General features: G+C 40.1%; 6 protein-coding genes and 4 pseudogenes across 25 annotated transcripts; 7 read left to right on the forward strand and 3 right to left on the reverse strand.

The window, feature by feature from the left end:
* Window positions 1-37102: 37102 nt before the first annotated feature.
* Window positions 37103-45352, forward strand: LOC105466007 (plasminogen activator, urokinase). 3 transcript variants are annotated; one of them, XM_011714741.2, is made up of 11 exons: window positions 37103-37121; window positions 39349-39436; window positions 39891-39915; window positions 40061-40168; window positions 40773-40947; window positions 41139-41230; window positions 41388-41607; window positions 41831-41979; window positions 42630-42770; window positions 43105-43253; window positions 44243-45352. In XM_011714741.2, exons 2-11 carry the CDS (start codon window positions 39380-39382, stop codon window positions 44417-44419), a joined length of 1293 nt encoding a protein of 430 aa, XP_011713043.2. In that variant the 5' UTR covers window positions 37103-37121; window positions 39349-39379; the 3' UTR covers window positions 44420-45352. The 3 variants fall into 3 exon arrangements, with proteins under 3 accessions (XP_011713043.2, XP_011713042.2, XP_011713044.2); XM_011714740.2 differs by lacking the exon at window positions 37103-37121 and adding an exon at window positions 38948-39044; XM_011714742.3 differs by lacking the exon at window positions 37103-37121 and adding an exon at window positions 38948-39044 and having other exon boundaries at window positions 40064-40168.
* Window positions 45353-124523: 79171 nt separating this feature from the next.
* Window positions 124524-250452, forward strand: LOC105466004 (vinculin). Of its 2 annotated transcripts, XM_011714733.2 has the most exons (22): window positions 124524-124800; window positions 172561-172631; window positions 201009-201159; window positions 201314-201422; window positions 203091-203213; window positions 205107-205267; window positions 212811-212901; window positions 213737-213884; window positions 219316-219469; window positions 220179-220354; window positions 224348-224538; window positions 225754-225953; window positions 227276-227404; window positions 231005-231154; window positions 233653-233761; window positions 234896-235198; window positions 237321-237445; window positions 239067-239252; window positions 242013-242216; window positions 244432-244635; window positions 245099-245203; window positions 248318-250452. In XM_011714733.2, the coding sequence occupies exons 1-22, from the start codon at window positions 124633-124635 to the stop codon at window positions 248462-248464; spliced, it is 3405 nt and encodes a 1134-aa protein (XP_011713035.1). In that variant the 5' UTR covers window positions 124524-124632; the 3' UTR covers window positions 248465-250452. The 2 variants fall into 2 exon arrangements, with proteins under 2 accessions (XP_011713035.1, XP_011713037.1); XM_011714735.3 differs by lacking the exon at window positions 242013-242216 and having other exon boundaries at window positions 124525-124800.
* Window positions 206470-282547, reverse strand: LOC105466005 (adaptor related protein complex 3 subunit mu 1). Of its 9 annotated transcripts, XR_977910.2 has the most exons (12): window positions 282267-282461; window positions 268712-268987; window positions 267244-267415; window positions 264638-264775; window positions 260863-260948; window positions 260059-260192; window positions 257103-257310; window positions 255032-255176; window positions 254160-254248; window positions 251974-252067; window positions 208021-208078; window positions 206470-207487 (listed from the first exon to the last, which is right to left on the reverse strand). XR_977910.2 is itself a non-coding variant. In XM_011714737.2 (10 exons), the coding sequence occupies exons 1-10, from the start codon at window positions 282411-282413 to the stop codon at window positions 252056-252058; spliced, it is 1407 nt and encodes a 468-aa protein (XP_011713039.1). In that variant the 5' UTR covers window positions 282414-282461; the 3' UTR covers window positions 250549-252055. The 9 variants fall into 9 exon arrangements, 4 of the variants coding, with proteins under 4 accessions (XP_011713039.1, XP_011713040.1, XP_011713038.1 ...); XR_977912.2 differs by lacking the exons at window positions 206470-207487; window positions 208021-208078 and adding an exon at window positions 217003-217179; XR_977911.3 differs by lacking the exons at window positions 206470-207487; window positions 208021-208078 and adding an exon at window positions 245198-245348.
* A 164-nt stretch (window positions 282548-282711) lies between these two features.
* LOC105466223 (adenosine kinase) lies at window positions 282712-850464 on the forward strand. 9 transcript variants are annotated; one of them, XM_071069752.1, is made up of 11 exons: window positions 282713-282862; window positions 331296-331370; window positions 345722-345775; window positions 439496-439574; window positions 525667-525839; window positions 530019-530127; window positions 666177-666347; window positions 720494-720529; window positions 731580-731694; window positions 808717-808803; window positions 844252-850464. In XM_071069752.1, exons 1-11 carry the CDS (start codon window positions 282798-282800, stop codon window positions 844374-844376), a joined length of 1089 nt encoding a protein of 362 aa, XP_070925853.1. In that variant the 5' UTR covers window positions 282713-282797; the 3' UTR covers window positions 844377-850464. The 9 variants fall into 9 exon arrangements, with proteins under 9 accessions (XP_070925856.1, XP_070925853.1, XP_070925854.1 ...); XM_071069753.1 differs by lacking the exon at window positions 844252-850464 and adding an exon at window positions 808920-809044; XM_071069754.1 differs by lacking the exon at window positions 282713-282862 and adding an exon at window positions 307520-308097.
* LOC105465999 (small ribosomal subunit protein uS2-like) lies at window positions 455085-511904 on the forward strand. The gene is made up of 3 exons (XM_011714730.2): window positions 455085-467693; window positions 469057-469159; window positions 502358-511904. Exon 3 carries the CDS (start codon window positions 502412-502414, stop codon window positions 503318-503320), a length of 909 nt encoding a protein of 302 aa, XP_011713032.2. The 5' UTR covers window positions 455085-467693; window positions 469057-469159; window positions 502358-502411; the 3' UTR covers window positions 503321-511904.
* LOC112423884 (mitochondrial import inner membrane translocase subunit Tim9 pseudogene) lies at window positions 473024-473284 on the reverse strand (annotated as a pseudogene).
* LOC139356250 (ras-related protein Rab-5C pseudogene) lies at window positions 557271-619257 on the reverse strand (annotated as a pseudogene).
* On the forward strand, window positions 666357-683792 carry LOC139356276 (large ribosomal subunit protein bL35m pseudogene; annotated as a pseudogene).
* On the forward strand, window positions 741741-808708 carry LOC139356256 (DNA-directed RNA polymerase III subunit RPC4-like; annotated as a pseudogene).
* Window positions 850465-868943: 18479 nt separating the features above from the next.
* On the forward strand, window positions 868944-874329 carry LOC139355991 (uncharacterized). Its single transcript, XM_071068715.1, has 5 exons — window positions 868944-869132; window positions 869385-869632; window positions 869748-869928; window positions 870326-871393; window positions 872201-874329. The coding sequence occupies exons 1-5, from the start codon at window positions 868944-868946 to the stop codon at window positions 872258-872260; spliced, it is 1746 nt and encodes a 581-aa protein (XP_070924816.1). The 3' UTR covers window positions 872261-874329.
* Window positions 874330-964181: the final 89852 nt, after the last annotated feature.

Here is a 964181-nt window from a genome sequence, read left to right on the forward strand (position 1 = left end):
GCTCGGGAATGTGCATGCGAGGGTGCGTGTGTTAGGAGTGTAGGGGTCTGGACCACTGAGCTCTCTGGACGGGACCCACACGCGGGTCCTGAGCCCCCAACCGGGCTCCTAGCATGTGGGGAGAGAGCCAAGGTCAAGGAGCCTGTGACAGGTTGCATGCCCGGGAGGCGCCCCCAACCTGCGCAGAGCCAGCTGCCAGCCGCCTTCCCTCCGGGAGCTGACAGTCTAGACTTGCGCAACCACCAGAGCCATTATTAGAAAGAAACCCTTCAGGCGCGGGTTGATCAGGGAGACCAGGCCAGGTACAAGGATACAGGTAGGACTCTGCGTCCCTGCATCATAACTGCAGAGATGAAAGAGTATTCTCTATCCGGCCAGCAGTGAAAGGGGTGAAGTGGGAAGACTCAGAAAGTTTTGCTTTGTGCAGTGGGGGCTAGAAGAGAAAGTGGAAGAAAGGGGAAATCCCCATTGTCTTGCAAGGCACCCTCGTACTTTTATTTTCTGGCACCTACCACATTTTGTAATGAGGCATTGACTGGTATGAGGGGCAGTAGAGCTATCTCATAGCTGTCTAAGAGTGAACTTGCATTAAACTGCCTGGCTTGGATTTCTGGGCAACTCACTGATGAGCTCCGTGACCTTGGGTAAGTCACTTAATCTTTTTTTTTTTTTTTTTTTTTTTAGACGGAGTCTTGCACTGTCGCCCGGGCTGGAGTGCAGTGGCGCAATCTTGGCTCACTGCAGCCTCCACTTCCTGGGTTCAAGTGATTCTCCTGCCTCAGCCTCCCGAGTAGCTGGGATTACGGGCGCCCGCCACCACGCTCGGCTAATTTTTTTGTATTTTTAGTAGAGATGGAGCTTCACTATGTTGACCAGGCTGGTCTTGAACGCCTGACCTCGTGATCCACCCGCCTCAGCCTCCCAAAGTGCTGGGATTACAGGCGTGAGCCACTTTGCCCGGCTGGGAATAATAATATTACCTACCTCATAGGCCTGTGAGCACTAAATGGGCTAAGGCACTTAGAATAGTACTTGGTACCTAATTAGAACTATGTTTGCTGGGCCGGGTGCGGTGGCTCATGCCTGTAATCCCAGCACTTTGGGAGGCTGAGGCGGGTGGATCACGAGGTCAGGAGTTTGAGACCAGCCTGGTCAACATAGTGAAGCCCCGTCTCTACTGAAAATATGAAAATTAGCTGGGCGTGGAGGCGCGCGCCCATAATCCCAACTACTCGGGAGGCTGAGGCAGGAGAATCGCTTGAACCCAGGAGGCGGAGGTTGCAGTGAGCCGAGATTGCACCATTGCACTCTAGCCTACACTCGGCAGGATGAGACTTCATCTCAAAAAAAGAAAAGAAAAGAAAAGAAAGAACTATGTTTGCTGTTATTATTTCTTTAATATTTGCCTTCCCACTGAATTGTAGGCTCCAATAAGGTGGGGCCTCTGCACCTTTTGTTCACCATTGTACACTCAGCCCCAGACCCTCAGTAAATATTTGTGGGATGGCAGAGGGAGATACCACCCCTTCTCCTGTCCCCACTATCACAAGTTGGTGGGACAGAGGCACATAACCATCTCGATGGGGGACAAACTGGCTGGGCAGGTTCCTGACCAGCCTGGGCAGCTGTCCCCTGAGGCTGAGGCCAGCCCTAACTGGGCAGGGTGGAGCTCAGCCAGAGGCTGCCGCACAGTCTTGATTACAGCAGGACACCCACTGGGAGTTGGGCCTCCGTCTGGAGCAGGCTCGCTCTGCCAGAGTAGGGGGCTGAGAGGTGTCCCAGCCTCCCAAGCTGCCTCCCTGAGGGGTGAGTGGGGCAGAGCTCTCCAGGAGTGCTCCCCTCCTGTCCTGACCCAACAGCCCTGAGAGCTGCTTTGGGAACCAGACTACCCAGTAGGGGTGATTAGGGAATGGGAGGGCGTGAAGCCCTAAAGCAAAAGCATTAGCAGTTCTCTAGGGAGAAGGGTAGAGAGGGCCAAGGGAAAGGGTAGCAGTGCCAGAACACCATGCCCCACCCCTCCCCAGGGCAACAGGAAGTAAAGTGGAGAGTAAGGCCACTTCCTATCTCAAAGCACCTGGGTGAGAGCCAGGTCCCAAGTCTCAGTGTGGGGTAGGGCAATGAGATTGCGTACATGGAGATGCCAGTAAGTGTTGAGTTTCTGTCATCCATCTTCAAAGCAGAAGCAACCATGAATATCAGTTGATCATCAATGTGCCCTTCCCAAGTGCTCAAGGCAACTTGCTTCCTGACCTCCAGGCTGATACTTGAAACTTTCTATTCATGAATGAAAGGTGGAATGAGGAGAGGAAGAGAGGTCAGAACAAGCACAGAAGAGGGCTGCCATGGGGTCCCCTAGGAGTATCCCCGGGCAAATGTAAAACAGGACTACAACCCTGACCAGTCTCACATGCCTGCTGGGAGAGGAACATCATCCCGACTAAGGGGAGGGTTCAACACTAGGTGTTTCGGGGTAACCATATAAAGCATTTTGCACTGTATTTCTAAAAGGTAAAGTGATGAGAAAAATATTGGGGTGAAGCCTCAGGGGTGACTCACAGTACTATATAAGTGGAGCTAGCTGCTTTTCAACAAATATCACTCCCTACCACAGGTTTGTCACTGCCTTTTACTTTTTGAAACATCCAAATAAAGTAGAAAATTAGAATTCACACAATTAGAAGAAAATTTAATCCATTGTCTTTTTTTTAATTTTCCCCCTGAGACAGGGTCTCGCTCTGTCGCCCAGGCTGGAGTACAGTGGTGCCGTCACGGCTCACTGCAGCTTCAGCCTCCCAAGTAGTTAGGACTACAGGCATGTGCCACCACACTCAGCTAGTTTTAAATTTTTTTGTGGAGATGAGGTCTCACAATTTTGACCAGGCTGGTCTCAAACTCCTAGACTCAAGCAATCATCCTGTCTTGGCCTCCCAAAGTGCTGGGATTACAGGCATGAGCCACCTTGTCCAGCCTCCTTTTTCCTTTGTATCTCTACCTCACTTCTCCCTTCCTCCCTCACTACTTCTCTCAACAGTGCAGCCTCTGACACATCCATAGTGGTGGCTTGGAGCCTATAGATACTTCTGTGTGCACACACAAACACACACCCTCGCACATACACCCTCCTCTATCCCCACTGATGTAGTGCCCACACAGCATCCAGCTACCCCACAGCAATTAGAGGGAAGATACACACAAATAATAACAAGCTCACCAGCTCCCTTCACCTCAGTATCTATGGCAACCTCCTGGGGTCTTGGGGCTGGGTTGCTCCGGTTGCAGTCGGTACCCTGGGCAGCACCAGCACTCAGGCTGTGCTCAGAGCTCGGAGAACAGGGAATGACAAAGTTGTCAATACCCTGATAATCACCAGAGGCACCCACTGGGTGGGACCCTCCATCATTCAGATCTTTCTCTTTGAAGCCTGCAAAGTCTCATGTCCATGAGGGGTTTTTAATCCATATTCTAAGCAGAATCCATTGGGTTACATGGCCAGGCTCCAACAGCTAGTCAACATATATATTGATGTTCCACATAAGATTTGGTTGCAGTTAAGACTCCCTAACTAAAAAGAAGTTTGGAACCCATTGGACTTCTGGGTCCTTTCCAACTCTGAGATTCTATGATTAGTTTTGGAGAATTAGGAGTGATGAGATCATGACCTCTCTCCAAGGAACTCTGAGAGAATTATTAATGGTGAGGCATTTAAAACTGGAGAGAAGATGTGATCATGGAGATAGGAAAGAGTGAGAAAGCAAATATATTTGTTTTGAGACAGTGTCTCACTCTGTCACCCAGGCTGGGGTGCAGTGGTGTAATCCTAATTCACTGCAGCCTTGAACTCCTGCGCTCAAGCCGCTCTCCTGCCTCAGCCTCCGGAATGGCTGGGACTACAGGTCCGTGCCACTATACCCAGCTTAATTTTTTTTTGGTAGAAATGAGGGTCTTGCTATGTTACCCAAGCTGGTCTTGAACTCCTGATTTCAGGCTGTCCTCCTGCTTTGGCCTCTCAAAGTGCTGTGATTACAGGCATGAGTCACTGCAAACACAATATTTAAATAAGCAATCCTCACACTGGGAGGGAGTGAAGGATGCCCCCCTCTGCCCTGGAAGACACATCAGAAAAAGCCTACCAGTGGGCTTCTCCAAATCACTACTTTTTCCCATGCCTCCTGAATCTAAAAGCTGAAAAAAAAAAAAAAAAAAAAAAAAGGGACTGAGAACCACAGATTATGTCAATGACTGCAGCATTTGGTTTTTCTTCTTCTTCTTCTTCTTTTTTTTTTTTTTTTTTAAGATAGCGTCTCACCATGTCGCCTAGGCTGAAGTGCAGTGAAGTGATCCCAGCTCACTGCAGCTTCTATCTCCTGGGCTCAGGCCATCCTCCCACTTCAGTCTCCTGAGTAGCTGGGACTACAAGCACGAGCCACCATGTCCAGCTAATTTTTTTAATGTTTAGTAGAGACAAGGTCTTGCTATGTTGCCTGAGCTGGTCTTGAACTCCTGAACCCAAGCAGCCCTCCTGCCTCAGCCTCCCTAAGTGCTGGGGTTACAGGCATGAGCCACCACACCTGGCCTGACTGCAGTATTTCTTAGAGGAGGGGCTGAGATATTTGAGGTGAATGGCTGAGCTCCTAAAGTTTGGGACATAGGAGATTTTGGAATGAGAGGCTGAGGTGTTTGAGGCAAGGGCTGCAGCATCTGGTGTAAGGAACTGAGGTGTCTGGAATAGGGTTTGAGGCACTAGGGATGAAGAGCTGAGCTGAGAAATTCAGGTAAGTGTAGAAATATGTAACGTGAGGAGCTGAGGGCCTGATGGCGGGGAGCTTCCGCACGTTTTCCAGCCAGCGGGTTAGTTCCAAAGAGCAATGTGATCCTGGCCTTCTCATCCATCCAGTCCAGGGCGTGGCCCCCTCTGCCTCTTGACCCCTCTGCCATCCTCCTATAGACTGTGAGCTTCTTGAAGGGAGGGCATGGCTGATCTTTCTCCTTGTATCCCCAACACCTACCATTGAAGCCTGGCACATAGTAGGTGCTCAGTCATTAGGAATGAATGAAGTATTGGGTGCAAGGGACTGAGATACTTGGAATGAAGAGGCAGAACCAGTAGACAAATCTGTCATCAGAGACAGTGACAGAGCTGTCATCAGAGGCACAAGCGAGGTACTGATGCCATGACAGGCGGGCGGCATTCATCAGTGTGGACGACCTGGGCAGGAAGAGCGGCATGTGGGGCCCCCTGGTGGGCAAACGTGAGGCGCACAGGGAGGGATGGGAAGGGGAGCGTCAAAAAAAAAAAAAAAAAAAAAAAAATGACAAAGCGAGGTGTGGTGAGGATGACAAAACTCACCAGGGAAGCTAACGTCTAGAGAAGGCTTGCTACTTGCAAGGCTCATGCACTAAGCACTGTAAATAATCTACTCCATTTAACTCTCACCATCACCCTGCAAGTATGAAAGTTTAGAGGAGGAAACTGAAGTTTAGAAAGGTAAAGTAGCATGCCCCAGGGCAAATAGCTAACACAGTTTATGGTGGAGCTGGGAGAATATGATTGAAGGGCAGTGAATAGAAAGAGATGGGGGGGCCTGTAAATTGAATGGGGGGCAATTCAGACAGGCTCACACCACTACTACCATCTAGGTTGGAATCTTAAACTCAGTGTGGATTTATCTCAATCTAGTCCCAGCCCCCTGAATCCAGGCATGTACCCACAGGGGACATTTGTTCGTTCGTTCATTTGTTCGTTCATTCGTTCATTCATTCATTCATTCATTCATTCATTCATTTTATTGAGTAGCTCCTCTGTTCCAGTCATTTAGGAAACAGAAGAGAAGAATCCAGCAAAACTCTGCCTCTTGGTGCTTACATCCCTGTAGGCAGGCAGTGTACCTGGAAAGAGGTCATGTTGGACTGAAGTTAGGTCCTACTACAGAGAAAGTAAAATCAAGTAATGAGGATAGAGAGTGATGGAGTAAGGAACATAGAGGGCGCCTTTAACCGAGGTACTCAGACCTGGGTGCTGTTTGAACGCAACTTTTAAGGGAGACATTTAGGAATAACATTTAGAAATGATGATAAGGAGGTAGTTGTTTGAAGATCCAAACGAGCATTCCTGGTGGAAGGGGCAGTGACAAAGTCCTGAGATAAAAAGCGGTCATGGTCCCAGCTACTCGGAAGACTGAGGCCTGAGGATCACTTAAGCCTGGGAGGCAGAGGATGCAGTGAGCCGTGATCATGCCACTGCACTCCAGCCTGGACAACAAAGCGAGACCCTGTCTCAAATAAAATAAAATTTAATAAAAAGGTCATGGAGTATTTGAGGGGTGGAAAGAAGACTGGTGTGGCCAGAGTGGGCCAGGGGGCAGCAGTGGGAGAATAGGGCCCAGAGGCCCTAATAAACCCCACCATCCTGGTACAACCACCCTGACGTTCCTTCTGTGGTCCCAAACTCTATGACTCGCAGGGAGCCCACAGGGGCAGGCTACCTCCATGCTCACAAACAAAGGAGACCTGAAATCCCAGTTCAGTGCAAGAAGACACCTTCATCAAGGACAGACATAAATCTGGGTCTGGAGCTAGAAGTGACGCTGTTTCTTGTCCCTTGGCCACCACAAAGAAGGGGGGTAGAGATGGCCACAGAATGACCTGTCTGCACTCCAGGGGTTCTGGGGGTGGTGCACTGGGGGTCTCTGCAGAAACAGACAGTGTCCACTTAGTCCATTCAAACAACTGTCTCCCTGCCCTGGGCAAGCTTTAGTCTTAACCCCTGCAGAGGACAGCAAGAGGCCAGAAATAGGCCCTGCCTTAAAGAGCTTTACTGACCGGGGACAAGAAGATAAACATGATAATAAAACAAGGATACAAACCCCAAGATTAGCACCACAGGCAGCCTCTGGGTCTTTGCACAAGTGGCTGCCTGACTCACTCTTCCCTCCCCTCTTTGCCTGTCTGTCCTCCCGTTCTCTGCCCAAGCAGCATTTTCTCAGGGTAACTTTCCCTGGCCTCTTGACCAGATCAAATTCGTGTCTTGACAGCCCCAAAAGTACCATCTGCCACTTCTTCAAAGCACTCGTCCCAAGTGTATACAGGTGTTTCTATGACTACAGGCCTCAAGAGGGTAGGATCTATGCCTGTTTATGTTCATCCTGGCATCCCCAGGATCTAAAGTGACTCGGCTGTAGTAGGTACTCAACAAATGCTTAGAAAGTAAAAGCAAAGCATGGTGTAAATGGGAGTAATGAAATCAGTTGGAACCATCAGAAGTGACTTAACAGAAAGGAAAGAGAGGAAGGATGTTGGTGGATAGAAGTGGAATTGAGGTGGCAATGCCAGTGGAAAACACAGTGTTGAGGTGCTGAGGGCTTGACAGGTGTTTGGGACACAGGGTGGTCAGGAGAAAAGGAGGGGAGGGTGTGAAGAGGGGAGAAACAGGCCATAAAGCTGGGACCAGCCACGTGGAAATCATGCCTGGCTGTGGGTGGGCTAACAGGCCAGGCAGGGATGTGCCTCAGGAAGGACCCATGTCAGGCTGGGCACGGTGGCTCACGCCTGTAATCCCAACACTTTGGGAGGCCAAGGCAGGAGGATCACCTGAGAGGTCAGGAGTTTGAGACCAATATGGCGAAACCCTGTCTGTACCAAAAATACAAAAATTAGCCAGGCGTGCAAGTGCACGCCTGTAATCCCAGCTACTTGGGAGGCTGAGACAGGAGAATCACTTGAACCTGGAAGGCGGAGGTTGCAGTGGGCCAAGATCGTGCCAGTGCCCTTTAGCCTGGGTGACAGAGTGAGACTCCATGTCAAAAAAAAAAAAAAAAAAAAGGAAGGACCCATGTCCAACTCTCTGGACTCCAGGCAGGGTCCAGAGGCTGCTAGGTCCTAGACCTGAGCTACAGATGATCCCCTTCCAGACATTCCCACTTGAATGTCATACTATCCACTCAAATTCGACATGATCCTTCTCCAAATTAACCACACTGAGAGGCTGGATAACATGATGGTTGAGAACACACTAGCTGTGGGAGCCTGTGAGCATTTCTTTTGTTTTTTGTTTTCGAGACATTATCTCGTTCTGTTGCCCAGGCTGGAGTGTGGTGGTGCAATCACAGCTCACTGCAGCCTAGACTTCCCAAGCTCAATCTATCCACCTATCTCGGCCTCCTGAGTAACTGGTTCTACAGGTGTGCACCACCATGCCCAGCTATTTTCTTTTTGTATTTTTTGTAGAGATGGAGTTTCACCATGTTGCCCAGGCTGGTCTCAAACTCCTGACCTCAGTGATCTGTCCGCCTTGGCCTCCCAAAGTGCTGGGATTACAGGCGTGAACTACCGCGCGTGGCCTGTGTTTTATGACTTGTCTGTGCCTCAGTTTTCTTACTGGCAAAATAAGAATAATAATAGTACTCACTTCATAGACTTTTTTTTTTTAATTAGCATCTTATTTATTTTCACTGGCCAAAAAAATGTATATATTTATCATATACAACATGTTGTTTTGAAATATGTATACATTATGGAATGGCTAAATCCAGCTGATTAACATATGCATTATCTCACATACTGTTTTTTTGTGTTGAGAACACTTTAAAATCAACTTTCTTAGTTATTTTCAAGAATACAGTACATTGTTATTAACTATAGTCACCATGCTAACTCTTTTTTTTGAGACAAGGACCCACTCTGTCGCCCAGGATGGGGTGCAGTGGCATGATCTCAGCTCACTGCAACCTCGGCCTCCCATGTTCAAGTTGGTATTACAGGTACGTGCCACCAGACCTAGCTAATTTTTATTTATTTATTTATTTATTTTTGTAATTTTAGTGGAGACAGGGTTTTGCCATGTTGGCCAGGCTGGTCTCAAACTCCTGATCTCAAGTGATCCACCCACCCCAGCCTCCCAAAATGCTGGGATTACAGGCCACTGCACCCGGCCAATCACAGTGCTATATCTCCTGATAGATCTCTTGAACTTATTCCTCCTAGCTATTGATAGGATTTTATGAGGAATAAATTATCAGTATAAGTGAAGGGCAAAACAGTGCCTGGAATAGTCAGGGCTCAATAAATATTAGCCATTAGAACTATATACCTCTTTCCACCCTTGACCAGTTTTCTTCTCAGGATCCCTTGGCTCTGACAGTGACATGACTAGTCTGCCAATGACTTAGGTTCAGAATCTTGGAGTCAATCTTGATTCATCCCTTATCTCACTTAGGGGACAGAGCTGGGTTTGAATTCTGGGATTGCTGCTTACTATTAATACTTGTGCAACCTTGGGCAAGGTACTTAAGCTCCCTGAGCTTCGTGTTCCTCATTGGTAAAATAAAGATGTTGTAACTTTCACTGTAGGGTTGTTATAATAATTTAATGATAGTATTTGTAGGTGAATGGCTCGATGCCTGATGCTAAATAAATGGTACTTGTTATTATTATCATCCTGTATATCACTAGGAACTGACACCCATATATTTTCCCTTTACATGTCCTTGTATCCATCTCTTCTTTTTTATTTCCCTCCCATCATCCTGGACTAGGCCTTCCTCAGCCTCCTGAGTTTCTGCAGTAGCCCTCCTTCTAACTTTGCTGACCCATTTTATTTATTTTCCTCTTTCTTTCTTTTTCTCTTTCTTTCTCTACCTTTTTTTCTTTCCTTCCTCCTTCCCTCCCTCCCTCCTTCCCTCCTTTCCTTCCTTCCCTTCCTCTTCCTTCCTTCCTTCCTTCTTTCCTTCCTTCCTTCCTTCCTTCCTTCCTTCCTTCCTTCCTTCCTTCCTTCTTTCTCTATCTCTTTTTCTTTCTTTCTAAGAAATATTGGCCAAGCGCAGTGGCTCATGCCTGTAATCCCAGCACTTTGGGAGGCCGAGGTGGGTGGATCACCTGAGGTCGGGAGTTCAAGACCAGCCTGACCAACATGGAGAAACCCTCTACTAATGTGTCTTTATATTTATATTTATATTTATATGTGTCTATATATTTATATTTAGTCTCTACTAAAAATACAAAATTAGCCGGGCATGGTAGTGCATGCCTGTAATCTCAGTTACTCAGAAGGCTGAGGCAGGAGAATCGCTTGAACCCGGGAGGTGGAGGTTGCAGTGAGCTGAGATTGCGCCATTGCACTCCAGCTTGGGCAAGAAGAGCAAAACCCTGTCTCAAAAAAAAAAAAAAAAAGAAATATTAATGGGACATTGTCTCAGTGTTGGGTATATAGTAGTGAACAAGGCCGGTCGCGGTGGCTCACCCCTGTAATTCCAGCACTTTAGGAGGCCGAGTCAGGTGGATCACCTGGGGTCAGGAGTTTAAGACCACCCTGACCAATATAGTGAAACCCCATCTCTACTAAAAATACAAAAATTAGCCGGGTATGGTGGCACGCGCCTGTAGTCCCAGCTACTCGGGAGGCTGAGACAGGAGAATTGCTTGAACCCAGGAGGTGGAGGTTGCAGTGAGCAGAGATCACACCAGTGCACTCCAGCCTGGGTGATAGAGCAAGACTCTGTCTCAAAAAAAAAAAAAAAAAAAAAAAGAGTGAAAAAAAGAGATGATGTCTCTGCCCTCAGGAAGCCTACCTTCTGGTGAGAGGAACAAACAATAAACAAATGAACAAATAAATATTTAATACATCAGGTGGTGATAAGTCTTACCAAAAAATTAAAGCAGGGAAAGGGATAGAGTGGCAGAGGGGTGCTATTTGATATAACGTGGTCAGGGAAAGCCTCTCTGCTGAAATGAACACATAGGCAGAGATCTGCAGAAAATAAGATCACTTTCAATAGGCTACTTCTTTGCTGAAATGCTGTTTCCTTCAGCATTAAGTACGAATGCCCATGTAGAACTCTCCGGAACCTGCATAGTTCTGGTCAGTCTTGTGGTTTTGCTCCACTCCCACACTGCCCTGCTTTTGTGGACAGGCTCCACATGCTGAAGGATGTGCATCATTAGGTTAATAGTTCCTATCTCTGATAGTGGTATCAATGTGAACTTTTTTTCTTCCTTAAATGTGCTTTCTAAATTTCTTATGTTGAGTCCGGGTGCGGTGACTCATGCCTGTAATCCCAGCACTTTGGGAGGCACTTGAGGTCCCAGCACTTGAGGTCAGGAGTTTGAGACCAGCCTTGCCAACATGGTGAAACCCCATCTCTACTAAAGATACGAAAATTAGCAGCCGGGCGTGGTGGCTCACACCTGTAATCAGCACTTTGGGAGGCCAAGGTGGGCGGATCACGAGGCCAAGAGATCGACACCATCCTGGCCAACATGGTGAAACCTCGTCTCTACTAAAAACACAAAAATTAGCCAGGCATGGTAGCTTATGCCTGTAATCCCGGTTACTTGGGAGGCTGAGGCAGGAGAATAGCTTGAACCCGGGAGGCGGAGGTTACAGTGAGCCGAGATTGCAACACTGCACTCCAGCCTGGTGACACAGCCAGACTCCGTCTCAAAAAAAAAAAAAAAAGAAAAGAAAAAGGAAAAGAAGTTTGCTGGGCATGGTGGCACGTACCTGTAATCCCAGCTACTTGGGAGGCTGAGGCAGGAGAATTGCTTGAACCCTGGAGGCAGAAGCTGCAGTGAGCTGAGATTGCGCCACTGCACTCCAGCCTGGGTGACAGAGCTAGACTCCATCTCAAAAAACAACAACAACAAACAAGACGGAGTCTCGCTCTGTGGCCCAGGCTGGAGTGCAGTGGCGTGATCTCGGCTCACTGCAAACTCCGCCTTCCAGGTTCACGCCATTCTCCTGCCTCATCCTCCTGAGTAGCTGGGACTACAGGCGCCCGCCACCACATTCAGCTAATTTTTTATATTTTTTTAGTAGAGACAGGGTTTTACCATGGTCTCAATCTCCTGACCTCGTGATCCGCCCACCTCGGCCTCCCAAAGTGTTGGGATTACAGGCGTGAGCCACCGTGCCTGGCGTTTCCTAACTTTTTAATGATCGCCATTCTAACTGGTGTGAGATGGTATACCACTGTGGAAGACAGTGTGGCGATTCCTCAAGGATCTAGAACTAGAAATACCATTCGACCCAGCCATCCCATTACTGGGTATAAACCCAAAGCATTATAAATCATGCTGCTATAAAGACATATGCACACATATGTTTATTGCAGCACTATTCACAACAGCAAAGACTTGGAACCAACCCAAATGTCCATCAATGAGAGACTGGATTAAGAAAATGTGGCACATATACACCGTAGAATACTATGCAACCGTAAAAAAGGATGATGAGTTCCTGTCCTTTGTAGGGACATGGATGCAGCTGGAAACCATCATTCTCAGCAAACTATCACAAGAACAGAAAACCAAACACCACATGTTCTCACTCATAGGTGGGAATTGAACAATGAGATCACCTGGACACAGGAAGGGGAACATCACACACCGGGGCCTGTTGTGGGGTGGGGGGCTGGGGGAGGGATAGCATTAGGAGATGTACCTAATGTAAATGATGAGTTAATGGGTGCAGCACACCAACATGGCACATGTAACAAACCTGCACGTTGTGCACATGTACCCTAGAACATAAAGCATAATTTAAAAAAAAAAAAAAAAGGAGGAAATGTTATTTAAAAAAAAAAAAGAAAAAGAAGTGAGGAGGCTGGGCCTCCACTCCAAACGGGCAGTGATTCTGCTTGTCCACTAGAGGCCGCCTTAGACCCAGTTTTAGAGAGCCAGCGAGCCGCCAGATTACTCAGCCCACTCCACCCCAGGAATCATTTCCAGCACCAAGTCTGTCTTAGCACCCAAGGCCCCACAGTCTATTGGTGCCTCCAGCTTTGGTTTCTTCCAGTAGATCACTACATCTCAGACACGGAATGAGCTCCAGAATAAAAGTTGCTGATGCCAGCTAGATAACAGGAGTGTTCTGGCAGGTTCCAGGTGCCCCTTGATGAGCCAAATCAACAAATATATATGGGGCACCCAACTGAGCACCTTCTGTGTACTAGGCAGGATACTATACTCTGGGACTAGCTTGGTGAACAAGAGCTCCCTTCCTACCCTCCCAGCTCTTATGATCTAATGACGTACACAGACAAACCTAAAATCAATGCATTGCGTGATAAACTGCTGACATGATTTCTCCTCCAGGGTTAGTTCTCTCTATGTCTCATTTCACTGAATTATCCCATGGGACACCTATTTGCTTTAGGGCAAGGAAGTAAGGCCAGAAGCAGAGAAAATCATCCACATTTGGAGAATCACTGCAGAACCCCTCCTTTCTGGAGGTAGAAGGATCTCCAATGTCTTCTGGTAGATCTGAGGGCATCTGGGGCTGGAGTGGGTACTAGGGACGAGGAAGCACCAGGCCACCTCAACACAGCCTTCCTGCTCTCCCTTCTCCAGGTGGCCTGGGAGCTTTGCTTGGAAAGGGAAGCAGATTCCCCAGACTTTGGGTTGCGATCTGCCTGCTTGCTTTCTCACTGATTTCTCTTTGTCTCTTTTTGTTTATTTATTTCTTCCTTTTTCTCAGATTATCTGTCAGTCAATATGTTTGTCAAATGACTGATATTCAGGGCACTCTTTTTCGCTCAGAAGCATGAGGTCAAGGAAGTCACAACAGAGCTGGGGAGATAAGATATATATATAGAGAGACAGACTCCCATGCAGTGCAGCATTTTTGTAAGTGCAAGTTGTGGCTGCCCGTGGCCATTTCTAGGGATAGATCCCTGGGGTCTGAGGGGGTCTGGGAAGGCTTCCTTCCTGGAGGAGCTCTCAGCCTGCCCAGTGGTGGATTTCTGTGTGTGGGTGTTTTCAGAAAAGACAGAGAAGAGTGAAACATCCCCTCCACCCAGTTGTTCATTCCACTGTGCCTGGACAAGGGTCTCAGAGGCCCCAGTGCTCCACATTCCTGAGAAGCAGCTTCTGAGTCAGAGCCCCAGAAACAGCTGAGGTGGCTTCAGGCTGGAGTCTTGGCTCTGTTTTCCTCCATTCTGTCCAAAAGCAACTCCCTCCGTAGCTATTTGGATGTGACCAGAAACCCAAGCAGGGCCCTGGGGTGGGAGCCTGGCTCAGCCAAAGACTACAAAATGGATTTGTTCCCTGCATTCCCTCCAGGGCTGCAGCCGTCAGGTAAAGGTGGGTGCCCAGTGACACCTGTGCCAGAAAGCCCAAGGGGCAGGGGAGACTCACCTTGTGCCTACAAGTTGCAGCCCCCAATGCAGCTATTATCGGGTTGCCTCTGGGAAGGGGGTCGTAATTAGGATTTGGCTTAAGTTAAGACAGCAGCATTCCCTGGGCAATCTGCCAGTGCCTCCTCACTGCCTGGGCGTGGGGCCCAGGACATGCCAGGGCAATGCCAGAGAGCTGACTCAGGGGGCGGCATAAGGGGAACAGAAAAACCCTTCCCACCCGCCAGCCAAGAGAGGAGATGAAGCTGCCCAGGGGCCCGCTGTGATGGCCCTGCATGCCCAGACCACCAGCAGGCTCTGTGTATGGGGTCACTTCTCAGGCCACAGAGCCATGAAGCCCCATATTTCCCAGGGCCATCAGCAGAAGGCCAGGGCTCCCCATTCATTCTCTGAGTTCCTTTCTTCCTGCAAAGACCTCTAGCTATGCAGGTCTAGGTTCCCCAAACCCCCTTCTACGTTGACGCAGGCCCTGCCATTGCCACTTTCTTAAGACTGACCTTGGACAAGTCACTTACTTGGGTGAGATTTAGATTCCTTATATTTAAAGTGCGGTGAAGAATATCTGCCTGCCTCATAGGGCTGCAGTAAGGATCAAATGAGATAATGTCTATGAAGGTATCTTGCATATTATAAAGCGCATTTATAATAAGGGTATTATTGTTGTCATCATTATTCCTGAGACAGAAATTATAGCCTCTGGCTCCTGAAGCTCAAAGTCCTCCTCTTTTCCTCGTTTATTCTGACAAGTTGCTCTGAAACCCAGTGCCGTAATCTTAACCCAGCTGTGAGCCTCGGAAGCATTGACACCCGCTCTTCTGCCTGGTGCTATGGTGCCAGCTCCGGCAAGCAACCCCCATCACCCTAGCTCTGTTAAACCGGTTCTTTCTCTTCTAATCAGCCTCCTCCAGCCCAGTTTGCCTGCAGCGATGACAAAGAAACCTAAAATAGCACAGGCTGTGAAAACACCGCTAGAAACTGGGCTTGGGGCATAAGGTGCTGTCTGTCACCCATGGGCCTGTCTGGGCATCCCATCCAGGTGCAGCCCTCTGCCCTCCAGGGTCTGGACTGTCTTCCTTTATGCAGCCCCAGGATGACAGTTCCTCCTGTCAGCACTTTGGGTGGCTGAATTGGATGACTACCTAGAAAGCTGGCTTGGCTAGAGGTGCCAGAGGAGGGGGCTTACTGCTCCCTCAACCAGGTCCTCACCCCTGCGCTCTTGGGAACTTCCCTCGTGCCAAGAGGCCAGGTGAGCTGAGCTAATATCACAGGGAACAGCAGCTGCAACTGTGGCCCCAGGGAAAATTGTGGACTGGGTACTGGAAAAGTCTGATTCTGAGGACCCTGTGGCCAGCAGGCCCTGGCTTGTCACTGTAGCTATAGAACCAGTTTGGTGTGCAGCTGCTGGAGTGCCTGCCTGTGGGCCACTGGGCCTGGCTAGGCTCTGGGATTTCCCATGGGGCCTTCATATGACTTACCCTGGTGGGAGTGGTGGCTGCCAAGGCCTGATTCAAATGAGGAAGCTTGCAGCGGGGAGCCATGGGCAAGAAATGCTGTTCTAGCAGGAACACTCATCATTGCTGAGCCCTTCTCTAACTGACCCGATGTTAAGCCGCCATTTGCATGTGGCACGAGTCTCTATCTTTAGAACTTTCTCGGCCGGGCGCGGTGGCTCAAGCCTGTAATCCCAGCACTTTGGGAGGCTGAGACGGGCGGATCACGAGGTCAGGAGATCGAGACCATCCTGGCTAACACAGTGAAACCCCGTCTCTACTAAAAAATACAAAAAAAAAACTAGCCGGGTGAGGTGGCGGGCGCCTGTAGTCCCAGCTACTCGGGAGGCTGAGGCAGGAGAATGATGTGAACCTGGGAGGCGGAGCTTGCACTGAGCTGAGATCCGGCCACTGCACTCCAGCCTGGGCAACAGAGCGAGACTCCGTCTCAAAAAAAAAAAAAAAAGAACTTTCTCATCCAACTCTTTTCCTTTCCTTTTCTTTTCTTTTTTCTTTTCTTTTCTTTCCTTCTTTCTTTCTCTCTCTTTTTCTTTTCCTTTCTTTTCTTCTCCTTTCCTCCCCTCCCCTCCCCTTCCTTTTTCTTTGTCTCATCATCTCACTGTGTCGCCCAGACTGGAATGCAGTGGTACGATCTTGGCTAACTGCAACCTCTGCTTCCCAGGCTCATGCGATTCTTGTGATTTTCCTCAGCCTTCCAAGGAGCTGGGATTACAGGCATGCGCCACCATGCCTGGCTGATTTTTTGTATTTTTAGTAGAGACAGGGTTTCACCATGTTGGCCAGGCTGGTCTTGAACTCCTGACCTCAAATGATCCTCCTGCTTTGTCCTCCCAAAGTGCTGGGATTACAGGTGTGAGCCACCACACCCGGCCTCATCCAGCTCGCTTGCACGCTCTTTCTCTTTCTTTCTTTCTTTCTTTCTCTCTTCTTTCTTTCTTTTTCTTTCTCTTTCTCTCTTTCCCTCCTTCCCTTCCTCCCTCCCTCCCTCCCTCCCTCCATTCTTTCCTTCCTTCCTTCCTTCCTCCTTCTTTTCTTTTCCCTCCCTTCCTTCCTTCCTTCCTTCCTTCCTTCCTTCCTTCCTTCCTTCCTTCCTTCCTTCCTTCCTTCCTTCCTTCCTTCCTTCTTTCTTTTTTGAGACAGTCTCACTCTGTTGCCTAGGCTGGAGTGCAATGGTGTGATCTTGGCTCACTGCAACCTCCTCTTCCCAGGCTCAAGCGATTCTCATGCCTCAGCCTCTTGAGTAGCTAGGACTACAGGCGCCCACCACCACACCCAGCTAATATTTGTATTTTTTAGTAGAAGTAGGGTTTCACCATGTTGGCCAGGCTGGTCTCGAACTCCTGACCTCAGATGATCCATCCACCTCGGGCCCCCAAATTGTTGGGATTACTGGCGTGAGCCACAGCACCCGGCCTCCTCCAGCTCTTTCTAAAACACTTTCTTTAGTATGTGTGTTCCTTTGTTGGGTGGTTACTATAAGAAAGATAGATGAAGTCTTAGTTTATGTCAGAATCCCAAACTGATGGTCTGTTGGTCAAATGTAGTCCCCAGACCTGATTTTGTTAACATGTACTATTTTAATTGGGAAAATTTAACATTAAAAACTCCAGGCTTCAGCTGGGCATGGCAGCTCCTGCCTGCACTTCCAGCACGTTGGGAGGCCGAGGCAGAAATATTGCTTGAGGTGAGGAGTTCAAGACCAGCCTGGGCAACATAGCAAGACCCCACCTCTACCAAAAAAACAAAATTAGTCAAGTACAGTAATGTGTGCCTATAATTCTAGCTACTCGGGAGAAGCATCCCTTGATCCAGGAGGTTAAGGCTACAGTAAGCTGTGATCGTGCCACTACACTCCAGCCTTCGTGACAGAGTGAGGCCCTGTCTCTAACAAAACCAAAACCAAAACAAAACAAACTCAGATTTCAAATATCTTAACATTTGGTGTCCTTAGGTTGGTTTTTCTCAGAAGCAGACCCTGCTATAAGGCTTCAGTACCAAGTAGTTTATTTGGGAGTTAATTCCAGGAAACTGCAGTAAGGAAGTGGGGAAGTGAGACAGAGAAAGGAAGCAGGAGCTGGGCGCAGAGGTTCATGCGTATAATCTCAGCACTTTGAGAGGCCAAGGCAGGAGGATCGCTTGAGCCCAGGAGTTTGAGACCAGCTGGGCAACATAGTGAGACCCTGTCTCTACAAAAATATTTAAAAATTAGCTGGGCGTGGTAGCACATGCTTGTAGTTCCAGCTACTTAGGAGGCTGAGGTAGGAGGATTGCTTGAGCCTGGGAGCTGTGATTGCGCCACTGCACTCCAGCTTGGGCAACAGAGTGAGAACGTGCCTCAAAGAAAAAAAAAAGGCCAAGTGCAGTGGCTCACTCCTGTAATACCAGCACTTTGGGAGACCAAGGTGGGCAGATCATTTGAGGTCAGGAGTTTGAGAGCAGCCCGGCCAACATGGCAAAACACTGTCTCTACAAAAAATACAAGAGTTAGCCAGGCCTGGTGGTGGGCACCTGTAATCCCAGTTACTTCGGAGGCTGAGTCAGGTTAATTGCTCGAATCAGGGAGATGGAGGTGGCAGCAAGCTGAGATCACACCACTGCACTCCAGTCTGGATGACAGAGCAAGACTCCATCTCAAGAAAAAAAAAAAAAAAAAACAGAAAAGAATTGAGACAGTCAATAAGGGTGAGGTTTCAAGGAAGTACTATATATATGGGCAACTGGAGCTTAATTCTCCTGGAGAACTCTGGGAAAAGTGTCCAACATGTATCTCAAAGTTTTCTCACCTGAGAGGCAAGGGCATTAGGGTATTTATCCACCAAACTCATCAGTCACTGGTTGGGCGCTGATGTGGTGTAGGGGAGGAAGGGTAATGGCAGTGGTAGCTCCTGGGGGACTTCCAGGCTACTGTGTAGGAGGGAAGAGTGGGCTCCAGAGGTCGGAGGAAGCTGGCACTGACAGGATCCGCTACAATACAGAAGATCTAGCAAAACTGGTCTTCAGTTCCCACGTGGCAATAATCAGTGGGAGCTGAGCAGCAGTTGCTCCTTTAGGAAAGGCAAGAACTGCACTCAGCCTGCTTTCCTCTTTATGTTACCTATATAGCTTCGTGGGTGCTCATGTTCACCACGCTCATGTTTATGTCTGTGTGTAGTCTACCCCATTACAGCTCTGAATCCCACTGTCTCTGTTTCCAATAGTTTGTTTCCTATTCTTCTATGCATTACATGATATAGCTAGCCCAGTGATTCCAAAAGATGTTGACTTGCTGGGCACGGTGGCTCATGCCTGTAATCCCAGTACTTTGGGAGGCTAATTCGGAGGATTGCTTGAGTCCAGGAGTTCAAGACCAGCCTGGGCAATGTGGTGAAACCATCTCTACAAAAAGAAGAAGAAGAAAAAAAATACAAAACTAGCCAGACATAGTGGTGCGTTCCTGTAGTCCCAGCTACACGGGAGGCTGAGGTGGGAGGATCACCTGCCTGGGAGGTCGAGGCTGCAGTACGTGTGTTCCTTTGCTGGGTGGTTACTATGAGAAAGACAGATGAAATCTTAGTTTATGTCAGAATCCCAAACTGATGGTCTGTTGGTCAACAGGCTAGATTGCACTCTAGCCTGGATGACACAGTGAGACCCTGTCTCCAAAAAAAAAAAAAAAAAAAGAAAAAAATGAAAAAATATTGACTGATTATTTCTGTTTCTCTAGCCCTGCAACTGAATTATTTAACTCCCTGAATATCAGACTGCCTTCCCTCTATGCAGTTAAGCGCACTGTGTCAGAGCATGTGAAATAGATCCTCACTTTGAGTGACTGATGAGGGGAGACCCTTCATTATCTCTTTGTCTTGTACCTGACTGGCTTTCAGTTCCTATGATGCTCTATGTTCCTTTCTGCCTCATGTCAACTCCTTTGCCTGGGAAGTTCTTTTTTTTTTTTGAGACAGACTCTCACTCTGTCGCCCAGGCTGGGGTGCAGTGGCCGGATCTCAGCTCACTGCAAGCTCCGCCTCCCGGGTTTACACCATTCTCCTGCCTCAGCCTCCCGAGTAGCTGGGACTACAGGCGCCCGCCACCTCGCCCGGCTAGTTTTTTGTATTTTTTAGTAGAGACGGGGTTTCACTGTGTTAGCCAGGATGGTCTCGATCTCCTGACCTCGTGATCCGCCTGTCTTGGCCTCCCAAAGTGCTGGGATTACAGGCTTGAGCCACCGCGCCCGGCCGGGAAGTTCTTTTTCCCTTTACGACAGGCTCCCTCATGGCCATTCTTCAGGATTCAGTGTCAATGTTATCTCCTCAGTGGGGTCTTCCACTTCATCCACTCCTCCGCCCCTCACCAGGTTATGTCCCTGTGCTGTACATTCACACAGGCCATTGTATTCCTTCTTAACGTATTCACAATCATTACTTACATATTGGTTTAATTTGTATTTACACTGTGGTTCCATCATGAATGCAGTTCACTTACTCAAACCCTACCACACACTCAGCTGAAAAAGCCCGAAACAAAGAAATTCCTTTATTTAAAGTCACATGCCACCATGAAAGCCAGATCTTGACAGCTACTGCCCCAGCATCACAACCAAAGTACAAAGAAAAATAGATGTTATTTCTCGGCTTTTGTGCTTCTGAATGCCTAGGTCCTGGTAATGTAAGGGATTTTCAAGAATAAGTTGGCAATCTTTATCTCCCAGACAGATTTTGGAATCTGCCACTATTCCCATAAATGCAGAAGGTGGAAATCCATTGTATTATCTGTCTCCCCTCTGGATTGAAGCTCCACGAGGACAGGTTATGGGCTTGCCTCTATCATTGCTGGATCCCCAGGGTCTAGCACAGTGCTGAACACATAGCAAGTACTCAGTACATCGTGGGTTGATGGATCAATGATGCTAGGTGGATGATGGATGATGGATGGAAGAGGGATGGTCAGAGCCATGAGGACCAGCACAGTGCAGGATGTCCCTGGAGACAGGCTAATACTTAATCCAACTTAACTACTGGGGGTGGGGAAGGAGGATGAAGGAGATGAGATGGTTGCACTACTCCAATGGAACTGACTTGCCAAAGGCCTGTACTTTTGCAGATCTCCAAGAATTTTTTAAATCCCACGCTCTACTTTCCCCCAAACTAAGATCATTGGATTAGAGCCTTAACCAAGGCAGTGGAGCCGCCTCTGAGTCACTGCACAGCACTCCTGTACCCCCTCAGGGCTCAGACAGTGTGCACCTCCCAGCTTAGATTCCTATCCTGACCCAAAAACCCCACCCAACCCCCTGCTGTGACCTTGCTCCTTATACTTTCCCTGTCCTCACCCAAAGCTTTGTTTGACCCCAGTGCCAACCCCGATCTTGATCACAATTGCTTTTACAGCCCTGGTGCCAATCCCAGCAATCCCAACCTTGATTCTTATACATACATATTTTCAAAAAATGTTTAGAAACTGGATCTTGCTGTGTTGCTCAGGCCAGTCTCAAACTCCTGTCCTCAAGTGATCCTCCTGCCTCAGCCTTCTGAGTAGCTGGGACTACAGATGTGCCACCATGCCTGGCTTTGATTCCCATCTTGACCCTAACCTTGGCCCAGGTATGTCTTTTCTTCTGATCCTGAGTACCTTGTACATCTGTGCATCTATGCCTTTTTTTATTACTATTTTGGCTATTTATAAAGCTTTAGCACACATTATTTCATTTGACTTTACATAATCATCCCATTTTATACATGAGAAAACTGAGACTCGTGAAAAATGCCCAAGGCCACACAGCTAGTAAATGGGGGAACCTAGATCAGATTCAGGTCTTCTAGCTTTAAATCCAGCACTAGAGGAGACTGGGTGGCTGAAGCTCCCCATATAGGTCTCCATTGCCCTTGTGAAGCCATGAGTTCAAAACCAGCATGGGTAACAGAGTGAGCAAAACCAAGGATCTCAGGATCCTAATAGTAGTGGTGATAACAATAACCTTAGCTTACTGGGGAATTCCTTTGTGACAAGCAGAGTGCCAAGAAGCTCTTCATGCACTAGCTATCTAATCCCCCACAGCAATGCTATGGAGCTCGGAAGCACCATCTCACAGAGGAAACCATGGCTTATGGAGGTTAAATCACTTGCTTAAGGTAGCACAGCTAACAAGAGTTTGAGCCAGAGCTTCAACCCAGGTTTCTCTGACTTTAATTGCAGTTCACTCCAATCTTTATAAAGAAATGGGATGGGGCAACAGGAAGCAGCTGGAGCCCGGTCTTCTAACCATGGGCCCGCCATACCTTTTGAGCTGTAGTGCCAAATTCCAGGGTATTGTGTTTGATCACCAAAACTGGGTTAAAAATGAGTCAAGCCTTGGCAGAACTGACTCACTGTGGTGTCTGTCAGCTCTAAAAGGAGACAGGAAGCCTCAGAGGGCAACTGCGGGCTGACCAGTAGCCAGTGGATGAAGGTCTCAGAAGCATCCTACCGCAAGCCCTGTGGGCGATAAACACAGAAATCCACGTGCCTGCCAAAGAAAAAAGACTCAGACTCAAAGTTCATTTTTAAAATTAGACCTGCCAGTCGCCATTTCTTTCTCCATACTCAGTGTTAAATTGTATTAGATGTAATAGTTTTGTGTTATTTACGTGAAATTTTTTGTTCTTAACAGATATAAACTGAAGTGTTTGGGGTGAAGTGTCTCAATGTCTTGCTTTCAAATTGTTAAGGAAAAAATAATTTAAACTAGGTGCATACACATGGCCACCCTGTGTGGAGAGGGCAGGAGAGAGAGAATGCAATTATGAAAAAAGGTTAAAATTGTCAGCACTATCCCCAGCAGAACTCCATTGGAGTCAACTTCTCATCTTTCTTTTTTTTTTTTTTGAGACGAAGTCTTGTTTTGTCCTCCAGGCTGGAATGCAGTGGTGCAATCTCAGCTCACTGCAAGCTCCGCCTCCGGGGTTCACGCCATTCTCCTGGTTCAACCTCTGAGTAGCTGGGACTTGTACAGGCGCCTGCCACCATGCCTGGCTAATTTTTTGTATTTTAAGTAGAGACAGGGTTTCACTGTGTTAGCCAGGATGGTCTCGATCTCCTGACCTCGTGATCCGCCCATCTCGGCCTCCCAAAGTGCTGGGATTACAGGTGGGAGCCATCATGCCCAGCTGGGTCAACTTCTCTTTCATCTCTGACACTCACACTTGATCCTTGTTCCTTGCCAGCAGGTTCTTTATCTTTATCCCAGTCCCCACCCCCATCTCAGTTCACATCACTGAATGTCATTGCTGCTGTCTTCTCATGTCTCTGAGTCTCAGTCTCAGAGTCTGCTAGATCCTTCTGTTGTGGGATCCTTTTGTTTTGGGCAACTTTTTTTTTGTAGCAAAATATATGCAACATAAAATTTACCATTTTGTTTTATTTTATTTTTATTTTTTGAGATGAAGTCTCACGCACTGTCACCCAGGCTGGAGCACAGTGACACCATCTTGACTCACTGCAACCTCCGCCTCCCAGGCTCAAGCGATTCTCCTGCCTCAGCCTCCCAAGTAGCTGGAATTACAGGCATCCACCACCATGCTTGGCTAATTTTTGTGTTTTTAGTAGAGACAAGGTTTCACCATGTTGGCCAGGCTAGTCTTGAACTCCTGACCTTAGGTGATCCACCCACCTCGGCCTCCCAAAGTGCTGGGATTACAGGTGTGAGCCATTGTGCCCAGCCAAAATTTACCATTTTAAAAATTATTATTTATTTTATTGTGGTAAATTATACACAACATAAAATTTACTTTTTTTCAGACAGGTTCTCACTCTGTCATCCAGGCTGGAGTGCGATGCCACGATCATGGCTCACTGAAGCCTCAACCTCCAGAGGTCAAGTGATCCTCCCACTTCAGTCTCCTGGGTAGCTGGGACCACAGGCATGTGCACCATGCCTGGTTAATTTTTTGTAGAAATGGGGTTTCACTATGTTGCCCAGGCTGGTCTCGAACTCCTGGGCTCAAGCAACCCACCTACCTCAGCCTCCCAAAGTGCTGAGATTATAGGGATGAGCCACTGTGCCTGCCACCCACCCTGCCCTGCTTTTTATTTATTAATTATTATTATTATTTTTTAGACAGGATCTCACTCTGTTGCCTAGGCTGGAGTGCAGTGGTGCAATCAAGCCTCAAACTCCTGGGCTTGGCTGTCACAGTGGCTCACACCTGTAATCCCAGCACTTTGGGAGGCCAAGGTGGGTGGATCGCCTGAGCACAGGAGTTCGAGATCACCCTGGGCAACAGGGTGAAACATGTATTTCTCTACTAAAATACAAAAAATTAGCTGGGCGTGGTGGCATGTGCCTGTAGTCCCAGCTACTCGGGAGGCTGAGGCACGAGAATTGCTTGAGCCCAGGAGGTGGAGGTTGTAGTGAGACGAGATCGTGCCACTGCACTCCAGCTTGGGCTACAGAATGAGACTCTGTCTCAAAAACAAAACAAAACAAAACAAACACCAACCAACCAAACAAACAAACAAAAACTCCTGGGATCAAACAATCCTCCACATCTGGCTAATTTTTAAAATTTTTTGTAAAGACAGGGTTTTGCTCACTATGTTGCCCAGGCTGCTTTCGAACTCATGGCCTCAAGCAATCCTCCCATCTCAGCCTCCCAAAGTGCTGGGATTACGTATGTAAGCCACCACACCTAGCCAAAATTTACCTTTTAAACTATTGCCTTTTTAACTATTTTTGAATGTATAGTTCAGTGACATTAAATACATTCACATTGTTGTGTAACAATCACTGGTATACATTTCCAGAATTTTTTCATTATCCCAAACAGAACCTCTACCTGTAAATAATAACTTCCATTCCCTTCATCCTCATCCCCTCTAACTACCATTTTATTTTCTGTCTCTATAAATTTACCTATGTTAATTATCTCATGTAAGTGGAATTATACAATACGTGGCCTTCTATGTCTGGCTTATTGCACTTAGCATAATGTTTTCAAGGGTAATCCACGTTGTAGCAGGTATCAGCAGGTATCAGAATTTCCTGTTTTTTCTGTTGTTGTTGTTGTTTGTTTTTTGAGACAGAGTCTTGCTCTGTCATCCAGACTGAAGTGCAGTAGCGTGATCTTGGGTCACTGCAACCTCTGCCTCCCAGGTTCAAGTGATTCTCCTGCCTCTGCCTCCCGAATAGCTGGGATTACAGGTGTGCACCACCACGCCCGGCTAATTTTTGTATTTTCAGTAAAGACGGGGTTTTACCATGTTGGCCAGGCTGGTCTTGAACTCCTGACCTCAAGTGATCCGCCTGCCTTGGCTTCCCAAAGTATTGGGATTACAGGCATGAGCCACTGTGCCCAGCCCAGAATTTCCTTCCTTTTTAAGACTAAATAATATTCCTTGTATGTATGTGTCACATTTTACTTATCCATTCATCCATCAATGGACACTTGGGTTGCTTCCACCTTTTGGCTGTTGTGAATAATGCTGCTATGAACATGGGTATACAAGTATCTCTTTCGGTTCCTGCTTTCAGTTCTTTTGGGTAGATAACTAGAAGCAGAATTGCTTGATCATATGGTAATTCTATGTTTAACTTTTTTAGAAACAACCAAAATGCATTATTTTACATTCCAACCAGCAATGCACAAGAGTTCCAATTTCTCCACATCCTCACCAGCGCTCTTTTTTTTTTTTGAGATGGGGGTCTCACTCTGTCACCCAAGTTGGAGTGCAGTGGCACGTTCATAGTTCACTGCAGCTTCAAACTCCTAGGCTCAAGCGATCCTCCCACCTTGGCCTCCTTAAGTACTGGGATTGGGGCCAGGTGCAGTGGCGCACACCTGTAATCCCAGCACTTTGGGAGGTCAAGGTGGGCAGATCACCTGAGGTCAGGAGCTCAAGACCAGCCTGGCCAACATGGTGAAACCCCGTCTCTACTAAAAATCAAAAAATTAGCTGGGTGTGGTGGTGCGCATCTGTAATCCCAGCTACTTCGGAGGCTGAGGCATGAGAATCACTTGATCCTGGGAGGCGGAGGTTCTGATTAGCTGAGATTGTGCCACTGCACTCCAGCCTGGGTGACAGAGCGAGACTCTGTCTCAGAAATAAAATAAAGTACTGGGATTACAGGTGTGAGCCACTAAGCCTGACCACCAACACTTTTTCTTTTCTTTTTTCTTTTGATAATCGCCATCCTAATGGGTGTGAGATCACATGTGAGATAGTTTTTGAACACAATACTCCAGATGTCTGAGTGTTTCAGGCTCCAGGGTCTGCTCCTCCCCCTGAGACCCCACCTCTCCTAGCTCTGAGACGTGGCATTTCCCTGTGGTGGGAGAACCACCCTTGCAGCTGAACTGCCAACATGCTTCTTTCTCTTGCACCCTCTGGTTCCTTCCAAGCTCTGAAGAACTGGCCATCTCTCTGCCTTTCATTTATGTAGAGTTGGACTGAGAAATAATACAGGCTTTAGGGAGAATACTCACTCTATTTCTGAGCCCACAGTCTTCTGAGCTTCTTTTTCCACATAGTCTTCCAGACCAGAGGCAACTAACTGTGCTGACTCCATGGGGGCCGGCTATGGCTTTGACCTGCCACTGACCTCAGAACTAGAACAACATCCAAAGTGTTGGGCAAAACTGTTTCTTGGTCCCATCAGGACCCAGGGGAACATCTTATATTGCTCTGGCTACAATCCCCATGCTATTTGAATCAGCCCCATCCTTTGCTGAAGCTCATATCTGGGTTTAGGTCTCCAAGACAGACACTGGGTGTGGTGATTCACCCTGTCTGATCCTCATGACTCCTCAAGGGGAACTTGGAGACCTGGAATTTTGGTCAGGAGTCCCTGTTCATATTCCCAGAACTCAGGCTCTCTGGGGTAACATTTGTTTATGTTGTTTAATAGTTACATCCTCTCCATGGCCTTCTGATGTCAAGAGCAGGCCACGTCAAACCTGGCCCCCATGTCCACGTCAAACATGGCCCCCATGGGCTACAGACGTCCCAGGTTTTTCTTCAGCCCAGGCCTCACCCCTTTGCTTACAGGTACCTGAGGAAAATTTCTTTTTCTTTTAGCTGATTCTGTCTTCTGTGAAAGCAGGTGGAAAAGACGTTCTGCTGCATTCCACAGAAGGGAAAACAGGCATATGGAGGGAAGTGACTCAGCCAGGTTCATGGATGGAGTCAGCTACCAAGCCAGGAATGGGGCTCTGTCCTCTGACTCTGAAACCACAGCCTTCACCACGGCAGTCACTCCTTTCCTCAAGAGGAAGCTTCAGCTCATGCTCAAAGATACGGCCTTTGGACTCAACAGGTGCTGCTGGCATTGGACGGGGTTTTCTACCCCCGGCTCTTCCCACTCCAATCCAGGAGACTACTCTGGCCTTCAAATATGGATTTCATGGTACAGCCCATTAAAGGAACTTTCTAAGACTCTTTTTTTTTTTTTTTTGAGACAGAGTCTTGCTCTGTTTCCCAGGCTGGAGTGCAGTGGTACCATCTCAGCTCACTGCAACCTCTGCCTCCCCGTTTCAAGTGATTCTCATGCCTCAGCCTCCTGAGTAGCTGGGACTACAGGAACCCGCCACCACAGCCAGCTAATTTTTTGTATTTTTAGTAGAGACAGGGTTTCACCGTGTTGGTCAGGCTGGTCTCGAGCTCCTGACCTCAGGTGATCTGCCCGCCTTGGCCTCCCACAGTGCTGGGATTATAGGTGTGAGCCACAGCGCCTGGCCTCAAAGACTCTTTCTAAAGCAGAGCACATGACTTTCCAAGTTTGGAAAATCAAAGCCCCTAAAGATAGGAAAGATGACAGCTGTACAAGTCCTCATGCCTTGACTTGCACTCTCACTTCCTCTCATTTCAATTCCCAATTCCATTACTGCACCAAGCTTCTTTTTTTTTTTTTGAGACGGAGTCTTGCTCTGTCGCCCAGGCTGGAGTGCAGTGGCCAGATCTCACCTCACTGCAAGCTCCGCCTCCCGGGTTCACGCCATTCTCCTGCCTCAGCCTCCCAAGTAGCTGGGACTACAGGCGCCCGCCACCTCACCCGGCTAGTTTTTTATATTTTTTAGTAGAGACGGGGTTTCACCGTGTTAGCCAGGATGGTCTCGATCTCCTGACCTCGTGATCTGCCTGTCTCAGCCTCCCAAAGTGCTGGGATTACAGGCTTGAGCCACTGCGCCCAGCCTACTGCACCAAGCTTCTGGAGTTTATTCCCCTGACAGCCCAAGCACAGACAAATTTCAAATCACTGTTTTTCGCTTCCTATATTTCAACTGAGATTGATGGGGATTTTCAGCTTTACTAAACTTATGCATACCCTTGCTCAAGAACCTGCAGTACCTTTCTGGAGTCTATGGAATCAAGTGCACACTTCTAGCTGCAATAAGACCTTTTATAATCTGACCTCGCTCTAACTATTTGTACTTAGCTCTCATGCAATGTAAACCTTCCCTAATCAACCCAGACTTCTCACTGCTTGTGCATACATCTACGCACACACACACACGCACGCACGCACGCACTTAAATACATTCAGGTTTATTCTCCACAACATGTAAAAATATTTATTCCTGGCTCCTGTCTCTTTCCAGGAGTCTTACCTGCAATTCTTGTTTCCTGCCCTCTGCCAATCCCAACCTCACCCATCTTTTAAGATTTGTTCATGGGTGAGTGCGATAGCTCACGCCTGTAATCCCAGCACTTTGGGAGGCTGAAGTGGGTGGATTACTTGAGGTCAGGAGTTTGAGACCAGCCTGGCCAACATGGTGAAACCCCTGTCTCTACTAAAAATACAAAAATTGGCTGGATGTGGTGATATGAGTCTGTAATTCCAGCTAGTTGGGAGGCTGAGGCAGGATAAATGCTTGAACCTGGGAGGCAGAGGTTGCAGTGAGCTGAGATCAAGCACTGCAGCCTGGGTGACAGAGCAAGACTCTGTCTCAAAAAAAAAAAAAAAAGATTTGTTCAGGAGGCCAGGCACGGTGGCTCATGCCTGTAATCCCAGCACTTTGAGAGGCCAAGGTGGGCAGATTGCTTGAGCTCAGGAGTTCAAGCCCAGCCTGGGCAACATGGTGAAACCCCTTGGTCTCTACCAAAAATACAAAAACTAGCCAGGTGTGGTGGTGGGTGCCTGTAGTCCCAGCTACTCAAGAGGCTGAGCAGGAGAATTGCTTGATCCTGGGAGGCAGAGGTTGCAGTGAGCCAAGATCGCGCCATTGCACACCAACCTGGGTGACAGTGTGAGACCCTGTCCTCCTCCCCAACAAAAAAGATTAGTCCAGGAAATTTCTAACTTTAGTGTCTCCAGTCTCTAATCTTCTGCTGTGTTTATGACTGATAGTCAGGCTGCTTAATGATTAACAACTTTTACAAAAATCTTGGTAAAAATTACATAACATAATATTTACCATCTTTACAATTTTTTATTATAATTTTTTATGTGTGCAGTTCAGTAGTGTTTAGTACATTTCGCTTGTTGTGCAACCAATCTCCAGAACTTTTTTTTAAGACGGGGTCTCACTCGGCCTCCCAAAGTGCTAGGATTACAGGCGTGAGCCACCGCGTCTGGTCCAGAACTTTTACGTTTTGCAAAACTGAACAACAACTCATCATTTCCCCCTTCCTCAGCCTCTGGCAACCACCATTCTACTTTCTGTTTCTATGAATTTGACTATTATATAAAATATAAGTAGATTTAAGTGGAATCATACATTATTTGCCTTTTCGTGACCGGCTTATTTCACTTACTCTGCTGTCTTCAGGGTTTACTGAAGTTTTAGCATGTGATAGGATTTCCTTCCTTTTGAAGGCTGACTAATATTCCATTGTGTATATATGCTGCATTTTGTTTATCCATTTATCTGCATGGACATTTGGGTTGCTTCCCCCTCTTGGCTATTGTGAACAGTGCTGCTACGAACAAGGGTATGCAAATATTTCATCAAGACCCTGCTTTTACTTCTATATCGAGAAGTGGAGTTGCTGGATCATTTGGTAGTTCTGATTTTTTGAGGAACTGCCATATAGCAGCTGCACAATTTTACAATCCCACCAACAGTACACAAGGATTCCACTCTCTCCACATCATCACCAACACTTGTTATTTTCTATTATTTTTTTTCTTTAGAGTTACCATCCTATTTAAAGGCTTTTTCATTGTTTCATGTAAATTCATTTTGTCTTCCTATCAGATTTCAGGTGTCTTCAGGGCAGGAATCTCGCCCTGTTCTCCTGTGTACACTCAGTGCCTAGCACAGTGTGAGGCATGTCCTTAGGTGTCTGAAAGTCCTTTCTGGTTGATTGGATGAAATGAACAGTTTGAGTTGAGCTTAATCCTTTTGAGAACTTAGGGTAGAATTCCCTTTACAAACAGAACAAGCTGACTGCTATGATACAGACTGAACGAGTCTTCAGGACACTGCTGCACTGTGGAGCGAAGTCTGCTTGGGGACAGTGTCACTGTCACTTCCTCTTTGACTGAAGATGCAATATCGTGGTCATCACACAAGCTACTGGGTCTACTCTCCCTGCAAAGCATAATGCTCTGGAAACCCAATTCTATGCAGGTAGAACCGAAGACCTTAGAAATAAAAACAAAACCAAAAACTGACCTTGAGAAGCTGAGAAGAGGGCCAGTACAGGAACTGAGAGGAAGCATCACAGAGAGACAGGTACTAGTAGGTACAGCTATTCTCAACTCTGCTTTGTTCTAACCGCTACTTAATTTCCCTTCATTTTCCCATGGTCTTGGGGAGCCAATTTTTTATTCACTGACATGACTTTGAGGGCTCCTCTGAGTTTCCAATTCCTCTTTTTTTTTTTTTTTTTTGGAGACACAGTCTGTGTCACCCAGGCTAGAGTGCAGTGGCGTGCTCTTGGCTCACTGCAACCTCTGCCTCCCGGGTTCAAGCAATTCTTGTGCCTCAGCCTCCTGAGTAGCTAGGACCACAGACACATACCACCATGCCCAGCTGATTTTTTTTTTTTTTAAGTTAGTGGAGACAGGGTTTCACCATGTTGCCCAGGCAGTCTTGAACTCCTGAGCTCAGGCGATCCCTCTGCCTTGGCCTCCCAAAGTGCTAGGATTACAGTTGAGCCACTGCACCTGGCCTCCAAGCTCTTTTAGTCTATATGGAAAAGTCCCTCCATTTAACCATTTGTTTGGCATTTAAAAAATAAAACTATCACTAGGAACCTAAAAAAAGAACAAGTACAAAAGTGCTGAAGCAATTCACTTTCTGAGAACAGATTCTCTAGAAAAGTCGCCTCAGGGTGGCTTGGTTGGCACAAGGCTCTCAGGTGTACATCCCTTTCCTTGATTCATCCCTGCCTGGGAAATGCTGCCCAAAGACCTGCCTTGTAGTCCCAGGCCTTCCCCACCTGTGTTCTCCTCCAGCCCCCATCTCAAAGGATGGGTTGAAGTAGAAGCCCCAGTAGATAGAAAGTTTGTAGTTTAGTTGGGTGAAAAAAATAAAACAACACTCTCTAGATGTATGATGCATTGGCTGACATTTTCCCCAAACTTGTTTGGTGATGAGAATCCTCTGGGTCCCTATTAAGATTCCTTCAGATTCCCTCCTATCAGATTCCTTCACTTGAGGCCAGGAGTTCAAGACTAGCCTGGACAACATAGAGAAACCCCCATCTCTACAAAAATTAAATTAACAGGGCATAATGGTGCATACCTGTGGTCCCAGCTACTAGGGAGGCTGAGGTAGGAGGACTGCTTGAGCCTAGGGGTTTAAGGCTACAGTAAGGCATGATTGCATCACTGTGCTCTAGTCTGGGTAACAGACTGACACCCTGTCTCTCTTTAAAAAAAATCAGATTTCTGGCCGGGCGCGGTGGCTCAAGCCTGTAATCCCAGCACTTTGGGAGGCCGAGACGGGCGGATCACGAGGTCAGGAGTTCGAGACCATCCTGTCTAACACGGTGAAACCCCGTCTCTACTAAAAAATACAAAAAACTAGCCGGGCGAGGTGGCGGGCGCCTGTAGTCCCGGCTACTCGGGAGGCTGAGGCAGGAGAATGGCGTAAAAACCCGGGAGGCAGAGCTTGCAGTGAGCTGAGATCCGGCCACTGCACTCCAGCCTGGGCGACACAGCGAGACTCCATCTCAAAAAAAAAAAAAAAAAAAAATCAGATTTCTAGGCCCCATCTAAAGAATCAGAATTTACAAAGGGGTAACCTGAAAATCTGTACTTCTTCAACCTTCAAGCTAGGTGACTCTTATCATCAGACAAGTTTGGCAAAGATAACATTAGTGAATATTTATTATTTCAGATACCTGGGCATCTACCCAACAGGGCCTTCCCCCCCTCCCCTTTAGGGAAGGGTAAAGAGACAATGCCATCTTAGTGATGATTATCAACACAGGCTTTGGAGCAGGAAACCTGGGTTTGACCTGCCAGGCTGTGTGATCTTGGACAAGTTATTTAACCTCTCAGTACTTCAGTTTCTTTATCCATAAAGTGGGGATGATATTGCATCTCCTTCAGTGAGGATCAAATGAGATAATGCATGCAGAACTGTTAGCCCAGTGCCTGCTAAATAAAAGGCATGGCCAATAAATAGATGCTATTGTTATTTCCCCATAGAAGAACCCTAGAGTATCTCCATCATATAAATATGGGTGAATAATTGTGGAAAAGAAAGACTGGCTATGGGTGGTTCCAGGGGTCCACACAGATATATAAGCACAGCCAGAAGGCCCAGTGATCACTTCTCTGACTAGACCCAGCAGACACAACTGTGGCTGGCTACATTAGACAAAAGGAAGAACACTTTAATCAAAGTCTGGTTCAAGGTGGGCAGGCAGGAACCAAGGCAGACATGACTTGGACGGACAGCTAGAGCTATCCTGGGATGTCACCATGGGTTAGATGTAGGAAGATTCCCAGTTATAGGGATAAGCACCTCCACTTGCCTGATTGAGTTTGATACTGCCTCAGAGATAGTTCTCCAACTATCTCTGGAGTTAACCAGGTCTGCATGTGAGTCTCAGTGCTTCCATTTCCCTGGAGTTTAACCTTGTGGAAATTGCTTAAGCCCAGTGAGCCTTCATTTTCTCATCCATAAAATGGTGACATTAATAGTACCTTCCTTAAAGTGTTAAGATGTAAAAAGAAAATGAATGTAATGCAAATAAAAGTTGGTTATTATTATTATTATTATCTATCTTTAACAAGGGATAGATTGTAAGATTGTATTGTTCCCTTGGAGACAACAGATGTCTTTTTTATTTTTATTTTTTGAGACAGGGTCTCATTGCCCAGGCTGGAGTGCAGTGGTGTGATCAAGGTTCATCGCCACCTCAATCTCCCAAGCTCAAGCAGTCCTCCCACCTCAGCCTCCTGAGTAGCTGGGACCACAGGTGTGTGCCACCATGTCTGGCTAATTTTTAAAAAATATTTTATAGAGATAAGGTCTCACTATGTTGTCCAAAGTGGTCTGATACTCCTGGGCTCAAGCCATTCTCCCGCCTTGGCCTCCCAAAATGTTGGGATTACAGGTGCGAGCCGCTGCATCTGGTACTCTTCCTTTCCTTTAGTCCCTACCACATTCCCCACCATCACTGTCTCCAGAGTAAACAAGGAACGCCCATGCAGGAGATTATCCACATACTGTTCCTCCCACTCACTCTGCACACATACCTGCCTCCCGGGATCCCTGCTCCCTCTTCCCATAGATATTCACACATTTAGTCCTCTAGCAGCCTTCTCAAAGGAGACTGTCCCCTCTGCAGGACTTGGTTGCCTCCAAACCCTCCTCAGAGGCTCAGCAAACCAGAGAAAAGAGGCACCTCTGCAGAAGGGTAGGCAAGACAGATTTGAGTATGGGGATGGATGGTGATCGGGGAAAGGGAGGAGCTGAGGATTCGGAATAAGAAAGGAGAGGGTGGAAATGTGTCATGAAGTTCCTCAAAATCTGTGAATCCTGAATCTCATCATTTTTAGTGAATGAACTCAGATGATTCACTTCCCTTCATTAGCCTCTATTTTCCTCTCTGTGTAATGGAAGGGGAAGTGCTTGCTTTGAAGACAAAGATGCATATAGAATCCGGCATATAGAATCCAGCTTGGGAGAGCTATGAGCATGTGGAATTAGACATCATATGGGTTATGAATATTATGTTAGTTTTCTTCTGAATAGGATTTTTTCAGTATTTCAGCTTCTGGCTGAACATATATCCCTAAACATGATTGATGTTTTGGCAGTCTTCAGCAAGCCCACCAATTGCTGGTTAGTCATCCCAGTCCTTTGTTCCTGGGCATGCCCCTTTGCTTCTAGCGAAGCATCTGTTGCCACCCAACATGGTAACCGGAACTCTGAGCAGAAGTTTTAGGACCAGGGCCTAACTTTGGTTCCTGGTGAGGGGCTCAGAATCCAGAAGGTCTGGTAAGCCATGACCAACACTCCTTTTTTTTTTTTTTTAATGGAGTCTCGCTTAGTCACCCAGGCTGGAGAGCAGTGGCCTGATCTCGGCTCACTGCACCCTCTGCCTCCCGGGTTCAAGCGATTCTTCCACCTCAGTCTCCTGAGGAGCTGGGATTACAGGCGCGCAACACCACGCTGGCTAAGTTTTGTATTTTTAGTAGAGATGGGGTTTCACCACGTTAGCCAGGCCAGTCTTGAACTCCTGACCTCAAGTGATCCACCCGCCTCAGCCTCCCAAAGTGCTGGGATTACAGGCGTGAGCCACCGCGCCCGGCAAACTCCTTTAGAGCAGTTAAGTTCCTGACTTAGGTAATAATTGGGTTTGGGTCAGGGAGGACAAAGAAAAATTTGGCCAAGACTCATGACATACATGCAGAAGTCTGAGCTGACTGGCCTAAGTAGGCCTAGGAAGCAGGCCAGAGCTGGTAAGGCAGAAAAAGAGTGAGGAAGGTTAGGGGGGTCATAGCCTGATGCTGGAGGGACCAGCTTTAGTTCCCCTTTCATGGTGCTACTGAGGACAGTGTAACCTCAGTGTTCAACCCCTGGGATCTTTGCTTTCCATGAGTAAGGAAGCAAGAATGCTGCCTCCCTCCACCCCTTCCACAGCCTGCTGGGGGCCTGCAGCTCCAGCAATCCCCCTATCATGTTACAGGCCCAGAAGCGGCTTTCAGTGCCTGAGGTTGCCGGCCGGCTTCACCCCTCACACTAGACACTCAGGAAGAAGGGGTCCTTAGACCCAAGGAAGCTATGTGACCAGCATTCCATGTCTCCTTCCCAGAACTGTTGAAGAGTCCGTCTGCCCCATGTGTAGGAGGGAAAGAGGCGCTTTGAGCCACACAGGAACACAGACAAGAGGGAGAGGGAGTGAGCATAGGGAATGTGGGAGTGAACAGCACATGCAGCTGTGGGCCCAGCTGCCTGGTTGCTGGGAACTGCTGGCCAAGGATACAGCATCCCCATTGGCCTGGAATCCTGGAATGGACTCCAGCCTGACTTGGTCTTCTGAGTCAATCCAACTGCAGTCAAAAAGGGGAGGCAGGCACTCGGTGTAGGAATTATAGTTTACACAGTTCTTCTTCCTATCTCTAGCATCCAGAACTGTGCCCAGCACATAGTAGGTCCATGATGAATATGGAATGAATGAATACTTTCACATGCAAGCATGATCTCAGCCAATCTGCAGAGCGAGGCACAGGCTGGACAGGTGTTGCTTCATTTTGCAGATGGGAGAACTAGATAAAAGAGTTAAGCATAATCCCAGCACTTTGGGAGGCTGAGGTGGGCAGATCACTTGAGGTCAGGAGTTCGAGACCAGCCTGGCCAACATGGTGAAACACCATCTCTACTAAAAATACAAAATTAGCCAAGCATAGTGGCAGACACCTGTAATCCCAGCTACTTGGGAGACTAAGGCAGGAGAATTGCTTGAACCCAGAAGGCGGAGGGTGCAGTGAGCTGAGATGGTACCATTGCACTCCAGCCTGGGTGACAAGAGCTAGACTCCTTGTCAAAAAAAAAAAAGTTAAGCAACTTGCCTAAGATCATTCAACTCTGACGTAGCAGACTCAAGGCTAGACACTGTGGTCTTTCTATAGTGCCATGCTGAGCATTCTTTCTATACAACACAGAACTGCATCCTATGACTCCATGGGAACTTCCTTTTGGGTCAGAAAGTCCTTAGGGGCTGAGTTTCCTGGACTTAGTCTCAGGGCCAGGTTTGGATACCCTGCCCCTCCCTGCGCATCTGGCATCTGCCTTCCCTTTTATGAGAATCTCCTGGAAAGGGCTTCTCCATCAGTCTCTGTTGCCACATCTGACTCAGGAGCTCGGTACCCTTGAGACACAGAAGCAGGGGTTGGTGGCTTCACTCTAGGAGTCAGGAAAAGAATGAACTCATACACATTCAGTTCCTTATTCTCTTGCCCTCAGTAGAAATTTCAGACAGCCTAGACCACAGAGGCAGTTCTTGGAATTCAGGCAAGCAACTAACTTGTATTACAGCGGGTGCAACTTAAGAGCTCAGAGTCCATAGTCTGAGCAGTCTTTCTGGAAGGAGGTCTCCAAAGTCAGGAGGAGGGCTCCCCCGAGCTGGATCATCTTAGCTCACTGGCCCCTCCCTTCACAGCGTTCTGTCTTTCATGAAGACAGTGAGGTATAGCACATAGGAACAAGGATCAGAAGATGCTGGGTTTTAGTGCTGGCTTTGCTGCTCATCAACTGTGTATCTTCTCTCCATTTCATTTTCCATATCTGCAAAATGGGAACAACAGTACCAGTCTATATCACAAGCAGTTATGCGTTTAAAGAGAAATGGTTTACATTAATGTGCCTTTAAGCACAAGACAGAAATACAATATAAAATATATGGCTGGGTGTGGTGGCTCATGCCTGTAATCTCAGCGCTTTGGAAGGATGAGGTAGGAGGACCCCTTGAACCCAGAAGCCCAGCAAAACCTTGTCTTTAAAGAAAAAAAAAAAAGAACTGAAAGTCTAGCACATGCTATGCACAAATATTTCAGAGAGTGCTAAAGATTAGCGCATTGGCCGGGCGCGGTGGCTCACGCCGGTAATCCCAGCACTTTGGGAGGCCGAGGCGGGCGGATCACAATGTCAGAAGATGGAGAACATCCTGGCTAACACGGTGAAACCCCGTCTCTACTAAAAATACAAAAAAATTAGCTGGGCGTGGTGGCGGGCGCCTGTAGGCCCAGCTACTCGGGAGGCTGAGGCAGGAGAATGGCGTGAACCCGGGAGGCGGAGCTTGCAGAGAGCCCAGATCGCACCCCTGCACTCCAGCCTGGCGAGACTCCGTCTCAAAAAAAAAAAAAAAAAAAAAAAAAAAAAGAAGAGCACATGGATAAAGAGTTGGAGGCGTAGGGGGGAGGAGGGGGCGGGTGGTGAGGGGGAAGGGTGTCAGGCTTCATAACGGTCTCCAAACCTCTTTGTGCAGGAGGAAATGAAGTCATCCGCTCTCAACAATCAGCATGACAGCCTCCAGCCAAGTAATCCGGAGTCATGAGAGCTGCTAGGGGAGCAGCATGAATCATGACGGCCTCTGGGAATTTCCTGATAACTAACCTAGGAGTTTCGGGGTAAGTCCTCAGGCTGCAACATCTCTGTTTACATTCTGGTCACGTTTATTTACAATTAATGGGTTCTCAAATCCAAACAAAACTGACCACAGTCTTCTAGAGGAAGTAGCAAGGTTGGCTCTGAGACCTATAGCATCTCTGACTCAATGTGTCCCCTGGAAGGCTGGCAGTTTAGCAAGCACAGAAGTCTCTCCAGAAGACAGTGGGTCACCTGCCTCCCAAAAGCTGAAAGGCTAACTTGTACTTTCCCCAGCTACCACCTGGCATCCTGAGCCCTCTGCTGCAGCGGAGCAAAGGAGCCTTCCTCCTTCCTACCCTCCTGGCACTCTCCCTGCCTGCCTTCTGTCATTCTCAAGTGGACCCAGACCCAAGGTCCAGATTTGCAAGGCAGGAAAATGCTGCAGGCCTAGGCTGGGAAAGGGACCAAAGCTTGAGCCCCTAGTGGATTGCTGGGACTCAGCCTCCTCCCTCCCACTAAGAGAGCAAGTCCTACTGGGTTCAAAATGACCCCAAGCCCTGGTTCCTGACACTAGGGGAAAGAGATGGGGGTGACAGAATCACAGAATCCCTACTATACTCCTCCAAGTGTGCCCAAAGATGCGTGTGTGTGTATACACAAATGTCTGCTTATCCTTAGGCAGGAGGGGTGTATGCAGTCGTTTACACATGGTCTGTTTTTCTGGAGGACAATTTTATTTGATAAACAATTGTTTCTATCCAAATAGAATAAACAAGGCTCTATGATGAAGTAAAACACTAAATACACATGCATTTAAAAATGTGTAATTATCTTTGGAATGGGCTATACAGGGATGTGTTTTTTAAAATGTAAAGAGTGTAAAAGGACATACAGTGAAAAATAAATCTTCCTCTTATTTTGTCCTCCAGTCTTCCAATTCCTCTACTCAGAGGTGAGAACAGAACTTCCACACCCTCCAGAACCTCCACAGTTAACTGTCAACATGTTTCCATTGTCTTTACTTTTATTCTTGCCCGCACAAATAAATGAACTGTTCATTATGAAAACTTCCCAAAAGACCCATTAACACTTCAATAGGAAGCACCAACAGTTTATGCCGTAGGACTTTGTTCCCACAATCCTGTAACATCATATCAGGACACCTAATCCAATCCTTATCAAGCCCTGTCAAAAACGGACTTTAAATCAAACTGCAAATTTTCAGTAATCTGGTCTTGCCTTTCCTCCTCTCTGATAGCACCATCAAACTCCCTTACTGCCGAAAGCAGTAAGTCCGGCTTTGTTCCATCCACTGGTTGTGTTGGTGATATCTAATCTAGGGACTGACACTCAACAGAGAGGCACAGAGGGAGCCCCGGCAGGCAGGGGTTTTTGTGTCTGTGTTTCTGGGAGAGTGTGCCTCCTACATTTGTCGCGTTGATGAAGACTTCACAGCTCCATCAGCTGCGGGCAAGGGGGTCTGAGGCCCTCTTAGGCAAGTTGGGGCCCAGCAGGGAGAGGCTGGAGAAGAACTGATTAGGGGACCCCAGGAGGCTTCAGAGCTGGGCGAGGTAGAGAGTCTCCCGTGCGCCTTCTCTCCTCTCTGCAATTCGGGGACTCCGTGCACTGGGGCGGGCCCCGGGCCAGGTTCATGGGAGGAAGCACGGAGAATTTACAAGCCTCTCAATGCCTCAGTACAGACGCTGTTGGGTCCCCTCCGCTGGAGATCGCGCTGCCCCCAAATCTTTGTGAGCGTTGCGGAAGCACGCGGGGTCCGGGTCGCTGAGCGCTGCAGGGCAGGGGAGGGAGCTGGGCGGGAGAGGGCGGGGCGGCGCCGGGGCGGGCCCTGATATAGAGCAGGCGCCGCGGGTCGCAGGACACCGCGGAGACTGCAGCCCCGGACCCCAGCTCAGGGTCCACCTGTCCCCGCAGCGCCGGCTCGCGCCTTCCTGCCGCAGCCAGCGGTGAGTGTCGCGGTATCGAGATCCCCGGGCCGGATGCGTGGCGGCCCCAGTTCCCGAGCATCTGCCTCCCCAGCTCCGGGCTGCCCCGGCTCCCTGGCGGCTACACGGAGTCACCGCGGCCGCTCCCGGGCGTCCCCCGCGGGTGCCGGTCCAGGCTGCCCGGGAGTCCGGAGCCCAGAGAGGAGAGAGACAGCCGGGGCTGGGGAGCCTGGTCACCGCGGGCACCTCCCTTGCGCTGCAGTAGCCAGCCTGGCCCGCCTTCCCGCTCCTCCGCCTCTTGCCCTGACTTCTCTTTCCTTTGCAGAACCGCCGTCTAGCGCCCCGACCTCACCACCATGAGAGCCCTGCTGGCACACCTGCTTCTCTGCGTCCTGGTCGTGAGCGACTCCAAAGTGAGTGCTCCCTTGCTTTGACCGATGCCGCCCGAGGACCTCTGATCAGCACCAGGGGAGAGGAGGGGGCTGCTCAGGGAGCGGGGGTCCTCCGGCTTCCATCCATAGCAGGGCCCCTCCGGCTTCCATCCATAGCAGGGCCAGGCTCTCCCCAGGAAATGGGACAGGGTGGCAGCGGAGGCTTGAGAACCACGGGGGTTGGCACTGACCGGCAAGGGAGGAAGAAGCCGCCGGGACTGCCCCAGCCTGCGGGCATCTGGTAGATGAAGCTTGCTTGGGTCAATCCATTTCTCCTTGCTGGAAACCCATGGTCTTCCATGTGAGAACTAGATACGAACAGGGTGAGGCGAGAGGGAAGGAAGAGTGGGTTTTGGGACTGGGTCCAGTTTACCCTCACCCTGGAGTCCCTGGAGCATGGGACCTTTGATGAAGCCTCCTCCCGAATCTCTTCCAGGGCAGCCGTGAACTTCAAGTTCCATGTGAGTATCCACCCCTACAACAATTGGCTGTACAGACATCTTGGGAAAGCTTCTGGGGACATCCCCTCCCTACCCCTGCTGCAGGGCTGCCCCAGCCCTTACGGCTTCCACTCCCCCTCGCTTACCCCACCTTTGTTCTCTCCAGCAGACTGTGGCTGTCTAAATGGAGGAACATGTATGTCCAACAAGTACTTCTCCAGCATTCACTGGTGCAACTGCCCAAAGAAGTTCGGAGGGCAGCACTGTGAGATAGGTATGGGGATCTCAACTGCAACTGGGAGTTAGGGGGCACCAAAAATTTGGGGACAGGGAGGGATGGGTGGGAGGCAAGAGCAGGCAGGAGTTAGGAGCTGGAGGTGGGGTGGGTGACATCTTCATCCCTATGTGACAAGCATAAACACACTCCTGTGAAGCAATGGCCACACAAATGTGAGGTGCGGTTGGAAGGAGACCCTGTCCAGTCTTCTGGCAGGTCTGAAACCACATCATCTTTAAAATATCCGTTGGCAGCTGGGCGTGGTGGCTCACGCTTGTAATCCCAGCATTTTGGGAGGCCAAGGTGAGTGGATCATTTGAGGTCACGAGTTCAAGACCAGCCTGGCCAACATGGTGTAACCCTGCCTCTACTAAAAATACAAAAATCAGCCCGGCATGGTGGTGGATGTCTGTAGTCCCAGCTGCTTGGGAGGCTGAGGCAGGAGAATCGCTTGAACCTGGGAGGCAGAGGTTTCAGTGAGCTGAGATCACACCACTGCACTCCAGCTGGGTGACAGAGCAAGACTTCGTCTCAAAAAAAAAAAGCTCGTTGGAATGTCCTTCTCTTTCTCACATTCTCTCATCCTCCTGTCCCCTCGTAGATAAGTCAAAAACCTGCTATGAGGGGAATGGTCACTTTTACCGAGGAAAGGCCAGCACTGACACCATGGGCCGGTCCTGCCTGGCCTGGAACTCTGCCACCGTCCTTCAGCAAACATACCATGCCCACAGATCTGATGCTCTTCAGCTGGGCCTGGGGAAGCACAATTACTGCAGGTGAGGTGGGGACAACAAGGACCAAGAGTCCTCCCCACAGCTTCCCAGAAACCTTGTTACCATCCCCTTCTCCCGGAGGGCCGGCCATAGCATGAGAGAAGCGCAGTCTCTGGTTGAGTCTTCCCTGAGGGGAGGAGGCAGGGAAGGCCCTCTGGGTTGGAATGACATCCCCTATCTTTCTGTGTTGTCAGGAACCCAGACAACCGGAGGCGACCCTGGTGCTATGTGCAGGTCGGCCTAAAGCAGCTTGTCCAAGAGTGCATGGTGCAAAACTGTGCAGATGGTGAGCATCACTGACCTGCTGATGACAGTGGGGTGGAAGGGGACAAACTCGCATGTCCCCTTATTCCATCACAGGAGGGCTGAGGAGGTGAGGGGCGCCCGAGAGGGATGCTTTCTCCTAACCGCCTCCCCAAGACATGCCTCTGTTTGTCCTCCAGGAAAAAAGCCCTCCTCTCCTCCAGAAGAATTACAGTTTCAGTGTGGCCAAAGGACTCTGAGGCCCCGCTTTAAGATTGTTGGGGGAGAATTCACCACCATCGAGAACCAGCCCTGGTTTGCAGCCATCTACAGGAGGCACCGGGGCGGCTCTGTCACCTACGTGTGTGGAGGCAGCCTCATCAGCCCTTGCTGGGTGGTCAGCGCCACACACTGCTTCATGTACGACCCTGGGGTTTCTCCTCTTTGACTCTTCTGCCCCACCCCAAACACATCCCCTTCTCCTTCCCAGCAAAGGGTTCCGCCTCATTTCTCCCTCGTCTGCCCCTCTCCTTGCAGCCCATGGCCTTGGGGACAAGTCATGCTTTGAGGCCTCTAGGGAGGGAAGGAAGAAGTGGCAGGATTTCATGGGACTAGGCTGTCTGATGGATTTCTTCTCCCACAGTAATTACCCAAAGAAGGAGGACTACATCGTCTACCTGGGTCGCTCAAGGCTTAACTCCAACACGCAAGGGGAGATGAAGTTTGAGGTGGAAAACCTCATCCTACATGAGGACTACAGCGCTGACACGCTTGCTCACCACAACGACATTGGTGAGGGGGAACCCCGCGACTGCTGTGGCCATGATGGCTTGGGGAGAGTGGGACCCAGGGAGAGACTGGAGCTGAGGTTGAAGCTGGCTGGTGGGGCAGGGGTGGGGTGGGGGACCTTGAAGCCTCAATATACATGACAAAGGGAGTGGTGGCGGGGAAGAGTTCCATAAAGTCTGAGGGGTCCGGTGCTCCTGTGGAGAGACCCTGAATTTCCCCAACAAGTAGCCTCTTTCGAGTGGAAATGGCCCTGTGGGTATATGGCTTGGGCTGGGAATGCCCTGTTTATACGAATTAGAAAAAGACGCCCCTTCCTTTGTGGGATGTAGCCTCTGTCTGTGTTGGGATGTAGAACTTGGAGAATGGAGCTTTGGGCTGGATTCCAGCCTAACTACCTCACCTGGGACTTTTTGCAGAAACTACCTATAAAGGTGTATGCAGTGGCTCTGGCCATCCAAGACTTTTTCAACACCTGTAACAAAGCCCTTGGGGCATGGGGCAGGGGAGGTTTCCAGGTGATAAGCGACCAGCAGACCTCCCTGGATGACTGACCTAGGGATAGACATAGCTACTTCCTTGGTACTTGAAGGGGACAGATGGGGACCACCTAACCAGTAGTGATCTTTCTCCTCTCACCCTCTGTCCTCCCCCAGCCTTGCTGAAGATCCGTTCTAAGGAGGGCAGGTGTGCGCAGCCATCCCGGACTATACAGACCATCTGCCTGCCCTCGACGTATAACGATCCCCCTTTTGGCACAAGCTGTGAGATCACTGGCTTTGGAAAAGAGAATTCTAGTAAGTGAAAACTGGGACTGACTTAGGAGGTCCTGGGGAGTGTTTTGACCTGAAAGCAAGCCCAGCATGATCAAGGGAAGACTGCAGAGTTAGAGATGGGAGCACTGAGGAGGTGGCAGATGGGTCCAGGGATGGATGAGGACTGTTGTTTAGGGAGTGATGGGCTGCAAAGGTAAATAGATGGTAGGGGCTATAGGTGGAGTAAAGGCTCAGATTTGCATGGAAAAGAATAAGGGCCTTCCCTGGTAGAGACACTTTACGGTTCCCCTCCCTGGCAGACTCCCAGTGGACAGATAAATCTTGACACAAACGCCTCCCTGTTTTCTTCGCTTAGCCGACTATCTCTATCCGGAGCAGCTGAAAATGACTGTTGTGAAGCTGGTTTCCCACCAGAAGTGTCAGCAGCCCCACTACTACGGTTCTGAGGTCACCACCAAAATGCTGTGTGCTGCTGACCCACAGTGGGAAACAGATTCCTGCCAGGTGAGAGTTCTAAGCATCTCTCTCCCATCTCTTCCATATCTCCCCAGAACTCCTGGGCTTGTCCCAGCCAGCTTTGGGATGTCTCTCTCTAGCCAAAGCCCTAAGTAGCCAGAATCAGGAGCTCAGGTCTTTGAGGGTTTAAAGCAATGCTTGTGTGTTTACCAAACATTACCAAAAAAATCCCAGCTCTGTGCTAGTCGCTTAAGACTGGGGGCACGAGATCCTAGAAAGAGGAAACAGTAAAAGACAATGTAACTCAGTGCCCAGGGTGCGTTGTGAACTATAAATGATCAGGTGTTCAGGAGAGGGAGGTGAGTGTCAACTTGAGGGTCAGGGAGGGGAGGCTTTAAAGGAAACGTGACTTGATAGGCATTTGAAGAGGCAGAAGGAAGAAAGGAGGGTGTTTCAGTTGAAAGATACAAAACTGAGTAGGAGGCTGGCATATTCCGGGTGGGGAGGAAAAGTAGGGTCTGGGAGTATGGATGGAATAGCAGCAGACGACAGGGGTTTTAAAACCAAGCAGGGGATTTTAAACTTGATGTGGTAGAAAATGGGGCTGTGCCGGGCACAGTGGCTCATGCATGTAATCCCAGCACTTTGGGAGGCTGAGGTGGGTGGATCACTTGAGGCCAGGAGTTTGAGACCAGCCTGGCCAACATGGTGAAACCCTGTCTCTATTAAAAATACAAAAAAAAAACTAGCCAGGTGTGGTGGTACATGCCTGTAATCCCAGCTAATCAGGAGGCTGAGACATGGGAATTGCATGAGCACAGGAGGCAAGTTAGCAGTGAGCCGAGATCGTGTCATTGCACTCCAACCTGGGCGACAGAGGGAGATTGTTCCCCCTGCCCCCCCAAAAAAGAAAGAAAATGGGAAGTCACTAAGGACTTTGGGAAACTCTTCCCTCTCTCAGGTATGGTTGGGTGGTGGGATCAGAAACCCCCTCCTCACTTCTCTAGGGCTCATCTTTTGTGTCTTTGGCTTCACAGGGAGACTCAGGGGGACCCCTTGTCTGTTCCATCCAAGGCCACATGACTTTGACTGGAATTGTGAGCTGGGGCCGTGGATGTGCCCTAAAGGACAAGCCAGGCGTCTACACGAGAGTCTCACGCTTCTTGCCCTGGATTCACAGTCACACCAGGGAAGAGAATGGCCTAGCCCTCTGAGGGTCCCCAGGGAGGAAACGGGCACGACCCGCTTTCTTGCTGGCTGTCATTTTTGCAGTAGAGTCATCTCCATCAGCTGTAAGAAGAGACTGGGAAGACAGGCTCTGCACAGATGGATTTTCCTGTGCCACCCACCAGGGCGAACAATAGATTTACCCTCAGGCATAGGCCTGGGTGCTGGCCGCCCAGACCCCTCTGGCCAGGATGGAGGGGTGGTCCTGACTCAAGATGTTACTGACCAGCAACTTGTCTTTTTCTGGACTGAAGCCTGCAGGAGTTAAAAAAGGCAGGGCATCTCCTGTGCATGGGTGAAGGGAGAGCCAGCTCCCCTGATGGTGGGCATTCATAAGGGCATTCATGATTGAGAAATGAATAATTTCCCAATTAGGAAGTGTAACAGCTGAGGCCTCTTGAGGGCGCTTAGCCAATATGGGAGCAGCAGTTTGGGGAGTAGAGACACTAATGATTTCAGGGCAGGGCTCTGACATTCCATGAATGTATCAGGAAATATATATGTGTGTGTATGTTTGCACACTTGTGTGTGCGCTGTGAGTGTAAGTGTGAGTAAGAGCTGGTATCTGATTGCAAGTCTAGATATTTCCTTAAATTGTGTGGACTGTGATGCCACATAGAGTGGTCTGTCTGGAGACGTTATAGGTCACTCCTGGGGCCTCTTGTGTCCCCCACATGATAGTGCCTGGGAATGTATTATTCTGCAGTATGACCTGTGACCAGCACTGTCTCAGTTTCACTTTCACATAGATGTCCCTTTCTTGGCCAGTTATCCCTTCCTTTTAGCCTCGTTCATCCAATCCTCACTGGGTGGGGTGAGGACCACTCCTGTACACTGAATATTTATATTTCACTATTTTTATTTATATTTTTGTAATTTTAAATAAAAGTGATCAATAAAATGTGATTTTTCTGATGACAAATCTCCCTGGTGCTTGCATGGGAAGGTGCTGGAGTACATAAAAAGGAGAAAATAACAAAAGTGGACTGCACCCCAGAGTTTCTTATGGGACTTCATCTCTGGACTTAATGGAGCTTTGGGAGGTACAAGTTAGGAGAGCTGTAGGGCAGGGCCACCGCAGCACTTAAGGTATACGAAGTTTCCCCAAACCACAATCCCATGGCTGTGTAAGTAGTGTGCAGGCTTAGTGTCAGCTCCCAATTGCCTCCTTAGCCTGATACCTTTGTGCAGTGCACATCTTGTACAGCTGTACATTGTGGTCTTCTTTAGGGTTAACTCCACAACATTCTCTTCACTCTGCCCCCAACAATCCTTGAGCTGACCTCAGCCAAGGAGAACACCTGTGGCCAGGTGCAGTGGCTAATGCCTGTAATCCCAACATTTGAGAGGCTGAGGTGGGAGAATTGCTTGAGCCCAGGAGTTTGAGACCAGCCTGGGAAACTTAGTGAGACCCTGTCTCTGCAAAAAATAAAAAAAATTAGCCAGGTGTGGTATCACACATCTGTAGTCCTAGCTACTTGGGAGGCTGAGGCAGGAGGATCATAAGCCAAGGAGTTCAAGTTTACAGTCAGCTATGATTGTGCCACTGCACTCCAGCCTAGGCGACAGAGCAAGACCCTGTTTCAAAAAAAAAAAAAAAAGAAGAAGAAGAAGATGACCTGTAAGTGAAAATTGCTGGCTGGGCTCGGTGGCTCACGCCTGTAATCCAGCACTTTGGGAAGCCGAGGTGTGTGGATCACCTGAGGTCAGGAGTTTGAGACCAGCCTGACCAATATGGTGAAACCCCATCTCTGCTAAAAATACAAAAAAATTAGCCGGGTGTGGTGGTGGGCGCCTGTAATCCCAGCTACAGGCTGAGCTGAGGCTGAGGCAGGAGAATCATTTGAACCCCCGGAGGCAGAGGTTGCAGTGAGCCGAGATCGCGCCACTGTACTCCAGCCTGGGCGACAGAGGGAAGACTTTGCCTCAAAAAAAAGAAAAGAGAAAGAAGGGAGGGAGGGAGGGAGGGAGGAAGGAAGGAAGGAAGGAAGGAAGGAAGGAAGGAAGGAAGGAAGGAAGGAAGGAAGGAAGGAAAGGGAAAGGGGGAAATTGCTTATTCAGAAGGAAGGCAGGCAGGCAGGCAGGCAGGCAGGAAGGAAGGAAGGAAGGCAGGCAGGCAGGCAGGCAGGCAGGCAGGAAGGAAGGAAGGAAGGAAGAAAGAAAATTGCTTATCCAGAATACCAGCTTGAGTCTGTGGCATTCAGGAAATAGAAAACATAATTCCCCATCATCTGTGTGTGGGGCTGATGCTGGAATTTTCCCAGTGTGTTGACAGAGCTTGTGACCAGCCATTGCTATGCTATGATTAGGGGGCCCAGAATCTCAAAGCAGGATGATGTCCTAATGGGAGTGACCATATATTTTGAACAAAACATGAAGTTCTGAAAAACTGGGGTATAGAAGGCAGGTTGAGAGATAATTGGGTATCAAAAATTAGAATTTCCAAGCTGTGTTAATGGGTTTGGGCAGCGTTTCTTAATCGAGTCAGCTGAGGACCTTTTAAAATATGCACACCTACACTCCACCTGTAGAGATTGTGATTCAGGTCAGGGCTGGTGCCAGGTCTCGTGGTCTTAGAAAAGCTCCCTGGGTGTTACTGACATGCACCACTGATTGACAGCCTTGGGGGACAATTGGTCAGAATATATGAAGGGCCCAGAAAAATTCCAGATATGGTCAGCATGAGTTTTCTGCATGAACAGCCCGTTTTCTGAGCGGGGTTTGGTGGCACAAGGTCTCCTGGATTCCCTGGTTAGAGGCTTTCTGGACCGTGCTTCCTTAGAGGGTAAGAACTCCAAATATTGGCTTTTTCTTTTTTTTGAGGCAGGGTCTCTCTCTGTCACCAGGCTGGAGTACAATGGCGCAATATCAGCTCACTGCAGCTTCTGCCTCCCAGATTCAAGCGATTCTCCTGCGTCAGCCTCCCAAGTAGCTGGGATTATAAGCATGCACCACCACTACCTGTCTCATTTTTGTGTTTTTTGTAGAGACAGGGTTTCACCATATTGGCCAGGCTGGTCTCGAACTCCTGACCTCAGGTGATCTGCCTGCCTCGGCCTCCCAAAGTGTTGGGATTAGTATTCGACTTTTGATCTCCATCATCTAGTGTGCTGTTTTACACAGGTTGATGCAGTGGTTCAGAGGATGGATTTTGGAGTCCGGTGGCCTGAACTAGAATCTAACACCAGCTGTGTGACTTGAGAAAAATTATTAGCCTCTCTGCACCTCAATTTCCTCATCTGTACAAAAGAGATGATACAATCTACCTCCCTGGGTTTTTATAAGGATTCATGAAGGCTGGATGCAGTGGCTCAGGCCTGTAATCCCAGTGCTTCGGGAGGCCGAGGCAGGTGGATCACCTGAGGTCAGGATTTTGAGACCAGCCTGACCAACAAGGTGAAACCCTGTCTCTACTGGGGAAAAAAAAAAAAATTAGCTGGGCGTGGCGGCACATGCCTGTAATCCGAGCTACTCGAGAGTTTGAGGCACGAGAATTACTTGAACCTGGGAGGTGGAATTTGCAGTGAGCAGAGATCACACCACTGCCATCTAGCCTGGGCAACAGAGCAAGACTCCGTCTCAACAACAACAACAACAAAAAGAATTCATGAGTTCATAAGTCCCTTAGCATAATACTGGCACCTAAAAAAAGCATAAAAACGGTGGTTATTATTACAAAGCTAAGTAAATTCTTATAGTATCAGATCAGATGGGAACCCTCTCCCTTCTCCCACCTCAGAACTGCACTATTTTGTGGGAGTGGAAACTTGCTAGGAAGCTGCCCAGGCTGAGTGGCCGCTCAGCTTCTGCCTTCCCCTAAGGGGCCAAGAAAGATCTTGTTCAAACTTGAGCAGCTCCAGCATCAGGGCTCAGAGACACTGAAAACAGGAAGTATGAGCCCTACTGGCAGGGTTAAGCAACGAGGCTAACAATCTTCAGGCCATTTCCCAGCCAACACCCCGACCCCCAGTCAGCTGCTGTCTCTTTGCCTAATACTAGATCTCACCCCAGGCGAGCAGGCATCAGCCGCTTCTCCAGCAACCAGTTTCACAGCTCCAGATTCTCACTCCAGAGACTGCCTCTTATTAGTGCCTCCATGATCAAGCACTGTGCTTTTTCTTTTCTTTTCTTTTTTTTGAGATGGAGTCTCGCTGTCGCCCAGGCTGGAGTGCAGTGGCTCAATCTCAGCTCACTGCAACCTCTGCCTCCCAGGTTCAAGCGATTCTCCTGCCTCAGCCTCCTCAGTAGCTGGGATTACAGGCGTGCACCACCACACCTGGATAATTTTTGTATTTTTAGTAGAGATGGGGGCGGTCTCACCATGTTGGCCAGGCTGGTCTCGAACTCCTGACCTCGTGGTTCGCCCACCTTGGCCTCTCAAAGTGCTGGGATTACAGGCGTGAGCCACCGCACCCAGCCTCGTCTATCAGAATTTTAACCCTCTCCTAGATAACAATTCTTTCCTCCTAGAAGATTCCCAGACCAGGTGAGGAGACCACACTCAGCCACTGGTTTCAAAGTAAAACTTCACTGTTCTCACCGTAACCTCAGCATTTCTGCTGCAACCTGGTTTCATTGAAGTGGTTTCCGTTTTCACCAGAACCCCTCTTTCTGAAGTATTCTCAGCCCATTATATTAACAGGACTCAGCCTGCATTCCACGTATGCCCTATCTTTCCCAAGTCGGCAGCAGCTGCACCCCGGCATATACCCCTCCATACTCACTCCCATTGGGTCCACCATCCTTCCCAGCAGGAAACACTAAGCCCTCCCTTTGAATTAGATGAAGTAAGAGGAGTTGCTGAGGTGTTTTTAAAAATCATTTCTGGGCCAGGTACAGTGACTCACACCTGTAATCCTAATACTGTGGGAGGCCTAGACGGGAGGATTGCTTGAGCCCAGGAGCTCGAGGCTACAGTGAGCTATGATTGCACTACTGCACTCCAGCCTGGGCGACAGAGCAAGACCCTGTCTCTAAAGAAAAAAAAAATCAGTTCTATTGAGATATAATTCATATATCATACAACTTACCCATTTATTATTTCTCTTTTCTAGAGACAGGGTCTTGCTCTCTCCCCCAGGCTGATTGTAAACTCCTAGGCCAGAGTGATCCTCCCACCTCAGCCTCCTGAGTAGCTGGGATTACAGGCTCATACCACCATGTCTGGCACCATTTAAAGTGTACAATGCAATGGTTTTTAGTAGATTCACAGAATTGTGAGACATCACAACCAATTTTAGAACACTTCATCACCTCACAAAGAAATCCTGTACCCACTAACAATCACTCCCTTTTTCTCCCTAACCCCCTCAGCCCTAGGCAATCACTAATTTACTTTCTGTCCTCTCTGTGGGTTTGCCAATTCTGGGGATTTCATATCAATAGAATCCTATAATATGTGGTTCTTTGTGACTGGCCTCTTTCACTTAACATGATGTTTTCAAGTTTTATCCATGTCATAGCATGTGTCAATGAGGTTGCTGAGTTTTAAATAACAAATTGAGGGAAAAGATGGTCTAGGTGAGGTGTAGTGGCTCACATCTGTAAATTCCAGCACTTTGGGAGGCCAAAGCAGGAGGATCCCTTAAGTTCAGAAGATCCAGACCAGCTTGGGCAACAGAGAGGCCCCATCTCAAAAAAAACAAAAACAAAAAAGTTCTAGGTCTCTTTTTTGAGGTTGCAGTCACATTGAGATTCATTCAACAATCTTTGTCCTTCCTTCCTTCCTTCCTTCCTTCCTTCCTTCCTTCCTTCCTTCCTTCCTTCCTTCCTTCCTTCCTTCCTTCCTTCCTTCCTTCCTTCCCTCCTTCCTTCCTTCCTTTCCTTCCTTCTTCCTTTTTTTTTTTTTTTTTTTTTGAGATGGAGTCTCACTCTGTCGCCCAGGTTGAAGTGCAGGGGCGCGATCTCGGCTCATCGCAATCTTCACCTCCCAGGTTCAAGCAATTCTCCACCTCAGCCTCCCAAGTAGCTGGGATTGGTGGCACTTGCCACCATGCCCTGCTGATTTTTTTCTATTTTCAATAAGATGGGGTTTCACCGTCTTGGCCAGGCTGATCTTAAATTCCTGACCTCGTGATCCACCTGCTTCAGCCTCCCAAAGTGCTGGGATTACAGGCATGAGCCACCGCCCCTGGTCCTTTGTCATTTTTTAAAAGTACCCATACACAGGACATTATTTTAGATACAAATGAGGCAGTCCTAGTCCTCAAGGAGCTTACCACTTTGCGAAGTGCTATACTAAGTCTGCATAAAATGCATGGAACAATAATGAAGAAGCAATTGATTCTGCCTGGGGAAGTCAATGACGACTTTACAGAAGAGGTGATATTTTACCTGGACTTTCAAATATTCACAGAAATTTGCCAAACTAGAAGAAAGGCATTGTAGGCATAGGGAAGTTCATGGAGGCATGAAAAGGTGAGGTGTCCTCAGGAAATGAGGAATAGTCCATTGTGGTGGAGAACTCTGGGGGACAATGAGCAGGGGGAGATGGTGGGGAAGAATCTGGTGGGATCCACCTGGTGAGGACCCTGCAGCAGGACTGATTCTCAGCAGCAGGCACCGGTTCTCCTCAATGACTAAACAGATGCTGTCCTGAGATCCTCTCTGCGTGGCCCGTGCCATCAGCCTCTCTCCACTTCTTCATGATCCAGCAACCACAGGGTTAATGCCTGTGGCATAGCAAAGGCCTCTGAGATCTATCACCTCTTGCCCTCAGGCACTATTTTTCAAAATCCAGAAAGTGAATTAAGTTATAGAAGCCATGAAAAGTTTGGTTTTTAAACTAAACATTTTTATTCAATTGTAAAAGTAGCTACAAATGTAAAATACTTTCATAGCATTCCACAGCCATTGTTAACATCTCTGGCTTCTTGGGTTTCCTTTGTAATCTCGACCTCTTTTACTCGGTCTTAAATGTTAAGTTTCCCAAAGCCTGATCTTAAACCTCCTATTACAACCCTAAGCTTTCTCCCTTTGGATCTCGTTAGCATCCAGGCTTAAATGACCACCAATAAACAGATGACTTACAAAGCTGATCTCTAGCCAGACCTCTCTTCTGCACTCCAGACTCATTTTCTGTTGTCTACTTGACACCACTTTCGGTTGTCACTTACAGGGGACCTCAAAGTCAACGTGCCCCAAACTGGCCCAGTCTTCATGCCCCAGTGTGGAGACATCTCCCATCACTTTCTGTCTCAGATGATGGCACCACATCCATTCAGTTATGAAAGCCAGAAACCTGGGGGTTTCTGATGCTTCTCTCCTGGTTTCTTTCATCCTGATGCTTCTCTCCTGGTTTCTTTCATCCTGATGCTTCTCTCCTGGTTTCTTTCATCCTGATGCTTCTCTCCTGGTTTCTTTCATCCTGATGCTTCTCTCCTGGTTTTCTCTCCTGGTGTCTTTCATCCTGATGCTTCTCTCCTGGTTTCTTTCATCCTGATGCTTCTCTCCTGGTTTCTTTCATCCCCTGCATCATCAAATCCTGGGGATTTGACTGATATCTCTTGAAGTCATCCATTTCTCTCCCTCCCCACCATCACCATTAGTTGAACCCAGTCTACCCTACAATAGCTTCCCAGTTTGATGCCACTGCACTACAGCCTGGGCGACAAGAGCAAAACTCAGTCTCAAAAAAAAAAAAAAAAAAAAAAAGGACCAAAGGACCACTAAAAGAAGAGCACTTTTTTGAGACACAGTCTTGCTCTGTTGCCCAGGCTGGAGTGCAGTGGCATGATCCTAGTTCACTGCAGCCTTGACCTCCTGGGTTTAAATGATCCTCCTGCCTCAGCCTCCCAAGTAACTGGAACTACAGGTATGCGCCACCACACCTGGCTAATTTTTTTTTTTTAAATTCTTTTGTAGAGACAGGGTCTTACCATGTTGTCCAGGCTGGCTGGTCTCAAACTCCAGGGCTCAAGTGATCCTCCTGCCTTGGCTTTCCAATGTGCTGAGATTATAAGCATGGGCCACCATGGCTGGCCTAAGAAGGGCACTCTTAGCACAGGTTGGTGAGGATTCGGGGCTAGAAGAGAGCCCAAAATGTTCATTTATTCACTGATTCATCCTTCACTCATTAATATAACAAACACTTATTGGGAGTCGGCCATGGGCCTGGAATTGTGCTGTGTATTAGGTATAAAGATGAGAGCCCCAGTCTCAACTTCAGTGAGATAAGGGTCAAGTTGGGGAAGAGACACATTGCAAATGAATAGAGTACAGGTGAGGAAGATTTACAAGATGGGCAGGGAGGGCTAAGACAGCAAGGTGGAGGAGGTGACCTTGGGGAGAATCTTGAAGGGCAAATACAGGAGGAAGAAATGCTTCTCTAAACAGAGGAAACAGCACATGCAAACATGAAGAGGAGGGAGGAAGCCCAGGGCACTGGAGGGACGGCAGGTGGTTCGAGCCGCTGGGGTAGGGACTGGCAATGAAGTGATTTGAACGGAAGGATTGGCAAGAGCTGGAACCTATGGGCCTAGAGGACTCTGCCTGCCACATGAAGGACTTTGAACTTTCTTGTGATGTGGAATGGTTAAAGATTTTGGAGCAGTGTGAAAAATTGATCGAAAGAAGATTCTTGGGCCTGGGTGAGACTACAAGCAGGAAAAACCAGTTTGGAGACTATTGCAATTAGTGAGGTAGGAGCTGAAGAGTGTCTGAGCCAGGGCTATGGCAGCGGGATATGAGCAGAGGATATAGATGTGGAAGATTGGTGGGGATAGAATAGACTTGGTGTCTGGCTGGGGGTGGGAAGAAAAGGAGGTATCACTTGATTTAGTCTCCTGCCTTCCGGTAGATAAGGCAACAGCATAATTTTACAGGTGAGAAACTGAGGCTCCACTATAAGAGATTTAGAGTAGGTAGCTGACCAAGCTAGAGTTACCACTTGTAGAACTTTGAGGATCAGTAGCTCAGGGCAGCTAGTCCTGCTAATGACCTCCCTGACTCTGTCTACCCAACTGGAGAACTTCCCTATCACCATAATCACCATGCAGTGCTGATATCCAAGCCTGCACAGGCTGATGCTTGTTTCCTAAATACCCTGGGCAGGTTCAGTCCCGTGACTATGGTTCTAACACCTGGAATTTCTCCCGAACCTCTTGGTCATGTGATACACTGGCAGTGAGTGAGTGGATAGGTTCATGGCATGTGTAAGGAAATCAGCAGATGCTGGATCTAGCTGTCTGCCTTCTGACTTCCTAAAAATGTGACTTCTGGTGTTTCAACAGATCACATGCCCTTAGCACATCACCAAGTTCTGGCACGAGGGTGTGGTGATGGAGCAGATTTTGTAAGGACTCCAGCTGGTGGGATTCCGAGCCCAGTCTCTGCTTCCCTCTTTTTGGTGGTTCTTCAGTTGCCCTTAATTTCTCAATCCCTTTTCATATAAAGGAAAGAAAATTACTTTCTCCCTCACCTGGCTCTTCCCATTCTCACCCTACTGTCTTTTTAGCTCTCTCTCCAGGGCACTGTATAAGCTGGGGTTAATGCCATTGGAGGGAGGACTCTGTAGCTCCAGCTTGGCTTTTCCATTTAATTGTCTTGGTGAAGCCAGCCATGGTGGTGCTCGCCTGTAATCCCACCTACTTGGGAGGCTCAGGGATGAGGATTGCTTGAGGCCAGAAGTTCAAAACCAGCCTGGGTAACGCAGTGAGACCTTATTTCTAAATGAATGAATGAATGAATGAATGTAACAAGTGTCAGCCCCAGCCTCAAATTTTCTTTTCCTTTCCTTTTCTTTTTTTTCTTTTTTGAGACGGAGTCTCTCTGTGTCACCCAGGCTGGAGTGCAGTGGCATGATCTTGGCTCACTGCAACCTCTGCCTCCCGAGTTCAGCGATTCTTCTGCCTCAGCCTCCCGAGTAGCTGGGACTACAGGCGCGTGCCACCACACCAAGCTAATTTTTGTATTTTTAGTAGAGACGGGGTTTCACCATATTGGCCAGGCTGGTCTCGAACTCCTGACCTTGTGATCCGCCTGCCTCGGCCTCCCAAAGTGCTAGGATTACAGGCATAAGCCACCATGCCTGGCCCCCCAGACTCAAACTTTCTCTGATTTCTCACTATACCTACATACTCCTTACCACCACAGGCTGAGAGATTCTGCCAGGGAAGCTCTAAGCTCTTGAGTCCCATTGGAACTGGACATATCTGTGAAGTTAATAGCTATTTCCCACTGGAATTTGGCCACCATCTTTGGCTATAGAGAGTTATTAGAATTTTGCCAGTTTCCCTAGTGGCGAGCTCACCAGAAGTCCTCTGAAAGTCCCTTCAAGTCAAGACCTCTTTGAGTACTTCCCTCTGCCCTTTCTGTCTCCTCAACTGAATTCTGTGCTGGCTGAGGGAATGAAGAGAAATGATGAACTGGAAACAGTGGGATAAACACTCTGCTTAGAACATCAATCTTTGTTTTTTTGAGACAGAGTCTTGCTCTGTCACCCAGCCTGGAGTGTAGTGGCGTGATCTTTGTTCACTGCAACTTCTGTCTCCCGGTTCAAGTGGTTCTCCTGCCTTAGCTTCCCAGGTAGCTGGGATTACAGGTGTGCATCACCATGCCCAGCTAAATTTTTGTATTTTTAGTACAGACGGGGTTTCACCATGTTGGCCAGGCTGGTCTCGAACTCCTGACCTCAAGTGATCCGCCCACCTTGGCCTCCCAAAGTGCTGGGATTACAGGTGTGAGTCACCGCACCCAGCCTAGTACATCAATCTAAAGCAATTAGGGTCCCCAAAGCAGCAATTCTGTATTACCTGGCATATTGTTAGAAGTGCAAATTCTCAGGCCCCACCCCAGATAGATTGAATCAGAAATTCTAGAGGTGGGGCCTAGCAATCTGTGTTTTTACAAGCTCTCCAGGGGATTACGTGGCCTGCTCAGGTTTGAGGACCACTGTTCTAGGCGTTGATTCTCAAACTTCAGGATGCATCCTAACGCCTGGGGCAGCTGGTTATATAGGATCTGGTTAAACAAATTGGACTGGTGTCTGGGCAACTGTATTTTTAGTAAGCTCCCTAGACGATTCTGATATTCATCGAAGATTGAGGATCATTGATTTAAGGAACTCTAATTAGCTGAGTCTCCTGGAGAGGGAGCAGACAGAAGGGCAATGGAAGTGTCTCTTAACATTCCAAATGTTACCTGCATCTGAACCTCTGGAGAGCTTGTTGAAAAAGCAGGATCTTGAGCCCCCATCAGAAGTATTGACCCAGACTCTCCGGGCGTGGGGTCCTGGCATCTACATTCAGAGTTTTCCAGGTGATTCTTGTGCATACTAAAGTGCACATACCACAGAGCAACACGTTGGCAGGTGTTCTCAATGCTGGATGCACATTAGAATCACCTGAGGAGATTTATAAAATTATGTGATGACCTGAGCTCCATCTCCATAGAGTCTGACTGAATTGGTCTGGGCTGGGACTTTTTTAAAAATGTTTTTTAAATGTCTCACACCGGATTATTTTAATAGGTAGAGTTAAAAACTATCAGGTTTGGTTGGATGTGGGGGTCATGCCTTAATCCCATGGCTTTGGGAAGCTGAGGTGGGAGGATCTCTCGAGTCCAGGAGGTTGAGACCAGCTTTGGCAACAGAATGAGACCCCCATTTCTACAAAACAAAATTGTTTTAAAAATTAGCTGAGTACGGTGGTACATGCCAGTAGTCCCAGCTACTTGGGAGGCTGAGGTAGGAGGATTGCTTGAGGCCAGGAGGTCAAGGTTGCAGTGAGCTATGACCACTCCAGCCAGAGCTCTTAAAAAACAAAATGAAACAAAAAACCTATCAGGTTAGGCTGGGCATGGTGGTTCATGCGTGTAATCCTGGCACTTTGGGAGGCCAGGGCAGACGGATCACTTGAGGCCAGGAGTTTGAAACCAGTCTGGCCAACATGGTGAAACCCTGTTTCTACTAAAAATACAAAAATTAACTGGGTGTGGTGGTGCATACCTGTAGTCTCAGTTACGCGGGAGATTGAGGCACAAGCTTCACTTGAACATGGGAAGTGCAGGTTGTAGTGTGCTGAAATCGCGCCACTGCACTCCAGCCTGGGCAACAGAGCAAGACTCTGTCTGTCTCAAAACAAGATACAAAAAACAAAAAAACCTATTAGGTTAAAGGGAGATGCAGATCCGGGAAGGGTCAGGAAACAGGAGAAGGCAAGGAATGCCAAGGAAACAATTTGGTGGAAGCCTGAGGGCAAGGCTAATTATGGTTTCCATGTGGGAAATCCAGGGGAGATTGATTGGGAAGGTGGAAGGGGCCTCAGCTGGGAGAGTGGGCAGGGTGGCTTGGAAGGTGTAAAGCTTACTGTATAAACAGGTTAATGTATTAATTTCCTGCTGCTACTGTAGCAAACTTAATGGCTTAAAATAACATATGTATTATTTTACAATTCTCCAGGTCAGAAATGCAAAATGGGTCAGCAGGACTGGGTTCCTTCCGAAGGCTCCAGGGAAGAATCCATTTCCCTGCCTTTTCTAGCCTAGAGGCTGCCTGCATTTCTTGGCTCATGACCCCACATCACTCTGACCTCTGCTTCCATCATGACATCCTCTTCACCCACTCTGGTCCTTCTGTTTCCCTCTTAGAAGGAACCTGAGGATTGCATTGGGTCCATCAGGATAATCTTCCCATCTCAAGATCCTTAACTTAGGCCAGGTATGATGGCTTAAACCTGTAATCCCAGCGCTTTGGGAGGCCAGCGAGGGCCTGAGGTCAGGAGTTTGAAATCAGCCTGGACAACAAGGTAAAACCTTGTCTCTACTAAAAATACAAAAAAAAAAAAAAAAAAAAAAATTAGCTGGGTGTGGTGGCGCACGCCTGTAGTCCCAACTACTCGAGAGGCTGAGGCAGGAGAATTGCTTGAACCTGGGAGGTGGAGATTACAGTCAGCTGAGATCATGCCACTGCACTCCAGCCTGGATGACAGAGACTCTGTCTCTAAAACAAACAAACAAACAAAAAATCCTTAATCACATCTGCAGTCATCTTTGCCATGTAAGGGAACAGAATCATTGGCCCCAGGGATTAGGATGTGGACATCTTTGGGAGGATATTATTTAGCCTTCCACAGTTCGCATGGTTTAACTAACGAGAATGGAAAGTGGAGGGACCATGAAAGTCAAGCAGTAGGGGTGGAAGGGTAAAAGGGAGGCAGTCAATAGGTCAAAGTTACAGTTAGATAGGAAGAAAAGCTCTTGTGTTCTACTGCACAGCACAGTGACTAGAGCTTGTAAGAAGGTATTGTATATTTCAAAATAGCTAAAACAGGATTTTAAACGTTATCGCCGTAAAGAAATAATATTTGAGGTGAGGTGATAGTATGCTAATTAGGCTGACATAATCATTCTACAACATATGCATTATTGAAATATGACATTGTACCCCATAAATATATATATTTATTTTTTGTCAATTAAAAATAAAGCTACAAGGCCAGGTGGCTCATGCCTGTATGTAGGGTTCAGCCCTATGGGGCTTAGCGGGTGTTCTCCCCATGTGCGGAGACAAGAGATTGTAATAAATAAAGACGCAAGAAAAAGAGATAAAGAGAAAGCAGCTGGGCCCAGAGGACCACTACCATCAAGACGTGGAGACCGGCAGTGGCCCCGAATGGCTGGGCTCGCTGATATTTATTGCATACAAGATAAGGGGACAGGGTGAGGAGGGTGAATCTTCTAAGTGATTGACAAGGTGAAGCAAGTCACATGATCACAGGATATGGGGCCCTTCCCTTTTAGGTAGCTGAAGCAGAGAGAGAAGGCAGCCTACGTCAGCGTTTTCTTCTCTGCACTCGTAAGAAAAATCAAGACTTTAAGATTTTCACTATTTCTTCTACCGCTATCTACTATGAACTTCAAAGAGGAACCAGGAGTACGGGAGGAGCATGAAAGTGGACAAGGAGTGTGACCATTGAAGCACAGCACCATAGGGAGCGGTTTAGGCCTCCAGATGACTGGAGGCAGGCCTAGATAATATCCAGCCTCCCACATGAAGCTGGTGGAGCAGAGTGTTCCCTGACTCCTCTAAGGAAAGGAGACTCCCTTTCGCCGTCTGCTAAGTAACGGGTGCCTTCTCAGACACTGGTGTTAGCACTTGAACAAGGAGCCCTCAAGCAGCCCTTATGCGGGCGTGGCAGAAGGCTCACCTCTTGCTTTCTAGGTCACTTCTCACAATGTCCCTTCAGCACCTGACCCTATACCCGCTGGTTATTCCTAGGTTATATAAGTAATGCAACAAAGAGTAACATTAAAAGCTAATTATTAATAATGTTTATAATAATGATTGATAATTGTCCATGATCATCTCTATATCTAATTTATATTATGACTATTCTTATTCTAACTATTTTCTTTATTATACTGAAACAGTTTGTGCCTTCAATCTCCTGCCTTGGCACCTAGGTAATCTTTCGCCCACACCTGTAATCCCAGCACTTTGGGCAGAAAAGGTGGGCAGATCACCTGAGGTCAGGAGTTTGAGATCAACATGATGAAACCCCACCTCTACTAAAAATACAAAAATTTGTTTGGCGTGGTGGTGGGCACCTGTAGTCCCAGCTACTTGGGAGGTGGAGGCAGGAGAATCGCTTGAACCGGGAGGTGGAGGTTGCAGTGAGCCGAGATTGTGCCGTTGCACCACTCCAGCCTGGGTGACAGAGTGAGACTCTGTCTCTAAAAAAAAGAAAGTCGGGTGGAGATACCCTGTCTAGAGTTCGGCTTCCTGGGGCTGGGCTGGTCAGCCCCAGGAAGCCCCTGATGTGGCTACAAGGTTTGGGCAGCCCCTGAAGCTGCCTTGGGATCAGACTCTCATTGGTGTTCCTCAGGTCTGGGATTTTCTTCGCAACTCAGAGAGAAGAAGGGAAGTGACATTGTTTATTGTGTCTGGAGCTGTGGGGCCTTTACCCAAGACCTGTCAGGAGGGTTGTGGTTTCACCAGCTGAGATGCTGGGAGATGCACCCCAGGATGGCTGGGTGCCTGTGGCTTGGAGGGGAGAAAGCAGAGCGAAAGGAAGAGGTGTTAGACAAGCAAAGGAGCCCTGGGCTCTTGATTTTCATGCCTAAGGCCTTGGTTTTGGCCTGGGACTATAAAACCCCTCACAGAGTAGCAGGGGTTCTTAGCCTCAGGGTCAGACATGGAGTGGTCCCTGGAACCCTCAATGCCTTACCCCCAGTGGCTAACCTCCTTCCTGAGCAGGCAGATGTGTCATGCTGGGCAGCACCTCTCCCTCCCGGACACCTGCATGGTGACTCAAACTCCCAGGTAAAGCCCAACCCGATGGGAAATGACTCAGCATTGAAGTTCTCTTCCCCTCATTGGGGAGGGAGCAGGAAGTCCAAAGCTGGGCCTGACGCTCCTCTTTGATTTCTCAAGGTAATGAGGGGGGAAGGGGAGATTTGAAGGGGAGTTTTGCCTGACCAACATGGTGAAACCCCGTGTCTACTAAAAATACAAAAACTTGCTGGGTGTGGTGGTGGGCACCTGCAGTCCCAGCTACTTGGGAGGCTGAGGCAGGAGAATTGCCTGAACCAGGAGGTGGAGGTTGCAGTCAGCCAAGACCATGCCATTGCGACACTCCAGTCTGGGCTACAGAGCAAGACTCCGTCTCAAAAAAAAGAAAGTCGGGGTGGGGTCTCCCGCTAGAGCATCTTCTTCCTACAGCTTCTGCTTTTACACTGTGTGTGTGTGTGTGTGTGTGTGTGTGTGTGTGTGTGTGTGTGTGTAGACAGTCTAGGACACTTGAGGGTGGGCATGCTGGAATCTACAAGACTTCCCCCGGCCTTCACCCCTGTTGCCTGCCACTTGCTACCGTGCTGCCCTTTAGGGAGAGTTGAGAGTTTATTTCTTGCCCCAGTGAATTCTTTTTTTTTTTTTTTTTCTTTTTGACTAGGGAAGGTGGGATTTGGGCAATAGGGAGGACTTTTGCTGATTGCCCAGACTGGAGACCTGACAGTGGTGTAGTGCTTAGGAGAGTCCAGTCGCTAGATCACAAAAGCTCCATTTAAAATGCACAGTTGGGCCGGGTGCGGTGGCTCCAGCCTGTAATCCCAGCACTTTGGGAGGCCGAGACAGGCGGATCACGAGGTCAGGAGATCGAGACCATCCTGGCTAACATGGTGAAACCCCGTCTCTACTAAAAAATACAAAAAACTAGCCAGGCATGGTGGTGGCGCCTGTAGTCCCAGCTACTCGGGAGGCCGAGGCAGGAGAATGCCGTAAACCCAGGAGGCGGAGCTTGCAATGAGCTGAGATCCAGCCACTGCACTCCAGCCTGGGCGGCAGAGCGTCTCCGTCTCAAAAAAAATAAATAAAAAATAAAATAAAATGCACAGTTGGGGCTAGGCGTGGTGGCTCACACCTGTAATCCCAGCATTCTGGGAGGCCTAGGTGATGGATCCCTTGAGACCAGGAGTTAGAGACCAGCCTGGCCAACATGGCAAAACCCGTCTCTACTAAAAACACAAAAATTAGTTGGGCGTGGTGGTGTGCACCTGTAATCCCAGCTACTCAGGAAATTGAGACACGAGAATCACTTGAACTTAAGAGGCAGAGTTTGCAGCGAGCTGAGATCACGCCACTGCACTCCAGCCTGGGTGACAGAGTGAGACTCTATCTCAAATAAATAAATAAAAATAAAAATAAAATGCACAGTTGGACTGTCTCTGTAAGGTTGCGGAAGAACCAGAAATGTAATGACCTCCAGGAAGGAAAATTGCTACTACTGTTTTCCACATATCCTTTGATCACTTTTAAATTGTGTTCCATTTGCAAGTACTATCTACTCAAATGGAAAGAATAAAACATGGTTACCTAGGAAGGAAGATAAAAAGAGAGTCCTTTTCCATATTAGTGCTAAGCACTTCATACAGTTAGTCATTAACTGGACAAGAATTGCGGAATCTCTTGATGTCAGGATGATGTCAGGAGCTGTGCTGAATTCTGGAGACTCGGCATCCACAAAATAGTATCCCTTGCCTCACAGCGATCCCAGTTGGGAGAGCAATTCAGACAGACAGGCAGGCAATGACCACGCAGTGTCAGAAGCGTGATGATGAGAAGTGCAGATGCCAGGGAATTGCAAAGGAGGCTCCTCTGCCTAGACCTGGGGAGACAAAACCTTTCTGGACCCAGTGATATCTAAGCTGAGACCAGGAGTTAGTCGGAGGGGAAGAGAGCTCCAGGCACAGAGAACAGCACAACATACGCAAAGACTGCAGGAGTCATATAAACTTGACTGCCTCCTTGGAACTGCAAGCAGTCAACATGTCTGGAGTGATGAGTTTGGAGAGGGTGTGTGGAAGAATGAAGCCACAGAGGTAAGGTCAGACCATGGAGTATTTTATAAGCTACTGTAAGGTCAGTTAGTGGTCACCTTGAACAGGTGTGGAGCCCTGGGGGACAGGGGTTAATAATCCACCCGTATTGGAGTGCTCTGTTGTGCCAAGCACTGTAACCTTTTGATGCATTAGCTCACTTAATACTTCCAAAAAGTGCCTGAGATTTTTACTACCATGTTTTTCTTTCTTTTTTTTTGTTTAGATGAAGTCTCACTCTGTCGCCCAGGCTGGAATGCAGTGGCGTTAACTCAGCTCACCACAGCCTCCGCCTCTTGGGTTCAAGCGATTCTCCTGCCTCAGCCTCCCAAGTAGCTGGGATTACAGGTGCGTGCCACTGCACCTGGCTAATGTTTTGTTTATTTAGTAGAGACAGAGTTTCACCATGTTGGCCAGGCTAGTCTTGAACTCCTGACCTCAGGTAATCCTCCCGCCTCAGCCTCCCAAAGTGTTGGGATTACAGGCGTGAGCCACCGCACCTGGCCTACTATCATTTTTTTCTATTTAATGTTTTGTAAGTGAGGAAACTGAGGCTCAAAGGGGTTAAATTTAGCAGAAAATCTTACAGGGTCACAAATGGAATAATATAAATGTCTAGGGGCACAGCTAGCCCAGGGAGAGTGGAGATCTCAGCCAGATATGCACTGTCTGCCATGTGACCTCCCCATTCAGATAAGGCAGTGGTTGTTGTCAATGAGGGTGGTGATTTTGCCCTCAGGAGACATTTGAAAGTGTCTGGAAACATTTTTGGTTGTCACAACTGGGAAGCTGCTACTGGCATCTCATAGGTAGCTAATATCCTACAATGTAGGATGCTCAAAATATCAACAGTGTCACAGCTGAGAAATTCTAGAGAATAAGTGTAGAGGGCAGGCACAGAGAGGTAGCCAAGTGGTGAGCGTAAGAATTTTGGAAGGGAGTTTTTTCTTTTTTGAGATGGGGTCTTGACTGTTTGTTGCCCAGGCTGGAGTGCAGTGCTGCAGTCATAGCTCACTGCAGCCTCGATCTCCTGGACTGGAGCAATTCTCCCATGTCAGCCTCTTAAGTAGCTAGGACCACAGGTGTGTACCACCATGCCTGGCTAATTTTTATATTTTTAATAGAGACAGGGTCTCACTATGTTGCCCAGGCTGATCTCAAACTCCTAGGCTCAAGTGGTCTACCCACCTTAGCCTCCCAAAATGCTGGGATTACGGGTGTGAGCTGCCATGCCCAGGCAGGAAGAGACATTTTTTTAAAGGCCTTTTAAATACTGTACTTATAGCAGCAAGAGACAGGAATTAGTTCCAGCAAAGTGTGGGATGGACACAGCACGTCCTTTCCTGATGTGCTGCTTCCAAGCATCAGCCTTAAGAGCTCGGAGGAAACTGCTAATGAATTACCCTAGAGTTACCCAGAACTAACGCTGAAGGGTTTCCTGCCACCTCTCAGGCCAGGACTGTTAAGGGGTACCAGCCAAGATGTCCAACTCCTCACCAGCATATTCTGTCAGGCCAGGGCACCCAGCTCTGATCATGCTGAGTCATGGGACCCAAGCCCAACAGGTTTGGTCAATGCCTGATTTCAAAGAATTGTAACATCAGCAGCTGAGAAACCGGAGACCCAAAGAATGGATTCAAATGCTTGTTGCCTGAATCTGCTCTTCTCACAAGTCCCTCAATATCGTGCCTGAATATAATTCCTTCGCCTGCGTCAAGAGAGGACATTAGGTGGGTCCCAGCTGCCTCTTCAGGGATTTAACACACTAACCAGGAGCTCTTGCTTTCTTTCTACCTGTAAACTACAGAATGGGTGCAGATGTTTCCAGGAAGCTTATAAAAGCTCACAGGATGGGGCAAAAGTCGGCTTAGTCTCAGAGATTCATTGTTGTTGAGAATGTAGAGCCCTGAGTGCTTTAAGTCCTGAAAATGTTCTAGTTTCTGATCTTTAGCTCAACTTTTAACTGTTTCCCTCCTGATTTTTGTTTGACTTTCTGCTTTGATTCTCTGGTTTGACATATGTGTCTGTCTTAATTAGGTTTTCCAGCAGGTCATGGCCCTGTCCCAGGCCCATGTAAACCATCAAAGTCTTGCCTCAGTCATCCCTATACCAGCTTCTCACCTTGCACAATCTTAGGGCCTGGGATCTAAGAGCCCTCTGGAAGATCTACCCTTTTTCTACATCTGAAAACTCACTATTAGAGAGTTAAAGTCTTCGAAACATTCCATGTTTCCCAAGGGTCCACATGGCAATTTTGTGATATGTTAATAGTAGATAGCAAGTGGAACAAAGCGGTTTGTAGCCAAATAAATTTGGAGAATATTATGTGAGGTTAGTTTCTTGTCTACAAGGCTTAATATGCTTTGAACAGGTTAAACGTCCACACAATGAACTTATTCAGCTCACAATCCAGTACCCAAACCCCTTGGAACCAGATGTATTTGGATTTCAGAATATTTCAGGTTTAATGGTGAATATGCTATTTATTTCACTATTATTCCATTGCACCCAGAAGAGCCAGCAGGCCCTGTAATCAAGCCACACTTCTGCAGCAAAACGTATTGATCTTCATACTAAGTAGGCTAAATAAAAAATCTGAAAAGCCACATCAATTTAGGTCAGGTTTTACCCCTAAATTTTGTTTTGTTTTTTGAGACGGAGTCTTGCTTTGTCGCCCAGGCTGGAGTGCAGTGGCATGATCTCGGCTTACTGCAAACTTCGCCTCCTGGGTTCAAGCGATTCTCCCGTCTCAGCCTCCCGAGTAACTGGGATTATAGGCGCATCCCACCACAACCAGCTAATTTTTGTATTTTTAGTAGACATGGGGTTTCACCACGTTGGCCAGGCTGGTCTCAAACTTCTGACCTCAAGTGATCCATCCACCTCGGCCTCCCAAAGTACTGGGATTACAGGCATAAGCCACTGTACCCAGACTGTTATTTTTTAAAACTTAGTTTTTAGCACTTATTGGACTTCAACCTGGTGGATACGGGATGGGGCCGTGTAGATGGTGTTCCCAACATAGATGATCTCAGAACTCCCTCTTCTAGGAGCATCTAGCAGGACAGGTATTTCACGGACTCCAAGGACACCCTGAACTGTTAGTCTATAACACAGAAGAGTGAACACAGTCGGTCATTCTCGCTTTAGCCTTATCCTCTCCCACACTGACTAGCTTCTGACAGCCAAACAAGGAGGAGAAGCTGGAAAGCCTGTGCATGTCTGCAGATGTGGTTGGGAGTCCTGGTTCAACCATCAGCTTCTGGTGGAAAAGGGACACCAAAAAGAGCGGCATGGTGGACATCCAGGTTATGGTGGTTTTCTTCTGTGTACACTGCTGTGTTTTTCACATTTCCTCTAGAAATGATTAGCGTGTTCTCCCTTATTGCTGTTTTCTACTGCAGGGAGTTGCTGCTTAGTGTTGCTGTGTGGGGAGGCAGGACGGGGGCTGACGCAGAGCCTGAGGGCAAGGCAGGTTCCTGGGAAGATGGATTCTTGTGATTCTGGCCTTGTGCCTCAGCCAGAGCTGAGGTGGGGTGGGGTGTACGCCTAAGGCCAGGGTCCCCTGGGGAAGGAGGAGGATGTTGGATTTCTGGTGGATTTCCAGGAAGACTTCCTGCCCTGACAAAAACAACACAAACACAGGAAAAGGCTCTGGGGCCTAAGGAGAGGGGATAATGGACCAAGGTGGAGACTTTTGGGGTGGAGGCTGATACAGAGAGCAGCCCAGGAATAGAGAAGCTGCCTCCTCACTGTCCAGCTGTGTTCCCCAAGCCAGCTGAGAGTCTTTCTCCACTGCGGTGGCAGGTTGGGAACCGGAGGAAGAGGCCCAGTAACTTTGGACTCCCCGGCTTCTTCTCCACTCTTCATTGAGTATAATATTGCTTGGTGGCCTGGACCATGAGAATGGGGGTGGAGAGTAGGCAGTGGCCTGGAGGGGGGCGCATTTGGCTAAGGCCTCAGATTATGTAGGGCCTCAGATACAGACCTTAAATGTGTGGGGTCACATACCTGTCAGAGCAACACTCAGCCTCGCTCTGTGGGATCAGCAGAAGATACGCATCCTAAACTTGCTCCCATTACCAGCCCTATGGTGTGCTGTAAACTCATTATCTTCATATGGCTTGTGAATTGTTCTGTTACGTTGCATTATATATGCATATATACACATGTGTGTATGGGACTCTGTGTGTGTGTTTGCTGTAAATCAAAAATAAAAATCTAAGGCACTCCCCACCACCTGAATAGACTCCATCCTCTTGGCCAGGGCACTCCAAAGTTAACCTGAACAACTGTTTCAGGCCATGAGGGGAAGTGGGTGTTGGACCTGCCTTATAATGCCCTCCTGCCTTTTGGAATTCAGGAAAAGCTGACCAGTATTAGCATCAATATAGACCTTAAGTCTGATTAAAAAAAAAACCTTTACAATCTATTCTCTCCTGAAGCCTGCTAACTGGAGACTTCATTTGCATGATAAAACTTTGGTCTCATAACCTCTTATCATAACCTAGATATTTCATTCTATTGATAACTCTATTAACCATGACCAGTGAGAATTTTTTTTGTTTGAGACGGGGTCCTGAGTGCAGGTTTGAGTGCAGTGGTGCAATCTTGGCTCACTGCAACCTCCGCCTCCCAGCTTCAAATGATTCTCCTGCCTCAGCCTCCCGAGTAGCTAGGATTACAGGTGCCTGCCACTATGCCTGGCTAATTTTTTAATTTTTTAGTAGAGACAGGGTTTTGCCATGTTGGCCAGGCTGGTCTCAAACTCCTGATCTCAGGTGATCTGCCCACCTCAGCCTCCCAAAGTGCTGGGATTACAGGCATGAGCCACTGCACCTGGCCCAGAAAAATTTTTAATCTACCTATAACCTTGAAGCCCTCTGTACCCCCATTCCCCATTTTGAGTTGTCCCCCCTTTCTGGATCTAACCAATGTACATCTTAAATGTGTTGATTAATGTCTCATGTCTCCCTAAAATGTGTAAAACTAAGCTGTGCCCCAATCACCTTGGGCACATGTTCTCAGGGTCTCCTGAGGGCTGTGTCACAAGCTATGGTCACCCACATTTGGCTCACAATAAATCTCTTCAAATATTTTACACAATGTGACTCTTTTCGTCCGCTGTCTCTCTCTCTCTGGGGGGGTGTGTGTGTGTGTGTGTGTGTCAGCAGGAGTCACAGATTTGGGTTTTTTTTTTTTTTTTGAGATAGGGCCTGGCTTTGTCACCCAGGCTGGAGTGCAGTGGGGCATCACCACTCACTGCAGCCTGGACCTACTGGGCTGAAGTGATCCTCCCACCTCAGCCTCCCAAGTAGCTGAGACTACAGGCATGTGCCACCATGCCCAGCTAATTTTTGTATTTTTTGTGGAGATGGTGTCTCATTTTGTTGCCCAGGTTGGTCTCGAACTCCTGAGCTCAAGTGATCCTCCTGCCTCAGCCTCTCCAAGTGCTGGGATTATAGGCATGAGCCACCATGCCTGGCTTTCTTTTACTCATTTATTTATTTATTTGGGTGTGGGGGTCACAACTTTGACTTGCTAAGTTTAAACATTTGAGATATACCACACTTTCAGTAACTTTGTTTTGGCATTAAAAATCTGTATCTATCTATATCTGGAGCTTTTAAAGGGAAGTAATAAACTTTTTTTTTTTTTTTGAGAGACGGAGTCTCGCTCTGTCGCCCAGGCTGGAGTGCAGTAGCCAGATCTCAGCTCACTGCAAGCTCCGCCTCCCGGGTTTACGCCATTCTCCTGCCTCAGCCTCTCGAGTAGCTGGGACTACAGGCGCCCGCCACCTCGCCCGGCTAGTTTTTTGTATTTTTAGTAGAGACGGGGTTTCACTATGTTAGCCAGGATGGTCTCGATCTCCTCACCTTGTGATCCACCCGTCTCGGCCTCCCAAAGTGCTGGGATTAGAGACGGCGTTTCACCGTGTTAGCCAGGATGGTCTTGAACAGACTTCGTGATCCGCCTACCTCAGCCTCCCAGAGTGTTGGGATCACAGGTGTGAGCCACCGCGCCCGGCCAACATTTTTTTAAAATAATAAAACGGGGCCAGGGGCGGTGGCTTACGCCTGAAATCCCAACAATTTGGGAGGCCGACGCGGGAAGATCGCTTGAGCCCAGGAGTTCGAGACCAGCCTGGGCAAAAAAGTGAGACTTTGTCTCTGCAAAAAATACAAAATAAAAATAAAATTTTAAATAAAACGGAAGGAGTCTGGCTCAGCCTTCACCTCTGAGAAGGGTAAGGACAGCTCCAAACCAGAGCCTGAGAGCGCCTGTCCTCGCTGGGCACTTGGACCGATCGTCAAGAACCGGGCGCGGCCCATGGGAGCCTTGCTTCCGCGGCCCTGGCGCGGCTCTGGCTTCATCTGCATCGCTCTGGCGGCCCCTGCTGGGCTGGCGGTGAAAGACGACCTGGGATGGGGCGGTGCCCCGAGCTCGAGCTGGGGAAGGAGAGACTGCGTAGGGTTGAGGGGACTCAAAGAAGACAAGTTCTGTTTACCGCACGGTTGTGTATGCCACGCTGTGGGCTCAGGGATTGTTCTGAAAGTGCGGCTGAGGAAGGGGGCAAGTCCAGGTCTGAGAGCAAGACTGCTGAGCCCAGGGAGGGAAGTGTCCGATTGCTGGGTGGGAAGTCATCGCCCCATTTCTTCTCTTCTCCTTGCCGGCTCCACGTGGTGACCGTAAAGGGCCTGGCCTCTCTGACCAGGGCAGCCATTCTCCTCTGTGCAGCTGGTTGGGGTCATGAACTCTCAGATTCAGAAATAGGGAGCAGGATTTCTTGCTAAGACCTCCTGGCCAAAGTCAAGTTCTCTCACCTGCTTTTACTGAAAAAAATTGTTCTGAGGGCATGCAGGAGCCTCAACCAACCATTTAATAAAAAAGCTTCCTCACCGTCCTCATGGTCTTTATCCCTGTAGGGTAGAAGGTAGGATTCAGGGCCCCAAACCTTTCCCTGAGCATACTGGTGACCCAGTGGATCCTAGTGAGTATTTGAGACAAAAATAGCTTGTGGGAGCTCCTGGCTTAGTGCAGCTGCCATGGCTAGTGCCTTGACCAAAGCTGGTATCAGGTTATTGGGAAACCCCTTTTGGGTCTGGCAGAGGCTCACTTCAAATAGACAGAGGTTTTAGTTACTGTGAGTCAAGCAATTTATGCCACCACAGCTTGCTGGCGCCCCTTCACCCATTCTCATCCAATATTGCAAATGAAAACTTTAAACTGTGGAAAAAGCAGCTTCTTTATATGACACCGCCTTTTTTTTTTTTTTTTTTATAATTCTTTTTTGAGACAGGGTCTTCCTCTGTCACCCAGGCTGCAGTGCCCTGGCACCATCTCGGCTCACTTCAACCTCCGCCTCCTGGGCACAGGTGATCCTCCCACCTCAGCCTCCCAAGTAGCTGGAATTACAGATGTGCGCCACCATGCCTGGCTAATATTTACTATTTTTAGCAGAGGTGGGGTTTTGCCATGTTGCCCAGGCTGATCTTGAACTTCTGTGCTCAAGTGATCTGCCCACCTCAGCCTCCCAAAGTGCTGGGATTATAGGCTTGAGCTACCACACCTAGCATGGCCACTTCTTTATATATGGTTCTTCATATTTTTGTGTGAAGATTTGAGTCCTTAGGTCACTAGTGGTAGCAGCCTTCTCAGATTCTGTCATTTTTCTCTTGTTTTGTACAAGACCCAGAGCCTATTAATAGGGAAACTTGGTCAAGCTAAGCCCTTAGGCTCATGAAACAGGTTCAGAGGTTCCTGAGTCCTACCCTTCTCCACTTTCAGGCCCAGCATTGGCCTGACAGGTTGACTGCACAGACCCTTGCCATGGCTGTGGATTCAGCCACCAGAGGGTGGTTAGTTTTATCGGTGGACAATAAAGAGGAATATCCGATTTGTAATAATTGAAAAAGTCAATTTTCAGAGCAGTCTATGTCTGGGAATCAGGTTTGCTTTGACTCAGGGAGAAACTAGATTGTTTTGAAAAATGGATTTTAGGACTGGGCGCGGTGGCTCACGCCTGTAATCCCAGCACTTTGGGAGACTAAGGCGGGTGGATCACGAGGTCAGGAGTTCAAGACCAGCCTGACCAACATGGTGAAACCCCATCTCTACTAAAAATACAAAAATTTAGGCGGGCGTGGTGGTGCGCACCTGTAATCCCAGGTACTCGGGAGGCTGAGGCAGGAGAATCACTTGAACCCGGGAGTCGGAGGTTGCAGTGAGCCGAGATAACACCACTGCACTCCAGCCTGGGTGACAGAGCGAGACTCTGTCTCAAAAGAAAAATGAATTTTAGTCTTGCAAACTAAAGAGCAGTGGAAAATGAAAGGTAACTGAAGGACATATATTTTAATCTTTTATTGTAAAACATGGCATAGAAAAGAAAACCACACAAATCAAATGTATAACTTAATTTATTATTATAAGGTAAAACCACCCAGATTAAGAAATAAGGCCAGGCGAGGTGGCTCATGGCTCTAATCCCAGCACTTTGGAAGGCCGAGGCGGGTGGATCACTTGAGTCCAGGAGTTTGAGACCAGCCTGGGAAATATGGCAAAACCCCCTCTCTACTAAAAATATAAAAAACTAGCCAGGCGTGATGGTGTGCACCTGTAGTCCCAGCTACTCAGGAGGCTGAGGTAGGAGAATCATCTGAGCTCAGGAGCTTGAGGCTGTGGTGAGCCGGGATTATGCCATTGCACTCTAGCCTGGGCAACTGGAGTGAGAGACCCTGTCTCAAAGAAGAAAAAAATTAAAAAATTTTTCCAGCCTCCCCAGAAAACCTTCTGTGTGCACTGTTCAAATCACAGCCCTCCCTCCTCCCACAAACCATCACTATCCTGAGTAATACAGCAATCAAGATGGATATTTTGGAGGACAGCTTAGACATATAAACCCAAACTAACTACTGTTATTTCATTTTGTTTTTTAGACTGAGTCTCATTCTGTCGCCCAGACTAGAATGCAGTGGCACAATCTCGGCTCACTGCAACCTCTGCCTCCCAGGTTCAAGCAATTCTCCTGCCTCAGTCTGCCAAAGTAGCTGGGATTGCAGGTGTGTGTCCCCACGCCTGGCTAAATTTTGTACTTTTAGTAGAGATGGGGTTTCACCATGTTGTCCAGGCTGGTATCGAATTCCTAACCTCAGGAGATCCCCCTGCCTCAGCCTCCCAAAGTGCTGGGATTACAGGTGTGAGCCACCGCACCTGGCAACAAACACTACTTTCAATAAATGGGTTAGAAAAGTGGGGAATAGTTTAATTGTTCTTGGATTAGGGAGGGTGACTGGGACTCAAGAGATTTAGCAAGAGAAGCTGGATCTCAGCAAATGAATTATTTTAATTCCCGGATAGTGAGCTCAAACCCCCTCCAAGCAGACTTCCTCCACATAGAAGAAGAGGTTTGCAATGTCTAAAACTACACAAGATTAATATCTGGAATGCTCAAGAAACTCCTGTGGATCAACAAGAAAAAAAGGCCAGAAATCCAATGGAAAAGTGAGCAAATAATAAAGTCAGAAATCACAGAAGGGAAATTAGAATGGCTGGCAAGTGTGTGAAGAGATGCCCAACCTTGGCTGGGCACAGTGGCTCGCATCTGTAATCCCAGCATTTTGGGAGGCTGAGGCAGGATTGCTTGAGCCCAGGAGATCCAGACCAGCCTCAACAACATAACGAGACCCCATGTCTACAACAACAACAACAACAAAAGGCCAGGCATGGTGATGTGCACCTGCAGTCTCAGCTACTCAGAAGGCTGAGGTGGGAGGCTTGCTTGAGCCTGGGAGGTGAAGGATGCACTCCAGCCTGGATGACAGAGTGAGACCCTGTCTCAAAAAAAGAAAGCTCAATCTTAGAAGTACTGTGAGCAATGCAAATTAAAACATGATATCACTTGGTGTCACCTCAATCAACAAAAGTTAGGCAAGTCCGATAATGCCTTCCAAGTGTTGGAAAGGATGTGGGGAAAAAGGGACAATTGTTGGTAGGAGTATAAACTCGTAGAGCCGTTCTGGAAGCCATCTGACTCTATTTCATGAATTCAAATATGCATATAGCCAATGAGCCAGCAATCTCATGTCTCCAGAGGAACATAAACAAGCACATTCATCAGAGGATTATACATGGAGGCAACCTAGGGGGGCCATCGCTAGAGAAATGGGGAAGTAAAATGTATAAATGCATACTTTACTGTACTGTGCAGCAGTCAGCCACAGTGAACTAAAGGTACTTAGACCCCCACAACAATCTTAAAAATGGGTGTCACATAAAGAAGAAATACAATAAGATCTAGGGTATAACACCATTTATGTAGGCTAAAGTCACACCTACCCATAAAAGAGCACTGTATATCTTTTAGGAATGTCTATATACCCAAGGACATGCATTAAACACATTATAGTGAGTCTCTTATGGGATAGGGAGAAGGATGAATAAATAGGGTTTGAATGGGGGAAAAAATAAAAGAGGATACCTCCTTACCAGAGATGAAAAATGGTCTACCTGAGCTGAAGAGATTTCTCCAACTCTCTCTACTGGAGGGAAGGAAAATTGCTCTTGAAAAGTTTCACACAGATGGTCAACATAAGGACATCAGGAGAGTCTCCTTAACGACTGGAATAGTTGGTGGCTATATAAAACTTGGGTAGCTATTTCAAAGGAAGGACCACAAAGATGCTTCAGGCAACTTAGGGGAATTCCAGGGTGGCACAGGAAATCATGTGGATGAGATAACAGGTAAAGGCTTGGACTCACAGAGGACAGGTCGGGGCGTTGCGGGGCTGGAATTACAGTGGCAACTACAGGGCAGACCCACGCTGAAAGGAAGCAGAATGCAGTGGATCCTGTCCAGTCCTGGGGAAAGTGTCCCATGATGGCCAGACCTCCTGACTAGAATGACCCTACTCGGAGAGGGGACCAGGAGCAGGATTTGTTTGATCAAAGGAGTCTTTGGGGAGACTTCACACTGGTGAGTCCCAAAAGCAGTATATGGAGAAACATGCAGGGAGAGCAAACATTTGGCCAGACGGCAAGGAGATGGAAAAATGTAGGAAGGCACTCTGATGCATATGGTGGGGAAAGAAAAGAAACAAAGAAATAGTTGAAATTTGTAGAAACCTATGTGTCTAGGCTGGGCGCGGTGGCTCATGGCTGTAATCCCAGCACTTTGGGAGGCTGAGTTGGGTGGATCGTCTGAGGTCAAGAGTTCAAGACCAGCCTGGCCAATATGGTGAAATCCTGTCTCTACTGAAAATCTCAAAAATTAGCTGAGTGTGGTGGTGCATGCCTGTAGTCCCAGCTAGTCAGGAGGCTGAGGCATGAGAACTGCTTGAACCAGGGAGGTGGAGGTTGCAGTGAGCCAAGATCATGCCACTACACTCCAGCCTGGGTGACAGAGTAAGACTCTGTCTCAAAAAACAAAAACAAAAAAAGTATGTGTCTAAACACAATGTGTAGTATCCTGGAACAGGAACAGGACATAGGCCGGGTGCAGTGGCTTACACCTATAATCCCAGCAGTTTGGGAGGCTAAGGCAGGTGGATTACCTGAGGTCAGAAGTTCGAGACCAGCCTGGACAACATTGTGAAAACCCATCTCTACTAAAAATACAAAAAGTTAGCCAGGCATGGTGGTGGGCGCCTGTAATCCCAGCTACCCGGGAGGCTGAGGCAGGAGAATTGCTTGAACCTGGGAGGCGGAGGTTGCAGTGACGCCAGATCACGCCACTGCACTCCAGCCTGGGTGACAGAGTGAGACTCCATCTCAAAGAAAAAAAAAAAAAAGAAAGAAAGAAAAAGAAAAAGAAACAGGACATACATGGAAAACTGGTAGAATCTGAATAATATCTATAGTTTAGTTAATCATACTGTAACACTGTTAATTTCTTAGTTTTGACAAATGTGCTACAGTATGTCATGTGTTAATAATAAGGCAAGCTGAGTGAAAGGTATACAAGAACTCTCTCTACTATCCCTGCAACTTTTCTGTAAACTTAAACTTATTCCAAAAGAAAAAGGAAAAAAAAAAAAGGCCAGGCATGGTGGCTCATGCCTGTAATCCCAGCACTTTGGGAGGGCAAGGAGGGCGAATCACGAGCTTAGGAGATCAAGACCATACTGGCCAACATGGTGAAACCCTGTCTCTACTAAAATATAACAAATTAGCCGGCCTGTAGTCCCGGCTACTCAGGAGGCTGAGGCAGGGGAATCGCTTGAACTTGGAAGGCGGAGATTGCAGTGAGCTGAGATCACGCCACTGCACTCAAGCCTGAAGACAGAGCAAGACTCTGTCTGAAAAAATAAAAATAAAAAAACAAAGAAAAAATTTTTAAAAAAAGGAAAAGCTGAAGCTGAAAAGTGTATAAAGTAAAATAGGCAAATATATCAGTCAGGCATCTTATATATTAACATAAGATGTGTGTGTACATATGTATTTATATGTGTGTGAATTTTAAAGTTTGAAAGAATTTATACCAAAGTACTATTATCTCTAAATCATATTATTACTAGGATGTAGAACTATAAGTTACTAATTCTCTACTTTGTGCTTTTCTGTATTGTTTGAATATTCACTATAAAAATGTGTAACTTTTGGCAAGGAGCGGTGGCTCACGCCTGTAATCCCAGCGTGATTTGGGAGGCCGAGATGGGCGGATCACGAGGTCAGGAGATCGAGACCATCCTGGCTAACACGGTGAAACCCCGTCTCTACTAAAATACAAAAAAAATTAGCTGGGCGTGGCGGTGGGCGCCTGTAGTCCCAGCTACTTGGGAGGCTGAGGCAGGAGAATGGCATGAACCCGGGAGGCAGAGCTTGCAGTGAGCCGAGATTGCGCCACTGCACTCCAGCCTGGGCGACAGAGCGAGACTCCGTCTCAAAAACAAAAACAAAAACGTGTAAATTTTTTTAATTGGAAGAAAAAAACTGTCCCGGCACAGTGGCTCACACCTGTAATCTCAGCATTTTGGGAGGCCGAGGCAGGCGGATCACTTGAGATCAGGAGTTCAAGACCAGCCTGGCCAACATGGTGGAACCCTGTCTCTACTAAAAATACAAAAATTAGCTGGGTGTGGTGTCAGACGCCTGTAATCCCAGCTACTCGGGAGACTGAGGCAGGAGAACAGCCTGAACTCAGGAGGCGGAGGTTGCAGTGAGCCAAGATCCCACCACTGCACTCCAGCCTGGGCCACAGAGCGAGACTTACCCAAAAGAAAGAAAGAAAGAAAGAAAGAATTCATTTGGGCCTGCCTGAAAGAACAGCGTCATGCTCAGAAGAGACTTCTCTGGATTTCTTGAAAAGATTCTGACACCCTCTGGGTCCTAGGCTCACCCTCTCCCAAGGTCAGGTTTGAGTAAATCTCTTGGAGACAAGCAACTTTCTTCTCCTTCGGCAGGATCCACAAGTCAAAGAAAAAGTGTCGGCTTCTGGGGGTGTTCAGGGGAAAGAGTGTATACTCTTATTGTTGGTCAGAGAGCTATGAACATGTCTACCTGTTACTGTGCATGTATTCAGATGTACAGTATGAAATTTATGTGTGGTCCAACACTATTTGTATTTATTCTTATTTATTCTTCCTTTCTTTTCGGTCTTTAGTATTTCTCTCTCTGTTTTTTTTTTTTTTTTTTTTTTTTGAGACAGACTTGCTCTGTCGCCCAGGCTGCTGGAGTGCAGTGGCACGATCTCAGCTCACTGCAACCTCTGCCTCCTGGGTTCAAGCGATTCTCACGCCTCAGCCTCTCGAATAGCTGGGATTATAGGTGTGAGGCGCTGCACCTTTTATTTATTTATTTTAAGACAGGGTCTCATTCTGTCACCCAGGCTGAAGTACAATGGCATAATCACGGCTCACCACAGCCTCAAACTCCCAGGCTCAGGTGATCCTTCCATTTTAGCCTTCTGGGCAGCTGAGACTACAGGTGCGCACCACCATGCCTGGCTAATATTTTGTATTTTTTGTGGAGACAAGGTTTCACCATGTTGCCCAGGCTGGTCTCGAATTCCTGGGCTCATGTGATCCACCTGTCTCAGTCTCCTAAAGTGCTGAGTTTACCAGTATAAGCCACCGCACCCAGCCTAGTATTTCTTTTTTTTTTTGCTTTTTGAGACGGAGTCTCACTCTGTCCCCCAGGCTGGAGTCCAGTGGTGCCATCTGGGCTGACTGCAATCTCTGCTTCCAGAGTTCAAGAGGTTCTTCTGCCTCAGTCTCTGGAGTAGCTGGGACTACAGGCACATACCACCAAACCCAGCGAATTTTTGTATTTTTAGTAGAGACAGGGTTTTGCCATGTTGGCCAGGCTGGTCTTGAACTCCTGACCTCAGGTAATCCACCCACCTGGGCCTCCCAAAATGTTGGGATTACAGGCGTGAGCCACTGCGCCCAGCCCCATCCTAGTATTTCTTAATTACAAAAGTAATGTGCCCAGCGCGGCGGCTCACGTCTGTAATCTCAACACTTTTGTAGGCAAGTGGATCATTTGAGGCCAGGAGTTTGAGACCAGCCTGACCAACATGGTGAAACCCCGTCTCTACTAAAAAAAAAAAAAAAATTAGCCATGCGTGGTCTAGACAAGGAAGACTGGGGCCCTGGGGGGAAGACTGAAGGGGAAAGAGCCTTACAGACAAAGGGTAGGTCTGTGTGGAGGCCCTGAGGTGGGACAGAGTGTGCTGAGGCGGAGGAATATCGGGCCCAGTGTGCAGGGAGAGAATGTGGGAAGCCAGACTGAAGAGGAAGACTGGGCCAGGCCAAGCTCCGTAGGCTGCGGATTTAGTTTCCCCAACAGTGCGCGAAGGAACCTGCACCTTTGGAACCAGCAATACTTAGAAGTGCTTTCTTTGTTCCATTTTATCACTGTGTGAACACTCCTTGATTTTCGATGAAAGCCTTTTTGAGAAGAGTGTAACAGCTCACATTAAGATGATCAGATTCAAAATGCACATCAAATTTACTTTACGATGTTAACCAAATTCCCCAGATCCCTGTGCATCCCAGCATATTTCTTCTATTTTAGGACCTAAAGTATGAGAGAAATTTCCTGTTTCTGCAAAACTAGTTTGTTCTTGTAAAGCAAATTGTGCTTGCTCTATTCAGCTTGCGTTCCTGGATGCTCCCTCTGGGGGTCCTGGATCCTGCCTTGTCCTGGCCAATAAAATGCAAGTCCTGGTGGGAGGCAGAGCACTGGGCTGGGCACATGGTCTTTCCAGCCATGCTTCCCAGTTCTCTCTGCAGTGCTGCGGATGCTGCCAAACACAGGTCCCCCAGTCTGTGTCTCATCTGGGCTCCCATAGCATCCTGGGGTAAACCTGTTATTGCCAGCCCCATACTGTCATTTGATTTCTCCTACTGGTGCTCAATAAGTACTTATTTAATGGATATATTGTATTAGCACAGGGTTAGACGACATCTAAATTATAGTACATCATTCAATGAAATACTAGGCAACCATAAAAAAGAACAATGTATATTGTTCTTTTCATATATATTCGATATATAATTATAATTGACGTATATTTGCAGATATAGAAAGATGCCCATGAGGGCCGGGCATGGTGGCTCATGCCTGTACTCTCAGCACTTCGGGAGGCTGAAACAGGATTGCTTGAGCCCAGGAGTTTGAGACCAGTCTGAGCAATATAGTGAGACTCTGTCTCTACAAAAAATAAAAAATAAAAAAATTAGCCAGGCATGATGGTGCATGCCTGTTGTCCTAGATACTCAGAAGGCTGAGGAGGGAGGATTGTTTGAACCCAAGAGTTCGAGGATGCAATGAGCTATGATGATGCCACTGCACTCCAGCCTGGGTGACAGAGTGAGACTCCAACTCTAAAAAAGAAAGATGTCCATGAGCTGTTAAGTAAAAAGAGAAAGTTATGGAACATATATAGTACAGTATTATTTTTCTTTTTAAAAAGTATATATATGGCCGGGCGCAGTGGCTCACGCCTGTAATCCCAACACTTTGGGAGGCAGAGGCGGGCGGATTACAAGGTCGGGGGTTCGAGACCAGCCTGGCCAACATGGTGAAACCCCGTCTCTACTAAAGATACAAAAAAATTAGCCAGGCATGGTGGTGGGCGCCTGTAATCCCAGCTACTCGGGAGGCTTAGGCAGGAGAATCACTTGGACCTGAGAGGCAGAGGTTGCAGTGAGCCAAGATCGCACCATTGAACTCCAGCCTGGGGAACAGGGCGAGACTCCATCTCAAAAAAAAAAAGTATGTGTGTATATATATATGTATATAAAATATACGCACACACACACACACATCTATGAGAGACATCTATTTCTTTATTTACACATTTCTATGGTATTTGAATTTGTCACAGTACACAGGCATAACCTCTGTAATTAAAATGAATAAACGAGTCATTGAATTAATAAATAAATAAGGGATTTTTTTTTTTTTTAGGGTTCTCGGAGTGAGAAGAATTCTTCTCAGAATTGAGAAGAAAATTCAGTCCTTAAGTTTTTCTCTCCAACGTATTTATCAAGTTTTGGACCTGTACTTTCAACTTTTTATTTTACTTTTATTTTTCAGACAGGGTCTCACTCTGTTGCCCAGGCTGGAGTGCAGTGGCACCATCTCGGCTCACTGCAGCCTCTACCTCCCAGGTTCAAGCAATCTTCCTGCCTCAGTCCCCCAAGTAGCTGAGACTACAGGCACATGCCACTACGCACTGCTAATTTTTGTATTTTTAATAAAGATGGGGTTTTGCTATGTTGCCCAGGCTGGTCATATTTTATTTTATTTTATGACAGGATCTTGCTCTGTCAGCGAGGCTGGAGTGCAGTGATGCAATCAGAGCTCGCTACAGCCTTGAATTCTTGGGCTCAAGCAATCCTCCTTTCTCAGCCTCCCAAGTAGTTAGAATTACAGGCATGCACCACCATGCCCAGCTAATTTTTTAAATTTTTGTAGAGATGGGGTCTTGCTATGTTGCTAGTCTGGAATACCTGACCTCAAGCAATCTTCCTGCCTTGGCCTCCCAAAGTACTGGGAGTATAGGAATAATTGACCATGCCAGGCCTCAATTTATTTTTGAAAAGATGTTTATGATATGATAAAAAAATAGATTCAGAACAGTATAATCCCAGTTATGGGAAAAAAATTTATATATATTTATATTTTGGTGAAAAATACATATATATGTGTGTGTGTGTGTGTGTGTGTGTGTGTATGTATGTATATATATATATATGTGTGTGTGTGTGTATGTGTGTGTGTATATATATATATATATATGGGTACTCTTTTTTTGAGAAGGAGTTTCACTCTATTGCCCAGGCTGGAGTGCAGTGGCAGGATCTTGGCTTGGCTAACTGCAACCTCCACCTCCCGTAATCAAACAATTCACCTGCCTCAGCCTCCCAAGTAGCTGGTACTACAGACACGCCACATCATGCCTGGCTAATTTTTGTGTTTTTGGCAGAAATAGTGTTTCACCGTATTGGCCAGGCTGGTCTTGAACTCCTGGCCTCAAGTGATCCACCCACCTTGGCCTCCCAAAATGCTGGGATTGCAAGTGTGAGCTATCATGCCTGGCCCTACAATATGTATATATTTCTTTAACTATCAGAGACAATAATGATGGCTTAATTTTCCTTTTTGACTATTTCCATATTTCTTTTTATTTAAGATTCACTCATGTATTCAATAAATGTTTATTGAGCATCTGCTATGTGCCTGACATGGTGCTTTTTCTTAAGCTCATAGTCTGGTGGGAAGACTCACAAGAAAATAATGTAGTTTGTGAGGATGTATAATACCAAATACTATGGGGTCATCCATCTGCCAGGAGGGTCCAGGGATGACCAGGGAAGGCTTCACAGAGGAGGTGCTGCTTAAGCTGAGTCTTGAGGAATGAGGAGGAGTTTGCCAGTTGGACTGGGTGAGAAAGGGCATTGCAGAAAAAAGAGACCGTCTTGCATAAAGTACCTTTTATAACAATACAGAGGAGTGAAAGAGGACATCCTTTTCATGAACATTCAGTTGGTCAATGAGGCAGAAGCACAGTGGACATGAGGGGAAGAAGAGCTGAGAAACAGACACCCTGGAAACAGCAAGGAACCTTTGAGAGACCTTGTATGGAATGGAGTGCAGGCATTGTTGCCCCATTTAAGAGTTGAGAAAACTGAGTCACAGGTTAAATGACTTGCCTAAGGTCATGTTAGGAGATGAGACCAAGCTGGAATGTAACTTGAGGGTTTTTATGCTTCCAACCACAGTGCTGGGCCAGGCCCCATCCTTGAGATCCCTCTGATGTTCTGGCTTGAACCACTTCAAAGCTGTTAGGAAAGAAGAAGAGGGCTTACCCCACTAGGCTCTGACCACACTGGCCACACACTTGGCGCACCCTTGTACCTACAGCCACAAGAGAGCGTTTTCTGACAGTCTTTCCCAGAAAATGGCATGTACACATCCAACCTTGAAATTGGTGGGTAACTTTCAGAAATGATGAAGGAGGTGGATTTCCTGGCATCCTGCCTTGCTGGGGAGCTGCTTCCCATCCTTGCTGCCAGGATTAAGTGGCACTTAGGCCTCTTATTCCCCAGAACAGGGAGTCATGGATGTGGTAGGAGCTCAGATTGAGTGATTTATTTATTTTTTATTTTATTTTATTTTATTTTATTTTTATTTATTTATTTATTGAAACAGAGTCTTGCTCTGTAGCCCAGGCTGCAGTGCCATGGCTCGATCTCGGCTCACTGCAACCTCCGCCTCCTGGGTTCAAGCAATTCTCCTATCTCAGTCTCCTGAGTAGGTGGGATTACAGGCACCTGACACCATGCCCGATTAATATTTATATTTTTAGTAGAGACGAGGTTTCACCATGTTGACCAGGCTGGTCACTCCTGACTTCAGGTGATCCACGCACTTCAGCCTCCCAAAGTGTTGGGATTACAGGCATGAGCCACTATGCCCAGCCTTATTTATTTGAGACAGAGTCTCACTCTGTCACCCAGGCTGGAGTGCAGTGGTACAATATCGGCTTACTGCAACCTCACCTCCCAGGTTCAAGTGATTCTTCTGCCTCAGTAGGGATTACAGGTGTGCGCCACCATGCCTGGCTAATTTTTTTTTTTTTTTTTTTTTTGGTATTTTTAGTAGAGACAGGGCTTTACCATGTTGGCCAGGCTGGTCTCGAACTCCTAACCTCAGGTAATCCACCCCCTTTAGCCTTGCAAAGTGCTGGGGTTATGGGCATGAGCCACCATGCCCAGCTAGATTGAGTGTTTTATGATGCTGCATAGACTTTGGAATAGGAAAGACCTGATTTCTCACCCTCACTCTAATGGCTAATGAAAAGACTGACAATTCCGTGGGTTGACAAGGATGTAGAACAACTGAAACTCTCGTACAGGGCTGCTGGGAATATAAAATGGCCCAATCTCTTTGGAAAATTGTTTGGTGTACTTAATAAAGTTAAACATATTTCTCCCTAATAAGAATGTTCATGGAAGTGTTATTCGAAATAACCTAAAACTGGGGGAAAAAAAAATCCACGTATTCATCAACAGGAGGATGGATAAATAAATTGGGTGGTAGATTCATAAAACGGAATACAATTCAGCATAAAAAAGGAACATACTGCTGGTACAACAATGTGGGAAAATTCACAGACATACTATACAGAACAGAAAAAACCACATGCAAGAATATGATTCTGTTTTTTCTTTTTCTTTTTTTGGGGGAGACAGTCTAGCTCTGTTGCCCAGGCTGGAGTGCAGTGGTATAATCTCAGCTCACTGCAACCTCTGTCTCCCAGGTTCAAGTGATTCTCATGCCTTAGCCTCCTGAGTAGCTGGGACTACAGGTGTGCACCACCATGCCCAGCTAATTTTTTGTATTTTTGGTAGACATGGGGTTTCACCATGTTGGCCAGGCTGGTCTCGAACTCCTGACCTCAGGCAATCTGCCTGCCTCAGCCTCCCAACGTGTTAGGATTATAGGCGTGAGCCACCACGCCTGGACAATATGATTCTATTTATACGAAGTTCGAGAATAGGTAAAATTAATCTATGAGAATAGAGGTCAGAATATTGGTTACACTGGAGGTTAGGGGGAGTGAGTATTTGCTGGAAAGGGGGATGAAGGAACTTTGGAGTGTGATGAAAATAGTCTCATTTTGATCTGGGTGGTGGCTACATGCATGTATATGGTATAAGTGTGTACCACATATTATGTGGACAATTATGTGGATATGGCCTAGTATGTTACATAGTAGGCATATGTAAGTTATAGCTCAATAACTTAGTACTCTCATAGTACTCTATGTGAGAGAGAAAGGAGGAGGAGGAAGAGGAGAAAGACAGGAAGAAAGAGAGGGAAAGAAAGTAAAAGAAATCCTGATTTTGATTTTGGTTTCCAGTTCTGCCCCTGTGACCCCTGGACAATTGACAACATTTCTGAGCCCCTTTCCTCACCCATAAAATGAGGATCACAGGCTGGGCTAGGGGGCTCACACCTATAATCTCAATAATTTGGGAGGCCAAAGCGGGAGGATTGCTCGAAGTCAGGAGTTTGAGACCAGCCTGGGCAACAAAGTGAGGCCTGTCTCTACAAAATAAAAAATTTTTAAAATTAGCCAGGTGTGGTGGCATTAGCCTATAGTCCTAGCTACTCAGGAAGCTGGGGTGGGAGGATCCCTTGAGCCCAGGAGGTCAAGGCTGCAGTGAGCCCTGATTGCCTCAATGGACTCCAGTGTGGGCAACAGAGCAAGTCCCTGTCTCTAAAATAAAATAAAATAAAACAAATAAAAAGGGATCCTAATAGTACCTCTCTCATAGGGTTGTTTGAGAGTCAAATGAGATAATGCACAAAAATCTCTTAGCCCAAGAGCCTGAAACACCGTAAAAGTTCAGGAAAATGTATTCCTTCTGTTGGCCCCTTACCTACTGTCTCCTCCACCAGGAGCTGGCCCCTGAAACCTCACCCCAAAAGAACGGTTTCTGCCCCCGGGTTATGTCAGATCCTTAGGTGGAACTCTGAGCCCCACATCACTAAATGCTGTCATGCCCACAGAATCCAGGAGGCTCCAGTGACTAGAAAGAAGTTTCATCAAATTTGAACAGGAAGCAGCAGTGGCAGCTGATAATCTGTGACCTGAATATAGCTATCCACTATCTCACTGTGGTTTCTGGTTTCCCTGGCAGAGGAAACGCCCACAACTTTCTTGAAGTTATTCTAAACACTCAGTTCCTTGTTTGGTTTTGGCAGGATAATGTTACCCCTGGGTGCCCCTGTGCTTTGGGCTGTGGCCTCCCTGCCAACCTGAGGCTCCAGTTCTTCAGCCAACCTGTGGGGCAACCATCCCTTCCACTCAGTGGGCAGTGACAGGAGCAGACCAGGAAAGAGGCCACTCGTATCTGCAGCCATTGGAAAGAGGGGGGGAAAAAGCAAGAAACTTTAAATACAGCATCCACTTCTTGTTCCTCTTCAAGAAACCAGGCAGGCAGGACTGACATGCCATGAGTGAGCCACCAGCTGCTTCTCACCATCACTAGTTTCTAAATTACGCTCCATTCCCAATTGCTTCTCTCTGGTTCTGTTCTCAGGAAAACAAATCTGTCCTCCTGGTTCCTCCACCTCCAAATGAAGAGCTGAGCCCAGGCCCAGGACACAGGTTTGGCAGAAAAGCCCTGTGAATTCTTGTTATTGTAAAACCCAGAGTCCAAGAGGCTCCCAGCCAATGGGCAAAGTAGGCAAAGTTTGTTTTTGCCTTCTGTTCCCTGGCCACCCCCTGCTCACTGTTGTCTACCAAAGCTTTGATGACAGCGTATCACTTATCACTGCATCTTCTGGATTATTCATTCTGAAGAATTCAGGATTTCTTCTGTTCCCCCTCTCAGGAGTACTTATACTTTAAGAGAAACTTTGAGATAGTAATGCTTACTTAGAGGACTGTCTCTAACTGTGTTTGGTAGGGAGAAGAGGGCTTTGGGCTCTCTCTGGCCCCCTGGTGGCCACCACTGCTCCAGATGTAGATATGTGGATGACATGGCATGACTTTTCTTTTTCTTTCTTTCTTTTTTTTTTTTTTTTGAGATGGAGTCTCGCTCTGTCGCTCAGGTTAGAGTGCAGTGGTGTGATCTTGGCTCACTGCAACCTCCACCTACCAGGTTCAAGTGATTCTCCCACCACAGCCTCCCCAGTAGCTGGGACTACAGGTGCACCACCACGCCTGGCTAATTTTTGTATTTTTAGTAGAGACGAGGTTTCTCCATGTTGGCCAGGCTGGTCCTGAACTCCCGACCTTGTGATCTGCCCACCTCGGCCTCCCAAAGTGCTGGGATTACAGGCATGAGCCATCATGCCTGGCCATAGTTTTTTTCTTTCTTTTTTTTTTTTTCTTTTTTTTTTTTTTGAGACAAGATCTCACTCTTACTCTGTTGCCCAGGCTTGAGTGCAGTAGCACCATCATGGCTCACTGCGGCCTCAACCTCCAGGGCTCAGGTGATCCTCCTGCCTCAGCCTCCCAAGTAGCTGGGACTACAGGCACACACACCACACCCGGCTGATTTTTTTTTTTTTTGGTATGTTTTGTAGAGACGGGGTCTCAGTATGTTGCCCAGGCTGGTCTTGAACTCCTGGACTCAAGCAATTTGCCTGTCTCAGCCTCCCAAAATGCTAGGATTACAGGTGTGAGCCACTGTGCCCACCTAAAAGATCTTGTAAAGATCTTTTTTTTTTTTTTTTTTTTTTTTTTTTTTTTTAAACAAGGCCAGGCACGGTGGCTCACACCTGTAATCCCAGCACTTTGGGAGGCCAAGGTGGGTGGATCAACTGAGGTCAGGAGTTCGAGACCAGCCTGGCCAATATGGTGAAAACCCGTCTCTACTAAAAATACAAAAAATTAGCTGAGTGTGGCAGTGGGTGCCTGTAATCCCAGCTACTCAGGAGGCTGAGGCAGGAGAATTGCTTGAACCCAGGGGGGGCACGGAGGTTGCAGTGAGCCATCGTGCCATGGCGCTTTCAGCCTGGGAGACAGAGTGAGACTCTGTTTCAAAAAAATAAAAATAAAAAAAGATAGTGTTTTGTTTGTTTCCTGAAGCGGAACAGGAAGGTGAAACTCCTGCAGTTTGGTTAGAACAAAATGGGGAAGCTGTCAAAGCAGGTGGCTGCAGAGCTTGGGAAGATATGGATGATGGCTGCTTTCACATGCCCCAGAGCTTGTACTCAGAGCAAGAAGGCCTCCCAGGAAGGTCAGAGGAGTAAAGGGTCACTTAGGGATTCTGAGGCACAGTGGAAGTGACGCTAGTTGAGCAAGGATGAAACCAGACTTCTGAAGGCACAGCTCTGCTGCCAGCTAGTTGAAAGCTGAGCAGTCATCTAATCTGTCTCAGGCTCATTCTATTCACTTAAAATACTTCAGGCAGGAAGAATACACACTAAGATGTCGATAGTGGTCCTCTCTGGGTATAGAATTATGGGTGAGTTTGGTTTACTTTTTTTTGGAATGGGGGACAGGGTCTTGCTCTGTTGTCCAGGCTGGCGTGCAGCGGCGTGATCACAGCTCACTGCAGCCCTGACCTTCTGGGCTCAAGTGATCCTTCCACCTCAGCCTTCCAAGTAGCTGAGACTATAGGCATATGCTGCTATGCCTGGCTAATTTTTTAACTTTTTGTAGAGATAGGGTCTTGCTATATTGCCCAGGCTGGTCTTGAACTCATAGGCTCAGGTGATCCTCCCTCCTCGGCCTCCCAGAGTGCTGGGATTACAGATGTGAGCCACTGTGCCTGGCCTGGTTTCCTTTTTTTTTGAGACGGAGTCTGGCTCTTTCACCCCAGACGGGAGTGCAGTGGTGTGATCTCAGCTCACTGCAGCCTCTGTCTCCCGGGTTAAAGTGATTCTCCTGCCTCAGCCTCTTGAGTAGCTGGGACTACAGGCATGCACCACCACACCTGGCTAATTTTTGTATGTTTAGTGGAGGTGGGGTTTCACCATGTTGGTCAGGCTGGTCTCAAAACTCCTGACCTCAGGTGATCCACGTGCCTTGGTCTCCCAAAGTGCTGGGATTCCAGCTGTGAGTCACTGTGCCTGGCCATGGTTTACTTCTTAATGCCTATTATTGGTCAAGGCTTAATTAGAGAAGCAGAACTACCAGGCATGGCATGGATTAAGATGTTTCTTGTGGGGTTTTGATGTTATGCAATGTGGGAACTTGTTAAGCAGTTTGTATACAACTGTTGCTTCTGTTTCTGGTGCTGGGACTGAAGTCAGAAACAGCAGGTAGACATGAAGTATGGGAGAGTAAGGACCAGTGGAAGTCCAAAAGAACCAGGGGGCACCCACAGGATGAATTGGAACCTGTATCAATGTCTTACTGCCTCTAAAACACCCTACTTCAACTATGTGGGCGACCCACAGGAATTGCTGAACTCTTTGTCATAAAGCTGAACACAGACCTGACTCAGGGACTGAAAATGCTGAAGGAAGAGCTGTCATGGGGGCCGAAGGAGATGTAGGCTCAAGTCTATCCCATGGCCACAGGGTGAGCTGGCAGATCTGAAACACCATAAGTTAGAGCAGCGCCTGCTTCTACACTGACCTTCTAAGCATAAGCATGTTTGCTTCACCTCTGCCCTCCAATCTTGTGCAGATTTTCTGTGGCCAACCCTAGCCCAGAGCCATACAGAGAAAGAAATTCTGAAAAACATGGTTTCAGTTTAGCTAAACTGACATAGTACAAAACCACTATGTATTTGCCAAACCTTCTTCAACTAGCATGGTTTTGTTTGTTTGTTTTTGTTTTTGTTTTTGAGACAGAATCTCACTCTATCACCCAGACTGGAGTGCAGCGGCACTATCTGGGCTCCCTGCAACCTCCACCTCCCAGGTTCAAGTGATTCTCCTGCCTCAGCCTCCCAGGTAGTGGGATTACAGGTGCATGCCACCACACCCAGCTAATTATTGTATTTTTTAGTAGAGATGGGGTTTCACCATGTGGGCCAGGCTTGTCTCAAACTCCTGACCTCAAGTGATTCGCCTGCCTCAGCATGTATTATTTTCATAACCAGGAGAAAGAACACCATTTAAAACGTCTCAAAATATCCAAATGGCTAATAAACATACAAAAAGACACCAATTCATTAATTTGCAAGAAAATGCAAATTAAAATACAGTAAGATATCCTTGCACATTCACCAGAATGGCTAAAATGAAAAAGACAACACTGAGTATTGGTGAGGATATAGAGCAACTGGAACTTTTGCATGTGGCTAGTGAGAATGTAAATTGCCAGTTTAGAAAACCTTTTGGCAACAACTGTCAAAGTGGAACATATGCAAAAAGTGTGATAAGCAATTACATTTCTAAAAAGATGCATGTTCATATACATAAAAACAGCTATAAGAATGTGCAGCTGGGCGCAGTGGCTCACGCCTGTAATCCCAGCACTTTGGGAGGCCGAGGCAGGCGGATCACGAGTTCAGGAGATCAAGACCATCCTGGCTAACACGGTGAAACCCCGTCTCTACTAAAAAATACAAAAAATTAGCTGGGTGTGGTGGCGAGCGCCTGTGGTCCCAGCTACTCAGGAGGCTGAGGCAGGAGAATGGCGTGGACCTGGGAGGCGGAACTTGCAGTGAGTGGAGATTGCAGCCACTGCACTCCAGCCTAGGCGACAGAGCGAGACTCCGTCTCAAAATAATAATAATAATAAAAAAACAACGTTCATAGTGGCACTGTTTGTAAAAGCTAAGAATAGAAACAATTCAAACGTCCACCAACAATAGAATGGATAAATAAATCATGGTGAATTCACACAATGGAGTGCTACACAGCAATGGGAATAATTAATGTATCACTAAGCACAACCACATGGATGACTATCACAACCATAATATTACGTGGAAGATACCAGACACAGAAGAGCATATACTGATGATTCCATTTATGACAAGTTCAAAAATAGGTAAAATTAATCTATGCTGTTCACCTATGGATAAGAATTACCCTTGGGAGATTAGTGACTAGAAGGGGTCAACAGGGGGCTTTTGGGGTACTCGTGATGTTCTGTTACTTCCTTTAGGTGTTAGTCACTTGGGAGTGTTTTGCCTTTTGCAAATTTATAGATATTTATATAATTTTTATATGGTTTGTGCACTTTTCTGTATATATATTATACCAACAAAAAGTTAATGAAAAGAAAAAATTAGTAGTCCCTGGTTCTGGTAACTAACAATAACTACTCATTATACCACAAGTTGAGGGGGTCAAATACAAAAATGTGTATTACAGTGTTTGGCAAAACAACTGGGGAATACATAGATGTAGGGATAAGGAAAGAGAATAGAATGGTGAACGTGGTTTGTATTGAACCTGGTTTTTTGGTTTTGTTTTGTTTTTTTTGAGACAGAGTCTCGCTCTGTTGCCCAGGCTGGAGTGCCATGGCATGATCTCAGCTCACTGCAACTTCCACCACCTGGGTTCAAGCGATTCTCCTGCCTCAGTCTCCTGGGTAGCTGGGACTACAGGCATGCACCACCATGCCTGGCTAATTTTCTTGTATTTTTAGTACAGACGAGATTTCACCACATTGGCCAGGCTGGTCTCGAACTCCTGACCTCGTAATCTGCCCACCTTGGCCTCCCAAAATGCTGTGATTACAGGCCTGAGCTACTGCAGCCTACCTTGAACCTGGTTTTTAAAAATTGTAGTAAAATATACATAACAAAATTTACCATTTTGTGATATCTTTTTTTTTTTTTTTTTTCCAGAGGAAGTATGTGGTTGTGTGTGTGTGGCAGGGAAGTGTTAGTTAGTGGGAAGTGGGAAGGAAAGATGGGTTTCCCTGAGTCCCTAACTAGCTTCTGTCACGGCCTGCCATGATGTGACAAGCATTCACTCTGCTTGCTCAGTTAAGGTTTCATGACCAGGCAGGGAAATGCCACTGCCCTTAAAGTCAGCCCCTCCATTAGCTACAGATGGTTCTCCATCCCCCTGAAGCTAGGCTGGCCCAGATGACAGGTGCTCCTGTGAGGTCCAGAAGTGCCACTGATTCCAGGTTTTGCTACAGTAACTCCGTTCCCCCAACTCCCAGAACACACACATACAACCTGGCCTGTGTCCGTCTTTGTCCCCAAAGCTTCCCTCCTCATCAGCAGCCATGAGAAAGCCAGGATTCTAAATGCACCAAGGGCTTTAAATGGGACCACAGTAGTAGGATCAGTTTTGCTCTCGGAGTGATGACATGCCTGTGTCTTCTAGGCTCACTGGGGCAAGTGATTCTTTACTTGGCTCCAGCACTAGCACCATCTGGAGGGGCAAAAGAACCCACAACTCTTTTTTTTTTTTTTTTTTTTTTTTTGAGACAGAGTCTCACTTTGTTGCCCAGGCTAGAGTGCAGTGGCACCATCTGGGCTCACTGCAACCTCCGCCTCCCGGGTTCAAGCGATTCTCCTGCCTCAGTCTCCCAAGTAGCTGGGATTACAGGCATGCACCACCACACCCTGCTAATTTTGTATTTTTAGTAGAGACAGGGTTTCCCCATGTTGGTCAGGCTGGTCTGGAACTCCCAACCTCAGGCAATCCACCTGCCTCGGCTTCCCAAAGTGATGGGATTACAGATGTGAGCCATCGCACCCAGCCAATTTTTGTATTTTTAGTAGAGATAGGGTTTCACAATGTTGTCCAGGCTGGTCTTGAATTCCTGACCTCAGGTGATCTGCCCACCTCGGCCTCCCAGAGTGCTGAGAATACAAGTGTGAGCCATCGTGTCCAGCCTTACAACTCTTAAGTATGCTTGTGGGAGCAGAGGCTTTGCTCCCTGACAGAAGAACCTGTCCCTGACAACACAACTGGAGAGAATTTATTGAGTGCTTACTGTGTGCTTGGGATGATGCACCCAGCAAGACACCTGAGCCTCCTGGAGACCAGGAGAGTGGACTCAGTCCCAGGTGCAGGTTCATTGAGCTAGAGTTTTTAAAGGAGAAGAGAAATCTGGATAAATTGCACTGGGCAATTCTTTCACTCTCTTTCCGGAAGTTCAACCAACCCTAGATTTTATTCTACTGAAATCAGGATAAAACCAGTCATATGTGTATAAAGAGAGGTCTGGAAGCATGATAACAATGATTATCTTTAAGTGATGGGTTGCAGTTGATATTTCTTTATTGCTTGTACCTCTCAAGGCAGCACATGTAGCTGACACACACAATCTTTGGAGAGCAACCACCTGGGTTTATTTTACTTATTTATTTATTTTTATTTTATATTGAGATGCAATCTTGCTCTGTCACCCAGGCTGGAGTACAGTGGCATGATTTCAGCTCACTGCAACCTCCGCCTCCTGGTTCAAGCAATTTTCCCACCTCAGTCTTCTGAGTAGTGGGGATTACAGGCGCCCCCACCACCATGCCTGGTTAATGTTTTTGTATTTTTAGTAGAGATGGGATTTCACCATGTTGGCCAGATTGGTCTTGAACTCCTGACCTCGAGTGATCCACCCGCCTTGGCCTCCCAAAGTGCTGGGATTACAGGCATGAGCCACCACACCTGGCCTATTACCTGAGTTTAAATCTCAGCTTTGCATGTACTAGCTGTGTGGCCTTGGGCAACTTACTTCACCTGTATGAATTTTAATGTTCTTACCTGTAAATAGGGATGATAATATACTTACTTCATAGGGATATTGAGAAGTTTGAATTAAATTATGCATTTTTTTTTAAGAGTCAGGGTCTGGCTCTGTCACCCAGGCTTGAGTGGTGTGCCCCGTCATAACTCACTGCAGTCTTGAATTCCTGGGTTCAAGCCATCTTCCTGCTTCGTCCTCTTGAGTAGCTGGGATTATAGACATGTGCCACCAAGCCTGGCTAATTTTTTCTGCTTTTTGTAGAGATGGGGTCTCACTATGTTGCCCAGGATGGTCTGAACCTCCTAGCCTCAAGCCATCCTCTTGCCTTGGCCTCCCAAAGCTTTGGTATTATAGGCATAAGCCATGGCACCTGGCCAAAATGATGCACATTAAGTGCTTTAGTATGGTGTCTGATACAAAGAAAATGCTCTAAATAGGAATGATTATTATTATATTTTTTTATCATTGGGTTGTTTTTCTTTTATTTTCTTTTTGAGATGGAGTTTTGTTCTTGTTGCCCAGGCTGGAGTGCAATGGAGCAATCTCAGCTCAACACAACCCCCACCTCCTGGGTTCAAGCGATTCTCCTGCCTCAGCCTCCCAGGTAGCTGGGATTACAGCCATGCGCCATCATGCCCAGCTAATTTTGTATTTTTAGTAGGGATGGGGTTTCTCCTTGTTGGTCAGGCTGATCTTGAACTCCCAAACTCAGGTCATCCGCCTGCCTTGGCCTCCCAAAGTGCTGGGATTACAGGCATGAGCCACTGAGCCTGGCTTTTTTTTTTTTTTTGAGACAGAGTTTCGCTCTGTTGCCCAGGCTGGAGTGCAGTGGAACAATCTTGATTCACTGCAACCTCCGCCTCCTGGGTTCAAGCAATTCTCCTGCCCCAGTCTCCCAAGTAGCTGGGATTATAGGCAACCGCACCACCATGCCTGGCTAATTTTTTTATTTTTAGTAGAGACGAGGTTTTACCATGTTGGCCAGGCTGCTCTCGAACTCCTGACCTCAGGTGATCCACCTGCCTCAGCCTCCCAAAGTGCTGGAATTACAGACGTGAGCCACTGTACCCAGCCCCAATAAAGGTTTTTTTAAGGAGAAGAAGCGCAAGGACCACACGGAAGGGAAGAGAGTTTGTGGGGGTGGAGGGGCTCAGCCATAGCAGGAGCAGGAGGTGGAATGTGAGCCGCTACTACCTCCTTCTGCTCTGGGATACTGCCCCCTCCCTCCTGGCTCAGACACAAGAAAAATGACCCCAATCGCTGTGCCCTGGGACAGCTCCATTTCTTAGGGAATCCTGGGGCACCCTGGCTACCCAGAGGTTTCTCACCATCATCTGGCTCAGGGTGACCCAGCTAGCCCAGCACAAGGCTTGTATCATCTCATCCAGTTCGGACATGCTGTGCCTGTGAGTACTGCTCTAAATGCCTTTAAAGGTCAGCCCCTCTTTGGCCCCTGATGTTGGGGATACGTTTTACTTTTAATAAGACATTCACCACCATGACATAATCAAGCTAACTCTAGAAAAGGGCCTTGGGATGTTGGCCTCCCTTCCCTTCCTTGCAGTTGTTCCTTCTCCTTTAAGTGGCTGCTGGCTCTGGCCTGCCCCCCACACACCACAGGTTTTGCCTTTTGTCACACTGAGCATGCCTCCTGCACCCTTGCTGGGGCACAGATTCTCCCATATTTGGGAGTAAGCCGGAGACTCGGCGGCATGTGGGTTTCTGTTTAAAATTCCAAAGCCAGCAGGGCGTATATTATCCATTTCCTCAAATCCAACATGCTGTAAAGCATGAGTCAGAGTCGGATAAGCTTCTTCCCAGGGGAGGTTGTGTCAGTTGGTTAGCGAATGTAATTAAACACAGATAATGTTCACTGGCATTAGCTGCAGATTAATGCAGAGGAAAACAAAATATCCATCTTGACTTTGCAATATTCCTGCCAAGATAACACGACTTTTCCAAGTCTGTCTGATCAGAGAAAGCAGCCTAACCTTCACGCAATTTGAGGGGCACAGGAAGCCATTCAATCAACACTCTCCTTCCCACAGAAATGAAGAATGCAGGCCGGGCACAGTAGCTCACGCCTCTAATCCTAGCATTTTGGGAGGCCGAAGTGGGTGGATCACCTGAGGTCGGGAGTTCAAGACCAGCCTGACCAATATAGTGAAATCCCATCTCTACTAAAAATACAAAAATTATCTGGGCTGTGGTAGTGCATGCCTGTAATCTCAGGTACTCAGGAGGCTGAGGCGGGAGAATCATTTGAACCCAGGAGGTGTATGTTGCAGTGAGCTGAGATGGCACCACTACACTTCAGCCTGGGCGACAGAGGGAGACCCCATCTCAAGAAAAAAGAAATGAAGAATGCAGAGTTTAGGACCTTTCATGGGGAAGCACATATATTCAAATTATTCTTAAGGTATTTTTGTGGGGAAGGGGGTTACATGTTAGCTAATACCAATAAGAGTTATTTTATCTGATTCAATTCATCATCATCACCCGGGGCCAGGTGGTGACAGCAGACTTCAGGTATGGAGGGTATTAGGCTTCTTATGCTTTGCATACCAATGGGGCTTTTAAGGGTTTGCTCCAGGACACAGGAAGGGCTGAGCTCTGGAAGTGCTGAGGGAGCAAAAGGACCAAGAGGGAAGTCAGGGTGGGTCTAGAGGGCACTGGAAACCCGTGTGTTCTATTGCACACCCAAGCCTAGACAAACCCTTTCCACAATCATGGAAATCACAAAATAGAATGCCCATACTGGGAAGAGGCCAGGCGTGGTGACTCATACCTGTAATACCAGCATGTTGGGAGACCGAGGCAGGCGGGTTGCCTGAGATCAGGGTTCGAGACCAGCCTGGGTAACATGGTGAAACCCCATCTCTGTTAAAAAAAAAAAATACAAAAATTAGCCAGGTATGGTGGTACATGCCTGAATTCCAGCTACTCGGGAGGCTGAGACAGAAGAATCACTTGAACCCAGGAGGCAGAGGTTGGAGTAAGCTGAGATTGCACCACTGCACTCTAGCCTGGGTGAGACCCCGTTTCAAAAATAAAAAGAATGCCCTGATATAGGGAAGGCCCTTGGTGATCATTTTTTTTTTTTTTTTTTTTTTTGAGACGGAGTCTCGCTCTGTCGCCCAGGCTGGAGTGCAGTGGCCGGATCTCAGCTCACTGCAAGCTCCGCCTCCCGGGTTTACGCCATTCTCCTGCCTCAGCCTCCCGAGTAGCTGGGACTACAGGCGCCCGCCACCTCGCCCAGCTAGTTTTTTTTTTTTGTATTTTTTATTAGAGACGGGGTTTCACCGTGTTAGCCAGGATGGTCTCGATCTCCTGACCTCGTGATCCACCCGTCTTGGCCTCCCAAAGTGCTGGCATTACAGGCTTGAGCCACCGCGCCCGGCCCCTTGGTGATCATTTAGTCAACTCCTCTTCAGACACCAGCACACTGAGGCCCAGAGAGGTTAAGTCATTTGCCCAAGTTCACCCTGCAAGGGGAGAGTTGAGACTTAAGTTTTCTCTTTTCATCTTTCTAACAAGCTGCTCCTGGGCACAGTTTCCAAAAATGACAGGAGTGGACACTCAGGTCGACTCCACTGGCCCACCCTGCGAATACCTACTTGGTCTTGTATTTTCAAATGTAACCTCTGCTCAGGGTATTAAAAGCAACGCTAAATCATACTTGAGGAAGTATACTGTCGTGCCACTCAGGCCTCTCCCAACTTCAACAATATGAACAATCTAAAAATGTGTATTTTCTTAACTCTAGTAAAAAGTGTGCTAAATTCCATATAACTGAGATTCAAAGCTAATTGCTAACTAGAATAGCTTCTGGGGTTTAAGAAAAAGGAATTCGTGAATGTTCTTTTATCTTTCTGAGCATTCCCCTGCCCCCACCACCTTCCACCTGAAGGGAAGTAGCTAGGAATACACTGGATCTTTTTGGTGTTTGGCTGTGTTTTTGTGTTTTTGAGTGCCCCTTCTAATGTAGGTCAAGGCATTTTGTTTATCTTAAATATGAGATTGTGTTCTTTCTGCCCAAATAGGATGGAAAAGACTTTTCCAAATAAGGAAGTTTTGCCGGAGTGTGTGTGGCCCAGTTAGCAACTGTTGCCGCCTTCCTCACTTAGGGGAGTACAGTAGCTCCACTAAGCTGGGAAGCATTTAGGGACTCATTAGCACTTCTGCACAGCAAAACCGTTGAGGGGCGGGGGTGCTGCCAACAAGTGGTTGTGACAACCAGGGACATGAAAAAAAAAATGTGTAGAGAAGATAAAGTTTGGCTTTTGCATAAACCCCTACCCTCTCCACCTCCTTCCCAGCACGAGTCGGCTCCCAATTCAGGATAGAAGGAAGATGTTCTGATTCTCTAGAATCAAGTAAATTTAGGGTAAAATCCCAACACTACACATACAATCTGCTAAATGGCCTTCAGTAAGTTACTTTCTGAGCCTTTTCCTTTCTTTCTTTTTTTTTTTTTTTTTTTTTTTGAGACGGAGTCTCGCTCTGTCGCCCAGGCTGGAGTGCAGTGGCCGGATCTCAGCTCACTGCAAGCTCCGCCTCCCGGGTTTAGGCCATTCTCCTGCCTCAGCCTCCGGAGTAGCTGGGACTACAGGCGCCCGCCACCTCGCCCGGCTAGTTCTTTGTATTTTTAGTAGAGACGGGGTTTCACGGTGTTAGCCAGGATGGTCTCGATCTCCTGACCTCGTGATCCGCCCGTCTCGGCCTCCCAAAGTGCTGGGATTACAGGCTTGAGCCACCGCGCCCGGCCTTTTCCTTTCTTTCTGAGTAAAAATAATAGTGTTTAACTCATGTAGTTGTTGTGAGTAAATAACCTAATCAAAGTAATGCGTGTAGCACGTTCTAGATTGACCCTAAAATTACTCCTTTCCTATCCTTTTTTAGTACCTTCTTTACAATCAGAACACCTTAGTTTGAGCTGATTGTACTTAAACAGAGATTAAGAGGAAAAGGAAAGCTTGTATTAATTTATGCTCAGAGGCCAGGTGCAGTGGCTCACGCCTGTAATCCCAGCACTTTGGGAGGCTGAGGTGGGTGGATCACCTGAGGTCAAGAGTTCAATACCAGCCTGGCCAACATGGTGAAACCCTGTCTTTACTAAAAATACAAAAAATTATCTGGTCATGGTGGTGGGCGCCTGTAATCCTAGCTACGTGGGAGGCTGAGGCAGGAGAATCACTTGAACCTGGGAGGCGGAGGTTGCAGTGAGCCAAGATCGTGCCATTGCACTCCAGCCTGGGCAACAGAGTGAAACTCCATCTCAAAAAATGAAAAACAAGAAAAAAAAAAAAAACTAATTTATGCTTAGGTGTGAGTGACTAAAATAAGCCATTTATTAGCCCATGTGCACTTCTAACTGCTGTGAACAAGGATGCTATTGTAAGTGAAATGGAAAACTTTGTTGCAACATGGAGGGGTTATGGACTAAATGTTTATATTTCCTCAAAATTCATATGTCAAAGCCCTAACCCCCAATGTGATGTTATTTGGTTGGAGGTGAGGCTTTTTGATGGTAATTAGGTTTAGATGAGGTCATGAAGATAGGGCTCCCATGATGAGATTAGTGTCCTTTATAAGAAGAGGAAGAGAGAACAGAACTTGCTCCCTGGCAACTGCTCCCCTCCAGCCCACAACATGTGAGGATACATTGAGAAGGTGGACATCTGTAAGAGGTGAGGAAGAGAGCCCTCACTAGGGAACTAAATTAGCCAACACCTTGATGGTGGACTTCCCCACCTCTAGAAGTGTGATAAATAAGTCCCTATTGCTTAAGTCACCCAGTCTTTGGTATTGTGTTATGGCAGGCAGCCAGGGACTGCATAGGTCTATGACGGGGGGACATATTGCAATCCCCTTTCATTTATACCACTGTGCCTAACTCCATCTACCCCTGAGGCCTACGCAGTCTCTTAGGGTGAGAAGAGACAAATGTTCTATAAAAGGCTAAGGAAATCTGGAAACTTGATAAGCAGAATTACTCTTCTTCTTTCTAGACAGAATAATAATAGTCTTATTTTTTAAAACTGTGGAAAAACACATACTCTTTTAGACTGCTAAATTTGGATCGTGATATAGAGAGAAACTTTGACTTTGACAGAAGTTTCTTACCTGAACAGCAAAAGCCTGTTCCCAAGTCCATAGCCAAATGTAACATCAATTAACCCCAGACCAAGTAAATCTTATAAGTAGCCTTGATGTAAAATGGTGCAGCTATTTTTGAAAACAGTCTGACAGTTCTTCAAAACGTTAAATGTAGAGTTACCATGTAACTCAACAATTCTACTCCTACATATATACCCAAAAGAAATGAAAACATGTCCACACAAAAACTTTCACACAAATGTTCATGCCAGCATTATTCACAATAGCCAAAAAATGGAAACATCCAAATGCCCATCAACTGATGAATGAATAAACAAAATGTGATCCATCCATACAATGGAATGTTATTCAGTCTTTTTTTTTTTTTGAGACGGAGTCTCGTTCTGTTGCCCAGATGCAATGGTGCAATCTTGGCTCACTGCAACCTCCGCCTCCCAGGTTCAAGTGATTCTCCTGCCTGAGACTCCTGAGTAGCTGGGATTACAGGCATGTGCCACCATGCCCGGCTAATTTTTGTATTTTTAGTAGAGATGGGGTTTCACTATGTTGGTTAGGCTGATCTCAAACTCCTGATCTCGTGATCTGCCCACCTTGGCCTCCCCAAAGTGCTGGGATTACAGGCGTGAGCCACCACGCCCGGGCTTTATTCAGTCTTAAGAGGGATGAAGTACTGATTGCATGCTACAACATGGACAATCCTTGAAAACTTCATGCTAAGTGAAAGAAGTCTGGCACAAAAAGCCACTTAGCATATAATGCCATTTATATGAAATGTCCAGAATAAGTAAATTCATAGACACAGAAAATAGATTAGTGGCTGTAGGGGCTGGGAAGAAAAGGGGAATTATTGCTAATGGGTATGAAATTTCTGTTGCTGGTAGTGAAAATATTTTAAAATTGTGGTGTTCGTTGCACAACTCTGTGAATATACTAAAAATCATTATATTGTATACTTTAAATGAGTGAATTGTAGGGCATATAAACTATATGTCAATAAAGCTGTCACACACACATATAACACACAAAGATAATCTGGAACACAGTACTTATTACCTTGTAGGTACTTACAAGTTGATTGGTTACAAGGCTGCAGGTCTCCCATCCCTAGGAATGGAAAATGGCCCTGGTACCCCGTTTGGAGCTCCTGGTGAATGGCATGGAGCTCACTGTTGGGGCCAAGCATGGGTGAGAGGAGCCAGGGCAAGGGCCTCACATGCTCATCATTTGTACTCCTGTTCTTTTGGCCAGAAATATAAATAAAGCATGAGAAAACAGGCCAGAAAATAGATTTGAGTATATTTTAATAGTTATTTCTAGTGTTTCTGCTGTTTCTTCCTAACAATCTAATTTCTCTTTAAGCCCTATAAATAGAACAAGCCTTATTAGAAGGATCTCATTATTTAAGACTGGAGTCACTAGAGAAATCATATAATTACTAATTCCACAGGCAGTTAATTAAAATGGAATACTCAAATCAGTTATAGAGAAATGAGACAGAATCTTTGGCAAGATGCTAGATGATTAACAGATTTCTTTTGCACGAAAACAAAAAGGTTTAAGGGTCAGAAAGGAGTTCGGTTAGAATTGCTTCACTTCAAAGGTCCAAATTATTAATGGAAAAATAAAATTAACTCTTTGTAGACTACACAATTAATATCCATCTCAGGATCAATTTTGGTGAAAAATGGCACCACTACTTCACGAGCTATTTTTTGCCCAGGAAATTCTCCCTCCTGATTTGTAAAATGGAAAAGAATAACAAAAGCATGATACAGGCTTTAAGTAAGCAGTCTCCATTTCCTCAGTTAATCTAAAACACAGACAGCAAGGAAATAGGGTCAAAGCACTATTTTCCAGTTTAAAGCATGATTTGATAATGTAAGACTGCATTTACTGCATTTACATTAGTAAACACACAGAATTAAGGTTGATTTCATGCATCTTAAAATTATTTTTTAAATTACAAAAGCAATGCATGCTCATTATAAAAATGCAGCAGTGTGTAAATTATTAATAATACTTACTTTTTTTTTTTTTTTCCAGAGACAGGGTCTTGCTCTGTTGCCCAGGCTGACGTGCATTGGTACAATCATGGCTCACAGCAGCCTTGAACTCTTGGACTCAAGCAGTTCTCCCACCTCAGCCTCTCAGTGTTGGGATTACAGGCATGAGCCACTGTGGCTAGCCAATAATTACTATTAAATGGACATTACAATGTGCTGGACACTGGGTTTGGTGCTATCTGATTCAATCCTTACAACAATCTTATGAGGTAGTTATATTTTTCTCCATTTTATAGACAAGGAAAACTGAAGCTCAGAGAGTTAAATAAATTGCCTAAGGCAAATATTTTGTAAGAGGTAGAATCAGGATTTGTTTTGTTTTGTTTTGTTTGAGACAGAGTCTCGCTCTGTCACCCAGGCTGTAGTGCAGTGGCGCGATCTCAGCTCACTGCAACCTCTGCCTCCCGGGTTCAAGCGATTCTCCCGTCTCTGCCTCCCAAGTAGCCGGGACTACAGGTACGTGCCACCACACCAGCAAATTTTTGTATTTTTAGTAGAGAGGGGGTTTCACCATATTGGTCAGGCTGGTCTTGAACTCCTGACCTCGTGATCCACCTGCCTCAGCCTCTCAAAGTAGAATCAGGATTTTAAACCATGCAGTTTCACTTCACCATCTAAGCTCTTAAATTCCTTTATATCTTGAGTGAAAGCTCCTATTAACTTCTTCTCCACTTTCCTCCCCCCACATTATTACTTACAGTTCTCCGTATATCAGAAAGATAAAAGTTTAATGATTGGAAAATAATCATTGACTTTCTCATAAAAATATCAATTCAGCTGGGCACAGTGGCTCACGCCTGTAATCCCAGCACTTTGGGAGGCCTAGGCAGGCAGATCACCTGAGGTCAGGAGGTGGAGACCAGCCTGTCCAATATGGAGGAAACCTGTCTCTACTAAGAATATAAAGTTAGCAGGGCATGGTGGCACATGCTTGTAATCCCAGCTACTTGGGAGGCTGAGGCAGGAGAATCACTTGAACCTGGGAGTTGGAGGTTGTGGTGAACTGAGATCGCGCCATCGCACTCCAGCCTGGGCAACAAGAAGGAAACTCCGTCTAAAAAAAAAAAAAAAAAAAAAAAAAAAAAAAGGCCGGGCGCGGTGGCTCACGTCTGTAATCCCAGCACTTTGGGAGGCCGAGGCGGGTGGATCATGAGGTCAGGAGTTCGAGACCATCCTGGCTAACATGGTGAAACCCCGTCTCTACTAAAATTACAAAAAATTAGCCAGGCGTGGTGGCGTGCGCCTGTAGTCCCAGCTACTTGGGAAGCTGAGGCAAGAGAATGGCGTGAACTCGGGAGGCGGAGCGGAGCTTGCAGTGAGCTGAGATTGTGCCACTGCACTCCAGCCTGGGCGACAGAGCGAGACTCCGTCTCAAACAAACAAACAAACAAACAAAAAACAAACAAAAAATCAATTCATGGACCTATGTACATAACTAAGAGGAATGAAAACACATGTCCATACAAAAACGTGTACATGAATGGCTGGGCGCGGTGGCTCACGCCTGTAATCCCAGCACTTTGGGAGGGCGAGTCGGGCAGATCACGAGGTTGGGAGATGGAGACCATCCTGGCCAACGTGATGAAACCCCATCTCCACTAAAAATACAAAAATTAGCTGGGTGTGGTGGTGCATGCCTGTAATCCCAGTTAGTCAGGAGGCTGAGGCACAAGAATCGCTTGAACCCTGGAGGCGGAGGATACAGTGAGCCGAGATCGAGCCATGAACTCCAGTCTGAGCCACAGAGTGAGAGTCTGTCTCAAAAAACAAACAAACAAACAAACAAACAAACAAAAAACATGAATTTTCATAGTAACATTTTTCGTAAGAGCCAAAAAGTAGAAACCATCCAAATGCCCTATTAACTGGTGATGAATCAGCAAAATGCAATATAGTCAGGTATGGAATATTATTTGGCCATAAAAAAGAATGAAGTACTGATACATGCTACAACATTAATAACCTTGAAAACATTTTCTAAGTGAAAGAAGCTGGTTACAAAGGACCACATAGTGTATGATTCCGTTTATATGAAATGTCCAGAGTATGCAAATCTATTGTCACAGAAAGTAGATTAGTGGTACCTACGACAAGGGGTAGGGATGGTGCAAATGAGTAGGAGGATTGCAAATGAATAGGAGGTTTCTTTTGGGGTGATAAAAATATTCCAAAATTGGCTGGGCATGGTGACTCATGCCTGTAATCCCAGCACTTTGGGAGGCTGAGGTGGGCAGATTGCTTGAGCCCAGGAGTTCAAGGCCAGCCTGGACAACATGGTTGAAACCCCGACACTAGAAAAAATACGAAAAATTACTGTGGCAAGGTGACACAATCCTGTAGTCCCAGCTACTTAGGAGGCTTAGGTAGGAGGATTGCTTGAGCCCAGGAGGCAGAAGCTACAGTTAGCCATGATTGCATCACTGCACTCCAGCCTGTGCAACAGAGTGAGACCTTGTCTCAAAAAAAAAAAAAAAAAAAAAAAAAAAAATTCCCAAATTGATTGTGGTGACGGTTGCAAATCTCTGTAAACATACTAAAAATCACTGAACCTTATACTTTAAATGTATACATTTTATAGTATATAAATTATATCTCAATAAAGTTAACATTTCAATTCATGATAGTGAAAGAACATGATTAAAATACATCTGATTATTTTAACCAGTCTTTGAAATCTGAAGAAATAATACACATATAAACAAGAAAACTTCATAAATCAAGGTAGGTAGTTTGCTGCTCAGAAATGACAGGTTATAATGAGAAGAGAAAGCAGATTTTCAAAAACCACAAGAAACAACCACAAAAGTACATGCTGGTCAGATAGAGGGTAGAAGAGAGAATGTGAGCAAGAATCTATAGCATGCCTCTAAAAAAAATCTTTATTTTGCTTTGATCCATATTTGGCTTTTAAATATTACTTATTTAACATGATTTTGGAATATAACATTTCTGGCAAGGAGACAAGCAAATTAGCTATGACAGTATGGTAGCTAATCTTTGAAAATGGCCCTGGTACCTGATATACTTCCTGTTGTTCATGTCTTTAGGTAACCCTCTCCCATATAGACTTTGGATTGATCCTGTAACTCATTTTTTAAAATTACTAAGAGTCGTAATGAGATTTAAGATATCACACAAAATTTGGAGCTAGATACATATAAAAGGCTTATGCACTTTTTGTATGTTTGAACATTTCTGTATGCTTTTGTTTTGTTTTAGCCAATAGAATACAGTGAAAATGACACAGTACCAGTTCTGGACCAAAGCTTTAAGACTGCCTGATAATTTTCACTTTTGTACTTTTGAAAACAGTCCTGAACTGCCATGTAAGAAGTCTGACTGTCAGGCACGGTGGCTCATGCCTGTAATCCCAGCACTTTGGGAGGCTGAGGCAGGAGGATCAGGAGGTCAAGAGTTCAAGACCAGCCTGGCCAACATGGTGAAACCCCGTCTCTACTAAGAATGCAAAATAAAAATTAGCCAGACGTGGTGGCAGACACCTGTAATTCCAGCTATTCAGTAGGCTGAGGCAGAAGAATCGCTTGAACCTGGAAGGCTGAGGTTGCAGTGAGCCGAGATCGCGCCATTGCATTCCAGCCTAGACAACAAAAGTGAGATTCCATCTAAAAAAAAAAAAAGTCTGGCTATCCTACTGGAGAGATCATGTGGAGAAGTGACTTGGAGAAGCCATGCAAAATGGAAGAGGCCCTGAGACTGCATGGAGAAAGGCCCAACCTTCCAGTCATCCTCACCAAGACACCAGATGTGGGAGTGTGCCTTTGTGCATGTTCTCCCAAATGACTGCGGCCTCATCTGGCATCACATGGAACAGAACTGCCCAGCTGAGCCCAGTCAATCCAGAGAATCATGAGAGACAATACAATGGTGTTGTTTGAAGCCACTGAATTTTGGAGTGGTTTATTATGCAGCTATAAATAACTGAAATGTATATTTTTGTTTTGTTTTCTCTAAATCTCCTAATCCACAGGTGTTTGTGGGCTTTGCTGTTCTTAGGGCTCTTCAATGAAGAAACTGTCACAAATTTTTATCCTTAAAACTTTTTATTTGGAAATAATTTCAAACTTACAAAAAAAGTTGCAAAATAGAACACAGACCTTCTATACATCCTTCACCTAGATCCTCCACTTATTATTTTTTCTGAATCATTGGAAAATAAATTGTAGACATGATGCCCCATTACCTTTTAATATTTCAATTTGCATTTCTTGAGTGCAAGGCTATAGTACAACAATTAAGATTGATAAATTAACATTGATCTAATAATGCCATCTAATCTGCAGACCCAATTTAAATCTCACCCATTGTACCAAAAGAGTCCCTTACAGGTCCCCGATCCAGTCTAGGATCACACGTTGCATTTAGTTGTCACATCTCTTTAGTCTTCCTCAGTCTGGAACTGTTTCTCATTTTCTTTCTTTTTTTTTTTTTTTTGAGACGGAGTCTTGCTCTGTCACCCAGGCTGGAGTGCAGAGGCTGGATCTCAGCTCACTGCAAGCTCCACCTCCCGAGTTCACGCCACTCTCTTGCCTCAGCCTCCCGAGTAGCTGGGACTACAGGCGCCCCCCACAATGCCCGCCTGATTTTTTGTATTTTTAGTAGAGAGGGGGTTTCACCGTGTTAGCCAGGATGGTCTCGATCTCCTGACCTCGTGATCTGCCCGCCTCGGCCTCCCAAAGTGCTGGGATTACAGGCGTGAGCCACCATGCTCGGCCCTTTTTTTTTTTTTTGGAGATGGCGTTTCACTCTTGTGAACTGCAACCTCCACCTCCCAAGTTCAAGCGATTCTCCTACCTTAGCCTCCCAAGTAGCTGGGATTACAGGCATGCACCACCATGCCCAACTAATTTTGTATTTTTAGTAGAGACGGGGTTTCACCATGTCGGTCAGGCTGGTCTCAAACCCCTGACCTCAGGTGATCCACCCACCTCAGCCTCCCAAAGTGCTGTGATTACAGGTGTGAGCCACTGTGCCCAGCCGTTTCTCATTTCTGAGTTCTCTTTCGTGACCTTGATGTTTTGAAGAGCCCAGGCCAGTTACTTTTGAGAATTTCCTTCAATTTGGGGGATGGGGATTGTTTAATGTTTATAATTTATGCATTTGGCAGGAATATCACAGGAATAATACTGTGCTAGTCTCAGTGCAGCATACCAGAAGGCACATGTTGACTTGTTCTGCTAATGGTGATGCTAACTTTTATCATTTAGATAAGATGGTGTTTGCCAGGTTCTCCATTTTTAAGTAATTAGTAATTATTTTGTGGCAAGAATCTGTGAGTGCAATCATGTAAATCTTGTTTCTCATCAAACGTTCACCAGTTTTAGCATTGATTAATGATTCTAACCTGAATATTATTACTCTGATGATTACCAAATGGGAATTTTCTATCTTATTCCTTCTAGATTTATTAGGTGGGATAGAGTTTCCTTTCTCTCCTATTAATTATTGATATCAGTATGGACTCAAGAATCCTTTTTTATTCACAGAGTTACAATCTGTTATTATCATTATTTATCTTGATATTGAAATTGTCCCCAGGCTTGGCCAGTGGGAGTCCTTTTAAGCTGGTTACTGTCTTATAGATGTGTGCCCTTCATTCCTTGAGCATTTCTTTACTTTCTGGTGTCGTAAAATGTTCCAAGCCCATCCTTGTATTCTCCTTACTTCAGCCCTGGAGTCAGCCATTTCTTTAAGGAGCCCTGGTTCCTTGTAGCAGATAATGGTGGTATTTAGAAACCAAGATCTTAATATGTTTGTTGTTATCAGAATGTCATTGCTTCTAGGCCATCTCAGTGGACAGAGCTAGCATGTGCACACACAGACACACACACACACACCTGTATTTGTTGTCTATCTAATCAGACTCTGATACTGATACCTCTAATCCCTATGCAACACTAGAGGATATATTCTAGGCTTCCCAGTTTCCATATTTGTACCTCCTTTCTTTGACAGTGAGAAATGTGTATTCATTTATTTGCTTCATCCTGGACATGCTGACCGCCATCCCTCACTGGGCACCAAGTGAAAGCTCGGCACCAATGATGGGGAAGAGGGAAAAAAGGGGCTTTTCCCCACTTCAATGTGTCAGAAACTTAAGCAATATATGTATATATGTTGGCAAACATTTATGTTTATTCAACTATTTTGACCAAGTTGTTCGCAGACCATTCATTCTTTTTTTTTTTTTTTTTGAGATGGAGTCTCGCTCTGTCACCCAGGCTGCAGTGCAGCGGCATGATCTTGGTTCACTGCAACCTCTGCCTCTGGTTCAAGCAATTTTCCTGCCTCAGCCTCCCGAGTAGCTGGGATTACAAGTATCTGCCACCATACCTGGCTAATTTTTGTATTTTTAGTAGAGACGGGGTTTCCCCATGTTGGCCAGGCTGGTCTTGAACTCCTGACCTCATGATCCACCTGCCTTGGCCTCTGAAAGTGCTGGGATTACAGGCATGAGCCACCACACCTGGCCCATTCATTCTTAAGTAATAGAAAGTAGGCCGGGCGCGGTGGCTCACGTCTGTAATCCCAGCACTTTGGGAGGCCAAGGCAGGTGGATCATGAGGTCAGGAGTTCAAGACCAGCCTGGCCAACATGGGGAAACCCTGTTTCTACTAAAAATACAAAAAAATTAACTGGGCATGGTGGTGGGCACCTGTAGTCCCAGCTACTTGGGAGGCTGAGGCAGGAGAATGGCGTGAACCGGGGAAGGCAGAACTTGCAGTGAGCCACGATCATGCCACTGCACTCCAGCCTGGGCGACAGAGCGAGACTTCGTCTAAAAAAAAAAAAAAAAAAGGAAAAAAGAAAGTAGAAGCAAGTTTGTTTAAATGCTCTGTGTATTATCGTTTACTAAAAGCTCAGTAAACTAGATTTCTAGCAGCATCTCTGAAAGCAGTGGAAAGATGTGATTGCGAGTTGGAATGAGCTGGTTTTAATTTCTGTGTCTAACACTTAGGGTAGCAACCTTGGGCAAATTGCCTCATTTCCCTGAAATATAGTTTCCTTTTGGAAAATGGAGATTAATGAAAGACATAATTGTTTTTAGGATTAAATGAGACCATGTATGTGCAATGGATTGTTTTTGATAGACAGTGGACTTGAGATTTTAAAAGCAGAATAAAAAGTGTTATTTAGAAGTTACAAGCAGTTCCTCCCTACTAAGAAGTGAAGATTTGGATACACATCAAAAGTCCACTGTTCTCTGTTCTGGGAGAACCACCACTTTGTGTTTAAATTATGCAAATATACATGAAGTGTCTACCCATTGTTCCTGAGAGAAAATTGAATACAATAAGATAACTCAAATACAGTTGTTTTAGGTCAAGAAATTACATGTTTGATCATATAAATTGGGTGTATCTTTTCACAACTTTGAAGAGGAATCTGTTCTTTCCTTGATGAATTTAGGCTGTGTTATGCCCCTACATTGTTGCTTCTTCTTGGAGAGTTTTTTTCCCCTATTATTTATGAAGGAACCCTGAGGACTGTAAGAGGGGCCACAGGCATGAATTTCACTTCGTGGTGGAGGGAGGCTGTACACAGTGACTGCTCTGGGCTATTCCCTTCGTGTGGTATTTTTTTTTTTTAAAGACTAAATAATCCAGAATGTATTGATGCTGTATGTGTTAGTCTGAGTCCTCTTAAAAGACAGAATCAAGATGGTATTAAAAGTGCAAGGAATGTATTAAGGAATATGCCTGTGAGAGAAAATGGGGAGGGAACCAAGACACACCAAGCTAGTCATTTTTCATGCTATGGATGAAAAAATAAAGACAGTTAGACTCTATAGAGACAGGGAATGAAGCAGGTGCCCATGAGAGCAAGAGGCCCCAGCAGAAGATGCCGAAATAGAAGGTATCTGCCTTAGCACTTGACCACTTCCTAATTCTTTTTGTTCTGACTCTTACGAGGCTGGGCTGCAACTCTTTGAATGGTGTGAGATACTCTTCTTTCTGTGCAATACATGGCTTTTTGTTTAAAGTCATCTTATTTCTGACTAAGACTGCCACATGTGGGATAGAGTAGCTACGGGGAGAGCAACACACCATTTTCTGACACCAGAGTGTGGGTAACCATGGAGAGAACCAGTGGGAAACAGTGGGGTCTCCTGCAGTGGTCATCTCATGAGGATCCCTGAGAGAGTCCACAAGGAGAGGAGGCCAGAGCGGCAGAGTCTTACAAATTTATTCCTGACCCCTCAATAGACAGCCTCTCCCAGCAGGTCACACTGAGTGGTGACTTTTGGCAATTAGACGAATGAGTATTGAGTTATTGTTTTAGTATTAATGAAAATATGACTGAAATTCGCAGTATTAGGCTGAAGCCAGGCATTTTGGTTGCCCAGGTAAAATACTTGCTTCACAGCGAGACTACAGGGAACACTAATTATTTCTCGCCCACTTTTCAAGATTCTCTGTCATTCCATAAAATACCATGCTCCAGGGTGACTTTATTTATAAATCCACTCTAATTTTTGGAGCAATCATTCCTGAGCACACATAGTGTAATGCAAAGGTCCCCCTTACTTAGAAGAATAAATCACATTTTAGGAATATTGCTAGGTGGTTTATGGTCTGTCATTAACTCCCATGAAAAATTATTAGATCATGGGGTTCTAAAGCACTCTAATTAGAAATGTATTTAGAAGATGTAATAAAATAAAAATAAAAGCTTTTTTAAAAAAGCAAGTTCCATATAGATCACATACTGGAAGGAAAACAAAAACTCCTTTGAGCTGGTTTTAATTTCTGTGTCTAACACTTAGGGCAGCAACCTTGGGCAAATTCCCTAATTTCTCTGAAATACAGTTTCCTTTTGGAAAATGGAGATTAATGAAAGACATAATTGTTTTTAGGATAAAATGAGACCGTGTATGTGCAATGGATTGTTTCTGATAGACACTGGACCTTGAGATTTTAAAAGCAGAATAAGAAGTGTTATTTAGAAGTTACAAGCAGTTCCTCCCTACTAAGAAGTGAAGATTTGGATACACATCAAAAGTACACTGTTATTTAGAAAATTAGAAAATTGTGTAATGTATTTATCATAGTATCCCAAATTACAGTGCTGTGCTATCCTCAAAATGAGTTCCCGAATACAAATACTAGATGTGTACCTGATGCTAGAGGGGGTGTGTTGGTGTGATGGGTAAAAGGAAGCAATATCCCTCTTTCTTGGGTGATTTTAATGCCTTTTTCTTCTTCCTAAGCTGGTACAAACCATCTAGTATACTGTGGGTTTTCTTTTTCTTCTTCTTTTTAAAAATTAAATTAAATTTAAATTTTTTTCAGCCGGGCGCGGTGGCTCAAGCCTGTAATCCCAGCACTTTGGGAGGCCGAGACGGGCGGATCACGAGGTCAGGAGATCGAGACCATCCTGGCTAACACGGTGAAACCCCGTCTCTACTAAAAATACAAAAAACTAGCCGGGCGAGGTGGCGGGCGCCTGTAGTCCCAGCTACTCAGGAGGCTGAGGCAGGAGAATGGCGCAAACCCGGGAGGCGGAGCTTGCAGTGAGCTGAGATCCGGCCACTGCACTCCAGCCCGGGCTACAGAGCAAGACTCCGTCTCAAAAAAAAAAAAAAAAAAAAAAAAAAAAAAAAATTTAAATTTTTTTCCTTTTCCTCCTCCTCCTAATTTTTATTTATTATTTATTTATCTACTTTTAGGGATAGGGTCTCACTATATTGCCCAGGATGGTTTCAAACTCCTAGGCTCAAGCAATCCTCCCACCTCAGCTTCCCAAGTAGCTGGGACAACAGGTACCTGCCACCATGCCCAGTTCTAGATACTCAGGAGAGGAACATAGCCAAGACTGGGAAACAGCAACATGCATTAACCAGAGCTCTTTAGACTGCAGATAGGGGAATCCTAACTTAACCTAATTAAAGCCAAAGGGAATTTATTGGTTTCTATATTTGGGTGGTTCAGGGCAGTCTCTGACTTTGAGCATAATTGGACTCAGGAACTCAAACAATGGTTCAAATCTATCCCTCTCTCCCAATCTCTGTGCCCTGCTTCTCACAGTCATTTGGTATCATTTTTTTCTTACTCCAGACTTCTGGGGAAAATGGCTCCAACAGTTCCAATTTCACATCTTTCAAGGTTAGTAACTCCAATAGAGGTTAGTAACTCCAATAGAGAATTATTCTTTCTTAATACCCATATATTAATTTCAGGGAAGGATTCTGATGGGCTCTTCTAGAGTTACATGTCTATTCTTGAATGGTTGACTGTTACCAAGGAGGTAAGATACTATGATTGGCTAATCCTGGGTCATATTCATTCCACTTTGATAATGTTGCAGGGGAGGTGGTTACAGAAAAGAGATACCTGTAAGTAGGAGCCCTACAAAGTCATATGAAGTACAAGAGGATGTCTGTCCTACTGCCTTAGCCTCCTTAGTAGCTAGGACTACAGGCATGCACCACCACACCTGGCTAATTTTTAAATTGTTTTGTACTGATGGGGTCTCACTATGTTATCCAGGCTGTTCTCGAACTCCTGGCCTCAAATGATCCTCCTGCTTTGGCTTTGCAAGGCATCAATCTAGAATTGTTTACCTTTGGCCTTTTCTATGCCTCAGTTTGTTGGGCTAATAACTATAATTTGTTTAAGTTTTTGAGTATTTTTTCTTTAGCTACAAATTTCATGATAATATCCTCTTGCTTTTTCTTTCCACAGCATTTGAACTTGCTTTCTAGACCCCTTTGCTCAGTAATATTTATGCAAATATTATGCAAATATACCTCACTGGCCCGTAAATAGAACAATTTTAAGATAAGGCCTCTTTGAAGCAACACACATGCCATTGAAAAGCCCAATTGGGCAGAATGAAGATTAAAAAGAGCTAGAATCCTTGAAGACCAATCAGTTGAATTAAAGTCACCCATTGTCAATCTCCAACCTTTCTCCTATGTGAGGACAATAAATCCTTATTTGTTTATACTTTCATGCATATTTCCCATTTACAGTACAGTTCATTCCTTTGTGTAGATATCATTTTCCTTCTGTCTGAAAGATTTCCTTTAACATTACTTATAATACATGCACACTAGATACAAAGTTTTTCAGCTTTCTACATCTGAAAAAGTTTTCTTTGCCTTCATTTTTTTCCCCTTCTTTTTCACAGATGTTGATATCTTCATTTTTGAAAGGTAAAATGTGCATGGAATTCTAGGTTAGCAACTTTGTTTTGTTTTGTTTTTGTTTTTTCTTTGAGTACAGTCATGCACTGCAAGACAACATTTCAGTCAATGACGAACCGCATATACAACGGTGGTCGCATAAGATTACAATACAGGGCCGGGCGCAGTGGCTCAAGCCTGTAATCCCAGCACTTTGGGAGGCCGAGACGGGCGGATCATGAGGTCAGGAGATCGAGACCATCCTGGCTGACACGGTGAAACCCTGTCTCTACTAAAAAATACAAAAAAAAAACTAGCCGGGCGAGGTGGCGGGCGCCTGTAGTCCCAGTTACTCGGGAGGCTGAGGCAGGAGAATGGCATGAACCCAGGATGTGGAGCTTGCAGTGAGCCGAGATCTGGCCACTGCACTCCAGCCTGGGCAGCAGAGCGAGACTCCATCTCAAAAAAAAAAAAAAAAAAAAAAGATTACAATACAGTATTTTCACTGTACCTTTTCTATGTTTAGATATGCTTAGATACACAAATGTTTATCATTGTCTTATATTTGCCTATAGTATTTAGTACAGTAACATGCTATACAGGTTTGTAGCCTAGGAGCAATGGCCATACCATAAGGCCTAGATGTGTAGTAGGCTATACCATCCAGATTTGTGTAAGTACGTTTTATAATGTTTGCACAATGAAGAAATTGCCTTACAAAGTATTTATCAAAACATGTCCCCATTGTTAAGTGATGCATGCCTGTCCTTTAAAGACGTCACTCCACTGACTTCTTGGTTTCATTGTTTCCCATGAGAAGTCTGCTGTTACTCTTACCTTCTTGGCTTTTATAATTATGTAAGCCAATTCTTATAATAAACCTCTCTCTATATATGTGTACAGATACATACCTATATAATAATTATCTATCTATCTATCTATCTATCTATCTATCTATCTATCTCCTATTTGTTCTGCTTCTCTAGAGAACTATCACTGGTACAAATATGCTGCTTGATCCCCCATGTATTAAAAGTTTTTTCCATTCTAGCTCTAGAGAACATGAAATATTTCCACTGCCATCTGATCTCTGAGTTATTCCACCTGCCCCTTTCAGATGGTTCTTTTCCTAGTCTTGGGTAGTTTTCTCACATGCATATTCTAAAGAGTGGTCAGTTGAAAACCCAGTGTGATCCTCTGAAAATCTTCAGAGCGCTCTTCATGTGCAGCGCTCCCTCCTTCTGGTACTCTTTACTGTGAATTATGCTCTTGTTGAATGCTTAGTACTTTTAGCAACAGCTCGTCAGCTCAGGAAGACTGTGGACTCTGGGTTCCTCTTCTCTGAGCTGACAGTAAGTCAGGGCAAATTGAATGCTTGCTTCACTAGTTTTCCTCTCCTCAGGGATCAACATCATGCACTGCCTGTTGACCAATGTTTGTCGGTATATTTGCCTTTTTAAAAGTTTTTAGACAAGAGGGTAAATCTAGTTTCTGTTACTCTGTCTTGGTCAAGATTGGAAGTCAAATTCCTATTTGATTATGCCAGTTTTAATTAGATTATCTGCTATTTGCAGCTAAAAACATTCTTTTTTTTGAGACAGAGTCTTGCTCTGTCACCCAGGCTAGAGTGCAATGACGCAATCTCAGCTCACTGTAACCTCCACCTCCTGGATTCCAGCGATTTTCCTGCCTCAGCCTCCAAGGAGCTGAAACTACAGGTGCGCACCATCACATCCAGCTAATTTTTTTTCTTTTTTCCTTTTTTTGTTTTTTTTGAGACAGAGTCTCACTCTGTCATCCAGGCTGGCATGCAGTGGCACAATCTTGGCTCACTGCAACCTCCACCTCCCGGGTTCAAGCAATTCCCTGCCTCAGCCTTCCGAGTAGCTGGGATTATAGGCATCCACCACCATGCCTGGCTAATGTTTGTATTTTTAGTAGAGATGGAGTTTCACCGTCTTGGCCAGGCTGGTCTTGAACTCTTGACCTCATGATCCACTCGCCTCGGCCCCCCAAAGTGCTGGGATTACAGGCATGAGCCACCACGCCCGGCCAAATTGAGGTTATCCAATGATTTCTTTTATTATTTTCTCTCTTTCTTTGAGACAGAGTTTTGCTCCGTCGCCCAGGCTGGAGTGCAATGGCGCAACTTTGGCTCACTACAACTTCTGCCTCCGGGGCTCAAGCGATTCTCCTATCTTAGCCTCCTCAGTACCTGGGGTTGCAGGTGCCCACCACCACACCCGGCTAATCTTTGTATTTTTAGTAGAGACGGGGTTTCATCATATTAGTCAGGCTGGTCTTGAACTCCTGACCTCAGGTGATCTGCCCACCTCGGCCTCCCAAAGTGCTGAAATTACAGGCGTGAGCCACTGTGCCTGGCCAATTGAGCCACCGTGCCCAGCCGATAATTTTTATATTTTTAGTAGAGACGGGTTTTGCCATGTTGGCCAGGCTGATCTTGAACTCCTGACCTCAAGCAATCTGCCTGCCTTGGCCTCTCAAAGTGCTGGGATTACAGGCATGAGCCACCACACCTGGCTTGCAGCTAAAAACATTCTTAATGGATATATCCCATCTTTGCAATCATTGAGGTAGCTCATATGTATTTTGACTAAAATGTAATCTTTATGAAGAATAAAATTATTTTAAATGGTGACATACTAAAATCATCTGCAGGGCTGGGCCTGGTGTCTCACGCCTGAAATCCCAGCACTTTGGGAGGCCGAGGCGGGCGGATCACGAGGTCAGGAGATCGAGACCACAGTGAAACCCCGTCTCTACTAAAAATACAAAAAATTAGCCGGACATGGTGGCGGGTGCCTGTAGTCCCAGCTACTCGGGAGGCTGAGGCAGGAGAATGGCGTGAACCTGGGAGGTGGAGCTTGCAGTGAGCCGAGATCGCGCCACTGTACTCCAGCCTGGGCGACAGAGCGAGACTCCGTCTCAAAAAAAAAAAAAAATAAATAAATAAAATCATCTGTAAAAAAGGAGATGACTATAATCATCACTGTATTTGATATTAAAGGTTGTGGTTAATGCAATAAGAAAACAAAACATATGAAAAAATATTGGAAATCAAGTGGCAAAGTAAATATGATTTTTCAGATTATATAATTGTATAACAAGAAAACTTAAGGTACTCTACCAAAAATAAAACCTTATTTATAATTAATAAGATAATTTATCTTATGGCAAATTATGACGCCCAGGCTGGAGTACAGTGGTGCTATCTCGACTCACTGCAAGCTCTGCCTCCCGGGTTCACACCATTCTCCTGCCTCAGCCTCCCGAGAAGCTGGGACTACAGGCGCCTGCCACCACGCCCTGCTAATTTTTAGTAGAGATGGGGTTTCGCCGTGTTAGCTAGGATGGTCTTGATCTCCTGACCTTGTGATCCACCTGCCTCGGCCTCCCAAAGTGCTGGGATTACAGGCGTGAGCCACTGCGCCTGGCCTAAATTTTTGTATTTTTAGTAGAGACAGGGTTTCACCAAGTTGGCCAGGCTGGCCTCAAACTCCTGACGTCAGGTAGTCCTCCTGCCTTGGCTTCCCAAAGTGTTGAGATTACAGGCGTTAGCCACCGCGCCCAGCCCTTTTTTTTTTTTTTTTTTTGGAGACAGAGTCCCGTTCTGTTACCTAGGCTGGAGTGTAGTGGTGCATTCTTGGCTCACTGCAACCTCCGCCTTTCGGTCTCAAGCAATTATCTTGCCTCAGTCTCCCAAGTAGCTGGGATTACAGGGGTGTGCCACCATGCCCAGCTAATTTTTGTATTTTTTTGTTAGTAGAGATGGGGTTCCACTTTGTTAGCCAGGCTGGTCTCGAACTCCTGATTTCAGGTGATCCGCTCACCTCAGCCTCCCAAAGTGCTGGGATTACAGGCGTGAACCACTGTGCCCAGCCGATATGTACCTATCTTATTAAATTTATTTGGGCCAGGCATGGTGGCTCATGCCTACAATCCCAGCACTTTGAGAGGCTGAGGTGGAAGGATCGCTTGAGCCCAGGAGTTTGAGACTAACCTCAGTAGCATAGGAAGACTCTGTCTCTATAAAAAAAATAAAAAATTAGCCAGGTATGGTGGTGCACACCTGTGGTCCTAGATACTTGGGAGACTGAGGCAGGAGGATCGTCTGAGCCTAGGAGGGCGAGGCTGCAGTGAGCCGTTACTGTGCCTCTGCACTCCAGCCTGAGTGACAGAGTGAGACCCTGTCTCAAAAAATAACAATAAAATAAATTTATTTGTTGGTATTCATAGTTTATTGATAACTGAAATGGATTTTTTCCATTCCCCTTTCCAGGAAGTTATTTCTGATTTAAAGAAAAGCTATTGTAAAATTTGCCATAGGATAAATTATCTTATTAACTATAAATAAGGTTTTATTTTTGGTAGAGTATCTTAAGTTTTCTTGTTATACAATTATATAATCTGAAAAATCACATTTACTTTGCCACTTGATTTCCAATATTTTTTCCATAGGTTTTTCTTTGGTGATCAAGATAGTGATATTCAACTTGATGCCCTCATTAGTAGTTGTTAGCACCTTTGAATGATGTCTGTTGTGGCTGGTGAAATGCTGAGTTGCTAGATGCTCTGTAGAGTCAAGAGTCAGACTATGAGATATATACAGTTAACGGTTTGGTTGGCAAAGCTGTGGACAAGATAGAAAGTTGAAGATGATAGTGAGAAACTCCTAAATATTATAGGATGAAAGCTGATGGGAGATAAATGGGTACTATCCCTTGTGGGAACATTTTACCAAATTTACAAACTTCAGGATTTCTCTCAAGTAAATTTCGGAAAACCTTGGAATTCCTGTGCCAGCCGAGGATTGTTTTTTTGTTTTTTGGGTTTTTTTTCTAGACAGAGTCTGGCTGTGTTGCCCAGGCTGTAGTGTAGTGGTAAGATCTCAGCTCATTGAAACCTCCGCCTCCCAGGGTCAAGCAATTCCCGTGCCTCAGCCTGCGGAGTACCTGGAATTACAAGAGTATTTTAAAAATAGAGGCATAGAAATCCACACAGCATCAAGAATTGTTCTTGCGGCCAGGCACGGTGGCTCACGCCTGTAATCCCAGCACTTTGGGAGGCTGAGGCAGGTGGATGACGAGGTCAGGAGATTGAGACCATCCTGGCCAACATGGTGAAAGCCCATCTCTACTAAAAATACACAAAAATACAAAAAAGTAGCTGGGCATGGTGGGGGGCGCCTGTAGTCCCAGTTACTTGGGAGGCTGAGGCAGGAGAATGGTGTAAACTCGGGAGGCGGAGCTTGCAATGAGCCAACATTGCTCCATTGCACTCCAGTCTGGGCAACAGAGCGAGACTCTGTCTCAAAAAAAAAAAAAAAAAAAAAAAAAGAATAAAAAGAATTGTTCTTGGAGATGGAGTTAGTAACTTCCTAAGTTAGTGTTTATCAAATGCCAGATCTTGGATTGATTTCATCAGGTTCATGAAGGAACTTTATTAATAATACAGATTCTTTGTCTTCACCAAGGTCACTTTAAATAAAACTATTCCGGGAAAGGCCTAAAATTTGTTGTTGTTTTTGTTTTTTTTTTTTGAGACACAGTCTCCACCTGTCACCCAGACTGGAGTGCAGTGGCACAATCTCGGCTCACTGCAACCTCCGCCTACTGGGTTCAAGTGATTCTCCTGCCTCAGCCTCCAGAGTAGCTGGGACTACAGGTGTTTGCCACCATGCCCGGCTAAGTTTTATATTTTTTAGTAGAGACAGGGTTTCACCATGTTGGCCAGGGTGGTCTTGAACTCCTGACCTGAGGTGATCCACCCGCTTCGGCCTCCCAAAGTGGAGGGATTATAGGTGTGAGCCCCTGTGCCCGGCCACATGTTACTCTTAATGTTTTGAAGGTTACAAATGGCGTGCAAATGTTAGTGATGTGTATTAATCAGAGCTCATTCAGTTGCTAGTGACAGAAACCCAACTTGAGCAAACTGGCTCACACAACTGAGAAGAAGAAGGAGAGACTTTTCAGTCATGGCATGCTCTAGTGATTCAAATTATGTCTCTAAGGATTGGATCTTCCCGTTTCTTAGAAGGTTCTCTCTCTACTTACTGGGCAAGAAAGCCACTGTTGGCCCAAGATTCACAACCCTGCTAGGTGGTGGTGGGAGGCAGAGAGCAAGAGCAAGAGCACGTGCTCCTGAGTGAGAATTTGCTAATAGCCTGGCATAAGAATTCCAGAAAAAACTGGCCAATCATGGGTCACATGCTTACTACTGAGTTGGAAAAGGGTTGTAGTCAGCCTCATCTGAACCATCTGAAATAGATTCTTTTTAAGAAAGAAGACTTTTGTCACTACACAAAGATGGGTGTGATTCTGGGAAGTCAAAAAATAAGAGATGATTGCTAAAAATGATAAGTATGATAAGGGCAAGGAACTCATCAGCATCTAACTGTGGCTTTCAAAGTGGGGTCTAGGCCACACTCAGGATCTCTGAGACAGTTTTACAGGGTTCACATTATCTTCTTTTTTCTTTCTTTCTTTCTTTTTCTTTTTCTTTTTTTTTTGAGACGGAGTTTTGTTCTTGTTGCCCAGGCTGGAGTGCAGTGGTTCGATCTTGGCTCACCGCAACTTCCGCCTCCTGGGTTCTAGGGATTGTCCTGCCTCAGCCTCCCAAGTAGCTGGGATTACAGGCATGCGCCACTATGCCTGGCTAATTTTGTATTTTCAGTAGAGACGGAGTTTCTCCATGTTGGTCAGGCTGGTCTCAAACTCCTGACCTCAGGTGATCTGCCGGCCTCAGCCTCCCAAAGTGCTGGGATTACAGGCGTGAGCTACCGCGCCCAGCCGGGTTCACATTATTTTTATAAAAATATGTTATGTTATCACGCCTGTAATCCCAGCACTTTGGGAGGCTGATGCGGGAGTATCACGAGGCCACGAGATTGAGACCATCCTGGCTAATGCAGTGAAACCCCTTCTCTACTAAAAATACAAAAAATTAGCTGGGCCTGGTGGTGGGCGCCTGTGGTCCTATCTACTCAGGATGCTGAGGCAGGAGAATGGTGGGAACTCAGGAGGTGGAGCTTGCAGTGAGCTGAGATCGTGCCTGGGCGGCAGTGCGAAACTCCGTCTCAAAAAACAAACAAACAAACAAACAAAAACTGGGCATGGTGGCTCAGGCCTGTAATCCCAGCGCTCTGGGAGGCCGAGGCGGGAGAATCGCTTGAACCCAGGAGGCGGAGGTTCGGGTGAGCCAAGATTGCGCCATTGCACTCCAGCCTGGGCAACGAGCGAAACTCTATCTCAAAAGAAAATGTTATGTTAAAATGTGATGAGTTTATTATTTTCAAATAATGTAATCAATATGTTTTAAAGTTATCATTTTTTTCTAAAACAGGAAATATTGATTTCTATTTTGTCATACATAATCAACATATAATTGTATTATCATAAATATCATACACAATTTTATCAACATAATTATGCCTCTTTGGCCAGCAAGTGAAGGAAAACCCAAGCTAAACTGGACTAAAAAATAGGGGGATTTATTTGCTCAGCGTGCTGGTTAATTTTGTGTTAACTGGGCTATGGGGTGCCCACATATTTGGTCAAACATTATTCTGGGTGTTTCTGTGAGGGTGTTCTTGAACAAGACTAATGATTAGGTTGATAGACTGAGTAAATAAGATGGTCCTCGCTCCTTAGTGTGGTTGGGCCTCACTGAATAATTTAAAAAGCCTGAATATAAGGAAAAGAGTGAACTTCCTCCAAGTAAGATAATTCTTTCCTGCCTGATTGTGTATGTTTGAATTGGGATTTTTCTCTGCCTTCAGACTTGAACTGAAACACTAGCTTTCCTTTATTCTTGACACTGCTGGCCTTCAGACTGGAGCCAAATCTCTGTTCTACTGGGTCTCCACCTTGCCAACTCACCTTGCAGGTCTAGGGCTTGCCTTCCTCCATAATTGTGTGCACCAATTCCTTATTTTACATACACACACACACACACACACACACACAGACACACAGACACACAGACACACAGACACACACACACAATTCAATAGGATAGATGTAACCTCCAGTTGGTTCTATTTCTCTGGAGAACCGTGACTACCATGCAATCCTCCTGCCTCAACCTCTCAAGTAGCTGCAATTACAGGATATACTCTTCATATATTTAGGTAAAAATAGCAAGAATAAAAATTGAGCACTGTACTTCTAAGGGGTGAATTTTTTGATGTGTGAATGATCTCAATAAAAAGCACATGAGAAAAAAGTTGAACACACACACAAAATACAGATGAATAGGAAAAAGGCTGAAAGAGAATACATTAAAATGCTAATAGTAGCCATCTCTAGGAGCTGGAATTTTACATAATGTTAATAGTCTTGTTTGTAACTTTCTCACACAACACAGATTAAAGTACAATAAAAAAGTGTATAATTAAAAAAAATTGGAAAATGTATGAAGTTGAACATTACTTAATCCACGCTGAATTTTTAAAAATTAGTCAAGAAAAGAGAAGAACCACAATTCAAAGTGATGGGGGAAATGGTTGTGGTTTTGGGTGGAGGTGGAGGGTGGGGCGTGGTGTACACGTCAGCATTTGGAGAAAGGAAGGAAGAGCTACTAATGAAGCCACTGTGTGGTTCACATGGGGAAGAGGCTGCCGTAGTGGTCTAGATAGAGAAGGTTCATCTATAATGAGCTGGAGAATGCAGTGTATGTATGTGTGTGTATGTTACAGGTTCACTCGTGTGGGCACAAAGTGTATTGGAGTGTATGGAAAGATGTAAGTAAATCTTAGCCATATAACCGATGCTCAGCAGTCCAAAAACGAGGCAGGAGGAGAGCCCCAAAACCTGGAGGGACACTGAGCATCGTAACTAAATATAGAAGTCTCAGGTTTTATAATCAGCTCTATCCTGGATTAAAATTTTCATAAATTGCACTGGGCCCAGTGGCGTACGCCTGTAATCCCAGCACTTTGGGAGGCTGAGGTGGGCGGATCACCTGAGGTCAGAAGTTCAAGACCAGCCTGGCCAACATGGTGAAACCCTGTCTCTACAAAAATACAAAAATTAGCCAACATGATGGTGGGTGCCTGTAATCCCAGCTACTCGAGAGGTGAGTCACGAGAATCTCTTGAACCTGGGAGACAGAGGTTGCAGTGAGCCGAGATCATGTCATTGTATTCCAGCCTGGGTGACAGAGCAAGACTCTGTTTCAAAGAAAAAAAAAATTCACAAATTGTACTTACAACTGACAGTGGCTACTGTGTCTCAATTTCCCAATCTGTATATGAAAGAGCTGTACTTCTTGTTTTCTCCCTACCTTAGAGAATTGCTACAGACTAAAACAATAGAAAGTTACCCACGTCATGAAGCCATGTGTAATAGAGTTGCTGCCATCAAAAATTCTTCCCCAATGATTTCTTTTTTTTTTTTTTTTTTTTGAGACGGAGTCTCGCTCTGTCACCCAGGCTGGAGTGCAGTGGCACCGTCTCGGCTCACTGCAAACTCTGCCTCCCGGGTTCACACCATTCTCCTGCCTCAGCCTCCCGAGTAGCTGGGACTACAGGCACCCACCACCACGCCCGGCTAATTTTTTGTATTTTTTAGCAGAGACAGGGTTTCACCGTGTTAGCCAGGATGGTCTCAATCTCCTGACCTCCTGATCTGCCCGCCTCGGCCTCCCAAAGTGCTGGGATTACAGGTGTGAGCCACCGCGCCTGGCCTTCCCCAATGATTTCTAATTTAGAAATGCTAAATTTGGAGGCTCACATCTATAATCCCAACACTTTAGGAGGCTGAGATGGAAGCATTGCTTGAGCCCAGGAGTTTGAGACCAGCCTGGGCAACATAGGGGACCCTTGTGTCTATTAAAAAAAAAAAAAAATTAGCTGAGTGTGATGGCAGCCCACACCTGTAGTCCCAGCTACTCGGGAGGCTGAGGTGGGAGGATTGCTTAAGCCCAGGAGGTCAAGGCTGCAATGAGCTGTGGTCACACCATTGTTTACTCCAGCCTGGGTGACAGAGCTAGACCTTGTCTCAAAAAAAGGAAAAAAAGAAACATGAATTTTTTTTTTTTAACATATCTTACAATGTTCCCTATCATTAGTGGTCTCCAAACTAATTACACGGTAAAGAGTAATGTCGAGCTAGCCACAATCAAGAGCAAATGTCAGACAGTCCTTTACCTCTGTAGCTTATAATCCTGTAGCAATTTCCCTTTTCTTCCTTATCTTTGAGTTGCATGAACATTCACTTCAGTCTGACTAATCACTGATCTGGAACATTCGCCCACCTCCTGCCTTGTTCATTCTGAAATGTCTGCCCTCTTGCCTGCCTAACCAAACATTATTCTTCCTTTGCGGGCAGATTTAGTTCCACTGTCCCATAGACTCTTTTTTACCCTTAGGCCCATAGGGATCTCCTCCTGCTTGGAATCTGAGCATCACACACTCTTTGCCACATATTTGCAACTTAGTTTCATGATGATTCCTTAGTCTAGCCCATGCAATGTACTGACCTCTCTCTTTCTATGGTAACATTTCAGTCCTTAATAATCTGTGCTATGTTTAGTGAGACTGAAAACTTTATTATCCCTACTTTAGACATTAGAAACCAGATTTGTAATTTTTCAAGTGTCAAATGAGAATCATATGGCTAAGTGCTCACATACATCTGGGGTTCTATTACTGTGGAGGAAGAGCAGAACAGATATATTGGAAGACATCTAGCAGCCTGTGTCATAGGAGAGAAATGTAAACTGATCATGTCAGAAAAGGACAATTAAAAGGGTTACTACAAAACAGCTCATGCCAGGGCCTTGGTGTGAGAAATCATAAAAAAGAACTGAAAGTGGACCTTCAAGGTAGGTATATTAGTGATCTATTGTTATGAACAAATCGCCACAAACCTAGAGGCTTAAAACAACACTCATTTATTTTATTATTATTATTTTTTGAGACAGAGTCTCGCTCTGTTGCCAGGTTGGAGTGCAGTGGCATGATCTCGGCTCACTGCAATCTCTGCCTCCTGGGTTCAAGCGATTCTTCTGCCTCAGCCTCCCGAGTAGCTAGGACTACAGGCACGCACCAACATGCCCAGCTAATTTTTGTATTTTTAGTAGAGATGGGGTTTCATCATGTTGGCCAGATGGTTTCGACCTTTTGACCTCGTGATCTGCCTGCCTTAGCCTCCCAAAGTGCTGGAATTACAGGCGTGAGCCACTGTGCCTAGCCACAACTCATTTATTATCTCACAACTGTGTAGGTCGGAAGTCCTACATGGTGTGACTGGGTTCTCTGCTCAGTGTCGCAAAGCTGAAATAAAGGTGTCTACTGGACTGAAATCGAGGTTGGAGCTCTCAGCTGGAGGAAAAATCTGTTTCCAAGATCATTCTTCTTGTTGGTAGAGTTCAGTTCCTTGTAACTGTGGGACCAAGTTCCCTGTTTCCTTGCTGGCTGTCACTCTCAGCTGCTAGAGGCTGCCCACATTCCTTGACCCATGGCCTCCCACGTTTTTAATCTAGCAACAGCTCATCAAATCCTCTTGTGCTTTTGAGTTCATTTGTTGTAACTGGCTGGAGAAAACTCTCTGCTTTAAAAGAACTCATGTGATTAGGTCAAGCCCACTTTGATAATCTCCCTATTTTAAGACCAACTGAGCTATATAATGTAATCTGATTATGAAAGTAAAATTCGTTATAGTCACAGCCTGGGGATTACAGAGAGTGTGTATACGTGGAGTGAGAAATCCCGGAGGACATCTTAAAATTCTGTCTACTGCGCTAGGTTAGAGTTAGACAAGCAGAGATAGCTTTCTAGGTGGGAAAAAAATGTGGAGAAAAGCTCAAAAGTGAAACTCTACCAGGAATTTCTGGAGACTGTGAATATGTCAGTTTGTGACTGCGCTAATAATGATAATGGTTTCTTTTACTGAAGGTCTCCTGGATGCTTTACAAATTCATTCACCAATCCTTACATCAGCTCTATGAGGGTGCTATTATCCCACTTTTATAAAGAAAGAAGTTCCAGCAGAGAGAAGAAAAGCCATTTGCCAGAGTTATATCCCCATCAAGTTGTAAAGCTGGGGTTCTGGCTTGAGCTCTGGATGGTTCTGAATTTATGCTGTTTGCACTGTTTAACCTGCTTGTCTGTGGGTCTAGGCGGGGAAGCTGAAGGCAATAAGGTTGGTCTGGATTCAGATTGTGGAGGGCATTGGTGTTAACACGTGCTAATGGGCACCAAGAAAGATTTTAGAGGGAGTCAGTGAATGTGGAAATGAGGGGGATGGAAGTGAGTATGATTTTGGATGTGGGGGAGCAATGGGCTGGATGTGCAAAGTGATATTCTTTTTGGGAGGTTAATATGGCCAGTCAGGCATTAAAGACGATTACATCATCAATCCTCTGAGTCTTCCTGCCAATCTGTAGGAAATACATGGGACAGAAGAACAGGTTAAACTGCACATAAATATACAATCAGCAAAGTGGGGACAGGGTGAGGATTTAAAAAAATCATATACTTTTTGGGAGGCCAGATATACTTTGGGAGGCCAAGGCAAGTGGATTTCTTGAGTCCAGCAGTTTGAGATCAGCCTGGACAACATGGCAAAACCTTGTCTGTACCAAAAATACAAAAATTAGCCAGGCGTAGTGGCATGCACCTGTGGGCCCGGCTACTTGGATGCTGAGGTGGGAGAATAACCTGAGCCTGGGGAGGCCAAGGCTGCAGTGAGCCGAAATCACACCACTGCACTCCAGCCTGAGCAATCGGTGTGACACCCTGTCTCAAAAAATAAATAATAAATAAAAATAAAATAAAATAATTTTTAAAACAAAAAAAATCATATAGTTCCATCACTCAATTTTTCTTTTTTTTTTTTTTGGAGAGGGAGTCTCACTCTGTTGCTCAGGCTAGAGTGCAGTGGCGTGGTATCAGCTCACTGCAACCTCCACCTCCTGGGTTCAAGCAAGTCTCCTGACTCAGCCTCCCGATTAGCTGGGATTACAGGTGCCCGCCACCACACCTGGCTAGTTTTTGTATTTTTAGTAGAGACGGGGGTTTCCCCAGGTTGGCCAGGCTGGTCTTGAACTCCTGACATCAGGTGATCTGTCCGCCTCGGCCTCCCAAAGTGCTGGGATTACAGGCGTGAGCCACTGTGCCTGGCCCCATCACACAAATATTTATACTATTAACACAGAGCAATGGGCAGAGAAAACAGCTCTGGTGGTTGTGGTAGGACTAGACAAAACTTTTCATTTGACATGAGGATCTTTTGGTTGGAGGCATTACTGAAAGTGTTTTGCCTCAGAATGGGAAAGCTTGGGCAAAAGTGAATTTGGAAGATATACAAACCGTGAGGGAACTGGTTAATTTGGTTTTACCGGCCGGGCGCGGTGGCTCAAGCCTGTAATCCCAGCACTTTGGGAGGCCGAGGCGGGCGGATCACAAGGTCAGGAGATCGAGACCACAGTGAAACCCCGTCTCTACTAAAAATACAAAAAATTAGCCGGGCGCGGTGGCGGGCGCCTGTAGTCCCAGCTACTCAGGAGGCTGAGGCAGGAGAATGGCGGGAACCCGGGAGGCGGAGCTTGCAGTGAGCCGAGATCGCGCCACTGCACTCCAGCCTGGGCAACAGCGTGAGACTCCGTCTCAAAAAAAAAAAAAAAAAAAAAAAAAAAAAAAAAATTTGGTCTTACCTATCAAAATATAAAATGCACACACTTGCATTTTTCACTTCCCTGGTAGGCATTTGTCCTAGATTAAATACACAGATGCACAGCACAGGGGCAAGTACAATTAATGCAGAATTTTTTTTAGACAGAGTCTGGCTCCGCCGCCCAGGCTGGAGTGCAGTGGCGCGATCTCGCTCACTGCAAGCCCCGCCTCCCGGGTTCACGCGGTTCTCCTGCCTCAGCCTCCGGAGTAGCTGGGACTACAGGCGCCCGCCACCATGCCCGGCTAATTTTTTGTATTTTTTTTTTTTTTTTCTTTTTTAGTAGAGACGGGGTTTCACCATGTTGGCCAGGATCAGCATTGTTTTTTAATAGTGAAAACCAGAACCCAACCCAAGTCCATGACTAGGAATATTGGTTCTGTAAATAGTTTTATTTCATGCAATGGAATACCATGCAGTCATTAAGAAGAATGAGGTAGCCCTTTACCAACAGTGAAAGATAAGGGCATTTTCATCAAGGGCAATCATACCTAGTTCCAGGAAAATGTTTATTAATCTCATTTACTTAGAAAATATATATGTAGAGGTGAATCTATAGACAAGTCTAGAAGGCTATACACTCAGCTATTAAACAGAATATCTCTGAGGCGGGCAGGGGGCGGAGCCTGCGTTTACATGAATGGGACGCTGCTGTTTCTCAGTGCACCTCTGCTGTTTGAATCTTTCACTAAAAACGTTCCCATGCATTACTGGGAGGGAATGGAAGGAGTATTTTGAGAGTTTCGTGTGAAGGGAAAAGTTGAGGAGGGGACGTGGGCGACCCCTTGGTCTCCTGAGACTCAAGCACCGCCTGAGGTGAGGAGACCCCGCCCAGCTGAGGTGATTCTGCAGAGGGGCGGAGCTCCCCAGATCCGAGGCGGGAGGCGGCCCGGGGGCGGGGCCAGCCGGCTCCAGCCGTCCGCTCCGCTCCCACCATGCCCTTATAAGGAGCGCCCGGCGTTAGGGCTCGGGAATCCGGTAGCAATCCCGGCGGCTCAGCCCCAATCCCAGGCCCCTCCCTTGGGAATGGGGGAGGGGCGGGGTTTGGCGGCGCGGTGGCTGGGGTGGAGCATCTCGAAAAGGGACCAGTAGGAGTGGCGGCCCAGGTCTGAGCGGTGCTGCCATTGGGCGCGGCGACGAGAGGGGGCGGAGAGTCCGTGAGGCTGGTTACGCCGAGGGAAGCCCCGACTCTGTAGTCGCTGCTCAGAGTCTGTCTCTTCGCCGGTTCCCGGCCCCGTGGATCCTACTTCTCTGTCGCCCGCGGTTCGCCGCCCCGCTCGCCGCCGCGATGCCGGTGTTTCATACGCGCACGATCGAGAGCATCCTGGAGCCGGTGGCACAGCAGATCTCCCACCTGGTGATAATGCACGAGGAGGGCGAGGTGGACGGCAAAGCCATTCCTGACCTCACCGCGCCCGTGGCCGCCGTGCAGGCGGCCGTCAGCAACCTCGTCCGGGTGAGCGCGCAGGGCCTGGCGCGGGAGCGGGCGCGGGAGGTGTCCCCCGGGCCCCGGCCCGCGTCGCGGCTGCCTGCGGCCGGCTAGCTGGCCGTGACTTTCCGCGTGGGTTCCGGAGCCAGGCGCCGAGAGTTCGAATGGCCTCTTCTCCGCCCTGTGACCTTGAGCGAGTCCTGAGCCTCTCTCGGCCTCAGTGTCCTCATCTATAAAATGGGAGCAGTCATGGAAAAGGCTGCCTGGCGGGCTTGTCGTGAAGATCCGGCGAGGTATTATTTGTGGAGTGCCTCGCGCGGCGTGTGGGCCACAGCAGGCACCCAATAAATGAGAGTTGCTGGGATGTCCGAGGGTCCCTGCCCCGCGCAGGCTTCGCCCCCACGTTGACTTCCTCGCTCTCAGCGCCTTTTTAGGCCTCCTCGATCTGGCTGTGGGGGAGGGAGAGCGGGCCCTCCCACGGATCCCTTGCCTTCTCTTCCAGGGATCCTTATTTGAGCCACGTTGTCCTCCTTTCTAATACTTCTGCCCCTCACCCTGAGATCCGCCTCGCCCACCCCCGCTCCCCAGAGCTCCCTATATTCCGCCCTTTTATTCACTTGCCTCACTCTCCGTCGCCTCCTCCTCCCTCCTGGGCGTTTTACTTACGCTTACTCCTCTGTCACCCTTACACCTTTATGCAGTTATTCGTGACCACAAGCCCTGTTTTTCCTTCCGCTCAGCCCTGCTGTCCTTCCTTTCATTCCCTCCTGTGGACATTTCCACCTGGCTTTACCTGCTGTCAAACGGCCTCCTCCCACTGGGGCCTTTCTAGACTCGGGGGCCCTCCTTGGCCCCTCCTCCTGGCAGGAAGCAAGATGGAGCTGTTGGGAGAGGCCTGTGGAATCTGGGATCTGCCGCCCCTGCCGGAGAGAAGGCTGGGGCATCCCCTCCCCATCCACAACTTTCCTGGTGGCTCCGCAGACCCCTGTAACCCACAGCTGTGACTCATAACCGAGGTGATTCCTGGAGGAGGAGGAGCCCATGTCTGAAATGGGAAAAAAGAGGTGCTGAGACCAGTCTCCCAACACTCCCCTGGCTAATGTCACACTTTTCTTTCTCACCCTGGGTGGGTGACTCAGACTGGTCCTGCATGTGAGGAACAACTTTGGAAAAAGTTCATACTGCTCCCCCACTGAGCTGTGTAAATAGTGTGTTCAGGGCAGTTGGGAGGCAACTGTGGGTCTGTCTGGGTGGGGCTTGGGTTACTTATCTGATTTGAGCTCCTCAGTGCACTTAGAGGCTCTTTAGCAGCTGAAAGTCTTCCTCGGTCTTCAGGGGTCCCTGGACTGTCTCAAGCAATTTAGGAGACTGATAGCTAGGAAGACAGGGTGACACCACCGTCCAAATTCCTGATCTTTCTTCTGTATAGCTTTAGTAAGAATCTATTCATTCAGTAAGAATGCTGTATTCATTCACAATGTCTACTTGTACATTGTTCTTCTTTTTATAACTAATTTGAACAGAATACTCCAGAGTACATTCTTATGTAGTGTTGTCTAACGTGGCTGCATTCCAGGCCTCCATTTTTCAACAAATAGGAAACAATGTAAAGAGACAAGGTAATAGTGTCTCTCCATGTAGTACTTCAGGAAATGAAATCTTAAAACCACATGTTGCACTTGGAACAGAGCTAGTGTAGTCTAGGGGTTGATATCTGGTTAGGCTATTTAGAGAAAAGTTATTTATGGACTTCCATGCCATGAATTAATAAGCATTGAATGTCTGCTATATGGAAAACATTGCAATAAATCAGTGGTTCTCAGCTTAGAGTGTGCATGAAAATCATCAGTGGGGCTTTTTAGAAATAAAGATGTCCAGCTTCCAAGGGTCAAGGCCTTTGTATTTTGCTCTTTTTTTTTTTTTTTTTTTTTTTTTGAGACTGGGTCTCACTGTCATGCAGGCACTGGAGTGCAATGGCGTGATCATAGCTCACTGCAGCCTTCATCTCCTGGGCTGAGAAAATTCCTCCCACCTCAGCCTCCCAAGTAGTTAAAGGCCTTTGTTTGTTTGTTTTTGAGATGGAGCCTTCCTCTGTCATGAGGCTAGAGTGCAGTGACATGATCTGCAACGTCCTGCAACGTCCTCCTCCCAGGTTGAAGCGATTCTCCTGCCTCAGCCTCTGGAGTAGCTGGGACTACAGGTGTGCACCACCGTGCCCAGCTAATTTTTGTATTTTTAGTAGAGACGGGGTTTCATCATGTTGGCCAGGATGGTCTCCATCTCTTGACCTTGTGATTTGCCTGCCTCGGCCTCCCAAAGTGCTGAGATTACAGGCGTGAGTCACTGTGCCCGGCCAGGCCTTTGTATTTTTTAAGAAGCTCCATAGGTGATTGTGATATACGCCCTTAGTTAGGAAACACTGTAATACACACTGTGAGACAAATACAAAAGAAATAAGGTTATAAGATGAAAACAATGATATGTAGTTAAGTTATATACTTTCCAACACATACAAAAGAGGGCACTTGAGATTGGTAGTAGCTATGGGTTAGCAGAGACAAAGTAGGGCGGATTGTGCTGATAAATAGTTAATCATGAACAAAGGTACTTGTGAGTAAGTAACTTCCAGGTTATAGCAAGTACATCGTCTTCATTGCAGCTCAGGAGACAAGTTGGAGAGAAATTGGAGATGAAGTTGGTGTGTGACATATGGGCAGTGTAACACAGGCCATATCCAATAGGATGAACAAAGAGAGCAGGAGAGGGAGGAGGATGAGAATAGTGTGTGAGAAAGACTGCGTGAGAATGGCGTGTGAGAATAGTATAGTGTGTTTTGGGGAGGCCAGAGGACCTACCCATTGCTTCACATCCTTGGTGCCAATTGTGATCGTTAAATATGTGGATTCTGTACATGCTTCAAGATTGTTCCTGGAGGTCAGGCCTTGTCTGATATTTATCTCTTTTTTAAAAATTTTATTTTGGTTTTAAATAGAGACAGGGTCTTGCTATGTTGCCCAGGCTGGTCTCAAATCCCTGGGCTCAAGCAGTTCTCCCGCCTTGGCCTCTCAAAGTGCTGGATTACAGTTGTGAGCTAGTGTGCCTGGCCTGATATTTCTTTATATGGTCCTCAGTTCCTGCCCTCAAAATTGGCACATGGGATCACTCAGTAAATATTGTTGAAGGAACTATGGGAAGGGAGACAAATTGAGAAGCTTTTAAAATTGGTTGGTTATGAAGAAAATGAAGGTCTGGACTTGGGAGTGGCAGGGAAAATAGAGAAGGAATTAATCAGAAATATATTAGAAGAAGAAATAATAGAACTGGATAATTGAACTCTGAATTTGCTAGGAAAGAAACATTGTATTACTGTAAAATAATGAAACTGATTTTAGAACAAATCTTCTGGAATTTATATAATCTGGGTATTTATTTGGAGTTATTTTGGGAGGTGATATCCTTATTCCAGTGCTTTTCTTTGGGAATTTCTTTCAGATTATTTACATACGTATGCCAAATTAGTCTTATTTTGGTCATAAAATGTACATTTTGACTGAAGTAAGCATTCTTGAGCTCAACTACTTCATTTACTGTTCTTGAGTCTAAATGACTTTTGGATATTTCCATAATTAAAATTTACTAGATGAAGATGAAATTCTCAATTGTTGTACATAGTCATTCACTTATCAAGCAGGTTTTTATTGAGACCCCTTCAAATGTCAAAGCAATAAGTGTGATGCCTGACACAATCAGTATGATACTGAATTGGAAATCTTAAGTGGCACTGAGGAAACAGAGTATGATGGAAAGTCAGAGGAAGACGAGATTACTTTTGATTGGAGAATCAGGGGAGGCTTCATGGAGGATATAACATTGAGTTGGGTCTTAAAGACAGATGAGATTTGAATGTTTAGAGATGTGGTAAGAAAGGCATTACTTGGCCAGGCTTGGTGGCTCATGCTTGTAATCCCAGCACTTTGGGAGGCTGAGGTGGGCTGATCACGAGGTCAAGAGATTGAGACCATCGTGGCCAACATGGTGAAACCCCGTCTCTACTAAAAATACGAAAATTAGCTGGGCATGGTGGCCTGCGCCTGTAGTCCGAGCTACTCGGGAGGCTGAGGCAGGAGAATGGCTTGAACCCGGGAGGCAGAGGTTGCACTGAGCCGAGATCGTGCCACTGCATTCTAGCCTGGGCCACAGAGCAAGACTCTGTCTCAAAAAAAAAAAAAAGAAAAAGATATTACTTAATTTTATGGGGGCAGGACTCATTAGGATTTGTAATTTCATGTGTATTTATTAAGCAAAGTAGTCTGGTCACTGATATATATATATATATTGCAACTGGGTCATCACTTTTACTCCACACTTAGGGAGGGGGTAGGGTGGGAGTGTTTATTTATTTATTTATCTTGAGATGGAGTCTCTGTAGCCCAAGCTGGAGTGCAGTGGCGTGACCTCAGCTCACTGCAACTTCTGCCTCCTGGGTTCAAGTGATTCTCCTGCCTCAGCCTCTCAAGTAGCAGGGATTACAGGCATGTACCACTTAAAACTCTATTTAAGGCAGTTTTAAACACAGAGAGTGAGTCCGATTCAATAATGAAACAAGGAAGAGGAGGTAGTCAAGGGAAGGGTGGGAAAGGAAAAATAGGGAGGGGCACAAGAAATTCTAAGAAGGCTTAGATTCAGCAGGCAGTGTGAAAAAGTCACAAGTCTTAGACTGAGTACTTTGTAATATGGTACATACATTTTTCTTTTTTTCATTAAAGTGGCCCATTGAAATATGTCAGTCTGTGATGTGACATTAAAATCATGCAAGTTTTATTAATGGGGCTTCAGATACTTTGCTTTCTCCAATGCATCCGAGAGCATGTGTTGTAAGTACTCCTTGGGCTCATGAAATATTTATTTTGGGAGTTTTTGTGGCCTTGACTTTTATGGGCCTCATCCGTATATTATATGCTCTTGGGACCAGGTCTGGGACAAATAGCAGTATTATCTTCACTTTACACTGATAAATGGGAAAGACTGCTTTGCTCTTCTTTTGTTGTTTTTTTAGAGATGGAGTCTTGCTCTGTTGTCCAGGCTGGAGTGCAGTGGTGTGATCATAGCTCACTGCAGCCTCAAACTCCTGGGTTCAACAGATCCTCCCACCTTAGCCTCCTTAGTACCTGGGACTACAGGGGTGCACCTCCACACCTGGCTAATTAAAAAATTTTTTTTGTAGAGATGGAGTTTCACTATATTTCCAAGGCTGGTCTTGAACTCCTGACCTCAAACAATACTCCTGCCTTAGCCTCCCAAAGTGCTGGGATTATAGGCATGAGCCACTGTGTCCAGCCTACTCTAATCTTTAAAGGAGGTCAGCAGTTAATTTTATCATTTGTAATTATTAGTATTAACATCTGAAAATATTTTTGCTTTAAAATTCAGTTGATATTAGACTTTATTTCAGTTAAATAAATAACAATGTTTGGGTGAGTGATTTTTTTTCTTAATATTTTTCTGTGTTTTCCAATTTTTGAAAATTAACATATAATTCCTATGCTAAGAAAAAAATACAGTAAATAAAAAGAATATTTATATGATCATTTATAGCTCATAAAATACTTTCATATTTATAATCTCATAGCAATCTGTGGGTAGGTATAGTGGTGGTCTCTGTTTTACAGATGAGGGAGGATACTGTAGTTCAGAGAAATTAAGTAACCTGCCCACAGTGGCACAGCTAGTTAGCCTGGACTTGACCTGTGGTCAGTTGTTCCAGGTCCTCTGCTTTTTTTTTTTTTTTTTTTTTTTTTTTGAGAAGGCGTCTCGCTCTGTCACCCAGGCTGGAGTGCAGTGGCACGATCTCGGCTCACCACAACCTCTGCCTCCTGGGTTCAAGCAATTCTCCTGCCTCAGCCTCCCAAGTAGCTGGGATTACAGGTGCCCGCCACCAGGCCCAGCTAATTTTTCTATTTTTAGTAGAGATGGGGTTTCACTATGTTGGTTAGACTGGTCTCCAACTCCTGACCTCGTGATCTGCCCGCCTTGGCCTCCCAAAGTGCTGGAATTACAGGCGTGAGCCACCATGCCCAGCCCCTCTGCTTTTTTTTTTTTGAGACGGTGTCTCGCTCTGTCGCCCAGGCTGGGGTGCAGTGGCCAGATCTCAGCTCACTGCAAGCTCCGCCTCTCGGGTTTACGCCAGGCGCCTCTGCTTTTTTTCACACCACCATTCCACATCTACTTAGAGCAAAGTTGTTAAATATCAGTGGAAGTTTCCCACCTAGAATCAGAAGCAACAGGAATGCTGTTAGTCATAGAGGTTCCATTTGTCCTAGGCCTGGCAACAGTATCTATTTAGACCCTGGCTTTAGCATGGCCTACATGAATGGCCTATATGAGAAGAATGATGTGAAGGTAAGCTTGTTTCACAGCCACACCCAATTTCACAGCATGTCTTTTCTTTTCTTTTTTTTTTTTGAGATGGAGTCTCACTCTTGCCCAGACTGGAGTGCAGTGGTGTGATCTTGGCTCACTGCAACCTCCACCTCCTGGGTTCAAGTGATTCTCCTGCCTCAGCCTCCTGAGTAGCTGGGATTACAGGTGTGCGCCACCATGCCTGGCTAATTTTTGTATTTTTAGTGGACACCAGGTTTCACCACATTGGCCAAGGTGGTCTTGAATTCCTGACCTCAGGTGATCCACCCTCCTTGGCCTCCCAAAGTGCTGCGATTACAGACGTGAGCCACTGTGCCTGACCCATAGCATTTCTTTTTTGAGAAATTAGAGTAGACACAGATCAGCACAAAAATATGCCTGCAAAACAGATAAAGAGTTTTTGTGGTATATGTGACTGCTTAGCTTGAAGCCTATTAGAATGAAATCATATTTAAAATAACTTTGTAGATTCCTTGGGGAATCATGAAGTTTCATTTATAAAACTGTCCCTACATCAAAAGACATGTAAGAATGAGACAGATATCTGTATCTATATATAGATGTATTTTTTTTCTTTTTTGAGACACAGTCTCACTCTGTTGCCCAGGCTGGAGTGCAGTGGTGCGATCTTGGCTCACTGCAAACTCCGCCTCCTGGGTTCAAGTGATTTTCCTGTCTCAGCCTCCTGAGTAGCTGGGATTACAATCGTCTGCCACCACAGTTGGCTTATTTCTTGTATTTTTAGTAGAGACGGGGTTTCACCGTGTTGGCCAGGCTGGTCTCAAACTCCTGACCTCATGTGATCCACCCGCCTTGGCCTCCCAAAGTGCTGGGATTACAGGTGTGAGCCACTGCACCCTGCCAGAGACAGAAATATATTTTGTTCCAATTTTTTTTTTTTTTTTTTTTTTTCTGGAGACTGAGTCTTGCTCTGTTGCCCAGGCTGGAGTGCAGTGGCATGATTGCGGCTCACTGCAAACTCCGCCTCCCTGGTTCACGCCATTCTCCTGCCTCAGCCTCCCGAGTAGCTGGGACTACAGGCACTTGCCACCACGCCCGGCTAATTTTTTTTTTTTTTGTATTTTTAGTAGAGACGGGGTTTCACCGTGTTAGCCAGGATGGTCTCGATCTCCAGACCTTGTGATCCGCCTGCCTCAGCCTCCCAAAGTGCTGGGATTACAGGCGTGAGCCACCATGCCCAGCCTGTTCCAATCATTTTTAACATTTACTCATGTGACTGAGAGAACAGAAGATTTTTGGAGATGGGCAGTTATCCATCAGTATCCATGGGGGATTGGTTGCAGGACCCCCCTTGGATACCAAAATCTGCAGATGCTCAAGTTACTTATATAAAGTGGTGTGGTAATTGCATATAACCTATGCACATCTTCCTGTATACTTTTTCATCTCTAGATTACTTATACTGTAATACCTAATACAATGTAAATGTTATAAATAGTTATACTGTATTGTTTTAAATTTTTATTTTTATTGTTGTATTGTTTTTTATTTTTATTTATTTTTTTGAGAAGGAGTCTCGCTCTGTCACCCAGGCTGGAGTGCAATTGCACGATCTCAGCTCATTGCAACCTCTGCCTCCCAGGTTCAAGAGATTCTCCCACCTCAGCCTCCTGAGTAGCTGGGATTACAGGCACCCACCATAATGCCCGGCTAATTTTTGTATTTTTAGTAGAGATGGGGTTTCACCTTGTTACTCAGGCTGCTCCTGACCTCAGGTGATCCACTGGCCTTGGCCTCCCAAAGTGCCGGGATTACAGGTGTGAGCCACCATGCCCAGCCTATTTTTATTTTTATTTGAGTATTTTTGATCTCCAGTTGGTTGAATCCATATATGTGGAACTCAAGGGTATGCAGGGCTGACTGTATATGTTTCTACAACTATGTTTAAATTTTAATGGAACTACAACTTAAATGTTTGTTTACATCCACACAGTGGAAAATTTGGCTTTTCTAAAGCTTTTCTATAAATAGAGCTCGTGTAACTCTAAATGGACAAAGTAAGAGGGCAAAAGTCTTCTGGTATCAGCAACAGTAGCTTAGATTGGGTCCTCCTGTTACAGTCCTGGAGTAAGGACAACAGTAGGACAAACTACTTTTATAGGACTCATTTGAATTTTACTATTTCTTGGATATTTGTTTAAAAACAGACTAGCCTGGTTATTTCATACACAGGTTGAGTATCTCTAATCTGAAAATCTGAAATCTGAAATGCTCCAAAATCTAACTTTTTGAATATTGACATGACACCACTCGTGGAAAATTCCACATCTGACCTCATGTGATGGGTAGAAGTCAAAACTTTGTTTCATGCACAAATTATTACAACTATTATATAAAATTACCTTCACGCTATGTGTATAAAGTGTATATGAAACATAAATGAATTTTGTGTTTAACCTTCAGTCCTATCTCCAATATAGCTCATGATATATATGCAAAAATTCCCAAATCCAAAAAATCTGAAATACGAGACACTTCTGATCTGAAGCATTTCGGATAAGGGATATTCAACCTGTACTTATTTAAGTACTCATCATTTGTATAGTTATGAAGTGTTTATGTTTTATATATAGTCATTTTATTTTTATTTATATTTATTTATTTTGAGATAGGGTCTCGCTCTGCTGCCCACGCTGGAGTGCAGTGGCACAATCTGGGCTCACTGTAGTGTCAACCCACTGGGCATTGATCCTACCACCGCAGCCTCCCGAGTAGTTGGGACTACAGGCTTACACCTTCATGCCTGACTATTTCTGTATTTTTAGTAGTATTTAAACAAATATCCAACTGGGGTTTTGCCATGTTGCCCAGGCTGATCTTGAACTCCTGGGCTCAAGTGATCCACCTGCCTTGGCCTGCCAAAGTGCTGTGATTATAGATGTGAGCCAGTGTGCCTGGCCAGGATTGTCATTTTAAGAGCCTTCTGACAACTTCCCAGTCTTTCACTGCACCCTTAGGAAATGGGTAGGATAGGAATATCCTCATTATCCACAGCCTATAGTTCAGCATAGCATGGAGATGCTCTGTTATTACACTCATACTGGTTCAGTGTTTGTCATCTCACTAAGTCGTAGGTTCCTCAGTGGCAGGGACGATATGCCTGTCTGGGTTATAGGTATGCAATATACTTTTTTTTCTCTTTTTTTGAGATGGAGTCTCGTTCTGTTGCTCAGTCTGGAGTGCAGTGGGGCGATCTTGGCTTACTGCAACCTCCGCCTCCCGGGTTCAAGCGATTCTCCTGCCTCAGCCTCCTGAGTACCTGGGATTACAGGCACGCTCCACCACACCCAGCTAATTTTTGTATTTTTAATAAAGACAGGGTTTTACCATATTGGTCAGGTAGGTCTCGAACTCCTGACCTCAAGTGATCCACCTGCCTTGGCCTCCCAAAGTGCTGGGATTACAGGCATGAGCCACTGCACTCAGCCTACATTTTTTTTTTTTTTGAGATGGAGTTTCACTCTTATTGCCGAGGCTGGAGTGCAGTGGCATAATCTCCGCTCACTACAACCTCTGCCTCCTGGGTTCAAGTGATTCTCCTGCCTCAGTCTCCCAAGTAGCTGGGATTACAGGCACCCACCACCATGGCCGGCTACTTTTTTGTATTTTTAGTAGAGATGGGGTTTCACCATGTTGGCCAGTCTGGTCTCGAACTCCTGACCTCAGGTGATCTACCCACCTTGGCTTCCCAAAGTGCTGGGATTACAGGCATGAGGCACCGCTCCCGGCCTAAAATTTTAAATTAAATGAACATATGCATATCATTTATTTTTATTTATAACATATAGTATTAGGAATTATTGTACAATGAATATTTCCCATCCCCAGCTTTCAAATATCTGGTATAGCCAAATTTGAACCATCTCATGGAATTTATAATGGGCTTTGACTGAAACAAGTGAAATATATACTAAGAGAAAGGAATGAATGGCTAACTGCCCATTGTTTGAGATAACAAAAGTGTTCAGGCTATTTTGGGTTGTGGTTTTTCTGTTTCAGAGTCATTTCAGCTATGCAGATCACTTACTAAATTCATAACGTGAGAGTATGTTGCCTTCTATCTGAAAGTGGCATTGGGATTTTGCATTCTTTTCTTGGGAGTGCCTTTTTAAAATTTAATGATTTAGATCAGATGTTGATATATTATTTGGAGCCCTGCTGGTTACAATGCAGTCTCATACTATGAGTCAGAATTCCTCATTAAAGGATCTTTATTTCCCTGCACCATATGGCAAGAGACAAAGATATCATAAAGTTGATCTGCTGCTTTTTTGCTTCCTGGCTGATTTGGGCCCAGCCTTTTCATTAAACCTTTAGGTCATGGTTCTGACAGCGGGGTGTATTTTTACATAATAAACCAGCATTAGGGCAGTATCAAAAGAAGTAGCGGTCCTTAATGAGCAAATATCAGAGATTAGCTGCTTTCTTTGTAGAGGTTTCTTTCTAGAATATGCTGTTTGGTCAGAATTCTTGATGAGGAAGGTCCATTCAGTCAGTTCTTGTTGCTCTCAGGCAGGTCAGCCCTTAAACCTTTCCAAATAGATAGGACTAGAATAAAAAACAAACTTCTGCCTTGGCATTTTTAAGCTTCAACAACTTTCAGTGCTATATAATGTAAATCCTTCAGAGTTAACTTTTGGGGGGGAAATTCAAGTCTGTAATAAGACTGAAACATGGAGAAGAAATTTGATATATTGGAGGAAGGACCTCCCATTTAAAGTTTTCATCTGTCATTCTTTTCCTCGTACCTTGGATCTGTAGAAGTCTTGCAGTATATGTCTGAATATATTGAACCACATAAGTTCAGGTAACATAATTTTCAAATTCTCTAGGTGGCTGCTGCTGTTTTTTTTTTTTTCCCTAGCCATTTTAGTATTTAAGTCTGTTTCTATTGGGAATTGTTATGGAAAGGAAAGCTGTCTTACCTTATTTATTATTATTATTATTACTATTTTGAGACGGAATTTCACTTTGTTGCCCACGCTGTAGTGCAATGGTACGATCTTGACTCACTGCAACCTCCGCCTCACAGGTTCAAGCAGTTCTCCTGTTTCAGCCTCCCAAGTAGCTGGGACTACAGGCATGCATCACACCTGGCTAAATTTTGTATTTTTAGAAGAGACGGGGTTTCACCTATTGGCCAGGCTGGCTTTGAACTCCTGACCTCAGATGAACCACCCCCCTTGGCCTCCCAAAGTGTTGGAATTATAGGCATGAACCACCGCGCCCAGCCACCTTTTTCTTTTTCTTTACTTTTTTGAGATGGAGTCTTGCTCTGTTGCCCAGACTGGAGTGCAGTGGTGAGATCTCAACTCACTGCAACCTCCGCCTCCCGGGTTCAAGTGATCCTCCCTCTTCAGCCTCCCAAGTAGCCGAGATTATAAGCATATGCCACACACCTGGCTAATTTTTTTGTATTTTTTGTAGAGACAGAGTTTCACCATGTTGGCCAGGCTGGTCTCAAACCCCTGACTTCAAGTGATCCATCCGTCTCGGATTCCCAAAGTGTTGGGATTACAGGCCGTGAGCCACTGCACCAGCCTACCTTTTTCTTCTTAACAAGTTACAAAAAGATTTATTAGGGAAGGAAGTTGAGAATATGTAAGCAGGGAATTTTGTTATTTTGTATTTTTATCATAATTGAAGTATTTTAGTTTTCATATCGCACTAAAAATAATACTTTTTTTTTTTTTTTTTTCCCACACGGAGTCTTGCTCTGTGGCCCAGGCTGCAGTGCAGTGCAGTGGCCGGATCTCACCTCACTGCAAGCTCTGCCTCTCGGGTTTACGCCATTCTCCTGCCTCAGCCTCCCGAGTAGCTGGGACTACAGGCGCCCGCCACCTCGCCCGGCTAGTTTTTTGTATTTTTTAGTAGAGATGGGGTTTCACCGTGTTAGCCAGGATGGTCTGGATCTCCTGACCTCGTGATCCGCCCGTCTCGGCCTCCCAAAGTGCTGGGATTACAGGCTTGAGCCACCGCGCCCGGCCTAAAATAATACTATTGAACAGTATACTATTAGTAATCACTTTTTATCATGCTGTGTCTTCATATAGTCTAAAAGAATAATTTTTCTTTTTACAAAATAATACATTTTTATTATTGAAAATTTAGAAAATCTATCTTTATTCGCAATCTTCTCTCAGTGTTTCTCAGCCTTTTTCATTTCTGTCTACTTGAACTTGATTTACATCATTTTTTCTTGTTACTCCAAACCAATTTATGTTTCTCTGGGTATAAATACAAATTTAACTATATATAGATGCACCAGCTTTTATCCTTTTCACTGTTTCAAACAAACAAACAAACAAACAAAAACAAAACCCATCTCTAGTTCACTTTCCTGCTGGTGAATTTCAGAGCAAGGTGAGGAAACCCACTGTCTTAAAATACCCCAAGATTTTCTCTGCCATTTGGGGAGCTGTGCTCTAGATAGGAAACTGCTGTTTCAGAAAGTATGAAATGAAATAACTTCAAGATAATGAACCTCATCCTGAAAGAACTTCTGGTCTCAACATACTTATTAAGATATGGGGGCTGGGCACGGTGGCTCACGCCTGTAATCCCAGCACTTTGGGAGGCCGAGGCAGGCGGATCACGAGGTCTGGAGACCGAGACCATCCTGGCTAACACGGTGAAACCCCGTCTCTACTAAAAATACAAAAAATTAGCTGGGCATGGTGGCCAGTGCCTGTAATCCTAGCTACTTACTTGGGAGGCTGAGGCAGGAGAATCGTTTGAACCCAGGAGGCAGAGGTTGCAGTTAGCCGTGCCATTTTACTCCAGCGTGGGTGATAAGTGTGAAACTCGTGTCTCCAAAAAAAAAAAAAAACCTGGGGTCAAATAACCATTGATTAAATTAAGTATGTACATTGCATGTATGCAAAGAGGTATAGTGGGATAGAGTGTTAGGTGAAAGGGAACTTGTATAATTAGACATAGGAAATGGGGAACTCACTGCCTTCTTTCAAGTCCCTTGGTAAATCTGTAGATTTTGTATCATCTACTGGATCATCAGTCCTTGGATGACGGATTTCATATCAAATTTTCTTCCCCTCCCCTCCCTACTCTCCTAGAGTGTCTCCCTTTAGACTGTTGGTTTCTGGAGGGCAAGGACTGGGTTATATTCTTCATATTATTGGTTCTGTGTTTACCATAGTCCCTTGTTCATGATAGTTCTTCAATTAAGTGTGGTATGTTCTGATATTTAATATACCAGCTAGTCATTTTAGGTTATTTCGTGACAATAAGGATAGCTGATTATCTCTTGCCTCTACTGGAAGGCATGGTGTTTCTCTTTTCCTGGCCTCAAGTGTTGCTATGTACCAAATATTTACACAATCTCAAAGGGAAACAGATTCATAAGTGATATTATATTGTGTTGGGTACATATTTTCAACTTTTAGATTCCAAAAAATTCCATGTCGCTTCTATCAGAAGTTAGCACACTGGATTGGCATGAGTGTGGGGTGTATATAGAGGAGAGAGGTGGTGAATCTTAGAACTCAAAATGTTTTACAAATGTTGTTAAGCTGCAGAAAATAGAGTCTTTGGCCCTTAGAGAATTTCCCACTGATAAAATTTCCGGTTGAATGACTTTTAAGGGGAAAGTGGCTGAATTTCACTGCACTTCTTACCACAGCTGGCCACAATCCAAGTCAGTCATTCCTCTTTTGAAATAAGCTTAAGTTATTCCCATGAGTAAGCTTTCTGTGAAGAAAGAAATGGCACAGTTGTTAAAGTTGAGAGTTGAGGGACCTCTGTTCCTTGTGTTTCCAGCCTTCTCTTTGTCCTCTCTCTATCACTGGAGAACTGGCTCATCTTTTATCTACCAGGCGGACAACATGTTTTTATTCTTGCAATTAAAATAGGTAAGGATATATGAATAGGCTAGTAAATCTTGTATAAGAAAAAATGTAGATCAGCAACACTTAAATTTCTCATTCTACAATTCTCCCCAAATAGTAAAGTTACTTGTCAAACTCCAGCTATGCACAATGCTAGGTGTTGGGATATGTAAGATATGGTCTCTGGCCTCAAGTTGCCTAAAACACAGATGAAATCAATACTCATAAAAACGATTTATTCACATTCTCTCCACCAACATAATTGTTGCAGAATTTATATTCTTCTTTAAGAGTTGTGTGTTAACTACTACAAATACAGTGGTTTTTATTCTTTGGAGTCACAGAGAAAATGTGAAGCAGTAGTGACATTGGGGAAGAGTGACACACACACAGTGGGCCAGCAGCGGATCAAGACTGGTACGGTATGAGAGGAGTGAGGAGGTGGTAGGCCACCTAGTTAGGAAGAGACCTTTGAGCATTGACCTCAGCTGATTTCTGCTTGTGGCTACCCAAACTCATTGGGATTTTGTTTCCTCCAAAGCACGGTGCTTCTTGTTGGCCTTCCTTCTGCCTGATGTACTTTTCTGTACTTCTTTACTTGGATAATTTCTACTAATCCTCGTTTTCATATTAAATGTCCAGTTTTCAGGGACACTTTACCTGACTACCTCTAAGCTAGGTTAGGTCCTTCTATCATGTACTTTCTATATTTTTTCCTTATTATGCTTATCACAGTTGTAATTGATTATTTGTGTGATTATTCACTGTTTAACATCTCTCCCCACCAGAGCTTCAGGGGCAAATATTGGCTCTGCTGTGTTTGTCCCTGAAGTTTTAGTATCCATCATGGTGCTTGGCGTATAGTAGGATCTTGCCTTGTGGAGTAAAATATTTGTTGAATAAACAAATAGGAAGGCCATTTTCTGCTCCGACCAAAAACTGTTTTAAGCTTCTTTGGAGAAATATGTATCAGGCTGTGGTTGAATCGGTGAAATTTAACTGCCAATTAGGAAAGTAGCTGTAAATCATTGCTTAACACAGGGCATTGCATGCAAAAGGACCATCTAATTCATGTTCTCTTGAGTGAAAAAAATCTAGGCACAGAGTCCTGGGGTGCAGATGGGGATAATCCTGCACAGCCCAACACAAGATTATACAGAATATGTAAAATGTAAGTAAAAAAAAAACATGGATTTAGAATTCTCTATTAGTTTTGATCCTTTGCAAATGAGCAGAATAGCCATCTTTGGCAAAGTGCAGGTAGTATGAGTTAGCAAATACCAAAGTCACACTTTAGATATAGATACTAGATAAATCAGCATGTGATAATCAGCACATGATAAAAATTTTGGGAAGCAGTAGAGTAGTATAATGGTTAAGCATTAAACTCCTTAGTTTTAAATCCCACTGTTGACACCTTTGAGATAGGTAACATTGGGGAAGCTATTTAATCTCCATTTCTCATGATCCTCCTGTGTAAAACAAAGCTAAAGATAGTACCTAGCTCATAATGTTGTTGTTGTGTGGGTTAAATTAGTTCATTAAAATGATTAGAACTATTCCTGACACAGAGCTAAGAGCTCAATGAGTGTTAGATTTTATCATTACTATATTTTCCCATGATTTTAAGTCATATTTTAAACGTTAGTCTAATGAAAAGGCAGTGTTGATTTAAAAAAAAATGTCTAAGATAGCTTCTAACTTTTATTCAACAAGGCAAAATGCCAATGAAAGCTTTCAGTAGAATTCCATATGTTGTGGAATATACAGTTTTACCAACTGTGGGGAAAATATCACTCACAGTTTTAGGTGCTTGAACCTTTGATTGCCAGTTTCCCATGATTAAAGATAGACATGCAAATTTTTAATTTATATTTCTTTTGTTAGAAGCAGTAGTGAGGGAAAAAGTATATATATTTTCCAATTTGAAGCAAGAATTAGGGTTTAGGATTTAGGATTTTAACTCAAACATTCATTATCTTATTTTCTTTTATTTCTTTTTTTCTTTTCCTTTCCTTGTTTTTTTGGAGACAGGGTCTCACTCTGTCACCCAGGCTGGAGTGCAGTGGCTTGATCTCGGCTCACTGCAGCCTCAGTCTCCTGAGTTCAGGTGATTCTCCCACATCAGCCTCCCCAGTAGCTAGGACTGCAGGCATGCGCAACCGTGCCTGGCTAATTTTGTATTTTTAGCAGAGACGGGGTTTCGCCATGTTGCCTAGGCTGGTCTTGAACTCCTGGACTCAAGCAATTCACCCGCCTCAGCCTCCCGAAGTGCTGGGATTACAGGCATGAGCCACCATACCCGGCCAGTGTCCTATTTTCTTTTTTTTTTTTTTTTAAAAAAAGCAAAACAAAAATCCCAAAGAGGTACCCAGGCCATTCACTGAAATAATAAGATAGAACCAGCTTTCCAGGTAGAGTTGAGAAATATTATGCATTTGTGAAATACAATTCATTATATTCTGGAACAGCCAATTTAGTTTTGAGACAGGGTCTCACTCTGTTGTTCAGGCTGAAGTGCAGTGGTGTGATCTCAGCCCACCGCAATCTCCACCTCCCAGGCTCAAGCCTGCATTAGTCTCCTGAGTAGCTGGGACTACAGGCATGCACTACCATACCTGGCTAATTTTTGTATTTTTTGTAGAGATGGGGTTTCTCCCATGTTGCCCAGGCTGGTCTTGAACTCCTAGGCTTAAGCGATCCTCCCACCTTAGCCTCCCAGAGTGCTGGGATTACAGGCATGTCACCGTGCCCAGCAGTTTATCAAATATTTAATGAGTACATTCTATGCCAGATACTCGACTAGCTTAATATCTCTTGCCTGAAAAAAGGGATAGAATAGCTTCCAGATTCCTGTCAAATATAGGAGTAATAGAGTTGAAAAGTGAGATTAGGAGACCTTAACTACTAGTTTAGAGGTTATACTCAGTATTTCTAGTCTTTCAAGAAGACTATTTTTTTTTTTGCCATGCGTATTTAATTTCAAAGTCTTAAATCAATTAGCATCTTTACTATTCTCCTGAGTAATAAAAGGATATTAAAACAATTTTTGGCCAGGCCCTGTGGCTCATGCCTGTAATCCCAGCACTTTGGGGGCTGAGGCAGGTGGATCACTTGAGGTCAGGAGTTTGAGACTAGCCTGGCCAACATGGTGAAACCCCATCTCTACTAAAAATACAAAAAATTAGCTGGGCATGGTGGTGTGTGCCTGTAATCCCAGCTACTTGGGAGGCTGAGGTGGGAGAATTGCTGGAACATGGGAGGTGGAGGTTCTGTGAGCCAAGATTGTGCCACTGCACTCCAGCCTGGGAGACAGAGCGAGACTCCATCTCAAAATAGAAAACAAGAAAAAAACCACGAAAAACAAACAAACAAACAAAAAACACTTTTAATCCCATTGCCCTCTTATATACTGTTGCCTCAAATTTCATTTGTCTTGACTTTTTTCAACCCACAAATTAGACATGATTGTTGCCTTATACAGTTTTGCCCCCCATTTACCCACATTTACAACTTTCTTTGAGATGTAAGGGAAATGATAAATAACCTTTTTTCTGGTACATTTCCCTTCTTGGGGTCCATCCTTCACTAATATCTTTAGTGGGATCTTAGGGCAGAACACACTCTTTATTTCTCAGAAAAATCCTTATTTTGCCCTCGCTTATTTTGCTTTCTTTTTTGAAAGATAATTTAATTGCCTATAATACAAATCTAGGCTGATAGTAATTTTTTTTCCCAGCATTTTCGGACACTGGAAGATATTATTCCAATGTCTTCTGCCTTCAAATCAGTCATCAGTCTAATTGTAATTTCTCTGTTGGTTATGTCATTTTTCTCTGGGGTTTATTTATTTATTTAGAGATGGAGTTTCTCTCTTTTTGCCCAGGCTGTAGTGCAATGGTGTGATCTCGGCTCATTGCAACCTCCATCTCCAGGGCTTAAGAGATTCTCATGCCTCAGCCTCCTGAGTAGCTGGGACTACCGGCACTTGGCACCATGCCCAGCTAATTTTTTGTATTTTTAGTAGTGATGGGGTTTCACCATGTTGGCCAACTGGTCTCACTCCTGACCTCAGGTGATCCACTCACCTCGGCTTCCAAAAGTGCTGGGATTACAGGCGTGATCCACCATGTCCTGCCTTCCCCAGGGTTTTTAATATCTTACTTATCTTTCTTGGGATTTTGGGCTCCTGATTTTTTTTTTCTTTATCTTTTTTTTTTTTTTTTTTTGAGACATTGTCTCACTGTGTCACCCAGGCTGGAGTACAGTGGTGTGATCTTGGCTCACTGCACCTCGCCTCCTGGGTTCAAGTGATTCTCCTATCTCAGCCTCCCAAGAGTAATTGGGACTACAGGTGCTCACCACCACACCCAGCTAATTTTTTTTTTTTTTTCTTTTTAGATGGAGTTTTGCTCTTGTCACCCAGGCTGGGAGTGCAGTGGTGCAATCTCGGCTCACTGCAACCTCTGCCTTCAGGGTTCAAGTGATTCTCATGTCTCAGCCTCCAGAGTAGCTGGGACTACAGATGCGTGCCACCATGCCCAGCTCATTTTTGTATTTTTAGTAGAGATGGGGTTTCACCATGTTGGCCAAGATGTTCTCAATCTCTTGACCTTGTGATCTGCCCGCCTCAGCCTCCCAGAGTGCTGGGATTACAGGCGTGAGCCACTGCGCCGGGTCAATTTTTGTATTTTTAGTAGAGATGGGGTTTCACCATGTTGGCTAGGCTGTTCTCGAACTCCTGACCTCAAGTGATCCACCCACCTTGGCCTCCCAAAATGCTGGGATTACAGGGGTGAGCCACTGCACCTGGACTGCTGGGTTTCCCTGATTTTGAGGACTGATTTGTCACTCCTGGAAAATTCTTAGCCATTGTCTCTTGGAATTTTTGCCTCTTTCTTCATTTTATTCTGTCCCTTTGGAACTCTAATTAGAGATATGTTGACCTTTCTCACTGTGTCCTCCATGTCTCTTAAAAGTTTATATTTACTGGCTGGGTGCGGTGGCTCATGCCTGTAATCCTAGCACTTTGGGAGGTTGTTTGAGTCCGGTTCAAGACTAACCTGGCCAACATGACAAAAACCCATTTCTAGTAAAAATACCAAAAAAAAAAAAAAAAAAAAAATTAGCTGGGTGTGGTGGTGCATGCCTGTAATCCCAGCTACTCCAGAGGCTGAGGCAGGAGACTTGCTTGAGCCCAGGAGGCGGAGATTGCAGCAAGCCGAGATCGCACCATTGCACTCCAGCCTGGGTGACAGAGGGAAACTATCTCCAAAAAAAAAAAGTTTGTTTCCCACTTGGTAATTTCTTCAGTTCTTCCAGTTTGCTAATTCTTGTGTAGTAGTTTCTAATATGCCATTTAATCCACTCACTGAATTTTTAATTTAAATGGCAGTCTTTTCCTTTTTTTCTTTCTTTCTGTTTCTTTTTTCTTTTGAGAGGGAGTCTCACTCTTCTCACTCTGTTGCCCAGGCTGGAGTGCAGTGGTGCGATCTTGGCTCACTGCAATCACTGCCTTCCAGGTTCAAGCAATTCTCCTGCCTCAGCCTCCCAAGTATCTGGGATTACAGTCATCCACCACCACATCAGGCTAATTTTTGTAGTTTTAGTAGAGACAGGGTTTCACCATGTTGGTCAGGCTGATCATGAACTCCTGACCTCAAGTGATCTGCCCATCTCAGCCTCCCAATGTGTTGGAATTACAGGCATCAGCCACTATGCTCGGCCTTTTTTCTTTTTATTTATTTGCTTTTGTAAATAATGGGGTATCCCTGTGTTTCCCAGGCTGGTCTTGAACTCCTGAGCTCAAGGGATCCTCCTGCCTGGGCCTCCCAAAGTCTTAGGATTACAGGCATGAGCCACCACATCCAGCCTAAACGACAGTCTTTTCCCTTCTATAATTCCCTTTGGATCTTTTTCAAAATCTGCTTCAGTTTTGATAGTCTCTTGTTCTTTTATTGTACTTAAAATTGTCATTTCTTGTTGTTCTTGTTGTTTTTCTTGGAGTATAGAAACTATAAGAGCTTAATACCAGAGCGAGAATAGCAAGGCCTCTTTAAAATCTGGTGAAGGCTGGGTAAGGTGGCTCATGCCTATAATCCCAGCATTTTGGGAGGCTGAGGCAGGCAGATTGCTTGAGTGTAGAAGTCTGAGACCAGCCTGGGCAACATGACGAAACTCCTTCCCTACAAAAAGTACAAAAATTAACTAGGCGTGGTGGTGTACACCTGTAGTCCCAGCTACTTGGGAGGCTGAGGTGGAGAGGATTGCTTGAGCTGGAGATCGTGCCACTGCCCTCCAGCCTGGGCAACAGAGCGAGACTCTGTCTCAAAAAGAGAAAAAAATCTGGTAAAATGTCAGGATAATCCTATTGTTTTGAGACTACAGGAGTCTCTCTTAATTTTTAAATTTTGGTAAAATGTACGTAATATTACCTTTGCAATTTTAACTATTTTTAAGTGTATATAGATCTGTGGCATTAAGTACATTTACATTGTTGCGCAACCATTACCATCACATATCTCCAGAACCTTTTTATTTTCCCCAACTAAACTCCCCATTTCTCATTCCTCCTAGCCCAGCAACCACCATTCTTTCTGTCTCTGAATTTGACTACTCTATGTAAGTGGAATTATACAGTGTTTGTATATACTGTATAACATACAGTATATGATATGCTCTATATACGTGAAATCATATAGTATTTGTCCTTTTGTGATTGATTTATTTTGCTTAGAATAATGTCATCAAGGTTCATCCAAGTTGTAGCATGTGTCAGAATTTCCTTCCTTTTTAAGGCTAAATTATATGCCATTGTATGTGCATACTACATTTGTTTACCCATTCATCCATTGATGGACATTTGGATTGCTTCCACCTTTTGGCTATTGTGAATAATGCTGCTATAATGCTGCTATTTCATCATACATTTAATACCTTAAGAGGCCTGAACTCTGTCTCTAACAGGTGTAAGCTGCTGCTGCTGCTTTTTCTTTTTTTTTTTTTGAGATAGGGTCTGGTTTTTTTTGCCCAGGCTGGAGTGCAGTGGCGTGATCTCAGCTCACTACAACCTCAGCCTCCCAGGCTGAAGCCATCATCCCACCTCAGCCTCCCAAGTAGCTGGGACTACTACAGGTGCACGCCACCATGTCTGGCTAATTTATAGAATGGGCTTTTACCATGTTGCTCAGGCTGGTCTTAAACTCCTGGGCTCATGTGATCTACCCACCTTGGCCTTCCAAAGTGCTGGGATTACAGGTGTAAGCCACCGTGCCCAGCTGGAATGTAAACTTCTGATGGACTTGTGCTGGGACTGTGAACTTAGCCTCTGATGCCAAGGAGCAAACATGGAATGAAAGCAGGCCAAAGGCTCTTTTGCATAATGTGGCAGGAAGGCAGGAAGGGAAGTTCATTCCACTTTAGAGAGGCAGTGTTTGAAGCATGAGGAAGTTTGCCAGCCAGAGAAAATGGGAATACCTTCTGTGCAGAGTGAATACAAAGATACAAGGGTGTGAGTGTGCAGTTAGGGAATGGGGAAGCTTTAGTAACAAGACTGTTAAGGTGGATTGTGTCCCTTGTGAAGGGACTCAGATGACATAAATCATTAAAAAAACCACAAAACTAACCAGTTTTTGAATAGGTATAGGATTCACCTGGTTCAAAATTTAAAAGGTAAAGGTATACAGTGAAAAGTCTCCCTTTCCCCATTGAACTCCAGCCACCCAGTTTCTCTCCTCATAGGAAACCGATGCACTTAGGAAACCCAATGTCTTGGATATGCTTCTAGAGATAGTTTGTGCATAATCTGGCAGTAACTAGTCCCCTTTCATACAAATGAAGACCTGTTATACTGGCTTGTTCTGTTTCTTGTTGTTGTTGTTGTTGTTGTTGTTTTTCATCCTTTGCATGTTTTGGGGAACATTTCTTGTTTGTACCTACAGAACTTTCTCTTCTTTTGACAGTTAAATAACAGTCCCTTGACGGTTGTAGATAATTTATTTAACTAGACCCTTATGGAAGGATCTTCGGTTATTTGTGATCTGTTGCTGTTTCAGACAATATGGCAAAGAATGACACAAATATGTCATTTTATGCGTGTGCAAGTACATTTACAGGATAATTTCTACAAGAGGAACATACTAAGCATTGGATGTTAGAAAACAGAAATCTTTTGTTATTATTATTTTTACTTTATTTTACTTTAAGTTCTGGGATGCACGTGCAGAACGTGCAGATTTGTTACATAGGTATACATGTGCCATGGTAGTTTGCTGCACCTGTCAACCCATTATCTAGGTTTTAAGCCCTGCATGCATTAGGTATTTGTCCTAATGCTCTCCCTCCCCTTGTCCCCCATCCCCTGACAGGCCGCGGTGTATGATGTTCCCCTCCCGAAACAGAGGTGTTTAAGCTGATGTATAAAATTTTGGTAAAATAATCCTGGTAGCAGCGAGAAAGATAGATTGGAGCACTAGTGAGACACTGGGGTTGGAGAGCCATCCATTCAAGCAAGAGGTAGTAAGAGCTGCCTTCAAGCAGTGGTAGGAGTGCAGATAGAGAAAAGACACATCTGCAGCATGTGTAGAATACAAGAGGGAGAGGGAGAAAAAAAAAGATCAATTCTAGAGATAGACTCGTTATTACTTAATTTATATTTGGATTCATAGTGTTCTCAATTTTGAGAATGAATCAGTAAAGTAAATGTTTTAAAAATAACTAATTGGCCCGGCATGGTGGCTCACGCCTGTAATCCCCGCACTTTAGGAGGTTGAGATGGTCAGATCACCTGAGGTCAGGAGTTCGAGACCAGCCTGGCCAAAATGGTGAAACCCCGTCTCTACTAAAAATACAAAATTAGCCGGGCATGGTGGTGGGCGCCTGTAATCCCAGCTACTCGAGAGGCTGAGGCTGGAGAATCGCTTGAACCCAGGAGGTGGAGATTGCAGTGAGCTGAGATCGCAACATTGCACTCCAACCTGGGCAACAAGAGTGACATTCTGTCTCAAAAAAAAAAAAAAAAGAAAAAAATTACTAATTTATTTTCAGGGGAGCACTATGTGGTTATTATCTCTGTTTTACAGGTAAGGAAACTAAGGCTCAAAGAATTTGAGTAACTTGTCCAGAGCCAGTAATTGGTGATGTCAGAGTGCAAATATTTTAATTATGCAAATGAGCTTACTTTGAGATGCAGGGCAGAAAACCTAGAATTCTTATTAAATCTAAAAGACTTCATCAATGATTTTATTGAAGTTGAATATGAAAGAAGTCATGCCTTAACCTTTTTGATCTCACTTGGAAAAAGAAAAACTAAATACAATAGTTGGTAGCATGGATCCACCTAGAGAGATGCTGCAAGAAAACACAAACAATCTAGTTGAAGTGAGAGCTCAAAGGATGGCGCTTAAGGAAAGGGCTTGAATTCAGGAATGCCAGTGTTTTTTAATGACTCTGATATATATTCCAAGCTGGGAGGGACAGATATCTATGCTGGTAAGACGTTAAGAAAAAACAGGGTCAGGCCGGGCGCGGTGGCTCAAGCCTGTAATCCCAGCACTTTGGGAGGCCGAGACGGGCGGATCACGAGGTCAGGAGATCAAGATCATCCTGGCTAACCCGGTGAAACCCCGTCTCTACCAAAAAATACAAAAAGCTAGCCGGGCGAGGTGGCGGGCGCCTTTAGTCCCAGCTACTCAGGAGGCTGAGGCAGGAGAATGGTGTAAACCCGGGAGGCGCAGCTTGCAGTGAGCTGAGATCCGGCCACTGCACTCCAGCCTGGGCGACAGAGCGAGACTCCGTCTCAAAAAAAAAAAAAAAAAAAAAAAAAAGAAAAAAAAAGAAAAAACAGGGTCAATCACTTGGTGGCTCATGCCTGTAATCCCAACACCTTGGGAGACTGAGGTGGGTGGATCACTTGAGCTCAGGAGTTTGAGAGCAGCTTGGGCAACATGGCGAAACCCTGTCTCTACAAAAAATATAAAAATTAGCTGGGCATGGTGGTGCACACCTGTAGTCCCAGCTGCTCAGGAGGCTGAGGCAGAAGGGTCACTTGAGCCCTGGAGGTTGAGGCTGCAGTGAACCATGATTGCCCCACTGCATTCTGGCCTGGGCAACAGAGCAAGACCTTGTCTCAAAGGGAAAAAAAAAGAGAGAGAGAGAGAAAACAGTAGGGTAATCTATTTATGATATAAGTGTGGAAGAGTGCATACTAAAATGGTGGCGGGATTGAATGGTAGGATTTCAGGTTAAAAAATTGGTTTTATTTTTATTTTTATTTTTTTTTGAGACGGAGTTTCACTCTTGTTGCCCAGGCTGAAGTGCAATGGCGTGATCTTGGCTCACCACAAACTCTGTCTCCCGGGTTCAAGCGATTCTCCTGCCTCAGCCTCCCGAGTAGCTGGGATTACAGGCGTGCACCACCATCCCAGCTAATTTTGTATTTTTAGTAGAGACGGGGTTTCTCCATGTTGGTCAGGCTGGTCTTGAATTCCCAACCTCAGGTGATCCGCCCCCCTTGGCCTCCCAAAGTGCTGGGATTACAGGCGTGAGCCACCGTGCCCGGCTAAAAAAATTGTTTTAATGAAAAACTTTTTTTTTTTTTTAACCATAGTTTATGCTTTTACCCTTACAATGAACATGTGCCACTTTGGAAACAAGAGAAATAAGTTCTGTATTTCCCCCCCATCTTTTTGTTGTTATTGTTTGTACTCTTCCCACTGCCTGGAGTTGCCCTTCCTTTCTCATTAGAATGGGCCCAGTACAGATGTCATTCTCTTCATGAAGCTCTTCCCTGTGTTCCTAAAATATTTGACTATGGTTGTTATCATGAATTAGAACTAATAGTGTTCGTGTCTGTTTCCACCCCTCCTTTCTCTTGACCCCCTCTACCCAGCTTCCAAATTTGAGTCCATAGAATGAGAGTAGTTACATACTTTAATTTTGAATTGGTTGCATTTTCAGCACTGCAGTTTTTTTCCCCTGTCAGAACAAGAAAAGATAGATAAAAATTCTGAGTCATAGAAGAATGACTTAAAAATTCCGAAGGCAAATGATATATCTATGTAAGCCAGATGAATACTCTTTCCTAATTTGGAAAGTTTCTGGAGTAAAAAGGGCCATAAAGAGATAAACCATCCTTGAAACTGCCATACCTATTGCATCTGTGAAACCAAAACATGATTGCTACGTTTCAACTGACATATACCAGAAGACTCTGTCTCTGAACTGGAAGTTCCAACTTGGGCTATTCTAAATCTTCCGTAAAAAGGCAAATTCCTCAATTAGTCTGCTGAAGTTACATACTATAATGATGGCACTAGAGAATGAGAAGGCAAAAATCTCCTTTTTTCTCCTTCTTGTCTAGAAATGGAACCTTTTACTTATTCTTGCCAGATAAATAAACCATTCCTCTTCTTCTTTTTTTTTTTTCTCCAACAAATGTTCCGTTGATCTTTCTTTTCATATCTTTTTTCTTCTTTTCTTTCTCAAAGCAACCAGTCTGGATTAGGCTGATTGTTATCTTCTAATCTCTCCTTCCTTTCCATTACTGCCAAGTAAATCTTTCTTAAGTATAGCTCTGATCGCAAGTTTCTTGCTCAGAAACCTATGCCTCGTCCCCATTGTCTTCCAGATTAATTTAAATTCCTTATTCTAGCTCTTCAGGGCTATCACATCCCTAACCCTTTTCTGATTTTATTATTTCTTGATGGAGAGCAGAAGTCAGCAAACTATAGCCTGTGTTTTTACTGTCCAGGAGCTAAGAATAGTATTTGCATTTTAAAATATTTGGGGAAAAAAACAGATCAATATTTTGAGACATAAGAAGTTATTCAAAATTAAAACTTCAGGCCGGGCACTGTGGCTCACGCCTGTAATCCCAGCACTTTGGGAGGCTGAAGTGGGTGGATCACCTAGGGTCAGGAGTTCAAGACCAGCCTGGTCAATATGGTGAAACCCCATCTCTACTAAAAATACAAAAATTAGTTGGGCATGGTGGCACACGCCTATAGTTCCAGCTACTCCAGAGGCTAAGGCAGGAGGATTGCTTGAACCCAGGAGGCGGCAGTTGCAGTGAGCCAAGATTGCACCATTGCATTCCAGCTTGGGTGACAGAGCGAGACTCCGTCTCAAGAAAAAATTAAATACAATAAAAATAAATTTATAAATAAATAAAACTTCAGTGTCCATAACGTCTTTTTTTTTTTTTTTTTTTTTTGAGACGGAGTTCGTTCTTGTTGCCCAGGCTAGAGTGCAATGACACAATTTTAGCTCACTGCAACCTCCGCCTCCCAGGTTCAAGCGATTCTCCTGCCTCAGCCTCCCGAGTAGCTGGGATTACAGGTGCGTGCCACCACACCCAGCTAATTCTTTTTGTATTTTTAGTAGAGACGGGGTTTCGCCATGTTGGCCAGGCTGGTCTTAAACTCCTGAACCCAGGTGATCCACCTGCCTCGGCCTCCCAAAGTGCTGGGATTACAGATGTGAGCCACTGTGTCTGGCCTACATTGTCTCTAGATATCCAGGCACTCTCTGCTGTTATATATCTTCCACCTAAACTCTTAGTTTCAGAGGGTTTTCATTTATGAACCAAATATAGACTTGTGTTGTTCTTTAATGAATCGTTAGAAGTGAACTTGATATTTATTGAGGAATGAAGATAAAAGGATTGTAGCTTAGTGTGTAGGTGCTTTGCCAGCACTGTCTTTAATGCAGTCATGCATAATGAAATTTCAGCAAAAGGCTGCATATGTGATGATGGTACCATAAAAAAAATACGATATTTTCACTGTACCTTTTCTATGTTTAGATACACCAATACTTACAACTATGTTACAGTTGCCTACAGTATTCAAAACAGTAACATGCTATATAGGTTTGTAGCCTAGGAGCAGTGGCTATGCCATAAAGCCTCGGCATGTAGTAGGCTATACCGTCTAGGTTTGTGTAAGTACACTCTGTGACGTTCACACAATGACAAAATTGTCTAAAAGCACATTTCTCAGAGCATATCCCTGTCATTAAGCAATGCATGACTGTACTTAAAACAAGTAACAAATTGGATAAACCAGTGAACTCTCTAGTATACTGTAATTCTCTCCATTCTGACTAATTCTGATTATTCCTTTTGCCTAACTGGGAATAAGTTATCTGAGATGGTATAGCCTAATTTACTAATGAGTTCGGTTGTTTGTGGCAGCTGTTCCATATCTAGGCTGTGGTATTGATGTTTTATATTGGTAAGCAAGTGAAACAAAAGGAAATGAAGTTAACATTTCTATAAAAGTCTTTTTCTTGTTTTAGACCAAAGGCTGTGTCTAATCTATTAATGTTCTATGAAGAGCAGTGATGAAATACAATCTGCAAAAGGCACAAACACAAATAGTATTGCTGGAGCTGGTTTACAGCTTATTTTCTATCAATACATCTCAGCCAGCATGCTCTGGAAGTGCTGCAGCTGTTCTCTTCTTTCACTTTTCTGCAACTTTAGAACTGAGTCTGTGCCCAGCTCATATGTAGTCACACTAAATTGTGTTTGCAGCAGTTGAAAAGGAAAGATAAAAACCTTAAGAAAAAAAAAGCCTAAAGGTATAACTTTGGAAGTACAGATATCTTAAAAGATTCTTTTCTATGAGCATTTTAATTGGAGGTCTTGCCATTTGACACATGAATATTATAAAACTTAATATTCTGCCTGTGGCTGCCTGTGAGAAATGTGTTTGTAGCTTGAGCAAAGGAGTAATGTTGCTTGTAGCCCTAATTTAATGGGTCAGAATGTTTATTATGGCCTGGAGCCAAATTCAATTACTATGTTGTAAAAGTGACTGAATAATCTCCAATTAGCAAGCAGGATGGTCAGCGTTAGTAAATGCATTTAAAGACTTTTGCCGGCTGGGTGCAGTGGCTCACGCCTGTAATCCCAGCATTTTGGGAGGCCGAGGTGGGCAGATCACCTGAGGTCAGGAGTTCGAGACCAGCCTGGCCAACGTGGTGAAACCCTGTCTCTACTAAAAATACAAAAATTAGCTGGGCATGGTGGCAGGCGCCCGGTACTCGGTAATATGAGGTACTTGGGAGGCTGAGGCAGGAGAACCGCTTGAACTCGGGAGGCACAGGTTACAGTGAGTTGAGATTCAGCCATTGCACTCTAGCCTGGGCGACAAGAGCAACATGACACTCCGTCTCAAAAAAAAAAAAAAACTTTTGCCATTGTGCTACCATTTCAAGTTTTCATTGCACCTGTAATTAAAAAAAAAGGGGGGGGTCTACATTCTTGGTCAGTACTGGTTCAATTTTAAGAGTTACTTAAGGCCAGGCTGACTCAGTTGATCATGCCTAAGCAAATAACAGTTAAGGAGCTGAAGCCCTAGTTAAGCCTAACTGATCTTGGCTGTAGAAACCTTCCAGCTTCTGGGAAGAACCAGGACAATGGGACATCAGTTGGTTAGATTGCATCTTGATGGTTTATATGTCCCCATTGTGTACTTGAAGTTTTTCTTGTCCTTCTTGCCATCTGAAAGTGCTGTAGAGTTATAGAATCACACAATATAACAGCCGAAAATACTAGACATCATTGAATCCCACTCTCTTATTTTATTTTATTTTTTGAGACAAAGTCTTGCTCTGTCACCCAGGCATGGCACAAGCTCAGCTCACTGCAATCTTTTGCCTCCTGGGTTCAAGCCATTCTCCTGTCTCAGCCTCCCGAGTGGCTGGGATTACAGGTGTGCACTACCATGCCTGGCTAATTTTTTGTATTTTTAGTAGAGATGGGGTTTCACTATGTTGGCCTGGCTGGTTCAAACTCCTGACCACAGGTGATCCACCCACCTCAGCATCCCAAAATGCTGGGAATACAGGTGTGAGCTATGGTGCCCGTAGCTCTTATTTTAAAAAGACACAGTATGGCTGGGTGTGGTGGCTCATGCCTGTAATCTTAGCACTTTGGGAGGTGGAGGTGGGAGGATTGTTTGAGGCCAGGAGTTTGAGACCAGCCTAGGCAACATGATGAAACCCCACCTCTACTGAAAATACAAAAATTAACCGAATGTGGTGGTGTGCGTCTACAGTTCCAGCTACTTGGGAGGCTAAGGTCGGAGGATTGATTGAGCTCGGAAGGTCAAGGTTGCAGTGAGCTGAGATCGCCCCACTGCAGTTCAGCCTGGGTGACAGAGCAAAACCCTTTCAAAAAAAAAAAAAAAAAAAAGGGAGGGGGAAAGAAAGAAAGAAGGGAGGGAGGGAGGGAGGAAGGGTGCAGTCCAGTGGTTTAGGATTAGATTATAGGTGTGCTGAGGTCATCATCACTATTGGAGTGATAATTGAAGCAGTGTCACTTATCTCGGGTAATACCCGAGGTTCACTGCTGGAAATCAAGGATGTGAACACACCAAAGTGAGGTTAAGAGTAGAAGTTTAATAGGCAAAAGAAAGAGAAGAGCTCTCAGCCCAGAGAGGGATCCTGGAGAAAAATGGGTTGCCAGTTCCATGATGAAATGCACGGAGTTTTATAAATGAGCTTGAGGAGGCAGTGTCTGATTTACATAGGGCCCAAAAGATTGGTTGGACCAGGTGTGCCATTTACATAGCATGCAAAGAAGCTGGCCACCCCAGCCTAATCTTTTATTATGCAGATATTCTCTACCTGGCCTGCATCATGTTGCCTGTTCCTTTACTGTACACATGATTGACAAAGAAAAGGGAAGATGGAGCCTCCATGTTGAACATGCCTGGCCCCCATGTAGCCTTTTCCTATTGGCATAGCTGCTGGCATTCACCCATGCAAGCTTCTAGCATGCTTTTCTATGTCTGCAGCTTGATTTTTCAGGGTGGTCTTTGTTAGAAAAGAAATGATTTGGGGGCTGCTTTTTATTAAAAGGGAAACCTTGCCGAGAACTCTCTTACCCTCACTAACTGCCTAAATAATTTCTTTCTAGCTTCTGCATCACTATTAAGCAAATTGACAAACTTCTCTGTGACTCTGTTCCTCATCTGTGGCATGGGACAGTAAATGGAACCTACCGCATGGGGGAGTTATAGAGATTTAATGAGATCATAAAGAGCTCCTGACTTACAGCATGTGCTCAATGAAAAATAATTTTGTTTTTGAAGGAGAAAACTGAAATCACAAATGAATATTGCAATGGCAGAGAAAAGGAAAAAGGGACTAATGTTTATTTAGCCCTTGTTATCTACCAGGCCCTATTCTAGGTGATTTACATATGTATTACATCATTTAGCTCTGAGAGAGATGTTACTTTTTCCTTTTTACTGATAAGGAGACTGAGGTTCAAAGAGATTAAGTTACTTGCCAAAGGACACAGATCTGATAATAGCAGAGTGAGGTAAGATTCACATTGCTGCATTCCAAAGCCCCAGTTCTTTTTCCACTATTCCGTTACCTTCCAAGATGAGAAGTAGGACGTCGTTTTCCTAACATGAAAATGGGTTGCATTTCAAAAATTCATTTACAAGTTGGTTGTTTGGAGTTACTTTTCTGTGGAGACAATGTTACATGGTTACATGCCCAGGCTTATCTGCAAAAGCTATAATGTAACTGAAATTCTGCACATTTGTGAACTGAAACTATTAAGGAAAAAAAATGCATTGCAGTTCTAGCTATAAGCAGAAAAAGAAAAAATAAGAATGCATTTTAAATTCTGTGGAATGAGAAGAGTACGTTCGGTTAGAGGGCAGTGAGGGAGGAGATGGGGACTGTTTTGATTCTGGTAGGGCTCTGGGATACTTTCATGGACGGGATATTCACACATATTTCCTTTTAAAAAATAATTACGTATGAGAGAGATAGGACAGGTGGTAGTGTTGACCTAATTTCTGTTGGAAATATTTAGCTTTCCTTTTTAAATATACTCATTTTTTTTTTTTTAGTAATGACGTGAGAGCCCAGCTAGTCACCCTCATACAGTCATAGAGTATTACAGTTTATAGATGTAATACCTGTAATCCCAGCACTTTGGGAGGCCGAGGTAGGTGAATCATTTGAGGTCAGGAGTTCAAGACCAGCCTGGCCAACATGGTGAAACCCCACCTCTACTAAAAATACAAAAATTAGCCAGGCATGGTGGCAGGTGCCTGTAGTCCCAGCTACTCAGGAGGCTGAGGCAGGAGAATCACTTGAACCCAGGGGGCGGAGGTTGCAGCCACTGTACTCCAGCCTGGGCGACAGGGTGAGACTGTCTCAAAAAAATAAAAATAAAAAATAAATAAAGTTTATGGATGTGTTGAAGAAAGAATGAAGATAAAATAATGCTTTCCTGAGCAAATCATGTAGGCATTTGAAGGAATTGAGGCGCTAAAGAGCATGTGTGCACAGATATGAAAATGATAAAATTAAATTTTCATTTCATCTTAAATCTTCATCATTTTACTTCAGTTGGCACTTAATTTCTGAGCATATGCTATGTGCCAGTCACCATGTGTCGTGGCTATGAGGGAAAAAAACAGTCACAGACCCTAAGTCATAAATTTGCAAAAGAATTTGCTTTGTACTTGAAGCATCTACTAGAGATTATATATTCAGATCATCCAATGATGTTTTCCTCCTCATCAGTATTTATGAATATGTAAAGGTTACTTAATTATAACTAGTGGGAATAAGACTGAGGTTTTTTTTGTTTGTTTTTGTTTTTTAAGGCAGGATCTCCCCCTGTTGCCCAAGCCAGAGTGCAGTGGTGCAATCATAGCTTACTACAGCCTTGATCTCCTGGGCTCAAGTGATTCTCCTGCGTCGGCCTCCCAAGTAGCTAGGGCTACAGGCAAGAGCCACCATACCCAGTTAATTTTTAATTTTTAAAATTTTTTGTAGAGATAGGGTCTTGCTATGTTGCCCAGGCTGGTCTCAAACTCATGGCTTCAAGTGATCTTCCACTTTGGCTTCCCAAAATGCTGGAATTAAAGGTGTGAGCCACTGCTCCCAGCCTTAAGTAATCTTTTTTTTTCTTTTTTTTGAGACAGAGTTTCGCTCTTGTCACCCAGATTGGAGTGCAATGGCGTGATCTTGTCTCACTGCAACCTCTGCCTCCTGGGTTCAAGCAGTTCTCCTGCCTCAGCCTCCCAAGTAGCTGGGATTACAAGCATCTGCCACCATGCCCAACTAATTTTTGTATTTTTAGTAGAGACGGGGTTTTACCACGTTGGCCAGGCTGGTCTCGAACTCCTGACTTCAGATGATCCACTCACCTTGGCCTCCCAAAGTGCTGGGATTACAGGCGTGAGCTACCACGCCTGCCAAGTAATCTTTTTAATAACTAAGAACACTGGAAAAACTAGAGGCGATTATTAGTAAAAAGTATTCATTTTATTTTCCCATGATTATTGCTTGATTTCCTGTCACTAGTCAGGACTAAAAGATGGGAGATGTGGGACCTTTGAGTTTTGTTACGTAGCATTTGCTTATGTATGTTTGCAACGAAAATGGAAACTTTAGGCCAGGCACAGTGGCTCATGCCTGTAATCCCAGCACTTTGGGAGGCCTCTGGAGTAGTTGGGACTACAGCTAGGTGCCACCACGCCCAGCTGATTTTTGTATTTTGAGTAGAAATGGGGTTTTACCATGTTGGCTAGGCTGGTCTCAAACTCCTGGTCTCAAGTGATCCACCCATCTTGGCCTCCCAAAGTGCTGGGATTACAGGCGTGCCTCCATACAGAAGAATCTCTTTTTTTTTTTTTTTTTGAAACGGAGTCTCACTCTATCACCCAGGCTGGAGTGCAGTGGTGCGATCTTGACTCACTGCAAGCTCCGCCTCCCGGGTGCATGCCATTGTCCTGCCTCAGCCTCCTAAGTAGCTGGGACTATAGGTGCCCGCCACCACGCTAATTTTTTGTATTTTTAGTAGAGACGGGATTTCACTCTGTTAGCCAGGATGGTTTCGATCTCTTGACCTCATGATCCACCCGCCTCAGCCTCCCAAAGTGCTGGGATTACAGCTGTGAGCCACTGTGCCCGGCCAGAAGAATTTGAGTTGAGGGGGAGGATGAAGTGTTTGCACATTGGAAGCTTAGTCATGGTATCTTCATAAATGGGGGTCTGGTGAGCAAGACTGATCTGCTAACATTTATGTAGCCTTAACTGACAGACTGAGTCTCATGTTGGGTTAGAATAAACAGCTGCTGCCAAGGAAGCTTAACATTGGTTCTAAGGAAACTGTGTAGAACCAGATAAGCTTGCTTGACATCAGAACTTGACACTGACATGGTTCATCTGCTGCCTAGCCTATGTGATTGTGTTCTCATTGATGCACATTTAAATTAATATTTTGGGCAATTGGTTAAAATTTTAACCTTTAGGCCCTAGAGGTTTCTCATTACTTTATAGATTATTTATGAAGAATATTGTTGATGCATTTTAGAATTTAATCTGTGTTTTTTTCTGATTATGAAGGCAATACATAGTTGATTAAAAAAAAAAAAACAAACTCTGGAAAAAGTATAGAAAAGGATTAAGGAGAAAATTAAAATCACCTGAAATTCTACTTCCCATGGTGCGTTTGCTTCGTTATTTTCTCAATGTGGATATAGGTTCGGGAGAGAGTGGGATGTTTCCTCATTAGTGAAATAGCTGAGGCTTTAGTAAAATTTCACTTAACACTCAAGGTATTGAGATGTTTGCCTAATGCACTGTGCCTATTAAGGTTGTTTGTTTAATCAGGTGGTACAAACTCTGATGACTTAGGAGCCAAATAAATAGGCAATGAGCGAATCAGGCCAGTTATAAGCATTGGGGAGTGATGGCAACTGTGGTTAATTGGAAAATGCCCTAACTAAAGAAGTTACTACCACCTTCAACTTACTGTTCTCACGTGGAAACAAGGGCTAATGTTACCAAATCTTCCTAATTGTCAAGAAAGTCCCAGAAGTCTGTTTCTTTTTAATGTGAAATTTCCCATGTTAAAAAATACTATGCAGGTGAAACAAAATAGTCTGTGTGTTGCACTTGGCCTATACACTGGTATTTTTTGTCACTCCTGACATAAATGCTTCTCAATCTTTCTCATAGCTCTCACAAGAAGAGCACATTAATTAAAGAAAATGTTGGATAAGGAGTTTCTGAGAATGACTTCAGGAACTTTTCCCTCTGAGAGGGTTGCTTAGTATAGAAATGATAAACTCAGTTACAGGAATCAGGTGGTGACATAAATGAGTAAAATGAATTGGGATTAAGATTATGAGTGTGGACATGGCGCAAATGCCCTGTTTGGGACATTTGGGTTCCAGCAATGTTTTTCCCTGATGGAATGCAGATCCAAATTGCTGCCAGACCTTCTAATATTTAAGAGATGTCAGAAATTTGGATCTTTGTGAAATTTCTTGATTTTTAACCCATTTATGCATTGTTCCATTATTGGAACACTAGGCTTGTGGGAGTTATTTATATACTACTGCTCAAGGTCATTGCCAAGGTCTGATTTTTCACACAAAAAATTTGCAACTTCTGGCATAAATGGGTTAAAAATACTGTGTGGATCAAACAAAAACCATCCTTGTCCCAAATTCTACACAAAGTCCACTAATTTGCAGCTCCTGGCCTAGATCACTGTTTCCTACATATGTCCTAGAAATCCTAATTCCATCATATATTAATAGGTGTAAGAAATAAGGAATTCTTGGTCAAATGAATTTGGAAAATAGAGGATTAAACAAAACTGAACACACTTCCTGACTGAAGGTTATCATAGATCCTCAATTATGCTAATGTGCCTTGTAAATTCCTAAGAAGATATAGCCCATTACCCTATAGTTACAGTTAGGTCTCCATCTCCACTTCCTTCCCCCACCAACCCCCTTGTCTAGGGTAAGGGTGGCCTTTCTCCTGGTAAAGGTTAGTCTCTGTATCTCTCTCCAGATTCTTGCCCTGTCTCTTCAGGGATCTGACTTCAGAAGAAATCTGTTTCCTGCCTCTTTTCCTGTAGCCATCGGTGTGCTTGGTTTTCTCCAGTTTTAAAAAAATGATAAACTTTTCTTTTACCATACACAAAAATTGACTCCAAATGGATCACAGACCTAACTGTAAGAACTAAAACTGTACAATTCTTAGAATAAAACATGGGAGTAAATCTTCATGACCTCAGGTTAGATGAAGCCTTCTTAGGTGTTACACCAAACGCACAAGTAGCAAAAGATAACACAAAACAACAGGAAAAAAGCACAAGCAACCAAAATCACGAGCAACAAAAGAAGACAAGCTAGGCTGTAATCCCAGCATTTTGGGAGGCCCCACGGGTAGATTACTTGAGCCCAGAAGTTTGAGACCAGCCTGGCCACCATGGTGGACCCCATCTCTACAAAAAATACTAAAAATTAGCTGGGTGTGGCCGGGTGCGGTGGCTCACGCCTGTAATTCCAGCACTTTGGAAGGCTGAGGCCAGCGGATCACCTGTTGTCAAGAGTTCCAGACTAGCCTGACCAACATGGAGAAACCCTGTCTCTGCTAAAAATACAAAATTAGCTGGGCGTGGTGGCACATCCCTGTAATCCCAGCTACTCGGGATGCTGAGGCAGGAGAATCACTTGAACCTGGGAGGCAGAGGTTGCAGTGAGCCGAGATCACGCCATTGCGCTCCAACCTGGGCAACAAGAGTGAAACTCCGTCTCAAAAAAGAAAAAAGCCTGGTGTGGTTGTATACACCTGTACATCTAGCTACTCAGGGGGCTGAGGTGGGAGGACCACCTGGGCCCAAAGAGGTAGAGGCTGTCATGAGCTGTGATCATGCCAGTGCAGTCTAGTCTGGGCAACAGAGACTCTGTCTCAGAATAAAAAAAAGAAAAGAAAAAGGCAAGCTATATTTTAGTCTTAAATTGGCCTTTATCAAAATTAAAAGCTTGTGCTGCAAAGGACACTATCAAGAAAGGGAAAGACAACCCACAGACTGAGAAAAATATTTGCAAAAGATAAATAACTCAAAATATTGGCAAGGAGCCAGGCACAGTGGCTCATGCCTATAATCCCAGCACTTTGGGAGGCCGAAGCAGGCAGATCACCTGAGGTCAGGAGTTCGAAACCTGCCTGGCCAACATGATGAAACTTGGTCTCTACCCAAAAAATACAAAAATTAGCCAGGCGTGGTGACTCATGCCTGTAGTCCCAGCTACTTGGGAGGCTGAAGCAGGAGAATCGCTTGAACCCGGGAGGCGGAGGTTGCAGTGAGCCCAGATTGCACCACTGCACCTCCGGCCTGGGTGACAGAGTAAGGCTTGGTCTCAAAAATAAATAAATAAATAAATAAAATAAAAAATAAAAATTGGCAAGGGATTTGAATAGACATTTCTTAAAAGTAGATATATAACTGGTCAATAAACACATAAAAAGATGCTCAGCATCATTAGCCATCAGGTCAAAACCATAATGAGATACCACTTCACTAGGAGGGCTGTAATTAAAAAGATAATAACAAGTGTTGCCAGGGATGTTGAGAAGTTGGAACCCTCTCATGTAGCTGCTGCGAATGTTAAATGGTTTAGCCTCTTTGGAAAATAGGCTGGCATTTCCTCAAATGGTCAAACATAGAGATACCATGTGACCCAGCAATTCAATACCTAGGTTTATAACCAAGAGAAATGAAATCATGTTCATATAAAACCTTGTACACTAATGTTTATAGCAGCATTATTCATAATAGCCAAAAAATGAAAACAACTCAGGTGTCCATCAACTGATGAATGGACAGACAAAATGTGGTGTAACCATACAATGAAATATGATTTGGCAATAAAAAGAAATGAAGTACTGATTCATGGCACAGCATGAAAGAAGCTAGTCACTAAAGAGCACATCTTATGTGATTTTATTTATATCAGATATTTAGAATAAGTAAGTCTGTAGAGAAAAAGTAGATTAGTGATTACCTAAGACTAGGTGGTGGTGAGGAAGGGTTAGGGCTAAATGGGGGTGGTGTTGACTGCTAGTGGTACTAGGTCTCTTTTTGGAGTGATGAAAATGTTCACAAATCAATTGTGATGGTCACACAACTCTGTGAATATCTTAATGACACCATTAACCTCTCTATGGCAGTTGACACTATTGACTGTTCCTAAAACTCTTTTGGCTTTTATGACACAGTTCTACTGATCCCCCCTGCCCCTATCTCTGATATTTTCTTCCTAGCTCTTTTCACCAGCTTGTTCTTCCACCAGTGGTGGTGTTGGGTCGTGATTTCATTCATTATCCATGGCTTTTAGAACATCTGATTTGCCCGTTACTTGTGAATCAATTTTTCTAGTCCAGGTAAGTGAACTGAGGAACCATCTTTTCTGTTGCTTATCGGACAACTCCCTCTGAATATCCCAGTGCTAATTAGTTTCCCTCTCAGATCTGGTTTTCTTCCTATGTTACCAATTGACCCAGTCACTTGAGCCAGGGGCTGGGAGCCATCCTAGATTTCTCTCTCACCCTCTGCATGGAGTGTCATGTAGCTGCCTTTTTTACACCTGCCCTCTCATCTCCATTCACACTGCTGCTGCTTCTGCTACAGTTAATCTGTAGTTTATCTTTCACTAAGACTGTAAGTAAGCTCCGTGAGATCTGGGGCCATGTGTGTTTTCTTCATCACTGTCTGTAATGCTTGGTACATTGCATGTTATATAAGTAGTATTTGTTGATTGAATAAATGAATTCACAAATGAACTTGTCTTCCTAGTTTTCTTTGTTCTGATCTATTCTTGCTGCTGAATTTTTCTGTTTGAAATGCAGACCTAACAGTGTCTTTTACTTAGAATAATTAAATAATTTCCCATTGCTTAGAGGATAAGTCTATTGCTTTGCATACAAGGCCCTTCATGATGTGGCCCCTTTCTGCTTTTCCAATTTCCTGTCCTTTTCATACCTCCTCTCTACACAGTACCCCGTTTTCCAGCTGTGTTTCCTGAACTGGCCATTCTTTCCCATATCTTGCCCTATTAACTGGAAAGCCCTCCTTTTTACCTTGAATCCTATCACTTCTGGATAACTCTTATTCTGCCTTCCTAGAATTTATCTTCCTCTGTGAAACTTCCTGTACCTCACCTATGCAGAGCGGAAACTTGGATGTAACTCTACTAGAGCATGCATTACATTGCATTACATTATTTGTTTAAGCATTTGTCTATGAACAAGGACTGAGTCTCACTTTTGTATCCCCATCACACGGTGACAGATATAGTGCCTCCCACATGGGAAGTACTCATTAAGTGCTTGATTAAATGAATAAGTTGGAAATCAGAGTAGATTAGAGAGTTTCAGTTTTTCTGGATGTGGCCTCTTCAACACTGAACTCTGGCTGGCCATCTGTGAATGATGTACAAAGGATATCAGTGAGGGGTGGATGGATCACAAGTCCATCACCACCCCAGAAAAACAATCAAAAACATTGCTGATGATGGGTCACATACATTATTATTATCCTTGTATGACTGAGGGCTGGTACTGGACACAGCTGCAATCAGAATGGTTGTTCAGTATAATGGATTGATTAGGCTAACTCTTATGCCATAAGACATTGATTTGAGCCACAGTAAGTACAGGCAAATGGGTACACATTCTTAATACTGGTCACAATCAGTTGGTCACAACCTATTGTCTAAATAATTAAATAATTAAGAACATCTTCCTACCACCTTTTTAATGTAATGCTCTTTAGTTATGACTTACACTGTACAAATCAGTAACAAAAGTCTTCCCAGCTTTGTTTCGTCTTTCTGTTTTCTTGTACTTAGTCTAGCTAGAGGAGACATCTACATTAACATATTTTTCAGTCTAGGTAGTGACTTGAACCAGCCAACTTTTTTTTTTCTCTCTTTCTTTTTTTTTGCTGGAAAGAAACCAAATCTCTCTACATTACTAAACCAAATCGAGTACATTGTGATGAAAGGAGTAATAATAACAACAGCAGAAGACAAAAGGCCTCTCACATAGAATTTTGAACTAAAGTCACATATTGAACAAAAGATATTTAAATTAACTACTGAACAAAGTAAGAACTCTTCAAAAGAAACAGGGCTTCCTGCCAAGCCCCCTAGAAATGCCCCCAGGCCTCTTATTCATTCACTACCATTATTTCAGTTTATGTCTAAAGATGTTTTATTTCTTATCTCATTCTCTTCCTACCACCTAGTGGACACATAGTTGGCACTTACTGCTTGTTTATTGAATTGAATGGAATCAAGCCCCAAGAGTTAAAGGCTATTCTCTGAAGAAGAAAATAAAAGAGAAATAATTTTGTCAGTGAATAGAACTAACAAGTCTGAGTTTCTCTCAGCAGTGGAATAAAGTTAGGAAGGGATAACACGTACAATTAGCTCTCTGTATCTGTGGGTTCCACACTTGTGCATTTAACCAACTGTGGACTGAAAATATTCAGAAAACAAGGATGGTTGCATCTGTGTTGAACATGTACAGATTTTTTTTCCTTGTCTTTATTCCCTAAACAATACAGTATAACAACTATTTACATAGCATTTATATTATATTAGGTATTACAAATAATCCAGAGATAATTTAAAGTATGTGGGAGGATGTGTGTAAGCTACATGCAAATGCTATGCTGTTTTATATAAGAGACGAGCATCTGTGGGTTTTGGTATTTGAAGTGGGTCATGGAACCAATTCTCCATAGATACCAAGAGACATGACTATATTTCTTATAAGGTTAGATTACTCCAAAAGGGTTGTTTTAAAATACTGATCCAGAGAAACCTATTCAGACTACAACTAAGATCTGTTTGTTCTTTTCTCTGTTTTTGTTTTTTTTAGATGGAGTTTTGCTCTTGTCACCCAGGCTGGAGTGCCATGGCACAATCTCGGCTCACTGCAACCTCTGTCTCCCGGGTTCAAGTGATACTCCTGCCTCAGGCTCCCGAGTAGTTGGGATTCCAGGCACCTGCCATCACGCCCAACCAATTTTTGTATATTTAGTAGAGACAGGGTTTCACCATGTTGGCCAGGCTGGTCTCAAACTTCTGATCTCAGGTGATCTGCCCACCTTGGCCTCCCAAAGTGCTGGATTACAGGCGTGAGTCACTGTGCCCAGCTGCTCTGTTTTTTGTTTTTTGTTTGTTTTTTTTGTTTTTGTTTTTTTAGCCCTTTAATCCACAGGGCTTTTTTCAGAAGGAATCAGGTTTATTTTAAGGCATTAAAAAATCAGGCATCAGACAGGTGTGGTGGCACGCACCCGTACTCCCAGCTACTTGGGAGGCTGAGGTGGAAGGATTCCTTGACCCCAGCAGTTCAAGGAACTGGGCAATATAGCAAGACCCCATCTTAAAAAATTAAAAAAGAAGCATTTGTTGATTCTTATGACCTGTTTGCAAAGTTGTAGTCTATATTGGGAATCATGTTTCCCCATACTAAGCTGACCTCCAAGAATAACATTTTCCCACCAGCCATGAAAATTCCTGTTAGTTAACAAAAGACATTTTGTGAATTAATCCCTTTCTTGTTTGTTCTACTCTATTTTTTTTTTTTTTTTTTTTGAGACAGAGTCTCACTCTGTTGCCCAGGCTGGAGTGCAGTGGTGTGATCTTGGCTCACTGCAAGCTCCGCCTCCCGGGTTCACACCATTCTCCTGCCTCAGCCCCTCAAGTAGCTGGGACTACAGGCACCCGCCACCACACACGGCAAATTTTTTGTATTTTTAGTGGAGACGGGTTTTCACTGTGTTAGCCAGGATGGTCTCGATTTCCTGACCTCGTGATCCGCCCGCCTCGGCCTCCTAAAGTGCTGGGATTACAGGCGTGTGTGAGCCACTGCGCCTGGCCAGTCTACTCTATTTTTATTTGGAAAAGTTGGGTGCTATGGAAATTTTCTGTTTTGATGGTGACAGGAGAGGACAGGAAAATGCATTTTCTGTCATCAATGGATTAATGGCTTAAAAGTAAAAGATTTGTCTTTGGTTCTCCTAGACAGGTTTTGCCAGTTGTTCCCAAACAGGACATACCTTTCTGCTTCTGTAGATCTTTAGAAACTGGTTCTTTGGAAGTTCTCGACTTGTTACTTCGGTGTTAGAACACTGAATTGTAAAGATCTGGAAAAGAGGATGACAATCTTTGAATAAATGGGCAGGTCAAGGTAACAATCCTCTCTGCCTTCACTTAGCGTACAAAGTCCTTCCTGAACTAACTGAGCTTTCCTTTCTAGCCTCATTTCCTCTGTTGAAGCCACACCAGCCTGTCTTTCTAGTCCTGGCCTCCTTGTACTCGCATATCTGACTGACCTTCTTTGCCTGTGATCCTCTTTTTGGTTGGGCTGCCTGATTATTCTCTACTGGGCAGCTTCTCCTTTCCAGGCCTGGCTCCTTTCTTCTAAAAGACCACATAGCAAAGGCATAAATGAAGGTTAATTTAGTAGCTGTGTGAAGAATGAATTGGAAGGAAGAGTCTGGAGCAACAAGACCAATTTTAGGAGACAGTGAAGGTCTCATGGATCTGTGCTGCCTGATATGGTAGCCACTAGCCGCATGTGGCAATTAAAATGAAATAAAGGTAAAAATTCAGTTCTTCAGTTATACTGGCCACATTTCTTTCTTTCTTTTCTTTCTTTCTTTTTTTTTGAGATGGAGTTTTGCTCTGTCACCTAGGCTGGAGTGCAGTGGTGCAATCTCAGCTTACTGCAGCCTCCGCCTCCCAGGTTGAAGCAATTCTCCTGCCTCAGCCTCTCGAGTAGCTGGGATTACAGGCGCCTGCCACACGCCCGGCTACTTTTTGTATTTTTAGTAGAGACGGGGTTTCGCCATGTTGACCAGGGTGGTCTTGAATTCCTGACGTCAGGTGTTCCACCCGCCTTGGCCTCCCAAAGTGCTGGGATTACAGGCATGAGCCACTGCACCCCACCTATGCTGGGAACATTTCAAGTGGTCAGTACTCACATGTGGCTAATGGGTACTGTATTGGGCGGCACAGATTAAATAAAATATTTCCATCATAACAGAAAATTCTTTGGACAGCACTGCCAAAAATCAATTCCCCAAGAAAAAATGGCATTCATTCTACATAGTGATGTTTTACGTGTTGTACCTTAAAAACAGTGCCATTCATTGTCCCTAATCTAATTCTAGGCAGAGTGTATTGAGCAGTTATGAATACTATTGCTTCAAGTATGAATGCAGCTTAGAATAACAAAATCAAATTTAGTGTTTATCACTTAAGTATTCAAAAATAGCATTTAAATAAATGCCCTTGAATATATTTTTCATTATTTATCTTTGCTTACCTACTCCTACTCTTACAAAGAGGCGTCAATTAATTACATGCCATTCAGTTTTTAGTAATTACCTCTACTGGGGTCAGATTATTTGCTATTTGCAAAACTGTTTTAATGTTTTCATCTAGTATAGCCATGATTACTTTATCTTTGGATAGTAACTGTTTGTCATATATCAGCCTTCTAGCATTGCTGCCTTTGAAGGCTTTTTATTTCATTGAATTAGGAGTGATTTTTTTTCTTTTTTCCTTTTTTTGAGGCGGCGTTTTGCTCTTGTTGCCCAGGCTGGAGTACGGTGGTGCGATCTTGGCTCACTGCAACCTCCGCCTCCCAGGTTAAAGCGATTCTCTTGCATCAGCCTCCAGAGTAGCTGGGATTATAGGCATCTGCCACCATGCCCAGCTAATTCTTGTATTTTTAGTAGAGACAGGGTTTCACCATGTTAGCCAGGTTTGGTGGTGAACTCCTGACCTCAGGTGACCCGCCCGCCTCAGACTCCCAAAGTGCTGGCATTTATAGGCATAAGCCACCATGCCCGGCCACATGGTTTTATTTCTTTACCTCAGTGTAGTCTTAATCCCCCACCCCACCCAGTCCAAGAGCAAGTCCTAATAATAGTTCTTCCTTCAAAAGGTAACACAATTCTGTTCTTTTCTCCATTTCTATTTTCACTACTTAAGTGATCCTCCCATCTCAGCCTCCCAAGCAGCTGGGACCACAGGTGTGAGCCACCACACCCGACTAATTTTTTGTAGAGACAGGATCTCACTGTGTTGCCCAGGCTGGTCCCAAACTCCTGGTTTCAAGTAATTCTCTCACCTCGGTCTTCCAAAGTGCTGGGAATAAGTGTGCACCACTGTGCCGGCCAGGATTTTTCTTACTCCATTTTTTTACTCTTTAAACTCAATCAAAAGTTACATGGTTAGCCGGGCACGGTGGCTCACACCTGTAATCCCAGCACTTTGGGAGGCCGAAGCGGGCGGATCACGAGGTCAGGAGATCGAGACCATCCTGGCCAACACGGTGAAACCCCGTCTCTACTAAAAATACAAAAATTAGCTAGGCGTGGTGGCAGGTGCCTGTAATCCCAGCTACTCGGGAGGCTGAGGCAGGAGAATGGCATGAACCTTGGAGGCGGAGCTTGCAGTGAGCTGAGATCCCGCCGCTGCACTCCAGCCTGGGCGACAGAGCGAGACTCCGTCTCCAAAAAAAAAAAAAAAAAAAAGTTACGTGGTTAAATAGTAGGACTGACATAATTCACTTAGTAGTGAAAATAGAAATGGAGTAAGTAATTTAAGGTTACTTAAGTCACTACTATCACTCTCCCGGCTGACTGCAGTAGCCTCCCTGCAATCATCTAGGAGAGTGATACTGGTTACCCTGCTTTCCCCTCACCCCCTAAAAATAGGCAAAATGACCTTTTAAAAAGAAAATCAGGCCAGGCATGGTGGCTCATGACTGTAATCCCAGCAGTTTGGGAGGCCAAGGCAGGAGGATCACTGGAGCATGGGAGTTTGAGACCAGCCTGGGAAACACAGTGTGAGACCCCATCTCTACAAAAGAAAAAAAACAAAAAATTAGCTAGGTATGGTGGCTCATGCCTGGAGTCCTAGCTGCTCCGGACAGAGGATCTCCTGAGCCCGGAATCGCTTGAGCTATGATTGCGCCACTGCACTCAAGTCTGGGCTATGGAGCCAGATCATGTCTCTTAAAAAAAAGAAAAAAAAAAAAAAAGAAAAAGTCAGATTAATCTCTTGTTTAGAACTCCTGCCTCCTATTATACTGATAAACGATTCCAAATATTTCAAGCTGGGCTAAACGGCTCTTTATGATCTGGCCCTTGCCTTCTTACCCAGCCTCATCACCACACCACACTTCCCTCCCTCCCTGAGCTTCAGCCACTCTGGCCTCTTTCCAGTTCCTAAAATACACGCAGTCTTTTCTTACCTTAGGGCCTTTTTCTGGCTACTCCTCCTGGATTGTTCTTGCCTAGCTCTTTCATGAGTGGCTCCTTCTTAGTTTCAAAGTCTCAGCTCCAATGTTGCTTCTTTATCTACTCTTTCCAAAGTAGGCTCCTCTGTTTCCAGCCTGTACTCTTTATAGCATCATTTTTACCATTATCTGGCATCATATTTGTTTATTTACTTGACTCTCTGTCTCTCCCTACTAGACTATAAGTTCCATGAAGGCAGGAAACTTATTTTTATTCTCTATCTCTACTACCTAAACAGTACCTGGCACATATTGTTGTGCTAAAAACAATGTTTAATAACACTGAATAACTTACTATTTTCTAAAGGAGATATAAGAGGAACTCACCTAGTTCTCCCTCTCACCCTTGCTCTCTGTGTCTGTGTCCCTCCTTCTCCCCACATATATAAAAGGAATCTCTCTGTGTCATAAATGTGAATATCTTTCTAGGCCCTTTATACTGAATGTGAACCAGTGACTTTGTGGCTGAACTTCATCTTTTACTTCATGAAATCATGGCCACAGCTTTTTAAATGGTTGGTTTCAGTTGGAAAACATAGTGAACAATACATCTGGAAATATTCTGTCATGTTTTGAGCTGAGAAACTCTAGAGAACCAGCTGCTGATTTAAAAGCCTTTTATTATGATACAGACAGTCTATTGTCTACAGAAGCATTGGCTGTTACACAGTGGTAGATATGTGTTGCTTTTTCTAGCTATTAACTTGAGAGAAAAAACTTGTATTAATAATTTATGCATGACTTATATTCTCTGAGAATAGTTTATTGTGTTATTTTCTTTAGCTGATTTACTGTGCATTTAGAGAATTTTTGATACAGGGTCTTGCCCTGTTCAGGCTGGAGTGCAGTGGTGTGAAACACTGCTCACCACAGCCTCAACCCCCTGGGCTTAAGTGATCCTCCCATCTCAGTCTCCCAAGCAGCTGGGACTACAGGTGTGAGCCACCACACCCGACTAATTTTTTGTAGAGACAGGGTCTCACTGTGTTGCCCAGGCTGGTCCCCAACTCCTGGTTTCAAGTAATCCTCTCACCTTGGTCTTCCAAAGTGCTGGGAATAAGTGTGCACCACTGTGCCGGCCAGGATTTTTCTTACTCCATTTTTTTTTTTCTTTAAACTCAATCAAAAGTTACATGGTTAAATAGTAGGACTGACATATTTTGCATTCTGGGGTTTTTTAATTTCACAGATTTCTACATTAAAATATGGTTTATAATTATGATTTAGTACTCCTAGGTGACTTTATATTGTTAAAATGGATGAATTTTGCCATTTTTTACTATATTAAAGTTTACTCTTATATTTTATAATACATGAATACAGTGGAAGAAAAATTGACATTCAAGACCTGCACAGAGATAATTTTGAAGAAAGTGAATATGTGTATGATTAGTGGTATAATACATATGTAATTTGTTGTGTGACATTTAATATTTTGATAATTTAAGAAAATTTCTGACCATTACTATTTGGAAGATTTATATAAAATGACAGATAATTATGTACTAAGATTATTAGGTAGAAAATAATTACAACTAAATAACTTAGGCTGGGAGTGGTGGCTCATGCCTGTAATCCCAGCACTTTGGGAGGCCAAGGTGAGTGGATCACTTGAGGTCAGGAGTTTGAGACCAGCCTGGCCAACATGGTGAAACCCCATCTCTACTAAAAATCCAAAAAAAAAAAAAAAAAAAAAAAATTAGCTGGGTGTGGTGGCACATGCCTGTAGTCCCAACTACTTGGGATGCTGAGGCACCAGAATCACTTGAACCTGGGAGGCCAAGGTTTCAGTGAGCCGAGACTGTACCACTGGGCTTCAGCCTGGGTAATAAAGTGAGACTCTATTTCAAAAACACAAACAAACAAAAAATAACAAAACAGCTTACAGAAACATTTTTGTGTTTTTAAATTACAAAAATTACTTTAAAATTTACATTTCAGGGGCCGGGCGCGGTGGCTCACGCCTGTAATCCCAGCACTTTGGGAGGCCGATGTGGGCGGATCACAAGGTCAGGAGATCAAGACCACGGTGAAACTGCGTCTCTACTAAAAATACAAAAAATTAGCCGGGTGCGGTGGCGGGCGCCTGTGGTCCCGGCTACTCGGGAGGCTGAGGCAGGAGAATGGCGTGAACCTGGGAGGCGGAGCTTGCAGTGAGCCGAGATCCCGCCACTGCACTCCAGCCTGGGCGACAGAGAGAGACTCCGTCTCAAAAAAAAAAAAAAAATTTACATTTCAGGAAATTAGAAAATAGGAAATACAAATACAAAATCGCTCAATTTCCTAAGCATTAGTACAACCACTGGAATATTTTAAAAATATTCTTTCAGTGTTGTTGCTTTATTTATACATGCGGGTTTTTTTTTTGGTGTTGTACTCATAATGTACTTGTTATTTATATTTCTTCTTTTAAGTGAAATATAATGTCATAAACATTTTCCCATAATGCTAAGTTTTTATAACCATTGTTTTAATGGCCCCATAGTACTCAACCTAGCAATATACCTTAATTTACTTAACTATTCCTCTTTGTTGGAGGAGTTATTTATGAAGTGTTTTAGCTTTTATAACTATCATCATAGTGAATACTTTTGTGAATATTGTTTTTATTACCACGTTTGGTATTATAGCTTATAAGGTATATTCTCAAAAGTGGAATTTCTAGGTATGACTTTTTTTATGTCTCCTAACACATTCTAACAAATGATTTTCCAAAGAGAATATGTCAGTTTATATCACCACCTGCAGGGTGTAAAACTATCTATTCCATTGTTGCATTCAGCATTATGTATTCTTTCTTTTTAACTTGTGCTATAATTAGGGAAAAATACCATGTTGTTTTAATTTCAGTTTTTTTGATTACTAGTAAATGTTGCATATTTTCATGTTTGGTTTCTAGTGTCAGAATCATAATAGTTTCAAATATTTTCCCCAGTTCCAATAACTATTTATTTTCTATATAGATGTTTTTTGTCTGTCTAACTTGATTCATATACTTCAGGTAACATTTTAGAGATGTGGCAGAGTTTTTTGGCTAAACACACACACAGGTATTCTCAATGATGAATTTCTCCTATTATGCTCAATAATGCTTTCAAATTAGTTACTCTGGAGAAGGAGTAATACAACATTATGTTTGTATTCCATATTATTCTGGTATATTGTGAAAGCATATTATGTGAGTAATCCTAAAAAATTTTTTAAATCCAGAAATCTCCCTTAAATCTAGAAATTTTAATGATAGATTATGTTTAAGTATATGTTTCAAATATGCTTAAGTAATAGTTTTTTAAGGTCTGAGAATTTGAATTATGAATTTTTTTTCCTCTTGTAGGTTGGAAAAGAGACTGTTCAAACCACTGAGGATCAGATTTTGAAGAGAGATATGCCACCAGCATTTATTAAGTGAGTAATTAAAATATTCTTCTGTTGCTAAGCAAAATAGTGCTCTTGTTAGGAAGAAAAAGTAGCTGATTTCAGTAACAACTTTTTTTTTTTGGTATAAAACTTTTGTTTACAATTGAAATTTCAACTTTTTTGTCTTCTTTTTTAAAAAAACTTCATTTTAGTCTTTGATATTAGGCATTTTTGACATAATAATTTTTTTTTTCCTTTTTTTTGAGACGGAGTTTCACCCTCGTCACCCAGGTTGGAGTGCAATGGCGCGATGTCAGCTCACTGCAACTCTGCCTCTTGGGTTGAAATGATTTGCCTGTCTCAGCCTCCGGAATAGCTTGGATTATAGGCATGTGCCACCATGTCTGGCTAACCGTACCTGGCCGATTTTTGACATAAGACATAAGATCATGACTTTTGAGTTTTTCTTTCTAGGATGAAAAGTATTCAGAGACCCATTGTGACTATAGCATGCATGAATCTGCATTGTATACTGGGCACCTTTGCTTGGAGATAAGGGAATAATGGTAGATAGAAACTTTAAAAAATTATTGTTTCGGCCAGGCAGGGTGTCTCATGCCTGTAATCCTAACACTTTGGGAGGCCGAGGCAGGTGGGTCACCTAAGGTCAGGAGATCGAGACCTTCCTGGCTAACATGGTGAAACCCCATCTCTACTAAAAATACAGAAAAAAAATTAGTCAAATGTGGTGGCGGGCACCTGTGTAGTCCCAGCTACTTGGGAGGCTGAGGCAGGAGAATGGTGTGAACTCGGAAGGCAGAGCTTGCAGTGAGTGGAGATCACGCCACTGCACTCCAGCTTGGGTGACAGAGGGAGACTCTGTCTCAAAAAAAAAAAAATTATTGTTTCATATTTTCAGTTACATTTTAAATTTAAGTTATATTTATATATCTCCTACTACTCCTAAAAATAATTTCCAGGCTTTTTGGGCTATTCTATATAAAACAAGCAGACATACTAATTTTTGAATACTTAAAACTTTTTAGGCTCTTATATTGTCTTTGATTAGTGGTTTTGTTCTATATGGCAGTCAAGTTGTAAGCAAAAGTAAAAGCTGATGGATAGGACAGAAAAAGTAGAACTCATAGAAGTTAGTAAGAATAGCATAAGACTTTTCAAAAAGAAGGTGTGTGAAGGACTTGAATAGCACCTCAAAAGAGGAAATGTAAGTGGCCAATATTTTATCTCAGTCATCAGAGAAGTGCAAATTATTCTATTATACACCCTAAATTAAGAAGCCTGATAATATCAGTTGTTGATAAGATATGGAGCAACTGGAATGTTCTTACACTGCTGTTGGGAATGTAAATTGGTGCAGCCACTTTGGAAAACAATTTGACATTAGTAAAGTAGAGGATAAGCAGTTCCACTCCCAGTGGAACTGGGAGTATCTTTATGTTACCTAAAGATACTTGTCCACATGCACACCAGCATCCATATAAAAAACCTTTCTATCAGCATTGTTCATGATGACTCCACTGGTCTATCTAGAGTAGAATGGGTAAAAATAATCATGGTATAGTCAGAAATTGTAATATTAATCAGTAATGAAAAGGACTGAGGAATTTTCACTTAAAAATGGTTAATTTTATGCTATATGAGTTTCATTTCAATTGAAAAAACAATGAGGCCGGGTGCAGTGGCTCACACCTGTAATCCCAGCACTTTGGGAGGCCGAGGAGGGAAGATCACTTGAGCCTAGGAGTTTGAGACCAGCGTGGGCAATGTGGTGAAAACTCATCTCTACAAAACATTAACTGCATGTGGGAGTGTGAGCCTGTAGTCCCAGCCACCCAGGAGGCTGAAGTGGGAGGATCACCTGAGCTGGGGAAGTTGAGGCTGTAGTGAGCTGTGACTGCACCACTGCACTGCAGCTTGGGTGACAGAGTGAAACCCTGTATCTAAAAATAAATAAATAAATAAAAAGACAAAAAAAGAGGAATGAATGAATCTCAAAAATAATTGAGGGAAATGAAAGTCAGATAGATAGATAGATAGATAGATAGATAGATAGATATGTAGGTTCCACTTATTTAAAGTTCAAAAATGGCCAGGTGTGGTGACTCACACCTGTAATCCCAGTATTTTGGGAGACCAAGGCAGGTGGATCACTTGAGGTCAGGAGTTCAAGACCAGCCTGGCCAACATGGTGAAACCCCATCTATACTAAAAATATGAAAATTAGCTGGGTGTGGTGGCTCACACTTGTAATCTCAGCTACTTGGGAGGCTGAGATGGGAGAATTGCTTGAACCCAGGAGGTGGAGGTTGCAGTGAGCCGAGATCAAGCGACTGTACTCCAGTCTGGGTGACAGAGTGAGACTCTGTCTGGAAAAAAAAGAAAAAAAAAGCTCAAAAACATGCAGAAATAAACTATGTTGTTTAGACATGCCTATTTATATAGTAAAAAGATGAAGATGAGTAAGGAACAATGGTCACTACAGCCAGGGTAGATAGTGTCTCTGGGAGGGAGGAAGAGGTTTATACTAGGGAGAGGTACACAGGGGCATCTAAAAGTGGTAATAATGTTCTATTTTTGATTTAAGTGATGAGTTACGTGGGTGGTTGTTTTATATGTATTCATTATATTATACATATGTTTATTTTCTCTATGTATGTTATATATCACAACTTTAAATAAAGCTAAAAGTGTTCCTTTATTTTTATCCTCCTTATGTTCTATTATTTTCATTCAACAGATGTAAAATTTTCACCCATATTGAAGTCTTCTTATTTCTAACTAACTTGAGTGGGTGCTTTATGCAACTGTGTTTCTGTTAATTCCACAAAATGTCTTCATGTGTCAGGAAGTAAGGTGCTAAAAGCATCTGTGTTTTTTGTAGAGCCTATTTTGTGGGAGTATCTTTTTTGTCCTACCTTCATTGGACTTGGTGATCTCAAGGTTTCTTCTAGCTCTGACCAACAGGAGCCTATTTTGTTCACATGCCATCCAATCAGCCTGGTTTTATATATATATATATATTTGAGACAGGCTGTTACTCTGTCACGCAGGTTGAAGTGCAATGGTGCAATCATGCCTCACTGCAGCCTCGATCGCCCAGGCTTAAGTGATTCTCCTGCCCCAGCCTCCCGAGTAGCTGGTGTGTGCCACCATGCCCAGACAATTGTTAAATCATTTGTAGAGGCAAGGTCTCCCTGTTGCCCAGGCTGGTCTTGAACTCCTGGGCTCAAGCGATCTTCCTGCATTGGCCTCCCAAAGTGTTGGGAGTACCGGCATGAGCCACTGTGCCCCGGTCTTAGGCTGTTAATATTAAGAGGAATCTTATGCTGTCAACTAAACGTATTATAATTAAACTTGCATTTACCTTGCATTGAAAACATAGCTCTAGCTTGTAGCAGGTTGCCCCTCACACCTTGGAAGGTACAGAGCACGGGGAATGAGTGATTAGGGATTTCACTATCAGGTAGGTAGTTCGACTAGAAGACCCTGCAAACAGTTGCTTCCAACCATGACATTCTAGTCTATGAATATGATTTGATTGGTAAATGGATTTTGTCAGGAAACTTATTTTTGCTAATCCCCAGAGATATATGCTGAAATATGCTATGTGCTCTCACAGGCTTCCTTGGGGACTTAGAAAAATTAAAAATGAGCACACCCTAGTTGTGATAAAAATTTCAAAAAATTTGGTCACTTTAAAATAAAATAAAACTTCATTTATCACCCTGTGTGGTAACTAGGGCATCAACCCCTTACTCTAATAATTGGTAATTTAAAGGAAATTAAGCATTTATCTTGCCTTTCCTGTACAAAATTTTTACAGTAGCCCAATAGCCCTAGTTGTAAGGTGAATTATAACCAATAAATGTGGAAGACATGACATAATTAAAAATCATTGATCACTGGGCACGGTGGCTCACACCTGTAATGTCAGCACTTCGGGAGGCCGAGGCAGGCGGATCACCTGAGGTCGGGAGTTCAAGACCAGCCTGACCAACATGGAGAAACCCCATCTCTATAAAAATACAAAATTAGCCAGGCATGGTGGCGCATGCCTGTAATCCCAGCTACTCAGGAGGCTGAGGCAGGAGAATCGCTTGAACCTGGAAAGTGGAGGTTGCGGTGAGCCGAGATCACACACCATTGCACCCCAGCCTGGGCAACAAGAGCGAAACTCTATCAATGATCATGTAATTGTTGATTTAGGTAAGAATAGTCAATGGATGAAACCATTCAGAGGTTTGAACTTTTATTTTGCCATGAGGAAAAACTCTGGTCTCCATGGTTAATCAGGGAAAAGTCATGTGTTATGACCAACTGAAAACTTTACTGAGCAGTTTTTTAAAAGTATATAATTTAGTCGGCCGGGCGCGGTGGCTCAAGCCTGTAATCCCAGCACTTTGGGAGGCCGAGACGGGCGGATCACGAGGTCAGGAGATGGAGACCATCCTGGCTGACACGGTGAAACCCCGTCTCTACTAAAAAATACAAAAAACTAGCCGGGCGAGGTGGCGGGCGCCTGTAGTCCCAGCTACTTGGGAGGCTGAGGCAGGAGAATGGCGTGAACCCGGGAGGTGGAGCTTGCAGTGAGCTGAGATCCGGCCACTGCACTCCAGCCTGGGTGGCAGAGCGAGACTCCGTCTAAAAAAAAAAAAAAAAAAAGTATATAATTTAATATGCCACACTCTGAAACGTTACTTGAAAATAGCCTTGAGTACAAACAACAATATGGCTGTGGTTGTCCAACAAATTTGGGGGCAAATAAATATTCTATAATTGAAAACATGGTGGAGGACTAGGCATGATGGCTCACACTTGTAATTCCTGCACTTTGGGAGGCCAAGGTGGGAACATTGCTTAAGCCCAGCAGGTCAAGGCTGCAGTGAACTGTCGTCATGCCACTGCACTCCAGCCTGGAGTGAGACCCTGTCTAAAACAAAACAAAATAAACCGTGATGGATTTTTATGCTTTTCTTTTCTTGTTTTTCTATAGAATGCAAAATGAAGCAGAAAATAGTAGGTCTTGACTTGGAAAAGACAGGGATAGAGAGGGGGGAAACAGATGGAAGCAATTAATGACATCCTCTGAACTATTGAGTAGGACATTCTTTTGAGCTGCTTGGTTGATGTTTAGAAATTTCTAGGGCATGACCGACTGAAACTTCCTCTGTAGTCTACTTTTGCAAGGATTTCTCAAGTGACTGCTTAAGCAACACTAAAGGCTAAAATATTTAAAAATTTATTGTTAGATCAGTCTGTACTCCTAGAATGTTAAGATGTCAAGGCTAGAGAAAACAAGATACTTGGCCTATAGATAGATTTATACCTAAGCTATCTGATATATATTTAAAGGTTTTTCAGGGAAAGATATGATACTTTTAGGATTTGGGGATCTCAAGATCCTATCATAGTCTATTTGTGTGATTGACAATTAAAGGCATATTGAAAAATGGGTTTAATACATTTAAAATGATGTAATTGTCGATGAGGAACTTCCAGTGCTCATGCAATTCCTTATTGTAAACGTGAGAACCATTTTATATAGAACAAGATTTGCATGGTCACAGCCTTTCTCTTGGGTGGAGCAAAAGTTATTTGATCCCTGGCTGCACTGGCAGACAGAGCTCACAATTTACTAATTTTACCCAAGATTGCAGTAATAGCCACGGTGTTGCATAAGAGGTGTAGGGTTGCATGGCGATTGCCATAGAAACTGCCCAGACTGTCATAAACTTCAGGAGTGCAGCAGCTATGCTGTATTGTTGAAATATTGGTTAGACTAACCTTATAACCCTGTAAGAAATCATTTGTTCCTGGCTGAGTCCGGTGGCTGACGCCTGTAATCCCAGCACTTTGGGAGGCTGAGGCAAGTGGATCACTTGAGGTCAAGAGTTCAAAACCAGCCTGGCCAACATGGTGAAACCCGTCTCTACTAAAAATTCAAAATTAGCAGGGTGTGATGGCACATGCCTGTAATCCCAGCTACTTGGGAGGCTGAGGTAGGAGAATCACTTGAACCCGGGTGGTAGAGGTTGCAGTGAGCCGAGATCATGCCATGCATTCCAGCCTGGGCGACGAGAGCGAAACTCTGTCTCAAAAAAAAAAAAAAAAGAGAAATCATTTGTTCCTTTTGAGACTGTCAGCAAGGGAGTCAGCTACTGTACTCCATGTTTACATTTTGTATCACTGTCAGTTGTCATTTTCTTCTTTGTCATCATCATCATCAGACTGCTGTGGCAGTAATGTTTTATGTATAATTGATTAATGGGCTAGATATGTTCCTTGGTTAATTATTTACTGATTGCCTTCTATGTGCCTAGTGTGCTAAGTGCTGTTTATAGAATAGTAGTTCTTACCAGTGTGTAATGAATGGTCACTTGTGAGATATATTGCAAATAATATGTTAACAGTAATAAAGTGCTAGAGGGTACTAATGCTTTGCTTTAAAAAAAACTGAATTGAGAGGCCGGGCGCACTGGCTCACGCCTGTAATCCCAGCACTTTGGGAGGCCGAGGCTGGGGGATCACGAGGTCAGGAGAGCGAGACCACGGTGAAATCCTGGCTCTACTAAAAATACAAAAAATTTGCCGGGCGCGGTGATGGGCTCCTGTAGTCCCAGCTACTCGGGAGGCTAAGGCAGGAGAATGGCGTGAACCCGGAAGGTGGAGTTTGCAGTGAGCCAAGATTGTACCACTGCACTCCAGCCTGGGTGACAGAGTGAGACTACATCTCAAAAAAAAAAAAACCGAATTGAACATATTTAAGTTCACATGTATAATAATATCCCTCTCATTTCTGCTCATTATGAGTTTATTTTTTTAAAACTTTAAGTATAATATGCTTGTTATTATGTTTTCTTTAGTGGGAGAGAAATTAGTGGAACTACAGCTATTGTGACTGGAAAGTGTGCATAATCCCAAGTAGACCCATGGGGCTATGCCATAAACATGAGTTTTATTTTTCTATATATGATAGTGGAGCAAAGGTGGAAACACTACTGCAGAGAAATTTTGTAAAAAAGAAATATTTTAAGAAGTTTCCAATTAAAGAGCTATAATACAGACTGACTTTATGATAGGAATTCAGAGAGAGAGCTCTCTCATTGTAAGCAGGAATAGTAGAAAGAGCGTTTATGTAGGAAGTGGGGCTTGGGAGGATGGTTAGATGTAGGGAGGAAGGAAAATACTTTAGGTGCAATGAATGGCATGACAAGTCATGAGGGCCTGTGGGGAGGGGGCACATGGTGGGGGTGGTAGGAACTAAGCTTAGGTAGGTAGGTTGGGCAATAGTGAAGGTCCTTGAAAGCCAGGCAAAGGAATTTAGAATTGGGCAGCAGGGAAGCTTTGTAGCTGCAGAGCAGTAAGATGACAATATGAAAGCATCTTCAGGAAGATTCATAACCAAATACAGAAGGAATAGTAGGTGCTAGTGTTGTAACAGAATAAGCTGGATGTCAAACCGACCAGATTTATTTTCTGTTAATGTAGATTTGCTTCAGATTGATTCCTTCTTATAGGTGAGAAATGTTTATAGCAAACTATTTTATTTGCCTTGGAAAAATTGTCATTGCTGTATACAATGGAATTTCATTCTTATTTCTGCAATGGAGCAGAAATGAATAAGGAAGGCAATTCTTGGACCCGATCCAAGGATGTTCAGTACTGAATGGATCAAAAAACCTCACTTCTGAGGTGGTCTTGTGATATGAACTTGAAAAAGGGCATGGTGTGCATTATCTCTTGGTAGGCAAATGACAGCTTCATTTCGAACTGGACATTGTTGTCACTTTCTGCCTCAGTGCTGCTCTGACAGTCTGCTTGAGTCAAAACTTGGATTGGTTCACCAGCTCGGACTATTTTTGAAGCATATTGTAATGTCTAGGCTGACTGAATAAAAGAATGTTCCCAAAATACCATGTGAAAGGCCGGGCGCGGTGGCTCAAGCCTGTAATCCCAGCACTTTGGGAGGCCGAGACGGGCGGATCACGAGGTCAGGAGATCGAGACCATCCTGGCTAATATGGTGAAACCCCGTCTCTACTAAAAATACAAAAAACTAGCCGGGCGAGGTGGTGGGCGCCTGTAGTCCCAGCTACTCAGGAGGCTGAGGCAGGAGAATGGCGTAAACCCGGGAGGCGGAGCTTGCAGTGAGCTGAGATCCGGCCACTGCACTCCAGCCTGGGCGACAGAGCGAGACTCCGTCTCAAAAAAAAAAAAAAAAAAAAAAAAAAAAACCATGTGAAAGGATGCACTACTGCTACATGATTGCCATTAATCACATTTCTTGGGAATTTTTTGTTTTAACCCTTAAACTTTATTAGTTAAGAACAGTTATGTTATTTACTTGTACAAATTTACCATAATTTATATTCATGCACAAACAAGAAATTTGAGAAGGATTAAAATATGCTTTATACTTAATTTAGATCTTTTTTGACCTAAAGTAATGATACCACATTTTTAGGTCATCAGGCCTTGTAGCTTTTTCTTTGCTTGTGATCTTGAACACTCAAAATAATTTGTGATGAAGTTTGTATTTTTAAACACACTTGTGGGTGAAAGTGCCCAGAATATCTTTTTTTAACAATTAATTATTTAATCATGTCACTTAATGCCCTTTGTTTGCCTGGGGCTAATGTGTGATTTGTGTGTGTGTGTGTGTCCTGAGTTTTGTGGTCCTTTCTGTTGCTACAGTATTAGAAGATTTTTGTCTCTTAATGTGGATGTCCAAGTTTCTGTGATGTAATCATTGACCTCTGCCAGCTGCCTTGCTGCATTTTTGACCTAGAGCAAGCACTCAAACTTTAAATAGTTCATCTTTGGACTTGCTACGTAAAACATAATTTAGCACTACTGTTTTTTATTTATTTATTTATTTATTTAGAGACAGAATTTCGCTCTGCTGCCTTGGCTGGAGTGCAATGGCACCATCTCAGCTCACTGCAACCTCCACCTCCCAGGTTCAAGAGATTCTCCTGACTCAGCCTCCCGAGCAGCTGGGACTATAGGCATATGCCACCATGACTAGTCAATTTTTGCATTTTTAGTGGAGATGAGTTTCACCATGTTGGCCAGGCTGGTCTCGAACTCCTGGCCTCAAGTGATCCATCTGCCTTGGCCTCCCAAAGTGCTGGGATTACAGGCATGAGCTACTGCGCCTGACCTAGCACTACTGTTTTTTTTTTTTTTTTTTTTTTGAGACAGAGTCTCGCTCTGTCGTCCAGGCTGGAGTGCAGTGGCGTGATCTTGGCTCACTGCAACTTCTGCCTCCCGGGTTCGAGCAATTCTCCTGCCTCAGCCTCCTGATTAGCTGGGACTACAGGCACGTGCCACCACGCCTGGCTAATTTTTGTATTTTTAGTAGAGACGGGGTTTCACCATGTTGGCCAGCCTGGTCTTGAACTCTGCTCGATTTCTTCAATACCTTCTATGAGCTGGGTATTTTAAGTTGTGTTATTTAATCTACTTCATTTTTCAGATGAAGAGAAGCTCAGTAAGGTGTTGAAAGTTTCTCAGTTCATACATGGCAGAGGTAGGATTCTAACCCTGAACTGTTTTGATTCCAAGTATGCTCATTCCAGTATGCTAAGGTACTTTCTCATTCTTCTTTACAAGTCTCTTCTTCTAACATAATAGTTATTGTGAGATTTAAATGAGTGAAATGAAATATGTGAAAATACCTAAAACAAACAAAAAGAAACATTTGGTGATTATGATGCAGGACAGGCAAACCCCAAAATTGAGGCTTAGCCCAAGAGGATTCTTGACTTTTCCTAGGAAAGAATTCAAGAGCTAGCTGGTGGTGGTAGCAACTTTTACTGAAGCAGTGGCGTATAGCAGCAGCAGCAGAGGCACTGCTCCTGGTGGAGCAGGGCTACGTTAGAGGCAGGGTGCCCAGAGTAGCAGCTCAGAGGCAGTTCTGCACACTCATATTTATACCCACTTTTAATTATATTCCAATTAAGGGGTGATTTATGCAGAAATTTCTAGAATGCAAGTGGTAGCTTCTAGGTTGTTGGGTTGTTGCCATGGAAAGGGGCAGTAACATCTGGGTGTTGCCATGACAGTGGTAAACTGACCTGACACCCTGGTGGGCATGTCTTATGGGGAGGTGCTTCTACCCTGGACCTGCTTTAGCTAGTCCTCTATGTGGTCCAGTGTCCAAGCCCTGCCTTTGGAATTGAGTACTGACTCCTGCTTCAATTACATATTAGCTTCCTTCTATAGCTTCTTTTTTTCTTCTATAGCTTCTTAATTTTTGTTTCTTAATAGTTTTCTCCAAATAAATGATTCAATTCTTCAGTTCCTTTTTATTTTGAGATGGCGTCTGTCTCTGTACCGCAAGCTAGAGTGCAGTAGCATGATCTCGGCTCACTGCAACCTCCCCATCAAGGGCTCAAGCGATTCTCATGCCTCAGGCCCCCAAGTAGCTGGGACTACAGGTGTGCGCCACTACTCCCAGCTGATTTTTTGTATTTTAGTAGAGACGGGGTTTCACCATTTTGCCCAGGGTGGTCTCAAACTCCTGAGTTCAGGTGATCTGCTCACCTTGGCCTACCAAAGTGCTGAAATTCCAGGCATAAGCCATTGTGCCTGGCCCTTCAGTTACTTTTTAAGCTTTTCTCAGAGATTTTTAAAATCTAATTTGTAGTCTTCTGTAGTAAGACTTTTTTTTTTTTTTTTTTAAATTGGACCATGATTGCTTGTTTTTATTTAATGCCCTTTCTTTCTGTATCTGTTGAGTGGATTACACATTTTTTTATCCTTTACTCTGTTGAGATAGTCTGTGGTTTACTACATGAATATAGATTTGTTGATAATGAACCATTCTTGTATTTCTAGGATAAACCCTACCTGGCTGTGATGAAAAACATATATATATAGTGCTGAATTTAATTTGCTAATATTTTAAAAGGATTTTGCATTTTTGCTCATGAGGGACCTTTATCTGTAATTTTCTTTTCTTCTTATATTCTTATCTAGTTTGGGTATCAAGGTTATTTTAGCTTCATAAAATAAGGTCTTTTCTAGTTTTTGAAACAGGTTATGTAAGATAAAGATTATCTGCTCTTGAAAGTTTGGCAAAACTTGCATCTAAAACTCTGTATCTGGTGGTGTCTTTGGGAGGAAGAGATATGACTAAAAAGAAACTCAGTTTTGTTTTATTATCTAAATCAGGTTCTAAATTCATTGTGAGTCAACTTTGGTAATCTGATACTTTTCTAAGAAATTGCCAATTTTGTCCAAACTTCCAAATTTATTAGCATAAAATTCATAATAATCTATTCTTTTAAAAATCTCTGTTGTATCTAGTTATATGACATTTCCTATTCAGTATTGCTTATTTCTGCCTTTTGTCTTTTTTCTTTTATTATTATTATTATTATTATTATTATTATTATTATACTTTGAGTTCTAGGGTACATGTGCATAACGTGCAGGTTTGTTACATATGTATACCTGTGCCATGTTGGTGTGCTGCACCCATCAACTCGTCAGCACCCATCAACTCGTCATTTACATCAGGTATAACTCCCAATGCAATCCCTCCCCCCTCGTCTTTTTTTCTTATCGCTCTTGTTAGAGATTTATCTGTCTTACTAGCTTTTCCCACGAAGATCTATTTCATTAAATTCTTTTCTCATATTTATTATTTACTTTTCTCAAGTTTATTATTTGAATACCTTATTTTTATTTTTATTTATTTTTTTATTTTTTTTGAGACAGAGTCTGGCTCTGTCGCCCAGGCTGGAGTGCAGTGGCCAGATCTCCGCTCACTGCAAGCTCCGCCTCCTGGGTTCGCGCAATTCTCCTGCCTCAGCCTCCCGAGCAGCTGGGACTACAGGCGCCCACCACCTCGCCCGGCTTATTTTTTTTTGTATTTTTAGTAGAGACGGGGTTTCACCGTGTTAGCCAGGATGGTCTCGATCTCCTGACCTCGTGATCCGCCCGTCTTGGCCTCCCAAAGTGCTGGGATTACAGGCTTGAGCCACCGCGCCCGGCCAAGAATACCTTATTTTTAATATTTCAGTCTTTATGTTCAATCTTTCTTTTCTTTTCTTTTTGTTTTTTTTAAAGATAGTCTTGCTCTGTCACCTAGGCTGGAGTGCAATGGCATGATCTCAGCTCACTGCACCCTCTGCCTCCTGGGTTCAAGTGATTCTCCTGCCTCAGCCTCCCGAGTAGCTGGGATTATAGGTCCCCGCCACCATGCCTGGCTAATTTTTGTATTTTTAGTAGAGACGGGGTTTCACTATGTTGGTCAGGCTGGTCTCGAACTCCTGACCTCCTAATTCTCTTTTAAATTAGAGAATTTAAAAATTCTTTAAAATAATTTTTTAAAGTTTTCAAAGTTCTTTTTATTATCTTTTGTTATATTTCTAATATAATTGTATTGTACCCAAAGACATGGTTGGTATAATATCAATTCTTGGAAATTCTTTTGTTACATAGAGCTCAGTTCTAGTGAGTTTTTATGTGTGCTTGAAAAGAAAGTACATTCTCTTTTGCTTGGGTATAGAGTTCTATTTATATTAATTAGGTCACTATATAAATATTAGTGGTCCAATTTTTTATAGCCTAATTTGTCTGTTTCAACTATCAGCTTATGATTGATATATGTTAAAAATCTCCTATACTAATTGTAGACCTGTCTATTTTTCTTATAATTGTCAGTGTTAGCTCTATATATTTCAAAGCAATATTGTTAGGTGGTTACAAGTTTGTGATTCTCCTAGGTTCTGAATTCTGTTAATTATTTGTTGCTAATTATCTTTTTTTAGAATGACTGTTGATAGACCTTAGCCTGCTGTTGGCTTGTTTCTCCAGATTTTGTTCTTCTTCTTTTAATCTACATCCTAGTTGGTCGGGCATGGTGGTTCACACCTGTAATCCCAGCACTTTGGGAGGCCGAGGTGGGCGGATCACGAGGTCAGGAGATGGAGACCATCCTGGCTAACATGGTGAAACCCCGTCTCTACTAAAAAAAAAAAAAAAATTAGCTGGGCGTGGTGGCGGGCACCTGTAGTCCCAGCTACTCAGGAGGCTGAGGCTGGAGAATGGCGTGAACCCAGGAGGCGGAGCTTGCAGTGAGCAGAGACTGTGCGCCACTGCACTCCAGCCTGGGCAACAGAGTGAGACTCCGTCTCCAAAAAAAAAAAAAAAAAAAATCTACATCTTAGTTTTTGCCAGTGTTCTTCATAAGTGAAAATATCCTCTTATTGTATCTATTCTACTTCATTTTGTGTTTAGGTAGCCATGCCTGTAACTCTTTTATTACATTCTACTATAGAACAGTGATTGCCTACTTTTTTCAGCATAAGGACCTTTAAATAATAATAGTGAGATTTTAGGCTGGGCGCAGTGGCTCACGCCTGTAATCCCAGCACTTCGGGAGGCCAAGGCAGGTGGATTACTTGAGGCCAGGAGTTCAAGACCAGTGTGGCCAACATGGTGAAACCCCGTCTCTACTAAAAATACAAAAATTAGCTGGGCATGATGGTGCACGTCTGTAGGTCCAACTACTCGGGTGACTGAGGCAGAATAATTGCTTGAGCCTGGGAGGGGAGATTGCAGTGAGCTGAGATCGTGCCATTGCACTCCAGCCTGGGTGACAGAGCGAGACTATGTCTCAAAAAAAAAAAAAAAGGCCGGGCGCGGTGGCTCAAGCCTGTAATCCCAGCACTTTGGGAGGCCGAGGCGGGCGGATCACAAGGTCAGGAGATCGAGACCACAGTGAAACCCCGTCTCTACTAAAAATACAAAAAATTAGCCGGGCGCGGTGGCGGGCGCCTGTAGTCCCAGCTACTCAGGAGGCTGAGGCAGGAGAATGGCGGGAACCCGGGAGGCGGAGCTTGCAGTGAGCCGAGATCGCGCCACTGCACTCCAGCCTGGGCAACAGCGTGAGACTCCGTCTCAAAAAAAAAAAACAAAAAAACAAAAAACAAAGAAACAAAACAAAACAAAAAAACCAACAACAAAATAATAATGGTGAGATTTTAAATTATTTGTTGATTAAGAAATGCATAAAAACGAAAAGATACAGGCTCACACCTGTAATCCCAGCACTTTGGGAGGCTAAGGTGGGTGGATCACTTGAGGTCAGGAGTTTGAGACCAGTCTGGCTAACATGGTGGAATCCCCTCTCTACTAAAAATACAGAAATTAGCTGGGCATGGTGATAAGTGCCTGTAGTCCCAGCTACTTGGGAGTCTGAGGTGGGAGAATGGCTTGAACCTAGGAGGCGGAGACTGCAGTGAGGGGAGATCACATCACTGCACCCTAGTCTGAGTGACAAAGTGAGACTGTATATCAAACAAACAAACAAATGATACAGTGAATTTCATAAGTTTTATTTTATTTTATATAATTTTTTGAGACAGGATCTTACTATGTCACCTAGGCTGGAATGTAGGTAGTGGTGTGATCACAACTCATTGTAGCCACAGCCTCCTGGGCTCAGGTGATCCTCTCATTTCAGCCTCCCAAGTACCTGGGACTATAGGCATGCATGCTACCATACCTGGCTAATTAAAAGAATTTTTTTTTTAAGAGATAGGATCTTACTATGTTGTCCAGGTGGGTCTAGAACTCCTGGGTTCAGTCAATCCTCCCAGAATACTGGGATTATAGGGGTTAGCCACCATGCCTGGCCAATTTAGTAATATTTTAAGATAATTTAAAAATTTTATTCATCATAACAGAATCAACATACATTTGAAAACTACTGGTATCTGTAAGACACTCTTGCTTGTATACTCAATTTCTGCTGTAACCCTAGTATGAGATGGAGGAAGGACTGTGGAGCTGATGGACCAGGAGGTAGCAGAGTTATTGACTGAACTCTGCACACTCAGAATCTGCACTGACGCTAGATTTGACAAGAGACTAAGGGAAGAGGGGAGAAAGAGCAGGACTAGTTATTCAGGTTTTAAAGGATTTAAAGATTGTGACTCATCCACTATCTTTCAAATAAACTACTTACCAAGACATGAGGAACATATAGCTTGGGCAGCTGTAACGTTTGTTCCTCTCCCATTCATTCTCAACATTCTGCTTCCCCTTCAATTATCTCTTGACTTGGACAGAGTCCTGTTTTATTTGAAGTGAAGTCAAAACTGGCTGCATACCCTTATAATCTCAATAATCTGAAACAAGAGAATTTAGTGAGCCTGTGGGTTTTTTGTGTGCGTGTGCTCGTGTTGGGGGTGTGTGTGTGTGTGTGAGTGTGTGTATGTTTAGGCTTTGTTATCTAGTATACATCCTCTAGCAAAGGGTTTGGTGTTTCCCTTGAAATGTTTTGAATGTTTTCAATATGACTCATTGTGGGTTATTTTTTAAAATTCATTTTCCCCTTAGCTTTATTGAGATATAATTTACAAATGGAAATTGTTTTTGTTTTTTTTTTTGAGACAGAGTCTCACGCTGTTGCCCAGGCTGGAGTGCAGTGGCGCGATCTCGGCTCACTGCAAGCTCCGCCTCCCGGGTTCCCGCCATTCTCCTGCCTCAGCCTCCTGAGTAGCTGGGACTACAGGCGCCCGCCACCGCGCCCGGCTAATTTTTTTTTTTTTTTTTTTTGTATTTTTAGTAGAGACGGGGTTTCACTGTGGTCTCGATCTCCTGACCTTGTGATCCGCCCGCCTCGGCCTCCCAAAGTGCTGGGATTACAGGCTTGAGCCACCGCGCCCGGCCTACAAATGGAAATTGTATATATTTAAGCTGCATCCTTGTGGTTTTATTTTTAGTTTTGGGTGTACTCATGCAGTGTCCTGTACTATCACTGTTTGGCCTTGATAAGAACAAGAAGGCCACTTTGCATTATGTTGTACTTTAAGAGAGCTGGGACAGGGAAATGAATACTTTGTGGATGAGGTCTGTAGGATCTTTAAATGTAGGAGTACAGGGTTGGAGCAGCATGTTTTAGTATTATCACACAGTGTACACCTGGGTGAGTTGGTGCTGCATACTTGCTACTTGAATTAGATTAAAGCTTGTCATTGTACTCTGTGTTCCTGTGTTCCTGACCCCCTCCTAAAAACTGTAACTATGCTTGTGGTCTTCAGTCAGGTCTCTAGGTGACTAATAGCTGAGGATCCTTGACCTTTCTCAAAATGGCAACTCCAGGAGCAAAGCATATTGGCTATTACTGGTATGCCACAGAATGCGTTCATCTCTACTGTTTTAAAGTAAAATCTGTGACAAATGCTTTGTATTAATATAGAAAAGAAAACTTTCTTCACCTATCTCCTGAGTCTTTTGAAATCTTCACATCTATTATTTTCTAAATTATTATTATTTAACATTTTCTTAAAGATGGAGTCTTGCTCTGTCTCCCAGGCTGGATGGAGTACAGTGGCATGATCATAGCTCATGGTAACCTCAAACTTCTGGGCTGAAACAATTCTCCCCTCAGCCTCCTGAATAGCTAGAACTACAGTAACATGCCATCATGCATGGCTGATTTTTAAAAATTTTTCGTAGAGATGGGGTCTTGCTATGTAGTCTAGGGTGTTCTCAAATTCCTGGGCTCAAGCAATCCTCCCACCTCAGCCTCCCAAAGTGCTGGGGTTATAGGTGTGAGCCACCATCCCTGGCTCTATTATTATTATTTTAAAAAAATCATACGTATATACACATTTCAAGGAGGGAATGAATTGATAGAGGCAGTACTTCCTATTTGAAGGATACTAGAATGGCTGAACTCTCAGTTGCTGATGCCTGAAATTTTATACTGGAGTTCATTCCTTAGGTTAACAATTTAAATCTTAAATATCTAATGAAGGGATGATTTAGGGGGCCTTAGCAGTCATTTTCACTTAGGGCTTTGGCTGAAGGTAGGCTCTTAATATGCAGGAAGGCAGAGAGAGCTTGAGGGCCTGCCTGTACCCCAAACCCCTGTCTTCTCACTCAGGCCTTATATTGTGAAGGGTCTGGACTTTAATATTATCTTCAAACAAGGCCCTGTATGTAGTCACAGGAAAAAGAGAAGTCTTAAAAGATGTTCATGGCCAGGTGTGGTGGCTCACGTTGTAATCCCAGCACTCTGGGAGGCTGAAATGGCCGGATTGCTTGAGCCCAGGAGTTCAAGACCAGCCTGGGCAACATGGCAAAACCCCACCTCTACTAAAAATACAAAAAATTAGCTGGGCATGGTGGTATGCACCTGTAGTCCCAGTTGGGAGGCTAAGGTAGGAGGATCACTTGAGCCCAGGAGGTCAAGACTGTGGTGAGCCGTGATTGTGCCACTGCACTCCAGCCCAGACAAAAGTTGATCATGCAATTAAAATATTAAATGTAAGCACTTAAATAGACCACCATTTTTATGAACCTGTTTTGGCATTTCTTCATGTTTGAATATGATGGGCTTCTCAGACTGGGAAGTGATCTAGGCCTTTCTTGATGTCTGAAAGACCCTGACAGGATGGGAAGGGAAGGGAAGATCTCAACAAGGGCTAAGAAAAGAGGAAGAAAAGCCCTGACAATTGATTTTGCCTGCCACATAATTATACCAGGGCCGAACTGGTTGGAGATGACAGCGAGGGAGGTGCTGGGTGCAGTGGCCAGATGGAGAAAACCTCACTGACCAGCTTCTCATGTTCTGACTTCCTTCCCTCCACCTGTTTCCTTCCCATCTCCCAAGTGTCGTCATAGCCTTGTTTGATGAGATATGTTTGTGGGCTCTGCAACAAGCTCTCTCTCTAAAACAGGGATCGTGGGATGTAAACACCTGTTTCCTTGGGTGTGCTCCAGGAACTGCGACCTCCATGAAATCAAATTTTCAGGTGTTCTGTTCCATAGTACTTCACTCTTAGGCAAACAACGCATCTTTTTGACAATATTTGTAACCTAAATGGCTATACTGTCTAAGATCAGTTTTAGTTTTTTTGTTTTTATTAAAACAGTGAATGTGATATGAGTTACTTCCACTCCTCCCCAACTTTTTTTTTTTTTTTTTGGTGGGAGTGAAAGTTGAACTTGAATGTTTTCAAGTGCTTTCCAGTTTTAACTTATGGACCATATGTCTAAATAGACTTAATCACGCCATTTCCTTTATATTATTTTGTCTAAAGCTCTCCTTCCACGGCTAAACCAGTGAGTTGACATAGGATGACTGCTTTTTATAGAAGTAGATTGAGATTGTTTGGCTTTAGAGTGAGCTACCTGTACTTTGTGATGGTAGACTGCCCTCCCTAGTCCAACTAGGCCTATTGCAAGTGCAGGTTATTTCTCACAGAAAGGATGTGTGTGTGTGCGTGTGTGTGCATGTGCATATGCGTGAGAGAGAGAGAAAGAGAGAGAGAGATCTACTGGAAAGAGAGCTCAAAGAGATGCTGCAAAGAGAATCATCTTTTTAAGTAGTGCTGAGCTTCTGAAGGCAGGAGCAGTGTAGTTGTTACCTTCTCCATCACAACATTCCTAACCTCTTAGGTAAAAATGACTCCTCCTGGCCAGGCACGGTGGCTCACACCTGTAATCCCAGCACTTTGGGATCACCTGAGGTTGGGAGTTCGAGACCAGCTGGCCAACATGGTGAAAACCCATCTCTACTAAAAATACAAAAATTAGTTGGGTGTGGTGGCGCATGCCTATAATCCCAGCTGCTGGGAGACTGAGGCTTGAGAATCACCTGAATGTGGGAGGCAGAGGTTGCAGTGGGCTGAGATTGTACCACTGCACTCCAGCCTGGGTAACAGAGCAAGACTCCATTTCAAAAAAAAAAAAAAAGAAAAAGTCTCCTCCTGCTTTTGCACCCATACTTTCTTTTTCTTTTTTCTTTTTTTGAGACAGAGTCCTGCCCTGTTGCCCAGGCTGGAGTGCAGTGGTGCCATCTCGGCTTATTGCAACCTCTACCTCCTGGGTTCAAGTGATTTTCCTGCCTCAGCTTCCTGAGTAGCTGGGATTACAGGTGCATGCCACCATGCCCGGCTAATTTTTGTATTTTTTTTTTTTTAGTAGAGATGGAGTTTCACCATGTTGGTCAGGCTGGTCTCGAACTCCTGACCTTGTGATCTGCCCACCTTGGCCTCCCAAAGTGCTGGGATTACAGGCGTGAGCCACCGCGTCTAGCCTGCTGGACATACTTCTAAAGACTGATTTGTATTTGTCTCCTCCTACCAAGGTTCCTCTTAGGTAGGGACTTTAAAAAAATATTCCCATTTCTAGGAATCCTAGCATATAATAGTTCCTCAATATATTAGATGAATAAATACATGAAATAATTTAACTAAAGGAATTTAAGATTAGTGACTCTGCTAGGCACAGTGGCTCATGCCTATAATTCTGGCACTTTGGGAGGCCAAGGCAGGAGGATCACTTGAGTCTAGGAGTTCAAGACCAGTCTGGGCAACATAAGGAGACCTTGTCTGTACAAAACATAAAAAATTAGCTGGGTGTGGTGATGTGCGCCTATAGTCTCAGCTACTTGAGAGGCTGAGGTGGGAGGATCACTTGAGCCCAGGAGTTCAAGACCATTCTGGGCAACACAGTGAGATCCTGTCTCTACAAAAAAATATAAAAAATAAAAAATTATCTGGTCATGGTGGCATGTGCCTGTGGTCTCAGTTACTTGATAGGCTGAGGTGTGAGGATCACTTGAGTCTGGGAGGTTGAGACTACAGTGAGCTGTGATAGTACCACTGCACTCCACCCTGGGTAACAGCAAGACCTTGTCTAGAAAAAAAATTTAGTAACTCACTTTTTCTGCATACAGTCTAAAAGAACCCTTAAAAAGGACTTGTAGGCAGGGCGTGGTGGTTATCCCAGCATTTTGGAAGGCCGAAGGGGGTTGGTCACTTGAGGTCAGGAGTTGGAGACCAGCCTGGGCAATATGATTAAACCTCTTATCTGCACAAAATACAAAAAAAACCAATTAACTGGGCATAGTGGTGCATTCCTGTAGTTCCAGCTACTTGGGAGGCTGAGGCAGGAGGATTGCTTAAGCCCAGGAAATGGAGGTTGCCGTGAGTTGAGATCGCGCCACTACACCCCAGCCTGGGCGACAGAGCGAGACTCTGTCTCCAAAGAAAAAAAGACTTGTGGTAGTCTTTTTATAATCTCTAAATGTATTTTCCTCTTACTCGGCATACATTTAATCTTCTTGGTTAGTGATAATTGAAATCACATGGAACTGAGGAATTTGTGCCCTTTTTTTCTTAAAAAATAATTACTCATACTCAAGGTCTTCTCCTAAATTGTCTCAAATTATAGTAGGTGGTAATTCTGGGAAGAATGTATTAGAGGGTCATGAGTAAGCATATTTAGGGATCCCATAAGGCTGTCATTGGTCCGTTTGATATATAGCATAAGATTTTTTTCTAGCAATTTAGGTTGAAGATTCAAAGGGAGAGAGAAGTACTAGTTGATTGATTTAAAGTATCTAATTAAATATTATTAGTATATAGTTAAGATATACAATTATTTAGAAAACTGACTTTGTCCCTACTTTCATTCTTTAAATACTTTTTAGAAATTCAGATTTCTATTAAAATATACAAGATCACTTTAAGAAGCTAGGGAGCTTGAATGTTTAAATAAAATCCAATTTTCCGTACACAAGACAGACTTCTTCCTGTTTCTGACTGCTGGTTAGTCTTAGTGGGATTTGTTTGGCTTTTATGAATGCCATTAAATTTTAATGTGCAGATCAGATGTCTTATTATATTAAAAAATGGTGCAGTCTCTGTTTTGGACCTTTCATTTTACCACACAAGGGAACCATTAGTGATAATCAATTTTATTCCTGTAAACCTTTTCCATTTCATCTTTTCTTTTTCAGTTTCCTTTCTCCATAATGGTCATTCCTGTCATCTTTTTTCCAAATTTGAAAAACTTATACAGTAACTGGATTTCATGAATAGCTATATCACAAGACTTGTAGTTGGTGATGCTTTTGTTTGTTGGCTATAATTTCATAAATGTTCAAGTTCCCTGGAAACAATTTAAATATTACCCTCCCACTACCTTCTCTTCTTTGGAAACTTTAATTACACATGTATTAGGTTGCTTGGAGTTGTCCCACAGCTCACTGATGCTGTTTGTTTTTTAAAATCTTTTTTCACCCTGTTTTATTTTGGATAGTCTTTATTGCTATGACTTCAATTTCACTATTTTTTTTCCCAGCAATATCTAATCTGCTAGTAATTCACAGTGTATTTTTAGATCCCAGACATATCTTTCATATCTAGTTGTTCTATTTGGGTCTTTTTCTCTATCTTGCATTTATGTAACTAGTGTAACCAATCTACTTTTTTTTTTTTTTTTTTTTGAGACAGGATCTTGCTGTGTCACCCAGGATGGAGTGCAATCATGGCCCACTGCAGCCTCAACCTCCTGGGCCCAAGTGATCCTCCCACCTCAGCCTCAAGAGTAGCTGGGGCTACAGGCGCGCGACACCGTGCCATTACATTTTTTATTTTTATTTTTTTGAGATAGGATCTTACTCTGTTGCCCAGGCTGGAGTGCAGTAGTGCAATCATGGCTCACTGCATCCTCGAATTCCCTGGGCTTAGGTGATCCAGCCACCTCAGCCTCCTGAGTAGCTGGGACTATAGGCATGCACCACCACACATGGCTAATTTTTTATTTTTTTGTAAAAATGGGGTGCCCAGGGATTTTTTGCCATGCTGCCCAGGCTGGTCTTGAACTCCTGAGCTCAGCAGATCCTTCTGCCCCAGCCTCTCAAAGTGCTAGGATTACAGGTGTGAGCCACCATGCCTGGCCTGATTTTTTTTTTTTTTTTGGTAGAGATGGAGTCTTGCTATATTGCCCAGGCTGGCCTTGAACTCCTGGCCTCAAGCAATCCTTCTGCTTCAGCCTCCCAGACCATAGCACTGTGCCCAGCTCAATCTTTACTTTTGTTTTTTGAACATGTAGAATATAGTTATAACCATTTTAATGTTCTTATCTACTGATTCTGTCATCTTTGTCATTTCTAGGTGGGTTTTATTTTGAGATAGGATTTTATTCTGTCATCCAAGATGGGGTGTGGTGGTGCAATAATGGCTCACTGCAGCCTTGGCCTCTTGGACTCAAGTGATCCTCCCATCTTAGCCTCCCGAGTAGTTGGGACCACGGGCACTTGCCACTGTGCCTGGCTAATTTTTAAATTTTTTGTAGAGACAAGGTCTTCCTTGGCCGGGCGCAGTGGCTCACAACTATAATCCCAACACTTTGGGAGGCTGAGGTGGGTGGATCACTTGAGGCCAGGAGTTTGAGACCAGCTGGGCCATCATGGTAAAACCCCGTCTCTACTAAAAATATAAAAATTAGCCAGCTGCGGTATGGTAGCACAAACTTGTAATCCCAGCTACCTGGGAGGCTGAGGCACAAGAATCCTTTGAACCCAGCAGGTGGAAGTTGCATTGAGCTATCACGCCAGTGCACTCCAGCCTGGGCAACACAGCCAGACTTTGTCTAAAAAAAGAAGACAGGGTCTCCCTGTGTTGTCCAGGCTGGTCTTGAACTCCTGGCCTCAAGCAGTCCTCCTCTCACCTCAGCCTCCGAAAGTGTTGGAATTACAGGCGTGAGCCATGATACCAGGCCTGGGTTGGTTTTGAATGATTGACTTTCCTCTTCATTATTGGTGGTATTTTCATGCCTTTTTGTATACCTGATAATTTTTGATTGGATGAGAGTTTCCTCTTACTGCTGTGACAAGTCACCACAAAATTTGTGGTTTAAAACAACACAAGTTTATTATCTTACAGTTCTGGAAGCCAGAAGTCCAAAGTGAGTCAGCAGGGCCACATTCTTTCTGGAAACTCTAGAAAAGACTGTTTCTTTGCCTTTTCCAGCTTCTAGAGGCTGCCTGCTTTCCTCAGCTTGTAGCCCCACATTACTCCAATCTCTGCTTTCATTATCATACCTCCTTGTCTCCTGCTTTCATTACCATGCCAGTGAATTAATGCCCTCAGTTTGCTGATAAAATAACTGTCAACTTAGAATTCTGTACTACTATAATAGTCTTTGAAGAATGAGGACAAAATAGACATTATCAAACAAAAACGGATACATTTTGTCACCAGCAGACTTTTACTAGAGGAAATCCTAAAGAATGTACTTCAGACAAGTCAGCTGATCCCAGACGTAAGCCTGAAATACAAGAGGGAATGATGAGCCAAGATACTGGACAGTTTGTTGGTAAATGTAGACAAGCGTTGATATATATAATAATGGGATGTTTTTACTCAATGTTTCTGATACTAGATGTATGGGTTTTTTTTTTTCCACACCAACAACCAGTCTTCCAACTCTTCAGACACCAACTTGGTATTCAGCAACTCAATTCAATTCTGACACTAACTATCCAGAGTTACTGTCAGACTCCATAGGTTTAAGTGCTTAGTCCCATAAAACTTTCCTCACTGCAGATACCAGTCACAAGTATTGGGTGCCTGGTGTACCCACACTTCTGTCTGACTTTACTACAAAAATGGGAGTTCCTGCAACTCCCAGCTTTCGGGTTTGATAATTCGCTAGAATGTCTCATGTAACTCATGGAAATACTTTACTCAAATAGTTATCAGTTTATTATAAAGGAAACAACCCAGGAACAGCCAAATGGAAGAGATGCATAGGGCAAGATATGATGAGGAAGCTTTCATGATGTCTGGGTGCACCACCTCCCAGCACCCGGATGTGTTCACCAACCCAGAAACTCTCTCACCATGCCTTGATGTTTCTGGAACCAGCTTCCATTTTGAAGCTATCTAGGGTCCCCTAGCCACTAGTCATCTTATTAGCATACAAAAGACACTTTTTTTTTTTTGAGACAGGGTCCAGCTCTGTCACCCACGCTGGAGTGCAGTGGCATGATCATAGCTCTCTATAGCCTTGATATCCTGGACTCAAGCAATCCTCCTGCCTCAGCCTCCTGAGTAGCTAGGACTACAGTTGTGAACCACTGTGCCTGCCTATTTTTTTTTTATTTTTTATTTTTAGTAGAGGGTCTTGCTCTCTTACCCAGACTGGTCTGGAACTCCTGAGCTCAAATGATCCTCCTGCCTTGGGCTCCCAAAGTACTGGGAGTACAGGCATGAGTCACTGTGCCTGTCCACAAAGACACTCTTAAGTGTCAAAAGACACTTTTAGGAAAAATGTTTTTCCTAAAATTTGGATCACTCATTCTTTTTAAGAACGCATAGAAAATTTATAAAACTGAATCATATGTTAAGCCATGAAGCTAGCCTAAATACATTTTAGTGTCTTAAGACCACATTTTCTACACAACTCATTTGAATGATAAATCAATGATGAGAAGGTAAGTGGAAGAGTCCTTTATATGTAGAAGTATATTTTAAAATTCTCGAACAATTTATTGTTAAATAAATCACAGTGACAGTTAGAAATGAATGACAAAAACACTACCTATCAAAACTCATGGGGCCAGTAAACAGTGAAACAAACAAACAATCCTCAGTTTTATTAATAAAAGAAAAATGCAGGGCTGGGCACAGTGGGTTCAAATCTATAATCCCAGCACTTTTTTTTTTTTTTCCAGACTGAATCTCACTCTGTTGCTCAGGCTGGAGTGCAGTGGCGTGATCTTGACTTAATGCAACCTCCACCTCCCAGGTTCAAGCAATTCTCCTGCCTCAGCCTCCCAAGTAGCTTGGATTTACAGGCACTTGCCACCATGCCTGGTTAATTTTTGTATTTTTAGTAGGGACAGTGTTTCACCATGATGGCCAGGCTGGTCTCCAACTCCTGACCTCAAGTGATCCACCTACCTCAGCCTCCCAAAGTGCTGGAATTACAGGTGTGAGCCACTGTGCCTGGCCCCCAGCACTTTAGGAGTCTGATATGGATGAATTGCTTGAGCCCAGAAGTTCATGACCAGCCTGTGCAACATGGCAACACTCCATCTCTAAAGAAATAAACATAATTAGCTGGGCATGATGGTGTGTGCCTGTAGTCCCAGCTACTTGAGAGGCTGAGGTGGGAGGTGACCAGGAGGTTGAGGCTGCAGTGAGCCATGATTGCACCACTGCACCTGCCGCCTGGGCAACAGACAGACCCTGTCTCAAAAAAAAAGAAAAAAAAAGGCAAATTAAATTCACAATAATTTATCATTTCACATTGACTAAAATGGCATATTAAAAGTTCAGACATTGAGGATCAAGTTGTATACTGCTGGTAGAAGTATTCAATTGATACAGTCATTTTGGAAAGCAGATTGTCATTCCCTGGTAAAGTTGAGTATATATATTTTCTGTAATTTAGTATTTCCGTTACTAGATATATAATCTAAACTCTGTTCATGTGTACCAGGAGCCAGAATAAAAATTTTCATAGCACTATTATTCATATTAACACTAATAACAGAAACAAGAACCTAGAACACCTCTAACATCCAGCAGAGGTAGAATGGGTAAATCAATTTTGGTATATTCTTTTTTACTTTTTGAGGCAGAGTTTTGCTCTTGTTTCCCAAGCTGGAGTGCGATGGCATGATCTCAACTCACCGCAACCTCCGCCTCCCAGGTTCAAGTAATTCTCCTGCCTCAGCCTCCCGAGTAGTTGGGATTACAGGCATGTGCCACCATGCCCAGCTCATTTTGTATTTTTAATAGAGACGGGGTTTCTCCATGTTGGTCAGGCAGGTCTTGAACTTCCGACCTCAGGTGATCTGCCCGCCTCAGCCTCCCAAAGTGCTGAGTGAGATTACAGGCGTAAGCTACCATGCCTGGCCAGCTTTGGTATATTCTTACAGGGAATACAACACAGTACCTACAGTTGTTAACATGATGGACTGAACATTATAGTGTTGAACAAAAAGAACAGTCACAGAAGCATGCATAACAGTATGATTCTGCTTAAGTTCCAATATAGGCAGAACTCAACAAAAAGTTGCTTAGGTGTGTATACATATATAGGTGGTAAAAGTATAAAGAAAATCAAGAAAATAATTAACAGAGTAATAATTATCTCTGGAGAATAGGAGGGAGGATTTGGTTAAGGTGGGGTTATAAAGTACCTGGTACTATTTTATAAAATGCTTTTTTTTTCTTTTTAGACTGAGTCTCAGTCTATTGCCCAGGCTGGAGTGCAGTGGCGTGATCCTGGCTCACTGCAACCTCTGCCTCCTGGGTTCTACCGATTCTCTTGCCTCAGCCTCCTGTGTAGCTGGGATTACAGGTGCCTGCCACCACACCCAGCTAATGGGTTCAAGTGATTCTCCTGCCTCAGCCTCCCCAGTAGCTGGGATTACAGGTCCCTGCCACCATGCCCAGCTAATTTTTGTACTTTTAGTAGAGATGGGGTTTCACCATGTTGGCCAGGCTGATCTCGAACTCCCGACCTAAAGTAATCCACCTGCCATGGCCTCCCAAAGTGCTGAGATTACAGGTGTGAGCCACCACGCCTGGCCCTTTTTATGTACTTTTAATAGAACAACACCTAAGTGAAAAAAGCAGAATACAGCAAGTGTACATAGTATGATCCTATTTGTGTAAAAAGGGGAAATGTACATTTTTGCTTCATTTAGGCCTGAAATGCTTTATGAAGACATTTACATACAGAGGAAATACAACATTGGAGGAAACTCTATATTGGTTGCAAGTAGGATGGAATGAGTGCATGGAAGATAGTGAAGGGAAGGAGATTTTTCAATATATGCCCTTTTGGTTTTAAGTATGTGTATATACTTCTGTAATATGTATGAATATATATTATATATTTAAAATCAAATTAAAATTTTAATTTTAAAAATAAAAAGAACAAAATATCCAGTCCTCTAAGCCCGACCAAATGCCACATCAAACAGGTCTTGCCCTTCACTGATATTTATTATGTACTGCCTAATTTTTTTTGTTGTTGTTTGTTTATTTTGGAGACAGAGTCCTACTCTGTTACCCAGGCTGAAGTGCAGTGGCATGATCTCGGCTCACTGCAACCTCTGCCTCTGATTCTCCTGCCTCAGCCTTCTAAGTAGCTGGGATTCCAGATGTCCACCACTATGCCTGGCTAATTTTTGTATTTTTATTAGAGATGGGATTTCACCATGTTGGCCAGGCTGGTCTCGAATTCCCGACCTCAAGTGCTCTGCCCACCTTGGCCTCTCAAAGTGCTGGGATTACAGGCATGAGCCACCGCGCCCTGCCATGTATTGGCTTATTCTGCCAATGTTTGTGTCTTGCCTTAGTAAAGTATTTTCCTTGAGAGTTAGAATAGTGCTTTTTACATCCTTATATACATACCTACAGTGTCCACAGACCAGTGCTTCTTATGTAGTTGAAATTCATAAGTTGGTTTAATTCTACTTGTTAACAATGTAATACTGCTTTATACTTGTGGAGTTTCTGTATTACTTCATTTATCCTCAAAATAACCCTGTGAGGTAGGCTTTTATTTGCAGGTGACATTTTCTGTGTTTTCAAATGAGAATGTATAATTTTGGCTAAGCATTTTAACTTTAAGCAGTTTGTTTCTTATCTTCATAAGTTACTCACTCACAACATAATGGCTATATTGAATATGAGACTAGAGGAGATGATCTATTAGGTTATTTTCAACTCTGTGTGGATGAATAATTGAATGAATGAATACATTTTATTAGTACAAGGAAGGCAAAGAGAATACTTGGTGTATGCATTTTGGGTTCCTCTTTTAAATGAATCCCTCCCCAGTTCCCCTCCTGCCACTCAACCTTTGACTGACCTGGTTGCTTATATGAATATTAAATAAACTATTAATAACTGACTTAGTTACTAATACTAGTGACCTTTAATTAACAATATATTTTCATTTTAATTTTTTGTTTTTATTTTCTTTTAACAATCTATTTTCAAATGATCCAATGGATTTATCAAACAAATTTATTTAGCTAGATGAATGAGTGAGAAATTTATGCATTGCTTCATACTTTTTGTTTGTGTTTCTTCCCATTCCTTTGCTTTGTTTAGTTATTAAATTTCACTTAACACCATACTTTGGCATTTTATTTCCAGATGTTAGATCTGAAAATGATGCCAAGGATTTCAGTTCTTTGTGCAGTGTCTTTTAATGACAGTGTGTGTAGGGTGGGGTGGGGGGGAACAAGGAAACAAAGGCATTACAGAGCTAGAGCAACCTAAAGTCAAAGAGCCCAGATGTTTTCTCATCATTTTTTGTTGTCAGGAAATAAAGAATAAGGGCAGTGCACTGAATGAATGTGCTGCTTTTACCTGTAATTTTGTAATTTTCTATTTGAAATGGGGTCTCTCAAAATGCTGGGATTACAGGCATGAGCCACTGCGCCCTGCCTAAATTGTAAAATCTAAAAACTTAGATCCTATTGTCAATTAGTCTTGGCTATTTTTCATGTAGGGAAAAAAAGTGTGAATTTACATGCATATTCTGTCTTTGTATTTGCATATAGTGTTCTTCTGTGTGGTTCTGCCAGTGTCTTAACCTGTGTTCTTCCCCATAGGGTGGAGAATGCTTGCACCAAGCTTGTCCAGGCAGCTCAGATGCTTCAGTCAGACCCTTATTCAGTGCCTGCTCGAGACTATCTAATTGATGGGTCAAGGGGCATCCTCTCTGGAACATCAGACCTGCTCCTTACCTTCGACGAGGCTGAGGTAGGAAATCTGAGACAAAAAGCCTACTCTTAAAGATAATAATGGAAGAATGATGATTGTTTAGAATGAAAATATGTTGAATGCTGCACATCTATGTTATCGTGTTTGCTAGTTGTCCACTCATGTGATTGAATACTCTGAAATATATTTTCAGGTCCGTAAAATTATTAGAGTTTGCAAAGGAATTTTGGAATATCTTACAGTGGCAGAGGTGGTGGAGACTATGGAAGATTTGGTCACTTACACAAAGAATCTTGGGCCAGGTTAGTTATATCCAATTTCTATAACATTTTTTAAGGGTTGTTCATGTTGGAGCCAAAGGAAAGGGTACCCTCTTCCTACTTTTTACAGAAGATAGGTGAAGATGAATTGGACTTTCAGGTGTCTGCTCTGTTGATGGAGCTGATGCTGTGCTTTGAAGTGATGTCATTGTCTCTGGTATCTGAATCTGCTTTCTATATATCCTGGCCTTGTCAAATGAATTAAACCAAACATTGCAAATACTGCTACTGGAGAATGTAGGAAATAGTTTTCTATTACTGTAATGCTGAAGGCCATCCTGTATCCTGATCTCTTCATTCCACATTACACAGCATTCCTTCACTGTCTGCCAGCTGGCCTGTAGTTCTTTATGACCTCTTAGCTTGCTAATTAGCCTGCCTACTATTATGAATTCATGCCCTAACCGAAGGCTGCATAATATAATCAGATCTAGAAGGAGAGAAGAACTATTGTGGTTAAATTTTATTTTGAAATGATTATTTAGGCATCTGAGCATTAAATATTCAAAATATATAAACGGATACCAGCTTTTGATGTTACAGATATAACATGAACTTGAGGGTCTTTAAAGTATGAATTAGACCAGTGACAAGATATGTTAGATGTTTAATCTGCTTAACTTGATTTTTACCACTTTATAAAATTCATTTGTTTTATGTGAAATGTTGATTTTTAATTAACGACATATTTATGAGGTTCTAGTGTAGGTGTTCTATAAAACTTAATGGCAGTTAAGAATTTGAGCCATCACTGAAGATCACCTGGAAATAGGTTTCTCTGGTGGCTTTATAGTAGTCCTCTTAAAATTTCTCATAATACTGGCAAAAATGTATTTCCCCAAATGGAATCTTATGCAGAATCCCCAAACATAAAAGACAAAATGGAGCTACTTTGGGTGAAGCAGGAGCAGCCCCACCTCTGCTTCTCTTTGGTCTTGATGGTCTATGAGACAACTTGAGAAATCCTAGAGCAATTTGAAAATCAAAGCTTTGGAGAATCACATAGCGCCTTTGAGTAACCACCAACATAAACAAAAAGTGCTAGCAGACTGATTCCAAAACACCAGATGCTTTCAAACACTGTCATCCCTATAATTATTTTTATAATATTTCTATTTGTTTCTAATTATAAAGCTAGTACATGCTTATTTTGGACAAATTGGAAAGTACAGAAAAATAGAAAGATGAAAACAAAACATATCATTGTCATTCTTAGGCCTTTTTTCAGCCACTAGATTCAGTACTAGGCTCATGTGAGATTTTTTACATAACATTGTAGAGAGTTCAGAGACATGGCATGAAATCTGTATGCATAGAAGCCTGGCAAAACGTTTTTCCCTGACCTGTGAATTTCTTTCTAATAAATATATATTTATTCATTTAGATGTTTAATATTTGTGAATGTATTTATATCAAAATATGAAAATGTTGATCACATTTAGGGTTTATATTTCATACATTACTTTCGTTGAAAAGAGTAATGTTGCATAAATATTAGAGTTCAGTGATGGTGTCTGTTGTTTAAATAAGTGAGCAATCGGTTTGAATTTTCATAGTATTTCATAATGGATTTAGAGTGGTCTGGCTGGGAAAGCCAGACCCTGGATTGTTTCACTACTCACCCTGCACAGTTTCTTCTTTGTGCCCCAGGAATGACTAAGATGGCCAAGATGATTGACGAGAGACAGCAGGAGCTGACTCACCAGGAGCACCGAGTGATGTTGGTGAACTCAATGAACACTGTGAAAGAGTTGCTGCCAGTTCTCATTTCAGGTACTTCCTGCCTGTACATTATTATATATGGGGAAAAAAATGTTAGTGTGTTCTAAACTCTGAGGTTCATTTTCTTTTATTTATTTATTTATTTAGTTATTTTTTGAGACGAAGTCTCACTCTGTTGCCAGGCTGGAGTGTAGAGGTGCTATCTCAGCTCACTGCAACCTCTGCCTCCTGGGTTCAAGCGATTCTGCTGCCTCAGCCTCCCTAGTAGCTGGGATATAGGTGTGCACCACCACACCTAGCTAATTTTTGTATTTTCAGTAGAGACAGGGTTTCACCATGTTAGCCAGGATGGTCTTGATCTCTTGACCTCGTGATCTGCCTGCCTCGGCCTCCCAAAGTGCTGGGATTACAGGCGTGAGCTATGGCTCCTGGCATGAGATTCATTTTCTTTTGTGGCTTCACTGCATATCCTTCAGCCTAGGTAAAAATGAGGCCTGATTGATTGGTTATCACATGATGGCTGTAGCTGATTGGCTGAGAACCAGTCTTCTTCTCTAACACTGTCCTTCTCCTGTTCTTTGTTTGAAATTGCCTTCCTGTGGCCTAATTCTGTTCTCCTAAAGCTCTAACAAGCCCCTTTCCTGGGAGGTGGACTCTCCTCTATAAACTCTAGTCTGGGATATTAAATTTTCACACCTTTATTTGTGTTATAGAAAAATAATTAGGAGCTGGAATGGATATTATAGAGCACCATATGATAAAGACATGAACTCAGAGCCCTTTTTAGTGTGTATTAATACAGTTTTTCCTAAAAGATATTTAACTATTCTTTACATTGTGAGTAGATCAGTTCTTTAGTCACCAGCTGGGACCACCTTCCCATTGGGCAGCACCCTGAAATGCAAACATGGTGGCTGCTGTCTCGACTAGCAAAAGGGAGTTGCACTTATTGAGTGTCTAGTATATGCCAGACATCTCATGGTTTATATGAATTATCTTAGTCAAGTTGTGGGTTAATTAGTTAATTCTCAGAAGGCAATTTTATTATAAAAATATAGTGACTCATGTCATTGTGACTTCCAACTACCTGCTTTGGTGTTTCGGGTGGTAGCTAAAAAAGGACATAAGTGTAAGAGTTCAGGAGGCCAGGTGCGGCGGCTCACTCCTGTAATCTCAGCACTTTGGGAGGCTGAGGCGGGTGGATCACCTGAGGTCAGGAGTTCAAGACCAGCCTAGCCAGCATGGCAAAACCCTGTCTCTACTAAAAACAAAACAAAACAAAACAAAAATTAGTCAGGAATGGTGGTGGATGCCTATAATCCCAGCTACTCAGGAGATTGAGGCAGGAGAATTGCTCGAACCCAGGAGGCGGAGGTTGCAGTGAGCCAAGATCACGCCAAAAGGGGTGGGATTACAGGTGTGAGCCACCACGCCCAGACATGTTTTTTTTCTTCTTTATGTTTGGGGGTTAGCAAGTCCAAGCTACATGTTGAGAAAAATCTTGGATGATAAACTTGACATTTTGGGATCTTTTGCTGGGATCAGGGGCAGCAGGATATGCCATTCAGAGTATTACTGACAGTTTTCATATTGTCCCATTAGGTTTGTAGTGGATGGAGCCAGGGTGAGGACCAGGATGATAACTGATTTAGAAAGATATTAGATATTTTGTGATTGTAGGTCATCAGCATATGCAGGTTAAATTAGTTACTTAATCATGTTGTGATGGTGTCTTTGTACCTTGAGTTTTCTTTCTCTTTTTTATTTTTACAATAAAGGTTGCTAATGTTGGAACTTTATTGTCAGACTTGTAGTGTTTGTTTTGTATATTCACTTTAGGACCTTAAAAGCCGAAAACATCCAAAGTGTAGAACATCTTTTGTGAATATTGTTATACAACAAGATTAAATTCCAAGCCTAGTTTCTGATCTTTTATTTTTACAGCTATGAAGATTTTTGTGACAACTAAAAACTCAAAAAACCAAGGCATAGAGGAAGCTTTAAAAAATCGCAATTTTACTGTAGAAAAAATGAGTGCTGAAATTAATGAGATAATTCGTGTGTTACAACTCACCTCTTGGGATGAAGATGCCTGGGCCAGCAAGGTAAGTGTTCTTAGTGGAGAAATAAGCAAAATCCCTAACTCTACCCCACTGTGGGTTTTGATTGGCACCTGTCTCATACTTTATCTTGTAATTTTTGTAGCATAAGAGTACTCAGATATTGTGAAAGTAATTTCTTCTTCATTTTTGTTTCATAGGTTACTTGCTATCTTTGCTAATTTCCTTTGTTCTAAGGTAGAACAAGTAAATAGGCATGTGGGGTAAATACTGGTTTAAGGCTGAGATTTATAGCTTTTCCATCAGGCTGGAGTCTCATTGGCTGGACTGGTGGAAGAGTATATTCCTGTGGATGGGAGCTCTGCCTTGTATATGGGTGGTTGTTCCCAGCTGACTAAATAAGATACAGATATGTCAGTAATTCTGAACTTTATGGAAAACTGTTCTTTAACCAATCTTTGATCCAGAGAAATCTAGAGGAAACTCTTGGCATTTCTAAATATGTCCCTTGATCATTCCATTTTTCCCAAGGAAGGTTTAATTTTATTAGTCTTCACATTGCTCAGTTAGTTTGAGGGATCCCTTCACCCTTTGTCGGGAATCTCTTTTAGGACCCCAGAGGGGCTAGCAGATTCCTTCTAGAGCTCGTCAGCAGTGGTTTTGTGTTGCTGCTGCTGCTCTGGTCTGCTGCTCCCTGTTTAATGACTGTCAACTAAGCTTTCCAGTCTAGGGGAACAGAGATACTTAGGTTTATACTTTCCTTGTAGGAGCCCAAGATGTGTAGGCAGTGGGGGGAACACAATGTCCCCAAGATCTAGCTTTCCCATGTGTGACCCCAGTGTCTCCAGGGCCACCCAGAAGGCTGGTAGTCAACTAAAGAAGGGATTTTGTAGTATGACTTCCATTGGGTGCTCAGTACAGCAGTAGGTTCTCCAGGACCTCTATAAGGAAATGTAAAAGCTGGGGCCTGAAATCACCAGCCCTCTCTCTTGTTGCCCAGAAAGCTAATTTAATTATATAGAGTAAATAAACTTATTTTAACTATGGATTCACAGAGACATTTTCTCATTGATATGAAGTTCTTGAATAGATTCTAAGACTGTATTGTAAATCTATGTGGTAAAATCATTTTAACTCTGATATTTTATTTAATTTTGCTTTTGCATAGTTGACAACTTTCACTTCCCTGTTATGACTTCTTTATGCATCTTTTTTTGTTCTTTTGTTTTATTCTTTTTCTCACGTTTAGAAGGTAAGCTTTCTCTTGCCCTCTAGTTTCTTTTTCGCTTAAAAAGAGAAAAAGCATGTCTGTGAGGTTTTCTTGTGCTGTGTGCCGTGCCTTATTCTGTGTGTAACACTGTGCTTGAATGTGCGTCAGAATGTGATTTAATATGGGACTCTAGGCAGTGCTGGGGAGACTGACTCTGGCTCATATTGAGTGATTTCTTTGGGGAAAGCTAAAGGAAAGACATTACTATGGGCTATCAGGCTGCCTATATTTGGTGGGTACTTTCATTTCTTTGAGTAGGCTCCTGGGATCTTTTTTGGCCTGGTCTTCATTTGAGGAGCAGGATTCCCCAGGTGGCTGGGTGAATGAGTTACCTGTGGACCCTGCTGGTGGGAAAGGAGACTTCCAGCTGATGCTATCTCTGTATCTGCCTCTCCCACCAGTTTTCCTTGCGGGCTCTGAAATTTTGCTTTTGGAGATGCATCGTTGAGGTTTTAAGCCATAATGAAAAAGGGTAGGCCAGAGAGCTTAGATGAGGCACCTGTCCTTCATAATAATCCTAGCCTTCAAAATCCAAAGGAAAACAGAAGTGAAGTGTGTCTAAAGGTCTTCCTAACTTCATTCCATGGCTCACTGCATGTTCTGCTGTCCAAACTGAATTAGCTGTAGTTCTCCATGACCTCATGTTCCCCTAACACAAGCTCTTTGCTTATTCTCTTTCTTTTGCTTCTAGCAACTGAGAAAAAGTAATAAGGAGGAACAGGCATTTTAACCTTAATGTTTCTCTATTTTCAGAACGGAAAAGCTATCCATCATTTAGTGAATACATGTTATTGAGCTTTATTTTGTGCAAGTACCATCAAGAGCTGCTTCTTTCATTAAAAAAATGTAGGCAGTTGAGTTTTTCAGGGCCAGGATTAGGCACTTGGGGATACAAGGGAAATAGACCCGGTCCTCACCATGCACAGTCTTGTAGCTGGTCCTAGTTTTATGCTGAGGAAAACCAATTTGTTAGGATGCTACAAAACTAACTTCATCTGAAATGAAAGAAGGTAAATTAAATTAGCTCAACTCAAGTACATGATGACATCAGAATGAACAAGAGATGTTTATTTTTTAATCTACTGACCATCAGAATGAACAAGAGATGCTTATTTTTTAACCTAATGACATCAGAATAAAAAAAAAGAGGTTTATTTTTAACCTAATTTTGCTTTTGTTATACATTTATGTGGTTCAAAAATCAAAGTGCTGCAAAAAGATGTACTTGATAAGTCTTCCTCCTAACCTGGTTCCCATCTACTCTACCTTTCCTCACCCTCTAAAAGTCATCATTTCTATTGGTTACAAAAATAAAAAAAAAATTTACCCTGAAAATAGAAATTGGTAATTAGGATTTTGACTCTTTTTCAGTTTTGTAGCATTATGCATCTTTCACTGCTCCACTGTAAGCAGTGAATTAATCAGACCTTCTGTCTGACTGTGACGGCTGGGTTCCCATTCTGTTTAATGCATACAGTGTCTTTCACCTCTTCTCGCACCTACCAATAAATAATTAACTTTGTCTTACCATACTTGTTTCATGCCTCCCCATTGGTGCAGTATTCTTCTGGAAAGTGATGATTCCTCTAGAAAAGTGGGGGAAGAAAGTAAGTGGAAAAAATTCTTGGTAAAAGTGCGTCTTGCCAAATAAGTTAAGATTTTAAAGAGGCAATGCAATAACTGATTATTTTACCTTTTATACCTATATTCAAATTGCACATTTACAAATTTAAAAGTAACTTTGACTTTAAACACTTCACTTATTTTAAAAGTAAAAAGTTTCCTTTTCTTAAATCAACAATCATTTTATAGTGATCATTAAAAATCAAATTAGCATTTTTTCTGAGAATACATTATTTATTAAAAGAATTTGAGTTAAACACAATTCTGATTCTACCCTTTGTAAATTTAGTGCTCTACATTTAATTTTTTTGGTATTTATATTACTTGTATCTTGATGCATGCTGAGAATTAAGAGGAAGTGAGATAAAAAATTAAAAAAAAATTTTCGCTGCTAAGACTTTGAACCCTACATAGGCACTCCCGCAGCTTTGCACCTTGAATCATTAAATTCTATTATTCAGAATTAGTTCCTGTGGTGGGTTTCTCCCCACTGTGGTCCTGGGCTGGTGGTGGGTAAAAGCAGTGACTGATTCAGATCCCTTATACAGAAGATACCAAACTTAACAAAGGCAGGAAATGTTGGTTAGAACTTGTGATCGCGTAATACTACCCCTTACTTGCAGACCATTGGGATTTAAGAGTTGATTTGTTAAAAAAATAAAAATAAAAAAATAAAGAGGTCATTTGTGGGCTTTCTATGAGCAAGTGTTCTAGTGTTTTGTTTTTAGCAGCTAATAGAATGAAATATCTCTAAGAGCTTGAGATAAATAGTTAATTCAGGCATTTATGATATTTTATCTCCCTGCTCCCATGAGGAGAAAATCCCAAAATAAATTGATGTTTCCCTTCTGATCTCAGTTATCTTTGGTTGGTACATCTGATCGTGCAGTCATAGGCAGCATAGATTTTTAGAGCCGGGAAGGTATTCTTAGAGATGAGGAATTGAGACCCAGAGAAGGTAACTTGCATGAAGTCTCAGGACCAGACAGCTTTCTTTTGTTTAAATGTAGTTTGTAAGATTTTGTTCTACTGCCCAACCTATACTTTCCAGAAACATCTTAAACCAGAAACATCTGGTTTAAAACATTGACTTGTGGGTGGAAATGAGGTCAGAAAGGGGATGGAGTGGGAAGGGAGATGTTAGTGGAGGGAGAAGGGAGAGTATGGTGGGCAGTCATGGAGAGGGGTCCTTATTCCCCATATTTAAAATTTTCAAGAGCTTAGGATTGCAGGACTTCACTTTTTAAACTGAAGTTTCTCTTGACTGTTCATAGAAGGAGGTCATTATTATTCACAGGTGTTCTGAGGCCTAAACTATTTAATTTTAGCAGTGTTTCAGTTCCTAGGAAAGCATGTACAAATGGTTTAGGTTGTCGTTCCATCTTTTGATATGTAGGGAAGAGTGCCAAGGCACTGTATTTTTTCCATTTAAAACATAAATTCATAAGAATTTTATGGTAAGAAGGAGAATAACATGGAGGGGAGTACCCAGATAGATTCAGGCCAGCTGTCCCCGAAGCCACATGACTAGACCTGGTCTCTTTATACTTCACTCTTTCAACACCCACAACCCCCCTGAAAAACAAAGCAAAAACAGATAAGAAATTGGTAGAGACTTTTCTTTTTCCCAAAGTTGAGTTTTTATAGAGAAGAATACTCAAATGAAGGTGCAGTTTTTCTCTCCTCTATTTCATATCTGAATTATACTGTGGATATTTACAGACCTACATGACAAGGTTTAGCAAAATGCTTTGTGGTACATAGCATGGCCGACCACAAGGGTTACGATTATTTTCACCCTTTATACATATATCCCCAAATTGACTTCTGTCCTAGTTGTCCAGCGAATTTGTTTATGTCATATTCATTGTTTGTATACTTATATGCTTATGACAGAATTCTGTCAATTCTATCATAAAGACTGCCTTTCAAAAGAAATATATGTGAAAGTCTTAGGAGGAAAAAAATTACCTTAAACACATTTGTTTTTACTAGATATGACTAAAATAAAATGATTACTTATAACCTACTGTGTTCCAGAAAGAATTTAAGATGGCTCTTTCAGTTATTGTTTTAAATCTCCAAAATTGTCTAAAATTAATGCTGTTAAAAACTTTGGTAACTTATTGAAAGTCCCAGTTATTAAATGCCGCTTCATTCAAAATTGGCTATTGGTTTCTTTTAGGGGAAAATGAACATCTCTTCATGTTAACTTCTTGATGGTGTCACACCTTCCACTGAGCAGTAAATTACTCACTTCCTGAGAATTACATTCTTTCCTTGCAGTACTGGACATTAGAGCTTTATTGAGGAGAAAAAAAGAAATGATTTTTGAGGATGCTGAATAGACAAAAACCATTTTTTTCCATTGTGTTTCAAATCATTTTTGGGCATTGGAGAATAAAAGCAGTCATTTTTGTTACTGTAGATTATGAATTTGATTTCTGGAGCTTATTTTCTCTGCACTATTAACCAAAGTCAAAACTGACAAGGCAGAGATTTGCTGACTATTGTAGGAGATTAGTAGAATCTTTAGCAACTCTCCTTGGTAAAAGAAAAAAAAAGATCTTGTTTCATTTGATAAGCAATGAGGTTTGGAGTCAACAAACCTGACATCAAATTAGGTTTGTAGGAGTGAGTTCCCACAAACTTAATTTATAGTATTATTTAAATGACATTTAAATTTGAGATTCAGTGAGGTAAGGAGGGGGAAAGTAGCTAAAACAGAACCTAACATGCAGGGAAGGCATATTACATTCAATGCATGTCAGTTGAATTTAGTTTCCAAACTAGTAGCCTTTAATGCTAGAGTAGACATAAAAATTTTTGACCTTCGTTTCCCTTTGAATTTAGATTTTTGAAATGTAATAAATACCTATTGCTTTTCTCACTGAAAATAAAAGTGTGTTAGGAAAATGGTTTAACAGGTTTTAAGTGAAATATTTTTACACTGACATAATTTTCTCCAGGATGTGCACACACTTCCTAAGTAAGAGTTTGTGATTAAAAGAAAACCTATGCCTAGATAACCTGTGTTAGATCCTGAAGGCTACCCAGTTCTCTGAGGTTAGGAGTTGCCTGGCCTCAGATTCTTTTAGAAAGTTATTGATTCAGGTCTTGCTAATTTGGAATTAAGCTAAAGCTGACCTTTGCATTAATTTTGAAGGCAAGGTTTTCTGTACAAATTAATGTAAGACATGATAGGAGAGATTTGCTGATATTCAAGCCATTTGAGAATCAAAGCACTTAAAAAATACCACATATCTTCTTCTAATTACAAGTGGATTTTGAAATGAATCTTCTTATGACTGTGCCTTTTATTGACAGCTACTATAGTTACATATAACTTGATAATAAAAATATTTTATTTTCAATTTTTTCGGTAATTTAGTTCACTTCTTTTTCATTGCTATAGCTGAGAATTTGCTATTTAGAGCCTCAAATAGCTAAGGATTCAACAGGAGAATAATCTGTGTCTGTTTAGAAGGGGAAGGAGGGATTCCTACAGTTGAGAGATCTATCTTTTGAATAGGTGCTTTGGAACAGTTGTGGACCTTGAGCCTAACTATGGGTGCTGCCAATGCTTATTTGTGATAGTGCTGGGTCTTTTTTGAATTGGAAGTGGGGGTGCTCCTGGTGCCCCCGTGTGGAAAACTAGTGGTGCAACACTTTTAAGAACCCCAGTTGTGCAGGATTGGAAACTGAAGCTAGAACATTGTCTAGAATTTTAGAGGTTAACTTTGTGCTTTGATCGCTTAACTCTGTAAGAGTCAGTTTCCTACAGCAAAAAGGAAGATAGATGGTCTTTGAAGATGCTAAATAGAGACTTAAGAGATGGCTGGTGTTATACCGTTCTCTGTGTTTTTATGTATTTTAAAACATTTACTGAAATACTTATATATATTTAAAGTGATTAGTCTGTTGTTTCAGCTTCTCCTGGTGTATCCTGGGAGATTTTATGCTAGTTTCCTGATAGTCCTCATGAATCCTGGTTGTAAACAATAAGCTGAGACCCATTTATTCTATCCTGCATCTTCTTCCAGGTGAGGGATGGTAAGGGAACTAAGAATGAGGAATAGCAGGGAAGGTCAGAAAACACTTTTAAATTATATTACTTTGAGGGGTTTATTTGTGGAATTATAATTAAATTGCTAGATTAACATTTTCAATTGTTTCTTCCAACCAGTAATTCCAAGTTTTTCAGGTTAATTGAATATAGTGAAACATCATCCAGCGTGTGCATTTCAAAACAAGATGTAAAAGAACTGTGATTTGTGGCACCACATACTAATGAGGCTTCCCTGAAGTGGGAGGGGCTTTGGCAAGGCTGCAGTAGATGAATGTTGACTAGTGGAAAGGCTGATAATGAGGCATGTGACAACAGGGCTTTTTCCTGCTGAAGACATTAAACATATTCTGGCTTGAGCAATTTTACCAGTTTTCACAGTTTTAGCAATAGGGAACCCAATTCTACTCTGTTTAGCAACAGAGTAGAATTAACTGAAGATTTGCATGCAAGATGCTGCATTTTGACAGAAATGAGAATTGTGGTGTGGTGACAATATTTTTAAGGCCTTTGTAGGACTGACTACCTTAGCTATGTATGTTAATGCTGTAACTTCTTCTCTGTCTTACTTTGTATCATGGTATCTCAACTTTTGCAAAGAAAGTAATTGTAGGATTTCTTTCCAAAAGGACACTGAAGCCATGAAGAGAGCATTGGCCTCCATAGACTCCAAACTGAACCAGGCCAAAGATTGGCTCCATGACCCTAGTGCCTTCCCAGGTAACCCTTTAGTTCTGCTTTTCTGATAGATACAATGATAAGCTAAAAACCAAGCAAATGAAAGAAAGAAAGAAAGAAATTCTCCCATAATCTCATCATCTGAGAGAACTACTGTAACATTATGGGGAATACCCCATTATCTGATAGTTTTGAGTAACTGAAACAAGTAGTAGGCCTTAAAAGGATGAAGGAAATAGATTCGATCACCTCTAATCATGGAGGAGTAAGTCACACTGAGCTGGGCATTCTTTGCAAAATTATTCGTCCTCCCCTTCCCTGAATCCAAAAGGTAATTATTTTCAATAAAGGTTCTTCTCTTCCAGTTCCCATTGAGCAGACTTCCATTTATCTCAATAGACTACTTAATTAAGCAGATCAAATCATGATGCCAATGAGAATTGGGAAGTGAAGTTGACTGTATAAAGATAAGACCCAAATAGGTTATTGCACTAGGCTTTATTGATTTTCTAATACAATATTTATTCTGTTTTAGATTAATATTTGAATGAATGTGAAAAACCTAAAGAAGGTTGGAGGTCCTAAATACTATTAAATTGTTAGAGTCTGTTTTCATCATCCATATTCTTACCACAAGCTACTTAGTATCTCCAAATAGATATGGGTCCAAGTATCTTTTTTCGCAGTGTCTGTGGTTGAAACCTCCCCCTATGGTTTAAGGGCACTGCTTGGCTGTTAGCTATCAGATATGTTGCCTTCTATTCACTCCTCTTGTTTAAAATCATCCATTCCTTGGTGAATGAAATGACTTGTAAAGTATCCTCTCTAAATAATGAATGTGTCAACAGTGTAGATATTGAATATCTGTTTATTTTAGGGGATGCTGGTGAGCAGGCCATCAGACAGATCTTAGATGAAGCTGGAAAAGTTGGTGAACTCTGTGCAGGCAAAGAACGCAGGGAGATTCTGGGAACTTGCAAAATGCTAGGGCAGATGACTGATCAAGTGGCTGACCTCCGTGCCAGGTAAAGTTCCTCTGTCCTTACAGAGCAGTAGTGGGTAACTCATTCCTAACAGGGTGATTCAGAAAACAAGCCTCTGCCAGTTTTGAGTTATTTATTTGGCTAGTAAATAACAGAGACAATATAGTCTATTAAATTCTTTTGAGATGGAGGTGATCTTTCCCTTTGCTGACTTTATTTATTTATTTATTTATTTATTTATTTATTATTTTTTGAGATAGAGTCTCACTGTCACCCAGACTGGAGTGCGGTGGTGTGCTCTTGGCTCACTGCAACCTCCACCTCCCAGGTTCAAGAGATTCTCCTGCCTTAGCCTCCCAGGTAGCTGGGATTATAGGCGCCTGCCATCACACCCGGATAATTTTGTTTGTTTGTTTGAGACAGTCTCACTCTGTCTTCAGGCTGGAGTGCAGTGGCAGGATCTTGGGTGACTGCAACCTCTGACTCCATGGTTCAAGCAGTTCGCTGCCTCAGCCTCCTGAGTAGCTGGGATTACAGATGCCCGCCACCATGCCCAGCTAATTTTTGTATTTTTAGTAGAGACGGGGTTTCACCATCTTGGCCAGGCTGGTCTTGAACTCCTGACCTTGTGATCTGCCTGTCTCGGCCTCCCAAAGTGCTGGGATTACAGGAGTGAGCCACCGTGCCCAGTCACGCCTGGCTAATTTTTGTATTTTTAGTAGAGATGGGGTTTTGCCAGGTTGGCCAGGCTGGTCTTGAACTCCTGGCCTCAGGTGATCCATTCGCCTCGGCCTCCCAAAGTGCTGGGATTACAGGTGTGAGCCAGCATGCCTGGCCTGACTTTATTTAAAACATGTTTTAAATTATTTATTTATTTATTTATTTATTTATTTATTTTGAGATAGAGTCTCACTCTGTCACCCAGGCTGGTGTGCAGTGGTACGATCTCGGCTCACTGCAACCCCTGCCTCCCAGGCTCAAGCAATTCTCCTGCCTTAACCTCCCAAGTAGCTGGGATCACAGGCATGTGCTGCCACACCCAACTAATTTTTTGTAATTTTAGTAGAGACAGGGTTTTACCGTGTTGGCCAGGCTGGTCTGAAATTCTCAGGTGATCCACCTGCTTTGGCTTCCAGAAGTGTTGGGATTACAGGCATGAGCCACCATGACCTGCCAAATTTTTTATTTTTATTTTTTATTTTTTTGATATGAGAGTTTTGCTCTTGTTGCCCAGGCTGGAGTGCAATGGTGCGATCTTGGCTCACTGCAACCTTCGCCTCCTGGGTTCAAGCGATTCTCCTGCCTCAGCCTCCTGAGTAGCTGGGATTTCAGGAATGCACCACCATGCCCGACTAAGTTTGCATTTTTAGTAGAGACGGGGTTTCTCCATGTTGGTCAGGCTGGTCTTGAACTTCTGGCTTTAGGTGATCTGCCCGCCTCGGCCTCCCAAAGTGCTGGGATTATAGGTGTGAGCCACCATGCCCGGCCAAATTTTTAATTTTTAATGACATAGTCTTGCTCTGTCACCCAGGCTGAAGTGCAGTGGTATGATCATAGTTCACTGTAACTTTGAACTCCTGGGCTGAAGCAATATTCCTTCTTCAGCCTCCTGAGTAGACAGAACTATAGGCATATGCCACTATGCTTGGCTAGTTTTTAAATATTTTGTAGAGATAAGGTCTTGCTATGTTTTGTGGTCTCAAACTCCTGGCCTCAAGTGATCCTCCCAAAGTGTTGAGATTAAAGGCGTGAGCCATCACTCCTGGCTTGAGCTTTTAAAATATACAAATGCCTAATAACAAAGTTGAAACTTGTTCCATAATTGAAACTGAAACACAAATCTAGTTTTTAATTTTCTAGCCATAGGCTTATGAAAAATAAGGGGCAGTGGTGAAGTCTGGCTTGGGTAAATACATTTTACGAAGGGTGGGGAGAAAGAAACATAGAGTGAAAACACTGGAATTATTTCACCTCATAAAAACATCATTTAACTCGGTTATCCTCTAAGTTGGTAATTTCTGGGCTTTTTTGAGTTTCCTTTTCATGATTATTTATTTGGTTTCATAATTATTTACCTTCCTTTTACCCTCCTAAAGCCTTGGCCTTTAGAGCTTTTCTCCCCATAAATTAAATACACATAGTTTGCTATTGAGAAAACTCAATATAATATAAATTTGTTTGGAATTCATACAAATGAACTCATCCATAGTGATAATGAAGTTCTAAAAGATCCTCATTTTTATATAATTTTATGGTATGGACATTACAAAAACTTGGAAAAGGATGAGACACTCATGAAACATCATGAGATAATTGGGATACACAAGGTCTGCATACAAACAGGGCCCAGAAACACTCCTCTACATGCAGTGCACTGTTATACCTGGTCTCCAATATTAGTGCAATAGGCATAAGTGCAGATCTTATTTATTTTTATTTTATTTTATTTTATTTCTTTGAGATGGAGTTTCGCTCTTGTTGCCCAGGCTGGAGTGCAATGGCACGATCTCAGCTCACTGCAACTTCTGCCTCCTGGATTCAAGCGATTCTGCTGCCTCAGCCTCCTGAGTACCTGGGATTACAGGCATGTGCCACCATGCCTGCCTAATTTTTGTATTTTAGTAGAGACATGGTTTCACCATGTTGGTCAGGCTGGTCTTGAACTCCGGCTAATTTTTGTATTTTAGTAGAGACGTGGTTTCACCATGTTGGTCAGGCTGGTCTTGAACTCCTGACCTCAAGTGACCCACCTACCTCAGCCTCCCAAAGTGCTGGGATTACGGGTGTGAGCCACTGTGCCTGGCCAAGAATGCAGATCTTAAAGGAGTGGTTCTTAACCTTTTTTGGACCAAGATCACTTCTATCATCTGATGAAAACATTCATCCTTAACCTAAAAAGATGTATATAAACATGCCCATACAATGTTATATATAATTTCTAGAGGTTCATGGATTCCCTGTAGCCCTGGAAGCTCCAGGTATTTCAGGTTGAGTCTCTATGTTGAAGGGGAAAGAAACAGCTTAAATAAATGTGATCTCATTGAATTCAGTGAATCTTTTCTCCTGCTGAGAAGCAGTCTCCTCTGTCATGAGCATGGCAAGAACTTAGCAAAAAGACAAAAAGAAGTTTTGTTCTCATTCAGAGAAACGCCAGTGCAGTTTGACAGGATTCTTGGCTCTTCTGATTTCTCACTTTTGTGTCTTTTGTCTGCAGCCTTTTCCCAGTGTGGTCGCCAGTTTTCACTTGGAATTCTCAAATACACAGTTGTATGTGTGTAGAGAAAGATGAGTATGAGCAGGAGAATGAGGTAGCTATTGTAGGGGTTCCACCGTTAATCTGTAAAGAGAAAAGGCTAGAACAGTGAAGGGTAACTATGGGCCTGCTTCACAGTGGAGCCTGCAGTATCCTTTCCTGATGAAAGATTAGAAAGTTATCTCCCTGTAGTCCTTTCTTAAGTGTACCCAGCTATTTAATATTTTAGTGGCTGAAATATAGTAAGAATTTCTTTTTGATATTCTGTTAAGTCACACAGGTTTCTAGGTTGCTAGTATATATTTTTACCCCCATAGGACTCAATAAAAACTTTCTATTTTGAATGAAAAAACTGTGTAGCCCATAAATAGTTTTACTTTTTCACAATTGGAATTTCTGCATTTCCAGCCTCAGAGAAGTTATTACTTTGTAATATACAGCTGGACTCTTACCAAAAAGATCTCTCATCATGAAGTAGTAGATTTGAAGAAAAAAAGCAAATTAAATCCTAAAGACTATGTTTCCTAAAAGTCTTCCCTCTTCTGCCACATAAAAGGAAGGCCTCAACTTCAAGGAAAAGGTGTATATATACCTTTTATATACCGAGCAGTAAATGAATGAATTCATTACCTCAAGTTTTGGTATAGATGAAAAACAGAAGAATTTTAAAAAGAGGCTAGATAGACTGGGCACAGTGGCTCACACCTGTAATCCCAGCACTTTGGGAGGCTGAAGCAGGTGGATCTCTTGAAGTTGGGAGTTCAAGACCAACTTGGCCAGCATTGTGAAACCCTGTCTCTACTAAAAATACAAAAATTAGCCAGGTATGGTGGCACACGCCTGTAATCTCAGCTACTAGGGAGGCCGAGGCAGGAGAATTACTTGAACTACTTGGGAGGCTGAGGTAGGAGAATTACCGTCTTGGCTCATTGCAACCACTGCCTCCCAAGATTGCGCCACTTCATTCCAGCCTGGACAACAGTGAGACTTTGTCTCAAAAAACAAACAAACAAATAAACAAACAAAAAAAAAGCCAAAAAAAAAAAAAAAAAAAAAAAACCCACAGAGGCCAGATAGATGAATGACAGATCAATACTATTATGAAGGGAAGCAAAGGTATTTTGGAGTTTATCCTAAAATTAGAAGTTCTGATTAGGATAATCAGCCATGCCATTCTACCAAATGGTAAAGTTACCGCCCCTGTCATTGGGATTACCAGGCTGCTTGGATTAAAATAATCTGGATCGTAAAATGAGGGCAAAACAAAGAAATAGGGAAAGTAAATAGAGAAACAAGTTTCCATGAACTCATATCATTTTTGGTAGGAATAGCGTATCATTTCTGAGAGAGGAAAATAGTGAAATCAGTTCTTTAGGAACTTGGTGGGAAACAGTGGTTTCCTATCAACATGTGCTCAATATTAGCTAGTTTCGGTATTTATATATTTATGGATTGCCTAGGAGTGGAAGGTAGGCATTTAAGATTATCATTAGGCTCATTATAAAAATGATGATAATTCAGTAATATTAGTAGGTTGTATATTTGTATAGCTTTATTGCCAGTGTTTTCAAGTATATTATTTTGATGCTTGAAGCCACTCCATAAGATAAGTGGGGAAAATGTATTACCTACCTTCATTGTATGTTACCTTCATTATATAAGTTAGAAAACAGAAACCCAGGGAGGTTAAACATCATAAACAAGGTTCCACAGGTACCAAGAATCAAGATTTGAACACAGATCTGCTTGTTCCCACTATGGTACACTTTCATTAACACTATGCGTGCTGCCTCCTGAAACATTTTCAATGTATACTTGCCTATAAGAAGACAATTTAATGGACTATTTATTTCAGAAGCACACATTACTATGGTAACAAAGCCCTCCTTAGCAATAAGATCACCAGCACATTTTCCCACTGAAGTTTAGATTTGATTATGTAATCACTACCAAGAGGAGAATCATTATCAAAATTTGCTGGCCTGGTCTTCAAAGTGGTTATGCAGTTCCATGAAGCTAATGTGCATTTTTAAAAGAAAAAGTACGTGATTTGGGCATCTTGCTTTGTTTATGTCTGTTTTCTTGTGCTGTCCCAGATTTACTGGGGAAAAGGAAAAAGCCAAGCATGTTCACGAAAACCACATGTACTGTGCTATTGGGAATATTTTGTCATTAAGTATTTGAGGGTGTACAATGACAGCATATGTCTGTTTTGAGCAGAGGACAAGGATCCTCACCAGTGGCCATGCAGAAAGCTCAGCAGGTATCTCAGGGTCTTGATGTGCTCACAGCAAAAGTGGAAAATGCAGCTCGCAAGCTGGAAGCCATGACCAACTCAAAGCAGAGCATTGCAAAGAAGATTGATGCTGCTCAGGTAGTGATGGTGATTTTCAAGAGGGGTGGGAAATAAAAGAGAAAGAGAAATGTTTCATAAATATCCTAAATGATAAATATCCTATCTTTCTTCTCTGTCTCTTATCATTTACTGTGGTTGGATAATGGTTTCTAAGTGATGAGTGACTTCTGGCACTTACCAATGTTAACACCTCCTTTACCACCACAGGTTTAGACAAATATTTATTTGCATTTTGAAATAAAGATCTTAATTTACAGCACTTCAATTAGCTAAAAGTAAGCACTCAGAGTACCAAGGGAATCCTAGTTCCTGATATAGATTGCAGTACATTAAAACTATTCCTTGTCCCAGAATTCACAACTCTTTGGTCATTGTAATGTTTAGGGGTTAAAGTTTTCTGATACTGCTCTACTGTAAAATGATTTTCAAGCATTTCACAAACACACATGTTTGAGGAACTGAGGAACTAATAAGGTGTGGTTAATTCAGAGATGAGATAAAGCTTGGGAAGATATTTTATGCTAATGGGCATGAAAAAATTGATTTTAAAAAGATGAGAGATTGAGTTCATCTTATCTAAGAACCTCTGTACAATAATTAAGACCAGCATTATAAAAATGATTACTGGTGTATTACTTTTGAAATCCTTCTTCTGGCCTGGTTAAGTTTAGTAGAGTGGAGTTTGTGAGTAGATCACAGTGTGCTGCTTCTCCGTTTCTGTGTGTAGAACTGGCTTGCAGATCCAAATGGTGGACCGGAAGGAGAAGAGCAGATTCGAGGGGCTTTGGCTGAAGCTCGGAAAATAGCAGAATTATGTGATGATCCTAAAGAAAGAGATGACATTCTACGTTCCCTTGGAGAAATATCTGCTCTGACTTCTAAATTAGCAGATCTACGAAGACAGTATGTATTTAACCCTTAAATTGCCTTTTCATATCTTTTCTTCTCTCTCTTTCTCTCTCCCTTCCCTCTCCCTGTCTTTCTTTCTTCATACATATTTCAATTCCCCTAGGTTAAATGCACTTACGATGCTCCTCCACTATATTCTCATCGATTCTAGGTCAGATGTTAATTTGTTGTATCACTGATGTAACTGAAGTTTAATGACTTACTGCTGGTCACATAGTTATAAATTGATAAATTTAGGAAGATAAGATCTCCTTTTTTGAGATGCTTTTTAAATTTCTAAGCTAGGGCTTGCTTTGATACATCATGTTTATGACCTATCTGTTTCTCATACATAAGAGGAAAATAATTTTTGTGGCTAGCTATGAAAAGACTCCTATGTGTATGTGGAAGGGAAGAAGCATAAGAAGGTACTTTCCTCCTTCCCCAGCAATGTTATTTTGTAAGTAGTAAGTATAGAAGATACTTAAATTACATTTCCTGGATGATTTTTCTTATAACAACAGCCTCTCCACAGCCTTCTCTCCTAAAGGCTCTCATGGCACCTACTTTGATGATATGGAAAAGGGATATTTCCTTTTTTTTTTTTTTGAGATATGGTCTCACTCTGCTACCCACGCTGGAGTGCAGCGGCATGACTATGCCTCACTGCAGCTTTGAACTCCCAGGCTCAAGCCATCCTTCCACTTCAGCCTCTGGAGCAGCTGGGACTACAGGCACGTGCCACCATGCCTGGCTAATTTTTTTATTTTTTGTAGAGATGAGGTGTCACTATGTTGTCAGGGCTAGTCTCAAACTCAAGGGCTCAAGCAATCCTCCCACTTCAGCTTTCCAAAGTTTTGGGATTACAGGCATGAGCCACTGCACCTAACTGCTTTCTTCTTTCAATAGATATTTTTCACTCTTAAGAATAAAACCCCTGCAGCACATGCTAAAATAACACTAAGGAAGGGTTTAATGTCAAGTGTAAAATTTGCTGTCTATACTCTTAGGACCTAATGTAAGTCCATATATATGCTAGGTACTCTTTAATGTTTCTTAATGATGAAGAGGTAATGAATGGTAATGGTGCTAACAGCAGACCTTCATGTGTGGTCATTCATGCCATCATTACTTAATACTGTAGCACACACATAAACATACATCTATGTAACCTCTTGCCAGGAGTAGCCACGATCAGAGTCATGTTAAAGACCCTCTTTGTTCAACTTTATAAAGGAGAATGTTGCAAAAATTTAGAATCATAAAGGAACTCTTAAGAGAGTATCTAAGCTGGGCAAGGTAGCTCAGGCCTCTAATCTCAGCACTTGGGGAGGCTGAGGGTGTGTGGATCACTTGAGGTCAGGAGTTCAAGATCAGTCTGCCAGCCTGGCCAACATGGTGAAACCCCATCTCTACTTAAAAAATACAAAAATTAGCCAGGCCTGGTGGTGGGTACCTGTAATCCCAGCTACTCAGAGGCTGAGGCAAGAGAATAGCTTAAACGCAGGAAGTGGAGGTTGCATTGAACTGAGATTGAGCCTGGGTGACAGAGCGAGACTCTGTCTCAGAAAAAAAAAAGAGAGAGAGAGAGAGAATCTAAATTAGCTCTTCTGGCAGATGGGCTATTATTTTTATTTATGTATTTATTCTATTTATTTATTTATTTTGAGATGGAGTCTCACTCTGCTGCCAGGCTGGAGTGCAGTGGTGCGATCTTGGCTCACTGCATCCTCCGCCTGCTGAGGTCAAGTGAGTCTCCTGCCTCAGCCTCTCGAGTAGCTGGGACCACAGGCGTGCACCACCACGCCCAGCTAAATTTTTGTATTTTTAGTAGAGATGGGGTTTCACCCTGTTGGCCAGGATGATCTTAATCTCTTAACCTCATGATCTACCTGCCTCGGCCTCCCAAAGTCCTGGGATTACAGGCGTGAGCTACCACACCCTGCCTATTATTTTTATTTTTACAGATGAGACAGATAAAGTTAACCAGAAAGTTACCTTTCTATGGCTGAGAGGACCTGAGATGGAAAATGAGTCAGATTCTTTGTATTTTTATAATGGTTAGAATTTGAAGTCTTTGGAATAAGGTTTTGGGGGCAGTTTTTTTCTTTGTGATATAATTGTGGTTGTCTTTTTATTTCTGTGTTGGTACTTGGTTGAGGTTCTTTGGTTGGAAGGACCTCGTCAAGTAAAAAGTAGAGGATTATTGAAAATAGAGGCACCTCATCAAACCCAATAGCTTGAAACCCAATAGCCAGATCTTGTGGCAACGGGAAGCCCCTCCCTCCACCTCTTAGTCACTGTGTGGGATCCTCTATGTCTGTTTCACCCTGTGTGTTGACTTAGTTTATTTATCTGGAGGTTTGTCTCCGGCTGTGAGCTACCATGGCCCAGGCTTAATCACTTTCCAGCTCCAGATCCCATCACTGGTTGACTATGCAGTGTTTTTGAAGTATGGACCCAGGGTTACCTGCCTAAGAATCATCTGAGAAGATTGTTAAAAATGCATACTCCTTGACCCCACCCCAGACATACTTAATCCAAATCTCTTTTGATGGTGGGTTTAACAATCTGTATTTAAAAATAAGATCTCCAGTGACTTTTATCCATATTGGACTTTGAGAACCCCCAGAATCTAATTGAGTGCCTTGCCTGACAGTGGATATCTTGTCCTTGAGGTAGATAACCACCCAGTTTAATCAGTTATGGCAAGGACTGGGGATTATGTGATACCAAATGTATAGTAGTTTAAGAATGAAGGCTGGGCGTGGTGGCTCATGCCTGTAATTCTAGCGCTTTGGGAGGCTGAGGTGGGCGGATCACTCAAGGTCAGGAGTTGGAGAGCAGCCCAGTCAACATGGTGAAATCCCATTTCTACTAAAAATTAAAAAAATTGCTGAGTGTGGTGGTGGGCACCTATAATCCTAGCTACTCAGGAGGCTGAGACAAGAGAATAGCTTGAATCCGAGAGGCAGAGGTTGCAGTGAGCTGAGGTCGTGCCATTGCACTCCAGCCTGGGTGACACAGCGAGACTCCATCTCAAAACAAAACAAAACAAAACAGACGGAGACTCTGAAGTCACAGTGCTAGGTTTGAATCCTGACTCTATCAAAGTAAGTAATGGGACATTGGGCAAGTTATCCAACCTCGTACGTTCGTTTCTTTAGTAATGAGGATAATACTGTTATTTACATCATAGGGTTGTTGTAAGGATTAAATAATATAAGACAACTGCTTTTGACCGGGTGTGGTAGGTCACGCCTGTAATCCCAGCACAGGACTTTGGGAGGCCCAGGTGGTAGGATCACTTAAGCCCAGGAGTTCAAGACCAGCTTGGGAAACATCGGGAGAATGTTTCCTTTCTCTAAGAAATGTTTTTTTTTTAAATTAGCCAGGTGTGGTGGTGTATGCCTGTAGTCCCAGCTACATGGAAGGCTGAGGTAGGAGGATTGCTGCAGTGAGCCCTGGGAGGTCAAGCCTGCTGTGAGCCATGATCTCACCACTGCATTCCAGCCGGGGTGATGGAGCGAAACCCCTCTCAAAACAAAAAACAAACAACAACAAAAAATTACTTGCAATGGTACTTGGCAGAATTAGGACTCAAAAGATAGATAGTACTACTACTAGTTCGACTATAACTACTTCAGCTGCTCCTACAACAAACATGGCTGCCTGGGCCCACCCAGTTCCAGAGGAACTAGTGCTTTCAGAGGTGGCAGGCAGAGGGTGCAGCTAACCTAGTGATGATTGATTGAGCTCAGCTAACCAAATGATTGATTTGAGCTTCACTGATGCAAACTCATATTTAATGTCTTCACTAGGACAAAATCATCTAAATGTAAATTAATTTTTTATGTAAGGGTCAAATAAGTAAACCACTCCTTTCAAACCAAATTAATAGTAATCATGAGCAATTTGTCATCTTATTAGCATTTGTCATTAACAGCTAAGTGATCTCAATGTAAATAGTGTTTATGTGTGACAGGATGGCTGTCTTTTTCTCTGCAGGGGGAAAGGAGATTCCCCAGAGGCTCGAGCCTTGGCCAAACAGGTGGCCACGGCCCTACAGAACCTGCAGACCAAAACCAACCGGGCTGTGGCCAACAGCAGACCCGCTAAAGCAGCTGTACACCTTGAGGGCAAGATTGAGCAAGCACAGCGGTGGATTGATAATCCCACAGTGGATGACCGTGGAGTCGGTAAGGGCAGCAGTGCACTAAACCCCATTAGATTGGTCTCAGTGCAAATAAGCAAGTTGTTGATAGGGGTCCTGTAACATCTGTAATTAGGTAAGGGTTCTTTAGCTGCTGATAAGTAACTGTGATTACATTTCCAAATGCAGCCAGTAAAATTCCTGTGATGTAATCAAGAAGTGGGCCAGGCATGGCGGCTCATGTTTGTAATCCCAGTGCTTTGGGAGGCTAAGGTGGGAAGATCACTTGCACCCAGGAGTTTGAGACCAGTCGAGCAACACAGCAAGACCCTCTCTCCTCAAAAATAAAAAGATAAAGAATTAGCTGGGCATAGTGATGCTCACCCGTAGTCACACCTTCCCAGCTACTTGGGAGGCTGAGGCGGGAGGATCACTTGAGACCAGGAGTTACAGGCTGTAGTGAGCTATGATCATACTACTGCATTCTAACCTCAGTGACAGAGAGAGACCATGTCTCTTTAAAAAAAAAAAAGACAAAATTCTAAGTTAGTTACACCCAGTGTTGTGAGGAGTTGGAGCATTGGGCACATGTATAATTTACTGGAGAAATAAATTAGTACAAACTTTCTAAATTTGGTATTAGATGTCAAGAGCTTTAAACAAAGTTCATACCTATTGACTCAGGAAATTAAGGGATTTTTTTTCTAACAAATAATTAGAGATCTTTCTAAGAAGTTGCATACAGGAATATATGTTTAATAATAAACATATTAAGTTGTATACAGCATAAATGTTTAATAACAACTGACTTGTGAAATAATTATGGTTAATATGATAAAATATTACATAGATTTTAGATCATGATTTTAAAATATAGTGAAATAAAAATAAAGTGTTAAAAAGAACTGGCTGGGTGTGGTGGCTCATGCCTGTAACCCCAGCATTTTGGGAGGCCGAGGCGGGTGGATCGCCTGAGCTCAGGGGTTCGAGACCAGCCTGGGTAATATAGTGAGACCTTGTCTCTCTAAAAAAACCAATTAGCCAGGTATGGTGGTGCACACTTGTAGTCCCAGCTACTTGAGAGGCTGTGGTGGGAGGGATTGCTTGAGCCAGGAGGTCAGGGCTGCAGTGAGCTGTTGTTATGCCACTGCACTCCAGCCTGGGTGATAGAGCAAGACACCACACTGCACCACACTGCAGAATGGCACTGTAATTGTCTCCTCTGGGTCTTGTAAGTTTCATTGTTTTTCTCTTGGTCCAGGTCAGGCTGCCATCCGGGGGCTTGTGGCCGAAGGGCATCGTCTGGCTAATGTAATGATGGGGCCTTATCGGCAAGATCTTCTCGCCAAGTGTGACCGAGTGGACCAGCTGACAGCCCAGCTGGCTGACCTGGCTGCCAGAGGGGAAGGGGAGAGTCCTCAGGCGCGAGCACTTGCATCTCAGCTCCAGGACTCCTTAAAGGTAGAAGTCAGGAGCACATATCATTTTACTTTTTATGCTTCCTATTATTGAAAGACGAGGGAAGGAAGAGAGAGGTTTGAAACATACATAATTTCTGGCATCTAGGAAAAATGAAAAGAGTGTGACCAAAGATACAAGGAAATCTAGAGCTTATTAGGAAAAAGCTTGCTGGTATATAGTAGCAACTAAATTTGTTTTCCAAATTCCACTCAGTCAAGAGCCCTGTTGTGATTTTTGCTCTATCCACATATCATCTGTACTTTTATTTAGCCAATATTTTTCTTAAAATGGACTTCTTTTTAAAACTTAAATTTATTTAAGAGAAAACTCTGTGGCCTGGGCATGGTGGTGCATGCCTGTAATCCCAGCTACTTGGGAGGCTGAGGTGGGAGAATCACTTGAACCTGGGAGGCAGAGGTTGAAGATCACGTCATTGCACTCCAGCCTGGGTGACAGAGTGAGACTCTGTTTCAAATAAATAAATAAATAAGTAAAATAAAACTTTGTAATAATCCTGAAATCTTGGGTTTGGTAAGCTAGTTGTATTTTTTCCTATTATCCTTTAAAAGAAACACATAATTATTAAAATAAAAACATTTGCCCATGTAACACCTAAAATTATCTCAGGTATCACCAGCTAGTTTATGCCGCCCACCTTGGGAAACAATGAGGGTGATAGAAACTTCTTTATATAAATCCAGAAAACTTAAATTGGACTAAATGTGATGACTATGAAAAGAGCTTGTTCATGGCTTCTAAGAATACTCTTATTTAGACCCATGTTTAGAAATTGATACAGATATTTGTTATTGAGTTTTTCTAGAAAACTTAATTGAAAAAACCTGGATTAAAAAAGTTCCCATTCTTGATTTCTTTCTTCTTAATAAATTGCTTAGAAATTTGACACTACATCCACCAAACAATCCTTACAGTTACTGTGATCATTATCAGGCCCTGCCAGCACTGGCAATGGTATGGAATTCTAGCTCATCTCTGGGCCTTCTTTGGGCTCAACCTCATGATTCTCAGTATCATTTCTTAGAGGCCACCAAGAAAGGAAACAGGATTCCTCGATTGAGTGGAACAATCTCTAGGGACATGTGGGTCATGTCTTATTTCTTCTACACCACTAATGTCTTAGAGGGCAGGATTCATAAATTACATCTGTTCTGTAATAGCTCAGTGCTTTGTACACAGTTAACAATAAATATTTATTGAATGAAAGACTGAATAGATGAATGAATGTCAGTGAAGTAAGGGCATTAGTAGATATGCTTTGAGGATATATCTGGACATTTTCATATGTAAACAATGTTTTTAAGGATCTAAAAGCTCGGATGCAGGAGGCCATGACTCAGGAAGTGTCAGATGTTTTCAGTGATACCACAACTCCCATCAAGCTGTTGGCAGTGGCAGCCACGGCCCCTCCTGACGCACCTAATAGGGAAGAGGTGGGTATCTGAGGTCTTCCATTTTTCTGTTGGCCTGCGCTATAAGTATATGTAAAGTTGAAATGTGATTACAGTGTACATCAGGATCAGTGGTTGGGAAACTGTAGATGAGGGGTGGAAGAGCCGAACAGGGAAAGCCCTACCATCTCTACTTTTAGTCTCCACATGTATCAGTTGGGAATATCTTTAGTTGCAAGCAAGAGAAGACCTGACCATCAGAGATTAAAACAACCGGGTTTGTTTTCATCACAAACCAAGAAACATGGAAGTTGGTAGCTTTGGCATTGGTTCAGCAACTAAATATCATGAAAGCTGGCATTTCTGTGATTTTCTAGGTCATTTTCTCAGGGTGTGGGATGGCATCATGTTAAAGGCAGGAAGAAATGAAGAATGGGGGTACTCCAGTCACAACTGTGCCTTTTGAGTCAGGATGATCTTTTTAAATCAATTGATGTCATTCTTATACTCAAACCCTTCCAATGACTTCCCACTATCCCAGAGTAAAACCAGAATGCTAACAATGAAGAGAATTGCCAGTGATGTGCTGGTAAGCCAACTCTCCAGGAAAACAAAAAACCTTGATTTGTAATGTTTGCTAATTTCCCTTATGTAAATATTCCCACGGTGGCTGTTTCAACATGAAGTCACTGAAACCTGAGTTGGGAAGAGATGGACATGTTTGGCTCCTGTGAGCTGCCATGAGTCTGTACAAGTGGCTTCAGCACACCACTGGATCTGGTCCCCATCCACTTCTTTGCCCTCGTGTGGTACCACTCTTCCCCCTCAGGCTACATCTGTATATACCTCCTTGAATCGTATTCCTAGTGTGTGTTTATATGTTCTAACCTTGGGGCCTTTGCACTTGTTTGTTCCAGTCTTCTCCAGATAACTATATCTATTAGTTACTGTCTTTCTTCAGCTTTCTACTGAAATATCACTTTTGGGTGACCACTAAGATAACAACCCCACCCCAACTACTATCTCCATGGATTTCTTCATCTCCATATCCTACTTTTTTCCTTAGCATTTATCAACATTTAATGTATTTACCCAGTTTTCATTTTTGGTTTGTCTGTCTTCCTACCATTACCATGAAAACTCCATACAGGTAGGGACTTCATTCTGTCATTACCTTATTCCCCCTTCTTGGAACAGTGCCTGCCACATTGTTGGTGCTGAATGAGTGAAAATAGAGGCTTTCCTAGAAATTGTCTAGGAGAGCTTTGCTATACCTCATTGGCTTGAACTCTGTCTCATGACCACCAACTGCAAAGGAGTTCAGGAAAGCGAGTATTTGGTTTTCCAGCCTTTATAGTATTGGCAGTGAAGGAGAAGGGGTTTGGGTCAGGTACCCAAGACAGTGTAGAACTGGTAGGTGGAGGTTTTTGTTATTATGTGACGATTACCCCAGTTTTCTTTCTATAACCTGACTTACTAGGCATTTCAGCTGATTGCTCCCTTAGGCTGAGATGATTTGCTATTTTTTTCATTCTAGACTTCTCTTTCATGCTAGTAGATACATCTAGGTGGGCCTCTACACCTATAGGCTTCCTAGTTACCTCAGCATATGTTGTCCTTCTGTTCTGTCTTGGAAATTTGTGAGTTGTCATTGACTTTTCCCTTCCCCGCACCCGTTCATACAAATAAACAACTAAGGTATGCTCATTTAATCTCACATCCGTTTTCTGTTCATGTTGCCATAGCTCTAATTCTGTTCCTAGTCCCCCGTTGCCTATATGATCGTATAGCTCTAACTGGTCTTCTTTGACTCTTTCACTAGGCCATCAGTCAAATAAAAATACAACCTAACTCTGACATTCTCCTGCTTAAACCCTTCAGTGGTGCCTGCCCTTTCACAGAGGATAAGGCCAGAGCTCTGTGATCTAGCTCTGACACTTCCGATACCTGTTTCCTACAAACTGCTCCCTCTCATTTCTGGCCCTAGCTATACCTAGTTGCTTGTGGTTTCCTGCATAGTCTGTCTTTTCCATGTCTTTGTTTTTTCTGTGTAATTATCTTCCCCTTCTTTTTTGGTGAATTACTTTTTATCCTTCATCCTATAATCCTTTGCTTCCTAGAGAGGTTAAGTACTTTTTCTTTGCTCCTGTAATATCAGTGCTTAGCTTTATTATTGTACATAGCACACTGTATTGTAAATCTGTTTTCGAGTGCTTTTTTCTCACTGGGCTGTGAGTTCCTTGAGATGAGGATATTGTGTCTTACTCATTTTTGTATCCTCAGCACCTGTCTCAGGGTCTGGCACATAGTAGGTGCTCAGTAAGTTTTGGTTGAGTGACGAGAAAAGCAAGTTAAGCAGTTAGTTAAATCAGAAGGAGCAGCAGTCATGGTCTGGCATTGAGATGGTCAACCAAGGATATTAGGTAGGTAAAAGCCCAGGAGATCCAGCGTGTGGGAGACCAGCTAGGGTGAAAGAACTGAGGCCACAAGAAGGAGGCTAGGAGATGAGGGATTTTAGGCAGAGATTCTGAGCATTAAATGGCAGGAACCCATGTAGCTGAATCCAAACAAGAGGCTGGCGTGGGGAAGAGACTTGAGAGGATAGACACAGAACACTGGCAATGATATTGGAACTTGCTATTGAACCAAGAGAACTTTAGAGATTGTCTAGAGCCAGAAGTGGTCTCCAAGTTAGGCAGAAGGAGACAAAAGAGAGGATGCATTCCACCTGGCAGCTGCAGACATGTTCGTGTAATGTATAAACCTGACCCAGTGCTGTTCAGAAGCATCAGTTCTAATAGTGCGGTAAGTAATTAACTGAATGTGAAGACTAAATAACCCCCATTCTCAAAAGCTTATCTTCTAGTTTGAAGAAGATAAGCTTTTGCAAGAATCTATTCTAACAAATGACCAAAGATCTCTTGCTATTTTAGGTAAGTTAAATAGTCCCCTCCACGGTATGCAACCTTGCACAGTGAAAGGAAACGTTAACTTTTTTAAAATTTGAGAACTGAATGAACAATTAAGTAGATGGTTTTGCATTTGGGGTTAATAAAATCAGTCATCCTTGCCCTGAGGCCTAAGCGTGAGCACGAGCTATCGTTTTTCCCTTGGAGGTCAAGGGCAGAGTTTTTACAACATTAATGGTAATGGGATATATGAAGGAATGCTGCTCTGGGGAGGTTGGAGCTTAGTTTAGGAAGGTGTGGATGTTCTTGGCTTTTAACGTACCCAGCCACCTACAATAGAGTCTGGAGTGGGTTTGACTATCTTCTTCAAACTAGAAGATAAGCTTTTGAGAAGGGGGCTGTTTAGTCTTCACATTCAGCAAATTACTGCAGAGTATATAATGCTCTTGCTTGTACCTGGTAAGCACTGGTTGAACTGGAAATGAAGGGTATGTGCATGTGTGTGTGTGAGTGTGTTTGTGTGCATTTGCAGATGATGGTGATGGCTAAACGTCTGAGGAGATCCATCAAGGCCAGGATTTGGAGTTTGACTGTTGTTTTATTAACTAGGGTTTGACGTATCTCTAAAGTCTTTGAGCAGTTGCTGCCCCTACTGAAAGGAAGAGACTTTTTCTTAGGCTACCTGACCCATTTGATTGAAATGAATGTTCTTAATGTCTGTTTTTTCTTCAAGGTATTTGATGAGAGGGCAGCTAACTTTGAAAACCATTCAGGAAAGCTTGGTGCTACGGCTGAGAAGGCGGCTGCGGTTGGTACTGCTAATAAATCAACAGTGGAAGGCATTCAGGCCTCAGTGAAGACGGCCCGAGAACTCACACCCCAGGTTGGGTTTTGCTCACTCCTCATACAGTGTTCAGTAAAGAAAGTTAATTACAGAACAGTTTCTATACATTTTTGAATACTTAATGTAAGACAGCATAAGAAAACATATACAGGCCAGGCCAGTAGCTCACACTTATAATTCCGGCACTTTGGGACGGTGAGGCAGGAGGACTGCTTGAGCTTTGGAGTTTGAGACCAGCCTGGGCAATATAGCGAGACCCCGACTCTACCAAAAAAAAAAATTAACTGGGTGTGGTGGTGCATGCCTGTGAACCCAGCTACTTGTGAGGCTGAGGTGGGAGGATTATTTGAGCTCCCAAGGTTGAGGCTGCCAAACTGCCCCACTGCACTCCAGCCTGGGGTGACAGAGCAAGACCCTGTCACTATCTTTATACATTTTCATAACATTTGAATTTCTTTTTACAAAGACTATTTATTCGTTTTGAAAGTAGAAAAAATTAGTAAAGCAATCCCCTTGCCACATACATACATAACTAGGAAAATATTTGGATAATCTTTTTTTTTTTTTTGAGACAGAGTTTCGCTCTTGTTGCCCAGGCTGGGGTGCAATGGCGCAATCTCAGCTCACTGCAACCTCCACTTCCTGGGTTCAAGTGATTCTCCTGACTCAGCCTCCCGAGTAGCTGGGATTACAGGTGTGCGCCACCATGCCTGGCTAATTTTTGCATTTTTAGTAGAGACGGGCCAGGCTGGTCTCAAACTCCTGTTGAGATGTTGGCCAGGCTGGTCTCAAACTCCTGCCCTCGTGATCTGCCCACCTCGGCCTCCCAAGTGCTGAGATTACAGGCATGAGCTACCTCGGCTGGCTTGGATAATCTTAAGAGGCTACTTTGTTTTAATTTAGGGTTTATATATTTTCTCCACATCTTTGTGAGAGTTTTTTTTCTTAATTAATTAATTTATTTTTTTCATATTGAGCTGTTTCTGCAACTTACTTTCTTTTTTCTACTTATTGTGTAACAAGGCATGGCTAGTAAGTTTGGGAGCAAAAGAAGATCGGGAAAAAACCAAATTGGACAGTTATGAAAAGTCTACTATGTGATAGGTTTTCTTAAAAATATTAGCTCAACATTAGTGCAATGTTTATACAATTTTTCTTCTATTCAAATTATAGAAAATTCATTATTTTTTCATTTATTTATTCAGACATTTATCGAGTGCCTGTGATATATTCAGAACTATGCTAGACTTTACAAATTTGTGATACTGTGAACTTGTGAGGAGATATGGGGGAAATGAGCATGTCTCTTAATCATTAAACTTTTGCCCATGTGGTGTGTTAATAAATTAGATCCTCTTGTTCAGCTTTTTAACTTGTCCAACTTTTAAACAATTTTTTATAAGCTACAAGCATGTCTAACACTCTTTAAAAGCTCCCATAAAACATGGAACATAAAACACAATTTCAATATGAAACTGAGATTCCTAAAAAAGAGAAACAGGAATCTAGACTTATAATCTAGGCTTTTTTCAACTATAGAAAAAATGAGGACTCTGGAGACAGATCTGGACTTGAGTCCTCTGTGATCTTTTCTTTTGTTTTTTGAGATGGAGTCTCGCTTTGTTGCTCAGGCTGGAGTGCAGTTGCATGATCTCGGGTCACTGCAACCTCCGCCTCCTGGGTTCAAGTGATTCTCTTGCCTCAGCCTCCCCGGTAGCTAGGGTTACAGGCATATGCCACCACACTCGGCTAATTTTTTGTATTTTTAGTAGAGACTGGGTTTCACCATGTTGGCCAGGCTGGTCTCAAACTCCTGACCTCAAGTGATCCACCTGCCTCGGCCTCCCAAAGTGCTGGGATTACAGGTATGAGCCACTGCGCCCAGCCGAGTCCTCTGTGTTCTTGATGCTTCGTCTCTCATCTGTAACATGGAGCTAACTCCTTCCTAATGGACTCTATTTGGATTAAGAATATGCATGTACAGCCTGTATCTTACCTGATACGTAGCAAATGTTAATCCTTTTTTTCCCCAAATGCTGTAACTGACTGGCCAGGACCTCTTGAGCAAGTCACTTAAATTTTCTGAGACTTGGTTTTTGCATCTCTAAAGTAGAGATATTAACTGTCCTGTCTCTCTCATGGGGTTATTGTGAGGATTTTTTCTTTATATTATTTATAAATCAGTTTTGAGTACTTTTTGGTATCTTTCTTAATGGTGATTTTTAAGATGGGTTGATACCAAGTGTTTAAACATATGCCAGTTTTGTGTATGTTCTTCTGAAGTATCAAGTGGACACTCATTTACTTTGTCACTTTATTACCTTCTTAAAATAAGTCTGTGATGGTAAAACCTTCCTGTGAAGGGCCCATTCTGGGGAGCTATTGAGACCAAACCTCCTATGTTCAGCCTAAAAAGAGACTTGCCACTTTCTGGCTTTACAGTGCCATCTGTAGGTAAAAAGGAGAAAGCTTGGCTGAAGGTTTGTATTTGGAGAGCGAGGGTGCTCTGGTGTTTAAAGGTGTTTTGTCATTGTCAGGTGGTCTCGGCTGCTCGTATCTTACTTAGGAACCCTGGAAATCAAGCTGCTTATGAACATTTTGAGACCATGAAGAACCAGTGGATTGATAATGTTGAAAAAATGACAGGTACAGTTTTCTATTAAGTTCTTGTTGTCTAATCCATGAAGAATGAGTTCTGAGAAATTGGAGCGGGACTGGTTCTGTTACTCAGCTGCAATTGGATAAAGGGCCAGTCATGTGCTCAGCAGTGTACTTGGCCCTGTGAAGGCTGCTGAGCAGTGGCGGCTTCTCATTCAAGCCTTGCAACTTTGTCAGAAGAGAGACTCTTTGAGTCTCTTTTATTTTAATGCTGCCCTCCTGGCGTGATGTTTATTGTCACTCCTCCTATCTTCTCTTTGAATAGTGTCTTTGCCCAGTCTGAGCCCGAGTTTGGTTTCAGAGGCTGGGAGGCGGTGTTTGTGGATACAGTAAGTGTCCCTGTCATTTACAGTGGGTTCACATTTCAAGGAACCACAATAGCTACCATTTAATACAACTTGTCTCAGAGTTTCCTCCAACTTATCAACTACGTAGTTTTTTTTAAAAAGGAGAAACCAACCACCAGCAAACCTGTGTCTGTGCAATTGAAGTGGCACCTCTGAATCGTCTTCATTCTCTATAAAGGGAGAGATAGGAAAGAAGGAATGAGGAATGTAGGCTTTTCGCTGTCCCTGCAGAACCTGTTGTGACTGGGGTCCATGGCAGCCCGAGATGAAAGTGGAACTCCTGAGGTGTCTGAAGAGAGGTAATAGGAATAAGAAACAGGCTGTTAGGGTTATTGGAAGCCTCCGCATGGCTCATCTTGAGCACTACAAGCTGCCAACAAGCAACAGATGGCTGGGGAGTGAGACGGTCAGGGAGAAAATATTATTCACAGATAACGTGGTGGTGATGCAGTGATGGTTTCAGACGTATTCCTTGTTTCCTCCCGATGTTGCATTTCTGGTTGTCTGGGGTGGATACAAGAAGGCTGGCAACCACGGTTGGTATAAATGCTGCAAATCCAGATGGGCTTTTGGACTATGTCCTTGCTTTTTTTTTTTTTTTTTTTTATACTGTGGTGTTTACCTGGAAGCTTTTGATTATGTAGGAAGAACTCTGAGCTGAAGAAGAGAATTCTGGATGTTATACTTTCTCATGAGAAACTTGAGTGGATAACAGTGTTTTGGAGTTTCTGTTCTTCTAAATTGAAACTAAATTCCATTTCTGTTTTCCTAACAGGGCTGGTGGACGAAGCCATTGATACCAAATCTCTGTTGGATGCTTCGGAAGAAGCAATTAAAAAAGACCTGGACAAGTGCAAGGTAGCTATGGCCAACATTCAGCCTCAGATGCTGGTTGCTGGGGCAACCAGCATTGCTCGTCGGGCCAACCGGATCCTGCTGGTGGCTAAGAGGGAGGTGGAGAATTCCGAGGATCCCAAGTTCCGTGAGGCTGTGAAAGCCGCCTCTGATGAGTTGAGCAAAACCATCTCCCCGATGGTGATGGATGCAAAAGCTGTGGCTGGAAACATTTCTGACCCTGGTAAGCAATGCATGGCACTATGGCTCACCTCCGCTGAGAGGTTAACTCAGGAAAGATAGTGAGGGAATATGTACCCCACAACCACCACATACAAAGTCTGGGGGCAAAAGCTATAGACATTTAGTTCGAGAATGCTAGATTAATCTTTTTCCATCTAAATCTCTGCAGTATCAGCAGGATTGTTGTATGTTAATTTTTCTGGACCAACTTCTCTGTGCTTTCTGTTTTTTTTTTTTTGAGACTGAATTCTGCTTTCTCAGGACGGAGGGCAGTGGTGTGATATCAGCTCACTGCAACCTCTGCCTCCTGGGTTCCAGCGATTCTCCTACTTCAGCCTCCCGAGTAGCTGAGATTACAGGTGTGCACCACCATGCCCAGCTAATTTTTGTGTTTTTAGTAGAGACAAGGTTTTGCCATATTGGCCAGGCTGGTCTTGAACTCCTGACCTCATGTGATCCACTCGCCTAGGCCTGTTAAAGTGCTGGGATTACAGGTGTGAGCCACTGCGCCCAGCCTCTGGGCTTTTTTTTTAGATGGAGATTCACTCTGGTTGCCCAGGCTGGAGTAAAATGGCGCAATCTCACCTCACTGTAACCTCCGCCCCCCCACCCGGATTCAAGTGATTCTCCTGCTGCAGCCTCCCGAGTAGCTGGGATTACAGGCTCCCACCATCACACCCAGCTAATTTTTTGTAGTTTTAGTAGAGACAGAGTTTCACCATGTTGGCCAGGCTGGTCTCAAACACCAGACCTCAGGTGATCCACTGGCCTCGGCCTCCCAAACTGCTGGGATTACAGGCACCCAGCCTGTGCTTTCTTAATATGGTCTGGCTAAATAGCTCCTCGCCTTGTTCAGTCATTATTTTGGAAAATTTTCAAAAAATGCACGATAACCAATTTACCGTCCATTTAGTTTATGTAACTGGCGTTAACTTCTCTTGGGCTTTTCTTAAAATGCATTTTTTCTCTGTAAAGCATTCTCAATTTCTATCAAATCTGGAGGGCTTAAGGTGATCTGTGGGTCTCCTAGGCCCTACACCTAAAAAAAAAATCTGGGTTTTCTTTTTTTTTTTTTTTTTTTTGAGACGGAGTCTCACGCTGTTGCCCAGGCTGGAGTGCAGTGGCGCGATCTCGGCTCACTGCAAGCTCCGCCTCCCGGGTTCCCGCCATTCTCCTGCCTCAGCCTCCTGAGTAGCTGGGACTACAGGCGCCCGCCACCGCGCCCGGCTAATTTTTTGTATTTTTAGTAGAGACGGGGTTTCACTGTGGTCTCGATCTCCTGACCTTGTGATCCGCCCGCCTCGGCCTCCCAAAGTGCTTGAGCCACCGCGCCTGGCCATAAATCTGGGTTTTCTTTAGGTGAATTTGGATCATATTTTTGGTACTACCATGGCAGATCATAATGGGAGCCGCTCCTTTGGTTGAAATCATCTGAATTTCTTCCTGTTTTGAACATCTGATGTTTTCAGTCTTGTCTATGAGTAGAATGTAGTCAATGCAAGAGAGTAGGAAGGAGGGGCTCCCCTATCCATCTCTGGTTCAGGCAGAATCTTTCTAATATCCTCAACCCATTATCACTAAGGACATGCTTGGTTTCCAAAACTGGAGTTTCTAATAGTTTGAGTAGATTCTTGAATTCCAAGCAACTGGACAGAGTAGCGCAGCTTAGCATAAGGGTTAACATACTGAATGCCAAGTAGAGCAAAAGAGTAGAGAGAAAGGTGAGAAGTACTTCAGGGAATGTATGTCCAATCTGAAACTGACATCTCCCATGTTCTGAGTTGGGCAGGCTTATCTCTTGACTGCCTCATCATAAGAGAGGCGATGGATGCCACCTGAGCCCAAAGTGTTCACACCCAGGGATCTCCTGCATACTTGTTAGTTGTACAGCCAAGAAGGCACCCTGAACACTAAAAGAACAGCTGGTTTGTGATGCTTCCAACGCTCTGCAGGCCTCAGGACATCTGCCTTGTCCTGCCTCCCTCCCTCTTCAATCACTGCCCGTGATGTTTACTGACAGCTTCACATCCAGCTTTTGTTCATGGAACCAGTTCTGCTGCTGCACAGACAGTGCTTTGGGGCACTGATCCACCCAGCTGAAAGTGAGGGTGTCTTGTGTTTAGGACTGCAAAAGAGCTTCCTGGACTCGGGATATCGGATCCTGGGAGCTGTGGCCAAGGTCAGAGAAGCCTTCCAACCTCAGGAGCCTGACTTCCCGCCTCCTCCACCAGACCTTGAACAACTCCGAGTAAGTAAATTCAGAGATGCGGAGAACTGAGCAGGAAGGTGTTGAGACTGCAGCAAGAGAGAGGTAGATTGTGTTTTAGAGCCTCCATCACTAGGTGGCTTCGTTTAGCTTTCATTTGAAGCTTAGTGGGAGGCAGATCTTGATTTTCATTTCTAAATCCAGTGGAGTTATAACCTAGTGCTTAAATGCATGGGTTGTGTGTGTGTGTGTAGTACTGGTGTGTGTGGTAGTGGCTTGCTGTGATGGGGAGTGGCTGGAGCAGAGGAGCTGGCTTTGGTAAGTGTGGATGTGATGAGTGATGAGGTAGTGCATTGTGGTAAAATAATCTGCACAGCTTGTAGTAAGGAGATTTGGTGTGTTCTTAGTTGACAATGGTAGAACCAAGGTGGTTGAAATCTTGTGGTGGTTCTTTCCTTTGACTTCTTTTTCTTAAGTAACAAGATATATGCTTTTAAAATTTTTTTCCTCAACTATAATTTAAGATCTTTAGATACCTTCCCCACTAACCCCCGCAAGTACTGTGAATATATTTTTACATGGTGTAGGAAGAAGCTAGCTAGGCAATATGTTGCAGATACAAATTCCAGAAACAGAAATAGTGATTATTTTTAGACACTTATTCCAACTAACAGTATTAGAAATACCTTGACTTTGTAAATAACCTATCAAGGCAATAATCTGATTTACTTTCCCATATTTAATGTCATTAAAAGATGTTAAGTTTCTAAGTTGGTTGAGTACAAAATTGGGTCATTGCACACACAGCTAAGGAACAGTGTTTCCCAGCCTTCAACGCTTCTTAGATTCTTTCCAGCTGGGCTCTTGGTGGGTGTTTAGAGCTGGGAGAGAGGGCTATTCCTGGGGAATGGCTTCTTATGTGAGCAATAGAGTCATGCCATTTAGAATCTGGATCTTAGAGGTCATTTGGTCTAGTTACCCCTTACTGACAGATGAGGAACCTCAGGCCAAGGGGAGAAGTTACTTGCCTATGTAGCTGCTTTTTGGTAGAACCAGGACCAGAACTTACATCTTTTGTAGGGATTTTTTGAGAATCCTTCATCTGGTAGCACTGTGTATATCTCCCTGAGTTGCAACCAAAACAGCAGCTGCAAGCCTTTTTTTTTTTTTCTCTTTTTTCCTTTTTTGAGATAGAGTCTTGCTCTGTCGCCCAGGCTGGAGCACAGTGGCATGATCTTAGCCCATGGCAACCTCTGCCTCCCGGGTCCAAGTGATTGTCCTGCCTCCGCTTCTCGAGTAGCTGGGATTACAGGCACATGCCACCATGCCTGGCTTATTTTTGTGTTTTTAGTAGAGATGGGGTGTTGCCATGTTGGCCAGGCTGGTCTCAAACTCCTGACCTCTGGTAATCCACCTGCCTCGGCCTCCCAAAATGCTGGGATTACAGGTGTGAGCCACTGCGCCCGGCCACTGCTAGCTTTTTGTAGAGAAACCTGCTTCTGTTGAGATTGAAGCAGGTGGTCCTTGTGGCTCAGTGTGGGTGGTCTTACATGGAGTGAATGTGGGTGGATTTTCTAGGGACACTTTTTAGAAGAAACGAAAGAATTCCGGGGGCGGGGGGTAATTTTAGGACTTTACTTACAACCTGTTTTCTCTTTTTTAGCTAACAGATGAGCTTGCTCCTCCCAAACCACCTCTGCCTGAAGGTGAGGTCCCTCCACCTAGGCCCCCACCACCAGAGGAAAAGGATGAAGAGTTCCCTGAGCAGAAGGCCGGGGAGGTGATTAACCAGCCAATGATGATGGCTGCCAGACAGCTCCATGATGAAGCTCGCAAATGGTCCAGCAAGGTAAGTAGTGAAGCTTTTCTTGTTGAGAAAGGATGTCTTCTCAGAAAGGATGAAGGACCATGCACACAGCCCAGAAAGAAGAGTCTATTTGGAGTCACCCTTTCTCTCTCCTTTAGTTCCTGTGTTGCCAATAGCATGTTCCTCTTCTTACCTGTGGTTTAGTGAGATGTTTCTGGCGCCTGATGATTTCTCCTTCAAGCTGCAAAAGCCAGAGCCAGGGTGCCTGTTATTTGAGAAGAGGGTTCCTGTCCTCTTTGTCCATTAGAGTGCCAGCTGCCTTGACTTTGGCATTTGGGGTCTTTTAGAAATTGCTTATCTTTCTTGTAACTGCAAATGTTTTTAGATGCTACACTGCTAATTATCAGAGCTCCAAATATGAATTCTGTGGACTGTGCTAAAGCTAGATGAAATGTTTGCATTTTGTTTGTTTTTTTTCTCACAGAAGCAAGTAGATTGGTATCTTAGAAGCCATATGCTTTTGTCCTTTCTCAGAATCATTTTATCTCTCAACTTAAGACAGCTCCAGGCTGTCTCTTACTCAGCAAATCTGAAGGTATAAATATTAATGTGGTTGGTAAAAATATGGATGCTACAGCAGTCTTGCCCTATGAATAACTTTTGCCTATTTTCCCCTAAATGATGAAAAGTGAGCAGTAGCTTTTCTAGATAAGAGGAATACTATTGCTAACCTTGCAGTGAAAGGTAGCTCTTAGTTCTAAACTGTTTCTAATATGACCCTAGATCTTTTTTCTTTAATGTTTTTATGACCCTAGATCTTTATTCCCACCACCTATTTGCCTTTATTCTTTGCACATCCTCAAAGCTTTCGAGCTCTTGTGCCAACTGTACTTCCTCAGGGACCTCCTGCACCTGCAGCTGATCTTGGATTTTTTTTTCAGGCTGGGGAATTCACATTGGTTTTTAACACTGTATTTTGCTGAACTGTTAGCTGTGAGCCCAGGTTCTAAGACGGACGGGAGACTTTGCTGGTGTTCGACCTGACCTGTAGAGTTATTTATAATGGTATCTCTCCAACTGCATGTGGCAGAGTCCCACTGTGCATGGGGAGTGGGGGAGGTGACAGTGAAAATTTTAAAGGAAATTTAAATTTCATTACAATGAACCAAGATACACTATGCAGAACAAAAAATATACATGAATTATTTGAAACAAACAAACAAACAAACTTAAAAGCAGACAGCATTGGCCCACATTACTTGCCCCACTCTGCCATTTGTGGCCAGAAGTCCTGAGGTCTGTCTCCTGAAGCGTGGAACATCAGGAGTTTGCTGACTTTGAGTTGTGTGAAGTCAGAAGCTACTTGAACCATGTATGTACTGGGCTGGGGAGGAATATCTGTTTGTGTGTCTGTCAACCTATCTGTCTCTGTACACTGTGGGACTCTGAGCCTTAGCAGCAGTGAGCTGGCTTTTCTTTTGAGCAGCAGAGGTGGATCTTGGCTGAGTTTAGGCAAGAGTTCAGATGGTACCTGAACCCCTTGTTGGCCCTGAATCCTCCAACAACGTCACCCTTTGGAGTCAGGTTTTGTGTGCAGGATAAGACTTTTAGGAGTGATAACAACCTCAGAGAAAATTCCATATAAACTACTTCCTCTTGAGTATAGATGTTTGATGTAAAGAACCTGTGTTCACCATTCTTCGTATAAATGGTTTGGCTTCGTTGTGGCAGTTTTTAATTTTCTTTCCACGTTAGTCTATTTTCAGCATCTGGCTTTTATAGTCCCCATCCCTGGTTCTAAATTCATGTTCTCTCCATCATGATTCTCATTCTTAAATGAGCACCAATTTTGGATTCTGCGAGCTCAGCTGCAGTCACTTGGCAAGTTCACATATTATTCTATCTGTGAACTAGATAAGCAGTTTGGTGTGAGTGAGAACCTATTTTGCAAGAAATTTAGGTTGTACCCAAGGAGCAGCTTTCTGAGTTGGTACTAGCAATGGATGCAAAAAGAGATGGTAGAAGCTTTGCCTTGGAAGACCTTGAGGGGATAGAGAGCTGGTCTGATGTGTGGATGTTCCCTGAGATGGGTGGCTGACGAGGTGGCTTCTTGAGGCTTCTTACAGCGGGGTGACGGTGGGATACTTAAGTTCTCTTCACTTACCATTGTGTTTGTTTTTCCTGCCTCTTTCCTAGTTTGGTATTCACTACCTCTGATGTATCATTTTTAATTCTGGGACTTTTAACTCATGAAGGAAATAATCTGTGTCTGGCAGCTGCAGAGATGACCCAAGTTGCCTCCTGTGTCCCAGGAAAATGTACAACAGTGACCATATGATCCAGCAGTGTTCAGTTTGTTCCGTTCAAAGTAACTTGTGTGGTTGCATTTACTTTTTCTCTCTGGATTCCTTTTAAAGGTAATTTGCTACTATTGTTTGGTTGTTTGGCTCCTCAGAAATATTCTGATGTGAGAATCACTCTTGTGAGGTTTAACTTTAGTATCAAGTATATTAAAGAAATGGATGCCACTTGCTTTCTTGGTGTAAAGATTTCTCCAGAAGCCCTTTGCCATTGGAGTGAGTCCCTTTTCTTCTCTGACCATACGGTGGCTTGGGCTGAGTAGCGCTGGAGGCTGAGAATTCCCCCTTCTATGAAGCTTGGTACACAAGGCTCCTAGAGAACATGTTTCTTTCTCATCCTAGGCAGGCTTTGGTCACTAAACCAGCTGAAGCCCAGTTTCCCAAGTCCTATTGCTCTTACTAACACTATCCCTGTTTCTCATCCTTCCCGCCATCGACAAAGCCGGGCATCCCAGCCGCTGAGGTGGGTATAGGTGTTGTAGCTGAGGCAGATGCGGCCGATGCTGCTGGGTTCCCTGTCCCCCCTGACATGGAAGACGATTACGAACCTGAGCTGCTGTTAATGCCATCCAATCAGCCGGTCAACCAGCCCATTCTGGCCGCGGCTCAGTCCTTGCATCGGGAAGCTACCAAGTGGTCTAGTAAGGTACTGATCAGCACCCCCAGTTGGGGGCTGCTCCATATGCATCCGGCCATGTGCAGCCTTGACACATTGCATCACTCATGATCTGTGCTGGTCCTGTGAGTCTGAGCAGGGCGGGCATCTGTCTGTCTGCACCATGTTGTTAGGACTGGCTTCACAAGTTTGATAGGTCTGCTAATGCCAGATTAATTGGACTGCATTTATGTTTGGGGAATGAAGAGAGATGGGGGGGTCACTTTTTGAAAGGATTCCTTTTCTTACTGACTTTGTGGCCATCGTTGGAACTTTAAACCGCTTGGGAAGCCGTGGATGCATCTCTCAATGACTTCCAGGTCAGGAACCATGGTGGACCATTACGAGGACACCTGGCCTGACCATTGAGCTTTGCCTGCTCCCGACTGACCCCTCACTGATGGCTCAGGGAGAGCTGATGAGGGTGAGAGGCAGCTTTATATGGCAGGGTCTCTGGGGGAGGACTGCATGCTGCCCTGCACTTGGCTATGTGGCAGATGCTGGCCTTGATGGGAGTCCACAGAGAATGGGGCCTCACTGACTGCCTGTCCAGGTGTCTCAGTGGGAGGGAGTGGGAGTGGGAAACGGAGTACTCAAGGCCACAAGACAGGCCTCCATAGAACTTTGGCCTTCAGGAATGAACCAAAGCTAGTTTGGAGAGTAGGGCGATTGGGATGATCACTTTTCCCTTTAAAGGTGGCATGCTGCAAGAAGAAAGGCTTTGAAGAGTGATGGGTAGTAACTAACCATGGCACCATGCTATCTTCTAACCAAGGTCATGGGGTCCTGGAATGATCCTAGGTCTGCACTAGAAGAGGTAGACCCAGAGGACCTTGTCTAACATGCCCTTTGCTTCTTGACTTCTTCCCATACCTGCGTTCTCTCCGGCCTCAATTACTGCCTGAGATGTTACACCCTCCCAGCATAAACGATGAACTGCTTCATGGTGCCTGTGGAGGCCTCTTGCAGAGCACCCTGCAGTGGTATGGTTTGTGTATGCCTCACTGCAATGTAGAGAAATGAAGGGCATGAGGGGAAAAATGAGGAGGGCCTGGCCTTTTAGCTAGTTTTGAACATTGCAGTTGCTATGACTTGGGGTTGTTAGCAGCCAAAAGAGGAGCTTTCATGAGATGGGCACAGAATAAATAACTTGTATCTTTCTTTTTTATGACCCATGAGGGTTTTAGTAAACTAAAATGCCAAGTCTACGATAAACTGCCATTCCTTGGAGTGAGGGTTCCATTTACAGCCTGAATCACGACTTTTATTTTCCTGATGCCTTCCCTTGCATCCTCTTCGCTGAAGGTTCCTTTAACTGGAGTCTTCACTTAGCTGAGGGGACTGAAGAATTGATTCTTTACCCTTTTACATGGGAAAAATTAAAGCAACATGTTCGTTCAGGTTGATGGGACAAATAAGGTGGGAGGATTGCTTAAGCCCAGGAGGTCAAGGCTGCAGTAAGCTGTGATTGCACCACTGCACTCCAGCCTGGGTGACAGAGTGAGACCCTGTCTTGAAAAAACAAAACAAAACAAAACAAAAACAAACCAGAGGGCTAGCCAGAGCAGGCTAGATCAGAAAATATCTTTTTTTTTTTTTTTTTTTCCTCCCCTCACCCAGGCTGAGAATAGTTACTTGGGGTTTGACATTCTTTAGCAAGAGCCCTTGGCTGCTATTTGCAACAAGGGTAAGCATGAGGAGGGTGATTTCAGCATTTGGAAAGGCTCCTCTGTATTTTTCCCCTCAGGCCAGCTCTACTGCTTTCTCCCTATAGAAATGAAAGTGCCTATTTAACCAGCTCGTTGGCTCTGTCCCTAGTTTATTGATATGATTAACCTGGAGATGCCAAAGTGCTTGTTCAGTGCTGTGCCTGGGGTGCACATCTTGCCCTTTCAGACTAATATCTGGGTCTTCTTTTTTTTTTAGTCAGGAAATGTCTCTCTCCCGCTCCTTCTTTCCCCCTCCTCTCTCCTCTCTTCCCCCTCTCTGTTTCTCACACTGCGTGCTTGGGCGCGTGCCCTGTCTCATTCTTTTTTTTCCTCCAGTGCTGTCCGTATCACTCAAGAACGGCCCTTTTCTCCTCTTCTCACCCTTCCGGAGGGATGCTAAGGTGGCAAGCTCCCTCCTCTTCTCTGCGTTTCTCCTTCCTTCCTTAACATGGCCAGAGCGTGGGCAGAGCTCACACTGTATCTTTGCTTCCCTGTAGGGCAATGACATCATTGCAGCAGCCAAGCGCATGGCTCTGCTGATGGCTGAGATGTCTCGGCTGGTAAGAGGGGGCAGTGGTACCAAGCGGGCGCTCATTCAGTGTGCCAAGGACATCGCCAAGGCCTCAGACGAGGTGACTCGGTTGGCCAAGGAGGTTGCCAAGCAGTGCACAGATAAACGGATTAGAACCAACCTCTTACAGGTACTCGGGGAAAGAGGCTGCATGTGTGTGTGTATGTGTGTGTGTGTGTGTTGGAGTGGGAGGGTATGAGAGGGAGAAAAGCAGGAGAGAAAAACTAGGTAAGGGAGAAAGAGGCACTTCACCGGGGACAGAAATAGCAGAAAGGGAAAAACACAAATGTACTGGGAATGACAGATTCAGGAAAGGTTACTTCCTAATCAAATGAATGCTTCCATTTCTGGAGAAAGGGATTGTACTGACCCTAGGGAAAAAAACAAGTGGAATTCTGCTGCTTATTTATCGAGTGCCTTCTCTGTGCCAGCCACTGGGAATACAGAGGTAGGTAAGTCTTGCCTTCAAGGAGCTTGTGGGAGGATTGCTTAAGCCCAGGAGGTCAAGGCTGCAGTAAGCTGTGATTGCACCACTGCATTCCACCCTGGGTGAGGCAAACAGAGAAACATACCAAATTAAACTTTCTCTTTAGGTATGTGAGCGAATCCCAACCATAAGCACCCAGCTCAAAATCCTGTCCACAGTGAAGGCCACCATGCTGGGCCGGACCAACATCAGTGATGAGGAGTCGGAGCAGGTATGTGGCAGCTGTTTTTGGTTTCTGGCTGGCAGCTTCTGTGCTGTTTTGCAGTAATTCCACTTCGGGGAAATTTTTACTTCTGAATCAAGTATCGAGTATTCAGTACGTGGGATGCACTCAGACTCTCTCAGGAGGGGAAAGTCTGTGTTGGATAGATACATCAGAAATTTGGAATTAGGGCCAGGTGCAGTGGCACATGCAGGTAATCCCAGCATTTTGGGAGGCTGAGGCAGGAGGATTGCTTAAGCCTAGGAGGTCAAGGCTGCAGTAAGCTGTGATTGCACCACTGCACTCCAGCCTGGGTGACAGAGTGAGACCCTGTCTTGAAAAAACAAAACAAAACAAAACAAAACAAAACAAAACAACACAACAAACCAGGAATTGGGAACCAGGTGTGGTGGTGTGCATCTGTAGTCCCAGCTACTTAGGAGGCTCAGGCAGTAGGATCATTTGAAACCAGGAGTTCAAGACTAGCTTGGGCAAGATAGCAATCAATAGCCCATCTCAAAAATAAATAAATAAATAAATAAAATAAAAGGAATTTGGAATTGCTCTTGGGCAACTATTATCATTTTACAGATAGGAAACTGAGGTCTAGAGAGGTTAAGTGTCTAAAATAATATTGTGGATCAGTGGCAATTAGGACTCCACTCAGTTCCTTACCCTTGGAATAAGTTTGGATCTTTTGAGGCCTCCAGTGCCTGTTCCTTTCAACTCACTGTATGTTTCTGGCTGGAGAGAATGTCCGCTTTTCAGCTCTCTGGGTGTTAGTGCCTCAGGGAGGATGAATAGTGCAGGCTTTTCAGGGGCATGAGGTAGTTAGGCCTGTGCTGAAACTGAAATGACAGCTCAAAGGAGGTGCTTCTCATATTCTCTTTAGGTTTCTCTGATAGAGATAGAAATAAGGGTGCTGAGAAGGTTCTCTTAACCACTGCTTCCTGCATATACCTTGGCAATTACCTCCTGAAGTTTGTCCTCCTTCCCAGAATCTTGGCCCAGGTCTTTCAGGAAACCCTCATTTGAGCACCCCTTACTCTCCTTATTTCCCCTCCGGGAGGCCCTGCTCTGAACCAGATTCCCAGATGGACTGCCTACACAGGGCTCATCACACATGAGGTACACAGTTTCGTTGGACTAGCCACACAGGGCTCGTCACACATGGTGTAAGGTGAAGCACTGTATTAGGTGTTAAGGGAGTTTAAAAAATTAAAAGACACAATCCCCCCCACGCCCCTTGGGGAACTCAAAAATAGTTTGAAAGAACAACTGTTTCTGATCTCTAGGCCAGGAGATAGGGCCCTGGGGCACTTTAGAAGAAGAAATAAGGTGGCCATTCTTCTTGGTGCCATTATTGTTGCTTCTGCTACCATATTCTAATCCAACAACTCTCACCCTAATCCTCTCTTCTCCCAAACCATGGGAACTGTGTCTTCACACCTAACTTCCATATATTCTATATAGGGTTTGCACACTTGGCTGTTTCTATGTCATGTGATCGCTTCTGTCCAAAGAAAGATGTAAAAAAATGGGGAAAGAAGGATAAGACTGAGATTCAGGCCTAATCACAGACTTAATCAATTAACCACTAAAAATATGTCTTGAGAATCATCTATTATGTTCCATTAAATATTCCAGTTTTAAAAAGGGTAGAAATTGACAGTATGATAGAATGGAAAAAACACAGGACTATTCGGGAGGCTGAGGCAGGAGAATTGCTTGAACCCGAGAGGCGGAAGTTGCCGTGAGCTGAGATTGCACCATTGCACTCCAGCCGGGGCAACAAGAGCGAAACTTCATCTCAAAAAAAACAAAAACAAAAACAAAAACCAAAACCCATACGACGTAAGTCAGAAATCTTGAGTCCTAATCCTCACTTTATGAATGTCTCTGGGCCTGAGTCCCATTGCTGACCAAGTGAAAAGAACAACTGATGAGGAATTCCAGTCCACCATGACACTTACCAGAGCCTGTGAAACTGAGTGTACAAATTTTATGCATGTGTGCATTTTTTCTGGGGGAGAATTCCCCGCCTTCATTAAATCCTCAAATGATGCATGACTCAAAAATAGCTTAGAATTACTGGGCTGATGAATTGCCAAGATCCTTGACTTTCTATGGTAGAATACCAATGTGATTTCAGTCCTCTAAGTTTGTGTGTTTGAAAGATTAACGTATTTAGATTTTCATGGGTTTAAAGTGGTTGGCTGCTTGGTTTGTTCATTTGGTTGTTTTTAAAATTCGTTAATTAAATATTTATGAAATACCTCCTGTGTGCCAGGCACCATCCTAAATACTGGGGGTATAACAGTGAACAACACTGACAAAAATCTACTCTGTATAACTTAAATTTTAGTGTGAAGACAGAAAAAAACCTCAAAACTCCCAAACAACCTAGGTAAAATATGTAGTGTATCAGTTAGTGATGATAGGTTCAATGGAGAAAATGAGGCCAGGTGCGGTGGCTCATGCCTATAGTCTTAGCACTTTGGGAGGCTGAGGTGGGCAGATCACTTGAGCCCAGGAGTTTGAGTCCAACCTGGGCAACATGGCGGAACCCAGATGTGGCAGCATGTACCTATTGTCTCTACAAAAAACAAAAAAATTACCCAGATGTGGCAGCACGTACCTATTGTCCCAGCTGCTCAAAGGCTGAGGCAGGAGGATCCTTGAGCGCAGGAGGCAGAGGCTGCAGTGGCCAAGATCACACCACTGCACTCCAGCCTGGATGACAGAGAAAGACCCCATCTCAAAAAAAGAATGAGCAGGGAAATCCTCACCAACGTGACAAGTGAGCAAAGATCTGAAGATGAGGGGGATCCCTGAGGAAAAAGCAGTCCTGATAGAGGAAACAGTAAGCCCTGAGGGAGAAGCATGTTTGAAGACCAAGAAAGAGGACATGCTGTAGGCTATCTGAAGCCACAGTACACAATCAGCGATGGCCAGTTTTGGGTTCTTTTTGGTGATCTGGGAAAACCCCTAGTGATGCAAGCAAATATGGGGGATGCCAGCTACCAGTGGGGTTAACTGCATCCCACTCCTGGCTGAAACCTATTTTAGAGACAGGCCTACATCAGGGACTCTGGGTAACAGAAGGTACCTCTTTCCTTGCAGGCCACAGAGATGCTGGTTCACAACGCCCAGAACCTCATGCAGTCTGTGAAGGAGACTGTGCGGGAAGCAGAAGCTGCTTCAATCAAAATTCGAACAGATGCTGGATTTACACTGCGCTGGGTTAGAAAGACTCCCTGGTACCAGTAGGCACCTGGCTGAGCCTGGCTGGCACAGAAACCTCTATTAAAAAGAAGGAAAATGATCTGAGTCCCAGGAGCTGCCCTGAGTTGCTGGGAGCTGAAAATCACATCCTGGCCTGACACATCAGAAAGGAATGGGGGCCTCTTCAAATTAGAAAACATTTATACTCTTTTTTCATGGACACTTTGAAATGTGTTTCTGTATAAACCCTGTATTCTCAAACACAGTTATACTTGTACACCCTCTATCCCAATAGGCGGACTGGGTTTCTAGCCCATGGACTTCACATAAGCTCAGAATCCAAGTGAACACTAGCCAGACACCCTGCTCTGCCCTTGTTCCCTAGGGGACACTTCCCTCTGTTTCTCTTTCCTTGGCTCCCATCCACTCTTCCAGACTCCCAAGACCCAGGGCCCAGGCAAGTCAGTTACTAACAGGAAAATTGCTGTGCCTCCAAAAATTGTTTTGAGCTTTCCATGTTGCTGCCAACCATGCCTGCCTTCCCTGGGCTGTGCTACCTGGGTCCTTTTCAGAAGTGAGCTTCGCCGCTACAGGGGAAGGTGGCCTCTGTGGAGCCCCAGCATATGGGGCCTGGATTCATTTCCCGCCCTTCCTCAGTTTAATCCTTGTAGTTTCCCACAATATAAAACCGTATTTCACCGTCAGGAAGAAATCACAGAATCATATGATTTTGCCTTTACCATGCCCCTGAGCAATGTCTGTGCTAGGGAAACTTCCCATCCCATATCCTGCCTCAGCCCGCCAAGGTAGCCATCCCATGAACACACTGTGTCCTGGTGCTCTCTCCCGCTGGAAGGGCAGAGTAGCCAGGGTGTGGCCCTGCCATCTTCTCAGCAGGGCCACTCCCGGCACTCAATGCTTAGTCACTGCCTGCAGAGGTCTGTGCTGAGGCCTTATCATTCATTCTTAGCTCTTAATTGTTCATTTTGAGCTGAAATGCTGCATTTTAATTTTAACCAAAACATGTCTCCTATCCTGGTTTTTGTAGCGTTCCTCCACACCCTTTCTAAACAAGATTTTAAAGACATGTAGGTGTTTGTTCATCTGTAGCTCTAAAAGATCCTTTTTATCCTTTTAAAATTCAGCCCTAAGAATGAGTGCTTGTCCCCTAACAGTGTTTAATGGCAAGGCAGCCTTGTCCGAAGGACACCTCCTGCCTAAAGGAGAGTGGTATTTGCAGACTAGAATTCTAGTGCTGCTGAAGATGAATCAATGGGAAATACTACTCCTGTAATTCCTACCTCCCTGCAACCAACTACAACCAAGCTCTCTGCATCTACTCCCAAGTACGGGGTTCAAGAGAGTAATGGGTTTCATATTTCTTATCACCACAGTAAGTTCCCACTAGGCAAAATGAGAGGGCAATGTTTCCTTTTTGGTACTTATTACTGCTAAGTATTTTCCAGCACGTGAAACCTTATTTTTCCCCAAAGCCAGAACCAGATGAGTAAAGGAGTAAGAACCCTTGCCTGAACATCCTTCCAGCTCACCCATCACTGTGTGTTAGTTCCCAACATCGAATGTGTAAAACTTAAGTTGGTCCTGTACACTCAGGCTTTCACTATTTCCTTTAAAATGAGGATGTTTATTTTCAAGGCCCTCAGCATATTTGTATAGTTGCTTGCCTGATATAAATGCAATATTAATGCCTTTAAAGTATGAATCTATGCCAAAGATCACTTGTTGTTTTACTAAAGATTTACTTAGAGGAAATAAGAAAAATCATGTTTGCTCTCCCGGTTCTTCCAGTGGTTTGAGACACTGGTTTACACTTTATGCCGGATGTGCTTTTCTCCAATATCAGTGCTCAAGACACAGTGCAGCAAATTAAAAAAAAAAAAAAAAAAATCCCTGAATGATTAGAGAATCACCGCTAAAAAACTACATTTATAAGCTAGGATTTGTTATATGCAAATATTTTCTGCCTCTTCTTTTGTTCTGTTTAAAACAATAAAATGCATTTGTATAAATAATGCTTTCAATGATGGGTATGTTATTTTAGCAAGAACTTTTAGGTCAGGTTTCTCCTTTGTTTTGATGAAGAGCCAATGAAACTAATCCTCAAGATCTGGAAACTAAAGATTTTATTTAATCCAATGTTGTACTGGAAGAAGAAATCAACGGTGGTATATTTACTTAACAAGGATGTGTGTGATACAAGACAACTATGGGGATTACACACTTAAAGGAATGGAAGTGGCAAAGGTTAACAGTAGGCAGAAAGCAGCTGGATGAAACAGTTTGTTTTCACCTTAGAAGATTCTAGCTATCTGTGGAGACCATCACTGTTCCCTGAAAAGCTAAAGTTGTTAAGTTTGTAGGAGTACCACAGGTCCTTCCCCCACTGCAAGACAGAGTCTTGCTCTGTTGCCCAGGCTGCAGTGCAGTGGTGCAATCTTGGCTCACTGCAACCTCTGCCTCCTGGGTTCAAGCAATTCTCCTGCTTCAGCCTCCCATGTAGCTGGGATTACAGGCGTGCACCACCATGCCTGGCTAATTTTTGTATTATTAGTAGAGATGGGGTTTCACCATGTTGGCCAGGCTGGTCTTGAACTCCTGACCTCAAGTGATCCACCCACCTTGACCTCCCAAAGTGCTGGGATTACAGGTGTGATCCACCACGCCTGGCCACACAGGTCCGTTTTTCATATTCCAAAGCCTAGTATAGAATAAATAGGGTTTTCAGGGATCCACCAGGAAAAAGCCCTTATATGGGCCATAAGGCAGAGATAGCTTTGGGGGACATAGTCCTCTTCTTCCTTAAAGAAACACTGACTAAAATAGTAGGAGCAGGTTTTTAGAGTTGGGACATCACTGTTTTTGCCTGATTTTCTAGATCTGAAAGGGGTAACATGTCATTAAAGGGTGATGATATTGATATTTAGTGTTGCCAACTGCTATTATCACTGCTTTATCTTGGAAAGATGCCAAATATAAAGACAGATTCCAGCCTGTTTGAGTTAAAGCAAAGTTCAAGGCTACTACTGAATTAGCAGAACTGTCTTGTTTTTGCCATTTACCATATGTTCACTGGTGCTGCCTTCCTGCTGCAGTATAATCATTTTCTCAAATCACTTGCCGCTTAGGACAAGATCAGCATTTTCTTGATCTTGTTCTGTATTTATTCCTGATTTTCTACTGTAGCACCACTTAAGAAATGAACCTATCACAGGAACTCCCTTTGGATAAAATAATGTGACTCCCACACACTGGAAATAATCATCTACTTCATTTGTTCTTGATATGCTTCCTTATGAATTTAGAACTAAGGGATCCAGGATTAGCTGTAACTCTGCTTGAAAAATATTTTACTACTACTAAGTATTCAGGAATCTTTGTTATCAGTAGGTGGTGGTAGTGATAGAGAAGGGAGCTTTGATCACTAATCTCTCAGACTGTGGCCAGAATGGTGATGCTTAAGCCAAGTATGAATGGCTATTAACATAACGAGGTTAGGGAAGGAGTACTGAGAAGTGCTTTGCAGCAACACTCACAGCTTGTGTGATGATGCAGAAGAAAATCTGATCATGTTCATCCTGCTTTGACAACGAGCCTTGCCCATTGGAGAATGTTCAATCAATAGTAGACCTAAAAAAAAATCAACTTGTTGCTTTCATCTTTTTTATTGATAGCATAGCCAGAGCTACCGAAATGATTTACGGGATTCTAGCAAATTAATAAATACAGTAATTTGATTGTAAAAGAAAACATTCTATTTGGACATTTTAGTAGAAATTGCTAGAAGGAAGGAGCTCCTGGCATACATTCTACTTGGATAGAAGAGAAGATAGCACAGGAGGAGAACTGGACAGTCCAGGTATAGACTGTTGAGATTAGGGATTCAGCAGAAAGCGAAGCAAATGTTCTGATTGTTCTTTTGAGGTACAAACTCTGAAGAGTCAAGACATTAAAAATAAAAAGCAACTGAACTGGGTAGCTTAACTTAGGCAAAAGGAATAAATATTTGGCAACATTTTGACTATTTGGCAGTTCTGTAAAATAACTGCCAATCTGAGATTAGTTTCTTCAGAAATATGGAAGCTGCAAAACGTTGCCTTTCTTATGCCATGAAAGACAGGGCAGACAAAGGTAAGAAAGCTGCTCCGTGGGCTCCTTGTACCAGCACCAACCAGCAGCCCTTGACAGCACAGATGGCATGAGTGTAAGGGCTATCCTTAGCATAAGGAAAAGACGGTTATAAGCTGAGAAGACTGAAAGAAGAATGGAGCTATAAAGAGAAGAAAATAGCATAAATAAGAAGGAAACATGAAGAATATCTTAACTTTCAGTCTTTCTCCATTTCTTGATGTCTAATGAGGCAAAAAATAACTGGGCAAGGACCACCAAGATGAAGAAGTTACATAAAATGACACAATGAAGTTGAGTGCAATAATACAACTGTTGACTGACTTTCCAAAACCATGGTGATCAGTACAGTATCATCAGTGTTACTGAGGATTTTGTTTCTGCCTCATTATAACTCACTTCCATGTATTTTGTCAGTATAGTAAGTATATTTAAGCACTCCAGTGACAATTATGACAATAGTTTCTGGAAGAAATCTATGACTATAGCTTTGGGAAGCACACAATATGAAAAGGGAATTTCCCCTAAAGACAAGGAATGCAGGCAAATTCAACCCCTTAAGAACAACAAAAAAAAAGGTAAAAGATTTAGAAAGACTGATGACAGTGAGGCAGGCACATTTTCCTCCTTTTGCTGAACTGGGGCATGAGACATTTAGGTTAACCATGGCTTAACTGGTGTTGGGTAAGCTTTATATTATAAAACATTAAGATGGCAAAGGTTTCACTTAAGTTTTTCTTTTACTACTTTAATTTGCTTAAAAGCACAAATGCTTGTGCTTGCAGTAACTTCCTGAAAGCAGAAGTAATGTTCCCTTTTACTACCTTAATAAAGCATTTGCCCCTGTGATACAAATGATTTTTTTACTGTGCTAACAGCTGAACCAGTGGCACAAAATTGAGATGGTATTTACTGCAGCAAGGTCCCTGTAAATCAAATAAGCTTTACATAAAAATCTTATTTATAAAAAATACAATACCAAGTACAGAGAGAATGGAGCATGGAGCAGCAGTGCTCCCTGCCAGGGCCATGTGGAAGTGGCTTTTGCTACAGTGCTTGCTTAATGGCACAAGTGAAAAGCTGAATAAGGCAAACACTTGAAGAGGCAGTTTTCTGTAAACTTCTGGGGGTGGGGGGAATTTCCTCTCTTGGGACAGATACTGGTTTGGGATGGCTAAGATCACGTGTGATATTTGGCTGCACCTGACACATCAGAGATTTAAGATAGCTTCTGCTGGATGAGACCAGTTAACTCCTTTTAGGAGAGAGGTTATCACTATAGCTTTCTGCCTTTACTGTTACAATGTGCAGCCGTCAGATGGTATTCTCCTATGGAAAAAAAATCACCTCCAACATCTTCCTAAGTGAAAAGATACAAAATAAGCTAAGTCACTAAAAGGTTTCCTTAGCTTAAAGCTCCTTAAGAATCCTACATTGATAACTAAGCAACTTTGTTAGCGGTGTGTAGCTAGACACAAATGCTTTAACTAGAATATCTATTCCCACCCACTTGGTACCTAATAGTAATACATCATAATGACACTTGGAAAACAAACTGGTCTTGAGAAATTTTGGCCTCTTCTCATGTCCTCACTTGGAACTTTCCAGCTTTCGTGACGTATTTGACTCCTTTAAATGGCTTATATTTCTCCCCATACATGTCCAAACGGTTCACTTTTAAGCCTGTGTCAAAAAGAATGAAAAAGAATAAATTATCATCATCCCAACCAATATGTTAGCAATGAGCACTATATGGTAAATCTGACATTAACCAGTGTCCCTTCCACCATTTGGAAGAAATGTCTCTTCTATCATTTACAAATTATTGCACTTTGATGGTATGGTTTTGGTTAAGATTCCCACACAGGCAGGGAATGTCTGTGAAGTATAATTCTACTTTCTATAAATATGAATAACTCCCTTTTTGGTGCTTGAATGAGGGCAGAGGTGAGGGGAAGCTGTTTGAAATAAGGTGTTCTCCAAAATCATTTGGTTGATGCCTGGGAGATGGCCCCACCAAGCACAGTGTAAAAGGCAAATGGGCTACTGCTCTTTTTTTTTTTTTTTTTTTCTGAGACGGAGTCTCGCTCTGTTGCCCAGGCTGGAGTGCAGTGGTGCAATCTCGGCTCACTGCAAGCTCCGCCTCCCGGGTACACGCCATTCTCCTGCCTCAGCCTCCTGAGTAGCTGGGACTACAGGCGCCCACCACTACGCCTGGCTAATTTTTTGTAGTTTTAGTAGAGACGGGGTTTCACCGTGTTGACCAGGATGGTCTTGATCTCCTGCCCTCGTGATCCTCCCGCCTCGGCCTCCCAAAGTGCTGGGATTACAGGCGTGAGCCACCGCGCCCGGCCAAAGGGCTACTGCTCTTTCTAGAGAGGGAAACTTTTGTTACTCTTCTAAGTGCCTAATAATTGAGCTTGCAAAACTCAATTACCCTTAACTACAAGTCAACCTTATCCTTACCTGAAATAGCAAGCTGCTGGATCTTAAACTGTATATTGAGGCTCGGATTCTCTTCTGGTTTGGGGGCTCCAGACTGTAAATTTACCAGTCCTTTAAGACTTGGGAGCTTTTGTGGAGTAATTTTTCCCACATCCCATGTTAGTACCTTAAAAAGACAAAGAATGAAAAACAAATAGAACCATTTATTAAAGACAAACCCTCAAAAACAAGGTTCAAAGACATCATAAACTTCTGTATCATAAACTTCTGTAAAAATGAAGTGCAGTCTCTTGAAAACAAGAGATCTGGGATCTACAGTGAGTTTACCTCTGATTAGCTCTGTGACTTTGAATGGGGAGTGAGGACAGAGAATCTACATTTGTTGAGCATTTTCTTTTGTATTAGCACCGTGCTTAGCACTATTCATATGTTATCTCATTGAGGGCTGTGAAGTAGCTTTTGTCTTCTATTTACAAATGAGGAAATTAAGGCTCAGAGATCAAATGACTTGCTCAAGGTCACACAGCTAGTCAGAGGTAAGGCTGGGATTTGAACCTAAGGCTCTCTGATTTCAAATGTTCTCCATCATACCATCTTCACTACTTTTCTCTGGGCCTGTTTCTTTTTCTTTTTTTTTTGAGACAGAGTTTCGCTCTTGTCGCCCAGGATGGAGTGCAATGGCGCAATCTTGGCTCTCCACAACCTCCGCCTCTCGGGTTCAAGCGATACTCCTGCCTCAGCATCCCAAGCAGCTGGGATACAGGCATGCGCCACCATGCCTAGCTAATTTTGTAGCTTTAGTAGAGATGGGCTTTCTCCATGTTGGTCAGGCTGGTCTCGAACTCCTGACCTCAGGTGATCCGCCCACCTCGGCCTCCCAAAGTGCTGGGAGTACAGGCATAAGCCACTGTGCACGGCCTCTGTTTATTTTTCTGTAAAATAATTAGATTGACTTAAGATGGTGTTTTTAAAACTTTTAGCTGTGAAACTCATCGTTCAAATGAAATCTTAGGTGTGGAGGCTCAGCAGCAGATGAGAAAGAAAGCAAAGCTGTCATAGTTGAAGCTGTGGTAAAGGGCCAGGAATCTGAAGCTCCCTTTCTCAGCCCTGTGTGGTCTCCAGGAGGTTCTTTGAATCCTTACAACTGCATTAAATAATCTTTAACATCCTATGATGTTATTCAAAAAACATGTCTTTTCATTTATCAGGTAGCTCAATGACTCTGCTATTGAAAACAATCATATTTACTAGCTAATCAGGAAGCTGAGAGAAAATCATCTGCTACAGTTTCTCTGAAAACCCTCTGCTACAGGAAAATTTACGTAGGGTGAGGAAGCAGCTTTCCTAGCCCTATGAAAGAGTATGAAATGATGCTTTTAAATTAAAAAGGAAGAAAAAGGTCTTAATGATCAATTTATATAGAAAACTTAATAATTCATATACCATCATAATATCTTCTTCTACATAATGTTTTCTCTTTTTAAAAAAGCTTTTACTTCTTTTTTTTTTTTTTTGAGACGGAGTCTTGCTCTGTCACCCAGGCTGGAGTGCAGTGGCCGGATCTCAGCTCACTGCAAGCTCCGCCTCCCGGGTTTACGCCATTCTCCCGGCTCAGCCTCCCGAGTAGCTCGGACTACAGGCGCCCGCCACCTCGCCCGGCTATTTTTTTGTATTTTTTAGTAGAGACGGGGTTTCACCGTGTTAGCCGGGATCGTCTCTCGATCTCCTGACCTCGTGATCCGCCCATCTTGGCCTCCCAAAGTGCTGGGATTACAGGCTTGAGCCACCGCGCCCGGCCTGCTTTTACTTCTTTCTTATTAGATAGCAGAGTGAGGCTCTGGATTAATAATGGATGAGTGAAGGCACATTCTGAAAAAGGACAGAATGACACACTTTTCTGTTCATCTGCTCAGTAGCAGCTGCAGGATTCCTTTGGCAGCCAGTGGCAGAAGCACAGCACAGTATGCTCTCTAGGTTTTGATACGAACTTTAGTTTTAAACAAGGTGCTAAACCTTTCCCTCCATTCCTCCCCACAAATCACAAAATAGATTGCAGAAACACTTGCTCACTCTTGATTTGAAGTGGCTGTACCTTGGTGACTGGATCAAATGTATAGCTGCCTTGTGTGGTTGTCAGGTTCATGTTCAGCACAACTTTTGGCATGTGAACTGTCACTGTAATTCCTTCAATAGTTTTCCCCATATTCTGCTTTGGTCCAATTGTTATATCAAATCTGCCACAAGAACTGTTCTCTTTAAAGCTGATACTATGTTTCACATACACTGGTATTGCCACTAGACTAAAAAGAGAAACAGAGAAAGATACAAAAGCATAAACACAATTAATCGTGTGTGGAAAGCATCAGAGGTATCCTGAAAACCTCTGTCCAGAGTATCCTACCGTACCTTTAACTCCACAATAAGGTGCTACAGAGTTGGCTCTCTGTAGCCACAGTTATGCATCCTTGAATTTGACCAGTTGAGGACTGAAAATATTATTTAACACTATCGGCCAGGCGTGGTGGCTCATGCCTGTAATCCCGGCACTTTGGGAGGCCGAGACCGGCGGTGGGAGGGGATCACCTGAGGTCAGGAGTTTGAGACCAGCCTGGCCAACATAGTGAAACCTCATCTCTACAAAAATACAAAAATTAGCTGAGGCTGGGTGTGGTGGCTCACACTTGTAATCCCAGTACTTTGGGAGGCTGAGGCGAGGAGTTCAAGACCAGCCTGGCCAACATGGTGAAACCTCGTCTCTACTAAAAATACAAAAATTAGCTGGGTGTGGTGGCTTGTGCCTGTAGTCCCAGCTACTCAGAAGGCTGAGGCAGGAGAATTACTTGAACCTGGGAAGTGGAGATTGCAGTGAGCTGAGATTGCGCCTCTGCACTCCAGCCTGGGCAACGGAGCGAGATTCCATCTCAAAAAAAAAAAAAATAAATAAATAAAAAAAAAATAACAATACAACTACAAAATATAATAAAAATAAAAAGTCAACCTGGTATAACAATTATTTACACAGTGTTTACAGTGTACTATCACAAGTAACTTGGAGATGATTTAAAGTACCCAGGAGGATGTGCATAGGTTATATGCAAATACTACACCATTTTATATAAGGGACTTGAGCATCTGCTGATTTTTGCAACCAATCCTCCAAGGATACCAAGATGGCGGTACCTCCAGAACTGCAGATTCAGCATCTACACAAGGGGGAGCTGAGTATAGCATAATGTTCTGGTACCACTGTGCTGGGAACTGTATACAAATCAAGACAGAAATCTGAAGTTTAATAACAGTATAAACAATTGGGGGTGGCTGGGTGCAGTGGCTCATGCCTGTAATCCCGGCACTTTGGGAGGCCAAGGCAGGCAGATCACTGGAGGTCAGGAGTTTGAGATCAGCCTGGCCAACATGGTGAAACCCCCTCTCTACTAAAAAAAGTAACAAGAAACAAAAATTAGCTGGGCGCGGTGGTGGGCGCCTGTAATCCCAGCTACTTGGGAGGCTGAGGCAGAAGAATCACTTGAACCCAGGAGGTAGAGGTTGCCATAAGATCACAGAATTGTACTCCAGCCTGGGCGACAACAGTGAAACTCCGTCTCAAAACAAACAAACAAAAAAACCAAAAAAACATAAAACAAACAAACAAACAAACAAACAAAAACAATTGGGGCAAATGGCCCTAGTTTAAAAAAATGAATTACGATCCCACCGAAAAATAATGTAAAATATGTTTTATATAAATGAAAACAGTTCCTATGTGATGAGTCAAGAAACAGGCTGGGTGCGGTGGCTCACGCCTGTAATCCCAGGACTTTGGGAGGCTGAGGTGGGCGGATCACTCAAGGTCGGGAGTTCGAGACCAGCCTGACCAACATGGAGAAACCCTGTCTCTACTAAAAACACAAAATTAGCCGGGCGTGGTGGTACATGCATGTAATCCCAGCTACTTGGGAGGCTGAGGCAGAGAATCACTTGAACCTTAGAGGTGGAGGTTGAGGTAAGCCAAAATTTCACCATTGCACTCCAGTCTGAGCAATAAGAGCCGAACTCTGGTTCAAAGAAAAAAAGAGCCAAGAAATAATTTGTCTGCTTTTGAGTCCTGTCATAATGTTACTCAAATAACTTCTGGTATTTTCAAGAAACAAACTAGCTATAAAACTACGATCCCCAATGCTAATTTTTTTTTTTATTTTTTTGAGATGCAATTTCACCCTCTTGGCCAGGCTGGAGTGCAGTGGCATGATCTGTCATTGCAACCTCTGCCTTCCAGGTTCAAGTGATTCTCATGCCTCAGCCTCCCAAGTAGTTGAGATTATAGGCACACGCTATCACGCCTGGCTAATTTTGTATTTTTAGTAGAGACAAGGTTTCACCACGTTGACCAGACTGGTCTAGAACTCCTGACCTCAAGTGATCTGCCCACACTGGCCTCCCAAAGTGTTGGGATTACAGGAGTGAACCACTGCACCCGGCTCTCAATGCTAAACAGTTCCTTAAAACCTCGAAGCAGAGAAGACTGACTTGAAGCAGGTAAGTTTGGGAATGTCCTCACGAACTACAGGTAGGTCTGTCTCCTTGTTAGCCACAAAGTCTACAGACTATGGTAAGATTATGGCAGTGGTTCATGGTTTTGCCCAGGTTATGCACAGTCCATTTTGCTCTGCTTGCAAAGTACTCAGCTGTCAGAAGCAGAGCAAAATGGACCGTGCATAACCTGAGCAAAGAACCAGCGCCATAATTTGACAATGCGTAACCTTGCAAAGAACCAGTACCATAACCTTTTGCCCAGGTTATGCATGGTTTGCTTGCCCTTGGCTATAGGTTTTACTCTAGTCTCACTTAGTACCACTCTACACTCATACATTCAAAGTATACTGATATTTTAGGTGCGTATTTTCACCAGTTCTCACTGGGTCTCCCGGTGAGCTATGGTTAAAGTGAGCAATGACGACCTCAAGTACTCAACTGTCATAAAGGAACAGGGAAAGGTGAGTTCTGCTTGATATGTATGATGGCAGATTCTGGCTGATGCATCAACATACTTTTGTGAGCTGACACGGTATGATATGAGTCGGAAATTTCCATCTGGAGGAATAAATGACAAAACTCTTTCAGATTCCCAACGCTTGAACCGGATGCAGGGGTGGAAGCTGACGTCATCCAGAAGCCTAGGGTTCTGTCAAGAAAACAGAAGACAGCCGTGTTCATAGAGCATAATGAATATGGGAACTGTACTTAGATACCTTGATAAATCAATATGTTCCCTGAAGATAAAGCAGTCATGGAAGAGTTTATGACCACATCTACACAACCTTATAGTTTCACAATGCTTTAAAGTTTGTAAATATTTTATGTACATTATTTTATTGAATTTCAATAACCATAAAGGAGAAAAGGCAAGTAGTATTATTTCCCTTTAACAGATTAAAAAACTGAGGTTCAGAGGACTTAAGGTCAGAACAAACTGGTGACAACACCAGAAGTCAGTTCTCTTAATTGTTCCTAGCAGTATGTCATGCTGACTCTAAAATGATACAAAAGACCAATGTCCTTTCATATCAGCAAAGCAAATAATTACTCAGTAAAAATGATACTGGATATTTGCAGAAGCCAGCCAGCCAATTTTAAGCCCTTTCTAGCACACTCAGGCAAAGACCTCCCTTAGCCTTTCCATAAAGACCACGCTCATCATGTAAGTGACTGTCTTAGGAAACTCTGCTAGGAATATTTCTGAGACAATCCTTTGCAATCTAAGATGCAAACTTATCTCAATATTTATCATTTCATTTAGTACTTCACATGTATTAGGCATTCAAGGGGCTATAAAACAGGAGAATAAAACTTACCATGAAAGAAAGGGAGAGATCGGGCATTCCAGATAGTTTAATGCAAGCATCAATGACCCCCTGAATTTCTGCAAAGACTGTAGATCCTGAAGAAAGAAAGAAAATGGAAGATAACATCAACGGAATATGAGTCTTAACTAGAGCTATCACTATATCTTTTTATTTTTATTTATTTATTGTTTTTAGAGACAGAGTCTTGCTCTGTTGCCAAGGTTGGAGTGCAGTGGCACGATCACAGCTCACTGCAGCCTCACTCCTGGGCTCAAGTAATCCTCCCGCCCTAGCCTCCCGAATAGCTGGGAATATAGGCGCGTGCCATGACACCTAGCCCAACAATCACTATATTTAGAATAATGGAGATACCCTCTGGGTGTCAGACTTACTGAAGCTTTACATCTCTATTAACAGGTCAGGGGACAAGGTCCATACCTAACTCTGGTTGGAATATGATAATTTTTCTTTTTTTTTAAGAGATGAGGTCTTACTAGCTAGTCCCAGCTGGCCCCCAGAGTAACTGGGACTACAGGTATGCCACTGTAGAATATAATTTTTTTTTTTTTTTTTGAGACAGGGTCTTTCTCTGTCACCCAGGTTGGAGTGTAGTAGTGCTATCACAGCTCACTGCAGCCTCAACCTCCTGGGCTCAAGCAATCCTCCCACCTCAGCCTCTCAAGCAGCTGGTACTACAGGCATGCACCTCCATGCCTGGCTAATTTTTGTATTTTTTTGTAGAGACAGGGTCTTGTTACATTGCCCAGGTTGGTCTCGAACTCCTGGGCTCAAGCAATCTGCCTACCTCAGCCTCCCAAAGTGCTGGGATTACAGGTGCGAACTACCATACCCAGCCAGAATATGCTAATTCTAAGGAAAATTAAACTGTCTCCTTTATGGAGCCAACCCTGTAAGATGACTGGATATGAGTTTAAAACATATGAGGCCAGGCACAGTGGCTCATGCCTGTAATCCCAGCGTTTAGGGAAGCTGAAGTGCGTAGATTATCTGAGCTCAGGAGTTTGGGACCAGCCTGGGTAACATGGCGAAACCCCGTCTCTACTAAAAATACAAAAAATTAGCCAGGCGTGGTGGTGTGTGCTTGTAGTCCCAGCTACTTGAGAGGCTGAGGCAGGAGAATTGCTTGAACCCAGAAGGCGGAGGTTGCAGTGAGCCGAGACCGCAACACTGTACTACAGCCTGGGCAACAATGTGAGACTCTGTCTCAAAAACAAAATAAAACAAACCAAAAACATTTTCAATAGAATTTTAAAATGAGGCAAGGGTATTATGAAATGGACTAAGTCAACTTTTAAGAAATAGGATCCATAATAGAAAGATCTCTCTTTCTTTTAGAGACAGGGTCTCCCTCTGCCATCCAGGCTGGAGTACAGTGGTGTGAACATAGCTCACTACAGCATTGAACTCCTGGGCTCGAGCAATTCTCCTGCCTCAGCCTCCTGAATAGGTGGGATTAAGGAACCCATGCCTAGCTAATCTTTTAAATTTTTGATAGATACGGAGTCTCGCTATGTTGCCTAGGCTGGTCTTCAACTCCTGGGCTCAAGTGATCTTACTGCCTAAGCCTCCCAAAGTGCTGGGATTACAGGTGTGAGCCACCGTGCCTGGCAAAAATCTGTTATTCTATAAGATGGAATGTTATAATGAAAAGGGCACTCATGGAAGAGAAGATATTGACTATAATTCACAATAAACCATCACTACATGTTAACAAGTTGTGTGACTTGGAACAGTTCACTTAACCCTTCTGGGCTTTCCTTATGTATAAAATAAATGCAAGGGAAGGACTAATTTTTTTTTTTTTTTTTGAGATGGAGTCTCGCTCTGTCACCCAGGCTGGAGTGCAGTGGTGCAGTCTTGGCTCACTGCAACCTCTGCCTCCTGGGGTCAAGCAATTCTCCTGCCTCGGCCTCCCGAGTAGCTGGGATTACAGGCGCCTGCCACCATGCCCAGTTAATTTTAGTATTTATAGTAGAGATGAGGTTTTACCATGTTGGCCAGGCTGGTCTTGAACTCCTGACCTCAAGTGATCTGCCTGCCATGGCCTCCCAAAGCGCTGGAACTACAGGAGTGATCCACCATGTCCGGCTGCTATTTTTAATAATAAAATTTTATGATTCTTATAGAGTACCATTGTTTTGTCTGGTTAAAAAGATAATTAGATTGGGTGTGGTAGCTGATGCCTGTAATCTCAGCACTTTGGGAGATTGAGGTAGGTAAACTGCTCGAGCCCAGGAGTTCAAGACCAGCCTGGGCAACATGGTGAGACTCTGTCTGTACAAAAAATAAAAATAAAAGCTAGCCAGGCATGGTGGCATGTGGTGTGTACCTCCTGATTGGCTGGGACTATAGGCTACTCAGGAGTCTGAGGTAGGAGGATCGCATGAGCTGGAGGTCAAGGCTGCAGTAAGTAGGGACTGCACCAGTGCACTCTAGTCTGGGCAAAAGAGCAAGACCCTGTATTTAAAAAAAAAAGAAAGAAAGTGAAAAGATAGGGGCTTTTATCAGAAGTACTGCACATAATGTAGTAGCAAAAGCATGGTATATGGTAGATTTTCAATAAATGTTAGAAGGAATAAATAGCAAGAGGTAGAGTTACATAGGGTAATAATTAGCTTAAAGTAAGGCATTATCAGTTCTGATTTACATGTTTGGCAGACCTCAACTAGTGGTTATTAAAATTATATGTAACCTATGGGCAAAATAAACAGATTTATGGGCCAGGTGCAGTGGCTCACGCCTGTAATCCCAGCACTTTGGGAGGCCAAGGCAGGTGGATCACTTGAGGTCCGGAGCTCGAGACCAGCCTGGCCAACATTGTGAAACTGCGTCTCTACTAAAAATACAAAAAATGAGCCAGGGCCAGGAGCAATGACTCACGCTTGTAATTCTAGCACTTTGGGAGACTGAAACAGGCGGATCACCTGAGGTCAGGAGTTCGAGACCAGCCCTGAGCAACATGGAGAAACGCTATCTCTATTAAAAACACAATATTAGCTGGGCGTGGTGGTGTATGCCTGTAATCCCAGGTACATGGGAGGCTGAGGCAGAAGAATCACTTGAACCTGGGAGGCAGAGGTTGTGGTGAGCCGAGACTGCACCATTGCACTCCAGCCTGGGCAATGAGAGCGAAACTGCATCTGAAAAAAAAAAATTAGCCAGGTATGGTGGCTCATGCCTGTAATCCCAGCTACTTGGGAAGCTGAGGCAGCAGGATCGCTTGAACCCAGGAGGTGAAGGTTCCAGTGAGCCGAGATCATGTCACTGCACTCCAGCCTGGGCAACAGTGAGATCCCATCTCAAATAAATAAATAAACAAACAAACTAACAAACAGATTTAAAAATCATCAGATAATGAATGCCTTTCTACTGAAACCATACTGCCAAAGAACTTCAATTTTCTTTTCTTTCTTTTTTTTTTTTGTTGAGACACAGCCAGGCTGGAGTGCAATGGTGTGATCTTGTCTCATTGCAATCTCTGCCTCCCAGGTTCAAGCAATTCTGCCTCAGCCTCCTGAGTCGCTGGGATTACAGGTGTGTGCCACCACACCTGGCTAATTTTTCGTATCTTTAGTAAAGACAGAGTTTCACCATGTTGGCTAGGCTGGTCTCAAACTCTGACCTCGTGTTCCACCTGTCTTGGCCTCCCAAAGTGCTGGGATTACAGGCGTGAGCCACTGTGCCTGGCCAGGACTTCAATTTTCTATTCATCTGTGTCAGATGAATTGTTTTTCCCCAAATAAGATGACATGCACACAATTACCTGATTTATCTATAATTGCGTCTATTTCTTCAACGACATCAAAATAGGCTTCATTGTTTGTGTACTTTACCCCTGCCCGACGCCATGGTATGTTGGACAGCTGCCCAGTGGGGAGTGTGTCCCCAACATTACTACTGCCTAGAAACCCAAAAAGAAGGCAAAGTTGATGTGTAAAACAGTCATGAGAAAATGTATTACTGGGAAAAAGAAAGCTGCTTCTTTAATGTTTGGATTTTTCTTAATGAACTTGTGGATGGTCTCTAGAATTGTCAGACATTTCCATACCAACATGATCAAATTTCTAGAAGAGAAAAATAGGCCATGTGGCCCTCTGTTTACCTGCCAAACCAGGTTAAATTTATTTACTTATCTTTTGCTTCCTGTGTGTTAACAGTAACCTAATCTAATTCCAGTGGCTCAAAAACAGATTCTCTGCCACTGATGAAAAAAGAGGCTGGTTGTTTCAAAATCTTCTGCCAATAAAATGTCTCCACTGAGAATACAGAGTTATAACTAGGCCCTTCAGTATTCAACTTTAATTTACACGAGATGCTGCCAAGCAGGCCTCAGTGGAATAAATGGAATCTGGGCTTTTCCTATTTTAAGGTCGACATACCCATATGGCTGCAATATAGCTAGTGTTCAGTATCCGGCTAATTTCCTGGTAAACTGACACATGTCTAAAAATAAGTGTGGTTGTCCAAAACACCTATCTTTGAGCTGTGACTTACTTAACATTTTGGTTAATTTATATTTCCAATTCGAAAGTACTACATACTTAAAAACAACAACAAAAAGGTGGAGTTCAGAAAGGTGGTTTAAAGAAAAACACTAGACTTCTTACTAACAAAATACATCTACCATTAACATTTTTGTTAATATTATGGTATTAACCTTTTAATATAATATTAACATTTTGGTATATTTCTTTAAACATTTCCACCACCAGAAGGTTGCATTTTTTTCTATTGTAATAATTTTTGGTTTTTAATTGCACTTTAAAATACAGTCGCAATCATACTGTATCTATAATTTTGCAGTCTACTTATGATTGGTGTTCCTACCTGCAACCTACAATCATGTTATCTTCCTGCTAAAAACCTTCAATGGTTGATCACTGACTTTATGATAAAAGCTAAATATTTAGCCTAGCTTTGAAGGACTTTCTCTACTTTTTAATCTGATCTCTAACTTCTCAACTGAAAAACAGTTCTGCTTCTGCATTAATAAAACTTTAGGTTTTTCTCTTTCATGTGTGTTTTTTTCTCATACAGTTCCACCTATGGAGAATGCTCTTACTCCTCCCTCACTTCCTGAATTCTATTGATTCTCCAAGGTGGCCGCCCACCACAGTTCAGGAGGGAATACTTCATTAATGGAACCATTCTCTTGAACTTTGTAATATACTGCCTTATGAATCTGTTATGTTTTGCATTCTATATTTTAGTAACTTTTCTCTGACTATAAAATACATGTTTATTTTGGAAAATTAAAAAGTATAAAGCAAAAATAAAGATAATCTGTATTTCTTTAGCTGGGTATAATCATTGTAAATATTTAGAACTTTTTGGTCTGAGTGAATATTTATATATAAGAATAATTTTTTCAGTTTTGTGCTGACTTTTCAATTTAACATTATATCATGTGTATTTTCCAATGCTATTACATTATCTGTGAAGTATGGAATTGCTTTTTAAAGTCTTATACAGTTATTTACTTATTTTAATTTTTTTTCCAACGTCCCATTCAGAGTATAAGTTTTAGGAGCACAGACATGCCATCTTATCTTTCTTTGAATTTCTCTCAACATTCACCCTTACACAGAGGATGAATAAAGAGCTGCTGAATGATCTTTTTCTTACAGGCCTCTCTCACCTCATTTTTAGGTCAAGGCACTGGAGAGGGGTTTACAGTGGTGGACAGTGGAGTTGGAGTGGCATATAACATTTCATAGGAATCTTTCTCTAAAAGACTTTAAAGCTTTCGAAAGAACATTGGCATCTGGGTGTGCCTAATTTCTAGCTACACTCAAGAATTAAACCCAACTGGAAGCTTACAACATAAGTACAGGCCCACAATGCATGCGATCTCATGAGTAAACTATTTTTCTATTTTTTCTTAATACATCTTCTGCATGCATAAAAACAAAGACTCGGAGGATATTGTAGTACTGTGTGGTTAAGAGTCTTAAATTTTCTATTCTCTAGTAATTGTGGAGTAGCAGCATACCAGTTATGTTATTTTAAACATTAAAATGCCAGTCTGTAAATGGACTAAATTCTCTTCTAAGTGGGCTCATATACTGGCTTCTTTAGGACTAATTGGAACAATTTATTCAGTCTTAGTATTTAGTGTTAAATAATGGTAATAATATTGTTGTGGTATTTTAGAAAAAAAAAAAGAGTAATAACCAAAAGTTCTTTATCACTTAAGGTCTAGCCTCTTTCTATGAAAATAAATATACAATACATCCATTTTAACTTTACCAGTAACTTTAATTATGGCTGAATTGTACTACCTTAATAATACGTCAGATCATGAGCAATAATGAGTTGTTTACAAAGTTTTAATTGCTCAGTTACCAGTAAAGTATGTTTTCATCTTACCTGTAATAGAGTTGACAACAGACCGTAGAATTGTTGGCGGTTTAATTAATTCTTTCAAAATGTTAGATTCGGTAGCCAGTGGAAATCCATTGTCTAACATTTCTTCTAAGAGTTCATATACTATGACCACATTATCCTTAATCGCAGCCTCTGAACACTCACCGAAGTAGTCCTGACAAAATACACAATATCACACAATGGAAGGCACAAAGAAAGGCTTGCTAAATACTTTTTGTTCTGAAGAACAAACTTACAGTAGCATTATTCATTGCTTAAGATGCTGAACATATGTAAAACAGAGCCAGGGAAAAAACCCTCCATAGGCCGGGCACGGTGGCTTATGCCTGCAATCCCAGCAATTTGGGAGGCTGAGGCGGGTGGATCACTTGAGGTCAGGAGTTCAAGACCAGCCTGGCCAACATGGTGAAACCCTGTCTCTACTAAAAATACAAAAATTAGCTGAGTGTGATGGTGCACACCTGTGGTCCCAGCTACTTGGGAGGCTGAGGAGGGAGGATTGCTTGAACCCGGGAGGCGGAGGTTGCGGTGAGCCAAGAGCACGCCACTGCACTCCAGCCTAGGCGACAGAGTGAGACTCTGTCTCAAACAAAAAAAAACAAGCAAACAAAAAAACCCCTCTATAGTCCTAACATTATTCCTCAGTATTTTCTTGATATTTCTAGCCTGAATTTAATTCCTATTACACATTATACTAGAAAGTATTGAGACATTAAATTGGAATTTGAGCTATAAACTTCATTCACCCTGATTAACTATCCCAACATACACATAGATAAGCTTAAATTGTTTGGTATATTCAGCAAGACAAGAGAAAATAATAAAACGTAAATACAGAAGAGTTCATAACCAATGAAAATCTTGAGACCATTGAGAGAACTGTATGTGGAGGGCATTATTGTTTCCTGATGATATGCAGTCATCCCTTGGTAGTTGTGGGGAATTAGTTCCAGGATCCCCTGTGGATACCAAAACTCACAATTCTCAAGTCCCTGACATAAAATGGCATAGTATTCGTACATCACTTATACACATCGCCCTATATACTTTAAATCACCTCTAGATTACTTGTAATATCTAACACAATGTAAATGCTATGTAACTATTTGTTATACTGCATTGTTTAAGTAATAATGAGGAGAAGAAGTTTGTACATGTTCAGTTCAATTTTTTTGTTCAAATATTTGCCATGTAAGGTTCGGTGAATTCATGGATGCAGAACCCATGTATATGGAGAGCCAACTGTAATTTGTAATACATATAAAAAATAGTAAATACAGCAGCCATGTGTGCAACTGTACACCACATAGAAAAGGATTTATGAATTTATGCTTAAACAGAGAGAAACAGACAGTAAACATCAAAACCTGGGTAATTAAATAATATAATCATGTCTCACCTCCAGCTAACTTGGGTCATTTAAGTTAGAAAGGTATGATAGATAACCAACCTGAAAAGTGTCAGCAACTCGATGTAGGAACTCAATTACAAAGAGAGGTGGCACTTCAGTCTGTATGACAGATACAAAGAAGAGCTTATCCCGGTAGATACTGATGAGGTAGTGGTGAGGTGTTGAAATGACAGGTGGTACATTTTCAACATCAGCAGCTTTCTCTTGAGCTTCAAAGAAATAATCACAGACAGACTGGCTCACAACGCTCTTCCAGTGCTTCTCTAGAAATATGTCACCGGAACAGTTTATGAGAAATAGACTGTGGATCATTTTCTGTTGGGGCAAAGAAAGGTTTAAATTTATTATACATTAAATATCATTTAACATATACAAAAAGATTATACACTTTGACCAAGTGGGACTTATTCCAAGAATGCAAAAATCAATCAATATGATATACAACTAGAACTAAAACAATCATTTCAAAAGGTGCAGAAATTGCATTTGACAAAATCCAACATCATTTTACAAAAAAAAAAAAAAAAAACCAAGCCACTTAAGAACAAAAAGAAACCTCCTCAGCCAGGCTTGGTGGCACATGTCTGTAATCCCAGCACTTTGGGAGGCTGAGGTGGGTGGACTGCTTGAGCTCAGGAGTTTGAGACCAGCCTGGGCAACAGGGCAAAACACCATCTTTACAAAAAATACAAAAATTAGCTAAGCATGGTGGTGCTTGCCTGTAGTCCTAGATACTCAGGAGGGTGAAGCAGGAGAATTGCTTGAGCCCAGGAGGAAGGTTGAGGCTGTAGAGAGCTAAGATTGTGTCACTGCACTCCAGCCTGGGTGACCAAGTGAGACACTATCTTTTTTTTTTTTTTTTTTTTTTTGAGACGGAGTCTTGCTCTGTCACCCAGGCTGGAGTGCAGTGGCCGGATCTCAGCTCACTGCAAGCTCCTCCTCTCGGGTTCACGCCATTCTTCTGCCTCAGCCTCCCGAGTAGCTGGGACTACAGGCACCCGCCACTTCGCCCGGCTAGTTTTTTGTATTTTTTAGTAGAGACGGGGTTTCACCGTATTAGCCAGGATGGTCTCGATCTCCTGACCTCATGATCCGCCCGTCTCGGCCTCCCAAAGTGCTGGGATTACAGGCTTGAGCCACCGCGCCCGGCCGTGAGACACTATCTTAAAAAAAAAAAAAAAAAAAAATTCCTTCATCTGATGAAAACCCCAAAGCTAATACTATATTTAATGGTGAAAGACTGAACACTTCCTCCTTAATAACAAAACCAAACAAGGATGTCCAGTCCCATCATTTCTATTCAACATGGTACTGGAGGTTTGAACCACGGCAATTAAGCAAGAAAATAAAACAAAAGGCTTCCAAATTAGAAGATACAATCTTGTATATAGAAAATCATAAGGAACACACACATACACACACACACACACACACACACACACACCCCCCATTAGAGTTAATAAATTTAGTTCAGCAAGCTTGCAGGATACAAGTCAATATACAAATCAATTATATTTCTATCCACTATAGCTATAAAATACTAAAAATGGGCCGGGCATTGTAGCTCATGCCTGTAAACCCAGCACTGTGGGAGGCTGAGGAAGGAGGATTGCTTGAGCTCAGGAGTTTGACCAGTCTGGGCAACATAGTGAGACCTCATCTCTATTGAAAACAACAACAACAACAACAAAAAACTGAAAATGAAATTAAGAAAACAATTTCAGGCCTGGCACAGCGGCTCATGCCTATAATCCCAGCACTTTGGGAGGCTGAGGCAGGCGGATCACCTGAGGTCGGGAGTTCAAGACCACTGGCCAACATGGAGAAACTCCGTCTCTACTAAAAAAAAAAATGCCGGGCGCGGTGGCTCACGCCTGTAATCCCAGCACTTTGTGAGGCCGAGGCGGGCGGATTGTGAGGTCAGGAGATCGAGACCATCCTGCCTAACACGGTGAAACCCCGTCTCTACTAAAAATACAAAAAAAAAAAAAAAAAAAAAAAAGCCAGGCGTGGTGGCGGGCGCCTCTAGTCCCAGCCACTTGGGAGACTGAGGCAGGAGAACGGCGTGAACCCAGAGGCGGAGCTTGCAGCGAACCGAGATTGCGCTACTGCACTCCAACCTGGGCGAGAGAGCGAGACTTCGTCTCAAAAACAAAAGCAAAACAAACAAAAAACAAAATTAGCTGGGTGTGGTGGTGCATGCCTGTAATCCCAGCTACTAGGGAGGCTGAGGTAGGAGAATCACTTGAACCTGGGAGGTGGAGGTTGCAGTGAGCTGAGATGGCGCCATTGTACTGCAGCCTGGGCAACAAGAGCGAAACTCTGTCTCAAAAAAAAAAAAAAAAAAAAGGAAAGAAAGAAAAAAAAAAAAGAAAATGCTTGTAATCCCAGCTGTCAGGGAGGCAGAGGTGGGAGGACAGCTTGAGTCCAGGAGTTTGAGACCTGCCTGGGCAATATAGCGAGACCCTGTTCTCCACAAAAAGGAAGAAAAAAAAAAAAGACCAAAAAAAAAAAAATAATAATTTCATTTACAATAGCATCAAAAAATTTAAATATGTAGAAAATAAATTTAACAAGAGAAATAAAAGACTTGTATACCAAATATTACAAAACGTCAGTGAAATAAATGAAAAAGACCTAAAAAATTGAAAGATATTCCATGTTCATGGATTGGAAGACTTGATATTTTTAAGATGGCAACATTTCCCAAACTTACCTACACTTTCAATACAATCCCTATTAAAATCCCAGCTGCCTTTTTGTGGAATTGGACAGGCTAATCCGCAAATTCATACGGAAATGAAAAAGATCAACAGTCAAAACAATCTTGGCTGGGTGCGGTGGCTCACGGTTGTAATTCCAGCACTTGGGGAGGCCGAGGTGGGTGGATCACGAGGTCAGGAGATCGAGACCATCCTGGCTAACATGGTGAAACACCATCTCTACTAAAATTAGCCGGCCGTGGTGGCACGCGCCTGTAGTCCCAGCTACTCGGGAGGCTGAGGCAGGAGAATCGCTTGAACGCAGGAGGTGGAGGTTGCAGTGAGCCGACACCCAAGATTGCACCACTGCACTCCGGCCTGGGTGACAGAGCGAGACTCCCTTTCAAAAAACAAAACAAAACAAAACAAAAACACAAAAAAACAAACCTAGCTGCCTTTTTGTGGAATTTGACAGGCTAATCCTAAAATTCATATGGAATTGAAAAAGATCAACAGCCAAAACAATCTTGAAAAGGAACAACAGGGGCGAAGGGGGCGGGGTGCGCCCTCCCTCCCCGGCCAGGGCGCTTGGGAGTAGGGACCCACGCCTGCAGCTGAGCATCCTTCCTGGGGGCCACTCTGCTGTGGAGCCACTCTGCTGTTCCAGGGACCTGGGAGGAGCCCTTGGTTCCCGCACACATCCATCCCAGTCGGAGCCTGCGTTTCCTGAGCCGGGATCTGGGGCGAGACCGTGCGCTCAAGCCCCACGTCCTCGTCTGCCTTGGGGCGCTCCTGGCTAGCTGGTCGCCGTAGGTTAAAGTCACCTTACACCTGTAACCAGTGGACTTTCCTACACACCTTTGCAAGCCTTTCTGTGCTGACCAGAGCCTTGAAAGCGGGGTCTTCTGCCTTTACTTTTGGAAAAGCTTTTTATTTTGAAATATTTGGCTGACTTACAAAAGACTTCCCCTCACACTTGACATGATTGACAAAAGGTCTGAAATGCTTCATCTATAGTCTGATTTACTATGAAAAAAGAATTGGGGGGATGCTTACAAAAGTATGTAGAATGTAAAAAGATTGAAAAAATATATTTTTGAATTTTTTTAAAAAAGAAAAGGAACAACAAAGACGGATAACTCGTGCTTCCTGATTTCAAAACTTACTACAAAACTACTGTGTGGTATTGGCACAAGGACAGATATACAGATCAACAGAACATTAACCCTTACATTTATGGTCAACTGATTTTCAACAAGGGTGCCAAGACCTGGGTGACCAGTTGGAGAGAGAACAACCTTTTCAACAAATGGTACTGGAACAACTGGATTTCCACATACAAAAGAATGAAATTGGATACAAAAAGCAACACAAAATGTATCAAAGACCTACTTGGAAAAGCCAAAATGATAAAACTCTTAGAAAAAAATATGCATAGATTTTGACTCTGGATTAGACAATGTTTTTAAAGATATGATACCAAAAGTACAGGCAAGAAAAATAAAAAATAGATAACCTAGAGTCCATCAAAATTAAAACTTTAGTGCTTCAAAGGACATTATCAAGAAAACAAAAATCCACAAAATGAGAGTAAATATTTGAAACCATATATCTTAAAGGAACCCCTATCTGGAAAATATAAAGAACTTTTACTCAACAATAAGAAGGGGCAGGTGTGGTGACTCACAACTGTAATCCTAGCACTCTGAGAGGCTGAGGAGAGAGGACTGCTTGAGACCAGGAGTTTCAGACCCTGTCTCTACAAAAAAAATTTAAAAATTAGCCAGGCATAGTGGCTCACATCTGTAGTCCCTGCTACTTGGGAGGCTGAGGTGGGAGGATTGCCTGAGTCCAGGAGTTTGAGGCTGCAGTGAACTATAATCCCACCACTGCACTCCAGCCTGCGTGACAGAGGGAGACCTTGCCTCTAAAACATATACATAAACAAGCCACTTAAAAAATGGGCAAAGGATTTGAAAAGAATTTATCCAAATAATATATACATACAAATGAATCTTACAAATATGATGTTGAATAAATGAAGCCAGATGCAAAAGAATATACCCAGTATGATTTCATTTATATGAAGTTGTAGAACAGGCAAAACTAATCTATGTTAAATCAAATGGTTTCCTTTATGGAGAGTGGAGGGCCATGGGGATGATCTTCAAGGGTGCTGGTAATGTTTTCTTTCTTTTTTTTTTTCCTTTTTTTTTGGGATGGAGTTTTGCACTGTGGCCCAGGCTGGAATGCAATGGCATTATCTCGGCTCACTGAAACCTCCGCCTCCCGGGTTCATGAGATTCTCCTGCCTCAGCCTCCCTAGTAGCTGGGATTACAGGCACACACTGCCACGCTCAGGTAATTTTTTTTTTTTTTTTTTTGTATTTTTACTAGAGAGGGTTCACTATGTTGGCCAGGCTGGTCTCGAACTCCTGACCTCGAGATCTGCCTGCCTTGGCCTCCCAAAGTGCTAGGATTACAGGAGTGAGACACCGCACCCGGCCAATGTTTTATGTCTTGATCTGCATGATGTTTACAAGCTGTGTTCTGTTTATGATAACTCATTAGGCTTTACATTATGATTTGAATACTTTTCTGAGTGTTAGTTATGCTTCTTATAAAAGGTATATTGTTCCTGCAATATAGGGGACAATGGAAAAATGTCTAATTATCTTACCTTGTTCCTATCTTTTACGTGTATAAGCACCAGTGTCAGGTTTTAGTCTAGTGGCTCAATCATTCCAAGTAATAGTACTATATCATAAATGCAGTCTAAGAAGAAAGAATTTAAAACCTATGAATATAGTTTCTATGAATGAAGATAAATTCCAAAGAGGAAAGGAAGACTTTCCAAAATTGATTCATTTGATTCCGTTGACATAGAAAACAACATCAACCCTTTATGAAAGCAGCTGACATTTAAAGAATATGTGGTGATGATCTCCCCTTCCCATTGGACACATGTTCAGTAGTTATCAAGTAAATAATACTAATTACTAAGATACATTTTAGTAATTATTGTCTCAATAAAGTATGAACACTGTTAACCGTTTAGGGTTCCCGTTTAATTAGAAACAAAAAAGTTTCTTTGTTTAAAGCCCTCGTTTAGCCAAGCAATCAACTTGAGTTATTAGCAATAAACTCTGACACCTCAGGATTGGAACCTGCCATATTTTTCTACTTTATCTAGTCAGATGATTTGCTTAGTAGGCTTGCTTGGTGTCTTATATTTCTCTCTGGGTATTAATATAAGTGCCATTAGAATACTCAGACTTGCTATATAGAAACTGCTGATTTTAACTATAATCTTAGCTGATAAATTTTCACTTTCATTTTTTAAATGAAACAAGAATATCCAACCATAGGATATGCAACTAAATTTTTATTATTACACCTTTTTCTTGGAATAAAATTAGCATCTGAAATATAAAATATGACTTCAAGAGGAGCACTGTAATCCACAAGGAGACTCAGATTTGAGCACTTCAGGTGAGTCACATATGGAACACAGCATTCTTTGCAAAAATTAATCTTTTGGCTCCATTCAATGTGGTTATTTTTGGCCAGGCACAGTGGCTCACGCCTGTAATCCCAGCACTTTGGGAGGCCAAGACCAGTGGATTACCTGAGGTCAGGAGTTCAAGACCATTCTGGCCAACATGGCAAAACCCTGTCTCTACTAAAAATACAAAAATTAGTCGGGAATGGTGGTGTGCGCCTGTAATCCCAGCTACTCGGGAATAAGCTTTTTTTGTTTGTTTGTTTGAGCAGAGTCTCCCTCTGTCACCCAGGCTGGAATGCAGTGGTGTGATCTCTGTTTACTGCAACCTCCGTCTCCCAGGGTCAAGCACTTCTCGTGCCTCAGCCTCCTCAGTAGCTGGGATTACAGGTGTGGGCCACCACGCCCAGCTAATTTTTCTGTTTTTAGTAGAAACGGGGTTTCATCATGTTGGCCTCAAGTGATCCGCCTGCTTTGGCCTCCCAAAGTGAAGCTACTGTACTCAGTCCCCATTCAAAGTGTTTTATTCATTAAAGATAATGAATAATACTATAAATGAATTAATACTATCTAAAATGTATTGAGTACTTATTATGGGCCAGACACCATTCTAGACACTTTATCTCATCCTATTTTCACAATGTTATGCTATAAATACTACTCTTATCCCCATTTTACAGACAAGACAATGTCATCTCAGAAAAGTTAGGTCAGTTACCTAAGATCACGCAGTAAGCTAGGATTCAAACCTAAATCCAGCTGAATTCTGAGCTCCTGCTCTTATCTACCTCGCAGAGACTAATTATTAGGAACACATTCTAATACAGCACTGTCCAACAGGGCTTTCTGCAATGATAGAAATGTCCTTTATCTGTGCTAATATGGTAGCCACTACATACATGGCTATTGAGCACTTGAAATGTAGCTAATGCACCCAATACTGAAATTTTAATTTTTTTTTTTTTTGAGACAGGGTCTTGCTCTGTTGCCCAGGCTGGAGTGCAACTGTGTCATCTTGGTTCACTCCAATCCCCACCTCCAGAGCTCAAGTGATCCTCCCGCTTCAGTCTCCTGAGTAGCAGGGCTTACAGACGTGCATCACCACACTCAGATGATTTTCAAAGTTTTGTTTTGTAGAGACAAGGTCTGCCTATATTGCCCAGGCTGGTCTTGGACTCTTGGGCTCAAGTGATCTTCCCACCTTGATCTCCCAAAGTTCTGGGATTACAGGTGCGAGCCATCAAGCCTAGCCTGAAGTTTTAATTTTAATTAATTTAAATTTAAATAACCATATGTGGTTAGTAGTCAATATATTGAACAGTGCATGAGTGTGCTGCTTCAGCTTATGATTTATTTATTTATTTTTTGAGATGGAGTTTCGCTCTGTTGCCCAGGCTGGAGTGCAATGGTGTGATCTCTGCTTACCACAACCACTGCCTGCTGGGTTCAAGCGATTCTCCTGCCTCAGCTTCCCAAGTAGCTAGGATTATAGGCATGTGCCACCATGCCCGGCTAATATTCTGTATTTTTAGTAGAAATGGGGTTTCACCATGTTGGCCAGGCTGGTCTCGAACTCCTGACCTCGTGATCCACCCGCCTCAGCCTCCCAAAGTGCTGAGATTACAGGCGTGAGCCACCGCACCCAGCCTAGCTTACTATTTAAGAGGAGATAAAGGACATTTCTTGTTTAGTTAGGAGCCAAAACACATTCTAGTTTTTATGCTGAGGAAGTTTAATAAATTATTTAGTGTGGAAGTTATATTTAAAAGCACTGACACAGGTTATCTAAAATCATTCATCCTATGGAAGGTATAGTTCACAAGGATTTATAGTGCTCCATTGCCACAATACACTCTAAAAGAGTTGCTTGTTCTGGAAGCAAGTGATTTTGTAGTTTCTTTATTTTAGGGCCAGATCTCTACTCATCCTCTTAAGCTGGTGAAAAATTCTTTCCAGGAAAGTTTCCACTGAAGTTGTTTTTATTGGCAGTAGTTCAGGTCTCAGAATACAGAAAGTTAAACCAGCCTTCTAGATTTATTGTTGTTATCCTTAGTGCTGAGATGAAAGCATAACACTTGTAAGTTCTCGACTATGCTTAGCTTTAAAACCCATCTTAACCTTCTATAATAGGAAAAGAGAGCTTACTTCTTCTATCCATATTATGATCAAGGGTCTAATGCATATAACAATTAAATAATACCACACGTTGCAGTGTAAATTAGCCTGTTTCTTTAACTATTTATCATCCTTTTAGTCGCTGCAGTTATTTTTAAATTATTATTTTAATAAACTTTCTGGGAAAACTCCACACTTATTATCACCACAACCATCTTTTCATTCCTAGTGGCTTTTGAGTCATAAAACAGAATTCTCCCTGCTTATTTCAAAGACACTAGAAGAAACTGTGTTCAGAGGCAGACCCATCAGAGCTTTGACTGCAGCTTAAATACATCATAAATCCTTTTTACTAAACATTTTATAATCACCCTGGGTAATTCACAAGCAATGCATTTACAATAGTCAAAATATTCTTGGAAGTCAGTGTCTACAAACAAAAATGTATTCCTTCTATATATAATAGGATGGAGGCACAGAAGGGCCTATACTGAATATGAGAGAATGAGACCAGAAAAGCATCTACTCTTCTGATTCTCAGCCAATATCTTGACCACATATTCATTCAACACAGAGTTTTGAGGCACTGGGTATACAAGAACAAACAAAATTAGAGTTCCTACACTCACAGCATTTAGAGGTCAGCAGAGAAGACAACTTAATACAGTAGGATGTAATTCCTACGATGATACAGGAAATATAGTGTGCTATGGGAATCTACAAGGCTTAGAAATGAGAGAGAACACAAGACAAAGAAATCCAGTATAAATTTAGCAAATTCGGAAGCTGGAGGGAAGAGGGGAGATGAAACTGGAGAAGGAGGGAAGCAGAGACTGATTGGTTCATGGAGCATGCTAAACTTGTTAAGGAGTTTGGACTTTATTCTTAGTGCAATATAAAGTCATTTTATAATTTTTTTTGGTAATCATGCAATTTGATTTACATTTTTAGAAAGATTATACTAATTACACTGTGGAAACTGGATAGCTGGTAACTGAACACTGTGACACCAGTTGGGAGATGAGTGGTGATGGCCTGGACTAGAGTCTTGACTATGGGGATGGGGTACAGTGAAAAGATAAGATAAACATTTAGGTTTTGTGTTAAAAAACATTTAGGCTTGGACGAGGGGGTATGTGGAGATGAGAGAGATGTGTCACTTAGCCTGGTCCTGTGTAATCTGACCAGTTCTGGATATATCTGACCCAAATAAATATATTCAAAAAACTATTATATATACACTTCTGGTGCTTTAGAGAAGCCAGATTGGAATCAGAATTGTAAGTAATCAGGATTTTTTATTAATGGGAATTAACCACAAGGAGAATTGAAACAAAAGAAAGAATGTGCATAGTATGAAGAGAGCATAATCATGGCAGGAATTCCAACATTTGAGTAGCAGGTGGGTCAAGGAAGTGGACCTAAAGAATGACCGAGATGTGACTGAAGAGGCAAAAGAAAAAAAAGCAGGGTAGTTTTTAGTAACTATAGTATATTAGTGTATTTCCAGAAGAATGGAGGGGTAAATACTGTTACATGGCACAAATAGGTTAAGCTACGAGAATTAAAAATGTCAGCTGGGCACGGTGGCTACACCTGTAATCCCAGCACTTTGGGAGGCCGAGGTGGGCGGACCACCTGAGCCCGGGAATTTGAGACCAGCCTGGCCAACATGGTGAAATCCCATCTCTACTAAAAATACAAAAAAATTAGCTGGGTGTGGTGGTGGGTACCCGTGATCCCAGCTGCTCTGGAGGCTGAGGCAGAAGAATCGCTTGAACCCAGGAGGCAGAGGTTGCAGTGAGTCGAGATGGTGCCACTGCACTCTAGCCTGGATGACAGAGCAAGACTCCATCTCAACAACAAAAAAGAATTGAAAATGTCTGTTGATTTAAGAGTGTTTTTTAACTTTCTTTCCTTAACGCCTGCTAAGAAGCCTTTTTAGACTTCATCTTCTTACCACCCTGCCAATCAAATTCCTCACCCATAAAACTTTTTATTATTCTTTCTTTTTTAATTGTAAATTGACAAATTATAGTTGTATATATTTAGGGGTACCAGATGTTATGACTGATGAATAAAATGTGGAATAATTAACTGAAGCTAATTAATATCACCATAAAATTTTAATACCACAGAATATTCTCTGTTTATGTAATGTATTTGTGCTCTATACATAAAAAGAGTATATATATTTTTTTCACCTCACAAGAAGCGGTTTTTATCTGCTTTGAGATTGCATGATTTAACACACAGAGGACATTGGTGATCTTGGTAAAAGTAGTTTTGGTGGGCTAGGTGTGGTGGCTCACACCTGTAATCCCAGCACTTTGGGAGGCTGAGGCGGGTGGATCACGAGGTCAGGAGTTCAAGACCAGCCTGGCCAACATGGCGAAACCCTGTCTCTACTAAAAATACAAAAGTTAGCTGGGTGTGGTGGCAGGCACCTGTAATCCCAGCTACTCGGGGGGCTGAGGCAGAAGAATCACTTGAACTCAGGAGGTGGAGGTTGCAGTGAGCTGAGATTATGTCACTGCACTCCAGCCTGGGTGACAAGAGCAAGACTCTGTCTCAAAAAAAAAAAAGGAGTTTTGGTGGTAGTTCAGTGGAATGCTAGAAATAAGTGGGCTGGGAAATAAACAGCAAGAGGTGTAAAAAAAAATAGAGATATGTAGAGTAGATTCAAGAAGTCTAGCTGTGAAGAGGATAAAAAGACAGGAAAATAAATGCAGCAGTTCATAAAGTGAAGGAAGAATACATTTAAATGCTAAAGGAAAGGTGTGAATAGAGGGGAAAAAGCTGACACAGGAGAGAGGGAAAAACGGAAAGAGGACCCTGACACAGCAGGATAGCATGCTACTGGGAGACTAGGTGAAAGAGTTTGCCTTCTCTAAGGAGAAGGAACACTTTCTACTCTTCAGATTGAAGGGAAGGTTTGTATACTTGACTGCAGGCAGATGATGGTTCTCCTTCTCTGTGTAATGGGAGAGAGGTCATTTCCAAAGGGAGGGAGAAATCCTCTTCTCTGTAAATACCATGTGCTACTCGTGAATTGACATAGTACTGAGCTACTTAAAAATATTTAGCCTGCAAAGAACTCCAATAAAGTATGTGTATATGTATTTTTTTAAGAGTTAGGGTCTCACTTTGCTGCCCAAGCTGAAGTGCAGTGGACCAATCATAGCTCACTATTACTTTGAACTCCTGGGCTCAAGTGATCCTTCTGCCTCATTCTGCCTCGGCCTCCTGAGTAGTCAGGACTACAACCATGCGCCACTAAGCCTGGCTAATGTTTAAATTTTTTGTAGAGATGGAGTCTCGCTATGTTGCCCAGGCTGATCTCCAACTCCTGGCCTCAAGTGATTTTCCCGCCTCACCCACCCAAAGTGCTAGGATTACAGGTGTAAGCTACTGCACTCTGTCTGCCAACAGTATATTGTTGGTTTTTTTTTGTTTGTTTGTTTGTTGTTTTGAGATGGAGTCTCACTCTGTTGCCAGGCTGGAGTGCAGTGGCACGATCTCAGCTTACCACAACCTCTGCCTGCCGGGTTCAAGCGATTCTCCTGCCTCAGCCTCCCGAGTAGCTGGGACTACAGGCACATGCCACCACGCCCATATAATTTTTGTATTTTTAGTAGTGACAGGGTTTCTCCATGTTTGCCAGGATGGTCTCAATCTCTTGACCTCGTGATCCACCTGCCTCAGCCTCCCAAAGTGCTGGGATTATAGGCATGAGCCATACTGTGCCTGGCCATATATTATATTAAATGGTTAGAAATAAAAATCATAAGATTAAGAAAACCTAATCTTGTTGCAAAGAGAGCTTTCCTAAAGATACGTAAGGTCTTTTTTTTTTTTTTTTTTTTTTTTTTTTTTTTCCGAGGCAGAGTCTCACTCTGTCGCTCAGGGTAGAGTGCAGTGGTGAGGTCTCAGCTTACTGCAACTTCCGCCTCCCGGGTTCAAGGGATTCTCCTGCCTCAGCCTCCCAAGTAGCTGGGACTACAGGCGCGTGCCACCACATCTGGCTAATTTTTGTATTTTTTGTAGAGACAGGGTTTCACTATGTTGGCCAGGCTGGTCTCGAACTCCTGACATCATGATCTGCCCGCCTCAGCCTCCCAAAGTGCTGAGATTACAGGCGCCTGGCCAAGATACGTAAGTTTAAGATAATTCATTTCTCCTATAGTGTCAATAGAAACTGTCACTCTGCCTTTCCCAAATTAATCCTTTCACTTGTAACTTGATCCCATTCCTTTCCTTCTCTTCTGGGAGGTAAGACTTTTTCTTGAATCTTCAAATAGTTGCTTGCTTCCTGCCCCCAAATAGATATCTTGTATTCTTTAAAACAAACCCCAAACTTTCCCCCACCTTGCCACTCTCAATAATCTTGCTTCATGCACCAAATGATGAAGGATTAGTCTACACCTGCAGTCTTTCCTCAGTTACTATTAAAGCATCTCTCTCAAATAGCTCAATGACTTTCTAATTATAAAATCCAACGACCTATTCTGATTTCAGCTTCCTCCTCTGGCCATTGCAGCATTTTATGTCATTGATAACTTTCTCCTAAACAAAAATACTTCTTACCCTTTTATATGAAACTTCATCTGCTTTGGGTTTCACCTTGAAAGTCTTTCGGGCTTAATTCTCACAATTTTTTTTTAAAAGTCTTTCTACAATCTCCATGTAAACCACTTTCAAATTCGGTAAAACTCAAACTCCGTAAAATTCCTCCTCCTGTCAGTGACACCATCTTCTTAATCACATAAGGCTGTAAGCTTCGGGTTCAAATTTACCAAATACCAACAGCCACATCGCCCGTCACTTTTCCATACTCACTGCCACCTGCTCAGCTTAGAACCCCGTTACCTCTCTCCTGAAGAACTGCAATACCCTTCTCACTGCATTCCTCACCCCAGGCTCTTCCAGGCACCACCCATTAACAGGACGTCCGCTCAGGTCCTTTTGGGGTTTTGTCCTCCAGAGCAGAAACCTGGGACTGAGATTCCTGCCGTCTGTACAGAGGGGGGACCCAGGAAGCTCGACCTCCGGGGCTCAGGCGCCTGAGAACACTAGGCTGCAGGTGGACCGCTCCCTTCCGGCCTTGCTGGCGAGAAAGCCCGGAAGGCCGGGAGTGGGGGGAAGCCAGGCCCTGGCCCACGCCACCAAAGACGCTCCTAGAGCCCAGATCGGAGTCGGGGGCCCCAGCTATTCAGCCTACTCCCGGGTTTTGGAGCTGTCCCCAATCCACATATTTCCCGCCCCTCACACTCACCCCGACACCTGTGCCAGTCAGTGATTCGGCGCCGGGTCCTCTCCAGACCGAAGCTGAGGAAGCTGAGAAGGCCGCGAGGACCCGCAGCCGGAGTGCCCAGGAGATTGCCTGATTAACAGCTTCAAAGACACCGACTCTGTCTACCATATTAGAAAGATTAAATATGCCGGAAGACCGTAAATGAGAGGAAAGACGTCTGTTGAGGTTTAGTATCTAAATATTCTACGTCATCCAGGACCTAGAAAAATGGTAGGTTTCTCACCATCTAGATTCAGGCGGTTATCCGCGGCCTAACTCAGTCTGGGGTCCCATATGGCAGGGGAGGCGGGGTCAGGAATGGGCGGGGCATTCGCTGTCGGTGGTGAGGAATAGAGCCAATGATTGTGGATGACAGCGGCACAGAATGGGCGGAGTCTGGAGGGGCGGGATTTGGAGGAGAGAAGGCGGTGATGCGAAGAGGTGGGGGGGGGGGTGTCAGAGAGTATATGGCAGAGGTGGGCTGTAGAACCAAAGTAGGGTAGGAGCGCAAAGATGGCAGCTGCTGAGGAGGAGCCGAAGCCCAAAAAGCTGAAGGTGGAGGCGCCGCAAGCGCTGAGGTGAGCGCTGCCCGACTTGGGGAGGAGGGTGACAGCGCCTGCTGCAAGCAAGCCCGGGCCCACGTGGGGTTTCGCGGCTCCGGCGCTGGGTGGTGTCTCTCATTGCCCGCTTGGGGCCAACACGCAAGACCTGCCGCGCGGGGAGCTGTCTGTCTGGCCGCGACCCCTTGCCGGACGTTCTCTCAGTTTGGCCGAGTCGCCGCCTGTCTGGTGCAGCTCCGGCTCCAGCAGCCCTTGGCCAATCGTGGCCGGCGGAGGGGGGGCGAGCCGGCTGCCTGCGCCACCTGCGAGCAAGCCCAGGCTGGGCTGGTGCGACCCCGGAGGGCCGGACCGGAGCTGCGTCTTTACGCGGCTGCCTTCTCTTCCTGGGGGATGGCGGGGAGGAGGCTCGGCAACTGCTCTACTCTGGGGCGAAGTCAGAATTTTTGGGGATTTTTCGGAAAGTGTTGCGGAAGGCCACGTTGACCTGCCTTTTCGTACACATTCTGAAAGCCTGCACCTTTGAGGACCCTCTACCAGTGACCCAGACCCCTCCGAGGCTTTGCAGGGGCAGCATTTGGATGAATGGCTGGGAAAAGTTGATTTTTCTTTTTTATTTGCACTTTTTGGCAGCAACGGAGACAGTGCTGCCCCTAACACCTGCCTCACATGTGATTGATGTTGCAACTTTTACTTATAGAGTCATTTGTTAAAATATCCCTTCCTAATAAGTGTAAAGTGAAGCAGGCAGTCTTTGATGATTTGGAAATGTTCGTTGAAAGGCAGCGATTTTTTTTTTCCATCTTAAAATAGGCATATCAAACTGATTGAAAAGTATTGGGACACTCCTGATTATACAAGACGTATCCCATTTCTTCCTGTATCACTTTTCTTCACCTCCAAAAGAAGGAATCACAATTGAAAAGAAAAGAACACTTAGGGGCCTGGTGGTGTGTTCATCTGCTTTGGAGGGTGAACAAATCCATGCCAGTGCCTTTAATGTATTCCTACTACCCTCAAAGGGTTAGCGTGTCTACCTTATACCAAGAACATAAACTTTAAAATAAAAACCCTCTGGATATTCTATTTTTATTTTAAATATTCAAGCTATATGCAGAATAAAGAGCAAGGGCTTTTGAATCAGACCTACCTGAGTTAAAGGCATGTGCTTTCCCTACTCTGCCCTTTATTAGAGTATTTCCTTTATAAGGCACCTCCTTCGCCAAACTGGAAGACAGATGCAACTTTTCCCTACCATCCTACTAAACATACAACCCTTAGATTTCCTTAGATTTTTCCTTAATAAAAATAATTATATATAATGCTGATCCATTTTCACTGTGTTTTCCTATTATCTTGTTGGACAGTTCTGTGATCAAAGGAAGGCAAGAATTATGCCTATTTTACAATTGAAGATATTGAAGTCCAAATAAAACAATTAGTACAGGGACAGAAATAAGAACTAGCTGAGCATCCTTTCTTATACCTGCAGTCCTGGTGCTTTGTGAGGCTGGGGTGAGAGCATTCCTTAGGCAACCAAAATTCACTTTATACAATATGAACTTAATGCCATCTGTAGACATGAAGTTAAAAGCTTAGACATTCGAGTACTGGGACAAATCTCTAATTTTGTCGGGAGACATTTTAGGATTGGCTATTATTACTTTTATTATATTAGTTTGACTTTCAGACTCAAAGTGTGAGAATGCATTGAGTATTTACACTGAATTAATTTATGATGACTTGCTTGACAGGGGATTGCTACTAGTTTTGGTTAAGGAGAATGGGTTATAAAGACTAAGCATAATTTAATGTTCAGCATCAGTGGGAACAGATAATGAGATATATTTGTAGATGTCAGGGAAAATATTTAGGAGATTTAGGGATTTCTGAGAATTTGGTCAGCTCTGGGACAGTAATTCTCCACCAGGGGAAATTTTGCCCTCCAGGGGACATTTGGCATGGTCTAGAAAGGTATTTTTGGTAGGGAGAGCTATTGGCACCTAGTGGATGGAATTCAGGGATGCCGCTAAACATCCTATGTAGGACAACCCCCACAACAAAGAATTATCTGGCCAAATATGTCAACGGTGTTGAGGTTGAGAAATCTGTTCTAGAGGGAGCATCTGACAAGGCTAGTCTGCCTTTCTCAAATATCTATTATTTTTCTAGGCTCGGTTACTTTTCAGCGTATAACAGTTGCTTACAAAGAATCAGGCTCTAACATGTTTTCAGGTGGGATTAGGGGAAAGAAGGGAACATTACTTGAGTGCTAGACATTATATTATGTGCTGTATATATGTTATCTCTTTTAACCCTCCCAGTGACCCATGAGGTAGGAGCAATGATTCCTGTGTTACAGACGAGGTATTTTGTGATGAAAGAAGTGGAGAAACATTTTTGGGAACTGCTCCCTAGATGAAGGTGTTCCATGATGATCACTTATATTTAAGACAACTTAGTTTTCTTTACTCTCCTTTGGAAATCTCATCCAAGTTCGTTTCTTTAGAGATCGCCTCTTAAGAGGATACAGTGCCTTCCAAGGCTTGTTGAGCACATGCCGAGTCTTTAACTTCAGTTTGTCTTTCAAGTACATGCTATTCTAGACATGGTGTTAAAAACTGGATATATGTATAGAGAAAGAGGTAAGGCACAGGTACCATCCTCTTGGTGGGAAATAAGTGGGGTTTGTGAAAATGACACTTGAGTATTCTTAAAGATGACTAGGAGTTAACCAGTCATCTGTGACTGTAGGGTATCTGTGAAGTAGGGTATCTGCCTTATAGGAAAGTTTGTTTGGTGGCAAAACTGGGAGAGAGCTGCCTCTGTTGGGGAAGTGCAGATAGTCTGACTGAAGCAGAGATGTAGGGGGTCCAGGCTTTGTATTAGACACTCTCACATGTGTCCTTTCTATCTCTATGCCTCTCAGTTCTCAGCTCTTAATATATTTTTTTGAGACGGAGTCTGACTCTGGTGCACAGGTTGGAGTACAGTGGCACCATCTCGGCTCACTGCAACCTCCCAACTCCTGGATTCAAGCAATTCTACTGCGTCCGCCTCCCAAGTAGCTGGGATTACAGGCGTGCACCACTATGCCTGGCTAATTTTTGTATTTTTAGTAAAGATGGGATTTCGTCATGTTGGCTAGGCTGGTCTTGAACTTCTGACCTCAAGCGATCCGCCTGTCTCAGCCTCCCAAAGTATTGGGATTACAGGTGTGAGCCACTGCGCCCGGCCTTCCCAGACCTTAATTTTAACTGTCTGCTGAATATGTGCTTCTGAGTGACTTTCTGACATTTCGAAGTCATATATACCAAACTAAATTATCTGTTGTCCTGAATCTGTGCATTTTCCCATATTTCCTGCATCTGTTAATGGCACCAGTAACCTCTTTTACTCCAAAGTCTGAGACCTAGATATTTGATTCATTTTACATCCACATTATAATGTCTTTCCTTTTCCATTCCTGCTGCCGCAACTTACGTTTAGACTTTATCTTTTGCTTAGATTTTGTTTTGACTTCCTAAGCAGTGTCCTTACCTTCAGCCTCAAGTTCTGCCTACTTTTCTTTAGGCATAGTTCTACTTATTCATCACAGCAAATATTTGTAAGCTCTGAAGTTGATGTTAGGAAACGTTGAATCCTGAAAGCCCACATTATTACTCCATCTGACATTAGCAATTAAGGATTATTAAGGATCATGACTTTTAATAGTACTAAAAAGGAAACAAACTACAGTTCTGTAATCAGCAAATATTGAGCTTTTCTCAAATATTGCTTCCTAACTATTTCACTTCCATGGACCACTTTTATTATTTTCCTCTATCTCCTACCTCATTATGGACTCTGTGTTTTAAAATTAAACCTAGGGGCTGGGCGTGGTGGCTTATGCCTATAATGCAGCACTTTGGGAGGCCTAGGTGGGAGGTTCACTTGAATCCAGAAGTTCAAGACCAGTCTGGGCAACAAAATGAGACCCTCGAATCTTAAAAAAAAAAAAACTAGCTGGACATCTGGACATGGCGGCATATGCCTGTGGTCCCTGTGGAAGCTGAGGCAGGAGGATTCCTTGGCTTCCCAAAGTGCTGGGATTACAGGCGTGAGCCACCACGCCTGGCCTTAATTAATCTTTATTACATAGAGTGGCACTGATAACTTTCATTTTTCTAGACCCTATACTTTTAATAATGCAGCCTAAAATTGAGCTTGACTACTATTTTCTTTTTCCATCATGATAATCTACTATTGAAAGAGTTTGGTTATTTTTGGATGATATTGCATGCCTTTTACTTATATTCGCAGATTTAATCCTTTAAGATTAAGGCTTTGGGCTATGGAGGAATGGAAAACAAAAGTCCCCTGACACACTTAGTATGAATGCCTCAATAAGATCCTTTCCTGGGCAATATATTCTAGTGCAGCATGAGGGTGGCAGAGAGCGCCAGAGGAAAGCCCTGCATGGATGGTTCTGGGTATCCAGGGACAATCATGGAAGTGCTTGAAACTCAGGGAAAGTGGGAAGGGCCTTAGGAAAACGAGGGCATTGAAGACTATGTTTCTAATTTTGGGTGTAGGCCTAGACTGAATATTCAGCCTCAAATAAAACATGGCTGATGTGCTGCTTTTTACCTGGAATGTGTCTTCGCTTTATTTCCATCATTTAAAATCCTGGCCACATGGGGTGGCTCATGCCTTTAATCCCAGCACTTTGGGAGGCCAAGTGGGAGGATTGCTTGAGGCCAGGAGTTCTAGACTGGCCTGGGCAACATAGTGAGACCCTGTCTCTACAAAAATAAACTTAGCCAGGCATGGCAGCAGGTTCCTGTAGTCCCAGCCACTCTGGAAGCTGAGGCACTGGCACTACTACATTCCAGCCTGGGTAACAGCAAGACCCTGTCTCAAAAAAAGAAAACAAAATATCTTGCCTGTGTACAGTGTTTACAGTTAGGTGGGGGGAAAAAGAATCAAAATTTTAAAGAGCCATCTGGTCAGAATGGATCCCAATAGAGCAGTGGTTAAGAGCATGGTCTCTGGCATCAGCTGCCTGGTTTGACTCTTAATCCTTATTAGCTAGTGCTCTTGGCAAGACTGCCTACTTGCCCCATACCTCTCTTTTCTCACCTGTAAAATGGGTATAGTGATAGTACGAACCTCATAAGGATATTGAGAGGCAAATGCAGCAATTAAAAATTTAAAAAGGAAAGGAAAAGATATAGATATACTCAAGAACAAGATAAACATCTCCAGGGACCAAGAACAGAAAAGAAACATGCAGTTAGACTCTGGGTTCAGGAGCTGGTAGAAATAACATGTAGGGTAACTGGGGTCAGATACTCTGTATGAAACTGAAGCTGGGCTGAGACTGGATGAAAGAAGGCTGAAAACATCTGCTCCTGGCTGTTGCTTCAAAAAGCTGTGGACCTGGAGTGAAGATACAGAAGTGGCTAAGCTGCCAGATGGCTCAGAGTCAGGAACTGTGGTTTCCCCACCATCACCTAGTACAAGAGCACCGAGCTTGGAGGTCGTGGACTCTGGAAGATGGGTGGCCTATCACAGAACCCCTGGGAAAAGAGGGAAAGTCTGAGCCTATAAACACACGAGGAAGACCATTACTTAGAAAATTAACACAATTACCAGGAGATAAATTCACAAAAAATCTGATGGAAATATGGGTAATTTCAAAACAATTGTAAGTATTTTAAAGATCCTTAAAAAAGATAAAAGAAATAATGGCCATAAAAAAGCATGAATCAAAAATATGTAGATATGAAATAGATGGCTATATTAAAGAAAAAATGGAATTATTGAAATAAAAAAAATAGGTCAGTTAAACTCTAGACCAGAAAAATTTGAAGGGAAAATTAATGAATTGGAAGAAAGTACCCAGATGTATCACACAGAAATAAATAGGAATTAACAAATATGAGCTAGGTGCGGTGGCTCATGCCTATAATCCCAGCACTTTGGTAGGCCAAGGCGGGCGGATCACCTGAGAGGTTGGGAGTTTGAGACCAGCCTGACCAACATGGAGAAACTCCATCTTTACTAAAAAAAAAAAAAAAAAATGCAAAATTAGCTGGATGTGGTGGTCCATGCCTATAATCCCAGCTACTCAGGAGGCTGAGGCAGGAGAATCTCTTGAACCTGGGAAGCAGAGGTTGGGGTGAGCCGAGATCGTGCCATTGCACTTCAGCCTGGGCAACAGCACAACTCCATAGTTTGGGAGGCACCAACTTACATCTAACTGGGAGTTCCAAAAAGAGGAAATAATGTGAATGGTGGAGAAGCCAGGTTAGAAGAGCTGATGGCTGAGAATTTACCAAAATTTCAGAAAGACCAGTTCTCAGCTTGAAAGGGCACTATATGTATCTAGTAAGATGGAAAGAAAAATACACACTAAAACTACAGAGATTTTCTTGCTAATTATATTAATGTATCTATTATAGAAAGAATGTGAAAATTTAGACACTCTAAATTTAATAGTGAGCATCTTTAGGTGGAAGAATTATGAGGTCTAAAAAAGAATCTTGTATTTTCCAGTGTTTCTACACTGAACATATTAGGACTCTTGCTTTTAAGCTGGAGAAACTTGAAGTACACTGAATATATAAGTGGCCAAGTGCTGAGTGGCTAAGTATCACTTTTACAGAATGGACCTCTGGGATACCAAATACATCTGAAACTTGGTAAAATAATTGTTATGACTTTATTATAGGCTATAATCTTTTAATCTGTATTTCTGAAATCCCAAAGCTCTGGAAGCTGGAAGTTTTTTTAAAAGTTTGAGATGAATTAATTTGGCAGCAAAATTTAAACTGATGTAAAGGTGTCAGTAGTATTTATTTGTCTGACACAAATGTATATGCTTTGCTATGGAACTATTAGACTGTTAATGACATGCCACATGAATTCCTCCTGGGTGTTCTACAAAATGTATAGTGCTGTGTTACCTTCCTAAAATCCATAAAATTCTGAATTCCAAAACATACCCTGCCCCAAGGATTTAAGAAAGGGATTGTGGACTCTTGTTACTTATTTATACTTTACTTTTAAAATTTGGCTACTATGCAGGAACAATAATTTCTCATCAGAGTCAGTTCCTAGATTTTTTTCTCTAGGCACTGTTCTGCATTTCTATGATACTAAGTAGATGCTCATTTTGAAGATACTTTTTGGCTAGCTCTACCATAATACCAGTACAGTTGATATCACTGAGTTATTAGGGCTTTTCTTTCTCTCCAGTAGTAACAGAAAGGACAGACTTCTCTTTAACATTTGAACTTGAAGATTTGGAAGGCTATTTTACGAAATGGTCTCACAAACTGAAGTTTCACATACTGCTTGAAGAAGATACATTCTGATGATTTTTCAAAGCAGATTTAGAGTTGTTGCTCTCATTTATGTGTATTATTTCTGATATCATTTGTACTTTTGGCTTCATACCATTTCTTTAAAAATTTAGTTCATAAACTTCAGATCCAGAAGCAGTGTGATTAGCCTTCGATATAAGAACATCTGAATTTCTGTTTGCATTTTTACTTTCATTGCATGCGTGCTGACTTTAGTATTTTCTTTACAATTTAGAAGATATATATGTATAGCAATTATGTAAGAAATTCTTGCCTTCTGCAGGCACAACAGTTTCGTTACTGTATTAACACGGTCTCACCATTTTGTCAGCAAGCCACATGGTTAGTAGTGAGTCCTACTATTTTGCTATGTTACCTGCAAACAGGATTGCAGATGTCAAGGTAGCTTGTGTGATCGTTGGTCACTCACTGAATTAGGGATTATCAGAAATTATATTGAAGTAGTCACTTGGCTACTTGCCTTCTACATGCTTAGACTGGACTTTGGTTCATACTTAGAACCATTTCGAAGTCTCTGAGAGACTCAGTTGACTAGAGTCTTGCTCTGTCACCCAGGCTGGAGTGCAGTGGCACGATCTCAGCTCACTGCAACCTCCGCCTCCTGGGTTCAAGCAATTCTCCTGCCTCAGCCTCCCGAGTAGCTGGGATTACAGGCATGCACCACCATGCCCAGCTAATTTTTGTATTTTTAGTACAGACTAGGTTTCACAATGGTGGCCAGGCTGGTCTCAAACACCTGACCTCAGGTGATCTGCCTGCCTTGGCCTCCCAACGTGCTGGGATTACAGGTGTGAGCCACCACACCCAGCCTAAAGTCCATCTAAATATGACTCAATCTAGGAGTTCACTGCTTGTCTCTGTTGTCCTTTAGATTCAATTTATCTCTCACATAGGCCATTTCAGTGTAACAAGATGGCATTTCTTAACTCCAAGCCAAAATCTCATGAGTCCAAAGGAAGAGAGTTTTTCTATATCCTTGTATGAGTTTTGAGAGAAATTTGGTTCTGCCTGTGTTATACACTACCTTGAACCAGTTGAGGTAGGAGGTGGGACTCAACTCTGGAGGTGGGGCTCAAGACACTGGACCAAATTGAGGGCTAGCTAAAACAGGGACAGATTGGAAGCAGCTTTCCGTAAGTCACACCCACTAATGTGCCATGTCAGTTTACCATTGCCATGGCAACACCTGGAAGTTAGCACCCCTTTCCATGACAATGTCCTGGAAGTTACCACCCTTTTCCTAGAAATTTCTGTATAATCTGCCTCTTAACTTGTATATAATTAAAATTGGGTATAAATATGACCACAGAACTGCTTCTGAGCTGCTACTCTGGGCATACTGCCTATGGGGTAGCCCTGCTCTGCAAGGGGCAATACCTTTGCCGATGCTTTACGCTGCTGCTGCAATAAAAGTTGCTAACACACCACCGGCTGACCCTTGAATTTTTTCCTGGATGAAGCCAAGCACCGTCCTGGGCTGGGGCTTACCTGTCCTGCATTACAATCACTGTATCAGAGGTGGAGATTTGGGATGGCCTTGGATACATTCTCACTGTCTGCCCATGTTGTGTGCATGCATGCAGGTCGGGTGTGTGTGTGTGTGTGTGTAGGTAGTACTAGTGTATATGGGGAGCCAGTGAGTGTAGGCATTGTTCATATATGGGGGGGGGAAATGGATGGGTGTTGAGGTGTACACTGTAATCAACAACTCGGACAGGACCTTGTAAAGTGAGGGAGGTAGTGTCATTCCCTTAGCAAGAGAAAAATCCATTTTAGCATGTACATTATTGATTAAAACAATCTTCCTCTTCTACCCTTCCAAGAAACCCAACAACCTCAGTCTTCAAGGTCTAGCCAAATTATCTCTTCTCTATAAACCTTTTCTACTCACCAAACCTAGAAATGGCTTCTCCTCTGACTGTACTTTATACTTTGCATTATTGCAATGTACAGTATGTGCATGTTTTATCTCACCTATTGCTACTTGAAGTTGGGAAGCTAGTTGAATAACTCTTAGTTCCTCATAATTGATCACTTCATTGCAATATAACAGGCTCTGAATTTCTGTTGAATCAATGAATTCCTATTTATTTCTTTTTTTGAGATGAAGTCTCGCTCTGCCGTCCAGGCTGGAGTTCAGTGGCATGATCTTGGCTCACTGCAACCTTCACCTCCTGGGTTCAAGCAATTCTCCTGCCTCAGCCTCCTGAGTAGCCAGGACTACAAGTGCACACCACCACACCTGGCTAAAATTTTTTTTTTTTTTTTTTTTGTATTTTTAGTAGAGACGGGGTTTCACTATGTTAGCCAGTATGGTCTTGATCTCCTGACCTTGTGATCTGCTTGCCTCAGCCTCCCAAAATGCTGGGATTACAGGCGTGAGCCACCATGCCTGGCCTATTTATTTTAAAATTTTAATTAATTGTTTTTTCTTTGTAGAGACAGGGTTTCACTATGTTGCCCATGCTGGTCTTGTCCATGCCTGTCTTGAACTCCTGGCCTCAAGCGATCTTCCCCCTCAGCCTCCCAAAGTGTTGGGATTATAGGTGTGAGCCACCATGCCTGGCAGAATCAGGGAATTCTTAACTTTTTTTTTTTGTTTTTTGTTTTTTTGTTTTGTTTTGTTTTGTTTTTTTGAGATGAGGGGGTCTTGCTGTGTCACCTAGGCTGGAGTGCAGTAGTACAATCATGGCTCACTGCAGCTTCGACCTCCCAGGCTCAAGCGATCCTCCTATCTCAGCCTCCAGAGTACCTGGAACTACAGGGATGCACCACCGTGCCCAACTAATTAAAAAAACAATTTTAGGCCGGGCGCGGTGGCTCACGCCTGTAATCCCAGCACTTTGGGAGGCCGAGGCGGGCGGATCACAAGGTCAGGAGATCGAGACCACAGTGAAACCCCGTCTCTACTAAAAATACAAAAAATTAGCCGGGCGCGGTTGTGGGCGCCTGTAGTCCCAGCTACTCGGGAGGCTGAGGCAGGAGAATGGCGTGAACCCGGGAGGCGGAGCTTGCAGTGAGCCGAGATCGCGCCACTGCACTCCAGCCTGGGCGACAGAGCGAGACTCCGTCTCAAAACAACAACAACAACAACAACAACAACAACAAAAATTTTATTTTTTGTAGAAACAGGGTCTCACTCTATTGCCCACACTGGTCTTGAACTCCTGAACTCAAGCAGCCCTACTGCCTTGGCCTCCTAAAGTGGTAGGATTATAAGCATGAGCTACATGTCTGGCCTCTTAACCCTTTAAATATTTTTTTTGTTTGTTTTTTTAGACAGAGTTTCACTCTTGTTGACCAGGCTGGAGTGTAGTGGTGTGATCTTGGCTCACTGCAACCTCCGCCTTACGGTTTCAAGCGATTCTCCTGCCTCAGCCTCCTGAGTACCTGGGATTACAGGTGCCCGCTACCACACCCGGCTCAATTTTGTATTTTTGGTAGAGATGGGGTTTCACCATATTGGCCAGGCTAGTCTCGAATTCCAGACCTCGTGATCCGCCCACCTTGGCCTCCCAAAGTGCTGGGATTACAGGTGTGAGCCACTGTGCCCGACTGCTTGTAGCGTTTAATGCTACAAAATGGATTCATATATTGCCTGTAAATTCTTACCAATAATGGGAGTTGATGGAGAGAACTATTACCTGAAAATACTTCATGGTTCTTTGGCCTTTCATTTTTTTGTTAAATGGAGTGAGCTTGTATGCAAAATCAACCTGCTACTAAAGGATAAGAAATGTACTCCCGATTGCATTTTTTTTTTTTTTTTTTTTTGTGAGACAGAGTCTTGCTCAGTCGCCCAGGCTAGAGTGCAGGGTTGTGATCTCACCTCACTGCAACCTCCACCTCCCGGGTTCAAACTGTTTTCCTTCCTCAGCCTCCTGAGTAACTGGGATTACAGTCATGCGCCACCATGCCCAGCTTGTTTTTGTATTTTTGTGTTTTTAGGTTTCACCATGTTGGCCAGCCTGGTCTTGAACTCCTGACCTCAAGTGATCTGCCTGCCTTGGCCTCCCAAAGTTGTGGGATTACAGGCATGAGCCACCACACCTGGCCCCAGATTGCGTTTCTGTTCTTTCTGGTGACCATAGTCAGCTCAATTATAATAGTCATTTCTTATATTTGTCTATGGGGAAAATTCTCTCAGAATAAATACACTTCTCCTACATAAACATTTTCTTTCTTTCTTTCTTTCTTTCTTTCTTTCTTTCTTTCTTTCTTTCTTTCTTTCTCTCTTTCTCTCTTTCTCTCTTTCTCTCTTTCTCTCTTTCTCTCTTTCTCTCTTTCTTTCTCTCTCTCTCTCTCTCTCTCTCTTTCTCTCTTTCTCTCTTTCTTTTTGAGACGAGTCTTGCTCTGTCACCCAGGCTGGAGTGCAGTGGTGTGATCTTGGCTCACAGTAATAACCTCTGCCTTCCCGGTTTAAGCGATTCTCCTGCCTCAGCCTCTGAGTAGGTGGGACTACAAGCACCTGCCACCACACCCAGCTAATTTTTTGTATATTTAGTAGAGATGGGGTTTCACTGGGGTAGCCAGGATAGTCTCGATCTCCTGACCTCATGATCCACCCGCCTCGGCATCCCAAAGTGTTAGGATTACAGGCATGAGCCACTGTGCCCGACCAACAGTAACATTTTCTTAAGGCCATGTGGTTGATGTCTTCACTCATTCTTTAATATGGTAGAATTGCTTATTTGGGGGAGGAGTAGAGTTTCTGAAAGAGAGAATGTACAAAGAAGATCCCAGTGACCTGTCAGAATGATGAATCTCTTTTCTCTGGGTTAGCAAGCCCTTAGTAAGGCTGTTTGCAGTGTAATTAGAACTGCACAAGCATGGAACATCAGTAATACTGTTCAGAATTTCATAATGTACGGTGTAACATAACGTACTGTGAAATGAATCCATAATACCACAAAATTTTTTTAAAAGAAGTTTGTCTCTATTGACTCATCCAGGAGGGGGTCACTTGAAAACAAAATAGGGCAAAAAAATCAAATTCAGATGTCTTAGGTTTTCTCAAATTCCTTTAATCTTGATATAGCAAAAGAAAGTGTTTCCTTCTCAGCCCTAGAACGGCAGTCTGAAAAACTATCTAAGTTTTTGAGGAAACAAATTGAAATACAAGAAAATTATTTCCTTTACAAATAAACAGTTCTCATGTTTGTCTTTGAGCTTAACCACATAGAGATTTAAACAGTTTGTTGTTTTATAGGCTTGACTGAGGAAGTCTTCTAAAATAGAATTTTTTAAAATAGTTTTTTCTCAGCCCAGCTGAGACCTTAGTTATCATTTTTAGTTCTTAGTTTTGTTGAAGACTGAAGCCATTAAGCCATAGAAGTGATGCAGATTTATGCTGCTGGCTATATCTGTTCTCACCCACTCAGGATGAATTGATTATACTACATTTTATCATGGGATAGCATGTTGATGCATATAAAATATAGTGATGAAATTCTACTTTGTCTTGTTTTACTTAAGTGCTTGTTCCTTCAAATGTATTAAATTTGATTGTTTAGCTTTGAGATATTATAATAAAACTTGGTTACATTATTAAATTTAGTACATAGTATAAAATGTTTATTAAAAATAGTATTTTAGGCTGGGTATGTTGGCTCATGCCTATAATCCCAGCAGTTTGGGAGACAGAGGCAGGCAGATCACTTGAGGTCAGGAGTTCGAAACCAGCCTGGTCAACATGGTGAAACCCTGTCTCTACTAAAAATACAAAAATTAGCCGGGCATGGTGGTGGGCACCTGTAGTCCCAGCTACTCGGGAGGCTGAGGCAGGAGAATTGCTTGAACCTGGGAGGCAGAGGTTGCAGTGAGCCCAGATCGCTTCACTGCACCAAAGCCTGGGCGACAGAGTGAGACTCCATCTTAAAAAAAAATAACATTTTTTTTTAAAAAAGGAAAAAATTGTCCTTTTTTTGAGAGGGGGGTATATGTTCTTCTCTACATAATACATTGACTTCCTTAGGTGTATTCATCTCTGTGTTTGAATATCCTAAGCGTGTTCTGTAGAGAAATATATACATTTCTAGACTTACACTCATAGATTCTTATCTTTGCCTAGTTTCCTCTGGAAGACAAGAATCTCTTCTTTAGCACTGTTTCCCCCATATTTGTGCAGCATTCCTACATTTTTCAATGTGAAAAAACACCACATCAGAGACCTTTGACCTCAGTTCTCTGTGAAGTTTCAATAAACTACATTCCTGAGAAGAAATGTTAGTTTCTTGTAGATACCAAGTCAAACTCAGAGATCTTTAAATGTTTTCTTTGTTGGCCAACATGTTGATTCTTTACTCTCATGGAACAGGTTAAAGCAGCCTCTCTCAGCCTTTCCCTTTGAGAAACTACTATTTCCAAAGACTGCTTGGGAATGCTGGTGGGAGTTGGGATAGGAGCAGCGGAGGGAGGAGATGCCTAAGAGTGCAAATTCACAAGTAGATTTGGAAATGTTCCCTTCTAGAGCTGAGATTTCCTGCAAGACATGGAGTTGGGGTGTGAAAGCAGCAGCAGATTTCAGTATCAGCCAGATGTGGCTTTGAAATGGTGGTTCACAGTTTCTTGTGATTTTTGAAAACTCTGAACATATTTTAGACTTTTTCGATTATTAGTGCTTGATGAGGTACTTAAAATCAGAGTGTAATATTTGGGTTGTACATTTGAGGGTATTAAAACCCAGAGAGGCTAGGTGGTACCAGTAAGGTAACACAGTAAGTTATAGCTACTAAGTATCCAAGGTGAGATTTGATCCTGAGTCTTATAAGTTACCATTGCTCTAGGCTCTGGAACAAGAAATGAAGCATCAATTTACTGGGGAGCTTTTTTTAAAAAAAATTTAATGTAATTTTTTTTAAGATAAGAATAACATATTTGAAGAAAATGTCAAGTACTTTCACTTACATTTTCTTATTGATCTTCACAAGAAGACAACCAGGCAATCTGTTTTTAGCTGAGGAAACAGACCCAAAGAGGTTAAGAGTCCCTAAGTAGTAAACATTCATCTCACATTCAGGACCTCTGACTCATGCGTCTTGCTGTTTATGTTATGTATGAAGATAGAAATTGGGAAGTTGTCAAAGTAAATTCTGTATGTGCTAGATAAGCACACTGTTTAAAGAAATTCTGTGGCAGTTGTCAATTGTGTTTTATAATCTTGTCTAGACTTGTGTCTCTCAAGTTTTCTTATTTATGCATATGTAGTTTTATCCCCCCCAAAATAATTATTTTCTTGTGGGATCTACTTAGTGGTATGGTTTGCAAATGGATTAACTCATTGAACTAGAATTTTTAGTAGATTATATTTTCTTTTCTCTTGTTTTTTTTTTTGAGACAGAGTCACTCTGTTGCTCCAGGTGGGAGTGCAGTGGCCTCCTGGGTACACCTCTACCTCCTGGGTTCAAGTGATTCTCCTGACTTAGCCTCCCAAGTTGCTGGGATTACAGGCCTGCGCCACCACACCCAGTGAATTTTTGTATTTTTAGTAGAGACGGAGTTTCACTGTGTTGGCCAGGCTGGTCTCGAACTCTCAGCCTCAGGTGATCTGCCCACCTTGGCCTCCCAAAGTGCTGAGATTACAGGCATGAACCACCGCGCCCGGCCAGTAGATTGTATTTTCTAATCAAAACTTTAGACAAACCAATTTTGCCTGTGTTTAATTAAAATGTTCTAGTTAAGAACAATTTATTAGTACTATTTTTTGAGATGGGGTCTTACTCGGTTGCAGAGGCTGTAGTGCAGTTGAATGATCTTAGCTCACTGTAACATTTGCCTCTGGGCTCAAGACATCTTCCCACTGCAGGCTCCTAAGTAGCTGAGACCACAGGCTTGTGTCACCACACCTGACTAATTTTTGTATTTTTTGTAGAGATGGGGTTTTGTCATGTCACCCAGGCTGGTCTGGAACTCCTGGCCTCAAGTGTTCTGCCCACGTTGGCTACTTAGGAGGCTGAGTCAGGAGAATCGCTTGAACTCAGAAGGTGGAAGTTGCAATGAGCCGAGATTGCGCCACTGCACTCCAGCCTGGGTGATAAAGCAAGACTCCGTCTCAAAAAAAAAAAAAAATTAAAATAGGAAAAGTCTCAGTTCCTCTTAGCTATTTCTGATTGCTACATGACTTCCATGAAGCTTTTTAAGCTTTCACTCAGTTCTGAGGTGTGTATATGAGCCTGTGAGGAACTTCTGGTTACAAACTATAATACCTATTGGCTTTTAGCATGGTGTAAGGAAAAGAGCTTTGGATTAGGGATAAGGACACCTGGGTCCTATTAAGGTTTCTGTCTGGATTGTGAATGCACCTGTGAAGTGAGTTGTATAGACTAAAATGTTTTCCAAACTACTTCATGAGCCTTTTTGAGTATTGCACAAGTGGTATTTTATAAATGAGAAATAGAATAAAAAATACTGTGCATTGAGTATGTAAGAGGTAAGTATTGCTCTGTGAATCATTGTTTCAGTTATATGTACAGGGTACTGGGTTACAATGTAAAAAATGTATTTTTAATTAAAAAATATATAAATATAGAAAAATATAATTGAGATGAGGTCTCACTATGTTGCCCAGGCTGGTCTTGAACCCTTAAGCTCAAGTGATCCTCCTGCTTCAGCCTCCCAAAATGTTAGGATAACAGGCGTGAGCCACTGCGTCTGGCCAAAAACTGTATTTTTCACACAGTTTGATTTTCTATTCCAAAATTTGGTGGCTTAAAATAACTACTTTGTTAGATGTCATGATTTTTGGATTAGGAATTCAGACACAGCTTGGCCTGTTGATTCTGTTCCATATGGTAAATAGGATCACTTGGAGGTGTTTAGCTGATAACAGGTCTGGTCTGGAGGGTCCATCTTGTCTTTGTTCATTCACCTTGTGCCTTAAGGTAACTGGAGGCTTGGCTCAGCTGGGCTTCTCTTAGTGTAGTTTGAGATCCTCTGTGTGGTTTCTTCAGCTGGGTAATTGGACTTCTCACGTGGCAGCTCCAAGAGACCAAAGCAGGAGCTGGCAGCCCTCTCAAAGGCTAGCTTAGAATCTGGCATAGCATCACTTTCACTATACACTACTGGTCAGAGGAGTTCCAGGCTAGCCCAGATTTAAGAGAAGGGAACACAGACTTCTTGTCTCTAAGATATTGTTCCCATTTTAAGTCTGCCACAATTATGTAAAATTTAGAAAAACATGACTGAATTGCATATCCAAGCTTTTAATTCTGTTATTACCCTTTGAAAGATGATTAAAGTGTTTTTTTCCTCCATTGGGAAATTTGTCTGCTTTTGGTAAATTTTCATAGTTCAATTTGAATATGTATATTGTTTTTCCATGGAATACTGAGGGTTTTATGCTTTTGAAGAAATGATTTAAAGTTTAAAATGCCTTTCTCTACATTGATCTGCCGGTTTTAATTCTTTCAATAGCACTTAACGATCATTTGATGCTGTCCTTGTTTGTTACTCGATTATTCATCTTTCTCTCCTTAGAATGTAAGTTCTAAAAGGGCAGCACATGTTCTTGATCTTTGCTGAATTTCTAGTGTCTCCTGTAGTAGAACAGATGCCCGATAAATATTTGTTGAGTTAATGAATGAATAATTTAAAAGATTGTGAGCTGGGCGCGGTGGCTCACGCCTGTGGCACTTTGGGAGGCTGAGGTGGGCGGATCACGAGGTCAGGAGATCAAGACCATCCTGTCTAACACAGTTAAACCCCCTCTCTACTAAAAATACAAAAAAATTAGTCAGGCGTGGTGGCGGGCGCCTGTAGTCCCAGCTACTCGGGAGGCTGAGGCAGAAGAATGGTGTGAACTCGGGAGGCGGAGCTTGCAGTGAGCCGCGCCACTGCAGTCCAGCCTGGGCGACAGAGTGAGACTCTGTCTCAAAAAAAAAAAAAAAAAAAGAAAGAAAAAAAAGATTGTGAAGTATCATAGATTAGATCTATGTTGATATGATAAAAATAAGGAAAATCTCTTTTTGAGACAGAGTCTCACTGTCATGCAGGCTGTAGTGCAGTGGTGTGATCTCGGCCCACTGCGACCTCCGCCTCCCTGGTTCAAGCGATTCTCCTGCCTCAGCCTCCTGAGTAGGTGGAATTACAGGCGCATGCCATCACATCTGGCTAATTTTTGTATTTTTAGTAGAGATGGGGATTTTTCCATGTTGGTCAGGCTGGTCTCGAACTCCTGACCTCATGATCCGCCTGCCTTGGCCTTCCAAAGTGCTGTGATTACAGACGTGAGCCACCGTGCCTGGCTAAAATAAGGAAAATCTTTTAGATAGAAAATATAGGACCGGTGCAGTGGCTCATGTCTGTAATCCCAGCACATTGGGAGACTGAGGCAAGTGGATCCCTTGAGCTCAGGAGTTTGAGACCAGCCTGGGCAACATCATGAGACCGCATCTCTACCAAAAATACAAAAAATTAGCTGGGCATGGTGGCGTGCATCTGTGGTCCCAGCTACTCAGGAGGCTGGGGTGGGAGGATTGCTTGAGCCTGGGAGGCAGAAGTTGCAGTGAATCAAGATTGCACCAGTACACTCCAGCCTGCGTGACAGTGGGACCCTGTCTTAAAAAAAAAAAAAAGGAAAAAGAAAATATATTTCATAAGGTTAGCAATAAGCTTTTGAGAAGGGCTATTCTTTATTTCTGTGATGTACTTTCTATATTTTTGTATTAAAATCCCTTTTCTGTTGTGAAATGATAGTGATATTCACTTCCATAGTTTAAAAATATGTTCTGTGCAGCATAAATAATTGATAAGCAGTGTTGTCTTGTACTTTTAGATTGGAGTTGTCTTTGAGAGTCAAAGATTTGTAGCTCACAGAAAATAAAGAAGTACTGTGTGGGTGTGCCTGGGAGAGAGTTTTGCTAAGAATTCTTACTAAATAAAGTTCAATCAGTCAAATGTTATTGTACTCTTCAAATTCTCCAGGGAAATAAATTGTCAGCTTCCATTTAAAGATTGTATTTTGTTTGAATATGTGATGTTAAAGTGAAATGTGACATATAAGAATCTAAAGATGATAATTAAAAGCAAATAAACATAATAGCATTCTTACAGTGTCTTTTGCAGGAGAGAATTAATACATTTAGCAGTGTTTCTTTGAATAAATTTGTCCATAATGAAAGCTAACTAAAATCGCATTAAAATTTATCAACTCCTTAAAAAAAATTCAATGTGTATTGAGACACAAGTAGGCACAAATATTTTCTTTCGTTGTCTAATAAGAACTTAAAGGAACCTGAGATGTCACCTATAACAAACTCCTTTGTGTTTCAGAAAAGGAAACTGATGGTCAAAGAGGTAATGATTTGTCAAAAGTAATAAAGTTATTGGTAAGTCCTGGATTCGAATCCCTTCTCACTCCCAGGCTCCTGACCTTTACATGGCTGCACACTATTTTAGGGGGACAAGTTTTAAGAAGTTTCTCTTTTTGGATATGAAATAGATTCTTTAAATAATATTATTTTACTGATTTTTAAATTCATATTAAATGAGGGTATGTATTTTTAAGTAACATGCAGGGAAAACATTCCACATTCATGTTATGACAGCTGGGCTCGTCAAGGCTTTGCAAAGCTCTAAAAGTAGGATATACACTTTTAACTTTTGTCAAGTTGTGATTTAAAATTAATCGAAAAAATCATAAGGACATCTTGTTTTTGTTATTCCTGTCTTAAAGAATACACATGAAAAAATGAAACGTTTATAAAATTAGCCCAATTTGTCTAAAAATAAGGGTAGTTTTGATGGTTGTGAATTTATTTTTTTAAAAAAACTCAGGAACAAGGTTATGATTTTAAAAATGCAAGTTTTCAAAAAGGGCAGGATTAAGTTTTGTATTTTTAAGCCATTTAAAAAAGATAGTTAAAATTTAATAATTATAAAATTTATGACTATAAAACCAGTATTAGAAAATTAATAAGATAGATGAATGTAAATAAAATTATGCATAATCCTATTTTCCAGAGATAACTAATAATAACATTTAGGTGTGTTTCTTTCCAGTCCTTTTTTTCTATGCATATATGCATATATGGTGTGTATTTTTTTAAACACAGTTAAGTTCATACTCTACTTCCTTTTGTTTTGCTTTTTTCATTTAACATTTTATCATGAGTATTTTCTTATGTCCTTAAAAAGTCTATGGAAACATTTTATAATAGTTCCATAACATTCTGTAATTTATTTAACTATTACCGTATTTCTGGTTACTTAGGATATAATAAATTTTTGCTATTGTTAATGAGGCTGAAATGAGTAACTGGGTATATAAATCTTTATACACATTGGTCTCTCTTTTAATGATAGTTGCCTAAAAATTGGAATTACTGACACATATTGCCAAAAATCTTTGTAGTAGAAATGTACTAATGTATACTCCTGTTAATTTTATATGAGAGTGCTTGTTTTATCACACCCTTAACAAACTGGTTGTGTTTGAAGAGAACTTTGCTATTATTTTGGGGCCTGAAGCATTTGTTGAAGAGATTAGTGGATGGGTCCACATTTTTGTTATGCTGTCTGGAGGCACTTAGCTATTTTGGATTATGTATCTGAGTGCTTTTATAGGGCCAGACTAACCACAAGATTAGATAAAATATATGGAATATTTACATACCAGTCTTAAGAAGAGCAAACTATTCAGACCCACTTACCTTGATTCAACTATTCTAATTGTAAAAAGGCTACTGAAGGTTAAAAATTTAAATTGATTATTTTCTCCTAAAGTAGGATAAGCTAGGCTTTTAGGAAAAGAATAGGGTTGAAATAAATTGTTTAGAAAATTGATCAAAAGTAGTAGTTATTCAGTATTTTCTCTCAGCTCGCTTTCTCTTTCTCTCTCTGTCTCCGTGTGTGTGTGTCTGTGTGTGTATTTAGAATAAGACTAGGTGGCATGAAAAGATTAATAATAGAGCATGAAAGTCTGGGGAAGGGAAGTTGCTGTGAATAAAAGAACTTCTGCCTCTACCTGGAAAAATATATCTTTACTTTTGTCCCTACATTATTGACTCTGAAAGATCACATGAGTCCTCTTTCTTGAAATAATATTTTTGTGTTTGTAACTGCTGAAATGACTGGTACTTAAATTTTGAGAGAATAAACTTTTGGAAAGTTTTGTTGACCATTAGTGAAAAACTTTTTTTTCATTTCCTACACTACATGGATTTTTTTTGGTTTTTTTTTTTTAAGACAGGGTCTTGCTCTGTTGCTCAGGCTAGGTTGCAGTGGCGCAAACACAGCTCACTGTAGCCTTGAACTCTTAGGCTCAAGCCATCCTTCCATCTGAGCCTCCCAGGTAGCTGGGACTACAGGTGAGTGGTCTCCCTATGTTGCGCAGGCTGATTTTGAACCCCTAGGCTCAAGTGATCTTCCTGCCTTGGTCTCCCTAAGTGCTGGGATTACAGGTGTGAACAATTGCTCCTGGCCAGACAGCTGATTGGCCGGGCGCAGTGGCTCACCTGTAATCCCAGCACTTTGGGAGGCCAAGGCGGGTGGATCACCTGAGGTCAGCAGTTCGAGACCAGTCTGACTAACATGGAGAAACCCCATCTCTATTAAAAATACAAAATTAGCTGGGTATGGTGGCACATGCCTATAATCCCAGCTATTCAGGAGGTTGAGACAGGAGAATCACTTGAACCTGGGAGGCAGAGGTTGCAATGAGCCAAGATTGCGCCATTGCACCCCAGCCTGGGCAACAAGAGAGAAACTCTGTCTCAAAAAAAAAAAAAAAAAAAAAAAAGCAGATCACGAGGTCAGGAGATTGAGACCATCCTGGCCAACATGGTGAAACCCCATCTCTACTAAAACACAAAAAATTGGCTGGGCCTAGTGGCGCACGCCTAGGGGATCACTTGAACCCAGGAGGCAGAGGTTGCCGTGAGCCGAGATTGTACCACTGCACTCCAGCTTGGTGACAGAGTGAGACTCCATCTCCAAAAAAAAAAAAAAAAAATTAGATGCAAATATCAAAAATGAGTTTAAGAAATCTTTGGTATGGCTTCAATTTTATTAACTATTTTAATGTTGCAGACCCATATCTTCCCTTAATTATACTGAATTTAGTATATTTGTTAAAAAATAAAGTTTTAAGACTACCTGTTTTGGTATCAAAAATAGTTTTTGTTTTTTTTTTGAGATGCAGTCTCGCTCTGTGGCCCAGGCTGGAGTGCAGTGGCGCAATCTCCACTCACTGCAAGCTCCACCTTGGGTTCACGCCATTCTGCTGCCTCAGTCTCCCAAGTAGCTGGGACTACAGGCGCCCGCCACCACACCTCGCTAATTTTTTTTGTATTTTTAGTAGAGATGGGGTTACACTGTGTTAGCCAGGATGGTCTCAATCTCCTGACCTTGTGATCCGTCCGCCTTGGCCTCCCAAAGTGCTGGGATTACAGGTGTGACCCACTGCGCCCGGCTAGTTTTTTTTTAATTTGAATTTTTTTTTTTTTTTTTTTTGAGACTGAGGCTTGCTCTTGTTGCCCAGGCTGGAGTACAGTGGAGCAACCTCAGCTCACTGTAACCTCCGCCTCCCGGGTTCAAGTGATTCCCCTGCCTCAGCCCTCCAGGTAGCTAGGACTATAGGTGTGTGCCACCAGGCCCAGCTAATTCTTGTATTTTTAGTAGAGATGGGGTTTCACCGTATTGGCCAGGCTGGTCTCGAACTCCTGACCTTGTGGTCCTCCCACCTCAGCCTCCCAAAGTGCTGGGATTACAGGCATAAGCCACAGCGCGTGGCTTTAATTTGAAAATTTTAATGTTACAAATCAAAGGTGGGTGTTACCAAAGTATATTAAGCATGAGCAAAAGTGCATTTGATTGTTCAGAGGGCCAAGTTCATGTTAGTTTTGGGATCATGCCTCCAGAGATGTAAGTTCAACTATTATGATAATAACAAAGTAATAATTATGCCATGTGCCAAGGATTCTATTAGACTCTTTACTATAGTTAATTAAATTTTAATCTTCATAGTGCCCTGAACAGCATGTAATGGGTAAACCAAGGGACAGACAGATTAAGAACCAGTTTAAAGGCCCGACGTGGTGGCTCATGCCTGTATTCCCAGCATTTTGGGAGGCCGAGGTGGGCGGATCACTTGAGGTCAGGAGTTCAAGCCCAACCTGGCCAACAAGGTGAAACCTTGTCTCTACTAAAGACACGAAAAAAAAAATTAGCTAGGCATAGTGGTGCATGCCTTTAGTCCCAGCTACTCGGGAGGCTGAGGTGGGAGAAATGCTTGAACCTCGGGGATGGGGTGGGGGGTGGGGGTGGAGGTTGCAGTGAGCCAAGATCATGGTACTGCACTCCAGCCTGGGTGATAGAGTGAGACTCCATCTCAAAAACAAAACAAAAACAAACAAAAAAACAGCTTAAAGTCATGCAGGTAATAGGAAGTCAAGCAGAAGTTGCAAACCAGGTATCTCTTGCTACCTCTACAGCCTTGCTACTCAGCCTGGCCCACAGACCAGAAACAATTGGTGAGACCTGGGAACATAAAGAAATGCAAAGTTTTGGTTACTGATACCTGCAGTGCCAAACCTGCATTTTAACAAGATCCACAAGATTTGTATGCATGTTAAAAGTTTGAAAAGCACTGATGGTTTGAAATGTGGATTATCTATCAACATTTTCCACAAGAGAAGGTGGGTAACTCTAGTCAGTGTCTCCACACTTTGAATTGCTAATCCAGCTGCTGCTTTGCTTCAGATCCTGTTTAATCCAGAGGAACAACTGACTAATTCTGCTTGTGGACCTTCGGTCAAAGTCTTAACCACACCAAGTACAGCTCAGTGTTTTAACAGCTTTTACTCATGGACTGACCACATTAGTTTTATAGACCATGGCTTCATTCTGGGTAGGCATTTCCCAAATTAAAGAGAACAATGCTAAAAATAGCATTTTCTAAGGAAACTTGAAATCTTCTGGAATTTTGATGTGTTTTATGGCTAGCAAGGAAACAGATTTGTATAAACTGGCTTCCTTACTAATTTGATTTTGTGAACTTAATTATTCTATCACAGGGACAGTGATAGGGAAGGCTAACTTAGACTGTAGAGCAGCACTGTTCTGTATAAATATAATGCAAGATTCCTGTAATTTTAAATTTTCTAGTAGCCACATTAAAAAAGATAAAAAGAGCCCAGGAGCGTTGACTCACACCTGGAAGGCTAAGGTGGGCATATCACTTGAGGCCAGGAGTTTGAGACCAGACTGCCCAACACAATGAAACTCCGTCTCTACCAAAAATACAAAAAAATTTAGCCAGGCATGGTGGCGCATGCCTGTAGTCCCAGCTACTCAGGAGCCTGAGGCACGAGAATCACTTGAATCCAGGAGGCGGAGGTTGAAGATCATGCCACTGCACTCCAAGACTCCATCTCAAAAAAAAAAAAAAAAGTGAAATGTAGTCCAACCAAAACAATACAATTGTGTTTAATGGAAAAATATATTGTTTCAGTTATAAAATTTAAATGAATTAAAATTAAATAAATTAAAAATTAAGTTATTCAGTCCCATCAGCCAATTTCAATATCTGATGGTATTGGGTTGCTGCTGATGTAACTGATTTCAGACATATGAAATTGATCACCATCCTAGATGGTCAGTAAGTGAATGCCACTGGATATTGTAGTCTATTAATAACATTGTATAACAGGGCCCAGTCATTCACACCTATATTTCCAGTGCTTTGGGAGGCCAAGGTGGGAGGGTTGCTTGAGGCTAGGAATTCAAGACCAGCCTGGGCAATGTAGTGAGATCCTGTCTCTAAAAAAAGAAAAAAAGAAAAAAAATTATTGCACAGAGAATAAAGCAATAAAGAAAAGCAATTTAGATCATAAAGCATTTACTGATTCCCCCCTTTTCATAGTTGGAGTTAATTTTCCTTTTATTGGTTCATAGTTTCTTAACCCTTCAACTGCATTAAACCTGTAAGATTAGAGTTAGGAGTTAGGGAGCCATACACTTTTCCCCTCTATGGTCTTAGATTCTTTTTTTTATAGCCCGCATGCTTCTCTGGAAAGTGAGGTAATTAAGTGTGTCAAATAGGATAGTCTTGAGTGGGGCCCAGAGGCTGTAAAATTTTATGTCTGTACCTGATTCACCTGGCAACTTGCTAAAAATACCGATGTCCAGGCCTTACCTTTCTAGATTCTAATACATAAAGTGATACTTTCCATATTAAATAAACTGCTCTAAGTGTTTCTGAAGTTCAGGAACGTTTGGGACCATCAGATCCAGCAATTGACTCTCAAAGGCTGCGGACTGGAATTAGCACGTCGTGCTGCTGTTGCCAGGCGTTTTATTTTTTCCTAGGCTGAGGCTTCCCAGGCTGTTGCTTTTCCCCCCCCCACCTTTGCAGATGGATTTTGCTGGCTGTTAAATCCCATTCCCGAAGACCTGCCCTGACATCGCCTCTTTCCTAAGTGCTGTTAAAGGGACCTGAGCTTGCCGAGGTAGACCGTGGCCATGTGACTGCTAAACTGGTTGCCAGAGGCGCGGCCATTTTTGGGGCGGGCACCCAATCTCTCGCCTTGTAAACTGCGGGGTGACGGGGACGCTGTTACCAGGACTCAAGATGGCCACTGCGCCCGCTAGTCAGCTCGCTAGCCCGCGCGCCAGCGAGCTGGCACGAGACACGCGGTGGCCCGCGGCGTCTGGGGACGATCTCCAGCCCTTCGCCCGGGGCGGAGCGCCCGGCCTCCCTCCAATCAGCACGCGCGGCCGGCTTGCCAGGGGCCGCCCGCGCGCGGGGTGTGTGAGGACGCGCTCCCAGTCGCTGAGTGCCTGAGCCGGGAAGCAGTTGCTGTGGTACCTGCTGCTGCCCGAGCGGACGTAGAGCATCGGACGCGGGCGCCGTGGCGTGGGGCAGGAGAGCGAAGCCATGACGTCCGTCAGGTAACGTGCGGGCGGCTGCCTCGACTGCTCCGGGCTGGGCGTTAGCCTCCTGAGCGCCTGAGCACTGTCGCTCCTTCTCGCGGGTGGTCTGGAGCCTGCCTCCGCCGCTGGACCCCCTCGTGTTGGGGGTTCCCTCCGCACTTTTCATTTGGCCATTTCTGCTTTCCTCAGAAGTTTTCGGGTCTGTGGCACACTGGGGAGTCCTGTGTGTCGCTGCTTGGTTGAGGTGACCCTCGCCCAGATTCCAGGGTTGCGAGCGTTCTTGGGTGTGTAGTGGATTTCACATGAAAAATGTGCCCCACCCGCGCCCCCGGGGGCGGCCCAGGGCCCGAGGGAGCGTGGCGTGCACAGTGTGTGTCATGTCTGCGTGTCATGCCCTCTGACAGAACTTCATTGTTAGCCGGGAGCAGACCTGCAAAGTTGGCCCTTCTCTGATGCAGGTATATTGCCCTCAAGTTGTGAAATTGTGTGTCTCTAAAATGTTTGCTCAAGACTGGAATTAGGACCCTGGTTCCCGAAGGTACCATCTTGTTTCTTTACTCCTTTTATCTGAGAGTCACAAGTAAAATGAGTTGGGAGATACTGGGCATGTAGCGAAAGCCGTGAAACTGGAGACTTCCCCCAATTGCCCTTCCAGTTTGGAAGGTTTTTTTGTTAATGGGGACAGGATAATGGGCTTGTCCACTTTCTCTCAGTAGCCTTGACTGTTTAATTTACGCTAGTTCAACTATTTATAAAAAGATAAATTGCCTTAGGTACCCAGTGTTCTGACTGGCCTTCTTAAAAGCAGAACTTGGGCTTTATTGTCCCAGAGAAAGGGAGGCCCCAGCACAAAAATGTGAAGAGAAATAAAATAAGCTCATTTTTTGTCTATGAGCTTTCCAGGCTCCACCCGTCCTGGTGATTTAAGGGCTTCTCAATGGCAATTTTTACTACATTGTGTTTAAGAGATAGCTTGGGAACCTAACCCTCAGTAGGATCAGTAAGATCTAACTGTGCTGAACTCGGACACAGTCTGTCTCTTAAATTGCATAATTTTATATATATATATATATATATATATATTTTTTTTTTTTTTTTTTTTTTTGAGACAGAGTTTTGCTCTTGTTGCCCAGACTGGAGTGCAATGGCACGATCTCTGCTCACTGCAACCTCCGCCTCCCTGGTTCAAAAGATTCTCCTGCCTCAGCCTCCCGAGTAGCTGGAATTACAGGTGTCCACCACCACACCAGGCTAATTTTGTAGTTTTAGTAGAGATGGGGTTTCACCATATTGGCCAGGCTGGTCTTGAACTCCTGACCTCAAGTGACCCACCCGCCTCGGCCTCCCAAAGTGTTGGGATTACAGGCATGAGCTACCGCCACCGGCCTAAATTGCCTAATTCTGTACTAACATAGACAACATACTTATCTCATTATGCAGAAGGAGATTCAGGTGCTGAAACATGGTGACCCTTCCCCCCGCCATGGAAAGATTTCACAGTAAATTATATTGGGGCATATAAATCTAGCTTTTAAAGCTAACAGTATTTTAGGATGAATTAGAATTAGGCTGTTATAGCCAGAGTTAATTCCCCTTCTCATTATCACAGGATGCTACTAATTAGGTGTAGGGGTCAAATACTTTCTGTGTTAAGAATCAGTTGTTATGTGGATTCAGTTTTAATTGACTATCATCTTCCTGACCCTGTCTCATTGGAGAAACATCCAAATCTAAAGCTTCTGCTGTTTAATAAGTGACAGCAGTATGTATCTTTTAATGTAGGGGTTGATAGTTGTTTTTAAAAGACTAATATAAAGGTTGACACCATCCTTACTTGACATGTTTTGAAAGGATGGATAACTGATAATAAAATTTATTTATGCTTGTTTCTTGAGATGTCAGTCTGTATTTTACATAATCTTGAACTATAGTAACATGGCTCGAAAAAGCTCTTTTAGATGTGATTTAAACTAGCTATTACATTTTACACCTGAGGAAACTGAGACAAAGAAAAGTTGAGTGCCTTGTGCAAAATCATTGGCAAAGTTAGGAATTGAATCTAGATTTCCATGATATAGTGCTCTGCATGGTGCCTTTATAGAAACAATATACTACTTAAATTTCCTGAAAAAGCTGTTTCTGTGGACAGAAATTGTGAAGTATCATGAGAGACAACTATAGTAACTCTTTTACTTTCTTCTTATCCTGCAATGAACTTGGTAACTGGGGTTCAGAAGTAGGCAGGGTTAACCAAGAGAACACAACTGCTAGGTGTTGGGGGGAAGAGCAGGGAGGCCACTGAAAGTGAAGTGACTCTATATGGTGATAGTTTTCAATGAGCTGGTCATCCTACAGATACCAGCCATTTCCTGGTGAACACTACATTTAATGCAATTATGTCATATCTTTAGTTTTTGCAATTATGATATCAGACATGTTCCTGTCAGAGGCATTTGAGCCAGAGCGACTCCATCTTGATAGGGGCTGGGTAAAAGAAGGCTGAGACCTGCTGGGGTGCATTCCTAGGAGGTTAGGCATTCTTAGTCACAGGATGAGATAGGAGATTGGCAGAAGACATAGGTCACAAAGACCCTACAACAGGATGCAGTAAAGAAGCCAGCAAAAACTCACCAAAACCAAGATGGTGATGAGAGTGACATCTGGTCATACTCACTGCTTATTATACACTAATTATAATGTATTAGCATGATAAAATACTCTCCCACCAGTGCCATGACAATTTACAAATGCCATGGCAACGTTCAGACCTTACCCTATATAGTCTAAAAAAGTGAGAGACCCTTAGTTCTGAGAAATCATCACCCCTTTCCTGGAAAACTCGTGATTAATCCACCTCTTGTTTAGCATACAATCAAGAAATAACACTATACTTAGTTGAGCAGCCCATACCCCTGCTCTGTCTTTGGAATTGTCATCTTTTTGTTTCTTTAGTTCTCTAATAGACTTGCTTTCACTCTATGGACTTGCCCTGAATTCTTTCTTGCATGATGTCTAAGAACCCTCTTAGGGTCTAGATCGGGACCCCTTTCTGTTAACATTCCCATTTTGTGCTCAGTCTAACAGTAGCCTAAAAGGTAGGTATTATTGACTCCCTTTTACTGATAAGCTGAATGATTACAAGATATCCAACTCTGACTTTGTGTCCAATGTTCTTGTTTTTACACCACCCTTAATTGTTGCTAAATATAGTACTATGTGACTTTTTTTTTTTTTTTGAGACGGAGTCTCGCTCTGCCGCCCAGGCTGGAGCGCAGTGGCCGGATCTCAGCTCACTGCAAGCTCCGCCTCCCGAGTTCACGCCATTCTCCTGCCTCAGCCTCCCGAGTAGTTGGGACTACAGGCGCCCGCCACCACGCCCGGCTAGTTTTTTGTATTTTTTAGTAGAGACGGGGTTTCACGGTGTTAGCCAGGATGGTCTCGATCTCCTGACCTCGTGATCCGCCCGTCTCGGCCTCCCAAAGTGCTGGGATTACAGGCTTGAGCCACCGCGCCCGGCCTATGTGACTCTTTTCTTAGCAATGGCTATGAAAGAATATAGGATTGAAAATCAATGAGGACTAATGGTTAGAATATCTTGGGCCCAATTGAGAGCCTTTTTTGAGTTACTGATCTTCCATTTCTCTTTTCTTTCTTTCTTTTTTTTTTAGTTATTTTTTGAGAGGGAGTCTTGCTCTGTCACCCAGGGTGGAGTGCAGTGGTGGGATCTCGGCTCACTGCAACCTCCGCCTCCCGGATTGAAGTGATTCACCTGCCTCAGCCTCCTGAGTAGCTGGGTTTACAGATGCCCACCACCACGCCCAGCTAATTTTTGTGTTTTTAGTAGAGACAGGTTTCATCATGTTAGCCAGGCTAGTCTTTTTTTTTTTTTTTTTTTTTTTTTGAGACGGAGTCTCACTCTGTCGCCCACGCTGGAGTGCAGTGATGGGATCTCGGCTAACTTGAAGCTCTGCCTGCCGGGTTCACACCATTCTCCTGCCTCAGCCTCCCTAGTAACTGGGACTACAGGTGCCCGCCACCATGCCAGGCTAATTTTTTGTATTTTTAGTAGAAACAGGGTTTCACCTGTTAGCCAGGATGGTCTCGATCTCCTGACCTCATGATCTGCCCGCCTTGGCCTCCCAAAGTACTGGGATTACAGGCGTGAGCCACTGTGCCCGGTTGGCCATGCTGGTCTTGAATTCCTGATCTCGTGATCCACCCACCTCGGCCTTCCAAAGTGCTGGGATTACAGGTGTGAGCTACTGCACCCAGCCCCATTTCTCTTTTCTATTCTGTACATTTGTTTGATGAAGTAACTCAGTAGAGACACTAATGTGCATCCTACCAGTGTTGCTGGATAAGTGTAAAAGTGCTTTTAAATTTTAAAGCATTTAAAAAATAGAATAAAAGCACTTTGAGCCCTCTAGAGAATGGTGTCATGTGAGAAAAAATGTTTAAATCTTAAATTTTTAGACAGGAAACAAACTTACCTAATTTTATCATTTTACAGTTGAATTAAAGCCCAGAGATAGTGTGACGTGTTTAAGTTCACACAGTTACATATCTTGAACTAGATATGAGATCTCTGGATACCTTGTTCAGTTCCCTTTCTAGTGTAGTATTCAACTCTGAGGAATTCCTAAATAATGATTTGAAATGAAAACTTTTTTTTTTTTTTAAACTTAAGATCTTTGAATTTGGCTGGAGATAGTATTTCATCATTTGTATTCTATTCTACTACTTAATTACTGATTAAGAGTCTAAATTTACAGCCTCTGAAGCCACGTGTCCTTGGAGAACAACTTATATCTTTTGTTATATAGATCAGATTCCTACTGGTCTTCATTTGGGAAATGATAGAACATATTTGATAAATTGATGCTTTTGTCATTTTAAATTGGCACAATAGTGAAGTTGGTGCCTGAGTTAAATTCAGGAGACAGAGGAAGATGTAGAATGTCAGGATTCAAAGAGGATCTTAGCATTTTACTTTTTTTCCTTTTCTATACTGGACCTTGTATCCAAAGTGAAGTGAAATGTCCTACTTAGACCTAGTGGTAGAGCCTAAGATAGAATTTAGATCTTCTGACTCCTACTTTATGTATTTTTCACTGAGCAACACTATTTCAAAATTCCCCTCTGAATATTGCCTTGTTTTCCTAACATCAGTGTCTAGTCTGGTTTTGGGCATTGCTTACAGCTTGGGTTTGTGCCAGGGAAGACTAGGAAATGGAGTTGGGGAGTATTTATTATAGAGCTAAGGAGTCCTATTCTTTGGTCTGCCCAGATAGGTCAGGTTTGGTCTACAACTATTCTGGGACTCTGGACATTACTGTGCCTTACATGATGATTCTGGAACCCACTTTTGTGGGTTAAAGCCTACATTGGAAAATTTATGTGGGCAGTGGGTGGGGTCGTGGGGTATTTTCCTTCTAACACTCAAAACTTTTTGAGGTATGTACAATAGAATCTGCCAAGCCACTCAGAACATTCATATGGAGACTAAAATCTGGCTAAGATTGAAACTGTCTTTGTTGAGTTGGTTTCTTTAGAGCCTTAAAACTGAGTTTTCAAACTCATTTTTACCTGTGTTTTTAAAATAAGAATTGTAAATTCACATTACTGGACAATTTTTTTTTATGCGGTGGGATTTTTTTTAGAGAGGTAAGTGAGCTTTTAAAATAAAATGAAATTGTTTCATTTATGGAATATTTTGAAGGACTAAAACAGGAATCTTTATTATTTATTTATTTTTGAGACACAGTTATACTCTTATTGCCCAGGCTGGAGTGCAATGGCACGATCTCTGCTCACTGCAACCTCCACCTCCCGGGTTCAAGCAATTCTCCTGTCTCAGCCTCCTGAGTAGCTGGAATTACAGGCGCATGCCATCACGCCCGGCTAATTTTTATATTTTTAGCAGAGATAGGGTTTCATCATGTTGGTCAGGCTGATCTCAAACTCCTGCCTCAGCCTCCCAAAGTGCTGGGATCACAGACGTGAGCCACCGTGCCTGGCCAAGAATCTTTCTTTTATGTGCAACGTTGTCAGCTGTTAATGCTCCCATTTATAAATAGGTCATCTTTGTTTGAAAAAAAGCATATAAGGTTTTCTAACTCCAAATCTTTGCAGCCACAATATTGCTACATTAAGCAGAATTGTCAAAGATAAAACTTGAACCAAAGTGATTTTCTCGACTGTTTGAATGTTAACCCTTTCCTGCAATATTGGTTAACAGTCACGTCTCCCTACTTCTTCATACCTCCTTGGTTTTATTTTATTTTTTATTTTTTGAGACAGGGTCTTGCCCTGTTGCCCTTGCTGGAGTGTGGTGGTATGAACAGAGTTCACTGCAACCTCAACCTCCGGGCTTAAGTGATCCTCCCACCTCAAGCCTCCTGAGCAGCTGGGAGTATTCCCACTTGTAGTCCCTACAGTCCCACATGTAGTCCTGTAGTCCCACGTTTGTATTTTTTGTAGAGACAGGGTTTAACCATATTGCCCAGGCTGGTTTTGAACTCCTGAGCTCAAGTGATCCACCTGCTTTGACCTCTCAAAGTGCTGGGCCTCCCAAAATGCTGGGATTACAGGCATGAGCCACGGTGCCCATCCACATCCTTGGTTTTAAATTGTTATTTAAAAAATACTGTTGATGGGCATGGTGGCACATGCCTGTAATCTCAGTACTCCAGGAGGCCGAGGTGGGAGGATCGCTTTGAGGCCAGGAGTTCAAGGCCAGCCTGGGCAATATGGTAAAACCCTGTCTCTACAAAAAAATGAGAAAATTTGCAGGGTGTGTGGTATGTGCCTATAGTCCCAGCTACTGGAGAAGCTGACTCAGGAAGATCCCTTGATCCTGTAATGAAATATACTATCTTTTTTTTTTTTTTTTTTTTGAGACGGAGTTTTGCTCTTGCTGCCCAGGCTAGAGTACAATGGCACCATCTCAGCTCACTGCAACCTCCACCTCCCAGGTTCAAGCGATTCACCTGCCGCAGCCTCCCGAGTAGCTGGGAATACAAGCATGTGCCACCACACCCGGCTAATTTTGCATTTTTAGTAGAAATGGGGTTTCTCCATGTTGGTCAGGCTGGTCTCGAACCCGACCTCAGGTTACCTACCCACCTCACCCTCCCTAAGTGCTGGGATTATAGGCATGAGCCACTGCACCTGGCCATGAAATATACTATTAATAAAATACTGTAATAAAACATAAATATACATTTTTATTTTTTACTTTTTACTTTTTTAACTGGCATTCTGGTCTGAGATTATTTTATTTTATTTTTATTTTATTTGAGATGGAGTCTCGCTCTTTCATCCAGGCTGGAGTGCAGTGGCACAATCTCAGCTCACTGCAACCTCCACCTCCTGGATTCAAGCGATTCTCCCTGCCTCAGCCTCCTGAGTAGCTGGGATTACAGGTGCCCACCACCACGCCCAGCTAATTTTTGTATTTTTAGTAGAGATGGGGTTTCACCATATTGGCCAGGCTGGTCTTGAACTCCTGACCTCAGGTGATTCACTCACCTCGGCCTCCAAAAATGCTGGGACTATAGGTGTGAGCCACTGCGCCTGGCGGAGATTTTTATTTTTTAAATAGCAAAGCTAGGTTATGAATAGGATGACCATATGTTCCAGTTTGCCCAGGACAATTCTGGATCATGCCTGTTATCCTGACATTATTATTTATTTTATTTTTTTCTTTTGTAGACACAGGGTCTTGCTATGCTGCCTAGCTGGAGTGCAATAGTGCAGTCATGGCTCACTGTAACCTTGAACTCCTGGGCTCAAGTGATCCTCCCACCTCAGCCCTCCAGAGAGGCTGGGACTATAAATACACACCACCGTGTCTGGCTATATTTTGTGTGTGTATGTGGGGGTGGGGGATGTGGATAAAAATGGGATCTTACCATGTTGCCCCGTCTGGTCTTGAACCTCCTGGCCTCAAACTCTTGGTCAAGTGATCCTCCCGCCTCAGCCACCTAAAGTGCTGGGATTATAGGCACGAGCCATTGTCCCCGGCTATCCTGACATAATTATTAATAGACACATAAATGTGTCTCATTTACTCTCAAAAGTGTCCCATTTGGATAATAAATTATCTGGTCACCTACATATGCATTATAATTATTTTGTTGTACTAAGTTTTGTTTGTTGAAATGTTATTCGAACTAGAACCATAAGAAAATGGAATTTTGGCCTATTTTGGGTACATTTGGATGTTTTTCATTGGTCAGACATTTTTATTGTATGGAGAGTTCTGAGTATACAAATATATATTGAAGAGTAATGCACATGATTTGAAATTAGGGACTATTTATCTTACTTTTGGGCAGTTACATAACCTTGAGGAACCTCTTGTTTCCTCATCCGTTAAAAAGAGATAATAGCAATACCTATCCTACATGGGTGTTTTGAAGATATTAAAGAAGTGACATATCAAAAAATGCATTTTAAGTTGAAAATTGTTATATAAGTGTTAGTCATGTCACACATGTGCTTTTCTGCAATTGAATTTAAAATGAATAATTTTACCTAGTTTAGGGGAACTTACTATTTGATAGAGCACTAGTAGTGTTTTGCTGTAAAGGAGAGCAGGGAAATAATGGTAGTTGGAAGTATATGCTAGGCTGAGGTTTTCTATGGGGAGGGTTTGAGATTTTCATATTTATGTGCTGAAAAGAGTGGTCCAATAGAAAGCAGAAAAAATAGATAATGCTTGACTGAAGGAAGAAATCAATGTTGAGTAGGAAAGAAGGATAGAATCTAGAATACATATGGAAGGATTGGCTTTACATAACCAAGAGACACATTTCCCTAGTCTGTTCACTTAAAAAAAAATGCCAACAATATAATTTTTTTTTTTTTTTTAAATAAACAGAGTCTCTCTCTGTTGCCCAGACTGGAGTGCAGCTGCCTGATCTCGGCTTACTGCAACCTACCTCTCTCGGGGTCAAGGGATACTCCTGCCTCAGCTGCCTTGAGTAGCTGGGATTATAGGTGCGCGCCACCATGCCAGGCTAATTTTTGTATTTTTTGGTAGAGACGGAGTTTCACCATGTTGGCCAGGCTGCTCTAGAATTCCTGACCTCAAGTGATCCGCCTACCTCGGCCTCCCGAAGTGCTGGGATTACAGGCATGAGCCACTGTGCCTGCCTCTCTCAGTATAATTTATATAAAGTCAAATCAACCTTCCCTTCCTTCCCTTCCCCTTCCCCCTTTCCCCTTTCCCCTTTCCCTTCTCCTTTTCTTTCCCCAGGGTCTTACTTTGTCACCCAGGCTTGAGTGCAATGGTGCAAACACATCTCACTGCAACCTTGACCTTCCCAGCCCAAGCCATCTACTTGCCTCAGTCCCCAAAGTAGCTGGGACTACAGATGTGCACCACCATGCCTGGCTTTTTTTTTTTTTTTTTTTTTTTGTATTTTTTGGTAACAATGCTGGGGGAGTGGGGTGGCGGTGGGGGGTTTTGCTGTGTTGCCCAGGCTGGTCTTGAACTCCTGAGCTCAAGTGATCCACCCACCTCGGCCTCCCAAAATGCTGAGATTATAGGTGTGAGCCACTGTGCCCGACCCAGCCTCTTTTTAATTAATTCTGTCCGCCTTCTCACCCAGGCAACCACTTTTGTACTTCTTTTACTATAGATATTAGTTTTGCCTATTCTAGAACTTCACATAAATGGAATCATACAGCAAGGAGTATTTTGTGTCTGATTACTTTTGTTCAATATAATATTTTTGAGATTTACCTATTTTGATGTGTGTATCAGTAGTTTTTCCCTTTTATTGCCAAGTAATATTCCATTATATGTGTGTAGCAACAAGTTTCCTATTGATGGGCTTTGGGTTGTTTCCAGTTTTTGGTTACTATGAATAAAGTTGCTATGAACATTTTTGTATATATCTTTATGTGGACTTGGGTAAATATCTAGGAGTGAAATTGCTGTGTACTAGGGTAGATTTATGTTTAACTTTAGAAACCACTAAACTTTTCCAAAATAGAAAATTTAACACATTTTACATTCCCACCAGTTGTTTTATGAGAGTTCAGTTTTCCACATTCTTCACAATGTTTGGCATTTTAAAATGTAGGCATTCTCATGAGTGTGTGCTTGTATTTCATCATGGTTTTAGTTTATATTTCCTTGATGGCTAATAGTTATGTGATTATTGGCCATTTGCTTATCTTTTATTTTGAAGTGTCAGTTCATTTCTGAAATATTATCACTGAATAATATTTCATTGTATAGATATGCCACAATTTATCCATTTATCACTTGATAGATATATGGATTATTTTCACTTTTGGGCTATTATGAATAATGGTGCTATAAACATTTATGTACAAGTTTTTATTAAGCTTTTATTTACAACCCTATTTTATTGGGTTGTCTTTTTGTTGCTGATTTGTAGGAGTTCTTTTTATATCTGAATGCAAGTTATTTGCCAGGTTTCTCAGATTTTACACACACAAACACACACACACACACTTTCTCTCTCTCTCTAAATATTTTCTCCTAGTCTGAGCTATGTTGTTGCATTTTCTTAATGTCTTTTGAGAGCAGAACTTCTAAATTTTGAGCAAGTTGAATTTGTTGGTTTATTTTATTTTATGGTATTACCTTTTCTGTTCTAAGAAGTCTTTCCTTACCCTCTGCTAGGCTTGTGAAACTATTCTCTCATGGTTTTTTTCTAGAAGCTTTATATTTTTGTTTTTTGTGTTTAGGCCTATGATCTATCTTACTAATCTTTTGCTATCATGTAAAGGTTTCTCAAAAGGATTCTCAATTAATTGATTAGATAGCTATGGGTCTTTTCTTGGATTTGTTTTATTCTGTTGATATATTTGTGTCTACTTATGCCAATGCCACACTGTCTTAATTACTGTAGGTTTATAAGATTGGTATTGTTACTTTAAATTTTGATAGAATCCATCAGTGAAGCCGTGTGGGCCTGGAGTATTTTTGCAGAAAAGAGCAGAAGGTTTTAAATTAGTTTAATTACTTTTACAGGTTTAATTACTTTAGCTGATATATAAGCATTCAGGTTCTTCACTTTTTCCTGTGTCAGTTTTGAGAAGTTGCATTTTTAAATGAATTTATTCTCAATTGTTGAGTTGTTATAAAGTTCATAAAATTTCCTAATATTCTGCTATTGCCTGTATGAACTGCTGTATTTCTCCATTTGCATTCTTGATGTTGGTACTTCTTTTGAATTTTTGGATCAGCTTTGCTAGGGGTTTAGCAATTAATCTTTCAAAAATCCAGATTTTGTTTTGTTGAATTTCTATTTTGGTCATGTATTTTTTATTTTAATGTATTTCTGCTCTTTTAATTTCCTTGCTGTACTTTTTTTTTTTTTTTTTTTTTCCCCCTTGAAACGGAGTCTTGCTCTGTCGCCCAGGCTGGAGTGCAGTGATGCGATCTCGGCTCACTGTAAGCTCTGCCTCCCGGGTTCACAGCATTCTCCTGCCTCAGCCTCCCGAGTACCTGGGACTACAGGCGCCCGCCACCACACCCGGCTAATTTTTTGTGTGTGTTTTTAGTAAAGACGGGGTTTCACCATGTTAGCCAGGATGGTCTGGATCTCCTGACCTCGTGATCTGCCCCCCTCGGCCTCCTAAAGTGTTGGGATTACGGGCGTGAGTCACTGCGCCCCGCCACCTTGCTCTACTCTTTTGGATTTGATTTGCTTTCCTTTTTCTACCTTTTTTGAGTTAGAAGTTTAGATTATTGTTTTTAAACCTTCCTTGTTTTCTAATGTGCATTTCATTTCATTTATTCATTCATACATTCATTCAGACAGAGTCTCGCTCTGTCACCCAGGCTGGAGTGCAGTGGTACGGTCATGGTTTACTGCAACCTCCGCCTCCCAGGTTCAAGCGATTCTCCTGCCTCAGCCTCCCGAGTAGCTGGGACTATAGGCGCCCGCCACCACGCCTGGCTAATTTTTGTATTTTTAGTAGAGACGGGGTTTCACCATGTCGGTCAGGCTGGTCTCTAACTCCTGACCTCATGATCTGCCCACCTCGGCCTCCCGAAGTGCCAGAAGTGCCACCGCGCCCAGCCACATTTCTTTTATTATTATTATTTTTTCTTTGCTAACCCCCAGTAGTCATTCTAATGTACATTTCTTACATAATTAACATTTTCTTCTAAGTACTCCTTTAACTGCAGCATACAATTTCGATGTGTGCAATTCAAATTTCTATTTCCATTGTGATTTTTCTGGTCCACAGGTCATTTAGAAGTTTATTGTTTAATTTCTTAATATTTGGGATGTTCTAGCTATTTTAAATTTTATGTGGTGTTCAGGGGATGTGTTGTTGACATATTGTGTACATATTTGTACCATAGATCTGTAAATGATAAGTTGTTTATGATTTTAATTCTTTGATAGCTACAGAGCTTAGTTTTAAGGCCTACCCTGTGGTCTGATTTGGTGAATGTAACATGTGTCTTTAATTCCGCTGTGCAATATTTTGAGGTTTTCAGTGTAGATATTTTATGTATCTTATTAAATACAGTGTATACTGCAGTTATTGAATTTAGTGTTCTATATAATTTATCAATTAAGTCAGATAGTTTTATGTATTTGTTACTATTTAACTGAGAGATAATTCAGTTACTGTAAAATGCACCACTTAAAAATTGCACAGCTCAGTAGTGTTTGGTATATTCACAAGGTTGTATGGCCATCGGCACTATTTAATTCCGGAACATTTTTGTCCTCCAAAATGAAAATCCATACCTGTTAGCAGTTACTCTTCATGTCTCCCTACCCTCTAACCCCTGGCAACCACTAATCTACCTTGTCCCTAGGAATTTGCCTATTCTGAACATTTCCTAAGTGGAATCATATAATATTCGGCCTTTATTGTAGCTGGCTTTTTTTTTTTTTTAACCAAGTATGTTTTCAAAGTTCACCCATGTTGCAGCATGTATCAGCATTTCATTCTTTCTTATGACTGAAATAATATTTCATTGTATAGATATGCCACGATTTATCCATTTATCACTTGAGAGATATTTGGGTTATTTTCACTTTTGGGCTATTATGAATAATGGTGCTATAAACATTCACGTACAAGTTTTTGTGTTGTTCTGTGTTTCTGTTTCCCCTAAGGGTAGAATTGCTGGGGCATGTGGTAATTTTATGTTTACTTTTTGAGAAACTGCCAAATTATTTTCCAAAGTGGCTGAATCACTTTATAATTTGCAACAGCAATGTATGAAGATGCTAGTTTCTCCACATTCTTGTCAATACTTGTTACTGTTCTAGTCTTTGCTGAGAGGCTCTGTGTGCTTGTTGGAGCTCCCTTTCAGCACTCAACCAGGCTTCTGGTTCATCCATAGCCTTGACTTCCTGTTTTTGCTGAGCTTCATGCTCAGTAAGTGGTGATTGCTTAGGGCCTTCTCAGGTCTTTCTTGAGCATGCCCATAGACCTGGGCACACTCTTGTGGCCTTCCAGAGTCTTAGGAATTTCAGAACTTTTCAAAACTCCCTATGGACATCTCATTCTCCTTTTCCTTTTGTGTTTTTTGGTTAGCTTCTTTGTCCCAGCTGCTTCAGGTTGCTGAAATGTTAAGCAATTGTAGCTGATTGTTTTTGACAAATAAATACCTTGGGGGAAAAGGCTGTTAGCAATGGGCAAGCTCTGAATCAGGTTAAATATTGGGAAGTCTTGGGAGTGGGGTTTTTCAGGGAATTGCTAGTCAGCTCAAATAATAACTTGCTCTGAAAATGGGACTTTGAAGGAGCTTTAGCCCTGTTCTGTCACCTCCACTGGCTGCTAGGCTCCAGGATTCTATGGTTTGTAGATTGCTGCTTTTCAGGGCTAGCCTGGAGCTGGGAAGAGAGGCATGGGAATAGGGCATGTTAAAATGCCACAAAGCTTGCTATTCTTTCTGAGATTCAGCCATCTTTTTTGAATAAATGCTCCTTGGATTGTTGCAGACTTTTTGGTTACTATTCAGAGTTCTGAAAAAGTCTATTTTTGACTTTTTTTTTGAGATATAGTCTTGCATTATTGCCCAGGCTGAAGTGCAATGGTGTAATTTTGGCTCACTGCAACCTCTGCCTCCCAGGTTCAAACGATTTCCCTGCTTCAGCCTCCAGAGTAGCTGGAATTACAGGCGCCTGCCACCACACCCAGCTAATTTTTGTATTTTTAGTAGTGATGGGGTTTCACCATGTTGGCCAGGCTGGTCTTGAACTCCTGACCTTGTGATCTGCCCACCTCGGCCTCCCAAAGTGCTGGGATTACAGGTGTGAGCCACCATGCCTGGCCCAAGTTTTGACATTTTTTTTTTTTCCAGTGTTCTTGTTGCTTTTATGGAAGAGAGGATTTTTGGAGGTCCTTACTCTGCCATTCCCAATGATGTCACCCTAATTTGTTTTTAAGCATTAAAAACATTATTTTAAAATATAAAGACAGGGTCTCACTACGTAAAATACAAAGACAGGGTCTCGCCCAGACTGGTCTCGAACTCCTGGGCTCAAGTGATTCTCCTGCCTCGGCCTCCCAAAGTGCTGAGATTACAGGTGTGGGCCACCACACCTGGCCTAAACATTTTTAATATATCTGTTTTATATCCTTTTCCTCCCTTTTCTTTTGAAATACAACTCACAGAAATCGCAAAAATTGTAGAGAAAGTTCCTGTGCCCTGTTCACTCAACTTCCCCCAATGATATATCTTTCATAACTATAGTGTGTTACCAAAACCAGGAAGCTGATTTCGGTGTTATACGATAGTTGGAAGTTGACTATAGACTTTATTAGAATTTCACCAGTTTGTATATATTGTTTTTAATTGAGGAGGTGGTGGTGTATAGTTCTATAAAATTTTATCATGTCCGGATTCATGTAGCTATTACCACATTCAGGGTATTAAACTGTTCTGTTACCACAAAGAAATTTCTTTATATCATTTCTTTATGGTTATGCTTTTCTCTGAACCCTAACCCCAGACAACTACTGATCTGTTTTCCATCAGTGTAATTTTGTAACTTTGAGAGTGTTATGTAAATGGAATCATATAGTATGTAACTCGTAGATAACGGCTTGTTTCTCACTTAGCACAATGCCTTTGAGATCCGTTTAAGCTGTTGTGTGTGTCATAGTTCATTCCTTTTTATTGCTTCTCTTTTATGGGTGTACCATAGGTTGTTTACCTATTTACCTGTTGAAGGGCATTTATTACGTTTCCAGATTTTTACCATTTTTTTTTTCTTGTTCTGTTTTTGAGACGGAGTCTTGCTCTGTTGCTCAGGCTGGAGTGCGGTGGCGCGATCTTGGCTCACCACAACCTCCGCCTCCTGGGTTCAAGTGATTCTCCTGCCTCAGCCTCCCAAGTAGCTGGGATTACAGGTGCACACTACTATGCCCGGCTAATTTTTCTATTTTTGGTAGAGGCAGAGTTTCACTAGGTCAGGCTAGTCTCGAACTCCTGACCTCATGATCTGCCCTCCTCGGCCTCCCAAAGTGCTAGGATTACAGGCGTGAGGCACCGTGCCCGGCCTTTTTTTTTTTTTTTTTTTTTTAAAGAGATATGATCTTGCTCTCTCTGTCACTCAGGCCAGAGTGTATTGGCATGATTGTTGAACACTACAGTCCTCTTGGGCTTAAATAATTCTCCCATCTCAGCCTCCTGAGGAGCTAGGACTAGAGACATGCACAACTGCACCCAGCTAATTATTTTTATTTTTTGTAGAGATGAGGTCTTACTATGTTGCCCAGGCTGGTCTTGAACTCCTGGCCTCAAGTGATCCTTCCACCTCAGCCTCCCAAAGTGCTGGGATTACAGGTGTGAGCCACCGTGGCTGGCCTAGTGTTTTCCCTTTACAAATAAATCTGTTAGAGACATTTGTGTAGAGATTGCTCTGTGCACTTAAGTTTTTCTTCCTCTAGGATAAATAATGTGTAGTGTGATTCTTTAATTTTTGGTGTGTCTACCTGTTTTACTAATTACTGAAAGAAGGTTGCTGAACTAAGGTTATGTATTTGCCTATTTCTTTTGTTTCTAAGTATTTTAAAAAGTATTTTGAAGCCATTTTATTTGGTGTGTACATACTTTGTATTGTTATTTTTAGTAGTAGTATGTTTTCTTGACTATTTGACCTATTTTCATGAAATCCCTTTGTATCTGGTGATACTCTCTATTTTAAAGCTTACCTTGTCTGATATTAATATAGCCACTGTAATTTATGATTAGTGTTTTCATGGTGTGTCTTTTTGCTAACTTTTTATTTTCAAAACTTCTATGTCTTTATAAAGGTGTATCTTGGGTTGCATACCTGTGATCCTAGAACCTAGGGAGGCTGAGGCAGAAGTATAGCTTAAGCCCAAGAGTTTGAGACGAGCCTGGGCAACAGAGGGAGACCCAGTCTCTACTGAAAAGAAAAAAATTAACTGGGCATGGTGGCTGTAGTCCCAACTTCTTGAGAGGCTGAAGTGGGGGAGCTTGGGAGGTTGAGCCTGCAGTGAGCCGTGATTGCACCACTGCCCTCTAGCCTGGGCAACAGAACAGGAACCTGTCTCAAAAAGAGAAAGAAACTAAAGATCAGAACCTATAATCACAGAATCACTCAAAACCCATGGAATTATCATATGCTAGCCATTGGGAATACAAATGTAAATAAGATTTCAAAAAAATCTTTACCCTTTGTTGTGTAGGTGATTAAGATCAGTTGATTAAGATAAAGTTCAAAGCAACCCCTAAAATCAACTAAAAAGTTCATCAAAGGACTTTTAGAACTGAGCAGGAGGGAATGAATAAATCTTTGGGAGGGAGGGATGCAGTGCCTTGATATACAGTACCAGGAGCCATTTTCTACATTGTTAACAGCACTCTTGAGTGGTGTTGGGGGCAGCTTGTATATCTTATGTGGAAGCCCTTGGGTAGGAGTCGATCAGGAAAAATTTCCCAAGACTGGTAGCATATAGGGAATTTTAAAAAGATGAATGGGAGTTTTCCAGGCAAAGGAAGTAGGAGAAGGACTTTACAGGCAGTCTTATTCAAATAACAGTAAGACATTATGATTAAAATAGGTTGTATATATTAGAATGGTGAGAGGTAAGGCTAAAGAATTACTGAATTTTGATCTTAACGTGCACATTTCTTCCCATTTTAACAACTCTGAAATTGGCATACATCTTACAGCTGATTGTGTTTTACATCACCGTCGGAAATTGGGATTATTTTATGAATAAATGGCATCTTAGATATGATGAAATATGGTGAGTTTGAGCTAGATTCAGTGTCCTTTATATTATGCTTTTGGATTTTATCCTATTAATAATCAGAAGCTAGGTAGATTTTAAGTGGAAAAATATTATGGTTAGAATTGTTTAAAATAATATGATTTTGGTGATAATGTGCAGGATTTATTGTGGCTAAAAAAATTGCTGACAATGTAGAAATTCAGGCAATGTCTGTAGAGGGCCTGGTGCTAGTGGGTATATTGTGGGAGATCCAGGTACAAGAAGTGTTTGATAAAACCAAGATGATGTCCTTACTAATAAGACGGGGCTAGTTGATGTAGAGAGAAGAGTCACATATAAAGCTGAGGTTTCTGGATTGAAAGAGAAGATGACTGGTGTAAACAGTTAAAGGCAGTCATTGTTAGTGTTTATTCTGGCACCATAACTAAACGTTTCTGTTAGTGAGAGGGCTAATCAACATTCAAACATTAATATATCAATAGCCAAGAAAAAATTTTCTCAGGAACTCTTACTCTAATATATATGTCAGTATAAAATTTGTTGACTGTCCAACAGAATAATAATTATAGTGTAGGTTTATGTTCGCTGCAAACCTAACTTATGAGACATTTATAAAATTGCTGACTCCCCCCCAGAAAAAAAAAAAGATTGTTCAGTATCTCTCATCCTAGCATCCATTCCAAAAAAAAGATATTGCTAACATTTGGAACAAAAAGTAATCCCAGTATGGGTTAGTCATAGTTTTTGGCTATAGACTAAACCTCATCTTGTTCACATTCTAGTAGAACAAGATAAAAATAAATGCTTATTCGTATAGTATGTTCATCATTTAAGAAGGGCATAATATTTATGGCCTGGACACTAGTTTATATGTATTTGTATGTAAGAAACTAGCCATTATAATCTCAGTTATGTGCAGTGAAGGAGAGAGAAATGTGACATGAGCAAAGTTTTATTTGCTTTTGAAAATAATGATATCTTTTTTACTTAACTTACTATTTGAAGATATCTTTTATGTGCCACTTTATTTAGTTAATTTATTTTTAAGACAGCGTCTTACTCTGTCACCCAAGGCTGGAGTGCAGTGGTGTAATCACAGCTTACTACAACCTCGACCTTCCAGGCTTAAGCGATCCTCTCACCTCAGTCTCCGTGGTAGCTGGGATTATGGGTGTGCACCACCATGCCTGGCTTGATTTTTTATATTTTTCTTTTTCTTTCTTTTTTTTTTTTTTGAGGTAGTAGCATACTCATGGCTCACAGTAGCCTCAACCTCCTGGGCTCAAGGATTCTTCCACCTCAGCCTCCCTAGTAGCTGGGGCTATAGGCACACGCCATCACGCCTGGCTAATTTTTGTAGTTTTGTAGAGATAGAGTCTTGCCATGTTGCCCAGGCTGGTCTCGAACTCCTGTGCACAGACAGTGCATCCGCCTCAGCCTCCCAAAGTGCTGAGATTACAGGTGTGAGCCACTGTGCCCAGCCAATTTTTTGTAAAGATGGGGTTTTGGCATGTTGTCCTGGCTGGCCTTGAACTCCTGGACTCAAACCATCTACCTGCCTCAGCCTCCCACAGTGCTGGGATTACAGGTGTGAGCCACCACTTCCAGCCTGTGCTAATTTAAATTCCTTTCTCCTCACTGCTTATACCAGCCACAACTTCTGCAACCAGTTTCATGCAGGCTTTGGACAATTGCAGCCTAATAGCATCATGCATCAGGGTCTGTGTTGCATACGTTCTCCACTGGGGAATTGTAGTGTTAAGATTCAGCCTAATAGCATCACTCATCAGGTTCTATGTTGCATCCGTTTTCCATTGGGGAACTGTAGTGTTAAGATTAGGCTGGGCGTGGTGGCTTATGCCTGTAATCCCAGCACTTTGGGAGGCCAAGGAGGGCAGATCACGAGGTCAAGAGATGGAGACCATCCTGGCCAACATGGTGAAACCCCATCTTTACTAAAAATACAAAAATTAGCTGGGCATAGTGGTGCATGCTGAGGCAGGAGAATCAGTTGAACCTGGGAGGCGGAGGTTGCAGTGAGCCGAGATTGCACTGTTGCATTCCAGCCTGGTGACAGAGCAAGACTCTGTCTCAAAAAAAAAAAAAAAAAAAAAAAATTGAGCACCAATAATCTTGTCTGTATTACAGTTTTATAATAAAAATGCATTACATATTAAACAGATTCACAAAATGAACTAATGACAATTTACATCTGTCCCTGTACTTTCAGTTGTAAGTAACTAAAAACCAGCCTCATATTGAAATAAACAAAACTACCAACATATGTAATTGAAAAGTCCAGATACTTGGGTGATGAAATAACCTGTACAACAAACCCCCGTAACACAAGTTTGCCTACGTATCAGACCTGCACTTGTACCCCTGTACTTAAAAAAGCAAAGCAAAACAAAAAACAGAGAAGTTCAGATGGAGTATAGATTTCAGGTAAAGCTTAATTAGGTGGTCCAACAACTTCATTAATGACCTGGTTTCTTTCAGTTTTCGCACTCTGCTTTCTGTGGTGTCAAATTTATCCCAAGGCAGCCACCTTGAGGCCATTGGGTTTTTACGGCTTCTAGCACCTTCTTCATTTATATCTATTAGGGAAAAATATGTTCTGTATCTGAGCATCATAGAAAAAAATCTTGAGTTCATTCTGATTTTCCTGGCTTAGGTTACATGCCAGTCTCTGAACTGATCACTAAGGCTAGAGAAATATATTGGACTGATTGACTTCGGTTTTGGTTTGCCTGAGGGATCAATTCCACCAAAATTCTACTCTTGAGTGAGGAAATTTGGGGTAAAAGAAGGAGGACAGCAAGGAAAAGATGACACACAATTCCAGTTTATTATAAGCATGACTTCAAATGACCTTAACTGAATTGTAATATTATTTGGGAACAAGTCAAACATTATTAACATTTAGGCCCAGAGATGGTAGATGGCTTGCTTAAGTCTCTCTACAAGCTACCTCAAGAACTGAGACTCAGACGTGAATTATTTGACTCTTGAATTGTAATTCATTCTTAGAATCAATTATTAGGCTTTCTGTAAGACTATCTTTACTGAGTTTTTAAACGGAGTATAATAAACTATTTTAGTAATGCAGTAGATGTTCAAAGGTTTGACTTCTTAGAAAGAGGTATAACAATTATATTCCTTAAAACTGAGAGGGGACAAATTGAGGGTAGAGGGATTGATGTGGGGGCAGAAGGATGCTTTTTTGTTGTTGCTGTGATGGAAATGTTCCATAGTTTTGTGGTTACATGACTCTATACATTGAACTGGATGCTTGCAAGGGGTGATAAAAAGGGCAAATGAAAATAAAAAGCCAAGTAGCCCCAATAAGAGTACCCATCCTTTTTTTTTTTTTTTTTTAAATAACAAGTTTTAGGAGTTTTTATTGTTTGGATAAGAATATACAAATCAGGCAGAGTAGTCCCAGTGAAATCATGGTTAGGTTTTACTGTATTTGTCTATTGATCCTTCACCTTCTAAGCACTTAAAGTACTTTCTTTTTATTAGACTTGCTTTGATCACAAATGCAGTTTAAGTGTGAATAAGTAAGTGTATTATCTTACCCTCCTCCACTCAGCTTTCTTTAAATAGAAAAGGGACAAATGTCTCTTTACTGCATATTCAGCCATAGTTGCTCAATCTATGGTGTTAATAAGAGACTGTAATTTTATCCTCTAAAAATCATTACAGATTATAATTATAGGCTATGCCTCATTCTCTTAAAAAAATCCTGGTGTGCTTGTCCATTGATATTACTGATAGTCGCCAAATGGTGAGAATGGTAACTGGTTTGGAGGCAACTGAAAGAGAAGCGGATCATCAATAAACTGGAGACCAGTAGAAAATTACACAGAGACAAATCTTATTGGATAAACTAGATGAATGTCTCCTGTTGAGACTGATCCAAGAGTATTCACTGGCCCATTTCTTACTGCGAGATGAGCTTCCGTTTAAGGCATCACTTGTGGTGGAGTTCTTTCTTTTATTTGGATTGGAACCATACTGTGATCTCTTTTGGAAAACAGACTTCCTCCAAGTCTGTTAAATGTAATTTAAAATTATATCATTTCTTGTTGATTTGTTTTTGTTTTGCTTTATTTCATGTTGTAGGCATCTGAAATGAATCCTTATATATTTAACATACAAGTATATGCATGAGAAGACATGAATATAAGAAGTATAGGAAACATAAGACACGAATAAAAGTTTTAGCTAGACATTTTTAGATGAAAAGATGTGCAGTTAAATTTGTAAAGGTTACAAATTATTCTATAAAAAGTTAGCATATATTTAAATTTTTTGGATACATAATAAAAGAATTGTATCAGTTCTGATGTCCATTGTGAAGACCCTACCACAGTCATTTTTTGTCAAGGGTAGATAGGGCTCTTGCTTGGACTGTTCCAGGATGTGCCATGGGCTCTCTAATAACATTCAGGGGGGTACATGTGCAGGTTTGTTACATGGGTATTTCATGTGATACTGAAGTTTGGGTTTGTAATGATCCCCATCATCTAAGTAGTGAACATAGTACCCAATAGGTAGTTTTTCAGCTCTTACTTTCCTCTCTTCTTCCCTGATTTTGGAATCTCCAGTGTCTATTGTCCTGACATCTTTGTGTCCCTGTGTACCCAGTGTTTAGCTCCCACTTATAAGTGAAAACATGTGGTATTTGGTTTTCTGTTTCTATGTTAATTCACTTAGGATAATTCAGCTGCATCCATATTGCTGCAAAGGACATAATTTCGTTCTTTTTTTATGGCTGCATAGTATTCCATGGTGTATATGTTTTGCATGTTCTTTATCCATTCTACCATTGATGGGCACCTAGGTTGATTCCATGTCTTTGCTATTGTGAAGAGTGCTGTAATAAACATGTCTTTTTGGTAGAATGATTCTTCTTTTTTTTTTTTTTTTTTTTAAGACACAGTCTCGCTCCATCGCCCAGCCTGGAGTGCAGTGGCACGATCTCGGCTCACTGCAGCCTCCACCTCCCGGGTTCAAGCGATTCTCCTGCATCAGCCTCCTGAGTAGCTGGGACTACAGGCGTGCGCCACCATGCCTGGCTAATTTTTGTATTTTTAGTAGAGACAGGGTTTCACCATGTTGGCCAGGATGGTCTTCGTCACCTGACCTCATGATCCACCCACCTCGGCCTCCCAAAGTGCTAGGATTACAGGCATGAGCCACTGTGCCCGGCCTAGAATGATTCATTTTTCTTTGGGTATATACCCATAATGAGATTGCTGGGTCGGATGGTAATTATATTTTAAGTTTTTTGAGAGATCTTTAAACTTCTTTTCACAGGGGCTAAGCTAATTTGCATTCCCATCAACAGTTTGTAAGTATTACCTTTTCTCTGCAACCTCGACAATATCTGGGTTTTTTTTTTTTTTTTTTTGACTCTTCAATAGTAGTTATTCTGGGCTGGGCATGGTGGCTCACACCTGTAATCCCAGCATTTTTGGAGGCTAAGGCAGGTGGATCAGCTGAGGTCAGGAGTTCGAGACTAGCCTGGCCAACATGGTGAAACCCCATCTCTACTAAAAATACAAAAATTAGCCAGGCATGGTGGCAGGCACCTTTAATCCCAGCTGCTCAGGAGGCTGAGGCAGGAGAATCACTTGAACCTGGGAGGCAGAGGTTGCAGTGAGCTGAGATCATGCCATTAAGAGCAAAACTCCGTGTCAAAAAAAAAAATATATATATATATAGTTATTCTGATTGGTGTGAGATGGTGTCTCATTGTAGTTTTGATTTGCATCTTTCTCTGATAATCATCTTTTTTTCTAAATGTCTTTATGCTATCTCTAAAATGTCCTACATATAATAGGCAAATCAAATGTTTAATAAACTGGTATGTTAGGTTTATTTTCAGGTTGAAATGAAGATAGTTATTTTTATTTTGTGTACCTTTTACATATCAACTTACTTTTAGAAGTATTTCTAACTTGTATTTTGTGTTTTTTTAGAGAAAATATTCTCTTTGGAATGGGAAATCCTCTGCTTGACATCTCTGCTGTAGTGGACAAAGATTTCCTTGATAAGTAAGTAGTAAACTCTTCATATGCACTATGTGGAACTTATATTTGAAGAAAAATGGATGAAAACTTTAGAAGTGACTTTATCACCGAACGTCTTCAATTAAAGGAAAACTCAGGAAATTTAAGTCTGGTAATAGCAAGTGTGCTATCATTAACTATTGAGTAACTGAGTACAATTTTCCTTGGGAAAACTTATATACATTGCAAAATTTTTACTTAAAACTTTTTTGCTTATTATTTGGAAGGAGAAAAGTTTATATAATTTACCTAATTATTTAATTCCCCAAATTTTAAACTACTGTCAGTGAACTACATCCGTAATAGTATCATAATCTACAGACATTCTACCCTGAATGTGCCCAATCTTGTTTCCTCTCAGAAGCTATAATGGGAGAAGAAAGATGATTAGAGAAGACAAGAGAATATGCAGGATATAATTCAGAGGCCATGAAGCTCTGTTGTTTCCCCTTTATTAGTAACTTCCAATGTTTCAACTTAGCTGAGAAATCAGTTTGTTTATTTACCTATTTGAGGCCATTTGGTACAAAAGTCCCCTCTTGTGTCCTTTTTCGCACTTTCTGAGGTTTCAGTTACCCATAGGACAGTATAATAAGACATTTTGAGAGAGAGATACATACCACGTCCACATAACGTTTATTACAGTATATTTTAATAATTGTTCTATTTTTAGTTAGTTGTTGTTAATCTGTTATTATGCCTAATTTATAAATGGAACTTTATCATAGTATGATGTGTAGGTATGTATGTGTAGGAAAAACATAGCACGTATGTGTGTGTGTATGTATATATGTATGTATATGCATATGGTTCAGTACTATCCACAGTTTCAGATACCCATGGGGCATCTTACAATGCATCTACCTCAGATAATGGGGGGACTACTATCTGGAAAATTTAAGTAGTAAAAAAGATTAATGATGAGAAAGCAAGATCCCCCCGCTCCTCACACACCCCGATTTCTGTACCCAAGAATAATTACTTTTTAAAAAATTGAGGTAAAATTTATGTCACATAAAATTGATCATTTTAACCATTATAAAGTATACAATTCAGTGACTGCCAGTATATTCACAAAGTTTTACAACCATCACCACTATCTAATTCAGGACATTTTCATCACCCCAAAATGAAATCCCATACCCATTAAGTAGTCATTCACTATTCCCTCCGCTAGCCCAGTATCCTGGGAACTACCAGTATACTTTGATTTTCTATGAATTTGTCTATTCTGAGCATTTTATATAAATGGAACCATATAATAATATATGATCTTTTGTGTTTATATATATGACCTTTTGTGTTTGGGCTTATTTTACTTATGTAATGCTTTCAGAGTTCATCCATGTTGTAGCATGTATCAGTCCTTCATTCCTTTTAATAGTGGAATATTCCATTGTGTGGATATACCACATTTTGTTTATCCATTCATTGGTTGATAGACACTTATGTTGTTTTCATTTTTTGTCTATTAGGAACAATGCTTCTTATGAACATTTATGTATAAGCTTTTGTGTTGGAATGTGTTTTCATTTCTCTTGGGTACACACACAGTAGTGGAACTGCTGGGTCACATGATATTTCTGTGCTTAACTTCTAGAGAAACCACCAAACTGTTTTCCAAAGCAGCTGCACTGTTTTGCATTCCTACCAGCAGTGTATAAGGGTTCCAGTTTCTCTACTGCCAAAGCTTATTTTTTACTATGAGTGGGTGTGAAATGATGTCTCTTTGTGATTTTGATTTGCGTTTTTCTAATGAAAACTTTTGATGTTAGCATCTTTTCGTATGCTTATTGGACATTTGTATATCTTTGGGAAAATGTTGAAGCTCTCTGCCCATTTTTTAATTGGGTTGTCGTCTTTTTGTTAAGTTGTAAAAGTTCTTTTTATATTCTGGATACTAGACCCTTATCAGCTAGCATATGATTTGCAAACATTTTCTCCCATTCTGGGGATTAACTTTAATTTTTTGATAGTGTCCTTTGATGCACAAAAGTTTTAAATTTTGATGATGTCCAATTTATTTTTCTTTTGTTGCTTATGCTTTGCTTTTGCTGTCATATGTAAGAATCTGTTGTTAAATCCAGGATCACAAAGATTTATGCCTGTGTTTTCTTCTAGGAGTTTTGTAGTTTAAGATCTTAGATTGAAGCATTTGATCAATTTTGAGTTAATTTTTGTATAAGGTATGAAATAAGGGTTCAACTTTATTCTTTTGCGTGCGGAAATCCAGTTGTCTCAATATCATTTATTGGAGAGACTATTCTTTTCCCCATTGAGTGATCTTGATACTGTTGACAAAATCAGGTGACCATAGGTAAATTTCTGGACTCCATTCTATTCTGTTGATACATATGTCTGTCCTTATGCCAGTATGACATTGGTGTTTTTGTCTATGTGTGTTTTGTTTTTTTTTGGAGATAGGGTCTTGCTCTGTCACCCAGGCTGGGGTACAGTGGTGCAATCATAGCTCACTGAAACCTTGAACTCCTGGGTTCAAGTGATCCTTCTATTTCAGCCTCCCAAGTAACTGAGACTATATGCGTGTACCACCATCCCTAGCTATTTTTAAAATTTTTTTTATATAAACGGGGTCTCCTTATGTTGCCCAGGCTGGTCTCAGACTCAAGTCTGGCTTGATCCTAGGCCCAAGTTGTCTTCCCACCTTGGCCTCCAAAGTGCTGGGATTATAGGCATTAGCCACTGTGCCTGGCCTGTACGACACTGTGTTGATTACTGTAGCTTTGTAGTAGATTTTGAAGTCAGGAAGTGTAAGTCCTCCAACTTCGTTTTTCAAGATTATTATTATTATTATTATTTAATTCGAGATCCCTCATAATTCCATATGAATTTTTGGGGATAGCTTTTTCATTTCTGTAAAAAAGGCAGTGGGAATTTTGCTTGGAATTACATTGAATATATAGATAAATACACTATTAAGTCTTCCAAGTTATGAAGACAGAATGTCTTTCCATTTATTTAGGTCTTTTTTTTTTTTTTTTTGAGACAGACTCTTGCTCGCCCAGGCTGGAGTGTAGCGGCACGATCTCAGCTCACTGCAACCTCCATTTCCTGGGTTGAAATGATTCTCCTGCCTCAGCCTCCTGAGTAGCTGGGATTACAGGCATGCGCCATCATGCCTGGCTAATTTTTGTATTTTTAGTAGAGATGGGGTTTCACCATGTTGGTCAGGCTTATCTCGAACTCCTGACCTTCTGATCCGCCTGCCTTGGCCTCCCAAAGTGCTGGGATTATAGGCGTGAGCCACTGCGCCCAGCCTTAGGTCTTTTTAAAATAATTTTAGCAGTGTTTAGTAGGTTTTCAGTGCGTAAGTCTTACACTTCTTTGGTTAAATTTAATTTTATTATTTTTGATGCTATTGTAAATTGGGATTATTTTCTTTCCTTTTCTTATTGTTCATTGATAGTATATAGAAATATAAGTAATTATGGGGACAATAATTTTTTTGAAACTTTTTTTATATCCTGGGAATTACCCCTATATTTGGATAAACTCAAATGTCAAAGGGTAAGGCAAGAATTTATAAATGTGTAAATTTGACTTATGGTAATATAATAGGAAATGTGTTGGGGGCCTAGGATGAACTGGGAGATGTGTTTTATCCTAAGACATTAAGATACAAACTTTAAAACACACTTTCCCAGTCAGAAAATACTACTGTATACAGTTACATTAATGATTTTAGTTCTTTTGGTTCCTTGTACTTTTAAATAATATACTATGCTTACATTTCTTAAAATTTCTTGTTCTGTCAAATTTCAGGCTGGGCGTGGTGGCTTACACCTGTATTTCCAGCACTTTTGGAGACTGAGGCAGGTGGATCACTTGAGGTCAGGAGTTCAAGCCTTGCCAACATGGCGAAACCCTGTGTCTACTAAAAATACCAAAAATTAGCCAGGTGTGTTGGCATGCGCCCATAGTCCCAGCTACTCGGGTGGCTGAGGCAGGAGAATTGCTTGAACCTGGGAGGCAGAGGTTGCAGTGAGCTGAAATTGCACCATTGCACTCCAGCCTGGGTGGCAGAGAGACTGTCTCAAAAAAAAAAAAAATATATATATATATATACACACACACACACATATATACACACACACACACACACACACACACATATATATATATACACACCAAGCCAAAACAAAACAGATAAACCCAAATTTCAGTGGAATCCATTGACTTCTCATTATGGAGAATGAGATTACTGGTGCCACTAGTCTTTCCTCTGCTACTTCTTCCATCTTTCTATCTCCTTACTTCTATTAACTGTGTTTTTAAGGTTGATGTTTTCATTCTGTCATCTATAATTGTTTTCCCAACTTTGAATACAAATTCATAGTGAAAGTTGAAAATGACTTACCCACATTAACATTATCACCTCGGAGCAGGTGCTGGGATTGAGGAGAGGCCAGGCACGGGAGCAGGAACTTCTGAGCCTGCAGGGGAAAAGGGGACTTCCCGGGCCCCAGAGAGTGCAGGGATACCTAGGTCCACAGCCATGGCTGGGTGGCTGCAGCTGCACTCAGGAGGGTGGGGCTCCAGCCCTGCCAGCTTGGAAGTGGGTGTGGCTTCCACCTGTTCCCAACTTCTTTGGGCTCTGTGGAACATGCAGCCCTGGCTGCACCTCCCCTATTGGAGCCAGTGTCTTTGCAGTAGCTGCTCTAGACAGCCTGCTGCTGCCATCAGTGACACTACCGGAAGCTCGAGTAACCTCTTTGTTTTACATGTTTTACTAGCAGCTGATCCTAAGTGGCTAGCTGAAGTTTTATTTTATATTTGGAAGGTTTTAATCTTTAACCTTGATTTTCAAATAAGTACCTGAAGATAGAAAACAAGTATTTGGACCCTAACAATAAAAGAGTCTTCTCTATTGTTACTCCTGGCCATTTCTTCCAAATATATTCAAAAATTTACCTTATGATATAAACCGATTGTGTTTAGCCTACATTTTGAGCCACCATTAGATAAGTACTGTGTGTGTGTGTATATATATATATTTTTTTTTCAATTTTTTATTTTTGAGATGGTGTCTTGCTCTATCACCCAAGCTGCAGTGCAGTGGCGCAATCTCAGCTCACTACAACCTCTGCCTCCTGGGTTCAAGTGATCCTTGTGCTTCAGCTTCCTGAGTAGCTGGGACTATAGGTGTGTGCCACCACGCCTGGCTGATTTTTGCATTTTTAGTAGAGACAGGGTTTTACCATGTTGGACAGGCTGCTCTCGAACTCCTGACCTCTGGTGATCTGCCCACCTCGGCCTCCCAAAGTGCTGGGATTACAGGCATGAGCTACTGCACCCAACCTAGATAAGTGGTATATTGCTATGGTGTGAATGATGGTATCCTCTCCAAAATTCATGTTGAAACTTATCCCCAGTGCTGCAGTATAAGAAGTGTGGCTCTTGGGGGTTGACCAAGTTATGAAGGCTCTGCTCTTGTGAATGGGATTAGCACACTTGTGAAAGGACTCAAGGCTGAAGCGAGAGCTCTCCTGCCTTTACATTCCTTCTGCCATGTGAGGACACAGTGTTCCTCCCCTCTGGAGGATGCAGCAACAAGGTGCCATCTTGGAAGCAGAGAAAAGCCTCACCAGACACCAGTCTTGCCGGTGCCTTAACCTCGGGTTTCCCAGCCTCCAGGAATGTGAGAAATAAATTTCTATTGTTTACAAATTACCCCAAACAAAATAAGAAAAATAAAACAACAACAACAAAACATAAGAAAATAAATAAATAAATAAATAGCCTGGTCTGGTATTTTTGTTATAGCAGCACAAGGGGACTAAGATATATACCAAATGAATGAGATATATACTGATTAGTATCTTACACTATGAAAGTGAGTTCTAATTGTCAAAATTCATTTGATAAAATATTTTTCTGATTCTGATTTTTTTTTTTTTTTTTTTAGAGACAAGGTTTCTGTTTCCCAGTCTGGAGTGCAGTAGCACAATCATAGCCTACTCACTGCAGCCTCAAACTCCTGTCCCTCCCACCAAAGAAAGAATTGAAAATTATTGGGAACACCTGTGGCAGAAAGTACATGATTGAAAAGAATCTTTTCTAGTAAACTGTAGGGACACAGTGGACATGAGGGGATAGGAAATGTGGAACATATGAATACCTCCACATGAGCCCTGGTCTGTAATTATGGAGATATGTATTAATAGGGATGAAAAAAGCAAGGAAGGAATGTGTAAGGTAGGTTTGCCTTGGTTTTTCCTGACACTAGATAAATATCATGAAAGTAAGAGGATTGAGAGAAGTAATGAAATGGTAATTGAGAAAAGAAAACCATCAATAAAAATGAAAATACTCAGTTTTGGCTGGGTGTGGTGGCTCACACCTGTAATCCCAGCACTTTGGGAGGCCGAGGTGAAAGATCACCTGAAGTCAGGAGTTAGAGACCAGCCTGGCTAAGATGGTGAAACCCTGTCTCTATTAAAAATAAAAAATTAGCTGGGCGTGGTGGTGCGCGTCAGCAGGCCCAGCTACTCAGGAGGCTGAGGCAGGAGAATCGCTTGAACCCAGGAGCAGAGGTTGCAATGAACCGAGATTGCGCCACTGCACTCCAGCCTGGGTGAGACAGTGAGACTCCATCTCAAAAAAAAAAAAAAAAAAAAAGAAATGAAAATACTCAATTTTATGACGGGAAGCTAGAATACTTGAGGAAATGTGTTTTTCTCACAGATCTAAACCTTTAATAAAATAAACATACAAACCTTATGTGAGTTTTTATTAATCTAAGTGTGCATGAAAGATGTTACTTAATGTTCACACCTAAAATACCCAAAGTAGCTGGCTGTGGTGGTGCTTGCCTGTAATGCCAGCTACTTGGGAGACTCTAACTGTAGTGCACTAGGATTGTGCCTGTGAATAGCCACTGTACTCTATCCTGGGCAATATAGTGTGAGACCCTGTCTCTAAAAATTTAAAAAAAGGAAAATGCTCAAAGCAATTGGCCATAAATTTTAGTGCTGATTATTCATTGCCAATAATTTACAACTGAATTATTTCTATAAATAAAAATGTATTACTTCTACAAATGGGTGTATGTTAGCTTTGAAAGTGAAAAAATTATTTGGAGTGTCAAGTGAGACTGCATGTGTTAGGTTTAAAGTTAGACATTTAATTGTTTTGCTTTAAAATGAATTGTAAACTGCTCTGACACTTTTATAGTTAAATTTTTTTTTTTTCAGACGAAGTTTCACTGTCACTCAGGCTGGAGTGCAGTGGCGTGATTTCAGCTCACTGTAACCTCCGCTTCCCGGGTTTAAGCTATTCTCATGGATCAGTCTCCTGAGTAGCTGAGATTACAGGCATGTGCCACTGTGCCTGGCTAATTTTTGTATTTTTAATACAGATGGGGTTTCACCATGTTAGCCAGGCTGGTCTTGAACTCCTGACCTCAAGTGATCCACCCACCTTGGCCTCCCAAAGTGCTGGGATTACAGGTGTGAGCTACCATGCCCGGCCTTTTAGTTAATTATTTATAAAGCTATTGCCATATTTTTTTCTACGACTTTCAACATTATGTTTTGTATATTTAGGCCTTTAATTGACCTAAATATTCTGTCTGGGATTTTGTTTAGTATTGTATTTATAGATTAATTTGGAAAAAAGAGATCTTTACCAACAAATTTTCTTATCCCTACAAATATTTCTTTCTTTATTTTAGGTATTCTTCTGTATCTTTTAATAACACATAAAATTTAAATAATGTAATATGGGTTACAAAATGGTTAGGCTGGTTTTTTAAAAACTTATACATCTTGTGGCGGTGATCATTTGCTAAATCTTGTTAGATTCAAAAATTATAAAAGTAAATGCTTTTTAGAAAAATAGACCATATAGAAGTCAATAAAGTAGAAATGAAATCTGGGGTCAGTATCTTTGCAGCAGTGTGTGCTGTACACTAGAATGTTCCATGATTATGGAAATGTGTATCTGTGCTATCCAACATGGTAACCACTAGTCACATTTGGCTTTGATCACTTCAAGTGTGGCTAGTGCAACTGATGAATTTCAACATTTTATTTCATGTTAATTAAATTTTAATAGATATTAATTAGCGTTTATGGTATTAACCAGTACAGCTTAGGTTTATTGTACAATTTTACATTTCTTTTGATATGTTTATATTTTTTAAAAGATATCTTCAAAAAAAGTTGTATCTCTTGTGTATATGATATATTTTTCTATAACATATTCTAGATTATTGGTGGTCGGAAATGCTTCTTAAGTTTGAATATTTTCTCTTGACTACCTTGTGACCCACATTAACAGATAGTCTTTGGTTATTCTGCTTCTCTCTTTCAAAATTCTAAATTCTTAGAATTTGAAATAAACTGCTATTTGAATCTTTATGTCATTTCACATATTGAGTGATTGCTCCTGAGTTGCTCTGGGGCTTCCTCAAAAAACAACCTAAATTATGGACACTAAATGAACACAGACTACTTTCCTTCATTTTGCCTAGATGTAAGATGCTGTTCTTTGTGTTCTTTGCTGTTCAAACCTAACTTTGAATATTGAAGGAAATGGTACTTCTAAGGATACGTAAACATGGATTCTTTTTTAGCAGTTCATTTCACAGCTCAACACACACTTTTTGGAGCACATGTCTTGTGGTTACTGTTTTGCCAAATACTGAGAATACAATGTTAAATAACTATTTTGCCTTTAAACAGCTTGTAATCTAATTGAGGAGACAGATGTGGAAAGAAAATCACTTCTTCACAGTGGCATTAAGAATAGAGGTTAAGAGTGTGCTCTGGAGCTGTGTGACCTTGGTTATCTATGGAAACTCAGTTTCTTTGTGAGTCAAATAAGGATATTAGGGTTCTTGTGAGGATTGAATGAGATTATTTGTATGTTTGGCTTATGTTAGCTAATATTATTGGCTACTGAGGAGCTTGAAATCTCTCATGCCTCTATTATTGGCAATGGAGAGCACTTGTTGATTTAAGCAGGCAGATGACATGGTTGGGATTCACATTTTAGGATTATGTGAATTGCTTTGTCTGTTGTGGATCAATAGATTTGAGGTGGCTATAGTGATAAACCTGTTGAGAGATGATGACTTGATCACTTTAGTTATGATACAATGGTTGGGAGAGAGAGTACAATGATACTTTTGTGTTATCAAGGTAAGACTTGATTGATTTAATGAAGAGGGTAAAGGAGTCAGAGATAACATTTGAATTTTTAGTTTTGGTGACTGAATGATGGTGGTATTTACAACTGAGTTAGGGAGTATAGGAGGAGGATGTGGAAGAGAGGGTTGAAAGATTGAATTGAGTTTTGTTCAAGCTTGAGATGACTGTGATACCCAGGTAGGCATATTCAGGAGACAGTTGGTTTTATGTTTCTTGGTGGATAGAAGAGTCATGGCTGGACTCCTTTTGTTTTTGGAGACAGGGTCTTGCTGTGTTGCCCAGTCTGGAGTGCAGTGAGTGGTGCTGTTTAAATCTAGTTTAATTCTTGTAGCCTTCTGGGCTTAAACAGTTCTCTTACCTCAGCCTCCTAAGTAGCTGGGACAGCAGGTATGTGCCCTACCGTGCCCAGCTAATTTAAAAAATTTTATTTTTTAGAGATGGGTCTCACTGTGTTGCCCAGGCTGGTCCTGGACTCCTCTCACCTCGTTCTCTCAAAGTGCTGGGATTACACGTGTGAGCTACGGTGCCTCGCCTGGACTCTTTAATTGTATTTAATTTTACATAGTTTGATGCAATATTATTCAATAAATGGTAGCTATTACCAGCACTATTTTTATTATTATGTAGGTGGTATTTAAAGCAACCAGTAGATAAAATTTCTTAAAAAAAGAGTAAAAAGTAAAAGGAGAAGTGGGCTGGAAGCTAGAACATTTAATAGATGGATAGATAAAGAATAAGTATAGAATGAGACTAAGAAAAAGCAGAACTAAGACAAGGTCTGATGAAGTATGATGAGTTTATATAAGACTAGCCAATAATACCTGCTGTAACAGAGATATCTAGTAAAGTAACGCCTAAAAGGGTCCCCTGTATTTGAATGGGATGTCAGTGGCGCCTTCTGCCAGGCAAATCACAGTGCAAATATGGAGACAGAAGCCAGAAATAAAATGTATTAGCAAATAAATGGGAGGTTGATATAACATGGGCCCATTTTGTTGATGTGACCCAAGAGCTAAGCAGTGATAGTAGTATCTTCCAAGTACCAAATTAAAAAATGTCCTTTAATAAAAAGATGTGGTTAGTCATTTTGAATAATTATCAATAAATTTTTTAAAATAAAAAGCATAGGAAAAATTAAGAATACAAAGAGTATAGTTCTATTTTATGTATTTAGGTTTAAATCTAGTTTAATTCTTTCAGCTTTCTCTAATTGAGTTTTAATCTTCATTTACTTTGCTAATGAGATTTAAACATATTATTTTCTTAAACTTTATAACTTTTTGCTTTTTTATTCTAACCCCGTGATTTAATCTATTTCTTTATAAGCTTCTTAAATTTCAGTCCAGCTTTAGTCTTAAATAGTGTTGTAGCGATTAATGGTTTTGCCCCTCCCCCATTTTCTTCCTTTCTAATATATTTTAATCAACTTTTTTTTTTTATTGGAAGAGCCAATTAAATATTTTGTTTAAAATCTTGCCATATCCACACTGCCTACCTGATTGGTTTTGCCAATTCTGTAAAACTTTACTTGATACTGTTGGGATTCTTTGGACTATGTGGCAATATTTGTAGATTTATAGAAATTTTAGTGATTTAATTCTTGGAAGGCAATTTTAGTTCCAAGTATTTATAGAATATTTTATTGTCATCTGTTAACTGTGTAACATTAGGCATGGGCACCTCTCTTATGACTGTCCTATTTTGGAACTTCACAGTCTGTATCTGCGCCTTTCAAGGCACTAAGTTCTGTGCCATGTCTTCGGAGGAGGAGCACATTTGAATAAAAAGTGTTTGTTTCAGTCTCAATAAAAGGCTTTTATAAAAGTTATGAACATTTAAAAGTGCCCTTTCCTCCCTTTTTGAGCTAATTGCATTCTTCATTTTACAGGGGTGCAAGATTCCAAGAAGAGGGGGCAGGGATGAGTATTTATTATAATTGTTAAATAATGCACTGGACACTTTTCGTGTAATGTTATTTGATCTGGATAGCAACCCTGTGACATAGGCAGTTTTATCCTCATTAGAGAAATTAAGTGGCTTGCCCATTTCAGAAAACAAGTTAATGGCAGAATCAGGATGATACTGCAGGTTTTTTTGATTTGTATCTAGTTATTTTTTCACTCAGTGGTTCTCTTTGTAGGGGCTAGAGGCAGAATAAAGAGGCCTCTCCCCTGTGCTCCCTCTTGCTTCCCCGTCTTCTGTTCTTTGGAGTGTATGTCATTTTTCTCCGGTAATTTAGGGCAGAAAAAATGTTGAGGACTATCACTGTACCATTTTGTTGTCTCTGATTTTTAGGAACTGTGTTCATGCTAAGAATTGATTATAAAAGAATACCTATCTATGCCATTAGGAAACAAAACTCATCCAAAATATATAGGCTGTGCTTTGCATCATTCTATGAAAGACATGGTGGGAAGTTGAGTTATAGCTTTCTACTAAGTTGAAAGTAGGCTCTGTCGCCTAGGCTGGAGTGCAGTGGCACAATCTCAGCTCACTGCAACCTCTGTCTCCCAGGTTCAAGTGATTCTCCTGCCTCAGCCTCCCCAGTAGCTGGGACCACAGGTGCCCGCCACCACACCTGGCTAAGTTTTGTGTTTTTAATAGAGATGGGGTTTCGCCATGTTGGCCAGGCTGGTCTTAAACTCCTGACCTCAAGTGATCCGCCTGCCTTGGCCTCCCAAAGTGGGGATTATAGGCATGAGCCACTGTGCCCAACTAATGATTTTTAATAACTTTATATAATACTGATGAATCACTCTTTTTAGTGGACTCTAAATACCATCATGATTTGATACCCCTTTTATTCATTTACAAAAATATATAAACAGCTTCCTTTTTTGACGTTTAAAAATTTTATAGTCCTTTCTGTCTTGAATTTGCATTTCTGTTACACTGTTCACACCAGATTCTATTCTTATAGGATGTATTTTATGCATAAGTTATATTTTGCATGTAGCATGCATACATTATGAAGGTAGTATATTTTTATGCATTACAGTCTTTCATGCATATTGAATACCCTATTATATGTCTTTACAGCCAGCCAAAATAAGTGAATTTTAAAATATCTCTTAGTCATTAAATTGTAATTAGCACAGAGTAAAATAACAAATGTATTAAAATGTTGCTAAAGTATTTTTTATTTATTAAAAAAAATTTTTTTTCTCCTTCTCTGCCATCATAAATGTTGCTTCTCTTCCTTCAAAATGTTGCTAAATTATTAAACAGAAGAAAATAGGCTGGGTGCAGTGGCTCACACCTGTAATCCCACTACTTTGAGAGGATGAGGTGGGATGATCACTTGAGGTGAGGAGTTCGTGACCAGCCTGGCCAACATGGTGAAACTTCATTTCTACTTAAAGTACAAAAATTAGCTGGGCGTGGTGGTGTGTGCCTGTAGTCACAGCTACTTTGGGGGCTGAGGCACGAGAATTGCTTGAACCCAGCAGGCAGAGGTTGCGGTGAGCCAAGATCGCACCACTGTACTTCAGCCTAACTCTGTCTCAAAAAAAAAAAAAAAAAAAAATTAAATAAATGAAAAAGTTTTGCAGACAAAATATGCATCATTCCTTGTTTAACACTTAAAAGGTTTTTATACTCAGGCAATACAATAGTGTATAGTTTCATTCAGAATAGGTCAGGAGTATGTCATCCTTTTTGTATTAATAAAAAGTGAATTTTAGGCCATTTTCTGTTACTTGGAATACCTGAAACTGGGTATTTTATAAGAAAAGGAATTTATTTCTTACGGTTATGGAGGTTGAAAAGTCCAAGGTCAAAGGGCTGCACTTGGTGAGAACCTTCTTGCTGATAGGGACTCTACAGATTCCTGAGGTGGTGCAGGGTATCACATGGCAAGGGGCCTGAAACTGTTAATATGGTAGCTCAGGTCTCTTCTCTTCTTTTAAAGCCACCAGCTCCCCTCCCATGATAACCCATTAATCCATGAATTGATTAATCCATTTATGAAGGTAGAGCTCTCATGATTCAATTACTTCTTAAAGGCCCCACCTCTCAATATTGCCCCATTGGAGATTAAATTTCAACATGAGATTTGAGGGGGATCAAATATTCAAGCCATAGCAATGGGTTTAAAGGCACTTGTGAAAGAGGAGACTGGAGAGGAAAATCAACATGACCTTTCAAATGGACTTATGATCCATTTTCAGGCAGATTAATTTTAAATTTTATGAAAAGGTTGAGTATGAATGGGAATTGAAGACCTGGGAATTATCCATTGTTGTTTATCTGTTTCTGTGTACCCTTCAGAAAGTCTCTTTACCTTCAGCAGTACAAATACATGGTACTGTGAAAGATCCCTGATCTAATATTTATAGCAACCTGTATTTTATGACCAGAGAAACTGAGACTTAAAGATGTAGAGTACTTGCCTATGATCACTTAGCTAGTAAATGGTCAATCAAAAACTCCAAAACTTGAGGCTGGGTATGGTGGCTCATGCCAGTAATCCCAGCACTTTGGGAGGCTGAGGTGGTTGGATCACTTGTGGTCAGGAGTTCCAGAGCAGCCTGGCCAACATGGTGAAACTCCTTCTCTACTAAAAATACAAAAATTAGCTGGGCATGGTGGTACGTGCCTGTAATCCCAGCTTCTGGGGAGGCCGAGACAGGAAAATCGCTTGAACAGGTTGCACTGAGTCAAGATAGTGCCACTGCACTCCAGCCTTGGTGAGAGAGTGAGACTATCTTAAAAAAAAAAAAACAAACAAAAAACAAAACTCCAAAGCTTTTCTTTCCCTCCTGTGTCATGCTGCTTAGTACATAGCCTGGTTCACAGTATATGATTACTATATAGTTAATGAATGATTTACATATTGTTTGTGAAGTCTAAAATACTTAACGTTGTAGTTGTTGCATCAGTTTTGAACTGCTGAATAAGTGTGACATTACAGATGATTCACTACAGAAGAATATTGAAGATCTTCAAAGCATGGTTAAGGTGATCTCCTTTCAGTTCCTGGAGTGGTGTTCCTGGAAATGACTAATAGAACAGCAAAAAACCGTCTACTTGGGCATTCTTGGTGTTTTATCAGTTAAGTCAGAGACCTATAACAGTGTTGGAGTGCTTGTTTTGAAGAGGTCAACTAACTTATGTTGATACTGTGTTTGTATGAAGAGTGTAATTTTCATTTCTGTTATGCAGGTATTCTCTGAAACCAAATGACCAAATCTTGGCTGAAGACAAACACAAGGAACTGTAAGTGCATTAAACAATTGGTTGTAAATAGTTTACTCTGTCTATGAAGTTGATATATGTATATGTAATCTGATTTTCAAAATTATATAATGACAAAGTATAATTAACACTATGACCTTAATCCTAACAGAATTATGATAACCTACACTATATAATTTATACTACATAAAGTTTACACAGGACATAATTTCTCCTGTATTCACATTAAAAGATGTAGTGTTGTATTCTGTCATCTAGACTAAAGTCTTATTGGGAAATATGTCATTTCATTTTCTCTTTCCAGATAAAATATTAAATTGTTCCTATTTTCTTTCTGACTGCTCTACCAGAAAAAAGTAAAAAATAAAAATAAATTGTCACTGTTAATTTTTAGGTCTTATTCCGGTGGATCACCCACCTTCATGATAATGATGGAAAAATATAATTTTGTTTCTGTCACTGGTTTATGAAAAAGTAAATGTCAGTTGTTTGGTACAATGTAAAACACTTTTTAAATTTTATTGTATTTTTATTTTTTTGAGACAGAGTCTTGTTCTGCTGCCCAGGCTGGAGGTGCAATCTTGGCTCATTGCAACTTCTCATTCCTGGGTTCAAGCAATTATCCTGCCTCAGCCTCCCAAGTAGCTGGGATTACAGGTGCCCGCCACCACGCCTGGCTAATTTTTGTATTTTAAGTAGAGATGATGGGGTTTTCCCATGTTGGCTAGGCTGGTCTCCAACTCCTGACCACAGGTGATCCGCCTGCCTTGGCCTCCCAAAGTGCTGGGATTACAGGTATGAGCCACTATGCCCAGCTGAAGATACTTTATTTTCACATCTAACTCAGGTCTCTCTTGGTTTAGTTTAATGTAACCTTCACTTGTACTCATATATAGGGACGGTAATTTTTTTTTGTGGAGGACTTCAAGACTATTATTTTCTTCTTGAGGTTAAGTAATAATTTTTTTTCCAAATACTTTTAAACTGCTTTTTAAAAACTGTCTTGAACCTTTTGCAAATTATTTTCTTCTCTCCTGTTTAAGATAACATATAAATTGTTAATTATAAAATGGCAGGACCAATGTTCAGGGAAAGGATTTCTTTGTGCATTCTTACTGTTTACACATTCTATTATTATGCTAACCTTTCAACCGTATTTTTATATTTGGTCTATCCTTATTTGAGTATAATCTCCATAGTGGGTTCTCAAATGTATTTATTGTCAAGAAATTTTTTGCTGTTTCTTTATTTCCTACTATAGTCAATGAGGGTAGGTGATTGTTACTGTAGCATTGGTTGGTTATTATTTGTAGGTCTGGTAACAGAGCTTCTTTTGCTTTGGGAATTAAGTAGTTTGTGAGCCTTAAAAGTTCCTTTAGTCCTTAGACTATGACCAGTATTAAAAATGCCAGAAATCTGCTTTTAAAGAATATATGTTATTTAATATGTAACCCATTTTAATGTGTTAATTCATTTGAAAGTTTTTTAACTGTCCAAGATATAATTCATCTCTATGGCTATAACTTGGCCAACTGACACTTTTTTCTTACTTTTTTTTTTTTTTTTTTTTTGAGATGGAGTCTTGCTCTGTCGCCCAGGCTGGAGTGTTGTGGCATGATCTTGGCTCTCTGCAACCTCTGCCTCCTGGGTTCAAGCGATTCTCCTGCCTCAGCCTCCTGAGTAGCTGGAATTACAGGCACCTGCCACCATGCCCAGCTAATTTTTGTGTTTTAGTAGAGACGGGTTTTCGCCATGTTGGCTAGGCTGATATCGAATTCCTGACCTCAAGCAATCCACCCACTTCAGCCTCCCAAAGTGCTAGGATTAATACAGGCTTGAGCCACTGTGCCCAGCCCCTACATTTTATTATGAAAAGTTTTAAACATATGTTATGTGTTCACCCATATATTTACCACCAAGGTTTTATCATTAACATATTACTTCACTTATCTACTTATTCTTCTGTTCATGTGTTACTTCATCTGTTTTTTGGATGCATTTCAAAGTAAATTGTAGACATCAATATGCTTCTCTCTAAATATTTCAACACATATACCATTAACTAGAGTTTTATATTTCAAAGTTTTTTTTTTTTTGGTTTCACCTGTTCTAAAATTTCTTATAAACTGAGTCATGTATATGTCCTATTTTGTATAAGGCTTCTGCCACTGTGGTTTTGAAATTCATCAGTGTTGTTGCATGTATCAGTTAATTCCTTTTTATTTTTGCAGATTAGCATTCTGTTGTTTATTTGTTCTATTATTGCTAAGTATTGCCACTCGTTTGATTTGTCATTAGTTGATGGTCTTGATATTTCTGGCTGCTGGCTGTCTGCCTTGTAGTTTTTGACCTACATACCAAAGAAAACTTGCAGTTGAATACGGCACCATAAAAGCAGAGTATTAATTTAAAAAAATTCAACAGTTATTGAATTAATAAATTTCGTGAATTATGAAAGCTGTTTATAAATAATCTCATTTGTGTCTTGCAACTCAAATAGCCAAAATCTTAGTAGGGTGGTGGTCATGGAAGTCAGAGTCTGCTAAGGAGTGTGTAACAACTCACCTGCTGTATTAAAAACAAAAAAATCCTTTTTGTGTTCAAGACCAAGCTTTAAAAAATATAAGAGATATGGATATAAAACAAAATTTTATTATCTAATCAGTAATTCCATGCTTTATTCTCATAAAACATTATTACAGCTTCTTAATTTCAGTCTGTTAAAGCTTGATTCATTATAAAACTTGTAAAAAATGTGTTGGCACCGTCACATTGACCTGCTCTTTGAAAATTAACCCTAACTCTCTAAAAGTATCAATAAGAGAATGCAGTGATAGCTCTAATGATCTTGGTATTAATAAATAAAGAGTGGCCTGGCATGGTGGTTCACACGTGTAATCCCAACGCTTTGAGAGGCTGAGGTGGAAGGATTGCTTGAGGCCAGGAGTACAAGACCAGCCTGAGAAACGTAGTGAGACCCCATCTCTACAAAAAAACTTTAAAAAGGCCAGGCGCGGTGGCTTACGCCTCTAATTCCAGCACTTTGGGAGGCCGAGGTGGGTGGATCACCTGAGGTCAGGAGTTCAAGATTAGCCTGGCCAAGATGGTGACATCTCTACTAAAATACAGTCTCTACTAAACTGTCTCTACTAAACGTCTACTAGACCGTCTCTACTAAAAATACAAAAATTAGCCAGGCATGGTGGTGGGTGCCTGTAATCCCAGCTACTCGGGAGGCTGAGGCAGGAGAATTGCTTGAATCTGGGAGGCAAAGCTTGCAGTGAGCCGAGATCGCACCACTGCATTCCAGCCTGGGTGACAGAGCGGGACTCTGTCTCAAAAAAAAGAAAAAAAAAATTTAGCCTGATGAGGTGGTGTGTGTCTGTGGTCCCAGCTGCTCAGGAAGCTGAGGTAGGAGGATCTCTTGGGTCTAGGAGATCAAGGCTGCGGTGAACCATGATCATTCCACTGAGTTCTGGACTAGACAACAGAGTGAGACCTTGCCTTTAAAAAAATAAGAATAACAATAAGAGAGTACAATGATAGTTCTAATTATCTTGATATTAATAAATATTAAGTATGTTTTCATTAAAGCATTTTTAGTTCCTGAAATTTTGTGATTCAGATTTCATATACACTTAGTCACTGATGCTTCACAAGTATACTTGTTTCTCTGTCTGAGGAAGATTGGTATGGGAAAACAGGGAAATATTGGTCAGCAGTGACCCTTGTTTTTCTAAGCAAAGTGGTTTTTCTCAAGTTCCTGTTTTTCATTATTCTACATACTGAAGACCTTGGGGGATGATTTTAAGTAGAGAAAGTTGAGCAATTCAAGTTGCGATGTGATTTATCTAAAACTGTAGGATTTATACTTTGTTCTATACATGATCCAGTAATGAACTGGTCTCATCAGCTTTCTAGTTTTTTTCAGTTTTAGTTTTGTAAGTGGAATAATTTAAAATAAACTAAGAAAACATCACTATTTTACTAAGTGTTTTTTCACCTACTTTCCATTGTGTTAGGCATTGAAGAAAAGATCGTGTGCACCTTTTTATATGTCAATTATACCTCAATAAAGTGGTTTAAGAAAAAGGAAAAGATACTGATTTTATTATAAATGGAATCTTACTCTCCAATAGTGGCTTTTCAAAATCTATGGACACATCTGCAGTTATCGAAAATAGAACCATTTTGTTTCCATGAATATCTATTTTATGAATATATAAATTTTGTATTACCTTGGATTTTGAGATCTGATAAAGATTTAGGTAAGGAAGGTTAAAAAGTGTCTGGAGTTGGGGTGAATTCCAAATGCAAATATAAATAAATTCAGAAGTATCCATACTACTTAACACAGAGTAACCTGATATCGGAAGATTTTTTTTTTTGTTTGCTATAAGGCAAGGGGAAAATCTCTTTAACAGGGATTCACATTTGTTTACTTGGCTTTTTTTAAATGACTTTTTTTTATTATTATACTTTATGTTCTAGGGTACATGTGCACAACGTGCAGGTTTGTTACATATGAATACATGTGCCATGTTGGTATGCTGCACCCATTAACTCGTCATTTACATTAGGTATATCTCCTAATGCTATCCCTCCCCACTCCCACCACCCCCAACAGGCCCCAGTGTGCGACGTTCCCCTTCCTGTGTCCAAGTGTTCTCATTGTTCAATTCCCACCTATGAGTGAGAACATGCGGTGTTTGGTTTTTTGTTCTTGTGATAGTTTGCTGAGAATGATGGTTTCCAGCTGCATCCATGTCCCTACAAAGGACATGAACTCATCCTTTTTTATGACTGCATAGTATTCCATGGTGTATATGTGCCACATTTTCTTAATCCAGTCTGTCATTGATGGACATTTGGGTTGGTTCCAAGTCTTTGCTATTGTGAATAGTGCCACAATAAACATACATGTGCATGTGTCTTTATAGCAGCATGATTTATAATCCTTTGGGTATATACCCAATAATGGAATGGCTGGGTCAAATGGTATTTCTAGTTCTAGATCCTTGAGGAATCATCACACTGTCTTCTACAGTGGTTGAACTAGTTTACAGTCCCACCAATAGTGTAAAAGTGTTCCTATTTCTCCACATCCTCTCCAGCATCTGTTGTTTCCTGACTTTTTAATGATCGCCATTCTAACTGGTGTGAGATGGTATCTCATTGTGGTTTTGATTTGCATTTCTCTGATGGCTAGTGATGATGAGCATTTTTTCATGTGTCTGTTGGCTGCATAAATGTCTTCTTTTGAGAAGTGTCTGTTCACATCCTTTGCCCACTTTCTGATGGGGTTTTTTTTTCTTGTAAATTTGTTTGAGTTCTTTGTAGGTTCTGGATATTAGCCCTTTGTCAGATGAGTAGATTGCAAAAATGTTCTCCCATTCTGTAGGTTGCCTGTTCACTCTGATGGTAGTTTCTTTTGCTGTGCAGAAGCTCTGTAGTTTAATTAGATCCCATTTGTCAATTTTGGCTTTTGTTGTCATTGCTTTTGGTGTTTTAGTCATGAAGTCATTGACCATGCCTATGTCCTGAATGGTATTGCCTAGGTTTTCTTCTAGGGTTTTTATGGTTTTAGGTCTAACATTTAAGTCTCTAATCCAACTTGAATTAATTTTTGTATAAGGTGTAAGGAAGGGATCCAGTTTCAGCTTTCTATATATGGCTACCCAGTTTTCCCAGCACCGTTTATTAAATAGGGAATCCTTTCCCCATTTCTTGTTTTTGCTAGGTTTGTCAAAGATCAGATGGTTGTAGATGTGTGGTATTATTTCTGAGGGCTCTGTTCTATTCCATTGGTCTATATATCTGTTTTGGTACCAGTACCATGCTGTTTTGGTTACTGTAGGCTTGTAGTATAGTTTTAGCTACCAAGGTAAACAGTGAACTTTTGTAAGCAGTGTATACTGTTCTAAATATGAAGTGTATTTTCCCTTCTGATAGTGAATGAATTCGATTTATGATTTTTTAATGTCAAATATTATTTTGTCAGAGGCCGGGCGTGGTGGCTCACACCTGTAATCCCAGCACTTTGGGAGGCCGAGGCGGGTGGATCACGAGGTCAGGAGATCAAGACCATCCTGACTTCCATGGTGAAACCCCGTCTGTACTAAAAATACAAAAAATTAACTGGGCCTGGCGGCGAGCACCTGTAGTCCCAGCTACTTGGGAGGCTGAGTCAGGAGAATGGCGTGAACCCCGGAGGCAGCGATTACAGTGAGCCGAGATCGTGCCACTGCACTCCAGCCTGGGCGAGAGAGCAGAGGGTCTGTCTCGAAAAGAAAAAAAAAAATATTTTGTCAGAATAACCCCTTAAATTTTTAAATTTTGTCTTATAAAAGTTAATTATATTGTGGTATTTAAAATGTTTGGCAATTTAGGATTATGATGGGATGGAAGAAAATAAATAACTTATGCAATAGGCATGAACCTTTAAGGGTATTAGGACGTGCTAAGGCTGTGATCTTTGGTGCAGTGTAAAAACGTAATTTCTTAGAGAATAGTGTCAATTTCCAAACCAGCAGGAGAGTTGTAAGTATTTAAGTGGAATGTTTAGCGATATGTCAGGGAAGTTAGAGACAATAACATCTGATATGCTTTTTTTGTGTGTGTGAGACAAAGCCTTGCTCTGTCGCCCAGGCTGGAGTGCAGTGGCGTGATCTCGGCTCACTGCAAGCTCTGCCTCCCGGGTTCACGCCATTCTCCTGCCTCAGCCTCCAGAGTAGCTGGGACTACAGGCACCCGCCACCACGTCCGGCTAATTTTTTTGTATTTTTAGTAGAGACGGGGTTTTGCTGTATTGCCAGGATGGTCTCGATCTTCTGACCTCATGATCCCCCCGCCTGGGCCTGGAATTACAGGTGTGAGCCACCGCGCCCGGCCTGGTATGCTCTTAAATTAATTATTAATGCTGTGCCTTAACAGTTCTTTGAAATCATCAAGATCATAGACTGGGCTTGTGCCTATAATCGCAGCACTTTGGGAGACTGAGGCAGGAGGATTGCTTGAGCCTAAGTTAGAGGCCAGCGTGGACAACATAGTGAGACTCTTGTCCCTACAAAAAGTTTAAAAAAAAGTAGCCGGATATGGTGGTGTGTGCCTGTAGTCCCAGCTGCTTGGGAGACAGAGGTGGGAGGATTGCTTGAGACCAGGAGGTTCAGGCTGCAGTGAGCTATGGTCTGTGCCACTGTGCTCCAGCCTGGGTGACAGATGAGACCCTGTTAAAAGAATCTTTTTTGGTAAGAATGATCTAAGAACTGGATGTCTGTAAAGCTAATAGAAAAAATGATCCTGTGAAGCAAAAAGTCAAAATTGAAATAAAGAAGTTAGGACCGACAGCAAGGTTAAATGCTTAATTTTTTTTTAGTGTTCATAAATAAGGTACAGTTTTAAAAATATCATAAACATTTTTATGATCCTGTTCTCAGGGCCCACTTTTTTTTGTATCTTTAAAATTATAGTATTTTGGTTCTAGAAATGAACCCTTGAACCAATATCCATATTTTATCATGAATAAGGTGAGAGTAACATTGATAAAATGACTTGCTATAGTTTACATTGCTACTTAAGGACAGTGCTAGACCAGAAACCAAGTCTCCTGAGTCCCATGTAAGTGCTGTTTCTGTCACACCAAGCAGTTCTCTAAGTATGTAGTCTTTTTTTTTTTTTTTTTGGAACAGGATCTTGCTTTGTCACCCAGGCTGGAAAACAGTTGTGTGATCATGGCTCACTACAGTCTTGTTTTTAGAGATGGGGTCTCCTTATGTTGCTCAGGTTGGTCTCAAACTCCTGAGCTCAAGCAATCCTCCTGCCTCTGCTCCCAAAGTGTTGTGATTATAGGCATGATCTACCATACCCAGCCAGTAATGTTTTTTTTTTTTTTTGAGATGGAGTCTCACTCTGTTGCCAGGCTGGAGTACAGTGGCGCGATCTTGGCTTACTGCAACCTCCGCCTCCCAGGTTCAAGTATTTCCCCTGCCTCAGCCTCCCGAGTAGCTGGGACTACAGGCACCTGCCACCACGGCTGGCTAATTTTTATATTTTTAGTAGAGACAGGGTTTCACCATATTGGTCAGGCTGGTCTCAAACTCCTGACCTCAGGTGATCCGCCTGCCTCAGCCTCCCAAAATGCTGGGATTACAGATGTGAGCCACCTCCCCTGGCCGCCAGTAATTTTTTTTTTTTTAAAGGGATTAATATCCGTTGCAAGACTTGGTAACTGATCACAGAGAACTCAGTAGTTAATTAAATCAGTTTCACAGTATTGTGTTGTTGTTTTGGAAACCACTTCATACCTATAACCAATATTGAGTGAGTTGAAGAAAATTACTTCCAAATACAAGGTACTTTACATTCTTCCAAGGAGAGGATGCAACACAAAGCTGTTGGTCAGCTTGATACAAAAGCTTTTAGGTATGCTCATGAAATAAGTCAAATGTATACATTTTACAGCCTCATATTATGTTAAATAGAATTACTTTTTTCTTTTTTCTTCCCATTTCTTTGAAGAGCCATATTCAGAATCTTCGTCATTAGCAACTTTGTCATCATTGGAGCCCTTTTCTCTAGGACACATCAGCCTCTTTCCGTGTATGATATTTTCGCTGGAAATTTTATCCTGAGCTATAAATGCCTCTCATGAAAGAAAAGTTTGTTTTGTTTTGTTTTGTTTTGTTTCTTCTGAGATAAGGTCTAACTCTGTTGCCCAGGTTGGAGTGCAGTGGCATGATCATGACTCACTGCAGCCTTGACCTTGTGGGCTTAAGCAATCCTCCCATCAGCCTCCTGAGTATCTGGGACTACCAGTGTGCACCACCATAGCTGGCTAATTTTTGTATTTTTTGTAGAGATGGGGTCTTGCCATGTTGTCCAGGCTGGTCTTGGACTCCTGGGCTCAAGTGATATGTCTGCCTTGGCCTCCCAAAGGGGCGGGATTACAGGTGTGAGCCACCATGCCTTGGCCAAGAAACGTTTTTTTTAAAGTTTATTTTTGTATGTAGTCATAATATTTGTAAGGTAACCTTTTCACTGTATTGCTTTTTAAACTAAGGTTTAAATAGTTCATTGTAATAAGAGTTACCATTTGTACTTATAAGGCTGCCTCTCCAGGAGTAAGTGTTAAATAGTTGATTGTAATAAGAGTTACCATTTGTGCTTACAAGACTGTATCTCCAGGAGTAAGTGTAGGTTAATCAATTGCGTGTTCTTCTGCTATAGGGAAATTGTGAAGGAGGTTCATGTGTTGTAGGTTCTTTGCAACTACCACCTTTATGGGCTTTTAGTGAAATATCTGGTGATAGGCTTGGTCCTGGTAGTTGTGGACGTAAGGTAGAGTGGGGATGAGTAAGGACAGATTACAGTTCTGCCCATACCTTTATGTTTGTCCTTCCCTGCCTCTAACCAATGACTGCCTTTGGAATTAAATGGCTACTCCTTCAATTTCATCCCCTAAACTTTATGCAAATTTCAATTCGTGATATATCTTAAGCTGAAACCATATAGGAGAGGAAATTAGGGGAAGTGTACTTCTTCTTGACACAGTTTAAGACCTTAACTTTGTTTAGTCACTTAGTTTTCCAAACTTAAGTTCCTCAAATATCATTTTGGGTTTAGATTAGTGCTTTTCTGTCATTGTCCATTAAACAAATGATTTCTCTCATTACCTACTTCTCTTTTAGTCTGTTCAGTGATCCCTCTGGGTATAGCTTCTGAATTTCTAGCATAAAACTCTTCAACAATAACAAAAAAGGATAATGATCCCCCTGTCAATTTTTAGGGGAAAGGATAAGGTGTTTCCTAGAAACTTTATTCAGAGCTTTTTAGTCAAAGTGTAATTCTTTGATCCTTAACTGCAACTTACTTGACAAGATATATTTATGGGATGAATTTTATTGAGGGTAACAGAATGGAGAGAGAAGCTGCTGGTGTGATGAATTCTCTTTCTTCTTGGTCTACAACAAACAGGAATGATATAGACTTGGGGTTCTTGAGTGAACTTTTAGTATTTATTAGCAGCCAATCTAACTTTGAAAACTCTACTATGTTGATTTCTTTTTGGAAAGTGTTGAACAATTAAATAATACATTTTAAAGAACAAGGAAGAAGGGCATTGTTTTAATTATTTTATGATCTAATTTAATCCCCACAGCAACTCTGTGAAGTAGATACTGTAATCATTCCCATTTTACAGATGAAGAAGAGACTTCGTAACTTGGCTTATATAAGAAAAGGATAGAACCGTTTAGATCTTTTTGATTGCTTTCCATTTTGTATAAGTTCAGTGACTTAGGAAACTTTTAAAAAAATTTTTTTTGGAGGAATGATATTGTTCATTATGGACATATCTACTTCAAAAGTATTTAAGGGTATTTTTGATGGAAATTATATTTTATAAGTTTTAGTATGGTTCACTGGAAATATGTCAACAGTTTGTAGGTAATACTGTGTTTTATTTTGAGTTGGCTAATTGTTAAAGTAAAACTTTAGAGGATAAAGTGAGCTCATATTGATGAATGGTAATCTGATATTTCCAACAGACTAGGTCTTTTTTTGACGTTCGGTATATTTTAACTTTATTCTTTGTGATACTAGCTCCCTCTGTAGAACTTCAATAAGATTGCAACTGGACTTTTTCAGTAATTTAGAAAAGTGATCTAAACATTATCTGTAAGTATAAAATTTCCCTGTAAAATTTTACTTTGTATTCTAATCAATTGCAAGTGGGTTTTTAAAAGTATAAATGTAACCTTTATAAAAATGTACACACAAAGTTTTAATAACGTATACAAAATAAAACCTTCTTCTTCAAACATTCCTATAACTTTAATGCGTTTTTATTTAGGAAGGCTAGAGAGAGGTGTGATTTCTAGGTCTGTAGGTCTGTGTTGAGTAAAGCCTGATGGAAGCCCTAGGGGAAAAATAAATTTTGAAGTTTAGGTGGATACTTGAAATTATCCTTTTTTTTTTTTTTTTCCTGAAACTTTCCAGTTTGAATTGGGTGGGAAAATGTTCATAAGGGATTTTCTTTTTGTTTGTTTTGTAGAGAAGGGGAAAGCAAACTTCTACAATAGGTAGAAAGAGCAAAGAGAAAATCTTAGCAAGATCCAGAAATTTAGCCAAGAATTGCAGGAAAAAATGCTTTATATATATGGTTTAAAAAATTTTTCCTTTTTCTTTTTTTTCTTGAGATGTGGTCTCACTCTGAGATGTGGTCATCACATTTTGAGATGTGGCACTCCATGCCACACTGGAGGTCAGTGGCATGATCATGGTGATCGTCCCACCTCAGCCTCCTAAGTAGCTGGGACTACAGGCATGTGCCATCACGCGTACTTCCTTTTTGTATTTTTAGTAGAGATTGGGTATTGCCATGTTGCCCAGGCTGGTCTTGAGCTTCTGGGCTCAAATGGTCTGCCTACCTCAGCCTCCGAAAGTGTTAGGATTACAGGCGTGAGCCACTGCACCCTGCTCACATATATGAGTTCTGTGAGTTTATGCTGTTGGAAAATCCTTTGTTATCAAAGTCTACTTCCAATTTTCCTGTGTGGGAGTGAGCTTACTTTTTTTACTACCACTTTTTTTCCTTTCTTTCTGCTATGGTTTGAATGTTTGTCCCCTCCAAAACTCATGTTGAGATTTAATTGCCATTGTAACAGTAATAAGATGTGGAGGGCTTTAAGAGGTAATTAGATCATGGGGCTCTACCTTCATGAGAGAATTAATGCAGGAGTGGGTTAGTTATCTCTAGAGCGTTATTATAAAGCGAGTCTGGCCCCTCAAGCACTTGCTTGCTGTTTGCCTTCTGCCATGGGATAATGCAGCAAGAAGTTGCTGAGCAGAAGCTGGCACCATACTCTAGGACTTCCCAGCCTTTGGAACTGAGAAACATATTAATACTTCTTTCCTTTATAAATTACCCAATCTCAGGTTTCTGTTAACAGCCATAGCAATCGAACTAAGACAATCCCCTAAGCCATTTTATATTAAATTGTAAGTCGTATAATTAGCTCTTCAAAGATGTTTTTTCAGATAAAATGTAAGCTCCATGAAGGCAGAGGAAATATGATTGACTTGCAACATGGAACTTAGAAAAATGAGCAAACTGATTTCAACCATAAAGCTAGGGACTAAAACATACAAATGAGGATAAGAAAGAACTGAAGTACATGTATTCTTTCAGTTTCTAAAAATTTAACTGTATTTTCTTCTAAGTAGATTGAAGGATGTTCTTAGGATTATGCTTGAGTAGGCTCTTAAACAATTTTGTGTGGATAATTATCTTTGAAGCCTTCATTAGTACTAAATATCTTTATTCTGTTAAAATATAATATAGTTTATTCAAACAGATGTAGCTATGTATTGTGGCACAAAGAAATTCAAGAATGATTGTTATTCTTTTTGTTTGTTGGCCTTGACTAAATTTGATGTCAGATATTTGCTTTAAAAAATAGATAGACCAATTTTATTGGTATGACAAATCTACCCTTCATTATCCATAAACCACTGAAATAGTAATCTGGTTTTCCTATTCAGGCACACCTTGGAGATATTAGGGGTTTGGTTCCAGACTATCACAATAAAGTGAATATCACAGTAAAGAGAAATACATGAAGATTGTATTTTCCTAGTGCATATAAAAGTTGTGGTGATATCACACTGTAATCTATTGTATGCAATAACGTTGTGTATAAAACATGTATATGCCTTAATTTAATGTAATCTATTGTATACAATAACATTGTGTATAAAAAATGTATATTCCTTAATCTATAAAAATACTTTATGGATAAAAATGCTAACAATCATGTGAGCCTTTAGCAAGTTATAATCATTTTGCTGGTGGAGGGTCTTGCCTCAGTGTTGATAGCTACTTACTGATCAGGATGTTGGTTACTGAAGGTTGGAGTGGCTGTGGCAATTTCTTAAAACAAGACAATAATGAAGGTTGCTGTGTCAGAGCCCTCCCTTCATGAAAAATTTATCTGTAATATGCAATGCTGTCTGATAGCCTATTACCCATGGTAGAACTTGGAAAACTGGAGTCAGTCCTCTCAAACCATGCTGCTGCTTTATCAACTAAAGTTTATGGAATATTCAGAATCCTTTGTTGTCATTTCAGCAGTGTTCACAGCATCTTCACCAGGAGTAAATTCCATCTCAGGAAACCCCTTTTTTTTCTCGTCTGTAAGAAACAACTTCCTGTCCATTCAAGTTTTATCATGAGATTGCAGCATTTCAGTATCCATCTTCAGTCTCCACTTCCAATTCTAGTTCTCTTGCTATTTTTACCACATCTGCAGTGACTTCCTTCCCTGAAGTCTTCAAGCCCTCAAAGTCATCCACGAGGGCTGGAATTCACTTCTTCCAAACTCCTGTTAATGTTGATGTTTTGACCTCCTCCCATGAATCACAAATGTTCTTAATGGCATCTAGAATGATGAATACGTTGCAGGAGGTTTTCATTTTACTTTGTCTGATCCATCAGAAGAATCACTGTCTATGGCAGCTATAGTCTTGCAAAATATATTTCTTAAATAATAAGACTTGAAAGTCAAAATTACTCCTTGATTTGGGGGCTGCAGAATGAATGTTGTATTAGCAGCCAGGAAAACAGCATTCATCTCCTTGTACATCTCTATCAGAGCTCTTGGGTGACCAGGTGCATCGTCAGTGAGCAGAAATATTTTAAAAGGGGCCAGGTGTAGTGGCTCACACTTGTAATTCCAGGACTTTGGGAGGCTGAGGTGGGCGGATCACCTGAGGTCAGGAGTTCGAGACCAGCCCGACCAACAGGGAGAAACCCCGTCTCTACTAAAAATAGAAAATTAGCCAGGTGTGGTGGTGCATGCCTGTAATCCCAGCTACTTGGGAGGCTGAGGCAGGAGAATTGCTTGAACCCAGGAGGCGGAGGTCGTGGTGAGCTGAGATCGCACCATTGCACTCCAGCTTGGGCAACAGGAGGGAAACTCCATCTCAAAAAAATAAAAGCCTAGCCTCCCAAAGTGCCAGGAGTACAGGCGTGAGCCACTGCACCTGTCTGTCTGTCCGTCTTCTTTTTTAAGAGCAAGAAAAGGTTTCCCAGAAGTACTTTGGTAGACTCTCATCACACACACATTCCTAAACCAGTTACTGGCAAAGAAAATAGAATTATCATGATTAATTAGCATATTCTGAAGTACATGCTTCCTTATAACTGAACAAAAATTAGAGCTCCACTGGCAATGGGGAAATGGGTGTTGACTTGGCAACTAATAGTGAATTGCTCACAATGTTTAAATGAAATGGCCTGTCAGATTTCCTGGGAACACAGGAACCAGGGCCAGACTTAGAAACAGCCTCAGTAAGAGGTTTTCTAAAACTATTTTCTGGTATCGTAATTATTCCTAATTACCTTGTGCACTAAAAAGAATAAATTTTTTTTTTTTTTTTTTTTTTTTTGAGACGGAGTCTCGCTCTGTCACCCAGGCTGGAGTGCGGTGGCCGGATCTCAGCTCACTGCAAGCTCCGCCTCCCGGGTTCACGCCATTCTCCTGCCTCAGCCTCCCGAGTAGCTGGGACTACAGGCGCCCGCCACCTCGCCCGGCTAGTTTTTTGTATTTTTTAGTAGAGACGGGGTTTCACCGTGTTAGCCAGGATGGTCTCGATCTCCTGACCTCGTGATCCGCCCGTCTCGGCCTCCCAAAGTGCTGGGATTACAGGCGTGAGCCACCGCGCCCGGCCAAAAAATTTTAAGTTTAGAATTTTAAACACGTTTCTTGACAGTAACCAAGATATAAAAATGTATAAAATTGAGTGAATATATTTTAAAGCATGGAAGATTTGTGTTACCCTCAGACTTGAAAGGGGACCTGCAAAGTTATGGTCTCATGGGAAATATTGTTTATTTTTGCCTTGACATAATTTTCAGGCTCTTTGGTTTTATTGTAAGCAACCCAGCAGGGCATCTTTAAAAGGAAACAAACAAAATTACTGTCTCTAAACCAAAGAAGATAGAAAAATATATTCAGGAGAATAGTATACATTGAAAACTGCCACTTTACCACTTTAGCTAGTGTTTTTTTTTTTTTTTTCTCGGACTCTTACTCTGTCCCAGGCTGGAGTGTAGTGGCACGATCTCGGCTCACTGCAATCTCCACCTCCCAGGTTCAAATGATTCTTATGCCTCAGCCTCCTGAGTAGCTGGGATTACAGGGGCCAGGCACCATGCCCAGCTAATTTTTTCATATTTTTAGTAGAGAGTACTTTTTAACTGAGAAGAGATGCTGTAAAGTTTTAGGAAATCACAATGGGGACGGTAGTCATACTTCTACTTTCTTCTGAATATAATATTGTTTCTTTTTTCTCCTGCAGTTACTTATTTTTTTTCTTTTTGCTTTAGAGCTTGCTAGTTCTGAGAATTTTAGATTCAGTTATAATCGACTGTAACTATCAACACATGTTATGGAGTATTATAAATTATTACTTGATGTTTGGAGTTGTTTTACTTAGTCACTCAGCAAAGGTAAGATTAGATCTCCATTAGATGAAAAGTATTATCTCTTTTGCAAAGAGACATTGGTTAGCTGTGCATGAAGACAATGGCTGTGGGGTCAGTCAACCTTGTAGAAAGAATAGGCTAGGCACAGTGACTCATGCCTGTAATCCCAGCACTTTGGGGTGACCGAAGCCAGTGGATCACTTGAGCCCAGCAGTTCGAGACCAGACTTGGCAACATAGTGAGAGCCCCCCCTCTACAAAATTTTAAAAATTAGCCAGGCGTGGTGGTGTGTACCTGTGGTACTAGCTATCAGAAGGCTGAGGTGGGAGGATCTCTTGACTTGGGGAGGTTGAGTCTGCATGCAGTGAGCCATGATTGTGCCACTGGACTCCAGCCTGGGTGACGAAGTGAGACCTTGTCTCAAAAAAAAAAAAAAAAAAAAGAGACAGACTAAAAGTAAAATTGTATAATCTCTGGAGAAAACAAAATAGGCTGTCATATTCTAATTCTCAATATGTAAGGATGTTTAGTATATTAGTGGGTATAATTATTATTAAAGTATTCTATTTAGGTATCTTTGAACCAGTTTGTAATAACCAAACCACAAAAATTCAATTTGCTTTGTATGTAAAAATCTTTTAAAATAGAAAGTCCTGCCTTAACTTTCATAAATCTGAATGTGAGCATGTATTTATGCTTTTCATTTGTTTGCACAGCTTTTTTTTTCCTAAGAGTCTCACTCTGTTGCTCAGGCTGGAGTATAGTGGCGTGATCTCAGCTCACTGCAACTTCCACCTCCCAGGTTCAAGTGATTGTTGTCGATCAGCCTCCCAAGTAGCTGGGATTACAGGTGTGCAACACCATATCTGGTTAGTTTTTGTATTTTTAGCAGAGACAGGGTTTCGCCATGTTGTCCAGACTGGTGCACAGCATTTTGTTGTTGACGTGTGTGACTTGTAATATAATAGTAATAATGCTGTCATTTCTTAAAGATGATATATAATCCTATCAAAATGTTCCTGGGAAGTAGGAATTTGTCAGCCTGTCAATGTTTTCCTTTTATTTTGTGTATGTGTGTGTTTTAGTACATTCTCCCAGATCCTGAAATTTTCCTTTTAAACTGTTATTATGATGTCTGTCTTATTTCTTTCTCTTTTTTGGTCCTAAGTATGCTCTCAGGAGTTAACATAGTATAAAATTATGTTTTTCAAAAGAAACTTCATCAGATATTTGGAAATTAGCAAATGTTTTTTAGAGGTAGAAACTGTAATTTGTATTCCTAAGACTTGTAGGCCGTTGTATTTGTTGACTGACTGATTTGACTGAGAACGTAGTATATGATAATGTGTCACTGTTACTGATATAATTGAGGGACTTTTTAATTGTTCTTACCTTAGACCACTATATACTTGTGGTCTTATAAAGTATATTTGAAAATTACATGCATTTTCATATTTTGTCTGGGCCTGGGAAAAGTATTTAGTTTAAAACTGTAACATTTTAACCTTTAAAATCCATTGTCAATTATTTAGAAAAATTAGTATTATATGATATGAAGCACTTCTTTTGATTGCAGGTTTCACTATCTAGGAAACTCTAGTGTGGAGGCTCTGTTAACTATCTTCTTTGTTTTATCTGGAATGTTTTATTGATACTATAAAAGAAAACTTATCAGTAAGACTGATTTGGAATTCATATTGTTTGACAGCATTATCATTGTCAATAATTATCTATTGTCCGCATTTGTAAAGCAGAATAAAAGAAGCCATTATTTAAGTTTAATTTCTGAGATGATTTAGCATGTGGTGTAATGTCAATCTGTGGGAATTTTATTTTAAACTTTTTCTTAGTAAAGTTTACTTTTTAGAGCTGTTTTAGGTTCATTCACAGCAAAATTGAGCAAAGATACAGAGATTTCCCTTAATCCTCCTGCCCTCATACATACATAGCCTCCCCCATTTTCAGCATCCCACAACAGAGTGGTACATTTGATACAGTTGATGAACCAATATTGACACATCCAAATAAAACTCTTTTTTTGGTGGGGGGAGATGGAGTTTTTCTCTGTTGCCCAGGTTGGAGTGCAGTGGCGTGATCTCAGCTCACTGCAACCTCCGCCTCCCGGGTTCAAGCAATTCTCTTGTCTCAGCCTCCTGAGTAGCTGGGACTACAGGCACACGCCACTACACCTGGCAAATTTTTGTATTTTTAGTAGAGATGGGGTTCACCATATTGGTCAGGCTGGTTTCAAACTCCCGACCTCAAGTGATCCACCCGCCTCAGCCTCCCAAAGTGCTGGGATGACAGGTATGAGACACTGCGCCCAGCCCATAAAACTCTTAAAACAAGGTTGATTGAGACAAGGCCTTGCTCTGTCTCCCAGGCTGGAGTGCAGTGATGCAATTATAGTTCACAGCAGCCTACAGCTCCTGGCCTCAAGCGATCCTCCTGCCTGAGCCTCCTGAGTAGTTGGGACTATAGGCTTGTGCTGCTGCTCCCAGAAGACTCTTATTCATTCTGTCTCTCTTAAAGTATAGATTTACAGATCATACCTTTAGAAATTTCTGAGTTTTTATGGTGGTTCTGCAAATAAATCTGTTTGCTTCTTATTTCTGCCTTCCCTTCCCCCTCAGCCTTTGGTTTTTGATTTTCTCTTACATGCTGGTTCAGCTATCCTTGTTTCTGTTGCTTTAAAGCCTTCAACATATTATGAACATTTTCCACCAAATATATTGTTTTTATGAGTACATTGTAATTTTAGTGCAAGAAGCAGAGATGAACTTTGCTTTACTCTTTTGTGTTGAAGCATGCTAATGGCAAGCATGTTTTTTAAATATAAAAGTTGTACAAGTTGAGATGTTTAATTCCTTTACTTTAGGAAAAAGCATCATAATTAGAAGGGAGAATTGCTGTTATCTGGAAGGTATTCAGACAGTTGGGGGAAAAAAAACAACCAAAACAGCTGCATTGTAAGTTCCATAAGGGAATGGGCTTATATGTTTGTTTATTTGTGTTTGTTTTCCATTGTACAATCAGTGCCTAGCACGGGGTAACACAGTATGTGATTAACCAACAGTTATTGGAAAAATATATTTTAGTGTGTTAATTTAGGTAATTAAAAGTACATTTAGGAAATATGCAAAGTTTTTGTTTGACTTTATTAATTTGATCTTACTCTCCTTCTTCATTTCACCTTTAAAATGCTGATGATAGAAGCAGGAGGCAGAGAAATTATAGGCAAATAGGGGTAGGTCCCTGGTGAAACCCCACCTCCAAGCTGAAAAACTTGAAACCAGCGCCCCAAAGTGAGAACTTCTATTCGTTTGCCTGCACTCTCCTGATTGGTTCTTTCTGAATAATGTCTTTTTACCAATTGAATGTGGCTTTTTCCAAAGCTACCTATGGCCTGCCCCACCCCCATCCTGTGCCTGTAAAGCCCCAGACTCGGTAGGTAGAGAGGATTCTGCCAGACTTTAGGGAAAAGAGATGGCTTGACTTTGGGGAAGAGACTGCTGGACTTTGGGGAAGACCACCTACCCTTTCCGTCCCTTCTCCAGCTCCCCTCTCCACTGAGAACCATTTCTACCTCTCAGTAAAATTCTCTGCCTTTACCATCCTTCAAGTGTCTGCATCACTTCCTTCTTCTTGGATACTGGACAAGAACTCAGGACCCACGGAGTGCAGGTACTCAAAAAGACTGTCATACTGGCCCTTTGCCCTCGCCGGCGGAGGGCAGCTGCCCCATGCGATGTGGTAAGGGACCAACTGAGCTGTTAACACACAGACAGACGGCAGAGCTAAAAGAGCACTGTAACACTTTCTCTGGGGTTTTGGGGTCGTGGGCACTCTCACTGGGCACTACTGTGGGCCCTGCATGGAGCTTTCTTTCACTGGCACCTGGAGCAGCTGGCCAGGTCCTTCACTCTCTTGCTAACATGCTCCCTCCTGCAAGGGATTGAGCTCTGTGACGTGAGTAAACGGTTGCCCTTGTTGCGAGTCCAATGAAGGGACCGAGAAAAATCCTGCATTACTGATATGAAATGTACCAAATTAAGTAACATCATCTTATTTCTTCAGATTTTGTTTTCAGTTTGTTTATATTCCTTTCCATAGGTATTATGTGTCTATTTTAGTTCATAAAATTTTGGCCTAATTTATATTTTGACCATTATTCAGCACTGTTAGTAGTCAGTAGTAATTTCAGTTGCTTATTTAGACTCATAGAAATAAATCACATTTTAAGGCCAGGCTCAGTGGTTCCTGCCTCTAATCCCAGCACTTTGGGAGGTTGAGGCCAGGAGTTCGAGACCAGCCTGGGCAACATGGTGAAATACCATCTCTACTAACAGTATAAAAGTCAGCTGGGCATGGTGATGTGCACTTGTCGTCCCAGCTACTCGGGACTTTGAGGCACGAGAATCGCTTGAACCCAGGAGTCGGAGGTTGCAGTGAGCCGAGAAGACGGTACTGCATTCCAGCCTGAGTGAGATTCTGTCTCCAAAAAAAAAAATTTTTTATTATTTATTTATTTATTTATTTATTTATTTTTTTTTTGAGACGGAGTCTCGCTCTGTCGCCCAGGCTGGAGTGCAGTGGCGCGATCTCGGCTCACTGCAAGCTCCGCCTCCCGGGTTCACGCCATTCTCCTGCCTCAGCCTCCCGAGTAGCTGGGACTACAGGCGCCCACAACCGCGCCCGGCTAATTTTTTTTTTTGTATTTTTAGTAGAGACGGGGTTTCACCGTGGTCTCGATCTCCTGACCTTGTGATCCGCCCGCCTCGGCCTCCCAAAGCGCTGGGATTACAGGCGTGAGCCCCCGCGCCCGGCCAAAAAAAATTTTTTTAAAACATAAATAACAGACCACACTATCTTTTTTGAAGATTATGTTCACATTTCATTCTCTCCATTGAACTCTATAGATGTATTACCTGTGTATAAGGAATGTAAATTTTTTTGTATTAAAAATTGACACCTTAAAATAAAAAAACTAATACCACCACAAGGTTAAGCTCTGAGATTTCAACCTTAATGGTATTACAATAATGTTTAACTTCTCAGTAATTAAAAACCAAAGCAACGCTGCAACCTTGGTTCAATATTCAAATATATTTTTCTTGGTAACTAAGTTACTTTTCACTATTTATAGTACTTTATAAATGAGTTAGAATTGTTATGCAGTTTTTTCAAAGAAGTATTCATAAGATAAATGTAGAAAATTATTTTAAAACGAAAGTGATGCCCACCAGATGGTGCTATTTCTCCTGTTTTATCTGTGACAATACGTAGGAAAAATGAATATAGAACTTCAAAAAAGTGTATGGAAGATCTCGAATATGTGCGCATTATATTTTGGGTGTAGATGAGCTCAGTGGAAGGAACCATTAAAATGTTCTAAACTTGTGTTCAGTACTGTATGTTTATCTTAATAAAGGTAAAGATGAATTCCCAGAGTTAATATGCCAGATAACCTTTTATTTAGTCTAAATATGTTAAGTAGATTTTTAAAAAGTTGACCTATATGCAAATTTTATTAACTTCATAGCTGTATACACATGAAAAATGAAATTATTTATTAGATATGTTACCAAAATTTGTTTCAAGATTTCTTTGTATTGTTAAGTAAACAGTATTACTATCTCATTTGAGTTACATTGTGATTTACAAATTAAGGGAAACATTTTGATTATTTATGTGTTCGTAATTATTACTCAAATAAAAGAGAGAAACTTAGGCTTAAATTCACTATTTTTACAAAGGAAAGAGATGACTCTTCTAAATTTATTTTTGTATTAGGAAGAGGTCAAACCGTGGTACAGTGTTCATTTAGATGCAGCCATTGAATGACAATCCATTAGAGTCAAAATGGTTAGCTAATGAAATATACTTTTTCAGTAAATTTGGAAAGATTTAGCCAGCTCTTAAAAGTGTTTCTAGGATTTTAATGTAGTCTTTTTCCCCCTGATTTTATTATCACTCTGTATTTTTCTCAGGTCATGAGATTGAACCATAAAAGGCATGTAGATGCTTGTTATAAGTATTTGCCAAAGTCATCGTTGTCAATGATTTTATTGGCATTTGTGAAATTAGAGATTAAACTTGCTTTTAAATCTTGCATTTGAAGTTTTCTTCTGGAAAGGTGCATGTATAACTTTCAATTTAATGTTCAATTATTTATAACAGAATGAAGCATCTCTCTATAGGCCAGTAAATATAAATAGTAGATTTTATTGTATTCCTGTACTGTTTTTGAATAATATTTTACTAATTATTTTAACATAATCCTTATACATACCCTTAAGATTAGGACCTACTGTAATGCTTTATTTGAACTTGTTTCATAACATTTGTCTTTTTTTAACTTTGGATTATAGTTTTGGAATATATATGAGATCCCTCCTACAAAAACATAAAGTTCTTCATGCTTTCTCTTATTCCACTTATCACAATACTTTACATGTAGATGACCCTATATATTTTTTACATAGATGGTTTTGTCATGCCAAGTGTTGTTATTAGTATTATAGTACAAAGGAAATGATTTAGATAGCTTTTCTGTCTTGAAGGAATTTCCTTAGTGATGAGTATTCCTTATTCCATAGTCTTTTTTTTTTTTTTTTTTTTTTGAGGCAGAGTCTTGTTCTGTCACCCAGGCTGAAGTGCAGTGGTATAATCTCAGCTCACTGCAATGTCCGCCTCCCAGGTTCAAGCAATTCTCCTGCCTCAGCCTTCTTAGTAGCTGGGATTACAGGCATGCACCATCACACCCGGCTAAGTTTTGTAATTTTAGTAGAGACGGGGTTTCCCCATATTGGTCAGGCTGGTCTTGAACTCCTGACCTCAGGTGATCCACTCACCTCGACCTCCCAAAGTGCTGGGATTACAGGCATAAGCCACCCCACCCAGCCTCTGTTCTACAGTTTTTTATCTTATGCTTTTCTGAAATGACTTTTTATAGTTGGGTTTAAAAGGATCATCTCATTGGAATCTCATATCGTAGTTATGATGGATTCTATCATGATGAGGATAAGTGTATTTTCAGGTTAAAAAAAATCAAAATATTATTGTCAGCCTGCATGAGTATTAGAGATTGTCTGGTCCAGGAGTTCTCAGATTGTGGTTCAAGGGCCTCTTGTAGGAGCGGGGGTCAGGGGTCCTTAAGACCTTGACAGAAGTTCTGTGAGGGCAGAACTGTATTCAAAGTAATACTAAGACTGTGTCTACCCTTTTCATTCTCATTCTCTCATGAGTGTAGGTGGAGTTTTCTAGAGGTTGCATACCATGCCATACTGATTGAATGCACAAGTTATATGAGACTCTAGCAGTTCTGTCAAAAGACAAAGTTACAACAAATTTAGCTTAAAGATCTCAGTCAGCTTTATTGCAATTCTAGAATCAGGCAATACTTCATTCCATAAAGTAGAGTATGTGTTCCAATGAGTTGAGCAGGTGGTTGGTTTTATAGACAGAAAGGGCTAAAGAAAGCAGATTGGTCATTTCAAAGTGAATTATCTTGTAAGGTCCGGATGGGGAGACAGGACAATAGAAAGACTGGTTAATATCAGGTTACTTCAGATTAGGGATTAAAACAGAGGAAACTTCATTATCATGCCCATTGAATACTTCATTATCATATACATTGAATATTGAAAACTATCTTATTTGGGAAATTTGGCTGTTATCTGTCTCTCCTGATATTTTAGAAAGTCAAGATAACAACGCAGTTTGGGTTTGGTGAGCATGGATTTTGATTTTTAGTCTGGTCTTCTTTTGGAGTCTAGTGCAGGAGTTTTGTTCAAAACAGTGGCCTATAATTTTGGCTTCATAAGCCAGACATTAAAGAGATTTGCAAAGATTACAAAACAGTGCTTCTCTTGTCACTAACTTTTTTTTTTTAGTTTGGAAATAGTTATTTTCATAAAATGTTACTTACATTAACATTTAATGAATTTATTCTTAAAATAAATATTTTAAAAGTTATATTTTAACTTCTAATATTGTAACTAGGGCTAGATATTAAAGCTCCTTGAACTACTCGATATTCTTTTTAAAGTTTAAAGGGGTCCTGAGATGAAAGTGTCTGAGAACTTAGGATTCTAATTCTTTATCCTCATTTCACAGATGAGAATACTCTTGAGGCCCAGAGAGGTTAGTTTAGTTAAGTACACTTATCCAGTTTTTGGCTTAGCTGATTGTTGGATCACTGACATCTGGCTTTTTTTGATTTTTTTTTTTTAAAGTTTTTTTTTTTTTTTTTTTTGAGACAGAGTCTTGCTGTGTCACCCAAGCTGGTCACCCAGGCTGGAGGGCTGGAGTGCAGTGGTGCAGTCATGGCTCACTGCAGCCTTCACTGCCTGGGCTCAAGTGATCCTCCCACCTCAGCCTCCTGAGTACCTGGGACTACAGGCACGTGCCACCATGCCCGACTAATTTTTATGTTTTTTTGTAGAGACGGGTATTTTTTGTTGCCCAGGCTGGTCTCGAACTCCTGGGCTTAAGTGATCAGTTAACCTTGGCCTCCCAAAATGTTGAGATGAGCCACCTTGCCTGGCCTGATATATTTTATTAGCTGTTTTGCTGTTTAGATATTCTTCAACCTAATACCAACCATCAGCTCCTTTAACACTTTCTTCGTTTGATATTTTAACTAATTTTATTAAGTACATGAGTAAATTAGGAATATTAACCTAGTTTTTCAACAACAATAAAATGGTGTTTTTTTAAACTTAAAAAATGTCTAGTATAACCTTGCTTTAAAGTATGAACTTTCTAGTAGAAAAAGGGAATTGATAGATGAAACGGTGTAATCTTAGCGTCAAAAAGAGTAATGTTGAGGGCAAAGAAATAGGTTCTTGTGTTTTAGAGACTCTTTTACTTTCTTATTTCCTTTTTCCCCCCCTTCCTCAACAATAAAACATTGGTTACAAGCTTCCCTGGGCATTTATGGCAGCCCACCCACAGAACAAGTGTTCTGTTTTAAAATCTTAAAAACTTTATCAAGAGGATAATAATTACACATATGCTGCTTTTTTGATGGATATGTATTATTTCTCAGGTTGAGCCTCATGGTGGGGTTGGTAGATTCTAACCCCCTCCTTTTAATTGTTGAAGGAATTTAAAACCACGTCATAAAGAAACTGCACAATTTTAATTCAAAGAAAGAGAATTAGGATATACATAATATCCCTCTTCCTTTAAGGGGCTTCCTTCATGTAGAAGACATGGACTGAATGATTTTTGCTGAATAAAGGAAAACTTCCTATTGTAAAAGAATACAAAAATAGAATCAGCTTGTTTTGGAAGTAGTGAGTTCCTTTTGTTATGAGGTGTTAAAGCATAGACCAGATTATTGACTCTTGGTAGGAGTATTAGCAAATGAATCAGTAGATGGAGACTTAATTGGGTTAGATGACCTTTCAGATTTTTTTTTTTTTTGAGATGGAGTCTTGCTCTGTCACCAGGCTGGAGTACAGTGGTGCAATCTTGGCTCACTGCCACCTCCGTCTCCTGGGTTCAAGCGATTCTTGTGCCTCAGCCTTCTGAGTAGCTGGGATTACAGGCACGTGCCACCACACCTAACTTTTTGTATTTTTAGTAGAGGTGGGGTTTCATCATGTTGGCCAGGATGGTTTTGATCTACTGACCTGGTGATTTGCCCACCTTGGCCTCCCAAAGTGCTGGGACTACAGGTGTGAGCCACCACGCCCAGCCTTCAAATTCTTTTATTAAGTGTTTGGGTATACTTCAAAATAACTTTTTAAATAAGTTTAAAAAGGCAGTTGGTTTAGCAGATGTATTCTACTTTTATATCAGCTGCTCAATTAACCTAAAGATTTTATGGATCTATGGTCTTACCATGATCACTGATACCAGCTCTCCTTGAAGGAGCCTGTGTTTTGTTCATTTTATTGCAAGCCATTTGAAGAGATGATGGATTGGTAGCAGAAATTTGGCAGAGAAAAGGATGATAAATATTAGAAAGGAGGACAAAGGCCATTTGGAAGATATAAATGAATTGATGATATTTTGGTGTATATTTTCTCATTGCTTTATGATTATAAATATTTTCTGCTGCTTTTTGCCACTATCTATTTTTCATGTCTTCCAATAAAGTATTCCATGACCAAAATTTGTGTGAGATTCTCTTCGGTTGTTGCTGGTTTTATAAGTTATAGGGTTCTTTGGAATATAATTACTGAAATGATGACTGCACTAAAACATATTACTTCTTAATTTAACAGAGTGTTTAGTGGGAGGAAGGCTCTAGCTTTTCTTATTTTCTTTAATTTTCTTTTAGGCATGCTAGAGGAAAATAGTGTTCTTACTATTAGTTTTGAACATTTTTTATGACTATTGAGTTGAAGGCCCAAAACACTAGAAATAAATGGATTATTGCAAAATATTTGGTTTTGTTTTCATTTGTGAGTGGGGCATTCATGTGTCACTGTGTCTATGCATCTGTTTTTCTCTTTATATTGTTTATATCCTTAAGACTTTCAAAAAGAATTTGAGAATTTTTATTGTTTTATTGTATATGCATGTACATGCATACACACACACATAGAGTTTTATTTGTTTATTATATATTTAAGACCTGACACAGGTCTTACAAAGTTAAATTACTGTAGGGCTTAAATAGGAAATGAATGGTAAAATGAGCCAACTTGAAGCAATAAATACTGATTGATAGATTATCACCTTCTTCCAAATAAGATATGTGGCATTGTAGAATCTTGCTCTTAGATACACAGATATGTGTGATACTTAAATAGCTGAGAAATTCAACCAGAAATGAATGAAAGGGCTTTCCAGTTATCCTGTCATATGCAAATTACCAGATCATTCAGTTCTTCAATTGATCAATTCATGTATTTATTCATTTAACTAATATTTGTTAGTTTTATACTATGTGTAAAGCCCTATTTTAGACACTGAATACAGTGCCAGACAGTAATTTTCCTTCACTCATAGTTTATACTCTAATAGAGAAGGTAGACTTGAGCTTTAAATTTCCTATTCAATAAGTATTTTTAGTAATATGTGAAGTACAAGAGCTTCTGATAACTTACTGTGCTACTCTCTCCCTCTTCATCCATTTACCAGTTGTTACTGAATGTTTACTATATGTACTAGAAATGCAGAGATGAGTAAGATACAACCTTGCCCTGAAAAAAATTCAGTCTATTTGGGGTTATAGACAGGCAGTAACTAGCTATTATATAGTGTGATGATGGCTATGATATAATTACAAATAATATTCTGCAAGAACAGTAATTTTCTCTAGCTGTGAGGTATGCAAGAAGCTATCATAGAGAACTAATATTTGAGGATAAGTAGAAATAGTTGGGTATAGGGAGATCAAAGGAGAAGTTACTCCTATTCCCCAAATAGAGGGTTCTTCATGAACACAGAGAAGTAGGGAAGGTCTGTTAGGAGAATGGTGAGATATTGTGTAGTTTGGGTAAAACACTGGGTATGTCATGGAGGGAGAGGTAAAAGAAGAAGCTACAATGAAGGTTCAGGCTGAATTGTGAAAAGTTTTATATACAAGATTAAAGTTGGCTTTTTATTTGACAGTTAGTTGGGGACCTGCGGAAGATTTTTCAGCAGGCAAACATACTTAGTCTGCAATTTACCAAGATAGTTGATAGAATACAGGATGAAGTAGTGAGAAGTTGAGGCTGTGGAAAGGCAGGTATACCAGTTTGAAAACTTCATAATAGATATTAATGAAATAATGAGGGTCTCTTATATGGTAGTGGTAGTAGTAGTAGTGACTTTAGAACACAGGGATGGATTAAAAATCAAATTCAGAGGTATTTTTGTTTTGCTTCATTTTTTTGAGACAGGGTCTTGCTCTGTCACCCATGCTGGAGTGCAGTGACATGATCACGGCTCACTGCAGCTAGGGCTACAGATGTGTGCCACCATGGCTGGCCAATTTTCTATTTTTATTTGTAGTAGAGACAAGGTCTCATTATGTTGCCCAGGCTGGTCTTAAACTCCTGAGCTCAAGCGATTCTTCCACCTCAGTCTCCCAAATTGCTAGGATTACAAGCATGAGCCACCATGCCTGGACCAGAGGTAGAATTGACAGGATTTAGTGAGTGATCGATGTGGAGAGAGGGCATTGAGAAAGATTTTGAAGTTTTGTGTTTGGCATCTGCATAGTTAAATGCTGATACTATTAACTTCAAAAGGAAAAGCAATATGGTTGAGGGAAGCAATGAATTTGGTTTTGTAATATTGAGGGCAGGAGTAAACCTAAGGGAATGTTGGAGGCATTTAAATTGTAAGTGGAGGAGATGCCTATTCAAGAGAAAAGAGGAGGAGTAGGGGGAAGAGGTAGCTGTTCAGCGTGTCATTAAACATCTCAAATCCTGTTTGTTATTTATAATATGTTGGAGGTGGAATCAATAATTTTTCTGGTTTTGAAATAACCTGTGTTTTAGTTATCACAAATTCTAAATTAATAGTACAAAATTATAATTATAGTTTATATGTTGTAGACTGATGATAATATTTATTGAGTACTTCCTGTGAAGTTTAGGTAAAATGCTAAGCATTTTGCATTCATCATGCATTTAATTCTCCTAGCAATATGAGTTAAATATTATTACTATCTGGATTTTCAGAAGAGGGAAGATAACTTGACCAAGATTGTTACAGCAAATAAGTAGTGGGTGGGTATTCAAACCCAGGACAATCTGACTTTAAAACCCAAGCTTTTAACCAGTATATTATTTGCCTGTCTTGTAGAACATAAGAGTTGTAATGAATCTAAAACATCATCTAGCCCTTCCCTGTAATCAAATATATGTCATAGCTAAGGTCTGTAATTAATGTCAAAATTAGCTATCCAATTTGCTTAATAAGAAGCTTACTCCACAGCCATTCATTACTGCTGTTGTCCTTGTGGCATATAATTTTTTTTTTTTTTTTTGTCGACTCACCTCTTTACCGTGTGATGTGAATAAATTCTGCATAGGCTAGGGCACTCATGATTATCCCATTTTTCTTGCTAGTCATTAATTAAGACCTGGGCATATGACTGATATCTGACCAATAACTCATATGTGGCCAATGAGACATGAGGGGAGGTTTGATGAGGGGCTTCTTGGAAAGGTAACACCTCCTCTCCCCTCATTTCTGGATGTTTCTATCTAGATGGGTTCTTGGAATTGTGGGAGCTATCTTGTAATTATTTGGGGCCCAGTCAGGATAAAACCAAAACACTGGATGGCACAGTGAAAAGATGGTGAGAACTTGGATCCTTAATAATCTTGTTGAACTTCTAAATTACCCATTCCTAAAGCTGTTGTGCCTCAGGACTAGGTCTTACATGAAATTAGAGGGAATTTATTAGGCTATGTGAAACGAGGACACTTTTAGCTATTAACAGTTTTTTTCTTTTAAACGATACTTATCACTGAAAGAAACCTAACTGGGATCTACAGTGTTTATCTTTGTCTGAAGTAAACAGAAAGGCATTGTAGGGCTTGCATTACTGTTGAGACACAATTAAAACAGGAATAGAAGACAATTTTTGTGTCACTGCACCTAATTTAATTGGTATTAAAGTTGGAGATGATCATGCTCTAGAAAATAGATCTTATATATGTTAAAGGTAGCAAAGTGTCATTGAGGAAATGAGTGTGATTATTCTGACAGTTTCTGTAGGTAAAAGGAATAGAAAGTAAGTCTTCAGATTAGGTTAGGAAATAGAAATGGATTTACTTTGTAGACAGTTAACCTACATTCCAGGGTCCCTAACTTACACAAGTCCTTCCAAGACTCTGGAAGAATCTCAAGCAATGTGTTAACATAATATTTTTGGGGTGGGGGCGGGGTAAGATTTGCAAAAGTTAGGTATTTTAATCCATTAAAATTGCTATTCCTTTTCACTTAGACTTTCCCCGTGTCATACACTCATATTGGGTAGCATTAGAGTGGCCTGAACTAAGGGAAAATTGATTAGAGGATACATTTAGAGAGAGTATATGGTTTGCAGTTGTTTATATGTCCAGTTATTTTGTAGGCATTACTTCCAGGAATATTATTACTATCCACTGTGTCTACTTCCCTGGCCTCGTGATACATAGATGTAGTTTTGCAGGGCAGGTGAGCCCCAAAGTGGGGCTCAGCCCGTGAGGGTTCTTGGCTTTGCCCAGGAAAGAATTCAAGGTCAAGCCAGAGGTAGAAGAAAACAGATTTATTGAACAGGCAGTGTTATAGCTCTGGTGGTGTTATAGCTCCGTGACTGCTCCTGCAGAGCAGGGCTACCCCGTAGACAGAGAGTAGCAGTTCAGGGAAGTTATTAATACCCATTTTTAATAGCATGCAGATTAAGGGGTGGTTTACACAGAAATTTCTAGGGAAGGGATAGTAACTTTTGGGTCATTGGGTCATTGCCATGGAAAGGGGTGGTAACTCCTGGGTGTTCTCATGGCAGTGTTGACATGGCACACTGGTGGGTGTGTCTGATGGAAAGCTTCTTCTGCCCAACCATCTTTCAGCTAGTCCTCAATTTAATTGGATGTCTGAACTCCACCTCTGGAGTCGAATCCTGCCTCCTAACTCGGTAGGGCCAAGGGTCTTGGAGCATTATAAATATGTTCTTTGTGGTAGAGGCAGAGGAAGAAAAATATGATTTAGGTGTTTAGAGTCAGAAACTAGTCTGGAAAATTTTTCTAAATCTTGGAACTTGATTATGGTTTTCCTGAGTTTGATAATATTCCTAAGAATATATATGACATTATCAGTAATAAGTTATAAAGAAGTATAAAGCTGATATAAACCTCCCTACATTGCCTTTTTTTTTTTTTTTTTTTTTTTTATGATGGAGTCTCCTCTGTCACCCAGTCTGGAGTGCAGTGGTGTGATCTCTGCTCACTGCAACCTCTGCCTCCCAGGTTCAGGCGATTCTTCTGCCTCAGCCTCCTGAGCAGCTGGGACTACAGGCACGTGCCATCATGCCTGATGAATTTTTATATTTTTAGTAGAGACAGGATTTCAACATGTTGGCCAGGCTGGTCTTGAACTGCTGACCTCAGGTAATCCACCTGCCTCAGCCTCCCAAAGTGCTGGGATTACAGGTGTGAGCCACCGTGCCCAGCCTACACTGTCAATACTAAAAATTGATCAAACACAGTAGTAAAAAGATAAAATTATCTTTCTGTTCTCTTAATATTCCAAAACTGTTATATAAGGAGGAAATCAAGAAATGAAGCCAGAAATGTAAGAAAATAAGAGTACTGTAGAGATAGATTAGGCAATTAATAAAGGTATGCTCTTCTTTTTGAAATTCATGATGTTTTTGGCATTTATTAGCTTTTTAAACTTAGTGATTAGTTGTAATTTATTTTCTCATTCCGGATATTTACTTCACACCTAATTTTGTATTCCTTTCCTTAAATTGAGTCCCCCAAATTGTAAAAAAGGAATTAGCTCACCAAAAACACCAATGCAGTATTTTTAATATTTACCTTTCAGGTTCAGTTGCTGGATCTAGATATGACTCTTTTTTTTTATTTCCTCATTTTTTCTTCTAAAAAGAAAATTTTTTATTTTAATGTCAGGTTGTTTTTGATGAAAATGTTTCATGTTAAAATTGTAAACCTGAAAAATATTATTCAATAACATACTTCAAAAAGTTGACAGTTTAAAAAAAAAAAGTCAAGAAGAGCCTTTGTTACTTTTCTTACCTAATCACAGAGTTTGTGTAGTGAATGTAAAAAGAAAAAAAATTGTTGCAAGTTTGGAGCAAGGAGCTCTGTGTTTAAAAGGAATCTCCTTCCCTTTTTTGTGTGTTTTTCCTTTTGTCCCAATGGGGAACCTAAGTCTGTTTTAGTTGCACAGACACAATGGACAAATAGTCATTTTGTATTTGCCAAGTGTGGTACCTTCCTTTGTTTATTTGCTATTGAATTGTTGACAGTTTTATGGCTAGTGGATAATCATTGTTAAAACTTTTTAATAACAACAGTGAATTGTGTTAATATAAAATTACACTGTACAGTATTTTCTTGTTTTGTTGATGGTCAAAGTGAACATCAGATATTAAAAATGTAGATGAGTAAAATGTTTTTGTCATGTAACAAAAGACCATGAGTTCCATGGAAGAAAAAAGGAGAGCTTTATTTTTCTATAGAGAACAATCTGTAGATTGGGGGTATGCAGCCTGTGGTGTAAAATGAAAACGAGCTCCTAGTTGGGGTTTGGAGAGTTAGAAATTATAAAGGCAAAAACCGTAGGACAGGGGAGGGGGATCAGGGAAATAAGGAATAAAGTCTTGATTGGATGACCTTTAATCCCCAAATCACCAGTGTCTCTTAATTGGCTGTTTCCACGTGGTTGGTCAGTTGGCACCAGGTGGTCTTTTGGTGATCATTTGGGGAATTTACAGCCGCAGTTGTTTCGAGGAACTGTTCTTTGACTTGGTGGCAGAAAAACAGGTTTTGCAACACTTTAAGGACACAGGGTATAATTGCTCCATTACCTTGTCATTGCCTCTTGGGTCTGCTTTTACTTTTGAGCCACAAGGAGTCTGTCTTGTCTATTAACTGGGGGCATAATTTGACAGTTCCATATGTATAATGATGACAACAGCTCCACTAACATTAATGCTATTCTTAGAATTTCTCATAAATCCTGGCATTTATTTAGTACATCTGAGTTGAATGAATAAAAGTCTGGGGGATGAATGAAAGAAAATTAGTTCAATGTCCTATAACTTTAAGTTAATTTATTAGAATTGCCACCAACAAAATTAGCTCTAGCATTTAGATACTAAAAGGAATTTGTCAAGCAAACTTACTTTTGCAGTTATATCTCCATGGACAGTCAGAACAGCTATTCTTCATTTCTAAAACATACTGCTGTTCTTTAAGACCATTCTTTGGCACTGTGGAACTTTAGTCATTTTCTAGACATTTGTTTGTTAGCCACTAAATGTCTCATGCCAGGGACTCATATTGTAAATAATAGTGTCTGCCTTTGAGAAGCTCATAACTAGTGGTTAGTCAGTGAACAGTCACAGTACAGATCTGGAATCAGTGTTGAGGGAGTACAAAATCCTTTGGGTGTTGTAATCAGAGTCAAGAAAAGCTTCACAGTGGCGATATGCTTAAGCTTAGTTGAAGGAAGAGGAAGCTTTCAAGTGGAGGTGGCAGAGAAAGCATTCTGACATGTGAAAAGGCCGGAAAGCCTGCTTGCAGCATATTTATTAGTTTTGTCTCCCTTGGAGCATTTTGTAAATTTTATTGAGTATTCAGAGTTGACAGAAAGGCAGTCAGGGATCATTTCATGGAGCGCCATGCTGAGAAGATTAGAGGATTTTAAGCAAGTGATGTGGTCAAATTTGCAGTTTTGAAAGAGAACTTAACATTATCCTGGTTAAGATTTGGCAAGAACTGATTGTTATGATTTGATAGTTATTTAATAAAAAAAGGAACCTGGAATGCTGTTTGTCTTTAGTGAATATTACGTAACCTATCTTCATGGCCTACTTAGTGAGGTAAAAATGTTTTTTTTGAAATTGCAAATATTTAAACTTTTTGAAGGGCTAACTTTCTCAGATAATTGTGCTTAGTTGCGAGCAGAAGTAAAATAATGGTTTTACAGGCCAGAGCATTTAATTACCAGTGCAGGACTGTCCAGACTACTCTTTCCATTTACCATAACTGGTAAAATGTGAGATGGCGATTGCTCCATCTTCTTGGGTACTGAGATGAATAGATGTGGGGTGGGGTCCTCAAAGGACTTATGATGAACAGCTAGTGTAAGCAAGAAAATGACCTTATTGTTTTAAGCCACTGATATTTTACAGTTCTTACCTGATAAATGGTACATGAACCTAACGTGTTTTTATTGATGCAACCATATATCAAAACAGTATTTTTGAAGAAATCATTGTAGAAGTACAGAGATTTATAGAAACATTTTTACCTCTCTGATTTAGAGAAATTTTTGAAGTCACAATCACTTAGGTAACATAGTAACATAAAAGTTCTCATAATGTGTAAACTGAAATGAGTTACTGCAGCTAAGAGTCATTTTGAAATAGATTAAAATTGACATCTTTAATTTGTTAAATAAAAGTGTGATATTAAATCCATTACAAAAATGGGTAAAAATTGAAGACAACTGCAATTTTATAGGTTACTGAATTTTATATTGTACATGATATTATAGTCATCCTTGTATAAACAGGGTGGGTGGTTCCAGGGCCCAAGTCTACAAATACTAAAGTCCTACAGTGGGCGCTGTGAAACCTACATAAAGGAAAAGTTGGCCCTCTGTATGCGCAAGTTTCATATGCTGTGAATACTGTATTTTCAATCCACATTTTGTTGAAAAATTTCAGCCTGTAGGTGGACTTGCGCAGTTCAAACCCATTTTATTCAAGGGTCAACTGTATTTTACAGTCAGTATTTGCATAATAAGGAAATCTAAGTGGTACTTTGATATTCAAAGTTTCACAATAATCTATATGTACATTTTAAAGTGAGTGTGGTGAAGTTAATACTTAAATGAAAAATATGAGTTACTAAAGCAATTTATAATTTTACATCAATTCAGCATATCGTTTTTAAAATTTCATTTAGAATAATCATCTATACATAATCTAGAGATACTTTAATCTTTCTACATGACATTCTTATGGTGGTTTATTGATTATCATAACTAATTATGAATAATGAGTGAAAATTATACAAATATACAAGCCAATATATTCTTGAAATCATTATTTATTGATAGTAAATTAGATTTTCACATGAAATGATTTCTGTTTATGTAGGCAATGAATTTAAACTATAGAAAAAAATGCAGTGTAACTTGTACTGTAAATAAACTATTAGCAATGAACATTACAGTGAGAGCTGATAGTATATGAATTATTCACTGCAAACTTATTGTCTCTGTGTCATTAACATGTAAGATAATTAGCCTAATTACCATGGCTTTAAACTCAGGGGAGTTAGCAATTTATGTGTAGAAGTTTCTGGGCTGTAGTTACCACCCACAAGGGTATTGAGAGAACTGCAGACACTACTTCTGTGTTTTGTTTCAGAAATGTTCTTTTTCCTCACTTGCTTGCTTCTTAATAAATTAGTTTTTATTTATTTTTGTAGTGAGAATATGAGCTTTTTCTCTTGCTTGAATACCTTTTTAAAGGAGTTATGAGAAATATTTAAGTTTTTTTAGTGTAGTTTAGTGTTGTAAGTAGACAAAATATTATTAGATGTATTCTTTTATTTGCTTACATAAGTTGACATCACTTATTATAGTAAATTATGACAAATTGTGTAATTTCTAAGAAAATCTAGCCTAAAAGGTCAATATTAATAATTGGTTTTCTCCTCTAAAAGGACTTGTACTAAGATGATTTACTTTCAAAGTACTCAGTATTAGCCTATAGCCTTTTTTCTGATCTTTAATATTGTATCTCTGATCTTAATTTAAGGTTTTGATGAACTTGTTGCTTCTATTTTCTCTCTTATAGTATAAATTATCTGTAATAAGCCACCTTAATTAAAGTTGGTAAATCTACAACTGCTTCAATTATACACTAATCAATTATACACTAATTTAATTCTACTTAGCAGGATACGGTACATCATTAATCAGTTTTAGACTTAATACAACAGATTTAGAAGTAATCAAAATTGAAGCATTTTATTTAGCTGGGAAAAAATGAAGGGTCATAATATCTAGTAATTCACATATCAATTCTGATAAAATCAAGATTCTTTGTTAAAAATGAAGGAATGTAGCTGTTATGTTTATTGTTGCGTGCCATAGGCTGAAGTTGTGATTATATAATATCTTTAGATGTTAATATCATAATAGTTTTGTGCTCTACCTTTTTCTTTAAATTGTTATTCATGTTACTAAATGGATTGTTTTACTGTAACATGGTTGTTTAACATATACATAGTATCAGAATTCCTTGAGTGAATATATATTTTTTTGTAGTTGTTTTTGTGTGTGTTTTTTTTTTTTTTTGAGTCGGAGTCTCGCCCTGTCGCCCAGTCTGGAGTGCAGTGGCGTGATCTCTGCTCACTGCAAGCTTCGCCTGCCGGGTACACGCCATTCTCCTGCCTCAGCCTCCAGAGTAGCTGGGACTGTAGGTGCCCGCCCCCACACCCGGCTAATTTTTTGTATTTTTAGTAGAGACCGGGTTTCACGATGTTAGCCAGGATGGTCTCATCTCCCAACCTCGTGATCCGCCCGCCTCCCAAAGTGCTGGGATTACAGGCGTGAGCCACCGCGCCTGACCCTTAAGTGAGTATCTTTGTTCGTTGCTTTTTAACCTTGTTTTTGTCACGGCAAACATAGATTTTTTTTTTTTTTTTTTTTTTTTTTTGAGACACAGTCTTGTTCTGTTTCTCAGGCTGGAGTGCAGTGGCATGATCTTGGCTCACTGCAACCTCTCCATCCTGGGTTCAAGCGATTCTTGTGCCTTGGCCTCCCAAGTAGCTGGAATTACAGGCATGCTCCAGCATGCCTAGCTGAGTTTTGTATTTTTAGCAGAGAAGAGGTTTCGCCATGTTGGCCAGGCTGATTTCGAACTACAGGCCTCATTTGATCTGCCTGCCTCAGCCTCCCAAAGTGTTGGGATTACAGGCGTGCGCCACTGTGCCTGGCCATAGAATATTTACTAGTAGCTTGTTTTGAACGTATAAGCATATACACAAGTATATATTTTTTCAGAATTATGTTAAATAAGATGATTAGCTATAATTAACTCAAAAATCTTTAGCAAAATGATCTTTGTTTTCTGTGATTGAGGTGGTGACAAATTTGCCTTAGAATTCTTGGGAATGAGTTATAAACTCGATGTAATCATTTATCTCAATTATCTGCTCATTGAATTAAATGACTCAGATTTAATTTCATTGCTCATTCTTTCTATACATGTTCATATTATTGGAAACACTTCTTGTCCTGCTCAGCTTTCTTTCCAATAAATTAGTATTTCTTTGCCCACCCATCTTGTATTCCTTTATAAGAATGTTCCAGATAGGGATATTCTAAGATTTGAAGACTATGTATCTTAAGAGCATTTTACCCTTTTGAGAGAGTTAGTTTTAGTAACAAGTTTCAGGGAACCCCTCGGACTCTGACCCATTATAACTTAGGCCATTAAAAAAAAAAAAAAAACAACTCTCAAAGGTAATATATGTACATGGTTAACAATCAAGTAGAACAGATGGTCTAATAATGAAAAACAAGAAAATCTTGCCCTACGTTTCTCTATTCCCACTCCCCCAAAATCAGCCACTTGTAACTGATATTTTCAATGCTTATTGTGGTTGTCTCAACCTGTAGTAGAATTACAGATTTTTTGTTTGTTTGTTTGTTTGTTTGTTTTTAAATTACAGACAAGGTATTGCCCTCTCACCAGGTTGGAGTACAGTGGTGCGATCATAGCTCACTGAAGCCTTGAACTCCTGGGCTCAAGCGATCCTCCTGCCTCAGCTTCCTGAGCAGCTGGGACTGCCGGCATGCACCACTCCGCCCAGCTAATTTTTAAATTTTTTTGTAGAAACAGGGTTTCGCTATGTTGTCCCTTGAATGCCTGGCCTCAAGTGATCCTCCTGCCTTGGCCTGTGATTATAGGTGTGAGCCGCTGTGATTATAGGCGTGAGCCACTGTGCCCAGCCTTATAAATTATTTATTGATGCTTTTGCTCTTCTGTGTTCTGTGATTAGGTGACTCTTTATCTCACACCACTTCTGCCTTTTCTCCATCCTTCCAAGTTGTGATCACTGTTTTAGTTCCTAAATTGGTTATTTTTAAACTTCAAATAATTCAGGGAAATTTATATTTTATGTTTTGTTAACTGTGTTCCCTGCTTATTGTTTCTTGACTTCTGTTAATTTAAATATCATTAAAGTTGATAATGCTAAGAACTTGTTTGTATTAAGGTGATTCTCACATGTGAATAAAAACTGATTAGTGCCAAAAGTTTACAATAAAATATAACAGTCTCCTACCCTACCCTGGATTCTCTAGAAGCGGCAACTTATAATACTGTTAGTTTGTTCCTTCTGATACTAGCTTATTCCTAAATAATACAGCTTTTCTGATTAACCAATTCTAGATGTTATCTATTGACCTTTTTTGGGGGGCCTGGGATACAGATCATACTATATACCTGTGCACCCAGTTCTGAAAAGTTATATAATAATTTTGGTTCAATCTATAAGCAGTCTGTAATCGTTATTTATATTATAGTGACTATGTAAGTATTGAGTGCTATAATATAGCATATTACATTCATTTGCTTAAACAAATATTTGGTCCCCCTTTCCCACAACATTATTTATAGCCTTGTTTATTCATTTACTTGGTTTCCTTTTGGCTAATTTGCTAATCTCCCCACTTAGTGTTTCAGCAGATCTCTCTAGCACCTCCCATTAATTTTTCTTTGATTACCATAGGTTCAAAACTCAATAATTTTTTTTTCCTGGAAATTTCTCTCCTTCAGCCCGCTGTTGTACTTTAATAAGGAGTTGTCTTATTCTTTTCAGCTCTGATCCTGGGACTTCCCTTTGTTGCTCTTTTGGGGGACAATTTGCTTTTTGATTATTTTTAGTCTTACTAGTTTATGCCCTTGTTTTGCTTAAGCACATTCTCCAGAGCTTCCTGAGAAACGAATATGTGAGAAATAAAATTTTTCAGTATGTGTAAGTCTGAAATGTCTTTATTCTACCTTTACATAGGTTGGTATTTCAATTAAGTGTGGAAATGCAGATTGATTTCTCTTTGGACATTCTTAGAATCTTCTCTTTCCTTCTGGTATTCTGGCATTTCTCAATTTGATTTTTCTTATTATGGCTCTTTTTTTTTCATTGTTCTGAGCATGCAATGGGCCCTTACAGTTCAGAGACTTAAATGTTTTTCCTGCCATTCATGCAGGTTTTTGAAATTTCTTCTCTACCATTTTCTCTAGAGCTATGAGTTATTTTTATTAGTCAGTTTTCTATTAATAGACACTGGATTTTTCAAGTTTTCCACTACAAAAAACACTCATAGGCTGGATGCAGTGGCTCACGCCTGTAATCCCAGTACTTTGGGAGGCCGAGGTGGGTGGATCACCTGAGGTCAGGAGTTCGAGACCAGCCTGGCCAACATAGCGAAACCCCGTCCCTACTAAAAGTACAAAAATTAGCTGGGTGTGATGGCAGTAAATCCTGTAAATCCCAGTTACATGGGAGACTGAGGCAGGAGAATCGCTTGAACCTGGGAGGCGGAGGTTGCAGTGAGCTGAGATCACGCCACTGCATTCCAGCCTGGACAAGAGCGAGACTTCATCTCAAGAAAAAAAAAACAAAAAACAAAACAAAAAAACCACTCGCATTTATTATCTTTTTTGCATGTGCTTTTATAAAATTGTGCCAGATCTTATGTAAGATATACATGGCTTTATTTTATTACTTTCTCTGAGAGGTAGAGGGTGGGGCAGGGAAGGCAGGGAGAGGAAGAAGCTTTGAGATTCTCCTACCTGAACTTCAGATTCTGGTGTGATACCTCAATATTGAATTAGAATGGCTTTATCAAGCATGTTTATTTCCAGTTTTTCGTATTATTTTTGTCTTAGTCATGAAGCACAACAAACCAACATAGAACCCATTTCATACTGATGAATAAATAGGTAGTTTCATTCATTCATTATTCATTTATTCATTCAGTCATGTTGTGATACTCTTTGGGAATACAAAAGTGATACTGTACTTGCTGTCATGGAATTTACAATTCTAGGGATTAGTAGGAGCGTAATTGATAATACATGTATTTGAGGTTTTCAATAGTCATATTGACTAACTCAAGAAAACTTTTGGAGACGGGCATTCTTTGAATGGAATGTGATGCTTTCTTGTTTATATTTTCATGAATACATTTATTAGCTTTTGATTTTTTATATTAGGAGGGAACAGAGTGTCTTGTTTGGCAGAAAGACCTAATATGTAATCCTCTGAGTTCTTCAATTGTTGCACAACATAAACATTTAATAAAGAGTTCAGCAGAGTAGATTAAATGTTATTTAAAACATATGTTATATTGACCTCATGGCTAAATGGCCTGGTTTAGGAATCCATGAATTATCCCACAGGTAATAACAAAGTTTTCTTCCTGCCTCGTCTCCCACCCCACATATTTGATTTCCACATAGACTGCACAGAGGAATTAAATTCGATGTCAAAAGCCATAAGAAAAAGAGAAACTTTGCTTTTTACCGCTTTTACTAGGAAATAGAAAACATTTTTAGTGACAGGCTATGCTTCATCATGAAAATACAGTTGGGTGTTTTAGGCCTTCACAAATTTGATTTCATTGTACTTAGTGATGGATGTTAGTAAACTGTGTGAGATGGAGAGAAATTAAAGAATAAACAGGAACTTCTCAAACTTGCTAGTGATGTTCTACAGTTTGTAGCATGGATTTTCTTACTTTTAGTTTTTCCTTATGAAATACTTTATGTAGAACAAACTAGCAATACTAAAACAAACACCCATGCACCCAATATCTCAACACTTAAGATTTGTTGAAGATTTGCGTGGGCAGAATCTTCCACCCAAATGATGAGGGGAATACATTACAAGTACATCTGGGGCTCTCTGTATACCTTTCTTCAGTCCATTTTCTGTCTTATTTCAAAGTTCACTGGTGTTCCAGTTTTGTTTTTAGCTGTAATGCTTTTCTTAGTGCTTAAAATATATGTGTATATATTCATAAGCAATATGAAGTATTGATTTGCATGTTCTAAAATATATTTTACAATGTCTTCCTTCAGCTTGCTTTTTTGTGTAACATTGAATTTTTAGATTTTTCCATGTTATTTATATGCATGTAATTTATATGTAATTTTCACCTGTATAGAATTGTATGAATACATTACAATTTATTCTTTGGTTGAGGAATTACAGGTTTTTCAGTATTAGAAACACTACTGCATTTTAGGGTCTTATACTGATCCGTTTATGCATATGTGAAAGACTCTTGAGGACTGTATTTTAAATACGTGGATATTTAAATTTCAATTAATTAAAATTAACTCAGTACCTCAGTTGCACTAGCAACATTTAAAGTGTTTTATAGCCACATGTAACTAGTGACTAATGTATTGGATATTGTAGATATAGAATAATTCTATTATCATAAAAAGTTTTATAGGCTAGTGCTCCTTGGGGTTTATACCTGTGTGTGGAATTGTTGTGTCATTGGGCTTGCACATGGTACACTTCACTAGATGTTGCTGAGTTGTTCTTTCCAGTGGTATCTGAGCATTCCCTTTCTCAATTGTCTTGCTAAAAATTGGTATAAACAGAAGTTCTAATTTCTATTTTCTCATTGTGGTTTTAATTGAATTTTAAAAATATGTAGTGAAGCTGAACCTTTTTTCTCATACATGTATTTACCTTTTACAGTTCCCATCTTGTGATTTCCTCTTAGTGTCCTTTACTCATTTTTTTCTTTTGAAATATTTTAAGTTACTGATGTGTATGAGTTTTTTTTTTTTTGTATTTTATGGATACAAATTCTTTGATTATATTTGCCATATATGTCTGTGTCTAGTATGTGACTTCATTTTGTGGTGTCTTTTGCCTCACACAAGTTTTAAAATGAAATGTAATCAAATTTATCAATTTTTAAAAATGCTTTATGTTCTTATGCCTTATTTAAGAAATTACTTCCTACTCTAAGGTCAGAGTTTCCTATATGTGCTTTGCAGAGGTAGATCTTTCATCTGGTAGTATGTAATTTTTGTGTATGGTATGAGGTAGTGTTTGAGAATGAGTTTTTTTGCATATGGATAACCAATTATCTTTGCATAATTTTCTGAAAAGTTTATTGCCTTAATAGTTTTTTGTTTGCGTGTGGGTCAATTTCTGGGTTCTAATTCTGTTCCATTGGTCTGTTTGTCCCTACACCAATGTTTCAGTTGAATTTTCTTTTTTAACAAAATACCTATTTTTTTTCTTTATTTTTTGTAGAGACGGGATCTTGCTTTGTTGAGTAGACTGGTCTTGAACTTCAAATGATTCTCCTGCCTCGGCCTCCCAAAGTGCTGGGATTATAGTTGTGAGCAACCACACCTGGCCAAATTTTCTTAAAATGAAAATAACAGTGATAATTTAGGTCGAAGCCTTCTTCCCAAAATTGATTTAGCTGATGATAAGCTATAATATTGGAATTTATAACATAAAATACTACAAAAAAAATTTTTTTTGGAGACAGAGTCTTGTTTTGTCACCAGGCTGGAGTGCAGTGGCGTGATCTCAGCTCACTGCAACCTCCGGTTCCGAGGTTCAAGTGATTCCCCTGCCTCAGCCTCCTGAGTAGCTAGGACTACAGGTGTGTGCCACCATGCCCAGCTAATTATTTTTATTTTGGTAGAGGTGGAGTTTCACCATGTTGGCCAGGATGGTCTCGATCTCCTAACCTCGTGATCCACCTGCCTCGGACTCCAAAAGTGCTGGGATTACAGGCGTGAGCCACCGCGCCTGGCCTAGAAAATGATATAACCAGCAGATGTGAACAGTAACGTTTTTTTCTGTGATGATATTTGAGAAAAGCTCAACTTAATTACAAAAGAGTGCAAAAAATCACTTTTTCAAAGTCAGAACTTCTATATACACTTTCAAGTGGTGAATTGAGCCTTATTTTAAAAAATCTAATTTTCACTTTTAATGCCATTTGTTTTCTTGTGAGATATAACTGATTCATTTACCACCAAGTTTTATAAATTGGATTTGTAGTGTGGCTATTGTATGAAAATAATTTTTAAAAAAATACATGGGTCATATAGGTAGTAATTAGGCAAATTTGTTTTAGATTTGCACTGCCTGTTCAATTATCTGAGATTTAGGGGATCTAGGACGTGTGAGTAGAGGTTCTATTAGGTTTATAGAGTGCTTGTGATGATAATATAGGTTAAGGACTAAGTACCTGGCAAAGATCAAGGGCATACTAAATAGTTGTTCCTGAAGTAATGGGACAATTACTGGAGAGGGATGAGAGGAGGAGACTTAAGGATGATGTGTTGATGTGTATGTATATATAAATGAGACAGAAATGACTTTTGGAAGGATTACTAAAGAAAAACAGCAATAGAAGAAGACTAGCCTATGTCCAGCAGCAAAAGGAAGTAGAAGACAGTGAGTCAGATAGTGACCAGTACAGGACACTAGGTGGTGCCATTAGTCTTAGACTGCTTATTTGAAGTCTCTGGAGGCTCAGTAGCCTCAGAATAGAAAGATAGAAAGGCGGCCGGGCGCGGTGGCTCACGCCTGTAATCCCAGCACCTTGGGAGGCCACAGTGGGTGGATCACGAGGTCAGCAATTCAAGACCAGCTGGGCCAACATGATGAAACCCCGTCTCTACTGAAAATACAAAAATTAGCCTGGCGTGTTGGTGAGCGCCTGTAATCCCAGCTACTCGGGAGGCTGAGGCAGAGAATTGCTTGAACCTGGGAGGCAGAGGTTGCTGTGAGCAGAGATTGCAGCACTGCACTCTAGGCTGGGTGACAGAGCTGGACTCCGTCTCCAAAAAAAAAAAAAAAAAAAAGCACTGCTTGTATATTAAATGAGTGAATTGTCTTATTGAGTATAACCCATAGTAATATTGTAGTTCTTGATATTTTCTTCTCTGGTGATCATTTTGAAAAACTTTCTGGAATTTGCATTGTGAAAAAGTTTGTCCACCAAATAAACTGTGTTTTAAAGGTAATAGTGCATTTCTTTCTAATTTTAAAGGTTATATATAAAAACATATTTTCATTTAAAAGTCACATTAAAATAAGGTAATTGAAATTTTCATATTGAAATTATATAATCAGAAGGAACTTGGTGTTTTAATAAGCTTTAGTGGCCTTTTCCTAGGTCAATGTACAATTCCATTGAATTTTTTTGAAATACATATCCATGGGTTCCACATTGGTGGATTCAACTGTGGAAAGAAAATATTAGGGAAAAAGAAATTGCATGTGTACAGAGCATGTATAATTTTTTCCTTGTCAATATTCCGTAAATAATATGACAAAAGTTTACATACATTTCCATTGTATTAGGTATTATAAGTAATCTAGAGATGATTTAAAGTATGGGGAGGATGTATGCAGGTTATACACAAATACAATTGACCCTCAAACACCACAGGTTTGAACTGTGTGCACCCACTTATATGTAGTGTTTTTCCAGTAAATACAGTAGGCCCTCTATATGGGTTGGTTTGGCATCTACAAGCAAAAATGGATGGAAAATACAGTATTCAAGGAATGTGAAAGTCATGTATATGGAGAGAAGGGCCAACTTTTCCGATCTATGGGTTCAAGAGGGCCAACTGTGGTACTTTAGTATGTGTGCATTTTGGTATCCAAGATGGGTCCTGGATCCCCTAAAGATACTGAGGGATGACTGTATTGAAGATGATTCCTTGATTCCTGCTACTTTTTTTTTTTTAAGATTCCAGATTGGGAACAATTAAGTGCATTATTTGATTTCTGCAGATGAGTTACACCATTAAATTTTTGTTGATATGTATATTGTGCAGATGACAGAAACCCTAACTCATACTGGCTTAAGTAAATGGAAATTTATTGGATCACATATCTTAAAAGATGTTTGTATGACTGATTTTAGGTGAAGCTTGATGCAGTGGTTCAAATAATGTTATTTGGACCCTCTTCACCTCATCTTCTAGAGGTAGGCTACTGCCATCAGCTGTTGGCTTATATCCTTATTTGTGTGTGTGTGTGTGTGTGTGTGTGTGTGTGTGTTTTAGTGGCTCTAAACACAGGTGTAGGATTATGTCATGTTAGGCCTATATGGCTTGTTTGGGTTCCATATCTACTCTGCAACTGGAGATGGAGTTAACATTGCTGGAAATTTATGGATTAAGAGTGTTGAAGGGATGATTCCCCAAAGAAAATTTGGATCTTATTAGGGAAATAAAGAATGTTTGTAAAATTGCACTTATTTCTTTAAGAAAGTCATCTTAAAGCTGTTTTTCTTTGCCGGGTATGGTGGCTCACACCTGTAATCCCAGCACTTCGGGAGGCTGTGGTGGGAGGATTGCTTGAAGCCAGGAGTTTGAGACCAGCCTGGGCAACATAATGAGATCCCATCTCTACAAAATATTTAAAAGTTAGCCAGAGATAGTGGCATGAACCTGTAGTTCTAGCTACTCAGGAGGCTGAGGCAGGAGGATTGCTTGAGCCCAGGAGTTCGAGACTGCAGTGAGCTATGATTGCGCCACTGCACTGCAGCCTAAGCAACAGAGCAAGTCACCATATCTTTAAGAAACAACAACACACCCCAACACATGAAAAACTGTTTTTTTGTTTTGTTTTGTTTTTGGCTAGTCTGTTCTTATGCTATTGATTTTATTTCACTAGAATTTGTTTTTACTTTAATTTCATCTGTGCTACTTACTAGTTGTGTGACTTCTCAGAGTCCATTTCCTCACTGGCAAAATTGTTGATACAACTGTTGATATAGTTATTGTGATGATAAAATAAGAGAATGTGTGTAAAATACCTAGCCTAGTGCCTGGCATATATTAGATATTACAGACATGTTAGTCCACTTATAAGCATGGTTATTACCCAGACATGTTTGGATTTTATCAGTCTTTGCTATATGTTTTAAATTCGTCTATAATCTGTAAGTGTCACAAATGTTGTAAATGTAGAATGATCAATTTTCAGATTATCAATTTAATTTATTGATTACCACTTTCAGTGCTGAAAATGACAGTTGGTAGATATTGTCCTATTCATGACTTGCCAGTGTTTTTATCCTAGTACTTAATGTGCAGATTTAACTTCTTACAATTTTTGTAAGATTTTTACAATTAATCTATGTTGGGAAATATAAATTATCTTTAAGGAGTAGCAATAAGTATAGTGAAATTATGATAAATGGTTTTATTGTTTGGGGAAATAATATAAACTGCTTCATGTGTTTGAAGAATAAAAGGAAGTTGGCAGCAAGGGAGAAAGATGAATGATTAAGTATGGTTTAAACTTGTTTTTTAATTAAAGTGCTTCATTGTTGTACACAATATTCAAATTATTTTTAAATGTAACATTAATTTTTCTATTAACATTCATCTTTATTAGAAAATATTGCATGTATTTATCATAATTTTTTTCTCACCAACTATAACACTCTTATAATCTATTTGGGTTAACGTGTGTGTAGTCTCAAGAAAAGAGCTTCCTTAATTGTTTTCAAACTGTTTGAACATTAGAGATTTAGTAGCCTACATTTCCAATAACTAACAATACATATGAAACTCTTGATAGTGATGGAATAGAACTAATCATTTCCTTATAGTGATACATCATTATTTGACTTATGGCATATTTAACTTTGGTTAGCTACAAGCAGCTTTATACTGGCATCTTTTATTCAGATTTGATAAGTATCAGTGTAATATACAAAGACCTTATTTTTACTAATTTTCACCATATTTTATAGACACAAACCACATGAGACCAAAAATAGTGTAAACTGACATGGCTGGTCATTTTATGGTTGGTTATTGTGTTTATTATTCTGAACTATGTTTGTTGTATTTGTGCTGTAGTTGCTATTTATTTTTAAGAATATTGCGTTATGTAGGTATAAAAGTGATAAGAATGTGCCGGGTGTCGTGGCTCACTGTAATCCCAGCCTTTGGGAGGCCAAGGCAGGTGGATCGCTTGAGCTCAGGAGTTCAAGTATATCTTTTGTAATCCCAGCACTTTGGGAGGCCAAGGCAGGTGGATCACTTGAGCTCAAGAGTTCAAGACCAACCTGGCCAACATGGGGAAACCCTGTGTCTACTAAAAATACAAAAAATTAGCTGGGTGTGGTGGCATGCGCCTGTAATCCCAGTTACTGGGGAGGCTGAGGCAGCAGAATCGCTTGAACCCAGGAGGCGGAGGTTGCAGTGAGCCCAGATTATGCCACTCCACTCCAGCCTGGGCGACAGAGTGAGACTCCGTCTCAAAACAAAACAAAACAAAACAAAAAAATATATATATAAATAAATAAGTAAATAAATAAATAAAAGTGATAAGAATGTGACATGTTAATAGGGAGAGATATTAGTCCGATGGTAATTAAAAGTAGAGAAAGTTTTAAATAAACTAAATGGTGAAGAATTGGTTTGTTCAACAATAGGAGTTATTTTGAGAATAAAGCAAGTAATTAAACATGTGAAAAGTAATGTATCTGCCCGGCGCAGTGGCTCACGCCTGTAATCCCAGCACTTTGGGAGGCCGAGGCGGGCGGATCACAAGATCAGGAGATCGAGACCACGGTGAAACCCCGTCTCTACTAAAAATACAAAAAAATGAGCCGGGCGCGGTAGCGGGCGCCTGTAGTCCCAGCTACTCGGGAGGCTGAGGCAGGAGAATGGCGTGAACCCAGGAGGCGGAGCTTTCAGTGAGCCGAGATCGCGCCACTGCACTCCAGCTTGGGCGACAGAGCGAGACTCCGTCTCAAAAAAAAAAAAAAAAAAAAAGAAAAGTAATGTATCTGTGCACCAAAGTGCTATTGCTTAGTGGGTTATATCTACTGATACTTACCTTATTAGAAATTAAAATGAAAACGGTTGAAAATATTCAATACATTTAAAGATAACCATAATAATTTGCTAGCATAAACACATTTTTGTGGAAAATAATGATATTTTCTAAGCCAGAAAAAAATTGTTAAAAGAATGGCATTGCTTTTTGCAAATCTCTTTAATGTCTGACTTAGTAGAAAACAGCTGGATTTTCATCTGCTTCTGCCTGCAATCTGTTGTAATGTGTTGAACTGATCCAGAACTCCTGGTCTCAAGCCATCCTCCCACCTTGGCCTCCCAAAGAGCTAGGATTACAGGTGTGAGCCACTGCACCCAGCAAAGCAAATTGTTTTAACCTTGTGGATTCCCTGAAAAGATTTTGTTGGACCCTTGTCGTCCCTAGACTATGCTTTGAGAACTGCTGGCCTTAGCAATTGAAAGTACAGTAGGAGACATTGGTAGAAAAGCTTTTGAATTTACAGTAGAGTCTGGGCATCAATATTAGATGTCTATTGATCTTTTGTTAAAAGACTAAGAGTTTGAGAATTTAAAGGCTAAAACATTATAAGTCCTGCTGATCAGACTTTTCATAACCAGATTGTTCTGTAGGCTTAAGGCCCTTTAAATCCAGATAATGTCCAAGTAAGTGGCAAGGCAGCAATTGTGGATTCCATAGCTGCTAAAAAGTTTCTTACAGCATTTGTACATAGATCATTAAGAAGAGGGGAATTATTTCTCATGACCAATTTTTGGTGTAGATAAAACTGAAATATTTTGGAGAAAAATGTCTTAATAGAATACATATAGTGGTAATGTAGTCTTCTGTTTGGCAGGAATATATATAGGGATGGTCACTTTAGATTAAACGACAAATAAAACTTAACCTACTTACAAACAGAGGCTCCTGTATTGAGAATTTTTCTTAGTATAACATATATTCACCTTAGTATCAAGTTGTGGGGGTTTTTGATACCCCCAGATTGATAGTTATTCAACTGAAGCTTGGAGATAGGACAGACCTTGATTAATATTTGACAATAATTGTCACTTCTAATGTTGGAAATTTTTGCTCTAACCTTGTTGATTAAGCATTTAAGTTATTTACATTTTTATGCTTAGGGATTAAAAGTATGTCTACTTCACATTTATAGTCAGGTATATTTTAAGGCAGTTTTTGTTTTAAGTATATCTTTTTTCTTTAATAGTGTTTATCAAAATTGTAATTATTTGATATGACAAAGCTGCTTGATATTTTCATAGTAGCTTGAACTTTCCATTGATATGTCAAGCAAATAAATAGTTTTTTTCTGAGTAGGAACCGACTGTACTGCAAACCCATTGATAGTAAATTAATTGCAGGGATTTAACATGTAGGGAAACCTTAATTATTCTGAATATACTTACGTTATGATGTGTAGATGATTTGTTTACTGTCTTTAATGTGACTGAGTAAAAATATGTGTAGTTATTTGCATAAAGGGGAAGTGTTGCTAATATATTTTGCATTACTTAATGTTACATATAAAATTAATTTTCCTTGTAAGGGATGTGAGAAGTTTTTTTACTTCTCATTTCTGTTTATTCTCATCTATTTCTTTGAAAATGTAGATTTAATTTATTTAAATACTATGTGATGAAAACATTACAGATATGTTCTTGCTCTCTTTTTTTTTTTTTTTTTGAGACAGGGTCTCAATGTCATCTAGGCTGAGTGCAGTGGCATAATCATGGCTCCCTGCATGTCAACCTCCTGGGCTCAAGCAGTCCTCCCACCTCAGCCTCCTGAGTGTTTGGGACTACAGGCGTGCACCACCATGCTGGGATGAGGTCTCACTATGTTGTCCAGGCTGGTCTCAAACTCCTGAATGCAAGCAATCCTCCTGCCTCAGCCTCCCAAAGTGCTGGGATTACAGGCATGAGCCATCACAGCCAATATGCTTCATTTTCTATGTCTGATTATAATTTAAAGGATCGTATTATAAATGCTTAATTTTATAACCTTCAAATAATGATATTGTATTGCTCTTTATTGTGATAGATAAATTATAAGACATATTTGTTTAGCTGATTTGGTGGAAAGTCTGCTTACAGAAATTTGCTGTTAATTTCTCAGTTGTTCACATGAACTTATTTCATTTATAGCTTTGGCCAGCAATTTACAAAGAAACTTCAGTCAGTAGAGCTTCCTGTTGCTCTGAGTGGGGGCTCCTTCTACCCCTGTTCAACTACAGTCAGCCCATGGCCTATAGTGTACCTGTCACAAGGTCCTTATACTGCAGATCCTCTCTGCTACAGATGCTTGGGCTTTTTCCTTATGCACACTGGTATAATTAGAAGTGGGAAAGAAGAGAAAGGTGAATAATGAGAGATGAGAGGATTTAAAAATGGTCGAAACAGGAGTTGTGAAGTTTGAGTATGTTGGATGTTGAGATGTGCAGCCCTGGTCCTCCTTCAAGGAAGAATTGCAGCGCAGTTGTGGGGAGGTCAGTCATCAGAAAGCCTTCAGTTGTCCTGGCCTACAGAGGACAGCCAAAAAAAAAAAAAAAAAAAATTCACCTTAAGCTGTCAGCTCCTTCAGGCTCTACCTCAGTTGCGGAGAGCCTCCTTGCTTAAGGTCACATCCTTTCCAGGGCAGCTCTTATCCTGCAGCCAAGCAAGACATGTTTAAAGGCCCAGCTGTTTTGTTCAGGGCTGAGACAACTCTGACAGGGGATATACCACCAGAGATCTGCCAGGTTGCTTGAGGCTTTGTTGGGCCTGAATTGCAATTTGATTTTTCCCTCTGCCCAATTATGCTTTCTCCCCAAATCTCTCTTTCTCTCTCTTTTTTTTTTTCTTTGAGGTGAAGTCTCGCTCTTGTCCCCCAGGCTGGAGTGTGATGGCGTGATCTCAGCTCACTGCAACCTCTGCCTCCCAAGTTCAAGCAATTCTCCTGCCTTGGCCCCCTGAGTAACTGGGATTACAGGTGCCTGCCACCACACCCAGCTAATTTTTGTATTTTTAGTAGAGACGGAGTTTCACCAAGTTGGCCAGGCTGGTCTCGAACTCCTGATCTCAAGTGATCCACCCACCTCTGCCTCCCAAAGTGTTGGGATTACAGGCGTGAACCACTGCGCCTGGCCTCTCCCCGAATTTCTTTCACAGGGATTGACTGCTGATAAACATCATATACTCAAAACTACTTCAGTGTCCGTTTTCAGAGAATCCAGCTTGCAACAGGCAGGCATATGGGCTTCATGTTGTCCTAAACCTTATGTAAAGGTCTATGCAATTTTTTTTTTTTTGTGAATTTGCGTTGTTCTTAGGAGGTCTATAGCTTCCATTATATTCTTTAAGATAGACTTGAAAATTAAAGGTCTTTCTCATCAAGGACTTAAGAAGGAAAGGCTTAAATTTTTTTTTTTTTTTTGACTCAAGGTCAAACTAAATATACTTGGCCCTTGAACAACATGGTGGTTAGTAGTGCTGACCCTTTGCACAGTTGAAAATTGACATATGACTTTTTACTCTCCCAAAACTTAACTATTAATAATCTACTGTGGACCAGAAGCCCTACCAGTAACATAAACAGTCTATAAACACATATTTTGTATATGTATTATATACTGTATTTTTACAAAAGCTAGAGAAAACAAAGTGTTATTTAGAAAATCATGACCGGGCGTGGTGGCTCACGCCTGTAATCCCAGCACTTTGGGAGGCCAAGGTGGGTGGATCACTTGAGGTCAGGAGTTCAAGGCCAGCCTGGCCAACATGGTGAAACCCTGTCTCTACTAAAAATAAAAAAATTAGCTGGGCATGGTGGCAGGCACCTGGAAACCCAGCTACTCAGGAGGCTGAGGCAGGAGAATTGCTTGAACCTGGGAGGCAGAGGTTGCAGTGAGTTGAAATCGCGCCATTGCACTCCAGCCTGGGTGACAAGATCAAGACTCCAGCTTAGAAAAAAAAAATCATAAGAGAAAACTTGTTTACTATTCATTGAGTGGAACTGGATCATCATAAAGATCTTCCTCCTTGTCATCTTCATATTCTGTAGGCTAAGGAGGAGGAGGGTTGCTTTCCAGAGGTGATTAGTAGGAGAAAATTTTATTTTAATGTGCATAGCAGGGGAGAAGCTCAGATTTATTTATTTATTTATTTATTTAAATATTATTTTTTGTAGAGACAGGGTCTTACTTTGTTGCCCAGGCTGGTCTCGAACTCCTGGGCTCAAGTGATCAGACTGCCTCCTAAAAGTGCTGGGATTACCAGGATGAGACACTGTACCTGGCTGGAGGAACTACATTTTTGATACGGTGCTTAGAGAACCCAGTGCAGTACAGAAGCTTATACACCCTTTTTTTTATAGGGAAGTGGGGAAATGCGGAATGTAGACAATTTTTTTGAGGGCCAGTAAATCATTAGGTGGGAGGCAGACCTTATGGGAAGGTGAGAGGTCAAGCTGCATAGGAGCACAGGTTGTCTTACTATGCAGATGAAGGCCCCCTGGGTAATCTGTTGGAGCTGTCCTCGGAAGAATGGATGAAGTCTTTCCGGGCAGTAATGATCATGACTTGCAGCTTCTTCTCATGTGGTTGATCTTTCCTGATCATTTGATGAGATTCCCTAGGAAGGGGGTTTAAGACAATTGCATTTCTTTTGGAAAGAAGCTTCTTTGGGCTGATGAGGAAATACTAGAGAGAGCCCCTCTCTGCGCTGGGGTGGGGGACACGACAAGGTTAGAGGGATCTTGATTGTGAGGCAGCTTCTAAGGCCTTTAAGCATGTCCAAGTGCCAGTCTTTGAGGGGGTAGTTTGAGAGACCAAAATAGATGCCCCTTTATCAACTAGGACAGATTTTAAGGTTAAGGAAACAAAGTTACCTATCGGTAGAAAGTTCCGGGCCCTGCTGGTGTGGCAAATTTCTAAATTCCTATGGCTACAAGAAAAATCACTCTTATTACACTTCCTAACAATAGGAGCTATCAGACAAATTATCACAATTCTGATTTACAACTCAGACCACCACAACTCTGGACAGAGTTCCCAACTTAGAAACATTCTTTTCTCTTCTTTGAGACAGAGTCTTACTCTGTCACCCAGGCTGGAGTGCAGTGGTGTGATCTCAGCTTACTACAACCTCCTCCTCCTCCCATGTTCAAGCAATTCTGTGACCTCAGCCTCCAGCGTGGACCACCATGCCCGGGTAATTTTTGTATTTTTAGTGGAGATGGGGTTTCACCATGTTGGCCAGGCTGTTCTTCAACTCCTGACCACAGGTGATCTGCCTACCTCAGCCTCTCAAAGTACTGGGATTACAGGCATGAGCCACTGTACCCGGCCCTTAGAAACATTCTTTTCTGATAAGCTTTATAGACCTTGAGTTTCAACCAGGTTTAGAGCCTGGGCACAAATTGTCTTTGCATCCTCTAGTTTTTACCTTTTGATGTAACGAGCCAAATTCCACCTTATTTTAATGCTAAAGCCCCACCCCAAAGTGAACATAGGTTGTATATTACACATATGTTTACCTGTTGCATATGCACTCATATCTTCTCATAAATACGAATACCTTTCCCCCTAAATCTGCTGAATATATATGATTCTGTTGTGTAATATGGGCCCTGTGAGGCATAAAACCCAATCTATCCTTCCCCTGTTTGAAGACAGAGCACCTTTGCTCCACGCTGGAGACTTTCTCTTCCCTGGTTGCAAACCCATATTCCCAGTAAAGCTCTCCTTTCTACTACGTAGCTTCTGGTTATCTTTTGGATGACAGGGGTATTGCTTTCCGGGCCCCAACACTAGGAAGTAGCACTTAACCATTGTAAGCAAGGAGAAGGGTGCATTAATTTTCTGTTTTTCAGATAACAAATTGACACAAATTTAGCAGCTTTAAAATAATATATATATTTTTTATCTCATAGTTCTGTAGGCCAGAAATCTGATACAGTGTGTCTCACTCAGCTGGTTCTCAGCTCCAGGTTTTACAAGGCAGAAATCAAGATGCTGCGAGGATAGTGTGTGCTCCTTTCTGGAGGCTCTAGGGGTGAATGTTTCCAAGCTCTTTCTGGTTGTTAGCTGAATTCAGTTACTTGCAGTTGTAGCACTGAGGTTTCCATTTACTTGCTGGCTTTTTGGGAAGTGGTGTTTACCTGTTTAATCTCAGTGGTATGTGTAGTTATATGGGATTGTGTGAAATAGCTCTCTCTTTTGTTTTTTTGTTTTTTTTTTTTGAGACGGAGTCTTACTTTGTTGCACAGACTGCAGTACAGTGACATGATCTCGACTCATTGCAACCTCCACTTCCCCGGTTCAAGCGATTCTCCTGCCTCAGCCTCCCAAGTAGTTGGGATTACAGGCGCCTGCCATCACGCCCAGCTAATTTTCCTATTTTTAGTTAGAGACAGGGTTTCACCGTTTGGCCAGGCTGGTCTCGAACTCCTGAACTCAGGTGATCTGCCTGCCTCAGCCTCCCAAAATGCTGGGATTACAGGCATGAGCCACTGCGCCCGGCCTTTAAATATCTTAATAAGAATACTTAGCTCATTCATTTACAGGCTTTTTTCATTTCTAAGATGAGCACTTAAGTCTATAATTTTTTCTCAGAATACCTTTTCTGTGTGACCTAGACTGTGTGAGATAGTTTTTTAGTCTTTCATTTTGAAGTGTTTTAAATTTCTTTTATGATTTCTTTTTGACCCGTTGATTGTTTGAGAATTGTTTAGAAATACGGGCTTTTAAAAAGCTATTTGTTCTTTGATTGTACATTGTGGTCAGAGACTAAGTTCCATGTGAGATCTATGCTCAAAAACTTAGAAGTTTTTGAGATTTATATTTTGCCAGTACATGACTACTTTCATAATGTTTTATGTATATTTGATAAAAATATAGATTACCTAATTATTGGATACAGAAACTCATATATTCGATATATCATTATATGATCCATACATATTCAAGCTTGTTAATTATTATTTCCTGAATATAATCTTTGTTTATTTATGTACTTGACTGGTCAGTAAAAGAAAAATGTTGTGTCAAAATCTACTGTGAGGGTGGGTGTGGTAGCTCACCCCTGTAATCCCAGCACTTTGGGAGGCTGAGGTGGGTGGACTGCTTGAGCTCCGGAGTTTGAGACCAGCCTGGGCAACATGGCAAAACCCCATCTCTACTGAAAATACAAAAATTAGCAAGGCGTGGTGGCAGGCACCTGTAAGCCCAGGTATTCGGGAGGCTGAGGCAGGAGAATTGCTTGATCCTGAGAGGTGAAAGTTGCAGTGAGCCGAGATTGCACCACTGCACTCCAGTCTGGGTGACAGAGTGAGACCCCATCTCAAAACAACAACAACAACAACAAAAAACAAAAAAAAAAATCCAAAACAAAACAAATCTACTGTGATGTTAGGTTTGTCCATTTTTTTCCAGATTTTTTTGGCTTGATGTAGTTTAAGAGTATTTTATTAGATGCACATACTTTTAAAATTACTTTTTCTTACTGGTAATGTGAACTTAAATAATTTTGTTATGATCCTTTCTTTCCTAGTTGATCATCTTTTATTTTAAAGTTTATCTGATAACAATTACATGTAGTTATTTTCTTTTGGTCAGCATTTAACCAATATATCCTTTTCCTTCTTTCACTTTTTTAATTTTTATTTTTAGAGTTCGGGTCTGGATATATTGCCCAGGCAGAAGTACAATGACTGTTTATAGGCATGATGATAGCACACTACATCCTCTAACTTGTGGCCTCAAGCGATCTTCCTGTCTTAGCCTCCTGAGTAGCTGGGACTAACGATGTGAGCCATCACACTCAGCTTCTTTCACATTTATACATTAGGAGTACTTTTGCTTTTTATATGTCTTTTATAATAGCCATTAGTTGGATTCTTTAATCTTATAATCCTTATTTTTTAACATAATGATTTTTGATTTTTGTTTGTCCCTCTTGTTCTTGGCTTTATAAAAAAAATTGAGGCTGGCTGGGCGCGGTGGCTCATGCCTGTAATCCCAGCACTTTGGGAGGCCAAGGCAGGTGGATCACGAGGTCAGGAGTTCAAGACCAGCAGAGCCAAGATGGCGAAACCTCATCTCTACTAAAAATACAAAAATTAGCTGGGTGTGGTGGCAGGTGCCTGGAATCCCAGCTACTTGGGAGGCTGAGGCAGGAAGAATTGCTTGAATCTGGGAGGCCGAGGTTGCAGTGAGCCGAGATCGCGCCACTGCATTCCAGCATGGGTGACAGAGTGAGACTCCATCTAAAAAAAACAAAAAATAAAAAATAAAATAAAAATTGAGGCAGGGCACGGTGACTCATGCCTGTAATCCCAGCACTTTGGAAGACCAAGGCGGGTGGATCACGGTTAGGAGTTTGAGACCAGCCTGGCCAACATAGTGAAACCCCGTCTCTACTAAAAATACAACAATTAGCCGGGTGTGGTGGCTCACGCCTGTAGTCCCAGCTACTTGGGAGGCTAAGGCCAGAGAATTGCTTGAACCTGGAGGTTGGAGTGAGCTGAGATTGTACCACTGCACTCCAGCTTGGGTGACAGAGTGAGGCTTCATCTCAAAAAAAAAAAAAAAAAAAAAAAAAAATTGAGTGCTTTTACCCAGAGCCTCACCAACAGATCTGCCAAACTTTTGCTTTTTTCTTTTTTTGCCAGTTTGATCACTAAATAGTGATGTTTCATCTTACCTCCCAATTTCTTTTTTCATGAGTGAAGTTCAGCATCTTGTTTAAAAACCGTTTGTGACCAAGTGAAGTGGCTCAGGCCTGTAATCCCAGCAAGTTGGGAGGCTGAGGCAAAAGGATTGCTTGAAAGCAGGAATTTGAGATCAGCCCCGGCAATGTTGGGAGACCCCATCTCTCAAAAATAAAAATTAAACTGGTGTGGTGTTATGTGCTTGTAGTCCCAGCTATTCAGAAGGCTCAGGGAGGAGGATCACTTGAGCCCAGGAGTTTAGGTCTGCAGTGAGTTATTATTGTACCTCTGCACCCAGCGGGGGTGACAGAGTTAGACTCTATCTCTTAAAATAAACAAAAAATTTACTTTTCTCTTTTCTGTAAAATATTTGTTCATATCATCTCTACCACACTTATTTTTTGGTGGAATTGTGTCTTTTTGGTGATATCTGTGTTTTTTTTTTTTTTTTTTTTTTTGAGACCAGGTCTTGCTCTGTCACCCAGGCTCGAGTGCAGTGATGTGATCTCAGCTCACTGCAACCTCTGCCTCCCGGTTTCAAGCGATTCTCCTGCCTCAGCCTCCCAAGTAGCTGGGACTACAGGCGTGTGCCACCAAGCCTGGCTAATTTTTTGTATTTTTAGTAGAGATGGGGTTTCACTGTGTTAGCCAGGATGGTATGGATCTCCTGACTTTGTGATCCGCTCACCTCGGTCTCCCAAAGTGCTGGGATTACAGGTGTGAGCCACCGTGCCTGGCCTACTTTATTTTTCATAGCTAGCTATTCGTCCAGTTGCTCTATACTGTTTATTAGGTATTGCATCTCTTTCTCATTATTTTGAGATGCCACTTTGACTATATGTAAATTTCTGTGCTTATTTTGGTTTTATTTTTGGACTGACTTTTTATGTTCCATGCTGTGACTTTTTGTCCATGTTCCAGTTTTATTTTTGACATATTAAAATAGTTTTATTCCAAATTGGGCTATTCCCTGTCTCATTTTTTCAGTTTTTCAAAATTTCCCACTTTATTCTTTTTATTTTTCAGTATTTCATCTTGTTGTCTCATCTGTACCATCCTTCCCACAAAAGACAAAAAAGCTCTGAATCCTGTGCTTTGATATGGGGATTATGTTAAAGTTAGAAATTAGCCTGAGGTAAATTGACATTGAATCTTCCTAACCAAGAACATGGCGTGTCTTTTCACTGCTCCTGTCTCAAGCCTTCTGTTAATGCTTTTAAGAGTTTTTAAAGTTTATTTTCTTATATGTCTTACTATCTTTTTTATTGGTTTTGTGAATCAAGATCTTCTTTAGCTGGCTTAAGTTTATGTCAGTGAAAGGTTCTGACTTTTATGTATTCATTGTTTGCCCACCTAGTTTTTAATTTTTTTATTTTTGCAATTTTTAAAACTATACAATAATAACAGCTTCAAGTAGTAAAGGATTTACCTTTTAATTCCAAATATTTATACTTCTAATTTGCTTTATATTGTTTGATGGTATTGGCTAGTATTCCAGTATAATGTTAAGTATTAGTGGGATGGGCATCTTTGTCTTGTTGCTAACTTGGCAGATTAGTGGTATGGTTATACATTTGATGGTACTCTTCTCACTTTGAAGAAGTATTTTTTATAGGCTCTGGTTAGTGAATTTCCGCCACTGGATTCTCTTTCCACCACTGGATTTTGTGTTTTCTTCCTCCTCCAAGACAGCTGATTTTGACAGAGATTACAGCCTACATTTATAATTTTTCTATATCATAATTGATTATTCCATATATTATCTATTAATTTGCAATATTTGGTGGCTATATTGTTTCCTAATTTTACTGAAAATAAAACACTGTTACTATTTTCATTACCCTTCATTTTGCTTGATTTCTACCACGAGGAAGAAAGCACATGAACATTATAAGTTTTAGTCAAGTCTCAGAATGAGAGTTGGAAGCGCTCTGAATAAAACTACAACTCTGTTTTTCTTGGTCTCCATATAGAATTGAAATAACATGGTTGCTCAGATTTGAGTGATCTTACTCCCTTTTTTGGTGTTTCGGTTATTGTAAATGCAGCTTAAAGTGGGCATTTTTTGGTGCAAAACTATTGTCTCAGTTGCATGTTTCATTTTTGGTTTTTGTCATAATTGCCTTTCCATTTTCAAAGTGCTATTCCATTATCTTCTAGCTTTCATTGTTGCTGTGGGAAAATCTAATGTCATTCTGATTCTTGATCCTTTGTTAGAAACGTTTTTTTCTTCAAAAGCTTTTAGGATTATCTTTGTCGTTGTAACAAATTGGTATGGGTTTCTCTTCATCCATTTTGCTCAGCACATTGGTGGTGGATTCTTTTGATATGGAGTATTATATCCTTCAGTTCTTAGAAATTTTCTTTATTCATTTATTTGATTTCTTCCTATTTGTTCTCTTTTAAAACTTCCAGTTTATATGGATATTGGACATATTGGATTAGTTATGTAAATTTTATTTTCTCTTCTAATTTTATTCTACTTTCTGAGAATTTTTGCTGTCATTTTTAATATTCAAAGGATTCATATTCTCTGATACTTTAAAAATAGTATTTGTTGATAATTTAAAAAAATAGCATCTGTTCTTGTCTCACGAATGCAGTATCTTCTCTCATTTCTCTGAGGATATTAATGGTAGATGGGTTTTGTTCTCAAGGCTTTCTTTTCCCCCCTGCATGTCTCTTTTTTCTCCAAGTTGCCATTTAAAATTTCTGTTTATTTTGTTCTCTTTCACACTTGTAGTTTTTTTCAAATGTCTGGTGATCTTTGCCTCTGCTTATTTGTAAGAGTAGGAAATTGGAAGACAATTAATTGTGTCTGGGTAGGACTTGTCTAGTGTCTAAGTCTCTATTATATGATCTGAATGGGCTACTTTGTAACAGACTTCCATGATGCTGGTATCATTAGCTCATGGTATCATTAGATCATTTCTTAGACCAGATTGATTATAGGAATGTGCTGTTTCCAAGTTCCTACCTTCTGAGAGTCAAGAAGGAGAATAAAATTAGAAGTGTCAAAGTTTAGTATCCTTCCTCCCTCCCTCTCTCCTCTCTTCCTTCCATCCTCCCTCCTTCCCTCCCTCCCTCCTCCCTTCCTCCCTCCCTCCCATTCCCCCTCTCTCTCTCCCTCTCTTTCTTTCTCTCTTTTTCTCTTCTTTTGGCTCGATGCATTTTGAGACTATTTTATTAGATGCATATACTTTTAAAATTACCTTGTCTTACTGGTAATGTGAACTTAAATAATTTTGTTATGATCCTTTCTTTCCTAGTTGATCATCTTTTATTTTAAAGTTTATCTGATAACAATTACATGTAGTCAGACTTCTTTCTTTTGGTCAACATTTAACCAAGATGTCCTTTTCCTTCTTTCACTTTTTTTAATTTTTATTTTTTATGTTTCTTTCTTTTCTTTCTTTTTTGAGACAGGGTCTTGCTCTGTTGCCCAGTCTGGAATGCAGCGGCATGATCATGGCTCACTGCAGCCTAGACCTCCTGGGCTCAAGTAATCCTCCTTAGTCTCCCAAGTAGCTGAGACTATAAGCAAGAACCACCATGCCCAGCTAATTTTTTATTTATAGTAGAGATGGGGTCACACTATATTGCCCAGGCTGGTCTTGAACTCCTGGACTCAAGTAATTTGCTCACCTCAGCCTCCCAAAGTGCTGGGATTACAGGTGTGAGCCACCAGCCCCTGCCACAGTATGTCAGTCTTCTTTTAGTCCTTATGTTTTCAATATATTCTTCCAGTTCCCTAATTATTCTTGCTAAAAAGTAGCCCTTCATTTTCTGCCTTGATGAGGAAAGAAGGGCATTTGCCCATTTGTGCAGAGTACAAGAGGGGAATCTTAGAACTAGCTACTTTTTAAACAAGATTTTTTTTTTTTTGAGACAGAATCTCACTCTGTCGCCCAGGCTGGAGTGCAATGGTGTGATCTTGGCCCACTGCAACCTCTGCCTCCCGGGTTCAAGGGATTCTCGTGCCTCAGTCTCATGAGTAGCTGGGATTATAGGCGCCTACCATCGTGCCCAGCTAATTTTTGTATTTTTGGTAGAGACAAGATTTTGCCATGTTGGCCAGGCTGGTCTTGAACTCCAGACCTCAAGTGATCCGTCTGCCTCTGCCTCCCAAGGTGCTGGGATTATAGGCATGAGCCACTGAACCCGGCCTTAAACAAGTTTAAATACACACACACACACACACACGCAGGGACACACGCATACACACACGCGCGCGCGCACACACACACACACACACACACACACACGTTTTAGAGTTGGGACCTTGCCTTGTAGCCCAGGCGGGTGTCTTAACTTCGGGCCTCAAGTACTTCTCTCCCACCTCAGCCTCCCAGATAGTTTGAATTATGGGTGCTCACCACTATGTCCACCTCTAAATAAGTTTTAATGCTGTCACTTCTATTTGTAGAGATTCCTAATGCCACCCAGTGTAATGCTTTTGGAGCTATGGCAGTATAAATTTGATTTTCTCCCTGCTGTTTAGAATTTAGCTTTCTTGGGTCTATTGAGTTGATCACTGCACCTCACTCTGCTTTCCACTGTCCAAAATTTTGTCACCATTATTTTTTTGTTTTTTCTTGTCTTTCAGAGTTTTAGTGAGGTTTCAGGAGGAATCAGAAGTTCTTGCATGTATTGATTGAGTCCTTTGGTTTTACGGAAAGTTTGACACATATTTTGAATTGTAGTTATTTTGTCTTTTCTAATTTAGGTGCAAAATTAAGTTTTCTAGTGAGATACTCAGTTAAGTTGAGATATTAAGGGTTACAAAAAGGTTTACCACTGGTGTATATACAGGTTAAATATCCATAATTTGAAAATTTGAAATTCATAATGCTCCAAAGTCTGAAATTTTTTGTGAGCCGACAAGAGACTCAGAAGAAATTTTGAATAAGGTATACTCAACTTGAATAATAATTCATTTGAAGCACGTAAAGGAAATAATGGCTATTATGTATTATACACAATATGTGAAGATAGTGTTGATTTGATGCTTTACTTTTGATACTATTGATCTGATGCCCTGGTTTTCATCACTTATCAGATACCCATGTGCTTTTTGGGAAGTTGGGTTCTTCTTATGCTCATGGGCTGAGCCTGAATTAATCCAAATCAATAATTTGGATGGTAATTTTATGCCGTCTCCCGTTGATTTAATAATGAGTGGCCTTGAGAGCAAGTACTTCCCTCACTTTTTTGGTAAAGAAATATAAGCAAGGGGAAGGCAGTCTCTCTTACGATCTTAGACATTAAATTGTTACTTGCAACTAGTGTAGCTACTTTGAAACCATTAGGGGACAAAAAGTCACCACACTAAAGATGACACAGGAAAAACATGGAAAGAACTTAGGTCCCTGATCTTGATGAGACATTATAAATTACCTATCCCTGGAGCTGCTGTAGCTCTGGAATTTTTGTTATATGAGATTCCTTGGATTGACTTAGAATACCAGTCAAAATAACTATTACTTTATCTAGCTAAGAAAAAAATCTGAGTAAATACCATAAGGTTCAGATTACATAAATACAAAGATCAAAACTGCTAGTTTTCTGAGAAGTTAGTTATTATTGTTTTTCACTAATATGAGCTGCACTGGAAATTTATTTCATTTAAAAAAATTATTGCTGTCTTTGTCCGTAACTTGTATGGACCTGACATTTTAGTTGTTTGGAAAAACTGATAATTTTAATCTTTTGTTTTGGTATGATTCAGGTTGATCTGACATTTTAATAAATCTGGCTCCTAGGGCTGATTAAAGAGACATTTTGTTTGTTGAAATATGCACATTTTTTTCATGAAATTGGTTTTTTTTTTTTTTAAATCTGTGACTTTTCTTGCAAAAGCTTACAAAGCACATGTTTTTGATAGCAGTGTTACATTTTTAATTAATATTTTAGGTGTAAAGGTGACAGTTTAAAAGATTGTTTTGTTACTGGGTTATCCTTAAAAGCAAGTGGCATTTGGTTTTATTTTACAATAGAATTTAATCTTACATGTTTTTTGTTAAAGTAATGTTACCAAAAAATCTCTTATTGAACTATTTGTGGTGAACTTTTTAAGGATGTTTAAGATTTCATATGCAGTTTAACTGATCACAGATGAAGCTGTAAATTAATACCTCATGAGCGTATTTGACTGCAGGGCATTGTTGTGAATCAAAACTGCTTTGTTCCTGTAAACTGTGAAAGGGGTTTAAGCATATGGATTAAAATTGCATGATGATACCAAAGTACTTATGAAAAGACACTGGATCATTTAAAATATACTAAAATATTACGAATAGCCATAAAATATAATAATTCACTTAAGCTTTTGAGAGTGGTAAGATTTAGTTTTATTTCTTTGTTGGATTTAACTACTTTAATAAGAAATTGTTTTGTTGCTTTTGGAACTATGCATAGTAATGAGAATAACCATGATGATGAGAACAGTGGAAGCTTCCCAGAAAACATGTATTTCTGCAGAAATGTTCTTCGTTGTGACATATATATATATATGAAGTTTTTTCTTGTTCCCATCTGAGTCATTCCCTTACCAGAACCTTTAGAATGAAAGGTTTAATTATATCTTCTAGGATAAGATTATCAAATGAGCATTGTTTAATGTAAAATCAGATTTTTCTTTTGCTGTTATTTTTGTCTTATAGTATATGAAAATCACCTGATGTAGAATGTATTTTTCCTGCCATAAGAAACTGTCAAGAATCTATTGAAAAAATACCACGAGAGTAGTTGTTCTGGATGACAATGGTAGGTTCTGATTTATGAAGTAGAAGCAAGCTTCAGTTAGCCACTTTAGTCATAGGTAAACACTAGATTAGCCTAAGGAAAAATTGTTGGAAAGATTTTGGAGTTCTCATCTGTGTCACTGTTTTAGATCTCTTCAAGTTCTTTGAAAACTTTGGTTCCTTTTTTACAGATATTTTGTTTTCTGCTATCCCATTAGTTCTCATGTAGATGACATTTCTAATACTAATTACCACACTTTCTTGGACTCCTCTTTTATAACGACTTTTATCTCCATTCCATTTGATCATCTTTTATAACTATGTTCTGAACCTACTTCCTACCCAGGACTGCTTTAAAAAAAGTAATCTATGTTAGCTTCCTGTTTAGCTTCCTCCTAGTTTGACTTTACTCTCTCTATATAGCCTGAGTGGCATGCTCAGTTATTTCAGCTACATCTTACCATTACTCAGTTCTCTCTCCCTTTTGACCTTGCCGGTTTCTAAAATTTGTGTGCCTTGCTTCTTGACTTGATATTACAATTAACTTATTTTGTCATACTAGATGTTTTTAGCCATCTTTGATTCCCCAGGTTGCTCACCAACTCTTATTGCCATTTGAAATGGCTCTCAAATCTCACCTCTCTTTTTTACTTTTATGTTTGTTGCCCACATCTTCTTCTTCTTTTTTTTTTTTTGAGATGGAGTTTTGCTCTTGTTTTCCTGTTGCCCAGGCTGGAGTGCAGTGGTTCAATCTCGGCTCACCACCACCTCCGCCTCCTAGGTTCAAGTGATTCTCCTGCCTCAGCCTCCCGAGTAGTTGGGATTACAGGCACGTGCCACCGTGCCCGGCTCATTTTTTGTATTTTTAGTAGAGACGGGGTTTCTCCATGTTGGCCAGGCTGGTCTCGAAATCCCAAACTCAGGTGATCTGCCCACCTTGGCCTCCCAAAGTGCTAGGATTACAGGCGTGAGCCACCGCGCCCAGCAAAATCTTTTTTTTTTTTTTTTTTTTTTGAGACGGAGTTTCGCTCTTGTTGCCCAGGCTGTGCAATGGCATGATCTCGGCTCACTGCACTCACTGCAACCTCTGCCTCCTGGGTTCAAGCGAGTCTCCTGCCTCAGCCTCCCAAGTAGCTGGGATTACAGGCATGTGTCACCATGCCCAGCTAATTTTGTATTTTTAGTAGAGATGGGGTTTCTCAATGTTGGTCAGGCTGGCCTGGAACTCCCAACCTCAAATGGTCTGCCCGCCTAGCCCTCCCAAAGTGCTGGGATTACACCGCGCCCAGCCCTTCATCTCTTACATTAGGTGCCATAGCACTCACCTCTCTGGCTCTGTTTCTTCTATTCCAACAGCACATGAAGGATTGGGTCCCCTTCCATCTCTCCAACTCCCTACTCCTACTACCACATAAATTAACAGAAACTCCCTTTAGTAGTAATTCTCAAATGAGGTGCCAAATCTGGGTCTGTATGGAATATGTATTTTGTTTTTAAAAAATTCTAAAAGTGATTCTCTTCTGAGGTCCTAAAGGGTCTTTTGCAGGACTTCCTCAAATTCATCTCTTACAGTGCTATAGGAATCATCTTTGTGAAACATAGATTTACTCATTTTACAACTGTGTAACAACTTATTTTTTGCCAAGTATTGGGATAGCTACTGGAGTTAGGAAAGAGAATATTAGGGTGCTTACTTTTGAGAAAAATGCTAATAATACAATATAGCCATCATTTACTGGAACTTTTTTTAAGTGCTAGGTACTTCATGTATTTATCCTTATAACAATCCTTCAGTGTAGATATTATTAGCCGCTCTACAGATGAGCAGCCATTCTCAGAATTCTGAGGACTCACATAGTAATTCATTAGGCAAGTGGTAAGTTTTATGATAAATACTTGAAAGGGACCTCTAAGAGCATAGAGGAGGGATATCTAGTTTAGAGTTGGAAGATTAACAGCTAGAATAGGCTTCACAGAGAAGATGATGCATTAAGCTGAGTATTTAAAGACAAGTAGGAACTTAGACACAATGATAGATTGGAAAATGAGTGTGTGGCATGGTTATACTTGTGAATAGTCTTTATACAGAGACATGAGAAAAGCATTTTATGAGAACACCTGGTACTCACTTAGGCAACACATATACTGAAGTTGGAGAACAGCTCAATATGACGGAAGCATAGTATGTGAGTTGGAGAATTTAGAGTGGTTTTAGATATAAAGACATTAAACCAGGTTGTACTATATATATATATATATATATATATATATATATATATATATATGCATCTGTGGTTCCAGCTACTAAGGAGGCTGAGGTGGGAGGATCACCTGAGCCTGGGAGGTTAAGGCTCCACTGAGCCGAGATTGCACCATTGCACTCCAGCCTGGGTGACAGAGAGAGAGACCTGTCTCAAAACAAAACAAAACAAAACAAAAACAAAACAAAAACCCGGTTAGACTGCTGGAATAGTCCAAATGAGAAATCAGGAGGCCTTGAAACATGTCAGTGAGATTAAAGAGGAGAGAGGTGGAATTGAAGGTTATCTGGTAGGTGCGGTCAACAGACTTAGTGGTTTAAAAAGTGAGTGAGAGGTGTTATAGTCAGGTTGGGAAGGTATTTGTCAACCTGAAATAAAGGATATTAATGATAATACATAGTATAGTACTAGGTATTAATATCCTTTATTTTTTTAATTTACTGTACTATGTATTATTGTTAATATCTTTTATTTCAGATTGACATATACCCTTTAATATTCTTAAATCATATCCTTAAGGTCTTAACAGTCTCTGAACACATATTTGTATAAGCTGCTTCCTAAATGATTTCCCATTCATTTACCGGTGTTTTTATACATCTATTTAGAAACTGAATCTCACTTTGTTGCCCAGGCTAGAGTGCAGGGGCATGATCATAGCTCACTGTAACCTCGCACTCTTGGGTTCAAGTGATCTTCCTGCCTCAGCTTCCCAAGTAGCTAGGACTACAGGTGTGTGCCTGCACACCTGGTGCATTTTTAAATTTTTGCAGAGACAGACTCTTGCTATGTTGTTCAAACTGGCCTCAAACTCCTGGCCTAAAGCAATCCTCCCGCCGCTGCCTCCCAAAGCAGTGGAATTGCAGGTGTGAGTCACCATGCCTGGCCTGAGGAGTGTTTTTTAAAACATCTTGACCAACTGTGAGCATTGAGACATCAATTTATCAAGACTTTACTGAGTGCTCAAGGGCCCAGGCACATTCTAAGTCCTGGAAGAGGGAGCACAGTGGAAGTTCTAGGACTTAGCTATCTAGTTAAATATCTTCAGTTTAAACAGATTTACTCATTTTACAACTGTGTAACAATTTATTTTTTGCCAGTTTCTGAACTTCCAGTTTTCACATTCTCTGGTATTGACAACAAGCTGGTAATCTTGCTAGACACAACAGACTCTTGAGGAAGGAATCGTTCATTGTGGTTTAGAGACAATGATATTTGAAGTTAACTTGCCCCAGGGCAGGAGTATGGTTCTTATATAATTGTAGGGAAAGGCCGGTCAATGCCAGACCTCAGATCTATCATTTATGCATTGTGGCAAATGATTTGCATGTATTATTACACTTAATGCTCATGAGAATACTACCATGAAATAGTTATTTAAATCAATTTTTTTTTTATTTTTTATGGAGACTGGGTCTCACTATGTTGCCTAGGCTTGTCTCGAACCCCTGGGCTCAAGTGATCCTCCCACCTCAGCCTCTTAAAGTGCTGGGATTATAAGCATGAGCCACCGCGAGTGGTCTTTATCATTATTATTGCTGTTTTACAGATGAGAAAACTGAGGCACAGAGACCTGCTTACTGTGACATAAGTAGGAATTGAAAAGAAGATATTTGAATCTAGCTGGTCTCATTTATCCTGAAGTTCAAGATAGCAATATAAGAATTATGAACATAAAAATGGAGTGAGTGGATATGATCACTCAAGATAAATCTTTTGGCCGGGCGCAGTGGCTCACACCTGTAATCCCAGCACTTTGGGAGACTAAGGCGGGCAGATCATGAGGTCAGGAGATCAAGACCATCCTGGCTAACATGGTGAAACCCCCTGTCTACTAAAAATACAAAAAATTAGCGGGGCGTGGTGGTGCACACCTGTAATCCCAGCTACTCAGGAGGCTGAGGCATGAGAATCATTGGAACCCAGGAGGCAGAGGTTTCAGTGAGCCGAAATCGCGCCACTGCACTCCAGCCTGGGTGACAGAGTGAGATTCTATCTCAGAAAAAAAAAAAAAAAAAAAAAGAAAAAAGAAAGATAAATCTCTTGGATGAGAAAACTACACCTAGAATTTAAGGAAATCTACGTTAATGGACTGGCCAGAAAAACAAGTCATAAAGGAAAATTAAGAAGTAATCATGAGAGAGGGGAATGTTATGTCCTATTACCGGAAGTGGAAATATAAATGGCAAACATATCAGTCTTATTGACTGCATGGAAAAGAAAATATAAAAATATATCTGTTATAAAATATATTCTGTATAAAACTTGAGTACTAGATTGTTGTTTGCATTGATGTTTCCTGTAATCCCAGCATTTTGGAGGGCGAGGTAGGAGAGCTCAGGAGTCCAAGACCAGCCTGGGCAACATGATGAAACTCCATCTCTACAAAAAATTAGCTGGGCATGGTGGCACATGCCTGTAATCCCAGCTACTCAGGAAGCTATAGTGGGAGGATCACTTGAGCCTGGGAGGTTGAGGCTGCAGTGAGCCATAATGGTGCCACTACACTCCTGCCTGGGGTGATGTACTGAGACCCTGTCTCAAAAAAAAAAAAAAAAAAAAAAAAAGAAATATATTTTTAAGTACATTTTTACTTAAAACCTTTCAAATGCCATGTTATGTGTTTTTATATGCAGAAACCCTAGGCAAAGACAGTATGGCTTTTTTTTTTTTTTTTTTTTTTTTAAAAGAATTAGGAGACATGAATGTAAAGCATATTTGTAAATAACAGGCAATAAAATTAATGCAGAAGGTTTGGCTTACATTATTTGGGGAGGGAACATATAAAATTCAACCTGAAGTACAGTGAATCATGACTCAGAAAATGTAGGAAGATGAGACAAAATGGTTGCCTATTGGAATCTTAAATGATACTTTTAGTAGAGATCATGTAAATCTGTGTTGATGTTAAAGAAAGTGAACATAGGTTGGGCGCAGTGGCTCACGCCTGTAATCTCATCACTTTGGGAGGCTGAGGCAGGTGGATCAGCTGAGATCAGGAGTTCGAGACCAGCCTGGCCAACATGGCGAAAGCCCGTCTCTACCAAAAATACAAAAAATTAGCCGGGCGTGGTGGCGGGCACCTATAATCCCGGCTACTCAGGAGGCTGAGGCAGGAGAATGGAATGGCGTGAACCCGGGAGGTGGAGATTATAGTGAGCTGAGATCGCGCCACTGCACTGCAGCCTGGGTGACGAGAGCGAGACTCCATCTCAAAAAGAAAAGTGAACATAAACTTTTAAAACTTCATTACGGAATAAAAAAGTCTTATTGGGGTTTTTTGGCCAAAATTTATAAACTTTTAAAATGTTTCAGTGAAGTTGAGCTGTATTAGAGGTATCTCTTTACATACCTCTGGAATGGAACTTTGATAACTATTTATTGTAGTAGAAAATAGGATCTAAACCGGGTAACTTCATTATTTCACTTGGCTTTCTTAATAATCATGGAAGGTATTTTGCCTGAAATTATTTTCAGAGATTATATGAAAACTGTATTGCAGCTGATTTGGAGAATGAGTGGATACTTTGAAAATTGTCAGCAGATAGAAAATAAAAATAACAGAATGAAGCAGCTCACACACTTCAGAGTATATTCTCAATATTGTTGAATTGGGCCATAATGTAGCATAAAGCCTGGTTAAACGTTATTGCAATTCAAACATCACACCAAAAAGAAAATGTTTTAAACTATATAAACAAATAAATTCACTGAAGTCTGTCTATAGTTTCTTCTAGGAACTACAATTTATTTATTTGTTTGTTTTAATATTTTTTGTAGAGAAAGGGTCTGATTTTGTTACCCAGGCTGATCTCGAACTTCTGGGCTCAAGTGATCAGCCCGCCTCTGAAAGTGCTGGGATTACAGGCATGAGCCACTGTACCTGGCTGAAGGAACTACATTTTTGATTTGGTATTCTGCTTTAAACGCAGTAGGTACTTTGCTGAATTGGGCTAAATAGGCATTTCACCTCTCAAAACTATGTGACTATTTGGCTTAAGCAAAGATAGCCTGGGACCATGAAGAAAGTTAAAACACTTTAAAAAAAAATATATACCCTTATTTAAAAAGTAGCATGTTTCTTTCTGATTTGGAGTGTTACGTTTTTGTTGAAAAATTAGAAATTACATAAAACCAAAATGAAAAATATAGAGATGATCAGTAATTTCACTGTGAATCTAATACTCCTCTTATCATTGTGTATTCTCTTCCAACTAATTTTTCTCTTAAAAGTGACACTATGTTTTTTAAAAGCTGACTACTTTAAGAAAATTGCTCTCAGTTTACTTTCTTAATCATGTGCTTTTCTGAAGAGATGGCGCTGACATTGACTACTGTAGTAAATCCAATTGATGATTTTTTCTTTTTTAGTGGGCCAAAAAAAAAAAAAAGGAAAGAAAATTCTCCTTTGTAGAAAAAGGAGGGAGGATGGAATGTGTATTGTAGTACACCTGAAAATCCATACCTTTTCGTAGCCATATAAACAATTAGTTTACCTTTTCTCAAGATAATATTTTTACAGTAAATTAGGATTCTTGGTTACAAGTGATGGGAAACCAAACTAGTGCTACGTTAGGTTAAAAAAGGAATTCAGTGACTCAAGTCACTAAACTACTCACACACACACTCACATAGGGGTTCAGTTGGGCCTTAGGAATGACTAAATCTAATGTCTCAAAAGCTGTCAGATTTTTTTTTCTTCAGTTCTTTGTCTCTGAGAGTTAGCTTCACTTTGTCAGCCTGCCTCCTTATACTCTTCCTCTGTTTTTCACTCTGTCTTACTGTGTTTGTAATGATCTTGGGCTAGTTTTTCTTGTTGCTTATTTGGAAAAACTATTAGTACTTCTGATTAACCAGTAATTTCAGATGTTTTTGTATTTTAATTTTGTATGCAAAATAAGTATCCACAATATTTTAAAAATATTTACTAAGTATTTCCCTAGTCTTTCTCTAAAGGGTAATCTCAAATGAAACAACTGGAACTAGATTCTCATTTGTTTAATGACTGAAGAAATCTTCCAATTACACTTCAAACCATCGATAACTTTTGTTATTTGTGACCAGTATTCATCTAGTAAGGCGTTAAATGCTTTTATGAAAGAAACAAGTGTTTTACCTAAAGAATGAGAAAAAAAACCATAATTTTATTTTTTGTGAGGTTTTCTCCTTTTTTGCTGAGTGCTTAAAGAAAAAAGTTTATGTTGTTTTAGGTTTTTCTTCTTGCTTATCACCCTAGCAACTAATCGTGTTATTTAAAAATATTTTTAATTTAATTTTTCCTGTCCCTTCCCCATGCTTGCTAATTATGTTTTTTAAAGGTGACCCTTTAAGATGGCTCTTATAGAATAAAGAGAGACACTGAATTTTCTGATCTTGTGGAGGAGGTTATATTTAGCCATTGGTATTTTAAGTTGGAGCACTTCATTCTACTGTGCCTTTAGTTTATGAGTCATCTGGAGAAAATGGGCTGCTTCTTGCTTTTAGGAAGAGTCTGTAGCAAATAATAATAATAAGTTAAGCGCTATGGGAGATTTTCTGCCAAATAATTTAAAATGGAAAATGTTTTGTAATATATTTTATTGCCCGTATGTAAAATACATACTAAAGAATATAGAAGTTTTTGGCTCATTATGATCTTTAGCTCATAAAAATAAAAGAGGCTGGGCGGTGGCTTATGCCTATAATCCCAGCACTTTGAGAAGCCAAGGCGGGTGGATCACGAGGTCAGTAAATTGAGACCATCCTGGCTAACACGGTGAAACCCTGTCTCTACTAAAAAATACAAAAAATTAGCTGGATGTGGTGGCAGGCACCTGTAGTCCCAGCTACTCGGGAGGCTGAGGCAGAAGAATAGCATGAACCCAGGAGGTGGAGCTTGCAGTGAGCAGAGATCGCGCCACTGCACTCCAGCCTGGGCAACAGAGCGAGACTCCGTCCCAAAACAACAACAACAACAACAACAACAACAAAAACCCTAATGTCACATACAACAAAAAGAAAGCATTTTCTACCAAAACATTATATAGATTGTTATGAGTTATAGGTAAGTGGAAAGCAAGCATAAACCATGTGAAATTATTTTATATGCAGGATGTACAGCAGTGGTCAAATCTTAATGATAATGGTCAGTAACTGGGGAGAGTATCGTGATTATTGAAGTATTGTTTTTTTCCAAATATTTTTATATTACATGTGGTAACTTTTTAATCTTGTTTTATATCTACTTTAGTATGATAGCTTTACCATATTAGATATTCTATGAGGGGTAGATAGTTGGCAAAGGATGTGATATTGATTCTAATTTTGACTACCTTTGTATTATGTGTATCATAATGATTTCATGCTTCAGTTTTCTCATCTGTACAATATTTTGTTCTTCATGAGTTTTCTTGCAGGAATGAAAGGAGGTAGCATGGAACAAAGAAAAAAGTGTATCATATTGTAAACAGGAAATTAGAGTTCAGATTTTAAATCCAAGATGTCATTTTTGAGGTAAATTTGTCAGGTCTCCCTGGGGCACAGAATGACTGCATCACTAGAACCATGAGCTGTGGGATTGTTTTTTCCTTTTTCTCAAATGTGTTTATTTAACATCTCTCTCTCTCTCTCTGTCTACTTACCTACCTATCTACCTACCTACCTCTGTCGTGAAACTTTTGGGAGCTCAGTATTGTCTACTACACCAAGAATACCAGTCCTTTACTCATGTTTTTTGCATTACAAAGATCATATGGAATATACTGGAGGGGAATTTAGGTCTTTTGGTTTTGTCTTAGAAGAGCCCATTTTGTTTCTCCCTGCATGTGGTAGTCAGTGTACAGGTCTGTTTCTGTGATGGGAAGATGACATCTTTTGTCAAGTCTCTATCCTTTTTGTATGTCAAGGAATCATTTCCTCGGAGTAAAGTAGAGTGTGCCCTATAGTATAGCACTCTGTGTCCTTAGTCATAGCAATATTGGAGGATTGGAGAGTCATTCATGTTTGAGAAATTAGGTGACTTGTTCTTTCAGCATTTATTTAATGAATGCACTTGTATTTTTGATATCCTAATGTGTCCCAACACTGAACTCCCAATCGTTCCTCTAAAACCTATTCCACCTGCAGCCCTCTCTATTTCACTTGATGGCAGTTTTATCCTTCTAGTTATTCAGGATAAAAACCTGAGACTCATTCTTGATTTTCCTCTTTCTCTTATATCCCACATCTAATCCTTAAGGAAATTATACTGGCACCACTTGTGAAATATATCCTGAAATCTGATCACTTATACCATCTTCATCGCTAAAGTCATCTGTACCCCCACCTCCCTTTTGTGCCACCATCATCCTTTGCCTAGATTTTTGCAGTAGCTTCTTAGTTTCTTTCCTTCCACCTTTGCTGCCTTCAATATATTGTCAGCACAATGGATTGGTTGACATTTTAAAAACGTAAGTCAGATAATGACACTCTAATAAAAATCAGAAAGGTATAAAAATAGTAAAGATAGGAAGCCTGGGTAACATGGTGAAACACCATCTCTACAAAACTAGCTGGGTGTGGTGGTGCACGCTTGTGGTCAGCTACTCAGGAGCTGAGGCAGGAAGACTGATTGAACTTGGGAGGTTGAGGCTGCAGTGATCTGTGATTGTATCACTTCACACTAGCCCCAGTGACTGAGCAAGAGCCTGTCTCAAAAAATAAGAAATAAAAAAAAAAAAAGGAAATATTATTTGCAGGTGAAATAGTTGTTTTAGAAACAAGAACATTTATGTGGTGCGTAGTTACAGAATTGATATACACAAATATATTTTTTATACTTTTGTATGTTTAAAAAAGCCACAAATTACAAATTATGTTAACAGCAATATAAAAAGAATGAAACATGAGTGGGGTTTATTCTAAGCTGAGTTGTTCAAAATTAGGGTATCTATTAACATAATTTACGATGCTTCTCAGAGGGTTTCTGTTGTTCACTCAGTGACTCCAGACCCACTAGAACTAATGAACTTCTCTCCTAACTTGTTACTGAACTACACCTTCTCCAATGAGGTCTGACTCTTCCATCGCATACTCTTTTAAAATCTGCCTTGGGGTACTATATGGAGCTTTCTTATATCTTATAGTTACTCTTTTGTTAGAGTTAAAATACTTCTTTATGTTAAACTTCTTCTGTTTACCTTACTCTGTGATTTATAACTTTTGATTAGAACAGACTAATGTATCATATTAGTAGGTTTTTGGATAAATTTTTATATTATTTTCATAGACGCTAGAAGAGCATTTGTCAAAATTCATCATTTATTCTTTCATTAACTTTTTATGAATTAAAGTATAACATAGAAAAGTATACAAATCAAAAGTGTACAACTGAAAGAATTACTGCAAAGTAAACATACTTGCTTAATACCATTTAGTTCTAGAAATAGAACTTGGCCAGCAGCCCAGGAGCACCCCTCACCCCTCCTTCTTCCCCAAAGGTATCTTCTGTTCTGACTTCTAACACTGGAGATTACCTTTGCTGTTTTAAACTTTAAATACATGGAATCATGTAGTGTGTACTTTTTGTCTCTGGCTTCTTTGGCTCATCATTATGAGATTTATCCACATTGTTGAACATAGCAGTACTTTTGTTCATTTTCTTTTCCACGTCCTTCCTATTCCATTATATGAATTTATCTCAGTTTATTTTTATATTCTACTGTTGATATTGAATATTTGGGTTGTTACTAGTTTGGCCATATTACAAATAATGTTGGTATGTGAACATTCTTGTGTGCGTCTTTTGGTGCTCATGCACACGTTTCTTTTCTTTCTTTCTTTCTTTTTTTTTTTTTTTTTTCTGAGATGGAGTCTTGCTCTTGTCGCCCAGGCTGGAGTGCAATGGCACAATCTTGGCTCACTGCAACCTCCGCTGGGATTATAGACACACGCCACCATGTCCAGATAATTTTTGTATTTCTGGTAGAAATGGGGTTTCACCATGTTGGCCAGGCTAGTCTTGAACTCCTGACTTCAGGTGATCTGCCTGCCTTGGCCTCCCAAAGTGCTGGAATTACAGGCGTGAGCCACCACCCCCGGCCCAAAATGTTATCTTTAGAACAGCAGAAATGGGAGTTCCAGTTTTTCCACTGTTATTTTCCGTCTTCAAACAACTGTTTAGTTATACTGGTAAGTGGGCAGTGGTATATCATTGTAGTTTTAATTGTATTTCCTTGACCATGACCACTAATAAAGTTAAGCTTTTAAAAATGTATTCATATGTTGATCAATTAGATATACTTCTTTGTGAATTACTTAAGTTTTGTTACCCAGTTTTCTATTCGGTGTTTAAGAATTTTTTATTTTATATTTATTTATGTATTTATTTTTGAGACAGAGTGTTGCTCTGTTGCTCAGGCTGTAGTGCAGTGGTATGATCTCGACTCACTGCAGCCTCCACCTCCCGGGTTCAAGTGATTCTCCCACCTCAGCCTCCCCAGCAGCTGGGGCTACAGGTGCATGCCATCATGCCCGGCTGATTTTTGTATTTTTTGAAAGAACTGGGGTTTCACCATGTTGGCCAGGCTGATCTCGAACTCCTGACCTCAGGTAATCTGCCCACCTCAGCCTCCCAAAGTTCTGGGATTCATGTGCAAGCCACCACGTCCGGCCTGTTTAAGAATTTTTAATGAATTTGGTTGGATGTAGTGGCTCACACCTGTAATCCCAGCACTTTGGGAGGCCAAGGCGGGCAGATCACCTGAAGTCAGGAGTTTGAGACCAGCCTGATCAACATGGTGAAACCCTGTTTCTACTAAAAATACAAAAATTAGCCAGGCATGGTGGCATGTGCCTGTAATCCCAGCTTCTTGGGAGGCTGAGGTGGGAGAATCGCTTGAACCTGGGAAGCAGAGGTGGCAGTGAGCCAAGATCACTTTATTGCACTCCAGACTGCGTGACAAGAGCAAGACTCTGTCTCAAAAAAAACAAAAAAAATTTTTTTCTTTTAAAATGAAAAGTCTCTGTACTGAGGGCTATGACACTTTTTGGTTGGTATATACCTTTTTGGATTTGCTCTTTCATTCTTTAAATAGTGTCTTTGATGAACCAATGTTCTTCATTTTAATATGAACCCTCTTTTTGGTGTTCCTCCCTTTTTTTAGTTTTTAGAAGATTTTGTCTGTGATTGGTTTTACTTCTGTTGGTTTTATTTCTTACATGTTTGGTGAAATTCACTGGTGATGCCCTGGAAGCCTGGAGTTTTCTTCGTAGGAATGTTCCATTAAAAAAAATAGTTAAAGGACTTTTTAGATTTTCTTTCACTTGTTAAATCAGCTTTGTTAAAATTTTTTTTCTAAGTATTTGTACATTTTGTCTAAGTGTTAAAATGTGTTAGCATAATTTTTTCCCTATAGGATCTTTCTGTAATTTTTAAATATGTATATGACCTATCATTTCTGCTAATGATTATTTGTGCCTTCTTTGTAAGAGTTCTTTATTAGCGTTTCAAAGAACTAACTTTGGCTTTGTTGTTTCTATGTAGATCATGATGTATGTTTTCTATTTCTACATATTAAGCTCCTTTTTTCACTTTCTTTGGGTTTCATTTGCAGTTTTTCCCTTACCCTAACCCTACAGTTGTTTTTAAAAAAAGATTCTTCAGATGGATAGAGGACCATACAAAAAATTTTTTTTATGCATGGCAAGAAATTTGCATAAAATCAGAAGACAAATTACAAACTTGTTAAAAAATTATTTAATACCAATTACATCAAAGTCCAAGGCCTACTTCTTTAATATGTAGTGAGTTTCTAAAATTCAATAAGAAGGAAATAATTATGTATTAAAAATGAGCAATGTTTGTGAACAGATGATGCTAGAAAAATTAATATTAATGGCAGTAAAACATATGAAAGGATGTTCATCCTCTCATGAGGAATTCAAAATAAGCCTGCTAATAAATTGGCAAGTATTTTAAAAATCAGTAATAAGTAGTATGGGCAAAGTTATAGAGAATAGGCACTTTTATAAGCTATCGTAAGGATATAAATTGCCACAATCTCTTTGAAGGAGACGTTTACATTATTTATCAAAATTTTAAGTATTCTTTTTTTTTTTTTTTTTCTTTTTTTTTTTGAGATGGAGTCTTGCTCTGTCGCCCAGGCTGGAGTGCAATGGCGCGATCTCGGCTCACTGCAAGCTCTGCCTCCCAGGTTCACGCCACTCTCCTGCCTCAGCCTCCCGAGTAGCTGGAACTACAGGCACCCACCATCACGCCGGGCTAATTTTTTTTGTATTTTTAGTAGAGACGGGGTTTCTCCGTGTTAGCCAGGATGATCTTGATCTCCTGACCTCGTGATCCGCCTGCCTCGGCCTCCCAAAGTGTTGAGATTACAGGCGTGAGCTACCGCACCCGGCCCTTAAGTATTCTTTAATCCACGAACTATATGTATAAAGTTGTTTATTTCCATATTACCTATAAAAGCCAAAAAACTAGACATAACCGAAATGTTTATTCTAGAGACTATGTTGTAGCTACCCAATGGAAAGCTATGTAGCCACTAAAAGGCAATAGACTGTTAGTACTGATTGTTACAGAACAAGCTCCAGGAAAGGTTGTTTGCAGAAATATACATTTTATTAAACGAGTTTGTGGGTGAAGTGTTTGTATTTTGTGTGGGCATAGTAAGTTTCTGAAGTGCATAACTTTGTGTATCGCACTAGGTAAAAGTTGAGTGTTGTATTATATTTATGGAGTTGGATTTACAACATCTGCTATTTACTATTCAGTATCACTTTAGGTTATGTTTTGTTTTCTAACTTGCATTGTAAGCTCATAGAAAATGGAAGATATGGACTGTGTTTTTTGCTTCATAATATTCTCCACACTGCCTAGCATAGTATATTGAGTGTGAAACAGACTTGGTTTTTGAAAAAAAATTTAAGAACAAATTTAACACTAATTATTTGTTTTCCAGTTTCAGAACCTGTTCACATTATCTTTGGTGAGCTGTATTGTAACTCTCTGTAGTAGATAGGTATAATAATCATTAATTTATTCACATGTTACCATAGGGTGAACTGTGCCCAAGTGAATAAGTGAGTTATTTAAAGTAGGGGTTGGCAAACTATGAGCTGTGGGCTAAATTTGTCCCACCTCTTGTTCTTCATGGCCTGGAAGTTAAGAAAGGTTTTTATATGTTTTAATGTTTGGGAGAAGAAAACATATTTTATGACACATGAATGTTATGTGAAATTCAAAGTTTAGTGTTCATGATTAAAGTTTATTAGAAGACACCGATGCATATTCCTTTATGTATTGTCTATGGCTGCCTTCCCACCACTATGGCAGAATTGAGTCGTTGCAACAGAGATTGGAGTTGGCATTTTCATTGCTTCACACTGCTGCTTGGCATTCTACACATCTCAGTAATTCAGTTATAATTCAACAGTGTTTCAAGTGCCATATGTATTGCTGTGCTGTAACACTTTTTTTTTTTTTTTGTTACTAGGGCATACCTATATGTCAAAACAAGAAAAGGAGAAAATCTCATGGTTTTAAAGCACAGTGGACTGGGGATTATTTTATCCAATTAGATGGTAAAGCTTTAGGTTTATTATGCCCTACTAAAGAAATAGAATATATATTGCCATTACCGGGCTGAGCACTTACAGTATTCCAAATTCATAGGAACATAATTCTCATAAAAATTCAAAAATTTAAAACATAATATGTTATAACAGCAGAATTTTTCATGCACTCACTTTTTCTCTCACTCACTGTCATACTGAAAAAGAGGCTGGACTTAATGTAAGGTTTTCAGTGGCCCATTTTTTAGCAAAGCAAGGAGAGCTATTTACTAATGGTAAGTTAATTAAGTTGTGTTTCATTGTAGCAGCTAAAGAATATTTTCAGAAAAAAAAATTTAAAAAAATGTCATTAGCCATTTGGTGAACATCATTGTTTTAAGAATTGAGGACATTAGGCTAGTTGCAGTGGCTCACACCTGTAACCCCAGCATTTTGGGAGGCTGAAGCAAGAGGATCACATGAGCCTAGGAGTTCAAGACTAGCCGGGGCAACATAGTGAGACCCTATCTTTACAAAAATAAAAATAAAAAGAGTATTGAGGATTTTAGGCCAAGTGTGGTGGTTTATGCCTATAATCTCAGCACTTTGAGAGGTGAAGGTGGGAGGATCCAATTGAGCCCAGGAGTTTAAGTTCAGCCTGGACAAGATGGCAAGACCCCATCTCTACCAAAACAAAACAAAACAAAACAAAACACCCAAAACAAAAAAACCAGAATTGAAGACATTAGCCAGGCATGGTGGTGTGCACTTGTAGTCCTAGCTTCTTGGGAGGCTGAGATGGGAGGATCCATTTGATCCCAGGAGTTTGAGTTCAGCCTGGGGAGCACAGCAAGACCCCTTCTCTAAAATTAAAAAAAAAAAGTGAATTGAGGACATTGGGTGTAACATCAGTAGTCAATTAAAGAAGATAGTGGTTTTACTTGGCTCTGATGAACCAACAGATGTTACTGACACTGATCGGTTGTTTATTCAAAGAGCCAATGCTGAGTTTGAAGTGACTGAAAAATTAGCTTTCATGAAAAGTCGATGAAACATCTGCAGACGTGAATATTTTCAAAAAATTTCAGAAAACACTAATTCAGCATAATCTGAAGTAGAATCTGTTAAGATGTGTTGCTACTGATAGTAGTAAAAATATATGTGGAGGCTGGGCACAGTGGCTCATGCCTGTAATCCCAGCACTTGGGAGGCTGAGGTGGGCAGATCACTTGAGGTCAGGAGTTTGAGACCAGGCTAACCAACATGGTGAAACCCCATCTCTACTAAAAAAAAAACAAAAAACAAAACAGAACAAAAATTAGCGGGGTGTGGTGGCATATGCCTGTAATTCCAGCTACTTTAGGAGGCTGAGGCAGGAGAATTGCTTGAATCTGGGAGGTAGAGGATACAGTGAGCAGAGATTATGCCACTGCACTCCAGCCTGGGCAACACAGCGAGACTCTGTCTCCAAAAAAAAATATATATATATATATATATAAAATATTAAAATATGTATTATATATACTTATAAACTTTGTAGATTTCTCCAATTAACTTTTTTGCTCCATATATATTTTAAATATATATGTATATGGATCAGAAAAAAGGGTTAATTGGAGAAATCTACAAAGTTTGTGAAAATATAAGGTTGTAAAGCCTATGGCTATTCATTGTATTATTTATTAGCAGCTATTTTGTAGACAATATTTGAATCTATTATTTATTATTTGAATATCATTTATTATTGAACCAGTATTATCAACAGTGAACTTCATTTGCTGTATGAAGAGATAGTTCTGTAAGTTTTTATCAGAAATTTAAGCTGGATATTTGACTTGCCTGACTGCCCATCGGTTTGATTGCTGCAGTTGTTTGAGCTCATGGTCAAGATTCAAATTTTTCTAAACAAGGAGAAGCTCTATCAGCTACTGTTATTGCACATGAAATGGCTTTGAAAATTAGCTTTTACTGAATACTTTATATTGTTTCTCTTCTTTCTTCTTCTTCTTCTTTTTTTTTTTTTTTTTGTAGAAACAGGATCTTGCTATGTTCTCCAGGTTGGTCTTGAACTCCTGGCCTCAAGTGATCCTCCTGCCTCAAACTCCCAAAGTATTGGGATTATAGGTGTGGGCCATCATGCCCCTGGCTACTACATTGTTTCTAATGATACTGATATTATTGTTGTTTCTTCTTCTTTCTTCTTCCTTCTTCTTCCTTCTTTCTTCCTTCTTTCCTCCTCCTCCTCCTCCTCTTCCTCCTCCTCCTTCTTCTTTTTCTTCTTTCTTCTTTTTCTCTTTTCTCTTTTCTCAACAGGGTTTCACTCTGTCACGCAGGCTGGAGTGCAGTGGTGCTATCTTGGCTCGCTGCAACCTCCACCTCCCTGGTTCAAGCAATTCTCCTACCTCAGCCTCCCAAGTAGCTGGGACTACAGCCTTATGCCATCATGCCCAGCTAAGCTTTTTGTATTTTTAGTAGAGACAGGATTTCACCATGTTGGCCAGCCTGATCTCAAACTCCTAATGTCAAGCTATCCACTCACTTTCGCTTCCCATAGTGCTGGGATTACAGGTGTGAGCAGCCTTTATATGGTTTCTTAATTTTGAGGCATACCAGTGCTTATATGTAAAATTTATACTATGGTAAAGTTATTTTACAGCAGCTAATTAGTTGGAATCACAAGTAATGTCAAGCTGCTTTATATACAATGTCCCATTCTGTCAAAAGTTAAAACAAAAAGTGATACTTCTGTTTCCACACACATTTGTAGCAGATGTTTGTGGGCTCAAACTATAGTTTTAGCAATATCGATGCCAGGGCAGAGATAACTTCTTTATTTCAAAATCCATCTAACACTGCAATCGAGGAGCTTCTACCTTATGTTGCAGTAGAAGTGATTAATCTACAGTCTACATGCTAAACGGGAAATATCAAGAAAAAGCTCTGACAGAATTCTATAAATGCTTTCTAAGTGATAAATATGCTTAATTTAAATCATATGCTATTGGATTTATATCAGCATTTGGGAGTATCCATTTGTATGTGGAGACACTCAAAGTTGAAATATGCGAAATTATTATAGATCAGTGTTAACAGATGGATATTTGTGATCAATTTTGATAGATAACAGTAACTTTGGCTGGGCACAGTGTCTCACACCTGTAATCCCAACACTTTAGGAGGCTGACGTGGGTGGATCATGAGGGCAGGAGTTCAAGACCAGTCTGGCCAATATGGTTAATCACCATCTCTACTAAAAATACAAAAGTTAGCTGGGTGTGGTGGCGTGCGCCTGTAGTCCCAGTTGCTCGGGAGGCTAAGGCAGAAGAATTGCTTGAACCCGGGAGGTGGAGGTTGTGGTGAGCTGAGATTGCATCACTGCACTCCAGCCCGGGTGACAGAATGAGACTCCATCTCAAAAAAAAAAGTAACTTTAAACACCAATTAAATGAAATGTTATTTCCCCTAAAAGAATTACATTGTTCTCATTACTAAACCTGATAAACAAAACAAATTATTACTATTAATATTCCTAAATTTGTCAGTAAAAGTTTTTTGTTTTATAAGTACCTAAATAATGTCCTTGGTTTTTTTCTCATTACCCATGGAGCCCAAACTGTTTACTACCTGGCCTTTTACAAAGAAAGCTTTCTGACCCTCATCTTCTTCTAAAAGAATAATAGATGTCTGATCAGAAACCAGTTATGCATTGGGTCGACTATCCTTTATTAGCATTTTAAAGTTCTTGCATTTAGAAAATACTAAAAATACTCAAATTTAGAAAAGTTAGTTGTCTTCATAATGTAATGTAAATGTTTGAAGTGTTATAAAAGAGGTTCACCTGCAATTAAATATCAGCAGAGTGTGTCGTATACCCTTATCCTGCAACACTTTTCTCCTATAGTAACTGAATGACTTTGGAATTCAGGGCTTTGCATTTTTACCTTGTTTGTTTGCTTGTTTTTGCTTTCTTTTCTTTTCTTTTTTTGTTTGCTTTTTTTTTTTTTTTTTTTTGAGTTGAAGTCTTGTTCTGTTGACCAGGCTGGGGTGCAGTGGCATGATCTTGGCTCACTGCAACCTCTACCTCCCGGGTTCAAGCGATTCTTCCACCTCAGCCTCCTGAGTAATTACAGGTGGGACCACCATGCCTGGCTAATTTTTTGTATTTTAGTAGAGACGGGGTTTCACTATGTTCCCTGGGCTGGTTTCAAACTCCTGAGCTCAGGCAATCAGCCCACCTTCGCCTCCCAAAGTGCTAGGATTATAGGCATGAGCCACCACCCCTGGCCTGTTTTTGCTTTCAAATGGACTGTTGATGGTTTTCTCAGAGTGATTTACTTTTGAAATCCAGTTTGTACTGGAACGAATTTATATTCCAGGCTGGGCACAGTGGCTTATGCCTATAATCTCAGCACTTTGGGAGGCCAAGGTGGGTGGCTCACTTGAGTCCAGGAGTTCAAAACCAGCCTGAGCAACATGGCAAAACCTCGCCTCTAACAAAAATACGTATTTTAAAATTAGCTGGTCGTAGTGCTGCATGCCTATGGTCCCAGCTACTCATGGCACTGAGGTGGGAGGTTGGCTTGAGCCTGGGAGGCGGAGGTTGCAGTGAGCCCAAATCATGCCACTGCACTCCAGCCTCCATTACAAAGGGAGACCCTGTCTCAAAAAAAGGAAAGGAATTTGTATTCCTCATTTTACTGAGTCTAGTGTGAGTTTTTGTTTAAAAAAAAAAAAACAAAAACAAACCGGAATAATTTCTTCAAATTCATAAGCATGACAGGCAGTTTTATTTTAAATTCTGTGGGAAATATGAGTTTAAGGATCTCATGTACCATGCCTTGATATCATTTCTCTATAATGTGTATTTTGGCAAATGATATTGTTAATGAAACATACTTTTGCATTAGTATTAACTTTATGCATAATAAAGATGCATCTTCAGTTTTTTGTTTAGCTTATGAGAGTTTACAGCTGGGGACATCTTTACAAAAGTATATTTATAACCTGTTCAGAAGATATGAAATACAATAATGAGATAATCACCTGTATATTTTTCAGTTAGGAGTTACAAAAGGATTATTGACACTTACAGTTGTTAATATCTCAGTAAAAACATATTCTTGTGATTATCTTAAAATTGAATGCTAGTCTGTATTTTTAAAGTTTCCTTTTATGGAATATTTTGTCTTTCAGCACTTTGCATCTGGATTATAGTTCCCCCACTTAAGAAAAAAAAGAAAAAAACCTGTTTATATTCAATAGAATTAAAAACACACGTTCAGTTTTAGAGCAGATTTATCATCTACCCTTCAGGCTATTCTTTAATATGGAGCTCTTAAAAATGAGTATCTTAAGATATTGCCCAGATGTTTTAAACTTCAGCAAACTTGTGGTTTTCTTTATTGGAATCTTTGTTTGTAGTATTTGGAAGATGAAAGAAAATATCTCCAGTATCTAAACGCTTTGGTTTTAATTTTTTTTTCTAGAAAGGCATGCATAAGATAAAGCTTCTACACTGATAAATTTTCAAAATCCTTACTTTTAAAATATCAAGCTGGGTGCTGTGGCTCATGCCTGTAATCCCAGCACTTTGGGAGGCTGAGACGGGTGGATCGCTGGAGGTCAGGAGTTCGAGACCAGCCTGGCCAACAGAGTGAAACACCGTCTCTACTAAAAATATTTAAAAAATTAGCTGGGTGTGGTGACTGGTGGCTGTAATCCCAGCTACTAGGGAGGCTGAGGCAGGAGAATCGCTTGAACCCGGGAGGCGGAGGTTGCAGTGAGCTGAGTTCACGCCATTGCACTCCAGCCTGGGCAACAAGAGTGAAACTCTGTCTCAAAAAAGAAAGTATTGTCAAAATGAGAATTGTATTAACAGTAATGTAAAAATAATATTGTATGTCTATATACTTTTGAATTTACATTGTTATGTGATTCGTATTTGTTTTGTATAGCTGTAACATTTGGTTAATTGTTTAGTGGGTTATTGAATAGATTCTGTTCTTCATTACTTAGCACAGTGGGGATTGAGAATGCTTTGTATCAAGTGTCTTCCAAGTGTTGGGAAGTTTTAATTAAAAATATTAAAGATGTCGGTCATTTACTTCTTTTTTTTTTTAGGTGGTAGCCCAATTGAACATTTTCTGCCAAATCAGTAACTAAGTTATTTTTCCACAATTATAAACTTAGTTGATGGCATTTATTGAGGGCTTACTACGTTCAAGGTAAATGAAATGAAAGAGTGGAATAGTGTGCTATACACACACACAATCTCTCAAGGGAAGCAAGTACAGGCACCTTATTTCATCTCACTTGTTTAGAAATTTGATTTTGTTATTTCTTGCTGGGTAACATCATATCTGTGTTAATCGAAAATTTATGTCTTAGAATGAGATTTCTCTCAAAAGCAGTAGGTAACAGGGATACAAGATAAAGAATTTCATCAGAGAATAGAAATTCTTTTTTACAATCGATAAAATTGTGCTTGTAACAGGGATACAAGCACAAACCAAATCAATATTTAATTATTTTTAAAATATTCAAGGAAAATCTAGTTTTGTTAAAATTTGTATAGGTTGGTAGTGTACATGTTCTTAAAAATCCAAGAACAATAGCAGCAGCAATTCTCATTTAATCCTTCTTTAGTTTGTTCATTCAACCATTCATTCATCAATTTTTTTTTCTGTGTACCCATTATCCATCAGGCACTATGCTTAAATATTGTGGAACACAAAAAGAAAGAGTCTTTAATGCTATGTTTTACAAATGAGGAAACCTAATCTCAGAGAACTTAAAGTACAGTTGTCCTTTGGTATTCATGGGGGATTGGTTCCAGGAACTTCCTCAGATACCAAAATCCAAGGATTCTCAAGTACTTGATATAAAATTCTGTGGTATTTGTATATAACATATGCATATCCTCCTATGTACTTTAAATCATTTCTAGATTACTTATAATACCTAATATAATGTAAATGCTGTGTAAGTAGTTGTTATACTCTGTTTTTTAGGGAATAATGTCAAGGAAAAAACACTATTTACATATTCAGTACATATTTTCCAAATATTTTCAATCTATGGTTGGTTGAATCCATGGATGTGGAACTTATGGATATGGAGGGCCAGCCGTACTTGCCCCATGTCATACGATTAGATGAATATGGAATTAAAGCTAGGTCTATCTGACACCAGAGCCTTTGCTTCTAACCATTGAGGAATGTTGCCTGTCCTGATGACTCCACTATAGGAAATTATATATTGATATCAAATTGATCTTATATGTCTGTAGTGAGGAATTTGGCCATGTTGGATCTATCCCCTTCCCTCCTTCCTCTGCTCCTTTCTTCCTCCTTTACCCCCACAGCTTTTCCCCTCCCTTAGCTCTTTTTTCTGACAGGTGGGCTGTTTCCATCCCTCTTTGCTGGTACCTTCTCCACTTAAATTTTGGTGTATCCCTTGGTTCCACTCTCTGTGTTCTTCTCTTGTGTATGAGTGTGGATTTTGTGTTTGCTTATCCTGTGTGGAGTTTCTGAGCTTGAATCTGTTAAGAGTATATCATTAATCAAATTTGGAAATTTTAAAGCCATTTTTTTTCTTTCTTTCCTTTTCCTTTTTTAGAAGCAGGGTCTTGCTTTGTGGTTCAGGTGGTGCAGTGGCATAATCTTAGTTCACTACAGCTTCAAATTCTTGGACTGAAGTGATCCTCCTGCCTCAACCTCCTGAGTAGCTGGGACTACAGGCATGCATCACTATGCCTGGCTATTTTTATTTTTTTGTAGAAGTAGGATCTCATTATGTTGCCCAGGCTGGTTTCAAACTCGTGGGTTCAAGCAGTCCTCCTGCTTTGACCTCTCAAAGTGCTGAGATTATAGTTGTGAGCCACCATGCCTGGTCAAGTCATTATTTTTTCAATTTTCTTTTTCTGCACTGCACTTTTTTTCTTCTGTTTCTCATGCACAAATTTAGATCTTTTAGTATTGTCTTATAGGTCTGAGTCTTTTTTCATTTTTTAAAAAAAATCCTTTTTCTGTCCTGCAGATTGGAAAACTTTTATTGATTTATTTTTAACTATACTGATTCTTAACAGTCTTCTTCATTTTACTATTAAGCCCATCTGGTTATTTTTAAATTTCTAGTTATTGAATTTTAAAGTTCTAATATTTTTATTTTATCTTCTTTATCTTCTGTTTCTTTGCTGAGTCTTTTCACTTTTTATAGTTGTCTGAAGAGTCCTAGTAGTTTGTGGTTCCCTGGAGCTCTCTGCTTTGGTAATCCAGCCAGAGAATTGGAGCTTTATTTTCCCAGCTCTGCACATACTTCCTGTGACTATAACCATGTCTGGGTCTAAGTAGTAGGCAGATACTCTTCTCTTGCTTTTTTCTTTCTTGCATTTTAGTCAAATTATTTTACCTCTTGTTATAACTTTCAGTTTATTATTATTTACCAATACTGTATATACAAATTGTAGATTCTTCAGATTGTATCTTCTACCAGAGTGTTCACTCTTTTCTGTATGAGGCTGATACGGAGTGAGGGGAGAGCATATTACCTTAATAAAAATTAAGGGTTAAGCTAGGTCAAAGTTGATTTTTCAGTGTTGATAGTTCAGTCAAGCCTGTTTGCTTCTATTCCTAGAGCCTGAACCTCTAGGACTTTAAATTGAGACCAGTGGTCTCAGCTCTGAAACAGCCCACCAGAATGAGGGTACCAAACTGACCTCAGAGGTTTCCAGCTTAATTCAGAGGTGTCTAGCTTAATTTCTGTCTGCCTTCAAAATTTGGCAATTATGTCAAAGGGGAAATGATCTTTTGTTTTAGGTTTTCAGTTTCCAATGTTATTACTTCAGCCTTATGTAATTGCTAAATTCCCTGCTGTTTTCCCCCTATTGCCCCCTTCCTTATCGTTATCTTCTGCTAAGCACAAAGTGTGAATTTTGAGGTTTCACATGTAACCAGTATAAGTATATCCTTCCCCCCAAACCCCAGTGGAAATGTGCCATGGATCCTTATTTTTATTCTCCACTCCTTTTAGGGCTTTAATTTCTTGTCTATTATGTTTTTAGTTGCTCTTTTCTTGTCCTGTCTTTTGTAAGCACTGCTAGACTCAGAGAACTTTCTGCTTTTGGAACTATTTTGGTTAACCTCTTTAACTTAGCATTCAGCTTCAGAATTCAGCAAATGTGTTTTGGGGCAAACTAGCTCTGTGTTTTAGGTTTGGGAAATGTCAAATTTTGTTTCTCTGTCTTCATGCTTCTGGCTGCAGATGTTGGCAGGTGAAACAAAAAACTGCTAGTTCTGGCCTGCCCCTGTGAACAGGTCTCACCTCTCTGGAAATTTGTCCACTTTGTGCTTGTTGCTTCAGAGCTCTTTGGTACCATTAACAATGTGACTTATGATTTATATGGCCTTCCTAGGTGTCATCAGTACGAACGTTGGCTGTGATGCAGTATATGCTACCCAGAATCGGAAGTTCCATATGTTATGTTTTGATAAGAGATTTTAGATGTTTGAGTATTTCTGATGAGTGATATTTTTGAAGTTTGGTAGAGAGAAATGGTTAGCTAGTTATTGCTTAACTACTCTCTCTCCATATCTATTACATATGTTTCTGGAATATTTCTATGATCAGAGAAACTCAGACCCATTATAAACCATGGACTCTGGTAGAAATAACAGCTGAAAGCAAACCAGTAAGGGAGTTGGAGTATATAATTTGTGTTTTGGAAGTACCTGTCTGTGGACGTGTGGGTGATGCTCTAGGTTTACCATGAGATTACCCATCTAATTTTGAGAACCACTGTCCTGCAGTATTTTTCTTTTTCTTACATATGACTTTTTCTTTTTGTGATTTAAAACTAAATGTCAATCAGTTACTATTTAATGAAAATCATAAATTGGTTTAGTGAAATTTTGTTGTGTTCTTACAGTGGGTAGAAACCTAATGCACGTATCATGCATCTAAATTTAGGAATAATTCATTTTATTTTAATAATCTATACTTATATACTAAGTGCTTTTCAGCAGTATATTTGATTATCTTAGGAACAATGATCTTCACGTTCAGAGTTATAAATGGGAATAATTAAACCTTTAAACATGTTAGAGTTGAATAAGGGCTTATCTAAGCAATACATGCTTAAAATTGCTTTCTTATCAAAGAAAATAAAATTGGAGGTTCAAGAAATGTCTTCAAATTATAATCCTTATGAACTAATAGCTTAACCTTAGTTTTGAATAACTGTTACGTTTTCCATCTTGTAAAAATATGCTTAAATATAAACACATGTGGAAAATGTTAGTTTGGCTTTTAACAAACTGACATTTGAGTTTTTTAAAACCTCACCAAACATTTGCAGTAAAAGATTTCAAAGCTTTGAATTTTACAGTTTGCCTGTCGATTCCCTTGCCTGTGTTGTTCTATTAACATTTAATCTTAAGTATAACCTGTTTAGAATTACTTATGTTTTTAACTTATTATTTGTTTAGATGAGAAGTTTAAGGAAGAACTTCGAATTCTGCTTGGCAGTTATGAATGCTTTCTTAAGGAAGTTAAATTTTTGGAATTTCATTGTAAAGATTTTAATCACATGTCCTATTCTTCATATGTCAATCTATGAAATGTTCAAAAATTGTTAATGTTTTTACGCTGTGCTGATGTTAACACAACGTGAGGTCTTCTTCTCCTGATAATATGCTGAGCACATGCACACTCTCATATGCTTGTTCCCTCTCTCTCCTTCCCTCCCACTCCCCCTTCCCCCTGAGTTTGAAATAACTTAGTCGCTTTAGTTTCTGTGAAAATGGAAAGCAATTGCCCTTAGATAGAACTAGAAATTGTAAAGTGTTGGTTTTGTGGACATTTTCCTGTTCATAATTCTTCTTATTCTTATTTATAAGTACTTTTATTCATATAGGATGCTGTGTTGAAGGGTATAATCATGGAATCTTTTTTCTTCATGTTAGGTAAGGAGAAAAAAGACACAATAGAAATTACAGTGCTATTTGTGTTTTAAAATTTCTTCTCTCCCTTTTGTATTCCTTATTGTTCTCTTCACTTTTTCTATTGTTTTTCTAGCTTTTCAGGATACATTTTCTAGATGCATCCTAAATATAACTGACAATAGTTGCCTTTTATTTAAAAGTAATTCAGTTTCCAACAACAAGGTATTTAATTCTACATATTTCTATTTTTATTTTACATGGTCTTAATATATCCTTGATTACTGTGTTGATCTTCCAGTTTTTAGCCTGCCACTTATACCATCAAAAGCCATTTAAACTGGACTTAGAGGATAATGAATCTAAACTTTCTCATCTTCCTCAAAACAACAGATACAATTAAAGTCACAAATAAGATGTACCTTCAGAATTGCGAGGAGACAGAACATAGTAAGAATTCAAGTCTCTTATAAGCGGAGTTATAAACATGATATTCCAGTATTCATTCTGCTGCTTTGTCTGTACATTTGGAGAGCAGAGGTAGCGGGGAGGTTTAAGAGACTGAAAAAAAGGAGAGGGGTGTATGAAGTGTGGATCGGTAACGAACACCATCACTCTTGAAAAGAAAAAGTCCAACAGACATCCTAGACCTGTGTTTTAGACAGGTGGGAGGACAGTATATTAATTTTTAAAGACAAAATAATTATATTGAATGAATTTATGGATCATTTTGTTGAACAATTATTATAAGGACATCCCATATTATATTTCAGCTTTTATAAACTATAAATGTTTATGTCTTACATTTTGTGTTCTTTCAACTTTATCTTAATTTGCTTCTCTTATTTTTAGTGTTATTTTGTACATTTGTTTAATATTACTATATTCATATCTTTATAAGTTATAATTTTTTCCTGTAATAATGTAACTTATAAATAATTATAATATTACAAGGTTTATTAAATTTCTTCCAATGATAATTACTATAGTAGGCTTGTGGTAGAAAAATGGATCAGGTACTGTCCTTCCAATTCTGTCAGGCTTTTGATTGAGGTGTTTATATGGCCACCCCATTCAGACAAAGAATGTCAACCAAAAGGAGAAAGTAAGAAGGAATCTATAAATTCCTAAAATTCCCATACTTTATTCCCTATGGAAAAAGTCCTGTAAGGAAAATATATAGAAGTTTCCCATAAAATGTAATGATACCATAAACTCTTTCATCCTTAAACACCTGTTAGTCTTGCCACAGTACAATCAGTTCCCTGAAGATAAATATTTCTTGGTTTGTTAGTTGGCTACTTAGGAGTTCCTTTCCCTTCTTAAGATTTTCTGCTCTCCTGTATTTCTTTTCTAACACCATCCAACTCGTTATCCAAACTAGCAACCTCAGAATTATCATCCCTCTTCCACATGTTACACTTCTTTATCACATCCTATATCTTCAACTTCAGAATGATTCCTTAGTTTGGTCTCGTCTCTCTATCTGGTCTTTCATATGAGCTATTCTAAAGGCAGGTGGTCTGCTTCTCTTTACTCTGTCCTGTAGTGTTATCATTTTTAAAAAGTGCTCTTTCCGCACTATTGCTAAATAGAGTTTAATAATTTCTAGTAGCCTTCAGAATAATGTCTACACTTATTAGCCTGATAGTTACTACCTTTTCTTTGTCAATTTTTACTACTTTGATTTTGACCTGCATTTTGTTTGTGTTTAACTGGTTTTTCTGAATACGTCATGTTTATTGTTTCACCCTCAACCCTGAATATTTTTTTTTCCCTTAAATGTCAAATTTCAATTCAGATGTTAAACTTTCTCTGCCTTTTTTGTTCAGAATCACTTCTTTCTCTGCTCTTGCTTTTTATCCAGCTTTGTTCTATATATAATTCTTTTAAAATAATTGTATGGAAAATTGCTATGTTCTTTTATTATAAAATGAAGTTGATTTTTCATTACAAAACAGTTTATATGCTTATTGCACAATTTAAACAGATGTATAAAAGAGCCATAATTGTTCCTAATTTGGCGATAACTACTGTTAATACTTTGGTTGTATTCTTCCAGGTTCTTTTCAGTAGACATGTATATTGGATAATTTTGTTTACACAAAAAAGGATTATATTGCACATAAGTTTTTGTAAATTAACATTTCTCATTTGAAATAACATGGAAAATACCATAGACATAAATCTATTTTAAATCTGTAACATTTAAAAATGCTTAATACTTTAATAGAAGCAACATATACGCATAGTTAATACTACATCAAGGTAGAAAATTTAATGCTTATTTGAAGACTTCTAATTTTGGAAAATCGACTAATTCTGCTATTCATCAGGATTTTTCAGGCCAAAATTCAGAACAAGACTAAATTTGCCCATTTCCACCTACTATTGTTTATTCTCTATTTATATTATCCTAGAGCTTGTAGTCTTTGTACTAACGCAAGAAAGGGGAGGAAAAAATTGTCCTTATTCACAAATGATAATTATGTTTAATTTGTTAAAAACACATAAATCTTTGGAGTTAATTAAATATTAGAAACTTGGCTGAAAAAATGGATATAAAGAATGTTTATAAATATCAGCCACAAATAAAAATTAAGTTTAAACAATATCATAATAGTATTAAAACATATGAAGTATGAAGTAGTGATCAGAATAAAAGATGTGGGGGCTTTGTGGCAAACATGAAACTTTGAGAGATACTGTAACCATGGATTAGATGATGTAATATTGGAAATATATCACTTTTCCCAGCATAGATATAGAAAATTAGTGCAATCACTAATTTTCTAACAAGTTGGGCACGGTGGCTTACGCCTATAATCCCAGCACTTTGGGAAGCTGAGGTGGGTGGATCATGAGGTCAAGAGATGGAGACCATCCTGGCCAACATAGTGAAACCCCGTCTCTACTAAAAATAGAAAAATTAGATGGACATGGTGGGATGCGCCTGTAGTCCCAGCTACTTGGGAGGCTGAGGCAGGAGTATTGCTTGAACGAGGGAGTTGGAGGTTGCAGTGAGCCAAGATTGCGCCAGTGCACTCCAGTCTGGCGACAGAGCAAGACTCAGTCTCAAAAAAAAAAACCCTAACAAGTTGGTTTTTGGAGTTTGACAACTAGTTGTAAATTTATATGAAGTGCAAAGAACCAAGAACGGCCAAAGTACTCGTGAAGAACAACAGGGTAAGGACACTTGTAGAGAGACAGAGTGTGTGTGTTTGTTTGTGTGTGTGTGTATATATGTATATATTATATATGAGAGATATATATAAGATACTGAATTTTCTAAGTCAGTTCAGTGTTTTTTTTCCTTAACCTGAGTAGTAGTTACACAGACACTTCTTAAATTTTGCACATTTTTTTTTTAATTATCCTAGAGAAATTTATAAAAAACGAAAGTAAACTATAAACACCAGTAAAAAAAAAAAAAAATCCTTTTATATCAACTCCATAGAGATGCAAATACTGTTAAAAGTTAATGTTTTTAGGCCCTGGTTCCATGGCTCACACCTGTAATCCTAGCACTTTAGGAGGCTGAGGTGGGAGGATCGCCTGAGCTCAGGAGTTTGATATCTGCCCGGGCAACATGGTGAAGCCCGTTTCTACAAAATAAAATACAAAAAAAATTAGCCAAGTATGGTGGCGCATACCTGTATTCCCAGCTATTTGGGGGACTGAGGTGGGAGGATCCTTTGAGCCCAGGAGATGGAGGCTGCATTGAGCTATGTTTGCGCCACTGCACTCCAGCCTGGGTGACAAAGGAAGATTCTGTCTCAAAAAAAAAAAAAAAAAAAAGAAAAGGTAATGTTTTTAGCTTAACATTATAAATCTAAATAATGAATTTATGCTTATTTTTAATTAAGTTTATACAATGTCTGTGAACTCTATACTGGAAGATGAAGAATGTAGTGCACTTACACTGTTTTGCCTTTTTATTCTTCCTTATATTTGCTTTGGTTTGATTTTTTTATTGATTGACTTTATGACTTCAACAATATATTTAAAACCTTTTTAAAAACTTGATTTTTAACATTTGAGATATTTATGGAGTCTTCTCCATAAAAGGGAGAATTTTGCTTGCAATAATGTATGATGGGCACTTTTAACTTTTTTATGGCTTTCTTTTTCAAAGTCGTATATCACCCTCCTTTTCTTTTAACCTCATTCCATCTTTCTTCTGTTTTTTTGGGGGGAGAGTTTGGCACATCTCCTTAGTAATTTTTTCCACATAGGATAAAGGATTATTAAGTATTGCTTTGCCTTATTAACCTGATAATTTGAGTGCATATTGAAAATTTCTAGTTTCAAAAATTTCCTCCCTTCTCAGCATAGAATACGTTCGTTACTCCATTATATTTTTAGCATCTGGTATTCTTTGAGAAGTTTAGTATTAGTCTGATTTTTATTCCTTTTAAGGTAATTATTATTTTTCATTTTATATGCTTTTAGGGTTTTATCTTAATATGAGAGATTACACAAAATGTGTCCAAGTATGGGGTCCTAGTCCCTAATCCCTTGTAAAACTGTTTGATGTTTGGAAAAATCTGACCATATTTATGTTTCACCTTTTTTCCCCCCAACATTTCTCTCTTACTCTTCATAATGTTTATTTTCCCTTTCTGTATTTCCTGTTAAATAGATCTCGGACCACCTAATAAATTCTCTGTACCTTTTAATTTTTATCTCATATTTTTAATCTCTTATATTTTCTGTCTACTTTTTTGGTATTTTTAAAAATTTCAACTTCTCTATTTTTATCTTAGTTTTTACCCATGCATATTTTGATTGCTCAGGTAATCCATCCAACTATTTATTTTTCAAAAATTTTTCAATAATTGTTAAGTTAGTGCATAGAAACTGTGTCATTCTCTAGCTGCATCTTTTCATATAATTAGATAGGTCTGTTTGTGGCATCTTTCTTTCCTTGCTTTACAGGCAGTGCTGTTATACTTTTGTTTATTTTTATATATAAAATATATTTTTTGACATTTAGTAAGATGTGGAAGAGGAAATGAACATATGCTTCATCATCTCTTTTGAAGTGTAAGGACTTATAATTTTCATACTTCTTGAACTGATTCCAAGGGTAACATTAAGTGAAATTTTGTTTAGTTTCTATAGAAAACTCTCTTAGTTGTCTGGAATGAGGAGAAATACACACTGATTTCTGTATGTTTGTAGTAACAAGTAATTCTGAGACTGGGATTCTGATTTTGACTTAACCAATTTGCCACATGTGACCTCCATTTGGCAATCTATTAATTATTACTTTTACTTTCTGTTTAGTTTAATGGCTAATTATGGACAGTCTGTGTTTTAAATTCTTAAATTCTTATAGTTGTACACTTATGGAAAACATTTCTTAAATGTGGAAATTCAGTATTTTTGTTATAAGATACTTCAATTCATTTATTCAACATACTTAAACAATTAAAACATTTTACTATTTGTGTTTTAATACTCTTCTGCTCAGAAAAGTTTACATTGTGGCAACTCACAGAAGGTAACTTACTCTTTTCTACTGTGATTTCCTTATAGGTTTGATGAACTCGTGAAAAAATTCAAAGTCGAGTATCATGCTGGTGGCTCTACCCAGAACTCAATTAAAGTGGCTCAGGTTGGTTACTTATTTTAAAAGTTAAAAGGATTCAAAATGATTCTAGACCCATGTCTATTTTGCATAATTGTTTCCATTTATATTGTGTTGCTGTAGAATATAGTTTTGTTCATTTGAATTGGGATTTTAGTAGTCATTGCACATCTAATCAAAAGTTACTTTAATTGCTATTTCTTTGGCTGTTGGTAAGCTTGAACTTTTGATATGTTTATTGTTCATTTGCATTTCTTCTTAAATTACTTGTTTCCTTTCACTATCATTTTATAATTTTTCATATGTTACAGATTTATAGAAATTCTTCATATTTTATAGATAGTATTCCTTTTTATTTTATAAGTTGAAAGTATTTATTTTTTGTCATGTGTACATTAACTCTTACAGTGTCTTGTACGGTGCCTTAGTTCTTCATGTAACTTTCAAAATTTTTAATTAAACTTTATGGCTTCTTCATTTCCTGCATGTCCTCCTTAGAAAGGACGTTTCTGCCACAAGATAGTAGAAATTGCTCTGTATTATATATAGATATCTATATACATAAATATATATGCATATGTTCATACCTGAATATCTATGTATAGACAGATATGTTGGTAGATATGTATATACATCGTTATATCTATACCGGGGTATATCTTTAATATATCTGTATATCTGTCTCTATTCCCATATCTTCCAATGAGTAATTGAATAAACTCATTAGGCATATACTCTTTGAGTTACCAGTTTAACCTAATCTTGATTGAGAGAGTTAGTGATCTGCTTAATCTTCCAGCTTTGAAAGATATGAACAAGTTTTACATACCACTGGTTCTTACTTTTGCAGTTTGAAGCTAGCTCAAATTTCTGCTCATTGCAATCATGTGTCATTTCTGCTATACTAGATTTCTTTTTCTTTTTTATTGATTAATGCATTCCCTTTGAATTCTAATTAACTTCAAGAACTGGAAAAGTGGAAAATTGACAAAATCCAGAATGATTTCTTTTCAAGTAACTCTTAGTTGATTTAGACATATAGTATGATTATTCCACATACTTCCAAGCTCAGATTTAATCATAGTTTTCAAATCTTTTCTAAAAATGAATCTTTAAGGTGGTCATTAATATGAAGTGGCCTGAGTCTTTCTGTTGGTCAATTGATTTGTATTGTTTTTGGTAAAACATCCAGGTGGTCACTTTATGAACTTCCAGAGTAATAGAAAAAGGATGATTTACGGCCAGGCGCGGTGGCTCACGCCTGTAATCCCAGCACTTTGGGAAGCTGAGGTGGACAGATCACTTGAGGTCTGGAGATCCAGATCAGCCTGACCAACATGGTGAAAACCTGTCTCTACTAAAAAAGTACAAAAATTAGCCAGGTGTGGTGGCATATGCCTGTCATCCCAGCTACTTGGGAGACTGAGGCAGAGAATAGCTTGAACCTGGGCAGTAGAGGTTGCAGTGAGCCGAGATCATGCCACTGCACTCCAGCCTGGGCAACAGAGTGAGACTCCATCTCAAAAAAAAAAAAAAAAAAAAAAAAAGGATAATTTACTAAAGCCTTAATTTATAAAGGCACGTTTTGCATTTTGCAGTTTTCAGTCTCTTCTCCTACTAGAACTGGAGGTGATATGGTTAGGCTTTGTGTCCCCACCCAAATCTCGTCTTGAATTGTAATCCCTATAATCCCCACATGCCAAGGGAGAGACCAGGTGGAGGTAATTGACTCATGGGGGCAGTTTCCTTCATGTTGTTCTCGTGATAGTGAGTGAGTTCTCACAAGATCTGATGGCTTTATAAGGGGCTCTTACCCCTTTGCTCAGCATTTCTCATTCTTGCTGCCTTGTAAAGAAGGTGCCTTTCTTCTTCTTTGCCTTCTGCCATGATTATAAGTTTTCAGAGGCCTTTCCAGCCATGCTAAACTGTGAGTCAATTAAACCTTTTTTCTTTTTTTTTTTGAGACGAAGTCTCACTCTGTATCCCAGGCTGGAGTGCAGTGGCATGATCTTGGATCACTGCAAGCTCTGCCTCCCGGGTTCACGCCATTCTCCTGCCTCAGCCTCCCGAGTAGCTGGGACTACAGGCGCCCGCCACCATGCCTGGCTAATTTTTTCTATGTTTTGTAGAGATGGAGTTTCACCGTGTTAGCCAGTATGGTCTGGATCTCCTGACCTCGTGATCCGCCCGCCTCGGCCTTTTTTTCTTTATAAATTACCCAGTCTCTGGCCGGGCACGGTGGCGCACGCCTGTAATCCCAACACTTTGGGAGGCCGAGACGGGCGGATCACGAGGTCAGGAGATCGAGACCATCCTGGCTCACACTGTGAAACCCCGTCTCTACTAAAAATACGAAAAATTAGCCGGGCGCGGTGGCGGGCGCCTGTAGTCCCAGCTACTCGGGAGGCTGAGGCAGGAGAATGGCATGAACCCGGGGGCGGAGCTTGCAGTGAGTGGAGATCGCGCCACTGCACTCCAGCCTGGGCGACAGAGCGAGACTCTGTCTCAAAAAAAAAAAAAGATAAAAATAAATAAATAAATAAATAACCCAGTCTCAGGCAGTTCTTTACCATAGTGTGAAAATGAACTAATACGGGGAGGCTATTAGCTGTTCACTGATTGTCTCCTTTCTTGAGGATCTTCATCAGTTTCTGCCTTCTAAAAGTTTATTATTATATAATTAAGTTCTCCCTCAGCTTTCTCCCTGATATGGTCTCATAATAAAGCAGTCATTGCCTACTTTTATTCTTTTGCACTTTTTACAATATTTCACATTCATTCTAACAATGTATTCTAGTAATGGTTTATTTGTTCTTGTCTTTTGCAAGGTAATAAAAGGAATTTGAAGTTTTGGGTAACTTACTATGTGAGATCTTACTAGTAATCATACTTTCGTATATCAAGTTATATGACAAATTATGTCAACAAGAAAATGTCCCCAAAGCTCTTAGGTATTTTGATATGTCAAATCATGTTCTTGAATATTTTAATGAAACCATAGGCAACAAAAATAAATATTGTTGATATCTTGTCCAAGTACAATTCTAGATTTATTTGATGTACAGTACAAATGTAAATTTTGGTAAATTTCGTTTGGTCTGAACTGCTTACTAATGAAAGTGAAAAGTTCTTATCTGCTCAATATCCTGCACAGCATGTATATAACACTGCTAAAAAGGGGTGTGACTTGCTTAAGTTTGATCATTGATGCTTTCTTAATGAACACTTTTGGTTATGTTGCCAGTTTTTAAAAAATTTGTGGAAGCGCTTAATGTGATTTTTGACTTGAAAGAAATGGAAAAAGGCTGGCATTGTGACTCATGCCTGTAATCCCAGCATTTTGAGAGGCTAAGTCAGGAGGATCGCTTGATTCCAGTAGTTTGAAACCTTGTCTCTACAAAAAGAAAAATAAATGGAAGAAAATGACCTCCTTGAATATGTGCCTAAAAGATGGCTATTTTTGTTGCTGGACATAGATACCTTGCAGTACAATATTAACAAAATATGGGACCAAAGGAATGCCCTTCTCTGATTTGGCAGTACATTGAGAATGAGAATGGAAAAACAAGATTATAGAAAAAGATATGTTTTTGCGGTTTCTGTTTCTTTTGTTTGTTTGTTTTGAGATAGAGTCTCACTCTGTTGCTAGGCTGGAGTGCAGTGGTGCGAGCTCTGCTCACTGCAACCTCTGCCTCCCGGGTTCAAGTGATTCTCCTGCCTCAGCTTCCCAAGTAGCTGAGACTATAGGCATGTGCCACCATGCCCAGATAATTTTTGTGTTTTTAGTAGAGACGGGGTTTCACCATGTTGGACAGGACGGTCTTGATCTCTTGACTTTGTGATCCACCCACCTCGGCCTCCCAAAGTGCTGGAATTGCAGGCGTGAGCCACGGTACCCAGCTTGTTTCTGTTTTTGAAGAGGCCACAAGTAGGCTAGAAAAAACACATACCAAAAAAAAAAAAAAAAAAAAAAACCACACAAATAATTTTATTTATTTATTATTATATATCTTTTTTGAGACACTCTCTCTCGCTCTGTTGCCTAGGCTGGAATGTAGTGGTGTGATCATAGCTCACTCCAGCCTTGAACTGCTGGGCTCAAAGAGTCCTCCTTCCTCCATCTCCTGAGTAGCTAGGACTACAGTCATACTGTGCCATACCTGGCTAATTTATTTGTTGTAGAGACAGGGTCTCTGTATGTTGCCCAGATTGGTCTTGAATTTTTGGCTTCAAGTGATCCTCCTGCTTTAGTCTCCCAAAGTGCTAGGATTATAGGTGTGAATCATTGTACCTGGCCCAAATGGCTCATTTTTATATTAAGAGTGCTTCAGAACTCAAGTAAAAAAGTCACAGAAAAGAGCAACGAGGTTAAATAAAACTTTTTTTCAGTTTCTTTACTAAAAAATCCAGTTTTGACATCACAAATTCAAATTCAGGTGTTTTAAAACCATTTCTGCAAGAAAGAGAAATTTAACTTAGGATGATAGCCAATGTCTTTCAGAGTGTTTTAAAATGATGGACATTTTGAACACTGATAAGCCTATATAATGAATCAGTAAACACAAGGGATGTGATTCATAAGGAGCTGGAATGCCAAAACATGCATTTAGCTAAAAGATAGATGGATATTTTTATAGAACTATAAACTAATTCCTATATCTAAACACCTATTATTGATAGTAATTAAAATCCTAAGTATTCTGTTTACATGCTTTTGTTGAGAGGATATTTAGCTTAATGTCATTGCATTGGATTGATACCAAGAATGTGGGCTTGATGCATCAGAGGTGTAAGTCACAGTGGATTTTACCTTTGACTGTGTGTTAAGTTTCACCACACATACAAGAAGGATTGACCTAATGGCTCTAGTGAAGTATAGAAAGGAAACATAAAAGTAAAAATATTTTATTATTTCACAGGCAAAAAGAAGCATGCCATTGTTCTTTTTAATTCAATATTGGTAAAATGTTTAATCCAACTATAGTTACATTTTTTTTTTTAAAGTGTGACAGAAATAAATAATGCAGAATAATATATGATTATGAATAAGTTCAATATTAGTTAGCTAGAGCATTCTTAACAATTTCAGAGACTAGATGGCTTAAACAACAAAGATTTATTTTCTCACAGTGTTGGAGTCCCAGATCAAAGTGTTGACACCTTGATTCCTTCAGAGGCCTTGCTTCTTGGCCTGCAGATGGCTACCCTCTTTCTGCCTCTTTGCGTGGTGGTTTCTGTGTACATATGTACCCCTGGAGTGTGTCTGCGTGTCCTAATGTCTTCTTATAAGAACACCAGTCAGATTGGATTAAGGCCTACCTTACTGCCCTCCATTAATTTAATTACCTTGTTAAAGACCCTATCTTCAAATGTAGTCACATTGTGAGATACTGGAGTTTAGGGCTTCAACATATGAATAGTGGCAGGAGGGTCCGTGGAGGGATGTTTATAGTTCAGCCCATAACAACTATGTGTTTTTAAATTTTTGTGTCTAAGTAATAAAACATCAATAAGTTAATTTTTGGTAGTGTTCTTTTTTGATACCATCTTCCTTTTCTTTCCTGTATATGTTTTAGTTACTTTTATTATTTACCATTTAAATTACAATTAACATTGTAAACTCATAACAACCTGATTTGGATAATACCAATGTAGTTTCAATAATATACAAACACTACTCCTTTACATCTCCATCCTCTTCTTATATATTATTACTCTCATTGATTATGTCTTTGTATATTGCATGCCCATTAACATAGATTTATAATTATTATTTTATTCATTTGCCTTTTAAATCATATAGAATAAAAGGAATTACAAACCAAAAGTTCAGTGATACTGGCATTTATATTTACTATGTCCTTTCATTTCAGCCTGAAGGACTCTCTTTAGCATTTTGTGTAGGGCTGGTCTATTGTTAACAAACTGTCTTAGCTTTTGTTTATCTGGGAATGTCTTAAATAGCCCCTTTATTATAGGGTAGTTTTGTTGGATATATAATTCTTGGTTAACAGTGCCTTTCGTTTAATACATTAAATATGTCAACTCACTGCTTTTTGGCCTACATGGTTTCTGATGAGAATTAGTTCTTAATCTTATTGAGAATCCTGACTTGGGACCAGTTGCTTTTCTCTCACTTATTTCAAAATTCTTTCCTTTTCTTTGTCTTTCAACAGTTGACTATAATGTGTCTTGGTGTGAATCTTTTTGTGTTTATCATGTTTAGAGCTTATTAAATTCATGCTTCAAGTTCATGCTTGGATGTGTAGATTCATACATTTTATCAAAGTCGGGAAGTTTTGGACCATTATATCTTCAAACATTTTTTTCTTTTATTTTTTCTCTGTTTTCCTTCTGGCATTCTCATAATTAATATGTTGGTCTGCGAAGATTGTTTAATGATAAGGATTCTGACTAAATAAGATAGAAAAAAAACACCATGGTGAGTAAGCAAAGCAGAAATAGAACCCTACTGTTCTAACTAGTAACCTCAGCTTGCTTTTGTTACTGGAGATTTTTCTCTCATCCTGAGAAGACTTCAATTTTTACTTCTCTAAGTGTGAGAGATTTTGAGTAGTGTTTCACTTGTTTTCTTCACTTCTTACTGTCTTCTTCAATTTGGGAGTAATTGTAGGTTGTCAGAGAGAGTATCGAATATGCATCATTTTAAATACAGCTATCAGTAAATGGACTCTTTCATTCATGCTTCCCAGGGATGACAGTTTTCCTTGGTGCCTAGATACCTTTTTGTTCCTTGGAGATTTATAGTGTTATGTGACTCATTGAATTTTTCAGAAGCCTGATGGTGAGCTACATGAGGTATTTCTATTTAAGTTCTAGGTTCAGTTGTTTTTAAGCTTCCTTCAATTTAATTTATCTATAGTATTTTAAAATTTATTTTTAAAATGCCATCTTGGGGTATATTCTGGGCATCTCAGAAATTTTAAATACCATCTTATCCTTTGTTAACTGGAATATAAGCAGGTAATCATTTGAATCGCTTTTTTCCTGTAATTATTATCATATTGAGGCTATATGGATTTTTATTTTATTTTATTTTGTTTTTTATTTTTTTGAGACAGAGTCTCACTCTGTCACTCAGGCTGGAGTGCAGTGGTGCGATCACAGCTCACCACATCCTTGACCTCCTGGGCTCAAGGAATTCTCCTACCTCAGCCTCTTGAGTAGTTGGGACAATAGGTGCACACCACCACACCCGCCTTATATTTAACTTTTTTGTACAGATGGGGTTTTGCCATATTAACCAGGCTAGTCCTGCATTCCTGGGCTCAAACGATCCTCAAGACATTAGCTTGGTCTCCTCTCAAATTACCAGATCCTTATTTCTGTCTTATAATTTCTAATCTGCTTTTATGATTATTGACTTACATTCAGTCTTGCAGTTTTTCATGTCTCTTCCAGTTAGATAAGCCTCCATATTTGTATTTAACTTCCAGTAAAATTTTAACCATGTTGTTGTTTCATTTTTAATTAAAATTTGAGAGGACTGCCTAAATGTCGTGTGTTTTATGTTTTATACATCTCAGGGGGATGCTTTTAATTATTTTCTTGATGTAAAACATCACATAATAAACTAGTGTTCATAATTGTATTTTAAAGCTTTCCAAAATGCTATGTAAAATGAGTTTCTAAAAACACTAAACAAAAGTTTTAGGAATTATGTTTGAATGAAATAGAAACATTGAACTCAAAATTGTAAAGCTGATATTTCAAGAACTACCAATTGGTGTAACATTACTAATTGAGTTATGGTATTTAGAAATTAAAACTGATTTAAATCAAAGGACTCATGTTGTTTATCTATTTCGAGATCTTTTTTGAAAAAAGTTAATCTAAAGTTTGTCTGTATTTAAAAAAATCTGATTATCTCTTTTGTGACCTATTTTACTTAGAAAAGCTAGTTAGAGGTTAAAAGGTTTTTTATGAGATGTACTTCTGTGCATTGGAACAGTCCAGATGTAAATTTAAAAAGAAGAAATGACAATGAAGTGATCAAAGAGAATTCTCTGTTCAAATGCTTTCACCTGGAGCAGTTGTAGAAATGTCAGTAGTACAACTGTATTTATAATTATAGCAGGATGTGGCAGAAGGTGATGCAACACAGTCTCATCAATTCTTTCTGTCATTTAAGAAAGTAGTAAGTACTAATTCTGTCAATTTTATGATTAATGAATAATTTTAAGTAACATAAGCCCTACAAATAAGGTTGACTATTCAAATTTTGATACCTCCTTATAATTTTTAAAGTTTAAATATGAATTAATACTCTTCTTTGTTTGCCTTTCTGAGCTCTTCCCTTTTCAAATTAGGTTGTAAACTTTTCGTAGCTAAAATAAGATGAAGGAAGCAGTGGCTTGCTGTCCTCAATTACAATACTTTTGATGTGTTTGTGAAATTATTCTAACTTAGATCAGATTCTTTAATGTAAAGAAAAATCAGTATTTCACTTTTCCCTTCCTCCCTTTTTTCCCTCTCTCCTTTCCTTGTCTCTCTCCTTTCCTTTCTCTCTCTTTTTCCCTTCATCCCTCCTCTCCCCTTCCCTTCTTTTTCCTCCTCCTCCGTTCCTTACATCTTCTTCCCTTCTCTTCCTATCCTTCCTCCTCCCTCCCCTCTTCTTCCTTTCTTCCTACATTTTTTTATGTATTATATTAAGAAATTATTTTACTACTATTAGTGATGACATGCTTTTAGTTCTGTCTCAGCAGTTATGGTTGTGCTCTGCAGTTGTCCAGTATAAATCTATACATATCACAGTTACCCACTTCATAAAAGAATGACATATCTCTACTCTTGTGGACCTTAATGCCATGCAGTGTTCCTGGGTATAATATTAAACATGGGTACAATTTGAAATTGTATTTTTCTGTCTAAAAGCAAAACAAATAAACCTTCAGTAAGAAATACTACAAGCAATGGGACATAATTTCATCAAGGGGATGAAACTCTATTCCTTTTTATTCTATTTTGGAATTGGAATTCAGAAACTTTTTTTTTTTTTTCTTTTTTTCTTTTTTTTTTTTTTAAATTTATTTATTATTATTATACTTTAAGTTGTAGGGTACATGTGCATAACGTGCAGGTTTGTTACATATGTATACTTGTGCCATGTTGGTGTGCTGCACCCATCAACTCGTCATTTACATCAGGTATAACTCCCAATGCAATTCCTCCCCCCTCCCCCCTCCCCATGATAGGCCCCGGTGTGTGATGTTCCCCTTCCTGAGTCCAAGTGATCTCATTGTTCAGTTCCCACCTATGAGTGAGAACATGCGGTGTTTGGTTTTCTGTTCTTGTGATAGTTTGCTAAGAATGATGGTTTCCAGCTGCATCCATGTCCCTACAAAGGACACAAACTCATCCTTTTTTATGACTGCATAGTATTCCATGGTGTATATGTGCCACATTTTCTTAATCCAATCTGTCACTGATGGACATTTGGGTTGATTCCAAGTCTTTGCTATTGTGAATAGTGCTGCAATAAACATACGTGTGCATGTGTCTTTATAGCAGCATAATTTATAATCCTTTGGGTATATACCCAGTAATGGGATGGCTGGGTCATATGGTACATCTAGTTCTAGATCCTTGAGGAATCGCCATACTGTTTTCCATAATGGTTGAACTAGTTTACAGTCCCACCAACAGTGTAAAAGCGTTCCTATTTCTCCACATCCTCTCCAGCACCTGTTGTTTCCTGACTTTTTAATGATCGCCATTCTAACTGGTGTGAGATGGTATCTCATTGTGGTTTTGATTTGCATTTCTCTGATGGCCAGTGATGATGAGCATTTTTTCATGTGTCTGTTGGCTGTATGAATGTCTTCTTTTGAGAAATGTCTGTTCATATCCTTTGCCCACTTTTTGATGGGGTTGTTTGTTTTTTTCTTGTAAATTTGTTTGAGTTCTTTGTAGGTTCTGGATATTAGCCCTTTGTCAGATGTGTAGATTGCAAAAATGTTCTCCCATTCTGTAGGTTGCCTGTTCACTCTGATGGTAGTTTCTTTTGCTGTGCAGAAGCTCTGTAGTTTAATTAGATCCCATTTGTCAATTTTGGCTTTTGCTGCTGTTGCTTTTGGTGTTTTAGACATGAAGTCTTTGCCCATGCCTATGTCCTGAATGGTACTACCTAGGTTTTCCTCTAGGATTTTTATGGTATTAGGTCTAACATTTAAGTCTCTAATCCATCTTGAATTAATTTTCGTATAAGGAGTAAGGAAAGGATCCAGTTTCAGCTTTCTACTTATGGCTAGCCAATTTTCCCAGCACCATTTATTAAATAGGGAATCCTTTCCCCATTTCTTGTTTCTCTCAGGTTTGTCAAAGATCAGATGGCTGTAGATGTGTGATATTATTTCTGAGGACTCTGTTCTGTTCCATTGGTCTATATCTCTGTTTTGGTACCAGTACCATGCTGTTTTGGTTACTGTAGCCTTGTAGTATAGTTTGAAGTCAGGTAGCCTGATGCCTCCAGCTTTGTTCTTTTGACTTAGGATTGTCTTGGAGATGCAGGCTCTTTTTTGGTTCCATATGAACTTTAAAGCAGTTTTTTCCAATTCTGTGAAGAAAGTCATTGGTAGCTTGATGGGGATGGCATTGAATCTATAAATTACCTTGGGCAGTATGGCCATTTTCACGATATTGATTTTTCCTATCCATGAGCATGGTATGTTCTTCCATTTGTTTGTGTCCTCTTTTATTTCACTGAGCAGTGGTTTGTAGTTCTCCTTGAAGAGGTCCTTTACATCCCTTGTAAGTTGGATTCCTAGGTATTTTATTCTCTTTGAAGCAATTGTGAATGGAAGTTCATTCCTGATTTGGCTCTCTGTTTGTCTGTTACTGGTGTATAAGAATGCTTGTGATTTTTGCACATTAATTTTGTATCCTGAGACTTTGCTGAAGTTGCTTATCAGCTTAAGGAGATTTTGGGCTGAGGTGATGGGTTTTTCTAAATATACAATCATGTCATCTGCAAACAGGGACAATTTGACTTCTTCTTTTCCTAACTGAATACCTTTGATTTCTTTCTCTTGCCTAATTGCCCTAGCCAGAACTTCCAACACTATGTTGAATAGGAGTGGTGAGAGAGGGCATCCCTGTCTTGTGCCAGTTTTCAAAGGGAATTTTTCCAGTTTTTGCCCATTCAGTATGATATTGGCTGTGGGTTTGTCATAAATAGCTCTTATTATTTTGAGGTACGTTCCATCAATACCGAATTTATTGAGCGTTTTTAGCATGAAGGGCTGTTGAATTTTGTCAAAAGCCTTTTCTGCATCTATTGAGATAATCATGTGGTTCTTGTCTTTGGTTCTGTTTATATGCTGGATTATGTTTATTGATTTGCGAATGTTGAACCAGCCTTACATCCCAGGGATGAAGCCCACTTGATCATGGTGGATAAGCTTTTTGATGTGTTGCTGAATCCAGTTTGCCAGTATTTTATTGAGGATTTTTGCATCGATGTTCATCAGGGATATTGGTCTAAAATTCTGCAATCAAACTAGAACTCAGGACTAAGAAACTCAATCAAAACCGCTCAACTACATGGAAACTGAACAACCTGCTCCTGAATGACTACTGGGTACATAACGAAATGAAGGCAGAAATAAAGATGTTCTTTGAAACCAATGAGAACAAAGATACAACATACCAGAATCTCTGGGACACATTTAAAGCAGTGTGTAGAGGGAAATTTATAGCACTAAACGCCCACAAGAGAAAGCAGGAAAGATCTAAAATTGACACTCTAACATCGCAATTAAAAGAACTAGAGAAGCAAGAGCAAACACATTCGAAAGCTAGCAGAAGGCAAGAAATAACCAAGATCAGAGCAGAACTGAAGGAGATAGAGACACAAAAAACCCTCCAAAAAATCAATGAATCCAGGAGTTGGTTTTTTGAAAAGATCAACAAAATTGACAGACCACTAGCAAGACTAATAAAGAAGAAAAGAGAGAAGAATCAAATCGACGCAATTAAAAATGATAAAGGGGATATCACCACCGACCCCACAGAAATACAAACTACCATCAGAGAATACTATAAACACCTCTACGCAAATAAACTGGAAAATCTAGAAGAAATGGATAATTTCCTGGACTCTTACACTCTTCCAAGACTAAACCAGGAAGAAGTTGAATCCCTGAATAGACCAATAGCAGGCTCTGAAATTGAGGCAATAATTAATAGCCTACCAACCAAAAAAAGTCCAGGACCAGATGGATTCACAGCTGAATTCTACCAGAGGTACAAGGAGGAGCTGGTACCATTCCTTCTGAAACTATTCCAATCAATAGAAAAAGAGGGAATCCTCCCTAACTCATTTTATGAGGCCAACATCATCCTGATACCAAAGCCTGGCAGAGACACAACAGAAACTTTTTTTTGTCCTATGGATGGTATATTCGTTTATTTGAAATGAAAATTGAACTCAAATTTTTCTGAAAGAGTCTCATTTGTTAATTGGTTCACAAGGATGGTCTTTGCCATTTAAATTATACAGTGGTACTGTCAGCTGCCATCGTTTTTGAAAGCAAAGAAAATATTTAATTGTATTGATTTTCTAACTTACATTCCAATTAATACACATTTCCTTCTTCTTTAAATAACTTTATTGGAATATAGTTCACATACAATTCACCTGTTTAAAATGTATGACCCTGTGGCTCTTAGTGTGTTCACAGATTTAGCTAGCTGTGCAACCATCACCACAGTCAGTTTCACAATATTTTCATTATCAAATGAAGAAACTCTATAACTATTAGTAGTCATTCCCCATTTCTCTCTCACCCCCTCATCTTCTTTCCATTCAACCCCTGGGCCCCAGACAGTCACTTATCTAGTTTTGTTTCTATATGTTTGCCTATTCTAGACAATTATTTTTGTTTTTGGAGATGGCATCTTGCTCCGTCTTCGAGGCTTGAGTGCAGTGGCACAATCATGGCTCACTGCAGCCTCCAACTCCTAAGCATAAGTGATCCTCCCACCTCTGCCTCCCGAGTAGCTGGGTCCACCGGCCTGTGCCAGCATGTTCAGCTAATTTTTAACTTGTAAATTTTCTGTGGAAATGGAATCTTGCTTTGTTGCCCAGGCTGATGTTGTTCCTGACCTCAAGCAACCCTCCTGCCTCTCCCTCCCAAAGTGCTGGGATTACAGGTGTGAGCCACTGTGCACAGCCTTTAAACAATTATCAAAAACCTATTCATATCTGTGATTCTAGATTCTTTCACCAATATCTCTCCATCCTTCTACCCCTCTTATTACCCAGGCCTCTGAAAAACACCATTTTACTCTGAGATCAGCTTTTTTATAGTTCACATGTGAGTTGAGATTATGTAGCGTTTGTTTTTGTACCTGGCTTATTTCTTTTAACATGATATTCTCCAGCTTCCTCCATGTTACCACGAATGAGAGGATTTTTTTCTTTTTTTTTTTGTGGATGAATGGTATTCCATTGTGTATATATACCGCATTGTGTATATATACCTCATTCATTCATTGCCTGATGAACTCTTAGGTTGATTACATATCTTGGCTGTTGTGAATAATAAAGCAATAAATATGGAAGTGCAGATATATCTTAATCATTTCCACTGAATATGTACCCAAAAGTGGAATTGCTGGATCATTTTGAAGTCAGATAGCATGATGTGTCTTTGTCATTTTTGCTCAAGATTGCTTTTGCTGTTTGGGATGTTTTGTGGTTCTATATGAATTTTAGAATGTTTTTTCTATTTCTGTGAAGATTGTCATTGGCATTTTGAGAGGGTTTACTTTGAATCTGTAGATCACTTTGGATAGTATGAACATTTTAGCATTATTAATTCTTTCATTACATGAATGCAGGCTATCTTTTCATTTATTTGTGTCTTCTTTAATTTCTTTCATCAGTGTTTTATACTTTTCATCTTAGAGATCTTTTACCTCCTTTGTTGAATTTATCCCTAGGTATTTTAGCTATTTTTATAACTATTTTAAGAGGAATTGTTTACTTGATTTTTGTTTTTTCAGGTAGTTTGTGGTTGATGTATAGACATGCTTTTGTATGTTTGTTTTGTATCCTACAACTTTACTGAATGTGATTATTAGTTCTGACAGTATTTTGGTACATTCTTTAGGGTTTTCAGCGTATGAGATCATGTTGTCTGCAAACAAGAACAATTTAATTTCCACCTTTCCAATTTGGATGCCTTTTATTTCTTTCTCTTGCCTAATTGTTCTGGCTGGGTCTTCTAGACTATGATGAATAGAAAAGGTGAAAGTATACATCCTTGTCTTGTTCCAGATTTCAGAGGAAAAGCTTTCACTTTTTCCCCATTCAGAATGATAGCTTTGGGTTTTTCATCTATGGCCTTTATTGTGCTGAGCTACATTCCTTCTATTCCCAATTTGTTGATAATTGTAACATGAAGGAATGTTGAATTTTGTCAAATGCTTTTCTGCATCTATTGAAATGATTATATGTTTTTTTCCTGCATTTAATGTGATATATCACAGTTATTGATTTCTGTATGTTGAACCATTCGTATATCCATAGGACGAATCCACTTGATCCTGGTGAATTATCTTGTTAATGTGCTGGCTTTTTTTTTTTTCTTTTTTAAGACGGAGTCTCACTCTGTCACCTAGGCTGGGGTGCAGAGGTGCTCCACCTCCTGGATTCAAGTGATTCTCCTGCCTCAGCCTCCCGAGTAGCTGGGATTACAGGCGCCCACCACCATGCCTGGCTTTTAGTGCTTTTAGTAGAGAAGGGTTTCACCATGTTGGCCAGGGTGGTCTTGAACCCCTGACTTCAAGTTATTTACTTGGCCTCCCAAAATTAATGTGCTATTGAATTTGGTTTGCTGGTATTTTGTTCAGGATTTTTCCATCGAGGTTCATCAGAGACATTGGCCTGTAGTTTTCTTATTTTTGTTGGGTCCTTGTTAGGTTTTGGTATCAGGGTATTGCTGATTTTGTAGAATGAGTTTAGAAGAATTCCTTCCTCTTTAATTTTTAAAAATAATTTGAGAAGAATTGGTATTAGTTTTGCTTTGAATATTTGGTAGGGCTGGGTGTGTGTTGGCTTACACCAGTACCCCAGCACTTTGGGAGGCTGAGGTAGAACTGCAAGAGGCCAGGAATTCGAGGTCAACCTGGGCAACATAGTGAGACCTTGTTTCTACCAAAAAAAATAAAAAATAAAAAAAATTAGCTTGGTGTGCTGGTACACACCTGTAGTCTCAGCTACTTGGGAGGCCTCTTGGGAGGCTGAGGCAGGAAGATTGCTTGAGCTTAGGAGGTGGAGGTGGCAGTGAACTCTGATCATGCCACTGTACAGCAGCCTGGGCAACAGAGCAAGACCCTGTCTCTTTAGAAAAACAAAATGAAAATTTTGATAGAATACAGCAGTGAAGCCATCAGGTCCTAGGCATTTTTTCTTTTTTCTTTGATGGGAGACTTTTTATCACCGATTTAATCTCTTTACTTATTGGTCTGTTCTAATTTTTTATATCTTCATAATTAAATTTTGGTAGATTATATGTATTCAGAAATTTATTTCTTCTAGATTTTCTAGTTTGTTGGTATATAATTGTTAATGAGAGTCTCTTATAATTCTTTGTATTTCTCTGGGACCAATTGTAGTGTCTCCTTTTTTGTTTCTCACTTTTTTATTTGTATCTTCTCCTTTTTTTCTTAGTCTAGCTAAAGGTTTGTTGCTTTTGGTTATCGTTTCAAAAACCTAATTATTTGTTGTATTTATCTTTTGTGTGGTTTTTAGATCTCTATTTCATTTATTTCTTCTCTTTATTATTTATTTTTTTCTGCTAATTTGGGGTTTGGCTTGTTCTTGTTTTTCTAGTCCCTTGAGGTGCAACATTAGGTTTGTATCTTTCCTCTTTGGGGGTTTATGTGTTAATTACTACAAACATCCCTCTTAGACCTGCTTTTGCTGTATCAGATAGGTTATGCTTTGTTTCCATTGGCATTGTTTCAAAAAATCTTTTTATTTCTCTTTAATATTTTCATTGACCATGTTGTTTAATTTCCATGTACTTGTAGAGTTTCTGATTTTCCTCTTATTATTGACTTCTAGTTTTATGACATTGTGATCAGAAAAGATAATCTATGATTTTGAACTGAAATTTGTTAAGACTTATGTTGTGGCGTAATATGCACTCTATCCTGAAGCATGTTTCATGTTCAGTTGAGAAGAATGTGTAATCTTCAGCCGCTGGATAGAATGTTCTGTAAATGTCTGTTAGGCCTATTTGGTGGAGAATACAGTTTAAACCTAATGTTTCTTTTTTGGTTTTCTGTCTGAATAATGTTTCTATTGTTAAGTGGGGAGCTGAAGTTTCCTACTAGACAGAAGATCGGAAAAAGTAACAATTACATACTCGGCTTAGTATCTGGGTGATGAAATAATGTGTAAACAAACCCCCATGACACAACCTGCACATGTAACATACCTGCACATGTACCCCTGAACCTAAAATAAAAGTTAAAAAAAAAAGTTGTCTACTATGATTATTTTATACTCTATCTTTCCCTTTAGATTTATTGATATTTGCTTATATCAGGTTATTTTAAACTAGTAACAACTTAACTTTGATTGCTAAAAATGTTTAATAAACACCTTGTACTTTAACTCCTCTTTTTCTCTCGTATTTTGAATTTTTTTTGAGATAGTCTCACTCTGTCACCCAGGCTGGAGTGCAGTGGCACAATCTCAGCTCACTGCAACCTCCACCTCCTGATTTCAAGCAATTCTCATGCCTCAGCCACCCAGGTAGCTGGGATTACAGGGGTGTACCACCTTGCTCAAGCAATTTTTATATTTTTGGTAGAGACGGGGTTTCACCATGTTGCCCAGGCTGGTCTTGAACTCCTGACCTCTAGTGATCTGCCTGCCTCGGCCTCCCAAAGTGCTGGGATTACAGGCATGAGCCAACTCGTCCAGCCACATATTTTGAATTTTTGATGTTACAACTTACAACTTTTAAAACTGCATATCCCACTATCAATTGTTGTAGTTATAATTATTTTTAATAGTTTTGTCTTTAATCTTCATATTAAAGATATAAGAGGTTTATATACTATGCTTACAATAGGCCAAATACCCACTTCCCAATCATTTTTTCTACCATAGAAACTTGCATCCAGGGGACTTATGCATATGCGGGCTTAGGGGAAGGGTGTTGCAGTCAAAGCACCATTTCCCTTACTATCTGATATGGTTTGGTTCTGTGTCCCTCGCCCCAAACCTCATCTCCAGTTGCAATCCCCATAATCCCCACATGTTGAGGGAGGGACCTAGTGGGAGGTGATTGGATCATGGGGGTGGTTCCCCCCATGCTGTTCTCATGATAGTGAGTAAGTTCTTATGAATCTGATGGTTTTATAAGTATTTGGCAGGTCCTCCTTCACTCTCTGTCTTTTTCTCCTGCTACCATGTGAAGAAGGTCATTACTTCCCCTTTGTGTTCCAGCGTGATTGTAAGTTTTCCAAGGCCTCCCCAGTCATATGGAGCTGTGAGTCAATTAAACCTCTTTTCTTTATAAATTACCCAGTCTTGTATATTTCTTTATAGCAGTGTGAAAATGGACTAATACACTGTTCCCAGATTTTTCTCAGCTCTGTGGTACAATGAGACATCATCCTGAGTTCCAAGAGATCCAGGGTAGTCGTCTTGCCACTGAGAAGTCACTAATTGAAACTCTATAGGGTATAGAGAACCAGACAAAAATTCCTACCCTTCCATTTTGCTAACATCATTGTGCCATGTTTTTTAAAGAAAAATGTTTTTAGAGTATTTGTGTTCTTTGGTACTTTTGCTGCTGAGATACTTTGGTTTTTTACTTTGTTATCCCAATAGTCTAGATTGTAACATACCACAGTGATTTGCCGCAAGAAGGATGTGCTGTAGAATTAAGCCAAGCTGGGCAAGTATGAACTTGGGACTATCATGAAACTCTTTCTCATTCTTTTCTCCTTCTTGAATTCTTCCCATATCAAGCATTTACAACCCACTATGTAGAGGTCCATACACCTTGGCTTATAGACTTCACTTGGTAGTAACTGTTGCCCACCTATTAACCAGAATTTTCATTTAAAAATCTTTGCATAAAAATTAGTAGGTATGCAGTGGAATTTTCAAACAAGGAAGAAGATTGGTTGGATGGATGGATGTTAGGTGACCACTGGGAAACTATGGTTTTAGAACAAGTAGCTAGTGGGTTGCAGGTGGCATGTATTTTAATACATGTAGCAGAAAACTGAAAATTTATGAGCATTTTAGAAATTAGAGCTCTGTGAAAATAAGAGAAAAACTTAGATTTAATTTTATGAAAGCAGTACTAATGACTTTCCTTTATGAAGATGGTATATGATTTATCTATATATGAACAATTATATGTATCATTAAGTGGATCAGATAAATTTTTTGTTATTTTAAGAATAATAGGCCAAGTGTGGTGGCTCATGCTTATAATCCCAGCACTTTGAGAAGCCAAGGCCAAAGGATCAGTTGAGCTCAGGAGTTCAAGACCAGCCTGGGCAACATGACAAAACCCTGTCTCTACAAATAATAATAAAAAAAATTAGCAGGGCACAGTGGTGCATGCCTGTCATCCCAGCTAGTCAGGAAGCTGGGGTGCAAGAATTGCTTGAGCCTAGGAGGTTGAGGCTGTAGTGAGCCATGATTCTGCCACTGCACTCCAGCCTAGGCAACAGAGCTAGACATTGTCTCAAAACCAAATAATAATTATTTATATATATATATTTTTTTATCTAATGTGGGTTTTTGCTTTATGTAACAGTTGTCACCTACTCTAATATGAAAAGTGAAAGCCAGGTATGGTGGTGCATACCTGTAGTCCCTGCTACTCAGGAGGTTGAGATGGGAGGATCACTTGAGGCCAGGAGTTTGAGGCTGCAGTATGCTATGATTGCTCCTGTGAATAGCCGCTGTACTCTAGCCTGGGAAACACAGTGGCACCCTGTCTCTTAAAAAAAATTATTTAAAAGCATGTTCACAAGTTCTTTAATACTTCCGTATTGAAAAAGTAGAACCTAATTTCCCCTCTCTTGAATATGGCCCAGACTTAGCGACTTGCTTCTAATAAGTAGAATGTATGTAATGATGGTGTGCTATTTCTGAGGCTAGATCGTTAAAGGCATAAATACTTCCATATTATTTTTTCTTGGGACACCCATAATGGGGAATTCAACTGCTATGTCTTGAGGATACGCAGTCAACCTATGAAGAGGTCCACATGGGCAGGAACATAAGCCTTCCAGCGGCAACCAACGCCAATATGCTGGCCATATGAGTGAGCCAGCCCCAGTCAAATCATCAGATTACTGGAGCCCTGCCTTACTTAACCGACTACAACCTGATGAGACACCCCAAGAGAGAACTGTTTCACTAAGCTGCTCCTAAATTCCTGACCCACCAAAACTATGTGAGATAGTATTTCTTATTTATAGTCACCATGTTTTGAAGCAACAATGACTATTAAAATAATACAATAACTTTTAGACATTGTTTTTAATCCCTGTTTTCAGTAGTCCCTGTACCTTCCCACCCCAATTTGTATTTCCTGTTTCTATTTGAACTTTTTTCTTTTTTGTTTTCATTTCTTTTATACATAGTTGTTTTGAGCTATAAGAATAATTTATGACAAAAATTATTCAGCTAATATTTTACACCAGTATTGCAACCAGTATACTGGTATAAAAGTAGAAAATAAACTACTATGGCTGTGTTTTGCTTCTTACAGATGGAAGGAAATGCCTAAAATTTAATTTTATATACCACAATGTGTTTTGAAAGTTTCGAATAATGCTTCTGGTTTTGAAAACCTCTTTTGATTTTTTTTTCTCACAAACACGATACTCTTAAGTAAAATAGAGTGATCTATGATTAATATAAATAATGAAGATTGTGCAAGTTATTTTACTTCCATTGAAATAGCAAGGCCAGAATAATTTTTTCATGTTTTCCAGAAGAATAACAAAATAGAATCAGTGGCAATACTAGTAAACGTTAGTCTACATTTCTATTTATTTATTTATTATTATTATTTTTTTAGATGGAGTTTCGCCTTTGTTACCCAGGCTAGAGTGCAGTGGTACGATCTCAGCTCACTGCAACTTGCACCTCCCAGGTTCAAGTGGTTCTCCTGTCTCAGGCCTCCCGAGTAGCTGGGATTACAGGTGCCCACCACCACACCTGGCTAATTCTTTGTATTTTCAGTAGAGACGGGGTTTCATCGTGTTGGCCAGGTTGGTCTCAAACTCCGGACCTCAGGTGATCCACCTGCCTCGGCCTCCCAAAATGCAGGGATTATAGGCGTGAGTCACTGCACCCAGCCAACGTTTCTATTTCTTTAACTTCATACCATTTGCTGTAGCTAGCTGGATCATATTTCTTAAATTTTACTTTATTTGTTTTATTTTTGAGATGGAGTCATGCTCTGTCGCCCAGGCTGAAGCTCAGTGTCGCGATCTTGGCTCACTGCAAATTCTGCCTCCTGGGTTTGAGCAATCCTCCTGCCTCAGTCTCCTAAGTAGCTGGATTACAGGCTTCTGCCACTGTGCCCAACTAATTTTTTCTTTTTTGTATTTTTTTGTAGAGACAGAGTTTCACCCTATTGACCAGGCTAGTATTAAACTCCTGACCTAAAGTGATCCACCCACCTAGGCCTCCCAAAGTGCTGGGATTACGGCCATGGGCCACTGTGCCCAGACAAATTTTACTTTCATAGTAACATTTTGCAAATGTAAAAATTTTATAATTTGATTAGTAATGTCATACTCTATCAAGGTGATGCTCTCTTAAAAGTTGTTGATGATAATATTAGATGAGAGGTGTATGTAGTTATGAAAGACCCTGAAATGATTGTATTTTTTTATTTGTGTACAAAGTTTACTCACATTTCTATGTCTAGCCATAGCTATTCTAAGCTATAGCACAAAGAACTGTATTATGATAGTGAGACTATAAAAAGGTAAATTTAGAGAAAGCTTCCAGATCTGCTGTAGAATTTATTACCATCTGGTCTCTTTGGAGACTAGTATAATTATTCATGGGAATGTTTTCAACACAAAAAAGCATGGTTTGTGTATTGGCAGAAAGTAAAAAGTACCAGTGGTTTAAACCATATGTAGCTTTTTTAGAGTTAGGCAAGGGAAATGAACTGAAGACCTAATTGAGAGTCATCAGTAGTGATGCAATTTGTCTCAATTTTGTCAGAATCTGTTCATAATGAACAAAATATTGCACAACAAGAAAAACCAAAGGTATTAGAAATACAACTCCATTTGAAGAGTATTACTTTATCGTAATTTAACCAATGAAATGTAAGATGGTTTCAGCTAAGTATTTGTGTAAATCTGTGAAATAAGGAATATATGTCAGATTTTGATGACTTTTAAAAATGAAAACACTCATGTTAAAATAATTTTAAGCTTGAACACTGGAAGAATTCCTTATTAAGGTTATTTTGCTTAAATTGAATATAATGTATTATTTTAGATCATTTTAGATGTGGCATGGACTTACTACTATTCGTCTTAAGAAGTAGAAATATTTTACAGTCTTTCTTAAGCTTACATTGATTTTATAGAAAAAGGATTAAAAGCTAAATATCTTTTCACTTTCCATTCTAACAGTTACTTGGAAAGAGGTCTATGTAAAATGAGATGACAAATCAAAAAATTGAAATCATCTATTTTTTCAGCTATTTTAAAACAAAAATGCCTAGTGGGCTGGGAATACACAGGAAATTTAAATTTGTGATTGAGAATAAGAAATGCATTTGTGGTTTTAAAAAAGAAATACCAGCATGTCACATTAAAAATATGGCATCTACAGTATTGCACAGTTAAAAGGAAAATGTTTTACATTAGGGGGTATGTTGTACTTTAGAGAGCTAGTGCAGGGATACGAATGAGAAGTCTAACACCATAGAAGGTATGAGCATTAATAATCCGGTCAGAGAGGAAGAATTTTGCTGCCTCCCATGTAACATAAAACAGATGTTCCATTCTATTAGAACCTTACTAAAATGAGAGCTTAGATCATCGGTCAATAGGAGAAACATGAACAATGGCAATTTAATAATTTTGAGGGTTTATCTTATTTGTGGGTTAATATCCATGGCGGGGAGTGTGAAGGGATGCCTGCCAAATGTTGTTTTATTTTTGATATCTTGATTTAGAGAGCTGAAAGGCAGCAGTAAACTATACTAATTTTTAATCTGTTGTTTTGCAAATTTTATGTTTTCTTTCTCAAAAACTGTTGTAAGAAACAAAAGATTGTCCCGGCACAGTGGCTCGCGCCTGTAATCCCAGCACTTTGGGAGGCTAAGGTGGGAGGATCACGAGGTCAGGAGATCGAGACCATCCTGGCTAACACAATGAAACCCCGTCTCTACCAAAAATACAAAAAAAAAAAAAAAAAAAAAAAATTAGCCCGGCGTGGTGGCGGGTGCCTGTAGTCCCAGCTACTTGGGAGGCTGAGGCAGGAGAATGGCATGAACCCGGGAGGCGGAGCTTGCGGTGAGCCTAGATCGCGCCACTGCACTCTAGCCTGGGCGACAGAGCGAGACTCCATCTCAAAAAAAAGAAAAAAAAAAGAAAGAAAAGATTTAGAAATGATAAGTCCTGATTTAATGCTTGAATAGGTGTTGAAGCATATCTGACAGTATAATTAATTAACTTTAAATGAATACTGTAAACATTAAGTAGTTGGCAACTGAAAGTAGACATATGCAGAAAGGGACACCAGGGATGGTACCACAGGGTCCTGGGTATATTTTTGTTGTTTTTTTTTTTTTTTAGGGAAGATTTACTATTTTCTAGAGAAGAAATTCTTTTAAAAAAACTTATTTATAAAAAAAAAATACTTTTTTTCCAAAAAAAAGTATTTTTTCCCCTTTAAGTTATAATTTATATATAAAAAAGTGGTCTTTGTAGTGTATGTTTCTGCAAGTTATGACACATGCACACAGTCTTGCAACCAGTATCAGAAGTAAGATAGAGAATAGTTTCATCACCCCAAAACTTTCCCTGTGTCTCCTTTGTAGTCTTCCTTTCCCCCACTTCAGCCCTTAGCAATCCCTGCTCTGTTTTTGTTGACAGAGACAGTTCTCCTCACTTGCTTGTGAAGACTGTGAGGCTCTGATTTCCTTTTTTCCTGGGACATTTCTTAGGATTATATGTGCAGCTGATAAACTTGAGACATGTGATAACATCTCTTCCCAGACAAAGAGCAAGCTTATTTACTGCTTGCTATAAAATTGGTGATTCCCCAAGTTCAGTGCTTCTCATTTGCTGATGCAAACTCACTTCATGCATAGCATCCATCTGAGCATCCTCAAAGGACTTGGAATGAGGAGAGCTGATGCAAATATGCTGATGTTCTTCTGCTTTGTCATAAGTAATGAAGTATTTTTTTCTTTGAGGAGTCTTGTGTCTTCTGCCTGCATCCATGAATTAGTTAAGAGCCTTTTGTGTTAGCTTTATTAAATAGGGTAAAATCAAATCCCATTCTCCATAATTTTCTGTTTGTATAGTTTTACCTTTTCCAGTGACTTGTATTGAGGGTTCCTGCTTCTAGTCAACAACCTATGAGTGATTTTTTAGGTCCAATCATAAAGCATTTACAGAGGTTTTTCTGGCAGGCTTCATAGGGGGAAGACTGGTCTCCAGAGCAGACTTGGTGCAAAACTTTTATAGTCTCTGAGGGGAATTGCAGTCAAGGATCCAGTCATCCTCTTACACATATCTGCATTCCTAGCCTAGGTGCCATCATTCAGAGGCCTCTTTATGTGGTTCTTTTGGGGAGGCTTTCCTTAAGTGTCTCTGTCAAGACTTTATTGGGGAAAAGAGGCAAGACACCAACTCTTTCTCTACTATGACTTGCACTTTTCTGTTTCTAACCCTTCCTTCTCTAGCCTTCACTCGACTCCTGGGTCTATAAAACTACCAGAGTCTTTTGTTGGGGGTTCCCTTTGGCAGTGAGGCAGCCCTCACATCTGTACTGGTCTGCCTGCCCTGTGGACCAGTGTGCCATGCCACAGGGGAAAATGGAATGGGGGGTAACTGGCACTTTCTCCAGTTTAACCTCTTATACTATCACAGTAAGTGATTACAGACCTATTCTTTATTTTATTTTATTTATTTTTTTGGCTCGTTGCCATTGGCTGTGCCAGAACGTAGCAGCCCAGCTTTCTCCAGCTCTCCTGAGGTGCTGATACACACAAATGGAATCATGTTGTGCATAGCCTTTGAATCTGACTTTATTTGACATAAGTTCATCTTAGATTCATCCATTTTGCTTTGTCAATAGTTTTTAAATTTTAATGGCTGAGTAGTTTTCTATCATCGTGATGTACTCCACTTTGTATCTCTGTCCACTCTAGAGGAATATTTGAGTTGTTTCTGGTGATTATGAATAAAGCTGCTAAAAATATTTATATGTTTTTGTGTTAACATAAATTTTCATTTTACTAGATGTATTGCTAAACTCCTTTCCAAAGTGGCTGTGCCATTTCACATTCCCACTAGTAATATATGAGAAGTCTAGTGGTTCCACATCCTTTCCGCACTTGATATTGTCAATTTTTATTACTATATCAATTATAAGGGGGAGAGGAATATCTCATTGTTTGTTTCTACTTCCCTAATTATGTGAAGCACGTTTTTATATGCTTATTTGCTATCTGCATATGTTCTTTGAAGAAGTATCTCTTCAAACTGTTTACCTGTTTTTTTAAAAAAAAAAAATTGTGTTTATTTTTGTTACAGGGTTTTGAGAATTCTTTATCTGTTCTGCAGACAAGACTTTTATCAGATGTGTGATTTGCAAATATTTTCTCCTAGTGAGTGGCTTGTGTTTTCATTTTCCTAACAATGTCTTTCAGTGAGCAGAAGTTCTTACAAATTTATGTACTTTAAAAATGGATTATGCTTTTGTGTCATGTAAGAACTCTTTGCCTAATCCAGGGTCAGAAAGATTTTCTCCTGAATTTTCTACTAGAAATTTCATAGTTTTACTTTTTACATGTAGATCTGTGATCCATTTTGAGTTAATTTTTGTGTATATTGAGTGAGGTCTGTAACAGAGTCTTTGGTTATTGTTTTTTGCTTTGGCATGTGGATATCCAATTGATCCATTACTCTTTCCCGAAGTCTATTTAAATCTCTTTAATTGCCTTTGTACTTTTTTGAAAATCAATTATGTGGTTGTGTATCTATATTCCATATTCTGTTTCATTGATCTATATGATAGATCTCTTCTTTCTCCAATATCATACTTCTCTGATTACTGTAGCTTAATGTGTTTGGTTTTTTTGTTTTGCTGTCTAATCATGGAAGTTGAAATTATTGCATTTTACAAGTCGATATTTTTTGTAGTCGTAGACATCTGTAATTTTGCACTGTTAATTTTAATGTAATGGACATATTAGAAATTAGGTTTTCGATATGCAGGGGAAATGCTTTTAATTTATAATTGAAGAGAGTTATGAAATAATAATAAATAGAAAAAGTAAATAGAGAAAGGAAAGTATAGTCATCCCTTAGTACCCATGAGGGATTGGTTCTAGGACCCTCTGTGTATACCAAATCCATGGATACTCAAGTCCCTTAAATGGCATAATATTTGCACATAACCTATGCATATCCTCCCATATACTTTAATCCCTAGATTACTTATAATACCTAATACACTGTAAATGCTAAGTAAATACTTGTTATACTGTATTGTTTAGGGAATAATGACAAGAAAAATGTCTGTACATGTTCAGTACAGACTCAGCAACTATCCATTTCCCCCACTTCCAAGTATTTTTGATCTGCTCTTGGTTGGTCTGCAGATGCAGAACCCGTGGATATGGTGGGCCTACTATATATATATATGTCTTATTTATTGTCACTACCTTTTGCTTCCAAGTATTTTTGATTTTTAATGAGAGTTATTTTATTGTGGTGGGTGGTTTAACATACATAAGTTTTCTCAGCAGCAGAACCTGAAGCAAGGATTTTAGAACAATGCCTACTTTGGAGATGTATGTAACAGGCAAGAACTGATGCAAGGAAAGCAAGACAGCTAATGAAGACTTACTAACTAAACTACCACAATAGGTTGCTGGAGCTTTATCTTGTGGGATAATTCTGGGAAAGTCAGTGTCAAATTTAGTTTCGGGATTAACTCACCTGAAGTGTGAGAGAGTGAGTATATTTCCTGTTACTGGTTGTGGACTGCCATACAGAGGACAATGCACCCACCTGGTGTTATGGTGGGCATAGTAGCATTCAGCCATTCAGAGGAAAGCCCTGAGGCATACAGAGGAAGATACTGGCTGTTGGAAGTAATTTGGAGTGGTGGGAAAGGGTTAGGTCCAAAGGATATTGCAGGGGCACTGACATTATCTGACTCATGCCTTGTGAATTTTCAGTGCCTTTCCTGGGTTATCAAAGTGAATAGCTTTAATCAAATCATCTCTATAATGACATTTCTAAGTAAATTAAATTTTCTATACTTACACTCCTCTACTTTTTATTACTACAGCTGGCTTCATTAGCTTTTTGTATATTAATCTGTGTTGTCTTACTATTAGCTAGAAGAGCTTACTAACTGTGAACTTGAAGATATTATTGTGTATTCCCTCTTCAGGTGATTTTTTTTTTTTTTGAGTCGGAGTCTTGTAGCCCAGGCTGGAGTGCAATGATGCAATCTCTGCTCACCACAGCCTCCGCCTCCCGGGTTCAAGTGATTGTCATGCCTCAGCCTCCCGAGTAGCTGGGATTATAGGTGCCTGCCACCACGCTGGGCTGTAAATGTATTTAAGAATCTTAAATGAGCCATGATTGCACCACTACACTCCAGTCTGGGTGACAGAGCGAGACCCTAGCTTCAAGGGGTCCTCCTGCCTCAGCTTCCTAAAGTGCTGGGATTACAGGCATGAGCCACTGCCCCTGGCCTAAATTCCTTTTCTAGCTTTTATACAGAATTTCTAGGATAACAACAGCAACAACAACAATGAAAACTTAAATGATAAAAATGAATATGTAATAGCAAGTAAGCCATGTAAAATATTTTCAATATTCTTAGCCATTAGAGAAGTGCAAATTAAAACTACAAGATACCGCTGCATACATATGTGGATAGCGAAAGTAAAAAATGGTGAGAATACAGAATGAATGGATTTCTCATCTGTTGCTGATAAGAAAATGACACAGCCACTCCGGAAAACAGTTTGGCATTTTTTATAAATTTAAAGATAAATATTCCATATGACTCAGCAATCATATTCCTGAGTATTTAACATAGAGAAATGGAAATTTATGTATATGTAAAAACTTGCTACACAAATATTTATATCAACTTAATTTGCAATTGCCTCAAACTGGAAACAATCCAGATAACCTTCAACAGGTGAATAAACAAACTGTGAGGGATCTATCCAATGGAATGCTAAGCTTTGTAAAGGAATAAATTACTGGTACAGTCAGCAGTTTCCATAGATCTTAAGGGCATCACACTAAGTAAAAAAAAGCTAAACTCAAAATGTTACATACTGTATGATTCCAATTATATAGTATTACTTAAATAAAAAAAATTAGTTTTGGAAAATTGACCTGTTGTTTCAGGAGTTAGAGATAATGTGGGAGAAGGGGATAGGTATGACTGTAAGGGAGTTGCAGGAGAGGGCTTCTTTGTGTTGGTGGAATAGTTCTGTGTCTTAATTGTGCTGGTGAGTACATGAATCTTTACAGCTGATAAGATTTTACAGAATAGTATACACACACTAAGAAGAATGCATGTAATGTCTACTTTGGGGAGTTTTTTTTTTTTAATTTCTTTTAAGAGACAGTGTCTTGTTCCATTTCCCAGGCTGGAGTGCAGTGGCACAGTCATAGCTCACTGTAGACTCAAACACCTGGGCTCAAGGAATTCTCCTGCTTCAGCTTCCCAAGTAGCTAGGACTATAGATGCATGACACCATGCCTGACTAATTTTTTTATTTTTATTTTTTGTAGAGATGGGGGTCTGGCCATGTTGCCCAGGCTGGTCTCAATCTCCTGGCTTCAAGCAGTCCTTCTGCCTTGGCCTTCTGAAGTGCTAGGATTACAGGGGTGAGCCACTGCCCTGGCCTAAATTCCTTTTTTAGCCTCTTGACAGAATTTCTAGGATAACCAATATAAGTAAAGTAGATTTTATTTTCAAAATGATCCACTTTATACACTAAGTTAGAAGACAGTCTTGATTTCTTCAAAATTCTTTGCTATAAAGTGAAATGTTTGGTGATCATATATCTTGTTGACATAAACATACAGATTCCTCTGCATATAACATTCTTTTCCTTCACTTTACCAATTTGTGCCCATTTCACATATCTCAACTTATATGTCCCTTTTTCATGGTCATCTTACCTCTGACATACCTCTTTCACCCACCAAATCTGTGTTTGGTGTCATTTCTATGATGGTCCCATACAAAGGTGGACTCATTTTACAGATGCAAAAAGTGTTGAAATAATGAACAAGTTAATGGCCCAATTGAAACTGTGGTGTTGGACATAAAACTTTAGAATCAATCCTAAATCTTAAGTGTGCAAATAAATTATTCAAAACATGAAATTACCCAACCTATTCTAGTGATATTTAACAGAGATATGTTTGTAACTGGTGGAAGAAGAGTCATTCCCTAGGTAAAGATCAATTGGTGTTCATTTTATTCACCTGAAGATAAATCACTTTCACAGATTTTGCAGACTTCTTTTCCTGAAAAAAAAATGAGTTATTAAAGTGGAGGTTTCTTTACTATATCAACACTGGCTTACTCTTTTCTTTATAATACTTCTATATTGAAAGAAGCCAGAGGCCAAAAGTAGTCTTGTCTGTGCTGCTCTTTATTTCATTGTTATTTTTAAACCAGATGATGAAATTCCCTTCCATTTTGAAGGGCCATTTTTCATGTACGTAGGAGGGAATTTAAACTGTTTGAGTTAATATTAATGTATTCTGTTACTATAAATTGGTTTTAGCTTGATTTTAAAATAGCCTATTAATTTACATTTATTTAATTTTAGTATTCAACTCTGATTAGGGTAAGGAAAAGGTGTGAAATTCCAGTTACAAATCTAAAGAACTGTGTTTATTGTTTCATTGTGTGTCTGCATTTAGTATTGTTTACATGAGAAAAAGTCAGTTGTTTCCTTACATTCCCATATAATTTTTGAGTAGTATGACAATCTTGATTTATATACCTGATGACTTTTAATTTTTAAAATGTTGTCTAAACCAGGTTTCAGGTGATATATCTTGCTTCCTAACTTGACAACTCTGAATATTACTGTTCAAACTTGTAAGCAAGTAGAAATTAAAATGAAGCCATACATAGCATTTGCTTTGATTAAAAAGAATAGAAACCTAGATTGTTTTGGAAAATTCAGTGTATATTTCAGTGTGTGTATATTATGTGTTTATATATTGACAGATCTGGGCATCAGAATAGAGTCAAGAAATAACATAAATAGAAATTCAGTAAGAACACATGTGAAACTGGAAACCAGTGGAGGAAAACTGAGGAATTGCTGTTTGTGAGAGACTTGTTTTTCATTCAGTGTACTTTATTTTTTTTTTTTTTACTGTTTTAATTATCTATATAGCATGCTGCGTATTACCAACTTTACTTAATTTTGAAAGATTAAAATGGCTGGCAAATTTATTGCCCATTTGCAAGTACATTTATATCAGGAATAGTACAATATGTAGAATGTTATTGGAGCATTGGAACATTGACTCTGACATACTTTTTTAAAAACCTCATAAAATATGAAAATACTTCTTAATGATTTCAATATTAACTATTCATTAGACATCTATCATTATCCTTTATGTCAGAAACTTAGAGTGAAATGTTATTATTAGCTTGATTGAAGAACACTTGTTCTCATTTCATTGTGCTACAGTTACATTCAAAGTTAAAGTTATTTTTCTTCTCCTTAATAGTATACTATAACAAGTATATTCAAAGTGATGCTCTAGATTTGTTTCCTTCACATTTAGACTTGCATTTTTACAATGTTTATACTAAAGTTTCTTACACTTGCCATAGTATATCTGCGTGGTGGCTTACCCCTGTAATCCCAGCACTTAAGGAGGCCCAGGTGGGTGGATCACGAGGTTAGGAATTTGAGACCAGCCTGGCCAACATGGTGAAACCCCGTCTCTACTAAAAATACAAAAAAAAAAAAAAAAAAAAAAAAATTAACTGGGCGTGGTGGTGGGCACCTGTAATCCCAGCTACTCAGGAGGCTGAGACAGGACAATCGCTTGAACCCGGGAAGGTGGAGGTTGCAGAGAGCCGAGATTGTGCCACTCTACTCCAGCCTGGGCAACGAGAGCAAGACTTCGTCTCAAAAAAAAAAAAAAAAAAAAAAGGATTTTTGCAATCATTAACTTACTTCTTGCTGTTTTTGTTTTCTTTTGCTGTCCTTCTTAACTTCTTCAAAGATTTCTAATATGTTTATACCTCCTTAATCCTAAATCCACTGTATGTTGGCTCTCATGGTAGTTTTCTATTTCATGTACTTGCTTGTATAATACAAATCCCTGTTCTTGGTATTTTGTGTATTTATTTATTCGGCTGCCATTGTATTGAAAATTGTCTTGACAATTCATTTACGAACATCCTGAGTATAGCAATATGTAATTCAAACCCAGCATGCTCAAATTTGTACTATTATGGTTAATTATTGCTATGTGTGTATTTGCAAATTTTTAAAGACTTAGAGAATAGTAAAACATATACTTAGTACAAATGATATCACTTCTTGGCACCTTTCTGTGAGTCTTTCTTCCCATAAGGAAATTAAATTGTTCTTTGTTTTCATGCTACTTAAAAAAAAAAAAGCTTTATTGAGATAAATCAAATTTAGAGCATTTTCATCACCTCAAAAAGAGCCCCATATACATTAGCTATCACCCACTCAATTCTACCTCCTTGACTGTTTTGGGTCCATTGCAATTCCAAGTGAATTTTAGAGTCAGTTTGTCAGTTTACACAATGAGTATAGCTTGGATTCTGATAGGGATTGCGTTGAATCTCTACATCCATAATGGGTAATATTGCCAATCTTAATAAAATTTTCCATGAATGTGGGACGTTTTTCCATTTATTTAGATCACCTTTAATTTGTTGCAACAATGTTTTGTAGTTTTCAGAGTATAAATTTTACACTGTAAAGAAAACTTATTCCCAAATATTACTTTATTTTTGATGCTATTGTAAGTGGAATTCTTTTCTTAATTTTATGTTCAGATTATTCGTTGCAGATGGCTTAGAGATACAATTGTGTGTGTTGTTGTTTTGTTTTTGAGACAGGCTCATGCTTTGTTGCCCAGGCTGAAGTGCAGTGGCACAAACATGGCTCACTGCAGCCACGACCTCCTGGGCTCACCTGATTTTCCTGCCTCAGCCTCCCAAGTAGCTGGGACCACCAGACATGTGCCACAATGCCTGGCTAATTTTTAATTTTTTTTCTTAGAGACAGAGTCTTGCCATGTTGCCCAGGATGGTCTCAAACTCTTGGGCTCAAGCAATCCTCTGGCCTTAGTCTCCCAAAGTTTTAGGATTATAGGCATGAGCCACTGTGCCTGGCCCAGTTGTGTGTGTGTGTGTGTGTGTGTGTGTGTGTGTGTGTGTGTGTGTGTGTGTTAATATTGATCTTGTATCCTGCAGCCTTTCTGAACTTTTTTAGCTGTACTATTTTTTAGTAGGTTCTTTACGATTTTCTATGTACAAAACCATGTCATCTGTGAATATAGTTTTATTTCCTTCTTTCTTTCTAATTTGGAAGCGTTTAACTTTTTTTCCCTTTCTTTAATTGCTGTGACCAGTACTTGTAGTGTAACAGTGAACAGAAGTGACAAGAAGAGATGTCCCTAGTCTTGTTTCGCATAGAGGGGGAAAATATCTAATCATTCACTGTTAAGTTTGATGTTTCTCTGCAGTTTTCTTAGATGCCCTTTATCAGATTGAGGAAGTTACCTTCTATTTCTAGTTTTTTTAGTGTTTTTATCTTGAAACAGTACAGTTGACCCTTGCACAATATGGGGATTGTGGGTGCTGACCCACTGCATAGTCTAAAATCCATGTATAACTTTTGAGTCTCCCAAAACTTGTCAACTAATAGCCTACTGTTAACCAGAAGCCTTACCAGTAACATAAAGTCAATTACCACATATTTTATATATGTATCATATAAAGAATACATTATTAAGAAAATCATGAGAAAATATATGTACTCTTTATTAAGTGGAAATATTTAATGATAAAAGTCATCATTGTCTTCATGTTGGGTAGGCTGAGGAGGCAGAGGAGGAAATGGTTTTGCTGTCTCAATGGTGGCAGAGGTGGAAGAAAATACTTGTGTAAGTGGATTTGTGAAGTTCAAACCAGTGTTGTTCAAGAGTCAATTGTAGTGGATTTTGCCAAATGCTTTTGGTTTGCTTGTTTTTTGAGATGGAGTTTTGCTCTTGTTGCCCAGGTTAGAGTGCAATGGCATGATCTTGGCTCACTGCAACTTCTGCCTCCCAGATTCAAGCAATTCTCCTGCCTCAGCCTCCCGAATAGCTTGGATTTCAGGTGTCCAGCACCACGCCTAACTAATTTTTGTATTTTTAGTAGAGACAGGGTTTCACCATGTTGGCCAGGCTGGTCTCGAACTCCTTACCTCTTGTGATCCACCCGAACTCCTGACCTCTTGTGATCCACCTGCCTCAGCCTCCCAAAGTGTGAGATTACAGGCGTGGGCCACCATGCCTGGCTGCCAGATGCTTTTTCTATGTCTGTTGAGATGATCATGTAATTTTGTTTTCTATTCTATTGATATGATGCATTGAATTAATTGATTTTTGGATCTTAAATCAACCTTGCATTCCTGAGACAAACTGCACTTGGTTATGTTATATATAATTTTTAAATGTTGCTGGATTTGTTTTGCTAGTATTTTGTTGAGGATTTTTGCATCATTCTCATGAGTATTGGTCTGTAGTTTTATTTTCTTGTGACTTTGTCTGATTTTAGAGTATCATAGTAATACTGGCCTCATAATATGAATTGGAAGATGTCTTCCCTCTTCTAATTTTTGGAAGAGTTTGTGGAGAATTGGTATTTTTTTTTTTAAAACAAGCAGCAATTGTTTATTTTTCTAATCAAGTGATCATGCTGCTGAATCTTAAGGCGTCAACAAATGTTGCATCTTATTTCATTGAACAATAAGACCTTCTATTCTGATTATTCCTGGTAAATAGGAATAATCACTGGTTTCTCCAGTGGTTTCCATTTGCCAAAAACTCATGACAGATGGCTTAACAAGGTGGCTACTGCTTTCTGGGGATTGTATCAGATGCATACTCATTTCCAGTGCAGCAGCTGTTGGCAATCTAGGACTTCTCTATCATGGTTGGCCAGTGAGTCCTGCTTTGGCTGCCAGAGCTTCATTCTGCTGAATATGATATTCCTGAAGTCTCATGGATATTCTTTTTGTCATTTAAAAATATTTCCATAAAGTGTTCTGAACAGCTGGTCTCTTCAGGTTTTACATCTCTTGTGCAGTCTTAACACAGTCCAAAAAGCAGATTTCTGTAAGTTTATTGTCAGTCCCAAGAAATTCCTTAAACTGTTTAATCTGATCAGGTTCTGGTATTTGTGCACCCATATTCTTTTGGTACATTTATTAGTCACCTTTTCTGATGCATGAGTTTCCTTTCTGTTCTGGTAAAGTAGTGTTCCAACCTTTGTTTGAATGTCTTCAGTGAGATGTGATTTCTTAAGCACAGGCTCTCACATCTGACATCAGTACAAGGCTGTAGGCCTACACTGCCAATCGAGTCTGAGGATGGAGGATCAGGATCAGGGCAAGTGTTGCAGCCGCTTTATCTAATTCTTCTTTAAACGTTCATTAGAATTCAACAGTGAAGCCATTCGGGGCTAGGCTTTTCTTTGTGGGTAGTTTCTTAATTACTAATTTAATCTCTTGTTATATAGGTCTGTTCAAGTTACCTATTTTTTCTTGAATTTTTTAGTCATTTGTGCCTTTCTAAGTATTTGTCTATTTCATCTAATAAATAATCTAATTTGTTTAATGGCTATTCTTTCTGACATTAATAAAACCACTTTGTCTTTCTTGTCGGTGTTGTTTGCATAATATGTCTTTTTTTTTTTTTTTCCAGATAGGGTCTTGCTTTGTTGCCCAGGCTAGAGTGCACTGGCAAGCAGAGGTTGCCACTCACTGGAACCTCTGATTCCCAGGCTTAAATGATCCTCCCACCTCAGTCTCTTGAGTAGCTGGGATTACAGGTGCATACCATCATGCTTGGCTAATTTTTAAATTTTTGCAGAGACAAGGTCTCATTATATTGTCTAGGGTGATCTTGAACTCTTGGCTCAAAGTGAAACCCCTGCCTTGGCCTCTCAAATTGTTGGGTTTACAGGTGCGAGCCACCACATCCACCCTGCATGATATATTTTTCCACCCTTGTACTTTCAATCTGTTAGTAATTTTGTATCTACAGTGTGTCCCCTGTTGACCCACATAATTGTCTTTTATGTATAATTATTAGAACTATTGATAAGAAAATGTGAAAGTATAGTCCCATTATCTTATTTGAGTGGAATCAGTAGACTATTTCACTATTTCATAAAATGTATTCTAGTTTGTATATTAGAATAGTTTGTTTTTTATGGCTTTTGAGAAAAACATTTGAATGAGCTTACATTTCATTGCATTTAAAATTTCTGTTTTTTTTTTTTTTTTGGGAGACATAGTCTCTCTCTGTTGCCCAGGCTGAAGTGCAATGGTGTGATCTTGGCTCACTGCAACTTCCACCTCCCAGGTTCAAACGATTCTTGTGCCTCAGCCCCTGGAGTAACTGGGACTACAGGTGCATGCCATGACCTAGCTAATTTTGTATTTTTAGTAGAGATGGGGTTTCGCCCTGTTGGCCAAGCTGATCTAGAACTCCTGACCTCAGGTGATCTACCTGATTTAGCCTCCCAAAGTGCTGGAAGTACAGTGCCTGTCCAAAATTTCTGTTTTTTAATGAATCCAAAGTTCATATATATATATTTTTCCCAATGCCATGGTACATATCATCACCAAAAAAAGTAGTGATTTTGCTTCAGTGAACACTGAATTTTAATATTATTGATAGAATGCCTATATCAATCAGGGTTTTACACTTATCGTACAGTATACTTACAATGTATGTAGGCCTCATCCTTTGTAATTAATTAATTAGCTTGTAATTAATGTAAGCTAATCTAAATTTTCGTATTTTCAGTTTTAACAGTTGGACTTTTGAGTTACATTTCTTATATTTTGATTTTTTCTATAAAAATATTTTAAAACTGGAAAGAGAACAGTAGAATCAATTAAATGCAAGATTGAAAGCGTTTCATAATGTGAAAAAGCAATCTTGTTTTTGAAATGTTCAGTTTACAGTAAGGATCGAGCCCCTCTGCAGCTGCCAATTTGGGAAATACCTGAGGTTTTTTCCCCTTGCACTTAAAGGCTGTTTTAGCCATGAAGCTGGCTAGTTAAGGACACAGACTTTAGAGTGCCACTACACTTCCATAACAGGAGTGAACTGAAGAAGAGAAGCTGTGGAGTCAGGAGCCTCACAAAGTAAAGACAACCAGTGAAGAGAAAAACCATTTATTTTCAATACTTAAGATGGCCGAGCCTGTAATAGGAGGCCGAGGCAGGTGGATCATGAGGTCAGGAGATTGAGACCATCCTGGCTAACACGGTGAAACCCCACCTCTACTAAAAATACAAAAAATTAGCCGAGCGTGGTGGGCACCTGTAGTCCCAGCTACTCGGGAGGCTGAGGCAGGAGCTTGCAGTGAGCTGAGATCATGCCACTGCACTCCAGCCTGGGTGACAGAGTGAGACTCTGTATCAAAAAAAAAAAAAAAAAAGAAAAAGATGGCTGAATAGGAAGAGCTCTGGTCTGCAGCTCCCTGCAAGACCAACACAGAAGGCGGGTGTTTTCTGCATTTCCAACTAAGATACCCAGTTCATCTCATTGGGACTAGTTAGGCAGTGGTTGCAGCCCACAGAGGGTGAGCAGAAGCAGGGTGGGGCATCACCTCACCTGGGAGGTGCAAGGAGTCGGGGGACCTCCCTCCCCCAGCTGAGGGCAGCCATGAGGGACTGTGCTATCCGACCCAGATACTATGCTTTTCCTATGGTTTTTGCAATCTGCAGATCAAGAGATTCCCTCGTGTACCTATACCACCAGGGCCTTGGGTTTCAAGCACAAAACTGGGCGGCTGTTTAGGCAGACACTGAGCTAGTTGCAGGAGTTTTTATTTCATACCCCAGTGGTGCCTGGAACCCCAGCGAGACTGTTAACTCCCCTGGAAAGGGGGCTGAAGCCAGGGAGCCAAGCTCAGAGGGTCCCACTCTCGCGGAGCCCAGCAAGCTAAGAACCACTGGCTTAACATTCTCACTGCCAGCACAGCAGTCTAAAATTGGCCTGGGACCATTGGGCTTGGTAGGGGGAGGGGCATCTGCAATTACTGAGGCTTGAGTAGGTGGTTTTTCCCTGACAGTACTAAGACAGCCGGGAGGTTTGAACCAGGTGGAATTCACCACAATGAAGCAAAGCGGCTGTGGCCAGACTCCCTCTCTAGATTCTTCCTCATTGGACAGGGCATTTCTGAAAGAAAGGCAGCAGACCTACTCAAGGACTTATGGATAAAACTCCCATCTCCCTGGGACAGAGCACCTGAGGGAAGAGGCGGCTGTGGGCGCAGCCTCAGAGGACATAAACTTTCCTGCCTGGTGGCTCTGAAGAGAACAACTAATACTGACAAGGAGGATTCTCCCAGCACAGTGCTTGAGCTCTGCTTAGGGACAGACTGCCTTCCCAAGTCAGGGACCCACTTGGGAAGACTCCTGTGCCGTCTCACTGGGAGAGAACTGCCAACAGGGGTCAACAGACACCTCAAACAGGAGAGCTCTGGCTGGCATCAGGCTGGTGGGGGACGAAGCTTCCAGAGGAAGGACCAGGCAGCAGTCTTTGCTGTTCTGCAGCCTCCATTGGTGATACCCAGGCAAACAGGGTCTGGAATGGACTTACAGCAAACTGCAGTAGACCTGCAGAAGAGAGACCTGACTGTTAGAAGAAAAACTAGCAAACAGAAAGCAACAACCTCAGCATCAACGAAAAGGACCCCCACACAAAAACCCCATCCAAAGGTCATCAGCCTCAGAGATCAAAGGTAGATAAATCCATGATGATGAGGAAAAACCAGCACAAAAACGCTGAAAATTCCAAAAACCAGAATGCCTCTTTGCCTCCAAATAATTGCAGCTCCTCTCCAGCAAGGGCACAAAACTGGACGGAGAATGACATTGATGAATTGACAGAAGTAGGCTTTGGAAGGTGGGTAATAACAAACTCCTCTGAGCTGAAGAAGCATGTTCTAACCCAGTTCAAGGAAGCTAAGAACCTTGATAGAAGGTTATAGGAACTACTAACTAGAATAATCAGTTTAGAGAGGAACATAAATGACCTGATGGAGCTGAAAAACACAGCACGAGCACTTCATGAAGCATACACAAGTATCAGTAGCCAAACTGATCGAGCAGAAGAAAGGATATCAGAGATTGAATATCAACTTACTGAAATAAGGAGTGAAGATCAGAGAAAAAAATGAAATGGAACGAACAAAAACTCCAAGAAATATGGGACTATGTGAAAAGACCAAACCTATGGTTGATTGGTGTACCTGAAAGTGAAAGGGAGAACAGAACCAAGTTGAAAAACACACTTCAGGATATTATCCAGGAGAACTTCCCCAACCTAACAAGACAGGCCAACACTGAAATTCGGGAAATATGGAGAACACCACTAAGATACTCCTCAAGAAGAGCAACCCCAAGACACCTAATTGTCAGATTCTCCAAGGTTGAAATGAAGGGCAGCCATAGAGAAAGGTCAGGTTACCTACAAAAGGAAACCCATCAGACCAATTGCAGATCTCTCTGCAGAAACCCTACAAGCCAGAAGAGAGTGGGGGCCATTATTCAGCATTCTTAAAGAATTTTCAACCCAGAATTTCATATCCAGCCAAACTAAGCTTCATAAACTAAGGAGAAATAAAATCCTTTTCAGAGAAGGAAATGCTGAGGGATTTTGTCACCACCAGGCCTGCTTTACAAGAGCTCCTGAAGGAAGCACTAAATGTGGAAAGGAAAAAGTGGTACTAGCCACTGCACAAACACACCAAAATATAAAGACCAATGACATTATGAAGAAACTGCTTCAACTAATGTGTAAAATAACCTGCTAACATCATGATGACAGGATCAAATTCATATATAATAATATTAACCTTAACTGTACATGGCCTAAATGCCCCAACTAAAAGACACAGACTGGCAAATTGGATAAAGAGTCAAGATCCATTGGTGTGCTGTATTCAGGAGACCCATCTCACTTGCAAAGACACACATAGGTTCAAAATAAAGGGATGGAAGAATGTTTACCAAGCAAATGGAAAGCAAAAAAAAAAAAAAAAAAAAAGCAGGGGTTGCAATCCTAGTCTCTGATAAAACAGACTTTAAACTAACAAAGATCAAAAAAGACAAGGGTATTACTTAATGGTAAAGGGATCAATGCAACAAGAAGAGCTAACTATCATAAATATATATGTGCACCCAATACAGGAGTACCCAGATTCATAAAACAAGTTCTTAGAGACCTGCAAAGAAACTTAGACTTCCACACAATAATAGTGGGAGACTTTAACACCCCACTGTCAATATTAGATCAATGAGACAGAAAATTAACAAGGTTATTCAGGATTTGAACTCAGTTCTGGACCAAGTGGACCTAATAGACATGGGGTTGCTACAGAACTGTCTACCCCAAATCAACAGAATATACATTCTTCTCAGCACCACATAGCACTTACTCTCAAATCGGCCACATAATTCAAAGTAAAACACTCCTCAACAAATGCAAAAGAATGGAAATTGTAACAGTCTTCAGACCACAGTGCAATCAAATTAGAACTTAGGATTAAGAAACTCACTCAGAACCACACAACTACATGGAAACTGAACAACCTGTTCCTGAATAAATATTGGGTAAATAATGAAATTAAGGCAGAAATGAAGAAGTTATTTGAAACCAATGAGAACAAAGAGAAAACGTACCAGGATCTAGGACACACAAAAAGCAGTGTCAAGAGGGAAATTTATAGCACTAATGCCCACTTCAGACAGCTGGAAAGATCTGAAATCGACACCCCAACATCACAATTAAAAGAACTGGAGAAGCAATAGCACACAAATTCAAAAGCTAGCAGAAGACAAGAAATAACTAAGATCACAGCAGAACTGAAGGAGGTAGAGACATGAAAAACCCTTGAAAAAAATCAGTGAATCCAGCAGGTGGTTTTTTGAAAAGATTAACCAAATAGATAGACTGCTAGCTAGACTATTAAAGAAGAAAAGAGAGAAGAATCAAATAGACACAATAAAAAATTATAAAGTGGATATCACCACTATTTTCAGAGAAATACAAACTACCAACAGAGAATACTATAAACACCTCTATACAAATGAACTAGAAAATCTAGAAGAAATTGGTACATTCCTGGACACATACACCCTCCCAAGACTAATCCAGGAAGAAGTCGAATCCCTGAATAGACCAATAACAAGTTCTGAAGTTGAGGCAGTAATTAATAGTCTACCAACCAAAAAAAGCCCAGGACCATACAGATTCACAGCTGAATTCCACCAGAGTTTCAAAGAGGAGCTGGTACCATTCCTTCTGAAACTATTCCAAACAATTGAAAAAGAGGGATTCCTCCCTACCTCATTTTATGAAGCCAGCATCATCCTGATTCCAAAACTTGACAGAGACACAACAAAAAAAGAAAATTTCAGGCCAATATCCCTGATGAACATCCATGTGAAAATCCTCAATAAAATACTAGCAAACAAATCCAGCGGCACATCAAAAAGCTTATCCACCACAATCAAGTCGGCTTGGGATGCAAGGCTGGTTCAACCTAAGCAAATCAATAAATGTAATCTATCACATAAACAGAACAAATGACAGAAACCATATGATTATCTCAATAGATACAGAGAAGTCCTTTGATAAAATTAAACATCCCTTCATGCTAAAAACTCTCAAAAACTAGGTATTGATGGATCATATCTCAAAATATAAGAGCTATTTATGACTAACCCATAGCCAATATCATACTGAACAGGCAAAAGCTGGAAGCATTCCCTTTGAAAACCAGCACAAGACAAGGATGCCCTCTCTCACCACTCCTATTCAACATAGTATTGGAAGTTCTGACTACAGCAATCTGGCAAGATAAAGAAATAAAGGGTATTTAAATAGGAATAGAGGAAGTCAGATTGTCTCTGTTTGCAGATGACATGATTGTGTATTTAGAAAACTCCATTGTCTCAGCCCAAAGCCTCCTTAAGCTGATAAGCAGCTTCAGCAGTCTCAGGATACAAAATCAATGTGCAAAAATCACAAGCATTTCTGTACATCAATAATAGACAAGCAGAGAGCCAAATCATGAGTGAACTCCCATTCACAATTGCTACAGGAGAATAAAATACCTAGGAATACAACTTATAAGGGACATGAAGTACAAGGAGAACCACAAGCCACTGCCCAAGGAAGTAAGACAGGACACAAACAAATGGAAAAAAATTCAATGTTCATGGATAGGAAGAATCAATATTGTGAAAATGGCCATATTGCCCAAAGTAATGTATAGATCCAATGCTATTCCCCTCAAGCTTCCGTTGACTTTCTTCGCAGAGTTAAAAAAAACAAACAAAAAAAAACCACCAACAACTTTAAATTTCATATGGAACCAGAAAGGAGCCTGTATAGCTAAGACAATCCTAAGCAAAAAGGGCAAAGCTAGAGGCATCATGTTACCTGACTTCAAACTGTACTACAAAGCAGCGTGGTACTGGTACCAAAACAGATGTATAGACCAATGAAACAGAACAGAGGCCTCAGAAATAACACCACACATCTACAACCCTCTGATCTTTGACAAACCTGACAAAAACAAGCAATGGGGAAAGGATTCCCTATTTAATAAATGGTGTTGGGAAAACTGGCTAGCCATATGAAGAAAACTGAAACTGGATCACTGCCTTACACATTATACAAAAAGTAACCAAGATGGATTAAGGACTTAAATGTAAAACCTAAAACCATAAAAACCCTAGAAAAAAACCCGGGCAATACCATTCAGGACATAGTCATGGGCAAAGACTTCATGACTGAAACACCCAATGCAATAGCAACAAAAGCCAAAATTGACAAATGGGATCTAATTAAACTAAAGAGCTTCTGCACAGCAAAAGAAACTATCATTAGAGTGAGCAGGCAGCATACAGAATGGGAGAAAATTTTTGCAATCTATCCATCTGACAAAGGTCTAATATCCAGAATCTATAGGAACTTAAACAAATTTACAAGAAAATAACAACCCCATCAAAAAGTGGGTGCAGGATATGGATGAACACTTCTCAAAAGAAGACATGCAACCAACAAACATGAAAAATTGCTCATCATCATTGGTCATTAGAGAAATGCAAATCAAAACCACAATGAGATACCATCTCATGCCAGTTAGAATGGTGATCATTAAAAAGTCAAGAAACAACGGTTGCTGGTGAGGTTGTGGAGATATAGGAATGCTTTTACACTGTTGGTGGGAGTGTAATTACTTCAACCATTGTAGAAGACAGCGTGGCAGTTCCTCAAGGATCTAGAACCAGACATACCATTTGACCCAGCAATCCCATTACTGGGTATGTACCCAAGAGATTACAAATCATTCTGCTAGAAAGACACATGCACACATATGTTTATTGTAGCACTGTTTACAATAGCAAAAGCTTAGGACCAACCTGATGCCCATCAATGATAGACTGGATAGAGAAAATCTTGCACATAGACACCATGGAATACTATGCAGCCATAAAAAATGATGAGGTCATGTCCTTTGCAGGGACATGATGAAGCTGGAAACCATCATTTTTAGCAAAGTAACATAGGAACAGAAAACTAAACACCCATTGTTGTCACTCATAAGTGGGAGTTGAACAATGAGAACACATGGACACAGGGAGGGGAGCATAACATACCTTGGCCAGTTGGTGGGTAGGGGGCAAGGGGAGGGAGAGGACTAGGACAAATACCTATTGCATGCAGGGCTTAAAACTTAGATGATGGGTTGATACGTGCACCAAACCACCATGGCCCATGTATACCAATGTAACAAACCTGCACGTTCTGCACATGTATCCCAGAACTTAAAGTTTAAAAAAAAAAAGCAGGGCGCGGTGGCTCACGCCTGTAATCCCAGCACTTTGGGAGGCCGAGGCAGGTGGATCATGAGGTCAGGAGATTGAGACCGTCCTGGCTAACATGGTGAAACCCCCGTTTCTACTAAAAATACAAAAAATTAGCCAGGCGTGGTGGCAGGCACCTGTAGTCCCAGCTACTCCGGAGTCTGAGGCAGGAGAATGGCGTGAACCCAGGAGGTGGAGCTTGCGGTCAGCTGAGATTGCGCCACTGTGCTCCAGCCTGGGTGACAGAGCAAGACTCTGTTTCAAAGAAAAAAAAGAAACAAAAAAGTTCAGTTCAGATTTTGCATATAGAGTTCCTTGAGAATTTAAATAATCCTTTCTGAATTACAGAAAGTCATAGATTGGAAGTATAGCTTTAAAATGCTCTAAATCACTCTGAATTAAGAAAAAGCATCAGTTTAAAACTGCCTTTAAAAATAAGTATTCAACAAATTGGTATACGAATTGTAACACAAGCAACGAAATCACTGACTTTGATTAGTCTCTCCACTGATTACTACTGTTGAATGGAAGATGTGTGTAAGAATCGGAGAAGGTGAACTCATTGTCTTGAGCATGTGGAATAAGTTCTTGTCTGAGGTCAGATAGCAATTTTTATCTTATTTTCAGTGTAGTAGATCCTATGCTGCCCTGATAAGAATCACCTGCACAGCCTCAATGACTCACAGAAGTATTCCAGTAACTCTTTGCATTTTTTCATAGAAAAATTGTGTCTCTGTTATCCCTACACAATTCCTTCATAAACAGTAGAAACTTCCCCCATGAAACCTTTCCTTTAACCTTAACATTCTTTGATAATTATTCATGAAGTCCTTAAATAATTGTTAAAACAAGTATTGGTTTTGAATACATATCAGCTTTGGAATACTGCTTAAGGTAACCATGATAAACTCCAACTCCTTTATGGTTATTTAGAGGAATACATCTATTTGTTATAGTCTTAAGGAAAACTTTGTCAACATATTAGATGATAGAAACAGTCATAACAAGTGACCACCAGGTTTGGTGGAAACTCATGATGTGGAGGGTCTACTCCATGTTCTGCCAACCAAGCAACTAAGTCATTTTGGGCAAATGATTCAGCTTACTTGATCTGTTATATGATTCTTAAGGTCTATTATAGCTCCAATATTTCATGGCATCACTCCACTTTAATCTATTATCTATCTTAAAAAAGTTAAACAGATCAATTAGCACTTAAATTAAATTTGAGTTGCTGGATATTTTATTTTTTTCTCACTGACACTCACTGCTTCCACTCTTTGGGATAATGATTATTGGAGCTGTATGCATTTATAATACATTAAGCAGAGTGTGGTATATCACTAAAACTTCATTACAAGTATTCATTCCATATATTTGTCTGTACTGGGGTCAGTATTTTTTTCCTTCTTTTTAAAGACAGGGTCTTGCTCTGTCTTCTCCTGTCTTGGTCTCCCAATGTGCTAGAATTACGGGCATGAGACACTGCACCTGCTCTTTTCTGATTTTATATGTCTATCTGAAGAGTTTATTATTTGGCCAAACTCACATGGCAAGATACGTATCATGAAGTGTTTTTCTGCTAATATTCTTGTAAGATAAACCAACTATTAGTAAAAGCACTTGCTTCCTAATCAAGATTACTTGGAATTGTTAACAGAATATGTATGTGTGTATAAGTTAAGTTAACTTTTTAAAAACTTCTCTGCTGCCTGGAGGAATAATGGAATGACCCAAAGGGATAGAAGCAAAATATTTCAGATAGTACATAAAGTATATACTTAACTTTGTGCAATGAAGAACTAATGATGTGTATGGAGTAATATTTAACTTATTTTGTAATATTTAACTTTATTTTGTTGTAAGCCCTTTTGGGGTAGTGTTTGTTCCACATGGCTTTTATCTTCCTTAATACTTAGCATCTGCTAGAAATGTAGTCTGTGGGATAATATGAGTTGAGGAAGATTTACAGATAGCATTTTCCGAGACTGAACAGAAAAGCATATTGTCATTTGGAAAAATTTTAAAAGTGTTTAACTTTCTTATTAAGATATTTAGCCCTTTTCATTCAGGACCATTTGCTTTTATTTTCCTATTGTTATTTATTTCTATTATCTTGTCTACAGTTGAAATTTGGACAATTGGTCTGTATCTTTTCTAATTTTCATTATATTTAAAAACTCAGGTTTCCTCTTAAGTGTTTGTTGGTAAACATTAGGTGCTATTTTTAAGTTTTCAATTCTCAGGCATAGTGCTACTTATCTATGTTATTTATACAAGCAAATGAGCATATTTACCAATCAATCCATGGTAAGAAACACAAGTTGCTACCAAGGATACCTCTGTGTGTGTGTATGTGTGTGTATGTGTCTGAAATATTTCACTGAAGAATTCATATTGTTAATACCTCCACTGCACCTTGATATTCTGTTAGCTTTTTAAATGATGATTGTGACCAATTACAGCTCATATCTTCCACTAGTGGATCACACTCTGCAGCATTAAAATCACTGTGAAATAGATTAATTAGAATAAATGAAGGGTTATTTTAAAATTCTGTTTGTACAGTAGATATTATTGGATTATTTTATAAAATACCCATTTTATAAATTGGATGGTATATTATAAATGGATAGTAGGATTTTTCCTTTCTTCATTTTGTACCAAGAGAATCAAAAACACTCCTGTTCAGTACATCTCTAGCAAGTCTATTCCAACAGCCAATGTCTCAAATAATTAATTTTTCTGTACATTAGTCACCCTTACATCTAAACGTTACAGTGCTTCAGTATAACTTCTATGTATGCATTATTAATCCCATTTACAAATGGGAACCAGAGTGTTGGGAGACAGCTCATGGATTTCTCATGTTCCTGCACAGTCTGAGTCTTCTAAGGAAAGGCATTTACAGTGCCAATTGTATAAGGAGAAATTTCAAGACAGTAAAACTACTGACATGTCCCTCCCTGGAGACATCCAAGGATAATAAAAATAAAATAACTTCTCTTCCCCTTCCCAGAGGAGATTTGCTAATATTTGAGTGTAATGAGCAATCTTTCTGGGGCAGAGCAGAGTAGCAAACCAATGTAAGATCAGAGTTCCTTAATTTGGGGGTTACTCTCCTGTGATGCTCTCTACTGTATGCACTAGTAACATTCATCCCTTACTGCATTGCCTCATGGAGATTGGAGCTCAGGGAACTGGCCTAAATATATTGTTCTAGCTGCTGCTTTTGCTACGAGTAATAAATTGTCTTTGTTTCTGATCCACAGTTCTTGTGTCCTTATGTCATTGTGTGTCCGTGCGTATGTGTATGCAGAGGGAAAGCAGCAGATTGAAAAACAGTTAAATATCGGACCTTCGTGGGGTGGTGGTGGTGGTGGTGGTGGTCTTGAGATGGAGTTTTGCTTTGTTACCCAGTCTGGTGTGCAGTGGCGCGATCAAGGCTCATTTGAGCCTTCGAACTTTCAAACTCCATGGGCTCAGGTGATCCTCCCGGCTGGGACTGAAGGCACATCCCACCATACCCAGTGATTTTTTTTTTTTTTCTTTTCTAAGGGACAGGGTTTTACATGTTGCCGAGGCTGGTCTCAAGCTCTTGGGCTCAAGCAGTCCACCCACTTCGGCCTCCCGAAGTGCTGGGGTTACGGGCATAAGTCACCATGCCTAGCCCTTTGTGGTTTGTTAACTTAACTCTGGCTCATACAATTTAACCGTAGGTCTGTTTGTAAACCTAAAGCCCTTTCTATGCTTCCTTCCTTACATAGACAGATAAAATATAAGTAGAAAATATGGTGCTAATGACTAGTATTTGGTATAAGTAGATAAATGTTTTATGTCACATTTGCATGTGCCTATAATCTGTGATCAATGAGCAGTCTGAGTATTTTTCCCTCAATCCTCATATGTTAAACTAAAAAAAAGTGATAGATTGAGGCTGGGATATCTAGTGGTGAAATTATATTTATATGAACAGAGTTTGTGTGTGTGTGTGTGTATATATATATATATATATATTTCAGAATATATTGAAAAATAAAAGTGTAATGACCTTGATAAAAATGAAGTATTGACTTAAAAACTCCATTTAATAATGCCCACAGGAAAGAAATGCTTCTAGAATTTTTTAATTAATAATTTTTCTCAGTACTTTCGATTGTCATGCAAACTAAAGAAATGGACTTAGTGAACAATTTAGTCACAATAATAAAATTTCAAAAATTCTAAATTTATCTCATAATTGCAACAGATGCAAAATTATTTCATATCTTTATACTTGTTATGAAATTACCTCATATCCAAAAATATTTATGTCAAGTGACAGGCTTTTTGCTGTATTTTTGATATTATTAACCTTGTGTTTTGTAAGTTAACCTTGTGGAACTTTTAAGGGAAATGCATTAACTTAGCATTAATATAGACTTCTAAAATTCACTGTGATGTAGAACAGTTGATTTAATATTATCTGTGTCTAATACAAAGTAACTGTGGTCCACTTATTTATTTCAAAGTTTATTCTCAAAGGTACCTACTAGATTGTGTGTGAAGAAGTTTGTGACCAAAGTAATATAGCTGATTCTGTTTTGAAAATCTAGAATAAAGTTTATGTAAAAGCATATGGATTATTTCTTTATGAATACAGTTTTATACTAGAAACTCCTCCATACCCACATAAGTAGATATATTCTCATAGTGATGTAGAAAGCTGACAAAACTTTTCGTCCTCAGAGCTAGGAATTCTTGTGTTTGGCCACAAGGGAAAGACAAAGGTATTAGAGTTTTAAATAAGCTATCATGGCTCCGAAATTGAGGCAATAATTAATAGCCTACCAACCAAAAAAAGTCCAGGACCAGATGGATTCACAGCTGAATTCTACCAGAGGTACAAGGAGGAGCTGGTACCATTCCTTCTGAAACTATTCCAATCAATAGAAAAAGAGGGAATCCTCCCTAACTCATTTTATGAGGCCAACATCATCCTGATACCAAAGCCTGGCAGAGACACAACAAAAAGAATTTTAGACCAATATCCCTGATGAACATCGATGCAAAAATCCTCAATAAAATACTGGCAAACCGGATCCAGCAGCACATCAAAAAGCTTATCCACCATGATCAAGTGGGCTTCATCCCTGGGATGCAAGGCTGGTTCAACATTCGCAAATCGATAAACGTAATCCAGCATATAAACAGAACCAAAGAAAAAAAACACATGATTATCTCAATAAATGCAGAAAAGGCCTTTGACAAAATTCAACAGCCCTTCATGCTAAAAATGCTCAATAAGTTTGGTATTGATGGAACATATCTCAAAATAATAAGAGCTATTTATGACAAACCTACAGCCAATATCATACTGAATGGGCAAAAACTGGAAAAATTCCCTTTGAAAACTGGCACAAGACAGGGATGCCCTCTCTCACCACTCCTATTCAACATAGTGTTGGAAGTTCTGGCTAGGGCAATCAGGCAAGAGAAAGAAATCAAGGGTATTCAGTTAGGAAAAGAAGAAGTCAAATTGTCCCTGTTTACAGATGACATGATTGTATATTTAGAAAACCCCATCGTCTCAGCCCAAAATCTCCTTAAGCTGATAAGCAACTTCAGCAAAGACTCAGGATACAAAATTAATGTGCAAAAATCACAAGCATTCTTATACACCAGTAACAGACAAACAGAGAGCCAAATCATGAATGAACTTCCATTCATAATTGCTTCAAAGAGAATAAAATACCTAGGAATCCAACTTACAAGGGATGTAAAGGACCTCTTCAAGGAGAACTACAAACCACTGCTCAGTGAAATAAAAGAGGACACAAACAAATGGAAGAACATACCATGCTCATGGATAGGAAGAATCAATATCATGAAAATTGCCATACTGCCCAAGGTAATTTACAGATTCAATGCCATCCCCATCAAGCTACCAATGAGTTTCTTCACAGAATTGGAAAAAACTGCTTTAAAGTTCATATGGAACCAAAAAAAGAGCCTGCATTTCCAAGACAATCCTAAGTTAAAAGAACAAAGCTGGAGGCATCACACTACCTGACTTCAAACTATACTACAAGGCTACAGTAACCAAAACAGCATGATACTGGTACCAAAACAGAGATATAGATCGATGGAACAGAACAGAGTCCTCAGAAATAATACCACACATCTACAGCCATCTGATCTTTGACAAACCTGAGAGAAACAAGAAATGGGGAAAGGATTCCCTATTTAATAAATGGTGCTGGGAAAAGTGGCTAGCCATAAGTAGAAAGCTGAAACTGGATCCTTTCCTTACTCCTTATACGAAAATTAATTCAAGATGGATTAGAGACTTAAATGTTAGACCTAAAACCATAAAAACCCTAGAAGAAAACCTAGGTAATACCATTCAGGACATGGGCATGGGCAAGGACTTCATGTCTAAAACACCAAAAGCAACGGCAACAAAAGCCAAAATTGACAAATGGGATCTAATTAAACTACAGAGCTTCTGCACAGCAAAAGAAACTACCATCAGAGTGAACAGGCAACCTACAGAATGGGAGAACATTTTTGCAATCTATTTATCAGACAAAGGGCTAATATCCAGAACCTACAAAGAACTCAAACAAATTCAAGAAAAGAACAACCCCATCAAAAAGTGGGCAAAGGATATGAACAGACATTTCTCAAAAGAAGACATGCATACAGCCAACAGACACATGAAAAAATGCTCGTCATCACTGGCCATCAGAGAAATGCAAATCAAAACCACAATGAGATACCATCTCACACCAGTTAGAATGGCGATCATTAAAAAGTCAGGAAACAACAGGTGCTGGAGAGGATGTGGAGAAATAGGAACACTTTTACACTGTTGGTGGGATTGTAAACTAGTTCAACCATTATGGAAAACAGTATGGCGATTCCTCAAGGATCTAGAACTAGAAGTACCATATGACCCAGCCATCCCATTACTGGGTATATACCCAAAGGATTATAAATCATGCTGCTATAAAGACACATGCACACGTATGTTTACTGCGGCACTATTCACGATAGCAAAGACTTGGAATCAACCCAAATGTCCATCAGTGATAGACTGGATTAAGAAAATGTGGCACATATACACCATGGAATACTATGCAGTCATAAAAAAGGATGAGTTTGTGTCCTTTGTAGGGACATGGATGCAGCTGGAAACCATCATTCTCAGCAAACTATCACAAGAACAGAAAACCAAACACCGCATGTTCTCACTCATAGGTAGGAACTGAACAGTTAGATCACTTGGACTCGGGAAGGGGAACATCACACACCGGGGCCTATCATGGGGAGGGGGGAAGGGGGAGGGATTGCATTGGGAGTTATACCTGATGTAAATGATGAATTGATGGGTGCTGACGAGTTGATGGGTGCAGCACACCAACATGGCACAAGTGTACATATGTAACAAACCTGCATGTTATGCACATGTACCCTAGCACTTAAAGTATAATAAAATAAATAAATAAATAAATTTTTTAAAAAAGCTATCATCAACAAATACTACATCTCTCCAGATCCATTCATAAATATAGCAACATTTTGGAAGTGCAGATGAATCAAACATAGTTAATTAAGAAAAATTTTAGTAGCATATATAATTTGTAAATATTGAATAATTTTTAAATGATACTCTGAGTCATAATTATTTCAAATTGTACATAATGCTGAAAGAGACTAGGATAATAGCAGAATAAGTTACAGTGACTAAAATCATGTTTTTTTAAAGAGATTAGGGAGTCTATGGTACCCAGTCTGGAGTGCATTGGTGCAATCATAGCTTGCTGTAACCTTGACTCCTGGCTTCAAGCAATCCTCCTGTCTCTGCCTCCCTTTTGTAGTCTCAGGTCTTACATTTAAGTCTTTCATCCGTTTTGAGTTCATTTTTATACATGGTATAACATGAGGATCTAGTTTTATTCTTCTCCATATGGATATCTTTGGTCTGTATATTTATTTATATGACAGTACCATGCTGTTTTGGTTACTGTAGCTTGGTAATATAATTTGAATTTGTATAGTGTGATGCCTCCAGCTTTCTCTTTTTGCTCAGGATTATTTTAGCTATTTGGGGTCTTCTGTGGTTCCATGTGAATTTCAGGATTTGTTTTTTCTATTTCTGTGAAGAATGCCTTTGTTATTTTCATAGGGATTGCATTGAATCTGTAGCTCACTTTGGTTAGTAAAGATACTTTAACAAAGCTGAGCATGGTGGCTCATGCCTGTAATCTAGCTCTTTGGGAGGCTGAAGCGGGAGAATTGCTTGAGGCCAGGGATTCAAGACCAGCCTAGGCAACATGATGAGACCGTCTCTACAAAAAAAAATTTTTTTTAATTAGCTAGGCATACACTTGTAGTTCCATCTACTTGGGAGGCTGAAGCAGGAGGATCCTTTGGGCCCAGGTGGTCAAGGCTGCAGTATGCTATAATCATGCCACTGCACTCCAGTCTGAGCAACAGAGAGAGATCTTATCTCTGAGTAAAAGAAAAAAAAATTGTAATTAATAGAAAAAAACATTTTAACAATAGTCTTTCAATTCCTGAACATGGGATGTCTTTTTTTCCTTTTCTCTTCAGTTTCTTTCATCAGTGTCTTATAATTTTCCTTGTATAGATCTTTCATCTGCTTGGTTAAATTTCTTTCCTAGTTATTTTATTTTATTGTAGCTATTGTAAGTGGTTTGCTTTCTTGATTTCTTTTTCAGATTGGTTGCTCTTAGTGTATAGAAATTCTACTGACTTTTGTATGTTAATTTTGTATCTGACAACTTTACTAAATTCATTTATCAGTTCTAATATAATATAGTCTAATTAATGTATTAGACTAGAAGTATAAGATCTCTCCTGGAGAATGTTCCATGTACTGATGAGAAGAATGTGTATTCTGTGGCAGTTGGATGAAATGTTCTGTAAAGGTCTATTAGGTTTATTTGCTCTAGCGTATAGTTTAACTTCACTGTTTGAAGTTAAACACTGATGTTCTTATATTTCTTATAAGAACACCTTATGTTTCTTTTGTATAAGAACACTGATGTTCTTATATTTCTAGTCTAATAATGTATATTTCTAGTTTAATAATGTATAAGATTTCTCCTGGAGAATGTTCATGTCCTGATGAAAAGAATGTGTATTCTGAGGCAGTTGGATGAAATGTTCTGTAAATGTCTTAGGTTTATTTGATCTAGAGTATAGTTTTTTACTTCAGTGTTTATTGATTTTCTGTTGGGATGATCTTTCCATAGCTGAAAGTAGGAAATTGAAATCCCCTACTATTACTGTATTTATCTCTTGCTCTTGCTCCTGTGTACTCACACTCGCTCTCTCTCATGCTCTCTCTCTCTTTCCCTTTATATCTAATAATATTTGCTTTATATATTTGGATACACTGTTGTTGGGTGCATATATATTTATTATTGTTATTCTTTTGTTGACTTGACCCCTTTATCATTATATAATGATCTCCTTTGTCCCTTTTACAGTTTTTGACTTAAAGTCTATTTTGCCTAATACAATTATAGGTATTCCTGCCCTTTTCTGGTTTTTATTTGAATAGAATATCTTTCTGCATCTCTTCACTTTCAGTATCTATGTGTCTTTATAGGTGAAATGAGTTTCTTGTAGGCAGCATGTATTTGGGTCTTGTTTTTAAAATGTGTTCACCCACCCTGTGTCTTTATTTTGGTTTTTTTTTGAGATGGAGCCTCACTCTGTCCCCCACGCTGGAGTGCAGTGGTGTGATCTCGGCTCACTACAACCTCCAGCTCCCTCGTTCAAGCAATTCTCCTGCCTCAGCCTCCCAAGTAGCTGGGACTACAGGCATGTGCCACCATGCCTGGCTAATTTTTGTATTTTTAGTAGAGACAGGGTTTCACTATGTTGGCCAGGCTGGTCTCAAACTCCTGACTTCATCATCCATTGCCTCGGCCTTCCCCAGTGCTGGGATTGCAGGTGTGAGCCACCATGCCTTTTCTATGCTATGTCTTAATTGGAGCGTTTTGTTCATTTATATTCAGTATTATTGATAGATAAGGTTTTACTACTCTTATTTTGTTACTTGTTTTCTAGTTGTTTTTAACTTTTCTTCTGCTTCTTTTCTTACTGTCTTTCTTTGTGGTTAGGTGATTTTCTCTTAAGAGTACATTTTAATTTATTGCTTTTTATCCATTTTTGCATTGTGGTTACCATGAGGCTTATAAATAAACATCCTGTAGTTATAGCAAGTATCTAAAACTGATAACCAACTTAACTTTGATATTATTTTTAATATCATTATTAAATGTTAAATTTATTATTCATTTAAGTTTATTATTAAAATTATTATTTATTTATTATAAATTATTATTATTATTTAGTAGTTATTATTTTTAATAGTTTTGTCTTTTAGTCATCTTACTACAGATATTAGTGTTTTAAACACTGCAAATACAGTATTAATGTAACACTCATTTTAGTGTTCCTTTCTTCCAGTTTGAAGAAGTTTTTAAAGTATTTCTTATTAGACAAGTCTCATTATGATAAATTCCCTCAGCTTTTGTTTGTCTAAGAAAGTCTTTATTTCTCCTTCAGTTTTGAAGGATAATTGTGCTGAGCACAGTAATCTTGGTTGACAGTTTCTTCCCCACCAGCACTCCAAATATATTGTTCCACATTCTCCTGGCTTATAAGGTTTCTGCTGATAAGTCTGCTACCAGGCATATTGGATCTTCCTTACATGTTATTTACTTCTTTTCTTTCAGTGATTTCAGAATTTTTTCTTTGTGTCTTTGATCTTTGTGAGTTTGATTATAATGTGTCCTAGAGTCATCTTCTTTGTGTTCAATCTAATTAGTGATCTTTGACCTTACTTTACCTGAATATTTATATCTTTTTTCAGATATGGAAAGTTTTCTGTTATCATTTCCTTGTGTAAGTTTTCTACCCCTTTGTCTTTCTCAGTTCTTCTTTGACTTCTCATAGATTTTGTAAGCTTTCTTGCTTTTATTTATTTTTCTTTTCCCCATATTTTTAATCATTTTTCTTTGAGCTCACTGATTCTTTTGTTTATTTGATTAATTCTGCTTCTGTTGCTCTCTATTGCGATTTTCACTTCATTAATTTTTGTTTTAGTTGCAGAATTTTTGGTTTTTTAAAAAAGTTATTTCAGTCTCTGTTATATTTCTCTCATAAATTTCTGAATTGATTCTTCATGTTTTCTCTAAGTTATTTGGGCTTCCTTCAAAGAGGTATTTTAAATTTTTGGAGCGATCACAAATCTCTGTCACTTTGGGATTAGTCTGTAGTACCTTGTTTTGTTCTTTTGGTGTGATCGTATTTCCCTCAATGTTCTTAGTGCTTTAAAAGTGTGATGATGTCTGTGCATTGAAGGATTTGTAATTTATTTTAGTCTTCCCAGCCTGACTTTGTTTGTGTCTGTCCTTCTTTAAGAGGCCTTCCAGGAATTCTAAAGCTGACTGATTATTGCATTCCCTGAGCTTCTGACCAATTACAGCCATCTCAGTACTAGAGGATGCTTTAGGCCCAGGTTTGCTGAGTCCTGCAAGGGCTCCAAGGTTGACACAGCTTTCTGGCCCAGATGGACCTCAGAAAGACCCAAGGAAGGTATTTGGGCTGCGTGGGAATGCCATCCAGACACCTGAGGCCAGAAGACTCTCCTAGTGGTCCAGATGGGTATGCCTCCCAACAAATCTCTGCACAGATGGGATAGGTTCCCAACTACAAAGAGAGTGGCTGGAGTTGAGACACTGCCTCTTTGGAATGTAATGTGGGAAGGAGGCTGATTGGCTCACCTCATTGGCTCAGATTGGCATGCATCACCCGACAGGTCCCAGTATAATCTGGGCAGTTTCTTGACTGCAGCAAGAGGGATTGGAGCCAAGACTGGCCCCTTCATATGGATATGCCTGTCACATGGGCCCAGTTGGGCCTGTGTCTCCCAGCAAGTCCCTCCATAGATAGAATTATTCCCTGACTACAGCAGGAGAGGCTAGAGGTGAGACTGTGCCCCCTTAGGATTTGCTATGGGACAGAGGATTGAGAACCTGGTCTTGGCTCAGAGGGGTGTGCATCGCCCTGAATGTTCCTGCACATACTTCTCCAACTGCAGTGAGAGGAGCCAAAGCTGAAACTGCACCACCCTGGGATCTACTGTTGGATGGAGGTTTATGTGCTTGTCATGTTGGCTCAGATGGGTGTATGTCTCCCAGCAGGTCCCTGCATAGACAGGAGAGTTCCCTAACAGCAGGAGGAGGGTTTGGATCTGAGACTGGACCCTCTCAGGATCTGCTGTGGGATGGGGGCTGGAGAACCTGATCTGAGCATGCATCTGGCCGGTAGACCCTGTAAACAAGATAGTTTCCTGGTTGCAGCAGGAAAGGCTGGAGCTGAGACTGGGCTCCCTCAGGATCTCCTGTGTTGCAGAATCTGGAGAGCCCGTCTTGTTTACCCAGACAGATGCCCCTCTTCTGGCAGATCTCTGCACAGAATTATTTTCAGACCGCAGCAAGAAGGGTCAGAGCTGAGAATGGACCACCTGAGGATCTGCTGTGGGATGGAGGTTGGTGTGCCTGTCTCATTAGCTCAAATGGCACCCATCTCCCAGCAGGCTCCTGTTTCTGCACAGACAGGATGCATCCCCTATTGCAGCAGGAGGAGCTGGAGCTAAGTCTGGGGCCTCCCTTGGGATCTGTGGCATGGAGTCTGGAGACCCTTGTCTCATGACTCAGAGACACACTCATAGGAGATAACTTTTCAACTTCTTCTAGTAAGCAATCATTTGAATCATTAAGTATTTTTGGTGCATTATACATAACCACACTTAATTACATTCACACCTGTACTTTCTTATTGCTACCCATATTTGAGGAATAGGTCTTTCCCTTCTTTCCTTCTATATTTAAAACCTTTTATCTATATTTTCTTCTCATGCCTTGTGTCTAATCTCAAACCTTATTCTCTTCTTGATCTTCGCTAACTTTGTTGTAAATGTGCTCCTATTCCAATATTGAAACAAATGGGCAAACTTTCCAACATTTGCCTTCTCCTCATTTCAGCTGAATTTCTTGACAGTGTAGTTCACACTTCTTTATCTTTGATGTATTCAGCTGCTCTCACCACGTTTTTAAAATCCAGTGGGCAGGAGTCACCCATGAACTTTTAGTTGCCAAATCCAGTGAACACTTTTCAGTTCTTGTCTATTTGACTTATTTCTGGCATTTATCAGTGTTGACCTTACCATAACTCTGAAACTTTTCCTCTGTCTTGCTTAGCTTATATGATACCTTTTCCCTCAGGTTTTTCTTCTTTTCTGGCTCCTCTTCTTCCTTTTCCACAGCTGGCAATTCCTACTCTTACAGCTCTTCTAATGTTTTCCTTTCCTTTCCTTTATCTTTAGGCAAAGGCTATGGCATATGTGTGTGTGTGTGTGTGTGTGTGTGTGTGTGTGTGTGTGTGTGTGTGTGTGTTCTAGCAGCCTCTTTCAAATGAATTCCAATGGATTCTAACACTAAGCTGGAGTGTCAGGTACTACTTGTGATTTCTTCTCTTTTAGCTTCCTGGGAGTTTTACAGAATCTATGCTAGCCATCACTACTTCTCACAGTCTTTTCCTGACACTTTTTTTTCTCCCTTTCTCCAGTTTATTCACTTCTCTTTTAGATTACAGAACAATTTTCCTCTGTTCTCTCTACATCCAGTCTGGCTCTCCTCCAGTCTCTGTTCCACGGAGCTACTGAAAACCCTACTAAAAAACAAATTTTGTAGTATCATTTCCTTACAATGCCTCAGTAATTAATGTTAACGTTTAGGTTAAAAACAGCCTTATCTTTAAGAAAATTTTAAAACTGATTTAAAATTTATATAATGTGAAATAAATCATGTTAAAGTATACAATTCAGTGGCATTTACTGCATTCACAGTGCTCTGCAACCATAATTTCTAAGTAGTTCTAAGTTTTCATCACCCCAAAGGGAAACTCCGTATGCATCAAGCAGTCATTTGTCATTATCCCCTCCGGCTAGCCCCTTTCATCCATTAATCAACTTTCTGTGTCCATGGATTTACCTATTCTGGAGGTTTCATATGCATGAAATCATCACTATATGTGACATTTTCTGTCTGTTCTTTTACTTAGAATAATGTCTTGGAGGTGCATCCCATTTTGTTGCATATATTAGCACTTCGTTTTTTTTTTTTTGATTGAATAATGTTCCATTGTATAGCTATACCACATTTGTTATTCATTCATCAACTGATGGACATTTGAATTGTTTCTGCCTTTTGAATGCCTGATTTTGATTCATTTTTGTAGAGTCCTTAGGTTTTCCTAAGTATAAGATCATTTCATCTGGGAACAAGGCTAATTTAATTTCCTCTCTTTCAATTTGGATGCCCTTTATTTCTTTGTCTTACCTAAACGCTTTGGCTGATTTATTCTGGGCAAATACCTGTGAAGAGTGTTTAATTGCTGGGTCATATGGTAATTCTATATTTAACTTTTTAAAAAAATTGTCTACCACAACATCTGCAACAAGATAAATTTTCTCCAGCAACTTATGAGGGTTCGAGTTTGTGTACATCCTCACTAATCCTTGTTATTTTATTTTCCAGTTTTAAATACTACTAATATCTAACTCAGTGGGTATAAAGTTATATCTCGTTGTATTTATGATTTGCCTTTTCCTAATGACTAATGATATTGTAAATGTTTTATGTGCTTGTTGTCCATGCATACATCTTTTTGAGAGAAGTGTATATTCAACTTATTTTCCTGTTTTTTTATATGATTTTTATTTTTAACCAAGAAATACCTTTTAAGTGATCAGACCTGGAACCTTGCCAGGTTTAATGATTATCAAAGCAGAGCCATGTTTTGACTTTTGAAGTTATCTATTATTATAGTCTTGTTTTTCATAATTACTTGAATATTATCAGCATCTCTGGACCCTTTGTACTTAAAACATAGTATTTTAAATCTTTATATTGAAATATTCAGTACGTCTTGAAAGTTTTAATATAGAACACTCTACTTTGCATTTCTTTATATCCTAAAATGCAATTATAAAAAGGGTGTCATTTCCTCTGCCAATTAAGTAGCCTTCATTGGTTGATATTGAACAAATTGCTGATACTTGTTTCTGTCATGTTTACTTTTTTAAAAAAGTATTTTTTGCTTTCTTGTTGATACTTCCAAACAATTGCTAGGTTAATTTGTCAGTTGCAAATGTGAAATAAAATTGTCTTTAGCAGTCTTTCAAATAAAATTTTCGTTGAGACTGAAGAGATACTGGATTACAATCAACATTTGTAGATATGTCATATATAGAGAACCAAAAAAAATTATAAATCTGATATAATTATCAGTGTGCCATATGGACATGGCTCATGCCTGTAATCTCAGCATTTTGGGAGGCCGAGGCAGGTGGATCACTTGAGTCTAGGAGTTCAAGATTAGCCTGGGCAACATGGTGAAACCCCATCTCTATAAAAAATACAAAAATTAGCCAAGTGTGGTGGTACACACTGTAGTCCCAGCCGTTTGGGAGGCTGAGGTGGGTGGATCATTTAAGCTTGGTAGGCAGAGGTTGCAGCGAGCCGAGATTGTGTCTCTGCACTCCAGCCTAGGTAACAGAGCGAGACCCTGTCTCGGAAAGCAAAACAAAAACACCCAAATATCAATGTGCTATGAGACCTCATATTGTATGTGTTCATTCCCCCAAATTGGAGCATTTTAAGAAGCAAGAAGAGCGCTCTAAATTAGTTTATATCTTGCTTTTCTCCTTATGTTCTGTAGATTCTTTAGTACTCCATAAGAAAAATTTGCTCTAGAAATCATGAAAACTGCAAATGCGTTATATCCTCTATGAAACCACTTTTAATTTAGTTGATAAACCCTGATCATTGTTGCACTATACATTCAGAAAATGTATAGCAGTGACTATTTTGTAAATATGAAGAGTTCATATTCAGCACATTCAGCAATGGCTTATATCTAAAATGGTTATTGAAGAATACTTTAAAAAATGTCTTTGCCTAGAGTCTTTAAAGCTGGCACTTTAAAACTATGTTTCATGGATTGTCAGTTGGAATGGACTTCAGGAGGTCCGTAAGTCCATGAAATTACAGTTTTTTAACGTGTGAATTTTTCTGAGGATACATAATTTTTATCATATTCTCAAAAGAATCTAAAACTCAAAAAATGATTAAGAGCCACTGATATAAAATGTTGATAAAGGCCATGGTGGATCACATTATACATTGATTCTCATTCTTCAGAAGCTTTGCATGTGTGAGTTTACCTGCTCACTAAAATGTACTTGTAAATCCAAAACCAGTACTCAGGGTGCTTTTATAGTCATTTGTAGACATATGTGGAGAAGCAAAAAATTTGAGTCACCTTATGTGTTCATTCCTCTCTGAGGTCAAAGAAGGTAATGGTTTGCCTTGTTGTTTCAACTGTCATACTGTAAACAAGTGTCCTTTTCAATGCATATATAGTGACATATTAATCACATTTTTTTGTTGTTGATTTTTCTGTTTAAAAAAATCCCGAGCATAGTGCAGATATGCTGTCTAGTGTTTCTAAGCATAAGAAGGCTGTGACACACCTTAGAGAATAAAAGTCTGTAATAGACAAACTTGGTTCAGGCATGAGTTACATTACTGTTGACTGTGAGTTCATTGTTAATAACTCAAATATGAAGTATCAATGTCTGTATAAATAGTTAAATATAATTTTATATAGATATAAATATAAATCATTAAAATACAGAATCTTTAAACAGAAACATACATTTTAGAAATTATGTATTGGCATTGGTTGACAAAGATGTTGTTTGGAGAGGTTTGCAGGAAACTAACCCTGTCTTTTTCCCAGGAACAATAATTCTGCAGGAGGCAGAACCTGTTTTCCAGGTTGGAATACAGTGGCATGAACATGGCTCACTGCAGTTTTGACCTCCTGTGCTTCTTCTGCCCCAGCTTCCAAAGTAGTTCGGACTACAGGCACATGTCACCATGCCTGGTAATTTTTGTATTTTTTGTAGAGACAGGGTTTCTCTTGCTCAGACTGGTCTTGAATTTCTGGGCTCAAACAGTCCTCCCATCTTGGACCTGCAAAGTGCTGAGATTAGAGATGTGAGCCTCCATGCCCAGCTCTAGTTAACCTTTTGCAGTGTTTTTTTGTTTTTGTTTTTTTTAACTTAATGTTTCTAAATTCCTTCTAGGGTAAACATAGAAATTTCTTCTAGGCTAATACATAGAGACTCGGTCATTTACCACTTCATAGTATCACACATCAGATACTTCTGACATAACCATGATAAATGTTAGTGGTTTCATGGTCTTATTTACACTCCAGCTCTACCAGAATTCACTAATCTACTTCAGGTTTCTGTCTGAAATACTCTCTTTTTTCTTTTCTTTTCTTTTTTTTTTTTATACAGAGTCTCACTCTGTTGCCCAGGCTGTAGTGCAGTGGCCCCATCTCAGATCACTGCAAACTCTGCCTCCCATGTTCAAGTGATTCTCCTGCCTCAGCCTCCCGAGTAGCTGGGACTATAGGTGCACACCACCACACCCAGCTAATTTTTATATTTTTAGTAAAGACGGAGTTTCACCATGTTGGCCAGATGATCTGCCTGCCTTAGCCTCCCAAAGTGCTAGGATTAACAGGCATGAGCCACTGCACCCGGCCTCTGTCTGAAATATTCGTATTGTTCATCATACAGTATATTGGGCTATAGTACTGTATTTTGCTCCAGGGTGTTGATAACCATTTATGCTGAGTTTAGCCATTTTACTTAAGAGTCTACTAATTCATTGTAGATAAAGAGTTACTAGTTTGGCATGGTGGAGCATGCCTGTAATCCCAGCACTTTGGGAGGCCGAGGCAGGCGGATCGCTTGAGTCTAGGAGCTCAAGACCAGCCAAGACAACATGGCAAATTTTATCTCTACAAAAATTACAAATATTAGCCAAGTGTGGTGGTGCATGCCTGTAGTCCCAGCTACTCAGGAGGCTGAGGTGGGAGGATTATTTCAGACTGGGAGGTAGAGGCTGCAATGAGCCATGATCATGCCGCTGTGCTCCAGCCTCAGAGACAGAGCAGTACCACAAAAAAAATTAGAAGATTTCTTTATCTAACAAATATAAGTTGTATATTTGCATAGTTGATTGCATTCATGAAATCAAAGTATTTTTTATTCATTAAATCTAAAGGAAGTTGGAGCTCTCTGCTTTTGATAACATGAAGTAACAAGTACTATACTTATCCTCCATCTAAAATGATGATTAAAGAAAATTTGTGTGTTTATCTCTTAAGACACAGAGCAAGCATTTGATAAAATCCAACATCCATTCCTCATAAAATCACTCCTGAAACTGGTGATAGAGAGGAACTTCCTCAACCTGATAATTAGCATCTATAAAGAACCGATGGTAACATTATATTTACTGGTGAAAGTCTGAATGCTTTCTCACTAAGATCAGGAATAAGATAAGGATGCCTGCTTTCACTGCTTCTGTTCGATATTGTACTGGAGGTTCTAGCCAGTGCAATTAGTCAATAAAAAGAAGTGCTTCTAGATTAAAAAACAGAAGTAAATCAATCATTATACTTCAGTGATATGATCATCTATGTATGTTATTCTGTAGAATCTACAAAAAGGTACTAGAATGAATAATTGAGTTTAGCACACTTGCAGAATATAAGATCAGTACTTAAAACTCGTGTAGTTTTCTGTACTAGGAAAAAAAATTTGAAATTGAAATTTAATAAAAGAAATATTTTCTATCACATAAATAATACAGTATACTTGGGGACAAATCTGACAAAAGATCTGGAAGACCTTTACTCTGAAAACTGTAAAAACATTACTAAATGAAAATAAGTGAACAGTTTCCTTACGTATGATACTAATAGAATGATCCATTTAAAATTGATTAATTGTATATCAGCTATATACATAAGCCAAAATTTAAACAGTTGTACACCTTAAATATGTACAGTTAATTTTGTTAATTCAAATCCCCATACTACTGTTAAAACATATTAGAAAAACAAACTAAAGGAATTTATGTTTATATGACAGTAAATGAGTTGTCTGAACTCACCTCAATTTTTTTTTTATTATACTTTAAGTTCTAGGGTACATATGCACAACGTGCAGGTTTGTTACATATGTATACGTGTGCCATGTTGGTGTGCTGCACCCATTAACTCGTCATTTACATTTTTAATCCTAGGATGAATCCATCTCTAAAAAGTACTGAACATCTCTGAAAAGTTATGAATGTGGTATAGATGTTCTCCCATAACCTCCTATGTATCAATTATTGTTATCAGGAAATCAGAACTAGCTTAAATAGTCATAACATTGACCATCTGCTTTCCTTGTTAAATACATTTGACTACTAACTTAATGTTTTCAGTTAGCCCTCTAAAATTTGAGAAAGCAGCATCTTTTTTACCTTTTTGCCTGATTTCTACAGGCTTTCTGATATATAGCTGGCCCTCTAGATCATTGTTGGCAGTTTGAAATATGTGTGATTATGATGCAGAGTATTTTAAATATTATAAATATTTGATCAATATTTTTATCATATAAATTTTTTTCTTTAAAAAAATAAAATTTAGAGATGGGGTCACATTATGTTGCCCAGGTCTTGAACTCCTGGGCTCAAGTGATCCTTCTGCCTTGGCCTTCAAAAGTGCTGGGATTACTGATGTGAGCCACTGCACCCAGGCTAGAGTATACTTTTGATGAATATTTTGGATTACGTAGAATAATTTTACGGTGAGTTCAAAGTAGGCTTTTGCAGTTTTTATTGTGGACATGTATTTATACTGTTAGTTTCAGGATATCTTTACTTATCATCTCCTGTGTTTTTAATCATGATATTTCCTTTTCAAACAACACATTATGATGAAAGATCAGTTTTCAATGAAATCATTTATAAGTATGTACTAGCTACTGCAACTTCGGGGTTTGGAAAGGAAAAATTAAAGTGCGCTATGTTTACATGTTGGAAACATGTTGGAGAAATCAGTCTAGGATTGGAAGAAGATGGGAAGATTTAGGAGTAATTGTTAATGGGTACAAGGTTTCTTCTTAGGGTGAGAAAATGTTCTAAAATTATTTGCGATGATGGTTACACAAGTATGATTATACCTAAAATCATTGAATCATACACTTTAACTGGATAAATAAAAGGCTTTTATATTGGAAAGGAAATAGTAAAACTGTATCTGTTTGTAGATAACATGATCTTATATACAAAACAAAAATCTTAAGGAGTCCCCTAAAAATCTATTAGAGGTAATAAATGACTTTTCACACTACCCACATAGGGGTCCATATGGCGTTCTGGATTCCCATCATAGCTTAAAGCGAAACTTTTCACCATGTCCGGAGCCCTTGATGTCCTGCAAATGAAGGAGGAGGATGTCCTGCAAATGAAGGAGGAGGATGTCCTTAAGTTCCTTGCAGCAGGAACCCGCTTAGATGGTACCAATCTTGGCTTCCAGATGGAACAGTACATCTCTATGAGGAAAAGTGATGGCATCCACATCATAAATCTGAAGAGGACCTGGGAGAAGCTTTTGCTGGCAGCTCGTGCCATTGTTGCCAATGAAAACCCTGCTGATGTCAGTGTTAGATTATCCTCCAGGAATATTGGCCAGAGGGCTGTGCTGAAGTTTGCTGCTGCCACTGGAGCCACTCCAGTTGCTGGCCACTTCACTCCTGGAATCTTCACTAACCACATCCAGGCAGCCTTCCAGGAGCCACGGCTTCTTGTGGTTACTAACCCCAGGTCTGACAACCAACCTGTCACAGAGGCATGTTATGTTAACCTATCTACCACTGATTTGTGTAACACAGATTCTTCTCTGCACTATGTGGACATTGCCATTCCATGCAACAAAAAGGGAGCTCACTCAGTGGGTTTGCTGTGGTGGATGCCGGCCCAGGAAGTTTTGCGTGTGTGTGGCACCATTTCCCATGAACACCCATTGAAGTTCATGCCTGATCTCTACAGAGATCCTGAAGAGATTGAAAAAGCAGAGCAGACTGCTGCTGAAAAGGCTGTGACCAAGGAGGAATTTCAGGGTGAATGGACTGCTCCAGCTCCTGAGTTAACTGCTACTCAGCCTGAGGTTGCAGACTGGTCTGAAGGTGTGCAGGTACCCTCTGCACCTATTCATCAGTTCCCTACTGAAGACTGGAGCGCTCAGCCTGCCACAGAAGGCTGGTCCGCAGCTCCCAGTGCTCAGGCCATTGAATGGGTAGGAGCAACCACTGAAAGATCTTAAGCTGTTCTTGCACACACTCTTAAGCAACATGGAAATAAGGTTGATGGAAAATAAACATCAATTTCTTAAAAAAAAAAAAAAAGTAATGCATTCAGCTAGGTTGACAGATAAAATACCAAGATAGAAAAATCTATTGGATTTTTGCACAGTATTAGTGGACAAACTGAAAATGAAGTTATGAAACAATTTCATTTAAATATCTTAAAAAGAAATAATGTACTTAAGTATAAATATAACAACAGAAGTGTGAAACTTATACTCTAAAAACTATATAACATTGAAAGACATTAAAGGAAACTAAATGGAAAGACATTAAATGTTGATATTTTGAAAAGATTTAATATTTTTAGGATGGCAGTTCTCCCCCAAATTGATCTAAAATAAATTTAAATTTCCTACTAAAATCACAGCTAAATTCTTTGCACAATTTGACAAGCTGCTCTTAAAATTAATATGGAAATTCAAGGGACCCAGTATAGCCAAAACAATCTTGAAAAAGACCAAAATTGTGTTTCTCACTTCCCAATTAAAAAACGTATGATGAAGCCATACCAATATGTAGTTCTGGCATAATGATAGACATATCTATTAATGGTATAGAATTGAGAACAGAAATAAACCTTCACATTTATGGTAACCTGTCTTTCTATAAGTGTGCCATGGCATAAAGAATAGTCTTTTCAATGAAGGGTACTAGAACACCTGCCCATCCATATGGAAAAAAAAAGCTGGACCCCTATCTCATATGTAAAAATTAACTCAAAATGAATTAAAGACTTAGCTGTAAGAATTAAAACTGCAACCATTAGAAGAAGACATAGGGATACATGTTTATGACCGGGCATAGGATATGGGCTGGCAAATGATTCTTAGATAGGTCACGTGCATGACCAATAAGAGAAAAGAATACATAAATTAGATTTTGTCAAGTTTTGAAACTTTTGTGCTTTAAAGGACACCATCAAGAAAGTGAAAAGACAACCCACAGAATGGGAGAAAATTGCACTCACATATCTATTTTATCTTGAATATATAAAGAATTATTTAGACTCAATAATGATGAAAAGACAAATAACTCACTTTTAAAAATGGGCAGAATATCTGAATAGGCAGTTTCCCAAAAGAAGATATACAAATGACTAAGGAGCACATGAAAAGATTCTCAACTTAATTAGCTGTCAGGTATATTAAAATCAAAACTACAATGAGATACCGTTTCACTCCTGCTAGGATGATGGGTATAATCAGAAGAACAGAAGTTTTGACAAGGATTTGGAGAACCCTAAGCCATTGCTGGTGGGAATGTTAAATGGTGTAGCCTTTTTGGAAAAGAATCTTGCAGTTCCTTAAATATTTGAACATAGAGTTGCCACACACAGCAATTCTGCTCCTAGGTGTATACACAAGACAAATGAAAATGTTTGCACAAATGTTTATAGCAGCATTATGTATAATAGCCTAAACATGGAAACACCCCAAGTGTGTTACTAACTGATAAGTGAATAAACAAAATTTGGAATATCCATACAATAGAATATCATTTGACAAAAAAGAAATGCAGTACTGATACATGTTACAACATGGGCAAATTTTGAAAATATCATGCTAAATGAAAGAAGCCAGTCATAAAAGCACACATGTTTTATGATTCCGTGTCTGAGAAGTGGCCTGAACATGCATATTTTTAGAGACAGAAAATAAATTAGTGTTTGCCTAGGACTTGTGAGGATGAGATTTTTGCAAGTGGTGACTCAAGAGTGAACTGGTTTTTTTGGGGGCTGTTGAAAAATGTTCTAAAATTGATGTGGTGATGCCTGTACAACTCGAAATATACTAAACACCATTGAACTGTACACTTCAAAGGGATGAATTGTGTAGTATGTGAATTATGTCTTAAGAAGCTGATAAATAAAGAATATATATTTATTGGGCTGTTTTACCCTTCAAATAGATTTTACCCATATGTGATATTTTTTACCATGATACATTGATCATTTGCAGAGTTTTTGTTCCTTAAATTATGCATATCCTACAAATGTAAAATGTCTCATTTGTCAATATCACTACTAAACAAGAAAATAGTCTGTAAGCATTGGGAACCTCGCTGGTGGATATGAGTTTTACATGATCATAATTTTCAGAGACCCAGGGAGAATTATCTCCCATTTTTTGGTTAGTTTTCCGTACACTGTTGCCTAATTGTCTTTCTGAAATACAGATTTATCATGTAACTCTCTGATCCCAGCCTGCTTGTCATTGTCATGCACAGTTAGTCCTTCATAAAATATGCTATTATGGGCCCCATCTTTTACTAAATTCAGAGAAAGCCTGCCCATGTCTCTGTATTTTTGTGCGTATGAGTTTCTCTATTTATAATTCACTTTAGTTTATTTTTCTTGTTTTCAGCCTGGTAAAATCTTCAAACTTCAAGAACCAGCGTATCTGTCATTTACTCTTTGACCTTTACATTATGCACCATATTCTTTGGTGCTTTCCAAGTATTTTGTTCGTACCTTTGTTATAACACTGCTTGTATTTTGTTTTCATGCTTACTCCTCCACTAGAGCTATGAACTTCTGATGACTTTGTGCTTGTATTGCCTCACAGAGTACTTTTAGATATAATAAGAGTCTCTTGGATTAACAAGTGCCTAATTTTATTGTGGGTGCTCAGTAATACTTTTATTTTGATGATGTTATAATTGAGGTATGAATCAGACTCCCCTTACACTTTCTGCATATAAATCTTTTTTGTGAAAGAACTCTATTCATTTTAATTATCCTATGAAAACTTAATTACCAATATTGTTTGTAGATGTCTGTTGCCAGATTTTTTAAAAAAAGATGCATTACCATCCCCATAAGTGATATTGACTTTTGCTTTTTTTCATATAAAAATGACAACTTTGCCTGTCAAATTATAAAAAATGGTTTCTCATTATTTTCATTTGCCATTCTTCTAGAGAATATATATGTTTCTTGTTTGTTAGTGTTTATATCATTGCTCTTTTAAAAAAATTGTAGTTATGCAAGAATGGGTGTAGGCAGGCTAAAATATGGACTCTCCAGAAATGTGGATATGCCTGGGAAATTGTCATTTGATTCACCTGTCTTCACAATGAGCATTTTGGACCATGATACAGTTGTTAGTACCTATTTACACTTGGCCGATAGGCAGGCTCAAAGCTGTAGTATCTTATTAGAGTCAGACAAGGGAGGCCGGAATGGCAAGAGCCATTTTTTTTTTTTAACTGCTGATGCTACCTCAGCAGCACCAGGAGAGTGGCAAAGGGGGCTTCTTCAAAGATTTTATGGTATCTTTACTTTATGTCAAAGTCTAAGCTATCAGTATTTTTCTTTGTAGTATTCAGTGTATGTGCCATAGTTAGGAAATCTTTGTCTGTTATTAAAATAAGTGGTTGAATTTTCTAATACCTTTATGAGTTCTGTTTTGTTTTGGTTTGTTTTTTCATTTGTATGGGGTTTTTGTTGCTGCTGCTGTTGTTGTTTTTACACTTTTGGTTAAAGATTTTTTGGTTAAAGTGTGACAGGAGAAACTTTTCTTTTTTTCCCTGAAAATGGTTCTATCTTTATGCCAGCTTAATGTACTAATTCCCTCATTTCCATCTAAAAAAAAAAATCACCTTTATTTTAATACTATATTGCCATAGGTACTTGGTCTGTGTTTGAACTCTGTATTTTTCTGTTGAGCTCTGTATTAGTACCAAATTGTTTCAAAAGCAATTAACAAATAATACATTTTTAATACCTCGTAGTAAACTGCTCCCTTAATCCCATCATTATTACTCATCTATTTCAGAAGGTAGGTACTTTCTTATTATTCTTCCACGTGAATTTAAAAATCATATTGATATTTTCAAAATATCACACTGGACTTTGTAGGTTCTTTGGGAAGAAATAACATTTTTAGGGTAAATTTTTGTTTTTTTATCATATATCAAGATTTTCATTTTAATTTTTTATTTCATAGCTTTTTATTATCAAAAATTTCAAACATACACAGAGAAAGAATAATAGGTATAATGAACTCCATGTTCCTGTTATCCAGCTATCTAGCTTCAGTAATTATTTACAGTTGCCAAACTTGATTTAAGTACCTCTCCTATGAAACAAGTCCCAGATGTCTTATTTCATCCTCAAATTCTCCAGATTGCCTGAGAATTGTCTCAAAAAACCCACCATCATATTATTCACAGTGGTAATTTCTTAATGTTATTAATATCCAATTTAGATTCGCATTTCATAATTGTTTCAAAAATAGCCTTTTACAGTAAGTTTATTTGAATCAACATCTAAAGAAGAATTCAAACACTGTATTTGTACCTTGTGTCTTTTATTATTACTGCTTTTCTCTCTCTCTTGTCTTTCTCTCTGTCTGTCTCTCTCTCTTTCTTTCTTTCTTTCTTTCTTTCTTTCTTTCTTTCTTTCTTTTTTTCTTTACTGTCATTTACCTTTTTTAAAAAGAGAAATTGGGTTATTTTTTCAGGAGAATATCTCACTTTCTGAATTTGGTTAGTTGCTTCATATTTAGTATTTGCTGAGAGTTAGAGCTAGAGATTTGGTTAAACTCAGGTTTCATTTCTTTAGGCAAGAATCTTCTTAAAGTGATGCTCCATCATTTCCATTTTATCTCATCTGTGAGCCATCACATCTGGTTGTTCCGCTTTTAATGATGCTGAGATTAATCACTATGTTCAGGTGTAGGTTTTTTGTTTGTTTGGTTTTCTTTCTGCTATTGTATATAGAACATTTTCCTTACTGTTTTTCTAATACGTTATTGTTGGTATCTGAGAAGATTTTTAAAGCATATGTTTTAGTAACTGGACATCTGACCAAACTCTCCTTACTGCGTCAACTTAAAAATCATGAGATCTGTAAATCTGGAAAAGAGAACTTTATTTCTGAGAAGGGTTACAACCTGTAGGCTGGGAAGCGCAGCCTCTGGATTAGATCAAAAGTAGGCATTTCAAAGAGGATGGGTGAGAGAGGAGTTTTATACTAACTGGGTTAGCTGCATACATGTTTAACAGGTTATAGGAGGAGCTATGAATATTCATGAAAGGGGTCACATGTATGCATGATGAGCAAACATAACATGTTACGTGTGTCCCATGTTCGCTTTGGAATGGAGACTTAACATTAAAAATGCAGTAAAATCAGACTCTATACATCAAAGGTGAGACTTAGGACTCAAAGGTGCTTGGTGCACATTCTCTGTAAACTGACCAGTCCATGGTCAATTGTCACTTATCAGGAAGGATTGCTTTGTAAGTTGGTCAGCAGTCATGTCGAAACCATGAAAAGGGAGGGAAATCTGGCCACAACATCAGGCAGTTGGCCAGTGGAAGAATTTTCCATTCTTTCTTTTCCAGGGCTGGTTTTTGTTTAACTCGTAGGAAAAAAAAGTCTAATGACAGGTAGTGAGGAAGAGGAAGACGTGACGAACCTCCTATCTCATCAAGGCCAGGAAACTTCATTTTTAAAGTTTTTCTGGGACCTCCTTAACCCATAGACGTCTATTCAGTAGGTTGGGGCACTTAGGAGTTTACTTTATCTCACAACTGTTTGTAATAATTTTTTTACTGATCCTCTTCAGTGACTAGTATAGAATAGTCACACTTGAGCTTTGGGGTTGAAGTGTCTCAAATCAAACCCCAGGATGGTTATTTAGTCTTTCTGTGCCTCAGTTTTTGTTTTTGTTTTTTTTCAATCTATGAAATGGAGATCATGTATCTACCTCATAGGTTTATAATGAAGATTGAATCACTTCCCATAATAATCAGAAACTACATATTTGGGCTGGGAGCAGTGGCTCACACCTGTAATCCCAGCACTATGAGAGACTGAGGTGGGAGGATCCCTTGAGCCCAGCAGTTTGAGGTTACAGTGAGCTATGACCATGCCAATGCACTTGAGTGAGATTCTGCTTCAAAAAAAGAAAGCAGATGTTTATTTTTTAATTTTTCCATATCTTTTGCAGATTGTGATATTGTGCTTTACCTTTTTTCATATTTTAGGCCTTTATTTAATTTTAGGATGTAATTATATAGGCCATAACAGTTTAAAAATAGCAGTGATAATATGTATCCTACAATAACACAAATAGCTAATATTTATTTTAGTATAATTTTCTTCTTGTATAATTATGTTGTTTTAGTGGTATGTTTTGAATATCACCAGAATAAATTTTTGGTATCTATTGAAATAATACTATAATTTCTTTCCATTGATCTTTTAAGATACAGTTTATCCAATACTTATGATGCCAGATTCCGGGATGCATTAGAAGAGTGTTTGTGACATAGGGAATGTTGGAACAGAAGGAACACTTTACAATGTTAAATAGTTTTATTGAGAAGGTGAGATTTGGGTAAAGACTTTCAAGATGAGTGAGGATCCATATGGCTTTCTGGGGGAAATCCAGTTCAGTAAAGGGGTTGGCATTTGCTAAAGGAGAGCATGTTTGGTGTGTTTCAAAATCCAGTAGGGACTGGGTGCGGTGGTGTGCTTCTGTAGTCCTAGCTGCTCAGGAGGCTAAGATGCAAGGATTGCTTGAGCCCAGGAGTTCAAATGTAGCCTGGACAACATAGCAAGATCCCATCTCTAAAATAAAATAAAAATTTTAAAAATTGTTTAAAATCCTGTAGAGAGTTCACAGTGGTTGGAGCAGAGTAATGGAGAATAGTAGACAATGAAGTTAGGCAATAGAAGGTGAAGGGAAGTGGCTTGAACTTGTAGGGCCTCATAGACTATTATAAAGATTTTTGCTTTTTAGTGAGTGCTGTTGGAAGCATTGTAGGGTTTTGAACAAAGGAGTGACATACTCCGGCTTGCATTTAAAAAGGACAGCTCTATGTGCATGGAGTCAAGGATGGAAGCAGAGAGGTTAGGAAATCATTGCAAAAGTCTAGGCAAGCAGTTATGGTAACTTGGATGGGTGGTAGCAGTGGAGTTCATGAAAAGTGGTTGAAATCTGGAAATAGTTTGAGGACAGGCTTTTCAAATGGACTGGATGTGGTATGTGCATAACACTATTCTAACTGGTCTTGTTGCCTCTCCAATCCAGTTATACACAGTAGCAAAAGTGATCTTACTTTATGTTTGATAATTTCACCTTCTTGATTAAAATCCTTCAGTGGTATACTGAATAAAATTCATCCTTCTTAATATAACCAACAAGGCCCGCACAATCTAGAACCTGCATATTTTGCTAACGATTTTCATCTCCCTGAGCTCTAGCCATACTGGTGTTAAATTGTTTTAATATGCCAAAGTTTTTCCTGCCTCAGATGGTTTGCATTGCTCCTCCCTCTGGAAACTTCCCCTAACCCTAAGGTCACTCTTTACCCAGTCAGCTCATTTGCATATTTCATGTCTCAGTTTAAATGTCCTTTTGTCTATTTAAAATAGATTTTAGCTGAGTGCCTTTAATCCCAGCTACTTGGGAGGCTGAGGCAGGAGGATCACTTGAGGCCAGGAGATAGAGACCAGCCTTGGCAACATAGCGAGACCTGATCTCTGAAAAATTGAAGAATTAGCTGAGTGTGATGGCTTGCACATGTAGTCCTAGCTACACAGGAGGCTGAGGCAGGGAGGATCACTTGAGCCCAGGAGTTCAAGGTTACAGTGAGCTATGATTGTACCACTGCACTCCATTCTGAGTGACAGAGTGAGATTCCATCTCTAAAAAAATAATTGGTTACTTCTTTGCCCCACTCCCACTCATTGTCTTTCTCAAACATTTTTTTCTTCATAGCATTTCTTACAATTATACATTTTATTTCTGTGTAATGTTTTTGTTTGCTTTGCTTTGCATTTTATTTTGTGTGGAATCTCCATGAAAATAAGGACCAGTCTGACTTGTTCAAGTTTGTGGTTAAGTAACAGGATGGTACCTGACCCTTAGAACTATCTTTATAAATATCATTAGATTGGATTGACTGACTCAATTAATGAACAAATGAACAAACAAAATATTTATATTATATGCTGAAGTAGCAGTCCTGGACATTGTACCTAATTTAGATTTTAATTTAACCTTGGTATTTTGATACTCGCTTTCCTTAATCAGTCATTGCATGTTCCTTATTGTAAGGTGGTTGTGTTTCTTTATCACAAAAAGAATAGTTCTTCTGCGGGAGCGGTGGCTCACACCTGTAACCCCAGCACTTTGGGAGGCTGAGACGGGTGGATCACAAGGTCAGGAGATTGAGACCATCCTGGTTAACATGGTGAAACCCTGTCTCTACTAAAAATGCAAAAAATTAGCCAGGCGTGGTGACACGTGCCTGTAGTCCCAGCTACTCGGGAGGCTGAGGCAGGAGAATCGCTTGAACCCAGAAGGCAAAGGTTGCAGTGAGCCGAGATCGCGCGACCGCACTCCAGCCTAGGTGACAGAGTGAGACTCTGTCTCAAAAAAAAAAAAAAAAATCTTCATTTAGCTATTAGCTTCTAGGCAAAATCTTAAATTTCAGAAAATAATTATACTCAGATAGTCATACTACCTGTCAGGGATACGTGTCAAAGGAAATATGAAGCAATAGCTTTAAAGTTGTCCTACACCCTCACCCTGTTTTTCTTTTGAAGGTATCATACTAAAGGAAGAAAGGGAAAAAGAGAAATCTATGGTGTGAGTTCAAGTTTACTACTGTAAGTGTTTAAGAAAGGGCTCTGTTACCATGACAACAAATGCATGAATTTCAAGTGGAAAATTTTCAGTGTATGGGACTGATAAAATTGTAACATTCTGATTTTCTCTGGTATAGAATCGTTCTTTGTCAAGTTAAAAAAAATCTGTTAATATATGTTAATATTAAGTTTTTAAATGTTTTATGATATTGTTTTCAAATTGTTTATTATAACTTAAAATTATAGCCAAAAGAGTGTACTTTGATAGATCTGTCAAGCAGAAAGTTAAGTATTTGATTTGACTTTAAAAATTACTTTTCTAATCTGTACTAGATTTTTGCTAAATGGTAAATAAAATGGTAAATAGTTTCATGTAATGGGAGTTCTTGACAATAGAAAACGACCTGCCGCTTTATAGATTCCTTTGCCTTAAATGCTTGCTAACTCCGGTAGAGGAAAGCTGTTAAGCTTTAAGTGCTCTGTCATATTTGCAGGCTTTTATAGTGGAAGAGAACAGCAGTCAGCAATGATGATGGAATACTATGGCAGGTAGACTTAAAACACCATAAAGCACAGACGATTGTGTGTAATGCCTTGAATTGAATCTTTTTTGAATGAAATGATCAGCCATATGTGCCACCCTTATGGACCCTGGAAGAAGAGTAGAAGAAATGTGCCCTAATGCTAACTGTGCATGAAATTGCAGTGTTAGGAGATATTGACCAGATGTTTCAATCTCAACAAATGGCTTGTTATGTGACTGAGTGAAAATATCTTTGCTGCTTTGATCACACACACCTTGAAGGAAGGGGTAATTTAATAGAGGCTGTCATAGTTCATCATCGTCAATAAACTTTGACTTGACCTTTGCCTTATGTTTTTGATGTTGCTGCTGATAAGTGTTGATGGGCAGATGTTTACTGCCTTGAGGGATTTTGCTTTTTATAAAGTGTGTACTAGAAATAGTAAAGGAGAAGGATTTTCTCAATTCTTTTCTTATTCTTTGGTTATTAGTTGGCATGCTTCTCTGTGGATTTTGTAGAATTTCTGGGCAGATGCATTTGAGTGACATTCTTTTTTTTTTTTTTTTTTTTTTTTTTTTTTTGAGACGGAGTCTCGCTCTGCCGCCCAGGCTGGAGTGCAGTGGCCGGATTTCAGCTCACTGCAAGCTCCGCCTCCCGGGTTCACGCCATTCTCCTGCCTCAGCCTCCCCAGTAGCTGGGACTACAGGCGCCCGCCACCTCGCCCGGCTAGTTTTTTGTATTTTTTAGTAGAGACGGGGTTTCACCGTGTCAGCCAGGATGGTCTCAATCTCCTGACCTCGTGATCCGCCCGCCTCGGCCTCCCAAAGTGCTGGGATTACAGGCTTGAGCCACCGCGCCCGGCCATGACATTCTTATGTCTAAAGATCACTTATGTCTAAAGATTCTTATGTCTACAGATCTCTTCGTTTCCTCACCTTTCTTTTTCTTTTTCTTTTTTTTCTCTCTCTCTCTCTTTTTTTTTTTTTTTTTTTTTGAGACACAGTCTCACTCTGTCACCCAGGCTGGAGTGCAAGTGATGCAATCTCAGCTCACTGCAACCTCTACCTCCTAGGCTCAAGCAATCCTCTCACCTCAGCCTCCTGAGTAGCTGGAACTACAGGTACACACCACCATGCCTGCCTAATGTTTTATTTTTTCTAGAGATGTGGTTTTACCACGTTGCCCAGGCTGGTCTTGAACTTCTGAGCTCAAGCCATCTGCCTGCCTCAGCCTCCCAAAATGCTGGGATTGCAGGTGTGAGCCACCGCACCTGGCCCTTTCTCACCGTTCTGTCCTGGTTTTAAGTTACCACAATAAACTTCCTTGGTGATTTTTCTTTCTTATTTTATGTACAGCCTATTCTTTTGTTTTGATGAAAGTCACATTGAATAAAAATTTGACACCTATTGTAACACCATACCAGCTGCTGTGTTATTTTTTTTATCCCTAGTTTTGGAGAGCTTTGGAATAAGTCCATGCTATTTTGTAACCCATTTCTGTTAATCTTAAGAAATTGAGTGAAAGTTTCAGTAATATAATTTTTTTAAAATTATAAGATAATAGGATTTTTAAATTTTGGTAAATAGCTTTGGATTAAATGAGTTTCTTGTTTAATTTGATGCAGTTCTATAATCTTTTTGCTCTTTTTCTTGAAAAGAAAAAGGCTCCCTCACTGGCTATATCTGGGTTCTGCCTACACTCTTCCCTCACCTCCCCTTGGTGTAGTGGCCTAGACCCTGTTAGTCATCTAATGAAATCTGTGAATCCTCTCTTGAAAAACACATCAAAGTTTCCTTAAAATTTCAGGATGTTCATTGGATTCCCCCCCGCCCACCCCGCCGCATATACCCTGCAATGATAGGGGCCCTTGGACTTCAAGCAGACTAACAAAGCTTAGAAAATAAGATTCATACTCCTTCTTAGTGTTCTAGATATCTAACAGTTTGACATAGAAGTAACAATAACAGTGTTAGTGATACTGCTACAATAATTACAACAGTAATAATAATAAATAAAATTTACTCTCTGCCAACCTTATGCCAGATTCTATGCTGAACCTTTAACCTTTATTACTGGTTATATTGTTAATGATACCTCCAGATAGAGTATATTCAGCATACTTTTCTTCTGTACTTTAGGAAATACTGTGTCTTTAGAATACAGATTTGAGTAAGAGATTATATGCATTTTGGTTCTAAGACGTTTTGGAATACTGAACTTTTAGTTTTCTAATTCCAATAGTCAGTCTCTCTCTCTCTCTCTTTCTTTCTTTCTCTCTTTCTCGGCCTCTCTGCCATTATTCTTCCTCTGAAAATTAGCTATCCCACATAAGCCTCATATATCCCCTAATTCCTATTTGTAGTTGTGAGGGAGGAAAAATATTTTCCTTCTAAGTTCTCTGCTGTAAGACCCTTGTAACAAAAGACAAATTAACAAAAATTAAATACACTAATTTATATTCTAAGTTTTATGTAACATGGAGGGAAATGAAGACTTGAAGAAACAGTTAAACCTGGGCATTTTTATATTAGGTTTTATGAAGAGTGGAAGGGAAAGGCAATAGGAGAGAAAGGGATATGAAATAAGAGTAGTAAACTGAGGGGACCTTAGCAAGACCTGTTTGCTTAGATTCATCTCATGTCCTTCCATCTTCTGAGATAAGGATGTTCTTTTTTTCTGCATATAGTAAACATCCTCTCACATGCATGGTCTTATGATTTGCTTCAGAGGAAATCAGAAAGTCCTTCCTGCACCTGCTGTTCTCAAATTCCTTCAGCTTAAAATTTTCAGTATATCAAGTGCCATATTTTGGGGTAGTGTGTCCAGATCTCCGTTGTAGTTAAGTGTCAGCTTGGATAAAGTTTCTCATATTTATCTTAGGAAGTCTTCTTTGGCCACTCTGCAAAGACTGAGTTAGGTGCTACTTGCATGTGCTGCAGTAATTCCTATTATATATATAATCTCTTGTAATAAATAGTAACATATCTTGTATGTAAGCTTTATGTACCCTTAAATTGTAAGTTTTAAGAAGATAGAATCCTGGCTTTCCTGTTCACTTATTTGACAGTTATTTAATTGCATAGAATGTAGCAGGCACTCTTCTAGATTTGGAAACACACCCTACAACTCTTTTAAAGAAGCCAAGAAAACAGTCTTGAACAGCAAATTACCTTTAAGTGGAATTAATTCTATGATAGGAATGATACAGTTTGTTGAGGCAACATAAAACACAGGCATATAGACTGGGCACAGTTGTTCACACCTGTAATCCCAGCACTTTGGGAGGCCAAGGCGAATGGATCACTTGAGGTCAGGAGTTCGAGACCAGCCTGGCCAACGTGGTGGAACCCCATCTCTATTAAAAATGCAAATATTAGCTGGGCATGATGGCGTGTGCCTGTAATCCCAGCTACTCGGGAGGCTGGGGTAGGAGAATTGCTTGAACCTGGAAGGCAGAGGTTTGCGGTGAGTCGAGATCGCACCACTGCTCTCCAGCCTGGGTGACAGAGTAAGACTCTGTCTCAAAAAAATAAAAAATAAATGACAATGGGCATACAGAACAGAGTTTAGGACAACCTTGTCTAAGTAAGTGAAACCTGAAACCTAAGTAGGAAGCTAGAAAGAACAAACAGAAACAGAAGGAAGTATTCAGTGTACTGGAACATTGCATTCAAGAGTGTTAATGCTTAGGATGAACTTGGAGAGGAAGTTAATGGTTCAATCATAAAGTTGTTTATGTTGAACCTTGCTTAAGATACTTAGGTAACGATTGAAGGACATCTTACAAAGAGCACTCAAAATGCAGTGGATTGGAGAAAAACAGAACTAAAAACAGGGAGATGATTTAAGAAGCTTTTGCAAATGGTTGCATGGTTGGGAGGATGAAGTGACAGAATGGGAAATGATATCCATTGGGTAGAGGTTTCTTTTTGAGATAATGAAAATGTTCTGGAGTTAGTGCTGATGGTTGCACAGCTATGTGAATAAACAGGAAACAACTGAATTGTACATTTTAAAGTGGCAAATTGTATGGTTATATGAATATATCTCAATAAATTTTTTTAAAATAGACTTTTATAGTAGTCTAATTGAGAGTAGATGGTGGCCTGTACTAAAGTGGTGTTAATAGAGGCAGGAGTAAAAATGTGTCAATAGGCAAAATAGGGTTGAGTAGGTATTTGGATATTCAGATCAGTCATATGAAGACAAGTATAAGCTAAAAATGAGGGGGTCTCAGCATATAGATGATAATTGAAACCATGAGAGTAGATTAGATCATATCCAGAGAAAGTATGTAGGGTAAGAATTGTAGGTAACCTGGGAATCCAGGCCTGAGAAATGCTAAGGGATGGGAAGAAGGAAAGAAGCCTACAAAAGAGATAGAGAAGACTTCTTTATCCATTATTAATTACAATAATGTCCAACAAATAATAGGTGAGCAACAAATATTGGTGGAATGAATTGAATGAATATACACTAAAAATTCTTCATTTTATCATAGTATCAGGGCACTGTTGTCATCGTCATCTGTATTCTGCAATAGGCAGTGCCTTGAACACTTTGCTTACATTATCCTATTCAGTCCTCACAATAATTCCACAAGAAACATAATCTCTGAAAGAGTAGCTTGTTTACCAGCACATGGCTGGATGAACTTATATATCTGAGTCTAACGTTTATTTTTTTCTGCTAGGCCTAATATTCCCCAAATCTGTTCTGAGAATGTTAACAGATATTTACTAACAAAAATAACAATAGAACTATTTAGGGGAAAGAACAGGATTATTAGAAATTGATTTTTATTCATAGGATACTTGCCAGCAGGGGCAATGGAGCAGTTTTTTAAGGAAAGAAGCATAACATACTAGTTATTCAGTGAGAATGAATTATTAATATTTATGAAAATCTTGTGTTTTACCCTGTCTCACTTGGTGGTATTGTAATCATCTGAGAATTTATCCTGTAAGTTATGTGATATTTGATATTTTCCTAATCAATCTATTTCAGTTTTGATTTCCTCATCATCCTTTGCAGTCTGCTTGTTGCTATTTCTCAGTTTTGACGTTTAATTTCTTTTAGTTGTGCTTTACAGTTTTTCTGAGATGCCTCATTGAGTTTTCTGTATAAAATTTCATGTCTTTGTCTTTTCTTGCAACTCTTTTAGTATCTAGGTGTCATTCTTCATCATTCTATTATGAATTGAATTAAAGCATATGGCATTATCTCAGAAGTGACTGCCTCTTGGGCATCATTGTCAGTTATATTGTCCTAAATATTGCATTTAGGTAATAAAAGGGAAATCTGCCCTGAAGGTAAAGTTAATATTAATAGAAATCTTTCCATATGTTGTTAAAGACTCTTGTTATGAAGTTTAATATGTCATTTATTTAGGCCTTATTTAAATTCAATTGTAAATTTTTTCCTTCTGGTTCCTTACCTTAATGAACCATCATCTCTTCTCATCATACTCTTTGCTCGAAAACCTTCATGTGTTGCTTTCTACCCTCAGAATGTTGCCTAAATTTCTTGAAGTGGTATTTAATGACCTGACCTACATCTACCTTTCCCAATTGTCTCTTCCCTCCCATATAGTTGCTCTGTCACTATACTCCTAATAGTCTTTTATTTCTATTTTTCATTGTTTTTGTTAATACTATATTCTTGTTTCCCAATCTGTGCACTAAGTCCCCTTAGGGTGCTGTAGCAAACACACAGAGAGTCTTCAGGGTATTTCAGAATTTCAAGGTAAACACAGTGACATCTATCAGACACAGCATGAACCACTAGCTCTAGATATTTCAGTTTTTGTTTTGTTTTGTTTTGTTTTGTTTGAGATAGAGTCTCGCTGTGTCACCCAGGCTGGAGTGCAGTGGCATGATCCTGGCTCACTGCAACCTCCGCCTCCCGAGTTCAAGCAATTCTCCTGCTTCAGCCTCCTGAGTAGCTGGGATTACAGGTGCATGCCACCATGCCCAGGTAATTATCGTATTTTTAGTAGAGATGGGGTTTCACCATGTTGGTCAGGCTGGTCTTGAACTCCTGACCTCATGATCCACCCACCTTGGCCTTCCAAAGTGCTGGGATTACAGGTGTGAGCCACTGCACCCAGCTTGGTATTTCAGTTTTAACATTAGATTACTACATTCCTTTTGGTGGCATTATACTCTGCAAAACTGGATCTTTGACGATTTCTGTGATAAAAAACAAATACTGCCCCCAAATCAGTGTGAAACAAATGAGGGTGATGGTTACCAGTCTGATTCCAAGGTTTGAGAATTTTGCAGTGCCTAACAGGTACACAATTGTTAGGAAATAAACACTTTTGGCTGAAACTAATTATTTAATAAGTGGATTTTCTGTCATCCTAGGGGCACCATGATAAAATTTCTAACATAGGAAAGGAGGCATGTACTGTATGCTGTACAACTCTTTTTTCTTTCTAGTTTGTAACCATTTTGGAAGATCATACTTGTCCTTCAAAGACCAGTTGATGCTGCTACCTGTCTTTGGAGGCCTTTCCTCATCCCCTCCCCTCCACTGCAATTAATCTCTCTCATGGTATTTTCTAGTAATATGCTTTTTTACTATTGCTGTTTAAGTTAAACTAATTGAAGTATTTATCTGAAGTTACCAATAATGGCTGTGGTTTTCCTATTCCTCCAGTTAGGTATAATTATTAAAGTATAATGAGAGCCCTTTCCGTCTTTGTATAAAAGTGATGCAAATATAATAATAGAAACCCCATACTGTACTACAATGCATGGGTTATTAGTCAATTTCTTTTTATTTATTTTTTATTTATTTAGTTTTCTTTCTTTTTTTTTATTTTTATTTTTTGAAGGGAGTTTCACTCTTATTGCCCAGGCTGAAGTGCAATGGCGCAATCTCGGCTCACCGCAACCTCTGCCCTCCCAGGTTCGAGTGATTCTTCTTACCTCAGCTTTCTGAGTAGCTGGGATTACAGGCATGCACCACCACGCTTGGCTAATTTTTTGTATTTTTAGAGACGGAGTTTCTCCATTTTGATCAGGCTGGTCTTGAACTCCTGACCTCAGGTGATCTGCCTGCCTCGGCCTCCCAAAGTGTTGGGATTACAGGCGTGAGCCACTGCTACCTGCCTTGTTTGTAAATTTCTAATTCTTACTACATCCTTAAAAGATCATAGGTTATGTTACCCACATTTTATATTTGAAGAAATTGACTTTTAGCAGTGTTAGTTTTTCTCACACCCACATACCTCCTAGTCTTTAGCTATTCTAGTTCCTTTGACTTTAATATTGATTATAGAATCAACTTTTTGATATCCTCAAAAATCCATTGAGAGTTTGGTTGGGATTTCATTGAACTTATGAATCAATTTGGGGAGAATTAATGTCTTAAGAATATTGAGTTTTCAAACCTGTGTATGTAATATAGCTCTTTGTTTATATAAATTGTTTTTTTTTTCCTCAGCAATCTTTCGTAGTATTCTGCGTATATGTCTTGCACATATTTGGTTAGATGTGTTTCTACATATTTCAATTTTGGTGGTATTATAAATATTGTTTTCTTAATTTTAATTTTCAACTCTTCTTTGAAAATTTATAGAACTACATTAGATTTTTGTATATTCATTTTAAGGTCTGAGACCTTGATTAACTTACTTTTAATTCTAGAGCATTCATGTGGATTCCTTATGATTTTACATATATTCCTTAAACATACACAGGTTGGTATCCAGCCATAGCCTCAAGGGTTACTCTGTAGATTTCAACTCATTCTTCTCTGAAAATCTTTTTTACAATTTCTAGTCTTCTGGCTCTCCTTGAATACTTATCTCTGTCCCCTCATTTTAGTGAGAATGCCAGGCTCTGTTTGCCTTCTTTCTCCCTCTCCATGGTGTAGAACTTACCTCCTGGCAGAGAGCCTGCATGATGTCAGGGCACACCTTGTTTCTTTCGTATCAGAGATCATAGTCCTACCATGCCTGTTATTCAATGTCTGAAAATTCTGTAGGTGTTTCCTTTTGGTTTTCTAGTTTAGAGTGCAATAGTAATTCTAGACCCTGCTAATCACTTATGGCCAGAGCAGAAGTTAAAGTTTTTAAGGTGTACTGTACATTTATGAACCAAGGGAAGGTGGGCAGTTTATTTTAGCTAAAAGAAGGAACATAATCAAAGGTTATAAACAAGGTTGAATCTCCATCCTGGAGAATCAAAATCTAGTAGTTGTGACTTTGTATTAGGAATATCATCATTTTTATCTTTTTATTCCCTGGCAGACATGCATTAAATGTGTGTTGATTGAGTATCAAAATGGTAAGAAATAGATTAGTTACATGTTGGTGAAACATTGTGTTTTAGATGTTTACAGATGTACTAAAATTTTAACAGAAATCTTTGCAAATTACTTATTAAATTTTCCTAAAGTGATTTTTAAAAATCTATTTCATTCTCAGTTATAACATCTTTACTCAGATTATTAAATGCTTTGAAGCAGTTAACATGGCTTCTTTTTTTTTTTAATGGCTGTTAAAAACCTGTATTTTTAGGCTGGTTAAACTCTGGTTTTAGAATGACTTTTGAGTGGAAATCAGTGATCAAAAGCAAAGTTCTCACATTTTGTCAATATCTGAATACCAGAAATAGAATGTCAGGCAGTTTCCCATGTTGAAATATTCGATACTAAAAGGATAGCAAAGCTGCTGAATATTTCTACTATTTATGAATTTTTGCCTCGCAGGTTCAAATAATATTTATTTGTAATGGAAATATTTCAATTCATTTAAATCCTGATTATGGAGTAGTTAGTAAATCAGGTTTAAGCCTGACCATGAGTTGCAGCACGCCAACATGGCACAGGTATACATATGTAACAAACCTGCACGTTATCCACATGTACCCTAGAACTTAAAGTATAATATAAATAAATAAATAAATAAATAAAAAAGATATAGCCCTTATTTCAGACTGTAGTTTGAACATGTAGACTCTCTGATTATAACTAGGCTAAATTATATAATAATGACTTTCTTTTCACTGAACAAAGTTTGCTATTATTTTGATGACAAATTATTTAAGTAATCGTAGTAAAAGTTGCTATTGGCTCTGGTTTTATTTATTTTGCTATATATTATAGACATGATTGATCATTTAATCATACCTTATAGATAAATAAAAGTAAATTATAGAATAACACAGAAATTTTCTAAATTTATACTTTCACTAAGTTTAATAACACCTAGAAATTCTCTGTTAAATTTATACTTTCATTAATTGTAGAATAAAGTATTTTAAGTTAGGCATTTATACTGAGACATTTTATAATATTAACTACTTCATGTTATTTACTCATTTTGATAAATGGAGTGATAATATCCAAAATGGAATAAATTAAGTTTAAATTATTGTTATTCTTTAAAGGAATGATTTAGCTACAGTATGTTTGTCCCACCTTTTAATTTTGAACATTTTCTAACTTACAGAATAGTAAAATGAACTTTTCTGTACCCTTCACATTGATCCACCAATTGTTAACATTTCAACACATTTGTGTTCTCTCTTTAAATAAATATATGTGTGTGTATTTTCCTCAGAATCATTTTGAAGTATTTATTCCTTATTCAAAAAATTAAGCATTGGTACTGTTTTCTGATGTATGATCAAGATTCCAGATGTAGCAGTTATTCTGATAGTGTCCTTGATAGCTGTTTAATTTTATTCTCAGTCCAGGATCCAATAAGAATCACACATTACATGTATTAGTACTATTTCTTTAATATACTTTCCTCTCATCTTTTTGGTCAAGGCATTTTCTTCTTTTAAGAGTCCAACCCAGTTGATTGTAATATGTGCCACCTTGTGGACTTATTCTCATTATTTTAGGCAATAATAGTACGTAAGTGACACTGTGTATTTCCCATTGCATCACATCATAAGGTTTATGGGTTTATTGATAATGCTAATTGATAATGGTTAAGATAGCATCCCTCAGGTTTCTTGCATAGAACCTTCTTCCCTTTCCCCATTTCATATTTGTATTTTCCTTATCCTGTTCAGCAAACCTAGTTCCCAACAACATCAACTTTATATTCATTTGCTCTATCCTACAGTACACACAAAATAGTTTAACCAATAACATAACCAATAATAAACCTACTAAATAAAGTTTATTTGTTGTTTTTGTTCCTTATAATATATTCCATCAAGACTGTATTGTCATAAGAGCATACTGAAAAATTATTTACATTATTTTTTCTATGTACTTATGTTACAATTTGATACCTTCTTTGATTTTTCATTCTTGTTATATTCAACTTCATAATTTGTTTTTCTTCTAATGGAATTTGAAATTCAAATTAAATTTTATTATTTGAAAATGCAAAATTTTCATGTTTCAGAAGTCAAATTTGAATGTAATGCTATATTCAGAGAACTCTTCTATTCCTATTCCTCTACTCCTTTCCCAGTCACTCTCATAGAAAATCATTTTTCATTTCTAGTTTATTTTTTCTGTGTTTCTTTTTATAAAATTAGCAAACACAAAATTATATATACATTCTAATGTATGTATATAGTATAGTATCTATACTAAAAGAATATATATGGCTGAGTGAGGTGGCTTTCACCTGTAGTCCCGACTACTCAGAAGACTGAGCTGGTAGGATCTGTTGAATTCAGGAGTTCGAGGCAAGAAAATATATATATACACACGCACTCACTCACACACACACACACGTATATACATACACATACATTCTCTTTTATGTAATAAAAACCATAACATTAACTTTACCATCTTAACCATTTTTAAATGTACCAATTAGTATATGTATGTTGTTACATAGTTGACTTCTAGAACTTTTTCATCTTGCAACACTGAAACTCTGTACCCGCTAAACTCTAATTCTCCGACTTCCCTCCCTCAAGTCCTTGGTAACCAACTTTCTACTTACGTTTCTATGATTTTGACTACTTCAGCTACTTCCTATGAATGGAATCACACAATATGTGTCTTTTTTGTGACAGATCTTATTTAACTTAGCAAGTCCTTGATGTTCATGTATGTTGTAGCATGTGACGGGATTTCCTTCTTTTGTCTCTTTATCCTTTAATTGTTGATGGACGTGTGGATTGCTTGTACCTCTTGGCATTTATGAATATTGCTGCAGTGAACATGGACATGCAAATATCTCTTTGAGATCCTGCTTTGAATTCTTTTGACTGTATACCCAGAATTGAGGTTGCTTGATTGTTTGTTAATTTAATTTTTAATATTTCTTTTAGGAAGCTCCATACTGTGTTCGTAGTGGCTGCACCATGTTACATTTCCACCAACGCTGCACAAGGGTTCATTCACTTCTCCATATTTTGCCAGCATTTTTTGTTTTCTGTGTTTTCGGTAGTGACCGTCCTGATCAGTATGAAGTGATATCTCATTTTGGTTTTGATTTCCCTGATGATTACTGATGTTGAACATTTTTTATATACAAATTGGCCATTTGTATATCATTTTTGGAGAAATGTCTATTCAAATCCTTTGCCCATTTTAAGATCATGTTATTTGTATTTTTATTGTTCATTTAGAAGTTTGTTATATATTCTGGATATTAACCTTTCATTGGATATATGGTTTGGAAATAAGTTGTCTTTTCACTCTGTTGGTTGTCTCCTTTGCCATGCAGAAGTTAAGCTTGATATAATCACATTTATCTATTTTTGTTTTTGTTGTCTGTGCTTTTGTGTGATATTTATGAAATCATTGCTAAATCCAATGTCCTGAAGCTATCCCCCATATTTGAAAATAATATATATTAAGTTTTATTCTTTTTTAAACAAAGCTTTTATACCTTTGAGACTTGACTTTTTTTTAAAGTTAACAAAATATCCTGGAAATTATATAGATGGAGTGTTCCATAGAGCTTTTCCTTGTTTTCCATTGTTTTGTTGGGGTTTTTGAATGGCTGTGTGGTATTCCGTTACATGGATATACCGTAGTTTAATCGACTGATCTTCTACGGGTGGACTTCTAGTTTGTTTCCAACATTTTGCATTACAAATAACATCTCAATACTTATATATGTGTTGTTTTATATTGTGGATGAGTCTCTAGAATTGGGATTGCTGATCATCAAGCTGTTACTATATCTCATTCCTACAGTTTTATCTTTGTCACTTTTTTCCTCTCCTCATCCTTTTACCTCTCAAATATGCATGTATTTCTTTTCTATTCCAAATATTCAAGAACAGATTTTATAAAACTTTATCTTGATGTCTTTTGACTTTGTATATAGATTATTTGTAGGTTATTTTGCTACCTCTAAGTGTTCAAAACCAAATAGGTGTTAGCTATGGAATCACTAAAGAATATTAGAACCCTCAGGGATTTGAGCTAATTATGAAAGGTCAAATGTTCAAATCTGTGAAATGTATGCTTCTTACAAGAAGTCCATTGTCATTAAAATTTATAATAATTACTTTAATGAAAAAATGAGATATTTGTAATTAGAACTATAACACTATTTCTGAATTTTTAGAAGAATTTTTTAGATACGAGCATGTTTTAGCTTAATTTATGTATGAATTACTACAATAAGTATGACAATCATAGTAACAGCCACAGCTAATATATGTTGTTTACTATGTGCTGGGTACCTGCTCAGCAATGCATGTATATTAATTTACATCATTTCAATTAATCCTCAACGACCTTATGAGATGTATTTGTAATTATATCTCCACTTTAAACATGAGTGAAGTGAGAAATGTTAAGTGATATGCTCTAACATGCTCTAACTCATGCAGTTAGTAAGTGGCAGAAGTAAGATTTGAACCCAGACAGTCTGCAATCAAGATGGATTCTGCTCTTTTTATGACAATGCTAGACTTCTTATATTGGGACCCACTATTATTTTCCTATATCAGGCCAGCATTTGTCTTAAGGTCTGTATGATTTTAGCTGCTGAGTCCTTAACCACTCTATGTACTTAATTTCTCTCCCCAATGCAGTATAAGATATTACATGGTTGTTATATCAAGTTTTTTTTTTAATCGTGATAGCACAGAATTGAAATTCCATTCATAACAGCCACAGTTTCTCACAAAGCATTCTTTTCACATCACTATCCGTGGCAGAATACTGAACTATGTGTACCATTTTTTTGACCCATTAAATTATTTATGTTCCTGTTTTACAGTGGATGATTCAACAGCCACACAAAGCAGCAACATTTTTTGGATGCATTGGGATAGATAAATTTGGGGAAATCCTGAAGAGAAAAGCTGCTGAAGCCCATGTAGATGCTCATTACTATGAGCAGAATGAGCAGCCCACAGGAACTTGTGCTGCATGCATCACTGGTGACAACAGGTCAGTGTAATTCCAAGGGAAGCACTATACTAATTGGCTATTTTAACACTGGTAAAATCTGAATTCCAATGTGAATTTGGAATTTTGACTTTATAATTCCTTTTAATGTTTGATAAATGCTTATTCCTTATATCAGTTTTCCTGTGTTGTTTTTAAATTTACTTTTGTTAAACATGCAGTTGAAATCATGAGGCATGTGGAATAAAAGTTTGAGATTATTTAGTCTAGCCTCTACTTTTTATAATTAGAATCAGAAAAGGCAGATAGCTTGCTCAATGCCTTGTAGCTAATTTGTTGCAAAACTTGAATTAGAAAGAATATTCTTTTCACCATATCCTGAGGTTGGAATATTAGAATGAGAGAGAGAGAGAGAGAGAGAGAGAGAGAGAGAGAGTGTGTGTGTGTGTATGTATTTTATGTATATAAAATACAACATTCCATTCAGGCTCATATGACTTAGTCATCTGAATGATCATCTAAACCATTTCTGGCAAATAGTAATTCATTCATATTAAATAAACTCAGTCATGGGTAATATACCACTAACGAAGCAACCAAGTATAGTTCTATACACCATTACTTATTAGAAAAGTATTCTTTATATGAAATTGAAATATCTCTGTCAGGCCCCTCCATGTGTTGGTTGATTGTTCCTTTGTTCCCAAATGGAGATAATCCTTCAATGTATTCATGATTTGCTAACGTTATTACCATATTAGCACAGGCTTTTTTCCCCTTTGCGAGGGAAAAACAAAATAACTGCCCTACCAATTATTATGTTGTTGGAATAATCAAAGATGACCTCTTTTTAAATAGTGATTCACTAGAAATTTTGCATTACTTATAGTTGGAAATATGTAGTCTGTCCTCTTCCATTCCCTATCTCCTTTCTTTTCCCATCTTCCCTTCCTTTTTTCTCTCTTCATCCTCCTTTATTTCCTTCCTCCTCTCCACCACCATCTTGCTCCATTTCTTCTATTTAGCCATTTTATTGCTCACTACTTGACCTTCAGCAGAGGTATATTAAGGAATGGACTATTCTGGAGACTGGGGATCAATAAGCACAGTATTTACTGAATAACCAAAATACAGTATTCAAAAATTATTAGGGTATGAAAGGCATTTTCAGACTTTTCCTTTAATTTTGTTTTTTATATGCAGGAGAACTTCATGATTTTAAGGTTTCAGTAAACATTGAAATATGGGATTCAAAGATTAAAAAAAAAAAACTAGAAGTGTTGAAATATGCTTGTTTAGACCTTTGCCCTTAGTTTTCCCAAGGCCAGCCTTAATCTGTAGGTGCAAAGTTTTACCATTCGTGAGAAGTAGGTCAAATTTTCTTCTGAGATCACTTAGGCTACAGTAATATTACTAAATTGTTTTGGTATGCTAAATTACTGTCTTAAAGAACAGTTATGGCTGGGTGCAGTGGCTCATGCCTGTAATCCCAGCACTTTGGGAGGCCGAGTCGGGTGGATCACCTGAGGTCAGGAGTTCGAGACCAGCCTGGCCAACATGGTGAAACTCTGTCTCTACTAAAAATACAAAAATTAGCCAGGCGTGCACCTGTAATCCCAGCTACTCAGGAGACTAAGGTAGGAGAATTGCTTGAACCTGGGGGGTGGAGTGAGCCAAGATTGCGCTACTGCACTCCACCCTGGGCAACAGAGCAAGATTCTGTCTCAAAACAAAACAAAGCAACAACAAAGAGAGAGAGAGAACAGTTATGATAATGTAAGATCTCCTAGATGTCAAAAACTTAACTTTTATACTAATTTGATAGTTATAGTGATATTGTTCAGATGATATGGGAATCAAAAATTGGGGGGAAATCTTCAGTATCTAAATCATTATCTAAATTCTGGAAGCTAATACAGTTGGATCAATTTTTTTGGATAGGTCCGGTAACCTTTGCTGCCACTATCAAAAACTCAGAAATTGGCCAGGCATGGTGGTCACACCTTGTAATCCTAACACTTTAGGGGGCCAAAGCAGGCTGATCACTTGAGCTCAGGAGTTTAAGACCAGCCTGGGCAACATGGCGAAACTCCATCTCTACAAAAAATACAAAAATTAGTTGGGGATGGTGGCATGTACCTGTGGTCCCAGCTGCTCGAGAGGCTGAGGTGGAAGGATCGCTTGAGTCCCGGAGGTTGAGGCTGCGGTGGACTGGGGTTGTGCCACCCACTGTACTTCAGTCTGGGCAAAAGAGTGAGCCCCTGTCTCAAAAACAAAAAACAAAACAAAAAATTTCAGAAATCGAAGTGTTTGGGTAATTCAGTATCTTTCTTGATCCAGGTTCTTCCTCTTCAAAGTCAGAATCAAATACATTGGGATAATAAGAATACTCATATTTTTCTGGTCAGGCATGGCGGCTCATGCCTGTAATCCCAGCACTTTGGGAGGCCAAGGCAGGTGGATCATTTGAGGCCAGGAGTTCGAGACCAGCCTGGCCAACATGATGAAACCCCACCTCTACTAAAAATACAAAAAAACTAGCCAAGTGTTGTGGCGGGCACTTGTAATCCCAGCTACTTGGGAGACTGAGGCAAGAAAATTTCTTGAACCCGGAGGCAGAGGTTGCAGTGAGCCAAGACGGAGCTATTGCTCTCTAGCCTAGGCGACAAGAACGAAACTCCATCTCAAAAAAATAAAAAAGGATACTTTTATTTTTCTTTTGGAGAAACTGTAGTTTCCCATCAAAAAGTCATTGTATTATCAAAATAGAGTTTAGTATCTGGTACCAGAAGTGTTTGCTTTTATTTAGTAGCCATTTTGTCAAAATTTTCCTAAAGTCACAATTACTAAAATATTTTTATAAATTAGGTCTAAATTTTCTTAAGTTTGTAATATAGTTATTTTGTATTTGGATATGTTGATGCATATTACTCTTTCTTTCCTTCGTTTACTTGAACATAAACAGATGTATCCTTTAGTAGTAAATTGGCAGATGGATGAGTGGAAAGACGTTTTGGAAGAGAATTGAGATTTTTTTTTTTTTTTAACAGTGTAATCGAACATTTTACCAAAGTCTGAAATGATAAGATTTTTTTATAAGCTGTAACTGTTACAATTTAATAAGAAAAAGAGAAAAATTGGCAAGTAATTTTTTAAATTCTGAAGCAGTATGAGGAAGGAAAGTATTTGTATTATTTCATAATGTAAATAATTATTGTATTTATTTTTAATTAAACAAACCAAGTGACACTTGTAGCAGGATTTTATTTTTTATTTATTCTTTTTTTTTTTTTTTTTTTTTTTTTTAAGAGATGTGGTTTTGCCTTTTTGCCCAGGCTGGAGTGCAGGTGGCATGATCATAGCTCATTGCAGCCTCAAACTCCTGGGCTCAAGCAATCCTCCCACCTCAGCTTCCTGAGTCCCTAGGACTATAAGTGTGCACCACTACCCCCAGTTAATTTTGAAAATTATTTTGTAGAGATGGGATCTGGCTGTGTTGCCCAGGCTGACCTGAAATTCCTGGTATCAAGCAATCCTCCCGCCTTGGCCTCTGAAAGAGCTGGGATTTCAACTTTGAGCTACTGCACCCAACCTGTAGCAAGATTTTAAATGCAGTATCCTGCTTAGATATTCTATTTCTAAAACTGGATCAGTCAAGGGACTTTTCAACTGTAGAAAACAATTCTAATTGATTTCAGTCCTTAGAATATAATGGTTTACAAATTAATTCCTCTTAGTGAATATGGTCTACATTTGTAAGCGTCTTTTGTGAAATTAATTCCATACTTGACTTTTAAAGCCTTCGATTAAATAGACAATTATAGTATGTTGATATTTATTTTTATCAAGATATTTTTCTACTATAAAAAATGTTTTTAGTTGCATAGATTTCTTTTTATATAATGAGTTAGCTTTATTTCTTAACTGCATTTTGAACTATTAAGGTGTAAAAAGTAGGTCCTATTTTACTATCAAAAGGCAACTTAAATGTCAATTTCTTTCTCAGAATACCAGGTGTTGTTTAGAACAAAAATTATCATAGATGCCTCAGAAAGTTCTCAAAACAAAATTAGTATTTATATTTATTTAAAAATCAATAACATCAGTTTTGAAGAATTAAACTGTAAATTGTAAAATTTGCAAAAAATATTGGTAACTATCTATAGAAATATATGCTAAGTTTAGCTATAATATTACTTGCTTATTCTTTGGTTGTTTTAGGTCCCTCGTAGCTAATCTTGCTGCTGCCAATTGTTATAAAAAGGAAAAACATCTTGATCTGGAGAAAAATTGGATGTTGGTAGAAAAAGCAAGAGTTTGTTATATAGCAGTAAGTACTTACCTAATTCAAATCTCTGGTACATATTTACATGATGGATTATAGTTGTTGTCTGATATATATTTTAAAGTAATTATCTTTTATTTACCATGCAAATTATTTACCTATCTCAAAGCATATGTTAGATTCACTATTGTGAATATAGAACAGAAATAATTATCTTTCTATGGGTAACATAATTTGTATTATTTATCTTCATGTCTACCTATTTTTGGATACATTATGCATAGGTGCTTCCCAACCAAGTGCAGAATTCTATATTAAATCAATTTCCTAATATATTTTAAAATAATTCTACAAACTTACATCTTACATTTGTAGGCAACTTGCATTGTACAGAAAAATATTAGTAGTATATATATTCACTGCAAATAGTTTGAGCTGATTTGCCTAAAAAACTTAATTGCTCTTTATTCCATAGTAATTACCATGACACCTCTTAATTTAATATTTCAAAAACATTGATCGTGACAAATCTCTTAAATCTGGGAATAAGGGCAGGGTGTTATTTGAATTATTAAGTCTTCTGACATAAAAATAATTGGTTAAGAATTTATTTCTAAAATAGGACTGTACCAAAAATTCTTCTGAATTAATCACCCCATGATTACCTTGTTTTTATTTAATATGTGTTAAATGTGGCTATACACAAATAAGTAGATACCTATGAAAAATTAAAAGCATCTCATATGCATGTAATATATGGATTTGGTATAACAGCTGCTGCCATTTCACTACCTGAGCTGTGTGAAATAGCTGGTAAGATGCATAAAAATTGATTATCCTACTAGTAGGAACATGTTTATTGAAAATATAATTATTTCTTTGAGTCTAACGTTAATGTCTCCTACAGCATGTTTATGTGCACTGTTCTAGGCTTTACAACATTGTTATTGATTCCTCTGTATACCAAATCCTACCCCTTTATAACTGTCAAATAAATGCTTACATTGAGAAGATTATATAACGGAAAGTTATACTATCTTTTCTGCCAGTATGTGAGAAAAACATTTCAAGGATTAAATATTTTTTCCCCTTTATCATTTCCATTTCATTTTATTTCTCAAATTGGTCTCATGTTCATTCCATTTTTCAAATCTTGTTACTATATTTTTTGTAGCATGATTCTTTAGGGGGGATTTATGTACTATTTCAAACCATCTTACACGTGAAAGTCTGATTTTCAAAAAGCACCATGTTTAGAGTTTGGCATAATTTATTTATATTTGTTGACTATGAACTAAGACAGTGTATTCTGATGAAAAAGTATATTTAACTTGACAATTACAGTCTTCTATGTTTCAGTATATATTTGTTCAATCCTGAATTGTGAGCCAACTTGCAAACAACTCATAGTTATAATGATTATACAGTATAACACGTCTGGTCAACTTTGGGTGAATGGAACTTTTATGAAAGTATAGATTCAACTTGCAGACAACTTATAGTTTTAGCATTTATGCACTATATTGTATCTAGCCATATTTGGGTGAATAGAGTTTTATAGTAGTGTTAAATATTTATACCTAATGTGCAATTTTGTACAGCGTAAAGTGATCAGCTTTGGTCAAATTAATAAGGCAAATGGGATTATTTTTGACATTTGGGTGGTGTATTCAGCTAGAAGAAATAACAAAATGGATTTCAGTTGTTATCTGTGATGCAGGTGTTAGCTTGTAGCTTCTGTTTCAGCAGTTTCATAAAAAGAATGATCTCTTACGTTGCCAGATAAATCTATACTCTTCTCATAGCTTGGCTTATTCCAAAATAGTTCTGAAAATAGTAGACTCATACTGGATGCTTGGGATGCTGTATATTCTTAGTGAACATTTAACAAATATTTTCTTGGTGATTAACTAAGAGCATAATTCGTATTCATTGAAATCTGTGAACTTCCTTTTGAAATATAATGTTATTTCCACAAAGACACTGCAGGTTTTACAAATCTGTAATTCCCTTTGATTTCAGAGCATCCTGAAATGAGATGTAGTCTAGTCTAGTTTTTTCTTAGCATATGGTCAAACCATAAATTAAATGGGCTGCCCCATACTTTCTGGTTCTATGAGGTCAGCAGTCTCATTACATTATCATCATAAACTAATGAGGTTTAAGAAGTTAAAGTTTTGGGGGCTCTTTAATTCTAAAATGTTTTTGATCTAAGGAAGCAACTCAATTTATCTATTAAACAAATTTCTGTAACTAAAACATCTGTCTGCATCACATAAGCTAAACCAGATCTACGTACTCAGCTCTACTTCTTCACACTAGTCTCTAAACTAGCAGTGTTTAATGAATATTAAGAAAATTGCAAACCTTCTTCTTCATTTTCTTCACCATATAATTCACTGAGTAAGTTCACACTGGAAACCTTTCTGATTGAAAAGCTAAAATTGAATATGGATACACCAGCATCCTCTTTGGGTTTAAATACAGTGTCAAGATCTTTTAAAATTTATTTTTTATCTTTCATAATAAATGTTTCATTTTATGCCATGTAAACTCAGTTTTTCCATGTTTAAACCAACTTCTCAGATTCTTTGTTAGCAAGTAATTATTGACTACTGGTTATGGTGACTAGGTAATTATGTTTTTGAAAACGTAAGTCTCAGGTTCTCTTCACCTTAGAATTATCTAAGGGATATGTCTGTTTTTCCTCACTTAAATAATATTTCCTGACGAGGCATGGTGGTTTATGCCTATAGTTCCAGTGCTTTGGGAGGCCAAAGCCAGTGGATTGCTTTTGGCCAGGAGATTGAGTCCAGCTTGGGCAACATACTGAGACCCCATCTGTGCCAAAAAAAAATTCTTTTAAATTAGCAATGCATAGTGGCACTCACCTGTAGATCTAGCTACTTGGGAGACTGAGGCAGGAGGATTACTTGAGCCTAGGAATTAGAAGTTACATTGAGCTATAATTGTGCCACTATACTCCAGCCTAGGCGACAGAGCAAAATCCTGTCTCAAAAAAAAAGAAAAGAAAAGGAAAAATAATATTTCTTAAATTAGACCTGTAAGACTTATTCAGGAAAGGCTTACGAAAAAGAATAGTACATTGGAGCCATTAATTTTTCTACATTATGTATTTCCTTCTTTTATATTCTTAACTTTTATTTTTACTTTTGATTTTTTTGCGACTGAACCTTGCTGTGTTGCCCAGGCTGGAGTGCAGTGGTGCAATCGCAGCATGCTGCAACCTGCGCCTCCCAGGTATAAGCAATTCTTGTGCCTCAGGCTCCCAAGCAACTGGGACTACAGGCATGCACCACCACACCCTGCTAGTTTTTTGTGGGTTTTTTTAGTAGAGATGGGTTTCTCTATGTTGGCCAGGCTGGTCTCGAACTCCTGGCCTCAAGTGATCCACCCACCTTGGCCTCCCAAAGTGCTAGGATTATAGGCATGAGCCATTGTACCCGGCCTTAATTTTTTTTTTTTTTTTTTGAGGCAGCATCTTGCCCTGTGGTCTAGGCTGCAGTGCAGTGGTACACTCATGGTTCACTGCAGCCTTGACTACCTGGGATCAAGCAATACTCCCACATCAGCCTCCTGAGGTGCTGGAACTACAGGTGCATACCACTGTGCCTGACTTTTTTTTTTTTTTTTTTTTACTTTTTAATTTTTTTTTTTATACTTCAAGTTCTAGGGTACATGTGCACCACATGCAGGTTTGTTACATATGTATACCTTTGCCATGTTGGTGTGCTGCACCCATTAACTCGTCATTTACATTAGGTATTTCTCCTAATGCTATCCCTCCCCGCTCCCACCACCCCATGACAGGCCCCAGTGTGTGATGTTCCCCAACCTGTGTCCAAGTGTTCTCATTGTTCACTTCCCACCTATAAGTGAGAACATGCAGTGTTTGATTTTCTGTCCTTGTGATAGTTTGCTCAGAAGTTTCCAGCTTCATCCATGTTCCTACAAAGGACATGAACTTATCCTTTTTTATGGCTGCATAGTATTCCATGGTGTATATGTGCCACATTTTCTTAATCCAGTCTATCATTGATGGACATTTCAGTTGTTTCCAAGTCTTTGCTATTGTGAATAGTACCACAATAAACATACATGTACATATGTCTTTATAGCAGCATGATTTATAATCCTTTGGGTATGTACCCAGTAATGGGATGGCTGGGTCAAATGGTATTTATAGTTCCAGATCCTTGAGGAATCGCCACACTGTCTTCCACAATGGTTGAACTAGTTTATAGTCCCACCAACAGTGTAAAAGCATTCCTATTTCTCCACATCCTCTCCAGCACCTGTTGTTTCCTGACTTTTGAATGATCACCATTCTTACTGGTGTGAGATGGTCTCTCATTGTGGTTTTCATTTGCATTTCTCTGAAGACCAGTGGTGATGAGCATTTTCTCATGTGTCTGCTGGCTGCATAGATGCCTTCTTTCGAGAAGTGTCTGTTCATATCCTTCACCCACTTTTTGATGGGGTTGTTTGATTTTTTCTTGTAAATTCGTTTAAGTTCTTTGTAGATTCTGGATATTAGCCCTTTGTCAAATGGGTAGATTGCAAAAATTTTCTCCCATTCTGTAGGTTGCCTGTTCACTCTGATGGTAGTTTCTTTTGCTGTGCAGAAGCTCTTTAGTTTAATTAGATCCCATTTGTCTGTTTTGGCTTTTGTTGCCATTGCTTTTGGTGTTTTAGTCATGAAGTCCTTACCCATGCCTGTGTCCTGAATGGTATTGCCTAGGTTTTCTTCTAGGGTTTTTTATGGTTTTAGGTCTAACATTTAAGTCTTTAATCCATCTTGAATTTTTTTTATATAAGGTGTAAGGAAGGGATCCAGTTTCAGCTTTCTACATATGGCTACCCAGTTTTCCCAACACCATTTATTAAATATGGAATCCTTTCCCCATTGCTTGTTTTTGTCAGGTTTGTCAAAGATCAGATGGTTGTAGATGTGTGGTATTATTTCTGAGGGCTCTGTTCTGTACCATTGGTCTATATCTCTGTTTTGGTACCAGTACCATGCTGTTTTGGTTACTGTAGCCTTGTAGTGTAGTTTGAAGTCAGGTAGCGTGATGCCTCCAGGTTTGTTCTTTTGGCTTAGGATTGTCTTGGCAATGCAGGCTCTTTTTGAGTTTCACATGAACTTTAAAGTAGTTTTTTCCAATTCTGTGAAGAAAGTCATTGGTAGCTTGATGAGGATGGCATTGAATCTATAAATTACTTTGGGCAGTATGGCCATTTTCACGATATTGATTCCTACTATCCATGAGCATGGAATGTTCTTCCATTTGTTTGTGTCCTCTTTTATTTCGTTGAGCAGTGATTTGTAGTTCTCCTTGAAGAGGTCGTTCACATCCCTTGTAAGTTGGATTCCTAGGTATTCTTTTTGAAGCAATTGTGAATGAGAGTTCACTCATGATTTGGCTCTCTGTTTGTCTGTTATTGGTGTATAGGAATTCTTGTGATTTTTGCACATTGATTTTGTATCCTGAGACTTTGCTGAAGTTGCTTATCAGCTTAAAGAGATTTTGGGCTGAGACAATGGGATTTTCTAAATATGCAGTCATGTCATCTGCAAACAGGGACAATTTGACTTCCTTTTTTCCTAATTGAATACCTTTTATTTATTTCTCCTGCCTGATTTCCCTGGCCAAAATTTCCAATACTATGTTGAATAGGAGTGGTGAGAGAGGGCATCCCTGTCTTGTGCCAGTTTTTAAAGGGAATGCTTCCAATTTTTGCCCATTCAGTATGATTTTGGCTGTGGGTTTGTCATAAATAGCTCTTGTTATTTTGAGATATGTCCCATCAATACCTAGTTTATTGAGAGTTTTTAGCATGAAGGGCTGTTGAATTTTGTCAAAGGCCTTTTCTGCATCTATTGAGATACTCATGTGGTTTTTGTCTTTGGTTCTGTTTATATGATGGGTTACGTTTATTGATTTGCATATGTTGAACCAGCCTTGCATCCCAGGGATGAAGCCCACTTGATTGTGGTGGATAAGCTTTTTGATGTGTTGCTGGGTTCAGTTTGCCAGTATTTTATTGAGGATTTTTGCATCAATGTTCATCACGGATATTGGTCTAAAATTATCTTTTTGTTGTGTCCCTGCCAGGCTTTGGTGTCAGGATGATGCTGACCTCATAAAATAAGACAGGGCGGATTCCCTCTTTTTCTGTTGATTGGAATAGTTTCAGAAGGAATGGTACCAGCTCCTCTTCGTACCTCTGGTAGAATTCGGTTGTGAATCCGTCTGGTCCTGTACATTTTTTTGTTGGTAGGCTATTAATTATTGCCTCAATTTCAGAGCTTGTTTTTGGTCTATTCAGGGATTCAACTTCTTCCTGGTTTAGTCTTGGGAGGGTGTATGTGTCCTGGAATTTATCCATTTCCTCTAGATTTTCTAGTTTATTTGCGTAGAGGTGTTTATAGTATTCTCTGATGGTAGTTTGTATTTCTGTGGGATCGGTGGTGATATCCCCTTTATCATTTTTTATTGCGTCTATTTGATTCTTCTCTCTTTTCTTCTTTATTAGTCTTGCTAGCAGTCTATCAATTTTGTTGATTTTTTCAAAAAACCAACTCCTGGATTCATTGATTTTTTGAAGGGCTTTTTGTGTCCCTATCTGCTTCAGTTCTGCTCTGATCTTATTTATTTCTTTCCTTCTGCTAGCTTTTGAATGTGTTTGCTCTTGCTTCTCTAGTTCTTTTAATTGTGATGTTAGGGTGTTGGTTTTAGATCTTTCTTGCTTTCTCTTGTGGGCATTTAGTGCTATAAATTTCCCTCACACACTGCTTTAAATGTGTCCCAGAGATTCTGATACATTGTGTCTTTGTTCTCATTGGTTTCAAAGAACATCTTTATTTCTGCCTTCATTTCGTTATGTACCCAGTAGTCATTCAGGAGCAGGTTGTTAGCTTTCCATGTAGTTGTGTGGTTTTCAGTGAGTTTCTTAATCCTGAGTTCTAATTTGATTGCAGTGTGGTCTGAGAGACAGTTTGTTGTAATTTCTGTTCTTTTACATTTGCTGAGGAGTGCTTTGCTTCCAACTGTTTGGTCAGTTTTGGAATAAGTGCAATGTGGTGCTGAGAAGACTGTATATTCTGTTGATTTGGGTTGGAGAGTTCTGTAGATGTCTATTAGGTCTGCTTGGTGCAGAGCTGAGTTCAAGTCTTGGGTATCCTCATTACCTTTCTGTGTTGTTCATCTGTCTACTGTTGACAGTGGGGTGTTAAAGTCTCCCATTATTATAGTGTGGGAGTCTAAGTCTGTTTGTAGGTCTCTAAGGACTTGCTTTATGAATCTGATTGCTCCTGTATTGGGTACGTATATATTTAAGATAGTTAGCTCTTTTTGTTGAATTGATCCCTTTACCATTATGTAATGGTCTTCTTTGTCTCTTTTGATCTTTGTTGTTTTAAAGTCTGTTTTATCAGAGACTAGGATTGCAACCCCTGCTTTTTTTTTTGTTTTCCTTTGCTCGGTAGATCTTCCTCCATCCCTTTATTTTGAGCCTATGTGTGTCTCTGCACGTGAGATGGGTCTCCTGAATACAGCACACTGATGGGTCTTGACTCTTTATCCAATTTGCTAGTCTTTTTCTTTTAATTGGGGATTTAGTCCATTTACATTTAAGGTTAAATGCATCCTCCACCTCCCGGGTTCACACCATTCTTCTGCCTCAGCCTCTCGAGTAGCTGGGACTATACACGCCCGCTAGCACGCCAGGCTAATTTTTTGTGTTTTTAGTAGAGATGGGGTTTCACCATGTTAACCAGGATGGTCTCGATCTCCTGACCTTGTGATCTGCCCGCCTTGGTCTCCGAAAGTGCTGGGATTACAGGCATGAGCCACCGCACCCAGCCTAATTGTTGTTGTTTTTTTTTTTTAATCAGCTATGTTAATATATGTCTCACAACTTACAATACATACATTTTACTTCTACATGTATATTATAAACATCTAACCTTGCTGCTATTTTTGTTTAAATCGTCAAATATATATTTTTAAAGAATAAGAAAAAGCATATTTTTACTCATGTATTTATCATTTCTAGTTCTCTTCATTCCTTTTGGTTAGAATTAGATTTCCATCTGGTATCATTTTCCTTCTGCCTAAAGGGCATTCTTTAACATCTCTTGTATTTGGATCTGTTGGTAATAAATTCTTTCAGCTTTTGTATGTTTGAAAACATCTTTATGTGCCAGATATACAGTTCTAGTTTGACAGTTTTTCAGTACATGAAAAATGTTACCCCATTGCCATCTTACTTGCATAATTCTTGATAAGAAATCTGACATTCTTTTGTTCTTCAATATTTCACGTCCCCAATTCCCCAAATTTTGCTGCTTTTAAGATTTTCTGTATGAGGCCATGTGCAGTGGCTCACACCTGTAATCCCAGTGCTTTGGGAGGTCAAGATGGGAGGATAGCTTTTGAGGCTTGAATTTCAAGAATAGCCTAGGTAACATAGTGAGACCTCATCCCTACAAAAAATACACACACACAGAAAATTATTGATTTTGATCAGTTTAGTTATGATGGGCCTTAGTGTATTCTTCTTCATGTTTCTTATGCGTAGGTTTTGTTTACCTTCTTAGAGCTATGAGTTTTTAGTTTTTATTATGAAGTTTTGGAATATTTGCAGCCATTATATATCTTCAAATTGGTTTTCTGACCCTTTCAGGCCACTTGAAGTTGTCTCATAACTCATTGATACCCTTTTTTTTTATTTTGTCTCTTTCTCTGTGTTTTATTTTGCATACCTCCTTTGCTTTGCCTTCCATTTTACTAATATTTTCTTCTATAATACCTGAACTGCTATTAATCTCATCAAATAAATAAAGCTAAATATTTCCTACTGCTAGGGCAAGACTTTTCTTAGTATTCCATGGCATAGAGCACTAAGGGGTCTGTAATCCCAGGTACTGCAACTGTATCAGTTCCTGTTAAGAACCAGGCCACACAGCAAGAGGTGAGTGGTGGGCCAGCAAACATTACTACCTGAGCTCCACCTTCTGTCAGATCAGCAGAGAATTCTCATAGGAGCACAAACTCTATTTTGAACTGCACAAGCGAGGGATCTAGATTGTATGTGTCTTATGAGAATCTAACTAATGCCTGATGATCTGAGGTGCAACAGTTTCCTCCTGAAACCATGCCTCCTACCCTTTCCATGGAAAAATTGTCTTCCAAAAGTAGTCCCTGGTGCCAAAAACGTTGGAGACTTTAATGAGAAAAATAGTGAGATTTTCTGCTCTAGGTCTTGGAAATAGTCACTATTTCCAAATGTGTATGTGCCTCAGGTACTGTTCCCTCTTTTTTTTTTTTTTTTTTCTCTTAATACTTTTGGATGTTTCTTTCCCAGGTACTGACCTGGTATATATTTAAGAAAAGACCCTCTACAGAATTCCAGGTTTCTCTGTAAATCTTTCTGTTCTCTGATATTGTGATCTTTCAGCTCTTAACTGCTCTGAAATTCCCAGACTCTCAGTTCTATTTCCTCAACTCACTGGAATCTACTACAGTTCTCCTCCTTATGCCATATTCTGGAAACTCTTGTAGTCATATTTTCTCTTTCCATCTCTGTCTACCTTTGGGACTCCAATTAAAATAATAGTAATAATAATAATAATAATAACAAGAAGAAGAAGAAGAAGAAGCCACTTGTAGTTGACCCATGTCTCAGTGATTCTGTTTTCAATATTTTTGTTTTTCTATCTGTTCTTTGTTTTGAATAATTACTCTCTCCCCTATTTTTTCTTTTTTTATTTTTATTTTTATTTTTTGAGATGGAGTCTTTTCTGTCACCCAGGCTGGAGTGCAGTGGTGCAATCTTGGCTCACTGCAACCCCCGCCTCCCAGGTTCAAGCGATTCTCCTGCCTCAGCCTTCCTAGTAGCTGAGACTGCAGGCACGTGCCACCATGCCCGGCTAATCTTTGTATTTTTAGTAGAGATGGTTTTTCATCATATCATTTAGGCTGGTCCTGAACTCCTAACCTCATGATCCTCTTGCCTCAACCTCCCAAAGTGCTGGGATTACAGGTATGGGCCACTGCGCTTGGGCTCGCTCTTTTTTTTTTTTCAGTCAAATTCTCATTCTGTTTCCCAAGCTGGAGTGCAGTGGCGCAATATTGGGTCAATGCAACCCCCGCCTTAGCCTTCCAAGTAGCTGGAACTACAGGAGTGAGTGCACCACCATGCCTGGCTAGTTTTTGTATTTTTTCTAGAGACAGGTTTTTCTGTGTTGCTCAGGCTGGTCTCAAACTCCTGAACTCAAGCGATCTGCCTGTCTTGACCTCTCAAATTGCTGGGATTGCAGGCATGAGCTGCCACGTCCGGCCTTGAATAATTTCTGTTACTCTGAAGTTTACTAATTATTTCATCTACAATGTTTAATCTGCCATTAATCTCATCCAGTTGACATTTTATGTCTGACATTATAGTTTTCATCTCTTGAACCTTGATTTGGGCCTCTTTTACTCATGCTATGGCTCTACATGTTGTCATGTGCTTACGGAATGTTGTTATAACAATTATTTTAATATCCATGTCTACTAATTCTATCACTTTTTTTTAATCTGATTACCTCGTTACTGGTTTTTTCTGATTACCTGGGTATTGGTTCTTTCCTCATACATGTGTACTGAAGACTCCAGAGGAATCCCTTGCATATCTTGAGTTCTCACTTTCCACCTCTTTCTTCTTCAAGCAGCTCTCTCCTCTCCAGTACTCTGCCCCAGCATGTGGTAGCCAGCTTGGCCTCCCTGAATGGAAACTACTTGACTCTATTTAGGTTCTTCCTTCCTTCTGCAGCCTGGGAACTCTATTCAAGGTGTAAGTTTGAGTAATTGTAGCACTTACCTTATTGTGCCCCTTCTTTGTTTATTATCCAATGCCTGAAAATTGTGTTTTCATATATTTTGTTCATTGTTAGTTGTTTAAGATGGGAATATAAATCTACTCCCTGGTCCTTCATAGTGATTGGAAGTGTAAATCTCTATGTTGATTTTGGTTTTTCCCTTTTTCAGGTAACTCGCTTTTTTTTTTCAAGATTGCCTAATTTTTATTATTCAAATTTGAGTCTTGGTCTGTTGCCCAGGCTGGAGTGCAGTGACATAATCTCGGCTCACTGCAACCTCCACCTCCTGGGTTTGAATGATTCTCCTGTGTCAGCCTACCCAGTAGCGGAGATTACAGGCACCCACCACCATGCCTGGCTGAGTTTTGTATTTGTTTTTTTTTTTTTAGTTGAGATGGGGTTTCACCATTTTGGCCAAGCTGGTCTTGAACTCCTGACCTCTAGTGATCCACCCACCTCGGACTCCCAAAGTGCTGGGATTACAGGCATGAGCCACCGCCCCCAGCCTGAATTTGAATTTGATAATAACTATGATTTATCTCTATGGGAATTCTGTACTGTTTTCCTGGAACATTGTATTCATTTTAAACTGTATATTTCATTCCCAGTTAACTTTCTTGTCCCCGAATATTGTTTCTCCTTTACTTGACCTATTGGAGTGTCAGAAAATGACCATAACCTTCACTGATAAATGTGTTATGGGGAATATTTGAGTAAAAGCGGAAATTGCAAGTTGTGGTAAGAAAGTACAGTAGACCCTTGAACGGTGTGGGGGTTCTGGTCACTGACCCTTTCGAAAATCCACATTCAACTTTTACCTCCTCAAAAACTTAACTACTAATAGTAGTTAATTGGAAGCCTTACTGATAATGTAAATAGTTGATTAACACGTATTTTGTATACGTATTATATTCTGTATTCTTACAATAAATTAAGCTAAAGAAAAGGTAATGTTATAATATCATATGGAATGAAAATATATTTATTATTCATTAAGTGGAAATGGATCATCATAAAGGTCTTTATCTCAGTCATCTTCACGTTGAGTGGGCTGAGGAGGGGAAGAAGAGGAGGGGTTGGACTTCATGTCTCAGAGGTTTGCAGAGGCAGAAAAAAATCTATGTATAGGTTGACCTGCACAGTTCAAATTCATATTGTTATAGTATCAGTTGTAATCTTAAATTCATCTTCAGGTTGATTTAATGTCAAAATTCCCTCAAATATTATTCTAGACTCTATAAAATGTTGTAGATACCATTTTATCACTTAAAAATAAATGTGAAAGCTCTCAGCTAAGATATAGTTGTTCGTCTGTGTGTAATTACTAGTATTGTAATTTTTTGTAATTTCTTAGTCATCTCTGCATAGTGTTTGAATTACATTGTGAGTCCAGTGGGATTTTGTTTAGAAATCTATTCATTACTTCAAATAACATATCTTTAGGATAGGAAAAAAGGTTCCCAGTTTCAAATAACACTGTAAAGAACTAATCACCTTGCAAGTTTAGGCTTATGAATGGGGAAAATTTTAAACTTTAGGTATTAAAAATATATTTAAGAAATAGATTTTAACAAACGTTCAGTACCTTGTGACTTACCCTGCATAAACAAAGTCAGCCAAATTTGTACCCTGTTTCATGGATTAGAAATTAAACACTATAAGTGAAAGAATAATATGTCATATCTTGTCAGTAACTTTGTGAGAATATGAGACTTGTGGTGAGTTTTCCTTTGGCATTCATGCCTGTTTTCTTTTTTAAATTATTTTTTTCAGTTCCTATGTCTTATTACAGGTCTTCTCTTTTCCTCTCTTCATTTATTTATAACTCTCTCTTGACCACTTCTATCTGTTTTCAGCCTAGAATTTTACTGCTTTGGAGAATGTGTTTTTTGTGAGGGTGCAGTTTTCAGATGTCACTAATGTTTGCTTCTGGAGTAAGGGAAGTATGATTGTGGGTCAGTAGAGGAAACATGGTATGAAGAAATGTACAGCCTTGGCGGTAAATAATAGAATTCATACTTACAAAGAAACAGAAATATATGTATATTAAAGGCAAGTAAGAATCACTACCAAATGTTTACGTTTTACATCTCCTGCTTTGTTTGCCCTATGGGTTTTTCATACCTATTCCATGAGTAACAATTTTTCTTAGTAAAACTTTCATTTATACTCTTTTACAATTAAATATCTTTGTCAGTAATCTAAAAGCAATAAAGACCTTAAAATGAGGCAGTGTGATAAATTATAAGAAATCTCATCTAAGAAATCCTATATTTGAAATTTTACATGTCAGTAATGTGGTCTGTGTCCATCGAATTAACAAGTTAGAATGAATTTATAATTAAATAAATAATATCTATTTTTTAGGATTTGGTTATCTTTTGGCAGTATTTACCAAAAGATATGGTTAAACTAAAATGTGACTAGAAATTTAAAAAGATTGCTCAAAATTTCATGCTCAGAATTTAGAACATGTCATCTAGTATTCTTTGCTCTGTCATGAAAAGATTTGAGAAAGTTTCAGTGAAAGTGAATTAAGTTGTTTTGTAATGGTCACCTAATAGAGATTGAAGTAATATATTTTTTAAAAAGGCAAGTATTACTTACTTAGGCCAGGTGCAGTGGCTCATGCCTGAAATTCCAGCCCTTTGGGAGGCCGAAGTGGGTGGATCACCTGAGATCAAGAGTTTGAGACCAGTCTGGCCAAAATTTTTAGTAGAGACCAACCCATCTCTACTAAAAATACAAAAATTAGCCAAGCATGGTGGTGCACGCCTTAGTTCCAGCTGCTAGGGAGGCTGAGGCAGGAGATTCACTCGAACCCAGGAGGCAGAGGTTGCAGCGAGCCAAGATCATGCCACTACACTCCAGCCTGGCTAACAGAGCGAGACTGTGTCTGAAAACAAACAAACAAACAAAAAACTTACTTAAAGTGATAGCTTTAAACCTTATTAGACGATGGAACAAGACTTTGTAACATAATTTATGCGGTTACAATAAGTACACTTGGGCAGAGTAAGTGAACTAATGATTTTTTTATAATTTAAGCTAGTCTGTGAATGACAGTTGATTAAATAATGTCACAGCTCTTTATATATAGCATTTAAATAGAGTTCAAAGTATTTTTGGAATTTATTAATTTATAATATTCTTCTAAGATTATTAAAGAAGTGGGATAGCTGAACTGTGTCTCGCCTTTTATCACTGTTCCAAGTGCAGTTTTGAACTCTTATGTGTTAGAACTCCCATTATATTGGTCAAATCGATGATCACCATATGATCACCATATGACTTTATTCCTGCATTTTTGCCTCAAATTTTTAACTATCCTATTCTGGACTGCTTAATTAACTTCTTTAGGGATTAACTATGAATATTTAAGCCTTTATTTTACAATGTCCTTGCAGGTGACCTTAACTATTTCATTTATAAATACAGAGAATAAAATGAAAAAAAATCTGTAGAGTTGTTTGTTCTATTTGGAGCTTTTCATGTTGGTGTAAAATTTCTGACACTTAACACATATGAATCTTTTTCACTCATGTTTAGTAATTTTATTTGACAGTCACTTCAAGTAAAGCCCAAACTGTGTTAACATTTGAGTTAAGCAAAGACATCTTTGCTTAAATGTAACATGTAGAGGTGAACACAGGCATGCCTTGGAGATACTGTGGATTCAGTTCCAGACCGCCACAATAAAGCAAATATCATAGTGAAGAAAGTCACATGAATATTTTGATTTTTGAATTAATATAAAAGTTATATTTACACTATACGGTACTCTCAAGTGTGCAGTAGCATTACACCTTTAAAAATTACATACTTTAATTAAAAATAGTTTTTTGCTAAAAAATGCTAATGATCATCTGAGCCTTCAGGGAGTAATAATCTTTTTGCTATTGGAGGGTCTTGCACTAGTGTTGATGGCAGCTGACTGCTCAGGGTGGTGGCTTCTGAAGGTTGGGATAGCTGTGATAATTTCTTAAAATAAGACAACAATGAAGTTTGCCACATCAATTGACTCTTCCTTCATAAAAGATTTCTCTGTAGTATACAATGCTGTTTGATAGCATTTTACTTATAGTAAAACTTCTTTGAAATTGGAGTCAGCCCTCTCTAACCCTGTTGTTGCTTTAACAATTATGTTTATGCAGTATTCTGAATTTTTCATTGTCATTTCAACAGTGTTCATAGCGTGTTCACCAGGAGTAGATTCCATGTCAAGAAACCACTCTCTGTGTTCATCTATAAGAAGCAATTTCTCATCCATTCAAGTTTTATTATGTATTTGCAGCAATTCAGTCCTGTCTTCAGGCTTCACTTCTAATACTAGTTCTCTTGGCTATTTCCATCACATGTGCAGTGACTTCTTCCACTGAAGTTTTGAAGCCCTCAAAGTCATCCATGAGGGTTGGAATCCACTTCTTCCAAACTCCTATTAATGTTAATATTTTGACCACCTCGCATGAATCATGAATGTTCTTTTTTTTTTTTTTTTAAGACAGAGTCTGGCTCTGTTGCCCAGGCTGGAGTGCAGTGGCGTGATCTTGACTCACTGCAAGCTCCGCCTCCTGGGTTCATGCCATTCTCCTGCCTCAGCCTCCCGAGTAGCTGGGACTACAGGCACGTGTCCCCACGCCCGGCTAACTTTTTGTATTTTTGGTAGAAATGGGGTTTCACTGTGTTAGTCAGGATGGTCTCAATCTCCTGACCTCATGATCCACTCACCTCGGCCTCCCAAAGTGCTGGGATTACAGGCGTGAGCCACTGCGTCTGGCCTCTTTATTTTTTTTAGACAGGGTTTTACTCCTGTCACCCAAGCAGAGAAATGCAGTGGCACAATCACTGCACATTGTAGTCTCAACCTCCCAGGCAGGCTCAAGCAATCCTCCCATCTCATCATTTATTTTATTTTTGTAGAGATGAGGGTTTCACCATATTGCTCAGGCTGGTCTCGAACTCCTGTGCTTAAGTGATCCTCCCACTGCGACCTCCCAAAGTGTTGGGATTATAGGTGTGAGCCACCATGCCCAGCCCATGAATGTTCTTAATGACAACTAGAATGATGAATTATTTTCAGAAGGTTTTCAATTACCTTGCCCGAACCCATCAGAGGAGTCACTATGGCAGCTATAGCCTTATGAAATATATTACTTAAATAAGATTTGAAAGTCAAAAATTACTCATTGATTCATGGGCTGCAGAATGAATGTTGTTTTAGCAGCCATGAAAACAACATTCATCTCCTTGTATGTCTCCATCAGAGTCCTTGGATGCATTGCCAATGAGCAGTAATATTTTAAAGGGAATCTTTTTTTCTGAGCAGTAGATCTCAACAGTGGGCTTAAAATATTCAGGATACCGGCCAGGTGTGGTGGCTTATGCCTGTAATCCTAGCACTTTGGGAGGCCAAGGCAGGAGGATCACCTGAGGTCAGGAATTTGAGACCAGCCTGGCTGACATGGTGAAACCCCATCTCTACTAATAATACAAAAATTAGCTGGGCATGGTGGTGCATGCCTGTAATCCCAGCTACTCGGGAGGCTGAAGCAGGAGAATTGCTTGAACCAGGAGGTGGAGGTTGCAGTGAGCCAAGATCACGCCATTGCACTCCAGCCTGGGTGACAAGAGTGAAACACTGTCTCAAAAAATAAAAAATAAAAAATAAACTCAGCATACCATACTCAAACAGGTGTGCATTCGTCCAGGCTTTGTTATTTCACTGATAGAACACAGGCAGAGCAGATTTAGCATAATTCTTAAGGGCTCTAGGATTTTTAGAATGGTAAATGAGCATTGACTTCAACTGAAAGTCACCAGCTGCATTAGCCCCTAACAGAAGAATCGTCCTATCCTTTGATTGAAGCTTTGAAGCCAAGCATTTACTTCTTTTTAGCTGTAAAAGTCTTCGATGGCATCTTCTGCCAGTAGAAGACTCTTTTGTCTATGTTGACAATCTGTTGTTCAGTGCAGCCACCTTCATCAATGATGCTAGCAAGATCTGGGTAACTCATCAGCACCTGCTATTTTACCTTGCACTTTTATGATATGGAGATGGCTTCTTTCAACCTCACAAATCAGCCTCTCTTAGCTTCAGACTTTTCTTGCATAGCATCCTCACCTCTCAGCCTTAATAGAATTGAAAAGAGTTAAGGCTGTGCTCAGGATTAAGTTTTGACTTAAGAGAATGCTGTCCTGGTTTGATCTTCTATACAGACCACTAAAACTTTCTCCATGTCAGCAATAAGCTTATTTCACTCTTTTATTCCTGTGTTCACTTTTAATTTTCTTCAAGAACTTTTTCTTTGCGTTGATAACTTACCTGTTTGTTGTGCGAGGTCAAGCTTTCAGCCTGTCTCACCTTTCCATATGCCTTCCTCACTAAACTCAATCATTTCTAGCTTTTGATTTAAAGTGAGAGACATGCAACTCCTCCTTTCACTTGAAGACTTAGGGACCATTGTAGGATTATTAATTGGCCTAATGTCACTGTTGTTGTGTCTCAAGAAATAGGGAGGCCTTAGGAGAGATAGAGAGATGGGGTAATGGCCAGCTGGTAGGGCAGTGAAAACACAACATTTATCAGTTAAGTTCACCATCTTCTATGGGTGTGGTTTGTGGCATCCCAAAACAGTTACAATAATAATATCATAGATCAGTGATCACTATAAAAGATATAATAGAAGTTTGAAATATTGAAAGAATTACCGCAATATAACAGAGATCCAAGTGAGCACATTCTGTTGGAAAATAATGACACCATAGACTTACTCAAGGCAGGCTTGCCATAAACCTTCGATTTGTTAAAAAAAAAAAATAAATTAAAAAAATAAAAACAACAACAAAAAAACCCCACGATATCTGTGAAGTGCAATAAAATAAGGTATGCTCATACCAAAACAGACTTAATTATTGCTATTTCTTACCATTAGTATTAGAGTTCAGTTTCTAATGTTTTCCATTTTCCATATGTTATTGATGTTAAGTTACACAAATTATTTACTGTTGTTACTTCCACCTTAGTAGGGAGAATCTTTGATTTTTGCTGGATAAATTTTCCAACAAGAGTGTGATTATAGGCTTGGCGTGGTGGCTCATGCCTGTAATCCCAGCACTTTGGAAGGCTAAGGCGGGCAGATCATTTGAGGTAAGGAGTTCCAGACCAGCCTGGCCAATATGGTGTAACTCCATTCTACAAAAATATAGAAATTAGCCAGCTGTGGTGGCGCATGCCTGTAATCCCAGCTACTTGAGAAGTTGAGGCAGGAGAATGGCTTGAACTTGGGAGGCAGAGGTTGCACTCTTGCCTAGGTGACAGTGAGAGTCTCCATCTCAAAAAAAAAAAAAGGAGCGTGATTATAGAAATCCTATTTGTGTTTATTTTTAATTTCTCTAGAATTTGTTTTCTTCAATAAGTAAAATTCTAATACCAGTTTTTTTAGGGTAACACTGTGATTTTTATACAGAAAGACTTCCTCCAAATTGGAGAATGTACTCCTCTATTCCTATAATTTTTCTTAAGTCTTACTTTTGGCAGCTACCAAAAGTAAAACTCCCTACCAAGATTGAGAAGAAATCTTTAGGAATATTAAAGTAATGTAATTTTTCATTACACGGACTAACCTTTTTACTATGAAGAATTGGAATAGTATTGGTTATAGAAGCTTAGAGCCCTAAAGATAAAGATTGGTAGATTTTGTGTTATGGACTTGTGGCACTATAACAAAGTCTGGGAATTTTATGTGAGATTGGAAACCACACTATGTGCTAATTGCCTCTGAATGGTAAGAAAATAAGCATATGTATAGCATTTAGTTGTTAAGACAGTAGGCACTTATGCAGAGCCCCAAATGAATTAACAAATCACTGAAATATTTTCACTTCTGTTTTCTTTATGTATTTTAGACCAATCAGCAGTTGCTTGAGAAAATGAAATGTTTACTAAATCTCTTTAATAAACATGTTTAAGAGCGGAAAAACTTATAAACATTCGGATGGCAGTGTACATTTTTATGTGTTAGTTGTCATATCTTTGAAATTGTGTGTAAACTGGACATAAACAATTGAGTGTCTGCAGAAGGGTATCTGTCTTCCAACATATTTACTGAACATATTATAGAATCTTTATAGTTTAATATGATTTACCCCACATGTTCTGTTGTTGCTGTCTTTTCAGATAAAGTTGAATTTAATCTTTCTTAACAGCTTTTATTGAAGTATTTATGTACCATTGAGTTCACTCATTTAAAAAATATCATTCAGTGGCTGTTAGTGTATTTAAAGAGTTCTGCTACCATCACTGTAATCTAATTTTCGAACATTCACATCACCACAAAAGGAAACATTATACCCATCAGCAGTAATGCTCCATACCCCCTGGATTTAATCTTATGTCCACATTTCTTGTAATAGTTTCAATGATACTGGTTATTATGACTACAAACAATACAATTGTTCCTGATTACACAAATAATGTATTTATGTCTTTATTGTTGGCATGTAATGGAAGACATAATAAGTCTACTTTGATCTCTTGCTCTTACCTATTTCTCTATTGCAAGTGTTATAAAGAGTCTTTTAAGCTTTTGTTCATAAATATAAATATATATATATACACACACACATATGTATATGTAGTGCTACCATGTTTGAGGGTCATGAGGGTCAGTTCTTTGAAATACCAGTTTTTTTCTGATTTGGCTGGATGACATGGTACATCAAGCTTAAAAAAACTATTTGGTAAATTGGTATGAAAAAATGAGAGAACAACCTTTTTCCTTTCTGGTACATAGCAGGAAGGCAAGTTCTTGTATGAACCCATATTTCCTGTTACCCATTTTCAGACCAGCATTGGTTTCTCATCTATATAATAGGGATCTTTTGACTCTAACCTCTTAAATCTATCGTGTGTTTTCTTTCTTCACCTTGGAAATAGCTTCTTGAAGCCCCAGACTTCTAGAGCACATTCGTATTAACTAACGTTGTCCTGGTTTACTAGTTAGGGATCTTAGTAAATCCTAAATAGTTGAAGATGTTCTGAAAGATATATTGCTGCTTTTTAAAATCTTATTTATCTTGTTCTCTATGCAGATTTCTGGCACAAGGTTTTTTTTTTTTTTTTCAATTGTAGTAAGTCCGTGGATGCTTTTCTCTATACCTTTCCCATTTTCCCTTATCACACCTTCACTGCAAACATCTAATTTCAGTCCAGTCTCTCAACTCTTTCCAGTTCTGCTGTCCTAACTAATCATTTTTTGTATTCATCTTTCAAAGTATTTGTTTCTGTCTTCATTCTATAAATGACAAGATTATTTAAGATTATTTTGTATTACAGAAGTAGTAAAAATCAAATAAAATATCAAATGTAGAATAGTCCACCAAAAATATTTTATTTCATCTTTTCCAGAGAAGTACACATATAGTAAAGTAAATGAGCATTATATGTTTTATTATTTATCCTTAATAATATTTTTTTCACAGATATGTTGCTTCTTGTAAGTTTAACTTTTTAAATATGAAAACTACAATAAACTAAGTTAAATTTTAAAAATATTTTACTCGGCCAGGCGCGGTGGCTCAAGCCTGTAATCCCAGCACTTTGGGAGGCCGAGACGGGTGGATCACTAGGTCAGGAGATCAAGACCATCCTGGCTAACACGGTGAAACCCCGTCTCTACTAAAAAATACAAAAAACTAGCCGGGCGAGGTGGCGGGCGCCTGTAGTCCCAGCTACTCAGGAGGCTGAGACAGGAGAATGGCCCGAACCCGGGAGGCGGAGCTTGCAGTGAGCTGAGATCCGGCCACTGCACTCCAGCCTGGGCGACAGAGCGAGACTCCGTCTCAAAAAAAAAAAAAAAAAAAAAAAAAAAAATTTTACTTACTAAAGTCAACTGATGTTTTCCTGGTAGATTGATAGGCTTCTTGTGGTAGTTTTTAATCATTTGCAAGTTTTGAGCCCATTTCTAAAACTTTTGTCATTGTAAATATGTATTTCCTTTCTTATATTGACTGAAAATTTGTTTTTATAAAAATGAAGTGGGGAATCAGACTCAAGGTGAAACACTGTAGACTTAGTGCCAGCAATAAGCAGAATTACTTAAAATCATTCCAATATCTTTTATTCCTTTGTTGTCTTTTTCAAAAACAGTACATTTTAACCACATTAATATAACTGAAGACTTTTTAAGGCTTAGTTTTCCTTTATAGATATTCCCTAATTTCATTTTTATTTCAGTCTGTCAGGGTTGTGATTGTGATGTTTTAAGGTAAACTGTAGTGTTTTCACATCCTCAGATGAACTGATTTGGGAAAATACTTTGTAGGAAGTTTTTTTGTATAGTATGTAGACACATTGGTAAAAATCAGTATGTCCACTGGCTTATTAGTTTCACAGATGCTTCCATAATTCTTAGTGTACTCTTGGGTATATTAAATTATCATATCCTGACAGCAATCCTGAAACATGCCAGTCTTATAAAGCCTTATTTCTGAGAACTAAAGCAAGGCATCAGCGAACCATATCTGACATGCCATGTTAATTTCCATAACTATCATTTCTGGGAGGTGGTAGGATTTCTAAGGCATGGAGAATCTCAGTAAATCTACTTAAAAAAAAAAAAAAAAAGCAAAATATCTATTTTATTCTTGGGTTTCCAATCACGAGACCTGACTGCTTCAGTCCCACTTAAATAATTTCAAAAATAGTCATAAGCATATTTTTCTCTTATAGATTGTTAAATATTTACTCACGTGCACAATATATCAGAACATTTTGAATTCTGTATTCTTAGTGTTGGGTGTTCATGTTGTGAATGAAAACCTCATTCTGTTACTTCATAGCATATTTATATATACAAATAATTTTTGCCTTAAGTAGGAAAGAAACAGCTGAAAGATACATAGGCTATTTTGCTTTTTAAAATTTTAGCAAACTATTCTTTGAATCTTCTGTGTGTTTGGGACTGTTTGTAGAGGAAAATTTCATCAAGCAACATTTTGGAAACATTGGTGTTTTGTACTCTTTCCCAAATAAGCTTAAACTTGTACTCCCCAAAATAAAATGTTTCTTTGTATATTGTTACCTGCAAGTTATTGATAATGGAAGGAACACTTTTTCAATCCTTAGTCCCCTTTCCCCCAACACAGCTTTTAGATTGTAGATAAACTTCCCAGCTCAGTAATTAACTGAGCTCAGTCATTGCACCCTGTATCATGTGATTTTTTTTCCAGTGGAATACATTATTAGAGCACTTACACAGCCAGTCTAGCTGCAGCAGCCCAGGCGGCAACAGCAGTGCCATTTTTCACAAAGAAAATGTTGAACAGGAGCCAAATGTTTGGTGGCAGTCTGTTGCTAGGAAATCAAGGTCCTGAGGCGATTAATGACAAAGCAAGCAATAACAAGAAGGCAGAATTACAGATTTAAAAGAGAAAAAAGTGGTTGGTGTTATAATTACCCAAAGAAATCCGCACTCATTAAATTGGCTGTTTTTATGATTGACTTTAATTGGAGGTTAGCTCAGATATTTAGCTCCTTTCCCACCCCTTTAAACACACACAGGCACATAATCTGTAGAACTGCAGACTTGTTTTTCTAAGCATTGAGAGGAGCTTGCCCTGTAATTTGATCCCCACTGACAGATGCATTTTCTATGCTGCCATTTTGAATTAACCTATTGTAGAACAATTTTCTTCAGCCCTGTTGAATAAAACATCCAGTCTGATTACCTCCGATGGATTTGATAGAGTAAAAGAATGTACTTCTCATTGAAGTAGATTGTTTGCATGGACTCTACTGATTTTGAACTCTGCCAGTAAGCACAATCGTTTGTAATAAATTTTCAAAGAAATTTGTGAGGAAAAGGTAATGAGAGTCACCCTTTTATAGTTTAATGTTTGGACACCTCCATCAAAATAATATAATTCTTATAAGACAGTGTTATTTTTCCAGTAAGCTTTTCACGTGGTTTTAGAAAAACATTCTGAATCTTCATTTAGACTGTTCATATATTTAGGAATAGAGTCTTGTATTTACACACTCTAAAATGACCATTCTTCCTCCCCAACAACAGTATTTTAGTGCAAGACTCAATATGCAAAGCACTCTGTTGCAAAAATATTTTTGGTATGTACAATATTTAAAGTGATTTTAAGATTGGCCTATTTCAATCTTTGAAGTATTTTTCCCCCCAAAAAAATCCCTTATTTAAATTTTTTAGGGTGTGATAAAGCATGTTACTAGAAAAGCATCAATTGGTCTTTCAGGTACAATACCAGAGGAACCATCACAGTGTATTTACCTTTCTCAAAAGCTTTAAAAATGAAGTTACATGATGCCTCTGCTCTCCAGATTTCTAATCAAACCCTGGAACAAAAGAGCCAAGCACATTCTATCTGACAATGCACACACTGCTAATCAGATGCCAATGCCAAGCTGTCTGCTTTGTTAAATACTTAGCTTCCTAGAGGCAGGAAGACAGCTGCTATAAGTATGATGAAATTTTGTAGTTCAATCTATTTTTGCTACCCTTGGGCTACCAAGATACTGTTAATTTAGACCACCCCAATTGGTACACTTTAGGGAGTTTTTTAAAGAGTTTGTAATTAAAATGATAAAACATCGTTATTACATTGAAGACCTTCTGTAAGTTTTACATTTGGCAGATACCTACTGAGATAACCCCAGCATGTAATTTACAATGATGTAATGGTTGTAATTGCATTTTAGAAAAAGAGAGAACTATAGGAGCCAAGTGCTTCCATTAGAAGAGTTTTTAAATCTGCTTCTGTTTCATTTAAATCTACTTCTATCCCCAAATTACTTACCTATAATTGACTATAGCAGCTATAAACCTTAAGATGCTATCTGAATATTTTTTAAAAGTTATCACCCTAGACACTGCCACCAGGGGAAGGAAGCTAAAATCTTAAAGTTCTTAACTGATGATGATACTGCCAGTAGGTAGATTATATTGCTTAGCCCTACATAGTTAACTACTTACCCCCAGATAATACTGCCTTTTGGGACATGATTCTCAAAACCTGTAGTATGTGAAACCTGTAGACTTAGCACACTGTTAATTGTAAATAAAATGGAAACTTTTGTACTCTGGTGGTTGGGGTCGGGAAGGGGAAAGAGGCAGTACAAATAAGCTACCTGGACATTTTTATTGTTTTTTTCTTATCTGTTAGTCTACATGAAGAGCTATCCTTGAAAGTGAGTGCTTTAGATCTATGAAACTGGGCAGCTGTCATACCACATCTATTAAGACCTAATAATCACATAATTAATATAGCAAATGAATAGACTGTAAGGTAGGTTTTTTTGTTGTTGTTGTTACTATACTGTGGTTTTGTTTTTAACAAATAGTTTTGGCTTTATTTTAAACAATTAAAAATTCAAAACATTTTTATGATCAAAGCTTATAGGTTCTATCCTTGGAAAAAATATTTTATAAATACAGAAAATAGTTGCTTAGGATTGGAATCCAACTCTGTTGACCATGAACAACTTCAAAGTTGATCTCATAATCTTGCATGTTGTGGAATAATACCACGAAAAAGTTAATTAAAGAATTTAGATGTTTGTTCTCCTGTCTAGAACTCAATAACTTTTAAGTAGTAACTCTCCCTACAGTTTAACTGTTAAGCAGTTTAACTCTTCTGACAGTTTTAGGTTTTATTCTGTGAAGACTCATGATTTTTAATTTTTGCATCCTAATTTTTCAGTTGTTTCAGGTATTGAAATTACAAATGATGGGAAAGAAAAGTGGTTGACTACAAAGGGGATACAAAAGGCAAGTTTTAGGGTGATGTACTGTTCCGTATGGTACTATGGTGGTGGATATGTGATTCTATGCATTTGTTAAAGCCCAAAGAACTGTAAATCACAAAGGGTTAATTTTAATGTATGCAGGTCTTTTAAATGTTAGGGATTTCAGGATGGAATGCAAGCTGTAACAAATGAATCTACTTGTATCACAAATGTATGGCATAACTTCACTGAGTAGGTGGGGGGAAAAGGAGCTGACCTCAGTAACTTTGGAAAATGGTATTTTGACTGGACAATGTAAAGCTAATGACTAAGGAACACTATAGAAACACTGTATTCTAGTTGGTAAGTTTGTTTCTCATAACGATATGGGTTAACAGTTCTGAACCCCTTTACATGTATCCTGGGGTTGAACAAATAAGTAAATGGATGATGAATGGTGGAAGCTAGATTTCTCACTATCAGGAAGGGATGTTATAGATAAATAAACAAGAGGGGAGAGCCAGAATGAAACCTGTGGTACTGAATTAGAGTTGGAGATATAAGTATTTACCCATGTTTAGCTTAATATATGTAGATGGATAGATGCAGAAATAATTATAGATACATGTGTATATGTGGATTAGTATACATGCATATGTTTCCTAGCTGTGTTCACTGAGAAGGCCTAGAAGCAGTGATATCCCAGTAGCCACAAACACATCCAACGCTCACATCCCGGTTTGTAAATCCTATTCTCCAATAAAAGGATCCAGGACTCCTTTTAAATATGACTGATTCTGGGGCTGGTGATGGGAAAATACAACATAAGCATGGAATATCTTGTAGTGCCAGAAGGCAAGAGATTTCTTAAAAATAATAAAGATTAAGCATGCCAAAAGGGACACATGAGCCAACGTGAAAGAACTCCCAATGGCCATAGCTGGAATAATTAGAGCAACAAAATAAAACATGTAGCATTGGATTAAGGATAAATTATTAAATAAATATACATGAGTTCACGGTGTTATGTATAAATTGCATAAATAAATAAATGGAGGAGAACAGATAAATCTCCCTGACAGAAGAATTCCAAATAACATATTGCCCCCTCCAGAAGGTGGATCCTACTTCCCTTCTCCTTGAGAGTATGAGCTGGATTGAGTGAGTCAGATCCAAAAATTGAGTTGGAAGACAGCGAAATACTGACTTGACTGTTTCCATAGGAGAAAGCTGGTAAACAGTTATGTTAACTAAGTGATTAAGGTTAACATCACAAATGGGAAGTCATGTTGGTGTGAAAAGGTGGAAACTTCATCTCTCTGATATTCTTTCCCTAAACCTGTAGCCTCAATCTAATCATTAGGAAAACATCAGACAAATCCCAGCTGATGGACATTCTACCACACAAGTTGAGCGTTCCTGAAAACTGTCAAGGTTGTGAACAACGAAGAAAGACTATAAACATCTCACTGACAAGAAGAGACTACAGAGTCATGACAACTAAATGTTACATGGTTTCCTGGATCAGGTCCAGAATAGAAATAGGATATTAGTGTAAAAACTGGTGAAATCTAAATAAAGTCTTAACTTTAGTCAATGATCCACCAACATTGGTTTCTTGGTTTGGACAAATGTGCCACAGTAATGTAAGACGCTAAGATAGTGACATTAGAACAAATTGAATGAGGGGTACACAGGAAGTCTGTATATTATACTTGTAAGTTTTCTGTATATCTAAATTCCCAAATTAAAAAAAAAATTATTTGAGGTCGATCAATGGGCTGACTATATTGACAAGATACTGATAGGTTACGTGTTGAAAAAAAACATCCAATATAAGATAGAGAAAAAGTCAGTTCCATCCCTTCCTACTCCCCCTTTACCTGCCTACTTCCCAATACTCATCATTGTGATTTGGTCAGAACAGGGCTTAGTGCCAGAGGTCAGGATGACTGAGGGTGGAGGAGTTGTGGGCAGTGGGTTCATGGCTGTCACAATAATGCTGTGGCAATTCTGTGGTTTCCCAGCTGGGAGTTAGGAGTGGGGGAGGGCTGCAGCCTGATGACAGCCAGCTGAAGGAAGAGCTGCTTCTCTCTTCCCTAGCTACTCCATCACCTGAACCCAGGACCACGCCAAATAAGGTATGGATGAGGATGCTTTTGTTGAGTCTATTCTGCAAGAGGCAAAGAAAGGGTAGTTGCTCCAACCCCACCTTCCTCATATACAAGGGTGAGGGGAACAGGAGCATGTGGCTGCTACTAGCAAAGGAAAAGTAGGAGAGCAATAGAAAGGGAAGGAAGTGGGAAGAGCAGAAAATCAATATTATTTAAAAAGTGATCTAAGACTTAAAATTGAATTAATATTTGTACAGAAAGGTGCAGGTAGAATAACTCACTGTGGCCCATGATCAAAATTATGTGGAGAAATCATGGTGGGCCCCTTCCCCTGTCCCCAGTGGTGGCCCCAGTTGCTGAGTGCGATTGGTTAGAATGGATTCCAGTCTAGTCGTTCAGGCAGAGAAAGTAGTTGCAGTGGGCAGGCAAGAGAGGCTCAGTTGCTGCAGCAGTGGCTCTTGCTTGCTGGGTGGTTCTCCTGGAGGTTTCAGCCTGGAGCACCAGATGCATTCTGGGGCTTAATTTTAGGAATCTTCTTAGCTATCGCCATGAAAATTTCATTTACATTCATTGCAGTCTTTGCTGATGTCTCCACAGTCAACTGTTGTCGTCTGCATAGTCCTGTGCTTCCTGGAATTCCAGGGCTTTCTTGCTGGCCAGGTCTGCCTTGTTACCCACAAGTACAGTGACGATGCTGGTGCTGGCATGCCTTTCTAGCTCCTTCACCTGTTTCTTGGCTGGTGCAAATGTATCTTTTTTGGTGATTTCATAGTACAGGGGGGCCGGGCTACCATACTGTTCCTGTCCAGCGCTGCCCCAGGTCTCAAACTTGACTATTGTGTTGTCTAAGCAGACAGTCTGTGTAAGGAACGCTGCTCTGATTATGCTGTCCTGGTACTCTTGAAATTGTCCCTTGACAAAGTGGAGAACAAGGCTGGATTTGGCCACCACAGACTCATTGTTCCCAGTGGCTGGTCCACTAGGTTGTGTGCTGTGCCTCGCCCGACCCGCCACTACCCGTCCAGTTGTCATGGTACCAGAGAGCATGGGGACGGGAGCCATTGCTATGCAAAGAGGCACTTAGTTGGGGAGGGTGTCTCCAAGACGACTCAAGGGCAGTAGCATTACTTGGGGCTAGGGCTCAAACAGGCTCCACTTCTCTCCCCCGACCCCCAGCGATATCTCCAAATAAAAATTTTACTTAAACACAAAGACCATGTATGTACTTAAACACCTATCTAAAGAAATAAAATATGGCTGGGCATGGTAGCTCATGCCTATAATCCCAGCACTTTGGGAGGCCGAGGCAGGTGGATCACCTGAGGTCGGGAGTTCATGACCAGCCTGACCAACATGGAGAAATCCTGCCTCTACTAAAAATATAAAGTTAGCCGGGCATGGCAGCACATGCCTGTACTCCCAGCTACTTGGGAGGCTAAGGCAAGAGAATTGCTTGAACCCAGGAGGCGGAGGTTGCGGTGAGCCGAGATCCCTGCCACTGCACTCCAACCTGGGCAACAAGAGCAAAACTCTGTCTCAAAAAAAATTTAAAAATTAAAAAAATAATTCCCCTGCCTCTCTCCACCCCAGAGGGTAACTATTATCCTACATTTTATGGTTATGATTCCCATGCTTTTCTTTATAGCTTAACCATATGTGTATCACTAACTGTTCTATCATATCTCATAACCTCTTACATAGTTTCCCTTTTTTGTCATGTTTGCTATGTTCTGGATAATTTCTTCAGATCTATCTTCTGATATTGCTAATTGTGTCTTCAGCAGTGTCTCATATTCTGTTTTACCTGACATTGAATTTTATATAATAATCATTACTTCCATTTTCATTTCTTCCCCTGAAATCAGTTTACTTTATCATTTTGATAAACTCACTTCATTCTCATGTATACAATCCTCTTATTTATTTAAATAAATTAAACTTATTTTCTATTTTGTGCCTAGCCTAATATTTAAAGCTTATGCAGTTCTGATTTTTCTATCTCTGTTTCCTCTGGCTGTTACTCAAACTGCCTTTTTTTCCTGTGTGTTAGCTTGTATTCGTTATTTGTGGTGATCTCTGAGACTGAGATTAAGATATGTTTCCAAAGAGAGTATTTACATTTGAATCTGCCAAAAGCCGGGGATACTGTCAACCTGGGAACACATTCAAATAACTGTTGGGCTTAAAGTTTTGTGGGCTGCATAGGTAACATGAGTTCCAGATCCATAAACCTTCATGAGGGTGGGCTTGTGGTTAAATTTTCAAAAAAGATGTATTTACCTCCACCTAGCATCAAGTTTGAAAGAGGTTAATTTCCTTGCTTATTCTTTCTATAGGGTAGACATCATTCTATTCAGCTCTTACACTAAACATGTGTGTAGCTCTTTAGGATCCCAACTTTATGTGGAGAGTCTAATTAGACCTCCTATCTTTAATATACCCTAGAATTTATCCCCTAAACCTTGGGTTCAGTAGTGTCCTGGTAAATATTTTAAAACTGGCTCTCCAGGGCAAAAAAAAAAAAAAAAAAAAAAAAAATCCTAATTTCTCACATTTTTCTATTTCACACTATGACTGATTTCACGATACCAACCTGAAGTCATTGAACGTGGAGTTGGGAAAAGATATGTACAGTTAGCTTTCTCGAGCCGGCTCCAGTGTATCACTGCCAGTTCTGTACATGGCTGTGAAAACTGAAGCTCAATGCACAGGGCTTGGCATATCCCTCAGAATGAAAGACATCTAAGTGTTTGCCTATCCCCCTGGATTTCCATTTTTACTTTGTTTTAACCTTTTGAGTATTCTGTGTCAACTCAGCAATATACTTCAAAAACAGATTCTTTTGTTTTCTTTTTATTTTAACCCAGCATTTGTTGTTATTTTTAGCAAAAGGCCTGTGTTAGGGTACCTGTTTAGTCAGAAATAGAAGTCTCTGTTCTTGTTTGTAAATATAATGTATTATTTTTCTTTTTGGGGAAATATAGAAAGAAATAGATGTCTCTGTTCTTGTTTGTAAATTTAATGTATTTTTCTTTTTTGAGAAATAGAGAAAGGTACAGAGAATGTTAAAATTATCCATAATCCTATCATATATGTTCATTTTATGTGCATGTATGTCTCCATACTTTTTTATATAATTTGCATTATATCTATTTCATAATATGATTTTTGTTAATACATAATGAATGTTTGCTCATGCCGTTAACTATTCCTTTAAAACAGCCCCCATTATGTATGAGAGTAAACATAAAATGCTGCACACATAGGGATTAGTATAATTCAGAAATTCAGTCTGTATTGCATTTGGAAATAATTTTGTCAAAGTTATTCATGCCGCATTATTAATAATTGCAAAATATCAGAAACCATATAAATGACCCATTCTAGAAGATTGGTTGAATATACTCTGGAACATACAATAGACTACTATGTTGATAAAAGATATCTGTTTTTATAACTATATGGAGTAATTTCCAGGAAATATCACATGAAACAAAAAGCAGAAACAAATACTCATAGTGCTACTTGTCATACAAGAAAAAGGGAGAATTAAAGAATGTGTATGTTCAGGAAGGATAAAGCAGAAAACAATAAAATTAGTTACAAGAGGTAGAAGGGAAAGTGAAGTGGAAGGGATGTGGGAGGGAGTGAGACTTGGATATTGGGGTATACTTTCTTGGCATAGTTTCAACTTTTGAAAGCATGTTAATGTCCAACATATTCAAACAGTTAAATAAAAATGATATCACTGGGACAGGGACCTAAAATTATAAACAAACAAACAAATGAACTTAATTCGTTTTTGTTTGTTTGTTTGTTTGTTTTTGAGACGGAGTCTCGCTGTGTCGCCCAGGCTGGAGTGCAGTGGCCGGATCTCAGCTCACTGCAAGCTCCGCCTTCCGGGTTTAGGCCATTCTCCTGCCTCAGCCTCCCGAGTACCTGGGACTACATTAGCTGGGACTACAGGCGCCCGCCACCTCGCCCAGCTGGTTTTTTGTATTTTTTAATAGAGACGGGGTTTCACCGTGTTAGTCAGGATGGTCTTGATCTCCTGACCTCATGATCCGCCCGTCTCGGCCTCCCAGAGTGCTGGGATTACAGGCTTGAGCCACCGCGCCCGGCCCTTAATTCGTTTTTGTTTTTTTTTTTTTTTCATTTTTTCTATTTATTTATTTATTTTATTTTATTTTTTATTATACTTTAAGTTCTGGGATGCATGGGCAGAACGCACAGGTTTGTTACATAGGTATACATGTGCCATGGTGGTTTGCTGCACCCATCAACCCATCATCTGCATTAGGTATTTCACCTAATGCTATCCCTCCCCTAGCCCCCCAACCCTCAACAGGCCCCTGTGTATTATGTTCCCTTCCCTGTATCCTTGTGTTCTCATTGATAAACTTAATTTTATTTTATTTATTTTTTTATTATACTTTAAGTTCTAGGGTACATGTGCATAACGTGCAGGTTTGTTACATATGTATACTTGTGCCATGTTGGTGTGCTGCGCCCAACAGCTCATCAGCACCCATCAACTCGTCATTTACATCAGGTATAACTCCCAATGCCATCCCCCCACCCCTCCCCGTAATAGGCCCCGGTGTGTGATGTTCCCCTTCCAGAGTCCAAGTGATGTCATTGTTCAATTCCCACCTATGAGTGAGAACATGTGGTGTTTGATTTTCTGTTCTTGTGATAGTTTGCTGAGAATGATGGTTTCCAGCTGCATCCATGTCCCTACAAAGGACACAAACTCATCCTTTTTTATGGCTGCATAGTATCCCATGGTGTATATGTGCCACATTTTCTTAATCCAGTCTGTCACTGATGGACATTTGGGTTGATTCTAAGTCTTTGCTATTGTGAATAGTGCTGCAATAAACATACGTGTGCATGTGTCTTTATAGCAGCATGATTTATAATCCTTTGGGTATATACCCAGTAATGGGATGGCTGGATCATATGGTATTTCTAGTTCTAGATCCTTGAGGAATTGCCATACTGTGTTCCACAATGGTTGAACCAGTTTACAACCCCACCAACAGTGTAAACGTGTTCCTATTTCTCCACATCCTCTCCAGCACCTGTTGTTTCCTGACTTTAATGATTGCCATTCTAACTGGTGTGAGATGGTATCTCATTGTGGTTTTGATTTGCATTTCTCTGATGGCCAATGATGACGAGCATTTTTTCATGTGTCTGTTGGCTGTATGCATGTCTTCTTTTGAGAAATGTCTGTTCATATCCTTTGCCCACTTTTTGATGGGGTTGTTTGTTTTTTCTCGAAAATTTGTTTGAGTTCTTTGTAGGTTCTGGATATTAGCCCTTTGTCAGATGAGTAGATTGCAAAAATGTTCTCCCATTCTGTAGGTTACCTGTTCACTCTGATGGTGGTTTCTTTTGCTGTGCAGAAGCTCTGTAGTTTAATTAGATCCCATTTGTCAATTTTGGCTTTTGTTGCCGTTGCTTTTGGTGTTTTAGACATGAAGTCCTTGCCCATGCCCATGTCCTGAATGGTATTGCCTAGGTTTTCTTCTAGGGTTTTTATGGTTTTAGGTCTAACATTTAAGTCTCTAATCCATCTTGAATTAATTTTTGTATAAGGGGTAAGGAAAGGATCCAGTTTCAGCTTTCTACTTATGACTAGCCAATTTTCCCAGCACCATTTATTAAATAGGGAATCCTTTCCCCATTTCTTTTTTTTTGTTAGGTTTGTCAAAGATCAGATGACTGTAGATGTGTGATATTATTTCTGAGGGCTCTGTTCTGTTCCATTGGTCTATATCCCTGTTTTGGTACCAGTACCATGCTGTTTCGGTTACTGTAGGCTTATAGTATAGTTTGATGTCAGGTAGCGTGATGCCTCCAGCTTTGTTCTTTTAACTTAGGATTGTCTTGGCAATGCAGGGTCTTTTTTGGTTCCTTATGAACTTTAAAGCAGTGTTTTCCAATTCTGTGAAGAAACTTATTGGTAGCTTGATGGGAATGGCATTGAATCTATAAATTACTTTGGGCAGTATGGCCATTTTCACGATATTGATTCTTCCTATCCATGAGCATGGTATGTTCTTCCATTTGTTTGTGTCCTCTTTTATTTCACTGAGCAGTGGTTTGTAGTTCTCCTTGAAGAGGTCCTTTACATCCCTTGTAAGTTGGATTCCTAGGTATTTTATTCTCTTTGAAGCAATTGTGAATGGAAGTTCATTCCTGATTTGGCTCTCTGTTTGTCTGTTACTGGTGTATAAGAATGCTTGTGATTTTTGCACATTAATTTTGTATCCTGAGACTTTGCTGAAGTTGCTTATCAGCTTAAGGAGATTTTGGGCTGAGGTGATGGGGTTTTCTAAATATACAATCATGTCATCTGCAAACAGGGACATGAAAATGTAAAAGAACAGAAATTATAACAAACTGTCTCAGACCACAGTGCAATCAAACTAGAACTCAGGACTAAGAAAATCAATCAAACCACTCAACTACATGGAAACTGAACAACCTCCTCCTGAATGACTGCTGGGTACATAACGAAATGAAGGCAGAAATAAAGATGTTCTTTGAAACCAATGAGAACAAAGATACAACATACCAGAATCTCTGGGACACACTTAAAGCAGTGTGTAGAGAGAAATTTATAGCACTAAATGCTGAGAAGAGAAAGCTGGAAAGATCTAAAATTGACACCCTAACATCACAATTAAAAGAACTAGAGAAGCAAGAGCAAACACATTCAAAAGCTAGCAGAAGGCAAGAAATTACTAAGATCGGAGCAGAACCGAAGGAGATAGAGACACATAAAACCTCCAAAAAATCAATGAATCCAGGAGTTGGTTTTTTGAAGATCAACAAAATTGATAGACTGCTAGCAAGACTAATAAAGAAGAAAAGAGAGAAGAACCAAATAGATGCAATAAAAATTGATGAAGGGGATATCACCACCGACCCCACAGAAACACAAACTACCATCAGAGAATACTATAAACACCTCCACGCAAATAAACTAGAAAACCTAGAAGAAATGGATAATTTCCTGGACACTTACACTCTCCCAAGACTAAACCAGGAAGAAGTTAAATCCCTGAATAGACCAATAGCAGGCTCTGAAATTGAGGCAATAATTAATAGCCTACTAACCAAAAAAAGTCCAGGACCAGACGGATTCACAGCCGAATTCTACCAGAGGTATAAGGAGAAGCTGCTACCATTCCTTCTGAAACTGTTCCAATCAATAGAAAAAGAGGGAATCCTCCCTAACTCATTTTACGAGGCCAACATCATCCTGATACCAAAGCCTGGCAGAGACACAACAAAAAAAGAGAATTTTAGACCAATATCCCTGACGAACATCGATACAAAAGTCCTCAATAAAATACTGGCAAACTGAATCCAGCAGCACATCAAAAAGCTTATCCACCAAGATCAAGTTGGCTTCATCCCTGGGATGCAAGGCTGGTTCAATATACACAAATAAATAAACGTAATCCAGCATATAAACAGAACCAAAGACAAAAACCACATGATTATCTCAATAAATGCAGAAAAGGCCTTTGACAAAATTCAACAGCCCTTCATGCTAAAAACTCTCAATAAATTCGGTATTGATGGAACGTATCTCAAAATCATAAGAGCTATTTATGACAAACCCACAGCCAATATCATACTGAATGGGCAAAAACTGGAAGCATTCCCTTTGAAAACTGGCAGAAGACAGGGATACCCTCTCTCACCACTCCTATTCAGCATGGTGTTGGAAGTTCTGGCTAGGCAATCAGGCAAGAGAAAGAAATAAAGGGTATTCAGTTAGGAAAAGAAGAAGTCAAATTGTCCCTGTTTGCAGATGATAAACTTAATTTTAAAGTAAAATAAATACTATGTCCATACCAAGGGGGGATAAAGGGGAAAGAAATGAAGGAAGAAGGGAGGACTAATTTATGCACACCAGATTCAACTATATGTCCTTAGCTTGGGGTGGCTGGGAGAGAAATGAAGAATTGCAAACAAATCCTGAACTCAGTTTTATAGGTTTATTTTAATGATATGGGCAAACTAAATCAGAGACGACTTTGAACTAATGAGTGAGCCTGGGTTCTCACTATGGAAGAAGGGACAAACATATAGACAGGAGGAAGACAGGTAAGAACTCTGTGTAGATGAATTGCATTGGAGGTGCCTGTGTAAATATGGACATTTCTGTGTAGGTATGTATCTGTTGATGTGTGTGCATGTATTTTTATATATGTGTATGTATATATATGTGTGTGTGTGAAGAGACATTCATATATTTCTTGGCTCTGTTGCTGAAAGAGCAAAGGATCAATGTCACAAAAGTAGTAGTGACGCACCTAGCGTTATTTCCCACCGTTAGTTTCCTAAGGCTGCTATAACAAATTACCACAAACTTAAGAGAAATTTATTCTTTCATAGTTCAGGAGGCCAGAGCTCCAAACCGAAGGTGTTTGCAGGATTGGTTCCTTCTTGGGGAGGCAGAGGGAGAATCTGTCCATGCCTCTCCTAGCTTCTGGTGGTTGTGCTTAATCCTTGGAACTTACTGGTTTGTGACAGTATAACTTCAATTCCTGCCTTCATTGCCATATGACATTCACCCTATGTTTATCTGTCCAAATTTTACTCTTTTTATCAGAGTAATCCACTCATTAGGGCCCACTAATTCACTGACCTTAGCTTAACTTCCAAAGACCCTGTTTCTAAATAAGCTCACATTCACAGGGTTAGTACCTAATTATGACCTTTTGAGGAGCACAGTTCAGTCCCTAATGCCTACTAAAACCAAAGGTCTTCACTCAAATGGCTGGCTTCTCTCCAGGGCAGAGTAGGTACAAGATGAACCTAGAACATGTTGTAATGCCAAAAAGTAAGGAAATGCTAAAAAGTAAGATGAGTTGTTTGTTAAGTATACAGAATCTAGCTTGAAGAGTTCCCCACTGGTCAAATCTAGGATAATTTGAGCATCAAATAATTAAATACAGTAACGAATTATAGGCTGTTGGAAATAAAGGACTTTATAAGACCATTCCAATCACTGATGGGTGGATGGATAGAAAATGAAGATATTTTGCTTACAGTGGCATGTCCAAAGTTGACCAGCAAATGTGGAGGTTGTGCTAGAGTTGGGAAAAAATGAAACAAGAAAACCTCATTTTGCAATCATCATGTTAAAGATTAGATCAGGCAAAAATCATAAATTGTTGTAACATCTAAGAGGACAGACATGTCGATGAAGAACAGAATATTTACATGATCTTGAAATGTTGTACGGGAGAAGAGAAAAGCAGCCACAATGCAGTGGAGAAATAAGACAACACATTGACAGGGCAATCACAATTATCACCTCCAGTGAGAGTCTCATGAACATTGTTTGCTTCCTTATGGGTTTATCTGTCCCTGAGAAGTACACAGCATCATCTATGCAGTTTCTGGCCCAGAATGTATCTCAACTCAATCACAAGAGAATATTATGCATACATACAGAAAAAGAAAGAATACAACTGAACATAGATGATAAATAAAATGAGGTAAAAATGTGACAACAGATGAAAATGGATAAAGGTATTTTCTGTGTTTTTATTTTTGGAACTTTTTGTACATTGAAATGATTGCCAATGGAAAAGTTTAGATAAATTGTCCTAAAGTTGCAGAGAACTTGGGGGGAAAATGTCTTAAAGTAGACTAATAGTGGAGAGTCATAAAAGACACTTAGCAAATCTTCTTAGTTGAATATTATTCAAACTATTCAGTTAGGAAACTGATTTTGTGCTAATTATGAAATGCATTATTGCATTGACTTTATGTCTCTTACAACATTAAATTATGTTACCTAGAATCAATTTGAGATTCAACACGATAGTAGTTTAATATAGTGATGTTATAACTTGCAACAAACTATCCCAATTTTAAGAATTAATTCTGGCCAGGCGCGGTGGCTTAAGCCTGTAATCCCAGCACTTTGGGAGGCCGAGATGGGCGGATCACAAGGTCAGGAGATCGAGACCATCCTGGCTAACATGGTGAAACCCCGTCTCTACTAAAAATACAAAAAACTAGCCGGGCGAGGTGGCGGGCGCCTGTAGTCCCAGCTACTCGGGAGGCTGAGGCAGGAGAATGGCGTAAACCCGGGAAGCGGAGCTTGCAGTGAGCTGAGATCCAGCCACTGCACTCCAGCCTGGGTGACAGAGCGAGACTCCGTCTCAAAAAAAAAAAAAAAAAAAAAAAAGAATTAATTCTGAGCAATTTTTGTATGCATGAAAAAGATGGTTAGAATTATTTGCAGACACTTGCATATTCTTTAGTCAAGTGGTCTTATTATCATAATTCATATCTGTCATGGGAGTAGGGAAGGAAGAGATTTTTAAAATATCTACCAGTTCTTTCAATCAAGTTCGGTATAATTTTAATAGACTTTGAGCTAAGAAAGTTTTCATGACCAGAAGAGGAGCAGGAACTGTCTAATATAGAAAATTTTATGGTATGCCATAATCAGTTATACAAATATAAAAAGAAAAAATGTTTGACTAGTGATACTCTCAAACTTGGATATCCAGAAGAGTGATTCTATCAGTACACTAAAAGTAAATTCATCTGTCAGGAGCTTTCATGTTTTCATTCAACAAATATTTATCCAGTGCCTATTATACTGTTATACTGTCAGTTGGGAGTATATGTTAAAATGGACAATATAGCAGACACTATTCTCTAAAATTATTAACAATAGTAGGTAATACTCATATGATACTTACTCCGGGGCCACATACCATTCTAAGATCTTTACATATAGTAATTCCTTTACCTCAAACAACCTTATTAGATTGGTACTATTATTACCTCTATTTTATTGATGAAGAAATAGAGGCACAGAGGTGTTAACTTTCTCCAGGTTTCACAGCTAATAAGTAGCAGACCCACGATTTTGAATCCATCAGACTGGCTTGGGTCTAAGCTTTTTTTAATTTTTTTTTTTTTAATTTTGAGATAATTTGTAGGTTCACATGCAATAGTAATATAATACAGAGAGAGCTCATGTACTTTTTACTCAGTTTCCCTTGAGGTAACTCCTTGTAAAACTATAGAACCATATCATAACCATCATATTGATACTGATATAGTCAAGGCTCCGAATATATCTGTCACCACAATGATCCTTCATGTTGCCCACCCACTTCCCTCTGTTCACTTATTGAAATACATCTTGGTTATTTCCATTTTGGAGCTATTACAGATAAAGCTGCTGTGAATATTTGCACATAAGTTTTTGTATGAACACCAATTTTTGACTGGGCGCAATGGCTCGCACCTGTAATCCCACCACTTTAGGAGGCCGAAATGGGAGAATTGCTTGAGGCCAGGAGTTCAGGACCAGCCTGGTCAACACAGCAAGACCCCATCTCATTTTATAAAAATAAAAAATTATTTTTTAAGAGGAACATCAATTTTCATTTCTTTAGGCTGCCTCTAAGCTTTTAATTCTTACATTCTACCACCTCTCATTATATAGTAGGGAATAAATAGTAGAGAACGACTTGATGGTTAAGTTGACATTTAGAAGAAGCCTGAAGGAAGTGAAGAAAACAGCCATACAGCTGTTTGGGGAAAGCACATTTCAAGCAGAGGGGACAAGCACAGAGGCCTTGAGAAGGGAATATGCCTGGAGTGTTTGAGACAGAGCAAGGCGGGTGGAAGGAGATTAATTCTACAAGGCAGCTATGAGCCAAGGTCTCTAAGATGTGGCTGCTATATAGAAAATAGATGGTGGTTGGGCAAGAGTTGAAGCACAGGGAACTATTAAGAGGCTGTCCACGTGAGAGATGATGGTAGCTTAGATTTATGGTGGAAGTGTTAAAGATGGTTCAGATTCTAGATATATTTTGAAGAAGAGCTCACAAAAATTTTTCTGATGGCCTGACAGTTGGATATGAGAAAAGGAAAGGAGGCAAGAATGATTCCGTTTACCAGTTTCCAAGAGAATGATTACAGAAACCAATAGATTGCCTTATTTATTTATAGTAGGAAATATAGTTATCACATGGGCCCAAATGTTTGTCTTTGCTTAATCCACATATCTCTTCCTTTAGGCAAACTTGCATTGGAATGTAATGGCGACTGCAGAATCAGGATAAGGGGACTTGAATAAATCAGTCTTTAAATGTGTCTGAGGCCGGGCATAGTAGCTCACGCCTGTAATCCCAACACTTTGGGAGGCTGAGGTGGGCGGATCACTTGAGGTCAGGGGTTTGAGACCAGTGTGGCCAACATGGTGAAATCCCATTTCCACTAAAAATATGAAAATTAGCCAAGTGTGGTGGCTGGCACCTGCAATCCCAGTTGCTCAGGAGGCTGAGGCACTATAATTGCTTGAACCCAGGAGGCGGAGGTTGCAGTGAGCCTAGATTGTGCCACTGCACTCCAGCCTGGGCAACAGAGCAAGACTGTGTCTCAATTAATCAATCAATCAATAAGATATATTTATCTCCTTAGTAGGGACCTGAAAAAATTAAAGCCCATAGACAAAAGGCTTCCTGAGCTCTTCTTTAATAACTAGTGTTGGCCGGACACAGTGGCTCATGCTTATAATTCCAGCACTTGAGGAGGCCAAGGCGGGAGGATCCCTGAGGCCAAGAATTTAAGACCAGCCTGGTTAACATAACAAGTCCTTGTCTCTACCAAAATAACAATAATAATAATATTTAGACATGGTGGCTTGTGCCTGAGGTCCCAGCTACTCGAGAGGCTGAGCTGGGAGGATCCCTTGAGCCCAGGAGGTCAAGCCTACTGTGATCCATGGTTGCACCACTGCACTCCAGCCTGAGCAACAGAATTTTTATTTTTATTTAAAATAAAAAAAATAGTAGCACTAACATTTGCTTTTGTTTCTCTTTCTTAATGCACCAACACTACCCTAACCCCCAACATAATCCTTTTGTAGATTTGTTAATATATTCAGACAGGCCATATTCCATATCTGATCCTACTTAGTGGTTTGATGGTTGACTAAAAGGCAGTATTAATATCTGTTATTTCCATGTTATTGAGGGATATCTCACATTGATCATCCTTGTAATGGCAATAGAGATAAATGATTGTAGTATTTTTTTGTTGTTGAGATAAATTTAGCACTGCTGTTAGTATTATTGAAACTTAGTTTAGGAATGTATCATTTATCTGTAATCATTTATTGCCGAAGTGAACCCTTCTTTAAATTTTCCTCTTTCAAATATTGATGTAATTCTTTCTTTCTTCATCAGTTCCATGAATACAATTCAGTTTTCTTCATGACACAAGATCATCATCTATAATATCTGTTAGTTATAGGACTATTCTGTGAGTCTCTTCTAGTGTATACATTTATTTGCTTTTAAGTTACTCAAATTGTTATGTATTTTGAGTACTTATATATACATTTTAATAATTTTACCAGCTCTGGAGCTGGTAGTGTGTCATCTTCAAACAACCTCCCTTTTAAAATTACTTCTAATTTCTTAGGGTGGGAAATATCTAATTCGGTAGATTGAATTTTTAGAAAAGAGCAGATAAACTGATGTCTAAATATTCAGGTATTTGTCTATTCTGGAATCTTTTTTGCTTCATGATTTTTCTTTTTTACTTTGCATTCCTGAGATTTCCTTTCATGAACTGGAAGGTTTTACTTTACAAAGTGACTCAGCAGTAGCTCTGTGTATCTTTTAGTTGGAAATGCCTTTGGCTGTATGCAAGCAAACACTGCCCATTAATTAGCAAACCAACATAGAATCGTCTGTTGATGACAGAATTACCAAAATGGATCATCCATAAGTGTTTATACTGCAAACAGTGTATCAGAAATGTCATAATCTCATTCATTAAGAAATTTACATACACACCAGATTTTAGAGTGCTCATTCATGATGAATGTCTACTTCCACACTGTTTGTTTGGAAACATTCAATAGCCAGTCTTGAATTAAAAAAATTTAATTGAATGCTTAGAGAATTACAAGTGTTCCTTTCCTTGGCTCTAATGCTAACTAAAGTGCTTTTCTAAACTGCTAAGAATGGACTGAAGATTCTGCTGAGGGCTGTAGATACTTATCTGCCTAATTGAGCCATCATTTGTTGACATGAAGAAAACCACGTGACCTACTTTAATGCATTTCTCAGTAGCAGCAGGAGGTTAGCATGTAGTTCATCCAACAGTAAAACCAGCAGCAGTATTATTAGACGTGAAAATAGCATTGGTTATGGGATAATTTTCGTAAAGTAAGAATAGTAATATAAAAGTATATAGTTATGATATAAACACTATAGAGTGATTTTTTATTTTCAAAATTATTTGTATCCAGTAATCATTTAAGTCAGCCATTCATTCAGTAACTACTTACCAATGTTTACAGTTGCAGCTATATTAAAGGAATCGTTGACTTGTCAAAGTTGATTCATATGAGAGTAACAGTGGTAAAATTTGAAATTGGTATGGATTGCTAAAACAGTGAAGTACTTTGAATAGGCAGGGAATTACTATGATCAAAACTATGCCTGATACATTAATTTGACCATGTGTCTTTAAATTGGAGGTGAGGAAGATTAGTTACAGATACATTAATTAGAAAGGTGTTATATTAGTCTAGGTTGAGGCTGATATAAGTAAGAAAGTAGAAAAGGATGCAAAGACCCTTGGAATTGAATATTTGTGTGTGGTGGAGTGAAATGAGGTAGAGGTTACCCTTTTACATGACTTGAGAGAATCATGGCTCCTTTAGTAAATCCTGAGGAAGAAATGATTGTCTGTATACATAATGAGTTTGCAATACAGGAAGAATGCCAATAATAACTTAAGGAATGCTTCCTAAATAGTGAATAAAGAAATTAGTATCAACAGAGGAGACAGAAAAGGATGGGTATGAAAGATAGGAGGTCATCACTATCTAAAATGACTAATGGATTTTGATTACACCACTGGTGATAGAAAAAAAATTATCAGAGAAAAGTGTAGTCTGAGAACTATTTGATCTTAGTCTGCAATGAATGAAATATAAAATTTGAGACTATTTGGAAACTGTTTAATAAGTTTACACCCCCTTCCAGCAATTACAAAATTACAACAAATTTAAAGATGTTAATCGGTTTTTATTTGCAATTCTAGAATAGGACAACAACCTCATTCTATTAAATAGAATGAATATTCCTGTAAACTGAGCAGAAGAAGTTGACTTTATAGACAGAAAAGGGCTGAGGAAAGCAAAAGCAGAAAACGAAACGTGGATTGGCATTTCCAAAGTTACTTTTCTTATAAAGGTTAAAGCAGAGGGGACTTCCTTATACCAGCTAAAACTGGTCTGTTTACGGATCTGGCTATTATCTGTTTCTCCTGATTTCTTGGAAAGTAAGATAAACAACTATGTTTTAGCTTGGTGATGTGGAACTTCAGCTTGAGTGACTCCATTTTGGTTTAGTCTGGTGGGCCCTAGTGCAGGAGCTCAGTCCAAATTAATGGGATCCTATACATCTTATTTAACACTGCCAACATCCTGGTGCACGATCATCAGATTTCTCATTGAACATGGAATGGACAACTTTGAATGTTGGAAAGCACCTGTGGTAAGTTGCTTATATATAATCTGTAAACTAGTTATGCACAGTAGCACCATATATGGGCCTGTGTTGAACTGGGGGATAAAAACTAACTTGGCCTTCACCTCAGAGAGTTTAAGAATCACTATAGCACCAGAAAGATGGAAGTAGTAGGCAGATTACATCAAATGAAGAGTGTTGGGTGAGAGGGAAGATTTGCTTAAAGATATAAGATGTTTGAGTTTGTATATTGTTTAAGGAAGATATGATAGAACAGAAGACTGATAATGCAATGTGGAAGAGTGATAACTACTAGATGGAATTGAGATCAAAGGTTTATAGATGAACACTTTGGGAAAATACATTTACATTCATTTAATCCTTGGAAAAATACTTTTAAATTCATTTAATGTTTAGTTTTTAAATTATATATTATGTAACTTGAGTCTCACAGGAATCCAATGAATTAAGTGACATATGGTTGGTATAATTCATCCCCCTTTACATGTAAGAAAATTGAGACACCAAAAAATGTTGTGTCTTTTTTTTTTTTTTTTTTTTTTTTTTTTTTTTTTTGAGACGGAGTCTGGCTCTGTCACCCAGGCTGGAGTGCAGTGGCGCGATCTCAGCTCATTGCAAGCTCCGCCTCCCGGGTTTACGCCATTCTCCTGCCTCAGCCTCCCGAGTCTTATCCACAGTCATGTGGTTAGTAAATGGGGAGATATTTTCATGCCCAGTTCTATGCTATAACTACTATTATGTCTGAAAATAAAGGCAGAAAAAAATACTTGAAGAAAAATGGCAAAAAAACAGCCCAAATTTATAGAAAAACATTTGTTTATATATCTAGGAAGCTCTTTGAACACCAAGTAGGATAAATGCAAAGAGATGCACACCTGGACTCATAATAGTCAAAATCTTGACTATTTGACAAGGACAAAAGGAAAATCTTAAACTCAGCAAATCACAACAGGGGAACACAAAATTAACAGCTGACTTCTCACCAGTAACAATGAAGCCAGAAGGTAATGAGATAACATATTTAAAGTGCTGAAAGAAAAAAATTATCAGCAAATAACCTTATGTCCAGCAAAAATACTTCAAAAATAAAATGAAGTATTTTCCTGGATAAGCAAATCTAAGAGTATTCATTGCTGGAACATCTGCCTTACCAACAAATACTAAAGAAAATTATTTAAGCTGAAATTAAATGACAACAGATAGCAATTTAAATCTATACACAAAAAAACAAAGAGCATCAATAAAGGTAATTACGTAAGTAATTACAAAAGACAGTATAATGACATATTTCTTCACTATTCTCTCAACTTATTTAAAAGCAAATGCATACAACAATTTGTATATAATTGTATTTTGGCCCTATGACTTATTAGAATGTAATATATATGATGATAACAGCAGAAAGGAGGTGCATGGCAACAAAGCTCTATTGGAGTAAGAAAAGGACACCAGATGGTAAACTAAATTCACAAGATGAAATGAAGAAAACCAGAATGGTAAATAAGAAGATTAATATAATAAACTCTTTAAATGCTTGTAGTCCCAGCTACTTGGGGGGCTGAGGCAGGAGAATCACTTGAACCTGGGAGGCGGAGGTTTCAGTGAGCCAAGATCATGCCACTGCACTCCAGCCTGGAAATCATAAGGAATAGAAAATATATTTACTATTCATTAAGTGGAAGTGAATCATCATAAATGTCTTCATCCTCTTAGTCTTCATTTACCATCTCAAAAAAAAAAAAAAAAACCAGTTTCCATGACTCTTAAGTAGATTATTATAAATTAAGATGTGTATTGTAACCCTTAGGGCAACTAGTGAGAAAATAACAAAAAATTCTAGTTAAAAATTATTAAAAGGCCCATATAAATATGCTTAATTGATTTTTGACAAAGGTATAAAGCCAACTAATTGGTGAAAAGATAGCCTTTTCAAAATGTTGCCGTGGCAACTTGACATCAAAAGTGAAAAGTGGTCAAAAGACCAAAAAGTGACCCTTGACCTGATACAAGTAAATGGATCACAGACTTAAACATAAAACGATAAAACTCTTATGAAAAACATAGGAGACAATCTCAGGATATAGGGGTAATCAAATTTCTACTGAAAATTGTAGTAGCCACAGTAAATAAGCAATAAATAGAAATGGCATTAAGATTGGGAAGAAGTGAAACTACTCCTGTTTGTAGATGACATTTTGCATATGGAAAATCTTAAGGAATCTACTAAGAAAAATAAAGGAGGACAGGTAGTGATAAATACAAAAACAGAAAGTAATGAAATAGAAAACAAGAAAATAGAATTAAATCTAAAGCCTTTTTAAATAAAATTAACAAAATAGTCAAAGTGGTGATAACACTAAGCAAGTGAAAAAAGACAAGATAGAAGCAATATTATAAGTGAAAAACAATGTTTATCAGTAAACAATTCTAAGAAGAAATTTGAACCAATAAAAGTTTGACATTCTGTAATTTGTTTATATATTTTTGGTATTTATGTATTCATTGTCATAGGTTTCTTAGTTAGATTCATGGCCAAAAGTACCATCCAAAAAACTATTTCCAAATGTATATTTTTAGCTTAATGTCCAACTGGTTATTTTGATTATTATGTGCAAATAGACATCTTAATATAAAGTATCATTCCTGTTTCTCTTATGTTTAATACATCTCTGTATATGGTACCACTGTAGGGTTTGACTTATGTGCCCTAGCCAAACCCTGGGAATCATCCTTGATTTTTTCTTTTCCTTCAAGAAGTCCCTATCTTTATATCTGGAACCCATTTACTCTTCTTTTATCAGCAATTACCATTCTATTACAGACCATTAGTATTTTTCTCCTACCCTACTGCTATAGCCTCCTGACTGATCTCCTTTTACTTTTTTTCAAACCATTCTCCACAGAATAGCTGGAGTGGCTCTTTAAAAATGCAAACCAGCATAAAACACTTTGATGTTTAAATCCCTCTCATGGCTGCCAATGATTGCTCATAGAATAAACTCCAAACTTTCTGCCATGGTGTATAAAGCCCTACATGTCTTACATGGCTTTCCTCCTACCTACCTATCTAATATCATCTTATTCTAGTTCCTTTCTCATTGATTATTCCTTTAACAACCAAACCTTTTTCCCTCAAAAGTCCTACACTCTTATTTCTTCTTCCTGGAATGCTCTTCACTGTTTTCTAAGGGCTGACTCATTTATAACCTTCAACATTCAACTCAAATGCCATCCTCTTAGAGAGTCATTTTCTGGTTAGCTATCTAAAATAGCTTTCCCTGTTCCTCCATAAGCTATTGTCGTAATATCCCTCCAACCCCCAACCCCCACCTTATATAACCATGCTTATCTCCTTTGTTGCAGTTATCTCCATTTGGTAATTAACTTGTTTAAACCCTCCTAGAATGCTGGCTAATACGAAGGTAAGGTCCTTGCCTCTCTCTTTTTTTTGAGACAGAGTCTCCCCTGTCACCCAGGCTGGAGTGCAATGGTGCCATCTTGGCTCACTGCAACCTCCACCTCCCGAGTTCAAGCGATCCTCCTGCCTCAGCCTCCTTAGTAACTAGGATTACAGGTGCCCGCCACCACACCCGGGTAATTTTGTGTGTGTGTGTGTGTGTGTGTGTGTGTGTGTGTGTGTGTGTGTGTGTGTGTGTCTTTAGTAGAAATGGGGCATTACCATGTTAGCCAGAGTGGTTTTGAACTCCTGACCTCGTGATCCACCCGCCTCAGCCTCCCAAAGTACTGGGATTATGGGCATGAGCCACTGCGCCTGGCCTTGCCTCTCTTAATAACCATATTACCTCTAGCAATCAGCATAGTGCCTGGTATTTATTGTGCTTAGTATGCATCTGTTGAATATCATTATTTTGTATACTCTATAGTGATGAGCATGTTGTGAGCAACCCAATATGCATAAATTGATAGATGGTGTTCTCTCTCTAAATTTTCTTTGTTGTTTTCATGGTGGGTTCATTTCCTCCTTTACCCCCTCTTTTTAGGTTGTATCATTAGTTTTATTTTCATCTCTGATTTTATATGGTCATGTTTCAATGCATACATACAGCTAATATTCTTTTCCTCCTAATTATCTACTATATATATCATCTTCAGTATCATCACCATTCAAAAAACTCTTTTATATGTTCTAGATAATGTGGCCTATTTTTTATGTCAGACTACCTGATACATTGTCAACTGAATTCGCTGCCTTTGATCTGCATTCTGATCCAAAATTTAATTCTAGAGTTTGTAGTCAGCATTTTTCCAAATGTGTAAAACTGTAATCCTTTGTAAAATGTCATATGTAAAAGAGTAAGCAATTCTGTATGTACTAAAAGGTGAGAAAGTTATTACTTTAGCTTTCACTGGAAAGACTTAAAGTTTATCAAAAAGGATTATAGAAAGAACAGATTTATAGCAACTGTCTGATATATGACCAGAATCCTTATGTTCCACTAAAACAGACTTGCCCTAGGCTTTCTAGAGCATAATGCCTTTAGCAAGTAGCTTTCAACATCTTTTTCAGGAAGCAATATTTTCCTTCAGTAAAAGGGTCACTGTACTGTTTTTCTTTTTCCTTCTCCTGTCTTATCTTTTGAGTTCAGGAAGTACTTCAAATTTACAGGCAGCTTTGAAGACATGAAGCAAGTTCAGCCCCAGAAGTATTTCCTGTTATGGCATTAATCTAATTCCATGAAAGTAGAACTGATTTTTCATCTGTAAAGTAGATAAAGTGCCTAGAGCAGCCGACCATTATTCTGGGTTATCATGATAAAGAGGCTTAGTTTTGACACGAAAGAGTTTATCAGCCTACCTAGTGGAAGATTTCATCCTTTTCGCTGAAAGATATATTAATGGATTATAATCTGTCTTGGCTTCCAAAGGAAAGTTCACCTTTATATTGAAAATGATTAGTTAAATCAGCAAATATTTTCCTGAATATACATTTTATAATATATGATAAATCAAGCAAACATTCTAGGGATATCACATATAATTAAATCTCTAATGTAAATCATTTTATGTTATTTTAATGTTTAAATTATTGTCTCAATTTGAAATAATCACAGGTTTTCCTTACAAACCAACTTGATTTAATTTTAACATATAGACTAGCATAATTTCTAATAGGCATATGCTTCATTTTAGAAGCCCCTGTTATTAGGTTATGTAATTTCTCCTTACAACTTATAATGTAGAAATAGTTTTCTTATAATAAAGTATTTCTCTTAATAGTTAATAATTAAACTTAGTTGATTATTTTAAATATATGGTACATACAAATAATATAAAATTCAAAAGCTATAATATATTTTTCCTATCCCTATTTCCTAATTCCTCTCTAAGCTAAGGCATTTAGACTAATCCTAGTGGCTTAGTATTGTTTAAAGAATTTTTTATTTGAAAATGGATTCCACATTGGACATATTTACAATATTTCCTTGAATAATAATAGCTTACCACATAGTAATACATTACATATTTAGTTCTCTCAGTAGCCTTCTGAGTTAAATTCTGTTATCCATTTGAAAAATGCAGGAACTCAAGGTTAGAGAGGTTAAATAATTGGCTAACATTCACCCAGCTGATAAGTGACAGATTTGGGCTGGAACTCAGGTCCTCTAATACTGCAGCCTATATTCATAGCCCATACTGTAGGATTATAGAAATAAAGTTATTCCCAGTTCTGCCTTTTATACTTGAAAAGAACAAGATTCCACCGAATGCTTATTTTACAATTAATACATTAAGTTAGGCTTTAGCATATCCTAATGAGATGATATCTCATTATTTGTTTAAAATAAGTGATCTACCATTATGTTCATGAATAAAAATAAAGATACTGTTTTATTATAGATGTTAATATTTTAAAACTTAGATCATCTAAACATGAAAAATCTCTGGCCTAGTCAAAGGCACACTGAGAACTAAATTTGGGATTAAAAAATTTGGAGTTTTCTTTTTTTTTTTTTTTTTTTGAGATGGAGTCTCGCTCTGTCGCCCGGGTTGGAGTGCAGTGGCCGGATCTCAGCTCACTGCAAGCTCCGCCTCCCGGGTTTACGCCATTCTCCTGCCTCAGCCTCCCGAGTAGCTGGGACTACAGGCGCCCGCCACCTCGCCCGGCTAGTTTTTTGTATTTTTTTAGTAGAGACGGGGTTTCACCGTATTAGCCAGGATGGTCTTGATCTCCTGACCTCGTGATCCGCCCGTCTCGGCCTCCCAGAGTGCTGGGATTACAGGCTTGAGCCACCGCGCCCGGCCAAAATTTGGAGTTTTCAAATGGCCGTACCAATTAAGTGCATAATTGTATATGTTCCTCATTTTTCCAAAGAAGGTTAAATAGTATTCTTCCATTGTATATCTTAGGGAGGCATTATAAAGTTAATATAACATCAGATGTTAAACTTATTCATTTAACCATCATTCATTGAGTCTGCCTACTATACGTATCCTGTGAAGCAATGTGACCGATTCAAAGATGAAGAAAACATGGGTGCTATCTTTACTGAACCACCCATCTTCTAGGAAGAATAAGATCTATTGTAATATAAACAAGAATGATAAGTGCTTAGTATATGTGAAGGTCTCCTCAGCTAAGTTCCAAAAAGTAACAAGCTAACTGTAATTTCACCACTTTAGTATTAATTTTAGTTTTTACAAACTCAGGACCTTACCTCTACTTTGTGAAAACACATATACACAAAGCAAGGAGTTTTAATAAGCACCTGAAAAGATGCTAATGTTAGCCATCAGACAGTGGCATAACCACAGTGAGCTTCGTCTTAACACCCACCACGATGTCTATAATCAAGAAGACAGATAATACCAAGTGTTGACAAGGATGTGGAGAACTTGGAACCCTCATGTACCACTGGTGGAAATATTGGCAGTTCTTCAAAAGGCTAAACACAGAGTTACCATATGACCCAGCAATTCCACTTTTAGATTTATACTAAAGAAAAATGAAAACCTGTGTTTACACAAAAGTGTGTATATGAATGTTTATGGCAGCATTATTTATAATAGTCAAAAGGTAGAAATGACTGAAATGTTTATCAACTGTTGAATGGATAAATAAAATTAGATCATTATTTTACATGAGACACAAAGATTAACTCACAGTGGATTAAATATTTAAACATAAAACCTGAGACCTTAAAACTCAGAAGAAAACATATTAGAAAAGCTTTGTGACATTAGTCTTGCAATGATTTTTTATGTATGACACTAAAAGCACAGGCAGCAAAAGCAGAATTAACAAGTGTATCTATATCAAACTAAGAAGTTTCTGTACAGCAAAAGAGACAACAAAAGAAAAGGCAACTCACAGAATGGGAGAAAATATTTGTAAACCCCATATATGATAAAAGGTTAATTATCCAAAATATGTAAGGAACTTATACAACTCAATAGCAGAAAAACAAACCAATTAAAAAATGAGCCCAGGACCTGAATAGATATTTTCCATGGAAGACATACAAATGACCCAGGTATATGAAAACATGTTCAATGTCATTAATCATCAAAGAAATACAAATCAAAAGACCACAGTGAAGCTAGGTCCAGTGGTGGTGGTACATGCCTATAGTGCTAGCTACTTAGGAGACTAAGATAGGAGGATCAGTTGAGCCCAGGAGTTCAAGGCCAGCCTGGGCAACATAGGAAGACCCTGTCTCTTTAAAAAAAGAAAAAAAAATTACCCCCCTACTTTTCTCTTCTTCACAATGAGATACCACCTTAAACTTGTGACTGTTATCAAAAAGTCAAAATCATGTGGAGAAAAGGGATCCCTTGTTAGTGGGAATGTAAATTGGCACAGAGATTATGAAAAACAATATGAAAGTTCATTTAAAAACAGAACTACTATATAATCCAGCAATCTCATTTTTGGATATAAATCTAAAGGAAATCGGCCAGGCATAGTGGCTCACACCCGTAATCCCAGCACTGTGGAAGGCCGAAGTGGGCAGATCACTTGAGGCCAGGAGTTGGAGACTGGCCTGGCCAACATGATGAAACCCCATCTCTACTAAAAATATAAAAATTAGCCGGGCATGGTGGCACATGCCTATAATCCCAGCTACTTGGGAGGCTGAGGCAGGAGAATCGCTCAAACCCAGGAGGTGGAGGTTGCAGTAAGCCGAGATCGTACCACTGCACTCCAGCCTGGGTGACAGAGCGAGATTCTGTCTCTAAATAAATAAATAATTAATTAAATAAATGGAAATGAAATCAGTACGTTGAAGAGATATTTGTACTCCCGTGTTCATTGCTGCATTATTCACAATAGTCAAAATAGGGAGATACCCTAGGGGTCTGTCAACAGGTGAATGGATAATGAAAGTATATGTATATATAAACAACGGAGTACTATTCAACCTTAAAAAAGAAGGAAATCCTGCCATTTGCAACAACACAGGTGAACCTGCAGGACATTATGCTAAGTGAAATAGGCCAGATACAAAAATGTAAATACTGTGTGATCTCACTTATATATGAAATCTAAAAAAGTCAACCTCATAGAAACAGGGTAGATAGTGTGGTTTGGGGAGGGAAGAAGGGTGGGTGGAGTGATGGGGAGATTTTGGTTGTGGGGTATAAACTTTTAGTTATAGGATGAATACGTTCTGGAGACCTAATGTATAACATGATAACTATAGTTTATAATTATGTATTGTATGCTTGAAATTTGTTAAGAAAGTAGCTCTTAAGTCTTCTACCACATACAAAAAATAAATTTGTAAGTTCACGGATATGTTAATTGTCTTGATTGTGGTATCATTTCACAATGTATACATATATCAAAATATCACATTTTATGCTGTGAATAAATGTAATTTTTGTCAGTTATAAGTTGAGAAAATTGAATGAAAAATGTATTATATCCACACAGTGAAATATTATTTAGTAGTAAGCAAGATGAAGTACTTTCATCCATGCTGCAATATGGATAAACCTTTAAAACATTGTGCTAAGTGAAAGAAACCATTTATAAATAGCTGTCTGTTGTATGATCTCATTCATGAGAAGTCTTGAATAGGTAAATCCATAAAGACAGAAGGTATATTGGTGGTTGTCTTAGGCTGAAAATGTGGGACAATGCTACACTCCTAATAGATACAGAATTTCTTTGGGAGTTCGACAACTATTCTAAAATTGACTGTGGTGATGGTTACACGTCTCTGTCAATATACTAAAAATCACTGAATTGTATGCTTTAAATAGATGCATTTTATATGTGAATTAGATCTCAATAAAGCTTTTTTTTAAAAAATAGATGGTATTAACAAAACTTTTAGACTACTGTGACCACTTGGCACACCTAACTACAAAGCATCCAAAGAGATTAATATTTAAATGTACATTAATTTATAGTATGAAAGGCATGAATTTAGATAGGGGCATGTAACCTCTTGAAGAAATATATAATGTAGAAGTGTTATTATTGCTATTTTATTTCTTATTTTAATCAAAATAAAGATAGTATTATTCACTCCACTGTAACCCCTATTGGATAAATACATTATAGTATTTAGAATAAAGCTCATGTGTTGGTAAGCCAGTGAGAAAGAATCATACCAGAGCTTTATAGATCACCAGTTCTATCTCCTGTCCCTCCATTTCAGGTATATGCAACTGACCTACCTGTTCAGAGGATTAACTCTATGGTGCTTCATCAGTCAGACCATCCGCTATGCCCAAATGAGCAATAGTCCAAAGTCTATTTGCAAAATGCATTTCCCTACAGAAATTAATATCCTGTACAAATGCTGGCTAATTGATTATTACTCTTTCATAAAGGCTTAATTAGGTAGGAAACCCAGTACCTGCAGCGAGAGAAGAAGAAAAGTCTTTCCTAGAGCTAGATCCTAACCCAAGGTTTTGAATTTTAATGGGGCAGAGTTGTCCGTTTTATGTTAAACACATACTTGGGAGTAAGTAGACTTGCCCATCTCCTGTTTGATACTGATCTTTTAACTAATGTGAATCTTTTTCTTTAAAGAGTAAATATCTTTAAATTTTTCTGTAGCCTTCCCTGTTACAAGTTAAATGTTCCTACTTCTCTAGAGTATTTTGAAGTGTTTATTTAAATAAGTAAACATGGATAGACACTATTTTGTAGCAAGGGGTTGGGGGAGTATACTCTAAGGCAGCTTCTCTCTGACAGCTTCTCTTTCTTATGAGTATAGTGTAAACATGTAATTTATAATGTGGGAAAAGAGGGTTTGGTCTTTTAATAAAGCCATTTCTTTTTATTTCAGAATTAAGGAGTTTAAATTCTTTTTCTTTAGCATCTAGCAGTGAGTTCAGGGGTGATGGTCATTAATATCTTGATCCATTACTTTTCCTAAAAGATAAGATTTTTTTTTCCCATAATGACTCATTTGTCTTACTGCTTTATTTCCCACCAGAAATCACAAAATCCGTTTTTCCTGTGACAGTATAATTTCACAACATCTGATTTTAGTGGCACATACATGCAGAAGATTAAAGGTGTAGGTTAGAAAAGAAGCAGTAAGAAGGCATTAAGAATAAAAACATGGTAGAATTTATTTCTTTAATGTCATAATAACTAATTTAGAAAAACAAATATAAACAGTGGTTTGTAAATAGATTATTCAATATTTTAATAAAGAATTAATTCATTATATGCACACTTATTTTTACATACTTGCCCAGATTTCTTACCGAAAAAATTTTTCTCCCCCTATTCTCAAACAAAATTTATAGACGTTATATACAGCCTCTGTTGAAAAGACCTTCTGTTAAAATCAGCTGCCCTTAGCTTGACATATCTTGCGTTCTTAGTGATTAACATGTTAATAACAAGTGTGAATGTCATTAATGTGCCTATAATTAATTTCAGTATTAACACCTTATGTTTCTTATTATTCATTCCTCAAATGAAGGATTTTTCCATTTATAACTAAGTGGCAATTATTATATCAATTTTATTTAATGAAGCAATAAATTGTATCTGATGTTATTAATAGTAATTCCTATTCCTTATAACATACTTTTATACTCATTCTTTTATATATTCCTTTACTGTTATATAATACTTTTTAAGTGCCTTTAAGTGAAGAGAAGTGGTTGAAATATAAAAGAAGCTACTGGAATGTCTGTAATAACAAATGTGTTAGTGTATTTACACCTGCTTGAAGGAAAGAGTAAAGTATTTCCTGAAAACCCCACAGTTACATAGGTAGTTCAACCTCTGATCTGCGCTGAGGCATTTAACCTCTCTTAACCTTGGCTTCCTTACTTAAAGGAAGTGGCTATTGAGCCTTACCTAAATCATAAAGTGAGTGCAAGTAATTGTTTACCAAGAAATCTAAGAAAGGCTAATGGAAAACATCAAGTATAAATGAAACAGTTATAACTGTTTTCCTCTTTGAAAAGAATTGCTGTTCACACATTGAATTTCTATCATGAATCTAACTCTTTTTAAACGAGCTATTTAAACTTAAATACATAAATGGATGTTATAATATTTTGATTTTAATTATTTCAGTAGTGATTCAAAATTAATTGAAGCATACAGCTTAAACATATTTTTGTTACATATAAATAGTTGGGAACAAATAAACAGTTGGTTAGCCAAAACCCAATAAATAAATTGGGAATAGATTCTGCTAGTTGAATGCTGAAATGAATAGTCTATACTTTAAAGGGCTTTAGTTTTTTCTTTTATACTGATTTAAGACTGATAATTTATCTCTTATTCTAATTATTTGACCCTTTTTGTTGAAGGAGAGGGGGCAATCTTGTCACTAATTGTGTAACCCTTATTTAATTTACTCTCTCAGGAACCCTTCCAACCTGCCCCCTGTCCACCTTAATACGCTGATGTTCGTTTTGGATTTCCAAGAGGGAGATATGATATGCAACTTTAAAAAATCTATTTGCCAGTCAAGCCATTTTTCAAAGAGAGCTTATGAACCTCTCCTATGGATCAAATTGTGAAATACTAAACTAGGTTGCCTGTGGAATAATAGTGAGAGACGATGATAGGAAAGAAGATAGGATGGGGTCAGAAGAACCTTACATTCCATGCTTAGGAGTATAAACTGTATACAGTAAGCAGCTAGGAGCCATAAAATCCTTTTAAGAAGTATTGTGATATAAGACTAATTTGAAAGAATAGTGAGAGGGTGATTAATTGTACATTTGATTTTATTCCTTTATGCTAATGATTCCCATGTACATACAGTGAATGAAATATAGGAGACAAATATCTTCAAGTGTTCTCATTTCTTACTGGTTTTAGAGCTTGGAAATATGTTAAAAAGACATGTGAACTAGTTCCATCAATTGTATTTGCTCTTATTTAGATAGTACAGTGATTTTGAGCAAACTGTTAACATTGATTTTAAAATCCAAAATATATTATTAGTCTATAAATCACTGCGTGGTTCTCATTCATTGATTTTCACTTAGGAAGCTTTGGGAGTTGTTTTGTTTTTATAATGCTTTACCCAAAGTATTTTAAATCTTCTACTCTCCAGTAATAATTTCTGTCAAATATATTTTGATATCTGCTGTACTATTTGCTATATTTACTTAAACATCTCTCCACTACCTCATCCCCCCATAAGAGGGGTAGAGCAGGTACTGTAGGAGGAAAAACTTTTCCTCTACCCTCTTATGTTCAGTAGTTGGTGCCTGCAAATTAAACTGACAAAAAATTAGGAGGATAAAAGGTTTATTTTGTATGCATGTGAGAAGCCTCACAGAAAAGAATTGAAAACCCCCAAAAGCCAGTGAGACCAAGGGGCTTACATACCATTTTAACAAAGAGTGATAAAGTATGGAGAAGAGACTAGACAAAATGGGGGTTTGGACTTCTGGTGGGGTGAGGGTGGGCATTAACGATAGGTGACTAAGAAATGAGTGGTAAGTAAGGGTTGTTTAGTAAGGTTTATTATACAGACTCAAGTGAGAAGAGTCTGCTCATTCTTTTCCTGGTACTGTAGAGGAGGACGCCATTACAAATATGAATTTCCTTTACAGAAGGGAAATTTATGCCCTGTTTTTAGGAAGTAAAGGGGAGGACAGAGAGCTCCTCCTATGTTTGCTGTTTTAATTGCCTGTAGTTCAAAATAATCCTTATGCTGAAGTGGCATATTTGGGGGTGTCATACTCTGATCCCCTTCATTATAGACTACTCTCTAATACCAGGGTACTGAGTTAAAATAATTCTGAAGGCTTGGCTAATAATCTACTACTCTTTGTCAATTTCCTATCTTAGTTTTCTCATCTGTAAAATGGAGATCATGATAGACAGCACTTACCTCAAAAAATGATAAGTCAATTTAAAAAACACCAAAAAATGCTTAATAAAGTGGTCTGATACATAGTAAATTCTCAATGAATAATGTATATACCGTTAAGAAGTCATTTCCCTCTGAGAGTACATAGTGCAAAAGAAAAAGTTGGAGCGTAAGATTTAGACTTGGCTGGGTGTAGTGTATCACGCCTGTAATCCCAGCAGTTTGGGAGGCCGAGGCGGGTGGATCACCTGAGGTCAGGAGTTGGAGACAAGCCAGCCAACATGGTGAAACCCCGTCTCTACTAAAAATTCAAAAAATTAGCCAGGCGTGGTGGTGCGTGCCTGTAACCTCAGCTATTTGGAAGGTTGAGGCAGGAGAATTGCCTGAACCTTGGAGGCGGAGGCTGCGGTGAGCTGAGATCGCGCCACTGCACTCCAGCCTGGGCAACAGAGCGAAACTCTGTCTCAAAAACTTAGACAAAAGAGTTAGGTTTAAAACCACATGCAGTGGTGTGCACCTGTAAACCCAGCTATTTGGGAGGGTGAAGTGGGAGGATCTCTTGAGCCCAGGAGTTCAAGTCTAGCCGGGGCAACCTAGTGAGCACTTCCCTCCACTCCATCTCTTAAAAAAAAAAGGATGGGATTGTTCCCAGTGCTGATTATGCCACCTATTAGCTGTATGACCTTGGACAACTGTAAGCCTCAATTTTCCTATCTATGAAATAAGAATCATTTTTACCTCATTAGATTGTTATGAGGATTAAACGACGCAGCCTCTGTGTGTGTGTGTGTGTGTGTGTGTATGTATGTACATATAAATGCGTATATACATATAGTGTCTTTTATATAAGTGTTTATTACATGCAACTTCATCTTTTATGCAGACTTTCTAGACTCTCACCTTGCCCCAGGAAGATAAGTGACTTTTACATTAAGCCATGTTCTCTTTTTCCTTTATGACACTCCTCAATGCTTAATGAAGAGCTCTGGTTACACAAAAAACTAAAGTATAATGTTGACAGACTGCTTTTTTCTACATCTGGGCTCCTTTAATTAAAAACTGACGTTTAGGCCAAGAATCCTTAGGAATTCCTATTTAGGTTTATACCAGTTCTCACTTATATACAAGATGTATACTTGTGTATATATGTTATATATACACATACAATAATATATGCTGGCTTTTTTTATTTCCCTCTCATCCCATAACAGATTGTATACTGCCTTTTTAAAAAAAAAAAAAAAAGCCCACTTTTCAAATTAAAAAGCAGAGGCACACATTCTTTCAAAATGTATTAGTATAATAATTATATAATTTGAAATAATGAGGTTGTATTAATAGAATTCCGCCACAGAAACAGACTCATTAGGGAAGATAGAGTGAGAATAAGATTTATTTGTTGCTTGATCGATTTCGAGGAATTGGCCTATGTCATTGTGGAGACTGGCTAAGCAGTCCAAAAACCACAGGGCGGGCAACCAGAAAGGGGAGAAAGCGTTGAACTTCTTGGGCATGGGCAGAAGCTGTCATTCATAGGTGGAATTTATTCTCTCTGTCAAGGAAACTTAAGCCATGCTTTTAAGGCCTTTCAACTGATTCAATCAGGCCCCTCCAGATTGTCCAGGATACTCCAGTACTAGAAGTCAACTGACTGGGAGTTTTAATTACATCTGAAAAATACCTGTATAGCAACACCTAGATTGGAATTTGATTGAATAACTAGAGTCTGTAGCCTAGTCAAGTTGTCACCTCAAAAAAGCCATCTCAGGATAAATAATTTTTGAAAAAAGAAATAGAAAGTTCAGGGCATTTTGGTCTTTATTTTTGTGTATTGTGCCTATTATATCTTTTTTATTTTTTATTTTTGAGAATCTGTTTAGTGCCTAGTATTTTGCCAAGAATTATAAAGGAAACAAAGGTATGTTGATTTTTTTTTTTCAAATCTTAACATCTTAAAGTTGTCTCAAGCATTTTCCCTGAATTCATTGATTAAGTATTTTTAGAAGAGGTGGAACATGGATGATGCATATGCTTTAGATTGAGGCAGAAGTATGTGTGGTGACTAAGAGGATAAGAAATGATGATCTCAAGAACACTAGACTGTGAGCTTTCTAAAAGCTGGTATTGTGTGTTATTTATCCTTGTGTTGCCATGGCCTGGCACAGTAATTGAAAAAGTTCAACAATGGTTTGTTGTTTAGGTAGATTGAGGAATGAGCAAAAACATAACTTAAAAGCTATCTGTATTGAAGTGTGATTTGTTGTATGCATTCAGATCTGATTATACTTAGAGTCAAAAGCAACGTATCTAAATTAATATTAAGACTCAGGGCCAGGTACATTGTCTGACATCTGTAATGCCAGCACTTTGGGAGGCTGAGGTAGGAGGTCACTTGAGGCCAGGAGTTTGAGACCAGCTTGGGCAACATAGTGAAAAACTCTGTCTCCACAAAAAATTAAAAAATAAAAATTTGCCAGAAATGGTGGCATGTGCCTGTAGTCCTAGCTACTTGGGAGGCTCAGGTAGAGGATTGCTTGAATCTAGAGGTGGAAGCTGCAGTGATCTGTGATCGTACCTCTGCACTTCAGCCTGTGTGACAGAGCGAGACTTTTTCTCAAATAAATAAATAAAGAATCAATACAGCATACAGTCCCAATTTCTAAATTGGAGAAAGTCATTTTTCTATTTCATCTCCCTCTGTTCCTCCACTAGATTGTAAACTCTTTGAGGGTAAGAATTATGCAGTTTTGTCTGCTCTTCGGTGTTTTATTGCCTTGCATTAAAAAGATAATAAATACTGCTTGATGAATTAATTAAAAACAGCATACAGAAGAGATCCAAATTTAATTTTGTAATACATCACCTCCGAGAATAAGAAAACCAGAATATTTCAAATACATCATTTGATTGAATAAGGAACAGTACACTGATTTTTTAATGTTCCTGTTTTTATGTATTTGAAGTTAATGTTTATTTTGTTTCAAAATCTTTATAAAAATCCTCTGCTTTGTTATCTTCCAGTGAACAAGACATATTAATAGCTTTTCTGTAGAACAAGGCGTATTAATAGCTTTTCTGTTGAATATGAAAGAAAGCAACTGTAGTTTTATCCTACTGAGTACAAATATTTGTTGGGGAATTAAAGATTTATTAGATAAATGGCTTAAAGATTAATTAACTATGCTCTCTTTTTACCTTCCTATCTTATCTGTAGGCCATTGGTCTGTTAATATATAGAAATTGCTGTATTTCCCACTATCTTTCCATTTCTTAATTAAATATTAGAAAAATGCCCAAGGAAAAACAATACAACTGAGCTTCCTTTCTGGTTTTCATGGTTTTAAAATTTATAAAAATTGTGACTGCTGCCTATTTTTTGTTGTTGTTGTTGTTGTTGTTGTTGTTGTTGTAGTTAGATGAATTTGGCCTGAGATTTTATGAAAAAAATAATAGTTTTTATTTCATGATTTTTTTTCAGGTTCTGATTTTATAATATCTAGTCAAGTAATGACATGCAGAGATTTCGTTGTGAGGAGAGGGAGAGAGCAAAAAGTATTCTGCCCTGATTGCTTTTTAGTGATTTTATTACTAGAAAGATAAACATTGCCTTGTTATTTTAGCCAGTAAAATTGTCTGCAAAGTAGGTAACAAAAGGCAAAGCAGTGTATTTACTTTTCCACTTTTTCCCAAAGGTATGATTAAAGCAGGGTTCCAGTGGAACAATTTGCTGAGTTCTTTCCTAGGAGCACTGGTAGCATGTATTAGGTGATTATATTTTGGAAAATGCTAATGATGAAAGATGAGTATAATTTATATTCTTTGAAATGTGACTAAAAAGTTGGAAATGAAGCCTATCTTTCTGAGGTGACATCCACATTTGTGGTTCATTTTCATCACACCTGATCCACTTCTGCCAGCACTTCAGAAAGAAAGGTGGAGGTGGGAAAGCATATATGTAGCTAAGCTACTAAAATGACTATTTGAGTATTTCATTCCATCTGTCGAAAGATCCAGTGGGATAAAGAATTTGGCATAAATGGATGTAATTCATTCTCTTTTTACAAAGAAGTGAATGATAGAACAAAATCATCCTAAAATGAAGGAACAAAATACCAGAAAGTGAAAGGAAACAAAATTTGTATTTTTTGATAGAATAGTAGCAGAACTCAGTGTAAAAATAATGATTACATTAATAATTATTTGCTCACTTTTTCCTGTATTTGGTATTTTGGGAAAGTGGGCTTGAAAAACAACGGATACATTGATGAAACATTTCAGTTGCCTGTTGTATTTGCTCCTGTTAGACAAACTATAACTTCTCAGTGTATAGATATGATGTGCACAAAATTACACAGAAATTAAGCCATGTATAATAATGCATGACTAAAAGATATACCTCCCTTGAACAAATAACAGTTATTTTAGTAAATTTGCAACAGAGAAAACAGGCTTGATTAACAAAAATATGAAAGATCTTTTAAATAAATGAATTTTGAATTTTTAGAGTAACCTAGAATTTTATCTAAATTTGGATTATTTCATTAGCTAGAACATGAAAATAGGCATTTATTCTACTCACCTACAGCTTCTGTAGTACCAAATTTATGGAATGAGGCTTTGTGGTGCTGCCTTCAGAGCTCAATGATTTGCTTTTTCTGAATTTTGGAAGTCTGTCTCTGATTGACACACATGAATGTAGTGGGAAGAAATGAGATTAAGCATACAAGCTTTCTTTTTCATTTAAACATCATTGAAGCCATGAATTTGTAAACTGATATAAAAACACAATCATTTGGATATGTATTAGTAAATTTATAAATGGGAGCTTCATTTTGCTCCAGAAATGTGATAATTAGAAATATATTCAGGTGATTTTTTCCTTTGGTTTTTGTTGTTTTTTAATTTTTCTTTCTTATTTTTACCAAAGGTTGAAGTCATCTGTAATATTCAGGTGTTTTTAAGAATTCTCATGGCAAGTTAATTGTGGGTGAACATTTCCCTATTGGACTACCAGATGTACTTAGCGGTTATAAGTAGAATAACTCCAGGATTTTTTGTGAACAAGTAGTAAAACACATTTCTGGTTTGCTTTCTGCCATAGAGTATTAAGACTTTTCCACTTTTTAAATGTTACTTTAATCTCTGAAATTTTCAACAATGATTAGTGGCAGTATACTCAAAAAAGGAAATGTGTAGGCTTTACTATAATAAAAATAAGAACAACTTATATAAGCTCCACACTTTATAGATTTGTAATGATAAACAATTAAATGTACTAATTTTTAAATTATCCTCATTTTGCAGTAATTTTACATTTTGCTCATTTGTGCAAACCATGGTGATAGTAAAATATTTAACAGAAAATCAAGCAAATTCTTTTAAATCTTTCTGAAAAATCTCACAAATGAGATTTTTTTTTAAAACAGTTAAGAATATACTAAATTTAAAATGTATATATACCTGGTGCCATCCAGATGTTTTATTGAATTTCTAAAATAAAAGTCCACCAAATGAATAGTTAATTTACTCAACACTTAAGACAAAGATGTATTTCTGTGTTGCTAAGAACATGCATCCTATCTCCTTGACAATGGCTCTAATTACCTCAACTTGGACTGATCAATATTTGATCTTTTTCCCACCATGCAAACATGTTACTTTGACTTTGTATCTTTCTTTTCTTTTCAGATAATTTGCAGCCATGTGAGAATGGTTCATTTTGTTTGTTCTCCCTGGCTTGAGGCCAGGGGTCTCTTATTAGTATAATGCAGTTCATTGATGTGAATTTGTTGATCTCCTGGGTAGGTTTTCACAAATTTAAGGCAATTAAAAGCTTTTATATGGCATTTCACTTGAAGTTATCAGTGGCATTTCAGTGATTTTGCTTTTAAAAATTACTTCATCATTTTATGATTTTTCCTTTCCCTCTCTTTTCTCTACCCTCCCCATCCTATAAAATTCTACAAGAAAGGATTGAAACAATTATTTCATTGATTTCATTAAAAGTAATAATATATAAACTTGTAATTCAATAACTTAATATTTTAATTACCACAATTTTTAAAGGACTAATGAAACTTTTGGTTTTGTGTTTTCAAGAGCTGCTTTGTTTTAAGTATATAAACATTCATGCTAGAAGCCATAATTTGGAGAACAATAAGAATTGAATCTAAAAATTATTAGTAATTGCTAAAAAATTCAAAAAGTGTGTAGTGTAAACTTTTTTGTGTATATGAGACAGAACTTTTTCTAAATTACAGTTTCATTAATATCTTAAATTTTTCTCATAGCTAACATATGTCCATGATATTTTTGCTTCCTTAACTTTTACAGTCAATGGACCATTCTCCAGCAGGTCATAAGTAAGAATGTTAAATAAAGGCCACCTAAATCTTAAGGAATATGACAACATTGATTAGATTAAAATATTTTGGCTTCATTGACATATCTTTTTTCTTTCCCCATTTAAAAAATTGTTTCAGTGGTTTTCCTACTGTTTGTTGGTGGCATATTTTGTTACAGTACTTGATCCAGTTTGTTTCATTGGTGTGCTTGATTTGAAGAAATGATCACTGGAGAGGATGCAAAATAACTAGCAAAAATTTCGAAGTATTGCAGTGAGTATATGGAATGTCTTACTCATTTATGCAAAAAATATTGGTGTTTTTTATACTTTTTATTTTAAAAAATGTATAACAATAATAGCAAATATTTAGTAGGAATGTAACTTTATGCCTTACTAAGGCAAGAATAGTATATTGAATAAGAGGATATACCCCGAAGGCAGGGTATAAATCCAAGTTTCACTGCTTACTAGTTAACTTCTTAAGCAGTTAACTTCTGAATCTCTCTTTATGTGCAAAAAGGTATAGGAGAGGAAAAATATCGTTCCCTCCTTATATATACATGACTGGGGCTTCTATAACAAAAACAGATTAACAAGAGAAAAGTATACACATGTAATTTAAGTGTAAGTTTTACATGACATGGGAGCCTTCATAAGGAAATGAAGACCCAAAGAAACAGCTAAATCTGAGTGTTTTTTATATTAGGTTTAATGGTGAAACGATAGGGTATGAAGTAAATGGAGTAAACTGGGTGAAACTTGGCAAAGCCTTTTTGTTTGGATTCCCCTCTATCTCTTTGTCTTTGGAGAAAAGACGCTTCTTTATAGGGAGGGTACCACTCACATAAGGGTCTTGTGACCTACTTCGGGGAAAGGTCAAAAAATGGTTACCAGGTTTTATTATCTCTTTCTAGAGAAAAGGGCAGGGGTCAGAGAGACCTTCCTGCTTCTGCCATTTTCTAACATTCCTTCACCTTAAAATTTTCAATTTGTCAAGGTGCTATATTTTAGGGTATTATATCCTGAACCATGCCTATAGGAATAATGATAATATCTGCCGTATAAGGATAAAATGAGACAATGTGTGTAAATTATATGGAACAGTGCATGAACCACAAGAAATAGTAACAAAATGTTTGCTATAAAGATGTTTTCGACCTTGCATGGTGGTTCATGCCTATAATCTCAACACTTTGCGAGTCTGAGGTGGGAGGATCACTTGGAGCCAGGAGATCAAGACCAGCTTAGGCAACATAGCAAGACCCCATCTCTTAAAAAAAAAAAAAATTTAAAAATTACACATGCCTATAGTCCTAACTAGTTGGGAGGCCGAGGCAGGAGGATCATGATTGATCCTCAGGAAGATCATGCTTGTCTGTAAAGGATTTTATTTCTCCTTCACTTATGAAGTTTAGTTTGACTGGATATAAAATTCTGGGTTGAAAATTCTTTTCTTTTTCTTTTTCTTTTTTTTTTTTTTTTTTTTTTGAGACAGAGTCTCACTCTGTCACCAGGCTGGAGTGCAGTGTCATGATCTCAGCTCACTGCAACCTCCGCCTCCCAGGTTCAAGCAATTCTCCTGCCTCAGCTTCCTGAGTAGCTGGGACTACAGGGGTGCACCACCATGCCCAGCTAATTTTTGTATTTTTATTAGAGACAGGGTTTCACTATGTTGGCCAGGATTGTCTCGATCTCTTGACCTCGTGATCCGCCCGCCTCGGCCTCCCAAAGTGCTGGGATTACAGGCATGAATATTCTTTTGTTTAAGAATGTTGAATATTGGCCCCTACTGTCTTCTGGCTTATAGGGTTTCTGCAGAGAGATCTGCTTTTAGTCTGACGGACTTCATTTTGTGGGTAACCCGACCTTTCTCTCTGACTGCACTTAACATTTTTTCCTTCATTTCAACCTTTGTGAATCTGACGATTATGTGTCTGGGGGTTGCTCTTCTCGATATCTATGCTCCCAATACAGGAGCACTCAGATTCATAAAGCAAGTTCTTAGAGACCTACAAAGAGTCTTAGACTCCCACACAATAATAGTGGAAGACTTTAACACCCCACTGTCAATATTAGACAGATCAATGAGAGAGAAAATTAACAAGGATATTGAGGACTTGAACTCAGCTCTGGACTAAGCAGATCTAACAGACATCTACAGAACTCTCCATCCCAAATCAACAGAATATACAGTCTTCTCAGCACCACATCACACTTACTCTAAAATTGACCGCATAATTGGAAGTAAATCACTCCTCAGCACAAGCAAAATAATGGAAATCATAAAAAACACTCTCTCAGACCACAGTGCAATCAAATTAGAACTCAGGATTAAAAAATTCACTCAAGACTGGGCGCAGTGAGGCCGGGTGCGGTGGCTCAAGCCTGTAATCCTAGCACTTCGGGAGGCCGAGACGGGCGGATCACGAGGTCAGGAGATCGAGACCATCCTGGCTAACCCGGTGAAACTCCGTCTCTACTAAAAAATACAAAAAACTAGCCAGGGGAGGTGGTAGGCGCCTGTAGTCCCAGCTACTCAGGAGGCTGAGGCAGGAGAATGGCGTAAACCCGGGAGGCAGAGCTTGCAGTGAGCTGAGATCCGGCCACTGCACTCCAGCCTGGGCGACAGAGTGAGACTCCGTCTCAAAAAAAAAAAAAAAAAGACTGGGCGCAGTGGCTCATGTCTGTAATCCCAGCACTTTGGGAGGTTGAGGTGAGCACATCACAAGGTCAGGAGATCGAGACCATCCTGGCTAACACGGTGAAACCCTGTCTCTACTAAAAATAGAAAAATTAGTCGGGTGTGATGTCAGGCGCCTGTAGTCCCAGCTACTGGAGAGGCTGAGGCAGGAGAATTGCTTGAACCTGGGAGGCGGAGCCTGCAGTGAGCCGAGATCACACCACTGCACTCCAGCCTGGGTGACAGAGCGAGACTCCGTCTCAAAAAAGAAAAAAGAAAAAAAAATTTCACCGAAAACCACCCAACTACTACTCCTGAATGAATATTGGGTGAATAATGAAATTAAGACAGAAATAAAGCAGTTCTTTGGTACCATAGAGAACAAAGACACAACATACCAGAATCTCTTGGACACAGCTAAAGCAGTGTTTAGAAGGAAATTTGTAGCACTAAATGCCCACAGGAGAAAGCAGGAAAGATCTAAAATCGCCACACTAATATCACAATTAAAAGATCTGGAGAAGCAAGAGCAAACAAATTCAAAAGCTAGCATAAGACAAGAAATAACTAAGATCATAGCAGAACTGAAGGAGGTAGAGAAACGAAAAACCCTTGAAAAAAATCAGTGAATCCAGGAGGTTGTTTTTTGAAAAGATTAAGCAAATAGATAGACCGCTAGCTAGACTATTAGAGAAGACTCAAATACACACAATAAAAAATGATAAAGGGGATATCACCACTGATCCCACAGAAGTACAAACTACCATCTGAGAATACTATAAACACCTCTACACAAATAAACTAGAAAATCTGGAAGAAATGGATACATTGCTGGACACATACCCCCTCCCAAGACTAAACCAGGAGGAAGTAAATCCCTGAATAGACCAATAACAAGTTCTGAAATTGAGACAGTAATTAATAGCCTACCAACAAAAAAAAAAGCTCAGGACCAGATGAATTTACAGCCGAATTCTACCACAGGTACAGAGAGCAGCTGTTGGTGGGAGTGTAAATTAGTTCAATCATTGTGGAAGACAGTGTGGCAATTCCTCAAGGAACTAGAACCAGAACTACCATTTGACCCAGCAATCCCATTACTGGGTATATACCCAAAGGATTATAAATCATGGTACTATGAAGGCATATGCACATGTATGTTTATTACAGCACTATTCACAATAGCAAAGACTTGGAACCAACCCAGATGCCCATCAATGATAGACTGGATAAAGAAAGTGTGGCACATAATCACCATGGAATACTATGCAGCCATTAAAAAGGATGAATTCATGTCCTTTGCAGGGACATGGATGAATCTGGAAACCATCATTCTCAGCAAACTAACACAAGAACAGAAAACCGAACACCACATGTTCTCACTCGTAAGTGGGAGTTGAACAATGAGAACACATGGACACAGGGAGGGGAGCATTGCACGCTGGGGCCTGTCAGGGGTAGGGGACTAGGTGAGGGATAGTATTAGGAGAATACCAAATGCAGACGGGTTGATGGGTGCAGCAAACCACCATGGTACGTGTATACCTATGTAACAAACCTGTGTGTTCTGCACATGTATCCCAGAACTTAAAGTACAATTAAAAAATAATAATAAAATTTGAAAAAGAAAAAGATTGGGTATTTCACATCTCCTTGAATGTAAAACTGGGGAAAAGTAATATTTTTTAATGTGCATTAAATTTTGTTTGTTTGTTTGTTTTTCGTTTTTTGAAAGAAGGTCTCACTGTGTCACCCTGGCTGGAGTGCAGCGGTATGATCATGGCTCACTGCATCCTCGGCCTTGAGTAGGCCCAAGCGATCCTCTCACTTCAGGCTCCCAAATATCTGGACTCACAGGCATGCATCACCACTCCAGGCTTATTTTTATTTATTTATTTTTTGCAGACACGGGGGTTTTCTGTGTTACCCAGTCTGGTTTCTAACTCCCAGCCTCAAACAATCCTCTTGCCTCAGCTTGCCAACGTGTTGGGATTACAGGCATGAGCCACTGCGCCTGACCCAGTGACACATTTTAGTGCAGAATAGTTGTGAATTTTTGAAATAGATAACCAAGAAAATTTAACTTCAGATTTATCCCTCAGATCACTACCACCATCACCTCGTTGGAAGTTATCTCTCTGTTTTGTCATTCATGAATGGATTTTCTGAGACTTTTTCCAAAGAAATATATATTATCGTTCAGTTTGGCTTTGGAAATTTTATTATTGCCCTATAGTTCTCATAAAGTAATGTAGATCTAGTTTGATACAGACCATTCCATACACTATACCTGTACTATCAGCTTTCACTTTTCACAGCTCCTGAAAGAAATAAATAAAAGAAAATAGCTTTCTTTTCTATGCTGTTTCTTTCTGAAATAGTACTAATCTGCCTTACCTTTAATACTAGCCCACAGACTCACTTAGTAGTTCTTCCCTTACAAGAGAGTTCTTTTGATCAGATAAGGTTTAATATGGAAAATAAAAAGAAATAATTAGCTAAAACTTTACCAAAATATTTTTAAAACATACACATATATACTCTGCCTTGACATATGGTGAAAAGCAATTTTTCCTAAAATACATTCTATGAAAAAAAGTTTTGGCTGGGCACGGTGACTGATGCCTATAATCCCAGCACTTTGGAGGCTGAGGTGGGTGGATCACCTGATGTCAGGAGCATGAGACCAGCCTGGCCAACATGGCAAAACCCCGTCTCTACTAAAAATACAAAAAATTTGCTGCGTACGGGGGTGGGTGCCTGTAATCCTAGCTACTTGGGAGGCTGAGTCAGGGAGAATCGCTTGAACCCAGGAGGCAGAGGGTTGCAGTGAGCCAAGATCACACCATTGCACTCCAGCCTGGGCAACAGAGCGAGATTCCATGTCAAAAAAAAAAAAAAAGTTTTATTTCCAATCAGTTGGAAAATGTAAGAATATGCAAAAATTTAACAGATTTCTTTAATGTGGGTTTTTCCTAGAACACCTTTTTACATTTCAGAGGACATTAGAGTTCAGCAGGACACAGTTTGGTAAATAGTAGAATAAAAAATTAGGCTCAGCCAGGTGAGGTGGCTCACGTCGGTAATCCCAGCACTTTGGGAGGCTGAGGTGGGCAGATCACAAGGTCAAGAGATCGAGACCATCCTGGCTAACATGGTGAAACCCCGTCTCTACTAAAAATACAAAAATTACCTGGGCGTGGTAGTGCACACCTGTAGTCCCACCTACTTGGGAGGCTGAGGCAGGAAAATCGCTTGGACCAGGGGGCAGAGGTTGCAGTGAGCCGAGATGGCGCCACGCACTCCAGCCTGGCAATAGAGCAAGACTCCATCTCAAAAAAAAAAAAAAAAAAGAAAAGAAAAGAAAAAAGAAAAAAAATCAGGCTCTCTGTAGTCAAAAGTCAAACATTTTTACTGCTAAAATAAGGCATTTTTTTTTTCTTGCTTAATTGCCATGCCAACTTTTATTGGTTCTTTCCTATCTCCCAGTGAGTTAAAAAAGAAAAAAGTATCCAAATGTGTTCCCAACCCAAACCTGTGATCACTTCTTTGTTTTATTGCTTTCCTCTAAGGGTATTTCTCCCTGTAATTATACTCACACTTTAAGAAGTAGGAACCACTGTACTTTATTTTCAAATTTCAAATTAGAAAGTTTTTTGGGTTTGGAAGCTTGTTTCTGTCTCTGGCTATCCAACTGTTTCTCGGCCCCAAGATGGGAAACTGTTTCTTCACCCTAACGCGAAAGAACACCTGCTATTGAGCGTGCTCTGAGCGTCATTCTCCTAGTCGTACCCTAGATAAGACATTTTTGAAATCAAAAATAAACAAAAACTTCTTGTTGTGATTTCTCTGTGTACCAAAACGTCCTCTTGATGTAAACTGTGTTATCCTAATGACACAGACAAACACAAATTATCTTCATTTGGGTTGCAGAGATTGGGGGTCATTTCTTGTGCTTATGAGCCTGCTATTCTGCAACTGTGAAATTTCAGACATGTTCAATTTGTGGATTTTATTTTTTTATTACACACACGTGTAGTATTATTGCTTTTAATACCTTATATGAATAAAAAGGTGTTTATTAACTTCATTAATTTTTTATAATGCAAATGATGGAGCGATTCCTATTAAAGGACACTTAGTTTTCTAATAGTTCAGTTATGATTTTATATTCAATGTAAATGGTTTTGTCTTTCTGGGGCCAGATTCTCCTATTTACCTTGACCCCCCACCATGACAATTTAAATACTGTATTTAACTGTAGTATATGCAAGATTGTCCCTAACAAGTATGAGACTTGCAAGGTTTTTTTTTGTTTGTGTCCTCTCCTCTTAAGTTTTCCCTTTAAGATGACAGCATACAATAGGTATGTTCTAGTAAAGTGTTTCTTTTATTCATGAATTACAAATAGCTTAAGAAAATGTTTAAAGTAAAACTGTAATGATTAGTCCTGGTAGTCTCCATTTTATTCAGAATGTCTCTGTCAGAAATTATGTCGTCACTGTCGACTGTTAGCCAGGAAGTTCTGTCTAGCAGATGAATGAATAAGGAGTACTGAGTTTTCTAGTAAAAGACACTATTGTAATATTGAAATACTGCTAATGGAGGTTGCCAGTTTTCTGTCCTTAAATTTACAGGACATCTTCTGTGATTAACGTAAGGAATACTTAGAGCAAGTCCTTAGGGTAAACCAACTATAAACTTAAGAAACCAGAAATAGAACTTTTTTAAAAAAACAATGCCATTTAAGTCCCTAACTTGTCTTGGTTCAGCTGCTAGACATTTGTTCCTTTGTCTCAAAAACGTTAGCAGAAAGCAATAAATATAGTTCTTGCTTTACTCAGCTAACATCTGATTTTATCTGCACATTGCTTCAATTTTAAAACTTTCTTACCTTACTAGTCTGAATGGCTTATGTAGCCCAGTATTGTTATAATTGTCAGAACAAAGGGTTTGAATATTTTGGCAAGGAAAAAAGCCTGGTCATAGTATTTGCATTTCAGTTAATTATTTCATTCTGATTTGAAATGTGACTTATGTTAGATATATCTCTGACCCTTCCCTATCTCAATACTAATATTAATATGTTGTATTTCTGCTACAATAGCATTACATCTTATAGACATTTATTTCCTTTATAACTGACATAGAGCTTTCCACATAGTAGGTATTTAATATAATTGATGGTTTGGAATTCATAATATTTTGTAGGCTAAGTATAACTCTCCTACTATTTCATCTACTTCCTAAGCTAGATTTATCTTTACAGGTACTAGACTTTATAGAATTAATGGTAAATTCAGTATGCATATCTTCTATAGTAAACATAGAAAAACATTTTTGTAATAATGCTCCCCAAATTTTAGTTTCTTGACTAGTAATAAAATATCTTATCTGTACTAGAGTTTATTATACAATAATGACAGCATTTTCATGTGCTGTTATGGCCAGTTAACTAAAAATAAGTGGGTATTTAAAATGGAAAATGAAATTATCCTGTTGCCTGAAATATCTTGACTCAGGTTTTATTACAGGTTGCATATGGTATCTGTTAGAGCTTTGAATCTATGTTGGTTGTTGAATTATTATGTGGATTAACTGTTGCATTCAGAAGTTCTTTAAAGGCATATGTCTGTTTTAAATCTTATACAAATTCCTTGCAGGTTTTGAGAATAGTCTTTTTATATGTCTTTCTTGTTTGTTGTTTTGTTTTTATACCAGAGCACCATGTCCTAAGCAGCAGTAAATTTAAAACATTGCTTAGGATAGTTTTATAATATCATTAATAGATCTTTATATTAGATAGTTTCTCTGATTTTTTGACCTATTATAGGGAACATGGAAAAAAATTAGAAAAATTAGAAGTTATACGGAGTATTAAGAAAAAACTTTTTGATTTGGTACTCCCAGGAAATCTAAAACCTCTAAGAGTATATTTTAAGAAATTTTTCTAAAATTTTGTAAATCAACCTACAGAGAAAAAAAGTATAAAAAGTATTTTCAAATATTTATATATATGTGTGTATGTGTACACAAGCCACATTTTCTCCTAGAACTCACTACTGAAGTTTCTGAAAGTGATTCAATAAGATATATATTTCATATCTAGTTTTTAAAATCCATATAATTTTTGTGTTTTGACCATCAGGTAGAGTCTTACAGTTTAGTCACAGTGGAATCATCAGCTTCAAAATGAAAGAACAAGATAGTCTCTTGGCATTCAAAAATTTAGCATACTTTAACTCATGTTTGCTGTGATGTTAGGTAGTGAATTATTCTTGTTAACTGTCTAGCATCCAATGTGACATGCATTTGTTGTTACCTACAACGTACCAAATAAACAGTTACCCTCTGGAATGATAAGAACTTGGGCTTTTTATGAAAAATAAACTCTAAATGAGGACAGAAATCTATATTAATGATACACTATTGATTAAATTTAGAGATACACATAAAGATGACTCTCATATAAAATTTAGAATAAACATGAACGTTTTAGCATGTCCAACCTTTAGGGATTTAGGCTTTATGAAGGTCTCAAACCTGTCTCCTGGAATTCCAACATTGTGATGACTCAAATTTCATCAGTAAATATGGAAAAATAAACTAAAATTCTTGAGAAATTGCCATCTAATAAGTGGTTATTTTGTTTTTCTAGTTTTAAAACAAAAAATCTTTATCTACTATTTATTAGATTCACCAGTGTTTTATACGGGGGGTTCCCAACCTTTTTGGCACCAAGGACCAGTTTCGTGAAAGATCATTTTTCCACAGGGTGTGGTGGGTGAGGGGTGGTTTCAGAATGATTCAAGTGCATTGCATTTGTTGTACACTTTATTTCTATTACTATTACATTATAATATATAATGAAATAATTATACAACTCACCATAATGTAGAATCGGTGGGAGCTCTGAGCTTGTTTTCCTGCAACTAGACAGTCCCATCTGGGGGTGATGCGAGTCAGTGACAGATCATCAGGCACTAGATTCTCATAAGGATTGTGCATCCTAGATCCCTCACATGCAGAATTCACAATAGGGTTCGCACTCTAATGAGAATCTAATGCCGCCACTTATCTGACAGGAGGTGGAGCTCAGGCAGTAATGTGAGCGATGGGGAGTGGCTGTAAATACAGATGAAGCTTCACTTGCACTTCCTGCTGTGTGGCCCAGTTCCTAACAGGCCATGGATTCATATTGGTCCATGTCCGAGTGGTTGGGGACCCTTGTTTCATACAATTCTAATTGTATCATTGAATTTCTTTTTTCTTTTTTCTCATTGTTAGGAGGCTAAAAACAACCTGCCTTGTGCAGATTCTTCTTCTTTACCACCAAATTTTTGTCATGGTATCTTGTCCTTTTTTTACATCTTTCTAAACTGCCTTAATCCTTGTAAGGGAGTAGGCAAGGTGTAAATATAATTAATAAGATGCAAGGAAATGTTCTTAGAAAGAAATTAGATTGTTATTTGAAAACATACAGAGCCTAAGTGTAAGAGAAATGTCTTAAGCAAAACTTCTTAACAGGAAATTTACTGAATTGGAAAGTACTCTTGATTTTATGACTAATTTGAATCGAGGTATACTTGTAGACACTCAGAGATTCCTGTACACATGTTACTTGTATTTTTCCAAAACTATATACGTATATGTAAAGTCTTTGTACAAATGAATAGTGACCACCAAGAAAAATTTCAGCAGTACACATAAGACATATCTTATACATGATACTCAACTTTTTCTATATCCTTTGTGTTCAAGTTTCTAGAAATTTTCATCTTTGTAAGGATATCATGTGAGTGTGCTCAAGGTTTGTTCTAAGAATCTGGCTGAGCACAGTGGCTCATGCCTGTTGTTACAATAATTTGAGAGGCTGAGGCAGAAGGAACATTTGAGCCCAGGAGTTCAAGACCAGCCTGGGCAACATAGGGAGACCTCATCTCTATTAAGTAAAAAAAAAAAAAAAATTTCCTGGGCATGGTGGCATGCATCTTTGGTCCCAGCTACTTGGGAGACTAAGGCAGGAGGATCACTTGAGCCTTAAAGGTCGCGGTTGCAGGGAGCCACAATTGTGGCTCTCCACTCCAGCCTTGGTGATATAGCAAGACCATGTCTTTAAAAAAATAAAATAAGAATCTGTACACAACTCATGGAATGATATTGTTTTATAGTTTTACTGTATATTTGTTTCAAATACTCAAAAACTTTAATTATTTTTATTCAAGACACGCAGAAGCAGGGCAGGCACAGTGGCTGATGCCTGTAATCCCAACACTTTTGGAAGCCAAGGTGGGTGGCTTACTTGAGCTCAACAGTTTGTTGCTACAGTGAGCTATGATCGTGTCACTGCACTACAGCCTGGGCAACTATTTACGAAAAAAAGAGAGAGAAAGAGAGAGAGAGATAGAAGCAGAAATTCAAAGGATACTTTTTGAAACGCACTTAATGTAAAGGTTGTTTTGCATGGTTAATTTATTCCTATTAAAGGAGTACTACATTCCTGCCACTTTTCTAGGTGGTGAATATATAGCAGCGACCAAGTAAATACTGCTGTCCTCAGGGTGCTTACTTTTTAGTGGGTAATGCTTTAAACAAAATATCTAGTATATTAGATGGTAACAAGAACCTTGGAGAAAAATAAAACAGAAAAGAGTGTTCAGGTGTAGCATGAAAGGTTACACTTTCAAATCTGATCATTAGGGAAAGTCTCACCCAAGACAGTGATGTTTAAAAATATTTCAAGAAGCAAGTTGTGCACATATTAGGGAGAAAAACAATCAATGAATAAATATAGCATGGTTAAGGAATAGCCAGGAGATTAATATGGCTAGAGTAAAATGAGCAATGGGAAAAGTAAGTAGGAGATATAATTACACTGGGAAAGAGTCTAGGGGCATATTAAATAAGACTTTATAGGTCATTATAAAGACTTCACTGTTTTTGTTTTGTTTTGACTCCGAACAAGATCAAAAGCTTTTAGAGGGTTTTGTGTGGAGGAGAAACATAACATGACTTATATTTTAGTAGGGTTATTCTCACTGTTATATGGACAAAACTGAATGGGGCAAAAATAGAAATAGGGAAATCACTTTGGAGGTCATTGCAATAATCCGGTGAGAGATATGATGACTTGGACTAGAGAATTAACAATGGAGGTGTTAAGATACAATCAGGCTCTGGATATAGTGTGTAGGTAGATTTAATAGAAATTGCTGTTGGATTAAAGAATAGTTTATGAGGAAATGAGTCAAGGGTGGAAACTTCATTAACCGAGAGAGGGTAAATGGGGATAATTTGGTCTAGTTTTGTATAAATTGTGGGGAAAGTCTTGGTCTCATAGTTGAGTATTCCATGGCTAATGTAGTACCTTCTCTGTAGTGTATAAGTGATAGATTTTACTGACTAATTTAATAATTTTTTTGTCTCAAACTTGTGACTTAGACTTTGATAAACTTCTGTTTATGATAGATGGATTTTTAAATTGATTTTATTATTTGTATTTTATAATGTATTTTAAAGCATATTAGTGAAAACACAACTTAAAATTTATTTTCTTACCTTCCTAACATTTGAAAAAATGAACATACACTGTATAATGTTTTTTTTGTCTCACTAATGTATTCGTATCCCTCTTCCCCCTTCTTGGCAAACTTGTCTGAAAGTATACTGTTGCATGTTATGTCATGGATGTACTGGAGCATGTGTGTTCAATACGTGTCATAAATGGAAGCAGCTGGTTTCCTATGCAGTTAAGAGAAGGCATGCATACAGCTGAGCTCTTCAAACTTCAGAACTCATTGGATTCAGTTTCTATCCTGTATAAGCATGCTGTGATTTCAATTAGTACAAATATATAACAAGTTACCTTAATAGCTTAAAAAATTATTGTTTCAATAGTTGAACTACTAAATCTGTTTAATTTTCTTTCCGTCTGCCTTCAGTCCCTACTTACCTATCCTACCTCTTGAAAAGAACATTACACCTATAGTCTTAGTTTTAAATTTGGATCTGAAAAGGCCTTGGCAAGAGTCGGGAAAAAGTTATCATCTCAAAGGGAAAAGTTGAATTCATACACAGGAACTGCAGGATTACTCTGGTGTTTTACTAGTCCCTTGTAGCACTCACAAGTCCCATAAATACCTAATGGAAAAACAGCAGAAAATGAGATCTGCAGCAGCCTTTTGAGATCAAATTTATGTTGCTGAACATTTTTTTGAGGTTGAGTGTAAAGGTCAAAAGAAAGTGGGTAGATTAAAGATGCTGATTTTTGCAAACTTAAGGCCATTTTTAAAGGTTTCTCTTTCTGTAGCAAGAAAATTTCAAGATAAATGGCTTTGCTTCATTAGCTGAAATGTCATGTCTTCATTTAATATCTGTTACCTCAGACATTTAGTGATTTAGTGGTATTTATATACAATAAACAAAAATCTCAATCCACTTTAACAAATCTAGATAAATTTATGAAATTGCAGATCTTTCCGGGAACAGCATGATGATAAATTAATGTAATATATATGTTTGTATTGCCATGTATATATGTATTCTAAATGACATATTTTAGATATTTTTGTATAATATAGAAGGAAAAGATAAAAATAAAAGTTTTGTAGTTTTAAAGTATAGGTTATTGATCCAGCAGTGTAATTATCACCATCTTTTTTTAAAATTATTTCTTATATTAAACTATTACAATGAAGATAAATGACCTCAAAGAAAAGATGGTGGCATGTAATAGCATTACAACAAAATTCATGGATGCTTTTAGTGGTCTCTTTACCTTTTGGACAACCTTTTAACACATTGTTACTGGTGCAAGCCTATATCTAAGAAACTGTGAGTTACTAGGGTACTCCAGACTTGATGCAGTGAAGAACAATGAACTGCCATTTCTGGACATCTCTATCCTGAGTTGATAGTACAGAAAGCCACCACATGTGTTAATGTGAAGTTATAGATTATTTATATCTCCAGGGCTTTCTTTGTGTCTTTGATTTCATAGTTCAGATTGCCCAGTTATTAATACTTAGAATTCTAAAGAATAAGACAAAAAAATTTTGACTTAATACATTCATTGCTGCAATACAATAAAAAGTTGTTGTGGAAATTATCCAGATAATTTCATAGTAGAATAATATATGAAATGAAATATTTTCTTTTTTATGGTAGTTGATAATTAATAGTAAAGTTATTCAGTTTATCTCTAAGAAGTCAGATTATGGGAGACTTGTCCCTGTTTTTCTCTGTTTAATTTTCCCAAAAAAATTCATAAGGAAAATATTAATTTTCATTTAAATCTCTATATTAAACATTAAGTGATCTTTTTATGCCTTGGAATCACAATGAATATAAATGTTATTTTTTTATTATAGTTGATTTTGCAATTTCAATTCATTTCTATTGAATATTTTAATGAACATTTTTGTGAAACTAGGTAGAGGTCACAAATCTCGTTAGTCACTGACAGCCAATTCTCAAACCCAGGTCTTTTCCTGTATACCACATTTCCTCATTAGTTCTCAATACACTGTATGGCTATTTCCTCCTCTTAACTTTTTGTATTTTATTACACTGTTAAAGCACAACTGTACTTCTCTTCTCAAGTGCCCTTTTCTATTCGGTAAGGGTCCCGGGTGAGCAATGATTCTGACTAGGGAAGAGGGAGAAGATGGTGTTGTAGCAAGTAGTGTTAAAAGGCCCTTAGGAATGTAGATAGATGTATAATTTTGTCTCTTTCTTCTCACTGTTTTCATAAAGACAAAGGCTGTGCCTTAACTTTTTCGCCATTCTTATTTTTGAGACTACCCATTAGGGATTGTTTTTGATGTTGTTGAGATGAAGTATTCAGTGAAGCCAAAACCTCTTTGACTTTTATAGTTTTAATAAGTTTGTGCTCTCCAAACCTTCATAAAGTAATGTCTAGTGATCCTTTCAGATATAGCATGCTGTCATGCCAGTTTTAAATAATTGTTAATGGCATGATCTTTAATATTTTACCTAGTTAGAATCAGTAAAATTTATTATATATATTCTGTGCTCATCAATAGAGCCTCTTATGAAGGAGTCAGTATGATGCACTGGATAGAGTATTAGATGGCAAATTGGGTCTCAAATATTATTAGGCATAGTTTTGCCACTAATTTATATAATGTGCAAGTTTAATAACCTTTCTGGGACTAAAGTTCTCCTCCTCTGAAATGGAAAGATGAATAGGATTCTCTCTAAGGTCTATCCAGATCTAAAGATCTATTTTATTATAGAAAACTTTTATTCATACACACAAAAATAGAATAAAAATAAATAGCGTAATGAATCCCTGTGTACTCATTACCTGTCCTCATATGTTATCAATAGTAACCCCTTAGTATCTTCTAATACCTAGTTCATATTAAAATTTCAATTAAAGTATCTAGTCCATATTAAAATATCATCTCAGTAATAATAGTTTCCAGTTGCTTTGTTTTGTTCAAATTGTAATCTAGACAAGGGGTGTGTGTATGTGGCCATGTGTGGGTGTGCGTGTGTGTAAGAGAGAGAGAGAGAGAGATAGAGATATAGTTGTGTTTTTAAGACTTACGGTCAAAAATACATACCATAAAGTTTCTCACTTTAGGCTGTGCATGGCTCACACCTGTAATCCCAGCACTCTGGGACACCAAGGCAGGAGCACTGCTTGAGCCCAGGAGTTTGAGAACAGCCTGAGCAATGTTGCAAAACCCCGTCTCTACAAAAAAAATATGAAAATTAGCTGGGCGTGATAGTGCGCACTTGTAGTCGGAGCTACTCGGGAGGCTAAGGTGAGAAAATCACCTGAGCCCAGGAGTTTGATGCTGCAGTGAACTGTGATTGCACCACTGCACTCCAGCCTGGGTGATAGAGTGAGCCCTTGTCTCAAAAGAAAAATATTTTTTAACCTTTTAATTTATTTTTTAGAGATAGGGTCTTGCTGTGTCACCCAGAACTGGAGTGTAGTAGTGCACAGCATAGCTCACTGTAATCTTGAACTCCTGGAGCTCAAGTGATCCTCCTACTTCAGCCTCCAGAGTAGCTAGGACTACAGGCACACACCACCACGCCCAGCTCATTTTTAAAATTTTTTGTAGAGCTGGGGTTTTGCCATGTTGCCCAGACTGTTCTCAAACTCGTAGCCTCAAGTGATCCTCCTATCTTAGCCTCCCGAAATGCTGGGATTATAGGCATATGCCACTGTGCCCAGTCCATCTTAACCATTTTAAAGTGTAAAGTACAGTAATGTTAATTGTATGCACATTGTGTACAATAGATTTCTTGTACAAACACCTTGCAAAACAAAAACTCTGTAGCCATTGAACAGTAACTCCCCTTTGCCCCCTTCATACAGCCCCAGGCAACCACCATTCCACTCTGATTCTGTGAATTTGACTATTTTAGATATTTCATGTAAGTAGAATCATGGTTTATGGCTGGCTTATTTCACTTCCTTACCATAAGGTCCTCAAGGTTCATCCATCTTATAGCATATGACAGGATTTCCTTGTCTCTTTTTTTTTTTAGGCCAAGTAATATTCCATTTTGTATATATAGCACTTTTTTTTTTTTTTTGAGATGGAGTCTTGCTCTGTCACCCAGGCTGGAGTGCAGTGGCACAATCTCGGCTCACTGCAACCTCCACCTCCTGGGTTTGAGCAATTCTCCTGCCTCAGCCTCCCAAGTAGCTGGGACTAAAGGTGCATGCTACCACAACTGACTAATTTTTATATTTTTAGTGGAGACAGAGTTTTACCACATTGGCCAGGCTGGTCTCGAACTCCTGACCTCAGGTGATCTGCCTGCCTTGGCCTCCCAAAGTGGTAGGATTACAGGCGTGAGCCACTGCGCCCAGCCACATTTTCTTTATACATTCATCTTTATACATTCATCTTTCTTTATACATTCATTCTTTATACATTCATCTTTATACATACATCTGCTGATGGACATTTAGATTGCTTCCACCTCTTTGCTATTTTGAATAATTCTGCGATGAATATGGGTGTGCAAATATCTCATCAATATCTTGTTTTCAGATCTTTTGGATATATTTCCAGAAATGAGATTGCTGGCATTTTTAATTTTTTGAGGATACTTCATAGTGTTTTCATAGTGGCTGTGTCATCTAACATTGTCAGCAACAGTGCACAAGGATTTCAATTTCTTCACATCCTCACTAGCACTTGTTATTTTTCTGTTGTTGTTTTTTTTTTTTTAAATAGTGGTCATCCTAATGAGTATGCAATGATATCTCATTGTGGATTTGATTTTCATTTCCCTAATGATTAGTGATGTTGAGCATCTTTTCATATACCTGTTGGCCATTCTGTATCTTCTTTGAAAAATATCTATTCAAGTCCTTTGCCAATTTTTTTAGTTGGATTCTTTCAGGGGTGCTGTGTTGTGGAGTTCCTTATATATTCTGGATATTGACCCCTTATTGGATATGTGGTTTGTAACTATTTTCTCTCACTTCATGAGTTGCCTCTTTACTCTGTTGTTTCCTTTGCTGTACAGTAGTTTGTAAGTTTGGTAGTCCCATTTATCTTATTTTCCTTTTGTTGCCCATGCTTTTGGTGTCTTATCTAAGAAATTATTACCAAATTCATTGCTATGAAACTTTTTTCTCCAGTGTTTTCTTCTCGGAGTTGTGTAGTTTTACATTTTAAATTTAATTGTTTCATTCATTTTGAGTTTATTTTTGTATATGCAATAAGGTAAGGGTCTAACTTTGTTCTTTTGCATGTGGATATCCTGTTTTTCCCACCACCATTTCTCAAAGAAACTATCCTGTATGCATTATCGGTACTATACTGTTTTTGTTGTTGTTGTTGTTGTTGTTGTGTTGTTGTTGTTGTTGTTGTTGTTGTTGTTGTCTGAGATGGATTCTCGCTCTGTCGTCCAGGCTGGAATGCAGTGGTGCGATCTCTGCTCACTGCAAGCTCCACCTCCCGGGTTCATGCCATTCTCCTGCCTCAGCCTCCCAAGTAGCTGGGACTACAGGTTTCTGCCACCATGCCCAGCTAATTTTTTCAATTATAGTAGAGACTGGGTTTCACCCTGTTAGCCAGGATGGTCTTGATCTCCTGACCTCGTGATCCACCCTCCTCAGCCTCCCAAAGTACTGGGATTACAGGCTTGAGCCACCGTGCTTGGCCTATCAGTACTATACTGTTTTGATTGCTGTTGCTTTGTAATATGTTTTGAAATCAGAAACTCTGAGGCCTCTATATTTGTTTTTCTTTCTTGAGATTGTTATGGTTATTTGGGGGCCTTTGCAGTTTGTATAGATTTTAGAATTTTTTTCTATATCTGCAAAAAAATGTCATTGGGATTTGTATAGGAATTGCATTTACAAAGAATCTGTACATTCCTTTCAGTAGTATGAATATTTTAACAATATTAAGTCTTCCAGTGCATGAACACAGGATGTCTTTTCATTTATTGGTGTCTAATTTCTTTCAGCAATGTTTTATGGTTTTAAGTGTATAAATCTTGTGCCTTCTTGGCTATTCATAAGTATTTTATTCATTTTTAATGCTATTGTTAATATACTTGTGTTCTTAATTTTCTTTTTGGGTTGTTCATTGTTAGTATTTTCAAACACAATTGGTTGTTTTATGTTTATTTTGTGTCCTGCAACTTTGCTGAATTTATTTATTCCTCCTAACAGATTTTTTTGTATGTGCAGTCTCTAGGCTTTTTATACATACAAGATTTGTTATCTAAAGAAATAATTCTACTTCTTTATTTCCAATTTGTATGCCTCCTCTTTCCTCTTTCACTTCTTTTCTTTTCTTTCTTTCTTTGACTGACTGCTCTGGCTACAACTTTCAGCACTACTGTGTTGGGCATGGTGGTATGCTCCTGTAGTCCTAGATACTTGGAAGGCTAAGGCAGGAGAATCGAGTTCAGGAGTTCAAGGTTACAGTGAGCTGTTGTCGCACCATTGCACTCCAGTCTGGGTGATAGAGCAAGACCCTGTCTGTTAAAAAAAAGTGGCAAGAAGGGGCATCCTTGCTTTATTCATTGTCTTCGAGGGAAAGCTTTCCGTTTTTTACCATTGAGTATTATATTACCCATCGGCTTTTCATATATGGTCTTTATTGGGTTGAGGTGATTTCCTCTATGCCTTTTTAAAATTTAATTATAAAAAGGTATTGAATTTTGCCAAATAGTTTTTCTACATCAGTAGAGATGTCATCTAGTTGTAATGTCTGATAAGATTCTTCTTTCTGTAAGTCTTTTTCCACCCCTCCCCTCCATTTTTTAGCTTTCTGTTGGTTTGTCAGAGAAGCCAGATCTTACATTTATCTCACATAATGTTCTACAAGGTTCATTGCTTCCTTTTGTAGCGTTGTTCCTCTATCACTTAATTTCCTAATAAGACCAGAAATGCATTGTTGTCTGGTAGCTACTAGCTACATGTGGCTCTTTACCTATACATTTTTAAAAATTAAAGTTTAAAATTTTCAGCCATTGTAGTCACCTATCAAGTGCTCAGTAGCCAAGTATGGGTAGTGGCTACCATATTAGATAGTGAAAAGGAACATTTCCATCATTGCAGAAAGTGGTCTGATATAAAGAACTGATAGGACAGTGTTTTCTCCATACTCAATTTTGTCTTTTTCCACATGCCAGCTATCTCAACACCATTTGGGGCTATTTTCAGATGTCATAATTTTAGCCAATACTAATGGGTACTTATTGATATCTCATTGTGACTATTTTTTCATCAATAGTTTTTTGTTTGTTTTGGGGGGTGGATTTTGTTTGTTTGTTTTCATTTTTTTGAGATAGGGTCTCACTCTGCTGCCCAGGCTGGAGGACAGTGATGTGATCATGGCTCACAGCAACCTCGAACTACTGGGCTCAGGTGATTCTCCCACTTCAACCTCCTGAGTAGCTGGGACTACAGGTGTGCACCACCATGCCTAATATATAGATAGATAGATAGGTAGCTAGATAGATAAATAGATAGATAGATATTCAGATCTTTTGGATATATATATAAAAATATATATATCTACACACACAGACACACACACATATATATACATATATATATATATAGAGAGAGAGAGAGAGAGAGAGAGAGCGCACGCACGCGGCTCTGCGCCTGGCCCAAATAGTTTTATTTTGAAATAATTTTAGATTTATAGAAGTGTTCTAAGATAGTAAAAAGAAGTTCCATGTACTCTTCACCTAGCTTCTCCTAATATTAACACCTTAAATAACTGTAGGATCTTCATCAAAGCTAAATTAACATTGGTACAATACCATTAACTAAACTACAGGTTTATTTTCCCAGTTTCTTAAGTAATATTCTTTTTCTCTTCCAGGATCTGTTGGAGGATACTACTTGTGATTTCATTGTCATGTTGCTCTGTCTTGCCTTATCTTTTGTGACCTTGACACTTATGAAGAGTAGAGGTCAGATAGTTTGTAGGATATCTTTCAATTTGAGTTTATTTGTTGTTTCCTTGTAATTAGACTGAAATTATGGGTTTTTGAGAATACCACCATTGAGGTGATTTTGCTTTCTCAGTGTATCACATCAAGGTGTACATAGTATCAGTCTGTTATTGTTAGTGTGAACCTTGAACATCAAGTTAAGGTGGTGTCCATTGGGTTTCTCCATTGTCTATTTTTTCCTTTCCATATACAGTTCATTAGAAATGAATCACTAAACCCACCCCACACTTGGGGGTGGGGGGTAAATACAAAATGAATGGTGTTTAGAAACCTCATAGAGGAAGGATATAGCCACCAGAGTAATTAATAAATATTAGTGGAGAGATATTGTGAAACTATGCAAATATTCTAATATTTTAAAGTTTTACCCACTGATTTATAGCATTTATTAGTGGATCTTGCCCATACCAATTGCAACTATGGTGTTCTAATGTTGATTTTCTATTTCCCTCATTTATTCTTATATTCATATTTAATAATTCAGATTCTTTAAGGAAGATTTGTCTCTTTGTTTCCATTTTTAATATTCTTAATTTTTTTTTTTTTTTTTTTGAGATGGGTTCTCACTCTATATAGCTCAGGTTGGAGTGCATGGCTCACTGCTGCCTCAACCTTCTGGGCTCAAGTGATCCACCCGAGTAGCTAGGACAATAGGCATGTGCCACCACACCCAATTAACTAATTTTTTTTTTTTTTTTTTTTTAAGAGGCAGGGCCTGGCTGGGGGCCGTGGCTCACGCCTGTAATCCCAGCACTTTGGGAGGCCGAGGGGGGTGGATCACAAGGTCAGGAGATCGAGACCATCCTGGCTAACATGGTAAAAACCCGTCGCTACTAAATATGCAAAAAATTAGCCGGGCATAATGGCAGGTGGCTGTAGTCCCAGCTACTCGGGAACCCGGGAGGCGGAGCTTGCAGTGAGCCGAGATCTCGCCACTGCGCTCCAGCCTTGGTGACAGAGGGAGACTGTCTCAAAAAAAAAAAAAAAGAGGCAGGGCCTCACTGTGTTACCCAGGCTAGTCTCAAATGCCTGAACTCAAGTGATCTTCCCTCCTCAGCTTCCAAAGTGCTGAGATCACATGTGTGACCCACCACACCCAGTCTGTATTCCTTGTTTACAAATTCAGTAGTCTTGTCTTTTCTTTCTTTCCTTTTCCTTTATTTTCTTTCTTTTTCTCCCCCTCCCCCTCCCCTTCCCCATCCCCTTCGTTTCCCCTTCCCCTTCCCCTTCCCTTCCCCTCCTTTCCCTTCCCTTTCTCCCCCTCCCCCCCCCCCGCATTCTCTCTGTGTCATCCAGGCTGGAGTGCAGTGGCGACATCATGGCTCACTGAAACCTCGGCATCCTGGGCTTAATTGATCTCCCACCTTAGCCTCCCGTGTGTGTGTGTATATGTATATGTGTGTGTGTGTGTGTGTGTGTGTGTATGGAATTTCACTGTGTTGCCCAGGCTTTTCTTGCACCTTCTAGGCTCGAGCAATCCTCCCACCTCAGCCTCCCAACGTGCTGGAATTACAGGCATGAGCCACTACACCTGATTTGTTTCCATTTTTCGTAAATTCTGCCTGGCGTGGTGGCTCACGCCTGTTGTAATCCCAGCACTTTGGGATGCTGAGGCAGGCAGATCACGAGGTCGGGAGATCGAGATCATTCTAGCCAGCATGGTGAAACCCCGTCTCTACTGAAAATACAAAATTAACTGGGCATGGTCGTGTGCGCCTGTAATCCCAGCTACTTGGGAGGCTAAGGCAGGAGAATCGCTTGAACCCGGGATACAGAGGTTGCAGTGAGCTGAGATCACACCACTGCACCCCAGCCTGGTGACAGAGTGAGACTCCATCTAAAAAAAAAAAAAAAAACAAAAAAAAAAAACCCCTCAATTGTTATTTATATCAATAGGGCTCATGGATATTTATTTAGTTCTTTGGGTTATAATCTAAAACTGTGTCACTTTTACTACTCGAATTCCAGATTTAACTATTGAGAGCTTTGTCACATTGGCTTCTGTATCGTTGTGACAGACCTCTCATCTTTTTATTACTTTCTTACTTTCTGGCACTACAAGATCATCTAGACTTTCTAGACCCCAGCTTGTTTCTCCAAGGATCACTGGTTCACTTTTATCAAAGAAAAGGGCCAGGCATTGTGACTCAATTCTCTAATCCTAACACTTTGGGAGGCTGAGACAGAAGAATCACATGAGGCCAGGAGTTTGAGACCAGCCTGGACAATGTAGTGAGACCCCCATCTCTAAAAAAAAAAAAAAAAAAAAATTAGCCAGGCATGGTGACATGTGCCTGAGACCTAGCTACTTGGGAGGTTTAGGCAGGAGAATTGCATGAGCCCAGCAGGTTGAGCTTGTGTGAGCCATGATCATGTCACTGCACTCCAGCCTAGGTGACAGAGCAAGGCCCTGTCTCTAAACAGAGAAAAAGAGAGAGAGAAACAGAGAACGAGGAGAGAAGAGAGAAAGAGAGAAATAAAAGAAGAAGCAGGAAAGACAGAGAGAAAGAAAAAGAAAAAGAGGAGAAAGAGAGAGAGAGAAAGGAAAGAAAGGAAGAAAGAAAAAAGAGAGAAGAGAAGAGAGAGAGAAAGGAGGGAGAGGGAGGGAGGGAGGGAGGGAGGGAGGGAGGTGAGAAGGTGTTTCAAAACCAGCATCTGAGCACTGTTTGCTCGTAAGCTACTGGCAGTAATTGCTTGTAGGTTCCCTCAGCAGATAGAATTAGGAAATATGCTCATGTCTGCTAACTCATGTATACATAGACACACATTGTATTTAATCTTGTTACCTATGTGTGTTTATAATATATATATAAAATCATGAGTTTATAATGATATCTCTGACTCTAATTCAGTACCACAGACTTCATGCTAGCATTTCCCTTTGACTTATTGTAACTTCCTTCTCTGATAGTGAGAAAGCTGCCTCTCATTATTTGACATGTATTTACTTATTTGTGCAAGCCTAGTGTACATATAAAGTAGTGTAAAAATTGCTGGCTGGGCACAGTGGCTCACACCTGTAATCTCAGCACTTTGGGAGGCTGAGGCAGGCAGATCACCTGAAGTCAGGAGTTTGAGACCAGCCTTACCAACATGGAGAAACCCCGTCTCTAACAAAAATACAAAATTAGCCGGGCGTAGTGACACATGCCTGTAATCCCAGCTACTCGGGAGGCTGAGGCAGGAGAATTGCTTGAACCTGAGAGGCAGAGGTTGCGGTAAGTCAAGATCATGCCATTGCACTCCAGCCTGGGCAACAAGAGAGAAACTCTGTATTAAAAAAAAAAAAATTGCTAAATCATACCTCTGTGATAAACCAATTTACCAGAGTACTGTGCTCATATATAGTTCTTTTTGTCTTTAGCCCTATAGTGTGTATACAAAATACTGTTGGCTACAGTTATTTAGGGTCTTTTTATTCCCACCACTTTCAGTAAGGTTATATCGTACGTATTTAATACACTTAGACTAATTTGTCACAGTTTGCATTCCATCTTGGGTTCCCTCAACATACTAATTGGTATTTTAAAATTAGTATTCACTAAAAGTAATTTAAAATACTGCTCCTTTATGGTAGTTGGTCCCTTCTACCTGCCAACCATGGGAAAAGTTAATCTGTTTTTCATCTCTGTAGTTTTGTATTTTCTAGAATGTCACATACATGAAATTATAAAATATGTAGACTAGTAGTTCTGGCTTTTTTTTTTTACTTAGCAAAATTCATTTAATATTCATTCTTACGGTATGAATCAAGTTTGTGTTTATTATGTAAAATATATAGTTTAAACCAGATATTTTGGGACTGATTTATGTTATTATATGGTATGCTTTCTGTTCTATGAGGATTTTTTAATTTGTTTCTGTCTTTTGCCATATTCCCCGACTTTGGTTTGTGTGTATGTTTCTTCCAATAATTTGTGAGACTTCTATTTTTATTCAAGTGACCACCTTTAGATCTGTAACTTCATGTAACATGATTAAGATTTTTTATTTAAAAAAAGTTTTTTTGAGACATGGTCTCACCTTGTCACCTAGGCTGGAGTACAGTGGCACAATCTCAGCTTACTGCAGCTATGACTTCCCAGGTGCAAGTAATCCTTCCACCTCAGCCTCCCAAGTAGCTGGGTTTACAGGTGCACGCCACTAGGCCTGGCTATTGTTTTAAAACATGTATTTAGAGATAGGGTTTTTCCATGTTGCCCAGGCTGGTCTCAAACTCCTAGGCTCATGTAATCTACCTGCCTTAGCCTCCCAAAGTACGGAGATTACTGTAGTGTACCCACTGCACCCAGCCAAGATTTTTAAAAAGATATTAAGTATTCTTTTTTGGGGAATTCTTCATTCTGTTTTCCTAGAAAATTTTTCTTTACCTTAGTGTTTTTAAGAATACTTGTACCTCAATTACATGATTTATCAGCTTTTTAGGATCTCCTTGACCCCTGACTATAAAAGATGAGGAACTCTTTCTTACCCTCATAGTCTCACACCTTCCCTCTCCCAACTACTCTATTTTATATATTTATTCCCGAGATTTATAACATTTGTATTCTGTTCTGTAACCATACCTATTATCATCCTCCCTCCTGCAAATTTTTGATCTTATTCATAACAGTTAAAAGGCAATAAACAGAATCAATGTTTATAGCTAAGCCTTTCATAATAGTCATTTTATCTCTTGGTTTGTGAGGTTTGTTCTGGTGGTTTCTTCAGAGAGTCACATAGAAACTATATTTCCCAAATTATTTTATGTTCTAAATTTTGTCTCTTCTTTTATACTTACGTGGTAGTTTGACGAGATACAAAATTAACTAGGCTATCTTTCCTTGAGGAGGTAATAGACATTGCTCTTTTATTGTAGGGTTTTTTGGTTTGTTTGCTTTAATGAGATAGGGTCTCACTTTGTTGTCTATGCTGATCTCCAACTCCTGGCTTCAACCAATTCTACTGCCTCAGCCTCCCAAAGCACTGGGATTATAGGCATTAGCCACTATACTTAGCCTATCTTAGAACTGTATTTATTTATTTCTAGAGACAGTGTTTCACTATCACTCCCAGGCTAGAGTGCAATGGAACCATCATAGCTCGTTGCAGCCTCGACCTCCTAGTATTAAAGCCTCCTGAGTGTCAGGGACTCCAGGCATGTGCCACCACACCCAGCTAATTAAAAAAAAAAAAATTTCGTAGAGATGGAGTGTTGTTCTGTTGCCCAGGCTGGTCTTGAACTCCTTGCCCCAAGCAGTCCTCCCACCTTGGCCTCCCACAATGCTGGGATTAAAGACATGAGTGACCGCACCCAGCAGTTCTTTAAATGATACTTTGAAAACCTGAGCATGCACATATATTTCTTCCCTCTTTGTTAGTAACTCTCAGTTCCTTATCTAGCTTTATTTTTCTGTCACCTGGTGTATATATTCCTTGGATTATTTGTTTACTGTCATCTGCATCTATAGAATATAACTATCAATAATAAAGGGATTTGGTCTGATTTGTTCTGTGTTGAATTCCAAATAGCTTAAGTTAGTGTTTAATACTTAGCATATAGCTAATAAACATTTATTGAATTATTGAGGTCAGAATTCATGATTCTGCCCAATTCTCCATCCTTATAAATACTTTGATCGTTTTGATTGCTCACAAAAGGATTCATTTTAAATTTTGAATTCCTGTGCTTTTACTCAGATGTGTCTTGGTCTTCACTACTGTGTGTCAATATTGTGCTCTTTCCAACTGTATTTTTATGTGCTATTTCTAGAAAGTTCTTCCACATGTATCTTTTTTAAAAAAATATTTTTTTGAGACAGGGTCTTATTCTGTCTCCCAGGCTGGAGTGCAGTGGTGTGATCTCTGCCCACTGCAACCTCCCACTCCGGGTCTCAAGCACTTCTCCCGCCTCAGCTTCCCAAGTAGCTGGAACCGTAGGCACATACCACAATGCCTCACTAGTTTTTGTGTTTTTTGTAAAGACGTGGTTTCACATCTTTATATTTCACATATCTTTATATTAGGATTGCAGCTTCTGTTTCCTACTATTCCCACTGGCCTGATTTATCATTCTCTATCTCTGTTAGTCACTTGGTTTTTTGTGGGTTTTTTTTTTTTTTTTTCATTTTTTTTCTCCCCACCCCTCTCGTAGCCACTTTGAATTGGTTTGTTTTAGTGTCTTTTTGCCATACAGCAGAGAATTTTCTTTTGCTTCCTGAGGCAATCTGAATATACTTACATGTCAATAAGCTGCTGGTATATTTGGCCTCAAACCTGTCGTGTTATTCTATAATTACTAAATATACGTGTATACTGTTTTTCTGTGTGGTTTATTCTCTTTGCTGTTTTTAAATTTTTTATTCTGGCATTTTGGAAAGGTTTATATTTCTTTTCTAGCCATTAGCTTTTCTTTTAAGTGTGCTTTTTATGGTGGCCTCAATCCCCTTTTTTCTTATAATGTTCTACTCTCCCATCAGTTTTAAATGATATCCTTTGATTCTCACCTATTATCTATACAACAGTGATTTTATTCTGCATTTTTCTCTCACTTCTTTGTTTTAAAATCGTGTTACTTCTGCTTTGTCAGAATATGCAGTGCTTAAAAACTATCTTCTTTCCATCCTTTTAATTTATAATTATAATTATTAAATGTAATGAGGTTTACCAACAATAGTCCTGTGTTTGAGTTTTTCCCCAATCATGCTTGGATGAAGCTTATCTTCTAATACATTTCTCAGGAAAGGCATATGTATGTGTACAGTAAGTATCCTCTGTGTTCTCTTTTTTCTATTACTTTATACTTTGTCCTACACAAAGACAGCTTGGCTGTAGGTAAAATCCTTGACTTTATTTCTTGGAAATAATGTTCTAGTATTGTCTTGCTTTGTGTATTGCTCTTGAAGTCTAAGGCAGCCTAACTTTCTTTCTTTTTTTTTTTTTAAGAGACAGAGTCTCACTCTGTCACCCACGCTGGAGTGCGGTGTGGTATGATCATACTTTACTGCAACCTCAATCTCCTCAGCTGAAACAATCATCCAACCACAGCCTCCTGAGTCGCTGGGACTACAGGCATGTGCCACCATACCTGGCTAATTTTTTGGGTTTTGTTTGTTTGTTTTGTTTTGTTTTTGTTTTTTTGTAGAGACAGGGATCCTGCTATGCTGCCCAGGCTAGTCTCAAACTCCTAGCCTCAAATGATCCTCCCACCTCAGCCTCCCAAAGTGTTAGGATTATAGGCATTAGTCACCACACCCAGTCCCTAGCCTAATTTTCTTACTCTTATTAGTAATTTTATCTATTTGCCTGTAGGCCTAAAAAAATTTTTTCATCATTAAGGTCTAATAATTTTACCAGAATGTGTCTTAGACCTTTCTTGTTTGGGGTCAGTTTTTCCAGGTATGCAATAATAAGCTGGAAATATAGTTTCTAGCTTATATAGTAATATGGTAGCTCATGCCTGCACATGCTTTTACACCAGCAGCACATCTTTTAAATGTGTAGATTTAAATTTTCTTCTATTTCTGGAAAGTTTTCTTAGACTATATTTTAAAGATACTATTCCATTATGTTATTTTTTCCTCAAGGATTCTGTGTTTATGTTGGATCTTCTTTGCCTGTCTTCCATTTCATCTGCTTTCTCTCTTTATTATGTCTTTCTTATCTCATTTTCATTCTTTTGGTTGTTTGTCTTCACTTATTCAGTGTACCTTTTTACATTTTCACTTTATCAATGTATTCTGCATTGTGCACTTTGTAATTTATTTCTGGGATTTTTTTTTTCCTTTTGTTGCATTTCTTTCCTGATTACTTTGTCCTAGTAATGTTGAAGACATGTCATATATTGTTTTATTTGTACTTCTTATGACTTATTGACAGAATATGAAGATAAATGTGGTTTCAGATTATTGCTATTATCCTGAAATAGATTCTGAACTGTTTTTCTGTGCTACTACTTTAGTACTGTAATTTAGGAATGTCATTTATATTATCTTAGATTTACTTTTCCTCTTGTTCTATCCTTTTCTTACTAATTTATTGTATTACCTTTGTTAGTTCCTATTTCATTTTGCTTGCTTTACACAGTCCTGACCTCCATTTTATTTACTATATTTTTATCAGTGTCTTTTCTCCATTTCTTTGATGGTCATATTTTTCTTTCACACTCTCTTCAGCCCAGCCAGTTTGTGTTTCACCATCTGTTAATATGCTTAATTATAACTTCTCTATACTTTGGTGTCTCTGCTTAATAGGGATAATTGCTTCATGAATTTTGTCCATGCATTTGCTTATAATTGATGTGTGTTCCATTACTATATATTTCTGTTAAATGTCTTGTATATGTCATTTACTTTGCTACTTTTTTTTTCTTCTATCCTCATACAAATTCTGTTCTGGTTCCTTTTTCATTTCCCATCTTTGAATATGGTGTTTTCCTACACTAGCTATTTTACATGAGGTTTAATTAAGGAAGGGGTTACACATGTATTTCATACTATGAAGAACTGTCCACATGATACACATATACTAGTTCAATTAATGGTCTTAACTCAGGACAATACAAATAGTAACTATTGTTTCCTACCACCATCCCTAGGCACCTTATATTGGATTTTCTTTTCCTTAACCCTTGGAGACATCTAGGGAAGATTCATCGTAGTTTTTAGACACTTTCGGCTATTAAGAAAATTGCCCTGCTTTTGGTTATTTAAACAAATTTTAAGTCTGTTGTTAAAAATGTCAGCCTTAAACTGTATTTGTATTAGTCCTTTCTTGCACTACTTTGAAGAAATACCTGCAACTGGGTAATTTATAAAGAAAAGAAATTTAATTGGTTTATAGTTCTACAGGCTCTGCAGGAAGTGTGGCTGGGGAGGCCTCAGGAAACTTTCAATCATGGCAGAAGGGGAAGCAGGCACATCTTACATGGCTGGAGCAGAAGGAAGTAAGACAAGGGGGAGATGCTACACACTGTTAAACAACTATATAGCTCATTGGGAACTCATGCACTGTCACAAGAACAGCAATGGGAAAAATCTACCCTCACGATCCAATCATCTCCCACCAGGCCTCTCTTCCAACATTGGGGATTGCAATTTGACATGCAGCTTAGGTAGGGACACTGAACCAAACCATATCATTCTGCCCCTGGCTTCTCCCAAATCTCATGTCCTTCCTACAGTGCAAAATAGAATCCTCCCTTCTCAACAGCCCCCAAAGTCTTAACTCATCTCAGCATTAACTCAAGAGTCCACAATCTGAAGTCTAATCAGAGACAAGGCAATCTCTTCTGCCTCTGAGCTTGTAAAATACAGTTAGTTACTTCCATGATACAATGGAGATACAGGCATTGGGTAAATACTCCTGTTCCAAAAGGGATAAATCAACCAAAAGAGAGGGGTTACAGGCCCCATGCAAGTCCGAAACCCAGCAGGGCAGTCATTAAATCTTAAAGCTCCAAAATAATCTTTGACTCTATGTCTCACATTCAGACCACACTGATGCAACGAGTAGGCTCCCAAGGTCTTGGGCAGTTCTGCATCTGTTGCTCTGCAAGACTCAGCTCCCATGTCAGCTCTCAAGGGCTGGCGTTGAATGCCTGCAGCTTTTCCAGGTACATGATGCAAGCTGTCGGTGGACCTACCATTTTGAGGTCTGGAGGATAGTGGCCCTCTTCTCACAGCTCCAATAGGCAGTTTCCCAGTGGGGACGCTCTATGAGGGCTCCAACCCTACATTTCTCCTTTGCATTGCCCTAATAGAGGTTCTCCATGAAGGTTCATCCCTGTAGCAAACTTCTACCTGGACATCAGGTGTTTCCATACATCCCCCGAAACCTAGGCAGAGGCCCCCAAGCCTCAACTCTTGCCCTCTGCATACGCACAGGCTGAACACTAGGTAGAAGCTGCCAAGGCTTACAGCTTGCACCCTCTGGAGCAGTGGCCTGAGATGTATCTGGGGCCCCTTTTTCCATGGCTGGAGTGACTGAGACACAGGGAGCAGTATCAAGGTTGCACAGGGCAGCTGGTCCCTGAACCTGGCCTAGGAAAGCACTCTTCACTTTTATGATTCTAGGCTGGTGATGGGAGGGGGTGCTGCAAACATCTCTGAAATACCTTAGCAGCATTTTCCCCACTGTCTTGGCTATTAACATTTGGCTCCTCTTTACTTATGCAATTTTCTACAGCCAACTTAAATTCCTGCCCAGAAAATTTCTCTTTTCTGCCACATGGTCAGGCTGTACATTTTCCTAACTTTCCAAATTCTGTTTCTCTTTTAAATATAAGTTCCAGTTTCAGATCATCTCTTTGCTCACATATATAAGCATATGCTGTTAGAAGCAGACAGGATACATCTTGAATGCTTTGCTGCTTAGATATTCCTTCTCCCAGATACCATAAATCATCTCTCTCAAGTTCAAAGTTCCACATTTCCCTAGAGAAGAGCACAATGCTGCTAGTCTTTTTGCTAAAGCATAGCAAGAGTGACCTTTACTTCAGTTCCCAAGAAGTTCCTCATCTCCATCTGAGACCTCCTCAGTCTGGACTTCACTGTCCACAGCACTATCAGCATTTAGGTTACAACCACTTAACAAGTCTCTGGGAAGTTCCAGACTTACGCTTATCTTCCTGTATTCTTATGAGCCCTCCAAACTGTTTCAACCTCCGTGTGTTACCGTGTTCCAACATTGCTTCCACATTTTCAGGTCTCTTTATAGCCATGCCCAAGTCATAGGTACCAATTTTCCGTATTAGTTTGTTCTTGTACTGCTATAAAGAACTACCTGAGACTGGGTACCTTAGAAAGAAAAGAGGTTTAATTGGCTCATAGTTCCAGAGGCTCTACAGGACATATGGCTGGGGAGGCCTCAGGAAACTTACAACCATGGCAGAAGAGGAAGCAGGCACATCTTAAATGGCTGGAGCAGAAGGAAGAGAGACAAGAGGGAGGTGCTACACACTGTTAAACAACTAGATCTCATTGAGAACTCACTCATTATCACAAGAACAGCAAGAGGGATATCTGCCCCACTAGGCCCCTCTTCTAACATTGGGGATTAAAATAAACACTCATCTAAACCATATCAGTGTTTACATTTTTTATTTTTATTATTTTATTACAAAGCTCAGCTTTCTAATATACTCTGCTTATAAATTGAAATTTTTGATATTATTTAAAATGTCAGTTCTCCCTGCAGGGACCCATAGAATCAATGCCTTTCCAACCAAAAAACAAGATTTTTGTGAAACTTTACCATACATTTCTATGGAAAAGCAAAAAGGCAAGAATAATCAAACTACTACTGAGGAGGGACAACAAAGAGAAGTGAGATGTAGCCTACCATATATCCGAACCTTCTGTGATTTTTGTAATGTAGCAGTTCGCTATTTAAGACAGTGGTAAACCAGTGTAATGGGACAGAGAGGACAGAGACAGATGCCTTCGTTTCCATAAGGAAGTGGTTGATTATTCAATAAATGGTGCTGAGATAATTATTTTTTCATAACAAAAAAATGAAATCAAATTTCTGTGTTATACACAAAAATCAATTTCAGGTGGATTATAGATCTAAATATGAAGGTAAAATGACAGAACTTTTGGAAGGTAACTTTTGAGAATATCTGTATGATCTCAGGTGTGGAAAAATTTCTTGAGCAAGACACAAAAGCATAAAGGCAAAGACTACTAAGTTGTACTACATTAAAATTAAGAGCCTTTGTTTATCAATAGATACCTTTAAAAGACTAAAAGGCAAGCCACTGAGTAGGAGAAGACATATGTGACACACATAACCAAGAAAGAATTAATATCCATAATTTTAAAATTTTAGTAATCAATATAGAAAAGACAACACAGAAGAAAAATAGTCAAAAGATACCAACAGGAAATTTACCTTAGAAGAAAATCACATGTGTATTGAAGGAATGAAAAATTGGCCGGGTGTGGTGGCTCACACCTATACTCCCAGCACTTTGGAAGGCCAAGACAGTGGGATCACCTGAGGTCAGGAATTCGAGACCAGCCTGACTAATATGGTGAAACCTCGTCTCTACAAAAAAATACAAAATATTAGCCAGGTGTGGTGGTGTGCACCTGTAATCCCAGCTGCTCCAGAGGCTGAGACAGGAGAATTGCTTGAACCTGGGAGGCGGAGTTTGCAGTGAACCGAAATTGTGCTATTGCACTCCAGCCTGGGCAACAAAAGCCAAACTCTGTCTCAAAAAAAAAAAAAAAAAAGAGGAATGAAAAACTGTTCTACCTCATCATTAATTAGGGAAATGCATTAGCCAGGCATGGTGGTACATGCCTGTATTTCCAGCAATTCAGGAGGCTGATACGGGAGTATTGCTTGAGCCCAGGATGTCAAGGTTGCAGTGTGGTATGATCTTACCACTGCACTCCAGCCTGGGTGACAGAGTGAGACTCTGTCTCAGAATAAATAAATAAATAAATAAATAAATAAATAAATAAATAATCCTTTGAAAAATAAGGGAAATTCAAATGTAATCCACAATGAGGTATCATTTTATACCAGCTGATAAAAAATTTGAAGTCTAACAATTTCAAATGCTGCATAAAATTAGAATTACTGATTCTTACACACTTGAAGATACAAATTCCCTACTTTCCCCACAAAATTTTATTGCTTTTGGACACTAATTATATCCAATATCTAGAATGTAGTCTAATAAACTATGAACAAGGCTTCTACCAAGAACATTTAAAACATAATTATGACAACTTAAAATGTAAATGGAGGTGTGTTTTAAAGATGTTTATTAGAAGACTCAATACTGTAAAGACTTACTATTGTCCATTTTAGTCTGTGATTTCAATGCAATTATAATTAAAATCCTAACAAGTAGGGGTGTATATGAGTATAAATTGACAAACTAATTTTTACATGTTTTTGGAAAGTCAAAGGATATTAATAGCCAAGACCATCTTCAAGACAGATAAGATGGCAGAATTTAATTTACTGGTGATATGCTTAGGCTTTTCCTCCCACCCAAATCTCGTCTTGAATTGTAATCCCTATAATCCCCACGTGTCAAAGGAGAGACCTGGTGGGAGGTGATTGGATCATGAGGGTGGTATCCTTCAAACTGTTCTCATGATAGTGAGTGAGTTCTCATGAGATCTGATATTATAAGTGTCTGACAGTTTTCTTTTACATGCTTGCTCTCTCTCACTCTCTCACCTGCCATCACGTAATATGTGTGTCTTCCCCTTCTGCCATGATTGTAAGTTTCCTGAGGTCTCCCCAACCATGTGGAATTGTGAATCAATTAACCCTTTTTTCTTTAGAAAATACCCAGTCTTGGGCAGTACTTTATAACTGTGTGAGAACAGACTAATACAACTGGATATTGAGTCATCTTATAAAGTTAAAATAATAAGATATTGTGACATTGGTGCAGTGATAAATAATGGAACAGAATAGAAAACCCAAAAACACACCAACAGATATAGTTTTCCATTTTGATTGTGTGTTGGAGCTAATGTTTAAAACGTGTTACTTTCATTAGATGTTTAAAAATTTATAATGAATATGTACTTTTAGTCAAAATTTATTTACTTGAGAAGCAAAGTGATGTTGTGGATTATGGCCTCTGAGGCTATAATGTGAGTTTGACCCAAATAATGATCCAAATATGAGTTCCAGTCCCAGTTCTGTCCTGTACTTACTAGATATTTGAGCATCGTTATTCAACTGGTCTGTGGTTCTTAGTTTCTTTATCAATAACACAAGATAATAAAATTACCTCTCAGGATTATGGTGAGAATTTGACATAACAAGTTTAATCCTGCTGGCACATGCTGTTCCCTTGATGAGGGGAATTTGTTATTATGTTTCTTAGGAACACAAAACTTCTGTTTATTCTTGGTAAGAATTCATGTTTCCCAGATCTCTGTGTACTATGTGTTATATTTAAGGTTATCAAATTGTATCCTTGGTAATGGTTGCCAGTGGATCTTTTTTGGAATATGTACAACTCCTTATTCAGAGTGGCTTTCTAATCATGATTAGTTTTTGTAGTTTTGGAAGAGCCATATTGCTGCCCTGTATTCATAAAGCAGTCTTGTAAACACTGATTATTATAGTGTTTTGAAAAATTAAAAGCCTCCAAAATCATTAATATTTTTAAAAATAATGCAGTTAAATATAGAAAAGGATTAGCCATAGATATTTTGTAGTTAACCCTATTGTCATTCATCTAAGTGAGTAGAACCTAATTTTTGTACTTGCTAATAATTGCTATTAAGAATTTTGTTAATCGTGTGTGGATTGTTGCTTGAGTTCAGAATGAATGATTGATAGGGAACAACTCCAAGAAATACAGCACTTACATTAATTTTTTATTATACAGAAAAAGCTTTATGAGTTATAGTCTTAAAATCGATAGTATTTATTTTATGAAATATTTCGTTTTGGTTTTTTTCTGGGCACTTTAAAATTGAGATGAGGATGGTAGAATTTGCCAGTTTATTTTTTGGCTATTTTTTTTAACCTATCTTATTTTGAAAACAAATTTAGTAATATTTTTCTCAACATCCTGAAATTGTGTAACCTATAGAAGCTTCCCACTGTCTTTTTAACCTTATTCTTAAATACCACATTTAATATAGGATAAATAAGTCACAAAGCTTGCTTATCACAACAGAATATTGTATTTAGCTTTCCATCAGAGCTTTTGGGAAAGACCTCACAGTATTGTACTGTGTCCTAAGATGCAAAGTATCAGGCTTTAAATATTGAAAATAAGGGAAATGCCAATCGAAAATTAGGAAAAAATGTTGGAACCGTTAAAAACAGCATATTGAAGCCTGCATTATTTGGCTTATCTAAAAATCATATGTTTTCAGCCCATCAGCACTTATAATCATTCATTTAATGTTTTAAGAAGGAGACATAATCCACCCTCACCAAGTGATTTAGTGTAGCATCCTAACTAATAGTGACTTAATGTGTCCAAATGGCATACAATGAGAAGTATGGAACATTGTATACTTTCTTGCCTAAGATACTTAACTGAATCTAATCATAAAGCAAGTTCAGACATATCTTCACTGTGGAACGTTTCTATAAGACAATGGCCTGGACTCTTCAAAAATGCCACTGTCATGAAAGACAGGAAAGAGAATAGAGACTATTTCAGATTAAGGGAGACTAAAGAGACTTAAGCAAATGTAATACTAGATCTTTGACTATATGTTAGATAATACTACATCACTGCCACATTTTGTGCTTATATAGGAAAATGTCCTTGGTCTTAGAAGATACATACTGAATGTATCATAATAGGGTCATAATGTCTGCAACTTATTTTCTAGTGGTTTAAGGGGAAAAAAGACGTGTGTGTGTCTGTTTGTGTGTGTGTGTTTGTGTGTGTGTAAAGAACATGTTCTAATTGATACATATAGGTAATAGTATAGGAGTTTTCATTTGTACTACTCTCAATTTTTTCTATAGGCTTGGTTTCAAAATGAAAATTTGAAAAACCTTCAGGGAAAATATGTTTAAAGTATGATAATAATAACAAATTAGCACACTAGATAAACTTTTTATAGCTTTTGTGAGTTCTTTCCTCAGAAAATCATATTTATGTAGATAGCAGGATTCTTCTCCTCTTAAATAAAACTTTCATAAATTTCAGATGTCAGAAATGGAGACATCTAAATTGTTTTTCCATTTCATCTCTAAATGCTAATGAAAACTGGACTTTTATGACATTAAAGACATTTAATTGATCTATGTGGGATTTCATGTTTAGCTTTGTTCAACAGCTATATATTGAAGATTTAGGTGATGAGATTGAGTAACTAATCTTATAGGCTCTCTTGAGGTTGTCCTGATCCCATCACTTACCACCTTTGTGATCTTGGACAAGTAATTTGAGATATCTGTGCCTCATTCTCCTCAAATATTCAACAGGATAATAATAGTACATACCAGTTTCTTAGGATTTTAGTAATGCTTAAATGAGTTAATATATTTGGAGCACTTAGGAAAGAGCCAAGTACACAGTAATTTTCTAAAAATTATACCTACTTATTATGTGGATCTTTGCTGAGGAAATATGAGTAAGCATACAAGACTGGACAGCCATTGAGTAATGAAGATGTTTTACTCACAGGCAAGGTAATTATGCCTTTTATATTAAAAGAAAGTTCATATGGAACACTTTGCTTATATGCTTCATCTTCTTTTCAATCAGATAATAAGTTCTCCAGTGTGGAAGGGAAATGTCAGCCTGACACTTAAAAATATACTTGTCAGAGATTATATAAGTGTCAAAATAATACTATCTAGAGAAATTCAGGACATTTGGATAAATAAAGGAATGTCATGTATTTTGGACAGAATATAGAGAAGTGAGAAAAGGAGACATTCCCAGCTAGAATAATAGCTCAGTGACTTGAACAAGGATACAGATGCATGTAGTATACACAGTGGACTAGACCATTTGTGTGTGTATGTACATATGTGAAAAAAGTCATTGAAATGTTTGCATTTCAATTAAATTCTGATTTTAAGAATTTATTTTCCCCCTGTATCCTATATATTTGCTAGCATTCTGTTTCCTAAGGCATTCTTTCAAACAGGCGTATACCTAGCCCTGAAAATGCTGCTGTTACTGTTCCAGATACAAAGCAGGATGTCATAATTTTTTTTTTTTTTTTTTACTATTCCAACTGGAATAATATGGGTCAACCTAAGTTCTGTACAAAACTACTTAATGATAACTCACAAAATTAAACCAATTTCTATTTTCTCCAGTTAAAATAGAATGCACAGATTTTTTAAGACATAGAACACATTATTATATCTAGTTTCTGAAATCACTAAATGTCCATGGGGAAGAAATAAAATTCTTATGTAAGTAGGAATAATATAATGGGATTTGGAATGCTCTCTTAAGAGATTGTTTAAAATAATGTGAAATAGAGTTTCTATGATTTTTAAAAAATCACAAATAGCATCTATCAGTTTTATCTTTAATAATGTTTGAGCCCATCATTTTGAAAGCATTGGAGCATTTAACCAGTATTTCTGAAAATGAACCGTGGTTCTAGTCATAAGTCTATATGCTTTAAAATTCCTTCCCTTTATTCTTTCTTCCCAAATCTATGACATCTGAATTTCAATAAGGAAGAAAATAAGCATGTTTTTAAAATGTTTTAGAAAATATTTTCAAAATTAGATTAAAATGTTTGAGGAAATAAAAGCTTCTTTATGTATTCATTGTGATACTGATTTTTATCAATGTCTTTTTATAAAAATACCTATATACTAACTTTGAATAGGTTCAACATATGGTATGTGTTATGCAATTAATGATAATGGAGAACGATGTTAAACCCACAAAATATTGCCAGGGATTTACCAACAACCACAAATTTAATTGTATAGAAGATAAGTATAGTTACAAATGCAGTCTTATGTCTTTTTACATTCTTTATATCTAGAGGGTACCAGAGATACTGTATCACTATGCAGTATATGTTCTCCCAGAATATGTTGATGCAATTAGAACAGAGTTTAGGAGCCTACTTTAAACTTTAGTAGTTATGGTTATTTCCATGGTGCTAGTAAATAAGAGAAAAAACTTTTTGAGCCCATGTCTCAGTGTAGGTCTCCTAAAGGAAAGTGGCCCAAAGTTCAGATACTTCAATACCATTCGTCTCTGCCTGATAACAAAGTGTTTTGTTTTTGTTTTTACCCTTGGACGAGCCAGTCAGTTGATCTTTGTCTTAATTTGTTCCTGGTAGGATTGAACAAGATATTTGCAAAAGTTTCCTCTAGTTTGAAAATTGTGTTGATTTTTTTTCCCCCATAGTAACTCACAGATGACTTCTAAGGTTGGAAGTAATGGTGTACACATTTAGGTATCATGTGTTAGATCAGATTCGTACTCACAGATCTGTGATTATTTTAACTTTATCTTGTTATTTATAAAAATAATTATGTACTTCTCTCTGGGGTTTAATGTCTTTTTATTCTCAAAAAATGTAGTACATTGATCAGCCACCTGAAATACTAGCCCTACAGAATTTTAATAGTTAGGTTTTATATACAGCCATATGTCGATTAAATATCAAATACTGGATCAGCTTAAAATGGACACACAAAAAAACACTACCATATAAGCTATGCAGTGCCTTTTTTCACAGTGCCTTGTAGGTGGAAGATACTTAATGAGTGTTTGTTGAGTGAATAAAATATCTTCACTTGCTGCATCCCATTTCCTTACACTTTATTATTTTTTATTTTACTTTATTTTGAGTCGGGATCTCACTATGTTCCCCAGGCTGGACTTGAACTTTTAGATCCAAGCAATCCTCCTGCCTCAGCCTTTCAAGCAGCTGGGACTACAGGGATATGTCACTATGCATGGCTTTAATTTTTATTTTATTATGAAAGTTTTCAAGTAGCAAAAGCGATGTAATGAACCCCATCTACCCATTACTGAGATTCAATAATTACTAAGATTTTGCCACGCTTGCTTTAGTCTTTAAAGAAATTTCTCCACTGAATGATTTACTTTAAAATACTTGACCTCTTGGCCTTTTACTCTGTATTTTAAAGAAAGCTTTAGTAATTTGTGACATAAACCAATAGACAACGAGCTAAATTTTGTTATATCTTTATAGCAATTGACTATGTTTTGGTTTGTCTTACCAAAAATTTGATGAATGACCTTTCATTTTCAACTTATCTTTGGTAACTAATAGATAAGTAGGAGTGTATGTAGGTTTACTTATTTGAATTCTTTAAATTTGTGTGTGTGTGTTGCTTTTTCCCCCCATAGAAACTATAAATGGTAGTGTTATTGTGGTTAGGAATATGGGGCTATGGAGTTGGGGAAAATGTGTATGAATCTCAGTTCTACTACTTTACCTTTTGAATGTGGGCAAGACAAGTCTCAGAGTTGTTTTAGTTTTTTAAATTTTAACTTAGAAATAATTGTAGAAAAATAACAAAAATAGTTTAATGAATTCCCATATGTTAATGTTTATCACAGCTATCATATGTATGTATGTATAGTTTTTTTCCCGAACTGTTTGAGAGTAAGCTGCAAAAATAATGCCTTTTAACCTCTAAATACTTGAGGTGCAGTTAGTAAAAATTCACTTTTTGTTTCATAACCACAGTATATTTATCAAAACAGGAAATTAACATTGATAAAGTATTACTGTCTTATCTAGATATCTTATTCAAATATTTTCAGTTATGCCACTAATACCCTTCATGGCAAAAGAAAAATTATTTTATTCTTAGGTTGAATCCAAGATCACATGTTACGTTTAGTTGTCATATCTCTAGAAACTGCTGGTAGTCCTAGCTATTTGGGAGGCTGAGGAGGGAGGATCACTTGAGCCCTAGAGTTCGAGTCTGACCTGGGCAACATAATAAGACTCTGTCTCTTAAAAAAAAGAAAGAAAAGAAAAGAGAGAGAAGAAGAAGAAAACAGAATAAGCTCGGGGACTGTTATAAAGGTAATAAATGTGACGTAAAGGATGCTAACCAAAACAGATAAATAGTAAAAGGTTAAATAACAGAGGACTTAGCTATTCGTAAGTACTGACAAATTTTCATGATCGGTCAAGGAATGATGTGATGTTAACACATCTGACTTTATCTTCCATGACTTTGATATTTTTGAAAAGTATAGGCTGTTTATTCTGTAGAGTGTACCTTAATTTTTTTGTTTGTTTGTTTCCTTATGATTAGATTTAGGTTATGCCTTTTCATAAAATACTATGGATATGACCTATCCTTCATGTATCATATTATGAGGTACATGATACCTGTTTTATCCTATTGATGATGATGTTACCCTTTGATCTTAAGATTATATTTTCAAATTTCTCTACCATAAAGTTACCATTTTCCTTTTGTAATGGATCTCTTGTGAGAGTACCTAACTATCTTATTTCTCATTACATGTTCACATGCTAGTTTTGACTTCCATTCTTCCTAGAGACAGTTATTACTACGGAGGTTGCCAAATAATGATTTTTTTTTTCATTCCATCATTTTTTCTGCATTTGTTAGTTGGCTTTCAGCCTCAATTTTTACATCTGTAAAATGAACCTAATTAATGTAAAATTGGTTAATAACACCCAAATCATGTAGGGTATAAGATAATGCATTTTATTTTATTTTATTTTATTTTATTTTATTTTACTTTACTGAGACAGAGTCTCAGTCTGTCACCCAGGCCGGAGTGCAGTGAGTGACGTGATATGGATCTTTGCAGCCTGGAACTCCTGGGATCAAGTGATCCTCCCACCTCAGGCCTCCCTAGTAGCTGAGACGACAGGTGTGCACCAACACACCCAGCACATATATATATGTAAAGATGAGGTCTCCCTATGTTGCCCAGGTTGGTCTCAAAATCCTGGGCTCAAGTGATCCACCCACCTTAGCCTCCCAAATAATACATTGATTTGGGACAATTCTTAGCACATAGCTCTTTAAAATAGTAGATATTATAATTTTTATTATGCTAGTATCTACTTTACAGTTAAAGAAATAGATCATTTTAAAGATCTTTGAAAGGTCATAGGAAATGTTAAAAATATCAAATATTTTATGGGTACTTACCATGAATGGTTTACCTCATCTTTGGTAGGGTCAGAAGTGAGATGATGTAACAGCCATCATATGTATGTGTATTTTTTTTATTTACCCGAGACAGTTTTTGGTTATTTAATGCAGAAAATGCATTTGTAGTGTACTTCATATGATATGCAGTACTTTAAATACTTGTTGTAATATAGTCATTTAATAGGAGAGAAACATAGAGACATGGTAAATTAAGTTTTGATTTAGCATACTGAATGATGAAATATAATTATTTATGGTTATTTTAATTCTTTAAAATTTTTTAAATTAGTATTTTAAAATAATATATGTACATAGTTTACTGATTTTGTCCTTAAGGGTATACTGTGGAAAAGAGCAATAACCTGCCTGTATTTTGACAACCCTTTTAGCTATTTCTTATTTACCTTTGTATTTTTATCACCTAATCCATCCAGGTTAGATATCATGTACTTACCAACTTCCTACTATGATAAAATAAACATTTATCTCTCTTATACACATAGATTCTGTCTTCTCCTCCCCTCTAATTCTCCAGTAGAGTTTTTGATAAATCAGTTTTCAGCATAAATAATATTATACAGATGTATGTGTTATTCATTTCTGAGACAAATTATATTCTATGGTGTTTTACAACTTGTAGTTTCTCCTGGAGTTTAGAATTCCCTCATCTTTTTATTTCCTTAGGTTTCTTTATTCCTGTGGTGACTTTCCTACACATACCTTCCAATCGCTTCTCACATTTATTTTGTGCATAGTTAAAAGTGTGAGTTATCAGTTAAACCTATCACTAGCATTTTTTGTTGGTTTGTCCTGAAGACCTTGCTTCTGAAGCTTTTTGTTTTTCTACTCTAAGCTTTTACCTGGGACGTCCCTTCACCATCATCCTGAAATTCCCTTCACCTCTGACCTATGTTAAATCCTCATTTCCTGAAGTTCCATATATTCTTCCTTAGTTTATTATTATTTATTTATTTATTTTTGAGATGGAGTCTCCTCCTAGCTTTTACCATTTGGTTGTGTGTTCTTGAACAATTTTTTTAAAATGGCCATGAGCTTTAATTTGTATAGGTAATTATAAACCATGTGCCTCTGAAAACTTTGTTTTTCTTATTTTTTTCTTTCTCTCCCTCTTTTTTCTTTTCTTTTTTTTTTTTTTTTTTTTTCTTTTTTTGAAACATAGTGTCCCTCTGTTGCCCAGGCTGGAGTGCAGCAGCACGATCTCAGCTCACTGCAACCTCTGCCTCCCAGGATCAAGCAGTTCTCTTGCCTCAGCCTCTCAAGTAGCTGGGAGTACAGGCGTGAGCCACCATGCCCGGCCAGGTTCTTCTGATGGCTCACATCCTTCATTAACTTTCTGAGAAAGAATACAAGGGAGATAAATATTTTAAGAACCAAAGTGTCTCCAAGTATCTCTGTTTACTCACGCTAGATTAATAATTAGGCTCCATGTGGAATTCCAGTGAGAAAATTGATTTTCTTTAGACTCTTGAAACCATTGGTCTATTATATTCTAAATTTATTCTTTTTGAGAGGTCTGATTCTTTTTTTTCCTAAGCCTTTATATATGATCTGCCTTTTTCTAGAAGCATTTATGATCTCTCTCTGGTTTTCTAAAGTTTCATGATAAATAATAATGATGTAGGTCTTTTCATTAATTCATTATGTTAATACATTATTCCCTACAAATTTAGACAGTAAGTCAGTTCTGAGAATTTTTAAATGAAATTTGACTTCCTGGATTGATCCTCTATTTTTCTTTTTTTCTTTCTTTTTGATTTTTTTTTCCTTTTTTTTCTCTTTCATTGGAAATCAGCTTTTTGGATACTCTTCTCAAGTGTCTGGTAATGCTGGTTGTGCATTTATATTTAAGAGTGATGCACTAGACTCTGTACAAAATGAGACCTTTCAACTTTCTTAGGGTATTTGAGTAAAAGACAGCTTTTTCATAGAGGAAGTAATTTACATGTGCCTTCTCCAGGGCTATTTAATTTCTCCAAGGAAAATTAGATTCTCTAATTTTCTTTTTGGGTGAACTTAAGCCTGAGTACTGGTCAGAAAAAGGGTCAGAAGGGCTGTTTGGTATGTAAGTGTTCACATAACCTGCCCAGCCTGTTCTTGGTTCAGCACTTCACCCTGTCTTCCTTTGTGCTTGGAGTTCCTGAGTCTGAAGCCTTTCCAGTTCTTTCCTAGCCTACCTTCCCTCCATTATTCTGCAGAGTTAGGAAAAGGATACTTGTCAGGCTATATGAGGTGGGAATGGGGTCTGAAAGTTCTACTGTTAATTATCTCCCTATTTTCAGCCCTACTAGTTACCTGGTACCACCATTTTCTGAATTTTCCAAGGTTTGGGGGGTGAATCAGCTTGATTTTTGTTGGAATCTCCTCTTAGTAGGCTTTTATACTTTAGCTTTCTTCCCCCTGCTAATCTAATTACCTTTTCTCCATATACTGTCTGACCTCAGAAATTGGAATCCAGGATTATCAACATCTTCTAGTTTGTTTACTAATATGGTTAGTTTTAATTTTTCATTATTGTCTTGAGATGATTTTTGAGAGGAGAATGTGCAGAAATGTTTATATTTTGGCATCAGAAATATCACCTTTGGAGGGGGCAAGGGGGTCTTACCCAGGCTGGAGTGCAGTAATGCAATCACAGCTCACTTCAGCCTCTACCTTCTGGGCTCAAGCAATCCTCCCACCTTCAGCCTTTCAAGTAACTTGGACTACAGGCATGTGCGCCTGATATGGTTCGGCTCTGTGCCCCCACCCAAATCTTACCTTGAATTGTAATAATCCCCACGTGTCAAGGGCAGGACCAGTTGGAGGTAATTGAATCATGGGGGTGGTTTCCTCCATGCTGTTCTCTTGATAATGAGTGAATCTCACAAGATCTGATGGTTTAATAAGCATCTGGCATTTCTGCTGCTTGCATTCATTCTCTCTCCGCCACCCTGTGAAGAGGTGCCTTCCGCCATGATTGTAAGTTTCCTGAGGCTTCCAGCCATGTGGAACCGTGAGTCAATTAATTACCCAATAATTAATTGACTTTATAAATTACCCAATCTCAGGTATTCCTTCATAGCAGTGTAAGAATGGACAGATACAGCCACCATGCTGCACTATGTTTTAAATTTTTTTTGTAGATACAGAATCTTGCTGTGTTGCCCAGGCTGGTCTCAAACTCCTTGACTCAAGTGATCCTCTTGCTTCAGCCTCCCGTAGTGCTGGGATTATAGGCATGAACCACCATGCCCAGCCAGAAATACTATCTTAAAATCAACTCTACATCATTCATTGACCCATCATTAAAATGTGTCAGTACTTAAAAATAGCTAAGTCCTCTGTTACTTTGTTTAACCTTTTACTGTGTAGTTTATTTGTTTTGGTTGGTATCATTTCAGTCTCATTTATTGCCTTTACAGCAGTCCAAACAGAGCCTATTCTGTTTTCTTTCTCCTCCTCTCTCATTTTCTTTCTTTTTTTTAAGAGACAGAGTCTTACTATGTTGCCCAGGTTGGACTCAAATGCTTGGGCTCAATTGATCCTCCCTGCTCAGCCTCCCAAGTAACAGGGACTACAGGGACTACGTGTGCCACCTTGCCTAGCTCCGCCTCTCTCTTATCTTCTTTACCCTAGTTAAATTACTTCTGCTTTGTCCCACAAAAGAACATTTGTATGTTAGTCTCCACATGGCTTTATGGTGGAGTAGGAATGATGCTTGAGTGTAAGAAGTTTTACACTGGGATATAGTGCTTTTCCTTTTTTCACTTATAGCTGCTTTGAAATTTGGGCATTCTTTCTGTCTTCAAATTATGCTGAAGGCATGGTGTTTTTGTAGATTTATTTTTCTGTCCTTTTTGGAGGGAGACAGGGCTTAAGTGGCAACCATTGCTTCAGCTATTTGGAATTCCTCAATTTATTTTAACTTTATACACCATCTTTTCTCCCACCACTCTCTTCATTATGAGCAGACCTATTCATTCACAGTATGTTTAGTGAGTGCTATGTGCCAGGCATGGTTCCAGGGATATAGTAAGGAACAAAACAAATGTCTTTGCCCTCATAAATATTATATTCCAGTGGTAGAGACAAAGAGTAAAACAAAAAAGTGAATATATACTATGTTAGGTAGTGATTAATGCTATGTTTAAAAAAATAAACAAGATGTGTGCAGTGGTACACTCCTGTAGTCCCCAGCTGCTTGGGAGGCAGAGACAGATGGTCACTTGAGCCTAGGAGTTTTAATAGCCACTGCACTTCAGCCTGAGCAACAAAACAAGACTGTGTCTCTAAAAGTATAGATATATTAATCAAGAACTTGGGGAAGTTCTAGTGCTACCTACAAGAGTTGAGGAAGATCTTTTTTTTTTTTTTTTTTTTTGAGACGGAGTCTCGTTCTGTCGCCCAGGCTGGAGTGCAATGGCGCAGTCTTGGCTCACTCCAACCTCCACCTTCTGGGTCCATGCCATTCTGCTGCCTCAGCCTCCTGAGTAGCTGGGACTACAGGCGCCCACCACCACGCCCGGCTAATTTTTTGTATTTTTAGGAGAGATGGGGTTTCACAGTGTTAGCCACGATGGTCTCTATCTCCTGACCTCGTGATCCACCCGCCTCGGCCTCCCAAAGTGCTGAGATTACAGGTGTGAGCCACCGCGCCTGGCCAAGGAAAACCTCTTTGAAAAAAGTGTTACATTAGCAAATTTTGTTTTGTTATAGGATAGTAAGTACATCTTTTTATGTTAGTATTTACCTTATGTAAATCATTAAGGTTTTACCACTGATCAGGTTTCCATGATAAGTTTTTTAGTTTTAAAACTTCTGTAGTAGAATGGGCATGTGGTGTTACGGAATTCATACCAAATAAGAATTTTACAGAAAGTAAAACCTCAAGCTGTCTACTATTCAACTCTTCTCATTCTGCTTTAGAGAACTGATATTGATAGAAGATTATTTGAGGAACATGTAATCTATCCTTTTCTCTAATAAGTCTACATTTTATGCTTAGACCATCAGAAAAACTGTTTACTTGAAAACAGTTTACAGAAAAACTCTTTACCCCAGTGTGTATTGGTTTGCTGCTTTCTGTTGTTCGAGATAGGGTCCCACTCTGTCACCCAGACTGAATTGCAGTGGTATGATCATAGCTCACTGCAACCTCAAACTCTGGGGCTCAAGCAACCCTCCCACCTTAGCCTCCCTAGTAATTGGGTCTGCAGGCACATGCCACCACACCTGGCTAATTTCTGCGTTTTTTTTTATATTGAAGCCTTAATCTTTCATTGAGGAATACTACAATAAACAGACTGAACTTGATGTTGAGAAGTTGTTGAGGACAACATTGTCTCCTGTATTAATGTTTAACATATTAAGGACCCTATGAAAAGTTTATTTCAGAATCATGTGTTTCTTATAAGCAAGTGACATTTTCTTCAAGAGTGAAAACTAGAAAACTAGGCGTGTCTTACTTTTTGCTTTCACTGTCAAGAAATTAGAAACAAATTCAGAGCTAATTCAAGATGCCTCTGCCATGTGTTTCTTTTTCTCCCCAATCTTATACTGTTTGGTTTTCTCTGATCTTTTTTTTTTTTAGGTTGTCTAACTAATTATGGAACGATGGCAGGGATGTGTATGAAAGAGTGAGCAGGTAGATAAGTCAATAGAAGAATGCTGTTGCCTCCTCAAATCATTAATTGTATGAGCTTGGGTGAGTTAGGCAACCTTTCTGTGCTGTTACTTTCATCTGCAAAATGAGAGGATTAATAGATCAAATATTTTTAGCTGCAGAACTCTGTTTTCATGGGAAATAATTTGGAAGCCTGAAATATAAGACAAGTAGTAGCAGAACTGTTGTGGTCAGGCCAGTGCCATAGTGGCAGGGAAACTAAGCCTCATTTTTTATCCAGATCATATTAGAACTGCCTCTTGGAACAAAGAAACACTACCTCTTGTGTTTCTGCAATACAGTGTTCTGTATTACAGCCTTGATTACTCTACTTTTCCCCCCACTCCAGCCAAGTTTTACATTTTGTAGTAGGCCTCCTTTTTGCCATCTTTGTGAAGATTCTGAATTTTCCTGGATGGATAAAAATCGTAAGGATAATAAATGGATATTTCAGTGGTTATTTAATGGTGGTTTGCAAAACCACCTGGAGGGCTTGGGAAAACACAGGTTGCTGTGTCCTACCCACACAGGTTTCTGATTCAGCAAGTCTGGGGTGTGACCAGGAATTTGCATTTTGAGCAACTTTCCGAGTGATTCAGAAATTATACTTTGAGAACTACTATCCTATGTTAGTATTAAAAATGTATTTTAGTCACTTTTCTTATTTTAAAAATTATATCAAATCATATAACTTCATAATGCCCAGAAAACAATTAATGTCTCAGTAATATATGGTTTTTGAAAAATAATATTTAAATGACATACGAAGCTTCCAATGTCATGGAGCAAGTGAGAAACAGGTTTGAAAGGTTTGCTATCTAGTGTCAAGAGCTGTCTATCCCTTTTTGACTTCTTGTGCCACTGGTGCAAATGGATAGATATTAATCCTGCAGCAATCAGGATTTCCTTCAGCAATAGAGAAATTATTGATGTCTGAAAGCAATCCTTTCCATTTGACATGTTGGCAGTACCTAAGAAGAAAATGTCAGGGTCAATAGAAATGCATTTACTGACAGTTGGGCTCTTTCCTATGTTACAGAAAATGATTTCAAATTTAGCTTTTATCAAAAACAGGAGCACTGACCACTTTGAATGATATAAACAATAGCTTTCAGCTTAGTCATTTTCCACTTATAAAGTGATACTTTCGTAGAAATAAACAATACAAACTTCAGAGAGCCAAAACAATTACCCAGAAAAAAATCATTGCATTTTTGCCATTTTTAACTCAGATTTGAAACAACTGTGTCTGGAGTAACTGGAGAGAAATCACTGTTTTGTGTTCTGTTAAGTTGAAACTAGTTAAGATCACTTTATGATAAAATATGACCAAAAAGAACAATCATCTTCAACTAGGTACTTCAAGATCACTTGTATTCTCTGCTGCTCTTTCAGAGCCTGATCCATGTATTTCTTAAACTTCTTCATAATATATAAAATTTTGTATTTATAAAATTTCCACTGAAACCTCAATTATTAGTTTCATGAATCAGAAGTTACAATTAGTTTCATTTCTGGCTCACCAATTTCTGGATAAAAGGGACTCCCTATTCAGAATATCCCTTTAAATCTTTTTTAAAAGTGCACCTTTGATGTGTACATGTTTTTATGTTATTTATGGCTTCTGAAAATATTATGAAAAAAATCATTATGGAAACAACCCAAATGTCCACAAGCAGGAAGATACATTGTGATAGATCCATACAATGGAATATCATTCGTTCATAAAAAAGAATGAAGTACTGATACATTATATAATGTGAATGAACCTCAATATCAAGAAAATGGAAGAAGCCAGCCATAAAAGATCACATATTGTATGATTCCATTTATATGAAATATCCATAATAGGTAAATCCATAGAAACAATAGCAGACTGGTGGTTGCCAGGGGCTTGTGGGTAGTGAGAAATGGGGAATAACTTTTTAATGGGAAGGTAGGGTTTCTTCTTGGGTTGCTGAAAATGTTTAGAAATAGGTAAAGGTAATGGTTGCACAACACTGTGTATATACTTTTATGTGAATTTCACCTCAATTCTTTAAAGAAATCAGTTAATTTAAGACTTAACTGGGCCGGGCGCGGTGGCTCAAGCCTGTAATCCCAGCACTTTGGGAGGCCGAGACGGGCGGATCACGAGGTCAGGAGATCGAGACCATCCTGGCTAACATGGTGAAACCCCGTCTCTACTAAAAAAATACAAAAAACTAGCCGGGCGAGGTGGCGGGCGCCTGTAGTCCCAGCTACTCGAGAGGCTGAGGCAGGAGAATGGCATGAACCCAGGAGGCGGAGCTTGCAGTGAGCTGAGATCCGGCCACTGCACTCCAGCCTGGGTGACACAGCGAGACTCTGTCTCAAAAAAAAAAAAAAAAAAAAAAAAAAAAGACTTAACTGAATTCTAGAATTTTTGAAATGAAGGTATCTCTCAGGGTCATCCAACCCAGTCTCCTGTCTATTTTGCACAAATGAAAAAAGTAAAACTCATCAAGATTAAATACTATATATCACTCAGATTGCCTAGTAGCTAGTCCAAACCCAGGCCAGAATTTGAGTATCTGGATTTTTAGTCCAGTGATTTCTTTTTAAACTATTGCATGCTTCTTTATTATCAATTGCTATTTTTTTTAATTTTTTATGGGAACATACTACAAGTGTTAGTTTAAAAGTAAACTAACATAAAAGTAAAGACAAAAAGAAGCATAGCTTCCTTTGTGCCACATATAAGAAAGGTAGACAGAGAGAGTGTTTACTGCAGTAATTTGCCAAAAAGCAAGCCAGAGCTTAAATTAGAAGAGGTTCATTCCCTGCAGTACTTTCACAATCACAGAAGGCATCTATATTTTAAATGTAGTCTACATTTGCCTGGCTTATGAACTGCAAACTTCTATGATTACCATTCACTTTTTTAAAATTAAAAAAACTTCAAAATAATTTTTGCGTAATTATTAGCACATTCTACCAGTTGATAATTTTTGTTTCTTTCAATACACAAAAGCACTCACATTGTAAAAAAATTATATAAATGACCTTGTCTTGTTGGTGAAGCTAGAAGATCTGTTTTCAACAAAACTATCCTCAGAGGCATCTAGGGAGAAACATTTGAGTCAGGTTGGAAGTTAGAGATAGAAAGCAGCGCAACTAAAGCAAGATAACGTAGTACCCCCTGGAAATTGGGTACTCAAATGTAAAGGACTTGTATTGATTTAGTGCTAGCCTCAGAAAATAGTCAGATGTCCTCATTTTAAGGGAAAACTTTAGGAAATGTAATTATATATTTCTTTCTCTCTAAATCCACTTTAATTTTCAATTTCTTTATGTACTTCGTTACTAAGAGGAAGCTACACTCTCATTACCACACTAAATGGATTTTCTATTAATATTTATCTCCAATGTTATTTTTATCTGGGTTGTTGTTTTCATTTCTACTTAAGGTAGTGTGTATCTCCTTCTTTCCTTTTAGTTTAGAGGTCAACGAAGTATGGCCTGTGAGCCACATGCTACAATAGCAGAGTTGAGTGGTTGCAACAGATATCAGGTGGCCTGCAATCCTAAAATATTTATTGGGGCATTTTACAGAAATCACTTGTCAGTCCTTTCTTTAGTTGACCAAGTAGAAAAGAAAGAGCAGATTCTGTAGAGTGAATAAATATCACCAGCAAAGGAAAGGATACAGAAAGGTATAGGATTTATACTTAGGCTAGCTGGAAACTCCATATGGTCAAAGTAAAAGTTTTGTGGATGTCAGTCATCAGAGATTATATAGGAGAGATAGATTACTGTCAGATTTAGAGGATTTTTATTGCCACTTCAGGAACTTGAGCTACTGTTGTTTAGGAAATGAGTCATTTAAGGTTTTTTGAACAAAGGAACTTTGCCAGAACAGGAAAGTGTTGCAGTAGTGTTTACAAAGTAATGGGAGTTATCAACTAAAATTACATTAATAGGAAGGATGACATAGTTCCAGGAGTTGCTGTATAATTAAAATTGGTAGGACATTAGACACTGAATTTTGAGACAAAGAGATAATAGTTCTAAGATTAAAACTTCATTGGGCAGAAAAATTATTTGTATACATATTAGGAAAGTAAAGAGCTAATTTTTATGGAAGGTTTAAGTTGATGGAGAAGGATTATAACACTACATAGGATAAGAAACAAAACTGATTACTAGTTATCACCATTGCTGAAGTTGTTCACTCATCCCAGGCAAAGGCAATTTTTTACTCTTCATATTTTATCTCCAGGGCACCCAGCTGCCATCATCTTGTCAGGGTCCATCTCTTTATAAAATCCTCTTACTTTGCTCTCCAGAATCCCACCCTCATACACAGATTTACTTATGCTACCTCATGCAGAATAAAGTACTTCCATTTTCCAAGTCATCTGAACCATGCTCAAGAAGGGCTTTAGCTCTCTCAAATAAAAAGACTTATCTCAAGGCGTTTAATTCAAGTAGAGCCATAGTTCCCAAACTGTGCACTGACACCCCAGGGTACTGCAGCAGACTCACAAGAGTCTGACAGGATATTTTATATCAGTTTCAAAATTACATTTTGATACACTCCTTTTGGATGATGTCATTTTTTAAAGAATTATTGTTTTTTGTTTTTTTTTTAAAAAAAACAATGCGGAAATCCTGAAAAATCAATGCGGAACGGGAAATGAAGGTAGCAGTATCCACTTGGAATACAAGGCTTGAAGAGTGTGCAATATCCCATAAGCATACCTATTCCTTTAGTAAATACAGTTAACCCTTGAACAGTGCAAGGGTTAGAGGTACTCCCCTTCCCCGGGTAGTTAAAATTCCATGTATAACTTTTGACTCCCCAAAAACTTTACTAAGAGCCTACTGTTGACCAGAAGCCTTACCTGTAACATTAATAGTTGATGAACATGTATTTTGTATATTATATGTATTATACAGTGTATTTTTGTAACACAGTAAGCTAGAGAAAAGAAAACCCTAAGGAAAATATATTTATTGATACAGTTTGGCTCTGCATCCCCACTCAAATCTCATCTCGAATTTTAATCCCCATAATCTCCACATGTTAAGGGAGGGACTTGTCAGGAGGTCATTAGATCTTGGGGGCCGTTTCCCCCATGCTGTTCTTGTGATAGTGAGTGAGTTCTCGTGGGACCTATTAGTTTTATAAGTGTTTGACAGTTCCTCCGTCATGTGCCCTCTCTCGCCTGCTGCCATGTATGACATGCCTATTTCCCCTTCTGCCATGATTGTAAGTTTCCTGAGGCCTCCCCAGCCATGCAGAACTGTGAGCCAATTAAACCTCTTTTCTTTATAAATTAGCCAGTCTCGGGCAGTTCTTTATAGGAGTGTGAAAATAGACTAATACATTTATTATTCATTAAGTGGAAGTGGATCATCATAAACATCTTCATCCTAGCAGTCTTCACATTGAGCAGACTGAAGAGGAGAAAGAGGAGGAGGAGGATGGGGAAGAGTTGGTCTTCCTGTCTCGGGGTAGCAGGGATGGAAATGATGAAGGAGGTGGAAAGGATGGCAGAAGAGGTAGGCATACTAAGTGTAACTTTATAGAAATACATTGTAATTTCTGTCTTTTCATTTCCCTAAAAATGTTACTCTAAAAATATTTCTATATGGTACCTATCCTTCCACCTTTTGCTTTTATTTCGGTGCCCATATCAATGATGGGTCCATGTTGTAAAAGAAGTTAAAAGCAGTCTTTTTAATAACTGGAATCCTTCTGTTGTCTAATATCAGCTTGTTTCTGGCACTACTTATTCTACATCTTCTTTCTCATCATCTGGCACTGGTTTGGAAGCACTCATCTCCATCAAGTCATCTTCTGTTAATTCCTGTGATATGGTGTCTGTTAGCTCTTGAATTTCTCCAAGATCTGTATCTTGAAACTCTTCAACTTCCCCCCCCGGCCTTTTTTTTTTTTTTTTTTTTTTTTTGCCATATCCACAGTCTCTTTTGTGATATCCTTGATTGACTCTGTTGTAAATCCTATGAAGTTATATACACCATTGGACACAGTTTTTCTCTAGCATCAATTTATTTTTTTGGGCTTGATGGCTTTCATGGCTATTTTTGTAACAATGGCATTTTCCGTGATTTGGCTCTTTCAGATATCCTTGGCGTTCTCTGAGTTGGGGTCCACTTCCATAGCATTGACAATCTTTTCCATAGATCACCATGTGTAATGATCTTTTAAGGTCCTTATGACCCCCTAATCTAGATCTGAATTAGAAATATTGTGTTTGAGGGCAAGTAGACCACTTTGACACCTTTGTTGTTGAACTCCCAGCCTGGGTGACCCCAGGTATTGTTCAATATCTAAAGAACTTTAAAAGACAGTCCCTTACTGACAAGGTACTTGTTTGTCAGCAGAAGTTACTTCTCCTGTTATCCATTTTTTGAAGCCAAACCTCTTTCTAAAAATATCAAGCCATCCTTTGCTGACATTAAATTCTCCAGCTTTAAATTCTTCACCTTGCTTTTGCTTTAAGTTGTCGTATAATGACTTCAAGTCTTACTAGAGTATGCCTTTCTTATAACAATTCTGTACTCACATTGTATTTTAAATATAAGGCAAAAAGATATTTTACAGAAATTTCAAGGTTTTCATGCCGTGATGGCTCCACAAAGTCCTCCCCCCACCACCATGGGCCTTAGGCTGGATTCATTTATCTTGAAATGGTGGGCAACCACAGCTGCAGACCTCATTCTGCGGTACATATCAAGCAATTCGGCTTTTTCTTGTAATGATTTTTCTCTGCTTCTTGGGAGCACTTCCAATATTACTAGTGACACTTCATATGGGTCCCATGGTGATGTTCAAGGTTTACAGTATTGCACTAAACACGGTGAAAAATAATGCAAGAGTCATGAGAGGTCACTTTTTATTGGAATATGCAACTTACTGTAAGATGTAGGGTTCACTCAGAGATGGTTAGCATCACATGGCATTTTAAATGGATACAACACTTGACTGCAAAAGCAACAGGTGGTAGTTACAAAATTGTTACAATAGTACAGTATTTACTACGGTTCATTTTATGCAGTTAGGATTTAATAGTGAATTTTTACATTTGTTTACATTTCTCTTGACTCAAATGGTGCCATGTATGGTCTGTAAGTGTTTGCCTGCGTAAGTTTTGATAGATATTTACTTTTTGTAATAGATTTTTGTAGTTTTATGATAGTAAGTGATAAAATAGTATCTACATATATTTTATGCATTCCTGATGTACTTAACAATTTTTATCTATTTCTAGGCTACAGAGTTTTTCTGTAGAGTATTTCAAACTATCACAAATTTCCAAAAAATTTTCTGATACATGTATTGAAAAAATGTACACACAAGTGGATCCATGCATTTCAAACCCATGTTGTACAAGGGTCAACTGTGTTGTAGTTATTTTTTTAATGAGATTTTTAAAACTTTTTTCAATCTATATGTATTTTTCTTAACTGAGTATTACATTCTGAAGATAGTACTTATTAAATTGTTTGGATTTCACATTAAACAGAACTGTTAGGCATTTGTTAGCATACCATGAAAAAATGAAAAAAATAACAAAAACACTAAAAACACTATAAACTGAGAAAGTTTCAGAACCTCTGAATTTGAGAGAGTTGTTTAACTCTAAAATGATTACATTCTTCCATATAAGCATGTGAAAAGGCAGCAGTCTTTCTTTTTTCTCTTTTTTTCAAGATAGCTTTCTAGACTGGGCACAGTGGCTCACACTTGTAATTCCACCGTTTTGGGAGGCTGAGGTAGATGGATCGCTTGAGTCCAGGAATTTGAGACCAGCCTGGGCAACATGGTGAAACCCTATCTCTACAAAACACCCAAAAATTAACCAGATGTGGTGGTGCACACCTATAGTCTCAGCTTCTGTGGCGGCTGTGATGTGGGAGCCCAGAAGGCAGAGGTCGCAGTGAGCCGAGATCGCGCCACTCCACTCCAGCCTGGGTGACAGTGAAATCCTCTCTCAAAAAAGCAAAAAAAAAAAAATTTAAAAACACATTCTAGTGACATAGGATTTTGTGTAACATCTTAACAAAAATTTAATCACATATTTAAAAATTTTCTGTGCTTTTTGCTGTATCAAACAAAAAAAAGTAAGAAGTGCTCTTCCCCTTAAGGTTATGGTCAGGTAAGAGTGGTAAGACAAATACAAGTTGCTTATATCATTAAGTAAAATAAAATAATTACCCTCATTTATTTCATAATATCACATATTATGGACATTCAAAGAAGAATGTGTACATCTGTTAGTGGGAATGAAGAAAGAATTTGTTAGCTTTTAAATGGGCATTGACATGTTGGTAAGTTCTAACATGTAGAGGTAGTGGACATTTCAGATAGAAGGAAAAACATAAAAACTCAAAATTGGGAAAAGCAAATTATTCTATATGACTGAAGCAAGGACATATGTTATGAAGTAAGGTAGATTACAGCTGGTTTACTGTAAGTTAAAGTACTATTGTGGAGCACTTTGAATGCCGGGGTGTGAAGCATTTGGATTTAATTTACTAGGAAAAGAAGAGTGATTAGAGTGATTAATCTGTCAGCAAGATATAGGATGATTAAATCAAGGAGAGAAAGGAGGCAGGGATAGCTTTTTAAAAGGGAATGACGGATTTTGCTTTATGTATTTGTATTTCAAAGGAAATACCAAACTGTTGATCTTTAAAGAGCATACTTTTGTTCAGCACTGTAACTAACAGCTGTAACATAAAACTCACTTTTCTGAGGGGAGGCAGAAGACTTTCTAACTTTCTTGTTATTTCTACAAGAATAATATTAATACAATGTAAATATGTATGGAATGCATACTACAGGCCAGGAACTATATTAAGCATTTATTTAATTCTCACAACCCTTGAGAGACATTATTATTCCCATTTTACAGGTGAGAACAGTAAAGCCTAGTAAAGTTGTGTTGTCCAGAGTCACATAGTTAATAAGTAGACAGATTAGCAAAATTTTTAAAAATAAGTTTACTAGTTGGTGTAAACTAAGGAGAAGAGTTAATTCTCCTTGGGTCTTGTCAAATTGTCTTCATGTGACTTAGGCATAGTTCCTCTGTTTTTTTATTTTTCATATCACTCCTGATCTCTTCCCACCATGGGTACTCTTAATGTGTTTGGTATGTGCTCTTACATTTGGATGTGTCCTTGAAGACTGTATTGTGTTATTTTAGATGCATGCATATATGTTTAAATTATATATGATATATAAAAGGGTAAATTATAGCTTGTCTGATTTGATATATATGTTTCTATTTTATTGCTTTTATACACACACAAACATTTTTCTTTTTAAGAAACAAGGTCTTGCTATTAATATGTTACCAAGACTGGAATGCAGTAGTTATTCACAGGTGTGATCATTGTGCAGATAGCCTTGAACTCCTGGCTTCACCTATCCTCCCAGTTGAGCCTCCTAAATAGCTGGAACTACAGGTGCACGCCACTGGGCCTGGCTTAGTTTACTGCTTTTTAAAAAATAATTGACAAATAATAATTGTACATATTCATGGAGTACATTGTGAGTTTTTTTTTGTTTTTGTTTTTGTTTTTGTTTTTTTGAGACGGAGTCTCTGTCACCAGGTTGGAGTGCAGTGGTGCGATCTCGCCGCACTCAACCTCCCCCTCCTGGGTTCAAGCGATTCTCCTGCCTCAGCCTCCTGAGCAGCTGGGACTATAGGTGTGCACCACCATACCCAGCTAGTTTTGTATTTTTAGTAGAGACGGGGTTTCACCATGTTGGCCAGAATGTTCTCGATCTCTTGACCTCTTGATCCTCCTGCCTCAGCCTCCCAAAGTGCTGGGATTACAGGTGTAAGCCACTGTCCCCGGCCCATAGTGATGTTTTGATACCTGTAATGTATAGTAATCAGACAGGGATAAATAGCATATCCATCATCTCAAACATCTATCATTTCTTTGTGTTAAGAACATTTAATATCCTCTATCTACCTATTTAAACTATTTAATATATTATTGTTAACTAAATAGTCATCCTGTGAGGTATAGAATTCTATAACTTACTTGTCTTATCTAACTGTAATTTTGTATCCTTTAACAAATTTTTCCCTATCCCTCCCTTCCCCCTACTTTTCCCAGGCTCCAATATCCTCTATTCTACCTTTTACTTCTATAAGATCAACTTTTTTTAATCTTCTACTTATGAGTGAAAACATACCATGTTTAACTTTCTGTTCCTAACATTTCACTTAACATAATGTCCTCCAGTTTTATCTATGTTGCTGTGAACCACAGGATTTTATGCTTTTTTATGGCTGAATAGTTTTCCTTTGTGTATATATTACACATTTTCTTTATCCATTCATTTGTTGCTGGACCCCTAGGTTTGTTCCATATCTTGGCTATTGTGGATAGTGCTGCAATAAACATAGGGGTACACATGTCCCTTAAATATAATGATTTTCATTCCTTTGGATAAATTTCTAGTAGTAGGATTGCTGGATCAAGTAGTAGTTCTACTTGTGGTTTTTAGGAAACTCCAACTGTTCTCCATAGTGGCTATTTCCACCAACAATGTATTTCTTGTTCCCTTTTCTCCATCCTCACCAACATGTTCTTTTCTTTTTGATAATAGCCATCCTAACTGGGGTGAGATGATACCTCATTGTGGTTTTGATCCGCATTTCTCTGATGATTAGTGATGTTGAGCATTTTTTCATATATTCGTTGGCCATTTGTATGTCTTTTGAGAAATGTCTGTTCAGATCATTTACCCATTTTTTAATCAGATTGGTTTTTTGCTGCTGAGATGTTTGAGTTCCTTGTATATTCTCGTATTAATCCCCTATCTGATGGGATGAATAGTTTGCAAATATTTTTTCCCATTCTGTAGGTTGTGTTTTCACTCTATTGATTGTTTCCTTTGCTGTGCTAAAACTTTTCAGTTTGATATAATCTCATTTGTTTATTTTTACTTTTGTTGCTTGTGCTTTTGAAGTTGTATTCATAAAATATTTTTCTATATCAGTGTTCTGAAGCATTTCGCTTGTGTTTTCTTCTAGGAGGGTTATCCTTTTGGGTCATTATATTTAGTTCTTTGATCCTTTTTTTGAGACAGGGTCTTGCTCTGTCGCCCAGGCTGCAGTGCAGTGGTGCAATCATGACTCACTGCAGCCTTGACCTCCTAGGCTCAGGCAGTTCTCCCGCCTCGGCCAGCTGAGTAGCTGGCACTACAGGCACATGCCACCATGCCCGGCTAATTTTTGTATTTTTTTGTAGAGATAGGATTTCACCATGTTGTCCAGGCTGATCTCAAACTCCTGGGCTCAAGAGATCCACCTGCCTTGACCTCCCAAGATGTTGGGATCACAGGTGTGAGCTACCATGCCCATCCTCTTTGATCCACTTTGAGTTGATTTTTACATGCAGTGAGAGGTGGAAGTCTAGTTTCATTCTTCTGCATATGGCTATCCAGTTTGCTCAGGACCGTTTATTGAACAGACTATTCATTCCCCAGTGATAATTCTTGGCACTTTTGTCAAAAATCATTTTGCTGTAGATAATGTGGATAAATTTCTGGCCTTCTATGCCTTTCCATTCATCTATATGTCTGTTTTTATGCTGGTGCCATGCTGTTTGTGTTATTATAGCTTTGTGGTATATTTTGAGTCCTGGTAGTGTGGTACCTCCAGCTTTGTTCTTTTTACTCAGGATTGCTTCAGCTATTCCATGTTTCCATACAAATTTTAGAATTTTTTTCCATTTCTGTGAAAAGTATCTTTGGTATTTTGATAGGGATTGCATTGAATCTATAGATGTCTTTCCATTTATTTGTATGCACTTTAATTTCTTTCATCAGTGTTTTGTAATCTCCCTTGTAGAGGTCTTTTATCGCCTTAGTTCAGTTTATTCCCAAGGTTCTGTTTTCTTTTCTCACTGTTGTAAATGAGGTTGCTTTTTTGAATTCTTGTTCAACTAGTTTGTTGTTTGTGTACAGAAACACTACTGATTTTTGTGAATTGATTTTGTATCCTGCAACTTTATGGAATTCATTTATCAGTTGTAAGAGTTTTTTGGTAGAGTCTTTAGGCTTTTCAATATGTGGAATCATTACATATGCAAACAGGGACAATTTAACTTCCTCGTTCTCAATTTGGATATGGTTTATTTCTTTCTCTTGCCTAATTGCTGGGCTAGTACTTCCAGTACTATGTTGAATAAGAGTGGTGAGAGACAGCATCATTGTCTGTTCCAGTTCTTAGAGGAACAGTAAGAACTTTCAGCTCTCAGTAAGATGTTAGCTGTGGGTTTGTCATGTTGAGGTGATTTCATCATGTTATTGTGTTGAGGTACTTTCCTTCTATACCTAATTTATTAAGAGTTTTTATGAAGGAATATTAAATTTTATCAAAAGCATTTTCTGCTTTTCATTGAGATGATCATATGGTTTTTGTCCTTCATTCTATTGATATGATGTAAGATATTCATTGAGTGACATATGTTGGACCATCTTTGCATTCTTGGGATAATCTCACTTGCTCATAATCTTTTTGAGGTGCTGTTGGGTTCAGTTTGCTAGTATTTTGTTGTGGACTTTTGCATCTATGTTCATCAGGGATATTGGCCTATCATTTTCTTTTTTTGTTTTGTCCTTATCTGTTTTTGGTATCACAGTTATGTTGGCTTCATAGGATCAATTAGGAAGAATTTCCTCTGCTTCATTTTTGGAATAATTTGGGACAAATTGGTTTTAATTCAACAGTGAAGCCATCCAGTTCTGGACTTTGTTTTTGGTGTTGGAAGACTTTCTGTTATTAAATCAGTCTTGTTTCTTGTAATTGGTCTGTTTAGGCTTTCTGTTTTTTCTTGTTTCAGTCTTGGTAGGTTTTATGATTCCAGGAATGTGCCCATTTCCTCTAGGTTTTCAAATTTTTTGGCATATAGTTGTTCATAGTAGTCTCTAGTGATCCTTTGTATTTCTGTGGTATCTTTTGTGATGTCTCCTTTTTTGTTTCCTATTTTAGATCTTCTCTTTTTTTCTTATTCTAGCTAATGGTTTGTCAATTTTGTTTAAAAGCCAGCTTTTTGTTTTGTTGATCTTTTGTATTTTTTTGTCTTAATTTTGTTTATTTCTGCACTGATCATTATTTCTTTCCTTCCTTTAATTTTGGGTTTAGTTTATTCTTTTCTAGTTCTTTGAGGTTTATCATTAAGTTGTTTACTTGAAATCTTCCTTGTTTTTTAATATAAGCATTTATTGCTATAAACTTGACTCTGAATGCTGTTTTTGCTGTGTCCCATAGGTTTTGATATGTTGTTTCTGTTTTTCTTTGTGTCAAGGAATTTTTAAATTTTATTCTTAATTTATTTCTTCATCCATTGGTCATTCAGGAACATATTGTTTAATTTTCATGTAATGGTATCTTTTTTTTTTTTTTTTTGAGACGGAGTCTCGCTCTGTCGCCCAGGCTGGAGTGCAGTGGCCGGATCTCAGCTCACTGCAAGCTCCGCCTCCCGGGTTCACGCCATTCTCCTGCCTCAGCCTCCCGAGTAGCTGGGACTACAGGCGCCCACCACCTCGCCCGGCTAGTTTGTATTTTTTTAGTAGAGACGGGGTTTCACCGTATTAGCCAGGATGGTCTCGATCTCCCGACCTCGTGATCCGCCCGTCTCGGCCTCCCAAAGTGCTGGGATTACAGGCTTGAGCTACCGCGCCCGGCCAATGGTATCTTTCTAAATGATTCTCTTGTTATAGATATCTAAGTTTATGCCCATTGTGTTCAGATAAGTACTTGATATTATTTTGGTTCTTTAAGAATATTTTGAGACTTCTATTGTGTCCTTACATATGATTGATCCTGAGACTGTTGAATGGGCTGATGAAAAGAATGTGTATTCTGCCATTGTTGACTGAAATGTTCTGTAAATATCTGTTATATTTAGTCTGTGGTGCAGTTTAACTCTGATGTTTCTTTGTTGACTTTTTGTCTACATGATCTGTCCAGTGTTGAGAGTGGGATGTTGAAGTCCCCATCTATTATTTCACTTTAGATCTAATAATATTTGCTTTACATATCTGGGTGCTTTAGTATTGGGTACATATATATTTACAGTTGTTATATTATCTTGTTGGATCAATCCCTTTATAATTATATAATATCCCTCTGTCTTCTTTTACAGCTTTTGACTTGAAGAGTGTTTTACCTCATATAAGTATAGCTGCTCCTGCTTGCTTTTGGTTTCCATTTCCATTGAATATTTTTTCCATCCACTTTCAGTCTGTATGTGTATACAGGTGACATGAATTTCTTATAGATAGCATATAATTAGGTCTTGTTTTTTTTTTTTTAATCCATTAAGCTAGTCTGTATCTTTTAAATGTGGAACTTAATCTATTTACAATCAGGGTTATTATTGATAAGTGAGGACTTACTCCTGTCGTTTTGTTGACTGTTTTCTGGTGGTTTTTATATCCTTTGTTCATTACTTTCTCTCAATGTTATTTTTGCAGTTGAATGGTTTTCTCTAGTGAAAAGGTTTGATTCCTTTCTCTTTCTCCTTTGTACAGCAGTTCTATCAGTGTGTTTTATAGTTTCACATATTTTCATGATGGTGATTATTATTTTTTCATTTCCACCTGTAAGACCCCCTTGAGCATTTCTTGCAAGGCCAGACTTGTGGTGATGAATTCCCTTAGTTTTGCTTGTCTGTGAAATATTTCATTTGTCTTTTATGTCTTAAGGTTAGCTTTGCTAGCATATTCTTGGGGTAATAATTTTTTTCTTCTAGTACTTTTGACTGTATTATCCTGTCCTCTCCTGGACTATAGGGTTTCTCCTGAGAAATTCACTGTTGGTCTAATGAGGATTCCCTTATATGACTTGGTGCTTTTATCTTGCTGCTTTTAGAATTATTTCTTTGTCTTTGACTCTTGACAATTTAACTTCAATGTGCCTTGCAGAGGTCCTATTTGAGGTGAATATATTTGAGCTTTCTGGACTTGTATGTCTCTCTCTCCCTCTCCCCCCTCTCTCTCTCTCTCTCTCTCTATTATTATTATTTCATTAAATTTGTTTTTCTCACCTTTCCCTTCACCTTCTGGAGTTATTTGTGTGCTTAATGGTATCCCATAAATCCTTTAGGCTTTTTCATTCTCTTTTATTTTTTTAAAGTTATTCTGCCTGTGTTATTTCAAAAGATCATTCTTTTAAGTTCAGAAATTCTTCTTGGTCTAGTCTGTTGTTGAGCTCTTTATTGTATTTTTTGTTTCATTCATTGAATTCTTCAGCTCTAGGATTTCTGCTTCATTCTTTTTTATGATATCTATCTCTGTTGAATTTCTCTTTCTTTTTTTTTTTTTTTTGAGACGGAGTCTCGCTCTGTCATCCAGGCTGGAGTGCAGTGGCACGATCTCGGCTCACTGCAAGCTCTGCCTCCCAGGTTCACGCCATTCTCCTGCCTCAGCCTCCCGAGTAGCTGGGACTACAGGCACCCACCACCACGCCCGGCTAATTTTTTGTATTTTTAGTAGAGACGGGGTTTCACTGTGTTAGCCAGGATGGTCTCGATCTCCTGACCTCGTGATCCGCCCGTCTCGGCCTCCCAAAGTGCTGGAATTACAGGCATGAGCCGCCGCGCCCGGCCAAATTTTCAGATCATAAACTGTTTTCCTGACTTCATTGAATTATCTATCAGTATTCTCTTGTATCTCATTGAATTTCTTTAAGATTATTATTTTGATTTTTTTCTCACATTTCATATATTTCCTTATAGTTTGGAGTATGTTACTAGATAATTATTGTTTTCTTTTTGACATTACATGTTTTCTTGCTTTTTTTTTTTTCTTCTTTTAATACAAGTTCTCATTCTGTTGCCCAGGCTGAAGTGCAGAGGCACAATCTCGGCTCACTGCAGCCTCTACCTCGTATGCTCAAGCGATCCTCTCACCTCAGCTCCCCAATACAGACACTCACCAATATGCCCTGCTAATTTTTGTGGGTTTTAGTAGAGACAGGGTTTTACCATGTTGCCCAGGCTTTTTCTTGCTTTTTCATGGTTGATGTGTCACTATGTTGATTTCTATGCATCTGGTGGAAAAGTCACCTCTTTTAATTTTATGGAGTAGATTTCATAGAGAAAGACTTATTCATATGAATGAGTCTTGCAGTGTTGGTTTGGTGGGGTACATTAGCCTTATTTCTAGATGCATGCAGTTGTGTGGTCTCTGAGTAATTTCTTCAGCTGTAATCCACTCGAGTGGCATTTGTGAGTTTCTCAGTGGTATGGGCTGAGTTTGTGGCAATGGTGATGCCACTTTGCCAGGGGTGGGCTCACTGGACTGTTTCTCAGGTCTGGGGTATGTATGTGCACATAGTAGGTCAGCCAACTTGGTTGGTGAGATTGGCTTGCTGAGTTTGGGTCCACAAGGCTGTTACTCTGACCAGAAATACAAGTATAAGGTTGTTTGGGCAACCTGGGGACATGCCTGCCAGGAGCAGCTTTCAGGTCTGGGACATGGGCTTTTGGCCACTTGGCTGGCTTGGAGATATTCCCTGTGGCACAGGGACAGTCTGTGGAACTATCTTTCAGGCCCTTCCTTATTGGGGGTACAGGACTGTTGGGCAGGCCAAAGGTGTGCCTATGGGGGAGGTGTGTGTCTGTTTCTCAGGTTCTGATTGCTTGCAGGTAGCCCTACTCTGCTGGCCGTGGCCATATCACCTTCTCAGAGGCTCAGGGAACTCTCCTGCTTAGAGGAGGGAGCCCAGCAGTTTGGCCAGCTTAAGAGCAGGCTTGCTGTGGGTAGGACTGGTAGACGGGTTTCTCTGTTGGTGGTATGGCCATGGGGCTTGGTTTTCTCGCTGTGCAAGACCAGAATCGCAGCCAGCCCTGGGTCCAACATTCACCAGCTGGCATCATTGTGTTCAGAAACTTGTTTGGGGTTGGCATAATGAAGATGGAGACCCAGTTCTGGAGAGGTGCAATGGCCACTGACCCCCAAGAAGAGGGCATACTACACAGGTGGCTCTAGTCTCAAGATGGCGCCATGTTACAGCAGTTTGGCTCACAGTGGTGGGATGGGGAGTACATACTTTGTGCCCTTAATCCAGGGCAGTGCAGCTAAATGAATTCGTGGCAGCTCTCCAAAATGGGCTCAGGGCTTGTGAGGACTACGGGATTCTTGTATAGTAAGGACTTCATGTGTTTGTGGTGTCCAAGGGGCTGGTAGGGATCTTCTGCTGACTTTTTCCCCTGCAATAGCAATTCCCTCCTGTCTCCAGACAGATCTGATCTAGGTGGGGGAGATGAAACCATGAGTTTTAGTGCCTCTATGCTGCCTTCCTAGACTTCCAATCACCACAGGTGCATCTTCACTCCATCACTGCACCCCTCTACTCTTCCTTTACACTCCAATCAAATCTTAGCTGTTTGTTTGTTGCCTTGATCCTTTTTTTGTGGGTTAGACAAGCACCAGGTATTGCTATTCAGCCATTATTGCCTTTTTTTTTTTTTTTTTGAGATGGAGTCTCACTCTGTTGCCCAGGCTGGAGTGCAATGGTGATCTCAGCTCACTGCAACCTCCACCTCCTTGGTTCAAGCGATTCCCCTGTGTCAGCCTCCCAAGTGGCTGGGACTATAGGCACCCACCACCACACCCAACTAATTTGTATATTTTTGGTAGAGATGGGGTCTCACCACGTTGGCCAGGCTGGTTTTGAACTTCTGATCTCAAGTGATCCGCCTGCCTTAGCCTCCCAAAGTTCTGGGATTACAGGCTTGAGCCACCGTGCCCAACTCCTTTATTGCTTTTAATCTCTGCATTATAATATGTGTATTAGTCAGTTTTCACATTGCTGATAAAGGCATACCCGAGAGTGGGAAGCAAAAGAGGTTTAGTTGGACTTACAGGTCCACGTGGCTGGGGAGGTCTCAGAATCATGGTGGGAGGCAAAAGCAGAAACCCCTGATAAAACCATCAGATCTCGTGAGACTTATTCACTACCACGAGAACAGTATGAGGGAAACCACCCCCATGATTCAAATTATCTCCCACCGGTCTCTCCCACAACATGTGGGAATTATGGGAGCACAATTAAAGATGAGATTCGGGCAGAAACACAGAGCCAAACCGTATCGGTGTGCATTCACCACATTCTCATCTTTTCCCCTAGAAATAGACTTCTAGGATTCCTCACACTGTTTTATGTTCAACAGAGCTATAATAAATATGCTCCTCTGTATTCCCTTAAAGCCTATCTTCTTTCTACTGTATCTTTTTCCTCATTTTACTTCCTTTTTTGAGGGAGTTATGTGGGATGGAAGAAAATGGACTTCTTCATTCATAACATACCTGAAGTTGGGAGTATTTTAACCCTTAAACAGATTAAAATGAGCTGGATGTGGTGGCTCACGCCTGTAACCCCAGTGCTTTGGGAGGCCAAGGCAGGCGGATGGCTTAAGCTCAGGAGTTGGAAACCAGACTGGGCAGCATGGCAAAATCCTGTTTCTACTAAAAATACAAAAACTAGCTGGGCATGGTGGCGCATGCCTGTAGTCCCAGCTACTTAGGAGGCAGAGGTGGGAGGATCACCTGAGCCCAGGAGGTTAAGGGTGCACTGAGCTGTGATTGCAATACTGCACTCTACTCTAGGCAACAGGGCCAGGCTCTGTCTCAAAAAAAAAAAAAAAAAAAAAAGATTAAATGATAGGTAGACTTGGTGATTTTATGCTTCTAAAAGGAACCACATAGGCAGGAAGAAGATCCAGGTGAATTCTCTTACATTGCCTCTGTCATTGGTAACATAACCTTTATGGCATTCACAAGTATATTTGTTCTAGCTTTCTTCTTTTAGTAATTCTGTTGCTGTCGTTTGTATGAAATACTGCATATTATAACGTTGTAATTATAAATGATGTATACATTATCTTAATCGTTGTCAGGGCCAGCGTTTTTCTTACAGGCAGATAGGAACTATGCTTTGTCATAACTCATATTTGATCGACTCTGAGAACAAAATATATTTTGTACTTTCTGGGAGATTCACAAAACCTGTAGCACCCATTAACAGGAAGAAAGCATGCTATATGGTTGTTATATTTATTTTTGACTTGTAATTTATTCATTCTCTCAGCCCTGTTCTCTGACTAGTGTTACTATGGCACCTAAGTTATGGCATGGAGAACAAGCTAATTATGTTCTTTAGAACAGATGACAGTGGTACATCTTGAGACACAAGCATCTGGTACTCTTAGCCCTTTCCTCATCAGTGCTAGTCTAGGCTTGGTTGGGCTCTCTGGTTGTCCAAATATTTTTCTGTTACCACACATCCTTCTTTATTTTCTTTTTCTTCCATAAATAGTGGTTTATGCTTTCTAAAGCCACTAGTCTCATATTTAGTTTGTTCCTTTTTGAGCCTTCTGTCTACTCAAAGAAGTAATATAGACTTACTCCCAGCTGTGTATGATCTACTCTTACTCCTGTTTATTGAGTTAAGCTTCTTACTATTTGTAAACATCTCTTGTTTGTGTAGACACAAATACACCAAAACTAAAAATGGTTAAATTGGGGTGAAAATTTATGGATATTTCTTACAATTTATTTTTCAAAATTTAGTGATGTGGTTAGATGGCTCTCCTGATAAAAGTTGTTTAAGAGATATGAGTAATCAATACTTTTTTATCAGAAGAGCCATCTAACCATATTACCAAATTTTGAAAAGCAAAGAAAATATTAGAATTATCCACAATTTTTGTACCTAAACTTAACCAGTTTTACTTTTGGTTATTCCCTTCTAATCTTTTTTACTATTGATTTAATGTAGGTTATAATAATACTGTGTACCCACTATTTGTATGCCTTCTATTTAATTGAATATTTATGTGCCATAAACATTTTCTACTTTACTACTCAGTTTTCATCATCATCATCATTTGTAATGTCTTTAAAATATTCTCTGGAGTGGTGCTGTTCAACAGAAATATAATTTAAAATTTTCCAGGACCCACATGAAAAATGTAAAAAGAAAAAGATTAATAATGTATTTTATTTAACCTCATATATCTAAAATATTTGTTTCAACATGTAAAAATTATATACTTTATTAGATGTAAAAATTATTAGATTTTAACATTCTTCTTTTCATACTACATCTTTGAAATGTACCTATTTTACATATATACCATTGAATTCTGTCACTAAACTTTCTATGTCAAAATACCAAGACAATAAAGCTCCAGCAGAAAAATACTTTGAAATACTTAAATTTTTACATTTAATGAAATTAAAAATTTAGCTTCACAATCATACTAGCCACAGTATGCTTATCATCTACATGTAGCTTCTTCATTTAAATTTAAATTAAATTTAAAATTCAAGTCTCTCTTTGCACTAGTCACATTTTAAGTGATCAGTAGTAAGCTTTAGAGTATATAGCCAATTCTTGTCATTTTTTACATTGATTTCAATGAAATAAATACACTGATAAGTTTTTGAATGTATATTTTCCCATGTGTTGGATTACTTTCTTAAGGTAGACTCTCAGAAGTATAATTATTGGGTCAAAGAGTATGAATTTGTTTATGGTTCATCTTGTGTATTTTTAAATTATTTCCTGAAAGACTGTTGTCAGTTGCAGTACCATCAGCAGTATTAATATTTGTTTCATCAACCTTTCTTCATCATTGTTACCATGTTGTTTCCTTAGTTACTAGAGAGGATTATTTCTCTACATATTTATTTACTATGTATTTCTCTTTCAATGGAATACTTCTTTATGTTATGGTTTGTTTATCTGTTGGTGTCCTAATGTTTGTTTAATTTTTAGTCTACTTTTAAATTTCTTTGTGGACTAAAGATACTAACCCTTTGTCATGTATCTCCTCATCTTTTGTTTATTTGTTTGCTTTTTTCCTTCTGGGAGTACCAACTGAACCCTTTACTTTTCCCATAGCAAATCTTTAGATAATGCTTCCTCTGTAAGCTTGAAAGTTATTCCCACTCTAGAAGTTTGATATTTTCTTCTATCATAAATTTTTTATGTATTTTTAAAAGATGTTTTTATCAAACTGGAATATATGATTATGTAATTGTGAGAAAAGAAACTAAATTACAAGTTCTTAACCTTCAGTTGAATCCAGTGCTTACCCATTATTTTTAGGTAAAGCCTCATTATGTATAGTTGCTGACCGCCACTGCATAGTTTTATGCATATGTGTATTTAATCAGGAAGTAAATGGCGGGGCGCGGTGGCTCGCGCTTGTAATCCCAGAACTTTGGGAGGCCGAGGTGGGCAGATCACGAGGTCAGGAGATCGAGACCACGGTGAAACCCCGTCTCTACTAAAAATACAAAAAATTAACCAGGCGTGGTGACTGTCGCCTGTAGTCCCAGCTACTGGGGGAGGCTGAGGCAGGAGAATGGCGTGAACCCGGGAGGTGGAGCTTGCAGTGAGCGGAGATCGCGCCACTGCACTCCAGCCTGGGCGACAGAGCGAGACTCCGTCTCAGTAATAATAATGATAATCAGGAAGTAGATGGACCCAAATAGACTAAAATCCACTGTTTCAAATATTTCAAAATAATACTACATATATCCATATACCATATATATCATATATATAGATATATACCATATATATCAATAAAAACAAAAGCTCTTTTTGTCTTTATCACCATGTATCCACAGTTGATTAATTATAGTCATGGTTATTTTACATAGGTTTATTTCATTTTGAATTAATGTAGATGTATACTTCTAAGAGTTATAAATCCCTGAAATGTATATAGATGTGCATGCACACACACACATATACATACCCCTATTCCTCACATAATTGTTAATAAAAATAATGAAAAGAGGTGCCCTTAGGCGAGGACAATTTTAAAGAACCCCAAATGATTACCTTGAATTAAGGTAAACACTGGTTTTAAAAAAAAAAAAAAAGCAAAAAGGACAATTTTTTTCCTTCAGTATATTAAACAATGTTGCTTCTAACATTCCCTCACTTTTAAACTACTCTGAAAAATCCTTAGAGTGGTTGTGTAATGTATTTAAGTTTTTTAGATTTCCAAGCCTTAAGTCTGGCTCCGCTAAAATGGTCCTTTGGTTCTACTTTAGTCTTTCCCTATCTATCCTACTGCTACCATTTTGTGTTGTTTTGTTTTCTGCTGTAATGAACACAACAGTCCCACTTCATTCTCAGTTCTAATTAATGTTATCCAGCCTCTAAGTGTTAGCATCTACTTTGCTTTTGGTTAACTGTTGTGCAGACTGAAATCCCTAATTAGTAAAGCACAGGATTTTATTGGTTATATATTTTTCTAAACTATAGACTTGATTTTATTGCAAACCTTACATGTAGATAAAGATTGTAATGGCACTGTTTTTATTTTTGGTGATACTATAGTCTGGAACATGTGGCCTAGCAAAGGTTATAAATCTAGCAAGAAAAATTATGGATGGCATCAATTTTAACAGTCTTTTACAATCTAACAGAGCACAAACCCCAAATTGTTTAAATACTAAATATTTACTTAAAGAAAAACAAGAGATCATTCAAAAATAGAATTAATTTAAATAGTGAATTTGCCTTTTATTTAAAAGTTGATGGTTTTGTATATTTATAAAATGAACAAAATTGACATCATACTATCCATATCACAAGACTCTTGTGTTGTATTTTAAAGGAAAACACACACACAGAGCATACATACATTTGGATTGGGGCCAGATTTAGACTCCAGGGGCACAGTGTTCTGTACCTTAAATTACAATCAGATGTATTTTAGCACAGATCAAATTTTCAGTCTGAAGTTGGTGAGAAGCCTAATTATTTGACCAGGTTACTATTTATGTAGACCATTCTGTGGCTGGCTGTGGTTAATCCACAGCTGGCAGAATGCTAGCTATGGGAGGTTTTTATTTCATGCTGGAACAGTTAGGGGAGAAATAGAGGGGGAAAGTTTTAAAATCTTCTCATTAAATGAAAGACTAAAAAGCAAGGCAGTACATCCATATTACTATGGAGACAAGATGCTGTATAAACTATTCGTTTTAATTCTCCAAGTGACAGAAATAGCACAGCAGCAGCTTGGATGCTCATAGTTTGCAAGTGATAGGATAGTTGGTTAAAAAAGAAAGATAAAAACATTTAAAAATAATAGACTAAGATTTGTTGCCTCTTAGAACACTTGAATATTGATAAAGAATTAATTGAATTTTTAAATGATGAGAAAATATTGTTATTATACAAAAACATTTTGTATTTCACTAAACATACTAAAACATTTAGAATTTCACTAGCAGTACTTTAAAGTGATAAGAGGCAGCTGTAGGGGAGAAAAAGTAACATATTTTCCTCATCCATCGCAAGGGTCATGACTGAACCCTCTGTAACGAAAGAGATTAACAAGAGAAAAGCATAATAAATTTATTTAACGAAGTTTTACATGACACAGGAGCCTTCAGAAATTAAGACCCAAAGACCAGCAAAAACTGTATTTTTATGCGAAGTCTGATGAAAGACATGGATAGTTGTAGAGAAACATGATTAGACAAAAGGGATATGATCTAATGGTAACAAACTTAGGGTTGGAGGAGATAGAAGCCAGCAAGTCCCATCTGTTAGATTATTCTTGGCTGCCAGGTATAGGGCAGGACCCCTTTGGAATAGGGTTTTATGGCTAGCTTTCACACAGAAAGGTGGGAGAAGGTCAGAGTGACCTTGCTTCTGCGGTTTTCTCAATTGCTAGGGGGCCATATTTTGGAGTATTGTATTCTAGGCCCTGACACAATTATAGTAGACGATTCTCTCTTAATGTCTCAGAATATATGAGGGCAATAAACCCTTCCTTCAAAGATGGATCCCAATACACATGGCTCCTGCTACAAAATTAATTTTTTAGTCTTATTGTAGTCTATTTGAAATTTGAAAGTAATATTTTATTTTATTTTATTTTATTTTTAACAAGATAAAAACATACAATTTATTTAATAGAAGCCTTACATGACATGGGAGCCTTCATAAGGAAATGAAGACCTGAAGAAGTGGTTAAACCTGAGCATTTTTTTTTTATTATTATTATTATACTTTAAGTTCTAGGGTACATGTGCATAACGTGCAGGTTTGTTACATATGTATACCTGTGCCATGTTGGCATGCTGCACCCATCAACTCGTCAGCACCCATCAACTCGTCATTTACATCAGGTATAACTCCCAATGCAATCCCTCCTCCCTCCCCCCTCCCCGTGATAGGCCCCAGTGTGCGATGGTCCCCTTCCCGAGTCCAAGTGATCTCATTGTTCAGTTCCCACCTATGAGTGAGAACATGCGGTGTTTGGTTTTCTGTTCTTGCAATAGTTTGCTGAGAATGATGGTTTCCAGCTGCATCCATGTCCCTACAAAGGACACAAACTCATCCTTTTTTATGGCTGCATAGTATCCCATGGTGTATATGTGCCACATTTTCTTAATCCAGTCTGTCACTGATGGACATTTGGGTTGATTCCAAGTCTTTGCTATTTTAAAAGAGTTTTTTTTTTTCTTTTTAAACTTTTCAAAGTTTGCATTATGGAAATCGTTAGTCCCTCAGTTATAAGTGAATATCTCAGCATTTTTGTAACTTTTAGAAGAAGTTTATTTTATATTTTCAAGGTTATTTCTTCCATTTACAAGCCAGTTCTTCTCCTCTTCTACTTTCCAGTGCTCCCACTTACTCTAGTTCTTAGCTCCAATTATCCTCCCTCCCTTGCCTCTTCATTCTTCTGTTTCTCCAATAGATCCTTTTCTTTGAAAAGCAAAATCTTTCCAACTTTCCCTGCCGTTAAAAGCAAATCTCTTATTCCCTCCTTTCCCTGCCCACCCTACCCCGCAAAAAAAGCATTTGTGCCTTTTCTTCCTCTTATTATCTGCTCAAACTAGCAACATATCTGGAGTCATATGAATCCAGGCTTCATCACTTGTAAGCTGTGTGTCCTAGGAAACATCTCTTAACTTCTCTATCTTGCTTTATTTATCAAAAGAAACTAATAAGTGTCCACCTCATAGGTTTGATGTAAGGAAAAAACAATAACTGAATTGCTATGTAGTATAGTGCCTGGGACACAAATAATTACTCATTACATTTCAAATGGTTTTATTATCATTACTGATGAAGCTTTGAAAATAATTATTCTTACCTTACTTTCTCACCATTCCTTTTTTTAACAACTACTTTTACCATCATACTAAGTGCTTTCTGTTAATCATCAAATCTTACAACTTTTACTCATTCCTTTCTTTCTCTACTTCCCCATAGCACCTTCTTAAAATTTCCCTTGCTCAGTTTCTCCACCATCACTTCTACTCTCCTCATTTGGCCTCCTCTTGTTTTCTCCTTTTCCTTTTTTATTTCCTCTAATTTTTATTCTGCATTCTTTCCTTCGTCCTCTTTTGTTCTGTGTTCTCTGCCTTGGGAATCACAATACCTCTTTGACCTCTCATTTTTCATGGCCTTTACTCTAAGTCCAACTTTCTGGTAGATACTTAGAGATCCCTTAGAACCTCAACTGCAGTATGACCACAACTAAACACTCTTTACCATCTAAGCCAGATCTTATTCTGGAATTTTCTACTTTTATTAATGGTAGAACCAAATTCAAAAATCTCAATCATCTGTTTACTCTTTTCTTCTTTGCCTTCCACATCTTAAACAATCACCAAGTCCTGTATGTAGTACTCCTAGTGTGGTTTTCTTTTACACAGCCAAATGTAGACATTTATTAACCATTGCTGAATTGTTGCTGCCCAGGTAAACTTTGCTTTATATTTTCCCATAAGCTTGTTATTCCTTCCTTTCAAGGAAATATTCATTACTCATGATCCATCCCTACCCGTCTCACACATTGCCTACCAAATAGATTCCTACCCTGCCACCCAAGGCCCTTTGTATTCTTAACTTTGCCGACCTTTTCAAGTCTTTTATTATTGCCCTTTGTGTATTCCTTTACTTGTTTGTGCACCATCCAAACTAATTTCCTATATATACATGTATGTCTTTGCTTATGCTTTCATCTAGAAAGCATAAATGTGTTTTTTTGTTTGTTTGTTTGTTTGTTTGTTTTTGAGACGGAGTCTTGCTGTGTCACCCAGGCTGGAGTGCAATGGCCAGATCTCGGCTCACTGCAAGCTCCGCCTCCCGGGTTCACGCCATTCTCCTGCCTCAGCCTCCCGAGTAGCTGGGACTACAGGCACCCGCCACCTCGCCCGGCTAGGTTTTTTTTTTGTATTTTTTAGTAGAGACGGGGTTTCACCGTGTTAGCCAGGATGGTCTCTATCTCCTGACCTCGTGATCCGCCCGTCTCGGCCTCCCAAAGTGCTGGGATTACAGGCTTGAGCCACCGCGCCCGGCCGCATAAATGTGTTTTAATAAGACTTTCATTAATATTAAAGCTGTAGATAAATAGCATTTTAAATGCAGCTTTCCAGGCCGGGCGCGGTGGCTCAAGCCTGTAATCCCAGCACTTTGGGAGGCTGAGACGGGTGGATCACGAGGTCAGGAGATTGAGACCATCCTGGCTAACACGGTGAAACCCCGTCTCTGCTAAAAAATACAAAAAACTAGCTGGGCGAGGTGGCGGGCGCCTGTAGTCCCAGCTACTCGGGAGGCTGAGGCAGGAGAATGGCGTGAACTCGGGAGGCGGAGCTTGCAGTGAGCCGAGATCTGGCCTGGGTGACAGAGCAAGACTCCGTCTCAAAAAAAAAAAAAAAAAAAATGCAGCTTTCCTGACATGAAATTTTAATTAAATATTTTTATTTTGCATTACTGAATCCTTTTCTCATTATTTGAAAATTCTAATTCAGAATCTTCCTCAAAAATCAACTTAAATATTTCTTAACGTAACAAGTTATGATTTATTGATTTATTTTGAGACAAGGTCTCCCTGTGTCTCCCAGTCTGGAGTGCAGTGGTATGATCTCGGCTCACTTCAACCTCCACTTCCTGGGCTATAGCAGTCCTCCCATCTCAGTCTCATGAGTAGCTGGGACCACAGGCACACACCAACACACTCAGCTAATTTTTGAAATTTTTGTAGAAATGGAGTTCCGCCATGTTGCCCAGGCTGGTTTGGAACTCCTGGACCCAAGTGATCAGCCCACCTTGGCCTCCCAAAGCACTAGAATTCCAGGTGTGATTCATTGTGCCTGGCCAGAAGTTATGATCTTAATAAACAGATTATTTTTAAGTCACTTATAAGAATATAAACAGCCAGGCTTAGTGGTACGCACCTGTAATCCCAGCTACTTGGAGGGCTGAGGTAGGAGGATTGCTTTATCCCAAGAGTTCAGAACCAGCCTGGACAATATAGTGAAACCTTATCTCAAAAAATATATATTCTGAACTGTTTGTAAGAAGCTAAAAGGATTCAGTTTGCCTTCGTAGTACAGTTTCCCTAATTCAAATGTAATTATTGTCTTGAATGAGACCTTTCAAATATTTTTTCTTTCATGAATTTCCAGAATTCTTTAGTATTGAGCATATAAACCTAGTATGAAATAAGTAATGCTTTATTCTCTGAAGTAATGGCATGTATCAAGCATATGGTACTCATATAATCAAATACCCTTCCAGTCAAATGTTGCTATTTTCTGCCTTGCATTTTATAATTGTATTTTATATACTTTTGTGTTTTGTTTAGGTTTCTTTTATTCTAGGAGTGACTGTGGAGATGGCATTTCTAATTTTCCCTCCTTTTTTCTTCATTCAGGGCTTTTTTCTTACAGTTTCTCCAGAGTCAGTATTAAAAGTGGCTCACCATGCTTCTGAAAACAACAGGATTTTCACTTTGAATCTGTCTGCACCATTTATTAGCCAGTTCTACAAGGAATCATTGATGAAAGTTATGCCTTATGTTGACATACTTTTTGGAAATGAGACAGTGAGTTACCTTTCCTTTTTCAAAAGAACCTGGGGGTTTTTTGTTTGTTTATTTCTGATCTGTGTATATATGTTTAGAAATATATAAATTAAATCCTAAATTTTTGTGTAAATATCCTTGAGAATTGTGCAACAAAATTGCCTCAATGTCAATTGACTGCTCTCAGTATTTTCAATATTTCCTTCAGTATATACTAACTTCTTTCTTAGTGAAATATGTATTTATTTATTTATATTTTTTTGAGATGGAGTTTCCCTCTCTTCGCCCAGGCTGGAGTGTAATGGCATGATCTCGGTTCACTGCAACCTCTCCTTCCCGGGTTCAAGCAATTCTCCTGCCTCAGCCTCCCAAGTAGCTGGGGTTATAGGTGCCTGCCACCATGCCCTCTACTATTTTTAGTAGAGACAGGGTTTCACCGCGTTGGCCAGGCTGGTCACAAACTCCTGACCTCAGGTGATCTGGTCGCCTCAGCCTCCCAAAGTGCTAGGATTACAGGCATGAGCCACTGTGCCTGGCCCAACATTTATTTTTTAAAGTTTAGGTGTTTGAGATTTAATTTACCTATAGTAAGAGTTATCCTTTTTACTGTAATTTCTGTGAGTTTTTACAGATGGATACCTGACCTGTTGCTATGACCACAATCAGGATAAAAAGCACATTCATCACTTTTTTAAGTCTCTTCAGAGTCTAAGTCCATTTGATGTTTGTTTAATAAATTATGAGTAAATTTTGATATATTGCATTTATATTTCTTTATTAACAATATCATTTTTTAAATATTGTTTGTTATAGTGGAAGGTGATAAAATGGAATTTCATCTCAACAATTACAGTTTTTTCTTTCTAGCGAGAATGTATTTTCTTCCATTCTAAATTATGGAAATGCTTATTTACTTAAATGCTTATTTACTTTGATTGCTTATTTACTGTTTATACCTCTTTGAAAATCCATGAAAGAGGAAAAAAGCCTTCAGTGTGTCTTCCTGTGCCTTGGCCATGTCACTTGATGGTTTAATGTATACAATGAAGGTACTGTCTTAATCATCCCAGAAGTTCATTCTGATTCTAATTCCATAGTTCTAACATAGTTTGAATATATTCATTAATTTTATATCTAATAACTGCTGTCTGCCTAGAATAACATAAAAATTGACCTGGAAATTTATGAGATCACCTGGGTAAAGATTAAAAGATGATCCATAGAAATAATATCATAATATATCTGCAAAGGTAATGGTTACATTGGTAACAAATGGTGACATTGGAAGGAAATGCTATATTCTTGATAATTCACAAATTGAAATACCGGCAAGAAATAGTGGTAATAATGAAGTGCCAGATAGCTGCTAGAAGCCTAATTTGTCTAAATCTACCATTTAGTTTTTTCCTTATTAACAGTTTTATTTTCCAAAGGGTAAAAGAAGTAATTGGGAAAAGTGCTACTCAAGCCCTTTGAATAATATTAAAGCATTGGTGTCAGTAGTCTTGAGAATCACTGGGAGAAGTTAACACTTGGTCTAGAGTTCTTAGTCATGAAAGATCAGACTGGCAGCAGTTAAATAAGTTCTCCAGAGTTTAAAAGACAAATCTTAAAACTTTTTAAAAAGATAAATATGATTCCAAAAGGCCGGGCACGGTGGTTCACGTCTGTAATCCCAGCACTTTGGGAGACAGAGGCAGGTGGATCACAAAGTCAGGAGATTGAGACCATCCTGGCTAACACGGTGAAACCCTGTCTCTACTTAAAATACAAAAAATTAGCTGGGCACGGTGGCAGGTGCCTGTAGTCCCAGTTACTTGGGAGACTGAGGCAGGAGAATGGCATGAACCCGGGAGACGGAGCTTGCAGTGAGCCAAGATTGCGCCACTGCACTCCAGCCTGGGCGACAGAGCGAGACTCCCTCTTAAATAAATAAATAAATAAATAAATAAATAAATAAATAAAATATGATTCCAAAGAATGAGACTTTGGAAGTAAAGAAAGCTTAGGGAGATTGAATGCCATAAAAAAATGCTATTTGGATTTTATAGTCACAAATGATCTTAATTAAGGAGAGAATGTGGAGGGATCTTTTTAAAAAAATTGCAGAGCACACAGAAAACTCTTTAATAAGAGCTCAAATTTGGAGGATGACAAGATGGCTGCCTCTGCCTTTGCCCGTGCAGTGAGAGTAGCTTCAGTAATCTTATGGCCTCTGAATATTTTGGCATCTTCAGCCTACCGAAACTGTGTCAAAAATGCCTCTTATTTCTGCATTGTCCACTGGACGTTTTAGTCATATTCAGACACCAGTTGTTTCCTCCACTCCCAGACTTACCACATCTGAGAGAAACCTGACATGTGAGCATACTTCAGCGATCCTTAATGGAGTGGTCCCCTTGCTTCCAAGTATCTTGAAGCTGCCAGTCAGATCTCTAACATACCTCAGTATACGAAAAGGCAAGAGAAAGATTGTGAAAGCTGTCATCTATAGGTTTCTTAGACTTCATTGTGGCCTTTGGAAGAGAAGGGCTGGTTATAAGAAAAAATTATGGAAAAAGGCACCTGCAAGAAAAAAGCGATTGAGGGAATTTATATTCTGCAATAAAACCCAGAGTAAACTCTTAAGATAAAATGACGACGTCCTTCTGGAAGAGGCGAAACTGATATGCCCATGATCCTTATCAGAAGTATCATGATCGAACAAACCTGAAAGTATAGATAAGTTTCACTTATTTCTCAGTTATTGAATATGTATCTTTGTGTACATATCTTTGCAAAAATGGATAAGTAAAAAACTCGATGTAAATTGTACCAATGAATATGTAAACATACAGTGACAACATTAAACTTATAAAAGTTTTAAAACTTAAAAAAAAAAGCTCAAATCTGTAAAAGACATGTAAAAAGAAGGTGGAAAATGTATTTAGAACCAGGGAACGATGCTAAAAGTTTGGTAGAGACAAAGAGAAAAGAATAGTCCTAAAAGTGGTTTAAGTTTGCAGCAGATGCTGATGATATCAAAACAATCTTCACTTTAAAAAAAAAAAAAAGACTCCAAAGTACAAGCAACAAATGGAAAAAATAGATAAGTTAAACATCATCAAAATTAGCAACTCTTGTGCATCAAAGGACACTATCAAGAATATGAAAAAACAACTAGTAGAATGGGAGTTAATATTTGCAAATAATATATCTGATAAAGGATTCATATTCAGAATATTTAACACAGTAACAACTCAACAATAAGCAAACTAACAACATAATTCAATAATGATCAAAGGAATTTAATAAACATTTATTTGAAGAAGATATGCAGATGGCCAGTAAACACGTGAAAAGATGCTCAACATAACCAGTCAAGAAGTGCAAATCAAAACCAAAATTAGATACCACTTCACACCCATCAGAATGACAATTGTTTTAAAACATGGAAACTAACAAGTATTGGTGAAGATGTGGAGAAATTGGAAACACTTGTGTATTGCTGGTGGGAATGTAAAATGGGAACGTAGAAGACAATTTGGTGGTTCCTCAAGATGTTAAACATAGAATTATTACCATATGATCTAGCAGTTCTACTTCTAGGTATATTACCCAAAATAACTGAAAGCAGTCTTTTTGACAAGTCGTTCTGGAGCAATTAAATATCCATATCCAAAAACGCAAACTTCAACCCATATAACAAACAACTGCACAGCTATTAGAAGGTGTAAAAGTGTGACCATACTAAATATTGGTAAGGATATATGGAGCTGCTAGAATGTAAAATGGTACAACTACTTTGGAGAATGGTGTTCTTGTTTCTTACAAAGTTAAATATACATCCTCCAAATGACCTAACCTGGCTATCCCACTCTTAGATATTCACCCAGGACAGATGAAAGCATCTGTCCATGTAAAGACATACACAGGTGTTTATAGCAGCTTTATTTGTAATAGCCAAAGTCTGGAAAATAAACCAAACATCCACCAACTAGTAACTAGATAAACAAATTGTGATATTTCCATAGAATAAAATACTACTCACCTATAAAAGAATTGTACTATTGGTAAGAAATGAACCAACAGCATAGAAGAATTTTAGAATACCTATGCTGAGTGAAAGATACTATAAAGTACATTCTATATGATTCTATTTATATTCTAGAAAATGCAAACAAATTTATAGTGTTGGCAGATCCATTGTTGTCTGGGGACAGGGATATGCTATGAGGCAGTGATCACAAACGGACACGAAGAAACTTTTAGGAGCAATAGATGTGTTCCGATTGAGGTTGTGGTTGCAGAACTTTATACATATGTCAAGTTTTATCTAATTATACACTTTTAACACTTTTAATTTGTGCAGATAATTGTATGTCAGTTATACCTCAGTAAAGCTATTAAAATGAATATAAACTTTATGATTCCATTTATATGCTTAAAAGTAGGAAACATTATTCTAGAGCCATTAAGTTCCAAAAATACATTGCTAAAATGAAGAAGGGCCAATTTCTTATTTTTTGATCACCATATATTAAACATCTTTTATTTCCATGGAAGATCCCCTTATGTTTAAGTAGCAACGTCAAGCCAGAGGAAGAGGGTTTTGATAGTCCTGGGTTCTAATCATGACAGACAACTAAAAATTATCATACCCTACTATTGAATAATGCTTTAAAGTTAAAAAGGGTGTTCATAAAAACCATCATGTAATCTACAAGGCAATTCCATGTCATTTTTCTAATGCATGTAAAGTTTCAGCTTGGCTCATAGAATATATACACAATTTTTGTTAGGTAATGTTGTTAGTAGTGTTAGGAGTGTTGATCATGTTATCTATTGAGTTTCACTTCACTTTAACTTGCTTTGATAACTCACACTCTCCGTTCATCCCTGTTAAAACATAATGAATAGTACGAAGTACATGAGGGAAAACTCATGGCTATTGGGCTGCTTTCTGCTATATCACCTTACTTCTGTTCCAACAAAGTTATTTGCTTACAAAAAGTTAATTTTGTTTTTCCTAAACTTTGTGAAATTTGTGTTCATTATTTATTTAACATTATATATTTTGATGAAATATGAATGCAAGTAGAATGAGAATTAATTAGTTAAATTTGGGTCTAAAACTAAATACATATGAGTTATTTTTAGTGTAAAAGATTAAAGGCAGTAAAAAGCTGTAGACATCTGTATTCAGGAGTGCTTCATAGGTGTCTTTATGTTTTCTCTATGCTTTAAAAAGGTTGAAACTAGGCCGGGCACCATAGCTCACACCTGTAATCCTAGCACTTTGGGAAGTTGAAGTGGGAGGATCGCTTGAGCACAGGTGTTGGAAACCAGCCTGGGCAGCATAGTTGGACCACATCTCTACAACTATATTTTTTTAATTAACCAGGCATGGTGGCACACACCTGTATTCCCAGCTACTCAGGAAACTGAGGTGGGAGGATCATTTGCACCTGGGAGGTTGAGGCTGCAGTGAGCCACAGTCATGCGACTGCACTCTGGTCTGGGTAACAGAGTAAGACCCTGTCTAAAAATAAAATTTTTAAGAAAGCAAAATGAAAATTCATGAACTATGAATTCTAGATGTGGTTCTACAAGAAAATCTCTAGAATGTCAGTCTGTAGGCATGTTCAAAGGTTTTGACCCTATTTTTTTTTTTTTTTTTTTTTTTTTGAGATAGAGTCTTGCTCTTGTTGCCTTGGCTGGAGTGCAGTGGTGCAGTCTCAGCTCACTGCTGCCTCCACTTCCCAGGTTCAAGCAATTCTCGTGCCTCAGCCTCCTGAGTAGCTGAGACTACAGGCATGCACAATCATGCCCAGCTAATTTTTGTATTTTTAGAGGAGATGGGTTTTTGCCATATTGGCCAGGCTGATTTTGAACTCCTGGCCTCAAGTGATTTTGAACTGCCCGCCTCTGCCTCCCAACGTGCTGAGGTTACAGGTGTGAGCCACTGCACCCAGCTGACCCTATTTTAAATATTAGCAAATGATGTATCTTTATATATTAAAATAAAATGTTTAGATTATTAAAGCTATTTTTTGTTCCCTTAATTTAAATCATCTCTCTGACTTACTTATCAACTACTTTTTCTTCCGTTTCCTCATCTGTAAATTGAGGGGATTTGCATAGAAATACTAGATAATCTTTTAAATTTTTTCTTGTAGCTTAAACGTGTTATGAAATTGATTCATTTTTTCCCACATTCTAAGATTAATACTGTTAGATTTTATTATAAATTAGTAAAGTTCCTCTTGAAATCTAAAATAATGCCTGACATTTCTTTTAGGTAGTTCTTCTTTTTTATTGAGTGTACCCTTAACTGTAGTGCCTTTTAAGCTGAATTCTCCCCATGTGTGACCCCAGTATGCCTTATTTGTTAGTGAACCCAGGGGAAATGATATTTCTCTCTGAAAAATATCTGAAAATATTTGGTTAGACACATGCTGGGACAAAAAGTGAAGTATCCAGAGTAATACCATTGCTATATTCTTGTGACATAACCAAATTATAATTACTAAATGATACAATTTACTTTTTTAAAATTCTGGTAAAAAACATACACAATATAAAATTTATACCATTTTAACTATTTTTAAGTGTACAAATCAGTGGCATTAAGTACATTTGCAATGTTGTGTAGCCATTGCCACTATTCCTCCCCAGAACTTTTTTTTTTAAATCAACCCAAGCAGAAGCTCTGTACCCATTAAATAATAACTCGCTATATCCTATTTCCTCCTCCCCCCTCACCCTTCGTAACTGTTTTACTGTCTGTCTATGAAAGTGCCTGTTTTAGGTACCTCATACAAATAGGATCATACAAAAGTTGTCTGACTTAATTTCACTTAGCATAATCTTTTTAAACTTCATTCATGTTATAGTGTGTTATCAGAATTTTGTCTTGTATAAGGCTGAATAATATTTCATTGTATGTGTGAAATTTTGTTTTATTGCTTCATCTGTTGATAGACATTTAATTTGTTTCCATCTTTGATTATTATGAACAGTGCTACTGTGAATGTTAATGTACAAGTATCTGTTTGAGTTCCTGCTTTTAACTCTTTTGGATATATACCTAGATGTGGAACTGTCGGATCCACAACAGGTACACCATTTTACATTCCTACCATCAATACACAAGGGTTCCAATTTCTCCACCTCCTCACCAATGCTTATTTTGCATTTAAAAAGTAATAGCCATCCTGCTGGGCATGAGGTGGCATCTCACTTTGGTTTTGATTTGTGTGGTTTACTTTCAGCCAAGGTTCAGAAATACATAGTGACAAATTTCTGTTTCTTTAATTTAAAATCTTGGGTAAGCTGTTACATTGCATTTTGTACTTTTAGATTACACATCTGAATTGATTGGTTATCCTTGTTAAAGTAGTTCCAAAATTACTGCAGTATAAAAACTCTTTAATATTACGTTGTAGTTTTAATTTGTTTCTGACATCTTCAAAGTTTGAAATTTTCCCTTCAGCAACAACCATTTGTTAGCTACACTCACACGAAATCAGCTTAATAAAGGACATTCTACACAAAGGTAATTATAATCCATTGATGCCCCTTAATGCAAGCTGCTTTGTAGTCATTATCTATCAGTAGATGACTAAAGAACTTGATTATTCTTGTTTTTCATTTTTATTAAATTAAGAAGTTTTTTAAAATTATGTCATTTTGCAAATGGTTCTTAGGAGTAATACCTTTCAAGGCTCCATAATCACTAGATAATTAACCTGCCAGGATTAAGTACACTCAACTTTGCCTCAGGATGCTTAACTCTCAAATACGGTCAATTATCTCATGATAATAACTGCTTTGTCAAGAGTTACCACTTAATTCCACAGTGAAAAGTCAAATCACCCATACCATGCACTTTAAGATAGTTGCAATAATAAAACAGCAGTTTGAAATGGGGTAGAAGAATTCAGTTGAATTTTTTCATAGGGATAAGAATGATATGCTTTAGACAAAGCTCCCCCTCATATCTAGTATTTTGAATCTCACAAATGATTTCAATTTATAAAGATATATAGGCCGGGTGCAGTGGCTCACACCTGTAATCCCAGCACTTTGGGACGCCAAGGTGGGCAGATCACCTGAGGTCAGGAGTTCCAGACCAGCCTCGCCAGCATGGTGAAACCCCGTCTCTAGTAAAAATATAAAAATTAGCTGGGCATGGTGGCATGTGCCTGTAGTCCCAGCTACTCGGGAGGCTGAGGCAGGAGAATCCTGAGAACCCTGGAGGTGGAGGTTGCCGTAAGCCAAAATCATGCCACTGCACTCCAGCCTCGCAACAGAGCAAGACTCTGTCAAAAAAAAAAAAAAAAAAGAGAGAGAGAATATATTGCTCTGCTTCATTAGTCCTTTTGCTGGCAATGTTCCCACATTGCAAAGTTTCTTATAGGGAAAGCCATTTTGTCTATTAATCTCACAGAGGATTCAATATATTAAAAATCTCTTATATACACCAAGAAAATTGAAATTACTTTATTTACAGAGTGTTGATTTAGCTTAAAAATCTAGTTTATCAACAAGTGAATTACAAAACAGTGAACAAAATTCTGCAGTTTGTTGTGGTTGTTTTTGTTGTTGAGTAGCTTTACTCATATTTGGACAGGATGTGCCAAAAACAGAAATACTACTAGATAGATCAGGACATTTTGAAAGAAAATATAAAAATGTCTTTAGGTTTGTTGTCCATGTCTTCTAAGCCTGAGTGATGCTTGTATCTCTTTATAAGTAAACTATCATCATCTTTTTACTAAACCAGATGGGATACATTGGCTTTTTCTTCTGTTATATATTTTACTGCCGTGTGGATAGGAGGAGACTTTATTGATACTTTGTTTACACTGTTAAATCCATTTTAATGTTTCTAATAGTGAATTAATAATTTGAAGCCATCAATTCTTTAAACTGTAAATAACTTTGATACAGGTATCTTAAGTAATTTTTCAGTTTCCATACTTCTGTAAAATAGAAGTCATTTGCTATTTTAAGATAAAAATCTGTGTGAATCTATATGTAATTATGTACACCAAATAGTGCTATACATGCATACAATTTATTTCAGATATTCTCCTTTTGGTTAAGACACTTCTTTTTCTTTGTAAAGGTATTATTTTAATTTTTAGAACTATTTTTCTGGGCACTGGAGCACATGTTTGGGAGGAAAAAAAGAAACTTTCTGTCAAGTCCATATACACAGAAAATTCTTGTTGGAATTTTAAAAAAATTTTGTCAAGTCTAATTTTTATTTAATTTATTTATTATCAATTAGTTAGATACAGGGTCTCACTGTGTTGTCCAGGCTGTTCTCAAACTCCTGGGCTCAAGCAGTCTTCCCGCCTTGGCCTCCCTAAGGTTCTGGGATTACAGGCATGAGCGACCAAGCCTGGCCAAGTCTAATTCTTTAAAGGATGTGATTTCCAAGTATTTCCAGGGATTCAAGACTGTTACCTAGATCTGTATTCTGACAAAAGAGATGATCTTTCCTTTCTTCATATCAGAATATTTCCCCCATGAATGGAGGGAATGGGTCTGTATCTAAATTGGTAATTCTGCCCTTTAAACTATACAGAAATGCCCTGTTTCTTCCTAAGAGAGATGGAAAACACCTTTCTGAGACTGCATATAGATCTCTTTATTCCCCTTTTTCTGCTGTAAGCAGTAAGAGGAGCTATATAGACAAAATATAAAGTGGTTATAAAATCATCAAGGAATTGGGAAAGAAACTTTTTCGGAGGATATACATAACCCTTCAGAAAGAAACAAAAACTTATGGTGCTTTTTGGAAGAAATTCTGACATAGTTGTATTTTCTGAGGAGGATAATGAAATTTCAGTTAACACAGGATTGTAACTTTGTAAAATTGCTGCTCACTCCTAGATTTAACTTTCTCCCTAGGGTTTTTCTGATATATTTACTCATCTGAAAAAAGTGAGATTGACTGTAGCACAAGGGAGATTTCTAATGTCAGTGGCATGTTGTAAAGATGTGCTATGGGAAAGATTCAGAGAATGCAAAGGCTATTTAACTATGTGCTCTGCATCTCCCTGCCTTTCTACATAGCTCTCTCCTTTCTTTCTTACTCCTTATTCTCCCTCTTTATGTCAACTATATTGCCTCTCTGAAGATGAAATGCTTTTAAATCATCCCCAACCTAACATCCATCACTGGTAAAAAGCCGTCTAATTATTGTGTGTTGATTTTTAAAAACTAAAAAAAAAATTATAAGAAAATCAAGAAGAGTATTTAAATGTTTTTAATTGCAAGGAGAAAATAAATACACTCAAGAAAAACACTGTGTAATTTGAAATAGTTTGAATTACTGTGGAGATAATCATATTTTATGCAGTAATGCCTTTCTATTTTATTCACTATTTCTATTAATCTTTATTTGTTTCATTTACTGTACTATAAATTTATAAGTGATGATTTTGGTATTATTTGTATAGTATGCCATAATATAAAAAAAGAAAAATATTAAATACATATTTAATGTTCTTATTTAATGCCTTTAATTTTTTTTTTTTTTTTTTTCTCAAGACAAGGTCTCACTCTGTCACCCAGGCTGGAGTGCAGTGATGCAATCTCGGCTCACTGCAAACTCCGCCTCCCCCAGGTTCAAGCGATTCTCAAGTCTCAGCTTTCCGCATAGCTGGGATTACAGGAATGCGCCATCACATTCGGCTAATGTTTGTATTTTTAGTAGAGATGGGGTTTTGCCATGTTGGCCAGGCTGATCTTGAACTCCAGGCCTCAAGTGATCTGCCAACCTTGGCCTCCCAAGTGCTGGGGTTACAGGCATGAGACACCTCACCCAGCCAAAAATTATTGTTTATTAAAAATCATTTAATTACATTGACTTATCCTTATAAATAAAAACTGTAAATTGATATCACAGTAGAAAAAGTGCTAGACCTAAATTTAGAAAACCTGTCTTTTGACCTAGCTCTTGAGTGTTTCACAGAGAAAACAGAAGCCAAGAAGCCAAAATTCTGACATGAGGGAAATAATTAGCAAAATTTAAATAGGTGCCATCTATTAGTCCATGGTATTTTATCAACATTAATTTTTATTTTATTTATTTATTTATTTTGATATGGAATGTTACTCTGTCGCCCAGACTGGAATGCAGTGGCATTATCTCAGCTCACTGAAACCTCCACCTCCCGGGTTCAAGCGATTCTCCTGCCTCAGCCTCCTGAGTAGCTGGGATTACAAGCGCCTGCCACCATGCCTGGCTAATTTTTGTATTACTAGTAGAGACGGGGTTTCGCCATGTTGGCCAGGCTGATCTTGAACTCCTGGCCTCAGGTGATTTACCTGCGTTGGCCTACAAAGTGCTGGGATTACAGGCATGAGTCACTGCACCCAGGTTAACATTAATTTTTTAGTTTTGGTAATTTTAATATGGCTATATAGAAGGTTCACATTTAGTTCACATTTAGTTAGAAGGTTCAATCTAATATCCTTTTTGACTAATCCAGATCCAGTCCAGCATGCTCACATCACATTTAGTTATCACATTTCCTTAGTCTCTTTAATCTAGAACAGTTCTTCAGTCATTGTTTGTCTTTATGACCATGACAATTTTGAAGAGTACTGACTGGTTTTTTTGTAGAATGCCCTTCAGTGTGAAGTTTCCTCATTATCAATACATTTTTGATAGGAATACCATAGAAACAGCCTGGGCAGCAGAGCAAGATGCTGTCTCTACAAAAAGTAAAATTAACCAGGCATGATGGCACATTCCTGTAGTCCCAACTACTTGGGAGGCTGAGGCAGGAGGATCGCTTGAGCCCAGGAGTTTGAGGCTGCAGTGAGCCGTAATTGCAACCCTGGACTCCAGCCTGGGTTACAGAGCAAGACCCCCCCACCCCCCCCAAAAAAACCACACACAACACAGAAATGCTATTGTGTCTTTTTTCATGCATTATATTAAGATTTTAGTACGTTTCATTACTGGTAATACTGACTTTGATCACATGGTTAAGAAAATGTTGGCCCAGTTTATTCACTTCAAAGTTACTGTTTCTGGTCAGGCATAGTAGCTCACGCCTATAATCCCAGCACTCTGGGGAGCCAAGGAGGACAGATCCCTTGGGCTTAGGAATTCAAGACCAGCCTGGGCAACTTGGTGTAACCCTATCTCTACTAAACATATAAAAATTAGCTTGGTATAGTGGCATGCACCTGTAGTCCCAGCTACTTGGGAGGTTAGGTAAGAGGATCACTTGAGCCCAGAAGGTCACATGAGTGACCTTGGAAGCAAATACTCCCTCAAACACGAGATGACTGCAGCCCTGGTCTACATCTCAATTGCAGTCTTGTGAGATACTGAGTCAGAGGCCCTCAGCTAAGCCATGCCTGGATTCCTTATCCACAGAAACTATGGAGATAATAAGTGTTTCTCATTTTAAGTCACGAAGTTTTGGAGCAACTTGTTATGCAGTAATAACTAATATGCTGTGAAAAACAAATTTACTAAGTAGAGCTTAATATCTGTGTACAATTCTTTTTGTCTTTAGCCTTTGTGTATGTTGTCAAAACACGAATTTTTAGTTAAAGTTAGTTCCTTTCCCCTCCAAGTATTTTAATTTTTTTTAAGTATGTGAAACATTTTTGTGGTTCTTAACATCAGAACTATATGAAAAGGTTTACTCAGAAGTGTCGCTCCTCCCTTATCCCTCATCTTCTTCATTCCCCATTCTCTCTCTATTCCTACCCTGTTTATTCCTACCTACCCTTTATAAATAATCTCTTTAGTTTCTGGCTCACATTTCTAAATTTCTTTTAGCACAAATTAGCAGCTAAATGCATATTTTATTGCATCTTCTTTGTTACATGAAAGGTAGCACACTATAGATAGATCCTCTTTGAACTTAGCTTTTTTTCAATCAAGTATATCTTATAAATCGTTCCATAAAAGCTCACAGAGATCTTCCTCATTTTTATTTCTTTCTTTTTTTTTTTTTTTTTTTTAAATGAGACGGAGTCTTGCTGTGTCACCCAGGCTGGAGTGCAGTGGTGCGATCTTGGCTCACTGCAACTTCCACCTCCCAGGTTCAAGGGATTCTCCTGCCTCAGCCTCCTGAGTAGCTGGGACTACCGGTGCCCGCCGCCACACCCAACTAAGTTTTTGTATTTTTAGTAAAGTCGGGGTTTCACTGTGTTAGCCAAGCTGGTCTTGATCTCCTGACCTCATGATCTGCCTGCCTTGGTCTCCCAAAGTTCTGGGATTACGGGCGTGAGCCACCGCACCTGGCCTATTTCATTTTTTAAAAAAACTGAGACAGGGTCTCACTGTGTTGCCCAGGCTGGTCTTGAACTCCTGGGCTCAAGCAATCCTCCTGCAATCCTTCTGCCTTGGCCTCCCGAAGTGCTGGGATTACAGACATCCAGCCACAATCATCCTCATTTTTTATAGTTGGATTTTCCCCATTGTGTGAATGTACCATATTTTATCCAATTACTCTCTTATGTATGGACATTAAGACTGTTTTGAGTCTCACACTTAAAAACAATCTTTCAATGAATAATCTTGTTCATACATATTTCTTGTGTTGCTAGAGGTATTTCTTCAGAGTAAATTCCTAGAAGTGGAATCGTTGGGTCAAAGGATAAGTGCATATAGCATTTTGTTAGATGTTGCTAAATTCCTCTCCAAAATAATTAGAAATGTTTTCATTCTCAGCAGCAGTGTAGGTAAATGCCTGTTTTTAATGGGGTTATTTTAATATTTGGTTATCAATTATTTATGAAGCATTGCTATCAAATGGAATTCTAAGAGTGTAAAATTCTAGCTTTATTTCAAATACTTAGTTGCACCAGCCAACTCATTTTAGCACAGTAAAAGTAATCCAAGAACTAAAAAGTGATCATTCTTTAAGGTACAGACTTTAAAGTTTCTTTTATCTTTTTATTTTATTTTATTTTATCAGACACATTAGAGGAATATGAATTAATCCCCATTATACACTCTTTAGTTTCATTTTCTGGCCCTGTATTTTCATCTTATACTTCTCTTCTACAAGCATCTCTTCCTTTCTCCTGTACTGCCTAACTATTCATGTTTTCTTATCATCAATACTCATTTCATATATTCCCTACCTCACATTCTCCCCTCCTTTCCCTCCCTTCTCCACTCCCATTCATTTGGTTATTTTATAAATGTGATTCTGTGATCTTGTGTATATAATTATAATGCTGACATGGTTTCTCTTACACTAGAACGTGTTCCTTCACAGCAGTGACTTTCATTCTTCACTATATTCTGCCCACTTGATAGGTGGTCATTTTCTGACTGGAAGTTCCAATTATGTAATCACAAGGTTAGACTTTCTAGTGACCACTTCCCATCCTGGGGCTGACAGTGAGTCGCTCCATCAGCATAACAAAGACACTTTTAACAATCAGGAAATTCCTAGGGTTTTTGAAGCTCTGTGCTAGGAATCCAGACAAGGACTCAACATATTTTTTACTATACCACTTTAAGGGTGTAATGATACCGTGTAACAACTTTATTAGTAGATTACTATTTATAGAAACTTGATAAATGTGCTGGGAGGTGGTACAGAATCATGTGATATAATCTATTAAAAATGAAAGAAAGCACAGATAAACAAAATTTGAAATCATAAGGGAGCAATAAGAATGACGGCCGGCCACGGTGGCTCACGCTTGTAATCCCAGCATTTTGGGAGGCTGAAGCGGGCAGATCACAAGGTCAAGAGATCGAGACCATCCTGGCCAACATGGTGAAACCCCTTCTCCACTAAAAATACAAAAATTAGCTGGGCATGGTGGTGAATGCTACTCGGGAGGCTGAGGCAGGAGAATCGCTTGAACCCAGGAGGTGGAGGTTGCAGTGAGCTGAGATTGTGCCACCGCACTCCAGCCTGGGGACAGAGCGAGACTCTGTCTCAAAAAAGAATGAAAACTGAGGAATTTTTTTTTCTTTTTTTTGCGACAGAGTCTTGCTCTGTTGCCAGGTTAAAATAAACTTTCAATTCTCTTCTCTTGAATATCTATCACCCAACAATGCTTTTTTCATATTGATCACTTTGCTAAAGCAAACAATTGGGGTTTCACCAAAATTGTGAAGGATATTTATTCTTCCATACTTATGTCTGTGTTCAGGGTCATACAGATTCTACTTTTTCCTTTTTGTTTAAGGTATTCTCTTGGAGATTTATGTACTTAAATTTGACCACAATTTATTGAGAGCATATTCTGTGTCAGACACTGCACTCTGCCCTAGATATTCAGGGATTTCTAAGAAGAATGTTAACATTGCTGTTACATAGTCAGTTACTTATCACATTCTTTTCCTCTCAACTGTTTTCAAAATAGGAATCTTTAGTATGTTTTCACATATGGAGTTCAGGTCAGGCTAGGGGTCCCTGACAATGTGAATAGTTTTAAGGGCCTCAATTTGTGGTACCCTTTTACAAATTTAACAAGCCATGGACTCCAGTTTCCACCAAAAATATTTTGTTCTCATCCTCTCTGGTTTCAGTCCATAGTGTACAAAAAGAAAACTAAGGAACTTCAGCCCCAAATTGTCAAATTTTGCTACTTAAGAAACAGAAGATTTAAATCTATCGTTTTGTCTTTTATTCCAGAGTTGATTGGTTTCTCCTATCTTTAACTTCTTGTCCTTGAAGGGCATTCTAGTTTTCATTTGGAAATATGACTTCTCATAGGGTTTGTGTTAGATATTTTCAGGGCCAGTTGGATATGATGTTCCCATTTCTGTTTTATTGTTAAACTATTATTCCTTTTGAGCTGTAATGAATAATTCATTCTGAGAGGCAATATATGTTTTCAGTAATTGACCTGAATAAAAGTAAATGTTAAACATGGGAGTTGTTAAGTTAATACAGTGGGTATTATTACTAATTTGTTCAAGTTAAGATAGAATTCTTAATTTGATAAATAGAATTCTTATATTACAGCATCAGTCCAATTGGATTGATTGTTCATAGAAAGATAATTTCTTACATGAGGAAAGACAGGTTTTCTTTCTCTTAGCAAGGTATTAATGCAAAAATGACCTCTTAATTTCCTGCCACCTTCCAGAAGGGAAATGCTGGTTAGGAGGTAAATTCAATTTACTCTACAATCAAACTTCACATCTGTTATGCTGAAGTCAGAGTTAATCTTTCTCGTTATGTGGAACCTAGAAATATACCACCAGGAATACTGAAAAATAAACTAGCGGAAATTTTTCTTGATGCTGAGAATTTTTAGTTGACTGCAAAATGGGTGACAGTAATATAAACTTACCAAAGAATGTTGTCACAGCTCACTGGGACTTAGTATTTTTCAAATAACAAATGGAAGATTTGTAAGACCAGACTGACCTAATGTGATTTCAATGCAGTAATTACTGTGTGGCATGGGCACGGTAAGAGATAGGCCTTTTCTAGAAATATTCTCATCTGTTTTTTTAGTTGCTCTCACGTAGATTTATATTAACTCAGCTCCAGATTTTCATTTCTTTTTATTTTAAACAACGAGAAAAATACTTCACGATGTCACTGATTTAGTTATCAGATTTGCTTTATTTCTGTGTATAATAGGTAATGTGAGTACAGGAAATATATCTGAAAAGGTTGTTTGTATCTAAATTTTAAGTTAGATCATTTAAAAATTACTTATAAGTCTATTGAGTGTCTTATACAGTAGGGCAGATGGAAAAACTTCTTTGATATTCATTTTTGGTACCTCTCAGGAAAATAATTGGGAATGTATTCAGTTGGAAAAAATATTGAGAAGAGTATATTTTATATAATGATTATTTAGTAAAACATTAAAAATAATTCCTTATTCTGGAGGTCTGTAGACATCAAAATTGACAAAGATTCATGGGTTATATGTTTCATCAAGGTACCTTTAAGTGATTTTTTTTTAAAAAATTCCAACCGTAACAATGCATGCTCATTGTGGAGCGTTAAAAATACAAAAACATGCAAAAGAAAAAATTTAAATTAACATTTATCATATCACCCAGCATTAACTACTCTATAATTTTTCCTGTGTTTCCTTGTAGGGTTTTTCCCACAAATTTTTATTTGTTTTTATCATATTTATTTTTATTCCACACACTTTTTATTTTGATATGATTGACAATCTAGGAAAAAACTGTAAGAAGAGTACAGAGTTCTCTGCTACTACACTTTTGAGCATTCTTGCTTTTTCTCCCTCTCTGTCTCTCTAAATATATGTGCCTAAAGATAGTACATATGCAGATTTGTCTAGTTGTCCCAAGAATATTCTTTCTAGTGATTTTGTTTTCCAGGATCATGGATCATGCATTGCCTTAACTTGGCATGTTTCTTTGGTTTCCTTAATCTGGAGTTCCTTGGTCTTTCTCCTTCATGCCATTGCATTTATAAGGAGTATGGTCAACCGTTCTGTGTATGTAAATTCTTAACCAATTGAAATAGATTTTATATCATTTTTCCCACTTTATATATATATAAATATATTTATATATTTTTTAAAATATATATATGTGTGTTTTTTTAATATATATATATATATATATATATATATTTTTTTTTTTTTTAGACAAGGCCTTGCTCTGTCACCAGGCTGGAGTGCAGTGGCACAATCTTGGCTCACTGCAACTCCCACCTCCTGGATTCAAGTGATTCTTCTGCCTCAGCCTCCCAAGTAGCTGGGACTACAGATGCGCACCACCATGCCCAGCTAATGTTTTGTTTTGTTTCGTTTTGGTTTTTTTTTTGCTTTTTAGAGACGGAGTTTTGCTCTTGTTTCCCAGGCTGGAGTGCAATGGTGCCATCCCGGCTCACCACAACCTCCGCCTCCCGGGTTCAAGCAATTCTCCTGCCTCAGCCTCCTGAGTAGCTGGGATTACAGGTACATGCCACCACATCTGGCTAATTTTGTATTTTTAGTAGAGACAGGGTTTCTCCCTGTTGGTCAGGCTGGTCTCGAACTCCCAACCTCAGGTGGTCTCCCCACCTTGGCCTCCCAAAGTGCTGGGATTACAGGCATGATCCACCACGCCTGACCTAATTTTTGTATTTTTAGCAGAGACAGGGTTTCACCATGTTGGCCAGGATGGTCTCCATCTCCTGACCTCGTGATCTGCTTGCCTTTGGCCTCCCAAAGTGCTGGGATTACAGGCGTGAGTCACCACACCCAGCCACTTAATATATTTTCAACATTTTCCAATGTCTTTAATTATGTCAGTTATAATTTTGGAGTGCTGTATAATATAATTTATTTTCATTAGTCTTCTAGTGTTGGAAATTTTTACCATTTGGTTTTTTTTTTTTCAGTATTGCAAGTACAATTGGGAAAAAAACTTTGTAAATCTTTGTTGTAATTTTAATTTCTGAATCTATCAAGTATTTGTTAAAACATAGAGCAACAAAACAAAAATCCTACAGAAGAGAATAATCAAATGTTAATCTTTTTGATTTTGAATACAATTAGAATGGAAATTTGGAAAAGGGGAAAATTGCCAGATAAAGAGTTTGCCAGATTTAGCAAATAAAAATACAAGATGTCCATTTAAATTTGAATTTCAGATGGGACACATGATATCTGGGACATACTTATACTAAAAAATTATTCATTGCATATCTGAAACTTAAATATGACTGAGCATCATGTATTTTATCTGGCAGCTCTACCTACCAGTTGTTTGAGCATTCAGGAAGACTTCATGGTAGAGAAGGGAGTAAAGAAGATGTTTTACACAAAAGGAATGGTTGAGATTATCTCCAAAACAAGAGTGAACATAGCTTATGTGAAATAGTCTCCATAAAGATAAAGACTTCGTGTCTCATTCACTGCTGTATCCCCAACCCCTTAAACAATCTGTACACTGTAGTCACTCAATAAATATTTGTTGAACAAGTAAATGAATTTGCACTATAAATAAAACCAGGCAACTTGGGACAAAGATTACCTGTTGTAACTAAGTAGATAAAGATAAAATTTCCATGAACTTGGAAAACTTGGCAGAAGAATTTGGACTTCCTGCCTTCCCTTATTTATTTTATAATGATTCATTAAGTGACTGTTATATGTCACATGCACAGGATATTTTGGAGAACAAGAACAGATATGGCTTCTACCCTCATGGATATTATAGTCTGTATTAGAGGCAGACATTCAATTTATAATTCAATTATTCATTTAATATTCAATAAATTTCAATTCAATTATAACTTAGCAACTTATAAAATTGAATTTTTAATCATTCAATTTATAATTAGAAATATGAATACTGTGAGGGAAAAGTATATAATACTTATGTTTTAAAATCACACACAGTGAGGGAGTATTCTTGAAAGAACCTGATCAAGCTAAATGTGAATGGTGGTGTGTCTTGGGGATAGATCCAATCTTTCCTTTGAAATCTTCATTCTTTCACTAATTTTTCCTCTGAATTTATAGAACACTCTTTGGACTATGACACTTATTCTTATACATTTAAAAAAATCTTTTTATATGGGCAATTTAGTTTACTTACTAGATTGTTTGTTTATTTTTTTAGAAACAGAGTCTCACTCACATCACCCAGGCTGGAGTACAATGGCACAATCACCACTCAGTGGCAGTCTCAACTTCCCAGGCTCAGGTGATCCTCCCACCTTAACCTCCTGAGTAGCTTGGACTTCAGGTGCACATCACCACTCCTGTCTTATTTTTCGTATCTTTTGTAGAGATGGGGTTTCGCCATGTTGCCCAGGCTGGTTTCAAGCTCCTGGGCTCAAGTGATTCACCTGCCTCGGCCTCCCAAGATCCTGGGATTACAGGCCTGAGTCCTGCACCTAGCCTAGATTGTAAGTTCTTTAGTGATCCAGGGGGTATTTCAGTTTACTTTTGGCCTCTATTGTTTCATGTATGTAAAATATACACAGGTGTTAATTATTTGCATGTTGATTCATTGAAATTATAATGAGGCTTTTAATAGCTATATATATGCCATGAGCACATAAAAGACGATTTCTGGATTCTTTGACCTTCTTAAAGAAGTTTATGATGCCTATATGTTGTTATTCTTGGGTCCTTAGACCTTGTGTGGCAATATTAGGTCGGGGATAGATGTCTAATGATTTGCAGTCAGGGAGCTTTGATAACTGCTGTCACGTATTAGCATAAATCAGAACTCAATCACTTTTTTTTTGGAGATGGAGTCTCGTTCTGTCACCCAGGCTGGAGTGCAGTGGCGTGATCTTGGCTCACTGCCACCTCCACCTCCCGGGTTCAAGAGATTCTCCTGCCTAAGCCTCCCAAGTAGCTGGGATCACAGGCACCCACTACCAAGCCCAGCTAATGTTTGTATTTTTAGTAGAGACAGGGTTTCACTATGTTGGCCAGGCTGGTCTTGAACTTCTGACCTCAGGCAATCCTCCCGCCTCAGCCTCCCAAAGTGCTGGGATTGCAGGTGTGAGCCACCGCGTCTAGCCAAGAACCCAGTCACTTTTGAGTCTGCCTTCTGTATATATTGAAAATCTAACTACTTGTTCCCTTCTTCTACTTCCTCTACTTCTTCCCTTCTAGTTCATGATGCCATTATCACTTGCCCAGATTATTACAGTAATCTCATAATTGCTCTCCCTGCCTCTGGTTTTGACCACTCCCCACAACAGTAATAGGAACTATTGGAAGTTTTTAAGTAAGCATGATAGTCTCGTTGGATCTGTTCTTTGACACATCTAGCTATGTAGTGTTTGGTAGATTGGAATAGAGGCATAGTAAATGTGGGTTTACATGATACAGTAGGTAGTCAAGACAGTCCAACAATCAATTCTTAAAGACATTTCATTTTGTTGGTAGTTAAAGAATATAGGCCTACCACTACTTGTAATTTTAATTTTATTTGATTTATATCAATTTACTTATTAATTTGAATCTTAGTTTATAATATGCTATAATCATATGCTATACTCAAATATAATTGAGTTAATTTTTAGAGACAAGGTCTCGCTATGTTGCAGGTTTCGCCATGTTGTCCAGGGTGATCTTGAACTCCTGGCCTCAAGCAATCCTCCTGTTTCAGCCTCCCAAGCAGTTGGATCTACAGGCATGACATGCACCATCATACCCAGTTCCGAACTATTTTTTAAGTAAAATTTTTTTTAGATGAAGACAAGCTTGTACACAAGAGTAGTTAAGACAGTGTGGTACTGACTCAAGGATGTACTAATAGACAAAGGATAGAAAACAGACCCACACACATACAGTCATACAGTTACAGCAAAGATGCCACTGTGATATAGAGGAGAAAGGATAGTATTGGGGTCAGTGGATATTCATATGGAAAAAATTTACTACTACCTTATACCACACACCAAAATTAATTCTATATGATTGTACATAAATATAAAATAGAACAATAACACCTCTCAAAGAAATCGTAGGAAAATATCATGGTCTTGGGTAGGCAAAACTTTTCTTACAAAATTTAAAAATGCTAACAATAAAGAAAATATAGTCTGGTCCAAATGCAGTGGTATTTACAACTAATTGATCACAACCAGTTACAGATTTCTTTGTTCCTTCTCCACTTCCACTGCTTTACTTGACTAGCCTTAGGAAAAAACAATTTTTAAGGAAAAATAAATTGGACATGTCAAAATTGAGAACCTTTCACCAGAAGACATTGTGAAAGTGAAAAGGCAAAATATAAAGTGAGCTTGAGAATTATGAGAAGTTCAGCACGGAGGACTAGTGGAAGGAAATATGTTTGTTCAAAATTTTTTCCCTATAACCAGTACTAAGAATAGAAAACCCTGTATTTAACTAAAGGCAGAAAATATTTTGAGGCCATATTTGTTCTCATTTTATGCCATTTACTTAGTAAATGTACATACCTTAGACTTATAGATTCATGCATATAATATACAGTCCTCCCTTGGTATCTTCAGGGGATTGGTTTTAGGACCCCTCTCACACATACACAGGATACCAGTACTCAAGTCCCTTGCATAAAATGGCAAAGTATTTGCATATAACCTATGCATATACTCACATGTACTCTAAATAATCTCTAGATTCTTTATAATACCTGATACAATGTAAATGCTATGTAAATAGTTGTTATACCATAGTTTTTTGTATTATTTTGTATTACTGTTATTTTTTATTGTTGGATTTTTTTTCATATTTTCAGTTCACAGTTGGTTGCATGTGGACGCAGATACAGTGGGCCAACTGTATACATATTTGGGGATCTTTTTAGTAGGTAGTAAAACTTGGTTTTCCCCAACTGTTTCTGTTAATTCACAGCCAACTATGAAATATGCCACATTTGTCCTGATTAGATAGTGAAATGTCTTAGTCCTTCCCACTGATTATACTGATAGAAAAGATTAAAAAGTGGTGGATAAACCTAACAAAAAAAAAAAAAAAAGTTTTCATAAGCCACTGCTGTCAGCACTTATTTGAGATTTTAAAACATTTTGTAATTCTTTATTTATTTATTTATTTATTTATTTATTTTTATTTATTTTTTTTTTTTTTGAGACTGAGTCTGGCTCTGTCGCCCAGGCTGGAGTGCGGTGGCCGGATCTCAGCTCACTGCAAGCTCCGCCTCCCGGGTTCACGCCATTCTCCTGCCTCAGCCTCCCGAGTAGCTGGGATCACAGGCGCCCGCCACTTCGCCCGGCTAGTTTTTTGTATTTTTTAGTAGAGACGGAGTTTCACCGTGTTAGCCAGGATGGTCTCGATCTCCTGACCTCGTGATCCGCCCGTCTCGGCCTCCCAAAGTGCTGGGATTACAGGCTTGAGCCACCGCGCCCGGCCGTAATTCTTTATTTTTAAACGACCTTACATTTAAAAGGGTTTGTTAATTCAAAAGGTCCCCTACGGTTAAGGGCAGTTCAAATAGTAGACTGAGGGTAGAAGAGGGATTGACTGTAAATAGGCCTAAAAGTATATTTTGGGGGTGATGTAAATGTTCTAAAACTTGATTGTGGTGATGTTTGCACAAACTTTGCACAAAAGCATTGAACTATACACTGAAAGCATATCAATTTTGTAGTATGTAAATGAATGCCTTAATAAAGTTTTTTTTTTTAAGGATACCATTAAGATAATGAATCGTGCAGCCATAGATTAGGAGAAAACATTTACAATTCATGTATCTGGCAAAGCATTGTATCCAGAAATCAATAATGAGACAAATCAATAGTAAGACAAATAGCATAATTTTAAAAAATTGGGCAAAAGACTTGGACACTTCATAGAGGGAAATAATCTAATGGCCAAATAAGCGCACTAAAAGAGGCTGAACATTAGTAATCATTAGGACACAAATTAACATCACAGTGAGATACTGACCCATCACTCATCCACTTGAATAGTTAAAATCAAAAGGACTACTAATTGTTGACAGGGATGCAGAACAACTGGAACTCTCATTCTTTGCTGGTGAGACCATGCAGTGGGACCACACGTTTGAAAAACTGTATGGTAGTTTTTTATTTTTTTCCCAATAAAAATTAACTGTACATCTACCCTATGATCCAGCAAGTCATTTACCTAAGAAGAACAAAAGCATAATATCCACAGAAAGAGCTGTACGAGAAGATTCATAGCAACAAACAGAGATGTTCATTAAAAAGACAGATTTTCAGCACATTGTGTATTCTTTTTTCCTTTTTCTTTTTCTTTTTCTTTTTTTTTTTGAGACAGAGTCTCACTCTGTCACCAGGCTGGAGTGTAGTGGCACGATCTCTGCTCACTGCAACCTCCACCTCCCAGGTTCAAGCAATTCTCCTGCCTCAGCCTCCCAAGTAGCTAGGACTACAGGCACGTGCCACCATGCCCAGCTAATTTTTGTATTTGTAGTAGAGATGGGGTTTCACCATGTTGGCCAGGATGGTCTTGATCTCTTGACCTCATGATCTGCCCGCCTCAGCCTCCCAAAGTGCTGGGATTACAGGCATGAGCCACCACGCCTGGCCTGTGTATTCATTTAATAGTATGCTACTAGGCAATAAAAATAAATGAACTGCTACTACCCCCAACTACATGGATAAATCTGAGGAACATTATGTGGAACAAGAAGAGTCAGATGCAAAACAGTATTTGTGTTCTGCATTATACCATTCAAACAAACAAAAACAATCTATAATAGAAATCAGAAAATAGTTTCCTTTTTGTTGGGGAATGTAGGGATTTACCTGTAAGAGAAGTAGAAAACTTTCTGGGATAATAGAAATGTTCCATGTTTTGTTTTGGATAACCATTTAAGATCTGTGCATCATATTTTATGTGATCATACCCCAGTAATACGAATGAAAAATGCTACAAAAGCCAATTGCAAGTCAACTCAACATCTCTACTAATAAATCTTACCATTTTTAAAAGAATAGTAAATCCTACATCTCTATTTTGAGAAAAAATAAAATAATTTTATTTAATGCTATTTAACATATGCTTATATATGACATATAAATTGTGAAAAGATCTTTTAAACAAATTGGCTAAAGAAACTTCATGAAGAAGGTGAATCTTTTGCCTTATTGCATATGCTTTTATATTGAGTAAAACCAAAGTGATTTCCCATGGTAGCTTCTTACACTCTATTCTCTTATTCTTTCTTGTGGTAAAATGGAAACTGATGCTCTTCCCATGAAAGGGTAATTATATATTAATGTACTCTTTTTCTCTCCTGTCCTTTTTTTATTATGAAATATTTCATATATCAAAGAATGTCTAACATATGTATATTACAAAGTATATCCTCTACCTCCCTCCTCATTTGAAGATCCTGCCAATCCTCTGCAGAGCTAATGCTTATTCTGACTTTGGGGTTTTCATTTCCTTTCATATATCCCTTATATATGTAGCCCTAGTAGGTGTATGCATATGTATATCATGAATAGTTGTATATATAATAATTGCAAATATATCCTGTTTATTTAATGGGTTATATTTCTTTAAGTTCCAATAAAATATTTTCTAAATTAGAAAGTTATTACAATTTTAAAAAATGTTCCAGGACAAAATGAATACCAAATTACAAGAATGGTAACGCTTAGAACATTGTCATTCACTATAAATAATAGCTGCAATTCTATTGTTGGTTTCTTTTTTCACTAGTCCATTTTGATATTAATATTTCTTGTTGTGGCCAGAAATCCTAGCACTTTGGGAAGCCAAGACAGATGGATCGCTTGAGCTCAGGAATTCAAGACCAGCCTGGGCAACATGGCAAGACCTTGTCTCTATTTAAAAAAAAAAAAATCGTCTTAGTGCAGCAGTGTTTTATTTCCCACAGAATATGGTTCTTCATAAAAGAACCCCAAAGTATTTATTTATAAAAATACAATTTGGTATACATGCAAATGTAGCTTATTTTACATATAACCATACTGTAATAAGTCTTTGTGGTAAGCAATTTAGTTAATGTGACTACAGGTTTCAGATATAATAATGTGAAATTTGGAGTAGATTTTAACTTTTAAAAAATAGTTTATGTTAGGCTAGGCACGGTGACTCATGCCTGTAATCCCATCACTTTGGGAGTCCAAGGCAGGAGGATCACTTGAGCCCAGGAGTTCAAGACCAGCCTGGGCAACATAAGGAGACCCCGTCTTTACAAAAAAAGAAAATTAGCCCTGCATGGGCCATGCCTGTAGTCTCAGCTCTCCAGAGGTTGAGGCTGCAGTGAGCCATCATCATGCCACTGTGCTCCCTCCCGCCTGGGCAACAGAGCAAGACCTTGTCTCAATAATAATAACAATAATAATAATAACTTATGTTAAGGGCTGATCTTTCTTTTTCTATATTTAACTGATTAAACTGATTAACTGTTTGCTGGTTTTTTATGTCATAGGTGTCAGATCCAGCTAGCAGTCCTATAAGTCAGAATTATAGATGGAAGTGGGGGAGAGAGAGAATTGTCAGAAAAACTTATTAAGATTTCTATCCTGGCAAGGTGCGGTGGCTTATACCTGTAATTCCAGCATTTTGGAAGGCCAAGGTGGAAGGATCCCTGGAACCCAGGAGTTTGAGGCTGCAGTGATCTATGATCATCCCATTGCACTCCAGCCTGGGATACAGAGCAAGACCTTGTCTCAAAAAAAAAAAAACAAAAAACAAAAAAACAAAAAAAAAAACTAAGTGGCATCATACAGAAAGTTTAAAATTAAATGTATACTGTTATAAATATCTTATTAAAATGCAGGATAATCAGAGGCTGATCTAAAAGTAATCAGGGATGATCATGTCTTGAGAGTATCCTGTTTCTCAGTTGCTTTGGGCAGAAGGCACCTAGAAGGTTGAGATAATTTGATGCAAAATCAGAGATTTCCCCACATGTAAACAACCTCAAAACTTGAGTTGGTCCTAACAGTAGACTCAATCCCTTAGAAAAGACTAGGCAGAGCAGAGCAATTTTCCTATTGACTACATCTGAGACTCCATTCATTCTTGTGTCACATAAGACATAGCATATACTTTTTAGGTCTCTAATAATAGCAGTTCTCTAAGAAGCAAACTGGGATGAAAGACACTATTCACTTATTTTCTTAAATGGGGAAAGCATTAAAGGGAGTGAAGGTTTATTAATGCCACTTTTAAAGATATAAATAGTAGATTTTTATTCTAATAAGTGATACATCAATGAAATTTGTTATTGCAGCTCTGGGACAGCAATTACTTATATATTGACAACTGATAAATGTTTTACATGCCCATTTGCTCTCCTGTTCACTATTGAAATGTTGTTACCATAGCAATGAACACATCACATGGTTCCTGTGCTAGTTCTAAAACAGAGAACAGCAATATGCCATATGAGCTCTGCTTATTTTCTACGTAAGGACTGCATATACAACTTGAGGCTATTCCATAACCTTCTCAATGCAGATAGCTTATCATTGATTTAGAAAGCTTTCAAAGTAAAAAGCAATAAGCAGTAGTATATTTCAGGTCTCTAGCTTCTCCTGTACTGTTCTTTGCCACTGAACTAAAAGAACACTTTCACTAGCTTTGACCAGCAGGGACTCTGCTGTTGTATATTTAGCCATAGATCGTCTATGGAATAGCAGTGCCACTTAGACAATTGGTGGGAGAGGCATATATAGCATTCATGGACACATTTTGTAAGTCTTATTGAGCAATTCTTAACCAATCTTAGCTTTTCTCCTACTGTCTCCCTTAATGTTTCAAGTTTTTAAAAATATAGGAGTCTGTTTTAGAATTTGAGGAAAGGAAGATGCCAGGAACAACTGGAGGCATGCTATTAGTTCCTTTTAGGTCCATTATTGTCATGTAAGATTTTAAAATGCATGGGTTATATAGCAGTTTATCTGTAGAAAAGGACTTCAGATTTCTGTGCCTGGTGATATCAGGCCCTATTTATGCCTTACTGTCACATTTACAGTATGTTGTAGGCTGTCAGACCTCCACAAATAAAGTAGCAACATACCCCTCTTACTGTGACTCTTACCTGATATTTATTTGAAACATTCTAAGCACTATGGCATATTAGGGAGTGGTGCTACTATGTAACCCTTTCTAACCATTAATAAGCAAAATAAATTTCAATTTGAGCTTTTGGCTATACTACACCTATTGTCAAGTGGCACTACAAATTCAAAATTTTAAATATTCTTTCTTGAAACTACTAGGAACAACTGTTTTATATATAGTAGAGGAAACCAGCGCTTTATTCTCTTATTGCTGTATATTCTTGACTGAAACTTATAAGAGGTGATTCATAGGTCTTCAAACACAAATTAGTAAATTTAGGAAACTAAAAAGTCATATATATTTAACTACTGATGGGGGCAATTACGTTGATTGTGTAATATTTTTATCTACCCTTTCATCTCAGTTATAATTTAAAAACCATTTATATACTACATAAACTATGTAATATTGGATACTTCTATCTCTATATAATTTGCAACAAAGTAGATTAAATGGCCAGAAATGTTATTGTACTCTTATGCTTGAATGTTATTCCTTTTTTCTTGGTCATTATTTAAAATCTGGACATTATAGAAATAGATAATGCAGAAAGAGAATTCTTTCATAATTCCACCACATCTCAATCTTTGTTATTAGTTTTAAAACATGTCCTTCTAGACATATTTTATTGTAAACAGTATTTAAAATACTCACTTTATTTTATTGTAGCAACAGAGAGAAGGGCATTTATTGTAGGGCACCAAGCAAGGAGGATGGGCAGCTGATGCTTAAGACCCAGCCTCCCCGCTGGCTTACAAGCATGGGTTTTTAAAGGCAGGAGTACATTTCAGGAAAGTAGAAGTCACAGGCAAAATTATTAATCAATACATGGAGGTTATACATGGGTTGGCTCAAAAAGGAGGAAAATCTTGAAGTGGGGGCTTACAGGTCATCGATGGATTAGGAGATTCTTTGATTTGCAGTTGGTTAAGGAAGAAAGGCTTTGTCTAAAAACTTGGGGTCAGCAGAAAGGAGTGTTAAGGTTTGGCCTTAACATAGGTTAGTTAGGATAAGGAAACCTGCTAATCATTATGGGGTGCTATGTCAGGGTCAAGGTATGAGAGCAAGCCATGATGCACTGGGTCAGAGTGACCAGTTTAGGAAATTGATAGTCCACAGGTGTGACTCTCTCGAGGCCCCTCAGGAAGCAATTTAGAACAAAGAGCAGCAGTCAGTTCGGTCTTCAGTTTCCCCTTATCAAAGGTCTATGTGACAGCAGTTGACATTTTCTTTCTTTTTTTTTTTTTTTTTTTTGTAATGTATTTGTTTAAAAGAAGTGTCTCATTCTATTGCCCAGGCTGGAGTGCAGTGGTACATTCATAGCTCACTGCAATCTCAAACTCCTGGCCTCAAGCAATCCTCCTGCCTCAACCTCCTGAGTAGCTAGGACTACAGGCACATGCCACTGTGCCCAGCTTATCATTTTCTATCTGGTGGGTGTCCTGGCATGTTGAGGGGAGGACCTGGTGAGAGGTGATTGGATCATGGAGGCAGTTTTCCCCATGCTGTTGTGATGATAAGAGTGAATTCTCACAAGATCTGATAGTTTAAAAGTGTGTGGCAGTTTCCTACTCATGCTCTCTCTCTCTTGCCACTATGTAAGATGTACCTTGCTTCTCCTTCACCTTCTGCCATGATTATAAGTTTCCTCAGGCCTCCCCAGTCATGTGGAACTATGAGTCAACTAAAACCCTTTTCTTTTTAAGTTGCCCAGTCTCCGGTAGTTATTTATAGCAGTGTGAAAACAGGCTAATCCACCTGGTTTCTGAAAAGTAATTTGACTGGCTTTGAAGTGGGGATGGGCCATGAGCCAAAGGATGCAGGCACTTCTAGAAGCTGGAAAGACAAGAAAAGATTATCCCCTGGAGCTTCAAAAGGAATCAACCCTCCATATACCTTGATTTTACCCTGGTGAGCCCGGGCTGGACTTCTGATGATTTTATTTTCTGTCTGTTGCCTGTGTTGATTTTATTTTTGGTGCTTTTTTTGTACATGGAACTTTTTCTATTAGTGTTTAGTCATATTTGTTAGTCTTATCCTTTACCCCTTCTAGCCTTTACCTTATTTGATAATATCAGATGATGTGTTTCATATGGGTCTAATTTATGCATTCATTCACTTACTTACAGAAGCTAATCATTTGAGTCCTGGTGTACCAAGTATCTTAGATGATGGGTCATTGCTGACTGTACAATCTAAGAAGAATCTTATTTGCAACAATGATGCTTTAGCCTCGCAACAGACCAGATTCTCTAGGATGATTAGCAGCTACTCCTGAATATTGCTGTAGAGTCATAGTAGCATGTAATATGTACAGCAATAGTAAACACATGTAACAGTTTGTTCCTTCCTAAAATTTTATTAATTTAGTCTTTTATATGTCCTTATATTTATAAATATTAGTTTTGTGGCTAAAATGTGTACATCTTTCCAAGTTATAGTATTGTGAGAAACATAGCTAATGGCATTTCACCCAACAGAAAAAATTCCTTTAGATAAAAGCCAAATCACAATTAGCCTCATTCTACATACTGTTCTACAAATTACAAAATCGGTAAATGTTTATTGGGTGCCTGTTTTATTACTAAGCTCTTGCAAGAGAAAGAGAGAGTGGTGGGATTTTTTTTAAGGTGTGCACTATCATCCTATTTTTAAAGAGCTCATAATCTAGTTTGGAATATTTGGCATAAGTACATCCAAAGGTAAATAATAAAACAAATGATAATTGCTCAACAATGTGTAAAGACCCCCCTCTCCAAACCAAAACAAAACAGAACAACAAAAGTGTCAGTCTCTTCTGTGAGCAGTATTATCTGCTAAGGACATGTTACTGGTCGAAGAGCTTTGGCTGCAGTCATTCCTAGAATGTAAAATGAAATCATCCAAAAAACTGAGAGTGGCCAGTTTTACTAGTCGAATGGAACAAGTGGCCATCTATGGGTTTGTGAATTTATCTGCCAGAATATATTTATTTTCTTGCTTATTCCAGCAGTTACTCCTTCTTGTTAAAGCTTTCACCATTATTAAAGAGAGGTAACTCCTGGAAATTTTAGCCTGCTAGATGTTGTCAAACCTGATAGCACAGTGTGATAGGCTAAAATTCTTTGTTCATTTGTTTTGGATAGGGAAGGAAGGAGACAATGAAAAGACTAGGAGTCTGAGGTGAGAGAAGATGATGAAGAATATGAATCAAGGGATCAGGCATCAAGATAACCTTTCATTTATTTAAATGTAGACTTTATCGGTCTTGATCAGGCATCAAGATAACCTACATTTATTTAAATGTAGACTTTATCTGTCTAATGTATGTGTTCCTAATCCCCGAATCTGTTCAATTCATTGAAACTGATAAGTACTTTCAATACGAACGGTTACAATATTTTAAGATGTTCACTATTTATAACATCATTATATGAGTTCATGTTAAACCAGAGAAGCAGAACCAGTAGAAAATATAGATTTAGAGATTTGTTACAAGGAATTGGCTGATGGAAGTATGGAGGCTGGCTCAGCAAGTCCAAAGCCCAGTCAAGAGGAAAGCAGGCTAGAAACCCATGGGCATAAGCTATTTAGAGTCCCTCAACTCAGGGAAAGCCTAAGCTGCCTTTCAAAGGGCTCACCTAACTTTGCCTTATAATTTTCTATAATGGATTCCTAGAGTTTACCCACTGATATGATGGTCTAGAGTTACATTTAAGTGAAATTTGGTTGGGAGATTATATTCTTAACTGTTTACATCTGGTGCTCTTGAGCACATACACAACCTTCTCGCCTTCTCTAGGTCCCTAAAAATCATTTCTTAATTCAAAAAATATTTAAATGCCTGCTATGTACCAAGCACTTCTCTTGATAGAGTGGTGACCAAGACAATCTAGTAGAAAAGTGAGACAGGGAAACACCAACATTACTGTGGAAAACATAGTTACAGGGGAAGGAGAAGGACATGAGTCGATGCCTAATAAATGCCTTTTTAATAAATAAGACCACATGGCATTTTTAAAGGAGTAAGGACCTCTTTAAAAATATGTATATATGGGGAAGGAAAGAGACGATGAGAAGACTAGAGTCTGAGTCTTGCTACAGAACTAGGGTAACTGGAGCTGGTAGAAAAGCAAAGAATTTTCTGATTTGGGGATGGATTCAAGAGTATATTGGGATGGGTGCAGACACACTTTCACTGATCAGCAGTTTGCATATTTCCTTTAAGGATAGTCTTACTCTCCTTGTCCTAACTTTTAACCTTTGCTTCAGATTAGTTCAGCAGTTTGTACTAAGTGGAATTGCCAGTGACCAAGTGAATATGATATACATATAGAAGAACAGGGAAAATCAAGTCTTTACTATGTTGCTGAATCACTAATTCAGGCTTCCAGCTAAATGCCAGAATATAAATTAGATACCTTATCCAATCTGGCACAAAAATATTTAGGATCTTTTTTAATATAGTATATGTGCTTTCAATAAATGCCTCCTTTGTCAAAAAATAAAACGAGTGTTTTCTGTGTCAAGTACCAGCTGTTGTACTCTGTAACTTTTAAACTGTCCTTGTGAACAAGGTCAAGGGTAAAATTAAATTTGGTTTTTGTATTTAGTTTTACATTCAACAAGTACCGTTTTTTCTTTGTGTTGTGTTGTCTTGTGGGTATTTGTTTTATTTTGGTTTGGTTTTGGTTTGGTTTTCACTTAGAACAAAATTCAAAATCTACTAAATATTCCCTAGCCACACTGGCCTGCTTTCAGTTTGGGAATTTTTTGTTTTTAGTTTTTTTTTTAAAGATGGCATCCCACTGTGTTGTCCAGGCTGGAGTGCAGTGGCTATTCTTAGGCATGATCATAGCACAACTACAGCCTTGAATTCCTGGGCTAAAGAGATCCTCCTGCCTCAGCCTCCCAAGTCGCTGGGACTACAGGCTTGCACCTCCACACCTGACTTCTTTCTGTTTTTATGACAATTGAGCTTTTTCACCTGTCCCCTCAAACTCTTTGTACATGCTCTATCCTCTGCCTTCACCTATTTTTACACCACGTTCAGTGTTACTCACCCAACTTACTCTTACTAATTTATTAAGTTGCAAATATTTTCTCAGAGATTCTTTCGACATCCATGCCTCCATATCTCAGTTAGATCTCCCTTAAAAATCTCTTCTGTATTACTAGTTCCTAGCATATAGTGGATGTGTGGCAAGTGAAAGGATGGATTGACATATTGAGCACATACTATATTCTAGACATTATAAAATGTCCTCAAGGAACTTTCTTAAATCTGAGTTCCAAAGGACCATGTTATTTTGTTAATAATATTCTTAATTTTACTTTAGGGAAAAAATCAGCATTTTTTAATGAAATAGAATTAAAAATATAGGCATGTACATTATATACATGCATGTATACATATGTCTGAATATGGCAAGTTGCAAAGTAACATGAATACCATGATTGCTGTCATAAACCTTGAAAGCCACTGTGTTAGTGGATACTGTTGTGTAATAATCTCCAAATAAGCACGTCTAGAAAACAACCTGTTTTACTTACCAGTTTCCCCAGATATCTCCCTGCTGACTGCATCTTTGGCTTCTAAGAGTTCTTTGCTGAGAGTCAAGAGCCAGAATCTCAGAAATCCCCCAGAAAGACTATTTAAGTTAAATGCACCCATCAAAGTTTGGAGGAAGGCTGCTTAAAAAAAGAAAAGCACTATATTACATTCTACTTTTAATTTTCAAAACCTGAAAACCTCAAACCCAGGAAAACTAATGGTATTTCCATCTATTCTCTTTGATAGCCCATAATTCCTATGATTTTCTTAGCATCCTTTTACTCTGTTTTTCTTCCTAGAATTCTCTTTCAAGGTCCAACACAGAAATCCTTTTTCTCAACAAATCTTTCCTGACTAACCCTATTTCCTTTTTTTAAATTCTTTGAATTTTCTAAAGTTTTTAGTATTTTTCAACGTTTGTATACAATACTATATTACAGTCAGTCATGTATAACTTTATTTTGTGTTAGAAGTAGGTTTTTTGTGTGTTTGCATTCTTCCTCATTTTACATGTGCAAAAAGTCACTTTAATCTTATTTTTCTTAAATGAAATAATCCAATTTTAAATCCCTTTCCTGGGGAATTAAATGTAAGTCATTTTGGGGGTGCTTTCCTTCACCTCCCGCAGAATCTCACACAAAGTAAAACATTCAGATAATTAATCATCCCTGCCCCACCCCACCCTAATCTTCTGTCTATGTTGGCTCGCCTGAGTTGTCCACTGTTAAACCACATAATCCCTTGAAGTTCAGTGGCTCTGTTGCTTCTTGATGCAACATGAGCATCTTGGCCAAGGCTTCAATAGCTTTCTGTGTTGGATATTTTCTCCTGGCATCTGCAGATAGACTTTTTAGTCTTTTCTTTCCCTAAATTGCTAAGTATTAGTAACATGGAGAAAAAAAGGATATAGAGTTTGTGGGACTCTAAATTATATGAAGCATAGTTTTAAAGCTCTGGGAAAGTTGGGTGAAAGTTAAAAATGTGTTCAGAAAGGAGGAGAAGGAGGAGTTGGAGCCTAGTCAAGTCACAAATCTTCAAATTCAGCTGAACTCTAGTAGCACTCCTGAAACATTACTACTATATCTTTAACATGTCCTTTTTTAGTTCATGAAACAATTTTGGCATAACTGTTCCCCTAACAAGTTAATGAGAAAGTTAAAGCTTTTAACAACTCAAGATTGCTGCCTATGATACTTATGATTTTTAAACAAGTTGTCATATCAATAAAATAAATAAACCTAGCTGGGCACGGTGGCTCACGCCTGTAATTCCAGCACTTTGGGAGGCTAAGGCAGGCAGATCACCTGAGGTCAGGAGTTCGAGACCAGCCAGACCAACATGGAGAAACTCCGTCTCTACTAAAACTACAAAATGAGCTGGGCATGGTGGCATATGCCTGTAATCCCAGCTACTGGGGAGGCTGAGGCAGGAGAATCGCTTGAATCTGGGAAGCGGAGGTTGCAGTGAGCCAAGATTGTGCCATTGCACTCCAGCCTGGGCAACAAGAGCAAAACTCCATCTCAAAAAAATAAAAAAACCTTCCTTTAGGAAGTAGAGCAATGTATTATAACCCCACTTGCAATTTTATTTTTCAGATTAATGAATATGATTAAAATTAAGATGGAATAAAAATTAAGACAATTAAATAAAATACAAATTGGTTGTATAATGAAGACCAAATTGTTATTTTGAGACACATGTTGCATCTTTCCATATGTTCTAAAATTCCTTAGGAACTTGGTACAAGTGCTGCTGAAATAATTTCTGACTCTTAAGTGACAGATGCCTTATCTTTTATTGTGGTATTAATTCTAAATCCCATCAAATAAGACAATGCATGATACAAAAGATAAATTTATAAGCATTTGCCTCCCGATTTAACCACAGAATCATTATCATAGTACGTTCACTTTCAACTTGTTTCTATGTTCTTTCTCTACTTCACATCTGGCCTCTTCATGTTTTTATTTTCTCTTTCTCTCTCTTTTTTTTTTTTTTTTTGGAAACAGAGTCTCATTCTGTCACCCAGGCTAGAGTGCGGTGGCACCATCACAGCTTACTGCAGCCTCCAACTCCTGGGCTCAAGTGATCCTCCCACCTCAGCCTCCTGAGTAGCTGGGACCACAGATAGGCACCACCATGCCTGGCTACGTTTTTGATGTCTTGTAGAGACAGGGTCTCACTATGTGAGAGGCTGGTCTTGCACTCCTGGGCTCAAGCAGTCCTTCCTCCTCAGTCTTCCAAAGTGCTGAAATTACAGGCGTGAGCCACCATACCTGGGCCTGTTTTCTCTTTCTTTTCATTCTAATAATAATCACTTATCTACTGATGGTTTTTGTTTCTATTTCTGAATACATTTAAATGCCAGTTATAAAATCAGAAATTCTTATTTGTGCTTTTACAATTTGTTGTTCTTGATGAGAGTTTAAGTATCTATGAATGAGGAGAAAGGTTACTTGAATTTTGGCTTAATTTTGGCTTCTAGAAAGAAGTAATTAATCTTTTCCTGTTACCTTTTAAAAAGATGCTCTACTTTTTATAGAAAGATAGCTGTAGAAAATAACAGGTATTTAAGTATGCTCACTGACTTGGGCCAATTATTTTGTAATGGAATCTCTGCTTCTGCGAATCTCTGTTTTGCTTAAGGAGACCTCCTAAAAAATCATTTTCATGGTCATTGAATTTTAGAGTTAGAAAACACTTTAGAAAATGTTATTAACCTCTCATTTTTGAAAAAGAATTTCTATCTTGCCCAGAGTCACATTAGGGGTGAAGTAAGAGGCAAAGGAAGAACTGGAATTCAGGTTTCTAGATTCCAAATCCAGGATTCTTTCTTTTTATCTCATTATTTTATGAAACATGGAGAGCAAGCTGATTGTTCATCTAAAGTTCATTACATTGTATCTTGGAATTTGTCATTTCTGTACTTCACTATTTAAATTAAAATATTTTATGTTTATCACCTGTGTTTTGATCTACCATCTAAGAATTTTCACTTATTGTCTTCCCTTTAACATTGAGTCTGCATACTGCTGCTAAATAATCTTTCTACAGTATAGTCCTAATTATGTCACTCAAAAATCATAATACGTCTCACCCCTTCTGTCTATCAGCCACATTGTTAAATAAATTAAATCCAATCATTTAACCCATTACAGACCAAATATACCTTTCAAATCTTAGTACTTTCCACTCCTCTGCTCATCTTTTGTGGGCCAGCCAAATGGACTACTTACTTGCTATTCTCAGGACACACGTCTCATTTTTCGTACCACTCTATCCTTCTTTACATAACAACTTTGCCTAAAATTGTGCCCATCTTTTGAGACTTAGATCAAATTTCACATTTCCCATTTCTTTTGTTCTCTCTCTCTTTTTTTTTTTTTTTTTTTTTTTTTTGAGATGGAGTCTCGCTCTGTCACCCAGGCTGGAGTGCAGTGGCACGATCTCAGCTCTCTGCAACCTCCACTTCCCGGGTTCACGCCATTCTCCTGCCTCAGCCTCCCAAGTAGCTAGGACACAGGCACCCACCACCACACCCGGCTAATTTTTCTGTATTTTTAGTATAGACAGAGTTTCACCATGTTAGCCAGGATGTTCTTGATCTCCTGACCTCATGATCTGCCTGCCTCAGCCTCCCAAAGTGCTGGGATTACAGGTGTGAGCCACTGCGCCCGGCCCTATTCTCTCTCTTTTTAATTCCAATTACAGCGTACTACCAGCTTGTCCAAACTATAACCCATGGGCCACATGCAGCCCTGGATGGCTTTGAATGCAGCCTAACACAAATTCATAAACTTTGTTAAAACATTATGAGGTGGGTGTTGGGGTGTGTGTGTGTGTGTGTGTGTGTGTGTGTGTGTGTGTGTGTTTAGCTCATCAGCTGTTGTTAGTGTTTGTACATTTTATGTGTGGCCCAAGACAATTCTTTTTCTTTCGTTGTGACCCAGGGAAGCCAAAAGATTGGACATCCTTGATGTACTATATTCTGACTTTAAATTTTGCTTTCCCCTTAATTTTTTTACCTTATTTTTGTTTAATCAAATGAGCCTAAAAGACTGCAACATAGGCCAGACACGGTGGCTCACGCCTGTAATCCAGCACTTTGGAAGGCCGAGGGAGGCGGATCACCTGAGGTTGGGAGTTCACGACCACCCTGACCAATATGGAGAAACCCCATCTCTACTAAAAATACAAAATTAGCTGGTCGTGGTGGTGCATGTCTGTAATTCCAGCTACTTAGCAGGCTGAGGCAGGAGAATCACTTGAACCTAGGATGCAGAGGTTGCGGTGAGCCAAGATCGCGCCATTGCGCTCCAGCCTGGGCAACGAGAGCGAAACTCTGTCTCAAAAAAAAAAGAGTGTAACATAGCTGAAGAAATAGTGTCTGATATGATCATTGGTTATTAAGATTCTTGAAGCAGGTAAAAGATAATTATTGCTACCCTCTTTTCTTCCTACATCAAATAATCAAAAATCTGTCCAGGTGATCACAACCAAGAGAAATCCTGTACTCCCATGCCTATCCAGCACTGAGTAGTGTCTCAATAATATTGTTACAGTGGTCTCATGGAGACTGGAGATATCCATTAACTATTAAACACCTACCTTGGGTCTAGCACAGTTACCAAATCTCACCATTTAGGCATTACCTGCAGAATATACAGTGTATACATTTTGCTTTGACATACTAATGACAGTACATATTTTCTTAGGTAATTACACAGAAAGCTATGCCATATTTTTTAGCATTTGGAGATTCCCGGTGCTTCTGAAAACCTTGGCTAGAACAGACCTTGAGACTGTTGGCATTCTCTCACATGCATGGTTTATTGTTTTCTTCCCAAGATAAGAAATGTAGATTATATAGGTTACTGTCACCTATTGATTAGCAAAAGATAATGTGAAGGTAGCAGAGGAGAAAGAGAAGTTTCTGACAAATCAAAATCTCTATAATGACAAAACCACTTTTAAGTGTTGGTTGTCCAGGTGAAGGTTAACTATTTTCCATTAGAAGTGATGATGGGGGACATGGAGCCCTTCCCTCCAACAACCCAGTCCTAAATCCAGACTCCTTTCCTTCAGTCCTGTTACTGCTAACCCAATACTGCCTAATTACCAGGATTTACTGGGATAGTGAGCACATCTCAGTCCCCACCATTGTGTCTAAACCATCATTAATCTGCTCTAGCTAATCAAGAATAGATTTTCCTTGTTTGTAAGATTAAGTTCATGTTCATTAGAAATGTAACTCAGATCATTCCTTTCACAAGATGTTTAGGATTATTACCATAAAAACTGCTAGCTTCTGTTTCCAAGGGGCTTACTATGTGAATGAGGTCGTGTCCTTTGAACACCTAACCAGTAAGATCAATGTATTGTGTGTAATCTCTTCTTCTGAAGTAAGAAAATTTAGCAGTGCCATCTTGAGCTACACCTGTGGTGGTGTCTATAATGATGTGTATACTGGCATTTAAAAATGACATAGATTACACTGGATACATACTAGCATTTATTTACTAGATGGAAAAAAAGGAGTCATTTTAAAACTGTGAAAGTGTATTGTAGCAGGTTATTGCTGATCATAAGCTTATTTAGATTTATGTTTCTATCCCACATGCTGTAGATTTTCTAATTATATTGCATGTCAGTACAGTAGAACAGTAGCTTGTCATAAAATTGCTCTCTGTTGATAATTTACCAAGTGCTCAAACTGAGTCAGGACTTAATTATTTACCCATTATTTCATTATTTTGTCTGTACGTAGGGTGTTTTATAATTTTTGTTTAGTTATTTTTGGTTTTGTTTAGTTTTTGCTATTTTGCTACTTTCTTTTTTTTTTCTTTTGAGACAGATTCTCGCTCTGTCACCAGGCTGGAGAACAGTGGTGTGATCTCAGCTCACTGCAACCTCCACTTCCCGCATTCAAACGATTCTCCTGCCTCGGCCTCTCGAGTAGCTGGGACTACCGGCGTGCACTACCATGCCCTGCTAATTTTTGTATTTTTAGTAGAGACGGGGTTTCACCATGTTGGCCAGGATGGTCTCGCTCTCTTGACCTCGTGATCCGCCTGCCTCGGCCTCCCAAAGTGCTGGGATTACAGGCATAAGCCACCGCACCTGGCCATTCTTGCTACTTTCATAGCAAAACATTTGGCTTTGGCTTTGCTATTCTGCTTTATTGTACTCTTTGATATCCAGTATTTATCAGTAATGTCTGGACTGTATACATCTTTGAAAATACAACTGTAATTAAATATTTAAATAAAATACTCTTTTGGGAAAATCTCTTTCCCTGATTTTGTTTGATATTGGAAATGAAACAATACCATAATCCTTGAGGATGACTTCCCACAGCAGGACAACTGCAGGTATGGCACAAAATATGGATTGCGTAAATACTCTTATAGAACACATCAGACCAGCACTTTCCGAAGTTTTTAGCCAAATCTTTGCTACCATTCCTGAAAATCTTAGTGCGTATGAGTAGAAAAATTTTTTGCCTTTGTACACAAAGATTCTACTACTAGAATAATCAAATTAACTTATTCTAATGCACATGTACTTAATTCATACTATATGTGAGGCAGTTTTAGGATGTGATAGAAAACTTTGTTTTCAAGAAGCTGATAAACTAGGTGGGGGTGGGAAACACTATAAATAAATTATAATGCAACATAAGAAATAGCATAATAGAAGAATATTCAGACCAGTAAAGTCAGTCAACTCTGATCCCCAAAATTAAGTATGAACCACAAAAAATCAAGTCAGTGTCAATCTAATGCAGATTTATTTGAGGGCTTCTCTTTTCTTCTTTGCTTAATGTAGGTGAGTGCTTTATCCTTACTATTTGGTAAATCAGCAAGGATTTATTATCTATTCTGTGCAGAGTAGTATGTTAGATGCTTTGAGGATACTAAATGAGTTTCTGCACCAAGAATGTATAATCTAGTAGAGGAGATAAGCTATCTACACAAATAACTATGTCTGCAGTCTGCACATAATTGTTATAAAAGAAGCCTTTACAACTTGAGTCAAATTCTTGTACAATGCAGAAAGCCACTCCTGGAGGTAGAGAAAGGAGAAAACATGAACAATTCAGGAAGGCTTCCGTTATGCAAAAGATGGCTGAACTAACCCTGGAGGGATGGCTAGGATTTTGACAAGAGTGGTTGAAGATATTCTAATTCATTTAGTGCCTACATGTGCGAGGCAACATGAAGGCAAAAAAGCCTGGGGCACGTTCAGAGAACAGCAAGTGTTCTAGTTTGAGTGGCACCTGGTACATGTATAAGGGAATAGTAAAAGATCTGGCTAGAAAGGAAAAGAAGAGGCAGGTTATGAAGGACCTCTGAAAGTCAGACTGTGGAACTGGAACTTTTATCGGGAAACAGTAGTTAGTTTTTTCAAGCAAAGGCTAATCAGAATTGATATTTAGGAAGATGAATCTAACAGTTGTGTGCAAGCATGCCTTCAAATTGAGTTAGACTGGTACTGGAGACTGGTTAAGAGACTACAACGATAATCTGTATAAGAATTAATACAGGCCTGACCTAGTTTTGAGTGAGTAGGATTGGAAGCAAGAGTTTAGGTATTATAGGTCTTATGCATATAAAATGGACTTGCAGAACTTGAAGACAGACAAAGTGTCAAAAGGATGCAGGAAGTGAGGCAGGATATCTTATGATGTTAAAGGAAAGAAATAATAGAAATTACCCCCTATCCCAGAGAAAAAAAAGTAAAGAGAAAAGATTGGAAAGTTAAAAACAATTTTTAGAAAAAGACTGCATTTAGGGAGTGTAGCAAATAAGATAAGCAACAGAAAAGTGAGATAATGGGAATAAAGATATTCAACAGAAAAGAAGGGAAGAGAGTTCCTAGGAAAGGGTAGGGAAATTCAAGTCCTAAAATATTGATAAAGTCTCATTTTTCATGTGTTAAATTATCCAGTGGAGTTGGAAGTTCCAAAAGAGAGAATTTAAATGTGCAACAGTGCATGGGGAAAATTGACCAAAGACTTGAAAGAAAGAAAATATTTAGCCACAAAATGAAAAGTAATTGGAGATGCCAAGAAATTTGGGTGGGAGTTGAAATTAAATCTCTGAAAGAATAAAAGGGAATGAATACTCAATTTATATCTTAAATAAATATTTCTAAATGTTACACTATGCAGAAATCCTTCTTCCCTGGAAAAAAAGAGATCAAGTCCTATTCAAAAAGGTCAAGAAGAAAGACTGAGATAGGTGACCCATGAGAAAACAGTTTCTGAGATAAGTGTAGGTGGAATTTGTAGTGTTATTTATCATAAGTCAAATGGCTGTTAACAAAAAGTTAATTTTACATCTCATCTGTCAGCCCAGTTGCTGTATAATGTTTGGTACAGTAGAAGTGCCACTACTTTGTAACTACCTACATGGTGTATTACCTTCAATTCCCATTGTGTTGTTGATATCTAAGCAGTACTCATTATTTGTCATGGAGACTAAAGAATACCATAAGCAAGCACTGAGGTTGGATAATGTGTTATCTCACATTCTGAAAGGAGGGTCTATGTGGTAGATACATTTCTTGATTCTGTTTTGGGATAATTGACTTCTAGGATAATTGGTTCCTATTTCATTATTAAATGCAGTATGAACTTTGCAGAAGTATTCAGTATCTCCTAAAACCTATTTCTTTTCCATATAGCCGTGGTATCTACTTTCAATTTAGTATCTATTCACCATCTACTACATGCTCTACTGAGTGTTTTGTATTATTTCTCTCTCTCTCTGTGTGTGTGTGTGTGTGTGTGTGTGTGTGTGTGTGTGTGAATAGTCTAACTTGTACATTTGACCAATTTCTTTTTCATGCATGTTAGATTTTTCTCTCTGACTTCTTTGTGGTTGTGGGGTAGTTTTGTTTTTTACTTAAGAGACCTGTATTGATTATTTCTATGGTTGTCCTTGCTAATGCCCACTGGCCATTGTGAAAAATCTTGTCTATGCTATACTTGTTTCTAAGACAGCCACATTACAATGCACTCTGTACATAATTACTATGAATCAGCTGGCAAAAAATAAGAAAATAATATTGGTTATTGGTAATATCTGTTGATTTTATATGTTAGCTTTTTTAAAGATTTTTTTTTCTCTTATTTTCTTTCTACTATTGCTACCTCTGAAGAGGCTTTTGGTAGTATTTAGATGGGTTGTGCTATCGATAGGTAAAAATTCTGACCTGGGGGAAATTACCTTTATTTTTCACTAGATGTAGGAAAGTAGATGCTGCTCTGTTTTACTATATTTTGTTACATTAAAAAAAATTTCAATGTAGTCCTATAAGTTTCTTTTTTTATTTCATCCACTACTATTTTAGACTGTGACTATTACTGGGATTTCTAGTTCTATTCCCTCTTCTCCCTCTGAAAATCAAAAGAGCCAAAGAGTAGTAGACCTTTTGTGATACGGTCTAGTCAAAATAGCTAAAAACTAGTGCTCTCTCTTCAAAGTTCATATTCATCTAGCCCATCTCACACCTTACTCTTACCACTTTACCCACAATAGTTTAAAAAATAAAACTGTGTATATTTGTTCATTTTTGTGTTTTATGTATCATTTTCATTTTGTTTTTACTTTTTTTTCGAGAGTGAATTTTGTGAAACTTCCAGAGTAGAGTAAGTTAGGGCCATTAGAGTAGCCCTGGAGAATGAGACTTACAGTGGCAATGATTATCATACCTTGACAACTTGGGAAGGACCATGGGATGTGGAAAATATAAAGGACATTGGCTCACATTTGAACAAAGTAGAAGGAATTATTAGAAAAGCACTTAACAAGGGTGCTGATCTCTCCCCATCTGAGGTCTTCTTTCTTCCTTTCATCTAATTTTAAGCACTGATCCGTGAATTATTCCTCATTATTCTACATAAACAGGTATCTAAACTTATAAAAATTGGTTATCTTGTCTTTTAGTGCCTTTTTATTAATATAAGTTATTTGGTTTTTAAATTGTTTTGCCAATGAATGAAGGAAGTCCTATCAAAAGATACACATTTTACTTATCTTAAGGCTAACAGCCACCACGTCCAGCCTAGCAAACATTTTTTTTTAATGAAAGTCCAAGTAGTATGGTCTCTGTTAAGCTACTCTACTTCAACTCTGTCTGTGGTAGCATAAAAACAACCTTAGATAATATGGAAACAAATAGCATTTGCTGTGTTCCAATAAGACTTTATTTATAAAAACAGGTGGCAGGATGAATTTGTCCTATAGGCTGTAGGTTGCTGATCCTAGCATAATATATTGATTATACATTATGGTAGAGCCCTCTGTTGGTTGGAAAGAGAGGATGAGGGAAAAAAAAGTAAAGATGTATTAACTATGCAGAACTTTCTAGTTGGTAAGATAAAAAGCAAGAAAATTACAGTAATATAGAATATGTAAAATAAAGGAGGATTCAGAACTGAGTAGGTAATTCCTTCAGAGGGTGTCAAATGTAGATTATGGTAAACTAGAATGCTTATGGTTTAGTACATCAAGAACTATATCCTTCATAAAATAAAATGTAGCTGGACATAGTGGCTACATCTTAGCCACCATAGTTTTACATGTACATGTTTGGTACAGGCTCATGGTGGCATGTAAATCCAATATTTTGGGAGGCCGAGGCAAGTGGATCACCTGAGATCAAGAGTTAAAGACCAGCCTGGCCAACATGGCGAAACCCCATCTCTACTGAAAATACAAAAATTAGCCGGGTGTGGTGGCACATGTCTGCAGTCCCACCTTCTAGGGAGACTGGGGCATGAGAATCACTTGAACCGGGGAGACAGAGGTTGCAGTGAGCTGAGAGCATGTCACTGCACTCCAGCCTGGGCAACAGAGTGAGACCCTGTCTAAAAAAAAAAAAATATGTAAAGAACAAGGTAAGACACATTTAATATATCTGATCAATTGGTCTTGTCTTTGGCCTGATACATTTTTTTAAACTAATAAATTATTACAGACTCATTGAATATGCCAGGATCTTTCAGCATCTATACTTTAAAATGGATCCACACTGAACTTCTGTGGGATGTAATGGAGTAAGAGTGGCCAGATTTATCCTCCCTTCTCAAACAATGCAAAAACCAGACAAGGTATATAACACAAGAGTTTTTAGACATTAGACAATACTGGGCAGTGATCCCTGAGAGAAAATGAGTGAGGCATCCCTACAATTTCCATAGCATTCTGCCTAGATAGCTTCCAGTCTGCAGTCTGCAGGAAGGAGATCCAAAGCAGAACCTAGTGGCCCAACTGAGTGGAGACAAAGTCAAGGTGGCTAGAATGTGCATAAGACAGTGCCAGAGAAGACAGAGCTTCACAGAGATAGAGCACACACACTGGATATCTGCAGAGGGCTCCCCCTTGATTTTTAAGCCGAGTACTGACCCACATAAGTATGCTAGGAAACTACTCAGGGACAGGGATAAAACCACTGGAAAGGAATAAGCAGAACATTTCCTGAACTCAGATAAGATTAATAATAGTTTACAGCCCCAGTAATCACAGTGGAAAAGCCTCTAATAAATTGGACATCTTTTTTAGTACTCAAAAGAATATTACATCAGTTGGAGACAAGATTAGCTCTAGATTAAGAGCTGCTCTCATCTCACCTAGCAAAGCTTATAAATAAGCTTGTAAAGAATCAAGTTGTTTTTGAGTAACCGACTGAATTTCAGAATAAACCTCAAAAATATATAATGAGAAACAAATTATTTGAGATGGTTTGGCTGTGTCCCCATCCACATCTCACCTTGAATTCCCACATGTTGTGGGAGGGACCCAGTGGGAGGTAATTGAATCACGGGGACAAGTCTTTCCCGTGCTGTTATCATGATAGTGTATAAGTCTCATGAGATCTGACGGTTTTGAAAAGAGGAGTTCCTGGCCAGGCACGGTGGCTCACACCTGTAATCCCAGCACTTTGGGAGTCCGAGGCAGGTGGATCACTTGAGGTCAGGAATTCAAAACCAGCCTGACCAACATGGTGAAACCCCATCTCTATTAAAAATACAAAATTGGCCAGGCATGGTGGTGCACGCCTGTAATCCCAGCTACTTGAGAGGCTGAGACAGAGAGAATTGTTTGAACACTGCAGAGATTGCAGTGGGCTGAGATCACGCCATTGTACTTCAGCCTGGGCAACAAGAGCAAAACTCCATCTAAAAAAAAAAAAAGGAGTGCACAAGCTCTCTCTCTTTGCCTGCTGCCATCCACGAAAGATGTGACGTGCTCCTCTTTGCCTTCCACCATCACTGTGAGGCTTCCCCAGCCACGTGGAACTGTAAGTCCAAATAAACCTCTTTCTGTTGTAAATTACCCAGTGTTGGATATGTCTTTATCAGCAGCATGAAAATGGACTAATAGAATATTCAGCATCCAAAACACAAAATTCATAATATCTGTCATCCAATCAAAAATTACCTTTCATTCCCTGAGAAAGGCATTGTTAAAAAGTAAATAAGTAAGCCAAGCACAATGACAAATGCTTGTAGTTTCTAGCTACTTAAGAGGCGGAAATTGGCCGGGCGCGGTGGCTCAAGCCTGTAATCCCAGCACTTTGGGAGGCCGAGACGGGCGGATCACGAGGTCAGGAGATCGAGACCATCCTGGCTAACACGGTGAAACCCCGTCTCTACTAAAAAATACAAAAAACTAGCCGGGCGCGGTGGCGGGCGCCTGTAGTCCCAACTACTCGGGAAGCTGAGGCGGGAGAATGGCGTGAACCCGGGAGGCGGAGCTTGCAGTGAGCTGAGATCCGGCCACTGCACTCCAGCCTGGGCTGCAGAGCGAGACTCCGTCTCAAAAAAAAAAAAAAAAAAAAAAGAGGCGGAAACAAGAGGATAGCTTGAGCCCAGGATTTTGAGGCCAGCCTGTGCAACATAGCAAGACCGTGTCTCAGTCAATCAATAATAAATACACACATACACATGTATGTATATATAACCATTCATGCAAAGAAGCAGGAAAATACAACCCATAATGAGAAATATTAATAGAAATGGATTCAGAGATGATACAGATATTAGGATTTGTTGACAAAGATATTAAAACAGCATTTCTAAATATATTCTGTATTTCAAGAAGGTAAATAAAAACATGATCCTATTAAAGAGTGATGTGGGAAATGTAAAAAAGACCTAATTTCTAGAAATAAAAAATACCATGTCTGAGGTGAAAAGTACACTGGATAAGATGTGGCACTGCAGAAGAAAAGATTAAGGATCTTGAAGACAGCAATAGAAACTATTCAAAATGAAACACCTAGAGGGAAAAAAAGACTAGAAAAACAAGCAGTGTAGCTGTGAGCTGTGGGACAGCTTTAGGTGATCAAATATATAGAGACTAGGGATGGGGCAGGTGACAGAAAAAATATTTGAAGACATAAGGGCTGAAATTTTCCCAAATTTGATAGTAACTGTAAACCCACAGATCCAAAAAGCTCAACAAACCAAAAGCAGAAGAAACACCGAAAAGCTACACCAAGGCACATAATCACATTGCTTAAGATCAGTAATAAAGAAAAAAACCTTAAAGTAGCTAGGTTTCTAAAACAACAACAACAACAACAACAAACATTCCATACAGAGAAACAAAGATAAGAATAGCAGCAGTCTCCTCAACAGAAACAATGCAAGCTAGATCTTGGAACACAGAAGGAAAGAGATTATTAACCCAGAATTCTAGATCCAGTGAAAATACCTTTCAAAAACAAAAGCAGAATACTTTTTCAGATGTGCAAAACCTGAAAGAGTTCATCAGCAGGAGACCATTCAGAAAGCCTCAGATCTAAATGCTGCCTATAACAATTACCTGCTGTATGGTCTTGGACATACTTGAATCTCTCTGAACCTTCAAATTTTCATCTGTAAGATAAAAGTAATGCTAATTTTTAGGGGTTTTGTGAGAATCAAATAATAGAAAGGAAAAGAATTGACATTTGTTGAATGTCTTATTTATGCGAACTACATATTATCTCATTAAAAATGGAAATAACCTGTCTGGGCAACATGGCAAAACCCTGTCTCTACAAAAAAAATACAAAAATTAGCTGAGCATGATGGTGCATACCTGTAGTGCCAACTATTTGGGAGGCTGAGGTGTGAGGAACACCTGAGCCTGGGAGGTTGAGGCTGGAATAATTCCAGCCTGGGCAACAGAGTGAGACCCAATCTCAAAAAATAAAAATAAAAATGGAAATAAAATTCCCAATAATAGGGCTACTATCCTAACATTTTTCTTATCCTAGCCTCTTTCTTCTTGTTCTTTAATACCAAAAACTTGGGTTGTTCTGAAAGAAGTTAGTCTAAGTAACTCATCTGTCTTACATTTTGATGAAGCACTTTTTCGTAACTTAATTTGTTCTTTAGTTACCAGATAAAGTATGCTGAAAAGTGGGAATGAACAACTCTCCTTGCTAGAATAGACAAGTCAGTTAATAAATCACTTTGTGAAACAGTTAAGTTTCTTGTAAACTAAACTTTTTTTTTTTTTGCCTGTGTTTTGGCTGCTTAATGTTTTTTTCAGTTATGTCTATTGAGGTATAATTTATATACTGTCTATCTAATTTTTATTATAAACCTATTGGATAGAGGCAGGAGTGTCTTTATAGTTATACATTGCCCCATAGAGTTTTTGGCACTCAATAAAATGTTAAATAATATTTTTATTCAGCATTCTGTAGACGGGAAGCATATGGTAATAAATGTCAGAGCACAGGTTGAAAATCTCCAAAAAGTTATATGATATATTCCTTGGAAAAGCTAGTAGAGATACTTTTGTAAATGAAATTTCTTTTAAAAGGGGTTCCCAGACTCACATTTTATGCAACAATTTTCTCCAACCTTCAGTTACTTTATTTACAAATTAAAATTTTTCCTTATCAGAAATAATGCATAAGTTAAAATAGTATAATACTAATGTGGTATCATAAGAAAGTATATAAATGATTTGATAGATAACATAAAGTAAAGGTAACTCATAGTTTGAAGGACAGCATGAGAAAATATTTAGAGGCTTTAGCAATATAAATCTTTATGTTATGATATATTGTATGAAAAGAAATACACAGTGGATAGTTCTTTATTGTTAAATTTCAGCATGACTTAGAGTTATGTCACTGCTACAGCTGTTGCAGACATTCTAGTGGTAGGAGACTTTGACTCAGTATTGTTTTTCTCACCTGAGGATTCTAGCACTACTTAATACTCATATTTTAGTGTCAGAAACACAATCATTGCTTCAGAATAACAGAAGACATCGTGAATTGAAACTTAAATTTCATGCAAAGATAATATCTCCTGGTTAATCTGTGTTGAAGAAATGGTTGACCACAATCAGGTATACAAAGCCATTGAGATAGCATATATCTAAATTTTCTTTCCAGAATTTGCTTACCCTCTGATCTGCCAACCACACTTGCTTTGAAGTTTCGGTTTTTGTTGTTTTGAAGAGATGGGGTCTTGCTATGTTGCCCAGGCATGTCTCAAATTCCTGGACACAAGCAATCCTCCCACCTCAGCCTTCCAAAATGTTGGGATTACAGGCATGAGCCACTGCACCTGGCCACTTTGAAGATTTTATTAATGTAATTTGAATGTGAAATTATCTGAATTTTTCTTGTTAACCTCATATATAAAATGTGGGATAGGGAATCCAGGCACTGCTCACTTAGCTTGGTGCCTCTGGCTCTCATAAGACTTTTAATAAAGGTGTCAACCAGGTTTGTAGTCATCTCGCTGTTCAGCTAGGGGAGGATCTTCTTCCAAGCCCACTCGTATCTGATCACAGACTTCAGATCCTCACTGATTATTGATCATGTACCTCTCCATAGTCCTTACAACACTGCAATTTATTTCTCCTAGAGTGAGGGCTCAGAGAGAGAAGGCATGTTATCAAGAAGATGAGCAAAACATACCATCACTTTTGTCATATATTTGTTAAAGCAAGTCATTAGGTCTAGAGCACATTCAAGGGGAGGAGAATGTAGAATGTAGAAGGATTTGAATACCAGGTTCAAGGATCATTGGCAACCATTTTGAAGACTGCCTTCTACACATATAATCCACAGATAGGACAGATCATTAAATGTACTCTAGGTGCTCTGACACTCTCTTATTTATCCTGAGATCTTAACAAGTACTTGAATTCAATAGGCAAAATGATTTCAGTTTCACATAAAGTATTTCATTTATTCCTAACAACAATGCAACGAAATAGGTATGTTAACCCCAATTTTATTGATGAAGAAGTTGATATACTGAATGACTAGCTCAAGATTACATAGCAAATAATCTGTAAAACTGGGACCTTAGTGTAAGCCTTTTGATTCTAGATCCTGTACTCTTTCCATTGGCTATGATTGCCTCCTGACCAGTACTATGTTGCGCTTAAAGCCATTCAAAGAGAATATTATACCTCTAAATTTATATACAATTATATGAATTTTTATTATACAGAGATTTTTCTACAGAGAGAGAGAGAGAAAGAGAGACAGACACCCCCCTGTCTTAAACTCTCACCTATACCACTCCATTTAGGAGTTATAGTATTACTGAGTCAAAGTCTAATATCATAAGGCCTGCAACAGCTGTAGCAATGACACAACTGTACACAGATGCTGGCAGCCTAAAACTACACTTAGGAGGTAAATGTTTGTTGCATGGAGAGATGAACAAGCAAAGTAAAAAAACAGACCTGGTCTGGTGGCTCCATTTCCCCTTGGCTTGTCAATATACAGAAATCATTGTGTTTCTATATTGTTTGTGTTTCAACAATTGGAATTGCAGTGAGTATGGGCAAGTTATGGTTTTAGTTTAATACTGATTATAGATAATTCTACTTTATAAGTAAGAACTTGTGTTATCAGACGAAATGCAGAGAAAGTTTTCTCCTCCATAGTTGTCTTTCATATACACAAACATACACTTGAGTTTCTTTCCTTTCCTGTGTAATCTCAGGATTGTGCTTTTTAATAGTGGCTTGCTAATCCCTTTAGCTCTTAATGTAAGTATTCCATAGTTTTCATTAACCTAATTAACATAGTTTTTCCCTAACCTCCATTCAAAAACCATATTTGGTTGTTGTTTTACCAGCACCCTTTTACCCTGGTTGCTGAAAAAGCAAGCCTACTGCAAAACCTAAGTGGTGTGGTATAGATGAGAGTCTAAGACTTTAATTATATGTCATTTTATTCACAACACTCAATTCCAGGAAGGAAGAAATGGCTCTGTTGTTGTAAAGGACATATTATGTGAGTATCATTCATTGTAAACCAAAAATGATACTGTATTATAGCATAGACAACAATGAGAACTGATTCTGAAAATGTGACCTGACTGAGAAACTGAATAATAGTGAAAGTTATCAAAATGGAAAAAAAGTGTTAATGTGAAATCCATCCTTCTTAGAAATACTCTTTCCTGGCCTGTTTAGTTTTGCTTTTGTTGCTTGTCATGCATGAATGAAAGTGCTATACTCTCAGGGGAGCAGGAAAGCCTCTGTGTCGGTTGTTTATTTCCTTAATCCCTCCTCCTTTGTGATTTTTGATGTCAGATCTAAAATGGAAAGCCTGTAAATATAATGATTATCACATGGATAATCACCTGCATTAGGAACCGCCCTGCTTTTCTATTCTAACCCGAGCTGTTCTCCACATGTCACATCCACTCTGTGGTTGGATTTTAACCTGACTGCTTCATTAGATTTGTGAAACTCAGTACAAGGCGCCCTGGGGCAGCACAGATGGGGACTTGCTTGTTTTCTTTTCTCACTTTTACTGCCAAGGCACACTAAAAAGTCCTTTTCAATTTAGTGCCATCAGTTCACTTGGAATTACCTCTGATATTTGGAACCTGTCTTACTCTTCTGCCCACCATCTATGCCTATTCTTTCTTGCTTACTTTCTGACCTCATGCCTTTTCTTTCTGCCTCTGCATGTCATGAATCTGACAACTAAAATTCTGCTTAAAATTCTTACTGGGTCAAACTGTTCCCTCGTGTTGTTTTGTTTGTTTTGCTGACAGGGAAAAATAAATGTTGTTCCATCATTGTATCTACAAACACCTTCAGATCAGAGGTTAGCTGTGGGAAAGTCTGCAGTGATATGAGCCAGCTGCCTTCTCTAATGGAGTGACTTGGGGCACCAGTCCAAGATCAAAGGAAGGTGGGAGGAAGTCAGAAGATAAGATCATTTTAAGCCACAGAACAACAAGCTTAGCTTTTCTGGTGATAGGGTACAGCTCAGCAAACCTGTGTGAGGGGGCACTAAGACAGAAAATTGAGTTGACTTTTCTTAAGTACATCTTTCCTCAGTCAGAAATATGTTGCTGCTTGAAATAGTTTACAGACATGGAAGTGTCCTAGGGCCTGGTTTCCTTAAAAGATAATAATTTGACATTTATATATGTGTCTTCTTGCAATTAGCTCCATACCATAACAGATCACAGTTAATTTTTAAAAATAATTTTTTTGGGCTGGGCACAGTAACTCACACCTGTAATCCCAGCACTTTGGGAGGCCAAGGCAGGCGGATCACCTGAGGTCAGGAGTTCGAGACCAGCCTGACCAACATGGTGAAACCCTGTCTCTGCTAAAATTACAAAATTAGCTAGGCATGGTGGGTAGTCCCAGCTACTCGGGAGGCTGAGGCTACTCGGGAGGCTGAGGCTTTAACCCAGGAGACGGAGGTTGCAGTGAGCCAAGATCGTACCACTGCACTACAGCCAGGGCTACCAGAGCAAAAGTCCGTCTCAAAAAAAAAAAAATATATATATATATACACACACACACACACACATAATTTTTTACAGTTAATTTATTTGTATGAGCAAAACTGGACATTAAAAAAATTTTACTATATGTGAATTTTGAGTGTTTATGGCTTAGTGCAATTTTAGTCCTACAGATTCTTCCTTTGAACTTTGTCTTACAGTCCCCAGGGACTTACATTCCTCATGTCTCTGATGAATATAAATAAGTGGTTCTAGTATAGCTTTTTTGTTGTCTTTTTCATGTAAGAATTTGCTTGGTTCAGAGTGACAGCTTGGGAAGCACTACATCAATAGCTTCTGAACCTTATCCTATTCCTTGATATCGCAGCCAGCAAATGTTATTGACTATGTGATGTACAAAGCTCTAACCTTGCTTGCACAAATTGACCAGTTGTCAAGATCAATATTTATTTGCTTATTTTTGTCTACATGAACTAAGGCTAACTTGGTCAGGCTTATGTTTCTCTAGTAAATAGCGTAAGGAGTTGTACTTTCAGCTTAACACTTTCTGTTGACTTCAGTGTTTAGCTGTAATCATACATTTTGACCTTTCTAAATCCTCAAAATGGTTCTCTAACCTATAGGTTATCAGTACATTGGACCATAGGTGCATACATGTATTTTTTTCCCAATGTCTTCCCAAATTTCTGCTGAAGACACTGACTATACTTTCTGCCTTACATGGCTTGATGCTGCAGTCGTTTTAGTTGAGTTGGATCTGCTCACTACTCAGGCTCAAATCCCATCCTTCTATTAATATCTCTTGGCAAAGATAATTTTGGAAGAATGTAAGTTAAGATGTAGAGACTCTTGACAGTTGTCTGCAGTTTTTTTTTTTTTCAAGAGGGAAGTAGAGTTGAAAAGTAATATTGCCTCCCTTTCTATCAGTCCCAAAATTAAAGTATATGCACAAAGAGTAAAGAAAAGGAAAGGATTTCATTACACATATGTATTTTTGTCATTCAGTAACCTGTTATAAGAGCCTTAGGGTATATAATAATCATCAGATGGTGTCCTTGAGATATTTAAAATCTAGAAGAACTTTGTGTACTAAAATTTTTTAACCATATGTATTTTTAATGCTCAACTATTGTTACCCTGTCATCTTATATTAAAGAGGATTTTTGGACTGTTTATTATAAAAAAATTCAAACAAAAAAGGAGACATTGAACCCCTACATAGCACATACACCTAGATTTAACACTTGTTAACATTTTGTCACTTTTGCTTCACTTTAATTTTTGTCTGCAGTATTCTAAAATAAATTACATATATCATGACATTTCATTCCTAAATACCTCAGGATTCATCTTAAGAATTAAGGACTTTTAAAATCAACCTGATAATTCCTAATATTATCTAATTTCCATTTCAGATTCAGATTTCTCCCCTTGTCCCAAAAATATCATTTGTAGCTAGTTTGTATAAACCAATTAAGGTTTATACATTGTTCTTGGTCATTTTCCCTTTTCTACTTTATCATTACATTGACTTGTTAAAAACATTAAGCTAGTTGTCCTGCAGAATATCCTACCCTAGAAATTTTTTCAATTGCTTTTTCTGTATATACTTTAACTTGTTCCCCTATCCTCTGTATTTCTTATAGGCTGCAAATTACTGGACTAAGGTTTTGATTAATTCATGTTTAAGTATTTAAGTCAGAATACTTTATAGGTGATGCTGTGAACTTCACACTGCATCATAACAGAAGGCAAAGAATATTTGGTGATCCCACTATTAGTGATGATAAGTGATAGCATCGATCACTGGGTTAAAGTGATGACAGCTTGATCCTTCCATTATAAAGTTATGCTTTGCTCCCGTGACCAGCATAAAATCTGAGATACTTTGATTCCATGGAAATACCCAGTTCTCTATCATCCTTTTTACCCAATGAATTTAACATCTACTGAGGATCCTTGCCTGCGTAAGTTTCATTATGAGGATTGCAAAAAGATGATTTTTCTGAATTTATACATTTATTAGCAGGCATTCTTCTCTACATAAGAGCTTTTTGAGAGGTATTGTTTTAATTAAAAACACAACCACCAGCGTATTCCTTGGATTGTCTTTCTTTGCTGAGGTCAGAACACCTGAACTCACTGTGGCAGCTACAGTAAAAACATGTACTACATCTTCTTTATTCCAACTTGTGAAGTGTGTTGACATTAGGCTGCCTTTTTATTATTATTATTATTCCAAGGGAAAAAAGAAATCTTTATTGCTGTAAGAATAAAAATTGAACTATGTGGGTATATTGAGATAATTGTATAAAAAAGAAGACTGAATGAGTTTCAAAAAATGGATTATTTCTTCATTACCGAGCACTTTATAATTAACTGTTCTTTTTTTTTTTATTTCAGGAAGCTGCCACTTTTGCTAGAGAGCAAGGCTTTGAGGTGAGTTAACCCACAATTGCACACTAAACAGATCCTAAAGGTTTTTTCTAGCTGATAATGAAGTTCTTTTGGACAGTGATTGATGTGCTATTATACTCTCAGAGCCTCGCAGCAGTTGCCATGGAAACTTGGCAGTCGTCATGGTTTCTTTGTTCTGCCAGCACAGTGTTATGACGCACTCTGCTAGGTCTGCACCCAACATCGCCTACAGATGTTATTTATTGAATTTTGAAAAGCCTCTTGGGAAGCCAAGAGGTTGGGCACGGTTTCAAGCTGCCTCTGCAGATACGGGGCCTGTCAGTTTGTTCAGTTAAAAAGCTACCTCATTAGCTGCATTACATTTCATAAGGATTCACTGCTAAAGCAGTGGTGGAACAAGACCAAATAATGAAATATAATGTCATTTAAATAATTTCAGCCCCATCACATGTAGATTATCATTATGCAAATTAATTTCTAAAAGGTTGTACTTAACAGTTGTTAGGAACTGATTAATTTAAATCCTGCTTTTATAAACTTACTGTTTGAACCTATCTTTTCTTCTCTCTCCCTCTTTTTTTCTGGGGAGAGGGAGGTAGCATAAAATATACACACATTTTCTGAAATAAAATATCAATAATTGGATTTAATGTCTAGGTCCTAATTCTGTTTTCCTGATACAAGTATTATCCTGTCAAGATTCAAAACTCCATGTGGTCGTTGTTGGCAAAATTGAGATAACCATGTTTTTTATCTGTATAATACCCCTCTTCCAACTGATTGTTAGAAAACACTGACTAATATGAACCCAGGTTAACTGACAGAGAATTAACTAAGTTGGAGTCTTTTATGACTATGATATTTATTGAGTGAACTATGTAGAATGCTGTGTTCTTACAGCAACTTAAAATGTTTCAGGGTAGTAATTTTTAAAAATTTAATCTAACCACAGCCGAAATGTAGGAACTTTCTTTTTATTTGCTTATTCAGTATTGTCTATCAAGTAGGGAAGAGGTGAGTGGTGATTGGATAGTATTGGTAAGGACTAGTAAGCTCACTTTGAACTCTAGAGAAAGATATTATGTGAGTTTGTGAAACTCTTGTTTAAATGTAGTAAAGGCAGATTATCAAGCAACAAAGTAATACATGTGCATGTTATTCATGTCATCAGACTTGACAAACCAGACATAGAGCTTCCCCTTCATAGAGGAAGGCAAGGAACATGTGATATAGACACTCCATTTGAAAGATCCTATAAAAGAACTACTCCAGAATAGGAAAACTTTGCTTCTCAGTATTCAATTATTAGGAACTGCGATAGTTTCTTACAAGTTTGCTCTTTTGTGCTTTACCATATTATAGTAAATCTAGGGTTAAGTCACATACAGAAAAAGGATTTCCAAGTGGTGGGTTTTTTTCTAATTTAAGTTTCACATTTTAATTTCCCAAAATGGTAATTATATGTAGAACAAAATGTAATCACGGGAATATTCAATTAAAAAGTCAAATGTTTTGATCATAAGAATATAAATAAAACTTTTCAGGAGTTTTTTAAAGTTTTATTTATTTTAAGTTTTAATATTTAAAAAATTATATTATATGTTGATACATCAGAATTCCCCATAGAAAAAAACTTTCAGAATATACATTTGTATCCTGTCAGTTTACTGTATTACCATAAAAAATGTATTTTTGGTTCTATAAAATAACCAATTTTGTAGATACTTAGAAATATAACTTGTGTAACAAATAATCATGATCCTGTAGTGTCTACATAGCAGTTTTTAAAAAATAGTTTATTAAGCCTGATTAATACTTTTATTTCCCCATTGAGCTACTTGCTTTTCATATGCCTGGTTTACATTCAGTCATAGAAACAAACTACTTTTTCTATTTTCTACTAACTAGCACTGTATTAACCTTTCCATTAGTTCTTACTTACTGATTCTAGAATTGTTTTTGCCATAAATCTGCCATAATTGATTACAGCATATAAGCAAAATGATAATGATTATAATCACATACCTTATTACCTCCTGACATAGCAAAACTGCTCTGTCAGTGATATTGACAGTGATATGTTAGATTAAATAAAGCACATAGTGTCTTGATGTGTCTCTTCATAGATTCCCAAAACCATCACAAGCATTGCAGAATATATTTGAACCATGAGCAGGGTACCCTCAAATAGGTATTTTTAATCAAATGTAATCCATGTATGGAACACTATCTAGAGAAATTCAATGATTTTATAATGTCACTAAAGTTTCCAAGGCCATTAGACAGAAATGGGAAAGCATAGGTTTGAAACGTGGTATTCTTAAGGAATAAAACAAAAGTAAATCACTTTATCTTAATAGTTTTCTGTGTGAAAATGCATTAATACTCTTGGCTAGTATGACAAACTAGACAAAAATCTACAGTTTATCCCTCCTAACTTTAATTTTGACTCTAAATTTGGAGCATGAATGAGAAGAAAGAAGTGAAAAGATTAAAAGAAAGGAAAGGTGAGTGTTTTTTCCTTCCATCAGTGCCGTTGTCCTACCCTCATTTTCTACTATAAATCCCAATCAGTTCCAAAAGCCACTGAGTATTGCCACTAGTGATCTGGCTGCTGACAGACCAATCCAAGCGCATCTTAAAATAACCAGTGTTTATTCATCAGGAAATATTCTCACTGGCATTGTTTTTTTTTATTTATTTATTATTATTCTGGTTAGCTTCTCTGCAAATTTTAAATAATCTTTATTTTTAAAAAAATCTTTAAACTGAATTGGGTAATTTTCAGTTAGAAGCAGCAGCTTAGGAGGGCACTAGAGAATGAGATAAAAACTGGAGCTGGGCAGAACACAAAGCAGAAGAGAGAGGATTTTATATATATATATATATATATATATAGGTGATGGAAAATTGCATAGTGCCTGATTTAAATGACAGACCTGCTAAGAATTTAAAATGACAATTCTTGGGGTAAAAAGTTTTATAAGGCCTTTTATTATTCTAGAAAATCAGTTCAGACTGGAGTGTGTTTTTAAATCTAGCTTTTCTTGAGCTGAACTGAACTGATTAATGTTCGTATTTTTAGAACATAAATAAAAATAAGGTGCTCAAAAGCATGTTTCATTATAAAACCTTTTTTAAACTATTGAAAATTGATTTAAAAAAAGAAAACACCTCAAAACCTAAATATATATATATGTTCTCTGTATTTTCATTGTGTCTGCAACTGAGTAAATGCCAAATGATGAGAATTCATACCTTCTCTATTGGATTATTTATTTCATTTTACCCCAAGTAACGAATTTTCTTTTTTTTTTTTATTTTAGATCTCTAAGAATAATACTTCTGCCCACAGGGGAAACAATGCAATCCTTTTCCCTTTTTTCACTTCTTCCATAACCCCTGACTACCCAGAAGATCCTAGACTTGTAGTCTTTCTCTGACCAATGAGGATTCTTTCATCTCACACTGCTGAAAGAGAAAAGTATGGAATTGTGCTATCCAATATAGGATCTACTAGCCACATGTGGCTATTTAAATTAGGATTAATTAAAATTAAATAAAATTTAAAATTCATCGCTTTTCGGCCTTTTGGCTAAGATCAAGTAAAATTTTAAATTCAGTCCTTCAGTCATACTAGGCACATATTGAGTACTCTATAGACTATGTAGCTAGTGACTACTTTATTGGTTAATGCAGGATAGAACATATACATCATCACAGAAAGTTTCATTGATTAGCATGGGTAGAAAGTCTACAGAGAATGTATTCAGGCGGTGTTGATTACCAAAGAATTACCTTAGGTGATTTTTAGGTTCCTGTGTTCTTCACAAATATAAATAATGCAATGAATGATCACCCAGAGTTTCAGAGTTTCTGAAAATAAGAGCCTAAATCAGGCGCTGCTGGCTAAGAGAGTGTAGTGTTTTTTTGTAGGTGCCTGAACCCGAAAAGAGGACAATTTTAGCAGTTCAGTTAAGGGAAAGCGATAAGCTAGTACCATACCACTTTGATAGACCCCAAGACAAGGTGGAAGTGACCAGAGAGTGTACCATGAAAGAGAATGTGGGAAGGGTTCCTATTTTAGGTATGAGGGCTATGGAATGACCCTAAAAATATGAATATCTAGCAATGACAAAAAAAAAAAAAAAAAGCAAGACAAACAGCAAAACAAATTTCAAACAGAAAGAACAGGACTATAAAAGCCTCTGAACGAGAGAGTACTTAATGTACTAAGTACTCCAGGAACTGACAGAAGGCCAGTGTGACTGGAATGGAGTGAGTGGGGAGGGAATATGAGATCAAGCTGGCACTGACACATCATATAAACAGCATAACTATTAAAGGAGTTTCTATTTGGAAAACAAAACAAAATGGTACGGCTAGATGACTCAATGTGTGGAAACACTACAACTGGTTTTCTACAGAACTAGGTAGACTGTGACAGGATTGCTTAACCTTTGTATAATCAGCTGGTTAAAAATAGAATGAAGATTTTTCTTTATCTAGCCTATCATTGATGGGCATTTGGGTTGGTTCCAAGTCTTTGCTATTGTGAATAGTGCTGCAATAAACATATGTGGGCATGTGTCTTTATATTAGAATGATTTATAATCCTATGGGTATATACCCAGTAATGGGATTGCTGAATCAAATGGTATTTCTTGTTCTAGATCCTTGAGGAATCCAGTTCATGCTCTTTGCACGGACATGGATGAAGCTAGAAACCATCATTCTCAGCAAACTAACACAGGAACAGAAAACCAAACACCACATGTTCTCACTCATAAGTGGGAATTGAACAATGAGAACACATGGACACAGGGAGGGCAGCGTCATACACTGGGGTCTGTCGGGGGGTGGAGGGTTAGAAGAGGGATATCATTAGGAGAAATAACTAATGTAGATGACAGGTTGATGGCTGCAGCAAACCACCATGGCACGTGTATACCTCTGTAACAAACCTGCACGTTCTGTACATGTGTCCCAGAAATTAAAGTATGATTTTAAAAAAAAATTTCTAGCAATAGTAACACTACTAGTAATTAAAATGAAATGTAGTTTTACCAAAATAATAAAGTTGTGTGTAACAGAAAAAATTAAAAAAAAAAGAAATTAAAATGCTACGTTGGAAAATACCTATTTCATATAAAACAAGGCAGTAAAGAAGGGATAGAACATATTTTTAAAAATATGACATATGGAAAACAAATAGCTAATGGCAGATATTAATTCAACTATATTAATAATAATGTTAATCTGGAGTAAATAATATGATAAAAAGGCAGACATTCTCAGACTGGATTAAAAAACTAAGGTCTAACTATATGCTGTCTAAAAGAGATGTATCTTCAATTCAAAGATACAAGTAGGTTAAAAAAAAAAAAGAATGAAGAGAGTATGTTCTTTGACTTGGAATACAATGTGATCACCAATGACAATAAAAGCATAATTCTACATTTATAAAATGCTTCACAGTTTATAAAACCTTTCCCAACATATCATTAATACATTCATACTTGCACAAACCTTGAGAGATAGATAACAACAGATTTAAAAAAATAGGCTATATGGCCGGGCGTGGTGGCTCCCACGCCTGTAACCCCAGCACTTTGGGAGGCCAAGGTGGGTGGATCACCTGAGGTCAGGAGTTCGAGACCAGCCTGGCCAACATGGTGAAACCCCATCTCTACTTAAAATACAAAAAATTAGCCAGGTGTGGTGGCGAATGCCTATAATCCCAGCTACTTGGGAGTCTGAGGCAGGAGAATTGCTTGTACCAGGATGTGGAGGTTGCAGTGAGCTGAAATCGCGCCATTGCACACCAGCCTGGGCAACAAGAGCGAAACTCCAACCTCCCCCCAAAAAAAGACTCTATGACTTGTTCAGAGTCACATAGCTAATATATTATGTAGCCAGAACCAGAACTCAGTTCTCTTATGTCTAGTGCTCTTTACTATAAACCACACAGCTTTCTCTCACACATTGTAACATGTTGGAAGAGGAGATTAGATTTCAAAATGACTTTGAGAAATGAAAAATATCTTTTTTTATTTTATTATTATTATTATTATTATTTGACACGGAGTCTTGCTCTGTCACCCAGGCTGGAGTGCAGTAATGCGATCTCAGCTCACTGCAAGCTCCGCCTCCCGGGTTCAGCCATTCTTCTGCCTCAGCCTCCCGAGTAGCTGGGACTACAGGTGCCCACCAACATGCCCAGCTAATTTTTTGTATTTTTAGTAGAGATGGGGTTTCACCGTGTTAGCCAGGATGGTCTCGATCTCCTGACCTCGTGATCTGCCTGCCTCAGCCTCCAAAAGTGCTGGGATTACAGGCATGAGCCCCCGCTCCCGGAGAGAAATGAAAAATACCTTGAAACTCAAATTCAAAAAACTAAAATTCAGCCAGGCACGGTGGCTTATGCCTGTAATCCCAGCACTTTGAGAGGCCAAGGCAGGCTAATCACCTGAGGTCAGGAGTTCGAGACCAGCCTGGCCAATATGGTGAGACCCTGTCTCTACTAAAAATAAAAAGGTTAGCTGGGTGGGGTGGTGGGCACCTGTAATCCCAGTTACTTGGGAGGCTGAGGCAGGAGAATTGATTGAACCCAGGAGGCGGAGGTTGCAGTGAGCCAAGATCATACCATTGCACTCCAGCCTGGGCAACAAGAGCGAAACTCCATCTCAAAAAAAAAAAAAAAAAAAGCACTGAAATTCTCTGGAGTAAAAATATCAGCCAAATTAATTAAGAAAAAATAGCAGACTTAAACACAAGATGAGAAATGATTTGTGAATGTGGTAGGAAAATGGTTTAGGATGAACATGCTATAGTTTTGTGATAAAAACAACAAAAACACATTGCTAGCATTTATAGAAGCACTGTAATAATGGTTATGTGTATTATCCTTGGAGTCAGACTCTGGGTGCTAGTCTGTTCTCCACTGCTTATATTTATGACCTTAGGCACATTACTTAGCATCTGTGACTCAGTTTCTTCATTCACAAAAAGGGATATGTATGAGTACCTACTGCCTAGAGTAGTTCAGATTTAATGAGTACTTTATTTTATTGATTGATTGATTGATTGTTTTGATACAGCCTCACTCTGTTGCCCTGACTGGAATGCAATGGTACGATCTGAGCTCACTGCACCCTCTGCCTCCTGGGCTCAAGCAATCTGTAGATTCAATGCAATCCCTATCAAAATTCCAGTGTCATTTTTTTTCTCTCTCTCTCTCTTTTTTTTTTTTTTTTTCTTTTTTTGAGACAGGATCTGGCTTTGTCGCCCACGCTGGAGTGCAGTGGTGTGATCTCAGCTCCCTGAAACCTCTGTCTCCCAGGCTCAAGCCATCCTCCCACCTCAGCCTCCTAAGTAGCTAGGACTATAGGTGCATGCCACCACACCCAGCAAATTTTTGTATTTTTTTGTAGAGATGAAGTTTTACTATGTTGCCCAGGCTAGTCTCAAATTCCTAGGCTCAAGCGATTCACCCACCTCCACCTTCCAGAGTGCTGGGATTACAGGCATGAGCCACCACGCCTTACCTTAATGAATACTTTAGAGCTTTATACATGGCTTTTAGTTCTTCATCTATAAAATAGGGATAATAATAGTACCTACTGACTAGAGAAGTTAAGATTTAATGAGCACTTTAAAGCTATATACATAGCTCATATCTCAATTTTATGAGCTTTCAACTCATACTTCTTACTCCTCCCTGTCTTTGTCTTCTCCCTTATAGCTACTATAATTGAATTTTCCATACTCAAAACTCTTGAAGCCTTTTCTAGAGATTTTGGGGCAACCTAAAGATGTAACGATTTTAAAGAGTATTAAAATGAGAGTAATTAGAGGAAAGAAATTAGTATTTAACTTCTTAGTATATGCTGAATATTGCATTAAGCTATTTCACTTACCTCATCTTCTTTCATCCTCACAACAATTTTTAACTTTTTATTTTAAAATAACTTAAGTCTTAGAAAAAATACAAAAATAGTACAGAATTCCCACATACCCTTCACCCAGCTTCCCCTAATATTAACATCTTACATAACCAAAGTATAAAGAATAACAGAAAATTAACATTGAACTACAATAACTGAACTATATACAGGCTTTATTCTGGTTTCAACTGTTTTTTCTCTAATTTCCTTTTTCTGTTTCAGAATCGAATCCCAATTTGCATATTTGTCATGTCTCCTTAGTCTCTTCTAATCTGTGACAGTTCCTCATTCTTGTTGTTCATGAACTTTATGCTTTCGAAAAGTACTGGTCAATCATTTTTGTAGAATGTCCTTCCATTTGAGTTTGTCTGATGTTTTCTCATGATTACATTGAGATTAGGCATTTTTGGCAGGAAAACCACAGAAGTGATATTCCTTTCTTGGTGCATCATATCAAGGAGGTACACAGTGTCACAGTTTCTTATTGTTGGTGATGCTAAACTTTGATCACTAGGTTTAGGTGGTGTTTGCTAGTTTATCCTCTGTAAAGTTACTGTTTTCCCATTGTATTTAATAAATATCTTGGAGGAGATACTACTTTGGGACTATGGAAGCATTCTGTTTTATCCACTAATTTTAGCGTCACTAAACTGATCTATCTGGGTTAAGGTGATGTCTGTCAATTTTCTCTACTATAACATTTTGATTTTTTCTTTTGTAATGAATATCTTAGGGGGACATGCTTTGAGACTAAATATCCTGTTTTCTTTAACCTTTTGCCCACTAAACTTAGCATACTTATCCCCCAAAATCTTTTAATGTGAACATTTTCTTAGTTTTGTAGATGAAGAAATGGAGCTTCGAGAGGTTTATTAACCTGGCCCAAATCACACAAATAGTAAATCCAAGCCTGTCATATTCTAAAAGTCCTTGTAATTTCATTGTTTGTTAAGATGTGTGAGCTTAATTGTAAGGGAGAAGAACCTATTGGGGACAAAGGAGAGGAATTACTGTAGAAAGAGAAATAAAGTTTTACATACATCTGGGAAGAATTATGTTTTGTACTTGGAAAGTTTATTTTGTCCTTTAATTGCCATTTTATGAGGTTTAATTTGAGACATAAGAAACATTTCTTTGATTAAATTACCAAAGCTCTCAACAAAATATATCTTCTCAAAAGTTTGGTAGAAAGCAACCATGGAATCTTTTTTTTTTTTTTTTGAGATGATGTCTCGCTCTGTCACCAGGCTGGAGTGCAGTGGCACAATCTCTGCACACTGCAACCTCTCCCTCCTGGGTTCAAGCAATTCCCCTGCCTCAGCCCTCCGGAGTAGCTGGGACTACAGGCACATGCCACCACGCCCTACTAATTTTTGTATTTTTAGTAGAGACGGAGTTTCACCATGTTGGCCAGGATGGTCTTGATCTGTTGACCTCATGATCTGCCCGCCTCGGCCTCCCAAAGTGCTGGGATTACCACTACATCCGGCCGGAATCTTATTCTTAATGTATTCCTTATACCACCTTGAAGAAAGACTTTCTTTTAAAGAACATCTAGTACATTCATAAGATTCTGCTTTCAGGATGATAAAGTGAATGTGTTTGTCTCTTATCTTTATTAAATATGAGCTGTACTTAATCACAAGCAAAAATCCCATAGTAGTAAAATATATTTGTGCTGAGGAAATTGCCAAAATATACATGAGTTGTTTTAATTATATGCGTACATTTATTTAGGTGAGTGAAGATATTACATGGCATTTTTCAGTCCTTTCAGCTGTCACTAGTCATTTCTAAAAGTCTGTCTCCTGAAACTGAGGGAATTTCTTCTCATCTTATCAGAGTTCAGGCTTAGTTCTGTTCTAAAATAAGCAACCGAAAGCGAAATAGTCAGCATGTTTGAAAAGTCAGCAGCACTGTCCTACTACAAATGGCTATTCTTTTCAGAAACAACTGTCCTCTAGAAGTCATCCTGTTATGTATATTAGAAGCTTAGCTTCATGTATTATCTAGAATTTATTAAATATTGAGTGAACAAACAATATAAAAATATTTCACTACAGATTGTCATCCCTTTAAAAATACCAGTTTCTGGTGATGTTTGTAACCATTGCAAACCATTGTGACCTGTCTGCTTTGCTTGCCTAAATGTTTCTCTCTCATATATTCTATTTGTTCTCTTATATAGCCTTCATTTATGCCACTCAGCTGTATTTCCCCTCTGATAGGTGTCTCTTTCTCTGTAACTATTTGAAACTTTGCATAGTGATAGAATAAATTAGTTTTGTTAGCAAAGCCCAAAAATATGGACCGTTTTAGAAGCCCACTGAATACAGACATGGATTTTCAAATTATCCAAAATGGTTGAAAAGATGATTCTAAAACTTCTGCCTTTAGCTCAAGAGTTAGGTTTCAAGATTTCAGAAAACTTCAATAAAGATTTCAGTAAAACTTTATGGCCTGTGTGGCGTGAAAAACAGCATCAGGGTTTGACAATTAGTTTGTCATTTTTTAAACTTTATATTTTTTAAAGAAAATTAAGTCTTTGTGGGAAAGGATTAGCATTTCTTTCTCTCAAATCAGTCCTTTGAAAAATTGGCATTATAAGAACTGTATTTTTTCCAAAGTCAGCATAATTTTGTTCTTTAACCCTCTAAAATAATTAAATTTTCCTCTTTATAAAAACCTCTCTTTAATTGGGAATTTGAAAACTGCCTGGATATTTGCTGATATTTAGTCATTATTAATAATTTTTGAAGTATGGTAATAGTTTTATGGTTATGTTTATCATTACCTTTCAAAGATATATACTAAAACATTTATAGATGAAATTATATATAGTTCTTGGGGTTTACTTTAGAATACTCTGAAAAGCAAGTGGATAAGGATATAGGTGAAATAAGATTCATCATACATGTTAAATTTGTGTAGATCATTGATGGGTTCCTTGGAAGTCACTGTGCTATTCTATTTACTTTTGTATATGGTTTAAAAAAAATTTAATGTCTCTTAATAGATATGCAGATCTCTTATTTTGATCAACAGAAGCTAAATTGTTAAACTACTAATAAAGTTTTGTTTTATTTTATTGGTCATGAGAATTTTTTCCTTCCTTCTGTTAATAGACTAAAGACATTAAAGAGATAGCCAAAAAGACACAAGCCCTGCCAAAGATGAACTCAAAGAGGCAGCGAATCGTGATCTTCACCCAAGGGAGAGATGACACTATAATGGCTACAGGTACATGTGGGAAATTTGTGATGAATCTAGTATTACAGAGATTAATCATTTACAAAAGAATTCTGTTTTCTTTCTATTATAATATATACAATATACATGTACAATATATATAAAATAAAATATTTTACTTTAATAAATATTTCTACCCTGTCTCTCAGTAGAAAAGATTTCATGTTCAAGAAGATAATTTATTAAAATTTAGTTAAATAAACCACTTGGATATAATTTACTTAGTTATTTTGGGGATTTTGTCAATCAAGAAATATCTTTCCTTAAAAAAAGGATACATTTCATTTATAAAATACCTGCACTAGAGTAAAACAAATTTACTCAATTATGAACAAAAACAATCCAGAACTAAGTTACATTTTCCATTTTTCCTTCAAGAAGAAAATCTCATTTTTTGTTTTATTTTACCATCTATTTTATAGCACTCGTAAAACAGGAATTTCATTTAGTAAGCAAACATGTTATTGATTAAAATGATTAATAGTGTTAATGTGGAGCTACTCACTATTAAAACCAAAATATAAATGTTTTAATTCTGTCTGTACCATTCAGATTAAAACCAATCAGTTGATTAGTTATTATTGTAAACCAGAGCAATTTAGTATTACCTATGTGTTTGTTCAGTACTCTGCTGAACACTGAAATATAAAATAGGAATCTTAAAGACCTAATTGGGAATTAAAATAATATTCATAAAATATAAGTACAAAGTAAAATATAATTATAGTTCTTATCTATTGGTGCAAACTATATGGATTGTATTGACTCAGGAGATCAGTAAATCTTGAAAAAAGATGTTATAGTGAATATGAAGTACATTTGTGTTGAATTAAATATAAAGCCTGAAACAGGTCAAAGATGAAATTATTGTCAAGATATTTTCTCTCTTTTTTAAAATAAATTTTATTGTTTATATTTGAGGTTTATAACATGATGTTATAGGATAAATAGATACATATAGATCAACTTTCTTATTTCAGAATAGTCAAAAGCAAGATTCAGAGATTTGTTTCAAAAAATACTTGCTTCAAAGTAATTCAGTGAGTGTTAAAGTGAGGGTATAAATGAAATGAGACTGGTAATGAATGAATTGTTGAAGCTAGACAGTGGATATATGGGGGCATCATTATGCTATTATCTCCACTTGTGGATATGTTTTAAATTATCCATAATTAAAACTTTAAAAAAAGAAAGAAAAGTTTTTTTAAAAAAATTTCAGACAAGATTCAGAGATGTTGAATGGCTTTCCCAAGATACATTGATATCCTTGCTAATCCTTAAATTCTAGGAAGGATTTAAAGAAAGGAGGACAAGTGGGCACAGTGGTTCACACCTGTAACCCTAGCACTTTTGGAAGTCAAGGTGGGAGGATTGCTTGATCCCAGGAGTTGGAGAGCAGCCTTGGTAACAGCAAGACCTAATCTCTAGAAAAAATAATTTTAAAAAAAATTAGCTGAGGGAGTAGTGACACATACCATAGTCGTGGCTACTTGGGAGGCTGATGTAAGAAGATCACTTGAGCCCAGAAGTTCGAGGCTGTGTTGAGCTATGGTCTCTCCACTGCACCCCGGCATGGGTGACAGATCAAGACCCTGTCTCCAAAAAAAAAAAAAAAAAAAAGGACGGAGAGCAATGGAGTCAAAGAGGATCAAGTAAGCAAAGGCACAAGTACTAGCAATATTTTATTGTGGTGGCAGAAAGAACCAGGTTGTTAATTTGTACAAGAGAGAAAAGAAACCATGAAAAGGTATCCCTGCATTGATACAAACTATCTGAATTGCTTTCTTCCTATAGTATAAGGATTATTCCTGTCTTAGCAGTAAACAGTTTAGAAAAGTGAAAAACATGCAGGCTTCTTGTGGGAATTGTAGTACTACCTTCAGATTTACAAAATATTCTTTGGTTGCTCTCTGTGGAGACATTCATTTTAAGTCTTTGTATATTCTAGATATACATACTGTACAAGTGTCTTCCTCATTGTGAATTTGCAGTTCTCCCAAAATTGAAAATTAACCTCCCCATCTTGTGACTGTATTTCCTTGTGAACTCATTTTATTCTTTATTAAATCTATTAAGCCATTCTTAGGAATGCTTACAAGCTGGAATTTATTTGAGGAAAGACACTGGCTAATCTTTGCTGTTCCTACCATATGAAAATGAACTTAAATTAGAGGATGCACTATATCTGCAATGCATGATAAATACAAGATGGATAGAGAATCTGTTCAGTGGTGTCAGCTACAAAAGCAAACATGATAAATGTTAATGCAGTTTTGAGCCCTGGGATAAGCTATTCAGTGCACAAGCGTAGCTGAATCTCTTTGCTATGTTATTCATTGCAGCCAAATAAATGTCAATAATAAAAGAGAATTAAAGATTTTCATTTCCCAGAGGCAGTCCTCTAATACGGCTTGATCTTTCATTTCATTTGTAATTCGTTCTCATGTCAGGATGCAATCATTCGCCAGGCTCTGGGTGTCATGTTAAGCCATTTAATAATGATTAAGAACATAAAAATGCTTGGCCTGTGGGGCAATTCACAAAAGAGATGCCAATTTGTTATTGTTTTCCCTCCTTTCCTCTTGAATATGGATCAGCTTTTTCCCACCTCCTAGCATTAAAATACTAATGGAAGATAGAGAGGGAAAGTGTCCTTTAATTTACCATAAGTGACATTCCAGAATGGCACAAGGCAGTGCTAACACACATATTAAAAGACTAATTAGGAATCATTGTGCCTTAAACCTATTTTTTTAATTATATTTTAAGTTCTGGGATACATGTGCAGAATGTGCATGTTTGTTACATAGGTATACACGTGCCATGGTGATTTCCTGCATCTATCAACCCATCATCCACATTAGCTATTTCTCCTAATGCTATCCCTCCCCAACCACCACCCCCCAACTCCCGACAGGCCCTGGTGTGTGATGTTGCCCTCCCTGTGTCCGTGTGTTCTCATTGTTCAACTCCTACTTATGAGTGAGAACATGCGGTGTTTGGTTTTCTGTTCCTGTATTAGTTTGCTGAGAATGATGGTTTCCAGCTTCATCCATGTCCCTGCAAAGGACATGAACTCATCCTTTTTATGCCTGCGTAGTATTCCATGGTGTATATGTGCCACATTTTCTTTATCCAGTCTATCATTGATGGGCATTTGGGTTGTTTCCAAGTCTTTGCTATTGTGAATATACGTGTGTATGTGTCTTTATAGCAGAATGATTTATAATCCTTTGGGTATATACCCAGTAATGGGATTGCTGGGTCAAATGGTATTTCTGGTTCTAGATCCTTGAGGAATCGCCACAATGTTTTCCACAATGGTTGAACTAATTTACACTCCCACCAACAGTGTAAAAGCATTCCTGTTTCTCCACATCCTCGCCAGCATCTGTTGTTTCCTGACTTTTTAATGATCGCCATTCTAACTGACGTGAGATGGTATCTCATTGTGGTTTTGATTTTCATTTCTCTAATGACCAGGGATGATGAGCTTTTTTTCATGTTTGTTGGCTGCATAAATATCTTCTTTTGAGAAGTGTCAGTTCATATCCTTTGCCGACTTTTTGATGGGGTTGTTTCTTATAAGTTTGTTTAAGTAATTTGTAGATTCTGGATATTAGCCATTTGTCAGATGGATAGATTGCAAAAATTTTCTCCCATTCTGTAGGTTGCCTGTTCACTCTGATGATAGTTTCATTTGCTGTGTAGAAGCTCTTTAGTTTAATTAGATCGCACTTGTCAGTATTGGTTTTTGTTGCCATTGCTTTTGGTGTTTTAGTCATGAAGTCTTTGCCCATGCCTATGTCCTAAATGGTATTTCCTAGGTTTTCTTCTAGGGTTTTTATGATTGTTGGTCTTACATTTAAGTCTTTAATCCATCTTGAGTTAATTTTTGTATAAGGTGTAAAGAAGGGGTCCAGTTTCAGTTTTCTGCCTATGGCTAGTCAGTCTTCCCAAAACCATTTATTAAATAGGGAGTCCTTTCCCCATTGTTTGTTTTTGTCAGGTTTCTCAAAGATCAGATGGTTGTAAATGTGCGGCATTATTTCTGAGGCCTCTGTTCTGTTCCATTGATCTATGTGTCTGTTTTTGTACCAGTACCATGCTCTTTTGGTTACTGTTGCTTTGTAGTATAGTTTGAAGTCAGGAAGCATGATGCCTCCAGCTTTGTTCTTTTTGCTTAGGATTGTCTTGGCTATACAGGCTCTTTTTTGGTTCCATATGAAATTTATTTTTTTCTAATCCTGTGAAGAAAGTCAGCGGTAGGTTGATGGGGATAGCATTGAATCTGTAAATTACTTTGGGTATCATGGCTATTTTCACAATATTGATTCTTCCTATCCGTGAGCATGGAATGTTTTTCCATTTGTTTGTGTCCTCTCTTATTTCCTTGAGCAGTGGTTTGTAGTTCTCCTTGAAGAGGTCCTTCACATCCCTTGTAAGTTGTATGCTTAGTTATTTTATTCTCTTTGAAGCAATTGTGAATGAGAGTTCACTCATGATTTGGCTCTCTGTCTATTACTGGTGTATAGGAATGCTTGTGATTTTCGCACATTGATTTTGTGTCCTGAGACTTTGCTGAAGTTGCTTATCAGCTTAAGGAGATTTTGGGCTGAGACGATGGGGTTTTCTAAATATGCAGTCATGTCATCTGTAGACAGAGACAATTTGACTTCCTCTCTTCTTATTTGAATACCCTTGATTTCTTTCTCTTGCCTGATTGCCCTGGTCAGAACTTCCAATACTGTCTTGAATAGGAGTGGTGAGATAAGGCACCCTTGTCTTGTGCTGGTTTTCAGAGGCAGTCCTTCCAGCTTTTGCCCATTCGGCGTGATATTGGCTGTGGGTTTGTCATAAATAGTTCTTATTATTTTGAGATATGTTCCATCAATACCTATTTTTTTGAGAGTTTTTAGCATGAGGGAGTGTTGAATTTTATCGAAGCCCTTTTCTGCATCTATTGAGATACTCATGTGGCTTTTGTCATTGGTTCTGTTTATATGATGGATTGCGTTTGTTAATTTGTGTATGTTGAACCAGCCTTGCATCCCAGGGATGAAGCCGACTTGATCGTGATGGATAAGCTTTTTGATGTGCTGCTGGATTCAGTTTGCCAGAATTTTATTGAAGACTTTTCCGTCAATGTTCATCAGGGATATTGGCCTGAAATTTTCTTTTTTTGTTGTCTCTGCCAGGTTTTGGTATCAGGATGATGCTGGCCTCATAAAATAAGTTAGAGATGAGTCCCTCTTTTTCTATTGTTTGGAATAGTTTCAGAAGGAATGGTACCAGCTCCTCTTTGTACCTCTGGTAGAATTCAGCTGTGAATCCATCTGCTCCTGGGCTTTTTATTATTTCAGAGCCTGTTATTGGTCTATTCAGGGATTCAACTCCTTCCTGGTTTAGTCTTGGGAGAGTGTATGTGTCCAGGAATTTATCCATTTCTTCTAGATTTTCTAGTTTATTTGTGTAGAGATATTTATAGTATCCTCTGATGGTAGTTTATATTTCTGTGGGATCAGTGGTGATCTCACTTTATCACTTTTTATTATGTCTATTTGATTCTTCTCTCTTTTCTTCTTTATTAGTCTGGCTAGCAGTCTATCTATTTTGTTAACCTTTTCAAAAAACCAACTCCTGGACTCATTGAGTTTTGGAAGGGTTTTTTGTGTCTATCTCCTTCAGTTCTGCTCTGATCTTAGTTATTTCTTGCCTTCTGCTAGGTTTTGAATTTGTTTGTTCTTGCTTCTCTAGTTCTTTTAATTGTGATATTAGGATGTTGATTTTAGATCTTTCCTGCTTTCTCCTGTGGGCATTTAGTGCTATAAATGTCCCTCTTAACACTGCTTTAGCTGTGTCCCAGAGATTCTGGTACATTGTGTCTCTGTTCTCATTGGTTTTAAAGAACTTATTTATTTCTGCCTTAATTTCATTATTTACCCAGTAGTCATTCAGGAGCAGGTTGTTCAGTTTCCATGCAGTTGTGTGGTTTTGAGTGAATTTCTTAGTCCTGAGTTCTAATATGATTGCACTGTGGTCTGAGAGACTGTTTGTTATGATTTCCATTATTTTGCATGTGCTGAGGAGTGTTTTACTTCCAATTATGTGGTCAATTTTAGAATAAGTGTGATGTGGTGCTGAGAAGAATGTATATTCTGTTGATTTGGGGTGGAGAGTTCTGTAGATGTCTGTTAGGTCTGCTTGGCCAGAGCTGAGTTCAAGTCCTGAATATCATTGTTAATTTTCAGTCTCATTGATCTAATATTGACAGTGGGGTGTTAAAATCTCCCACTATTATTGTGTGGAAGTCTAGGTCTCTTTGTAGATCTCTAAGAACTTGCTTTATGAATCTGGGTGCTCCTGTATTGGGTGCATATGTATTTAGGATAGTTCGCTCTTCTTGTTGCATTGATCCCTTCACCCTTATGTAATGCCCTTCTTTGTCTTTTTTGATCTTTGTTGGTTTAAAGTCTGTTTTATCAGAGACTAAGATTACAACCCCTGCTTTTTTTTTGCTTTCCACTTGCTTTGTTAATATTCCTCCATCCCTTTATTTTGAGCCTATGTGCGTCTTTGCACGTGAGATGGCGCTCCTGAATACAGCACACCAATGGGTCTTGACTCTATCCAATTTGCCAGTCTGTGTCTTTTAATTGGGGCATTTAGCCCATTTACATTTAAGGTGACTATATTATGTGTGAATTTGATCCTGTCATTATGATGCTAGCTGGTTATTTTGCCCATTAGTTGATGCAGTTTCTTCATAGTCTTGATGGTCTTTACAATTTGGTATGTTTTTGCAGTGGCTGGTACCAGTTTTTCCTTTCCATATTTAGTGCTTCATTCAGGAGCTCTTGTAAGGCAGGCCTGGTGGTAACAAAATCTCAGCATTTGCTTGTCTGTAAAGGATTTTATTTCTCCTTTGCTTATATAGTTTCTTTGGCTGGATATTAAATTCTGGGTTGAAAATTCTTTTCTTTAAGAATGTTAAATATTGGCCCCCACTCTCTTCTGGCTCATAGGGTTTCTGCAGAGGGATCCGCTGTTAGTCTGATGGGCTTCCCTTTGTGGGTAACCTGACCTTTCTCTCTGGCTGCCCTTAACGTTTTTTCTTTCATTTCAATCTTGGTGAATCTGAGGATTCTGTGTTTTGGGGTCGTTCTTCTCAAGGAGTATCTTTGTGGTGTTCTGTGTATTTCCTGAATGTGAATGTTGGCCTGTCTTGCTAGGTTGGGGAAGCTCTCTTGGATAATATTCTGAAGAGCGTTTTCCAACTTGGTTCCATTCTCCCCATTACTTTCAGGTACACCAATCAAATGTAGGTTTGGTCTTTTCATGTAGTCCCATATTTCTTGGAGGTTTGTTCATTCCTTTCCATTCTTTTTTCTCTAATCTTGTCTTCATGCTTTATTTCGTTTAGTTGATCTTCAATCTCTGATATTCTTTCTTCTGCTTGATCGCTTTGGCTATTGATACTTGTGTATGCTTCACAAAGTGTTCGTGCTGTGTTTTTCAGCTCCATCAGGTCATTTATGTTCTTCTCTAAACTGGTTATTCTAGTTAGCAATTTCTCTAAGCTTTTATCAAGGTTCTTAGCTTCCTTGCATTGGGTTAGAACATGCTCCTTTAGCTCGGCGGAGTTTGTTATTACCCACCTTCTGAAGTCTACTTTTGTCAATTTTTCAAACTCATTCTCTGTCCAGTTTTGTTCCCTTGCTGGTGAGGAGTTGTGATCCTTTGGAGGAGAAGAGTCATTCTGGCTTTTGGAATTTTCAGCTTTTTTGCACTAGTTTTTCCTCATCTTCGTGGATTTATCTACCTTTGGTCTTTGATGCTGGTGACCTTCGGATGGGTTTTTGTGTGGACATCCTTTTTGTTGATGTTGGTGCTATTCCTTTCCGTTTGTTAGTTTTCCTTCTAACGGTCAGGCCCCTCTGCTGCAGCTCTGCTGGAGTTTGCTGGATGTCCACTCCAGATCCTGTTTGCCTGGGTATCACCAGCAGAGGCTGCAGAACAGCAAAGATTGCTGCCTGTTCCTTCCTCTGGAAGCTTCGTCCCAGAGAGGCACCTGCCAGATGCCAACCAGAGCTCTCCATTATGAAGGGTCTGTCGACCCTTGCTAGGAGGTATCTCCCAGTCAGGAGGCATTAGGGTCAGGGACACACTTGAGGAGACAGTCTATCGCTTATCAGAGCTCAAGCACTGTGCTGGGAGATTCGCTGCTCTCTTCAGAGCCGGTAGGCAGGAAAGTTTAAGTCTGCTGAAGCTGCGCCCACAGCCGCCCCTTCCCCCAGGTGCTCTGTCCCAGGGAGATGGGAGTTTTATCTGTAAGCCCCTGACTGGGGCTGCTGCCTTTCTTTCAGAGATGCCCTGCCCAGAGAGGAGGAATCTAGAGAGGCAGTCTGGCTACAGCAGCTTTTGTGTCTTTGTTTACACTGTGAGGGGAAAACCACCTACTCAAGCCTCAGTAATGGTGGTCGCTCCCCACCACCACCAAGCTTGAGTGTCCCAGGTCAACTTCAGGCTGCTGTACTGGCAGCAAGAATTTCAAGCCAGTGGATCTTAGCTTGCTGGGCTCGTGGGAGTGGGCTCTGCTGATCTAGACCACTTGGCTCCCTGGCTTTAGCCCCCTTTCCAGGGCAGTGAACAGTTGCGTCTCACTGGCGTTCCACGCGCCACTATGGTATGAACAAGCTCTCCTGCAGCTAGCTCGGTGTCTGCCCAAAGAGCCGCCCAGTTTTGTGCTTGAAACCCAGGGCCCTGGTGGTGTAGGCACCAGAGGGAATCTCCTGGTCTTTGAGTTGTGAATAGCATGGGAAAAGCATAGTATCTGGGCCGGAGTGCACCATTTCTCACGGCACAGTCCCTCATGGCTTCCCTTGACTAGGGGAGGGAGATCCCCGACCCCTTGCACTTCCCTGGTAAGGCGACGCCCCACCCTGCTTCCGCTCGCCCTCCATGGGCTGCATCCACTGTCTAATCAGTCCCAATGAGATGAGCCAGGTCTCTCAGTTGGAAATGTAGAAATTACACGCCTTCTACGTTGATCTTGCTGGGAGGTGCAGACCAAAGCTGTTCCTATTCAGCCATCTTGCCAGCTACCCAAACCTATTTTTAAATGATCACACTGTTAAGTTTGCAGTACTTAGCGATAATGTATCAAAATATCTCCTTGGAATTTTATTCTACAGACCTATCTCCTTTTGAGATATGATATCTATAAACTACTTTCTCTTATTTTATAAATTTAATTCTTTAAATTGCCAGTGAATCTAAAGTATTTTCCACTCACCTGTTTTATGGGTCATACCTCTTTCAGATTGAGTTTCCATCTACCCTAGAGGTTCTGTCACATACCAATCATTGTTTCAGTCCTTGCAGGTTAATTGAGTTCCAAAAAAATTTTCAAGGGAGTGCTGGACACTGAAGAATATTAAGAGTAACAGGCTGGGCAATTCCACAGCTGAGTATATGTCCAAAATAATTGAAGCAGGAACCTAAACAGATATATGTCCACCCGTCTTCATAGCAGCATTATTCACAATAACCAAAAGGTAGAAGCAATCCAAGTATCCATCAACAGATGAACAGATAAATAAAAATTGATATATACATACAAAGGAATATTACTCAGCTTTAAAAAAAGAAGGAAATCCTAACATGTACTGCAACGTGAATGAACCTTGAAGACATTACGCTAAGTGAAATAAGCCAGACACAATGGCATAATTACTGTGTGATTCCATTTATGTGACATACCTAGAGTAGTTAGCTTTATAGACAAAGTAGAATAATGGTAGCCAAGGGCTTAGGGAGGGGTGAATGGGAAGTTATTGTTTAATGGATAAAAAGTTTCAGTTTTGCAGGATGAAAAAGTTGTAAAGATGGGTAGTGATAATTGCACAATAATATGAATGTACAATGGCACTGAGCTGTATATTCAACAATGCTTAAAATGGTAAATTTTATGTATATTTTTATTTTTTAAGCTTATTTTTCAATTTTAAAAAATTAAACATAACCTAAAGAGTAAGATGCTGGTGATGAAGGTAGAAAAGATGACTGTTCATTTTGATCCTCTTTATAAATGTTGAATGAATTTGTTGAATTACATGGCAGTCAGGTGAAGGAAATCATTTCTGCATTTATAAACTGGAAAAACTAACAATGTTCTTTATCTGTCGGAGAGCAACTACTAATGAGATCTTCATACAATAACACCTTATTATATTAAGCATTGTAGTAAAAAAGTAAATATATATTTATATGCATGTAAATACATAGATAGTGCTTTATAGAAAGTTTAAACTTCCCCAAGTTTCTATACTAAATAAATCACCAAAAATTGGAGAAAGCAATACGACTTTTGTTCTGAACTGGAAATAATGTGTTTCCAATTAAATAGGTTCTCTGAAAAATAAATTGTAGATTTTTCTATTTTGTTTGTTTGTTTTAAGACAGGGCCTCGCTCTGTCGCCCAAGCTGGAGTACAATCATGGCTCACTACAACCTCAGCCAGGCTCAAGCAATCCTCTCTTCCCAACCTCCTAAGTAGCCGGGTCTACAGGCGCATACCACCCTGCCCAGCTAATTTTTTTTGTATTTTTTCTTTGGTGGAGAATGGGTTTTGCCATGTTGCCCAGGCTAGTCTCAAACTCTTGAGCTAAAGTAATCTGCCTTCCTAGGCCTCCCTCCTCAAATGCTAGGATTGTAGGCGTGAGCCACGACACCCGACCTAAATTGTAGACTTTTCTGAACACTCAGAATTCTTGTTTGAATTGTAATTTTTCACAAAGGGAGAAAATGTACTAAGTCAGATATTTTCAACTGGAAGACTGGTGCTATCACATCAAAATCACCTAGTGAGTTTTTGGTAAATACAGTCCTACCTTCTTCTTCTTTTTTTTTTTTTTTAAATTTTAGAATTAGGGGAGGGTGTGATACTTTTTCAGGGTTGTTACATGGATATATTACATAAGGCTGGGGTTTGGGCTTCTACTGAACCCATCACCCAAATAGTGAATACAGTACCCAATAGGTAGTTTTTCAACTCACCCCCACCCACTTCCTGCCTCCCCCTTTATGTCCATGTATACCCATTGTTTACCTCCCACTTATACGTGAGAGTGTGGAGCATTTGGTTTTCTGTTTCTGTGTTAATTCACTTTGGATAATGTCCTCTGGCTGCATCCATGCTGCTGCAGAGGACATTATTTCCTTCTTTGTTATGGCTGCATAGTATCCCATGATGTATATGTACCACACTTTCTTTATCCAGTCCACTGTTGATGGACACTTATGTTGATTCCATGACTTTGGCATTTTGAGTAGTGATGTAATAAACATAAGAGTGCCGGTATCTTTTTGGCAGAACAATTTCTTTTCCTTTGGGTAGATACCCAGTAGTGGGGTTGTTGGATTGAATGGTAATCCTGTTTTTAGTTCTTTAAGGAAGTTCCAAACTGCTTTCCACAGGGGCTGAACTAACTTACATTCCCACCAACAGTATGTGTTTCCTTTTCTCTGTATCCTCGCCAACATGTAATTTTTTAACTTTTTAATAATAGCTGTGCTAACTAATGTGATGATATCTCATTGTGGTTTTAATTTGCATTTCTCTGATTATTAGTGATGTGGAACATTTTTCATATGTTTGTTGGCTGCTTGTATGTCCCATTTTTAAAATTTTTATTTATTTATTTGTGTTTTATAGAGAAAGGGTCTTGCTATATTGCTCAGGCTGATCTCATACTTCTTGAGGCTCAAGCAGTCCTCCTGCCTCAGCCATCCAAAGTGCTGAGATTACAGACATGAGCCACCATGCCCAGCTGTATGTCTTACTTTGAGAAGTGTTTGTTCATGTCCCTTGCTTACTTTTTTTTTTTTTTTTTTTTTTTTTTTTGAGACGGAGTCTCACTCTGTGGCCCGGGCTGGAGTGCAGTGGCGCGATCTCGGCTCACTGCAAGCTTCGCCTCCCGGGTTCATGCCATTCTCCTGCCTCAGCCTCCCGAGTAGCTGGGACTACAGGCGCCCGCCACCTCGCCCGGCTAGTTTTTTGTATTTTTTAGTAGAGACGGGGTTTCACTGGGTTAGCCAGGATGGTCTCGATCTCCTGACCTCGGGATCCGCCCGTCTCGGCCTCCCAAAGTGCTGGGATTACAGGCTTGAGCCACCGCGCCCGGCCCCTTGCTTACTTTTTAAATGGGGTTATTTGGGTTTTTCTTGTTAATTTGTTTAGGTTCCTTATAGATTCTGGATATTAGTCCTTTGTTGGTTGCATAGTTTGCAAATATTTTCTCCCATTCTGTAGGTTGTCTGTTTACTTTGTTGATAGTTTCTTTTGTTGTGCAGAAACTCTTAAGTTACAATCGTCAATTTTATTTTTGTTGCATTTGCTTTTGAGATCTTAGTCGTAAATTATTTGCCTAGGCCTATGTGCAGAATAGTTTCTCCTAGGTTCTTTCTAGGATTTTTATAGTTTGAGGTTTTATGTGTAAGTTCTTTAATCTATCTTGAGTTAATTTTTGTATATGGTGAGAGGTGTAGGAGTCCAGTTTCATTATTCTGCATATGGCTAGCCAGTTTTCCCAACATCATTTATTGAATTGAGTGTCCTTTCCTCACTGTTTATTTTTGTTGACTTTGTTTAAGATCAGTTGGTTGTAGGTATGTGGCTTTATTTCTGGGTTGGTTCTCTATTTTGTTCCATTGATCTATGTGTCTATTTTTGTGCCAATACCATGCTATTTTGGTTACTATACCCTAGTAGTATAGTTTGAAGTCAGGTAATGTGATGCCTCTGGCTTCGTTTTTTGCTTAGGATGGCTTTGGCTATTCAGCTGCCCTGCCTTCTTAAAAGCACCTTTCCCTCAATCTGATGCAACCCTGTGAGGAGTATTAGAAAATACATCTTCAAGGAGATGTTTGAGAATGCGGGCAGTACAGTCTGGGGCAAGGGGAGTGTAGGATTGTGTATGGTTGAAAATGTTCCCTTCGGTGATACAGCAATGCTGTCTATCCTCCACCTGTCACTTTGAGAATCACTGGATTAGGTGATTTAATAATGCTGCAAGTTCCGTGATCTGGTGGAATAACGAAAACAGAACCTTTTAACAGCTAAGAGTCTAGTTCTTCAATAACTCAGGCCTTGGGAAATGCTTCTTTTTTCGATCCTTCAAAATCTATCTACACTTACAGGCAATTTACAGTTTACTTTAAATAGTCTCCTACCTTTGAGGTGCTTATAATTTAACATAGTTATATCCCAATGCTCTTTGTCATTTTATTTTAAGTAAATGGGGGTATTGATGTTACTTGTCTTCCTGTTCCTGAGTCCTTAAAGAAACGTGTTACCTCATCTGCTAGTTAAGTTTTCATGTTCTATGAAAACACTGTATGCTGCCCATTACTCTGCAAGAAAAGGTCAGTGTGATTTGCAATTCTGGTAGACATAAAGTTCAGAAAATGTGCATTAGAAAATGCAAACTCTAAAGGAAAACAATCTCAGCACAGAAGAATAATGTCAGCACATGATCCCAACTCAAAATATTAGTATAAATCATTTTTGAAATGTCTCTACTACAGCCAAATCAATTTTAAATGATAATCTTGTTGGCATAGGTTGGTGATGGTAAGGATAGAATAAACGAAGTGGCATTCTTTTAAAATGTCTTGTATGGCATTCATAGAAAAAAGTTCTTACCAGGTAAGACTTAATAGAGTAGAGAAAATATATTTCTTACCTATGAATGTAAGTTACTAAGTTATTAGCTCATGTTCCATTTTTAGATTATTGTAATCACAAAAGATAAATTTCTTTAATTAATAGATTAAAAATAATTTAGAATAACATGTGGAACTGTCACATTTTTCACAAAGTAATATCTTTGAGATGTGGTTCATTTTGTTCAGTGATCTCAGGCCTGAAGAAATGAGACTTCTTTCAACTCCCACCTTTTTATTGAAAAGGACCCTGCTAGAAGGCAAAATAAGAGGCAGCCTATCCTAAACAGATAAAAACCCTATTATAGCACTGATTTCGGGAGGGATGTTTAAGTCAGATTTGTTGAGATACAGATTACATATAGTAAAATCCACAAATATGTTACTAAGTAACACATAACAACCACCACAGACTGTAGACCACCTTGTACAGTTTGTATTGAAGTATAATATGCATACAAAATTGATACAACTTTTCATTAAGTGGATGGACCTGTGTAGCTATAACCACATCAGGAAATACAATACTTATAGCACTTTAGAAGCTTCTTCTTGTGCCCCCTCCTAATCATTATCCCCACCGAAGGTAACCATTGTCTTAGCTTCTACTACTGACAATTAGCTTTGCCTGTTTTTGAAATGGAACCACGCAGTATGTAGACTTTATCTGCTCTGTCTCCATCCATTTTTGTGCACTTTCTTACTTTTTGACAACATAAGATCCCCCAGGCTCATGTTGTATTTTCTCCACTTCAGTCCTATAATCAACGATTTCTCCACAGAACCCTGATTCCCTTTATTGAAGAATGGTTTTTAGAAACCTGTAACTGTGCTCTAGATATGCTCTTTGTTCCCTGAGTGTCTTTCCTTCTAGGCCCTCTTAGCAAACGAAACTTGGCAATAACCTATGTATACTCACTCATCTATATTTATGTCTATATCTGTATATTTATATATTTTTAAAACGTGAAGTCATACTGATAAATTTTATTTCAGTCCAGCAACACAAGGTTCATTCTAGCCTTCATTCTTCCTTTTTTACTTCTTCCTTTGACATTGAAAATTCTGGCTCTCATTATCTAAAATGTATTTACTTATTTGTTTTATCCTAAAGCAGTTTTGAATTGCTCACCCATACCCTTGTATGAGAAAGAGATTTACCCTTTAGAATATAGTATTTGCTTACAGTTCTTTTTTTCTGTAGCCCAGTAGTGTCCAGTCAATATATAGTTATCCAAAATAAATTAGCTCTTTTACTTCATCCACTCATTGTGGTTACATTATTCATTTGTAATAGAGGTAGGGTCATTTGTTAAGAGTATTCCATTTTGGTTTCTTTTCACATCCTGATTGGGGTTTTATTTTCTCAATAAATAAAAATCACTTTTTGTAGTGTCAAGTTCTGTGAGTTTTGACAAATGCAGAAGATCATGTAACCACCACCATAGTCATGATACCAAAGAGTTACATTTTTTAGTTCCAGATTTGCAAGGTTGGTACCAATATACACTCCCCCAATTTTATGAGACAGCGCTAATTGTTCCACATCTCTACCAGTATTTGCTACTATCCATCTTTTTAATTTTAGCCATTCTGATGAGTATATAATAGACCTCATAATGATTTTGATTGGAATTTTTCTGATTTGTAGTGAGATGGAGCTCCTTTTCATTTGCTTACTGGCATTTGGGTTTTTGTGGGTAGTTTTGTTTTGTGTTGTTTTGTTTTTTGAGATGGAGCCTCACTCTGTCACCCAGGCTGGAATGCAGTGGCACGATCTTGGCTCACTGCAATCTCCACCTCCTGGGTTCAAGCGATTCCCTTGCCTCGGCCTCCCGAGTAGTTGGGACTACAGGCACCTGCCATCACGCCCGGCTCTTTTTTTTTATTTTTAGTAGAGACAGGGGTTCCACCATGTTGGCCACACTAGTCTTGAACCCCTGACCGCAAGTGATCCACCCGCCTCGGCCTCCCAAAGTGCTGGGATAACAGGCATGAGCCACCGTGCCCGGACTTGCTTACTGGCATTTGGATATCTTCTTTGATGGTATTGCTGTTGGGGTCTTTTGCCCATATTGAGTTGTCTTATTGATTTAGAATTCTTTTTACAGCCTGTATGCAAGTCTTTTGTTAGATAAATGTATTGTAGATATATCCTGCTACTCTGTGACTTGCCTTTTCACTCTTCATGGTATCTTCTGATAAACAAAAGTTCTTGATTTTAATATAGTACAATTCATAATGTTTTCCCCTTATGATTAGTGCTTCTCATATCCCTTTAAAGAAAATCATAGCATATCTCAAACTTGTGAAGATATTCTTCTGTTGTTTTTTTTCTAAAACTTCTTTTCTTTTACTTTTTTCAACTAGCACAATTCAACTAAGATTAATTTATATATATATATAAGGTATAGGATAGGGAGAATGATTCATTTATTTTGCCCATATGAATAACCGATTGACCCAACATCATTCATGGACAGGAATATCCTTTCCCTAACTGCATTACATTGACACCTTTGTCGTGTTTCAGATGACCTTATCTCAGTGAGTCTTTTTCTAGGCTATTTCATTGTCCTCATTCTCTATCCTTTACCAATTGCACACTCTCCTGATAGCTTAGGTTTATAATCAGTCTTTTTATCTGGCAATGTCAGTCTTCTGAGTTTATTATTCAAGATTATCCTGGCTTTTCTTGGCTCTTTGCATTTCTACTTAAATTCTAGAACTGGCCTGTTAATTGTCACCAAAGAAATTTTTTTTTAAATTCCTTTCTAGAATTTTTCCAAGTCAATTTGGAGAGAACTTATTTCTTTACAGTATTTTGTCTTCCAATCCATATTTTCCTCTATTTATGCAGTCTTTAATTTTTCTCAGGATTTTTTTTTCTTTTCAGTGTAAAGGTCTTGTATATCTTTTTTTTTATCATCATACCTTTATTTATTTATTTATTTTTTATTATTATACTTTAAGTTCTAGGGTACATGTGCATAACTTGCAGGTTTGTTACATAAGTATACTTGTGCCATGTTGGTGTGCTGCACCCATCAACTCGTCAGCACCCATCAACTCGTCATTTACATCAGGTATCACTCCCAATGCAATCCCTTCCCCCTCCCCCCTCCCCATAATAGGCCCCAGTGTGTGATGTTCCCCTTCCCAATTCCAAGTGATCTCACTGTTCAGTTCCCACCTATGAGTGAGAACATGCGGTGTTTGGTTTTCTGTTCTAGCGGTAGTTTGCTGAGAATGATGGTTTCCAGCTGCATCCATGTCCCTACAAAGGACACGAACTCATCCTTTTTTATGGCTGCATAGTATTCCATGGTGTATATGTGCCACATTTTCTTAATCCAGTCTGTCACTGATGGACATTTGGGTTGACTCCAAGTCTTTGCTATTGGGAATAGTGCCGCAATGGGCATACGTGTGCATGTGTCTTTATAGCAGCATGATTTATAATCTTTTGGGTATATATCCAGTAATGGGATGGCTGGGTCATATGATACTTCTAGTTCTAGATACTTGAGGAATCGCCATACTGTTTTCCATAATGGTTGAACTAGTTTACAATCTCACCAACAGTGTAAAAGTGTTCCTATTTCTCCACATCCTCTCCAGCACTTGTTGTTTCCTGACTTTTTAATGATTGCCATTCTAACTGGTGTGAGATGGTATCTCATTGTGGTTTTGATTTGCATTTCTCTGATGGCCAGTGATGATGAGCATTTTTTCATGTGTCTGTTGGCTGTATGAATGTCTTCTTTTGAGAAATGTCTGTTCATATCCTTTGCCCACTTTTTGATGGGGTTGTTTGTTTTTTTCTTGTAAATTTGTTTGAGTTCTTTGTAGGTTCTGGATATTAGCCCTTTGTCAGATGAGTAGATTGCAAAAATGTTCTCCCATTCTGTAGGTTGCCTGTTCACTCTGATGGTAGTTTCTTTTGCTGTGCAGAAGCTCTGTAGTTTAATTAGATCCCATTTGTCAATTTTGGCTTTTGTTGCCGTTGCTTTTGGTGTTTTAGACATGAAGTCCTTGCCCATGCCCATGTCCTGAATGGTATTGCCTAGGTTTTCTTCTAGGGTTTTTATGGTATTAGGTCTAACATTTAAGTCTCTAATCCATCTTGAATTAATTTTTGTATAAGGAGTAAGGAAAGGACCCAGTTTCAGCTTTCTACTTATGGCTAGCCACTTTTCCCAGCACCATTTATTAAATAGGGAATCCTTTCCCCATTTCTTTTTTTCTCAGGTTTGTCAAAGATCAGATGGCTGTAGATGTGTGATATTATTTCTGAGGACTCTGTTCTGTTCCATTGGTCTATATATCTGTTTTGGTACCAGTATCATGCTGTTTTGGTTACTGTAGCCTTGTAGTATAGTTTGAAGTCAGGTAGCATGATGCCTCCAGCTTTGTTCTTTTGACTAAGGATTATCTTGGCAATGTGGGGTCTTTTTTGGTTCCATATGAACTTTAAAGCAGTTTTTTCCAATTCTGTGAAGAAACTCATTGGTAGCTTGATGGGGATAGCACTGAATCTATAAATTACCTTGGGCAGTATGGCCATTTTCATGATATTGATTTTTCCTATCCATGAGCATGGTATGTTCTTCCATTTGTTTGTGTCCTCTTTTATTTCACTGAGCAGTGGTTTGTAGTTCTCCTTGAAGAGGTCCTTTACATCCCTTGTAAGTTGGATTCCTAGGTATTTTATTCTCTTTGAAGCAATTGTGAATGGAAGTTCATTCATGATTTGGCTCTCTGTTTGTTACTGATGTATAAGAATGCTTGTGATTTTTGCACATTAATTTTGTATCCTGAGACTTTGCTGAAGTTGCTTATCAGCTTAAGGAGATTTTGGGCTGAGGTGATGGGGTTTTCTAAATATACAATCATGTCATCTACAAACAGGGACAATTTGACTTCTTTTCCTAACTGAATACCCTTGATTTCTTTCTCTTGCCTGATTGCCCTAGCCAGAACTTCCAACACTATGTTGAATAGGAGTGGTGAGAGAGGGCATCCCTGTCTTGTGCCAGTTTTCAAAGGGAATTTTTCCAGCTTTTGCCCATTCAATATGATATTGGCTGTGGGTTTGTCATAAATAGCTCTTATTATTTTGAGATATGTTCCATCAATACCGAATTTATTGAGAGTTTTTAGCATGAAGGGCTGTTGAATTTTGTCAAAGGCCTTTTCTGCATTTATTTAGATAATCATGTGTTTTTTTTCTTTGGTTCTGTTTATATGCTGGATTACGTTTATTGATTTGTGTATGTTGAACCAGCCTGCATCAAGGGATGAAGCCCACTTGATCATGGTGGATAAGCTTTTTGATGTGCTGCTGGATTCAGTTTGCCAGTATTTTATTGAGGATTTTTGCATCAATGTTCATCAGGGATATTGGTCTAAAATTCTCTTTTTTTGTTGTGTCTCTGCCAGGCTTTTGGTATTGGGATGATGTTGGCCTCATAAAATGAGTTAGGGAGGATTCCCTCTTTTTCTGTTGATTGGAATAGTTTCAGAAGGAATGGTACCAGCTCCTCCTTGTACCTCTGGTAGAATTCAGCTGTGAATCCATCTGGTCTTGGACTTTTTTTGGTTGGTAGGCTCTTAATTATTGCCTGAATTTCAGAGCCTGCTATTGGTCTATTCAGGGATTCAGCTTCTTCCTAGTTTAGTCTTGGGAGAGTGTAAGTGTCCAGGAAATTATCCATTTCCTCTAGATTTTCTAGTTTATTTGCATAGAGGTGTTTATAGTATTCTCTGATGGTAGTGTGTATTTCTGTGGGGTCAGTGATGATATCCCCTTTATCATTTTTTATTGCATCTATTTGATTCTTTTCTCTTTTCTTCTTTATTAGTCTTGCTAGCGGTCTATCAATTTTGTTGATTTTTTCAAAAAACCAACTCCTGGATTCATTGATTTTTTGGAGGGTTTTTTGTGTCTCTATCTCCTCCAGTTCTGCTCTGATCTTGTAATTTCTTGCCTTCTGCTAGCTTTTGAATGTGTTTGCTCTTGCTTCTCTAGTTCTTTTAATTGTGATGTTAGAGTGTCAATTTTAGATCTTTCCAGCTTTCTCTTGTGGGCATTTAGTGCTATAAATTTCCCTCTACACACTGCTTTAAATGTATCCCAGAGATTTTGGCATGTTGTATCTTTGTTCTCTTTGGTTTCAAAGAACATCTTTATTTCTGCCTTCATTTCGTTATGTACCCAGTAGTCATTCAGGAGCAGGTTGTTCAGTTTCCATATAGTTGAGTGGTTTTGATTGAGTTTCTTAGTCCTGAGTTCTAGTTTGATTGCACTGTGGTCTGAGAGACAGTTTGTTGTAATTTCTGTTCTTTTACATTTGCTGAGGAGTGCTTTACTTCCAATTATGTGGTCAATTTTGGAATAAGTGCGATGTGGTGCTGAGAAGAATGTATATTCTGTTGATTTGGGGTGGAGAGTTCTGTAGATGTTTATTAGGTCCGCTTGGTGTAGAGATGAGTTCAATTCCTGGATATCCTTGTTAACTTTCTGTCTCGTTGATCTGTCTAATGTTGACAGTGGGGTGTTGAAGTCTCCCGTTATTATTGTATGGGAGTCTAAGTCCCTTTGTAAGTCTCTAAGGACTTGCTTTATGAATCTGGGTGCTCCTGTATTGGGTGCATATATGTTTAGGATAGTTAGCTCTTCCTGTTGAATTGATCCCTTTACCATTATGTAATGGCCTTCTTTGTCTCTTTTGATCTTTGATGGTTTAAAGTCTGTTTTATCAGAGACTAGGATTGCAACCCCTGCTTTTTTTTGTTCTCCATTTGCTTGGTAGATCTTCCTCCATCCCTTTATTTTGAGCCTATGTGTGTCTCTGCATGTGAGATGGGTCTCCTGAATACAGCAGACTGATGGGTCTTGACTCTTTATCCAATTTGCCAGTCTGTGTCTTTTAATTGGACCATTTAGTCCATTTACATTTAAGGTTAATATTGTTATGTGTGAACTTGATCCTGTCATTATGATATTAACTGATTATTTTGCTCGTTAGTTGATGCAGTTTCTTCCTAGCCTAAATGGTCTTTACATTTTGGCATGTTTTTGCAATGGCTGGTACCGGTTGTTCCTTTCCATGTTTAGTGCTTCCTTCAGGGTCTCTTGTAAGGCAGGCCTGGTGGTGACAAAATCTCTAAGCATTTGCTTATCTGTAAAGGATTTTATTTCTCCTTCACTTATGAAACTTAATTTGGCTGGATATGAAATTCTGGGTTTAAAATTCTTTTCTTTAAGAATGTTAAATATTGGCCCCCACTCTCTTCTGGCTTGTAGAGTTTCTGCTGAGAGATCTGCTGTTAGTTTGATGGGCTTCCCTTTGTGGGTAACCCGACCTTTCTCTCTGGCTGTCCTTAACAGTTTTTCCTTCATTTCAACTTTGGTGAATCTGACAATTATGTGTCTTGGAGTCGCTCTTCTGTGGAGTGTCTTTGTGGCGTTCTCTGTATTTCCTGAATTTGAATGTTGGCCTGCCTTACTAATTTAGGGAAGTTCTCCTGGATGATACCCTGAAGAGTGTTTTCCAACTTGGTTCCATTTTCCCCCTCACTTTCAGGCACCCCAATCAGATGTATATTTGATCTTTTCACATAATCCCATACTTCTTGAAGGCTTTGTTCATTTCTTTTTCCTCTTTTTTCTTTAGACTTCTCTTCTTGCTTCATTTCATTCATTTGATCCTCAATCGCTAATACTCTTTCTTCCAGTCGATCAAGTCAGTTACTGAAGCTTGTGCATTTGTCACGTATTTCTCATGTCATGGTTTTTATCTCTGTCCGTTTGTTTATGGCCTTCTCTGCATTGATTATTCTAGTTATCCATTCTTTCTTCCATTATTTTTTCAAGATTTTTAGTTTCTTTGCTCTGGGTACGTAATTCCTCCTTTAGCTCTGAGAAGTTTGATGGACTGAAGCCTTCTTCTCTCAACTCGTCAAAGTCATTCTCCATCCAGCTTTGATCCGTTGCTGGTGATGAGCTACGTTCCTTTGGAGGGGGAGATGTGCTCTTATTTTTTGAATTTCCAGCTTTTTTGCCCTGCTTTTTCCCCATCTTTGTGGTTTTATCTGCCTTTGGTCTTTGATGATGGTGATGTACTGATGGGGTTTTGGTGTGGGTGTCCTTCCTGTTTGTTAGTTTTCCTTCTAACAGTCAGGACCCTCAGCTGTAGGTCTATTGGAGATTGCTTGAGGTCCACTCCAGACCCTGTTTGCCTGGGTATCAGCAGCAGAGGCTGCAGAAGATAGAATATTGCTGAACAGCAAGTGTACCTGTTTGATTCTTTCTTTGGAAGCTTCGTCTCAGGGGTGTACCCCGCCATGTGAGGTGTGAGGTGTCGGTCTGCCCCTAGTGGGGGATGTCTCCCAGTTAGGCTACTCAGAGGTCAGGGACCCACTTGAGCAAGCAGTCTGTCCATTCTCAGATCTCAACCTCTGTGTTGGGAGATCCACTGCTCTCTTCAAAGCTGTCAGACAGGGTCATCTGCGTCTGCAGAGGTTTCTGCTGCTTTTTGTTGTTGTTGTTTAGCTGTGCCCTGTCCCCAGAGGTGGAATCTACAGAGACAGTCTTGAGCTGCTGCGGGCTCCACCCAGTTCGAGCTTCCCAGCAGCTTTGTTTACCTACTTAAGCCTCAGCAATGGCAGGCGCCCCTCCCCCAGCCTTGCTGCTGCCTTACAGTTAGATCTCAGACTGCTGTGCTAGCAATGAGGGAGGCTCCATGGGCGTGGGACCCTCCCAGCCAGGTGTGGGATATAATCTCCTGGTGTGCCGTTTGCTAAGACCCTTGGTAAAGCACAGTATTGGAGTGGGAGTTACCCAATTTTCCAGGTGTTGTGTGTCTCAGTTCCCTTGGCTAGGAAAAGGGATTCCCTTGCCCCTTGCCCCTTGTGCTCCCCAGGTGAGGCGGTGCCTCACCCTGCTTCAGCTCTCGCTGGTCGGGCTGCAGCAGTTGACCAGCACCGATTGTCCAGCACTCCCTAGTGAGATGAACCCGTTACCTCAGTTGAAAATGCAGAAATCACCCGTCTTCTGTGTTGCTCGCTCTGGGAGCTGTTCCTATTTGGCCATCTTGCTCCGCCCCCCAGGTCTTGTATATATTTTGTAAGATTCTTAGGTTTTTCAATGCTATCTATTTTTAAATGGCATCCTTTTAGGTTTCTATTTGTTTTTTACTGGTATATAGATTTTTAAATAATGACCTTTTTTCACATATTAACTGTAATAACATATCAGATAATTATTTTGGATTTTCTATACATAGAATTACACCATCTGTGAGTAAAGATAGTTGCATTTCTACTTTTCCAATTCTCGTACAGCACTTTTTTTTCTTGCTACACTAGTTAGCACAGTAAGACATGTAGAATACAAGTAAATTGAAATGGTTATAGTGAGCACCTTTGTCTTATTCCCAATATCAGTTGAAAAACCTTCAGTATTTTATCAAAAAGGATAATGTTTGCTATAGTCTCTTTGTAGATACTCTATCAGATGAAGGAAATTTCTTTCCATTAATAGTTTGCTAAGAGTTTTTGTTTTGTTAAGAGATTTTTTTAAAATCATGAATTGTTGTTGAATTCATCAGATGTTTTTGCATGTAAAATTACTATATGATTTTTTCCCTTTTTTCTTTTAATGCGTGACTTACAGATTGATTATGGAAAGATAATTCACCTTTGCATTCTTGGAATAATGCCCACATTGACATATCTTTTTAATGTCTTACTGTATTTGATCTGATGCTATTTTGTTTTCTGGTGTTTTTTTTTTTTTTTTTTTTTTTTTTTTTTGAGAGAGAATGTCTCATCCTGTCACCCAGGCTGGATTGCAGAGGTACTATCCAGGCTCACTGTAGCCTCCACCTCCTGGGCTCAAGCAATCCTCCCACTTCAGCCTCCCAAGTAGCTAGGATTACAGGCATGTACCACCACACTAATTTTTAAAATTTTTTGAAGAGATGAGGTCTCACTGTCTTGCCCAGACTGGTCTCAAACTCCTGGGCTCAAACGATTCACCCACCTTGGGCTCCCATAGTGCTGGGATTACAGGCGTGAGCCACCATGCCAGCCTCACTTTATGTATTTTAAAGCTATCTTACTAAGTGTGTATCAATTTAGAATTCTCATGTCTTCCTGATGCATTGAACCTTTTACCTTATGAAATGTCCTTCTTAATCTCTAATGATGCATCTTGCTTTGATATCTATGCCAGCTTTCTGTTGGTTAGTGTTTACATGATGTATCTTTTTTCATTCCTTTATTTTCATCCTTTCTGTGTTTTTTAATTCATTCTGACAATCTTCATATTTTAATTGGCCTGTTTATACTTAATATAAGTTACTATTGTATTTGTGTTCATATCTTACATCTTACTCTTTTTGTTCTGTCTCACATGCGTACCTTATTTTTTCTCTCGTTTCCTGCTGTTTTTGGATTAATCAAGTATTTTTTTCTTTTTCTTCTCTTTTAGCTTGTCTGTCTCTCCCTGTTGCCCAGGCTGGAGTGCAGTGGTGTGATCTCAGCTCACTGCAGCCTCCACCTTCCAGTTTCAAGTAATTCTCATGCCTCAGCCTCCTGAGTAGCTGGGATTACAGGCATGCGCCATCACACCCAGCTAGTTTTTGTGTTTTTAGTAGAGACATTTTTGCTATGTTGGCCAGGCTGGTCACTAACTCCCAGCTTCAAGTGATCTGCCCACCTCGGCCTCCCAAAGTGCTGGGATTACAGGTGCGAGCCACTGTGCCCATCCTGAATTCTCAGTTTTTGTTTGTCTGAAAATGTTTCCTTTTGCCTTTCAATGAGTATAATTCTCTATGTTGGGAGTTATTTTTTTTGAGCTCTTTATAAATGGCCTTCCATTATCTTTTGGATTCTCTTATTTTTGTTGAGAAGTCAGCTATTACTCCTAACCTGCTCTTTTGTATATAATATTTGTATTTGCTCTAGCTGCTTTTTAGAATTTGTCAAACTTTAACTTTATCCTTAGTTCTGGTTTTCCTTTTATTTATCCTGCTAGGATTTTTAGTGCTTCTTGAATCTGTGATTGATGACTTTAATCAGATTTGAAAAATGCTCAGCCATTATCTCTTTAGATACTAGAATTGTTTATACTTGGGGATCTAGTTATAAGTTATATATATACTAGGTCTTTTCATTGTATCTCGTATGCCTTTTATGCTCTTTTTTTTTTTTTTTTTTGTATTTTTACCCCTTTTCCTCTCCAAGCTTCAGGCTGTATATTTTGCACTGACCTGGCATTTAGTTCCCTGATTCTTTCTTCTGCTTTGTCCCATCTGCGTTTCAAAACATCCAGTGTGGCTGGGTGCAGTGGCTCATGCCTGTAATCCCAGCACTTTGGGAGGCCAAGGCGGGCAGATCACTTGAGGCCAGGAGTTCAAGACCAGCCTGGCCAACGTGGTGAAATCCTGTCTCTACCAAAAGTAGAAAAATTACCTGGGCATGGTGGCAGGTACCTGTACTCCCAGCTACTTGGGAGGCTGAGGCAGGATTTGCTTGAGCCCAGGAGGCAGAGGTTGCAGTGAGCCAGGATCGCGCCACTGCACTCCGGTCTGGGAGACAGAGCAAGTCTGTCTCAAAAAAAAAAAAAAAAAAAAAAAAAAATCTAGTGGATACTTTATTTCAATAGTCCCTTTGTTTATTTTCTAAAGTATCTGATTATTTCTTATTCATCCTAGTTCTATAGTATAATCCTCTACTTTGTCATCTGTTTTTATCTAGCATATTAATCATGGTAGTAATAAATTCTGTGTCTGAAAACTACAATATCTCAGTCATTTGTAGATCTGGCTTTTAAAGACTTTTTTAATTTCCACATAATAATTGCAAATATTTATGGGGTACATAGTGATGGGTTTGGTGTTTTAAGAGATAGGGTCTTGCTCTGTCACCCAGGCCAGAGGGCCAGAGTCCAGTGTCATGATCACAGCTCACTGCAACCTGTATCTTCCAGGCTCAGGCGATTTTCCCACCTCAGCCTCCTAAGTAGCTGGGACTACAGGCATGTGCCACCACACCCGGCTAATTTTTTTTATTTTTATTAAAGGTGAGGTCTCGCTGTGTTGCCCAGGCTGGTCTCAAACTCCTGAGCTTAAACGGTCTTCTCACCTTGGCCTCCCAAATTGCTGGGATTAGGGCATGAACCCCCACACCCTGCCCCTCATGATGTTTTGATATATATAATGTATGGTGATCAGAGCAGAGCGATTAGCATATCCATCATCTCAAACATTTATCATTTCTTTGTATTGGGAACATTCAATATCCTCCTTCTCACTATTTGAAACTATGTAATGTATTATTGTTAACTGTAGTTATCCCGCAGTGCTGTAGAACACTAGAATTTATTCCTCCTATCTAGCTCTAATTTTGAATACTTTTAAAAATCTCTCCCTAATTTCTCCTTCTTCTTACCCTTCCCAGCCTCTAATATCCTCTGTTCTCCTTTTCACTTCTGTGAGATCAACTTTTTTTAGCTTCCAAATTCGAGTGAGAACACATCGTGTTTAACTTTCTGTTCCTGGCTTATTTCGTGTAACATAGTGTCTTACAGTTCCACCTATGTTATGGTGAATGACAGGATTTCATTCTTCTTTATGGATAGGTAGTATTCGATCATGTATATATACCATATTTTCTTTATCCATTTATCTGTTGTTGGACATTTGGATTGATTTCATGTCTTGACTATAGTGAATAATGCTGCAGTAAACATGGGGGTGCAAATGTCTCTTTAATATACTGATTTCCTTTCCTTTGGAGAAATACCCAGTAGTGGGATTGCTGGATCATATGGTAGTTCTGTTTGTTTCTTTTCTCTGCATCCTCACCAGCATTTGCTTTTTTTTTTTTTTTTTTTTTTTTAAATGATAGCCATTCTTATTGGGGTGAGATGATACCTCACTGGTTTTGATTTGCATTTTCCTGATGATTAGTGATAATGAGCTTTTTTCCCCATTTTTTTGGCCATTTGTATATCTTCTTTTGAGAAATGCCTGTTCAGGTCATTTGCCCATTTTTTAAACAGAGTAGTTTTTTGTTTGTTTTTATTTGTTTGTTTTTACTGTTGAGATGTTTAAGTTCCTTGTATATTATGGATATTAATTCCCTGTCTGATTAGATGAGTAGGTTGTAAATTTTTTTTTTCTATTCCATAGGTTGTCTTTTCACTCTGTTGATTGTTTCCTTTGCTATGCAGAAGCTTTTCCGTTTAACATAATCCCATTTGTTTACTTTTGCTTTTGTTTCCTGTGCTCCTAAAGGTTGTGCTCCTAAAGGTTGTACTCCTAAAGGTTGTACTCGTAAAACATTTTCCCAGACCAATGTTTCGAAACATTTCCCTTATGTTTTCTTCAAGTAGTTTTATTGTTTTGGGTCTTACATTTAATCGATTTTGAGTTGATTTTTGCAGAGGGTTAGAGCTAGGAGCCTAGTTCCATTCTTATGCATATGGCTAGATGCATATTTAGTTTTCCCAGCACCATTTATTGAAGAAACTGTGCTTTCTCCAGTGACTATTCTTGGTGCTTTTGTCAAAAATCAGTTGACTGTAGATATATGGATTAATTTCTGGGTTCTCTATTCTGTTCCATTGGTCTTTGTGTCTGTTTTTATACCAGTAACCTGCTGTTTTGGTTACTATAGCTTTGTCATATATTTTGAAGTCTGATAGTATGATACCTCTAGCTTTGTTCTTCTTGCTCAGGATGTTTTTACCATTTAGGATCTTTTCTGATTCCATACAAATTTTAGGATTTTTTTTTTTTTCTATTTCTGTGAAGAATGTCTTTTGTATTTTGATAAGGATTGTACTGAATTGGCACATCACTTTGTGTAGTATATAGGTCTGTTTTTTTGTTTTTGTTTCGTTTGATTTGTGTTTCCTTTTGGGGCTTCTTTCTTGGTTTGCCTGATAATTTTTTATCAAATGTTAAACATTGTCCATAATAAATTATAGAGCTTCTGTTAGTGTAGAGTAAAATTAGATCTAGGACTAAGCTAACTCAAGGTTGGGTTATAATTTTTGGTAGACCCAGTCTACCTCTCATTTGCTTCCACTTCTATACCATGGCCCTCCTGGAATCTCAACTGAAATCCTAATATGTGTACGAGATCCCTACTCATTATTGGGTTCTGAATTCCAAATTTTATCTGTTTTGTGTACCATACAACTAGTAAAATCACCACTCTGCCTTATGGATGCCTTATACTTGGTGTCTTTGCCTCTTGTCCTGCTTCCTGACAAATTTTGCAAATACCTTGAGTAGAGTATTTCCTGAGTTTCAGGCCTACTTTATTGTTTTCCCCTCCTCTTCAGGAACATAACCCTCAGTTCTGTCTGTCTTGACAGTCCCAAACTCGAATTTTTGTCTCACCACCCACTAGAGATTACAAAAAGTTATGTTGGCTTCTCTGCCTCTTAGTAGTAGTCCATTGCCCAGATTCTCAGCCTCTTACCCAACACAGGAATTTGTAAATGCCCTAGGGGGAAAACGACTTTTTGAATGTCAGTTTAGCTCTTTAAGATTCTCTTCTCTCTGAGACCTTCTCCTGTCAAATTTTGACTACCTTGTCAACTCTCTTATCCCTTCTTTAAAAAAAAAAAAAATTAAGCTTTTTTGCCTTTTTATGGTCTGGGAATTGGTTTCCTACAAGCTATGTCATTAGAGCCTAACCAAAAAGTCCCTATTGAATACATTTTTTTTTTTAAATTAAATGGATACATAGCCCGAGAAAGTTAAGTGGGCTTATATGTGTATTATGTAAGGTACTTAGGTGATTTAGGAATACTGTTCTTCATACTACACTTTGGGAACTGCTGGATTAGGTCACTTTCCCAAGGTCTCAAAATTAGAAACAAAAGCAGCTAGATTACAACCCAGCCTTGGCCGGGTGCAGTGGCTCATGCCTGTAATCCCAGCACTTTGGGAGACCAAGGCAGGAGGATCACCTGAGGTCAGGAATTCGAGACCAGCCTGACCAACATGGAGAAACCCTGTCTCTACTAAAAATACAAAATAACCTGGGTGTGGTGTCACATGCCTGTAATCCCAGCTACTCAGGAGGCTGAGGCAGGAGAATCGCTTGAACCCGGGAGGCAGAGGTTGCGGTGAGCCGAGATCGTGCCAAGCCTGGACAACAAGAGTGAAACTCCATCTATAAAAAAAAAAAAAAAAGAACCCAGCTTCTTAATCTCAGACTAGTCCAATCTGTTCTATACCATGTTAACTTATTTGCTTACATCTGTGGTTTTCAACCAGAAACAACTTTCCCCCTTCCTTTCAGTTATGACAACTGGCTGGTGTGGAAGAGTTGGGTCTTCCAGTGGCATTTTGTGGGTAAAAGCCAGGGATTCTGCTATATATCCTATAATGCACAAGACAGCCAATTAACAACAAAGAATTATCTGGCCCAAATTATTAATTTTGCATCAAGGTTAGAAAAGCCCTGTCTTACAGTATCTCTCAAAATGTATATATTTACAGGATCACTGGCTGATTCCTCTTTACACTTAATCATAAGGTCAACACCAATAGGCTTTAGTAGGATAAAGCTTCTTGCAGAAATACATCCAGAGGCCCTTTGACCCAAGAAAATGTCCATATATGATCTAGTCCATACTTGGTTAACTGTGTTTCTCAAAACTTTTGCCAAATAAGCTCCAATTCTAAGACTTCTCTTTAGTTAGAATTTGTTAGAGCTGGAAAACTTTCTGGTATAGAATTGTGCATGCATATCTTATAAATGCATTTTGTATGCATGAATGGATATCTAGATGATAGTGACATTTACCTACACATTTATAGATTTTATTTATATATATACACATATACATAATATATATGTATTCTAGGCATGTATATGTATGTGTATATATATGCACGTTAGTCTTAATGGTTCTTAGAGAAATGTATTCATTTTGGTTTCTAACTCTGATCAATTTCTATAATCAAAAGCTCTTGAAAATGTAATACAAATAGATATTTAATTAAAGAGGTATATTACCAAATGTTTTTCAGAATAATTGTTGTTTGTACCAGTGAGTATTTCTTTCAGAAATTCAATTAGACTCTAAAATTCGTTTTTCAAAGCATTACAACTTGGCGGCAAAATTTTCTTTTGGCTGAAACACTGCGTGCAAGCTTTTGGCTCAGATAAAAATCTGTGGAAATATAGCCGAAAACTCTGATTCAGATAACTGAATGGCTAAAATTTTCCTTGTTTAAAAGGAATAAACTGGTTACATGTGAAATATTAAAAACTGTATTTAAAAGGATAGTTAACTATTGCCTTATTTCTTTTAAGTCTTAACCAAGCTGGCTTATCCTATTTCAACTGCTTTAAATAGAACTCATATCATTTTTGATTCATTTATTTTTTTTTTTAAGTATCCCAATAGAAGCCATCATTTCTAAGGTTCCACCCCAACTTTGCTGAGTCTTGGCCCAGAAGATTTGTTTAGCTTTTCTCTGCTGTTGTTAAGGTATTTTGAATTTTAAATTTTTGTGTTTTTAAACCTTTCTGTGTTTTTAAAGCCTTTCTGGTTTAATAAACAATTCTAAAATCTCAAGAAAATATCCAAATTCTTTTGTTAATAATTTGGCATTTAGCCATCTACTCAATTTATTTATCATGGTAAATTTTGCTTATACTCAATTATTTCCTCTAGTCCTAGAACTCCACCCCTTACCATAATGAAGGGGCAGTTTAAAAAACAGGTGTTTTGTAAGTAATTCACGTGGTTTAGTATGCAAAAAGTACAATTATCAGAGCTGTTCAGCTGTCAGTACTTGTGAGGAAGTAAGCAATTTTTTCGTTACTGGAATGACCATATAACTTATTAGAAAAACTCAGATGCTTTTGAGAGTGAAAGACAGGGGTGCTATTAATAATACTAGGACAGTTCTGGGCAAACCAGCCCATATGGTCACACTAATCATTACAGATATTTAAACAAAAATATTTGGTAAAATGAATTTGTGTATTGGTTGAGGTTTTGGGCTGTGTTTATTTCTAACATTTCTTCCAGTGAAAAGATTCGTGATCATGTGCTAAGTATATACCAGGTAATATAGAACTTAAAAAAAAAGTGAGAATCTCTAATCTCAAGCAGGACAAGTTGGAGAGGCAAGACACTTATAGATAATGCAGTAATGTAACAGCACAAATAAATTCAATTCATTACGGTTTTATCGAGTGCTACTGTATGTCAAGAATTGTGGTTATAAAGACGAACAAAACAAAAACTCCATTTCTTGAAATCTAGAAGAAGAGACATATACTTAAATAATATGATGTGAAAAAATGGTATTACTTTCATGAACTAACTTTTATAGAACAAAAGGAACAAGAAGTTGGGGAAAGATTTTCAGAGCAAGTGATGTGTGAACTAGGCCTTGAGGAATCCTTACAATTTTGGCAAGTTGAGATTACAAAGGTATTCAAAGTTAATGAGGTAATAAGAGCAAAAGGCAGAGTCTTTCCTATGATTTGTTACAAGGAATGGCAGAAGGGAGATATGGGGCAAGCATCTCTGAAATGGTAATTGTGATGGGATTTAAATGCTATGCTGGGCAATACATTATTAAGTGCTTAAAATATATAGAGAGAGAGAAGACATCCTTTGGACTGAGAAACATTTTGTGGTCAGTTTACCATAATCCCATAAAAAGAAAGGAATCACACTTCTATTTGTTTATAAAGTCCTATTTCAAGGGATCAACAAATACTAAAGATGAAAATCCTTTTTTTAATTAAATGCTAAAGAATAAAAGCTGCAATAATCCCTCTAAAAAGTATTAGTGATGAACAATCCCATGGGGTTATAGTGAGACAAATGTGATAGGGTTAGAAAAATTGTAGAGAAAAATTATGATAAAAGCACTAGGGAGATGTCTTAGAAAATTAATAAAGATTGGCTTGGTTTAAAGATGGTAAATAAAGACTAATGCAAAAGGCTAATGAATTCAGTCATGGAAAAAGTTTATACTATAGTGTTTGCTAAAAGAATTACTACTAGATGGGATTTTTATTAAGCATTTTTTTATTTAACGAAAAAGGGTAACTCATTAATAAAATGTGTAGTTGATTCTAAATTAGGAGATACTGTAGCTGATACTACATTCTAGAAATTCTGATAATAGACTCTAGAAATAGATGTTTGAAATAGATGTTTAAAATAATATTTTAAAGAAAATCATATTCACCCCATTTTAAATCCACATAGAAGCAGCAGTTAACATTAAAAACTTGTGTCCTCTTCCAGGAGGTAGTCATGGTTTAAGGGTTCAGAAATCAATGGTAGAATCACCTGAAAGTTAAAGCAGTAGAAATATGTCTTCACTAAAGAGTCTAAATTTTTTTTTTTTTTTTTGGAGGAGTCTTGCTCTGTGCCCAGTTTGGAATGCAGTGGCACAATCTCGGCCCACTGCAACCTCCACCTCCTGGGTTCAAGCAATTCTCCTGCCTCAATCTCTTCCAAGTAGCTGGGACTACAGGTGTGTGCCACCACGTCTGGCTAATTTTTTGTATTTTTAGTAGAGATGGGGTTTTACCATGTTTACCAAGCTGGTCTTCACTCTTAACCTCAAGTGATCCACCTGCCTCAGCCTCCCAAAGTGCTGGGATTATAAGCATGAGCCACTGCGCCTGGCCCAAGAGTCTAAATTTATAGGATGTATATGATTGAAAGTGACTTCTGTGAACATTTAAATAAATCTTTGTGATTGAATTTTCTATGGAACATTTTTGCTTCAGTGGCTTGCATTTTAATGAAGGAATTATTTTAAAATTATCTTATTCCCTCTGGATGTTGTTTAAATATCTAGAGGGTATCTAGGGCTTAAGGAAGATTGCATGTGGAAAATGAGTGGAGGCCTAGAGAACAAGGGTAGTTTCCTGCAACAGTTATATGGATCCCTAGCGAGGTTCATATTTCTGTCTGTACTGCTGGTTAATCTGAATATTCCCATAAATTGTGGAACATAATCCATGGCCTCGATTTTCCGTGTCTTGTAGTAAGATTTATCATTTTATTTCTACCATAAATTAGAGATCATTACATGATTACTATGAAGGATCAACATTGCTATTTGTTATGATCAAATAAACAGTATTTTTGCAGTTGACTATTCAGGGATCTGTTAAAGCATTTAGACCTTAGGCCGTTATAGCATATATATATATAAGCTTTTTGGAGACTTGGCTCTCACTACTTTGAGAATTTGGCACACAGGGTAATCAAAAAAAAGCTTTCTTGGCTCATGCCTGTAATCCCAGCATTTTGGGAGGCTAAGGCAGAAGGATCCCTTGACCTCAGGCGTTCGAGACCAGCCTGAGCAACATAGCGAGACCTCATCTGTACTAATAGTAAAAAATTAGCCCAGCATGGTGATGCGCACCTGTAGTCCCAGCTACTCAGGAGGCTGAGGTGGGAGGATCACTTGAGCCAGGGAGTTTGAGGCTGCAGTGAGCTATGATTGTGCCCCTGCACTCCAGCCTGGGTGATAGAGTGAGACCCTATCTAAAGAAAAAAAGCTTTCTTTTGAAATGGCCTCAGGTTTATCGATTTTTACTTTAACATTGCTCTACATATTCAGATTTATTTTGTTGACTTTTTTTTTTTTTAAAGTACAGAGTGTTTTCGGCAGGGGAAAGAAATTCACAATTTTTTTTTTTGTTGTGTTTTGTTTTTTGAGACGGAGTCTTGCTCTGTCACCCAGGCTGGAGTGTGCAGTGGCGCAATCTCAGCTCACTGCAACCTCTGCCCTGCCGGGTTCAAGCAGTCCTCCCACCTCAGCCTCCCAAGAAGCTAGGATTACAGGCATACACCACCTCACCTGGCTAATTTTTTTTTCTATTGTTAGCAGAGGTGGGGTTTCACCATGTTGGCCAGGCTGGTCCCAAACTCCTGACTTCAAGTGATCCACCCTGCCTCAGCTTCCCAAAGTGCTCAGATTACAGGCGTAAGCCACCACACCCAGCCTACCACAATGTTTTTTAACTGAACAGTTGGCTGCAGTAAGCTTTTAGAAGCCTACGTGTTGGTATTTGAGCATATGAGGTGGATCATAATGGGGATCATTAGGTTTCTTTGACAGGTGATATTAAGAACCCAACCCAGCATACCACTTGTAAACTGTCTATACATAGAGACATTTGTCACCATTGACAGTTCTGACATTTAATCTGGGATCTATTGCAACTCAGCTTTCCATGTGTTACTATGTATTTGATAGTCTCAATTCAGGCTCAAAGCATCAGCTTTTTTCTTCTAGTTTTTCTAGATTTTACCTAACAAGGGAAAATAGAAATACCTGTTTTCTATTGAGGTGATCATTTCTCTTCAGATGAGTCATGCCAGTCATGGTTCTTGGATGTTGACCTCTTGTGCTGTTTTAGTAGTTCACAAGCCAAAGCTGCACTAAATAGGATTATGGAAATTAGATTAATGGTCCAGGAATGAGGCATAGTGCTTTGGTTGAATAGGAAAGTCTGTAAAGTGGAGCCAGTAGGACCCGAAAAAAACTTAATCCAGGTGAGGCAGATGTTCTGTATCTCACCCGTCTCACCTAGATTAAGTTTTTATCAGGTCCTGCTGGCTCCACTTTGCTGACTTTGCTATTCAACCAAACCACTATGCATCCTTTTTGGAGCACTAATCTAACTCCAAAGGCATACAACAACCTCATCACTTCTAGTATGAATACAACCAAGATATTGTGTGAGCTGAGAGTGGCAGAAGAAAACTAGAAAAAGCTCTTTCTTAGACAACCAGTGTCACTTGGAGAAGTCTATTCTTATATAAAAGGAGTTATATTGGTCTTCTGAGAAGAAAGGTTGTCAGGAACTGGCAAGCATTAAAATGCCTAACCAACACCTCGGAGTTAGAGCAGTCTAGTTTTAGAAGGCAGACACTAGGAGAGATAATCAATCATAGCTAAAGACAGGGAATCTAGACCAAAGCTCATCCCAGTTCCTAGGATTAGTGCAGAATACAATTTATTAAGCTAGAACAGAAGCTTTGCAGTCACAATTGGATCATCACAACTTACATCTGGATGTCAGAAATAATTCTGCACCCTACTCTTTTTTTGTTTTGTTTTGTTTTTAAGTTAAAGAGACTCTGTCTCCCAGGCTGGAGTAGAGTGGAGTGATCTTAGCTCACTTCACCCTGGAACACTTGGGCTGAAACAATCCTCCTGCCTCAGCCTCCCATATAGCTAGGACTACAGGCACATGCCACCATATTGTCTAATTTTTAAAAATTCTTTTAGAGACAAGGTCTTGCTGTGTTGTCCAGACTGGTCTCAAACTCCTGACCTCAAGTGATTCTCCTGCTTTGACCTCCTGAGTCACTGGGATTACAGGGCACCCTCTGCTTGATTTGTATTCTTCCCTTGTCAGGACTAGCTTAGAGCTGTTACCCCAATTCTGTAAGTAAGTGCAGCCTTAACTATCAAGACCCAAGAAAGATATGAGCAAAGCAAAATAAGGAGCTCACGCAAGCAAAATTAAGACTTGAAATGTCAGCAGATAAGGTATCTGAACATGTCTATGATAGGAAACCAGTTGCAACTTAACTACTGCAGTGCTAAATTAAACCACTGCTATGCATACCATATTTGAAGTAATAATTGGATACAAAGATATATGGCCCTTACTTCAAAGAGCTGATACTTGTGAAGTGTACACTAGAAGACAGTATGTAGAAAGGATTATGTGAATTTTACCAAAAAATGTACTATAGAAATAATGCATGACTTCACATCACACTGGTGATCAGAGAAACAATGTATTTTAAAAGTGACATGTAAACTGGTTTGTGAAACACAAATGAGATTTTGATGCAAAATATAACTAGAAATGACCTTAGATATCAGCTGGTACATCTTAGAAATTTGAGAAACATTAAGACCCACTACTAGTGGGATAAATGTTGGTGTACAGTTTTTCTTGGTGACAGCTTGAGAATACATATCAAAAGCCTTAAAATATGCATATCCTTTGACTCAGTAACTTTACTTACAAATTAATCCTATGGAATAATTTAACATATGCACAAAGATTTACATGCAAGAATGTTCTTCATAGCATTGGTCTTAAATTTTTTAATTTTTTTAACTTCTCATTTTGCAGCAAAAAAAAAGTTGTAAAAATAGTAGATATTTTCCATATATCCTTCATCCAGCTTTCCCAAACATTAGCATTTTATATAACCAGAGTACATTTATCGAAACCAAGGAGTTAATAAATAGGTAGAATTTTTTTCAAATAAATAAATAATAAAATTTTAAAACCAGCAAACTACTATAGATGTGATACTGTTATTGAAGCTACAGACCTTTTTCAGATGTTCCCAATTATCCCACTTTTTTTTTTTTTTTTTTTTTGGTCCAGGATACAGTCTAGGATTCTACTCTGTGCTTAGTAGGTAATCATATTCTTTTATTCTGTTGCTATCTGGCATAATTCTTCAGTCTTTTTTTCTCCTCCTTAACATTAACACTTTTGAAGGGTACTGGCCAGTTATTTTATAGAATGTCTCTCAATTTTTGTTTGACTAATGTTTTCCTGTGATAAAATTCACATTATGCATTTTTGACAAGAATACCACAGAAATAATAGAAATAATGCTCTTCTCAGTGAATCATATTCAAAGATACGTGATTACCAATTAGCCTCGATAGTAGTGATGTTGACATTGACTCACTTTACTTGGTTAAAGTGATGCCTGCCCGTTTTCTCCATTGTAAAGTTAGTATTTTTCCCTTCTTAATGAATAAATACCTCACGAGGAGGTACTTCAAGATATGTCTTCCATACATATATTGATTAATCTTGCCTGAAATAATTATTCCTGTGCTATTAGCCAAAGAATTATATGTTACTTTTATTATTCCTTATAAACTTCTTAATTCAAAATTATACACTTATTAATAGAGAAGAGCTTTTTCTTCCCCATTTTTTTGTTTATTCATTTACTTATTTATATCATATGGACTCATGAATATTTTATTCTATTATTTAAAATATATTACTATAACTATTTATTGTGTTCCTCAGATTGTCCTAGATTTGACCATTGGAAGTGCCTTCAAATTGGTTCTTATGAACTTCCAATGTACTACAGTTATTTTCTGACTTCCTTACATTCTGACACCATAAGATCTCCAGGTTCATATTGTGTTTTCCTTGCCCCAGCTATGAAATAGGAATTTCTCCAAGAAGCCCTGGTTTCTTTTATTGTATACTAAGAATTTATACATATATCTATATCTATCTATATCTATGTCTATATTTAACGTGTGTGTGTGTGTGTGTGTGTGTATATATGTATAATTTTTTTTTTTTTTTTTTAGGAGTTTCACTCTTGTTGCCCAGGCTGGAGTGCAATGGCGCAACCTCAGCTCACTGCAACCTCTGCCTCCCAGGTTCAAGTGATTGTCATGCCTCAGCCTCCCATGCCTGGCTAATTTTTTTTTTCTTTTTTTTTTTTTTTTTTTTTTTGGTAGAGACAGGGTTTCTCCATGTTGATCAGGCTGGTCTCAAACTCCTGACCTCAGGTGATCCACCTGTCTCGGCCTCCCAAAGTGCTGGGATTACAGGTGTGAGCCACTGCACCTGGCCCTGTGTATATATTTTTAAAACATGAGTACACAGTAGTATCACCTATTGCAATCCAACACCACAGAGTTCAGGACTGGCTTAGAACTGTTACCCCAACTCTGTATGTGCAGTCTGAACCATCAAGACCAGGGAAAGATACAAGCAGAGCAAAATGAGGAACTCACACAACCACACATCATGGTTAATTTTAATTAAGTTTTTTAAGTATATAGAAAATTACCATGGTTCTAAAAGTCAAGAACTATCCACAAAGATACAGTAAAGGAAGTGTCACTTCCCTGACATTACTTTTTCGCCGTTCTTGTTTTAATGTTCTTCCCACCCTGTTCCCAACTACCTCTTATAGGTAACCAATCTCAGTTTTTGGCTTTTCTGTATTTCTTCTTCTTTTTTTTTTTTTTTTTCCTAACAGCTTCACTGAGATACAATTCAGACACCATATAATTTCCTTATTTAAAGTATACAGTTCATTTTTTTTGTATATTCATAGGTTGTGCAACCATCACCACAATCAATTTTAGAACATTTTCATCATCCCAGAAGCTGTCTCTCTCCAGCTTCACCCATCTTTTCTCCCAACCTTAAGCAACCATTAATCTACTTTCTGCCTCTATGCATTTGCCTTTTCTGGAAATTGCATATAAATGGACTCTTACAATATACGGTTTTCTGTGTTAGGCTTCTTTCACTTACCATAATGTTTTCAAGGTTTATCCATATTATAGCATGTGTCAGTTTTTTACTTCCTTCTATTGCCATATAACATTCTATTGCATGTTTATTCATTTCCTAGGGCTGCCATAACAAATTACCACAAAGTAAGTGGCTTAAAAGAACAGAAATGTATTATGTCACAGTTCTGAAGGCTAGAAGTTCAAAATAAAAGGTATCAGCAGGGCCTTGCACCCTCTGAAAACTCTAGGAAATTGTTCCTTGTCTCTTACTAGCTACTGGGCTCCTGGCAATCAATCCGTGGCATTCCTTGGCTTGTAGCTGTATCACTTCAGTATTTGCCTCTGTCTTCACATGGCCTTCTTCCCCGTGTGTATCTTTCTGTGCCAACTCCTTTTATTTTAAAGACACCAATAATTGGATATAGGGCCTAATCTAATCCAGTGTGACCTCATCTTAACTAATTAATCTGCAAAGGCTTTATTTCCAAATAAGGTCACATTCTGAGGTTCCAGATGGACATGAATTCAGGGGCAACACTATTCAGCTCTCTACATATAGACATACAACATTTTATTTACCTATTCTTCAGTTAATGGAATTTCATTCCTGTATTTATTTATGCCCAAATGAGTAGATACATGAGCATTTTCTTATTTCTCCTTCCTTTTTATTTGAAAAGTGACATACTGTTGATATGTTTTTTCCTTTTTTCACTTTATAATATATTCTGGAAGTTTTTTCATATCACTTCACAGAGCTCTAGTTCATTCTAATCTAAATGTTCAGTGATAGAGAATTTATTAATATATACATAAGATGGAAATTGATTTAGTATTTTAATTTTTATGAACATGGAATGATGTACACAATATATTGGGAATGTTTTCGTCTATAGGTTTTTTAATCTATGTTTTCAAGGCATTATATTCACACAGTATGAAATTCCTCCTTCTAGATGTTCCCCATCTAATCAGCCCTTTCCCAGAGTGAACCAATGCTTCCACTGAATGTCAGCTATACATATTGTTCCATGCCTTGCCTTTTTGCTTAATATATCTTAGAGATGGTTCCATTTTTTATAGCTGCATAGTATTTCATTTTCTTGTCATATCATACTTTATTTTACTAACCTTCTTTTGATATACATCTTGGTATTTCTAGTCTTTTGCTACAACAAATATATCAGCACTATTTGCAATGACCAAAATAATTGGAAACAACTCCAAAGGTCCATAAAGAGTAAACTGAATATATTATATATTTATGTGATAGCATTCATAATGAAGAGAGAATGAATGGATTACCACTCAACTCAACAATATGAATGAATATAACAAACATAATGTGGAACAAAGTCAGACCCAAAAGAGTATATACAGAATTCCAAACTAAATAAGGTAGGAATAGCTCATGTCAGACCAGTCCTTCTTCAGGTAGCAATTATAACTCTTAACAAAATATTACAAAACCAACTACCTGGAGACACTGGAGAAGAATGAAAATCGGGCAGAAACTGAAGGAGAGTCTATACTTGGAGGTGAATGGCTTTGAGTAGATTTCCTATTTTTATGACTCTTTCTCTAGGGACAGCCCAAGTTGGCACCAAGTAGCATGCCTAAAATTTGGTAGAAAATATGCGGTCTTACTGACTTGAAGATCCAGAGGAAGAGTTTAGGTAAAAAGTGAGTAAGGAAATTTCAGAAAGGAGAAAAACCATACAGAGGTAGCCCTAAATTCTACATACAGACCTTGTCCAAATCTCTGGATGACCCCTGAATTATGCATATGCAGAGTGGATTCCTAGCAGCCCAGCTAAGACTTAAAGAACTTAGTAAAGATGTCTCATTGTCCATTGCTGGGGTGCAGAGTTTGCAATTTAAATCTAGCCAAGTTCACTTGTCTACTTAAAAAAATAATAATCTCTCTTTAGAAACATATTTGACTAGACTCTACAACAGAGTCAGCATTTTTTGTTTGTTTGTTTGTTTTGTTTTTTGAGACCGAGTCTCCCTCTGTGGCCCAGGTTGGAGTGCAGTGACGCGATCTCGGTTCACTGCAAGCTCTGCCTCCCGGGTTCACGCCATTCTCCCGCCTCAGCCTCCCGAGTAGCTGGGACTACAGGCGCCCGCCACCACGCCAGACTAATTTTGGTTTTGTATTTTTAGTAGAGGCAGGGTTTCACCGTGTTAGCCAGGATGGTCTCCATTTCCTGACCTCGTGATCCGCCTGCCTCGGCCTCCCAAAATGCTGGGATTACAGGCGTGAGCCACCGTGCCCGGTCGGCATTTTTTTCTTAAAGGACCAGAGAATAAATAGTTTAGGTTCACAGGGCATGTGGTCTCTGTTCTAACTACTCAACAATGCAGTTGTAGTGTAAAAACATCCACAGGCAATATGTAAACAAATGGGGTTAGCTGCATAGCATTAAAACTTTATTTAGAAAAACAAGTGATTAGCCCACAGGCTATAGTTTGACAGTTCCTGCTCTATAGCATCTCAATTACAGTATCCAAGGTACAATCAAAAATTATGAGACAAACAAATATACATACTGAAGAACAAAAGCAATCAATAGAGATTAACTCCGAAATGATGCTCATGTATGAATTAGCAGACAAGGACTTTAAAGCAATTCTGTATAGTTATTTTAACTATACTCCGAGATGTAGAGGAAAGTATGCTCATAATGGATAAACAATTAGAAAAATCTCATCAGACAAATAGAAACTTTAAAAAATGAAAATTGTAGAACTGAAAGTATTTTTGAAATAAAAGATTAACTAGGTACTCTTTCAGTAATTTAAATATGACAAGGAGCAAACTTGAATAAAGGTATGTAGAAATTATCAAGTGTGGAAAATGAAGAGGAAAAAACAATGAACATGGCGGGATGCAGTGGCTCACACCTGTAATCCCAGCACTTTTGGAGGTCAGGGTGGGTGGATCTCCTGAAGTCAGGAGTTCAAGACCAGTTTGGCCAACATGGTGAAATGCCGTCTCTACTAAAAATACAAAAATTAGCTGGGCATGGTGGCACATGCCTGTAGTCCCAGCTACTTGGTATGCTGAGGTAGGAAAATCACTTGAACCTGGCAGGCTGAGGTTGCAGTGAGCCGAGATAGTGCCACTGCACTCCAGACTAAGCAACAGAGCAAGACTCCATCTCAGAAAAAAAAAGAAAAAAAAAGAAAAAAAAAAACAGTGAACAGAGCTTCTGTAACCTTTAGGACAGTAACAAAGGGCCTAACATGTCCGTAATTGGAGTCTCAAAAGGAAAGGAGCTAGAGAATGAGGCAAGATAAATATTTGATCAATAATGGCTGTAAGGTTTCCCTCTTCTGGTGAAAGACATGAACTTACAGATTTGGGAAGCCCTGTGAACCACAGGCAGAATAAATACAAAGAGAACCACACCTAAACATATAGTTAGACTACTACTGAAACCAAAAGATAAAGAGAAGATATTGAAGAGCAAAATAGCACATTGCATAGAATGGGAAATTATATGAACAACTACAGATTCCTTATCAGTAACAGTGGAGATCAAAAGAAAGTGGAACATCTTTGAAGTGCTGAAAGGAAACTGCCAACCCAGAATTCTATCTCCAGCAATATTTTCCTTCAGTGATGAAGGTGACATTAAAACATTTTATATAAACATAAGAGTATGTACTATGTGATTCCATTTGTATAAAGTCAATGGAAATAGGCCTCAAGTGACTTTTGATGGTGATTAGTAATTGCAAGGAGGGCCTTTTTCACCATAACGAACCACTCCATAAATTTGTAACATAAAAAACAGCAGTTTATTTTCTCATGATTCTCCAATCAAGGCTAGGCTCAGCTGAGTAGTTCTACTGGTCTTGACAGTGGTCACTTTTTGGCTACATTAAGGTAGTAAGTTGGCTGCAAGCTAGACTCATTAGGGATGTCTAGAACTCTCTATTTAGTCTAAAGGCCAACACTTCCAGGGTCAGACTTCCAATTTGTACTCTTCTCTGTATATGTCATACCTCAATTAAAAGTCTGCTTTCAGACCAGGTGCAGTGGTTCACACCTGTAATCCCAATACTTTGGGTGGCCAAGGCAGAAGAACTGTATGAGGCCAGGGGTTTGAGACCAACCTGGGCAACACAGCAAGACCCCATCTCTACAAAAAAAAAAAAATGCTGGGCACAGTGGCACATGCCTGTGGTCCTAGCTACTCAGAAGGCTGAGGCAAGGGGGTTTGTGGAGTCCAGGAGTTCAACGCAGCAACAGTCAACCATGATCACACCATTACACTCCAGCCTGGGCAACAGAGTGAGACCGTGTTTCAAAAAAAAAAAAGAAAAGTCTACTTTCAAAGGGCAATAGATAATTATTTTTTAGTTAAAATCCAACAAAAATAGAATAATAATAATAGAAACTATAAAATGTTCCAGAAAAGTAAGTATTTCTAAAGTAAAAAAGATAACTTAGGGTTAGATTACAGTGAGATTTGAGTGCTTGGCTACAGAGCTGGGTCTTATTTGAAGGGAAGTGGGAAACTATTGAAAGGTTTTGAGCAGAGAAATGATATATTCAACACAGTGGTTTAGGAATATCATCCCATGCTAGTGTACAAATTAGACTAGAGGAGGTAGAGACTGTTATCAAATGGATCAATTTGGAAACAATTTAGATAAGCACCAATAGGAATTGAATTCAAATGATAGCAAGCTCATGGAAAAAAAAAGGTAATAAAATTTGTTGATTCTACATCAACAGAGATTGAGGGCCTACTGTGTTCTATGTACTTAGTAAAGGACTATACATTTTTGTCTTTGTATTCAAGGAACTCACAATATATGAAATATAGAAGTGTGAAAAAATAATGACTATTTGTTGTAATAAGAACTATAATAGATGAATGTTTAGGGTGTTAAGGACACAAGAAGTGGAAGCAGCCAATAATATAGAGGAGTCTAAGACATGCTTTAGATAAGATTTAATCTTACATGAGTAATTACAGTTTACCAAACAAAGAAGGGAAAGAACAACATTCTAGCCAGAAGAAACAGCACATATAAAGTCATAGGCAGAGAAGAGTAGAGCATGGTGAGTTGGGGGACATAGTTCAGTATGTCTGTATGTGCAAGATAAGCATAGGTACAGAAGTTAGAAAGATAAGGATCACATCATTAAGGGCAAAAGACGTGAAAGATATGGTGACTATATGAGATGAAACAGGATTTAGTGACTTTATAAGAAGACAAGGATGACCTTAATATTTTGAATTTAAGTGACTAGAAGAATAATGATAAACCCAATATTAAGAATTATATAACTTATAGACACTTTTCATCTGAGTGGACATAAAATACCTAGGAGGTCTTTTTGTATGTGTGCGAAGAATAGCACTAGATGTGTTTCATCAATGAAATTCTGAATATAAAATAATCATGATAGCTTCTTAAAGCCAGTCAACAACCAAGAATTGATACTGACCATTGGCACAGTTTTTTTCAAAAATGACAAACTTTAAAAGAAAAAAAATTACTTGAACGAATGTTTTTCTTAACTCAGAAGAAAAGAAAAATCTTTAAATATGTATAGCATAACTGAAGAAGAAACAGAATTGCTGTGAATGTTCTAAAGACCTGGTTCTAAATAATCAAGTTAATTCCTCTTTCATTTGTTTTAAAATATTGTTGATCCAAGAACCACCAACTATCAGCTGTGCTGGAAGTCTATAATTATGCATTGATATATGAGAAGGCTGTCAGTCTCTACAGAAGACTGGTGCAGTGCTTAGCAGAATAGTTGAGGCTGCTTTTGGTTTAGGAAATCTGTAGCTCAGAAATTTTCCTAGAAAGTAACCTCTCTTGTTCAAATTAGATGGTCATTTGTGGAGACAAAACCCACTGGGTATAGGCAGTGTTACCTGAATCACTAAAGGATAATTGATTCGAAATCCAAATCAAACCTTGAGACTGCTGAATCTAGATGAGTGACTGCCTAGGGATAGAGGGCAGGAAGGGCTGAGACCCTACAAAGACACATGAAGAAACTTTTAGAATTGATGTGTATGTTTGTTATTTTGATTGTGGTGATGGCTTCATGAGTAATACCTATTCAAACTTTTCCAATTGTACATTTAAATAGTACAGTTTATTTTATGTCAATCATGCTTCAATAAAGATGTTAGCAAAAGAGATGACTTTCATCTTGGAATGGTCAGATATACTATTTTAAGTCCTACACCATTATTTATATAAAGAAGAGATGGCCATTTAAAAATATGTATACAGGACTTGAAGCAATGTAGGTTACCTGAGGTATAATAAATTGAGTGTCATGATGTTTAAAGTAGAGTCTTGACGTTAAACACTGTATTAAGATATAGATTTGTAAATTTATGCTAATTCTGAATGATTATTTTTCTTGAGTTGATTTCTATGGACTGAATGTTAAAGTGGGTTTTAAGCAGGTTTTATATAATGTATCAATACCACGTTAGCTTGATTTTTTTTTTTTTTTTTTTTTTTTGCGAGAGATGCAGAAAGATCAATATCTTACATGCTCCATATCATTAATAAATACTTTCAATAAAGCTTTTTTGGCCTGGTAGGGTGACTCACACCTGTAACCTCAACACTTTGAGAGGCTGAGGCTGGAGAATCACTTGAGACCAGGAGTTCAAGACCAGCCTGGGAACATAGTGAGACCCTGCAAAAAAAAAATATGGGAATTAGCCAGGCATGGTAGCACACGCCTGTAGTCTTGGCTACCCAGGAGGCTGAGGCAGTTGATCACATGAGGCGAGGAGCTCGAGGTTACAGTGAGCTATGATCATACCACTTGCACTGTAGCCTGGGCAATAGAGTGAAACCATGTCTCAATCAAACTTATTTGAACCTTTCTACATTTTTGCTTTTATTAATGAGCTTTTCTTTTAAAATCAGACTTTTAATGGCTTTCTGGCAGTGTCATCCTGCTTGTGGGTGAGACTAATATGAGCTCTAGTTTGTGTTTTTTTGTTATTGTTTTTGTTTGTTTTTTTGAGACAGGGTCTCTCTCTGTTGCCAAGGCTGGAGTACAGTGGCACAGTCACGGCTCACTGCAACCCCTTCTTCCTCCCAGACTCAAGCGATCCTCCCACCTCAGCCTTCTGAGTAGCTGGGACTACAGTTGCACACCACCACACCTGGCTAATTTTTTTATTTTTTTGTAGCAACAGGGTTTCACCGTGTTGCCCAAGCTGGTCTTGAACTACTAGACTCAAGTGATCCACTCACCTCAGCCTCCCAAAGTGCTGGGATTATAGGCGTGAACCACCACGCTCAGCAGAGCTCTAGATACTGAAGATTACTCTATAGGTTGAACCTGGATATGTTAGAAGACATAGGGGACTTTCATAAAGAAGTTCAAATTGGAATATGTGAGATAGGAGAATCTTTTAAAAGAATTGTTATTTGATGCTTAGGGTATAGACATATACTCTTAATATTGCTACAGTATAAATTGGTAAAACTTTTCATATCCTTTTATACAGCAGTTTCAGCTCTTGGAATTTAATCTAAATAATCAAAAATCTAGGAGCATCTACATATGAAGACATTCATGTCACTTTTATGTACAATAGTGAAAAAAATGAAAGCAAACTAAAAATAATAGGTAAAGTGTGTTGTTTACTCAAGCCATCATTAAAAATAATGTAGCAACTTGAAACTGTATATATTACGTTACATGAAAAATAAACCAACACGGTGGGTTCATTCACTTTGTGAAACTTCATCACTTAGGATTTGAGGACTTTAAGTATAAACAAATCAGAATTTAAAATTACCTGCTATTACAAAGTAGCAAGAGAGTCTGGGCACGGTGGCTCACACCTGTAATCCAACACTTTGGGAGGCCGAGGTGGGCGGATCACTTGAGGGGTCAGGAGTTCAAGACCAGCCTGGCCAACACAGTAAAACCCATCTCCACTAAAATTACAAAAATTAGCCAGGCGTAGTGGCATGTGCCTGTAATCCCAGCTACATGGGAGACTGAGGCAGGACAATAGCTTGAACCTGGGAGGCAGAGGTTGCAGTGAGCCGAGATCTTGCTACTACACTCCAGCCTGTGCCACAGAGCGAGCAAGCGAGCAAGCAAGCAAGCGAGACTCCATCTCAAAACAAACAAACAAAAAAAACAAAGTAGCAAGAGTGGGTATGCCAGTGTGCTGGGGGTAAGGTATTAGATACTCTTGTATTTTCCATATCTTATTTTCATACTTTAAAAAACGTATCAGTTGTTTCTAAAATAATATATTCCTTTTAGTTACAAACATACAAATTCAGCAACCCTTAAGTAGCATAGACTACTACTGGCTGAAGCTCTGGGGGTTTATTAGTACAGTGATGACTTAATTAACAAATCCTCTATGAACAAAGCCTCTTTACCCAAGACTGGCCTTGGTGCAGTAGGCATGAGGGAAGGACCAGTTTTCTCTGAGTTAGATCGGTAGCAGCAGGAACTAATGAGGCAGGGCCTTGAAAGTGGCTCTCTCTCAGATCTAACTCCTCAGGGACTGGCTAAAGCTGAAGCTGAGGGCACTGGTGCACTCCTGGGACCCACACAGCCTGGTTACCCAGGTGTTGAAAAAACAATTTCTGTGCCAACACCATATGTGGCTTTTAAGAGACTCGGCAGGACTCTTGCTTTAGGCAGAGCATTCCTCGTGTGGAATGAGTAAGCTGGAAAATAACAAAGAGGGAATCCCATGTGCTAGGAAGCTTCCACTTGTCTTCTGTGTGCTCCGTTTTTCAATTCTCTGGGCCTCATTTTATTCAACTGTAAAGTGAAAGGAGTAGCTAAAAAATCTCTAATGTATCTTTCAGTTCTAATAGACTACATGTTTAAATCAAGAATCGGCAAACTTTTTGTAAAGGGTCAAATAGTAATTATTGTCTGCTTTGCAGGGCGTACTACCTCTGTTGCAAGTGCTCAACTCTCCCTCTGTAGCGTGAAAACAGCCCTATGTAAACAAATGGGTGTGGCTGTATTCCAATAAAACTCTATTTATAAAAATAGGCAGCTAGCCAGATGTAGCCCACAGGCCATATTTTAACAAGCCCAGGTCTAGATGTTAATGTAATAGGAATGTCGTATTAAAAGAATTATTGGATGAATAGGATATAATTCTTATTTCATAGAGACCATTCTCTCAGACTTTTTATTTTTAAAGACTAGGCAAATATAAAATATTATTTCACTGCTAGGATGTAATACCATGGGAAAAAGATTAAAAATACTCTGGCACCAAACTGTTGTAGTAAATTATCTGAAATAGAGCCTTTGACTTCCCAATTAAGGAAGAAAATGGTGTCTGCAACACCTGTGACTGGGTTCTTTTAAGTCTTCAAAAGTTAGGGAGAGAGTCTCAAGGGCCTGTTAATTTTCTTTCTGATCAAATGGGCTAAATCATGCCTTTCATAGTAGAAGGTAGGCTGTGGACCCTTTACTATTTTATTTTTTTAAATTTCTGTTGGCTAGGCGTAATGGCCCATGCCTAAAATCCCAGGCTGAGGCAGAAGGATCCCTTGAGCCCAGGAGTTTGAGACCACACTGGGCAACATAGCAAGACTCCATCTCTACTAAAAAAAAATAACTTTTTAAAAAATTAAAAATAAATAAATAATTTTTTGGTGGTCCAGAAAGGGGCAGCTGCCATGCTCTGCAGGTTTCAGATCCCCATCTATCTTGGGTTGGGTTTCTATCTTGGTCTTAAGTTATTAGTATTCTAATATGGAGATAAGTCTGTCTTCACTTTGGAGACCTTTGTTGGTTCTTCTATGTCAGGCTTCAGCTAGTATAGTTTGTCTAATGCATTTACATAAAACTTGTTTCTAACAATGAAAAAGAAATTACAGGTTGGGATATGTATGTAATTCAGGCCCATTATTACATAAAAGGATCAGCACAGTGGTACTTTATCTGAGTAGGGAAGTCTAAAATATTCTTTGTTGGCCAGCTTGCTTTCACTTTTTTTTTTCCCCGAGACGGAGTCTCGCTCTTTCGCCCAGGCTGGACTGCAGTGGCACTATCTCAGCTCACTGCAAGCTCCACCTCCCAGGTTCACGCCATTCTCCTGCCTCAGCCTCCCAAGTAGCTGGGACTACAGGCACCCACCACCACGCCCGGCTAATTTTTTGTATTTTTTTTTTTTAGTAGAAACAGGGTTTTACTGTGTTAGCCAGGATGGTCTTGATCTCCTGACCTCGTGATCCGCCCACCTCAGCCTCCCAAAGTGCTGGGATTACAAGTGTGAGCCACCATGCCCGGCCTGTTTGGGATCTTTTCTAAGTTGCAGAACGTGAATTCCTTATTGGCCTATCCCACTAGCCACAGCTGTGAGCACAACAGAACCGACACATTCCTAGTAATTATACCTTATCTAGAGTGAACAAGGCCACCTTCCCAGCATAGTGACAACTACAGCCCTTAATCTAATGCAGTGATTCTCAAAGTATAGACTCATTGGGGGTGCCCTCTCTGAGACTTTTTCACGGAATCTCTTCTATGAAGTCAAAACTACTTCACAGTAATTCAAATATATTATTTGCCTTTTTGACTCTCAATGGCAGTAGAGTTTTCCAGAGACTACATAATGTATGATATCACAACAGATTGAATGCTGAAAAAGACATAGGAATCTAGCTGACTTCTGTTACCTGGATATTAAAGAGATAAGCAAAAACTTAAATGCCATACTTTTTACTAACATTTTTGTTTGGAATATATAATTATTAAAATATGTAAAATGTAGGTTTATTCAGAAATTTTTTAAGATCATTTTAATTTCTAATAAAGTAAATATTAATAAACATGACTCACACAAAATCTATTTGGAGTCCTCAATTTTTTTTTCTTTTTTTTTTTCCTGGCTTACATTTTTTGATGGACTCAATTTTTTTTTTTTTTTTAACTTAAAAAGAGACAGGGTCTCACTATGTTGCCCAGGCTGGTTTCAAACTTCTGGGTTCAAGCAATCCTCCTGCCTTGGCCTTCCAAAGTACTGGTATTACAGGCGTGAGCCACGGCACTTGGCCTCAATAATTTTTTAAGAGAAAAAGTTTGAGAACCCCTCCTCTAATGTAACACCCTTAGTTGCAATATTCTGATCTCATGGTTACTGCTATCATCTTCACCATATTCCCTCTTATAAAATATTTACTAAAATTCTCCCCAGAGATAATACTTGTTAACAATTTAGTGATTACTTCTGGACATCTCTACTGAGTGCTTACATTCACACATATTATATAATTTTACATTCATTGGATCATACTATGGTCTTTAAAAACTTATTCTCCTGAGTTTAATTTTTCTACCTGATCACTCTCTGAATTCTTATAAAATCTTAAGTTCTTTTTTTTTTTTTAAAAAAGACAGGGTCTCACTCTGTCACTATCACCCAGGCTGTAGTACAGTAGCATGATCATAGCTCACTGCAGCCTCAAACTCCTGGGTTCAAAGGATCCTCTCACCTCAGCCTCCTAAGTAGCTAGGACTACACGTATGTGCCACCATACCTGGCTAATTTTTTTATTTTTAGTAGAGACAGGCGTCTCACTATGTCACTGTGTTGCTCAGGCTGGTCTCAAATTCCTAGCCTCAAGCAATCCACCCACCTCAGCCTCCTAAGGTGCTGGGATTACAGGCATGAGTCACCATGCTTAACCTAAATCCTAAGGTCTTAAAATTGAAAGGGACAGAGGGATCATCTTATCCCATTCCCAACTCAAGTCAGAAACCCTCTCTAAAACATTCATAACCAGAGAGGTCCATTTCATTTGGTTTTATAAACCCTAAATTGTTAGAAACTTTTTCCTTCTCTTGGATATAAATTTGCCTTCTTGATCACTTTTACCCACAGGTTCTAGTTCTACTTTGGGAAACTATATAGAATGCATCTTATCTGTCTTCACTGGGCTTCATTGTTGGTATTTTCTTCTGTTCTGTCTTCCAGTTCACTAATTCTTTTTTAAGTTGTGTCTAAGCTTCTATTAAAACTATCCACTAAAAATTTTTATTTTCAATTTCCATTTAAACCTGTCTGTTGTATTCCAGTACTCTGTTAAAATTCTCGATTTTATCTTTAACTCTTGATCAGTAAGCATAGTTATTTCAAAGTTTCTGTTTGTTAAGTTCAATATCTGGAACTGCTTTATTAAGCTGTAATTTCTGCTGGTTTTAACTTCCTGCTTGCCTCTTTATATTACTGTTTATTTTTTATTGTGGGTGATATGTTATATTTGCTAAATTGCTTATAGAAATAATTTGAGGTATAGGATGATTCATGTTTGCTTTTGGCAGGCATGGGGACATTGGCACACTGTATTTATCTTAATCTTAAGTTTAAGGATTTAGATTATTAGAGGCTAAGCTACAATCCCTTGTCTAGATCTTTCTACTGCCTGTTCACACACCCTTAATCCTTTTGATTCCCACCCTGAGATAAGGAGATTTTAACTAGGTCCATTTCTCTTGACAGACTCTGGGTTCCAGACTTTGTCTTCATAGTATCAAACACCAGACTCACTTCTCTAGGTTTCTGTCATCCTCTGTATTATAGCGTGGTAATTCTTCATTCTTTTGTTAGGACTTCAATGCCTTCAAACAAATTTTTTTTAAATATGTCCAGATGCTCTAATTCTTGATAAGACACTTGGTCTGAATTACCTAGGCTGCCATTAGTCCCTGCAACCTACTTAAATCCATATTAATATTTTTCTGTCCTTCTGGATTGCTTGGGAAACTGTTAGAGAGCAGGGATAACCCTGACTGGGGCATCTGTACCACATTCAACCAGATGTTCTTTAAGAGCTCCTCTTGAAGGTTTAATCTGATATTAATCAGGTAGGAAGTACAGTTCTTATGAACAGATTCAGTCTTCCCACAGAGATGAGTGCAGTTCAGAGGGGCGATGGATACAGTGTACAGTGGCCCCATTTTCCTTTATGTTTATATTCTAGTCTTGTAATAAAACTAATGCTCAGAATGAAAGGTCTCAATTTAGGATTTAAGCCAAGTATAAATAAAAAGTTAAAACAAGCTTATTGTTCCAACTTTGACTTAAGTGAAAGAATTGGTTTTTTTATGTGTTTATTTTTGGGATAGGGTCTTGCTCTGCCGCTCAGGCTGGAGTGTAGGGGTGCAATCATAGATCACTGTAACCTCGAACTCCTGGGCTCGAGCAATGCTCCCACCTAAGGCTGCTGAGTAGCTAGGAGAACAAGCGCCACCATACCCAGCTAATTTTTAAAAATTTTTGTAGAGATGGGGCTTTGTATGTTGCCCAAGCTGGTCTCACCTTCTGGCCTCAAATGATCCTCTTACCTTGGCCTCCCAAAAGTGCTGGAATTGCAGGCATGAGCCACCATACCTAGCCTGGTTTTATTTTAAAAAACACTTGTGCTGCCCTTCTTTAAAACATTAATTATATGTATGCACATTTTTTTTTATCTGGTGCTTCTCTAAATTCCTTTAGCCCATGTCTTATCTAACTAGTCATGTGGGAATTTGCTCTTTGGGGAGTTAAATATTGAATGTTAACTTCTAGGTAGTACAGAGCAGCCCAGTGTGTTTCACTTTTGTATTCTACCTTCATTAGCACTAAGTTTTCTATATCAGCTTTTCTAGAATTTTTGTTTCAAAATTGTATTCCTCTAGTTTATTTGCAGTTTTTCTCTTTCTCTTCTAATTGTTTAATTGTCCATCCCCTACCCCCTGCACCAAGGCAAATGTACTGTCTTTAATCCGTATGTGCCCATAAATTCTAAACTCAAAGATTTCTGGTTGTCCCTTATATTTATGGTATTTTTCCACTTCTTCTCTGTTCAGTATATTTTTGCAAGTGTTTCAGTTTTCTTCAGTGTTCAAGGTTCTCTAGTGTGTCATTTCATTTTCATGTATCAGAGTGATTCCTACCAGTCTTATATGGAGTCTCTTACATGATGATTTTTTTATGAGTAAAGTGCAATATTGAGCAACATTGAAGATTTTATTTCTTAATCTAAAACATTTATTTAATAATGAGATGAAAATACAGGTTTTGTGAAAGGGAGAAAGGTGTTTCACTAAATATTATACCTGTGTCGAAAAGCTGCAAGTGCTACTACCACTGTTTATGACCCCTGAATGATTTCTGCTTTCTTTATGTTAATACTTACTCTAATAGTAATTGAACTCCCCAAAAGATCACAAAGTCCCCAATTGCTAGCTTTGTAAATACATTGATGTGTACTTTGTTTGATGAGATAAAAGCTTCAGTAAGTGATATCACCACCTGTGTGGTTAATTTCAAAATATTGTTTGTCTAATACATTGTTGTCAGTGACAACTGAACAAGAACTTTTAGAAGCAGTTGGCTGTCCATTAATGGCAGATTTCAAGGCTATGGAAACTGTGCCAGTTCAGCCCCGCATTTTTCTATATTATCATATCAATTGAGTCAGTTCAGAGTAGACAAAGCAAGGTTATGGGAACCACCTAGAGCATCATGCACCATTTAACATCAATGCAGCATACATGAACATCTGCAACTTCAATCTTATTAACAGAGGATAGAATGGAAGGCAGTAAACAGCTTTCTTCATCACTTAATTGCAAAATAGTATTTCCTAATTTTTGCATTGTTTATCAACAGCAACTTTATCAATAATTGTATAATTATGGTTGCCTAGATCACAGTGCCCTCATGCATCTTGTCACTTATTATAGAGTGGTCTGAATTTAATTTGAATTTGAACACATGATACAAGGATAATAATATAAGTTCCTTGAAATGTGAGTTGCAGAATACAAAAATTTTGTGTAGTAGGAGAATGACAAGTTATGATTTTTCTTTTACTTTGGGGATTAACACAGGGAAATGAAAGACTGAAAGGCAGTGAAAGATGAGGGGAAGCCACTAGTTAGATTCAAACATAGACCCATTGAACATGAGAGTAGGTTATGTTCCTTAGAATTAATCATGAGTAATTCAATGTTTGCTTTAGGCCCAAATTGAGCTGAATTAAAACAGGATTATTATGCTTAGGTCTTCCCTTCAGTCTCTGTAGTTAAAGAGAAAATGGCAGAAAACTACAAATATAGTGAGGAAAAAGCTATGGTGGCCAAAGTTAAAAATACCACATGCTGAGGAAAGCCTTGACATAGCTGCTCAGCCTTCACTGCTGTTGCTTTTTAAGCCTGATAATGCCACTACTCCTAATTAGCAAATGTCAGTATTACAGTAAGCAATCAAGTGCAGTCTTCAGGCTTTGTGGCAGCAGTTTCACAGTGCAAAATATTGAAGAAAAAACGAAGGAAAACAATATAAGCTCAGCCACGGTTATTGGTGTGGTCAGTGGGAGTTGTCTCACAAGAGAGCAGGAAAAGGAAAATGTGAAAAACAATGGGTACATTTAAAGCATGTAAGACAAGGGCCGGCTAGTCTGAAAAGTTTGTCTATTTTAATCATGAAAATCTCACATTTTGACTTAAATCCATTATGTTTAAGGAAAAATCTAAGGCCTGTTCATGAAATTGCACTTGAAATATTTTAATTTACGGTTAGAATCTCCTTCCCAAATTAAAAGGTATTAAATTGCATTTTGAGTGAGCTCCATTTGTACTCAGCTCTTCCCAATTGATAAACATAGTCATTTCCTTTAAAAAAAAAAAAACAAACAAACCTCTAGAGTTAGAATGTTTTCTCTCCCTAATTAGTCTGTATTTATGCCTTTAATAATTATCTGTTCATTTTCTAGCAGCAAATATTTGTTCTCAGATTAAATTGCAGAAGGAAGAAAAAAAAAGATAGCTACCCACAGTATACTATCCACAGATGATATAGAGTTATGTCCCTCTTTGTGTGGTTCTTGAGTATAATAGACATAACAGAAGCTTTCTTAATATGATAATCTATTTTTTTTCTATTGGGGGATGCTAAGAACTGGTTTACTAGAGGTAATAGTTTGATCTGTAGTTATTTATGTTAAAAGATTTTTTTAAAAGGTAATTATAGCCTCTACTATAAACTTGAAAAAGTTGTTCTAACTCTGTGCAGAATGAGCGGGGAGATATTACTGTATACATACATATAAGCATATATGCCTCTTATCTGAATACCTCAGGGAGCACACTTTTCTGAACCAGGGCTTTGCAATAAATGTGTGTACTACTAACTCTGACACATGTATAGTTCTCCTTTAAAGAACTTGTATGCAAACGTTATTCAGGAACCTCTTCTAGGAGCTATTTATCAAAACTGCTATGATAATAACTTTGTCCTAATGAGTTTCAGTCTCTGTTTAGGGAGTAATCGATAAACTACAAATTAATGTTCTATAATTCACATTATAATGCACATATAATTATTTTGAGGTGAGGCAAACCCTGTGCATTTAATTTACAGCTGTAATTAAGTAAGCTCATTTGATACTAATTAAGTAAGCCTAAAAGGATCATAGGTTTGTGTATTTAATTATCAAGGTACAATCAGCAACTAATTTCTTGAAAAGCTTTCCTATCTTCAGTTCAACACTGATCTCAGCCCACACTACAATTTATCTTCTTGCATCTTCAGTAGATTAAAATGCATTGTGAATTGTGGAGAATCTACTAGGTAAGTTAGCTTCTTTGTTTAAAAAATACATATATGTATATATACACATACATATATGTATGTATGTATGTATGTGTCTTGCCATGTGAAAAAACAGGCTTAAGAATACAGAAATTCTATAATCTGGCAAAACTGTCCTTAAGAAGTGAAGGAGAAATTAAGACATTTCCAGATAAAAGATAAAGAGGTTTATTGCTAATAGACCTGTCCTACAAGAAATGCTAAAAGGGAATGTTTCAGGATTAAATGAAAGAATGCTAGACAGTAACTCAAAGCCATATGAAGAAATAAAGAACTCCTGTAAAGGTATCTACATAAGTAAATATGAAAACCAGTATTGCTGGTTTGTAACTCTTCTTTCATTCATGAAAGGAAAATGCCTAGGCCGGGCGCAGTGGTTCACTCTTGTAATCCCAGCACTTTGGGAGGCCAAGGCAGGCAGATCATGAGGTCAAGAGATCAAAACCATCCTGGCCAACATGGTGAAACCCTATCTCTACTAAAAATACAAATATTAGCTGGGCATGGTGGCACGCGCCTGTAGTCCCAGCTACTTGGGAGGCTGAGGCGGGAGAATCACTTGAACCTGGGAGGTGGAGGTTGCAGTGAGCCGAGATCGCACCACTGCACTCCAGCCTGGTGACAAAGCAAGACTCCATCTCAAAAAAAAAGAAGAAAAATGCCTTAAAACAAATTATATATTAATGGAAAGACATGTAAAATATGTAATTTATGACAACAACATAAAGAGGGGAACAGAGCTGTATAAGAGCAAGGCTTTTAATACTCTCCAGGCTAAGTTGGTATTAATTCAAACTAGATTGTTATGAATTTAGGATTTTAATTGTAATTCCCATAGTAACCACTAAGAAAATAAGAAATAGGTCAGGCACGGTGGCTCACGCCTATAATCCCAGCACTTTGGGAGGCCAAGGCAGGCAGATCACAAGGTCAGGAGATCAAGACCATCCTGGCCAACATGGTGAAACCCCATCTCTACTAAGAATACAAAAATTAGCTGGGCATGGTGGCGCGCTGCCTGTAGTCCCAGCTACTTGGGAGGCTGAGGCAAGAGAATCACTTGAACCCAGGAGGCAGAGGTTGCAGTGAGTCAAGATCGCACTACTGCACTCCAGCCTGGGTGACAGACCGAGACTCCGTCTCAAAAAATTAAAAAAAAAGAAAGAAAATAAGAAATAATGAAGTTTTCTCTATTTTTGTTAAAGTAGTATATAAAAATTAGATTATTAGAAAATATACTTAATTGCTAGCTTAGAAGTCTTTTAAATTCTACTGTCAGCTGGGCGCAGTGTCTCACACCTATATTTCCAACACTTTGGAAGCACAAGGCAGGAGGATCACTTGGGCCCTGGAGTTCAAGACCAGCCTCTGTAACATAGGGAGACCTTGTCTAGAAAAAATTAAAACAATTATCCAGGTATGATGGCATTCACCTATTGTCCTAGGTACTCAGGAGGCTGAGGTGGGAAGACCACTTGAGACTGAAAGATTGAGGCTGCAGTGAGTCCTGATTACACCACTGTACTCCAACCTGGGCGACAGAGTGAGATTCTATTAAAAGAAAAAGAAAAAAAATCTGTCAGTCAATCAGCTAATACTTAAATATTTAATATGGTAGACTTCCTGCTAAGTTTCAACAATTGTCTCCATTTCTTCCCACTAAATTTTTTAATGTATAGTCAAGAAAGAAGAGCTATCTGAAGTCTAGAGTGACATTCTAGTGTTGGGAAATGCTGGATAAAATGTTCACATTTTCAGATTCCCCAGCCACATTTAAACTCAAAAAATGTGAAAACTTGTCCCCGTGACTTTCCTGAAGGTCTAAAAGATATTTCTGTCTCCATCCCTTCAAAATCAAGATACCTGATTGTGAGGAGGAGAAAACTCCTATATGGTCCAGAGTATGTTGTCTTCAATCTCAAAGCATGTTTAGAATATTGCCATTGCTATCAGAAATGTGAACTTGCCCCTCAAATCCTAGATTTTCAGATTGAGCGAATCAGAATTTAGGCTTTCCCCCTTCCTTATCAGAGGCCACTGTGGTAAAATATCATAGAAAGTAATTGTTGGCCAGGCACAGTGGCTCATGCCTGTAGTCCCAACACTTTGGGAGGCTGAGGCGGGCAGATCATTTGAGGTGAGGAGTTCGAGACCACCCTGGCCAACATGGTGAAACCCTGCTTCTACTAAAAATACAAAAATTAGCCGGGTGTGGTGGCCAGCATCTATGGTCCCAGCTACTCAGGAAGCTGAGACAGGAGAATCACTTGAACCCAGGAGGTGGAGGCTGCCAAGATCTCGCCACTGCACTCCCGTCTGGGCGACAGAATGAGACTCTGTCTCAAAAAAAAGAAAAAAAGTAATTGCTAATGCCTAATGTTGCACCTTACAGCTCACATAGAACATTTTGTATTATCTAAAATGAGATATTAAAATAGATGAACAAACTGATATCTGGGCTGGGAGGGAGTTGTTCCTTCTTTTATTTCTTTGGGGTACCACTAGCACAGCTTGTCAGTACATTAAAAATAGAGACTTTTTGGCATTACTTTGTTTTTTACAAGATTAACTAGCACAGCACAAATTTCTTGTGCCTAGGTATAACCAGTGTTGAGACTTCACATACCACGCACAATTAAAGACACCAACCTTGTAGTACTGACAGCGATATTATGCCCAGTTTGTATATGGTGTCTGGGTCATCTGAGGAAGTAAAAATAGTATTGTGATCTGTGAACAGGCCAAGTCTAGCAGGTGCCATTTGCATAGACTAGAGTATAAATAGTATCCTCTAAAGCTATATGATGTAATGTCCCTAAAATGAATTATCTCCCATCTTCTTTCATTCTCAGAAACAAAAATACTGATTCTTGTATTGTTTGATGGAAAACTATTAATTGTTCAACATAACTAGCAAAGTATAAAGACTTGACACCTAATGACTTCTTTTTTCTCTGAGAGTTAGAATTAGTATGTAGCTTAAGAAGAGCTGTAGGCATTTAGAATGATGTTTGGGGCAGTGAAGGGGAAATGGAGGCATCAGCTAGGGATAGTTTAGAACCAGTTCTGAATGGAATTGCCAAAATTAGGTATAGTATTAGAAAATATGGCCTATTTTGACACAGGATCTTGAATTTTTTTTTAATAGGCTTGTGACATTCTTCTTAATCTAATAGGCATTGCCTATCCTGAATTATGGAGAACTGGTTTGTCTAGTGACATCCCATATGTTATAGGAAGAATGTTTCCTTCTTTAAAATTTTTTGATAGACACTTGAGTCAAATGAAGAAATCCCAGATGAAAAATTTCAGAAAGGACATTCTGCTCTCTTGTTTGGAAAATTGTCCCTTTCAGCTAGTTGTAAGCCAAAGGAGAAAACTTAAGGGATTTTATTATGCAGCTACATTTTTTAACTGATAACAGTTAGCCTTCCCTGTCCTTTCCTGCCTAAACAGATCCTGATGCTGCAAACCAACATTTCTTTCTGTTTTTATCACTGTTGATGCAGGTTATTTAAAAGAGAATCAGTGGTATGGTAGCAAATGTTTTATGACTGGCTTTCAGGAAAAAGTAACGTAGATTAGTAGCAATTGTGTCATGCTTTAAATATTCCCACCATCAATGTGAGGTCACTGAATGCAGATTTGAGAAGAGCTTTGTATATGCAGAATTAATTCTCATTAGCCACTCTGGCTCCAGCACACCACTGACAGTTAAAAGAGGTGGATGACTGATGTGAGCAACCACGTGAATGAATGTCAAAAACATTATGCTAAAAAAAAGTGCTGAGATAAGAAGCCAGATATAAAAGAACATATACTGTATGTTTACATTTATTTGAATTTAGAACAGGCAATATTAATTTACAGTGATAGAAATCGGATCAGTAGCTTTTTGGTTTTTGTTTTATTGAGAAAGAATTTGGCTATGAAGGGATATGAAGGAACTTTCTTCTTTTTTTTTTTTTTTTTTTTTTTGAGACAGAGTCTCGGTCTTGTCACCCAGGCTGGAGTGCAATAGTGCCACCTCGGCTCACTGCAACCTCTGCCTCCGGGTTCAAGCAATTCTCCTGCCTTAGCCTCCCAAGTACCTGGGATTACAGGTGCCCACCACCACGCCCAACTAATCTTTTTGTATTTTTAATGGAGACAGGGTTTCACCATGTTGGCCAGGCTGGTCTCGAACTCAGGACCTCAGATGATCCACCCACCTTGGCCTCCCAAGGTGCTGAGATAACAGGTATGAGACGGCGCACCTGGCTGGGAACTTTCTTAGATAAAAATATTCATAGCAGCATTACCCAATAGAACTTTCTACAGAACTATCAGCGTAACAATTGTATTTTCAGTCCTTGCTTGGGAAAAATAAAAAACCAAACAGCAATTTAAAGATAGCCTAGTAGGCTAGGTGTGGTGGCTCACACCTGTAATCCTAGCATTTTGGGAGGCCGAGGCGGGCAGATCACTTGAGGTCAGAAGTTCGAGACCAGTCTGGCCAGCATGGTGAAACCCCATCTCTATTAAAAATACAAAAATTAGCCAGCTGTAGTGGCAGGCGCTTACAATCTAGGCTACTTGGGAGGCTGAGGCAGGAGAATCACTTGAACCTGGGTGGCAGAGGTTGCAGTGAGCTGAGATCAACGCCACTGCACTGCAGCCTGGGTGATAGAGTGAGACTTAGTCTCAAAAAAAAAAAAAAAGCCTAATTGTAAGATGGAACCCAGTATGCTAGTATATATTTTTAACAGTCAGTTCATAGCAAACCAAGCCCTAGTTTGTTGTGTTTTCTAATTTCCATGGTGTAAATACTCCCACCATGACTCACCGTTCAAACTACCAAGATGAAGGCATTGAATGGTGAGTTGGGAAGAGAAATGTACAATCAATTCGTAAGCCGGTGTGAACTCAATTTCTGAACTGCTTCTACCGATCACTATTATTGAGGGACTAAATTTTCTTGGTTTTAGTTTAATTCTTTAGATTATTCAATCTTTCCCAGAGCTGTGTCTTTGCCCAGAGACTTTATTGAACCTCAGATGTCTGACTAAGCTGTAACTCAACTTTAGATCCTTTAACAGAAGGAAGAACATGAGGACCTGAGTGCAGTGGCTCACGCCTGTAATCCTAGCACTTTGGGAGGCTGAGGTTGGCAGATCACTTGAGGTCAGGAGTTCAAGACCAGCCTGGACCACAGGATGAAACCCTATCTCTACTAAAAATACAAAAATTAGTTGGGCATGGTGGTGGGCACCTGTAATCCCAGCTCCATGGGAGGGTAAGGCAGGAGAATTGCTTGAACCCAGGAGGCAGAGGTTGTAGTGAGCCGAGATTATGCCACTGCTCTCCAGCCTAAGTGACAGATCTAGACTCTGTCTCCAAAAAAAAGAAAAGGAATAACATGAGTATTATCCTTCAAGTATTTCTGCAACTTTTTTTTCCCCCTGGTGCTGCAGCTTCTATTCATAAAGAATGGTGAGGAATACAACCAAGCTTTAAAATCAGTGTACTTGAGAGGTTTTGTTGTTGTTGTTTTTACAGGTAATTAACCATATGTTACACATTTTAATCTGCTTTTAAGTGCAAGAGAGATTGGCAAATGACTCAATAAAGAAAAGACTTCTGCTTAAATTGGATAAAATGGTTGTTTACTGGTGTTTATTGCTGTATTCCAAGTAGACAAGTAATCTGTGAATCTAGTTTAGTTTATTGGACAATAAATAGTACTCAAAACTTTTATCAGTGTTTGATTGTCAGGGTGCCCAATGAAATTGACTTCATACTTTAGGGAACTTTAATTTTATTGTACAGTATACACTGTTAAAAAAAAAATCTTTGTCTTTCAGAATAAACCTATGACATTGCCTTGTGGCATTATTATCCCTGAAATGCTTTCTTGCTCTAAGATTTCTTCTATGCCATAGAGAAAAAAGGAACTTTTGGTTCCCTCCTATCTAATGCAGTTTTGGGTTTTTTTGTTTTGTTTTGTTTTGTTTTGTTTTTTGTAAACTCTAAATATTTTCCATTGCCACCATCAACAATTCAAATAACAATCTTACTGAGGGAAAGTCCATGATTAGAAATAGCTGCTTCTTCAAAAATAAAGAACTTTGTATGTACATATCCATTTTGAAAATCTTGACCATTGTCAGAAGAAGATATATGATTTTAAGAAGGGTCACATTTAGAATACCAATAATGTCCTACTCCTGCAATAATTGGAACCAGGCCACTAAAAAGAAAGCAACTGATGTTTGGCCTTTCAGTATTTTCTATAACTATGATGCCTTGGTCCAAATTATTTAATAAATGCTTCTTCCTATTCTCCCAGCCCTAAGAGTCCATGGTCTCTTTATAAAGAAGAATCATATACATACAGATATTACCTGAATTTATATGGCATCCTCATGAGGTGAATCCCGCATATGTCACTAGGATTCATTTGCTTGCCCTGGTTTGATCCAATTCAAATATTAATTCAGGCCAGGTGCAATGGCACATGCCTATAATCCCAGCACTTTGGGAGGCTGAGGTGGGTGGATCACCTGAGTTCAGGAGTTTGAGGCCAGCCTAGCCAACATGGGGAAACCCCCATCTCTACTAAAAATACAAAAATTAGCCAGGTGTGATGGCAGGCACCTGTATTTCCAGCAACTTGGGAGGCCGAGGCAGGAGGATTACTGGAACCCAGGAGGCAGAGGTTGCAGTGAGTAAGCCAAGATTGCACCACTGCACTCCAGCCTGGGTGACAAGAGCGAGACCCTGTCTCAATAGAAAAAAAAAAGGCGGGGGGCCAATATGGGCCCAGGGCCTGCCATTCAGACTTCTGCTTGTTGTGGAGACCAAGGGCTGGCGGCAGGTTAGTCACAGGTGAAGAAAGTGAAAATGGGGTGAGCGAACCCAGCACTCTGCGAGGGCCCCGACCCCTCCTGACTGGGGCCCAGGAGCTCAACAGGCAGTGACCGGCAACCCCTTCACCCTGGGCCGCCTTCCCTTCATCAACTCTGGGAACCTTACTCTGGGGGTTGCAGTTGGGAGTCAAGAAGAAAACCTTCACCCCAAATATCATCAGTCAGAAGAACCCAAGGAAGAAGTAGCTGTCAAGAAGGAGAAACGTGAAAGGGAGAGAGATGGACAGAGAGAGGTTCATGGACAAGGATGAGGCCGCCCAGAAGTGATCCAGTCCCACTCCATCTTTGAGCAGGCCCAGCTGAAATAATGAAGAAAAAAGGGAACTGGGATAAGATAGTGGATGTGTCAGACATGGGACCTTCTCATCATCAACATCAAAAAAGAGAAGAAAGAGATGGATGAAGACACGAAACATCTCACCATGCTGGAAAAGGACGATTTCATCGATGACCCCAGGCTGAGGAATGACACTCGAAACATGCCTGTGCAGCTGTCATTGGCTCACTCAGGGTGGCTTTTTAAGGAAGAAAATGATGAACCAGTTGTTAAACCTTGGCTGGCTGGCCCCAAGGAAGAGGTAGGTGTACCTACTGTGAAATTGAAAGAGGAGCCACAAGATGAGGAGGAGGAGGCCAAGATGAAGGCTCCTCCCAGAGCAGCCAGGAAGGCTCCCTGGCCTCCCGAAGGACATACCTGTGGCAGAGCTGCTCAGGGAGCTGAGCCTCACCAAGGAGGAACTGCTGTTCCTCCAGCTGCCAGACAACTCTCCCTGGCCACCCACCACCCAGCTCATCAAGGCAGAGGTGCAGGGCGAGGATAGACAGGTGGTACTCATCAAGCAGGAGAAAGACCAGGAAGCCAGGCTGGCAGAGAATGCTTCTATCCTAGCTGACCTGACAGAGGGTCAGGTTGGCAAGCTGCCCATCCACAAATCCAAAAGGGTGCAACCCCTCCTGGGCAAGGTTACTCTGGATGTGACCATGGGAACCGCCTGCTCTTTCCTGCAGGAGAGGGTGTCTGTGGGCCTTGGAGGTAGGACCAGGGAGACATGTGAAGCACAAACTTGTGTGTTCCCCCAATTTTGAATCCCTCTTAGATCACAAACACTGGTAAAATGATCAGATGGAGGAGGATGGCGGGCAGCTGCTGTCTGCTCCAGACATATTGTTCTCGGATCTCTGCAACCCAGGAGAGGCCAGTTGAGCCCACCCACTCCAACCTTTGGCAGCCATTGTCCCAGTTTCCCCCAGAGCCCACGGGGCTTCCTCCCACAGCAACTGTGAATGGCACAGTGACTTTCCCACAGTGTGGAGATGGCACATCCTTGCTGCTGGGGACTTGTCCATGCTATTTATTTTTGTATTTATGTCTTAATCTCTTCAACTGACTGCATCCTCCCAAGGGAGGGGGGAGGATCTGTGGGAAGGTGCAGGCTTTTGGTGGCTGTTGGGGCATCAGGCAGGAAGTGTGAGGACTGCAGCTTTTGCTGGTGCTCCCTTCTTCCTCCCAGAGGCAGCGTAGGAGAGAGAGCAAGGATTGAGTCTGAGACTTAAGCATGGGGTCCCAGCTCATCAGTTCCTGGTTGATGAAAAAAACTACCTAACTTTTCTGAGCCTCCTGTTCCTCATCTAACAAAAATGGGGATGATACCTACTTCGCAGGGTTGACGTGAGGATTACATGGGATATTATAGATGAAAACTCCTTGCACAAGGCCAGAACCAGTAGCCACTCAATAAATGTTAATTTCCTTTTAAGTAAATAAATAAATAATCAAGTGTTAATTCAAAGTCCCATGAGAGCATTCTATGTTTTGGGGTTTTCGTTTTGTTTTGTTTTAGAGACAGGGTCTCATTATTTCACCTAGGCTGAAGTGCAGTGGCACAATCACAACTCACTGCATCCTCGAATTCCTGGACTCAAAAGGATCCTCCTGCCTCAGCCTCCTGAGTAGCTGGAACTATGAGCATGTGCTACCATACCTAGCTAACTTTTTTTAATCTGTAGACTGCCTCTGTGGACAGTTTTTTTAATTTTTTGTCAAAACGGGATCATGCTTTGTTGCCCAGGCTGGTCTTGAGTTCCTGGCCTAAAGTGTTCCTCCCACCTTGGCTGAGACGACAGGTGTGAGCCACTGCACCTGGTCAGCCTTCTATCTTTAAACAGGATCTGAATCTAGATTCATCAACTCATAAATATGTCCTCATTTTAAAATGATGGAATGATAGAAAGTGAAAGCACCAATCAAATAATATTTTCATTATTTCCAGAATGTGTTCAGCACAGTTAGGTCTGGAAAGGTTTTTGGGAAAGGTTGTGCAAGGTTGAATTTATTCATTCCTTCTAAATTTCAAGCAATTGTATGATTTACTTTTATATAAGCATCTGAAATGCTAAATTATTAAATCCCAGTGGCAGGATCATTGACAACTAGAAACTTGAGTTTATTTGCTTACGTGGTTTACTAAACTAAGCTAGAGAAACATAGTACAGTTATTTACTACTTAATATCAGCCAGAAAATGTATAGTGAGTTCATACTATACTAGATTCTGGGAGAGAATCAAATGTAAAACATACACCAGTCTCAAGGAACTTAAAATCTAGTAGGAAGAATCATTATATTTAACAATAAATGTTAATTGAGCACCTACTCTCTACCAGATACAGTACTAAGAGCTGGGAATAAGATTAAGTCATAATTCCTACCCATAAGGAGCTCAAAGTTTAGTTGAGAAGACATTTGTAAAGAAGTAATTATAACTATGATAGATACTTTCCTGAAAGTATGTGAAGGTTATAAGTGATGGCATAAAAGAGAATGATCAGTTCTGCTTGGAGGCCAAGGACTATAGCCAAGAAGACATGCCTTATTTGGAACTAAGAGTGAAAAACAATTTGAAATGTAGACTTGATATATACATAAGAATAAAAGACCATGGCACATTTGGGAAATCATGAGTATGACCAAAGAGTAACTGTTTGACTAAAGTTACTCTTTTGGTCAGGGAAAGGTAAAGTTTGAACAAAGACTGGATTCATATCCTAGAGTTAAGAGTTCATTCAATATAGAACCATTGAAGAGTTTTTAACAGGGGAATAACATCAGATTTGTATTCATGAAAAATTACTCCATTTATTCATCATATATTTATTGAGCCCCTATAATATACCAGGCATAGTTCTGGATGCTAGCGATCATCAGAAAAAAATACTGCCTTTTCTATAACTCCTCTTACCTAGGCAGCCAAGTTTTGTGCCCTGAGCCCTAGCTCCTTTCCTGTGCTCAACTGAGTGAATCAGGGTTAGAAACCTCACCAAAGGTAGACAGTCCATAGATGATCAGTGAACTATGAGCTAATACAGCAGAGGAAACTAGTTTTTTGTTTGTCTGTTTTTGAGATAGGATCTCCCTCTGTCACCCAGGCTAGAGTACAGTGGTGCTATCATGGCTCACTACAGCCCCAACCTCCTGGGTTAAAGCAATCCACCCACCTTAGTTAGCCTCCCAAGTAACTGGGACTATAGGCACGTACCACCATGCCCAGCTGACTTTTTTTTTTTTTGTAGATACAGCCTGTTGTGCAGGCTGGTCTCAAACTCCTGGGCTCAAGTGATTCTCCTATTTCAGCCTCCCAAGGCTCTGGGATTACAGGCATGAACCACCATGCCCGACTGGAAACCAGTTCTTCAGATAAGAGAGTGCAGCAGATAACATTTAAAGAAGTAGAGACCAGGTTGAAATGAACAGCTTTATAGTAAGATTAAAGTGATATGCTTCATTTAGTGAACTTATTAAAGATAACAGAAACCTCATCAATTCATATTGTGTGTGTGTGTATATATAGAGAGAGAGAGAAAGAGAGAGAGCATCTGAAATGCTAAATTATTAAATCCCAATGGCAGGATCATTGACAACTAGAAACTTGAGTTTATTTACTTACATGGTTTACTAAACTAAGCTAGAGAGAGACAGAGAAAGAGAGAGTCAGGTGCAGTGGCCCACACCTATAATCCCAGTACTTCAGGAAGCCAAGGTGGGAGGATCACTTGAGTCTAGGAGTTTGAAACCAGCCTAGGCAACATAGGGAGGCCCTATCTCTATTAAAAAAAAAAAGATTAACTGGGCATGGTGGCGCATGCCTGTGGTCCCAGCTACGTAGGAAGTTGAGGCAGGAAGATCATTTGAACCCGGAGCTCAAGGCTGCTGTGAGCTGTGATGGCACCACTGCACCTGAGCCTGGGTGACAGAGAGAGATCCTGTCTCTAAAAAATTTCTTAAATGCACTCACATACACTAAACCAAGGGGAAATAAGGTTTTAGAGCAGTAATTCCATCTATCATGGTTTTCTTGGTCATTTTTCCATGGAAAACTATTTTTGTATTCAAAGTCAACACTCATTCACTTATATATTTACATTCAAAAGTGAAGACCTTAACTGGAATTAACTTGAAACATTTATGGAAAATTAGATGCAAACATGAACAAACTAAGAGATTTTACCACAAATAATGATGTAGAGGCAGGTAGTCTGCAAGGTCAGAACCATGCCTTCAGAAGCAGCAATTTTAAGTGAGACCTGAATCTCCTATACTCAAAGGTCTCGCATTAGTCAGCATTCTCTAGAGGGATAGAACTAATAGTATATATACATATACATACATATATACACATATACATACATATACACACACACACATACATACATATATATATATGAGTTTATTAACTAGTGTTAACTCACACGATCACAAGGTCCCACAATAGACCATCTACAAGCTAGGAGCAAGGAAGCCAGTCCGAGTCTCAAAGCTGAAGAACTTGGAGTCCGATGTTCGAGGGCAGGAAGCATCCAGCACAGGAGAAAAATACAGGCTGGGAGGCTAAGCCAGTCTGGATTTCTTATGTTTTTCTGCCTTCTTTATACTCTCTGGCAGCTGATTAGATGGTGCCCACCAAGATTAAGGGTGGGTCTGCCTTCCCCAGCCCACTGACTCAAATGTTAATCTCCTTTGGCAACACCCTCACAGACACACCCAGGATCAATATTTTGCATCCTTCAATCCAATCAAGTTGATACTCAGTATTAACCATCACAAGTTTCATTTCAAGATTAATAATATCCTTGTCCATTTAATCATTAAAAAGAATGCTTATTATCTGTCAACTTTTACTCTAAGTGCTTTATATGTATTAACTAATTTACTCCTCACAAAAATCCTATAAGTACCTATAAATGCTATTATTGTTCCTTTTTTCTTTCTTTCTGAGACAACGTCTGGCTCTGTCACCCAGGCCGGAGTGCAGCGGCATGATCTCGACTCACTGCAATTTCCTGCTCCTGGACTCTAACCATCCTCCCGGACTCTAACCATCCTCCCACCTCAGCCTCCCGAGTAGCTGGGACTACAGGAATGCACTACCACATCCGGCTAGTGTTTTTGTATTTTTTGTAGAAATGGGGTTTTGCCATGCTACCCAGGCTGGTCTCGAACTTGTTAGCTCAAACGATCCGCCCATCTCAGCCTCCCAGAATGCTGGGATTACAGACATGTGCCACCATGTCTAGCCTCCTATTTTAAATATGAGAAAATTGGCCTGGCACAGTGGCTCGTGCCTGTAATCCCAACACTTTGGGAGGCCGAGGTAGGAAGATTACTTGAGCTTAGGAGTTTGAGACCAGCCTGGGCAACATGGCGAAAACTCATCTCTACAAAAAATTAGCTGGGCATGGTGGCATGCACCTGTAATCCCAGCTACCTGGGAGGCTGAGGTAGGAGGATCACTTGAGCCAGGGAAGTTGAGGCTGTAGTGGTGAGCCGAGATCGCACCACTGCACTCCAGCCAGAGTGACAAAGTGAGACCCTGTCTCAAAAAAAAAAGGGGGCCGGGCACAGTGGCTCATGCCTGTAATCCCAGCACTTTGGGAGGCCGAGGCGGGTGGATCATGAGGTCAGAAGTTCGAGACCAGCCTGGCCACTATGGTGAAACCCCATCCCTACTAAAAATACAAAAATTAGCCAGGTGTGGTGGTACACACCTATAATCCCAGCTGCTCAGGAGGCTAAGGCAGAAGAATCGCTTCAACTCAGGAGGCAGAGGTTGCAGTGAGCCGAGATCGTGCCACTGCACTCCAGCCTGGGTGACAGAGTGAGACTCCATCTCAAAGAAAAAAATAAAAGCAAAAAAAAGGAGAATTTAATTTGATTACCAGATTGTAAATGGCAAATCTGGAATGTGAACCCAAGCATTCTGACTTATATTCTTAACCATGGTTATACTCCCTCTATTCTCTATGGAGAATTTATCAACTTAATTTAGTCAAATTTGGTTATCAGTACCAGGCTTACGGGAATTTAAATGTCAGTTAACTGCTGTATAACGATGAATCAAAATCTATTTATTCCATGATCACCTTTTTTTCAGAAAAGTAGTTGCAACATTACTTGAATGACAACTTTGGGATCACATTTTACTACTTCTCTTTCATTCATTTGTCCCAAATTCCTGCCTTTGCCATGGGACCCTAGGCAGTTGACAAACTCTGTGAGCCTCAGTGTCATCATTTATAAAATAAGATTAGTGATACCTTACTCATTTGAGAATTAGATGAGATAAAGTATACAAAGCATTTGGTGCAGTGCTTTTTCACTCAGATAACTACTGTTGCATTCCATTGCCTGATGTATCAAATCCAAACTTTTGCCTAGCTTTCAAAGTCTCCCTAGAAATGGCTAGATCCCACTCATTTTGATTTATTTCTTGCCTTACTTGATATATAAACTTTCTTCTGTCTCTGTTCCTCTTGGGACATACACACCTTTCTTTTCCTCTCTTCTTCATTATCCACATCTTTAAGACCTAGTTTAAGTTCAGTCTTCTCCGTGAAAGCATCTCCAGTTAAACTCATATTGTTTCTTCCCTTTTTTGAACTCCTGTTGAAGTTATAATAGATATTACATTGTGTGACATTTCACAGATTCTTTGATATATGCTAGGTTTCTCTTTCCATCTAGATTCTAAGCTCCTTGAGAAGACAGATCATGTCTTAATATTTTTCTGTATCTCCCCCAGAGGATCTAACAGAGTATCATAACTATTGTTCTATGAGATCTAATGAGCTCATAGCTATTGTTCAACAAATACTTATTACCTGATTGAAGAAAATAAGCTCCTAAAAATACCTTATAATATTATATAGGTCTTCATATTGTCAGTGTGTTTTTATAACACTGTTAATACTTAATCCATATAATAGTCACAGAAAATAGGTAGAACAGATATTATCTTCATTTTTTAGGTAATAACACTGAGTTTAAATTACATTGTGGCTTGCCCAAGGATTCTTGATAAGCAGCATTATTGACCCCACCCCCAACCCCTGCCATTCCAGTCCATTGTGCATTCTCTATCAGGCTGCCAAAATATTTTTTTTTCCTTTTGAGACAGGGCGTTGCTCTGTCACGCAGGCTGTAGAGCAGTGGCACAATCATAGCTCACTGCAGCCTCGACCACCTGGGCTCAAGCCCACCTCAGCCTACTAAGTAGCTAGGAATATAGATATGCACCACCACACCCAGCTAATTTTTACATTTTGAGTAGAGACGAAGTTTCGCCATGTTCCCAGTCTGGTCTCAAACTCCTGGGCTCAACCAGTCCTCCCGCCTCAGCCTCCCAAAGTGCTGGAATTACAGACATGAGCCAGTGTGCCAGTAATATTTTCAAATCAAAGATGAGATTGCATCACTCCCTTTTTTAAAACCTTCCAACACTTTCCCATTTTACATAGAATGAAATCCTGCAAAACCCCCACATTCACTATACTCCAGGTACAGTGGCCTTCTTTAGCTTCAGCAGTCTTAGTTTGCCAAGCTTGTTGCTAGTCTGGGGCCTCTGCACTTGAATGTTCTACCCCTGGAACTTTACATGGCTTGCTCCTTCTTGCCCTTGAAATCTCGACTCAAATATCACCTCCTCAGTGAGAAAGTAACACCTATGTAAATTAACTCTCCTCCCTTGTCACACTTCATCATATCATCCTGCTTTATTTTTTCTTTGGCACCTATTAATATCTCAAGTTAGGCCGGACTATGGTAGCGCATGCCTGTAATCCCAGCACTTTGGGAGGCCAAGGCGGGTGGATCATGGATCACTTGAGCTCACAATTTTAAGGTAAGCCTGGCCAACATGATGAAACCCTATCTCTGCTAAAAGAACAAAAAGTTAGCTGGGCGTAGTGGTGCACGCCTGTAATCCCAGCTACTTTGGAGGCTGAGGCACAAGAATAGCTTGAACCCAGGAGGCGGAGTTTGAAGTGAGCCAAGATCGCACCACTGTACCCCAGCCTGTGCAACAGAGCAAGATTCTATCTCAAAAAATATATATATATATCAAATTAGCTTGTTTATATATTTGTTACTTGTGTATTGTCTATCCCCAGTAGAATGTTGGCCTCATACAACCAGAGTTTTTATCCTATTCACATCTGTATTCCCAGTCCCTAATAATGTACCTGACACATGGTAGTCTTAATAAATATTTATTAAATAAAATAGCTAAACCCAAACTAGACTAAAACTATGGCTTTTTTGTTCCTAATCCAGTGTACTTCCCATGAACATTTAATTTTTCCTACTTTTTGTGAAAGTACTTATATGTTTGGAACTACAGTAAGAATTGATGTTCAGAACAATGACATTAAGATGTGCAGGAGGATTCTCTATTATCAAAGAAAAATTTTATTCAGTTCAAAAAGCTAAACTAATTAAAGCAGGGATATCATGGCATATTATTATATTAATACATTTAGAAAGATTTCCAAATAAAAAGACTTTCTGCTTTTTCTTTAGTTAACTAGAAAATTAAATTAACTCAGAGCTCTTTATTCCCCAAAAGTCCTTGTTAATTAGGATTGTTCTATAAATCTCTATTATTAGCAGAGTTCATCATCTGTTTTATTGCCCTGTTTATTAGGGCAGCCTGAGCAGGGTGTCTTTGCTCATATCCTGATATGTGTGTCCTAGTGAAAAGAAAAGCATTTCTGGATTCTCATTTTTTCCCTATTCCTTGATATAGGCATATTTCATGCTGTTAGTATAACAATTTAGTTTCCTTCTATCCGTTCTCTATATAAAGCTGGAATGATATTATTGACCTGGCTATTAAGCAAAATAATTAAATTTAAGGTCTGTTTAAAAGCATTAATGTTTTGTGACATTGTTTATGATAACAGAAGATTGAAAATAGCCTAAAAGTCCATTAGTAAAGGATTGGTTAAATAAATTATAGTATATCCATGTAGTGGACTATTATGCAGCAATAAAAAATAATGAGGACATTCTCTGTTTACCAAAATTGAAAGATATCCAGTATTTTAAAATATAATCCAGAGTAGCCTAGATAGTATGATACCTTTTTGTGTGTAGGTGAGGGGAGGAAAAAAATAAGAATGTAGTTGATTGTATATGCATAGAAAAATTCTGGAAGGATATATAAGAAAGCAATAACAGTGATAAACAGATTGGGAAGTAGAGGAGCAGAAACCAGCTGAATGGGAGAGATGAGCAGAGAGAGATTTTATAGCATAGCTTTTCATACGTTTTATATTTTTGAATCATATGAATGCATTACCTACTCAAAAAGTTAAATTAAAAACAAGTACAACTAAAAGTAATATGTGGCCAGGTGTGGTACCTCAGCCCTGTAATCCCAGCACTTTGGGAGGCCAAGATGGGCAGATCACTTGAGGTCAGGAGTTCGAGACCAGCCTGGCCAACTTGGTGAAACCCAGTCTCTACTAAAAATACAAAAATTAGCCGGGCATTGTGGCACGCACCTGTAGTCCCAGCTACTCAGGAGTCTGAGGAAAGATATCACTCGAACCTGGGAGGTGAAGGTTGCAGTGAGCCAGGGTCGCGCCACTGCACTCCAGCCTGGGCAACACAGCAAAACTCCATCTCAAAAAAAAAAAAGTAATATGTGATTCTGTACTGAATTCTCTACCAGATTAAAAATATTGCTATAAAATACATTAGGACAATTAAGAAAATTGGACTGGACTATAGATTAGATTAAAATGTTGTTTTCTGTGTTTATCAACTATAACCTGGCTAACAGAATATCATTACTCTTAGGAAATACACACTGAAGTATTAAGGGGTAAAAGGCATAATATATACCACAAATGCTAAAAGAAGTTTGAAAGAATAAATAATGTTATATATATGTGTATATATATGGGAGGAATGATCAACTAAATGTGGCAAAATGTTAAAAAACGGTAAATCTGGATAAATGTTGCATAGATGTTGTCTGTATTTTTCTGGGAACTTTTCTGTTAATGTAAAATTATTTCTAAATAGTTTTTAAAAACAAGCAAACAAAAACATTTTAATACTATGGAGATTACCTTATTATAAACAATGGCCAAGATATAGGAGCCTCTTAAAAGAATGTGAAGTGTTCTGGTTTTTACGTAGTCATACTTTTCACTTTCTGGAGAAGTTTTTACCATCAGTTTTCTGTTTCTTCCATGCCTATTGATGCTGGGTCAGAGGCAGTGGCAGGGGTAGTGACTGCATTTTACCTTGAGGTTGAAAAACACCAGGCCAAGTGTGGTGACTCATGTCTGGTGTTCAGGAGGCTGAGGCAGGAGGATCACTTGAAGCCAAGGGCTCAAGACCAGCCCGGAGAGCAAAGCAAGACCCCATCTCTACCAAAAAAAATTTTTTAATTAGCCAGGCATGTTGGCTTGCACTTGTAGTCCTAGCTGCTCAGGAGGCTGAGACAGGAGGATCCTTGTAGCCCAGGAGTTTGAGGCTGCAGTGAGCCATGATCACACCACTGCACTCCAGCCTGGGAGGCAGAGCAAGACCTTAGCTCTTGAAAAACTAGAGAAAAAAGAGAGAGAGAGAGAGAGAGAGACTGGGAGGGAGTGAGGGAGAGAGAGAGAGAGAAAAAAAAATGAAGAAAGGAAGGAAAAGCAAGAGAGAGAGAAAAGAAAGAAAAACACCTGCCTACCTGCCTTTCAACCTGCTGGATCAGCTTCAGTTGTATCTTCTCAACAGTTTAGGACATTAACAAAACAGTAACAATGTGGCATTTTAAAAATACTTTGAACAAAATTTTCTAAGGATATTGTGAGGTTGTGTGAAATATATAGTTAATTTGGTGGAGGTAAACCTGAAGAAACATTTAATTGTTTGGACTTGAATGACTGGATTTTTATTATTGTTCAGTTAGATATTGTGGCATTTTTAGAAACTTAACCATCTCTACTATAGTTGACTTTCAGTATAGATGCATGAAGATGTTTTTATTCTAACTAGATTGGCCTCTTAAGTGATTAGATAGTGAAGCTTGTCTCATATTTAAGTGAAGAATAAATTATTTGTATGAAGTGTCTAGAGAATGCCTAAAATTGATTATTTTGTGTTCTAGGTAAGCTAAATTTTATTGTTTTGAATGAAGGCATGCTGCAGTCTTATCTAATAAATGACACAAAACAAATCTATTATCAACTGAATTGTTAGTGTTTGTTTCCTGTCTGCTTGGGGAAGCTTATGATTTAGTGGTTTTTTAGAAATCCAGAAAGTAGGAATAATAATTATTCCCAACCCTTTTCCTTCTCACTTTACAAAAAGTTTGTGAAGAATTGAGAAATAAATGCTATGAATAATCTTAAGCTCTTAGGTAGAAGTACTTGATCAAAACTAACCGGGTCGTTTTTTTTACAATTAGGGCAGAAAGTTAGTTTTTACTAATTGTTCCAACAGCTACTCCAGGCTCATTTCATGCCTAAGAAAACTAGGTCCCAGTGAGAGTCATGTAAATGTCTTAGGCTTCATTGGTTGAATAACATCCATACCTGTAAGTGTATATTTAGATTTAGTGAATGTACTTCTGTGTTCATGTAATAAATTTCCTAGAATAGCCATGGAATAGGTCATGCTGGTGAAAATTGTTAGTTTTGTGACTTTTTTTTTTTGAGACTGAGTTTCACTGTCGCCCAGGCTGGAGTGCAGTGGCATGATCTCTGCTCACTGCAACCTCCGCCTCCCAGATTCCAGCGATTCTCGTGCTTCAGCCTCCCAAGTAGCTAGAATTACAGGCACATGCCACCATGCCCGACTAATTTTTGTATTTTTAATAGACACACGGTTTTACCATGTTGCTGAGGCTGGTCTTGAATTCCTGACCTCAAGTGATCCACCCGCCTCCGCCTCCCAAAGTGCTGGGATTACAGGCGTGAGCCACTGTGCCTGGCCATGACTTTTCATAATAGCTCTGTAAACCAGCTTAAGTCATTTGAAAATCAGAGCATACTAAAAATGTAATAAAACATAAATATTATTAAATATTTTTTAGTCTTCTATGACAAGGAGCACATTTTGGGATCTTAAAGATTTTTCAGTGTCATCATTTTGAAAGGAGTTCTTGTAGTTCTTTAGATAATAGAAAATAATGAAAACTGAGTTTATGACACATCTTTTGCATATGTGATATTCTCATATACTTATCTATACTGATAAGTATAAAAAGGTAGAAAATGATTATACTTTGTATTTCAGGAAATTGAACTTCATATGATAACTAAGGATAAAGTATCTCAATGATGTGTGTGTGTGTATATATATATATCTAGAAAAAGCATTATAAAGCTGCATTTATGTAGAATTTTCAGCAATTTAGATCAAGAAGTCATGATTCTTTTTTTTTTTTTTTTTCTTTTTTCCCGAGAGGGAGTCTCACTCTGTCCCCAGGCAGGAGTGCAGTGGTGCAATCTCGGCTCACTGCAACCTCCACTTCCTGGGTTTAAGCAATTCTCCTGCCTCAGCCTCCAGAGTAGCTGGGATTTCAGGCACATACCACCATGCCCAGCTAATTTTTTTTTTGTATTTTTAGTGGAACCGGGATTTTACCATGTTGCCCAGGCTGGTTGAACTCCTGACCTCATGATCCATCCACCTCCACCTCCCAAAGTGCTGGGATTACAGGTGTGAGCCACCATGCCCGGCCAGAAGTCATCATTCTTAAGAATAAAATTCAAAATAATCTCTTCCATTGTCGATTAGATTCTGTTCATAAATAAAGATTTATGCAGTCAAAAATAAATAATTGTTTTCAAACAAGGAGCTCAAGGAATTCTGTATAATTTTGGTTTACTTACCATTTATATATAATTATTTTCCAACCTATAAATCTAGTAATTAATTTTTATATTACCTAAAATGTTTTATAGACATGTTAGATTATTACATAATGTAAATGTATTATAAATAGTAATGGTGTCATTAACTTACTCATTTTACTTATTTTAGTACCTGTTTGGTTTTAGTTTATAGTTGTTATTTCCCTGTATAGTGTAGCTTGTACTTGGAAGTAGTAAAACCAGATTTCTTTGTAAGTATTTATGGTACAGACCTTTTCCTAAATCAGACTGCAGACCTTTCCCAAGTATTTCTAATAAAATCTGCTTACTTTTTTTTTGGCCTGTGTAGTAGTATGTACTATATATACTCTCTAGAAAATGTAAGTCTGGATATTTGTGCCATAACTTTCAATTAATCAAAATCTTGTCAACTGCCATGTAGGCCCTCATGTTACAAAAAGTGGAAAGTTCAGTTACTTAAAGAGTTTGGCTGGGCGTGGTGGCTCACGCCTAATCCCAGTACTTTGGGAGGCTGAGGCAGTCAGATCACTTGAGGTCAGGGGTTCGAGACCAGCCTGGCCAATATGGCGAAATCCTGTCTCTACTAAAAATACAAAAATTAGCCAGGCGTGGTGGCGCACGACTATAATCCCAGCTACTTGGGAGGCTTAAATCATGAGAATAACTTGAACCAGGAGGCGGAGGTTGCAATGAGCTGAGATCACGCCACTGCACTCCAGCCGGGACAACAGAATGAGACTCTGTCTCAAAAGAAAAAAAAGTTTAAGCGAGATGCAGTGGCTCATGCCTGTAATCCTAGCACTTTGGGAGACCAAGGCAGGGGATTGCTTGAGCCCAGGAGTTTGAAACTAGCCTGGGCAGCAAAGCGAGACCATGTATCTACCCACCCACCCCCCTGCCCCCCCCCCCCACCCCACAAAAAAGCAAAAAGTTAACCAGCTGTGGCGCTGTGTGTCTGTGGTCTCAACTACACGGGAGGCTGAGACAGGAGGATGCCTTGATCCCTTGAGGGCAAGGCTGGAGTGTGTTATGATTACACAACTGCACTCCAGCCTGGATGACAGAGCAAGACCTAAAAAAAAAAAAAGATTTTTAAAAAGATTGACTAAGTAAATGAGTCCTCTTCTTGAATATCAATCTTTCCAGGAGAGTTTTTTCATTAACATATTTATGTCTCTTGTTGAAAGTTTCCATTAAGAGCAGGTAGCAAAAGCTAGACAGAATATGCTTTTGAAGATTCTCTATGTTCTTTATTAATACCTTTCTTAAGTTTCTCAAGATCTCCTTTTGCCTCCCTCTTGGTCTTAAATGAGACTGAAGTTTACAAGTCTTTAGCCATGTCTGTCCCCATAGGGATGCAAATTTATGATTTCAGAAGTTCCAGTCCCCAGTAAGAAGCACTGTCCAATCATGTGCAGATGTGTCTTGTAAGCCAGATTTCATCACAGATAAGTTCATTCCACTGTCATGTGCCACATTTAAAGTACTAAATTAGGTTACTCTGTAGTCAAAACAAGCCCTGGTCCAGACTGCTCTAGGACAAGACCCCATTGCACTGTCCCTTTTGTTCTGCCCATGCATTTGGTAGTAGCTTTCCCTTTTGCCAGTTGACAGATAGTGACTTCTTTACAAAACATAACCAGATTAGGTTGTTTTTAATAAACCAACTAAGATAAAAAAATTATTGACATTGGGATGAAGTATTTTAACAGAATAATAGTAATGTTTTTATTGTGCCATTGTGATTTTCTGTAAAGAAACACCCAATATTCATTTTTTTTTTTTAATTTACAACTCTTTAACTGTACCCAACATTTCACTGCTAGGAATATAGTCAGGCTTGAAGCTTTATTAGAAACGCATGATCCAATCCATACCAACACTTCTTTTAGTTTATGGCTTCTGTTCATTTGCACTGTCCAAAAATGTACTGCTACTGTTTGTAGTCATTCCAAAAAAAAAAAAAAATGTGAACTACCTAGGTATAACTGTCATAAGACATATACAGCAGCATCTGTATGCTGAAAGTTACCAAAAAAGTGTTACTTGCATATGATTTTACACCATAGTTCCCAAGTGCCCCTGTACAGAATATGGAGCTTATGTCCTGTCTCTCTTTGAATGATGAGTGATGAAAGAGCTTCAGACATTACTGGGCAAGCTTGTATTGAGTGTTACAAAGAGAAGTCAGTCTGCCTTTCTTTGACTCTAATTGCAGAAAGTGAAGTCACTGCTTTTGCTGTCTTGGATCAAGACCAGAAAGAAATTATTGATACCAATGGAGCTGGAGATGCATTTGTTGGAGGTACAGACTAATTTATTTCATTTACTTACAAGTTAAACATTTTAACCCTTGTTTCTACCATATAACCAAGATTTATTTATTTATTATTATTATTATTATTTTTTTTTTTTTTTAAGACGAAGGCTCGCTCTGTCGCCCAGGCTGGAGTGCAGTGGCCGGATCTCAGCTCACTGCAAGCTCCGCCTCCCGGGTTCACGCCATTCTCCCGCCTCAGCCTCCCGAGTAGTTGGGACTACAGGCGCCCGCCACTGCGCCCGGCTAATTTTTTGTATTTTTAGTAGAGACGGGGTTTCACCGTGTTAGCCAGGATGGTCTCGATCTCCTGACCTCATGATCCACCCGTCTTGGCCTCCCAAAGTGCTGGGATTACAGGCATGAGCCACCGCGCCCGGCCGATTTATTCATTTAATAACTTTTAATTTCTTCTTTTAAGTAATTCACTTATGAAGTTCTTTCTATATACTTCTATCATTGTCAGTATTATACAGGGGTTTTACCACAGGAAAAATTGTGTTTGGAAAAGATAATTTGCTACTGTGCTATACCCTAGTCATTTTCACAAGATTAATTGTATCTGTCAGAAAATTGCATAAACAAGCTGCATCAAGTACAGTATATAGTATATTCGTAGCCCTTCAGGCTTAAATGTTAACACATTTTTGTTCTTTAAAACAAGTTGTGATGAATATTAAACAGTATGCTAATAACTAAGGATGATGTCTTTGGATGATATCCTTTGGTTAAAACATCTGTTTCAAACACAATAGTGGTTGTTTGTTATATTAGGAAGGGTTCAATTTTTGCCTATTTTAGACTCTGTAAGAACTGGCAAATTTTATATGAACTAATGATTTTGGTAATGAATACTCAAAAATAAAATCAAGACAATAGAAGATTTTTGGCTCAGCGACTTAGATTGATCTAAAATCTGATTCAAAAATTCTTTTGATAAGTCTAAATTCCTTCTAGTTAAGTGTAGTTAATTAGGCTAGTTTATAGTCTCTAGAAAGCTTTAGCTTCCTCAAAGATACCCCAAAGGGGTCTTTCCCAGTCAGACCAGGTTAATTTAAAAAAAAAAAAAAGCAAGCAAGTGGAGCTGATCATTGTCCCTTTTTCTCTGGAGGATAATTTGAATCATGGGAAACTTATTTAAGTTTGTGTGATGGTTTTAACTTAATATTTTATTTTAATGGTCTTTTACCAACATAAATTTTTTTTTCTTTCTCTAAAACTATTCATGCCCAGTTTTTTGTTTGTTTTTGATACGGAGTCTCACTCTATCTCCCAGGCTGGTGTGCAGTGTTGCAATCTCAGCTCACTGCAACCTCTGCCTCCCGGTTCAAATGATTCTCCTGCCTCAGCCTCCTGAGCAGCTGGGACCACAGGCGCACGCCACCACACCTGGCTAATTTTTGTACTTTTAGTGGAGATGGGGTTTTGCCATGTTGGGCAGGCTGGTCATGCCCAGTCTTAAATGAACTATTAACCATTAGGATGCCCCATGCCCTGTATTCTTTGGAAAGAGGCTGTACCACAGACAACATTCTACTTCACTGTTATGATTGTGTTTTTTATTTTCTTGCTCGGAAAGTCTTCATTATTGGTAATATTAGAGTACTTAGCAGCCAATTTTCCTATTTTTTACTCTTTAGAGCTATAGATGTATGTAGGCTAAAAATATTTTATTCTGAATTTAGCCATATTCTGTAATACATTAAGAAAACCCTAGTGATTTCTTGGTTAGAAATTGGTCAAACCAGGAATCTTAGTCTAGAAACTTTTAAACTTATACACTGTATGTACATTACTTAAGTACTTTAAAATCTTTAAAACATGAAGTCTTGTATTTCTTTGACATTCAGTAGGACACATAATGAGGCCATCATAGATTTGATGGTGACCTAAATAGCCACTACCTCTGGCCTTGAGTTACTAGGCTTCCTAGCCCTACAACAGCAGATTCTGTTACAGTCACCTATCTGTAATGCTACCGATACTAGGTGAGAATATATAGACTTTTTGGAGGAGGGAGAGGCCATTCTTAGGATACTCAGGTAGGAACAGCTAGCTACCATTTGTATTGTCTTTAGAGTGATAAATAAACTACTTCATCAAAGCAATTGGGATTTTTTGTTAGAGGATTTTTCAGCCTCTTTTTATCCTACTTCATTATATTTATTGTTGGGGTATAGTTAGGTACATAAAACAGGAAAAGAGTATAGAACAGGGATCCACAATCTTTTTTTTTTTTTTTTTTTTTTTGTAAAAGGCCAAATGGTGACTATTTTAGGCTTTGCAAGTCATATACAGGCTGTATTGCATATCTTTGTTTGCTTGCTTGTGTTTTGCTTTGTTTTTTGTTTTTTGTTTTTTTTAATAGCACTTTTAATATGTAAAAACCTTTCCTAGCTCTCTAGCTGTACAAAACCATGCCATAGGCCAGTGTTGGCCTACAGACTATAGTTTGCCAAACCCTTTTTTACTCATGGGCAGCTTCCTCACTTTATTCATTTCTAGCATTTCAAAGCTCCAGACACTAGATTTCACTACACATTGTTGAAATCAGAATAGAGAAAGTGGAAGGCAGGTAGAAACTAGGCAGGACTTTACTGGTAATACAATTAGATAGCCAATTTTCTCACTTTGAACCTACTCAGTTCCCAGGGTAATCAGATCCCAAAACACTGGGTCATGCAATGAGATGAAAATCCTAATGTCAGTTTATTAATGGAATACTTATGTTGCCATCTTTAGCACATTCTGTCAAATGTGAGTCAAGCTACAAAGTAACAGCAATAGATAACCTTTATACAGTACCTACTAACCAACCAATATCTTAAATACTTTATATATATTAACTAATTTAGTGTTCATAAAAGCTTCTTGGAGTAGATTATTTTTACCCCTATTTTACTGATGAAAAAAACAGAGACAAAGAAAGGTGAGATAATGTGCCCATAGTCTCATGGCTAGAGAGTAGCAGAGCCAGGATTCAAACCCAGAAAGTCTGTCTCCAAAGTCAGGGCTTTTACTGACCACACTAATACTGCTTCTCTAAACATTTATGTAAATCTCACCATTATAACTGAGAATCGCAGACCAGCCTTCCTGACAAAAGCTGGTTTTGCCAGAGAATCTTCCTGTTATCTGAGTAGATGACTTCACTTATTAAAGAGGATCTTTTGTAATCTGACAGGGTTCTGAGGACTCTAAGGTAAGATTGTTGAGGAAAAGAAAGAAAAACTGAAAGGGAAGAGAATCCAAGAACTGTAGTCCCTGGTGAGTTTGAACCAAGAGCTTGTTGCTAAGCTGTAGCATCGATTGCGCTACAGAGATACAGAAAGCCAGATGATAAACTTGCTTGGTTAGCATGGACTCCAAATAAGAGAGTTATATGAATCAGCTGTTTAATAGTAAAGCAAGATATTTCCCTAAGCCCTTCTCAGGCAGTAACTGCGGTGTGTGGGCACTGGAACTAGCTGGCCACTTTGATGCCAGCAGGAGGGAACTTCACTCACTCACTGCTCCACCCCTCACAGGAGGGGGAGCACAGGTGAGCAGGTGCAGGAGCTGGGCCAAGCATTTCTGGGCACTGGTAAGAGCGAACGCCATACCAGCCCAGTGGCAGCGTCTAAGGGAAGGTGCCCTTGACCTCTGGTTCCCCAGAGGAAGCGCTACAGTGCCCTTTTAGCTTTGCTGTCCGTAGACAGCTTAAGCGTTAACAGCTCAGTGGAGTGACCCTCCTTTGTCACCAGTGTGACAGCCCTTTGCACCCACAAAGGGCTGAGTTCTTGGCACCTGAGTTCTTGTCTGGCGTCCAGGATAAATGGGGTCACACAAACGAATTGAAGATGGTAAATGCAGGGGATTTTATTGCCGATGAAAGTGGCTCTCAGCAGGAAGGGGAGCTGAAAGGGGGATGGAGTAGGAAGATAATCCCCTGGAGTCCGGTCGTCCCCAGCCAGACTCCTCTCCAAAGCTATGCCATCAAGCTGTCCCTCTGAAGTCAAGCCGCTTCTCTCCAGTGTCCAATCGTGGTCTCCAACATCTAGCTGCTTCTCCTCTTCTCCTTTCTCTGTCGGCTGAGCCTGGGTTTTTTATGGGCACAGGATTGTGGGTGGGGTGGCCGTGGGTAGTTTTGGAAAAGGCAACATTTGAGCAGGAAAACAAGGATGTAAGTTCTCACTTTGGGCTGTGGTATTAGGCTTTTTGGCTTTAGGGTGGGGCCCTCACCAGAGACCCACCCTCTTCTGCCCAGAATTTGCCTGCCTCCTGTCCCTATCAATAGCACCCATCAAAAACCTGATGCATCCATCTTACAACAGAAATGGTCTTGTTAGTTGGAAATACTAAAAGATCCATTGGTTAAAACCCCCTGCTCCCTCTTCACATCAGCAAGAGCCTTTCTACTGGGATTAGAAACAACAGCTGTTGGCTCCACACAGTGACTCACACCTGAAATCCTAGCACTTTGAGAGGCCAAGGCAGGCGGGTCACTTGAGGCCAGGAATTTGAGGCCAGCCTGGCCAACATGGCGAAACTCTGTCTCTACTAAAAATACAAAAAATTAGCCAGGCAAGGTAACATGCACTTGTAGTCCCAGCTACTCGGGAGGCTGAGGCCCTGCCCATATGGAAAAATTAACAAAATAGATCAAAGACTTAAATGGAAGTACTAAATCAGCCAGGTGTGGTGGCTCATGCCTGTAATCCCAGCACTTTGGGAGGCCGAAGCAGGTGGATCACTTGAGGCCAGGAGTTTGAGACCAGCCTGGCCAACACGGTGAAACCCCATCTCTACTAAAAATAGAAAAATTAGCCGGGCTTGGCGTTGCATGCCTGAAGTCCTAGCAACTTGGGTGGCTGAGGCAGGAGAATCACTTGAACCCAGGAGGCAGAGGTTGCAGTGAGCCAAGATCTTACTACTGCACTCCAGTCTGGGTGACAGAGTGAGACCTTGTCTCAAAAAAATTAATTAATTAATTAATTAAATAATAGGCGCTGACTACTTCCACCTTGGAAATGAATCTCAGGCAGTGGCAACTTTTACATTTACTATGTAGTTTATTTTTCTTTGCTTCGTTGCCCAATTAACATATCTTCTTTCTGATTGACACATTCTATCTTTGGATGGTTAATATATTCATCCTGTAACTTTCAAGTTTTGCTGGCCTAAGAGTATTTCTGTCTTTTGTGACTTTGCATATCTATATTTTAGTCCACTTTGTGGTAATTTAACTCTCTGAAGGACAATAATTTTCTTTGCATAAATTTCAGATTTTGGATAAAGTATCACTCCAGCTACCATGTGCTAATTATCTATATCAGTAGCAGAGTGCCATGTGTTCCTTTAGCCAGCTAAAAAGATATATGACTACATCATGGATTTTCATGTATAATTTAAAAATGAGTAACCCAAATGTACATAAATTAAATTAAATTAAATTCATAGTTCCATCTCACGAGTTTAGTGACAGTAACAAATCCCTCCAGCCTCTACAAGCATCACTCCTTGTTCTATTTGGAGGTCTTAAGCGCTTTGTGATATTTGCTCTTTATTTGTCACCGGCCAGCCCTGATAGAACTAATCTTTTCACATTCTTCCTCAAAAGCCCAAGTACTAGGATTGTACTCTTGGAAATGGAGACAATTCTATAATCTCTAAGGATGATTTCCTAATTTCCTAGGTCAGGAGAAAATTTCTTCCTGTTGTCCTGCTGTGCTTTGTCACAGCAGGTCTGCCTTTTCATTTGGAACCCTCTTTGTCACTGCCATAGTAACAAATGGAAACATTGAGAACATTTTGTGACAGGCACTGTCGTTGTTCCCAGTGAAATCTCTTCCCCTGTGCCTTCCCGGTAAATGAAACTGAGAAGAAAAATCATAACAAATAACATGAAAAAGGACCTAATCAATATGTTCCCACTGGGCTGTCAATACCAGCCTGTGTTAATCTAATATGATTTAGTCATATGTTTTATGGCAGCTGTAGGAATATGGACAGGACCTACAAATCATCTTTAGACTGAAAGTGAGTACACCTTTGACAGATGATGTGTAGACACTTACATACAACTCTTAGATAAAAGACTAGACTTCACCCAAGAACCAACATTCTTAGAATTTAAAAAAAAAAAACCTTCATTAAATATGGTTAAGAGCCACATATAGATTAGAGAACTTTATTTTGTTGGGTTTTTTGTTTTGTTTTTGTTTTTGTTTTGAGATGGAGTCTTGCTCTGCCACCCAGGCTGGAGTGCAGTGACACAATCTTGACTCACTGCAACCTCTGCCTCCCCAGGTTCAAGCAATTCTCCTACCTCATCCTCCCAAATAACTAGAATTACAGGCATCTGCCACCACACTTGGCTAATTTTTGTATGTTTAGTAAAGATGGAGTTTTGCCAGCCTGGAGTTAACCAGGCTGGTCTCGAACTCCTGACCTAAGGTGATCTACCTGCCTCAGCCTCCCAAAGTCCTGGGATTTACAGGCATGAGCCACTGCACCTAGCCAGAATATTTTATTTGGAATGATAATAAAGTAATTGTGCTGCCTCATAATACATTTTTTGGTGGGGGAGATGGGGTCTCACTCTGTCACCTAGGCTGGAGCGCAATAGCACAATCATAGCTCACTGCAGCCTCAAACTCCTGGGCTCAAGCCATCCTCCCACCTCAGTCTCCCGAGTAGCTGGGACTACAGGGTTTTTTTTTTAATTTTTTGTAGAGACAGAGTCTCACTCTGTTACCTAGTCTGGTTGAACTCTTGGCCTCAAGCAGTCCTCCTGCCTAGGACTCCCAAAGTGCTGGATTACATTTCATTAAAATGACAGTTCATTTGGGATTACAGACATGAGCCACCACCCCCAGCCAGAATACTCTTTATTTTAAAAATCCTCACAACAGCTTCAGCAGGGAAAATGTATTACCCTTAAAAATATTACCTATAATATGCAAACGACTCTGAAAACCACTTAGCAATCACAATGCAAATAATTGTCCTGTTTCCCATCTAATAAAAAGGAACACTAATTATATTCTCTAGGCTGGGAGCAGTGGCTCACACCTGTAATTCCAGCATTTTGGGAGGCCAAGACAGGTGAATAGTTTGAGCTCAGCAGTTCAAGACGAGCCTGGACAACGTGGCAAGACCCCATTTCTACCAAAAATAAAAAAATTAGCTGGGCATGGTGGCATGAGCCTGTGGTTCCAGCTACTCAGGAGGCTGAGGTGGGAGGATTGCTGGAGCCTGGGAAGTCGAGGCTGCAGTGCACTGTGATTGCACCCCTGCACTCCAGACTGGGTGACAGAGTGAGACCTTGTCTCAAAAACAAACAAAAAACAATTTCATTCTCTAATTCATGTTTAGAAAAGAACATTGGTTTAAAAAAATTTTAAAGAGTTGTTTTCAGAACAAGGATGCCACTTCCTCTTCATGTGGCACCTATCTATACTTCTGAGGACCATAAAGACTCCCTAATTATCTTCATATTTTCTATCCTCACCTTGTTTTTTGGTCCCAAACATTTATAGCTTCCTCCCCCATTCTTAATTGCTGCTTCATTGTGTTATGCATAGAAGTGGTGCAGAATTCTTGGGATTTTTTTTTTTTTTTTTTTCACTACACGCTTCCTTTGCTCTCCATCTCAGCAAGACTAGAAGACAACTTGGTAACTGTTGAATATATCGTTTCTCACACTTCTTCACTCAAAAACCAAAGCCTTCATATGACCCACGTCTGCTGAGGATTTACTTGATGGTGACCAAGATGACAGCTCCCCACTGCTAAACAACCCGATGTCAACAACTCTTTTTCTTGTCTTTCTGCTCTAATGGGACATCTTCTCTGTTTTATTTCTTGAGCAGAAATTTTTCTTAAAACCATCAAATGAACTGTGGAATTGGCTTGGTCATTAGGAATATGAAACAGGCCAGGCGTGGTGGCTCACACCTGTAATCCCAACACTTTGGGAGACAAAAGCAGGAGGATCACATGAGGCTAGGATTTCAAGACCAGCCTGGACAGTACAGTGAGACCCCAGTCTCTACAAAAATAAATAAATAAATAAATAAATAAATAGCCAAGCAGGGTGGCATGTGCCTGTAGTCCCAACTACTCAAAAGAGGCTGAGGTGAGAGGATCACTTGAGCCCAGAAAGTTGAGGCTACAGTGAGCTGAGGTCACGCCACTGCACTACAGTCTGGGCAACAGGGGGAGACCCTGTCTCTACAAAAAAAAAAGAAAAAGAAAAAAGATATGAAACATTCACCACAGATAGTAGTTCAAGTTCATGCAAGAGAAAGGAAGAGAGAGCTATGCCCTTGCACAGTGATAGGATGCTTTATTACATGCTACACTAGTGTTATACCTCCAGAGTCTTAGTCAAGCTGAAGCTAGACCAGCACCAAATTTCATAAACACTGTCTATGATTATTTGGGCCTTCGTTAGTTAAAAAATGTAAAGATTATCCTCTCCAGCCATGATTTTAAAAAAGAGAGAGAGAAATCACTTTAGTTCATGTGAAATACAGGATGATTTTAGAGTGAAGCCTGTAATTTCTCATCAACACAAATGTTCCCTCAAAGACCTAATATCCTGAATGACTTCCATCTAGAAGCAATTGTAAATAGATAATGGAATTGAAAGGACTTTATCTTCTGGGAATGTGGATAAGACACAAACAGTCTGAACCATGTAGGCTATCAGACTCTAAAGCTCAGATGTGAACCTTAGGTTTCTTATATTTGATGATTTTTGAGAAATATTTATTCTAAGAAAATGATGTTGATATGGAAATTTTTATTTAGTTGCAGAGGTCCACAGGAAATGTCATAAGTAAAATTTCTGAAATTCATTTTCTTAAACAGAATTGTGACATAACAAAATATATGTGTGTTAGTTCCCTGACCTAGAATATTGGTGAGCCAATTAGAAGTAATTTGAATCGTATAATTCTCTCAGCTGCTATTACATGAATCTGGTCAGTTTTACCTCTCATATCTGTCTGACACATCCAACATGTATCAGTTAGCTTTTACTGCATAACTAACAACTTTCAAAACCTAGTTACCTAAAATAACAACTCATTTATTTAGCTCCACAAATCTGTGGGTTGACAGCTGGGCCTGTGCTTACCTGGACAGTTCCTCTGGCCTTAGAGTGTTGAGAGATTAAGTAATTTGCCCAAGGTCATATTGAAAGCTAAGATTCAAACTCAAAATTTGGCCTCAAAGTTCTTAGCCCTAGCCATTTTGCTATACTCCCTTTTATTACTACATCATCTTACCTTCCTCTCTAAAGGAGGAGAAATAGCCAAAGTGGGTTTATAAACACTGGTCTGTAGACTGGTGCCAGCCTATGACATAAGAGTTTTCATCAGTCAATATCAAAATGTAAAAAGGCAGGGGCAAGAAAGTAAACTTCTGTAAAGCTAAATATATTCAGTTTTAAATCTTGCCCTTCCTACTTTGAGGGAGTTATATTTTCTTTTTTTATGAATAATGTTGGTAATAGTGGATTTTTTTTTTTTTTTTTTTTTTTTTTTGAGACTGAGTCTCTGCTCTGTCACTCAGGCTGGAGTGCAGTGGTGCAATCTCAGCTCACTGCAACCTCCACCTCCCGGGTTCAAGCAATTCTCCTGCCTCAGCCTCCCAAGTAGCTGGGATTATAGGCGCCTGCCATCACGCCCGGCTTATTTTTTTAGTAGAGACAGGGTTTCACCATGTGGGCCAGGCTGGTCTTGGACTCCTGACCTCGTGATCCACCCACCTTGGCCTCCCAAAGTGCTGAGATTACAGGCGTGAGCCACTGTGTCCGGCCTGGATTTTTAAAAAATGTTCTTATCTAGCAGAATTAAAGTCTGCCAGCTCTGTGTTTATCCCTAAAATCTTTTGGACAAGTTTCAATGTTCTGTGAAATCCCAAAGTCTGGGATTCACTGATCAACCATATTTTTTCATAAATTCTACAAAATTATTTGGCCAGTTTTTTTTCTTTATGCCACTAAAAGATTAGTGATGACTTGAATGCTGTTCATGTTGGGTTCTTCTAATATCTGGCCCATTTCTTCATATAAAGAAGACGAGTGTAGGCCAGACACAGTGGCTCATGCCTGTAATCCCAGCACTTTAAGAGGCCGAGGTGGGCAAATCACTTGAGGTCAGGAGTTCGAGACCAGCCCGGCCAACACAACATGGTGAAACCCCACCTCTACTAAAAATACAAAAAAATTAGCCGAGCATGATGGTAGACACCTGTAATCCCAGCTACTCGAGAGGCTGAGACGGGAGAATTGCTTGAACCTGGGAGGCAGAGGTTGCAGTGACCCAGGATCGTGCCGCTGCACTCCAGCCTGGGCAACAGAGTGAGACTCCCATCTCACAAAAAAAAGTTGTCAGTTAAGCCGTCTGTTATTTAGTCCTCTTGGAAATACATAGGTCAAGAGTCAATATCCCAAATGCATAGAAGGAGGGGTTTTTTGTTTTGTTTTCTTTTTTTGTCTTGATGTTTGACTTTAAACAGAAGTATATGCTAAACTTTTATTTTGGGAACCACGTCAAAAATCACACATTAGCTTTAAAATCAAATTCTGACTCAGTGTTGTACATCTATGTTCCATGAAGAAGAATGACTTTTAAAGCAGTGTTTTGAAAGAGATTGGGGTGAAAGGGCATCTTACCTATATGAGTACAAAATACCTCTTAGCAGTACTCTTCAAGAGCTTTCTTCCGAAATTAAGGTCATTTTTTAATTGAAGGACTTTTGGTTTTGTTTTTAATTCAAATACAGTGTCCCATACCATGTTAACAGCACTCAGTAAGTTTCCATTTTTAGCCACCACAAAGAAGGAGTAAGAAGTTATTCTCATAGCTGTAGCTATAGGACAATAAAGTTATTCTTTCTTATAGCTACTGTACTGACCACTTGCCTGTATATTACACATTGCTTTTCAGTTGCTCACTTTATGTGGGAGGGTGTGTTGTGCTGAACTATCCGAAAGGAAACTTTGCTCTAAATTGACTTCCTATACATGTCAACAATTAACACCATCTGACACCACTTAAGCTTTGGTTTTCTTTTTTTTTTTTTGAGACGGAGTCTTGCTGTGTCGCCCAGGATGGAGTGTAGTGGTGTAATCTCAGCTCACTGCAACCTCTGCCTCCCAGGTTCGAGCGATTCTCCAGCCTCAGCCTCCCGAGTAGCTGGGACTACAGGTGTGCACCACCATACCTGGCCAATTTTTGTATTTTTAGTAGAGACAGGGTTTTGTCATATTGGCCAGAATGGTCTCGAACTCCTGACCTCAGATGATCCACCCGCCTTGGCCTCCCAAAGTGCTGAGATTACAGGCATGAGCCACTGCGCCCAGCCTGGTTTTCATTATGCAAATATCTGCTAGGTCAGACCTTACCCTGGCAGGCACAGTAGCTTTTTCAGTTATTTCAAAATTTAATGTTTATTATTTTCCCTGAAAAATCAGTTTTCTAAAATTTGGGTCACAAGTTGTTGTTTGAGTTCAGGACTAATTGGTAGGCAATATGAAGTCAAAACAAAATTTTACTAACTAGACTATGTAGAAAATACAAAAAGTTTACATCTGAGCACTTTTCAGCAAGGGGAAACCATTACTTTGTCACATCTGGATATTTTAAGCTAGCCAAATTGAAGTGGGAATTTCCTGCCAGATGTAAGTTCTTTGAGCAACCTGTGAACATCTAAGTAAGTGAGGGGTTATGAGTCCTTGTTTGGTAGAGCTATACCCACTCTGAAGGCTTGCTCCTAACAGGCAGCAGACATTTTATATGTACTACCACCAGTCAGGAGGTTGTGCAACCTATTTGAAGTCAATACGATGTGCTCTTGTTCAATGTAAAAACATTGAAGGCCTCATTTTGAATGTACAACATCAGTCTTACAGATATTATATCCAGGGTGAACATTGCATTGAAATGTCCTCCCAAATGTAGATGACAAAAATTTTGTTTCATTAATAGAAAGAAGGTAAGACTGAGCCACCACAGGTATTCCAGATAACTTGGATAGGGTCGTTTTGTAAAGTCAGTGTAGACCAAAATATGTCTCTAAATATGAGGGAAATAAAGAATCTGAAATGACATGAAAAAGACCAAGTATTTCTATCAACCTGCTGTTCTAGATGCACATGGGAATTAGGAAGTGAAAATTTCGTTCAGAAGAGCTGTGCACAAAAAGTGGAAATGCATTATTCAATTGAAACAAGTAACATTTTTAAGGGGGATAAAAGACTTTCTACATGATCTCACTGGTTTTGTCGTCCTCTGTAAGGGAAAATATTGACATTTACCAGACTGTTTGCTCCAGCTTTCTGATCTCCTGCAGTTTATTTTTATAACAACCTTATCGATGAGCCTCTTACCCAGCTCTCTAGATTTAACTGAGTTGAGTCGATTTGTTACCACAGCTTCAAGTAGCTGTTACAGAACAAGCAAGACATCCTAATAAAGCTGTAAACGTGTTTACTCAAACAGAGTATTGATTTTACTTGGAGAGGGAGAAGCCAGTTCTTAGCACAGTGTCAGGGTGGATGAATTTCACTGCAGTTTTTCATTGTCATCTGTCATGGTTGTGAAACACTAAGTAAAGCCATCAGAGGATAATTAGAAGTACCAGAAATTTAGCCCCTAAAATCAGTTAACCACTTGGGAGTTTTGTAGCTTAATTAGCTTTTATTAAAACTTTCCCTAGTATTAATAGCCAAGCACTTTTAATGGTATTTCCAGGTAGATCAAGATATCAAGGTTGTGACTTGTTAAATATATGAATTTAATGGCTAAGGGTTTTTCAGACTTTTTCTCACTCTGATAATTAGGCTACCACTAGAACACAATTAGAACCAAAACCAATGTAAAGATACAGTGATATATACTTATACCAGCAGAATAAATGCATGATGTTTTTTTCTAAAAAATCAAAAGAAGTAGTAAGGCAATTATAAAATAATTTAAGCCAGGCGCAGTGGTTCATACCTGTAAGCTCAGCACTTTGGGAGGCCAAGGCGGGAAGATCACGTGAGCCTAAGAGTTCAAAATGAGCCTGGGCAACATAGTGAAACCCCGTCTCTACTAAAAAATACAAAAAACTAGCTGGGCGAGGTGGCAGGCGCCTGTAGTCCCAGGTACTCGGGAGGCTGAGGCAGGAGAATGGCGTGAACCCAGGAGGCGGAGCTTGCAGTGAGCTGAGATCCGGCCACTGCACTCCAGCCTGGGTGACAGAGCCAGACTCCGCCTCAAAAAAAAAAAAAATTAAAAAATTAGCCGGGCATGGTTGTGCACACCTGTAGTTCCAGCTACTCAGGAGGCCAAAGTGGGAGGATCGCTTGAGCTCAGGAGGTCAAGGCTGCAGTGAGCCGTGATCACACCACTGCACTCCAGTCTGAGTGACAAAACGAAGCCCCATTTCAAAAAATAAAAATAAAACATGTCTTTGTAGAAAAATCAAGTTTGCATCTTTATTACACTTAAATGTTTTTGTAACACAACGTGATCTAAACACATAAAACTGTCAATGCCACCCTTATTTCTAAATACCTTGATTAAAGCAGATTCTAAAGTATTCTAGCTTGCTTTAAGTTAGTCATTGTCTTAACAATAAAAGTTGATGCACATTGTGCAAAAGGCAAACATCAGAGTAAGGAGTTGCTTACCTTCCGTAGGAACTGCATTAGCTACTGAGTTTCATGAAAAGCATTCATATGAACACTACCTGACCTCTTGCAAATGTCTAGAAAAACAAATCACAATTGAAAAAAATCTCCCACCTAGAATAATGAACAGAAAACTGGAAATTTATTAAAAATAAGTTTGACCTTCTCTCATGATGCTGCAGTCAAACAAAAATGAAAAATAAGTTTGACCATCATATTTGAAGTACATCTTCCCATATCTGTAATAATTCATTTAGTGCTTTATGGTAAACTTTTTATGTCTTCTTGCACTACTGCCTTGGCCTGTCTAAATGACTAATAAAAATTATGATACCTCTGGAATAACCAGTTCTAAAGCCTAAGGGTAACAGACTCTGTCTGAAAGAACAGCAAAAGATGTTGGGTTTTCTTTGTCTTTGAAATGCTATGTCACATGTTTATCTGTGCATGTAGTTCTAAGCCAAATTCTACCCTGAATTGAATCTTTAAGCCACAAAGTAGCAGGTTGTAAAACATTGTTCCATAAGAGGGCACCTCTAGAACTTGCTCTTCTAATTTTTCAAAAGGTAGAAGAAATTGACTTTTCACAGTTGTATTTAGATCATTCTTCCATATTAAGGTATTCAAAAATAGAAAACATAAAGAATATGGATTTCTGATTATATCATTTTTATGTGCATCTCAAAATGCCCATAGTACCGTAATTTATTTTATTCTGCAATTTTCTTGAGAATGACAGCATGTGAGACAGCTTGTTGGATGGGGAGGGACAGGATATAGTAGGGCAGCCATATTTGAACTTCAAGGCACTGTTTCCTCTGATTTCTTCAGTCAAAAGGAGCATAAACCCGTTTCACCTAGTTCAGGTTAAAGAATTTTTTTTTTGTAAGGAAGATATTATAACATAGTGGTTAAGACATTGGATCAAAAGATGTGGTTTTAAGTCTGGTACCACCATTAACTAGTTGTGGGACTGGTGTGGTTTGAATGTGTCCCCTGTAAAATTCTAGCATTGTCAATGTAATAGCATTAAGAGGTGGGGACTTTAAGAGGTGATTAGGCCATGATGGCTCCTCTCTCATTAATGGGATTAAGGCCCTTATAAAAGAGGCTTCATGCAGCATTTGGCTAGCTTGCTCTTCCACTCTGGTTTACCCTTCCACCCTCACAAGTTACCAAATGCCAACAGCTTGATCTTGAATTTCAAAGCTGCCATAATTGTGAGACAATAAATTTCTGCTCTTTATATATTACCCAGTCTCAAGTATTCTGTTATAGCAGCACAGACTATGAGAGAGACTATGGACAAGTTACTTCTCTTTTTTGTTTGTTTGTTGATTTTTTTTGTTTTTGGGGGGTTTTTTTAGATGGACTCTTGCTCTGTCACCAGGCTGGAGTGCAGTGGCACGATCTTGGCTCACTGCAACCTCCACCTCCTGGGTTCAAGCGATTCCCCTGCCTCAGCCTCCCAAGTAGCTGGTGACTACAGGCATGGGACACCACACCCAACTAATTTTTTGTATTTTAGTAGAGACAGGGTTTTGCCATGTTGGCCAGGATGGTCTCTATATCCTGACCTCATGATCCTCCCGCCTCATCCTCCCAAAGTGCTGGGATTACAAGCGTCAGCCACCCCGCCCGGTCGTTACTTAATATCTCTAAGCCTCAGTTTCCTCATTTATAAAAATGAAGATAATGAGTACCTATCTCATTTTGGTTATTATGAAAGTTAAATGAAGTAATATATATAAAGCACAACACCTGATACATAATAAGGATTCATTAAGTGTTACGTATTATAAGAGGGGTCTCAAAGAAGTCTGAAGCAAGAGCCAGAATGACAAGTTTTCACTGAGAGTATAGCCAGATGGTGATTGTAGGTTCAAGTCAGTTCTAGAGACCTCAGCAGCGGATACTAGATCTTCACTCCAGTGCTTCACTAATTAATGCTACTGAGCTGCATTACGTATCTGCATCTTCCTGTGTCACAGTCAGCTTCCCAGCCTTTGTTTTCCATTCTGGCTCCTAAAAGAGAACATGGGGTTATTAACTCAATTCACTTTTTATACAATGTCATAAGTAGGACACTAGGAGAACCATAAGTTGTTTGCCCTTGAACGAGATGCCTACCCTTTGGTCCATTTAATAGTAAGGGTTGAATTTATGTGCACAAAACATTCCACAGTGCTGGAAGTGATTTTTCTTAAAAGGGTAATACGTGGATGGGCTCTGTAAACATTGTGCTAGCATGCCTTGTCTACTACCTTCTTCCCATATTTATAGTTCTGAAAATGTTCCCTACAACGTGATCCATCTATCATACAATACACGGAACATCAAACAGCTTGTATCTCAAGCTAGAAACCTAGACGTCCTTCCTGAGTCCTTCCATTCCCTTTCTCCAAACCATCAGTGAGTTCTTTTGATTCCATTTTAAGGATGTATCTCAAATTTGTCCACTTGTATTTCTTTGTCATGACTTTAGCTTAGGCCTGTTTTCCACTTACTGTAGTAGTTTCCTAACTGATGTCTGTGCCTTCACTCTTTCTGGAACTTCATTCCATTTTCTATACAGCAGCCAAAATAATCACTTTAGGAATAAGTTGAATTATTTCACTCCCCTGCTTACAACCTTGCTGTTGCTTCTCACTACACTTAGCCTAAAAATCCAAGCTCCTATGGTGATGTAAAAGAATCTATATGATCTGCTATGCTTGTATCTTTATTTCATTCCATTTTCACCTTTGCCTGCATGCTGTAGCTATACTGTCAGTCTTCTTTCAGGCCTTAGACACTTTGTACAGTGGAGTTTACTTTGCCTAGAATGTTCCTCCCCTACTCACTAAAAGTCAACTCTTCTCTAATCATCCTATCTAAAATGGGTCCCTTGACTATTATTCTCTCCTGTTACCCAGTTCTTTTTCATAGTAGCACTTAACACTCTGGAATTGTCTTGTTTGTTTACTTGTTTTTGTTTATCTCCCCCATTACAATGTATGTTTCAGGAGAACAGGAACTTTATGTGTCTTATTCACCAGCATATCCCCAGGACCCAGCACAGTGCCTGGCATAGAGCACTTAGCAAATATTAGTTAAATAAATGAATATATCAATCACATGTACAGCTGCTTTAAACCGATTTGCCCCTACCATCAAGCAAAGACCATTTAGTCAATATTTCTAGGAATTTGGTTATTGAGTTATATTATAAGAAGGGGTTAGAATGAGTCAGGAAATAGAGTAGGCCATACTTGAGGATCAGGTCAACTTGGTTTAAGAGTAACCCATGCTAGGCCAGGTGCAGTGGCTTACGCCTATAATCCCAGCACTTTGGGAGGCTGAGGTGAGACAATAACTTGAGCCCAGGAGTTCAAGACCAACCAGAGCAATATAGTGAGACCCCTATCTCTATCAAAAATTAAAAATTAGCCAGACTGGTGGCAAACATCCATAGTCCCAGTTACTCAGGATGGTAAGATGGGAGGATCTGTTGATCCCAGGAGGTCAAGGCAACAGTGAGCCACAATCGTGCCACTGCATTCCAGCCTGGGTGTGTACATGACTAATCCAGAAACAGAGAGACTGATCATACTACATTTACTGTCACTTAAAATAAAGCATGCTATGGAGAGAATACATGTGTTAGGAAAGAAGGTGGTATTTAATAACAATTGCACTAAGTAGTTATAGTACAGATATGAAAAATTTATTCTCAGGATCATAATCCTGAACAACGGTTCCTGCTGTAATAGGCAATAACATACAGGTCAGAAGCTCCAGTCAAGATTTCATAAGATATATTAAAGTTATCTAGTAGATCTCCAAGTTGATGGCTGACATCACTCTCAAGTCCCCTAATACACACATCATACTCTCAAACTTACGGATTTGGTTCACCAAAATGTCCAGTAGGAAGGGTTTAATTCAGCAGATAATAGAACCTTGCCCTGTCCTACCTAGGATCTTTGCTGCCATTCCTTCATTTATAGGTGTGAGTGGGATAAAAGTAGCTCCTCCACAAAGGAGGCAGTGAAAATCTCTAGTGAAGGCACTGAGCCTGGGACATAACCTATGTTTCATTTTCCACAGCTTGTTTACCTCAAGCCACACAATCATTCTTAGCTGTTTAACTTTTGTCAACACCCACATCAAATCAACAAACTTGCTTATTTTTCTTCTTCCCTTACTATCTATCACCCAGAATAGTGGTTCTCAAACTTGAGTGTGCATCAGAATCATCTGGAACACTTGTTAAAAGATCTATTGCTGGACCCTCTCCCAGGGTTTCTGATTTAGTAGGTCCGTGATGGGACTTAAGTGATACTGAAGCAGCTGGTTCGGGGAACACACTTTGAGAACCATTTCTGGAAAGAATTTTGCAGTAGATTCCCATTTGATCTCTCTGCAAGCAGTCTCTTTCCTAGTAAGTTCATATTCCACACTTCTACCAGGGTTAGCTGCCCAAAAGCAATGTAATATGCCTCCCCTGTATCCGAGTTTTGTTGGCTCTCTATTTATTATAGTATAAAATCCAAATCAGGCCGGGTGTGGTGGCTCACACCTGTAATCCCAGCACTTTGGGAAGCTGAGATTGGTGGATCGCTTGAACTCAGGAGTTTGTGACCAGCCTAGGCAACATGGGAAAACCCCATCTCTACCAAGAATACAAAAAATTAGCCAGGCATGGTGGCACACACCTGTGGTCCGAGCTACTCAGGAGGCTGAGGTGGGAGGATTGCTTGAGCCTGGAAGGCAGAGGTTGCAGTGAGCTGAGATCACGCCACTATTCTCCAACCTGGGTGATAGAATGAGACCCCGTCTCAAAAAAAGTCCGTATCACATCATACAAGATCCTTGACAATATGTCCCCATTTTGTCTTTCCTGGTGTGTCCCCAACTCAGCTGACCTTTGACTATATTGCAAAATAAACTTTGTCCTGTCAACAGCACGGCTTTTTTTTTCTGCTTATAATGTCTATCTCTGCAAAATGTTATTCCTTCAACACCCAGCTCATGTCACCTTCTCCAAGATGCGTTTGTAAATGTCCCCAAATTGAGGTGTTATGTTATTTTTAAAGTGCATATGTGGCTTTCTCTCCTAAAGCTATAAAACCCTCAAGGACAAACACTGTGTTTTATCCATCTTTGACTCCTCTGGTGCACCCAAAGCCCAGTACCTAGACATTCAATAGCTGTTGGTTGATGGAATGAATCCAGGTACTTCTGATAGATTCCAGGTTTTTACTTTCTTTTGTTTCTTATAATAAAAACGTAGTATCGAAGCAGTCATGGCATGAGTCTAGTAAATTGAGGATTCAAATTAGTCAAAGTTATAATTTGTATCTTATTTCCTTTCCTAAATCAGCTAGAGATAATGAAAATAAAACCTTTAAAAAGAATGTAGCACCTTTAAGTTGACTGCCTCGTATATAATGTGGCAGCATATATCTGGTAATCACTGGTATAGGAAGTAAGTTGAACAGGCCGGTTTAAGACAGCATATAAATCATCACTAAAGGACAGATAGCTAAGAAAGATGGAAAATAAACAAAGAATTGAAAAACCAGATTGACCCAGAAATGACTAAGAACAAAGTTTGTGCAGGGAGAATTGAGTTTAGTACTGTTAGTTGCTCTAAAATATATCAGGTTTGCTTTAATTACACGGTAATGCTTCTAAAAACAAAGGTAATTACATGATAACTTATGTTACTACTCCCATATTATCTCTTAATAACTGTGTAATTAGCTTGTCACTACTATACAGTGTGAAGTTTGATATTACTCATGGATAAAGAACATTGGTAATTTAAGTGAATGAGCGAGGGTGGGATGAGGGATAGAGGCAGCAGGGAAATCATAGGATTATTGCAATCAGGAATGCAAATGGTTAATTAGATCATTGCACCCAGTCCTTAGGGATCTGAGCCAAAGCCATGGAGAATACCAAACAAGTCTGAGGTGAATTCTCCATGGCTTGTCACAGTGCCTTCTGAAGACCATAAACACACAACAAAGTGAGTAAGTTGATAAAGCACTGGAATAGATCAATGAGTTTGGGATATAATGCATGTAATTTTAAACAGTTCCTTTTATTTGGGGAGGTTTTTCTTTTAAGTAAATATTAAGAAATTTTTAATTGAAAAATATTTCACTCATCTTATTTTCCAACATCCTGAGGTTATCTGTGCAACCTATGTGGCAAGGATGTGTAGCACCGGGAACTCTCATTCATTGCTGGTATAAAAAAAAAAAAAAAAAAAAAAAAAGCAAAATGGTAAACAACCACTTTGGAAGACAATTTGGCAATCTCTCACAATCACAAAACTAAACATACTCTTACCATATGATCTAGGAATCAGCTCCTTGGTTGCCCAAATGATTTAAAAACTTATGTCTTCACAAAAACCTGCACGCATATGTTGATAGCAGTTTTATTCATAATTGACAAAACTTGGAAGCAGCTAGATATCTTTCACTAGGTGAATGAATAAACATTATCCATACAATAAAATATGATTCAGCCAACAAAAAGTAATGAGCTATTAGCTGGGCATGGTGGCTCACACCTGTAATCACCAGCACTTTAGGCAGCCAAGGCAGGCAGATCACTTGAGGCCAGGAGTTCAAGACCATCCTGGCCAACATGGTGAAACCCTGTCTCTACTAAAAGTACAAAAATTAGCTGGGCGTGGTGGCAGGCGCCTATAGTCCCAGCTACTCAGGAGGCTGAGGCAGGAGAATTGCTTGAACCCAGGAGGCGGAGGTTGCAGTGAGCTGAGATTGTACCATTGTACTCCAGCCTGGGCAACAAGAGCAAAACTATGTCTCAAAAAAAAAAAAGAAAGAAAGAAAGAAAGAAATGAGCTATTAAGCCAAGAAAAGACATGAAGGAACCTTAAATGCATGTTGCTAAATGAAAGAAGGCAGTAGGCAGTCTGAAAGGCTACATACTGTGTGATTCTAACTACAGTCATGCACCACATAACATTTTGGTCATTGACAGACCACATGTATGGCAGTGCTCTCATAAGATTATAATACCTTATTTTTACTGTACCTTTTCTATGTTTAGATATATATAGATACGCAAGTACTTAACATTTTGTTACAATTACCTACAGTATTCAGTAGAGTAACAGGCTATACAGGATTGTAACCTAGGAACAATAGGCTATACCGTCTAGGTTTGTGTAAGTACACTCTGATGTTTGCACAATGACAGAATCACCTAGTGATCCATTTCTCAGAACATATACCCGTTGTTAAGCAACTCATGACTGTATATCACATTCTGGAAAAGGCAAAACTATGGAGACTGTAAAAAAGTAAGTAGCTACCGTGGACTGGAGCTGTGGTGCAAGGAGAGAGAGAAGAATAGGTAGAGAGCACTGAGGATTTTTAGAGTAGCAAAACTGTTTTGTGTGATACTCTAATGGTGTATATTATTATATTTGTCAAATCCCACAGAATATACTACACAAAGAGTAAGCCCTAATGTAAACTATAGACATTATTTAATGATAATATGTCAATAATGGCTCATCAGTTGCAACAAATATACCCACTAACTAATGCAAAATTGTAATCATAGGGGGAACTGGGGAGTAAGGGGATGAGGGAAGATTTGGGAACTCTCTGTATTTTCTGCTTAATTGTTTTGTAAACCTAAAACCGCCCAAAAATATAAAGTCTATAATTTTTTTTTTTTAAACCCAGGTGGAAAAACCTTTCTTCCATCCATCTTATTCTACCAACATCTTGGGTGTGTATGCGTGGTCTGTGTTTCCCAGTGTCATCAATTTCACTGCCTTAAGGTGCTATGGCTTAGACATGTGTCCGATGGCCAGTGACCTCACAGTTTTTACCAAAATACTTGTTTTCATTACTATCATGTGATAGCCATTCTAAGTGTGATTATCCTTCTTAATTTTGTTAGAAATCCCCCCGGCATTCCCTGTGAGGGAAGTATTAGTCCTTGAATTTCCGTTTCAAAAGATGCGTACTGATTTACTTGGTATATAGCTTCTGTAAGAGGAAGTTTCATTTGGGAAAGAAAGATTGTGCTAAGGTTCCCTCAGAAACTTTCTAAATTGCCTTCTCTAAAATTGCCTGTGTTTCCCTAAGCCTAAGAGTAAAATACAGGAAATAGTGATGATTTTTATGTGCTTGAGGAATCTCCTAAGAAGAGTGACCAATTTCATTCTACTTATACTGATACTTGTACTGATTTACCTTGTGGAAAACTCATCCAGTGGCTGCAATTACTAACTAAATCCAAAGGCATGAGTGGGAAACTATTAAAATAAAACATCATTTAGCTGAAACTCTTGAATGGTTGCTCTTAATAACCATTTTTTCTGAATAAAGTTCCCATGGTTTTTTTTAAAGGTGTATTGACTTAGATCTGATTTTAAAAGTGTAATGTAGCTTATTATATAATGTTTAATACATAAGGAAAACAAGAAAAAAGTCATCCCAACTCTAGAAAACAACTTTTTTCAACACACTTTTTTTTTTTTTTAATATTTTGACTAAACATATTTCTAAATGTACTGCATGAATCTGACTAAAGACTAAAAATGGAAGGAAACACAAGTAGAAATTATAAAATCAGGATCAGGCCAGTGTGGTAGCTCATGCCTGTAATTCGAAAACCTTGGGAGGCTGAGGTGGGAGAATCACTTGAGACCAGGAGTTGGAGACCAGCCTGGGCAACCTAGTGAGGCCCCATCTGTACCAAAAAAAAAGAAACTTACTTGTTTAAATTTCCTCCCTTTAAAGGTATCATATGCAAAGCAGAAGGTTTGGGGGTTTGGGGTTTTTTGTTTGTTTTTTTGAGACAGGTTCTCACTCTGTAGTCCAGGTTAGAGTACAGTGGCACAGTCATAGCTCATTGCAACCTCAAACTCCTGGGCGCAAGCAGTCCCCGCTACCTTACCCTCCCAAGTAGCTAGGACTAAAGCTTTGCACCACCATGCCCAGCTAATTTTCCTATTTTTTGTAGAGACAGGGTCTTGCTATATTGCCAGGGTTGGTCTCAAACTCCTGGGCTCAGGCAATTCTCCTGCCTCAGCCTCACAAAGTGCTGGGATTACAGGCATGAGCTGCTGTGCCCGGCCAGAAGTTTTCATTTTAGCACAGTTTAATCAACCTTTCACTTTCTGCTTTCTGCTTTTTTTGTGACTTATTTAAGAAATGTTTTCTACCTCTAGGACATAAAGATAGTTTTTATTTTCTTCTAAAAGTCTTACTGTTTTGCCATGTACATTTAACTCATTGATACATCTGGAATTCTTTTTTTTAGAGTGAGGTAATGGCATGTTCACAGCTCACTATAGCCTCGACCTTCTGGGCTCAAGCAATCCTCCCACCTCAGCCTCCCAAGTAACTGGCACTACAGTCACGTGCCACCACGCCCAGATAATTTCTGTATTTTTTCTAGAGCCGAGGTTTCACCTTCTTACCCAGGCTGGTCTTGAACTCTTGGGCTCAAGCGATCTGCCCACCTCAGCCTCCCAAAGTGCTGGAATTACAGGCACAAACTACTGCACCCAGCCTCCCTTTACAATTCTTAAATTATTTTAGTCTTATTACTCTTGTTAGGACTTCCCCAATACTATGTTAAATAGTATTGATTTTTTATTTTATTTTATTTTTGAGACAGAGTCTCACTCTGTCATCCAGGCTGGAATACAGTGGCACAATCTCAGCTCAACACAACCTCCACCTCCCAGGTTCAAGCAATTCTCATCCCTCGGCCAACCAAATAGCTAGGATTATGGGCGCACACCACCATACCTGGCTGATTTTTGTATTTTTAGTAGAGATGGGGTTCCACCATGTTGGCCAGGCTGGTCTGGAACTCCTGACCTCAAGTGATCCACCTATCTCGGCCTCCCAAAGTGCTGGGATTACAGGTGCAAGCCATCACACCTGGCCTGATTATTATTATTATTATTTTATGTTTTGTTTATTATGTATTTATTTTTTTTGAAACAGAGTCTCTGTCGCCCAGGCTGGAGTGCAGTGGCCCAATCTCAGCTCACTGCAAGCTCCACTTCCCGGGTTCACGCCATTCTCCTGCCTCAGCCTCCCAAGTAGTTGGGACTACAGGCGCCAGCCACCACACCAGACTAATTTTGGTTTTGTATTTTTAGTAGAGATGGGGTTTCACCGTGTTAGCCAGGATGGTCTCAATCTCCTGACCTTGTGATCTGCCTGCCTCGGCCTCCCAAAGTGCTGGGATTACAGACGTGAGCCACTGCGCCCGGCCCTGATTATTATTTTTAATGGGACTGTGTATGTTTTCTATTTATTCCTAATTTTACTGTTTCACTTTTTCCACATTTTCTACAGTTATTGGGTATGACTTTTATAATCAGAAAAACAATTTTTTACTTGCTTTCTTAAAAATAAATAATATCTTAGTGAAGGCCTGAGGGGTCCTTATAGGTGTAATATGGATGACCATGGAACTGCTATGGCTTCAGACTTTATATATATGAGGTATTGCTATCTATTCACGGTATTCTCTGACCTTTAAATTTATGTGGCTTAAAATATATTTTCAACACATAAACATTTGTATATTTTTCCAGGTGAACAGTGTACTACCTCGATGTATAATAACTTAAATTTAGTGTAAAATGAGTTTTTTTAGAACAAATTATATATATGTGTGTGTGTGTGTGTGTGTGTATATATATATATATATATATATCCAAAAACTTTAAAATGTTTAAACTCTACATAGGCATATGGTGGTCTACTATATATAAAAGGTTTCTGGGAACTATTTAAGAAGATAAAGATAGAGCCACTGACATGTATTTGTACTGTATCTTTGGGAAAACAATTTCAGCATAATACATACTTGTAAAAAGCGAATTAGTAAAACTGTATTCTGAATGGGCACAGAGGCTCACACCTGTAATCCCAGCACTTTGGGAGGCTGAAGTAGAAGGATTGCTTGAGCCCAGGAGTTCAGACCAGCCTGGGCCACATAGTGAGACTCCTCCATTTCTACAAAAAATAGAAAAGTTAGCCAGGCATAATGGCACACACCTGTAGTTCTAGCTACTCAGGAGGCTGAAGTGGGAGGATTGCTTGAGCCCAGGAGTACAAACAAAAACAAAAACAAAACTTTATTCTTCCAAGTTTATAAAGTGCAGCTTGCTTACTTGTTGACAAGCTGCTGAATGTAGAATGAACAGTACACAGTCTACTGAGTTTTAAGTTCCAGCTACCATGAAAAACTGTTAAGGAACTATAGATGGAAAAGAGAAAATGGACTCATAAAGACTTTGTTCATTTCCTTCTAAAATATCCCTAGCTCTTATTAAGTGTCTCCATTAAGGCCTCCATACCCACTAACAATATTTCTCGGTTCTCTATAAACGACACTAAGAAAATTCTAGATGTTATATCTCTTCTACAGTAACTACATGGAATAGACAGCTTAAGTTACATTGCCTTTTGACCACACCAGCAATCCCACCTCTGTGTGCTTTGAGGAAACTAGTGTAGCATCTCCTCTTTTTGCACAACTTAAACATATGTTTCAGGTCTCATGTCAAATACTAGATATAATTTGTCAATTTATTGATCACACTTCGTAACATCAGTAAAAGTCTAAATAAAATCAACCAGAAGATAATAGGTGCACCAATTGTTAATGAACAGAGGTTTATTTGGAAAGATTGTTCCAAGATTCAGAGCCAGCTAACAATAACCCTAAGAACCCAATTTATTGTCGATGAGAGATTCTCACCTTATGCCTCAACAGCTAGAGGACCTGAAGTCTATAATGTCTCCTAAAGCTGGAAAAGCCTGAGAGGTCCAGCTTGATACGCCTATCTGTAAAAGGATAGAGAGAAGGAACCAAAGTAAAAAGTCAACAACAACGGCCTCAGCATATGAGTTGTTGGAGACTTTTTCATATTGAACACACATTCAAAGTCAGTTTTTTAAGATTTTGCTTTTTGGACTCTTGGTAAGCCCAAATCTTGTTCTAAAAAGAGCAGATATTTTTGTTTTTGTTTTGTTTTGTTTTGTTTTAGATACTGTCTCACTCTGTCTCCCATGCTGGAGTGCAGTGGTACAATACGGCTCACTGCAGCCACAACCTCCCAGGCTTGGGTGATCCTCCCACCTCAGCCTCCTGAGTAAGTAGCTGAGACTACAGGCATGCACCACCATGCCTGGCTAAATTTTTGAATATTTCTGTAGAGACGGAATTTTGCCACATTGCCCAGGCTGGTCTCAAACTCCTGGCCTCAAATGATCTGTGTGCCTCAGCCCCACTAAGTACCATGCTTGACCTGTTTTTGTTTTTGTTGTTGTTGTTGTTGTTGCCCAAACTAGAGTACAGTAGGCTCAATCACAGCTCACTGCAGCCTCAACCTCCCAGCTCAAGCTCAGGTAGCTGGGATTACAGGTGCATGCCACCACACCCAACTAATTTTTTTTTTTTCTATAGAGATGAGTCTCCCTATGTTGCCCAGGCTGGTTTCCTGAGCTCAGATGATTCTCCCATCTCAGCCTCCCAAAGTGCTCAGATTAGAGGTGAGGCATGAGCCACCCCACCTAGCCTTTTTTTTTTTTTTTTTTTTTTAATACCTGCAAGCCACATTTATCTGCTATTGTGTTTACCAACCACACTCTGGGGCCTGAGGCTGTGTTTCAGTGAATGAAATATGAAAAAGGACTTTCTTTACTTGCTGATACAGTACAGTATTTGTATCTATTAATAGCATATTGTTATTGTTGGTATTTTTTTTTTTTTTTGAAAAACACTTTATTTGAATAATATACCTAAAATGCAGGGAACTTTTAAAAATAGAGATTGAGGCCAGGCATGGTGGCTCACACCTGTAATCCCAGCACTTTGGGAGGCCGAGGCAGGTGGATCACCTGCAGTCAGGAGTTCAAGACCAGCCTTGCCAACATGGTGAAACCCGTCTCTACTGAAAATACAAAAACTAGCCAGGTATAGTGGCGCACATCTATAATCCCAGCTACTCAGGAGGCTGAAGCAGGAGAATCACTTGAATGCTGGAGGTGGAGGTTGCAGTGAGCCAAGATCACACCACTGTACTCCAGCCTGGGTGACAGAGGAGACTCTGTCTCAAAAATAATAGTAATAAAATAGAGGGTGAAGGACCAAACATCCTATAGAAAAATAAGCAAAAGATAAAAATTAATTCACAGAGAGATTTGTTATTTAAAGATATATAAAAAGATGTTCAGCTTCACTTAATAAGAGAAATCCAGATTAAAATTATGCTGAACTATTTCTAACCCATCAGACTGGCAAAAATTCAAAAGCTGGACAGTATACTATATTGGTGAAGTTGTGGGGAAACGGGCACTCTTACATTACTAATAGAAATACAAAATCCTTAAACCTCTATGAAGAAGAATCACCAATAAAACTATATATGCATATAGTTACTCATTAACCTAGCAGTTCTACTTCTAAAATTTATCCTGAAGATATGCCCCTAACAACACAGAAATACATATGTGAAAGGTTATTCATTGCAGCATTGTTTATATTTTTAAGATATTGGAAACCATGTAAATGTCCACACATAGGAGATAGATTAAACTACAGTGTATTTATACATGGAGGTACTATGTAGCAGTAAAAAAGAATGAAGAAAATCTCTACCAATTGATGTAGAATGATTTCCAGGAGATTTTGTTTTTGTTTTGCTTTGTTTGTTTATTTGAGATGGAGTCTCGCTCTGTCGCCCAGGCTGGAGTGCAGTGGCACGATCTTAGCTCACTGCAACCTCTGCTTCCTGGATTCAGGCGATTCTTCTGCCTCAGCCTCCCAAGTGGCTGGGATTACAGGCACCTGCCCCCACACCCAGCTAATTTTTGTATTTTTAGTAGAGATGGGGTTTCACCATGTTGGCCAGGCAGGTCTCAAACTCCCAGCCGCAGGTGATCCGCCCGCCTCAGCCTCCCAAAGTGCTGGGATTACAGGTTTGATCCATGGCACCCAGCCTCCAAGAGATACTTTTAAGTGAAAAAAAAAAAAGCAAAGGGCAACTGTATTACCTCCTTTTGTGTTTAAAAAAAAAGAGAGAAAAGAAAAAAAGGAAGAAAACATGCATACATCTGCTTACCTTTACTAAAAGAATACAGGAAGATAAACCAGAAAACAATGAAAGTGGTTACTTACAAAGGATGGGGAGGAGGACATGGTAAAGAAAGTGACACTTCTTTGAGCATATCTTTTATAGAATTTTTACTTTTACTTTTAGAAACATGTTAATGTTCTACATATTTTTTAAATATTAAATCAATAAGGATAGAATGTAAGAAATGGGACTAAAACTGAAAGCAAACTGAAAAACATGAACCCAACTTTTTCCCATCTTAAGTAAAATGAGCTCCCCAAAGGGGGTAAAAAAGAGAACCAATCTGAGTAACATGCCGAACACAGTATTTGACTACATCAGAGAACAGAAAATTAACCCTAAACTCTTTTTAGTAGATTTGGATTTTTTTTCTTTTAAAGTTAGGGATGAAGTGACTTTGAAACTATTTGAGATGTATTACAAAAGTCAGTAAATAAATAAATTTGTTGATATTGTTGGGAAATAGGTTCTCACTATAGAAGAAGGAACATACAAATAATGGGATAAGGAAAGGCAAGAAAGAACCCTGTGGAGATGGACTAGAATTGGGAGTACTGGTGTCAGCTCAATTTCTAAACTAGGTCTCTGTACACACACATATATATATACAGTTAGGGATATAAGTGTGTGTGTACGTGACTATGTGTACATGCATACTTCCTAGCTCTGTTCATTTACAGAGTCTAGAAGCAAAGAGCACACCTGCCTCGCAGATCTTAGTCCCTAATACCATTCTATGCTAAAAAGAACCAGTTATCCTCAGATAAATGACTGATTCCAGGGCATAGTGGAGCCCAGAACATTATGGCAGAACATAAAGAAGTGATCAAAAATAATGTGATGGCATATTCAAGGACACAGGAGCCACCAGCCTGAATGGCTCCCACTGGCAAAAACTGGAATATTTTAAGGACCAAATTAATTAAGGGCTGTAAGGGATTATAAACCATTGATTTAAAAAGAATTGTGGACCGAGCGTGGTGGCTTGCACCTGTAATCCCAGCACTTTGGGAGGCTGAGGTGGGCAGACCACCTTAGGTTGAGAGTTTGAGACCAGCCTGTCCAACATGGTGAAAACCCATCTCTACTCAAAATACAAAAATTAGCCAGACATGGTGGCTCATGTAGTCCCAGCTGCTACTTGGGAGACTGAGGCAGGAGAGTCGCTTGATCCTGGGAGGTGGAGGTTGCAGTGAACCGAGATCATACCACTGCACTCTAGCCTTGGTGACGGAGCTCCAGACTCCACCAAACAAATAAAATAAAAATAATTGTGCATTCTTACTGATAATAAATAGATTTAAAATAATAAATGGGAGAAGAGGTAAGCTCTTGTTTATGGTAGAATGGTGAGGGCTGACTGGTAAATGTGAAAATCATTTCACACCTGGAGTGGGAGGGGGGTTGGAACTTCTGATAAAGAACAGAATATTTATGTGACTTTTGTTTTTTTTTTTTGAGATGGAGTCTCACTCTGTCACCCAGGCTGGAGTGCAGTGGCGTGATACTTGGCTCACTGCAAACTCTGCCTCCCAGATTCAAGCGATTCTCCTGCCTCAGCCTCCCAAGTAGCTGAGACTACAGGCGCCTGCCACCATGCCTGGCTAACTTTTGTATTTTTAGTAGAGACGAGGTTTCACCATATTGGCCAGGCTGGTCTCGAATTCCTGACCTTGTGATCCACCACACTTGGCCTCCCAAAGTGCTGGGATTACAGGCATGAGCCACCATGCCCAGCCAAATTTGATTTGAGGATTTGCTCAGTCTTTCTTTCTTTCTTCCTTTCTCTCTCTGGTTCCTTCCTTCCTTCCTTCCCTCCTTCCTTCCTTCCTTCCTCCCTCCCTGCCTCCCTCCCTCCCTCCCTTCCTTTCTTTTTTTTTGAGATGGAGTTTCACATTTGTTGCCCAGGCTGGTGTGCAGTGACATGATCTCGGCTCACTGCGACCTCCGCCTCCTGGGTTCAAGCAATTCTCCTGCCTCAGCCTCCCAAGTAGCTGGGATTGCAGGCACGTGACATCACACCTGGCTAATTTTTATATTTTTAGTAGAGACAGGGTTTCACCATGTTGGCCAGGCTGGTCTCAAACTCCTGACCTCATGATCTGCCTGCCTCAGCCTCCCAAAGTGTTGGGATTACACGTGTGAGCCACCGCGCCTGGCCTATGTGATCTTAAATTGTCTATTCACAAACTGCTTGTTAGATGCAAGGGAAAAAATAGGTACTATACAATGGAGAAGTAGGACAACACCTTGATCGGGTGATCAAAATTCCTGTCACTAGTGAACAGCAGATGGACATGATGTACCTCTAAATGGGACACTTTGAGAAGGATCCATCATAATATGTGTAGTAGTCTGCCTGGGAATGCATGATCATGAGAAAATGTTAGACAAACCCAAAATCAGAATCAGTCTATTAAAAATGGGAAAATAAATAAATAAATAATGGGATAAATGCGTCGGACACAGTGGCTCACACTTGTAATCCCAGCACTTTAGGAGACTGACGCAGGTGGATTGCTTGAGTCCAGGAGTTCGAGACCAGCCTGGGCAACATGGCAAAACCCCATCTACTAAAAGTACAAAAAAAATTAGCCAGGCATTGTGGTGTGCACCTGTGGTCCCAGCTACTCAGGAGGCAGAAGTGGGAGAATCACCTGAGCCTAGGGAGGTTGAGGCTGCAGTGAGCCAAAAAAAAATTACGCCACTGCACTCCAGCCTAGGCAATTGGAGTAAGACCCTGTCTCAAATAAATGAACAAATAAATTAAAAATTAGGTAGGGGATGACTGTATTCTTCAAAAGTGTCCATATCTCAAAAGTCAAAATCTGAGGAAATGTTTCAGATTTTTAAAAACTATAAAGGTACATCAGTTAAATCCTAAACTAGATTCTGTTCTAGAGGAGAAAATTTCTATATAGGACATTATTGGGTAATTGACTAAATTGAAATATGGACAGTAGATTAGATAACAGTGTTACTGAAGTTGATGTTGATGTCCACACTGTAGCTGTGTAAGAGAATATCCTTATTCTCAGAAAAGATACACTGAAGTTTTTAGAAGTAAAAAGATATGATAAATGTAACTTGCTCTCAAATAGTTCAGGGAAATAAAATTGTATAAAGAGAAAGAGTACATGCAAATGATGCAAAATGTTAACAATATTGTGCACCTGGGTAAAAGATGTACAGATGCTTTTTGTACTATTTTTATTCCTGCAAACTTTTTTCTGAATTTGGAATTATTTTCAAATAAAATACACTTTAAGCAGGCTAATAATTAAAAATCTAAACTAAAATTATATTGGGAAACATTATGCTAAGTGAAATAAGCTAGACACAAAAAGACAAATATTGTTAGAATAGGCAAATTTATAGAGACAAAAAGTAGAGTAGCACTTACCAGGGGTTGGAGGTAAAGAGGAGTGGGGAGTTATTGTTTAATGGGTACAGAGTTTCTTTTGGGGTGATGAAAAAGTTCTAAAAATGCATAGAGGTAATAGTTGCACATTGTGAATGTACTTAATGTCACTGAATTGTGCATTCAAAATTTGTTAAAATAGTAAATTTTATGTTATGTATCTTTTCCACAATAAAAGTATCTTGGGGATGTTTACTTACATTATAAAAGGATTCCCTACAATTCTTTAAATATAAGCTCCATTTGTTTATTTAAACAATTTTATACAACTTTCAAGATTCACATCAGCTCCTTTTTGAAGACTCTGCTTATAACTGATTATGTAGTATCTGTATTTCATTTTAGTTGGTTTTTAAAATAGATTATTGAAAAACTGACATTCACCTTGGGCAAAGATCTTAGCTTTTTTCAGCATCCAGGTTCTCCACTTGTCAAAGCAAAACACTCTTCAGAATACTTACTTCATTCATCATCTAGTTTTCTTAGAAGAAGGATGCTGGTGGTTTTGCTTCACAAAAATATTTCATAAACATAAGCTTTTTCTTTTTCTCACAATGATCATACCAGGGGGAATGAAGAAAACAGATGTTGCTTATAAGGCGTCTAATAGACATGTTTGCATTGTAAGCTGATCTGACTCTGAATTTGGCATCTGCTCCATTCACTGTGTGGACTGAGCATTTTAGCCTCACAGTTTGGCAGAAAAGTTAATATTGACTTTTGACTGTTACCTGAAAACTCAGTGATAAAATACTCTTACTAAACCTCTCGAGAGAGTGATTTTTACAGTGTCAGCAAATGTCTTTAAAATACATCATTCCATTAACCATATTAATTTTATTCTTTGGTTGGGAATACTTATTTATTTCATCTAATACAGAGCATTCCCTAAATCTGACTGGGAAAAGTCTGTGTGGTCAGAATGGTAGAAGAAGAAGGACATAAATCACTGATAATGTTCTCTACAGGTCATTATACCGCAGCTTCTCAATTAACCTTCATTCCCCTCAGGCTGCCCAGGGCCTCAGGGAAGGCCCAGAAGCCTAGCTGCAGCACAGTTGCTCATTATCATCTGCTCTTCTGAGCATTTGAGTGTTACTGCAACAGCTCAGGTTTCCCCTAAGGGGAAAGTAGCCCAGATTCTTCTGCTCTTGACCTGCCTTATTTGCAATTATCCTTTTTTTTCTTCTTTCACAGTTTTATTGTGGCATAATAGACATACAATAAACTGTACATATCTAAAGTGTACAATTGTATAACTTTGGACATATGTGTACACCCATGAAACCATTACTATGGACATATCCACTGCTCCCATGGCCTTTTCTAATCATGCCTTCCTGCTCCTTCTCATCCCCTTTTGGATTGTTTCCAGTTTGGGGCTATTGCAAATAAAGCTGCTGTGAACATTCATTTACAAGTCTTTGTGTGGATGTGTACTTTCATCTACCTTGGGTAAATACCTAGAAATAGAATGGGTCATATGATATGCGTATGTTTAGCTTTTTAAGACTGACAAGTGGTTTTGCAAAGTGGTCTCACCATTCTACAGTCCCACAATTAGTGTATGAGAGTTGATCGCACCCTTGCTAACACTTGTTATAGTCAGTCTTTTCAGTTTTAGCCATTCTGTGGGTGTGCAGTGGTATCTAATTGTGATTTTAATTTGCATTTTTAAAGAAATAATGATATTGAACATTTCATATGCTTATTTGGCATCTATCTTCTTTGCTAAAATGTTAAAGACTTTTGCCTACTTTGTATTGAGTTGTTTCTTGTTATTGAGGTACCAAGTATTTAATTGTGACAAAATTCAAATTATTTTTTCTTCTATAAAAGTTGTATTCTTAGCCAGGTGTGGTAGCTCACACCTGTAATCTCAGAGCTTTAGGAGGCCAAGGCAGGCAGATTACTTGAGCCCAGGAGTTCAAGACCAGCCTGAGCAACTAGGCAAAACCCCATCTCTACAAAAAATGCAAGAATTAGCCAGGCATGGTGGCACACGCCTGTAGTCCCAGCTACTGGGAAAGCTGAGGTGGGAGAAGAGCTTTCAGCCCAGAAGGTTGAGGCTACAGTGAGCCATGACTGTGCCACTGTACTCCAGCCTGAATGATAGTGAGACACAGTCTCAAAAATAAATAAATTTTTAAAAAAGAAAAGTTTGTACTTTTTACATCTTACTAAGTGATCTTTAGCAAACTCAAGATCACTAAGATTTTTTCCTATGTTTTCTCCTCAAGAGTTTTAGAATGTTACTCCTTACATTTATGTCTGTGATTCATTTCAGGTGAATTTTTGTAGATAGTGTAAGGTAAAGGTTGAAATGCTTTTTTTCCACACATGGTATCCATTGTTCTAACACAATTTGTTAGAGTATCCTTTCTCCATGGGATTGTTTGGGCACCTGTGTCAAAAATCAGTTGGCCATACAGAAGTAGGTTTATTTCTGGACTCTGTTCAGTTCCATTCATCTATTTGTCTATATGCTAATACCATAGTGTCTTGGTTATTATCATTCTATAATAAATTTTGAAATCAGATAGTATAAATCCTCTGGCCTGATTCTTCTTTTTCAAAGTTGAGTTTTCACTAACCTAGGTCCTTTGAATTTTCATATAAATTTTAGAAGCAGCTGGTCAGTTTCTATAAGAAAAACCTGCTAGAATTGTTATTGGTATTCCAATGAATTAATAGAAAAAATCCTGCAGAACTGATAATATTGAATCTTCTGACCTTTGAATACTTTATGTCTCTCTATTTATTTAGGCTTCTTTTATATTTCTCAGCATTGTCATTTTCAATGTGCAGGCCCTATACAACTTCTGTCAGATTTATTTTAAGGTACTTCAAATATTTGAAGTATGTGAAGTACCTTAGAATAAATATGGATAAATATTCTTAATATTAATTTTTAATTTTTTCATTGTTGAGACAGGGTCCTACTCTGTTGCCCAGGTTGGGGTGCAGTGATGTAATCATAGCTGACCACAGCCTCAACCTTCCTGGCTTAAGCAATCCTCTCACCTCAGCGTCCTGAGAAGCTAGGTTTACAGGCATGCACCACAACACCTGGCTAATTTTTGTATTTTTTGTAGAGACAGGATTTCGCCATGTTGCCCATATTGGTCTCAAACTCTTGAGCTCAAGCAACTCACCCGTCTTGGCCTCTCAAAGTGCTGGGATTATAGGCGTGAGCCACAATGCCTGACTTATTCTTAGTAACTTCTAATTGTTCATTGCTCGTATGTATAATTATATATACACATTACCAGTATAGATAATTTATTTTTGTATTTTTAGTGGAGATGGGGTTTCACCGTGTTGATTTTGAGACCCTGTCAACACATGCTTCCCTGTCCAGGTGCAGTGGTTCACGCCTGTAATCCCAGCACTTTGGGAGGCCAAGGCAGGTGGATCACCTGAGGTCAGGAGTTTGAGACCAGCCTGACCAACATGGTGAAACCCCCCATCTCTACTAAAAATACAAAAATTACCTGGGCGTGGTGGCAGGCACCTGTAATCCCAGCTACTCGGGAGGCTGAGGCAGAAGAATCGCTTGAACCTGGGAGGCAGAGATTGCAGTGAGCCGAGGTCATGCCGTTGCACTTTAGCCTGGGCAACAAGAGTGAAACTCCATCTCAAAAAAAAAAAAAAGACCAGATTGACTTGATGGCAAGTTGTTGTGTCGCAACTTGAGCTCTTTAGAATAAATATTAGGGGACGCTTATGATGTTTGGGAAGAGGCCTCCCGGCCAGGCACAGTGGCTCACGCCTGTAATCCCGGGCCAAGGCAGGCAGATCACGAGGTCAGGAGTTTAAGACAAGCCTGGTCAGCATGGTGAAACCCCATCTCTACTAAAACTACAAAAATTAGCTGGGAGTGGTGGTATATGCCTGTAGTCCCAGCTTCTCAGGAGGCTGAGGCAGGAGAATTGCTTGAACCTGGGAGGCGGAGGTTGCAGTGGCCAAGATGATACCACTGCACTCCAGTCTGGGTGACAGAGCAAGATTCTATCTCGGGGGAAAAAAAAAAAAAAAAAAAAAAAGACCTCCCTAATAGCAACGCTCAAGACTTTCTCTTACTGTCAAGGCTGAAGAATGAGATAGGTGCCTAGATCATATATTGGTCTGACCCAGTATAACATTTCTGCTGCTGTCACACAACACTCACGTTCTTTTTTGCCTGTGTTCTAGGTTTTCTGTCTCAACTGGTCTCTGACAAGCCTCTGACTGAATGTATCCGTGCTGGCCACTATGCAGCAAGCGTCATAATTAGACGGACTGGCTGCACCTTTCCTGAGAAGCCAGATTTCCACTGATGGAAGAGCCAAAAGCACAAGCCCAGGAGTGCAGACACTGCCCTGATTGCTTCCTGAGAATTCCCATATTAATAAAGAAGAAAATTATCTGCCATTTTTTCCTACTATAATAATGCTGAATCTTAATTTAGAGGGTACAAGGGTACGGTAATGCTTGTAGAATCTTTATTATCTCAACAATCTAAAAAATGATGTTTATTTCCATAGTTTGATAGTGCCACTTAAATGCCAATTAAACAAAACTATAACATTTCAATATAAATTTTTATTTCATTTGCAATTACTTTGTAAATTCATGTGTATTTAGTACACTGATTCTTTTTTTACATTTCTGCTTTGAATGCAGATGCAATTTAATATAATAGATTTTTTAATGAATTAATCTTAACATAGTAATCTTTAGCTTTTTATACAAATATATTTAATTTAGGAGTATATGTGTGTCTATACACACACATGCATAAATATACCACATATATACCTGATAGTCAAATAAGGTACAGAAATTTTATCTTGTCAAATTATGCCAGATAATCTCTTTAATGTGCACTCAAACATGTAATAAACTTTGGATAATTAAATAATGTGCCAAATTTAAGTTGTATTACAATATTCAAGTCATAGTCTTTTGGAACTCTGTAATTTGATACAAACAAAAACTTGTCATATAGGAATTTTTTTCTGTCTTTTCCCCGTGTACGGCAAACTGAGGAAGAAAGATCATTAGTTAATACTGGGCCCTGAAATGTTACCCAATTTGTTAATGGAATTATGAAGAACAGCAACATAATACACTGAAGAATAACTTAGTATCAGAGACCAATAAATCCTTTTTTTAAGGAAGACAAAATGGTATAATTGGACTTCTGGAGTCAGACTTAGTTACCTTTATATGTGACCTCAGTTTCCTTTTTGTAAAATGGGATAATAACCCTTACATAGCAGGTCATTGAGATGATTTGAGAGAGATTACCAAGTATAAGATATTTGTTTTAATGCCTTGTAAATGCTTAATAAGTAGCTGCTCTTATTATCATTATGATTTTTTCTTTTTTAAGAAAAAAAGATAATGTTTGTAAAACTGAATTCAAATCATAGGAAAGGATTTGGCCAGGCGCTGTGGCTCACGCCTGTAATTCCAACACTTTGGGAGGCCAAGGTGGGAGAATCACTTGAGCCCAGGAGTTCAAGACCAGCCTGGGTAACAAAGTGAGGCCCCACCTCTACAAAAAGTTTTTAAATTATCCAGCCACAGGCTGGGCACAGTGGCTTACACCTGTAATTCCACCACTTTGGGATGAGGCAGGTATCACTTGAGGTCAAGAGTTCAAGACCAACCCGGCCACCATGTTGGTAAAACTCTATCTCTATTAAAAACACAAAAATTAGCCAGGCATGGTGGTGGGTGCCTGTAATTCCAACTACTTGGGAGGCTGACACAGGAGAATTGCTTGAACCCAGGAGGCGGAGGTTGCAGTGAGCCAAGATCACACCACTGCACTCCAGCCTGGGCAACAGAGTGAGACTCCATCTCAAAAAAAAAAAAAAAAAAATTAGCTGTGGTGGTTTGCACCTGTAGGCTCAGCTACTCAGGAGGCTGAGTTGGGAGGATCGCTTGAGCCCAGGAGTCTGAGGCTATAGTGAGCCATGATCACACCACTGTACTACAGCCTGGGCAACAGAGCAAGACCTTGTCTCAAATAAATAAATATATAAAGTCAAAAACTTGTATGTTGAACTATAGAAAGTTGAGGACTATCTATAGTGCAATTAATTTAAATGTAAAGTAGTTTGATATTTTACAGTGGTGCCAAAGCGATCCAATGGGGAAAGGAAAATCTTTTCAATAGATGATGCTATAAAAACTTGATATGCATAAGGAAAAAAAATGAATCTTTGACTCTGACCTCATACCATACAAAAAATTAGAGATAAATCATGGTCACAACAGAAAAGCTAAAACTATTATACTTATAGAAGAAAACAGGAGAATATTTTCACAAGTTGGGGTAAGCAAAAGTTCTTGGAAGGAACCATGAGAGCATGAGAGCACTAACTATATAACAAAAATATTAATAAATTAGATTTCAAAAAATTAAAACTTTATGTTCATCAAAAGACACCCTTAAGATACCCCACAGGCCAGGATACAATAATCACAACACATATATCTGAATTTATATGCAGAATGTATCTTAATACTCTCATACTCAAAAATACAAATACTTTACAAAAGAAGATATATGAGTCACTAATAAGTACATGATAAAGTGTCAACATTGTTATCATGGGAGAAATGAATTTTAAGACCTCATTGAGAATACTACTACACTAGAATGACTAAAATTAAAATGACAACACCAAATGTTGGAGAGGACATGCAGCAACATTGCTGATGGACTGAACAACCACTGAACATTGCCGAAGTAAACTTGAACCACCACTTTGGGAAAAGGCCCTTAAGTTTTTAATAAAAAAGTAAACATACACCTATTCTTTCATCCAGTTGTTTCACTTCTGGGTATTTACCTACAGAAGTGAAAGTATATGTCCACCAAAGGAATTGTAGCAGTTTTATTCATCATTGCCAAAAACTGGAAAGGGATAGTTGTCCATCAGCAGGAGAGCAGATAAACTGATACATTCAAACAGTGGAATAATACTTAGCAAAAGAGGACTGAGTGTGGTGGCCCATGCCTATAATCCCAGCAATTTGGGAGGCTGATGTGGGAGGATCACCTGAACCCAGGAGTTAAGACCAGCCTGGACAATATAGTGAGGCCCCCATCTCTACAGAGAAAAGCAAAATTAGCTGGGTATGGTGGTGCACACCTGTATTTGCTACCCAGGAGGCTGAGGTAGGAGTTGCTTGAGCCCAGAAGGTCAAGACTGCAGTGAGCCATGATTGGGTCACTGCACTCTAACCTGGGTGACAGAGGGAGACCCTCTCTCAAAAAGAAAAAATAGCAAAAGGAAGAAATTAACTGCTGATAAAACAACATGAATCAGTTCAACAATAAAATAAAATAAATTTAAAAAAAACCTTACTGAGGAAACCAGATACAAAAGCATACAAACTGAGATTCCATGTATTTGAAAGTCTAGAACAACCAAAACCAACCTATAGTGAAAAAGAGCAGTGGTTGCTTTTGCAGGGGAGAAGGAAAGTGGAAACTGACTAGAAAGGGTCATGAGGGGACTTTGTGAACTGCTGCTGATGTGCTGCATCATAATAGGATTACACAGGTATATACATTTGTCAATGCTCAGGAAATAGCCCACTTAAGTTGTGATTTCATTATATTTAGGTTTTACCTCACACACACAGAAAGAATTATAGGCTGGCCGTGGTGACTCACACCTGTTACCCCAGCACTTTGGGAGGCCAAGGTGGGTGGATCACTTCGGGCAACATGGTGGAACCCCATCTCTACAAAAAAAAAATACAAAAATTAACTGGGCATGGTTGTGCATGCCTATGATCCCAGCTACTCAGGAGGCTGAGATGGGAGGATCACTTGATCCCCAGAGGCTGAGGATGCAGTGAGCCTTGATTGCACAACTGTATTCCAGCCTGAGGGAAAGTCTGCCTCAAAAAAAAAAAAAAAGAATTATATGCAAATAATGAATTCTAGTTAAATAAAATACATACTGATAGAGATAAAGTGTACTGAGGTTTTCAACCTATGGTAAAGTGCATCAAGAAATAAGAAACATAAAGAGGGAGATGAGTAGATGAAAGATAAGGTAAATATAACAAAAATTTTTTTGAGACGGGGGCTTACTCTGTTGCCCAGGCTGGAGTGCAATGGCACCATCTCAGCTCACTACACGACTTCGACCTCCTGGGCTCAAGCAATTCTCATGCCTCAGCCACCCTAGTAGCTGGAATTATAGGCATGTGTCACCACGCCTGGCTAATTTTTGTATTTTTAGTAGAGATGGGGTTTTGCCATGCTGGCCAGGCTGGTCTCACTCCTGGCCTCAAGCGATCCTCCTGCCTCAGCCTCCCAAAGTGCCGGGATTAAAGATAAGAGCCAATTTCCTATTTTTTAAAGGGCTGAATAGTATTTGATTGTGTATATAGATCACATTCTAAAAATGCATTTATCCATTGATGGGCACTTTGGTTGTTTCCATATCTTGGCTATTGTGAATAATGCTGCTGGGAGCATGAGAGAACAGACATGTCTGTGACATACCAATTCCATTTCCTTTGGGTATATGCCCAAGAAGTGGGATTGTTGGATCATGTGGTAATTATATTTTTAGTTTTTTGAGGAACCTCCATGCTGTTTTCCAAAATGACTGTACTAATTTACAATATCACCAACAGTATGCAAGGGTTCCCTTTTCTCCACATCCTCACCAGCATTTCTTATCTTTCGTGTTTTTGATAATAGCCAATCCAACAGGTGAGAGGTGATACCTCATTGTGGTTTTAATTTGCACTTCTCTGATGACTAGAGATCTTGAGCATTTTTTCCCATATTTGTTGGCCATTCATATGTCTTCTTTTGTGAAATGTCTATTCATGTCTTTTTCACATTTTAAATAGGGTTATTTGTTTTCTTATTACCGAGTAGTTTGAGCTCCTTATATATTTTGAATATTAGCCCCTTATGCAATGTATGATTTACAAATATTTTCTTCCAATCTGTGGGATGTATTTTCATTTATTAATTCTTTACTATGCAGAAGCTTTTTAGTTCGATGTAATCCTATTTTTGTTTTCATTGCCTGTGCTTTTGGAGTCATATTCAGGAAACTGTTGTCCAGATCAATGTCATGAAGTTTTTCTCCTGTTTTCTTCTAGTAGTTTTATAGTTTCAGATGTTACATTTAACTCTTTACACTCTGTTGCCTAGGTTGAAGGGCAATAGTGCAATCACGGCTCACTGCAACCCCAACCTCCCAAGCTCAAACAATCCTCCCACCTTAGCCTCCCAAGTAGCTGAGACCGCAGGCATGCACTACCACATCCAGCTAATTTACTTTTTTTTTTTTTTATAGATAGGGTCGCCCTATGTTTCCCAGGCTGGTCTCAAACTCCTGGCTCAAGTGATCCTCCCACCTCAGCCCCCCAAAGTGCTGGCATTACACAGCACCTGGCAAAGTTGTTTATTGTATGAGGTGAGATAAGGAGCTATTTTCATTCTTCCATTTATGGATATCCACATGTGGAAGAATGGAATTTTTTTCAGCACCATTTATTGAAAAGACTGTCCTTTCCCCTTTGTGTGTTCTTGGCACCTTTGTCATAAATCGATTGACCATAGATATATGGATTTACTTCTGGAATCTATCCTATTCCATTGGTCAATATGTCTGTTTTTAATGCCAGTACCATACAGTTTGGTTACTATAGCTTTCTAATAGATTTTGAAATCCAGTAGTGTGATGCCTCCTCCTTTGTTCTTGGTAGTCAAGATTGCTTTGGTTATTCAAGTCTTAAGTGCTTCTATATAAATTTTAGGACTTTTTTTTTCTCTTTCTGTGAAGAATGGTATTGGAGGCCAGGTGTAGTGATTTACACCTGTAATCTCAGCACTTTGGGAAGCTGAGGCAGGCAGATTACTTGAGCTCAGGAGTTTGAGACCAGCCTGGGCAACAAAGTAAGACCCCGTGTCTATAAAACATACAAAAATTAGCCAGATATAGTGGCATGTACCTGTAGTCCCAGCTAGTCAGGAGGTGGAGGTGGGAGAATGGCTTGAGCTTGGGAGGGAGAAATTGCAGTGAGCACTCCTGCCTGGGCAACAGAGCCAGACCCTGTCTCCAAAAAAAAAAAGAATGCCACTGGACTTTTGGACTTTTGATAGGGGTTGCATCACTTTGGGTAGTTGGACATTTTTAAAATATTAATTCTTCAATGCATGAACAAAGGATATCTTTCCACTTATTTATGTCCTCTTTAGTTTCTTTTTTAATATATTTAATGTATCCAACTGATTCTTAAATTTCTTTCATCAATGTTTATAGTTTTTAGTATACAAATCTTTTACTTCCTTGGTTAAATTTACTCCTAAATAATTTGTTCTTTTGCTGCTATTGTAAATGGGATTGTTTTCTTTTTTTTTTTTTTTTTTCCAGATAGATCATTGTTAGTGTATGAAAGCACTACTCTTTTGTATGTTGATTTTGTATCCTGCAACTGTAGTTCATTCATTTGTCAGTTCTAATATTTTTTTGGTGGAATCTTTTGGATTTTGTGTATATAAAATTCTATCATCCACACAGACAATTTCACTTTTTCTTTTCCTATTTGGATGCCTTTTATTTTCTTTTCTTGCCTAATTACTCTGGCTGACACTTCTAGTAATATTTTGAGCCAAAGTGGTGGGAATGGGCATCTTTGTCTTATTCTTGATCTTAGAGAAAGATCCTTCAACTTTTCGTCACTGAGTATAATATTAGCTGTGGCCCTGTCATATATGGCCTTAATTGTATTGAGGAACATTCTTTCTATACCTAACTTGCTGAGAGTTTTTATCATAAATAGATCTTGAATTTTGTCAAATGTTTTTTCTGCATCTATTGAGATGATCACATGATTTTTATCTTTCATTCTATTAATATGATGAATCACATTTATTGATTTGAATATGTTTAATCAGCCTTACATCCCAGGGATAAATCCCATTTGATCATGGTAAATAATCCTTGAATATACTATTGAATAGGCTTTGCTAGTATTTTGTTGAGGATTTTTTACATTTATATTCATCATTGATATTGGCTGGTAGTTTTATTTACTTGTAGTGTCTTTGACTGGCATTGGTATTAGGTTAATAATGACCTTGTTTAGAAGTATTCCCTCCTCTTCAATTTGGTGGAAGAATTTGAGAAGGATTGGTATTAGTTCTTCTGTAAATGGTAGAATTCAGCCACGAAGTCTTCTGATCCTGGGCTTTTTTTTATGGGAGACTTTTAATTACAGACTTAATCTACTTACTCATTATTGGTCTGTTCAGATTTCCAATTTCTTCATGATTCGGTCTTGGCAGGTTATATGTTTCCAGGAATGTACCATTTCTTCCAGGTTGTTCAGTTTTTTTGGTTTCGTAGTACTCTTTTATGATGTTTCGTATTTCTGTGTGTGTTATCAGTTGTAATGCCTCCTCTTCCACTTTTATTTTCCTTTTTGTCACCCAGACTGGAGTAGAGTGATGTGACACAACTCACTGTAACCTCAAACTCCTAGGCTCAAGTGATCCTCTGCCCTTCATTAGCTTCCCAGTCGGCTAGGACTACAGGTGTTCACTACCACACCCAGCTAACTTTTTCTTTTAACTTTTTTTTTTTTTTTAAGAGGCAGGGTCCTGCTATGTTTCCCAGGCTGAGCTCAAAGTCATCTTCCCACCTTGACCTCCCAAAGTGCTGTAATAACAGGTATGAGCCACCATGCCTGGTCCCATTTTATTTATTTGAGTCTTTTCTCTTTTATTTCTTATTCTAGCCAAGAGTCCCTTTCATGGCTGGGCATGGTGGCTCACGCCTATAATCCCAGCACTCTGGGAGGCCAAGATGGGTGGATCAACTGAGGTTAGGAGTTTGAGACCAGCCTGGCCAACATGGTGAAACCCCATCTCTACTAAAAATACAAAAATTAGCCAGGTGTGGTGGCGGACACTGTAATCCCAGCTACTTGGGCTGAGGAAGGAGAATGGCTTGAGCCTGGGAGGCAGAGGTTGCAGTGAGCTGAGATCGTGCCATTGCACTCCAGCCTGGGTGACAGAGCGAGAATCCATCTCAAAAGAAAAAAAAAAAGAGTCCATTTCATTTAGCTTTTCAAAAACCAATTTTGTTGATCTTTTCTATTGATTGTCTAGTCTCTAATCATTTATTTCTTCCTTCCTTCTGCTAACTTTGGGCTTAGTTTGTTCTTCTTCTAGTTCCTTGAGGTGTTACATTTGTTTATTTGATAACTTTTCTCATTTTGAAGGTAGGCATTTTTTGCTATAAACTTTACTCTTAGAACTGTATTGCACAAATTTTGGTATGTTTTGTTTTCATTTTTGTCTCAAGACTTTTTAAAATTTCCCCTCTAATTTATTATTTGACTGAAAGAATATGTAGAATGTTCTTTTTGTGTCAGTTAGGTTTATTTGGTCTGAAGTATAGTTCAAGTACAATGCTTCCTTATTGATTATCTGTCTGAATGATCTGTCTGTTGTTGGAATTGAGATATTAAAATCCCCTACTATTATGGCGTTCCTCCAGTCTATGTGTTCCTTCAGATCTCTTAATGTTTGCTTTATATATTTAGATGCTATGATGTTGGGTGTATATGTATTTACAATTGTAATATTCTCTTGATTAATTGACCCCTTATTACCATATAATGACCTTCTTTGTCTCTATTTACAGTTTTTTATCTGAAGTCTGTTTTATCAGGGCTGAGCATGGTGGCTCACGTCTATAATCCCAGCACTTTGGGAGGCCAAGGCAGACGAATCATCTGAGTCAGGAATTCAAGACCAACCTGGCCAACATAGTAAAACCCCAGCTCTACTAAAATACAAAAATTAGCTAGGCATGGTGGTGTATGCCTGTAGTCCCAGCTACTCGGGAGGCTGAGGCGGGAGAATTGCCTGAACTTGGGAGGTGGAGGTTGTAGTGAGCCAAGATCATGCCAGTACACTCCAGCCTGAATGACAGAGCAAGACTCCATCTCAAAAAAAAAAAAAAAAAAAAAAAAAGCATATTTTATCTGAAATAAGTGTAGCTACCCCTGCTTTCTTTTGGTTTCCATTTGCATCGAATATTTTTCCCATATCTTCACTTTTCATCTGTGAGTGTCCTTTAAGGTGATATGAATCTCTCACAGGCTGCATATAGTTGGGTCTTGGTTTTTTGTTTTTTAAAATCCATTCAGCCACTCTGTACCTTTTGATTGGATAATTTAATCCATTTATATTCAACATAACTATTACTAGGTAGGAATTTACCAGCACCATCTTGATCATTTTTTTCTTATTGCTTTGTAGATGCTTTGTTCCTTTCTTCCTCTGTTGCTTTCTTCCTTTTGGGTTTGATGGCTTTCTGTAGTGGTATGCTGAGTCTTTTCCTTTTATCTCTTTTCTATCTAAGTTTTTGCTGTGTAGTTACCCTGAAGCTTACATAAAACATCTTATAACTGGCTACTTTAAGCTACTGACTATTTAACTTTGATTATTTATACAAACTCTATACTTGTACTCCCCCCTCCCATGTTTTATGTTTTTGTCAAAATTTACATCTTTTATTATTTGAATCTTAACAAATTATTGTAGCTCTTCATATGTATGTAGTTGTTCATACTTTTGCTTCTTAACTTTTATACTACAGATATAGTTGATTTACTCACTGCCCTTACCATATTAGAGTGTTTTGGATTTCACAACATACTTACTTTAACCAATGACTTTTATGCTTTTATATGTTTTAATGTTACTAAATACATCCTTTTCCTTCAGCTTGAAGAAGTTCCTTTAGCATTTCTTGTAAGCCAGGTCTAGTGGTGATAAACTCTCTCAGCTTTTATTTGTCTGAAAACATCTTTATAACTCCTTCTTTATTGAAAGACAAGATTGCTGGGTATAGTATCATGGGTTGACAGGTTTTTTTTCTTTGAGGTTTTTGAATGTGTCATACTGCTTCCTTCTAGCCTGCCTTTGCTGCTTCCCAAACTCTGTCTTTGTTTTAACTTTTACCAATTTGATTATGATATGTCTCAACATGGCTCTCTTTTGATACATCCTATTTGGTTTCTTTTGGGCTTCCTGAATCTGGATTTCTATGTTTTTCACCCAGGCTTAGGAAGTTTTCTGCCATTATTACTTTGAAAATGTTTTCTGTCCTTTTCTCTCTCCCTTCTCCTTCAGGTATACCAATAATGTTTATGTTGTTACATTTGGTGGTGTTCCATAAGTCTTTTAAGCTATCATTACTCTTTTAAGCTCTTTTTGTTTTTGTTCCTCAGATTGGATGATTTCTAATGATCCGTCTTTAAGTTAAATATCCTTTCTTCTGCTTTATCTAGATGGCTGTTGAATCCCTCTATTTAATTTTTCAGTTCAGTCATAGTATTATTCAGCTCTATGATTTCTGTTTGGTACTTTGTTTTCTTTTGGTTTTTGTTTTGTTTTGTTTTTGAGATAGGCTCTTGCTCTTTTGCCCAGGCTGAAGTGTAGTGGCACAATCATGGCTCACTGGAGCTTTGACCTCTTAAGTTCAAGCAATCTTCCCACCTCAGCCCCTTGAGTAGCTGGAAACAAAGGCATGCACCACCACACCTAGCTAATTTTTTAATAAAAGTTTTTATGGAGATACATCTCCCTGTGTTGCCCAGGCTGGTCTCAAACTCCTGGGCTCAAGCAATCCTCCCACCTTAGCCTCCAAAAGTGCTGGGATTACAGGCATGAGCCACTGCTCCCACACCCTGATTGGTACTTTTTAATACTGTCTCTTTGTTGAAATTCTCAGTTCTTACATTGCTCTCCTGACCTCAGTGAGCATCTTTATAACCATTATTTTCTATTCCCTGTTGGGTAAATTGCATCTCCACTTCACATCAGTTCTAGAGATTTATCTTGTTCTTTTTTTGGAAATATACTTTCCTATTTTTTCCATTTACCTTGCCTTTTTTTCTGTACATTAGATAGGAACAGCCTTTCCTAGTCTTGTCAGACTGGCCTCATATAGAGAATCTCACCAATCCATCTGGCCAGAGACTTTAAATTTTCTCTGAAATCTTTATGTTCATCCAAATGGCTCTTTCTGGTTTTGGTGGCCCCTTGGAGATTAGAATGTGCCATGTCCTGGCCAGGCACAGTAGCTTAAGCCTGTAATCCCAGTACTTTAGGAGGCCAAGACAGGAGGATCGCTTGAGCCCAAGAGTTTGAGACCAGCCTGGACAACATAATAAGGCTCTATCTCTATATTAATATATTACATAAAAATAAAGAGAGAAAAAAAGAATATGCTATGTCCTCTCCATACCCCAGGATTGGTAAGGTAGAAGCAGACTCTCTTGATATACCTGGAAAGGTTGAGGTGTTGCATATGTGTTCCAGTTCCTTCTCTCTTCACAGTGAAGCTTAGTGCAAGCATTTTCTCCCACCCTCTCTGCACAAAACTGGGGAGAGAATCTGTGGTAAATGTCTGTCTTCACATTCAGGCAGCACCCTTCTGTTCCTGGGGAAATAGCTGCTGGAAGTGGGCCCGTTGTATATCTGCCTCTTTGTTTTTTGTGGTCTAGGCCACTCAGGAATGCAAAGTCCCATCAATTCCTAGAGTAAGGATTTGTTGTTGTTGTTGTTGTTGTTGTTGTTTTGTTTTTTCAGAGACAGAGTTTCGCTCTTGCTGCCCAGGCTGAAGTGCAATGGTGCCATCTCAGCTCACTGCAACGTCCACCTCCCAGGTTCAAGCGATTCTCCTGCCTCAACCTTCTGAGTAGCTGGGATTACAGGCACCTGCCACCATGCCTGGCTAATTTTTGGATTTTTAGTAGAGACAGGTTTTCACCATATTGGCCAGGTCTTGAATTCGTAACCTCAGGTGATCCACCCGCCTCAACCTCCCAAAGTGTTGGGATTACAGCCACGAGCCACTGTGCCCAGCCTAGAGTGAGGTTCTTAAGGAGATAGTCCCTTTGGTAGGAGATGTAGAATTTGTGACATTCAGTGCATGTAAAAACTCCTTCCCAAGAAGAATGGATAGGCCTGGATTTATCACTGGGGTGAGCCAAAAGAAAGGCTCAGGAAGGCTCAAGCCTGTAATCCCAGCACTTTGGGAGGCCGAGACGGGCGGATCACGAGGTCAGGAGATCGAGACCATCCTGGCTAACCCAGTGAAACCCCGTCTCTACTAAAAAATACAAAAAACTAGCCGGGCGAGGTGGCGGGCGCCTGTAGTCCCAGCTACTCGGGAGGCTGAGGCAGGAGAATGGCGTAAACCTGGGAGGCGGAGCTTGCAGTGAGCTGAGATCCGGCCACTGCACTCCAGCCTGGGCGACAGAGCGAGACTCTGTCTCAAAAAAAAAAAAAAAAAAAGAAAGGCTCAGGAAGTGCCAAGCTCTGGCTCAGGTTGCTGTAGAGCTACTGTTTCTCTGCCCCGTTAACTCTCCAGTCAAGTTCATTAGAAGCCAGGCCATCAATTAGCCACAGGAAGTGTGTGCCATAAACCTCCTCTGGAAAGAAAATGGAAGCTGTACATTCCAACCCATTTTGTGCACTACCGAAAGCAGGTCTAACCCCTGGAAGTGTTTGTGCACCTGTTTAAAACCATCTCTTTGTTCTGTGATCTACAGAGACTCACATATGCCTAGTCCCTTCTGCTCCCAGGTCTAAGAGGTTTAGGATGGAATCCTTTGGGAGATAACTGTAAAAAACTGGAGCACTTGATGCTTGGCATAAGCCTCTTCTGGGGAGAAACAGGTAGCTGCATTTCTATAGCCCCTTCTCTGCACGGCTTCCAGGGGATAAAGCCCCTGGTAATGCTTGCTTATGAAACCACTACTTTTTTCTGTGGACTAGAGAGATTCAAATATGCTTAGATCCCCTCTGTTACTAGAGCTAGAAGATTTAGGATGCAATTCCTCAGATGGAAACTAAACGCTGGGGTGCTTGTGAGGACAGTCTCCTTCCAGAAAGGATTAATAGACCTGGAGTTATTGCTGGAGTGAACCAGGAAAGAAGGCTTGGGAAGTGCCAATCTGCTTATCAGGCTGCCAGCAGGCTTCTATTTTGTCTGCCTCTTTAACTCCCTGATGCAAGTTAGTTAAAAGTAAGGCTGTCAAGTAGCCACTGAAAGACTGTGTCATAAACCCCTTCTGGGGAGAAAGAGGGATGCATTTTTTAAGCCCCTTCTCTGTGTTCTTCCGGGGAGATGCAGCCTCTAGAAGTGCTTGTGCATCTATAAAACTGCCACTTTTCTCCTGTGGTCTAGAGAGACTTGTGTATGCCTGATTCCCTCTACTCTCAGAGTTGGTGGATTAAGAAACCAACCATGGAGAAGATACATGTTGGAGATTCCTTTCCCAGTTTTATAGCACAGTGCCCAGAATGGTATCCGTGCCTGAGTATGGCTTGGCTTCTCCTACCCACTCAATGTGGATGTTTTCTCAGTTGCCCAGTGGGTGTCTCTCAACTGGTCCCTGACTTTCTCTCAAAGGGAATTGATCTGTAAATAGATGTTGATTTCGTGTATCTGTGAGTGGAGGAGAGTCTGGAAATTCCTATTCCACCATGTTGCTGACATCATTCATTCCTATATATCTAATTGATCACCAAGTTCGGTCAACAATACCTCTCTTAAATGTCTTCCTCATGTCTCCATCTCCTTTGGTGTAATTTAGAGCATTATCATATATATTTCCCCAACTCTCGTTCTTCCCCATCACCAGTAAGTCCTCCCTCACCATGGGGATGCCTTGTTAAAGAGGAAACTCAGTCACATCCACTGATCTGTTGAAATCCCTTGACCATCCACCCCTTAACCACTTTAACAGCTTTCCTACAGCCATCCCTCCTTCAGCCTAAACATACCTTATAACTACACTCATACTTCTAACTGGATTACCATTTTTCCTCTACAACTACTCATATTTAAAGATGCTGTTCAAAAGTCAGGTCGTCTGTAATGTTTTATTCTATAATACCCAGGCAGTTAGTTGCTGCTTCATCTGTTTTTCTCTCATAGTACATTGCATATTTCCTTATCATAGTTTATGCAATTGTATTGTATCATATAATTTTTGTTAATGTATATGTCTTCTTCTAAGGCAGAACTGTCTGCTGTCACATAGTAAATGCTAAATAAATGTTTGCTCAATGAAGACCTTTCTCACTTCTCCAGATTTCTGTAGTGAGTTAGAGACTTAAGAAAGGCAGAGTCACCAGGGATTTTGGCTGTCAGAAAAACTAGCTCTTTGTATTATCTGGCTTTACTTCTGCTCACATCCTCTGCACTGAAACTCTTCCTTCTTCTCAATTTAGCTTCATTCTTAGAAGTCTGTCCCTTAGCCAGGTGCAGTGGCATTGTGGCATTTTAACCTGCCCTAGTTTCATGCCTCACTTTCCAAGAAATGCAAGAAACAAGAAAGTATGGCCTATATGTGGGGGGAAAAAACCAACAAAAAAATTGTCCCTGGGGTAGCTCAGACATTAGACTTACTAGACAAAGACGTTAAATCAGCTATTTTAAGTATGTTTAAACAGCTAAATAAAACATGTCTAAAGAACAACAACTAAAAGGCAAGGTGCGGTGGCTCATGCCTGTAATCCCAGCACTTTGAGAGGCTGAGGTGGGCAGATCACCTGAGGTCAGGAGGTCAAGACCAGCCTGACCAACATGGTGAAACCCCATCTCTACTAAATATGCAAAAATTAGCCAGGCATGGTGGTGCACACCTGTAGTACCAGCTGCTTGGGAGGCTGAGGCAGGAGAATTGCTTAAACCCGGGAGACAGAGATTGCAGTGAGCAAAGATGGTGCCATTGCACTCCAGCCTGGGCAACAGAGCGAGACTCCATCTCAAAAAAATAAAATAAAATAAAGAACAACAACAACTAAAAAAGCTTAATGTCTCACCAAAGAGAGAATATTAATGAGGAGATAGAAAATATTAAAAAGGAACCAAATAGAAATTCTGCAGTTTAAAATTATACTCAGGCCAGGTACAGTGGCTCATGACTATAATCCCGACACTTTGGGAGGCTGAGGTGGGCGGATAACTTGAGGTCAGAAGTTCAAGACCAACTTGGGGAGGTGAAACCCCATCTCTACAAAAATATAAAAATTAGCAGGGTGTGGTGGCCAGCACCTGTAATCCCAGCTACTTGGCAGGCTGAGGCTCGAGAATCTCTTGAACCCAGGAAGCTGAGATCACACCACTGCATTCCAGCCTGGGCACAGAGTGAGACTCTAACTCAAAAAAACAAAATTATAATAGCTCAAGTGAAAATTTCACAAGAGGGGCTTAACAGCAGATTTGAACAAGAAAAAGAAAGAATCGGTGGCCTTGAAGATTGAGATTATCCAATCTGAGGAAGAAAAAAAATAAGAATGGAGACAAATGGGCAGACCAACATATAACCAACATAACACTTATTACACACAATGAAAATCCCAGAAGGAGAGAAGAGAGAGAAAGGGGCAAAAGAATATTTGAAGAAATAATGGCTGAAAACTCCCGAAACTTGATGGCAAATATTAATTTGACACATTCCATAAGATAACAAATTCCGCCGGGCGCGGCGGCTCAAGCCCGTAATCCCAGCACTTTGGGAGGCCAAGACGGGTGGATCACGAGGTCAGTAGATCGAGACCATCCTGGCTAACACGGTGAAACCCCGTCTCTACTAAAAAATACAAAAAACTAGCTGGGCGAGGTGGCGGGCGCCTGTAGTCTCAGCTACTTGGGAGGCTGAGGCAGGAGAATGGCATGAACCCGGGAGGTGGAGCTTGCAGTGAGCTGAGATCCGGCCACTGCACTCCAGCCTGGGCGACAGAGCGAGACTCCGTCTCAAAAAAATAAAAATAAAAATAAAAAAGATAACAAATTCCAAGTAGGATAAACTTAAAGAGATCTACATTGAAGCACATTAAATCAAACTGCCAAAAACAAAGAATCCCGAAAGTAGCAAGAGAAGCAACTCATCATAAACAAGAGACCCACAATAAGATTAACAGTTGACTTCTGATTAGAGATCATGGAAGCCAACAGGAAGTGTGATCAAGAGAGTGAGAGAACAAGCCACAGACTGGGAGAAAATATTTGCAAAAGATGTATTTGACAAAGGACTGTTATCCTTAATATACAAAGAACTCCTAAAACTCAACAATAAGAAAAGGAACAACCTGACTTAAAAATGGGCCAAAGAGCTGAACAGACACATCACCAAAGAAATTATACAAATGACAAGCATATGAGGCCGAGCATGGTGGCTCACACCTGTAATTCCACCACTCTGGGAGGCCGAGGCAGGTGAATCACATGAGGCCAGGAGTTCGAGACCAGCCTGGTCAACATGGTGAAACTCCATTTCTACTAAAAATACAAAAATTAGCCAGGCATGCCAGCGTGCACCTGTAGTCCCAGCTACTTTAGAGACTGAGGCATAAGAATCATTTGAACCCAGGACATGGAGGTTGCAATGAGCCAAGATTGTACCACTGCACTCCAGCCTGGGCAACAGAGCGAGACTCTGTCTCAAAAAAAAAAAAAAAAAAAAAAAAAAAAAAAGCATATGGAAAGATGCTCAATCTCATATGTCATTAGGGAACTGCAAATTAAAACAATGAGATAAAAAATAAAAAGACAATGAGATACCATTACACACTTATTAGAATGGCCAAAATTTAGAATACTAACAAACATCAAATACCAGAATGACAGGAACTCTCATTCATTGCTGGTGGGAATCCAAAATGGTACAGCCATTCTGAAAGACAGTTTGGTGGTTTCTTACAAAACTAAACATACTCCTACCATATTTATATTCTTTGGTATTTATCCAAAGGAGTTGAAACTTACATTCACACAAAAACCTGCACATGGAGGATTACTGCAGCTTAGCTGCTTTATTCATAATTGCCAAAACTTGTCCTTCAGTAAGTTAATGGATAAGTAAACTGTGGTACATCAGATAATGGAATATTATTCAACACTAAAAAGAAATATACTACTGGTGAGGCACAGTGACTCACGCCTGTAATCCCAGCACTTTGGGAGGCTGAGGCAGGAAGATTGCTTGAGGCCAGAAGTTTGAGACAGCCTGGGCAACATGGTGAAATCTCATCTCTATTTTTTAAAATAAGAAAAAAAAAAAAAAGAGGCCGGGCGTGGTGGCTCACGACTGTAATCCCAGCACTTTGGGAGGCCGAGGCGGGCGGATCACGAGGTCAGGAGATCGAGACTATCCTGGCCAACACGGTGAAACCCAGTCTCTATTAAAAATACAAAAAATTAGCCAGGCGTGGTGGCGGGTGCCTGTAGTCCCAGCTACTGGGGAGGCTGAGGCAGGAGAATGGCGTGAACCCGGGGCGGAGCTTGCAGTGAGCCGAGATCGCGCCACTGCACTCCAGCCTGGGAGACACAGGGAAACTCCGTCTCAAAAAAAAAAAAAAAAGAAATAAGCTATCAAGCTATGAAAAGACATGCAGGGATCTTAAATGCATATTGTGAAGCAAAAGAACCCAATCTGAAAAGGCTACATACTATACGATTTCAACTATTTGACATTCCAGAAAATGCAAAACTATATATAGAGACAGTAAAAATATCAGTGGTTGCCAGGAACTGGGGAGAGGGAGGGATGATGAGGTAGAGCACAGAGGATACTTAGGGCAGTGACACTTCCCTGTTGATGTTATGTTGTAGATACATGTCATTACACATTAGTCAAAACCTGTAGAATATAAAATACCCAGTGGACCCTAATGTAAACAATAGATTCGGAGGAATAATGATGTGTCATTGTAGGTTCATTGACTGTAACAAATATTCCACTTTTGTGTAGGACGTTGGTAGTGGAGGAGGCTGTGCCCTTTGGGAGTCCAGAGGTATATGGGAACTCCTGAAATGTTCTGCTCAATTTTGCTGTGAAAATTGTAAAACTGGGCCGGGCACGGTGGCTCAAGCCTGTAATCCCAGCACTTTGGGAGGCCGAGACGAGCAGATCACGAGGTCAGGAGATCGAGACCATCCTGGCTAACATGGTGAAACCCCGTCTCTACTAAAAAATACAAAAAAACTAGCCGGGCGAGGTGGCGGGTGCCTGTAGTCCCAGCTACTCGGGAGGCTGAGGCAGGAGAATGGCGTAAACCCGGGAGGCGGAGCTTGCAGTGAGCTGAGATCTGGCCACTGCACTCCAGCCCGGGTGACAGAGCGAGACTCCGTGTGAAAAAAAAAAAAAATTGTAAAACTGCTCTAAAAAATCAAGTCTATTTTAAAAGAAGGCTGTGGGGTGTCATATTTAAAGCTCTGACAGAAAAAAAGTTAACCAAGATTCCAACTAAAATATCCTTCAAAAATGAAGAAATTGAGATATTCCTAGATAAATAAAAGCCGAGGAAGTTTATTGAAGAAACTTCTCTAAAAGATATGCTAAGTGGCATCCTCTGGGCTGAAAGGAAAGGACGTTAGACACTAATTCAAATCCACACAGAGAAATAAAGAACACTAGTCAGGTGGGGCGCGATGGCTCACACCTGTAATCCTAGCACTTTGGGAGGCCGAGGCAGGCAGATACCTGAGGCCACGAGTTTGAGAGGAGCCTGGCCAACATGGCGAAACCCCATCTCTACTAAAAATACAAAAATCAGCTGGACGTGGTGGTGCAGGCCTGTAATCCCAGCTACTCAGGAGGCGGAGGCAGGAGAATCGCTTGAACCTGCGGAGCGGAGGTTGCGTGGTCGGCGAGGTTGCAGCGAGCTGAGATCACACCACTGCACTCCAGCCTGGGTGAAAGAACGAAACTCTGTCTCAAAAAAAAAAAAAAAAAAAAAGAAAAGAACACTAGTCAGGGTAACTACATAAGTAAATATAGAAGACAATGTTAACATATTATTATTGTAATTCTTCTTATCTGGTTTAAAAGGCAACTGCATAAAGCAATAATTATAAATATTTGCATATAACCTATAAATATATAATTTGTGACAATAAAAGCATAAAGAGGGAGGTGAAGCAATATAGGAGCAAATATTTTATATACTATTGGAACTACATTGGTATTAATGTGAATCACAGAGAAAGTGCAGAAGAGTGATTACCAGGAACTGGGAGAATGGGAGAAATGAGGACTATTAATGGTTATGGAGTTTCTTCTTGGTAAGTTGATAGTAGTGAAATATTCTGGAATTAGTGGTGGTGGTTGTACAACCTGAATATATTAAAAACAACTAAACTGTACACTTTAAAAGTTGAGTTTTATGGTATGTGAATTATATCTCAATAACAATTACTTTGAAACAAATAAAAAGATGGCAGGAGTTGCCCTGTATGTATTAAAGAAATTGAATTTGTAAAGTTGAAAACATTCCTACAAAAACACCTTCAGGCCCATATGGCTGTAGTCATGAAGTGTACCAAACATTTAAAGAAGAAAGAATCCAATTCTACATACACTCTTCCAAAATAAATTAAAGAAAACATAAATCTTGGCCGGGCGCGGTGGCTCAAGCCTGTAATCCCAGCACTTTGGGAGGCCGAGATGGGCGGATCACGAGGTCAGGAGATCGAGACCATCCTGGCTAACACGGTGAAACCCCGTCTCTACTAAGAAATACAAAAAATAGCCGGGCGAGGTGGCAGCGCCTGTAGTCCCAGCTACTCGGGAGGCTGAGGCCGGAGAATGGCGTGAACCCGGGAGGCGGAGCTTGCAGTGAGCTGAGATCCGGCCACTGCACTCCAGCCTGGGCTACAGAGCGAGACTCCGTCTCAAAAAAAAAAAAAAAAAAAAAAAAAAGAAAACATAAATCTTTCCAACTCATTATTTGAGGCTAGAACCAAAACCGGATTAAAACATTAGGAGAAAATACCCTGGAATCCCAGCACTTTGGGAGTCGAGGCGGGTGGATCACCTGAGGTCAGGAGTTCCAGACCAGCCTGGCCAACATGGCAAAACCCTGTCTCTACTAAAAATACAAAAATTAGCCAGGTATGGTGGCACACACCTGTAATCCCAGCTACTCAGGAGGCTGAGGCAGGAGAATTGCTTGAACCCAGGAGGCGGAGTTTGTAATGAGCTGAGATCTCACCACTGCACTCCAGCTTGGGTTACAAAGCAGACTGTCTCAAAAAAAAAAAAAAAAAAATTAGAAGAAAATAAATCATTATCTCTCGCAAACATAGATTAAAAATTCAAAATAATTCTCAGCAAATCAAATCCAACAATATATTAAAAAGTTGGCTAAGCACTGTGATTCACACCTGTAATTCCAGCACTTTGGGAGGCCAAGGTAGGTGGATCATCTGAGGTCAGGAGTTTGAGAACAGCCTGGCCAATGTGGTGAAATCCCATCTTTATTGCAAATACAAGAATTGGCTGGCTGTGATGGCAGGCGCCTGTAATCCCAGCTACTCGGGAATCTGAGGCACAAGAATTGCTTGAGCCCAGGATGTGGAGGTTGCAGTGAGCAAAGATTGCTCCACTGCACTCCAGCCTGGGTGACAGAATGAGACTCCATCTCAAAAAAAATATTAAATTAAATATATATGAAAAATAACCGGGCATGGTAGTGCGTGCCTGTAGTCATGGCTACTTAGGAGGCTGAGATGGGAAGATCACTTGAGCCCAGGAGGTCAAGGCTGCAGTGATCCATGATCGTGCTACTGCACTCCAGCCTGAACAACAGAGCAAGACCCTGTTTCAAAAAAAAGAAGTTAATATATCATGATCAAGTGGAGTTTATCCCAGGAATACAGGGCTAGTTTAATCTTCAAAATCAGGCCAGATGTGGCAGCTCTCACTTGTAATCCCAACACTGGGAGGCCGAGCTGGGAGGATCTCTTGAGGCTGAGAGTTTAAGACCAGCCTAAGCAATGTAGCAAGATCCCATTTCTAAATAAATAAAATATTCAAAATCAATAATTGAGCAAGTTGCAGTCATTTATGCCTGTAGTCCAAGCTACTCAGGAGGCTAAGGTGGGAGGATCATTTGAGCCCAGGAGTCTAAGGCCAGCCTGGGCAACAACACAAGATACCATCTCTAAAGGAAAAATTGTTCATTATAATTCACCATATTAACAAAGTAAAAAAAGAAAACCATATGATTATCTTGATAAACACAGAAAAGCATTTGACAAAATCCAATATTCATTCCTGATAAAAACTAAATAAATCTGGAATAGAAAGGGATATCCTCAACATAATCAGGGACATCTACAAAAGTCCCACAGCTACCATCACACTTAGTGGTGAAAGATTGAATAGTTTCCCCTAAGATCAGGAACAAGACACCTTCTCTCCCCTTTTCTATTCAACATTGTGCTGGAAGTCCTGGCCACTCAATCAGGCAGGAAAAGAAAGGAAAAAAAAAAACCAGCCAAATTGAAGAAGTAAAATTGTCTCAATTTTCAGACAACATGACTGTCTATGTAGAAATCTAATGGAACCCAGAAAAAAGCAACTAGAACTAATAGGCAAGTTTAGCAAGGTTGAAGGATACAAGATAATACACAAAAATTAATTGTATTTCTATATGCTAACAGTGAAAAGTCAAAAATTTACTCACTTATCAATTAGTAAAATCCCATTTGTAATAGCATCAAAAATATAAAATACTTAGGAATAAATCTGACAAAATACATAAAGTCCTGTAACTGGAAACTATAGAATATTGCTAAAAGAAATTAAATAATATCTAAATAAATAAATAGTCTGGGCACAGTGGCTCATGCCTATAATCCCACACCTTAGGAGGCTGAGGTGGGCAGATCTCTTGAGCTCAGGAGTTCAAGACCAGCCTGGGCAACATGGCAAACCCCGTCTCTACAGAAAAAAAATTTTTTTTAATTAGCCAGGTATGGTGACTGTCATGTGCATCCGTGTGAAGAGACCACCAAACAGGCTTTGTGTGAGCAACATGGCTGTTTATTTCACCTGGGGGCAGGCGGGCTGAGTCCAAAAAGAGAGTCAGCGAAGGGAGATAAGGGTGGGACCGTTTTATAGGATTTGGGTAGGTAAAGGAAAATTACAGTCAAAGGGGGGTTGTTCTCTGGCGGGCAGGAGTGAGGGTCACAAGGTGCTCAGTGGGGGAGCTTTTTGAGCCCGGATAAGCCAGGCACAAGATAATGTCATCGCTTAAGGCAAGGACCAGCCATTTTCACTTCTTTTGTGGTGGAATGTCATCAGTTAAGGCGGGGCAGGACATTTGCACTTCTTTTGTGATTCTTCAGTTACTTCAGGCCATCTGGGCCTATACTTGCAAGTCACAGGGGATGCGATGGCTTGGCTTGGGCTCAGAGGCCTGACAGTGACACACACCTGTAGCCCCAGCTACTGAGATGGGAGGATCACCTGAGCCCATCTCAGCCTCCCAAGTAGCTGGGACTACAGGCGTGTGGGAGGTCGAGACTGCAGTGAGCCATGATGATGCCACTGCACTCCAGCTTGGGTGACAGAGTGAAATCCTGTATTAAAAAAAAAAAAAATAGATACGCCTTGTTCATGGGTCAGAAGACTCAGCAATGTTAAGATATCAGTTGTCCCTGAATTGATCTGTAGATGCTGATATGGTTTGGATATTTATTCCCTCTCAGTCTCATGTTGAAATGTGATCCCCAGTGTTGGAGGTGGGGCCTAGTGAAAGGTGTTTGGGTCACAGGGGTGGATCCCTCCTGAGTGGTTTGGCGCCCTGCTGCAGTAATGAGTGAGTTTTTGCTGTATTAGGTCACACAAGAGCTGGTTGTTTAAAAGAGCTTGCCATCTCTCTCTTGCTCTCTCTGTCACTACGTTAACCACCTACTCCCTCTTTGCCTCCTGCCATGAGTAAAATCTTCCTGAGGCTGGCCAGGCATGGTGGTTCACACCTTTAATCCCAGCACTTTGGGAAGCCACAGTGGGCAGATCACTTGAGGTCAGGAGTTTGAGACCAGCCTGGCCAACATGGTGAGACCCGTACGAAAATTAGCTAGGCATTGTGGCATGCATGGGTAGTATCAGCTACTTGGGAAGCTGAGGCAGGAGAATTGCTTGAATCCAGGAGGCAGAGGTTGCAGTGAGCCAAGATTGTGCCACTGCACTCCAGCCTGGGTGACACAGTGAGACTCTGTTTCAAAAAAAAAAAAAAACTTTCCAGAGGCTTCACCACAAGCTGAGCAGAAGATGGTGCCATGTTTGTACAGCCTACAGAACTGTGAGCCATCTCACCATTCTGTGTGATCTCAGCACCACTGCACCCAGTGGGTTCAAGCGATTCTCCTGCCTCTCAACCTCTTGAGTAGTTGGGGCTACAGGTGTAAGCCACCACGCCTGGCTAATTTTTGTATTTTTAGTAGAGAAGGAGTTTCGCCATATTGGCCAGGGTGGCCTCGAACTCCTGACCTCAAGTGATCCACCCACCTCAGCCTCCCAAAGTGCTGGGATTACAGGCATGAGCCACCACACCTGGCCAAATTACCCAGTCTTTATAAATTTATAATAAAGGGAGCCCAGTGCTAATATTCAAGATAATAGGGAAAAGACTCTGAAGGCATTTCCTCCCTAGCAATGCAAAACAGACTAACACAGAACATTGATACCAGGAGTGTGATGTTGCTATAAAGATACCTGAAGATGTGGAAGTGGCTTTAGAACTGGGTAATGAGCAGAAGTTGGAAGAATTTAGAGGGCTCAGAAGAAGACAGGAAGACAAGGGAAAGTTTGGAACTTATTAGAGATCAGTGAAATGATTGTGTCCAAAATGCTGACAGAAATGCAGACTATGAAGGCCAGGCTGAGGAGGTATCAGATAGAAATGAAGAACTTGTCTGGGATCAGTGGCTTGAAAGGAATGAGGCACATCCCCCATATATCTCCCAACTTCCTAAGCCCAGCACAAACACATTCCTCCATATTTCTTTCAAACTTCAGAAAAACATCACCTGGGAGATCTCCGATAAGGAATGCTAAATGTAGAATGTTAACCAATTGTAATGCTGTAACCGAGAGGATTACCTTGTTCCCTATAACTTTACATATCCTGTTTACATCGGGCTATAAAAAGCAAGCACTCGCATTGTTCGAGGCCCTCCTGTATGCTGTGGAATGGAGGGACCAAGTTCGAACTTGTAGTAAAGATCCTTGCCGCTTGGCTTTGACTCTGGACTCTGGTGGTCTTCTTTGGGGAACAAACGGTCTGGGCATAACATCTGGGGGCTCGTCCGGGATTCCCCAAGCCCACCAGACCCCTGGTCAAGGGATCTACTAGGATAGATCTACTGATAGGTGAGCCGGCTCGTCTCCGTTTGTCTGTCTGTGTCTGTTCTGAATCTGAATCTGTGACTCGTGAGGTCTGAAACTGGAGCTGGCTCAGTCCTGGTGGACGCGCTATAGGACGGCCAGCGGAGACCGGTGGGAGACGTCCCCTGGCTCTCGTCTGATCTAGATTGTGATCCAAGCTGCCAGAGCACAATCGCGATCCGAGCGGCTAACTCTGACCCAGGCTTCCGGTGCGCGCTTGCCATCCGAGCTGCCGGAGCGCGATCGCGATCCGAGCAGCTAACTCTGACCCAGGCTTCCGGCGCGCGCTTGCCATCCGAGCTGCCGGAGCGCGATTGCAATCCGAGCGGCTAACTCTGACCCGGACTGCCGGGGCGCGCTCGCGATCTGAGCTGCTGGAGACCCAGACTGCCGGGGGTGCTCGCGATCTGAGCTGCCAGAGCGCATTTAGGATCGGGCAGCAGCTGTCTCTGACCCGGACTGCTGGGGCACGCTTGCGATCTAAGCTGCCGGAGCGCGTTTGCGATTGGGCAGCAGCTGTCTCTGACCCCGGACTGCCGGGGCGCGCTTGCGACTAAATATTATTAATAAGCCAGATTTCCTTTAAAGGGATTCTAACCCATATTCCTTTACAGGAAAAGACTACAAATTAGTACAGGATGGGTAATACCCAGAGCGCTCCCCTATCTCTCCTTACAAGTAATTTCAAAGATGTAAGAGCAAGGGGCCATGATCTTAGTTTGGAAATCAGGAGGGGAAAGCTCATTACCCTATGCCGCTCTGAATGGCCTGCCTTTAATGTGGAGTGGCCACCCGAAGGGACCTTCCGAATTGCTGTCATCACTAGGGTAAAGTCCAAGATTTTCCTACCTGGGCGTGCGGGCCACTTAGATCAAATCCCATATATCCTCATATGGCAGGACCTTGTTGAGAACCCGCCTCCTTGGCTGTCCCCTTTCCAATTAGCCTCTGAACCCTGTAAGGCACTGGTTGCTTGACCACTAAAATCCAAGCAACCAACTGCCCCTCCCCATCCTGTTCTACCTGTGCGGGGAAACCCCATCCTGTTCTACCTGACAGTGGTGACCCACTGTTCACAGAACCCCCCTCCGTACCCCTCCGGGCCCCAGGCCCCAGCCCCCCGGGCTAAGCCGGGGGAAAGAGCAGGCAGATGGGAGGCAGCCAGCACACAAGGACCCGCTAAGAGTAAAAGTAACTTTGAAGGGCCGGCGGGGTGGACGCAAGGGCGCACTTCGCGGGCTAGCCCCCTCCAGCTGCCTGACTCCACAGTGGCTCTACCCCTTCAGGAAATAGGACCCCCAGATGACACGGGAATCCCCAGGCTCCAGTACTGGCCCTTCTCTACCAGTGATCTGTATAACTGGAAGACCCAGAGTGCTCGGTTTTCAGACAACCCCAAAGATTTAATGGCTTTACTGGATAGTGTCATGTTCACCCACCAGCCCATTTGGGATGATTGTTAGCAGTTCCTCCGAATCTTGTTCACAACGGAAGAGCGAGAAAGAATACAGGCCGGCGTGGGACTACAACACAGCAGAAGGTAGGGAATGGCTACGCCTTTATCGCCAGACTCTAATGGCGGGTCTCTGGGCAGCTGCTCGCAAGCCCACTAATTTGGCTAAAGTATACTCTGTTCTGCAGGGAAAGACAGAGAGCCCAGCTACCTACTTAGAAAGGTTAATGGAAGCTTTTAGACAGTACACCCCCATAGACCCGGAGGCTCCAGGAAGTCAGGCAGTTGTTGTAATGTCTTTCAGAAATCAGGCAGCCCCAGACATTAAAAGGAAACTCCAGAAATTAGAAGACTTAGAGGATTGTGGACATACACCCAACTGTGCCAAACCCGTATACCCTCCCGAGTACCCCAAACCCTAAACATCAATGGTACACTGTTTTAGATTTGAAAGATGCTTTCTTCAGTTTGCCTTTAGCCCCTCAGAGCCAAAAGCTCTTCGCCTTTGAGTGAAATGACCCTGGAAGGGGCATAAGTGGCCAACTGACATGGACCAGACTGCCACAGGGATTCAAAAACTCTCCTACCCTGTTCGATGAGGCCCTCCATGAAGACCTGGGTGAGTACCGACGTAAACACCCTGAGGTAACTTTACTACAAAATGTTGATGACCTCCTGATTGCTGCTGAGACCCAAGAAGCTTGTATTCAAGGGACCAACAGTCTCTTACAAGCTCTGGGAAATCTAGGCTACCGAGCCTCGGCAAAGAAAGCTCAAATCTGTAAGCCAGAAGTAACATATCTGGGGTACCTGCTAAAAAGAGGGCAGCGCTGGTTAACAGACGCCTGGAAGCAGACTGTTCTGCAGATTCCCAGGCCACAATCCACCCAACAAGTGAGGGAATTCCTGGGGTCGGCGGGATTTTATAGACTATGGATACCTGGGTTCGCAGAACTGGCTAAACCCTTGTATCAGGCAACATGGGGGCAGCAGCCATTTAATTGGACAGACGAAGCCGAGTCGGCTTTCCAACAGATCAAAACCGCCCTACTCTCTGTGCCTGCACTGGGACTACTTGATGTCACCAAGCCCTTCCACTTATACATGGACGAGAGTAAAGGTGTCGCCAAGGCGGTAATAACTCAGAATTTAGGCCCCTGGCGGAGGCCAGTTGCCTACCTGTCAAAGAAGTTAGACCCAGTGGCTGCCAGGTGGCCCCCTTGTCTCCAAATGATTGCGGCCACGGCTCTGATGGTACAAGATGCTGATAAACTTGTCATGGGTCAACAATTGCGGATCGTTACCCCACATGCCATCAAAGGTGTACTCAAACAGCCACCTAATCGATGGATAAGTAACGCCTGGTTCACCCACTACCAAGGACTACTACTAAATCCTATCAGGATAACCTTCCTGCCCCCAACGACCTTAAACCCTGCCTCGCTGCTGCCCAACCCGGATCTGGACACGCCGCTCCATGATTGCACCGAGATACTAGCTCAGGTGCACGGAGTTGGAGAGGACCTGCAGGACCGCCCACTCCCTGACGCTAACCTCGTCTGGTTCACTGATGGGAGCAGCTTCATGCATCAAGGCCAGAGGTACGCTGGAGCGGCAGTGACTTCAGAGACTGAGGTAATCTGGGCGGGACCCCTGCCCCCGGGGACATCGGCCCAGAAGGCCGAACTGATAGCGCTCACCCAAGCTCTTACCTTAGGGGCAGGAAAAAAGCTGACAGTATATACAGACAGCCGATATGCTTTTGCTACGGCGCACATACACGGGGCCATCTACAGGGAGCAAGGGTTACTAACGGCTGAAGGAAAAGAGATAAAAAAACAAGCAAAAAATCCTAGCCCTGTTAACAGCGCTATGGAAGCCAGAAAAGTTAGCCATTGTGCATCGCCCAGGGCACCAGAAACCAACCACTCCAACTGCTCAAGGCAACTTTCTGGCAGAACAAACTGCAAGAAATGTGGCAAAGGCTCCCAGCCAACTCCTTGCACTCCAGCTCCCTGACCCGGGCCCCTGGGGACTTGCCACATTTCCCTGATTATTCAGAACAAGATCTCCAGTGGATTGACAAACTTCCCCTGAAACAAGTCCAGAATAGGTGGTGGACTGATACTAATGACCAAACCATCCTACCAGAAAAATTAGGACAACAAGTGTTAGAACACATCCACCGAACCACCCACCTGGGTGCTCGGCAGATAATAGACCTGATCAGACGCTCTAAGCTCAAATTCAGACATACAGCCAAGATGGCCAGCAGCATCGTGGCAAGTTGCAAAGTCTGCCAGCTTAACAACGCCTACTCCCAGTCCCAGGCTGCAGCGGGAACAAGGCTTAGAGGAACCAGGCCCAGTATCTACTGGGAAGTAGATTTTACTGAAATAAAGCCAGGAAAGTACAGGTATCAGTACTTACTTGTCTTTGTAGATACTTTTTCAGGGTGGACTGAAGCATTTCCAACCAAAAGAGAAACTGCTCAGGTTGTAGCAAAGAAAATTCTGGAAGATATCCTCCCCAGGTATGGCTTCCCCATGCAGATAGGGTCAGATAATGGGCCGGCCTTCGTCGCTAAGGTAAGTCAGGATTTGGCTTCCATCCTTGGGGCAAATTGGAAACTACATTGCGCTTACAGGCCCCAGAGTTCAGGATAGGTAGAGAGAATGAATTGGACCTTAAAAGAGACCTTAACTAAATTGACTATGGAGACTGGTGCTAATTGGGTGGTCCTTCTCCCCTACGCTCTGTTCCAGGCCCATAATACCCCTTACAGACTAGGCCTTACCCCTTACAAAATCATGTATGGCAGACCCCCACCCCTGGTTCCCAGTCTAAAAGATGATCTGCTCAAATCTGAAACAGAAAATGTCTCTGAACTCTTATTTTCCCTACAAGCCTTGCAGAAAATTCATCAAGAAATCTGGCCCAAGCTGAAGGAACTATATGAGACCGGTCCCCCACCGACACCCCATCTGTACCAGCCGGGAGACTAGGTCCTGGTTAAGCGACACCGACAAGAGACCCTAGAACCCAGGTGAAAGGGACCACTCCAGGTACTCCTGACCACACCCACCGCCCTGAAGGTAAAAGGCATCATGTCGTGGATCCACTACACCCACATCAAGCCAGTGGACCCAACCTCCGACCTTCTAGGACCAATCACGGCAGAGGCTAAAGCACCGGCCACGTGGACTGTGGACAGAGCTAAGAACAACCCCTTAAAACTCACCCTGTGCCGGCAATATAGCTCACTGCAAACATGCAGTTAGGTAGTCTAGCCCTAACATTAGCCGCCCTAGTGGCCGCTGGGGAAAACACCAAACCAGCACCTAAACCCCAGTCAGGAAAAGTTTCCCTACTGTTTCTCAGGAACCAATTCCAGCCTCTGCAGCATCACTGCAATGCCCCCTAATATCACCCTAAGGGCTCCGCCGGGCATATTCTTCTGGTGTAATGGGACATTATCTAAGGACCTATCTAGTCCCTCTGTTACCAACCTACTGTGTCTTCCTGTCACATTAGTTCCCCGGTTGACTCTACTAACTGCTGGCGAGTTCCTAGGGTACACCGGTAACTGGACTAGTACTGCTATTCACCCAGTCCCTAGACCGAGACCTGCACGAGCCATATTTCTCCCCCTCATTGCAGGAATCTCCCTCACCGCATCCCTCATTGCGGCCGGGATGGCAGGGGAAGCCCTAAGTCACACCCTCATAGAAAGCAACAAGTTGTACCAACAATTTGCCGTTGCTATGGAGGAGTCGGCTGAGTCCCTTGCCCCCCTTCAGCGGCAGCTCACGTCCCTAGCTCAGGTAACCTTGCAGAACCGGAGAGCCCTAGACCTACTCACTGCTGAAAAAGGTGGTACATGTATGTTTCTAAAAGAAGACTGTTGTTTCTACATAAATGAATCAGGGCTTGTAGAAGACCGGGTCCAACAGTTACGCAAGTTAAGCACTGAAGTAAAAACACGGCAGTTTGCTTCAGCTGCAGACCAATGGTGGAATTCCTCTATGTTTTCTCTGTCGGCCCCCTTCCTTGGTCCCCTGCTAAGTCTACTATTTCTGCTAACCGTAGGACCTTGTGTTGTTAACAGAATTTTGCAGTTTGTCAGAAAAAGGCTTGACACTGTTCAGCTCATGGTCCTCAGAGCCCAATACCAACCTGTAGACGCTGAAACAGAGTCAGACTTATAAGACCCAAGATTGGCTCTAGAGTTACCTGAAAAGAAGGGGGGAATGAAAGGAATGAGGCACATCCCCCATATATCTCCCAACTTCCTGAGCCCAGCACAAACACATTCCTCCATATTTCTTTCAAACTTCAGAAAAACATCACCTGGGAGATCTCCGATAAGGAATGCTAAATGTAGAATGTTAACCAATTGTAATGCTGTAACCGAGAGGATTACCTTGTTCCCTATAACTTTACATATCCTGTTTACATCGGGCTATAAAAAGCAAGCACTCGCATTGTTCGAGGCCCTCCTGTATGCTGTGGAATGGAGGGACCAAGTTCGAACTTGTAGTAAAGATCCTTGCCGCTTGGCTTTGACTCTGGACTCTGGTGGTCTTCTTTGGGGAACAAACGGTCTGGGCATAACAGGCTCACGCCTGTAATCCCAGCACTTTGGGAGGCCAAGATGGGCAGATCACCTGAGGTCAGGAGCTCAAGACCAGCCTGACCAACATGGTGAAACCCCGCCTCTACTAAAAATACAAAAATTAGCCAGGCACGGTGGCGGGTGCCTGTAACCCCAGCTACTTGGGAGGCTGAGGCAGGAGAATTGCTTGAACCTGAGAGGCGGAGGTTGTCGTGAGCTGAAATGGCGCCACTGCACTCCAGCCTGGGCAACAGGGTGAGACTCCGTCTCAAAAAAAGAAAAGAAATGAAGAACTTAGTGGGAACTGGAGTAAAAGTCACCCTTGTTACACCTTAGCAAAGAACTTGGCTGCATTGTGTCCATGTCCTAGAGCTTTGTGGAGGGCTGAACTTGAGAGTGATGACTTAGGGTAACTGGCAGAAGAAATTTCTAAGCATTCAAGAAGTGCCATGGCTGCTTTTAACAGCCTGTAATCAGATATGGGAGCAGAGGAATGACCTAAGGTTGCAACTTACAATTAAAAGGGAAGCAGAGCATAAAAGTTTGGATAATCCACAGCCTGGCCATGAGGTAGAGGAGGAAAGGGAGTTTCCAGGAAGGGAATCCAAGCAGGCTGCTTGCTAAAGCAATTAGCACGTCTAAAAGGGAGCCAGGTGCTAATATTCAAGACAATGGGAAAAAGGCTCAGAAGGCATTTCGGAAATCTTCCAGGACACTTCTCCCATCACTGCCCTGGAGGCCTAGACAGGCAAACTGGTTTTAGAGATCAGGCTAGGGCGCTGCTGCCCTGTACGGCCTCAAGACACTGCTCCCCCAATTCTGGCCACTCCAGCTCTAGCCTTGGTTCAGAGGGGTTCAGGGACAGCTTGGGCTGCAGCTCCAGAGGGCACAAGCTGTAAACCTTGGCAACTTCCACATGGTGTTAAGTCTGTAGGCACACAGAATGCAAGAGTGAAGCAGGCTTGGCAGCTTCCACCCAGATTTCAGAAGATGTATGGGAAAGCCTGGGTGCCCAGATGGAAGCCTGCCACAGGGGCAGAGCCCCCACAGAGAGCCACAACTAGGGCAGTGCTGAGGGAAAATGTGGGGTTGGAGCCCCCATGGAGAGTCCCCAGTGAGGCACTGCACAGTAGAGCTGTGGGAATGGAACTACCACCCTCCAGGCCCAAGAATGGTAGAGTCACTGGCAGCTTGCACCCTCAGCCTGGAAAAGCTGCAGGCACTCAACTCAAGCCTGTGAGAGCAGCCACTTGGGCTGTGCCCAGCAAAGCCACAGGGCCAGGGCCAGGGCCAGGGCCACCCGAGGCCTTGGGAGTTCATTCTTCACACCAGTGTGCCCAGAATGTGAGACATGGAGCCAAAGGAGATTATTTTGGAGCTTTAACATTTAACGTTTGCCCTGCTGGGTTTCAGACCCACATGTGGCCTGTTGCCCACTTCTTTTGGCCGATTTCTCCCTTTTGGAATGGGAATGTTTGCCTGATGCCTATCATTGTACCTTGGAAGTAAATAGTGTGTTATTGGTCTTACAGGCTCATAGGTGGAAGGGACTTGTCTTGAGTCTCAGATAAGACTTTGGACTTTGGACTTTTGAGTTGATGCTAGAATGACTTAAGACTTTGGGGGACTATTAAGGAGGAGTGATATATTTTGCAGTATGAGACGAACATGAGATCTGGGGGGCCAGGGGTGGAATTATCCGGTTTGGATATCTGTCCCTCCATATCATGTGTTGAAATGTGATTTCCACTGTTGGAGGTGGGGCCTGGTGGGAGGTGTTTGGGTCATGGGGCAGACCCTGCATGAATGGCTTGGCGTCCTCCTATGGTAATGAGTGAGTTCTCGTTCATGTGAGAGCTGGTTGTTTATAGGAGTCTGGCCTCTCTCATTTGCTTCCTTTTTTCTGCTGTGTAACACACCTGCTCCCCCTTCACCTTCCACCATGAATGAAAGCTTCCTGAGGTCTCACCAGAAGCCAAGTGGATGCTGGTGCCATGCTTGGACAGCCTGCAGAACTGTGAGCCAAATAAACCTCTTCTGTCTGTAAATTACCCAGCCTTGAATATTCCTTTGTAGCAACACAAAATGGACTAATACAGATGTTATGCAATCACAATCAAAATTCTAGCTGGCATTTTTGTGAAAACTGACAAGCTACTGATTCTCAAATTCATATGAAAATACATAGGACCTAGAATAACCAAAACAGCTTTGAAAAAGAAGAGCAAAGTCAGAGGATTTACATTACTTGATTCAAGACATATAAAGCCACAGTAATCAAAACAGTGTGGCATTAGCATAAAGTTAGAAACAGAGAAGTGGAACAGAATAGAGAGTTCAGAAATAGACCCACATAAATATGCACAAGTGACTCTTCAAGAGCTTTATGAGATATAATTTACAAACCAAACTATTCACCCATTTAAAATGTACACTTTTTACATTTTTAATTTAATTTAATTTATTTTTTTTCTTAGAGACAGGGTCTTACTCTGTTGCCCAGAATGGAGTGCAGTGGCATGATCATAGTTTGCTGCAACCTCAAACTCCTGGGCTTAAGGGATCCTCTTGCTTCAGCCTCCCACATAGCTAGGACTACACATGTGCACCATCATGCCCAGCTAGTTTTTGAATTTTTCAATAGAGACAGGGTCTCACTATGTTGGCCAGGCTGGTCTCCAACTCTTGACTTGTAGTGATTCTCCCTCCTCCGCCTCCCATAGTGCTGGGAATACAGGTAGCATGAGCCACCTCGCCCAACCTAAGTCAAATTTTTTAAATAAGTTCCCTGGGTTGGACAAACATCACCACAATCTATAGAAAATTTTTGTCCACCCAGAAAGAAACCTTATACTTATTAACAATAACTCCTCATTTCCCCTACTATCTCCTCCTCAGCCCTGAGCAACAGCCAATCTTTCTGTCTTTACAGATTTGGTTCTTACGGATATTTTATAAAATGAAAGCATCCAATATTTAGTCTTCTGTATCTGGCTTCTTTCTCTTAGCATAATTTGTTCAAGGTTCATCTATGTTGTAGTGTGCATCAGTGCTTCATTCCTTTCACTTGCCAAATAATATTCCTTTGTAAGGATATATCACATTTTGTTTATTCATTCATTGGTCGATAAATACTCGGGTTATTTCCACTTTGGGTCTATTACAATAATGCTGCTAGGGACATTTGTGTACAAGTTTTTGTGTGAGCACAGGTTTTCATTTCTCTTGGGTTAATAAGTAGGAGTGGAATTGCTGGATTGTATGAAAATGACATGTTTAACTTTTTAAGAAACTGCAAAACTGTTTTTCAAAACAGCTACAAAGGCTACATTCCCGCCAGAAGTGCACTAAGGTTTCAATTTCTCCAAATCCTTGCCAACACTCATTATTGCCTATCTTTTTTATTATAGCCATGCTAGTGAACATGAAATGGTATCTCATCATGCATTTGTCAATTTGCTTATTGTGGTAAAATAAATGTTACATAAAATATATCATTTTAACCTCTTTTTTCTTTTTTCTTTTTTTTTTTTTTTTTTTTGTGAGATGGAGTCTCACTCTGTCGCCCAGGCTAGAGTGCCTGGGCGCAATCTAGTGGAGCCATCTTGGCTCACTGCAAGCTCCACTTCCTGGGTTCACGCCATTTTCCTGCCTCAGCCACCCGGCTAAATTTTTGTATTTTTAGTATAGATGGGATTTCACCGTGTTAGTCAGGATGGTCTCGATCTCCTGACCTCGTGATCTGCCCGCCTCAGCCTCCCAAAGTGCTGGGATTACAGGCGTGAGCTACTGTGCCCGGCCATCATTTTAACCATTTTAAGAGCACAATTCAGTGGCACTAATTACATTCACAATGTTTTGCAATCATCATCACTATTTCTATTTCCAAGACTTTTCCAACACCCCAAACAGAAACTCTGTGCCTGTTAACTACCCATCTGTCCTCACTCCCAACCCCTGATAACCTATTATTTACTCTCTGTTGCTATAATTGCCTATTATAGATATTATAAGTGGAATAATACAATATTGTCTAGCTTATTTCACTTAGCATAATGTTTTCAAGATTCACCCATGGTGTAGCATGTATCAGAATGCCACTCCTTTTTTATGGCTGAATACTATTCCACTGTATGCATGCACTATATTTTGTTTATTTATCAGCTGATGGACACTGGGTTGTTTCCACTGTTTGGCTATTGTGAACAGTGCTACAGTGACTGTTAGCATATAAATATCTGCTTGAGTCTCTTTTCAATTCTTTTGATTACATGTCTAGGAGTAGAGTTGAAGAGTCATCTTATAATTTTATGTCTAACTTTTTGAGGAACTACCAAATGGTTTTCCACAATGGCTGCACCATTTTACATTCCCGGCAATGTACGAAGTTTCCAGTTTCTCCACATCCTCATTAACAAACACTTGTAATTTTCTGTGTTTTAAAAATTACTATAGCCATCATAGTGGATATGAAGTGGTAACTCATTGTGGTTATAATTTGCATTTCCCTAATGACTAATGGTGTTGAGCATCATTTCATGTGTTATTCACCATTAATATAACTTCTTCAGAGGTACTTTCAAATCCTTTGCTCATTTTTAAATTGGGTTTTTTGTCTTTTAATTGTTGAATTGTATTTTTGTACGTTCTAGATGCAATTCCTTCATATGATCTGCAAGTGTTTTCTCCAGTTCTGTAAGTTGCCTTTTCAGTTTTTTGATGGTGTCATTTGTAGCACAAAAGTTTCTAATTTAGCTATAAACTTTTTTTTCTTTTGTTATTTGTGCTTTTGTCATATCTAAGAAACCTTGCCTAGCCCAAGGTTGCAAATATTCTGCATTTTCTTCTAAGTGTTTTATAGTTTTAGCTCTTAAATTTAGATCTATAAGTAATTTTGAGTTCGTTTTTGTGTATGGTATGAGTTAGAGGTCCACATTCCTTTCATATGTGAATATCCAAGTTTTCCATCATTATTTGTTGAAAAGGTTATTTCCTGGCACCTGTTTGAAAAACAATTGATCGTAAATATATGGGTTTATTTCTGAAATTTTAATTATGTGGCAATTGATTGTTAAAAACCTAAAACTATAAAACTACAAAAACAAAAACAGGAGAAAATTTTGGTCGTCTATTAGGCAAAAAAAAAAAAAAAAATTTAGATATGACACCAAAATGCAATCCTAAAAAGGATGAATTGATATTTTGGACTTCATAAAAATTAAAAATCTCTGCTATTCAAAAGAAACTGTTAAGAATATGAAAATGTAAGCCACAGAATAGGAGAACATTTTTGCAAAGCACATATTTGATTTAAAAACTTGTATCAATACAAGGAACTTGTATCAGTACAAGGAAAATTTTGGAGTGATAGATGACTTTGAAGTGATTGTGGTGATGGTTTTATGGGTGTATTCATAAACCAAAACTTACCAAATCATATACTGAGTATATATGCATTTTATTGTATGTCAATTACAAGCTAATGAAGCCATTTTTAAAATTACACATGTGTTGATCATGTAAAATGGTGCAGCCACTTTGGCAAACGGTTGAGCGGTTCCTCAAAAAGCTACATGTGGAGTTGCCATCTAACCCAGAAATTCCACCTTTCCATATTGGCTCAGAAGAAATAAAAACATATGTGCACACACAGAAATAAACTCATGCATGAATCTCCATAACAGCTTTTTTTTTTTTTTTTTTGAGACGGAGTCTCGCTCTGTCACCCAGGCTGGAGTACAGTGTTGCGATCTCAGCTCACTGCAACCTCTGTCTCCATCTCTGTCTCCCAGGTTCAAGCAATTCTCCTGCCTCAGCCTCCTGAGTAACTGAGATTACAGGCATGAGCCACCACACCAGGCTAATTTTGTATTCTTAGTAGAGACAGGGTTTCTCTATGTTGGCCAGGCTGGTCTCAAACTTCCGACCTCAGGTAATCTGCCTGCTTCGGCCTCCCAAAGTGCTGGGATTACAGGCATGACCCACCGCGTCCAGCCTGAATATTTGCTCATTTTAAACACAGGAGAAATGCTGTGGCTTGGCATGGTGACTCACACCTGTAATCACAGCACTGTGGGAGGCTGAGACAGGTAAATTACTTGAGCACAGGAGTTCAAAACTAGCCCAGGCAACATGGTGAAACACCGTCTCTACAAAAAATACAAAAATTAGCCAGATGTGGTGGTGTGTGCCTGTAGTCCCAGCTACTGAGGAGACTGAAGTGGGAGGATCACCTGATCCCAGGAAGTTGAGGCTGCAGTGAACTGTGATTATACCAGTGCCCTCCAGACTGGGCAACAGATCAAGACTCTGTCTCAAAAAAAAAAAAATACACACACACACGCACACAAACACACACACATATATATATGGTGATATTTTTATGCCATGCTTTTATTATTTTTTTTTTTGAGACAGAGTTTCGCTCTTGTTGCCCAGGCTGGAGACCTCAGCTCACTGCAACCCCTGCCTCCTAGGTTCAAGTGATTGTCCTGCCTCAGCCTCCCTAGTAGCTGGGATTACAGGTGCCCACCACCATGCCCAGCTAATTTTTTGTGTTTTTAGTACAGATGGGGTTTCACCATGTTGGCCAAGCTGGTCTTGAACTCCTGACCTCGGGCAATCGACCCACCTCAGCCTCCCAAAGTCCTGGGATTACAGGTGTGAGCCACCACACCAGGCTGATGCCATGCTTTCTTAAACTATCATGTGTAAAAGCTTTTAAATGCTCTATTTACAGTTGCTAAGTAATATTTAAGTTCTCTAAAGTTAACTTGAAAGTACAAATTACTTTCAAGTCTTGGACAGTTTTTGCCTGTGAGGACTTCCCCATAATCACTAAGAACCCCAGCCCTACTCTGCCCCTTGACCTCACAGTTTCCTTGCCCTCTTGTCGGATTGCTGCCTTGAGAAAGTTCAGACAGCATCAAGCTTTCTAATCAAGTGCCACCTAATGGTGTGTCAAAATTTGGCTGCCTCAAGTCTTAAATGCACAAATGAATTTTACTGAGTTTGAGGCCAGAATCAAGGACTTACGGTCGTAAGCTGAATGCATGATGGCTGTGTGAATTTGGGGCCTGATGGTGTCTGGCAGTTCATTTTTCCCAAAAGGATGGAGCTGTCTTCTACTTCCTCTTTTTTTTTTTTTTTTTTTTTTTTGAGACGGAGTCTCGCTGTGTCGCCCAGGCTGGAGTGCAGTGGCGCCATCTCGGCTCACTGCAAGCTCCACCTCCCGGGTTCACGCCATTCTCCCGCCTCAGCCTCCGAGTAGCTGGGACTACAGGCGCCCACCACCACGCCCGGCTAGTTTTTTGTATTTTTAGTAGAGACGGGGTTTCACCATGTTAGCCAGGATGATCTCGATCTCCTGACCTCGTGATCCGCCCGTCTCGGCCTCCCAAAGTGCTGGGATTACAGGCTTGAGCCACCGAGCCCGGCCCTACTTCCTCTTAAACGGAAAAAATTGGCCAGGCACGATGGCTCATGCCAGTAATCCCAACACTTTGGCTGGCAGATTCCTTGAGCCCAGGAATTCAAGACTAGCCTGGGCAACGTAGGGAGACCCCGTCTCTACAAAAAATACAAAAATTAGCCAGGCATGGTGTCATGTACCTGTATTAGTCCTAGCTACTTGGGAGGCTGAGGTGGGAGGGTCTCTTGAGCCTGGAAGGAAGAGGTTACAGTGAGCCGTGATTGCACCACTGCACTCCAGATGGGTGACAGAGGGAAATCCTGTTTCAAAAATAAAATAAAAACATAAAGGGAAAAAAATTATCCTAAAATATTCTATATGGAAAACAAAGAAATAAAAGGTCTGATAGGCATGATGGTCCCACAAAGATATCCATGTCCCAATCCCTGCAACCTGTAAGTACATTATGTAACATGCAAAAGGGCCATTGCAGATGTAATTAAGGTGACAGTTCTTAAAATACAGATATTGTTCTGGGTGATCTGGTGAGTCCAGTCTAATCACATGAGCCTTTAAAAGCAGAGAACTTTCTCCTGCAGGAGGCGAAGTCAGAGAGATTCGACGCTTGAGGAGTCAGCGAGCCATTGCTGGCTTTGAAGGTGCAGGGGCAATGTGACGAGGCGCACAGGAAACCTCAAGAGGCTCGAGGCCAACAGAAAGGAAACGGGACCTCAGCCCTAGCACCACAAGGAGCTGAATTTGACCAACAGCCTGAATAAGCTTCCTTCCCAGAGCCTCCAGGAAGTAACAAAGCCCTGCTGCCACCTTGATTTCAGCATTTAGAGACCCTAAGGCAGTACCTTGCCAAGCCCACCCACCAGACTTCTGACTACAGAAATGTGAGAGGCCAGTCGCGGTGGCTCACGCCTGTAACCCCCGCATTTTCGGAGGACAAAGTGGGGGAATCACTTGAGGTCAGGAGTTTGAAACCAGCTTGGACAACCTGTCTCTATTTATAAAAATCATTTTTGCATGTAGAATTGTGAGATAATAATGGGTGCTGTTTTAAGCTACTAAGTTTGTGGCAATCTGTTACACAGCAGTAGAAAACTAATATATGAGCTGCTTGCAGGTAGAGATCTAGGAACCCCATATACTTAAAAGGTTCTTAGAGAAGTAAGAGGGATGGTTCTTAAATTTTAAAATTAGGGCTGGGCACAGTGGCTCACATCTGTAATCCCAGCACTTTGGAAGGCTGAGGCAGACAGATCACTTGAGCCCAGGGGTTCAAGACCAGCCTGGCCAACATGGCTAAACCCCATCTCTGCAAAAAATACAAAAATTAGCCAGGATTGGTGGTGTGTACACCTGTAACCTCAGCTACTCTGGGGGCTGAGACAAGAGGATTGCTTGAACCCCAGAGGCAGAGGTCGCAGTGAGCCGAGATTGCACCACTGCACTCCAGCCTGGGCGACAGAGTAAGAACTGGTTTTGGAAAAAAAAAAAAAAAAAATTGGAAGACACATTTAGGGACATAAATAAAAACATTATGGGAGGTATTATATTAGATCACAGAATCAGGACTTTGGGGCTCACACGTTGGCCCTGACGTTGCACCTTGCCGTGGACATAAAACTGGCCTGACGGATTCAGCTGTAGTTACAGAAATTCAGAAAGACTCAAAGGCTGAAGACAAGTGGGAGATATGGGACTCTCATTTGTGTCAGCTATCTGCAGGTTCTATGAGACGGGAACAGTAATGGTGCTGTGTTTTGCCCTCAGCTTGCTGTCACTGGAGTTTCCTACCTACCTTGTACAAAGCCAATCCGTTATCCCCTGTCTCGCAGCATCAGTCCCGTCCTGCATTCGCCAGGAGTATCAAACAGCTGGAAGACAAGGGCACACTTTTCCTCCCTGGGAAAAAAGTCAGTCCTTTCAAGAAGTGAACATAGAAGGCCGCTGGTCCCCTTTGAGGGGACAGGACCAAAACAAGAAAGACATGTCTTGTCATCTGGTGTCTTGTTGTGTAAACCTCCATTCTATCCCATTTCCGTAAATTCTTTCAAAGGTTTGAGATGTAGGACAATTGGGGCCTTTTCTCAGTTTGAGTCTTCTAGTTTGAACATTATAATTTAATGTGATTGTTAAGGAGTAAGAATGAAACAATTCCAATGCTACATAAAATACAGAAATAACGGCAAGTTTCCAGTTTATTTCACAAGCTAACATAACCCTTCTACCAAAACCAACCACATGCGTGCACACACGTACGCACACACGCACACATACACACACACTCAAGCTAGAACATGTTAGTCTCACTTAGGCTATTTATATGGAATTTATAAACACACGTCCTAAATGGAATACTAGCAAATTTAATTTATTAGTACAATATATTAAAATAATATTTTATACCCAAGCAGATCCTGTTCCAGAAATGCAAAGATGATCAATATTTTATAAATGATCAATACTATATATAGACCGTCTCTGTTTTGTACACTAGCATGGTCCTTGTGTCTGGCACAGTGCCTGGCACACAGTAGCATGTAAGTATTTGTTGAGTGACTGAATATTACTGTTAATAATCAGTTTGAAAATAGGAAGAAAAAGATCTGATGCAAGTAGAAATTATAGCAAATATACATGTGTTTGTGTGCTATGTATATATACACACATCATATATATTCCATACATATACACATATGTATTCATGTATATATGTATATATGCACATGCATGCACATATACATAAATACGTATATGCATGTGTATATGCATACATATGTGTATATACACATGTGTGCATGTATGTGCATATAAATGTGTGCATGCATACATAGGTGCATATATGTACATATGCATATGTGTGTGCACACGTGTGCGTACATATACATATATACATGTATGCACACATATGTTTATATGTGTATGTATGCATGCACACACATATTTCACCCAGGAATAAACTTCTAAAAATGTATATAAGATCTGAATGAAGAATAGAGCAAAACTTTGCCAAGGTACATAAAAGAAGATAAATAAATGGGAAACATGTCACATACCCGTGTGAGAAAAGGCAATAATAAAAGATGTCAGTTCTTTTCAAACTAATTAATAAATGAAGTTCAGTGTCCATTAAAATCTTGAAGCGATTTTGGGAGAGACGAGTCAGTAAATTGTTGGGAAAGAAAAGAAATATGAGGGGATTTTGCCTAATTATTAAAATCTGTTATAAAACCACAGTAATTAAAACAGATTTGGCATAAAATAGACAGATCAGTAAAATAAAATTTTAAAACCTGGAAGCAGACTCACATATGCACCAGTATTTTGCATATGATAAAGTTAGAATTTAAAATCAGAGAGGGGAAATATTATGCAAGCAAATCGTGCTGGAATATTGGTCTCTGTTGGGGAAAATTAAGCTGGAGTCCCCACTGCATGCCAATCATCAAGGTAAAGTTCCAAATAGATCAGTTATTTTTTAGAAATACTATAAACAAAATAACGAGAAAATATAGAAAGTGTTTCTATAATCTTGAGTGGTAAAGATTTTTCAAAGCATAATACCTAAAGAAAAATTATAAGAGAGGCATAGTAACTTAAATTTGATTTTTTTAAAAATAACAAGGCGAACCACAAACAGGGACAAGATGTTGGCAGTGTAAATGCCTGACAAAAGATTAATAGCCTTAATTTTATTTTTTATTTTTTTGAGATGGAATCTTTTTCCTGTTGCCCAGGCTGGAGTGCAGTGGCATGATCTCAGCTTACTGCAACTTCTGCCTCCTGAGTTCAAGCGATTCTCCTGCCTCGGCCTCCCGAGTAGCTGGGATTACAGGCATGTGCCATCACACCTGGCTAATTTTTGTATTTTTAGTAGAGACTGGGTTTCACCATGTTGGCCAGGCTGGTTTTGAACCCCTGACCTCCGGTGATCCACCTGTCTTGGCCTCCCAAAGTGGTGGGATTATAGGTGTGAGCCACCACACCTGGCCTAATATCCTTAATTTAGAAAACACCCTTGCAAAGCAGAAGGAAAAGCATACATTCCATTTGGAAAATGGACAAAGGCTATTCACAAAAGAAGAATACGAATAAAAAAAGAAATGTTTCTTTCTTTTCTTTTCTTTTCTTTTTGAGACAGGGTCTCACTCTATTGCCCAGGCTGGAGTATAGTGGCTCCATCTTGGCTCACTGCAAACTCTGCCTCCCAGGCTCAAGCGATTCTCCTGCCTCAGCCGCCCGAGTAGCTGTGATTACAGGTGTGCACCACCACACCTGGCTAATTTTTGTATTTTTGGTGGAGACAGGGTTTCACCATGTTGGCTAGGCTGGTCTTGAACTCCCGACCTAAATGATCCACCCACCTCAGCCTCCCAAACTGCTGGGATTACAGGCATGAGCCACCACGCCTGGCCGAAAGGTTTACTTTCAATAATAAACCTAGAGATGCAGATAAAATAAGAAAAAAATTAAATATCTTTTAATATCTCCTGGGTTACCAACAATTTACTTTTTTGTGTGTCTTTTTTTTTCCTTTTTGTGGAGAATGGGGTCTCGCCATGTTGCCCAGGCAGGTCTCAAACTCCTGGACTCAAAGTAGCCTCCTGCCTCTGCCTCCCTAAGTGCTGGGATTACAGGCGAGAGCCACTGTGCCTGGTCAGATTATCAACACTTTAAATACTGGTAACATAAGCACTATAAACAAGGACTTCATATATGTAGAAGACAGTCAAGGCTTTAAAAATATGACCTGGAAATACTGTGTGTAGAATTTTTTCTTTTTTTCTTTTGTCTTTTTTTTTCTTTTCAATAACTGGTTTTTGCTTTATTCTGTAGTTCACATAGGACAACCCCAAATTCCACACTTGGTTTTTCTCTTCTGTCTTTGTTATTTTTTCAATATCTATGTCAACAGAGACCGTTTCTCCCAATAGCATATGCAGCCTCATCCAGGACACACAGGCCCTCAAAGATCCTAGCCCTCTAGCACTGCCACCTGGGCCTCCCAGGTGGCCACACCCATGCCTGTTTGTGCTGGGGCTCTGCCCTGGTCCTGTCACCCTGAGGTGTCCTTAGGGCAGGAATGCCAAACGGGCTCCATGTGATGTACCAACTCTGGGTAAATACAAGAGGCTGCCTGGAGCCCCGGGCTGAGGATTCAGAGACAGTCTGCGTCTGGCTTCCAATGCAAAGAATGCCGTGACCCATGAGTGATGCAGTGATGCCTGCCTTGACAATACCCATTAGAGGCGCCTGGAAGGGTGTGGCGTTTGGGGGGAATGGGCTCAGAAAGGGACAAGGTGTGTGGCCCATCCTTGCCTTAGGTGGTTGTTCTGCTACCCAGGTTGTGCCGTCCCACCGGCCAGGTGGCTGAGGAGGAAGTCAAGGCGACAAAGTTGCAAGTGGCTTCCCTGTGGCCTGCAGGGAACAGCATAAGCCCCAAGCTGGATGGAGCTTGGAAAGGTGCCCACGCTAGGCCCCGTGGGGGTCTGCACACTGCAGGCCACGCTGGCATTAGCTCCAATCCTTTGGGGTCCGTCTCATCCAGGCAAAGACAGCTGGTTGGCCTCAGAGCGTTATTATAGGTGCCACTAGCAGGTGAAATATTTTTACATGGCCCGGACGCAGAAATGGGCTGTACCTCTGGAGAGACTTTCAGAAACTTTCAATCCAAACCAAAAGGATGTATCTTCTAGGTGTTACCAAGTAACCTAAACAAAGTAAAAGAACAGGCTTACTTTAATCAAGTTCCAGAATGGGGTGCATGGCTTTGAAAAGCACTTTGTAGCAGAAGATGCAGGGGTGTGTGTAAAGCAAAGTTTCTAGAATACACCAGAGGAAACAGACACGACCCGACTTGGCCTTTGCGTCCCCTGGATGCTGCTCTGTCCCAGCGGTGGGTGGTTGCGGGGTCCAGCTGACTCTGGGGGTGTCGCGATGCTCCGTGTGTGCGTCCAGGCGTCTGCTGAGGTCTTCCTCTCTCTGCTGGTGGGTCTGGGATGTTTCTTCAGGATCCTTTCCATTTGTCGCTTCTCCTGCACTTTCTCCTGGGCTGGGGTCAGCCTGTCCAGGTCGCACCACTTCTCCTCCTCATTCTTTTTGCTTGTTCCCATCGCTTCCTGAGTTGTGCCTTGTCTTTGTGCTTCTTTTTCTTCTTCTGCTTGGTCACTCCAAGCTCTGCGATGCCCTTTGGCTTCAGGGGTCCCTTCTGGACCTGCTTGTAGGCCCCCAGGTCACTAGCCTGCAGTTCGGTAGGCAGCAGAATTTTTTCTGGAGAAAAGATCAAGCAACGTATGTGAAGATTTATGTCCAAGGATGTGCATCATAGAATTCCTGAAAAAAAAAAAAAAAAAAAAATATATATATATATATATATATAGAGAGAGAGAGAGAGAGAGAGAGAGAGAGAGAGAGGCAGAATCCCACTATGTTGCCCAGGCTGGAGTGCAGGCCCAAACTCCTGGGCTCAAGCAATTCTCGTGCTTCAGCCTCCTAAGTAGCTGAGAGTATAGGTGTGTACTACCATCCCCGGCCAAGTTTTTAATTTTTTTGTAGAGAGATGAGGCCTTACTATGTTAGCCAGGCTGATCTCAAACTCCTGGCCTCAAGCAATCGTCCTGCTTTGACCTCCCAAAACTCTGGAATTACAGGCATGAGCCACAGCACCTGTCCCTTAAAATACATTTTTAAATTTTTATGTTTTTTATTACATGTATCTGCTGATTGTTTTTTATTTTTTATTTTTTTTACTTGAAATATTTGTAATGGAAATACTTAAATGTTATCCAACATGGCGAAACCCTGTCTCTCCTAAAAATGCTAAAATTAGCGGGCATGGTGGCATATGCCTGTAATCCTAACTACTTGGGAGGCTGAGGCACGAGAATCACTTTAACCCTGAAGGCAGAGGTTGCTGTGAGTCCAGATTGCACCACTGAGCTCAAGGCTGGGTGACAGAGCAAGACTCTGTCTCAAAACAATGCATACATATATATAAATGTTTGGCAATAGAAGACCACTTTGGTAGGTTATAGTCCATATGTAATCCCAGCACTTTTGGAGGCCGAGGTTGGGAGGATCGCTTGAGCCCAGGAGTTCAAGACCAGCCTGGGCAATATAATGAGATCCCATCTCTACAAAAAATGGAAAATTCGAAAATTAGCAAGGAATGATGGTATGCACTTGTAGTCCCACCTACTCGGGAGGCTGAGGTGGGAGGATCACTGGAGCCCACAAGGTTGAGGCCACAGTGAGCCATGATTGTGCCACTGCACTCCAGCCTGGGTAACATGCCAAGACCTTGTCTCTAAAGAAAAAAAAAAAGTGTGTTCTAACTTGGTAAATATTAGAATATTTAAGCTATTAGGCTATGAAGTCAGAGCTGGATTTAAACCCATCTCTTCTTAGCTGTGTATTATGAAACAATCCGTTTAACCCTCTAAGCCTCAGTTTCCATACCTACCTACTTTATTTATTTATTTTTTTCAGAGGCAAGGTTTGCTACATTGCCCTTGACGGTTCTCCACCTCAGCCTTCTGAGTGGCGGGGACCACCAGCTCGCACCACCTTGCCCAGCTACCTTTTAAAGTTGTGGGATTAAACAAATCAGTTTCTATGGTGTGCTTATAAACACAGTGCCTGGCATTCAATAAATATTCACTGCATATATATATATAATGATTGAATACTAAATCTCAAAGTCAGTGATGCTGGCATGCAAAAGACATTTAATAAACATCTTTTAATAAAAAAAAATACGATGAATATGATAGGAGATTACACTGAGAAAATTGTGTTTAGGTCAAAAAGAAAATCTGACCATTAAGTAAAGAGACTTTGGTTTTCTATGACTGATTAATGAACTCAGGAGGGAATGCCAAAGGATAGCTTTTAAAAGTGTTTTGAACAGTAGCAGCAAACTGAAATAAACATACATAGCCTCACAAGGTGAATTCTTTGGAAGACAAAATGCATATAGATGTAATTGTTCTATTAGTATGTATGTTGTTTTCTTTTTTTCTTTCTTTCTTTTTTCTTTGTTTTTAGATGGAGTCTCACTCTGTCACCCAGGCTGGAGTGCAATGGCACAATCTCGTCTCACTACAACCTCTGCCTCCTGAGTTCAAGTGATTCTCCTGCCTCAGCCTCCCGAGTAGCTGGGGTTACAAGCACCCACCACCACGCCCAGCTATTTTTTTTATTTTTTTATTTTTAGTAGAGATGGGGTTTCACCAGGTTGGCCAGGCTGGTCTTGAACTCCTGACCTCAGGTGATCCACCCGCCTCAGCCTCCCAAAGTGCTAGGATTACAGGTGTGAGCCACCGTGCCCAGCCAAAATGTATGTTGTTTTCTATGTGGTAACTTTATAGCCATTCTCTACGTGGCCCACTTCAAAACAGCCCTGGGAGCAGCCTTTCCTTTATTCAGCAAAGGCTCTCTGAGCCCCTAAGGTGGGCTAAGCACTTCCACGGAGCTGCCGCTGTGGACTGTGCTGGGCTGTGATGGGGGACAGTGATGCAGTCTCACCTACTGTGGACGACTCGGGAGGTTTCTAATGGTCTGGAAATACCCAGGACAGCCCTGAGCTCAGCTCCCGGAAAAGGAGGCATCTTCGGGCTCTGCCTACTGCATACCCAATTGTGAAGCCTGGGCAGCTACGCTGAGGTTCTGGGCCTCAACTCTTCGTCTACGAAATGAGAGCATTACACAGATGACTTCAGGGTTTTGTTTTTTTTAATCCTGTGACCAGAAAGAAATTCACTGTGACCAAACACACACACACACACACACGAACACACGCACATGGACACAACTGGAAAACTTGCTCACGAATGCCAAGGCCACTCCCACTCCGAAACACATGGGAGATTTTGGTTGTTTTGTCTTTTTTTTTTTTTTTTTTTGAGACAAATTCTTGCTCTGTCACCCAGGCTGGAGTGCAGTGGCTCAATCACAGCTCACTGCAACCTTGATCTCCTAGGATCAAGAGTTCTCCCACCTCAGCCTCCCAAATAGCTGGGACCACAGGCACAGGACGCTATGCTCTCAGCTAACTTTTGATTTCTTTTAAGTAGAGACAAGGTCTTGCCATGTTGCCCAGGCTGCTCTCAAACTCCTGGGCTCAAGTGAGGCTCCTGCATTGGCCTCCCAAAGTGCTGGGATGACAGGGGTGAGCCACTGCGCCCGGCCTGAAACACCTGTTTTTCTAGTGGAAAAAGGTCTGATGAGGAAGCAAAGGCCCTGGTTGTTGGTGGCTGCCAGGCTTACGGGATCTCAGGCAAATTGCATCACCTCTGTAGGCCCTTTGCTGTAATGTCAGGCTTCTGGCCTAATGATCTCTGAAGTCCCTCCATTGCTAAAATTCTGTTTTATAATCATTCCATTCCATTCAATGGTCCTATATTGAGCACGTGTGCCAGGCACTTTCTAGGCCCAGGGGCTGCAAAGGGGAATGACTCACAGACCCCACCATTGAAGGACCCGCCATCTTACTGAGTGAGCCAGCACGGGACGCACAGAGATGGAGATGGGTATGTGTGGGCTTGTTCCAGAGCTGGACGTGCCTGAAGACCCTTTACTGAGGCCATGATCTCCACCTGGCTCTCATTTGGGCCTACGCCATTTTTGTAGACTTTAAATGGGCAATGAATATACTAGGTATCATCAAACACGTATTTCCACCATATTTCCACCCCAACCCTAAGGGATTCGTTTCAAGGGGGAGTGTCTGGTCATCCTACGTGGCCAGACTCTGCATAGGGCAAGCTCTGGCAATAGGGCCAAACAGTGCATGTGACAAAGGACAAATGCAGAATACAAAATATAGCTAACTGCTGTGTTAATTATCTTACTCAAGTCTAAATGTTTTTCAGCCCTCGCTCTCCACCCCTGTGAGTTGTTTAATTTTATCAGTTAAATTTTTAAAAATTGATGTCATGCAAAACATAATTATATTCCTAGTATTCCAATTCCTCATTTCAGATCCATGGCCATATCCATTTGGTCACTTTCCATCACAAGATACTGTTTGAATTGTCAGCTCGAAAATTCCCACTGCCCAACAAGGCCAAATGCCAACACGAAAAAAACCCCACAAGCCAATGGAGTTTATTTCTAACGCCAGACACAGCTTTGAAATACAGGTTTAGACAGCATGAGACAGTGAATAATTGCTTCAACAGCATCAGCCCTTTAAGGGCCCAAGGAGTAAACATGATCTTCCATGTGAGTAAAATGCAATGGTTGTGCAGAGAGGAGACGTATGAAAGGTTTACCTTGGGCAGCACCAGTCAATAGCAGACTCTTTCCTTGCTCAAGTGTGAAAGCCCATCTATAAACAGCTTTCACAGCTCTGTGGTGCCAGACAATTGCACCATTGAAAGACAGGACTGGTAAGTGCTCCCCACTTCCAGGGATTATTCTGTGTGTCTCAGTAGAAGTAGGGTGCTTTGTCCTGCTTCCCCTTTGTGTGAGTAAATGTCTTTTTATTCTAGGAGCCCCCATTCCTGCTCTCAGTCTCTTGCTGTTATTGTTTAACCTTATTGGCAGGAGAGAAGCCAGAGGCAGAGGGAGTCAGCCACAAAACCTGCCCATCTCAGTGCCTGGTGGGGTGGCGTTACCTCTCTAGAAGTTGTCCACTGGCCACAGACCCATTCCTCAGAATGAACTTGGGATGTTTGGGATATAGTTTTCCTGGGAAGCAGTAGAGCCATCCAGGAAGGCATTGTGAACCACATGATCCAAAAAGGTTTATTGAGACCCACCACGCGCCGGCATATTCTAGGCCCTGAGGAAAGAGCTCTGCTTATAGCCAAGTCCCTGCTCTCCTGGAGCTCGCTGTCCCCGAGGCATGATGATAACACGCAGATAAATACCTGGAATGTCAGGTGGCAAGGAGGAAGAAGTGATCAGGGCAGGGAGAGATGCTGTTCTAGACGGGCCGCTCAGGACAGTTCCTCTGATGAGGCCATATTTGAATGAAGAAAGAGATTGAGTCCCACAAATACCTGAGGCAGGAGGGCTTCAGGCAGGAGAAACAGCAATGCAAAGGCCCTGGTTTGGGGTGTGCCTGGCATCTTGAAGGACCTCCAGGTGGCATTTTAAGGAGCTGGTGACAGCAATTCCTCCCAGGGAGCCTCTTCCAGGAGACACTGAGTGAGATGGCAAATGAGAGGCTTTTCTAGTAAAACTGCTAGTGAAGGCCACACATGGTGGCTCATGCCTGTAATCCCAGTACTTTGGGAGGCCAACCAGGAGGATCGCTTCAGCCCAGGAGTTCAAGATTGCAGTGAGCTGTGATCCTACCACCGCACTCCAGCCTGGACAACAGAATGAAACCCTGTCTCCAAAAACAAACACACAAAACAAAACAAACCTGCCAGGGATGATCATTCCATGTGAACAACTTGTTGATCCTGCCCATAATTAGAGCTCGTGTCTTCTAAGCCCTCCCCCGGGGTCTGCTCACATGCGTTTTCTTAGAGGCCAAAGCTGCTGAAATCTAAGCAGCCCCACAGGCAAAGCCACAACAGGATGAAAGGAAGAAATGGGCCCGGCGCGGCGGCTCACGCCTGTAATCCCAGCACTTTGGGAGGCTGAGGCAGGCAGATCACCTGAGGTCGGGAGTTCGAGACCAGCCTGACCAACATGGAGAAACCCCATCTCTATTAAAATACAGAACTAGCCGGGCGTGGTGGCACATGCCTGTAATCCCAGCTAGTCGGGAGGCTGAGGCAGGAGAATCACTTGAACCTGGGAAGCGGAGGTTGTGGTGAGCCGAGATCGCGCCATTGCACTCCAGCCTGGGCAGCAAGAGCGAAACTCCGTCTCAAAAAAAAATAAATAAAGAAATGTCTGAGCCAGGCACAGCAGTGCGCACCTGTAGTCCCAGCTACTCAGGAAGCTGAGGAGGGAGGATTACTTGAGCCTGGAGTTCAAGGCCAGCCTGGGCAATGTAAAATTTTTTATATATATATAAAGGTCTGGTCTTTAAAATATTTGTGAAGAAAAATAGGTCTTTGATTGCTTTCTGTGTCGATCACCTACCATCATGAACACTTCATGTATATTAGCTTTTATGTAGATGTGATTATCCTCACTTTACACAGGAGTCACCTGAGCCTCAAAGAGAGGAGGCAAATGGCTCTAGGCCACATGGTGCTAAGAAGCTGTGAATCGCCCCAGCTACTTTGGGAACTGAAGCAGGAGGATTGCTTGAGCCCAGGAGGTTGAGTCTGCAGTGAGCCCAGATCATGCCACTGCACTCCAGCCTGGGGGACAAAGTGAGAGAGAACCTGTCTCAAAAAAAAAAAAAAAAAAAAAACGGTGAATTGAGATTTGAACCCAGGCTGCCTGATTCTGGAGCCTGTATTCTTTCCATGGCAGAGCATCGCCCCTGTGCATCATGAAGATGTGCATCCAGTACCACGGAACCGTTGCTAACCCAGCTTACAGAGCCCTGTCTGGGAGCAGACTACCAGCCTTGGTTTGTGGCTGTATGGGGACTCCCCATAGCTGGCAATTTGTTTATACAGAGTGGCTGTCACTTAATTCGGTAAAGCCTACATCTCCATGTCTCTGTTACAAGTTTGGTGGAACCACAAACCTAGGGGGTGGCTCGCTGCCTCACCCTCAGCCCTCTCCATGTCTGAAATGCCACGGTGGGCACTCAGACGGTGAGACCGAGGTGGGGCTCCCCAGCTTTCAGAGATACCCCCGTGTGCTTTCACCATCAACCAATGCTTTCTCTCCAGAGGCTTCCCTTCTCCACTAGCACTGGAGGTGTAGCTCTCACACCTGAAACGACACACAGAGGCTATCACTTTCCTTTCCCCAAAAAGACTCCTAGTACATGGAATCATGGAACGTGAGGGTCAAAATGGACGTGAAGTTCTTTGAGCCCAGTCATCTTCCGATGGTTCCCTCACTACTCCATCTTTCTGCCAAGAGCCATCCTGTTTGAGCCTGAACACTCCAGTTTCCAGGGAACACACCGGCTCCCACCAGCTATTCTTTCTGCTATTTCATCTGGGCAGCTCCGAGCAGCTTCTCTGCCCTGTGCCAAAGTCTGTCTTCCCTTCGCCTCTACTCTGTGAGAGTCGTGTGAGTACAGTGGGAGGCTGCATAGCACACCTCGAATACCTTCTGTGTGGAAGCCAAACAATTGCTTTATAATTCTATTAATATAGCCTGCAGTCACAGCTTTTTTTTTTTTTTTTTTAAATGGAGTCTTGCTCTGTTGCCCAGGCTGGAGTACAGTGGTGCCATCTTGGCTCACGGCAACCTCCACCTCCTGGGTTCAAGTGATTCTCCTGCCTTGGCCTCCTGAGTAGCTGGGATTACAGGCACGTGCCACCACACCTGGCTAATTTTTGTATTTTTAATAGAGATGAGGTTTCACCATGTTGGCCAGGCTGGCCTCAAACTCCTGACCTCATGTGTCTGCCCGCCTCGGCCTCCCAAAGTGCCAATCACAGCTTTTTTTTGATACTCATATAACACTGTTGATTCATATTGAGATTTTCATCAACCAAAACTTGAGTTTGTTTCCTTTTCTTTTCTTTTTTTTTTTTTTTTTTTGGTGTCACATTAGTATTAAGCCATACCCCTGTGTCCACACTACTATAGTGTGGTGATTTCATGGACCATTACGAGATTTCACATTATTCCTATTAAACTTCCACTAGATGCTCATCAGTTGACTGGATCTTCCTAGATCTTGTTGCTGTGATCCATCTGCTTTATCCCTCCCACTTTCACTTTACCTGTGAGTAGTCAGGGAAGCATGTGTTTTACTTTATTTTTGTTTCGAGACAGAGTCTCGCTCTGTCACCCAGGTGGAGTGCAGTGGTGCAATCTCAGCTCACTGCAACCTCCATCTCCAGGCTCAAGCAATTCTCCCACCACAGCCTCCCAAGTAGCTGGGATTACAGGCACCCGGAACCACGCCCGGCTAATTTTTATAGTTTTAGTAGAGATAAGGGTTTCACCATTTTGGCCAGGCTGGTCTCGAACTTCTGACCTCAGGTGATCCGCCCACTTTGGCCTCCCAAAGTGCTGGGATTACAGGTGTGAGCCACCACGCCCAGCCAGGGAAGCAGGTGTTGATGGGGTCTCAAAATCAAATACCTGTAGAAACCATGGAAGTAACGTAAGTAGACCCCCAGGGCTGGGTGGACAAGCCCGAGGGCTTCTCCAGCACCCTCTGGACACAGTCCTCCAACCCCTTACTAAACCACCTCCCCGGGTTGACCTCCAGCCTCTCACTGCCCATCCTGCCCAGATACACTGGGGAGTGCTTTCTAGAGGAAGTGCTACATCTCAGAAAGGGCTATAGTGGAGGGGAACAGAGCTCAGGCTCTGGAGTCAGACAGTGCTGGGTTCTCTCTTTTCCATTCCCTGGCTGTGTGACATTGCACAAGTGCATTTACTTCTCTGTTTTCTGGTTTTTCTCATCTGTAAAATGGGGAAAACAATAATGTCTACTTCATAGGGTTAATGTAAGTATTTTACAAAATCATTCATGTAGTGTGTTTAGCTCAGGGCCTAGCACATAGGGATTACTTAATACAATTCACCTATACTGATGGTTTTTGTGGTTACTATTACATTGCTACAGTGATTATTAGGAATCACACTGTTATCTCTGACATCTACAGATGGTGGCAGCAGGACAATGGAAACAGCCCAGTGAGTACAAAAGATGTGCTCCTGAACACACACCCCACCCTCTTCCTTCATTCACGCCCCCCGGCCTGATATCGTCAGCACATCGCTGCGATCCTCTTGGAGAACACTCCTCCCGCGCTGAGAGTGGAAACACCAGCCTGCCTTCGCGTGACATGGAGCGTGTCATGCCACTCCTCTCCTCAAAAACGTTCAGTGAGGTCCCTTGTATCTTACAGAACGAAGTCCAAACTCTCTCCTGTCATTGAAGAGTCCTCTCCCAGGTGGCCGTGCCACATCTCCAGCTTGTCTCTCAGGAGACCCTCTCCAGGGCCCTGCCTGTCCACACATAGGACTCACCATTCCCTGGGCCAGCCTGGGCCCTTCCCCACCCATCCCGTGCTTTGATTCCCCAGGGGAGGCGCCCTTGCCGGACTCTTCACTGACTAAATCCCACTCATCCTGCAAAACCTGGCGAAATTCAAGGCCACTGGAGGAGCTCTTCCTTTGAGACTCTCCAGCAGGACTTGCCACCTCTGCATGGGGCATGTAGCAAGCGCTGCCTGCCATTGCCACTCTGTTGCTGCAGAATGAGTGGGACTTGGTCTCTTTCGTGACTTCCCCAACACACACCCACCCCACCCCCACCGCATAGCACAAGGCTGAGAACACTGGGAACGCTCAATAAAGAAATATTTTTGGCCTGAATGAATGGCCTGAAGGACTGCTCCTTTCAACAATTATGGCCCAATAAATTATACCGACATTGCCTCCTGGAGGGAAAGGCCACACCAAGGCCCCCACAGATGGGGAAACTGCTCTGTCTGCCAAAACCCAGATGCAAGACAGCCTTGGCCCTGCTTGGCCGTCTACCTGAATCTGGGTTTAACAACTTGGCCTGCAGTTTTACAGCCTGAATCACCAGGCTCAGCACAACAGCGTGAGTTCTCTGTCCGCACGCTGCTGCCAGGTGTTGAAGGAACGGGCTACAGTGACTTACCCGGCTCAAGGAGACCTGCAGGCGGGGGAGAGGGGTGCCTGCACCCCAGGCTGGGAGGCCAGGGGACTTGTCTGGAAAAGAAGCCCTTGTCTGGACCCTAAACAGAAAAAAAAGAGGTGATGAAAGTTTATAGCATGAGGATCCGGCGCTGGGTGCTGCAGGGGGATGCGTGCCGGCTTGGAGGTTGGGGGTAGGGGCTGTGGAACATAGAGTGACCTTCAGGGTCATGATTCAACTGAACAAAGCTTAGAGGGCCTAGATTCAGTCAGATTTTATTTCTATAGCTGTAAGAGTTGTGTGGTCCTAGGAAGCATGCAGGAAGCCATCAAATTTAAGCTTTTAGAGCTGGGGTTACATATCTTAAGAGCCAAAGAAATGCAGTATCCAAACAAGTGATATAAGGCGTGAAGACTCGTGTGAGGAGAGGCTGGAAGGGTCTCTGGCTATATGAGCGTTCCCTTCTTGGGTTTCGAAGTCACTGGTGCAGCATCTATACTAGAGTTCACGGCAATGGCGTGCTGGTTATGGTTTAACCACCAGTTCTTCCAAGAAAAAGCCCTGTCTTGCGGCATGTGCACATTTCTGTGGTGTAAATACACCCACCATGGCCAATTTCAAACTACCCAGAAGGTAGGCCCAGAATGTAGAGCTGGGAAGAGATAGCACAGCCAGCTCTTGTGAGCCTGGGCAAGCCAGCTCCCGTACACGCTGATTCCCAGCAGCCTGTCAGCGTCACCAGCAAGAATCCTACCAGTAGCCCACTTCTTTGGTAGTTTTGCAACCTCAAGCAGTGCAAGTCAATGAGGCAACCTCAAAGATAATATGAGACAATAACCCCAAAAATGGTGTGAGATAATATAATAATTCCCTTACTGGGTAAGCATTTTTCAAACTTGCTACTATTTATTTTATTTTTTATTTTTATGTTTTATAGAGAACAGATCTCACTACATTATCCAAGCTGGTCTCAGACTCCTGGGCTTAAACAATCCTCCTGCCTCAGCCTCCCACGGTGTTGGGATTACAGGCATAAGCCACCATGCCCTATTTATTTATTTATTTTAATTTTTTGAGACAGGGTCTTGCTCTGTCCCAGGCTGGAGTGCAGTGGTGCAGTCATAGCTCACTGCAGCCTCAAACTCCTGGGCTCAAGGGTTTCTACCTCATCAGCCTCCCGGGAAGCAGGGATTACAGGCTCATGCCAACATGCCCAGCTAGCTTTTTATTTTTTGTAGAGATGTAATCTTACTATGTTGACCAGGCTGGTCTTGAACTCCTGGCCTCAATCAATCCTCTCGCCTCAGCCTCTCCGAGTACTGAGATTATAGGCATGAATCACTGCACCCGACCCACACTGCTTTTGCAGATGTTCACCAACATGCATAGAGTGGCAAAAAATTTGAGTCAACCAACAAGCACATTTCCAGCAAAGGCTGAACAAGGCAACACGCTGACTTCCTGTTTCGACTGTCATTTGATGAAGAAATGTCCTTTTCACAGTCCATTTAGTGCCAGGTTTTTCATATTTTTGTCCTTTTTCTTGGTGATCGTGCTGTTTAAAATGGTCCCCACACGCACAGCTGAAGTGCTGTCTAGTGATCTTTAAGTGCAGAAAGACTGTGATGTACCTTCTGGAGAAAATTCATGTGTTAGATGAACTTTGTTCGGCAAGAGCTATAGTGCAGTTGACTTAATTCAATGTTAATGAATCCACAATATTTATTCAAAGGCATCTTTAAACAGAAATACACAGCTGGGAGCAATGGCTTATGCCGGTAATGCCAGCACTTTAGGAGGCCAAGGCAAGAGGATTACTTGAGCCCAGGAGTTTGGGACCAGCCTGGGCAACATAAAGTCCCCATCACTACAAAATAAAAAATAAAAAAATTAGCTGAGTATGGTGGTGCACACCTGTGGTCCCAGTGACTCAGGAGGCTGAGGTGGGAGAATCATTTGAGGTGGGCGGTTGAGGTGGCAGTGGAACATAATTGTGCCACCACTGCATTCTAGCCTGGGCAGAGCAAGACCCCGCTTCTCCAAAAATAAAACACAAAGTAAAACAAAACCAAAAAAATCAGAAATACACATAAAATAAAGTTATATATTAATCAGTTGACAAAACTCTTGTGACCAGAGGCTCTCGGGAAACTAGCCCTGTATCTCCCCTAGGCGCAATGGTTCAGTATTCACTAATTCAGTGTCCATGGTGACCTTATCAAATGCAGTTGCTATGAGTAATGGAAATGTATTGTATCTGCAGAAGGGGAGTGAGGAACTGCCACGGCCCAGCCCAGAGTGTCAGGACCCAAGCAGGGTAAAGAGCGGAGGGCGGAATCCATGCAGCAGTGGTTCAGAGTACGGAGTCAGAGTGCACACAGGGAAAAGCCAGTGGCAGCCCAGGTGGGAGATTCATCACAGGCATAGGTGGTGATGAAATAAGTAGTAAACATGGCCCAGCACGGTGGCTCACGCCTGTAACTCCAGCACTTTGGGAAGTCAAGGCTGGCGGATCACCTGAGGTCAGGAGTTCGAGACCAGCCTGGCCAACATGGTGAAACCCCATCTCTACTAAAAATACAAAAATTAGCTGGGCATGGTGGGGTGTGCCTGTAATCCCAGCTACTCAGGAGGCTAAGGCAGGAGAATCGCTTGAACCCGGGAGGCAGAGGTTGTGGTAAGCCGAGATCATGCCATTGCACTTTAGCCTGGGCAACAATGGCAAAACTCCATCCCCTGCAAAGAAAAGAAAAAAGAAAAGGAAAGAAAAAAAGAAATAAGTAAACATATTGAGGGCAATGGAAGCCAGGGTGCTCTCTGTTTCTGTCACTCCAACAACAATAGGCCCCGGTAGAGCACAGGTCTTGGCTTTAAATACTATTTTCCACAGCTCCTTGGAGAAATTGATGCTTCCAGGGTTAAGGCAGGCAAAGTGCAATATAAACCTGAAATATCTTATTTTTCCAGAAAGCACACAATTACTAAAAAAGAAAAAATTATGGGGGCATGTCAAAAGGAACAATCTAAGCTGGGTTTGGTGGCTCACACCTGTAATCCCAGCACTTTGAGAGGCCGAGGCGGGTAAATCACTTGAGGTCAGGAGTTGAAGACCAGCCTGGCCAACACGGTCTCTACTGAAAATACAAAAACTAGCCGGGCTTAGTGGCATGCATCTGTAATCCCAGCTACTCAGGAAGCTGAAGCACAAGAATCACTGGAACCGGGAGGCGGAGGTTGCAGTGAGCCGAGATCACGTCAGCGCACTTCACCCCGGATGAGAGAGCAAGACTTCGTCTCAGAAAAAAGGAACAAGCCAGCTTGATGAGAGACAATATGAGATTCAAAATAATGATAGTAGCAGATTATAACTCAAACATAGATTAATTAATTGAAAGTTTCATTCGAATTTTTAGTAAAAATGGGATATTTGCATGACTTCAAAATACATCTTTGCAAAATACTGATTAGTTACAAAGAGAATAAAAAGCTAAGTTTACAGCAGAAAGAACTGACAGACACCATCTTAAATGATCTAAGTCAACATCATTAATAATGAGAAAAACTGAAATCATGCACCAGTTGATAAGATGCAATAAAGAATACAGCATCATTTCTGTCATTTTTCTGCCCGATGAATAACCTGAATCTGATCATGAGGATCAGACATACCCAAAGCGAGAAATATTCTGCAAAATAATTGGCCTGTAACTTTCAAAAATATCAAGGACAAGAGGCTGAGGAACTATTCCAGACTGAAAGAGAAGGGAGAGACGTGACAACTAAATGCTACACAGGATTCTGAGCTGGACCTGCCTGCTATACAGGGCGTTGTTAGGACTACTGGTAAAACTTGGATGTGGTATTAGGATCTAATGATAGTAACGTATCATGTTAATCTCCTGATTTTAATGGTTGTGTTGTGGTTATACAGGAGAATGTCCTTGTTTCCAGGAAAACACACACTATATATTCACAGGTGATGGAGTATTAGGTAAGCAATCCTCTCAAATGGTTCAGATAAAAAGTTCTTTCTAGGTTGGGCGTGGTGGCTCATACCTGTAATCCCAGCATTTTGGGAGGCCGAGGTGGGAGGATCACTTGAATCCAGGAGTCCGAGACCAGCCCAGGCAACATGGTGAAACCCCCATCTCTACTAAAAATACAAAAATGAGCTGAGTGTGATGGCGGGCACCTGTAATCATAGCTACTCAGGAGGCTGAGGCAGGAGAATTGCTTGAACTCGGGAAGTGGAGGCTGCAATGGGCCAAGATGCACTGCCCAAAGCGAGATTCTGTCTCAAAAAAAAAAAGTTATTTGTACTGTACTTTCAACTTTTCTATGAGTTTGTGTTTTTAACAAAAACATGTCACCAAGTAATTGATTTGTGGTTTTTAAGTAAAAACCTTACTAAATTTATATACAGTAGTGAAACATTTCAGGGAAATTAGGTTCACCACACTGCTATATGTTTAATTTATTGGATTTATAAAAATTAGGTACTTGGGAGCATTTGTCAGTTAGACAACTGAAGTTTGTCCTTTTATTTTATTTTTTTTAAGACAGAGTCTCGCTCTGTCGCCCAGGCTGGAGTGCAGTGGTGCAATCTCGGCTCACTGCAACCTCTGATTCGCTGGTTCAAGTGATTCTCCTGCCTCAGCCTCCTGAGTAGCTGGGATTACAGACATGCGCCACCACACCTGGCTAATTTTTGTATTGAAGTATGTACTTGTAAAAGGAAATAGAATATATTACATTTATAAATGAAGTTTTAAATGATTGAAGGCATTTAACTGAATGTGTAAATGGGATAAAATTATTATTTTAAAAGTAATTGCTAAAATTACCTAGACTTATAAATAGAGTATGGTTTTCAACTGAACCTAAAAGTCTACTGAATATTAACATTTTAAAACCAGAGTAAGTGCAAATAGTTTTGTGGGGTTTTTTGTTTTTTTGTTTTGTTTTGTTTTTTTGAGACGGGGTTTTGCTCTTGTTGCCCAGACCAAGGTGCAGTGGCGCGATCTGGGCTCACTGCAACCCCAGCCTCCCGGGTTCAAGTGATTCTCCTGCCTCAGCCTCCTGAGTAGCTGGGATTACAGGCACATGCCACCATGCCCAGCTAATTTTTTTATTTTAGCAGAGACAGGGTTTCATAATTTTGGCCAGGATAGTCTCAAATTCCTGACCGCAGGTGATCCACCCACCTCGGCCTCCCAAAGTGCTGGAATTACAGGCATAAGCCACTGCGCCAGGCTGGAGTTTTTTTCTGGATAATATAGATTCAATAATTCACCAGCACTGCTATAGCACTAACTTTGTGCTTAGAGCTTCTAGGATAAAGAACAAATATAGGCCAGGCATGGTGGCTCATGCCTATAATCCCAGATTTTTGAGAGGCTGAGGCAGGAGGATTGCTTGAGGCCAGGGGCTAACGACCAGCCTGGGCAACATAGTGAGACCCCATCTCTAAAAAAAAATTAGCCAAGTGTGGTGGCGTGCCTCTGCAGTCTAGTCCCAGCTACTCTAAAGGCTGAAGTGGGAGGATCTCTTGAGCCTGGGAGACAGAGATTGAAGTGAGCTAAGATCACACCACTGCACTCCAGACTGGGCAGCAGATGAGACTCTGTCTCAAAATAAATAAATAAATAAGTAAGTAAATACAACAACAACAAAGAAATATAAAACACAGCCAGGTGCAGTGGCTCATGCCTGTAATCCCAGCACTTTGGGAGGCTGAGGCAGGCGGATCACCTGAGGTCGGGAGTTCAAGACCAGCCTGACCAACATGGAGAAACCCTGTCTCTACTAAAAATACAAAATTAGCTGGGTGTGGTGGGGAATGCCTGTAATCACAGCTACTCAGGAGGCTGAGGCAGGAAAATTTCTTGAACTCAGGAGGTGGAGGTTGCAGAGAGCCGAGATCAAGCCATTGTACTCCAGTCTGGGCAACAAGAGCAAAACTCTATCAAGAAAGAAAGGAAAGAAAGAAAGGAAGGAAGGAAGGAAGGAACGAAGGAAGGAACGAAGGAAGGAAGGAAGGAAATATCTGACTAGCTAAGGAGATCATAACTAATCGATGCCACAAGACTAACACATGGAAGATAACAGCAAATAAAACAATCTGGCAAGGGTCTGACAGTAAGACAATGTGGCATATCCTTATGCATAGCCCTAGAGGGCAGAACTCCAATCCAGAGGAAAATAAATGAAGGCACTGCAGCCATAAAAAGGAATGAGATCATGTCCTTTGCAGGGACATGGATGGAGTTGGAAGACATTATCTGCAGCAAACTAACACAGGAAGAAGAAAACCAAACACCGCATGTTCTCACTTATAAGTGGGAGCTGAATGATGAGAACACACGGACACATGAGGGGAACGACACACACTGGGCACCTATGGGGGCTGGGAAGAGGGAGAGCATCAGGAAGAATAGCTAATGGAGGCTGGGCTTAATACCTAGGTGATGGGTTGATCTGTGCAGCAAACCACCATGGCGCACATTTACCTAGGTAACAACCCTGCATATCCTGCACACATACCCCTGAACTTAAAAGTTAAAGAAAAAATAAATAAATAAAACTATATAAACATGAAAAAAATAGTAATAATAAATGGGGAAGCACTGATATTCAGCTTTCATAGGATGGGGTAGTCTACACCACAAGAACAAACAGAGCTTAAACTCTCAGCAGCTTAACACATAAAAGTGTGTATCTTGTTCATTCAAATTTCAATGCAGGCCAGGACAGCTATTTGCCATATGGTGACTCAGGGATTCAGGCACCTTTCATCTTTTTTTTTTTTTTTTTTTTTTTTTGAGACGGAGTCTCACTCTGTCACCCAGGCTGAAGTGCAATGGCGGGATCTCAGTTCACTGCAACCTCTGCTTCCTAGGTTCAAGTGATTCTCCTGCCTCAGCCTCCCAAGTAGCTGGGATTACAGGTGCCCACCACCACGCCCAACTAATTTTTTTGTATTTTTGGTAGAGACGGGGTTTCACCATGTTGGCCAGGCTGGTCTTGAACTCCTGACCTCAGGTGATCAGCCCACCTCAGCCTCCCAAAGTGCTGGGATTACAGGCGTGAGCCACCGCACCCAATTCACCTTTCATCTTATAACTTCACCATCTCTGTTCACTGCTTCCAAACTACTACAACAGGGAAAAAGAGAGTAGAGAACTCATACTTGCTTTTAAATGCCTCAGCCTGGAAGTTCTACTCACAGCCCATTGGTTACAAATGGTAACATAGTCCCAGAAATAGTAACATAGTCCCACAAGGGCAGTTCCTCCTCTGTGACCAGGAAAAAAAAGAGAACGAAATCTGTTTTTTGTTTGTTTGTTTTTTTGTTTGGTTTGGTTTGGTTTGGTTTTGAGTATGGAGTTTCACTCTTGTTGCCCAGGCTAGAGTGCAATGGTGCGATCTTGGCTCACCGCAACCTCTGCCTGCCAGGTTCAAGCAATTCTCCTACCTCAGCCTCCCAAGTAGCTGGGATTACAGGCATGTGCCACCACGCCCGGCTAATTTTGTATTTAGTAGAGATGGGGTTTTTCCATGATGGTCAGGCTGGTCTTGAACTCCTGACTTCAGGTGATCTGCCAGCCTTGGCCTCCCAAAGTGCTGGGATTACAGGCATGAGTCACCGCACCCGGCCCCAAATCTGTTCTCTATTGACAACAGCATCTCTGGAAAGTGTATAGCAATTAGTAACACAGATTTTGAAGTCAGAAGACGTAGTTTGAACCTAGATCCCATGGTTAAAATAACTGTGTGAATTTCAGCAAATAACTTATCTGTGCTTCTCTGCAAAATGGAGTAATAATGACTCCCTCTGATAGTTGTTAAGAGTCAGGAGAAGATGATATATCTTACCACAATATAAGGGCTCAAAATATAGTGGTTACTATTGTTATTATTATTACCAAGCCATCCACTAATCAAATACATTACTTAGAAAGTAATGAGATTCAGCCTGGGCATGGTGGCTAACACCTGTAATCCCAGATACTCAGGGAGGCTGAGGCACGAGAATTGCTTGAACCCAGGAGCCGGAGGTTGCAGGTGATCTGAGATCACACCACTAAATTCCAGCCTGGGTGACAGAGCAAGACTCTGTCTAAAAAAAACCAAAAACAAAAAAATCATATATATATATATGTATAAAACACTGTGACATGATCAGGCAAAAAATTATTAGCAAATGGTACTATTTATTTATTTATTTATTTAGAGACAGAGTCTCACTCTGTTATTCAGGCTGGAGTGCAGTGGTGCGATCTTGGCTCACTGCAACCTCTGCCTCCTGGGTTCAAGTAATTCTCCTGCCTCAGCCTCCCAGGTAGCTGGGATTACAGCTTCCACCAACACGCCTGGCTAATTCTGTATTTTTAGTAGAGATGAGGGTTCACCATGTTGATCAGGCTGGTCTCGAACTCCTGACCTCAGGTGATCTGCTTGCCTCAGCCTCCCAAAGTACTGAGATTACAGGTGTGAGCCACTGTGCCCTGCAGTAAATGGTACTCTTTAAATAAAAGAAATTTTAAAATAAAAATTTAGCAAAGAGTCTGTGTGCTTGCCAAGAGTGATGTGTTTGTTCTTTCTTGCAAAGGACAAACTGTGTCATGACGCTGTCTCCCTGTTGCTACTCCAAGGTTCAGAACAAGACCAGGCATCCGATGCTGTCCTGACAACCATGGGCAGCCAGGGAGACCTCTACTCTGGAGATGCAATAATAGAGAAAAAATGTGTCCACAGCTGAGCACGGTGGCTCACACCTATAATCCCAGCACTTTGGGAGGTGAAGTGGGTGGATCAGGATGTCAGGAGATTGAAACCAGACTGGCCAATATGGTGAAACCCCATCTCTACTAAAAATACAAAAATTAGCCGGGCATGGTGGCACATGCCTGTAGTCCCAGCTACTTGGGAGGCTGAGGCAGGAGAATCACTTGAACCCAGGAGGCTGAGGTTGTAGTGAGCCAAGATCGCACCACTGCACTCTAGCCTGGGCCACAAAAAAAAAAAAAAAAAAAGAAAAGAAAAAAGAAAGAAAAGTGTCCTCCACTTCCAATGCCAAATTTAATAGTCACTAAAAATTGTTTCGTATCACCACAATTTGTGTTTCTTTTTGGTGTATGTCCATTTAAAGTATGAGCACATAGACAGAAGCCCTCAGGGCCTCCCAAAGACTCCATCTTCTTGCTCTACTAAGGCTGTGGCAGGGATATTGTCCCTGCTTGGCAGGAATAAACCAGAAAATGCTTGGCCACTTAGATCAAATCGAGAAAAGAGCAAGCACTCCGCACACTGCAGGTGAACAAGGGACTGTGGGGCAGTGGCTCTCCACCCTGCTCTGCCTGGAACCACCTGGGGAGCCCATCAAAATCACCAGTGCCTGGGCTCCACCCTATTTATTCATTCAATAAATATTTATTATTTATTTATGTATGTATTTATTTATTTATTTATTTATTTTTGGGATGGAGTTTCGCTCTCATTACCCAGGTTAGAGTGCAATGGCGCGATCTTGGCTCACCACAACCTCTGCCTCCCAGGTTCAAGCACTTTTTCTGCCTCAGCCTCCCAAGTAGCTGGGATTACAGGCACCTGCCACAATACCTGGCTAATTTTTGTATTTTTAGTAGAGATGAGGTTTCACCATGTTGGCCAAGCTGGTCTTGAACTCCTGACTTCAGGTGATCCACCTGCCTCAGCCTCCCAAAATGCTGGGATTACAGGCATGAGCCACTGTGCCCGGCCTCAACAAATATTTGTTAAGTGTCTCTTTTGTGTCAGGCACTGTTTTGGACAACAGCCTGCACAGGCTGTTGGGGTCCAAGACACAAAACCACAAAATTTCCTTTTGCTATTGTAGTGCTCATGTTCTAGGAGGGAGGGAAAGAAACAATAATCATAATAAATTAGGAAATGAGACGGTGTGTGCTCAGGAGACAGTGCTGTGTAGGAGACACAAAGCAGGGGATGCAGAGCGTTAAGCAGTGTGAGGGAGCAGTTGCAGTTTTAAATCTGGGGGTCGGGGAGGCCTCGCTGGGAGAAAGGGCTGCATTTGAGCAAAGCCCCGAGGGTGGGGGAAGCCCAGGCAGCCGGGGCCACACTCCAGGCTGAGGGGATGAGGCCTGGTCCATGTTAATATCTGCAAAGACTCTCCTTGCCCCAATTCCAGGCATCCGTCCTCTGCCCCTAAATGATGGCCACACAAGTTTCCCTTCCTCTGTTCTGGGTGTGTGACAGCAAGGGGCCCTTCTAACTGGAAACTCCAGTGGCACATTGGCACGGGGAAGAGAAAGATGAAAGATCAGAGAGGTGACACCAGTTGAAACAGGCTGCTAAATTATCAGAGTGAGTGACCATGGGACGATGGGGCTGGGGGCAGCCACCCCCCACTGGCTCAGTAGGTCAAGTCAGTGCAGTGTCTCAGCAGAGGCAGCTTGGGCTTAAGGCACACTGAACAATCAGTGTGGTCCCTTAAATAAACCTAACTTATTTACTCATTAAGTATGGAACACACATTGCTTTCACCCAGGTTAGGTTTGTGTAAAATATGCTATCGATGTGCATATATTTTCAACCATTGTTTGAAGAGAAACCTATTGCTTTCAGGCATTTCATTTACAATGTTTATGGAAATGGGTATGTCAGCTATTTACTTATAAAAACTCACGCCTACTTGAAATATAAAAGGTGCTAAATAGAGCTTCACTTCGCAGGAGTCAGGTGCGAACAGCCCCAGCCTCAGTGGTTTGTAACAACAAAGGTTTGCTTCTCACTCGAGCTCTGTGTGTATCCTGGTTGGCTGGGGCCACGGTGTCACGTCTCCTCATTCTGGGACCCAGGCTGGGGAAGCAGCTGTCATCTCAAACACTGCCAGTCGCCATGGAAAAGGGAGTCTTGGAAGGCTCTTGCATGCAAATTAAATGCCACAGCCCAGGGACACACAGTACTTCCTTCCACGCGGGACTCATTGGCCAGAACAAGTGACGCGCCCCACCCAACCATAAGAGGGTCGAAAATGCAATTCTACCATGTCCCAGGAGATGCGGGGGGCTGGAAGTACTTGGTAAATAATCTGAACAACTCTCCTAAACTGCCATAGGCAACTGGTGTCCAGACAACAGGGCTCAGCCACAGCACCCCCATGCAGTTGTCAGACCATCTCTGAGAAGTAGGTTACTTCTTGATATAACGTGATAGAAACCGTTACCTAAGAACAGAGACAAATAGGCCAGGTGTGGTGGCTCAGCCTATAATCCCAGCACTTTGGGATGACGAGGCGGGAGGATTACCTGACACCAGGAGTTTGAGACCAGCCTGGGCAACATAGTGAGATTCTCACCTCCACAAAAAATTAAAATGTTAGCCAGGTGTAGTGGCATGCACCTGTGATCCCAGCTGCTCAGGAGGCTGAGATGGGAGAATGGCTTGAGCTCACGGGTTGGAGGATACAGTGAGCTACAGTGGCGCCACTGTACTCCAGCTTGGGTGACAGAGCAAGACCCTGTCCCTAAAAACAAAACAAACAAACAAGAAAAACAGAGACAAATAATCAAACACTATGGTTATGTTTATTACCAAGGAATGTCTGTGAATAGAGAGAATATGGCTCAGGTAGACTTTGTACTGGGTTGTGTAAAAAGACAGAAGCCGGTGGCAGTGCCTTCTACCTGATTCCAGACCCAGGCTCCGGAACGTAACCACGGTTACCTGAATGTCTCAGGAGCAAGAACTCAGAAGAGAAATGCCACAGTCTGTTTCAGATGTGCTGAATTCTGAGGAAACAGCAGAACGTCTGGAGGCGGCTGGATCCAGCCTGCTGTTAGAATGTACCCCTGGCCCTTACAGGAGAAGCCTGGGGCTTAGAGACACAGCGAGAAGTCACCTGCGTCGAGGTGAGAGTCCAGCTGGGGAGGAAGACAAGGTCCAGGACAAAACCTTGCCAATGTCATTGACACTGAAAAAGACCAAGAAGAGCAGGAGGGTGAGAGAGGAGAGCAGGAGGGCACAGGACCTCTCGGGGACCAGACTCCAGCTTCCAGGAGTCCCGGCATGGACACTGCCCGCCCTGGAAAGCCTCCCGCCCTCTCCCAGTGGGTCTGCAGCCCCTCCCACAGTGGGCCCTGTACTCCTGCCTGGCGCTCCCCTTGCACTGGGGTCTGCTTGGCACCTGGGAGTTTTGTTCACTGGAAACTCCCCAGTGCCTAGACCGGTGCCTGACCCTTGGAAAGCATTCAATACATGTTTCATGAATGAAGAAATGAATGAATAGAAAGTCCAGAGTGGTGACGATCAAAATGAAGGTTCAAATGGGGAAACAATAAGTAAGCAAAAGTGGATGCAATTTGGTTTAATTCACAAATGATAAACTCAGCCCCTTGCGGGGGATCCAGGACGGGATATTGTGTCCCTCTCACAAGAGCCCCTAAAATCCTTCTAGCCAAACTCTGCAGGAGTCAAGGACAAAAGATGTGGAAGTCTGGAGGGTGTGTGGCCAAGAGACCCAGGCCTGCTGACATTTCAGACCACCCCATGTTAGCGCCGAACGGCAGTGAGCTCGCTAGGGAGCAGGGAAGAGCCAGAGGCACATCTTGGCTTCAGCTCTCCCCAGGCAGAGTGCAGAATAGCAGGTTCCCAGTCACCTGGCAGCTCTGCCCTCAGCATCCCAGAGGAGAGGCACCCTCCAGTTTTCAACAGGGCTTACCCCTGGGAACCAGTTTCTCCTGATAAAATAGCTGTCTATAGTTATGGGAAGTGGCAGGACCAAAAAGCGTCTGTACTCTCTCCAAAAACTCATCAAAATCCCTCCTTGATCTAAATAAAGTGACTTAACAAGTTCTCACTTAATTTAGAGTGAGGATTTGCATCCAATTCCACTCGTACCTGCCAAAAAGACGCTTTATGGAAGCTAAAGCAGAGTTGTGAACCTCTCAGCAAACTTGTTTATAATGAAAATTACAAATCAGCAGCAATGATGTAATTATGCAGTATATTGTACGAAAAGTCTTTCTAGACTGTTTAGAGATACTTTGTGTTCTATAACATGCAACATGAATCCTGGACTAATTGGAAACAATTGCATGGTATATAATAACAAAATGTTTCAGTGTGTTTTTATTTTACCGATGGGTCTGAGTATTCACCTGAGTCATTATCCTGGTATTCTGGGTAGTTAAATTTACAAATCATAAAAATTGAATGCTGGCCAGTTGCAATGGCTCACATCTGTAATCCTAGCACTTTGGGAGGCCGAGGTGGGCAAATCACTAGCGGTCAGGAGTTTGAGACCAGCCTGGCCAGCATGGTGAAACCCTGTCTCTACCAAAAAATACAAAAATTAGCCAGGCATGGTGGTGAACACCTGTAGTCCCAGCTACTCGGGAAGCTGAAGTGGGAGAATCACTTGAATCTGGGAGGCAGAGGTTGCAGTGAGCCAAGATCAAGCCATTGCACTCCAGCCTGTGTGACAGAGCGAGACTCCATCTTAAAAGAAAAAAGAAAACAATTGAATACCTGTGCTCAGAGGTAGGTTATGATGGACTCGCCCTGGGGTGGGCACCCAAGCAATGCAATGGAATAAGAACCATCACAGGCCCCACCCCAAGAGCAGCCCAGGGCACACCTGGGCACCCAAACCTGATGGGCTCTGCTGGAGCGTTCTGAGCTGACCCAAGGTGAATTCACATTAACCAGGACTGTTAAAAGAAAAACTTCAGCGGAATTAAAGGAGTTTAATTGAACAATGAACGACTGGTGTATTGGGCAGCCCCCAGAATCACAGCAGATTCAGGGTGACTCTAGGGGTGCCTCATGGTCAGAACAAATTTACAGATAGAAAAAGTAAAGAGACAGACAGAAATCGGAAGTGAGGTGCAGAAACAGCTGGATTGGTTACAGCTCAGCGTTTGCCTTATTTGAACACAGTTTGAGCAGTCATCAGTGTATGACTGGTTAAAGTATGGCCACTGGGACTGGACAAGATTCAGTGATTGTTACAGGGGCATACTCCTAAGTTAGGTTTTCAATCTTGTCTACCTATTAGGTTGCCGTTCATCCACAAGGACTTACATATAGAAGTATGGAGTCCTTCTCAGGCCATATTTCATTTGCTTTAACAGAACTGAAGGGGCCGGGCGCGGTGGCTCACACCTATAATCCCAGCACTTTGGGAGGCCAAAGCAGGCGGATCACGAAGTCAGGAGATCGAGACCATCCTGCCTAATATGGTGAAACCCCGTCCTCTACTAAAAATACAAAAAAAAATTAGCTGGGCGTGGTGGCGGGCGCCTGTGGTCCCAGCCGCTGGGGAGGCTGAGGCAGGAGAATGGTGTGATCCCAGGAGGTGGAGCTTGCAGTGAGCCGAGATCACGCCACTGCACTCCAGCCTGGGCGACAGAGCGAGACTCAGTCCAAAAAAAAAAAAAAAAAACAAAACAGAACTGGAGGAATTTCATTTTCCACAGGACACAGCATCTCAGCCCTTGAGAAAGGGAAGGACAGGGAGAATCAGAAATTCTTGTATGCCAAGCAAATGGCCAGTGTATTAGGTGAAGAAAGTACTGAATGAGAAGTAATGTTTCCCAAAATATGGTTCCCAAGATCATACTAAAGGATACACAAAACAATATTTTGTATTTGGAATATTAATATGCTTAGTTCAGTCAATAAAGGCAAGTGACAATGGTTTTTCTATTTATAATATGGATATAAAATTTCCCTTTTGGGCCAGGCACAGTGGCTCACGCCTGTAATCCCAGCACTTTGGGAGGCTGAGGCAGACCGATCAACTGAGGTCAGGAGTTGGAGACCAGCTTGACCAACATGGAGAAACCCTGTCTCTACTAAAAATACAAAATCAACTGGGCATAGTGGCACATGCCTGTAATCCCAGCTATGTGGGAGGCTGAGGCAGGAGAATTGCTTGAACCTGGGAGGCGGAAGTTGCCGTGAACTGAGATGGAGCCATTGTACTCCAGCCTGCGCAACAAGAGTGAAATTCCATCTCAAAAAATAAATAAATAAATAAATAATAAAAATTTCCCTTTTGATTACATTTAAGTAAAACAGCAAGTTTCTTTAATTTTTTTTTTTTTTTTTTTTTGAGACGGAGTTTCACTCTTGTTGCCCAGGCAGGAGTACAATGGCACAATCTTGGCTCACTGCAACCTCCTCCTACTGGGTTCAAGTGATTCTCCTGCCTCAGCCTCCCAAGTAGATGGGATTACAGGCATGCGCCGCCACCATGCCTGGCTAACTTTTTTTTTTTTTTTTTGTATTTTTAGTAAAGACGGGGTTTCTCCATGTTGGTCAGACTGGTCTCGAACTCCTGACCTCAGGCAATCTGCCTGCCTCAGCCTTCCAAAGTGCTGGGATTACAGGGGTAAACCACCATGTCCAGCCTAAATAAAATTTTTAATTTTTTAAATTAAATTTAAGTAAAACATATTTTTTTAGAGATAGAGTCTTGCTCTGTCCTAGGCTAGAGTCCAATAGCACCATCATAACTCACTGCAGCCTAGAACTCCTGGGCCCAAGTGATCCTCCCACCTTACCTTCCTGAGGACCTGGGACTACAGCCACATGCCACCATACCCGGCTAATTAAAAAAAAAAAAATTTGTAGAGACTGTAACTGTCCATCAAATTCTCCTTGCCCACTGCCTAGACAGAGCCAATTTATTAAGACAGGTTAATTGCAACAGAGAAAGAGTTTAATTCACGCAGAGCCAGCTGTATGAAAGACTGGAGTTTTATTATTATTCAAATAAGTGTCCCCGAGAATTCGGGGATTCAAATTTTTAATAATTTGGTGGGTAGGGGACCAGTGAGTTGGGAGCACTGACTGGTTGGCTCACAGATGAAATCACAGGGAGTCGAAGCTGTCCTCTTACGCTGAGTCAGTTCCTGAGTGGGGGTCACAGGACTGATTGGCAGGTCCAGGTGGGGCCATCAGGCTGTCAGAAATGCAAAAACGTAAAGAGACATTTTAAAAGGCCAATCCTAGGTTCTACCATGTTATCTTCAAGAGTAATTGGAGAAGTTGCAAATCTTATGACATCTGGAATAATGGCTGGTAATTATTTAGAATTCAAGCCTTTCTCATCCTAATTTGGTGGCCTTTCATTAGTTTTACCAGAACAGTTTAGTTTTAGGGAAGGGCTATTATTTAAACTATAAACTAAATTTCTCCCAAAGTGAGCTTGGCCCATGCCCAGGAATGAGCAGCCAGCCAACCAGTGAGGCCAGAGACAAGGTGGAGTTGGTTAGGTCAGATCCCTTTCACTGTCATAACTTCCTCAGTTATAATTCTTTTGCAAAGGCAATTTCAAGACAGGGCCTCGCTATTTTACCCAGGCTGGTCCTGAACTGCTGGGATCAAGTGATCCTCCCAAAGTGTTGGGATTATAGGTGTGAACCACTGCATCCAGCCATTTTAAAAACTATATATATATTATTTATTTATTTTTATTTTTTATTTTTTAAAATGAGATAGGGTCTTTCTCTGTTGCCCAGGCAGAGTGCATTAGTGCAATTATGACTCACTGAAGCCTCTACTGGCAAGCTCAAGAGATCCTCTCACCTCTGCTCCCTGAGTAGCTGGAACTACAGTCATGTTCCACCACACCCAGCTAATTTTCTTTTGTGGAGTGATGAGAGTCTTGCTATATTGCCCAGGCTGGTCTTGAACTCCTGGACATAAGCAATCAAAAAATGCTGGGATTACAAGCATGGGCCACTGCACCCAGCCTTTTTTTTTTTTTTTTTTGAGAAGGGGGTCTCACTCTGTCACCCAGGCTAGAATGCAGTGGTGTGATCGTGGTTCACTGTGGCCTTGACCTCCCCCGGCCCAGGTGATCTTCCCACCTCAGCCTGCTGAGTAGCTGGGACCACAGGCACATGCCACCAGTCCTGGCTAATTTTTGTATTTTCAGTAGAGATCTGACCTTGTTGGCTAGGTTGGTCTCGAACACCTGAGCTCAAGTGACCCACCTGCCCCAGCCTCCCAAGGCTGAAGTGATCCACCTGCCCCATGCCTTGGATTACAGACATGAGCCACCATGCCTGGCCATTTTTTGTTTTGTTTTGTTTTGTTTTGTTTTGTTTTTTGAGACTGGGTCTGGCTTAGTTGCCCAGGCTGGATTGCAGTGGTTTGACTGTGGCTCACTACAGCCTCTGTCTCTGGGGCTCAAGTCATCTTCCTACTTCAGCCTCCTGAGTAACTGGGACTACAGGCATGCACCGTCACCACATTCAGTTAATTTCTGTCTGTTTTATAGAGATGGGGTTTCACCATGTTTCCCAAGCTGGTCTCGAACTCCTGGCCTCATGTGATACACCCACCTCAGCCTGCCAACCAAATGCGTTGGGATTACAGGCATGAGCCACCTTGCCAGGCCTTGAAATTTAGTTTCTAGTTTAATGATAATTAATAACCCTTCCCAAAAACTAGGCTGCCTTCATAAAACTAATGAAAGGCCACCAGGTTAGGAGAGTAAGAGGGGCCTGAATTCTGCTAAGATGTAGGCATAAATAATTTTTTTTTTTTTTTTGAGACAGAATCTTTCTGTGTCACCCAGGCTGGAGTGCAGTGGCATGATCTCGGCTCACTGCAACCTCTGCCTTCTGGGTTCAAGCAATTCTCCTGCCTCAGCCTTCCAAGTAGCTGGGACTACAGGCGCCTGCCACCACACCTGGCTATTTTTTGTATTTTTAGTAGACATGTGGTTTCACTCCATTGACCAGGCTGGTCTTGAACTCCTGACCTCATGATCCACCCACCTCGGCCTCCGAAACTGCTGGGATTACAGGTGTGAGCCACCAAGCCTGGCTGAATTTTTTTTTTTTTTTTTTTTTTTAAGTCGGGATCTCACTCTGCTGCCCAGGCTGGAGTGCAGTGGCTTAATCATGGCTCACTGCAGCCTTGAGCTCCCCAGGCTCAAGCAATTCTCCCACCACAGCCTCCTGAGAAGAGGGACTACAGACACATGCCACCACACCTGGCTAACCTTTGTACTTTTAGTAGAGATAGGGTCTTCTTATGTTGCCCAAGCTGGTCTTGAACTCCTGAGATAAGCCATCTGCCCACCCCCTCAGCTTCCCAAAGTGGTGGCATTACAGGTGTGAGACACTGAGCCAGGCCAAATGATTTTATTTTTTTTTTGAGACAGAGTCTTGCTCTGTTGCCCAGGCTGGACTGCAGTGGCACAATCTCAGCTCACTGCAATCTCTGCCTCCCAAGTTCAAGCGGTTCTCCTGCCTCAGCCTCCTGAGTAGCTGGGATTACAGGTCCACCAACACACCCGGCTAGTTTTCATATTTTTGGTAGAAACAGGGTTTTGCCATGTTGGCCAGGCTGGTCTCAAACTCCTGACCTCAAGTGATCTACGTTCCTCAGCCTTGCAAAGTGCTGGGATTACAGGCGTGATCCACTGCACCCGGCCAAATTACTTTTTATTGTTCCAGAGATCAACTTCCCCAATGACTCTTGTAATTAACATTGCTATTGTAGAATCTTTTGAGATGTCTTTTGCATTTCTGATGATTAGATGGCCCCACCAGACTGCATGACCAGGACCAGCGGCCTCTTTGGTGGCTCCCACTTAGAAGCAGGCTCAGCACAGAAGGAACATTGTCCACACCTGTATGACTGCATCCCCAACCAGTCAGCATGCCCCTACTCCGTAGCCCCCTTACCTGCTATCCTTGAAAAATCCTAGCCTTCAAATTTTTGAAGAGATTGCCTTGAGTAATGTAGTGTGGTTGGCCTTGCTTCAATTAAACTCTTTCTTTACTGCAAGGCCATGGTCTCAGTGTATTGATTTTTGTCTGTGCAGCAGGCAGGAAGAACTCATTGGGCAATTACATTTTGATATACATATACATAGTGAAATGGCTACTACAGTCAAAAAAGTTAACATATCCATCACTGTGATGCTGTGAAAAACATATATATTTTGTCTTGTGAACCCCAGAAATCTGAGACAGGTCGCAGTTAATTTAGAAAGTTTATTTTGCCAAGATTGAGGACATGCACCCATAACACAGCCTCAGGAGGTTCTGATGACATGTGCCCAAGGTGGTTAGAGCACAGTTTGGTTTTATACATTTTAGGGAGACATGAGACATCAATCAACATATGTAAAATGAACATTGGTTCAGTCTGGAAAGGCAGCACAACTTACAGCAAAGGTGAGAGAGAGGGCTTCCAGGTCATAGGTACATAAGAAACAAATGGTTGCATTCTTTTGAGTTTCTGATTAGCCTCTCCAAGGTGGGTAATCAGATATGCATTTATCTCAGTGAGCAGAAGGGTGACTTTGTATAAAATGGGAGGCAGGTTGGCCCTAGGCAGTTCCCAGCTTGACTTTTCCCTTTAGCTTAGTGATTTAGAAGCCCCAATATTTATTTTCCTTTCACATTTCCCCCCTTTACTTTTCAAAACTCTTTTGAAGCATTTTAGAAGAAAATGAGTCTCTGATCTCAGGTTTTGTCTGATTTCTCATGGCTAAGATGGTTTATTCCTAGATGGGTAGGTCCCCAGTTAAATGGGTTAAGAAAGCTCATTTTTCAGCAGGTTGTGAAGTCTCACGTCCTATGAAGAGAAAATAGGGGGAGGAAGAGAGAAAAACAACAACAAACAAAAGAACAATCCTGGAAAATCAATATAGGCCACATTACTCTGAAGTCCATACATCAGTAGGCAGGTATGAAAGTGGCTTATGTATATATATAAAATTTGTTGCTGTTATTTTCTTCTGAAGTTTAAGTTATCCGGCTTTGGTTCACAGGGCTTTACAAAAACAGAGCTTAGTTTTCGGTGACTCCAAATTAGGAAAAATGGAAAAAAAAGAAGGAAAAAAAATTGAAAGCATTATTTTGCAGACTTGTAGCCAAGAAAAAAAATTAGAATTCGGTCCAAACTGTAGAAAATAATAAAAATTGAAAAACATTAGGCAAGACCAGAATCTAACAACAAGTATACTATAGTTTTTTAAACATAATTTTTCTTTCTCCAGTTTCTCATTTTTACTAAAGATAAATCATGCTAGGATTAATTTGCTTTATTGTACTTGGTCTGATTATTTGTATAACAGTGCAGCGAGAATAATTGTTTTCTTTTATGTAGGCTTTTAAATGGGCTTTAGTGGAACTTTGTTCCATAGAAAGAATCTTAGATAAGACTTTTAAAGCCGAGCCCAGCGATGGATTTGTATCATCAAATACCTATGAGTTGGGTGAATTCCTCTCCTCTAGAGGTTTTAAGACAAACTTGGGGCTCCTGGGCCTGTCAGAAAGTGACATTCTTTACTTAGCACAGGTCAGGAACCCTGTACAGGGACTGTGGAGACAAGGTATGAGGCCAGTTTTCTCAAGGGGCTTTTATTGGCTCCATAAGTCAAGTTTGGTTCCTTAAAGGCAAGCACACCATTCCGATCAAAGCTTTGGTAAAATAACCAGTTTCTTCAATTGTGTCCTGTTACAAATGAAAACAGATTCTTACGGCACTTATGCAAATAGCTGCATTGCTGTAAGTTAAGAATACTCACAAATAGTTTAGAAATTCTGTCGAAATCAGGTAGAGAGAAAAAAAAATATGCTCCAAATTTTGTTTATAGGAGTACACTAAATTGTTAAAAGCCATCAATGGCTCCAAAGCAGTTTTCTTGACTCTGAAAAAAATAAGGATTAGCAACATTTTAAGCAAAAAGTCAAAAAATTACTTCAGTTTTCTATTACCTCAGTCCATACAGTTAATTCCTATTCTGCTTGATATTCATGAACATTTCAGCTCTCCATGAGTCCTACAGTTTTTCCTCTATTCTGATGTCACAATCTCCAGAGTTATCAGAAACCTGCATTCAAGAGCACCTGTTAGTTTCATAGCTGATTATAAAACCACCATCTAAAGAGGACCAAAACAACAATTGTCCATGGATGACAAAAGTTTTAAAGATAATAATATTGATTCTTGCAAAATACAGTAATTAAGAAAATTGGCTGGGCATAGTGGCTCACGCCTGTAATCCCAGCACTTTGGGAGGCCAAGGTGGGTGGATCACAAGGTGAGGAGTTCGAGACCAGTCTGACCAACATGGAGAAATCCTGTCTCTACTAAAAATACAAAAAAATTAGCCAGGTATGGTGGCATATGCCTGTAATCTCAGCTACTCAGGAAGCTGAGGCAATGGAACCACTTGAACCCAGGAGGCGGAGGTTGCAGTGAGCCAAGATCACGTCACTGCACTCGAACCTGGGTGACAGAGTGAGACTCCATCTCAAAAAAGAAAACAGAAAATAATCTTTTATCACAAACACTTGTAGCAGAGCACATCTCCCCACATATACCAGCATTGTACCTAGGGTGGGTGCATTCCTCCTCTTACTTTCAGGAATGTCCTCAAGTAACTATAGCTATAGAGTAGCTGTTCTTTCACCACTTCACTTTCTTAATAAACTTGCTTTTGCTTTGTACAGCAGGCTTGCCCTGAATTCTTTCTTGCATGAGATCCAATAACCCTCTCTTGGGGTCTGGATTGGGACCCCTTTCCTGTAACATATTTCTGGCGACCACAGAAGGGACTATAGTGCAGAAACCCTGACCCAGTGGCTACCTTTGGGTAAGTGTTGGGGTCCTGTAACATCTTTCTGGTGAACCCTGAAGGGACGATACTGAAGAAACCCTCCAATCCAAAGGAATAGACTGATTGGGGGACTTTGAGTAAGTGGTGGAGTACCTGGGTAAAGAATGGGATTGGGTTAGAGGCCCAACTTAGGGGAGTTAGAGTCTCTCGTAAGAGTGGGTTAGAAACCCTTCTTAATAAAAGGCAAGGATGCTTGACCAACCTCAAGTTAGAGGCCTGACTTAGGAGGGTTAGAGTCCCTTCTATGATTTGGGGGTTAGAGGCCCCACTCAGTAAAGTCCCTCTTGGCTAAAAATGTGTTTGGCACCACAGGCTATGCTCTTTGTATCAATCTGCCTTGTCCTCTTTGCTGCATAAATCAATTCCTTAATTGCTGTCTCTGTTTCACTGTCATTTTCAGCAGACTTTATTTAACTAGTCTTAGGGATTTTAACTTACTCTTTTCCTAAGTGCCTCCCAATTTCCATCCGTCTGCTTGTGATTGAGAAGCACTAGGATGAAAATCAAGGGAATTTTATCCTTGCTGTTTCATTTCACACTAAAAAATCTTCTTTCCTTTCTTGGATTTGGGCAAACTGGCTTTGCTTGTCCAATCCACACTGCTGCTATTGCCCAGAACCTGTTTGCTCTGGTCATTCCCATCTAAATCTTCTTCATTTCCTTTTCCTTATTTGACACTTTTGTCTAAGTCCATGTTGTGGTTTATCTAAGATTCATGGCTCGGCTCACATATGTTATTTGGAAAATGTGAATAAGAGAATTCAATTTTCGGCAGGGATTCCCTCATTAATGCAGCTGGCCTTAATAACCTCTTTTTAGTGGAACTCTGCCAGTGGCAATACAATCTCGCAGGCTTGGAACTTTTCTTTCAACATCACCTGCCTCCTTCTTGGGAACCATGGCATTGATTCCAAAGAACTTACCACTAGGATGTATTCTTGAACACTGGGACCAGTTTAAACTGAATGGGCTTAAGAAGAGAAAACTGGTGGGTTTTGTTTGTTTGTTTGTTTGTTTGTTTGTTTTGAGACGGAGTTTTGTTCTTGTTGCCGAGGCTGGAGTACAATGGCGCAATCTCGGCTCACCGCAAACTCCAACTTCCAGATTCAAACAATTCTCCTACCTCAGTCTCCTGAATAGCTGGGATTATAGGCATGCACCACCACACCCAGCTAATTTTTGTATTTTTAGTAGAGATGGGGTTTCACCATGTTAGTCAGGCTGGTCTCAAACTCCTGACCTCAGGTGGTCTGCCTGCCTCGGCCTCCCAAAGTGCTGGGATTACAGGCGTGAGCCACCACGCCCAGTGAAAACTGTTGTTTCTATGGAATACTGTTTAGCCTCAGTACTGTTTGGAAAAAGAAGAGAAGTTGCCTCCTACTGGAACTACGGCCTTTAATACTATACTTCAATTTATTTTTTTTGTAAACGGGAGGAAAATGGTATGAAATACCACATGTTCAAGCATTTTTGCAGCTTAGTCAGGATAAAACCCTGCAGCAGGCATGTGCATGTTTGATGAGAGGAAAAGACGAAAAAGAGCTAGTCACACTAGATGATCCTTTAATGCAAGACCCCCCCCTCCCCGCCCCGGTTCAGCGGGGAGTTTTGGGTGGAGCAGAACCTCCTTCAATCAGCTCTGAAGGTTCAGATGTGTCAGTCCTTTCTCCCTTCAGTCCACCTGAAAGATCTATTGAGAACCCTTTGTCCCCTCCTCCTTACCAGTCTAGTCCCATTCTATACCCACCACTCCCTGAGGAACTTAGCCCAGTGAGGACTACTCACAGTGGAGCCTCCCATCAACTTCCAAAGGGAAATCTTTGTCCACTTAGAGAGGTGGCAAATGGGGAAGAAGGCACTGTGAGAGTACATGTCCCCTTTTCTATGTCTGATTTGGTTCTATGTAAAGAGAAGTTTGGTCATTTCTCTGAAGATCCAGGAAAATTCACAGATGAGTTTGAGAAGTTAACTCTGACCAATAGTTTAACTTGGCAGGATCTTCATGTTTTGTTGTCTCTGTGTTGTACAGTGGAAGAGAAACAACGCATTCTAGGGACAGCTAGGACCCATGGAGATGTGGTATTGGCTCGCAACCCAAACCATAATATATATATCAGGCAGGAGGTATAGCAGTTCCAGATCAAGATCCAGAGTGGAACTACTGTAAGGTACCTGGATGTGCTTTGGTCAGCAATAGGCTGAGGCAGACATCCGGGTCAAAGTAACTCAGCAAGTTTAGGGTGCAGGCGCATACTCCACTTGTTATATAACCTGTTTGTGTAAATTCATACTTGCCTTGGAGCCACTATTGTCTGTGAAAGTTGTAACTGCCCTGTTAACACTGTACAGGCACTCTTGGGCATGACTTGACATGGCTGTCATGCAGGCGTGCTGGCACCCAGAGAGACAGAGAAAGAACCGGAGCTGTCCATCTTGAAGACAGAGGGGAGCCAGGGCACAGCTCGGCATGGCACACCACGGCTCATGCTCATGCCCAAAGAGAGAAAGAGTTAAGCTGCTGACCCTGAAGGCAAGGGAGGGCTGGCCACACAGCTGTTTGGGGGAGCGGCCAGCTAAAGCAGCCGAGACAGGGCGGACAGTGTAAGTAAGCTGCTGATGAGAGAACAGTGTGAGAGCTAGTCTGAGAAAGCTGCTCATGAGAGAGTTGCTGAATAAAACTACATTTTACCTGCTTATGGCCCTTCAAATGTTCTTTCAGCTCTCTATCCCCTGTCCACTCACTCCCCTCAGACCTCAGATGGGTCTGGAACCTGGCCCTGGACATGACATTTGGCATTGTCGTGAACCTAACAATGATCAAAGGGGTAGTGAGGACTTGGGAAGGAGAGATCATATGGTCACTTGTTTGTTGGAAGGGATGAAGACATGTATGAAAAAGCCGGTTAACTATGAAAAGGTTAAGGAAGTTTCTCAGGGCAAAGAGATGAGAATCCAGCTTTTGTTGAGGCAATCAGGAAGTATACTAACACTGATCCTGCCTCAAGGGAAGGACGAACCCTTTTGGGAGTACATTTTGTAACCCAGTCTGCCCCTGATATCTGCAGCAAACTACAAATAGCAGCTATGGGTCCCCAGACTCCTAAGGAACAGTTTTTGGATATGGCATTTTTAGGTTTTAATAACAGGGACAAAGCAGAGGAAGCAAAAAGAGCAAGAAGGACCTCCCACAAGGTGCAGCTCTTGGCTGCAGCCTTAAGCTCACCTCCCACGTGGGGCTGCCCTCCTGGCTCTTGACCTGAACAAGGGAAGCTGAAAGGTGGGAAGCCCAAAGCTGGGCATCTGAGTCAATGTGCCTCGGGCATCAATCAGTGTGAACACTGTAAGAAAACTGGCCATTGGAAGAGGGATTGTCCAGTGTTCCAAAGGGGGCCATCAGCACCTGAACCAACGATGGCCAAAATAGCCAGGTGAGCCCAAGAGTGACAGGGCTCAAGACCTTCTACCACACTCCCATCAAACAACTAGTTGTATCTCCAGGGGAGCCTCGGCTAAACATGACGTGGCAGGTAAGAATATTAACTTCTGGGCCGGGTGCAATGGCTCACGCCTGTAATCCCAATTCTTTGGGAGGCCGAGGTGGGCGGATCACAAGGTCAAGAGATCGAGATCATCCTGCCCAACATGGTGAAACCCCATCTCTACCAAAATACAAAAAAATTAGCTGGGCGAGGTGGCGCATGCCTATAATCCCAGCTACTCGGAAGGCTGAGGCAGTAGAATCGCTTGAACCCTGGAGGCAGAGGTTGCAGTGAGCTGAGATCATGCCACTGCACTCCAGACTGGCAACAGAGAAAGACTCTGTCTAAAAAAAAAAAAAAAAAAAAATATATATATATATATATATATATATATATATATATATATAAACTTCTTTCTGGAATGCTCTGTTTTGGCTCATTATAATGGGCTTCTGTCACCCCAAAAATGTATGCTCAAAGGGACAGATGGACAAGCCCATAGACATTTTACCTATCCTCTAAGAGCTCTTCAGGGACTTTGGTTTTCTCCTGAATGCCCCACTCCTGTTGGGAAGGGATTTGTTAACTCAGCTGCAAACAGTAGTATCTTTTGGAAATCACAAGGCAGACAGAAATTGCTCCTTCTCCTGTGAATCACTATCAGGCTTTGTTGCTAAACATCCTGATATAATACTTAAAGTATGGCTGGGCACGGTGGCTCACGCCTATAATCCCAGTACTTTGGGAGGCTGAGGCAGGTGGATCACCTGATATCGGGAGTTCAAAACCAGCCTGGCCAACATGGTGAAACCCCATCTCTACTAAAAATACAATAATTAGCTGGATGTGGTAGTGGGCACCTGTAATCCCAGCTACTTGGGAGGCTGAGGCAGAAGAATTACTTGAACCCAGGAGGCAGAGGTTGCAGTGAGCCGAGATCATGCCATTGCACTGCAGCCTGGGATACAAGAGTGAAACTCAGTCTCAATTAATTAATTAATTAATTAATTAAAATAAAAAAATTCCAAACTTTGAATCCAGCAACCCATTTGCCTGAACCCACAGGCAACCCAGATTATTCTTGTATCCAAGTTATGGAGCGAGTTTACTCCAACCATCTAGATTTAAAGGGTGAGCCTCTAGATAATCCTGAGGTCTATGAATTACAGATGGAAGTAGCTTTGTGCACCAGGGAAGCAGGACAACAAACTGTTACTACCAGGTGCTAATCAGTGGGAAATAGTTAAGCATTTGCATGACTCTACTCACTGGGGAAGAGATTCCCTGTTTCAATTAGTCTTGGCTTTTTTATTGGAAACGGCTTACTTAAAACAGTAAACCAGGTAACTCGAGCCTGTGAACTACGTGCCCGGAATAACCCAAATAACTAATCTTTATCTCCTCCTCTAGTAAGGCCTGTTCAGCGTAGGGGAACGTACCCTGGTTAATAGATTATACTCAGATGCCCCCCCATGTAAAGGGTTTAAATATTTATTAGTATTCGTTGACACCTTTACGGGTTGGATTGAGGCTTTTCCTACCCAGTCTGAAAAGGCGACTGAAGTTTCTAAACTCCTACTAAAGGAAATAACTCCTAGATTTGGGTTGCCTAAGAGTTTACAGAGCAATAATGGCCCATCTTCCACAGCGACAATGACCAAACCAAAACGCATCTTCAACCTAGGAATTCAGTACCGCTGAACTTGGCATGGAGGCCACAGTCTTCAGGGAAAATAGAAAGAGTTAATCAAATTCTAAAGGGGACCCTGGCTGAACTATACCAAGAGACTTCAGAAACCTGGCTGCCTTTATTACCTGTAGCCTTATTACGGGTTCAAGTGGCCCCTGAGAGAAATGTGCAGCTCAGCCCTTTTGAAATAATGTGTGGAAGGTCTTTCTTAACTACAGACCTCCTAATAGAGATAGATACTCTCAACCTACAGAATTACGTAATCAGGCTGGACGCAGTGGTTCACACCCGTAATCCCAGCACTTTGGGAGGCTGAGGCAGGTGGATCGCCTAAGGTCAGGAGTTCGAGACCAGCCTGGCCAACATGGCGAAACCCCTTCTCTACTAAAAATACAAAAATTAGCCAGGCGTGGTGGTGGGCACCTGTAACCCCAGCTACTTGGGAGGCTGAGGCAGGAAAATTGCTTGAACCCAGGAGGTGGAGGTTGCAGTGAGCCAAGATCGCATCATTGCATTCCAGCCTGGACAATAAGAGTGACACTCCATCTAAAAAAAAAAAAAAGAATTATGTGATTAACTTAGGACAAATGCAAAACACACTCCTTGAATATGGAAATCTAAGACTCCCTTCCCCTTTTAAGGAAGAGAATCTTGTTACAACCCAGCAGGAGACTGGGTCCTATTAAAAACTTGGAAGGAAGGGTCCCCAGCAGATCAACTTTCCCCCAAATGGAAGGGACCCTATCAAGTTCTCCTTAGTACCCCAACTGCAGTTAAACTGCTGGGAATAAACAGCTGGGTCCACTTATCTCAAATTAAACAGGCCGATGGAACACAAGAGACTGATCCCATTTATTCCTGTGAGCCAATCAGTGACCTCCGACTCCTGTTCAGAAGAAATGAAAGGGATAGATATCACCTTTTGTCAGAACTCGGAGTTATAAACCACCTTCACCATACCAATGTTCTCTGCCTGAGCTTCGCTCTACCCTGAATGCAAGAGATCCTAATAGTTAGGAGTGACATCACCCCATTCAACCTGAAGAAGTTACAGAAAATGGATCTTCATCCCTGTGCAACCCTTAGGATTAAGGGTCCTCTTGTAAAGGGATGGGGAGATATGTCGGAGGCATTTGAACCAGAGTGACTCCATTTTGAGTGAGGGCTAAGAAAATAAGGCTGAGACTTGCTGCGCTGCATTCCCAGAAAATTAGGCCTTCCTGGCCTCTAGATGTTTACGGTTAAGGGAACAAATTAATAATGTTTACTAAACAGACCCAGACTTGGAGATGTCCAGATACCCAATATCTGGAAAACAAAGGCATTCCTAATTTTGATTTAAAGATCATAATATTGATTCTTGCAAAATCTAGTAATTAAGAAAAGTAATCCTTTATCACAAACCCTTGTAGCAGAGCACATCTCCCCACATATACAGGCTTTGCACCTGGGGTGGATGCGTTCCTTCTCTTACTTTCAGAACGTCCTGCTCTGTCTATGGAGTAACTGTCCTTTCACCACTTAACTTTCTTTTTTTTTTTTTTTTTTTGAGACAGAGTCTCCCTCCGTGGCCCAGGCTGGAGTACAGTGGTGCGATCTCGGCTCACTGCAAGCTCCACCTCCCAGGTTCATGCCATTCTCCTGCCTCAGCCTCCCGAGCAGCTGGGACTACAGGCGCCTGCCAGCACGCTCGGCTAATTTTTTGTATTTTAAGTAGAGATGGGGTTTCACCATGTTAGCCAGGATGGTCTTGATCTCCTGACCTCGTGATCCACCCACCTGGGCCTCCCAAAGTGCTGGGATTACAGGCATGAGCCACCGCGCCCGGTCCACTTTCTTAATAAACTTGCTTTTGCTTTGCATTGTGGACTCGCCCTGAATTTTTTCTTGCGCGAGATCCAAGAACCCCCTCTTGGGATCTGGATCGGGACCCACTTCCTGTAACAAAAATTTGGAACTTTCCTTCAGATTTGATCAAGTTGGATAGAGTTGGTTAAACCCAGTGGGAAAAAGACCCAAACAGCCGGGCGAGGTGGCTTATGCCTGTAATCCCAGCACTTTGGGAGGCCGAGGCAGGTGGATCGCCTGAGGTCAGGAGTTCAAGACCAGTCTGGCCAACACGGTGAAACCCCGTCTCTACTAAAAATACAAAAATTAGCTGGGTGTGGTGGTGGGCACCTATAATACCAGCTACTTGGGAGGCCGAGGCAGGAAAACTGCTTGACTTCGGGAAGCAGAGGTTGCAGTGAGCCAAGATCGCACATTGTAAGGGAGGAGACCAACCCTCATATCATCTTATGCCCAATTTCTGCCTCCAAAGAAAGAAGTAAAAACTAAAAGGCAGAAATGAAATCCACAGGCAGACAGCCCGGCGCCGCACCCTGGGCCTGGTAGTTAAAGACTGACCCCTAATCTAATCAGTTATCTTATCTATAGATTACAGACATTGTATAGAAACGCACTGTGAAAATCCCTATCTTGTTTTGTTCCGATCTAATTACCGGTGCATGCAGCCCCCAGTCACGTACCCTCTGCTTGCTCAATCAATCAGGGCCCTCTCACACGCATCCCTTAGCGTTGTGAGCCCTTAAAAAGGGACAGGAATTGCTCACTTGGGGAGCTCGGCTCTTGAGACAGGAGTCTTGCCAATGCCCCCGGCCAAATTAACCCCTTCCTTCTTTAACTCGGTGTCTGAGGAGTTTTGTCTGCCGCTCGTCCCGCTACAATTGCACTCTAGCCTGGGAGACAGAACGAGACTCTGTCTCAAAAAAAGAGACAGAAACAACAACAAAAACAGAAACAACAACAAAAAAACAGTTAAGCAAAAGAAACTAGTTGCGTAACTTACATGATTACTGAGGGCTCCAATGTAAGGAGAAATTAAGATCAGCTGATTGTTAAACTTTAGCCAAGACAAAACCCCAATTCACATATTTACTTAGGGATGGGTGTCAGGCTGAAGACTGCACTCTGCCATCCTAGAAGCAGGAAAAAAAAAACAAAACCCGAACTCGTCTTCCCTGCTGGGAGCGAGCTCAAACTCCATAAAGAAGTTACCGGCCTTCCATCGTCATGGAAACAGGAAATCTTGCCTTTCTTGTTGGAAGCAAGTAAAACTGAAAAAAAGAAAAAAAAGAGGAGTTGTATAGCAAAATAAACTTTAGATCTTGACCAAATTTTGGGATATAAGGGAATTATCTGGAGGGAATGCTCCCACACCTCAGCAAATTGTCCTATCGGTTTGAGTCATAAAATTAGCTTGTGCTGGTATCAAGCACCGATAGGAGATTTGTCAAACGTCAGGGACATCTCCACTCAGAATACCTTTGTGATTACCAAAATGTGAACCCTGAAAATCTGAGACAGGTCTCGGTTAATTTAGAAAGGTTATTTTCCCAACGTGGAAGATGTGTGCCCATGACACAGCCTCAGGAGGTTCTGATGACATGTGCCCAAGGTGGTTAGAACACAGTTTGGTTTTACACATTTTAGGGAGACCTGAGACATCAGTCAAATATATGTAAGATGAACATTGGTTTGATCTGGAAAGGCAGGGCAACTAGAAGCAAAGGTGGGAAGATGTAAAGTAAGGAGAGGAGGGGCTTCCAAGCCGTAGGTAGATAAGTGACAAATGGCTGCATTCTTTTGAGTTTCTGATTAGCCTCTCCAAAGGAAGCAATGAGATATGCATTTCTCTCCATGAGCAGAGGGGTGACTTTGAATAGAATGGGAGGCAGGTTGGCCTTAAGCAGTTCCCAGTTTGACTTTTCCCTTTAGTTTAGTAATTTGGGGGCCCTACGATTTATTTTCCTTTCACAGTCTTCATCCCCATTTCCTGGCATACAACTCTTACAATCCTTGAAATCCCCAAAGTGAGTGGGCTGGGCGCAGTGGCTCACACCTGTAATCCCAGCACTTTGGGAGCCTGAGGAGGGCGAATCACATGAGGTCAGGAGTTTGAGACCAGCCTGACCAACATGCTGAAACCCCGTCTCTACTAAAAATACAAAATCAGCCGGGCATGGTGGTGCTTGCCTGTAATCCCAGCTACTTGGGAGGCTGAGGCAGGAGAGGCTGAGGCAGGAGAATTGCTTGAACCCGGGAGGCGGAGGTTGCAGTGAGCCGAGATCGCGCCATTGCACTCCAGCCTGGGCAACAAGAGTGAAACTCTGTCTCAGAAAAAAAAAAAGAAATCCCCAAAGTGCTTTTTTTTTTTTTTTTTTTTTTTTTTTTAAAGATGGGCTCTTAGTCTATTGCCCAGGCTAGAGTGCAGGGGTGTGATTATAGCTCACTGCAGCCTCCAATTCCTGGGCTCAAGGGATCCTCCTGCCTTAGCCTCCCTGATAGCTGGGACTGCAAGTGGCAGCCACCATGCTCAGCTATGAAGTGCTGTCTTTCTGTATGCTAATGTTGACTGATAGTTTCAGGATGGAAGACCAAAGCATAATTAGAGAGGTGGGACTTTCAGCTCTACCCTCAACCTCCAGGAAGAGGAGAGGGGCTGAAGCTCAAGTTAATCATCAATGGCCAATGGTTTAATCAGTCATGCCTATGTAATGAAGCCTCCGTAAAACCCCAAGAGGACAGGTTTCAGAGAACTTCTGGATAGCTGAACACATGGAGGTTCCTGGACAGGGCATGGAGGCTCCAAGCTCCTTCCCTCACACCTCAATGTACACATGTCTTCATCTGCATTATTTGTAATATACTATATAATAAACCAGTAAATGTGTTTTCCTGAGTGCTGTCAGCCACTTTAGCAAATTAATTGAACCCAAAGATGGGGTCATGGGAGCCCCAACTCGAAGCCAGTAAGTCAGAAATTGCAGAGGCCTGGACTTGCCACTAGTGTCTGAAGGGGGGGCAATTTTGAAGACTGAGCCCCCAGCCTGTGGGATCTGACACTATCTCCAGGTACATGATGTCAGAATCGAATTGGAGGACATTCCACTGGTGTTCCCTGCAGAACTAATTGCTCACTTGGTGGTGGGGAGACCCCCCCATACACATTTGGTCACAAAAGTCTTCTTTCGTGTTGATGTTTGTTGTTCTCATGGTCGTGTGAGAGCAGAGGGAAAGCATAGCTCGAGTTCTTCCAAACAATCACCTTCCATAGTTACTTTTTGTGTATATGTGTGCATGTGATAACAGCATCTAAAATCTCCTATCTTTGCAAATATTTAGTATACAACATTATTAACTATAGTCCTCACGCTATACTTTACATCTCTACACTTATTCATCCTACCTAACCACATATTTTTTTTTTTTTTTTTTTTTTTTTTGAGACGGAGTCTCGCTCTGTCGCCCAGGCTGGAGTGCAGTGGCGCGATCTCGGCTCACTGCAAGCTCCGCCTCCCGGGTTCACGCCATTCTCCTGCCTCAGCCTCCCGAGTAGCTGGGACTACAGGCGCCCACAACCGCGCCCGGCTAATTTTTTGTATTTTTAGTAGAGACGGGGTTTCACCGTGGTCTCGATCTCCTGACCTTGTGATCCGCCCGCCTCGGCCTCCCAAAGTGCTGGGATTACAGGCGTGAGCCACCGCGCCCGGCCTAACCACATATTTTTAAAAAATAATAGCACAGGCCAGGTGCAGTGGCTCACTCCTGCAATCCCAGGACTTTTGGAGACGGAGGCAGGCAGATCACCTGAGGTCGAGAGTTTGTGACCAGCCGGGCTAACATGGTGAAACCCCGTCTCTACTAAAAATACAAAAAAATTAGCCGGGTGTAGTGACGCACGCCTGTAATCCCAGCTACTCAGGAAGCTGAGGCGGGAGAATCGCTTGAACCCAGGAGGCGGAGGTTGTGATGTGCTGAGATAGCGTCACTGCACTTCAGCCTAGGTGACAGAGTGAGATGCCATCTCAAAACACTACTACTACTACTACTACTACTACTACTACTGCTGCTGCTGCTGCTGCTGCTGCTGCTGCTGCTACTGCTACTGCTACTACTACTACTATTACTGCTACTGCTACTACTACTGCTGCTGCTGCTGCTGCTGCTACTACTACTACTACTACTACTACTACTACTACTACTGCTACTAGCACTGTTGAACCTCAGCTAATGGTAACATAGTGAAGCTGATGCTTTGCCTTGAAGTTAAGGAAACAATAAACAGTGGTGGGTGTTCTAAGCCTTCTGGGCGCTTCCTTCTGTCCCAGGATGCGAAGAAGTTCATTCTGTTAGTGGAAAAACCTTAGACAAATTGAATTTAAAGAGTTTAGTTAACCAAAGAGCAGTTCACAAATTGGACAGCCCCTGAAACAAGAATAGGTTCAGAGAGATTCTGGTGCTGCCACGTGGCCAGAGATTTAGGAACAGAAAAAGCCGAGTGATGTATAGAAAATGGAAGGAAGAAAGGTGCAGAAATAGCTGGATTGGTTACAGCTGAGTGTTTGCCTTATTTAAACACAGTTTGAACAGTGGCCACCTTTGATTGGCTGGAACTGAATGCTTGGTAGAAGAGTAAGTTACAGCCTGTTTACACAACCAGTTAGGTTACAGATCACTATGTACGAAGAAACCTTTAGGCTGAACTTAAAATATCTAAGGAGGCATCTTTAAGCTAAACTTAATTTAACCATTCATTTATTTGATTTTTAGCCACTGTTCAATTGGGTCCCTGTCTTATGCAAGACACTGTCCAAGGCCCTAGGGATGCAGACAACTCAAGAAACAAGGCAATATACCATGGTAAACGAAGAAAGGTATACCATGGTAAACGAAGACATGAAGCAACAGAAGAAATAGATGGCTAAAAACAATAGATGGGTTGGGTGCAGTGGCTCATGCATGTAATCCCAACACTTTGGGAGGCCGAGGCGAGCAGATCACATGAGGTCAGGAGTTCGAGACCAGCCTGGCCAACACAGTGAAACCCCATCTCTACTAAAAATACAAAAATTAGCCGGGCATGGTGGCATATGCATGTAGTTCCAGCTACGCGGGAGGCTGATATGAAAGGATGGCTTGAGCCCGGAAGGTGGAGGTTGCAGTGAGCCAAGATTATGCCACTGCACTCCAGCCTGGGGGACAGAGCGAGACTCTGTCTCAACGAACAAACAAACAAAACACACCCCCTCCCCCACTGCCCCCCCACAGGATAGCAAATTATACACATATTTTTAAAACAAACAAAATCTAACAACATAGTCTGCAGAAATAATGTTGTATAATATCTTTATTAATAATAGTTTTCAATGATCAAGCATTTACCATGTGTTGATCTTTGCTTATGTTATTTCTTGTTTCTTTTCTTTTTTCTTTCTTTCTTTTTTTTTTTTTTTGAGGCAGAGTCTTGCTCTGTCGCCCAGGCTGGAGTACAGTGGCATGATCTCGGCTCATTGCATCCTCCATCTCTCGGGTTCCAGCAATTCTTCTGCCTCAGCCTCCTGAGTAACTTGGATTACAGGTGGGTGCCACCATGCCCGTCTAATTATTTTTGTGTTTTTAGTAGAGACAGGGTTTCTCCATGTTGGCCAGGCTGGTCTCAAACTCCTGACCTCAAGTGATCCACCAGCCTTGGCCTCCCAAAGTGCTGGGATTACAGGTGTGAGCCACCATACCTGGCCTGTGTATATTATTTCATTTAATCCTCACTACAATACTAAAGCTAATTGTTATTAAATCCATTTTACAGGTGAGCAAACATAAAGACATGCTCAACTGCACATAACAGTTCTGGGATTCAAACTGAGATCTCCTGGTGCCAAGGCCTGAGCATGTGTCACTGAAGCAGATGCGGGAAGAGAAGGGGAGAAAAGAGAAGTGGAGCAAAGTGTGAAGAGAAGGGAGAGAGAGGAGGAAAAAGTGAGGGGACAGATAAGATTAATAGGGAAGCAGGTGAGGAAGGAGAACAAGGAAGAGAAAAGAAGCCTGTGTCTTTCAGATGGTGTCACAAAGTGGGCTAACTGGTTCTGTTTGAGCAGCAGATGATCTGGGTTTGGTGATTAGGATAAATCTATTCCTTAGAAACCCTTAAATTGAAAACATGGGGTTGGGCATGGTGGCTCACACCTGTAATCCCAGCACTTTCGAAAGCTATGGTGGAAGGATCACTTGAGGCCAGGAGTTCCAGACCAGCCTGGGCAACATAGTGCAATCCCATTTCTGTTAAAAAATGTAAATATTTAGCTGATGATGGTGTGCGCCTGTAGTTCTGGCTACTCTGGAGGCTGAGGCAGGAGAATAACTTGAACCCAGGAGGCTGAGGCTGCAGTGAGCTATGATTACACCACTGCACTCCAGCCTGAGTGACAGAGCAAGACCCTGTCTAAAAAAATAAAGAAAACATGGAGTGTTAACAATAGAAAAATATAGCAAGAAAGGGAATAGATTTGTGATTGTCCACAACTGGGGATTTAGAAGTAAATGTGTAGTGACTGCTAATGGGTACAGGGTTTATTTTTCAGTGATGAAAATATTTTATAATCAAATGTAAGTGTTCCACAACTTTGTGAATATACTAAAAACCACTGAATTGCATAATTGGAGTGGATTAATTGTACATATGTGAATTATATCTTAATAAAGTTGTTAATTTAAAAACCAAGGGGATATTGATTGTTTCCAACACAAAGAAATGATAAATGTTTCAGATGATGAATATACTAATTACCTAATTTGCTCACTATACGTTCTATGTGTTGTAACATCACTGTGCACCCCATACATATTACAATCATTATGTGTCAATATAAATTTTTTTTTTTTTTTGAGACAGAGTCTTACTGTGTTACCCAGGCTGGAGTGCTACAGCTGGCTAATTGTTCTGTATTTTTAGTAGAGACAAGGTTTTGCCATGTTGGCCAGGTTGGTCTTGAACTCTTGGCCTCAAGTGATCCACCTGCCCTGGCCTCCCAAAGTGCTGGGATTGCATGCCTGCAATCTATGTATGCCAAGACTAGTTGGGCAACATAGTGAGACCCTATCTCTACAAAAAATTTAAAAATTAGCTGGGCATGGTGGCATGTGTCTGTAGTCCCAGCCACGGCACCCAGCCAAAAAAAAAAAATTTTTTTTAAATCACTGAATTTGAAGATAGGTCAATTGAGATTATCCAATCTCTCTTTCCAGAACAAAAAGAAAAAAGGTGAAAATAAGGAACAGAATCTCAGAGACCTGTGGGAAACCTTCAAACATACCAACGATGCAAAACAAGAAGGAGAGGAGAGAGAAAAACAGAGAAAGAAATTTGAATCCATAATGGCCAAAAGTTTCCAAAATTTGGAAGAGAAACCAATCTACATATCCAGGAAGCTTAAAAACTAACAGTAAGGTAAATTCAAAAGGATCCAAAATGTAAACATATCATAATCAAACTGCTGGAAGTCAAAGACAAAAAGAAAATCTGGGCGGGGCACGGTGGCTAACATCTGTAATCCCAGCACTTTGGGAGGCCAAGGTGGGCAGATCACCTGAGGTCAGGAGTTCGAGACCAGCCTGATCAACATGGAGAAACCTCCGTCTCTACTAAAAATGCAAAATTAGCCAGGCGTGGTGGTACATACCTGTAATCCCAGCTACTCAGGAGGCTGAGGCAGGAGAATCGCTTGAACCCGGGAGACGGAGGTTGTGGTGAGCCAAGATCGTGTCATTGCATTCCAGCCAGGGCAACAAGAGCGAAACTACGCTTCAAAAAAAAGAAAGAAAGAAAAAAGAAAAGAAAAACTGGAAAGCAGTAAGACAGAAGCAACTCATCACATGCAAGAGATCCTCAATAAAATTAACAGCTAATTTATCAGAAATCACAGAGGCAGCCAGGCACGGTGCCTCATGCTGGTAATCCCAGCACTTTGGGAGGCCAAGGCAGGAGGATTGCCTGAGTCCAGGGGTTCGAGACCAGCCTGGGCAACATAGTGAGACCTTGTCTCTACAAAAAATAATTTTTAAAAATTAGCATGCACCTGTAGTCCCAGCTACTCAGGAGGCTGAGCTGGGAGGATTGCTTGAGCCTGGGAGGTCAAGGCTCCAGTGAACTGAGATTACACCACTGCACTCCAGCTTGGATGACACAGTGAGACTCTGTCTCAAAAGGAAAGCAAAACAAAAACAAAACAAAACAAAACAAAACAAAACAAAACAAAAAACAGGCCGGCATGGTGGCTCATGCCTGTAATCCCAGCACTTTGGGAGGCTGAGACTTACAGATCACCTGAGGTCAGGAGTTCGAGACCAGCCTGGCCAACATGGTGAAACCCCGTCTCTACTAAAAATACAAAGATTAGCGGGGCATGGTGGTGCATGCCTGTAATCCCAGCTACTTGGGAGGCTGAGGTAGGAGAATCGCTTGAACCTGGGAGGCAGGGGTTGCAGTGAGCCGAGATTGTGCCACTGCACTCCAGCCTAGGTGACAGAGTGAGACTCTATCTCAAAAAAAAAAAAAAAAAAAAAAAGAAAGAAAGAAAAGAAATTATAGAGGCTCAAAAGGCAGTGGGGCAAAAACTGACGACCAAAATTTCTACATCCAGCAAAGCAATTCTTTAAAAATTAAGGGCAGGAGCCAGGCATGATGGCTCAGGCCTGTAAACCAAGCACTTTGGGAGGCTGAGGTGGGCAGATTTCTTGAGCTCAGGAGTTTGAGACCAGCCTGGGCAACATGGGTGAAGCCCCATCTTATTTTATTTAAAAAAATAAATAAATAAGGGTTAGATGTGGTGGCTGACACCTGTAATCCCAGCACTTTGGAAGGCCAAGGCAGGAGGTTTGTTTAAGCCCAGGAGTTCAAGACTAGTCTGGTTAACATAGATGAGACCCTATCTCTACAAACAGCTTAAAAATTAGCTGGGCATGGTGGCATGTATCTGTAGTCCCAGCATCATGGTAGGCTGAGGTGGGAAGATATTTGAACCCAAGAGGTTGGGGCTGCAGTGAACCATGATCACGAGAACTAAACATATTTGCACACCAATATTCACAGCAGCATTATTTACAATAGCCAAAAGGTGGAAACAACCAGAGTGTCTATCCACAGATGAATGGACAAACAAAATGTGATATATTAATATACTGGAATATTATTCAGCTGTAAAAATGAATGAAATTCTGAGACATGCTACAACACGAACGAACCTTGAGAACATTATGCTAAGTGAAATAAGCCTGTCACAAAAAGACAAATACTGTCCACTTATATGGGGTACCTAGAGTAGTTAAATTCATAGAGATAGAAAGTAGAATGGGATTGCCAGGGCTCAGGGGAGAGAGAACTAGGAAGCTAATCTTTGATGGGTATGGGGTTTTTGATTAGAGAAGATGAAAAATTTCTACGGATGGAAGGTAGTGATGATAGCACAACAATGTGAATGTACTCAATGCCTGTACATTTAAAACTGGTTGAAATGAGTCATACAAATATGCACTTAGAGAAGACACAAGACCTGGCCGGGCCTGGTGGCTCACGCCTGTTATCCCAGCACTTTGGGAGGCAGAGGCCAGCAGATCATGAAGTTCAAGATCAGCCTGGCCAACATGGTGAAACCCTGTCTCTACTAAAACACACACACACACACACACACACACACACGAAGACACAAGACTACTGGGCATGATGACCTATGCCTGTAATTCCAGCACTTTAGGAGGTGGAGGCGGGTGGATCACTTGAAGGAGTTCGAGACCAGCCTGACCAACATGGAGAAACCCGGTCTCTACTAAAAATACATAATTAGCAGGGCGTGGTGGCGCATGCCTGTAATCCCATTTACTTGGGAGGCTGAGGCAGGAGAATCACTTGAACCTGGGAGGCGGAAGTTGTGGTACGCCAAGATCAAACCATTGTGCTCCACCCTGGGCAATAAGAGCAAAACTCGGTCTCAAAAAAAAAAAAAAAAAAGGCCAGGCACCGTGGCTCACACCTGTAATCCCACCACTTTGGGAGGCCAAGGTGGGCAGATCATGAGGTCAGGAGTTCAAGACCAGCCTGGCCAACATAGTGAAACCCCATCTCTACTAAAAATACAAAAATTAGCCAGGCATAGTGGTGCATGCCTCTAGTCCCAATTACTTCGGAGGCTGAGGCAGGACAATCATTTGAGGCAGAGGTTGTGGTGAGCCAAGATCATGACACTGCACTCCAGCCTGGGAAACAGAGTAAGACTCCATCTCAAAAAATAAATAAATAAATAAATAAAAATAAGTAGTTAATGCAATGGATATCTCAATTACCCTGATTTGATTACATAAATGTATCAAATTATCATATATACCCCAAAAATATGTACATGTAATACGTATCAATAAAGAAGTAGATAGGCCAGGCACGGTGGCTCATGCTTGTAATCCCAGCACTTTGAGAAGCCAAGGCAGGTGAATCACTTGAGGCTAGTTCAATACCAGCTTAGCCAACATGGCGAAACCCCATATCTACTAAAAATACAAAAAATTAGCCAAGTATGGTGGCATGCACCTGTAGTCCCAGCTACTTAGGAGGCTAAGGCACAAGAATTGCTTGAACCTGGGAGGCAGAGGTTGCAGTGAGCCAAGATCATGTCACTGTACTCCAGCCTGAATGACACAGTGAGACTCTGCTCAAAAAAAAAAAAAAAAAAGACATTTTTAAAGGTTAAAATGGTAAACGTTCTATTATGTATATTTTACCACAACAAGAAAAGATAAAATGTTAAATAAAAACAGCAACTGAAGATAATTTATCTCTAGTACATCCATCTTTCAGGCTGAAATGAAAGAACAGGTGACACTAACTCAAATCCACATGAAGTGAAGAGCATTGGAAAAGGTAACTAAATAAAGGCAAATATAAAAGATGGTATACATGTATGTTTTGTTTGTGACTCTTTTTTCCTGTCTTACTTCAGACAACTGCATAAAGCACTAATATAAAACACGAAATATATATTGAGGGTCATATATTCTATAAACCTGCATTTACTTGTCAATAATAGTACAAAGGAAAGTTGAGGGAATGGTCCTTTATAGGAGCAAGTTTTGTACACTATTGAAACTAAATTGGCATGGTTCCAAACTGTTGTTTTAAGTTAAGATGTTAATTGCAATCCCCAGGGAACCACTAAGAAAATAACTAAAAATATATAGTAAAAGAATGACAAGGCAATAACTATAGTATGCTAGAAAATATCTACTTAACAGAAAAGAAGGCAGTAATGGAGTATTAAATGACTTAAAATATATTTTAAAATAGCAAAATGGCAGAATATATCCTATGTTATCAGTAATTAAACATAAATGGACTAAGCACTTCAACCAATAGGCAGAGATTTTCAGAATGGATTTTTTTTTTTTTTTTTTGAGACAGAGTCTCTCTCTGTCGCCCAGGCTGGAGTGCAGTGGCGCGATCTCGGCTCACTGCAAGCTCCACCTCCCGAGTTCACACCATTCTCCTGCCTCAGCCTCCCAATTAGCTGGGACTACAGGTGCCCACCACCACGCCCAGCTAATTTTTTGTATTTTGTAGTAGAGACGGGGTTTCACTGTGTTAGCCAGGATGGTCTCGATCTCCTGACCTCATGATCCGCCCGCCTCAGCCTCCCAGAGTGCTGGGATTACAGGCATGAGCCACCGCGCCTGGCCAGAATGGATTTTAAAAAATAAAACTACATGCTATTTACAAGAGACAAAATTCAGATTCAAAGACACAAATAGAGTTAAAAGACTAGAGATGGTCCAGGTGTGGTGGTTCATACCTGTAATCCCAGCACTTTGGGAGGCCAAGACAGGCAGGTTGCTTGAGCCCAGGAGTTCAAGACCAGCCTGGGCAACATGATGAAACCCTGTCTCTACAAAAAATACAAAAATTGGACAGGCAAGATGGTGTGCGCCTGTAGTCTTAGCTACTCAAGAGGCTGAGGCAGGAGGATTGATTAAGCCCAGGAGTTGGAGGCTGCAGTGAGCTCTGATTATATTACTGCACTCTAGTCTGGGTGACAGAGCGAGATTCCATCTCTAAAAAAAAAAAGAATTGAAGACAATAGAATTGAACCTTTCAGCTTTGCCAAGTCTCATGATTTTTTCATTTGTCTCAGATCAGTTTTTTAAAACGAAACATGAAAAATTTATTGTAATCTATCCCACTCACTCCCAATAGCCAGAGATAATTTGGTGTTGGCCATTCCCTTATGTTTTTATACTTTTACTATATATATAATATATATTTTTTACTATATATAGTATATAATACTATATATTGTATTTGTAATTATACTTTATATTATATATTATATTATAAAATATATTATATTTGTGGGCCGGATGCGGTGGCTCACACCTGTAATCCCAGACTTTGGGAGGCCAAGGCGGGTGTATCACGAGGTCAGGAGTTTAAGACCAGCCTGGCCAACATGGTGAAACTCTGTCTCTACTAAAAATACAAAAATTAGCTGGATGTGGTAGCAGGTGCCCGTAGTTCCAGCTACTTGGGAGGCTGAGGCAGAGAATTGCTTGGACCTGGGAGGCAGAGGTTGCAGTGAGCCGAGATCGCACCACTGTACTCCAGCCTGGAAGACAAAGTGAGACTCCATCTCAAGAAAAATACACATATATATATATATTAAATATTTGTAATTATACTATATAAAATATTATATAGTATATATATCTTACATATTGTAAAAGTTTTTTATACTTTATATGTAGTAAAAGTATAGAAACATAAGGGGGCCGGGCACAATGGCTCACACCTATAATCCCAGCACTTTGCGAGGCCAAGGTGGGTGGATTACCTGAGGTTAAGAGTTCGAGACCAGCCTGGTCAACATGGTGAAACCCTGTCTCTACTAAAACTACAAAAGTGCCAGGCACGGTGGCTCAAGTCTGTAATCCCAGCACTTTGGGAGGCCAAGACGGGTGGATCATGAGGTCAGGAGATCGAGACCATCCTGGCTAACATGGTGAAACCCCGTCTCTACTAAAAAATACAAAAAATTAGCTGGGCGTGGTGGCGGGTGCCTGTAGTCCCAGCTACTTGGGAGGCCGAGGCAGGAGAATAGCTTGAACCCAGGAGGCGGAGGTTGCAGTGAGCTGAGAAGGTACCACTGCACTCCAGCTTGGACAACAGACTAAGACTCCATTTCAAAAATAAATAAGTAAATAAATAAATAAAAATAAGGGAATGGTTATATACATACATATATTATTGTTTTACATCTTAAAACTTTACATAGATGATATCATGCCATAAACATCCTTCTGCAACATTATTTATCTGGTTAACATTATGATTTTGAGATTTAGTCATGTTTGTTCACTCTGAGCATTTGGAATGCAACAATAAACAAAGCTGACAAAGATCCCTACCTTCATTGAAAGGAGATCAGGCTAGAAGAAAGAAAAATAGGACCGGGTAGGTGAGTTAGTGACCGTCAAGAGAAGGAGCCTTCGCAACTGTAATCAAAGTGTGTGTCAGGAAATGTCAGAAAAATAATTGGGTTGGTCGGGGTGGGTTGGGGGATGTTGACCACAGAGAGGGTTGTAGGCCATTGTGAGGATTTTGCTCTCACTGAAATCAAATGCAGAGTTTTGAGCAGAGTAGAGATATGACCTGACTTACATTTTTGAAATGCTGATACATGTAGCTCTGGTTCATTAATTTTAACTTTTGCTTAGTGTTCTATTGTAGGATCATACATTAAAGTATTGATTCATTCTCCTATTAGTGGTCAATTATTTCCATATTCATTATATATAATGCTGCAGTGGACACTTTTGTATTTGTCCTTTAGGGCACTTGTGGGAGAATTTTCTTAAGAAGGGAATCTTTGGATTGGAGGGTATGTGCCTTTTTAATATTATTTGTAATGACTATTATTACTAATTGTTAATAATATTATTAGTAATAACTGATAATTGCCAAACTGCTCTAGAAAGAGGATGTCCCACTTTGCACTGGCACCAGCATTTATAGAAGTTTCATTTGCTGCCTAGCCTCACCAGCTCTTTTTTTTTTTTTGAGACAGGGTCTCGTTCTGTCACCCAGGCTGGAGTGTAGTGGCATGATCTCAGCTCACTGCAACCTCCACCTCCCAGGTTCAAGTAATTCTCCTGTCTCAATCTCCCAAGTAGCTGGAATTACAGGCTCGCACCACCATGCCCGGCTAATTTTTATATTTTTAGTAGAAACGGGGTTTTGCCATGTTGGCCAGGCTGGTCTCGAACTCATGACCTCAAGTGATTCCAATCCCAGCACTTTGGGAGGCCAAGGTGGGCAGATCACTTGCGGTCAAGAGTTCAAGATCAGCCTGACCAACATGGTGAAACCCTATCTCTACTAAAAATCCAACAACAACAACAACAAAAAAATTAGGTGTTGTGGCAGGCACCTGTAATTCCAACTGCTCGGGAGGCTGAGGCAGGAGAATTGCTTGAACCAGGAGGCAGAAGTTGCAGTGAGCCAAGATCGTGTCACTGCACTCCAGCCTAGGCGATAGGGCATGGAGGCTCCTTCTCAATAAAAAACAAACAAAAGGCCGGGCGTGGTGGCTCACGCCTATAATCCCAGCACTTTGGGAGGCCGACGCAGGTGGATCACGAGGTCAGGAGATCGAGACCATCCTGGCTAACACGGTGAAACCCCGTCTCTACTAAAAATACAAAAAATTAGCCGGGCGTGTTGGCAGGCACCTGTAGTCCCAGCTACTCGGGAAGCTGAGGCAGGAGAATGGCGTGAAGCCGAGAGGCGGAGCTTGCAGTGAGCGGAGATCGCGCCACTGCACTCCAGCCTGGCCGACAGAGCGAGATTCCGTCTCAAAATAAATAAATAAATAAATAAATAAATAAAACAAACCAAAGTGCTGGGATTACAGGCTTCAGCCACCGGCTGGCCCCTCACCAGACCTTGAAATAGCTCTTTGTGGTTTTAATTTGCATTTCCCCATCCCTGGTAAAGTTGAGCACCTTTTTCATGTGTATTTGTGGTTTGGTCTTTTCTTCTCTGATTGCCTCTTGATGTTCTTTATCATTATTCTATGGAGCTATTTCTCCACCATCCCTCTTTTTTTTGAGACAGAGTCCCCCTCTGTCTCACAGGCTAGAGTGCAATGGTGTAATCTCTGCTCACGGCAACCTCCGTCTCCCAGGTGCAAGCAGTTCTAATGTCTCATCCTCCCTAGTAGTTGGGATTACAAGCCTGTGCTACCACGCCTGACTAAGCCTGGCTAATTTTTGTATTTTTAGTAGAGACAGGGTTTTGTCATGTTGGCCAAGCTGGTCTTGAACTATTTCTCACTTTAAAAAAAATTTTTTTTTTTTTAAATGGGCACTCTGTTGCCCAGGCTGGAGTGCAATGGCACGATCTCAGCTCACTGCAACCTCCCCTTCCCTGGTTCAAGCGATCCTCCCACCTTAGCCTCTTGAGTAGCTGGGATTACAAGTGTGCACCACCACGCCTGACTAATTTTTGTATTTTTAGTAGAGGCAGGGTTTCACCAAGTTGGCCAGGCTAGTCTTGAACTGCTGGCCTCAAGTGATCCACTCCCCTCGGCCTCCCAAAGTGCTGGGATTTCAGGCATGAGTCACCTCACTCAGCCTAAAACTTGATTTTTAGATGTTCTGTATATATTCTAGATACTGATATTTTGTTAATTATACAATAATCTGTTGTTAATTATACGTAATACAAACATCTTCTCCCCTTCTCTGGCTTGTCTCTCTTTTTTTTTTTTTTTGAGACGGAATCTCGCCCTATTGCCCAGGCTCGAGTGCAATGGCACGATCTCGGTTCACTGCAACCTCTGCTTTCCGGGTTCAAGCAATTCTGTCTCAGCCTCCCGAGTAGCTGGGACTACAAGCGTGCATCACCACGCCTGGCTAATTTTTGTATTTTTAACAGGTATGGGGTTTCACCATGTTGGCCAGGCTGGTCTTCAACTCCTGGCCTCAAATGATCCACCTGCCTTGGTCTCCCAAAGCGCTGGGATTGCAAGCGTGAGCCACCGTGCCTGGCCGTCTTCATTTTTTAAAACTGACATATTTTATTGCACAGAACCCTTCCATTTTTTATGCCGTTGAATATCTGAATCTTTTTCTTTCAAGGCTTGTGATTTTTGCGTTTTGTTTAAGAAATGTTCCTCTACACCAAGGTCATAACATTTTCTCATATTCATTCTTCCTTTAAATTTGTTAATACGATCAATCTGGGTTATGTCGAGAGGGAAGGGGAAGTCTGATCTGTCCCTTTAGAGGTGGCTTTGCATATCTTACTGGGATTCTTTGGTGTTGACTTCGTGGCTTAACTCTGTAGATAGTCCTATTCTCCTTATTTACAGGTTGCAAGGAAAGCTTTATTGAAATGTCCAAATCCTAGGCAGATTTTTATTTAATGGACCTGTGGTAGGACCCAAGCACTTGCAGCTTTATTTGAAACCCAAGTGAAAGAAGTTTCCTTTTAAATTATTGATAGTGCTGAAGCCATCTTCTCAGGTGTCCGGCAACTTGGAAATGAACCTACTTTTTGTTGGCTGGTGATTGAGCCTCGCTCTGCCTTGGTTCCTCTTTGGTAAAAGTGGATGGCCAAAGTCCCTCCTGGGAAATGGGGAGTCCCATGATGAGTGGGATGACTCTCACATATAAAAGTTTAGCCTGCCTTGCATGCGTCAGGCACTCAGTAAACGGTGGACCTTCCTTAACCCCTGAGGTCCCAAGCTCTGGGTTGAGCCAGCCCTGCCTCCCTCCTAGACCGTCTCTCACTGTGCCCTGAACTTGGGCAAGTCCCATAACCCCTCACAGCCTCAGTGTCATCATCTGTAAACTCATTAATTTGCTGGCTGGGCACAGTGGCTCACATCTATAATCCCAGCACTTTGGGAGGCTGAGGCTGGAGGATTGCTTGAGCCCAGGGGTTTGAGACCAGCCTGGGCAACACAGTGAGATGCTATCTCTACAAAAAACTTTAAAAAAATTAGAAAGTGTGGTGGTGCACATCTGTAGTCCCAGCCACCACAGAGGGTGAAGTGGAAGGATCACTTGAACCCAGGAGGTCAAGGCTGCAATGAGCCATGACTGCGCCACTGCAGTCCAGCCTAGGTGACAGAGTGAGACCCTGTCGCAAAACAAACAAACAAAAAAACAATAGTCATTGCATTACAAGGTTGTTGTAAGGATTGAAGTGGCATATAAATGCCCAGGACAGTACCAGAATGCAGTATCACTACAAGAGACTGTGGAAGCTGAGCAGTTGTGTTTTTAATTCTGGAGAATCTGAAAGATTCCTGGGGCATCTCCCATGTTTCTTCCCAATGCCTAGAACAGTATTGGACATTCTGTAAAGGTTTGGTAAATCCATGTTCTTTCCATTGCAGGACACAATTCTCATAATCCATCAGTGTCTCCAAAGAACCTACAAAACTGGAAAAATATTTTTGATCATTTTATTTAACAGGTGTTTATACTGGGCTTACAGTAGGTCAGGCCCTACTGTAAGTGCTTTATATTAACTCATTTAATCTTCATAACAACTCTACGAGGTAGACACTATTATTATTATCATTTTACAGATGAAGAACTGAGATGAGGAACAGCCCTGGACTGAGTGAACTGAACCCTCTGGGTGTGTTACATTCAGGATGGTGGAACAAGACCCCTGGGAAGAAGGTAATTCAAACCCTGGTTCTTCTGGATGCTTTCTGTTTCAGATGGGGGGAACCTTTGAAATTGAAAGTCAATTCAAACTGAGCAATATTAGTTGTAACTTTTGTATTTTAAAACGATCCTACCACAGCATCCCCATTTGGATGGTTACAATCAAAAAAATAAAAACAGGGCTGGGCGTGGTGGCTCTCCTGCAGATGCAGGAGAATCGCTTGAGACCAAGAGTTCAAGACCAGCCTGGGCAACAGGGCCAGGCCCTGTCTCAATTTAAAAATCTATAAATAAATAAATATATATATGTGTATATATATGTATATATATGTATATATATGTGTGTATATATATGTATATATGTATATATATGTGTATATATATATATTTTTTTTTAAAAGAAAAACTTTGGCCGGGCGCAGTGGCTCAAGCCTGTAATCCCAGCACTTTGGGAGGCCGAGACGGGCGGATCACGAGGTCAGGAGATCGAGACCATCCTGGCTGACACGGTGAAACCCCGTCTCTACTAAAAAATACAAAAAACTAGCCGGGCGAGGTGGCGGGTGCCTGTAGTCCCAGCTACTCGGGAGGCTGAGGCAGGAGAATGGCGTAAACCCGGGAGGCGGAGCTTGCAGTGAGCCGAGATTCGGCCACTGCACTCCAGCCTGGACCACAAAGCGAGACTCCGTCTCAAAAAAAAAACAAAAAAACAAAAAAAAAAACACTTGAAAAAAAAAGAATAAAAATTAGCTGGGTGTAGTGGCGCGTGCCTGTGGTCTCACATACTTGGGAGGCTGAGGTGGGAGGATCACTTGAGGCAGGGAGGTTGAGGCTGCCGTGAGCTGTGATCATGCCACTGCACTCCAGCACTCCAGCCCGAGTGATAAAGCGAAACCCTGCCTAAAAAAAAAAAAAAAAAAAAAAAAAAAATTTTTTTTTTTTTTGTAAAAATGTAATACCTGGGCCGGGCACAGTGATTCACGTCTGTAATCCCAGCACTTTGGGAGGCCAAGGTGGGCAGATCACTTAAGGCCAGGAGTTTGAGACCAGCCTGGCCAACATGGTGAAACCCCCTCTGTACTAAAAATACAAAACTTAGCCGGGCGTGGTGGCGGGTGTCTGTAATCCCAGGTACTTGGGAGGCTGGAGTAGGAGAATCACTTGAACCCGAGTGGCAGAGGTTGCAGTAAGCAGAGGTTGCAGTGAGCCGAGATCACACCACTGCTCTCCAGCCTGACTGACAGAGTGAGACTCTGTCTCAAAAAAATAAATAAAAAATGGCCAGGCGCAGTGGCTCACGCCTGTAATCCCAGCACTTTGGGAGGCAGAGGCAGAGGGATCACCTAAGGTCCGGAGTTCAAGATCAGCCTGACCAACATGGAGAAACCCCGTCTCTACTAAAAATATAAAATTTAGACAGGTGTGGTGGCATATCCCTGTAATCCCAGTTTACTCGGGAGGCTGAGACGGGAGAATCACTTGAACCAGGGAGGTGGAGGTTGCGGTGAGCCGAGATTGCACTATTGTATTCCAGCCTGGGCAATGAAAGTGAAACTCCATCTCAAAAAATGAACGAATAAATAAATAAATAAATAACGTGGCCTGGTGCAGAGGCTCACACCTGTAATCCCAGCACTTCGGGAGGCCGAGGCAGGCAGATCATGAGGTCAGCAGTTCGAGACCAGTCTGACCAACACGGTGAAACTCCGTCTCTACTAAAAATACAAAAATTAGCCGGGCATGGTGGCGCGCGCCTGTAATCCCAGCTACTCAGGAGGCTGAGGCAGGAGAATGGCTTAAACCCAGGAGGAGGAGGTTGCAGTGAGCCAAGATCACGCCACTGCACTCCATCCTGGGCAACAGGGTGAGACCATCTCAAAAAAAAGAAAAAAAAGTAATACCTGAATTCCTATACTTCTCAGTATGTACAGTAATATTAACCTAAATTATTCCATGAATAAGACCTCAATTCAGAAAATTCAGGGTGTTTTTGGCTGCTATATTCATTCAGTCATACAGGTGTATTCATGCATACAGGTGTGCAACACCACACCTGCCTAGTTTTTGGATTTTTTTTGTAGATACAGAGTTTCACTTTCAAAAAATTAGCTGGGCATAGTGGCGCATGTCTGTAGTCCCAGCTACTCAGGAGGCTGAGGTGGGAGGATCACCTGAACCTGGGAGGTTGAGGCTGCAGTGAGCCAGGACTGCACCACTGCACTCCAGCCTGGGCAACAGAGGGAGATCTTGTCTCAAAAAAAAGTATTTTATCAAAAATGTGGCTGGGCGCTGTTGCTCACGCCTGTAATCCCAGCACTTTGGGAAGCCGAGGCAGGGTGATCACCTGAGGTCAGGAGTTCAAGACCAGCCTGGCTAACATGGTGAAACCCTGTCTCTACTAAAACGCAAAAATTAGCTAGGCGGGATGGCGTTCACCTGTAATCCCAGCTATTCGGGAGGCTGAGGCACGAGAACTGCTTGAACCTGGGAAGCAGAAGTTGTAGTGAGCCGAAATCACGCCACTGCACTCCAGCCTGGGCAACAGGGCGAGACTCTATCTCCAAAAAAAACATAAAAGCATGACCAGGTATAGTGGCTCACGTGAGCCTGTAATCCTAGCACTTTGGGAAGATGAGACAGGCAGATCACTTGAGGCCAGGAGTTTGAGACCACCCCGGCCAACGTGGCAAAACCCCATCTCTACTAAAAATACAAAAATTAGCCAGGCATTGTGGTGTATGCCTGTAATCCCAGCTACTTGGGAGGCTGAGGCACCAGAATCACTTGAATCTGGGAGTCAGAGGGTGCAGTGAGCTGAGATCACGCCACTACACTCCAGCCTGGGTGCTGGGTGATAGAGGGAGACCCTGTCACAAAAAAAAAAAAAAAAAAATTGCATAACCTAAATCAAATCATAAGAAAACATCGGACAAACCCAAACTAAAGGGAATTCTACAAAATGACTCGCCTGAAATCTTTAAAAACATCAAATTCATAAAGACTAGGAAAGGCTGAGGAATTCTTCCAGATTAAGAAGGAAAATAAGCAAACAGGACAAATAAATGCACCATGTGATCCTGGACCAGCTCCTGGTCTGGAAAAGAGAAAGCTATAAAGGACTTTAATTGGACAATTAGCGAAATTTGAATATGAATTTCAGCTTAGATAACAGCAATTTAACAATGTTAAATTTTCTGCATTTGATAATTGTACAGTGATTATTTAAGAGGATGTCCTTCATTTTAGCAGTGAAGATGGAAATATTTAAGGGTAAAAATCTATGATTTGCTCTCAAATGTTCATTTAAACTATAATTTTAGGCTGGGCACAGTGGTTCATGCCTGCAATCCCAACACTTTGGGAGGCCGAGGTGGGCAGATCACCTGAGATCAGGAGTTTGAGACCAGCCTAGCCAACATGGTGAAACCCTGTCTCTACTAAAAACTACAAAAATTGGCCAGGTGCAGTGGCTCACACCTGTAATCCCAGCACTTTGGGAGGCTGAGGCGGGCGGATCATGGGGTCAGGAGTTCGAGACCAGCCTGGCCAACATGGTGAAACCATGTCTCTACTAAAAATACAAAAATTAGCCGGGTGTAGTGGCACGCGCCTGTAATCCCAGCTACTTGGGAGGCTGAGGTAGGAGAATAGCTTGAACCCGGGAGGCAGAGGTTGCAGAGAGCCGAGATCCCGCCACTGCACTCCAGCCTGGGAGACAGTAAGACTCTGTCTCAAAAAAAAAAAAAAACCCAAAAATTACCCGAGCATGGTGACAGGCACCTGTAATCCCAGCTACTCAGGAGGCTGAGGCAGGAGAATCGCTTGAACCCAGGAGGTGGAGGTTGCAGTGAGCAGAGATCGTGCCATTGCACTCTAGCCTGGGCAACAAGAGTGAAACTCCGTTTCAAAAAAAGAGTAAAAAATAAAAAATAATTTGGTAAGCAGGTTGATTAAAAAAAAAGATAATAGCGATATATATTGTATACAGAATGCTAAAGTAAATGCAGCAAAAATATGAAATGGTGAACCTAGGTGAGGCGCGTATGGGAGTTCCTTAAGCTGTTTTTGCAACTTTTCTGTAAATTTGACGTGTTTTTCAAAATAAAAATTTAAAATTAAGAAAGCCCGTTAAGATATGTAAAGGAAGGGTAAGGGTGATTGTTGAAAGGGGCTCCATCGAGGACTAACCATGCCGGTAGAGTGTTACTGTATGCCAGAACACAGCCACACTGATGTCCCTCCAGTGCCACACTGATGTCCCTCACTCCTAGAAAGGGCCTCTTTCGAAGATGATACTGGACCAGGCGCAGTGGCTCCCTCCTGTAATCCCAGCACTTTGGGAGGCTGAGGCAGGCGGATCACCTGAGGTCGGGAGTTCAAGACCAGCCTGACCAACTTGGAGAAACCTTGTTTCTACTAAAAATACAAAATTAGCTGGGCATGGTGGTGCACACCTGTAGTCCCAGCTACTCGGGAGGCTGAGACAGAATGGCTTGAACCCAGGAGCGGGAGGCTGTAGTGAACCAAGATCTCTATTGCACTCCAGCCTGGGCAACAAGATCGAAACTCTGTCTCAAAAAAAAAAAAAAAAAAAAAAAAAATAGATGATACCAATGGCTGGGCTCCAAAATGAAATCAGTTTGGGGGACAAGGGTTCACCTTATACTTTGTCCCAAATTTGCCCCTAAACAGCAAGCAACATATGAGAACATATGAGACCATGTCAGCAATGCCTGGCCTGATCCTCCTCTGTTAGAAGCTGGAAGTTATTCTGTACCTTCTCGCTTTACCTTTTTTTGGTGTGTTTTTTTGTTTCTTGCTGGTGAGGCCAGGAATACTCTAAAGTTTCATAGATAAGTGAATATTTGCATAACAGTCTGGGCAACCCTGTTCTTTCCTTTTGGAAAGGGACTTTTCTTGGCTCCTGAGAGGATAAGTTGAGGGTCTTTTGAAGCTGCCCAGGCCCTATGGGTGGGGACGTGCCTGTCAGCCCACCAGTGGGGAGCTGGAGCCCAGCAAGTCTCAGGGGTTGGAGGTGTGGCAGGCCAGGAAGAGTGTGTTGAATATGGGGCTAGGAAGTAGGGTTGGGACCAGCCAAGGTTGGAGGTGAACTTGTCCACACTCACTCATGTACCTTTGAAACCTATTACATAAGGCTAGGGTAATACTTCAAAAATTCACTACATTTTGTCACCAGCGGAACACGACTGTTTCGTGGCAGAACTTGATAGAATACAAGAATGTTTTCTCCTTGTGTACTATGCAGATTTGCTTAGAAGACCAGAAGTTCTTGGCACTCACAAAACGGAAGTGCAGTCACGAAGTATCTGTTGGGTGTCTGCTGGAGTTCAAATGGTGAACTAGGTCGTCAAGGTTCCTGCCCCTCAAGGAGGTAGAGAGCAAGAAAGGTCAATGGATTGCAACAATAGGGTCTAAGGACAGAAATAGAAATTACCTAGGCCCTAGACAACAGTATTTTGAGTTGAAATTTTTTTTTTTTTTTTTTTTTTTTTGAGACGGAGTCTTGCTGTGTCACCCAGGCTGGAGTGCAATGGCCAGATCTCGGCTCACTGCAAGCTCTGCCTCCCGGGTTCACGCCATTCTCCTGCCTCAGCCTCCCGAGTAGCTGGGACTACAGGCACCCGCCACCTCGCCCGGCTAGTTTTTTTTTTTTTGTATTTTTTATTAGAGACGGGGTTTCACCGTGTTAGCCAGGATGGTCTCGATCTCCTGACCTCGTGATCCGCCCATCTCGGCCTCCCAAAGTGCTGGGATTACAGGCTTGAGCCACCGCGCCCGGCCGAGTTGAAATTCTTTTCTTGGCCATCCCTGGTGGCTCATGCCCGTAATTCCAGCACTTTGGGAGGCTGAGGTGGGAGTATTGCTTGAGCCCAGGAGTTCCAGACCAGCCTGGGCAACATAGTGAGACCTCGTCTCCACTTAAAAATAAATAAATAAAATAAAAAAGAAAAAATATGTATTTTTTTCTTGATTAAAAAAACCTTGGCGGCCGGGCATGGTGGCTCATGCCTGTAATCCCAGCACTTTGGGAGACTGAGGTGGGCGGATCACCTCAGGTCAGGAGTTCAAGACCAGCCTGTCCAACATGGTGAAACCCCGTCTCTACTAAAAAATACAAAAATTAGCCGGGCATGGTGGCGCATGCCTGTAATCCCAGCTACTCCGAAGACTGAGGCAGGAGAATTGCTTGAACCTGGGAGGCGGAGGTTGCAGTGAGCTGAGATCACGCCACTGCACTCCAGCCTGGGTGAGAGTAAGACTCCATCTCAGAAAAAAGAAAAAAGAAACCTTGGCAAAAATTGACCAAAAAGTCAAAAGACAAGTGCTCAAGTGGGGAAAAAAAAATTGCATATGTGTTAGCTGAAGGGCTAAGTCAATTAAAAATTAGATTTGGCCGGGTGCGGGGGCTCCCACCTGTAATCCCAGCATTTCGGGAGGCCAAGGCAGACAGATCATCTGAGGTCAGGAGTTTGAGACCAGCCTGGCCAACATGGCGAAACCCCACCTCTACTAAAAACACAAAAATTAGCCTGACATGGTGGCAGGTGCCTGTAATCCCAGCTACTCGGGAGGCTGAGGCAGGAGAATCACTTGAACCTGGCAGGCGGAGGTTGCAGTGAGCCAAAATTGTGCCATTGCACTCCAGTCTGCGCAAGGATAGTGAAACTATCTCAAAAAAAAGAAAAAGAAAAAAAGAAAGAAAAAAGAAAAGAAAAATGCAAATTGAAATTTCAACAAGATATTACTTTCACATTGGCCAAGAGCAAAATGTTGATAATGTTTGCGGAGGGCTGGGGAAATAGGCTCTGCCCTATATCTGAGGGAAGTGTGCACTGGGCCAGCCTCCATACAGGGCGAGTTGGCCATAGCCGTCAAGATCTAAAATGCACATCTTATGACCCAACAACTCCAATGCTAGGAACTTATCCTACAGACACAGTAAAAACTTGCAACATGTCACACTGTTAAGTGAAAAAAGCAAGCTACAAAGCAGTATATATCATATGCTATCCATTGAATTTATATGTAAAATCCCGTGGTTATGCCATAATTTTCTTAACTTTCTCCTGTTGCTGGGTATGTTGTTTTCATGTTTTTGTGATTATATTACAATGCTGTGATAGACATCTTTTGTGCATGAATTTCTGTCTACACCCAAAGCTGTTTACTTGGGACAGTCCAGATTACTGGGCCAAGGAGATAGCAAAATGAATTTACGATAGCAACCATTGCAGCAACCATCACCATCTGTTAAGCAGGCTGTTTTGTTTTGTTTTGCTTTTCTCTTCATCTTCTCAACAGTCCTGTGAGGTAGGGAGAAGCACCTCCATTTTGTAGTCGAGGAAAGGGGTTTAAAGGAGGTGAAGTGACTTGTTCCAGGGCACACAGCTGGAATGGTGATAGCAGACCCAGATCTGCTTGGCTCTGTTGATGAAATGAGTCAAATTCCTTAAAATATTTGGATTTATTCTGAGCCAAATATGAGTGACCATGGTCCATGACACAGCCCTCAGGAGGTCCTGAGAACATGTGCCCAAGGTGGTCAGGGCACAGTTTGGTTTAATACATTTTAGGGAGGCATGAGACATCAATCAAATACATTTAAGAAATACATTGGTTTGGTCCAGAAAGGCCAGACAATTCGAAGTGAGAGGTGGGAGTAGAGGGGGTACTTCCAGGCTGTAGGTAAATTTAAACATTTTCTGGTTGACAATTGGTTGAGTTTGTCTGAAGGCCTGGGATCAGGCCAGGTGTAGTGGCTCACATCTATAATCCCAGCACTTTGGGAGGCTGAGACGGGTGGATCACCTGAGGTCAGGAGTTCGAGACCAGCCTGGCCAATATGATGAAACTCCATCTCTACTAAAAATACAAAAATTAGTCGGGCGTGGTAGCGGGTTCCTGTGATCCCAGCTACTCGAGAGGCTGAGGCAGGAGAATGGCTTAGATCTAGGAGGTGGAGGTTGCAGTGAGCGGAGATAGCACCATTGCACTCCAGCCTGAGCGACAGAGCGAAACTCCGTATAAAAGGAAAAAAAAAAAAAAAGAAAAAAGAGGCCAAGCATGATGGTTCATGCCTGTAATCCAGCACTTTGGGAGGCTGAGGTGGGTGGATCACCTGAGGTTGGAGTTCCAGACCAGCCTGACCAACATTGAGAAATACCATCTCTACTAAAAATACAAAATTAGCCAGGCATGGTGGTGCATGCCTGTAATCCCAGCTACTTGGGAGGGTGAGGCAGGAGAATTGTTTGAATCCAGGAGGCGGATTCAAACAATGGTGAGCCAATATCACACCATTGCACTCCAGCCTGGGCAACAAGAGCAAAACTCCGTCTCAAAAAAAAAAAAAAAAAAAAATTTATTTTTGGTTTACAGTTCCCAAACCCCTGCTTTAAAGACCCTTCATCTATTTGGGGCTTTCTTTTTTTGAGAGAGAGAGGGTCTGGCTCTGTTGCACAGGTTGGAGTGCAGTGGCGATCACGGCTCACTGCAGCCTCTGTCTGCTGAGCTCAAGCAATCCTCCCACCTGGGCCTCCCAAAGTGCTGGGATTACTGGCATAAGCCACCACACTGGGCCTACTTGGTGTATATTTAAGGTTCTTGGTGGCCAAACATGGTGGCTCATGACTGTAATCCCTGCACTTTGGGAGGCCATGGTGGGTGGATCACCTGAGGGCAGGAGTTTGACACCAGCCTGGTCAACATGATGAAACCCCGTCTCTACTAAAAATACAAAAAATTGGCTGGGCTCCGTGGCTCACACCTGTAATCCCAGCACTTTGGGAGGGTGAGGTGGGCAGATCACGAGGTCAGGAGTTCGAGACCATCCTGGTCAACATAGTGAAACCTTGTCTCTACTTAAAATACAAAAATTAGCCGAGCATGGTGGCATGACCCTGTAGTCCCAGCTACTTGGGAGGTTGAGGCAGCAGATTTGCACCGCTTGAACCTGGGAGGCGGAGGTTGTGGTGAACTAGAATCGCACACTGCACTCCAGCCTGGGCAACAGAGCGAGACTCCGTCTCAAAAAACAAACAAAAAAACACACCAAAATTAGCTGGGCATAGTGGCACGCGCCTGTAATCCCAGCTACTCAGGAGGCTGAGGCAGGAGAATCACTTGAACTTGGGTGGTGGAGGTTGCAGTGACCCAAGATTGTGTGCGCCACTACACTCCACCCCGGGCAACAAGAGCAAAATTCCGTCTCAAAAAAAAAAAAAGGCCGGTAGGGGGCTCTTTATAAACAATGTCAAATTACTCTCCAGAAACCTAGTTATCAGTTTATGCTCCTGACACTCCCACTGAGATTCCCAAACTCTCCACACTCAGGTCAGTGTGGAGAATGGCAATATTTTCATTCTGCCAACCTGGGAGGGAAAAAAATAGCCTTTCATAGTTTTGATGATCATGTCTTTGGTAACAAATGAATATGACCATTTTTCATATGTTTATTCGTTGTTTGTACTTTTATTAACTGTTCGTATTGGACTATGTATTTTTAAAATATGCAAAACATTCTGAAAACTGTAACATGTCGATTCCCCTCCCCTTCCCTCCCCAGACAGTCTCTTGCTCTGTCGCCCAGGCTGGAGTGCAGTTGTGCGATCTCGCTTACTGCAGCCTCCGCTTCCCGGGTTCAAGCAATTATTGTGTCTCAGCCTTCTGAGTAGCTGGGACTACAGGTGTGCACCACCACACCTGGCTAATTTTTGTATTTTTAGTAGAGACAGGGTTTCACCATGTTGGCCAGGCTGGTCTCGAACTCCTGAGCTCCAGCAATCCTCCTGCCTCGGCCTCCTAAAGTGCTAGGATTACAGGCACGGGCCACCGTGCCCAGTAACCTGTTGATTCTTAATGAATCTCAGTAGAAACGCGCGCTTGCGTGGACAAAAGCACCAGCTGAGGCCGTCAGATGGGTCGTCGAGTCGTCGAGGATCCGGGTCCTTGGCTTTACCCTGGAGACCCAAGTCCAGGAGGCCTTGGGTGCACTCAGATGGAGAAAGGTGGCAGCAAGGAGTTGGATGTGCCACTGAGACAAAAAACAACGCTAATACTCACCATCTGTGCATTGCTTTCTGTAAGGGTAACAAATGTCTGGGGCCACCGTCACCGGAAAGCCCCTCTTCTCGTCCGCGCCTAAGGTGGCCTCCGGGCTCGCCACTGAGACGCGGGACCAGGAGAGAGTCTGGCAGCTTCTAGAGCCCTCCGCCCGCCTCCCCTGCCTCCTGCTCAGGTCGCTGCTCCGGCAGGGTGAGGCCGGGAGGGAGCGGGCAGGCTGGGCACGGCCCGCGGGGCAGGGTAGCCGGCTTGACGTGCGGGGTCCAGGAGGCAGGCGCAGGGAAGGAGGCCGAGCGCGCAGGCCGGGAGGGCGAGCAGGAGGCGGCCGGCAAAGCCCGCTTCCCTCAGTTTTGTGCGCCTGACAGCAGCCCTTCAGCAAGGTGAATTCTTTGAGGAAGGGTCTCATTCACACGCTGCCAAGACATCCGCGACCTATTCTTGAATTCACACAAATATTAAAGGACAAACAACAGCCCGACTAATTTAGCAACTTGGAAGAGCCAGCTGGTGCTCCTTTCCGCGCCCCTGGGGCCCTGTCTTCCGCTCCTCCCGCCCCCGCCTCGCCTGAGAGGTCTTCCCGGAGTTATTTTGTATCCTGCAGCTCCAGGCCTCATTGTAACAGCTGAGTGACTTAGCTGGCACCATGGGATGCGGAATGACAAAGGCGCAGAGCATCGGAGGCCCGGTGGCAGCAGGGGATGGCAAGGGATGGCTGAGTCTTGCAGCCCTGAGGACCCCCCATCCAGCAGCCGCCTGAGGTGCCCAGTCGCCCACTCCACCTCTCTCTAAAATAATGCTTCTATGAATTAAGTGACAGACTTTTGCAATCCAAAAAGTGGTACTCCCAGTGTCCTCGCAGGCTGGAGGTGGTTGGGTCGCAGACTTCTGCAAGTCCTGGCCCTGACAGTTCTTTTTCTGTTGCTGCCAGTAGCACCTTCTCTCTCTCTCATCCATTAAGTGCCAGGACTCCTGCCTTCTGTCCCCAAGGCCACTTCACCCTCCCTGGCTTCCCCATCTTTGTGCCTCCTTGGTGGTGCCAGCTTCCTCTCCAGCCTGGGAGAGGTCATGGGCTCCACAGGCCTGTCCTGGCAGTGCCAGCCTGGACTCCTGAACCACCCCAAGGGCCATCCTCACAGAACGGTGGCTTCAGGCCTGAACTCTGAATTCAGACCTCACTGAAGGGCAAGTGGAGTGCAATGATCAACTGCCTAGTTGGGATTTCTGACCTCCCTGAAACTGCTTAACACCTCAGAGCACAGTTTCCTTGTCTGTAAAATGGGGGATAATAGCAATATTTAAAGAGAATGGTTATGAGGATTACATGAGCCAAATCAGGGAACTCACTTAGGTTGTAAGTGCTCCAAAAGTGTTAGCTATTATTAATAATATTGTTCTACCAAACACTAAAGGCATGTTCAGCAAACATGCTACCTCAGTCCACTTCAGCATCTCGAGGTCCCACACTATCTTCTTCAGAGGTTTTGAGTGGAGTCACAGAATTACACAACACCATCCCCAATATCAGTCCCCAACTCCTTTAATTGGCGGGAATAAAGTGCTCTTTCCCTAGCCACCCTGTAAATCAGCTCATAGGTCATTAACTGTTTCTAAGAGCTCCAGACTAGGCTGAGGAAGCTGCAAAGAGGCCACTGAACAGATACTGGGCAGAATTTCTTTCTCTTCAGATATATCTGTACTCCCAAGCAACATCTGTATTTCCAAAAAATTCAACTTACACTGATGAGAAAGCTAATTATTTGGAAGCCAATAAGCCAATTTCTGTCTTAGTCCATTTTGTGTTGCTATAACAAAATATCCAGGATTGGGTAATTTATACAGAACAGAAATTTATTTCTCACAGTTCTAGAGGCTGGGAAGTCAAAGATCAAGGTGCTGGCATCTGGTGAGGACTGCTCTCTGCTTCCAAGATGAAGCCTTGGCCGGGTGAGGTGGCTCACGCTTGTAATTCCAGCACTTTGGAAGGCCAAGGCCAGCGGAACACGTGAGGTCAGGAGTTTGAGACCAGCCTGACAAACATGGTGAAACCCTGTCTCTACTAAAAACACAAAAATTACCCGGGCATGGTGGTACATGCCTGTAATCCCAGCTACTCGGGCGGCTGAGGCAGGAGAATCACTTCAACCTGGGAGGCAGAGGTTGCAGTGAGCCAAGATTACACCACTGCACTCCAGCCTAGGCAACAGAGCAAGACTCCATCTCTAAAATAAAACAAAGAGGAAGACTTGAATGCTGCAACTTCTGCAGGGGAGGAGCACTACATCCTCACATGGCAGAAGGCAGAAGGGCAAAAAGGTATGGCTTTAAGAAAAATATTTGGGACAGGGGCAGTGGTCCACCCCTGTAATCCCAGCACTTTGGGAGGCTGAGGCAAATGGATCACCTGAGGTCAGGAGTTCAATACCAGCCTGACCAAACTGGCGAAACCCTGTCTCTACTAAAAACACAAAAAATTAGCTGGGTGTGGTGGAGGGTGCCTGTAATCCCAACTAATTGGGAGGCTGAGGCAGGAGAATCACTGGAACTTGGGAGGCGGAAGTTTCAGTGAGTCGAGATCACACCACTGCACTCCAGCCTGGGTGACAGAGCAAGACTCCATCTCAAAAAAAAGAAAAAGAAATATATTTGAGTCATATTGCATTTGGGGAACACAGTGGTTCTCCCTGCCATCCATGGCTTTGCTTTCTGCAGTTTCAGTTACCTAAAGTCAACATGTTCTAAAAATATTAAATGAAAAATTCCAGAAATAAACAATTCATATGTTTTAAACTACACACTGTTCTGAGTAGCATGATGAAATCTCACACCACCCCTCCATCCTTTCTTCATCACAAAGAAGAATACAATAAGCTATTTTGAGAGGGAGACTACATTCCCATAACTTTTAGTACAGTATATTATTATATTTTTGCTGTTTTTAAATTATTAATTATTATTATTTTGAGATAGAGTCTCACTCTGTCACCTGGGCTGGAGTGCAGTGACATGATCATGCTCACTGCAGCCTCAACCTTCCAGGCTCAAGCTGTCCTCCCAACTCAGCCTGCTAAGTAGCTGGGATTACAGGCATGTGACCAGCTAATTTTTAAATTTTTTGTAGAGATGCTACAAGAAATTTTTTTACCTAGGTTCTATTTTATTATTAATTGTTGTTGCTAATCTTTTACTGTGCCTAATTTATAGATTAAACTTTATCATAGATATGTATATATAGAAAAAAATAGTATATATAGGATTCAGTACTATCTGTGGTTTCAGGCATCCACTGGGAACCTTGGAACACAGCCCCTGAATGCTACTGTCTATTAAATTAGGTTAAGCAATACCACCTGCTGTAGCAGAAAAACTTCAGCATCTCTTTGTCTTAACACAATAAGATGTATTTCTCCTGTTACATATCAGAACAAGTTGGGGGAGTCTGCTCCATGCAGTTACTCAGGGGTCCAGGCTAATGGCAGCTCTGCTAACTTGTAGCTCATCATCTGGAACACGTGGCTTCTGAGATGCTACCAAAGGGGAAGAGAGGAATGGAGAATGACTTGCTCTGGTTCTTAACTATTTGAACCAGAAGTAACACATATCATTTCAGCTTCTCATCCATTGGCTGAAACTAGCTACATAGTTCTAACCTAATGGAAGGCAAGGCTATGAAATGCAGGGGTGCACAGGGACTATTTGGTGAACACTAATTTTTCTGCTACAGAGAAAGATTACAAATTACAAATAAGCTGAACTTAGAGTTATTTCATGTCATCAGTTGCTATTCAAGAAACGAAATCTAGGAATTATTACAGACCATTTACCACAGGTTATGACTCCATGTGTGGCATTGGAATTGGAAGAAAACAGATCTCAGTCTCAAGTAACAGATATGCCAAGTCACATTGGCCATGGAAGTGAGGCACATGGAGCAGATGAATAGGCTGCAAACACCAGAAGGGGCATCTCAGATAAGAGGTCCTCAAAATATGATACTTGATCTTGGAAAGAGAAAAGGTACAATGGGAACAGTTCCAAGACTGTGTATGTACATATATACCACAAAAAAAATAGCAAATGTAGTACATATAATAAAAATAGAACACTCCATTGGTCAAATGCTAAGATGTTACGTGTTTAAAGTCGCTCTTCAACAAACACACACAAAATAGAAAAAGTGGTTTTAGACTGGGTAACAGAAGTACTACTTTACAGTGGTTAGGAAACATATTCATCCAATCTTCATGTATTTAATGATAATGAATGTGTATGATGTATTTGACACTTACAAGAAATCTGTAAGCATATGAAGTTTACAGTCTAATTTCTGAATTTAGAAAGATAGATCTTAGATAAACAGATAACAGATCCTTAACCTTTTATTTTACTTAACATTATTTATTACTACTATGTGCAAGGCACTTTGGAGAATATAAAGATGAACCAACCCCAATTCCAACCCTGAAGCAATTTATAGACAAGGTTGTAGGCTGGGCGCAGTGGCTCACTCCTGTAATACCAGCACTTTGGGAGGCTGAGGTGGGCGGATCACTTAAGGTCAGGAGTTCAAGACCAGCCTGGCCAGCATGGTGAAACACCGTCTCTACTAAAAACACAAAAATTAGCCAGGTATGGTGGTGCATACCTGTAGTCCCAGCTACTCAGGAGGCTGAGGCAGGAGAATTGCTTGAGTCTGGGAGGCTGAGCTGATCCGAGATCGTGCCACTGCATTCCAGCCTGGGCGACACAACAAGACTCTGTCTTAAAAAAAAAAAAAAAAAAAAAAAGGGCCAGCCAGGTGTGGTGGTTCATGTCTGTAATCCCAGCACTTTGGGAGGCTGAGGCAGGTGGATCACGAGGTCAGGAGTTCAAGACCAGCCTGGCCAAGATGGTGAAACCCCCGTCTCTACTGAAAATACAAAAATCACTGAAAATACAAAAATTAGCTGGGCGTGGTGGCAGGCACCGGTAATCCCAGCTACTTGGGAGGCTGAGGCAGAGAATTGCTTGAACCCGGGAGGTGGAGGTTGCAGTGAGCTGAGATTGTGCCACTGCACTCCAGCCTGGGCAACAGAGCGAGACTCAGTCTCAAAAAAAAAAAAAAAAAAAAAAAAGACAAGGTTGTATGAAGCTGAGCTATGTCCTCCTACAAGCAGTCTCTTGTTACTGAAACCAGTAGGTATCAGAGAAGTATCAAGCTGGTGAAATGGTTCGCCAGCCTGATCCCCTTGGCCTTCCTTGGGGTGCAACTTGAAAGATGAATTTTAACTTGAAGTTCAATAATGAACCTGCCACTTTGGGAGGCCAAGGCAGGAAGATTGCTTGAGCTCAGGAGTTCAGGACCAGCCTGGGTAATATAGTGAGACCTTATCTCATTTTTTTTTTTTTTGCCGGAGTCTTGCTCTGTCGCCCAGGCTGGAGTGCAGTGGCGTGATTTCGGCTCACTGCAAGCTCCGCCTCCCAGGTTCACGCCATTCTCCTGCCTCAGCCTCCCAAGTAGCTGGGACTACAGGTGCCCGCCACAACACCTGGCTAATTTTTTTGTATTTTTAGTAGAGGCGGGGTTTCACCATGTTAGCCAGGATAGTCTCAATCTCCTGAACTCATGATCCTCCTGTCTTGGCCAACCTTATCTCATTTTTTAAAAATATATTTAAAGAGGAAATAATGAATTTGCCAACTTGAATGACCTGATGCTGTCTGCATTGGTTACCTTATAGCTGCAAAGGCAAATTCAGGGCCCCTGTCTGCAATTATATTGAAAAATTGGCCAGGCGCATTGGCTCACGCCTGTAATCCCAGCACTTTGGGAGGCTGAGGCGGGCGGATTTTGAGGTCAGGAGTTTGAGACCAGCCTAGCCAACACAGCAAAACCTGGTCTCTACTAAAAATACAAAAAAATTAGCTGGGTGTGGTGGCACACGCCTGAAATCCCAGCTACTCATGAGGCTGATGCAGGAGGATCACTTGAAAGAGGAGGCAGAGGTTGCAGTGAGCGAGATCACGCCACTGCACTCCAGCCTGGGTGACAGAGCGAGACTCTGTTTCAAAAAAGAAAAAGAAATTGGAATATTTCCAGATGTGGAATGATTATAATTCATGCAAACCATCTAAGGAGACTTGACATTCTTGTAAGTTCTAGTAAGTTACTTTTTTACCACTCTAGTTTCCTTAGCTGAAAAATTTAGTTCAACCTTCAGCCACAAGAGAGAGATTAACTGAGGCAAAAAACTGGAATACATGCTAAAATATTATCATTCAGTATTAGTACCTACAACTACTTCTTCTCTCTTTTTTTTGAGATGGAGTCTCGCTCTTGTCGCCCAGGCTGGAGTGCAGTGGCATGATCTCAGCTCACTGCAACCTCTGCCTCTGGGTTCAAATGATTCTCCTGCCTCAGCCTCCCAAATAGCTGAGATTATAGGTGTGTGCCACCACAGCTGGCTCATTTTTGTATTTTTAGTAGAGATGGGGTTTCACCATGTTGACCAGGTTGGACTTGAACTCCTGACCTCAGGTGATCCACCTACCTTGGCCTCCCAAAGTACTGGCATTACAGGCATAAGCCACCGTGCCTGGCCTCTTCTCTTTTTATTATACCAACTTTTTTTTTCTTTTTAATATGGGGTCTTGCTCTGTGTCCAAGGCTGGAGTACAGTGGTGTGATCATAGTTCAATGCAGCCTTGAACTCCTGGGCTCAAGCCATACTCCTGACCTTAGCCTCCCAAGTAGCTGAGATTATAGGCACAGGCCACCATGCTCAGCTAATGTTTTAGTTTTTGCAGAGATCAGGTCTTGCCATGTTTCCCAGGCTGGTCTTGAGCTCCTGGCCTCAAGTGACCCGCCTTGCCTTGGCCTCCCAAAATGCTTGCATTATAGGCATGGGCCACTGTGCCCAGCTATACAAACTTTCAATGACAAATATGTTTGAAATTTCTTTTTTTTTTTTTTTTGAGACACAGTTTCACTCTTGTTGCCCAGGCTGGAGTGTAATGGCTCCATCTCGACTCACTGCAACCTCTGCCTCCTGGGTTCAAGCAATTCTCCTTCCTCAGCCTCCTGAGTAGCTGGGATTACAGGCATACCCCACCATGCCCGGCTAATTTTGTAATTTTAATAGAGACAGGGTTTCACCATGTTGGCCAGGCTGATCTTGAACTCCTGACCTCAGATGATCTGCCCACCTCAGCCTCCCAAAGTGCTGGGATTATAGGCATGAGCCACTGCGCCCGGCCAAGTTTAAAAATTTTATAATTAAAAAAAAAAAAAAATGCAGGTCAGGCACGGTGGCTCATGCCTGTAATCCCAGCATTTGGGGAGGCCGAGGCAGGCAGATCATGAGGTCAGGAGATCGAGACCATCCTGGCTAACATGGTGAAACCCCGTCTCTACTAAACATACAAAAAATTAGCCAGGCGACGTGTCGGGCGCCTGTAGTCCCAGCTACTTGGGAGGCTGAGGCAGGAGAATGGCGTGAACCTGGGAGGCGGAGCTTGCAGTGGGCTGAGATTGCACCGCTGCACTCCAGCCCAGGTGACAGAGTGAGACTCTGCCTCAAAAAAAAAAAATAATAAAAAAATAAAATAAAATGCAGTATAGCTTTGACGACTCGGGGGAAAGGGTTGGGGGGGTGAGGGATAAAAGACTATATATCGGGTACAGTGTACACTGCTCAGGTGTTGGGTGCACCAAAATCTCAGATATCATCACTAAGAAAGTATTCATGTACAAATAAATACATAAGAAAAAAAAATGCGGCAACAAGAAAAGGAAGTTATTCAGAAGTTTCACTATTTCATCAATTCTTTTGTTTTCTTCCATCAATTCTTTAGGCACAGTACAAAAATATTGACCTTTTGAGAACCAAGGGTAAATTAATAAATTACTCAGGGCAGAGATTCGTGGTTTACCATTTAAATACGTTGTAGGATTTGAGGCCTGGCTTAGATGATACGAAACAATTCCCTTGATTAAATCTAGTCGTTAACTTAACAGTTGCTTATTGACTACATTGACTACGTATCAGGCACTGTACTGGGCTCTGAGGATATAGCTGTCTGCATAGGGCTTCCTGCTTCGTAGAAAACCCAGCTTTAAGACAAGGCCATTCAGTGATTTGCTCAAGGCTTACACACATTAGTTGGTTACAGAGATGGATAAAAATAAATCTGAGTGTCCTACTATTAATTTGGCACTCTGTTCCACATTCCTTTGCTACTAGCCTTCTGAGCTGTGTGTTTTCCTTCTGTACTGAAGACAGAATAAGAGGCTGGGCACAGTGGCTCACGCCTATAATCCCAGCGCTTTGGGAGGCTGAGGCAGGTGGATTACTTTGAGCTCAGGAGTTTGAGACCAGCCTGGGCAACATGGAGAAACCTCATCTCTACTAAGAATACAAAAATTAGCCAGACATGGTGACATGGGCCTGTAGTCCCAGCTACTCGGGGGGCTGAGGCAGGAGAATCGCTTGAACCCAGGAGGCGGAGGTCGCAGTGAGCTGAGATCGCGCCACTGCATTCCAGCCTGGGCGACAGAGTGAGACCCCGTCTCAAAAAAAAAAACAAGGAAAAAAAAACGCTTTTCAGTTAGATGAGCACATAAGGTTGTGCAAACTGGAGAAAATTGTTAGTAGTTAAGTTAAACTTGATTTATACTTCCTTACCCTTGGAAAATTATAAAGTAGTCCAGTCATTCTTAAATGTACTCTGGTCAGTTAACCAGACACGAAGATAGTTTGTCTATATTGAAATGGAAAATAAAAAAAGATGAAAAAAGTGAGAAAATGAACATGTTGATATAAAGTCGCCCACTCTTCTTTTATGGGAAGGGCTATCCTTTATTCAGGGAGTATGTTTTTCTTACTATTTTGGGGGATAAAATGTCCTTTATTCTATGAAATGATGCTGATAGGAGATAGCTGTTAGTTCTTTTTAAAAATGTCCTTATGGCCGGGCGCGGTGGCTCAAGCCTGTAATCCCAGCACTTTGGGAGGCCGAGGCGGGTGGATCACGAGGTCAGGAGATCGAGACTATCCTGGCTAACATGGTGAAACCCCGTCTCTACTAAAAATACAAAAAACTAGCCGGGTGTGGTGGCAGGCGCCTGTAGTCTCAGCTACTTGGGAGGCTGAGGCGGGAGAATGGCGTGAACCCGGGAGGCGGAGCTTGCAGTGAGCTGAGATCACGCCACTGCACTCCAGCCTGGGAGACACAGCGAGACTCCGTCTCAAAAAAAAAAAAAAAAAGTCCTTATTATCAAAATTTAAAGTTGGTGGCTGGGGACAGTGGCTCACGCCCGTAATCCCAGCACTTTGGGAGGCCAAGGCGGGCGGATCACCTGAGGTCAGGAGTTCGAGATCAGCCTAACATGGAGAAACCCCGTTTCTACTAAAAATACAAAATTAGCAAGGCATGGTGGCGCATGCCTGTAATCCCAGCTACTTGGGAGGCTGAGGCATTAGAATCACTTGAACCCAGGAGGAAGAAGTTGCAATGAGCCGAGATTGTGCCATTGTACTCCAGCCTGGGCAACAAGAGCGAAACTCTATCTCAAAAAAAAAAAAAAAAGTTGGCAACTGTCAGTTTCCTCAAATTCTTTTTGAAGTGTTACTCTCCTACAAAATCCAAAAGACTGTGAATCACATTAAACACTGGGGTGGTTCAAAAAAAATTTTTTTTTTTAAGAGACAGGGTTCTACTCTGTCACCCAGGCTGGAGTGCAGTGATGGAGTCATAGCTCACTGTAGCTTCCAATTCCTAGGCTCAAGTGATCCTCCCACCTCCGCCTCCCCAGTAGCTGGGACTACGGGTGTGTGTCACCATGTCTGTCTAATATTTAAATTTTTTATAGAGCTAGGGGTCTGACTATCTTGCCTAGGCTGGTGTCAAACTCCTGGCCTCCAGCCATCCTCCCATCTCAGCCTCCCAAAGCACTGAGAATACAGGTGTGAGCCACCATACCCTGCCCAAATTTTCTTTGGTAGAGCCTGGTGCTAAAAACTATGTATTTATTAAGACTATTTGGATATCACTAATCAATATGATAATTAGTGAAAGGCCACCTCACCTTTGAGTCTCAAAACAAAAACCAAAAGATCCCTGAGAATTTTGTTCTTCAACAATCTAATTCTACAATCTCTTACCACTCTCCTGTCTTCCTCGGAATCTTTCGCTTGAGGCTGAGGCATGTTTCTGGTTTATAGGAAGCAATGGTCGGGTTGGTCTTGAACTCCTGGGCTCAAGTGCTGGGATTACGGGCCCTGT

The sequence above is a fragment of the Macaca nemestrina genome, chromosome 9 (assembly GCF_043159975.1).
Source record: "Macaca nemestrina isolate mMacNem1 chromosome 9, mMacNem.hap1, whole genome shotgun sequence".
In the NCBI taxonomy this organism is placed as follows: domain Eukaryota; kingdom Metazoa; phylum Chordata; class Mammalia; order Primates; family Cercopithecidae; genus Macaca; species Macaca nemestrina.

Coding starts and splice junctions, on each gene's coding strand:
- LOC105466007 (XM_011714741.2), top strand. CDS start 39,380: ATGAGAGCCCTGCTGGCACACCTGCTTCTCTGCGTCCTGGTCGTGAGC. Junction 41,231..41,387: donor GGTGCAAAACTGTGCAGATG/GTGAGCATCACT, acceptor TTTGTCCTCCAG/GAAAAAAGCCCTCCTCTCCT. Junction 41,608..41,830: donor AGCGCCACACACTGCTTCAT/GTACGACCCTGG, acceptor CTTCTCCCACAG/TAATTACCCAAAGAAGGAGG.
- LOC105466004 (XM_011714733.2), top strand. CDS start 124,633: ATGCCGGTGTTTCATACGCGCACGATCGAGAGCATCCTGGAGCCGGTG. Junction 201,423..203,090: donor CACAAAGAATCTTGGGCCAG/GTTAGTTATATC, acceptor TTTGTGCCCCAG/GAATGACTAAGATGGCCAAG. Junction 225,954..227,275: donor AGCTCCAGGACTCCTTAAAG/GTAGAAGTCAGG, acceptor AATGTTTTTAAG/GATCTAAAAGCTCGGATGCA.
- LOC105466005 (XM_011714737.2), bottom strand. CDS start 282,413: ATGGTAGACAGAGTCGGTGTCTTTGAAGCTGTTAATCAGGCAATCTCC. Junction 268,988..282,266: donor TGACTGGCACAGGTGTCGGG/GTGAGTGTGAGG, acceptor TTGCCCCAACAG/AAAATGATCCACAGTCTATT. Junction 260,193..260,862: donor ATCTCTCCCTTTCTTTCATG/GTAAGTTTTATT, acceptor TTTTCTTGACAG/AACCCTAGGCTTCTGGATGA.
- LOC105466223 (XM_071069752.1), top strand. CDS start 282,798: ATGGCAGCTGCTGAGGAGGAGCCGAAGCCCAAAAAGCTGAAGGTGGAG. Junction 282,863..331,295: donor GAGGCGCCGCAAGCGCTGAG/GTGAGCGCTGCC, acceptor GTGTTTTTTTAG/AGAAAATATTCTCTTTGGAA. Junction 808,804..844,251: donor TGGAGATGCATTTGTTGGAG/GTACAGACTAAT, acceptor CCTGTGTTCTAG/GTTTTCTGTCTCAACTGGTC.
- LOC105465999 (XM_011714730.2), top strand. CDS start 502,412: ATGTCCGGAGCCCTTGATGTCCTGCAAATGAAGGAGGAGGATGTCCTG.
- LOC139355991 (XM_071068715.1), top strand. CDS start 868,944: ATGGGTAATACCCAGAGCGCTCCCCTATCTCTCCTTACAAGTAATTTC. Junction 869,633..869,747: donor ACGGGAATCCCCAGGCTCCA/GTACTGGCCCTT, acceptor TTCACCCACCAG/CCCATTTGGGATGATTGTTA. Junction 871,394..872,200: donor CAGTGACTTCAGAGACTGAG/GTAATCTGGGCG, acceptor TTGTCTTTGTAG/ATACTTTTTCAGGGTGGACT.